The sequence below is a fragment of the Ursus americanus genome, chromosome 19 (genome assembly GCF_024610735.1).
Source record: "Ursus americanus isolate L20-20 chromosome 19, mUrsAme1.1.p, whole genome shotgun sequence".
In the NCBI taxonomy this organism is placed as follows: Eukaryota; Metazoa; Chordata; class Mammalia; order Carnivora; family Ursidae; genus Ursus; species Ursus americanus.
The window spans coordinates 20,019,503-21,009,910 of NC_142145.1; the positions used below are offsets into that span (position 1 = coordinate 20,019,503).

General features: G+C 38.1%; 7 protein-coding genes, 2 long non-coding RNA genes and 2 other non-coding genes across 22 annotated transcripts; 6 read left to right on the forward strand and 5 right to left on the reverse strand.

Moving 5' to 3' along the window:
• Positions 1-1,127: 1,127 nt before the first annotated feature.
• On the reverse strand, positions 1,128-26,339 carry C19H18orf54 (chromosome 19 C18orf54 homolog). Of its 5 annotated transcripts, XR_015727624.1 has the most exons (10): positions 26,143-26,279; positions 25,389-25,484; positions 23,412-23,737; positions 21,565-22,353; positions 21,102-21,252; positions 18,106-18,208; positions 12,522-12,653; positions 11,731-11,832; positions 10,968-11,038; positions 4,906-4,948 (listed from the first exon to the last, which is right to left on the reverse strand). XR_015727624.1 is itself a non-coding variant. In XM_045790133.2 (9 exons), exons 3-9 carry the CDS (start codon positions 23,719-23,721, stop codon positions 4,876-4,878), a joined length of 1,629 nt encoding a protein of 542 aa, XP_045646089.2. In that variant the 5' UTR covers positions 23,722-23,737; positions 25,389-25,484; positions 26,213-26,339; the 3' UTR covers positions 1,128-4,875. The 5 variants fall into 5 exon arrangements, 4 of the variants coding, with proteins under 4 accessions (XP_045646089.2, XP_045646091.2, XP_045646088.2 ...); XM_045790133.2 differs by lacking the exon at positions 11,731-11,832 and having other exon boundaries at positions 1,128-4,948; positions 26,213-26,339; XM_045790135.2 differs by lacking the exon at positions 11,731-11,832 and having other exon boundaries at positions 1,128-4,948; positions 22,048-22,353.
• Positions 26,340-26,386: 47 nt separating this feature from the next.
• Positions 26,387-46,773, forward strand: STARD6 (StAR related lipid transfer domain containing 6). The gene is made up of 8 exons (XM_045790137.2): positions 26,387-27,206; positions 27,812-27,895; positions 29,326-29,419; positions 29,607-29,656; positions 35,819-35,945; positions 39,347-39,464; positions 42,404-42,497; positions 46,194-46,773. Exons 3-8 carry the CDS (start codon positions 29,330-29,332, stop codon positions 46,393-46,395), a joined length of 681 nt encoding a protein of 226 aa, XP_045646093.1. The 5' UTR covers positions 26,387-27,206; positions 27,812-27,895; positions 29,326-29,329; the 3' UTR covers positions 46,396-46,773.
• Positions 46,774-59,033: 12,260 nt separating this feature from the next.
• POLI (DNA polymerase iota) lies at positions 59,034-86,675 on the reverse strand. Of its 2 annotated transcripts, none has more exons than XM_045790130.2 (10): positions 86,443-86,675; positions 84,951-85,061; positions 82,367-82,531; positions 78,756-78,908; positions 76,657-76,893; positions 74,697-74,875; positions 73,663-73,754; positions 71,095-71,225; positions 67,732-67,937; positions 59,034-65,904 (listed from the first exon to the last, which is right to left on the reverse strand). In XM_045790130.2, exons 1-10 carry the CDS (start codon positions 86,588-86,590, stop codon positions 65,086-65,088), a joined length of 2,241 nt encoding a protein of 746 aa, XP_045646086.1. In that variant the 5' UTR covers positions 86,591-86,675; the 3' UTR covers positions 59,034-65,085. The 2 variants fall into 2 exon arrangements, with proteins under 2 accessions (XP_045646086.1, XP_045646087.1); XM_045790131.2 differs by having other exon boundaries at positions 84,951-85,160; positions 86,443-86,556.
• A 34,390-nt stretch (positions 86,676-121,065) lies between these two features.
• Positions 121,066-184,460, forward strand: MBD2 (methyl-CpG binding domain protein 2). The gene is made up of 7 exons (XM_045790129.2): positions 121,066-121,691; positions 136,823-136,982; positions 152,388-152,525; positions 174,194-174,284; positions 175,750-175,930; positions 180,418-180,556; positions 183,988-184,460. Exons 1-6 carry the CDS (start codon positions 121,153-121,155, stop codon positions 180,542-180,544), a joined length of 1,236 nt encoding a protein of 411 aa, XP_045646085.1. The 5' UTR covers positions 121,066-121,152; the 3' UTR covers positions 180,545-180,556; positions 183,988-184,460.
• On the forward strand, positions 180,563-607,136 carry LOC123787403 (uncharacterized). Of its 7 annotated transcripts, XR_015727625.1 has the most exons (14): positions 180,563-182,066; positions 198,633-198,818; positions 266,958-267,130; positions 270,211-270,399; positions 328,675-328,852; positions 575,037-575,201; positions 580,660-583,288; positions 583,907-584,035; positions 584,900-585,028; positions 585,272-585,428; positions 589,040-589,110; positions 591,311-591,443; positions 601,281-601,341; positions 602,769-607,136. XR_015727625.1 is itself a non-coding variant. In XM_087869793.1 (13 exons), the coding sequence occupies exons 10-13, from the start codon at positions 585,288-585,290 to the stop codon at positions 601,281-601,283; spliced, it is 348 nt and encodes a 115-aa protein (XP_087725919.1). In that variant the 5' UTR covers positions 180,563-182,066; positions 198,633-198,818; positions 266,958-267,130; positions 270,211-270,399; positions 328,675-328,852; positions 575,037-575,201; positions 580,660-583,288; positions 583,907-584,035; positions 584,900-585,028; positions 585,272-585,287; the 3' UTR covers positions 601,284-607,136. The 7 variants fall into 7 exon arrangements, 5 of the variants coding, with proteins under 5 accessions (XP_087725919.1, XP_087725916.1, XP_087725915.1 ...); XM_087869793.1 differs by having other exon boundaries at positions 601,281-607,136; XM_087869790.1 differs by lacking the exons at positions 601,281-601,341; positions 602,769-607,136 and having other exon boundaries at positions 580,660-580,759; positions 582,492-583,288; positions 591,311-594,738.
• Positions 434,289-434,416, reverse strand: LOC123787589 (small nucleolar RNA SNORA44). The gene has a single exon (XR_006778289.1). It is a non-coding gene; the product is annotated as a small nucleolar RNA SNORA44 (small nucleolar RNA).
• Positions 607,137-607,191: 55 nt separating the features above from the next.
• Positions 607,192-659,132, forward strand: LOC123787404 (uncharacterized). Its single transcript, XR_015727627.1, has 8 exons — positions 607,192-619,102; positions 620,720-620,806; positions 630,227-630,337; positions 631,068-631,185; positions 653,003-653,317; positions 654,230-654,349; positions 654,990-655,115; positions 657,484-659,132. It is a non-coding gene; the product is annotated as an uncharacterized LOC123787404 (long non-coding RNA).
• An 8,786-nt stretch (positions 659,133-667,918) lies between these two features.
• Positions 667,919-680,884, forward strand: LOC148108469 (uncharacterized). The gene is made up of 3 exons (XR_015727628.1): positions 667,919-668,674; positions 679,890-679,948; positions 680,778-680,884. It is a non-coding gene; the product is annotated as an uncharacterized LOC148108469 (long non-coding RNA).
• Positions 680,885-729,824: 48,940 nt separating this feature from the next.
• LOC148108470 (netrin receptor DCC-like) lies at positions 729,825-750,755 on the reverse strand. The gene is made up of 4 exons (XM_087869704.1): positions 750,610-750,755; positions 742,555-742,781; positions 738,455-738,571; positions 729,825-730,216 (listed from the first exon to the last, which is right to left on the reverse strand). The coding sequence occupies exons 1-4, from the start codon at positions 750,753-750,755 to the stop codon at positions 729,825-729,827; spliced, it is 882 nt and encodes a 293-aa protein (XP_087725830.1).
• Positions 750,756-782,355: 31,600 nt separating this feature from the next.
• LOC123787556 (netrin receptor DCC) lies at positions 782,356-966,442 on the reverse strand. The gene is made up of 12 exons (XM_087869705.1): positions 966,415-966,442; positions 964,021-964,169; positions 962,220-962,358; positions 955,878-955,927; positions 873,762-873,903; positions 862,605-862,715; positions 839,968-840,162; positions 804,739-804,834; positions 799,159-799,331; positions 794,290-794,428; positions 789,365-789,472; positions 782,356-782,573 (listed from the first exon to the last, which is right to left on the reverse strand). The coding sequence occupies exons 1-12, from the start codon at positions 966,440-966,442 to the stop codon at positions 782,356-782,358; spliced, it is 1,548 nt and encodes a 515-aa protein (XP_087725831.1).
• On the forward strand, positions 871,646-871,752 carry LOC123787581 (U6 spliceosomal RNA). Its single transcript, XR_006778281.1, has one exon. It is a non-coding gene; the product is annotated as a U6 spliceosomal RNA (small nuclear RNA).
• Positions 966,443-990,408: the final 23,966 nt, after the last annotated feature.

Sequence of the window (990,408 nt, forward strand, 5' to 3'; positions counted from 1 at the left end):
CAAAGGCAGACACTTAACCACCTGAACCACCAGGCATCCCAATAAATCTTTTAAAAAAGAGACAGATGTTTAAAACCTTGGTCCAAGTTTTCTCATTTTGCCTGTTTTCTAAATGACCTGACATTTTTGCTACCTTACCTTTATGCCCAGTTCTTGGTTTGAATAGGCTATTAAGACATTGCAAAACAGGGAAAGCAGAGATGGACAGGTGAGGCATTTTATATTTTCCGTACAATGTTCTCTCCCACCAAAACTTTTCTAGAATCTATCAATTTACAGTATTCTCAGCTCCAAATTCACCCTGAAGGGGCCCTCCCACTGCTTTCTGCCAGCCGCACCATCAGTTAACAAGGTGGGTATGAAGACATCTGGTGGTGCTCTTCCCCAGTCACAATCTCAGAATATATGGTTCTCCTTGGCATTCACAGACCTGGGCCAGGCTGGTGATCACCTTCCTTCAACCCTTCCAACACAAACTTCTCATGTTCCAGGTGTCCTGCCAATACTGAGACCCCTCCCTATCTCTGTGCTCACACACTCAATTAGTAGCTACAGCTTCCCTGAATCTTGGAGGGTGGCTTCCTACTTGCCTAATGACTGAAGACCTACTCTGGTCTAGGCAAACCAGGAAACTCTGCCATCCAGTGGGCTGCAGCTACCCCTTCTTCAGGGAGGTCTGAACCCAAATCTTAGGCCCCCTACTTCCAAGAGGTACCCAAGTGCCTCTTCCTTCAGTACTCTCTCTCAGTTCTGGGTTACCATATAGAATTCACATATCTCTTTTCTTTGGCCACAGTTTAAAACTTTTTTATGTTAAACTTCCCTTGTTATAATCACTACATGTTTTCTGTTTCTAGATTGGATCCAGACTAGTTTCCCATCAAGCCAGGCTCAAAGAAGTGATACAATGAAAGCCAGTCACTGAAAGTTTTCCTAGACGTAGTCCTAAATCTGTAAAATAATTTGTATATCTGATGAAATGCAAAATATATGAAAACTAAAAAATCTTAGCTTCAAGGGCTCAAAAGGTTAGAAGGTTTATAGGTGTCATCCAAAATACGTACACATGTTGATCCTATCTGATAAATAGTGGCAGCAATGTCAAAAAACAAATAGGTTTAATTTACTTCATTTTAAGGATTTGCAGAACATCACATAAATAAAAATATGGTTTCTCCTTTCTTGAGCCTACAATCTTAGAGAGAACTAGGCTTACAATCATCAGTCATTTTAAGTTTACATGTTGTTCCTGGTTATACAATGTAATGTAAGAGGTGTTATACAATGTAAGAGATGCTACCATAAAGGAGATAAAAATCAATCCTGTAACTTTTGAAACATTTTCTCCCCTGGAGATACAATGTGGTAAAGAGACACTATTCAATATAAGAACAAGAAATATAATAGCTAAATGAGTGATGGGTAGGGAAAAAGGAAAGCCAACCAATCAAGTCTGGAAAAATGTTAGAATATGTGGAAAAGAAAGTACAACATTCGGTCAGAACTTTAAAAAAATGGTAGAGTAAGCTTTACATAACCAGTATGAAAGAAAACTGTTTCAAGTATAGGAAATAATATGCACAAAGGTGAGAATATACATAGAAAGTCTGGGAGAATGAGTAAAGCAATTTAAACACAGTAAATTTCTGAAATAAATTAGTAATGCTATAATGGTGGTGTTACAACAGGGTCTTACAAAGACCAGTCAGCCTGTCTTCAATGCAAGGGCTGAAAGTCAGGGGAAGGAATTTTTAAGGTTGAAATAGGTATTAGAAGGCCAGGCTCCTCTTAGTTAAGGTAAGGTAAAAGTTGTTATATTTGTTACATTCTTAGAAAAGTTGCTATATTGTGAGAAAAGCTGTTATATAAGTCTGGTCTAGAGTAAGGACAATGCAGAACTGGGAGGGTAAAAAGCAGATATTTTTGTTCAAAAAAGGAAAATGATCTTAGTCACAGCTGAAAATAAAGAAGAAAGAAAACAGAGAAATAGGAAAGGAATCATTTCAAATGTTGTGGGGAAAAAATGTAACAATATAACCTGAATTGTTATAACCCGAATATACGTTCGGGTTTAGGCCTAGGTTGTCCGAACCATTATGTGATAGGCACTACAACACAACAGGACACATAACCATGTATAAAACATCCAATCAATACATGGAATAGAATGATACAGTCTTTCACATTTGAAGAAACTTCAGTTGCTCAGAAATTATCAACTTTATTAGCCTTTTGCTTCTTTTCACGATACTTGCCTTTTGGCAAGTTCAAGTCTCCGTAGCACTTCCACCAAACAGGTTTTGAAACACAGTTAACATTGGAAAAGGAAAGATGAAACAAAAATTCAAATCCATGAGTGATTCTATGTATTCAAAACATGGGGGGGGGGATCTTGTCATGATTTATCTTTAAAAAATATTTTGGTAGAACTCTATGTAATTTAATAAGATGTTATCCTAAACATTAAATGTAACACCAAAAAAAAAAAATCCACATTTATAAACTTCAAGAAATAACAAAACTAGAAAGACATATAACCCAAACAAACCCAAGACAGTGTTCCTCGATTTGGTCAGAAATCTCTATGAAGCTGAAATGTGCTAACACAGAAATACTGAAAGTAAAATTCCTACTAGTAATGAAGAACATACAGTTTTGAGTCTTCATATACTCATCACACCTTTATCCTTTGATCTCAAAAAAAAATTTGGAAGTAGGTTTGTTAAATTTTTTTCATACTCAACTAAAAATCTGAAATGCCTTTTCAAAATTCCTTTTCTACCTATACTTTTAAATATACCTAAAAGAAAGGGGTTGATAAACATGTATATTCTCACTGCAATTTTTAAAACCTATAATTGTTCCCATTGTCTTCTTTTAATTTCCAACTCAGCAATCTCAATACTGTTGTCACCCTTTTCCCCCTGGAAAACTCACAATAAAAAATCCTGAAATATTTAACATGTAATTATATCAATTCTTTAGAGAATTTCATGAACATTTATAGTTGACTCTCCTATACTTTTTTTTAAAGTTGGAATTATTTTAATAAAGCTAATTCCCTTTTTAGGTAAATGATTAAGCTTCCATATTTGACACAAGAGGAAAAATACTTCTTTAGTAAGTATAATCAAGTTTCTTAAAATATTAGTTATAATATAAAAATTTCGAAGGCTTATCTTACTTAGCATTGGAGATATTTTCTTGCAAATGACAGCACTAACCAAATCAGTGCTGTTCAGCCATTATAGTACAATCCCTTTTAGAAATGCTTTTTAGGCATACTAAATACTAAGTCTGATCAATGTATATGCAATTAGAAGTTTATTATCTGATGTATTCATCTTCTCTGCTTTCTATAGAATTTAACGGTGGATTTGGCTAAGCCTGGAACATGATCAACCCAGATCCACCTCATGTACACCCACTTAAAATCTGCATTTTTAACAGCCAGCCATAACTTTCATCATCAAAGTAATGCCTTGTTTGACTATATGCAAACTATATGTTTTGAAGAAGACAATAATCAGAAAATAGAATGTCCGTAGTAGAAATACCTCCACAGAGTAAACAAAACACACTTAATGGCAAGTCACTCTCAAACTGGGCAAAAACAACTGTATGGTGGTAACTCTGACTCACTGGCCAAGAAAAAAATGACAGGGTTCACACTATAGTTTTTGACATGTAAGATCTACAACAAAGGTCTTATGTAGTGCTTTAAACTTGAGGGGAAAAAATTCTTCGACACAATGTACTTAGAAATTTTTTTTGACAGTAAAGCTACCTAATGAAGATGCTGCAATTTGTACTGTTTGTATACATACACTCATATTCTTTCATTTCATCAGGCTTTTAAAATATGCTTTATGATTTAATTCCTAGTTTTGTTGGTAAAGATGCTTTCTTGCTTATTAGAAGTTTACTTGGTAGAAAATGCAAAATCACAGAGCTCTGCCGAGTTCCAGCTAGAGACAAACTTTACAGATTGCTTTAAAGAAAGTTCAGCTCTTACAAAATAGCTTTATAATACACAGTTGCTTCTGGATTTTCCACATTCATTTTAAGTTTACTTAACAAATTGCATAAAGCAATTGGTCACTGATCTCATAATTTTTTCTGGTTTGAGTTAACCTCAAAACTAAAATCTGGGAAATAATATCAAAATATTAAATTCTCAAATATACTCCCAAAAATGTTTTGTAAACTGTCAAGAGATATCAAGATTATCTTACACAGATTCAAAATCAAAGCATTAATTAAATGAGTTTTTTTCTCGGATTTCACAACATAAAACATTCCTTTTAGCACTGTATCATCCCATTATTAAATTAATGCTATTTGCAAATACAACATATCTTTAATATTTAAAAAATTAAAAGTAACATACTTATATATGGATAAGATATACCATAACCATTTTGATATTCCTTTAACCTATTTAAAAGTAGATGATACTTGTATCAAAAAGTCTAAAGAGATTTTGGATAGAAACCAGGAAGAGTTTCTTAATAATCCAGAACCAGATGATAAAATGATGAGGACGCTCAAGAAGATTAAGTCCATGTAATAAGCTTCAATAACAGACATCATCCATCTTTGAATATTGGACATTTGCTGGCCTGAAGACCAAAGTCAGATTGTAGGACACAATGTGGGTCCTTCCAGTTCACATTCTGGTATTTTGGCATAAAATGAGGATAGGTCACAAAACCTATGCACATTTTCAAGTTTGTTTTTTAAAAAAATATATAAAACTTGAACGAATCACAGAATAATGTATGGCTTATAATTTGTCAGTTTAAGCAATAGGAAAAAAAATACATCTTTGTTCTGTGATGACTATTTATTGGTTGGACTGTTTTATTTTCCTCTTCACATTTTCGGTGACTGTTTCCCACTGGTATCATCAACCAGGTCTCTCAGGCGAGATAAATGGTGCAAAGCCCTTCATTAAAAAGTATAAAACACATTATAAACCAATATTAAGGACTGAACAGACAATGCAGAAAAAAATGGTGATTACATTGTTTATTAACTTCAAAATTAGTATGAGAAATGAATTTATAGAATAAGTATCAAACATTAAGAATTTTTCTTTATAAAACCTTGAGATCTGAATAACTGAGGGCTAAAATCATTCATTTAAATTTTACAAACATTTACTTTAAAAAATATATTTTTGACATTCAAGGTTTTTTTTTTCAAGTTTGCCAAGTTTAATAATAATAGGTTTTATTTGTATCACACTTAACAAACATTTTGTTCATGTCATTTTCACAATAGTTCTGTGAAATTATACCTTTCCTTTCGGAATACTGTTTATATCATTTAAGAAAGAAAGTACATTCATTAAGATGTATATTCAGGATAACTAAAACTTTAAAAATTGCACTGAAGGATCTGTTACAGTTGAGGAAAACTCATTTTTATTAAGCTAAGGGGAAATAAATGACAATTATGTGGTATTACACCAACAAACCTGGTTTTTTTTTTTCTCTAAAATAAAGCTAAGATTATAGGTCAGGTCTCAGTGAAGAAAACTTAAATCATCCCTCAAACAAACCAAGAAAACAGAGGCCCTTAACTTCCCAGTCTTCCTCTAAAAATATTCTTCCTTTTTCCTTTTCTCTATTATTCATTCAGATCCTTAAAGACCACCCACAAATTGTCAGTTAATCAACCATTTTTCAGATCTCTGATAAATAAGAGACCAACAAAAACAAATGTAACAATTATGATGTGCTGTAATTTCTAAGTTGAGTTGAAAGGTGGTGACTATAAAACCCTATTTTTACAGTCTCTAACACAGGCTTGGTAAATGTATATTAAATGAAATACATCTTCCACTTGATCCAGGATATGGAAATGGAAGAAACTAGCACTGTTAATTACTGCATTATATCTATTTCCCTATACTCTACTTCTTGGACACTTTTACTCAAACGTAATAAGAATCTGGATTTTGCCATCCTTTTGGCAACTTCAGTTAATTTTTGAGATTCTCATCTTTATTAACTGACAATAAATCACCTAAAGTTATTATGCAATCAGAGGTAAAATTAATTAGACACTATCATTTCTACATCCCATAGTAATATCTCTTTACCTAAAAAAATTATTTTCTTCCTAGAGACACACATTTATGAGATAGAAGATAATCTGTGAATATACTTCAGACTTAGATCTACCTTTTTCTTTTCAGGCTTATTATTTAGCAACCTACGATTCAAAAGAAAGAGGGGCACTTGGCTGGCTCAGTCAGTGGAGCCTGAGACTCTTGATCTTGGGGTTGTGAGTTCAAGCCCCACTCTGGGTGTAGAGATTGCTTAAAAATAAAATCTTAAGGGGCGCCTGGGTGGCTCAGTTGTTAAGCATCTGCCTTTGGCTCAGGGCGTGATCCCAGGGTCCTGAGATCAAGCCCCACATCGGGCTCCCCGCTCCACTGGGAGCCTGCTTCTTCCTCTCCCACTCCCCCTGCTTATGTTCCCTCTCTTGCTGGCTCTCTCTCTGTCAGATAAATAAATAAAATCTTTAAAAATAAATAAATAAAATCTTAAAAAAAGGAAGGGCAGGGGGGAGGAGGGGAGGGAAGGAGGGGGTTGGGGCGGAGGAAGGGGGGAGGGAGGAAGGAGGAGAGGGACGGAGGAAAGGGGAAGAAGGGAGGAAGGAAGGGGTAAGCAGCTAGAGTCTTCTCTCACTGTTTACAACTCTGAGGGCCACAGATCCCCTGGATTTAGAGAGTGTATGAAACTGGATGGGGGAAAAAATCCTCATCTTTATTTTTTCACTAAATGCTCTCTGTAAATTAGCATTTCCTTCCATTATGAATTTAAGCAACAGACCAAAATCTGTGACCTCATATGCCACAGAAATCAGAGATATTTTCTATCACATTGTAGTCATTGCAGGTATCTCAAAATAGCTTTTATATTTACCACTACTTAAAAATTACAATTTATATATAATAGTTACAAAATTACATTAATTATTAACCCCATTGCTAAAACATATATATTCTAAATCTTTCCGCCTACAGTCCAAAAGTTATGACATAACTGGCCAACTGTTAGACAACTCTGAGCCTTGTTATTCATCCACCGAACAGTGAAGTCTCACTGGTGCCCCAGGCATTGATGCTTTCAATATTCCCTTTCTCTGTTTGCTGATCAACATGTGAAAGGTAAATAAAAGACCACAGCATGGTTTAACACTTTTATTCAAGTTATGTAAAACGCCTTCATACTAATATGGTTTTACAAAATGAATTTTAACTTACCTGTATTTTAAATGTCTTATTTAAATGCATTAACAAAAAAGCACATATTACTAATTAGAAATTCATTCTAGTATTTTCATAATTATAACTCAATATAACTGGCTTCCTTTCTAGTCATATTTTATGTCTTTAAAAAACAATGTTAGGGAGAAAGGAGAACGATGGGAAGGAAAGGGAGGGGTGTAGTATGACGGGAATGAAAAAAAAAGCTATGCAGAAATGTGAAATCAGCTACACAATCAGCTAGCAGTTCCTTTCATTCAACCTGTATCTGCCCTGCTAAGAATAAGACAATCTACTTAGAGAAGAGGCTATCAAAAGTGATTTGCTATTATGTGTAGGGACAAGCACTGAATAAAATTATAGAAGGAAATTATTCTTGAGTTTCTTCTCTAAAAAAGTGAAAAAGCAAGCTAATAGGGAATATATCAATTTAAGAGTTACGTTACATACAACACTGAATAGTCACTCACCTTAAAAATTAAAATAAAAAAAAACTCATGTCTTATTGTGAGAAAGTATCTATCAATGAGCATTGAATAGAAATCAACCCAAAGAAACTCATTAACGGACTGTATATAAAGGCAATTTAATTATACTTTAACTTACTGTTATCTTGTATCTGGTTTCCTATTAGTACTGCTATACTGGTTGCTCGTAAATACTGTTTGCTGGCCTATATTCAGCCTAGTGTCCAGCAACAACTGAACAAACTGCCAACCACTCCATAGGTCTTAGTAGAGTACATTAGAATAAAAGAAAATCTTTGCTCTAGGATCATGTTTTGCAAATCTGAGAGATAATTCTATTTCTAGTATAGAATGAAGACCAGAAAATTGAGCAAGAAAAGAGAACTGAGAAACAGGATTTTCTAGCTATCATTAAGTGTTCACGGCATGGCCTTTAGTACTGAGAACTATAAAATCTTACACATTCATTTCCAAATTATATATAAAACAACATATTCCAGAGCCAATACAAATAATTTTTGGATGACTGATGATTTTGCAATCATCTCCTACTGCTCACCTTTATAGCATATGTGCAATATACTATTGCTCATTCTTCACAGCCAACCTGGGCAGAGGAGCTGGTGGCTTACATCACATGTAAGATTCTAGAAAAGGCCCCTGCTCAAAAACTACAATTTTTTCATTTGCTAAGATGACAAATTTCTCTTAAGACAAGCCTAAAAATAGGTTTTTATTGAGTTCTTAATATGTACATGCATAAGACAAAGCTAAGAATTGCAGGGATACAAAACAATTACAATTTAGATTCCTCCTAAAAGTAAAATCCCTCTGAAAAAAATAACATTTTAAGCTACTCAATCATTTATACTTCAGGTCCAATGGGTCTTCCTAGAGAGCAGTTATTTCTAATGGAAGAACATAATAAAACTGAGTGTCCAACAGAGTAAACAGAACCCATACTAAGAGCTTGACATTTCCTAAGGCTAATGAAAAATATTTTAAAACTGGTTGTCAATCAAACTGTTAAAAGCAAGAACTGTTATTTGAGGGGTGGGGAGAGACATAATAGGACTTTTCATCCTAGGAAAGGTCATTAAAGCACCAAAGGTACAATCTGCAACTTTTGTAGAAGCTGAGTCTGTTCATTTTGAATTATGAAAAGATGACTATAAACCTAACCTGAACAATTTGAATTTCAAATTGTCCTTAAAATAATCTACAGATTAAAAATAACGAAAACATGTACTAACATACTTCTAAAAGTTTAAACTTGCTTCATAACAGTACAAATGCCTTACTGATAATACCTTTGAAATGTTAAGTAAAAGCCAAATTAAGACTGCCCCAGTTAATCTACCAGAATCAACAGCTAAAAGCTATTTAACAAAACATGAATCTTACTCTCTGAAAATGGCATTCTATATGTAGGCAAGATTATTGATTGTCTAAGCTAGAAAAAAGTTACTAGTATTAAAATTCTTTTAGCTAATAGTAAAAGTACCTACAATTAATATCAATTTTTGTGGTCATTTAATTACTTATGGCCCACTGTTCATCTTCACCAAGAAAAACATCTTCCAGGCTATGTACTTTAACTCAGAAAACACATATAAGTCTGTGACACAAGCTCAATATAAATATTTTTGAGAAGGGCGCCTGGGTGACTCAGTCGGTTAAACGTCTGCCTTTGGCTTAGATCATGATTCCAGGGTCCTGGGATCGAGGCCCAAGTTGGGCTTCCTGTTCAGCAGGGCGTCTGCTTCTCCCTCTCCCTCTGACCCTCCCCCCCGCTTGTGCTCGCTCGTGTTTTCTCCTGCTCTCTTTCTCAAATAAATAAATAAAATCTTTTTTAAAAAACTGTTTAAATAAAAAAATTAATGTTTTTAAGAGACACAGAGAGCTTGAGGTCATCTACTAAATATAAATTTTAAAGCAGAATGAGGGCTTTATCCTAGATAATCAATTGAGGCCCTGCACTAGCATAAATGGATAATGTACCACTATCATTAATAAGGGGAGTGTTAGGAACACGTGCTATAGAATCAGACTATCTGGTTTGAATCCCATGCTACCTCTTACTAGCTATGTGACCTTGGACAAGTTACTTTATTACTTGACCTTTATTACCTGATCTGAATTGTGAAAATAATGATAGTACTTAACCTCATAGGGTTGTAAAGATCACATGAATTACATTCAAAAGCACTAAGAACACTGACACTTGCTAAGTGTTATTCACTGACTCCTACTAGATAGGAACACTATACCCAAGTTCTATGGCAAGCTATAAAGAAAGAGGCATTATTTCTACCCAGAAATAATGGGTAAAAAACCATATATACATGTATTTTTAAACTATGGAAACAAAAAAATATGTGTGTGTGTATACACACACATACACATACATATCATGGCATTAGAGTCCTAAGTTTACATGTCTAGTGTTTCACTTTTCCACCACTTCCTTAGAAAACCAAATCCTCAGCAAATTCTGAAAGGACAAAAGGTAGACAATATTTGTTTAGCCCCACTTATAGCCAAGTGAGATGATATTACTAAAGTAAAAAATTTCAATCTTAGCACGTCCTAAAGTTCAGTATTCCATCTTCTGAGGGTACTTCATATTCACACAATCAAACCCATAAATAAAGACCATTCCCTTTGCCAACAGCATGACCATGGGAAACATTTGTATTCATCTCCACATTTTACTTAAAATAATGTAACTAAGGAAAAAGTAGATTAACATCTTTATGTCATTTAGAGCTACTTTTATATCTAGGACATTACGTCCACTTTAGGTTTCTGTGGAGATATGTCAAATAATGATACATTTATGATTATTATATTTATTCTAGAAGGAATCATAAAAACACATTTCATGAACAAGTTGTTCTTTCATGATATCCGTACCAATACTATCTCAAATTGTTGCTATTAGTTGGAAATGAAAAGAGAATCTCTTTAAGGCACTCAAATCCATTATACTTAGGTGTCTAAGGTTATCTCATTAGGTCCTAAGAACATTTTAATAGAAAATAGTACAAGTTTAAGAGAAAACTTCAGCATTAAACAATGTTCCATAAAGCTTAAATATACCAAGTATATCTATTCTTAGAACTACTTAATTCCTCCTACAATCTTCTGATTTCCAAGGAATGGCTAAAACGGATTTGTATCCATAATATATTCAGAAATTAGTAGAGAATACTTACTTTTGAAGTGACCTAGTAATAGGAACCATACTCTCTTTCAACTGTAATTTAGAGAAACTGTCTTCTGAAACCTATTAAAACACCAAATATAACAAGATATTGAAAATATTATGTAACTATAAACATAAATACTATATAATACGTGAATAATACGAACAAAAAACATTGTCTGCATTTCCAAGGAAATAATTCTAGCAAATAATTTTCAGTGAAACATTACATACTTTCTCTTTATTCTAGGGGTGCCTGGGTGGCTCAGTCGGTTAAGTATCCACCTTCGGCTCAGGTCATGATCCGAGGGTCCTGAGATCAAGCCCCATGTCTGGCTCCCTGTCAGTGGGGAGCCTGCTTCTCCCTCTCCCACTGCCCCCCTCCCTGCTTGTGCTCTCTCTGTCAAATAAATAAATAAAATCTTTTTTAAAAATAAATATTTTCTCTTTATTCTAAAAATATAACTACTATTTAGATTCATCTTTCAAGTATGCTTCTAAATGTATGTCCAATGAAAATAAAACCTTGACTTGAAATTATAACCATAAGAACAAGGTTATGTCTCAATGATGTTTAAAAAAGAATGGAATATACTCTATATGTTAATGTAATAATCATTAAAATGTACAGACAAAAATTAAGTAATACAATTCAGGGTGTGACAGTTCCCAAGAGCTGATCCATTCATTTGTAATTAAAACTGAATTTCATAAAGTTCTACTGAATAAGAATAACAAAACAATGACAACAAAAATATTTATTAAGTATTTACCAGCTATTTTTTATCAGGTGCCAAGTACTATATAATAAGTACTTCACATAGTTTGTCTCAATTTATCTTCTCAACCTCATTTTACAGAACAGGAAGCTGAAACTAAAGAGGTTAAGTGATTTGTACAAATATTGCACTTGCTAGTTAAGTGGCAGAATTAGAATTCACAATCAGATTTGGGAGAATATAAATCTCTGTAAACATTATACTACTGTGAAGAAAAGTCAATCCCTACAGAACAGCAGCCCAAAGCACAAAGAGATTTCCAAGTTCCTAGGAAATAACACAAAAACACAATGGTTTTAAAATAAAATTTTACATCAACTGTAAGAAGAGCCAAACTCATGGTAACAAAACAAAATTCCAGAAGACAAAGGTTATGTGGAGAAGTCTAAGGTTGAAAAGGGTTTCCAAGCCTCCCCAAATATAAATACAAAAAGTTGGATTATACAGATAATTTTGTAGGGCGTTAAAAAACAACTCTTAAAATCCTTCCATACTACAATTGTAATGTTGTTAAATCTAAATAAGATGTTGTATTTACAGCCAACCATGAACTAAAAAGAACAATCCATTCAGGGGTACACACAACTACAGAAATTTAATAGTATTAAATTTGAGTAAGTTAATCTCTGAAAAAAAATAGCACAACTTTACAGCATGTGCTATGTGGCATGCTTATTAACATAAAATTATAGTGGTTAAGCTAAAAAAGATCTAGGAAGAAATCAAATCTTCACAGATCTCAATTCACATTCGCAGATCTCAATTGATAGATTAAGTCTGCTTACTTGCTTAATGTCCTCTTTCAGTTCTTCTGTTTTATTCTGATTAAAACTTTCTTGTACTGCTTGAAGATTAAATAACATTTGTTTCAGGGCTTCAACAGGACCATGATGTTTCCCTCCAGAAAGGGTACAGCTCTGAGATTAAAACAGATGAATGATTAACCAAGCAATTCAGGAAGGAAAAAGTTATATTTTGCATTATTTTCCCCCAATATAAAATTAGTGCAAAAATTCAAACAAGACAATAATATGTTTTGAAAAAATCAAAATTATAACTCAACACCTCCCCTTCCCCAGTCCCTAGATGAAGTTACTTACAGACAACCATTTTTAAAGTTTGGCAATATTCTTTCTAGTCTCTGCTCTTTTCAAATGAACAGTACACCTTCACATTTGCAATGCATTCATTTATACATTTAAAATCATAGGTTTTTAGAACTGAAAGATCTTCAGAGATCAGGTAGGCCAACATGCTCTTTTTGGGTATGTAAATGAAGCTGTTTATCAGCGGAACAAGGACTAGAATTTCAAATATAGAATTCTCCAAACACTTTTAAGTATTTTTTCTCACAGAGAATGCTAGCTTTTCACCTATTCATTGGCCACACATTCCTTGCTACCTAAAGAACACTCTTACCTCAATTATCACTGATCTTACCTGTGTCCAAGGAGGGCAACAATACTATATAATGTGGTCAGGATTCTTTTAAGAGACTCTAGAAGGGATATTTTTAAACTTCTTTTTAAAAGTCTTCTTACCAAACTATTATTTTTACATCTTCCATATTACATACATCTTCAATATTATGTTATACATATTTCACCAAAATTTTAAAAATAAAGAAAAATAAACAGGGCTTAAGGATCCAATTATCCTTGGGGAATCTGGGTGGCCCAGTTGGTTGATCGTCCAACTCTTGGTTTTGGCTCAGGTCATGATCTCTGGGTCATGGGATCGAGCCCTGTGTTGGGGAGTCTGCTTGGGATTCTCTTCCTTCCCTCTCTCTCTGCCCCTCCATCCCTCCCTCTCTCTCTCAAATAAAAATAAATAAATATTTTTTTTTAAAAAAAAAGGATCCAATTAGCTTTATACTCCTCATTCTGACTTGTGGACAGCACCTGAAGCATTATCTCTAAATTACCTCCATCCAGCACTGACTTAGAAGAATTTCTGGCTGCCTGATGCCAACCATAAAGGCTACAAAAGCCTGCCTCTAGAGTGAATTTTTCATGCAAACTAGTGATCAGAGTTCAAAAAAAAAAAAAAACAACAACGAAACAGGTTATATGAACTGTTTGTGCCATTCGCTAATAAATATTTAATAAATTTTGGTATGTTTGATAGAATTTGTCCTGAGACTCACCATTAACACCTGGTAGTGAATGTCTTGGAGTATATCTTTTTGTATAGCTTTCTCAGAACTATAGTAATGTTTCACATATTCAATAAACAAATAATTTAAACCAAATGGAATGTGCTTTAAACTCAATATGTACAATAAAAGTGAACCACCTAACAGTATTACAATTGAACAACATGACCACAATGAAAGTGGTTGGGAAGAAAATAATTAACCAAGGTAACTTTGGAAAGCAGTGCTTTGACTGGATATTGTGAGGCTAAGATAAAAAGAACTATACATAAATAATGTGATCTAGTTAGTAAATTTGTTTCTTACAAGTATGTGGATTAACAATTGTCAAAGTATGTGTATGCTAAGAATACATGAATAGTTAAGGGATTATGGATAATAGATGGGATTCTCACCAGTGGAAAGAAGTTACAAATAAGGAACACGAAAGGCCAAAACAAATCCTATAGAACTGCAGTCAGAGATATCAGTACAAACTCATGATTTTATACATACATATAAAATATACAGATAAAGAAATAAAGACGTGCATGTGTGGATTTGTAAACATACATGTTTCCTAGATCTGCCTGCTGAGGAAGTCAAGAATGAATAACATTCTAGTAGCAACAAGCACGACTAGTGCCCAGATCTTAGTTTCTAAATGCCATTTTTCCAAAAAAACAAAACAAAACAAAACAAAACAACAAAACGAAACAAAACCATGGCCCCACAGAGAAGTGCTCAAAAAAAGGATGAGGGGGCGCCTGGGTGGCACAGCGGTTAATTTGGCTCAGGGCGTGATCCCAGAGTTACAGGATCAGCCCCACATCAGGCTCTTCGTCTATGAGCGTGCTTCTTCCTCTCCCACTCCCCCGGCTTGTGTTCCCTCTCTCGCTGGCTGTCTCTATCTCTGTCAAATAAATAAATAAAATCTTTAAAAAAAAAAAAAAAAAGGATGAGAACATGTCAAAAGGACACAGGGGCCAACCTGAAGGAACTCATTATGGCCAAAACTGGAACAATTTGAGCAACAAAATAACAATATTGTGTTAAAAACATAGAATAAATATCTATTTATGAGTACCTATCGCTATAAATAATTTAATTAATATATGGGGAGGAGAAGGAACAGTTTTTCATTCTACAAGAATTTAAAAGAAAATCCACCAATGGATGCTAAAATTAGTGAGTGACATTTTGAGACTATTTGCACAGTGTCAAAGTATATCCCCATATTTATTAATTACAAGGGGAAACTGTAATTTTACTAAAGAGAGAGCCAGTAAACTCCAAGTGTTCAAGGTTAACATCACAAGTATTAACATATTATAATTTCACATATTATTAACATATTGCTTAACATATTGCTATGGACTGAATGTTTGTGTCCCCCTAAAATTCTTATGTTGAAGCCTAATCCCAATGTAATGGTATCTGGAGAAAGGACTTTTGTGAGGTAATTAAGTCACAAGGGTAGAGCCCTCATGAATGGGATTAGTGCCCTTATAAGAGACACAAGAGAGCTTTCTTCCTCCCTGTTATCTGCCATGAGAGATCACAGGTAGAAGATGGCCACCTGCAAACTAGGAAGCAGGACCTCACCAGACATCTTGATCTTGGACTTCTCAGCCTCCAGAACTGTGAGAAATAAATGTTTGTTGCTTAAGCCACCAGGTCTATGGCATACTTATTACAGGAGCCCAACTAAGACACATATCAGTAAATCAATGTTATTAATATATCGTGAACCCTCTGGTATGATGCACTAAGAAGGGCATAGTATGATTTCTGCTGCATTCTTGCCAAAAGCATAACCTCATTCTAATCGTGAGAAAACTTTAGACAAACCCAAATTGAGGAACTATCTACAAACTAATCAACCAACCAGTACTCTTTAAAAGTATCAAGGTCATGACAGACAAGGACAGACGAGGAATTTCGCAGACTGAAGTAGATTAAAGAGACATGAAACTAACTACAACGTTGGACCCTGGAACAGGACATTGGTAGAAAACTAGTGAAATCAGAGTAAGGTCTGTAGTTCAGGTAAAGGAATTGTACCTATCTTAATTCCTTGTTTGTGATCATTATAGTATGATATGTGAGATGATAACATTAGGGAAGCTGAAAGAAGGGTGATAAGAACTTTCTGTACATCTAAAATTATTAAAAACAAAACAAAAACAACCTGGTAGTGAGATTATGTGTGTATTGGCAGGGGAAAAGGGACCAGCTGGTTAGTATTTAACATTCACCCATCTCAAACTTAAAAAGAACTTCTGCAAATTTTTTCCTCTACCAGTGCTCTTTACCTAAGTAAATGCCACCACCCAATCTTTTAGCTGCTTGACTTCAACATCTTGGATTCATTATTCGAATTCTGTCTCCATCCTACTAGGTCTACCTTCAAAATACATGCCAAGTCTACCCAATTCTGACTACCTCCTAATGTACCCACCCCAAGCCAATCTTACCCAGAAAGACTACAAAAGTTTCCTAACTGGGTTCCCTGCTCCTTCACCAGCCCCTTCTAAGTCTGTGCTCCATACAGCTGCCATTTTATATTTTAAAATGTAGATCTGATCATTTCATTCCTCCACTCAAAACCCTCCAGTGATTTCTCATCTCATCTAAATAAACCATAAAATCTTCACTCCATCACTTATAAGACCCTACATGATCTGGTTCATGGTTACCACTCCCATCTTACCTCTTACCATCCCTTCCCTTGTTCATTCTGATCTTGCTATCTTACTGGACTCTAATATTCCTTGAACATGCCAAATACAATTCTGCCTTGGGGTTTCTGCACTTACTATTACCTCTACATGTAAAATTATTTCCCCATGTGTATTTGGCTTATTCACTCATTTTAGATTTTTGCTCAAATATCACCTCATTAGAGAGATCATTCCTGACTACCCTAGCTAAAATTATACCGTTTTTCTATCCCAAATAATTTTTCTTCATAACACTTACAGCGCTCCCTTATATAAAATCACACATTATATTTTTCTTTAGTTTGTCTAATTGGAATAAAAAATCCAGGGGCGCCTGGGTGGCACAGCGGTTAAGCATCTGCCTTCGGCTCAGGGCGTGATCCCGGCGTGATGGGATCGAGCCCCACATCAGGCTCCTCCACTATGAGCCTGCTTCTTCCTCTCCCACTCCCCCTGCTTGTGTTCCCTCTCTTGCTGGCTGTCTCTATCTCTGTCCAATAAATAAACAAAATCTTTAAAAAAAAAAAAAATCCAAGACACAAGGATTTCCTCCTTCTTATTCACTACTAGGGATACAGTTTCTAAAAAAAGTGCTTAGTACTCAAATATTTGCCAAATAAATATTTGATAATAATGCTTCACTTATACAGTATCTGCAATAGTATCTTACACAAAGTTCTAAGGTCAAACATATTCTGACAGCCTCTGGTAAATTTCACAGAAGGAGTTCATTTTATTACATTTTTCAGCTAATTTTTGAGTGTTTAACCTCTCAAATCTTTCATATTTTTAGACCCCAAAAGTATGATTTCAATATTTAACAGCCATGGCTACATTTCTACTATGTCAAATGATACATAATTTCTTATGTGCACATATACACATTTATACTTTATTTTAGGGTTACTTGCAAGATGCACATATGTTGATTTTGCAAAATTGGATAATTTTCCTATTTTAAATTATAGAGATTTATCATATTCTCTTAGAAACACAACTCCCAATAATCAAAAATATAACCTACTCTATAATGATACGGTTTATATATTGCCCCAAAAAAACAAAACAAAAAACCATGATAATTTAAGTTCTCTGTAGAGTTCAATCCCAGGTCCCTCTACTTTAGAATACTAAAACAAAATTATTAATAATTCTAGGAGCGATGGTTTTATGCACTTGTGTTGAAAAAGAGGCAATTTGGGCGCCTGGGTGGCTCAGATGGTTAAGTGTCTGCCTTCAGCTCAGGTCATCATCTCCAAGTCCTGGGATCAACCCCCACATGGGGCTCCCAGCTCAGCAGGGAGTCTGCTTCTCCCTCTCCCTCTGCCTCTCCCCCTGCCTGTACTCTCTCTGTCTCTCAAATAAATAAATCTTCAAAAAAAAAAAAAAGAAGTAAAAAAAAGAAAAAGAAGGAATTTGAATCATTTCGTTTTTTAACATCTTAGAAATTAAAATCTGTATATTAGTCATAAATCCTCCTTTAATAAGATAAAAAGATTTAACTTCACCCACCTGATTATCATTATTTAAAAAATCTTCAAGGAACCCTTTAGCACACCTTGCTTTTGAAGTTTGTTGAGGACTATCATCAGAGTTAACAGGAACAGGAGATTTGCTAAATAGGATTTAAGGATAGAAGATAGTAAGTAAGTTCCCAATTTAAAAAATTAGACAGTGTATAACTGAGTAGTTATCATTTAAACAGAAATAGTCACCAAGAAACAACCATTACAGATATGATTCATATTGATTTTGCTTGGTAATTCCCTCATCTTCTCTCTAAACTGACACCAGAATCTAACCCTCCCTATCTCCTTATTTCTCCTTTAAAGCTTTAAGGAAAAACTATGAAGAAGGTAAAAACACTAGTCTTTAACTAAATAAATAAGCCTTCAACTATAGGCTATACTCCAAAATCTTGTTTGTTTGAAATAAGCAGTACATTTTTCCAAATAAACACAGTTACCCAATGATAGTAAAAAATATATGAGTTTCTACTGGAATGGCAGTAACATGCTCTTCCATGTCAAAGCAATAGGACTTGCCCTCCAGAACTAACATTAACAAAGAAGACAGATTACAGTGGGAAAAAGATCAATTTTGAAATTAAAATTCCAGAGTTCAAATCCCAATCCCACTCACTATGTGATTCTATGTAAATTATTTATCTAAACTTTAGTTTTACACTTGTAGTCCTACTTATCTCACAAAAGTATTGCATAAATTAACTATATGTACCTGGAACATGTAATAGATGCTCAATAAATATTAGTTTATTTCTTGATGTTTCAAGGGATAGTAGACCAAAGGGCAACCCCAGCAAAAGTCAGAATTTTCCCAACACAAATTCTATCAGCCACAGAGAATAAATAAACTCATTCTCTCTCGTATTCATATATCAATATAAAATACGTTTCTGGGGAGACTGGGTGGCTCAGGCAGTTAAACGTCTGCCTTTGGCTCAGGTCATGATCCCAGGGTCCTGAGATGGAGTGGGCTCCTTGCTCAGCAGGGAGCCTGCTTCTCTCTCTGCTTCCCGCTCCCTCTGCTTGTGTATGTGTGTTCTCTCTCTCTCTCTCTGACAAATAAATAAATAAATAACCTTTAATAAAAAATAAAAAAATAAAATGTGTTTCCAACTCAAGTGCTAAGATACCTAAGAATCTTTCTCTAACATTTAAACGTCACAATTCTAATTTTTTCTTAATAATTAACAGTACTTCATTATTGACTCATTTGATTTGTAGCTTACTATGAGCCTTTCTTGCTCCCAAGTAGTCTTTTTGCCTATTCTTTATGAAAGGAGTTTGCACATCCTTTCACTACCATCAAAAAGCATTTACCAGATCACTGAAGATGAGTGTGGGGTACATAGGGATTCATTATACTCTTCTTCTACTTTTGTATTTCTTTGAAATTTTCCATTATAAAAATGTTAAATAAACAAACAAAAAAGTAATTATCTGATTGTGGTTCTGTTCTACCTTCTAGTATACTACCCTTGGCACTTCTTAATTTTTGTTTTGATGATATATTGACAGTAAGTTGTCAACATCACACTAAGGTCAGGTCTATTCCTTCTCCTCACAATCCATCATTCATTTTATATACAAACATACCCATCACAATATGAATTCAATCTTCCAGAAGTCAAATTCTATACACAAGGTACTGGACCAAACCAATGATCGTAATAATAATCACACAAGCGTAAATTATATTATCTAATTACATAATACACCCATTCTGGTTCAAAGTGAAAGCAAAGTTATGGTACTTTACAAAGACCAACTGACAAGAAAATAATAAATTAGAAAATAAGTTTAAGAATTAAGTGAGCTAGTTATTAACCCAAGTTTTAAAAAAATAAAGATACTATTGAACCAACAATTGAGAAATGAAGCTAAAATAGAAAAACAAAATATCCTGGATAATCATCACCACTATTAACAATTACAAGAGAGCTCATCCTAAGTCAGAAATTGTCCTAAGTACCTTTTATATATTTTCTAATCAAACGAATTCTCACAGCAACACCAAGTAGAAAAACAACTTATATAAGGTCTTATACAAGGTAGAAGTAACTTGTACAATGTAGAATTTATACAAAGCTGTAGTAACTTGTAAAAAGCAGAAGTATAACTCATACAAGGTGTCAGCAAAGAAGTCAGAGAGCTGGGATTCCAAACCAGAATTATACTCAAGCGTCCACATTCAAAAAAATAAGATGTTCAACTGAGAAGTGATAAAAAATGGATACAGGAATTAACCGACTCGGTCTATAACAGACCACAACAGAATGAAAGTTTAGACAACAGAATATAAATTATCAGAGCCTACGGCAGGATACAGGGTTACCAAGAATGCATTTCTGATGAGTTCAGATGTAATAATATCACTAAGGAAAAAAGCTTTCCTACCTAAGCTCAATTCTTACTTCACACTCACATTCGTAGGAATTAGGTAAGCAGTTTAAATCATTCTGAGAAGCTATGTCACAGGAAGATTAAGCACACAAATGAAAATAATCTTAGAAACCACAAAAATTTATACCACAGACCATACCAAAAAATGCACCACTGTTTAAGGAAAATAACTAAGAAAAAGTAAGATATAAATGAAAAGAAATGGATAATTGCATAGCTCCATATATAGAGAGAATATAGGAGAAAAAACTTAAAAAGAAAATAACAAGAATTTCATATCCTCAAACTGCAAAATAGTTGCTTTTGGCTTGAATCTTCATATTAAACATAAATCAGTATTTTATAGTGCAACACAAGAGACATGTAGCAAAGACAAAAGTTATATAATGTGCTTAAGGTTATGAAACATTACACCATCTTGTGGTAACAACTGAAAAATGCAATTTAAAGAAACAACACAAAGCAATGTTCTATACAATTAACATATTAATTATCACTGAGTTACTTAAAAAATAAATCAGCTGTTCGCATGACATTTTTCATTTGGAAAACTAAGAAGTTTTTCCATTGTAACTTACGTACAAAGTAACAGGAATATTTTCCCATGATCTTTCTGCTTCAAGTTTATCTAATGAACAAGGACTATCATCCTTTTTTGTAGACTTCGGTAACTCTTTAGAACAATGCTCTAGATTTCTCTTGGCCTTCAGAATAAGCAATTCGATTTTGTCACCTAATTTAAAAGATTAAATTAATTCAAGAGAAAAAAACAAAGCACAGCAAAATCTCAAAGGCAACAAATAAGAATTCAGATAATTTGGAATATACACGTAACTGTAACAATAAACTTTTTTAATATGACATTTCAAAGAAAAGGGTAGAAAAGACATTTCCTAGGCACAAAATGCTACATAAATGAAGACCATAAGTGTTCAAAAATCTATCATCTGATCATTACATCAAGAATATAGCATAAAAGCTCCTAGACATTAGGTCAAATTTACAGCACTTCCTTTGGTTCTTAAAAACAAAACAAAACAATTACCACTGAATGGCTTTTTGGTTTGTCCTGGGAGAACTGGATTCTCACATTGACACTGGCTATGTTCAGAATCACATTTATATTCATTAACTAATCCTTTATCATCACTCAAGGAGTCTGAAATGTTTGAGGGTTCAAAACAATATTCAAAACTATCTAATTTATTCATAAGTCGAGAAGTTCTTTGTGCCTGGTAACTATGTCTAGGGGAACACTGATCTTCTTTAAATATTTTAGAAATCCTTTGACTATTTGTATCAGGTAGCAAGTCTTGATGGTGGAGCCAGACTGGGTATGTGAAATCAGGTAGACTAGTTATTCCTGAAACATTAAGGTCAGATTTCTGGCTAGTGAGCCATCTTGGGTAATTCTTTTCAAGACTGTGTTCTGAACTGTCTTTGAAAGACAACTTCTTGGAAAATGATAGAGATGGTTCAGAAACGCACTTATTAGTCTTATTCACAAGTTTTGGGTTTTTTAGCCTACCACGTTGCTTTCCATTTATATTTGTGTATACAACAGGAGTGACTAAGTTATCTTTGCACATGGGAGTGGAAGGTTGTTGAAAATTTTTATTCTTTTCAGTATCAGATGAACTCAGTCTTCGAATGCATTTCTTGTTTTTCTTGCTAATTCGGTGACTTGATCCAATGCAAGTTAAAGAAAATGATCCATCTGCTGGAAGTTTTAACAGATCATCAGTTGTTAGACTAATGGAGTCTATGTCATTAACAGTCTTTCTTCTACAGGATAAGGAGGAAGAGCTTTTTTTGGGATCAAGATTTTCAAAAGCTGAAAAACAAAGCACAGTTCTGTTTATTTTCCTATATTACATATAACAATACTTCACCATACTCAACAGTAAATAGAATTAAGAATTTAAGAACCATTTTTGCTGCTTCTCTTTATCTTCACTAAAGCTTTGATTAAAGTATAAAAGGTATAGGTTGATGAAATACAGTGTGCTTTTTCCTCACATCTCTCCAATTTACTTTAACTAAGTTCTACACTTTTCTCTCCAACTCCTAAATTTTCCCTTGTTCTTTAATCTGTTTCTTCAACTTTTTTCATCTAGACATACCTGATGCACTAATACACTCACATTAATATTGGTCACTCAACACTGGCTGCAACACAGAAGAAATTATGCTATTAAATTAGGTGGAAAAATAGTTTGCTTTCTGCCTACTAAACCTGCAATATCATTAACACAAAGAGAACAGCTGTTCTAATACTCTTCTGGAATATAGTGCCCACATACTTCTAAGAGTTGAATGTAAAGTTTTTCCATACTAGGGCCATTCCATAAGTACTTAGTGAAGTGTTACCTGGGTTATCAACAGATGCATTTTCCAAACTTGTCTTTGTGGAAGCCTTATCAAGGAAAAACTCTTTAACATTTTATATTATTGCCCCACAGCATACAGATCAGGAAGACTAATAGAACCTTATTCTCTCAATTGGGATTAATCAAGTATAAATTCAGAAAGACAGGTTTGTTTAAAGTCATTAAGCTAGTTAATGAAACCTAGAACCACCAAGTCAATGCTGTTTCCATTATGCTATAATAAAATGGCTTAAGGGTTTAGGATCAACCACCTGCTCTTATAAGTTACATTCATCACCTTCCCTCCATGGTCACAAGAAAATTTTAGCTGAAAATTCCTGAGAAGCAGAGAATTAGAAAATCATTTAAGAAAAATATCCAGACCTCAATATTATAAAAGTCACTTTTACCCCAAAGAAATAAAAAAAAAAAAGTGTCTAGTTTTTCAAGGCTACATCTCTCAAATGTTTTAAATCAGTGGACAAAAAAATAAAAAATAAAAAATAAAAAAATAAAAGCATACCATTGTTTGGTTTATAAATATAGTTGGAGAATTCTGGCATATTAGCAGAACATCTATCAATGTTAATCTTTCCAGTGCTTGCACCAGGATACATTTGGCTTAAATCAAAATCATCAATATAGGCCTGTAGAGCCTGAGATGCAGAACTATACAGTTTATCCTTATACTGAAAAGAGCCATCAGAGTTAGAGGAATTACTACCACTCAGGTTGCAGCTTGCTAACAGAGAAGATACTGAAGATTGCCGAGAACAAACTCTGTGTTTTGTAACTGATTTTGCCATTGCTTCCTCAAAATGGGTTATTTCCATTCATTTCTCTTAAAAACTGTAATACAAAAACAATAGGTTAAGCTTTCATTAAAACGAATAACAGCCATACAAAGAGAAATTACTAAATATGTAAACTTTTTATAATCTTCTTTAAACAATAAAATCCATTTCTATCATCCTTTTAAGGCATTGCACATTATAGATTTTCTATTATTGTAATTATTGTGAATTCCTTCATTAATTTAGAAACATTTATTGAGTACCTACTATGTTCCTAGAATTTTGTATACATGATTATCTATGAATAGTACCAAGGAAAGAGTACTCACTATTTTTAAGCCCTAAAAACTTCTGAGGTACAGTCTTTTCTTAAAGGGAAAGATTCTATGACATCACAATACCTAACATTCCTCTATACAAAATATTTTTCAATTCATAAGCCTACTATCACGCATTACAGACAGTAGGTGCTCAATAAATCTTTAAAGGCATCAAAAGAGGTATTAGAAACAAGTAGAAACAACAGAGATGAATATACACTTTCAATGTTGTAAATGCCAATATGTAACTTTAGCCAACACTTTCCCCCAGGAAAACTCAAGAACAAAATAATTTACAATATTTATTATAAAGAAACTACCAAGTTCATTGAGCTAGCAAAATGCTCTTTTCCTAAAACAACATTGCTAATCATTTTCTCACCATTTATGGCGTTACCGTTACCATTTCCACTTACGTTAAACAGATTTACCCACTCTTTTAAAAGAGACTTAGATAATTTGGAAATGGACAACATATTCATCTTACTGTTTTTCATTACTAAAATTGAGAGAATTCCTGTATACCTTAAGATAGTAATAGGATCTACATTTGAAAAACTAAAAAGTAACACTTCAGTATATGATGCGACATTCTTTTAAAAAATTAAATCAGTGGAAATGGATCTTCTGTATTAAAAATGAAAAATTAATGTCCAGGACTTAACAAACCCTATAATGTTATAAAGTTAATACATTTAGCTTTGCGGTATAATTTTGGGAATGTTTAAGTTATAACAACTTTTAATGTAACTTTTAATGTAATCTTAATATCTGTCAAATTTGACTTTAAAATACTGAAAATTTTCCATTTAAAGACAGAGTAAAACATCATCCTGCCTCAGCTCTAAAGTATGCATCTACCTTTGCAAGAGAGCTGACAGCGATCAGTGGAAGCAGCAGCAGAACATAAGATTACGGTTATTTAGCCTCTTTGATTTCCCTGAATGCTGTGATGTTGGTATCTCTCTAAAGAATGGCTAGACTAAATCAGCTTTACTCTTTCTTTACCCCTTTCACTAATGATGTTTAAATTTTCTCAAGTAAATATTGCTTGGCCAAACATTTTCTCCCTTATTCCAACACAGTACAGGTCACCAATTTTATTTTAAAAACAAACCTCTGAAAGATAAGGCTGTTGGATTACAGTTCTCAGTAAGTGGGTAATAACATTTATTTTAATTCACAGGAGGCAGAAAAAAAATCCACAATGAATCTTTATTGTGGAAAGCTTCCAAAAGTATACAAAAGTAGAACGAAGAGTTTAATAAAACCCTATGCACCCATCATTCTTCTTCAAACAATTACCAACATACCCCAACTTTTATCCACCCACTTCTCCCCACTTCCGCCGCAGGATTGTTTGGAAGCAAATTCAATGTATCTTACCATTTCTTCCGTAAACACTTCCGTTCCTATCACCAAAAGGAAATCCATCATTTCGAAGAATAAAATGTTAAACGAATGGCAAAAAATTTCAACCACCTTTGATTCAAAAACAGAATGTTCAGTGTTAAATAAACAATGGGTACAGCTCACAGGAAATGAACAACTTCCTAGAAACAACAGCTCTGTGATTTATGTTTTGAAACCTAACATTTGTTTATTCTACAGCAAAAAAACAAGAATTCGTGAACCCGGAAAGCGAAAATCGCTGGCGCCCCCGCACGAGAGCATCTCTTTCCCACCCGATGCGTTGGGGTTCAACCCTTCCGCCCTTACCTAGGAAACACCCACCCTTCGGGATTCCAGCACCCCCGGCAGTCACAGACACAGGCTTCACGTAAGTACTTCCATCCAGAAACCACTTATTAGGCAGCAAGCGTGAGCTCCCCCGTGGGCGGACGAGTTTTTCCGAGGGGACAGCCCCTAAACCCAATCCCCTTTCCGCCCCGCCCTCTTCAATTGACGCCTCGAACCTCAAGAGGCCCATATCAAGTCCCCTTGGTCTCGTTCAGGGGCCTTCCCCACTCGGGAGCCTCCCGATAAAGGTGTTCTATTCCTAGGGGAATGTCCACTCGCGCCTTCCCTCAGGAGACATCTTCCTCTTCCCTCCGCGCCACTCTTTTTCTAGCCTTTCCCAAGGGCTGTCAAAAGATGGGACGCCTCCTGAAAATACACCCGCTTTTCGAGCCGAACTCACCGACCAAGTCGCCAAAAGGGATAGAAACGCACACGTCCCACAACTCTCCACCAAAGTCCACGCCTGTTACCTGACGGAAGACGCGACAAAGCATCCCCGACCCAGACACCGCCCCGCCTCAGGCTCGCTTGCTCTATGCCTGCTCCGCCGTCACAGCGGAGCGCAACGCCCGCGCTCGCTTTCAAACTGATCCAACATGGCGCTGTCTTGCGGTGCGCATGCGTGGCGCTCGGCGCCTAGGGCGGCTGGGCGAAAGGCGGGGGCCGCCGGGGAAAGGGGGTGCTGCGGAGCGTTTGGTAGCACTCGGTGCTGGGAAATGTAGTTTCTCCCTCCTCATCTTTCGGGGCGGGGGGTGTCTTAGAACTGCATCCCCCTCGCTGCCCTGCACGCTCTCCCCACCTCCGTCACCGCTCTTGAGGGCCCCTCAGCGTTGACGACAGGCTGAGCTTCTCTCCGCGGGCTCCCCGGGATTGTGTGAGGGGATGAGGTGGGGAAGGAGACTCGGGGGGCGCTGGCGGCTGCCGTTTGACTTCGGGCTCCCAGCTTTCACAGCACAGCCTTCTAGGATAAGACACCACCTCCACGGGGGTTGGAGGGGCAGCTCCCCAAACCACTTCTTCCCTGTCTCCTCAGTGCCTTCCACATCCCATCTCTGAGTCCGGCCTCCTGGGCTTGCAGCCAGCCCCTCACACTCAGAGCAGATGCGGGATTGGAGGAGGGAGTTTGGCCAGGGACGGGATTTAACAAATTCCTTGGGGACCTTGATTCCCAGGGAAGAATGGCAGTGACCCAGCACGGATTTGGGGACCCTGTCAGGCAGCCCAGAGAAAGGGAGATTATACAAACAGATGTAAAGACCCACTAACAACAGGTGTGAATCTGTCTACGAGGCTGGGACAGGATATGAGGTGCGAAGAATCCAGTTTCAACCAAGTGGAGTATCAAAAAAAGATGCCATCTCAATATTGGTTTATGTTTATTTTCCACTGACCCTATGGGTGAAGATATCCTTGACCATTACTCCACCTGAATATGTGCCAGTTCATCCGATGTTGCATCACCAGGTAATGCAGCTATAGTCTTGCTGTTTGTTCTCTTTTCACCCTCTCTAGCCCACTAAACTTAATATTTCCTTTTCTCTTAGCAAATGGAAAAGTCCACAAGCTATAAAATTCAGTTAAGTGGTTCGATTAAACACATTTATTGTGGCAGTAAGTGTTAGTGATTTGAAAATGAGTAGAAGTCCCTGCAAGAGTTTATTCTCTACTGCTATCTTCCAATAAATGGAAGATTCTAGATCACTCAATATCAAATATGTTGCTGATTGGAAATAAAAAACTGTTATATATGCTGGGACAAGCACAGGTCAGTGACTAGCCAAGGACTGTTAATGGCATGAGCTTAAAAAGTTAGACATCTTTATTTACATTCCACCCAAATATCTTTTTAACCTGTCCTTCTTTAAGATAATTTCTTAAAGGTTCTTTTCATAAACATGATCATTAACATTTCTCTTACTGCCTTTTTCTTTCATCATGGGCATGTATAGCAAATGTTTCCTAATGAGGACATAAGTAAAAATAAAGGACACTGAGAAAATGTAAAGGAAGATATCAAATATATTGACCTAATTCATGGATCAAAATAATTCTACTTTGTTCCTTCACAGGTTAAGAGATATGGAGATCTCCACAAGGTTTTGGAGAAGAGTCCCAATAATTATTAAAATTCTGGACTAGATCTATTAGGAAAGGTAATGAAACCAAAAGTCTACTAGGAAAAAGGAGTTGTAATGGTTTACTAAAGCTTCTCAAATATAGATGTCAACTAGGTGTTATGCCTTGCTGGAGAACTAAACAAGAGAAAGTGGATTTATGATCCAACCTAGAGCTTTAAGTGAAAGCTAATTAAGACATGGCTCTGATAACTAAACTTTAAGAAGGTTTATTGAGGCAGCTCTTTGGAGAGTTTTTTAAAAGGTAGATTTAAATATGTCATTTCAAGAAAAGAAACTAATGTTTCTGATCATCAAGAAGGGGTCCCACACTGTTTCGATCACTTTCGCATATATTAACTCACTTAATCCTTCTAATGACCCCATGAGATAGGTATTACTGTCCCCAATCTATACATGTAAACATTGAAGTTCAAAGGTTAAGCAATTTATTCAAAATAATATAGTTGGTGGTAAGTGGCAAAGTTAGGATTTGAATCCAGCTGTGTGTCGTCACATTCTTTCCACCATACAAGCCAGCTTCCCCTAACTGAAAACTAGATAATGAACCAAAGGACCAATGAGACTCCAGTTTCCTGAACTCATTCAGAACAGAAATAGCATCTTACTCAACTGTTTTTGCCACACCTACCACAGTACTTAATCACTAGTATAGGGTTCTGTAAATATGTTCATATTGAATTGATTTGAACTTGATCCTGTCTGAAGAGGAGGCATTTACACAAAGACACCAATGAAGAGGAATCTGTCATTCATATTTGGGAAGAATGTTATAAGCAGAGGGAAGAGCAAGTACAAAGATTCTGAGGTAGGAAGATGGTTGGTTGTATTTGAGGAACAGCCAGGTCAATATGATTGGAGCTGTGGTGGAAGAGAAGACAGGTAGGAGTTGCCTTTGGAGAGGAAGCCAAATGTCAGATCATTTAGTGCCATTGCCCTTACTTTAAAAAGACTAATTCCCAAGAACACATGATCAACAGATTATGCTTTACAAGAGAAAGGAAGCATGATTAAGCTGTTGGAAATATTAATGATTTATTGAATAACTATTATGTGCCAGGCACTGGGCTAGGGCATTTAAATGCATTATCTCATTTAATCCTCACATTAATTCTACAGTTTGTTATTATCCCAGAAAATTGAAACATTAAATAATGTGGTTCACAACCAGTGGCAGAGACAGAATTTGACCCAGGTCTCTCTGAGTCAAAAGCCTGCTCTTTGTACTATACCACATTTTCTCATTTGAAAGATTATGAATAAGGAAAAAGGAATTCATGCATTCACGCACTTAGCAATTATTAAGTAAAAACTTAATAAAAAAAATAAGTATTGTTCATTACTATGTAACAGACACTGTAGAAATAGTATTAAAATGTAATACAGCATTTTAAAATTGTTTCATATGGTTATATTCTTACCAGTTGTCTGTTTTTACAACTTTGCAGGTAGATGGACTATAAGGCACTTGCCCAAGAAACTGCTCAAGAAGTTTTAGAATACAATCAAGACACATCAGGCTGGAAAGTGGTTAAGACTTCAGTAAGATAAGTTAAATATGTTTCAAGAGTTATTTTTTTTTTATGAGAAGCGATTCAAAAAGACTTCTAAAAATATTTTCTTTTAGGAACCAAAAAATACATATTTTTACTTTTTGTTTGTTTGTTTGTTTGTTTGTTTTTCTGTATTTGACAGCTAATTTATTTCTGGATTTTTATTCCCCTTTGAGAAAAAGGTAACTGTTTCCAGCAAGGCTTCTAAAAAATTCCATGGAAACCTGTGAGTACAATTTCCTTTTTATAGTTGTTTTGAATTCAGTGGCATTGATGTATCTGGAACTCAGTGCTGCTTCATTAGCTATAACATTGCTGGATAGTGATCAGGAAATAGAGATTAATTATAAAGTCACTGGGTTGAAATGTGATATTAATAGGGGCGCCTGGGTGGCACAGCGGTTGGGCGTCTGCCTTCGGCTCAGGGCGTGATCCCGGTGTTCTGGGATCGAGTCCCACATCGGGCTGCTCCGCTATGAGCCTGCTTCTTCCTCTCCCGCTCCCCCTGCTTGTGTTCCCTCTCTCGCTGGCTGTCTCTATCTCTGTCGAATAAATAAATAAAATCTTAAAAAAAAAATGTGATATTAATAAATTAGAGCAATTATGTGCCACCTAATCATTTTCAGACTTGAAGACAATCAGGAAAAAAAGTCTTTCAAGTGAATAATTCATTAAGATAGGAAATTTCTACCTCAAGAAATAATTACTATAAAAGCAGATTGGTATTTTCTTGATCACAGTAGTATTTTGCGGCCTTTCAAACATTTCACCTTTCCATTAAATGAACCACTAAAAAATAAAGTTTATTTCCCCAATTTACTTTTCTTGCTGATATATGTAATGTTTTCTGGAAGCTGCTTTTAAGGATATTTTTGAGGATCCTGTTATTTCAAATATAACTACACTGGGAGAAATTGTGCTGACATTTTTAATCTTGTTCTTAAGAGTTGTTCATTCACTGCTCATGATATCACATTAATGCAAATAGATCATCATATGTTATCGAAATCACTTTTTGTTTTTATCTTTTAGCCTATAGAAGGGGTCAGCATAAGCTCTTTATTGATCACAAGTTGTGCTTAAGACCCCCAAACTAGTCAAATTTTTACCCTTTACAGTTGGCTCTTTGTGTGGCTTACAGACTGTTTTCACAATTCAGCAGTTTTATGATTTTGTCCTGCACTTAGCCAGGGAAAGCTAGCTTGGAAGTTCTGTAACCAGTCACTCCTCAGAGGGAACAGTTGTGGGCATACAGACATCCTTCCAGAACAGCAGCAAAAAGTATGATTTTATTTTAAAGTGGTCAGAATGTATTATGTGTCAGAAATTACATTTAACGGGGCGCCTGGGTAGTGCAGTCGTTAAGCGTCTGCCTTCGGCTCAGGGCGTGATCCCGGCGTTCCGGGATCGAGTCCCACATTGGGCTCTTCCGCTGGGAGCCCGCTTCTTCCTCTCCCACTCCCCTGCTGTGTTCCCTCTCTCACTGGCTATCTCTCTGTCAAATAAATAAATAAAATCTTTAAAAAAAAAAAAGAATAAAAAAAAAGAAATTACATTTCAGTCTCTTAAGCCAGTAAGACTTCAGCTCTTTGTTGATTAATCTATATTCAGCTTAGAAAATGCTTGTAAGTCACCAACCCAATTCTTTCATTGAATGCTTCTGTGATAGACAGCCTAGTACCTCCACTCTGATTGTTTCTGAGCAGAGGCAGCCTAGCACATCATCCAGTATGATTGTTCTGAGCAGGGGCAGCCTAGTACATCTAGTATGATTATTCCTGAATAGGAGCAGTCTGGTACATCCAGTATAATTATTCTGAGTGGGCAGTCTTTCACACCCACTCTGATTACTCCATAGTAGTGGCAGCCTGGTATACTCAATCAGAATGCTCTGAGTAGGGACATCCTAGTGCATACACTCTGATTGTTCTGCACAGAGGCAGCCTAGGACATCTAATCTGATTGCTCAGAGTAGGGGCAACCTAGTATAACACCCTTCTGACTGATTTAATTAGAGGCAGCCCAGTACATCCTCCTGATTGCTCTGTATGGGGCAGCCTAGGACATACAATCTGATAACTCCTAAGAGGGGCATCCTCGTACCTCCATTCTGATTGCTCTGAGTAGGTGGCAGCCCCACACATCCCTTCTTACTGCTCCTGAGAAGGGGCAGCCTTGTACATAAACTCTTATTGCTCTGAGTCTTATTGCTCTGAGCAGCCTAGGACATACAATCTGATTACTTCTGATGGGAGCAGCCTAGTACATGCACTCTGATTTCTTTGGGTAGGGGCAGCCTAGTATACCCCCTCTGTTTTCTCTGAGTAGGGGCAGCCAAATACACCCCCTCTTCTCTAGGTAGGAGCAGCCTAGTACATGCACTCTGTTTGCTCTGAATAGGGGCAGCCTCTACGTCCACTCTGATTGCTCTGAATAGGGGTACCCTAGTACATCTATTCAAATTACTCTAATAGGGGCAGCCTAATGTGTCTTCTCTAATGGCTCTGAGTAGAAGTATCCTCATACCTCCATTCTCATATCTTGAATAGGTGCAACATAAGATATCCACTCCACTTGTTCTGAGTCGGGGCAGTCTACTGTGTATACACAGCCTTCCACACCCCACCCCCTGCCAGAGATGAGTGTGATCCTATGTTTTTCATCTAACTGTTTCTCTCCCTACTTCTGGCTGGTCTTCTTGTGCTTTTGCATTCGTTCCACGTAATTCTTCTAATCATTCACTAACAAAAAATTTTTTTTTCAAAAATTTCTCCACATTTTGTTCCAAATGAAATCCATTTTCTCCGGCACAGCTGAGATGCTGCCTGCTCATTTTGTCTTGCCTTTGCCCCTGAGCAGAACCTATGCACTACTACAGGAGTGACACCTCCATCCATGAGCAGGAAGGGGATGTGAGGGTGGCACTGGGGAGAAACGGCACCGTGACTTCAGCTTGCCCCTCTTGGAGGGGGGGAAATAAACCCCAGTATTTACTGCCTCGGATAGAGCCTCACCCTATCAGTAAACTCTGGGTGGGGATAAGGAAGCCCCAGTCTTCTCAGCAGTGTCTGCTTAGCATAGAGTATAACAGCATGAGCTGAGGGGTGCCAAGAATGAGACATGTCAGTATCCTGCCCCTCCTAGGATGAAACCATAGCCCTTGGGGTGCCTGGGTGGCTCAGTCATTAAGTGTCTGCCTTCAGCTCAGGTCATGATCCCAGGGTCCTGGGATCGAGCCCCGCATCAGGCTCCCCGCTTAGCAGGAAGCCTGCTTCTCCCTCTCCCACTCCCCCTGCTTGTGTTCCCCCTCTCGCTGTCTCTCTCTCTGTCTAATAAATAAACAAAAAATCTTAAAAGAAAGAAAGAAAGAGAGAAAGAAAGAAAGAAACCATAGCCTTAGACTGGGAGTTAGTGGGGAGAGGGAGGTCCTCCTTGGCTTCCAAAGGCGAGGAAGTGTTGGCTAGAAGCCGACTATGGCTCAAATGCTATAGATTCTTACTTTTCCTACCTAGATTTAATAGATTTTCTTGAAAAAAATGTTTTTCCATTTCCTGAATGCCCTTAGGTCATTTTCTAGAGAATTTAAATCGTTATTTCTTAAAGTAATTTTCATCAGCTGTTTCACTATGGAGGAGGGTTTACTAAAAGTCTCACCCAGCTACTCTGGAAGTCCCATCCCCAACTCTAATATCACATAGGATAGCCAAAAATATGATCACTAACAGCCCGTGACTATTTTATCATCTTACAGATGCTTCCCCAAGTTTACAATTCTAGTGTGCCAAAATAGACACTTTACATTATTTTTCTCCTCCCTCATCCTCCTAGTTACTCTTTTGGCATTCATTCACAAAAATCATAAAAGGCTATAAAGTGATTTGGAGACATTAAAATTAGTATGCTGATACAAATCCACACATACTCAAAGGTTTCCATCTCAGCCTGAAAGTGTCATGAAATGTATGGTCTGTAAAAAGTGTACCTTAATGTATACCCATCTATCAGTCCATATACCAGCTAAAGTTTGTCAGAAACTGTAAAAGACAGGAGAAAATAGTTAAAATATTTTTAATTTGACCTGAGGTCACTTCACATATAATGAAAAAAAGCTTTATTATAGATCATAGTAAAATATCTAATGAACTGTTTGTCTTAACGATCAATAGATACAAGAATATAGTTCTTAGATTTAAGTATGACAAAATTGGTATCTCTGAAGACCCTTGAATGTAGTAGATACTGAATTGCTCATGGAGTGATAGACTCAAGTACTCAAGACACATAAACGTTTTGTGTTTTCAAAGAGGCTTGATATTTACATATTTTTAAAACCCACTAGCTCTAATATACCTCCAGTTAGTGAATTAAGATAATTTTTGACTAGTAGCCTACCCTCTGCCCAAGACACAACTTTAACTATGTTTTATAAGTTTCCAAAGAGCAAAATAAATAATTTCTGCCTTGTAGTCATATAATACCTGTAACTTATACTTTTCTCACCTTTACAAATGTTTGGAAAATAAACAATCAGCCATTGAGTAGACAGCCTAAACTGGGGGTAGAGAGTAAGTAAATATTTTAGGCTTTGCAGCTGCTGTGGTCTCCATTGCAACTACTTAGCTCTGCCATTATAACATAAAAGCACGACACATAAATAGACAATACATTTTTGTGCCATCATAGCACAAGGGCACTAACATTAGTAGACAGACAATACATTAATGTATTGGCTGTGTTTCAGTTAAACTAACTACAAAAACAGGAAGTAGGCTAGACTTGACCTATAGACCATAGGTTGCCAAGCCCTGTCCTAAACAGTAGATATGAAAAATCACAAATCCTCAAATGTTGATAAACTAACATGTATGTTAGGAACCCTTCCCTAAATCACATGAGATAGTCAACACTTTCTTATAGGCTTTGTGTTAGATTACCACAGGTGAGGCTAAGCTATGATGTTGGTCACAGGTGTATTAAATGCATTTTCAACTTGAGATACTCTCAACTTACGAGGGTTTATCTCAGTATAACCTCATCGTAAATTAAGAAAGATCTTAGTTTTCTAGTTAGAAATACAAAGAAGTTCAAAATTCTTTATCTTCAAAGTTTACAGTATAATTAAAGAGAGAGAGCAGATTAATAAAAAAAAAAAAATCCATGGTAGTATATACAAATCCCTTCAGAGTTTTGTACTTAAATTTTAACTGTATCTTATCTGACTTATTTTTCACAGGACCTGATAATTTTTCAGGTTGTTTTCTCACTATCTTATTCAGAGTTTAATATTAAACTTTTAAAAACTTTGTAGATCTGAAGGAAGGAAACATTACATAGTAAGGAAATTTGAGGATATCTCATAAAGAAAATTAAGGACTAACTGAGCTTTTAAAGAGAAATTAACATACAAAGAAATAGTCTAATGAACTCCTTATTTGCTTGCCAAATCATTAAAACGAAGTTTCAGAGGAAGAACCATTCATAAATATGACAATTATTAGACTAATAATAGTATTTGGTTTTATCTCACTTCCCCCAGGACTTTTAACTTTTTAAAGGTTTAAAAATTTTGATTTTACTTAAACCTATCCCCTCAGTTTGGAAAGAATCATTAACAGGGAGAAGAGTACAGCCAATATTATTCAGACTTCATTTTTATTCAACAGCCTTCTGCTAAATAGTGAGTTTTAACCCAGTTTTCTCATATTGCCTTAATTCCATTGATGGGTAACTACATCTAATTTCAGTGACAGACAAACACAAAGGTTAGTTATTTGCCCAAATCCTGACATGTTAAAAATAAATGAAATTTAAAAGTCACTGTCTATGAATAAGGTTCAGTTGTAACACAGACATGGCCATTCATTATATATAGTCTATGGCTACTTTACTGCTACCCTAGCAAAGTTGAATAGTTGCAACATAGATCATGTGGCCTGCAAAGCCTGAATTACTTACCATCTGGCCTGAAAATTTTGCTGACACATTACATCCTTAAATTAAGAATTGGGGCTACAAGATAATGAATGTATAACCACACAAACTTCTCAATTACATTTGGCTTATGATAAATACGGCAGGTAAATATGAAAAAGATTTAAGAAAAATCCTAAAAGAAAGTAGCCCCCTCTAAAAAGACAGCTATAAAACAGTATCAACAAGATTTGCCGAAAAATACATTTTGAAATAATTTATATTAATTATTGCAATGCTTATTTAAATAACCTGGCTACTTCCAATTGAATATTAGTGTTTTAAATGGCTAATATTACTTTCAAGTGTTCTTTTCTGTTATTTGCTAAATTAGCCTACTTTATACTATGATAGCATTATATTTTGAGCTTAGATGAAACTTGTTAAATTTTGATTTTCTCTGTTTTGTTAACTGCAGATATCGTGTTGAAGGAATAATTCCAGAATCAACAACTAAACTGTCTGATTTCCTCTACAAACCTGAAAACAGAGTTACATGGGATAAATCATTGAAAGTGTACAATATGGTACACAAGATTGATTCGGTAATTTGTTGTCTGATATTAGACTTTTACTGTACCAATATATTTTTAGTTTTATTAGTGATTTGAGTATATTAAACCTGTATGATGTAGACAGGATGATATAGATACTTCATATTTTATAGACTTGAATTGAAATCTTCATAAAAGTTTTAAAACTGCCCTCTTTATTAGTCAAAAGTTTAATTCTGATTAGCTTGATTCTGTTGTAAAGGCTTTGCGCATTCAGAATCTAGCTAGCTCATGCAGATGTATGTCTTCGGTGTTGAGGGGTTTGAACTTCATGTATTCTCTTCCATTAGGTGGGAAAAAAAGATTAAGCATGCCTTGTTGGTAGGAAGTCAGTAGATTTATCTTAGTTATAATACATTAGATAACAGGAACAATGCAGACACATACTGTAGGGGCTTAAGAGCAAATAGCATGTAACTTTTTTTAAGAGTAAGGATACAGCATGGAATAACGTTATATAGATGGTTGTGGTTTTTGAAATGCTTTCAAATACATTATCTCAAATAGATGAAGAGGGAGACTAAAAACAAAGAGAAAAGAAAAATACATGTAATTAGAGTAGAAAGTTTAAGAAGTCAAAGAGGTGAGAGAAAAGAAGACCGAATTTAAAAGAGAATTAGGACAGCACACTATAGACCTCTTATTTATTAAGACTGCTATACTGGGCGCCTGGGTGGCACAGCGGTTAAGCGTCTGCCTTCGGCTCAGGGCGTGATCCTGGCGTTATGGGATTGAGCCCCACATCAGGCTCCTCCGCTATGAGCCTGCTTCTTCCTCTCCCACTCCCCCTGCTTGTGTTCCCTCTCTCACTGGCTGTCTCTATCTCTGTCAAATAAACAAATAAAATCTTAAAAAAAAAAAAAAGACTGCTATACTTTGTGGTATGTATATTATACCTCAATAAGCTGGGTTTTTTTTTTTAAGATTTTACTTTTTTATTTGAGACAGAGAGAGAGGGAGAGAGCCCGAGCGGTGGGAAGGGGTAGAGGGAGAGGGAGAAGCAGAGTCCCTGCCGAGCAAGGAGCCCAACATGGGGCTTGATCCCAGGAACCTGAGATCATGACCCAAGACAAAGGCAGATGCTTAACCAACTGAGCCACCCAGGCACCCCTCAATAAGCTGTTTTGAAAAATTTAGTCATAAAGCAAACTTTTATGATTTTCACAAACAATTGCATTTGTAAAATTCCAGATAAGTGGGTCTTTTGTCCTTTGTATCTCCAAGCCACATTCCACACATCAAAACAAATGTCTCACATACCTACCATCACCTTATCATTTACCTGGAATTCCATAGGTTACCTTTGCCTCCTTTTATTAAATTGATTTTAAAGCTTGGGAGTGGGGAGAGGTTGTAGAAAAGCCCCGGAAAGTAAATGTTCCATTTTGTAGAAAGGTCCTGAAGTTCCTTATCCACAAAAAAACCTTTCGATTACCCTCTTGGGATTTAAACATTCAGACTGGGAAACATAGTCCGTCAGAAATGAAAACTGAAACATTGGACTGTTACTTTCATGATTGATTACACAGTTCCATTCATACTTCATATATTTCTGCTATTGCTACAAGTCAGCTGTAATAATGGAAAGAATACTAGATTTGGCATCAAAAAAAACCTGGCAACAGATTCAGAGAAATTATGTGATTTGCCCATGGTCATCGCAGCCAATATGTGGTAGAACCATGACTTAACACTTGATCTCCTGCTTCCAAATTCTAAGCCCTTTCCAATGTACTATGTATCTCTTAGTAGCATTACACTGTAAGAATTATTTTACCTTCCTATGAATGTTTATAGTATGCATCTCCAGAGATGTGTTTTCACTGACTCATTCACCCCCATTAATGAGGGAGGGATTCCTGCTCTAGGGTTATGGGGGTGATCAAACACATGACATCTGACACTAGACAAATGAGATCAACAGCAGATCATTAAACCTTAGTCACAGCCCAGGAGAGGAGGACTGTTCCAACTTTGTTAAATTGGCATTTGTTAAATGGAGCAGAGGGTGCCAGATGGTGAGCCACGTTTCAACAAAAGACCGCAAGAGAAATTGAACTAGAGAAGTTTATTACTCACAAGTCCTGGAAGAAGTACATGGCAAGCCTCCAGGAGCCACATGGGGAGGTCAAGACAGGGCTCAGGCAGAGAGGCAGGACCTGAGGCACCCGCCTGCATTAGCTCTGTGGGTGGAGTGCTTTGGGATTCCTGGGCTAAGGCCAGATTGTTTGATTCAAACCAAAAAGAGCAGGTCACTCTATAAAATGCAAGTCGCAGAGGTCTTGTCTAAGTTGCTCACGAGGGGAAAGCCATGGGAGGTGGGGAAGACGTGATCAGAATGGTGGCTGGGGAGGTTATATCAGGAACTGACACCCACTTGTGACTCTGTGGCGACTATCTAAGGCATTTGCTTGCATGGGGAGCTCTTGTCAGTTTCAGCCCCCCCCCCACCCGCCCCCGCAGGCTGAGTGGCCAAACAAAACCGATGCTGAAGCAGCAATACCATGGAGTAGCTTAGCTAAACTCTCCAGGGCACACCACGTCATGCAGCGTGACATAGGAGTTGCACCCAGGACCAGAGTGAATAACCAGAGGTTGTGCAAGACAGGCTTTGTAGTATCAAGAGGTTGAGATGACCCCTGACTCCTACAGGAGGCTGTGATTGGTTGTTGGAATAATTCTGCAGCCCAGCAGGGAGCAAGTAGGAACTGTGCCTGATCCTACTGATAAGGAGCATTGTTTGGCTAAGGAGCAGAATGGGAGAATAACTTGCAGTTAGGCCATTTACGACTCTTCCCATTTCAGCAGATGTCAAGGCAACACACAATATAGGCTTTACACCACAAGGTGCTAAACTAATATATTTTTCAGAATGTATTACCTAGCGAGTGTGGACTGGTAGAAATAGTACTGTCCTGGGAATCAGGAACGTGGGTTCTAGTTCTGTACTTATCTCTAGTTTTGCATATGATTTAATCTCTTAGGCTTTAATTTCTTCATCTAAAAATTTAAAGAGTAGATGACAACAAGATTCCGTTATGAATTTTCTGCACTTACATTAATTCCTTACCAGGTATATGATTTGCAAATTACTTTCTCCCATTCTGTACGTTGACTTTTCATTTTATGGTTTCCTTTGCAGTGCAGAGCTTTTTAGTTTGACGTAGTCCCACTTATTTATTTTTGCTTTTGTTACCTTGCAATTATAAATATAGATCTAATGTTCCTCTGACACTGAAAATGCAAACTGATTTGATGATAAGTTCTTATAACTTCAAAGCCCTGCTTTTTCCAAATGGTAGCTAACCTTATGCAGTGAAATTCTTTGGGAAGCGAAACGAAGAATAGATACCAAATAACTGTTGCAATCTTTATGGTTTGATTTGTTCCAGGACACATTCATATGTCATACCATTACACAAAGTTTTGCCATGGGCTCAATTTCCCCCCGAGACTTTATCGACTTAGTGTACTTCAAGCGCTACGAAGGGAATATGGATATTATCAGTTGTAAGTTGAAACATTTTGCCCACATTTTGGAAATAGTATGAGACATTAATAAATGTATTTTCCTTTAACGCACAGTTTGGAAGATATTGTGTTTTCAATTAATTTTTATTTTTTTATTTACTTAGTGAGACCAATAAACATATGTATAATACAGACAAAGAAGCCTGACATTTTACCCAACACTGGAGGTACCATTTACATTAGTCAATCATGATGGCATCTCTTGCTTGGCCTTTTTGCAGCTTACGCCATGCAGCACTGAGTATAGACAGATAAGTTGTAGGCAAAAACCTCACAGCATATATTTTAAAACTACTAAGACATAAAGTTAATCTTTGGACATATAATGTTATATTTGAATTGTGTAGAATGGGCATATCCAGTAACTGATAAAATTCCTGAAGAAATTTAGATGATCATTAGATGAATCTTTACATAAATGTGCTTACATTTCTTTTAGAAATTGGAGATTTTGATATATCCTTAGCCCTCCCAAAAATGTGTCACTATGTAAAATGCAAATGTGTAATCACTTCCTAACTTGCTTTATTCGTTTAAAACCTACCAGTTCATACCACAAAGATCTTTGGACTCAGATAAATGCAGTAACTCCCGGTGAAGGGACTTCGGTAGGACAGTGGCCTAGAGCCCTGTTTTTCTCCAGATTTCAATTTAATCTCACCATTCCTATCTGAATAGCCTTCCCTATTGTAAACTTCTTGGGGAATAGGACAGTTAAGTGCTGTTAATTATTATTTTCCAACAAGGCTTCAGTTGCTCTGCTGTATCTATAGGACTCTAAGTTTCAGAGTCCAGACTGCGTCATCGTTCTGCTAACAGCACTCACTCGAACACAGTTCTGTTGTAGCATGCCACTGAGGCCTGAGAAGGCCTGAGATTCAGCACTTCTCTACAGGGGTCTCTTGTAGATTCATAGAATGTCACTGAGTTGTCTCCTTAAATGAGAGCACATAAAATTTTATTCACCGTCTACGGCACAAAATACTGTATGTCTAAATTATAGATCTGTTATTTTCTGTATTTTGAAGCAGACCATTTCAATCTCATTTTTAGTGGTCAGAGGAAAGGTAAAAAAGAATTATGGAAGTTAAAATCAACAAATAGTCGTAGTACTCAGTCACCCAGTGATCAATACTAAATCTGTTTTAAGCAATTTTCTTCAAATGAATTTTTGATGAATACTGAGTTTTCTTCTTACTGCTCCATTTGCTGTTGTTTAACTTACTATGCAGCTTGCTTTGAGCTGAATATTTTGTGTGCATTATTTCACCAATGAGGAAACTCATTGGTTCACAGAAATTAAGTTACATAGCTAGTAAGCACCTGAACCAAGAGTTAAAACTCACGTCTTCTGACTTTCCAAAATCTGTGCTGTCATACCATATGCCTCACAAAAGACCCATGCTTGTTTGTGGAATATAACAACAACAACAACAAAAAGTTTTAAAGAAAGACAAGGATAATCTCCATATTTTAAGCAGAGAAAAAATATGTTAATATCACCTCTGACAGTATCCCTATGCCAACATAATAGGCTCTGTTAAGATGATAAACAGGTCATGAATGTGGAAAATGCATTCAGCCACATTTGTCTCTTAAGCTGTTCTTAAGCTAGTGTTTAATATTGCATTTCCCTTAGAATTGATTGCTTATGTTAAAATCATGTAGGAAAATCCATCTTCTCTGACAAGAGCAGGATTCAGTTGCACAGAAAAAAACAAATATATCTTTAAAAATATTTTTAGAAAGAATATATATAATTATCATAATCATAATCAAACTACCTCCTTTTTACATTCATATACAATATTGTTATGCTGCATAATTCCTAAAACAAACTCTACTGATTTTTAATTATACTTTGAATTAGCTCCAGGGAATTGGCAGAAAAGAGCATTTTTTAAAAAAGATGTATTTGTTTACTTAAGAGAGAGAGTGCAGGGTGGAGGGGAGAGAAAATCCCAAGGAGACTCCACGCTGGACGTGGAGCCCAACCCAGGGCCCAATCCCAGGATCCTGAGATCATGACCTGAGCTGAAATCAAAAGTCGGATGCTTGACTGACTAGGCCACCAGGTGCTCTAGCAGAAAAGAGCATTTATTTTTTTATTTTTTATTTTTTTAAAGATTTTATTTATTTATTTGAGAGAGAGAGAGAGACAGCCAGCGAGAGAGGGAACACAGGCAGGGGGAATAGGAGAGGGAGAAGCAGGCTCCCAGCAGAGAGCCTGATGTGGGGCTCAATCCCAGGACTCCGGGATCACGCCCTGAGCCGAAGGCAGAAGGTTAACGACTGAGCCACCCAGGCGCCCCAGAAAAGATCATTTAAACTATTTTTATTAATAGACAAAATAACCCCATCAAATATTTTATTTAGAAAATGATTAACATGTTGTACATAAATGTTGAATCACATATATCGCACACCTGAAACTAATATTCCACTGTACGTTAACTGAAATTCAAATAAAACCTTAAAAAATAAGTAGATTAAGAAGGATCTAACTTTAAAAAAATAATAAATAATGATTAACAAAAAAAAAATCTATAAACCCACTATCCTAATGGAATAGTCTTTTCCTTTGTGATTTCTTCTGTTGCTTCAAATCTCAGAAAGTAATTAAATGATACATTTAATACTTTTTGTTGTATGTAAAATGTAACAGCATCTTTAGAAATAATAACATGAGAAAATTTGAGAGCACAGTAGTGCTCATCTGGCATTTTCTCAATTTTGGTCTGTGTACACATGCATATGTATAAATATGTATATATACATGTATAAAACTAGTATCAGTGCTGATAATAACTAAATTAAATTAAATGCTATATCATACATTTTTTAAAATATGCTACTTGAAATAGAATTTTTCATCTTTGTGGAATAGGCTTCATTTTAATTTTTTTTTTATCACTTAGCTAACAGTGTGGATTTTCCATCATATCCTCCATCTTCAAATTATATCCGTGGTTATAACCATGCTTGTGGCTATATATGTTCTCCTCTGCAAGAGTAAGTGTTACTTGCATTTATTTATTTTATTTTAACAAGTTTTTTAGTTCAATTTGTTATTTTTACTAAAGGATTCCTAACTCGTTGGTAGAAGTGTGTGCCAGCATATTCTGTTAGGAAAAAAAATTGCCCCTAAATGCAATTTAAAAAAGTAATTTTTATAAGTATTTTCATCATCAGAATGGATAATTCCCTATAAAGTATGATTTGAGGTCTCTGGGACTAGTCACAAATACACATTCCCCTCTATCCCCTCACCCCCAGTTAACCTTAACCTGATGATTTATTTATATTTCTCCATTAGAGTTACTTCCGTGAATTATTAAGGAATTTTTGTAAATTAAAAATACATTTACCTAGAATTATAATACACTCACATTTATCAGCAATTAACGCTTTATGTTAAATGAATTCTTTCCAGTGGACTACCTACGAATACCTGCAGAATGAGACAAACAATAGGTAAATTTGGAAAGAGCTAGAGAAATCAGAAGAGTCACTGCCTATAGGTAACCAGCCTAGGGATAAATGGTAACAAAAAATACACATATTTTATAAATGTATGTACATTAATTCAATGTATATCATTTCATAAACCCTTAAGTTTTAGTTTTTGCTAAATGATTTTATACAAGTAAAAGATATTGGCACATAAAAACATGTAAAATTTTATGTTGGCCAGATATAAACCTCTCAATCAGAGGAGAAAAAAAAAAAAAACATGTGAAGAAAGTTAAAATAAAATTACATTTTAGACTGTATTCCTTAATATTTTCTCTACTGAATTAAAGAACTGAAAGCAATTGACAATTACATACATTAACGGACAGGATCATAGTGCAAATGGTGACAATGGTGGTCTTTCCACCCACCTGTCAATTTTGAATCTATGGTCAAGACTTCATTTTCCACAGCAGGAAAAAACAAAACAAGGGAAGGATTACTGCTTCAGATCAGTTGGATAAAGCAATGGTTGGCAGGGACTGTAGTTGGGAAGCTACATATTCTGATGTGTGTTTCACAGGCTGTCTCCTTCTTGCATCTTGTCAACCTTCCCTTTCCACTGCAAAACACATGGGACAAAAGCTCTGATCTAGATGTCCCATCTAGGGTGGGAGCTCTGCCTAGCATCCTGATAGAGGAAAAGATACAGTCTCATTCATAGTCTCAGAGAAAGGTATTGACAAAAAAGTGATTCTTTTGTACCTTCTCTTTCCATGCAGCACAGCATTTGGGACAGCCAACATTTGTAAACAAGTCATGTAGTAAACTTATAAAACTTATTACCAGTAGTAAAGGTACTGTCTAGTAAATACTGGAAAAGGTTTTCTGAAGCATGTAAAGTCCTAGCAAAGTCAAATAGAGATTTAAGACCTTTTCAACAGCTAGTGAATATTCTCAATCTAACCACCTGAGGCACTGTGAAAATAGTCTAAACTCTCCATACACAAGAGTAGAAGAAAATGGACACACGCTTTGTTGGAGGAGTGGTCTTCATACCCCCCAAAAAGAATTTTGTAAAACTACTCTGCCTTGTACATTTTTAAGTTGATATTAAAATTTTTCATAGGATTAAATTAAGAAGGTGCAATTTTCAGCACTCTAAATATTGACAATCTAAAAAAAGTGTTATGTCACTCTTGTAAGCATATCCAATAAACTCTAAATACCATAATAACTGGAAACCTACCATAACTATCAATTTCAAAATACACACAACCTCTATCAGAAATTTACATCATTAGTTTTCTCCTTGTTCCCACATTCTTACTTTTTTCCCCTCATACAATTTAATCCTAATAGAATATATTTTACAGTTTGAATTCTTTTATTCTTGTATTAATCACCCTGTCACTCTTCTTTGCAAAAATAAGTGTTTAACTTTAAAAATCCATTTTATTTCCTGTGACCTTCAGTATCTAAATGTTACAAAATATATGTGTGTACTAGATTAAATTATTACATGATCAAAACAAAATATGTTACTAAATGTTTTATAACTATTAAGTATAAAAGCAAACATTGAAAACACGCCTTTTATTATTAGCAAAACTTAGATAGCACTTACTTTGTGCCAGGCACTTTATAAACAATTTACATATATTGATTCATTTGGTCCTCCCAATAACCTCATGAGGTAGGTAGTACTACTATTTCAATTTTGCAGAAATAAAATGGAAGTCCAGAGAGATTAAGTAATTTTCTCAAGGTTAATCACAGGTAATAGCAAAGCTCAGCTTCAAACCAATGCAAACTGGTTCCAGAGTCCATGCTTCTAACAATTACAACTCATTTAACTGTGTATTTATAATACTAATAAAATGAGACAGCACTTACTATTGTCTGCCCCTACTTCACATTTTTATGAATGTAAGCACTGAGAAAATTTTTTTGCATAAATAAGTGGTTTAAAATGAAAAGAGTATAATTCCAGGACTTTCATTAAATGCCTTGAATTCTTTTGTGTTATGTACCATAAATTAAATAGTGACCTATAAACAAAAACTATCTTTAATGACCTATCAGCTCACAACGAAGTTAGATCCTTAAATTTTATTGAAAGCAAAGAATTGACGACATGACTTGGTAAGGATTTATTACCCAATCATTAGTCGTTCACTTTCTGTCATTCACTTTTTTATATGCCAGAGTAAAGCACCATAGTATCATTCGGTACTATTCAGGGAAGATGACAGCACCTTTGTTCTGTAAAGCAACAGAAGGATGATGTGAACAGGCTAATGGGAAAGGAGAAGCCTACATCTCCATCAGAGATGGTCTCAGATAAGTTTAGGGAAAAGGTACATATGGAAGTTAAGAGATTTGAAAATTTATTCCTTTAAATGTTATTCATCCTCTCATACCCTTTGGAAAGTCTTCACGTACTCCAGTTTGAAGATTGCTGGGTTAGAATATAAAATACTACAGTCTTCCTACTGTCATTTGGAAAGAATATTTCAAAATGTTAAACGCACAAACCTTTGACCTAGAAATTCCAAGTATTTGTAGAAGTGCAAATGGATACATTACAAAGATGTTTTATTGCAGCATAGTAGCAAAAAGTGAGGAAAAAACCCAAATGATAATTAATAAAGGATTGATTACGTAGAGAATGAAATACTATATGCAGTCATGAAAAACAATTAAGCAGATATGTATGTATCAACAGAAAGAAGTGCATGATATCCTACCAAGAGGGAAAATAAAACTAGTTGCAGAAAGTATTATCTCATTTTTGTAAAAACAAAAATGTGTGGGGTAAGTATACATATATGTATGCTATCTTTGTATATACATAGACAATAGTCTGAAAAGATACAGTCAGAAGTATAAATAGTGATTAGCTCTGGGAAACAGAATAATTTTGAAAATTCTGTATTGTTTACATTTTTATAAGCATACATTAATCTTATAATTTAAAAAAGTTAGCAAAATGACAAAAAGGAAAAGCTGACTGAAGACCGTAATGTATAGTCTGACTACTGAATATTTTTATGTAAAATGTTTATGAGCGCAAATCACTCGCCCTTTTTTTGTACCCTTCCTTCCTCCCTTCCTTCAGTAACTCTCCTATCATAAGCACTTTGGAGGGAATCCATGGTGATTGAGACAAGAATCCTGCTTTCTATAAACTTATAAATTCAATACATAAATCTAAAAATCTTTATATTTTTTTAATTCTTCCTTTGTTTACAGGAACCCAGCACATTCCAAACTAGTGATGTTTATCCAGACAGAAATGCGAGGAAAATTGTCCCCATCAATAATTGAAGCAACCATGCCTTCCAACTTAGTAAGCTTCATCCTCAATGCAAAGGATGGAATAAAGGCACTCAGAACTCCAGGAGGACGTGGATACCATCATAGCGGTCACCCATCATTCCTAAAGAAGAAGTGAGGCCATAGAAAAGCATGTGTGGCAGTTACTACAGTTTACTTCCAAATCAGTATGCATAAATACTGTTAAACTATTCTAGACAGTATCCTTGTAAAAATTATTGAAGGCACTCTGTGGAAATAAGAACTCCTAGTTGTACAAGAGAACAGCATTAAATATAGTTTTTAATCTAAGAATGATGTTAATAACAAGTGTTCTTAATGCACTTTTATCTGTTGCTTTTTTCCCCCCTGGCAAATGCTCTGCAAAGGGATCAGTAAGAAAACATACAGTCGGAGGTCAGCACTAATTAAAAATTAAAATATATTTTAAATTGTTTTTTCTTTGATTACTGCTTAAATTGATCATTGTAGGAGACATGAACATAAAAACTGAAAAGAATTCCAATAGAATGTATGAAGAATGATATCTAAAATTTAAAATTAAATGAATCATCAATCAATTTCTGGTTCTGGCCAAGGTGTACAACCCATCCCTCCCAAATCCTTCCTCTTAAAACTAAAAGACTCTGCATATAAGCACACGAATATTCAAGCATATGTAAAAAGAAGACAAACTGCCTAGGAACCTTAGGCCTTGAGGAATGACATAGCCATCATTGTCAGGGTCTCCTTATTGCCTTCCGTGTATTCCAGGCAGGCACCTGGAACCACCACCAGGCAGGAACAACAAAAGCTTCAAGAAGAAGCCTGTCCCTCATAGCTGTAGGAGTAGCTATGAGCAAAAGGGTGGCCTAATGGAACAAAATCTACAGCAGCCAAACATCAACCTAAAAACTGCACCCACTCCCTCTTTGGTTTCAGTGGGGCAAAGCAGACAGATGATCTTATATCCACCTTGTTTCCACAGCACAGAAGCAGGTGGTGGTGCTCTGACAGAGTTGAGCATAAGTAGCACTATGACAACCCTGCCAGTTGGTATAGGCTGACCAAGCAGGGAGCTGATTTTCCATCTTCCACCCAGCAAAAGCAGGTAGTGGTCCTTTGATATCCCGCCTGGGGTAGCGTCAGTTGGGGTCCTGAGTCCCCCACTTGGCGGCAACAAGACTTAGCTAGCTAGTGCAAAGAAGTGTGGGTCACGATTCACTTCACTGCCCGTCCTTGATCCCCAGTGTCACCAAGGCCTGGAAGGATGCTGCACCGCCATGCCCACCCAATGTATTCCAGTGGTTTCCCCTCTGTAGTGTGCTGAATGATGGCCTCCAAAATATATGTCCTTGTCAAATCCCTGGAACCTTGAATGTGACCTTACTTGGAAAAAGGATCTTTGCAGGTATAATTAAGGACCTCAGAATGAGGTCATCCTGGATTATCTGAGTGAACCCTAAATCAAATCTAATCATTAAGTGTCTTTATAAAAGATGTACAGAAGAGAGACACAGTGGAGGAGGCAGAAGAGAGTCAGAGATTAGAGCTTTGCAGCCACAAGCCAATGAACACTTAGAGCTACCAGAAGCTGGACGAGGTAAGGAAGATTCTCCCCTAGAGCCTTTGGAGTAGGGTGCTGACACTTTGATTTTAGACTTCTGGTCTCCAGACTATGAGAGAATAAATTTCTGGGTTTTTTAAGCCACTAAATTTGTGGTAATTTGTTACAGTAGCCCATGACTTTAGTCAAAATTAAAAATATATGCTCTAGGAAGGAGTATAGGACCCTGTGAGGAAAATGAAAAGACAGGCCACGGTCTGGAACAAAATATTTGCAAGACGTTTCTGTCAAGGACTTGTATATAGAATATGTAAAGAACTTTCAAAACTCAAACTCAACAGTATTAAAAAATCCTATTAGAGGGGCGCCTGGGTGGGTCAGTTGGTTAAGTGTCTGCCTTTGGCTCAGGTCGTGATCCCACGGTCCTGGGATGGAGCCCTGCATTGGGCTCCCTGCTCCTCGGGGAGCCTGCTTCTCCCTCTGCCTGCCACTCCCCCTGCTTGCGCTCTGTCAAATAAATAAAATCTTAAAAAAAAAATCCTATTAGAGGGGCACCTGGGTGGCTTAGTCAGTTAAGTGCTTGACTCTTGATTTCAGCTTAGGTTATGATCTCAGGGTCATGAGATCAAGCCCCCCATTGGGCTCCATGCTTAGCAGGGAGTCTGCTTGAGATTCTCTCTTTCTCCCTTTGTGGCCCCTCCCCCATCTCTAACATAAATACATCTTTAGGGGCGCCTGTGTGGCTCAGTCATTAAGCATCTGCCTTCGGCTCAGGGCGTGATCCCGGAATCCTGGGATCAAGCCCCACATCAGGCTCCTCTGCTGGAAGCCTGCTTCTTCCTCTCCCACTCCCCCTGCTTGTGTTCCCTCTCCCGCTGCTTGTGTTCCCTCTCCCGCTGGCTGTCTGTCAAATAAATAAACAAAATCTTAAAAAATGAATAAATAAAATAAAATAAATACATCTTTAAAAAAATCCTATTAGAAAATAGACAAAAGACATTTCAGAGAAGAGTATATGTAGACAGCAAATAAGTTCACAAAAACATTCAACATCATTGGCCATTAGGTAAATGAAATAACCACACTGAGTTATCAGTACACACTTGTCAGAATGGCTAAAATTTAAAAAATGCAGGGATTATATCAAGTGTTATTAGTGAGGATGTAGAGAAACTGGATCACTAATACATTGCAGGTGGAAATGTAAAATGGTACAGCTACACTGAAAGAGACTATGGCGGTGTCTTACAAAATTAAACACTGCATTTACAATGCAACCCAACAACTGCACGCTTTATCCCAAGAAATGCAAATATTCACATAAAAACCTATACACAGGGGCACCTGGTGGCTCAGTTGGTTAAGTGTCTGACTCTTACCTTTGGCTCAGGTCATGGTCTCAGGGCTGTGAGATTGAGCCCCGTGTTGGGCTCTGTGCTGGGTGTGGCCATGCTTGAGATTCTCTCTCCCTCTCCCGCCGCCCCTCCCCACTTCTCGGTTCTCGCTCTCTCTCTAAAAACAAAACAAAACAAACCTGTACACAAATATTCATAGCAGTTTTATTATAAACAGCCCCAAACAGGCAACAACTCACATATCCTTTAACGGGTGAACTGTAGTAATCCATACATGGAATACTCCTGAGCAATACAAAGGAACAACCTATTGATACAATTTAGATGGTCTCAAGGGAATACTGCTGAGTGAAAAAAGGCCAACCTAAAAAGGTTAAATAGTATATTATTCCACTTGTGACATTCTTAAACTGACAAAATGATGGATATGGACAACAAAACTAGAGGTTTGCTGAGATCAAGGAGGTGGGGGCAACAGGGAGGTCTGTGGCTTTGAAAGGGTAGCAGGAGGGATCCTTGTGATAAACTTGTTCTGTGTGTTGACTGTGACGATGGTGGTATGAATCTACATGATAAAACTGCACAGAACTGAACACACGCATGCACGCACATGCATGCACATACACATAAATGAGTGCACGTAAAACTGGAGGTATCTGATTAAAATCAGTGGATTGTACCAATGTGGATTCCCTGATTGCGGTATTATACTATAGTTATACAAGATATTACCATTGGGGGAAACTGGGTGAAGGAAATACAGCCTCTCTGCGTTATTTTTTTTACAACTACATGCAAATATACAATTATCTCAAAATTTAACAATAGGAAAAAAATTAAAAACCTATCCAACCTCCCCAAATTGAATGAGTCATATAACTATAAGGCTATCTCACAATGAATATCATTTGTTTTTAAAAATTTAATTTTTAAGCTATCATGAATCTGATTTTTTACCAATATATAGTTGATATGTTTACATTAGAAGTATTTGTTTAACACTCTTTACAAGCAATTCCTCTAGTCAAGAGTTTCTAATCTCGTTGTATGGAATGATTGTTAGGGAGATAGCCCCATGAAAAAGTCTGCTTTTGTTTATAAATATTATATACCAAATCTCAAATATATAGAGAGGTACACACCTTTTTGGGAGTTGTGGCTTGAATAGGTTCTGATGTTTCACAGAAAATTATGTCAAAATTCAAGTGTAAGAGGATGCAGAAATACCATTCTCATGAAGAACGATTAATTTTTTCATAGCAAAGTAACTAACTCCTCTAATAATCACCTTCTAGCTTCAGAAATTCCTCTTCTAGTCCCCTTTGTGTGAGAAAGGATGCACAGAAACCTGGCAGGGAGGGGGACAGGAGGGCATAGTGGGAAAGATGCCGGGAAGAATGGAGAAAACCACTGTGATTCTGAAGAGCAGCTTAGCTAAGGAAATCTCTGACTTCTGTCCCCAACTCCTTTAATGCTGGTCTCCCTAAAACTCTGCAGATTCTGAGTATTTTTCCTTCTCTAATAAAATTTTCAAAAGACATAATGAAAGATGCAATTTATACCATGATTTAGGATGTGCCTTATTTTGTAAATATGCCACTTTTACTATTTTCCAATTCAGACTGTACTTTCAGAAGAATGTGAGTCTTTTAGCCATAAACATACAAATCCCAAAATTACACATTTTAATACAGTACATTTTCCCAAGAAAGACAAATGATTTTTGAAACTGTTTTCCTCATTACACAAACAGGAAAATAATATATTTAATGAACTTGTATCCTATTTAAGGAAAATGTAAATAATACCAAAGAAATAATACTAAGTACTGTATCTTTGATTCCTTCTCCTTGTCCTGTCATTATCCCTATATCCCTATATATCACTATATATATCCCTATATATCCCTATATATATCCCTATATATCCCTATATATATCCCTATATATCCCTATATATATCCCTATATATCAAGAGGTAACCATCTTGATTACCTCTAAATAGCTAGGAATTTTAGAAGGTACCATCTATAGTAACAAAAATTCCATATAAAAGTTTGATGATAACACTGTCATCCAAATAATATGAAAAATAAAAATAGTTCAGCAATTATGCCCTAGTAAGTGTTGGTGAGGATGTGGAGAAAAGGGAAACCTCATGCACTGTTGGTGGGAATGCCCACTGCTACAGCCACTATGGAAAACAGTATGGAGCATCCTCAAAAAATTAAAAATAAAACTATCATACAATCCATCAACTCCACTTCTAGGTATTTTTCCCAAAGAAAATGAAAACACTAATTTGAAAAGACATATGCACCCCTATGTCTGATTGCAGCATTATTTACAATAGCCAAGATATGGAAGCAACCTAAATGTCCTTTGAGAGACAAATGGATAAAGAACATGTGGTACAGACATACACAATGGAATATTACTCAGCCAAAAACAGGCATGAAATCCTGCCTTTTGTAACAACATGTATGGACCTAGAGGGTATTATGCTAAGTGAAATAAGTCAGACAGAGACAAATGCCATATGATTTCACTTACATGTGGAATCCAAAAAACAAAACAAATGAATGAACAAACAAAAGAGAAACAGACGCATGGATACAGGGAACAAACTGATGGTTGCCAGAGCAGAGGGGGTGGAGGAATGGACAAAATAGGTGATGGGAATTAAGTTACCTGCCCCTCTGCCCCCCCCCCCACACACATACTCCTCCAGTACATAATAATTAAAAGAGAATTGAATAACCACAATAAATAGTTCCACTGGAAAGGGGGAAGAAAGGGAAGCATATAGTCACTGGTTCCTAACAATTCTGATACCCTGTTGGGCCTACCTCTCTGGCAACGGGAAAATGTTTCCTGATTGCAGCCCAAACTCTAGTTGCACTCTGGGAGTTGCTCCCTGACTCACTGCTCCCCACAGCTTTTGGTTATACTATCTGAGATGTCCTTCTTTTTCCATCACCCTCCTCTATTCTTTGAAGAAATGATCCTTATTAGTAGCTGAGTAACTTTCTCAAGCTGCCTCCTGCCAAAGAAAGTCAAGGGCCAAGAGACATTTTTATAGCGTGATCATCTTTTAGTTTTGCCCAAGCAGTTTTTGTTTTTGCTAGTAACACTTTCTTTAAAATTTTTGAGCTTTCTTGTTTGGTTATGGTCCATTACACACCCAAAAGCCATACCTATAAATTGGGATCAACATATGCGTCTTTGGATTTTCTTATTGCTACTTTTGCATCAGGCTTCTGTGGGACCACACCGTTGGGCTTTTGTCCACCTGAGAAGATCCACTCAGTACCACCTTAACTCAGAAATCCTACCAAAATATCTGATAGTCACAATCTTGATTTGATGTTTGTGCCCGTGTCTTAATTTGAGACTTTGCTAGCTGAGCTGGCTGGACATAAGACAACAGTTTCATTTTCCAATTTAGTAACTCTGGCTCTCTATGTAATATAACCTTTAACTTCTCCTTGCAACCTAACCAGCCCCTTCCTCCCTTCCTCCCTTTCTTCTTCCTTCTTAGCTCAACTCCTTTCTCATAGTAGTACTTTAGCCTATGCGGCTAAAAACCACCAGGTGGCACTTTCTTCATTTTGCCTGGAGACATCGTGGCCAAAGCCAAAGAAGTTCATTAGGTTTCTGTTTTCTAAGATAGCACAAACAGCTGTTTTATCAACTGCGTCATAACAGCTTCTTAATAAAGCAGTTTCCTCACCATTATTCCAGGCTCAATGACCAGTTTTCTCACCTTGCTACCGTCCAAAAGCCAATAGCATCTACTTCAGGCTTTTGTTGTACAGCTCCCCACCTTCAGTACCAACTTGGGTAGCTGTAGTCTATTACCCAAATAATGCCACAACACAAATAACTACACATTTTTTTGTTGACTCAAAAAGAATATATGTTCATCATAAAGTTATTGAGTAATTGCACCCTCTCAATATCCATATTAACTCAATCTTTTAAAATATTTATTATTGAAGTACAGTTGACATATGAGGTCATACAAGTTTCAGGTGTGCAATATAGTGATTTGGCAATTCTATATATTACTCAAGGCACACCATAAGTGTAGTCACCATCTGTCACCATACATTATTACAATATTATTGACTATATTCCTCATGCTGTACTTTTCTTCTCTGCGACTTATTTCATAACTGGAAGTTTGTACCTCTTAATCTCCTTCACTCATTCCCCAACTCCCTTCCCTCTGGCAACCACCAGATTGTTCTCTATAAGTCTGTTTTCTTCATTCATTTTGTTTTATAGGTTCCACTCTACAAATGAAAGCTTATGGTACTAGTCTGTCTCTGCGTGACTTATTTCACTTAGCATACCCTCTAGGTCTGTCTATGTTTTCACTAATGGCAAGATTTAGTGCTTTTTTATGGCTGAGTAATAATCCAGTGTGTATACTGTATACACACACACACATCTTCTATTATCAATCTCTTTCCCTATTCAATAATTTGAAAATTGTTTTCTAAGTAAAATTAATAGTTTTCATACTCATCATTTACTGCAACATTTTACTTTGCAATAACAATTACACATTTATACTCTGACGGAATTACAAGAGGAAGCTCTTGTAAAATGAGATTTTATTTGGTTATACCTGGAAAGCTTACTTATATTTGAAATTGAATACTCAGATGCTAAATATAAATCTAAATATGATGACTTATTTTTATGACTAGAATCATTAACAATGATTAGATATGATGGCAACCTATACAATCATATGGTAATTTCATGCACAATTTCAGTAAAGCCACAATTGATGCTAAAGTATTGATTATTCAACTGCCCAAAAACCGAATAACTGAATTTGGCCGAATACCAAGACTAAAGCTAAACTTCGGTATCCCTAGCTAAATAATACAGATACTGGGAATGTATGGCTCCCCATTCTTTTTACTGCTAGGGTGTTATATCAAAAAAGTTGATGACAGTTAACTAGAATACTATAATCCGGCTAAGTCTAAAGATTAAATATTCTACCAACTCCTCAGGTTTTTCTACTTTAATATTTCTGTACCCACATAAGTTTGGTTTAGATAAATCAACTGCAGGCTGAATTTTATCACAGTACAGGTTTGTAATATGATATTTAAAAATTGCCACTATGACACAAACTTATCGTAGTAGCCACATTTTAAAAATTCAATAGTAATTTATATAATATGTATAATTATTATATTATATACATATATTAATTATACATACATATATACATACAATATGTATGTATATGTATTTTATATAATTATATAATTTATTATATATATTTAATAGTAATTATATAATATATATAATTTATATATAACTATTATGTATACATATATTTTACATATATATGTATGCGTGTATATATATATATATATATATATATATATATATATATATATATATGCACATGAACACACACACACATAACTGACAGATTCTGTGTATTGGCTTGCTCACCTTCATTCTACCTTGCTTCTAATTAAAGAGGATGGAAAGCTAAAAAAAACCATGCATCCCAGGAGTTGACTGTACCTAGTCTTTGGTTGCATATTAGGTTACACCCATTGGATGACGTCTTGAGAGAGCTGAGTGAAGCAGAGGCCATTTTTCCTATTTTGTTGTTGTTGTTTCTGCTGGCCAGCAAGGACAAGGACAAGTGAGGCTTTTCTCCTGTGTTCCAGTGTCCACCTGCCAGATTCTTCTGTGCCAAAAGGTGGGTGTGTCAATGACAGAGGCAGCAGCATCTGCTTGATTTCTTGTTCCTGATCACTGGGACACAATTGTAGGTAACAATTCTCCAGCCTTCCAGATGTCAAGCAGTGGCAATGGTGACAGCCTATTAATTTCGGCTCCTTCAATTCATAGTTTCACCCATAGCTTCAAATGAGACAGCTTACCTGGTGGACTAGTTCTGTCTAGTTCTCAGATGTGTTTCTGGAGGCCAAACCCAGAACCCACTCCCTTCAGCAATGCAATGATTTTGTAAGCGTCTAATTTACTATATTAAATCTTCCTGCCTAAAATATCTACAGAAGTTCCATCTTCCTGACCAAAACAACATTTGAAAGAAGTTTTACAGTTTTCTCAAAATATTTTAGCATATTTTAAAAATATTTGTTCAATATCTTAAATTTTAATATGCCTAATATATAATAAATACAATTTAGGAAAGAAAGGATACCCAAATATCACCAAATTATGAGAGCTTTACCTTTACATATTAAAAGCAGAACTCTTTGTAAAACATTGCTGTTAATGTCAATCAACTTTACAGGAGAACAAGGTTACATATGGAGATTTTAATCTCTTTTTCCAAAAAAAAAAAAAAAAAGACAGTACAGGTAATACTGTGAGATAACAAATGAGAGTGAATTCCACACAACTCAATCATTTATTTACAAGTGGAAATAGTATGCAAAAGAGAGAAATGTGGTAAATAAGAACAGAATAAATCAATCTAAGTTTATAGGCAAAGGACAAAACCTTGGACCCATCCAAGGCAGGTAACTGGGATGAAATGGCCCAGGAACCTCACAGGACTATCCTCTCAGTAAAATGGTGAATTAGAAAAAAATAATCTAACCATAAAATAAAAGACAAATGAATGGGTTCAGGGGAAAAGGTAGAAGTATCCCCTGCAAAACCATGTCCACAGTCTGCCCAGACCTAGGGTTTCATTGTACAGATGAGAAATTAAAATGGTCCAAGGTTATGGTTTCCCAAAGGGCTGGCAGAAGCAATTGTAAATATTTTTTTGGAGGGATACATCAGTATCCAGACCTTATAGGAGTCCCACAAATAAATCCCAACAAGTGTGAGCCCATAATACAAAAATCATAGAATACCTGAGAAGAAAGACCAGCATGAATAGGTTGTCCCAAGAAATAATAAATAAGACAAAGAATTAGAGTCCTCCACCAAAGAATTCAAACATTGTACTACCTAATACACAATTAACATGGCTATGTTTAAAATAAGTAAAATAAAGACAGGACTAATAAACTGGTTTAATACAGAGTGTAAGAAAAGGTTCAAGCAGTTTTTAAGAAAATGAAATAGAACTTTGTATCATCCTAGGAACAATACAGAAAAGAAACAATCTAGGTATTTTAAGTAGAAAGGGGTGGATTTAAAACAGCTCAACTGGTCCGTGGAACATTGTTGGAAAAGTTGGAGGGGCAGGTTCTCGGCCAAGGGATGTCTCCCAGAATACCAGGGATGTCTCCCAGAATACCTGCCAGAAGAGCCACTACCTCTAAGTCTACATTGGAAACATTACATGCAAGAACATATATTACAGCTACAATTCAAACATCAGGGGATCATTACTTTTACTTCCCCAAATATTTCTTGACATCTATGAATTGGTGAGTGGGCACTTGAACAAAGAGTCCAGTCAGCACCTCCATGACAATTCTATCTCCAGAAAACTGGAGAACAGACTGAGCAATATCATTATAAAAATGACTCATGTTTGCAGTCTTGTCTGCAGAAAATAGTCAAAATGGGCAGGACTCCATCTCATCTTTACCGTGTAAATTTTGTTGCATTTTTCACCTTTCAAAAATCGTGGGATTACATCTAACTGATAAAATTTAATTCTTCCCCTAAGGATTCATGCTACATTAACAACATGATGCTAGCACCACTTGGTTAAGAGGAGTGGGTAAAAACTATGAAAAACATATCCCTATATTGTCTTCCTTCCAACAGAAGATTGGAGGTTTATTCTGTAAAACAGATGTTCTCTTGAACTGGGCAATGCCAACTACAGTTGAGAACCTAGGAAGCATACTAAGAACAGGATTAAATAATCTTATGTATACTGAATGCTGAAATTTTCAGTTCCCCCTCCTCAACTTTGTTCCTATAACACAGGCAGCCAGGAATCCATAAACTAAGCAGGATACCTTAAGAATCATCTTTGAAAAACATAACCAGCCCTAAAGGAAAGATCTAGTGATACTGACATCAGGAGTTCCTCCCAAAATGGCCCAGACAGATCATCCTGCATAGAACTCAAAGCTGATTAAGTCCTACCAAAACTACCAGAGCTTCTAATGAGGTTTTTCATCCTGCACACTTAATCAAACAAATAAAATCAACTTCAAGAAAGATTATGTAGTATGACAAAATCCTGGAAAGTTCTATCAGTAACAACTTTAGAGAGATGAGAAGATGCTGTATCCAAGAAACAAGAACAGGGTACCATAGACAGGAACATTTAGAGAACAAGAAATTACTCTCTAAAAATATATATATAAACAGCAGAAATGAAAAGTCTGCAAATGAGGCCTCACAACTGCCCTAACTTACTTTCTTGAAGGAGTTTCCAAGGTGGAGTCCTGGAAGGGGGATGCCCTAGAGAACCTAGCACCCTTCTGTGAACTGGGGAGACAAAGTCAGGAGTGTAGAGGCACCAGGGTGACTAGAGTTCATAGAGCACAGAACTGGCAAGAGCTGCACAGAATACCTCTTTAGTCTTTGACTGAGTACTGATTAGTACATGCATATGAACAAATTACCCAATGTTGGGGAAGGAACCACGTGAAAAAAGCAGAGGGAGCTATGTTCTGGACCCACACAGGACCAGAGATATTTTATGTTATAACTAGTCAGAGCAGAAAACCTCCTCACAAAAATCAGGGCATATAAAATAGTCCTCAGAAGGATTTTGCCTCAGTAGTGGGGTAACATTGTCCCAAATACTGCTCTGGTTGCACCTAATAAAATAACCCATTAAAGTGATCAAGAACCAAACTCATGAATATTTACAGAAAAGGAAAAACATCCACTATGCACATGGCAAAATTCACAACTACTGCAAAACAATTTATGGGGTGCCTGGGTGGCTCAGGTCATGATCTCAGGGTTCTGGGATCAAGCCCCAAGTCAGGATCCCTGCTCAGCAGAGAGTCTGCTTCTCCTTCTCCCTCTGCCCCTGCCCTCCCTGCCTCCAGCTTGTGCTCTCTCTCAAATAAATAAAAACTTTAAAAAAAATTACTTCATTTAAAAAAATTACCAAGCATGCATACAGCAGAAAAATATGAGCCATAATGAGGAGAAAAGCAAATGAACAGAAATAGTTGTAAATATGACACAGATATCAGTTAGTAGGAAAAGACCTTAAAACAATTATAGTTAATATTCCACATATTCAAGAGGGTAAAGGAAAAATTGAGTATATTAAAAGTAGAGACATGGAAGATACAAAAACAACTGAAATCAGATATCCAAAGAAATAAAATGTCTGACACGAAAACCATACTGAATAGAAGCAACAGCAAATTATGTAAGAAATAATTAGTGAACTTGAAGACAGAGCAATGAAAACTATTCAAAAGTTAACAGAGGGAGAAAAAAAAATGTCTGAAAAAAATAATTAACTGAGTATCAGTGAGCTATGGAACAACTTGAAGCACCCTGCAAATCAAGTGCCCAAAGAAGAGGGTGGGGGTAATAAAAATATTTGAACAAACGATAGCTGAAATTTTTCCAAATTTGATGAAAACTATAAACTAACAGATTCCAGAAGCTTGACAAATACTTAGCACAGCAAACATGAATAAAACTATAACAAAGAATATCATAATCAAATGTCTTAAAACCAATAATAAAGTGAAAACCTTAAAGGCAACCAGACCCCTGCCCTCCCCCATAAAAAGAAATACTTAGAATTCTATACCCAGCAAAACTATCTTCAAAAAATAAAGGTAAAATAAAAACGTAAGAAAGATATAAGCCATAAGGATGCTGAAAGAATTCATGACCAGCAAACTTGCAGTACAAAAATATTAAAGAAAGTCTAACAGGCAGGAAAAGAAAGATATGAGGTGGAAATATGGATCTACACAAAGAAATGAGGAGCACTAGAAATGTGGGTATATGTAACAGCATTTCCCCCTCATTTTTAAAGCTCTTTTTAAAATTTGATTGTATAGGGGGGCCTGGGTGGTTCAGTCGGTTAAGCGTCCGACTCTTGGTTTCAGCTCAGGTCATGAGCTTAGAGTTGTGAGATTGAGCCCCATTTTGGGCTCCGTGCTCAGTGTGGAGTCTGCTTGAGATTCTCTCCCTTTCCTTCTCCCTCCCCCACTGTCCCTCTTCCCTCTTTCTGCCCACACACACGCTCTCTCTCTCTCTAAGACAAATAAATGAAATATTTCACATGTGATTGTATAAAGCAAAAATAAAAATAATTTAAAAATATATTATGGGGTTACAAAGTATAGAGGAGTAAAATGTATGGTAACCATACCACAGAGGCCACAAAGGCCAGCTGGGGAGAAATGGAAGTATATTGATGTAAGGCCCCTAAGCATGAAGTGGTAGTTAGAGATGTATAATACCAACTGTAAAGCAACACTAAGATGGCAAAGCGAAGAGTTACAGGTAACAAAGCCAATAAGGAGATAAAAGAATGATAAAAAAACAAAAACAAAACAAAACCTCAAATCCTATTAAAAGCCTGAAGAGAAAAAAAAAAGGGAACAAAGTACACATGGGGAAAAATAGAAAATAAATAGCAGACTGGTAGATTTAAACAAAATTTTATCAGTCACCATGTTAATATAAAGGTCAAAAACCTCAATTAAAAGGCAAAGATATTAGACTGAATGAAAAAGCAAGACCCAACTATCTGTTGTATGACCCCCCAAAATATCATTTTTTACATAAACACACAAATAGGTTAAAAGGATGGGAAAAGACACTAGTCTAACATTACTTTTTTAAAAAGCTATAGTGGCTCTAATGAAGAAACTGGTTTTCAGAGCAAAGAATTTACCAGGGTTAAAGAGGGTCATTTCAGAATGATGAAGGGGCCATTTCCTATAAACATAATAGCCCTGAATGTGTCTTCAAATAACATGAAGCAAAAACTGATAAAAAACTGCAAGGAGAAAAAGATACATTTATAATTATAGTTGGAGATTTGAATACTCTTCTCTCAATAATTATACACAAAAATACCAGTAAGGATACAGAAGACTTGAACTCCAATTAAATAAAGCTAATTGACATTTATATAATATTCCACCCAACAGCAAAACACATTCAAGTGCACACAGAACATTTACTAAAGTAGGGCGCATTTGGGGTCATAAAACATTTCAAGACATATTTCAAAATATTCTGCAGAATTTATCTGGTCTTTGTCCAGGGTTCCTGGCATGGAGCTCCTAAAACCCTTAGAATTTCCCAAACAATGTGTCTTTTTTAGTCATCATGGTACATGCTAGTGAGGTGACTCATGGGGGGGGGGCCCTAGATAGTTTATGCCAACAGGAAGTCTTAGGATGGCAATAGCCCACACCAGAAAGACCACCACCTAATTAGAATGTTGAGACAGCCATCCTGACATCCTGGGAGGGTAGGAGCCTGGGGAATTAGAGACTGAGTTTAATCACAAGGTCAATGCTTTACTAAAATCCTCCCAACATGATGAAACCCTAAGAAAAACTCTGGACTTCCTTAGATCTTAAAAGTTCTCATCACAAGGAAAAAGTTTTGTAGCTATGAATGGTGACAGATGCTAGACTTACTGTGATCATTTTGCAATATATACAGATATCAAATAATTATACTGTACCCCTGAAATAAAATGTCAGTTATATCTAAATTAAAAAAAAAAAAACTGTTAGCTAGGAAGCAACAGAAAGTTACTCAAAGGGAGCTGAAAGCTCTCAGCAGAAGGAAGGGGAAGGGACAAAAGCAGGGAAGGAATGTGTTTTGTTTTGCCAACCCAACAGTTCCAGCCAAGTAGAAGCTCAACTAGGTGTTTCTCCTGACAGCCGGTTGCTAGGTGTGTCTCATCTGAGAGCCCCATATCTGAGCTAGTTTGAGCTGGACTGGAGCTGAGGAGGACCAGCGCAGAAGCCCCCGAGTTGTCCTAAAGTTACCTTTAGCTCATTTTAATACTAAGATCTCCTTCTATGGGTGGAGTTTTCTGCCATTTTTTGAACGTATGATGTATGCACTACCCCATGACATGCTAGGCATGGGCCATTGAACCAAAAGGGCCTGTGCAAGCTCCCTGCTCCCACCCTCACACTGATAAAAGTTTCCTGCACTAACAGCATGGTGAGACAATTCTTTATGAAGCCCTATCTTCTTACTTGTAACAAGCAATAAAAAGTTCTTAGCTTTCAACATTTCCTTTGGTTGTGTTCAGTGTGATGTACCCCAACACTGAACCCCTTAAGTTCAGTTACATAACCAAAAACAAACAAATGAACTAAACCTCTGGACTTCCTGATCACTTGATATGTTTTATTTCTTGACCTAGTTACACAGTTGTTGATTATAATTACCCATTAACTTATGCGCTTTTCTGCATATAAATTTCACAATAAAATATTTTTAAATATTGAAATTAATTCAGATTTGATGAAGGCATACACCTGCAGATTTGAAAGCACTTAAATCCCAACCATGATAAAAAGTAATCTGTAGCTAGACATGTAATAAAAACTGCAGATCTCCAAAGATAAAAGGAACAGGCCAAAGAAGTCAGCTCAAAATCCACAATTTTAAAGAAATAATTTCAGAAAGTGAATTCCACTTTGAAGGAATGAATGTATGAGATGCTAGTAAAAAAAGGTAAGCCAAAAAAAAAAAAAAAAGATAATCAGATAATCATGCATGCAAACCTAAACATTAACTCCATAAAATATTGATAATATCCAATTTGGAGGTCAATAAAGAACTAGAGGAACCAAAATTAACAAGTTTTAACATCTTTATGTTGTTTGGAAGAAGGTACATATATTTACCATTTTTGGATGTTAGGCATGTTAAATTATTAAGGGTAATCAAAAGTATTTAGAATGTTTACATTTCAAATCAGTCAAGGAAAAATATATTTAAAAAATTCAAGTAATTAAAAAACAAGATGAGAAAAAGGATGGGAAAGAAGCATAGCACAGAAAAAGAGAAAAACAAAGCACAAATAATATGGAAAAAATAAGTCCAAATAGATTTGCACTTCTGCACTATGGTGGGACAAATACTCTTAAGAGTTCCTTCAATACAAAATACTAGATTGCAAAGAAAACGGACTTTTTAATTCACTCTTGGTTAAACTATATAAGGGAAATCTCCAGGTCCAATCCCCTACAATCACAGGGGGAAAAAACTGAGCTGAAACAAAAGCAGGAAAGGATCAGGAAGCATCAGGCAAAACGCAAACGTGAAAGGTGGGATTCACCCGAACACAAATGCCTGCAATCGACCTTTGGAGACAAAACTTTGGGACTGTAGCAAGGTCAGGGAGCTGAAAATAAGACAAACTAAGACAACTGCATTCAGGAAGGAATCCTTCAGGGGGCTACAGTGATACCAAATGGGTTCGTACTGACTCACTGGAAGCAAATGCAAATCGTATCTGAGGGGAAGCATGCACAATTTCGGTCCTTTGTCTTCCCACAGACTAAGCTCAGCCACACACTCAAGGAAACAGGCTAATCGACAGGTGCACGACAATATCCAAAAACTTAGACTTACAGACTTAAAATATTGAAATAATCAAAAACAGAATACGAAATATTTATGAGTTTTCAAAAATTAGAAACGGACTTATAAAAGGCTATAATGAATAAATGGGAAGATTAGAAAAAGAATCAAATGAAAAATATAATTATTAAAATTAAAACCATCATTAGTGTTTTAAACAGATCAATGCTGAAAAACAAATTAAGGAGCAAGAGACAGAGCTGCTGAAATTAACCAAAATGCAGCAGATAAACAAGATGACAAAAACTATGAGATTAAGGGACATAAAGGATGGAATAAGAATATCCATCATTTGTGCAATGAGAGTCCTACAAGAATAGAAAAGCAGTATTTGAAGAACCAGTGGCCAAATGTTTTACGGAACTAACATGAATTGAGAAAAACAGGAAGCCAGCATATACTAAGGATGAAAAGGAAATTCACATCTCCAAACATCACAGTAAATCTGTAGAACACCAAAGGAAAAAAAACAAGGATTAAAAGGAGATGGAAATAAAAGATGAACTAAAAAGTCAGAATGCAGAGGCACGAAGATAGTGAAAGGCTAACTTAAAGCCATAGAATAAGTAACAAGGCTGCGATAATACCCACTGCATTCTCACTTTAAACTATTTTATTTTAACTACTATTTTATTCTCTTTTTAAACTGGCCCAAACTGTTTTACCCTTAACTTTTTTTTTTAAACCTGTTTAATAATTTCTAGCTGAAATAATACAAGGATTATTATAAAAAATTTTAATGTATTATCTAAAACAGTAATATTATCCTTTTTATCAGTTTAACAACTTTACCAGTATACTACATGTAGAAAATTCCGTAGTCCTTGACCCAGAGTACCAAATATTTGCATGTGAATGACTTTTGATGTTCTTGCTCTAAGTTATTGTTTTTGATAACCCCAAACTCCCTGTTAAAAATCCTTGGTTAGGGGGGCGCCTGGGTGGCGCAGTCGTTAAGCGTCTGCCTTCGGCTCAGGGCGTGATCCCAGCGTTCTGGGATTGAGCCCCACATCAGGCTTCTCCGCTAGGAGCCTGCTTCTTCCTCTCCCATTCCCCCTGCTTGTGTTCCCTCTCTCGCTGGCTGTCTCTCTCCCTGTCAAATAAATACATAAAATCTTTTTAAAAATTTTAAAAATAAAATAAAATAAAAAAATAAAAATCCTGGGTTAGGAAATTTTCAAATTTCAAGAAATCTAAAACTAAATTAAAACTTCTTACCTAAAAGAAAGTATCTTCCATTACTCTTTATTCACATTTGTATACTTTATTTTTATCATCTTTTCTTTAGATTATATTTGCAAAGGTTATAAATTCGAGGACAGGACTCTTCTGAATCAGTGCTGAGATACACTTTGGTGTGTTCTAGAAGCTTACATCTTGCAAATTGTAACATGTCCACAACCTTATACCTAATTTTTAACCTTGCAGGCAAATGGTGAAGGCAATTAACAATGGGAAAAAGAGAACACCTATTGATTTAGTAATTGTATTTGTTGTGGATATGACATACTTAATCTCATCTCCAAAAATAAGAAGATTCAAAAACATCTAATCATTACTTTAAAACCCTACACAGACTAGCCAGAAGGAAATGGACTTCTTCCATTACCTAGCATTCTTAAAAACCTATCACACTGCCTTTCTGGTGTCCATCCTTCCTTCCCTTAATCTACCTGGATGGAGAGTTCCTTCTAGTTCTCTACAACATGTACACTCCCCTGCCCAACTTCCCACCCGGCCCCTGACACACGATTCTTTTGATATTTACTGAGTGCCTTTTATGTACTAGGCATCATAGTAGGTTCTGGTGTACTCAGAAGCATTAACTGGATATATGTTGTTTTGGTATTTTTTTAAAAATCAACTTATTAAATGGTACATAGTACTTCAGTCAAAGATACCTGTATTTTTAGTGGTTGGCAGAATAATTTCTTATTTGGAAATTTCCTAATGGGCTGAATTTCTTGAGCCATTCCACATTTCACAGAAAAAAACCTGTTCTTTGCTATGTCATAGAAATGATTTGGCTAGTCTATTTTTTACACATAGATGTATATATCTTCCCCTCACCCCCCCCCATTTTGGGGAAATGTAAAATACTAACCATGATATTCTTTTTGTTGAAAAGCAATATAAAATAACTTTAGAAATAAGATAATTTTACATTATTTCTTCTGTTATGAATATTTTTATGCTTTGTGCCAGAATTTACTTCCCATAACTATACTTGCTTTTCTCTAGAACATTTTATATTGAATTTCCACATTATTGAATATCTATTAGTGTTTAATTTAGAGGAGCTTAATAAATAGCTAAATCTGAGAACAATGGCCTTTCCTTTGCTTTCTAGACCTTTTTTCTGAACATGCTTATTTATGTACAATGGGGAAATCTGACCCTGCTCTCTTCCAGTCTGCCAACAGTTCTTTTTGCACCTCTTCTGGTAGTTTGTAGAAAACTTCAGGATCAATGTCAGAAGGAAAGGTAATTTTCTCATCACTAGAATCTTGCTCTTTATTTTCTCTAAGTCTTTCATGATGAGAGACTGTCACTATTGGTTCCTTATGGCTATCTGTAGTGCGGTTTTTGGAGAACAGTTGCTCACTCTGCAAATTTGGAAATGAATGGAAAATAGATACAGCAGGGTTTGTATTTGAAAAATGAAATCCTTGAGATTCTTTAGGTCCTTGACTCATTCGTTCATCTTTTAATCTACTGTCTACATAATGTGAATAATCCTTTTGGCTAGATGGAGAAGAGGAACTCCTGGTATTTAAACCTGATGTTCCTGGTTCACAGGCAGATACAGACGATACCTGTTTACTATTGGATAAATGATCTGTAGGACTTAAGGGACTATCTTGCATTTGTTTTGTAGAAAAGAAAGATAATACTCCTCTAGAGGCATGTAATGGACAACTCAAACTTCCTTTGCCTTGAACTTTTTCTCCAGATTCTCCAGAAAGGATTTCTTCTTGAATATCTACTGGAAGCTGCTTAAAGACTTCTTGGTCAATACCCTCAGGAAGTGAGCAGAGTGGGAATTCATCACTGTCTTTGTCTTTAGAAATATTAGTATCTAGTGGAGCCTCCCCAGTTCTTGTACTTTCAATTCTTCCAGATGGTAGAAAATCCCAATTTGTTTCTTTGTCTTTGGAAAAATCCTCCGTATGACTGTCTTTCATCTTCTAGAACACAAGAATAACAGAGCAATTTCAGATATCTGATATCTTTTCAATACTCATGCTGCTGAAGAGTACTATAGCCATTATCTGACCAACATCTTTCTAACCTACTCAATAATTTCATTCCTTGTGGCCAGTTCCAAACAACTAGAGATGATAAATCCACCACAATTAGTCACACTATTGTGTGCGTTTTTATCCACTATCCTAGGGAGAGGTTTCCTTCCTAGATAGCATTGAGCCAGAAGATAGGTACGTGTTTGGAAACTTGGAAAGTACCTTAACAATCGTGTTTTCAAATTTACAATTCTGTGAATAAAGGAATGGTACCCTAGAAAAGTAAATGATTCACCTACAGGTATCTAAAAAATATGTATATATGCATAGAGCATCATGGGCTGGTTTTCTCAATATCCTTATTCTGAAGTGTAACATTTAACAGAAAGAAAAAAATATATTTCTACGGTAAAAATCCTGCATCAATATGAAGTTATAATGCTGTTTATATTTACATAAAATAAAAATTTAAGAACACTTTCAGTTCTAATTTGCATAATTTTTCTATGTAAAGTTTTTCACTTAAATTTTCCCTCTAGTTTTAAGCACCATGAAAATGTATACACAATCAAATATAACTCAGGAAACATCAACATAACAGTAACTGCAAAAAAAGTAAAAGGAGAAGAGATCTGGGACACAGTATTTACCATATGCCCACATGCACAAGGTACTTTTGCTTATGTTTACCTCTCTAATACCACTATAAATTAAAGACTTATAATTCTGATTCTACCAAATTAGAGGTAAAAAGTAAACTCCTTTTTAAATTTCAGTTAATAAAGGGAATAAAAAGGGCTACAGGAAAAAAGTAATTTGAAGAGGCACTGATAGGGGCACCTGGGTGGTGCAGTCGTTAAGCGTCTGCCTTCGGTTCAGGGCGTGATCCCAGCATTCTGGGATCAAGCCCCACATCAGGCTTCTCCGCTGGGAGCCTGCTTCTTCCTCTCCCACTCCCCCTGCTTGTGTTCCCTCTCTTGCTAGCTGTCCCTCTCTGTCCAATAAATAAATAAAATCTTTAAAAAAAAAAAAAAAAGAGGGCACTGATTCGTTATTTCTATAACAGTATTCTGTTCTCATTTTAAACTGAAATGTAAATGAAAATATTACTGAAATTATTCTGATTAAACATTAAAACAAATAATAAAAACATTTTGAATTAAGAGCTGATCGTAGGCAAGCACAATTTAGTAAAATATGATTATTTTTTAAAGCATCCCATATTTAGTAACTACAGGTTTGCTAAATGGCCATATATATAAGGTTTTGTTTTAGTCACTTGAAAATATGACTGGCCTTTGCTTCTCTACTGCCACAGTCTTAATTTCTACAATTGTAGAATGAGTAGTCAGATTATATCAATCTTGCTATCAAAATTCAGTGTAATTTCAAAACCAAGAAAATTTAAATAGTTTAACAAAAACATTGGGGGGATACTGGTAGTTTATGTATAAATTAATAGACAAAAAATTTTATTTCCAGTATCTAGAAATGTTTTCATATTTATTAGCTAATCATCATATTCCTGTTGCTATAAAATGTTTTAACACTTCCAAAACAAGGAACCTCCATAACAGTTTTCTCTTTATCTAGTGATGCTTATGTTTTCTTCTTAGATCACAGTACAGTACACTTATGGCTGACAACTATAATATGAGAGGTAACATACACAAATCAGTCAAACACTCACCCAAAAGATCTCTAAATTGTACCAATGGAACACAAACTTAGGTTTGTAATTTAACTACACAAATCCAAGAAGAGTGTACTTACAAAACTGCGCTTGCCAGACCGTGAAGTTGTTGATAATGATGGTGTTAAATAATAATCAATAGTCCCTTTCTTAGGAGTATTTAATGTTTTAAGGTTGCAGAGGCACACGCTTAAAAGGGTAAGATGAAACGGCATCTTCACATTCACCATGTTTCGAAAAAGTTTCATAAGTATATCAACCATTGGGGTCATCACATCGCAATTTCCTAAACAAAATGTTTGAGAAGACTATATCTAAGCACATTATAACATAATTAATATTAAAAGCTCAATATAATTTATATTGCTTAGATTAAGAAGTTAAAATCCCAAAGAGATATCACTGGAATATCCTGCCATTATATACTATACCGGGACAATCTCAACACTCATACTAAATGCCAAATGAGTTAAAGTTTTCAGATGATTTGAAATATGGGACTTCTGGTTATGGGAGTGTGATCAGGTCAGAAAATCTTCTCCCCAAAAAACTATAATAAAACTGGACAAAATTGTCAAAAACAACCATTTTGAGGATCTGAAAATGGACCAAAGGCAAATAAATTGAGAAGCACTGATTTATAAAAGCTAGTAGAACTTATAGACGAGAAAGGAGGAGACCGCAGCCTTACTGGCTGGGGTTGTTCGTATCTTCTTCTATGCAGCAGTCCTGCCAGGGTGAGGCTGTCTGTGAGAGCCAGTAGCTTTGCTGCCAGAAAGGACAGACTTGATTTGAGGCAGAGGGCAAAAGCCCATACCCAGCAGAGTTTCTGGTAAAGTGAATAAACTTGGTAGGTAACAAGTGGGGAAATCACACAGCTCTCTAGCCTGAGGTTACAGTTGTGGCTGGATTGAGTGAAACATCAGTAGACGAGCCATAAATTTAACCAGGAGATCTGGAAATGAGAGAACCACAAAGGGATCAGATAAGCTCTCCTCATAACCCCAGCTGACTGGGAGACTGTGTGCACATGGAGGGGAGGGGAGAGAGGGCCCAAGCTCTCTACACATTACTGACTGGAACAGCAACAAGCATACATGGAAGATGCAAGAGGGCTACAGAAAATAAAAGCCAAGGCAGAGTTGAAAATGGCCTAAATTTTGAAAGCACTCTCCAACCCACGCACTTATCTGAAGGCACAAGCTTTTCAGGCTCTAGCATTTGAGCAAAAGCTTTGACCAGTCATTGGCTAACCACTAAACTAGGCAGACACAGGGGTAACCTCAGAAGCTAAAATAAAAAATTTAAATTTAAATTAAAAAAAGAAAAAGCTAAGCAAAGAAATCAGAGGCTACACATCACAGGGGAGGTAGATTCTGCAGCTTAAGTTCAGACAAGTTAGAAAAGGAAAAGGAAAAAAAAAAAAAAAAAGCCCACAAGAAGAAAATCCAAATCCAGAGTTGCTAGAATACATTATCTAAAATGTCCACTTTTCAACAAAATATAATACACGAAGAAATAGGAGTGTGATTAGAGTCAGGAGCAAAAAGCAGTCAATTGAAATTGATTTGGATTTAGCAGACTTCAAAGCTGCTTCTATAGATATGTTCAAAAAACTAAAGGGACACGTCGGTGGCTCAGTGGGTTAAGCCTCCAACTCTTGATTTCTGCTTAGGAAATTACTCAAAATATGTTCTCTGATCAACACGAAATTAAAGCAGAAATCAACAACAGAATGAAATTTGAGAAAACATCAAATATCTAGAAACTAAACAACAAATTTCTGAATAAGCTTAGAGGTCAAAGAAGAAATCACAAGGGATATTAGAAATGATTTTGACCTCAATGAAAAGGAAATACAACAAAGTGTTACGGAATGCAGCTAAAGCACCACTAAAAGGAAATGTATAACTTTAAACTCGAATTATTAGAAAATAAGGTAAGTATAAAACAAATAATGGAAGCTTCCATCTTAAGAAACCAGAGGGAAAAAGGCAAATTAAACTAAAGCAAGCGGAAAGAAGGCAACACAAAGAGCAGAAATAAATGAAATAGAAAGTAGAAAAACAACAGAGAAATCAATGACACCAAAAGTTGGATCTTAGAACAAGATCAATAAAACCTTTGAGTGAGGCCTCACTCATATAAACCTTTATTAGAATGATACAGAAAAAAGGAAAAAACATGCATTACCAAAATCAGGAATGAAAGAGGAGATATCATCATAGATCCTACAAAAATTAGAAGGATAATAAGGGAATATTGACAACTTCATGCCAACAAACTAGACAACTTGAATGAAATGGATACATTCCTAGAAGATAAGTTACCAAAACTGACTCAAAATAAATAGAAAATCTGAATAAACTTATAATAAATAAAAAATTAAATTCCTATTTTAAAATCTTCCCACAAACAAAAGCCCAGGACCATGAATAGCCAAAACAATTTCAAAATACAACAAAGCTGGAGAACTTACACTACTTAATTTCAAAACTTGTAACAAAGTATCAGATAGGGCAGAACTGGTATAAGGATAACCACATAAATCAATGAAATAAGAAAATCAAGAAATAAACTTCTTTAGAGTCAATCAGTTTTTGACAAAGATGCCATGAGAATTCAAGATATAACCTGTTTAAGAAATTCTGTTGGAACAACTGGATATCCACATACAAAAGAATGACTAAGCCTCTTATCTTACACCATACACAAAAATTTATTCAAAATAGATCTAAGTGTAAAGCTTAAAACTATAAATTTCTAAAAGAAAACACAGGAGGAAATATCTGTGATGTTTGGGTTAAGCAAAGAATTTTTATATAGGACGCCAAAAGTATTATCCATAAAAGAGAAAAAAAACCAAACAAACACAAAACAAATGTAATACCACTACAAGGCCACAAGAATGACTACAATAAAGGAAGCTGACAATACTAAGTGTGAGAGAGAATATGAAAGCCTGGAACCCTCATACATTCTTGGTAAGAATATAAATTGTTATACTCACTTTGGGGAAAAGTTCGGCAGTTTCTTAAAGTTCAACCTACCATATAACCCAGCAATTCCACTCTTTGTAATCTACCCAAGGTAAACAAAAACATACATCTGCCCAATGACTTGCATGAAAATATTCATAGCACCATTTTTCTTAATAGCCAAAAACTGGAAATAATCTAAATGCCCATAAAGAAGTTATCTTGTGCCATATAATACATCATCATAGTTTTGTTTTCTCTGAACTTGGGAAACCCTGCTAACTGCATCTTTATTTTTATTATCTATTAAAAAACATTTTCCTGTAAAAATTCCTGACAGAATGAAGGTATTTAATAGCTCACTAACTCCCTGTGAAGACCCTCCATCTTTGGATCATATTTCTAATTCAAAGTTTTTTTAAGAGTTCAACCTGCCAATTAAATTTTTAGAAAATTAGCCCATACCTGTCCCTAACTTCTGAATCAAATGCGATGGAATAGGGCACTGACGACTCTCACGGCTACAGTGATTCTCAGATGAATACCGACGGATTACTAATCTGATTGTATGTGGCTTCCTTCCATCTTGGCATACTCTAAAAGGAAAGAGAAAGTGGAAACAAGGAATTAGAGAAGTATTACCTAAAGACTTTTTTATCTATAGAGGTATCAGTTTAGTAACCCTAACAATTATAAATATGGTTGATAATAGGCAGTAATAAAAGACTCTGAATAACCCAAACAAATTTCACCACATCTATGCACCAAAGCTCTAAAATCTTAAATGTAAGGCTCTCAGGCCTCATTCAGAATTGAGTGCAATCAGGAAAAAAACAGAAATAAGAGAAATAAGATATAATTATAACAAGCCATTTTATAATCCAAGTACAAACATAACTAAAAGCAACATATAAAATCAGCAGGAAATTTAAGAAACTAAGGGACTCATTCACTGGTAGAGGCAAATGCATGAAAAATGACAGATTTTTTTACACAGGAAAAAAAAAATAAGATTACAAAAAGAGGGGTGCCTGGGTGACTCAGTCAGTTAAGTGTCTGCCTTCAGCTCAGGTCATGATCCCAGGGTCCTGCTCAGCAGAGAGCCTGCTTCTCTTTCTCCCTCTGCCTGCCTCTCTGCCTACTTGTGCTCTCTCTCTCTCTCTCTGTCAAATACATAAATAAAATCTTAAAAAAAAAAAAAAAGATTACAAAAAGAAAAAAAAATTTAAATGACATAACTTTTGTCAACAAGCACTCCTGAATAGACCCAAGGAACAGTAATATCACCATTATATGGCAAATAAGAGCAATAGCTTGAAAGATCAATTACATACTATATTTAAGTAGTACATGTACATGCATCTTAAAAAGTGTTACACTCAAATGGTCTTGGTTTTAGTGTTGAAAAGTTTCAATGAGACAGAAAATTCACCTAAAAAGCAGAAAATCTAATTACTAGAATGTCATTAAAAAATAATATTTTCCTTTTTATATGTATGGCAAAACATTAAAAAATCAAAAACACAAGATAAAAATATTGTACACTGTTAAACATAATCAAATTGAAGATTTTGAACTGGGAAATTTGGATTTTTATAATAAGTAATTTTTTCTTTATTGTTTTATCACAAAATGTCTTGATTGCTGCCTTACTAAGATAATATCTTACACGGTTCCTGTAAACATGTTACTAGTTTAAATATCTTCCAGTTAAACTTTTTCTATTAAGTCATTATACTAAAATTTAAAGAGTGTTACTTGGTTCCTATAATTAATTAGGTAAAGGTTATATTCTAAGCAAGCTTAAACTAGAGGGAAAACACATTCACACGAACACAATTATTTTTTTGCCACTTAGATGGTATTATATCTTAGTCACTGAAATAAGGGGCCATGGTGTAGAAAGGGAATGGAAAGCAGAGATACGGATAAACAGTTCATAGTTGGTAATTTACGGGTTTAGAGCACCTAGCCGCATTTCTGGGTTGATCGTTCAAATATGAAAGTCTATAAAATTGTTGTGGTTTCTCTACATGCAGAGCTCTTTCCACTGGCCAGACATTTCATAGCAGTCTCACATTCAGCTGAAGCAGAGCAGATGACCCAGTTTCAGAAGCACACTCAGAGGCCCAGCCTGAGTTATATCACTGCAGCTGGATCATTCAGCCAGCCCCAGTTGCATGCAGCAAACGATGAGCTGCACGGCTCTGCTCGAGACATGAGAAGCACACAGCATGTGAGAGCAAAGCTGTAGGAAATTTTACCTCATCAGTTTACTGAGACTTAGAATCATCTAAAAATCTTTTTCTCTAGTCATAATTAGCGATCCGACCTCATTTACAGAAGCACAGCTACTCAAAACTATTAGACCCCTGACAGCTTATTTTGAGAAATCAAAGAAATGGGAGGAAAAGAGACAATACTCTTCTATGGAACATTGAGAAACAGATACATGATAGTAAAGGAGCATCAGAAAATTAAACATCTTGTTCAGTTTACGCTATGCTATTCATATATTCATAATCCCAGCTGACATGTTCATGTCCTTACAGACCAGTGCCCTGCACACACCACACTCTGACTGCCTACACATAGCCCCACTGAGCTATTCCTTTGTCTGAGTCCATTTTCTTTTACATAGTCTGAGGCAAAGGAGATAATGAGGGTTCTTCTACTTTCTCCATCACTGGTGCTCTTCATAATTTCCTATCCTCAATCATCACAAATTTATAGGTGTAGAGATTCTAGATGGCCATAAAACCTTCTTAGTAACTATGAGCATCTTAAGAGCCGCAGTATAACCATAATGTTACTAAAACTAAGATTAATGGCAACAAATGAATTAAATTTAGTTAGAAGCACCTGTTACTATCTTTGTAATAGTTTATAATGGAGAGAAATTCAATGATAAATGATCTCTCTTTACACTGTTCAGTCTCCAGTTAGTCTATAAGTTCCAAGAAGAACATCAACTATACTTTCCATATACTTTATACAGAATATATAGAATGATATGGCAAAATGGAAACTCACCTGTTCAAAAGACTGGCAAGTAATTCTTCAATCTTATTTTTAGCTTCAACTTCTGATGAACATTTTTTAAATGAATCCTCTTCACTAAAAGACTACCAAAGAAGCACAAATAGGGATTTATCATAAACCCGAAAAAGCATATCCCGTTATGAGTGTGCATGCCAAATAGTCAGTACATTCTTTACCACCTTCCCTCTCGTTTAATTTGAGCCATTCAGTTCACTTATATATTAACTCGTTTATCTGCAAGTTATTGTACTCCACTAGAAAACCAAGAAAATTATAAAGCTCTAGTACCAACTCCAAGCTTTATTCTATGATTACCGTGAGGCTCTTAATCTCCTAGCACTTGAAATTGAGTTTAACCTTGGACATGTTATTTAACCTTTCTGAAGTACAGTATCCTCATCTTTAAAAAAAGAACAGGAGAGAGGGAAAAAGATATGAACAAATAATAGTACTACCCACTTTGAAGCTTTGTTGTGAAGATTAAATGGACTAAGGTATATAAAGCACTTAGTAAAGTGCCTGTCACATAGGGGGGAAAAAAATCAACGTTAACTAGCTAATTATACCTGTCTCCATTTCCTAAATCGTTAGACTAATCAGAAAACAAGATTTCTTAAAAATTAAAATATTTTGCAAAATGTATGCAATATAGGCTGTTAAAATTAAGTGATATTTAATCCAGGTAGCTAATTTGAAACAGAAGTACTAATTCTTATATCCAATTTAAAAATATTTACTAATCTAGGGGCGGCTGGGTGGCTCAGTCAGTTAGGCATCCAACTCTTGATTTCAGCTCAGGTCTTGGTCCCAGGTCATGAGTTCAAGCTCCAGCATGGAGAGTACTTAAAAAAAAATTGCTAACTTAATAAATTAAGCTTCTCATAGGAAAGAGATCGTATACTAATCTAATAAGCAAATTAGAAGCCCCGCTGAGCTATTAAGAACACAGTACTAAAACCAGAAATCTTCATCTCAAATAATGCGACAAACAGTACTCAATTGAAATAAATATCATTATCATGTACCTGAGGTGGTCCTGAGGGCGTCACAGGAGAGTTATCCTCTCCAAAACTGAGCTTCTGGATACGCTGAGCAACTGAAATTCCTAACTCCTTTTCTAATATTTTGGGTGAAAAGGTTTGAAGATCATGCACACTACTGATACCCAGCGCTTCAAGACGTTTGGCAGTTTTATAGCCAATACCTAGACAAAAAGAAATACAGTGTTACAGTAGTTTTTCTCCTTAAAATAAAGCTAATTAAAATATTACAGATATATACCAAACACATCTTTAAATTCCATAATGAATATTTTTCTAGGATTAAATTTTATTGAAAATTAGGCTGCCCTTCTTCTGCTTAGGACCTCTTAAATGAACCACTTTGAAAATCTCACAACCCTAGTACAACATAATGGATATGGAGACAACCAGTAAATGCTGTCTTGATAAAATGAAATGTTTACCACCTGTTATGTAACACTTTGGAAGTATTCAAGAATAATGGTTATAATTCATGCAAAGAAAGACTGTTACTACAGCAACAAAATTAATTAGCATGTGCTAATCAGCTAACCTGATTCCTACACATAATAATCCACTTTTATCCATAAGTCATATCTGGCAATATTTACTATCCCAAATATAAGAGCCAGAAAGCAAACAAACAAAAAACTCTACTCATTAGCAAAACTATCAAAAGTTCTTGCACTAAAACTCAGTCATACCTCATCACCTTACCTGAGATGCACAGGTAATTTAGTGCCCCTTTATTTCTCTCATTTAAAAAAAATAATTCGACAGTATTTTGATTTCCCTGCACAGTAAAAGAAGTAAATCAAAGGCAATGGATGTGGAAGAGAAATTATTTTTTTTTAAGCTTTATTTATTTATTTGAGAGAGAGAAAAAGAGCACAAGCGGGAAGGGCAGAAGGAGAGAGAAAGAGACTCTCAAAGCAGACTCCGTGCTGAGCATGGAGCCCCATGCAGGGCTCAGTCTCATGACCCTGAGATCACAACCCAAGCCAAAATCAAGAGTCGGAGGCCTAACTGACTGAGCCACCCAGGCACCCCTTGAAGGGAAATTATTAAAGGAGTGTGTCAGTTATTTTCACAGCTGAAATAAAAGACAGCTGCCAATTTAGCAATAAGAAAAGAGAAAACCTGTAAAAAAAAAAAATTAATACAAGAACTCAAAAAGTAAAGCCAAGTAATAATGTTATATGATCAGTATACATACAGTCTTCAGCTTATTACAACCTGACATAGTAACTGTCTTCAGAACACAGACTCAGAGTCAACCAGAAAACTTCAAGTTACACATATACTATATTAAGACAAGGCAGCGTACAAAATATTTTGTAATCATACAAACATGGGTTAAAAATATAAAGTTATGACACCTAAAGTTTCAGTTGCCTTAGAAATTCATTTCCACAGAATTCCAACATCTTATTTCCCAGCAATGCCATAGAAATGAAGTTTAACATATCCCTTATTAGAGGTCTATAAAACCATATTTGATCTTCAAAGACAGAAATTTGCCCCATGACCTGAATAGGTCACTAACACCCTCAAGGAAAGTAGTTTCCTCATCTTTAAAATAAGAACTTGGCCTAACTGGTTTGGAAGGTCCCTTGTAGCCCTAATATTTTCTATATAATCCCAAAGCAAAGCTAGTAAAAGGCCAATGCCCCTCTCTAGATGCAGTGTACGGTGTAAGAATATGGAGCAGGGAATGGAAACAAAGGACCGTGATTCCAGGTTATAACTTTCAGGATCATATTCAAACTATACAAAAAGTAGGTGAAACTAGAAAAGTACTTTCATAGGTTCCCTAATCCAGATTCCCTCTAGAGAATATCAGGGTTTTGGGTTTTATCCTAGAGCCAAGTATAGAGACTGTAAGAATTAATAACATGTATCTATGATTTTTAAAGAAATACAATAAAACTAATGTATATTTTTCCAACTATAAATGTCTTACCAGGCATTTCCCTTACATGGCTCAAGTTCTGAATGAGAACCTGAGAAGTTTCAGGTAGTAACACTGTTTGTTGATTTGGTTTAAAAACACCAGACACTAATTTTGCTAGTAATTTATTAGAAGCCACTCCAGCACAGCCAGTGAGACCCAGTTGATTATACATGGCTTCCCGCATCTCTGCTGCAATCTGAGATCCAACAAGTAGTCTGATGTGCACGATGTCATGCAGGTTTATATCTATAAAAACAGCCAATATCGTTAAAAGTCACCACAAAAACAATTTTCTTTTTTACAAATGAGTTTAAAAAGGGCACAGGGCTTAACCTATATCCAAACCCCCCCCCCCACCACTACCACCATACTGTCAGCCACTTAACTCATCTCGTTCATTCTTCATAGGAATTCTGTAAAGTAAATAACTCCCAGAAGTGAATTCCCAGTGCCTGTGATAGTGAATGCATCCTGGAAGTGCTTAATGATTAACAGATTATGAAAACTGATCTCTCATAAAAAAAAATTCCTACTGACATTAGTAAAACTTCTACTGGTGTTTAACTGTAGGCAAGCATAAAAGTAGAAGTATTACACTAATAAGAGAGCTAACATTACAATTTTAAAGATCTGAATCTAAACTTCACACACACGAGCTCTATGTGTTACTGAAAACGATTCTGTATCTGTACATAGTTTAAGAGATCTTTATGAAAAGTGTAGGGAAATCATACAGAAACAAATTTTCTTAGCGCTTAAATGGTATTAGAATTTTATGAGACTGTCCTTACCCTCAGGAGTATTTACAGATGAAGTGTCATGATGTCTGCAATTTACTTTTAAATGGTTCATCAATCAACCAACCAATCAATAAAGAGGGAGCAAGATAAAGTAAATGTAGGAAAATAACAATGGGTGTACCTACAAGGAAGGGCATAATAAGTGTTCTCACTGTATTACTCTGTCAACTTTTCTGTAAGTTTGAAAAAATTTTTTAACAGAATCTTGAGGAATGATTCATGAAGAATTAGACATTTTCTTTTTAGGATATAAAACCTAGCTCTCTGTAATATGTTCTAACAAATACTGAATTTGCTTTAAAAATTATAAAGAAACATACTTAGAACCTTCTTCTATTTAGTCCTTATATGTGACAAAAGAACAGGTACAAAACACACATGAAAAGCTTCATGTCCTCTTCTAGAAGAGAACTGTAGCTCTACCCCTTTTCTTCTTTAGTATCGGATGGCAGAGAACTAGACTGGAGATGACCACCAGCTCTCAAAAAAGGGGGATAAAGGACACATATGTTGAGACCTAGGAGCAAGAAAGTCAGGGCCAGTCTTATACAAAAGCAGGGTACCATGTCTTCCATGTGGTATGATACGGAAGTCACCAGCAGAGTTACAAGATGTTTTCAAGTCTAATAGATATTCGCTGGGGCTTGCTGAAGCTTATTTTCAAAAGCAAGTATCTCTGGAAATACCATCAGTCATTTATACTTTAATATGTAAAGGAGATGGACTATTGTGTTTTCTTGCTAAAAGCTGGTGAAGATTATCAAACTGACTGAATATGAGCTTGCAAAAGATGGCAGATAGGCCTGGACAAGCTTCCACAGAGAGTAACTCAGGAACTCAGAGAGCAACATGAGTGTTTGATGCCTGGGGGAACAGAAGGGAACAAGCAAAAGAGGCAACAAAACACAAATTAATAGTTTACCTCAAAATTTTGCTTAAAGACAGTTTTCGGAGAAGCAAAAATTACTCTGAAAAGTATATTATTAAGGCAACTCTTATAACTTAAGGATGACCTAAGGCGCTATGGGTCTTAAAAATGGTAACACACTAACTGTGTCAGAGAAATGAAAAGCACACAGAGCACTGAGCTACACACGTCATCAAAATCTCACTTTCTGCCTACTTAATATGGAATAGCAATACCTAATTTTAGTCATTTGAGACAGATCACTGAAATATGGTTATACCTCCAAAAAAAGCCATAAAATTTTCAGAAAGATAAAGTCAACTCGTTGAACTCACTGAATTCAGTGACCATCAGGAAATATAGGTACTTTTAGTTACTAAATAGAGTAAGAATCCACTTACACTGATTATTATATACATGACCTGACACAGTCAGTGCTGAAAGTTCATCACTTTGAAGCTGCTGTAGTCTCCTCTCAACCATTTCTGTGAGATCCACAAAATTTTCATCAAATCCGAGTCTCTCAACAACTGGACTGAATTCTTCCAACAGCTCTAGATTGAAATAATATTGGCACGCAGAAGTTAACTAAAGTCATAACTAAAATGGATTTAACTATTTAATGCTTAAAAATATGTCAAATATGTTAAAGGTTTTACATATATTCACACTTCCACAATATCTTTAATTAAGTCCTCCATTAACTGGATTTTTTTTTCTATACCACATTTTGAGTAAAGGCAGTATTTTCCAACAAAATAAGTCCAAAATGATATTCCCTAGACAGATGCTTATAGCAATATATTTAGCTCAATCTCCTACACCTATAATTTCTATACCTGTAGTACATTAAATATCAATGCTTGTAGTTCATTATGATCTTGAAACAGTGGTTCCAAAGAGTAAATTATAGTCAGCCTAGAAAAGTAGAGACAAGTAATAATATATTCTAGCTGTATTTTCCACAAGTCTTAAAAAGACAAAACAAATAAAATGTAAAACTTCCAGGGTTCCAGGGGCACCTGAGTGGCTCAGTGGGTTAATAAGCATCTGACTCTGGCTCAGATCATGATCTCAGGGCCCTGGGATCCAGCGTCAGGCTCCACATTAACAGGGAGTCTAGTCTGCCTCTCCCTCTGCCCTCCCCACCAATAGTGTGCGTGCACTCTCCTTCTCTCTCAAATAAATAAGTAAAACTTCGAATTATCACTGAGTCAAAAAGAAAAGTCACCTAAGTTTCAAAATATATTACAATGCAAGATTCCGATTAGTTATCTTCCAGTTTATTCCTTAAGGGTAGACACGGATCATGACTTACATGTATTTGAATGTCCAGCACCTAGCACAATACCTTGTCCTTAAGGTAAATGCTTCCTAAATTGAACTGAATCAAGATTTGAAATAAATTCAAAAGGACAATCAATTCTTATTTTTAGGATTAAAACTAGTAACTCTGAAATCATTGAGAAGAATTTTCATTTCTCTCTGAATCACCTGATACCAGCAGAATGACAGAAAACAAATTATTAGCCCCTTCTTACATAAAAATGTATAGGTTCTTGGGGCGCCTGGGTGGCACAGCGGTTAAGCGCCTGCCTTCGGCTCAGGGCGTGATCCCGGCGTTATGGGATCGAGCCCCACGTCAGGCTCCTCCGCTACGAGCCTGCTTCTTCCTCTCCCACTCCCCCTGCTTGTGTTCCCTCTCTCGCTGGCTGTCTCTATCTCTGTCAAATAAATAAATAAAATCTTTAAAAAAAAAAAATGTATAGGTTCTCAAAGTGCTATAATAAGAAAGCGCAGAAATAAAAGTATATACAGATCACTTTTTTACACAAACACTAAAAATACCTCTATTTTATTTATGTCAACTTGACCATATCAGGGGAAAACAATTAATAAAGATAACAATGTAATCTGGTGACCACCAAAAATCACTTCCAGTCTACACAGAGAAAACCATTTACCTATTCTAAGACTTACAATGTGTTTGACCACATACAAGGATTCTTTTGCATTTCCCTCACCAATTTCTGCAATTTTTTTTCAAAAGTATATATTATATAAGAAAAACAAAGGACAAGATTTTTAAAGTACTAAGCAGAAGAGCAAATTAAACACAGAATCATGCACAAAGCTCTGAATACTAAATACTGATTGATTTATTCCTCATTAAAAAGAATGAGGAAGAGCTGTATGAACAGTATGAAAGATCACCAAGAGGCACATCTGTATATATAACCTCTTCTGCGTAAAGATTAACTTCTTAATATTCAGACACATACAATTTTGCATGGATGCACAAGTGATATTGTCAGAGTATACTCTTATCTTTGCTTGGCTAGCCCTTCTTCCCCCTTCTCTCATTTCACTACTGCCATGTTCTCTCCAGAAGTTAATTAATGTTAAAAACCTAGTATACACCCTTTCATGTTTCCCTTACTGTTTATATACAGACATATATGTATGTGTAAAGGGAGGGGTTTGAGCCATCGTTTTACACATATGACACGTTTTTGCATCTTGCCATTTGCTCAACAAGGCATATCTCTCTGAGTCAAACAGTATAGCACCAATGCATTCTTTTTAATGGCTATATAATATTCCACCACAGAGATGTCCTAATTTAGCCATTCTCATCCTGATGAGCATTTGTTTTTATTCCATATTTTTACCAATTATGAACCATGCTACAAGAAATATTTTTGTACATATGTTCTCATGATTTTATTTCTATCTGATAAATTCCCACCAGTAGTATCACAGGGGCGCCTGGGTGGCACAGCGGTTAAGAGCCTGCCTTCGGCTCAGGGCGTGATCCTGGCGTTATGGGATCAAGCCCCATGTCAGGCTCCTCCGCTATGAGCCTGCTTCTTCCTCTCCCACTCCCCCTGCTTGTGTTCCCTCTCTCGCTGGCTGTCTCTATCTCTGTCAATTAAATAAATAAAATCTTTAAAAAAAAAAAAAAGTAGTATCACAGGGTTAAAAAATAGAGTATGTATCTTTAATTTCAAAAAATGTTTCCATATTACTTTTTGTAAATGTATAATATTTTGTTTCTACTTTCTCTCACATTCTTTATTTTTTTCAAGTATGATGGACATAAAATAATATCTCACTAATTCAAATCTCCCTAGTTACTAATGAATTTGAGTATTCTTTTTCCACATAATTGTGGACATTGCGTTTGTTCTTTTTGTCAACTGCCTATTCATATTTTTCATCCATTTTTCTTAAGTATCTTTTTCTTGTAAACTTGTAAGGACTTTGGATATTATATTTAACGCTTTCATCTGAAAACTGCTACAGTTTACAAAAGAACAAGCATAAACAACAGCAGAAAAGATAAACAGTTGATTCTTATACATTTTTAAATTATATATATTTGCAATACGCCAGTACAAATATGTTTTCATTTGTCCTGTAATTTACTAAAACTCTAAGATTCAAATCCAAATCTTAATAGGGAAGAGTTTATCTATAATATGTAGTGTATATATACGTGTGTGTGTATATATACACACACACAATCCCAGAAAAATTTAATATAGCCATTATTTCTGCTGATAGTGCTTAAGAAATCTAGTTTTTAATTGTGTTAATTGAACATTACAGAAGCCTCTCCCAACTGCTAGTGCATCAGAGTACAGATATTTCCTCATAATTCATTTAAACTTGGTATTTAAATTGAAAAGAAAATTTAAAAAATATTTTACTTTCTTTCGTATCTTTCCATTTTCTCGCTTCCAAATTTTGTTTTACATTTTTTCTCACATTTATATAAACACCAGTCACTAGAGACTTCAAATTTCTTCCAACTGTATTTTTTTCTCAACATTACTCACATAAAGCCACCCTCTTATATAAAATGTTTTTAAAAGCAGGCAAAATCCAAAATAAAAGTTATTAGCAAAAAGAAGTGATTTATGGCATTTTACTAATTAAAAGATTCATGTAGTGAATGAGCATCCTATATACAAATTAATGGTGAAAGTATATTGCCCATGATCTGTACCTGTAACCTTATATGACATCTCTCTGTAACGAGTTAAGTCTTCTCCATTAACTAATACCAGCTGTGGACATTTTTCTTTCGCATCTCTGACATTCATAAGCTTCTTAACTCCAAGTTTCCTAGCTTCATAGTTGCAGGTAACCACCAAATATTTCTGCTGAACTCCTATAAAAAGCAATTATTTTATGAGAAAACTGAGCAGGATTAAAGAAACATTTTAAAATAAAATTTTCTTTTTTTTTTTTTTTAAAGATTTTTATTTATTTATTCGACAGAGATAGAGACAGCCAGTGAGAGAGGAAACACAAGCAGGGGGAGTGGGAGAGGAAGAAGCAGGCTCACAGCGGAAGAGCCTAATGTGGGGCTCGATCCCATAACGCCGGGATCACGCCCTGAGCCGAAGGCAGACGCTTAACCGCTGTGCCACCCAGGCGCCCCTAAAATAAAATTTTCTAATTCCACATTATAATTGTAAATTGTAATGCAATCTATTTTGATTAAGAATATAAAGCTCTATTCATTTAAAATAGTATAGCCTCCATTCATCAAGGTTCTATGAAGTAAAATTTAACAAAAATTATCATAAATCAGTATATTCTCTGGAGTCTTCAGCAAAAAGATACAAATAAAATCCTATTAGGATTTTTTTTCAGACAATACAAACAAGATTAATTTATACTGAATTAACTCTCTCTATATAAAGTCTAGGCCATGTTTCACCAGAAAAATAAAGCAGGTGAAAATAACTGAGTACAATTAATTACTGGTTTCTGAGAGAAAAACTTCCAATGAATATAAAGCAATGCTCTGTTACAAGTGCTAACCTATAGTAATCATTAAAGATCTCCCCCCAATGAATGCTGTAATTATTGAACTGTTCTTCATAGTAATTTGCAGAAAATATTAGACAGTGAGTCATCATTAATGGGCCCCTTTCTTATCATAAATGATTTAATTATGATCATCTACAGACAATGAAAACTCTACTTTACTAGTGGTAGCTTAAGATTGCTGAAATTAATTAATTTTCTCTTTACACAGGTTGACCACTCGTTTGTCACTGTAAAAGTAATGTTCATCTGGGGCGCCTGGGTAGCGCAGTAGTTAAGCGTCTACCTTCAGCTCAGGGCGTGATTCTGGCGTTATGGGATCAAGCCCCATATCAGGCTCCTCCGCTGGAAGCCTGATTCTTCCTCTCCCATTCCCCCTGCTTGTGTTCCCTATCTGGCTGGCTGTCTCTGTCAAATAAATAAATAAAATCTTAAAAAAAAAAAAAAAAGTAATGTTCATCTAACATATGCAAAATATAAACATGTACAGGAAAAAAAAAGTTACACCCATTCCACCAATGTAAGACATCTGCTTCTAAAATTTTGATATTATAAACTGGGCAAAGAAATGTTATTTCACATAAAGATTTTTGATATATCAGATTATGCCCCAAAATAGAATCTCTGGGTCAAAAGTTGTAATTTAAGATTCATCAGTGAACTACATAAAAAATAGGATATCTTCCTCAACTAAAAAAGCAGTTTTAATACAGAATTAAATCATATGAACTCACCACTATATGTCACCAGCCCAAGTTAAATAGTCACACACTTGTTGAGCATAACTGAAAGACTACTTTTGCTTTCTCTCAGAAACTTTCAGCATCACATTTCTCATTTCCAGATAATCATTCATTCCTGTGTCTTAATTATACAATACTTTTTTATTGAGCATTATCTACATAGATCTTGTGTTATACTGCTACTAATTACAAATGCCTTTAGGAGAAAACTTACATCCTGTAATCCTAACTCCTTAACACTTTGGGAAAGTTTGAAGATCTAGACTGATACTGGCATACCAAAAACGTCATCCCTTTGTTCTTGTTTAGTAAATCAACTAGGCTGGGTTGAACTGGGATTTATCAAAACCAAACGAGGCACAAGAGGTTAGCAGCAGGTGAACCAGAATTGCTTTTTATGCTTATACTAAAAGATAAATTCTTACTACATGCATAAAAGAAATTTTTCGAAATTTAAATGACTTTTCCAATTTAAGATACACATATAATAGAAATGTTAAAATAAGCCAACATATTAATAAGTAAATCTTCAATGTAAAATTCTTGCCTTTTATTTTAAAAGATACTTGTATTTTTATGGAAAACTTACAGTCTATATGCCTTAAGTATTTAGAGGTCTGTTCAAAATCCAACTTTTTTGTCATGTTACACAATCCAACAGTTAATTTCGAAAGTAGAGAGGATAGCTGAAAACATCCATTAGAATGTAATGACTTTTTTTGAGATAAGAGGATTATAAAATTTCAACCATTGAGAACAAGATTAAAAGTTTATTATGGTCTTTCTGTTCAGGTGTTCATTGGCTATATTCCTTGTATAAAATTCACCATTTATTAAATAAGGCTTGTAAGTTTTACACCTGGTAGTGAAGCAAAATTTACTGTCTATAAAGTACCTTAAGAATTGCTTCCAAAATCTTTAATATGGTTAATAAATCACAATATAACCAACATAAATGAATAGCTAATACTCTTATACAAAATGACAAGTATTATTAATGTCCAAAATTACCTAAAGGTTTGCCCTTCAGTTCCGGATTTGAAATCATTTCTACTTGTGCGTAAAAGCAATCCAGATCCACGTGTACTATGACTCTGGATGAAGAACTTCCTTCTGGCACCACTTGATCATGAACCAATGCACAATATGCAAAGAAATAGAAAAATATATTCAGGCTGCTTATCATCTCTGAGCAATTGGCAGTTCCTTAAAACATGGAAACTGAGAAAGAAGAATGCAGAATGATTTTAAGTTTTTTCTTGGATTCATGTGTCAAAGCCTCTAAAAATTATAGACATGAGAGAAACTCCATCTACAGTAGGGTCTTTAGTCCTGTTTACTTAGTATTTCTTTGTGCACCCTATTTTCTCAGGCTAGTAATAACTTCGAGGCAAAAAATCTTAATCAATGATGGAAGATGCAAGAGGTAATCCTATCACTTGGAAGTTTCTAACATTTAGATTAAATCATAAGAGGTGGGAAAGTTTAAACACTGATTTCAACAAGTAAAAATTATTCTAAGTGGCATGTTCTTAAAAAAAAAGAATCGTAAATACAAAAGGGCAGAAGCCAGACCTATGGGTTCCAGTGGACTATATTTAGTGCCCATATGAGAGCAGGATTGTCTAGTTCAGTGCTGAATCCCAAATACCTAGAAGAGTGCCTGGTATATATCAGACTACCAATAAATACTCGCTAAATTAAAAGAATGAGTAAATGTTTCTTGAATTTTAAAAAGTAGCTCATGTCATGGGGTGGGGAGGGAAGGGGGATAAGAGAAGAGATTCCAGCTCTTAACCGGTTAAAAACAAGGCAGGCTAAGTGCAATGTGGTATTCTGGTCTGGATACTGGAACAAAAACTTTAATGGAAAAAACTGGTAAAATCTGAATAACGTTTGTACTTTAGTTAATAGCATTTGTGCCAGCGTTCACTTCTCAGGTTTGACATACGTAATACAGTCATACAAGACATTAACATTAGGGAAAGGAGCTTCTGCAACTTCTGTTAAGTCTAAAATTATTCGTAAATTTAAAAGTTGAAAGGGGGAGGGGAGGCCGGGAATTAGAGCCTTGGCTCCAGACTCGGGTTGGGCAGTACAAGGTAGGGCCCAGAGGGTAGAAGTGGGTCAGGGAGAGGCGGCCACTGCAGATGTGCCTCGTCTTCGCTTCCGAGCCCAGCCTGAGCCCCAACTTCTGCCAAGTGAGCGACAAGGTTCTCTGCTTCCGCAACCTTACTACCGCCCGGGCGCCTCTTCGGCCCTGACCGGGCTGTTTGGGGGATCACAAGTGCACCCTCGACTATCATAATCGACACGTCCACCCTAGTACTATTAGGCGAAGCCATCCATTTCGGGATCTTGGCCAGAAAACACCAGGTAGCGGAGAACAGCTCTCTCTACCAAGCCGGGAAAACGAAAGGAAAAGAACGAGGCGGGGACGGTCGCACCCCAACGGCCGCCGCCACCGCCCCGCGCCTCCGCCCGCCCCGCCCTTCTCATTTACACCAAGCGAGGCCGCCGGGCTCCTCAGGCCCGGGCGCACCGGGCGAGCCGCCTGCCTCCCCCGCCTCCGCCCGCTCCATGGCCTGAGCCGTGTCCTCTTCCTCGTCGCCGCCGGCTTCCTCCTCGGGCTCCACCCCCAGCGGCTCCATCCCGCCGCGGCCAACCGCAGCGCAGCTTCCGGCCGCTTCCGCCTGGTCTCCAGGGAAACCTTGAGCCGACCGCCCCCAGCCGCTTCGGCCTTCACGGCTGCGTAGTCCGGGCCGACCAGGCAGTTGCCCGGAGGCCCGCGCGCGCTAGGTATCTTCTTGTCCCACGTGCTGAGGTTCCTTTTCGCCCAGTCGAGGCCGGAAGTGAGGGATTGAAATCCCAAACAGGCCTTTTTTTTTTTTTTTTTTTTAGATCTTTGGAGAGAGTCCCACACCACAAATTTTAACTTTCTAGCTTTACCAAGAGGCCAGCCTGTTCTCCCGATAACTGTTAGCAAAATTGGTAACCCTTAGACACGGAACGATTTATGGTGATGGACGGTGAGAGAAAGGGTGGGAATTACGGTAAGAGCAAGGCGGCCATGTAAAGTAATATGATTAGCAAGTATGTTAAAGTTTGTTGCGTTTTGTTTGTTGTTTGATTCAAAGACACTGTGACAGATTAGACCCCTGAACTCTTAATCATCTAAGGTCCATAGGGTTGTGATATATGCGTTTTTGGAATCATAAAATTTCCAATCCAGACCCTCCAACTTGCTAACTGTGTGACTTTGGCAGGTTGCATAGTTGCTCTGAGCTTCAATTTCAACACTGTAAAAAAAAAAAAAAAGTTTTCACTGTCTTGCGATTGAATGAATGAAAACTAACATATACTTTAGTGTTCCCATGACACCTGGCACATAGAAGGTGCTCAATAAATGTTAATTCTCTTTGCCTTCTGTTAAGATGTTTGTGTGCCTCTCTGTGTACGTGTGTGTGTTCTAATAGAGGAAATTTGGTCATTTCTCTGTGTGTGTTTCTATGTATTTGTACACATTCACACAGACATATTTTGCTTTTTTACAGGATTCTGTTCTTACGAGTAGGATGTGAAAACCTTGACAAACCCTTTAAAGGATACGCTGATGCATGCCTAAAGAAAAAGAAATAACAGGCAGAACTGGGGCTCAGTTTGGAGACCAAGTCTTCCTCTTTGGGTATTTTACTCTTAGGCATCTGGACCAGGTCTCTAAAAGTCTCCAGTCTGGGATCTAAAATGTTTAGAGCTATGCTCCTTTCTTTGTGAATGCTATTTGATAACTCTGGATAAAGAGCTTTTCAATTAAGCGCCTCTTTGGCCACTAAGTGCCGCTTGGGTTATCATCAAGGTCCAATTTCTTATGGACAACTAAGGTGTTTGTTTTTGTTTTTTTTTTTTTTTTTGTTTTGTTTTGTTTTGTTTTGTTTTAGTTCCTCCACGTTGAGAATGATACAAACCCCTGAAATGCCATGGCAGATTAAAATAGCTCCTTTATAACAGCTCGAGGCCCACTAACACTCAACAGCTTGAGTAAAAGTGAGCCAGCATTGAAAAACAACACACACAGTCAAGCCCTATTTGGTTAGTTACGTTTATTTCCCTGTCAATTGTCAAATTGAAGAGGGGCTTTTAATTTGATAGAATAGACAAATGGAACCTTGAAAACCCTAGTGCAAGCAAGCAGGGCTGGCTTTATGAGTATACAGCTGATGCAGTAACACAGAGAGCCTCGTGCTTAGAAGGGCCCCTCACTTGGTTTAATGTTTTGCTGTTGTCATCTTGGAATTTTTAATTTTTGAGCAAGGGTGCACTCATTTTCATTTTGCACTGAATCTCACAAACTATTTAGCCGGTGCTAGGAACAAAGGAGAGAAGTAGCACAGAAATGAAATTAATAAAACACCTGTATGTTAGGCACAGGGCTAAAAGTTTAAAACAGATGATCTCATGCCCTAGATGGTAGATGTCATCATTCTCATTTTACCAAAAATGAATCAGGCCAGCAGAGACTAAGGTGCTTATTCATGATTATGAATCTAGTAATGGTAAATCCACTTATCAGAGTTTTCCATAGAAAAGAATTTATTAATGTTTCTTCCATAGAGGAAATCACTCCCTTTGCCTATTTTCCTTGGTGCTTCAAACATCAGATAACTTGTAGTAGGGAGAATAAATGTCCCTTGAATATGTTAAGAGGCATAAAAAATACCGTTTATATGAGCTAATATGTGTTGCTTTGTTGTGGAATGAATTAGGAAGTGTTTTTTTAAGTCTATAAATCCCTTCCTCGGTTTTAATTAACTGGTTCTAACCTAGGATAATTTCAGGAAATAAATATATTGAGCCTAGGTCATAATTCCATACTTAAAGACCAAATCAGAGAATTATAAAGCAAAATAAACATTTAATTAAATAAAATTATGGTTGAAACAATATTCCTGGGGGAGCACGGGGTTGCAGCATGACTAGCAGATAAAAAAAAAGAAAAAGAAAAACCTGCAGACACTTACAAGCTTCAATAGTCAAGACACCATGAACGTTAAAAGACACAAACACCCATGTCACTTAAAACACCATGAACGTTAAAAGCATGAGCAGCCATGTCAGTGAAGGGTGGGAAAGTTACCAGTGCCTGCTTCTCTCCTTCTAGCCAAATTGGCCACATATGGCTCAGAAGAAAAACTAGACAATGTTCAAGGGCTTTGACATGAAAAGTGTGAAGGTGTTTGTGAGTGTCTGTATTGTATGTTGGTAGGTAGCTAGGTAAGTAGAGGTTGACTCTGAGGTGAAAGGAACAATTTGAATTGGCAAAGGCACAAAGCGTTTGGTTTTGTAGGGGTTTCGGCCCAGTGCAGTGGTTCTCAATTGGGATTGATTTTGTCTGCTAGGAGATATTTGGCAATATCTTGGTGATACTTTTGGTTACATCTGGGGAGTTGGAGCTCTGCCCTATTGGCATCAGTGTGTAGAGGCCAGGGATATTGTTGAACATCCTACAATGCATAGGACAGCCTTTCATAATAAAGAATTATCCAGCCCAAAGTGTCAGTTGGGCTGACCAGAGATTGGGCACTCTGACCTCGTAGTAGCATTTAAACCATCCTGCTCCCAACTCTCTCCTCAGCTTCAGGTCCCCAATTATAATGAAGAACTGATCTTTGGATGTACTTTTAATTATAAATGGACATTTTTAGAGAAAGGAGGATATAGGAGAGGGAGAGAAGTATTATTTAGTTGCTTTTCATTATGGGAATTTACATTCTGAGGCTAAAAAGGAATGCATTTGCTGAAAAGAGATTTAAGAAAAATATCCACATTTTTATGGAGCTTGTGAGTTGCCGCTAGGGTGAAAGGCTGATGAGTCAGAAATAATTTACAAGGCTTAGAAGCTAAAACCAGAAAACACAGAAAGGCTTCAGATGGTTGAAAGCAAACTATAATTATGACACGCTGTCATACAATGTGCATGTCATGCAGTATTTACTTAACTTTCATCCAAGGATCTCAAATCCTTTGCACGAAAACCTTAATCATCATGAAAAAACCCTCTTCTCTCTGTGTCTCTCTTTGCACATCCCATTGCACACCAAAGTTGCAGTTTCAAATTTTCTCCGTGTAACCTAAAAATATTTGCGTCATACCATGTGACTGTGGCTGTGAGAAGATGTAAGAGGCTGGAGTTTTTCTAACAGTCAGCTTCTCTTTGCTTTGACCTTTCTCTGTGGTTCTGTAGAAGTCTGATGAAAAGCATGCATACTTGTTTTAGTAATGACATTTAAAATGTTGCTTGTCAGGTTGTGCTCAATGGACCTTGCTTTGTCATTTTGGAGAGAGATGGGGACCAGTGTGATCACAATACAAGTCACTGGGTCCCAGCTTGTAAATAAAGTCCACAAACTTCAGCAACTGAGGGAAAGAGAACTACTGGATGTCATATAGAAAGTGCAACCAGATTGAAATAGATCAAGTTTACTATGTTACATTTATAGATATCTAACTTTGATGTAACAATTTCTTTTAAAAAAAGAAACCCTTTTACTGATTGTAAAGGTAATTCATGATTATTATGGAGAATTGGGAAAATATAGAAAGGAGGTAAGAAGAAAACGGAAATAATCCATAATAATCCATAATTTGGGTGCTCAGAGATAACCATGCTTTAATAGTCTTTTCATAAAGCACAACTTAGGGTTTTTTTAAATTTCACAAATATATACATGCATCTATTTCTTTACCAAACCACAAAAACCATTGTGAGATGGATTGTCAGAACAAATGACATAGAAAAACTTTTATACATTTACTTGCTTTTGATGATAATATGAAGGAAATGAATAAATATGGTCTCAGCATCATCTTGGAGATATTAATAATTTCAGTTTAATCAGTAATCTCCATCTACCTGGTTTGAGTTTATTATAAACTCTCAAAGGAAAATTATATTTATATGTATAGGAGTTATTTCTTAAAATTGATTCCAAGACTTCATTAAAGTTCCTATTAATCTTAAAAGTACTGCTTGTGCCCCTCATTTTTTAAAAAACAATTATTTTTCTTCTCATCCATTCTTTAAGATTTTCTAGTAAAACAAAAAATATAGGGTATAACGTGAAAATCCTCCATAATCCCCACTGCACCTTAATATAACCACTGTTAATGGAGTTAACCACTATTATCAATATATAGATATAGTGCATCAGACCTTTTCTTATAATGCTCAGTAGAGGGTAGACATAGTGATAATCATTTCTAGTTTAGGTGAGTGGGCTCATACCATACAGACTTTCTGCACTATGTTTTTTCAATTAGTATCTCTTAAACATCATTTCTTTTCCATGCACAAAAATATACTGCATTCTTTTTAGTGGCTGCGTTATTTTACAATTCCATATTGATAGACACTTATCCCTGATTTTCTGCTGCAGTAAACATCCTTGTACATTTATCTTTGCCCTTCTTCAGGAGTTTGAACCCACCCTTCCCTAGGACAAATCTAACCTAAAAGTCTAGTAAGAATGTTATCTTTATCTTTTTTAAATTAAGAAAACACCATGTGAAAGCACACCATGATTCATGAGGCCTGTCAGTTCTACTGCCGGACATGCTCTCAGATCTCTCCACTCCTCTGAATTTACACTGACACACTCCATGTCCAGGCCACATACAGTCATCTCTGGCTTAGACTACGGCAGTGGCCTCCTAACATCTGCCTTTTACCACCTGTGGGCCCTAAAAATGATCTTTTAATGATCTATAATTTCGTTTTCCTGCTAAGAACCTTTCAAAAGCTTCCCACAACCTTTAGAGTAAAAATCAAACCCCTTTCTTGCCATGGTCTTCACAGCACCACTGACCTTTCTTCCTTACTTCTTTTCATAACAGTTTATCATTTTTTCCTTGCTTGGGCCACACCAGCCCCCTTTCTATTCTGGGGGCATATAGTAGTCTGCAGTCAGCAAGCTGGAGACCTAGGAGAGCTGGTGATACAGTTCCCGTCTGAACCAGGAGAGCCAATGGTGTAAATTCCAGTGCTAGTCCAACTCCGAAAGCAGAAGACCAATGTCTCGACTCTATGACAGGTAGAGAAAGCAGATTCTTCCTTAGTTTTTTGGCCCTGGATGAGGCTATCCGCATTGGGGAAAGTGCTCTACTTCACTCATTCTACTACTGTGAGTGTTAATCTCATCCAGAAACATTCTCATAGACATACCCAAAATAGTGTTTAACCAGTAGATGGGCACCCTGTGGCCCAGGCAAAGTGATGCATGAAATTAACCACAGGACAACTTCCAGCCTCCAGACCACTCTATCATTTGAAAGTTTTTTCACATTAACTGGCTTGTTCTCTTTTTCCAGTTCTCAGTTCAAATGTCAACACCTCCAACTGACTTTTCCAAACCACACTCTCTCAGATGGCCTCCCCCAGAATCATGTTCTCTCATGACATACTGAGTATCATTTATAACACCCAAATATGTAACTGTTTATATGCTGTTTACTAGTTTTTAATCTCTGTCTCCTACTAGAATGTGAATTGTATTAGGGCAGGCACCTAGTATGCCTTGTACTTTACTGATATCTACCAGAACACATGTGCAGTAAAGGAATGGCGCTATTTCAACATCAGTTGGCTAACTTAATAATGTTAGATTTATATATATATATATATTTTTTTTTTTTTAATTTATTTATTCGACAGAGATAGAGACAACCAGCGAGAGAGGGAACACAAGCAGGGGGAGTGGGAGAGGAAGAAGCAGGCTCATAGCGGAGGAGCCTGATGTGGGGCTCGATCCCATAACGCCGGGATCACACCCTGAGCCAAAGGCAGACGCTCAACCGCTGTGTCACCCAGGCGCCCCAGATTTTTAAAAGTCCTGTATAGACAAATCTTCCTTATAGAAGAATTCTAAATACTATATGTAGATAAGCCCCCTCCAGGAGGTGGATTTTAATCTCTTCCTCTTACAGGTGGACTAGATGGGGATTTCCTTCCAAAGAATAGAGGATGGAAAGCGAGGAATAATAAATTTACAGTGGAGAAGCCTGGCAGTCACAGACTCAACCAAATGATCACGTAGCTATCATACACCACTGGTGAGATGCATTCTGAAGGGCACAACATCACACCTGTGGAATTCTTGCCCAGGATGTATAACCTCAATGTAATCATAAGAAAACCTCAGACAACTGAGGAACTTTACAAAACAATTGATTAGTATTCGTCAAAAGCAGCAAGGTCATGAAAAGATAAAAGGAACTGTTCCTGGTTAAAGAGACTAAGACCTGACATCTAAATGCAATGTGGATTGAATTCCAGAACACAAAGTGGACACCAACGGGAAAACTGGTGAAACCCAAATAAAATGTCAAGTTTGTAGAAATACATCAGTGTTGGTTTTTAGGTGGGTTTTTTTTTTTAAGATTTTATTTATTTATTTATTTATTTATTTATTTGAGAGAGAGAGAGAGAGAGACAGAAAACACAAGTGGGGGGGGGGGGCAAAGGGAGAGGGAGAAGCAGACTGCCCACTGAGCAGAGCCCTACGCGTGTCTCAAACCCAGGACCTTGAGATCATGACCTGAGCTGAAGGCAGATGCTTAACCAACTGGCGCCCCTGGTTTCTTAGTTTTGACTGAAGTACCATGGTAATGTGAGATGTAAACACCTGAGGAAACTGGTGAGGGCTGAGAGAGACCTCTATTATCTTCGCAACTTTTCTGTAAGTGTAAATGTCCAAAATAAAAAGCTTATTTTAAAAAATAATCACAAACTAGAACCTAAATAAACCTTAATATTTTTTCAAATCTTTACAAATAAAAGACAAAAATGAAAAAGAGAGTTCTCTAAACCCAGCATACTCACACACAAAAAGGGAACTAACTCTGTGAGGTGATGGTTGTGTTAATTAACTTGATTGTGGTAATCATTTCACAATGAGTACGTATATTAAATCATCATTTTGCATACCCTAAATATATATAATTTTTATTTGTAATTATACCTCAATAAAGCTGGGGGGGAAACTTACATAGTTGCTGCTGATATTCAAAAGTGCAAAGAACAGTTTGTCTTTTTATTTGTTAGCATGTGTATAAATTGATAACTACTGTCTTCTGATTCATGTTTCCAAATTTTTAAACCTCCTTGGTCTCAACTATTGTTTTCCCATTTCTATTACCATACTGTAAAATTCCTTAAAAGATGCTATCTATGCGGTTAATGGCCATTTAATTTTCATAATTGAAGGATATTTTTGAACATACTGGCACCCGACAGGTAATTACTGCTGTTAAAATCATCACTCCATAAAAAGAGTTTCCACATGAGATGATTCTTACTTGTCTATAAGTTTTAACTTATTTTTCTTTTAAGTAAAAGCCAGAAAGATTATTAAGAAATCCGTGGTAATGAGAACCTGAAGTCAGAATTGCTGGATATGTAATCCATCTGAGGTGATGGACATGGAGTACTAGTAACAGATTCCCCTGCCAGGGTCTGAAATGACTCCTACTACAAGGCAGTAACTACGCAAGAGCAAAAGCACTTTGTTACTTTTATTGTCACCCAGGCTGTTATATTCATTCAAATAATGGCATCTGCTACATTCACTTGTATAATGACAAATTAATAAATCATCCACTGCAGGAAATATCCTGGTTTTGGATTTATACAGCATTACTTAAGAAATCAATTCTTGGGGCGCCTGGGTGGCACAGTCATTAAGATCTGCCTGGGGCTCAGGGCGTGATCCCAGCGTTCTGGGATCGAGCCCCACATCAGGCTCCTCTGCTAGGAGCCTGCTTCTTCCTCTCCCACTCCCCCTGCTTGTGTTCCCTCTCTCGCTGGCTGTCTCTCTCTCTGTCGAATAAATAAATAAAATCTTAAAAAAAAAATCAATTCTTAAGACATTTATAAAAAATGTTGACTTTGCTTTGCTTTCCTTTCCCTTCACAGGGGCACAAATCAAATCAGGAAAGACTAAGAAAGATGAGGAAATATCACAGATTGGAGGAGACTTAGAAAATGTAACAAATACATGAGAGCTAGGATCCTGGATCAGATCCTGGGACAGAAAAAGGACGTTGGGAGAAAAACAGGCAAATTTGAGTCAGTTATGCGGTCACTAGTTTTGTTGCAGTGTTTGTCGCCTGCGTTTGATAATTTTATTATCGTTATGTACGCTGTTAACATTAGAGAAACTGAATAGAGGGGAGACAACAACTTTCTGAATTATTTTTGCAACTTCTTTCCAACTTTTGTAAGTCTAAAATTATTTCAAAATAAAAAGGTTTTTTTTGTAATTGCGTTGGAAAATTCCTCAGGAAGTTGTTACTTCAGAGGGAAACATACTATTTCTCAACAGTTCCAATAGAGCTGGTTTCCCCTCCAGCTTTGAACCAGAGCATTGTTTCTTTAGCTAAACAGCAGATAAAGTACAGTTATTGGCCTGTGCTTTAGGAATATTTTGTACAGAAATATACATTTCAAGGTGCCAGAATTATACTTTGCACTGCAAAATGTCTGTACTTCGAGAAGCCCATTGGAGGCAAGACCAACTGAGAGAACGATCCACATTTCTCATCTTGTATTTATGCCAGAGTATTGGCTCATTGAGTGGGCTATTGGGCTGAATTGCCTAAATAATTTAAAATTGGGGAAAATTTTTCCTCTTTCCATTTTTTTTCTTTCTTGTCAAGTGCATATAGTTGAATTTGAATAAGTAAAATGTAGATAACATTTGACTTCATTGTGGTCCAGTGGAGGAAGTAAATACCCACAAATTTTGCTAATCGAGTGCTGGGGGGAGTTCACTCTTTGAGATCATCTTGTAAATGATAAAATCATTAAAAGTAAGTCCTTTCGGCAGTTCAGCAATCATACCACTTTATAATTACTCTTCAGTAATCACCTAGCACATGCTTGCCCATTTCTCTCTCTCTAGTCTAATACATAACTCAAGAAGGAAATGTCTCTGTTTTACAGAGGAGGGGAAATGGAGGCTCAGAAAAGTTAAACAACTGGCCCGATCTAGGCTTTGACCTCAGAATGCGCTCTCTCTAAATGTTTCATTATTTGTATGGGTTGACCTAGCCTGAAACAAATTCTACCTTTAGTGAAGTTGTGTCATAGTGAAATTTCAGTAATACAAGTCCTCTGACATATTTGAAATATTCTGCTAATTTTAAGAGGAAATGTGATACTGGAAAATGATCTTACATAATTCTATTTTCTTCAATATGTAGAAAGAGATGAGAAAATCCAAGGTCTTCTAGTTATCAAGTTATTAGGTTCTTTTAGTAATGGAATGTATTAAGCTATTAAATTATGTATTTCATAAGTACATTAACTTAACTATATCAGGATCCTAGAGTGCTTTTTAATAATGTATGGTATTGCAGTATAATAAATGTGCTTTTTAAAAGCCAGAAAAGAGGTTAGTTATCTAAAACAAGTAACTCAACATTTACTTTAAAAAGTCTACTTCATTGGCCCTTTATTTACCATTCAGAACTATAGTGAAAAATTTATGGGTAATCTCCTAGGCACAAAGTTACCATTTCAAAGCAAAGATAAATAACCAATCTTACTCTGATCTCATTGAGAGTTCCAGCTAAAGAATTTAATTATGGACTTTGGACATGGGAAATATTATTCAGTTGAGCTTTTATTCTAGAATACAGATGCTCTATAATTGGATTGGTAGACAAAGATCATTTGCTTGATAAAGAGGGAAGAAAAACGTTGTGCCTGTTGCTGCTTTCACCTTACAATTAAAGAGACATAATTAGGTAGTATACTTTCTCACCCTGTTATAGGATACAGGTTTAAACTTATCCCTTACATCACAAAACCAACAAGTTTCATTCCCTGTGCATCAGCAGCCGTTCTCAGTGAAGTCGAAATGGAGTAAAGGGGTTCTGAGATCCCCACTGTCTGATCAGACAATGCTCTCTCCGAGGGATGTAATAAACAAAGAACTCCTTACCTGAGTTTTCAGAACTGTAGTGTGACCTGCATGATCACTGTTTCCTAAACTTTCCTGAGCACAAGAATAATCTAGATGCCAACTTAAAATACCTTTTCCTAGGCACGTCGTCTAGAAAATCTAATTTAATAGATGGTAGTGAGGCCTAAGGTTCTGAATTTTAGGCAAATGTCACAGATGACGAGGCATATTTGAGACACAAATTTTAAAAAACAAAATAAAGCATCTGGTGCTCCTATGGGGTGTTATTGGAATCTGGAAACAGAACTCTGCTGTTTGTCAAATTTCAGTTTTCCTCATTTATGAATTTTTTAACCTCTCCTTCAATGTCCATTTTAAAAGGTAATAATAATATCTATGTCTTAAATTTATAGTAAGTATTAAATAGGAAGGATCCAGGCTCTTGCTCGGGCTCCAGACTGTCTGGTCTGGGGATCAGCAGCTAGCAGTCCCTGAGCACTTGTTACAAATGCAGAATGTCAGGCCCTGCCCCAGACCCACTGAATCTGAACATGCTTGTTAGGAGGATGTCTTGGGTGATTCATATGCACAGTAACGTTGGTGAAGCCCCAACCTAGCCACTTCGTGAGTGTTCAGGAAATGCTAGATTATTTCCTTCTCATTACAGTCGTTGTACCAATACTTCCGTATTGGAGCTCAGTGACTGTCACCACCATTTCTTATTGCTGGTTTCAGCCCAGCAGGCACACTTGCCTCTCTTGCAGGGTGGAAGGGCATCCATAAATAAACAAATGCATGGACTGGGAATCAGGCTACCGCAAAAGGTAACTGAGGATTTCTGCCTCTGCTCCTTCACATTGTACCAGGCATGAAGCCGACAACAGTCATTTTACAGTCTCTTCTAAGGATTATTTCAGAGCCTCTCTACGTGCCTCTCACTGAGATTTTCCTGCACAGTTTTGCTACCATGTAGCAACTGTTGGTAGCAGGGGAGGCCTATCGTTAATGATTAAACTGGTCGCTACTTGAATACAAATTTGGGGAAGGTTTCATAAAAGGGTTTTGGGGTTCCCTTTTTTTTTTTTCCTTCCAGATTTATCGTTGAACCCTGCAGCGTCAGAAGAGGAGAATTGGGTAGAACCTGTCTTACTGCATCAAAGACATTTTCAGTAAGTGCCTACGTTACGATGTGCAGCAGCACATGTCAGTACACGACAAATGAAAATGAAGACTGTATTTCAAGCGTCGGGGGTGCACTCAGGGAGCAATGCAAAAGGCCGACTGCTACAATGAACATTTTAGCTGGACTGTTTCTATTAAAACTGCAAATAAACTTAGTTTAGTGTTTAAAAGTAAGCTACTTTTCAGTTTTATAGGTATTCTAGCCACAAAAATAGAGTCCTCTTCCATGCGATGTGTATCTTAACAAGTTTGCTCCCCAGCAGAACTTACTGAAGTCTGGTCTTTGTTAGTGTCCTATCACTCCTATGTTCCTTATAAAAATAGTCTTTTTGATTTTCTCCTTGACACAGGTGAACACCCATCCTCGGAGGCTTCTGCTTACACTACACTCTGTAGCTAAGCCAGCAGACTGACTTCAACCACAACCACACCTCTCATGTTTCCTATGCTCTGCAGAGGGTGGTAGATTCAGTCTTACCTATTGTTCCTAAGCTCTTGGGGAAAGATCTGTATATGGAAAGATTGAATGCCAAGTTGAGTATGCCTGCAGTCCACATGTAGCTCTTTGAACCCACCACCCGTCCTTTGCAGTGGTGTGGAGGGCGGACTTACCTGCTCTTTTCCATTTCAGTTGAATAGATTCAACAGTGAAAATGAGACATGCCTCGAAATCGAGAAAGTAAGGGAGAACATCTGTCACTAAGATCAATGGGTCACCAAAGAATTAGGTCTTCAACAAAAAGGGTTTTGTACCTAAATTCACCAAATAAACCATCCTTCACGGTATAGGTTGAATTGTGTGGTCCCCAAATTCATATGTTGACATCCTAACCCTCAGTACCTCAGAATGTGACCTTACTTAGAGATGGGGTTTTTACAGAGGGAATCGTGTTAAAATGAGGTCACTAGGGTGAATCCTAATCCAATATGACCAGTGTCCTTATAAGAAGAGGGAGTTTAGACACAGCCACTCACAGGGGAAGTCTGAAGACACATGGGGAGAAGATGGCCATCCATCACATCAAGGAGAAAGGCCCGGAACACATTCTTACCTCAAAAGAAACAAACCCTGCTAATACTTTGATTTGGGGCTTCGAGCCTCAAGAACTGTGAGACAATAAACTTCTATGGTTTAAGCCGCCCAGTTTGTGACACTTTGTTGCAATAGCCTTAGCAAGTTAATGCACCTCATGGGTCACTGGGAAGAGCAGACAGCAAGGGATGTTGTATCTATCAGGATAGGGCAGCTAAACTGTCTATAATGTGCTTATAGTATAAAACGACAAAACTACTGATACAATGATTTTTTTTTTCAATTTAACCTTGGCTTGCTTTTAGCTGAATAACAACTATATCTATTGTAACTATAGTAACTATTGTAGTCATACAGCCTGCCACAGTTCAGGAATGCTTTCACTTGTATTATTTCACTATCATTACAAAATACTTTCTTATGTGTTAATTCTTTGATCTTCACAGAAAACTGGAGCCACACAGGAGCTTAGCACGTTACCTTCAAGAATGGGGCCAAGTACCAGGGACATTGCTAATATTTGTCTATATTGCTAAAAATGTCTATAGGCCCTGCTGACCTCCCATATCCTTATGGAACTGGATAGGATTTTTTTCCCCAGTCAGGAATAATTGTGTCAGAGAGCGACAGAAAGCAGAACATATCTATTCTGGTTTGTGCAGAAATTGGCTCTCTGGCAAATCAAGGGAAAGGTGGACCTAAGACCTTGATATGGAAATGGTGAGATCTGAAGGGCACTACCTAAGGATATCACACCCTCTCACATCTCCGCAGTACTATCAAGGTGCCTGAAATTCCCACCCTTGAAAAGGGTTCTGGTAGAGCCCTTTGTACAGTGCAAATATCCCTTGGGGGAGTTATAGAGTTGACAGTAGAAGTTCCCTTGGGTGCTTGTATGGGAAAAGGCAAAGACTTGTGGGAAGCGGCAAAGATTAACTGTCCAATTACAACCAACTTAAAAATGACACCTATAATGCAGGGATGAGTAAATGCAACTTATTGTCATCTCCCAATTGAATTAAAGGGCTTGCCCCAGCTAATCTAGCTGTCCTAAAAGGCCACTTTCCTTTTGAATTGAGTATCTGCACAGAAGTCACTGAGTTTCCCGAAATTTATAATCTATACTAGTTTTTATATAACATAGGAGTTGGTGAACTTTTCCTGTAAGGGCCAGCTAGGATATACCTAAGTGTTTTAGACATAAGGTCTCTGGTGTCTATCACAGCTGTTCAGCTCTGCCTTTGTCAGTGAAAGCAGCCATAGACAAATGGGCATACCTATATTCCAAACTTTATCTATGGACACTGAAATATTTGAATTTCATAATTTTTAAAAAGATTTTATTTATTTATTTATTTATTTATTTGAGAGAGAGAGAACGCAGAGCAAGAGAGACAGCATGAGTCAGGGGCGAGGGAGAGGCAGAGGGAGAGAGAAAAGCAGACTCCCCACTGAGTAGGGAGCCCAACTCAGGGGAACACGACCTGAGCTAAAGGCAGATGCTTAACCGACTGAGCCACCCAGGCACCCCAGAATTTCATAATTTTTATGAGTCATAAAATATTCTTTTTTAAAAAACCATTTTAAAATGTAAATGCCATCCTTAGTTCTGGGTCCTACAAAAGCCGTCTGTAGGCTGGATTTGGCTCATGGGTCCTCTTTGTAAACCTCTGATACAATACAGCTTCCCCCAAACAGTTGAACTCCATTAGTTCATAACTGAAATCATTCTTAAAGATCTTAAAGTTTGGTAACTTTGGGAGAAAAATTTTGTATGAAGAAGGGGGGAACCATATATCACATCCTTCACCCCGTAATATTCCAGTGTCTATTTCCTAAATCCTTTAACTCATTTTGGCATATAATTTTATATTCACAAATCGTTTTTTACTGCAGTCTAACTATTGGGTTTATATCCTTTCCTAATTTTAATTCTTTCCAACATGGTACATATTTTATGTTTTTCATGTGCTTTTGCTGTTCAAATACTTTTAGTCTATGACTTTTCCTATTTTACCTAGCTGACTAGTGAGGGTCTCCCAATTCCTTGTCTTTCTTTGCTCATGCCTTTGTTTGCCTACCTCCTCCTGTGGCTTATCTCTGCATTTCTGGTAAGGAGTGGCCATAACTGAATCATAACTTTGCTCCACACTGCCGCCTCAAACGGACCCACCCAGAGCACAGCTGTTATCTCTCAATCTCTTGTAATTACCCCCATATTCATGTCATAAGAGAGCACTGATGATTTTATTACTTTTATTTCTGTTATTTACGTTTACTTTGAGCTTAGCATGGTCTTAGTAACTAAAGACAGTATCAGTAGTAGAAGTAATGCATGCGTATAAGTAGGGATTTTAAACAGTTATGCTTTCTCTTATGTCTTTTTGTGGCCTACACAGAAATTTGTGGGAGCTGGAAGACCTGAGCTCGTGTTCCAGTCCTGCTATTTATCACATAGGTAATCTCTGCTGATCACCAAACTTCCCACAATCTTAGTTACCTCATCTAAAATGGTACCCACTCCTGGGAAGCCTGGGTGGCTCAGTTGGTTAAGCATCTGCCTTCAGCTCAGATCAAGATCCTAGGGTCCTTGGGCTCCTTGCTTAGCTCAGAGTCTGCTTTTCCCTCTGCCCCTCCTCCACTTGTGCGCTCTCTTTCTCTCTCTCTCTCTCTGACAAGTAAATAAAACCTTTAAAAAATAAATAAATAAAATTATATCCACTCCTCTATCTATCCTCTAAAGACCGGCTTTGTTTACTTTAGGGATTCTTTTGAGGATAAGTGATAAAGTATATGTGAAAGGGCTTTACAAGAAATGCCAGAATATTTTACTTTATTATTCTTTTTTATTCTTTTTTATTTTAGATATAAGGAGCAACACTTACTGGTTTTATTTCTAACTTTTTTTCCTCGTTTCATCTTTGCTTCTTTTCTTGTTTATTTTTAAAATTTTTAAAAATTTAAACTCAATTAACATATAATGTATTATTAGTTTCAGAGGTAGAGTTCAATGATTCATCAGTCTTATATAATACCCAGTGTTCATTATATTACGTGCCCTCCTTAAAGTCCATCACCCAATTATCCCATCCCCCATCCTCCTTCCCTCCAGCAACCCTCAGGTTGTTTCCTATGATTGAGAGCCTCTTATGGGTTGTCTCCCTCTCTGATTTCATCTTGTTTTATTTTTCCCTCCCTTCCCTTACAATCCTCTGTTTTGTTTCTTAAATTCCACATATGAGTGAGATCATATGATAATTGCCTTTCTCTGATTGACTTACTTTGCTTAGCATAATATCCTCTAGTTCCATCCACATCGTTGCAAATGAATGCCAGAATATTTTAAAACTGTATTTGCTCACACCTTCAGAGTAAGGAGAGATCATAGAAATTATCCAATCCAACTGGGTCATTTTACAGAGGAGGAGAGTAAAAACCAGGAAGATTAAATAACTTGCTCGTGGTCATTGAGCCTTTTAGCAGAGCCAGGTTTCCTGGTTCCTAAACCAGTGCTTTTTTCATCTCAGCGAACTCTTCCTAGACAGAGTGTACCTCTCAGGTTGTATACTTTAATAGTGTGAAAAGCACAATCCCAAGAGCCAAATACTTTTTTTTTTTTAAGATTTTATTTATTTGTTTGACAGAGAGAGAAAGCACAAGCGGGGGAGCAGAACAGGGAGAAGCAGACTCCCCGCTGAGCAGGACCCTGGGATCGTGACCTGAGCAGAAGGCTGTCGCTTAACCAACTGAGCTACCCAGGCACCCCAGCCAAATACTTTTAAAACACCAATTCTGTAGAGTATAAGTAAATATACAAGTTTACAAAGAGCAAGACAATTTAAAGATAAATGCACAAGGATTATAGATGACTTAGAATTTTATTTCACATTATTTGAAATATCTGTCTGGAAATGATTCTTGCTCACTGAGGTGCAGGTTTTATAAAAGCATCAGTAACAAGGATTTATGTTAAGCTTAAACAGATTAGCCCTTACTTCAGGGTCAATAAAATGGACAACATAAGCTGTCAATAATCATCATTTTCAAATGATTTCATTACAAAGACACTAACAGGGAATAACAGGTTAATAGTGAAATGGTCTTGCCTAAAGTTAACTCAAATTGATGTAAAAATTTAGACTTGGAATTATTGAAGACGATACTGACATAGGTTTTAGATGAAATAGGCAACAGATTAATCTGTTTACAGTGTTGAATTTTGGAAGAATACTTTCTTGGACATTGGGTGGAATCCACTCTTTGTCTCTTCGAACAGAATTTCACTCATAGAATTTAGGAAAGATACCGCTGGCAAGCCTCCCAGGTCATATATCTCTGATCTTTGAAATGTTCTGATCACAAAGGTCTTCTCTCTATACCCTATTGAATTCAAACTTTTTATTCAAGTGAATAAGGAGTATTACTAGGTGTCAAATTAGAGAAAAGACTGCAGTGGACAAAGTTCAGGACAATTGTCCTAGGGTATTAGAACTGAGAAGACCTCCCAAATTTTTGTCAGAGTTGGGCTTCTGTAATCTCATGCACCAGCATTATTCCACTGTCCTCAGTGAAGTCTTAATGGCCAGATCCAGGATTTTATACATATTTTTACAGATATTAAATTCATAATAAGAATGAAAATTATTGATTTCTCAGGTGGCCTCATTGGTGTCTGTGCCTCTAGCTGGCTCACTAGTCATGGAAGTTTAAACATGAGAAGGATAAAGTCAGTTTTAGGTTGCTATTGATCTGTTTTGCTATATCTGAGGCAAATTTCAAGACATAATAGAATTTGAAAGCCCATGATTTTTGACCAGGCTATTTAATAAAGTATTGCTACAATCCTGATACAAAACACACGCAGCGTGAGGAGAAAATGCACGCCATAAAAATATTCTGTATGTGTTTAACTCAATAAAGTAGAATGCATCTGCTTTAGCAACAAACCAGACTTGTTGGCATTAAATACCTTCGCCAGCAGGGTCACCCTTACCCTGCATCACCTTCATCCACTGGGAAAAATTGCTAGGGTAGATTCTCACATTAACATCACGTCATCAGACTGTAACTCTATTTAATGCTTTCGAATCAGCCCTTTCTGCCTTGAAAATTCTTTTACTTATGTTTCTTTTACTTATGCTTCCCTTCGGGTTTTTTGTTTTGTTTTGGTTTGGTTTTTTTGCAAGTCTCAGCAAATGCTTGTGTAACACACAGCTTTTTACAAAGTATCTCAATACTTCAGTATTAGAGGGAGAAGAGAGCCTAGTTTTGAAGGTACATACAGAGAGGGTGGGGCAAAAAACAGAGCTCACCATGAACCGCATCATGTATGTTTCCTTTGAACTGGGCAATGCTTCCATGATGGAACAGAATCGAGTCGCACATTTATAGAAGTCAATTCAAGCTTTTTTTTTCTTTCTTTTTTTTTTTTTTAATCTCACAGTCCAGAGGTCAAATCCCCTCCAAATCTACTAACTCAGAAATAGACCCAAGGAGACAGAAGATGTTTTCATTCTCAACTTTACTAGTAGCAAACTAGGTTGTTGTTGTTGTTGTTGTTTTTAAAGATTTTATTTATTTATTTGAGAGACAGCACCGCCAGGAGGAGAGGGAGAAGCAAGGTCCCCTGCTGAGCAGGGAGCCCAACATGGGGCTTGATCCCAGAACCCCAGAATCATGATCTGAGCCGAAGGCAGACGCTTAACTGACTGAGCCACCCAGGCGCTCCACAAAACTAGGTTTGAAGGACAAAGTTTTGTTTTTATTTCTCTCTACCTCCTGCATCGCCCTCCCCACCATGAATTGAAGATAAATAGGCCCATGTGAACAGCCAACCTGACTTTCCCACCCAGTAACAGAGTAAGAAGCCGGTTTTGAGACAGCAGAGGCCTGTCTGGGCACGCAGGAGGCCCAACTCACCTGCCAGTTGACTGATTAGAACCTGGAAGCACAGCAAGCCAGCAATGCCTCCAGGGAGGCGATCCAGGAGGGATTCTGAAGGCTGAGCCACAGCACGCTAACCCCACCTGGCCTTATGATTGTCAGGCCCTCCTCCTCACTAATTAAATAAATACCTGTTCTGGCCTGGGGGAAGAGCAAAGAGGATGAAGAAAGAGAAAGAGAGAGAGAAAGTAAATACATTGCCTCTGGGGGAGTAGAGCAGAGGTCCTTTTCATTACTAAAATATTAAGAGCAAATGTTTAACAACCCCCACCCCCCCTCAATCTATAATAGTTGGAAAAAGAGATAACCACGATTATTTTGGGTGTGACTCCATTCTTTTACTTGTATTTTGTTTTATCAGGCAATATTGATTTCAGAGTCCGGTTACACACACAACTTCACTTGGAGACAGCTATTCGAGATTTAGAGTAAAGTGGTATCAGTCACTGTCTATAGAGTCCAAAATATCTACCCTGAGGATGGTAGTGAGCAAAGAGAGCTCAACTATTTCTTCAATCAACCTCTCCTGTTTTAAATAGGTCATGCTAAGTCTAAGGGTAAATGTAAGGCTTCCCTTTGATTTCTACTGGCAATATCTCATCTATTTATTGAGATAGCTAGAGAAAAGTTTTCCATTTAAGTTTGCATGCTCTCCCTGGAAGGATAATCATACATCAAGACACAAAAACCCTTCTCCCATTCTACATTGATTGTAAGGAGATTGTCAATAGCTTCTGTACCAATTCTAGTGCTCATATCTCTAAAAATAATATCTGCCATAGGGTATGAAAGATATAAATATAGAGGTAGAGGACATCTAATATACTAGGTGTCAAGCAGCATAGACCAAATTCTTGCAGCACCAAACAGAACTTACTGTAAGAGAGAAAAGTAGCAGTTGCTTCGAAATCCGTGGAAATCAAAATGGTTGACTTATCGTTTCCAAAGCCAAAATGTTCATCATACGGAAATGGCTTATTTAAAACCCAAGTCGTTTCCAGAGATATGCATTAAAAATACATTGGACAACCTAGCAAGCACATGGGCATAAGATTTGAACACTTAACAGATACTTAACATCATTAATCATTGGAGAATAGGAACTTAAAACCACTGCAGACCCATTAGAAAAACTCAGGTGCTAAAAACTGACTATCCCAAGTGTAGATGAGGCTGTGGAGCGCCTGAAACTCTTCATACGTGGTTCATGGGAATGCAAAATGATGTGATGACTTTGGAAAGCAGTGCGGCAGTTTCTTAAAAACATAGCATTGCCACATGTCATTTAGGTCCTAGCTATTTGCCTTAGAGAAGTGAAAACGGATGCCCACACAAAGACTTGTACGTGGAAGTTCTTACCAGGGTCATTGAAATAGTAGAAACTGGAACACCACCCAAATGTCCATCTGTAATGAATAGATAAACAAAACTGATACATCCATACAGTGGAACACCACTCAGCAGTAAAGAGGGATGGACAATTATGTTCATCATGACATGGATGAATCTTAAAATGAATAGCTAAGTGAAAGAAACCAGGCAAAAAAAGAGCGATTGGTTGATAACCTATGTATAAAATTCTGGAAAATGTTAATTAATTTATATTGACAGAAAGCAGATCAGTGCTTTCCTGTGGAAGGGAGAGACGGTAAGGAGGGATTACCAAGAGGCAAAGGAAGCCTTTAAGGCTGATGGAAATGTTCGGTTACCTCGGTTGTGGTATATGCGTATGTTAAGATGGATTGAATTGTACTCTCTAAATATGTGTAGTTTGATACACTTCAATAAGATTAGGGGGGAAAAACACCCTGAGAAACCTAACACTTTAGATTTAGGTCTTTCCTGGCCCCATTCCAGGAGAGAAAATCTTACTCACTTAGGAGGCATACACCAAGGACTCTACTGGGTCTGCAATATTGTGTCATAGACAGTATGCAGCCTACAGTTAAGTAAAATTATAAGTGACCATTAAAAGAACTGGCCTTGTCTGATAAAATGCATATAGTCAGATGTTGGTGGTAGGAGACTTATTTATTCATTTATAAAGCTTATCCAGGGACATAAGCCAGACAATTGTACATCTCTATAGGAGAGCATGAACGGGGTCTTGCTCGGATACAAAAGCCCTTCGCTGGAGGGTGTGACATCAGTAGTCCTCTTACACTGGGTGGATATAAAAATGGTCCAATTATATAGCAGCTCCATAAGTCCTATTAAAGAAATAATTGAATTAAATTATTACTTGATTAAGCTCTGAATTTCCTGGATTCATTCACTAGCTGCAGATCCAGCTTTCCCATTACTATTTTGTTCAAACTTCTTGTGACTTTCAAACTTTCTTTTAAAGCAATAGACTCTTTAATCAAGTAAAATGTCATCCAAAACACCCACCCCAATCATTGTCTCTGTTGTAAAGTAGAAACTTATGACTTTATGTTTTTTTAAATTCTTATCAATAAGAGCAATGTAACTAGAGAATAGTAACCATATTTGCCGTATAGGTTTGTGGGGGATTGTTGTTCATATATCAACTTCAACATCTATTTCTTTATCTTGTTTGGATTACAGAGATTTCAGAAATTCCAGAATCATATAGATAAGCAATTTCAAATGGTATGTGTGTGTGTATATATATATATATGTATGTATGTATATATATATATATATATGATTTTTTTTTTAATCAGTGCCCATTGTAAACTGAGTATGCCCTCCAGTTGAACTGATCCAGAAACTGGAGAGAATGTTAATAAATGTTTGCCTCTAAGTGGAATCACCAATAATATCTAACAACCGATTCCATTCCTTACCAAAAACCACAGGCAAGAAGCACTAACAATTTACAGTAAGTGTTAAAATTATGTACTATGAAAGTATCACAACTCGGTGTGCTGCACATTTACTTACTATTGTACAACTTTTATTCTGTGGTGAGCACACACAGAGCAGACGCAGTCAAGCCTCGCCTGGTGTTTCACAATGGCAGACACATGTTGCAACAGTGTTTTTCCTTGTACAGTTTTATGTGTTCAGACATGTGAAACTCCGAATTAAAACGAAAAAAGAAAAAGCTGAGTCAGAACTGAGTAACAAAGTCAACAGCCAGTGAAGTAACACAAGAAGTTCAAGTGTCTAATCCAGATGGCAAAGGTGAAGGGGTTTTGCAGGTGTAATAAATGTCTCTGATTAGTTTATTTTGAGTTAATCAAAAGGGAGGTTATAATTGATAGGCCCGACTTAACCAAGTGAACCCTCTGAAAGAGGGTCTCGAGATCAGAAGCAGAAGTCAGAGACTCTTCTGTTGGTCTTGAAGAAATAGGCGCCCTGAGTTCTGTAGCTTCAAGGAATGACTGCCGCTGGCAATCAAGTGAGCTTGGAAAAGAACCTAAGTCTCACATTGAGACGCTGGCCCCAGTCAATGCCTTTAATACTCCCTGGAGCAGAGGTCCCGGCTCAATTGTGCCCACGTTCCTGATCCATGGAAACCATGTGATAATAAATGTGTGCTGTTTTAAGATGCAAAACTTGTGGTAATTTGTTATCCCGCAATAGAAAACAAATGCAGATGCTTTATTCCCAGGCAAAGAAATACTATGAATGTTTCAGGGCTACCGTTCAGTGTTAAAAATTCTTTAAGCTCAGCGGTAGAGTTGAGAGTAATCTCACGTCAGATCAACTAAAGAAAAAAACAATATGGAGAGGCATTCAAAATTATTTGGTAGGAACCTGAGGGAGATAGTAAGCAACATCCTAAGCTCTATGCAAAAATGAGTTAAGTCACCAACTTGAAATGGCCTCCAATGAATTAACAGTTGATTTATAACATATTCAAGTGTGTTATCATTTAAACATTTTTAGTTTATGTGCTTAAATATGTATAAATTACAAAGTTTAAAAAATGTAACTTTTTTTAAAGCTTTAAGGCTGAATTTTCTTTTTCTTTTCTTTTTTTTTTTTTTTAAGATTTTATTTATTTATTTGACAGAGAGACAGCCAGCGAGAGAGGGAACACAGTCTGGGGGAGTGGGAGAGGAAGAAGCAGGCTCCCAGCGGAGGAGCGTGATGTGGGGCTCGATCCCAGGACTCTGGGATCACACCCTGAGCCGAAGGCAGATGCTTAACGACTGAGCCACCCAGGCGCCCCTAAGAAATGTAACTTTACAGTGAAAGAGCTTTCCAGATGCCACCTTAGTCAAGTGATCAAAGTGAACATCACCGTAATGGGACAAAAAGAAATCCTGTGTCAGCTGATAGGCTGTAAGGAGAAGAAAACAGTGTCGCTTCTGTGGGGTTCCTACCAAAGATGCACATTACCTAAATGTAATCATGAAGAAACATCAGACGAACCCAAATTGAAGGATATTCTACAAAAGAACCAACCTGAAATCTTCAAAACCTTCAAGATCATGAAAGTCGACAGAAGAGTAGACAATTGTTACACAATCAAAGGAAACCAGAAAAGACATTACAACCAAATGTGCGGTATGATTCTGGACTACATCCTTCTGCCACAAAGGACATTGTTGGAACAACTGGTAGAAATTGAACGACATCTCAGGATCGTGGTTGTCTATCAATATTAATTTCTTGTGTTTGTTATAAAGGAGAATGTCCTTGTTTGTTAGAATTACACATTAAAGTATGTGGGGTTATAGAACATTATGTTAGCAATCTACTTCCAAATAGTGAGGAAACAAATATTCTTACAATTTTTCTGGAGGTTTGAGATTGTTCTAAAATAAAAGGTACACAGAAACTATATACTTCGACTTTTAAGAAAGTATGCATTTGGGGAATCCCCAAAGTGCTTCTCATGGAGTTCTGATTTTGAAAGTCTGTTTTGTTTTTTCTCCAAAATGAATGCAATATTAAATAAAACTATCACTAATCTATATGGCAACCATCAAATTTTTTTTCTATTTATTTTGAAAACCGTAAGATTTATCATTTTTCTGTTCTGCGGTTTTGCTAATTGCTTAATTTTTTCCCTTTTTAATAGATTATGATTTGCATAATCATGAGCTTTGAAAATTTTGCAGGAGATATTTGCTAGAATGAAAACAAATTTCTGTTGGGGCACCTGGGTGGCTCAGTCAGTTAAGTGCCTGACTCTTGATTTCGGTTCAGGTCATGATCTCAGCGTGGTGAGATTGAGCCCTGCGCTGGGCTCCATGCTTAGCATGTAGTCTGCCTAAGATTCTCTCTCTTCCTCTCCCTACACTCTCTCTCTCTAAAATCAATCAATCATTCAATCTTAAAAAAATTTCTCTTATCATATTTTCATGCATTAGTTCTCCACTTCTCTATAAAATGTAATGTAGCTTGGGATTTTTTCCCTTATGCATCCTCCAGTGCTACTTACTATTCAGGACCAGTTATTTATAGGATTCTGCAAGTTGTGGTGGCTAATAGCAAATCTATGGTAGATATTCAAATGTTATATTAGTGTAAACCACAAGAAATATACAGTTGGAAAACCATTTCTTTCTGACATAAGTTTAGATGCTAAAAAAAATCAATACATTATTCTTTTTATTCTTAACTAGATTCCAAGAAATACCTTCTTCTTATATAATTACTAGAGACAAATCACATGTGTAGAAAAGTTTGTAAACATTTTTGTGGTTATACGTCTTTTAAAGAAAAATATTTCCCATTAATTTTTTAACATTTCTTTAATACTTTCATACATTTTTCCCATCATGATACCCCTATGTTGGAATAATTATTCCCTGATCAAGAGATAGAAATGAGTAAGGGAAAGAAATGAGATCAAGAGAGCAAGCTTTACTCTTTTTCCTGAGGCTGCCACTATAATATTTTATCCCTCAGACAGGCAGCCTACAGAAACTCTGATTTTCTAGACGCACGTCACCTTCAACTAATGCTGTTCTTCTCCCTACACCAAGCAGTCATACTTGCGAACCAACACTGAACAATTTAGGACTATCATTTCTGTGCTAAAAATGTCTTTAAGCTCAGAGTTAGAGCTGAGAGTAATCTCTGAAACTCAGAACAGCTAACAAAGAAACAATATGAAGACTTATTCAAAATTATACACTAGGAACCTGAGGAAGGTATGTAAGCTACATACTGAACATGTCAACTTAAGGAGTGACAGCATAATGGACAACACTGACCCACACATACATAAAGCCTTCACCAGAAATCATTAATCACCACGTGCAAAACTTAAAATTATATGTTCACAGAGGTGAAGCTGTAGTTTACCACAATGTGTAACTGAAAGAGCCCAGGTTTTAAAGCTGCTTTATTATTTACCGGTTAGGTGAACTCTGATAGGTAATTTATCCTTTCAATGGCTTAGTTTCTTCATCTATAAATTGGAGGGGAAAATGGTAAATTATCCAGGAAAAACTGGTAATTATCCTTAATATCAATGAAGTTGTGAGTGAGGTAACAAAAAATAGCCACATTATAATTTTAAAAAATGGTTATATTCTTACCAAAATCATACAAGTACGTGGTTCAAAAAATTAATACTAAGAAGTATAAAAAGAAAATATGCAGTACTACTCTCATCTCTCTCTGTTCCTCAGTCCCACTGCTCAGAGGCAACAATCTTCTGTTTTATTATTAGCTGCTTCCTCTAACATAGGTTCACCTCCCCAATTGGTGGTTAAATCAACAAAAAAGTTACTACATGTTACATAGTATCACAATATTATGACCATGATTCTATTTCTTTCTTTTTTTTTTTTCTGAAGTTAATGACGATCTCTTTCAAAACTTATGTGTTCTGTGTAATTTGCACTGATTTTTCCCCCACAGTCTCCAAAGGGGTTTTTAATATAATTTTCTGCATAGGCATCAGCATAGATAATCAATCCTTTCTGTGCCTGCCCCAGAGATGTACCTCCTATAGCCTCTGCCCTCTCCCCCCAACCTGGAATATTGCTCTCTGGGCACTTGCACAGTTCTTAGGAGCTCCTTTCCCATCATCCTGGACATTCTTTGGCCTCTCTCCTGTATCGTTGAAATCCTTCCCTGGATCATCTTTCTCAATCTTGTTTTTCTTTCTTGTTCTGGTAGAGCACATCCTTCAGTGGCTTCTTGGGAAAGACCCCTTAGGAAATTCATGTTTTGATACCTATCTTGCAGTTCTGAAAAATGCTTTTTGACTGGATATAGAATTCTAGTTTGAAAACATTTTTTTAATTTAAATTCAATTAGGCAACATATAGTACACCATTAGTTTCAGATGTAGAGTTCAGTAATTCATCAGTTGCATATAACACCGAGTGCTCATCACAGCACATGCCCTCCTTAATGCCCATCAGCCAATTACCCTATCCCCCCCCACCTCCCCTCCAGCAACCCTTAGTTTGTTTCCTATAGCTGAGTCTCTCATGGTTTGTCTCCCTCTCTGATTGCTTCACATTCATTCCCTCCCTTCCCCTATGATCCTCTGTGCTGTTTCTTATATTCTACATACAAATGAAACCATATAATTGTCTTTCTCTGATTGACTTATTTCATTAGGCATAATAACCTCCAGTTCTATCTACAACGATGTAAATGGTAAGTATCCATCCTTTCTGATGGCTGAGTAATATTCCATTGTGTATATATACCACATTATCCATTCATCTGTTGATGGACATCTCGGCTCTTTCCACAGTTTGAAAATAATTTAAAAAAAATTTAAGGCATTTTTTTCCCCTTGTAGCTTTCAGTGTTGTTGAGAAGTTCAGTGGTATTCTTATTGTCAATGCTTAGTATGTGGATTTTCTTCTCTCTGGGAGTTTTTAGGATCTCTCTTTTACCAGTGGTGTTCTGAAATCTCATGATGCTCTATCTAGAGGTGAGTTTGTGCTTTTCTTTATTGTACTGGGGCCTATCAGTCTGGAGACTCATGACCTAGGAAAGTTCTTAAGTGTATACACACACACACACACACACATATATACACACACACACATATGTATACACACACACACACACATATATATATATATATATATATATATATATAAATAATTTACTTTTTCTATCTTTATTTCTGAAATTCTTATTGATCAGATGTTGGACCTCCTAGTTTGTTTTTTTTTCAATATTTTTCCGGAAGAGTTTCTTAACTTAATTTTTCAGTACTTCTATTGAGTTTTTAAAGCATTCTGCAATCATAGTCACATTTCTAAGAGATCATTCTTATTCTCTGATTTTTTCTCTTTAATATCATCTTGTTTATCCTGAAACATCTGAGTATCTTAATCTCTGAGTATATTGATTAGATTTTTAAAAAGGTTTATTCAATTCATTTCATTGCTCTGTTTCTTCCAAAGTTACTTTTTTCCACTTTCTTTTTCTCTGTTTTTCTGTGTTAAGGGCTTTCTTCAAGTTTCTAGAGATTCTAGGCTGTCCATATTAAAGAGTAAAACATGAAAAAGCTATTTGGAGGCTCTGTACTCACAGACAGGAAAGATTTTAAGACTGTCCTGATAGAATAAAGAAATAGTATAATACACAGAAAGCAGGGCATTTACATACCTGGAAGAAGAGTTGGGGATAAGTGCTGAAGAGGTAAATAATACTTTTTTTTTTTTATAGATTTTATTTATTTATTTGACAGAGAGAGAGACAGCCAGCGAGAGAGGGAACACAAGCAGGGGGAGTGGGAGAGGAAGAAGCAGGCTCCTAGCAGAAGAGCCTGATGTGGGGCTCGATCCCATAACGCCGGGATCACGCCCTGAACCGAAGGCAGAAGCTTAACCGCTGTGCCACCCAGGCGCCCCAGTAAATAATACCTTTTGAGAAGAAATAGGATGGGCAGAAAATAGGTTGAAATGTAATCCGTGGAAGGATCTACCTGATTAAGATGCAGTGAGAAAGAACCCTAAGAACCTAAGAATGGGGTGGTCTGGTCCAAATGATAGTGAGAGAAAACATTTGGAAGTGAGTTAAGGATAGGCTGTTACACTGAAGAATCCACTGATAATATAACCTTAGTGCAAGAAAGAGAAGTCAGTAGTCTGGGCATTGTACTGCCTCTATGGGGGTGACAATGACATATAGCATGGTCTGCCTCTGCTTAGGAAGACAAGACCAACACCAAAATATGAATAGAGTAAAAGGAATATTAATATCTGGTATTCTGATTATTTCTATATTCTACAATCCAATTATCTCAGCAAGGGACATGCAAAAAGTTCTACCTGCAATGCCCCCCTATTCCCCACCCCCATTCATGTGTATCTTTGAATGATTAAATAGCATATACTCTAAAATGATATTTCTCTGGCAAAGAAAATTCACATCCTCATACTGGTCACAAGAGGCTTGCATTTCAAAGTATGTTCAGAGATTATTCCCTTATCTCATCTGTTCCATGATAAAGCAAGATGAGGCAAAAACTAGACCTGAATAAAATCACACTTCTCTCTTCGCATTCCCCTTAGCCCTGCAATACACACCCCAGGGAAATATCAAAACTTGCTCCCCTCTACAGAAATATTATGACAGTATCTTGTCCTTCTATGTTATTAGACCATTCAGATTTCGTAATCTAGTTATTATTCTAAGTTTAGGGTTAACTCATTTGAATATTTTCCAAACTTCTCAGAAAAAGAAAAAACCCATATAATTCTGAAACGTAACATTGAAAGGGACAATTTTCAGCACTTATAAATGATACCACTGTTAAAAGGAAATGCCTCTTTAGCTTTTAAACAGAGAGATGTTTTTGTTTTGTTTTGTTTTTCCTAAACACTCTGGTCTCTTGCTTCAATTCTCTGAAGAGATAGAATAAACAGAGAATTTAGGAAGGAATAGAATCTTTGCAGCTCAGCCCCTTCTTCTCTCTTCCTCTTTGGCATTTTGCTGCCTGCCCAGCCCATTTGTTCTTGATCATTCTTGGCCATGTTATAAAGATGAGCTGTAAAGACTGGATCCCTAGAGAGTGGATGGAGAGACTATATAGTCTGGTCCTAAGCTCACAGGTTAGTCGATTAGATTTTGGGTTTGGTAACAAGCCCATTCAGCTCTCACACTATGATGTGTCCTCTGACCTAGACTTTCTCAGTGAGAAAGGAGTTTTTTTGGACATCACCTTTCTTATTCCTTTTCTTATTTCTTTTTTTTTAATGATTTTTTATTATATTATGTTAGTCACCATACAGTACATCCCCAGTTTCCGATGTAAGGCTCGATGATTCATTAGTTGTGTATAACACCCAGTGCACCATGCAATACGTGCCCTCCTTACTACCCATCACCGGTCTATCCCATTCCCCCACCTCCCTCCCCTCTGAGGCCCTCAGTTTGTTTCTCATAGTCCATAGTCTCTCATGTTTCATTCCCCCTTCTGATTACCCCCCCATTTCTTTATCCCTTTCTTCCCCTACCGATCTTCCTAGTTCTTATGTTCCATAGATGAGAGAAATCATATGATAGTTGTCTTTCTCTGCTTGACTTATTTCACTTAGCATTATCTCCTCCAGTGCCGTCCATGTTGTAGCAAATGTTGAGAACTCGTTCTTTCTGATAGCTGAGTAATATTCCATTGTATATATGGACCACCTGCTACCGCTAGGGGCACAGTTGACCAACTATTCTCCTTTGCTCTTTTGCTCTCTCCCCTTCTCTTTGACTCTCTCCTTCAGTATTTGCAATCTCTTACCCAGGGGTTTTAAGCTTGGGAGCTGCCTGATTTTCGGTAAGATATACACGACCCGTTGAGGGAAGAAATTGTATCTCAGTAAAGAATGCTTTCTGCTGCGGTTGTCTAAGAACCCAACAGGGGCTTAATCCAAAAATGGTCTTGTTTCTCCTATACTACAACGGCCTGGAGATAAATAATTGCAAGACTTGGTTCAGCTGCTTAGGAAGTTCATTCCAGTTCTCCATCCTCTGGCTCTCCTATTCCTATGGTGCTTGCCTCTTTTCTTTTTGTTCCTTGCTTCATAGATGTAGGATGGCTGTCACAGCTCAAGAAATCACATCCATATTTAAGGCAGGAACAAAGGGAAGAGGATAGGGTCAACCCTGTTTTTATTTTGTTTTGTTTTAATAGAGAAATAAAAACTTTTTTCAGAATCACTCCCAGTTCTCCCCTGTTCTCACCTCAACTAGCCTGGGAGTGTGAGGATTTAGATTTCCTAGTCTCTATAGTGAAGGTCGGCAAGGGAGAATCAGGTTGGTAATGGGTGTTGGATTAGATTAAGCAATGTGTCTCTCACAGATGGCGACAGAGAAAGTTGCCTGATCACTGCTCTTCCCACCTTCCACCTCAGCAGACAGACTTCCCAGCTATGCAGAAGAATATGTGACATGAATAATAAATGCCTGGAAATCAGCAATATGAGGACTATGAGATTAACTGTACAATTGTGATGAATTTGTTGGCAAGTCTTGAGGTAGATGAAGGGTTGGGATATAGTCTGAAAGTCGTTCAGAAAGGGATTGTTAAGCCAAATTATGGGCTCTCTATTAAGTTTTTTTTTTTTAAGATTCATTTATTTATTTGATAGAGAGAGTGACTTGGGGGAGGGGCCGAGGGAGAGAATCTTCAAGCAGACTCCATGTGAGTGCAGAGCCTAGTGCAGAGCTGGATCTCACAGCCATGAGATCATGACCTGAGCTGAAACCAAGACTTAGACGCTTGACTGACGGAGCCACTCAGGCGTCCCTCTCTATTAGTTTCTTTCTTTCTTTCTTTCTTTCTTTCTTTCTTTCTTTCTTTCTTTCTTTCTTTCTTTCAGCTACACTAAAACCACAGACTAGGGGTAAATTGGAAATTAGCAAAGCCAGAAAGAAATACTCTGAGGAAAACTTTGTAAAAACTTCACAATAAACAAAAGACGTTGAAATATATGTGTGTGCACATTATTTTAGAGAATATTAGGCATCACCATATTTGTAGTCAAAGAGCAGAAACGTAAATGTAGATAAATGCACAAATTCAGAAATGGTTGTTTAGAAGCACAGTCAGTCTCATTTAGTGATTAAGTCTTTCACGGTGCACACTCCACAACCTTTTTGAGGAACTAATGAATAAAATTACTTTCAATTCGTGTAGAAGAGACTACTGTAAAGAAAATGTTCAAACTATCTTACAATCAAACATGTTTGTAAAGTGAATTTAAGCCTCACCTTTAATTAAGTCAAACTTATTGTTCAATGTCTCTTGGGACATGGAAACCTCATCACATTTTCCAACTAGACCAGTTGTTATGACTCTGCATGGGGATGCCATGATGAATCCGAAGAACAGCTTTCTGGGTTGGTAGGGGGAAAGACAATGAAACAACTAATTACAATAAATGGACGGGGGAAATACCTAATGGTAGCACACAGCCCAGGGGGTGCAGGAGTGGAGGTATTGGGGAGATCAAGAAAGGCTCTTTGGATGAAGTGATGTCTAAGGTGAGACCTCAGGGATAAGTAGGAGTCAGCAAAAGAAAGGCACTGAGGTGGGGGTGGAGGTGGAAACAAAGGAGCAAATTCCAGGTTGAAGAAGCCAGAGATAATATGGCAGTTTGAAAGCAGCTAAGCACACAAGACTCTGAACTTGGGGTCAGGAGACTTGGGTTCTAGTACTAGCTCTGCTACTTCCAGAGACACGTGAAAGCCACTTATAGCACGAGATCTCCTGGCAAGATCCATTTATCTATTTGCTTGGTTGCTACCCCTCCCCCTCTCGTGAACACCAGCCACATTCAGCCCTTATTTCTCATGGATCGTGTGTCCTAGCATTCTGGTGTTTTGCAGCCAGAATGAAGGTTAATAACCACTGTTTAGTGTGTTAAGTGGTACCATGGAGCTCTGAAACCTAAAGAGCATTTTCTTCTTACTGGTAGTACTGTGTTTTCTATTTTTAGGAATTTAAATCAAATAAGCATTTCTCCATCCCTTAATCCTGAACACTTAATACCAGCCACTTACCTATAGCTAATGTAACAAGGAGCAGAACAATTTTAAAGTACCGGACGCTGTCTTCTGAAATAAATTTCCTTGGTTCAAAATTTACCTCTCCTTGTCTTCTCTTGCCTTTCAAGTAATTAACTCCTCTTTTTAGTTTGAACTCTGCAGTGCAAGATTCCTCTGTAGTCCTTCCAAGTGGAAAGCAATTAAAAAAATCTTTATTTATACTGCATGTACTTGAAAGTGTCAATCGGCTTCCTGACATGCCAGGCCGGCAGCATTTCATTTTGCTTGGGAATTAAGTGAACAGTAGTTGGGCCAACTCAGTGAATCATAAAACCTGCTAATTGAAGCTGGAAAATGTTTTTTTGGCTATACCCTCACTCGTATTTAGTATCTTGATAAATTCTGACCATGCTTCTTGAACTCTGTAAAAGAGGAAAGTGATGCCCCTGTCGTCACTTGATCCAAATATGCTCATGGGAAAAAGTAAGGTTTTTTTGATGTTTAAATCCTTCTTTTATTGAGCATCTTATTACACTCATAAATTCAAACGTAGGTTATATATTTGTCAATAAATTACGCAGATCTCAAAACAGGCATTACCTCCCAACAGGTCTTTTTAGTTTCATTTGATGAATTTGTTCTATTTTTTCTTAATAAAAACAAAAACTAACATGTGCGGTGTTTTTTTGGAAACTGCTTTTTCTTTAGGGGTTTAACCTCAGTTTTCCCAGGTACACAATAAAGGAGAAAACACTTTAAAGAATGGATAGTTTTCCAGGGGTGACAGTTGGTGTTTCAGCACCTGCTTTTACACCTGGGAAGCAGAGATCAGAGGTGGTTAAATCTCTATTGTTTGTTTAATGGACCAGATTTCATACTTAATTCTCTCTCATTGTTGTTTTTCACTTTTGCCATAAAGTAAGGCTAGCAAGACCTTTTCCACTGTAAAAGAGATAAAACTGAAAAATTTGGTCACAACTCTACTGCTTGAGAAAAACAATGTTGCTGTTTGACAAGGAGTGATATAAAATGCATTTTCCTGTAATTATAAGTAGAATATTATTTGTCTAATATTTTAAGGGAAACAAAGTGATCTATCTTCTAAGTACTTAGCACCTTTTCTCAATACGTTTAGGGTCTCAATCCAGACCCTGTAAGAATTTAATGTTTCCTTAATTCAATTTCTTTCTTTTAGTGGGAGAATAAAAAAATAAAAAAATAAATTATACTTTATTTTATGGTATCACAGCAGAAAAATTCAATTGTGACCCAGAAAATCTTTTGAAATACCTACATGAGATTCTGAATGGAGGGAACATTAAACTATGATTTGGTAAATGAAATCTGGTAGTAGAAGTCGAAGTAATTACCTTGAATTCGTAATAATTTATTCCTTTAAACATGCTTTTTATATCCATTACACCACTTGATCTATATAGCCTTTCTGTGACAAAGTGTGGAAAAATAAAAACTTCCAAAAGTATATCTTTTCCCATGTATTATCTCAACTATCATTTTTACTGAGATTTTTGCTCTCGTTTATCCTTTAGGTTTAATTAGGTGTGAAAATCAAAACACTTTCTCTTACAGAGTGTTTGTCATCCAAACTTTGATCTCATTTTTCTCTGACTTTAACTCCTTCACCTGAGCCAAATTGTAGGTATTCCTTAAGATTTAATTCTTGGTCCACTTTTTTTGTTATTTTAAAATTACTATTAATAGTTTTTAACCATGTATGTTCTTCCTTGGAGATCTTATTTGCTTGCAGCGTTTCCTTAAATTACCACTTTCACAAGATGACTTCTAAAAACACAACTCCAGAACTGACCACTCTCCTGAGAACTTGACTTGAATTTCCAACTCTTTCCTGGACACATTTCTAGATTGTTTTATTGGAGGAAGCTATAACTTAGTGTATCTCAAATCAAAGACATCAAAAGAGATCTAAGGTTAAGCTCAGAGTCAAATGTGTGTGTATGAGCTAGTGTTTGCATATACTGCAAAGGCAAGTCAAATAAATTTTGATTTTCCATTAATCAGTTTTTTCTATACATTAAACTTGGTCCTCAACTTTTAAGTCCTATGTGTACAAAAACTGAAGTTTATCATCAATCTGATAAAAGGTGCATAACATTTCTCAGTCTTCCAAACAGTTCTTCACATATCATCTCAAATTTCCATAGTACATTTCTGTAGGTATTAAGCGTCATATAGAAAATGCGCTTCTCTGGAATTTAAATCAGTTTTCTTAATCAATTTGGCGCTATTCTTTAAACTCAATCCTGAATGATGAGTTGGCAGATCCAAATGAATTCCACACAGATTCCTAAAAGGTTGTCAGAGTGGGTTAGGTTAGTCTTTCAACATAAGCGAGTATTTACCAAGACAAAGGCCACTGATAATTGTCAAAGGCCATTACACAGAAAGTCTAAATTAAGAAAAAAATCCTCAGAAATATGGTAAATTTTAGGTGGATTCAGGAGTTCTGGTCATTTTAAGGAGAATTTAGGGGTAAACCCCGTAGAAGTGGAGGGAATGTTCCAAGTTGCCATTTTTCTTCTTACTGCTTTACAAAGTTTCTGAAGGATAATCACTCCAGGGACCTAAACCCAGAAGCCATACTTTGGGGCATGCTGATATTCATCTAATGGGACACTTTGACTCACTTCTTCAATCTGAGCTTCCTGGCAAGTTTTGGTAGAGAGAGGCGGGAAAGTGGGTATTGGGTATCTATTACCTCCTTAAATGAATTGTCGAGTTAGTGAATATAAAATGAGATATTTTGTTATTCATTAATTGGGAAGCAAACGTAGGTAAAGTCATATAGAGAGGGAAGTTAACCCTACAGGAAATAAGGTAACCGCAGTCCTTCTGACATTCCTCCACAAATGACTCCGGGCCCGACCCGCCTTCCGGGCTCTGAGCACGCCGTGGGGGTGGGGGCCGGAAGGGCGCGGCCGGGGCGGAGCGGGTGGGGTCGGGGGCGTGTCCTCGAAGAGGCGGAGACAATATGGCCGCCCAGAGCGCTTGGAGGACCTAAGAGGCGGTGGCCGGGGCCACGCCCCGAGCGGGAGGGCCGCTCTGTGCGCGTCCGCTCTATGATGCTTGCGCGCGTCCCCCGCGCGCCGCGCTGCGGGCGGGGCGGGTCTCCGGGATTCCAAGGGCTCGGTTACGGAAGAAGCGCAGCGCCGGCTGGGGAGGGGGCTGGATGCGCGCGCACCCGGGGGGAGGCCGCTGCTGCCCGGAGCAGGAGGAGGGGGAGAGCGCGGCGGGCGGCAGCGGCGCTGGCGGCGACTCCGCCATAGAGCAGGGGGGCCAGGGCAGCGCGCTCGCTCCGTCCCCGGTGAGCGGCGTGCGCAGGGAAGGCGCTCGGGGCGGCGGCCGTGGCCGGGGGCGGTGGAAGCAGGCGGGCCGGGGCGGCGGCGTCTGTGGCCGTGGCCGGGGCCGGGGCCGTGGCCGGGGACGGGGCCGGGGCCGGGGCCGGGGCCGCGGCCGTCCCCCGAGTGGCGGCAGCGGCCTTGGCGGCGACGGCGGCGGCTGCGGCGGCAGCAGCGGTGGCGGCGGCGCCCCCCGGCGGGAGCCGGTCCCTTTCCCGTCGGGGAGCGCGGGGCCGGGGCCCAGGGGACCCCGGGCCACGGAGAGCGGGAAGAGGATGGACTGCCCGGCCCTCCCCCCCGGATGGAAGAAGGAGGAAGTGATCCGAAAATCTGGGCTCAGTGCCGGCAAGAGCGATGTCTACTACTTCAGGTACCGCCCTGGGGGCGGGGAGGGGTCAGCGGGGTCAGGTCGGGGTCAAGGGTTAGCAGCTGACCTGGGCAGGGGATGTCATGATGAGAGCAGGGCCCGAGGGAAGTGGCAAAGACAGGCTGGCCTGGTAGTGGAAGGTCCCTGAGCCCTTGGGTGAGAGTTGACCCCAGTACAGTGACAGGGCAGGCACAGTGTCTGAATGGAGAACCGGAGGAGAGCGTCTTAATGTTGACCGTGCTAGGGAAAATGGTTTGTGGAAAAAAAGGGTACTGTGGCAAGGATGGTTAGTCCATAGAAGGGTTAAAAGAAGGTGTAATTCGTCGAAACTGTAAAACCCAGTCACTGTTGGCTCCTGTCCCAGCCTTTCCCAGATTCATCATCGCAGGAGTGTTTAATCATGCACATGTGGAAGAATTCGCTATCTGCAGTAATAAGGTTTGAGTTACTTTGTGAGATCCAGGAAAGTTTAGTATAAAGTAGCCACTTGGAATGCCTGAAGTTTCTTGGAACTCTCTTGGTGTTGCAGAACTTACTCGCTTTTGAAAACTGAAACACTGTAATATGTTGTTAGACTCCTAGACCAAAATTTGTCCCCCAGGGGATGTTTGGCAGTGTCTGGGGACTTTTTTGGTTCTCATACCTTGGGAGGGTGTGCTCCTGGTATCTAGCGGGTAGAGGCCAGGGATGCTGTGAGATATTCTACAATACACAGGATGGTCCCCACAACAAAGAATTATCTGGCGCAAACGTCACCAGTTTGAGAAATCTTGGTCTAAATGATTCAGGTTTTCACCCTGATGTGATCTTGCAATCCTGTGGTCATGCTGTCCATGTCATTGGATAAACCAGTAAGCTCAGGAAAGTGCCTGTGGCTATTGATATCAGTGGAATTTTCTTATCAACAAATTTACTAACTTTTAAAAATAAACCATCCTGTTTATAGAAGAGAATATAAATATGTTATATTCAGTGGTGTGGAGGGCCATTTTTGTGGGCTGATTGAGTTCGTTTTTCAGGGAATACATTTGGGTGTTGGAGCCAGTTATTGCCAGCCATTTAGTCATTGGAATAATGTTAGGAAGGATTTACTTTCTTCATCAAGGAGGTTAATGCATTGCCTCTGAGGGGGTAGAGGAGAATACACACACATACACTCTACAATGTTTATGAATTGAGAGTACTTTTAAATAGACTTGAAAGGTTAAAAAAATATACAAACATTTGTGTGTATGTGTTTATACACACAGGAATGTGATCACCACTGGTATAATATGTAAATACGGACATATTCCTGATGGTTGCTCAGATATATGGAAGAATAGTTCCTGTAAATTTATTTCACCTCTTCAAGAAAAAAAAATGAAAGTGGTGTTGCATTAGAACTTATTTTGTTGCTTGATCTGAGACCACTTGATTTGAAATCTTAAATGATGAAATGGCAGGCTTATTTTAAACATTCAAGGTGATAATCATATTTCCCCATTATTAAATATTAAATTTACTTCAGTAATACTAAAAAGGTTATTGTGGAACAAATTGTTACCTCTCTCAAGTTCACTTATTTCAGTTAGTGCTATTCACAATTGTACACTTTTGCACATTCTTTCATTAACAACTTATGTTTTCTTTCTAAGCAGGTAGCATGCTACCTTCTTTCTGTGAACTATGTATTGTCTTGTAGCCAATTATATTTTACAAGACTATTCTGTGTCTGGGATTGAACTCCTTGAGGAATAGGTGACTAGTCTATTCTCAGTAGAGCATCTTAGACTTTGAATTTCACTCTCTATGGCATTTCTCCTGGGATATAGTTTGTTTGGTTTTGGGATGACGTATTTGTTCAGACTAACTTTGGGTTATTGCAAAGTGTTTTTTGTTGTTTTCCTTGCAGTAGCTGGAAAAGTTATTTCAAAAGGCACCTTACTGTAGTGCTCATTTTGATTTGTGGTCACTTAATATTTTTTCAAAATGTGTTGTAAATTTTTCAATGTTAACTTTTTTAATACAAACTCAATAAATATTTTATGGTAGAAAAGCTGATAAAATCAACTTAAAATGAACTTTCCAAACAAATTCATCTTACAATAAATGAGAAACCAGTATAGTGATACTTTCCAGAATTAAAGTCTTTTTATTAGACAGTGCAGCATGATTTGCTTTTTACTTGTTTATACAAAATGAAAAGACATTTTGAACAGATTTGTGCCACATGTGTTTAGTTCAGGGTTGGAAGGAATGTTGTCTAATTGTTTATTGACTACCTACAAAATGTTACTTTCCAGTATTGTAACGCTCACTCTTGATTCCCTTCTGAGAGGTTACATTCAGAGGTAGTAGGACACAGGGTAGCCTGATGTGGTATTAATACAGCAGTTACTAAGACTTTGACTTCCGTTTGCAGCAATGAATGTTGGAGGGCATCTACTCATAGTGAAGGTGAACACATTCTTTTTCAACCAAACTGTCTCAGCTTTGCATATCAGCATCCCCATATATGCCTCACCCGTTAAAAAACCAGTAGCTCACAAACACCGGCCATCTCTGTTAATAGGTGGGTTGAGAGTTAACTCTCCCATTGGTAATGTGAACACCTGCACCCATTTGTTCACTCACATTCTAATAATGCTAACTCCTGAATTAGCCTGCCCCTGGGGAGATTAATTTAAACAAATCTGTGCCTGTTAACGTACACTTATTTATTGGGCTGAAATTAAGCTCATCGGGAAGGCCTCAAATTTTGGTAAAATGGTGTTGGCCGTTTCCCGAGACTGCCAAGTTCAAATAGGAAGGCGTGCCTCGAGTTGCCAGTTAGGCAATATAATTATGCCTTCTGTCAGGATTACTGATAGTGTTGTGGCAGTTCATATATTATCATACAAAGTGTGTTTTTAAAAAAGGTGTGGTTAGATAAAGTGCTGGATCCATTGGTAATAATTTCTGAAAAGTTTGTTGCCATCATATGAACCCATTATGTGAACAGTAATTTTCTAACTGGTCTACTTGACTCCTGTGATTTCTAGTTTTCGGTTCCCTGGAATTGCTGACTGATATTTTTGAAATATTATTTTCCTCTGCATAGGACCCTATAGGAGCCAACTCATGCCATTTTTATCAAGTCTAAACTTGTTGGTTTCTAGACTTACAGTTATAATTAGGGTTAAAGATCTGGGAGTCATGGTAAACTTAAGCTGCTGCCATAAAATATGTGGTGGGATATTGGAAACGTAATAGTAAACATTTTTGTTTCTTGTATCAAAATTATGATGCGTTTGGACCTGATCACTTCCCTGAAAAAAAGATACAGGGGAACCAGAGAACAATTAAAATAATCATAGGGAGCAGGTGCATGAAGAGAGACTGAAGTTATTTCACTTTGACCTGGAAAGAAGAGGACTCAGAGGCAATGTAACTGAGGTCTGTAAAATCATGAGTGATATGATAAAAGTAGAAGTCTCTAGGGAAGGCAGCAGTGCACAGGGATGAAGAGGTTTGGATCTGGTCTTCTAACTCTGCACTTAACCATTTGGTGCAACTTTGAGCTTGTCACTTACACTTCCTGGTCCTGTGGTTTGTCGGTTTGTGAAGTGCATATGATTTTACCTGTACCTCATAGTGTTACAAGGATTCAATTTCAGATCACTGAAATAAATACATAGATCTCTTGAAACTTCAGATATGTTTAAGGACTAATTAAGGAAAACAATTCATTAACTTAAGTTGTATGGGCTGAACATATAAATAGGTTTTAAAAAAATGTATAGATACATCTGACTTGTTACCAAGGGCTGGTATGCTGCTTTGAAGGCGTGAATTCTGAATCATTGAGCATGTCAGAGTTCAAGCAGGCCTTTCCCCCTCTCTCTCTCTTTTTTTTTTTGTCTTTTTTCTTAAAAAAAAAAAAAAAAAAAAAAACCAAAAAATCCCTAAAACAACTCTGCCATGTAGTCTTTGTTGGAAAAAACAAGCTGAATGGACCAGGGGAGAGATTCATTGTCACAGTTCTTAAATACTGAAGTCTCTTTGGCTTTCAGTAAATTGTCTTTTCCCCTAATATCTGCTTTCTGACCATCCCTGTGTAGTTCAGCCTGGTGTCTTCTGTGTTACTCTCATGTTCATTTACAATAAAACCTGTGGCTCTTGCACATAGCTGTCGTCTTTCCCCCAGGGTCAATGCTGAACGCACAGATGCTAAATGAGTGTTTACCAATTGATGTGACTCTTAAAAATTTGTGAAACAAGTCTTTAAATGACCTCTTAGCCTTTGCTTTATATTATCTGGTGGTGTGCTGGGATGAAATTGGTTGAGATATTAAGTCCAAACATTTTCCAGTTCCTTATTTTCATCATTAATGTTGAGGATATTATAGAAGGCCAGAAAGCATTTTAGAGATATAGTGAAAATGGTAAGTAAAATGCTCATAGTGCAAAGATACAAGTGAGAACTCAGCATTTGAATTTCATTGAGTCTATAATACAGGGGTTTTTGTTTGTTTTTATGTAGGGTCTTATGTGTCTTTAATTCTGTGTGTGTTTTGTCTCACAGCTCTCATAGTTTTGGCAGCTATTAGTATTATTTTGCTAAATGCTTTCCATGTATTATCTTATTGGGCCCTTATAACCCTGTTAGCTATAGTTACAATTATCTCCATTTTACAGATGGGGACTTGGAACAGGGAAGTTAAGTAATATGCTTGAAGTTGTACTGTTCGTAAGGGCAGAGTCAGAATCCTGACGCAGGGGATTTAACCACAGAACTTTTAACCACCCTGCTCTGCTGCCTCCCATAGAGATCCCTACTTGTAATTCTCAAATATTGCAACATTTCGTGCCTAATCTACTTTATTGAGCTTGGCGGGCTACTAAAACCATGTAATTAGTTACTATTATATTTGCACCCTTAAGTTGACAAAGGGTAAATTTTAAATCCTCTTTGGTAGCGAAGCTGTTGTACCAGAAGATGATCTTCCAGCTCTGTGTAATATTGGGGAGAAAAAAAAAATGGAAATATTGTGGTAAATTAACATAATTAAAGCAGTTTTATTCTGGGTAATAGAAGTGATCATTTTGTTCAGAAATGTTTCCTGCCTTCTCTCTTACTTGCTCTCTCCATATATATGTAATTTAGGATTGACCCTATTATTTCTCAGATACTCATATAGGCAACATTTTCTCTAAGGAGCAAGCTATAGATCATCTTCACTTTAAAAGCTTTCACTTAAATTAGAGGAAATCAAATTGTAACTTGAGGGTTAAATGTAGCTTATGAGATAGTTTTATGTATTTCCTGCAAACAGCTCATGTGCTTCTTTCAGAGTTGAGGTGCAATTGAAATGTGCCCTACAGACCAATTAAAAAATCTCTTTAGTTGGAGGGAGGAACAAAATGTAATGTTTATTACTAAGTGCCTATTGCATAATTGCAAGTTTGACTTGCTTTTAGTTTTTTTTCTTTCTTTCTTTTTTTTTAAGATTTTATTTATTAGGGAGAGAGAAAGAGCAGGGGTAGGGGCAGAGGGAGAAGCAGACTCCCCGCTAAGCAGGAAGCAGGGAGGGGGGTGGGGGGGGGCTCAATCCTAGGACCCTGGTATCACGACCTGAGCTGAAGGCCCGTACTTAACCAACTGAGCCACCCAGGCGCCCTTTTCGTCTTTTTTCTTGATACTGCTTTTCTTGATACTGCCTGATCGAAGCCTGGATCTGGAAGTAAAAGATACATAGGTATGGTGAAAATTGTGCTCTGGTAATTCTCTCAGAGCTGAACCATCACAGTTTTTTGTGTTGTGCTAGAGGAAATTTTGTTAGGGTGCAACATTGCCATCTGTCCGACATCTGATTTTTAAAATCTGACATGCAAAGTCTCACCTGCCAGAACCCCTACAATACCTGTAATAGAGGAAATACATAGCTCAGAAGGAACCGATACACATACATTCTAAAAATAATCTCTAGCAGAAATTGGTGATTTTTTTCAAATTGCTTTTAAAATTTCATTTGTGAGATATAAAGTCATAATTTAATTTTTCATTATTTTAATTAATGGAACAGAAGTTGGTGATTTGCAAAGGAGGTGATACTTTGGTGGAGGTTTTTTTTGTTTTCTTTTGGTCTTTTTTTAGATTTCATAGTGGTACTAATAGAAATTCATAACTTTGGGGCGCCTGGGTGGCACAGCGGTTAAGCGTCTGCCTTCGACTCAGGGCGTGATCCCAGCGTTATGGAATCGAGCCCTACATCAGGCTCTTCTGCTATGAGCCTGCTTCTTCCTCTCCCACTCCCCCTGCTTGTGTTCCCTCTCTCGCTGGCTGTCTCTATCTCTGTCGAATAAATAAATAAAATCTTAAAAAAAAAAAGAAATTCATAACTTTTTAGCCTGTGTTTGAGATCATTTTAGATGTGCATGGTGAGTTAGAAATAAATCACCAGGGGCGCCTGGGTGGCTCGGTCCTTAAACATCTGCCTTCGGCCTAGGGCGTGATCCCAGAGTCCTGGGATTGAGTCCCACATCAGGCTTCTCCACTGGGAGCCTGCTTCTTCCTCTCCCACTCCCCCTGCTTGTGTTCCCTCTCTCACTGGCTGCCTCTTTCTCTGTCAAATAAATAAATAAAATCTTAAAAAAAAAAAAAGAAAGAAATCACCAGCTCTTATTTTATGGACTTACTGTTTGGCTTGGAATATTAATACCCTTTGCAGCCCTTTTTAGTGGTCTTTTACTACTGTTTGCCATTTCCACTAAGAAATGACCAGGCAAATTGTAAAATGAAGTTTTGCTTAACTTTATCAGAACTTTTTTTTTTAAGACTTTATTTGTCAGAGACAGAGAGAGCACTCGAGCACACAAGTAGGGGGAGCGGGAGCGACAGGCAAAGGGAGAAGGTGACTCCCTGCTGAGCAAGGAACCCAATGGGGGACTTGCTCTCAGGACCCTGGGACCATGACCTGAGCCGAAGGCAGATGCTTAACTGACGGAGCCACCCAGACATCCTTTTAGCAGAATTTCTAAAAACTAAAACTCCCAAAGAGGAATAAAAGTATGGAATAGAGTGAAATTTAAGTAATATCTGTGGATCTTATGATTTTGCTTTGTCTTATAATACAAATACAAATTCAGACTCATTTGTTTGGGAACTTGATTGCATAAGCTGTATGTGAATATAAATAATAGTAAATACACCTTAAAATTAGGTTTTAAAATTGAGCATTTCATGTTTGTCAGGAACAATTATGAGTTATTTACAAATGAGAGGAAGAGGAACATATCTTCTTTTATTAAAGATTTTTGAAATATATTTTGGTGTTCAACTGGAAGAATCCATGGGTTAAAGCAAGAATGAATGTCTTCAGTTATTTTTCACATGTATACAGTGATGTCTGCATCTCTTTAAAAGAATTTCCTGGAGGCCTCTAGCAGAAATGGGCAAGTGCTATGGCCTTTTGAGCATAATTCTGTTAACCTTTACCACATTTGCTGTAATAGTTGGCAGTCTTGTTGACCACCAGATTCTTAACCTCCTCAAGGTCAGTGGCTGAGTCTGATTCATTTTTAAATCTCTGGTATCCACCACAGTCCCTGCTATGTGGAAAGCTCTGAAGAATTGCCTGCTGAATGAAGCAAGTAGTTAATACAGTTTTCTATTGAATAATCCAAGAAACTTCTGGTTAGTGCTAGCTATAAGTGGGCCTGCACTGTAGAGGTCATCTTGTGTCTCCTGCTGTACCCAGCATCCTGTCTTGTACTATACTAGGTATGCAAATTTTAAGTAGCTGAAGTAAGTATTCAGATTTTTCTTTAGAATTGTGTTTAGTGTTTGTGTATATATTGTATATAGATTTTTAGACCTATAGGAGGGCTATAGTAGATCTGTAGTAGGGCTTTTGATTTCTCCTTTTTTTTTTAAAGATTTTATTTATTTATTTGACAGAGAGAGACAGCCAGTGAGAGAGGGAACACGAGCAGGGGGAGTGGGAGGGGAAGAAGCAGGCTTCCAGCAGAGGAGCCTGATGTGGGCCTCGATCCCACAACGCTGGGATCACGCCCTGAGCCGAAGGCAGATGCTTAACGACTGAGCCACCCAGGCGCCCCGATTTCCCTTTTCATATTAGAAAAATCCTTTTATCCTTTGCTTTAAACATCTACCATCAAAAGTTGCTTTTGTATCATCATGAGAGGATAATATATTTCTACCTACTTTTAACTTATTTTTTTATTTCTTTGTGCTATAACTGTGAAGTTGCTTTAGTATCTGGTAGGAAGTAGTTTATAATAATAAAAATAATGTAAAAGTGGACGTACAAAATACATGTTGCAACTTTTTACCATTAGATCCTACAGTTATAAACTCACTTATCAGATTGCCATGGCAGTTTCTAAATGCTTTCTCTCCACTCCTTTACTTAACTTTGTCGGTAGACCACACTTATATTGCACTGGTTTAGAATAAGAATGGAGACTTTTGAGTCAGAAAATTGGATCTTGAGTCTTGAATCTTCCTTTACTCTTTTAACTTGGACAGTTTTTTTTTTTTTTTAAAGATTTTATTTATTTATTTGACAGAGAGAGACAGCCAGTGAGAGAGGGAACACAAGCAGGGGGGTGGGAGAGGAAGAAGCAGGCTCCTAGCGGAGAAGCCTGATGTGGGGCTCGATCCCAGAATGCTGGCATCACGCCCTAAGCCGAAGGCAGACGCATAACGACTGCACCACCCAGGCGCCCCACGACTGCGCCACCCAGGTGCCCCATTAACTTGGACAGTTTTATAAGCTTCCATAACATAAGCTCGATTCCTCATACGTAAATCGAAAGTAAGAAGTCTAGCTCATGGAATTTTCTGAGATTAAATGAAAGTATGTGTAAGGCATTTGACATGTAGTAGATGGTCAATAGATCAATACAATAGTAGTTTCTTTCCCTTAATTAACCAACCTAAGCAGAAGCATGTGCTTGTTAATTATGTGGAGATTCACAAATATTTTGTTTTATTTTGAAATGTGATTATGGCAGATCCTAGGTTATATATGTTCATGAGAGTTATTAGAAATATTTTTTCCCCTGATTATACAAGTAACCCATGCTCAGTTTTTTTTTTCCCCCTAAGCTTTTATTTATTTGACAGAGAGAGAGCACAAGCAGGGGGAGCAGCAGACAGACGGAGAGGGAAAAGCAGTCTCCCCGCTGAGCAGGGAGCCCCATGTGGGGCTTGATCCCAGGACCCTGGGATCATGACCTGAGCTGAAGGCAGACATTTAACTGAGCCACCTAGGCGCCCCGCAACCCATGTTCAGTATGGAAAATTGGGAAATATGGAAGAGTGTAGAGAAGCAGTGACGATCAGCATCATAGTCCTAAAGAGAATCAGTGTTGAGATTTTGGTATATTGCCTTCAATTCTGTGTGTTTATGTTCTTTTGCTGTTCTTTTTATACTGAAAGAATCCATAGATGAGATCAAAGATGAATATCCTCAAAATTATTTTTAACATGTATGCAGTGATATATGCATCTCTTTAAAAAGGTCTTTCCCAGAGGCCCCTCGCTTTTTTCAAAATATAGTCTGTTTTTTGGGTATACTTACCTGCACATTTTTTGTTATGGAAAAATTCAAACACATACAAGAGGAAAAGTAGTTAGAAAAGTATGATGAATCTCCCATGTGCTCATTAATCAGTTTTAACGATTATCAACTCGTGGCCAAGCTTGTTTCATCAATATTCAGCCCCCTTACCCCATTACATTTTGAGATAATTCCCCGATGTAATTTCTGATACTTCCATAACAGTGTCCAGTCCCCAATTCAACCAAAATAACGAGTGTTTTTCCTTTTTCCTTTCTCAAAAAGCGAGTGCCTTAAGGCAGTGGGATGAGATTAAGTATAATTCTACATTCATTCGTTTTTTATTTTTTAGTGGATCACCCTGGCTTTCATTTTTAATTAACTATAATGTAGCGATAAGAGAATTTGCTACCAGTAATATACTGTTTGCATGTTATTTTTGTTACAAAAATGCTAGTTATGTAATGAGATGATTGGTACAGAATTTGAGTTATATTTAAGGTCTTTTATACCGTTTAAAATTGTGTTGGTGATTCTGTAAATATATATGTCAAGGGAAAAGGTGGAATGCTGTCACATTTTACCAGCAGCCAAATTGTAAATAATTATTTTCCTTAATGATACTTTAAAAATAATTCTCTACTTCGCCCCCAGCTGCTAAGGAAATTATTTAATGCTCAAATTTGCCCAAACTCCATATTTTAAAAAAAAAACTACTTTCCAGTTTTCAGGGGATATAGTCAGTTTGTATACTTTAATGTACTAAACATTTCAGTATAGAAATTTTCAGGGGCGCCTGGGTGGCACAGCGGTTAAGCGTCTGCCTTCGGCTCAGGGCATGATCCCGGCGTTATGGGATCGAGCCCCACATCAGGCTCCTCCACTATGAGCCTGCTTCTTCCTCTCCCACTCCCCCTGCTTGTGTTCCCTCTCTCGCTGGCTGTCTCTGTCTCTGTCAAATAAAAAAATAAAATCTTAAAAAAAAAAAAAAAAGAAATTTTCAAACAGATATATAAAAGTAGAGAAAATCATACAAGAAATTACCAAGTACTCAATAATTGTTAATCTTATTTCTTCGGTGCCCCAATCCACTATCCCTGACTCAACCTTCATTATTTTGAAGCAAATCTGACATTAGATAATTTCATTCATAAATAACTACTTTGGTATGCTGTTTGTGAGGATAGGACTTAAACTTGTAGAAGTTTTATAACCATGCAGAATTCAGTATTTCAAAAACCAGAATACAAGAGTTGCCAACAGGCAGTTCATGATTATTTACCTGATATCAGCAGCAATTGCTATATGGTTCAGAGAAAGAAAACATTCCACTGCTTCATTCTGGGAAGGCTTTATGGAAGAAGTATAATGTAAATTGGTATTTCTGGGCTCTTGGGGATCAGGGTGGGAGTCATGCATTATAGATCAGGTAAAAGATATGGTTTGCAGAGGGCTGAAGAGGGAAACCGTTCAGCCTGTTCAGAACAGAGGGAATAAACCAATATAGTTGGAGCAAAGGTCACTGGGTTAAGGGGAATGGAAAAGTGGGGTTTAAAGGTTCCAAGGAGGCTAGATGAAAAAGGGTCTTAAATGCAGGGCTAAGATGTTTGGCCCCCATTTCCTAATGGGTTAAAGTCATTGAAGGCTTTTAAATTGGAACTATGGTCAGAGTGGTGTTTTAGGAAGAGTAATTTGGTTAGTTGAGAAGGCAGACGAGCAAATGGAGTCACTTAGCCTGTCCTGGTGATTTAGACCCCAGGTGACGAAGACTTGATTTAGGCAACAACAATGGAAAGGAAGTATGGATTCAAAGGTATGAAGGAACTGGATTTAGTAACTGACAGAAGATGGGAGAATATAAGTAAGACAAGAGATAAAATCTGCAGAGGAGGCCTGAGGATGGGTCACTTTAGGAAAGGCCTGCATGTAAGGAGTGGGAGGAAAGGACTTAGAGAAGGGGGATGACTTGTAGGTAGATTTCTCTGTGTGTATATGGCATTCAGCTTTGAAGCAATGGCATATATTTGAATTAATTGATTTGACAGCTTTCCGATTGCATGTTTTTGTACTGAAGTACAAAAAGTTAATTTTAATTTCAGATCTTAGTCTCAGCCAAAACTTGACTTGTGGAGACAATTGGTATTGAAAGTTGGAGAAATCTTTTTCTTTTCAATATGTACTCTGTAACTAACAAGTAAGCTTTAACACTTAAAGGGGAGAAAACAATAGAAAGTTGATGTTTCTTTATTCTCAAAACTTTTCCAGTGCTGTAGTTTAGAGAATTTTTAGTGTGGAGGTTTTTATTATTCCTCACAAAGTACTGTTGGCAAGTGATGCCCTTCTGAACATGGTCTTCAGCCGTATAGCTACCATCTGCTGTCCGCAGTGCATCTTGTCACTCATAGGCCAGTTTCACCTTATTGCAGTCTGATTATTGCCACCCCCACAGTTCATCCTGTTAGAAACTGGTTTGAAGATACACTTGTGTTTGCTCAGACTCTGGTCTCCTCATAATGTTTGACTAAACGTCACGATGATCCGTGTTACCCAAGTAACATGAAAAAAAGAGGTTCTGCTGTGTTAGAGGAGTGTTTTCAGAGTGCAGTTGCACAGGCAAGTGACAGGTTTTCAGAAGAATTAATTTTTATATGGAGACTAGCAGGGCATGTTACAGTTGTCTAGCTCAGGGAATGATGATTACAGGTGAGTTTATAGAGTGATAAAATGTGAATACCACTAAATTAAGATGACCACAATTTAAGTAGTTTCTGGTATCTCATCGAAGTTTTTTTAGAGTTGAAAGTCAGATGCCAAATAAAATTTCTTTCTTTTTGACAATCTATAGTTAGAAACCTCTAAGACAGAGTTTGGCTTAAGAAGTGCTTTAAACAGTTTAATCAAAATGAAAGCAAAGACACAGTTCAAATGATGAAATGTTTTTATATGAAAAAAATTTCATGTTTCTGATTTTCATTTAATCATTACTTTAGGGTATTTGGAGGGTAGGAGAAGTTAAAGGTGAAATCACAAGTTGGTTCAGGGCTGGCATATCTAGGAGGCAGTTGGTTGGGAATTTTTTTTTGTGGTTGAAAGTGAAATATTAGTATTTCATTACTGGGATTAGAAGTAATCACTTTGGTTAGAAACTGAAAATGACTAATATCCTTCACTAGTCTACTAGAATTTTTTTAAAAAGTAATTTTCCTTAGTTATAGTTTGCTACTTTTAGAATAAAAGCTTAGTCACGTTAAGTTCTGGTGTGTGTAAGACTGCAACCTACCGCAGCCATCTTAGATGGCAGACTGATAGCTTAGTCTGAGTTAAGACCAGAGCTTAATTGACATGAAGTCTTTTTGTTCATCTAGCATTATTTCGTCTGCCACTTCCAGGGTTGTTTTGGTGCTATGCAAATATTTTATATCTGATGGGCAGAATTCTTATTTAATGATCGATTCCCTTGGGCCTTGCCTTTCTATGTGCTTGCCTTCATCCTGTGAGGAAGAAGGTCCCTTGTTTAAAATCTCCTGGGGCAGCCAGGTTGACTTTCCTTAAAGCACCAAGCGCAAGCTATAGCAGTTACAGAGAAGAAAATGGCTTGTACCACTGTTCTGAAGGCACAGTGTATATGAAGAGTACTTGTAGCTCTCCAATACAGATGCTTCATAGAATTCCATCTTACGACAGGCGACAGTGAATTTGGTATGAGTAACTGACTGGTTACCAGTTGATATTCCATCTTTTTCGGGATATGTTAATAGTTAAAACTTGATTTCCACTTTCTTACTTCATTGCTAATTTAGTTTATCAGTAGGGTGTCTCAGGCTTTCAGTTTCCATTTGGTTTTTAAAATCAATAAACAGAGGAACAGTTTAAGCCATATTAAATTGCTAATCTAGATCATAAACGAGGCAATCACATTTTATGAGTATGGCCTTTTAACGGAGTTCTTAAGTATTTAGATTTCCTTAATTTGGGGAGAAGTGTCTAAAACTGATCTCTAATGAGTTTTGTTCTATGGAGGAATGTTGTAGTGAGGCTCTAGTATGCTTTCAGCCGGAGTAGGTAACTGGCATGTCAACTGTTCCAGAAGGAATGACTTATTGCAGGGCTCATTTGAGAAAATTGTCAATTGATTTCTCAAAAAATGACTTTCTAGTTGTCTTTAAGCTATATCCTTAAAAATAAGAGTGCTTATCTTTTTGATAGAAGTTGCTACCTTAGTAATTTCATCTTCTGAAACACTAGTCTGTCGAAACTAAGTCCACTCTTAAGCTCGGCTTTTATTGCACTAATGAGATGTCTCATTAGAGTGATATCTGACTGAGAATGTCAGTTGTTATTACCTCTATCTGTAGGTTGAATTTTAGAACTTGAATTGTGTTTCTGGAATACTTAAATTATGTGATTGTGGGGAAAAAATGCTGATATGATCGATCATTTTTTGTCTTGAAACCAGTGGTGGCAGAATACCATAGAGTTTGCGACAGAGTGCAGTGTGTTGGTTTGGATTTGACCCAGAGAGAAGTTTTGCTCTTCCAGGGCAGTATTTTATTACTTGGTTTCCCAGCCAGAATTCTCTTTTGTCTTCCTCTTCAATTATTTTTCTTTTATTGTGGTCAGTTCATACAAGGTTAAGTTCTAAATAGGACGTGTTAGTTTTTTGGAGAAATATTTTAGAATTCTTACAGTTTTCTTCTAGTAGCATATCTATGTTGACTTTAACAGTTGATTTTAGCGTACTTGGCTCAGAAAATTTATTAGATAAGATGGGGGTATTCTTCCTGTAAAAATTTTCTTATAGATCAGTGCCATATAGCAAAAAAAGTTTTGAGAAAAACTAGTTTAGCTTTCTGTGTAATTCTGACACTTTTATAATTTTCTAGCTTTGACAATATTTCTTATGAAAAGTAAGTTATTGATAAGCTTCTCCAGGGTAGGAGTTTGGCTAATAAAACTCATGTCAGCGTACAAACACATTTGCAAATGTTTGTCTTAGTTTCCTCCTTTGAGTAGTTACATTAGGGAGCTTTTAAATATTGTTAGAATTCAGTATTTTTTTTTCTGTTGTATATGTCGTGAGTTCAGATTGGTAGCCCAAAGAATATATGGATTCCAGGTGTTTTTGTGTGTGTTTTTAATAAGGATTGTTGACTTCAGAAGGACTTTTTCTGAAGTTCTGATCACTGCTGACATTGTGTATATGTAATACTTACAAAAAATAAAAAGCACTTCAAAAGTCAGTTTGGAAATAAGTTTGTAATATTGAAGACAGTGGCAGTGTGCATGTTGTGCTGTGCATGCAGTTTGTACGGGGATGCTGAGTGCCAGGTGGGGTAATCTGCAGTAACATCTGTTGTGTACTCCAGTGGTGTACCTGGTGGAGTGTAATATTCAGCGATACATTATCTCTTCTTACAGGGAAGTTATGAAATTCCTTTAAACTTTACCATTTCTTTGAAAAAAAAAACATGTAAAATTGTGGTGTGGTAACAATTGGGATAGAAAGAAAGATGTGAAGAAAGGTTTATGTAGAGATTCAGGGGAAACACTGTTATCTTTTCTACAATGAATGCTTCTTTCTTCTAGTCCAAGTGGTAAGAAGTTCAGAAGCAAACCTCAGTTGGCAAGGTACCTGGGAAATACTGTTGACCTCAGCAGTTTTGACTTCAGAACTGGAAAGATGATGCCTAGTAAATTACAGAAGAACAAACAGAGACTGCGGAATGATCCTCTCAATCAAAATAAGGTTGGTGAATTTACTTAGAGCGTATGGATGCTATTTCAGAAGCTCTCCACAAAGTATCTTACATTGTAATTATGTCACTAGAATTTTGGCTGCCTGAACGTCCCAGTCTCTCCCCCTCCCCCCCAAAACATTTGGACTTACAAATCTGATTAATTTTCTGGTAATTGGCAGTACTTTGCATAAGTAAATTGTGCGCAGTTGAAAATAGTATTCCAGAATCTGTCTAGGTCAACATCACATTTTTTGGCCCACTGGGACTGTTTACAAAAGATTTCTGTGTTGATGTTAATTGTCTCTTTTTTTTTTCTTAAAATAGTTCCTGTTGCCCAGAGAGACAAAATTTTAATGTGGCAAGTATCCTTACCACATAGTTCGTGCTTACCTATCAATTTTCAGAATTAGGATTTGAGAAAGGGCAGTTTTTATTTTGACTTTTGATGATGTTGAGGATAGTGACTTTTAGCAATAATATTCTCATTCTAATACTGTGATTGGGGATTTTTCCATTAGCTCTTACTTCTATTGAGCTGCTTAGGTCTTTCACCGCATGGGAATTTAAACAAGTAGCATTTGAATTATTACGCTAATTTAATTGTATCAGAACACCCAATATCTTTATCAAGAAATCCGCCCCCCACCCCCACAAGGGCAACTAATCTTATATAACCATTTTGTCTGAATTTTCTTCCTCTAAATTTTAGAGATCTATGTGTATTGCCACCATGGTCATTTTACACTGACTGTGTGAAAATAGTGGAGGGAAAAGTAAGGGCTTTTCTTTCCAGGGTACATATAACCTTACTATAACCTCGCTTGCTGCTTGGGAGTACTGCATTCATTTTAGGAACCCTGAGGCAGTGTGTAGGATGGGATGGGCTTTGAAACCAGGCAGGCGTGGTTTGATGTACTGGCTCTGCCACCTATTAGCTCAGGCAGTCATGTGTAACTCTTTTTAACCTCTGATGGCCTCAGATCTCTCATTTGTAAAACTAAGGTAATGAACTCTTTCCTTTCGCATTATTGCGAGGAGTAAATAGGAATTTATATGAAAACATCTAATAAAGTATTTGACCCATGTGAGTTCCTTTCCTTTCTCCATTGCACCTTCCCAAGCACCAAGCTTCCTTAGTGAACACTGTTGCTTGGTGGCCAGTGTACATGGAAATTTTTTGACCCAAGATCTCTTCCTCTGTATCTTTTTATTTTTCCTGAAGGATATGGGTCTCTTCTTCATATCTAAACTTTATTCAGAATTCAGCTTAATGGTTTGTTAATAATAGTTTAATTTCCAGAAATTGGTATGAGGGTCAGAGTACCTTGTTTCATCTGTTGCGTTGGTTACTGTGCATCAGTTTACCATAGGGGCATTGTCAAGTACCTTGTTTATAGGCGGAATGGAAAGGGACTGCTGAAATTGCTTTCTCTATTGCTTAACAATGGGATTACTTTGGGTTGATAGCTATGGAGGTGTTAAGTGTGAAGAAAGATGGTGGTAGAGGGAGCTCAAATTACTGAAAGTGAGGACCTTAGTGTGTATAGCTCTGCGATTCAGCTTAAGAAACCCCTTATTTTGGGTTCATTTTGCTTCTTAAATATACAGAGGAAAATTAAGATTTAGTTTTCTAAAACTGCCTTTAAAAAAACCTCTAACCACAATGCTGGGTACCTGTCAGAAGGGCTCAAATATTTATGAAATGAATGGAATGCTTTCAAGCTGCCTTATTGTTCTCAGAATCACAGTTAAACTACACTAAGTATAATATGAAGATATGTTCCTGATAGTTATGATTCACTAAAAACCAAAAACTAATTCGTCTCTTTAGTTTGTGTGCACCTTTATGCTCTAGCTGCGCTGGACCGCTCATCATCCTGCACCATGGCATGTGCTTTCAAGATTCTGCTTGCTCATGTGCTGTTTCCTCTGCTTGGAATGCGCTTCCCCCCTTCCCCTCCATCTGGTGAACTCCTACTCATCCAAGGCCCAGCTCCATTGTCTCCACCTCTGTGAAGCCTGCCCCTGCATTCTCCAGGCAGAACCAGTCCCTTCTTCCATAATGCCTCCCTGGTGCTTTGCCATTGTATTTGTGATTGTTTGTCTGCTTCAGCTAGACTGTGAGCTCCATGAGGGCGAGGACTATGTCTTTTTTTTTGTTTGTTTTTTGTTTTTTGTATAGGGAGTCCAAAGCCTAGCACACGGTAGGTACTTAGTAAATGTTTGCTTCATGTTTATTTGACTTAATATCCACCTCATTCCAGAAGTTCATAGTGGTCATAAATATTGAATAAATTAATATACCATACATTATTTTGAAAGTGCCTTTCATTGTCATTGTTTTCTGAAGTTTCTATCTGAATTTTGGGGGGGCATAGTCTTAGTTTTGCACCTGATATTATTTTAATTAAGCAGTCACAAAAATGGAGTTCTGCAGTTTTAAAAATAAGCTTTCTTTTGGAGTAATGCCAACATTGAATATCTCTATAAAAGCAGAAAGTGTATTCGTGGCTAGTTCTGTATTATATCTTTTTAAAAAATAATACAGTATGGAGAAGGCTGGGAGATACAAATTGATGAATAGGAATGTTACCTAGTTTTGCTATATAGTTACAAACTTGGCTGAAGTGCATTATTGTGTTGTTTTTGAGGTTTTTAAAAACCCTCGAAAGAATTTGAAATGTAATTAACAAAATAAACTTTGAAACAGGTTAAGTTGTAGTTTATAATGACTGATTATAAACTGAGATCGTAATATATGTTCCATTTCAAAAGTGAGTTTAGTGGGTGCATAATACTTCAGGTATGGTTGAGAAAATATCTTTTGAAGATCTTTGCAAAGTGGCAGTTATTTTAGGATGAGAGGCTACAGTGGAGCAGGCATTGTCTTTTGATTAATATTTGGTGTTTTTGCAGTACTATTCCTGCTTGCCTCAGTCTCAGTCTTCACCTTACTCTGAAAATCTGTTCCATTCTTGATCATATTGTGTCTTACTGATTTGCCACTACCATAAATATTTCCAGTTGCTACCTCCATCTTTCTAGCCGATAAGGTATGTGTCAAGTAGGTTGCTGAAGATATTCCATTCGGTTAATGGAAAAAGACTAGACAAAGATTTGGAAGTCATCAGTATAGAGTTTGAAGTGATGAGCAGCTTTTGCAAACTTCAGAGGGAGAAGTTATAGTTATGTGGTGATGGAAATGCTGTAGCCACCAGCCATGTGTGGCTGGCTAGTGAGTAGTTGGAATGTGGCTAGTGAGACTGAATAACTGATTTTTAGTTTTGTTTAATCACATTTAAATAGCCACATATTTCTAGTGGCTATTTATTGGACAGCATTGAGAGTTATGCCTCTCAATATGTAAATAAGACGCCAAAACCTTTGCTTGGAAAGCTAAATAACATAGGCATTCATCCAGGCTCTGATCTTTTAAAGAGGGGAGATGTTTTAAGGTTTCAGAGATACAACCTTCAACATTTTAAAAAGGAAGCTAATTTCTTAAAAAGGTAAGTTTCTTTAAAAATTCAATTGGGAAGACTAGGATTGGAAAAAAAGAGTACAGTGATTCTGGGTGCAAAATATGTTTTGGGAACTCCAGTAGTTTGGTTTTGTTATTAGCAATTCCTTTTGTTTCAGTGTTTCAGTTGTGTAAATATTAAATTGAATTTCTTATGTTTCTAGTTCTTAACCACACTGAAATGTGTATAAATTAAAGCTACAAAACTAATAATAACCAAGTTCCCTAACATTAATGTGACATATGTATTTTATAAAATGCTCACAATATGAATTGGTATGGAACAAGTTACTTTTTAGGTTGGCTTGTCCATGCTACTAATACCTTGGAAAGACTCGGTTCTTTCATCACATTTCTCTATTCACACAGATTTGATACATGTGGAAATAAAGAGCATCATATTGTCTTGAATGGAATCAGTTGTACAAGTCTGCCATTATTTATTTCTCATGAATTGCTTTGGTTTATGGTAGTATGAGATTGTGATTTTATAAACATAGCCTTGGATTCTATATGGCCGTGTCCTAGGTATGTAACGAAATGATGTAGAATGTGCTTGTTTTAATTATCCTCAACAAAATAATAAAATTCTTGTGGAGAGCTAATATATCTTGGGGGCAGTATCTGCAGTTTGAGAAAGTTAACAGATGGTGATAGTGGGAATCGGATTGAATATTGGATATAGAATGGGTGCAGTGTGGAGAATGGATTTGGGAAAAGGTGAAACTAGAAGTAGGGATAGTTGGTTGGGCTGTTGTAGTCTAGAAAAGCAATGATGGCAACTAACACTATAGCAGGAGGTATGGAAAGGTGTGAAATTCAATCAAGAGAAATTAGTAGGTATTAAGTACTGATGATCGTAGAGAGAACTATTAATGCCTGCTGCAGTTTTGGCCTGAGTCACTTGGGGTGAAGGTCGATAAAGAATAGGGGAGGAAGAGCAACTTTGGGGATGGGGTGAAGAAGACCGAATTAAAAGTTTTGTTTCTTGGGGTTCTGAAAGGATCTGGTGTGTGCCCAGGAACTCTGAGGTCACGTTTTGAGAACTCCTGTCCTTGTAGTTCCTCATAAGTTGTTAGGATCGCCTCACAAAGGGGCAAATAGGAGAAAAGGATCTTATCACACTGTTGATAGTGAATAAATGAATAAATTAGTCTTCTGGGGAGTTACAAGGAGCTTCCAGAAAGGTAGGAGGAGAATCAAGAAAATGTGGTGTTCTAAAAGCCTAGGAAAGAAATTTTTTTGTTAAATGACATGGCAAGATCAAGGAGGATAAAGACTTCATAGTATCCATTGGATTTTCAAATTAGAAGGCATCTGATGACCTTTTATAACCAATTTTGAGGGACCAGAAGTCTTTCTTAAAAAGCTAGAAAATTTCTGGGAAATGAGAAATTAGAAGCAAAATGTAGCCTGCTCATTTAAAAGTTTTAAAATTTTGATTTATTATTGATTGGGTAATCTGTACACAGGATGAAAGGATAGTCAATAAAAAAAATCTCCCTCCCTCTCCAGCCTTTCATGTGCGGTCTTCTTCCCAAGAGGAAACTATTATTATTCTTTTTTTTTTTTTTTTTGTATGTCCTTCCATAGCTTCTGTGCATTTACAAACGTGCATATATGTGCATTTTTACCCCTCTCCCCATAAAAATGGTTTGACTACTCTTAAACAGAGCTTGAATGAGAGGTGGAGGAGAGAGGACAATATTTAGAAGAGAATGTATGACCAAGGAACATTTTCATTATTGTTATTTTTTCCTTTAGTGGATGAAAGAGGCCAGTAGAGAAGTCAGGCAGGTGTCCAACCTGAGAGTACATTCTTCAGGAGGCCCTCCAGGAACCTTTGAACTGAGTGAAGTATTTTCTGTTATGCATTTTTCTGAGGAGAGAGTCTGTTTTCTTTATCAAACTCTCAAAGGGAAATGTAACTAAGAAAGCTAATAACCATTGTTTTAAAAGAGGAGAGGAAGCTAGGCCTTGGCAAAAGATATGCAGGACCAAAAGATATGCGGGACCAACTCACTTGCTGTAGCTCAAATTAGGCCTTTGTTGAACAGATAAGGGATTTTTTCAGTTATTGAAGCAGTACCTTAGTGGGCTGACTTATTTCTGTCTTTGGGACCCCATGGTCAATTAACCAGTACTAACCAGCTCTGTGGTAGGATCAGTTCTGATTACAAGCTCCTGATAGAACACACTGTGTGGTAAGAACTGCCCCTTGGCTTCTTCCTAGAATCTTTCCATCCACACTGAAAACAGTGACCTCATTTCTTCTACCAACATTCCTGACCTATAGAGAAAGAAAGTAAAATACTTTCCAAAGTTGCTGGTGTTCTCTTCATCACTGTATTAAGTATTTCTTGAATGGAGTGTCTTCTGGTATCTCTCTAGTGGGTATAGTTGGGGGTGGAGAGGGGGAGTAAGCAGATCACAGGTGATAAATTAGCGTTTCTAGGCCTTGAAGTCCTTATAAGGGTTTATTGGCATCTCCCTTAATGTGGGCCACTGTTCAGTTTCTGTTAATTTGAAATGAAATAGACAAAAGTGGAAGTGAGCAGCAGGTAGCTATTATAGTAGTCTGCTGATAAATGATGGCCTGGACAGGTGGTGGTGGAGAGAAGTGGGCAGTTTCTAGATCTGTTTTAAATGTAGAATTTACAGGATTCACTAATGATTGGGCGGGGAAGATGACAGAAGACTCAAGTGTGAGACCTTAGTTTTTAGATGAGTGGGTGGATTGGGTTACTAATCACTGAGGTCACCTTAGGAGAGTTTATATGGATGTATAAAATGAATTTTGAACATTCAGAGTTTGAGTTGTTTATTAAACATCCAAATGGAAATGTCATGTGTGCAGTGGGTATGCTAATTGAGAGGTCTCAGCTGGAAAGTCATCAGCACATAGGTAGTATTCTAAGTAATGGGACTAAAGGAGATTACCCAGACATAAGGATCCAGAACCAATCTCTGAGAAAATCTAGTAATTAGAACTTGGTTAGAGGAGAAGAATCAGCAAAGTGGGTTGAGAAAGACTGGCTAGTAAGATAGGAGAGACATGGGAGAGGAGAATGCTTCAAAAAGAAGAGTAGTCAGTTATATTGATGCCATTGAAGGGTTGAATGGAGGAAGACTGAGAAACTTCCATTGAATTTGGCAACATGAAGCTAATTAATAATCTTGATTTTCAGTGGCAACAGAATCCAGATTGGACGGGGTTGAAAATGAGTGAGAGAAAAAATTAGCATGGACAAATCTTTCAGTAAATTTTGTTTGGATAGAGAAGAGAATCACTAGGTGTAGATAGATGAAAGAGATGGTCATTTGGTTAATCTCCCAACTTAAAAAACTTTGAAAAGTTTAAGAAGAATGGGGTCTGTAGCACAGGTGGAGAGACCACAGAGGTCAAGAAAGTTAAGCACATTTGCAGTGTAATGATGATGGACCATAGAACCTGTACTGGGTAGGGTGGAATGTGAAAGCGGTTAAGGCAGAGTGAGAAAAAAAGGACAGTCAATGGATAGGAGATATTGCGGGGGTGAAAGAAATGCAGAGGACTGTTCTGAGAAGTGAGCTGCCAGGATAGGAAGTAGGAATTGAAGAGCTGGCTGCTTGATTCAGATACTGGAGATGGCGTAGTCACTAGTGTTGACAAACCTGTGGCTATAATGTTAGGTGAGTGAGGGTGGGCAAGGGAATGGGTCAAAGGACTCAGGATGTTGGGTGAGTTATCCACATGGATATTGAGGTCTCCCAGAATGAGGACAAGAGTTGGGATGGAGAGAAAGACTGAAATGGAAACTAAAGTCTAGCGAAGGAAGGAGAAAAGGAGGAGAGGAAGAGGTGGTATAGCCAGATACGAGCTTCAAAGAACTGGTGTTTTTAAAGGATCAAAAATGGAGAAATTATTTGAGAAAAATGGGGGAAAGGATAAAACCTATACCACCTCTTGGCTTTTGGATATGCAGTTGAGAATGAGAAGGTAAAGGGAGGAAGGAGTGGGCGGAGGAGGGAAAGAGGAAAGTTTCATTGGAGAGAACGCGAGGGGAGATAGTATCTTCAGGGGATGGCCAAGTCAGTAAGTGTAGGATCTGGAAAGAATGTTTAGAGAAAGTATTGAGAACATAGGAAAGCCTAGTCAGTCATTCAGGAATGTATAGTATGAGGATTGGAGGTAGGATGGGTCAAAAAAGTTTGAAAGCCATTGAACAATGGGGTAGATGAGTGGATGTACAGAATATTACGAGGTTGAGTGATGGGTAATAATGTGTGATCAGAGGGACTTGACTATTTGGTTACTACTGAGAGATAGGAATGTGATGTGCAGTGGTATTAATTTTGATAAATGTTAGAGCAGAGTACGCAGTTGAAATATGGTCCTGACTGTGGGCTGTGTGTATGACTTAGAGGAAGACACTGGCCAGATACCTATAAGTATATGTTAAATAGTAATAGATGGAGTAAGTCTTGGGACTATTTCTCTTACATTGATAATCTCAAGGCAGATAATACAGATGACTCTGTTCTTTACATAATAAAATTGAGATGGCTATTATACAGTGCATTGAATTATATTTTCTACCTATTTAGCATCTGTAAGTTTAAAGCAGAAAATGAAACTGTCGAAGGGTAAGGTCTGCATAACAGAAGATTTTACATATAATGGACATTTTATGCATCCATTTATCCCACAGAAATTTTTTAGCACATTCTATACTTAGGCATTATTGCAGACTCTCAGAATATAGCAAAGGAAGTTCCCTGACACTGTAGACTGTAGGTCAGAAAGAGAATTAAGCCCTACAGACAGTAATTTGTGTGACTATTTCCACAATTCTCCCAAGGATGTGTACACAGCTAGTGCCAGCCCAGATGCAAAGGAGACAATTTCACACAGTAGCTGCCTTAGTTTGAGTAGAGCTGCTTGCTAAGTATTGGGTTGAAACTCATTCCCATCTTTTGCGGTAAGTCCTTTAATGACTTCCTACTCACTAAAGCTGCAAGAAGTTATTTTTCAAGTAGAACTCTTCAAAACTTGTTTTCAGTGATGAATTTCAATACTCCACCTCTTCAGTTAATTAGAAGTCTTTTTTAATGAGCTCAAAGTGTGGTCCACCTATTTTGTTTTTAATATGATCTCATTGATCTCCTTAAAAAAAAATCTTGTTCCTCACTTGGGATTTTACACTAAGTGGATTTTCAGTACAAAATCATAGATCCCGGATATTCTTTACTTTTTGCAAAGGTTATGGAGTTTCCACAACTTTGAATATGCTAAAAAAACACTAAATTGTACGCTTAGAAATGGTGAATTTTATAGCATGTGAATTATATCTCAATTTTTAAAAAATCAGAAAGACTGTAAAGTGCTTTGCATTGTTGGTTTTTGATTTTGTGTAAAGGCATTTACTATAGGCTACTGTACATATTCCGGAACAAATCTGAAATTATTTTTTTGGCAATAATACTGGTTTGGTCTAAAGATACCACTCAGGCTCCCCTCTTTGTGAACCAGGGGATGGCTTTCCTCCTGGAAAAGCTTAATAGGTTTAAGTTCCTAAATTTCAGTTGCATAGTCAAAACCATGTTAATGCTGCTAATGGAAATAGCAGCTATTTATTCAGAATTTACATGCCAACATGACTATAAAAGACATGCTTATTTTGTTAATTGTTGTCTTCCACCTACCCCCAGAATGTAAGGTGTGAGGCAGGGACTTCTGTGTTTTGATGACAACTTTTTAGCCACCAGCCTGTGCCTGGCACATAGTAGGCAGACTTGTTTGGGATTTGTCCAGTGACTGAATGAAGGCTGCACTATTATCTTGTTTGCTCTTTGTAAGAACCTTATGAGTGGTTATTGTTATTCTCATTTACAGACGAGAAAGTGACCTTAGAAAAATAAAGTCTTTGCTTTTCAGATTGGGCCATGAATATCTCTTGGGGGGTATGTACTATATGGAAAGCCATAGTATTAAAATGATACTTGAATGATACTTGGAAGTATCAGCTTTATTTGAGCATTTTGGGTCGACAGAGCAGCATTTTTACATTAAAACAAACATGGCTGGGGCGCCTGGGTGGCTCAGTTGGTTAAGCGTCTGCCTTCAGCTCAGGTCATGATTCCAGGGTCCTGGGATCGAGCCCGGGTCTTGCTCCCTGATAAGTGGGGCATCTGCTTCTCTGCCCCTCCCCCTGCTCCCTGCTCATCATGCTCTCTCAAATAAATAAAATCTTAAAAAAAATGAAAACAAACATGGCTAATTTTAAACATAAGGTGCAAAATTTGCAGGATTAAAGATAAAAATGAGTCCTTTGGCTCTTGTCATAGAATATGTACAATTCCCAACTGTCGTTCAGCTTTAATTCAAAGCCAGGCTGGGAAAAGTGGTCTTTAGAATAAAAAATTAAATTCCTGCTGTTCAAACTATGCTATGTGCAGGCTTACATGGTATACACAGCAGGGATGATGTTGAGAGTGTTTCTGTATCCTTAACTTCTGGGTATACTCTTTCCTGCTGTTGATCTGAGCACACACCTGAGCTGGAGACAGGGGCTCTTTTTTCCCCTGTGCGTTTCGCATAGTCCACCTTCTCTCATTTTATAGAAGAGCACACTTTTTTACTTGTCTGCTGTATTACCATGGTGCACAATGTTTGATCTCTAGTAAAGGAATCATTTGAAATACTGGTGTTGATGCCAAGACAATGAATTACTTGGTAACGGTCAAGTCTTTCTGCCAGTATAATTCTTTGTCTGAAATTTACAGAGAACTTAATGTAGACGTTGATTATTAAAAAATTTTTTGATGGTTCACTATGCAATATTTTGACATATAACTCAAAAGAAGTTCAAAGATTGATAATAAAACTCACTGTATTTACTCATTTATGCGAACAAGGTTTCTTGGTGTTCCATCTTTAAAAAATGAAGACTTGGAACAAAATTGGTACCAAATCTTGGCTCAATCTAGCAGCTAGCAATACTCGTCGAAGCCCATGAAGTTAATTTTAAATAAAAAAATCTCTTCTTTAATACATCTAATTTTTATTTCATCTATTAACATGTGATTTACTGTTTTGGGGCAGTTATATGCTACTGATGTAGTAAACCAGAAATTTATTAATTTTTTTTTAATCACTAAGTACTTTAGGATAACAAAAAGCTTAGAAAAGTAATCTCATGATGTATAAATGATCAGTGAAAAGTTTTCAGGTTTAAAATAAGAAATAACTTTGGGAATGGAATTACTCAAAGAGAAAAAAGAGTGAAATAAAATGTAACTATTGAAGAGTTTGTTCATGTGTAAGTGGTTGGTGGGTATATTTAGATTGTGTTAGATACATCTTAAAGTGATATATTTATTATCAAAGTGTCAATATTTAAAATACTGTAGTAAGTGCATTCTTTGTACTTACATTAAGGTTTGAAATAGTCTTGATGTCAGCTTTGAAACGTAGGTAAGGTATTTTCAAAAATTTTTTAGCGCGTAAGAATGTGAAAATGTTTGAAAATCACTGGTGTATGACACATGCTCTTCATCCACCTCTTTAATTATCCCCTTTTCTAGCCTTAGTCAGGTTAGGTCAGCTGAAAGTCTACATGATAATTAGACCACACTGGTGTTTAGTCCCTTTTAGAATCACCTTCTCCTAGTTTCCTTTAAATTTTATGCTCATGGCTTTTAAGAAAAGTCACTGAAAAAGAAAAAGCATTTGAGATTTGCTTAATATTTGTTGTGATGTTAGTCCCTTTAATTTTTTTCTAGATTTAATACCAGGACAGCTCTGTTTTCCTTATTAATTGGTATGCTTCCTTCTCTCTGACCTGATATCTATATGATTTAATATTTCTCTTTTCACCCAGACTCCTAATAATTTCAGATCCACCTTTGATGCTCAGTGCTAGTATTGATCACTATTAATCTTTTCAAAAGGAAATTTGTTTTCCCTGTCACTGATTCTGTTTTTTAAAATTAATTTTTATTGCATATTCTTCCTGAGTGTACAAAGACCCATCTCAGATATTTATCGGAACAAAATGAAGTAAACTTTTTAAAAAAATTTAAAGATTTATTTTTGTATTCCTCCCAGCACGTAAGGGGATAGAATAGAGTCTCAAAAATTATTTGAGTTGAGTACTTCCAGCGAATATACACATTATTATAAAATACATTAAATTTTGATTTGAGGGCTGGTGTATATACTGAGATTTATCAAAGCTGGATACTTTTCTTTCTAATATTAGAATGTGTGTGTTTGCTATTTTAATTTTCTGATGTAAGAAACTTCTGCTTTACTTTTTCTTATATTGCAACTGTAAGAGTAGCTTTAATCTTGTCCCATTAAAAAAGTGTTTGCTTTATAGCTCCTAAGTTTATGGTGGATTGGTAGTTATTTTGAAGGATTCAGACACACAACTGACATGAACTGTTTGACACTCCTCAGGTGAGAGTGGTAATAAAATTTAGTGTTTTTGTGACAGTTTCTGGGAAAACCAGTTAGTCCAGTTTTTCAGATTACAAGCCACTGTTTTGGAATACAAAATTAATTAGTAAAAAATTCTGTCTTCAGAGTTTTCAAGCCAGTTAAAAGGAGAAAATGTAATAAAAATCAAAATAAGATCAAGAGAAAAGTAACACAGCACGCTCTTGAATAATCTCTTACTCCATTCCACTGAGGAATGCACTCTTTATCAGACAGTGGAATTGTGTTTTTTGAACACACAATTTGAGAGGATGGTGATGGAGACATATTTAGTAGTGGGTCCAAGTAATACCACAATTGTGCTAATTGTCAGTTTAATTTATTCTGATGCTTACCTTTCAGCCAGCTTTTTCTTCTAATTTTTACTTACTGCACCAAAAACATAGTTAATGAAAAAAAAAAACCCAATCTTTTATCATTATAGCACCAATAATTTTATATGTTTCGTGCTTCCTTCCAGTCTTTGTGGGTTCAGGATTCATTTAGAATAATCCCTGCCGTCTCTAGTCATCCTTTGTAACAATGAGAATCTTGGAGGCTCCACTGTTTGCTCATACAAACAGTTGCAATGTAATTGTGTCCACTGATAGTGTCTTGTTCTAATACCAGCAGAATATATTGTTTAATAAGGAATGAAAACATTGAAAACCAAACAAGGTATTATTTAGTGATATATACTAAGTATAACTAGTGACAGGAAAAGTTTTCCGTAAGTTTTAGGGTTGAATATTAACTATTTTATAGTTTGGGTAGCCTCACTTAGGGCCTCAGAATGCTCTAGATGTCATAAATCAGAGATATCCAAACCTTTTGTGCATCACAGAATTCCCAGGAGAGCTTTTTTTTTTTTTTTTTAATATTCATTTGTTCCTTTGAGAGAGTGCCTGTGTGTGCGCATTTGAGTGGGGAGAAGGGCAAAGGGAGAGAGAAGCAAAGAAGGAGACTCCCTGCTGAGCACAGAGTCCCATGTGGGGCTCAGTCTCAGGATGTTGAGATCATGACCTGAGCTGAAATCAAGGGTGAGCCAACCAGGGGCCCCATCCAGGAGAGCTTTTAAAAATACACATTCCTGGGCTTCACACTTTTAAAGATGGCATTCTAAGTGGTCATTTGCAGCCTGTCAGTCAAATTTGCTCACTTCTAACTAATTTTTTGAAAATCTATAAAGATAAGGAAGCTAAATACCTAAGAGATATTGTTAGTCTTATTTAAGATGACCCTATTTCGGGGCGCCTGGCTGACTCAGTCGGAAGAGCAGGCAATTCTTTATCTTGGGGTTGTGGGTTTGAGCCCCAAGTTGGGTGTAGAGATTACTAAAAAAAATAAATAAACTTAAAAAACAATGAATATATCTCCTAAAGGTAAGCACATACATTGGAAGAAAATCGAGTGAGATAGAGGAACGACAAGCATGCCCAGTACATGTAGAGAAGAAGGGATGGGAGAAGACGGGGTGTGGAGAGGATGGTGATGGAGACATATTTAGTAGTGGGTCCAAGTAATACCACAATTGTGCTAATTGTCAGTTTAATTTATTTTGATGCTTACCTTTCTAGACATTGGTAACATTCTTTAAGCAGAGGTCACAAACTCAACACGTAGGGCCCACACAGGTAATGCAAACATGAGTTGTTGAGGAATTTTGCTAGAAGAGGACCCTTGACACCTCTTGTGAGCAGCCATTATCAGTTAATTTTATGGCCTGTTGTCGCCAAATCAAGTCCAGTATTTCTAGATCTTTGAGTTTTATTTAAGAGAAGCTAGGGTCTGGATTTTATGTGAAATCTCCAGATTTGTAGATACTCGTTCATTTTATTAGACACTAAAAAGTGAACAAAATAACATCTATGGGTTAAATTTGGCTCTCCTGCCACCAATTTACAATCTTTGTTTTAGAGCAGTGGTTCTGCAAGTGGTCCTTGGATCAGCAGCATCAGCATCACCTGAGACCTTAATAGAAATGCAAGTTCCCAGGCCCCACCTCAGCTCTCTACTGAATTAGAATCTCTAGGAGTGAGGCCCAAGAATCTGTTTTAATAAACTCTCTGGGTGGTTCCGATGTGTGAAGTTTGAGAACCATTGTTTTGGAGTCTGGAAGTTGATAGCACAATTTTTGTCTGGGGATAGATGCAAAGACAAGTTCATTGAATATCCTGTAGATTTATCAAGTATATTTCTATATCAAAAATATCAGAGGTATATTGTTTTCAGATATAGATGAGCTTTTATATTTTTTTTGCCAGCAACAGAATATACAATTATTAAATCACATTTTATTCTTTTTTTTTTCTCCCGCCTTCCTCCCCTGCAGGTCCACCCCCCCCAATGGTTGTTAGAGCATTGCAAATGAACTTAATAGCAACCCTGTCACATTTTGACTTCACTAGAACACATTGTAGATTTTTATTTATTGGTTGATTAAAATTAGATAAGTTTGTTGCTAATTTGAGTTCTGTTTGCTAGAATTATAACTTCCATTTCTAATTATCTTTTTATATGGGAATGAAATTTAACTTACATGGTTTTATGTAAGCCTGGCCTCCTAATCGCTGACCACTTCATTCACATTTTAATGGCCAAGTATGCCATTATTTCCTCCATTCTTTAATGTCTAGACCATTGCTATCCTGATTGTTGTTCTGAAAACATTCCTTTTTGTGTTACCCATAAATACATTTGTTCATTTAAAAGTCCCAAGTACCTTGTTAATCAAATTAATTATGAATTTCATATAGATAATTTTACATTTTAAAGTACACAGAAAGCTTTTAAATGAGAAAACTTCATGTATGTCTTGCATAATGAAGTGCTAAAAATGTGCTTTAGAGTACTTAAAGTGCTGAGATTGAGAAGTTTGGAATAATCTGATTTAAAGTAATGGATAATGATATTTGTCTTTCTCTGACTGACTTATTTTGCTTAGCATAATAATCTCTAGCTCCATGCATATGATTTCATTCATGTGGAATTTAAGAAACAAAACAGGAGCGCCTGGCCGGCTCAGTTAGAGGAGCACGTGACTCTTGATCTCAGAGTTGTGAGTTTGAGCCCCACAGTGGGTATAGAGATTACTTAAATAAGTAAATAAACTTAAAAAAAAAAACCACAAAGGGGTAAAAAAAGAGAGACAAGCCAAGAAACAGACTCTTAATTATAGAGAACTGATGGTTACCAGAGGGGAAGTGGGTGGAGAGATGAGGGAAATAGGTTATGGGGATCAAGGAGGGCACTTGTGATGAGCGCTGGGTATGGAAGTGTTGAATCACTATATTGTACACCCGAAACTAATATTACACTGTATGTTAACTAACTGGAATTTAAATTAAAAAAGTAATGGATAATGAATTAAAAAATTCATCAAATTATATTTCTATGTAATATTTACTAATGAAAACATGCTTATATCCACAGGGTAAACCAGACTTGAATACAACATTGCCAATTAGACAAACCGCATCAATTTTCAAACAACCAGTAACCAAAGTCACAAATCATCCTAGTAATAAAGTGAAATCAGACCCACAACGAATGAATGAGCAGCCACGTCAGGTAAGGATCTAATTTTTTCTCCAATCTTATTTGTCAGAAAATTCTGGTATTTTTACCAGACATAGTTCAAGTAAACTGGTTAAAATGGAAAATATTTGGAAAGAAAACTGTTTTATGTGCTAGGCTATTGCATGAATGCTAGAGAATAATAATATAATATTTAGGTAAAATGTTTTAGGAAAAAAATTAATTAAAAATGAATCTAAATTAATATGGACTACATTTTTATGGTTTTGTGTGGTAATGTACATGAGATTTGCTTCTGCTAATCTTAGTTTTTTTTAAAGATTATCTTTCCAGGGAGTAATATTTCCCAAGGGGACGAAGCATGCAGTTTGTGTTGCTTAGTTTAAAAATACTTTCTATTATATAGAAACTACTTTTTGTTCTGATTTCGTATTATATGAAAGCTGTCCCTCCCCTTTTGAAAAACAGAATTAAATAAACTTTGTTAATATGGTATATTGTCCTGTGACTTCCATTTTTGCAGAAATTGAGTTTATATTTCTCTTTCTTTATTGCTTCGAGCTGTATTGCACCAGAATCTGTTCTTAGAAAAAAGTATTGCCTGAGAGGCCTCCCTGCTGCTTAATAATGTCACATAGCCAGGGGAGGGAGACTTGACAAAATGCTTACCTTTCCAAATAACCTTGCTCATTCACTCCCTAATTGTGGTCAAAAAGTTTAGGTACTTCAGGAATTTTTAGTAGCAATTGGGGTGAGGGAGTGGAGGGAGAAACATCTGTGCATATTTTTTCTCTCCTTTCTCTGCCTCCTCCCACTTACAGATTAGAAATGCTGATTTATCTACGACGGTTATCTTTTGCTCTCATATTCCCCGTTTAGATGCCTCACTCCACCTTTTCATTTGAATTTTGTTTTTCGCTAGTCCCTCAAGTGTCTCATCTCCAGACTTCATAAAGGATTGGGCCAAAACTTTCAGGCAGTTGCTCTAGAAGAAACTACATAAAGAAATTCAGTTCCCACATCCTCTGTAGTGTTTTTTCCTCTTCAGGTGAGCCAGGAAAACAGAAGATATTTGGAGCCACATTGGATCAGCATCTTGCTATAGATGTCTCAAGATTTGAAGTTCTAAACTTGCTTTACTGTTGGTCCCCAAGAGATTCAACAGGGGCCATGTAAGTGTATCACATCCAATGTAAAAGATGCGTACCTGCATGTGCCTTTAGGCTCTTGTCAGCACTTAGGTTTCCCTTGGGCCATTCAGCGTTCTGTACCAGGCTTTTCCCTTCCGTTTCACTACTGCACCCAGTGATAGTCACCAGACCTCCCGTAGTTTTAGTATAGTCATGACAACAGGGAAGGAGTTCTGCCATTCTGAACTTTGCCCACCTTGAAAAAGCCATTTCCTGATTGTATTCTTTCTTAGATACTGTCTAAAGTCTTGAACATCTTGTCCTTTGGCTTTTTGGTGATTTTTAAATCGTTTCCTTGTAAAGATTTTTATCGATTGAAATTTCCAAAGTCTGTAATTGGATAAGACCGTTTGCTTCAAAAAGCCCAAAAGATAAAGAAAGTGGAATAACTAATAATAATAGTTCCATATTGGAAATTTGAGTTGTCTTATTGAGACTAGGTAGTAGATGGATTTTATCCTCATCTTTTCTTTGTCAAATCATTCTCAAAATAGTCTATAAACCCTAATATTTTCAGGCCAATTGAGTAGCAAATTATGGTGCTTTAAACAGTAATTTAATCGTTTTCTATACCTAGTTCAGTCGCAGATTTGAACAACTGTAGTAATTGTATTTATTGGGTGTTTCCCTGGCTGTAGAGACACTGGTAATGAAGATTTTTAAAGCTGAAGTAGTCAGATCAGTTGCTCCTTATTCACTGATACATTGGGTAGTTTTACATTTTCCTTCTTTTACTAAAGTTTATGACATTGTTTTCAAATGAGAAGTATATGTCAAAAAAGTTAAATCCCATCTCCCCCCCCCCCATCTTATGTCATTTTAACCCAGCTCTTTTGAGGGTTTTATCTTCCTTTTAGCTTGCACAGACAGGAAGTGTTAAAATTATTTAGGAGGTTACTTCTCTGAAAGTTTGAACTGTTTTTCCCTTTATCCTCGTGTCACCTGACAGTTTTTGCTGTTTTTGATTATACGAAGACATTAGTTGTCTTTCCCCTGTCTTTATCTTCAACATAAGAATTGAGGTAATATTTGACTACTGTCTCGCTAATAGGATTTCAGAATAAAGGACTGGGCATTGAGCAACTCTAGGAAAATAGCAGAGACAACTTTAAATTAATGTTTTGCAAATCATAATGTCATTCTGACAATTCCAGTATAGATCCAGGTTTTTAAGTAAAGGAAAGATGTTGATTTAAATTATATTTTGACATACATATGTCAGATATGTGTTAATCAACTCTTATTGTTGAGGAGATAGTTGAAAAAAAATTGGCAAAAGTAATTCTTCCAACTGTGCTTTTCCACAGCCTTGCTGAACCAGATTGGCAGTATAAATTGCCAGATAGTCCATTTGGAGAAGTTATTTTGATCATCCAGTAAAAAAACTAGACAAAGAGGTTTCTATTTTTGAGGTTCCTGTGGATATAAATGTTTTTATTCCTTAACTGTGTCACAGTCTTTTAATAAGGTATTCAAGCTACTGGTATTGCCATTCTTTTTAGAGGGTTGAATTTTGAGACCTAGAACTAGGATTAGATTTTTGGATCTTAACTAGGTTCCACCTTGAATAGGTTGAAGTGATTAATTTAGATGTGAAGCAATCATAGAAATTAATAATTCTTTTTTTTTTTTTTTTAAGATTTTGTTTATTTATTTGACAGAGACAGCTAGCGAGAGACGGAACACAAGCAGGGGGAGTGGGAGAGGAAGAAGCAGGCTTCCCAGTGGAGCAGGGAGCCCGATGCGGGGCTCGATCCCAGGATCCTGGGATCATGCCCTGGGCCAAAGGCAGACGCTTAACGACTGAGCCACCCAGGCGCCCAAATAATTCTGTCTTATATAACAAACATCCTATGCCTGCGTCATTATATGGCAGTCTGATTTGAATTCTGTAAAATATATGAATTATAAATTTCTAATGTATTGATTCCTTGAAACTGCCTTAGCTTTAAAATGGCAAATTAGGGCATGGAAACAAAAATGCATTAAACAGAATTCAGCAGTGATTTCTGCCTACAATTAAAACTATATGGTAGAGATGGAATTTGTAAAACCTGGTTATGATGGGTGAATAGTGAGATATTTATAGGTATATTATCAGCATATTTGATAAGTGCTTGTCTTTTCATTAGATTAAAAAAGAATCTGGAGTGAGGTGAAGGGTACTCTACCAACTATAAGACTATTATCCCAAACAGTAAGATCATTGAAATGTCCTTTTTGGGTCAGATATGTAAAACATATCCAGAATTTTTAACCTAATTGAATTATGATTTTGCTGTTAAGGATGTCTTTCCCGGCTTTCTTCCTTCAATATATGAAGAACTCATGTTTCTGTTTCTGCTGTCATCTTTGACACTTTCTGGTCTCTTACTTTTTCTTTTATCCTCAACTCAAACTTCATCGTTGAGCCATTACTTCTTTTAATTAGTATATTATAGGATGCTCATAGGCTATGGGTGTTTTTGATAGTCTTTGAATATCAATTACATATCTTACAGAATATTCGCTTTTTTTACCAAAAAATAAATATTTAAAAATCAGCGAAGAAGTGGACTTAAATGTTCTATTTGATCCTGGATTTTTTCCTTGTATTTGCTAATTCTTCTCTCAAAAGATAAGAAACTTTACTTTCTTCTAGAAGTCAGCCTTTTTTTTTGGAATGATTTTTTCCCAGCTTTATTGAGATATAATTGACATATAACATTCTGTACGTTGGAGGTCTATGATGTGATGATGATTTTATACACATAAACATTGCAAAATGATAATCACAATAAGGTTCAGTAACACGACCATCACTTCATACAATTGCCATTTTGTTGTTGCGGTGGTGGTGGTGGTGGTGAGAATAGTTAAGATCTCTCTCAGCAGCTTTCAAGTATACAGTACGGTATTGTTATCTACATTTGCCATGCTGTACATAGGTACCCAGAACTTATTCATCTTATAACTAGAAGTTTATACCCTTTGACTGTCACCTGTCCAACCACCCCCACTCCTGGTCACCACGAGTCTTCTCTTTGTTTCTATGAGTTCAGCTGTTTTAGATTCCATGTGTAAGAAAGATCATATAGTATTTGTCTTTCTCTCTCTGACTTATTTCACTTAACATAATGCCCTCAAGGTTCATCCATGTCGTTATAAATGGCAGGATTTCCTTCCTTTTTATGGCTGATAATATTTCTTTAACCATTCACCTGTTGATGGACAATAGCCAAGTTTTCCAAGAATATTGGAATTAATATTGGGAATTCCAATATTAGGAATAATATTGGGAATATTGGGTATTGGGAATAATATTGCAATGACATGGGGCTGTAGATACCTCTTCAAGACAGTAATTTCATTTCCTTTGGATGTGTACTCAGAAGTGGGATTGCTGGATCAAATGGGAGTTCTATTTTTAATTTCTTGAAAACCCCCACACTGTTTTCCATAGCAGCTGTACCAATTTACATTCCTACCAACCGTGCACAAGGGTTCCCTTTTCTCCACATCCTTGCTTACACTTACTGTCTCTTGTCTTTTTGATAGTAACCAAGAGGGAATATTTTTAAATATGTTAGAAGAAACTTTTAAGACGAAGTTAAATTTTAAAAATGTGTGCACTCTAAAGACATTGTGTATGAAAAGTTTGCAAAATATTTCAGTATTTAGTTATTATAACCCATAAAATTACTCTTCGCTCTAGACATCCTAACAACATTTACTTCTTCCTAACCTCAGAGGGTTATTTCTAGTATAGCTGCATATTAATGTTTTTATGATTGAGAAATAGACAAGCTAAAGCACAGAGTTCCATGGAGGATATTATATTCCTCTTCTCTAGATAGAACAATTGGCTGCCTGCGCAGAGGAAATAGATGGCATGTTGTCCTGTACTACTTAAAAGCATTATTCTGGGTGACGTAGGAAAGATGCTGTGTACAAAGGTTAAATAACTGGTACAGACACGTGCTGTAGGTGTTCCAGAAGGGTGATTTTTCTGTAGCTAGGAGGGTTGGGGAAATATTTAGAAAAGATATGGGACATATGCTGGACTTTGCAGATTGAGTGGAATTTAGAAAAGCAGATGGGAGGATGAGGACGTTCCAATTAGGGAGAATAGTGTTAGCAAAGCTCTTATAATGGCAATGGGCAAGGAATGAGAAGATAAGTTGTTTGAATATCAGGGTTTTCATGGGAAGTAGTGGGAATTGAGAATATTGTAACGGGTTTCCTTAAATGTCAGTCTTTACAATTTTAAACATCATTTGGTATGTTTATAAGAGAGAAATTTGGGATAGACAAAAGAAAAAATTTCTCATCATTTTTTAAATGCAATTAGAATAGTATTTTAGCACTTTTTATATTCTTTCAATTTATTTTTTAAAGATTTTATTTATTTATTAGAGAGAGTGAGCGAGGACGAGTAGGGGGAGGGAGAGGGAGAAGCAGATTCCCCGCTGAGCAGGGAGCCCCATGCAGGGCTCGATCCTAGGACCCTGGGATCATGACCCGAGCCAAAGGCAGATACCCAACCAACCGAGTCACCCAGGCACCCCTATTCTTTCAGTATTTAAATGCATCTTTTGATAGTGTCTTTGATCATCTTTTGATGATCATAGTATATATACATATATATACATACTTTAATATGCATACATACTATTATACACGTTATCCATGTCTTATATAATTTATGTGCTGTGATTTTATAATTAATTTATATTGCTCCAACAGCTGTGTATTATGCTAGCGTATGATTTACTTGACCATTTCCATAGTGTTATTTCCAGTTTATCACTATTATAGGTAGTGCTCCAATGACTATCTTTATATATATAAGTTCCTTTCTATATTTTACATTGTTTCATCAGACTAGATTTCAGAAATACAATTAGTGTGAATATTTGTGATTTTTGATACATAGTGGGAAACTGATTGCCAAAGGGTTGCATCAATTTAAAAGTCTGTGGATAAGTTATGTGCATTCCAGTTTTAGCTTACCTGCATTGCCATTGAGTATTATTAGTACTTTTTCTTGTCGGTAACTCAATATGTAAAAATGGTATTTCATTGTATATTTGCATTTATTTGAATACTCATGTATTTGAACAAACTAAAGCATTTGTGTTTAACTTTGCAAATGAGAAATGTTTAAAGAATTTTGAATAAGGAGGTAGCTTTTTTATTACCCCTCTGAACTGAATGTAAACGTATCTCCTTGTGGCCTAAAGCTAATTCCAACATCTGTGCTCCCCAAATGCATTCCCTCCTACCTTCTCAGAGATCTCGCTCAATGGATTATGTCAACTACATTTCACCATCGACTTCTCTAACTGGCTTCTTCTTCAAAGCTTTTAAATATACACAAATCTTCCCTCTCTTAAAAAAATATTCATTTTACTCTTTGTCCCTTTTAAGATTTGTTTTCTTTCTTTTCCTTTTACAGTCAAACTTCCTGGAATTGTGTGTATTTAATATTTCCCTTATCTCTTAGTTTTTATATCTCTGAAATACCACTTTTGTTCCCACTCTGCCATTTGAATGGCTCTCATCAAGATTGCTGATGATCCCTGTTAAATTGGATGGACAAATTTCAGTCCTTAAGTTGCACGACTTAGGTACTGTGACTACCCCTGGCTTCTTAAATACTCTTTTATTCTGTGACACTGTACTCTTGGTTTTCCTCCTTCCTTCTTTTTTCTCATTCCCCTTCTTAGGTTCCTTTTTCTGTATCCATCATTTAAAATCATGGGGTTTCCCAGGGAATACTGTGCATTCTCTGTATGTAAAGCCTGCGTGGATGATTTCATTCATTCTCATGGCTTCTGTTATCATCTATATGTTAATGATTTCCAAGTTTACGTCTTTCTCCTGAGCTTCAGTTGTTTGTATCAATCCACCTACTAACATTGTTTGCTTGGAAGTCTTACCAGCACTTCTAATTCATTTTATAATCTCCATCATCCTGTCAAACCGGCCCTTTTTTCTATGTGCTTTATCTCAGTGAAAGTACCACTGTCTACCTGGCTGCGTAAGCCAGAACCCTGAGCATCATCCTAGACTCTTGCCATTGTTTACCTCAAACATCTAATTAGCCAACTAGTCCTATTGACTTTGTCTCCATAAATACTCACTTGCTCCATCTCTGTACCAGGTAAATGTCATTTCATCTCATCTCTCTGCTTATTCTCTTCAATTCATTCTTCATATTGCATTCAGAAGCTCCATCTGACATGAAGATCTGATAATGCTGTTCTTCTGGAAAGCTTTTAATGATTCCTGTTAAATTTTAGGGGGAAAAAACCTGCTAAATATAATGTACAAAGTCAGAACACCTGACATGACTTACAGAGTACTTCATAATTTGGCTTTTGCTTATCTCCTTGGCCTCACTTTCTTTTCTTGTTCTACACTCGAATCACATGAAACTTTTTGCAGAGTTTTGAATGTGCTATTCATTCCCCACCCCCCTCCATGCCCACATCACGCCCTTGCATTCTCTGGTCATATTTCATGCTGTTTTCTTTTCTACATTTAATTACCTATTTTCTACTCCTCCCTCAAGTCTGAACTTAGATATCACTTTACCTGTTCAGAAAACCACTGATTTATCAAGTCTGGCTTTAGAGATCCTCCTTAGCATCTCTCCCTTCTCCTTTTCTGCTCTAACTGTATTAGTCATTCATTGCTTTATCCACAGTATCTCCACTATGTTAGTGCTTGATATGCGTTTGTTGAATTATGAATTAATGAACTTTTTAAATTAAAAAGTCTTTAACTGAGCCTTCAACCTGTGCCAAGCACTTACCTAAGTAGTAGGGTTACTGCAGTGAACAAAACAACAGCTCCTGATCTCAGTGGATCTTATCTCCTACTGTAATAGGGAGAGAGACAAATACATATGTAATTATCATGGTATGAAAAGTGCAATGAAAAAAAAAGCAAAGGAGAAAATATATGGTCTTCAACAGCAGAGAAGTATGGGGAGAACATCTTAGAGGTCTTAATCTGGTTATTGTATGTAATATGAGGGATGACTTAAGGCCAGGAGAACACTGAAGAAACTGTAGGAAATTAGGGCATAGATGATAAGATCTGTTTCCTGCTGGTCATAAAGTCATTGACAAAATTTGTTGACTTACCAGCCATGCCTGCGAGAAGGAGTCTCAGAATTTAGGTAACTGGGAGAATGATGCCATTGACAGGAATATGGAAATATTGAGGGGTAGATCAGTTTTTTTAAATAATAAAATATGAATATGAGTATTAGAAAATTTGTACCCTTAAAGCAATCATGGGCTCTCCAGGTAGTAAAAGATGATGGTTTAGAGCCCAGGAGAGAAAACTGGTTTGAAGACTTGTCAGTCTTTATGGAGGTAAGAGTTGTAGCCGAGAGGTTAGATGTAAATATTTTTTTAAATTAATGAATTCATGGGTTATTCATTCATAGTAACCTCTAATCATCTTGTATTTTTGTAGTCCATCTAAAAATATTATAGCTATCATGTGGGGAGACCCATGACATTTTTCAAAATTTTAGTATTTATCTAGGTAACATAGGAATATAGATGAAAAAAAATACTAAAAATTTTGTTTCAAAAGAGTAGTTTCCTATCTTTTATGTCTTCTAGTCTCATTTCCAGAGGCTTTATTCTTAATTCTGGCTGTTTTCCTTTATAATTACCTCTCTGTTTCTGAATAATATACTTATTCTGCTATTTTTTTATTTGTTAATTTTCAACATTATTTCTTGACTTCTCACAATGGTAGATGAGTACATAGTTCTCTCTCTGCTCTCATGTTCCCAACATAGTTGTATCATGTTTTTGGTTAAATAGTCAGGGTTTACATTATTATGACTGAAAATATTCATGCACAGGGCAAATAATGCCCTATCATCATCATCAGAATGGGTTTCATAATTTGTTGTTGTTGTTAATCTTAAGAATTGTATGCTAGGTTTCTCTATGATTATAGTTAATCTTTCGTAATGCTTTGCTATTTCTGCCACAGGCCTATCAATAATATTTTTCTTATGCTGAAATCCATGGGATTCTGTCTTGTGTTTTTCCTGGAGTCACCTCGACTCCCCTTAGGCTGGATTTGTTCTCTAGTCCTGCTGGGTAGCTGTGGCTCTAGGGATTTCCTGTGCTGTACTTCTGCACTGGACTTTTCTGGATTTCTGTCTTCTTCTCTCTCAGTATATACCCTTAATTGTAGCTAATCCTCCAGTACCTTTCTCATAAAATATAGTGGGAAGTAAAGTTTTTGAGAACCTGTACATTAGAAATAACTTTATTCCTCCTGCACACAATCAGGTTTGGCCCAGCATCATTTACCAAAAAGAGCATTCTTTTTCATTGCTCTGCATGGTCACGAATGTCATAAATGAAATGTGAAAGGGTGGAAGTCTTATGAAAGTCAGTTTTTGGGCTCCCAGTTCTATTTTTGGTCTATTTGTACATGTGAATCAGTTTCTACACTCAGGTCTATTTCATTGGTCTGTTTGTCTTTTCTTTCCTAATACCTCACTGTCTTCAATACTATAGTTTTATAAAAAGTCTTGATATCTGGTAGTATACATTTCCAGCTTTGTTATTCTTGGTTCAAGATTATCTTGGTTAGTTTTGGCTCTTTGCAGTTCCACATAAATTTTAGATTGACCGTGTCCACTATTCTCCAAACCCTGCTAGGACTGTAATCTATAGGACAATATGGGGGAGAATTATCATTTTTACAATGTTAAGTCTTAAAATTCACAAATCTTATATATCCCTCCATTAAAACATAAAATTATATTAAAATTATAGTTTTCAGTGTAATCTTATATATCTTTGATTTCTAGATATTTGATGTATTTTGATGCTACTGTAAGTAATTACATTTTTTTTGTTTTCTAGTTGTTGCTAATATGTAGAAATAAATTGATTTTGTAGATTGTACTCATTTATCTTTCTAAATTCACTTATTAAACGTAGTCAGTGAGCCTCTTCAACTTTATACATGAACAAACAAACCTGTCACCTGCAAATGAGAGTTTTATTTCTTCCCTGCTGACGCTTAAACCTTTTTTTTCTTGTCTTATTTCACTAGCTAGGACTTCCAATACAGTCTTGAATACGAGTGGTAACAGGTATCCCTCTCTCATTCATGTTACTAGGGAATGATTTTAATGTTTCTCCATTAAATATGATACTTGCTGTAGGTTTTTTTGGTAAATACCTTTTTTAGATTAAGGAAATGAAATTCACTGCTGTTCCTTGTTTACGAAGAATATTTTTCATGAGTGGGTATTGAATTTTATCAAAATCTTTTTCTCTACCTAGCTAAATGCTGAAATGTTTTTTATTCTTTATTCTGTTAATATAGTGAATTTACAGTGATTAGTCTATGTGGTGGATTGTGCTCCTTCGTTCTTTTGAATATTACACAAGCCTTGAATTCCTGGATTAAGCCTAGTGTGGTTATGATGTATTATCATTGTTATTGCTGTTTAGATTTGCTCTTATGTGGTTTAGGATTTTTTTGCATTTGTATTCCCTAAGAGATTGACTTGCATTTTTCTTTTCTTGTAATTTTCTTCTCAATCTTTAGTATGGAGGTTTTACTGGCTTTGTACAGTAAGCTGGGAGGTTATCCTTCTTTTATGTTCCCTAGAAGAGTTTGTGTAAAATTGGTACTTATCTCTATGTGTTTGGAAGAGTTAATTGTGAGGCATCTCCTCCCCCCTTTTTTTAAATGGCAAAGCTTGAAATTAGGTTCAATTTATTTGATAGGTATGTGCATGAATATTCATATTTTCTATTTCTTCTTACGTCAAATTTGAGAATATGTTTTTCTAGGAATTTGTAGATTTCATAATTTTCAAATTTAGTAGTTTTAGATTGTTGCTAACATTTTGACAAGTATTGCATGCCCACTTGGTGTAGGTTAGATGTGCTCCTGACAAACTCGACAAGCAGCTGCAGCAGATGGTCCTGCACTTCCATCCCCCTCAACCCTGAGTTTTGCTGTTTGCGTCATTCTTCCAGCCTCTCTAGCCCAAATTGTTATCTTTTGCCTTAACAAGAGATCTCACTATAGTTTGCACAGCCACATGAGTCAAGCTTTTCCTTGATTTACATAGTAATTTTCTTGTCATGATCTTGCCGTTTCTTCCTGGGCCCCTCTCACAAGATAAGGAGGTGGCTAGGGTTTGACTTTGATGTTTGCAGGCCATGGTATTTAAGTTAAGTTGTTTTTGCTGACCAGAACTAGACAACTCAGATACCATAAGGGGTTGATTTGAAATAGTTTATAAACTGGACGGTGAATTCCTTCTGGTCAGGAAGCATCATTCTTCTGTATAGCCCTAACCCAGTGTCTTGCATATTTAGCTTTTCATGAGTCAGTGAATATAAAGTGCACATTTTCTGGGTTTTGCTTTCGTCTACAAATACATGACAAGGCCCTTTGTTCTTTGATTGGATTTAGCAAAAGCCTTAGAAAAGTGAATCAAATATTCATTGAATTTATGAAATTCTAACATTAGAAAATGAGAAATTCAATAAAAATTGCATATTTCCAAAGAATTTTCTCATTTTTTAATCGGTGTTTTGATGACCTTTTCTGAGATGGATGAGACAGTGATTGGTATTTCTATTTAATAGTGAAAACACATCCAAAGAGATGAAATGACTTGCGTAAATAAGGCAGCACATCTCTTTAATAGTTGAGTCAGGACGAAAACATTCAGCTCCCAAACCAGTGTCTTTCCGTCACCCTGTACTCCTGCTTAGCCACAAAGTCATCTCTAAACATTTGAGTGCCTGCACTGTGTCTAACATCATGCTCTTTTTTTTTTTTTTTTAACATCATGCTCTTGACAGAGATGAAGACTGTGCAGATTAAAACTCTTAAAATGGCAAGATTTTAAAGGTGACTTTTGGTTCTTCTATTTTACAAATTATTAACAGACACTTTAAAAGATACATCACATTTCTGCATTTTAAATATTTGTTTTTGTTAGAAAAAAATGCTCATAGTCTTATTTCTTTGACTCTTACCATTAGTTTTAATTTGTTGCTTAACAGTAATAGAAAATACAGAAACATACAGAGAACCATCATAAAAGGCAGACTTTCATAAGTCTTCTGATAGCAGGGGATTTCAACAGTGAGGGCTTGAATCAGGAACTGGATTTGGTAATTACAAGGTTACTGTGACCTTCGGCAGGTCAGTGTTAACATAATAATAGGAGTAGAGTAGAGTTTAGAAGAAGAGAATGCATGGAAGGAGAGGAAATAAGAGGGAAAGTTTCTCTTCTAGTAGAAAGAAGATAGAGCTGGTTTGAGGGAGAAGTAGTGTGCATAGGGACATTTTTTAGGGTATCAGTGTTGGAGTGTATCAGTCTCTTCAGGGGAAGAAGCCCAAGAAGAGGAAGAGGGAAAATGGAAAATGTAGGAGGAGAAGTTGGGCAAATTGTTAGGGCAAGATCAGGAGGAGGCAGAAGATACCACCCAGAGCCAAGTGTAGAGATAAGCTTAGAAATGCAGCAGGATACTTACTCCTCAGGCACAAGAGATAAGAAAAGAAAGAGTAAAGAGTAAATGGCCGGGAGGGGGTCTATTGTGGAAGGGATATTCGAGGAGGCTCAAGGCCCTTAGGCTTGAACTCTTGGCTTTCTGGTCAACTATGTCTGTTATTAACAGCTACTTAGCATAGGAGCTGACGTTCAGCTTGTGGTACATATTTAAAATAAACAATGAGAAATAGTTCAGATATATAGGAGTTTTAGATGAACTTTAACTTAGTTTCATTATTGAATTTTCAGTGTGTTTCTGTATAATCAGTTCATTTTTTTTAGTGGAGATTATAATTTCAAAAGGTAAGGGAGGATGTATTTTCAAACAATATATGAGGGCTAAAATCGGTTTTAAGTTTTTGTGTGGCTCAGTTTGGGGCTTTTAGTTTAGAATTGCCCAGGCCCTACCTGTAGCTACACATTAAGATCTTACGGAAATTAACATGTTCAAGATCCACCTTTTGTTCTGTTTTGTTGCTCTGCCTGTACTTGAATACCTAAAATCGTTCTGAACAGAGGTGTGCATTTCTCAGTAGTCAGTGGCAGATTTGCACATGGGTGTGGTCTCCGATCCTTTGGGAGTGTCAGAGCTCCTTCTGAAATCTGTACATACCGATGCTTTTCTAACACGGGTTGGAATATCAAAGGTCGTGTTTTAGGTGTTTGGAACTCTACGGCTTCCGGTGGAAATGATATTATAAATGGTTCTAGCATCCCAGACCAGCCTATAAAAGACCATTTAATCTTAGGTGTGTCTGAATTATTAAAAATAATTACTGTTTATAACCATGTTTCTATCTGGAGGTGCCTTAAATTTCAACTCTGAAGGTCAGAAATACTTCTCCCACTTCTGCTTTGTCTTACACCCTTGCCTGGCAGTGACAGAAGACACGCCCAGCTCCAAGCTACTTGGGGCCCAGGAGTGAGGAGCTAGGATAGAGACTCTTGGAGCTGGCTACAGTCATGGCATCTACCAATGGAGGGCTCTTCTTTCTGTTTCAGCAATGAGATTTGGGCCTCTAGCGTTGTAAACCTCCTACCTGTCCTCTTTGTCTTTCTCTGAACCAGCGGTTTTTAACAGACCTGATTTTGTCCGTCTTCCCCCTGGGTACATGGCTAGAGCCATTTTTGGTTGTCACAACTGGGGTAGTGCTAATGATATATAGTGGGCATAGGCCAGGGCTGCTCCTAAACCTCCAAAATGAAGAATTATCCAACCCAAAACGTTAATGATGCCAAGATTGGGAAACTTCTTGAAGCCATCTTTCCTGGTTCGAGTTTGGTTTTTTTGTTTTTCTTTCTCTTCTTGCTTCACTGCAGACCAGAAATGTAGTTCGTGTTCCCTGATTCTCTCCTACCTTCTGTTCTTGAAATAAGCTCGGAGCCCTTTTGAGGTTTTTCTAAGGGCTTTACTATCATCACAACATGGAAATAGATGGAGTAAAAATAACAAGAAAATTACAGTTTCAGGAAATCTTAATTAAAAGCTACCCATGTTATCCGCTGGACTTTAAATAGAACAAAATTCTGGTCCTTCTCTGGGCTTCCCACCGTTCTTCCCCATTGTGGTTTCCTCATTCCCTGGGTTCCCTCCTTCCTCACTCATTCTACTCAACTGTGGAGAGCCTCGGCAGTGATCCTTTCACAGTCCTCCAAATGAGCAGTGGCAGGAGGGATGAAAAATTCTTGCATCGTTTTAACAGGGAGTTAGGGGAAGATTCCTTTGATAGGTCCAGCCAGAACTATTTTCTGTCGTCCTCCTCCTTTTATGAAATTCACAGAATGAGAGTATATCACAGCATTTTCCTAAGTCCTGCTGCGTGGCACAGGGATCTCCTTTCCCTACTGGTTTCTCCTTTCCTCTTGCAGTGTGTTTCCTGCCTCCACGGATGTCATGGGGGTGCATGTGCCCGTGCTTAGAATGGCCCATGCCTGGTTGAATGCTCACTGTTGCTATCGTGAAATTCTTAATACTTTTTGAACAACGGACCTCGCATTTTCTTTTTCATTTCACTGGGTCCTGCAAATTATGTGGTCGGTCCTGCTCACCAGAGTTCTCCCAACCAACTTTGGTTTAGGTGAGAGGCAGTCTGGCTTGGATGAGAAGAGGAAAAGGAGGAGTTTTAAGATATTTGTAGAAAGAAAACCCCAGCTGAAAATCTGGGAGGGAAGGGCAGATTCAAATGCATGTGCTCAGTCTTCATGTATGAATACTCACCTTTCAGAGTTGATTATTTTTTAATTTGTTCATATTTATTAATTTTAGTAAGATGACCAGTTACTTATTGAATGCTATTGTATGGTCAGTGTGCTGAAAAATTTAGTAAAATGATATTTGCTCTGTATTGGGCATGTTCAAATGTTTGTAAAACCTCCTCATTTAGTTTCTATAACTCTTTGAGGTTGTTTTTATTGTCCCTTTCCATAGAGTTGGAAACTGACATTGAGACAGGTTAAGTTGTTTAACTTTATAAAACTGGTAAGTGACAAAGCAAGAATTTGAACTCAAGCCCGCTGCCAGTCACTCTGCTACTCAGACGTTAAATCTTCCTACCCTTCCTACCCTTGACAGTTGACTGTCAAGTTGATGTTATGAGTATAAACAGAAGGTCAAGTTCTTTTCATCAGTGAGGTTTTTTTTTGGACACTACACGAACGTATCAGTGCTTTTCAAATTACATCTAATGGTGGATGAAAATAATGCTGGTATATCTGAGCTACATACTTTTCAATGTTTCATGAGAAATAGATATGAATATAATTAACCTAAAACAGTGTTCTTACAGAAAGAATTCAAAAGTCTTCCGTTTTTATGCTCGGGAAACCACTCCCCCTCTCCTGTTTCATGACATACCTGCTACCACTCTGTTGTTAGTGGGACTCATCTGAAAGCATTTTCTTGGATTAGGGGAGTCTCAGACTTTAATTTCCATCCACCAAATAAAAATGTGATGTTCAATGGGGTCGATATACTTGCAATTAATTCTAAGAAAGCTAATTTGCAGAGAATATATATTACATCAATTCTTTGGTTTTTATCATGTAAGCTACCCCCAGATTATGGTTTGCTACCGTAAAACTCCATGCCAGCTGTAGTCTAAACATTACAAGCCTGGGCTTCTTAATGCTGCCTGACGAGGAGGTGGGCATCAGCACAAATTGCCTGCAATTAACGACTTACACAGTATTAGGCAAATTAAGAGTAACTTGACAGTGTTGTTGGCATTTATTGAACTTTCATCAGCCTTTGATTTCGTGAGTGAAAGGGTCTGAGGCCTGTTACCTTCTGATCTAACATAGAGCCAAATACGTAAATGCTCTTGCAGGGCTGTTATTGGTAAGATCAGGACCGTTTAATCACACTGACCTGAGTTTTAATTCCAGCTGCACCACTGACTAGTTACGCAACCTTTGGTAAGTGACTGTACATGGGACTAATAGTGCCTTCTTCAAAATGCTGTCGGAAAGATTAACTGGATTTCTGTACATAAAGCACTGAGCACAGTGCCAGGCCTCTGGAAAGGGCTTGGTGGGTAAGTGGTAGGTTGTCCTCTTCCTCCTCCTCTTTTCTGCCAAGAGAATGTGACTGGGCATCAGCAGAACTTTGGGTCAGCCCTTTCTCTATTCACGCCTGAACAATTTAGTATGCTCTTAAATATACCTTGACACATGTCTTCCTGCAGTGAAAAAGAGAAAGGCAAGTATCTTCTTCCAGTCCTCTGCAAGGGACAGAATAGAATAATATATTTTTTACTTTTCTGGTGTAATGAGGAATAAAGCTCAGAGATCTTGGTGATCAGTGTACACCAGCCTTATGTGTGCACTACCATTCTTTCAATACAAACCAAACCAGTCTTTCTCGAACTGAGATCCCTGGCCCTGCATCAGAATCACCTAAGACACGTACAAAATAAATAAATAAATCTAGCCCCATACCCCAGACCTACTGAACAGAATCCCTAGGGCTGAGACTTTGGGATATACATTTAAAGTAAGCCACTGTGGTTATTCCTCTGCATGAGAACACTTAGAAATACTGAGCAGTACTCTCTGTCTCCCCTCCTTGCCTCTTTAAGATAGTCCCTTGGCTTGCAGTAGTCTTTGCTGCTTCGTAGAATTCTTACACTTCTTTTTCAAGAGCTGCCTCTTCCTGAAAGCCTTCCCAGATTCTCCCAAATTGAAGTTAATTTTGTATCTTCACTGTTGCAGCTCTCATGGCCTGCCTTGTAGCGTTTTGCTAGTTTCCCACCAAATGGTAAGCTCTGAGAGGGCAGCGATTGCCAGTTATCCTCGTAACTATCCCCAGTGCCTAACAAAATACTTCACATATAATGGGCACTAAAAGAGTATTTGTTGAATTTGGATTGATCCTCTAATTACGTTTTTCCAGTAAACCGTCTTGTCCTGACTTCCGCAGCAGAGCGCACATTCCTTCATCGTACATATGATCAAGCTCAGGGTGTTGGAGGACGCTGCTGGCAGACATAACTAGCCCGAGTTCCCAGTGCATCCAAATAGCGATGTGTGTTTGTGTGTGGTTGTGAGCAGTTGCTTTGCAGTCCCTGCTTCTTCCTCATCCTCTTCTTCGGATACCCTCTGGAAGACAAGTTGAACAAATCGCCCAAAGTCCCAGTTAAATCCACACCAACTAAGAAAAGAAAATGCTACTACAATTGTATCTGGGTTGGTTTTATTTTCAGAAGACAGATTGATCATCCCGCTAAAGAAGCAGCTTTCATAACACACTGTCCTGTGTGTCCCCTGGGACTCTGAGATAAGTACATGCGTCTGTACTTCCACTGATGTCGTAGACATGCCTCCTATATCCATGTGAGGAGCAAAGGTGTGGCGATGAACTCAGGTGTCCAGGAAGATGGTTCCTCCAAAGCTCTGCTGCCCCTGTCCCTGATATTTTTTTTTTTTTAAGATTTTATTTATTTATTTGACAGAGATAGAGACAGCCAGTGAGAGAGGGAACACAAGCAGGGGGAGTGGGAGAGGAAGAAGCAGGCTCATAGCGGAGGAGCCTGATGTGGGGCTCGATCCCATAACGCCAGGATCACGCCCTGAGCCGAAGGCAGACGCTCAACGACTGCGCCACCCAGGCACCCCCCTGTCCCTGATATTTTAGACACTGCTGTGGTTCGGAATGACTTTAATCCCAGCTTCTGCTTCTCCATCAGCTAGTCAACTGGATAGGGCATTGCCCAGATTTTTGGCAATAGAATGTGATGCTCCAAAATTGGAGCTATCCAATTTTCTTATGTACTGGAGGGTGACAAAAAAAACCAAGGTATTAGAGGCACCTGGAGGGTCTTATTATTGGGGATTAGAAAGGGATATAATAACTGAGGGTGATAGCACGTTTTGGGATTTTCTCCAAATATTCAATCACTGCTTCTTAAAAGTGTTACCTTGATTATTTGGCCTCGCATCAGCAGCAGGGTTATGCTGTGATTATCATTGGATTTGGCAGGTGAAATCAGATATTCAGTGGGTAGGTTAGGATTTATGAAAGCCATAGTGCTTATGAAGGTGTAATGGAAGAGATTGGATAGCTTTGGTAAGAGGGAGACTCCTTACAAATTTAGGGAGACTCTTCTTTTCTTTCTTTCTTTTTTTTGTCTTTAGACTTTTTTTTTTTTTTTAAGATTTTATTCATTTATTTGACAGAGACACAGTGAGAGAGGGAACACAAGCAGGGGGAGTGGGAGAGGGAGAAGCAGGCTTCCTGCCTGAGCAGGGAGCTGGATGCAGGGCTTGATCCCAGGACGCTGGGATCACGACCCGAGCCAAAGACAGACACTCAACCACTGAGCCACCCAGGCACCCTGTGTCTTTAGACTTTTAATGGCTGGAGAAGTAATGTAATAAGAACTCCAGATGGCCACAATTTGTCACCTAGTAAAAACATGGAATTCATAAATGAGCAGCTCAGGAAATTTTAAATTTAGGCAGAGGAAGACTTCTCCCCTCCCTGTACCTCTCCACAGCATGCAGGGTTATAAAATGATCAGAGATAAAGAGGAAAGGTCATTGAATTTGGTGGGAGGAGCTAACTGCCTCCTAGAGTAAATTTGGTGAAAATTTATGAGGAAAGGGACTGGGGGATGGAGTCAGTGCATATTGTCCATTCCTTGAGGAACTGGCTTGGAAAATAAAGAAAATGGTAATTCTACCATGGCTAAAGTTTGTCTTTATTAAAAAACAGAGAACAGTTGTAGTACCCCCAAAGAATTCTCTTGTTCTGACCCTTTGTAGTCAGACCCTCCCTCCACCCCTAATCCCTGGCAACGATCCCTATAGTTTTTTCTTCCTCAGAATATCGTAAAAATGGAATCATATAGTATGTAAAAGACTAGCATAAACGGAATAATACAGTATGTAAAAGATCAGCTTCTTTCACTTGGCATAATGCCTATGTCAATTTAAAAAATATTTTAAAATGCAAAGAAGCCCCCAGCCCCAAAACAAACAAACAAAACCGGTGGAGGCCTGAGAAGATGAATGTAGGAAAGGTGAGTTAGGAACATACGGATTTGTAAACAGACATTTATCTCACGAAGACTGTTTCAGTTCTTACGAAAATTAGGTAAGCTGATCAGTGTTGAATGAGTGGTGGAAAGGATGGAGAACAAGGCACTGGTGACCTGTGCCCACCATGCATCATCTTTGATCAAACTAGCCTCTTTCCTTCCTTCTCTGACCTTTCCCACATCCCCCATCTCCGCTGGGGAGCGTGAGTAGGGGTAGAAATATACACTCAACATACATACACATACGTAAATCCACGTATCTCCATTTTCATGGCATAAGCATTTCATCTATAGAGAGGTCATCGGTGCATATCTGATTCAACTTCAGACTCAGTTGAGGGCTGTCAGATGGTGTGTGATGATACCAGGACTTGTAATCTAGACCCATACACTCGTTTCTCAGTCCAGGGTTTATTTTACAAAATTTTTCTTTCTGAATTTTGTATCATTTTCCTTTGAATTAATAGGAATTAAAAAATTGAGAATGAAAAATTATAGAATGTAAAAAATTGAACTTTGATATCTAGAATTGGATTTTTATGTAAAATAGTAGTATTAAAATATTAGTAATCATACCTGTATATAACTTCTATACTTTGTCTTTTGGTAGTGTTGATTTATTTTGTAAGTTAAGTTATAATTTTATTATAAAAGCACTTTCTAATCCCATACTCACTGATTCTTCCGGATACTTTTTCCTTTTTCTTTAGGCATTAACTGGCATTCGTTTTCCTTGTTTTTTTCCATAGTCGTGATAATCAATGCATAGATGATATTATTTCCCACAGAAAGGAAATAGCAGGTGGGGTTTCTTGGGACATTTATCACATTTATCAACTATTATCTTCACCTATTTTTCACCCATGATGATTAATGTGTTCATGTCCTCATATGTGTTGAGCACATGTTCTGCTGATGACATAATTTATAGGGAGATATAAGGAGTTGTTACCATGTACCAAAGGTCTTCAGAAGAGACTGAACCATTCTATTGCAGGTTACTCTTGGTGCTAGCATGGGGGTTATTAGAGATCCAGCATATTACTCTTCTGCCAAAAAGAGATTTTGTTGTATCTTGCATTTGTCTGGAGGCAATTACCTGATATGTTTTATGTATCTAGAAGTCAGAATATAAGTCCTCAGAGTGGTCAAAATTTGCTAAAAGTAAATATGATAAACCTTTACTCCATGACAGGCGCTTTATATATATCGCCTTATTAGACTCCACATTAATCTTACGTAGTCCTCACTGCTGTCACATTTTACAGAAGAGGCAGTGGAAGGTTTAGACATCTAGAGCCAAAGTTTCAGCTTGGGTTTGTGAGTCCCTCAAGATCCTCATTCTGAGTCCTGTTCCTCCCATATTCAGGCAGTCAATATTTTTTTCAGTACCAATATTTTTTCAGTACCTACTTGTGACAGGCCCCAGGTATTCGGGATTATGAACAGTTATACAGAGTCCTAAGGAATTCCTGTATTTGTTTTGGGGCTGCAGTAAATAAGAGAGAGCCTAGAAACGAGATAAGGTTTGAGGACAAAGACACAGTGTGTCTCCTCCAGGGCTGCATCCACAGGGCAGCTCCTGGTGGGAGCTCAGTGAATAAATGTGGAACGGATGAATGACGTGATTGAGAAGTAATAGCTAACTCGGAGAGAAAATGAAGTATAGACAGGATATAAAAGTCAAACAGCAGAACTGTCTTGGACCGTTCAGTGTTTGACTAAGCAATAGCATTCCTCAGTGGCCCCATGGAATATGAGGAGCCTTCAGTGTGCTGACTCATGCCCAGAATGAGGATGCAGGGCCTCCGAGTGACTAAGGTGACCTGGGCTCTGCACAACAGGGGGAAAGTTGCCCATGAACGGGACACCCTTTTTAAAGAGCAAGGAAGTATGCAAAACGTTTTAGAAACGTTTCCATTAAAACTGGCTCTTTACCCCTTAAAAGTATGCCAAAGGGCTAACCTTCAGTATTGTGGAAAAATCACACAGGTGGAGGAGCTCTTTCCCTAATGGTATTGGATAAAGGGGTATTGCGTAATATAATTTGTTTTCTTTTCCCTGATAAATTATAACATTAAATTTTCATACCAAATGAATCTTTAAGCATTCAAGTTACATTCTTTGGAAGATACCTTAGGAAGTACTATATGTAGTAGTATATAGCATGTAAAAATCTGACCTGCTGTAACAACTGAGTAGATTGCATAAAATAAGAAAACATTTTTTGATTAATATCATTTGAAGGAATTACGGTGTGCTGAAATAATTCATATTTGGAGTGTCATTTAGTATCTGTAAGGAAAAAAATGGGGAAATTAGGAAACTTTCGAAATGATTTCAATTTCATCATTCAGCAGCATCGATGCGCTACTTTCTTGTTCCAAGAATGTATATTAACAGTGATGTTTTGCCTTACAGCTTTTCTGGGAGAAGAGGCTACAAGGACTTAGTGCATCAGATGTAACAGAACAAATTATAAAAACCATGGAACTACCTAAAGGTCTTCAAGGTATTATCAAAATCCAGTTGAGCAGTACCCGCTGTATGCCAGGCTATGTTAGACGCTGCGGAGTCAGAAATGAAGAAGACAGTGTCTTTACATTGGGGGATTGTATGCCTGGCTGGATGACCTCCCTTTTGTGTTTTATTAAACCGAGGGAAAATGTATCTGAAAAGCTTGTGTGTTGCAGGGATGTTTCGGATTTTTTTCTGTTTAAAAATTTTGGCTTTAGGTTAGGTTCATCATAATAATCAACCCATGTGCTGCCTTTAGAACCAAATGCAGCTGAGTGGTGGCATTTCTCGAGCTTCCTGCTCAAAGCGGCATCTGGCTCCAGCACTTGCTCTTTCACTCTTCCTCTTACCAAAAGAACAGCTAACAACTCTTCTGCCTGTCCCTGCACAGACTACTGCTGCCTGTAGCCGTGGGAACAGGTGCACCTTGGTCCAGTAACAGCAGCAAGTGGGGTGTGGGGTGTAGAACTCAGTTACCTAGTGTGCCTGTCATAGCACATGTTAATTCCAATTCTAGAGAAGCATTATTTTTCAAGCATTAGTACTTCGGCTTCTAAATGTTGATAGTGTGGATTGCTCAAAAATTCTCCTCACTGATGGTTAGAACATTGTGTCATCCCCCTGTGTTCTTGAAAATTATTGCTTTAACTGGTTTAATAAGTTTAGGACTTTAAGCAGTGCGTTTAAATGTGGTCATGTTGCCAGTCTCCTGTAAGTAGGCAAGGTGTGCAATTATTAATTCTATTAACTTGGATATTTTGTTTGGTGTTTGAAAAAGATGTGAAAGCTGCAGGTAGCGCATGCTTGCATTGGCTTTTCCTTTGAAGTCCCAAAACAAAAGTGTTGAGATAGTGCTAGAAATTAATGTTAAAACCTACAAAAGAAACTATTCTAGGACTCCAAGGATACATTAATAGGGAAACTTGGGTATAAGGCGACTTTAGAACACATTTAGATCATTAAAATAAGTGACCTTGCTTGAGGAAATATAGCCAACTTTAAAAAGCTTCGTACCTTGGAGAATGTTGAAGTTGTGTTAAAGTTTTATTAAAGTGCTCGGCCATTTTGTTGCAATTTTTTTCCTTAAGATTTATTTATTTATTTTGGCGGGGAGGGGCAGAGGGAGAGAGAGTGAAGCATACTCTGCGCTGGGCTCAGAGCCCACATGGGGCTCCATCCCACGACACTGAGATCGTCACCTGAGCTGAAACCAAGAGTCAGATGCTTAACTGACTGCGCCACGCAGGCGCGCCTTGTTACTATTTCTTTTAATATTAATTCTTTGGTATACAGTAACTATGAAGTGGATACGATATTATCTTTTACTTCTTCGGCTTGTGTCAGTTTTAAATATATGATCCCAAACGAACAAAAATATCAGTTGTTTTAGGTTACGTAAGATTTGTTTAGCACATCTAGAAATTTCCTAAAATTTAGCTGGTATATATTTCTAATTGCAGGAGTTGGTCCAGGTAGTAATGATGAGACCCTCTTATCTGCTGTTGCCAGTGCTCTGCACACCAGCTCTGCACCAATCACAGGGCAGGTCTCCTCCGCTGCTGTGGAAAAGAACCCTGCTGTTTGGCTGAACACATCTCAACCCCTCTGCAAGGCTTTCATTGTCACAGATGAAGACATTAGGTAAGGCAATTTAACATAACTTCAAAAACTTGTCCTTTACATTGGATACATTTTATACTGCCTCGTCCTTTCTGTGGCACATCTAGTAAGTGAGGCATCAGTCAGAAAGTTACATTTTTTTTTAACTAGATCTTTTGTGAAATTAACAGAAGGTGATATAGAACGCTTAAAACAAATACGTGCTTGGAAAAAGGTGGAAGCATCATGGTTGTATCCGAAGGACCCATCAGTTGTACTCTCTCCACACTGTTATTGAGTGTCTTTTGCACTTTGGAGTTCTGCCTTTCTGCTCTAAAGAATCCCTCTCATTCAGTGATGCCTTTTGTGATTGCTTCCTGCATTGGTTTGTCTGCAAACCAATCTCTCTTTAAAGCAGATCACAGCCATGCTGCTTTAAGCTGAGTTGTGTTTTTAGAGTTCAGTATGCTTATCTTGATTATGTTTACTCTCCTAAACTCAGTTTAGAGATTTGTTTAGCTCTGCTTCATCTTGTTTCAAGTAAAAATTTAAGGTGGCTACACACACACACACACACACACACACACACACACACACACACACGGTAAAGCCAGATGAGAAGCAAATGGCAAAGATCAAGCAAAGGGAAAAGCATAAAGCAATAAAACAGAGTCAGGAGTAAGGAGAGGGCATAAGCTGCATCTCTTAACATCTTCTGCTTTCTAAGACTGGGCTACAAATTAGGTTTTTAGCTCCAAATAGTGAAAAGAAAACGTACAACTCAGATTGATAATGCCTAGAAAAATATAAGCAAACCATTGCTCAGAAGAAGCAAACTATTTTGGATATTAAGACCAGAAAGAAATTCTTATATGGGATTTATGAACTTGAGTATCATTACCTTATAACGAGACTGTACTGTATTGTATTTTCTTTAAAAATAGGACAGTGTGTATACTTCACTATTTCTACCCTCTGAATGTTAAATCAGGTTTTTGTGGAGTATTATTCCTAGACAAAACCAGCAGGTGGCACTTTTGAATCATATAATTTAAAAATATGTTTTATGTTTATGTTTTTTTTCTAAATCCATAAAAGTTGGCATGAAAATGTTTTTAAATGAATGAGTCTAGCTAGGTTTGTAATTGGAAGGCCCTTCCTGGATTTTAAAGTAGTTCCTTTTGCAAAGATGTAACATGGCTCAAAGTTCCATTCATGTGTATTGATTGTATGGAATTCATGATCAGCTTTATTTTTAAAGAAAAACAAAATGTAAAATCAAGGGGAGGAATCAGCTTGCTCTTTGGATTATTTTTACCCTCGAGGAAGGAAATTCCTCTGGAGACAAGTTCTTACCTGTCTTGGAATGAATACCCAGTTAATCAGCAGGCGTTCTGCCAGGGCATCATGGTGTTGACTGAGGGCCTCTGAGTGATGTCATGGGAATGCTGATGGCTTCAATAGCAGATCTTTTGATAGTACAGGAAACTATCTCAAAGCCAGATCTGCATGATTTCCTTTTAAGGTAAACTTGTTTAACAAATTGTCCATTTGATTTCATTGTCATAACAGAAATTATTAAGCAAACATTTCTTGTTGAATTAGTGCAGGTTCAAAATAAATCGCTGCAAATGGAATTGTTACCCTTTCTGTAATTGTGCAGCCAATATTATCTTTATATTAAACCTTTAACTAAAGATCTCAATATTAAGTACATATTTTTTTCATCATATTTGATAATATTTTCACCTGTGGATGTATTTGGGGGTTTTTTTGTTTTGTTTTTTTTAATAGTCTCCATGCCCAGTATGGAGCCCAAGGTGGGGCTTGGACTCATGACCCTGAGATCAAGATCTGAGCTGAGATTGAGTCACACTCTTAACCGACTGAGCCACATAGGCACCCCCTGTATTTGTTTTCTTTTTTCTTTCTTTCTTTTTTTTTTTAGAAATTTTTTATTTTAGAGAGAGAGAGAGCACACACTCAAGAGAACAGGGGAGGGGTAGAGGGAGGGAATCCCAAGCAGACTCCCTGCTGAGCTCAGAGCCGGAGGTGGGGCTTGATCTCACAGCCTAAGATCAAGACCTGAGCTCAAATCAAGAGTTCGTCACTTAAGTGACTGAGCCATCCACGTGCCCCTATATTTGTTTTTTAATACAAGTAACAAGTTCTCACAAACTTAACAGCCTAAAGCAACACCCAACCACTCACAGTTCCATAGGCCAGAAGCCTGGGCCAGATGTGACTGGATTCTTTGCCCAGGTTCTTACGAGGCTGAAACCAAAGTGTCGATTGGACTGCATTCCCTTCTGGAGCACAGGGTCCTCTTTCAAGCTCCTATGACTGTTGCAGAATTTGTTTCCTTTTAGTTGTAGGACTGGGGCCTCTGGGTATCTTGCTGGATGTGGGATAGGGCTGTTCCTAGCCTTTAGAGGTGGATAGCAGTTCCTTGCCCTGAGGTCCCCTCCACATTCCCTCTCCAACTTCTTTCAGGAAGGGCATATCTAAACCCTTTTAAGAGTTTTTCTTATTAGGTCAGGCCCTGTGGGATAATCTCTTTTGATTAACTCAAGGTCCATTGATTAGTAACCTAGTCATGGAGGGATATCCCAGCCCATTCACAAGTTCTGCCTGCCCTTAAGGAGAGGGGGGGCGGTGTGTGGAATTATACAAGGAGTCTATCCAGGGCCAAGGACTATATTAGAATTCTGCCTGCCACAAAGGGCAAATGCTTTAATCTCAGCTTACATAAATATGGGAAGTAATGCTCAAGACAAAAGAGAATCAAGGCAAACATTAGAGTTTAAGATATACCTCTCCAGCCAGAAGCACCATTTGCTCTATTTTCTTCCTAACGGCATTACTCTAGGGCACTTGTGCAGATTCTCATACTCTCTTACTAGGAGTGAGAGATTGCTAATGAGACTGATATGGCATTTGTCATAAACCTTGAGTCACGAGGCCAGAGGCAAGACTGACTAACTATGTAAGAAATAAACACTGTGTTCTTCTTGACCCTGCTCCAACTACATGAAAATCTGTTCAACTCCTGTTTCTTGTAATATGACAGAGAGCTCAGGCTATCTCAGTGACAGCCTCCGTCTTTGTGAAAATTCAATTAAAAAGTGGAAGCCTGTACCTTTTAACTCCTTGTGTTGTTTTAGACTTTGGTAAAGAGGACATCTAAAGCGTTTGCAGCTGGACAGTTTATGTTAGCTTCTCACTTTGAATATAGTCTCATGAGATAGACGTATCAGCTGGAATCTAGTAAATGTAACTTTACAAGTGGTTGAGGACACAAGAAGTACAGAGTCAGTGGATCTTAGCATCAACTTCCAGAACATTGCCCTTCTACCCTTCCGTGTTCCCAGGTTCGAGGCAGTGCTGCACTTTGTTTTCCTCAATATTGAGAGAGAAAATCACTTTTGTTTCCCCCACTGTGGAGCCCTCAGTAGTCCTTGTTGTGTCTCTTACTTGTTACTGGGCTGTTCCATTTCCCACTCTGCATCCATCCTAACCTCTGGTCTCGGGGGATGATTTGTCCCGCTTTCTAGTCAGGGCCAACCTTTCCACCTGTACTTTTGCTTCTTTCCTTTTCTTGTTTTTTCCTAAGTTTCTTACTTTCCAGTGTTCTCCCGTGTCTTCTGTTTCTTGGCCTTCCCCCTTGGCTCTGGATATGAATTGCTATTTACCATCTTGTCTCATTAGAACTATTTTAGGAATCCCTCTCTTGTACTGTCAGGGAGTGACTCTGAATTTTTTTCTGATTTTTAAACAAAGTTTACCAATAGGCTTTCTTCCTGTGCTTTGTTTCCCATCAAATGGTTCAGAACCTCTTTTTTTTTTTTTTTTTAATGACTTGGCATTATTAACTTTCACTTTTGAGCTTCCACTGCAATCCCCAAGACACAGAGAAACTTGTGGCGTGTTCTTAACTACTCAGCTCATCTCAAAGAGATGCTGTTCAGTTTCTCTCCTTGGTACATAGGATCATGTGCTCTTGGCTTCTTCATGGTGGCCTGCTGCCAGTAGGACTGGGAACCCGGGAGAGAGCTCCGTCTGTCTTTCCCCTAACATAGCCACAGAATGCCAAACTCAGTCATGCTCCCCACTTCCTCCACTCTCTGCTTTGTTGAAAAAAATCTCTTCTTAATTTTCCATATAATTTCTTTCTTTTGTCCCTGCTTTCAAGTTATTTCTAATATCCATTATAGCAATAACCCCAAATCTTCACATACTTGAAATTTTTGCAGTTGAACAAAAAGTCACTGAAATAAATCTACTTCTACCAGAATTCTCTGTGAAGTGTGGGATACCTGCCTGTCTGAATATTCCTCTTTTTGGCAAGGCTCGCCTCCTGTGCAGTTTGGTTTTGTGGGCGTAGAAGAAAGTCTTGCAAAGTCTAAGGAGAAGGAAATGTGTTCTTCTCAGGAGTTTTCATGATTTTGAACTAAAGATAAACTGTAGTACCAGCTGCATGTTTCCATTACTTGCCAGATTATCAGTGCATTTACTCTGTTTTATAAAAGGAAACAGGAAGAGCGAGTACAGCAAGTACGCAAAAAATTGGAAGAAGCCCTGATGGCAGACATCTTGTCTCGAGCTGCTGATACAGAAGAGATGGATATTGAAGTGGACAGTGGAGATGAAGCCTAAGAATATGATCAGGTAAACTGAGAGCAGAGAGAGAGACTTGCAGTGGAAGGTGTTTTATTTTCTTGCGTTTGCCCTTTGTAGCCTGACTCAGCAGAATATAAAAGAGCCTCTCCTCTGTGGAGGGGGCACGTACTGCTGTGTGACCTCCTCTCTGTTTGAGAATCCGATCCTTTTGTCCTCTTGATGTGAAGACGTCCACACCCTGCAGCCACTTGCAAGGGATCTAACCTCCTTCTTTAATGCCTGGTGGAAAACCTGCAAGGTGGCGTTAGAAACAATCAGGGGAAGAGATAAAGGCTCTGCCAGGTAGGGCAGTGGCTGCAGGAGAGGAAGGTGGCTGTCGTCCCCACCACGCGATCTTTCTGGGGTCTGTTGTCCCCTCTTTAAAATTACGGCTGTAAAGTAGGCAAAGTTCCCCTCTTTTTCTAGGTTCTCTCTAGCACAGGCTTAATGCAGAAAGAATGGCAAGGGCATTTTCAAAGACATTAAATAACTTACCTTATAACATACAAACGTGGACTCTATTGTGAGCTCACGTGAGTGCCATAGGTCCTGGTGGCTGTATTCTGTCTTCAGGTGGTTGAGGTCAAGTCCCCAAGGGCTCGTGGGGCACCTTGCTTTCCAGCTGCCATCCTGCTTTGTTTTGGCAGGTCTGTCTTACTTTGTGCCCCCCATATGCCGATTCTTTATTTGTGCCCTTTGAAGCCAAAACTGAGGGGTGTCGGGGAGAGAAAGAGAGACAGAGGGAGAATGAACAGAGTGAATTAGAGTCCTAACTCCTAGTGTTTTGGAACCTGGCCTCCCTGTCCCTTTCAGTCTGGGGACCTGCCCACTAGTCGTTCTTGCATTCGGTGCTAGTCCTGGGGACACAGTGGTGGCCACAATCACACAGTCCCTATGCTCGTAGAACTTGCCCTATAGTTGTATTAACCAGATGCTCACATAACTCCATAATTACCAACTGGGATAAGTGCTACAAAGGAAAAGAAAAAGTGCCCGCCGATGGCAGGGGAGCCGATATGATGTGAAGGGTCACCAAAGCCTCTCTGAGGAGGTTACGTTTACGTTGAGCCTCAAGGGCAAGCCGCAGTAGGCCAAAGTTTGGGTAAAAAGTGTTCCCATCAAAAGAAACACCAAGGAGAAGTTGATGCCTTTAGGGAACAAGGAAGAGATCTTCCCAGTTGGAATGTAACCTGGGGAGGGTTGAAGAATGTGAAGAGTCAGTCTCATCATGCTTCGCCTCCTGGCTTGCTGGTTAATATCAAAGCCGTGGGAATCCACCGCTGGCTGAGGAAGGTGATCAGATGTGCTTATGCATATAAGATCCTTGCGGCTGCCCGCCCCCCCGCCACAGAGGATGGGAGCAGGGAGAGCCTGGAAGCGGGGTGACCAGTGAGGAGACTGCTGTAGTCTGGCAGCGAGAGGCAGTGGCTTCACGAGGGTGTTGTCAGTGGGTACAGAGAAAAAGAGGTAAAGCAAAGGTCCATTTGAAATGTGCTGGAGAAAGAATGAAATCGATCAGGTGAGTGATTGGAAGTGACGGAGAGAGAGTGGCGGGGTGACTCCAGGTTTTTCACTGGAGCCCCAGGGGATGGCCGGGGGCCTGTTTGGTACGGGCACAGACAGGGTGCTGTGTGCGGAGAGGCCGCGTCCACACAACGCTCCCTTCCCGTCAGCGCCTCTGTGCGAATTCGGGGAGCAGCTCGTGCCACAGGGACAAGAAATCGGGTAGTAATTTTAATGCCTTGCGTTGCCCATTCAGTGAAGCGTCACCATCTTGTGACCGTTTCCTGAACACACGGGACTGTTGGGATCTAGTTCAGGCGATTTTAAGGTTTTTTTCCCCCTTACTGAGCACAGGAAGAGGCCGTGTTGATCTTGAATCTTGTTTTCTGCTCTGGCAAGGATGCGTTTTATGGGCTCTGACTAGTGTGCTTGGTATGTGTCAAGTCGGAGGGAAGCCTGAAGTGTGTTTCTTTTGTCTGAGGCCTTCAGCCACGCTGTCTCTGGAGCGCGGGGTGGCCCTTGGGATGGCTGTGTGTGTGCTGCCCCGGAACCCACGCTGGGAAAGCCCTCCTCTTCTTCAGAGCTGTTTAGCTTTTTGTTGTTTCTCAGGCTTTTCTCCTGAAGACAGTTTAAGATAATCAGGGGTCATCTAACCGAGGCTTTACCAGACCCTTGCTTACTCCGCAGATGGCTTTGCGGGGGGATGTCAAGGCAGCACCCTGACTGATGTGAGCAAGCGTGGGTGTTAGGGACTAGGCACTTCGCTCCCGTAGAAGCCGGCTTCGCTCACTGCCTGGCACGGAGGTGGCTAATGGTGGGAACAAAATAATGAATGTTGAGTGATTGGAGTTTTAATATATACTTTAAAGAGCCATTATTTTGGTGTGTTGGGTAGAGAGAGATTCATAGTATGTGTATCACATTCTAAACTGGAGAATGGTATTATTAGACCAGGCTAGTAGGCTTGAAGGTTGTGGAAGAATCAGAAGCACTTCTTCGTTATCAAAATTAAATTCGCCTGCTTGACTCTTTTAGCCCCGTCTACACCTAAAGTCTTTTATAAGCCAGAGCACTGCCGCTTGACTTAATTAGGTGTTCATAATAACCTGTAGAACGGATAGGACATGGCTCCACCGAAGGGTGTAGGTCATGGCCAGCTTCCCATGGCTGGTAGGAGATGGAGCCAGTACCGCGTAGTTCCGTTTGGGTCTGCCAGCCTCTTCATGCCACGGCTTTCTCTCACGTTCCTTATTAGCAACGTGGGCCTTTATTGATTTGTTTTACGTAGGTCCTCAATAACAGGTTGAGATTTACTGTGTTAGTTAAAATTTTACAATCATAGAGGGGTACCCGGGTTATCAGAATTTTAGGAGTGCTTGCAAGAAAAAGGAAACTGTAAAAACAAAGGTGTCAAAATATTTAGCTACAAATGAGATACGGGATCAGATATATAAATGGTTGTGTCTGTGGTCGCACCGTACCACGTCAGCCGAGCTAAATAATGATAAAGCCTCAGTGCATATCTGTCCCCCATAAATGCTCCGAAGTAAAATACATCGTGGTTAGTAGATGTTTTCCTAAATTTTCTCAAAAATGTTTGGATTTGGCTATTACAGTTTTCTTTTTTTATTTGTATGCCCTATGATTTCTCTTTTTGTACAGGTTTAATTAATTATAGGTAGAAAATATTTGTGTTAGCATACAAAGTTGTGCATATGATTTCTCTGAAAATGAAATGAATATAAATTTATTATTAAAGCACTTGAAATAATGAGGGGATATATTGAATATTTTTTTTATGTACAAAGTGCTGTAACTGTTAAGGCTTTAAAAATATGGTTCTAAGTGAAATTAAGCTTCTAACTACTTATTAAGCTTCTGCTGACCTCACCTGAGAAATCATTGCAGTACTTAAGTTTGTTTGTTTTTCCTTACAGGTAACTTTCGACCAACTTTCCCCAAGAGCAAATTTCTAGAATTGAACAAAAGCGTTTCCACTGGGTTTTGCCTGTAAGAAAAAACGTACCCGAGCACATAGAGCTTTTTAATAGCGCTAACCAATGCCTTTTTAGATGTATTTTTGATGTATATATCTATTATTCAAAAAATGATGTTTATTTTGAGTCCTAGGACTTAAAATTAGACTTTTGTAATATCAAGCAGGACCCTTAAGATGAAGCTGAGCTTTTGATGCCAGGTGCAATCTACTGGAAATGTAGCACTTAACGTGAAATATTTGTTTTCCCCCCTGTTTTAATATGAACCGATCAGGAGTACCGAATAAATCTCCCAATTAAAGATTATTGTGACTTCACTGTATATAAACAGATTTTTATACTTTATTGAAAGAGGACACCTGTACATTCTTCCATCATCACTGTAAAGACAAATAAATGATTATATTCACAGACTGATTGGAATTCTTTCTGTTAAAGAGCACACATAATAAATAGTAATAAATAGCCTCCCCTCCCCGCCCCCCTTAGGATTCCTGATTTACAGTCAGCTGTCCTCCCTGGGCCTTAGGTTTCAAATGGAGGTGGTGGAGAATAGCTCATCCATTTGCAATTCGCCTCCGGAAAGTGTGGAAACACGCCCGCTTTCCCCTGAATTCTTAAGTTGCCATCTAGCATGTGTGATGTTTTTTCTTCCTTGCCCATGATGAGTACTTTTGTTAGTTCTATAAAAATAAAGCATTTTCTTCCCTTGGGCATGAGTGAGGTACACAAGTGCCCTTCAGATGGTACTGGAAGGTCCATGTCTGTCGTTTTTTTCCAGGACACTTTGCATTTTCTAATGTCCACTGGCCCTACAAGTTAACAGGTACGGGTTAGACCCTTTGCCACAGAGAGAGGCAGCTTTCCAGACAGAGTTGCTTCATGAACCAGACTGTAATACTTTACTAATCAGTACCCGGCCTCCACAGTATTAACGTTTTGTTGTTATTGAAACTCTTAAGTGTAACTTCATTCCCACTCAAATTCCTTGATACCTAATTACTAAAACTGGCACCACATTATTAAATGAGTTTTAAAATCAAAACATACTTAAGTTAATCTGAGGAAAGGAGGGAGTGTTCATAAACAAATTTAAATACATTTTGAGAAATAATATCATTCTATGGGAAGGGTTTATGTACTTCTTCACTCTGAGTTGTTCTAAAATTAGACCCAGAAATTGACGTGGTCACCAGTGTGACCAATTCCATGTAAATGTCACCTGTACATTTTATTACGGCTACCTCCAGCACCCTTGCTGTTCCTGAGGAAGGGAAAGAAAATAGAGCAATACAACTGGCTAGGTTGGGGCTGTTGTCTCTCTGGACCTTATGCCAAACTACATAAATAACACCTTTTTGGAATTCCTGATCTATATTCAACTTGGATCTCTGGGCCTTAGGCCACTAGTATCCTCAGAGTGGTCTCGCTGGCAAGTGAGCAGGGATGCTTGCAGACTCTGGGCAGACCATTGGCCAAGGAGGCCTGCTCTGGACCCATCAAACTGCCCCAGCGGGGCTGGCAGTGGGAAGTTAATACTGATTTCTTTTTAAGTAGTGTGACTGTAAGTAGTGTGACTACTTAGAATGGATGTCCAAAGGCTTTTCTTAGACTTCCCCCAAGTCCATGAGTTCTCTTTTGTAATCAAGCTTGGGGTAACTTCACCTTGGTGATCATATGTTCTTTTTACAAAGCTATCCAACCAAGATTTACATGCTTTTATAAACAGCTTTTGTAAAAGCAAAAACACAATGTACACACATATACAACTTTGATTTTTGTTCTTATATACTTTGCTCAGGTAGAGAACAAGGTATGAAAGCCATTACATGGTGTCCAACTGGGACCATCCCATAAATCCAGGTGTTCCCAAGATACCCACAGGACGACGCGTCCAGAATTAAATTCATTATCTTATCTCCCAAATCTACCACCATCTTGTATCCCCTAACTAGGGTAAAAGCAAATAATCTGATCAAATTGCTCATGGCAGACGCCCATGAGTGATTCCAGATGCTACTCTCCCTTGCCTCCACTGTCCCATCAGTCCTGTTAGAACTACTAAATGCACTTCTCACACCCATACCTCTTCTCCATTCCTGCAACCACTGCCTTCCTACAACCTCCTTTCCTCTCCTCTGGACTTTCAGGGCCTCCCTCCCTCCCTCCCTCCCTCCCTCCCTTCCATCCTTCCTTCCTTCCTTCCTTCCTTCCTTCCTTCCTTCCTTCCTTCCTTCCTTCCTTCCTTCCTTCCTTCCTTCCTTCCTTCCTTCCTTCCTTCCCTCTTTCCCTTTGCCTTCTCTCTCTCTCCCTTTTCTCTTCCATATAGTCATCAGAATGGTCCTCAAAGCAAATGTGACCATGTCATTTCCATACTCAAAATTTCTCACTTTTCTGTGTAATCTTTAAGAATTGTTTCAAGAGTAATTTTTTAAGAGCGAGCACTTTGCAATGAAGAGAACCTGTGTTTGAACCTTGATTTTGCCATTTGTGTGACTTGTCAGGTTACTTAATCTCTTTGAGCCTGTTCCTCCTCAGTGAAATAGGAATAATAATACCTACCTCATAGAGTTGTCGTGAGGACTAAGTGAGATACTGTTTATAAAGTGTTTAGCCCAGTGCCTGGTGCACTGTGAGTGCTCCCGTTGGGACTTGCTATTGTTATGACCCCTGCAGGTGTCTGTTTTGTCACTTCCAAGAGGCATTTTTCTAATAACTGTAACTACTCTCCACCCCCCATAATACTCATTTTCTGCCTCAGCACTCTGTTTATTTCCTTTGTAGAAGTCTTCTAAATCTGTATTTATTTGTTAACTTTTTGTCTATCTCTCTACTAGAATGTAAGCTCCACGAGAGCGAGGATATGTCTGTCTTGTTCCCTGTTACAACCCCAGCACTTAGCCTAGTGCCTGGCACGTAGTGAGCACTTAATAAATGTTTGTTGAATAAACGGATGAATGATCCAAAGGCTCTTCGTGATCTGATACCCGCCTGTTTGTCTGGCTCATCCTGCCACTGTCCCCGTTGCACCTACAGCTCAAGAAAAATCGCATCACTCTGTCCTTCGAAGTGCCCCTTGGGCCTCTGTGTCTTTGCACCTGTCATTCCCTTTGCCCGCCTGTCTACACAGCAAATTCCCGGTTACTGGTCAAGTCTCAGCTCAGTGACTACCTCCTCTGTGAAGCTGTCCCTGATTTCTCCAGGCAGATGTTCTTCCCTCTTCCAAGTCCCCGCTGCACTTTGTAAATACCTCCATGGAAGCACTTTATTGTATTGTAAATTTGTTTGCATGTCTGTTTCTACTTTTAGACTGTAAGCACCGTGAAAGCAGAAATTGCATCTTTTCATCTTAATGTCCCCAGAGCCTAGCACAGTGCCCAGCACATAAACAGTTTTGTCAATAAATATTTGTTGAATGAATTTGTAAATGAACAGAGTCTTGCAGTTGGACAGGTGTTGCGAGACGTATGTATTATCAAGGAGTGGAGTGCCACTGGCGGCTTTGTTCTAGAAAAGAGATCTAGAAAGCATTATGTAATCTCTCTGAGTATAAGATGACTTGTTTGAATTTTAAAGATAAGTTGAATAATATAGATCTTCGTAAATGATTGCAAAAGATATCAAAAAGCTTTGTGATCTCTCAAATGCTACGAAGTCCAAAATAAATATTTGCACTATTAGTATTTCCATAGTAAATGCTATGCGAAAATGTACAGCAATAAATTTTGAAGCTTTAAAAATGTTTGTGTAAGTCATTTTCAATGACTTAATCCACGAAGGACTATGGCCCATGCTTCCTGGACACAAGGGGCTTTCGATGGGGGTTTAGGTTCCCAAAGCGTTTGGAGCTTATTCAGTGACATTACTTTCATTTGCCGAGACAGTTGCTTCATCATAGGCGGGTCTGTCTACTGAGCAGAAAGGACTGAAAGCTTCTCCACAGAAGCAGAGGGAGGCCACACTAGACCTTGTGAGGCCGTAGCCTCGAAGCCCCCACCAGAGCTGTCACAGCTCCCCCATCCTGCCTGCCTTCACCCTGGGATGCAGATGTGACCTCTGCACAAAATACACTCCAGTGGCCTCTACTGAAGTTCCAGCTGCATGATGGCGGTCCCATCAGTCACTTCCAACAGGATTCGCTGGGAATAGCTGTGGGATTGGGAACGGGAACAGTGAGCTATAAATCTGCATGTCTCAAAGGGTCTGGGGTGGACTTCAAAAGTCTAACTTACACACTGAGTTCTCTACAAGAGCATATATTTGGAAGTTATTTTGTCAATTACTCAGCTTTTGTTTTTATAGCAGGAAGACAAGTTTTTATTTCATTTATATAGCATCTCATAATTTATAGAACACTTTCACCCCATTAATGTCATGTTTGAATTTTAGCTTACATTTAAACTATGTTATATGTGCATGTTATCCCCCTTTAAGAGTTGAGGAGTCTAAGAAGCAGATAAGGTAAATGACTTACTCAGACCAGAAAGGTGTGGAGAAGGGAGCTCATACGCAGAGGTCTTCTGTTTCTAGAATGCCCTGCAACCTTCCAATGCTCTTCCTCACGGGTTTCAAGCTGCATTTCTTTCTGTGACGGAGAACAACAGAGTTTGGTTTATTAAGTACAGTGTGACTGTGGCCTGAAAGCTTATATAGGGCAGAGGGCTTTTTTATAGGACACCTGCTTCTTTTATGTGGGAATAGTCCAAGCTTTCCCATTGATCTCTTCTGCTGAGCAATCTTTACTAGGATTGCTTCTCTTTTATAAGAGCTGGAACAGGTGCAGTTTCTTACTTCGTCACAGAATGTTGGGAGTTATTTTTCTCCGGGGGGTTAGCATTTTCTTTCTGCTGTAGTACATTCAACTTTTTGCATCATAAGCTCAGTGCTGTGCGAAGTCCAGCAGTAAGATGAGACCGGACCGTGGACCCTGGGGCAAGGGGTTTGAAGTGGGATGTGTCTACACATGCCTCTAGGGCATGAATGAAAGCGTTCAGCAGGGGTGGGAAAAATATCTGACTTTTGATACTTGTTTGCATTTCATCCTTTTGATGTCTAAGTTTTTGCGTGTTTTATTATACGCATATTCTATTAGAGTAGTACACGTATGAAATTTATAAGTAAATATCTGGTAATAATTGGGATATGTGCTTTTGTTTTTGAAAGGGATTATTATTTTTTTAAAGGTTTATTTATTTTGGAGAGAGAGTGTGTGCAGGGGGGGAGGGACAGAGGGAGAGAATCTCAAGCAGACTCCCCACAGCGTGGGGGCGGGGCACGGGGCCCTATGCGGGGCTCGATTCCATAACCCATGAGATCATGACCCATGAGATTATGATCTGAGCTGAAACCAACAGTCAGATGCTTAATGGACTGAGCCACCCAGGTGCCCCAGAAAGGGTTTAGTATTTAAATTTTTAAGAAATATTTGTCAGAGAGAGAGCACAAGTGGAGGGGGGGCAGAGGGAGAGGGAGAAGTAGGCTCCCTGCTGAGCAAGGAACCCGATGCTCGGCTCGATCCCAGGACCCTGAGATCATGACCAGCGTCGAAGGCAGACGCTTATCCCAGTGGGACACCTAGGCACCCCAGAGAGGGTTTATTATTAAAGGAATTTTGAGACCACTACTTCAGTGCAGGACTCCTCATCTGGGGTTCATGTTTCCTGGAGTCGAAGAACCTCTTCTTGCCATTGGATGGCAAGGTTTGCAATAACATGCCCATAGCTTCCATAAAATTCTCCATAGAGAATATATATCATAGTGCCTGGTATATGGTACACATTTCACAAATGGTAGCAGCCCTCTCCCTCAAAACAAGCCCAGTGACTTTGGGGGATTAGAATCTGCTTTTTGAGGAGCTTCCCTGAATTTTGGTGACTGGGCAAATACTCCTTGGACCAAGAGAGAACCAAAGCAGGGAGTTTTGTGTGTCGGGGGCGGGGGGAAGGTGGATGGTGAGCTGTCCGAGTGCCTTGTTGATCGCAGCGTGATTGATCCTGGAAGTCCTGGGACCCAACAATAGCTAGTTGTGTGTAAATGGAAACATTTGGAAATTGAGGAAGATACAAATGGCAACATGGTAGAAAATGCTGTTTATGGTCAGCATGAATGCCTTCTTTGAAAATCTTTCTCTTTCCCTCCCCTGCGTCTCCCAAAACAGAGTCACTCAGTATAATGTTATAAATGAGAAAAACCACACTGTATAGCTAGAACAGTTATTTTTTAAAAACTGTGGTGCTGCCTTGAAGCAAACCAGATTTGAGTTTTCCCGAAGCTGCTGTGAGAAGGGACGGATTAGTCACCTAACACGCGGCACTGGGGAAACACAGTGACTCAGTGAGCAAAACACGTTCCGCTTTCCCGGAACTTTAAATTCGTTCAGGGAATAGTCACAATCTTTGTTCGTCTATTTTTTTTTTTTTTTAATGAAATCCTATAGGCCCCACTGCCATATCCTTAAAGACCAGTAGAGAGGCAAGAGGAAATAATGGGGGATCCCTACCTGATAGGGAGGAATTTGGGGAAGAGGGAAATGTGACAAGGAAGAAATATATAATTTCACAAACATGTCCACTTAGTGCGCTCTCTTGTTAATTCCGATGTCTACACCTAAACTTAGATCATATCCTCAAATAGAAAAGGAAACCTCTTATCTTTTCCATTTCCTTATTGAACCATCTGTGGCGGACACAGAGGTTGGTTAAGCCGCCAGCCATTCACAGATGTGCTGTGCCTCCCTTGCGCTCCTAATTAAATCTGATGCTTAGATCAGCAGCAGCTGTCATGTGACCTTGAAGAGACAAATTTGAAGATGAAAAACCAACACTGCAAGGAAGGTGGACCGGAAAAACCAGCAAGAGCCCAGATTCGCCATGATAATGTTAAATTCTTAGACCAGTTCTGATAATCCCTCTCCTGAGCTTTTTGTTAAATCAATAATACCAACATGCAATGAATGAATGTCTCTCTCTCTTTAAGCTATTGCTAACTGGTACATGCCCAAATTTAGACTTTGCTTTGCGCACTAATGTTCAATTAGTCACCGGGAGTTCTGTCAAGTTTTCTTTCTCATTATTGTTTTTCTTAAGTTATTCATGCCAGACTTTTGTTAACCCTGTCTGGGTTACTAAAGTGACTTCCCGGGGGCGCCTGGGTGGTGCAGTTGTTAAGCGTCTGCCTTCGGCTCAGGGCGTGATTCTGGCGTTATGGGATCGAGCCCCACATCAGGCTCCTCCGCTATGAGCCTGCTTCTTCCTCTCCTACTCCCCCTGCTTGTGTTCCCTCTCTCGCTGGCTGTCTATCTCTCTGTCAAATAAATAAATAAAATCTTTAAAAAAAAAATAAAGTGACTTCTCTCTGCTCTCCCGGCCTCTAACTTTTCCAGCCCCATGCCGTTTTAAATATTGCTGCCAGGTCTTTCTCAAATGCCTTTAGATTATTTGATGTTCTGAGTCACATTTATAGTGGGTATCTATCCTTTTGGACCAGGTCTGAATTCCTCAGATGACACTCTTGTCCTTGGTCTACACAGCTTACCTGTGGACACCCCCAGCTAAAACCCTTACTTAAGACAGAGACACCCTTATGAAGTATGGATACGTTACTTCCCACAAGCTGAAGTCCACGGTTAGTCCTTTTTTTTTTTTAATAGGAACTCTTTTAAAGATTTTTAAAATTTATTTACTTGAGAGATAAAGAGAGAGAGAAAGAGAGAGAGAGAGTGGGGTGAGGGGCAGAGGGGAACAGAGAGAGAGAGAATTCCAAGCAGATTCTGCATTGAGCACAGAGCCTGACAGAGGTGGGGTGGTGGGGGAGGGGTGGGAGCTTGATCTCACAACGCTGAGATCATGACCTGAGCCAAAACCAAGAGTCAGACACTTAATTAACTGAGCCACCTCGGTGCCCCTAGTCCTTTTTAATCAAGGCCAAATTCTTTACCATATGCTTTGTGTTAAGTATTTTGGTAGCAGATACTAACTTGGTTATTACCAGGATCTTGAGCAAAGTTCTGTTGATAATCAAATTAATATTTAGGTATTCTAGAATGATCATACTTAGAGAGCAATTAGCATTTAGTGCCATTCTGCTAAAACCTTATTTTTCAACTTTTATTACTACACAGGACTACTTCCTTGCACTCATCACATAAAATAAGCAAGAGAATCTCTCTGCTGCTCTTTCTTCACAAATTATATAAGATAATTAAGACATAATTGCTTTCTTTTTTCTCAATCTGGAGCAAATAAATGGTGGAAGAATAAATAACAAGGCCACAGACCGAGTAATCTTGCAAACACTTTGCCTCCTGCAAAGAAAAAGCAATAATCTCCATTAAACGTCAGCAATAATAATTATTGCAGCAATTGCAAAGTCATAGGTCTTCCCTACCTTTAATTTAATACTTTTTAGACCTTTTAAAAAATCCATCCTTTTATCTCTATCATATTAGAGTTTTTTGGTTCTAAACTTATGACTCTAGTAAAAGTGGTAAACCAACTCAGAATGGAGTCATATCTGGGGGTCCTGAGGTTACAAAGTCATCAAAAAAAGTGAAAACATATATAGTCGAAATTACCCTCAAAAGCTCTAAATCTCCTATACAGTATGCTATACATGGTTTGACATACACAACTCTATAAGGTGATTCTAAACATTAGTCTAAAGCAGTGATTCTCAGTCTGGAGTAACGTTGCCCACCTCCCCCGCTCCCTCCACCAGGACACGTGGCAATGTTGAAACATCTGTGATTCCCACAAAGAAGGGAGAGGTGCAGAGGCTACTGACATCAAATGAGCGAGCACAGGGACGCTGCTAAAAATCCTGTAAGACACAGAACAGCGCCCACAACTGTCCATGGTGCCGAAACCTTGGTGTGAAGAAAGAGACTTAAAAAAAGAAGGCTTTATGGGGATATCTGAGCATTTTATTTTGCCTCTCAGGTAAATGTTACTCACCAGAAGTGAATGGGGGTGGATGGGTAGAGAATTCTAAAGTGCTCCCGCATGCCCGAAGGATTACATATCACTCTGGGTTTTTTTTTTTTAATATTTATTTTTAAATCATATGGACTAAAATTCAGCCTTTTTGATGTACAGGCCTATGAGTGTTGTCTGATGAATAGTTCTATGTCCGCCTCCGTAATTGATAGGGGAAAGTTCTATCACCACCATCCTCCCACATTCCCTTGTGCTACCCCTTAGCTGTCAACCCCTTCGCTACCATAAACCCTTGTGGGCCACTGATCTGTTCTCCATTCCCCAGAGTCTTTGTCTTTTCTAGAATGTCATATGAATGGAATCACACAGTGTGTACTTTATGGGACTAGCTTCCTTCACTTAACATAACGCATTTGAGAATAAGTCATGGTTCATTCTTTTATTGCTATGAATGCTTGTTTTATCCATTGTTATCCATTCATCGGTTGAAGGGCATTACTCCACTGTTTCAATAACAAAACTTGATGATCTTAGCGTATCTTTTGTTTTTCAGATTTTATTTCCTTATTTGACAGAGAGAGAGAGTGTGCACGAGGGAGCACAAGCAGAGGGAGCACAGAGGGAGAGGGAGAAGCAGACTCCCCACTAAGCAGGGAGCCCTGCGCGAGGCTCCATCCCAGGATCCCGGGATCATGATCTGAGCCAAAGGCAGACGCTTAACCGACTAAACCGCACAGGCAACACAACATAGCTTTTTAAAAAATCTTAACACATCTTAAAGGATTTTTTTTATTATTGAGAGGCTCAAACAAAAGAGTAGCCTTGTATTCTGTACATGGGCAAGTTCTAAATTCAATGTAAGTCAGGTACACATATGAATCAATTGCTCCGTTTTTAATCATTCTGTATTTCGCTTTAGCGGGTTGCATCCGGTCACTTTAATATATATGCTCAGGATTGTGCTGGATACAATAATGAAAATACAGACTACTCTCCAAACACTACAGGTGAGTTAGACATCATCTTTGTCCTCTGGGCTAATCCACTCTAATGTGGAAATGCTGTTTGCGTGGTCATCACAATCTTTGTGGAAGAGGAAGACGTTATCTTAGAATCTTAATGATATTCTTATGGATTCATAACTTAACCCCGATATTCATTTTAACATCTCTTTATTAAGTATTTTGAATGATCTCTTTCTTGTCTTTTGAGAAAGACACTAAGCTATTTCACCCTTAGTGATGAGAATTTCTTTGGCTATCTTTGCATTAAACAAATATGGAGAGGAGGGCTTTCTGGTTGCAACATCTACCATATGGCTGACGCACAGAATAGATCCAGCTGATGTGTCTGGAAAAGGGCAATGTTGCCTTTCTCATTTATCAGCGAAGAGGCAGACTTTCTGGGTCGACCTTGGTCGGTGTTGGTCAAATGAGGAACTTCTGTTACTGTAGCATCTTCCTTATTGTAAATTTCACTTTTCAGTTTCTTTCCTTCCTTGGTGGCTGACTCATTTCTTTGTTTTCTTGGATGGTATTGGTGACAGATTTTGGTTAATTCCTGAAGGAAACAGTGCTGACATCTGACTTGGTCTTCTCTGGTGATGTTAAAGAATAGAAAATTGGCTGTCTGGATTAGTGAACTTAGTAAATAGTTAACAGTTTGACCCAGTGATGTGCTTTCAAACAATCCAACTACTTTAGAACTATGTGTAAAGATACAAATGACAAGGGGAAACATGGGGCATAAGCCCAGGGTCACTCTTGCAGTCACATTAATTAAGGTGCCGCACAAGAAAAAGGTTTGATCTCTGCAATGATGACCTCCCTGCCTTAAACTTTCTATTAGTGCAGAGAGAAGTGACATGGATCAAACACTTCCAGCATAGGGCCTTTGCTTCCTGTTACAGTCTGTTTTTATTTCCACGAAAAAAGCACAGCAGTTCTTACTGCTATATTCATAGCAGAACTTCCAGAGGATAGCTTATGGTATAATAAACGACAATGCGAGACACATAGCTAGCTCATCACATTCCAGACCCACCGTACCCCCTCAAGAGAAGTGTTACTATCCCCACTTTGCAGATGAGAAAACAGAGTCCTAGAGGACCTTCAGCGAGACTTCTCAGCTGGTGGACACCAGATCCAGGGCAGAACCCAGGTGCCAGAGGGTGCATGCAGGACAACGTCCGCACCTGTCCATTCTGGCTGTGGGGACAAAAAGAACATTCACAGAAAGAACAGCATGAGGGACCACCACGATTCTAGAAAGGAATGGATTGTGTGAAAATGAGAGAACAACCTTTCTGGCACCATTCTTGTGAAAACCCCAGAACTGAGAGAAGTAACATGACTTTTAGTAAGTGGAAAGTGGGGAATCTGAGGGGAGCAGAGGATCTGGGAATGAGAGCAGAAGGAGAAAGTGAGAAAATATGTCTTGTAATAGAAATATATATCTTTTAAAACAGGGAATGATAAAAATGTGAAGAAAGGGCGTGTGTCAAAGTCCAAAGGGAAATAGGTGCACTCGTCCCGTGTTGAAAGAAGCCACACTGAGATATTTTAGAAAATATTGCTGCTTCAGCATTTCGCATCTTCACTGAAATGGCATGCTTTATTTCTTTAATGCTTCACTTTCCCTAGCCTTTGGTGGGACAGGCAGCCTCATTACCTTCATATTTTACTGGCTGTCAGGATAGCTCAGGTTCAGATGGGCCACGCTGAGGTAATGACCCAGGCAGGGTAAATGGGAAACTTTCTGTACTCTTGGGAGCCAGTCATCAATTTCACATATTTCCTGAATGCTACATTCTTTCTAAAAATAGCCTAAAAAATGTACGCAAGCTAGTTTCTGAATTGTTTTTATTCAAGAAAATTTAAAACGAGCATTGCCAGCTCATTCATCAATGTCCATGAAATACTTAAAATGAAGCCGGTGCCGAAAGTCAGGGCTGAGTTTCTAAAATAGCGCTCCGGAGGTTCTCTTCACCACGCGTTCGCAGAATCTTGTCCTGAGTCTTTCCCAGAGCTGGTCTGTAATCCTAGCCGGGACCAGATCAAAGGGACCTGTTTGCATCATGAGGCTGCTCTTCCTTCGCCCTGCCTCTCCTTCTCATCAGTCATTACCACAGCCCGCAGAGCGGCCCTTCAGGACCTGCTCTAAGAGAGGGAAAAACAGGCAGGGCTGCCTCACAGAATGGGGCTCTTATTTTCCTAGAACCGGCATTTGGTGTTAACATTCATGTCCTATCCGCCTGCAGACACAGCCCTGCCATTACCCTCAATTATGAATGGCGACAGCGTAAGTATTGTACAGGGAGATACAATCTCTGCTCCCTGGCCAAAGCGGACTAGTGTGCTTGACACGGGACAGCCACAGTCCCCCGCCCCCCCAGCCCCACCCCACCCCAACACCGACATCCACATCATCCGTGCTTGTAGGCACTTGCCTCTCAAGTCTTTCTCTCTCACCACATAATTAAATCCATCTGGATCTGAAAGCTTTGCGTGTCTTGCTGGCTCGTTTGGACACTCTCCTACGGTCTCACATTGTGACAGTTGAAGAATTTCAAAAGAGGTAGGATTTTGAAACGAGGTCTCTGTAGAATTCATAATAGCAACTGTTTTTCTTCACTTCTTTTCAACAGCCCCACATCAAAGCATCAAGAAATAAGTGTCCTTCCTCTTTTTTTGCAACCCTTTCAGCTCTTCGGTGTGGCCAGGGCCATTGTTCTCACTGCTTCTATGACCCTGTGTATTGGTTTGCCAGGGCTGCTGAAAGAAAGTGCCCCAGACCCCGGGGGGCTTACGCAACAGTTTATTTTCCCATAGTTCTGGAGGCTAGAAGTCCAAGATCAGAGGTTGGCAGGTTTGATTTCTCCTGAGGCCTCTTTCTCCTTGACCTGTGCATGGTCACCTTCCTCTCTACATGTCTGAGTCCAAATTTCTTCTTACAAGGACACCAGTCAGATCGGACTAGGGCCTACCCTGATGACCTCATTTTAACTCAATTACCTCTTTAAAGACCCACTCTTTAAGTCACATTCTGAGGTTCTGGGGTTTAGAACTCAATGTAGGGATTACGGGGCAGGGGTGTGTTAATTTGGTTCTTTACACCCTAAATACCGGATACCACATCTTACATGTTGACATTTGTTGGAATTTATATTAATGTTCGTTGTGCCACTACTCTCACTGTAAACCTGATTTTGGTTTAATGCAAGTCTCTTGATCTAGGGCCCACGGACTACTTTGGGTCCAGAAATGTGCTGAAATTATATGCCAAAGCTTACTGTCATGCATTATGAGTATGCTTCTATCAGACTCTTAAAGGGTTCGTAGTGCAAAAAAAACATTAGGATCTAATGGTTGATGGAAAAGGCGTTGTTGTTCATCTCAGATTATTTTTCCAATAAATAACAAGCACACTTCACCATTGTGTTTATAGTCCACACACACACACAGAGCACTGTACAGCCCTTACAACCTCCCAGACACTGTCGTAAGTGCTCCACAAATATGAACTCAGTTATATATGAACTCTGAGACAGAGACGCTACGAGGAAGGCAGTATTTATAGATGTATTATATAGTATTATAGATGAGGAAACGGACGCACCCAAAGATTGAGTAGCTTAGATCATAAAGGTAGCTACTGGCAGAGCCAGGATTCAAACCCAAGTAGCCTGCTTTAAGAGTGCTAACTACCACTTCCCACTAACTCTCTTTTCCCATCCTGCGATGCGTCAGGACGCCAAGCCATGGTATTTGCATCTAGAGGATCAATTATCTTCACAACCCTTGACAGAACTTCCCTTTTTACCCCAAATCTATATTGGAAGGGTTTCAAAGTGATCAACAGCCTTTGCAGGACTTGCCTGTCGCTTTTGGCAACTTTCAGTTTTAACACCCTTTGCCTCCATTTAGCCGATAGTCAATGTGTTTCTACAACACGCATGGATGCAACTACCATCCCTCATTTAAGTGAAACTGTTCGACTCAGATGTATGGGCAGTGGGAATTGCTCCTAAATTGAATAACAATCAGCACTTTCATAATACAAGTAATAATCTTTAAAACTCTAGCAGGCTCTTTACCGTATCACAATCATTCCATATGGACCCGACATTTGGAGGGAAAAGGAAGGCATTCTCCATAGAAGTTTTCGTTTTCTGTAGACTTCGGAAGAACAATAGTGTTGTCATTGAGCTTCTTTAAATGAAACTGTTGGAGAAGGTCATTGAGAGGACGTAACCCCCGGTTGACCCTCCAGCTGCCCCCGGGGCCATGGGAGGCGCCCCGCCCTCTCCCCGGGCCTTGGGACGTGCGTTCGAGAGCAGTCATTTCCTGGATGCAGCCTCGAGAGAGTGAGGTGTGGCTGAGACCGTCTGAACCCTGTACGTGGAGACAGAACGCAGGTGAGGCCTCTGTGCCAAGTTCGAAGATTCTGAGGGGCGGTGCAGAGATCTGCTGGTGTTGGGGAGCCCAAGACGCACCTCCTATAGTTAAGTTCCCTTGTTTGTCAAAACTGCCGCCTCCCGATGTCAGGTGACTTGCCTGTGGTCTCCCCTCGCCCTCTGCAAAGGGGGCCGATTTTGAATTTCACCCGGGAAACTCCTGAGGTCGAGAACCAACAACATTCTATCATTTCCAGGCCCAAAGATTCAATGGAAGGAGCGGAGCAGTCGCCATTTTGGGCTGAGCTGGGAGCAGGAGTTAGCCAGCGGCCTTTGCTCCCACGCCCGGACTTGGCTGCCTCATTTCCGCAGCCTTCACCTGCCAACCCCACGGGACAAGAAGAAACGCCTCCTTCCCTCGGGTGAAAGGTGCTTAAAGGAAAGTAAGTACAAATCGCCTCTTTTTGTCATCTGGAAAGGTTTGTGTTCTCCCAGTTTCTCAGAGATTGTAGATGTCACCATGAAGCCTTACGACTTGGTAGCAGTGTTTGCTACGATAGTTCTTTGAAACTCAGATGTGTGTGGGGAAAAAAGATATATTTGAAAGGTACGAGTGGGCCTCTGCGTGTTAGTGTCAGGATTCCCTGGGAAGGAAAGTGGGAGCCTCGCACGAATGGTTACCAACGGTAAGGTGGACACATGTGGTCAATAGTTGCAAATTTATGTATTTCTTTTGCTTAGCTTCTTGGCATACTTTCCGAGTGACAACTACAGTGGGGAGTTGGAAAATTTTGTGAGTAATTAGGATGCCCTTGAATCTATTGAAAGAAATGCATGAGATTCTAATGGGTGAAAGATGGTGTGTAACCTCCTCATCTGTGGAAATTGTCAATCCAATTATTTCAGCCAAGTCACCCGTCAAATCAGATCACTGCCCAATCAATTACTGAGTTATCAGTAGTAAAGGCAGCCTGAAATGCCGATGTATAGCGTCTGGGACAGGGTCGAAGGCACAACTGTAATTTTCATGAGACTGGCAACTGGTTTAGCCACTGGGTATGGGTTGTTTCATGACATTCCACATTTTTATTTTTGGTATCAAATCAGGTGTTTAGAAATCATGCCTCCCCCACTTCATTCCCCTAAGCCCCGTAGGTATTCATTTTTAAAAAGAAAAAAATTCACCCATGTATATACAGGCTTAAAATCCTTCTTCCAGAGTTCATGGGGATAAAGAGATTTATCTGAGATTATATTTCTCAGGCTCACCACCTTTCAATAAATTCAGCCTCTTCCAGGTGCGTGCTCCGGAGAGGCTGGTTTTGTTTGAGGTGTTAATGATTATCTCTGCTGAGGAAAGGAGCTTTGGGTAGCGTCTTGTAGGTGAGACCGTTACTGCCCAGAGGAATATTGATTGGGAGCCTCATCTGAACCCTTGCCTGCTCAGACCAGGACAATCAGGGAACGAGGAGCCCGACACAGTGCTGCTTCTCCCGTTACCCCCAGTGAGCTCTCTAGGGCAGCCGGCATTCCCTCTCAGGTGCACGGGTCATCAGGGAGCCCCGAGTCCAGATGTATGGCCAGGTGCAAGCAAAGCCACTTTCAAACCAGAGATGTTCTGGAAGGACAGGACCCCTTAGGTAGGTCTGAGCTGCCTCAAGGATAAAAAGGTCCTACATGGTGTTTTATTTTATTTATTTTATTTTTTAAAGAGTTTCTTTCTTTCTTTCTTTCTTTCTTTCTTTCTTTCTTTCTTTCTTTCTTTCTTTCTTTTTTTTTTTTAAAGATTTTATTTATTTATGTGACAGAGAGACACCAGCGAGAGAGGGAACACAACAGGGGGACTGGGAGAGGAAGAAGCAGGCTCATAGCGGAGGAGCCTGACGTGGGACTCGATCCCAGTACGCCGGGATCACGCCCTGAGCCGAAGGCAGACGCTTAACGACTGAGCTACCCAGGCGCCCCTCTTTCTTTCTTTCTTTTCTTTTTTTTTAACTTCCAGTATTCTCAACTCAGAATAACTTACACTTCTGTGGTTAGCACGTGTAGGGGAGTCAAATCTTTTAGTTTCTTTTTTTTTATTTTAATGTTTTTTTATTATATTATGTTAGTCACCATACAGTACATCCTGGTTTCTGATGCAAAGCTCGATGATTCATTAGTTGCATATAACACCCAGTGCACCATGCAATACGTGCCCTCCTCACTACCCACCACCAGTCTATCCCATTCCCCCACTCACTCCCCCTCTGAAGCCCTCAGTTTGTTTCTCAGAGTCCATAGTCTCTCATGCTTCATTCCCCCTTCTGATTACCCCCCCTTTCTTTATCCCTTTCTTCATCTATGGAACATAAGAACTAGGCAGATTGGTAGGGGAAGAAAGGGATAAGATTTTATTTATTTATGTGACAGAGAGACACCAGCGAGAGAGGGAACACAACAGGGGGACTGGGAGAGGAAGAAGCAGGCTCATAGCGGAGGAGCCTGACGTGGGACTCGATCCCAGTACGCCGGGATCACACCCTGAGCCGAAGGCAGACGCTTAAGGAGGGAGGCACCCAGGCGCCCCCTACATGGTGTTTTAGAGAGGGATTGAGCCATGGTTTTAGAACTATTGTTTACAAAGACCCTTACATTCCTCCTTCGTCCCAATTTGTGACACTTTGTAGATTTCCTGATGGAAACTGTGGACCGTTTGAATTTTAGAGCACATATCCCAGCCCCTTGTGGATCAATCAGCTTGGACAGTCTGCCCTTGGTGGGGCTGACCCCTTACTGCAACCCTGGCGTGCACCCTCAGAATCAACCGTCCCCCAAAGTCAGACTTGCAGACTTGGAATCTCAGCTCCCCCGTTGTTCCATTGCTTGATTTCCTTTTTTCTTCCTCCGTTTGGGGGCCTGCGTGTTACAAGTCAAAATTTCAGGTGCCGGAAGTATGCCGTTAAGATTCTTGGGAGAGCTTGACACGCCATAGTTTCCCCCCACCCTGGGGCGTTGAGGCAGCAGGCATGCCCATGACAGCTCTGGTTACTTAGCGGGACTCTACCTCGTCTTTCAGAGGGAAAGGAGGCAAAGTGAGAAGCAAGATCCGGGCGCCTGGTCCTCAGAGCAGAACACAACTTCCCACCGCCCCCCTGTGTTGGGAGGGGACCGGAGTGGCTGGCAGCTGGCCTAGGGTCTCAGCTGCCACATGGGGCAGGAAATCAAAGATGCACGTTTAAAATGCAAGCGCTTGTTTCCAATCTGTCTGACTAATATTGTAGCAAGCTTAACTGCCGGCGCTTGGGGCATGAGAAATGCACTGACAAAGCGTGCTTCTATTAAGGCGGTTTTAATTGATGGCGCTTGGCAGTGAGATCCCGTTTTCCTCTTTCCCCCTGCTCTCCATACCCCTTTTGATTTTAAGAAAGCAGAGCTGCATTTCCCTTACTTACTTATTTATTTTCCCCTGGGCCAAATGCCTAGCACATTCTGAATGAAAGGGAGAACCTCTAGGGGTCAGTGCAGCGTAAAAAATGGCCGAAGCTCGGGCCGGGGCGCTGAATCCGTGAGGTTTTAATCACAGCTCTGTCCCTTTTTCATTCTAATGAGGGAACAGTCCCATTACTTCACGCTGCGCCTGGCTCCAGAAGCAATCCCCTTGATGGCCGTTTTCCTTTAATGTAAGTTTAAACATTTGCAATCAAAAGCAGCTCTAATTTGAAATTTAGGGCTGTCTTAAATATTTGTTGCATTTCACCTGTTTTGCTGGAACCCAGAAGGCTGCCCCCTCCCACTGTCCTTTCGAAGCTCCATCCCAGGGTGGGCAGAGGCCTGCTGCTTTTTCACCTTATGTTCCTTCCCTTCTATTTATTTATTTTCTTAGTGAAAGAGCCCGCGTGCTCGCATGCCTGTGTCCTTTTGTATACGGATGTCCTTTTGGCCTTCGTCTTTCAAATTTGAAAAGTCCTAATTTATTTCATAATGTTATCAAAGGATAGGTAAGCTTTCGGGCACGGTGTGGGGGTGTGTGTGGGAGAGAGCGGGAAAAGGCCGCACCATTAAAACGGTGGGTGGGGATGGAGCTTGGCTGTTGGTGATCCCTGGACAGACATTGCAGGAGTGGGAAGAAAGACTCTGGGGATTTCTTGAGGTACAGTTTCCTCTCGTTGAGGTAATTTCAGATCCTCCCGTTTACTCCTCAACCCACTCCATCACTGAGAGAGTCCAGCTTCCACCTCCCTCCTCCAGCCCTTGATTCTGCGTGTTCTCCTGAGGCACTTGGCCCTGTTGAACATTTCTTTCTGATGTGTTTTTGCCTTTGTTTGCACTGTTGTGTTTCACAGACTCCTAAATCTGGGATGGTATTGGCGCCACTATGTCTAGATCTCTTTCTCTACTAAAACCTTGTGAGTCCATCCTGCCCCCCCCCCCCCCCCGAATGTGGCCCTAGAATCTTTCTTGGTGGCTCCAAGGAGACTCTGCCAACAGATCAAAGTTGACACGATGGCTGTCTTGCCGTCCAGCTTGCCTTAATTATATCTCTCCTACAATGAAAAGAATTTCATTTTGATATCCATCCTTTCCCTGGATGACATCCTCCTCCCACAGTTTCGATGGGTTCCATATGCTAAAAACACCCCAGGCCCTAGCTCCAAAACAAGTCTTTCCCTGATTTCTAACACTGATCCTTCTATAACCTATTAGATTCTTTCATCTGGAACTCCTACCAGCACTTCTAATGTCACATGTCTAAAACCAAGCTCATCATTATACTGCCCTAAAATCTGGGTCTCCTGTATTCTCCACCTTTGTTAGTGGCATCACTATCCATCCAGTAGCTCAAGCTAGAAGCTTCTCTTCCTTTCTTGCAATCTCCTCCTACCCCTACCTCCTACATCACCAGCTTGCCCCTCAGACTTCAGCCAGTAACAGAGGGTGGATATGAGGAGCACCAAATGAGTGGAATGAGTTCTTATTTGGTGGAGAAGACTTTAGCACCTTCATAGTCTCCACTGAACTACCGCTCATACCCAGCCATCCCATGTAAACATAACACTAAGTATAAATGGCATATTTACTCTGCAAACACAGCTTTCCCATCCAACCTCTCCTTATAGGAAAGCAGCCTGTAACCTCCTGCATGTGGATTTTGGTGCTCTTTGCAAAAGCAAGCTTTCTAAAGCATAAATCTAGTCACAGTATTCTCTAACAAACCTTTGCCAGTTTTTCTTTGCCTGTGAGATAAAGCCCCAAACTCCAAGCATGTTACCTGATGCTCTGTCTGGCTCCAGTCTATGTTTCCAGCCATATTTACCATCCTTTCCCTCCACTTCCAGCTCCCTTGCCCAGCATGTTTTTTGCACCCTTAATTTAGATCCTGTTTCCAGGGCATGTTTCTTGCAATTATCTTCCAGGTGTACCTTTTTTTCCTAATTCTTTATTTGGTCACTCAGCTCAAATGTCACTACTGTGAAACCTTCCCCAACTCATGCAAGTAGACCAATTAGAATTAGATACTCTCTGCTGTGTGCTCCCCTAGCACATGATGCATTTAATAGTGTGTGTTATGCAGTGTCCTCATTGAGTGCCTTCCTTTGCCACCAAATTCTAAGTTCTTACCGGGAAGGACGGTCTGCTTGGTTTTTGTGTCCCTAGTGCCTTTCATGGTAGCTAGAACATAGCAAGTGCTCATGAATTGTTTTGTGAATAAAGGAGGTTGTGAATGTGCCAGAAGAAGACGTGAGCATCATTGATGACAAGCTGTTTGTTACAATTTTGCTGCAGAACAGTCCTTAGTAAGAGCATTTAAAATTCAGAAGTGCGGTTCTGGGCTCTAGAAGGCACAAGGGAGCCCTGCTCCTGGCCCCACCCACCTGGAATGAGGAGCACAATAAAAATGGGGCTTGTGGAAGAGTTTGCATGAGTACTCTGGCCAGTCTGTGTGTGTGTGTGTGTGTGTGTGTGTGTGTGTGTGTGTGTAGGGGAGGGTGGTGGGGAGTAGGATAGGTAATTGCCCATAGAATTATCTGTTGGGTAGACTGTTTATAAGCAAGATAAGCATATCCCAAGCTTGCCCATTGTCAAAGATAATAAGACCAGTTGATTTTCAAATGCTGTTTGAACTGCTACTGTGGGCAAATGTGCAGCAGGTGCAGATGGGGACAGAGGAGTGTGATAAAGTTCCCATCACTAAGTCATTTACTGTCAGGTAAGGAGGTGAGATTTTTGCAAAGGTGGATTTAATAAGTAGAGTGATCTCAATTTATCATCCAGACTGGGGTGTTTTTGAGTGGGAAAGGGGGTGCTATGAAGTATTTCACCAGGAATATAGGTACAAACCAGGACGGTGACACACAAACCCAGACAGATAGTCACACTAATGGAGACTGTCAGGTATGTCCTGTGGACTACAGGTGTCCTAGTTTCAGGGGAGAAAGTCATCACTATGAAATTGGGAGTTCACAGAAAGAGTCCCTGAAGAGGGGCGCCTTGACGTAGGCCTCAAAGGAAGAGGAGGATTTGGTGTGGTGACAGGAGGTGGGAGAAAGTGTTCAGTGAGGGAAAGGGAGTGAGCATGACTATGACATGGCACATCCAACAGTTGGGTAGAGGACTGGGAACAGACCCATTTGTTTGGTGATGGGTTATAACCCAGATGACATCTGGAGATGGTTTGCATTTGAGAGGGAAGAAACGGGGACAGGGAGAATCCAGGAAAATTTGAGGCTTTGACACTGGGTGGCTGGGAGGGTGGTGGCCCTAAAAGAGTAGATGGCAATGGCTTGGGGAAGGATAATTAAGTGGGGAAAATTTGAAACATTTTTGCCCTTTGATTTTGATGTCAAAAGTGGCACATGCTTATTTTAGAAAACTTGGATAATGCAGGAATTACGGGTGAGAATTTAGGCATCTTGTGTTTTTGATATCCCATTCCTAGAATATTCCCAATGTCATATTCATTCTGAAGGAAGACATGGAAGCAGCAGGAGGAGTGAAGTTGACGTCTGGTTTCTGTGTGAGTTTTTCAAATGGTTTACGTTCTGTGCTTTAGACAATATGTCACTCATAAAAATATGTTTAAGACTTATTGGCCCCTTAGTACCAGGCACTGTGGAGGAAATGGCATTTTGTTTTGTTTTGTTTTTGAGAGAGAGATTGTGCACGTGCATGGGGGGGGGGGGCTGGCCAAGGGGGAGGGAGGGAGAGGGAGAGAGAGAGAGAGAGAACCTCAAGCAGATTCCTCACTGAGTGTGGAGACTGATGTGGGGCTCCATCTCGTGACCCTGAGATCATGACCTGAGCTGAAATCAAGAGTCCAACGCTTAACCGACTGAGCCTCCCAGGCACCCCAGAAATGGCATTTAAAAGCGACATGGAAAGATTTGCAGGTGAAAACTTCCGAACAAGTGTCCCATGAATGGTGATGAAGAGTTTGGAAAAGGGAGCGATCAGACGCCTGAAAGAAAAGCCCTATTGAAATATCCTCCCCAAACATGAATTCCGGTGGTGGGAGTAATCAAGTACAAGAGATGCCCACAGGCTCCTTGTGTGTGTGAGGTTTCGACAATTGAAGATCCTCTAGGGTTTCATCTCTGTGGAGTCTGGGTGGTTCCATTGTTAACCAAACTAGTTTCCTCAGCGCTCTTCTGTTTCCTTAGTTCTTCACCTCTCGTCATTCATCAGAGCCGTTGCTGTTTTAGCAGCAACAATATTTACGTGGCATATTGCTGAGTTGTGACAAGACTTAATTCCATGACATCATCTAAAGGTTCCCGACTGTGCGCAGGACTGATGTCACTTTCCTAATGGGGTCACATCAGCTTGATCTGAAAAAGATGCTTATAATAACAAATACTCTTTCCTCTGGCTCCTTCCTGTCCTCCGGTTTCAGGATCTCCAACAGCCAGTTATTTCTAGGGTCTTCCGAGAATATCTCAGGTTGCTCATGAAAATAACCCTGTCAGCCCCTGCCAGGAAGGCATTCTCCTATCCCTTTCCTCTGACAGCAGCTCCTGACATTTCCCGCCAAGGCTGTTGGTGATGCTGTGGGTTCGGGTGTGGCTGCCGGCGGAGCTGCTCTGTACAGCAACGTCGGCCCATGCTGGAAGCTGTGCTGTGCCCACCCCGCACGGCCCTGTGGCCTTGTGTGAATGTGCGGATGCTGCCGGAGCCATTTGAGGGCCGGCTCCCTTCCTGTGACAGTGCTACCTCTGTTGACATGGAAAGTGAGGTGACATCTTTTGCCCAGCTTTGTGTCACACCCTCTTGGTTCCAAGGCACTGCTACCTTCTGCCTCTAAAATAACAATGAAGATAGATGTTTCAGTTTTCATAAGTGGCCCTCGGCTTCCTAAAACCCTAACATGAGACCGGAGCTCCTTGGGCCAGAGGACGTTCTGAGGGAGGGATCCCTGCAGTGCTGGAAATGCTTCCTCCCCTCGGATTCCGGGACATTGTTGTGGGACCAGGAGCAGGAGCCTGTCAGCTTCCTGCCGGATGACCTCTCATGCAGGGCTTCCCCATGTCTCATGTAACTATGTCTGCGCGGAAGTGACTCAACTACTCTGAAGACGTCCCCGGATGTCTCTTTTGAACACCATCAGGATGGAATCATACTCTTCTGCCCCTCAGGTAAAGATACTGCTCTAGTTGCGGGCCAATTTCTGTTGCGGGAAGCCGAACAGTAAGGCCTGAAATGCTCCCATCTTTCCACCAGAGGGCAGATCTGTCCTATGTCTTGAAACACGCTCAGGTTATGCTTTACAATAAAGACCGTATTAATAAAAAAGGTGACATAAAAATTATGTTCCTGTGTCCTTCTCTGTATATCTTTAATATTTACAAGGATCTACAGGGTGTATTAGTATATGGAATATTAATATCTATCCTACGTGAGTATGGGTATTGTTAGAATGGTTTAACTTATACTTTCACTGATAGTGGTTTTATGGACGTGGAAAGGGTAGTTAGCTATAGAAATTGTTTCCTGTTATGCCAGACTTCCTTTGAAGCAGAAGACATACATCACAAAGGAGATTTTAAGAAGAAATGAATGTAGAATTAATTGGCATGGCATGCCATTTTGCAAGAATCTTTGCTGTTATATCCTACTTTTGTCTTATGTGTCTTTGAAACAACAGTTCTGATATACTGATTTATTTCTATGTCAAGATTTTTGTCCCCCCAGCGTGGAGAAGAGCTGTCTGCAATTTCTAGGTGGGACTATTTTGATTTTGAGTATCCTTTTTGCTAATTTACTCCAACTGAATGGGAAGTTAAGTCCTGGTGAATATTACAGCTGATTTGTGGTTTTAGGGAGTTCTCTAAACCACATAGAAAATGGAGCATTATAATGGCAATGGGAGATACATACTACTATGGATTTCTCTGTCTGAGAAAACCGATGAGTAGACATTATCCCTAGGCCCTGATAAAGAGAAGTTCTTTATATACCTTTATTTGGGCCATGGCTTTTAAAAAATCGGTGCAATGGCATATCTATTATTTTTTAGTAAATATGTGTTTCTAAAAATATCAAACTATTGTCTCACAGTTAGTTTCAAAGTTGATACAGCACTCAGAGCCCAAAGGTGTTCTGGGGCTTACATACTCTCTTTGCCTGCGTAGTTCAAAGGAAAAACTTTACATATCCAGCACGGTTCCAGGGACATCTCAAGAGAGGAAGAGAGCCAGAGTAAAGGCATTGCATTAATTTTGTTGAAAGAGTGAGCATAGGGTGGCTCAGTGGAATGATAGTGCCTGAGATCAAAGCTAAAACCTTTGACCATCTCCAGTATGTCCTGCCTTTTCATTGCTGTTAGGAAATACAAAGGCTGCTGAAAATGTTATGGTAGCTGACTCCCTATGCCAGACAGCACCCTCATTCCCCCACCTCCAACCCCACGCAAAAGTGGGGTTGGATGGGACTGTTGCAGTGGAGGGAAACATGAGGAACAGAAAATACAGTCTCAGGGAGTTTCCTTTTTCTCTGTCTTTTCCCCTCACTGATATTGTTTGGGGACCTCAAAGATGTTATGCCTGGACATTCAAGTTGTTGACAAACCGCATAGTACAAGACATGCATCTAAGCATCTATTTCAGGATCTTAGTTTAGATTCTTGCCACGTAAATATGATCCATGGACCAGCAGCATTGGTATCACCCAGCAACTTGTTAGAAATGCAGAACTTCTGTGCCTCACCCCACACCTCCTGGGTCAGAATCTGCATTTAAAAAAATCCAGTTGACTCATGTGTGCATTAAACTTTGAGAAGTGTTGGCTTAGAGCTCTTTCTCTCTCTCTTTCTAAACCAGGGCGTTCTAGAGTAGAGTTTCCCCCTTCTTACTCTGCGTATTTGCTGGGATGCTGGTCTACCCAGTGGAAGTTATCCAAAAGTAGAACACCAGATGTCATGAACCTAATGACTAGAACGCATATGGACATAAAGTTTGCCAGTCTACAGGCATTTCCTTTATACTTCTTTTTTTCTTTGAGCATCAAGTATAAGGTGCAGTTTGCCTTGCATTAAGCGAACTTTGATGAAACTCCAACTTATAAGACATAAAAAAAGGGAGTGATTATTCACATTGTAAAATAGTCTCTGCTTTACAAGGAAATTTACTAAATTATTTCTTTAAATTGCCCCGGGATACATTTGAAATAGAATTTGACTCAAATGTTGATTCACAGTCCCATTTTTGGGATGGCGTATAATACATAAATGGAGACATGATTGCACAGATAGCGGTTTGGGGCATATTATTAATAAATTTCTGAAAGAGCTCTTGACCACCCTCCTCATTTCTTTTTCCCATTTCATTCTAATTTCTCTAAGTCTACAACGTGGAATTACTTCTTTTTATTCATCTACCAACTCATATATAACTCAATTGCTTCACATCCCTATGAAGCCAAAGAATCCACTGAGCTTGAATTAGCAGAGAAGACACCTAGAGATGAATCCAAGAAAAATGACCCATTAACCTGATGAATAGTAATAGTGGTATTATGCTTGATCTGAGCCTGTAAAATCCTCTCTGGAGGATTTGTCAGGATTCCCTGACAAGGGAAAGTGGATCCATTCCTGCAGAACACTGAGCAACAACACAGGAATATTCTTCAGGTCCCAAAGTACTACCGACAACTGGTATACCACATTGGAAAAAACAACCCAAATCACCAAGTCCTTCGTGTTCTCGTGGCCTTTGTTCATATCTCTACAATGGTACCTAGGTTTCTATAGTGCGATCTGTTTTTGATTTTTCCTCTAGGAGTTTTTGGGGGTCAGGAGCTTTGCTTTTTTCATCTTTAGTCATCCAGTGCCTAGCATATAATACTATTTCACGAAAGCGTGTTGGGTGAAAGATTTAGTAATCTACTGCATAATTACTGATACCTTCAGAAAGAGCAAGAGTTTGACATCTGAACAAAGCATCTACAAAAAGCGGGGGAAGCACTTATGTATTGTGGTTCATCTGAAATAGTGGATAATAAACACTAGTGTTTGGCTTAGAAATTGTGGCTATATTTGAATCATAATAACTATGAAGCATTGGAAACACTAAAAGACAACAAGAAGCAGAAGCAACAGGAGGAGGAGGAAGAAGAGGAGAAGGAGAAGTAAAGGGAGAAGGGGGAGAGGGGGAAAATGATGCCTATTTCATTGAAAAGTTTTGACTATCCTGTTACACCTCAGGCTAATCGGGCTTGTGAACTGAGGCATTTCTTAGGTCAATACAAAGAAATCAACTCTGCTGGAAACCTTGCTTGTTAATATAAGCAGATAAAGTTTTAAAAAATAGGGCTCCTTTTTTCTTAGAAGAATCAGAATCACATCTTTGTCATCTAAGTACCAAAGTAAATGCAAAGAGTACTCCCAGACACATTAGAAATCTGATAAGGTAACGTATTAGATGGTAGGTGACATTCCAGGGTACCATTCTTTACGTAGTCAGTACCTTCCTAGCCAGGTGCTTGAATCCTGCCTGCTGTGGTCATTTGGGTCCACCATATTCAGATATCTCCTTCCCATGCTATCTGGAGGTGGTCCTCAATTCAGAAATTTGTGAAGATATATTAGTTTAAAATGATGGAACTCATGCTTTGGGATGGAAGTTACACGAGTTTCTGTACATTTAAAAATAACTATATACAACAAATTAAAAGTGACATAATTGGGTTCTGGGATAATTCTTCCTCTTAAGGAAATGATGAGTGAATGTAAACAGAAGGAGCCCTGTTCCTGCCCAGTTGGACATCTCTTCTTCTATTACGTAAATTGTGACTACCCTCTGAAGTATATTTCACAGTGCTAGTTTTCCATATTGGTGTATTCAGAGATTTCACTTGGCTTCTGTCATGGCCTCAGTTGGCTGAAAATACTGTTTTTGTTTTTAAGAAGAGGCAAAAAATTATTTTACTTATAGTATTTTCTACTGTATTCATCATGAAGCCTCTTACCTCCAGCAAAACTGTCATTTTATTATTGTTCTTATTATCCCAAGAATGGGATAAGAGTTGTTTGTTCCCACAGTTTTCTCATCCTCTACTCCAATTGTTCTCAAGCCTTTTGCCATCAACCCTTGTGTTTGCCGTGATCTACCCTTTAGTGCTTGGAGGAAGATGATTTCCCATTGTTGACAGGAAAAATAACTCTCTGATCAGAGTGAGAGCTGAAAATGGATCCTCTGTTGGACAGAAATGTAGGACAGGTGCTTCCCATGTGACATTAAATACATCCCTCTCCTAATTTCAACAGCTAAGTAGTGATTCTCTTTATAAATGCCATACCCAATATCCCACAGAGTTTCAAAAATGGAGTTGGTGGCAAGAATGTGGAAGAACAGAATACAGAAAAAGATAAAATATAATGGGGGTAAATCATTGAAGATGATTGAGCTGCCATTAGCATTAGTCTAGAAGCACCAGTTTTCTCTTGAATGGGACAGAGTGGAAAGTTAAGGTTTCTTCTTGAGTGATTCTTGAAATTAATGACAAGTAGCCCCTCTTCCTCCTCCTTGGGGAATACTAACACTTGGAGATGTGACACTTGCTGGAATCATTCACTTTACTCAAGCCTACTTTGTTGTTGTTGTTTCTAATTTTAAGGACTTACAGCCACATTTAATTGAGCATTTCAGAAGTGAAGCTGAATATACACTTGATTGATTTCCTGGAATGTCAATCTCCTGTTGGTGTGGGTGATGCATGGATAGTTTGTGAGAGTGTGTGCTGTCGCCTGAGACCTGGGAGGGAAGGGGAGTTTTTGAGGCATGACCGGGTCCTCAGCATTTTCTCACTCTGGGGCTTTACAGGCTGCTTGATCCCATGGACTTATGCATAATATAATGTGTCTAGGGAACTTTTTTTTTTTTTGTGGCTATCAGAGGTGTGACTGCAATTGTTATGAAATGTGGCTCAAACAGTTGACAAGTGATAAAACAGTTGATCTCTCATCTTTCATGGACTGTTTTAATGCTGTAAACACTCTCTTGAAGGAGATGGGAAGCAAAGCTATTGACTTTTGCTCCATTTTGGGTGGGTTAGGTTTAAGTTGTGTTGACAGATGCTTGTCCCCAGAGAATTTGTTGGGAGGAATAAATACATCTGTGGGTCAGATAGGTCCTTTTCCCAGAGTTTCCTAACTAAGTGTGAATATAGAAGGATTCCTTAGACTCATGTTTTATACTACAGAGGATTACCACTAATTAGTTGGGAATGTCGGCTGTTATTGTTTCTTTTGCATAAGAGGATTTAGAATTTTTGGGATTATCCAGGAACTCAGGGTTATCAATCCCAATTATCCAAAGATCAGAACCTCTTGCCATTGGCTAGTGTAATTGGAAGAAGCTGTATAATGATGCTTCCAGCCTTCTCAACATCTGTCAGCCCATTTAGAATTGTTACATTAGCTATAATTGTCATTTCCAACGTCCAAATTGTTTCTGGACAGGAAGCTGTTTGGAGTGCATGATGTACTTCTTGGAAATATTTATAAGAGAAAAAAATCAAACGTTAGCATAGGGGAAAGAAGTATACAGCCGGATCTGACCTACGAAAAAACAGAGAGGAACACAAAATTTAACTTTAGCACTTCGGGTATTCCCTTTGAGTGTTGATTTCTCTTTTCTGTATTCCCCATCTGGCCTAGGGATTCCTGCTTCTTTTTTGCCTTAATAATAAATATCCCTGTCTTTCCTTGTCATTAAAATATATGTATCCATCAACAATTTTAATGGTGCTTATTTTTTCATTGTGTATGTTTTTACCAAACCCTAACTGATGGACATTTATACATTTATATAAATTTACGTATTTCTTTATTTATACTTCCAATTTTCTGCTCTTCTCTGCAATACTTTCTAAGCATTTCCACACATACAACTGTGTATCCTTATCAGATTTCTTAAAAGGATAATTTCCTTTGAGTGGAATTACTGAGACAAACTGTATGTACATTCTAACATTGATTCATGTTACCAAACTGCTTTCCAGAAGGTGCCAATATACATAATCATCAGAATACATCCGGGTACATTTTCCTCCCAACCTAGCCTGTACTGGTCTTCAGAATATCTTTCATCAATTAGGGAGATGAAAAATAGTTTCTAATTATTTTGATTTTAATTTTTTGATTATTAGTGATTTAAGTATCTTTCCATGATTTCTAAGAGTTCTGAAGTTTTAGTTCTTACATTTAAGACCAATCTAATTTGAGTAAATTCTAATATGTGGTATGAGGGAGGGGTATGACTTCATTCTTTGGGGTGTGAATATCCAGTTGTCCCAGCAGCATTTGTTGGGAGGACTATTCTTTTCTCACTGAGTTTTCTTAGCACCCTCATTGAAAGTCAGTTGACTAGAAGTGTATGGGCTTATTTCAGGACACTCAATCCCATTCCATTTTATGCCAGTACCATACTGTCTTTTTTTTTTTTTTAAAGTAATCTCTGTACCCAAAGTGGGGCTTGAACTCCTGACCCTGAGATCAAGAGTCATGTGTTCTACCAACTGAGCCTTCCAGGTGCCCCTACTGTGTTTTGAAGACTGTAGTCAGTTTTGAATTTGGAAAATACGAGTGCTTCAATTTTGTTCTTTTTCAAGATTGTTTTAGCTATTCTTTCCATGATTTCATGGACTATTTCTATTTCTTTTTTGAATTGCCTATTAATATCTGCTGCTAATTACTTATTTGATATGTGAAAGGAGAAGTTTCTTTATCTCTTCTGGCTTTGGGGAGTGGCATGAAATGAGATTGTGATGTGAGACCCAGCATAGCATTTTGGGTATTATCTGTCTTTTATTGACTACCATGTGAAAAAAATCTAGATCAAGTAAAATTGTGAACAGGAAAAAAAATTAAACTTCAGTTGCTATCATGAGCAAGGCTCCCTTAAGACAAAGATGACTTGAATCAAACAGAAGAAGACACATTGGGAGGCCTGGGTGGCTCAGTGGGTTAAGTGTCCGACTCTTGATTTCGCTCGGGTCATGATCTCACCGTGCTGGAATTGAGCCCTGTGTCAGGCTCCACACTCACCGGAGAATCTGCTTGAGAATTCTCTCTCTTCCTCTCCCTCTGCCTCTCCTCCTGCTCATGTGCCCTCTCTCTCTCTCAAATAAATAAATCAATCTAAAAAAAAGGACGATGACACAATAACCAGAAACACAGGCTGCCTTAGTCAGCTTACCAAACAGGAGTGGGAATGTAGTCCAGGATGTAAGATGACCCACTGGTGGGTGGAACAGGAATATTAACATTTATTTTAAAATTAATTTTATTTCATTAAAAATATCTGTTTTTGGCATATGGTTTATGATATATGAATGCCGTGATACCTGTGCATATGCTGTAGGAAAAGTACCGCTATTAGAAGTAGATGTTTAGGGGCGCCTGGGTGGCGCAGTCGTTAAGCATCTGCCTTCGGCTCAGGGCGTGATCCCGGCGTTATGAGATCGAGCCCCACATCAGGCTCCTCTGCTAGGAGCCTGCTTCTTCCTCTCCCACTCCCCCTGCTTGTGTTCCCTCTCTCGTTGGCTGTCTCTATCTCTGTCAAATAAATAAATAAAATCTTAAAAAAAAAAAAAGAAGTGGATGTTTAGATTGCTTTCCTGGTAATGGTGAAAAATAAAGAAAAATAGAGGCCACTGGTCTAATTCTGTTGCAGTCCCTCTGGTGTTTAGCATTCTCATGCATTTCCTTTACTTCAGTGCATATTTCTGTACTGATTTAACTTCCCTGTAACTTGAACCCAGTTACTTGGCCATCCAATTTTAGTTCCTCTTGGTTAGGCGGGTCATGGACGGTTGAACATTTTGGGTGGGTGCTAATCTTCTGCCTTTGAAAGTGGCCCTTAGCTTCTTACTCATTGGCTGTGTACACTCAGGACTCTGATTAGGGCGGTCAGCACTTAGAAGCAGAGCAACATGCTTCTCCCACTCCTTCCTGCTCTCCTCATCACTCTAGCCTTTCCCAGGTCTTTGTCGTGTTTTGGGTCACTCTGTAATCTCAAAGCAATGGACCTTATTTTTGACTTCAGTGCCCATGAGAGTGCCCTCATTCTCAAGATCCCTGACCTGTTTACTAGTGAATCCTATACTAAAATAAAGCAACATGGTGGGAAGAATATTGGGTCTGGAGTCAGAAGGATGTACTCTAGTGTGAGCTGATAATATCTGATCTTCCCAGTCCTTTTAGGCAAGAGACTGGAAAAGCATTTTCACATTATTTAAATTTGTTAATAAAGTACTCCCATTAAAAATAATCTTAAAAAATGGCTTCTACACACGAATGGTTGTTGGGAGAGTGAGTTTTGACTACAGGGGAGGATACTTTTACTTGTATAAGACAGAACACATTATAACATTGTAACATTATGTTGTTATATAGCTATAATATCTTGTTATAATATTGTATCTAATATGCATTTAGCAAATTATTGGCAACTACACACCTTCTCTATCATCACTGGGCAGGGCTATTCCTGCCTTTTTTATGTGGGTAGAATGCTCTGTTATATCAGTTCCAAGCTCAGACTGCATATTTTTGAGATCATATCCCTTAATCTAGTAATTACATTCAGAGAAATTTATCACAGATTTAAAAACACTCCAAAATGTTAACAGTGATTATCTGTCAGTTAGTGGGATGCAATTTTTTATTTTCCGTTTTATCTTCAGAACTTAAAAAATTTTCTGTGAGAAGAACTTTCAAATTAGAAAAACCCAAATGTTATTAAAAATGATGTTCTGAAAAAACACAGCGTGTAGAAGTAACTGACAGCAAGTCACCACGAAATAACACTATGAGCCATTACGTCTGTATCGTAGACTCATTTGACAACATCCAGGCTTTGCCACCTCCTCCCTGTTTGACCTTGGATAAGAAACCTTCCTATGTCTCGTTTTTCTCAACTGTATAATGGAGATTTCCAACCACAATAACTGAGCATCTACTATATGCCAGAACTATTTAGAATGATAGAGATAAAGCAGTGAACCCCAAATCGACAAAAATCTTTGCCTTCTTAGAACTTAACATGCATCTACTTTATCCGTTAGAACAATGACTGACACAAAGAAAATAGTAAATATTAATTATAAATACAATGATTATTATGAGCATTGTACTGCTTTTTTTTTTTTTTTTTAATGTGAGAATGAGATCCTAGTAGCAAGGAACTGTGTTAAAAAGCAAATATATGGGGGCGCCTGGGTGGCACAGCGGTTAAAGCGTCTGCCTTCGGCTCAGGGCGTGATCCTGGTGTTCCGGGATCGAGCCCCACATCAGGCTCCTCCGCTATGAGCCTGCTTCTTCCTCTCCCACTCCCCCTGCTTGTGTTCCCTCTCTCGCTGGCTGTCTCTATCTCTGTCAAATAAATAAATAAAATCTTTAAAAAAAAAAAAAAAAAAAAAAAAAAAAAAGCAAATATATGAAAGATGAATGTAGGTAAGTCAGGACCTGCCTTTCATGGAGCTGTGTCAGGGCCTAATGAATGCTTTATATAAAATCATTCTGTCATATTAAGTGCCCCAATTGCTCAGTGGGCCCACACACCGGTACAGGATAGGCACTTAGGTGGACAGTTCTGTTTCCTCTGGACAGAACATGAACTCAGGGGACTAGGGCATTTCAGTGGAAAGTCTCCCATCACTCAAGCCAGCGCCATGGGATTCTATAAAATCTATTCTGCCCACATTCTCTCTTACATACATTTTGAATTGCATCTGTTTCATTTTATTATTATAGTATATATGTGGAACACCTTGGGGAGAGAAGCCTTTCAAGAGAAATAATGGCTCACAAAGTCGCCCTGCGGGAAAAAACAAAACAAAAATAAAAGTTGTCTTTGAAACACCTGTCAGCATGTATTTTCCTATGTGCTAGTTAGTGTTTTAGAGAATTCTCTTCAGAAACATGAGCATAAATATTTTTTTTTGCAGGCTCAGAGTTCAATTTAAGTAGTTTGAAGTTCCTTGCATAAATATTTGTAAAGATTAAAAGAAGAAGATAGAAAAACAATGAAAACTCATGTCCATTTTCTTCCTCTTTACCAACTTTTCCAGTATGTAGCTTAATTGAAAATGCTATGTTTTCAGGTTTTTTTTTTCCCTGACCCAAATCCCTTGAGAGTATGCTGTGCAATTTAAAGGCTATTATAAACCTCGAGGATCACATTGTTATTATTTATAACAAGCTCTCATTGGTTGGGGGGTAAGGTCACTACTGCAGCTGAAGTTATCTTTTTCTTCTTCAGGAAAAGAATGCCTAAGCTCTGCTGACAAGAAAATTAGATCATAAAGGAGAAAATGGGACAGTGTGGTTTATTTTGTAAGCCGTACCCACTTAAGAGATACATTGCTTAATAGGAATTTTACAGTGCTTCTGGCTGTATTCCCTTCTGTCATATTTAGTGAGGAAATTTACAAGGTAAAAAATTAAACACCTTCAGGTTTTGCCTCAGGCTCCATTTCTGTCTGGCATAGATCTCAGCAAAGGGCAACATTACTATTTTGTTGAGAGTTTTGTTTAAGACAATAAACAGAGAGTTATTGAAAATCCATCTTTGAACAAGTCTTGTCATCGGGAATGTGCATTTCAAAAGGTGGAAATGAGATGTAATTTTGTTTGTGGACAAAATTAGTTGGCTTAGTGCCAAGAGCACTGATCAGGGATTCAGAGTTGCTGGAGTCTGAGTGTAGCTTTGGCACTCACTAGCTGTGTGTCTTTGGGCAAGTTGGCTTACTTCTCTGGGCTTCAATATACTCATACATACATTGGAGGCACGAGGCTGCCTCACTAGCTTTCAAATATGTCCAGTTACATTTAACATTATTATTCCGTGTACATATATACATATATCTATTCATATATACATACATATAAACATACAAATATAGTGAAAGAATAATTCTTGCTCTATAGCTGATGCCCTGGTATTTTCTAATCTATTCCATTCCAATCTCTTTCATTTAGAGAAAAATGTTGGTTGAAACTTACTGAATTAATTTAACTCATAGGTGGTTGCAATCAAAGTTCCATAAACACGGGGCTAGGTAGCGTTTCAGGTCTTTGTCAGGTAGAAAGACTCTTAAGTAGAATAATGAGGGATTATGGAATTGCTTTTAAGTAAGAAAATACCTCTTCCCAGTGAATGAATAGCTCTTTCATTTTATGGGACTCATCAGCATATTTGAATAATCAACTAGATTTTTTTCCAGATGAGAAGGTTATGTTCCACATCTTAGGTATGGTGGGGTGTTTGTTAGCTTCAGGAATCCTGTGTATTAGTGGCTGCCTCCCTGGCCACCAGGCCAGGTTCAGGGGAAGTCATGAAGTAGGGGACATTTGTTTGCAGACTCGCGCTCCTCCTTGGCAAGCCTCCTCCAGATTCCTGCTTCACTCTAGGTCCAAGAGACAGACATGGTCACTCTGATGCAGGTGAGCTTGGGTTAAGCACATCCTTGAGGAGCCAGCTAACCAAGCTTGTTGGTATTGGAGTATTTAGCAAACCAGAGACCAAACCTCATCTCTCTCTCTCTCTCTCTCTCTCTCTCACTTTTTAAAAATATTTTATTTATTTATTTGAGAGATAGAGTGAGAGAGAGAGAGGGAAAGAGAGAGAAAGAGAGAGGGAGAGAGATCATGAACAGGGGGAGAGGCAGAAGCAGGCTCCCCGTTGAGCTGGAAGCTAGATGCAGGGCTCGATCCCAGGACCCTGGGATCATGACCTGAGCCAAAGGCAGACACTTAACTGACTGAGCCACCTAGGTACATCCTTCCCCCTCTCTCTTTTTTTTAAGTAGGCTCCCTGCCCAGTGTGGAGCCCAATGTGGGGCTTGAACTCACAACCCTGAGATCATGACCTGAGCTGAGATCAAGAGTCAGATGCTTAACTGGCTGAGCCACCCAGGTGCCCCCCAAATTCATCTTTAATGCTTGAGGGCAAACTAGTCTGAAAATAAGAACCAACTTCTCCAGGCAAGTTTCATTTCCTCTAAGCCTTTCTAACTGTTCTGTCTTTACTGTTCTCTCATTTTCCTGAGTTCTTGTCGCTATTTTAACCTGTATCACTATTTCTCAGGGTTCTAGAAGAATTAATGGGTTTGTCATGATAAAAGTACCCAGTGAGATTGAGACATGGTGGTAAAAGAGAGTGAATGGGTTTATTTATTCCTGTTGAACATTGTGAAGCTCTGATGATGGCATGTAGTATGCAGTTTACTCTTCTTACCCGACCGTGAACCCTTCACAGTCTCCTGTAGACGGGACGCCTGGTGAATGTAGGGAGCTTACTGGTTTTCTTCAACTGTGCCCTCAGCAACTGACACATATTCGTAAGCATTTGTGGGATGAGTGTTGCTGAATATAAACTATTTGACTATATTAGCATATCATTAAAAAGCATGAATCTGAAGGCAGTTGTCTGTGAAAATACAAGAAAAGTCGAGTCTGACCAGCCTACCGGCAGTGTCCAGCTGACGGACTTTCAGCCCTTTGAGCATTTCTAGTCCCAACGGTAAGGCTACCTTCCTATTGGTGTTTAAAGCAGGGGAGTCTGGATTTTGAGTATTGATGCTTGCCCTGTGTGAGATGGACGTGTTAAGCCTGCCTGGTGTGTTAAATACTGAATTCATCTAATGCCTTTTCCACCCCTCCCACCCCCACGCCCCTGACTTGGTATTTAGCCTCACTTGATTCTGGTGTATCTACATAAAGCACGGAGTTGGATAATCATACAGTACAAGTGTTGCTGTCCATGTGATGGTAATTTCTTCTTGCAGTCGAATTCTTTGCCATTTTAGTGTCCACCTCAGGCCTCTGTCTGTTTTTAGCTATCTTGAGTCTTTCTCCCAAGGCCTGGGGAATGCCGTAGGGCACTGATGGAAACTATTTACTGTTTTCCAAGATGGAGGCTCAGAATCTAGTCATGTCTCCAAGACTCATCCCCACCACACAAATTCAAGTCTTCCAGCATCATTCATGCCAGACACATTTATATACCTTTAAAGGTCCCAGTGTTTCACAAAGTGCTGGCCCCACACTGACAGCTCTGGCCTCACCTGGGACCTTCTTGGAGACACCTTGGAAGAGAACTGACTTATGTTACATTAAATATGTGATTTTTTTAATGATGGGAAATAATAGCCTAGGAGTTCACAGGGTTCTCCATCAGGACTGGATATGAGTCCCTGCGGACTGGTGAGCTAATGAAAAGGACACGGTATTTGTCCCTACACATCTAGTATACAGTGGTGGAGCATCTGATCTTCTAGAGACAGAAAACTGCCTTTCCAGCTTCCCTTCACCCAACATCCTGCCTCCCTGGTAAGTGGCTGGAAAAATTAGTAATTTAAGAGAAGGCATTAATAGCTGCGTATAGTCTACTGGATTCTCTATTCCAAATAACTACATTATGAACAGTATTCTCTATTGTCAACTAAAGGCATAGCTTACATTTGAATGTTAGTTCAGGGCTTGAGGAAAAGGTCTGAATGGGTCCTATGCAAGAGGATGCTAACTCATCCAGGAAGAAGGCTGGCCCTGCCTGGGAATTTGATGGACAATGGGATTTCAGGACTTACAGACAATAGCAAAATTGTGGCATCTAGTTTAACACTCTTACTATTAAGTGGATGACCCAAATGGGAATGTTCGTGTCTTCTGCGCATTTCTTGACTGGATTATTTGTTTTTGGGTATTGAGTTTGGTAAGTTCTTCATAGATCTTGGATAATAGCCCTTTATCTGATTAGTCATTTGCAAATATCTTCTTCCATTCCGTAGGTTGCCTTTTAGTTTTGTTGACTGTTTCCTTTGCTGTGCAGAAGCTTTTTATCTTGATGAAGTTAATGAAATAGTTCATTTTTGCTTTTGTTTCCCTTGCCTTTAGAGATGTGTCTTGCAAGAAGTGGCTGTAGCTAAGGTCAAAGAGGTTACTGCCTGTGTTCTCCTCTGTGGATTTTGATGGATTCCTGTCTCACATTTAGGTCTTTCATCCATTTTGAGTATTTTTGTGTAAGGTGTAAGAGAATGGTCCATTTTCATTCTTCTGCATGTGGGTGTCCCATTTTCCCAGCAGCATTTATTAAAGAGACTGTCTTTTTTCCATTGGATAATCTTTCCTGCTTTGTCGAAGATTAGTTGACCATAGAGTTGAGGGTCCACATCTAGGCTCTCTATTCTGTTCCATTGATCTATGTGTCTGTTTTTGTGCCAGTACCATACTGTTTTGATGATCACAGCTTTGTAATATATCTTGAAGTCAGGCATTGTGATGCCCCCAGCTTTGGTTTTCTTTTTCAACATTCCCTTGGCTATTCAGGGTCTTTCTGGTTCCATACAAATTTAGGATTGTTTGTTCTGTGAAGAATGGCAATGGTATTTTGATAGGGATTGGATTGAATGTGGAGATTGCTCTGGGCAGCATAGACATTTTAACAATGTTTATTCTTCCAATTCATGAGCATGGGATGTTTTCCCGTCTCTTTGTGTCTTCCTCAATTTCTTTCATAAGTGTTCTATGGTTTCTAGAGTACGGATTCTTTACCGCTTTGGTTAGGTTTATTCCTAGGTATCTTATGGTTTTGGGTGCAATTATAAATGGAATCGATTCCTTAATTTCAGTTTCTTTTTTTTTTTTTTTTAAAGATTTTATTTATTTATTTGACAGAGATAGAGACAGCCAGCGAGAGAGGGAACACAAGCAGGGGGAATGGGAGAGGAAGAAGCAGGCTCCTAGCAGAGGAGCCTGATGTGGGGCTCGATCCCACAACGCCGGGACCACGCCCTGAGCCGAAGGCAGACGCTTAACCGCTGTGCCACCCAGGCGCCCCCCTTAATTTCAGTTTCTAAGTCAAGTTGTTACTATATAGAAATGCAACTGATTTCTGTGCTTTGATTTTGTATCCTGCCATATTGCTGAATCGCTGTATGAGTTCTAGCAATTTTGGGGTGGAGTCTTGGATTTTTCACATAAAGTATCATGTCATCTGTGAACACTGAGAGTTTGACTTCTTTGCCAATTTGAATGCCTTTTTATTTCTTTTGTTTGTTTGCTGAGGCTAGGACTTCTAGTACTATGTTGAACAATAATGGTGAGAGTGGGCATTCCTGTCATGTTCCTGACCTTAAGGGGAAAGCTCTCAGTTTTTCCCCATTGAGAATGATATTTGCTGTGGGCTTTTTGTAGATGGCTTTTATGATATTGGGATATGTTCCCTCTATCCCTACACTGTGAAGAGTTTTAATCAAGAAAGGATGCTGTATTTTGTCAAATGCTTTTTCTTTTCTTTTTTTTTTTTTTAAAGATTTTATTTATTTATTTGCAGAGATAGAGACAGCCAGCGAGAGAGGGAGCACAAGCAGGGGGAGTGGGAGAGGAAGAAGCAGGCTCATAGAGGAGGAGCCTGATGTGGGGCTCGATCCCATAACGCCAGGATCACGCCCTGAGCCGAAGGCAGATGCTTAACTGCTGTGCCACCCAGGCGCCCTGTCAAATGCTTTTTCTGCATCAATAGAGAGGATAATATGGTTCTTGTCTTTTCTTTTATTAATATGATCTATCACTTTGATTGATTTGTGAATATTGAACCACCCTTGCATCCCAGGAATAAATCCAAATAGGAATTAAAAATGAAATCAGCATGTCGACTTCTCTGCTTAGGCTTTGTCAGGAAGAGTGACGTGCATCATTGTTGGAAGTGAGGATTGTGTAATAATAATAATAATAATAGTAACAATGCTTAAATTGCATAGTAAGTTACAAACTGACAGATTGTGTATATAGACATTATTTATATATGTAAATATATGCATATATATATTATTTAACCCATCTATGAAATAGGTATTATTCTTACTTTAGTAGTGAGCAAATCAAGACTCATTTAATGTGACTTGCCCATCAAATGGATCTAGGAGGTGGAAGAGTTGGGTGGTTAGCATCAGTTTTAGTTAAATCTTTGGCTGATGTTGCTGCCCAAGTATGAATTACTCCTTTATTTTCCTTAGTTTTTGGCAAAGCTTTTAGAGAACTATAACATGTAGAAATGAAGTACTCATATGATGGGTTCTCACCAAGTGACCACAGACATGAAAGCAGCACCCAGAACATGTCCAGTTCCTCAGAGGTCCCTCTCATGCTCCGTCCCAGGTATTGGGTCTTCCCACCCTGGCCACTAAAGAAAACCATTGTCCTGTCTTTTGATACCAAATATTACCTTCTTGTCTTTTCAAACATAATGTAATTGAAATCGTAAACTATGTATTTCCTTGTATGTATTTTTTAAGTTTTATTTATTTATTTGGGGGGGGGTTGCAGAGGGAAAGGAAGCGAGAGCATCCTCAGGCAGACTCCCCACTGAGCATAGAGCCCGGTGCAGGGCTCCATCCCAGGACTCTGAGATCATGACCTGAACCGAAATCAAGAGTCAGACGCTTAACTGACTGAGCCGCCCTTGTGCTCCCACCTTGTATGTATTTTTTTAAAAAAGAAAATATTAGGAACTTATAAATATTTCTTTAGTGGAATGTACGTATTATTTCAGATGATTTTAATTGATTCCCTTTGATGAGCTGTTTTGTTCTCCCCTGATGAGTCGAGAAGGCTGGCTTTGAGATGAAGATAAATAGACTTCTGTCAAAGGGAACTTATGCTTGATTTGGAGCTCCGTTTGAACAGGTCAATTAATCAGATCGTAGTGTTAAAATATTGCCACTTTCAGGAATCATTGCAGGTGGTATTAAATTATAGAGTCTAGTCTTGATGTTTATGAATAACTCATAATAAATAAATAGATTTAGCATTTTTACAGGCTGACTAATAGAGTTTGACTTATTTCTGTGGGCTGATTTAATGTGTTCAATCAACTGCCAGAAATGAGTGCCAGGGAGGCATTGCCAGCGAACAAAGTCAAGGGGAGACATTTCTGTTGAGGGAGGGTAGGGCCTTGCTCATGAGCTGTAGACCTTTTACATAAACCACGTGGGTCTTACCAACTTGGAGAATTTCTTCATCTGCTGGTCAGTTGGCTCTAGCAACTAGACAGTTTGGTTTTGTAATGTACCTAGAGGGCTACCATTAATGTTTAAGAGGAAGCTACAATAGACTGGCTCTCTGTGCCTTGGGTTTTACATCTGTGAAATGGGGATGATGATGAGGCCTGCTTCACAGTATTGTTGCGAGGATTAAATGAGATAATACAAGTAAAGCATTCGGCATGATATCTGGTGAATGGTAAGTGTTCAGGCAGTGTTAGCCAGCAGAGATACGCTAAGGTCTAAGTGGGGTATATGGCAACCCACGTGGTGTTTTTTGAGGGGCTCTAAGAGATTTCCATCTACAAAGGGAGTTTGTGGTTTTGTGAAATGTCAGGGCAACACGTCAGAGGGCAACAATGTCAGAGCAACCCACTGCCACTCACTCAGTCTCTTCCATCATGTCTACTGCTTCCTCCTAGGCCCCTCATTACCCTGTTCCTTATAGAGGCTGCTAGTGCAGACCTTCTATTTGCAGTCTAGATACACGACATCGAGCTCCGCAACCCACGTCCAATTGCCAATGAGGCAATTTCCACTGAATATCCTACAGGCACCCGAATCTGGACATGTTCAGATGTGACTTCATCATCTTCTCCCCTTCATCGGGATTAATTAATTGACTAAATGACTCACTCATACACTCATTGTGATTATACGAAACGCTGGTACTATGCCAGCACCAGGAATACCGTGGCAGACACCATGGAGTTGGTCCCTGTCCTTATGGAGCGTTCAGACAGGGAAAGGGCCACTATGGTGCCACATGGTCAGCGCTTGACGGGCAGTGCCTGTGCTGTGGGAGTACACAGAGGGGGATTAATTAACCCAGACCTGAGTAGTCAGGAGGACTTCTGAGAGGAAGTCACATTTAAGGAAAGACCTGAATGAAGTGAGCTTCAAAGTGAAGTAGGGCAGGTAAGCACCAGTCTCTGGGCTGGAACTTAGAACTGTGTTCGTGTTATTGCTTCGCCCTCATTTTCCACGCATATCACAAAAGCCTGTTGACTTGTATACATATGGGGGTGTGTGTGTGTGTGTGTGAGAATAAGAACAGTAACATTTATAGACAGATGTGTAATACATGCCGCACAATTTCTTAGCTTTTTTTTTTTTTTTTTGGATTTTGTTTATTTATTTGAGAGAGAGAGTGAGCAGGGGCAGGAGCAGAGGTAGAGGGACAAGCAGACTCCCTGCTGGCACAGAGCCTGACATGGGACTCGATCCCACGACCTCAAGATCATGACCTGAGCAGAAATCAAGAGCCTGATGCTCAACCAACTGAGCCCCCCGGGGGCCCCAAGTTTCTTAGCATCTGACGTATTTAGAATTCATCACAACCCAAGGAGGTAAATCTTACATTGTTCTTCTTTTATAGGTTTAAAAACCGAGGCACAGAGATGTTGAATAACTGCTCCATGGAGCACTGCAAGTAAATGGCAGGACTAGGATTCATTCCTGGGATGTGCTCTAATACTCAGCCTCCCACACCACTCGTAGGGTCATCTTTCTAAACGAGGACTCTGATGCTATACCCCTTCCCTGCTAACCCTCTGTACTCTTCCCTCCTAGCGTGCAGAGTTGATTTCGAAGCTCTTATCTTGCCATGTCTGACCCTCTGGGGGCCACGGGCCCCCGGCTCCCACTCCTGCAGCATGGTTCACCAATGCCCAGTTGAACCCCAGGGTTACTCCAAGGTGACTGAGGGTTTCTCATGCTTCTGAATCAGCACAGCGTTGCTTCTTCCTTTGTTGGCCAAGTCTCTCTCCTCTTTTTCTTGGACTGGTTCTTCCATGAGCTTCCAAATGAGGCTCCTTCCCTCGTCCCCACCCCCTAATTCCAAGTCCGGGTGAGGGGGCTGTCCTCTGTGTTCTCACACCACACATCTCCCGTCACCCCTGCAAGCCTCTCCGCATTGTGGCACCACCTCCACTCCAACGAACTTTCCATTTCCTGTCTTTTTGCTCTAGACTCTGAACTGTGTGGGCAAGGGCTGTTCTTATTTATTTTTGCACCTCCTGTCCTTTGCCGGGCCCAGTGTAATGTTCAATAAATGATTGATGAATGAATAAGTAAAAGGATGCCATACACAGAGGAGGGCCCTGGGGCGAGGGATCTGAGAATGGATAGGGCTTACTTGATGGAGGAACAGGGCATGGAAATAGCAAATCAGGGGGCACTTTGCGAGCAGTTGGAGGAATTAAGTAGAGGCTAAGACACAATTATGTACCAGGGGAGGGAGTGACCGAGGGACCCAAAGAGAGGGACTGTGTTGCTGACACCTCAGTGTTCCTGTGGACAGTCATCACTTTCTTATTCTTGTATCCAATATGCCCCCGGCATCATCCAAGGTGGTTAACAATTAAAGAAATCAGTCCCACCATTGTCTCCTTTCTTTCTTTCTTTCTTTCTTTCTTTCTTTCTTTCTTTCTTTCTTTCTTTCTTTCTTTCTTTCTTTCTCCTTCCTTCCTTCCTTCCTTCCTTCCTTCCTTCCTTCCTTCCTTCTTTCTTTTATTAAAATGGCCTTTTCAAATTACAAAATTAATATATACGCTTTGTTGAAAATAAAAACTTAAAAAGTTCAGCAAAAGTTTGACCAGTGTTGTTATATTTGTTTCCTAGGGCGGCCGGAGCAAAGGACCACACCCCGGGTGGCTTAAAACACTAGAAATTTATTTTCTTATATTTCTGGAGGCTACAGGTCCAAAATCCAGGTGGGGACAAGATGTTCCTCTGAAACCAGTAAAGGAGAATCTTTCCTTGCTTCTTCTGGTTTCTGGTGGCTGTTGCTGCTCCGTGGCGTTCATGGGCCTGCAGTTACCCCCTCTGATCTCTGCTGCCACCCTTGTATGACACTTTTCCTGTGTGTGTGTGTCTTCACGTGGCCACCTCTCCTCTGTGCTCCTCTCTTCTTATAAAGACAGCAGCATACTGGATTAAGGACCCACCTGCTCCAGTATGACTTCTTAACTAATTACATCCTCGCCGCCCCTATTTCCAAACATGATCACGTTCTGAAGTACTGGGGGGTTAGGACTTGAACATATCTTTCTGGGGGAAAACTATGATTCAGCTTCTAACAACTATATCCCTACAGCTCAGAGGTAACCACCGATAACACTTGATATTTTCTGCATCTTTAAAAAAATGCATCTGTATATATAGGCAGTTTTTAACCACAATGAGATGATACTATATATATGCTGTTTTGTACCTGCTTTTTTTTTTTTTAAGTTCATGCACTAAAGTGATGAACTGATCAACTTTCATTATCTGATTTCTTTTGTTTCACTTTGCATCTCTTTTTTTCGGGCTTATTTACTGTGATTTTTAGCCATTATCTCTGAAATGTGATCCTATAATGCTTTTTCGAATTCTCAGCATATTTTCTGATTATTAGGGAAACTTGCTGTGTTCCCTGTGGGGATAAAAAAGAAAAAAGAAACAGATTTAAAGGCCCCATTTCATTATGCATAATCCAGGTAAGCATGTCTTCTGGATGTTTCTGCTCTAATTGACATTCAGAAATTGAAGGCCAAATTGAGCCCCCTCCCTTCACCCCAGTGGAGGAGGGCTGAGGTCAAGTGTGACCTCGTTTGAATCTCTCCGATTAGATTCAATGAGCTGTGTGCCTAATGAAAAGTTTCATCTAAAGGCTCATTTGTTCAGAGGAACTTTTTCTTAACCTTTCTTTCCTCTACGTAATGCAAAAGTCTGCAAGGAAAATGCAGAAGAAAGCTTTTGCTGTTTAAGCATAATCTAGATAACCGTGCCAGTGGACTAAAATACAATGAGACATATTAGGGAAGAGGTTATTATCTAATCTTTATTTTCCATCTCTCTCTCTCTTCCCTTTTCCCTTTTGCAGCTGACCCTGGTACTTTCCAGAAATCAGAACTTGTTTTCTGCCTATATAAAAAGTAAGAACACATAAAGTTTGTGACGGCACTAATGACCAAAAGGGAGCTGTCCAGCAGGGCTCATAGAAGATTGGTCCTCCAGTGATCAGGTGTGGAATCCCTCTGAGACAAGTTCAGCTCTGAATATTTTACAGAGAAAGGGTGGCCATCACTAATGTGGGAGTTTTTATGGGATATTAGGAATACACTTCCTGCCCACAAATATTTTTTCCTACTGATCCACCAAGATGCCTGACATTATGACATTATGCACTTCTTGTGACAATGTCATCGAAGGACAAGCTTAAAGCACCAAGGTTACCTGAGTTTGGTGTATACATAAAGCCATTGTCTTCAGTCATATACGGCTGCGAATCTGGGACCGTCAGAGACAGCTGCAGAACAGAATGCAGGAGTGGTGAGCTTTGTTGGAGGATGCAAACCAAGAGCATGTGGGTGCTTGCACCTGCCAGTGGTACAGAGGTGGGGGTGTCATAAGGGAGGCAGGAGTAGAGGGGCTTAGGATGGAAGTAAGAGGGAGGATGTGGCTACCGGAAGTATAGCTCCTGATGACAAAGGGCAGCCCACCTTTTGGAGTCAGACTACTTGGGTTCAAATCCGAGTTCTGCCACTTATAAAATGGAGATTTGGGTCAATTTATGGTCTCAGTTTCTTTATCTGTAAAATGGGGCTAAGGGCAGAATTATCTGAGAGGGTTGATGTGAGGATTAAATAAAAGAATGAATGTAATGTTCTAAACACGGAGCTTGGGACATAGTAAATGTCCAATAAATATTAGCTTCTGTTATTAGTTATGTTAACATATTAGAGGAAATGTGTTCAAAACTAGCCAAGGGACTTTTGAAGGGGTGACTTCAGCAACACTATAACTTTTCATTCTCACAACAATTCTATGCTACTATACCCTTCTAGAGATGAAGAAATTGAAGCTTACAAAGATTGCATAATTTGTCCAGTTTTAGGTAGCTAGGAAATCCCAGAATGGATTTAAATCTAAAATCCTCCCAGGCTCACTCCATGAGGTGTGGACCCTGTAGGCCGCTATCTTGCAAGGCCAGGAATCTTCAGTGGAGATCCATAGATGCAGGGTCCAAGATGGGATTTGGATACAAGTGATTGAATGAGGGAGAATCCTTCAGGAAAGAACCTGTGGGGGAGGGAGGAGAGCAGGATAGGAAGGAGAAGGGCCCCCAGTGAAGATACGGTCTAAGGCAAAGTCTTGGCTTAGCATGGTCATGGCGGGGGAGAGGGCCCAGAAAATAAATCAAGTCACACACCACAACAGTTCCTTCTTGAGGTCCATAGGTTGGCCTTATTCATTCACTGAATCAGTAGTCACTGGCTTTGGACTGCCTCCGTCTTCTTTCCCTTTCACCTCTTAGGTGAATGGGGCTCTTACTCCTGGGTAGTTATCCAGAGGAAGGAACAGCTGGGAGCTGTTAGTTTCTAAAACTGTCAGCAGCTAGGATGGGTCTTTCAGCCCAGCACAGGTATATCACGTGATATCAAGTATACCTGGGTATCCTGGGTTTACCCAGGAGACCTGGGTGGGGTACCAACAAAAAATACACCAGGAAAATCAAGTAAATAAGCCCAGAACAGGGTTAGTCTGGGAGAAATATTGACTTGAGATGACTTGGAGAGATCTACTGTCGTGTGGAATGACAGCCTAATCAGGAAAAATATTCATATTCATGGAACCCAAGAGTCAAGATGAAGTATAATGAAAGAAAAATTTGGGAAGGTGTTGCTAAATCATAAAGCTGTGAAAAATCTGGTGAGGCCAGACCAGGAATGAGGGCTGAAATCAAATACACTCCTTCATCTCTCAGCATATAGACACTGATCTACTGTCTTAAGGAAATGTGACTATGGGCATGGAAGGAGGGGGTGACCCTATAATGTAACTTTCAGGATATGATGCAGGGCAGGGGGGCATTGCTGAAAAGACAGACATCTCAACCAACCAGTGGTTGATCTAACCTGAGAACAGGTGGAGCCAGCCTGAAATGGTGGGATTTAGGGGTGAGTGGTACATGAACCTGATTTCCAGTTCTACTTGGGCAGCTGCTCCTCTTTACCCCAGTGGAAATGGGCTTCTCACCCATAAAAATGAGGACGTCCTCTCCAGCTCTAAAACCTGATTCCATTTTGTTGGGACTCAAGCCAGATCCCACTGAAGTGTGGCTTTCACCCAAATTAGATGTGACACTCTCGATATGTATCACCAGTGTGGAATGATGGGTTTAATGCTTATTTTTTTGTGTTTCACTTTGAAAAATTAATGAAAAGCTTTGGAGAATTGGTTTTAGTATTATTTTTTTAAGTTAGCTTTTTAATTTAATTTAATTTAATTTAATTTAATTTAATTTAATTTAATTTTATTTTATTTTAAGCAGGCTTCATGACCAGCATGGAACCCAGTGCAGGGCTTGAACTCACAAGCCTGAGATCGAGACCCGGACATTCAACCAGTGGAGCCACACAGGCACCCTTGAGTTATTTTACATTTTTTTTAAAAAGAAAACTCTATACCCAATGTGGGGCTCAAACTCATCACCCGAGATAAGAGTTGCATGTTCTACCAATGAGCCAGTCAGGCGCCCCTGCAAGATTGGTTTTAAATCACACTTAGAGAGCACATGTTTTGGTAGAGATGGATGGTTATGGCATGGAAGCATTCTAAGTCAGGAAGTGAGAAGCCTATGAGGCCGACTTGTCGATTGTATTTGGGGGCAGGCCGGGTTATCTATCACCACTCCAGACTAGCAAGAACCACATCCCCCGAAAGTGTAGGTAGAGAGGGCCACTTGATGGTGTTCTTGCAGATTTGGAGCAAAAGGGTGACCCCAAGTGGTGACTTTTGGTCTAGCAACACAGTTCTGGAAGCCGTAGTCTGGTACCTTAGTGGATATCCAGTAGCTGTGCTGATGTGTAGGGTCGCTAGTGTTGCGTCGCTCATTTAAAATTTTACTTTTCTCTTTAAAGATTTTATTTTTTAATTTTATTTTTTTGAAAAAGAGAGAGAGAAAGAGCACAAGCAGTGGGAACTGCAGGCAGAGGGAGAGGGAGAAGCAGGCTCCCTGCTGGAGCAAGGAGCCCGATGCAGGGCTTGATCCCAGGACCCTAGGATCATGACCTGAGCTGAAGGCAGATGCTTAACTGACTGAGCCACCCAGGCGCCCCTAAAATTTTACTTTTAAGAGGATGATGTCTCCTTTGTTTTCTTTGTGTTCATAGTATCCTTCCACCCCCCCCCCCCCGCCCCCTGCTTTTCTATCCACCTGACTCCAATTGGCTTAGCGTCACCTATGGTAATTGAAAAGTAGCACCTGGATATCATGGTCTAAATGATGTGCTAATACTTTCTGAGTAGCTATTCAGAGTGATCCAGGGAGGCTCAGAAAGAGACATTCAGAGGACAGCCTTGAGCTGACGCCTTCTGGTATTCCTGGATGAAAATGTTTTCTTTGAGCTTATAGCAGTAAAGGGTAAGTCGCATATAGATTAGAGTATTTTCTTAATCCCCTACTGTACCTGAACTCTTCTTCAGTCATAGGCTTAGTACCATGCATATGTCATTTTAAAAAAATTTTATCTATCATAGCTATACATTTGGAAAATGTTTGCAACTCACTGAGCCGTATGGAGTTCTTGATTGAGTTGAACTTTGAGGGTTAAAAGAATTCTTCCCTGAGAGTGCTGGGGGTAAACATACGTGAGTCCGGCTTTCACTCACTCCAGTAGGTGAGAAACAGAGCTTTTCTTTTCCAGTTCCTACTGCAAAAGTTTCTGGGCCTGGGTCCTAGGGCTGGGTGAGCTGTTCATTCCATAAAAATGTACTGAGAGTCTATTATCACTTGCTTAAATGGGAGGAAGTCAGTCAAGGTCTGCTTATATTACAAGTATGAGTTAGATTAGAATTTTAAGGAAGAAAAACTTAGATCAGGAGCGCCTGGGTGGTGCAGTTGTTAAGCGTCTGCCTTCAGTTCAGGGTGTGATCCCGGTGTTATGGGATCGAGCCCCACATTAGGCTCCTCCACTATGAGCCTGCTTCTTCCTCTCCCACTCCCCCTGCTTGTGTTCCCTCTCTTGCTGGCTGTCTCTATCTTTGTCAAATAAATAAATAAATAAATAAATAAATAAATAAATAAATAAATAGAAAAACTTAGATCACTGTACAAATTGGGTGTTTTACACTGCACAGTATATAGCCTGCTTATATCTGAGTGAAAATGATGGCCTGTTTATCCCCATGCTCTATGAGTTCTTCCACGCTCTGACACTTAACTCTAATGAGAGGCTAATCTATTCAATCACTTTCTCTATCTCATTAAGGCCACGGCTTTCAGTTTTTTTTTTGCTCCAAGACTGACCTTCTATAAAAGACCTCTGTCTTCCAAACTACCATGACTTTCTCCTCAGCTCTTAGGCTTTAGGTTTGGGAGAGCAAACACGATTCCTGCTTGGCCTTCCAGTGTGCTTTGTGTCATACACCCCAGAGCCTGGGGGGGGGGGCACCCCCGCTTTCAGAACAACTTCCTCCACAGTGAAGGTACTGGTCCTTCTTAGCTCAATCAATCACCTGAGCTTAATTTTTTTTTTTTGTCATCCTAATGAATGGGACATAGAATTTATAGAAAAGAAGATAAACTAGGGATGGTTTTCTTTATAAAATAATTTAATATGGGATTCCTTTTAATCACAACCATGAATGTTTGTGCTTGATTGCTACGTTAGCTAGACTTTAAAAAAAAAAAAGTTGTACACGCCCACCAGTAAAAGGATCCCATTAGGACTCAGAACAGAATTTCTGTTGTCACTGTTTAATAAAGGCAGAAACAGTCACAAATGAAATCATCAAGTGATTTGTTAATTACTAGTGGGAGACCAATGGCTTATTATTGCCTCCCATGGAAAGCTAAGAACACCCCCAGAAGAAAAAACACAGGAAGTATTTTTAGCTATTTAAACAGACTACTGTAAAATGTCAGTGTACCTGTTGAGTAACTGTCAGAAGCCTGACTACATTTATCGACTTGAATTGAGAGAAAAAGAAACGAAGAAACTTAATTTTATTCTAAGGCAGGACCAAAGTTAATCATGTTTTGACACCTGGATTAGTGCCTCATACTCCAAAAGGGTATGGTCTGTGATGGTGATGTGAGCATTGCTGACTGTTCATTACTCATTTCTGATGGTTTTGAACATGAATTCTGGTGGTTTTGTGGACTGTAGCAGAACCTGAATTGGAAGATGGGACGGGCTATTTTATCCATGGCTTAGAGCATTAGAATTTCCCGTTTCACATGAAAACGCGCTCTTGGAATATATTAGAACTGGAAATTTTCCAGTACTCAGGAGAAAATGGAGACCCAGAGAGTAACCGGTTTATTGAAAAGTCTGTTCTATTTTTCTCTAGTTATTGCTTTTAGCCCTACTCAGCGCAATCTCCTTTTCCCATCCCTCTGTGATGGTTCCGACTTATTCCATGGCTTTCCAGCCACTTTCAGTTATTAGCAGCTTTAGTCCAGTCTAGGTCAATTTAAAATGACCTTAACACAGTTTAACTGCTGGTCTTGTCCCCTCCGGGCATGGGCCAGGCTCGGTTCTGAAGGACTTGAGAAGGAGAGAGAGCGCACGGTCAGCTGTTGCACGCTTTCTCCCTGCGCCCTCTGCTGTGGGTCTAGCTCCTGTGCGGTTAGAAATGGCAGGACGGAATAGGAAACAAATTGTTTTGCTTACTTAACCAGTTCGGGGAGTGCAGTCTTGTGTTGGGGGTTGGCTCAATTCGATCCGTGTCGCCAGTGTCCAAATGCTGGCTCCCTCCGGGCAAATGTGTGAGTTCTTTGGAGGATTTAGTGAGATGTTGTGAATTTGGCTGGGAATCGCCCAGCACCCAAGGCAGGTAGTCTACTCTATACGTGTTTTTGTGGAGTTCTGCCTGATGCCCAGCCCTCTTGGGTGGAACACTGAAAGATTGCTTAAGCTGACGCCCCTGAGGCACCCCTTTGCCCACAGTACCCAAGGACGCTCATCATCCTTGTCCTTCTAGACCTCAGGAGTATGAGTTGCTCTGTAGCAAATTTGTCCCTGTTCTGCTATCGAAAATGCTGGGCTTATCAAGCAGTCTGTTGCCTAAGCAGATGTCCAAGCAGGGGACCCGTGCCAGAACCCCTTTCTGGGAAGTCCTGCCTGCCCTCCCGGCCCGCTCTAGCACTCCTTACAAGGCCAGTAATGCATGACTCTTTGGATTTTCGTCTTCCTACCTCCCACTGTGTTGGTAGGTAGACTGGAGGTAGAGGACTAACACAAACCCCCAGGAGACAGTCACAGTTAGGAGCTGTAGGGAACGAAAGGGTGGAAGGGGAATCAATGTGTACTGTTGCCAAAGTGAGTTACAGTTTCTTAGCTGTGGAGATGGTCTTGATCGAAGCTTGTGCTGGATCTTTCTGCTGCATCTGTTTCAGAGGCCAGATTTTCCCGTTCTTCTCAGTGATTTATTACTCTTGGTAATGAATGCACTGCAGTAATGAACAAAATGTAATGAACTGTGTTGGCAAATGGCATGGCTTGTGACTGTCCCACTTACAGTTCTCTCCATTCAGTACGATGCTCTTCTAATCACTTGTGAAGCTTGGCTCTTGCTTAGAAGGAAAAATTGTAATATCTCATTGAATTCGTACATGTAAAACCACACCAGTTAGCACATTTTCTCAAGCACTTTTTATTCATTTGCCAAGAACATAAAATTTAAAGTAGTCTTGAGCTTCCAGGCCAAAAAAAAGAGCTGATATATGGGTTAGATTTACCATTGTTTTCATGAATCCTCAGTAAGAGTTTTGCAAGGCAGATGATGTATTTATAGCCAACAGAAATGTTCAATGGCTTGATCTATTGATCAAATATTGTTAAAGAATAGCTTGAAACATCTTCTTGAAATGTAGAGCTTCTGATTGGAATTTATACAAAATTTCATGGTCTTTCAAACTCATTTTTAATTTTAAAGCAGCCTTTTCTTTTTCTTTTAAATAGTTTTCACTAAAGCCCAAACTGGGGGGAAAAAGTATTGGTGTCAGATGTGTCATTGTTAAAATTAGGCTCTGCCATTTACTGCTCCATCATCAACCTGGCTGCATAACTTAACCTCTCCAGGCCTGTTTCCTCATCTGTAAAATGGGGTAGTAATCACTAACTCATAGAATGGCCTTGACTATTATTTGAGAATATGTGACATGCTTAGACTAGAGCCCTGCACACTGCAAATGTTCAGACATTCCATTGTCGTCATCATTGACTCTTGTGGTGGATCGATCCCACCGAGCCTCAGTTCCTCCCCTCCTTGTATCTTTGCCCTTTGCTACATGACTTTGCAGACCCTTCAGCATAGGGGTGGAGTTCATTTCCCCACCTTCCATCTGAGCTCAGTTGTGTGACTGGCTTTGGCAAAGGGAATGCTCAGAAAAGCTCCCAAAAGCACATACTGTGTTTTTGTGGTCTCTCTTGATTCTCTGTCCCCCAGTCCCTGCACCGTCCATGATAATTGCCGGAGGACAGTACATGAAGGGAGTTCACGTGGCTCCAGTCATCCCAGAGGAGCCATCCTGGAATAGCTCAGTGCAGCTGGCGATCAGACATAGGAGTTAGTCCAGCTGGGACCAGGAGGCATCACTGACCAGCACACTTGTCAGCTGTACAAATGCTGAGGGTTTCAGGTCACTGTATTTGGGGTGGTTCGTGTAGCATCATTCTTGTGGCAACAGGTAATGGATACAGTCGTTAGTAATTGTTGGTTTGAATTTGTGGAGCAGTCTCCTTATGGGTGTCTGGCTTATTTCCCCAACTAGATTTATACTTCTCTGTTTTCTCCACAAGGTGAAGCTGCTTCATGCAACACTTTGTGATAGTAAGTACTCAGCCTGTTCCCCAGCACGGTATAATCCCAGGCAAAATTACGGAGACCATGTGCTTGTCCGTTAGTGGAATGAATGATGGATTTATCATACACATTTGGGTTTAATTCTCAGCTCTATTATTTTCTCACTGGTAATATTAGACTTACCTAACCTGCCTGATCTTGTTTCCTCACCTAAAAGTGGAAATAATAATATTTCTTCTTTTATTAAGTGAAGTAAGTTACGCAAAGCACAGATTAGGCATTCATGAAAGCAAACTGTTAATGGCTTCTATAGAGTTACATAGATGGGCTCAAAGTCTTATTTGAAAGTCTTAGCAATGGATTACCCTTCTCATACCTTTGGTCAAAGAATGATATTCCTATGTTGTAAAATTAGTTTATACAGCCTTGATAAGGACATGCATGAAGGTGAGTGAAGAAAGGACTTTAGGCAGGTCAACTGAATCAACCTTGGGAGTCAGTAGAGTGATTGATAGAGAGCTCAGCCCATTCACCCCTTGTCTTCTAGCCACTTTCCCTCATCCTCCCTTTCATTCTTTCCCCTTTCTCATGCCCAGCACACCCAGTGCCCTCCTGTGACATGCTGGCTGCCCAGAACCCTACGTGGAGCTTTCCCTCTGGGTAGAAAGTGGCCCATGCTTCCACTCCTCTGCCTCTTTCTCCTACTTCATCCCTTTCATTTCAAATGCAGGCTTCCTACTCTGCTTTCTCTGGAACATGCCAAAGGATGCTGTGCATTTACCTTAAAGAAATGCTTCTAACGATGAGCAGGAATTAATTCATAATGACAGGATCCTGGGCTTGTCTGGTTGGTTGAGAGGGCCTTGCCTCACCTCCTTGCAGCTTTACTTTACAGATGGCTACTGATTCGGACTTTATAGTCATTAGGCTCTGTTTAGAAAAGTTGGAAAATTCGTAAATTATACTTTCCTCTACCACCTGAAGAATAACCCATGCCTTTGACTTTGCTTTGGATGAGAAGTTTCCGAGGCTGAAGTTGCTCATATTGAAGCCTTTGCCTTTCTATTCTTCTCATATGTTGTCCTCCATGTTTTTTCTCTCTTGCAGATGTGGGTATTTTCTTTTCACCTTTGTAGTTGCTCAAACATTACTTTCTCACCCAGACTCTAAGTGCCAGTTCTCTGCTCTCCTTGGCATCAGTAAAAATAAGAATAGCTAACATTTATCAAGTATTTATGTATGCCAAGTACTGTGCTGGGCATGCATTTAGTGCACGTAATTATCAATAGGTCAACGAAGCTGGTATAACTATTATTCTATTTTTTAAGATAAGGAAATGAAGCACAGAGAAATGCATTATATAATTTTTGTAAAGTTTGCTTCCAAATTTTGATTCAATACTTTGGGAAATGATTTATCTAAAACTTAGAAAGTGATCGCTGTCCACAGACGCTCTTCACCAAAGACCGGAGGAACCCCAGTCCTGTGAGATGCTCGGTGAAGGGTCGGATCATCAACAGAGTGTGCTAAGCATATAGGAAGTATGCACAAATGTGCATATAAAAGACCAGGAAATTAACTCCAGGAAGAAGACTTTCTTTAACTCGTTATTTCCTAAACTAATAAGCCACAGCAACGCTTTGCCCAACATCAGTGGACCTTCTTATGTTCTCAGTGTACATGCTGGAGAGAGGTACTAACGCACGGTAGTGTGATTTTTAAGCAAACACAATGAAATGTGAATCCAAATATATTCTTTCCCATTTGGAAGAAGTCACCTTGGGAGACTGTTCATTTATTCCTGTGATGTTGTTCTAAATCTTAAAATGCTTCAATGATTTTTGGAAACTTTTCTTTCGGTATTCCCTTTAGAGCCAAAGCCACAGAGGAAAATCAATCTCATTACTTTGTAATCACACCTTGTTTCTCACCCAAAAGAGTGTCTGTGAACTTGGTCACCCAGCTCATTCACTGGACTTGGTACTGGAGAAAATTGTTCTAAAAAGTAATAAATAAAACTTCAGCGGATGAAGAGTTTCCAAGGGTGAAGATGCTTATATTGAAGGTAACCTAGCCTCCCGCCTGCTCAGGTGAAGGGTTTGTGAGCTAAGATGTTGGGTGGGCTGGACTGATCTGAGGCACCACCTTAAAAGAAGTCTGTCCTTAGGTTCTCTGTCCCCCCCGTCAGCTTCTCTGGACAACTCCTTCCATCACTTCCTGGTTCTTGGCCTAAACAGTTCATAGCTTTGTCCCGTGCTTGCTGTTGGTCTAGGCTACCCTCCCAGGTTGGTGCAATCCCTTAGCTTCTGTCCTCTGCATGCATCTTACTTGCTTTCTTGTTTGGTCTTCTGCCTGGTAGAGTCCTTGACTATGATTTCTGCATTTCTGTTCTGAGTTGAAACTTCTCAGTGGTTGTCCCTGGGTGTCCTGACTCCATTGATTTCTATGATGTTGTTCTAAGTCTTAATCTTGTTTTTACCATGGTCAAACATCTCTAGTGCCTCCAACACGGCCACTCGCTATGTTCCCGACTGGCGCTAGGGTCAGACTTATAGAAAGGATGCCCCTCACTAAGATTCTCCAGTGTTGCCATTTTTGCCACTTTGCTTTATCGTTCTTGCTGACACCAGTGTGGAGGGTGGGCAGACAGCTGTTCGGGAGATGAGACATGTGGCTATTGCAGAGCTGAGATGATGAGTGTCTGGACCAAATCAGGGCAATGGGGAATAAGGAGGAGGGTCTAGACGAGAAAGCTGTTCTGAAAACAGATCAACAGGAATTATCCTTTCATGGCCATAGGCAAGGAGGAAGAAAATGTATGACTTCCAAGTTTCTTTATGGACAACTGGTTAAAAAATTTTGCTGAGACTGGGGACACTGGAGAGAAGAATGTGTGAAGGACAGAGAGGCTTCAGTGTGTGTGTGTGTGTGTGTGTGTGTAATTTTTAAAAAAGATTTGATTTATTTACTTGAGAGAGAACACTTGAGTAGTGGGGAGGGTCATAGGAAGAGGGATAAGCAGACTCCCTGCTGAGCAGGGGGCTCCATCCCAGGACCCCAGGATGACCTGAGCCAAAGGCAGACACTTAGCTCCCTGAGCCACCGAGGCACTCCAAGCTTCAGTGTATATTAATTGTTACCAGCTTAAGAATAATAATAAAAACAATACCAATGACAAAAAGAAATACTCCCTGCTGAGATGCTGTTCCAGTGAATGACAATTATACACATGCATATTTTATTCCTTAGTATATGCTAGGATTTGAAATTTATAGAAATGTGATCTACAGATATAAGGACATAAGAAAGAGGGCAGGATCTACAAGGCAGATAAAAAAAAAAAGTCAGTTGCATCTGTGGCCCAGTGTGCTAACATCTTTATGTAGTGACTCCCAAGACAGTGATTTGTGTTTTGCTTGGTACATAAAGATGTATAGTTGGGCAAGGCTGTAAAAATTTTTTTGAGGAAAGTTACTACATTACAAGTCATAATAAATCTTTATTTTGGCAAGCAGAATGAACAAATTTGTCTACATGATTAGGAGAAAACTCTAGCAAATCATCAAGATATACAGGAGTTGGCAGCATGTGTATTTTTTGGGTTGTTTTTCAGAAACATATTTATTTCCCCTCAAAGGGGAAGAAAAACCTTAATGATAACATTGTTAAAAATGAGAGGAATTTAGGTGCTTTCTCTGCCCACAGTGAAAATGACTTTTCCGTCCGTATGTAGCATGTTTCATATTCTGCTACAGAATTAAAGTGTTAATAAGTGGAAAATGTGTGAAAGAAATTTTTTTTTCAAATTATGATTCACAGTCAGAAAGGATAAGCTTTTAAATGTTAATGACAATAATACCATTACTGCTCTGCCTGAAAATAAATCTAGGTAGGAAGAGATCCATCCATGATTAAAAAGAAATCAAGTTTATGTAACATTGTGTGTCAACTATACTCAAATAAAAAAATTTAAATAAGGAAAAAAGTTAAAAGAAAAATGCATAAAACAATAGCAACAAAAAGAAATTAGGTTTGCATTAGGATCCTGCTTAAAAGTCACACTTCTATGAAATGTCAAGGTCACACACCAACTCTCTCCTGTCATTTAAGTGGCTTTCAGCACAGTCCGGTCAAGAATAGGACCATCTAACTTGGAGTGAACTGGAGGTTGACATTTTGAGTTATATCAATTTTATGGGCTGTTTTAATTTTTTAAAAAATAGTTCAAACTTACAGAAAGGACACCCCTCCCTAAGATTCTCCACTGCTGCCATTTTTGCCACTTTCCCGTTCTTGCTCTCTCTCTGTAAGTACGTGTACATATCATTACTATCCTTTTCCTTGAACCACGTGAGAGTATGCTTCCTGTCATTTCTAAGTACTTTAGGGTATATTTCCTACAAAGACTGTCCGCAGCACAGACATCAAGATTACAAGTTGCACTGATATGTTGCTGTTATCTTATTCACTAAACCCATTCAAATTTTTCCACTTGTCTTAATGATGTCCGGGATCCAACCTCGGGTTACACGTTCCATGTAGCTATAGAGCCTCTTTACTCTTCAGTTTGGAGCAGCAACTCAGTCTTTTCTTAGCTATCATGGTTCTGACTTTTTTGAAGAGCATTGGTCAATGACATCATAGAATGTTCCTCATTTGCATTTATCTGATATTTGCTCATGAGTGAGATGACGCATTTTTGTCAGGAACACTGTAGATAGGATGTTGTATTCTGTGCCATTTCAGGAGATGGTGTCTTTCAGGTTTCTCCACTGCAGAGTTCATTCATATGTTGTACTTGTTAATTAATAAGTATTATTAGTTTGGATTCTACCGTGAGGAAGAACTATATCAGTATATATTCATGGATTCCTGTTTTATTCAATGAATTATAATCAGTCACTCTCATTATTTATTTTGATGATCAAATGATCTCAGATCCTGCTGGTGGTAGCTCCTTCCAGCTGGGTATCTATCCTTCTGAAAGGCCCCTGACGTTGTTAGAGCCCTTCCTTACTTTCTTCTACAAAAAGATGTTCCAGGAGTACCTTGTACCTCCCCTGCCTCAGTGCCAGAACCAGCTCTTTCTTCAAGGAGTCCTGGTTCATTGGTGGAGAAGGGTCTTTAAAACCAGGCAAGACTTGGGTGTCACTCCTTGTTGCCCTCTTAGTGGATAAAGCTTGGAAATATATGTATGGATATGCATACACATACGTGTGTGTGTGTATGCGCGTGTGTGTGTGTGTGTGTATGTGTGTATTCACTTGGTGGTTTTCAAACTGTAGTTCCCAGACCAGCAGCAGCATCACTGAGGAACTTGTTAAAAGTGCAAATTACCAGGCTCCACCCCAGATCTACTGAATCAAAAACTCTGATGGCAGGGCCCAGAAATGTGTGTTTTAGCAGGCCTCCTAGGTGATTCTGATGATGTTTCTGTTGATGAAGTTTAAAATTGCAGATCCGCTGATAAATTATGTGTCAGTGTGTGTGTGTATCGTGTGGATCAGGGGGTCAGTAGTTTTTAACAGGAATGCATGAGATATGTGTATATATTTGCATCTATATTATTTTTTTTATCTGTGTGTATATATATATGTATATATCTTGAAAACCATGAGTTTGCTTTGATACTTCCAATTCCGATCCAACAATGGAAGGTATATTCTAGACTATTTTCTATATCTATAGCTCCCCTCTTTGACAGGGAGAAACTTTACCCCCAATCTTCTCAATATAGTCACTGTTTGAGTCCATTCCTCTGCATGGAAACAAACTCTGGACCCTGGCAGGGATATCACCTTCCTTCCCTGGCTGCCTTCTTCCTTTGGCCCCAAACCCTGATGGCCACCTCCAAAAATATTAGAGAAAGGAAAGGAGGAAGCTGTATTGATTTTTCAAGGATGAAACACTATGAAAAGAATTTTAAATTAATGAATGAGATGCCAGTATCAGCCGATTAATATTAATTGGAAGTTTACTCTTGATTATCAGCTGATAAATATCAAAGTTTTTCCATCTTTAGCTGGACACTGTTGTTTTCTCTACATCCAGTCTCTTTTTCGGTCCTTCATTTCCCCTTTCCCTCACCTCCATCATTTGTATTGTCAGTTTATTGTTCTCATTAAATTGAGATGTGTATACATCACTCGATTTAGTCTACAACCTCTCTCTGTACACAGAGATCTACTGCTTTAACAGTTGATTCTTGAAACTTGCTGTTTATCTTCTTTTTTTGTAATTTTAATTTTTTATTATTTTTTATTTTTTGAGAGAGAGAGAGAGAGCCTGAGAGTGGGTGGGAAGGGCAAAGGGAGAGGGAGAGAGAGAATCCTAAGTAGGCTCCACGCCCAGCTCGATCTTACGACCCTGAAATCATGACCCGATTTGAAATCAAGAGTCAGTCCCTTAACCAACCCAGCCACCCAGGCACCCCTTGCTCTTTCTCTTCCAGGTTCAGTTCTACATGGATAGAATTTTGCGCCGGTATTGCCATTTTTTGAGCATTCATTCAACAAACATTATTAAGAATGTACCATGGCCTTCATTTTGAAAAAGTTCAGTCTGAGGTGTTTTTGAGACACTCAAGTGTAGGTGTCTGGTTAGCAACTGGACATACGGGATGGGATTCAGAGTAGAGTTTTTGGAGGTGGAAAGAAATAAAATCGTGACTCATCTGCATGCATACAGTGGTACTTTAGGCCATGCACACAAATGAGATCACCTAGAAAGAAAAAAGGTAGAGTGAGAGGGGAGGGCCTGAGACCTATTCCTCAGGAACTCTGATAGGTTTTTTTTGGTCAGGGAGAGGAGTGTGCATTGAAAAAGAAGATGGAAAAGGCTGGTGAGAGAGTTAGGAGGAAAGCTACGAAAGACTGTGGTATATTGGTCAAAGGAGAAGTGTTTCAGTAAAGAGGAAGTTCAATAACGCTTGGAAGCCTGGGAAATAAGAACATGTGTTTATATGGCCTTTGTGTGGTCTTATTAAAGGACCAAGTGAAAAGTCACGCAGAGCTGTTTCTGTGGCGTAATGGGGACTAGAAGCCGGATGGGGTAGGTGGAGGAGTGGGTGGGAGATGACAAAAGAGAGACTGTGAATACTTAACAATTATTTTGAGAGTTTGGCTTTGAAGAGGAATATAAAGATAAAAGCTGGGGTTGGGGAGGAAGAGTAATAGGCCAAGTGAGTTTTCTTTAATGGGAGAGAACAGACAGTATGGAGTAGGTCACTGGGGAGCAAGAGGGTGAATAACAATGAAGTCATGGGGCCTTGCATATGGACAATGAAATCACTCGGAATGATGGCTGGGCATGAGTTAAATACTTTAGCAAGGGATGGAAGTCTTTAATAAATGAGGAAGAATGGCCATAGTTCCCCATTTTAGGATGAACACACTTTAGCTCACATTTTAATGTTTGTAGGTATAAATGCTGCTTTTAGTTGTTGATGAGTTTATTTATTGTGGTCATTTTGTTGCCCTTCCCCTCTTCCATTCAAGCTTTACTTAAAGGAGTTGTGAAACTTACAACTATTTTCTTCCCTAAATTGAGAAAGCATGATTTTATCTCTCTCTCTCTCTCTCCTATTTCTTTATCTCTATCTATCTATCATCTATCTATCTATCTATCTATCTATCTATCTATCTATCTATCTATCTATCTATCTATTTGTGTGCCTGACCAGATTTACTTAAATTTTCAGAGGCTCAGTATCCTTCGATGGAAAAAGAAGATAATGGTACTTTCTTTCTTCTAGGGATATTGCAAAGATTAAGTTAGTTAGATCCTATCAAGCTCTTAGCACTTACTTGGCAAATAGTAAGTGCTTAATAACTAGTAGCTATTTTAATTCTTGCATTAGAAACTTCAATGCTGCCCATAACAAATGACATGCTAATTGATAACGTTGCTGTGGTTTGATAACTAATGGAGCAGACCCTTTGTGTGTTTAGTTTCTGGACGCACCTGTTTCAGGACACATTCATCTCTGATAGAAGAAAATCATACAGGAATTCCTGAATTGGCTCTTTGAGATTCTTCTTGTCCTTTGATTTTGTATTTTTGGTTAAGTAAGTTGCTAGACTACAGAGTTACTGTGTTATTGTAATACTTTAAAGTATTTAATTAATAAAGAAACTTTAAAAATAACCCCCTTCCTTTATAAAATTATCTATGAAATACAATGGCTGAGAATTCAACCTTCGTTGTCAGGAAGTTCGGATTTACAGTCCTTGCTTTCTACCGGCCTAGGCTTCGCCTGAATTTATGCTTTACTTTGGCAATCATTCACAATTACCTGCAGAAGATATACGGTATCTCTCTGTGTACAAAGCACAGACATTTCTAAAACCACCCAGAGAAGGGACGAAATATTTGAATTCCAGGTGTTGTTGAGGCTCTTGTCTAATCCTGAATTTCTTAACTCATTTACTCTTTGCTCTTCACCGATAACTTTACATTAATATAGGGTTTTGTGCCGGATGCTTTTTTGGTCATTTTTATTAGTTGCAAAACGTAAGTAGTGCTATAAATATTGTCGCATTTGGAGGACAGTAGCTTAGGCGGATTTGGCCTCTTCCATAAACAAATCGTACTTGCAAACTGTCTTGGCCACCAACTTTGGTCCGTATGTTTATCTATATTTTTCTCCATAAGTAAGAAGGCTTCTTAGGATTCTAGAATGTATTTAGTGCTAAACTCTAATTTAAGGAGCCAAACTATTATAAATTTTGGAGTTTTATTTGCAGAGCTTTATATTTGGGTGCCAGATTGTTTGACATTTAAGGTGTCCTGGTTTTTAAATTTGGCATGAAGGGTGTGGCGGGAGAGAACAGTATCGGAGACTTAAGGGTCAGCCTCTTGGAATTTTGACTTGGTCTCTGTGGGTGTAGTCAGCACTAGGCAAGCTTATGAAGCCGGTGAAATTTGTCTTATTTATTCTTCCAGACTCTGAATTCTGAATTGTTTTCCAGTCTTAATGACTCCATTCTTCCCTCTCTGTAGGAACGCAGAGGCTCTGTACTCAATCTGCTTTTTCCCCCCATCAAAACTATCAAAAATGGATCCATATCTCAATTACACTGACTTGTTTCTCAAAATGCAGTCCATAGCAATCTACATTAGAGTGATCTGAGAGGCTTGTTGAGAACATAGATTTTTTATCCTTACTCCATCAGGATATCTTAGAAATCTGCAGGTTATCAAATTTCCAGGTATATATAAGGCATGATAAATTTTGAAAGCACTAATTCAAAAAATTGTCTCTCCAAAGACATTTGCCTTTTAGAAATTTCTTAAGGTGAAGAATACAACTGGAGTCATGCAGTTGTAGATATTTTTGTATCACTTTTTTTTTTCTTAGTACCCTAGAGATCAGACCATGGTACATTGTATGGACATTTCTGCATAAAGAATTCTGGGAAAAAAATTTGATATTTTTAGGATCTGATGACGTCAGCCTAAATTGAATATTTTACCTGTTATAAGTGATAGGAAAATGAATCAATTGGCTACTTCCTTAGAAATCTGATAGTGTGTAAAAAGTGATCCTTCCAGTAAAAGATGTTGGAAATAACATTTACTTATTTTCCTACAGAGAGGATAAAACAGACAGATCACAACAGGATGAATTCAAACTAGATGTTAGGATACACTTCTATATTTTTTTGAAAACCAAAATGCATTTTTGAAGTAATTATCAGGATAATCTAAGCTTAAAAATCATTTGCTTGAAATATCCAGAGAGTCATGTCAATAATTTCTAGGAAACTCACCTTATTTTGACAAACCACTTTGTGACTTTATGGGGATTGAGGTACACTTAGTGACACAAGGACCTGGAATATAATTTTTTAAGGAATTTATAGGATTTCTCTTTCCTTCCTTGAAGTTCCCAGGTAAGTTTACCAAGAGTGCTTCTTCATACAAAATTGGCGTGTCCAATTCATTAGTTAGAAGGGAGTTGAATTCGGTTGAGGGACTGTTTATTTTGGGTGGCAGGTGTGTCCTTTAGTATGCCAAAAAAATCAGTTTGATTAATTTTGTTTCTTAGTTTTTAGTGAGTTATTTTGGCATCATGGTGTGCAGTCTAGGCTTACGCTTTCATTTGAGAAGAATAATTTTTCTGGACATCACTCAGAATACTTCTTCCTAATGCTAAATGGCTAAACGTGCTGATGCATCTGCTTCCTGATGAAACTTGGACTTTGCCAAGGTGAGAAATGTCACCTTGGGTCAGCCCCAAGTTCTGTCTAACTCAGATTCTGCCTCAGGCAATGGAAATAAGGAATTGATTTAGAGAGAGCATGGGAAATTTTTTCTCAGACTGTTGTGTTTTAACCAGATAATTAGCCTTAACTTTTCTAAGGAACATATCAGGCCCTGGTGAAGATGTTAAATGTCCACATCAACAACAATACAAGGAAACCAGCAAGAAATTACGCTTTCCGTTGCATTTCAAAAATTGACTTTATTTTTCAGAGCAGTTACAGGTTCACAGCAAAACTCAGCAAAAGGTACAGACACTTCCCATATACTGTTGCCCCACACATGCGTGGCCTTCCCCATTATCAAAATCACCCACCAGAGTGGTACACTTATTACAATTAATAAACCTACACTGACATGTCATTATCACCCAGGTCTATAGTTTATGTAAGAATCCATTCTTGGTGTTGTACATGCAATGGGTTTGAATGAATATATCGTGTCATGTATCCTCATTACAGTATCATACAAAATAGCCTCACTGCCCTAAGAATTCTCTGTTCACCTATTTATCTCTCCCTCCTTCCAAACCATGGCGACCACTGATCTTTGTACTGTCTCCATAGTTTTATCTTTCTCAGATGGCATGTAATTGGAATTGTACAGTACATAGCCTTTCCAGATTGGCTTCTTTCACTCAATAGTGTAGATTTGAGTTTCTTTCATGTGTTTCCTGGGTTCCTAGCTCATTTCTTTTAGCATGTTGCATTTTTGAAAAAAGAAATTTGAACCAAGGAGGAAACTTATGTACTCTTTCTTCTTTTTGCCTCAGTTTTTATCCTTAAATTTTCACATTCTAGTTACCATTACCTTAAAGCCAATTCATGTTCTAGATTAATGTCTTTGTTTTTTCTCTTTATTCATCTATTTTTTCCCTAGAATTTATTTCATGCCAGTGGTGGTCTTGGTATTTTCAAGGTTCTGGAGGGCTACTTAAAGAAGCCTAAGACTGCAGTATCTGGGTCACTCAGTTGCTTAAGTGTCCAACTCTTGATTTTGGCTCAGGTCATGATAACCAGGGTTGTGAGATTGAGCCCTGCATTGGGCTCCTGCTGGGTGTAGAGCCTGTTTGCGATTCTGTCTCTCCCTCTCCATCTGCCCTCCCCACATGAAACAGAATAAATGAAAATACTATTGGAAGACATTTTTTATTAAGAATTACTATAGGCCAGACCCTTAGCTAGACAGTTTATACACATTAACTTATGTCATCCTTGGAACAACTGTGGAAGTTTGGGATTATTTTTCTTGTTTTACATTATTACAGTTTGGGTTAGTAAGAATTGAAATTTGGGGCGCCTGGGTGGCTCAGCCAGTTAAGCGTCTGCCTTTGGCTCAGGTCATGATCCCAGGGTCCTGGAATCGAGCCCTGTGTCGGGCTCCCTGCTCAGCGGGGAGTCTGCTTCTCCCTCTCCCACTCCCCCTGCTTGTGCTCTCTCTTGCTTGCTTGCTCTCTCTCAGATTAAAAAATAAATAAATAATAAATTTAAAAAAAAAGAATCGAAATTCAAACTCAGTCTGGCTGACTCTGCAGTTCATACTCCTTTTATTACACCAAAACTGAACAAAGAGAAGGTACAGAAAAATATCTTCTTGGTTGTTGAAGGGTAGATAACTATACGACTATCACCTTTAGCTTCTCAAGTAATAGGATTTTATAATTTCCTTTGCTGTGTGATACAGTTTTTACATTGCATGATGTTTCCTCTTGATTAAGCATTTAACTCCTACTGGCTTTAATTAAACATTGGTGAATTAGATCAGATATTACCATTTTACAGATGATGGGCTAAATAACTTGTCACAGTCATATAGCTGGCACATGGCTGGGGAATTGGAATTCATTTCTCTATGGACGTGTTCAGAATGAGCTCGACACAAAATCTTTAAAAAGGTGAAGTTTTGAGCAGTAAGTATAACCATTCCCTAAATCCCCTACCCTGAATGGAAAGAGGATGCTCTCTGTGTCCCTGGAGCTCATCCTACAGAACATTGCTTTCCTTTTCTGCGGCTGTGTGCAGTAACAGCAGACAAAATGTTTGTGGAAGAATTTGGACCTCTGAGGGGAAGGAAAAGTACAAAGGAGTGCCAAAAATGGGGAAAGAGGTTAGAAAGATGAGTTTAAAGAGTTCTGCCTTGGGCTGGCCTTGTTGCCGTCTGTCACAATGCTGTTTGCATAATGGTCCTTTTAGCTTTAGAGAGACTAAGAAATATTTAATGATACTAAGAAGTAGATCATATGAATTAGTCACAGGACTCCAGTCTTTACTTATTTTTAATCATCTTCATTCACACGTCTGAAAGTAATTATACAAGAAAAAAATTGTTAAATTTACACAATAACCTGGGGGGGCTCGGTACATTAATTTTATGGTTACGCTATTTGTCTCTCATAATTAGTTTGATGATACTGATATTTTTTAACAAATCATATAAAACAAATGAAGTTGAATGGTACATTATTCCAAATTAAAAATAAGATATAATCTGTTAGTATAAAGCAGTGGTGATTGTGTGTTAGATTCTGGAAAGAAGGTAAGAAAGGGTGATTTAAAAGATGTTTTATGTTGAGACTCTTATTCAAATAGTGATGATATTTAGGAAATGCTGAAAAATTACAGGTTTTGTGAAAAGCCAGGAGTAGTTTAAACCCATTTTTTTTTTCATAATAAAGTTGTTAGAAGCTATATCTGTATGAGTCCAAAAGAGGCTTTTTACAGACAAGGTCACCACCTCTGCCTAAGCAATGAGTAGACTACATCTTTTAGTTTTATTTATATGTTTTCCTCCTGTAAATGTCTAGTCTTTTACTCCTATAATAATCTATGGAAACTTTGGTATCAAAACCTCCTAGAAGCTGGGAGACCTTATCAGTAAGTGTAAACATAGTTAAGCTTTCAGTAGGCTAATCAAATAATCACCTATGTAAAATGGTTTTGTAGATTTCTTGCTTTAGTTTTGTTAAATTTATCTCTGTTATTTGATGCATGTGTATTTAGGAGTGATGTCTTGATGAAGTAATTCTCTTATGATTATGAAATGTTCCTCTGTCTCTGTTAGTACTCCTTGCCTGGAAGTCTGCTTTGTTTGATCTTAATGGAGCCACAGCAGATTTCTTGTTCAGTGTTTACATGATGTGTTTTTCTATTATTTTGCTTTCAATCTGTGTCTTTACATTTAAAGTGCTTATCTGTGAACAGTTGAGTGTTACTTAAAAAAAATTCAATCTCATATTATCTGCCTTTTAATTGGAGCATTTAGTGCATTTATATTTAACATAATTAGTGACATATTTGAATTTGTCCTGTTTTCTATTTGGTCCATGTACTCTTTGTTTCCTGTTTTGGGTTATTTGAATATTTTTTAGTGTTTCATTCTATCATTCAGTTTGCTCTTTTGCTAAACCCATTGGGGTTATGTTTTGGTGATTAAGAATTACAGCAAGTGTCCTTAACTTACCATAGTTTACCTTGAATAGATATATTATATGACTTGCATAAGAAATTTTGATAGTATAATTCAACTTATCCCCTCTAGAACTGACATATTTTATGTGTTTATGCATTATAAACCTCATCTTATAATGTCATTATTTTCACTTTAAAAAGTCCTTTGTTGGGGCACCTGGGTGGCTCAGTTGTTAAGCGTCTGCCTTTGGCTCAGGGCGTGATCCCGGAGTCCTGGGATCGAGCCCCACAACAGGCTCCTCCGCTATGAGCCTGCTTCTTCCTTTCCCACTCCCCCTGCCTGTGTTCCCTCTCTTACTGGCTGTCTCTCTCTGTCAAATAAATAAATAAATAAAATTAAAAAATAATAATAAAAAAGTCCTTTGTCTTTCAAAAAGTTAAGAAAATGGATTTAGCAAAGATTATTACAATATTCAGTTCTGAATTACTCTATCCTGGAATTGCCATATCATATTATTTCACTTTGGCATCAAGTACTTTGTTTTGCATTTCTTAAGTATATCTGCTAGTAATGAATTCTTTTTGCTTTCAACTGATCTGAAAATATTGTTTAACCTTCAGTTTTGAAAGATTTTTTTGTTGTTGTATACAGAGTTCTTGGTTGACAGTGTTTTTTTTCTTTCAACACTTTAAAAATATCATACTGTTGCCTTCTAGCTTCTATTATTTCTAACGAGAAGTTGTAATGTATATTGTAATTTCTCTCTATGTATGCAGTGTGTCTTTTTTCTCTGACTTCTTTTAGGATTTTTTCCTTTATCTTTGTTTTCAATAGTTTGACTACAATATGCCTAGTGTGACTTTTTCTGTGTGTGTTTACCATACTTTGGGTTTACTGAGTTTACTGTATATATGACTTGGTATTTTTATTAAAATTTGTAAAAAATTAAATCCACATTACTTAAAAAAATTTTTTTTTTTAAAGATTTTATCTATTTATTTGACGGAGAGAGAGACAGCCAGGGAGAGAGGGAACACAAGCAGGGGGAGTGGGAGAGGAAGAAGCAGGCTCATAGCGGAGGAGCCTGATGTGGGGCTCGATCCCATAATGCCGGGATCATGCCCTGAGCCGAAGGCAGACGCCCAACCGCTGTGCCACCCAGGTGCCCCCCATTACTTAAAATATTTTTTTGTTACATTCTCTCTCTCTCTCTCGAACTTCAGTTACACACGTTAGTCTTTTATTTTGTTCCACAGACTATTGATGCTCTGTTCATTATTTTTAAATCTTTTTTCCTCTGTTTTTCAGTTTTGATAATTTCTGTTGTCCATTTATCAGCTTCATTGACACTTTCTCTTGTAGTGTGCAATCTTCTCTTAATTCCATGCAGTGAAAATTTTTTATTTCAGATTTTTTTCAGTTTTAGGATTTCATTTGGCTCATATTTACTGCTTCTTTATCCTGAAATTATCCGTCTTTTTGTTTATCTATCTTTTTATGTAAATTTAAAAGCATTTTAATAATTACATTAAAAGTCTTGTCTGCTAATTCAAATATCTTGAATGTCTATGAGTCTGTTTCTATCGACTCTTTTGTATTTTGATTATGAGTCAGTTTTCTGCTTTTCTGCATGTCTCATAATTTCTGGTTGTATACTAGACATTGTAAATGATATGCTATAGAGAGTCTGGATTCTGTTTCCCTGAAGAGTGTTGATTCTAGTCTTAGTATGTAGCTAAATTGTTGGCTGGATCCTGTTGATCTGTCTAGTCTTCATTTTAGGCTTTCTTGATAGGAGTCTATTTTGGTCTTGCCTTTACTCTTAGGACATAGCCTTTAGCCTGGTACATGGTTCTTTCTTTTAATGAAGTCTCTCTGGAGCTTTAGTGAAAAGCTTGAGTGAAAGATGATGCAACACAGTATAATGAAGGCCTCAGTGAGGTTGTGGAAAGGAGGGAGGAATTAATATTTGACAAGTTTTGCAGGATACTGCTTATGAGGAGTAAAAACCAGGGAAGGCTATAATATAAAATAGAAAAAAAAATGACAGGTTTTTTTTGGAGAAAAGAGGAAGTCAGTTTTGCTTTCATTTTTTAAAAAATTTGAAAATAGAGTTAAAGCTGTCTTTTATTAACATTTTACATTGTAAAGGCAAAGCATTATAAGATTTCTTACTAGAGTCATTGAATTTTAGAGCCAGTGGGAACCATAGAGACCATTCAGTTTTTACCTTTAACAATCTTGGTAATTTAGTTCACCTGTAACTTGTAATTACTGTTCCTTTTATTCAAATAGAGCTGAGTATTGCTAGAAAGTATCTTCTGTTTTCAGTAATGGATATTTTGCAGATTTTTATAGGAGTTTGGTGGGAAGGGAAAGTTGAACTAGGGCCCAAATAAGGTTTTTGGCTTCACTGATACTCTTTTTAGTTATATAACATCAAAGCAAAATAGTCTTGAGAAGTTATTGAGAACCAACTGCAAAAGATTCTCCCCAAACCCTTCTCTCCTTGGTAACCCATACCAGAAACTTCAAAAATAAGAATCCTAAGATACCTAAGATATTCTACCATAGAACATGGTAAAACCTTTAATACTTTGGTATCTTGATGTGTATATGTTATGGTCCTGATTATGAGAGGAGGATCTTGATCTGGTTCCATTCAGCTTCTTTAACATCCAAGTGGAAGCAAGACTTTCCCTTTAACACCCATCAGGTTTCCAGGGTTCTTCTGACTTCTGGAAATTACAAGTGTATTTGATTGGTGCAAGAGGTTGTTCACACAGGGCGAGTCAAATAGGCACCAAACAAAATCTTAGAGTGCAGACAGGTGTTTCTGTTGGCTGCAGCTGTAGGGAATCTCTGGTTGAATGCCCACTGGAAGGATAATGTGCAGAGCATTGGTGGGGCTGGGGGGCTGGTGAAGAATGATGCTTGTTGACTTGGAGCCCTGAAGATTCTGATTCTGCTCTGCTTTTCCAGTATCATCTTTGTGGGCTCCACCCACCTCTCCAACCTGCCTCCAGTCTAGCATCTGTATCAGGATTGGTGGTGGGAGGGAGTTAGGAGCGGTTGGGGAGCTTTATTTGTGTTTTCTACTAAATGTTTTACGCTTACCATGATTTTTTTTTCCTCCTAAGCCATAGACATTCAAAACTCAAAAATCAATAAGAAACTCCTTTCCCCCTATGTTTTCTGCCTTTAAATTCCTTCCCAGAGGCAACAAACACAGAATAGCCTTGTGGTTTAAATGGGGAACTAGGCAAAGAGAAAAAGAAACACTGGGCAAAATCACATTGGCTAACACTGATTAGAAAATAAGAAAAATCAAGTGAAAATATTCTAAAAGCATTAAAAATAAGCTGAAAAATAATGCAGCTTAAAAAAAAATCCTTCAAGTTCTCTGCCTCTTTAGAAATACTGTTCAGTAGATATATTGGCGTTTTGTTGATCTTAAATTGTATCTAAAATTTAAGCTATGTAAAAAACAAACAAATAAGTGCATAGGTGGTTGAATGGTGAAAAACATTGAAAACAACCATCAAAGTAATTGTTTGATATAATTCACTTTTCCTCTTTTTCCCTCAAACTGCTTTTGAGAGACATTTGTAGGTAAATTTTATAACCATTGCTGTGCATTTATTGCTTAGTAGTTCCCATTTATAAATTTCCTAACTCACATTTGAGTAAATTTAATGAACTAAAAGGTTTTTAATGGTTTCCAGTGGTGTATGTGTGCATGTGTGTGTGAGTGTGTGTGTAGACTCTCGGTGTCTGTATAATGATCCTTCACTTGTGAAATCCATAAAAAATGAGAATGTGAAGACATTTATTAGGGTATTATCAGAGGAGGAAACACTACACCTGACTGCATATTTGTTTAGATTCTCTTATTTACTATGCTTGTAAGATTTAAGATGATGCTTGGTTCTCAAAACAGTGGACATAGGCTGCTGTAGGAGGTCCATTCCATGGTGTTTAGGAGGTCTTACGAGAAAAAACCCCATGTGACTATTATATGTGCTAAACTCTGCTCAGGTGTAAGGACTCTCCTTGGAGTCAAGGTGTCTTAGCATCATTTCAGAGTCATATACTCATTTCAGCTTGGGGTAGTTGGTGCTGGAAATGGGGAAACTAGTAAGGGTCAGAAAACCTGGTAACCTGTGTCTTTGGGCAAGTCAGTTCACCTGCGTGGGTCTCTGTCTCCTTAGCATAAAATGAGAGAGTTGGAATGATAATCTCTCATGTCCTCTGCAGATCTAAAAGGAATAATTCTATTTCACTTTATATACATATAATAGAATTGGAGAGAAGGATGGTGTCCTGAAACACCATGCATTTCGCCTGTGTTTCTAGGCAGGACTCCACCTAAATCACTCTGGACAGATGCTTTATCTAAGCTGCTCTAAAAGATCTTCGGGGACCATTCTTGATAATTCCATCGGCCAGTTGACTCTGTCAAGAGTTGTATTGTGTCTATGGCTATGCTGTGTCTTGAGTGGTGTAATTGCTCAGTAGCTACAGGCTGATGATGATACTGATACCCCACCTCTACCTGTTACGCTGTAGTCAAACTCCACTTTGTCAAGTTTTTTTTTCTCAGCAGATTCAGAAAGTAAAGATGAGTTAGGGGCACGTAAGTAGCTGTTAAGTGTCTGACTCTTGATTTTGGCTCAGGTCATGATCTCAGGGTCCTGGGATGGAGCCCTGCCTCGGGCTCCCTGCTCAGTGGGGAGTCTGCTTCTCCCTCTCCCATTGCCACAGCTCTCCCCCACTCGTGCTTGCTCTCTCTCAAATAAATAAATAAAATGTTAAAAAAAAACACAAAGAAAGTAAAGATGGGTTACTTATGACTTCGGACTTTACTGTTTGTGGGAACAGGAAGGAAGTAGTTTGTTTCCCCCACTTTGTTGATGGTTCTTGGAGAGGTTGTGGTTGTGTCTGTGTATCTCAAAAATACCCAGGTGAACAGGGCAATACAAATAATGTGTTGAGGAATGCCCTGTGACAATATTAGGAAGAACATAGAAAATCCTAGTTTTCTTATTCTAAAAATGGCTTTTAATACCTTGGTTATTTAATGAGCTAATGCATGCAAGAGATTTCAGAATCTGTTAAGTGCTCTACAGATAGGAATAATTATTATTTTATTTCTAGTATTGTTGATTAATTTGAACTGATTTCTTCTGTATTCTCACCCATCTACCCTTGACCAATAAGCTGAGTGGTTAGGGTTACAGTTTTACCCCTTAGGTGCAAGAAGATAGAATCAATTAGTTCCATTACTTCAAATATTAACTTAGTATTTAGTATAGGACCACAAAAGGAATGTACATAATGTCCTGTCTTCAGGGATTTTGCTGTCTTTCGGGGTTTGAAGAACCATGGCACTTTTATGAAAACAACGACAAGCAAGCAGTACCCAGAAAGACTGCTTTGTGCCTATTTCCTTGAGTTGCCCAGGTCAAGTTGGTAATGCCTCTCATGCTCCCATGACCCATAATACACAGTGCTTCCATGATCACATTTCTAACTTCAAAGTATAATTATTTGTTTATTATCTCTTTTCCTCATTGGGTTGTAAATTTTGAAAGAGTAAGGGCCGTGTTTGCTCATCAGTGTCTAGAACAATGGCTATTGCATGTAAGTGTTCTCTTGTATATTTGCTGAATTAATGAGTGAAGATGTGGAAAGGTAGGGTAGGAGACTCTGAAATGGGAAGTTTGCTAAATATATTCCCTTAGGAGATATGCAAGATGATCCAAAGACCATGGGAAGAAAATATTAGCCTATTTATTTTTGTATTTGTTTCTTACCTAAAGATTTTCCATTTTGTGTGTGCTTTTGCAGTGTTTATGCTGTATTAGTTCAGTAGTACATGTCTATATTTATAAAATGGTACAGTAGGTTGAAGTTGGCTTCAAATGTTTTGACACTCCTCGCATTGGAAGGTAGGGATCTATATCCCCTTCTCTTGAATCTGTGCTGGCTCTTTGACTGTTTTGGTAAATAGAATATGATGAAAATGACACCATGTCAGCTTCTATGCCCAATCCTTAAGAGACTGGCAGCTTCTAGGGGCGCCTGGGTAGCACAGTCATTAAGCGTCTGCCTTTGGCTCAGGGCGTGATCCTGGCGTTCCGGGATCGAGTCCCACATCGGGCTCCTCTGCTGGGAGCCTGCTTCTTCCTCTCCCGCTCCCCTGCTGTGTTCTCTCTCACTGGCTGTCCCTCTGTCACATAAATAAATAAAATCTTAAAAAAAAAAAAAAGAAACTGGCAGCTTCTAGTTCATCTTCCGGAGAGTACTCACTCATGAAGTCCTGAGTCACCATGTAAGAAGTGGGATTACCCTGCTGGGGAGACCATGACCATGTAGAAAGGCTCTGAGAGCTTATGGAGAGAGAGACGGGCCCAGCTAAATCTAACTGTCCCTTCCCAGGCACCAGACTTATGAGCAAATGGTCTTGTATCCTTAAAACAGCCTGGCTGAGCCATTAGTAGGCTCGCTGAGAGACCCTAGTCAAAAAAACAGACGAATTACCACTGAGACCTATCCTAATTCAGGACCAACAAACTCATGAGCTATAATAATATGGTGGTTGTTTTAAGGCACTAAGTTTGGGAGTAGTTTGCTATATAACAATAGATAACCAGCACTATATAGGGAGACAATTTTTTTTTTTTTAAACCAAAGGGGATGCATGATCAATTGTAACCACTGAGTTAAAGTAACAGGGGATTAATGTGGTCAACACACCCAAGGATGATTTCTTGGTTCTCAGTTTTCTATTTACTACTAAGTTTAACTAAGATAGACCTACATGAAGAGAGTAAGCTATTTAGTCATTGTAAGAGTGCTATGCCTGCAATTTCCCAGCTATTAATTGTTTAAAATGTTGTTTTCAATGTTTTTTTAAAGATTTTATTTATTTATTTGAGAGAGAGAGTGAGAGAGCACAAGCAGGGGGAGCGGCAGAGGGAAAGGGAGAAGCAGGCTCCCCGCCAAGCAGGGAGCCCGACATGGGGCCGATCCCAGGATGCTGGGATCATGACCTGAGCCGAAGGCAAACGCTTAACCATCTGAGCCACCCATGCACCCCTTGTTTTCAATTTCTAAATGGTGAGGTGTTTTATAGATATAACCAAAGAATATTAAAAATTATTTCATCCTTGCAGGCCCTAATCCACTATGCATGATTCTGAGGGTTTGGATTTCTATTTTAGCAGGGCTTAGAAATGCAAGGAGGATAGGCTTTGAAGTTAGTCAGATCTAGTTTCATTCAGTTTGGGATCTGTTGCCTCTAGGCTTGTAAGACTTGATCAAGTTACTCGATTCCTCTGAACTTCAGTTTCCTCCTGTAAAATAGGATAGATCCCTAACATACTTACATTGATGAGTTGTTGTGAGGCTTAGTAAGTGGTCAAGAAATTATATCTTCTACTATTATTATCTTTTTTTTTGGTTATTTTATTGACATTGAAGTTTTTAAAGCAAAGGATTTAAATTTAGCAAACAGTGGCATAGAAACATGGATTATTACTATACTCTGATCTCAAAAATATTTTTGGTTAAGCACTTGAACATACTTGAAACATAGCCATGAATATTTTTCAACCGAGACATCTGTTTCAAGTGGGAATGATGTGGTTGAGAGAGTTAATTAGTTGAGAGTGGCTTCTCATTTCGGGCCAACTTAATCCACTTGCCCAGGAAGAGTTATGATTTTAGCCAGATGAATGGTAAAATATGATTTTAAAAAATATGATCTTTTAAGTATTTATTGGGCAGAACTGTTGTCTATCAAACATTACATATCCGATATCACTAAATATGTGGTCACATATTTATGTACTCAGTGTATTTGTGGATGATGAGGGTGAATTTATTTTTCTAAGTGTTTACCCCTGTCAGCCCATAATGATATAAAATTGTCTTTTTTTTTTCAGAGTATATTATGCAGTTAAAAAAAGTCTATTGAATACTGAATTGTGGTACATGAGGAAAGGCAATATCTTGTCCCTAAGTCAATCTATACAAACTTATTTTTTTTATTGTGGTGAGACATAAAATTTACCATCTTAACCACCTTTCAGTGTACAGTACAGTAATGTTAGCTGTATGTACGTTGTTGTGCAACAGATCTTTAGAACCTTTTCATCTTGCAAATATGAAACTCAATACCCATTGGGCAACAACTCCTCTTTTCCCTCTCCCCCTAGCCCCTGGCAGCTATCATTCTACTTTCTGTTTCTAAATAAGCTTATTATTTTTATACCTAAGCCTTCACCTTCTGCTCACTTCCTTGGGTCTATAGATGATACCACTATTCAGCTAGTTGCCTCAACTCACATCTCTGCAATGTATCTTCAGCTCCCACACTGACATTATCATGCTTGTCAAGTAACTCTGTTCAGTTATATGTTTTGAATAGTCTCATCATTTTGCTTCCCAGAACAGTATTTTTCACTCTGTCTACAGCCTCAACCTCAGTGGCACCCTGGACCAGATTTTCACAATATTTTTCCAGGTCACCTTTGAAAACTTTTGATTAGGAACTCTGGGATACCAGACTCCTTCAGGTGTAGTCTGAGGCCGTTTCCTACAGCCACACATTGACAGAAATTGGTCTTCTTAGCAGTTGGAAGTAGTTAAGCCTAGTGGAAAGTTAAACATATGGAATCCTGCCTTGTCTATATGCTTGATGGAGAATAATATGGTCTCAGCCCTGTTTCAGGGTCTTCAATCATTTAAAGTAGATGCTAGGTTTGATACAGTAGTCAGTCTCCATCAAGCATATTCAGAAAACCTTGAATCATTCAATTCAGCAAACCTCTGCTTATGATCATTTAATTCAACAAACCACTGCTCATGTGGCACTCATGATAGCAATTTGAGTGATAAGTGAGGCTTTGCATGGCTCTGCTCCTATTGAGAACATTTCCCTCAAATGTTTGAAGGTTGATGAACTTGGCCAAAATAATTCAGGGGCATGTCAGGTGTCCATAGTCATGCTGCTGATAATTTATGTTGCGTTTTTATTTTATAGGGTTTATACTTCTTCCATGATTCCTCATAAACTCTTCATGAAGTAGAGAGTATGTACAGGAAGCTCTTCTTGTAAAAGGATTTTTTAAGAAAAAGGGCTTATAAAGAGTTAATATTTCTAGACTGTAGAGGTAGACTTTTCATCTTTACTAAGCCTCCTGAACCACTTGACCTTGTAAGTCAGCATTAGATATAATCTAAATGTAGATTAAATTTCCCATTAATCAATTACACAAGAAAACCGTTGGTATTTATTGGCTGTCTAATGTGCTGGTTTTCCAAACCAGGTTGCATAAGAAATACCTGGGGAAGAACTATGAAAATGCAACTTCTGGCAATCATTCCCTCAGGTTCTTAGTCATTGATCCACTAGGCTTAATAGTCTGCTTTTTAAAAATATAGGTTTTATTGTGGTGATATGCATAATGTAAAATTTACCATTTTAACCACTTCTAAGTGTACAGCTCAAAAAAGTACATTCACATTGTTCTGCAGCCACCCCCACTATCCATCTCTAGAATTTAGGACTCTGCTTTTTAAACAACACCCTTGGTGATTTTGAGGCAGGGAATTCCCACCATATTTTGTGCAACATTGGTATAATGTGAGCTTAGAGCTGTGCTAAGCATGGCGGGAAAAACAAGATATGTGAAACGTGATCCCTGGATTCAAATAGTTTACACTTGGACAGAGGACCAAAGAATAATACATATGGAATAATCAGAGAATAACTGTACACAGAATAAAAATAAGTGATACATTCGTTATACATGCGTACATACTTGTACAGATGGGTGGGTGCTAGAAGGAATGAGACAAACAGATATTTATGGTTGAAAAGGATGAAAAGCAATAAATACCATGAAGGGATGGGTCTTGAGCTTGATTCAAACAATGTTGACTGTATAATATTGCTAGGCATAAAGGCAGCAATGTGAGGATTTCAGGCAAAGGAATCATGTGACCAGGAAAGAACCATAAGTCTGTTTCTCCAAAGATTGTGTATGAGTTGATGCAAGTCAGAGTTTATGCTTGCATCAAAGGTAATTCCCACCTAGAAATAAGGAATAATCTAAGTTCCATGAATTTTGCAGCAAAGAGCCAAGGATATTAATAACCACAGTAGTACCATCTGTGCTTGTGGTCACATGGCTATAAGCGAAAAATCATAGATCTTTTCATTTGAAGAACAACTAAATGAGAATTATTCATTTGCTAAGTGTTCTTCCTTGCAGCTGAAACACTAAACAGAATTTCCTCTTTAATGGTTAAGAGTATCTGCACCTGATGTTCTCCAGACCATAGACCATAATTTAGAGTTTAAACCTCCAGCTCTTATCCAGGAAGGGTGAGTACAATTTCCCCAGCAGCACGAAGGGGGGGAAGGATCTAGGGACCTGAGTGTTTCTCAAAAAGTTTTCCCCCTGCTAGTTCTCAGTTCTGCCCTCTCCCATTTCCTCCAGGAACAGGGAGTGAGTATTAGGTGATTTGGGATTATGGTTGATTTTGTTGGTTGTGATAAAGGCGTGGTGGTTATATGAAAGAAACACCCTTATCACTTTGAGATACTCCAGAAGGATGGGTAGCAAGACAAATGACTGGGATTTGCTTTAAAATATTTCTGAAAAAGTATATATGAGTATTGGCAAGATATTGATAGTTACTGAGCCAAATAATGGGTTCATGAACATTCATTAAAACATTCTCTCTATTTTTTGGTGTATATTTATAAATTTTAATGAAAGTTGAAAAAGAATCTTATTTAATATGACATGTTAGCTATAAAGGATTGGAAAAATATTAAATATAGACAACACTGTCGTCAGAATGCTTACCAATCCCTTTAAATTATGATGTCTCTTTAAAGAAACTGAAATTGAAAATTAGAGATGACTAATTATCATCTGGGTTGAGTTTATATAAGAAAAGTGAAGTGCAGTTGGTAGATCCATATTTGAAGAAATTACCTTAACTTTATTTCTAAAAATAGGTAATGAATACATATTTATGTATTTTAGAGGAAATAGCATATTTAAGAATATATGCATTATCTTTGAAGATTTTTCACTTTAACTTTTTAAATGAGATTTTATCTATGTATGTATGTATTTATTTAAGAGAGAGTGTGTGCATGTGGCTGCATATGTGGGGGCGGGGGCGGGAAGAGGGAGAGACAATCCCAAGCAGACTCCGTGCTGAACACGGAGCCCAATGGCCAGGGCTCTATCTCCTGACCTGAAGATCATGACCTGAGCCGAAATGGAGAGTCGGCTGCTTAACCAACTGAGCCACCCAGATGCCCCTCATTTTGACTAACTTTTAAAAATAACATTTTTAATTTTAAAATAATTTTAGATAAGCGAAGTTTCAAAAATAGTACAACATTCTTGTATACCCCTTGCTCAGTTTCCCTTACTGTTGCCGACTTACATTGCCATGGCATATTTGCCAAAACTAAGAAACCAACATTGGTGTACATGACTGTTAGCTAAGCTCTAGACTTTTTTCATATTTCACCAGTTTTTCCGCAAATGGCCCTATTCTGTTCCATTATCAGTTTTCCCAAGAAGGTGGTTACACTTGAGCCTTCCTGCTTGAATCCCCCCACCTGACAGTCAGATGCCTGAGGGAGGGCAGAAGTGGTGGTGTCTGCGGGGGGTCTTCTGAGCCAGGCACTGGGCAGTGGGAGGCGCAAGGACTCCTTGAAGATACGGGTATCCCTTGACAAGACTAGGCATTGAACACCTGCCCCAGAAGGCCTTCCCCAGAGAAGCAAGCAGGGCCATTAGAGGGGGGAACCTGCCTCCTCTCTCGCATCCCCTCTCATCCTAACCCACCTATGGGGCAAGCACTGGAAGAGCGGGGAGCAAGTCAGTGAGAGCGGACCCTGGCCCCTCACCCTCAGCTGCTGGGACCTCAAATCCAGCCTGCAGAGCAGAGAGCTTGGTTTTAAGTGACTCTACAATTTTAATGTGAGAAGGACAGGGTCTGTGTTTGAGAACCAGCCTGAGATAGATTGCTGTTAAGGAAGTAAAGGGGTAAATCTGAGATCTTGGTAAGATTTTCTACCACTATGGGGATGGGGGAGTCCAGTAGAGCATAATGGGACAGTTGTGGCAGAAAAACCAAATAAGCGCCACCCCTCCCCCCAAACAAAACAAAATGAGACCAAACTAAACAAAAACAACAAGTAGAGACTCTTCAAATTCTCATTACTCGTATAGAGCATCTAGCATGAAGCCTGGTGCATGCTGAGTATGCAGCAGATGTTGTCTTTCATTTATAGGGTTAGCAAATGGTATAGGATTAGCAAATCCAGAATTTTCCTTCCAGCTTGCTTTTCAGCTGTATACTGTATGTACACGAAGGAAAACGATGGAAAAAGACTTTGTTTTCCCTCAATACAGGGACTTGCCTGGGATGGTGTGTTTGTGGGGAGGGGTGTGTTCTGGGAGCCCTCACGGTGGGACCCCTCCCCACGATGTAGGGTTTTGGGCAATTTGCCTGGAGAAAGATGAGCTCTAACTGCAGCGGCAAACTCACAGCCTCGTATTACACCAAATCTGGAAGGTGGTGAAGCTTGAAACCAAGCTTCCCATTTTAAGTAGAATGCTCTAATGCAAGCCAAAAGAAAGTATGGGGGGAAACAAACTACAAAAGGTCAATACATGCATTTGGTTAATATGTTGTAAGAAGCTGGTGTTCACCTGAATGGGCTGTTAGTCCTCTGTGATGGAGGGAATGAGTAATATCGCCCCCCAGCTCAACAGAATAGAAACAAAGAAACTGTTAGAATCTGTTTATCCTTGTCCAAGAGGGGACTGTGATAAGGCTATATCCTCCTAGGACGGTATTTTGTCTTGTATTTTCCAAGCTTCTTAAAATGTTAATAGTCTCTGGGAATACTGGCAAGAAACAAAACACAAAACAAAACAAAAATAATTGAGACAAAGTGATTCTCAGAAAGAGTATTCTAGAACGTAAATCTAGGTTGTCTGAGACTGTGCTGAGTTTCATTTCAGGGACTGAAAATATGAGAATTGGTGCTGCATCCAGTATTGTAAGTCTAAATATTGGACCCTCAGAAAACATTTCAGAGTACTCCTACTCCTTCCCTCTCTCATCTGTTTCTATCAGCACATGCATAGCAGTCCATATGCTGTGGGAGATACCTAAGAAAAGCACAACCTACGGTCCCTACCCTCAAAGGCTGCTTGGGAAGGAAAGTAGCTAAAGAATAAGTCAGAGTAGGATTTTTGGATATTAGTTGTAAGAACCTGTAGTAATTCAGAGATTGAAAACGTCAGCATAACAGGGAAATCAAAGCAACGTGGAAATAAATGTACATATTGAATGAGCAGCTAACAGTTTTGTCTGGATACAAGGGAAAGAGCTGTGCTGGTTAATTGGATATGTTCATACAATGGAGGTATCAGGAAAATGCGGGCTGAAGATGATAAGAAGAGGGTGCTATGCAGATGCCCGAGCAATTGGTGTAGCTGTTGGGCATGGACAGGAATTCACTCATCCCTCCCAGAGCGCGTTTCTCTCTTCTGGGGCCTCTTCTGTAAGCATGATCCTTATGGCATTTTCAGTCATTAACATTTTAGTTGAAATTATTCTCAACCATCTAACAGGTTCCTCTGGGGCTCACTTAGAGCTCTCCTCTAATTCTGCATCAGGAGGACCTGCTTTCATGCCTAACCTTTCAGGCACGTGTTCAGCTTAGTGTTTTTGCCTTATTTCTTACGACAGTGGTGTCATCTGAACTGCAGTCAGGACTTCCCATGGCTCTTCCATGCTCTGGATCCCTGCTATTTCCAACAAAGCTTGAAGAATTTCCCTGGGAACCACTTCAAGGAGGTGGCATAGACACAGGCTAGCGTAGAGTAGACGCTTAACAAATCTGACCTTATTAACTTCCTTTTGTTTCCTACAACTTTTGCTGTCCCCCCCCCCTTTCCTTTGGCTGTTAGAAGCCAGGGGTTTCCTTAGTGGCTGCTGGTGGTGGGGACTGCATTCATGCTAGGGAAACCAGCCCCCATTTTGATAAGGGAGAGCCCCGTGATGGGGAGCACATAAGAAATGTAGGCATCGGGGTGCCTGGGTGGCTCAGTCGTTAAGCGTCTGCCTTCAGCTCAGGGCGTGATCCCAGCATTCTGGGATCGAGCCCCACATCAGGCTCCTCTGCTGGAAGGCTGCTTCTTCCTCTCCCACTCCCCCTGATCGTGTTCCCTCTCTCGCTGTCTGTCTCTATCTCTGTCAAATGAATAAATAAAATCTTAAAAAAAAAAAAAAGAAATGTAGGCAGCCATGTGGACTGATGAACTGAGAGGATACAGTCATGCACCTGGCTAGACCTTGTGCATTGCTTATATTCTGTGTATATAAATAGTTTAATTTTTTCTCTGGGAGCAACACTTTCTTTTGGAAGCTGGTGTAATGATTACATTTGGAAGAGTGTCTTCTTGGATCATTAATGTTCTAGACACAAAAGTGTGGTAAAAGGGAAGTCACATGAATGTCATGGGTCAAAGACACGAGGCATTGAATCTGTCTTCATTCTTTGTTAGCTGCTAGAACTTGGCCAAGTTACTTAGCTTCCCCGCTCCTCGCTTTCCCAGCCATAAAATGGGGGATACTAATAGCTACTTCAGAAGGTTATTATAAGGGCTAATCAGTTAATGTTAACAAAATGACTGATTCATGTTTAGTATCAGGAATTACATGGTGGAGTTTTCATGGTATCATGATAGAATTATAGCAAGGATTTGAGGAATCTCCTTGTCTTATTCTGCAGATAATTCTCCCTCTCAGTGAGTTCCTAAGGGAGGTAATTACATAAAGCACAGAGTTCTGTGGGGATGGGGATTATCTGGTTATCATTTCTTTCATAGATACTTGGTATATATGAGTGAATGGATGGGTCATTTTATCACCAGTAGGTTCCCAAGTCTCCAATAGGTGGTTTACTCCTTAATCTCAGTTACAGCTTGTGATTTGGATTCAGGGCCCACGTTGGCTTCTCTTTCCCCATCCATTCCCTTCCCTAGTAGTTGTCAATCTCATTACCATATGCCCCAGGCTAAGGAGTCAGGAAGAAATGAGAGAGCACAGAAGGGTTGACCTGTAAGGAGGTCCTGGCTCAGTGTTAACAGCCCCCAAGCACGGGGGAAACATGGAACAGGACAGTGTGTGGCATATGTGGGCATGACCTTTCCTGCACAGTGGGTCCCTCTATTTAAAATATGGACTAAGAGTTTTGTGTCATTGGCTTTTTGAGGAGCAGTGTGATGGGGAAGAAGGATATAATGACCTTCAACCACATTGCCTCCCCAGCCAATATAGTAAGTGCTTAATAAATGGTACTTCCCTTGACCTCTTTTATGGTGTTTCAAAATGAAGCATTTTATATGAATGGACACCAGTTTGTTCTTTTCACTCTATTCCATCTCCTCTATTCGTTTCCTCCAAAAACTGAGAAAATATCTCCCTGTTGGTGCTCTTCCTCTAAAATGGACAGTGGAGCTGGGTCCAGCTGGGGGTTGGGGAGGAACATTCATGGCTTTTTGTTCCCTGACCGTTTATGACTGGCTTGCCCCCTCCCCAGACTGGAAGTGCACTGGGACTGAGAGCCTGCAGGCCTGCCCCTTCAGGGTTGGCCCAGCGAGGCCAGCCACTTCAGCCATCCTGTTCTCAGCTCCCTCACATTAATATATGGGGGTGGAGTGACAGTGGAATGATTTTCACTTTGTTCCTTGGACTGGAGGGATTTCACGGGGAGGCTTTCATACCACTTGTGGGAGTCAGGACGGATGGGAAGTCTGCAGGGCCCAAGTGGGGTGTGTTCCCAGCCTCTCACTGCAGCTACAGTCATCTCGCTTCTATCCTGCACGTGTTGGGGTCCTGCATAGAACTTTGTAAGACCTATTCTTTAAAAGTCTGAAAATCTCTGACCTGCATGAGCTCTAAAGCTGTGTTCCCCAATACTTTGGCCACTGGTTACACATGGCTACTGAGCACTTGACAGGTGAGTAAGCTGTAGGAAACACCTTTGTTTTCTCTGGGACCCTGGAGAGTCAGACTGTCTTTGTGGGCAAGGTAGCCTGTTGGCCTCTGAATGGGGTGGGGCCTCAGTCTTATTTATGAATCCTCAGACTTCCATGGATGACAGATAGCTTTGACATGCTTAGTGATAAAGGCTGTTAAAATGAGAGGTCGTGAGCAAATCACAGCTGAATAAAGCTTCTCATTTTTCCTCATAACCTATAAAGTACTCTTCCTTTTCTACATCCTAATGTCTTGTGTGGAAAACTCTCCTTCAAGGTTCATTAAAAAAAAATTTTTTTTTGAGGATAGGGTAATGTGAGAAGAATAGGATAATATTCTGTTTTTACAGGAAGTTTAATTTTATGCTGTAGTACCTGAACAAGCTTCGACCAAAGGTGAGCAGACCTGGATGAGAGTGGGTTCTGCTGATTAATACCTGCATGACTTTGGGGGGAGTCTCTGTTCTCTTTGGACATTGGTCTACTCATCTGTAAAATGAATGAGACCTGGCTCTGCCTGCTGTTTATATGAAAAAGTAATTTTTATGGACTGAATGTTTGTGTTCCCTACCCCCCTGCCACCAATTCATGTATCAAAACCCTAACCCCCAATGTGATGATATTTGGAGATAGACCCCTTTGGGAGGTAATTAGGTCTATATGAGGTCATGAGGGTGGGACCCTACAATGGGGTTAGTGTTCTTCTAAGAAAAGAAGACATCAGAACTCTCTGCCATGTGAGGATACAGCAAGAAGACACCTAGATGTCTCCAAGTCAGAGGAGGGCCCTTACCAGAACCCAGTCATGGTGGCACCCTGATCTCAGGTTTCCCAGCCTCCAGAACTATGCGAAATAAATATTGGTTGTTGAAGCTTCCTGTCTATGGCATTTTGTTACAGCAGCTGAACTGTCTTAGACAGTATTTGTTAAATGAACAGTGAGGTGGCACAGTGGTTATGAGTTACTTTAGAAGAACTTAGGAAGTTTAATGCAGTCTTCCTCCACTGGTCTAAACCTGGTTCTGACACTTTCCAGCACTGTGATTCTGAGCAAGGTACCAATTCTCTCTGGGTCTCTTAAGATTCCTTCTCTCACAGTGTTCTATGAATTTACAAATATGACTTAAGCCCCCTGCGTTATATTTTCTGGGTCTCAAAAAGCACACATGTGTATATTTATTTTAAAGAATCTCACCTTTTAAGTTGCAGAAGTAATATATCTGCTCCTGATATAAAGTTCAAAAATTACAAAAGTGTAGAAAATTAAAAAAAAATTTCCATTTTCCCAAATCTAATAGCTTGGTGAATTTCGCAGGTGTTCCTATGCTTATATAATTTGTCTGTGTGTGTCTGTGTGTGTCCACATGTGCGCGTGTGTAGTTTTTGCTTTAGTTGAATCAGGCTCTATAGTTGTTTGCAATTATTTTGAAAAATTTAATGGCATTTCAAGGTTGTCTTTTTATATCACTACGTATTGTGCTATTTTTTCCTTTCTAGTATCTGCATGATGTTCCATGGCATTGTTGGAGAAGGTCATCAAGAGGGCACGTGACTGCCAGTTGACTCAGGAGCTAGACCTGGGCATTCAGAGGCTCCTCACCCCTCCCATGTCCTTGGAATGTGCATTCTGCCCACTGTTACTCATCTTTTGGCCACCCAAGATAAGCCTTGTAGGTAAATTCCTTGCTTATTAAAACTGCCACCTAGCAATCTCTTTCTTTGTTCTCTCCTTGCCCTCTGAGTATGGGGACCAACTTTAGATTTCACCCAGAAAGTTCCCATGGTTGTAAACCAATATGTGTGCATATGCCTAATTTATTTCGCTAATCCCTTATTAATGAGGATGTTATTTACTCATTTTATATTTGTTTCTTCCCATTATAGAAATAATGTATGCATACAACAAGAAACATGGGCAGTACAGAAAGGTATAAAATATAAAGCAAAATCTTTCTTCTGACCCATTTCCACTTTTCATTTCTCAAACAAGTTCCCTAGTCTTGATGACCTTGAATAGATTTAAATTTTGTTCTTCTGATGATTATTATTGTAGTTTTAAATAGTATGCTTATCTGTTTATTGATTATCAACTTTAGATAGTATCTACCAACTGGCTGCTAGGAAAAATGAACAGGAGTCTGAAATTCAGCGGCATGGGAGAAAGTACAACTTCTTAGAATATGTGTCTGAGTGTGTGTGTATCCTGATTTAATATTTGTATTATAAAAATTATTGACATAATCTCTTATAAATAATAATTTTTCTGTATTTCAAAGACTTTCTGTGCTGGTGGGGTAGAAGTGTTCGATAATTTTCAGTCTTTTGCTATTTCATGAAACCAATGACCTGAAGGTAGTATGTAGCATCAATTTTATTTTTATTTATTTGTTTGTTTATTTATATTTTATTTATTTATTTTAAAAAGATTTTATTTATTTATTTATTTTTGAGAGAGAGCGTGCACGAGTGGGGGAGGGAGGGGCAGAGGGAGAAGCAGACTCCCCACTGAGCAGGGAGCCTGATGTGGGACCCAATTCCAGGACCCTGGGATCATGACCTGAACCAAAGGCAGACGCTTAACCGATTGAGCCACCCAGGCGCCCTGTAGCATCAGTTTTATATGCATGTTTTTAATGACCCAGCCTTATTTTGGGATTATTGGAGTGCTTACTGAAGAGAGGGGTCCAAATTTTGGTCTGTGGACTGCTGGGGGAACACTGATGAGAGCCTTGGAAGCATACACTAGATGTGGAATGCAGTGGTGGATGGAAAATCCTAGACGCTTTCTGACAGATTTCAATGTCAAACTCCTCAAGGTTCAGTCTGAGCAAAAGATGTGAGTTTTGGGCTCAACTGGGCTCCGTGTGAGGTGGCTAGTCAGATAGTCCTCAGTCAGACACTGTAGAGACCCCTAAGCTCAGGTCCGTTCTAGGGTGGGGATGTCATCTAACACTGATGACGGGAAGGTTTTATAATGCAGACACTGGTAGAAACTAATTGGAAGTTTCCAGTAGAGTTTTCTACAGAAGAAATGCTTGTAGTAGACATTTGTTTCCTGCACTTAAAAACATTTGTTGGGGCATCTGGGTGCCTCAGTTGGTTAAACATCTGACTCTTGATTATGCCTAGTGTCATGATCTCAGGGTCGTGAGATGGAGCCCTCATTGGGCTCCATGCTGTGTGTGGAGCCTGCCTAAGATTCTCTCTCGCCCTCTCCATCTGCCCCTCCCTCCCCTCCCCACCACCCCTCTCCTGGTCTCTCTCTCAAAAAAAAAAAAAAGAAAGAGAAAGATTCTCTCCCTCTGCCCCTTCCCCCTTCTTACATGTGCGTGTGCATGCACTTTCTCTAAAATTTTTTGTTGTTGTGCTCATGCTGAGTTGGAATTGGTAAAATGTTAAAGTGATCTGCTACTCTGGTTTTGCTATTATTAAGGAATTTAAAGATTTTATTTTATTTTAGAGAGAGAAAGCAAGCATGGGGGTGGGAGGGAGAGGAAGAAGGAAAGAATCCCAAGCAGACCCCATGCTGAGCCTGGAGCCCGTCCTGGGGCTCGATCTTTTGACCCTGAGATCATGACCTGAGCTGAAACCAAGAGTCCGATGCTCAACCAACTGAGCCACTTAGGCGCCCCTAAGGAATTTATTTAAAGGCAGTGGTAGATAGAAATTAATCAGGTATGTATTTTTGGGTAAGAGATTTTCTGGCTGGTGCATGTGTCTCTCTAGATTATAAAGGAGTGATAGCAGTCCTGTCACGGGGAGGGGAATTAGTTAACATTGCTCTTAAGGTCATATCTCTAAGCACGTATCACTTCAAAAACAGTGTTATTCATTACATCTAAGTGTATGTGTGTGCATATGCCACTGTGACATGTGACCTTCTCATAAATGGAAACCCCTAGGAGCATTTGATTAGGAATGCTAGAAAATCAGGTTCTGCTGCCTTGATTCCCAGGCACGTGAGGGCTCTCTGGATCTCTGAGGAAAGCTGCACGACAGGCATAGGATTTAGTGGGAGCATTCCCAATGGGCCATGGGGCCTGGCTGCCCTGGGCTCGGGATCCAGATATGGTGGAGTCTGAAGGTGGCTGCTCTCTTTTGGGTAGTTCTGTATGGGTGAGGTACCATTTTATCAACCAGCCATCAGAAGAGAGCGGTAGCCAGTCTTTAGAATGAAGCACTCAGGTTTAGTCCTTGGGGTCAGAAAGAATGTCAGGAGTAAAGCTCTGAAAAGGAAGATGGTGGTAGTCATGGAGGTAGGGTAGTGTAGACCAGTGGCTCTCCCAGAGTGGTTCTCAGGTTAGCAGGATCAGGATCACCTGGCAACACGTTAGAAATGCAAATCCTCAGGCACACTCCAGACCTGACTGAATCAGAAACTCTGGGAATAGGGCTGAACAGTCTGTGTTTTGAGCAAACCTTCTAGGTAATTCTGATGAACTCTCCATTTGGGAGCCTCAGCTGTGGATTAACTAGCTACCTGTTCATTAATTTGAGATTACTTTGGTGGCATTTATGTAGGCAAGAACAAGTGAAATCTGAGTCAAAAAACCTAGATAAATAAGTGATAGATTTCTTCCACACTTCTGCTATTGAGGAAAAGTTCATATATTTTTTATTATAGAGAAATAACATTAATTGAGAAGTTCCTAAATGCTTGGCAGTGTGCTTAGTATCTTAGCTGCATTATTTCCTTGAATTTTCCCTTCCTCTCTATTAATTAGGTGCTATTTTTATTTCCATTTTACAGATGAAGAGACAGAAGGATTAAGGATCTCATTAAAGTTTCTGGAGCTAATAAGTGGCCGAGCTGAAATTTGAACCCAGGGATTTCACAAAATGAGCCTGGCTTCCTTAACTGCTAAGCTGTACTATACGATTCTTAATTTCCCATTACACTCTCTCCCTGTGTGAAGGACTGTGGACCATGAACAATTTGGTAATGTATATTGATTAGTGTTTTCCTGCTATAGGTATGATGTCAAACTGGTATTTTGCCTGTCATTGCTAACCCATTACTCTTCAATCTCTATAGAGTTAACAATTTCAACATACTTGTTTGCAGTTAAGCTCAGAGTTTAATGCTAAGGGAACTTCAGATATACTATGTTTTAATCTTGCACCTGCTAAATTTATGCTTTTCCATTACACCTGTAAATCTTTCCCTGCCATAATATGAATGATTTACCATTTTCCTCTCAAGGATTTCCTCGTGTTGTGTTGGCATGTCCTATTATATTTTAGGACAAGGGTAAAAATAATGAGACTGGGTGAGTTTAAATCAGCCCCAAATATTGTTTCAGGATAAGCATCCAATTACTATTATTTTTTCTTGTGGGAAGTTTTCTGTAATTGGAAATGTTGAGGTAATGCTGTTTTAAATTCCAAGTGTGAAAATACTTCTGTAGCATTAGAGTCCTCTCCTTTGTGTGTATGAGTGATTGGGTGTGGGTCAAAGAGACTTGGAACATTAATTTTAATTCAGAAGTGGTTCCGGAGAGACAAGTTAATTTTCGAAATCAGCCTGGTGAGAGTTGGGGCTTGGAAAATGCATTCAAGGAAAAATGTCTTTTACTCTGCTAGAACAATTATGAGGTAATAGGCTCAGGAGTAAACTGGCCACCAAGGTTTAGTAACATTTCTAGAGTTGTGGCTGATTTGCTTGAAAATCTCAAATACCACATCCTGCTGATTCTAAGACAAGTCACTTTTCACTTCTTAATATTTATGAAGTCAGACTACACCGTGTAGTTGAATATGTGGGAGGATATTAACATGGAAGTTTTGGCTAAGGCTAAAATAGAAAGTATATTTTCAAAGTAGATGGTAGCAGAAGGAATCATGACTTTATATTTTTTAATTTTGCTTTTATTATTTTTTTTAAAGATTTATTTATTTGAGAGAGAGGGAGAGAGCAAGTTGTGGCAGAGCAGGGGGAGAGGGAGAGATGTAATCTCCAGCAGACTCCCCACTGAGTGTGAAGCCCAATGTGGGGCTCGATCTCACAACCCTGAGATCATGACCTGAGCCGAAACCAAGAGTCAGTTGGATGCTTAACCAACTGAGCCACCTAGGCGCCCCTTTACTTTTACTTTTAATTGTGGAAAAAATACATATAGCATGAAATTTACCAGCTTAACCATTTTTGAGTGTACAGTCCAGTGGCATTAAGGACATTTACACTGTTCCACAACCATCCATCTACAGAACTTTTCATCTTCTCAAACTGAAACTCTACACCCATCAAACAGGAACTCTCCATTCTCGCCTCCCTCTAGCCTCTGTCAATCATCATTCTACTTTCTGTCTCTATGAATTTGTCTATTTTAGGTACCTCATATAAGTGGAATCATACAGTATTTGTCGTTTTGTGACTTGATTATTCATTTCACATACTATCCTCAATATTAATCTATGTTGTAGCATGTGTCAGAACTTCCTTCCTTTTTCAGGCTGAATAATTATTCCATTGGATGGATACACCACTTTGTTTTTCTATTCATCCATGAATGGACACTTGGGTTGCTTCCACTTTTTGGCAATTGTGAATAATGCTGTTATGAACATGGGTGTATAAATATGTGTTTGGGAACTTCCTTTTGATTCTTTGGGTGTATACCCAGAAGGTGAATTGCCAGATCATAGGGTAATTCTATTTTTAATTTTTTGAGGGACCGCCATACTTTTTTCCATAGGGAGTCACCATCTTTCATTCCCACCACCAGTGCACAGGTGTTCCAATTTCTTCACACCCTTGTCAACGCTTGTTATTTTCTGGTTTCTTGGGGGTAGCTATCCTAGTGGGTGTGAGGTGGAGGAATCATGACTCTTAATGGCCTTACTCACATAGAAGGTATAATAAAGGGGCAGAGATTGGGTATTTGGGGATGACCTTGGGAGGAGGATGTTGATGGAGAGCTGCTGATTTGACCCCATAGGGAGAGCAATTCAAAGTAAAACCCATGGAGACATATAAGTTGTACTTCCTCTGTTTTCTCAAGTCAAAGGAGACTTTTCCCCCCTCAAGTCTAAGGAGACCACTTGGAGATCTAATACGTGCACCTGCTATCTAGCCTTGGATAGTGTTGATACCAGCTCATGACAGTATTAGTCAGGTTGGAACTTTCCGGCTCCTTTCCCTCTTCTCCCTCTCCTCACTGTAACTCTGGAGGGGTTGGGAATTGCCATAAGCAAATTGTAGGTGGGAATGGAAGCCTAGACTGGAAAAAGAAGAAGCAGTTGACCACATTGCATTATCTGCTCACTTTTCATCTGCAGCAAATACAGATAAAGGAGGTAAGAAGTTTCAACTTTGTACTGAACCAAGTTTTGATTATGATATAGGGCTGCGTATTCTAATTACCAAGCTGATACTGCCTTTTGTCAATTAAAGTGACAGTTGAACTTTTTAATGACCTAAGAGAAACCAGAGAATTCATGGAGTTAACTTTCGTTTTCATCCAGGGTAATAAATAGTCTCATGGAGCACATTTTAAGGGACGGAGAAAGATAGAGGTAATTGCTTTATGATTCTATCCTGTGGATTGGACTCACCCAGTGAAATGGTTAAGGGTACATGAAATGTGCTAGTGTCTTTCCCACCTGAACCTCTGCCCTGTTGTAATTAAAATGATGGCGAATTGTCCTTGGACAATTGAGAGGATGGGGGAAACATTTATCTGTGTCTTGTTAGGACATGTAGAAAGAGAGAACATTCCAAAGTGTGATGTTCAGCTGTAGTGTGTTTAGCCTTGGGAAGAGTGAGCTAGTTTATTGGACCCCAAGATCATGACCTGAGCCGAAGGCAGACGCTTAACCGACGGAGCCACCCAGGTACTCCAAGACAGGATATTCTTTTCTTCCTTAATCCGAAGAAAACTTTTCCTCAAAGTGCCTCTTTCCTTTCTCCACTCTGGCAGACTTCTTTATATTTCTCATTGGCTGGAATTTGTGATACATCCTAAATCAGTAACTGGCAAGGGGCAAGGTGCTACCATGATGGGCTTATAAAGTCCCTGGAGTGTGATGGGTTCATTTCTCTTGAGGCACAGAGGCCATGGAAGGAAGAGCCAACACCAGCCAGGATTCTTTTAGGAAGGACAGTGAGTGGGATGCATGCTTCATAAGCGGCCGATAATGTCTCATTACAAGAAAGAAGGCTTTTCAAAGACGCCCTATGACCATCAGAGGTTAAAAGGCATTTTATTCAAATGAAAAGAATACTCTTCGTTGGATCATAGAAAGTTCATTGTATTGGGGCGCCTGGGTGGCACAGCGGTTAAGTGTCTGCCTTCGGCTCAGGGCGTGATCCCAGCGTTATGGGATCGAGCCCCACATCAGGCTCCTCTGCTATGAGCCTGCTTCTTCCTCTCCCACTTCCCCTGCTTGTGTTCCCTCTCTCGCTGGCTGTCTCTATCTCTGTCAAATAAATAAATAAAAAATCTTAAAAAAAAAAAAAAAAAAAGAAAGTTCATTGTATTAAAGCTAGAGGGAGCCGTAGATACTGTCTAGCCCATACTCTTTATTTGGGAACTGAGGCTCAGAGAATGCAGGTGACTTCCCCAAATCCCAGTTGCTAAACAGCGAGCCCATGGACAGCAAGTCTATGGGCAGTCCGAGGGCAATTACAGAACAGTGGCTACGACTTCATTACTCTGTAGTGATACTTCCTCTTGATCATGGCAGAGGGTCAGACTGAATTGAAGGGGAAGAACGGAGCAAGAGAGTTTCAGGAAGTAACTGTGGTATCGTCTGCGGAAGAAAGGGGCTGAGCGGCTGCCAGGGAAGCCAACTTGTTCTGTGAAGGATCGGATAGTAAATATTTCAGGTTTTTCTCATCAGATGGCTTCGGTTGCCGCTACTCACCTCTCCTATGGCGCGATGAAGGCAGCTGTGAACAACATGTAGTAAATGGACTGTGCTCCCAGAGGAATGGATTTACAAAACAGGAAAGGGGCAGAATTTGACCTGTGGTCTGCAGTTTGCTGACCCTTGGTTACCTGTTTCCAAACGATTGATCTTATGATTGCGGTTCCAGTACCAAAATGGTTTTGAGATGGACCAAAGGGGCTTTTAGAGCAGGCACGAGGATTTGCATTTTCCCCAAACCAAAACTCAAAGGCATGGCCTTCCACGTTGTGTACCTGTTATGGAAACTACTCTTTCTCCAGTCAATTTATCATGACAACTGCTACATTCCATCCATTAAAGCAGACTCACAGTTTATTTCATTGAACTGGTCGGTCAGGCAGTCAAAACAGCGTGCTCTTGCCAAAACATCACTTTGACGTAAGGTTTAGACAGCCAATCCTCCAGGAACCAATGTACCTGAAAGTTAGTTTGCCTGTTATCTACACATCATACTGAGCCTCATCTGAGAATATCTAATTAAATCACACTCTGAATGAGGGCACAGCTTGCCTTAGAATTAATTTAACCAAATAATTAGGAAACTTCTAAAGTTGTTGCAAAAATTGGTAACAGGAAGTCATTTGCAAATTGCTTAAGCATTCCTATCCTGGGAGACACAGGTCAACTATTTTTGGCTGGGAAGTCACATGATGGATGCATGGCCTGAAGTCTTAAGGAGAGGAGCAGTGATTTGTATTCAGGGAAACTGCTTTTTAAAATTCTCAGAAGCAAGGGCAAGATCTCTGTTCCATTTTCTGGAGCGATCACTGAGGTTGTGTGTAATCATTTTGACGGAGCAGTTTCGACTTGTCAGATATAAACATATAATGACTTTATCTTTTTATTATTGGAATGTGTCAGTGGAACTTCTCTTTTCTGCTGAGAAGCTGACATCCTTAACGACAGTTGGGGAAGATTCCTAATTTTTTTTATTCACCTTTGGAATTAAAATAGTCTCATTCCAGTTCTTAAAACGTTTCCTGTTTTGTAATTCTTTTTAATTTTTAAAAACTTTTCCTGTTCTTTTGAAAACCTCACCCACATACCTATTTCTGGGCTTCTCCACTTTCCCCCACCTCGCTCAGTTTCTGTCTGGATACTAGGAGTGTTTTTGGGATGTGTGGTCTGCTTTCTCACCATGCTTTTCCCCTGGTGGCCGGGTGCTGAGGTGATGGAAGGCAAAGTGCCATCTTTTTGTATAAGGGCTGGGACAGAATTGGCTGCCTCAATATGGTATTTGTAATTACTATTCCGTGACATGAACAATTTCATCCTGGAGGCAGTTGGTTTCATTTTCCTGTCTGGGGTCATGGCCCCATCTCAGCTATCTGCCTATCAGCTGTGTCAGAGGGTAAACATCCACATGCTGGTTCTCTCAGGGGCTTATTCTTTGATTCTTGAGGGTCCTCAAGGCAACCTTTCCTTTTTTTTTTTTTTTTTTTGAGGATTTTTATTTATTTATTTGACAGAGAGCACAAGCAGGGGGAGCGGCAGGCAGAGGGAAAAGGAGAAGCTGGCTTCCCACTGAGCAAGGAACTTGATGTGGGGCTCAATCCCAGGACCCTGGGATCATGACCTGAGCTGAAGGCAGACGCTTAACCAACTGAGCCACCCAGGCGCCCCAACGGAACCTCTCCTGTCTCTTGTGTGGAGAGATCTGACTGATGCTTAACCTCTTCCTTCCTAACTGCCAGTCCACAGTGGGCACCATCTTGCAGCTTGTTACTGCTGAGTTCCTCCGGCCCAGCAGGGGGCGCCTGCTGCACAGACGTGCCCCCAGTGCAGCTGTCCAGAGCCTGCGCTCAGAACAGCCCTACACTTGGAGTCTCATGCTCTCAGGACGCCATGTTGAAATCCTTAATAATTTTATTTTTGAATTTGTGTTTTGGAAGTGAGATGGGAAAGTGGGGCATGTGCTAGGGGCTTAGAGCCTTGGCCCCTACATGGATCTACATTTTGCTGCTTTCCTCAGCAACCTGGGTTGCCCTTTCTCCACCACTTCATGCCCTGGGCCCTGCCTAGCCTCCCTAGTGCCATCCTTGTTTTGCAGCTGCTGTTGCCCTCTGCCTCTGACTGTTTGTGTGTGCAGCAAGGGCCTGCATGAGGATCTGTGCCTGGCAGGCCTGGGTTGGGGCATGCTGCATTGTTTCTTGGAGCAGAACAAGGAGGCTTCTGTCCCTGCCCTAGGCTGGTCTCTCATTTCTCAATGACGCAAAGGCTGGGAAACAACTTCGGCCTTTTTGGATCCTGAGGGAACCCAGGACCCGCCTTGTACGGGGGCCTTCTTTTAGCTCCACCTGGGAGAATGTTGACATTTTGTTCTTAGGGGTGCATTGACTCTGCTTCGGTCCCTGTTCTTTTCGGTCACCTCCTGGGGCAGGGTATCCCTTATCACGGTCTCTCCCTGATCTGATCACAAGTGTTCACTTGGGCCCTCAGCATTAAAGGCATTGATGGTGGGCTCTAGTTGAGAGGCTCACCCCAAAACTACATTTCAACGGTAGGCACATTCTTGTGTTCAGTTTCACCCTTCTCGAAGAGCTGGCAGACTTCCTTGCCCTCTGTAGTGTTTGGCTTAAATTTTCTGCACGTTTTCTCTTTATATTTGGTGTGTTGGAAACAGCCATAACAATTTTCCTAGGAGTTTCTAAGACTTTCACTAACGCTGATAGTAAGCCTTAGTTTTCTTGTGGGTAAAATGGGAAAATAGGGGCTCCTGGGTGGCACAGCGGTTAAATGTCTGCCTTCGGCTCAGGGCGTGATCCCGGCGTTGTGGGATCGAGCCCCACATCAGGCTTCTCTGCTGGGAGCCTGCTTCTTCCTCTCCCACTCCCCCTGCTTGTGTTCCCTCTCTCGCTGGCTGTCTCTATGTCTGTCAAATAAATAAATAAAATCTTTAAAAAAAAATGGGAAAATAAAAACCAGTCCCATTTACTTCATATGGTATTTGTAAGAAGTCAGTAGGACGATCATTGTAAAACCTCTAACGTTTTCAGAGTTCTGTGCTTGAGATCTCCGTACTCTGAATCTAAGTAAAGACCGGCCCTAGGCATCCACGGCATTCATCTGGGCGACAGCTACTTGATGATGGGGGCAACTGAAACAAAACACAACCCACGTAGGCTCAAGATTATAAAGTGAGGTTTAATTAAAAAGAGGATTTCTTGGTGGAAATGTAGTCATCTGGATGGGAGGAATTGGGATGTGGCTCTGTTTGCAGTGTAGCCGCATATGGGGTAGGGGTACTTTAGTTTGAGTGGAGGCTGATTCAGGTATCTGGGGGAAATGTATTTGAGAAGATAGAATCCGGTACTTTTATGTCCTAAGAATCTTGGTTGATGTGAATTTGGCCCTTCTGAAGTCCACCTGTGTTTCTGTTGGCACATTTTTTCCTTCTTTGATCCTCTCTCTCTAGCGGCCTCTCGAAGGAGTTCACTCATCTTTCCCCCCTCTAATTATTCCTCTGTGTAATCGCAATTACTTACCCACACCAAACCAAACCTCACCAGACCTCCCCGACTGCAAACCAATCCCGCTCCCCGCCTGCAACACAGGCTTATATTTTTGGATTCAGGGTGTCCTGTGGATTGGATGGCTGCCCAGCCTTCAGATGTTTGGTGTCTGAGATGGCATCTGATGACAACATCGGGCTGACTTCTAGGGACCTTGCTCCTCTGCTGTTGTTTACCAGCTTCAAATTCCATCTGGTCTTGCTGACAGGAACCTTGACACCATCTGCAAAAATTGGAATAAAACAATTTTGGTCTGAAGGAAAGGAAAATTGCAAGTTGAAGCTTATTTGGGAAATGTCATGTTTGCTTCTTCGAAAGGAAAAATGGAAGGGGGTGTTTGTTAATATATGTTCATGTATTTGCTGGACTTCCTGAGTGGACACGTCTATAGATATGACCCTTGAGTGTACTGGCTCTTTTTCTCTTCAGTCTGATGAATACAGACTGAAGGAAATCTGCAGGCTGTGGCCGTATTCCGGGATGGGTTTTGAGGATGAGTTGACATCGGGTTGTGTTTATACCTAATAAGGCCACCTCTTACACTACAGTTGGGGCCAGTGTGCTTTGCTTGTGATTATGGCATGTAAAAATTATAGTCATGTGCTTTTCTTATTACCCAAAGGGTTTACCTCTGTGTGACATAAACTTGCCCAGATTCCTATAATCCCACCCAGGACAAGGGGTAAAATAACATCACAGTAATAGTTAAAATTTACACAGACCTGAGTGCCCTGCATTGCTCTTAAGACTTTACAAATATTAACTCGATTCCCACAACAGCCCTAGAGGGGAAGTATTGCTATTGTGCCAATTTTACAGATGAAATGGTAGCACAGAGAAGGTGAGTAACGTCAGGGGAACCCAGCCAGTAAGTAGTAGAGCCCAGATTTGGAAGGAGGTTGTTTTGCTTCGGTCAGTAGGGTTAGGACTAGCCATTACGCTGCAGGGGATCATTATATACTTTGCTAAGTATATTTTATGTTTAGTCCTCACTTAGGACTATGTGCTGGCCACTCTCCATTTGCTGCTCAGATCTCTTCTCTTTCCTTCTGTTTCCTGTGCTGGCTTGGAGAGGCTTACCCTCTCTGGACTGCATCCTGGGCTTCCTTGCCTCCAATTTCCATTTGAGTTTGATAAATGAGAGGCACAAATAGAAGTGAGAGGCTGGGCATTTATTGGCCGTGGACCTCCCTCTCTCCCTAATGACTGTGCTCTTGGTGGGTGGCCCAGTTCTTGTCAGGTCTGGTAACACTCCTGTCTCTACCTTTATTCAGGCTGAGTGGGACAGAGCCTTCCAGCCTGTAAGTCCTGCTGCTTTTCCATCACTGGGGGCTCCTTGAGCCCCACCCACACCTTTGCAAAAAGCCCTGCATAAAAATCTAACACTTTGGGTATGTCGTCTGTTTCTGTAGGAATTCTGACAGATACGGGCTTCTTCTGAGAATTCATCAATTGTCCCATACTTGAGTCTCTAGTGTTCAAGTGTTTTTGCACTTAATCAAGTGTTTTTTCAAAAGAGATTTGATTAATTTTTTGGCAGAGAGAGATAGGGCTCACACAAGCAGGGAGAGGGGCAGAGGGAGAGGGAGAAGCAGGCTCCCCACTGAGCAGAGAGCCCAAAGCAGGACTCCATCCGAAGACCCTGGGATCATGACCTGAGCCAAAGGCAGATGCTTAACCCACTGAGCCACCCGGGTGCCCCCATCAAGTGTTTTTACCTGTGATATTTTAAGAATAATTAGGTAAAAGATAAATGAAAAAAAAAAAAAAGTTAAAATAAATGGTAGGACCAGGTAGGACTTACTCTCTTGGCTTAGAAGAGACAACAGTAATCATCCCATACTTGTAAAGATTCTGATTCTTTTCCAGGTGCTTTTTGCTGCATTCGTTAATAACAACTAATGCTAACATTTACAAGTACTGTGTTCCATGCACCCTACTGAGCACTTTACATGTTATCCTATTTAATCCTCAGAACATTCTTAGGAGGTAGGACCTTTATTATTCTCATGTTGTGTAGGAGCCAAGGAAGTTCAGAGATGAAACAGTTCAAGGCTGTGTGGGGTTTACACCCAGGCAGCTAATGCTGGAATCCATGCTCTCGAGCAACATACTTATGCCTCCTGCTTCTGATTTTGCTCTTTTTTTTTTTTTTTAAGATTTTATTTATTCCTTTGACAGAGAGAGACAGCCAGCGAGAGAGGGAACACAAGCAGGGGGAGTGGGAGAGGAAGAAGCAGGCTCATAGCAGAGGAGCCTGACGTGGGGCTCGGTCCCATAACGACGGGATCACGCCCTGAGCCGAAGGCAGACGCTTAACTGCTGTGCCACCTAGGCGCCCCTGATTTTGCTCTTAAAGCAACTTGGGAAGTAGGCCAGACAGGTATTTTCTTCCCTTTATTACACTCGAGTCAGCTGAAGCCCAGTGAGTGGAAATGACTTTTCTGAGACCACAGAACTAATTAGCGTATACTTACAAATGGCAGAACTGGTGATTATTGGGAAACCTTGCTGCGGAAATCAAGCGACTTTTGAGGTAGGTTTGGTTTGTGCAAAGAGCAGTGGGCTTGGAGTTAAGAGATGTGGGATTAAATCCTGAGATTTAGCTACTTGACCTTGAGTAATTCACCTTCCGAGGCTTTGTGCCTTCCCTCGTGAAACAGGAGAAGTAATTCCTCCTTCACAGAGTACGTGAGGATGATAGAAAGTAATTACATAAAAGTGTGCCTCAGAGTAGTTGTTTAATAAATGTTTTAAAAAATGCCCACATAAATCATCAAAGGGTAGAGCCATGGACTGAGGGATAGACATGGAAACAAAGGGCGTTTGGCTCCTCACAGCCTGGCGGGCATGAGGAAGTGAGTCCCGCGTGTGTGTAGGAATTTCCAGAGAAGTCTGCAGTGGGTGGGCAAGACTTCATCTACCCCTGAACACGACTGAACGCCTGCTCTAGGTTACTGAAGAATTTGGACTTTATATAGGTGTGACAGCTTTACTTTTGTGGTGTGCTTTATAGTAAAAACTAAGTACAATTCTCATATGTAGCAAGGAACACCTTGAGGCAAAGCTTGTACGTTTCTGTAAGAACAATGATTTTAGAAATAGAATCACTGTCTCTGTTACAGTGATGCCTTGATCGGAGTGATTTTAGGGTCTCTTCTCAAGTGAATTTGAAATGTCAGGCTTTTCTTAATCATCCCAGCAGGAAGTAATTTCTCACCCCTCTGAACAATTCCTGAACTTATCATCCATGCCATTTCTCTGAACATAGTATTTCTGGTTTGAAAATGATTATTTGTGTATTTTTTCTCTTCAGATTGAAAGCCCGTATTTTTTAAAAAGCACAACATCCTTTACTACTGTACATGAATGTGTTATGAATGAATTAAAAACAGGGCATGTCTTCTGTGTGCCGGGGAGCTGGCAAGGCATAGGGGTGCAGAGACCCCAGGCTCTGGTCCCTGACACAGGTGCAGATCATTCCAGTATGATTTTTTTAAAAAAAGATTTTATGTATTTATTTGACAGAGAGAGAGACAGCCAGTGAGAGAGGGAACACAAGCAGGGGGAGTGGGAGAGGAAGAAGCAGGCTCCCAGCAGAGGAGCCTGATGTGGGGCTCGATCCCAGAACCCCATGATCACACCCTCAGCCAAAGGCAAACGCTTAACGGCTGAGCCACCCAGGCGCCCCTATGTATATAGACAGTACATACATATAGTATGACTTTCTAAGTCCTATAAGAGGCTGTGTACAAGGTACAACGAGTTCAGTTCTTGGGTGGTAACATTGAAAACAAACATGTTCACACAACATTAGTAAATGATCCTTATAGGTTATTTTCCTCCCTACGAATCAGAATAAATGAGTACAACAAAGCCTCCCACACCCAGACTGCTTGGGGAACGGAGTGTTTTGGTTTCTGGAGTTAACCCACATGACATTTATGGTTGTGAAAATGCAACACGAACCTTCTCATCCCTGAAGATATCCAGAAGTGCCACAAGATGGCGCTATGTCTCTAGGAAAGCAGAGTTTTCAAGTCAAACCCGGTGAATTTGAATTCAGGGCATTCTTGAGATGATGACATTTCCCTCATTTTTTAGGGAGGTGTATGTCTGGAAAATATTAATGACTCAGTTCACATTCATTGAATGTATGTTGAATGAAAGTTTAGTTTTTAATTTTAGTTTTAAAGGCTCAGTTGAAAAAGAGGTCACCAAAAGTTCACTTGTAATACATAAACTGAAATTTCCAAGGGAGGATTTAGCATATTTTTACAATGTTTAATTTGTTTTCATAAAAATAAAAAAAGAAAAACAAAGGAAATGACAGGAGGCTCAGAACTAAGCAAATCGTTCTGCAAATAGATTTGCGGACATCAGAGGAGGCAGTGTGACTTGCCATTGGCTTTACTTGATGATACTCTCTGATTTAATTTTCTAAATTAAAAGTAATACAAACATTGTAAAATGTAGACAGTACATACATATATTATCTAAAATAAAAGTGAGTCTCTCTTCATCTTCTACCCGCAGATACAGCCCATTCATTCAGTTCCATCACTATGCATTTAAAGCCTATTTCTCTTTAAAATGAGATACCAAATACACAGTGGACAATGGCCAGACCATATGTAAAAATAAAACTTTGATCTACCATTCACAGCAACCACCCCAGGAAACCAGCCCATTATCTACATTAGTCAGCCCAGGAAGCCAACCTGCTAGATGTCTGTCACACCTGTAGGAGATGAGACCAATATCTTTAGCAACAGGTTCAGGAAGTGAATAATAACGTCTGCACAATTGTCCTCAGATAGCCAGGACTTGATTCATCCCTGACTGCTTCCGTAGTTTCTGTTCCAAATTCGACCCTGGGACTAATCGGAGAAAGCCAATACGCACCCCGAAACAATCACCTAGGATTCCCCGTTTCTTACTCGGCCTGCCCACAGCTGCCTCCTGTTAACAGTCTTTAATCAGGGCACACCTGCAGCCTTCCCTTTCTCCTAGAAAGCTTTCCCGCCCCTCTGCCTGCCTTTGAGTCTGCGAACACCTGTGAGGGTACCTGGCCCTGTTGCTCTGGGGAGCTCTCTGTAAATAGCCTTTGCTCACTCTCATTTGGTTGGTGTTCATTTATTTTCACGGTAGAATTAGATTCACTCATTGAACAACACGTATTTGAGTGCCCGCTGTTCCAGAGGCTGGGGATACAGACACAGTTCCTGCGCACAGGATGCTTACATTCTAGCAGAGGAGGAAGAGTAAGTAAATATTGTTTGTAAAACGAAGTTAGGGAATGCCCTGTGCTCTCAAGGAAAACAGAGCAGTGTTGAAGGACTGAGAGTGACAGAAGGTGCTGTCTGAACAAGGCAGGCGGGGTGCGGGGGCGCTGGGGTGCGCCTGGCTGGCTCAGTCCATAGAGGGTACTACTCTCGATCTTGAGGTTGCAAATTCAAGCCCCGCGTGGCACGTAGAGATTACTTAAGAATGAAATCTTAAAATAAGGCAGACAGGAAAGTGTTCTCTGGGGAGCTGACTGGTCAAGGAGAGACCTGGGTATGTGAGGGAAGTGGGCACACGGCTGCGCGGAGAGAGCTCTGGGGGATAGAGGAGCAGCCAGTGCAAAGACTCTGCGCGGGGATCACGCTTGGCTCGTTGTGGGGAGAGCGCGAGGGCCAGAGTTGCTGAGGTAGCGTGAGCCACGGCCGAGCTTCCAGACGGCTTTGATTGTGACACACAGCCCGATGTACGTTTTACCTTATGACCCCACATACCGCGCACACACTGCTGTGGGTTGACAGACACATGCTGACCTCCTAACCCCCGGTGCGTCGGAATGTGAACTTTTTTGGGAATAGCGTTGTGGCATATGTCACTGGAGTAGGGCAGGCCCTTAATCAAAGTGCCGGGTGTTCTTAGAAGGAGAGAAGAGACCCAGAGACGCGACAGACGAGAGGAGCGCGGCATGTGATGATGGAGGCAGCGACTGCGGTGTGACAGCCACAAGCCTGGGCATGCCAGTAGCTTCCAGCAACTGCCAGAAGCTGGGAGAGGCAAGGAAGGAGTCCCCTACCGGCTTCAGAAGTACTAAGGCCCTAAAGACACCTTGATTTTTTTTTTTTTTTACTTCTGGCCTCCGGAACTGTGAGACAATACCTTTCTATTGCTTGAAGCCACACGAAGTGTGCTGTTTTGTGATGCTAGCCCTAGGCAACTGCAGGCACGCCTCATTGTATCGTCCTTCCTGTTCTTGGGCCCTGCAGATATTACAGGTTTCACACACTGCAGCTCTGTGGTGAGCCTGCACGGAGCAAGGCCACCGGCGTCACTTGCTGATCATGTTTGCTCACTGTACGTCTGTCACACTGTGGTAATTCATGCACTATTTCAAACATTTTCATGATAATGGTATTTGTTTTGGTGATCTGTGATCAGTTAAGACTTGCTGAAAGCTCAGATGATGGTTAGCATTTTTTAGTGATAAGGTATTTTTAATTAAGGTATGTACATTGTTGTTTTTTTTTTTAAATAATGCTATTGCACACTTAGTAGGCTACAGTAGAGAGCAAACATAACTCTTCTATGCACTGGGAAACCAAAATATTCATTTGACTTGTTTTACTGTGATGCTTGCTTTATTGTGGTGGTCTGGAACCGAGCTTGCGACACCTTCCAGGTATGCCTATAATGTGCCCACGTACACACACACACACACACACACACACACAGAAACACAAGTGCTGTTTGTCCATACTTACCCTTATTACCCTATAGTTTACTGACCATTCCATTCTACGCCATGACATTGCATGTTGGTCAGGACCCTAGAATGATTTCCGGATCCCAGTCCCCAACAACCTATACTCTGCAATTGCGAAGCACTGATCACACGGAAGAGTAATGAGATTAGAGGCCAGGGAAAGAACCAGAGCCAGATCTCATAGGCCAGGGTGGGTTGGGGGACTGCCACCCTTTCCTATAGATGGCGAGAAAGACATTGGTTAGGATGTTTTTTTTCTTTTTCAAGGATGTGCATGTAAGACATGGTCTGATTGATCTGTTAAGAGGATCTTGCTGCCATCTGGAGAATAACCCTTCGGAGACAAGGGTGGAAGCAGGGAGAGCAGTTGGGGCACATTGTAGTAACCTAGCCATGAGAAGGTGGCGACCTAAACTAGGGTTAATAGACACATAAGGCACATGGGAATGCATTGATCTCTATAAAACCTGCGTGTTGCTTTTTTCTCATAAAAGTTGGTTTTCTTTACCCCTGGAGGCAATTAAGAAGTTTGATTTTATTGATTTTGCTTTCTAATCCATTGCCCACCAATGAGAGGCTCTAGGAATTCCCCCTGAGGAGTTAATATTGTCTTGCTATCTGTTTCTCCAACGTTCCTGAATCCCAGAAGAAAATGGAGTAGAACAGACCCCCGTCTTTCTTGACCATCTTGTCCTGTTTTGGGCATCACTACACCAGTGCTCTGGTGTGTAGTCTGGACTGTAAGGTACATAAACACATTTCTTCATCCAAGGATCAAGCACTCTTGTAAGAATGTTATGGCATGAGAGGCTGAACCAGTACTAGGCTAGGTTTCCCTTTGAGCCACACAGGGAAGGTATTGTGGTACTTTGATCTTCACTAGAAAATGCCATTCGTATACGGTTTTTCCAGTTCTGATCTCCTCTCCCTCCTTACGTTCCATCCAATCCTCATTTGCAAAATGCTCTTTATGCTCTTGTCTCCAGCAATGGACTCTCTTCTCAGGGATATATACTCTTTCACATGGGAGTCCATTCTGAGGTTCCATTACTTTCCTCTTCCAAGAAATTTTGGTAAGTTTCATCAGTGAGCGCTGTCCTGGGCTCTGCCCCTGTGGATGGGGCTGACTCCAGTCCTGTAAGTAAGGGGGAATCCATTAATCCTCTAATTATATATGTTGGTCTTCCCACCAGTGAGAACTGTGAATCTGTTGTTTTTTTACTAGTGAGAAAGAGAAAAACAGACCCTGACATGTGAGAACTGGCCTTGATGTTCTCTTGTTAACATAATTCATGGAACATTAAGATCAGACAAGGTCAGTCTGTGAGTGGGATGAATCAAGACAAAAATGAAACCACATGAGAATATAGACAAAACATATCACTGTCCAAGCCACAAAGATGACCAGACTTGCCCCATCCTGGATAATAGGAGTGATGGCTGCTTCTTTATTAATTACAGCTTTAGCCTCTCTCTAGTCTTCCTTTTTTTCTAGTTAGCATTTATTAAACCACTCAAACATAGTATTACTGCTGCTGTCTGACAGCATGCAGTTTGGAGCTAAGCCAGCTTCTTGGAATTCTCCATAAAATCACCTAACGTGAACCCAAATCCTACATGAAGTCATTTCTTTTTTTTTTTTTTTTTTAAAGATTTTATTTATTTATTCGACAGAGAGAGACAGCCAGCGAGAGAGGGAACACAAGCAGGGGGAGTTGGAGAGGAAGAAGCAGGCTCATAGCGGAAGAGCCTGATGTGGGACTCGATCCCGTAACGCCAGGATCACGCCCTGAGCCGAAGGCAGACGATTAACCACTGTGCCACCCAGGCGCCCCATACATGAAGTCATTTCTGATAGCCTCTAATGAAGACGCCCCGTGGCTCCCCATGGGGTGCTGTCTTCCATGTTTCAACAAGAAATCACCCAACTTATTCAACTATAGATGTGTTCTAGTGGTCTTTCCCTGTAGAACATTGACACAAAGCTATGTTTGAAATAAGCCAGTGTGGCAAAGACAACATATGTATTCTCTTACCACAAATCACCTAACAAATTCCCAAATGAAAGTATGCAGGTTGCCTCCAGTGTTTTGCTATTACAGATATTGTTGTGGTCCTGCTCTGGGTCAAGATGGAACAATGGGGAGCATTATGTGGCAGCTTATGGCCTAAGGAAAGTTTCTAGGACTCAGTGTAGGAATGGGGAAGCGGAGTAAAACCTGACCATCTCCTGGAGTTGTCTCTCTGAGTCTAGGGAAACCGATGTGCCTAAAGCTTGCAGGGCAGAATAAAGGAAAAGAGAGACCTGCACAAAGGGGAAAGTCCTGAGGTGTCCGGATGGTCCCCTCTGAGTATTCAGTTGACTCTGACTCAGCACATGCTTGTGAAAAAATATACAGAGGCAGGGGTAGGAGCCTCCGTAAAGTCTAAGAGGGAAGAGCGCCAGAGTTCACATTAGATCAGGAACCGTGCTTGTTCCCAACAGCCGGCATGGCAAATGTGGTATTTCATGGAGCATTGGATAGAATTCTAAGGGTCTTGCCTCAGCATTGGGAAAAAATTAATCCAGACTAAATGCAGATCTGGTTCTCATAAAGAGAGCTTAAGTAAGACTCAGCAGCATCAAACTCTTCCCAAGTAACTTAATCATGTTTGAGAGGAAATTTCTAGAATATACAAAGGACTAGAAAAATATCCAGCATCAACTAAGGCAACATTTACTATGTCTGGCGTCCAATCAAAAAGTCACAGGTGTGCAATGGAGCAGGAAGATACAACCCATAATGAGAAAAATCAGTCTCATGAAACTAACTCAGAAATGACATGTGATAGAATTAGTAGTCATTAAAGCTTATTATGATAGTGTTCCAAATGTCAAGAAGCCAGAAGAAAGATCGACTATCTTAAGTAGAGGTATGGAAGGTACAAAAATCAAAATAAAACTTCTAGAGGTGGAAACTACAATGTTTGAGATTAAAAAATTCATGCACAGCTCTGAAAAACCTATAGCTACTGTCGTATTTAATGGTGAAAAACTGAATGATCTCTCCCTTCCCCTTGAAACAACATCAGAAACAAGGTGAGGATGGCCACTCTCATCACTTTTATTTATCATTTTCTGGAGGTTCTGTCCAGTGCAATAATACAAGAAAAAGAAATGAAGGAGATTCATTTTGGAAAGAAAGAACTCCGTATTTGTGGATGACATGATTATCTAAGTAGAAAGTTTTATGTAGCCATCAAAAACGCTTCCAGAATAAGTGAGTTCTAAGCTCTTTACATGGATATATTTGATCTCTCTGAAAATTCGTGGTACATACTATTATTATTCTATTTCCAATTGGTTAAACTGAGGCACCTAGAATTTAACAAACTTACCCAAAATTATGCAGCTAGGAAAAGTCTGAGCAGGAGTGCAAACCTAGGGAATCTGGCTCTAAAATCTGTGGTCTTTAATTGCTGTGTTTTATTTCCTCACTACTTATTCTCACTGAATATAACCAAAGATACAAGACTTTTGAATTTCCTCTTGATGCTTTGCCACTTTGTATATGTAGTGTATTTTCCCCAAACAGTTTTTTGCAAAGTTTTACACACAACAAACAAGATTAAGGAAAGTGTTACTTTTCTGTTGCTCTGTGATGATCCCTGCTGGTGAAATGACATAGTACTCACTTTGGATCCAGAATGCTTAGACAGTGGGGTTTATCAGGCAGTGCCTTTTTATGAAATAGGAAAAGATGAATTAGGGAAAGGCACCATCTCAGGGAGGGGGGCAACAGCCCAATGGGCGCAGTGGCTTGCAATCTTTGTGGGGTGTCTGTTCTGGGGAGGGTGGCAGAGAAGGGACCTTTTGCTGGGACACATTGGCCAGCAAATCTCTGGCTGAATTTCATTCTCCCCTTTTCCTTTTTGCTGGGGGCTATCGCGTAATGGAGAAATTAGGCGCCCATTACAGTCCTCTCAGGAATTTGCCACAAATTTGTAGCTAAACAACAACTTTAATTAATTCCAATATTGTTTAGTACATTTTTTTTTTTTGCAAAACAGGAATATAAATTTTTTAAAAAAATTTATTCGTTTGAGAGACAGAGAGAGTGCATGCGCACCCATGAGTTGGGGGAGGAGCGGAGGGAGAGAGAGAATATCTCTGAGCAGATTCTGCACAGAACACAGAGCCCAATGAGGGGCTTGATCTCCTGACACTGAGATCATGACCTGAGCTGAAGCCAAGAGTCCAACACTTAACCAAATGAGCCACCTAGGCACCCCAGGACTATCAATTTTAAATATGTATACTTAAAACATATGTATATCAGATATCGATTCCATAAGGAAGAGACATACTCAGTTGTAGCTCTAACCTAGTCAACATCTGTTCCCTGTGGTTATTCTAAAGCATTCGTCTGCAGTAGAACCTGGGTGGCAGGGGGTGTATAAACTTGGAATAAGAAATTTCCAAACTCTCTCTATTGGGAAATAACCCCACTGATGTAGGTTCTCATTTTTCTTTCTTTCTTTTTAAAAAAGATTTTATTTATTTATTTGAGAGAGAACAAATGTGGGGTGGGGGGAGCAGGGGCAGAGGGAGAAACAGACTCCCTGCTAAGAGCCCAAAGAGGGGCTTGATCCCAGGATCATGACCTGAGCTGAAGGCAGGTGCTTAACTTACTGAGCCACCCAGGCACCCCGGTTTGGTTCTCATCTTTCTTTTTTAATTTTTTTAAATTTTTAAAAAAATTTTTAAAAAGATTTTATTTATTAATTTGACGGAGAGAGACATCCAGCGAGAGACGGAACACAAGCAGGGGGAGTGGGAGAGGAAGAAGCAGGCTCCTAGCGGAGGAGCCTGATGTGGGGCTCGATCCCAAAATGCTGGGATCACACCCTGAGCCAAAGGCAGATGCTTAATGACTGCACCACCCAGGCGCCCCTGGTTCTCATCTTTCTTAATCCACATTCTTGCTGGGTTTTTCTTTCTGGCCACAGCTTGGGAAGTGCAGGAAGGTTTTTTGTCTATACTCAGCTGGGAAGCCAGTCGCCCAGCATGCTCCCTCCCTCTGTCACTGTAGGCTAAAGAATTTTTAGAGGTAAATACCTCTGTTTACGGTTAATTGTACTTTGGAAGTTTGAGGGGAATGTCATACTTCCTGTTTCTGAATACAAAAAGAGCAAACTTTCTCAAATAAAACCTGAAACACAAAACTGTATTTTAGCATAAAATCCCTTTTATTTATTTTTTTATTATTTATTTGACAGAGAGACAGCCAGCGAGAGAGGGAACACAAGCAGGAGGAGTGGGAGAGGAAGAAGCAGGCTCTCAGCAGAGGAGCCTGATGAGGGGCTCGATCCCATAATGCCGGGATCATGCTTAACGACTGAGCTATCCAGGTGCCCCTAAAATCCCTTTTAAATAACATTTTATAATCCATCATTTTGGAGTTGTACTCAATGCTCTTGAAATGCACTGAACCGATATAGGACGACTGAGTTAAAAGAAAAACAAATCCATCTAGAATCCATTATTCTGGAAAGTTTCCAGTGAGTTAGCATAGGGTTAGGATTGTTGGTCAGGCAGTTGAAAATAGCAGTTTTGATTTCCAATTGACTCAATGTATAAATTTATAATTTACCTTTTAGTCATTTTCTCTTTTACCTGAATTTTCAAGTCGGAAAATTCAGACATTAGGTAGTGCGGTATTTCTTCTACTTCTCTCTCTCTCTCTCTCTCTCTCTCTCTCTCTCTCTCTCTCTCTCTGTTTTCTCATGGGAATTCCTCCATCCTTCAAAGAGCTAGTTCACAAATGACCTTTTAGAATTGGTGTCCTCCTTGTTCGGTGGGATCTGTCTGGGTGCCTAATTCCCCCTGCCACGTTGTAAAATCCTTGAAGGCATATTTTATGTGAGAAACCTCTTTGTACATCCTCACGACACCCAGTACAGTGCCTTACAAGTAACATTCAGGTAGGCATCAGGTTATATTAAACTTACAAGTAACATTCAGGTAGGCATCAGGTTATATTAAACTCTTCTCTTTCTTAGAATTTGAAAAGTCCTTGTTAAGCAGCAGAGTGATTTTTTTTGCCCTTCTCTAGAAAAATGATTTACTCAGTTAAAAGTTCTAATTGGTTGCCTTTTTTTGCCCTATTTCACTGTTTCTTCCCTCTCAAGTGTTTATTTATAGCTGTTGAGCTATCTTCATGTTTCCCATATGGCCTCTTCCTTTTCTATATATATATAATTTATTCCCCAGTTTCTATTTACAAATTTCCCCGTTTAAAACTCTAATGTTAATACTGGAACTGGTCACTCACTGATCCTGCCATTTTATCAGATTATCATCTGCCCAGGGGAAGCCCATGGGCCAGATGACAGCTCCCTCCAGCCATTTCACTTTCTTGGATTTATTTGGTGTAATATGTGGTGACTTAGATAATACAGGGTGACTTAGGAAAAATCACCAAAGTGAATAAAGTTATTTCTTATTCTTACTTTTAGGAAACAGTTTTCTCATTTTGCTGTTACTTTTTTTTTCACTGCAAGGTGTAGTTTAAACACTTAGCAAGGTGACAGCACACTGCCCAAATCTGAGGTTTCCCCAACATCAAGTTGATGAGGATTTCCTGTTACATGTAAGCCATTTTTCGCTGCAGTGCCCCCTCCGCCACCACTTCCCCCTCCTGCCAGTGGCCATCCTTCCTCTCTGGATAGTGCTTCTGTTTGTCAATGCAGCTGCCTACTCGCTAGGATCACTCTTAGAGTCAGAATTTCCTCCTCCTTTTCTCCCTCACCCAAATGCTTGAATCTGTTGATTTGCATGCACACAATTATACACGAATACCCCCCCCATGATTTTATGCTTTTGAGGAAATGTCTTTTTATGTTTTTCTGTTGAAAATTGAACCGAACTCCATGTGGCAGGCAGTTAACTGGAGACTGTATAAAAGAATGTATACAGATGAAAGGAAATAGGTTTGCAAAGATTCATTATTACACGTGGAGGGAAAGGACAGACAGAGTGCTGCCCATGAAGCAGTGACTGCCACCCTCACACCTACGTAATTTCTGTGCAATTCCCCTGGAACTCCACGCCTCTCATACATGTGTAAAAAATACCTAATTTTCCTTTGAGAATTAGTCTGTGAAGTTTAGGGCTAGCGTTTAAACAGACCTAATGTGGGTGTGATCAGCTTAACTCCTTAAATTGGTGCACACTTAAAACATTTTATCTTGGCTCACTAAGTAAGGTTAAAGGGTCCCTGAGAGCTTTTGCTGCTGAGCTTGTTTACTGTTTTTATTCTAGAAAGGTTTGTTGCTTTCCGAATTTGCTACCTGGGCTTTTCACCCAACTTAAAGGTATCCCTTGTGAATAATTTTATCCCTGTGCCTGAAATTATAAATTAATGTCAGCTAATAGACTGTGATTTACTGGATAGAGCTCAGTAACGTCACTCCTTTCATTTTATTGAAGTCAGTTTCGTTAAGCCCTGCTAAGGCTTTTGGAGGCCCTCTGCGGCATAGCATTAGCCTAATTGTAAATTCAGAAGTAAACCCATTGAGCCAGAGTGCATTGGTTTACCATTCCAGTATAGAAACAATGATGAAAATGAGCATTTCTTCAACTATCTGATATTCAACAGATTTTTTTTTTGAAGAATTATTTATTTATTTGAGAGAGAGAGAGTGTGTGTGTGAGTGGGTGGAGAGGCTCAGAGGGAGAGGGAGAGAGGGAATCTTAAGCAGACTCTGGTGAAGCCTGGAGACTGTCTCGGGGCTTAATCTCAGGACCCTGAGATCACGACCCAAGCCCTGAGAATCCAGGAGTCGGATGCTTAACCGACTGTGCCACCCAGGCATCCCTAACAGAGATTTTTGCTGGGCTAAAGAGCAAAATGCCATGTCCAAGCCCTGGGGAAGCTCTGTGTTCCCCTGAGGTTTCTATATAGTTATACTACATGATTTTCTCATATCAGGTTAGGTCAATGGGTATTTATTCATCACCCAATGTGTGTCTATCAGAGTTAAACACTGGGGGCATGTTCTTACCCCAAGCAACTTGATGTCTACTAAGACGATAGTAAGCTCTACTAAGATGGGGATTGCTGTCTTTTTTCCCTTTGTGTCCAGAACATGCTTGATAGATAGTAAGCTCTCAATAATAAATGTCATTAAAAACATGAATAAAGAATATTATTTTGGTACCGCAAAGTTATGGAGTCCCTCCAAGCCTAAAAGTGTGAAGGTATTTTAGCACTATTCTGAGGATCTGAGAGTAGAGCCTATGGTCGGGTAGGAGTGAGGAAGCTGGGTGGACGTTGTTTCTGTTAATCACCCGCACATTGATTGATAGACATGGGTGCTTGTATGTCCTGGGGGTTAGCAGTAGATTGAGAGTGAGGTCAAGAGTTTGGGTGATGTGTAGGGGGTGAGATTCATCCATGTAGGTCAGAGTGTACCCAGAAGGCAGACGCATAGGGTCTGAGAGCTGGAGAGGACTGCCTTAGGTACAGAGCACCCTCCACAGACATTCCGACAGGACTGTCTGCCTCGCCTGGTGCCTTGTGCAGTGGGGAAGTTATTACTTCATAGGCAGCTACTTCCACTTTGGGACTTCTCCAGTTACAGAAAATCCTTTCTTATATTAAGGTGAAATTTCTACTTATTAGTCCTGATTGTATTCCCTAAAAAGTACATAGGACTATTTCTCTGTTATGGAATGATATCTTTTTTTTTTTTTTTTAAGATGTATTTATTTTAGAGAGAGAGTGTGCAAGCGGGGGAAGGGGCGGAGGCAGAGGCAGAGGGAGAGAGAATCCTCAAGCAGACTCCATGCTCAGCGCAGAGCCTGACTTGGGGCTCAATCCCAGCACCCAGAGATCATGAGTGGGACATTCAGCCGACTGAGCCACCCAGGCCCACCAGGAATGGTATCATTTTTAACATGAATATCATGTCTCATTCTGTCTCCCCTTTCCTGGATTTCTTGCTAATAAAATAAACATTTGCAGGTAATACGTCCTGGATCATTTGTTTCACATGGGCCATGATTTCCTGATCCTTCACTGTTTTCTTCTCCTCACTTGCCAGTCTGTATACATTATTTTTTCTTTGAATTGAGGTATACTTTCTATGCTATCAAATGTACAGATCTTCAGGGAACATTTTCATGAGTTTTTGACAATAGTGTGATCACCTCTGTAACCACGCTTCCAATCAAGATATAAAACGTTTTCATCATCCCAGAAAATTCCCTGAGGCTCCTTTTCAGACAGCCCTCCCAGAGCAACTGCTTTTCTGATTTCTATCACCAGAGACCTTCTCTTGAACTTCACATTAGTGGAATCAAACAGCATGCATTTTTTTTCATTAGGCTTCTTTTACTCAACATGATGTTATTTGAGATTCATCTATGTTGTTGCGTGTGTCAATAGCTTGTTCCCTATCAAATGCTGAGTAGTATTTCATTGTGTGAATAGACCCCGTTTGTTTTTCCCTCCTCCTTCTGATGAATATTGGGTGTGTGCATTACTCTGCCTTAGCTTTCCATCAATGATCTGGCCAGGGCTTACTGGAAATGGATTACTACCTCCTTTGTTCTGGCATTGTACTTTTGTTAGCTAATATAAGATTGTATTAGTTATTGAGGTATGATTGCACTGTATACATGATGATGGATTAAAAAAAGCAAGGCTTTTTACAGCAAGTTTGCTATAGGTTCAAATCCCAGATCTACTTCTTGTAATCGGTAAGACATAGGGGAAATTACTTTATGTCTCTGTACCTCTTAAATGGGAATAATAATAATGCCCCTGTCTCTTTGAGGCTCATGGTTAGGACCTTAAGGCACTCAGTAAATGTTAGTTCCTACCCACAGCTGCCTACCTGACTTCATATTGGAATTGCCATCTGTGAGAGAGCACACTACGGTTTTGTCACACCATCTCTCTTCTATCCTCATGAATTTTCATAAACCCACGTGCCAGACTTTCACATTTATCCTATTTATTTTCATGTAAATCCAATCCATCATTCTACTCCATCGAGACCAACTGACTCTGCCTGATCCACCAGAAGAGTTGCTCTCTGCCTCAGTTCTATTTCTTCCATGAATTTGATAAGCACATCATCCATGTCTCCATTCAAGTCACTCTTAATATTTGGACAGAAGAGAAACAAGGACAGATTCTCTTAGCATAAAATTAACAACAACCCTTTACTTTGCAATTAATTTACTAATCCATACCCTTTGGGTCCTGTTGTGCAGGTGGTTTTAAATCTACTGAACTCTACTATTTTTCAGTTGTCTTTTCATAAGATGTCAAGAGATATGATTCTGGGAGTCTGTAGGATTCAAAAGTCTTGGAAACTCTACAAATATAGAGGGTAAATTATAACCACTCTTTAAAAATATGTCTTTAATTCATTAAGATATCCTGTAATAATTTAATAGTTAACCTTATAAGCCAAGTATGTTACATGTCTTGTTCACAATGATTCTTTAGGAAAAAACTCCCAAAATAATATTCTGTAATTTAACCATATTTGTCATTTCTGTATGCTTTTTTTAGTCTTTAACTTGCAAAATTCATAGCTTTTCTGAGAGTCTTCTAATGAATAAAATTACATCATTCTTTCTTTGCATTATCACCTCTAGAATAATTTCAGAATTACTCTTCAGATTCAACCAAGGGTAAAGATTAAACCAAATCATGTTCTTTCCTAAATGTATTATTATCCTATCTTGATTTTTATAAGTATCAATTTGGTTGATCTAGACAACTCCACACACAGATGTACAGTTACTAAGAATATGTGGTTTGTTTTGAGTGGTCATCATTTTCTCATTCTTGAACATGAGAACTGATCATGTGATTAACCAGGGCCTTGACATACAAAATATTGTTCAAAGTTTCCTTCTACTTTGAAAAATAAAGACCACTTAGTTGACATAAAAGGAAAAATGTAAGTTGATTGGGAAGATCCTTGAGGACCGGGAACGTGCCAGATATTTCTACCTCTTTATTACCTGGCATTGTGCTTTGCACATCACACAATAAAGCATTTCTAAATTGTGTTGAAGGGGAATTAAGTTAATTCTGATTGCTTTTTCACAAATCTAATGTGAACGTCACATCTAGGAATATGTTTTCAGTAGTTTCTAATCATTTTTACTAAACATCATCTGCCTAAGTATTTTAGTATTTTGAAAATGTCAAAGAAGGAAAGTGTTTCTTGCCTTCTGTAATTTTGTAGTTGGCAATACCATGGTATATATAAGATCATTAAAAGGATAGCAGCTGGGAGGATGACATCTTAAAAAACTGTGGAATGACACATAATCAGATTCTCTCAAAAGACACCCGGGTGATTAAATTTTTTCTATCCACATTCCCACCAGAACAATTTTATGTAGCAGTTAGAAAAAAATTGTAACATAAACTCATATGGAGGTTTCTTTATATTTGTACTTCTTGGAAAGGTGAGATCTGATAAGAAGGAATGTCCTTGGGCTGAGTCTTTGATTTGTATTCATTAGACGATCATTATTTATTGCCTTGTTTATTGGACTTCATAGTCACTTCGTGTTGATTGATTCAGTCCTTCATTTAAAGATTACTGTCTTCATATAGATGGCTTACACTTGTCTTTGAAAGACTTTCAAAATCCCACTTTTCTGGTCTCTATCTTTGTTTTATTTTTTAGGCAAAGGGAAGTCAACCAAATGAGTTAATTTTAGAATTAACTAAAAGCATTTTCCTTCTTTCTTTCTTTCTTTCTTTCTTTCTTTCTTTCTTTCTTTCTTTCTTTCTTTCTTTCTTTCTTTCTTCCTTCCTTCCTCCCTTCCTCCCTTCCTCCCTTCCTCCCTTCCTCCCTTCCTCCCTTCCTCCCTTCCTCCCTTCCTCCCTTCCTCCCTTCCTCCCTTCCTCCCTTCCTCCCTTCCTCCCTTCCTCCCTTCCTCCCTTCCTCCCTTCCTCCCTTCCTCCCTTCCTCCCTTCCTCCCTTCCTCCCTTCCTCCCTTCCTCCCTTCCTCCCTTCCTCCCTTCCTCCCTTCCTCCCTTCCTCCCTTCCTCCCTTCCTCCCTTCCTCCCTTCCTCCCTTCCTCCCTTCCTCCCTTCCTCCCTTCCTCCCTTCCTCCCTTCCTCCCTTCCTCCCTTCCTCCCTTCCTCCCTTCCTCCCTTCCTCCCTTCCTCCCTTCCTCCCTTCCTCCCTTCCTCCCTTCCTCCCTTTCTCCCTTTCTCCCTTTCTCCCTTTCTCTCTCTCTTTCTTTCTTTCTTTCTTTCTTTCTTTCTTTCTTTCTTTCTTTCTTTCTTTCTTTCTTTCTTTCTTTCTTTCTTTCTTTCTTTCTTTCTTTCTTTCTTTCTAGATTTTATATATTTGACAGAGAGAGAAACAGCCAGCAAGAGAGGGAACACAAGCAGGGGGAGTGGGAGAGGAAGAGGCAGGCTCCCAGTGGAGCAAGGAGCCCAATGCGGGGCTCGATCCCAGGACCCTGGGATCATGACCTGAGCCGATGGCAGACGCTTAAGGACCGAGCCACCAAGGCGCCCCAACTAAAAGCATTTTCTTTATCACCATCATCATCATCCTTACCATTGTCAATAATGTAATTGCAATGAGCTTCAAGGCTAGAGGTTTAGCATGAATCACTTTTTAGCTCTTGAATTTGAAGTAGCTAGTTTTAAGAGAGATGTCTGTTTACTTGTGAGTTAGCTTGGCAGATAAATCAGAGATCCTAATACCAAATTTAATATCCAGGAGTGTAATAAGGATTTGTGATACTTCCTAGAGGACCAGAGGTCTATAAACCAATGAATAGTTTACAATGAGACATAAATATAGCATATAAAACATGCAGCCTTTTCATAGTGGGAAATCTTGATGTGTTTGAGGTTTGGCAGCGATGAAAGGAAAGTACTCATTCTTGCAGATTTTATATGAATATGCTTTTACTTTTCAACTGTTAGAAAGAGAAAACTTTACAGCCTTAATTGGGCTGATGGTATTACTGGCCTAGAAAAAGGGGACAGCAGCTGAAGACCAGAGAGACTCTCGTTAAGGGGAAACCCCATGGAACCCTGCTTAAAAATCTGGCTCCTTCACTGAATATTGTCTGCTTTTGGAAATGATGGGACCAGGGAGAAATTCACTTAAGAAATGACCAGGAGAAATACTCTGAAATAAAATGAAAAAAGTCCCCAAATGAATAATTTATGACTGAGCCTTGTCCTGAATTCTCATTTTCTTAAGGAACACATGAGCCATCTGTCAGCGAAGAGCCACTCTTCTTGAGGTGCCAGTCTCAGCTTCTGTTGACATGACAGAAGCATTTGCAAGCTGAGTGCTTTTTTCCCCCCAAATTCAGCTTTCTTCCTTCGTTTTCCTGCAGATCTGCATAGCAAGTCACAGCCGATTTGCTCACCAGTAGAAATGCTTTAGACTTGCCCTTTCCTCTCAGGAGCCCTCACTTCAGCAGAGTTGCCTCAATAATAGCCTCTAAACATGGCCTTGGAATCTTGGTTTGTGCCTGTGGTTTCCACAGGCTGCAGTCCACTTCCGCCAGCTTCCTCTCCCTCCCCGACCCCCCAGGTTGCCCCTGGAGTTTAGATTAGTTGAAATGCCTGGCCATACCCATCCCTTCATGAGGTTCTAAAGTTTCATCCAGTTAATTGAGAGTGGGTCTAGGGGAACAGAGACCTGGCCATACTTTTTGCTAGAATCAGGAAATTCCTCTCTAGCTGAAAGAATCACCACCTAGCTATGACCAGTCTGCTTGGCCTTTCGCGCTGGTATTTCCGGGATTGCCTTACAGAATGTATAAAGAAATGATGGGACAATCCTGGGGACACCAATGGATTCTATGGCACACAGCCTTTCAGAAGAAAGAAAAAGGGGTGTGTGAAGGTTGAGAATGAAGCGATACTGATTTCAGTTTTTCCTCATCTACCAGAATACACCAAAGGCCTCCATCTGAGGGTCTAGTCAGACTCGTTGTGACTATCGTTGCTCTCCAGATAGCTTTTTGTTCCCAACATTGAGATAGCTGTGCAGTGGTTAGCTGAGAATTTCGTGGTAAGTTGGACAAAAAACATGAAAGAATAGGCAATGTGCCATACTCTTTGAGAAATTCTAACTTAAGAAATCTATGCTTTAAAATTGAAAACACATAAGGATATTTGCCCAAGGATATTTACTGCAGCATTGTTTATAACCGTATATAACCCAAAATAACCTAATTGTTAACCAGCAGGAGAGTGAAACAAAAATAAGATGGAATATTATGCAATGATTAAAATGAATGGGTGAGAGCTATGCGTACTGATGTGGAGGGACACTCATGATTCATATGTTGCCACTTAAAATAAAAAGGTATGTTGCCGAGTGCTATCTCCTATAATTCCATCATAAAGAAATAAATAAAAATTGTGTGTGTGTGAATGCATGAGCATGAGAAGATATACCCCAAGATGCTGATGTTAGTTATCTGAAAGACAGGAGATGCAGATACGAAAGGGAGAGTGTTGACTTTTATACAAACATCCGCATGGTTTGCCGGTGGATTCCTTTACTAGGGCTGCCGTAACAAAGTACCACACCTGGGTGGCTTAAACAGTGGAAATTTATTCTGTCGTGGTGAAGGAGGCCAGAAGTCAGAAACCAAGATGGCAGGTGGCAGGGTTGGTTCCCTTTGAGGGCTGTGGGAGAGCAATCTGCTCCAGGCTTCTCTCCTGAGCTTGATAGCTATCTAGCTCCCCATATCTCTGCATTATCTTCTCTCTATGCATGTCTGTCTCCATGTCCAAATTTCCCTTTTTTTTAGAAGGACACCAGTCCTATTGGGTAAGGGGCCCACCTGACTCCCGTATGACTCATCTTAACTAATTACATCTGCCACAACCCTGTTTCCAAACGAGGTCACCTTCTGAGGTCCTGGGGGTTAGGACTTCAACATATGAATTTGGGAGAGGGGATACAATGCAACCCATAATAGCAGGTATGATTTTTGCAATTTTTTTGAAACGGAAAAATGAAGCAACTATAAAGTAAAAGGTGTGGGGTTGGCATTAGGGACGCACGGATATGCTAGACTTGGTTCTGCCTCTCTCCAGCTACTCTTGGGTAAGTCATCTGTCACTGCAGGGAGCATTTTCAACTGTACGATGGACGTTTGACTTCGCTGATCTTGGAAGCCTACCATACTTCTAGGCAATCCACATCTCTATACAGCCTGACTTTTCTGGGCCTGGGAAATCCTCATTCTCTGCTGTTGGCAAATCACATGAGTTCTAAGGCAATGCATCTTCTCTCCATCATTGTGTCCTGTGGTTAGGAAAGCTCAGGGGTTACATTTTTTTTTTTTCCCCACAAGGAGTCAAAACCACTTGCCCCCGTCGGTGAAATGGCCCTGATGTTCCTGAGGTGGTTTAGTTGCCACCAGCGTAGGATAGCAGTTTGCTGTGAATAATTCCATGTGTCTGTCAGCCCTCTAAGTTCCCCCATCCCATATAACACCCTGCTTTTGATGTCCTTAGATCTTGGGGTGCCTGTTTAGCACCAGGGATTCTGTAGCACAGGTCCTGCTCCCAGCCTAGGACCTCATGTGGTCCCTCAAATTCCACTGTTGTGATCCTACTCCTTTGTGTAACTGGCCCAATTTATAATGTAGTTTTTCTAGAAAAGCTATGGCCCCTATCCAAGTGACTTTGGAGGATAGTGACTACCTTTTCCAAAGAATAGCTGCTGGGCCAGATTATTCTTAGGAGAAGAGGAAAATCAACCATGGCCTTCCTCTGGCTCATCTGGCTTCCCTGCTCTGTTCTTGTGAAATGTCGCATGTCACACTTCACTGTACTCTCTTGGTTGTGGTCTAATAAAGTGGCTCAGAGGTCATTGAAACTGATGGGACCAATATCTTCCTTTTAGGCCATGAAAGTCACTTCTGCTGATGCCTGGTGACAGCAGTGTCCGAGTGGTGACAGGGATGTTTTCTTTACCCAACAAACAACTCGAGCCCTGCAGGTCTTTGGATGAAGAGGGTTATTTCAAACAAGACAAAGGAACAGAGTCTTCAAATGAACCATAGGCTTTTCCTACCTCTAAATTCTAATGGTGCTTATCACAGCAGTTCTGACATGCAGGTGATCCAAGATCTACTTCACGGCAGAGGCATAGGGTTACAAATAGTTTAACAGACTGTTGCTGCGTTCATATCAGTACATTCTAGTGACTTCACTTTTTATATTATACTTCAATCCTGGAACAATGAACTGGATGCTATAGCTTGAAAGGTGTCTTAAAATGCCTTGGTGGTTATATTTTCAAAATGAGTGTAACTCTATTTTGCACATGGAATGATATTCAATATTTATGATGTTTTTCCAGTTACAACTTTTATTTGGTCCCATTATTTTTACTTCGGGCAGTTCTAAACTATCTAAACTACTTTGAGTGGGAATTCAAAATACCCAGTTAAATTTTCTCTTAATTCCTGAAGTGTTGAGCATTTTTCATTCCCATTGATCAGTCTGCAGCTTTGTTTTGTGGGCGATTAACTTCAAATGGGTGAAGTATCAGAGCCAAGATAGACACCTAGGGTAGATTTGGGCAACTGTTAAGGATCCTCACTGTAGGAAAGTAAACATAAAGACCACTTACTTTGTATTATGTTCGATTTATCTAGTGGAATAGCTAAGCGGAAGTTAAGATCACTGTCTCGCTTGTTAGCTCGTTTCCATATTACTGTGATGAGTCAGGCCTCTACCACTAGGTTAGAATATTTGGCTAGCGCTCGTGTCTCACATGAAAGGGGTCAGCAGGATAAACAATTTCTTTATGACTGCACTGTGGAAATAGAAAAAGTTTAAGTGTTTCTTCTGTTTATGGCCTCTCTCTACAAAGTGATAATATCTGTAAAGTCTCCAGTTGGTATTTGAATGGTAATGGGGCATGCACTCATATTGTTCTTATCTAGGGCATGCATAAAATGGCAAACTACATGTAAATATATGCCATAAAGAGGCTGCTGTTTTAGAGCTATGTGGAAAGTTCACTGTGGCTCAGTAACTATGTTTTCTTTGACGTCCATATTTGTTGATCTTTCATATTTTCCTCTGACTTTCTGTCATGGGGGTATACTGATACCATGACTGGCACCATTCAGAAGAGGAAATCAGACTTTGTATGGGAGGACAAGTCCATTCGGTTCCATATGAGTCATCTTTTTATGTTCTCTATACACGGATACTCTGTTCCAAATTACTTAACTTCATTAAGACTATTTGCTTTTTGAGGAAAGGGTCAAAGACTATTTGCTTTTTGAGGAAAGATGAATTTGTTGTTTTAGAAATAAGTGTTTCCTTCAGAAGGCCTTTGTGTTTTGATGGCAGACTTTATCCTGATGACACACAAAATGGTCCTTCAGATGGGTCACTACAAGGTCTGAAATCATGAATCTCAGTAAGTGGAAACCCCGACTTACTTTTGGTTTCTCACCATTGAATTACGTCCCATCAGCATAGAAATGAGCAAACAAACAAAAACAGTCTGAGAACTGATCCTACTGTAAATGTTCTCAGCTTAGGGACATTTTCCAGTCAAATCCCAGTTGCTTCTCAGGTGTTACATTCTTTTAGTTTCCTACTTAGGCTTTTTCCAGGAAGCTTTCTAGTTCTATTAAAGATTAATCATACAGAGAAAGTCCTTCAATCCAACAAAGTTGTATGCAGGGAACACAAGAATTTTTTTTTTTTTTTGAAGTATTTTACACCAGAATCTTTCAGCATGATTGATTTGTAAGTGACAAAGGCCGGAGAGAAACAGTTACTCTGATTGCATAGTGGAAGAGGACTTTGTTGACGAGTATGAAAGAAAGTTCTTTTCTTGCAAAAAATAGTCTTCAGAGAGCAGACATTCAGTCTTCTTTATTCATTACGTTATTCCTGTAACTTAGAATAGGGACATAGTAGGCTCTCAACAAATGTTTGCTGAATGAGTGAATGAATAATGATATGATAGAATTTTAATATCCAAGTTCTATATCAAATGAAAAAGTTATTTTGGCCTAATTGCCCAAAAATTGCTGTAACTGCCCCTACTGTCCTAACTTGGAAGTAAACCTACAATTTTATATTAGAATGCAAAAGACATCTATACTATTTAATCTCTTGATCTTAGGACACATCTCTTTAAAAAGATGGGTCTCAAGTCTTTTGAATAAGTCTTTTTAAATTGAACATTTTACTCTGAGATAATTGTAGATTCAGGTGCATTTGTAAGAAATAATCTAGAGAGATTTCAAAGACCTTTTACGCAGTTTCCTCCAATGGTAACGTCTTGCAGAACGTAGTAGAGTATCCCAACCAAGACATTGACATTGATAAAGTCAAGGCATAGGCTCTTTGATAGCCACAGCTACCTCTTATTCTCTCAGCCCTCTTCCCAATCCCTGGCCTCTGGCTGATCTCTTCTCCATTTCTGAAATTTTGTCATTTTGCTAATATTGCATAAATGGAATCACACAGCGGGTGACGTTTTGGGATGGGCTTTTTTTTTTTTTTCACCCAGCATGATTTCCTGAAGATTCATTGAAGTTGTGCTGCCAGGTGGAGGTTCAGCCATGATGGGAGGGTATCAGAAAATCACTGTTGTCTCAGGCAGGTAGGGATGGAAGATCAGCTTTCTACTCAGCCGCATCGGCAGTACCGAGGCAGGGGAATCAAAATACCATCTGATTTCGCTAGATGGAGGCTGGAAGGCAGCTTTTTCTTGGCTACGCCAAGACCATCCAGCGGGGGAATTGGGTCCCTTCTACGTGCTTCCATGGGGGTGGGGGAGCCTGAAGTGGGGTGTGTGTGCATATTAAAGATTAACTTCCTGCTTGGCCCTGTTGAAACCACAGCCTCTAAGTCCAGACATACAGGATCCAATAAGGAAACCCAGGGAACTCGCTGCTCCAAGTCTGTAGACTGTCTTCTTTCTACTTTTCAGAGACCTCTTACGCTATTTGGGTTATATCCAGGGTTGTTTAGTTGCAAAAGGGAGGAGCTGAAGGAATGGGGCTACTCTACCTCGGTAGAATCAGAAGTCTCTGAATACTTTTTTTCCCCCCCAAGAGAATATGATACAATTTTTTTTCAGGGCACTTTATGAATTGTTAACTTTCATAGGGGATATTAATTTTCATACTCTGTTTTAGAGTGTATAATTTCTATTGCAATTCAATATATACTGTATTTGAGACAAGTCTCTGCATTAAATTCTTTAAAATAAGACTTCCATCAGGCTAAGTATTTAAGGATGATTTGATAGGTCAGCTTAGGGAAAAAAAGATAAGTACGTAGTTCTTTCTGAAATTCTCATAATTTACAAGTGTTACTTTATGTATTTATTTTTCAAAACGTCATTCTCAGACAGTTTGGCTGATAGAAACTATACATCATTTTGGCATTCTGGAAGACTTGATTGTAGAGCAATTTTGTGATACTTCTAAGTGGAAGAGGCTAGGAAATTTTATGTCGTTCTACAATAATTTGTCTAAACATGTTTTGATATTCTCAGATGCATATTATTGATCAGACAAGATTTTACCCCTTGTTTTTATTATGTTCTTGTTCACTGACTCTCGTTTCTCCTTGTAGCTTTTTCTTTCCACCAATGCACAGTAATTCTCTTATTTCTTTGTGGAATTAGAGTCGTTTCCAGTGTATTTGCCTATTAGAGACAGAGATTAGGGAAGAGACCAATAAAATTATACTAAGGAAATTAATTAGCTTTAGCTATAAAACTTTTCAGCTGAAGCTATAGACCAAATGACCTCTCCCAAGACAAATCTTTCTAAAGACAACCTCTAAAGGTCCAAATCCCTCGAGGTAACTAAACTATGTCCTTATTAATTCAAAGCAAAGAATTCTAAGCGAGCATCTATTCCGGTAAAAGGACTGCTGAAGAAATGAAATTGTGCAGTGGTTTTGATCTGTTTTGGGCAGTCAATCCGAATCCAATTTACAGTTGTAGTTTCTGAAATGAGTGTGAGTAATTATTTGCCCACATGAACATTCATACTTATTACAAATATTAAACCCAGAAAATTAAGGAATGTATTTTATATATATAAAAAAACCTTATATAACCTTGGATATGGTAGTTACTCGATAAATATTTGTGAATGGAGGAGTGAGTTAGGTTATTCAACTCTGCTCTCATTAACTTCTTAGGCATTTACAGCTTATAGTGAACCAGCCCTATTTTGTCATTTCCACCTGCCTTTGCAGTGGGGATTTGCCCTCAAAATGTTCCCCCCTTTAATTCTAGTTATGCTGGCTTCCCCAGTGTCTTGCATTCATGCCACAGGCACTCCTGCCTCTGTGTTTAGGTGAGATCTTCCGTGTGCCCAGCATTGGACCACAGCCTGCAGTCTCTTGTGTTCTTTTGCTTTCTCGTTTGCATGCATAGCTAAAATTCCAGCTAATTTCTCATTTCTTCCTTGATGCCTTCTACAATTATTCAGTATATGCTGTTATATTCTTATATAACTATTATGACACCATCATACCTCAAATTTATCCTGTTATATATGATCTCACACACTTATCTAATTTTATTTTTATTTCCCTCCAACCAGTGGCTTTTGTTACACTGTCACTTGCCCTAATGAGATCAGATCTTCACATTATAGGCTCTCATGACATGAAGTAACACTTTCCTAGCACTGGCCAGAGTTGTGATGGCTCAGAGCCTTGCTTAAAAGTCATTTCAGCAGGGGCTCCTAGTGGCTCAGTCAGTTAAGCATCTGCCTTCAGCTCAGGTTGTGATCTCAGGGTCCTGGGATTGAGCCCCATGTGACGTTGGACTCCCTGCAGGGAGTCTGCTTCTCCCTCTTCTTCTGACCCTCTCCGCTATTGTGCTCCCCCCCCCAATAAATAAATAAAATCCTAAAAAAAAGTCATTTCATCAGAAGATACTTTTCTAACTCACTGCTGAGGTCATTCTGCTAATGTTCCTTGGTAATCCTTTTCATAACACTTGTATTTTATATAATTACATGTTAGTTCATTCTGTTCATTCAATGAATATCTGTTGACCACATCTTATGTGTTAGATAATGTTTCAGGGGCTAGAGATATAATAATGATACAACAGATACAACATTCTGTCATTATGCCCTCACATTCTTGTGGGAGGGGATGGGGAATAAAAACCAAAACCAAACCAAACTAAACCAATCAACAACAAAACCCCCCAAAGTGATCACAACAACAAAGAAACTGAGATGAATGATGAAAATAAGTAATTAATATTAGAAGATTTATTAGTTAGCTTAGACTAAGTTATGCAGTGGTAGCAAGACCATAATTGCAGTGCCTTAACATAGCAACACGTCTTACTCATTAAAAGATATGCTGTGGGTCTAGACTACTCTCTAGGGAAGGTCTCTTCTCTGCAGTGGATCTACAATCTGGGATGCTTTGATCTTCAGCACCTCAATCTCAGAATGCACTCACCTTCATGATGACCGCAACTGTGGAAGAGATCACCGAAAGGTTTTGTACTGGCAGTTAAATTCCTTGGCACAGAAATGGCATGTGTCAATTCTGCTGACAATCCATTAGCCAGAATTAATCATATGGCTCCATTTATATGGGGCAGGCAAGGAAGATTAATTCTTCTACATGCTTGAAAGGAGAGGAGAAACAGGTGTGGGTTGGCATCCAAAGCCTTTCCTGCAAAAGGTAATGTGCTAGGGGAAAAAGCAGAGCAGGATGAGAGGAATTTGTTGTGTTGGGGTGGATTGCACTTTAAATGGGATGTTGATTTAGGTCTCACAAGTTGGCACTTGAGCAAAGATTTGAAGGAAGAGAAAGAGTGAGCCTGTCAATATTGTTGGAGAAAAGCATTCTAGAGATGGAGAACAGACAGTCCAAAGGTCCCGAGGACAAAACATACCTGATATATCCAAGGAAGACCAAGAAGATCTATGTGGCTACTGCTTAGTGAAGAGGAGAACGAAAATACAAGATAAATTAGGGAATAGAGTGGTGGCAATCAGATGACATAGGGCCTCAGAAGCCATTTTAAGGACTTTGTGTATACACGCACACACACACACACACACACACACACACACACACACAGAATTATTTCACTACTTTATTGAAGCATAGTTTACCTACCATAGAACCAACCCTTTTTAAGTATAATTCAATGGTTTTTTAGTATATTTACCAGGTTGAGCAGTCATTACCACGATCAATTTTAGAACATTGTCATCATCTCAAAAAGAAACCCCATACCCATTAGTAATGCTTCCCATTCCCCACAACCTTCCCAGCCCTGTTTCTATAGATTTGCCTATTCTGGACATTTCATATAAATAGAAACATATAATACATTGGCTTTTGTGACTAGCTTCTTTTACTTAACATAATGTTTTAAGGTTTATCCATGTTGTAGCACGGATCAGTGCTTTGTTTTCTTTTATGAGCAAATAATATTCCATTGTATGTATATATCACAATTTATTTAACTATTTATCAGTTAATAGGCCTTTGGGTTGTTCTCACATTTGGGCTCTTATGAAAGATGCTGCTGCAAATATTCATGTTCAGGTTTTTATGTGGATATGTTTTCATTTCTCTTGTGTATATATGTAGGAGTGGAATTGCTGAATCATATGGTGACTCGACCCTTGAGGAGATGCTAGACTGTTTTTCACAGTAGCTATACCATTTTACATTCCCACCAGCAGTGCATGAGGTCTCCGATTCTCCACATTCTCATCAACATTTCTTGTTATCTGTCTTTTGATTCCAACCACCCAGTAGGTGTGAAGTGATATTTTGTGTGGTTTTGATTTGCATTTCCCTGATAACTAACGATGTTGAGCATCTTTTCATGTGCTTATTAGCCAATTGCATATCTTCTTTGGAGAAATGACTACTCAGATGCTTTGTCCATATGTTCATTGAGTTGAGGACTTGAGAGAAATTGGAAACCACCAGTATTGAGCAGATGAATGGAATAATCTGACTCATGGTTTTAATGGGATTACTTCGCTGGGTTAAGTACTGCCGGGACTGCAGGGAGGGAAGGATAGAACTAGTGAGGAGCTTATGGCAGTAATCCAGCTGAGAGATATTGTGACTTGGACTGGGGTCGTAGCAGTGGACTCAGCAAGAAGTATTTGGATTCTTGATACATTTTGAAGGTAGAGCTAGCAGGACTTATTGATAAATTGGATGTAGGGCAAAGAAGAAATGAGTCAAAGGTGAATCCACAACTGTGGCAAGAGCATCTGGAAACATAGAGTAGCCAACAATTGAGATGAGAAAGACTGTATGTGGAGCAGGTCTGGAGAGAAATTTAGTTCAGTTTGGGTTTTTGGTGGTGTTGTCAGCATTCCTCACCACAGTTCAAGCTCCCCAAGGTTGTGAGGGACCATCCCTGTCATATTCATCACACCATCCCCAGCGTGGAGCATGTTTCTGGCATAAAAAACAAATTAATGAATGACTGTTATAAAATCAAGCACCATGTATTTTTTAAAAACTGAATTGAACAGATTTTTTTTGCAATCAACTCTATTAATTTCATATTTATTCAATTTTCTTTTAGCTTCTGATTCAAATTATTCCATTCTTTATTATGTCGTGCTCAAGAGCGTGGACTTTCTAGCCAGAGAGTTCTGAGCATTTGCCTACATACTACCAATATGAGATGGAGCACATTACCTCACTGCTTTGAGCCTCAGTTTTCTTTGTTCACTACTGATACTCATAAGAATTCTCTTATTAAATGAGAATATTTGAAAAGCCCTCAGCCCAAAGCTTGACACATAGAAAGAACTCCCCACATGATTTCTCTCTTTCTCTCTTCCCTGGGTGTATATATGTCCACATATATACATCCACATGGAGAGACAAAATGCATACTGAGTGGAGTGTATATTTAACATTTTGAGTTAATGTCTTGAAGCTATATATTTCATATAATACTCAACTATTTGTTGTTCCAAACATGATTTTATTTTATTTTTACATCAAATGCAGAGGGAAAATGTTGGGATTTGGAGCCAGAAGCCTGGGGTTTGAAACCCTAATCTACCGTTTATGACATATGAGGCTCGTTCTTCTGAGATTCCATTTTCTTATCTGTAAGATAATAACAAGAATAACTATACTCACCTTATATATCTAATAGGGTTAAGGGGAGGATAAAAATGGTATGTATATAATAGTGCTGTTAATATTATATAAGTCTATTTACTCGGTGTTATATGTTAAAATATTTAAATGATTCTTACCACTCTTCACAACCTATATTTTTTGGGTAGATATCATTAAAGAAGATACTTTGTGAGTGAATCCTGAGAAAATAGGAAAAGCACAAGGAAACACAATGTCCAATAATCTGTTAAAATGTCTATAGCAACAAAATAATAAAAATCTAGGACATGACTTTAATAGAGGCAATGGTGTGGAACCCACAGCATTTTTCCTGGGTTTTATTCAATGACATGTCAGACTCATTATGTTTGATTCATTGGGTTTCAGTGTCTGAAGCTGAGGACTGCACTTTCTACAACCAATTGTGAAAGAACAAAAGATGGTACAAAAGGATAGCTCAGCATCTTCCCTGCTCTAAAGTACAGGTCACTGAAAGCACTTTTAGTGTTGGGAAGTGCTGGGGACCATGCTGTTCTGGGCTTGAAGTTCATTTATTTATATTCGAGGTGTATAGGATGGATTATGTATTCAGTAACAGATATTTGTTGATAAACTTCACTCATTACTTCCTTGATGTTTGATCTGGGAACATTGTTTATCATGTGGAAGTGTGGCGATGGGGAAAGTAATAAAGCAGATATAATATACTGATACCTACAACTTACTTTGAAATGCATCAAAAAGTAAGAGATAAATTAGTGGAAGAAGAGAGGGATGGATAGGTGAAGAGATATGTGATAAAGCAAATGTTGCAAAATGGTAATCGTGGAATCTAGGTGGTGGGTGCATGGGTGTTAACTGTACAATTTTGTAAACTTTCCTTCTTGTTTGACTATCTTTATAATAAAAATATTTATAAAAGTAAAATGAAACTACAACTAGACTCTAGAGGGACAAATGTACTAGCTGGTTCTGTGGTGCTTTAAGAATTGTGGCACAACAAACTAGTGCCTGCAAAATAACTCTTACTGTTTTTTTCTTCGTGTAGTGGCTAGATAAGACTGGATATAGACTGTAACATATTAGTCCCTAAGTCTTAGTCACTTGATACCTCCCACATATTTCTCCCTGTCATGTCCAATGCAAGTTGGCTTGGGGCTCTGACCTAGGACCCAGACTAATAGAGGTTCCACCATTTGCAATGTTACCAATCCTAGCAGAGAGGGAAGAAAGCATGGAGGGTCACAATGTAGCTTTCAAATGCAGGGAAATCTAGCCTTCCATGTACTTAAGGACTAGAGGAGAATTTGGTATTGGTTAACACCAGTGATGTCTTTTATAATGAGACTGAACATGAAGTGGAGAAGTTGGTGCCTATTACTTCTTTATTCTTCTTACTTCCCAGTGACAGGTACAAATTGTCGTGTCTATAAATCCAAAATCTTTATAGAATTGGGAAACATAAGACTTGAAGGAACGAATGATGCATACTTACACATTATAGGGATTCCAATATGCCCCTTATTTGAATGCCTAGGTTAAGTGCTGTCCCTTCCAGTGTTCCCAGAATTTATCATTAGGTTGAAAAGATTCAGCAGTTACTTTGAGCCTGAAATTCTGTACCACCATAAGGCAAATAATAGACATGGATCCTGTCCTCAGGCCATAATAATCCAGAAGCTAATGGGCATAAAATAAAGAATAATTTTTACAGATGCAATTAAAGGCTTAATTGTAGACACTATGAATAAAATAGGGAGAATATTATAGCAATAGTTGGAGTAATAGTAATAGCAGCTAATGCTAACATGTGTCAGGTAATGTCTTGAGTCCTTTCTAAATATTACCTTATTGAGTGTCCCCATCAACCTGATGAGGTCAGTGCCATCACTGCCAGAATTTCATGGAGAAGCAGTGACTTGAGTTGTGTGACTGAAGTAGGTTGGTATTGACCAGAAAGAGGAGATGGAAGGAGGCCCTCAGGAAAAAGGAATTATGTGCATAAAGTTACAGAAGCCTGAACAAGCAAAGGACGTGGAAGGGCAGGAAGGAGACTGGTCTAAATACAGCCCAAGGTCTGGGAGGGAAAGGAGTTGTATCAGTTATGTATGTCGAGACAGTGGCGACCTTGAGAACCATGGAAAGTTTCAGTTTTCTGTTGTTTTTTTCCCCCCTTAGGGGAAGTTTCCTTATTTGTCTGTGAAAATCATAGGGATCCAGATTGAAATAAAACATACAATTTGATGATAATGTTGTAAATCATGTGTGGAGCAAGAGAAAAGATGGAAGGATAAACGAATAGCCATGAAACCGTGGTATGAGACAATTTTTCCCGACTTCCACTAAGACTAGGGAGTAGAACATAGCAAACTCAGTCAAAACATACCCTTGTCCGAGGAGTTTAGGCCAACTACAATGTTAGAGGGCACAGTTCCTAAGACCGCCCTCAATTTCTGACACCAAGTGCAAGTTTGTGGGTTTCCCAAACCACCCTTCAGTTCAATAATTTGCAAGAAAAACTCACAGATCTCACTGAAAGCTGCTATACTCATGGTTCTGTTTTATTACCATAAAGATATTAGAATTAGCCAGAAGAAGAGATGCACAGGGCAGAGAACAGGGGAGTTCTAGATTTGGAGATTCTGTTGTCTTCTACCCATGAAGTTTGGATGCAGTACTTTCCAAGAGTTGATGTGCGGCATCATATATAGAGTATTACCAATCCAGGAAGCTTACCCAAGCCTCAGTGTCAGACTTTATTGGGTTGTCAGCACATATTACTATCAGCTTACTGGCTTGCTTTCGGTGTGTGCCTGCATGGGAAGTCTTTCTCCATCCTTTCAAATGGTCTGTTTTCTTATATTTAATATATGCCTTTTATCCTTTTATGTTCTTAATCCAGCCTGAAAATCTTTGTCTTTTAATTGAAATATTTAGCTCATTATTGTTTAAGTTAGGTGCAAGCCTGTCATTTTACCATTTGTTTTATTTTAAATTTGATCTTTCCTTCTGTATTCTTTCTTCCCTGCCTCTTTGATGGTAATCTAATATTTTTGCTCCATTTCGTCTTCCCTATTAGCTTTTGAGTTGTGCAGCCAACACATCTGAAATCTGTTGATTTGATATTTTATCAGTTTTGGAAATTTTCAGCCACCATCTCTATAACTACTACTTCAGTTCCTTTACTTTCTCCTTTCCTTCTGGGACTCCAGTTACATATGTGTCAGACCATTTGTGTTCTGCATGTTGCTTCCTCTCTGTTCTATTTTTCCTTTTTTAAAATCTGCGTTTTAATTTGAATATTTTTTATTGTCTTTGAATTTACTAACCTGTTTTCTGCTTTGTCAAATCTGTTGTTAACATGTCTAATGAATTTTTAATTTTTTATATTGTATTTCTCAGTCCTAGAATGTGTATTTGAATCTTTTTTTTTTTTTTTTTTTTTTTACAGATTCCAGTTTTCTATTGAAATTGTCTTTTCATTCATTTTGGTCATTGTTTCTCTTTTTTCTTTAACATGTTTGTTTAAAATCTTTTCTTTATAACTCTGATTTGTGTATTAACTGTGGGTTTGCTTGTAATGTTTATGTTTTCTCTTAACTGTCCGTCACATTCCTTACCTAGTCACATGTCTCATGAATTTTTTTTTAAATTAAATACAGGACATTGTATATAAAAGAAGAATAAATCTAGAATTGATTTTATTTTCCATGTTAAGAGTAATGGGTGAACAATTTCAATTTAGCAAGGTCTGTGTTAAGGCTGTCTGGATGCTTTGGTTATAATCTGTTTTCTTTTGCTTCTTAATATCTGAAGGACAAGACTTGTTGAATGTTTGTTGTAGGTTTCTCCTTCTAGAAGAACTTTGTTTCTAAAGCACAAGATCCTGTGGGTGCTTTTACTTTGCCTTTTTATCTGAGTCCTTCTACCTCCCAAGATACCCCAAGACTCAGCAACTTTCTCACTGAGAAAACTGAGACATGGTCTTGGGGATCCTCTAGATTCTAATACAACATGCCAGCCCATGGAGTGTCATGAAAAACTCTGCTTGTTTTTTTTTCTTTCCTAAAGACTCTTTCTCCTACAGCAAGCGCAATTCATAATCAATACTTAATCTCAGCAAATGACTTCAAAGTAGAAACAGACATCAATATTAGCTCATATAAGAAAGACTCTATTCTTTGTCATATTAAATTCATTTAGTCCTCTTTGTTTCAATAGGTATGCAATGTCTTTAATAATATGATTTGGCAGTGGTAGTGATGGCCTGCTTTTCCTCTCCTCCTCCTCCCCCTCCTTCTCCTCCTTTCTTCTTCCTCCTCCACCTTCTTCTTCTTCTTCTTTTTTTGGCTTGGTTGTTGCAGTGGGCCTGCTTCCACCCCTACATTCTACTTGGATCCAGAAGTTGGGAAAAATATAAAGATAAAATAAGAGACCTGAAGGGTAATTTTTACCTTGCTAGACTTCCTTGGGTTATATTTCCAGACTCTGAGGGTTAATCTTCCTCTGACTTTAGGGATGTTTTAGTCATAAAATTTTGAGAACTGCCTCCATTGAGTCACTCATCCTCATTTTTAAATATGTATTTTGGGAATAATCAGGCCTATTTTGGTGTATTGTTTGTGTGCTAAACTGGGAAATAAAAACATAATGAAAGAAATTATGGTAGTAATAAATTATAAATTATAAATCATCATAAAGACATTAAGTGTCACAATTGTATTTGAACATATAAATCAGGTACAATTTCTTTATAGGCATATTCTTTTTTTTAACTACTGCTACAAGTATGGCTTATTGGGTGAGGACAGGGATTAGACCTAGTTTATGTGAGACTTGTAGAAGTTGAGGAAGATCATCAGAGTTCTTCGAAATATGTGTCAAATCCATCTTACAGCCTCCCTCAAGCCTGTCATGTTTTACAAATGATCAAAGTGGAACTAGCTTTAACCTCGGCTCTTGGGCAACAACTTAACTTTACATTACTGAGAGTGATAAAACTCTCCTAACTTTGCTAGAACATTGATTGCCTGGGGAGAGCAAATTGACTCTGAGAAAGTTTTGATTGCAATACAAATACACGAATATTTCTTGAGGACCAGTTATGATTCTACCACTCTGCTAAGCCTGTTAGGTGCTCAGACACTCTGAGTAAACCCTGAGCCCTTGTTTTAGCCTTGTTCTGCTTCTGCAGCTGCTCCCCTTCCAATTATTCCTTTTCAGTGTCTTGTAGACTGTGTCTCTACCTTGACCAAATTTGGCTGCTCCATTTAGTCAAATAATTTTGGTATTTTTGTTTTTGAGATCGAATAGAATGAGTTGAGTAATTTTAGTAACTTGTCTACAATGTCCACTTCTAGGACTTCTTGATGTCATCCCCTTAATCTTAATTGTACTCAGTCATTTCTGGACATTTTCTTTGTGTGGCTCCCTTTCCACAAAGCATTTGTGTGTGTGCCTGTGTGTTGAAGTGAAGGGTTGATAAAATAGACCCTCAAAAACTCAGATGAAAAAACAATAACAATCCCTTGCATATCGAGTAGAGTACCAAGGGATCCATAGTTCTGTCTCTTATCATCTCATTCTGTTCTTACAATAGTTCCCTTCATATAATTGGTTAGGAATACAGATACACTTTTAGAGAGTAGTTATTTGTTTATTAAAGATTAAAATGAAGAAAAATATCAAGAAAGAACTTTTCATTTTTTTAAAAAAATATTTTATTTATTTGACAGAGATAGATACAGTGAGAGAGGGAACACAAGCATGGGGAGTGGGAGAGGGAGAAGCAGGCTTCCCGCTGTGCAGGGAGCCCTATGCGGGCTTGATCCCAGGACCCTAGGATCATGACCTGAGCCGAAGGCAGACACCCAACAACTGAGCCACCCAGGCGCCCCAGAAAGAACTTTTCATTTTTATTGTCCAAGCTAACTGGGTTTAGACTCTAACAATATTGTCTTTAATAGATTTTAAAATGCAAGAACCTGTGTTATGAAGGCTATTTGACTTTTTTGTGTTCATTTCAGCAAATGGTAGTAGCTAAGTAGATGTGAACTGGTGAAAATGAAAAAGATAATTAATCCGAAGTACTATCTGATTGTTTCTTGAATGCAAATGGAGGTAAGAAAAGCAGCAATTGTAAAATGGCCCATTATTTCCATCAATAGCTCCATTCCCAACCACTCCCAAGAAATTAGCATGCTAAGTTAAATAGTATGGTGCTATGCAGATACCACCACTGAAGCAAATTCCTTGGTATACTCTTTCAACCAGTTGCAGTCTAAGCTCTTCCTATTTAGACATTCTTGATCCTTTATTGCATTGTTAACTCTTATGAATATGGTACTTTTCATTTTTACATTATGTTTTAGTTTATATTTCTCAGTTAATCTCCCCAGCAATTCTGTATAACAAATTGTTCTTTCCATTTCACATTAAAGAAAACTGAAGTTTATGGAAGCAAAGTGTCTTATCTTTGATTACGTGTTAGGATGGGATCTAGAATTCAAGCTTGGGTAAATGTTCTGTAGGAACACAAAAGAAACATGTATTCTGCTGTTGTTGAATTGTAGTCTTCCATAACTCTCAGTTAGGTCTGGTTGTTTTATAGGTTATTCAGAATTTTAATATCCTTAGTAATTTGTTGTCTGCTTATTCTCTCACTGAGCAAAAATTGCTAAATTCTTCAACTATGATTGAATATTTGTTTATTCTTTTAGTTTTGAGAACTTTTTGCTTTACATATTTTGGGGTTATGCTGTTAGATGTACATTTAGGATTGTTGTGTCTTCCTCTTGAAATGACTATCTCTAGTAATATTCTTGTCTTGAAGTCTGTTATGTCTGCTACTGTATCTGATGTTGTATCTATGCAATTCACATTACACCATTGTTCTCCAGAGACTATTGGAATGATACAGACCTTCTCCAAATGGCAGAACAAATCAACTTTTAATAATATATGGATGAGTCATTTGCTGAAAATTATAAGTTCCAGGTCAAATTTCTTTTGGCTTCTAGCATACCACTAGCTGGCTTGCAACACAAGCCAGTTGAGAATACAAACTCATTCTGAAAAGCCAACTCATAATTAGAAAGTTAATTTGCTCACCCTCAAAGTCACATAATGAATATCAAAGCCAAATATAAATTGCTTTTGTATTGTCCTTTATTTTGGACTATTTATCTCCTTGATTCTTTTATTAATGTAGATAATTAAGAGTTGGGTATATAAGAATGGTAATTTTAGTCTTCTCCTTATCTAAATAGAGCCACTTATTAGCACCCATCTTTGACACAGCATCCATCGTATATTTGGAGTTAGGCATCCTTGTGGTGGATGAATGAAGGAATGTTTCAGACATTTGCAGCAGGCGGGGTTGGACCAACTTTGAGAATGAAGTCATTTGTAAAGATGGGGAAAGTGCTGGTAGAGGGTACTATCTGGGTGCTAAGAGTTGGCAGTGAATTTACACTGCTATCAGCTCTCATCACAAAGGCTGGATGAGTATTCCCAATCTGCCCAAAGGTCAAGTTATTGCCCAAATAGATAACAAAGAAACTTAGCTCAGGAAATCTCCAACTAGTTGGTCAGTGGACATCAAAATTTTATTTGGTACAATTTTCAGCCAACAACTTTAGTAAAGCCATCAGTGGTCAAGGATGATGGCAGAAAAATTGTCAGTGCCCTTTCTTTCCCTTATTTGTTCAAAGTAATGCCTTACATTCATCTTTATTCAGAAATTTCAATTTCTGTGTTTTTCTCCAGCCACATAGTTACCAAGTAATACTCCATAAATCATAAGACTGTGGGAGAAATTAAAAACAGGACCTATTCACAGAGATGTTAAGAAACCCAAGCCTGGATGGTTGGATGGTGATGGGGGAAAAGCTGGTTGCACTGTATTTCTCAGCCTAATATAAGAGATACCACCTCTCCGTGAAAATGTTCAGTGAATGTGGAAGCCCCCACTCCACTTCTGAAACATTCAGAGGCTTTTTAGTACCTCTAGCTTTATTGATGAGACTGTCTTTAAACCTGTAATCTTCACTAAACAGCAGCTTTGGATAGAAAGCTCTGTTGAAACGATGAAGGCTGCACATAATCCATCCCTTTCTAAATATTTGAAAGGTGGGTTTCAAAATACACAGCGAATGTGGCCATTAATTTAACTTTTCGTCTAAGAGCAAGAGTCAAAGGTAATAAAGATCCAAATTGTTCAATGCACACAGAATCTAGAAGTGGGAACGCATCTCCCTTATGTGAATGCATTCATTTGCATTCTTATTAACTGAACAGAATCTTATGGGAATTTTTCTATACAGTCTGGTTGGGAAACAGAAGCGGAGAGCTTGTCCTGGTTCATCATGCACATGCTGTTTCCATGCAGTGGAATCAAGGTGAATGATTTGGGTTTATAAAGAGCCAATATCCACCGTGATTTATTAAGGATCTCCCAGGTAGGACTCCAGTGGCCACAGCTGTGTCAGAGTCATGAAACTCAAGAGTCTTATTCCCACATCGATTGCTAGTTTTCTAAAATATCTTACGCGTGGGCATTTCCACACAACAGTCTGCTTTTCTGGTGTTTGAAATAAAAGAACTTACCAAATTGAGTGATTTGGGGGTTGTTGGGAGGTGCACAGGACTGGCTATTAAAGCTGTGCTTATGTTCTAGCAATCTTCCTCCCAAATCATTATTGATTTGCCACATCCTGAGGCAGTTACACATTCACAGAAGGTTGATATCAAGCAAAAGTGAATCTCTCTCATTGTTTTTCATTTGACTTCTGCTCTCCCTAATTTACTCATTCATTTTCACTTTATAGAACCTGTATAAGTCAAACCAGACCCTTCCACACCACCCTCCCCTCATTCAGGGTCAAATTAACTAGAATTCTTCTTTTACACATTATGTTTTTACTTACATGTCTCCACCTTAGCAACTTCTGTGCCCCACATTCTTTCAATGATTACAACTACATAAAAATCTATTTATATTTTTAGGTTTATTTATGTTCACTTCATTCATTCATTTATTCATCCATCAGATATTTGTTGAGCACCAGCATAGCATGTGGCTGACACTGTTCGACGTATGGACACATGATGAAAAAGCCAGTGTTTTGTGGCATCCTGTTAATTATCCCAACTAATGTCTCTTGAATCCAACCACGCTCAATCCTGCTATCATTATCCTTACCTAGTGTTCTCTCTAGACTTCTGCAGTGGCCTCTCCACTGATCTTTCAGCATCCATTGTGGTCCTCTGCCAAACTAATCTCCACATTGCATGCAAAATGAAACTTCTAGAATTCAAAACCAATTCTATTGCCTACCTCCCAGTTTAAAACTGTCTAATGACTTCCTATCGCTCTAAAATAAAGGAAAAAAAGTCTTCAAACACGACAGTAAAGACCTTCATGATTTTTCCTTGCCTATCTCTTCAGCCCTGCCTTTGGCCTCATCTCCCTGTCTCTTGGTGATTGGCTACTCTTACACACCATGTTCCCTCTTACTACAAGGCCTTTGAACTTACTGTTCCTACTCCTTCAAATGGCTTTTCCACCCCCCTGCCTGTTAATTCAGACCTGAGCACCATTGCCCCAACCTTAGGGAAGTCCTTTAAAAGCTTCCTGATCTGGCCCATTCCCCATCTGTTGGCTCTGATAGCACTCAGTCCTTCTCCTTTTGTACATCTCACAAAATTCCTACTCAACACTTGTTGGTGTGGCCATTCAGTTACTGTTTCCCCCATAAGATTATGAGCCTCATGAAGGCAGGGACCAGGTCAAGCTGTGTCCTCCTCTGTACCCCCAGTGTTTACAACAGTGTCAGGTACCTAGTACGTATTCCACACATTCTTATTGATTAATGAATATTTGATCTCACCAGAGTTAGAATCTGATTCAAGGATGGCAGATAGATGTGGCCATCAGGAGCTGCATAAGTTCTCTGAATTTGTATGCAAACATTTTTATGATTATAGATTTTTTTTTTTCTGTGACGATGGGAAAGAGTTCTTAGCTTCCATCAGGTTCTAAGAGGAGAAAGTGATTTTAAAAAGTTAATAAGTACTTGAGGGAGACTCTGAGATTTTATTTTTGTTTGTTTTATCACCCTTTAAGACTGAGCTACTCACACAACTTTTTGTTTCATCAGTAACATGGCATAATATTTATGAAGGCCCAGAAGAACGGTGCTCAGTAAAAACATTAAGCAAATTCAGAAACACCAGGAGTTGCTATGAATTTGAATGAGAATTCAGCTTGAATTTGTTGCCTTGAGTTTTTTCCTTAAAGAGCAGAGACCTGGCTACAAACAAGAGAGGATTAGAATGTAGAGAGAGGATGATGGGTATAGACTTATTGCTAAGATTCAGTGGTCCAGTGGGAATCCGGGGCTGTTGGAAGTTAATGCAGAGTGACAGATTGATGCTTCGAGTAGATTTTTTTCCTCACACAAACAAGTCTCTAATTAAAGCATTTTATGTTTATATAGTTGTCACATCCAATAATTTAAAATTATCCTAATTTAAAACAGCATTTAAGAAACTCTAATTAGACTGTTAATAATTATGAATTTTGAAGTACTCATGTTCTCTTTCCTTGATTAAAATAAAGGAAAAAAAATTCCCCCGTGTCAGCCAGCTACCTGATTCTCGAGGTGGTAGTTAACTTAAGGTGAGCATATGGCGTAGACATTCTGCAAATGGGTGGAAAAATCCTACATTCCTTACTCACTCATTCAAGTCAGGGAGCAAATTATTAATTTCCTCAAGTAGTTGTGCTCATGTCATAAAATATGAGAAGAGTTTAGCTTTAAGAGATTCACAAATGTCAGTAGCTCCCCAAGAGTTACTGATTTAAAAATCTGTTCCTCTAAAAAGAAAAAAGCAGGGGGAAACAGTAAACACAACAGAAAAAAAGATCAAGATGAATTTGTTTCAATATTGTGTTTTAAAATGAAAGTTGGAATAGATTTGATGTCTCTCTATATGGAGAGGGAGGTCATATTTTTTTTCTTGATTACAGCACCCAAAAGAAATGTGGATAGTTAGCAGTCAGTTTAATTTCCATCATTTTAACTGAAAAAGTTGTGCCAATTAAGGATGCCTGAAGCTCTCCAAGCTCAGAACATTTTTGCTAGTACTTTTTCTTCAATTATTCTGAAGCACTAAATGTAAAAACAAATCTCTTAGATTACCACGGGGTTGGAAAATCAAGAGGTGGAAAAGAGAGCCAGTGACAAACCACACCAAAGCATAGGGGGGCCACCTTCCCGATTCAAGCACGAGGCAGTGTTCCCGCAGGAAAGAGTCTTCACATGGAAAGTGAGGGGGACGCATCCCCATCCCTTATCACTCAGCAGTTTCATTCTTTGGAATATCCCCAGGAGAAACTCTCAAGCTTGTACAACTGGAGATATGTGCAAGATGGTGCATAACATCTTTGATCACGGTGCAACTTTAGAAAACAACCCAGATGCCCAGCAGTGAGACACTGGATGAATCAGTGGAGAGTATTCATACAAGGGCATATTAAGCAATAGTCAAAACAGACAACTACAGGGTGACCCTAAAATATGGGTAGATCTTGGTGATGTACTACTAAGTGAAAAAGGTAGTTCCCAACATATTATGGCATGTTATCCTTTTTTTTTTTAAAGATTTATTATTTATTTGAGAGAGAGAGAGAGAGAGCACATGAGCAGGGGGAGGGGCAGAGGGAGAAGGAGAGAGTGAATCCCAAATCCCAAGCAGACTCCCCCCCCCCCCAGCTGAGTGCAGAGCCTGACAAGGGGCTTGATCCCAGGACCCTGAGGTCATGACCTGATCCGAAATCAGGTCAGTCGCTCAACTGGTTGACCCACCCATGTGCCTGGGCATGATATCCTTTTTATTAACTTGAAAACAACTAAAATGGATGCGAGTAAACTGTATACAAAGACAAGCAATGGAATGATGGGTGTGGAACTTAAGACCATGGTTACTTTGGACAGGTGTGGGAGAAGGCAGGAATTTGAGAAAAGACATGACTAGTTGTAGCATACCTTTAAGGTCCTCGTTTTGTTTTGAGTGACAGGTTTGTAGGTCCTTATTATATTGTTAAAAATAACTAAAGCAAGTGGCCATGCATGAACCAATGGTGAATGTGTGTCTTGAACTATACGAACCAGTTTAGAGAAGAAAACACCCAAAAAGGATACTTTCTGAACTTCTGAAGTTGAGACTGTGTCTGAGTTGAGAAAGGAATTTGGAAGATTCTGTCAAGTTACTTACTATTGGTTTCCTTTCATGAGAAAACAAATTGATTCACTAAAATACAGAAAGTGAAACTTCACAAAAATCAGAGACTTGGGGAAAGAACCATGAGACAAGTTAAAAACAAAAGATTATTTTTCCTGGAAGAATAATAGAGAATGAAAACTGGGGACCGGACGTCCTATTCTTTAGGGTCATCTCAAACTCACTTCTTTTATGTAAGCTTAGTATTTTCGAACTCTTACAAAGAATTTTAACCATGTGCACAAGTGGAACAGTATAATAAACCCCCATCTGTATACATCTCCCAGATTCAACAGTTATTATTTTATGAACACACTATACTTTTACTTGCTACTCCATATCCCTTCCCTGGTTTTTTGGAAGTGAATTCTAGATATCATATTATTTTTACAGGTAAATATTACAGGATATATCTCTAAAAGACAAGAACTCTTCCTAAACATAACCAAAATACTGTCATCATGCAATTCCTAAAAACAACAATGATTTCTTTAATAGCACTGAAGAACCAGCCAGTATTTATTATTTGCAGTTTGTTTGAAACAGAACCCAAACAAGATCTCTTGAGTCTTTTTTAATCTGCATTTCTGGTCCATTTTCTTTCCTTGCATTTTTATTTATATTTGTTGAGGAAGCTCAGTCCTTTGTCATATAGTTTCCCAATAATGAACTGTATCGTGTCTGTGTTGTGTATTGTAACTTGTTCCTTTGTCCTCCGTATTTCCTGAAAATTAGTAGTTCAGTCTGAAGGGTTAAACATATTCAGGGTCCATTTTGGCAAAACTACTTTACAGATAGTGATGTGTACTTCCACTAGGAGGAAAGTAATGTCTAATCGTCTCTCCTTTTGTAATGCTGGCAACCACTGGTGATCATGAGTTAATTCATTAAGTGATATAGAATAATGATCTTTTAATTTAATCATCACTTCTTCATTTATTATTCTGAAATCATAAACTGAAATCATTCTATAAAGAGAAAATTTCCCTCGTTGATAATGGTTTTTTGAGGTAATTCCTAAGCATTCTCGAAGTGGAATGAATAAATTTTTAGTATCATTACAAATTCATGGATTTAAACAAATTGTCATTCAAATTGTTCAATCTTCGGCCAGTAGGAGCATATTCAAGTGGTTCCTGAGTCCTTTTGCTGTCATGCTAGCCATCTTTAACAGTTCGTTTTCAGTCATAATGTTTATTCGAGGCATGTGAACATTTCCTGCTCCAGATTTAGAATCAGCCTCTTCTTCAAAGAGCTTTGGTTTCTTTTAGTGAGAAATGATATTTAGAGAAGATAGTGTAGGAACTTAACTATGCTGTTGGATTGGTCATTTTTGCATGCCTGTTCAGTGGAGAATGATGTGATATAATTTTTAAAAGAAAATTCATTATGAGTTTGTACTGAAACTTCAAATCTAATTCAGGACTACAGGGTTTTTACTAACCTCATCAAGCTACATCTAAATCTTCTTCCAGTCTTGCCTAAATTCCCATTTTTCAGCACTCTGCCGGTATTATTCATTTGCTTTGTCTCACGTTGCCATTCATAACAGTTTCAGAATAACGATATCAATCCCATTTCCAATGATAAATGAAAACCGTCAAAGATGTCTAATAGTCCTTTTTGTCCTTAGGGTACATGCCACTGGGGGGTATAGTCAAATTACTTGTTTGCTGATTTTGAAACAAGGTTTTGCCACCAAATAGATTTATAGTTGGGGTCATTTATTTCATTTTAAGTTAAAACCGTGTGGCTCTTGTAACTGGTACTGTTTTTTTTTCACCTGCTTTTATTTCGGAGTTCATAGGGATAGCTCATCACTGAGTTTCATAGTAGATGGAATTTTTTTTTCTAACTAATAGTTGCTCTGTTGGCGGTATCTACTAAAGCTGAATATATGCACGCACCATGATCTAGCAGTTCTACTCTTAAACAGTCAACAGCAAGACATATGTATATTCAGCAAAAGACTCATACTAAAATGTTCATGGGCCAAAACTTGAAACTACTGCAATGGCCATCAGTAGTAACATGAATAAATAAGTTGTGATATAGTCACACTCTGGATTTCTGTACAGCAATAAGAATAAGTGATCTACAGCTACACACAATAAATCAGGTGAATCTCACAAACGTGATTTTGAGAAAAGAAGACAGACACAAAAGAATATATGTTGTACGATTCCATTTATATAAAGCGTAAAAAAAACCCCCCAAAAAACCCTTAGTCTGTGTTAGAGGTCAGGATACCTCTTGGTGAGTAGTGTCTGGAAGGAGACGTAAGGGAGCTTCTGTGGCTGTCGGTAATATCTGGTTCTTGATCTCAGTGCTCGTTACATGAGTATCATCAATTTGTGAATATTTATCAATCTGGACACGTGTGAATTTCATAGATGTGTATTATACTGCAATTAAAAATGAAATTAACTGCTTCATAGCCATCTTCATAGCTTTATCATATAAACATACTTTTCTTCTAATTTAAGCACAAAGAAGAATGATGATAAGAAATAAAGGACTATGAAACATTAAATAATAAATACATGTGTCCATAGTGATAGTTCAATTAAGGAGTATGAGGCAGAACTCCTCTTTATAGATTAATTCCAGTTAATAAATGAGAAAAGAGTGATAGATTTAGAAAGCACTATTTTACAGCCACCAGTATAGTAATCAATATACACAAGGATGGGATCATCAGTTTTTGCTAAAACCAATGGATAAAGTACCCACCAGCCTCCTTCCTGCTCTCAGAGATTACTTACCAATTTCCAAGGGGGAGGAGACACCTTTATAATGGTGCGATTTGTTAGCTACTACCTTATGGAAGGGATCAAACATACATAGTGCTTGATATTGATATTTGACATTGAAATGATATTTGTCCCAGTAATGAGATGAGTTGATATGTGGCATCAGATGGAAAGCACTGGGATGTAGCTGTATACAACTGTACTGATGTAACATTTTTGCCAATATGTTTAATCTGCATCAAATCATGAAGAAACAGATAAATCCAGACTTTTGTACACGCCACAAGACAACTAGCCTCATCTCTTCAAATGTCAATGTCAGTGTCATAGAAGGAAAACAAAAGGTGGAGGAAATGTTAAGATGATGGGCTACCAGATTTAATACATGATCTGTTATTTGAAGAAAATCACTGTAAGAGCATTTGGAGGACAATTATAGGAACCTGAACATGGATAGCATGTTATTTAGTATTATTCTTTCAATGTTAAATGTCTTAGGTATGATACTGGTATTGTAGTTATATAGGAGAATGCTCTTTTTCTTGGAGATAAATGCTTAAGTACTTAAGAGTGAAGTGCTGGGATGCCTGCAACTCACTTTCAGTGGTTCAGCAAACATTAGCACATGCACACACCCAGGCACAGATATTGCAAATAGCGTGAACTTGGTGAGGTAGTAAATTAGTAATTGGTGATGGATAAATAAAGGTGAAGGTTCTACAAGGATGGATTGTGCTGTTTTAAAAATTATATATTAGGTTTCACATTTTACCAAATAAAATGTTGGAGAAAAATTGTGCATGTGGATAGTTAAAGTGACTTTTCTTAATTTAATTCAACTTAGTAATAAGTACCTAATGTGCTCTGGGAAGCATTATTCTTTGGGTGTTTTATAGTAAACAAAACCAATATGTGCTATGCAGTAATGGGTTAATTCAGCAGATTTGGGGTGCTTAAATCTTACACATTGCAAAGAAAGAACTAGACCTTGAGTAACTTCTGGGAGATAACCTCTGAGCCCTTGGAACATCCTGCCTGACAGTATCTTTGTATATTTGAGACCTTGAACCAGATCAGATAGTCTATGCTAAAAATGTGATTTATGGTAAATGCCTGTTTTTGTTTGCCTGGGGTCCTGAGCCATGCTACATCATTTTGCCCTTGGCTGGAGACTGAGTAGTCAAGGTCATGTGGGTTCTCCATACTTACATTTTCATAGACACCAAGGCTTGTGTAATCTCCCCTAGTTAGCAAAACTTTGTACCTGTTGTCACACATGCTAGGAGAATTAAACACCATACATGAAACTTCACTGAGAGAAGTTATATGAAGCTCCCATCTGGTTTCTGCTGGACTTTGCCTATGTGCTTTTGCATTTAATCTCTACCCTTTCCTTGTAATAAACCTCAGCCACAAGTATAACAGCCTCTCTGAATTCTGTGAGTCCTTGTAGCAAACCATGGAACCTGTAGGCAGATCTGAGGACTCTTGGTGCACCTGCCCTCTAGGAAATTTTAGTCAAGTTGGGGAGTCCAGTAAAGTAGCATGGACAATGCCAACTCAATTGCTGTCCAAGAACAAGAAGGCAGTTCTTTGGGAAACTTGGAGCATTACCATAACTTGTTCTGAAAGTCAAGGGAGGCTCCTAGAAAAAAAGTAATGTAGCTGTCCAATTTTTCCAGCACCATTTATTAAAGTAACTGTCTTTTCCCCATTGTATGTTCTTGGCTCCTTTGTCATAGATTGATTGACCATGTAAGTGTGGATATATTTCTGAGCTCTCTGTTCTGTTCCGTAGGTCTATGTGTCCATTTCTGTGCCAATGCCATACTGTTTTTACTGTAGCTTTGTAGTGTATCTTGAAATCTGGAATTGTGATACCTTTAGTTTTGTCCTTCTTTTTTCAAGATTGCTTTGGCTATTCAGGGTCTTTTGTGGTTTCATACAAATTTCAGTATTATTTGTTTCAGTTCTGTGAAAAATATTTTGATAGAGATTGAACTGAATCTATAGATTGCTTTGGGTAATATAGGCATTTAAACACTATTAAGTCTTCCAATACATGAGCATGGAATATCTTCCATTTGTTTGTGTCATCTTCAATTTCTTTTCAACAACATTTTATAGTTTTTAGAGTACCAGTCTTTGTCTCCATGGTTAAGTTTATTCCTAGGTATTTTATTATTTTTGGTGCAATTGTAAATGCACTTTTTCTCTTTCTGCTACTTTGTTATTGTGTATAGAAATGCTACCAATTTCTGGAAATGAATTTTCTATCCTGCAACTTTACTGAATTCATTTATTAAGAAGTTTAAAATTTTAAGTGGTTGACTTGTTAATCTTTTCCTTTATGGATTTTATACTTCCTGAATGGCTTACATTATAAAATTATAAATGAATTAGTTTGTGATTTTATTATCAATCCCAAGATTATAATTTTATAATTGTACTTTTAAAATTTAGGTATTTAAATATATATAACTCATTTTAATGTCGGGTGGAAGAAAGAGGCCCAATACAGATTTTCTAAATAGAAAATCATATCATGTGCTAATTAAGTTTTATCTCTTTTTAAATGTTCATATCTCTTATTTTCTTTCCATGTCTTATAGCATTGGCTGGGTCTTTCAGGACAATGCTGAATAATTCTGGTGGTTCTGATCATTCTTGTTTTGTTCTGACTTTAATGGCAATACTTCTAAAATTTCAGTATATGAAATTCACTGTAGGTTAATACCTTTCCTTAAGTTTCCTTTTCTTTTTACTTTATTAAAAGTTCCTTTAAAAATAAATAAATATGGAATTTTATCAAATGTTTTTCTGTCATTTGTTGAGAGGATGATAAGGTTTTCTTCTTTACTCCATGCTGGAAATAACATTAATGAATTCCTGAATGTTGAACTGTTCTTGCCCTCCTAGAATAAAATCTACTTGCTTGGGCTTTATTTTTCTTTTCATACAATCAATTTATTGTCTTATTTAGGATTCGTCATCTATATTATTACATAAGATGGTTCTGCATTATTCTTTTGTTCTGCTATTATTTTATTTTGGTTTCAGGAAAATTTAGCCTTGAGAATTCCTTGGAAATAGTTCTCTCTTTTTTTTTTCATGCTTTGGAAAAATTAAATAGCATATGACTCATCTTTAAAATTGTCTGGGTACCATTTTGGAGGTCAAGGTATATCCCAGAAATGTGAGGGAACTTACTGTTTAAACATGCTACTCTTTTTTTACTTGCAATCTCCCCCCACCCAATGTTAAATATTTCTCCAAGTTTTTCCAAAGATAACTACACTGAGAATGAAGTTTGCATTTAGTAAATCCTCCAGGTATCAAGACCTACCGTCCTTAGAAGGCAGTGGGGAGTTATAAGTAGCAAGAACTCTTTGTTCCCTCACCTGCTGAAATTTTAAACCAAGGCCTTTATTTATGTATTGAACATGAGTGAGCATGTGTTTGAGTGCAATTTACCTTTAGCATATAAAGTCACATCTGGAATCGAGTTAATAGCACCACATTTGCAGTCCATTATAGGGAGGTGTGAGCCTCCTCTTATAGATGAATGCTCTAGCCAGTTCCCCAGCGAACACGCTCAGTAATTTGTCTCTGTTGAGAGTAGCTCTTTGTCTCTATTTACTTACCTAGTTTCTTTACTCTTCTGAGAGAGAAAAGAGGTCACTTTATCTTTCTTTTTTTTTCTTTTTCAGTTTGGTGAATGTTGCTATATAATCTTTTTTTTCATTTTGGACTAATGTATAACTACTTTTATTATTATTTCATGGGTATTTAGTGGGGGGGGGAGAGACAATTTATACTAGCCAGCTGCATATGTATGACCTACCATCCTGGTTTCAGCAACTTTAAGGGTAGAGTCTGGTGACCAAAGCAGCAAAGTTTTATTCCAAAATGGCATTTGCTTAGGGAGCCACATCCCTCAGATTAGGACTGTCCTACTCTTTCCCACAGAGCCTGTTACCCAGCTGCCCACTGGACCTTGCTTCCCTTGATTACTGCCCCCCTCCCAGCCTGTCCTCAGCACTATATTAATCTGTATTCTTCAGAGTTATTGTCACTCATTGAATTGTCAAATTCATTTGTTTGTACCTTTTCATTATCTGTCTCTCCCTTAAAATGTAGGCACTATGAGACCAGTGACTTTGTTGATCTTACCCCCATTGCAATCCCAGGGGCCCAGATCAATGGAACACTCAATAAATGAATATAGGTGATGGCCAGATCAGCACCAGCTGTCCCCCAGAGAGGCCCTCATATGGCAGCAGGGTCCCTGAGGTCTCCCACTGAGTAGGGCAGGTCATTGACACCCCTCAGGCTTTTGTCATGTGAGGGTGTCTTTGGACTTCCCAGGCAGGGAATGTTACCTATCAGTGTTCTTGAGAGCAAGTGGAAGCTTTCCCAAAGAGTTTACCTTAAAGAGGAAGAGAGACATCTGCAGTCTGCTCATGAGTCCTTGAAAAGTGGCCTGCCTGTCATGTTTACCTATCTCTTCATTCACCGTTCTAAGCTTTTCATGTACTAAAGTGTAGCTGAGTGCAGTAATAGTTGTTAGTGTCATATAATCAGAGGCATGGTTTTGACAGGGAACATTCCATACCTGTCTTTGATTACTTGGGTTAGCTTAACCTCAATTAAGGAAATGGAGCATTCACCTGATGAATTCAAGGTGGGCAGATGGAGCTGACACAGCTGTCTGGGATGCCAGGTGGAGGGAGGGAATTTAGACCCAAGTGAGAACAACATCTTCTCAGTTAGCAAATGTACCATCTGCTCCTCTATGATTGTTTTTAAAAGGAGGCACTTTAACTCTTTCAGGGAACAGCTTTCCAGGACAGCCGCTGGTATTCAAGTCACCTGAAGGAATGTGAGCGGGTTTCAAGGGAGCAGTGTATTCCCTTTTCACTGACGTGAGCAGGAAAAGAACATGGAGCAGCGTGTGTGCACCTGGAATAGGATCAAGACTCACTTGACACCTGTGAAGAGGCCAGTAAAAGTAAGAGTTGTCTCATTTTTGATGGGAAGCTAAGATAGCCAAGCCAAAGACCTGGTCTGTGTGATGTAAAACCGAATGCTGGCGAGGGAGGGACACACAACCAGGTGGTTTCAGTTAATTCTGGAGAATCTTCACAAACAAATGGTAGTACAGTTTTCATTCGCTCTGTTGCTGTGTGTTGCTGCTCAGCCATTTGGAGTGGAATTTTCCACCTGAACCAATAGATTAACGCATGTTTATTCAGCTAATCCGTTGTGCTTTTTTGTGTCACCTGCTATTCCTTTCAGCAAACTGTTTGTGTATTTAAATAAACCTTTGTGTTAGGTACTATTAAAGACACAAGGGCAAATAAGATAAAGCTCCTCTGTGTCACGTGTTTTGCCTGGTGGAGGAATCAGACACATGCATAAATAATTCTCACATAAAATGAGATTTTGGCAATTTCTGAGAGCTCCTTCTCTGTGTGCTTTGGTGTTGTCTGAATCCGGGCTAAAGAGTGAGATGGGAACTCCATCCTTTTCTGATTGAATTTATTCCTGCCACTCCATCTCAAATTCTTTAACAGACTTCAACTTATCTAAGTCCCAAGTTCCCTGCTTTAACAGCTAGAATAGAAAAAAGGTAAGTTCTGGAGGTGGGGGAGGGAGGGACAAATTGGGAAGAGGGATAAGGAAAGCTGCATGTATAGAAAGACTAGCTGATATAAGAAAAGGGGTCTTAAAGTCATTTAGTCCTCAGGTTGATTCTGAGGAAACAAAGATGGTTGTGCTGTGGGGGAGACACACAGGGTGAGTTGGAGGGCATGTGACCCAGAGAGGTGGTGCATTATGGGAACGAGGAGCGGGACTCTGATTAGTTCTCTGTCTTGGGACGGGGCGGGGGAGCTGGCTGCTATTAATCCCTCTTTCCACTTACTGGTTTACAGAGGAGTGTGGAACTGACCAATATATGCACTTGAGTCTGATGAGTGCTCTTTTGAAATTTTGGAATCTCGCGGCAAGTCGGTGAAGGGGTGGGCATGGCGGTCCTGTTCCTTAAGGACCGCTGCTGGTGGGAAGCACAGGAACACTGTGCCATAAAGAATTCTCCTGCCAGTCTTTCTTCCCTGTGAATGATTTCCTGTTCTGTTCATACAATACTCACATTTGCGCCTTGTTTGCTTTGTTTGTTTTCTGCTGCCGTGGGTGGTATTTCCTGTGCTTTGGTCATGGAGGTGGTTTTTAAAAACTTGTTCCTGTGGTCAGACTGAAGTCTGAGCTGAAAATGAATCTTCCTTTTGGCAGAAATACCTTCTATGTAGCACTTTTCCATCATCCTCTTGTTGACAACCAATCCAGAGTTTGCTGTTTATCCTGTTCTCTTCCTATTTTTATCTGAGCCACATTTGAAAAAGTGAAAATGTTTATATATACAGGAGAAAGACAATAATAGCAGTAGCCCACACTCACTTTCCTCAGCTGTTATTCCCATGCTTTGTACACAATTTTTAAAAAAGATTTACTTATTTATTTTGGGGGGGAGGGGGGAGACGGTGTGCATGGGGTGGGAGGGGCAGAAGGTGAGGGAGAATCCCAGGCAGACTCCTTGCTGAGCTCAGAGCCCAATGTGGGGCTCAATCCCACAACGCTGAGATCACGACCTTGGCTGAAATCAAGTCAGATGCTCAACTGACTGAACTGCCTGGGTGTAGAATTCTTTGATATGGAAAGCTCTGGAGGACAATGGCAACATAGACATGACCCATGTGACTGGTTAAGCTGTGGTATACTAGGGTGCATTAGTGTCTCAGGATTGTGTCTCTGGAAACATGGGGCTAGGTCTCTGCCAGCCCTTGCCTTGCCCACCAGAATGTGACTGATTGATTGTTCTGAGCTGGACACCTGGCCAACAGTGAGGAAATACAAATCTTTCTTTTATAAACTAAAGTTCATAATCTAAGAGAGGATTATTGGTTAACAAATGAGTAATCTTTACAGCTCCTAGGAGGGTCCTGGAACTTGTTCTGCTGAGGTCCTGGAGGGGAAAGCTGAGTGAGGAAATGTCTGATGTGGAAAGGAGAAAAAGAAGAGGGGAAAAGAGAGAAAAGGAAAAGAAAAAGGAAAAAGAGACCTGAGTTTCTGTTCTGTTTTCTTCTTTTCTTCCTCTTTCCCCTTAGGCCTGTGCCCTCTCTTTTATAGTCTCCCTCCCCCTCCAACCTCTTCTAGACTAGTTCCTCATCTTTTATCTTGTGTATATATCTAGCCTCTCTTGGCTTTTCCAGTTTGTCACTTCTGCCCATTATCACCATTATCACCAGCCAGCCCCACTGAAGCAGACTCTTTTCTCAGAATGGTTTCCTGTCTTCTTTGTTCCTTCGGTGGAGGGGCATCTTCTGCATTCTCTGTAGTGTTAGGGAGACTGTCAGTCATTGGAACCCACCTTTTGCAGGATGGTCGATGAGAGTAACTCATCCCTCTGGCCAAAGAGTTTGGTTCAGGGATGGATGCGTGACCATTTGACCCAAAGAGAGTGATCAAAGTCTTCCTTGGGAGTGGTCATAGAGAAAGAAGTTCTTTTTCCATTGAGGTTGCTAAACTGGGCTAGGGAAAAGCCTGTCATGGCCATTTTCTCTGCCACTTAGGGGGCTGCTCTGGAACGTAAAGCCAAGAATTAAAAACAGAGCTATGGATGGAAAAGGAGAAATAGCTTAGACTGGATTCCTGGATCTCTACTCATAACTAAAATCTGTTCAACACCTGAATTTCCCAGATACAGGATCTAAGAAATATCCTTTATGTTTAAGCTAGCGTCCGTTGGGTTTCTGTTATGAACTGATGAGTACCACAAAGATCAAATGACCAGCCAAGTAGTAGAGCTTTTTAGAAGTTTCCTCAGTTTAACTAGAATTGGTTCTCATTAGTTGCTACCAATGGAATCTCAACCAATACTCTAGGAAAGTGATGTATTTGGAGACAACCGCCTAAACTACCATGGCCAGTGGTCTACATTGGCGTTGTCCAAGTCTCAAATACAATCCCATGGGTTGTTTATAAGGATTGTTTAACTGGCCTCTTGTCCACTCTCATCTTCTTCATTTATATAACTCATTATTTGTGTTAGATATTGCCTGTTAATACCACTATCCCTGCTCTTCTTTTCCTTTTCTTTGCATTCTGGGGTTAAAAGCCTGGAAATTAAATTTCTCAAAGTCCTAATCAGCAGGGTTCCAGTTCGATTCGGCCAATGAGGGTCACTTTGGTGAGGTCCAGAAGGCTTCTGGAAGGTTCAAGCCAGTCCTCTGTAACATCAGCCAAGGAAAGGCGTGTGGGTGTCAGCAGGTGGCAGATGTGAGTTTTTGCGAGTGGTTTTTGGGGTCCTCCTGAAAGGAGGACATCATTGGGTGGCAGCTTCCTGCTGTTTCTAAGCATCTGCCCAAAGACTGACTACTGGAGCTATAGGTAGCTGAAATCATGGGCTACCCTCGATTCCTGACTTTTCTGATTTCCTGAAAGCCGGCAGCCCTCCTGACCATTGTCCTTGTAGCCCTCCCAATGTTTTAGAAGCCTTCAATTTCCTGTGTTTAATCTTTTCTTAATTGAGATACCTTGAGTGTCTTCTGTATTTCTGACCAAGCCCTGACTACATCATTTTATTATCTTGTATTATGATACAAAGACTTGATTACTTGTAGAAAGATCAAGAAAGATCATGTGGTGATGGTCAAAATTATCATCCTTCAACTCTAAAAATCATGAAACCACTACTGTCTCTTTTACTGCTGGAGTGGAAGTATTTATCAAATCTAATCCACTCTGAAGGGCCTGAGAGGAAATAATCTGCTCCATTATCCACTCAGAAGGCTAAGTCTCTTTAGGAGGTAGTATTCTAAGTGTTACTTGTCTGGATGGGAAGAACTCATCATGCATGTCTTCTGAATGCTAGTTGTAAATGAAGGGGAAAGAGGGCCATTAGCCAAAATTGCAAATTAAAAAGGCAGTGCTCTGGCTTTGGGGATTTGATCGGTCCAAGTGCTTAGAAAAGTGGAATCTTCTGGTTTCTCTTTAAGGGCTTTGCTGAATCTTGCCTTTGAATGTCATGAACATGCCATTGCCATCTTTTGGTTATTTCTAGAGTGTTTTAATCAGAGTAAGTTAGGCTATGTTGTGGTTATAAATAACCCCAAAATTTCAGGAGTTTAACTCAATACAGGTTTATTTTTCACTCCTGCTACTGCCGGTCTACCATTGCCGAGGTAGTTCTCCTGGGCAGCATTTCTTCCAGCAGTGGTGCGGGGATCTAGGCTCTTTCAGTGGTGTGATAATGCCACTCTCAAACCTTTACTGTCTCCACAGAAGGGGTGAGAGAGGGCTGGGATCACACAGAGGGTTCGTTTTCAGGCCTAGATGTGGCAAATATCACTGCAACTTATTTTCCGTTGGCTGGATCCCAGATTTAAGGTCCCAGTCTAACCACAGGGAGGCCTGGCAGTGTGGTCTTCCTGTGTTATTAATAAGCATGCAGGGGCGCCTGGGTGGCTCAGTTGTTAAGCGTCTGCCTTCGGCTCAGGTCATGATCCCAGGGTCCTGGGATGAAGCCCTGCATCGGGCTCCCTGCTCCGCGCGCGGGAAGCCTGCTTCTCCCTCTGCCTCTGCCCCTCCCCCTACTTTTGCTCTCTCTCTTTCTCTCTGTCTCTTCTCTCTTGCTGTCTCTCTCTCTGTCAAATAAATAAATAAAATCTTGAAAAAAAAAAAAAAGCATCCAGCTACTGGCGGCTGGATTCTGCCAGAGAGCCGTCCCTTCCATGTTGCATTTTGCTCTCACCTCACAAACCTCAGCATACTTCAACGTTATTTTCGCTCCTCACAGGGTTCTTTCACTCATACTATTTCCTTTCTCTAGATCAGCTGCATGCACCCTCATTTTTCTTATTTGAATGATGTCAGAATAAACACAGACCCTGTGTTGGTATGTTGAATCCTATCGATGAGAGCAATCAGTGATTTAGGCTCTCTGGTTATCTTCACTGTATTGCGAGAACAGGAAGGCTCACTCTGCTGCCTCACGATGAAGCATTTCCTGGTCTCTCCATCCTCAGTATTCTTTTTGACTCTCTAGAACAAGTAGCAGCTGTAGTTCATACTGGTGGTTCCCAAACTTTATGTGCATCAGTATTACCTCAAAAGCGTATTAAAACAGATATTGCCAGGCCCTTACCCTAGAGTTTCAGATTTGGTTTGGTATGAGGTGGGGTCTGAGAATTTGCATTTCTATAAATTCCCAAGTGATGCTGATGTTTTGAGAACCACTGGTGGATACCAAATATTTTAGTGTGAAATTTTGTGTCATCTCGAATTATTTGCTATTTTTCTCACATTCAGAGCAATGCATTTGAGTACCTACTGTGTGCAAGACCTTATGCCACCTGGTGTTAGAGGTCATCAGTTATATCTCAAGGACATTGTTCTTATTTTTCGTATCCTGTATCATGTTAGTAGGTATTCAGTATAGTAGATATACTTATTAATTGATTGGTGTGAACCAGTACAGTAGACTTCTACTGTCTCATCTTTTCTTAAGACGATGAATGATTTTCAGAATGAACATAGACTGTGTGCAAACATGGCATTTGGGACTGCTTACGAAAACTTGTGATGTCGTCTTTTGACCTCTGGGATTGTCTTAATGGGAATAAGGCAGCCTTACTATTATGTTAATATTCTAAAGCAATACAATAAACATGGCATGTGACTTGTTCAATTTCATGTCCTTGGAAATCATTAGTCAAAGGTATTGCAGAAACATTATAATTAGACCTGGCTCTTACTTAAAAGACATTTGACTTTACATAGCTATTAATGGAAGTAAGTTACAAATCCTCCAGAATATGTTTAAGTAACTAGATAAAGAGGCTCTGAGATTTTAATTTTGCCCTAATACTTAGTGCCCAAGGTGAATTTTACTCCCGAGTATTGATCCTGTTTTATTTTAATGTTCAGTATGTTTGCCATGGGATATTTTAGCTCCACAAAGGACCCATGAGTTGAAAGTCATGTAATGTTCCATAACAATAGCAGCTACCCAGAAACGATGATTGTTCTGGTGATATTTAAAGTTGGATTCAGTTTCCTGAAGAATTTTACAACTAATTTTCTTATATAATATAAAATTTGGGCCTAACTTCACTTTAGTAGTAAAAATCAAATCTTATTTGCACTATTGATAGAAGTTGTAAATAATGTGAATTTCATGGTCTACAAATTGTTTTAAGTTTCTTTGAAACATTTTTGTAGATGAGGCAGAAAACTTCATATTTACACAATATAATCATTTTACTCTTATGCCAGAGTAAGTAGCACTGTCCTCTTTCTCTTTTTTTCTCCCACTAATTTTTTTTTTTCCTGTTTAACATGTTCTAACCCATGTTCAAGTTGCAAAAGAATGTTCAAAGTTGTTGGGAACATGCCATGGGAAGAAACTTTCTATTTAATTTTATTTCACTTTTATTTCCAGCTCTATGGAAGAACAGCCTCTGGCTTTTTCTTTAGCACTGCAATTTTTTTCCTTCTCAAATTGGTACTGCTTTTGATCTTCTAGAGTTCTACAAGGGAATAAATATGCATGTAGATAAAAAGGAGCATACGAATGAAATATATTTAGACCTTCTGAGACCTTTGACAATATTTGCATAAAGAACTTATTAAAAGTTGAATCACTAGCATTGCCTATACTATTTCGTCAATGGCGGCAACCAGCTTAAAGTATAGAAAATAGAACAATAAGGGAAAATAACAATTTTTCCTCTCTGAGAGGAAAAAATGAATTCATAGGCATCAATTCTATAGTAAATTAGGGGTAATGATGTCTAAAGTAAGTGGGTAAGCTTTGAAGAGAATACCTTGCTCTTCCAGATTCTAAGTTAGTTTGCATATTTTGAGGCTACATGAATGCTAAGAAAATTGACAGAAGAGTATGTGTGGATACTTATAGGGGAATATGTTTTAGGATAAATTCTCACTTCTCATTCTGAGGAAATTCTTGGTTAAATAAAATTAAACTGAGGTTTATATTGTAGAGCATTGTCAATATCTGAGTACAGATAGAATATCTAGTGTTTCTCAAATTTACTTGATCATGGAACACTTTTACCTCCAAGTACTCAATAATTCATGAGATGCTGGCATCTTTAGGTCACAATTCTGGAAATGCTGATCTAAGTTACTGTTACTAGGTGAACACGATTCTTAAGAGCCATTATAGTATGTTAATGAAACAATCATCCTGAGTATTAAATGATCGAGTAGTGTTGAGAAATATCAAAAAGGATATTTAAGACAAAGTAGAAACTGGTGTACCTTATTTATAACTAAAAATCATGGTTCTTTGGCGCCTAATGTATCAGGCAAAAGGGTTCTGGCTAATAGTAATTGCTTTTCTAGATTTACCCTCCCCCCCCACCCCAAGAACTTTGGTTCTTTAATTTTCTCCTTTCTTTCCATCATCATCAATCTTGTGCTCACTAGAGGTTTACTCCCGTCATTATATACATGAAACCTACTGACAATGCCCTTCCTTGTCACCAGAGCATCCTCCGGCTGCCTCTCCTTTCTATTCCTTTCATAATCAAACTTGTCAAAACACTTGTTTACACAAGCGGACTCAGTTTTCTCACCTCCTGTTCACACTCCAATCTAGTTTCCACCTCTACCGCTCTACCAAAACAGCTCTTTTCAAAGTCATCAATGACCAAGGGGGCATGTAGCTTATTGCCAATGAGCTGCTGAGAATGAAGGGAGGCACTATTAACAATCCTGAGTGGGTAAGAGGCGTTACCTGCACTACTGTCCTAATGCCTGGGAGTCACTGATGAGAGCCACTCCCAGGCATGTTAGTCCTTGGAGTTTCTGGGCTGCCTTGCTCAATTCAAGGAAGACTTTGGTTGCTGGCGTTTGTTCTTGGAAGCCTGCGTTAGGTATGCAGTAGTCCCCCATCGTCTGCCGTTTCTTGTTTTTCTGATTCGGTGACCCACGGTCAGCTGTGGACTAGAAATGGATGATCCCCTTCTGACATACTGTCAGAAGGTCAGCAGTAGCCTAACACTGCGTCACAATGTCTGCGTCATTCACCTCACTTCATCTCATCACGTAGGCATTTTATTATCATCATCATCAGAAGGGAGAGAGAGCACATTCACATAACTTTTATTACAGTGTATTGTTGTAATTGTTCTATTTTTATTATTAGTTCTTATTTTTAATCTCTTACTGTGCTTAATTTATAAGTTAAACTTTATTATAGATAAGTATGTATAGGAAAAACAGTATGTATAGGGTTCAGTCCTGTCTGGGGCTTCAGGTATCCACTGGGAGTCTTGGAATGTACCCCTTCCCACACGAGGCAGGGAATGACTACAGCGTGGTGAGTGCAGAAGGCACGTGGGCGGGTATCAACAACATCTGTGACGGCCAAGCAGCAGGATAAGGCTGGATCATCTTCTGGTATGAATGACTTTAAACTTCTTGCTTTTAGTAAACTCTCATCTGCTCAGCAATCAAGCCACACGGTCTAACTATAATCTGGCCAAGGAGGCTCAGTGAATGAATCTGAAGGATTTGGAAGTCCTAAAATTCTTTTTTTTTTTTTTTTTAAAGATTTTATTTATTTATTCGACAGAGAGAGAGACAGCCAGCGAGAGAGGGAACACAGCAGGGGGAGTGGGAGAGGAAGAAGCAGGCTCATAGCGGAGGAGCCTGATGTGGGGCTTGATCCCATAACGCTGGGATCACGCCCTGAGCCGAAGGCAGACGCTTAACGACTGCGCCACCCAGGCGCCCCTGGAAGTCCTAAAATTCTTAAACTTGCTTCCATGCCCTTGAATTTAGATAGACGATAGAATGGTAAACCCTGACAGGGAGAGAAGTTTATTGTGAGGGTTGAGACAGTGCCAGCATCTGGCTGATGATAATGAAGAATTTAATGCACCAGTTGGCAGCAGTGCCAAGAAACTGGAAAACTCCACAGCTGGGGTCTGTTCCTCAGCCAGCTCCTTAAGCTCAGGATCACCAACACTGTCCTTTTGCAAATAACTCCTTAAAGGGTTCCCCAGCTTGGGAGATCACAGTCATCCACCGTGACTTCCTAGCTCAGCGTGTCCTACCTTACTGGTTCTTCTGAGAGTGCAGTCCGACCTAATCTTGTGTTCAGACTGGTAACATTGCCTTGCTGTGGCAAGAAACACTTCAGATGGTTAGGCTTGCCCCTCTTTCCTGGGAGAGAGTGAGGGAGCAGGAAGGAGAGGGTGAGAGGCATCCTGGGTACACCAGATTCCGCCTGGAGTCGTCTTGTTGACACGTCGCTTTCCGAGGCTGCTGTCTAATGTACCGTAGTCAGGAGCAAGCAGGTGGCCAAGTGCAGTGGAAAGAGCCTGGACTTTGTGGTTAGAGAGAGTAGGTTTCAATTCTTGCTCTTCACCTTATCCACTCTCCAGTCCTGGAGAGGTTAGCTCTCTGTACCTCAGATTCTTATCTCTAGTGTGGACATGCTAAGACTTACCTAATAGGTGTGCCAATAATAACAATAATAAAAGTAATAAAAGTGATGCCTTTTGTCAAAATAAGTGCTCTGTGTCTTCCAATCTATCTTGAGAAGTAATCAAACCAGAAATAGAAGAATTAGGGTGCCAATGGCTCAGTCATTAGGTGTCCTCTTTCGGCTCAGGTCATGATCCCAGCATCCTGGGATCGAGCCCCACATTGGGTTCCCTGCTCAGTGGGAAGCCTGCTTCTCCCTCTCCCACTCCTCCTGCTTGTGTTCCCTGTCTTGCTGTCTCTCTTTCTGTCAAAAAATAAATAAAATCTTAAAAAAAAAAGAAATAGAAGAAAGACTCCTATCGTTTGAAATACAAACTCAAGAATAGTGTTTCTGAGCCAGGAGAGATAAGGGTGACCAATCCAGAACTATCTCCACCACATCTTTCCTGGAAGAGTTGCATTCATCTGTCCAGTTATGGCCTAATATAGTTGCAAGGCAGGATTATACTGGGCTATATTTTTTTCCTGTTTAACTATAATTCCCTTCCAAAGGTTGCTATCAATAAAACCCCCCAAATAAATGGAGTTTCCTTCTCACTATGGATTTTTTGTGTTAGAAAATGTGCAGTCCTACAGTTGTTCAATGTGATCACTGGATAGATCAGGCTTGTTTGCCAGGGAGGCCAATATGGTAGCTGGTGATTGAATTTCATGCATGGGATATCAAACAGACAAACAAACAAACAAAAATTTAATTAAGAAATAGCCCATCAAAAGAATTGAGGACTAAATTAAGTCAAGGCTGCTTCTGCCCTGGGAGCATCTCATAGATGCTTCTTGTGCTGTGTGGACTTAACTTTTAACTTGCCTCTCTAAGCCTTGGTTTCCCAGGTGTAAAATTCAGAAATTAGGTAACCTTTAATTAGATAATCTTTAATGTCTTTTCCTGACATTTTAAGTGTATGAAACTTGGAGTAAGGTGGGGCAGAGCTCACAATTATTTAGGTACTAAGTGGGACTGTTACCAGGCCAATTTCCTCAGAAACATTAATACATTTTTGTGTGCACAAAGCACCGATCTCTCAAGAGCATTTTTTCAGGGTTCTGGTCACAAGTTATAAAAATCCGCATGGCTGATTTAAGCAGCAAAGAAATTATTAAAAGAAATTTAGTGAGCCGGTAAAATTGCTGGGATAGTTAAAGAACAAGACTTGGGGCTACATAGTTGAGGCAATACTTCAAATGACTGGTGTAGTAACATTCTAATGTTACTGCTGAGCGCTGTTTCCACAGCTTCCCCTGCTGATGGCATGCTCTTGGACACTGGATGTAGCCACTGCAGTCTCTGGTACCTGCGTGTGCTTGCCAACATTGCCTCCACCTATTGTCAGAAAAGATTCTACGTGGTCGTTGATTTCTAAGTAATGGTCAGAAGCAAGTGCTCTGATTGGTGGAGCTTAGGTTATAAGGTCATGCCCTAGCTGCAAAGGAGTCTGGGAAAGTGGTATCATGCTGCTTCAGCTTCTGAAGAGGGAAGAAGGCTGTGCCTTCCACCAAGACTCAGTAGATGGAAGATTTTCCAGACATAGGGAGTGGTTCAGAGGCTGGAAGAATGACAGACTCTTCAAGAAAATGTTCAGAAAAGATGGCAAGTATCCTCCTCAGTCCATTTGGAGAGTGCCTCCCATTTCATATCACAACAGGAGCCTTTTACAAAGAAGCAACAGATTTTTCATCTGTCACCAAATTTTATTCTCTTTGCATGAAACCATCAGAATGTCATAAACATTAGTTTTGAGAAGGAAAAAAATTTCCATATTTGTCTATTTCATTATATCTATTTTTCAGTTGTTTTAAAAACATTAAGCCCATCAAAATTAGCACCAACCTTTTCTTGTAAAACTGGAATCCAGTATGAAACAAGATACACTCTCTGCACTTATGACCTTAAAGATTATTTTCCTTAAGGGGACTGTATTCATTGTGAGTGATTACGCAGTGAAATAACTTAAAGCCTGACAAGGAATATCGTTTTTGTGCTTCTGGGATCTGGGCCCCCTGAAAAAATATTATCACCGAGACCATCCTTTGGCAATTGCAGAGTAGGGAAGGCTTTAGGGCCCTTGTTTTCTATTTCCTTCACTTCGATGATAATTATTCTCAGGAAACGATTTCATAAAACTTAATTTATACCATGCAGTCATTTATGTAAATGACTGTTGAAGTCTAATGGGCACTTCTTGGTCTTTTAGCTCTGATTCTGTCCTTAAAAGAGCACTCAGGTTATGAGGACCCACCATCAGATCTGGCCAGCATGGCTGTGGGAGATAAATTGTGTGGAGTTGAGGAGGAGAGGTGATGTGATCTGTAGGTGCTGAAGGAAGTGAGCTCACTGTGTCAGACAAATAGTTAAATATCTATGATTTTTAAAAATGCGTATGTCTGCTATCTTTCATAGTAATGTATTATAGTCCACATCTCATAGATGAAGAAATAAGTCTCAGTGAGATTAGAAAAACTCATTCTAGGCAACAGAATAATGGTCTCTCTTAGACGTCTCTGTGCTAATCCCTACAATCTTGAATATGTTAGAGTATGTGGTAAAGGAGAATTAAGCTTGCAGATGGAATTAAGGAATTAATCAGCTGAGTTTCAGGTAAGGAGATTATCTTGGGTGGAGTCACAAGGGTTCCTTAAGGTGGAAAAGGGAGGACCAGAGCAACAGAGAGGTCTGAAGATGTTCTGCTGTCGGTGTTGAAGGGGGGGGGGGGGCACAAACCAAAGAATGCAGGTGGCTTCCGGAAGCTGGAAAAGGCAAAGACACGGATTCTCCTCTAGAGTCTCCAGAAGGAATTGGCCCTACTGACTCCTTGATTTTAGCCCAGTGAGACCCATGTTGGACTTCTGACCTCCAGTCTTGAAAGTTAGTGGATTTTCGTTGTTTGAAGACACTCAATGTGTGCTGATTTGTTCCAGCAGCAAGAAATTATTTGTGATATTTGTGATAGCAGAAATGAATTGGTACAGCCACACAACAGTTAAATGTAAAGGCAGGATTCAGAGTCCAAATCCTGAATTCTTTCAGTGCAGTTCAAAGGTGAAAATCAAAAGACATGGTTAAAAAGGGGCTCCTGTTTAGGTAAGAAGTCATAAGAGGCCAAGAACAAGATAGAAGGGGTCTCAAGAGATGGAAGCTGAAAATTATGGTATTTTGGGGGTGTTATTAGAAGATGGTATTAAAAATATCATTTGGCCCAGAAGTCCTGAGCCAACTGAATCCTGCTTTTGGCCTCTCTTCCTTGGAGTGAAGCAAGGCAAAGCAAGCAGATGTGCACTGCTTCCAGCAAGAATGTAAGCTCCAAGGGGGCAAGACTTCTGCATTATTCCACTCCTGACAATGGGGCCAGGAACATACCATGTGTACAGTACATATTGACTGTACTAATGAATAAGTGAATAAGTGAATGATGCTTTGGCTTCAAGCCCTCATATCCAGTGAGTTAATCTGGATGAGCTGGGTGATCCCTCCTCTCCTCCAGCGCTAGGAAAGCCTTCAGCAGCTTTGAATTCAATTCAGCCAGAAGGTCTGCTCTATTTTCATCCCAGTGACCAAGCCTGAATTTCACATCTCTTAATAATACCGATAGCTAACACTTAAATAGCATTTGACACAGTTTTAAGTGATTTACCTTTATTATTCCATATGTTATATATTCATGTTTTAATTCACAGCATTTGATTTTGTTCTCCAGGTGAGGAAACTTTAAGTACCCAAAGTTCATGAGAGTCGTTCACATTTAACAGCTCGTTCGTGGTGAAACTGGTTTGAGTCCAGGCAGTCAGGCCCCAGATTTCATGTTCTTTACTACTTTGTAGCGAAATAGAAGAGAGCCTGCTGGCCCCTGGTCTCAGGTAGGTAGGGCTGAGCTTGCACAGGTGTCCCGCCATATTTGACCTGACTGTGTGGAGGACAGAAAGCAAATGTGGGGAGGAGTAGCACTCCTCAGGTCTGTGTGAAGGTTGTCCCGCTTTTAGCATTTGACCACTGCTTGTACAGAGCAGAAGGACGGTACTAGAGTAGAGGCAGGGTTCAGGTCACATCTAGCCTGGCACATGCGTGTGCGTGTGTTTACATGTATGTGTGACGTGGGAGAGCAGTAAGAGAGCATAAGCAAGGAGGCTGAAGAAAAGGAGAGTGCTGTCTGTGCAGTAATGGGCTGGAGAGAGAGCTTCCTACGACTGGAGAAGCAGCTGCCTGCCTTTTAGACACTCTTGCCCTCAGGGAAGCAGGAGAGAAGCAAAAGACCAAAACCTTAGGATCTTAACCTTTCAATCTGTAGTGAAAGCTCCACTCATCCAATAAAAATGTCTTCAAACTTGGCACTCACTGGGGAATTAGATAAAATGTGTGAGGAAGAAGAGCCACAAACCCCTCTCCTGGTGGGCAAACCAGAGAAACAAAGTGGGCGTTCCTTTTCAGCCCTCGGGGAAGAGTACCAATGGAAGCCTCTTCACTTCTTGTACCGCCTTCAGCCGCGTCCTGCACTGTGCGGGACTCCTGCCTATGCACGTGGACAGCGCTGCTCCCGTCTTTGTTCCACTCTTACCTGCGCAAAGAGTTGCCCCTTGGTCATCCTTCCAGTGACCTTGTCAACCTCAGAAGAATGGCTGGGAGGAAGGGCAGGCCCTGGAAGTAGACCCCTTTGGGCATGGATTTCCTGTGTCCCATGAGTGGGAGTGGGTCCTCGGAGCTTGACCTGGAAGGGGGATACAGGCTTTAAGGGGGCACTCCCCCCTGCTCTATGCACTTGGCATTCTGTTGTAAGGGGCGTGATCACAGTAGGGCCAGAGCAGTCGCCCCCGAAAGCAATGCTTTCCAAATATGAATGTGCGTACATATCACCTGAATCTTATTAAAATAAGATTCTTGGGCTTAACTGTAGATGTAGACCTTCTGATTCAGTGCACGTTTATAACAAGCATCCGGGTGATGCTCGTGCTGTAGGTGGAGCAACAGTATAAGGAGGAGAGTCCCGGGCAGGAGCCGTGGATGCTTAGGACTGAGGACTAGACTACACAGAAACCCTGTGAAACCTGGTCTCAGAGTGGTCCTTCATCTGATGTCAGGATTGTAGCCATAATTTTAGTGAAGGATCTGGAGTGAGGATGGACTGTTGAAAAAGAAACTTGGGGCAGACGCCAACTATCAGTACTGGTCAAAAGGTCACATGGGGCTAGCAGCACTAGTGACTGATGCTGAATTTTAAAGGGAAGTGACCAAGGTGAACAAACAGAACCTGCCTCGTGGGGGTTACTGCTGGTATTGGGAATGGAAAGGGAGCAAGGTGGAGACACGTTGGCCCCAGTTTTGTGTAGGAGAAATGATGGGGAAATCAAGAAAAAGACCAGACCTAATATTTAGAGCTCCATCTAGACTATAATGAAAAGTTCCATGTTGAACTAAAGACAATGGAATGAAGCATTAAATGTTAACTTTGCAGATTCATCAAGATGGGAAGAAAGAGAAACATTTGGGAAAAATTGAGGGAGGTGTAGTCCTAGATGGCTGTCTTCTGCTGCCATATGGTTGGATCTAGTTGTTCTAAACACTTTAAGCTGCTAAAAAGATTAGTTTGTCTGCCTAACAGGTGACATGTAACTAAAGCTGTCACATCGAAGGGCTTATATCTGTAGTTATGTGTTTTATTCTCCTTAGAAAAAATATTGAGAACAAGCAACCCTTTCTTCCCAAAGGAATCTCCACTTGAACTCTGGGTGAAATGGGTTTCCTAGGAAACAGATCTCATGGATGATGCTAGAGCTCAGTCATTTATGTCCTGAAAATGAGTCAGTGGAGCTTTTCATAATGTCAACTCTACCATCCGTTCCATTCTCAATTGAGCATGTGCTAAGAATTCGAAAGAGACATTTACCAGTTGATCACAACTTAAAAGCCTTTACTTATTAGCGATATGACCATGGTTGTGGGGCTAGCAGAATTTTAAAAATAATTTTATTTTATTTTCTATTGTTGTAATAATTTTTTGTAATCCAAAATTCATTTGATTTATTTACCCATATATTTACCATGTTCATTGCTTTCTAATCTGCCTGAATCCCAGAGGCACCATCTGTTTTTTTTGTTTGTTTGTTTTAGTCTAAAGAAATTAAGCCATTAAGAACTACCATTAAGAGTTGATTTTAGATGAGTCTGCAAGTGACAAGTTTTCTCAGATTTTATGTGCCTGAACATGTCTTTGTCTCTCATTCTCTACGTTGAAATTTTTTCTCCATAGCAAATTCTAGATTGACAATTGGTTTTCTTTTAGACATTTCTCATTGTTTTCTAGCTCCCATTGTTGCTGTTAAGAATTCAACAAGTTCTCAGATTCCTGCTCCAATGAAGGTAATCTGTCTTTTATTCTATGGCTGCCTTAATATTTTATTTTTGTCTTTGTTTTTGTTTTGTTTTGTTTTGGTAGTTTCATATAGGCAAGAGGCTTCTTGAATCACTGGATTATGTATTTTATTAGTGCGGGAAATTTTCAATCATCATTTCTTCAAATATTGCCCCCTTCTTGACTCTCTAGGACTCCAGTTAAACACTGATACATTATCTCATTACATCAACTAAATCTCTTCCTTCTATTATGACTTTACTTTTTTGTTGTTATTTTTCTGGTTTTCTTTATGAATAGTCTCCTTTGACCTGTCTGAAAATTCATTAGTTTTCTCTTTTCTTGTAGCTTGTGTCTGAAGCCCATCCAGTAAGTTGTTAGTTTTGGCTTTTTTCCATTTTGTAAATTCAAACTGATGATTTTGTAGCTCAGTGATGCTACTTATATAGCTTCCAATTCCTTGTTGACATTTTAGTGTTTTGCCTTTTTATTTATGAGCATAACAAACGCAGTTAGAATCTGATGATTCCAGTGTCTGGGTTCCAATAAACAATTTCTTTTGTCTTTTCTTTCTGTTGATTATGACTCATGTTTTGTCCAAAGGGGAACAGTTCTTTGTTTCCTGGACATACATTTAAGAAGTCACAAATATAAGTAATTTGATACCTAGAGTGATATTGGCTTTCTCCGGAGAGGACTTGTTATTGCCTCTTTCAGGGACCTGAAGGTGCTAACAGTCTATGAACAAGGCTTGGGTTTCTGTTGGTCACCTAGATGACCCCCTGAGCCTTCTAAATCCATCACTCCATTTCAGAGTAGAGTCTTTGAAGATCCCAGTCTTTGCAGGGGACTTTATGTTAGCATTTCTACCTTGGCGGGAGTTGAAGTTGAATTCTGACCTCTTCATTTATCTCCAGGGTCAGCCAACCTGCTTAAATTTATCATCTCAATCACTTTTGAGTGCACAGTTCAGTAAAGTAAGTAATCCACCTTGTTGTGCAACCAATCTCCAGATTTTCATCTTGGGAAACTGAGACTCTCTAGCCGGTGAACTAGAAGTCCTCATTTCCCCCTCCCCAAGCCTCTGGTAACCACCATTCTACTTTCTGTATCTGTCCAAGGTAACTCATATAAGTGGAATTGTGCTGTATCTGTCTTTTTGTGACTAATTTCTCTCACTTAGAAATATCCTCAAGGTTCATTTAGGTTGTGGCTTGAGTCAGAATTGCCTTCCTTTTCGTGGCTGAATAATATTCCATCGTATGTATATACTACATTTTGTCAGCCATTCATCTACTGATGCACATTTGGATTGCTTCCACCTTTTGGCAGTTGTAAGGTGCTGCTATGAACATGAGTGCTGTGAACATGGATGTTGGGATTTTGTCCCTGATCCCAAGTCCATGGTGTCTTTTCCAACACCATTCTCCAGCTCTCTGATTCTCTGACTCCGAGTGGTGGGTGTCCACCACTGGGTGTCCAACAATTTAATTCAGTTCTGACACTAATTACCCAGAATTAGTGCAGATCCCACAAATTAAGTGGTTCAGTTTCACAAGAATGTTCCCACTTCAGATGCCAGCCACAGGTAGGGTGCCCAGGCTACATTTTGCCTATCTAAAGACAAACTCAGGGTTTTCCAAAGCCCCCTCCTCATCTTCAATATTTTGCTAGAATGACTCGCAGACATCAGAAAAATATTTACTCAACATTTACCAGTGTATTATAGAGGATATAGCTCAGGCACAGCCAAATGAAGGAGGTGCATAGGGCCAGGTGTGAGAGGGAGTGGTTCAGAGCCTCCGTGCCCTCTCTGGTCACACACCCTCCCAGTACCTTGATGTGTTTGGAAACTCCCCAAACCTCTTTGTTTAAGGGTTTTTATGGAGGTTTCATTATATAGGCATGAATGAATAAATCACTGGCCATTGGTGATTAAACTCAGTCTCTAGCCTGGAGGTGGGGCAAGGGTAGGGCCGATATTTCCAACTGTCATCTAATTTAACCTCTCCATTTTAAAGACAAGAAAACAAACTTCATGAAGGAAAATATGAGAGAACAAATGTTATAGAGGAGTTTTGGTTTTATGTAGTTACCAATACTCTTTATTAAAAAATGGTGCAGGTGAAGTTGACTTACAGTTTTCATTTGCTGGCTCTGTTTGTTGACCTGAGACACTAACCAAACACTGTACAAGCTGTGAGCCAGAGGGAACATAATCTACAATCAAAACACTTTGATTCTGCTAACATGATTAAAAAATATTGAAGTTTGTGGAGTAGGCCAAGCCGAAGATAAAATATTTCCACGTCCAATACAAGCTCTAGAATAAAGATTGTATCCTGTAAAAAGTTTTGATGTATTTTTGTGTCATTATGTAGACAAAGTCTTAAAAAGAGACCGAAAGTATTTCCTTGATGGTTTTCCTTCCTGATGAATATGTTAGCCAACCTAATGTGTTAAGATTTACAGAATCTTAAAATCAGGAAGACCTTATTCTTTTCTATTCTAGATGGGGCCCAAGTTCCATTTAATGCACACTCTTATATTACATTGAGATGCTGAAAAAGGGCATTGAGATCTGGAAAGGCCACAAAATGGGGACCAAAGCAGGTCTAAAAGCATTTTCAGTGGAGTTAGGCTGAGCTGGCTTCGAATTATCTACCTTATATAATACTTTCTTTTAAAAAAAATCTGGAATTTATTTCATGTTTATTGAGTAACTCTGGAAATTTTAAGTATATTCTTCCTATGGATAAGTAACAACAGCAGTAACAAAATTTAGAAGGCACTTATTCCACTCCTCTATTCCCCTTAATGGATGTCTCCTTTCCCTCACTTTTTCAAAATGACAATAACCATAATTAAACAGCATGATGGTATCGATCATGTTCTCAGACTATTTACAAGTAGGAACAGTTCCATTATTATCTGGTGTAATTGCTCATAAACTAGAAAAACATCTGCGTAAAAATAATTTAATAGAACTGCAAAGTCCCAGTGATACTGTGTATGTGCACACATGTGTGTGGTGTTTACATGTAATTAAAACAACCCGAAGTTGAAGAAAGCTTAGAATTTGTTTCCTTCTAGGAGACATGAGGGATAAATTACTCAAATAATTTCAAACTGATAAAGCTCTCCTATGTATTTATAAGTCTCTGATATTAAGGGAAATTGCAAAGCAACATGAGAATATCATGGTACATTTATGCTGTCACGTAATGTGGTGCCACAGTTATTCTGAGTGGAGAGTATGAGCAATTCCCACCAGATCAGAGCACTTAGCCAGAGCTCTCGAACTTCACCTAGGACCCAGGAAGTCAACTTTCAGCTCAAGACATCCAAAGTGTGTGGTTCTTAAAGGGGTCAGTGCAGATAATCCCTAACTGACTCACAGCAGCACTTACCAGATACATGCTGTCTTAGCAGGAGGCAGAAGAATTTTCTGGAATAAATGTGAATTCTCCAGAGTTTGGCCAAAAAGACCCATGATTAATTTCAGTGCCATTCCCACATAAAAATCCAAACCCTAAGGAAGCAACAAGTTCAGTGTAAAATTATTCAGCTTTTTAAAGCTATGGTTGGGTAATCAGCACAGACTCTCTGTTAATAGTATGTTAGGATGAAAAAGTCAGGGGCTATTTCCCAGGTTATTTTCTTTATAGTAAAAAGAAATAAAATAGAGAAGATATTATGGGCCTATAATATTGTACACTACCCTTGTGGGAAACAGAAAAAGGTAGTGCTTCCCAACTCGCTTTCACATCTTATACACAGAGAAATTTAAAGTTATTTGAATGGCATACCTGATTGCTTTTGGCCAGAGATGATTGGCCTGGGTCCCTGCTGGCCACCCTTAGGGTTAACGGATCAACATCATGGGCATTACTTCAACTCCTTCCCAATCCACGAGAGTTTCATGCTTGTGGCATGATTTATTGAAAAGGTCTCATCAGAGTTAACACTATGTAATACTTACTATGTGCCAGGCACTGTTCTAGGAGCTTTCTATACCTTAACTTATTTAATTTTAACAAAACCTATGACATATGTAATATCATTTCCAAGTAGCTGAGGTAAAAAGAGACTGAAGCACTTGCCCAAATTGCTGGTAATGGTAGAGCAGGGACTGGAACTCCAGCAGTCCGGCTCCAGAGTTTGTGTTCTTTACCACCGTTCTAGATCTAGTACTAGAAGACATTAGGAGAGACCTCATTGAATCTATAAGGGTAGAGGGTCTCACCAGTCATAAAGGGGCCTACACTTTAAGATCCCCAAAGTACTTGGATATTCTTCTGCTCTGTAGGAAACTGCACATCAGCTCTGACAGCACAGTTCAGTGTGGGTGTCAGGGCTATGAGCAAAGGGGTGCCTCAGGGAAAAGTATCCAACAAAGTGGTAGTGACCGATTTTAAAAAAAGAGAAGCAGCAGCAAAGGTTGGGCAGAGAAAGAGGATGCACAAACTCAGGAGAAGTTTACTGTAAAATTTGTTGCCACTGAAGTAGGTCTAGAATTTTAAGACAATTTCCAGAAATTGGTTACTTTCTGCCAGCTGTAATGATAGTATTCATGGTAGCTGCCCATTTGAATGTGCTCAGAGCCACATCGGCTCTTTAAGTCTACCATCTCTGGCTGAGATCACTAAGAATTGAGATTAAGCATAATGACAGACTTCCGGTTTCAGGTCTGGCATGCAAAGTGCTTAGCAGTTGCCATGCTGAAGTCACAATAAGGAAAAAGCTGAACAAACAGGAAAATCAACAACTCTTCTTAGTTCTGTCAAGGAGTGAGATCACGGGGTAAACCAATGCTCCCCAAAGTGGAGAGACTGACAGATGAATACAGATAATCACAATTTACCGGATAGAAAGAAACCTCCATAGGAATTGATGCCGGGGCAGGAAAATCTCAAATGTATTTGGCAAATTGTTGGGGGCTCAGAGAGGACAATGCTGAGAATTAAAAACTGCAGGGGAACCCAGCTGTGGAGGGCCTACACTTTAGTGAGTTTCAGTTCCCAGAGCTTTACTGGGTCCTTACAGTGTCAGAGGATGGACACTACCCACCTCGAGACTTACTATAAAGCTACAGTGATCCAGACAGTGTGGGCTTGGTGAAAGGACAGATCAGTGGAACAGAATAGAGAGCTCAAGAATAAATCCACATAAATACAGCGAGCTGATCTTTGACAAAGAAGCAAAGGCAATACAATGGAGCAAAGGTAGTCTTTTTCAACAATGATGCAGGAATATTTGGATATCCCTATGCAAAAAAAAAAAAAAAAAAATCTAAACAGCCTTTACGGTCTTCACTAAAATTAACTCAAAATGGATCATAGATCTACATGTAAAATACAGAAGCATGCATCTCCTAGAAAATACAGCTGGCCTTAAGTATGGTGATGACTTTTGAAGTACAACACCAAAGGTATGATTCATGAAAGGAATAGTTCGTAAGCTGAACTTCATTAAAATTAAAAACTCCTGTGCTGTGAAAGACTGTGGTAAGAGAATGAGAATATAAGCCACAGGTTGAGAATATAAGCCACAGGTTGGGAGAAAATATTTACGAAATCCATGTTTTTATAATGGGCTATTACCCAAAATATACAACTGCCCCCCAAAAACCCTTCAAATGCAAAAATAAGAAAACAAACAACCTAATTAAAAAGTGGGAAAATCACCTGAACAGACTCCTCACTAAAAAAGATATATGGATGGCAAATAAGCATATGAGATGTTCCATACCATATGTCATTAAGGAACTACAAATTAAAATAGCAAAATAAGGTACCACTATGCACTTATTGGAATTACCAATATCCAGAACACTTGAAAACACTAAATGCTGGTGAGGATTTGAGATGAGAACTGCCACTCGTTGCTCTGGGGATGTAAAATGGTACAGCCAGTTTGGAAGGTAGTTTGGTAGTTTCTTACAAAACTAAACATACTCTTATCATAGGATACAACAGTTGTGCTCTTTGTTTTGTTTGTTTGTTTGTTTTGTGCTCTTTGGTATTTACTCAGATGAATTGAAAACTTATGTTCACCCAAGAATCTGCACATGGGTGCTTATTAGCAGCTTTCTTCACAATTGTCACAACCTGGAGGCAACTAAGATGTCCTTCAGTAGGCAAATGGATAAACTGTGCGACATCCAGACAATGGAATATTATCCAGCACTAAAAATAATTGAGGTCTCTCCTTGCTTGTCATTTGTATGAAGAGTATTTAGAACATAGTAAAAGTATTCACTAATTTATTTGCCGCTAAATTTTTAGTAGGTTTTCTCAAACCTGGATTCATGAATAGACTTAGACCCTTTCCTCTTTCTGAACCAGTTGTGTGTGTGTGTGTGTGTGTGTGTGTGTGTGTGTATTCTTATATTCTCAGTTATTGTTTTTTTCTTTTTTTCTTTTCTTTTATTTATGTTTTTTAAAGATTTTATTTATTTGTTTGACAGAGAAAGAGAGAGAATGTGAGCACAAGCAGGCAGAGTATCAGGCAGAGGGAGAGGGAGAAGCAGGTTCCCCACTGGGCAAGGACCCCCATCACGGGACTCGATCCCAGGTCCCTGGGATCGAGACCTGAGCTGAAGGCAGTGGTTAACTAGTTGAGCCACCCAGGCGTCCCCCACACAGACTTTAGAATCTGTGCCTATGTCCTTGAAACAAAGTGTTGGTTGATGGATGCTTTCCAGGACGGTATGTTTCACTTCTTTAGGTATGTGGCACTTTCCTTCTGCTTTTCCGCATAGGTTGCAAGGCGCCTGTATCTGCTTCAAAGATAGTTGTGTTTGAATGTTGTCTTCTAGGCAGTGTGACTTTTCTAGTGAAGTATATGGCTATTGATAATTCTGCATATCCAAACATGCTTTAATCTTCCTGTGGGAAGATACTACTTGAACGATGTGTTCTCTGCAGTTTTGCTTCTGAATATGGAGATGGCATTTTCCTTGGGGTTCAACACATACGTTTGAATATGCCGCCCCCCCCCCCCCACCATGGATCAGGAGTTTGGTGGATGTGTAGTTTCTACACAAGTGTGCTTCACTAAGCTCAGCATTTGGCCCTTTCAGGATGCTTCCACACATACTTTTCAAACACCTTAAACTTTGGTGAATCAAGAAGCTAGATTGAGGTCTTTTGTGTAGAGACTGGTCTCCCTGAATGAAATCAATGGATGACACTTTCCTTATGAATCCACATACATATTTGAAAATGCTTCTGTTTGCATGAAAAGAGAGGTAGGTGAAAGGTGCTTTCCACACGCACTTGTTTCTCTAAGTGTATGACTCTTTCGTAAGGATTCCTCTCAATCTTTTGAAAACACTTCTTTCTCCGGGAGAGAAGAGGTTGATTGCAGGACGCTTTCTTCCCAGCCTCATCTCTGTCAGATAAGCTATTGGTTTTGCCTTAAAAGCTCATTTTTGAAAAAATAGAATTATTATTACTGTTTCATGTTCAGCCACAGATGGTTTGAACAAGAGTTTGGGATGAAGCAGGAGAATTCCAAGTTATGATCAATCTCTACAGCCCTTCATTATGGAAGATCTACTAGGAGAATATCAGCTCTGACTTTGCAGGGCATCTGTGAAAGTTATAAGTGCGTGGAAATGTTCTCCAAGGGTATTTGCGTAGTCTTAGTAGGGCTACATATTTTCTACCTTTATATTGTCTTCACCTTTCATTAAATATCCTTGAAAAAGTGATCCTGAAATCACTCTTAGTCTAATTAACAGCTTGCCTACTGGTGTGTGCACAGTTGCTCTCAGAAGTGTTTTCTTTGGAAAGTAACAATTTTCAATGTTCTGTGGGATTAAAGAAATACTTCAAGGTATGAAACATTTTCGTTATATTATTTAGATACTAAATACATATATATATATTCTATATATTTCACATTTCTATATATTTCTCTATAAATGCATGTGTGGACGGTATGTGTAATCGTGTTTGTATGTGAATGTATAAAATCTATTTTAGGTATCTCACACTGGTGTTCTTGTATGTCAAATAGATTTGTAGAATGTATTATGTAATTCAGAGGTGATCTGTTCCAACTCATTTCTTTCAGTTTAGATCAGGACCTGGTGGTAATACTAAATTCTGATTAATAGATTTTTGGTTAACAAGTGCCAGTGATAGAGTTTATTCCATTCTTTTTTATCCAAGGTTCTGTTCTGGCAGTCTATGTCAAAGTCAGTATCACTGTCTCTGTCTCCTTTTCTTTTCCACATCATTGACAGGCATGAGGTCTTCTCCTCTCTACCACCTCCCGCTCCACTTGCTCTTTGTCAGGCTAATTGATGCATGTTAATTCATGTTTCAGCTTTGAGACCACTTCTCAGCTGTCTTGCCAGATGACCCACTTCGGGTTCGGATTAGTGGTCTTTCTATAGGTTCCCGTGGCATCTTCTGCTCTTCTTTATCTTGGCATTTAATACAGGGCACAGGAATTCTCTCTCACTCTCATCTATCGATCGATTGATCGATCGATAGAACTATGTCTCTGTCTTTTTACTTGTATATATATATATATATATTTCCCTTCATTAGATCATTAGCTCCTTCAGAACAAGGACAATAAACTGTTTATTGTTTTATTTCACAAATCCATCAGCATTTGGCATGCATTCAGTGCTCAGTATATATTTGTTGAATGAATGAATGAAGAATCTGGTTTCTATTAGGCCCGACTTAATTTCTCTTGCCCCCTCACCAAATTAGCAATACAGACGGCATAGCTTACTTTAGGAATGGAAGCCAACTGGTTTATAATTTTGATTTTAGTCAAGAAGGTTTTGAGATGATTGAAAATGCTATCTGTTATTTTTGTCTGTTGACATTCATGTGTGTCACTTTCACGAAAACCGGAAGGGAACTGTACTAATATCTGGAATGACGACTCCTATCTGTTCTAAGACCCATATGTTTTGGTATCACAGTTACCGTTTCCCCCATCTGTTCAGCACACAAGGCTGTTTCTGATGAAGGGAGAAGAAAATCATTTCTGAGGGCAGAGTCTGCATGGGACCCAAATCAGACAGACCAGAGTGTCCCATTCAGGGACAAAAGCCTGACGATATTGATAGTGGAATTGTAGCAGCCATGAGAATCACCCCACACCTCCAGCCCATGCAGTCCCTACGCTGATAATCCAGTGTATTTTTTCAAAGACTAGGTTCATGTTTATTTTATTTTTTAATATTTATTTTAGAGATAGAGAGAGAGAAAGAGTGCATGTGCGAGTTGGGGGATGGGTGGAGAGAGAGGAGAGGGAGAGAGACTCTCTGAGAGCGCAGAGCCTGACATGGGGCTCCATCTCACGACCCTGAGATCATGACCTGAGCTGAAACCAAGAGCTGGATGCTCAACCGACTGAGCCACCCAGGCGCCCCATCATGTTTACTTTAAAAGAAAAAGTGCTTGATACATTTAACTGCAATGAATTGTTTACTAAAAGAAAAAAAATGTGATGAAACTGTTAATATAATCAAACAAGAGGCCATTAGACTGGGGTGGCTCCAGTGCCTTGAAAGCCTTCTGAGCAAACTAAAACCTGAGCCAGGGTCAGTGCGCTCATATCCCAGGAAATGAAACTTAACAAACAGTCCCAAACAGCCAACTAGGCTTTCCCAAATAAGGCAGCTGCTTAAGTCCAAACTCCACAAATAATTTCCTTGCTTTGCTTGTGTGTCTTCTCTGTAAAACCCTCTCCCCTCGCTCCTATGGTAGAGCGCTCCTAATCACTTTTGATTTGGCACTGCTCAGAGAAACTCTTGAAAAGTTGAACGTGCCACAGTTTATATTTTCACAACGCTAATGTGGGGAGGTCACCGTCCCGTGGGTGTGGGCACCCCTGTGTACTCGAGAGACCATCGGCCACTAGTGTGAACAGGGGTAATGATCAGGAATGCTGAGTGACTTAAGGGGTAATGGTGAATCCCTCTGCTCCAAAGTTTCAAAATATCAAAGAAGTTACGAAAATAAAAAAGGTATCTTGGGACAAAAAGTGAGAGTAAAGCAAGATGTGATTGTCATTTACCTTCACTGAGCTTAGGCATTCTTGCAGTGGTGCCTGCCTGCAATGAAACGTTGAAAGTGTAGGTTTTAATTAGGTCAGGGAGGCACAATGAGGCAGGCTAATAGTTCTTGGGTTATGAGCCCTGGGCACTTAGAAGAGGTGGAGTCTCGGGGGGATTGCCATTAGAAGGGCATATGTGGGCCCCAGGAAGGCAAATAGACTAAGGATGAAGAGGGGCTTCTATTTGTGCCATTATGCCTTGGGTTTGGATAGGCCAAGCTCTGTTCTTAAGATGTTATTTTGCAGCCCGGTAGGTTGAAGTTCTAGTCTCTTGGCAACAAGCACAAAGACCTCCATAAGCATTCCTGTTATTTTCCAGCAACTCTGGGCATCATTATTAAAATGGAAAAGAACATAAAAGAAACACTGACCTTCTGCATTGCACCCTATATAGGCTTGAAGCAGAAAGAATGTCTTGAATTTTCTCTCTCTGATTAGATTTCGGTTTTGTGAGTATGCTTTCCAGTTCTTTGTATAAAGTTGCCTTTTATGAAGCATGTAGGCTGGAATTAAAGATAGTGATATCTCACAGCCTCACTTTGCTGCAGTTACAAAAGTGTGACCACATAGAGTAGATGTGCAGACATTTGAAGTACGCAAATTCTATCTTGTCAACAGCCCAACCTCTCCCAAGGCTCCTGCCAAGAAAATGCATCGAAGCAGGCAGGGTGGACCCACATGCCAGCTAAATGCTGTCACTGATCCAGTTTAATCAGACATCTCACTACTAATTTACATTCAGAGATCTTTTTTTTTTTTAAGCTCATTAAATAAATTGGAATAAAAACCTAGCTTGTCGATTCTTCTGTTCTGTGCTTCTATAACCGGTTGAAGTAAAATGTAGCTTTGCAAACAAGGATTATTTAGGTTTTGATTATTCACAAGTGTGCATTATGTATTGTTAATGGATGACTTTAGCTATCATTTATATTTTCCTGAGCCCAGGCTGAAGAGTGTGTGTGTGTGTGTGTGTGTGTGTGTGTGTGTGTGTCTTCAAGTGTCTTAGAATTTAAGGTGGAGGTTGCATGTTCCTCACCTCAAGGCCAGGAAAATGGGCTTCCCAGGGGACCACTTGGAGAACTTTATATGTGTCCCATTGGCTTTAGGCCAAAAGGAGTGACTGCCATGTTAGCAGATCAAGGAGCGCTTACTCTCCTCGGAGTGGACCTCCTGCTCATGCGTTTTGCTGGGCCTGATGAGGTCCCAAGTGTAGAGAGCCAGCATAGATCCTACCCAGGAGGGCCTCCTGTTGGGGTGAGTGGAACACGGGACAGAGGAAGGTCTTTGGGAAGAGGAAGAGACCAGCTGGAATACAGAGGCAACCACTCTTAGCAAGGGAATGCTGGGTAAGAGAAACCTAGTGACTGAGGCATAGGAATGCCTTAGAGAAACCCCCGTAAGGACTGTATCCACTGAAGCATCAGTAGATTTAGCGAATAAAGAGACAAAAATAAATACAGGCTACCGGGTTAAACTTGAATTTCAGATAAACAATGAATGTTTTCCTGAAGCTGAAATCCAACTGGGTGTCCTGTAATTTACCTGGTAACTCTGCCTATCAGAAAAAGTCAGATTTCAACATGTATGAGGCTAAGAGGGCACAATGCTACCTCTAGACAACTTTTTCCAAGTAAAAAATTTACTGCCATGTTTCTGTTCTTTATGATCTGGAGGGGTCAGAAGAAAGAAAAGTGAGGTAAAAACACAGGAAAAAGAGTCAGCCAAGTGCCACCTCCCCTTCCCCCAATGCTGCACAGTTAAGTTGGGAAAAGGAAGCAATACTTTTGGTTGTCTGTGACAGATCCATTAATTACAGATTTGAGGGTCTTCCATTTCTAAAGAAAAAAAAGTCATGAGATGGCTTGAATTTTTATCCAGGGCCAAGGGAAGACCAGGACCCCATGGAATACTTTTCAAGGGAACATAGGAGAGAAAAAAAACTTTTGTTATAATTAACAATACTATATTATACATTAGGAAGTTGCTGAGAGTAGATTTTAAAAGTTATCACAAAAAAAATTATAACTATGTGAGGTGATGGCTGTTAACTTATGTGGTAATCATTTTAATATATATATTAAATATATATATACTTTAATATATATATATATATATCCACATACACATATTATACATATACATGTATATATGCTGTATATATACCATATATAATTGTTATGTAGTACACCTTAAATTAATGCCCTGTTATATGTTAATTCTATCTGAATAAAACCTGGGGAAGAAAATTGCTTTGTGATTATTTCTCTACAAGTCCTTTATGCCTATCATGATGGTTACATTTTTGTTGTTGTAATTGTTGATACTCATGGAACAAGAGGTTTAAGGAACTATTTCTACAGCTTGAGAGCTATGAAGGCTGGGACCCCAAACTAGGTGCCATAGGAAATAAGTTTCCCACATTCTGAAAAGAAGGGCTGTGTATGAGAGGTGGCAGCAAACCTTCCCTGACTCCAGGGCATACAGGAGAATACCAACGGTTCATTGAGAGGCAAGATAAAGATTTCTTTGGAACAAATTTTGAGAATGCTGCATTTCCCTTTCCCCTGCCTCAGACCCAAAGAGAAGCCTTCAGGACAACCACTCATGAAGTGGGAGGAGAGGGTGCTGGCCTGTGGGCACACACACTGGGGAAGATGCTAACATCTCTACTCACCCCATCACCCTCTGGGCTGAATGTGGCTGAGCTGCTGATACTCAGGGGTCTAGCACCACTCTGGGCTCAGAGCAAGGTGTGCTGAGTGTGTTCTTGGGAGAATGTTAGAACCATCTCCTGGAGTTTAGAGAGAGGTGGGGGAAAAGATCAGCATTTACCTTTCACTTTAAAAAACATGTAAAGGTGAAGGTCTGATGCTCAGAGAGAGTGGTCTGTGTTTCCAGAGTTTGGTAGGTAACAGTATGGGGCCAGAGTAGACCATGGAAGGATTTTCTGGACTTTCAGAAATGACCTGCCCAAGAAGTTTGCTTTCCTATGGGAGTTTGGCAAGCCCAGCAGAAAGAGGCCTTGTGTGCTGTAACATTGGATAGATGGACTGAAGGGATGTCATAGGGGATCAGCTGGAGAGGATATCATTTGGTCCAGGCAGAGGGACAGGGGGGGATTCCTAATGGGAAGGAGCTCTGAGAACCCATCAGACAGAGAATTAGCATCAGGTCATCTGTCACAAAGAAGCCACTGAGAATAAATTATATTTTGCCCCTTACTTTTCCTGCCTTGACTCTGGAGGAGTGTGGCACAGTGTGCCAGTTTTAAAACGTGACCCAACATTCTCTGATACACTTCCTCTCAGAAGCTGGGATCTCTGTTCCCTTTCTTGAATCCGGACACTGAAGCTGTTTGATATTAATATGGTAGAAGTGACGCTGCTCCAGTTTCTGGGCTAAGCCTTTAGAAACTGACAGCTTCCGCTTCCGTTCCTGAAGATACTTGCTCTTGGAACCCAGCCACCATGCTGTGAGAAAGCCAAGCAGACACATGCTATAGGCCAGCTTTGGCCCCAGCCAACAGCCAATATCAACCTCCAGATGTCTGAGTGAAGAAGCCTCCAGATCATTCTAGCTTTCAGTCTTCAAGTCATTGCCCAGCCTCTGAGTTGTCTTAGGTGGTGCCACGGTGGGGGTGGGAGAGGGGCAGGGGAGAGGTGGCATATTTGTAAGCAAAACAAACATTAAGCCTCTAAATTTGGGATAATTTGTTACACAGCAATAGATAACTAGAAGAAGCAGCCAGCATGAGCAGCTGGTGAGTTTGAACAGGGAGGGAGAAGAGTTGACCCCTTCTTTCCTGCACGTTTCTGTGGGCGACCCTTAGGATGTCAGATGAGTACATTCGACTTATATCTGACTGAACTTTTTAGAACGTGAAAAGGAGACTTCCCCAAATCCTGATAGTGACAGAAAAAGCTAAGAAATTGGCTCAAGAGAATTTTCTTCAGTGGCTGGGAAAGGAGATCTGGTCTAGCTTGCCTGAAGGGCAATTGTGAAAAAAAAAAAAAGTGTTTTTTTCTTTTTTGTTCTATCATATCCATCCTGCTCAATAAATGGGTCACCTGTGCATTTCATAAAGCCAAGCTGGTTGTCTCAAGCAAAAGCAAAAAGAAAAGAATTGGAAATTTTTTCTTTTGGATTTTTTTCTGTTCAATTACTTAACTAAGAATTATATATTTTTTAGTTTTAAAAAAGAAACAACTCATAAAATAAAGATGAATTGTATTTTGGGAGCAATATACTATTGTGGAATAAATATGAAAAGTGTCATTCTGACTGCTTTCTCTTTCAAAGTAGTTAAAAAGGCCAAGGTCGTATTAAAAACAACTGCAAAATCTTTGTTGAAATTGAGATTTAGCATGGGCAGGGTGACTTTCTGCTCACTACTCCATAATAAGATATTTTTAATAAGTAGCTATAATAAAATGAGAATAAATGATGTTATGTTCTATTTTTAAGCATATTTAGGAATAATAGACATAGTATCAATAATAATGTTACACTTTAATTGAGCCTTAGTCCTGCATTATATTTTGTTTGTTTTTGTTTTTGTTTGTTTGTTTTTTTATTTAAATTTTAGGTAGTTAACATACAGTGCAATATTGGTTTCTGGAGTAGAATTCAGTGATTCATCACTTACATGCAACACCCAGTGCTCATGATAACAAGTGCCCTCCTTGATGCCCTTCACTCGTCTAGCCCATCCCTTGCCCACCTCCCTCATCAACCCTCATTTTGTTCTCTGTTGTTTAGAGTCTCGTATGGCTTATTTCCCTCTTTTTTTTTTTTTTTGCCCTTCTGATATGTTTATCTGTTTTCTTTCTTAGATTCCACATATGAGTGAGATCATATCGTATTTGTCTTTCTCTGACTTATTTCACTTAGCTTAATACACTCTTGCTCCATCCATGTTGTTGCAAATGGCAAGATTTCATTCTTTTTGATGGCTGAGTAATATTCCTGTGTGTGTGTGTGTGTGTGTGTGTGTGTGTGTGTGTGTGTGTGTACCACATTGTCTTTATCCATTCATCAGTCAATGGACATTTGGGCTCTCTCCATAGTTTGAATATTGTTGATAATGCTGCTGTAAACATTGGGGTAATTCGGCATTATATTTGAAGAACACTTTACAGTCTTAGTGAAAGTTCTTTCACTGTATTCTCTCAACTGCCCCTCACAACAAGCCCATAGGGCAGAAAGGATACTGATTTGAAGATACAGAAGTTGAGGATCAGTAGGAGTTAAATGAGTTATCCAATGTCATATAAGTGGGAAATAGTGGAATTTGGACCTGAACCCATGTCTTTTGATCAGGTTAACATTCTCTCTCTCTCTCTCTCGTCATGTGGTTAAGGAATATCTTTAAATAGATTATGTGAAAAGCTGAAGAAGTTATCTGAGTATCAAGTTTTGGCTGGCTATTTCTGATTCTAAAACCTAAATTATCTCTACGATGTCTCTATGATATTGTGATTTGGAATTTGAGAACAGTAAGGGACTTTAAAAGTTACAAAAGACAACTCCTTTACTTAATAAATGAATTAACAAATGACATTTAAGGAGGTACTATATTATACTAGGTTCTGAGATATGGAGACTAATGAGCCAAGATCACTGACCCTTGAATGCCAGTGGAGCACAGAAGAGGAGCTCCTGGTATGGTTGGAGGAATTACATTTCTGGAGGAAAGGACTCCTGCGTGGAGTGTTCAGTGATGAGGCTGGGTGAGTTAGGAGAAAAGTGGTAGATGGGCATCCCTAGGGGAGAGGTGGAGAGAACAATGGAAGCTAATATCAAGAGTGACTTTCCAACGATCATACAGTTGGTGACATATTAAGACCTGAATCCATTTGCCTTTCCAAGTACACTGCTTCTGTCCCTGTCTCTCTTCTCCAGTTCACTTTGCAAGTGTACAGATAATTTCACTCACATCAAAACTGCCTCTGCAGACAGTAGAAGGATGTCCACTAGACGCCTTATTCTTTGATATTATTCTGCAAATTTCAGCAAGTGCAATAAGACTAGATGAAAGAATAACCAATATGGAAGAGAGTCTTATCAAATTAGTTTTAAAATCATGTGAATTCAGCTCTATATGTAAAGCAAAAAGAGAGAGAGTAACAATTGGAATATTGCTATTTATTTTATCCAGTGCCAGGAGTTTGAGTTGAGAGACATAGCCTGTTGTTTCTTTGCTGTTTCACTCATTGAATTCCTGTTAACTTATGAACATCTTTTCCAATGATTGTGATTCTAGAGTTTAAAAATATATACTTTTGAATAGTGGAACCACAGCTCATGTGGGCTTTGATGCTTGGGGAGAAAATGATATATATTTAAAATTACCCTTGACAATATCTTAGGAAGGGATTAAGTTTGAAACCAACATACAGGATGAGTTTCAGCATGTTCAACAGGATCTGATTTTTCTTAAGAATTGGAGTAATTGTTACTTCCAATGAAACAAATATGTGCTTATAGTGACCATGTTGTGAAATTCATCTGGAAAAAAATGGTTGAAGATAGTTAAGAAGATATTGACAGAGTAATAAGGTGGGAACACTTGCACAGCTAGCTGTAGAAGAGTCACATCCATGAATAGAATAGAACAAAGATGCAAATATCTAAAAATATTCACACATGAAAAACTGTCATTTCAAGTCAGTGGGGAACAGATGCATTTTTCAAAAATGTAATGGTATAACTAGCTAAATGTGTGAAAATAATGAATTTTGATTGGCTAAAGAGAAGATTGATAGGCATGACCACAACGAAACTTTCACTCTCTATTGTCAAAAACACTAGAATGTAAAGTAAATTAAAGTGGACTAAGAAACATATTTGCAGCATATGTGAGAAACAGATGGTATATAGGATGTTTATCAGTTGATTGGTGTGGCTGCCCACATCGTCTTCTCTGAAAAGAAAACAAATAGGCAGAGACCATATGAAGTTCTTCCCCTGACCCCTCAAATTCCCTAGTCATGTCTGATCTGACAGGGGATGTGCATCTAGCTCAAAGCAAAACGGTTTAGGAGCCGAGTTCTCAGCCTCACGTATTTGAATGTGGAAATGCAGATAAGGAAGCTGATTATACTACATGCCAGAGAACATTCATGCTCTACTTTCTTGTAGGATAGGGCTCAGAGTTGGCACTACTGCAACCAACCAGTCTCCTGAATGCATAACTCCATGAATATATAAAGGAAGGCTTGTCAAGCAAACTAATCTATGAAAAGAAGAAAGGGACAGATATGAAGAGAGAGGTAGTACAGTCTAGAAAGCAAGAACCACCTGACAACTTTCCAGTTAGTCCTTGGGACGTCTTGTTCTACTTTCTGGTTTTGCATTCTATGACATTATCCCTTTTCCTAGCTACAAATTCCCTATTTCCTAAAATAGATCGAAGAGATTTGTTTCAACAAACACATGATACTCGTGACATAGGGCTAATATATGAACTATGCCTTCATATCAATAACATTTTCATAGTAAAATGGGCAAAAGTACAAACAGGGATTTTTCTAAAGAAATATCTTAATAACCAATAAACATGGAAAAAATGAAGCTTCACTAAGACCAAAAGCATAGAGATATTAAAACAACATAATATTACATTTTCAGCCTTTCATGTTAACCAAGACTGTTTTAAAGTATTGAGAAAGTATGGAGACGGTTTTCAGTATTGAGAAAGATTAGGAAAGTAGTTATTCATGTATTATTGCTTCTAAGAGTGTAAATTGGCTGAACTTTGCTGGAAGTAAGTTTCACATACTCTTTGATAGAGTGAGTCTACTTTTAGACACTAAGACACTCATTAAGTTACACTGATATATTACAATGATGTAAAATTCTATAGAATTTTTATGATGAAAATATGTGTATATGTATTACTAAATATGTAATTTTTAAAAAAATTTTATTTATTTATTTGTCAGAGAGAGAGAGACAGGGCACAAGCAGGGGGAGTGGCAGGCAGAGGGAGAAGCAGGCTCCCCTCCGAGCAAGGAGCCTGATGTGGGGCTCGATCCCAAGACCCTGGGATCATGACCTGAGCCAAAGGCAGACGCTAAACCGACTGAGCCACCCAGGCATCCCTAAATATGTGATTTTTTAAGTGGTGATTATCTGTCAGTGATATTATTATGGGTTATTTTTCAAAGGTCGAAAAAAGTGCATGAAAATAAAATTAGAAGATAAAAATACCCATGATTCTATCACTCAGAGGTTTCTACTCTTGATATGCAGGGTCATAAATAGGTCAGGTTATAGACGTGGCGATCTAGTATATAGGTCCAAAGACCACTTCCTTGGATTCCTCTCCTGATCTTGATTGTCCAGCTGTGTGTGACACAGTGACCAACTCCTTGACTGTTGTGCCCCATCCCTTTTCTGGATTCCTTCTAAATTTCAGAGTTTTCCTTCTCATTCTCATTGACAACTAACTCTTCTGCCATTAAAAAATACTCATTTTAATCAGGCTACCTTGTATTTCATTCTGCTTGTCTAATTTTTGAAATAACTTCCTTTATCATTTTTTCCCTGATTTCCCTCTTTTCATCAGTTTTAGGCTCAATCTCCATTGAACTGAATGTTCCTTGGACATGCGTTTTCTCTCACATTGGGGATCTTTGATAGCTGGTTTCTTCTCTGGAGCTCTTTCCTACCGTCTTTCATTTTTCATTCACATCACTGTGGAAGATTATTACAGTAATGGTGAATCAAGCCTCTGTCCATAATCTTTGGAATGTAATACTGCTCTCCCTCCCATCAAGAGGTAGTGTCTATATCTCCAATCCCTTGACTCTTGGCTGATTTTGTGGCTTACTTTGAACAATAGCATGTGGCAGAAGTGATGTTATGTGAGCTACAGAGAATAGGAGTTGCAGGCTTTTTAACTTCTGCTTTCAACCTCTTGGAATACTAAAACTACCATTCTGTGAAGCCTGGTCTAACCTACAGGAGGATGAGGGGCCATGTGAAGACCTGAGGCACCCCAGTCAATAGCCAGCATCCTTTGTCAGATATATCAGTGTGGCCATCTTGGATCTTTCAGTAGGGAACTTGGATTACCATTGTCAAGTGAATGATTTCAGGGTAGATGAGCAGAAGGACTGCTGGGATTGTCAACCCATGGAAAATTAAATCACAGTTATTTTAAGCCACAGAATTTTGGAGTGGTTTCTTACGCAGCAATAGTTAACAGATACAATCACTTTCTTCAAAGGAAGCATCTCTGAGTATCATTCCCTATCCATCAGGCTCTAACTCGCTGTGTCCTCTGTCTGTTATGATTTGGGCTTAGTTAGCTTTGTTTTGCTTCTCTACGGCCCCTATCAACAAGTCTTATACTATATAGTCACTAGTCATTATAGGTTTACTTCTTTGTGTCCTTGACCAAAATGGGAGGGGCAAACCTCTATCTTATTGATTGTGTCCCTAACAACTAGTAGAATGCCTGATGGAGTCTGAATTAATTTTGTGAAATTTATAAACAAATATTCTTGAATCGTGTTGTATTTTGTAGCCTGATTTTATATTAAATAGTAGAGCACCAACATATTTCCAGAGCAATCAGTAGTCTTCTGCAACATTGTTTTAAATAACACCAGGCTATACCTTTGTTAGGATGTATCATAATTCAGTAAAATTTACACCCTACTTCTGACACGTAGGTTGTTATCAATTTTTCACTATTATAAAAAATACTGCCATGAACATCTTATAAACAAATCGTTGCACACATCCTGGATTATTTTCTTATAATAAATTACTGAAAGTGAAATTGCCTTGTCAAAAGTTGTAACGTAGAAAATATCCTTAGCCTGTTCATGATCATTATAAAAGAAGGAAAAAATTTAGGGTAGCAAAAAGAGAAAGTTGCCAGGATTATTGGTAATTTCATGAATTTATCCATATTTTCTTCCTTATCTAAAACAAACATGTGCTACTTATGCATTTTTGGTAAAAAATATTAAAAAGTACAAAAAGGTATAAGGTAAAAAGTAATTTGTCTTCCCATGCCTATCCCCCAGACTCCTGATTGTTTTCTCTAAGGCATTCACTGCTACAAGCCTCTTGAGTGCCATTAAGGTACTCTATGCATACCTACATTCATATGCATAGTCAGTCTGCCCCCTTCCTCTCTCTCCCTCTCACCCTCATTTCCTTCCTTCCTTCTTCACAAATAGAAACACTTTCTACACATTTTCTACACTTTTTTCCACTTAGTATATTTTGGGAGATTGTTTTATATCAATATCGATAGAGCAGTTTCATTCTTTTTCCTTAATCAACCAAGCTTGGTTTAGTGTATCACCCCACAGAAGCTTGTATATATTCTTCTTTTTAATGTTTTTAAAGAAGATAATGCAATCCCATGGTTTAACAATTTAAAGACCACCAAAAGATGTTTAGTGAATAATCTTGCTCCTACTTTTGTTCCCCAGTCACCCCCTAAAGGTCAACGCTTACATTGGGTTCTTGTGTCTCCCTCCAAAATTTCTTTATGCAAATGCAAGCCAACACTAATCAATTTATTTCTCTTTCATTCTTATGTAAAAGATAGTCTGCTACATAAATCAGAGTCCCAGCAGGAAACAGAATTCCACTATGATAATTCAACTGAACCGACTGAATGAGAAAAATTTTTACAGAGGTTGAATGGTAGTGTTAAGGGGGCAGAAACCTTTACTGGCCTTAAACCGGAAGGGGGAAAGGGATTAGAGAGGTTTACCCCAACCATGTGAGAGCGAGAGCCATGGAGGAGGCCTCCCTTGCTGGCTGGAGTCACAGTGAAGGCTCGGTGCAGCTCCTGCCAGAAGTTGGGTAGCAAGGTAGAGAGGAAATGGGGAAGAAACACCTGGCTTCTCTTCCCTCACCCACCCATCTGTGGCTCCCACTGGCCAAACCCACCGAAAACAAGACAGCAAGGGGGCCCTGTTGATGCAATTCCCACAGATCAAGCTTCTAAGGCACAGAGCAAGGCAGAGAAGCATGGCCTGTGAATTATACATCTGGTTAGGGATAAAAGGAGAATAACCAGATGCACACGGTATCCATTGTTTTGAAACTTGCCTCTTTCCATTTCTTGTATCGTAAAGGTCTTTCCATATCAAAACATGGGGACCTTTCTCAATTCTTTAACAGCCAGTATTCAGTTTTTAATCAATTTATCGTAATTTATTTAGGCTGCCCTCATAATTAACTTAAACTTACGTTTTTGTCAACCTTCGGAATGGTGCCCACTATTGTATACACACCACTTTGCATATGCCCAGCAATTTCTGAAGGATACATTTTCAGACCATGATTGCGGTATAATTTGGGGAGGTGTTGCCAGATTCCCTTCTGTAATAATTGTACCACTTTGCACTGCGAGTAACAAAGCAGAAGCATGCTGTTCCCCCACAGCCTCACAGACAGTATTGCTGAATTTTGTAATTTTTGTCAAAATGATAGAGGAATAATGTAATCTCCAGATAATATATATATATATATATTTTTGCATTTCTCTTATTCCAAAGGAAATTCAGCTTCTTTTTGTATGTTTAAGTGATGTTTTATTCCTCTCCCTATGAACTATTTGTTCATGTGATTTGCCCATTTTTCTAATGGATGAAACTTTTCTTTTTGCTTTGAAAAGCTCTTCATCCATTAGGGACATTAGCCTGGGTGATATTAGCTGACGATGTTACCCCAGAGGGTTGTTTTTTTTTCCTTTCTCTTTGCTTCTTTTAAAAAAAAATGCAGATTTGTTTTATGTCTATTTTTAGCATCGCATTTATCAATTCTTTAGGGCTTTTAGATTTGTAAATCACAGTTAAAGACCTCCTCTCCTCCAAGGTTATGAGTAAAATTGCCCCCAACTTTTTGCCAAGTGGTTTTCTAGTGATTTAATTGGTAACATTTCAATGTTTGATCTACCAGTTTATCCTTTATTCCTCCTCTTCTGGCCCCTGATTCTATTCCCAAGGCAATTTCGTTGTCCCAGCACCCTATGTTAAATAACCTATGTTAACTCCACTGATTTGAGATGCCACCTCAATGTTTACTAATTCCTCTGTGTTTTTGTATCTATTGCTGGACCTTCTTATCTGTAATACTGGTTTGTCCAGTCATATACCAGAGCCACACTGTTTTAATTATGGACGCTTTACCACATGCTTTAGCATCACCTGTTTGAGTACGTGGTACGGCGGGTCTTACATTATTGCTTTGCTTTTTCCAAAATTTCCGTGGCTATCCTTGTTTGTTTTTCCATGAGAATTTGATAATCAATTTATAAAATGTCCACCTTTGGGCTTTCTCATCTGAATCTCATTTTGCCTGAAATTAATACCCTAACTCCTGCTTCTTTCCATTTGCATTTTCTTAAAATACCTTTTCCCATCCTTCCTTTTTTCATTCCTGACTCATACTGTTTTGAGGGTGTCTGTTGTGTATAGCACAGAGTTGGGTTTTCCAATGTGATCTAATCTGAAAATCCATTTTGTTTAAAAGATGAGTCACGCTCATTTCATTTATTGATACGGCAGATACAGTCAATATGAATTCTGTGTGCTTATTTTTATATAATACAAAGGTCTTACGCTATATAGTTTGTTTTAGTTGCTTTCGAGACTTGTAACTTTTCTGATATTTAGGATTTTTTTGTTCTAAATATAAATAAATATTTGTTTATAAATATATCTTAAAATAATGGCCTTAGTTCCTTCTGTTTTTTATGGGATTTCTGTTTGTTTGTTTTTGTTTTGAGAGATAGAGAGAGAGTGAGCAAGAGCACAAGCATGGGGAGAGACAGAGGGAGAGAGAATTTTAAGTAGGTTCTACTCCCAACATGGAGCTCAGTGCGGGGCTGAATCTCATGACCTTGAGATCATGACCTGAGCAGAAATCAAGACTCAGATGCTCAGCTGACTGAGCCACCCAGGTGCCTCTTCTTCTGTTCTTTTTTATTTTAAATTTTTTAAAAAAATGGATTCACTTATTTCCATACTATGAGTGGTAATTTCACTGGTTTACATAATTTTGCTTTGGCCACGCTCCCTCTCCTATATCGCCCACTTTTAGTCAAGAAGAGCAGCATTTAGCTTCATATTTTCTTTCTTTCTTTATTTTTTTAAAAAGATTTTTTATTTATTTATTCGACAGAAATAGAGACAGCCAGCGAGAGAGGGAACACAAGCAGGGGGAGTGGGAGAGGAAGAAGCAGGCTCATAGCGGAGGAGCCTGATGTGGGGCTCGATCCCATAACGCCGGGATCATGCCCTGAGCCGAAGGCAGACGCTTAACCGCTGAGCCACCCAGGCGCCCCAGCTTCATATTTTGAAGTATGCATCTTCTTCCATTATTGATGTCTTACCTTTGAATGACACACTTGGACTCTCATTACGTGGAGATGAGACAAGCAGTATGCTTATGTTACCTCTCCTTTACCCCGTTTCTTTTATTTTTTATATCATACCTACATTGTTAGGTCATTTTATGACCTCTTATCCCACCTTTGTTTTTGTCTTAGTTTTATATTTTAATATATTCAGTTTCACTACACACCTTTTGCCAAAGATTTGCCCACCATTTTGGTTGGCTGGCGTTTTCTCTCTAGTGGAAGGGCTCGTGTAAACAGTAGTCCCTGATTTATTACATGTTCAAAACTGTCAGCAGCCTTTATGCTTCATGAACTAGAAGCTGAAGATAAAATCTGTGTCTCATACTTTCAAGGATATAAGATCCTTGGCTGTATATCAATTCCTTCACTCATGCTTTCCTCAAGTACTTTGTAGGCTTTCTTCCCTTGTCTTGTGGTGTTGAATTTGCTGGGTAGAAGCCTGATGCCAACTTAAGTTTCCTTTTCTTACATATGTAGCTTGAAAGTTTTGCCTGGCTTCCCAAAGAGTTCTTTTTTTTTTTTTAGTTAAGTCCTTTATTATGATAATATCTTTACTGGCATATTTTTTTGTATTGACTGACCTGAATAAATTTTCACTGATGCATAGGACATACTTTCAATTTATAGATTAAGTCTTCTTTTATTCCAGGAAAATTTTCTTGTCCCTTAAAACGTGTGTTCTGTTGCATACAGTTATTTTTGTCTTTCAGGTACTCCAAATATGCCTGTGTTAGAATACTATTTCTTGTCTACTATATGTTATTTTCTATGTAATCATTTGCATTTAAAAATTTTGTTTCATTTTGTTTATTTTTCAATTTCCATCTTGTACGTCTCTTAATGAGCTCCCCACAGCATTCCTTTTTTTTTTTTTTCAAGATTTTATTTATTTATTCGACAGAGAGACAGCCAGCAAGAGAGGGAACACAAGCAGGGGGAGTGGGAGAGGAAGAAGCAGGCTCCCAGCGGAGGAGCCTGATGTGGGGCTCGATCCCAGAGCACCGGGATCACGCCCTGAGCCGAAGGCAGACGCTTAACGACTGCGCCACCCAGGCACCCCCCCACAGCATTCCTTTTCCCTGTTCACGTTCTGGTTTTGTCTTTACATCTGGATGATTTTCCTTTTCTTCTTCTTCTTTTTTTTCCCCCCTGATGTCTGTTTATTCCTATATCATTTCCTCCTGATATCTGTCTATCACCTCTTCGTGTGCTCTTTCTTCATAGCTCTAATTGCTTTATAATGTATTTTAAAAATTTATGGTAGAATGTTTTGTCACCATTTTGTTCTATTTCATGACAGCATTTCCCTACCTTGGTGAGCTCCCATCACCAAGAGGGCGATTTTTGGTGCTCATTTACACTCTTTGTCTTTCTGCATGGATTCTATGTGAAAATATATATGTATTTCATTTTACCCATATCTAAATGAGTTGAAATTTCTTAGACAAGTATGGTGGTAGTAGAGGGAGGAGCCAGGGAGGGTTGGCTTTCTGGTTTTTAAATGATAGGATCTCTCTTCTGTTGCTATCATGAGAGATGATTTTTTTTTTTTTTTATATGATGCCTCTATTAGGTATGTCTTCTTTGTCACTCCAAACCTAACTTTGTTCAGGAAGATTTTTACCACCAGTCCATTGCACTGCTATCTTTTACTGGTCCCTCCTGCCAAGGGACACAGATTTAGCATTCCAAGGTGATTCCTTCACTTTGGAATGTATGATAGCGTGGATATTGTCTGGGAAGCTCCCGTCCTTTTTCTTCTGCTGCCTGTGTATTCGCTAGTGATTTCTGCAGCTGACCACTGCTGGATCCCCTGCTCTCCCCATTTGCTGTGCCTTTTCTGTCGTTTCCTCTGAGGCTCTCTGCAGGGCAAAATCTCAGCTGCTTTTGGCAGCACTTACTTTAATTTGGAGTCTGGGGTTTTCTCTGCTTACTTGTTCCACTGAAAATGATGATTATTTCCATTTCCCCTCTTCCTCTGAATGATTTTTGGGAGTCGAATGGGAAAATTTAGAACCAAATAGTCCCTACTGGTGGATTGAACTCTTTTAAAAAACATCTCTGTAAATTCGGCATTTGCAAAGCTGCTATCAATAATGCAGAGACACAAGCAGATGAATAGAAAAGACCATTATAATGTAAGTAACACTGTTAACATATATAATCATGGTGGCAATTCCAGAAACATAATTAAGCAAGCAGTTATATATGTAAAATCATATAATTCTGCTTCGAATGGGTAGGAGGAATGAATAGAAGCTGGTTCTCCTTGATTCCAAAGACTTCTTGCTGATTTCATGAGGAAAGTTAATTTGTGTATATCCAGAAGAATAGAGATTCTATGAGAGAAAGCTCTGGTTTATTGTTTAATTTTTTAAAAAAGATTATTTATTTGAGAGAGAGAGAGAGAGGGCACATGAGTTGGGGTAGGGGCAGAGGGAGAGGATCTCAAGCAGGGATCAGTCTCACAACCCATGAGATCATGACCTGAGGTGAAACCAAAAGTGGATACTTAACCAACTGGGCCACCAGGTGCCCCTATTGTTTAATTTCAGTGTCAAAGGGAAGCAGTCCAAAAGGTATGTCATGTTGAAGTCAGGTTTCTGTTGAAAGGAGCAGGATCTCTATTCAACCACTCCAGATTTCTGCCTACCTTCTCATAGAAATTCAACTAGACAAGTTGGAGAGGTCCATGAGTTGCTCTTTTACCCTTTCCTTTTCAAATTATAAATACAGCAGCAAAAAAGAATGATCATAAATGTTAGCAATGTATCCCTCTCCATTCATTTAACCCATACAATCTGCTATCAGTTTATGAATCTAGAAACTCAAATGTTTGGCATCACTGTCGTAGAAAGTTGCTTGTCTCTGTAGCAGAGGTGGTTTTACACAAAGCCAGTGAAGCTTAAGCTTTAGAAACCCTCACTGTTGTGGACTAGTCCAAGGCCCTTGGAAGAGACCTAGTAATGTGTATACATGATTGTATGGCTTTGTAAAATTTGTAAAAGTAAGATATTTTAGCTTCAGTGTGTTAAGACCAATTTTCTTTCTAATCCAGCTTCCCTTTTATTATACCTAGCCTCATATCAGGTGGCTCTGCTTGGTCACAGGCTTTTTGAGATCAGACTACGAGGAAGTTGTGCTGGTAATACACTCAGCTTGTACTTACTGGGATATATGTATGTAGTTTGCCAAGAATTCCATGTATCCAGTTAAATTATTGTTGTCCCAGTGAAAGAAGGTCTTTTAGTAATATTCTTACCAACTCTCTCCCTCTGTGCTAATTCAACCAGTGTCATGGCAAAAAAGTGAAAGACCAGGGGTCATATCATGATATGAATGGAAAATGCATGGATAGTAGGAGACAAAGAAAGCTTGAAATATGTGAAGCCAGAAGTCATCTGATGTGTAAAATTATTCTGAGTGGAGTATTAGATTCTCATCAACACCTTGTCCATTCACAAGTTCTTTCTGCCAGAAATACTTGATAATACAGTGTATACAGTTACACACCCCCAGGTCCCAGGGTGGTTACTCATATTGGAGAAATTTTCTTAAAATTTGTCACGTCTTTTTCTAGTGCATAGGATGGGGTTCATCCAGCGCTGCAATTTAGACAGGGAGATCCAATCCCAGACCTGGTGGTGTGTGGGTCCTGGTCACTAGAAACATTTACTTCCACATTTTGTGAATCTCCCTCTTGTGTCTGGGACTGACCAAGGCCAGCAGTACCATCAAAGTAGGTACCTGGACCTGGACCTGAACCCATGTGGTCCTTGGTCTTCATCTTTCCTTTCTAGGATGCGCTCTCATCCTCTAGCCTGTGGCCCAATGGTATTGTCTCATGTCTCTGTGATGAGTCCCAGTTCCAGGAGGGCAGTTTGGCAGCAAGATGATTGTTCTTTCTGGCGAGTGCAGAATTTCTTTCACGTAATCTTGTGGGACTGGACTACCAGGATGGTGATGATATGCTGATTTTGGATGATTCTCACCCTGGCCACAGAGGAGTTCAGAGTTCTGGTGTACCAATGGTCCACTGATGACCCCTGGGTTTAAGCCATGTATGCATATATGTGAATGCATAGTAGGCACACCTGAGGATGGTGGGAGTGGAGGCAGCTATCTTTTATCTTGTGAGGTCCCCAGTGCTGGCACTCAGGACTTACCCACCCCCTCTGCCAGTTACTTGCCAATGTCATGTAGTCCTCTGGGCCTGGATGCCCCTGTCTTCTTCACAGGCTTTCCATACCATTGTTGCTCAAAACCAACAGGCCCTTCGGACAAGTGTCTTCTCAGAGTGACCTAGGTCAGTGTGGTGATGTTGAGCTTTCCTGGCTTGATCTTACACCGTGCTGCACAAGGAATAGACATGCCTCTGTGAATAGGACTGTTCTTCTCCTTCCATTCATGGGTCCAGTGGTAATATCTGGAAGGCGGGGATGCAGTTAACTCAAAAGAGATAACACTGTAAGGATGAAGGGATTATGACTGGTTGATATGATATGGTTGGAAGTTGTGTTGTCCTACATTCGCACTATGAAATTTTGAACTATAAGTTCATTGTAACTAGACAATGAATTATTCACATCTCCTACATATTTTGGATAAACTCGAATTTATGTCCATCATCAGCTAGCACAGTAATAACCTGAGAGAATTATGCAAAGCCAGTATTCAATAGATAATGCAGCACCATGAGAAATGATGTAAGGAGCATTAAATAAAAGTTATTATGGGACAGCTTGGGCAAGATCAATATTGTTTCCATACAAATAGGTTACAAAGAGCCATGGAATTTTGAGTAATAACAACACTTTTTACCTCTTTAATTGAAGCGAGAGATAGAAATTAAGCCAAGAATAGCGCACCAGACAAAGCCCACAAAGGAATATTTCCTGGATCTGAAGAAGGGAAGGTGCCTAGACATTATAAAGGATCTTTGCATTAACCAAACGGGTACTAAACAAATATGCATGTAACTCTTCTCTACCCATGATTCTAAATCTTCATCAAGCTATCACTGTATATTGAGAAGGCTCACAACTTTTCAATATCTTCTAAATCAAATGGTTTATTTACACAGGCACATCACAAAAATATAATTGTCTTTGGGGTCAAATACCCTAAGGGGGGCTCTGGTGGCCAGTACACAAGACTTAGAAAACCTGGCTTCTCTTTATAGGTAGCTCTGTATCAGGCTACACATATATAATCCAGACATCTCCCTCAGGGAAGCCTTCTCTTTTTTGATGAAACATGAGCTTACTTGATCCTTAGCTTCTTAATTTCATTCTAGGATACAATTAGAAACTTATAAAATGGTATGAATTCGAATCCTGTTCTCTAATTGCCTCTAACTGCACTTTTAGTATTTATGAGTTAATACTATTTCATATCCTGTTGTACTTGCTTATTTATAAATGATTTCATACATATTTACTTGCTCTCTCTAAGTAAGTGATAAAATCCTTAAGATTATGTTTTAAGTCTTTGTTTCTCAGTATGAACACAAGCAGATGCTTAACAAATAGTCTAAGAAGTTTATAATTGTCAGATTAAGAAATATAAGTAATAAATTGATGTAAAGAACGATAACGCATGTGGATATGTTTTTAGCCATTAGAATAATTCTTTTTTTTTTTTTTAATTTTAATTAAGCTCTATGCCCCATGTGAGGCTCGAAGTCACAACTACTGAGATCAAGCATTGCATGCTTTACCAACTGAGCCAGCCAGGCACCCCAGCTGTTTGAATATTCTAATTGAACAGGAAGTGTAAGTTCAGTTCCAGTTGGTGCAGTTAGAATGTGCTTTTGGAAAATGTTGGTATAAAGTGGTTCCTTATATATTGATACTAGTGGAAAAGAAGGTGATAAGTCTCCTTCCATTAAAAGATACTAATTTTCTCCTCTGCTGCTACTGACTTTGAAAGTCTTGATAGGAGGTAGAAAGATCCCCACCCCCTCCAGTTCAGAGAAACCGTCATCACTTATCATGCAGCTGCTTTCTATTCTGGTGCAATCAATCTAGTTAATGTCAAGTACCACTGACAAGAGCATTCATGACTCAGTCACCTGGAGGCATTCAAATGGTTGGTGCAATGACTTGGATTGGAAAATAAACAGAAATAAAAGTCCTCTCATCCTAACTTTCTTAGGACTTGAGTGGCCTCTCGGGGCTGTGACTCAGAGACTCAGATAGTGAGGCTCTTTTCCTCTGAAGGTGGTGTCATGGACTCACTGATCCATGCCAGTTTTAGCACCAGCATGGTAGACTTGGCCCTGTGGGGCTATTTGTTTGTTCATTGTCTACCTTCCCACCCCCTTGTCCCTGACCCACTGGGCTGAATTTCGCAAGAGGATGGCATGGCATCTGTCTCCTTCAGTGACCTTTCAACTGCACCTCGCACATGGATGTCTACCTAGCAGAGGACCTCACTCCATACCTAATGATGGTTTGCTACCTGTGGCTACGTTCTTTAAGGGGCTTACTTGAAAGCTTATTATCAGACTCCATGATATTAAAAGGCTTTTAATGATATTGTGGTCCCTGGGATGAAAAGTGCTGTACCACTTTTATGTGCATGAGTCACTGGAAGTAAAGAAGATCCGTTTCTGAAGGTTTCCTGGCTTCAGATAGTAACAGAAGATTGTGCAAAAGAACACTGGGGATGAAAGTGCATAATGTCCCTTTTCCTTTATTGTCTGTTCTGGTTTTACAATTCCTTGAGTATTGCCCCCCACCCCCTTCTATCTGCTCCATCTTATCTCTGTGCTGGCTCTGAAGTTCTTTTAGCACGATCCTGCTGCCTTCCAAATCACGCCTTGTCTAGGTTTGTTATCATTCTTTAGACACACAAACCATCACCCAGAGTGAGAGGGGAAAATCAGGGTGGCAAACGTAGGAGCTCAGGATTTAGTCTGGCACTCTCGCTGTCCCCGTTCCTTAGGTTCTCTTTCTCTCTCTCTGTACATTTGTGCCTGTGACAGAGGTACTAAAACCTTACCTTGGCATCTGTAACCTCATTGGAAATCCCGTAAACGCTCCCTCATAGAATGAAGAGATACATGCATTGAGCAGAGTGTGTTATTTCCTTTGATACCCCTTTTGGCTTCACATTTCCTTGGTATTCTATCAAGAATCATTGTTGTGTGAAATGGCATTTGCAGAGACTTCTGTACTTGAAAGACTGTGTATCTGACACATTTTGAACAATTACTGATGTTTCTCTTCACTGGGCTGTGCTGAAGAAGCTACTGGACAGAGCACATTCTGTAATTAGGTAAATTTGAGTGGATTTGTCTGAAAGTAGCCTAATAAATGACATTCTACTTGTCATGGTGAAATCTCCTTCAAGCAAGGGGAGGTAGAGGCTTATATTTACTTGTCCCATTAATCAGAAATGGTATGGATATGCTTAATTTGACCTTTAAACAGACATAACTAAGACTCAGCTGTCTTTCTTTGTGTAACTATTTGGCAAACTTTCCCCCTCTCTTAGCTAGTGCTAAGGAATCCTGATTTCCTAACAGCTTCAATCTTTAAACAATGGCGAAATTTTAGGGTGTCAAAGATGTGTAACATTTAATGAGCACCAGTCATGTGGAAGAAACAAGGTCAATCAGAACTGTAATTTTCATCGAGCGTTGTTCCTGTAACTCCAGGCTGGTCGTTTCCCAAGTGGATTTGGCCACTGTGTCATGCTGTGATTTCAATCTTCTCAGGAGGGCCCCGATTCAGCTCTCCTGCTGCAAGACCCTCCTTCTTGCTGGCTGCCAGATGAAATTTCATTTCAGCTCTTGACACAGTATCCCTGGAAAGGATCGTGCAAAGATATTCTCAAATTTTGCTCTCTGAGCAAAGGGTCAGAGAGCAGATTTTAGGAGGTGTAGGAGAAGAGTATGGGGGTCACGTGAGAAACAAAAGCCGGGCTTCCAAAGAAGTTAAAATGAGGCAGAAATGAAATATGTGGAATTTAAGGAACAAAACAGATGAACATGGGGAAAGGAAGGAAAGATGAAATAAGATGAAATCAGAGAGGGAGACAAACCATGAGAGACTCTTAACTCTAGGAAACAAAGTGAGAGTTGCTGGAAGGGAGGTGTGTGGGGCGATGGGGTAACTGGGTGATGAGCATTCAGGAGGGCATTTGATGAAATGAGCACTAGGTGTTATATGTAACTGATGAATCACTAAACTCTACCCCTGAAACTAATAATATACTATATGTTCATTAGTTGATTTAAAAAAATAAAAAAATAAATTAAAAAAAATAAAATGAGGCAGAAATGGAATTATGGTGATAATTTCTGCTTGAGCCAGCCCTAGAAAACACAAAGTAGAATCTAGAATTTCTGTGTGCCTTCATGGGACAGTGATGACTGAGCCGTCAGTCACAGAATGTCACACCAGGTCAAGAGTATCTTCTGGACCCTCACCATTGTTTCACACTGTGTAGGTAGAATGAACAGGCATGAGACCCAGACAGAGGCAATCTTGGTGAACATGATGTTCTGAGTGCACTGATACCATGCTTTTGTTTCTTTTGGTTTATAGAATATTGAATGCACTGCAATATTTAGGTCAAGCAAATCCTGTCTAGATATCTACTCCTTAATGATATCTAGAGGGTTGACTTATGCTATTGTGTGGGGTGCATTCTTCTCCTTTATGTATAACATTCTTGGCAATGCTCGTATTAGAGCAATGTTTTATCCTTTTCACCATTTGGAGAGGAGAGTGCCTTTTTAATTGGGATCCTAGGAAAAATTACTACTACACTGAGCAGAGTGAATGAGGCAGCGACACTTCTTGTGATATTAAACATCTCCCTGTTAGAGTTGTTCAGAGTGTTATTCATTAATCATTTACTATCCAGGGTCAGGCAGAGGTTTTTAAGCACAGACTATCTCTGTGATTTGGGCAATAAAGTAGAATAAGAAAGTTATCATATGAATTTCTAGCTAATGTTGATGGACTGTCTACAGATGTCAAAAGTAGGGCTCTCATCAACCCAAAAGGATCACGACAATTTACAACATGGTCTTTTCTGCTTTATGATACCTGGAACCATGGGTTAAAATCTGCTTGCATTTGATATAGTTTTTTGAATCTTAAGTAAATAACCAAATTGTCCCCATGATTTTCAGTCCTATTATTAATCACAAAAAGTGCTTAAAAGGCACAATCGGCTGTATTTGTTGGAACCTAGCAATAACCTGTGGTATATGTCTTGGATATATATGGAGGGACTTTCCGCTAATTCTTTATTGGATTAGTCCTCCAAGAAGTCGCTATAATTGATCAGTTTTTCTAAGATCATCATTTAACTGCCTCACTGACATCAAGGGGGCTGGAAATAACTCCTGGCATAATGTGAAGGAGGTGGAAGGAGAATGTAGAATATTCCTTTTTCTGAGCTACTCCAGGGAAGAACCACACTGTTTCTTTATTAAGACAGTTTTGTAGAGATAATTGAGGTTGGTCAGCAAAAAGAGATTCCCACAATCTTAAGAAGGGGATTTCGAAGTCATTGCTATGAATTCTTTAGGGAAGTTGATAATGAAGGACTGACAGCTTTATGAAGAATTATCTAAGTCTCTTGCCACTGGACAGGTCTAGATATTATTTTTATTCTATTGATGTCATTATCGCTTTCCTAATTTAACATTTGTGTCCTGGGGAGACAAAGCAGTATGCAAATCAGTACTTCTTTAACTACACTTTGAACTTCTTGAAGACAAGTTATTTATTTTTTTTCTTATTCACTTTTATAACTTTATCATATAGCTCAGTGTCTGGAACACTGTTATTGCTTAGTAAATGGTTGTCAAATGAATTAATGTTAGAAAGAAGTTATGATTTAGTTATGGAGCAAGTCAATGTACATAAGACCGTAAATTAACAATACAAAGAACACGGGCAAAGGCCCAATGAGATTCATAGAATGAGAAGTTTCAGAGGAGAGAAAGTTTTGGGAGGCTTAAAAAGGAATTCATGGAGGAAGCATAACTTGAGCTGAGGCTTGAATATTGTTAGAATTTAAAGTAGCTCTGGGTGGCACAGACTTTCTGTGACCCCGTTCCTATTTCTGCAGTACTCTTTTCTCGGGGGCAGTATTGATCAGAATGAGGATCCTAGAGGGAAATTTATGGTTTTGGAAGAGGCAGTGGTAGCAAGGAGTAGAAATATTGAGGTCAGTAAATTCAGAGAATCATATGCAAGTCACTAATACATTTTTGGAGAGGCAGACAAGAGAGAGAAATTAGCATTCTTTTGACTTTTTAGTGATGGCAGCCAAGAACATAGTTGAATTTGAGCTAAGTTAGGATTTTAATAAAGGTTGAAGTGTGTATATTCCCACCCAGGTTGCCCTGGCAGGAGGGTTCCTAACCTTATGATAATGACAGTTTAATGGGGGGAAAATCGTACATGCTAATTAAATATATTGTAATTAGAGACAGAGCAATATGTGGTCTAATTAGCGCCATCCTTGGAAATGGTCTAGGGAGGAGTTTGGAGGTGGTTCATGAGCAAAATAATTTTTATATGTTCAGAAGGGTTAAATCAAGCTTGCTCACCTGAGATCACCTTCGAGTTAGTGCAGACCTGATTTCTCTCGCTGGTTTAATCACAAACAATTAAATCATAAATCATATTGTTGTATGCCCACCAGTACTAACATCTGGAAGGAACTTTAGATAGGTGAAAGGTAGTTTTCTAATGACCAGAATAAATTGGTTTGGAATCAGTGTACAGGGACGAGAATAAAGGGGTCTGAAGATTTTGGCTATAAGGAAATACACAGAATGCTAGTGAACCCGAATGAATCACCACTAAATGTTCTCTCACACCTATTCTGATAGAAGGAGCAAAACAGTGGCAGCTCTCTCCTTAGAAATGGGAGCTGGATATTTCCATAAGGAAGATAGAAAAAGAAAAGGACTTCTGCCTCTTCTAAAAATGATCGTGAGGGCATGGGGCCTAAAAACCAGGGGCTTGATCTTCCTGTCAATAAGTCTTGACCACCCTGTACCTGCTTAGTCATTTACTTCATTCTATATGATGGGTGCTGCAGAAAAGGCGATAACCACCTGTTCTGGAGGTATTTTCCAACCTGAAGATCAGAATCTCTCACAACGAACTTTGGTCAGTGAGGTTTCTGTACCACCAGCCATCCTTGATTAGAATGGTGAGGGAAGTAGGAGAACTTAAATAGGATAGAGTGATAGGAAAATGGTTTGGCATTTTTGCAAGGTCCTCTGCCCTCAGAAGAAAATGGGAATGATCTCTGAAATGTCAACGATATGGAGGTAATAATAATACAGTACATAGTTGTCAAAGATTTAGACAAATAGCCATAATAATTGAGGTGGCTTCGAAGTCAGCTATCATATCCTACAAGAAAATGCATTGAAGATGATACATCCAGCTGGTCACAAGTCAAGGATTTTGACAATGAATATATTGGTTTTAAAGTAAATATATCAAATCTCTTCTCTTGTAGGGCAGGAAACCAATGTGAAGTTTCTAAAGCAAACCACTGCTGTGAATCAGTTTGGACCCCCACCTTCTGATTCCTAGGGCAAGCATCTTGCCTGCACTAAGCTTGCTGTTCAGGTTGTCCCCCCTTCCCTTTCTAGGTGCCTAGAGGGTTGGGCATGCCAAAATAGAGGCAGTGAGAGTAGAATGGGAAATCAAGAACCGTCTTCCCTCGTCTACACAAATACCTTCCCAGGAAAGGAACTGACGTCACACTTTAGACCGTTATGTGATTTGAAGTCATTGTGTTACAGTGGGCCCCATTAATTTCCAAACTACTAAAAAATTACTTCATTTAATCTTTTTCAAAGTCCTTGAGAGAATAGTCTACACTTAGGCTTTTCACTTACTTCCCACCCGTTCACTATAGCCTAGTGTTGGCCTCCAGCACTGCACTGCAATTGTTGCCTCTCTATCACCCATGGCCTTCTTTTTCCAAATGTTGTGGATACATTTTATTCTTTCTCTCACTTGACAACCATTGCCTCCTTATCAATCTTTATTCTCCCTTGACTTTGTACGAAGGGGTTCTTCTTGTTCACTCTTTACTATTATGTTTTTGTCTACCAACACTGGTTTTTATTCCACTGCTCATTTTCGAAATGTTGGTATTCTTCAGGGTTCTATCATCAGCCAACAATATATGCTCATCTACTTATTCTCCTTAGGTAATTTCAACATTCTTGTGGTTTTACTTTATACTTACACCTTGAAATCATTATCTCCAGCACAGAGATCTCCTACCAACGTGAGAAGAGTACGCCCCGTAGCTCACTACCTTGATATACGAGCATCCCAGCTGAGTAGACCCAAATGAACTCACCGTCTTTCCTCCAAAATCTCACTTACAAATTTTGTTTTGTTGGTAGCACTACCATCCATTTAGTTATTGCAGCTATAAACCCATGAGTCATTTAAAACAATGCTCCACATGTCTCCTGCTATTGAGCAGACGGATGTCAAATGTACAGTAATGCTCCCAATACAGACCATCGCCTACTTGATTTAAGCAAGAAACTCATTCATCCTAGTTGTCTGACTCTGCAGTTATTCTCTCGAGGAGACTGGGTGGCCGTTGTGATCAGTCCTTACTCTACAGTTGGGCAGACCCCATGGTCTATTATCTATCACATTAGCTCTGTGTTGGTCTGTGGATTGCTCTTGCTCTGCTGTTCATCCCAATAACCTTCTCTGTTTCTCTGCTGTCCCCACGGGTATCCTTCACACCCCTAGTCTCCATGGGCCACTCCCTGAATTGCCACGATCACGAAGCCTCCATCCCACACTGACAACTCATGTCCTGTGTTCTTCTCCCTCTGGCTGGGATAACCACCTCACTGAGAGAGTTTTTGTGTTTTGGTTTTGTTTTGTTTTGTTTTGAATTGTTGTGGGAGGTGTCTGGGGGTGGGAAGAGAGAGTGTCTAGCTCAGGAGATAGCCCTTAGTGTAGGTCTTCCTGCTTGTGTTCTATTATACATGGTATATGCACCAGATTATTTTTATCAAATCTGAAACTTCCCACAACCTTAAGCACGTCTGGCCACATGGGTTGTGACGATGCACTCTAATAACCTTTTTTAATTTTTGACTTTTGGCACCTTCCACATGAACCGGCTGTCAAGTCCTGACAATTTTTATCTTTATTTCTAGAATCTATCTCCTTTGCTCTATTCCTGCTCTCACTAATCTAGCCAGAGGACTTCTCGTGGATATAGGATCAGTCTCCCGTCTATTGTTCAGAGTCATCTAGCCCTGCCCCAGACTTTGTGTCTGGCCTAGCAAGATAAAAGATCTGCACTTGACTGAACCTACACTCTTTATATAAAATATGACCACATGGGAGTTGGGCAGTCCTCCCTTCCACTTCAGTTGTCTTGTCAAAGAATTCCTTCTCAGTGTGTGCGCTTCTCCTCCAAAAAGGAGGCTGGGAAACAAGGTGTGCTGCCCTGTTACGGGTCTGCTGGTGTTTCAGTGCGTGCAGTTGGCTGTGTCTGAGTGACTCACCCTTTCTTTGCATTCATCCTAACTCAGCTTTTCACTGACTCATTCCAGAACTATTGAAAGTTTTTAAACTGGCCTCTCTCTTATATTTATCCTCCATACATCCATCCCCTCCTAGCCACTAGACATCACAAATTTAACCACAGCACAGCTGGACTTCAAACTCTTCCATGTCTCTCCTCTTCCATTAGGTTGATGTTTCTCTAAATTTTTTAACAAGATGTAGTAGGCTTTTGCTGATCTGGCCTCTGCCTTTTTCTCTTTTTCCATTTCCTTCCTTGCGGTTTATTCTCCAGCAATTTAAGACTGCTTTTATTATGCTCTACACTATAAGGTGTTTTTACTTTTCTCTTGTACTTGCTTTCATTTCCAGCTGAAATGATGAATTCTCTCCCCGGCCCCAGTCTTCTGCTACCCATTGCCTGGCTAACTCTACTCATAGTTGAAGACTCAAGTAGTCATCCTATCCTTTAGAAATTCTTTCCATTCCTCCTAATTGGAAGGAATAGAATTGACATCAATCTGTTATTGTAATTATCTATTCAAGTATATGTGAAATCATATGAAAGCCAAGACTGTACTTTAAGAAAAATACTTATGCCCATGGTTCCTGGATCAATACTCAGTATATAGTAGCCCAACATATAGTAAGCACTTTTAAAGGTGAATACAGCATAAGACCATTGTTTTTATATTAGGAGAAAGCTGTGGCTCAGAGTACCTAACTTGTCGTAATGGACATTTTGTGTTGCTTCCCTCTGCATGCTAGAAACTTGAAGCCTAGAAACTACATTTCCTAGACACACTTGCCAGCACGGCTTTGGTTTATGTTCTTCCAACAGGAGGCTCTCACATGGAATGGGAAGGCAGAAGGAAGGGAGGAGCTATTCTTTTGACTTTGGTAATACCGTGGCAGAACACTAGTGCCGATGTGGCTGTGCAGAGGGTGCGATTAGGCAACGGTGTCAGGCTTCCTACTGTTCCTGAGGGTTGGAGAGCACCAGCTTCCCTCCTCCCCTCTTTTCTACTACTCTAGCCCTTCTAATAATTTTTAAACCTAATTCCTTTCTGCTTAAAATGCTTAGAATGGTTTTGCTTTTCCTGATTAAACTCTGATGATAGAGTTTTGCTTGAAGTTTTGCAGTAATTAAGCGGCAAAGCAGTGATGGACTTTTGCTGGCCTGAGTGCGAGGTTTGTGTCCATAGCCTTTGAGTGCAGTGCCTTCCTCTACTTGCAGATGGAAATGGTCCTTTGGGAAGAGCTCTCCTTCATGCTCTTTGTAAAGAGACTTAGGTTTCAGTAAAGAGGTGGAAACATTATATTGTAGAACGAAGGACCCTTCTTGCGGATGGTAGCTTAATCTGCATACATGTAAAGTGGGTCCTGTGTAGTTTCCTCCTATTTTGGGGGGAGAAAAAGTTTACATGTTCTTTTGGGGAATCAACACAGAGCTGGTCTCTGTCAAATGACCAGGTTCGGGCCTTCTCTGCCCAGCAAGGAAATGGTGTGAAAACAAATCAAGGTAAGTGAGTGACTTGGACATCTGGTACAGGAACGAACCTCGAAAACCTCAAAGTGGAGTGTTTGTTACATATCAGCTTACACATGAGTGTGGCACTGCATTCATAGAGGCAAAGCCAAAGTCAAAGTCAAAGGGAAACCAGGCTGTGCAACTTAAGACCTCCCGAGCAGAACTTCACCCACTCACCTCCAGATAGAGCAAAAAGGGAACTTACGAGGGAATATTTAACATAGTTAACAGAAGGCACGGTGAGTGCTTCTGAGCTGTTTCCTATGGTGGCAGAGTGTGTCAGTGGGAGGGGAAGGTGGTGCCCTGAACTTGTATGTAACTTCTCTTAGTTTTAGTTTTCTTATCACAAAACGCGTACCTTGCCAGATTATGTGGACGAATAAAATGCTTTGTCGGTGTTGGCGTATAGTAGATGCTTGATTAATATTTGTCCACCTGGAGTCAGTTATAGTATTTATTGAGTATTGTATTACTGCCGAAGATTGTTCTAAGTGCTGTGAACAAGACAGTACCTGCCCTTTAAGAACGGACATCTAGAGTACACTGCTTTCATTTTTTGGAAAATACCCGTCCCTCTTTTCCACAACCCTTTCTAGATTGATCCTGGGCTGTCTTACATCCTTCAGCAAAGTAAATGTCAATGAAATGGAGGAGAATCAAATTATGGGTGGTGATATCTAATATAGAGGGCCTTTAAAACACCTCAGAAGAAGAAAGGAACAGGGGCCCTTTGTGGCCTCTTTTCTAGAATTCGTACAAAGCAAGCTGAGGGAATTGTGAAATCTGAGGATATGAGAAGAAAAAGTTACCTTAAAAAATTCTCAATTATTTTGTTTTGTATCTGTCTTTACCTTGGAGTCTGTACCTGGGAGTATCTCCTGACATCAAAGATTGGAGTGCTCCGTGGTTTTCAAGCTGTATTTTGGAGCTCTGTGATGTTGCCAGACGGGTGTGGTGAGAATCGTCTAACTTTCCGGTGCGCTGAGGCAGGAATTACAGTTGAGAGGTCTGAATTGAACACGGTTCTTGTTTTGGAGGGAAGTGGAGAAATCTTCAATTTTTCTAAGCAGGATTTTTTTGGTTTTCATACTTTGGCAGAGTGAACAGGTGTTTGCTAATGAACTGCCAAGCTGGATTACACTTAACTCCCAAGTCCTTTCTTCTCATTATTGTCAAAGAGCATTTACTGTGTCTTCCTTCCCACGTCCAGGCCACGCTATATCACGCATCCAGTTTAACCCGATTCAGGGCAGTGAGAGGCCAGGTGGGCATCCGCTATAGTGGAGACTGCCACTAGCTTCTCGTCTAAACGTGGACTTCCCTAAATTATGTCATTGAGAAGCTGGCTAGATACCAATTTTTCCAATTTCTATATTTTATAGAAAATGAAACATGCCTATATAGTTAAGGGGCTAGTCCATTATTTTGTTTTATATTTAAACTCATTTTGCATTTAAAGAAATTTAGATACAGCTACACTTTAGCTAGGTATAAGAAAATGGAATACTGTTATTCTCCATTAAACACTGGCTTTCAGGAAGTGTGTATGAAACCCACAAATCTCTGCTTCTGTGGATACCAAAATGGAACATAGCATCACCAGAATTACACATCTCAGTGTTTCTCAAACTGTGAAGACTGTATTTTCAATAGCTCAGGTTAATAATTTTATAATGTTATTTACAAAGAGAAATTAATAAAAATGAAGTAAGAGACTGCAAAGACATACAAAACACAAGCCCGTATAAAAAATGATCTTAAATTCAACGATGTGAAATTGATCTGTCAAACCGTATGAAAGTTTCTAAAGGCGCACTCTCCGTTTCTGTACCTGCCATGGACCAGTGATGGTTTGCAGGTTGGTATCATCCTGGGGATCACACTGGGAAGAGCACTAAGCAGCCAGTTCTATCCCTCACCTTTTATCTGGTTGTGCAGATGAGATCAACAGTTGCATTTCTGCGATTCTGTTCCTGCTTGCTTTACACTAACCTCATAGCTCTCCCCACCCTAAGAATCCCATAGAGCAGTGCTGCCCAATAGAAATATATAATGCTGGCCATATATATACCTTTACATTTACTGGTAGCCGCATTACAAAACAGAGACAGATTACTAACATTGATTTTAAAAATATATTTTATTTGACCTGATATGTCCAAAATATTAACATTTCATCATGTAATCAATATAAAATATTATTGAGATGTTTTACATTCTTTCTCTCATAGTAAGTCTTTGAAATTTGGTGTGCAGTTTTTGCTTACTGCACATTTCAGTTTGGACTAGCCACATTTTAAGAGCTCAATAGCCACCTGTGACTAGTGGCTGCCATAGTGAACAGGGAAGCCATAAAACTTCCTCTGAGCCATCCTAGAACAAGTAAGACACATCTAAAACATTGTCTTAGAAGGAAATGACCTCCAAGAAAAGGAACTTCAAACTCTTTTTGGGGAGAGGAAGGTGTGCTGAATACATTTAGGGAGATATCCATGGCAAAGGACCCATATTCTTTTTCTCATCTGTGGCAAACTCATCTTGAAGTAGCTTCAGCTCAACATTTCTGAAATCTCAGTTTTTAATATTTTAAATAGGATTTTTCAGCTCTCTTATATTCAGACTCTCTGGGCTATATTCCAGGTAAGGATGAGAGTTTGTATCTTACATATCTCATGGTTATTTGAAGACCACAAAAGAAATTTGGAAAGATATCAGTGTGTGTGTGTGTGTGTGTGTGTGTGTGTGTGTGTGTGTGTGTATACTGAGGGAGGGGCAGAGGGAGAGAATCCCAAGCAGGCTCCACGCTCAGCTTGGAGCCTGATGTGGGGCTCCATCTCACAACCCTGAGATCATGACCTGAGCCTAAATCAAGAGTCAGACATTTAACTGACTGAGCCACCCAGTGCCCCAAGTTTATTTTTAAAGTATTCTTGTGGGCTGGTCCTACCTTTGGTCTCCTTCCTTCAGCTTTGCTCTACAGGGATGATATCCTTAAAATCTGCCACTTCCATATTGATTATTGTTGTTGTTTTGGGAAAATAATGGCCAAGCCATCTGATCTGGCTGTGAATTATGTGGGAGAAAGTCTGTGCTGCCCAGCAGAACTACATTCACGTACACTTCATCTCCTTAATGACATTCACAGTGACAGTTTCAGCTCGGTCCCCTCATCATCAATCCTCTCGACTCTGTTTCAAGTTAAATCCATGGCGGGAAGGTGGTGGGGAAATACCTCTAATGACTCATTCATAACATTTTGAGCAGCCAAATATTTATAATTAACATGTTAGCTTTTCCTTTACAGTAAGACATAAACAACCACTGAGTCCTACATTATTCCTATTTAGTTACATTCTGGAGAAAAAAGGATCCAAATTATACTTGGTCAGAGAGAGAGATGATAGGTTAAATGATCCACCTTTATTTATGAGCTCTGAGCAGAAAGCAAGGGCTGAGCACTCTAGCTAGATTTTCTATATCCTTTCTCCCAACCTCAGTCTGTCTTGAATATATCTCTGGGTCATGTTGTCGTAAGGGGATCTTCAGAAGAAGATAAATTTTGCCAATATTAAATCTAAGATATGTAATATTAGGATTTAAATTTTATAGGAATGAAGTCAGAGTGAGAGGTTCGCCAGGACAGGGCTACTGACTTGAGGAGACAAGAACCTGAGGTAGGGCTAGTGTTACTCCTCCAGGGACCTTCAGTCTAGGCAAAGTGGAGTCAAAGTCCCTTGGGACACTGGTGGTAGGTTCTGACATTAGTGGAGTGTTGCCAAGGTTAGAGAGAAGATCCTGGGATTAGTCCTCCGTCCGGCGCCGTCCAGTGCATCCGAGATTGATATTGACAGGGTGCGCTTTGAAATAGGATACTCAGAACTCTGCATTTCAGGGGAAATATGTAGCAGGGGGAGATGCAGCAGGGAGTGTGAGAAGGTTTTGTAATCTACATGGTCTAGGATACTCAGAGAAGGAATTTTGTAGGGGTCTTTCAAGGGTTTCATTTTATTAGACAGGAAAAAAAGGGAATTATTACTGCAAGCAAACTATCAGTTGCTGTTCTTAGTATTGTTGCCAGGCATATTGCTAGGGCTATGAGAAGTAATAGAATGTAAGCAATATAGACACAGCTTTTAGAAACTTACGGAGAAGAAGGGGGACAAGTACATCTGCAGATAGATACATGTCTGCATATCTATCTGGAGTAGGTATTATTATAAAAATACCCACAAGACAGTGAGGACATAAAGGATGATGGTCATCATTTTACTTGTGGTAGGCGGTGACACTGGAGAAGCATGGTCATGGTGACATGTGTGAACCAGCATGCTTGTTGGGAAATACTGAGTAGCGTGTTGTGGCTAGAGTGTAGAAAGCAAGGTATGGAGAATGGTGAGATGCTGCCTCCAGCTTATCTCAAATCTACCTTCTCTTTATCTCCGTGCCACCACTGTAAACAAATACATTCTTTCCTGTCACATGTGCCATTCTAATAGCTTCCTACCCAGTGTTCAGGTATCAGGCAGACAGGCATCCCTTGAGATACTGTGTGTTTGTTTCCAGACCATTGCAATAGAAGCAAATGTCACACTATAGTGAGTTAAATGAGTGTTTTGGTTTCCCAGTGCATAGAAAAGTTGTGTTTACACTGCACTGTAGTTCTGTTAAATGCACAATAACATTATGCCTAAAAACGTTACGTACCATCGTTCAAAAAATATTCCTAAAAAGTGCTAACTAACCATCATCTGAGCTTTCCATGAGTCTTAATCACTGATTGCCCATCACCATAACAAATACAATAATAATGAAAAAAATTACTGAAGTAACCGTGAGAGTTACCAAATTCTCTTTGACACAGAGATATGACGAGAACAATGGTGTTGGAAAAATGAGGCTGGTAGTTTTGCTTTGACACGGGGTTGCCACGAACCTTTAATTTGTAGAAAACCACAGTACCTGCAAGTGTTTTCTTATGTTTCACGCTAGTACGCTTTGCTAGTGTCTGGATGATTTGCACCAGGTACCTGTAGCTTTTTAAACGGTCCCTCCCATATTAGCTTGGAATCTTCAGTAGGGTTTGCAAGCGTGGCGCTAAGGTTGGCCTGAGAGAGAACTGCTGCTTCTCACGTGCACCTGACCTGTTTTTACACTTCCACTTATCCTTGTCTGAAGTGACCAGAAGAGAAATGAGGAAGACCAAGGAATGAGGAAAGGCAATCAAAGAGAAAATCAGTACGCATACAATTTTGGGCACTTTGAGAAGGTTAATAACCCAAGGGATATGTTTACAATCACACACACACAAAAGTAAATAAATAAAGATTGAGCAGACTTCCATATTCCATCCTCTATACCCCTAAAATCTGCATGTCAGTTTGCTCTGAGTGCATGTTTATTTGAGAAAGGACCAAGAAAGTGTAGAAAGTGTGAAAAACCATCATCTCCCCAGGGCCCTCCCGGCCCACAAAATAGATGTTTCTGAGGTTTGAAAAATGCCACGCATCTGCCATTTAAAAGTCACATCTAAATATACTTGCCACCTTCTAAGTAATCTTTTATTTTTAATTGTAATATTATTTATGAGTTTTCACTCACTAGGAATTCTGTGTCGCTTTAAAAGCGATGGTATGAAACACAATACATCAGGGGAAAGACATGTGCTGATGAAATATGATGCTGAATGTCATCATTCGGGTGATGTATATTAGAGCAGGGATGGAAGAGCGAAGTTGAGGGATGAGTCTGTGTGCTGTGCATTCCTGAATAATCCCCATGAAAACTGTAATAGAATTATTATCCGTGTTTAGCATCATATAATCAGAAAGTATTTGCCTGCAGAGGGAACCAGTTGGCAAGGTAACTAGATAGATACGCTGCTGACACACTGGGGCACATCCATTTTAAAGGCCAAAACTCAAACAAAGCTTGAGAAAAAAAAATCAAATAGATTGCATTTGAATAAAAGTAATCCAAATCCCATCTTCAAAACTCAAGTAATGTCTAACTACCTAGATTTGATGGGCTGGGAGGGATGGGCTGTATACAGAACCGGTCGTTTCGAGAATTCTGTAGGTGAAGTTGAATTCTTAGCTCAGAGAATGCTGGCTGTACATTTCTGTAATTATGCTGTGGATTTCTCGCACATCTTCATATTCATAATTACCTGGTATTTAACTTTCAGTAATGACATTATTAAATCTGAGGTGACAGCCCTTCACTTGTGACATTTAATTTACTTTTCAATTTCCTTCTCTTCTTGGTCCTTTAAATGTTCTTCAAGGCAAACATGTGAGGAGGCACCGTCAATACCACGGAACATCAGCCACGGTGATTTGTCTTGATACATATCTTCAAAAGAAATGTCCCAATCCAGGTTTCAGTGACTGCCTTCTCAGGGAGCATTACAGTTATTTCGAGGTAGTGTCCTCCACACACAAAATAGCCGTGATCTTTCTCTGAGTTGTGGGAGCCGCTGGTCATGCCAAAGGCCATTATTTACACAGCAAATGTCCTTGCTGTCTGCACTTTTCTGACGGTAAAGCCACCAAAGGTTACCGTTTTTACATGAAGGTGAGCTGAAGAACAAATCTCATTTACTTATTTACTTTACCACAGATAAATCTTTTCTTCTGGGTCTTTTGCACACCTTTAAGAATTAGAAAGAATACCCACAATTGTTTTTCAAATAATGGAACTATTTTTTCAAAGAACCATATAAAATGAGGAGGGGAACATAGTTTATAAGATTTGGGGGACTTCCAGAGTGGGGAATTTTATTTGGGAAGTCGTTACATTCCAGAGAAGTAGAAGCTGGATATAGAAACCAGTAAGTATATTTTCCTGATTTTATAAAATGTGTAATATACTCACTCAGGGGTAAACATTATTGATGATCTCCCTGCTAATATTTTTTGCATAAACAATAGCCCTCTGCGATGCCCTCTAAAAATTTTCTTTTTGCCACGAAAGTTACAAATGTTCATGCAGTTGGCACCACTCCTCTAATTAGCATATTGTTCAATGTGTCTTTATAAGCCACTTATCTCCCGTTGTACAGAACTCATTCTAAAGGTGGAAGAAGGAGAATGTTACTTTGGGGACTCAATGCCAACGACTTTTTATTTTTCTACTGGTTAATACAATAGAATATTGTTGTTGCAAGGGCAATCAGAGGGCACGCTCCTACTATCCAACATAAGGCAGGGATCCGTTTTGCATTATTAGCTCGTGGCTCACTTGGCTTCCAGGAAACCACCCTCACTCCATTTTCTCACCTCTTTCTGACAATTCCATCCTGTGAAGGAGGCTGCTGCCCTGCCCCTCCCTCCTGCTCATACCCCATCAGTTCAGTGTGCTCCAGCAAACTTGAATTGTCAACATTTGAGTTTTTCCTGGGTCCTGGACCCCACTCAGACCACAAGCATGGGAGGCTCCAAGTACCAGAGAATTAATGCTTCCTGGGAGCTCCCAACTTAAGATGGACGGCAGTTGGTATCTACATATCCTAGTTTGCTTTCTTTTTGGCGGGATAACTTCGAGCCAGGCATTCTCCATGGGTTTACAGAGTTCTCCAAGGGAATTATGTTCCCGTTGTGCACAATGACAAACTTGCTTGATAATGCACTCTTTATTGGCTGCTTTCCTCTCTCTGTCTCGTGTTCTGTCTGATTCCATGATCAGTATTTCCTGGGGTCACTTTCCAAATAAACTGTTATATGCAAATACCTGTTTCAGGGTCTACTTCTGGGGAAATTCAAACTAAGTGTTAGTTTGTCCTTATCTTCTGGACACCAAAGAAATGTTAAAATAGTCCAAGGCTTAGTCCTTTGACCACTTCTCTTAACTAAACTTATCTCCTAGGTAAATTCATCCACACCTAAGATTTCAGATAGCTTCCAAAATGATGCCTCAAGCTTTGCCTTCTTTTTGGAATCTCAACTATTTAATTATCTGTCCGTTTGGATGTCTACTGAGCATCCCAAATTTACATTTCCCAAACCAAACTCTTGAATTTCTCCTTCAGATGATTGGGAACTGAATATCCTACATGACATTTAGGTTTTTATGTTTGGTACATGGGTCCTAGATTTGTCAAGAGGAATGCAAAACATGCCTCCTTCATACTCATAGGGGAGATCTCTAAATATTTGAAGAAAATAGACATGCCTCTTTTCCTCTCATATTCTCTAGGCTCCAGGTTCAATAAACCTACTCCACTCAAATGTCCTCACATAATAACTGTCTTAGGTTTGCCGCATTCTTCATCTGTAAATATTCCAGTTTTTATTGTTCCTCTCAAAATATGACAGTGAGAATTAAGTCTGACATTTCTGATGTGGTCTAGCTGATGTGGGATATTTCTCTTTGTTTCTCCCCCCCCCACACACACTTTATCAGGATATATGCATTGCTTGCAAGTTCTTGTATTGAACTTCTTTGTACATGTCAGCAGTGTTATTTTTAATAAAACTGGACAATCATAACTAGAAAAAAACAACACATCTTGACAGATTTTCACAGAACAGTCTTATTTTTAAAATGTAATTTTAAGATACTTTCTAAATTCAGGAGAGGGCATTGTGAGAAGATCACAAGAGCAATATCAATCTGGATGAAGACAAAGAATGCTTTGGTGTGTGTTTTGAGTAGTGTTTTTTTTTTTTTTTAAAGATTTATTCATTTATTTAAGAGAGGGGGAGAGAGAGAGAGAGAGTAGAGAGGGACAGAGGAAGAGGGAGAGGGAGAATCTCAAGCAGACTTTCCGCTGAGTACGGAGCCGGAGGTAGGGCTCAATCTCCTGACCCTGAGATCACTACCTGAGTGAAATCATAAGTTGGACGTCTAACTGACCATGCCACCCAAGCGCCCTTGAGTACTTTTTCCTTTCTGACATTTGTCTCCGTGGCCCATTGGCCTATTCATCCTTTCTTTGGGGGAACCTGCTAATCTGAGTGAGGTGTGAAATTTGAAAAAAAACAGAGACTAATTTTTTGTTGTTAGAATGGAAAAGCTCTTTGTTCCCCTGTCAACGAGACCTGGGTAAGCAGCAATTGTTCTTTTTGTTCACGAAGATGGAGTTATTTAGGTTTGGGAATTGTCAGGCCTTCACAGGGGAAAGTTATGCGAGAGAACAAGAGGTATAAGGAGGATTCGCTGTAGGTATAGCTAATCATGTCGTAAGATCAGCCCCTTTCCTGGGTGCTAATGAAAACAGTAATAATATTGAGTTCTTATATATGTGTGGCATTTACAGTTTTCAAAGCACTTTTGCATACTATCTTTTCCTTCCTTCCTCTTTTCCCTCCTTCCTCTCTCCCTCCCTTCTTTCATTTCTTTCTTCCTTCTTATCAAGTGCTTAACACGTGCCAGGAGCTATGGTGGATGCCAAATAAAATAAAACATTTTCCTAACTGTTGGGTGCGGGGGAGAAAATAAAAATGACAAAGAATGCCTTTATTACAGCCCTGATGACGTGGTAGCATGAGCATGAGTTCACGTGTAAGGTGAATGCTGTAAAGTCCATGAGAACTCACCCACGTGCACAACAAGCAGATTTTCTTGACCCCTCCTTGCAGGTCAATAGGTATATAGACAATCCAGTGCGTATTTCAGATATAAACCAATTATTCCTCAACTGTCTAATAGAAGATGACTTAAAGCAATGATCCTTATCAAAATTAAAATTGGAAAGTCAATATAAAACCTAAACTAAACTCAAAACACACAACACAGAAGCTCACCTCAGTGTTCCAGAGATCAAAACTGGTGTTTTAAGCAAAATTCAATTTCTCAGTGAGAATTCAGCTAGAAGGGATTCTTTATCTCAATGATTGCCATGAAAATATTGCCCAATGTGGACTATGACTAGCAATGTGAAATTGGTTTGTAAAATTAGCTTTGTAAGGCAAAGAGTTTTAATATGATGGCATTGACAGAATATGAACGTCGGTTATAATGCCATGAAAATATTGCCCAACGTGGACTATGACTAGCAATGTGAAATTGGTTTGTAAAATTAGCTTTGTAAGGCAAAGAGTTTTAATATGATGGCATTGACAGAATATGAACGTCGGTTATAAGTTCAAGGGTGCTAAAATTACTAATGATGTCTGAACTTCTTGAAGTCTGTGCAGTTCCCTGACTCCAATTCTATGATGTGGCCAGTTGAAAATTGGGCTTTCACCATTATTAATTTTTAAAAACTGCAGAAGAATAAGATAATAACTTTTTCATGTATATTTGAGGACTTTAACATTGAGATGGCAAGAGCTGATATAACTTCATTTCAAAATTAATGAATGAGGCTACATTTAAATGAGGCTTTTTAGATTGAATTGTGAACCCCGCTGTTTCAGGGGACTGTTGACAAGAAAAGGTAGAGGGATAATATTGATAACCCACGGCAAGAATAGAAGTCCTCTCCACGAGTATATCCTGGGCTTTTGCATTTATTTGGGGGCTTTATGGGTCACTTAGTGAGAAAAGGGGCCATTATTTTCAAATTCTAAGACCAATGGAATTTTTGAGTTTCTAAGGCTCGCTTTGTGGTGTGAACATTTGTAACCTTTAACTGCAGAAATATGGGCCTTAGTGGGATCAGCATCATTTTAAGGAACTCATAGCCAAGCATTAAGGGCCAGATTTATTTTCTCCATCTAATGATGTGAGAATCTAAATGGGTTTTAATATCCTCGTTGCAGTGCTAACATGCGGCATTACCTGTTTCTGTGGGGGGTGTAGGAGAACATGGCATGTCTGTGTGATATATGATCACTGTCTCTGGGAGCCGGGCTTATTAATTACTAGAGAGTGAAGATGTCAAGATAATTGAAATGTGATGGGCTGTGATGTTCTTTCAGGGGGCGATCCTTACTGAATCAGGCTTCTGAACATCTTAAACCTTAAAAGAAATGGGAAGGGTTTTGGTTAATCAAATTGTGCTTTTTTATTGTCTTTAAAGGTTGTTTTTCATAACTGTCAACCGATTTGGATTTGTGGAGAGAAACGTGGTCAAAAGCATTCAGTGTAATTCAACAAATATTTTCTATGCCTTCTTCTGTGCTATTTCTAGGACTAACTAACTAGGATTGCGAAAGCCAAAACCTTGAGTCCCTGCTTTCTACATTCCATTGACTTGAATTGGCAATGTGCAAGTAGTTAAAAAAAATTTTTTTAAAGCTTACTACCAAAGTCAGGATGTAGGAAATGCTTTATTTATTTTTTTAAAAGATTTATTTATTTATTTGAGACACACACACACGTGAGTGGGGGGAGTGGCAGAGGGAGAGTGAGAGGAGAAGCAGACTCCCTACTGAGTATGGAACCTTATGTGAAGTCAATCCCAGGACCCTGAGATCATGGCCTGAGCTGAAACAGAGAGTGAGATCATGATCTGAGCCGGAATTGACTGAGCCACCCAGGCGCCCCACGTAGGAAATCCTTTATTGAAGCAGACATGTGTAATCAGAGAAGAATTTGTATAATATGGCCACGGTCTAGGTATGGGCAGTCTCGCATGGTTTTTAGAACCCAGGCACTGGATTCTGACTGCTCAGGCTTAAATCCCTGATCTGCATTCACCAGCTCCGGGGCCTTTGCCAAGTGCCTGGTGGTTGGACTGCAACACCAGCTAGTTATGTGACTAACAGGTGAATTCTTTTAAAGCACTCAGAGCAGTGTTCAGTGTAGTGATTACCTTTATTGTATCCCTTTCGGTGATGTTGCCATTACAACTGGCTTGTTGTTTATTTACTCTACTTTTGCAAAATCTATCAAAGCGCTGTGTCTGGCAGACAACACAGGAAATCAAGTTTTGCTTTTTTGAAGGCTTGGGGGGTGGAGACCATACCGTATCTGATCTTAGAGTTTTCAAAGATAATATTTATATTTGTCTTTATATATTTTTCTGAATGTAAAAGTAATATTTGTTATTGAAAAAACAGTCAAACAATATAGAAATGTCCTAAGGCAGATCTTTCTTTGTGGAAATGTTATCAGACCCGTCCGTATATTGTTTTTTTTTTAAAAGCAGCTTTACTGAGGTATAATTTATATACTGTAAAATTCATGAAGTGAATTCAATGATTTTTAGTAAGTTGACAGAATTAACTGTACTACCATCACCAAAGGTGAGTTGTAGAATTCTTCCATCACCTCAGAGAGATATCCTCTTGCCCATTTGCAGACAACCTCTGTTGCCACCCCAGCCCCAGGCTCCGTTGATCTGTGTCTGTATCTAGAGATTGGCTTTTTCTGAACATTTCATACAAATGGAATCATACAGTGGTTTTTTCTTTTTTTTACAGCTGTCTTAAATGTAGTAAAATATTTTTGAAATATTTCAAACATGTCATCGCATGTATTAAAATTTTACTTCAGTTGCTTAATATGTCATTAACATCTTTCTATGTTGATATATATGATTTATCTCATTCTTTTTAGTAGCTACAGATGATTTTATCACTAGATAGTTTTAAGTCACTCTCTTAAAATGTTTTTAAGTTGTTCAGACTATTTCCAGTTCTTCATTGTAAATAAGTCTACACAAACATTTGTGGGTAAATATCTTGGTGAACTTGTATTAGTGCTTCTGTAGGATAAATTTCTTAAAGTAGAATTTCTGAGTCAAAGGACACAATAAATTTTAGATTTTGATACACATTTCTAAATTACTTTCCAAAAGGCGCTACCAGTTTATATGCCGACCGATAACATGTACCTGTCTCCCAATGTTTTCACATATATGTGTTGTTATTTTAAAATCTTTGTTTAATGATATGTAAAAAGTGACATCTTTCTTTTAATTTAATGAATATTCATTTGATTTGTAGTAAAGCTAAGGATATTTTCATATTTTGAATGGGCCAGATGTTTTTATGATTCAGTGAATTACCCACTCATGGTTTTTTGTTTGTTTGTTACCATTTTCTTTTTCTTTTTTAGGTTTTTTATTGAAATATATTTTGTTGATGTAGATGTGATATATTTAAAACCATTTTTTTTTCTCCTATCACTGTATTGTTCCACCTTGCCTGTTGTGTTTGTCAAGTTATGGAAGTTTTGTTTTGTTTTTTAGTGCTGTTAACCCGTTAATCATTTCTTTAGTTTCTGGTGTTGGTGACTTTGGGCTTTTCCCCAACCTAATATTTATAATACATTTTATTTACATTTTCTTTTATTAATTTTTTACATTAAGTCATGTGAATTTAATTTGGCAATTTAAAAATATATTTTAAAAATTTCTCTTCATTTTTGTGTTTTCTAGGTGGAATAATCTTGTTTTCTTTTTTCTTTTATCTCTCTAGTTGTTTGAAAGTTTTACCTCTTTTCCTATCCTTCTACATTTATTTTAAAAACCTCACATTTTAGTACTTGGAGATAATTTTATAGTTTTTACACAGCTCTTCCCAAATATATTTTTAGCTTTATTTTATTTCTCCTCGCTTTATTTATGCAACCTAACCCTATGAAATCTTAAATTTTGTTCAAACAATTTGGAATTTTAGTGTTTACTGTTTTACTTATCACTATTATCTGATTGTTATCTCTTCTTGAGGTTCGTTATTGTTGGTCTGGTTTCCTTTTATTTGGGCTAGAGGTCTTCCCTGAGTATTGTTTCCATGGGAAATTGATTTTTTTTTATAATCATATTTTTTTTATTACATTATATTAGTCACCATACAGTACATCCCTGGTTTTTGATGTAAAGTTCGATGATTCATTAGTTGTGTATAACACCCAGTGCACCATGCAATACGTGCCCTCCTTACTACCCATTACCAGCCTGTCCCATTCCCCCACCCCCCTCCCCTCTGAAGCCCTCAGTTTGTTTCTCATAGTCCATAGTCTCTCATGCTTCATTCCCCCTTCTGATTACCCCCCTTTCTTTATCCCTTTCTTCTCCTACCGATCTTCTTAATTCTTATGTTCCACAGATGAGAGAAACCATATGATAATTGTCTTTCTCCACTTGACTTATTTCATTTAGCATTATCTCCTCTAGTGCCGTCCATGTTGCAGCAAATGTTGAGAAATCGTCATATTGTTTCTCAGTGGCGTGTGCTTCCAAATGTCACACTCCGCTCTCTCACCCAGTGAACGGCAAGCCCAAAGTCCCAAAGTCAAAGCTTGTTGCTCTGGAAGATTAGAACGGTTCATAGGACCAGTGTGTAGTGACTGAGCTGGGGAGAGAGCAGGTGTGGACAATCATGCAGATGAGCTGGCCCTTATGAGAGAGTTAGGGTTGTATTCTCTTTGCTCCTGGGGAGCCATTTTCAGCAGATGGTGCCAGGCTTCCCTATTCCCTTGGCTCTCTTGACCATTTTTGGCTTTTTCACTCCCAGTAGCCAGCACCTGTGTCTGTTGTCAAGGATTATCCTACCTTCCAGAGTCTGCCTTGACTGCTCATTCTTAGAGGGGAAGGACCTGGGCATCTTTGTCCCCCTAGAGCAGCTCTTACCTAGTGACTGACAGGCACAGGAGTATAAGTACCCCAGCTCTCCTGTTTTAATGGGGATGACTCTGAGGAGGCACCAACTTTCTCCAGCTTCCCTGTGGGGTTGCAATAAAGTTACCCTCTGTTGGGTTGATATTGTACTCTTGTTTGGCTTTCTTTTCTTCTTAGTCCCATTTTCTTACTCATTTCATGTTTTCCTGGGGACACTTTCAAATATATCTGTTTTACATGAATTCTCATCTCAGAGTCTGAGGAACATAACCCCAAACCCACTGAAGGATGTAAGTGAAGGACTGACATATTTGTTGGTATTAGTTGAACTGAATCCCATTCATTCCCCCAACCTTTTTGTGTGTATTCCAATGCTTCCAACAGGATTTTTCTGTTTTGCTTTTTTTTTTTTTTTTAAGCTGGAATTTGAAACTAAGCTAGACAGTTGGGCTCTAAAACATGTGTGCTCATGCACCAGATTATAAACTGGGGTATATAATCTGGGAAACTGGTCTTGGGAAAAGATAATTTTGATGTTGATTAGTGGAGTTGGTGGGAAGTGGTCAGGTTCAGAATAAATTTTGGATTTGCTGCTGGATCTGCTATTTTGTGAGAGGGAACAAAAAGAATTAGAAATAACTTCTAGATTTTTTTGTTGTGCAGTTAAGTGGATAGTGTTGCTGACTTCTGACAGAATGGATATGGAGCAGGTACTAAGAGTGAAAAGAGATATCAAGACTTTTAGTTAGGCTTTGTTAAATTTGAGGTGTCTATTAGACATCCAAGCAAGTGGGTCATATAGGCAATTGGATCCATAGGTCTACAGGATCCATAGGTAAGGAGGGAAATCAGGCTGGAGATATAAATTTAGGAGTCATCAGGATATGGGTAAATGTTAGGCCACAGGAGATGAGGAAATTATCGAGGGAGACATTGCGTATAGAAAAGAATGAGGGACAGAACTGAGTCCTTAATTTAGAAGAGAGACAGAGATTAGGATCCAGCACATTTGTGTAACAGAAGAAATCGGAAGAACACTTCCCAGAATTGAAAAAGAACACACACATGTTCAGATTGAAGTCTCAGGTAGCGCCAAGCACAAGGAACAAGAGACACCTACAGACATAATTGTGAAATTTTAGAACACCAAAGGTAAGGAGGTCATCCCAAAAAGTGGGCCATGGAGAACTTAAAACAGAAGTTACCTGCGGAAGAGGGAGATTAGATTTCTTATCAATGCTCAAAGATAATAGCCAGTAAGTCAAAGGTGATAGTAGAGTAAAAAAATTTTAAACCCACCCAGGCGCTCAGGTACCCTTTCATAGGAAGTTTCTTGAGGATATGCTCCAGAAAAAGAAGACAGCAAATAATAATAATAATAATAATAATAATAATAATAATAATAATAGATACAGAATGCAGGAAAACATAGGATCCAAAGCAGAGTGAAGTGAAGGGAAGCCTGTTTGCCAGGCCTAGAAAGCAACTTATCCATATTCTGGAAAGAGAAGGAAGACCCCAGGAGAGAGGCCTTGGGAAGGAAAAATGAAAAGATAGATAATATTATGAATCTAGAAATGTTTGAGAATATGCTAAATGTTTGAGAATATACTAAAGGAAGTTGGTAAACTGTATAAAGTCGAATCCAATTGAACAGATTCTAAGTACATTCTACTTTAAGTGGACAGCCTGACACTGGAAAAGGAAATGGGATCCTAGCCGGTCATATAGCTCACTGTTGACATGGCCACAGGAAATGAAGTATCACTTACTGGTTTTCATCTTTCAGAATTAGTGTATAGACAAATCACGGAAAACTGTACTAAGATTATAGAACAGATTGCAAACAGTATCAACCCTGCTGTTCTTAAAAGTATAGATCCAGTTGACAGAAATGGAAGATGCAAGGAGGGAGGAGAGAAGGGGAGAAAGGTGAGAACTTCAGTGTCTTGTCCTTTTACAAAGTGGGGAACCAAGGTGAGTTGTTTATAATTTATAGGCCAAGAAATGGAGTTTTAACTAATTATGTTGTTGTTATTTCAGAGACCTGCAGAGGAGAAACTACGGTAATAAAACTGTATAGTTTTATATATAGTTGAGGAGGTGGGGAGTTGTGTTAGTGAGGAAAAGCCTCATCTATCACAGCAGGAGGCCAATAGCCAAGAAGCAGTGGTATAAATGTGCTAATTAAGTATTTGGAGGTGAGCCCCAGAAAAACAAAAAGTAAGCAGTTAAAAGTGTTAGCCTGTAGGGATCCAGACTCTGTGGGTGGGGAAGCATGGAGAAGAGAATTCTTAGTTTTCTTTATAAATCCTTCTTTTTGCTTATTAAACCATTTGCATTTATGACTTTGAATAAAAAGTGAAGAAAGTTAAACGAAAATTTAAATTATAAATAGGACATCGTTATAAAATAAAGACATTAATTAGGAAGATATTGAAAAGAAAATTTAACATGAAAAATGCACAGGGAGCCCAGTCTGTGTTTAAAACTATCATGAAGCTTAGATTTAGACAATTTCTTTAAACTGAAATCCTATAGGACTCATTTGCAAGAAGACAATTGGAAGCAAAAAAAAAAAAAAAAAGGTTTTGGAAAATGAAAGGAGGAAGATGGAAATATGGCAACGTTGCAGACCGGAAGTTAGCATACTGGCCGACTTCTCCCCACCCGTGTCCAGGGCCAAAGCTTTAGAAGGCTAATGACTTCAGAGCCAATATAGGTATCTCCCGCTTTTCAAATTTGCATTAGGCCACCTTGCTTTTACGAAAGACCTACAATAGTACCTGTTTGTGTTAAGTGAAAGAAATCTGAAGAGGAGTTTTGCTTTTGCCCAAAAAAAGGCAAAAGGTGAAAATAGCATACAGTCTTTGATTGCAGCAAGCTCTTATAGAGCCGGTGCACTCAGAGCAGCGAGTGGCGCCACCCGCCTGCTCCTTCCCTAGGAACCACAGTGGGCATCTCAGCAGCAAACCACCAGCGCTTTGAAATGTGTCTGTGAGCATCTGTGCTTTATCTTGATTTATATTGTGCATCTGTTAGCAAGATGTGTCCTAAGCCTAAGAGAGGTTATTTTTTGGGTCTAACAATGCTCAACATTTTTTTTTATATTAATAGCAATTGCATCTTAGCTTTATGCCATTTTGGTTTTTATAGGAAGGCTCTACCTTGGGATAGCAGGGGAAATCTGTATTAAAAAAGAATTAAAACATGAAAGGCAAAAAAAAAAAAAAAAAAGAAACACACACACACACACACACACAAAACCCCAAAACCCCACCAAAGAATTAGTGGAACTAACTGTAGGTCATGGATAAAAAGGAGATAATATACTAGATGAAGTGTTTCTTGGGTCTTTATTGAAGAGGTGATTAAAGAGATTCCCACTCTTTAATTGTCTTTTGAAGCAGTGAGATGAAAAGGAATGGATCAAATAGTAGCAAATAAGGAGGGGGAATTTAGATCAAGGATGGAAATATTTGGCACGAGTTCTACCTAATCTCCCCTCCTGTGCCCATACGGCTATAGCCTCAGAAACTTTCCCTACAGATACTTCTCCAGAATATCCACTACAATTCCTGTGTGAGATGAAAGCTATGATCTGGGTAATCCTAGCTGGAAACAGGGTATAACTAAATCACCTAGCAGCTGCTGAATTTATTTAAAAATCAGACTAAAACTTGACAGGTTTAAGAGAAAGAACATTTCCTTGTGTTTGAGTGGCTCAAACAAGGAAGATCTTCTGAAAGAGGCAAGAACTGCTTGAGGCATTAGTGGAACTGCTGACTCTTGAATGGGGGGCTTATCCAATGACCTTTGTCACCTCAGGTTACTAGACCATGGTCAGTGGCTGAGTTCAAGTGAAACTTGAGATAGACAGAAAAAGCATTAATAATTCATTATACAGAATAAATAAATTAAGTTTCGAAGATGTTAAGTGGTATATCCAAGATCAGAACTCAAGTTAATAGAAAATCTGACCCTAGATCTTAGGTGCCTGGGGTCCTCGTGTAGAGCCCTCACACTACATTATGCAGCATGCACATCACAACATATGAAATCCATTTAAGATCTAACAATAGAGGTACTTGTTTTAAGGAGCCAATTGTGGTAAGTAGAAAATGTCTACATTGGACTCTGTTGTCTTTATATGCATCTCAATCCCTAAAGAACTGGTGGCCTATGTATTATTCCATCAGAAGGCACCTACTACAAAATGAGAATATGTAGCAGAGATTTTTAAGGATCTGTTGATATTAAGATGAATATATGTCCTGATTTCCCTGGAAAAGTCCTCGTTCGTGCTTGCCCCAATATGATTCATAATAGTATCCTGTGCCTTTCTTAATAGTGTCCTATTATTGTGAGACAATTTGCTATGGGTGTCTTGTATTTCTGTACATCCTATGAGTGAGGCGGTAGCTTTTTTGTTCTGGACTATCTTTTTAAGGATGTTTATATAGTGAATAGCCTTTGAGGACAGAAAATGTGCTTCTCTCCGGAGCAAAACGTGGACATGTTACTAGTCTTAATAAGATCGGGTGTGAACTTCCTCTCCTGTAACGCAGTTGACTCTGGGTGTAGGCATCCATCTGGGCCCATCAGCATTGCCCCCGTGGGACTTGGGAGAGCAAGGTAAACTGATGCAAATATGGTGATGCATACAGTATTCGCAGGGCCCTGTGTAATAAACCTTTGTCCCTGACCCATGAGCCCCATGTCTTTCACCACTATCCATGAGACTGTGCCAGGTAAACTTGTTATCTTGCAAGTGGCATAAAATCTCTGACTCTTCAGAGTTCTTAACATTCTAGTTAGTACTATAAATTATGTGATCTGCTGAATTAAACATTCTTTCTTTCTTTAATGAAAGTGCACCTGAGTTTTGGCTGGGCACCCCGGTACAAGACTACATTTTCCATCTTCCTTTTCATGGCCATGTGATCAATTTCTGGCCAATGGGATGTGAGCCAAAGAGCTACTTCCAGATCATGATCAAAAAAGGAATGGATATGGACTGCCTTTGACCTTTCCTCCTTTCATCTGGCTGGCAAATAGTCCTAATGGTGGCAGCTTGAAAAGACTCCTTAGACTCAAGATGGAAGCCATCTGTTAGGTATGCCAGGACCATCCTATTGGCTTAGACTGGCTACCTCTGGACCATAAGGGAGATAAAAACTTTTATTTAAATCAACATATTTTTGGCTCTGTTTAATGGAAGCTTGAATGAAGAAGTGAACTTAGAGATCCCTTTGTTATTATTATTTCAATAAATGGAAAAATTGAGACCTAAAATCAATAAATGACTTGCTCATAATTACAGAGTTAATAAAACTAAGCTAAAATATCCAGTTGATTCTTTTCTCCCCTGTTCCTCAACACTGCCCACATCCAGTATTACCAGATAGTATTGAATATATAAGCACAAGGTGTCCAGAGAAGTAGGGCCATGGAGAAATCTTTACAGTGAGTAAAAGTAAATGTATGATAACTGATATCAGTTATCTGGTCCAGATGAAGAAATGCATATAGAGATGTAATTTGAGCTTCATGAGGTGACAATCAAGGTAAGACTGACAAATTGCAAGGGTAAAAAGTACCCGGTGGAGGATAAATGATTTATACTAAAGTGATGTGGTCAGCAGCTTCTTTCAATTTCATTGTTATGTCCCTGAAGTCCAATTCACTGCCTTTTTGGAATGGCTTCATTAAGCAAGTGCAATTTGGAGAGGGATCTGTGAGAGTTGAAATAGTTCTCATGGCAAATGGGTGAGGGAAAACGTTAGGAACTGACTTCATAAATCAAGTAGTATCTATATGTAGGACACTTCATGAAATGCTTGAGGGTGTGGTGGAGATACAATGATTTTTAAGGCAATGTCTGTAACCTAAAGGAATATACCATTTTGTAGGACTTAACAATACCAGCATTAAATATAGTGACACAAGTTGTGGGGAGGAAGGAAATAAGCAGTGTCATAGAGAATATGGGGCTTGAGGTGTGCCACAAAAAATAGAATGTTGGGAAATTGAAGTTTTGTTAATAGTTGAATGATTGCCAAGTGGTTCCCCATTTAATTGGAATGTCTTAATAACAAGTGTTTTATTACGATTGTTTTAAAATTTTTTTGTGGTGAGATTAGTAAAACCCCTTCCGCAATCTTGTCTCCTTGGAATGTGATAGTTTTATAGATTGGTGGTGGGGTGTTCTTAGGGCATGAAGATGACATGGAAAAACTTTGATACAGAAGGTTGGATTTGGGATGGACATCATTCAAAATTCTTAGGTGCCGTATATAATACTGAAATGGGAAAGATTATTGTGGGCTGGGATTCATTAGATATGTCTGTCCTCTTGGAGCAAATGGGGAGTTAGGTAAGTCTTTAAAGGAACTGAGGATTCGTGTGGCACACAAAAACCCTTGGGCTAGGTTCTTAAAGTTTTCTACATCTCTGCTACTATGCATTTTTGAAACAAAACTTAATTGTGATAAAATACCCCTAAGATTTACCATCTTAACCATTTTTAAGTGTACAGTTCAGTAGTGTTATTAAGTAAATTCACAGTTGTATGGTCTCCGTAATTTTTTTTATCTGGCAAAACTGAAATTCTATAACATTAAAAAACAACTCCTCACTTCCGCCCTCCCTCCCCTCCCGTGGCAACCACCATTCCAGTTTGTTTCTATAAATTTGACTACTCTAGATGCTTCATGTACATGGAATCCTGTAGTATTTGTCTTTTGGGGACTGATTTATTTCACTTAGCATGATGGCCTCGAAGTTCATCCATGTTGCAGCATATATTATATTTTCCTTCCTTGATAAAGCCAGAATAATATTCCACTGTATGTAACACATTTGTTTATCCCTTCATCCATTGATGGACACTTGGGTGTGTCTACCTGTTGGGTGTTATAAATAATGCTGCTCTGAACACAGGTGGACGAATAGCTCCTTGGGAAACCTGCTTTCCTTTCTTTTGGAGATATATATATCTAGAAGTGGATTTCTGTAGCTTCATAATAAGTTTGAAGTCAGGAAATATGAGTCATCCAACTTCATACTGCTTTGGCTGTTTGGGGTCTCTTAAAATTCTATATTAATTTTAGGATGAATTTTTCTATTTCTGCAAAAAAAATGCCATTGGGATTTTTGTAGCGATTAAGTGCCTAAAATATATAGATCATTTAGATTAGTATTGACATCTTAATATTAAATCTTCCAATTGAACGTAGGCTGTCTTTTCACTTATTCATGTCTTTGATTTCTTTCAAAAGTGTTTTGCAGTTTTCAGTTTTCAATTCTCCCACCTTTTTTATTAAGTTTATTCATAAGTATTTATTTTTTAGAAATATTATTATAAATAGAATTTAAAAAATGTTTATTATTTATTAGAAAGAGCATGTGCATGAGAGAGAGAGAGAGAGAGAGAGAGAGAGAGCAGGCACAGGGGTAGAGGGAGAAGTAGACTTCCCACTGAGCAGGGAGTCCAACATGAAGCTCAATCCCAGGACCCTGGGATTATGACCTGAGCCGAAGGCAGACACTTAACGGACTGAGCTACTCAGGTGCCCTGTAAATGAAATTTTTTGTTTCCTGTTCAGATTGTTTATTATTAGTATATATTAATGCAACTGATTTTTTTTCATTTTGATTTTGTGTTCTGCAACTTTGCCAAATTTGTTTATTTCTAACAGTTTTCTAAATGCAATCTTTAGGGCTTTCTAGGGATAAGATCATGTTGTCAGCACTGAGACTTATGTCAAAATAGAGTCTGCTCTGGTAAAAAACAGTCTTTATCTCTTGACGAAGTTAAGAGTAATGTTGTGACTTGCCAAGTAAAATTTTATATTTTATTTTCTTCAATTTAATCTACTCATTTAACAGTTAAGGAAAGGCCCAGAAGGTAGGCATGCTACATCATAGTTAATGACATTGATGACAATGAAGTGGCCAGTCTCTTAAGTCTTGGGATAGTACTATTTCAATGACTCTTCTGCAATTCTGCAGTTCTAAGCATTTATTATAGTTGTCAATTGAATTTTGTTGTAAGCAACTCTTTTTTTTTTTTTTTAAAGATTTTATTTATTTATCCAACAGAGATAGAGACAGCCAGCGAGAGAGGGAACACAAGCAGGGGGAGTGGGAGAGGAAGAAGCAGGCTCATAGCGGAGGAGCCTGACATGGGGCTCGATCCCGGAATGCCGGGATCACGCCCTGAGCCGAAGGCAGACGCTTAACCGCTGCGCCACCCAGGCGCCCCTGTTGTAAGCAACTCTTATACTAGATGGATTAGACTCAGCTCTCTCCCTCATCTCCTGCAATGAATGCTTTTTCTCTCTCAATCCAACACATTGATGCCTATTTTATGTTACTATCTCCTCTTTAAAGACTTTCTTGACTCAAAACAAGGATGACCACTCTTACCACTTTTATTCAACATAGTACTGGAAGTCTTAGCATAGCATCAGACAAGAAAAATAAATAAAAGGCATCCAAGTTAGTAAAGGAAAAAGAAAAAATCTTTACTATTTGCAGATGACAAGATATATATATATATATATATATATATATATATATATATATACACATATATGTGTATAGATATGTATGTGTGTGTATATATATATATATATATATACACACACCAAAGACTCCACCAAAAAACAACTAGAACTGATAAATGAATTCAGTAAAGTCACAGGATACAAAATTAATATACAGAAATCTGGCATTTCTATACACTAATAATGAAGTAACAAAGGGAAATTAAGGAGACAATTTCATTTACAATTGTACCAAAAATAATTAACTACTTAGGAATAAACTTAACCAAGGAGGTAAAAAGACCTTTATTCTGAAAACTATAGAAGATTGATGAAAGAAATTGAAGATAACACAAACAAATAGAAAGATATTCCGTGCTCATGGTTTGGAAGAACCAATATTGTTAAAATGTCCATTCTAGCCAAAGCAATCTACAGATTTAATGTAATTCTTACTAAATAGGAACAACATTTTTCACAGAACTAAAACAAATAATCCTAAATTTTGTATGGAACCATGAAAGACCCCAAAGAGCTAAAACGATCTTGAGAAAGAAGAACAAAGCTGGAGGTATCGCAATCCCAGACTTCAAGATATACAATAAAGCTGCAGTAATCAAAACAGTATGGTACTGGCACAGAAATGGACACATAGATCAATAGATCAGAATTCCAATGGGCATATTTTCTAGAGCTGAATTTTTGTTGCATCAGAAAGATTCTAACCTGTTCAAGGAACGTTGTCTTTAGTCTCAAGAAATACATTTCTCACATGACTGTGCCCCAACATATCTTAATTAGAGCTTTACATTGGTGGATTAAGAATCTGAAGTAAACATACAAAAAATCAAGAGAACAAAATATCAAATTAATCAAAACTCATTTCCACATTCCATTTTATTCTTTGTTTCATTTTTAAATTTAAATTCTGTTAGTTAACATATAGTGAAATATTAGTTTTAGGAGTAGAATTTAGTGATTCATCACTTACATATAACACCTAGTGACATCACAACAAGTCCCCTCCTTAATAGCCATCACCCATCTAGCCCAACCCCTGTCCAACTCCCCTCTAGCAACCTTCAGTTTGTTCTCTATAGTGAAGAGTCTCTTATGGTTTGCCTCCTTCCCTCTTTTTTTCCTTCCCTATATTCATCTGTTTTGTTTCTTAAATTCTACATATGAGCAAAATCATATGGTATTTGTCTTTCTCTGACTGACTTACTTTGCTTATTATAATACAATCTAGCTCCATCTATGTTATTGCAAGTGGCAAGATTTCATTCTCTTTGATGGCTGAGTGATATTCCAGTGTGTGTGTGTGTGTGTGTGTGTACCACATCTTCTTTATTCGCCAGTTGAGTTTGGCTATTGTTGATAATACTGATATAAACATCAGGGTGCATGTGTCCCTTCAAGCCAGTATTTTTATATCCTTTGGGTAAATACCTAGTAGTGCAACTGCTGAGTCATAGGATAGTTTTATTTTTAACTTTTTGAGGAACCTCCATACTATTTTCCAGAGTGGCTGCACCAATTTGCATTATCACCAACAGTGTAAGAGGGTTCCCCTTTCTCCACATCTTCACCAACATCTGTTGTTCCTGTGTTGTTAATTTTAGCCATTCTGACAGGTGTGAGGTGGTGTCTCATATGGTTTTGATTTGTATTTCCCTGATGATGAGTGATGTTGAGCATCTTTTCATGTGTCTTTTAGCCATCTCTATGTCTTCTTTGGAAAAAAAATATGTCTATTCATGTCTTCTGCCCAGTTCTTAACTGAATTATTTGTGTATGGGTGTTGAGTTTGATATGTTCTTTATAGATTGTTGATACTAACCCTTTATCAGGTATGTCATTTGCAAATATCTTCTCCCATTTTGAAGGTGGCCTTTTAGTTTTGTTGATTCTTTCCTTTGCTGTGCAGAAGCTTTTTATCTTGATGAAGTCCCAATAATTATTTTTTGCTTTTGTTTTCCTTGTCTCCAGAGACACATCTACTAAGAATTTGCTATGACTGAGGTCAAAGAGGTTGCTGTCTGTGTTGTCCTCTAGGATTTTGATGGATACCTGTCTCACATTTAGGTCTTTCGTCCATTTTGAAGTTATTTTTGTGTATGATGTACGAAAGTAGTCCAGTTTCGTTCTTCTACATGTGGATGTCCAGTTTTCCCAATACCATTTGTTGAAGACACTGTCTTTTTTCCATTGGCTATTCTTTCCTACTTTGTCAAAGATTAGTTGACCATATGGTTGTGGGTCCATTTCTGGGTTTTCTATTCTGTTCCATTGATCTGTGTGTCTGTTTTTATGCCAGTACCATACTGTCTAGATGACTACAGCTTTGTAATACAGCTTGAAATCTGGCATTGTGATGCCTCCGGCTTTGGTTTTCTTTTTCAGGATTGCTTTGGCTATTCAGGGTCTTTTCTGGTTCCATATAAATTTTAGGATTGTTTGTTCTAGCTCTGTGAGAAATGCTGGTGGTATTTTGATAAGGATTGCATTAAATGTGTAGATTGCTTTGGGTAGTATAGACATTTTATCAATATTTGTTCTTCCAATCCATAAATATGGACATCCCTGTCTTGTTCCTGACCTTGAGGGAAAAGCTCTCAGCTTCCCATTGAGGATGATATTAGCTGTGGGTCTTTCATATATGGCCTGTATGATGTTGAGGTATGTTCCCTTTATCCCTACTTTGTTGAGGGTTTTTATCAATAATGGATGCTATATTATATCAAATGCTTTTTCTGAAGCATTTAATGAGAAGATCATATAGTTCTTATCCTTTCTTTTATTAATATGGTGTATCACGTTGATTGATTTGCAAATAGTAAACCACCCATGCAGCCCAGGAATAAATCCCACTTGATTGTGGTGAATGATTTTTTTTAATGTACTGTTGGATTCAATTTGATAGTATTTTGTTAAGAATTTTTATATCCATGTTTATCAGGGATATTGGCTTGTAATTATTCTTTTTACTTGGGTCCTCGTCTAGTTTTGGAATCAAGGTAATGCTGGCCTTGTAGAATAAGTTTGGAAGTTTTCCTTCTGTTTCTTTTTTTTGGAATAGTTTGAGAAGAATAGGTATTAACTCTTCTTTAAATGTTTGGTAGAATTCCCCTGAGAAGCCATCTGCCTGGACTTTTTATATGTTAGGACATTTTTGATTGTTGGTTCAATTTCTTTGCTGGTTATTGATCTGTTCAAATGTTCTATTTCTTCCTGTTTCAGTTTCAGTAGTTTATATGTTTCTAGGAATTTATCCATTTCTTCAAGATTGCCCAATTTGTTGGCATATAATTTTTCATAATATTCTCTTGTAATTGTTAGTACTTTTGTAGTGTTGGTTATGATCTCTCTCATTCATAATTTTATTTATTTGGGTCCTTTCTCTCTTTTTTTTTTGATAAGTCTGGATAGGAGTTTATCAATTTTATTAATTCTTTCAAAGAATGAGCTCCTAGTTTCATTGATCTGTTCTACTTTTTTTTTGTTTGTTTCTATATTATTTATTTTTGCTCTAATCTTTATTATTTCCCTACTTCTGCTGGCTTTAGGCTTCATTTGCTGTTCTTATTCTAGCTCGTTTAGGTATAAGGTTAGCTATAATGTTGTGTATCTGAGATTTTTCTTGCTTCTTGAGGTAGGCCTGTATTGCTATATTCTTCCCTCTTATGCCCGCTTTTGCTGCATCCCAAAAGTTTTTGACCGCTGTGTTTTCATTTTCATTTGATTCCATGTTTTTTTAAAATTTCCTTTTTAATTTCCTGGTTAACCTTTTTATTATTTTAGTCAGCTGTTCTTTAACCTCAAGTATTTGTGGTCTTTCCAAATTTTTTCTTCTGGTTAACTTCAAGTTTCCTAGCGTTATAGTCTGAAAATATGCATGTTATGATCTGAATCCTTTTGTATTTGTTGAGGTCCTTTTTGTGACCCAGTGTGTGATCTATTCTGGAGAATATCCACGTGCACTTGAAAAGAATGTGTGTTCTGCTGCACTAGGATGAAATGTTCTGAATGTATTGCTGCTGCTGGGGGGGCTGTAACACTGTAATCCTCCCCCCCGCCAACTCCTAAGCCACCTTCCCTGCAGCCCTCCCCATTTGATTCTTTAGTAATGGTTTGACAACATGTGAACAAGAGTATTTTCTTAATTGTATATATGATTTTTTGAATTTCTTAATCATATATATTCATATGTATTTAGAAGTTTTTGTCAAATATTTGGCTATAGTGAAAGTTATCAGCTATTTCAGCAAACATGCTGCCAAAGTGAACACTGTTTTTTTTTGCTCAAACTTAAGTATACACCAGGTTTAAGGTCTACAAGATGAAAAGAGTTATGGAGATGGATAGTGGTGATGGTTGCATGATGATGTGAATTATGTAATACCACTGAGCTGTACACTTAAAAATGGTTAAGATGGTACATTTTATGTGTATTTCGCCACAGTCAAAAAAAGAGTGGGACGAAAACTGCGTGCTAATTCTGACCCTCAGCTTGACTTTTCTTTTGGTCAGCAGTGGTAGTAAAGGCCTATGGTGCTGGGCAGGTCACCTGGTTTTCAAAAGGAGAAGGAGAGGAAAAAATAAGGAGAAGGAGAGGAAGAGGAAGAAGAAGAGGAAGAAGTTAGTAGTAGTCAGGGGAAGAGGAAGAGGAGGAAGAACAAGAAGAAGAAGGAGAAGAGGAGGAGGAGAAGGAAGAAATAATGTCATTTTGTCTTTTTAGGGCAGGATGTTTCCATCCACACACACGTGCAGTTTGCCTTACGTTGGGCAAGTCAGGATGTTACAAGAAGTACATGAGCAAAATACTCTTCAGTAAAGAGTATTTGAAAGAAAAATACGCCATTTTCATGCCCTAGGCTGCTTTTGGTAGGGAAACAAATAACTATAACAAATTGCACAGCGCCCACTGCTTGTCACCACCAGGGATCTCTACTGTGGGCTGCTTTGTGTTACAGAAGGGTTGTTCCACTGAATGTGCTCTTATGGAAATGTCAGAAGAATGTCCTAAACAGCTACTTCTAAAACTGGGATCATCTCTAGGCCAGTCTCTGAGAATTTTCTTCTGCTGGGAGGGGAAAAGTGGTAGTGGGGAGATTTCTCTTTGATGGATTTCAAATTTATTATGAATTGAGGACCTTAAAACAAGGAGCTCTTTCATGGTCCTTATTGGAAGAACAAAGCCAGAAAGTGATTTATTAGCTAACAGTTATACTGAGAGGGGCTAGAAAGGTTTTGGATTTCCAGCAGACCCAAATCTCTTTGCCCCAAACACACCCTCTGTGCTTTATATTTGGTAGTAATATATGTGAGCAGTGTGCTGTGAAGACACACAATTTCCTGTCCATCTGTGCTGTGCTACCAATCATCGCCCACAAGCTCGTGTGTGTCACCCTCAAAGATAAATAGCGCTTCATCTGAGAAAGGCTGCCACAAGCCCTGTAGCATGTGGGTATTTGAATAAGAACAGAGTGGTAAAATTTTAATTTAGAAAAGGGGCTAGGGAATCAGTTTTATAGGCTCCATAGGTAGAAAACAGAAGAGAACTCACTGGGATTCCCAAATAATTTTTAACCAGCAGCCCCATTTTATGTATTGAGCCCTCAGAATTGCTCATGAATCACCCAGTCTTCCTTATTTCCTGCCATTAATGAGGCTATGTGTGTTCTGATATTACGTGTCATGAGTTTCTGCAACTTCCAAAAGGGAAAGAGGGGGTTATACCTTTCGAATATGTTGGAGAGGGATGGCCCCAAGGAGCTATAAGTGTACTGATATCATTGAGGTTTATGAATTTATAATAAAATAAAGCATCAGTAGAGATGTCATATTGGGATTATAAAGGTATGGGTCTGAATAAGGGCAGTTTTTAGGGTTTGGGGGCTATAGAAGTTGCCTTTGCTAATCTGCAGAGTGATCACAGTTGTCCTTGCACTTTCTCACACCCATCCGGGCCCTCTCACGCCCCTAAGGTCATGGGTCTTTCTTGGATGCAGTTAGAATTAAGACACTCTCACAAGGGACTTATAAAAATGTTATAACTAGGGGTGCCTGGGTGGCTGAGTTGGTTAAGTGTCTGCCTTCAGCTTGGGTCATGATCTCGGGGTCCTGGGATTGAGCTCCACATTGGGTTCCTTGCTGAGTGGGGAGTCTGCTTCTCCCTCTCCCTCTGCTTCTCCCCCTTGCTAGGTGCTCTCTCTCTCTCATGCTCTCTCTCTTTTTCTCTCTCTCTCAAATAAATAAATCTTTAAAAAATGTTATAACTTGTTACAGTGCAACAATCTATAACTCAACACATTTGGTGGTTGAAATATCAGCTAATCTAGATTTTTATTGTTTGATAAAAGTGAAGCCTCTTCAAGACTGGACTTTCCTAAGAGGGTCCTTTGTGGATATATCCTTTACTAGTTCATGAGTCCTTCCCCAGAATCTTTAGTGACTTCTTCAAGTCATACCCTGGTAAAGTCCAGCTGGACATGGAGTTTCGAGACTCTTCTCTGAATCTCCATGGTAAGTGCAGCCCTGGACTGTGGTCAGATAAGCCCCAAGGTCCACCCTAAGCACTTCCAGAGGCTCTGGATAAAGAATGGGATCCAGTCAAGGAAGGATGGTACAAGTCGGCCCTCAAGTTCTTTTCACATCTTCCTACCAGTTGTTGGGGTGGAGCTACTGTTTATTTTTCTAGGGAACCTGACAAATAACCATGTCACTAGAAACTTTAATTTTTCTCATAAGCTACAAAGCCTAATTTTATATGATTGGAAGTACATTTCTTCTATTAGCAGGGCTATGACACAGTTTATAGGACAGTGTATTTTCCTTGTTGCAATAAGGACATCTGGTTTGTATCTGCTCAAGCTGAAGTCTGGTGGCACCAGGAAAAAAACCACTGTCTTTTACAAGGTTTTCTTTTTGCTTCTTAAGGCTTGACTCCAAGTCCTATTAGCCTATTTGGATTTAGAGTCTCCCTTCTGGAGGGGGTTTCCTCAATAGCATCTGTGACATGGGATCTTCCTTCCTACGACTTAACAACCGTCTGCCAAGTACTCATTGTGTTATTTCTCGGTTGGAGGCAATCTTTTAAAGATCTCTTTTAAAGATTTAATGTCATTGTGAAATTTTAGAGAATCTTGGAGGTGGTATCTTGTCCCTCCAGTTAGAGGGGATTCTGGTTTTCTTACCTTTAAGTGGAAAAACCTAGAAGCAATGCTTAAGTGACCTCTCCTCAAATGGGGTGGGAGCCTACCTATCAGGGAACAACCTGATAACCATGACTTAGTGGTGTTTTTACTGCTTATGCTTCAGTAGTTTAAAAATAAGTTATGATTCCCTCAATGACTTTCTGTTGGCAGCCATGCTAAGATATGGATGACAAGGGACTCATTCCTCCAAGAATGGTCCTAGAACAGGGGTCAGATAGATCTCTCTGCCCTCGCCTATTCTGAATGCCTCAGCGTCTCTGTGGACAGTGGGACAGCACTGAGAAGTCCACTGGGGGCCTTAAACCCACCTACCTGTCTCCAACAACTTTAAATCTACCTGTAGTCTTAGGGAAGATGTAGATGTGGGAACATTTCCGCTCAGTTTTGGCTGAGTTCCAGGCCTGATTGCTCCACACAGTCCAAGATGAGACTCCAGAGTATCCTTATATGGGACTTGACCCTTGTCCCCTCATCTACTAATGACTCTAAATTGATTAACATCGTAGAGTCTGGGAGTGCTGAAGATTAGAGAATTTCAGTTATTTGTGCTTTTCCCTAACCTCAGGCTAATTAGAGGGGCTTCAGGAACACCATTTGAAGGGCTCCAAGGAGACTCTTGGGGAGTTTTGTGTGTCCTTTGCACTGGAGGGATGGTAGGTTACAGTCTAAACCTGGAGCTAAACCTGGAGTCAGGCTTGGAGTTTTGATAGGGCATTGCGCAAAGACTCTTCTTTGTCAACGATGACTCTTCAGGGACCAAAGTAAAGGACAACAGTTAATTATCAGAACGTATGCGCATAGGCTGTGGAGCTTGCCTGGGTTTTCGAGCAGGGGTAAGGGAAGAAGAAGCCCTGCAGATCGAGTTTGAGAAGGTCAGAAGGAAAGAGAATACAGGAGTCTCTGTCGTAAGACAAGTCTCACTTGTTCAGTGTGTTGATTACCTAAGGGTGGGAGCTGAGTAAAAATCATGAGCTCTTTATTCAGTCATGGCCTCTGTCCTCCCCACACCAGCAGATGCTGCTTTAGCCTCAACAACTCCTAAATGCAAAGCCCGAATTGCTACAGGTGCCCTGCCATGTTGTTCCTCATTGCAGGCTACACACCTAAAAGGAAGAACTCTTTGAGGTCAGACTTATGAAGAGACAGGAAATAATGTTCCTGCTATTTTGGAGGTGGCCAAAATGTTCCTCTTTATTAGCTTTGGCTTCTTCTTCCATCTCCAACTTCAAGCTCTTTTTCTGGTCACTGCCTGTTCTTCCTTCCTTCCTTCCTTTCTTTTTTTTTTTTTTTTAAGATATTATTTATTTATTTGACAGAGAGAGAGACAGCCAGTGAGAGAGGGAACACAAGCAGGGGGAATGGGAGAGGAAGAAGCAGGCTTCCAGTGGAGCAGGGAGCCCGATGCGGGGGGCTCGATCCCAGGGCCCTGGGATCACACCCTGAGCCAAAGGCAGATGCTTAATGACTGAGCCACCCAGGCGACCCCTGCCCGTTCTTTCAAGACCTGACCTTGCTGGTTCCAGTGAACTGATCCCTATATCATGCCCAGGCCTTAGGCTCTATTGCCAGTGGGTAGCAGATGTCCTGAGAGCTAACCCAGACTCTGAGGAATCACGTACATGAAGGAACTGCAAAGAACCTTCTTCCTTTTCATGTCCAGTCACTGTGACCCTTTGCTCTTCCTCAGACTACTGCTTGCCAGCACTTTCCTGATGATGACTGGCCTTGCTCTCCCACTTGGAAGCGATGCATCAGGGGCCTGCTTGAAACTATTGTCAGTAAATCTACCAGCCCTACGACATGTCTTACCGCAAGGGCAGTTGCTAGCTTTCTCTTGGGGTAAAATAAATGTATGCAGAAATTAAGTTCAGAGAATATCCTGGGATTAGTATAAATTCAACCCAACATTCTACACCATCATCATTTCTCAATGATGATGCACCACAAAACAGACCCCAAGGATGACCTTGAGGTTGAAAGTGAGATTTAACTGTTTGATGGATTTCATTTGCTAATAATAAAACATCTCTCCTCCTTTTAATAGCTAATATGCTCCAGACGCCTTGCTACTACTTTGCATATAGTACCTTTCAGATATCTGCAAAAGCAGGGTTTGGTATTGGCTTTTTCACAAATGAGGAAATTGTAAACCCTCAGCAGGCTGATTCCAAACCCATGCATTCACCTTACCTGTCACCCCACGATGTCACACTTGCTTCTTGGGAGTTGTGCAGTTCTAGAGACCTTTTTCTGTTTTTTTGTTTTGTTTGTTTTGTTTTGTTTTCACCATTAAAAAATGAGCTGGTTTTGTTTAAAGCAGTGGTTTTTGAACAGGAGTGATTTTTGTCTGCCCGGGGAATTTGGCAATGTGTAGAAACAGTTTGGGTTGTCCTGACTTTGGGGAGGGTGCTGGCGGCATCTAGTGGGTGGGGACCAGTGATGCTGTGAACAGCCTGCGATGCACAGGAGAGCCCCTATGACAAAACATTATCCAGGCCCACATGTTGGTAGTGCTGAGGTAGAAAAACTCGGGTTTGAAGCAGTTTTAAAAAGCAGTTTATATGGGGCACCTGGGTGGCTCAGTTGGTTAAACGTCTGCGTTTGGCTCAGGTCATGATCCCAGGGTCCTGGGGTCAAGTCCCATATTGGGCTCCCTGCTTGGCGGGGAGCCTGCTTCTCCCTCTGCCTCTGCCCCTCCCCCTGCTTGTGCTCTCTCTCTCTCTCTCTCTCTGACAAATAAATAAATGAAATCTTAAAAAAAAAGCAGTTTGTATGACTGAATAGAACAGTTGAATGTGTAGTCATAGCTAACTATATTTCCGGATCAATGAGTGCCTGGCATAGGATTTTATAACAAAATATAAAATTAATATTATTTTGTGAGACTCCAAGTCCCCAGATGTGTTCCGGATTTTCAAATGTTGGTAAATATGGGCCTGCCTGTGCAAGAAAGATTCTCCAGAAGGCCCTCCTGCCTGGAAACGATTTAGGAAAGAATGGTTGGTTAGGTGGGCTCTGATTCTTTCTGGCTCGCACCGAATGTTGGTGTGTCAAAGAATCTGCCTCGAGGAGCCCAGCAGATGACAAAGCAGAATAATCAAACCCTTTACCCCCTGAGATGTCATCAGGGACTCTTGCATTATTTTCCAGAGTTTTTACCTCTTTACCTTTCTTAATATCTTTTAAAATCTCAAACAAACCTCATAGTAGAGTCCTGAAAAGCCAGGTGAGTATCTTAGTCCATTTTTTTTTTTATAATAGGAAAGTCATCCAAGTTTGCTCACTGGAACAAATTACCCACTTATTGAATCAGGAAAGTACAATATTACTTACAAACTGTTCTCTGCTGGTCCTCACAGCAGAGGATGGATTGTTCTAGCATAATGTAATGGCATCCAAAATATTATAGCATTAATTCAAGTAACCAGACAGTAAGGAAAAAAACAGCAGGCCCCGAACAGCAGTAATGTCCTGCTCCCGGAGCTGATGAGCTATTTAAAATACAAAACAGCAGAGAAACCTAGAGACCAGAATGTAAAAGCACATACAATAACAATTTAGAGAAAGGGCTTGGAAAGGGAGAGGTGGTCACTTATTGGCCAACTTAGATCTCGACTCTTAAAATAAATTGGAAGTAGGAAGAAACATATTTCCTTTTCATGTAACAAAGTGAGTTCAAGTGCGATTCTTAATGATATTGTCCAGACTGCAATCACATTGTTGCTGCTGTGCGGAGAAGTATAAATGAAGGCAAACATCTGTGCGTACCCCATGCATTTGTGCACAATGTGCTCGTGCTGTAAAGACCCCCATAAAACAAAGCAGCCTGCATATTACTCAGCCTGACTTTATAATGCTGCCTGGGTTTGAAAATGGAGAGAGAGGGTTATTATGTACTCGTAAATTCAGGCCAATTAGGCGGAGAAACATTCCAAGCATCATGCCACATGTTCCTGCATTCTATCACCTCCTTTAGGTGCTATTCTGTGGGAAGAGGAAGCCTCAGAAGAACTTTACACATAACTAGTTTTCCTGGCAAGTAGAGAACACACGTATGGAGGATTTGGGCTGGGATAAATACACTCTTTCATAGCGGATGATGTCCATTTGCTTCTAGGCTAGCTCTGTTTCCAGCAGACGGAAAATAATGCAATCATAGCTTGGGGGCATAGTTACAGGGACTGAATTAAAGGATGAATAATTGGTGAGGGACAGACTATTCAAATGTGGAAAATAATACATGTCAGAGGTAGAGTAAATGTGAGTATCCCATCATTCTGGAATTTGAAGCTCTTTCAGTCTTCAAAAAGTTTAAAACTCACTGTAGGAAGTATCAACTCACAGAGAGTTAGTAAACCTTAGCTCATCAACTAGTTATTAAGAGTGGAACTCAGCATACTGAGCAACCATTATGTGCCAAGTATTATGTAAGGTGCTCAGGATATAAACTTAAGAGACGTGCACCTAGATTTCATGGGTACTTCAATTTAACAAGGGCAAAAATACACACACACACACACACAGATGGAACTTAAAAGCAAATGTCTTGATTCAAGATGATAAATGCAACTAATTAAATCTATGAAAGAGATGAAGATTAAAGATTTATTTAGACAGTGGTTGACTGTTATTGACTGATTCAGAGACGGTGTTGAAGGAGAGGTACCCCTCAAGCACTAGCCCCCCAGTGCATGGAATTAGATGGATAAGGGTTCCATGAACCAAGATGCTGGTTGGTGGTGCAGGGCAAGAAACTAGTTTTGAAGTGATGTTGTTAAGAGTTAAATTTTTGGGAGATTGAATTTAAGATTTCTGAGTATTCAGGTGGAAATTTACCGTAGCCAGGAAGAAATATGTGGTTTGGCTATTAAGAGAGAGCTCTGGGTATGAATATGAATATGAATATATTTTCATTGTTAACTTAAAAAAATACCTATGGTTGAAAATCGGTTGATGAATGAGTTAATTGTGTAAGAATATATTTCAATAAAGCTGTTATAAAAATGACAGGTGATGTACTTTTTCTCCAAAGTATTTCCCATAGGAAGGAAGAAAGGAAAGAAAGAAGGGAGGAAGGAAGGAAGGAATGGAGGGAGGGAGGGAGTCAGTCAGACAACCTCACAAATTGAATTCATAGAATGAATGAGCTGAAAGCATCTGAAAGATCATTTAATTCAATCTCCTACTTTTGCTGATGAGGAAACATAGACCAAAAGAGTGAAAATGAGTTAGAGCCACGCGCTTAGCTACTCTAACACTCACGCTTTCTTCAGTTCTCTTGTTTTTCATTTGTTTTGCTGTTGCCATTTTTAAAATACATTGTCAGTAAAAGCAAATAGAATAAAGGAGTGACCCTTCCCTTCAGGAAGAAAAGACTCAGGGTGAGACATAAGGAATGAGGAGGCTTGGCCTAGATCATGGAGAATATAGATTGAAGGAGGCTGATTTTCTGTTTCTATTTTTAATAAAACTCTTTTTTTTTTTTTTTTTAAGAGAGAGACAGCCAGCGAGAGAGGGAACACAAGCAGGGGGAGTGGGAGAGGAAGAAGCAGGCTCATAGCGGAGGAGCCTGATGTGGGGCTCGATCCCATAACGCCAGGATCACGCCCTGAGCCGAAGGCAGACACTTAACCGCTGTGCCACCCAGGCGCCCCTTATTTTTAATAAAACTCTTGAGTTCTGGCAGCAAGTGTTCAACAAGTCCACTCAGTATTTGTCAAAAACTTAAGGTACTTAACTAATTAAACATTCCTATCTTTTTGCATTTGACATTTTCATCAACCAGAAACTTTTCTAGGCTAAATTATTGAGTTTGAAATAAAATTTTATGTGATTAAACATTTAAAAATGAATACTAATGCCTTTCAAGTAGAGAGCCAGCCTTAAGGAACAGAGCATCACTTCATTTTAAAGTGAACTAATTAACAATTGAGAGCTTCAAGGGCAACTTGTTTATGATGCCTAAAATGAAATAAAAACTTGTAAGTGGCTGAGTTGTCAAACGGAGGAGCCTATGAAATTTACATATGCCACAAGGATTTCCATTTTTCGTTACCATGTCTTCAAACTCAATTTTCCTATGTTGGCATCTTACTAGCGTCATCTTGCTTATAACTGTGAGAGTTTGTCCTTGGTCACGTGGAAAATGTTAGCTCTAAAAAGTAGAGTGGTAGACCAGTGGTGGCTTCAAGAGCAGGATGGCCCCCTCTCTTTCTTCTTTTCCCTTTCTTTCACTGAAGTGTACTTTCTATAATTGATTCTGTCTATATGTCATTTACTCTCTCTCTCTTTTTTAAAAGATTTATTTATCAATTTCAGAGAGAGAGATCTCATGAGTGAGTGCAAGTGGGGGAGGGGCAGAGGGAGAGAATCCCCAAGAAGACTCCCTGCCATAGCAGAGCCCAACAACCCTGAGACAAGGACCCAAGAGTCAGAGGCTCAACAGACTGAGCCACCCAGGTGCCCCTGATTTACTCTTTTTAAGTGACCATTTCTTTTTCTTAGTGTATGTTCAGGGAGATAAGTGATCTCAGGGGAATAATTCCAAATCTGCTCCTTTCTTAGCTTAGGATGATAATGTCTAGTAGAGGGATTTTTAGCCACAGTGCTCTGCACAGAATAGTTGCTCGATGAGTATCCAAGAAATAAAGGAATGGATGAAGGAGATTCTTGGATGCTGCTTTGGTAAATAAACATGTGTAGGCAAATGGACTTTTTCTTTTTCAGTTAAAATGTCTAGACCTGTTGACATTCTCTTTTAGAATTTGTATAGTGCCTGAAAAAGACATTATGGGCCATTTGTTAGCCCATATGGCAATTTGATGGGTAAATCAGTCCGTTGCTAAGGAGACAGCTGTGATCAGCTGCATATTTGACTCCAAAGTGCTCCATGCATTTTACAAATCTGTGCCTTTGAAAGACAAGGCAAAACAGTTTATTGTGTTACACTAGATACAAAATGGTTAGAGCAGTAAAAACCTTGTTTTTTAATAACCAGAAGAAAATATTTAATAATATTAACATATGAAGTAAAAATTTTGATGTTTCTCTCTACCAGAGGATGGCTTCTTAAGTTTGGATTTTAATCTAGAAGTTACCCTTTTGGCCAAAATGAGAGAGGGTTGAAAAGTGGATCAATGTAAATCAAGTAATGAATGCAGAGATGTGTAGAGCTGGTGATGTCTGACTGCAGAAGAGAATACCAGAATATAATGGAAACATCCTTAGGAAGCCAAGATGGTATCAGTACGAAGGCTCATGAAAACCCTAACTGCAGCTGTTCAGGCAGAATTGGGAAGCAGGTTGATTAGCAGACAGAGTTTGACAATCAGAAAACTGAATTTGCAGCAGCATGAAAAGTCCAACAGAAGCCCTTCCCTACCAAGAGACTTTGCAGTAGATGTTGAGGGCAAGTTCTGTTTTCTTAACAATAAAATTAATAAAGACTCTATCTAAAGACAATTTTGTGCACATGCAATGACTCCTGTAGCATATGGAATGATAACAGATGGGGGGAGCTTAAAAAAGAAACATAGATAAAGAGAAATATGAACTGAGCAAAATTCCTGCCCTTGGGTATCCATTTCACCCTTTTTGGTGAAGAATTGCACATTATTTATTTTTTTTTTAAGATTTTATTTATTTATTTGACAGAGAAACAGCCAGCGAGAGAAGAAACACAGCAGGGGAGTGGGAGAGGAAGAAGCAGGCTCCCAGTGGAGGAGCCCGATGCAGGGCTCGATCCCAGAATACTAGGATCACGCCCTGAGCCAAAGGCAGACGCTTAACGACTGTACTACCCAGGCGCCCCAAGAATTGCACATTATTATACATTATGTTCAGTTTGGTTTATATAAATGTGTTTAATAACTGCATCATAATTTCCAGTTCTCCTATGTGGATTTAGTCATTCCCCACCTGTTGGAGACATGCTGTCTCCATAAATTCCCAAGTTAAAGAACCATTGCCAGTACTGCAATAGATAATGGATTTGAAGTGGGCCAAGAGTCACTGATTTGCACCCAAGATACCAGAAGTGGGCATCCCTGGGTAAGAGTGTTACCATGAGAAGATTTGCTTTTACCTGGGTGCACTACAAAGACATCTCTTTACTTAAAAATAACCCAAAGCATGTATTCTATTAATGATGTTCCAGCAATATTACCTTTATGCAAAAAGCGTACATGTGGTTGACCTGAAAGCTACTCTCAGGCCTTGAGAATATGGTGATTTCACCCAGTTTGTACCATGACACTCTGACTAGACCAAGAGTACAATTCAGAGCTTTGAAAAATCTTCTGTGAGACTTAGTATCTTTTATCAATGATTTTATCATGGTATTTCCTCAATAACCTATAGCTATTTCCTACTTGTTATACCAGGACTAAATCAACTGTGAGGTTTTCGCGACCCTCCATAATCTGCTACCATCTTTGCTTTCTGAGGACGTTTCTATTCTCTTCAGATGTTCTCTCCTCCAGGAGACCTTACCTGCTGTGCACATCTCGGCATGCATTACTTGACGTACTCTGTTTTTGTTTTTTTTGTTTTTTTTTAACCAGGGAGTCCCTCTTGCTTACCTCTGCCTTACAAATGATGGTCTCCCACATCTTAAGGTACTGCTGTACCCACGATCTCCCCCGTTCTAAGCATCCACAGTATGAATTTTGAATATCACATAGTTCAATCATATAACTATGTACTACCTCTCCTAGTTTTCTAACTTAATGTTGTAATTCTCATATTTCCGATTGGAATTGTATTTCTTGAAGGCAGAGGCTTTTCTGGGAGCTCCGAGGCACCCAGTTCAGTGATGAACAAATGATAGACCTTAAACTTATTTATTTATTTATTTATTTATTTATTTATTTATTTATTTAGGTTTCAGGCTTTTAAATCCCAGTTAGTTAACATATGGTGTAATAGTGGTTTCAGGAGTAGAATTTAGTGATTCAGTGCTTCCATACAACAACACCTGGTGCCCCTCATGAGGAAGCACCCTCCTTAATCCCCATCACCCATTTAGTCCATCTCCTGCTCACCTCTCTTCCATCAACCCTCCACGAACTATTTCTGTTTAAAAGAATCTCCTTGATTGGAACGCTCTTCCACAGAACTGTGATGCACTGTTGCTCGGTGATCCTGTCGCCCTTCCATTTGTTTACGTTACCGCCACCCCTGTTTATCCTTTACAGTACAACGGCAGGCCGGAAAGTAGCATATGGATTCATTTTGAAAATTAAGATTAACTTTGCTTTGAGAACTTGCAGCACCTCTTAGAATATAGTTAGCATTTTTTTGTGTGTCATTGCACAGCTTGATTTGAGAAACATCTTGAAATTACCAGCAGAACTTGTGGGATACGTTGGCATCGACCAATGCTAGTGAAACTCATTGGTAGCTATGGTCACAAAGTGTCATCAGTAAGGAGCATAGGTCAGAGTTTAGAAGAACAAGGAGGCTGTGGGCAATTAATTGTTTGAGGTATCTGGGTAAAGCCAAAATGAAAGAGATTTGATAATGGTGAGGCACCACGCACATGGGAGGTAGTGCTCTATCATTAATATTATTTTTGTTGTCTGATGATCATGGTATTGGGCACTCGGTAATATTCAAAAAACGCCAGTTGTCAACTTCTGGAAGTAATATCTCATATGTTCTGTTTTTCATGAACATGATTTGAGACTGGGAAAAATTTTGCTGGATTTAATTAGTTAATTAACGTTTAAAAATTACCTGTTTTGTTTCCCCACACTGCCATAATGAGTGTAATTTTTTTTAATTGCAGGAACACTTAACATGAGATTTACCCTCTCGACAAACTTTTAAGTGCACAATACAGTATTGTTAACTATAGGCATGATGTTATACAGCAGATCTCTAGAATTTATTCATCTTGCACAACAGAAACTTTATATCCTTTCAACAGCAACTCCCATATACCCCTCACTGCCAAAGTGTAATTTTTATTAATGCTCCAAAAGGGTTATATTATACTAGAATATCAATTTTATTTGTCTTTTTCTACTCATTTAAGAAGTCTTATGTTGCTAAATTATTCACTAGCTTAACATTTCATTAATCTAAAATTTAAGTCTATAATCTCATCACTTTATTTAAGAAAATCCCTCTCCAAATTCTGACTCATTCGTATCCTCATCCCTTCTTTTTTTAATGATGGCAATCTGTACTTTCTAGAAGAGTTATATTGGTTTCCTATTCACTGTTCCCACAGGCAGAAACTCAAAACCCTTATTAAACTTTCTTGCTCCAGAGGTTTGCAGTTCAAATACTTAAAAAATTCTTTTTGCTCTCTCTATCCTGAATGCTTTCACTCTTAAGAATCCTTTTAATTTCTTTTTTGGACATTGTTTTGGAAACAGTGTGTATAATGCCCCCCAAATTATTTGTGGTGAGAGCCTGTAGTATTTCTATTTGTACTACTTATCAAAGGCATTTGACTTTTAAGGATGGGAGAAAGGCAACATTCCAGATTGACCTACACTCATTGCAGTCTTAATGAATCATTACTTCTGTGGCTATGACTTAGCTTAAATGTTCCATATGATTGTTCATTATGTATCTTTGCTGTATCCCATATTCTTTCTTATCTGACCTTCAGTGTATTGATTTCAGACATTTTCTCCAATTTACCAACATGGTATTATATCATAAACCAGTACTTTTGTAGCTTTTTGAAATCTTTCCCAGCCATGAAATGCCTGCATACTTTAATGGTTGTTTTAAAGGAGCTTTTAGATAAAACTGACCCCCTTCCCCCAAGCAGGTTCTAGGTAGTGACTTCTCTTCCAGTGTAACACCATATGAGTCACAATTGTACTTTAATTTCTGATATGTTAATTAGGAGTTCAGTTTAGCAATGCTTAAGTGGGCTACATGCAACTTTTGTTCTTATATGTCATTTAAAAACAGGACTTGAAATAATGAACTGTCCGGAGGGGGACAAGACTTCTCCTAGCGTTTAGTTAGCATGTCTGGTGGAGAAACAATCACCTATTGGTATAATTTTAGAATTCTGAGAAGTCTCTTTAATCTAAAATATGTCTATTCAGGGGCTAACCGATGCTGTAAATTCTATTACTGCAGATTTGGGCTTTATTTATCGCTCAAGTGTTTGGTTACTATTAAAATGCTAATCACTTTGGAAGTATTAGTGCTCAAGCCTTTTCAGCCACTTGCCCTTAAAGGTCAACTAAGGTAGCAGGATCTTGCTCTAAAGAAGTTTTTGATAGAAGGCAAGATCACAAAGGTACATGGTACTTGGCAAAGGAGATGAGGAGCCAGTAGGACAAACAAGAAAGGTGTGGCGGGTGGGGGGGCCCTGAAGATAAACATCATATGTGTTTTATTTGTGCAGAACGATGTTTTGATATTAGACTCCTTGCTTTTCCTACTCTTTGTGCTGTCTGTGCTTTGATCAAGTAGCAGAGAGTACCACCATCCTTAGCCGAGTGCCTTTACAGAAAATGGAATGTATGAGAAGCAAGAAAATGCTCAACTGTAGTATTTTAAGGCTGAGGAAATGGTCTTGCATGCCAAGGTGTCTGCTTTGTACAGGTTGGGTATTTTAAGAGAACTCTGGAATTTTTTTAAGATTTATTTATTTTAGAGAGAGAGAGCACAGTGGGGAGCGGCAGAGGGAGAGGGAGAATCTTAAGTAGACTCTGTGCTGAGTGCAGAGCCTGACACAGGGCTTGATCTCAAGACCCTGAGATCATGACGTGGGCTGAAACCAAGAGTTGGATGCTTAGCTGACTGCGCCACACCCAGACACCCTGAGCTTTATAATTTTTAAAAGCTTGGTTTGGAGGATCAAAATCAAAGCCCCAGAGGAATCAGTTCAGAAAATTTGTGATAATGTGTGTAATACCAGTATTGAGAAGAAATCATACTAGTGAAAGTAATACTATTCCTCACCCTTGACTTGATAAAGACTCTGGACCATGAGGAGAGGAAGAGTCATGGTGGTGAGAGCAGTAGGCTGAATAGGGTGAGTATCCTTGGTGTAGGGAGCCTGAGTCTACCAGTCAGCCAAGTCTTTGGGGAGGAGCATAAGAAGACGCTCTAGATACATTGTGGAAATCTAAGAATAATGGAGAATCCCTTTTATAGAACCTGGAGATATTAGTAGAAGTTCCCAGTGTCATTATAGGGTAAAAACAGAGAGGCGATGCCTAAAGACAATGGGGAATCCCAACGGAAGGGAGGACTGAGGCAGTTCATCATGTCTCCCTGAACACCAAGTAAGGGAAGCAGCAAGAGATTTCTGTTCCTCACTAGGGAATTTCACAGAGAGAACGTCTCTCAAGGTGGAGTTTTGCAGTAGAGAGAAGGAGGCTTTAATGCACATGAAAGTATGCTTGGAACTGAGTTTTGTATTTTGATCTCAAGTCCATTCAGGACAGTAGGTGGGGCACTGCAGCTACTCTGTTGAACTGAGGTCACTGTTAGGTTGTGGTACACCTTCCAGCAGCTTCGGGATTCATCTACAATTCGTTTTGTAGTGCAACTACATAATCACAAGTTATTTCCTCCTGTCCTTGTGTAATTGTTTTGAAGACCTTATTAACCTGAAGCATGGCTCAGGGAATACTCGTCACTTACTTCATTATTCTCCCAACATTATGGGCAAAATGTGGACACCTCGACCTGGATGGTAAGGCTCCTGTGTCATGGCTCACATTTCCAGCCCTGGCTCCACCTGCATGGGTGATGGAGTTGCATTTTACTGGGAGCTGAGATTTCAAAGTCTAAGGTGTAAGGCAAAAATTGCATGTGGTCAGTACGCAGTGAGTTAAGATGGCGGAAGAGTAGGGGACCCCTTTTTCAGCTGGTCCCCTGAGTTGAGTTGGATAGGTACCAGACCATCCTGAACATCCACGGAATAAGCATGAGATGCAGGAAGATACATCTGGATCTCTACAAATGAACATCTCCAGCGCTGAGTATTGAGGTACGAAGCAGGGAGCCGTGAAACCGCGCACAGATATCAGAAGATAAACGGAAGGGGGAGGGAGCTGCCGCGTTTGGGTGCCAGGAAGCGGTAGTCACCTACATGGGGGAGCGGGCGGACTCAAGGACCAGCACCCGCGAGACAGCAGACTGAGACCGTGAGCCGGGGATCGCGTGCCACCAGACTGAAACGGAGCTCCGGTGTGCTCATTGGAACCAGACTGAGACCGGGAGCTCCGGGAGCATGTGGGGGCGGCTGGCAGCTGGCGGTGTTAGAAACACAAAGGATAGAGATGCTCCGGCCCTGGAAGTGAGGGCTGGGACGCCGGGTGTGGGGCGCACATCCTGGGACGCTGCAGGGTTGAGCAGCACCAACAGAAACAGAGTTAAAGTGGCCAGAACATCAGTGGAGAATGGTCTGCGATCCCTCTGTTCTGAGACAGAGGCTGAGATTCGGCCACTGCTGCTCTGACTCTCAGAAGAGGCATAGCAAACCACCAGGGAAACCCGCCAGAGAACAAAAGCTTGGAAATAACGGCTCACAGTGTGCCCATCCCCATCCCCCCTCGCAGGAGACACGGAGACTCTACCCAAACAGGGTTGCCTGAGTATTGGTGCAGCAGGCCCCTCCCCCAGAAGGCAGGCTGAAAAATCAAGAAGCCCACATCCGTAAGATCCCTATAAAACAAGGGCGCACGGCCTGGGTCCCCGGCAATAATTTGGGCTCTGGACAACCCCACAAGCTCTCCTCATCAGAATGACGAGAAGGAGAAATCCCCCACAAAAAAAAGACAATGACTCTGTGGCCTCTGCCACAGAACTAATGGATATGGATATAACCAAATTATCAGAAATGGAATTCAGAGTAACAATGGTCAAGATGATGTGTAGACTTGAAAAAAGTATTAACGAAAATGTTAATGAGAATATAGAATCTCTAAGGGCGGAAACAAGAGCGAATCTGGCAGAAATTAAAAATTCTCTGAGCCAAATGCAGTCAAACTAGAGGCTCTGACGGACAAGGTGAATGAGGCAGAAGAATGTATCAGTGAATTGGAGGATGGGTTAGTAGAAGAGAAAGCTAAAATAGAATCTGGATTTAAAAAAATCCATGCTCAAGAATGTAAGTTACGGGAGATTACTGACCCAATGAAACGTTCCAATGTCAGAATCATCGGCATCCCCGAGGGGGTGGAGAAAAACAGAGGTCTAGAAGAGATATTTGAACAAATTGTAGCTGAAAACTTCCCTAATCTAGCAAAGGAAACAAGCATTCGTGTCCAAGAGGCAGAGAGGATCCCTCCCAAGCTCAACCACGACAAACCTACGCCATGTCATGTCATAGTGCAATTCGCAAATATTAGATCCAAGGATACAGTATTGAAAGCAGCCAGGGCAAAGAAATTTCTCACGTACCAAGGCAAAGGTATCAGAATTACATCAGACCTGTCTACACAGACCTGGAATGAGAGAAAGGGTTGGGGGGGGCATTTTTAAAGTTCTTTCAGAGAAAAACATGCAGCCAAGGATCCTTTATCCAGCAAGGCTGTCATTCAGAATTGATGGAGAAATAAAGACCTTCCAGAATCGCCAGTCATTGACCAATTTCATAACCACAAAACCAGCCCTACAGGAGATATTAAGGGGGGTTCTATAAAAGTAAAAGGGCCCCAAGAGTGATACAGAACAGAAAGTCACAATCTGTAGACGCAAAGACTTTACTGGCAACATGGCATCATTAAAATCATATCTCTCAATAATCAGTCTCAATGTAAATGACCTAAATGCTCCCATAAAACGCTACAGGGTTGCCGATTGGATAAAAAGAAATGACCCATCCATTTGCTGTCTACAAGAGACTCATTTTGAACCTAAAGATACATTCAGACTGAAAGTAAAGGGATGGAATACCATCTTTCATGCCAATGGACCTCAAAAGAAAGCTGGGGTAGCAATTCTCATATCAGACAGATTGGATTTTAAACTAAAGACTATAGTTAGAGACACAGAATGGCACTGTATTATTCTTAAAGGATGTATCCAACAAGTGGATATGACAATTATAAATATATATGCCCCCACCAGGGGAGCAGCAAGATACACAAGCCAACTCTTAACCAGAATAAAGAGACATATAGATAAAAATACGTTAATAGTAGGGGACCTCAACACTACACTATCAGAAATAGACAGAGCACCGGAGCAGAAAACCAACATAGAAACAAGAGCTTCGAATGCCATACTCGATGAGTTGGACGTCATAGATATATATAGAACACTACACCCAGAACCAAAGAATACTCATTCTATTCTAATGCCCATGGAACATTCTCAAGAATAAACCATGTTCTGGGACACAAAACAGGTCTCAACTGATACCAAAAGACTGAAAATATCCCCTTCATATTCTCAGACCACAACGCTCTGAAATTGGAATTAAATCACAAGGAAAAATTTGGAAGAAACTCAAACACTTGGAGACTAAGAACCATCCTGCTCAGGAATGATTTGATAAACCAGGAAATCAAAAATCAATTTAAACAATTTATGGAGACCAACGAGAATGAAAACACAACGGTCCAAAACCTATGGGATACTGCAAAGGCAGTCCTAAGGGGGAAATACATAGCCATCCAAGCCTCACTCAAAAGTATAGAAAAATCTAAAATGCAGTTTTTATATTCTCACCTCAAGAAGCTGGAACAGCAACAGAGGGACAGGCCTAATCCACGCACGAGAAAGCAGTTGATCAAGATTAGAGCTGAAATCAATGAATTAGAAACCAGAAGTACAGTAGAGCAGATCAACAGGACTAGAAGCTGGTTCTTTGAAAGAATAAATAAAATTGACAGACCACTGGCAAGACTTATCCAAAGGAATAGAGAAAGGACCAAAATTAATAAAATTATGAATGAAAAGGGAGTGGTCAAAACCAACACCAATGAAATTGGAAGGATTATTAGAAACTTTTATCAACAGCTTTATGCCAATAAATTAAGCAATCTGGAAGAGATGGAGGACTTCCTGGAAACCTATAAACTACCAAGAATGAAACAGGAAGAAATTGACTTTTTAAACAGGCCAATTAATTATGAAGAGATTGAATCAGGGATAAACAACCTTCCAAAAAACAAAACTCCAGGCCCAGACGGTTTTCCTGGGGAATTCTACCAAACATTCACAGAAGAAATAATACCTATTCTCCTAAAGCTATTTCAAAAAATAGAAACAGAAGAAAGCTACCAAACTCATTCTATGAGGCCAATATTACCTTGATCCCCAAACCAGGCAAAGACCCCCTCAAAAAGGAGAATTACAGACCGATTTCCCTAATGAATATCGACACCAAAATCTTCAACAAGATCCTGGCTAATAGAATCCAACAGTACATTAAAAGGATTATCCATCATGACCAAGTGGGATTCATCCCTGGGATGCCAGGGTGGTTCAACATTCTCAAATCTCTCAGTGTCTTAGATTTTATCCAGAAAGAAAAATTCAGAAATTATATGATTCTCTCAATAGATGCAGAAAAGCATTTGACGAAATACAGCATCTTTCCTGATTAAAACCCTTCAGAGTGTAGGGATAGAGGGTACATTCCTCAGTCTCATAAAAACCATCTATGAAAAGCCTACAGCAAATATCATTCTCAATGGGGAAAAGCTGGAAGCCTTTCCCTTAAGATCAGGAACACGACAAGGATGCCCACTCTCACCACTATTATTCAGCATAGTACTAGAAGTCCTTGCAACAGCAATCAGACAACAAAAAGGGATAAAATGTATCCAAATCGGCAAAGAAGAAGTCAAACTGTCTGTCTTCGCAGATGACATGATACTCTATATGGAAAACTCAAAAGAATCCACTCCCAAACTATTAGAAGTTATAGAGCAATTCAGTAATGTGGCGGGATACAAAATCAATGCTCAGAAATCAGTTGCATTTCTATACACGAATAACGAGACTGAAGAAAGAGAAATTAGGGAATCCATCCCATTTACAATAGCACCAAAAACCATACTACGTTACCTTGGAATTAACTTAACCAGAGAGGTAAAGGGTCTATATTCTAGAAACTATAAATCACTCTTGAAAGACATTGAAGAAGACACAAAAAGATGGAAAAATATTCCATGCTCATGGATTGGAAGAATTAACATAGTTAAAATGTCCATGCTACCCAGAGCAATCTACACTTTCAATGCTATCCCGATCAAAATACCGAGGACATTTTTCAAAGAACTGGAACAAATAGTCCTTAAATTTGTATGGAACCAGAAAAGGCCCCGAATTGCCAAAGAACTGCTGAAAAGGAAAAACAAAGCTGGGGGGCATCACAATTCCGGATTTCGAGCTGTACTACAAAGCTGTGATCACAAAGATAGCATGGTACTGGCACAAAAACAGACACATAGACCAGTGGAACGGAATAGAGAACCCAGAAATGGACCCTCGGCTCTTTGGGCAACTAATCTTTGATAAAGCAGGAAAAAACATCTGGTGGAAAAAAGACAGTCTCTTCACTAAATGGTGCTGGAAAAATTGGATAGCTACATGCAAAAGAATGAAACTTGACCACTCTCTCATACACAAAGATAAACTCCAAATGGATGGAAGACCTCGATGTGAGACAGGAATCCATCAAAATCCTAGAAGAGAACATAGGCAGCAACCTCTACGACATTGGCCAAAGCAACCTTTTTCATGACACATCTCCAAAGGCAAGAGAAACAAAAGATAAAATGAACTTGTGGGACTTCATCAAGATAAAAACTTCTGCACAGCCAAGGAAACAGTCAAAAAAATTAAGAGGCAGCCCACAGAATGGGAGAATATATTTGCTAATGATACTACAGATAAAAGACTGGTATCCAAGATCTACAAAGAACTTCTCAAACTCAATATGCGAGAAACAAATAAACAAATCATAAAATGGGCAGAAGATATGAACAGACACTTTTCCAATGATGACATACAAGTGGCTAACAGACAACATGAAAAAATGTTCAAAATCATTAGCCATCAAGGAAATTCAAATCAAAACCACACTAAGATACCACCTTACGCCAGTTAGAATGGCAAAAATTGACAAGGCAAGAAACAACAATTGCTGGAGAGGATGTGGAGAAAGGGGATCCCTCCTACACTGTTGGTGGGAATGCCAGTTGGTACAGCTACTCTGGAAAACAGTGTGGAGGTCCCTTAAAAAGTTAAAAATTGAGCTACCCTATGATCCAGCAATTGCACTACTGGGTATTTACCCCAAAGATACAGACGTAGTGAAGAGAAGGGCCATGTGCACCCCAATGTTCATAGCAGCATTGTCCACAACAGCTAAATCATGGAAAGAGCCGAGATGCCCTTTAACAGATGACTGGATTAAGAAGTTGTGGTCCACATATACAATGGAATATTACTCAACTATCAAAAAGAATGATTTCTCAACATTTGCTGCAACATGGATGGCACTGGAGGAGATAATTCCAAGTGAAATAAGTCAAGCAGAGAAAGACAATTATATGGTTTCTCTCATCTATGGAACATAAGAACTAGGACGGTCGGTAGGGGAAGAAAGGGATAAAGAAAAGGGGGGTAATCAGAAGGGGGAATGAAGCATGAGAGACTATGGACTCTGAGAAACAAACTGAGGGCTTCGAGGGGGTGGGGGAATGGGACAGGCTGGTGATGGGTAGTAAGGAGGGCACGTATTGCATGGTGCACTGGCTATTATTCGCAACTAATCAATTATCGAACTTTACATCAAAAACCATGGATGTACTGTATGGTGACTAACATAATATAATAAAAAAAATTTTAAAAATTGCATGTGGCCAAAATTGCCCTTGAAAATCTTAAATTTTTCTATAAAGTATGGTATACATAGTTTTATATTTATAATACATTTTTAAAGTTTGTAAGAAATAAATCTTATGTGTACTAACATTTGACACACCCTGACCTAGACTAAAAGGTTGAAGAAAAGAAGAGTCCATAACAGAAGTTTGGGTGTGCCAGCAAATGTGCTTTAAGATCATTGTTAAGTCCCTGGTAGTGAATTGGGTGTCAGTGGAGAATTTTGAAGTATTCCTACTTGCTTCATGGGTGTATTCAATTGTTAGATTGTTCAATCTCTCTAACGTTAATACATGTTGAAAGATTTGTTTATTATTGTGAATATTAAATGTAATAGTGTGTGTGTGTGTCTTTTTGTGTATTGGGGGGAGTCAGGGTTGGGGGGAGAGAGAAAGTCTTTCTAAAGTCATCTGTAAGTGAAATGTACCTAGGACATGACCCCATTCTGCTGCCTTATTTTAGCTGTATTTGTGTACAGATGGTATATATCCTGTCTCCGTTACTCAAGGGTACAGGGCTGTAACACATAGTGCAACCTCACAAGCCTCCTGATTCCTGTGAATCTCTCTGCCCATAAGAAAGTATTCTGATCGTGGCATGGACTAGATATCTCAAAGGAGACATTAATAGTGGAATTTCTACTTCAGTAGACAAGTGATGTCCCGGGACTTTCCAGAATCTCAGCATCTGTAATATCAAACTCTTTCCTCCTCCTCCACTGACAAATATGAGCACACCTCATCATTTCCTTATTGGTGATAAGGAAATCTAAGTCTAAATAAATCTAAATAGTTTGACAAAATAATATTTTTTGAGAATTATGTTAATAAGGTAGGAGGAAATCCTTGGATGATATTAACATTACTGAAGGAAGATAGAGCAGATTTTTAGTTTCAATTAAAAGCTAGTTAGCCAAGGTACTTTGCTACAAAAGAGCTGGGAACTAGAAACATTCCGCTTCTTGCTCTGCCACTGACTACCTGGGGAGACCTCGGGAAAGTCATTCACTCCCATTTACCTTTTATTTTCCAGCTTTCATGGAGGAATTAGGTGTTCTCCAAGGTTCCTTCCCATTGTTATATTCCCTGATGGCAACACATTCATTAACAAGTGCAGCAGATGGTAGGGTGTATCCTTTGCATATCTCACATTCAGAGAATAATCAGCATGGTTGTTCTTACGGAAAGCAGTGGAAGAGGGTGCCCTGTCCTCCTATGCTTTGTTAGAGCATTGGAATGTCTGTATCACAGGGTTGGCAGGATTGATAATGTAGTACAAGTCTAAATGGAATTATATATGTGAATAATCATATGAATAAAGGCACAAAGTGTTGTGTGTGTGTGTCTAAGATGAATTTCTGGATTTTGACTCATTTCTCCAGTCACCTCCAGGTGGGGAAGATTAGTTTACATTTTGCTGCTTTAATTCATCCCAAACACACTGAACACAATAAAACCAGAGTTAGAGCCTCTGCTTCTGTCCCTGGCTCTGGGCTGAAAGTGGCCCCACGAGAATTATCTATCCTGAGTTTATCTTCAGAATATCTGAATGATAATTTCTTGTTCGATATAAGCAGGCCTTTTGCTCAAATCATATGTCTTTTTTTTTAAGTTCTTCTATCTTTGGCTTCAAGAAATAAAGGGGAAAAAAGAGAATAAGGATATGAAAGGGCCCGAGATGATATCCTGACACAAGTTACAAAAAAATTCATCCAGGAAATGAAAAAAAAAAATGTATCAGACAGACACAAGGCAATTCATGACTAAGTCAACTATCCATTTGAAGGAGGATAATGTAAGATAGAATTCTATTTTATTCTATTTTATTTTTTTGCTCTAAACCAAAAAGTTGCTGTAATACACTCATCTACATGGAAGTTTATGGAAACACCTGGACTCAGGTAGGCGGCTTCCAGCCCACACCCTGAGCTGTTCTAGGCAATGTGAGTGGCAGTCACAAGTACGCTGACTTGTGCTGTCAAAGTCTCTCCAGGCTGCTCCCACATGACGTCGGAGATCCCATGGCCACGATTGGCCACAGCCCTTGGAAACATGCTGAACAGGATTTTATTTTTAAGATTAAAGAGTGTTCATGTTCAGGGAGAGGCTTAGAATTTTAAGGAACTTTAGATTTAATTTACATACTATTTTTAAAGTGACAAATAAGGAAGGGGCTGTTTTATGAAAGTAACCTAATACATTAGAATGCCTTATAAGTCGTTCAGCTGAAGTTTAGCTATCTTACATTGTAATCTGAAAATACAAGGGAAAGTTAAAGTCTAAGTGTGGAGAAAAATGATTTTTTAAAATGAAGTTTGGATAGTAATTTACCTGTGCTAATCCTTTCTTTCTCTTTAAGGCCATGAATCTGCTCATTATACTTTTCAGTTGGAAATGAAAATCATTTCTCTTCTTACTCTCGTATTTATTGTACTTTTCAATGTTAAAGCATTACAACCTTTAAAATGCCAAGCTGTGCAAAGAAATATTGCACCAAAATAGTTAGAAAGTGTGTATGAGGTACTAAAACATCTGGATTTAAAAAGAAAAGAAACATTAAATCAACTGTCAGACACTGTTTTATGTCTCCGGTGTTAAATACCTGGGTTTTTTTGGAAACATCTGGATGTTTCTTGGCATGTTGAAAAAAACTTGCCGGTGGTGGAAGGATCTTTTATGTTGTATCTGAATGCATCAGGATGGCTTCTGTGTAGGATCAGGGTTGAAAGACAATGATTGCTCTGATAATGAGGTTCATCTCTGAGCACAGAGGTTGGGAGAGAAGGGCTTTCTAGTTGTTTTAAGATCATTAGAAACACCTTGATAGTCATGCATGTATAGCCCTTCATTAACTTCTTACTTTTCCTAGTCAACTCATTCTACTTATCCTACAACCCCAACCCCAACCCCAACACACACTTAACTTTGCTGTCACTGGTGGTTTTTAACTGAGAAAGCTGATTGAGAAGGCTATCAAGTTTTCCCTATTGGTGTATGGGATCCATTTTAATCCTAAAGAAGAAACTGTCTGCTGGGGTGTCAATGATATTCGCCAGGAAGCTTCCCAGGGGAGGAGGGTGGTATCGAATTTACTGGGAAGCCATCACTAGGATTCTGTCACCAGGAAGAGATTATGAAAACATCTGGGCACCCCATAGAATTCACTTTCAGGGAGCCAGCTGGGGACCTGTAAAATGTTCTTCTGAAGGTAGCTGCCTGCAGGAGACTAGTTAGGAGTGAATTTCACTGGACATCCTACCAGCCCAGTGCAACAGGAGCAGGAAAAATTAACACACCAGAACCAGGAGGAGAAAACCTTCCTCTTTCAGGGTCCCTCATATGTCCTCTATTGACAAAATCAACATTGTGCCAACTGGCAAGGGAGAAATATTTCAGTATCACAAGCAGGCAGTGAGGGGTGGATTCGGAGCTGAGACGCAGTTAGCTGATAACTAGCACGTTCCTTCTTGTTATAGGTGCTGAAATCAGGTTTGAATGTAGTGGAATCAAAGAAAAAGGAATCACAAACCAGGACCATGTAGCCTTACAGTGTTATTCAAAAGATCAGTTCAATATTCACTGCTTCTGTGATTTAGGTTGTAAGATTTTTATACATTCTCTGTATCTTTGGATATAAGATATTTTCAACCAAAGGACAAACCACTGAGGACCATGATGGTACCATCATGATAGAAAATCAATGCCAGTTAGACTATGACATGTCATTGATTGGAATTTGCATCCTTGTTTCTGAGACATTGAAATGTAAAATAAGATCTTAGGAATTTAAGGTCTTTATTGTCTTAGAATCCATAAAATACAACTTAAAAAGATTAGAGCTTTGGGTAGCAACCTCAGTAAATGGTTTCTCATCTCCCTTTTTCCTTGCCCTTCTACTTATTCAAATCTTAATAATCTTTCTATATGTAGCATTTCTCCCACCTCCATGAAGATGTTGATACTTTGTCTTCCACTCTTCTTATTCCCTATAAAGTTGTCTTCTGAGTATATTTAATTATATTGACTCATATTATTCCCTAATTGTTTCATGTGTGATAGACTCATCTCCCTACCTCCATTGTAAATTCCTTGAGGAATCTTATTTGCAACTTTTATACAGTCGTATAAAAAGTCTGATTGATTTAATCAATAGCTCTGGTCAGCAAGGTAGGAACATTCTCAATCTAGGGATTAAATACAAGTAGCCCAATCATGTCAGTATTTGTGTAGATTCCTAATTCTACTTTACTTCATACTTCAAAATGTGGTTGGTTGAGAAATCTTGGTAATCATAAATGTTTACAATTAATTTGCACAGGAATTGAATTTCGGTTCATATTTTCAAAGGAAAAGCCAAAGCATGATAATATAAGATGAACATATGTTTGAACTTGGGCTGAATTGAGTGGCTCCTTTAGATCTTCTACAAACACACTTGCCCAAGTCTCTGGAATGTATTTCGTTACCTTGGAAATTAATTCAAGCTCAGTGCATCTTTCTTTTTCTGAGATCCAGGTCAAAGGTAATTTTCATCGGCCAGCAGGTGCAACTTGACACCAAGGTCATTTCAAGCACCTCTGTTAGCAAAGACATTTCCAAAGGCAGAGAAAGGAACTGTTATATGGCTTTTCTCACTAGAGAAATTCCTTGCAACAAGTCACATTGGAGGAAAACATATTTAAAAGGATATCATTTTGTAAGAACAAATTTCAAGCATTTGCAGTGGTGACGGGGGGAAGGTTGTTTTGCAGTTTAATTTCCTACTATAAGAGTACAGCTTAAAATCTGACAACTATACATAAACCTTCTGAAAGGTCTCTTGGACAGCAAAGGAGAGTATGGGAGCAAAAGAGGGAGAACAAAAATCATCAAGTGTTTCACCTCAGTAGTGAATTAATCTCTTAAATTACTTTCTTGCAGAGGCAGACCATAACTCTGGGGTAAAGTTGGTATTCCTCTGTTGCTCTCCTATTTTCCCCCATTAAATGTGTTGTTAATAAGAGTGGTGAATTTGAAGATTTGGGGGTGGGTCTTGTATTGCACCCATAATTTCATTGGACCTTCCTTCTTGCTGATTGTGCTGCTGGCTGCCCTATCTCTGTCCTGAGAAAAGAGGGTCAAGAAGTTATTTCTTATGTTATTTTGATTCCTTTAGCCTGGGGATTTAAAAAAAATGAGTATTTTGAACAAGCTTTATTAGAGTTTAATTTTGGGAATAGAAGATTAAGGATGGTGAGAAGCTACCCAAGCAAAAGCGATGCCTTCATTTCGTTCTGACTTGAATTATGTGAAAACCTTAACTTATTTAAGGTAAAGTTGTTGGAAGAAGACTCTGGATTGTGAGATAAAGCTCATTTAAAATTTTTTCCAGGCTATTTGTTCTAGTTCATCAAAATTTTATTTATTTTTTACTTGTGGTTATATTCTGGGTCACTATATACTACGAAGACAGACGGTGAAGCTGATCTCTTAGTTTGCGATACTAGCTAAAATGTCAGCAATGGCCCAAAGCTCTGTCACATTTCACCCTCTGTCTGTGCCTGAGATGGCCAGTATCTGACACCGACGTGATCATTCTCCACTCATCATGTCTTCATGTAAGAGATATTAGATGTTACTGGATTTTCCCTCAATGCCTAGGTGCAGACTCAGAGTCTTAGCACAGAGCCCCAGGAAGCCACTCCTGATCCGACTAGAGCTGACTGGCAGGAGGACACTTGTTAACTATCTTTGTAGTATCTAGTGAGGCATTTGGGGCGGGGTGGTAATGGTGGTGGTGGTAGCGGCCATGGTAAACGCTTCAAAGTTTATAATGTACTCTCACAGATACTATTACATTTGATGAAACCATTCTCCAGAAGAGGTGCAAATGAAGAAAGGAAATATGTATACTTTGCTTAAATCTACTCAAACTCAGGACTTTAATTTTTTTTCATTTTTGCACATTTCTTTGGTACTTTTGGAAACTGAGAGACAAAGCAGTCTTTCCAAGAGCTGCATTTTCAGGCCCCTCCATAATAGGCTGGAGAAAGAAGGGGGAATTTCTGAAAAAATACAACCACTGTGTCTTCTCCCCACTGCCCTTCAACACGTATTTGACGCACACCAAGTGATCATTGCTTGAGGACACAACACAGCCTATCAAAAAGGTCACTGAACAAATTGGTAGGATGTGAAAATGCCAGGACACATGGACCATTGAGTTGGGGGTGCATTTCTGGGTTCTCTATTCTGTTCCATTGATCTGTGTGAAATGACAGGCTTTTAAAGTTTTTACAGATTAAGTTTTCATACCCCGAATATTTCAGTTTCGAATAGAATACTCCTAATTTTAGTCTCCTATCTTTCTTGTGCTTTCATATCATCCACTTTACTAAGTTAGAAACATTGACCTTAATTTACACACTTTTTATAAGCTCCAATGTAAGGAGCATGGGGCTTAGAATAAAAAGACAGAGATTTAAATCTCAGCTTTATCATCTAAGACGATAGGGTATGACAAAGCCCTCTACATTTTAAAACTGCTTGTCATTCTTAGCTATTATTATTTGTGATAGGTAGGTGGGAAGGTTACTTTAAGAGAAAAATTAGAGAAGTCTTTCAAAGCACTTATATAGAAAAGCTATATATATTTTCCCCTACCCATTATAGGAGGTACAATTCTGAGCTTGTAAGGGCAGCTATCAAGGTGAGCAATTTTGCATTTGACCTTTAAAAATATAGCACATTCTCACAGAGGAGTTGGGGCATAAAATACCCAACCCTGAAACAGGAAAACTGTGTGGGTGATGATGCCCAGGGACAATCTATGTAAGGTGCAAGAAGATACAACATATACATTATGCATAGGAAGCCATTTTCATGCTGTCTGAAGCTCATTGCAGCATTTGGGCTTGTTGACTATTTGTAAGGCTGTCTCCTTCAGGGATAAATAGGGAAGTACTATGAGGCCATGTTAAATAATCCTTTTTGTTTTTGCTAGTCACAATCATCAGGCAGCAGTGGAATCTGCTACTCAAAATGTAAGTAAGATCAGTCCACTGAGTGTGCTGCCAAACTGCTTTCTAGAACCATAGGACACAGAGACAATGTCATGCAGAATTGTAAACAGCCATTAAATTAATTTCCCCCGTGATGAAATCAAATGAGGCACCAGAAGCAGAGTGACAAATCATTTTAGGATTGGAAAGGAAAACAACGTTAGCTTCACAGTGAATTACCATTGGAAAGCCATCTTTAGAAAGGTTATTTCGAGACAGGTCCATCTGAAAGCATATCCAAGTTTATATACTTGTTTGCGCATGTGTGTGTACAGGAAGAAAAAGAAGGAGAGAGACAGAAAGAGAGAGAGAAGTTGGGGGTGACGGGAGAAAGAAAATGATTTCTCCCAATCTGTAACCACACAAACACACACACACACACAGACACGCAGACATACACAACTTTTGTCAGCAGTCCTCCTAAATTGCTGCCTTAAAACTATGTTCTTTCAATTACTCATATATTCTACTTAAATTATGATTTCAGAAGTAGAGATTTTTGGGGGATAATGAGATGTACTAATAATTTATGGCAACATTACCCAGTTCTGTCTCAACTCATTTCCTTCTTGTTTCAGAAGGTAACATCCCATAATAGAAGGGATTATCAGAAAGCTTTGTATTAACATGTCTAGAGAGTATCCAGATTGCCCAATGAATATTTTTCAAGGGTTAATTTCTTTTTCTCCATGACAATATACCTACTAGGAGCAAGCAGCTGGAAGGATAAAACCCCATGATGATCAACTCTGTTCAAGGCCCCAGGGTAGCAGGATTCCAAACTGGTAGTCTTGCAGAGGCCATGGGAAGTTTGAAGGGTCAGAATGACATGATCTGATACACATTTAAGAGATCATTGTGCCCTTTGACCAATATCTCCTCATTTTCCTCACTCCCCAGCCCCTGATAACCATCATTCTATTCTTTATTTCTATGAGATTGGCTTTTTTAGATTCTGCTTACAAGTGATATCATACAGTGTGTTTCTCTGACTTGTTTCACTTAGCATAATGCCATAAAGGTCCAGCCCTGATATGGCAAATGGCCAAGCAATATTCATATATAGTGAAATGTATATATACATATAATGATAGTGATAAATATATGATATATATTTATGATATCACTATATCTATTTATCTATATATCACTATATGATAGTGATATCATATATCAATCACACATCACATCTTTATCCACTCATCCATTGATAGACATAGGTATTTCCATTTTTGGCTAAACATGAGAATGCAGATATCTCTTTGATATCCTGTTTTCATTTTCTTTGGCTCTATACCCAGAAATGGGATGGCTGGATCATATGGTTGCCCTATTTTAAATTTTAAGCAGCTTTTCCCATAGCGTGCGCCCCAATTTACATTCCTACCAACAGTACAAAAAAGTTTTCATTTCTCGATAGCCTTGCCAACACTTGTTGTTTCTTGTCATTTTTATTGTAGTCTTTCTAACATTTTACTGATGATTAGTGATGTTGAGCACCTTTTCATGTAACTGTTGGCCATTTGTATATCTTTTTTGGAAAAATGTCTATTCAGTTCCTCTGCCCATTTTTAATCAGATTGTTTTTTTGCTATTGAGTCATTTGTATTTTTTATATATTTTGAATATTAACCCCTTATCAGATATATGATTTGTAAGTATTTTCACTCATTCCATTCGTTACCATTTCATTCTGTTGAAGGTTTCCTTTGCTGTGTAGAAGTCTTAAAATTTGATGTAGTCTCACCTGTTTTTGCTTTTGGTGTCATATCCAAAAAAATCATTGCTGACACTAATGTCAAGGAGCGTACCCCTATGTTTTCTTCTAGCAATTTATGGTGGTCTTACATTCAAATCTTTAATCCATTTTGAGTTAATTTTTGTGTATGGTGTAAGATAGGCATCCGGTTTTATTATTTTGAATGTGGCTGTCCAGTTTTCCCACTATCATTTATTGAAGAGACTATTTTTTTCCCCATGGTTTATTCTTGGCCCCCTTGTCAAAATTTAGTTGATTGTTATGTGGGGATGTTTTGGGTATCTTGATTCTTTTCTATTGGTCTGTGTATCTGCTTTTATGTCAGTACCATAGGGTTTTGATTAGTGTAGACTTGTAGTGTAGCTTGAAGTCAGGAACTGTGATACCTCCAGCTTTGCTTTGCTTTCTCAGGATTGCTTTGACTGTTCAGGATCTTTTGTGGTTCCATACAAATTTTAGGATTGTTTTCTCTATTTCTGTGAAAAACACAATTAGAATTTTGATAAGGATTGTATTGAATCTATAGATGGCTTTGGGTAGTATGGATAGATATTTTAACAATCTTAATTCTTCCAATTCATGAGTATGGGATATCTTTCCAGTTGTGTGTTTGTGTGTGTGTGTGTGTGTGTGTGTGTGTGTGTCTTCTTCAACGTCTTTCATCAAAGAATTATAGTTTTCAGTGTACAGCTCTTTCACCTCCTTGGTTAAGTTTATTCCTAAGTATTTTATTGTTTTTGATACTATTGTGAATGGGATTGTTTTCTTTATTTCTTTTTCAGATACTTCATTGTAGTTAAAAGATAAATAAGTACTGTATTTAATGGACAGCATTGTGATTATAGTTAACAATAATGTATTATATATTTGAAAGCTGTTAAGAGAGTAGATCCTAAATGTTCACATCATAAAAAAGAGATGGTAATTATGTGATGTGATGGAGATCTTAGCTAACACAGTCGCGGTAATCACTTTGCAATGTAGAAATGAATCAGTTCAACACATTGTACAACTTAAACCTAAACAATATTATATGTCAGTTATATCTCCTTAAATCTAAAAAACTAGAGATCACTGTGGCTGCTTTGTGGAGAAAAACCATTAGAGGGAAAAAGGTGCAGCAAAGAGAGCAGTTAGTAGGGTGTTTTCATATTCCAGTTGGGAGACTCAGACTTGGATTGGGTGATGCACATGAAACTGATTTGAAATGGTTAGATCCTGAATAATTGTTGGAGGCTGTGCTGCCAGGACTTGCTAATGGTTTGGAAGTGAAAATAAAGGAAAGGGAGCAATCAAGGTTGCCTCTTAGGTTTTGGAATTGAACAACTGGATGGGTGGTGGTCCCATTTGTTGAGATGGGAAGAGCTTCTGGAGAGGGATGGATTGGGTGGGCTAAGCAGTTCTGTTTGGTGACATTGAATTTCAGATGCTTATTAAACATCCAAATGGAAAAGGCAGTAGACAGTTTTATATCTGATTTTAGTGTGTCTTAGAATTCTGAACTTTCACTGCTTTATAAAAGTAACATTAATTAAGTTGGGATCTGGCAAATAGAAAGTAGTTCACAGCTCAGTAAAATTTGAGTTCTTAGATTAGCATTCAAGACTTCTCTTTGCCTACTTTCTTAAACTCATCAATCTCTATTTCTCTTTCATGGTAGATACAATAGGAATACCAAGTAATTTATAGTCCCCCAGACACACTATGATGACATACATTTCCATGACTTTGCTTGTGTTCCAAATTGCAGTTCCCTTTTTCCCTCTTTCCATCTTGGCTAATTCCTAACACATCCTTTAAGACTCTATTTTGGTGCCATGTCATCCTTGAAAACTTCCTTAACCATCCTAGAGGATGATAGAATCTTTTGCTGCATGTTGGCATTCAAGACCTCCATCAACTGTAACATTTGTCATGTAGGATGATAGCCATCCAAATGTCTGTCTTCTAGACTAAACTGAGAACTCTTCCTAGTCAGAAGTTGTCTTATTTTTGCACCAGCACCAATCAGAATGACTGGAATTAATAGATGCTGAAACTGCTTGTTGAATGAATAAATATTTCCTTAAGAATCTTAAACCTGTATGAGGAAACTGTAGTGTAGAAAAATCTACACAGTTTAGATCCTTGGAAATTCTTTGAGTAGACAGGAACAGGGGAGGACAGGTAAGAAGACTACCTCTTACAGAGAATTATTTAAAAGTGTCCAGAATGTGTCCTTGTACAACCTTTACTGATTTATTTCTTGAGGGTTTAGATTTCCCTCTTACTTAGGTTCTTTTGAAAAATGTGCATTTCAGGGGGAGAGAGTAACCTGTTAAAGTATTACGTAAAAGGTAAGGTCTTACAGTAGAAGGAACAGAGCCAGGAGTCTAGACTTCTGGGCTACATAGGGTCCCAGTTCTTTCCCTAACATGATGTGGAAACTCAGCCTAAGTGAGTGGCAGTTATGGGGAATACTGTCCCTCTCCAATGTCAGCAAGGAAAGTAATTGCTCAGAGAGACAAAGCATATGATTAAGTGGCAGTATTATAAAATACTCTTGAAAGACTTGAGGTGATAGTAAAAAATGCATGCAAAATAGGATATGAAGAAACAATTATTACTGAGAGGGGGTAAGATGGTACAAGTGATTTTACTGGAGAATGATCTTTAAAGAAAAATAGTTCTTACTGCTGTCAGCCGACCATAGTCTAGAGGACATTATCCTTTGAAAAAAGCAGTCCTGATGCCGAGAATTTCCTGTGTTCTATGTTCCTTGGTTTTCAAAGGGAACCTAGCCAAATGCGAGGTACAGTTTCCAATCCCCATGCTTAATTGATAGCTTTGACATGGATTGTGTTCTGAATTTCCTAATAGTCTCAGGGAGGATTTGTTCAATCATTCAAGTTTCCATGCCCAAACTGATTTCCAGATGCTGAAAGCTTATAGCCAGCTCATTCCTTGTGCAATTTTGAGACAAAGTTGAGTATTATCATTAGTAATACCATATAATGGGACCATTAAGAGTCTTGGCACCAACCTCTCATTCATTTTTAATGTCACAGGAGGGAGATTCATTCAAACTCCTGCAGAGCTGCTTAAGCCCTGTATCTTTCAGAGGGAAGCAGAAAGATTGCTCTAATGCTGTACTCTGTAGTGGGTCTGTGGGGATCTCATGAGCAGGACCTAAGCAGAGCCTTTTAGCCTTGACACCTGAACCTGTGTTATAAGACTATTCGTATTTCTTAGTTCTAGGAGCCCTGGGTAGCTTTTATGTGTCAAAATATAACGACTGGAGCCTTATCCCCAAGGGAATGAAGAGGGAGCAAAGATAAGCCCTTTCTGTGATGCAGAGGCTGAAAGAAGGAAAGAGAAATGCTTGTCTTTCTGGTATCCAAGACCTTATATTCCCAATTCCGGTCTCCTTTCACAGCTTTCTCCCCTTATTGCCTTCCGACGTGAATTCTCTGCTTCAGCCAGCTTGGTCTCCGCATTGTCCCTCAAATATAAATTTCCTGTTCTCCCCTTATTAGCTTTCCAAATGCTATTCCACTCACTGGAAATGCACATCTCTTTCCTCTCCATTTATTTAAAATCACCAAATCATTTGACGGCTGGCTGTCATTCTATCTTCTCTGTAAAGCCCTCCCTGTTGCCTGAAATCAGTAATCCACAAAGCCCCTCCTCTCTCCATCAGGAATCTTTTTTAGGTAGTACTTACGGAGGCCTTCCTCTGTGCGGGGTTAGTGATAAAACTGTGAGCAAGTCAGACAGGCCTTTCTCTGTCATTAAGGGACTCTCAATCTTGTGGGGTGGAAAGATGTTAATTAGTTATCAAGTGATAGCCAATATTAATAGTGTTTACTATGTTCCAGGAACAACTTCTGATATAACTTTGGTTAATCCTTAAGATAGCTTTATGGGATCTTGTGTTATAGCTTAAGAGAGAGCCTCTTTAATTTTTTTCCATTTAATGGATGGGAAAATTGAGGCTTAAAATGGGATTAAATCACTTGCCCAGGGCCATCCAAATATTGGAGCAGTTTCTGAACTCAGGCAGCCTTACCCACTGAATACATCCCTCCAGGCCTCCAACTCTTTTACCTCTACCTTTACCTTTATTGACTGCCTTGTGTTGTAACTGATTCCTATGTATACGTACCTTACCTCCTCGACTCCATTACAATGCAATGTCTGTGAGGAAACCGACCACGTCTTGGGGACCAGTTAGAACACAGGCTTTAGAAACAGACCTGCATTTAAAACCCTATGTGTGACCAAGTAAGATTAATCTCTCTGATCTTCTGTTGCCTTATTTGCAAAATGGACAAAATAATAACTGCAGGGGTGATGAGGGATTAGCTAAGATAATAAATGCGGAGCCTTTGCACAGTGCCTTGAACGTGTCTAGCCTCGGTAAACGGTAGCTAATATTATTCTTTGGAGACTCCACCCTTTGACTATCAGCACAATGCTTGACATGGCACTGCAAACATTTTTCTTAAATAATTGAATATAGTGAAAACCTAAAAATTCAAAATAACCCTCAAGAAAGCCCCTTTGACAGCTAATTTTTATTGAAGGATATCTTTGTAAGATGCAGTTTTATTATTTTAAGGTACATAAAATGCCACAAACCAATCACAAAGTACAGAACATTTGAAAAGTGCAAGTATTGGGTGCTTGGGTGGCTCAGACAGTGAAGCATCTTCCTTCGGCTCAGGGCGTGATCCTAGGGTCCTGGGATCGAGTCCCGAGTCAGCTGTGTCCTCAGAATCTACTTGAGATTCTGTCTCTCCCTCTGCCCCTCCCCCCATTGTGCTCTCTCTCTCTCTCTCCCCTTCTCTCTCAATAAATAAACAAATAAAATCTTTTAAAAATAGTGTATTTGATAAGGACTTGGTTAATTGTAAGTGAAAATTTGAAAACATACTTTGATATAAATTTAATGATATTAACCATTTTTTCTTAGTACATAATACTTTTGATTATGTATTATTTACCCAAAAATTCTATAAAGTTGTTTTTCAATTTGTATTCTATATTACAAAATTATTTAATGAGCACATAGTATGTGCAATGTATTCAAGAAAATGACAAACGTGTGTGTGTGTGTATATATATATATATATGTATATATATATATATATACACATTTTTTTTTAAATTCTGGTAGATTTAAAGTTTCCCAGATTACTGAATTGTGAGCTGCATTTGCATTTTGTTGTGACCCTGCCTTCAGCACACCACCTGCTTCAAATTTCTCTATCGTTACTTTGTGCTTCTTTATCATTATCCTGTGCTTAGGCTGAGCACTCATTTGCTGGGGAATTTTTTTCTGGGTCTGTTTCATCCTCATCGTTAGGCCATGTCTTGATACCTGCATCTTGGAGAGTTGTTTTCTACGTGGTGGTCTCAGGGCAGCAACACTGAACAACGGAAGCTACAAAAGTTGTAAGACCACATGCGACCGAGGCTCAGGAATCACAGAAAGCCACTTTTCTCCCATGCTATTGGCTAAAACACACCACCACCAGACTCAATTCAAGAAGAGGAGAAAATAGCACTGCTTTTGATGGGAAGAGTGGCAAAGTCACACTGCAAAGGGATGTGCTCACAGATATGGAAAAATTGCTTGTGACTCAGTGCTTGAGGACCTGGTAGGGAAAGGGGGGTACGGTTTCCATTGTCCCAGTCTAGCCTCCGCGTTAGACAGGCTCTGTGTCCCTGGTATCTGGCGTGGGACTTTTTCAGTGACCCTGTCCTTCTCCCATCTTTCTCCAGGGTGGAGAGTTTTTCCATTTTCCCTTCCCACAGCCACCTTGAGTCTTCGCTTTTGTGTTGGCAGGAACAGGCTGGAAAGTCATTCCTCCAGCAACTTAAGGCTTTTGTTTCATCATGGAAAAGGAGCAAGATGGTACTTGGGGTATATTCTAGGGCCAGCCACTTCCCAAACCCAGGCCTGAACAACAGTGAAGGCTTTCTGTTGCTCCCGATCTTTCTTGAGATCACTGATGGAGGTCCCGCCAGTGGGTGTGCAGCTCTCAGAGACTCTATGTAGAATCTCACACGAGCTCACCTTCAGTCTTTAGCCGTTAGTTAAAGCTCCTTCTTACTCTCCTATAGGGAAACCCCATTTTCCTGGTTTTCCTCCTGTGCTGTGAGTCAGCGCTTGTCTCCCATCTTTCTGTCCATGGAGGTGCCTGTCTTTCCTTAGATTTCAGGTGTGACTTTAACTGCCCGGTAGGTTCAATAAAAGCTCAAATTTTGTGGATTATCCATAGTTTTCTTGTTGTTAAGAGTGGGAGTGATAATCTTTTAAGATTTCCACATCCCCAGTGGAATGTCACATCACTTAATTGAGAGAAAAATAAAATCATGCAGCCTTGAGTAAAGGATGCCTGTTTAACGAGTTCTAGGGGATAAAGAAGCATCTTAGAATTGTAGTACAGGGTGAATTTGGTTGCAAAATCTGTAAGGGGAATGGCAAAAAACAAAGCTACATGCTCTGAACATGAGCCAAATATTAAAAAACCAGCATCAGAAAACCTGAAGGGGGAGGCACAGGTTATGGTAAGATGTCCTGTTGTCCAGGTGAGTCAGCAGTGATGAATGGGGGGAGGAAAGGTCAGGAGTCATTTCAAATGGCACATCCATGTGTTTAGGTGCATTGATGTCTGTGAGGGAAAAACACTATGTTTCAATTGTGAGGAGACTAAGAATCAGGGATTTAAGAGATTCTCAGGAAGGGAATTGCTTAGTACTTAGAATGTATGGACATGAAAGCAGAAAACAAAATCAAACAAGGCAAACCACCTAGTAGTTCAGAAAAGAACCAAATATGGTATCTGGCTGGTGATAGCATGCCTGAATGTTAAAACTGCCTCTTATGATAATAATTTATAGTTAACACTATTATAGCAAATACATATAATATATGTAAAATGACTTTGTCAAACATAGAGTAGCATAAAAATGTGAAGTATTAGGATTATAAATATTACCTTGTTTAGAAATAAACATCACTCGGTATGTGTCTCAGAATGAACTCAAACAGGTATGGGTAATAGGGGCTTTACGAAAATCCTGATAATGCTGATTTTATTTCTGGTAATTTAAACTGTTCCTGATTGGCTGCCTGATGTCCTGCCTCCTCCATGAAGCTTTTCCTGACTCCTTTGACCAGTAGTGATGATGCCCAATTTCTCCGAATTCTTCTTGAGCCTGTATCCCTCCACACAGCACGAAGCCATATACCGTGTGGTAGGACGAGATTTTGAAAGCTCTATTTTCTCTGTTCTTCATTGCATTTCTTCTCTCTGTCCAGACAGACATTAATCATCCACTGCCTTAGGGAAAGTCTGTCACAGCAGAAACAGAAGTGTCAAATTCTTTGAGCTTTAAAGTTGATTTCAGAAAATATTTGGAGGAATACCTGATCTAGTTGTACATCCCTGTATGAGAGTTTAATCAAACCCTGGAGTTCGTCTTGTCTGCACTTGGGTGAACCAGTCTTTACTTGAGTGAACACTGTTACTTACCTCAGCTGTGTCGGTGGACTATGTCGTTGTTCTCATTGCTGATCAGTAAAAACTACAGCCAGCAGGTCCAGTAATGCCCCAGCAGGAAGCACACACATGTGGGCCTCAGGTTTGCTCAGCCTATTTTCTAAATCTCTCCAACTGGACAGCTATCCTTACAAGTGGCCAGAGTCCTTGGAAGACCCAGGATGCGCTTTGAACACCTAAAGTGGTAATGGTATTATGAAAACTTAGATGGTGGGGGCACTCAAGTACTTAATAAATATTTGGCAGTTTGATACTGAAGGCAATGTGGTAGGTACCCTGGAAATAACCCAATTTTCTGTTGAGGATTAAATGAGGAAATGGATATGTTTCAGTTATCTGTTACTGTGTACAGACCACCCCAAAATTTAGTGTCCTGAAACAAAAATCATTTCTCTGCTTATGATTTTGTGGGTCTGCAGTTTGGGCTGGGACAGAGTGTTTTGTCTGGTCGGCTGGCTTATGGTGTCTCATGAGGCTGCTATCTGCTGACATCTAGTGGCTCGACTGGAGGCTAGATGGTCCAAGATGGCCTCATTCTTATGTCAGGTGGTTGTTCCCCAGATTTCTCTCTTCCTCTCCCTGTCGTTCTCACTGTCTCTGTCTCTCGCCTTCCATCTGGTCCTTTCTTCTGCCAAGCCCTTCTACAAGGTGGTCTCAGGGCAGCAACACTGAACAATGGAAGTTACAAAAGCTTTAAGACCTCATGTGGCCAAGGCTCAGGAATCACAGAAAGTCACTCTTTTTACACTCGATTGGCTAAAACAGTACAATACCAGACTAGATTCAAGAAGAGGAGAAAATAACACTGCTCTTGTTGGAAAGAGTGGCAGAGTCAAACTGCAAAGGGATGTGCTCATAGATACGGAAAAATTATTATGAACATCTTTGCAAACAAACCATAGTATGCATATGAAATCACTTAGAATAGTGCTTACATTTATCTTAGTAGGCAACGAATAAATAGCAATGATGATGATGGTGATATGGATAATGATGATAGTGATGATTTTAATAACGAATTAATACTGTTTGCTTTAGCATTTGAAGAGTCTATCCTTGTCTTCAATATCAAAGTCACTCTCCGTAAGACCTGGGAAAACTCATTCACTCTTTCATTATGCTACATTGTTGCCCTGTTATCAAAATCTAATGCTCTGAGCGCATCCGGGCTCCACACTCCGTGGGGAGTCTACTTTGAGGGTTCTCTCTTGCCCTCTCCCTTTGCCCCTCCCCCACCTGCATGCACACACCCACTCTCTCTCAAATAAGTAAATAAATCTTTAAAAATAAATAAATAAAATCTAAGGCCCTGAAGTTTTCCTGAGCAGACAGGCAGCAGTGTGACTTAAGATCTTGAATTCATTGCTAGAGGGTCAAAAGGGTAAGAAACAAAAATAATGTCCTCATTCTTTCTGAGGTTGTGGTACAGTCCTAACAACTTTAATTTCAAGGCTTACATGTATTCATGTACCAAGGATTAGGTTAAGGAGTTCAAGAATATTTTATTGGAATATCCCTTTAAAAATTTTGAGGATAAGCCAGTGCTCTAATCAGTTTTCTTCCAAAAGGCAGCCCATTAGCAAATCCTCAGAGAATATCTCTGGTTTTGGTGTTTGAGGCAATAGAATCCTACACTTTCAGTGTTAATGGTACACTCGCAGGCCAGCTTTTATGAAGGCAATTATCTGTAAAATGTGCCATTTTAAAATAGACTAGAATATTCATTTGTTTTGATGGTGAGAAATGGAAATGTAGGAGGTGACACAAACATGTGAGTTGCTTTGTTGCTGTAACCATAACTGAGAATTCTCTTAGTGAAAAATAAAACAAAACAAAGATAAACTTAGCTTTGCTGGAGTGATGAGAAGATAAAAACTGCCAAGGGCCAATGAGCGGCACAATGCACTGAATTAAACAGCATCCCAAATTGCTCACCTGGAGTGCCTGAAGCTCCAGGTAGATGGGGAAAGGTATGCATTTCTGACCCACCCCCTATTTGTCAATATGACACATCAGGCACCAAATGAGACCTATTGATTTTGGTGTGTCACAAGAAATGGTTATTAATGGGGGGAAAAAGCTGCTTTCAGGAAAGACGTTTTCTTGGCACAGATATTTACAAGAAAGGTAATGGCTCAGTAATCGTTTTTGAGGAGGAGAATAGGCTTGTCTTGCTTAAAATTAGTTGAGTTTTTGGTCTACGGTGATGGCATTATATATCCAACAATACCAGTTTGCAAAAATTGAATATAGTTCAGGGAGGAGAGAGCTTCATTTGCCATCTGAATTCCTTAGGGAAGCATTTCTTTTTCTGTATTTGAACAGGTAAATCTTTAATAAAATAGGTCCTGAAATTCCAAATTGGAAGCTGTTTGCTTCTAAATATTCACATGTTGTTATAGGTAAGCTTTATTCAGATTCTCCATTTGGGCCAGCTTGTGCTGAGTACAGAATTAATCTTGAGGCAGTGATATTAATTGACATTTAACTGATGGACCTGTTATCTGAACATCAGACTGAATTGTTCTAAACCCAATTAAGTAGAGACAGTTTTACATGGTCTATATCTACTTGGGCAATGAGCAGTGAAGAGTTAAGCAGAGAACCTAAATTACTACCCCTCCATGAAATACCACATCACCCACTCTCTTACTGCTATTACCAATAGCAGTAAACTTAATAAGTCTATCTCAATTGAAATGATTGGTTATACGTGTTGTTTTAAAATTAGAAGTCATTAATTCCCCATCAACCACTTCCTTAACTACAGAGGATTGCATTCAATATTATCCCTATTAGCTAAGGTTATTTTCCAGTGTTTTCAGAGAAAGATATTAAGAAACCATAGGGATTGTCTAAACTAACATTCTCATTTGACAGGCAAAGTTTTGCTGAAAACTATTGAGATTAAATATTTTGTTCAAAGTTGTACAGCCATTTAGCGGTAGAGCTGAGACAAATTCTATCTGGAATTCTTCCCTCTACTCCATGATGTTATTTTAAAGATTTTTTTTTTAATTAATTTATTTGACAGAGATAGAGACAGCCAGCGAGAGAGGGAACACAGCAGGGGAGTGGGAGAGGAAGAAGCAGGCTCACAGCGGAGGAGCCCGATGTGGGACTTGATCCCGGTAAGCCGGGATCACGCCCTGAGCCAAAGGCAGACGCTTTAACAACTGCGCTACCCAGGCGCCCCCATGATGTTATTTTAAAGTGCATTCCACCATTTTACTTTGATTGTACTATGATTAGGCCCAAACCTAAAGCCAAACACCAGGAAATCATGACCCTAAAACTGAATTATCTAAACTTCGTGCCGTAGTTTGGTTTTTCAGTTTCCTTAGGGACATATTCAATTTCTCAATGATTTCTTACCAAGGACCCATGTAATGAGTCACATCTCCTGCTGTTTAAAAAGTGCTTTTTTGTACACTGTTATTCTAAAGCCTACTTCTACATTCTACTAAGTGAAATAGTAAAGACAGACAAAGTCAATCTACACTTATAATTGAGTTATTATCTTGTTGATTTAATAAATATTTATCAATCACTATATGCCAGATAGTCTTATAGGATATGGGTTATAGTACTGAAAAAAAATACAAACCAGAAAACATTCCTGCTCTCATCAAAGGATGTTCTAACATGGAAGACAGAAAATAAACTAGTATTTAAATGTATAATACATCACATGGTGACAAGAGCTATGAAAACAAAGAAAGCAGGATAAAAGAACTGATGATAGCAGGAACGTATGAATTCGATAGGGCAGTCAGGGAGAGTGTCCTTAAGGGTATCTGAGCAGAGGTACGAATGCAGTGAGGCAGTGAGGTATGCCAATATCTGGGGAAAAGGTGGGGATAAAATGGTACAGCTACTTTGGAAAGTAGTCTGAAGTTCTTCAAATGGTTAGATGTAGAGTTGCTGTGTGACTCAGCAAATCCACTCTGAGGTATATACCTAAGAGACATGAAGACATGTTCACACAAAAACTTCTACTCAAATGTGTTTAGTGATGTTATCCATCATAGACATTTGGTGAAGACAACCCAGTGTCACTTAATGGATGAATGGATAAACGCAAGGTGGTATATCCATACAATGGAATATTACCTGCCTATAAAAAGAAATGAAGTACTGATGCATGCTAAAACATAGATGGAACTTGGAAACATCACTCTAAATGGAAGAAACCATTTACAGAAGACCACATATTATATGGTTCCATTTACATGAAATGCCCAGAAAGGCAATTCTATAGAGACAGAAAGTAGATTAGTGGTTGCTTAAGCCTGGGGTGGATGGCACTATGTAGGGAGGGCAATCCCTAAAGGTTATGGGGTTTCTTTTAAAGGTGACAAAAGTATTTTAAAATTGACTGTGGAGATGAATGCATATATCTGTGAATATACTAAAAACCTTTGCATTTGTGGTACAGTAAGACATAGATTTGATCTTTGTCCTCAGTTCCTGGCACAGAGCTTCTAAATCTCTTGGAATTTCCTGAGTAATAGGAGTGTTATTCAAAAGGAACCCCCTCCTTTTTTTTTTTTTTTTTTTTTTTTTATCACACCTGAGTTTATGCTGATGAGGTGACTTAGGGTGTGGCCTCTGGATAGCCTCAAGAGAAGGCTGGTCACCAGAAAAATCCAAGTGATTGGAATTTATTTTGGAACTTTCAACCCCACCCACTGACTTCCCAGAAGTGGAATGAGGACTGGAGATTAAAGCTCTGTAAGAACTCTTGAGCAATTAGATTTGATGAGCTTCCAGGTGAGTGAATGCATCCACCTGCTGGGAGGGTGGCATGCTGGTAACTCCATGGGGGGCAGCAGCTCCTGCACTTGGGACATTTCTGGACTTCACCTTATGTACCTCTTCATCTGGTTGTTCGTCTATATCCTTTTTGCTATCCTTTGTTACAGACAGGTAACATAAATAAATGTTTCCCTGAGTTTTGTGAGCCACTCTAACAAATTATCAAACCCAAGGAGGGAGCTGTGGAAACCTCTGATTTGTAGCTGATGGGTCAGAAGTACAGGTGGGGGGGCGCCTGGGTGGCATAGTGGTTAAGCATCTGCCTTTGGCTCAGGGCATGATCCCGGCGTTATGGGATCGAGCCCCACATCAGGCTCCTCCACTATGAGCCTGCTTCTTCCTCTCCCACTTCCCCTGCTTGTGTTCTCTCTCTCGCTGGCTGTCTCTATCTCTGTCAAATAAATAAATAAAATCTTTAATAAAAAAAATAAAAAAAGAAGTACAGGTGGTAGTCTGGACTTGCACTGGCATCAAAGTTGGGGAGCAGTCTTGTGGTACACCACCCTGGACTTATGGGATCTGATGTTATCTCCAGGAAGACAGTGTAAGAATTGAATTGAAATGTTGGACACCCAGTTGGTATTTGAGAGAGAATTGTGGGTGGCGATACAAATCATCTTAGAGACTGTATTCTTTACATGAGTGAATTGTATTGTATGTGAATTATATCTCAATATAACTGTTATTTGAAAAAAAAGAACAGATAAGTTTGCTGCCACTGTCTCGATTCATGCTCAGGCATCCACATTTTACCCACAATTATTTTTGCACCACCCACACAAATGTAAACACAGTGAAAATAAATAATAATTTGATATTATTATGAAAATGGTTTTGAAAACACATGGGACATCTGGAAAGGTCTTGGGGTCCCCTATGCATCTAGAGACCACATGGTTTAAGAAATTAAGGTGTGATCTAGAACAATACTCACATCATGCCATGTCACACTTCCCCTGGAGAGAGCTTTACAAGCAAGTTTTCACTTGGATCTCATTCAAGGATTCGAATCTCTCAAGGAGCCAAATGCCATTTTTATAAATTGTTTTCACCTATAGTACAGTTGAGTGTCATGGGTCCCAAGAGAGGAGGACAAACAGATCTCTGGTGTATTTCATTTTCAGTGTGGAATTGCACCGGTAACAATAAATATTTGTTGGGAATGAATCCATAACCCCTTACAGATTACTCTTGGGTTGCATTTCTGATTACTTTGTTGCAGACACTAAACACTACCGTACAGAAAGACCCCTAATGCTTTTTAATCAAATAACAGAATCCTAAAAAGGTCAGAACTGTAACTTATAAAAGCACTTTTCACTGGCTGTCCCCAAAGGAATTAAAGATCAAAATGTGAGTGATTCCGTGAGCAGAAATGCCATCCAAACATGAGCATCGAAAATGCATTGCTTCAGAGTGGGACAGCATCGACAATAAGCTGGAAAAAGACAAATTTCTCCTGGGCCCTGGACCACCTTCTTCCATTTCTCTCTTTTATCTGGGTTTGAGAAATTAAATGATTTTCATGGATTTGAGAAATCCAATCCTCATATCAGCAAATGGAAGGAACCATTGTGTTACCAATCAGTTTAATAAAACAATTTGGCTCATGCTATATGAAATTTATTTACTTTTGTCAGTAATTTCCCCCAGGGTAGTTATAACTCTCTGACCATTCATTGCATGCGATTTTATCTGGGAGGTGGAATCAAAGACAGGGCAGTACATTGCTTGATCTTGAGGTCTGGAGCAGTTGCCACGGTATATAGTTTGACTGGTACACTTGTTGGCTTTATCAGCCAGCTTCCCTATTTACAGACAATCTGTCACTTCACATTCGTTTATTTTTTGACACCTTATACATCATTTGAGCACTGATTGTCCAGGAATGAATATATATAGAGAGAAGAGGAGTTGGCAAACTAAGTGTAAATGTTCAAGAATGTAATGGCCGCAAAAAAATGAATTGAGGTTTTTTAAAGCCGTATTTGCCACATTCGCAGCAGTATCTGCTACTAGAAATAAAATAAAGGTGGAATATATGTGCGGTAGAAATTTCCAAAGGTAACTAATTTTGTCTGTTTTTTTTCTCAAAGTTATACATTTAAATAGTCAGACAGTTCTCTAAGGTTTGATATAAAAATAATTTCCCTGCCCCCCACCATTTCCCACTTCCCAAATCAATTGCTTTGAATTCTGTCTGTTGATGTGTTTGATATGTACATCTGTATTTACGAATAACATGCGTGCATTACTACCTTTTGATTGATCAGTTTTTTTTTTTTAAAGATTTTATTTATTTATGTGACAGAGATAGAGACAGCCAGCGAGAGAGGGAACACAAGCAGGGGGAGTGGGAGAGGAAGAAGCAGGCTCCTAGCAGAGGAGCCCAGTGTGGGGCTCGATCCCATAACGCCGGGATCACGCCCTGAGCCGAAGGCAGACGCTTAACCGCTGTGCCACCCAGGCGCCCCTGACTGATCAGTTTTAAGCATCACCTGTTTACTCCCTACTGTGGAAGATGAGAATTTAACTTTCTTTTATCCTTTCACTCCCTAGGCTACACGTGTATATTTCCTGTCCCCAGCCACATACTCCCAGTATAAGTATATCATGATTTTAGTAAATAGTGAGAATATTATTCAGTGTTTATATAGGTAACACTGTAACTGGCTGAGCAGGTAGTATACTATGGTTATTCTTTTTACATAATTCTTTCTCTCCACATAATGAACTCTAATTTCCTATCAGTATATTAAAACACTTTAGATATTTTATCAATTTCATTTTACTGGAAAAAAAATCTCTTAAAGGGCCTTTAGATCTGCTCCTGTTTAAATTAATTGATTTCCAGAAATGTTATATATCTGCCATCTTGAGAGCTGCTTTTTTACTATCAGACTAGAGATTGCCTTTGCCTATTGTTGGTGATAGAATCTTTGTTTCCTGATCCACGTTTTCCCTATTTGGTTTACTTCCTCATTTTGGTAGAGCATGTCTTACAATATCTTCCTACAAATTTATGCATGCAAAGTACATTTTTAAAGATCTTACAGGGGCAAAAACTATCTTTATTCTGTCCTCCACTGTGATTAAGAGTTTGGGCAAAACATTGTCGATTGGAAGTTATTTTTCTCAGAACTTTGAAGACATTTCTCAATTTTCACAACTTTTAGGGGAAGGTTGTAGAGAAGTCTGATGATATTTTGAAACTTGATCTTTGTGTGATATCTGTTTTTTTCTCTCTTCCAAAGCTTGTGTGATCTTTTATCCCCAGTATTCTGAAATTTCACAGTGATGTACCTGTGTATATTCTAATTTTATCCATTGTTCTGAGGCCTTTATAGGCCTATTTGATATGGAAATTTGGGGATTTTTATTGTTATTGTTGTTCATATTTCTTTGATGCTTTTTTCTTTCAATATTTCTTTAACATTTATTTCTGGGATCCTAATATTTGGGTTTTGAACCTCTTGGGTTGGTCCTCTGATTTTCTTATTTATGTTTTTCTTTACCTTATGATCTTTTTCTGGGATATTTCTTAACTTTACCTGCTAACCCTTCTGTAGAGTTTATTATTTCTTAAGACAGTATTTCTTAGAATATTTATCTTTTAAGATGGAACTCTGTTCTTTTAACTCTGAGGATAGTGATGATTATTTATTTATTTATTTATTTATTTATTTATTTATTTATTTATTTTCCTCTTTATATCATCTATGACTCCTCCAAGTTGATTTTTTTCTGTTGTTTTGTTTTGGTTCCTGACTTTAACATTAATGGTTTTCTTGACTGCCTTGGATAATCTGATCATATTTAAGAGCAAGATGCTAAAAAGACAATTAAGGGGTGCCTGGTGGGCTCAGTGGGAAGAGCATGTGACTCTTGATCTTGGGGTTGTGAGTTTGAGCCCCACATTGGGTGTAGAGATGACATAAACAAAAATAAAACTGAAGAGAAAAATTAAAATAAAAAGACAATTAAAATCTGTACATGTGAGTGCCAGTATCTAAAGGAAGGCCTAGGTCTTTTTTTTTTTTTTTTTTAAGATTTATTTATTTATTTTAGAGACTGAGAGAGCATGAGCAGGGAGCAGACTCTCCGCTGAGCAGGGAGCCTGACGCAGGGCTCAATCCCAGGATCCTGAGATGACCTGAGCCAAAAGCAAATGCCTGACTGACTGAGCCACCCAGGTGCCCCAGGAAAGCCTAGGTCTTAAGAAGCTGTCAGCCTCTCCTTTCTTCCTCTTGGAGTCCCAAACTATCTTGTAAAGAGTTTGGGCTACCATGGTGGAGACAGAAGGGTGCTGTGGGGACATGCCTCGCTAGACTTCCGCTGTTGCAGCCTTCCTTCCAGTTGAGGTCAGACACATGGGTGAAGCCGTCACAGAGGTCCAGCTCTGGGCAGCCCTCTAGGTAACTGTAACTGTGTGAGTGACTCCAGGTAATGCATGCAAAGAATCACCCAGTTGAGCCCAGCCCAGACTGCAAAACCATGAGCTAATACATAGTTATTTTAAGGAAGTTTTGGAGTAGTTTGTCCAATAGAGAGGAAAAAATGTATGACATAGAATGAAAATCACTGAAACAGTAAAAAGTGGGGAAGGAAGTATTAGAAGGGACAAATGAAGACAGTACTGGGAATGCCACAGGTGGGAGGCCATTTCATAACATTGCTTGTTGATCATACCACCATGGACCTTCTTTGCCCGTCAGCAGGACCAGTGTCTTCATAGTCATGGTGACAGTGATGTTGAAGGTGGGGACTCCACGGTGCTCTTGGTATGAAAATTCTTGGTAAATTCCCTGTCCTACAGCAGTGAGTCCAAGATAATAGAACACTTTGGCCCCCAAGTGTCAACCATTCACACAAACAGAGGAAAAGTATGAATAGTCATCCAGCAGAGATGCCACTAAAATGCTTCATGGAGAAAATATAAAGGACCAAACCGAGGTAATGATGCTGGAATAGAGAGTTATGGGAAATTGTTGTGAGCTGCCATCTAGAGGAATCTGACTGATTAGATTCATAGGTAAAGAGGGAGAAATAAAGAACGATGCACAAATTTCTGACTTGCGCAAACAAGTGGGAGGTATCATTTTCTGGGATGGAGCAGGGGAGTCCATTAATCCAGTTTGGAAAATTTTGAATTCCAGGTGCATTCTTTTCTAATTAGTACAATCATATATGGTACCTAGTGTACCCAATATTACCTAAAATTGCCTGATTTTGAATGTGAAAAATGTATAAGAGCCTACGCAATAATCTAGCTGTAATCGCCTATGAGAGGTCCTTTCACAGAGTGACTAGTGCTCCTTTTTGAGGGAAACAGAAAGGGCAGGGAATTTAAGTGGAGAGAGAGCCCTACCTTTGAGGTCCAGCAGGTGGCTTACAAGGAAAGCCCTCCGAATTGGTCTTTCATCATTTCTGTTGGCACAAATGATGGAGTGACCACATCAACCTGAGTCTAGTTTTCTTTGACTGGAGAAGAAAGTTATGAAATGAAGACAAATCAAAGTTTCAAGGAGCCAAACTCTGTTTATTAGAATAAAAAAATAAGAATTTAATACTTTACTTAATACACTTTAGACATAAATTTTTATTTGAGTCACCTCTTCATCATAAATAACATTTGGATGGAAATCTCCATTCTGCTATTTATATCACTCCTTTGTAACTTTTTTTCCTTTTTATTCCAGCCAGAGAGCTGGTAGCACAGCTGTCCCTCTGCGGGTGCCAGGAGCTCTCTTCTGCAGTTTGATGGTGTACGTTGGACAGGGGATGCATCTTCTCACTCCCTGGGCAGAGCAGTTCAGTCCGTCGCTGTCCTGTGCCTAGCATGGCGGCTCCAGTGTGCCTCCGTAGAGTTGCTAGACGCCTTTTTTCTAAGTCTTGCTGTTACTGAGGAGAGAAGGGCAGCTTGTCTTGCCTTTCTGTGTATTTTAGAACCTTGGATCACCACATAGAGAGAGAGCTATAGGATTAGTAGAAACAAAAACAAAAACCGCCTCATAATTCTAGGACTTAAAAAAAATGTTAACACTGAATTTGGGTGTATTGGGGAAATGTTTAGATAATGATGGCTAGTGAGTTTCCCTGTGGGCTTGCTGACAGCTCTATCAGTAACAGATGGATTGTTCTACAACTTTGATTCTCCGTTGACAACACAGTCCACCCAGGAACAGCAGGGCATCCTGTTAGAAGTGGAAATATAAGGCTTAGAGAATATTTACACGTGGCTGGTAACTCTTTCTTGCTCTATTTTGTCAGCATGTGCTAATGACCTCATGCTTTGCCAAGATTGTTGAAGGAAAATGGAATCCATCTTGATGGTCAGATAAAAGACAATAGAGGAATAAAAATGAAGTTTCAAAAAAAAATTAGAAACAGGTTAAAAAATTTGGCCATCGTAAAGATGCACACAGATCCATCTTTTTATTGGCAAGATCACCTGTTTGCATTTTCTATCTCGTGGGATATTTCCCTCCTCTCAGTCTGACAATGTTACCATGTGGTGCTGATACTGAGATAATTATGTTTGTAACATCTTTTGGTCCTTCAGGATGCCAAGTTATTTTCTCTGTCAACATATAATTTGATATTCTTGTCCTGGGCCAAATTCATCAAGAAAAATAAAGGGCAGAGAGGTTTCTCCTTCGTCTAGCTTTATCCAACAAATGTAATTTCTATTTACTGCCAGATGAAAGTAGCTAAAATAAAGGATAGTTCTGGTGATGAATTGTTGGATTTCAATATTTATTATAGCTGGCCCACTATTCATGGAGAGAATAGCACTGTTTATTATTTGTGAAGTGTCTCGGTTTTCTGCAAATATTGACATTTTGTTATTTAAAATGACTATCAATCCTTGTTTTGAAGCCATAGCTTCTCTTCGCCCTAATTACTTTCTTTTGCAGCTTTAAATGGAGGATAACTTCAGAATTCTGGTAGCTTTTTTTATGACCTGCATGGTTAAAGTTCAGTTATGAGTGGAGGAGGCTATTTATCTGAATTTGAATTTTAATGAATAAGAATGCCATTTATTTGTGAACACTTGAATAATAAGAAATATCTTAGCATTATCTCTTTGATTAATACTGTTCATCACTTATAACTATACTGCCTATACAATATGCATATAAATATATTGCATTTTAGCTTAATTGGAATTTGCTCAAAGAAGCATTGCTTCTAGATGACTTTAAAGGTGCTATTAGAACCTTTTGCTACTAGCTTCTAGATTTTCAGATCGTACACTGGAGTCTGAGGAATAGTCCTTTCATATTCCCAGAAGCCAATGGAAGAAGTTGATGGGAATTATAAATCATTTGGGGAAAGAAAGGAAAAGCTATAGAAAGAAAGAGAATCAAGGGGAATTGAATTATGTTTTTTCACCAAGGTTAGAAAGGGTATCAGTGACAAGGGAGCCATAGGTCAAAAGTATGTAACATGAGTTAAGCAGGCTGTGGGGGTTTTGTGATCATAACTTACTGGAGACAGAAAGTGAAAAGATGCAGGAACATCCAGGAGTTGTGGGCAGCGGTGGCTGAGAAGAAAAATGCTGCTCACCTAGTTCTGAGATTTCCTGGCTATGTTTGTGTTGTGTGTTAGCGCTCATCCTAGGTAAGAGAGCTCTGTCTTAGTAGCTTGGTCACATATTCCATGTGGGTTTTGTTGAGTGTAAGCGTTAATGTAAACAGCAATCCCAGAAAAGTATTCTCTGAAGAGGGAAAATTATGCCTGTAAAATACTTCTATTCCAGCTATAAAAAAAAGGACAAAATGTCAAAGATGGCAAGTGAGAGATGTGGATTTTTAGACTGGGATTCACCCAGCTATTTTTAGGGTTTCTTTGTACTTTATTCACTTAAAGTTTGATATAATAATTTTACACTAGTTCAATTCTTTATGAAATTGAGTTAAGAATGCTTGTCTGGCATAAGTAATAGGTAAGAAGGGTGGGGACGAGGACTCTGGTCATCTGGGGAAAATCGTTTAATGTTGTTGAAGATGGCGATGGGAACTGTTGCCCTCTAGGGGAAGGGACTTTCTGGATTCTCTTTACCTCTCATCATTTGCCCCACTCCTCTCTGGCCTTTTCTGAGACTGGCCCAGGGGCACATTCTGCCTTCTTCTTTTTTTTTTTTATAATAATATTTTTTTATTATGTTAGTCACCATACAGTACATCCCTGGTTTTTGATGTAAAGTTCGATGATTCATTAGTGGCATGTAACACCCAGTGCACCATGCAATACGTGCCCTCCTTACTACCCATCACCAGCCTATCCCATTCCCCCACCCCCTCCCCTCTGAAGCCCTCAGTTTGTTTCTCAGAGTCCATAGTCTCTCATGCTTCATTCCCCCTTCTGATTACCCCCCTTTCCTTTATCCCTTTCTTCTCCTACCAATCTTCCTAGTTCTTATGTTCCATAAATGAGAGAAACCATATGATAATTGTCTTTCTCTGCTTGACTTATTTCACTTGGAATTATCTCCTTCAGTGCCGTCCATGTTGCTGCAAATGTTGAGAAATCGTTCTTTTTGATAGTTGAGTAATATTCCATTGTATATATGGACCACATCTTCTTAATCCAGTCATCTGTTGAAGGGCATCTCAGCTCTTTCCACAATTTAGCTATTGTGGACAATGCTGCTATGAACATTGGGGTGCATATGGCCCTTCTCTTCAGTACGTCTGTATCTTTGGGGTAAATACCCAGTAGTGCAATTGCTGGATCATAGGGTAGCTCAATTTTTAACTTTTTAAGGGACCTCCACACTGTTTTCCAGAGTGGCTGTACCAACTGGCATTTCCACCAACAGTGTAAGAGGGATCCCCTTTCTCCACATCCTCTCCAGCAATTGTTGTTTCTTGCCTTGTCAATTTTTGCCATTCTAACTGGTGTAAGGTGGTATTTCAGTATGGGTTTGATTTGAATTTCCCTGCTGGGTAATGATTTTGAATATTTTTTCATGTGTCTGTTAGCCATTTGTATGTCTTCATTGGAAAAGTGTCTATTCATATCTTCTGCCCATTTTATGATTTGTTTATTTGTTTCTTGTGTATTAAGTTCGGGAAGTTCTTTGTAGATCTTGGATACCAGCACCAAAAATCATATGTTATCTTGGAATTAACTTAACCAGAGATGTAAAGGATCTATATTCTAGAAACTACAAATCACTCTTGAAAGACATTGAAGAAGACACAAAAAGATGGAAAAATATTCCATGCTCATGGATCAGAAGAATTAACATAGTTAAAATGTCCATGCTACCCAGAGCAATCTACACTTTCAATGCTATCCCGATCAAAATACCAATGACATTTTTCAAAGAACTGGAGCAAACAGCCCTTAAATTTGTGTGGAACCAGAAAAGGCCACGAATCGCCAAGGAAGTGTTGAAAAGGAAAAACAAAGCTGGGGGCATCACAATGCCAGATTTCAAGTTGTACTACAAAGCTGTGATCACAAAGACATCCTGGTACTGGCACAAAAACATACACATAGACCAATGGAACAGAACAGAGAACCCAGAAATGGACCCTCGGCTCTTTGGGCAACTAATCTTTGATAAAGCAGGAAAAAACATCCCGTGGAAAAAAGACAGTCTCTTCAATAAATGGTGCTGGGAAAATTGGACAGCTGCATGCAAAAGAATGAAACCTGACCACTCTCTCACACCATACACAAAGATAAACTCCAAATGGATGAAAGACCTCGATGTGAGACAGGAATCCGTCAAAATCCTAGAGGAGAACATAGGCAGCAACCTCTACGACATCGGCCACAGCAACCTTTTTCATGACACATCTCTAAAGGCAAGAGAAATAAAAGATAAAATGAACTTGTGGGGCTTCATCAAGATAAAAAGCTTCTGCACAGCCAAGGAAACAGTCAAAAAAAACTAAGAGGCAGCCCACGGAATGGGAGAATATATTTGCAAATGACACTACAGATAAAAGACATTCTGCCTTCTGAGTTCTCTTGGCGTTCTCTTTAGCTGCTCACTCTCAGTCCCAACAACCTGGGGAGCTGAAGCCAGCTGCAGTGTGCCCTTTCCTCCTTCCTGTTTCTGTTCTTTGCGTGTACTACCTACTGCATTATTGCTAATGTGCTCATGGAGTTTGTTTTCTGTTTCTGAGGCTTATTTTCAAGTAACATCTTTGTAATTCTTTGAAACGAAAGTGTGAAAGTTGGTGTATGCTGGGAATTGGAGTTGCCTCACCCTGATCATTTGATATTGTATTTTGTTCTGTAAAGAACTCCTGGATGAGTAATACATACTGAATAATGCTTATGACTGCACCTTGACTTTGGGGTTGACTGTTCATCATTATTTCCTACCGAGTAAATCTAAGTTCTAAGCGAAACCTCCCTTCCTAACATATATCCTATATGTATATGTATGGTCTACACAGAACTCTTTTTTACACACACACACATGCATGCACATGTATTTCTAACTGAATACAAATATATGACAAGTGTAATTCTGCTTTTAATCTAGATTTCAATGAGTCATAAAATCAGTAATCATGCACATTGTGAAACTCTTTAAATTACTGATATACTTATATCATCTTAATTTCATTTAATTTGGATATCCTTGAAAGGACCCACTTACAGTCCTCTTTTGCCTTTATCTTCACTATTTAGATGTTTCAGTAATTTTTTACTTGTTTTTATTTCGCTGTTGACCTTTATCTCAATACTCCTTTCCTATGAGGGTTACTATGAGAAGTATTGAGTGAAAAGTTTATACTCTGATTCTCCTTTCCTACTATGTTTCTGTGGCTCTGATGAAATTAAATGAACGAATACACACACATCGCACTTTTCATTTTTAAGATGTTTTCTTGGACATGACTTTTCTCATGAGCTTATTCCTCAAACTATGACCTATCTTAAGAAAAAAGACTTACATAAGGAGCTTAGTGAGGAGTAGGATAGGCCAGACCATGGAAGGACAGGCAAGGTTGGACATTCCATAAAGCCAGTAGAGTCAGATAGAGTCTGGAAAAAGAGAACTGTCTAAAGATATGTTCGCATTCAGGCTATTTTTGGGTTGAAAGCTAATTCATGGATCTAGAAAGCTGATATAAGATCAGCAGGTTAGTTCAAAAGAAAAGGACACGTGGGAGGGAGCTCAGACAGCTAAATGTGTACCAAAATTTGTGCCTTCCTTTATGTAATAGAGAATTGTTGCTATGGAACAGGTTCCCAGCTAGGAACTGTGCTTCCCTCTTCTCTCTTGCGTCTAGGTAGGGTCATATGACAGTTCTCACCAGAAGCAAGGCATGACCGGAAGTGAGGAATGTCACCTGTAGGCCAAGAAACTTTAGAAGCAAGTGGCCTTTTCCCACCCTCTCCTTTCTGTAGAATTGATGCAGATGAGCACAGCACCCTTGGAAGGGTCCACAAGATGGGAGAAGATTGGCCTCCAAATCTCTCTTAGGAGGCACTGTGCTCTCTTAGGAGGCAGCTATGTGTTAGGAACAGCTGTTTTAGAATTTACATAAATGAGAAATAAATATATGAAGTGAGAAATAAATATATAAAAATAATATATAATAAGTATAGTAATAAATATATATTTATAGTAGCTAATATTACTAAATAATATAGTAAATGTGGGAAAGTGAATGGTAGAAGTCTAAATAACAGCCATTTCGACCAGTTCCAAGTGGTCAGGAGGAGGAATTAGGAATGTCTGGGAAGGAGCTGCCAGGAACTAGAGGTCAAGGGCTAGTCCTCAGGAGTCTGAGAAAGTAAGATAGGGTCTTGACCAAAAGGAAAGTTGAGTTCAGCTTTTTCCTTATGCTAAAACAGAGAATTTCAAGTCTTTAAAAAAATTTCTATACTGACTGGAAGGCTGGTTTCAGAGTTTGGTGTGAGATGAGTATACTAATGGGTTTTAGGTTTAATTACCACATTTAGACAGGAGGGGAAACCAGACAGATCATCTCAATACATGGTTAAAAATCTACTGAGAAAGCAATGTGTAAAACATTCTATTAGCTATAAATATCAGAGTCCATTTAGTTGCTGAAATGTTCTGTAAAGAGCTCAGATGTGATCATGGCAAAGGGGAAAAACAATTTTCATTTTGGCCTTTGGATAAAGTACAATTTAGAACATCTTGTGAGAGATGGTACACTTGGTGAGCATGTCTCCATGGATTATATGCCTTAGTTGTCCCAAGAAATTGAATCATATTGTTAGTGATAAAAAGTCGATTTTTCCCTTAGTTAATTAGATTTTATTCTAATTTTATTCTAATTCTCTGATGTCTTAATGATTAAATTAAGTTTAACATCACAGGAGACCCTGGATCTCATATTAGGCTTTCACTCTTCTCTGTCCTCCAGAGAGTCCCAAAGAACCTTAGTCCCACCACTGACCTTGCTAGAGAGAGATTATAATTGTTACTGGGAGCATAACTTCAACTTTTGGAACATTCTATTACAGTCTATATTAGAAATAAGTGTTATATTATTTGAAATTTACATTTCTATTAGACATGACTTTGTTCTTTGGTTATAAAAGTCTATTACATAAGTAGAAAGTGATATTGAAGAGACGTTTAAAAAGACATGACAGAAGTTGAACAAAGCCATACATTCTGAGTTGAGGGTACTTATTATCTCTTCAATTACAGAGATATTATCTGCTACTATACATCCTGTGTATAGAAATTAACATCTAATACTCCAATGAGAAATTACAAATAAGGAGATAATTATCCAGAGATGAATGGAGAGTGACTCTGTCTATATTATGTTGCATAAATGGACCGGCCTGGGTAATACTTGCCTGATGACTAATGTAAGTTGACTTGCCAACTAAAGCTTAGATGATGTATCTATGTCAGTTGCCTCAGTGGTGACTTGAAGTTATTATTCATATTATTTGAACCAAAAGATCTATTCACCTAAAATTCCCAGATCCTTGACACTAAGGATTTTTTGGTTTTTCATTTTAATGTGGAAGGTTACAGAGCAACACGGATAGCACTACAAGAGGCATGTTTTATAGTCCAAAAAGGTAGTAAATACTCTCTGCTCGAAGAGGGAAGGCTGCTGTGGTCTGGGGATATTTCGTAAATGAGGGAGGTCTTATATTAGAAGTTACAGTTCAAGGAGAAGGGGCTTTGGGTAGGCAGACAAAAAGAGGGACCGGGGTTCTACAGAAGAAAATAGAATATGAGGACAAAGGTAGGGTTATTAAGGCATATTTGGGTGGCAGTGAGCAGAGAGGTGGTCAAGTTCCAGCGGGAGATGAGGTTGGGCATGTAAATAGGAGACTGTGGAGGCTCTTCGTGATCAGCACAGGAGGTTTCTATTTCCTTCTGAGGGCAATTAGAGATTTTGCAGATTTTGAGGCAGAAAATCTTTGGAAAAGGCATATATTGCCTGTGGAAAAGGCTAGAAGCAGGGAGACCTTGAATAGAAAAATGGAAGACAGTACAACAGCATGAATGAGGAAATCACTAGATGAGATTAGAAAAATAGATAAATGGGATAGACGTCTCTCTTATCTAGGACAACCTCAAGAGGCTTGGATCAGAATATGGAAAACCTTAAATGAAATTGAACTTTTTTTTTTAAAGATTTTATTTATTTATTTGACAGAGATAGAGACAGCCAGCGAGAGAGGGAACACAAGCAGGGGGAGTGGGAGAGGGAGAAGCAGGCTCATAGTGGAAGAGCCCGATGTGGGGCTCGATCCCATAACGCCGGGATCACGCCCTGAGCCGAAGGCAGACGCCTAACTGCTGTGCCACCCAGGCGCCCCGAAATTGAACTTTTAAGCTGCTGAAAGATTTTATAGCCAGGAGTAGGAAAAGATCAGAGCTCCTCGGTGAGCACATGGATCTGGTGATTACCAACAGTAGGAGGGGTGTAATTAGCTGGTAGGACAAAGGATGTGACTCCCTTAACATTAAAGGTAAAGAGGGTATTTCAGTAGTCAGAGGTTAAGGTCATAGGGAAGAACTTGAATACCACAAAATACACCTGAGAGAAAACTTGGTAAGTTGTGGGAATAGGGAGATAAAGGGGAGGAGTTAAAGGAATTCGTTGCGTTTATCAATGGTTGGTCACCAGATAATCTGCATCAGAATTGGTTGGATATTAAACAAACAAATAAAGGAAAGCCTCCTGAATCAGAATCTGGTGGGTGTGTTTGTGTTGGGGGTGGGGGTCGGTGGGCAAGGAGTGTCCTGGGAATGTGAAGGACAAAGAAGCTTCCAAGAGGATCCATAAGCACACACTTAGGCTTGAAAACTGACTTAAAAGAAAGAACATGCGTTATGGCTTTATTTATTTATTGCTTTTAATTATTTATTGCTCAGTAGTTCTTTCTGATTGTATGCTGATTAATCTAAATTTTCTGAGTCTCAGTTTTCTCATCTACAAAACAAGGATAAATAAAATCCAATTCATGGAGTGTAATTATAATATTCAATTAACAACATACGGAGAGTACTCAATCCGTACTAGCGATATAGTCCATTTTTATAAATTGTAGCCATTATAATATGAAAATAAAACCATTTAGGGTATAGAGAACGTGGTTTATAAAATTCCATTGTGCAAAGATCTTAAACAAAGAAAACCATCTGTCAAACAATGAGGTAAAAATATATATGGTATTTTGAGGGATTTATAAACTTATAATGTTTGATTTTAGAGGCTGAGTTTTCCATACCTGAACACATTGACTTCCTAAAAGGAAGGTGTGCAGTGGTGGCGTGGGAGGCTGCCCAAAAGCAGAGGAGAAAGCATTTAAAATGTACCGGATTGGGGGAGCCTGGGTGACCCAGTGGGTTGAGTGTCTGACTCTTGATTTTGGCTCTGGTCATGATCTCAGGGTTGTGACATCAAGCCCTCAGTCTGGCTCCACACTGGGCTTGGAGCAAACTTAAGATTCCCTCCCACCCCCGGCTTGCACACACTTTCTCTCATTCTGAAAAAAATAAAATGAACCATATCATGTGGAGAATCAGTCATATTTTGATATTCACACACAGGGAGCTTTCAGATACTTTATTGTCTTGGTGGCCGCTCTCCTTGACTTGAGTGCATCAGACCACACCACATGTCAGCATCACTGGATTCCATGCAAAAGCACAGCCGAGATGCCCTAAGACTCCTCGCAGTCCTCTGAGAAGTCCATAGACAAAGTAGCCCAACTCACACAGCATACTCTGGTGACAGCAGCAAGAAAGCGCTGGCCAAGTTTCCTCAGTCAGGATTAGGGCTAAGGAAGCAGACCAAGACAATGCAGGAAGCGCCATTAAACATCCAAAGGGGCTGGATGGTGTATGAGCCCGGCTGCCGTTAACAAGGTACGACAGGCTGGCTGGTGGCTTAAACAAAGGATATTTATTTTCTCACAGTTAGGAAGGCTGAAAAGTCCTGGATCAAGGTCAGGCTGAATCGAATTCTGGTGAGAGAGTGAGAGAGCTCTTCCTGACTTGCAAATGGCCACCACTTACTGTGTCGTCCTCATGTGGCTTTCCCTCTGTGTGCATGTGTATGTGAGCAGAGAGGCCTTTCTTCCTCTTCTTGGAAGGCCCCAATCTCATCTTGAGAGCCCTACCTTCAGGACCTAAGCTAACCTGATTACCTCCCAAAGACCCTATCTCTACCACTTGGGGGTTTAGGGCTTCAATCTATGAGTTTGAGGGGGACACACACATTCAGTCCATAACAGACAGGGATCAGACATTCTAGCGGGGGCATGTCTCTTGTATTTGGTGTATTTGAGTCATACAATAAGAAGACTATTTCAAGGAGATTTACAGAACACATATACAAGCTGTCTTCCTAAACAAATAAAAACCTGAGGTTCTCAGCTTCTGGTCCTAGGCTGGGTTGCACTCTCTCAGGAATTTGGACCAGAGTAGGTCAGGGCGCCCAAAATTTCACTGCAGCAGAGGGGGTGACAACTTATGTGACGATATCCTGGGTGGAAAGTGAAGATGAAAACCTAAAATGCTATCGAACTAAGCATTTGTTAGAAAGGACTTAGTAGTAGTGAGGACGGTTCTCTAAATGAGACAAAAGACCAGAAACCTGGGAAATATTCGAGAATGGAATTTCAAATTGTAGTGGAAGGAGGCATGTGGAGAAATTCCTTTTTAACAGGTGGAGAATTTATACCTAAGCCCAGAGCCATGAGGGAACTATTTGGGGGGGGTGGGAGGCGGTGCACAGCCAGCCCAGATATTATAGGAATAGGAAAGATACCCTGACTTTGGGAACAGAAATCAGCAAAAATATGGTGAAAGGCCACTAAGTAGGCTGCACCCCACGACTGGTTTTCAGCCCATGGAGTCATTAAAATAAGAACTAGGTACTAGCAAATGTGCCTGGGACATGTGGTAGAGATTTGCTAAGGTAGATACAGGAACTGCGTTCACGGTGCTTGGAACTCAGCTTCCTCTTGGCAGAGTCAGCTTCAGAAATGGGAGCAGCAAGCAGCATTCCCATTCCACGTTGGGACCGGGTTTGATGAGCCCGCAGGGACAGAACATGAGGCGCATGGGACAAAAACAATGTTGGCCATTTCCCTTGGGGTGGTCTTTGCAGCGCCTACAAAAATCTACCATAACAGAAATAGAGGCCCAATTTTGTCTAAATTCATGAGCATTCATTTTAGAAATGCAATTATTTGCCTTTGAATTTATTTGCATTTATCTGACTTCCCTTTGCTATTTTTCTGGGCGTGTAGTCCTGTTTGATTAAACCTCTATTTGTTACCGCACACAGCAATCTACATCCTTCCATCCCCTTCTCTTCTCCTCACCCCTCCTTGCTTCTTTTAGCATTGGCCTCTTTGTTTGGGATTATTATTAAATGAAACAGAGTGAGCAGGTAATTAGTATGTGGCTATGACACTGGAGAAGGAGGCGTGAATGCGGACTGGAGAGGCAGCAAGCTGTGATAATTCCATTATAGGCTTTGCTTCAGTGGGGCCTTTGGATTCCAAGGATATAATGCGACAGTAGGGGGTCTGCCATTTCACTGATGGAGGGTCTCTCTCTGATGTGCCAGGCTCAGGGAATTAGGTTCGAGCTCCATCATTTTATTAGTAACATTTTATCAGAGTAAATTAGTGCCCGGGCACATAGTTGTGCAGGTTAAATCGATGAGCTCACCCGGAATGACTTTACCATCCCTAATCAGCAGTACTTTTCCACAGAGTTCTAATTTAGTTGAATAATATTGTGTTCCTGTTAACTTCTCCTCGCCTTCACCTCCTTTTCTCCCAGTTGCATTAGAAACAGGCATGATTTAAATATAGAGGCAAATTTAAAGTAAACTAAGCCAACTAAATGTGAAATGCAGGGATTGCTGTTTCTCCTAACAGGAGAACAGGCATAATTACTGTACTTTTCCCCCTGTGGTCAAGTCCCCAGTTCATATTCCAGCTCCAGCAAACTGGTGCTGAGAAGCGGAAAGTTCCCTAGGATTAAAGATACAGGATACAAAAAAAAAAAAAAAAAACAACATTTTCAGAGAATTTTATTAAGTCGACAAATGCACTGGCTTAGCCAATAAGTATTTGTAAATTGTCCGCGATGCGCTCAGTGCTGTGTAAGTGTGTTCTTCCGGCCGAAGTAGTATTCGGATTGGTTAGGGAGCACTTTGAAGTGAACTTTTCCCTTGGAGACTATGACTGTTACTCTGTCAGGAGGATTGGGAGAAACCTTGCACTTTCTCGTTTCATCTGAAGATCTGCACTTGCTCTGCAGTTCCCTGCTTAGCTCGAGCTCGTGCTGATAACGAACCTGAGAGAGGCAGACTCAGGAATCTGCCATGGGAGCAGATGGAAAGACTGGAAGACAATTAATTATTGAAAGGCAAAGGTACATTGTAAGGAGGTTCCATAAAGCAGGGGACAGTAGGCGGAGAGCAGGCACAGAGGCAGTTCACTAAGAATTGCCTGGTTTCTTTCGTCAGGGAACTCAAGAGGCAACAGAGCCGGTGAGAAAGCGGGTGCTGCGATGGAAGTTTCTGTTTGGTAAAAATTACTGTTGAATATAACATACACAAGAGAAAATGTGGTGATTTTATTTTAACTTAAATTTTTTTAATTTAAAGATTGTATTTAGTTATTTGAGAGAGAGAGACAAAGATAGCCACAGAGATTGCAAGTGAGCTGAGCAGGGAGACTGATGTGGGGCTCGATCCCAGGACCGTGGGATCATGACCTGAGCCGAAGGTAGACTCTTACCCAACTGAGCCACCCAGGTGCCTCCAAAATGTAGTGATTTTAAAGGCACTGCCTGATGAAGCTTTGCAAGGTGATTACATCTGTGAATCCACTATGCAGATCAAGATACAGAATATTACCAGCACCCCAGCAGCCTCCCTTCTGCTGCCCGCCCCCCAACATGCCTCAAAAGTGACCACTCTCCCAACGTTCATTTCCGTAGGATCGTTCAGCCTGGGTCTGAGTGTAGTCTAAATGGAATCATATTTGATGTAGTCTTCTGTCTGTGGCTTCCTTCACTGTTGCTGAGCTTCGTCTGTCTTGTATTTCATTTCTGCGCTGCTGCCTTGTCTGATTCCACTGCATTTCTTTTATTTTCTGTTGGTGGGTATCTGAGTTGTTTCCAGTTTGACTTACAACTAATGCTGCTGGGGGCATTGCTGGTGCACAAATGTATTCATGTCGGAGGAGTATACACCTAGGAGAGGACTTGCTGCCTCATAGGGTTTGTATGTTTTTAACTTGAGCAGATATTGACTACCCAACTGCTTAAGTGTATGGACATTCCAACAGGTTCATAATTGAGTCGATATTTGATATTATCAATTTTTCTTTTACTTTTTCATTATTAGCTATTCTAGTGGGTGCAGAATGGTATCTTATTATGGTTTTAATTAGCATTCCCCTGATGACTAATGATGCTGAGACTATTTTAGTATTCTGATTGACCATTGGAACATTCTTTTTTGTGAAGTGTCTGTTCAATTCTTTGACACAGTTTTAATGGGATCATCTGATTTTATCTTATTGACCTGTTAGATCTCCTAACATGTATTGAAGATAGGAATTATTTGTAAGATTTAGGCATTCCAAATATCCTTTTCCACTCTATGGTCCGCTCTTTTACTCTTCCTCTGAGTCTTTTGATGAATAGAAGCTCTTAAGTTTAGGGAAGTCTGATTTTCTACTTTTGTCCATTATGGTCAGTGACTTTTTTTTTTTTATGCCTTAGATATATAGTTTTTCCTTATCTAAATGTCACACAGGTATTTTCTTATGTTTTCTTCTAGTTACTTTATTGTTTTACCTTATCCATCTGGAATTTTTTAATGTGCATAGGATGACATAGAGGTTAAAATTCCTTCCCCCCTCCTTCCCAGATATATATTGATCTGATCCATTATCACTTAATGAAAAGATCATTTTCCTCTTTCTGTTATAGTGGGATCTTTGTCATGAGTTAGGTGACATTATATGAGCTCATCTGTTCTGGTCTCTCTATTTTGTTCTGTGGGTCTATTTATCTATGCTTGTGACAAAATACACTAAATAATGTTTTTAGTTTTATAATCATTGATATATAGTAGTGTTATTATGCAATTTTGTTCTTGACAATTGTTTTTGATCTTTTTGGCCATTGTTATTTTCATATATTTTTAGAGTCAATGACCATACTTACTGACACACACATGCAACAGAGATCTTGCTACTCTGTTGATTTGGATTTTGATTTATCTATAAGTCAGTTGGGAAAAAATTGATGTCTTTATAATATTGAGTATTATAATCCATGAATATGGTATATCCTCCATTTATTTGGGTCTTTTTAGTTTATTTCAGTACTTTTTATAATTTTTTTCAATAGTTGTCTTACACATCTTTCATTAGATATTTCTAGATATGTAAGAGGTTTTTATTCCTGTAAATACAGTTATTTTTAAATGAAACATTTAAAGTGTTTGTTGCCAGTATAGAGAAATGTAATTTATTTTCATAAATTGATTTTTTATCCAGAGATCCTGATAAAGACATGTATTAATTCTAGCAGTTGATCTGTAAAATCTTTTGGATTTTCTCGCACACAATCATTTCATCTGCAAATAATGAGAGCTTTATTTCTTTCCTTCTAAATCTTCATATTTTACTTGTTCTTTTTTCCTCCCTCTTACTCGCCCTTCTTCCCTCCCTGCCTTCCTGTTCTTTTGTTGTTTTCATTTTCTTACTACAGTGGCTAAATCTTCCAATATAATGCTGGGTGGATTTGATGATAGTTGGCATCCTTGTCTTTTTTCTGGCCTCAGTAGTTCAAGGCCAGCCTCTCCATTTCCAGTAACTGTTTAAATATTTCTGATTCTCTATTCTTTGTCTGCTCTTTTTGCATCTCCAGTTTCATTTTTGTTAAAGCTTTCCACTATGTCTCAGATTTCTCTTGCCCTCTATTTTGTATATTTCATCCTTTTTATCTCTGTGCTTCAATTTGATCTATTTTCTAGCTAATTCTCCTTTCTTCTCTGTCTACTCTGCTGTTAAATCCAACTATCAGATTCTTAATTTGCTATTTTATTTTTTCCATTTTTAGGATTTCCATTGGTTTTTAACATGCATTCCAATTCTTGAGTGATATTTCCATCCTTTCATTTAATTTCTTTAGCGTACAGACCACAGTTATTTCAATGCCTATGTATAACTCCGAATCACTGTGAGTTTTTCCCTTTTCCGTTTTTTTCCCCCCATTTTGCTCATTTGGTGTTTCCTGGCATGCCAGCTGATATTTTGACCAAATGCCTGAAGTGATCATGAAAATTTATAGAGGATCTGGATGACATTATTTATTCCAGAAAGGATTTAATTTTTTTTTTTCCTGGCAGGTAGTTAGATTTAGGTAGGTCACCTTAACCCAATCAGGATGTGTCTATTACAGGCTTTCCCTTATTCCTTGAGCTTGGCCCTTCAGTGGCTCAACTGAAAAGCTGGGGCTATTTTTAGTGTTTGCTTCTTTTTGGCAAATTCTGTATTCCAATTTTGTTTCCCAAGAACTGTGATACTGGGAAATATCTACTTAGTTCTTTAGCCTCTTAGCAGCTATGTTTTGTTTGGCTTTTCATATGTTACGCCAGATGCATTCTTGGCCATGAGTTGGCAGATGCCTCGAGGGGAAATTGTGCCCAGTATGTCAAGCTTGCTTCCCCTGGAGTTCTCTATTCTCCAGGGGTTGGCGCCTTAAGCCCTGGCTGCCGCAATAATTCTGATTTTCAGTTTTTGCTTTCCCAGACCAGAAAGACTACCAGTAACTCTTAGCTTCTATGCCCTGCTGTGATAGTGGCATAAGTACTGAGGGGTAAAAATAACAGCACTTTTTTTTTTCTTAACCTTTGTGTGTGTGTGTGTGTGTGTGTGCACGTGCATGTATGTGTTTGTGATAAGAATACTTAAGATTTACTCTTTTGGTAAATTTTAAGTATGCAATACAATATTATTAACTATAGTCACCTACAACCTGTTCGTCTTCAAAACTGAAGGTACTTTTTGACACCCCAACCCCTGAAAACCAACATTTTACTCTCTAAAATAACATATTTTGGCCTTGTCTCAACATCTCAATATCTTGGTTGCTCTCCAATGCCTTCATTTAGCTGGTTTGAATTTCACTAAGCTTTTACAATTGTTATGACAAGAGATTTTGTATGATACCAAGTATTCCATCATAGCCAAAGTAGAAGGCTGGGATAGAGATTTGTCTCTTCCACTGATTGGCTTTGATACAGGGCAACTTTCTAAGCTTAATGAATCTGAGTTTGCTCATTTCAAAATGGATTCAGTACAAACTACCTTAAATTTTTTTTTTAAAGATTTTATTTATTTATTTGACAGAGAGAGAGACAGCCAGTGAGAGAGGGAACACAAGCAGGGGGAGTGGGAGAGGAAGAAGCAGGCTCATAGCGGAGGAGCCTGATGCGGGGCTCGATCCCAGAACACCGGGATCACGCCCTGAGACAAAGGCAGACGCTTAATGACTGAGCCACCCAGGCACCCCAAACTACCTTAATGTTAGATGAAATAAATAAAATATGCATAGAGTTAGCACAGTTCTTGGCATTTAATAAACCAATATTTTCATATTCTTTTTACTAATGATAACACTAATACATATAATCACCTGTCTTAGATACTTGTTCCAGACAGGGTTGAAGGAAAGTTCAAGGTGTTGGGTACAGTACAATGAACGCCCAAGGGGTTTTATATTCACATTGCTCAGGCAAGTAGTAGATGATGGAGATTCAAGATAGACTAAAAGATAGTACCATTGTAGGAAAAGCACAGTTATGAGGAGGCAGTGGTTGGGAGTCTTAGCAGATAGGTAGGTGGGCTGTCTACATGAAAAAGTCATTTATCCAAGCTTGTCTGCTGGCCACAGGGTGTATGGTAAAAGCAGAACACAGGGCTCTTAATTCTAGATGTGGACTGGCATGGCCAAACTAGGCCACACACATATAATGTGTAACTAGAGAGGATATAGAATTTTTTTTAAAAAGGCTCAAGCCCATTATTTACAATAGCCAAATTATGGAAACAGCCCAAGTGTGCTCAACTGATGAATGGATAAAGACAATGTGGTATATATAAATACAATGGAATATTATTCAGCCATCAAAATAATGAAATCTTGCCATTTGCAATGACATGGATGGAGCTAGAGAGTATTATACTAAGTGAAATGAGGCATTCAGAGAAAGGCAAATACCATATGATTTCACTCATATGTGGAATTTAAGAAGCAAAACAAACAAGCAAAGGGAAAAATAAAAGAGAGAGAGTGAGCAAATTAAGAAATAGACTCTTAACTATAGAGAACAAACTGATGGTTACCAGAGGAAGGTGTATGGGGAGGACGGGTTAAATAGGTGATGGGGATTAAGGAGTACACTTGTTGTGATGAGCACTGGGTGTTTTATGGAAATGTTGAATCACTATATTGTACACCTGAAATTAACAATATACTGTATGTTAACTAACTAGAATTAAAAAAAAAACTTAAAAAAATAAGGTTCATACCTTTATTAAAAGTAACCAGATGGAGAAATTTGGGATTTGGGCAGAGACCAATTACAGGGTTCCCTTTTTTTTTTTTTTTTAAGATTTTATTTATTTATTTGACACAGAGAGAGAGACAGCCAGTGAGAGAAGGAACACAAGCAGGGGGAGTGAGAGAGGAAGAAGCAGGCTCATAGCGGAAGAGCCTGATGTGGGGCTGGATCCCATAACGCCGGGATCACGCCCTGAGCCGAAGGCAGATGCTTAACCGCTGTGCCACCCAGGCGCCCCCAATTACAGGGTTCTAGCTCATGTTTAATTGGGCTTTGACAACTAACCATGATGATAAGCCCAAGCACTTGGGGTCAGAACTTCCTCAAAGCACCTTGGCTTAAAGTCAAGATTGGGAACTTGTAAGGGACTGAATTTGTAAGAGACTGTGTGTCCCAAACAATGGAAATATAAAGGATGAAGAAAATGGAAGAACAAGGCAGGACCAGAAGAGGGTCAAGGAGTCATGGAAGTAATGCTGCCTTCATCCCCCTAGTCTTCCACCATGGTTCCATGTCTATAGTCAGGTGTAGTGAACGACAGGGACTGCTGGGTCTCTGGCCAGCTTTATATCCCTTCTTGGGTATGGAGGATCATGACTCCCACACTGCATTAAAAGAGGCATGCTAAGTAAGTCTTCGTGGGATAATCTACTTCCCTTTGGTCTGTTTCCATTGACTATAAATAACAGAACTTGTTGTCTGTTCTAACATATTATTTGGACATGATCATGATGAGTCAATCAGTCAACATAGATTCAATGGTACATACTACATGCTAGACCCTGGATTTGGACATTCTTTGATAAACCCCCAAGTATTCCATTTACAAGCCAGATGGGCCTTGCCTGGCTATTCTACTTCTTTGTATTCCAGTTTCCTAATATGGAAAAGGATGATAATCATAATACCTATTTTATGGGGTTGTTGTGAAAAGCAAATGAGAGGCAGAGGGCTTAGCACCCCCTCTGATGCATAAAAAATGTTCCTTATGATATGTTGCAGTTATCTATTGCTATGTAACAATAAGTCACAATAACAAAAAAGTTATTCCAAAACTTAAAGGCTGAAAACAGTGACATTTATTATGGTACAGTTTCTGTGGGTCAAGGTTTCAGAAGCCGCTGAGCCACTGGTTCCTGTTGGAGTCCTTTATGAGGCTTCAGTCAAGGTGTTGGCCAGAGCTGCTGTCATCTCTAGGGTCAGCTTGAGGGATCTCCTTCTGAGCTCACTCACATGGCAATTGGCAGTGTTCTCCTCAGTGTGGCCTTACAACATGGCAGCTGGCTTTCCATGCAGCAACACAATCTAAGAGAGTGAGAGAGTGCACTTAAGACAGAGGACAGAGTCTTTATAACTTCATCTCAGAAGTGACATCCTGTCACTTCTACTATATTCTGTTCATTAGAAGTGAGTCACAAAATCCAGCCCACACTCAAAGGAAGAAAGCATACCCACTTATAGATATCACGTCAATCTCGTCAGAAAAGGCTGACATGAAACGTACAGAGGAGAAGCCTATGTCACTGTCGGATAGCTTCTCTCAGTCCCAAATTCCTGACTGAGCATGGGGGACCCCAGTAGTATGGAGGCATGAGGAGATGGCCCACAGCTGCTGGTGACACTGTGCATGTCATTAGTCTTGTCAGACCTGGGAAGCTCAGTCTCTCCCTACATGACTGCCATTCTGTACCAGGGACTTACATTGGGACCCATGAGTAGTGGTTAGTTGCAAGGGCTCTAGACCCATGCGGACAATATTTAAATTCTCTACCACTTACCTGTCAGGAAACCTTAGAGGAGTTACGTAACCTTGCTGCATCTCAGTTTCCTTAAATGAAAATGGGTACAAAAATAGTAAGTATTTCTATGGTAGTTGTGGGAATTAAATGAGACAATCATGTAAAGTACTTTAGAATAGTGCCTGCCCCACAGAAAGTACTCAGTAAATGCTAGCTATTAGTATTTCTATAAACATAAAGGAAGAAATGGCATTATCAGTTTATCCACTTTCCTTTGTGGGCATGTTAACAAAACTTGCAATTTCCAGGTACTTGGACTAACCTCAGAGTCACACAGGACCCATCTTTCTACAGGGAGAAATCAGAGTTACTGCCCAGGCATCTTAAAGCAGCGTGTTACTGCCTCAAACTTTCTGGGGTTAGACAGCCCTAAGGAAATCCATTTCCCACATATTAAAAGTGCCTGCAACATACTAGCCACTCAAAAAATACCAATTACCTTCCCATTTCTCCCTTTACTCCTGTTTACAATGAACTAGAAGTGAAAAGATATCTCGATATAAAATGTAACTGGCAATAGAAAGCCGTATCTGCTGAGTGAGTGGTTCAGGTGGTACGTGTTCTAAGATCCCAGAGGAGAAAGTGATTTCAGGCTGAGGTACTCAGGAAATGGATGGGTAATTATCAAGGGATTTTAGACTGTGGAACCAACCAGAAAAGATAGTTTAGGGTGAGTGCCCATTTTCTCTCAGTTACTTAACAACCTAAGGTGAAATCGGGCTGTTTGAAATGTTCTGATATTGGAAACTCTGTCCTCCTATTTCCTCATACGTCCTCAACCATTTGCGTTTTCTGTTGGTGAAAATGGTGTTAACTAAACCTGTTTTCTCCTCAGGCTGATGATCAGTATCGTTTACATCCTTACAGAGTTTTCAGCTCCTCAGAGTCAAGTTCTTGACAAAAGGAAGTTTGCCCTTTTAATGATGATGTGAATTAACCAGGAAATTATTCATTGAGGTGGTAACTGCTAGTCAACTTGAGGCCATCTCTATTAGATTTTCATTAGCAATAATTCTGTTAAAATAGGTTACCTGCTATATTCGATGTGAGAATAGTTGAATGTGGAAGTATATATATATACATATATATATATAAAATATATATAAAATATATATATTTTACAATTATATATATAAAATATATATGAAATATATATAAAATATATATATATTTTACAATTATGCCTCTTAATGAGATTGGTATCATTAGAACATTAATGTTTCCTCTTAATTTGTTAAGCATTGAATGAGAGAAAATTAGAAACTGGGATAGAATTTTCCCTTTGGGGGAAAGACCTTGGCAGAGTGGAAAGGATAGATTTTCAATTCCCAACTAAAAAATTTGAAGTGGAGCAAACGAATGGAAGGTTTCCAGCTCAACTATGAAGACTATTAACTAGGTAAAATATTTATAAATTAGATACTGGGGATGTAATGTACAACATGATGAATATAGTTAACATTGCTGTGTGGTGTATTTGAAAGTTGCTAAGACAGTAGATACTAAAACGTTTTCACAAGGACAAACATTGAGGGAGGGTATAATTATATAAGGTAATACATGTTAACTAAACTTATTGTGGTAATCCTCTTGCAATGTATGTATGTCGTGTCATTATGGTGAACACCTTAAATTTACAGTGCTTCTTGTTAATTATACCTCAATAAAACTGAAAAAAGTATTTAACTTTTTTTTTTAACTTAATTATAATTTGTAACGCCCTGCAGGATTCAGAATATCTGTTGTAAGCTGTTCTTGGTGTAGACTTTTAACTGGATTGTTGTGTCTTCAAGGAGGTACAAAAACTAATTATCTAGTATTTCTAACTTGTTTTGTAAAACTATATTAAGTAGAAATATACTTATATAAGTAGAAATATACTTATATAAGTAGAAAATACTTATTAACCACAAAACATACTATGAAGGGATATGATTTCCTTTTCTTATAGCAATTGTGATTGCAATCCTAGTTGTTTTCAAAAATAATTTTTTATGGCTAAAACGTGAGTCTGTTTGCAATTTGGGACAATGCTCTAATGCAGTTGACTCTTGCATTTTCCTGTTAGATAATGGGCAAATTTTGGTAGCAATCAAATAATCTAAGCTTCAAACAAATTACTTAAACACATATTCAAAAAAAGGTTTTATTCTTTTCCAAGGTCCATTTCATAGCTACAACCTATCACAGTAAATAGATTTGCAAGAGCATTCTTTTCTTCTCCTCTCCAAACTGTCTTGATTTTATCTGATGAGGGAAAAATGCTCAAATTAAGAATGATAGGTTACATTGATCTCTGAGTAGCTTTCTTCTAGACTCTGCCAATAAGTGATTATGATTTAGTATAAATTTCTCATCAAATTTTATTTTAAATTGAAAGGAAGATTATTATTTTACAAGAAACTAAGGAAATTCATCTCTTCTTTGGCTTTTGTATTTTGATTTAAAGCACCACTTCTCTCCCAGGCTTACAAAACGTTGACTCACTGTACAAGTTTACTATTGCTGCCATAACCAATCACCCCGATCTTAGTGGTGGCTTAGAGTTTATTATCTCACCGTTTTCATGGAGCAGAAGTCTGGCCACAGTGTGGCTCGACTGGTCTTTCTGTGTATGGTCTCAGGAGGCCAACATCAAGATTTTGACAGAGCTGTGTTCATGATTAGAGGCTCTGAGGTAGAATCTTGCTTCAAAGCTTGTTCGGGACATTGTCAGAATTTAGTTCTTTCTCATGTTTCCACGGGTCCACTCCAGCTTAAAGCCAGCAACAGCAAGTTGAGTCCTGCTCATGCTTCAGATATCTCTGACTTCTCTGCCATGTCTCTCTGCCTTTAAGGAATAATATGATTATACTGGCCCCAAATGGATAATCCAGGATAATGTCTCTATTTTGTGGCCAACTGTTACCAAGCATGGGGTTCTAAAAACTAATCCTAAGGATATAATTATGAGTGAATATACTTATTCCTGAACCAGTGACTACCTAGGTGGATGGAATATGCTGCAACCTTACACCAGTCAAGACTCGCTCCTGGAGCTGGGGTAAATCAGTTCAGCCTAAACCACCTGATGGAAAATCCAGGGTCCTGTAGGAATGGGAAATAGAAGCTGGCATAGCAATTAACAAGTATCTTCTAAGAATTTGTAAATAACTTTATAAAAAGGAAAAAGGAAAAAAGTATACTCCCCTACTATCCTAGCACCACTACTATTAATATGTGGGTTTGTTTACTCTTTGGTTTATGTCTTTTCCTTTTAGACAAGTGCTTTAACATAGTTGTAAAAATAGTGTATTTATAATTTTATGTCATACCTTTTCATTTGATATTATTTCATAGCCTTGATAAATTCTAATAACTACACAGTATTCCATTGAGTAGAAAATACCGTGTTTACTTAATCAATCTTCTACTATTGAACACTATTGAACATTTAGTTTACTCCTTCTCTGTTATTGTTTGCTTCTTTTCTTTGTTTTGGTTTATTTATTTCTTTGCTACTATGTATGCTGGAAAGGAAATCTTTATGTATACTATTTCAAAGTTTCATCTAAACATGCCTAAAAATTATTAAGTCTCAGTGCCTATGTTTATCCCAATATATCAACAGGATAAGAGATAGAACTTATATACATTAAGTATCTGACTCTCCTATTGATTTCAATACTTTTTTCTATCTGCTAATTTATTTAGCCAATCAGATTAAATGGTTCATGTTGTCCATGCATGAGAACATGCTATAGCTTCCCCTAAAAACTTAAAGATATGGGAAATTAGGTTAGTTTCTTTGGATTAAGCTAGTGAAATCTCTAGGCATATTTTCTCCAGATATTTGTTGATGCCCAATGTATGCCAAGCACAGTTGTAAGCACTAAGTGTTAAAACAGACATAGTCCCTGCTCTCATGGATAGATATGATTAATCATCCATGGAATTAATTAAAGAGTTTACTTACTGATGATTGAGTCTAGCATTTGGGACAACCCTGAGCTTCAATCAAGACAACCTGGTTATCATTTTAGGGAGTAAGGATATGAATGAATAAGTTGGAAGTTGGAAATCTAATTGATTAGAGTACATCCGGTTTGAAGATTGAATATGGGAGGCATAGAACTGGGATGCTCAAAGAGATAAAAGTGCTTATTGTCCACCCCCAGCAGTGCAAGGAAGAACCTCCCAACTCTGTGGGTTCATGAACTCTGGTCCCTGTGAAAGGGACATCTGTGCTTGGTCATGGGACCATTTCATTTTGTTCTGATTTTAGTTTACTGACTGATGTTTCTACAATAGATTGATCTCCTCTGGTTTGACCACAGTCTAGTTGGGGGTATATCTTTCAAGCACACCAAATTCCCTGAGGAGACTTAAAAGTTAACCCTGCCAGGGCATCACCTGAATCCTGCTAGAGCAGAATCTTGTAGTAGGCTGGGTCAGGCCATGTATGTTTGAGACACTTCCATAGATCATTGTGCCTCCAACTGGGGGGCAGGATATTAAGCAGGGAATGAAATTAATGAAGTGGCTTGTGAATGACACATTTGTAAAAATATTAAAGATTTATTTATTTATTTATTTATTTGAGAGAGAGAGAGAGAGAGAGGGACAGCCAGCGAGAGAGGGAACACAAGCAGGGGAGTGGGAGAGGAAGAAGCAGGCTCCTGGCAGAGGAGCCTGATGCGGGGCTCGATCCCAGAACGCTGGGATCACGCCCTGAGCTGAAGGCAGACGCTTAATGACTGTGCCACCCAGGCGCCCCTGTTTCTCATCTTTTATCAACAACAACTTGGGGATTTATCAAGATATGTGAATCCCTAAGGATGAATATCTAGGTTGGGAATAACTGAAATGCTAAGCTAAAGAACTGATACAGAATAGGCAGTCCCATTTATTGAAGAATTTTGTTCTACTTATGTGATCAAATTGCCTTGGGAACCTAAAGGCTCATTTACCATATGTGAATGCACAATGCTATCAGTTTTTTTAAATGAACACAAAAATCTTGCTAAAGATCCATTCAGTTTACTCTACCTTCAGAATGACAGCACTTTATAAAAACTAACAAATTATTTAATTGTAGACAGTTGTTTAAATGTGGAATTCTGGTAAAACTCCAAACTGGTAAATGACTTTTAGTTTTTGTAAAATTAAAATGATCTTTGTTCATTTGAACGCTTTCCTCTAGTAATCTAGATGCTGCTGTATATAATCGTTCAGAGAGCTTTGACATTTAAAATATGTAATGACGTAATTAATCTGAATGGACACTGGTGGTAGCTTCACAGGGTCTAAGGCATTAACCCAGTTTTGACTGGATTATGGGGAAGTTCTGCAAATGTCAGAAGAGCTAGTATGGCTTGAATGGGCAAGGGAGACAGAGAATTCAAACAGCAAACATTTCCCAACTAGTATAAAAAAATTCAGTGTTTTAACACATACACACTCAGTAGGTGCTGTCTGTCTGATTTCCAGTCTCCTGCTTCAAAGGGACTTCTGAGCTTTTGATTTCAGGTTGAAGCTTGGGCTAGTGAGGTAGCAATTAGATGTTGCTAGGAAGACCATAGGTACAATTTAGAATGAGAAAATATAAAACTACTTAAGATAATCAAGGTGATTTTCCAATGGACTAAAAAATGGGGTTGCATGGAGCAAAATGACGATGTGCTTACACTAATACATACATAGAAATACACACACACACACACACACACACACAGACTTTTGTGTATTTACACATACACAAATAGGAAATTATACTCATGCTTAGGCAAAAAGTTGGAGGGGTCTCAAAGAGAATGAATAAGAAAGATTTCTTTTCTTATGTTTTCAAATAAATATGTCTAACTTTGTTTTGTCAAAACTCCTCCATCACCAGATGGACCTTAGCGATATTTCAGGCTAATTTTGGTAACTACCAACTCATTTCTCACCATTACTTCCATTAGCACAGGTTTGTTATGCTTGTTCCCAGGAGCTGTCTGTAGAGGTGCAGGGCCAGGCAGGTGTTGTCTTTGTCTTTCTTTTTTTTTTTTTTTTTAAAAGATTTTATTTATTTATTCGACAGAGAGAGAGACAGCCAGCGAGAGAGGGAACACAAGCAGGGGGAGTGGGAGAGGAAGAAGCAGGCTCACAGCGGAGGAGCCTGATGTGGGGCTCGATCCCAGAACGCCGGGATCACGCCCTGAGCCGAAGGCAAACGCCCAACCGCTGTGCCACCCAGGCGCCCCCTGTCTTTGTCTTTCTTACTGAAGGCGCTAGGCCTTGGTCCAGCAAACATCCAGATACGGAGAAGGTCACAATCATCCCTTCTGGCTCTAACACCAACAACAAAATAATAAGTGGGCCCTACTTTCCCGCTCTCCCTCAGCTGTAAGGAAAGGAATAGTTGTCACAAACTTTGTGCACCCCCAAAAGGGAATCCCTCTCCCCCTCTTTAGGACTTTTTATTTTAAGTGGGAAGGAGATGTTCTACTGAATTTGAACAGGTAGCTGATAAAAACCAGTGGGTTTTCCCCAAAATACCATAAATAAAATCTAAGTCATAACAAGGAAAAATTATTTTGTATCTCTTATATTGGCAAAAATTATACCAATCATACATGACCTAGTGTGAGTTATCACATTCATTTGTGCACTCCCGTGGCAGTGAAAATTGGAATAATCTCTTCGGAGAAACTTACGGCAATCTTTTAAAATTAATTTTCATATACACAAAAAATGTTTAATTACATTAATTTAAGAAGGCACATATCTTTTAACCCTAGATTTTAATTGCCAGGAATTTACCATTCATACACATTGTACAACTCCAGGGGTGATTGTTGAATCATTAATAAGAGAAAGGATCAAAGTCCATCTAAACTCCTCAGCCGAGCGCTACTCTATTATGTTATATTATGCATACAACAAAATGCTACAGAATTTAAACTAATTGAGGTAAATGTATACATGCTGATGTAGAAAGATCTGGGAGAATATGTTCTAAGAAATTCCAAGGCACAGAAGTGAGTAATACATAATAAGATGGCATTTTTGTAAAACTACATATATAATTGTTTCTCTCTCCATCCTTTTTATTAAAACTTTATTTTTTGTGTATGCATACAAATTCTGAAAGTGTGTATAAGAACATATAAACAGTGGTTATCTCTGTGAGTGTCACAATTGCTGGGTGTGGAGATGCTTTTACTCCTCAGTTGGTATACTCTCTATTGTTTCCATGTTTTTAAACTGTTTGCCTGCATGACTGTTACATTGACAATAAAATAGTAGAAAACTAAAATAATTCCAGTGCGAAGAATGGAGCCTGTAACTCAAGAATTCGTTTTCCTTGCGCCTGTAAAGGTCATCAAACTTAGCACATTGAGAAAAGAGGCTACGGATGGGGGTGGGGAACCAGTTCTGTGACCCCCTCCCCTGTTGTTCATTTGGCCGTTGTTGTTTGTTGTTAAAGGTCTGTGCTGTTGTCCCAGGTGCTCATAGCCCCCACCCCCAAGACCTCCTGCCTCTTGCTCATATTACCACCAGTCACCATGGTAGCTCCTGTTCAACACAGTCCCCTTGAAATAAGGCTGCGTCCACTGCACAGGTGCTGTGTTGGGGGGAGGATGGATGCAGAGTTTGTGAAGTAGCATGTGTGTCTCTCACCCTGCCTCCAGCCAGCGATGGCTGTGGATTTTCCTTTGTTCTTAAATACCGCTGCAGAAAATACATGATGGAAGGGAATTATGATTGTAGGGTAGGGAAAATATCTAGAGCAGGAAGCCATACATGGCTTTTCTTCTGGTCCAAGGGAGAAACAGCCAAGAATTTAAACCCTTCTCTGGGTATCCCTTGTGTGCAGCTGCTTTTCCAAAATTAGCTCTGCTGCCCGCTCTGTGGGACTACCTCTTTCCTGTCATGCGTGGTGCCAATTGCTACAAGCCCTTGGGAAAATTCCTTCTCTGTTCACTGTGCTTGAGAATACTAATTGTTAAGCAATAATCATCCTCTCTTTCTTCCTTAGCAATACAACCCGGAATTTATTTGATATAATATGTCCAGCTGAAAATGTACCCTTCCTGCACTTCCTCGTATCTAGAGTGGTGAAGAGAGCCATGTAGTAGTGTTTGATGGGACTTTTGAGAAACATTTTTAAGGATGACTTACTCAGATAAGTGACATGTGATTTTTGGCTTTCTTCCCTCCTGCTACTTCTTGCCTAGTGCTCAGCTGTATGGCTGGAACTTGAGCAGTCATCTTGGACCATTGTGGGGACATGAGGAGAAAAGCTAACATTGAGAATGGTAAGATAGAAAGGTTGAAAGCACCAGATACCGTGAGGCTACCCTATAAGATATGGCAGTTTGCTTTGAGGGGAAATATAAACTCTCATGTATTTAAATTGTGATACTTCTCTCTATTGCGAGGAGAACCCAGTTCTAATTATCTGAATCCAACTAACTAGCTCCAGTACATTTTCCAAGTGCGCGTTATTTAGCAGTGAAAAGCATGGTTACCTTGGGCAGATCGACAGCTGGTAAAGAAATAGGGCCATGGGCTTGCTTTGGTTTTCCAGTTTCTACAGATACAGTACAGGGTGGACATAGTTTGATTCCCTTTGAATTCTCTTTTCTGGAATGTGTTGGAGATACACTTCTTTATTTTTTCCATTATACAGCAGTAACTTAAAAATATTTTTTATGGATATTGTCTTAATGGAATGCCTCTGGGTCACATGCATTTTGCTCACATTAGCTCAGTTAATCCCGGCACCAGCCCTGGGGGTAACTCTCACAATGGAGATCCCCTTTCACCTTGCTACGCAGAGCAGGACTGATTTCTTTCATTTGCAATTCTTCCTTCGTGCTTTTAAAATTGCATAATTCATGAATCACCGGCATTAAAAAATATGGGCAGTCCTGACCCAAGAGCACATAACTCTCACTCCCCAGACCTAGTGATAAAATTACTCTTACAAGAACTTGTTTCAGTTCTTAGGCAAGGTCTGTGCTTGCCATCATCTCTGATGGTGGTGGGGTAGGGTGAAGGAATGAATTGCATGCTTTGGATTGCAGATGCCAGGAGTATTTCAGGAATGGGTGAATTGTTTGCCTTTACCTTTACCAAGCACATACGGATATAAAATATGTGTGACAAATGTTCAAAGCCCCCTTCCTTCATCCAAAAAAGACCCAGCTCCCTACAACTACAGGACCAGCCCTGTCTTTGAGTGTCTCACTGGGGGCCATTCCTTGTTATCTGAGATTCTCACAGGCCATATTAATTTGAGTTAATTAAGGCTTTTGGACATCTATAAATACTTACATATTATAGGAAAGATACTAAATTGTAAAATAATTTTGACCTATAGACTGGACATTAAAAATCAAGCTGTCCATTTCTTTAAAGCAAACAGGTATCCATATAGATGGACAGGTCAACTTTTATTTTGATGGTAGGAAATAGAAATGTGCTCATGCCTGGCATACTCAGCATCCTGGGCATATGGAAGCAAGAGGAAGCAGGGTGAGAACACTCAGTATACTTGCAATACTTCTAAAGGGCAATGGAATATAAAATTCATGAGTTAGTTATAAGTTGGCCCTACATATTCTTGTATGGACTGTAAGTTCAGTTGGTTTGAGCCCTGTGTTTCTTTAGCCCCCAAGCAGGGTCACATGAATTGACATAGGAAGTATTTTATTAATAATTTCAGAATGCATGCCCATGGATACCTATTCTTTAATAGTCTTTTATTTCCTTTAATATAAGATATTATTTTTAAAAAGTCCAAAGATACAACTTTAGGAATAAAGATTTTTAAAAATATATGTATGCTATTATCTTCCCTTACTCTGCAGGACAAATAAATCTTCCCCAATTCACTTTACATGTTTAATATTTTTGAATGCATACAATTCAATCTCGAGTTACCTGTTAGGGCATTATTTCTGGAGAAAAGACTTAAAATTGGATGTTACAGGTCACAGATCTGTACTTAGATATCAATTTCATGCTTCAGAAACATAGCTTCTTATAATACTTGATTACCAAATTATGTTGTATATAAAAACACATAAATGTGAGTGCTGGTGTTGTTTCGATGTGCAGAGAAAAGAAATTGGATAGTCCAGAACTGAGACACAAAAAGCAAAATCAGTATCAATTGTTTAAAGAGTCATTTGCCTATTTTAAACCACATTGATAGCTTTGCTAAAAAAATGGAACTTTTAAAATCATGAGTCATATAATAGTCATGGGGAGAGTTGGTTTCTCTAATGCAAACCCTTTTAAAATAAGTGATTTGTAAAATAATTGCTACAAGCAAGAGACTACAGTGGCGCCATTGTTGGTATCTGTGTGGGCGGGAGGCTGCGGAACATCTTTTGTGGACATAAGTTACAGGGTTTAAGTACACCCACAGAAGAACAAAGGGACCACAGATAAGAAACTGACTTGGAATGGGAGAAACAACAGAAAACAAAAATAAAATTGCTTCCTGATTTCAGTTTGTGTTGAAAAATGGTTGTCTATGGCTAGTTGCACCAAATGTATAATAAAATAACTTGTTTTTCCTGATGAAGAGTGCTTTATGCTTCTGGGAACTGTGTTGGACAATTCACAGGCATGTTAAAATAGAGTCCGATGCACCCTCGATCTTAAATTTTTTTGGTCGTATTTTTGCTGGTGTGATCCTTTGAAGCTTTTGCTGCCAGAATGTATTAGAAGAATAAAATAAGTTTAGTGAGTGCCGAAAGAGAAAAATAAACAAATAGACACATATGCATATCAGAATCAATATCATAAAATGGCAAGCACCCCCATTTGCCCTGAAGTTCCTCTAGGTTTTATCACAAGCTATAGCAGATAGCTGTAAAGTGGTTTTCTCTGCTCTTATTTTGGGAGATGGGGTGAGAAAGCTATGGATGAGAAACTCACAGAACAGAGGGAAAAACGGTTCAAAAATGAGGAAAGAATAAAGAGCTGAAATAATTGGAAGAGGGTGTTTCGGGTGTATGTGTTTGAAAATAAAGCCAAAGTCATGCTCTGAAAATCCTTTGGAGTACGGCAGCATCTCAGTGCGTGCTATGTCTGAAAGAGTCCTGGCCTCAGCTCGGGGGAATGGTGTTCATCCTGGATCCCCCCCCTAACGGCGAGCTTAGTGCTCTCTTTATTTCTCTGCTTCCTCCTTTCTGAAAGTGAGATTGATTTTACCCAGTGAACTGGGTTGAATAGCGTTACCCCCAACTTGAGGTCCACTTGGAACCTCAGCATATGACCTTACTCAGAACTAGAGTCTTTGCCAATATAATCAAGCTGAAATAAGGTCAGACTGGGTTAGAGTGGACTTTCCCCCCTCATTTCTTGTAAGATTCTTTTATTTACAAAAATGACAAGAGCACAGAGTTTCCTGCAATTATTTTAAATTGCATTTTTCTATCTTTTAATTTTGTTTTTTTTTCCCAACCACTTTATTGAGGTATAATTGACATACAAAAAGCTGTACCTATTTAAGGTACACGAACTTGATGGGCCTAAAGAGAAATACATACTTTGAAACCATTACCACAATATAAGCCATAAACATATCCATCATCTCCGGTTTGCTCTGCCTTCCTTCTTGGCCTTATTAATTTTGTAACAAGAACACTTAACATGAGTTCTGCTATCTGAATAATACTGTATTGTGAACTTAAAAATTTGCCAGCCATGGGCACTGTGGGGAACAGTAGATTGCTAGGACTTACTTATCTTGTATAACTAAAATTTTATGCCTTTTGGCTAATACTCCCCCTTTCCCCTCCCCTCAGCCCCTGGCAACCACTACTCTACTCTCTGCCTCCATGATTTTGACTCTTTTAGAGTCCTCATGCAAGTGGTATCATGTACTATCTGTCCTGTACCTGGCCTACTTTAGTTAGGTTCCGGGTTCATCTGTGTTGTGCCAAATGACAAGATTTCTTTTTTTTTTCTTTTTAAGGCTGAATAATGTTCCATTGTATGTATATACCATATTTTCTCCATCTCTTCATCCATCATGGACATGTTGGTTGCTTCCATGTCTTGGCTCTGTGAATCATGCTGCAGTGAACATGGGAATACAGAGAGTTCTTCAGTCCTGATTTCAGTTCCTTTGGATATATACTTAGAAGTGGAAATGCTGGATTCTTTGGTAGTTCAGTTTTTAATATTTTGAGGAATCTCCATATAGTTTTCCATAGTGGCTGCCCTGAATTTCATTTCTACCAACAGTGTATGAAGGTTCCCTTTTCTCTACATCCTCGACAATACTTACTATCCTTTCCATTTTTTGTAATAACCCATCCTAACAGGTGTGAGGTAATCTATCATTATGGTTTTGATTTACATTTCCCTGGTGATTAATGGTGTTAATCACCTTTTTATACACCTGTTGGTCATTTGTATGTCTTCTTTGGAGAAATGTCTATTCAGTTTCTTTGCTCATTTTTTAATTGGATTTTTTTTTCTCCTGAATTATTTGAGTTACTTATATATTTTGGACAATAACCGTTTATCAGATATATGATTTACAAAATATTTTCTCTGACTCCATAAGTTGCCTTTTTATTTTGTTGATTGTTTCCTTGGCTGTGCAGAAGCTTTTTAGTTTGACATAATCCCTCTTGTCTATGTTTGTTTTTGTTGCCTGTGCTTTTGGCATTACATCCAAAAGATTATTGCCGAGGCAAATGTCAAGAGCTTTACCCTGTGCTTCTTATAGGAATTTTACAGTTTCAAGTCTCAGTTTAAGGCAGAGATTCTTTGTAAGCCAAGGAATCCAAGGATTACCAGCAACCACTAGAAGCTAGGAGAGAGGCATGAAACCTATTCTCCCTTAGAGCCCTCAGAATGAACTAACCTTGCCAACGCTTTGATTTCAGACTTCTAGCCTCCAGAATTATGAGATAATAAATGTCTGTTGTTTTAAGACACCTAGTTTATGCCACTTTCATTATGGCAGCCCTAGGAAATTAATATACCTACTTTACACAGAGAGTAGAAAATTAAAGTGAGATTTAAAAGTTCAGCATAAGAACTGTAGCTAATGTATGTAGAGTATTATCTAATGAGATACAATAAGAAACAAGAGTGGGAAGGAATACATTTTTAATTTGTATAATCATTACATTAAGATTCGGGATGCCTGGGTGGCTCAGTTGGTTAAGTGTCTGCCTTCAGCTCAGGTCATGAACCCAGGGTCTCGGATCAAGCCCCACATCAGGCTCCCTGCTCAGCAGGGGAGTCTGCTTCTCCCTCACCCTCCCTCCCTGCTTGTGCTATCTCTCTCTCTATCTCTTTCTGTCTCAAATAAATAAACAAAATCTTAAAAAAAAGATTAAGATTCCCCAATGTTTTGCATCTGTAATTTCAGAAGGAGGCTCTGATGCATTTTCCACTCATCACAAGCCTTTATGGGAATCCTAAAAACTGGAAGAGATTACTATGGTTGCAGTAACCAGGTCAAAGACCCAGTAGGTGAGCCTGTGACATTTACCAGAATAAACCCAATGCTCATGTATCTCTTTTACATAAGGATTAACGTCTTTTTCCAAGAATATTTTAATTATCTGATTCAAATGTTAATAAGGATGGCAAAGAGAAAAAAAGACCTAAGTAGAATTTTGATCTGAGCAATGAAGTAGTGATGATAAAGGTATTTAGAAGATTTCCTTTGCACTTCTTAGCATTGTGATGGAAACACTGAACATCTTACCATAGTATAATTCTTCTTAGCTTCATTTCCGTTCAGAAGAGAAAATAACAACACACTGCTAATTAATATATGTGATATAATAGAAGCAACTGAGCCATCAAATTAATGTCCTGACACTCTTCTGGCATACCTTAAAATTTGGATGCATGGAAAACATCAGCATTTTTTGTTTTCTTCTTTGCAATTAAGAAGTTAATATTTGGTCTTAACAATCATATTTAAGGATCCTGTGTCAGAAACACTAGTGCAGAATGCTGCCAAGCCGCAGAATACTTGCAAATGGTTTAATCTCTGAGGGAAGAGTGAAATCTCTGGGTACCAGGGAAAAAACAAACTGAAGAGAATAGATGATTTTCAGGCAAAGACTAGACCTAGTCAACCATGTTAAATTTGGAAGCAGAAATCAAGTATTTAATTAGGTTGGTTTTCTGGGCATCCGCTTCATAGGAGTGATAAATAGGCTTCTGTCTCTGGCCATGCTTTCTGATGAGCCAAGTCAAAGAGATTTACTCAGCTCCTTTCATGGAGCCTTTGGGTGCTCATTTCTCTGTTGCCCAGCCTCTAAACCTAACCTCAGACTGCAATTTACAACCATTCTTTAAATGTCGTTGCCATTTGCAGGGTAAGTGACCTGGCCCTTCGAGATAATTCAGTTCTGTGCCAGTGGACCGTTCAGACAGTTACAGCCCTGCCCACTAACTGTGGTGTTCACCTCAGGAATCCTAGGGCCAAGTAATTCGCTTTTCTTCTCATTCTGTTGTTACATCACTAGGTTGCAAAATAGAGAAAGGAAATTCACCAGCAAAGGTCAAAATTTTGGTCCCAGATACCTAAATGTCGGGCTGTTCTGCTTTCTTCCTGTCTGGTTGACTAAGGAGGATGCATATACCTAGAATTTGATGGTGTTTACAAAGACTTGCAGAGGCGAAAGAGTCTGCCTCTTGTGAACTTTGATCCTTTCAGGAAGATCCAGAAAAGTCTTGAATGCCTGAGATCATTGATATGGGTTTGGAAAAGACATGCCTCGGGCTAGGATAGGTTTGTTTCTGGTACCTGAAAATAGAGCAGAAAAGAGCAATCTAAAGGGACTCCCTCTTTCAACAGAGGAATCTAGCCTTTTAATCAAGGATGGCACAGAAGGGTTATTTATAAAAACTTCTACTTACGAATGATTTCTGTTGTTTTCTAATTTGACTTTGAGTTGGGCCTTGTCTTAATATAATTTGAATGTGTCCTCTGGACCAAGTTAACTTGACTAGCTGGTCACCACTGATGCTTTTGCTAGCATTGGCTGTAGTTACAAAAATTAAATGGAATTTTTTTCAGACTTTAAATTTCTGTCTTTTTGTGTGAGATGTGTGTGTGTGTGTGTGTGTGTGTGCAAAATATTAACTGGAACACACTGAATTAATTCATCTTAATAGCCAAAAGAATACCTGTCTCATATAATTTAGTGGTTCCACAAACATTGATTTCTGCCTTTAAATTCCCCAGCCAACAGTAATTGAGTGAATGAATGAATGAATCAATCAATCAATCAATGAATCAGTGGATGAAGAAGTTAGGAAGATCTTAAGGATATGCCTATTCCAAAAGCATTTTAGGACACATTAGAAGAAATATTGTAAATGACATAAAAATAGACCTTTGGAGGTTTTATGCCCTTAAAATTGAGATCAGGTCAGAATATTTTATGAGTATTCACCACATAAAATCATTAAGAGGAAGATAAGTATAGTCTTAAAAGATTTAGACTAATTAATTGGTCAAGGAATAAAAAGGAGATTGAAGTAATTTATAAAACATATATTGAGAAAATATCTAAGAAGAGTAAGTGATACAAAGTCATAAAGTTAACCAGATTTTATAGGGAATAATGGAATGTCTAGCTATATAAGGTCTATAGAATACTTAAGAAAAAAATTCTCCTTTGCTTGTCAAAATCAGTTAAATTTTCCACTTGCTTAATTTGATAAAATAGAAAAATCCAAACGAAAATATAGTATGGTCAAATACAGAATTTAAGAGAATTAAAAAATTATTTAAGGGATTCATTTTCAATAATATTGTAGATTACATAGCTGAGCAGACCTCCATCTAAGAAAGAATAATCCTGGATAAATATTAAATGAACTGATGAGTTGCAGGAAAGCAAGGACTTCTCAGGTTAAAAAAACACTAATCAAAGGCAGGAACCCAAAGATGTAAAGAAAACAGTGAAACTAACTTTCGCATGTAGGCACTTGCTGGGCCTGGGAACTTGGGCTGTATTTTGAAGAACTCTCAAAATTTGGGGGAAAAAACCTGAAATCCAGGACTTGTCTAAGGTGGGGGATCTAATGTGAAACCCTTATGTCTTAAAGCTGGTACTCTAATGTTTGTATAATAGTAATCCAGAAATCATCTTCTCTGCCACTGTCAAGTGGGACCACAAGAGAAATTCGTTACCTAAATATGGCACTGAGATGGGGTGGAGGATATCATTAGTAAACATTCAGAAACACCAGACTGACCTCATGCAGCTTTGAAACCTAAATTTATGTTGCCATTGAAATATAAACATATAAAGTAAAAGGATTGCTGACTGATAATTTCCCCACGCACTTGGCAGAGGCAAATGTCGAACTTAAAGGAGCTCATTTTCATCTTAGTCATCTCCTGTGTTTCCCACACTAATAACTAAGGACAGAAAGTCACAAAGTACCATGAGCAAGAACCATCAGAAAAAAAACCCCAAGCCTCAGATATTGTAATTTTCAGATGCAGAATATAAAATATCTATGCTTACTGTACTTAAAAGATAAGCTTAAAATTATGTGCATGGGACAAAAATAATAAAGAATAATCAAGCATATATGATAAAGAATCAAGCAGAACTCTTAGAAATAAAAACAATAATATCAAAAATAAAAACCCTGTGGAAGAAGAGAACATTATAGTAGAACTGAAACAAACAAAAAAAAAAGGAAACTGAAAAGAAATTATCAACTAAAAAAAAAAAACCATGTATAACCTAGCAAAGAGATAAAGCTCTGGAAAATATAAAAAATAAGTTCGGGGATATGGAGGATAGAGTGTGGATATCTACAAAATGTCTAAATGCAGTTCCAGGGGGAAAAAGATAAAGAATGGGCTGAGGCCGTATTTGAAAAGACAGTGGCAGAAAATTCTTTAAGAACTGGGAAGGCGCCAATCTTTAATTTCTAGGAGTCCACCAAATCTTAGGCAGATTGAAAAAAAAATTGGGAACTAGACAAAGCAACAAATATAAGATGATTTTAAAAGCAGGCATTGAGGAAAGACTTAGAAATACATATAACTTTTTCTTAGCAACAAGGGAAGGCAAAAGACCGTGAAATGATGTGCTAAGAGAAAGTACCTACCGATACAAAATTGCATAACCAGCAATTTTATCCTACCTTTAAGGTAGGATAGTGCAATAAACACTTTTGTCACTAAAAAGGAACTGGAGATAGTTTTTTTTACCATCAGACTTCCAGTAAAAGAAACGCTGAAGGATATACTTGAGACAGAAGGAAAATGATATAAGATAGAAGGTCAGAGATTCAAGAATAAAAAGTGCAGAAAATAGCAAACGTGTGTGCAAATCTATATAAACATCTATCATATAAAACATAAGTAGTAATGTCCACTCCAAGTGAATTATAGACCTTTTGTAAAATCCAAAGCTATTAAAGTTTTCAGAAGTTGATATCTAAGAATATCTTCATGATCGTAAGACAGGGGAATTTCTTTTTAAAGGCACAAACCCCACTAACCAATAAAAAAATAAATTGCTAAAGTATGATTACATTAAAATGATTTTCAAAACTTCTGTTAATCTAAAGGCACTATGGGGGAAAACCAACAACCAAAAGAGAAAAAAAAGGCAGAAACTGGGAAAAGATATATAACCAAGGAATACACATATCCAGGATGTATAAGGAACTTCAACAAATCAGTAGGGAATGGAAAAACTCAAGAGAACAAACTCAACAGAAGCCTTAAATAGGTACTACATAAAAGGATAAATCCAAGTGGTCATTAAACTTATGAAACGATGTTCAAGTGAGCATGCACAGAAATGCTGATAGCCATTTTTTTATTAACCAAAAAAAGGAAATAATCTGAATGTCCATTATCAGTAGATTAGACACATACACTGTGATACATTTTCACAACACTATATTATGTATCTATGAGAAAGAAACTCTAGCTATGGGCATCATCATGGATCTCACGAATGTACTTTCGAGTAAAAGAAGTAAGTCATATGGTTCTATTTATATAGATTCAAAGACTTGTAAAACTAAAAAGTGTATTATTTGGGAAATCTAAATGTGAAAACTATAAGCAAAAACCCTGATGTTTATTCTAGTTTTTTATAATAATTTTTTATGTTATGTTAGTCACCATACAGTATATCCTTAGTTCTTGATGTAATGTTCCATGATTCATTATTTGCATGTAACACCCAGCGCACCATGCAATATGTGCCCTCCTTAATACCCATCACCAGCCTATCCCAATCCCCCACCCCCCTCCCCTCTGAAGCCCTCAGTTTGTTTCCCAGAGTCCACAGTCTCTCGCGGTTCATTCCCCCTTCTGTTTACTCCCCCTTCATTCTTCCCTTCCTTCTCCTACCGATCTTCCTATTTCTTATGTTCCATAAATGAGTGAAACCATATGATAATTGTCTTTCTCTGCATGACTTATTTCACTTAGCATAATCTCCTCCAGTCCTGTCCATGTTGCTACAAATGTTGAGAAATCGTTCTTTCTGATGGCTGAGTAATATTCCATTGTATATATGGACCACATCTTCTTAATCTAGTCATCTGTTGAAGGGCATCTCGGCTCCTTCCACAATTTAGCTATTGTGGACAATGTTGCTATGAACATTGGGGTGCATACGGCCCTTCTCTTCACTACGTCTGTATCTTTGGGGTAAATACCCAGTAGTGCAATTGCTGGATCATAGGGTACCTCAATTTTTAACTTTTTAAGGGACCTCCACACGGTTTTCCAAAGTGGCTGTACCAACTTGCATTCCCACCAACAGTGTAAGAGGGAAAAAACCCTGATCTTTAATATGCAAGTCAGGATGTCAATTACTTCTGGCGCAGAGGCAGAGAGATTAGTTTGAGGAGGGCACACAAGTTTTTAAGCTAATGACAATTTTCAATTTCTTATTCTGAAAATGGTGTTAAATGGGTGCCCATTTCTCCAGTGTTGAGCACAATGCCTGGACCCAGAGCAGGAGCCCAGCGAATGCTGTGCAGTGAATGACCGATGAGTCTCTCTTCCTTTGAAATCCATCCTTTATTTTTGAAAAGTTTGTAAAAAAGTCTTCCTTTATATACTTTTCCCAGTCAGCTTGGCCTGCTATCACAGGATACCATAGAGCAGGTGGCTGAAACCACAGTTTATTTCTCTTGGTTCTGGAAGCAGGAAAGTCCAAGATCAGGGCGCCAGCAGATTTTGGTTCCTTATTCTCTTCCTGGTTTGCAGAGGGCTGCCCTCTTGCTGTTACCCTCACCTGGTGGAGAGAGGGAGAGCAAGGTCTGCCTTATCTTCTTACAAAGGCACGAATTCCATCCTGGGAGGTCCACCCACATGACCTCTCTAACCCTCATTCCTTCCCAGTAGCCCCACTTCCTAATATCATCACATGGGAGGGGGGGGTAGTAGGGTTTCAACATATGAATTTTGTGGAAACACAAACATTCAGTAAAATTAAACATTTCGAATTAAGATTTCCCTTTGAAAAAAGACACTTAATGCTGATTTTAAGGAATGTTTTTGAAATGTTAACTTCAGGTAAGGACTACATCGTATTTGCTCCTTTATCGCAGCACGTAACAAGGGTCTGGTATCTGGTAAGTCTCAAAAACTATCAACTAGCCAAAAAATATGAAATAATTATTTTGGTTGAGATACTGCCTTCTTAATATAATGAAGAGGAAATTCAACAGCTGTTTCTTTTGGAAACCAGGTCTCTAATTACAAACCTCTATTATCTTGACTGGAGTGTCTGTCTGTATTTGCTAAGTAATAAGAACCCCTAGGATTAGCAGTTCATCTGGGGTAACAAGCTTGTTCCAACCCCCAAACAGCTCATCTCTAGAGAGGTTGTAATGGTGATGTTCAACAATTGTTTGCATAATACCTTAGCATTACTGTAACCAGATAATTAATCAGCTGAAGATAGGGACTAGAGAGAAAGGAAAGGGACAATGAGCTTCCAGAAATGATTGAGTTACCCCATCACCTTTAATTTTGCTGCTTGTCTGGCTGGCTATTCCAGGGATATGGTTCTCTTCAATAAGTGATTAGAAGCCCAGGGCCACCACAGAGCAGACCCAGGTAAGCACAGAGGCTCACACTGTATGGGGATACACATCTCTCAACCATCACAATTCTTTTCCTTTTTTTTATTTATAGTTTTTTTTAAAGTTTTTATTTATTTATTTGTCAGAGAGAGAGAGAGAGAGAATGAGCACACAAGCAGGGAAGTGGCAGGCAGAGGGAGAAATAGACTCCCCACTGAGCAAGGAGCCCAACTCAGGACTCGGTCCCAGGACCCTGGGATCATGGCCCAAGCTGAAGGCAGACACTTAACCAGCTGAGCCACCTAGGCGTCCCCATCACATCACAATTCTTTTCTAAGGGCTCTGAACATAATGTGTTTATCATATTCTCACACCCTCCTTTCCCACCTCTTGAATTTCAAGGGTTGGTTTGTCCTTTGAGTGTGCCTGACAAGGTTTACTGTCTTACTCCCCCACCAAAAGTAACCATCTGAAGAAATCCCTGTAGTTGGTGCGCCTGGGTGGCACAGCGGTTAAGCGTCTGCCTTCGGCTCAGGGTGTGATCCCGGCGTTATGGGATCGAGCCCCAACATCAGGCTCCTCCGCTATGAGCCTGCTTCTTCCTCTGCCACTCCCCCTGCTTGTGTTCCCTCTCTCGCTGGCTGTCTCTATCTCTGTCAAATAAAGAAATAAAATCTTTAAAAAAAAAAAAGAAATCCCTGTAATTGTCAGATAAATAGGAAGTGAACTTGTGCCAGTAGCAAGGCTGGAACTGAATTAACTCGATGTGGTCCTAGAACTTGAGGTTAAGAAGTTTTTCCTTTGAACCTGTTGTGGGCATGAGAAAATGTTAGGCTACTAGAAATGCCATAAAGAGGCTTAGTCACTGCTCAAAACTACTGGTACACTCAATAGTCTCAGAATATCTGTTAGGAATTTTTTTACCATGTACAGTATTGATGAGCTTATCTATAAATAGTTGCTTAACAAGATATAACTTTTATTACTATGCTCATTCATTAATCCCGGGAATTATGATAAAAGTGTAACACATAAAAGTTACATAATATGGCATAGTACAGGTATCATATAAGTGTAATACTTACATGTTATATGTATTTGTAATACATGTGTTATATATATGTATACATATATGTGTGAGTGTCTGAACGTGTGACTCCCTGTAAGATAGATATAGACGTACAGATGTGGATGTGGATGTGGATATATCTTCCTGGGCAGGAATAAGAGGGACAGATACTCTGTGCCAGGTGTGTTTAGGGTTCTGTTAGGCATGGTTTTGTGGTGCAAAGGAGAAATGTTCAATGACTGTGTGTAACCTCAAACAAGATTTTGTCAACTTTCCTAGGGTCCCACAACTACTAGCTCTGTTTTGAATGCTTAGTGGCATCTTAGGAGGACCAGGATCCACTTTTTACTAGTAGGCTTTTGTGGGCTTCTAAGGTGACAGTAAGGAATTCAAAGTCTGGCTTGAATCAGAATCTTCAGAGAATACATTTGTTGCATCTTGCTTGTGGGGATGATACAGAAATGAAAGTATGAACATTGACAGCTTAGTAAAAGAGTAACTTCAAAATAGGCCTTGGCATCTATTGGCAAGTCTTGTGGCAAGACTCTTTGAAACGTATGGGTGACTGACCGTCGTTGTACTTCCGCTGTATGGTGCTGAGAGACATACTTGCAGTCAACTGTGTTGGTCTAATAAAGCTGAGGATGATAAATGTGAACTGTGATTATGCTGAGTGACCTGTACTGTGTCTTGTAATCCATTCACGTATTGATCACATAACTCCAAGATCGATGAGGTACACCAGCTCACGTGGGCTGATTGTGGCTCAAATCCAGACCAGCTTATGTGCAATTTTGATCTGGACTTAATGGAAAATGGCCGGGCATCAAAAAACCTGAAATGGACCTTAATCACACAGACAGTAACCTTTATGGATATGCATGCCGGGAAGATTTCGGGATCTGTATACCTCCTGGTCCTAGAAGCTAACATGCTTACATGTCTCTTCCATGTGTCCTGACTGTGTTAACCTTCCTCCATACATCTGCATATATAAATTTTATTTAATTTGCCCTGTTTAACTTATTTAGAGTCTGTGTCTGGTCATTCCATCAGTCTAAGTCCAATATTGTTATTATTTATATGGTGGTCATGTGATAATATTATAAACAAAATTTACATGAAAAAATATTTCTTTATTGTTTACAATCCCATTTTAATTTTGGCTCTTTCCTAAATAAAAATCCATCTTATATGATAGATATTATGGGGCACAATGTCAGGGAAAATGAGAAAAAAAATCAGCTTATCACTGGGGTCTCTTTTTTCTGGAGATGTTTGATCAGCATCTCCCTTCTTGTTCCTCTTTGAGAACTCTCAGCATCTGGTTATACTTAGCTATATATCTGGTCTTGCAGCTCTTGCTCTATGTTCTTCATCAATAGATGAGAGAGACAGAATGACATGCACCCTACCTATCTAATGGGGAAAAGTGGCAACTTTAAGAAAGTGGAGGTTTAAAAGGGATTATTTAAAAGATAAAAGAATGTAGGAAAGATAGTTCAATTAATGCTTAACCTCAACATGACATCACCCTCAAAGCTCTGGCAAATAAGGGGAAGGTAAAATTATTACCCCCAAATTAATCTTTAATAGAAAAACACATTAGTTATATAAAACAGAGGCAAAACTCTAAGAAAAAATGGAGAAAGGAAAAGGAAAATAAATCACCACCAATCTTACTTAATCAGATGAATTTCCCTTAGATTTTCTTAAATTCTCTTAAAATCCCCCAAAGAACCAGTTTCTTTTTTCTTCTTAGCCTCCAAGGGTGCCCACGAAACTAGTGCCATTCCCTAAGACCACAGAATTTTCCATCAGCCCTCTCTTCTCCAGTGCCACCTAGATTAGGTCTAGAAGGGATTTTCTCACCTTTCTGATAACTCTGGAATTAAAGGGATCATAAGTATCGTAGTCTTTAAACATCCACATAATAGAACTATAAAGTTTGGGCAGTTTGTCAAAATAAATGTAGAGCCCTTAGAAATGCTTTATGTTTCTTGACTCTAAAGCATTGACATGGTTCTGAAAGATTCAGAAAAGGGTAGCCAGCCTGAAAGATTAGGAAACTGAGCTTATGGACCCAACATAGCTTCTAGTTCCTGGGTATCTTGGAATCATTGTGATGCCAATCCATTCTTGAATCAAGGCTGCATGCTTTTGGCACACCTAACATTTTTATTGTTGGGTGCTATAAATTCATTGAGATTGGTTAGTTCTGATTGATCCCTTTTCTTATCACATAAAACACCTCAAAAATACAGCATCCAGTATGTGAGAACCTGTAGGGTTTCTGGAAGGAAAACCCACTAAACTGGAGGCCCCCATGAGTTTCTTGCTCTCAAGCCAGTCTTCATTCTGCCTCTAAAAATTCTTGAAAGCTGTCACGTAACTGTTTCTGTCAGTTTATGGCTCCAGGTAAGCCCATCTCAGCTGCGATTCTCTGTATTCATCTATTTCTCCAGATTTCAGGATGGTGGTTTGCCCAGGTATTTTGCCTCAATTCTCCGAGGGGAGACAAGTCACTGATTTTCTATGTGTTCAGCTATTTTCTTATTATAAACATGGGCGTGATAACTTCCAAGCTCTTTACTTGTCAGAGCTGAAATTGGAAAGATTCTAGGATTTTTCATATGTAAAATGAAAAAAAAAAAAAAGCTTCCTGCATGGTTTATGGAAAAGAAAACATCTATTACCGCGTCTTGCGTGTAAGTTGTTGCTAGATGATTGTTAATTTCTGAACTCCATCATATTGCTTGTAAATGAAATGAAGTCCTTGTGGCTTTTCAATCATATACTTTTATTAAGCCCAGTTTTCTCTGTTATGTACTTCTACAGTTAGATTTTTAAACCGTGGAGCAGGATTTTGCATAGATACCTTAAATTTTATAGATATTCCATGGGGCGCCTGGGTGGCACAGAGGTTAAGCATCTGCCTTCGGCTCAGGGCGTGATCCCGGCGTTACGGGATCCAGCCCCATATCAGGCTCTTCCGCTATGAGCCTGCTTCTTCCTCTCCCACTCCCCCTGCTGTGTTCCCTCTCTCGCTGGCTGTCTCTATCTCTGTCAAATAAATAAATAAAATCTTTAAAAAAATTTTTTATAGATATTCCAGGTATATATGAAGCAACAGCCATTATTACAGAGATAATGAAATATAGATCTCCGCGGAGCTTCATGTTACAACTCAGGTGTGCATATCAGGGAGTTAGGAAGCTGAAATCCAAAGGGAATATAGGGCCAGAGTATAGAGAACCAACATGAAAATGAATCAGTGGAAATTAGAAGCTTCCAGAAGAGATCAGTTAATGATAAAATTCCTTGAAACCAAGGAACAATTGAAGGACTAGGAGAGGTCTCAGCCTGGAGAAAGGAGATTATGACAACCATCTTAAAATATCATAAGAATGCTAAATAAAGAAGAGACCGAATTTGTTTTTGTGTCTAAAGAGATTAATCCTAGAACTCATGGAAATTTAGAAGCAGACATGTTTTGGCCTAATATGAGACAGAATTTTCTAATGGTCAATATTCTCTGAATATGAGTATAATAGCATCCAGAGGACTTCTAAGTTATTTATAAAAAGAATACAGCCACAAGCTGGAAATTGGTCTGGATGACTTTAAGCCATAAGCTTTTGTTATTCGAGGCTACTTACATATGGTCTCATGTTGTTTGATGGAGGTTTTCACAATCAATCATGAGTCCAGACTCCTGTAGCTCTCATGTTATATCATAAACACATTTTCATATCACAACTTTTCAGTTTATCCAATTTTGATTTTTTTTGTGCTTGTGTTTGATATAAATCCCATGTTAAGAAAGTTTCAGCAGATGAGAATGGTTCAGAAAAAGAAGGAAAAAAACCAAAAGGACGAAGGCTCTGCACTGCCACATAGCACCTCTATTTGCCACTGGAACCAAAGATAAATGGTTTAGAGTAACTCTTCAAATATTTTTGCTCAAGTACCTTTTTAAATGAAACACCCTAGATGCACTAATGACACCTACAGTTTTTCACCAGAAGTTTAAATAGTTGTAAAAGATATAGGTGAATTCAGGTGAATAGAAAATAGCAACATTTTAAAACTATTTGGAGCCAGAGTTTTCAGAATAGTAGAATAAGATATACAGACAATCCTCCTGCCACAAGTTATGGTAACATTCAATAAAATTGTTAAAAAAAACCTTTTTAGGACACTGGAAATTGATCATAGGCCTTATATAAGAGCCAAAACCATTAAATCTAGAAGAAACCATAAGAAAACATCTTTGTGACATTGGGTTAGGCAAAAATTCCTTCAATAAGATGTGAAAAGCATAAACTATAAAAGAATAATTGGCAAAATGGACTTCAGTGAAATTAAAATTTTGCTCTTCAAAATTCATGGTTAAGAACGTAAAAAGACAAGCCATCACTTGGAAAAAGTATTTGCAAAAAGTATTTGATAATGGGTTTGTATTTATGGTACATAAAAAACTCTAACAACTCAATAATACAAAGACAACCCAATGTGAGAACGGCAGAAAGATCTGAACGGACTCTTCACAAGATACAATACATGCATCATCAATAAGCACAAGAAAGGTGATCAGCATCACTAGTCATGAAGGAAATGCAAATCACAACCAAAATGAGATACTACTGCATGCCTACTAGAATAGCTGAAGTTAAAAACGCTGTCGATACCAAATATTGGTGAGACTGTGAAGCAACAGGAACTCTCATACATTACTCTTGGGAATGCAAAATGGCAAAGCCATTTTGGAAAATAATATGGCAATATCTAACAAAGTTAAACATACACTTAATATATGATCCAGCAATCCTGCTCCTACAATCTATCTAAGAGAAATGAAAGCATATATTCACACAAAGATTTGAAATTGAATATTGTCACATATTCTGAATTGGAAACAATTCAGTTGTTCTTTAGCTGGGGAATGGACAAACACACTGGTATTCTGCTTAGGCTTAAAAAGGTACGATACGACATCCATGGATCCAAAAACATCGTGATAAGTTAAAAAGTCAACAAGATCTACGTTCCATTTAAGATTCATTTATATGAAATCCAAGAGAGTATGAAACCAGAGTGAGCTAAAGCAGATGAGAGGTTGTAGGGCTTGGGGGTTAGAGGAGCTGTGTTGGAAAGGAAAGGAGGACACCTTTTAGTGTGATGGAACTGGTCTATATCTTAATTAGATTGGAGGATACATGGCTGTACACAGTTACCTGTATACATTAGATAAGTCATTTTATTATATGTAAATTAAAACAATGAAACTAAAACTAAAAAAAAAACCCCGAAACTATTCTTTAACAATATAAAATATGCATTCTTTCCATTTCTTTTGAATTTGTAAATTCATCCTACCACACCTGCATAATTTTATGGTAATTTAAAATATATTTATGCTTGGAGGTCTTTTGGTAATCACACTAATATTTCCCGACAAGTGAAATATGAAAATACTTTGAAATATAGATTTCTTATCTATTAATATCACTGCTACATAAGTCTGTAAGTGTTCCTTTTTTCTTCTTGATTGAATTATCTCTATAATTATAATTAGTACACAATTGATCAAATTGGTTGAAATACATTTCAAATTTTGAGAAGTAATTATCCAAACTTAATAAGTCAACACGTCTGTTAATGAGCTGGATGGAGGTAATTAATCATTTTTGGGTTAAAGGAGGCTTAACCTAGGTCATGTATTTCCAATATTCTGTTTGCTTCACCAGAAGTTATACTCCTCAGGGCAACACATCATACCTGGAAGATTCTCAATGGGTACGAGGGGAGCCTCTTTGAAGGGTGGTTGTGAAAGAAAATAGGAAAGAAACTCATCCTGATGCCTTAACCCCAGTCACATCCTCAGGCATTCAGTTTTAAAAGAGTACATTTGGACCTTGTGCACCTGGGAAATGGAAGACAGTTCTTTTAAAGCTCCCATGGCTCACCTTCCTTTCTTCCTTCCTGAGTGTGAAAACCACTGGTCTAGGGTGGTGATTATCAGTCCTGGCTGCTTAAAAAAATATATTGATACTCAGGCTCCACAGTGGACCAACCTGACTGAAATCTCTGAGGAAGTGCCCATGGCCCATATTAAAAAAAACCAAACAAACAACTGTTTACTCAGATGTGCGGCAGCCACGTTTGAGAATCTGTGGTCTAGGACCTAGTTTGGGAAATTGACTTGTTATTTTGGAGGGAAACTGGTAAGATTTAATCTCAGTTTTCTGAATTTTATAAAGGAAAAAGTGAAAACTAAGAATACCAGGAGTTCCATCTGACGGTTTGGATTTCCTGTTTTCAGAAGAAGAAAAAAAAATGATAAAACAGGAAAGACAAGAAAGAAAATATGATTGTCCCAGCTATTTCTAAAGCTTAGAAAAATACTTAAAGTAATCATAATCTACAAATATAATTAAGACAGTTTTACAAAGATCTTTTTTGCTTCTCATTTCCAGGGATCTGAAAGTTAGAAAACAGGTCCACTGTAGTGTAGTCAAAGGCAAGCAAGGTAATTAATACTCTTAAGCAACATATTCTCCTTCTGATTAATTGCTTGCCAAAATACAGGACTCATATCCAAATAATTTTTTTCTCATTTACTGTTTTGCTCCTGTCCCCATTTATCTATTCAAGAAAAATGATTTTAAAGATCATCTATTCTTATCATACAAGTTTTATTAGAAATTAACAAAATTTGCTGCTTAAAAAATGTTGCTACTACTATTTATCCCAGAACTTAAACCTATTAATACTCATAGCTTATGCCACTGTAGTTACTGTATGCTTTGCTGGGGTTTTCCTAGAACTTATATATATTGTAAAGTATTGGTAGCAGATTCTAATTATAAGACCTCAGAATTTATAGGTGGAAATGTTTCTGGGATGTCAAGGCAGATTTCTTCAAATAGATGGATTTTCTTCCATGATGTGGAGCAGTTTCCAGCAGAGTACGTGTTGAATGTTAAAGGGAAGGGATTATTCATCATGAAGCTGCAGCTGTCTTTGAACCTACAAGTAGAAATATCAGGAAGCGGGCGCCTGGGTTGCTCAGTTAGTTAAGCGTCTGTGTTCGCTCAGGTCATGATCCCCAGGGTCCTAGGACTGAGTCCCAAAGTCAGGCTCCCTGCTCGGTGGGGAGCCTGCTTCTCCCTCTGCTCCTCCTCCCACTCATTCTCTCTTTCTCCCTCTCAAATAAATTAATAAAAATCTTAAAAAAAATAAAAGAAATATCAGGAAGCTCCATCTTTTATAATGGTATCTTCTGGTATCCTAGGAAGTCTATAATTTGTGCCACTTAGCAATTGGACCCCATCAATGCAATTTTGTCTGTTAAACAGGAAATAAAAATGATTTGCTGTAGACATGGTTTCATATTACCCATCTTCTTACTTATCTATGTATTATCCACATCGTAAATTTTCTATACAATATTTCTATCAACACAAGTCTTCAATTATCAATCAATTTTTTCTCTTATGTATAATAGACATTCATTTTCACCTATCATCCATTGACTTTTCTTCTCTTTCAGTACACTGTCTAAGCTCTCTGCTTATCTGAACTCTTTATCCATGAAAACTATCTAACTGATGCCCCCCCTTTCCTTCCCTACCCTTTTATAAGTATCTTCTGTATTTGGCTTATAAGTAACTAGCAATGCTATGTGGTCAAGGTTGCTAAATTGCTTATTTCAACATGCTGTATTTTTCTCCATCTCAAGGTTAATAGTCTTCAAAATCTTATATGTTCTATCCATCTTCTTATCAATTCTGCTTTTCCATCAGACTGTCAGTGTAATTAAAACTTCCTTATTGGGCGTCATATTCTGAATAGACACCATAATACTCTGAATAGCTTACCTTGGATGGACCAGGAGAACTTGATCCTTTACTTTCTTGCTTCTCCATTTTTCACATGCCAAGGGGACTTCTAGTAAAGGCATATTTTTGAGTGTAGGGGAGATAAGGGAGGGACCTGAAAGTGTCCTGTTATCAAGATCTAATTCCCTTCTAATGATTCTGCCATTACAATCCCATCCCAGTGTGGAGACTGAGGCCCACACACCCAATCTTGCAGGGTAGACACTTTGGAGATGTGTATGATTTTTACCTTTCCTCCACTATATCTATATCTGATGTCTGATACTATGTATAAGTTTTGAAGTTTCTTTTTTTGGAACATCTATAAAATTTAATTTTCCCTTCTCAGCTCTGCTGCTACCTTCCCTAAATTCAGATACACTGTTCACTGTGCATGAAAATGCCCAACAGATGTGTGTGAGAATAATACAATGTTGTAAATATACACAATACATTATTATATAATTATGTAATTGTATAATTTGTACTTGCATGCATTTATATACTTATATATGAATTGCATGAACCAGTGTAATCAAGTAAAAATAACAGTTTATTCTGATATTTAATGATGATTAATGTGTGGTAATTAAGCACATACATTATCCCAATGAGCGTATTATTGCAAATAGTATTTTCTTAGTTTTACACGGACAAATCAAATTTTGAGTTTTCTTATCTTACTGTTATTCCTGTAATATGTGTAATTTCTGCTAATACTGACTCCCTGCCTCAACTCAATATGCCATTTATAGTCCTCTTTGCCACCCATCATCCCTAACATGTACATACACATTACAAGGTAAAGAACGTCACCCTAATTTTCTCCACCTGGAGCACTTTTGCTCAGTGCTTCCCTGGTTTTTTGCCCTTACAGCTCTCATTTCTCACTTGAGGGATTCTTGAGCAGCTGCCTCCCTCCCCAGTCCTCCTCTGTAGTTTAGGAGACCAGAGAGATGGAGAGACCAGAGAGATGGAAACAGTGACCTGTTTGCAGTGGCAAAGACTCTGGAAGTGCCTGGAGGAAGGAGGGAAAATGGACCAGCCCAGAAGAAATGCAAACAACTGCTTTTGACAAGGGAGTAGAGGGCAGAAAAGAGAACAGTATGGTGGAAGGAGAGGGAATGAAGGAGAGAAAGAGGACTGCCTGTGCCACTCCTGCTGGCAATTCTGACCCATTTCCCAGATTTAAATCTAGAGCCAGCGAGGGCTATAGCAGAAGTTCAGAGACAATCACACTCAACAGGGAGTTTCTGGGCACATTTCACTTGCCAAGCACTGCGCTGGGTACCCGCCATAAACAGTGGTGGAGATAAAGGTCTCACTGTTGAAATCAGGTCTCTTGGGGAGAGACAGAGAGGTAAATAGGCACAATGGAGATGTGATTAGTATCAAAAGGGGGGAAATTATTTCTGTGCTATGAGAAAGAATAGGAGGGCAGGAGATGTAACTCAGACGTGGGGGCTTTAGAACTGCATCCCAAAGGAAGTCATGTTTTCATGGAGACCTGCAGCGCAGGTTGAAATGAGATGGCTGGGGCGTGAGGGTCTGTACTAAGGAGGGTGTTGGAGTAGCGGGAAGAAGAGAAGAACCCCCAGGCAGGACCTGGGTATCCAATCAGAGCAGGGATGGAGGAGGAGAGAAGTCTACATTTGCACTCTCCCAATCCTCCTCTTCTCCCAGGTCTCCTTCCTGCCCCCAAAACACATCAAATCTCTGATTCCTGCTGATACTGCCTGAACTTGCTAAAACAGTAGATAGGTTACTAGGAGATCAAAGGTTTTACAATGCAAATCTCCTGGAGAGTTTGTGCTGGCTTTACTGAATTTTAGTGGAAGTATAAATTATAGTGTAAGATTTCTTCCCCTCTTAATGTAGAAAGTGCATAAGAAATAGGAAGTCACCTGATGCTGAGATTCAGACAGAAACAGAAGTGAGTATAGACAGAGCTACACAGTCAGCTTATTCGTGGACTGATGAGTCTTAGAAGCTGCTTAAAATCAAAAAGGAAATACTCTGGCCTGTTCTTTTTCTAGAATATGAGATATCAGTGGGTGTTAAATAAAAGCCTATTTGGTTTTCTAGACAAATGGTTTCCAAATGCTAGAATTAAAAGGAATTGAGAGAGAGAGAGAGAGAGAGAGGGAGAGAGAGAGGAGAGCCTGAGGAGCCTGAATGGCTCAGATGGTTAAGCGTCTGCCTTCCCCTCAGGTCATGATCCAGATCGAGCTGCATTGGGCTCCCTGCTCTGTGGAGAGCCTCCTTCTCCGTCTCCCTCTGCTTCCTGCTCCCCCTGCTTGTGCACTCATTCTTTCTCTCTCTTTCTCTCTCTGTCAAATAAATAAAATCTTTAAAAAGACAGAGGGAGAGAGAGAGAGAATTTCTTTACTGTAGAGTTTCCCAAAGTTTTAGTGTGCCAATCAGTAGTGTTTTGAATCTCTCAGTAGGGATGACTTGGCCCCCTTTCCCAAACTTGCTGGCTATGTAGCCCTTTTATCATAAAATTCCCATTTACTTCTCACTGAATCAGTGCTTTTTAACCCTGAAGAAATATCATGTGTTTGAATTTTTCCCTCAATGCTGAACTATATTGGGAATCATTTTAACTTGGCATGTGGTTGGTCAGTGTGTATATTTCTGTAAAATTTTGTAACTTTCCTTTGAGAATGAAAGATCTTTTTATTGTGCAACTGTTCTAGAAATAGAGAATGAACTACATCTAGAATCTACTCGGTCCTCTTAAGATTGTAGGTCACTCCTTGTTATTTAAGAAAAACTAGGATGAGGTAGTGTTCTGAAGTCCGTGTGTGTTTGGAGTAATATTATAAACGTGAGAAGCTTCCAAATATGACAGTCCTTTCTCTTGTGATTTTGTTATAACATTTTATTTTTTGGTTTCCCATCAACTAAGTATAATCCAAAGACCTTTGGGATAATATATTCTAAACTTGTGCCTAAAAAGCTCAGCAAAGACTACCAAACAAGGGTATTTTTTATGAAGACATTTTTTCTCTTTTTTTGCTAGTGCCAAGACATTGCAGTAACATCTGTTTGGTATAAATAAAACCTACCAGATAGTGAGAAGTTTCTCATACTGCCCCATCCTCCCATTAGTAGAGCATATTAAGCAAACTTGGAATTAATTGTGTTGGATCCGTTTACTTTAATGAGGAAGGCATTGATGATTTCCCTCCTCAAATTCTGGCACAAACTATTTCAGGCACTGAGATAATTATGTTTGTGAGGTTTTTAATGAGGAAAACTGTCCCAGCTCAAGACTTAGTTTAGAAGAAGGGATTATTCTGAAGGCCTAGACATGGTAGTTATGCAGATCTCAGCTCCTGGAATCTTAAATGAATGTGAAAGAACCAACTAATAATCAGGACAACCCAGATGTCATGTTAACACTCCTTCCCTTCTCCTGTCTTACAATAGCTAAAAGGCTCTTATTCTAAGGTAGATTTATATATGTACTTTACTATTAAAAAGGAAGCATTTGTGGATATTACATTTCCAAATGATATTTCTGAGAGTGTTTCACATTTAAATGCACTTTTCAATATTTTAAAGAAGAAAAAGTCATATTTACTAGAAGGCAGCTCTTACAGGGTGAATTTTATCTCTTCCAAAAGATGTGTTAAAATCCTGGCCCCTAGTACCTGTGAATGTAATCTTATTTGGAGATAGGATCTTTACAGAGGAAATCAAGTTAAAATGAGGTCTTTAGGTTGGGTCCTAATCCCATATAACTGGGGTATAAAAAAGGGGATACAGTGACAGACACATGTACAGACACGGGGGAAGAAGACAGTCATGTGATTGGAGTGATGTATCATCTCAGAGCCAGGGAATGCCAAGCATTGCTGGAAGAGACACAGTAGGATTTTTTTCTGAAAGCCCTTGGAAAGAGCATGCATGGCCCCTGTTAATCATCTCCTTGAAGAAGTTAATTTTTTAAACAAATATGTTAGCAACTGTGTCACTTGATCATAGTTAATCTAGAGTTGTGTGGTGTAATCTGCCTTTCACTATATGGGGAAACCTTTGTGCCCGATGGCAGTCAAGATGTCAAAAGCAATGAAAAGTAATCTCTGAAATAGTAAGCATTCATTTACTAAAGGAAACTAATATTCTTACTGTTCATTTTTTTCAGTAACCTCCCCACTGCTTCAACCACGAAGCACCCAATTTCACTAAGAAATCCTCAATATTTAAAGACCAAGACTTTTGCTAAATATTACAGACTGTACATAAATACCATAGTTTCTAATGATTCCCTTTCCAGATAGAATCTAAGCCCATTCAAAGGAACGTAGTGGGTCCCTCAGGCTCAGTCACATAACTTGAGTTGGCATTGACGTGTTGGTCTCCAGAAAACCAAATATGATTCTTAATGTCAGGAAGTAAATTGTGTCTACATTTGTTTTCTTCAAAAATACTATTTTAAGTGACTAGAAGAGCCTAAACTACAGGTCATGTCTTGATGAATGAAGATTTGACCTCAACCTAACACTGTTACCAGTGACTAAACAGAACTAACGTGCATTGAGTATTTTCTGTGTGCCAAGCAGTTTCTAACATAGGTGTCTTACTTAATTCTCATGTAACCTTATGAAGTGGGTGTCCATGTTTTAGGGACACAGAAATTGAAATAAGAGGTTAGAAAATTGCCCACGGTTCTGGTTGTGGTAGGATACTGATAGCAACTCAATTCCTACTTCCCACTTACTACCACAGATGAGAAAATAAGAAAAATAAACCCACAGAATTCATCTCTAGAAGGTAAGAGAAGAAGGAAAACTTACCAACCCCAAGTTTTATGTAAGTATGACCAAAACACCATAAGCAACAGAATAAGCTCAACACTCAAGGCCAGAGCACAGTGGAAAAACACTAATAAGATACTCACGAAAGAGTGTGAACCAAGGATTTTAGATTCCACCAAGCTGCCTCTTAAATAAAGGGCTATAGATAAACATTTTATTTTATTTTATTTTATTTTATTTTATTTTATTTTATTTTAATGATTTATTTATTTACTTACTTGAGGGAGAGAGAGAGCATGTGAGCAGGGGTAGGGGATGAGGGAGAGGGAGAAGTAGACTCCCTACTGAGCAGGGAGCCTGATGTGGGGCTCAATCCCAGGATCTTGAGATCATGGCCTAAGCTGAAGGCAGACACTTAACTGACTGAGCCACCCAGGTGCCCCCAGAAAAACAATTTTAAACATAGAGGAACTGAGGAAGCATTCCCATGGATCATTATGAGAAATCTGCTAACAGGTAAGCATTAGTCATCAAGAGATAATCAGTGAAATTTTAACAAAAAGACTTAGGGTAAGTCTTGACTATATTTAACTGTAAACTAAAATTGAACAAAGATGGTAATGACCAAAAGAAAGCAGAGGTCAGGATCTTGATATTAGACCAGGTAGTCAAACCAAAACAGTATTAAATAAGACAAAGCATAGTACTTTATAATGGTTAAATTCACACTGACAGTATAAGATTTGTGAGCAAGTATTCTTCATACAATATACCATAACTCTCATAAAGTTTCTGTAAACAAAGAAAAAATTATTTCTACAAACTAAGAACAACTGCTTTTCAAGTATCCGTAGATGTTTATAAAAATCGACTCTCAAAATGCCAACAAATGTCAAAAAGCAGATGTCTTACAGGCCACGATTTCTGACCACCAAATATTAAACTAGCAACAGTTGCATAAAATAGATAAAAGAAAAACCCCAACCTCATGAAAACATTTTTGGAATTTTAGCATTTTGTTTGAAAACCATCTGAAACTTATGAAAAAGCTGCAAAAATAAGAGCACATAGAATATTCATTCATCCTTTTACCCAGATTCATCTATGGTGAAAATGTTTCCCCTTTGCTTTATTTTTCATCATTTGCATTTGCTCTGTGTGGGTGCATGTGTATACTGTTCCTTGTCTGAACTGTTTTGGAGTTAGTTGCATACATCAAGGCTCTTTACTTCTAAGTGACCATTAAATATCTCAGTGAATATTTCCTAAGAATAAGAGAGTTCTCAGATGTATCCACGGTATGATTATCAACTTCAGTAAGTGTCATATTAACACAATGATTTTACCTAATCTACAACCCATATTTCCATTTTGTCAGATAATTCTATACTATCCTTTACAGCATGTTTTCCCTCCAGCGAAGGATTCATTCTAGGATCTGATGTTGCTTTTGTTTGTGATGTCTTCTTTAATCTAAAACATTTCCACACTCTTTGATGACATTGCTGCTTTTGAAGGATAGTCTCTCCCCTGCCTTTGTTTTTAATATAATGACCTTTATTGGCCTGCTTGATGTTTCCTCATGGTTAGATTCGGATTAGACATTCTAGGGCAGAATAATACATTAGCGATATGGTGTCCTTCTCAGGGTGTCACATCCCAATGCACACCATGTCTGCTTACGCTTCAGTAGTGATGTTAATTTTAACCACCTGATTAAGGTCTACATTTTCTCACTATTTATCCTTTTTTCCATTGTCGACAAAAAGTAACACATGGGGAGACACTTTAAAATGGTATACATGTCCTATGCTCAGCACAGTTTCCCCGTACATTTAGTATAGATTGGTGAGTCTTCTCATAATCTTTACTATGATATCTACAAAATGAAGATGTTCCAATTCCAGCGTTCTCTTCATATTTACCAGTCAGTATTTGGCATTCCACTATAAGGAAGGTCCTCCCGTCTCTCCTACTCATTTATTTATCTACCTGTTATCAAAATGAACTTACGGATTCCTATTTTTAAAAAGATCTTTGATCAATTATTTCAGTTTTTAAAAAAAGGTTTTATTTATTTATTTGAGAGAGAGAGACAGAGATAGCAAGAGAGCACAAGAGGGGGTGAGAGGGAGAAGCAGACTCCTTGCTGAGCAAGGAGCCTGACATGGAGCTTGATCCCAGGATGCTGGGATCATGACCTGAGCTGAAGGCAGACACCTAACTGACTGAGCCAGCAGGTGCCCGTCAATTATTGTACCTTAATTGGGTGCTCAAATTGTCCTAGATTTGGCCAGTGGGAACTCCTTTAAACTGGCTCTTGCCTCCTTGGGGCATGCTTCCATCTTTTTTTTTTTTTTTTTTTTTTTTCTCATTTCCTCTCTTTCTGGCACAATATGTTCCAGGCTCATTGTGTTCCCCATTGGAATCAGCCATTTCTCCAGGAATCTCCGGTTCCCTTCATTAAGGACTCACATCTCTACATCGAGTATATTCATTCCTACAGGTGTCTTTGCTCCTCAGAACTTTCTGCACACAATACTTATGAAAATGTAGGGAAAAAATACTTCCATGTAACTCTTTGCTCAAAAATAACCCAAAAGTCCATTTACTTGAACTTCAAGATAAATTTAAAACAAAACAAAAACCCCATCTAAAGAAAACCACATGTTAAAACTTACAGAACACAAGTTATTTGAAATTTAATGTCTAGCCTTACATAATTTCATTAGTAATAATAAAAGAATGAAAATAAAGGAACTAACCATTCATGTTCACCGTGATAAACAAGCAAAAGAAAAACGAAGCAGAATTTATGACTTAGAAAACAAAATAAAACAAAAATTAGAACTGTTTGACATATACATGCAAACAATAAAATGTAGAAAATTCTGAAAAGTTCTGAAAAGTCCATAATTTAAGGAAAACATGTTTGGATAAATTTTACTTTATGGACCTGAAGATTTTTTTAATATTCATCATATGTTTTGGGGCACCAGGGTGTCTCAGTCAGTTGAGAGTCCAACTCTTGGTTTTGGCTCAGGTCATGACCTAATGGGTTGTGGGATTATGCTCCTCATAGGACTCCGCACTCAGTGGGGAGTCTGTTTGAAGATTATCTCCCTTTACCCCTCCCTCAACTTGCATGTGTGCTCTCTCTCTAAGATAAATAAAATCTTTAAAAAATATTCGTCATGTATTTTAATTATTTGTTTTCTCTACCTTTTTAGAAAAAGATGAAAATTAAAAATTGTGACTGTTTACTCCTTTTTAAAAATGAGTTCTACCATGGCCTGCATTTGTAATTCATATTATTGCAACCAAAGATACACGGAATATTTACAAATTTCCTATAGGAACCTTTGTATAAGATGCATACTAATTTACTCTTTAATGTTGGTGCTGCTGAAGAGAGACCTGCCAATTAAACCTACTTTGCTGGGGCACCTGGGTGGCTCAGTTGGTTAAGTGGCTGACTCTTGATTTTGGCTCAGGTCATGATCTCAGGGTTGTGAGATGGAGCCCCAGGACAGGCTCCACACTTGACATGGAACCTGTTTAAGATTCTCCCTCTCCCTCTACCCTCCCCCCTTCTCTCTCACTCCCTAAAATACAATACAATACAATACGATAAACCTACTTTGCCATGGAAATGCTGCTAGGATATGTAATTTCTGATCCAAGAGTGGTCACTTGCGGTCTAAATATTCTCCTGTGAAGAGGGTACTTGAATGCATGCAAACTGCTCCGCTCTCTGCTTCCTGGAAATCTGAGTGATCTATCTTGGCAAATGCTGGTTTTGTGGGGCTTCATATAAACGGGAGGAGTCACTTAAGAAAATACAAAATGATGTAAACACAATTTGGGATGAGAATAATTGTTTATTTAGAATGAGTAAAGAACTCATGACAGCTTACTGAAGGCTTAGCAATTGAGGTCTTATCTGAAATTCCTTCAGGCAATTTTCCATTCATGCTTATGTATTTCATAATTCTAACCTGGCCTCCCTCTCACCACCTAGAACACTGAACACCTTCCAACAATTCCCAATACTTGCAAGGGGTCCGTGTCAAGTGAGGGGGGTGAAGGTTAAGCTCCATTAACTTTGCAGTAAATCTTCCTCTGGCTCAGATTTATGAAAAAACATCCACCACGTGCCAGGCATTATTGTACGTGTAAGGATACAATCTTGAATAAAGGCCCTGTTTTTATAGAGTTTATAGCCTAGTCCTGGGAAGTGATGGAGAAAGTCAGTAAGTCAAATATAAATATACCAGATGATGACAAGGGCTATGGGGAAAAAGGGTAGGTAAAGGGAGAGGGTCCTGAGTAGGATTTCTAAATATGGTGCTCAGGGGTACTTTTCTGAAAGGTTATATTGACATAGGGATCTGAAGGAAGTGAAGGAGCGATTCAGTTACACATGGAGGGACACCATTTCCTGAGAGAAAACAGGACGTAAATGGCTCTGGCATGGGTAAGGGTTGGCCTTACCAGTGTGATTGGAATAGAGTCAATCAGGACGGTTGTAGAAGATGGAATCAGAAGTAAAGAGGGAAAATCATACAGGACCTTGTCAAGGTTTTAGCTTTGATGCTGAGTGAAATGGGGGATCACCGAGGCTTTTGGCCAGAGGAGTGTTGTGATCTAATTGTATGTTGAAAGAAGAATGAGAATGAAATAGAGGGAAGGCAAAGGTAGAGAAAGGGAGACCAGCTAGGAGGCTTTTGCGATAATGGTGAATTGGACTATAGGGTAGTGGTAGATGTAGTGAGAAGTGGGAAGGTTCTTAGTGCACTTTGAAGACAGAGCTAATAAGATCTGCTGACGGATCGGGTCCTGGGAGAAATAGAGGAGTCCACGATGAAAGCAGTGTCCTTGGCTTGAGTAACCAGAAGAGACAAGTTTCATTTCCTAAGAACGAAGTCCTTGGGGGGTATCCCAGGGACTGTGGGAAGCGGTGGTGATGGCTGAGATCCAGGGTTCAAGTTTGAGCTTATTGAGGACCAGGTGCCTGTTGGACATCCAAATGGAGATGCTGGTGCTATTTAATGATCGGGTGCCTGGAATTCAGAAGAAGCATTTGGACTGCAAATGCAAATTTGTGTCAGTGATAGTCTTTGGAGCCATGGATTTATTAGATTACCTAAGGAATGAATTTATAATGAGCCTGGGGCACTCAAAATTTTATAGTTTGAGAAGATGAGGAAAACCAGCAGAGCTTGAAGAAGAACTGAGTAAATGGGTATCATAAAAACCATGAGAAGTGTTTGAAGAAGGAGGAAATAACTTTGTCAAATTCTGTGAATAGGTGGAGTGATATTAAGATTATCTAAATGTTATGTAATGTATTTATAGAGAATATAAGGCCAGTAGAATAGCAATTTAACTGGTCTCTGGGTCCCTTGGTATCTTGAAATTTCTGCCACCTGCTGACATTAAGTATCCTAAAATTCAGGTCTAGTCTAGAGAAAGGGGTCAGCTGTCCACAATGTGGTAGTGAGGCAGGAGGCAGGCACAGGCAGAGTGTGGTCTGGGGGCCTCGGCAGATTTTAAGCATTGAGCCGTACCGGTAGCCGTCCCGGACTTGCTGGGGATGCAGAACACAGGGAATAATATTAAATCTAAACCTGTTTCTCCTGCAGCTCTCCTGGGGTTTGTGGGGCTCTTGTGTGCGATTGCTGGCAGGCAAAGGCAGGGAGAAAAACCTGGGTAGCTTTTCTTTCTCTCTTTGTTTTCTTTCATTTCGCTTTTAGCTGAGAAGATCACATGTATTAGGAAAGGTAATTCTTTTTAAGTGCAATTTTTTTTAATGCACTTAGACACAAAGTTGTACCAGCAAAAGTGTAAAAACCTTTTTTAAGTATAAAAATTTTACTGTTCTGAATGAATACATGTGTACAGGTGACTAAGCAAATTTTTGAAGAATTGTTACCTTTATTTTTAGAAGGATTCCAAGCAGTCCACTGAAATGGAGTCAAGAAATAAGCTGTTATTTTATTCATTTATTTAGTTGTTTGTTTATTTATTTATTTATTTATTTATTTATTTATTTATTTACTTGAGAGAGACAGAGAGAGAAAGAGAGCGCAGTGGGGAGGGGTAGAGGGAGAAGCAGACTCCCCGCTGAAAGGGAGCCTGACTGCGGCTTAGTCCCAGGACTCTGGGATCATGACCTGAGCCAAAGTCAGACGCTTAATCGACTGAGCCACCCAGGTCCCCCTTAAACTATGTTTTAAACCAATAATTTGTTTTTCATTCTAATCTTACACTCAAAATGAAATTTAATTTCTGAGTAACTATTCTGGAACTTGACAGTCACCTTGAATTGGACAGTGTACATAGTATGACAGCATGCTAAGACATAGCTGATCTCTTTTCACCCATCCCCCAGATTTGAGCCCTAAATCAGAGATGCAGCTGTCACATCACTTCTTTGGTAAATATAGTGGAAATTTATTTTGGAGGTTTCTGATTCCAAACCTATAGAAATTTACACTAAAATGAAGATTAAAAATATATGTATTTAACAAATTTGAGAAATTCATGACTTCTTGATTTAAAGATTTCCTTAACTCATGCTTCTAGAATAAAATTTCTATACTAAAACAATAACATTTCTATTGGTAATTTAATTTGGAGGGGAATCTTAATTTTTTCAGATAATCTGCATTTCCTTACTGAAGTAAAGGGGCATTTGTCACTGAATGCAAAACAGAAATACAAATATGACATATTTTAATCCATGAACTCAGACTCTTACATAAAAACTAAAATTACCAGAGCTGATACAGTTGTAACTTTAAAATTTCCCTAAACTAGCCTTTATACCAAAATTCTAAAGTTCACCACTTCCTTAATTGGTTGCAGCATTGTGTGTGTGTGTGTGTGTGTGTGTGTGTGTGTGTGTGTGAGTGTGTGAGATGGACTGATTTCACAACTGTTCTAAATCACACACACACTAGCATATGCATTCTAGTCTATATTTTGTGGCAAAGTGAAAACTTAATGGAAAATAGATATTTCAAAGAACTGACTACACCTATTCTCCTTTCTCACTTTTTCCCTCTATTAAGAGTGTGCTGATGCTGTCTAAAATGCTATGTCTTTGTATTTTCTGATGTATTCCTGAGAAAGAATTTCTTTTTCTTACCAAAGGATACAATTGTTGGATGAGAATATAGCAACTGATTTCCTAACTATGCTCATGTGAAATAATACAATGTGAGCCCCTAGCACTCAGATTTTGATTTTTAATATGATTTTCCACTAATTAAAACCAGAGCTTTTTAGGGTATAGTTCAACTCAAAAAGAATTTTTATTTTCCTGTCCAAATGCTTTTGAACATATCTGAGGATAGTATAAAAAGGACAGGGAAATGGACTTGAAGAGATTTCAAGTGACCAAGCAGTAATAATTAGATATGTAGACAGAGGGAACAGGTGAAATCTGTAAAGACTGTTTGCCCACTCTGATACTCTAAAAGGACAAGTATTATAAAAGGTTCTAAAAGAAAGGCATGTGTGAGTTTCCAGTAATGTTTACTAAAATGCTATATGTTGTTACATGTCATACACTGAGTTTCATACAATAGGCTAGCAGTCACAGAAGATGTATAAACATGTAAAGTGTATGTAGTATCTTTTAAAAATGCTATACTGATTGTTAATTTTGTCACTTTTATATTGAAAGCATTATGTCAGTGTTATGTAATAATGAATTTAAAATATGTTGACTGCCCAGAAATTAAAACATGTAAAACTGAGGTAAAATCATCAAATTTGTAGATTTGGTAAGATAGAGAAGGTACCATGATAGTTTTATCCGGTGAATACTAAGGCTATTCTTCATATATAAAGGTTAACTATTTGAGCATCTAAATTGCTCCCCATAGATAAAAAATAAACCTTTGAAAAATAATGATAGGATAACCCAGATATAATATTTGATTAAGACAACAGTTTGAGATGAAATAGCCACTTCTGACTAGAGGAGTGTGGCTGTGGGGGCCATATGCGGGCTTGCGGCTTTGACTTATGCTGCTCAGGCTGCTGAAAACCAGCCAGGCTGTCCTACATGCTGCCCGTGCCCAATATCTAAGATGATAAATTGAATAAAAATAATTAACAAAATAATTTAAAATCATCTCAGCAAATCTAGAAAACTAAGAAAATTTAAAATTATAGCATAGAGTTAAATAATCCTGTATGTTCATTTAATTGAATCAATATCTGTAACTGTTAGAACCTATGGGAGCCTCCGAACACAAGGATACGAAGATCCTAATGAGTAGTAACACTTCTTACTTAACAACACACACACACACACTCAGTCCTCCTGTGAGTCAAGAATCTCAAGGGCTAAGAATATCATTCCTGGACCCAGCAAACAGAAAAGTTTAAAATGTTGGACTTTATATTAAAATGTGAGCACAAAAAGGGAGAGACCCAAAATTATAAATTAAAAAGCTCCCTGGTGTTTGCCAGGGACTAGAGGAAGGGGAAATGGAGTGATATTGGTCAAAAGTTACAAAGTGTCAGTTATGCAAGATGAATATGTTATAGAGATCTAATATACAGCACAATGAGGGTAATGATGTAATAGTGTACTGAAAATCTTTACAGAAATATTTTGTTTATGGAGCCCCAACTGATAGATCCTACACTGAATCTTCTCAATACACATTGTGGAGGTGCCGAATATGTTATTTAGCTTGATGGTACTGGTCTTTTCACGATGTATACATACATCAAAGTATCAATTTGTATACTTTAAATATATATAATTTTTATGGGTCAAAAAGGCCACCAGTAAGGGAAATATATATTCCACTATTAATGATCACTTCTACTTCTAAAATTTTTTTTTAATTTAACTAATTTATTTGATCACTTCTACTTTTAAATGGTGCTCTACAAGCTATAAAAATAAAAGGTAGCTTCATTTGACAGCTCCAATTTCCTTTTCTTGTTAAATCATATCTTATTGTTTCAACAGTTTACTATCAAACCAAACTCTTTCCAAAAAGCAGTAACTTGTCACCATTCTTTTTTGTTTTTAGTTTGCTCATTCATTCATTCATGCATTCATTCATTCATGCAACAAATTTCTTATTGAGTGACTGCCATATGCCAAGCACAGTACTATTTTTTTTATTATGTTCATTTAGCCAACATATAGTACATCATTAGTTTTTGATGCAGTGTTCAATGATTCATTAGTTGCGTATAACAGCCAGTGCTCATCACAACATGTGCCCTCCTTAATACCCATCACCCGGTTACCCCCTCCCCTCTTCACCCCTCAGTTTGTTTCCCGGAGTCCAGAGTCTCTCATGGTTCGTCTCCCTCTCTGATTTCTTCCCATTCAGTTTTCCCTCCCTTCCCCTGTGGTCCTCTGCGCTATTCCTTATGTTCCACATATGAGTGAAATCATATAATTGTCTTTCTCTGCTTGACTTATTTCACTTAGCATAATCTCTTCCAGTTCTAACCATGTCCATGCAAATGTTGGGTATTCATCCTTTCTGATGGCTGAGTAATATTCCATTGTATATATGAACCACATATTCTTTATCCAGTCATCTGTTGAAGGACATCTTGGCTCCTTCCGCAGTTTGGCTGTTGTGGACATTGCTGCTATGAACGTTGGGGTGCATCAAACCACAGTACTATTAAGTGGGGATACATTACTGACCAATCTCATCCAATCCCTGCTTTCATAGAGCATTCATTGAAGAACATAGAGACAGACAACAGGCATCAAACTTATTAAATAATTATATTGTTGGTTATATTAAAAGATGATAAGTGTTTTGGGGAAAATACAGCAAGGCAAGGCAGATTGGAATTCTGGGGAACGATAAATCTTCATGTTGTGGTCAGGTTAGATTTTATTAAAAGGTGACATTTGAGCAAAGAACTTAAAGAGAAAGACAGGGTAGATAATATATATCTTGTGGAAAAGTGTTCCAGATAGAAAAAAATAGTCAGAACAAAGAAAATGTTGTCTTTCCGAGATATCTTATTGATTCTTAAATCAATAAGAAAAATATTGATGTGGAATTTTTCAGTAACTGTTGTTTAAATTGCCCTTACAGAATGAAGTTCCCTAATGTTTATAGCACATTTAGTAAATTTTTGTCTCTTGGGAAGATGATAGCGATGAAAAGTGCTGATAAACTCTTGTCCTCAAGCAGGGCTGACAAAGATCTGTGTGAATGCTTCGAAAAAAGATGGCTTTTATGGTATTGAAACAAATGGAATTATAAAAATGTTCGCAATGAGAAGTCTATATGCAAAATCTGTGCCAGATTAGTGTTTAATGTTGCAGCTGAAGAATGGCTGTAAAATCCTCCTCAAAGGCGGTGATGGAGTTCCTACAGGATGTCATCACCACAGTCATTGCCACCAGAGGACAGGTCATAAGAGGGGTCAGGAAGCTACACCCTCTTGAAGCAGATTGTCTGATGGGAGGCAAGAACTCCTCAAGAGTCGGCCTCACAGACTGGTGGAGAGTCTAATTTGGATTAGACATATGAAAAAAAAAGTTCAAACCACATACAGAGAATTGCAACCATATAAGGCAAATGCTGAAAGCAGAATTGATTTGCCAAACAATATGCTGTATGATGTTTGGTGCAAGCAAATATAAGGGTATCAAAAGAACCCTCTGATTAGAGGTGTCCTGACATATGTGCCTTTTGCCTGTTAAAAAAAAAAAAAACAAAAAAACGGAAAATTAAATCTAGCCTTGAGTATTTTAACTCAAGCAGCCACTCAGCAATGCTCAAAATATTTTTCTTTCCCTGATCAATCAGCTGTTTCCTTCCTATTTTTCGTGTGTGTATGTGTGTGTGTGAGAGAGAGAGAGAGAGAGAGACAGAGAGAGAGAGACTGAGACAGAGACAGAGACAGAGGGAGGGAGGGAGGAAGGAAGGGAGGGAGATTCAGATCTAGCACTTAGTCATCAGGTGCTTAGAAAGTTAAGCCTATTTTCACTAGGATTTAGCTACAGAGTTTCCATTTAAGTTTCCAGACCATTGATTTCTATGTTGGGGGTATCAACACTTAGAAATAAATGCTCTGTTATTATTTTCACTTGGAAAAAAACTCTCAAGTTTCATTTCAGTATTACAAGGCAAATATGAGTCCAGGAAAAGATACAAGAGAACTTTTTCCCTCATGACAAGGGACTATCCCTCCTTATGCTTCGGTGTATAGAGCTTAGAGGCTACTGGGGAAGAGGGTATGTTAGCTTTCATAATGAGCCAAGAAGACTTGTGGGAAGAAAAAGGCTAAGACCTTGATATAGGCTTTTTTAGGGGGTGGAGACTGAATGTTAGAATATTGTGAACATTGGGGTGCCTGGGTGGCTCAGTCGGTTAAATGTTTGCCTTCGGCTCAGGTCATGATCCCAGGGTCCTGGGATCAAGCCCTGAGTCAGGCTCACTTCTCCCTGTCCTGCTCCCCCTACTTGTGCTCTCTCTCTCTGTCAAATAAATAGATTAAATAAATAAGTAAATAAATAAATTAATTAAATCTTTAAAAAAGAAAAGAATATTGTGAACATAAGAAACCCTTAGAGATCAGCAGACAGGAAAGGACACCAAGCAAACTCACTTAGACCCAAAGAGAATCTATGAGAATAAATATGGGCTTAGGTTATCCTAGGAAAGAACTAGTCATGGGCATGGTGTAAAACAGTTGGAGAAACACCCTCTGCCCATTCAACCCTGGGACTTTTTTTTAAAAGATTTTATGTATTTGTGATAGAGAGCATGAGCACAAGCAGGGGGTAGGGGCAGAGAGAGAGGGAGAAGCAGACTCCCCATTGAGTAGGGAGCCTGTTGTGGGACTCGATCCTGGGACCCTAAGATCATGACCTGAGCCAAAGTCAGATGCTTAACCGACTGAGCCACCCAGGAGCCCCGACACTAGAACTCTGGTCTAAGCCTGTGCATATATTCCACACCATGGGTCAGAGAGCACGTGATTCGATCTGCCAGTGAGCAGACTGAGTGTTAGGACTTGTAAGGAGCCTTTGGAAGAAATTGCTCTCTTGCTGGTGGTGTTGAGATCCTTTGAGCCTAAAGATAAAAGGTACGTGACAATCCAGCCAGCCCTGTGACAACAAAACTGAGAAATACTTTCTACCATTTCCTACCCCTTTCTTGTTACTTCTCAAATACCATTTGGCCAGGGCTGCAGACTTGATGGAAAGGGAACTCACAGTAAGGACTATTTATAGGTGGTGGGTCTGGCTCCAGTAACTCACGAGCTGCATCTGTTTCAGAGAATAAAGTTTCATTCAGTGGCTCACTTTGTAGTTCCACTTTTGTCTTATTCACATCTTAAATGTTTTGTTTGATGAAAACTGTGCCCAAGCTGGTGTAGACTTGAAACTGATACTATTCAGACCTGGTTCTGCCAACTTTTCTCTCCTGATAGTGCAGTGCGTGGCTTTGGCTACCAGTGTTTAAGTTTGATAGCACTGGTGGTGGTGGGTGTATGTTTCTCATGGAGACCAGAAATGGAAGGTTAGAAATGCATTATTATTTTTTAAAGATTTTGTTTATTTGACAGAATGAGAGAGCACAAGCAGGGGGAGCAACAAAGGGAGAGGGAGAAGCAGGCTCCCCACTGAGCAGGGAGCCCAATGTGGGGCTCAATCCCAGGACCCTGAATCATGAACTTAGCCGAAGGAAAATGCTTAACTGACTGAGCCACCCAGGTACCCCTAGAAATGCATTATTGGGAGATGCTTTGTTTTTAAAATAACTGAAATACATTTTTGTTTTCAGAGTGCCTGAAACCAAAATAAATGTCCTTGCCATTAAATACAATATACATGCAAATAAATCCTGCTAATGCTTTCTGGTAAATAAGTCAAACAACAGTGAAATTTCCAGTGTGTTCTCCACTAGAATGCCTCACCTTCTCCATTAGTTTTCATTCCACCTGTGGATTCTCACATTTCTCCCATTCACTTTGAGAATTCTAGAGAGAAGTTGTGGCTTGAGGACAAGCAAATAGGCAGAGTTCAGTGTTCTGAACACTCAGCTTCACAGTGTGAAGAATAATTCAGCTCCCGATGTTCTAGGGATAGCTAATATTTGCGAGGAATAAGCTGTTTTGATCTAATTCTTCCTATCTTTTAAGTAGAGGCTCTCTAAGGTGAAAACATATTTGTAGTGGATGATAAGCAGGTAGGCAAGTTAACGTTTACCATTGTGAATGGTAGGGAAAATGAAGGATTGAACCAGAGCTGGTATGAAAGAAAACTCACAAGTGAAAATCTCTCTCCCTCTCTCTCTCTCAACTTCTTATCACTTCAGTATACACTAAACAACCAAAATTGTTGTTTTAAGATTTTACTTATCTATTTGAGAGAGAGAGAGAGCAAGAGAGCACAAGCAGGGGAGAGGGGCATAGGGAGAAGCCCAATGTGGGGCTTGATCCATGTTATACTGCCTCTTAGCTCATTAAGGTGCCATGCTGAGCAGTCTTCATATTCAAGCTGTCTTTTGCTGTGATTTTTCTGTTCTGCCTTCTTTTTAATCTTCTTTCCCACTTCACCGAATACCAGCCATTCTTGTCCTATATTCCATTCTCTCCAAGTGTTTCCAAGTGTCCAGAATTAATCTTACAAACTAAGGTGTTGGTGGATAATTGCCATAGTTTCCATATCACAAAGATATTTGCATCTTAAAGGAGTAATTCTGGAGGTGGAATGCCCTACCCCAAATTAGGATTTTTAATTCTGGCATATTCAGGTCTGGAATAAATGTTTTCGTGGTCCTTCTTGGATATCATTACCTGGGCAGGGACTTATTCTGCTTCTCTTGTCCATATATAAATAGGCATGGAATGTGTAGCTGTAGAACTCTGGGCCACTGAACCAAGTTTGACAGTGTGGCTCTATATGGAGTAATGCAGGTAATGACTTTGACACAGTGCCTAGACTTCTTGATATGGCCCTCCACCTTGAAGATTTTTCATACAAAAAGTTGAGAAATCTGTGTTATTTAAACAACAGCAACAACAATAAAACCTACATGGGGCTTCCCAACTTCTGTGCTTTGAATAGTTTAGGGATGTTCCCTGAAACATCGATCCCTCTGTCCGATTGATTCTCAAACTGAAGCATGAATCAAAAAGCCTAGAAAGCTTGTTAACATACACAGAGCTTCTGTCTCAAGTGGGGCCTGAGAATTTACATTTCTAGCAAGTTTTTAGTGCTGTTGCTGCTGCTGTTGGTTTGGGGACCACATTTGAAGAACTCCTTTGAGTCATCAAACAGGAGCTCAAGGAGCCACATCTGGCAGAGCTTGCTCTAATATTCCTGCTAAGCACTCAGGGGATGCTCTACTTTGTAGAAATCTACTTCAGCATCCAGCTAAAGCAGCCCAGGTTGCTGCTGGAAGAGATTACATTCAGAACACAGACTACAGCTCAAGGTGAATTGCAAAGAGATGAGGGTCAGAGAGGAAAAGAAGTCTGGAGGAGATTATTTTAGAAGTGGGCGCCTCAATCTGTCTGTGACATATCTTTTGTCAGTATATACAATCTAGCTTCAGTATGACCATTCTAAAAATGGATGCATTTTTTGCAAAGATGTTCTCCATTAGTTTAGAATATCTCATTTACAAAAGCTTATTTGGGGGTGGGGAACATCTGGGTGGATCAATCAGTTAAGCAGTCAACTCTTGATTTTGGGTCAGGTCATGATCTCAGGGTCCTGGGATCAAGCCTCTGTTGGGGAGGTGTAGGTGGTGGGGAGGGTCCGTGTTCAGCAGGGAGTCTGCCTGAGGATTCTCTCTCTCCGTGTCCCTCTGCTCCTCCCACGCTCATGCTCTCTCTCTCTCTGTAAAATAAATAAATCTCTAAAAAAAGTTTATTTGGGTTTGAAATACATTTGGATTACTGTAAGAAATTTCAACATGACATTAGTAAATGAGAGTAAAGGAAGTGCTTTTGGATTTTTTAAAAATGTAATTTCAATTTGCTAGTTTTTAAAGAGCTATAAAAATGGGAAAATGGTTTTAAAATTTTTTATTATCTATATGTGAACAAAGTTTTTTATTTGATGTGACTCTCAAGGATCTGAAGAAAGATCACTGTAAAAATCATGATTAGGAATTGCCTGTATCCAGCTTAATCATAAAATCAAACATAAAAATCTATTTTTATAAAAGCAAGCTCAAGTTTCTCATTAAAGAAAAAAATGAAAAGTCTTTATTTTGAAGTTTTATATAAATTCAATAGTTAATACTCTTTCTATCACTTTTATTTGACTTTTCTAACATTGTTATCTTACGTTAAGAATGTAATTTCCCCCCAGCCAAGTCCTGTATAGATATTCCCAAATCCATTCCAGGTTGTCCCTGTTCTCATACAGATACAATAATTTTTTTATGTGTACTCTAACTTGAAAATGGTTTGGAGGAACTGTCATGGTCCCCATGGAATGTGGATCAGCAAGGCAGCAAGGCAGAATTTAAAATTATGCTCTCCTAAGGTCTGTTGCATTTCTATACACTAACAATGAAGCAGCAGAAAGAGAAATCAAGGAATCGATCCCATTTACAACTGCACCAAAACCCATTGGATACCTAGGAATAAACCCAACCAAAGGGGTAAAAGATTTGTACTCTGAAAACTATACAACACTTACAGAAGAAATTGAGGAAGACACAAAGAAATGGAAAAACATTCCATGATCGTGGATTGGAAGATGTTAAACTGTCTATGTTAGCCAAAGCAATCTTCACTTTCAATGCAATCCCTATCAAAATACCATCAGCATTTTTCACAGAGCTGGAACAAACAATTCTAAAATATATATGGAACCAAAAAAGGTCCCGCATAGCCAAATTAATGTTGAAAAAGAAAACCAAAGCTGGAGGCATCACAATACCAGACTTCAAGCTATATTACAAAGCTGTAATCATCAAGACAGTATGGTACTGGCACAAAAACAGACACATGGATCAATGGAACAGAGTAGAGAACCCAGAAATGGGTTCTTCGACAAAACAGGAAAGAATATCCATTCTTGAAAAAGATAGTGTCTTCAACAAATGGTGTTGGGAAAATTGGACAGCCACATGCAGAAGAATGAAACTGGACCACTTTCTTACATCATACACAAAAATAAACTCAAAATGTATTAAAGACCTAAATGTGAGGAGGAATCCATCAAAATCCTAGAGGAGAACCCAGGCAGCAACCTCTTTGACCTTGGCCGCAGCAACTTCTTACTAGACATGTCTCCAAAGGCTAGAGAAACAAAAGCAAAAATGAACTATTGGGATTTCATCATGATAAAAGCTTTTGCACAGCAAAGGAAACAATCAACAAAACTAAAAGGCAACCTACAGAATGGGAGAAGATATTCACAAATGACACATCAGATAAAGGGCCATTATCCAAAATCTGTAAAGAACTTACCAAATTCAACACCCCAAACCCAAAAAATCTAGTCAAGAAATGGGCAGAAGACATGAACAGACACTTCTCCAAAGAAGACATACAGATGACCAACAGACACATGAAAAAATGCTCAATGTCACTCGGCATCAGGGAGCTACAAATCAAAACTACAATGAGATACTGCAGAGAGATATCACCTCACACCAGTCAGAATGGCTAAAATTAACATCTGAGGAAACAACAGATGTTGGCAAGGATATGGAGAAAGGGGAACTCTCTTACACTATTGGCGGGAATGCAAATTGCTACAGCCACTCTGGAAAACAGTATGAAGATTCCTCAAAAAGTTAAAAATAGAACTACCCTACAACCCAGCAATTGCACTACGATATATTTATCCAAAGGATACATAGTGATTCGAAGGGGCACCTGCGCCCCAATGTTTATAGCAGCAATGTCCACAATAGCCAAAATATGGAAAGAGCCCAGATGTCCATTGATAGATGAATGGATAAAGAAGAGGTGGTATATATACCATGGAATAATACTCAGCCATCAAAAAGAATGAAATCTTGTCATTTTCAATGACATGGATAAAACTAGAAGGTATTATGCTAAGCAAAATAAAACAGAGAAAGACAAATACCATATGATTTGACTCATAGGTGCAGTGTAAGAAACAAAACAGATGCACAGAGGGGAAGGGAAGTAAAAATAAAATAAGATAAAAACAGAGGGGGTGAACCATAAGAGATTTTTTTTTAAATTTAAATTCAATAGCCACCATATAGTACATCATTAGTTTCCGATATAGTGTTCAATGATTCATCAGTTGCGTATAACACTCAGTGCTACTCTATGAAACAAACAGAATTGCTAGAGGGGAGGTGGGTCGGGGGACGGCGTAATTTGGTGATGGGCATTAAGGAGGGCACGTGATGTAATGAGCACTGGGTATTATATGCAACTGTTGAATCACTAAATTCTACCCCTGAAACTAATAATACACTGTATGTTAACTAAATTGAATTTAAATAAAAACTTAAAAAAAGAAAGATGAAGGCAATATTTAAAAAAGACCTATGGATATACTTTCTAAATTTAAAAATATTTTTTAAAAATTTTATTTATTTATTTGAGAAAGAGAGAGAGCGTGCGCACAGGAGGGTGGGGGAGGGGCAGGAGGAGAGGGAGAAGCAGACTCCCCTCGAAGGCTTAATCCCAGGACTCTGAGATCATGACCTGAGCTGAAGGCAGACACTTAACTGACTGAGCCACCCATGCACTCCTGAAAATATGTTTAAATAGCAAATTAATTGTAAACATTTTGAGCTTGCTATAAAGAAAATGTAAATTGAAAATATGGTATCATGAAATATAATGCATTCACTCTTCAACTTTTCAAAAATAAAATAAAATTGTGCTCCCCACTTCTATGTCTAGAACTGCAGACAGTAAGCCACCATAGAGCAGATTTGTACAATTATGGGAAGAATCAATTGCATACAAATAATTTTAGGTAAGTTGGTACCCATTGCTTTAGGGGAAATATAAAACAGAATCATCTTGTGGTTTGACGAAGGCATCGGTTTTCCTTGGTATACAGAAATGAGCATGTAGAAGTAGATAAATTTGCACAAGTGATAAAGATCCTCTTGGGAAGAAAATGATCAAGACACCCACCAGTTTCCTCTTGAGATTCACCATTATCATAATGAACTTCTGTGGTAGATTAGGATGGCCCCAGCTAAGGCCCCAGAGAGCCCAAAAAGGAATTCATCTTATAACAAATGAAAATTCTGATTGGTGGCTTGGATTTATGACTGCCTACATCACGAAGGGAAGAATTATTTGGGCACAGCATTTTTCAAAGGTGAGAGATCTCTTTCTGATTCAGATACTCTGACGTGGAGGCCAGAATAATAAATAAATTTTGTGAATAAAAATTAAGTATGATTTCAAATTTACATAGAGTTTATACAGCTATTTTGGGGGTAAGTAGAATAGTGCATATAAAATACTTAGAACAGTCAGTGGCCCATGGTAAGTGCTTAATAAATGTTAGTCACTGCTAATGTCAACAACAACAAAAAATAAGTACGAATCCTTACTTAGGAACTGAATATTTAGAAGCCCAAGTCGAATACTTCCCTAACTTATTATACTATTAAAAGCAATGAGGTTATTTTTCCTCAAAACAAAACAAGCACACACACCAGAAAAGAACATCTTCAAATCTTTGTGAGATTAGTTTTCAGTGACAAAAATCGTAGCCTAAAATGGGGGCTGATGTTGGTGGATTGGATTCTTCACTTGTGTTAGCTTGGCATTTAGAAACAGAGATGATTTTCTTTGTTCTAAATAAGTTTCTTTGGTTCATAGGTAATTTCAGTGGCAAAAGGGAAGAAAGAAAAACAGAGAGGAGAGTGAGGGGTGTGGAGAGAGAAGAAGGAAAAAGGGAGAGAGACAGAGGGAGAGGAAGAGAGAGATTGCTGTTGGATAACTAAATTGGCCAGGTATAGGCTTGAGTAATGAATTAATATATTATAAGGAGATTCAACCACAAGGTGGTGAAAGCATCAAGTGGATGATGTAATAATAGCCATACATGAGGAGCATTTTTAGAATTAGAGGGCATTGAGGAGGACAGGGAACATCTTTCCGTTTTTTCATTACAGGAATTTCTAAGTTGAGAGGCAATTTAGGAAATCAATAACTAAAACTTTAGAAGAATATTTGAAGGACGCTGAAAATAAAATATGAACTTTAAACAGTTTCAGACAAAAAAACTGAAGATTGAAATCCCTATAATTAATCCACATACTTAAAAGCATGAAGGTGAATATTTAGATGCAGAATGGTAAGGGTTAGGGGAGTTGACATACTTAATGCAAACGTAAATGATGTATAACCAAAAAAACTAACGAGCAAACAACAAAACAAGGAAAATCCACAACAGATACTTCCTACAACCATTCCTGAAGATGGATTTGAATTAATACTCTCACTACCAGTTTAATTTTCTTCTCGTAGTTTCAGATATTTCTCTCTCTCTGTCTCTGTCTGCATATACACACGTGCACACACACAAGCACAAATATATACATAAACACGTGTCTGTACCTTCTTATACATGTACATGTATAGTATCTATGTTTACGCTTAATTTTATTGGAAAATAGAATGCGGCTTATTCTACAATAGGTTAACAGCTTCTTAATGAATTTTTTGCTAATTTGTTTGTTTGTATTAATCATATAATATCAAGGTAAGGAAACTTCCTACTGGATCCAGAGGCCCAGATAAGCAGCACCTTTCAGAGGTGCCTTAGGAAGACTTCTTGCTATCACTGGGCCATATTTTATATTTATACCAATGATAATGCTGAATGTAGCCATGCTTGACTATATTCTCCTTATCCCTGCATATTTCGGGGAAGAAGAAATGTTAGGGGTATTGTATATACCAGTTTTGCATCTGGGTTGTAAAGGGTGGGTTCTTTTCTCTGAGACCTTCTGAAAACCGCAAGTGTCAGTTGCACTTAACTATTGCACGCAAGGGGACTTGGGAAGTAAGTGAGTTCATTACAGCGTAAACTTGGACTTGAAGCCTTCATCATCAACATCTCCAGTTTTGGCCTAGGGTGGCAAACTGTATGAAAATACTCTTAACATTCTTAATCAAGGTTAACCCTGAAGCTATGACTATACAGAAAAGTGAAATCAAAACTTTAGTACCTATCCTTGTAACTTCATCAATACAAATGTCTCTGAATGATTTAGAAATAGGCCTTTTCTTTTTCCTTCGAAGGCGCATTTTAAAGGAATGGCACTTCTCAATCGTTTTAGCTTAGATTTGGAATTAATAATCAATGAAGTGTTCATCATTTTCTCAACTGTTTTTCTCCTCTAGATTTACAACTAAATGTATTCTCCCTATTTTTGTTTTGAAATGGAAACTGCCCAGCCTTAATGTTCCCAGTATGCTAGTGCAACTCACATCAAGCTGAATACATAAGAATATTTGGACTTTTAACAACAAAGCTTCCTTTATGAATAGAGATTACTTAGATTTTTGGAAGAATGCTGAGGGTTAGCAACCTATTAGGTGAGTCCGGGCAATGGGAAATAGCAATGCAATAATTCAGTCTCAAATTCCCTTCTTTCCTTGATTGTTGCCATTTCCCTCATGAAATGCATAAAACACTGCAGATACGTTTATCCAGTCTGATGAGTAGGGAATGTCACAGAGCTATGCCAAATTTTCAGTGGTTTGTAATGCACATATTTTCTGAGTCAGGGAGAGTTCTGATGTGAGATGGGAATGGGGAACGGTCTCCTGACTCATGCGTGGACTCTCAATTCTGCCACGTTTTACCATTTGCACACTACAAGATTTATTTTCAGGACTGGAGTCTTCCAATACACTTTCATCAAACACACTTGGCAAAATTCTGCTTTCTGAAATATCCCAGCTCGAATTTATCATAACTTTCTTTTTTTTCCCCCCTCACCAGAACATAATTTATAGTAGAGGAGAACAACAGGGGAGATAGATGGAATCATTGTTTTTTCCTTCAAAGTCTTAGAGTCAGGAGTAAATTGTGCCTGGAATCTGTCACTATGACCTAAAGCCCTGGTGTTTTGTTAATATAACCAATATTTGAAATAAAACTCAGAAATAAAGGAAAAATCCCCCAAATGGGCTAGTCCCTAAATATGATCATCTACAAATACAAAAAATACCAAAAAAATCTTATCTACCAACCAATCACCTATCAATCATCTATCTATCGTCTATCAATCTATCTCCATTCTAATGACCCTCATCATCTATTAAAACTTTTATTTTTATTTAATTTTTACCACTTAAACTTGATAGTTCAAATTCTTGATTATCAAATTATTTCATGTGGCAACTGTAGAAACATTAATATACCGTACAGTACTCTGCTGGTTATTATCCTTAGCAGTCATTAACTCCCACAGGAAGTGAGGAAGTTATGAGTTTCTTTTTTCCTGCACATTTCCAATAGGAAAAAAAATGAAAATAATCCTAAAAGAGGAATAAAAATAAAATTATAAAATGGTAACTCCCTGCATTATGTTCCTGTACCAAAGCTGAAGGAACATGGGGAAAACTTAAATGAAGAACAATTTTGCTTTTTTATAGCTTGAGGAAAGAAAGTTTTACCAATTTTATTAACATATGGGCAACAAGTTAGGTTAATAAAGAATTTTAAGGAGAAAATAGTCTGAATCTTAATTCATATTATAAAATACAAAAGCCAGTAGACAGACAGACACACACACACACACTCACACACGATTTTTTTTTTCTTTTTGGGTCTAATAGAAGCTATAGGACTGTAGTCTTTTCTGTAAATGGATTTTAAAGCCACAAGTACCAGGTACTTTTCTGTTGGACTCAAGGGAATATAATTACAGCTGAAGAGTTGAGAACTCTCAAAACACATATGAAACTCGATATTCCCAGAAGATTGTACTGGCTGAAAGTTTAAATGGGTTAAATAAGGGTTTAGATAAATCCCTGGATGGCTGAGCCATAACCAGCCATTTCAAGACAATTAGAGATTTAGAGGTGAAGGTCTTGGGAGGATTATGTCACAGCAAAGGCAAGAGTCCCTCAGGGCACTTTAGGAGCCAGGATTCTGTCCAATTCTTTTACTCTTCTTCTAAACAGAAGTCTTAGATACCTTCATCCTCTGGGACTTTATATATATTTGAGTTTTTGGCATGGTCCCCAGGAAACACAGTAGCTAGTCCAGGTTAAACCTAAAGTAGCATTAGATAATCTCATCCGAAGTGAAGAATTCCAAATTAAATCTTATGTACCAGGAAAGATGGAAAAGCATTCCTAGCGTTGGTAAAATTTGTAAAAAATGTAGGTTTGAGATGACCTCTCCATTCTCTTTTGCATATTTTTTGGTCCAAAATTTCCTCTGTTAATATACTTAATTATAAGAGATAATTCAGATATAATTACATGTTACAAGGAGGAGGAATCATGTAACGTAACTGAAAATAAATTATTTTGACCCCTTTCATTTCTCTTACATTGCACATCCTCAAAGATTTGAGTATGTTATTGACTGATTGCAAATCTGTTCCAAGTTCTTTATCCTTTCTTCTACCTCCACACTTTGCAATGTAATTTGCAGTTCCTCCAATCAAGAGGTGGTCTATTTCCCCAACTCTCGTCTAGTCTGTCCTTGTTACTAGCTTTGGCCAATAAATTCAATAGAAATGATGGTGTGCCAATTCCAACAATAGAATGGCACTATTTCCAACTTCTCTTTGAACGTTGGCCACTGACACAAGAGCAAGCCTGCTGGAGAATGAGAGACCACATGGAGGAAGGACCTGATCCTCTTCAAGACTGACTAGCCCACAGATGATCAGCCAGCTGACAGTAGATGTGTGAGTGAGCCAGCTAAAATCCCAATAATTGTGCAAATGATCTGCAGATCCATATTTAATAACAGATGCTTATTATTTATGATAATACATTTTTCAGTGGTTTGTTATACAGTTATAACCAAATAATAAAGGGATGAAACATGTAATTTAATTACTTGTTAGATATATATTATCATAATAAGTATGTAGCTTCATACTCTATTCCCTCAGTATTTCCTTGGTGATATTAAATGATTTTGAAACAAGTGGTTACATATTGAATCCAGGAGAACAAGGAGAAAGCCAGACACCAAACTTAAGGAAATGAATCTGATGAAAATATCATTCTTTCATTGAATGATTATTAGAAAAATACAACTGTATAGTTTTATGTACTTAATAACATGCCCTTAAAATGTACATTAGGCCAAAATGGCAGTAAATTAATCATAATAAGCTATTTTAAGCACCCTACTCTTAATAGTTAAAAAATATGAATTATTTGAAGAGCAAGATCACAAAAAAAATTACCAAAATCAACCTAATAGAATATCCTATTCGGCAAGTGCAAAAGGCTTTTTTCCCCCAAACACACAGAGAATATTTATAAAAATTGACCATAGATTGGATCATAAAGCAAATCTCAACAAACTTCCAAGAATTAGAATCATATGGAAGAGTATGTTCCCCAGTCACATGGATGAATTCATACATATATGTAGGATAAAATGGAGCATTACATAACGATGGAGTGGTCAGTTCTTTAAGAAGGTATAACATGTATGTGCCTAAAAGAAACATAAAAATACGTGAATAAAAAAGTAATAGAACTACAAGGACAAATATTATTGCTGGATATACCAACCACCTTCTTTCAGAAATGGATAGATCTAATAGGTAGAAAATCATTGAGGACATAGTTTAACACACCACCACCATCAATCAACTGAATGTAATGGCCATTTATAGACTAATTCATCCAACAAGAGCTCACATGGAGCATTCACCAAACTAGTCCACATGGTGGACCCTAAAACACACCATAAAAGATTTAAAACAACAGAAATCATATAATGTCTTCTGTCAGAAAACAGTGGAATTAACCTAGATCTCAATCACAGAAAGGTATCTAGAAAAGACAAAAATACTCGGAGATCAAACAACACATTTTAAAATAATACATGAGTCAAAGAAGAAATCTCCAATGAAAATGAAAATGTAGCATCAATGTTTGTGGGATTTGAATACATATATTTAAAAGAAGAAAGATCTAAAATCAATAATCTAAGTTCTACTTTAGGAACTAGAAAAAGAAGAGCAAATTAAATCCAAAGTAAGGAAAAAAAAGAAGAGGAAGTAGAAGAATAAGAAGAAGGAGAAGAGAGAAGAGGAGAAAGAAAAGGAAGAAGACAGAATAAAAAGTGAAGCAGAAATCAGTGAAATTAAAAATGGGAAATCAATAGAGAGAATCAATAGAATCAGTAAAACCAAAAGCTGGTTCTTTGAAAAGGTCAGTAAAGTTGGTAAGCCTTCAGACACATTAACTGAGAAAAAAGAGAGGACACAAATAACTAATTTAGAAATGAAAGAAAGAATATCAGTGCAGATCTCGTGTCCATTGAAATGATAATAAAGCAGTACTACGAACAACTCCATGCCCACAAATTTGATAACCTTCAACATAAAGACTAAAACTGTAATGGTTCTGGAAGAAAACATAGCAGAGTATCTTTGTAAACATGAAATAGGCAAATATATATTAGACCTGACTACCTAAAAAACAGATAAATTGTTTTTAGTGGAAATCAACAGTGATGCTTTTTAAAAGATATTCAAAAAATGAAAAGGCAAGTAAGGAGCTAGGAGAAATATTTATAGCACACATATCTGATAAAGCATTTATATCCTCAGAAATTATAATATGGAGTTCTTCATTTATATCCCATGCACTCTTCTGTGTGAGAATTAAACTTCCTAATTAAAGGTTAAAACAAACAAAAATGGCAAAACTCTTCCAAATTTCCAGCATCATGTTTCCATTAGCAAATACTATTTTTTAAAAATTTTTGAAGATTTTATTTATTTATTTGAGAGTGAGAGCAAGTGTGAGCAGGGGAGGAGCAGAGGGAGACTGAGAAGCAGACTCCCTGATGAGAAGCCCAACATGGGGCTTGCTCCCAGGACTTCGGGATCATGACCTGAGCTTAACGACTGCGCCACCCAGGTGCCCCTTTATGTTACTTTTTATTAAGATGTTGTAGTACCTCCTTCTCAGAACATGATAAAGTCTGTAGGATGTCTGAGATGCATGACCGGTGAGGCAGTCACTCCATCTGCATCCTGCATAGCCCTGGAGGAGAAGACCATTATTATGTCCAGTCATTTAAGACTCGGCAAAGCCCTGTTTAAACAGCATATTGTTTAAAGGTTTCTTGATTACAAGTGAATTCTACAGCTCTAATATGTTTCGTTGGCAGTTTAAATGTGGAAAATTTAATAGACATCCCTGTATGTATAAAGTTTTGGCTGGCAGCCATCTTGGGCATCCTAGATACTAAGCTCCCATAGTTTTCGGAGTCCTTTTTACTTCCAAAGATTGTGCTGACAGCTATCGGTGAAACAGAGGCCATTCCCACCATGGAACAACCTTCTGCTTTTACCTTCATTGATTTTTGGCTCGTGCTTCTCACCAGAGAGTAATTGTTAGAATCCCTTATGGACCAGGGAAACCCTGCAACCCCAGTGTTCACACAGCTTTTGTTGCCCATGTAACCTGCAGAAATTTTTTATAACCTAATTGTATCCATATTCAAGGAAAGAGGATATTTCATCTGTCCGGTGAGAAAGGAAAATTCACCTAAATAGCCTCCAAGATTGCAAGACTGGAATGTTTATATATTCTTTTAGTTTAGTGTTTCTTTAATTGGAAAGTGCTATATGGATATGGTAAACAACTCAAACAGTAATAAGATTATGCACGATGAAAATCAAGATTCTCCCCACACTCTGGGGCCTCTATTCTTCCTCAGTGGCAACCTCTCAGTTTCTTGGTAAGTGCTGGAAATGGTTTATACACATGTATGAGCATGTGTGAATTTTGTGATATATATATTACAGGTATCATTTATATAAACAAAACCCTAAGGGAACACATAACATAGATACTCCTCTGCATAATATGTTTTACATTTATTTTTAATTTCCATATGGTAAAATTCACTATTTTTGATGTGCAGTTCTATGAGTTTCAACAAATGATAGTCATGCAAACAACATAATCGAAGTACAGAACAATTCTATTACTCTTCTCCCCAAAAATGATCCCCCAAGACCTCTTTTTTAAATTTTATTTCTTAAAGATTTTATTTATGTATTTGAGAGAGAAAGAGAGAGAGAGAAAGCAGGGGGAGCAGCAGAGGGACAAGCAGACTCCACGCTAAGTGAGGAGCCCAATGCGGGGCTGGATCTTAGAACCCCAAGATCATGATCTGAACCGTAGTCAGACATTTAACCAACTGAGCCACCCAGGCACCTGCCTCTCTTTTTTTAAATTGTAATTCCAGTGTAGTTAACATACGGTATTATATTAATCACAATATAGTGATTCAACAATTCCATATATTACTCAGTGCTCATCAAGATCAGTGAACTCTTAATCCCCATAACCTATTTCACCCACCCTCTGCCCCCTTCCCTCATGCTAACCATCAGTTTGTTCTCTATAGTTAAGAGTGTTTTGTGGTTTGTTTCTTTTTTCCCTTGTTTGTCAAATCCTCCCTCAACCTTTCTTTATCTTCTAGAGTCCACGAATTTGTTTTCCTCTCTGTAGTTTTGGCTTTTCCAGAGTATCAGGTAAATGGAATCATACAGTATGTAACCTTTTTGGTTCTTTCACCCAGCAATATGTATTTGAGATTCCTCTGTGTTCTATATGTTGAAGGTTTGTTTTTATTGCTAAATAGTGTTCCATTGTATGGATGTATCACAATTTACCCATTTCCCAGCTGAGGGACATCTGGGCTATTTCCAGATTTGGTGATTAAAAACAAAACTATTATAGGGATTCCTGGGTGTCTCAGTTGTTAAACATCCAGGCTTTAATCTCAGGGTCATGAGTTCAAGCTCCATAGTGGGCCCCATGCTGGGCATGGAGCCTACTTAAAAGAAATAAATAAGTAAGTATTTAGAACAAGGCTACCATAAATATCTTGTGAATATGCTTTTGTGGGAACATAGGTTTTTATTTCACTTGGGCAAATACTTGGAAGTGGATACGTATGGCTTTTAACCTAATATATTATGAATATTATTTAATATTAGCATCAAAAACACATACAAATACCCCCCACAAATCTACTTAGATCTCTAGAGAGGATGTAACTCAGACTCTAGCCCCTCTGTCATTGCCCAAAAATATCACATAGTGTTAAGAGAGGTGTGAATTTAATTTCTATTCCTTTCTTTGCTATAATTTTCCAAAATGAACGATGCATTATCTATCTAAGAAGGAAAAAACAACAATAACAAACAGATTGGCTCCAGGTTTTGAAAGTGCTTTTTAAAAACTGATTCTGAATTTAATTAGCTCACTTAATTTTTAAAATACATTTTAGATTTTGTAACTAATTTCAAGGAGCAGTTTCTCAGGTCTGTTTTGAGTTTATAAATACAAATTGCTTAACCTATTGGAGCATTTAAGATTTTTGCTAATGCTGTTGTCCCATGTTAATATCCAAAGAACTCGCTTATTAACAAGCTTTGCCAATGTCTCTGACTTGACTGGTTACAGCAATTTGAAAGCATTTAAGTCTATGAAATAATTGTTCATATGGACCAATGAGAAGAAAACATTGTCTAGATGTTTAAGCATTGTGTAAATAGCCATCACGTGATTTTTCTAAGAAGAAAAAAAATAATAATGAGCAGAAATGGAAATTTATATTCAGAGCACTTAAGTAGAAGTTGATAAAGTGTACTAGCACCAAACCCTGTCCGATGGCTTTCCCGTAAATATACTTGTGGGAGGGCATTCTGAGGAACTTAGCCTTTTTTGATTTATAGATACTATACTGATGAGATTAATTTATGACACATGTATTCCTATCATATTTTTAGTTATTTATTAGGGGGATCCTTGCTAAAGAAAATTCCTGACATCTATTGCCTTCTTGTGTTCTTCCAAAATTCGTATGTTGAAGCCCCGATCCTTAGTTTCTCAGAACATGATGGTATTTAGAGATAGGGCCTTTAAAGTAGTATTTAAATTAAATGAGATCATAAGGCAGGCCCTTATCTACTATGACTGGTGTCTGTATAAAAAGAGGAGATCAGGACCCACACACAGATGATTAGGTGATCATGTGAGGACGCAGTGAGAAGTGGCTGTAAGCAAGCCAAGGAGAGAAGGTTCAGAAGAAACCAAACCTGCCAACATCTCGATCTTGGACTTCAGGCCTCTATCACTGTGAGACTGAATTTCACCCAGTCTGTGATGTTTTGTTATGATGGCCCTAGCAAAGTAAAGCACCTTTTCACCATGTGGCACTGTTTCCACTACCTGGTAGAGAGTCAAATATCACAGCCTGAGCTTCTGCTATAGTAACTTTGCTTAGAAAAAATTAGAAAAGAACAGTTACCTCCATAGTTATAAAATAATGCTAAGCAAATACTAATAGATTGGCAAGTTCTACTTTTTTTAAACTTATAAATAAATGATTACAGCAGAATTTGATTTAGTCAATAAACCTTTGTTCTGCCTTTCCTTTCCTCATTTCCTGTCTCCCAGAAATATTTGTTGTTCACTATATTAAATTTTTAAAATATTTATTTATTTTTAATATCTTGACCCCCTTTATCCATTTTTCCCATCCTTCAACCCTTGCCTCTGGCAACTACCAAACTGTTCCCTGTATTTATGAGCTTGTTTGTTTTTTGTTGTTGTTATTGTTTGCTTTTTAGACTCTACCCATAAGAGAGATCATCTGGTATTTGTCTTTCTCTGTCTGACTTATTTCAGTTAGCATAATGCCTTCAAGGTGCACCTCTATTATCATAAATGGCAAGATTTCATTCTTTTTTATGGTTGAATAATTTCTTTTTTTAAAATGTTTTTATTTCAGTGTAGTTGTAGGATACAACACAGTGATTCAAGTTTATACAGTATGCTGTGCTCACCACAAGTGTAGCTACCGTCTGTCACCATACAACACTGTTATAATATCATTGACTATACTCTTTATGAGGTGCCTTTTATTCTTGTGACTTACTCATTCCATAACCAGAAGATCTCTCACTCCCCTTCACCCATTTTTCCCATCCCCCCATTCTCCCTCCTCTCTGGCAACCATCAGTTTGTTCTCTGTCTTTATAGGTCTGATTCTGCTTTTTGTTTGTTTGTTTATTCATTTGGGATTTTTTAGATTCCACAGATGAGTGAAATAATACATTCATCTTTCTCTGTCTGACTTATTTCCCTTAGCATAACACCCTCTAGGTCCATCCATGTTGTTGCAAACGACATGATCTCATCCTTTTTTTATGGCTGCATAGTGTTCCACTGTATACATATATACCACATCTTCCTTATCCATTCTATTGAATAATTCCAATGTACTCAACTTCTACATGGGAAGTTTGATATTGGAATACTTGCCTTAGTTTCCATTCAGTTCACTTTAATAAACATTTATTGGGTCCCCGATTAAATAGACTCTGGAATTTTACAGACTCTAAAAGTTCACATGTACCAATCCTTATCCTTATGGGGGTAGCCAGGAAGATAGTATCACTAAATAAATAACCACAGGAAGATATTTTCAGTGCCTTGACAGAGGCATGAACGGGAACAATAGAAGCAGAGACAGAAACTCTAATCCAAAAGGAGTGTGCATATGGAGTGGGGAACTACCAAGGACCAGAGAATGATTTTTATGAGAAATCCATGTTTCAGTTGAGACTTAAAGGTAAAGAAAGTGTAAATTAGGTGGCACGGGGGGTAAAAAGGATGTTTCTGGCAATGGAGAAAGCATGAGCAAAGGTGTGATGGGGGAAGCAGCATGAAAAAGTTATGGTATTGAAAATAGTTTGGTTACACTAAAGCATTAAGGCAGGAAGGTGGCAGGAAGTGGTGAGATTAGAATGGGCAGGTAGGTATACGCAGGATATGGAGAACTTTGTGCTGTAAACTATAATAAAGACTTGAAGCTATTATTTAAATTCCAGTTAGTTAGCACACAGTGTAAATTAGTTGCAGGTATACAACACAGTGATTCAGCACTTCCATACGTTACGCAGTACTCACCACAAGTGTGCTCCTTAATCCCCAACACCCACTCAACCCATCCTCCCACCCACCTCCCTTCTGGCAACTAAAGACTTTAAATTCTACAATGGGGAAATGACGGATTTTTTCCTTTTCTTTCTTTCTTTCTTTCTTTCTTTCTTTCTTTCTTTCTTTCTTTCTTTCTTTCTTTCCTTCTGAATCTGGCACAGACGTATTTGCATTTTTAGAGGGATCCTTCTGGCAGCAATACTGAGAGTAAATCATACAGGGTTGAGACCAGAGGTAGGGAGAACAACAAAGGGGTCGTTGAAGTAGTTCAGAAAAGAAATAAGATAATCCAGAAGTGAGGAAGTCATGATACGGAGGAAGAAATAGAAACATCAAGGACTGGGAAGACAAGTTTCCTGATGGGTCTGCGAGGAGCATTGTTTTGAGGAATTACATGGGGGTGTATTCAGGATTCGCAGCAATGGGTATTGTGATTGTTTAATTATGTCTGCACAGGCTTAGCAGGGGCGTGTAGGTGGTGGAATGCTTTTCATGCACTTATCTGCCATGCTTTCGAAGGGAAAAATTAAGAAGCATAGACAGAAATTGGATTTTGGAGAGTGTGGGAAAGGGAGCCAGTGGTGGAGGTAGCAGATTCCCAGCTTGAGTGACTGGGTAGATGTCCGACCGAGAAGCCTCCTGATAAAGGAGAAGTGAAGAAGGTTTGGCAGTGTGTGCGTGTGTGGACATTTGGGCCCATAGGCATCTACTTTGGGGGACAGTCCCATTTTCATTATATTGAGGTAGGATTTCCTGCACAACATTCAGGTAGAGATGTCAATTAGAAAACCGACTGCATAAATGAATCTGAAGCTAAGGGGGAGTTGGAGAATCATATTGAAGAGTGATTAGCTCTTCAGTTTAAAAAAATCAGGAAACATAGAATGAAACAAAATGTGAAAGATTTTCTAATGTGTCAAGTTTACCTTAAATGTCTTAAAATCGCAAAGGGCAGAAGTCAAATCTGTAGTCTATTTCTGTTCTCTGGTGTCCTCCAGGGAAGATAATTAATTTTCCTTCAGCTCAACATTTCTACATCCAAAATAGAAATGATATAACTTGTCTTTTACTTTTATCTCAGCAATCTTGAGCCAGATCATTCCAGTTCCTAATCTTTTAATTAATCCCCCTTGCAACTGGGTTAATTCTTCCTAGATGCTTAGTGAATGTTGTATTAACATTTCACAGCCCTCATTGATGGTATATTTATAAAAGTTCCTGCAAACCCTAACTTTATTTAGAGAGTAAACATGTACCTCTCATGATCAACAATCCGATCAGCCAAACCAGCCATTATGATTATTACGTTAAAAAAAAAATTACAGGCTGGAGGGGCAGAGGGAGAAGGAGAGCAAGAATCCCAAGCAGGCTCCATGCCCAGTGCTGAGCCCAAGATGGGGCTTGATCTCACATCCCTGGCATCGTGACCTGAGCTGAAATCGAAAGTCAGACACTTAACTACTGAGCCACCCCTGTGCTCCTGATTATTACATTTTTATTGATGACATCAGCTTTTCAGTAAAGGGATGAGAATTAGCTCCCCCACCCGCCGTTCTACTTCTCAGTTTCCCAGGATTCACCTGAAGATAGAACACTTCTTTGTTTACTCTCATTAGATATCCTCTCATTAGGGATAATTTTCAACATTTTTTGGACCACTTATAGGATTCTCATCTGTCTTATACATCCTGCCTGTGCTGGCCTATGTTTCCAGAACTTGCATTCTTTTCAGAATATTGAGAAACTGTCCCATCATTCACCTCAATCTCATCTTCTCAGAATATATCTTTTATTAGCAAATGTGAGATGGAAAGGAAAATAATCTTTAGCTGTGACAATAATATCTTGGTTTTATATTTTGTTATTTATTTAGTATTTATAGATTTTTTTCCTCAGGCACTTCTTTCAACTATTGGAAGTTCTAATGTCTAGAAAATATTATAATTATTAAGGTACATAGAAGCAGTGTATTTGTCTAATGCTTTTAATATTGTTGTGCTTTTACAGAATATCAGTGTAAGAATTAATTATATTGCCAGATATTACAGACCTAGGCAGGAAATGGGGTCAGATAAATACTTCGATGATCAATTCTAAGGATGAATAATAAATTGATAAATGGGAATTAATGTGATTGAGGTTTAAACTTAAAGGAAAAAATGCCTCGCGCCTACCACTAGAATTAAATATAAAACATGTTAATGATGGTGTTATTAATGATCTGATTCTAGGATGTGGATGTGTGTGTCCTGTAAGCCAGGGGGATCAATCATTTCGGAATGGAGAGACACTGAAAGACTCTGACAAGTGGCAGATTTAGTCTGTAAATTTAGTTCTTGAGTGATCACTTGATAATTTATCAATGAAATATAGATCTCTTTTACAAGAAGAAGCAAAATAAACACACTGAACTTAAAATTAACAGGAAAAAGCCTTATCAGTAACGCTGACATTTCAAAATATGGATCCTCAGCTGTGATTATAGATAAAACCTGAATAATCCTTTGTTTCTGGATCGCAAGTGGCCATAGAGCTGTAATTTCAAAAACTCCAGTAAATAACAATGGATAAGAAGCTGTAGATTTTTCTCTCTCTCTTTTTTTTCTATTAAAGATTTTATTTAGTTATTTGACAGAGAGAGTGTAAGTAGGCAGAGCGGCAGGCAGAGGGAGAGGGAGAAGCAGGCTCCCCACTGAGCAGTGAGCCTGACACAGGGCTGGATCCCAGGACCCTGAGATCATGACCTGAGCGGAAGGCAGATGCTTAATCAACTGGGCCACTCGGGTGCCCCAAGAAGATGTAGATTTTTAAACTATTCCAGTGGGGGATCCAAATCTTGGTGATAGTGACATTAGAATTATGAGGCAATGGGCCATTTAACAATTAGAGTAAGGTTTTATGTTCTCAGAGAAATCACTAATATGTTTGTAATGTGTGGGTAGCATTTCTGAAACCAGTTAATTTGTCTTATCTCAAATTTACGCTGCCCTTTTAAATGTAATTTTAAGTGTAATCAAGGAGATAGTTGGAAAACAACAATCCAATGGACCTCCCACTGGCTCAGATCATGGGTTCCAGTTTTAGCCTCGTCTTCACTCATACAGACAGATATCAGCCATGACCATGGCACTCTTGGAAGGCAGCCTGTTGGGTTGCCTGTGATCAGAGACATTGCCACAGTGCTATGGGCATGCCAGGTGGGAAATGAAAAATATCGTCTAAGAGACAAGGCAGCCAATTCTCAGGACATTTGTGAGACACCCCAGGGGAATCCCAGGACTATTTGGGAAGAATGCTTGGAGAGGCTTGAGCTTAAAAAGAGCAGAAGAGGGCTGAGACAGGAATACCCTTATTGTCACTTTACTCTTTTTTTTATATTAATTTTTTATTAAACTATGTTAGTCACCATACAGTACATCCCTAGTTTTTGATGTAATATTCCATGATTCATTACTTGCATATAACACCCAGTGCACCATACAATACGTGCCCTCCTTAATACCCATCACCGGCTTATCCCAATCCCTCACCCCCCTCCCCTCTGAAGCCCTCAGTTTGTTTCCCAGAGTCCATAGTCTCTCATGGTTCATTCCCCCTTCTGTAGAACATATGACTTTAGAAAAATTTGTTATAGGTAGATAGTATATTTTAGTCAAATTATCATCACCCAGGTGTATTAGTTTCCTATGGCTGCTATAGCCAATTTCCACAAACTTGAAGGGTTAAAACAACAGGAATTTTTTTCTCTCAGGTTCTGGAGGCCAGAAGTCTGAACTCAATGTCACATGGCAGTGGAGCCTCACTTCCCCCATGGGCTCTGGTGGAGACTCTTCCTTGTGTCTTCTGGGCTTTGTGGCTCCTTGGGGTCTAATCGCTGAAGCCTCTGCTCCTACTTCACATCGCCTTCTCCTCTTCTGTCTGTGCAACTCTCCCTCTGTCTCTCTCTTTCATGGACACTTGTGGATGGATTTAGGGCCCATCTGAATAATCCAGGAGAATCGCCCCACATCAAGATCCTTAATTTAATTGAATCTGCAAAGATTTCCCTTCTCTTGTGAGAGAACATTTATAGGTTTCAGGGAAAAGGACCCGAAGACATTGGATGGTTATTAACCAGGTAAGAGAGGGTAATCACAACAAATAATTAAAAAGAAATAAAAGGGAAAATCATAGGCCACTAACTTCAATTTCCATTCGTTTTCTTAATTTCCTATTTTTAAAATTGTATTTTCATCACTATTATCTTAGGCCACCCTCTCCACTTAATTAGTTTTGTCAGTCTAACAAATATTTTCCACCCTGGCTACATATAAGAATCAGCTGGGCAGCTTGATAAACTACAGATACGCAGGTCTAACCTTAAACTAATCAAAACATCGAATCTCTGGGACTGGGACCTGGGTATCAACATTTTTAAAAGCTTCTTAGGTGATTCCGACATGAGGCCAAGGTAAGGATCTACTTCAGTACGGGGGACAAATTACACTTGGTTTATGGGCCTGTGTCGTATCAGGGAAGCTACTGGCTTTGAAACTGGAGTTTGAATCATGTCTGACATTTACTAGCTATGGCACCTCAGACAAAACACTCTAGTGCCCAGATTTATTATAAGTTAATATAGGTGTGTATATGTGTATGTGCCTATATACACAGATGTTTATAATATTTAACATTTATGCATATTCATTTATAATATGAATATGGATAATGTTTGTGAAATGAATGCATGAATGTCAGGAACTATGTGAAATGTAACACCATGATAAATGATATTGATAAAATAAAGAGGAAAGCAAACATGAATCCTGCCCATGTGCAACTTATACTATAGTGGGGAAAGAGACATTAATCAAATAAAGCCTCCCAAAATGTGATATTGAGGCAAAACAGTGCTGTAAAACTTTATGATGGTATTGGTAGTGTTTTTACGCAGTCAGAAAGGTTCTGAAAAGCTCCTCTAAAGAAGTGATAAATGTTGTGATAAAGAGCGGAGATCAGAAGGATAAGCAGGAGGTATGGAAGGAATTTGAAGAAGGAAAAACAGTCTGGGAAAAGGGACAGGTGTATGCAAAACCCAGACTGTGAGAGAGTACCGGGAGGTCATGATCTGGAGGTAAGCCAGGGACCAGTTAGGAGAGTGCAGCGACATGTAGGACAGGACCAGACTGGGCAGGAGTTTGGAGGAAGTTCATGCAGGGACCCCTAAGCCATCTTAAGGAATCCTGCCTATCAGGGATAGTCAGGAAATGAGGGTGAAGTGTTATCTTGGGACTTAGAGAGGGGTAAGAGTGGATGCAAATAAATGAGTGAGTGTGCTATTAGCATAGTCAAGTAAAAGATGGTGGTAGCTTCCATCAGAGTGATGATAACGGGGAAAGGAATGGGTAGATTAAAGAAGTAGGTGATAAAACTCACAGTGAGGAAGAGTGTGAGGGAAACAAGTGAAGACTGTTACACTTCTGGTTTGTACAGTTGGGTGAATCGTGAGCCCTTTACTGTGATGGAAAACTCTGGAAGAGAGTCAAGTTCAGAGAGGAAGATCAGGAGATTTGGTTTTGACCTTGTTTACTTCGACATTTCTATGAGTTATTTAAGAGGAATCACAAGATGGCATTTGGATAGGCAGGTCTGTAGTTAAGAAAAGAAGTTTAGGCTGAAGACAGGTATTTGGGAGTCCTGTGAAATTAAAGTGGCAGCTATAAATGAGATTTCTCAGGGACAGCACATTGGGTGAGAAGATACGAGAAATCAAGGCTGAGTCCTGAAGAACTTCTGGCCCAGGCAGGAGGAGACAAACTTGAAAATTTGACAAAGATTATCAGAGCAGTAGGAAAAAATCTGGAGAGTATTTATCAAGGAATCCCCCAAAAGATAACTATACTTAAAAGGGTGTACTCAGCAAATGTGGATGTCGACTATAAGTGAGGTAAGATGAGGAGTAGGAAAAATCCACAGGGTTTTTAGAGGTGATCCATGGAAGAACACTACTGGGAGATAAATACGCAGAAGACCAGGTTGAAAATTATTGAACAGTGCACGGAAAATAAGAAATTAAAACATAGGGTATTGATGAGTTTTGAGAAATACGGTTGTGAAAAGAGAGTATGTTACCAAATGATATTGAAAGGTTGAGGGATTTTTGCTTTACTTTCTGTTTGTGTGTTTTAATGGGACAGATTGAGATCACTTAATAACCGTGAAAAGGAACTACATGGGAAGAAGAGGTTGAATCATAGAGTAACATGTATGTCCCTGAGAAGGAACTAGATTGGTCTTGGATCGGAGCTAGTTCTCATCTGAAATAGGAGAGAATAGAATGGGTGCAGTTGAAGTAAGTTTGCATGCTTGGTCTCAAGGAAATGGACATGTTTCTATCTGAGAGTTTCTATTTTCTTTACAAATTCACCTACTTGAATGGGTGGTAGAAAGACAATGGTCAAAATTTTGAGAAGAGGGGAAGATTTGCAGTCAGCTTGTAGAGAGTTCAGAAGGAGAGACTGAATTAACCAGACAAACACAATAGGATTTCTAGGTGTAATGAAGGTCTCAAGTAAGGTTGCTGTTTTTTTAGAAGTTCTAATCTTGTGTTGTGTCATTTCCTCAAAGCTCAGCTGTTCAGGGCAGAGTTCAACTCACACAGGGTTGGAGGGGAAAAGGAAGTTGGGAATGTACAAGAATATTAGTTACACAACACAACAGACTAGATCCTCTATAAAGTCAACAATCTTAGCACCTCATTCTCTCCTCCCGCTGGTCATGCTTATTTCAGACTTTCCCCTCTCCCCAGAGTTCTAATCCTTTGCTTCCTCCCACTACCTGCTCAGAAATGAAAGCCCCTCCTACTTTCTAGAGAAAGTAGAAGTCCTCTGAGAGAAATTTCCCACTTCCCTGAGACCAAAAACTCAAGTTAGTGATTACCATAGAATGTGAACTTCGTAACAAGGAGAGTGAAGAAATGAGAGGTGCTGATGGATTGGAGTTCCCATTCTCCACTTAATTTTTACATAAATATTCATAACCTCGTCAAATTTCTATAAATTCTTTTTAATATAAATATTCTATTGCCTTAAATAATTAGAAAATTCCTCTACTATCATTTCTGCTTGTTTTATTTGATCTTTCACTGACTTCTTGTAATGAAGTTTCATGGTGAATAAAGAATGCTTTCAAATAGCCACTACGTATACGTAGTTTGGACCCCTCTCGTGTCATGTCCAGTGGTCATGACAGTGGCTGCTGCTTACCTCACAATTTAAGGGATGATGCTAATGAGGTTTGCTTAGTGTCTCTCCTCTCTGGCTTCAAACTGACCTCTCTCCTCCTCCTCTGCTCAACTTTCTCACAAAAGGAGATCATTAGTCTCACAAGGTGGATGGCGTAGAGCAGAGCAAACGTGACCACAAACACATCAATGGTATGGAAAGAAAATGCACTTCTCATGCTTTCTTGATGGGCTGTTCTTTACAAAAGCATAAACTATCTTCATAAATGGGGTTAGTGTTTTCAAAGTGCCTTCATATCTATTATCCGCCAATTTTTGGCGGTAAAGAACATTATTACCTCCATTTTTCAGATGTGAGATCTGAAATTTAGTGATGTCAAGAGGTTTACCATCAAAACAGTTGTATTAACCATGTCTTTATTTTCTGTATTGCTGATGCTCTGACATCTGGGGCCTTGCTGGCCTTAGAGGGCTCCTCCTGGGGATTGACAATTCCTAGAGATAGGAAACAACTCACTTGTGAGTGTGCTTTTCAGATACAAGCCACCCTTTCCAGAGCCCACACCCCAAATAGCCCCTCTATCAGGCTCTCACGCTCTGAAATACTATCCACTGGCGCTAATCACACCAGGGCCAGGTACTAGACAACTAGGGACAGCCCCTATGCTCCAGGGCCTGTTGAAATTCTTCAAACTCGCCAGTTGTAAGCCTGCTATCCCTGCCTCTCAGTAGTTCCTTCCTGCAAAAACCACAATACAGGATCCTGCCGTAGTTCTTTCTTCTCCCTCTACCTCCTTACCAACCTCGATGATTCCCAGTGTGGGTCCTCCTGGCATGTCATGCCTCTCCTCTCGGGAACTATGAGGAATAAGGGATCTTTTTTTTTTTTAAGATTTTATTTATTTATTTATTTGAGAGAGCGAGTGAGTGCACTTGGGTGGGGGAGAGTTGGGAAGGGCAAAGGGAGAGGAAGAAGCAGACTCCCCACTCAGCAGGGAGCCAGACCTCGATCCCAGGATCTTGACCTGAGTTGAAGGCAGCCACTTAACTGACTGAGCCACCCAGGTGCCCCAATAAAGTATCTTTTTAATGGCTGTTGTCTCTTATCTGTTGCCTTTGCAATACCTCACATTTTTTATTAATGCACTATATTTCGCACTGTATTTCAAAATAGTAGTTTCAGTTGAAAGTTGTGAAACCCAGATTTAGAATCCAGGTTTGGATTCTTTTCATTTTACCACTCTACTGCACTGTGGATAGTGGGGCAAGAAAACCTCATCTACTATTAATTGAATTCATTCATACACTAAATATGTATATTTGGAGCACCCATAACATGCTAGGCAATTGCAAGCACTGGATATATATGTATATTGATAAAATAAGCTGTAATAGGGGTGCCTGGGTGGTTCAGTCAGTTAAGGGTCTGACTCTTGATTTAGCTCAGGTCATAATCCCAGGGTCATGGGATCAAGCCCAGGTCTGGCGCTGTGTTCAGCATGGGTCTGCTTGGGATTTTCCCTCTCCTCCTCCCTCTGCCTCTCCCCCCCACTCATGTGTGTGGCGTGTGTTCTTTGTCTCTCTCAGATAAATAAATAAAATCTTTTAAAAAATAAATTATAATAGACAAAGTGGGCAGACCAAAAAAAAAAAAAAAAAACCAAGGAAATAAACACATGGATATATAATTACAAATTGGGACAAGTGATGTAGGTGACAAAGCATGCTCTAATGTATGGTTGTCTACTTCAGATTAGAGGTCAGAAGAGATTTTCTGAGAAGGTAATATCTGAACTATGACCTGAAGGAAATGAAGGATCCAGCCAAGTAGAAAGCTCAAAAGCCCTTGGACAGCAATGATCTTGGTTTCTAAGAGAATAGAAAGAAAACCACAGTAGATACAATGTAGGAGAGAATGGCACAATGTGAAATTGAAGAAGGAAAGAGAAATCAGATTATTTCAGGATTTTGTAAGCTATGGAGTTTGAATTGTTTTGCCAGAATAATGGAAAACTATTGAAGGGTTTTAAGCAAGGGAGTGACATGATTCCTTTCAGGTCTATAAAGGTCACTTTGGCAGCTATGGACAATGGACACAGGATGGATAAGAATAAAGGAAAGAGACCAGTTAGGAAGTTATTTTAATAGATCAGAAAAGATGTGTTGATGGTGGCTAGGTCTAGGGTGATGGCTGTAAAGATGGAAAGAACCAGTCAGGCTTAAGATATATTTTGGTGATGGATTGATTATATGTGTAAGGGTGAGTTCAGGAAATCAGAAGAGCGACTTGCAGGGTTTCCTTAAGTAATGAGTCAGATGCTGCTGCTGTCATGTGCTCATATGGGGAAGACTGAGGGAGGAACGTGTGTGTATGCCTGTGTGTGTGTTTATGCATGTAATAGGGGTGGATGAGGTGGAAATTTAGAATCTGGTTTAGAAACGCATGTCAACTTTGACATGCTTCTGAACTCTTTTGGTGGAATAGTATTAGATGGTTGCCTATGAATCTGCATTTCAGATATCAGAAGGCTGAGCTGAAGATACTGTTTAGGAAGAAAGTGCACAGAATTAGCATTTCACAATGCCTGAAAGAATGAGTTCATCTGGGACCACACATATAAGAGAGAAATAGAAAAGTCCACAATGGTTTCTGAGAAGCTATAACATTTATAGGTTAAGGGCAAAATACTGGAAAACAATGAGATGGCCAAGGAAAAATAAAAACAAAACATGCGGACCACTTTTTAAGGTCGGAATTATCAGTATTTAGTAGGCTCAGAAGCTAATCGGCTAGCAAATGGTAGAATTGAGATTCAAACTCAGTTTGTCTAATTTCAACATTTCTATTCTGATTCCTCTACAAGCTTTCTTTCTGAAAACAGTGATAATAATTGAGCATTACATATTTGCAATATTTTTTTTAAAGATTTTTATTATTTATTATTTATTCGACAGAGATAGAAACAGCCAGCGAGAGAGGGAACACAAGCAGGGGGAGTGGGAGAGGAAGAAGCAGGCTCATAGCGGAAGAGCCTGATGTGGGGCTCGATCCCATAACGCCGGGATCACACCCTGAGCCGAAGGCAGACGCTTAACCGCTGTGCCACCCAGGTGCCCCTGCAATATTTTTTAAACTGACCGGTTGTGAGCATCTCCTGGAATTTTTATTAAAGAGCAGATTTTCAGATCCCTCTTTTTCTGATTAAAGAAAATTCCTGTTGTTATCCTGAAGATATAAGCTAAATAAAGGTTGATGTAAAAATTAAAGAAGATAACGTAGTTTTACCAAAACTTGGTACAATCAGAGTGGTTAAATGACCTGCCCAAGGTCACACAGCTAGAAAGAGTTGGCGTTTAAACTCAGGACCATTTGTCTTCAAAGTTCTACTTTACTGCTACGCCTCCCCAGTATGAATAAAAACACTAATCATTCCCATGAATGTGTAATGGCTCCTTTGACTCTGCTGAAAACCCATCTAACCTCCTTTAGATTAGACATATTTTTTTCTATAAAGCTTTAATTTTGATTATTTTCCCTTCCTTTGGATGCCTATAGTATTTATTATCTCTAAGGTTAAATTATTGCTCAGCATATGTTCCATCGTGTTGCTGTATTCTGTCTCCCCTGGATTGTAAATTCCTCATGGTCATGACTTACATTCTGTGGCAAAGTCTCCTAGCTAACCACCAAATCCATTTTCTTTTTCTCCCTAGTTACTGAGACTAAATTCTCAACTGCCTTTGCAGTTGTGTGACTTTGAAACAAAGTTCTTGCTAATGGAATAGAAGTTTAATAGTCCTCTTTCAGGCCTAAGCTATAATAATTTCCATGAGAGCTCCACCATGATCTTTTCCCCTTTCTATGTGCCCAAATGGTCATAACCAGTGTTAAATATGGTGGAGTCCCTGCTAGCCTGGTTCCCTGAGAGACTGCATGGAGCATAACTCCCTGCCGACCGGAGATGCTCTGTAATGTATGTGAAGAGAAAATAAATGTTAATAGTATTTGGACACTTACACTGGGGGATTGATACATATTTGTCAGTTTAGCATACCCTAATACAAAGTTCCAGACTTCTTTTATGCTCTATCGCATTATACAATGTTCAAGATGTGATAAATGCTTAGTGACAATGGTGATGATAAGTACCCTGAATAGTAGATAAAAAGCTGAATAATTTAAAAACAAGCAATTCGTGTAAGTTGTATACCTCATCAAAGACGGTGCTAAGTTTCAGTTTCAAGTTCATTGTGATCATTCGCTTGAACTTCCAGATTTTGAAACAATATCGTCCTCTCATATTCTTTTTATTTTAGGTCAGTATTTTGGTTATATTCATCTGATAAAAAATGTTGCATTTCTAGGTTCACTGAGTTGGGTCATCACAGCTAAAATTATTGGTTAATTAATGCCAGGTCCACAGAATATGTCATTTCCAATAGAAATGGTGGGTTTAAATATTGTTTTATAAGAATCAGGGGAAACATTATTTTCTGCCATTTATGTAATTTATTTACAAGTCCATTTTTTAAACGATTAGAGGATCTGCAGACCAAGCACTCAGATCACTCTCATGAATTATAGACCATTCTTATTAATACTCTCCATAATATATTAATATTAATGTATTAACACATTAATAATTTAATACTGGTTAAGGCTTTGAAACAAAACAAAGTAGATCTCAAATTACAAGATATATGTTATAACAAGAATAATATTTTTATAAAGCAGTTAGGGGAAAAATAAAATTAAGCTATAGAATCAACCAACCAGAAAAAAAAAAAAAAGATTTTCAGGTTCCAATGACATTACTTGGAGAAATAATTAGAGTAAGATATAGAAAAAGCATTGGAGTAAATGCTTTTGTTGTTTTTCTTTGAATTATAAAGTGTGTTGAATTAACAGGGAAGAAGTTAGAAAAAGAATAAGCTGTTTTGTTCTGTTGACTATCAACGAAAACTTGATTTAACCAAAACAGTGATTATTTTGATTTGTATTATGTATTGTGTTATGAAAGTGCTAAGTGATCAAGCTGTTAGAGCTTAATGTGACTAGTACATACATCATCCCATGTGTAACTTGTGAGATATCAGAAAGTGGTTGAGGGAAAGAGGGATCCAAAGATTCTTCTCCCCTCTGTTCCATCCAATTCTTTTCTTTCTTTTTAAGATTTTATTTATTTATTTGACAGAGAGAGACAGCCAGCGAGAGAGGGAACGCAAGCAGGGGGAGTGGGAGAGGAAGAAGCAGGCTCTTAGCGGAGGAGCCTGATGTGGGACTCGATCCCAGAATGCTGGGATCACGCCCTGAGCCGAAGGCAGACGCTTAACGACTGCGCTACCCAGGCACCCCTGTTCCATCCAATTCTGATCTATTTCTTCTTTAGAGGCAAATATCTCCTGGGGCCTATAGGTAACTGGGTACAAGTGGGACCTTAGACTGTTGAAGGGAAGTCCCCACCAAAAGCACTGGTTCACAGCTTTCTTATCCAAAGGCTGGATGAGTATCTGCATCCTTCCGTCAGGAACTGCAGGACCAAAGGTGGGTGGATTTTAGGAAGAGTTTATCCACATACAACTGAGGGTCTCTGGGGGAAGATTAGCAATGGACTCGTACATGAACTCTCTGGACCCCAGGTGTCTGGAGAAGTAAGATGGACAAGCTACATCCTTTTTTTTTTTTTTTTTTGAAATTGAGACAATAATTAATTACCTGAAGTTGGAGAAAATTCTTCTAGGTAGTTTAGCAAGGAGGTGGCTGCCTACTTGTTTTTACACTGCCAGCCCTCTAGAAGAACATGTAAGTTTGTTTTCCCCTATTTGTAGGACTACCACCACTCAGGAAACTTTTATAATCCAACCTGGGATCTAATGACCAGCAAAGAAAGAGGAAGAAAAAGTTGATTGCATTGTGTCCACAGTAGTAATACAGCTGCTGAAAAAGACCACAATTTGAATAAGAAAATTACAAGAATACTTAGGTAGAACCTTAAAGGAAGCAATCACACACACATATAAACACTTCCCTTAACTTATTCTTAGAAATCCTTGAGTTATTCATGAGAATATTTGAATTTTGAATGTTTAGGTCAATAATCAGACTCTTGATATAAGCATATACATAATCACATGGAAAGCTATCTTAAAAGAGAGTACAGCCATATGATTTTAGTACCTGTATTTTCATTTGTATTTATGATCATGATGAAACTTTTAATGAATTAATTTAGTATCACTTGCTAGTAAGAAAAAAACTAAAGAGGTAGGTCTGATAATACTTAATGATTCACTTAATGAATTCCATATGAAAAAGGTTTTGCAATAAATTGAATGGGAAAAAGCATTTTTAAAAATGAGTCACCAAATGATGCAACATAGAGTAGACAGATCAAACCCAAATGATTCTGTACAAATTCCTATTCAATACAATATTCACATTGTAAATGGCAATGTAGGTACAGCGAAGTATTGTACATAACATTAAATTATTGTTACTTATTTGATTTTTATTGGTTTCATAACTGTTTTTAATTTATAGATTTGTTTTAAGTTTACAGTTGTGTAAGAGTGAAGAAATAAGGTTAGTTTTATGTCTGTATATGTTTAACAAATTTATACCAACAATAGAAGTCTACTATATTTTTCGCTTTGGAAGAGGTGTCTATACACCCAGACTTGAGAAATATTGCTTTATGTGTACGTGTGTATATGTATGTACACATATATATCTTTGTATCTGTATATATATCATATATATATCTTTATATCTGTATATATATCACATATATCTTTATATATGTATATATATCATATATATCTTTAATGTATTTTTATTTCTCATCTTCAGTTTAAAATATCTTGTTTTCCATTTTATATTCATATAATATCTTACTTAAGATAGTTCCTAAATTGCATTTTCATACATCTAATCTGTAGGCTGTAGAGAGAGACTTTTTAAAAAATCTGCAGAAGAAAAAAGTAATAATTTATTGAATTCTACATCCCAGGATTCAGAATTGTGATGTCAAATCAATATATCATGTGGCTGTGAGCTTTTCTTCCACATCCAGACACAGTCACATGTTCCAACAACGCATAATACAATGGGCTATTCAAAAAGCTGAAAAGCATTTTCCAGAGTCCAGCTACTGTGGGATCAAAACATCTCAGTTACCACCAAATTTGTGATTGTTTACAAAATACAGTGGAAAGGTAATTCTTTAGAGATGAGGTTTACTGTTGTCTGTTCAAATAAAAATACCAGGAGAATATTATATTTCAGTGAGAGTGACGGAAAGGAAAGCAGCGCTTAAACTGATGTCTTTCATAGAACTTGTTAGTCTCATGCCTACATTAGTAATTATAAAATGTAGTTTCTGAATTCTTTATTAGATCTTAAAAGAATGATGTTATTATGTGTTTGTTTTCCATTCTTACTTGTATTTCTGTTTTTGGCCTCTCCCCCCACCCCCAAAGGTCCTGTTTTAAATAACAGAAACAACTGAAGAAGGTTCTTCTCAAATCAATCAGGATTTAAATGTGGCTCTGAAGCAGACCTAATCCTAGTGGCAGATTCTGCAAACGTGTCCTTTTCAAGATATTTACCTTTATTGAGACCAGCTGGGAGGGGAGGGAAAGCATAATTTTGACCAATTCAGATAGCATAATTGCAGGATTATTATCCTAACATCTTGCTCATCAAACATTGGCCTACTGAATGTTAGATTGACGGGAAGCAATACACGCTCTCTTTTAAGAAAGACTTTTGAGTGGTTGCCATAACTGACTTGAAAATGGAATTCCTAAAAACAACAGCAAAGAAATCGTCTCAAAGGAGCACATCCGAGCTGTCAGTCGAGCTCTCAAAAGCTCGATTCTCTGTTGACAACATTAACTTAGGCCATCTGTAACTTGTTCCTATCTCTTCCCAGTCTCATCTGGCCACTTAATATGTCTTGGGTCTGACGCTTCAAGAGTCTTCGGTGTGTATAAAAAAATTGATACATCTTGATTCAGCTGATGGAGCATAAGATTGCTCTTACGGATATATTGCAAGTTTTCAAAGAAAAATTTATGGGACTTCAACAGAATGGAAGACACTATAAATTTTACACAATGAATGAAACATGTTTTCTCAGCTCTTTTCATTCGGTAGGAAATTATGTATCACCCATTTCAGATGGAGCCCTCACTTCACGCATCTATTTGATAGCTGGTTTCATTTAGCTAGTGGGGAAGGGAGAGGGAGAGCAGAAACTCCACTCATTTGTTCGTCTTTTGGAAGAAAATCTGAGCCACTTACAAAAAGCAATTTAGTACCTTTTTTTTTCCTTTATATGAGGTTTTGACTTATGACTTCAAGTAAGTACCCCTTCAGAACCCAGCAATTCACAGGGACTTATCCTAGGGCACTTTCTGATTGCCATCTACTTAGAGTAAATAAGTGGACACTTCTAGGAAATCTATTTCCTTTCAGTGCTGTAAGATTCACACCGTATTATGAGATAAAGAGGAATATTGTGGGAAATATAAACTACAATGACAACGAAGAATTGCTCAATTTAGTAGAGAAGAAAGAGCCTTCTTCAAAAATGTAAAAGTAGACAATATATTGTTCCAGGGTGGTTTCAGTTTCATTTATATGCAGCTTTCAAATGGAATTATTTCAAAAAGAATTAAAACATGAGGCTCTTCTCTCATATCTTGAATTAGCTGGTTCTGAATTTTTTTCCTGCAGGAATTTTTCTTATTTAATCCTGCCTGACCTGTCTCACTTTCATGCTGATGATACCGGTTGAGATACGATCATTGGCTCCTGTTGGGGCCCTGCTGAATGAATTACTTGCTTTCCAAGGATTTTGGCCTAATTTCCTCCACTAGATTGGTAGCTCTTTGAAGATCAGTGTGCTGTTTTCTGATTGTCACTAATCTGTTTGGCCCCTCTTTACATGCTGAAGAATTCAGAAAATGTTAGGGCATGATCACCTGGATTGTCTTTACGGGCAGCCTTTGGCTTGTTGTGCACATTCAGCGCTGCTTCCAAGTGGCTACTACTCAGTCCTCATTGTCTTTCACCCCGATTTCTGTTCATGGTGGTGGAGCATGTCCCCTTGGTTACAGGCAATACTGCTTGGCCAATTGACATTTTCTTCAACGAATGCCTTTGTATTATCAAATGAGGAAATTTGGTCTTTGTGAAATGTCAAGAGCATCTTAGGATCATGGTCCATGAATCGGAGAAGCAGCACTGTCTGCTTCTGGGTGGTGTTCTGGGTGGTATTGCTACCACCAGCAGGTAACAGTGCGAAGCATTGCGTCGTAAAAATGGAACAACCTTATGTACATGCTGGGTGGGTCCCCAAAGATTAAAAAGAAAACGACCTGAAAAGTAGCTTCCTTAAGGTATATTCTGCACTTGATACCAGCTTCTTTCTTATTTAGATAAGGCATTTTCGTTTGGGGGAATTTAATAGGGAAATGATCAGTTGCTACTCTTTCTTCGGGGAAATGTCTTCAGGATTGATGTGGGAATTTTGATTTGGGTGTGGGAATTTGAAATGCTCAGGAGGAAAGCAAAGCTCTTATAGAACAGTGACTACTAATTAGGTGACATGAGGATCTAGAAATGAGATGGGTTACAAGTGGCTGAAGGTATTTGCCCTATTCTCTTCCCTTTTTTGCTTATTGGATTTATTTACTGTGATCATTAATTTTATGTGTCAAACTGACTGGGACGCAGGGTGCCCAGATGGTTGGTTATTATTTCTGGGTGTCTCTTGGAGGCTGTTTCCAGGTGAAATTAGCATTTGAATCAGTAGATTGAATAAAGCAAATTGCCCTCCCCAGTGTGGGTGCACATCATCTAATCCCCTGAGAGTATGAATTGAACACAAAGGTGGAGGAAGGATTGGTTCTTTGCCTGACTAGTTGAGCTAGGGCATTGATTTTCTCTTGTTCTTGGTGCTGCGGGTTCTCAAGCCTTCAGACTCAGACTGGAATCTATATCATGGGCTCTCTGGCTCTCAGGTCTTCTTAATATACCACCCGCTTTCCTAGGTTGCTATTTTGTAGACAGTAGAGTGTGGGACTTGAAAAGCTCCATAACCACAGGAGCCAAATCAGTGTGTGTGTGTGTGTGTGTGTGGTGTATTCTATCAGTTGTGTTGTACTCCAATGGCAAATATAAGACAATGCTCATCTTCCTTCAAAATTTAGAAATCAAGAGTGTTTTTTAATTATCAGTTCTTGTGATATAAATATAAAATATGCTTAAGCCAGAAAGAATATATTGGAGCAGAATCATTTTCAAGGACATAATGAATGAAATAAGGACTCGAATGAATACTTGACTGGGAATTGGGATAAACTATGATATACTTCTGACTCTGTTTCTAACTAGAGGTGTAAATGTGGTGATGTCTCCTCCTCTTATCTGGATTTTAGATAGCTTATCTTCAGATGAGGAGGTTGGACTGTATCAGTCATTCTCAAGTTGGGGCAGTTTTGCTCTCAGGGGACTATTGGCAATGTCTGCAGACACTTTGGTTGTCACAAGTGAGAGTGATGCTGATGTTACCAGATGATCTATCATAGTTGCTAAATCAGGAAACAAACAGGTGAGCCCTGGTGCTTTCGTGGCCAACTGCTCCATCCTGGAGAATCCCAAGGGCACTGAACAAATCCAGAGCACGCTCCAGGCTGGGTTGGCTAGCTCTGTTGCCAAACAAACTTGGATAAACTTGTTGCAAGAGAAGCCAGTAACTCAAGAGATGAGGGTTTGGAAAAGAGAAAGGGAGAAATTTATTTTGGGTGTTGGCAGCTGGGGGAGGTGGAAGGCTCAAGCCATCACAACCACCTTTTCTGGCTGTGAGATGGACAACTAGAGTTGTATAGAGAGAGGTTGGGGAAGAGAGGAGGCAGGGAATATGTGATCATGGGTACGGTATGTGTTCAGCCCAAGATCATGGGCAGGGAAGGGGATGCGTGTGGTGTAGTCTTCTGGGTATTCCATTGCTATTAGTGTTTTTCTGGTCTGGCAGTTGGAATGTTCCAGTCATTGTCAATGTCTCAAGAAGGTGCAATAAGAAATAACTATTCGGGTCTATCGTTGAGCAAGAGGGCTTGCTGGCATCTCATGGGTAAAGCCTAGAGATGCTGAGAAATATTGTACAGTGCACAAGGCAGCTTCCCACAACACGGAATTATACAGCTCCAAATGGCAATAGCGTTAAGGTTGAAAACCCCCAGTTTAGATTCTTTCTCTTGCAGTCCTAATCTTTATGAATCTATCACTCTGCTCTGAGTGTATTAAAGTATTTGAACTTTGAAGGTTTTTTTTTTAAAGTAAAATTTTAGAGCAAATTATGATGCATAATTAATATGAAAGAAAGTTTTACTAGTAAGAAATATAGTCTCAATTATGAAATATTCCCCTGGATTTATTAATTTTTTTTTAAAGATTTTATTTATTTATTTGACAGAGAGAGACAGCCAGCGAGAGAGGGAACACAAGCAGGGGGAGTGGGAGAGGAAGAAGCAGGCTCTTAGTGGAGGAGCCTGATGTGGGGCTCGAACCCAGAATGCTGGGATCACGCCCTGAGCCGAAGGCAGATGCTTAACCACTGCGCTACCCAGGCGCCCCTGGATTTGTTAATTTAAAGGACAGTTTCAATACCAGCCACCTTCTCCCAAGAAATATCTTCTTTCATGGATCTCTATACACACAACTTTTTAGTAAAACTATGTTGAGGAGGGGACTGAATTCTCCCTGTCTTAAAGCTATTTTTGTATTTGTTATTGGTGGCAAAGCCTGTCAGAGAAAAGTTGAAGAGGAGTAGAGAGAGGCTCAAAATGACTAACGGTCTGAAAAATCCCCTTGCTTGAAAATCTTTTCCACACTGCCTCTAATTAAGATATCCAGTTTGATTAGCAAGCTCTTCCTTGGAAATACAGATGATGCTTGAGAATGAACAAACATCACTCTCTGTTAGTATGAATCTCCTTGATCAGAACGATGCCTAAGGACTCAGAGTTTTGTTTGGAAATAAGGAAATGAAGATGTGGTGCCTGCACGGGTGAGGCTGTTTGGAGAATGTGACTCTCTGGTGGACAGGAAAGAGAAGGGATTGGGATAGAGGGTGATGGGAGGAGGGAGAATGGAAGAACACTTGGTCTTTGCATTTCTGCTTTTGGGAATCACCCACTAGGGAGTGAGTGCCTTAGGAAAGACAAAGAGGACGAAACCCCCAAATTCTCTGTTTGGACATCCCTTCTTCACAGAAATTTCTCTAGTTGTTTCCACCAAATGTTCCAGACAAGAAAACGGGAAAGAAAGGTACTGTGAATTCTTCATTTATTTCCTTTACTTTTTTTGTTTTTAGTAGTAGTAGATTTTCATTCTCAGAGGGCCTTTGAAAAGGTTATCCAGGAATGCAGGAGGTTTATATTTGAATTTATGTAACAATCAAATGTGGCTCACCTGTCCTTCGGTCTGCTTAGTGAGTCTCCCGACCTCCTTGAGCTTATGGGTCATTAGCCTCAGCCCATGGGAGTATGGGAGTACTGTTTCCACCTCCAGGATTCACCTATGAATATGTATTTTTTTAAGCTATAATATTAATATTAATGATTTTATATATTATGCGTAATTTATAATTATTGATAGTGTTGTAGTTATTATAATTATATATATATAATTATATACACATATATACTTTAACAGGTAAAATTCTGATCAGAATGAGGTCAAGTGGGTAATGCTTTGATTTCCTGGAACAGATCTACTGGTCCCCAGCTAGTAGAATGAGCTAGCCTCCCATTTCAACAGTTTATAGTTTCTGTCCTCCACAAAGGCACATCCTCTATTCTGTCAGGCAGTAGATATACTTCTGAACTCCTGTCCTTTTTGAAACTTACACTAAGGTCAATGACCTATGGGCTTTCAGTTTCCTTTCTATGACATCTAGAGTCTATTCAATAGGCAAAATTAAAAGAAATTAGGGCATGAGTTAAAATTGTTGAATTTCAGATATTAAGAATGGATAGTTGACATATAACAGGCTTTTCAAGGCTCCTATTGATGACTTTTTGTTCCTAAATTTAGCTAACCCGAAAGTCTTTCTTTTCCCTTTCTGTTCCTGAGACTTCTAGCTCTGTAGCCCGTAGAAAATACAGATCTGTTATACCTAATCTGAAACCTCAGAGCCTGATGTTTTTCAGAATTCATTTTTTTGAAAGAAAATACAATGAATAGAAGGAACCCAGAGGATTTTTAGGGCAGTGAAACTACTCTGCATGATACGTTCATGGTGGACACCTGTCATTATATGTTTGTCCAAAGAAACAGAATGTACACCACCAGGAGGGAACCCTAATGCAACTATGGACTTTGGGCAATAATGATGTGTCAGTGCAAGTTCATTGATTGTAGCAGATGTACCACTTGTGCTGGTTGTTGATAACAGGGGAGGCTACCTGTGTGAAGGGACAGGGAATATGTGGAAAATCTCTACCTTCTTCTCAATCTTGCCATGAACCTAAAACTACTCTAAAAAATAAAGTCTATTGTTTAAAAAAGTAACACAATATATAAGCCGTATATATTATAAAATCACTAGTAGAGTCTGAAGCAATACCCAGTAACCAAAATAATATCTTCACAGTGAAAATTATGCTCATTTACCCTAAGTGGGATAAACATAGTATCTGAATATATATATAGCCTCAACTCAATTCAGGTCAGATTTTGCCTCCAAATGAGTTTGCATCAAACTTGCAAAAAAAATAATTGTTTTTCTGAGATCTTTGATTTTGAAGTTATGGGTAAGACCATTCTCCATGCACTCCTCCATTCATATTGGCCTCAGATAATCAGCCCATTCTTACTAGCAGCTGCCCAGGCTCCCTTATTTGGTGACAAGACTCACAACTGCCATCTTGGGAGAGTCATCCCACATAACAGCTCGCCTATGCCAGTGTTCCCCATGGCCCTGTCCCCTGGGGTATACAGAGCTGCAGATGGTGCCAGGCAGGTGTAACAGGAGAGGTTGATTTTCCCCTATCTAGGCCCTCTCTATTATAAGTCATCATAAAGCTGCCACTGGATTTTGGAGACAGGAGTTCACTGCTACTCTTCCTCTGTCTCTGCTCTCAGATAAGGGCAGCTTTTCCCACACGTTTCTGGGTAAGTAAATGTGCTTTCCTCTTCGGCAGTCCTGAACTTGCCAAAAAGATAAAAGTCACAGTTGAGTTTTGGCGGATCATCAAATAACCCAGAAAGTAAAATGCCAGCTTCCCGTGTTTTTAAAGTCTTACTTCCCCGCTCTGATCTATTTCTTGTAAAAGTGAATGCCTACAAGTGGCCCTTCTTTTATGAACTAGTTAGCTTGTTCCACTAAAAATCAGTTTTTAAAATGTAAACATACCTGAGAAGTGTGCTACTCACATTAATCCCTCAGTGATTTTTAAAAAAATGAGTCTCAATTTAACATTTATGATCATTGTAGAGGAAAAATTTTAGACTGGAAATCCAAAGGCAGGTCTGATTTCTAGTCCAATTTCTGGTAGTAATTATCCATTTCACCTGGGACAGCTGTCTCTGATTCCTCATGCATAAAATGAGGCTGTTGAATGCAAGGCCATTTCTAGAGTTTGTGTCCATAACCTGGGTTCTTCTTCAGAAGGTCTGTGAAACCATTGTTAAGTAAAAGTGTGTGTGTGTGTGTGTGTGTGTGTACGCACGTGCTTGTGCTTGCTCATGCATATGAGCCTTGGGCGAAGACAGCATAGCTTTCATGAAATTCTAAAACGGATGCATTCATTTTGCCTTAAAACTTTTATGATTTGATAAGTATAAATTTTCATATATCAGATTTGCTTAAAACAAGTTATACTTGCAAATATATGGCAGCCTTAGGTGGACATTTATTAAGTCAGTAGGGCCCCAGAAAGAAATAGGTGGCGTACTCAGAGAAGTTTGAGGAATATTTAACAAGGAAGTATTTACAAATGTACAGATAGAGTCGAGGAAAGCAAAACGAATAATACAACACCCAGGGAGGAGTAATGGGGGAGGAGTCATTACCACTTCTAGGCCTGAATGAGCAAGGGGAGAAATCCATTACTACAATCCCAAGGAGAAAGTCATGACCTTGAAAGGAGCAGTGACTTTTGGTCCAGGGTTGCAGCTGTTCTTATGCACCCCTAGAAAGAGAACTGGGAAAATAAATGCTTCAACCATCATTTTCTCCATCCCTGTGATTTTTTCCCCATTTTTCTGCAATAGCCAAATTCAAATGTAAAACAGAGGTAAAGGAATCCATTGACATAGGTGAGCATCCCCAGACAGAGGAGAATGGATCTAGACAGGCAAGTAGAGGCTACCCAGCCAAGCAATGCAGGGTAGATTAGGTGGAAGCAGCTAAAGCCTGGAAACAGAATGAGTCTTGTCCCTGCTCTGTGACCCAGACCTTGCACGTGGTTCTGTTTCTTCATCTGTCATCTAAGGTGATGACACGAATGTACTTTGGAGAGTTATTTTCAGAAATGACCAATAAAAATGAATATAACACATTGTACAGATATAAAGTGCCATATGGATGCTCAGAATTTGTGGTTAGAGGCTTTAAATCCCATAGGAGGCATGCCAAAAGGAGGGGTAGCATGTGCCCCGGTCGCTCCATCTGGGACTGAGCCAGCTGTGGAGAAGGACACATTGGCAGCTTCATGGACATCTCTGCAGGGTGAGATATGTCCTTTATATAGCTCAGTCAATACATAATACATACTAGAACAATTATTGGATTCAACGACAATATCAAAGGTGGGTCAAATCAGCTATTTACTTCTCCCAGCTTAAAAACTTCCATTTTTAACTAATTGATGGTATGTGGTACTGGTTAGTGATTGCCAAGCCAAAATACAGATTTCTGGGCCCCCAGCCCTGGAGATTCTGACTCTGCTTGTGAGGCATAGACCCTGGTAGCTCTACAACAACATGGTTGCCCGGGTGATTTTTATGAGACGGTTGGTTCAGGGACACATGATGCAGACAAACATGGGAGGCCTGACTGTGTCCATTCCTTTGTCACAAAAAGGAATGATTGGGAAAGAAGAAGGAAGAAGCAGGGAGTTAATTTATTCCATATTAAGATAGCTTGACTTCCTAATCCAGACTATTGGCAGGGTCAGGAGATGCTGTGTGTAATTTGAAGGCACTAAAAGACTGCTCGGAAATGCGTGTCTCACTGCTCACCCAAAAAATCTCACATGACTCATTTGTTCTGCATTAGGCCATGAAAGCCTCATGTTCAAATGCAGTCATTATCTACGAGCCAACATGGCAGATTGGAAAGGTCATTGGACTGGGAGTCAGAAAACCTGGTTCTGTGATTTATTGTATTTCTCACCTCTTGTTATCCATCTCTGAGACTCCTGGAGCCTCAGGTTGCTTCTTTATAAAAAGGAAACAGATGAGATTAGTGGCTTTCTGGGGTATTTACTTATTAGTGGAACTCTTTTTGTCAAATTAAAGTTTGTGAAAGGCCACAATATGTCAAATAAGGAAAAGTTGAGTCATTTTAATGAGAAAGAGGGCAGAAGACTTAGGAGGAAGGCTGTTCTGCTTTTTCTCTTGCCCTCCCCCCATTGTTTCCATTGTGATGCTTCCCCAGAACTTTAGGATTCTACCACCTGCATTTAGAAAATCACTGCAAAAAAATGATACCTAGACTCTCTTCATGTCTAAAAAATTTTACTCCATTTGGATACATATTAAACTATTAATAACAATTATATTTTGAATCATCAATTCAAAGCAGTTTCTCAGAAGACTTAATTATCAAAAAATATCCAGAGAAACTAGAACATTTAATAAGTGTATTTTTTTTTAATGATAAATGTTCTTCTTCTTTTTTTTTTTTTAATGATTTTTTATTATATTATGTTAGCCACCATACAGTACATCCCCGGTTTCCGATGTAAGGCTCGATGATTCATTAGTTGTGTATAACACCCAGTGCGCCATGCAATACGTGCCCTCCTTACTACCCATCACCAGTCTATCCCATTCCCCCACCCCCCTCCCCTCTGAAGTCCTCAGTTTGTTTCTCATAGTCCATAGTCTCTCATGCTTCATTCCCCCTTCTGATTACCCCCCCCTTTCTTTATCCCTTTCTTCCCCTACTGATCATCCTAGTTCTTATGTTCCATAGATGAGAGAAATCATATGATAGTTGTCTTTCTCTGCTTGACTTATTTCACTTAGCATTATCTCCTCCAGTGCTGTCCATGTTGTAGCAAATGTTGAGAACTCGTTCTTTCTGATAGCTGAGTAATATTCCATTGTATATATGGACCACAACTTCTTAATCCAGTCATCTGTTGAAGGGCATCTCGGCTCCTTCCACGATTTAGCTATTGTGGACATTGCTGCTATGAACATTGGGGTGCATATGGCCCTTCTCTTCACTACGTCTGTATCTTTGGGGTAAATACCCAGTAGTGCAATGGCTGGATCATAGGGTAGCTCAATTTTTAACTTTTTAAGGGACCTCCACACTGTTTTCCAGAGTGGCTGTACCAACTTGCATTCCCACCAACAATGTAGGAGGGATCCCCTTTCTCCACATCCTCTCCAACAATTGTTGTTTCTTGCCTTGTCTATTTTTGCCATTCTAACTGGCGTAAGGTGGTATCTCAGTGTGGTTTTGATTTGAATTTCCTTGATGGCTAATGATTTTGAACATTTTTTCATGTGTCTGTTAGCCATTTGTATGTCTTCATTGGAAAAGTGTCTGTTCATATCTTCTGCCCATTTTTTGATTTGTTTATTTGTTTCTCGTGTATTGAGTTTGAGAAGTTCTTTGTAGATCTTGAATACCAGTCCTTTATCTGTAGTGTCATTTGCAAATATATTCTCCCATTCCGTGGGCTGCCTCTTAGTTTTTCTGACTGTTTCCTTGGCTGTGCAGAAACTTTTAATCTTGATGAAGTCCCATAAATTCATTTTATCTTTTGTTTCTCTTGCCTTTGGGGATGTGTCATGAAAAAGGTTGCTTTGGCCGATGTCGTAGAGGTTGTTGCCTATGTTCTCCTCTAGAATTTTGATAGATTCCTGTCTCACATTGAGGTCTTTCATCCATTTGGAGTTTATTTTTGTGTATGGTGTGAGATAGTGGTCAAGTTTCATTCTTTTGCATGTAGCTGTCCAATTTTCCCAGCACCATTTATTGAAGAGACTGTCTTTTTCCCACCGGATGTTTTTTCCTGCTTTATCAAATATTAGTTGCCCAAAGAGCCGAGGGTCCATTTCTGGGCTCTCTATTCTGTTCCATTGGTCTATGTGTCTGTTTTTGTGCCAGTACCATGCTGTCTTTTAATAAGTGTATTTTTTAATGAAGCACGGAAATTTGGAAAGGAGAGCCAGGCTCTAAAGAGAAGGACCTGAACAGGGAGCTGGATGGAAGGGGCTGACACATCCTGGAAAGGGTGAACTATGAGGGCAGTGGGCTCTTTGTCAGGAGGAAGGAATTCTAAGGGGAAACGGGAACAAAATACTATGATAATAACACCATCAATTATATAATTTTATGGATTCCTAAAATATTCATATCCTTTTCTCTTTTATCTTCTAGTAAATCCTCAGTACAAGCAGGGTTGGTTGAACCTGTCTATCCTCCCTATCAGGGTTTCTCTGTCTTAGGACAGTAGAGATGTTGGGCGAGATACTTCTTGCTTGTAGGGACTGTCCTGTTCATTGTAGGATGTATAGGCGCATCCCTAGTCTCCATCCTCTAGATGCCAGTAGTAACTTCTCTCCAAAGTTGGGACAACCAAGAATGTCTCTAAACATTGCTAGTGTCCCCTGTGGGGGCAAACCACTCCCAAATGAAAACCAGTGCTCTACATAAAATAATTGAGATGCAGAGAAACCATGAGACAGGACTGCAGTGGCATAGCTGTTGAGTTAGGACATTAGTTCCCAACCTGGGTTCTTTACCTGTGCAATGTTGTTTGAAAAGGATCATTTCTTTCTTTCTTTTTTTTTTTTAAGATTTTATTTATTTATGTGACAGAGAGACAGCCAGCGAGAGAGGGAACACAGCAGGGGAGTGGAGAGGAAGAAGCAGGCTCCCAGTGGAGGAGCCCGATGTGGGACTCGATCCTGAAACGCCGGGATCACGCCCTGAGCTGGAGGCAGATGCTTAACGACTGCGCTACCCAGGCGCCCCAGATCATTTCTTTTCTTTATATTTTGCTTAATAAAAATACCTGATCCTGGCAACAATTATATCTCCCAACCTTCCATACCTCTTCCAGAAAATACACTTCTAAGACCTGTTTTTTTGTCCTAAAAAGGCAAAATTTGAGGGCAAATTTAGCGCAAGGATAAATCAGGCATGTACAAACCTAGTACTCCTAGCTTGAAAGAATATTTGCTTTAGAATTGAGCCCAGGGCTTTTGGGGGAATGCTGGTTTTGACAGTTGATATGTTTATAAAAGACATCCTTTGGACCATTATTAATTCAGCTGTCTGTAAGACTTGGTGCCTCCTGTGTGTTCCCTCTTTAATATTTTCTGTTGAATCTTTAATAGCCATTTAGAGAAATTAGCCATTAGTTTCAAAAAGCTCATCATGGTAATGAATTTCTATACCCAGAAACTGATATCATGGTCTATCATTTTGAATCTTGATTCGACTGGTATTAGAAAAGGAATTTATTGCTTTGAAGAGTTATACGATCAATACACTTGGAATAATGTGTTGGGTAACCATGCCAACACAGCTTACATACAAGGCTGGAGGGCAAAGTGGTTTTAAAATAATTGACGGAAAGATAATTAAGTCTAGTTGTGACAAGACATAAGATAAATGATGGAATTTGAAGCCCTCTGGTATTCCTTTTAGCCGAAGAAAAAATAAGGTCAGATAGCAAACATTAAATCTAATAAACGATTCTCTAAATAAGGTTTCCAGAGTATGTCCCTAAGAGGTGAATTTTCCCTTATTTTATGTTTCCCCTTTCATATTTGGGCTTATTTCATTTAATCTCTTCTCAAGGACTGCAAGGAACTCATTTGTTTCCTGCTTAAGAGTACAAAATGGAGGGTGCCTGGGTGGCTCAGTTGGTTAAGCATCTGCCTTCAGCTCAGGTTCTGATCCCAGGGTCCTGGGATCGAGTCCCACGTTGGGCTCCCTGCTCAGCAAGGGAGTCTGCTTCTCACTCTCCCTCCCTCTCCGCTTGTGCGTGCGCTTTCTTTCATAAATAAATAAAAACTTAAAAAAAAAGAGTACAAAATAGATAAACATGCAGGGAAGTCAAGGCAAGTAGGGTAAAAAGTGGTAAAATTGTGATATTGTTGAGTTCTTCATTGGTGGACCTTCCTCCTGTTCAGCACCACTCTCCTTTCTCAATCTATCTGTATTTAAGATACTCTTAAGTTGATACCAACCACTCCCAGCAAAAAAAGTCTCCAGAATGCTTTCCTAGATTGTACCCTATGCCAACACTTCAAACTGAGGTATTAAGGTATTCCTGTCTCTCAGAGTGCATGAAAATTCTCTTAGAGGTACCCTGGTATGAATAATATTAAGTGAATCAGTTTCCAGAATTTTAGTTTTCATATGATTTGCCCAGAGTATCTACAACTGGAATGTGAATTCTTCTCCACATTCCATATTACTTTCCCCCTTTCATTTCACGCATCCAGAGTCTTACTATGGTCCATTGCCAAAAAAACAAAACAAAACAAAACAAACACCAGGGGCACCTGGGTGGCTCAGTTGGTTAAGCATCTGCTCTCAGCTCCAGTCATGATCCCAGGACCCTGGGATGGAGCTCTGCGTTATGCTTCCTGCTCAGCAGGGACTCTGCTTCTCCCTCTCCCTCTGCCCTTCCCCAGCCCATGCTCTCTCTCTCAAAAAATAAATAAAATTTTAAAAAGACCACTTAAAAGGATAATTTAAAATCCCCTCTAATCAAGAGATCATAATCTCCACTTCCACCCATATCATTAAGAAATGCATTTTCCATTCTGTTTTTAGGTTAAAAAGTGTTTTGCATTTATTTGTTTTGAATAATTGTATAATAACAATAATTATAATAAACCTCAATCCAAATGAATTTTTTATGACATCCTAGAACCTTAGTTTCACAGGAAAAAAAAAGATATATATATATTTGGTTGTTCTTGCAAAGAAATATATTATAGATGCCCAATAACACTTTCAAATATAAACATTATATTAGAATGGCATTTTGTGGAGGAAGTAAAATGAAAATATGATTTTGAAGTGTACAAATAAAATATAAAATTGTTCATGCATTGACTTAAAATGGTTGATGGTGAGTGTCCAATTGCTATGCTATTTACATCCTATTGAATACATTTAAGGAAGTGATACAATTACTTCAAAGCATTAATACTTACAATATGGTGGAAGTTACATCCTCAAGATGATGTATAGGAACAAAATGTTTCAAGATTATTACTGAATGCCATGGACCACTTCTCCTTGCAAAGCCTGCTTATCTTGTGATCTCATGCTGCATGAGATAGACAACTGTTTTTTTTTTTTTAAAAGATTTTATTTATTTATTCGACAGAGACAGAGACAGCCAGCGAGAGAGGGAACTCAAGCAGGGGGAGTGGGAGAGGAAGAAGCAGGCTTATAGCGGAGGAGCCCGATGTGGGGCTCGATCCCATAACACCGGGATCACGCCCTGAGCCGAAGGCAAACGCTTAACCTAGACAACTGTTTTCTTAATTAATGTCAACTAAAATACTAATTATAGGCGAAATGTAACATACGTTTGCCTTGTAATAGTGCTTTAACCTGAACCTTTGATATCTTATGACACTTTTTCTCTGGTAGGAAGGGTGGGGATTTTGTTACTCTTCACACCGTGTATAATCAGTTTGCTACACTGCCAAACCTTGAAATTTTCTGTGAAGAATCAAATAACTCTTCAGCAAATGTGTTTACCCTAATTTTTACTTTTAATTTTAGGTGCTAATTTTTTAACTTTAAAGTATTACATTTGTTTTAATTTTTAGAATTTCCAATATCTGTAGACTGCATTACTTGATCGAAGTAAGGTAAAAAGACATCCTCCAATACTGTGTTTTCCGTTTCTTCAATTCTTGAAGGAACTGTACGATTAACAGGACTTCTACAGCAGAGTAAAGACAGTGGGAGATTATGAATTAAAATGTTTTTGGGAAATGTACAGTGAATTTCAGTTGTCCGACATCTGTATCGGCAACATGGAAGACATTGATCCTATTCAAACATAACTGGTGGTCTTAAGTTATTTCTCAACTGTAGCCAGGGCTTTATTTATTTAATAACATATTCAAGTAACTCATATAATGAAGACGGCAATAAACGTTTTTTCTGGGGTGCCTGGTGGCTCAGCTGGTTAAGCATCTGCATTAGCTCAGGTCATGGTCCCAGGGTCCTGGGACCGAGTCCTGCGTCGGTTTCCTGCTCAGCGAGGAGCCTGCTTCTCCCTCTGCCTGCCGCTCCTTTGTTTGTGCTCTCTCTCTGACAAATAAATAAAATCTTAAAGAATACATTTTTCTCTTTTCAAGATGTTTTATCTCTGTGTAGAAAGGAATAGAAGAAAGGAATGTCTTTAATTTTATGTACAGCTGTACGTTTTCCCTCTTCTCTTTAATCCATGTCCCTAAACAATTAAGATGGCTACTATCTTTAAATCACATGCTTCTATGACTTCTCTAAAGATTTACTCTTGGGTATACCAGTGGTCCCCGACTTACAATGGTTCAATTTATGATTTTGCAACTTCACAATGGTGCAAAAGTGTTGTACATTCGGTAGAAACCATCCTTTGAATTTTGGATGTGCATCTTTTCCTGGGCTAGTGATACGCAGTGGGATCCTCTCCTGTGATGCTGGGCAGGGGCAGTGGCTGCAGCTCTGTCAGCCATGGGCAATAGGGTAAACAGTTGGTACACTGACAACCATCTGTACCCATACACCATCCTGTTCTTCACTTTCAGTGCAGTAGTCAATACATTGCATGAGACAGTCAATGCTTTACTATAAAACAGCCTTGGCGTTAGGTGATTTTGCCCTATGACAAGTTAATGTAAGCGCTCTGAGCTTGTTTAAGGTAGGGTAGGCTAAGCCGTGGTGTTTGGTAGGTTAAATGCATTAAATGCACTTTTAACTTACAATATTTTCAACTTATGATGGGTTTATCAGGGCATAACCCATGGTAAGTCACAGAAGATCTGCATATGAAATGTGGAATGAAGGACTTACACAAATAACCCAATAGACGCTGAGCCACTTAGAGAAAGGTGGCATCTTATAAATGTTTGTTCTCCTTGTGCTTCACTCAGTAGCGATATCATAGCAGGCAATAAACAAAATTGTGTTCAATTTCCTAAAGCAACATTTTCACTCCAGAACTAGTTTTAATATACTGAATACATGTCTACCAATATATGAACTACCCAAATAATTGATGAAAACTATCAGAATCATTCTTATAATTGCTCTAGGATCTCTTTCCTGTTTTATTATATGGCCTCACGCCTAAGTTCAAGATTATTGCAAATACAATTTACAGCTTCTTTAAAAAAATACTTAGTGACATGTACAGCTCAGCTGCCTAAATATATCCTGTTTATCCAAACTGAAAAACAATTCACAGTCAAGGACAATGGGAAATAATCAAGCTTTTAATCCTTATCATTTTCCCGGCACCATTTAAAATGAGGCTGTGGTTCCCAGAAACACAGAAGAAATATATATATTGCAATTATAATTATAAGCAATAATTTATATAAAGATACATATAAAGACATATACATATAAAGACATACATATATAAAGACCTATCTATCTATCTATCCATCTATCAAGATATGTATACCTTATATATGTCTAAGTCCTGCTTGTTCCTACTAGAGAAAACCATTCTCTACTCTGACCAAATCTAAACTGAGCTGGTTGGGAGAGGGGAGAAAGCACTGTAGAATGTTTGCACTCTACTGAGAAGAAAGATCTCCTTTGCACCTGCTTATTTTTTTAATAAGACCTTTGTTTGTCAAAACATATTTTCTTGAGTTGTCATAAATTATACTGTGTAACGGTTTTGGTCCCAAGTTCAATCTGTAAACAGTATGCTCACAGCTGGCAAATCTGTTACATTTTGCTTCTGGCTTGTACTGTTTCATTTTATTTAAGAATAACATCAGCTCAGAGCTGGCACTGGGGCACGGACTTAAGAAACTTGCTACATTTGAGTCCATAAACCCACCACCTGAACTTGCTAACTAGACGTGCTGAGTTCTGAGTTTTGCTCTATGCCTTGGGCATGTGTACACGCTCACACACACACACACACACACACACACACACACACACACTCTTTCTCTTTCTCTCAAATGGCCATATGGGTAGAGTTGGCTATTACAACTGAATGGTAGTCAATAACACTATAAAATCTGAGCTTGATTTATGTTCTCCTTATTTAAGGAAAGCACACTGCATTCTGTACAAAACTTACATTGTAAATCATAACTGCAGCCGCAACAACAAAAAAAATCTAAGGAAGTTTTCTTTTATTGAATGGGAGCCAAAGTTAAGAGGTGTGCAGGATGAGAGTTTCAGTCCTCAAAAACTGGCATCTGGAAACTCAAAACCATTTTCAGGATCCAGGATGAACCAATGTCCCGAAAAGAATGGGGTTGTGAGTTCTCAAATGACACCAAAAGTCAGACCCAGAAGTGAAGCAACTCTCCTCAGTGGCATCAAAAAGAAAACGTGCTGCTAAACCCCGTCACTCTGTTGATTTGGCAGAAAATCTCGGACTGGCTCTTCAGAGAGCAGCCACATCTCGGCCTCACACGTCACACATCCTGAACTGTGAAACTGCAAAGGGGATGAGCTCAGTCTAATCTGAAGGCATTGGGGGGCTAGCTGAGTACCAGATTTCCAAGCTTTTTCGGATTCTATTCAAACTAGGAAAAAAAAAAGAACAAATAAATGTCATTTATTAAACACCTACAAGTACGTGGCATTTCACCCCTGCTGTAGGGACTGTAAACAGGTTTGAAATGACCTCACTGAGTTTATTTTCCAAATGCAGAGAATAGATGTACATACATGAAATGGTAGCAGAAATACACACATAAAATGAAAAAGATGAGACAAGACAGTAGAATGCGTTATTAACTTCTAGACCAAATACAACAAATTCTGAGAGTCAGCATTGAGGGCACTGGGATGCTGGCAAATGTCATGGGTCTTGAGCCAAGTCTGCAAACATACACAGCGTAGAACTAGGCAAAAGAAAGAGAGGAGGACTTTCTGGTTGGGAAAAAATGCCGGGGGGTGATATGTTTAAGTTCAGTAATGAGACAGTGCTGACCTTAGCGGCGTGTACTTGTAACGTTCTTTATTTTTCTGTTTAGTTCCACAACTTTCCCTTAGCAGGGCACAGCAGGATTTGAGGGGATGTGGATGCCTGGACCGTGAAACCAAAGATGAAAGTGAGTTCACCGTTGAGTCGGCATCCTGATAAACTGCGTGGACTCCGAAAACGGTTGTAACCACCACGGCTTGTTTATTAGGACCGGGTATGCGTCTGAGTGCTCTGCACGCACCAGCCCTCAGCTCCTCAGTCTCAGGTCAATCCTGTTATTTCACTGGTTGACAGATTAGGGAACTCAGGCACAGAGAAATTAAGTAATTTGCCCGGTCAAAGTAGGTGACACTGTTACAGAAACGCAGGGTTCTTGTTTCATGAAGTCAAAGAATGAATCTTGTGGACAAAGGAGAGTGAGCAAAGTGATAGAGTTTTATTAAACCTGGAGACAGAAAAAACTCTAGAGTGAGAGGGGTCCTGATGGGTGACCACGGAGGGCTTTTAGTGGCAGTCTTTCATTAAGAATTGACTGGGAAACTTGTGGCAGTGAGTTTCTTGTGCCGTCTTGGTTTGAGCACGGACTATTGATAACACCGTTCATGACTTAATTCTTTCAGGTTTAGCCATTTCCTATGATACACTGTAGTCGCCAAAGAAAAACACTCCCAACCATCGACCATCGGAGGGCAGGTGGTCTGTTTCTTTATCTCTTGTTCACTCTGGCTTAGCACTTCTGCCTGCCAGGAATAGTTTCAGAGCCCAGCCAGGGGCCCCCTACCTCTCCCTGTCTATACCTTAACCCTTTCCTTATTCAAAACTAGAACTCTAGACAGAGTCTCTCTCAGCCCTAACCTTGTCACTGTAATATTGCTCCCAACAAGACATTGGAAAATGTCCCAGGGTCCTCACAAAATTATTTGCAATCTCACAGACTACCTGGGTCCACAGGCTTCTCCCATTGCTAAATATCTTTATATTTTTTCTTATTTAGTTCTTTAAAGTTTTATTCTGTCTGTTCTTTTTCTCTGGATTAGACTTTTATTATCATCATTTTAAACTAAAATTTAATTTTTTAATTTAATCTCTGCTTAAAGAATATTAGCCATATCATTTTATAATACCTTTGTTCCCAAATCATTAAAGATAATTTTTTAAAGATTTTATTTATTCATTTGAGAGAGAGAGAGAGACAGAGAGAGCACAAACTGGGGGAGAGGCAAAGGGAGAGGGAGAAGCAGACTCCCCACTGAGCTGGGAGCCTGACATGGGGCTCAGTCTCAGGACCCTGAGATCATGACTTGAGCTGAAGGCAGATGCTTAACCATCTGAGCCACCCAGGTGCCCCTACAGATAAGTTTTTAAAAACTTATACTAATATACATGTGATCTTGACAGTTTGCTTTCTTCAATCAGATTGACATATATATGTCTGTTATATCCTTCCCTTCTCAGTACACATTCATATCCTAAAAAGTGATTTGTAATCCTTGTGTAACAATGAGAATGTTATGAAGAGGGAGTACATGCCAGTGGCTGAGTTGGGAAGAGCTAGAAAGCCACAGTGCCTAAAATTAAATTTTGCCGCATTCCTCCCACTTAACTTCTACATAACCTTGCACAAAGTACTTAAATTTTCTGTGCTTCCGGTTTTTTTTTATTTATTAAATGATGTAATATAACCTATTCGACAGAGGTGTTAGGAATGTATAAAGCAGTTGCATAGACTTGGCACTAACAATAGTTACTACTGCCACCATCACCACCAAGAACAATAACAAAACATAACAATACATGTTACCTATTATTATTATTAAGAAGCTGCTACCAAAATGATCTCATGAATAGAATTGACTCTTTTCAGGATTTGAAATATATTTATAATAAACCCTTTTATGCAAAAGTTGAGATCCCAGGACATAGCTGTAAATGAGACCACAACCAAAAAACAGTGAAGCTGCTCTGTATAAAGAACTGAAGGAATTGTTTTTTGCTACTAGTAGAGTATAAGAGAGAAGGTGTGAGCCTATTAATACAGTGATATGAAGGCCCTAAGAAATTTTCTTATTGTGCTCCAGAAAGAAGCCAAACAAAACAATAAAAACAATCAGATCATTCCATAAGGTATTTTCTTTCTTCATGACAGCTGCTCTGGCTTCTTCAATAGGTGAACGCCGTTTCCAAAAAAAAAAAAAAAAAAGGAAAGAAAGAAAGAGTTTGAGCTACATTAAAAGAGACTTGAGAGTATGGAATCATTAGAATGATGGCAGAAGACTATAATCTCTCCATATAAACTCAATAAAGCCATACTCCATAACTACACTGTAACTAAGGGAAGAGAATTCTGGGAAATTAGATTCACATGTAAGAAGAAACTGAATGGCCTAAACCAGCAGAGTGATCTCTGGAGCCTGTTTGGCAAAAAGGCAGCAACTGTGTTGAAGACAGGAGAGTTTGGTGAGGTTCTGCTAATAGAACACAGCACGAGCCAGAGTTCATTCCTAGAAAGAAAGGGTCGTACCCGGAGTCTGAAAAACTTCAAGAACAATTCTGCAAGCTGGTAGAGCAGTGTACTGGTTCCTAGGGAGTGCAATGGGAAAAGGTTTGGAATTATTAAATAGGCTGAGTGGTCCTAAAAAATAACAGTTCTGTAGAAAAGGGAGCCATCTTGGAAAGAGGAGTACCTCTTGAAGGATGGAGGTAAAGGGAAAGAAGGAGGCAATGGTAGCTAAATTCCATAGTAAAACATACTAAGAAGAATGCAGAAGTAAATCAACAAAAATGATGCTATTTTTAATTAAAGAAATTGTACTTTACTACAGCTACAGAAGAAGATGCTCTTAAACTAAGAAACCAAATAAGTCATACCAACTTCTCCCTTTGGAATGCCTACTATTCCAATAAAAACTAACTATAAATTAAAATAAAGAAAATTTAATATCCATGTGGAATTTATATAGGAAGAAAACACAACATGAGACAAAAATATTAGAAATAGCAACAATCAAAAGAAGGCATAAAAAAAGCTATAATGCAACACTGTAAATTAAATGTAATTAGACAAATCAAAATAGAAATTAAAAAACAGGAAGATATAAACAGATGATCAAACTCAAGAAAAACATGAAAAGATAAGAATATATTAGAATATACACCAGACTATATTAAATTAATTATTAATGTATTGATTAAATGACCAGGGGAGAATAGCATATGATTAAAATACAATAAGTAGCACAGAAAATAGCAATGCAGTCAAGGAGATAAGAGTCCAATAAAAAGGGCTTAAGTGTAACATAAGAGAAAAGATAACAGGGATCACATAAAAAGTTACTAATTGAGAAAATAGGCAAAGAAGATCCAATGTGTATATAATTGGAGTGGCCAAAGACTAGAATAATGATGACAGAACAAATATTTAAAAGGATATTTAAAGAAACTCTGTCAATACAATGAAAGAAATGAAATAAGATCTGAATAGATGTATTCAGATAGATAAGACCTATGGGTCAATTCTGAGACATATTCTAGTAAAATCAAAACATAAATAAAGTAAATTTAAATACATTTCCTCTGTGCATGCAAACCAAAACCAAACATTAAAAATCCAAATAATCAACAAAGGAAATAATCCATTTGGCATGAGACTTTTCAATGAGAACATAAAAAGTAAACATAAAAGAGCAATATTTTAAATCCAAGAAAGAAAATAAAAAGCCAGAGATTTTATGTCCAGGCAAATTCGTCTTATAGTATCAAGGCTATAGAAAAATCGGTTTAAAATTGGCAGGAATATTCTAATCATAAGCTTTCCCCAAGGAATTAACTGGAGGATGAGCTTGGGTCAACCAAATGATCATTGGGGAAATTCGCAAGAGAACTGTGGGGTATTGAATATGTTCTACCATAAATATAAACCTAAAACAAAAGTGGTTCTGAGGGTGGAATAAATCCATAAGCTCTTGAAGAAAGGAACAAACACAACTTAAAACTTGGAGAAGAAAGGAAAGAGGCAAAGGGAAAGTATGAGGAACTCAGTGAATGCTGCACGGGCAGTGCAAGAGAATAAAGATGCCATTTAATGCTAACAAATGGAGTAATATTGGACTGAGTAATAAAAAAGGTTGAATGAGGGCATTATATTAAGTTATTAGTAAAAGTCATTTAAACAAATATATATATGTTTTAAAATACCAAGCAAAGCAAATTTTAAAAAACAAAGACAAAGAACCAATAGTGAAAAACACAATAAATATAATACACTGAAAATATTCAAAATAAAATAATAGAATAGAAATGAGGCTAAATGCATGAATCCTATGAATAAATGCAAGTGGGCTTAATTCACTTAAAAAAAAAGGCTTTTAGAGGGCTCCCCAAACAAAGCTCAATTTTATGCTGCTTACATGAGGGATACCTAACAAACATTGGTTCAGAATGATTAAAAATTTTCCAAATTCCCCTTTAAATGGGTTGTATACCTTTGCATTCTTACTATCAAGGCATGAGAGTTTTTTTTTCACAGGTGCTCCAGAGTATATTGTCAGACTTATGCATTTTAATCTTCATTTCTTTTATCATAAGGGAAACAGAACATTTTTAAATATGTTTAAGCTCATTTGTCTTTCTTTCCTTATGAATTACTTATTCATATTTTTGTCCACTTCTTTTCATCAATTTTGGGGAGTGGTTACTTTTAATTTTCGGCTTTTACGAGCTCTGTTTTATATATCAGAGGCTAAAATTGTATGTGTAATGTACAGGGCAGTTGTTATCCCCAAGTATTCAGTTGTCTCTTGACTCTGCTTAATATTATTGTTGCTTTCCCTGAAAATACACCACCACAAATATGCATTATATATATCACACACATTCTTTTTTAGGAACAAAAGACTAGAAGTAAATCCAGTGTTAATCACTGTTGAATAAACTATGGATTATTCACAGAATGGCGTTCTCAAAGTCATAAAAATAAGAATAAAATATTCCTATGAACTAGTTTTGAGTGATCTCTAGAACACATGTTTTTAAGATTTATTTATTTATTTGAGAGAGAGAGAGAAGGGGAAGGGGCAGAAGGAGAGGGAGAGAGAGAATCTCAAGCAGACTCTGCGCTGAGCTTGGCGCCCAATGTGGGGCTCCATCTTATCACCCTGTGATCATGAACTGAGATGAAACCAAGAGTCAGATGCTTGACCAACTGAGCCACCCAGGCACCCCTCTAGAATGCATTTTAAACGGAAAAGAACCAAGGTTCAGTACAATGTATATGGATAAATAAGGAAGGAGAGAAATAAGAAATGTTTTGTATATTCAAAACTTGAATAAATTCAAAGAGGAAGACAAACCCATAACTGAAAATAAACTAAAATAAAACTATATGTAAATCATAACATAATCACAGAGGAAAAAATAATTCCAAGATACCTTTCACTCTGATAGTACTTTCTTACTGGAGTATATTCTAAGGGGAAAAACTGACCTCACTAGTTTCATTGCTACTAGTTTTGTTTGTTTAGCTAATTTGAAACTGTTTTATAAATATTTTAGGATAAAAAAAACCCATGATAATGTTATTAGGATCCACATTTTCTGAACAATATACTTGGAAGAAGATAAAAGAGATTAGAAATTTCGATACAAAATTGTGATTTTTAACGTGTATTTCCTAGGTCTGCTCACTGAAATGGCTCATGAAGGAATGACACTCCAGTACTGAGGACCATACCTAGTTTCCCCACCAGAAGGAACCAGGGCTTCTTGGAGAAAGAGGTGATTGTCAGTCTGGAGCAGGGGAACCTAGGGTATCTCATTCCAGAAAACAAGAAAACACTCAAAGACTGAACTTGCTGGGATTCCCACTAGCCAAATTTGTGATAATTTGAATATCAAAAAGAATAATGACTCTGATTGTAAAGCATTGAACAAATTAAAATCTATGAACCCAATAGTTGCTAATCAAAAGAATAAAACTCATTTGCCACCCTTGGAGGTAAATCTTCCACTAAATCTTTACTCTGAAAATTGCTTATTAAAGGGAAGGAATTAATCATTTACTTTGTCTCTTGGGGAGGAAAGATATCTCAGTTCAAATTGAAAATAGAAAGCTTCCCCCCCCCAAAAAAAGACAGCTAATAAATATAGAAGAAAGAATAGAATTAGAAATCAACATTATGCAAGACTCCATGAAATAACTGGCTGAGGCAAGGGATTATTGGAGTATGCCTAAAGTAGTATGGAAAAGTTGTTACAAGGTAGAATATTTACATCACACAAAGGAGAAAATACACCTTTACAGTACAGTTATCAGGAGGTTACCACCTTAACCAAGGGATCAACCTTAAATTACTTGGAGTGGAATAACCTACCCTAATGTGCACCAAAATTACCTGAATCTAAATAAATCTTTTACCTCTAGTTTATAAGAACCTCTGGCCTGAACTCTTCAAGATGTCAATGTCATTAAAAAAAAGTAAGGGGGACGGCCATTCTAAAGTAAAAGAAAATAAAAAAGCAAAGCAGCCGATTGCAATATGTAAACCCTGGTTGGACCCTTGGATTTTTTTGAGTATAAAAGGTTTAATTCTGTGCAAAATTAGGAATGCAAAAAAAAAATATAAAAGGTATAAAAGGCATTTTGTGTTTGAGGAAATTTGATATAGACTATTAGGAAATATGAGGAAAAATGTTAGTTTTCTTACATGCTAATGAAATTGCAGCTTAGTAAGAAAAATAACTTTTTCAGGAGATGCATGGTTGAAGTATTTAGGGATAAAATATCATGGTATCTAAACTTTACTCTCAAATAGTTTATTAGAAAACATGGTACATAATATACACATGATAAACATGGCAAAATATAAGCAAAGTTTGAATCTAAGTGGTATGTACATTGGTGACCATTGTACTATCCTTCCAACTTTTCTGTATATCTGAACTCCACAATGAAAAGCTGGGGCGGGGGATGACTTAAGAGACGTAACAACTCTATGATATATGAGTTTGTGCAAGCGTATCTTGAATGCCCCTGTTAATCACTATCTTGAAAATGTAAAGACCCTGTCTTCCCTCTCTCTTCCCATCAAGCATAATGTGCAGAAGAACATGTCATTTAGTGTTCAAGGTCAGGGGCTCCCCCGGTGGCCAACCCAGAGCATCTCCCTTCTAACGAAGAGTGTCCAGGTGGCAGGCTTTATTCTCCTTGGAAATGCTGGTCATGCAGGGAGGGGGATGGGCCACTGAGAGTTACTATGATACATAATCTTGCTGCACGTAGATCCTGGCAGGGGATGCCTTGTCTAGTCAGTCACTCCTGGAGTCCCTGTTCCCCCAGTCAACCTATGTCTCGATTGCCGTCTGGGGGTATTTTCTTTGGTCTCACCAGGCCATCACCCACACGAGGCTTAAAGTCTGTTTATTCATTTATCATTTGGGGAAGATTAATGATGATAAAAATTAGTTTAAAAATTACTTAATCAATAATGAAGTTTAAATTCTCTTACAGTTCCAAAGAAAGGATCATGATCGTTCAAGACCTGCAGTTTTGGTCAGTGTAGCTAGAGCGGACATCTGGTTAGAGAAAACACATCCAGAGTGGTCTCCTCATGTCTGCTGGCTGAATTTGACGAGTGTCTGTGAAAGGTTTCACCGAAGTTGGATGGCTGAAGGATATTAGGGGTGGACATCCTGTGAGCACTAAAAGAGAACAGTAAAGGCAAAGATATCCTTTAGGTATTATTAAGGGAGCAAAGTAGGTGAGTGAGTGTGTACTTTAGTGATATGCTAGAATGATAACTTGATCATTAGGTAATAACTCAAGAAACAGTTGTTTACCTAGCCTTGTGATAGCGATCTGAACAAAAATATGAAACTCGATATATTTAGTTATATTTGGTATAATGTATTTCTCCTGTAAATCCAAATAATCTGATTTTATTTTCATAAACTGTAGATAAGAAAGCTGTCAATTCTATAGAACCAACCAGTTTACAACATACTTTTATATACAGTGAAGAAGGCAGTGAACTAGTTTTTAATCTCATTTATATGTGAAGTAACAGGCATGGAGACTAAATTACTCACTTAAAGCCACATGGCTAATAAAGCTAAAACTTGGGTAAGACCTACAAGCCCCCCTCTTCCTTCTCTTCCAGGTTGCTTTTTTTTTTTTTTTAAACTACTGAATCCCATCAAACTCACTTGTGCTTGTCGATTCAGGCTAGGGCTCAGCCTGACTGATGATGAAGTAGAGCACTGGCCCTTCACAATAATGAATGCTCTTTGCCTGATGTGCTTTACAAGGTAAGATATGGCCAAGTGTATGTTTCAGGTTGCAAGTGGCTGTTCGGTCATGGAGACTTATTTTTAGCTTCTTTTTATTTTAATGATGCTTGATCACTCACATTCTTTCCATTTCACATGAGAAGAGTGGTGGTATTTTCTTGTTGACTTCACTTGAAGTCAAAACCCCTTAATGAACTGTGGCACTGGTGGGCAAGTCTGCCGTAAGTTGCTTCTGAACCTCTGTAGAATCCTTGGCCCCAGTCGAGATTTCTCAGTTCATTGCTCTTTTTAAGGAAGTGTTTAAGGAAGGAGCTTGAGGGCTCTTGAACTTTTGATGCCAATGGGTAGTGAGACACTCGCTGGGCTTAATGGGTTCTTTCTGGAATTGCTAGACTGTATTTGTTTTTCAATACCAGCAGGCGGGGGTATCCAGAGGGGATCTTTGCATGTAATGCAGAAGTCAGTTTTTTCCTGCTTGTTTTAGTTGTGTTGTTTTGTGGGTTTTTCTTTGTTTTGTTTCTGTTTTTTTTTTTATCTCAATTTATAGCTATTTGTACATAAAACACTTGGTGTGTTAGCTAATGTCTTAGAATGGAAGCCGAATAAGTGTTTTCAATTTTTTTCTTTCCTTAACAGACCGTGATTTTCCAGACCGAGAATTCTACAACAGAGGAAGTCAGGAGTTCATCTTTGTATCTGCTTCATTTAAAGGGATTGAACACATTCCCTCCATTGTAACATCCACCGATGACTCACCTCTACTGTGTGTGTGCATGTGTGTGTGTGGGTGTGGGTGTGTGGGTGTGCGCACACGCATGCACGCATACACGCTCGTGTGCGTCTAGTTAACTTCACAGATTAAGATCTTTGATTCATTTATGGTTTTCAGTTTTAAAACAGTAGCTGCTCAAATATAATTTCTTTTTAAAAATTAAACAAATCAAGTTTAAACATCTATCAGTATATGTCATATTTTTACTTGTTTTTGGCAAAAGAGATGATTTCTTCTCTATCATTCTAACGAACAGTATGAAGAATAGAGTACTCTTTAAGGGAAGTAGTTGACGAGAATTACGTGTTGTGTGTGAAGAGCCATATTTTTTTATAACAGGATTTTTTTTTTTAAATCAATCTATACTAACAAAAGTGAAATAGAGAGGACAGGAAGTAGGAGGGGGACAGAAAATGGGACAGAGAAAGTGTTTTAAAATATAATATGTTAGTAGAAAACCTGAGATATAGCAGGACAAATAGATTAGAAAATTACTGCCATAGTTGTTCTCCGTTCCTGAGAGGCAAGAACACACCATGCCATGGAGGCGCCCACACGGGGAAGTACCACCTTCTGGTAGGAGATGGAAGGAGAGGGAAAACTGTGGGCGAGAACCTCTATTGTGGTTTCTTCAGAAGGATGGGCACAGCAGGATAGGCAGGTTTAGGAGTGGCTAGTTTGAATAATTTCAGTGTAGAGGGGCTGTCCTTCGTCGTCTGGCACTGAGCCTAGGGTGATTAGGGTAGGTAGGTAGTGGCCCAGAGTGTGACAGCCTGATGGAGGGGTGGTTGGGCTCTGGATGGGTTGATTTGTATTTGCAAAGTACAGTCTTGAGTGAGTTGTTTTTTTATCTCTAGGAATTGGCTACCTTTGGAAGGGGCAGTCCCTCCAGGGTCAGCGAGTCTCCAGACGTCAAAACATCAGAATGTGGACAATAAAAGACACGGTTAATACAGAGAGAAAGAGAAAGAGAAAGAAGACTGGAGGTGAATTAAGAAGAAAGACACAAAAATACTCTTGAACCTAAAATGATGTTTTAGAAATTTAATATCATAGTATAGATGATAAAACCAAAAAATAAAAACCAAGGTTTTCTCTGATGTATCTAGATTTTGTGTAAGCATTCCTTCTGCTTGGCCTCCACAGAGCATTTTAAAGTTTTTACTATAACAATACTTATAATAGTGCCTCAATTCTAATTATTTTTTGGATATCTGTTTTCTCCACAGGACTAAGAAGCCCTGAATGTCAGTACTCTATCCTCTCTTCTACGTACCAGTTCTAGCACATTCCACATATTTACAAATCTTTGAAGAAGGAAGGGAACAGAAGACAAGAAAAATGGACAGAAAGGAGGAAAGTGCTAGGGTTTCAAGGACTGCTGATGTAAGTAGGGGATTTAAATACATTACAAAATTTTTTTGAAGATTTATTTATTTGAGAGAGAGAGAGAGAGAGAATGAGCATGGGGTCGAGGGTGGGCAAGAGGCAGGGGAAGGAACAGACTCCCCACTGAGCAGGAAGCCCGTCGCAGGGCTCGATCCCAGGACCCTGAGATCATGACCCGAGCTGAAGGCAAAGGCTTAACTGACTGAGCCACCCAGGTACCCCTCATGTTACAAAATTGAAAAGAAAAAAAGAAAGGGCCTTGAGGCTAATCTCCAGGGAAACACCAAGGACAGAATTATTTTATAGGGAGGAGGCTAGCAGCATATGTCTTATGAAATAGAATACATAATTTAAGTCACTGGCACCATCCAGCTTGGATGTTCCCTGTGTCACTACCCTCAGTTTATGATTGGCCCACAGATTAACACCTCACTGTAATTGTTGGGGAATGGCAGAGTGAAAAATGAACATGAAAATGAACATGAACAGAAAAGAAAACCATCATGAGCCAAAATGTACATGTATAAAATTTAAGAATTATATTTAGAAATGAAAAATGAGGATGAAAAGCATAACTATGTGTTGAGTTGCTATGCAATACTATGAAAAAAGAGGGGGGTGCCTGGGTGGCTCAGTTGGTTAAGCATCTGCCTTCCGCTCAGGTCATGATCCAGGGGTCCTGGGATCAAGCTCCGCATTGGGCTCCCTGCTCACTGGGGAGTCTGCTTCTCCCTCTCCCTCTGCCCCTCCCCCCTGCTTATGCACAGGCGCACTCTCTCTCTCTCTCTCAAACAAGTAAATACGTCTTAAAAAAAAAAAAAAGAAAGAGGGATTCAAAAGGGGGTGCCAGTAAATCAACGTAGATACCCATGTTTCTCACAGTATGAGAGAGAAGCCGGTGTGTTGTGACGCCCGGTGATTCAGGGAGAATTTAGCAACAGGGTGGTAATACGAGCCTGACTTCACGTGGCGATATCTGACAACATCAGACAGGCTCTGACTGCAGTTTGAAAGAAAAATACCTATGAAGAGAAACTACTAAATTTCAAATTGAGTGGTTTTAGAGGAGGTGGTCTCCCATTGTGAGAAGCTAAATATAGATGTTGACCAATTAAGCATTGTCAGATTTACCTACTTACCATCACTTGAGTTCTTGCTATTTCAAGTTTCCTAGGGTGCTCCTCCAAGACCCCTGCAGGAGCCTCTGTGGGATTCAGTAATAATTGTTAGAACACCAAATGGACCTTCAACCAAGGCAATGTGAAACCAATAAAAAGCTGTTTGTGAAAACATAGAAGATAGAACTCGTATTCTTTCCCGGTCAGGTGTTGGATTTACTGGTTCTTCTAGCTCTGATCTCTGTGGTATAAAATCAGTTATTGATCATCTAAGTCAGTGGTTGCAAATAGGTTTAAACTTGCCTGCCAACTCCGATGGCTTAGTAGCAGAAGCTGACCGGAGCCTTGTATTAAATAAATGATTCTGAGAACACATCCCAGCTGAATGCTAAAGAATGCTGGGCTCAGTTAGCAATGCCTGCCATGGACATAGCCATTTGTGATAAGTATTTATCATCCCATTCCAGATATCCTCCCTATTTATTGGGTAGTTTAAAACTGTATTTGCAGGCTGAGAAATGGATGTAATGGTTTCTCATACGATTCCTATGAGAGGTATAACTCCATTTGGTAATAGTAAAATAAAATATGTTAAATCCCCCCCCCCAACACACATCTTGTAAATAACAGATTTAAAGGATCTACAAGTTACATGAAAAATACTGAAAGGTCACTGTAGCCCCCCTTAAGACCTGAAAATCCACCTGGGCAACCACATAATCTCTAATGATGATTTTGTTGGCCCTCATCCTTCTGCCTTATTCCGGTGACACAAAGTGTTCAAATCAATTCTATACTAATCTAAATCAGCCATTTAAAAAGGCTGATCATTTGTCATTTGTCAACATAATCTATGTATGTTTGTCTGTATAAAATGAGATTTCAAAATATATTTTGGTCTTTTTCTAAATCACTTAAGCTCCCATTCATTTTCATTCCTTTAGCTTTTATCCTTGAAGGTATTGGGTAAAGTAGGAGTCTCTGGAGTCCATAAAAGTGCAACAGAACAAACATCTAATCAACCAACCAAATAAACCAATACATAGCCCAAACCAGTCTAGTGTTACTTAATATTGGGTTCCTTTATAGCTCATGATGGTCAATTTGCAATGGATCACTGACCCCCAAAAACACTTTACTTGATTTAATTTCTGCCATTTTCTTTTTGTAGTTAGGAAAGGCTATTTTAGTTAAGCTTATTTCCCCAAAGTAGAGTATTTTGAGTTCAGAACATATTCATAACTGTATGTGTTTTTATTCTTTTCTTATTGCTATGTATTTACTCTTTTTGATTTTACACCAAATTGCTTGTTGGTCCCTTAGTCTTCCTTTGCATATATTATAGAGAAAGAAGTAATTAAAACTGAAATTGGGAACATGGGGGAAGTGATAAAAGTAAAGCCAGGAGTAGATCAATAAAACATTACTTTTTTGGGGGGGTGTTCTTCGCAAATATTAAAAAAAAGTGACATTGAGTACAACGTAACCCCCTTTAGTACCCAGCTACCTTTTGTACCTTTTCGCTGCATTTACAGTGATAGGCGATCACTGTAGAATTTTGTGTGTGTGTTTCAATAGAAAACTGCACTATCTACAGCATATTCTTCCAGGTTATTAATTCTTGCTCTGTTCATTGTCTTTGAACTAGTTTTCAATTATTTATCAGTTACAGGTAACTAATAGATAGGTAAATAATGTCCTGTTTGGTAGTGATTTTAATTATTTCCTCCCTTCTGGAAAATCCAGTTTTGTCCCCATTTGCAGTTCATCTTGACGTTCCTTTACATCATACAATTTTGTGCTCTTTTTTGGCTTTTCTTCTCAACCAGTAATAACATCTGTTTGGTTCTCTCATATCACATGATTATTTTTGTATCTGCATGAATCATGATTTACCATTTTCTTCAACTAAAGGTAATAAAGATAAGACGAGTCATTTTTGAAGCAGTTTAGAAGTTTAAAAATTTTCAAACAGACTGTTACTCCTTTTCGTCTTTCTCCTGCTCTTCTTTCTCTTATTAACAGACTCGGTTAGATGGGACAGATGCTTTCTTAATATAGTGACGACGTTAGAATCGAAGAGAATATTTTGTTTAAAGTGATACCACTATAAATATTCAAAAAATGTTAAGTCTCTGCTGATTTACTTCAGTAAACAAGGGATTTTTTTACATCTTAAAGTTAAGCATAATCTCTGTGATAGAGCAAAGTGCTAATTACCCTGACAGGCAAATGGTCTGCTAGCTTTGCATATCGGGTCCCTTTCCAGACTTCAGGGCCTGCTCACCTCTCTTGGGAGAAACGAAACAGATTTCTCTAAGAGGACAGAGAAAAAAATTCTGGGTTTAATTTTAAAATATTACTAGGGGAAAAAAGAAAACGGAATGCCTCTACGGAAGCCGAGAGAGAACAGAAAGACATTATTTAACTTAACAAAAATACCCAGACGAGAAAAAGGCCTTACTATCTTCTTCTCACATTTCTTCACAGGAGAAATACGGGATCATTCTTTCCGTTCGAATTTCACAGTTCTGCTTCAATGGTGAGAAAACACCAGCAAGGTTTGTTCTGTTTTTGTTTTTGTTTTTTTAAATAAGCTTTGCCACTCCTCCCCAATCTCTCCCTTTAAATGTTGGGGAATTAGGTAGTTCTGACTTTTCTCAACGTTTGGTTTTTATTTTAAGTTAATGTTGCTTTATATAGCTACTTTTCATTGAACTCACTGTATTTGTTTTTCCTTGTCCCTCTCCCATATCATTTTGGTATGATAAAAATTAGGCTTGAACATTTTGATTTAACTAACCAACTCTTTTTTTTTTTAAGTTATGTGTAGTAGAAAACTACTTTTAAAGTTTATATTCATAATTAAACTTACCAAACATTATTGAACACATGTTATGAATTGTTTAAGGCCCTTAGAATACGTAAATCAGTAGCAACAATTTCCACAAAAGATTGGAGCCACAAGGGTAATGGATTTTTTTTCAGTTCTAATTATGTTCAAGATTTCTTGATTTGTGACCCATGTCCTCACAAAGTAGTATCTTCTTTAAGATAAAGAACCTTCTGATAAATAAGAATGCTGGGGTTACCGTAAGTCTGACCAAGCAAAAAGAGAGCTCAGAAAAGTGATCTTGGTGACAGAGGATAATTTTCAGGAAAAGACAAAATCACGAGTCATACAGATATAAAATATTGAACTCCTATGACATGATATTTTACTCAGGGCACTAGAAAATGTTTAACGTAGTCAGTGGAAAAGACAAAGGAGCACACATTTACGTGGAATAAAGGAATGTTGCAATAAATTGCAAATGGAGACAAAACTGGATTTTCCACAGGATGGAGGAAGTCAATTAAAAGTACTATCCATTGCCTACAATATACAAAGATTTGACAAATGAACAATGAATGAAGACAATCAACAGAGCTAGAACATGATAACTGAGAAGGGTGTGCTGTAGATGAGGCATAGTTTTCAATGAAAACACATTTTTTTTTGTTTATTTACATAGGGAAAAGAAATAACACCAAATAAGCCCATTAAACCTAGTTAATTTCATCAAATCAGTTCTCCTACAAGCTCAAAGTGCCATCCATGCAGGACTGAATACAAAGGACATGGTCAAAGGCAACACAAAATACAGGAAGCATCTTGGTGTATCTTGTCCACGCCCCTCCTCCCATAAGGTACCAACCACCATTAACCATGACCCTGGCACCTTGGGCACAGATGGTAGGCCAGAGGTCAAATGCTGACCCAAACTAAGATCCTCTCCCAAGAAGAACAAACTCTGAACTTGATTTCAGTTCCTGTCTGGTTATCCACCTGATTGTGGGAAATGCCAACTTGCAGGCTCAGTTGTGATAATGCTTAACCACATGCATAGCGAAGCAAGCAGAACTAGTCGCAGAGAAAAAGAAGGAGTGAAATGCATAGAGAGGCAGAGCCAAGATGCAGGTCTGGGTACCTGGAGAGCTCCCAGTTCTTGGTTCCAATTCCTCATGCAGTCTGGTATTGATAAGTGCCGAATAATAGAAGGCCCCTCTTTGAAGAGGGAAAATACGTATTCAGAAATGTGAGTCATCTTGAAGAAGAGAGTTAGACTAGTATCAATTTTCTGAGACCTCAGAGTAATTTGTGTATTCAAATACTGTGCTGTACCCGTTTCTTTTCTGATAAAAAAGCAAATTTATGACCAAGTAAACTGTAAGTAGTAGGGCAATCAGGTTAAAATAAAGGTTTTAAGTAAGGTTGAATTTGGCTATGCTGTGTTATTATAATTACGAATTGCTGTAGTAGTTTCCTTCTTTTTTTGTAAGGAAACAGAAGATGTTCTTGCTGACAAATGATTTACTCAGATTGTTTTGACCCATGTAGGTAGTAAATCTGCAAGAAGTCAGAGTTTGTGAGACATTCTTAGGTAATTGTGAAACATCACAAAATGTGGGTAGCGTGAGGGGTAGTGATAGTTCATAAGGTATTTTTAATGTCAGTCACGTCAAACTGAACTGAACTTAAATTCCGCTCCACTGCATTTTGAGGATCTTTTAAATTTTTCCACTTCATTTGTCACGACTCTTAGCTATGTCCCCGAAGAGTGGACGCTGGCTGATAAAGCAGACAAGAGATGCATTAAAGACATACTGACATCTCTGGCTTCCACCTAAGGTATAGAAGCTGGATAGAGCCTGACCGCCAACGAATCACAAGAAAAGCCAGATAATGTACAAAATCATAACTTTTCTTGAACCCACTAGAGAGCTGCGGTTGCAGTGCAACCAACTAGCCCGAATTCCTTGGGCGTGCACCGCCAAGGACGAGCAGGGTGTGAGCACCGTTTCTCCTGTGACAGTGGGAGGAAGACAAGGCCTCCACACATGTTTTAAGAAGGTAAAAAGGCTTTCAAATAGGTAAGAGCAGAGTGTGGGCTAGCATGAGGGTATAGAATCATTGGAACGGTTACTCCTGAGGGAAATTCACACCTGCCTTCGGGGGCTTTTCTGGAAGTCACTGGCACTCAGAAGCAAGACTGAAGACAAAGCCTCTGAGCAGAAGTCCACTTGGCTCCTTTGCCCTGGAGGGAAAAAAACCTTAAGCTGCTAGGGGAAGGGCAGTACACCTGTACTACCGCCCCACCCATGGAAGCACAGGTAAAATTTCATTGCACCTGGGGCTAGAGTATAAGGAAAGCATCCTATTCTCCTGGGGAAGGGTTGGAAATGGCTTTGGACCCCGACTAAGGTCTCAAAACACTAGAGAAGGGACCAGATCTCTGAGAAAGCCCCACCCTCTAAGATACAGGATTTAGTACCAACAAAAACGGGAGTGGAGGTCGTGGCGGTTTCAGTTGCATTATGGTCTGTGAAAGAATCCAGACTCAAAAGGCTAAATAAACCATTAGGGCAGGAAACAGCTCAGTGGTTGCAAAGGGTTGGAGTTCTGGGAAGAGGAGATGAAAAAGGGATACTTATGAAGGGATTGTTGGAGGTGAAGGATCTGTTCTGTTTTCACTGTGGTAGTGGCTACATAACTCTATATATTTGTCGAAAATTATAGACTGGTATATTGTATAAATTGCATGTGAATTATACCTCAATAAACTTACTTAAAAAGATTCATATAGGGTTCTTGGATTATAACAAGATAATAACAGCAGTATCGATTTTGAATCTCCTAGAATTCCTCTCCTTATAAAAACACACAAACTTGATTAGCAAATCAAAAATCCACAGAGATCCTCATCAATTTCCAAATTTGACTAGATGGAGACAAATCAATGACAGCTACAAGGCAAGCATGTTGTCAGTATCTGTGTAAGAAGCAGCGCTGGGGCAGCTAAAGCCCCCAAAATCCTCGAATAGCCATCAGATCCTCCCTGAAGTGCTAAGAGGGCCCGTTTGGGATCAGTAGCCAAAACTGAGAACTTCTGCACACTCAATAGGGAATGAATGCAAGGAGTCGCTGGACATGTCGGGAGGGGCCCGCATCGCTCCTACCCTCTGAGGTCTCGGAAGAAACCGTCGAAAGCCCCCTTCCAGGACAAAGCCCCATGCTAAGATGAACTCGTGGGAATCGAATTTAAATTGAGTCCCACAGGGAAAATGGAGACGAAGTGGGAGAGAATGTCCAGGTCAAAGTTGGGGAGGTGAACGAAGCCAAAACAGAGGCTGTTGTATTTTGTGACACTTTGGGAAAACATCACCACAGGGAATTTTATGCAGCTGTGAGTTTTGAAATGCTATCGGACCAAGCTTTTCACTGTAGTTCAAGAAAACTAAGTTCACGTGAAAAGAGCAACAGAAAGGATAGAGGTCAGATTCCTTGCAGTGTTATTAGAAGAAGAGGATGTAGCCAGGGCACAGGAGTATAAGAGCCCCTGGCTCCGGGGGTCCCAAACAAACCAGGTTTGGCCACTCACCACTGACAAAATCCAAAGGCAGGGAAATCCAAAGAGGGTGGTGAAACAGGAGAGGATTTATTTCAGTGAGACCACCACCGGGGCAATAGTGGACTAACATCTCAAAGACTGTCTTCCAAGTGCCAAAAAACTTCTAGATTTATATAAGGAAAATGTGAGACAAAGGTCGGTGGGTACGTGCAAGTGGGCAGTAAAGGTCAGATCGAACATTGTCTTGGGGTCCGTCATGCAGGGTCTGGCTGGCATCAGGGCAGTCCCTATTTCTTGAGAGGTTAGTTTTGGTTTCTATCTGGAGTTGCTTTGCCCTCAGGGTCTTTTGCCTGAGTTAAGAGATAAGCTAGAAAGAAGAACTTAATTGGAAAGTACAGACTGAGTGGCATCTGGGTGGCTCAGTCAGTTATGCATCTGCCTTCAGCTCAGGTCATGGTCTCAGGGTCCTGGATCCAGCCCCACGTCAAGCTCCCTGCTCAGCAGGGAGTCTGCTTCTCCTTCTGCCTCTGCTCCACCCCCTTGCTTGTGTACATTCTGTCTCTCAAATAAATAAAATCTTAAAAAAAAGAAAAGAAGGTATAGACTGAGGTCAAAGGTAGTTGACATCTTCTTTCAAGGAGAAGACTAGCATCCCCAGCCAATATAAAGTGTGCCGTAAAGACATGTCCACAGAAAGATGTCTGACTTTGGCTCAGATCATGATCTCTGCGTCCTGGGATTGAGTGGTGCATAGGGTTCCACATTCAGTGGGGAGTCTGCTTGTCCCTCTCCCTCTGCCCCCTGCCCCTGCTCATGCTCTCATGCAGGTGAGCTCCCTCTCTCTCAAATAAAGAAATAAAATCTTTTTTAAAAGGTAGAAAGTAAAAATAAAGTTTTCAAAAAACAATGTAATAAAAATATTTGAGTGAAAAAAAGATAAACCAAAAATATCCTGAAGTATGTATTATAGTGGTCCTCCAACTATCACTGTCCCCAGAATGGAAGAAGACAGAATAGTTACATTTAGTAACTGTTACAGTAGGTATAATTAAAATTCCTAAAATTAAAAAAGAAAAAATTTTAAATTACAGTTTGAAAGGATACTTTACTACTTGAGAAAACTGACCCAGAACATCCAATATCTAGATACATTCTAGTAAAATTATAACATATTAAAGAAAAAGGAAAAATAATTATTAAACATCCAGAAAGAATGCCCAGTTACTTACAAGGGAAAGAAACTCATATTGTCATCAGCTTGTAAATAGCAAAACTTTATACCAAGATAATTGAAGTATCACATTTAAGATATTCATGTAAAGAAAATGTGAGTCAATGATTAAATCAAGGCAAACTGACTTTCCACTATAAAGGCTACAGGCAGACTCTTACCTGTATGCAAGAGTTCAGGAAATATAGTTGTTCTAAGCTCCTCCTATGGAATTTACTAGAATGTGAGCTGTAAACAAAATGGCCAGAGGCATTGATGTGAAGACTGGGGGTAAACGTTAGTTGTGTATTTGTTCATACAAGTAATACTAAATCAGGACTATAAAGGAAAGAATATAGTATGTAATGTCTATATGCTCTGACAATGTAAATAAGCAGAAATTGAGAGAGAATGGGGAAAATGTAAACAAAAATACTCAACTGCTTTCAAGAATCACTTTGATTATGTTAATATTGGTATTATTATTTTGAGGTTGCTGTGAATAGAATGTGGGATTGAGCAAATACAGTTGTCCCTTGAACAACACAGGTTTGAACCACTCTGGTTCACTTATATGCACATTTTCTTATAGCACTGTAAATGTATTTTTTTTATGGTGTTCTTTTTTTTTATGATTTTTTATTATATTATGTTAGTCACCATACAGTACATCCCCGGTTTCCGATGTAAAGCTCGATGATTCATTAGTTGTGTATAACACCCAGTGCACCATGCAATATGTGCCCTCCTTACTACCCATCACCGGTCTATCCCATTCTCCCACCCCCCTCCCCTCTGAGGCCCTCAGTTTGTTTCTCAGAGTCCATAGTCTCTCATGTTTCATTCCCCCTCTGATTACCCCCCCTTTCTTTATTCCTTTCTTCCCCTACCGATCATCCTAGTTCTTATGTTCCATAGATGAGAGAAATCATATGATATTTGTCTTTCTCTGCTTGACTTATTTCACTTAGAATTATCTCCTCCAGTGCCGTCCATGTTGCAGCAAATGTTGAGAATTCGTTCTTTCTGATTGCTGAGTAATATTCCATTGTATATATGGACCACAACTTCTTAATCCAGTCATCTGTTGAAGGGCATCTCGGTTCCTTCCACGATTTAGCTATTGTGGACATTGCTGCTATGAACATTGGGGTGCATATGGCCCTTCTCTTCACTACGTCTGTATCTTTGGGGTAAACACCCAGAGGTGCAATGGCTAGATCATAGGGTAGCTCAATTTTTAACTTTTTAAGGGACCTCCACACTGTTTTCCAGAGTGGCTGTACCAACTTGCATTCCCACCAACAATGGAGCAGGGATCCCCTTTCTCCACATCCTCTCCAACAATTGTTGTTTCTTGCCTTGTCTATTTTTGCCATTCTAACTGGCGTAAGGTGGTATCTCAGTGTGGTTTTGATTTGAATTTCCCTGATGGCTAATGATTTTGAACATTTTTTCATGTGTCTGTTAGCCATTTGTATGTCTTCTTTGGAAAAGTGTCTGTTCATATGTTCTGCCCATTTTATGATTTGTTTATTTGTTTCTCATGTATTGAGTTTGAGAAGTTCTTTGTAGATCTTGGATACCAGTCCTTTATCTGTACTGTCATTTGCAAATATATTCTCCCATTCTGTGGGCTGCCTCTTAGTTTTTTTGACTGTTTCCTTGGCTGTGCAGAAGCTTTTAATCTTGATGAAGTCCCATAAATTCATTTTATCTTTTGTTTCTCTTGCCTTTGGGGATGTGTCATGAAAAAGGTTGCTTTGGCCGATGTCGTAGAGGTTGCTGCCTATGTTCTCCTCTAGAATTTTGATGGATTCCTATGTCACATCAAGGTCTTTCATCCATTTGGAGTTTATTTTTGTGTATGGTGTGAGAGAGTGGTCAAGTTTCATTCTTTTGCATGTAGCTGTCCAATTTTCCCAGCACCATTTATTGAAGAGACTGTCTTTTTTCCACCGGATGTTTTTTCCTGCTTTATCAAATATTAGTTGCCCAAAGAGCCGAGGGTCCATTTCTGGGTTCTCTATTCTGTTCCATTGGTCTATGTGTCTGTTTTTGTGCCAGTACCATGCTGTCTTTGTGATCACAGCTTTGTAGTACAGCTCAAAATCTGGCATTGTGATGCCCCCCAGCTTTGTTTTTCCTTTTCAACAGTTCGTTGGCATTTGGGGCCTTTTCTGTTTCCATACAAATTTAAGGACTATTTGTTCCAGTTCTTTGAAAAATGTCATTGGTATTTTGATCGGGATAGCATTGAAAGTGTAGATTGCTCTGGGTAGCATGGACATTTTAACTATGTTAATTCTTCCGATCCATGAGCATGGAATATTTTTCCATCTTTTTATGTCTTCCTCAGTGTCTTTCAGGAGTGATTTATAGTTTCTAGAATATAGGTCCTTTATGTCTCTGGTTAAGTTAATTCCAAGGTAACGTATGGTTTTTGGTGCTATTGTAAATGGGATGGATTCCCTAATTTCTCTTTCTTCAGTCTTGTTATTCGTGTATAGAAATGCAACTGATTTCTGAGTATTGATTTTGTATCCTGCCACATTACTGAATTGCTCTATAACTTCTAATAGTTTGGGAGTGGATTCTTTTGGGTTTTCCATATAGAGTATCATGTCATCTGCGAAGAGAGACATTTTGACTTCTTCTCTGCCGATTTGGATACCGTTTATCCCTTTTTATGTCTGATTGCTGTTGCAAGGACTTCTAGTACTATATTGAATAATAGTGGCGAGAGTGGGCATCCTTGTCGTGTTCCTGATCTTAAGGGAAAGGCTTCCAGCTTTTCCCCATTGAGAATAATATTTGCTGTAGGCTTTTCATAGATGGCTTTTATGAGATTGAGAAATGTACCCTCTATTCCTACACTCTGAAGGGTTTTAATCAGGAAAGGATGCTGTATTTTGTCAAATGCTTTTTCTGCATCAATTGAGAGGATCATATGGTTCCTGAGTCTTTTCTTGTTGATATGATGTATCACACTGATCGATTTGCGAATGTTGAACCACCCTTGCATCCCAGGTTTGAATCCCACTTGGTCATGATGGATAATCCTTTTAATGTACTGTTGGATTCTATTAGCAAGTATCTTCTTGAGGATTTTGGCGTCCATATTCATTAGGGAAATCAGTCTGTAATTCTCCTTTTTGATGGGGTCTTTGCCTGGTTTGGGGATCAAGGTAATATTGGCCTCATAGAATGAGTTTGGTAGCTTTCCTCCTGTTTCTATTTTTTGAAATAGCTTTAGGAGAATAGGTATTATTTCTTATTTGAATGTTTGGTAGAATTCCCCAGGAAAACCATCCGGGCCTGGAGTTTTGTTATTTGGAAGGTTGTTTATCACTGACTCAATCTCTTCATAATTAATTGGCCTGTTTAAGAAATCAATTTCTTCTTGTTTCAGTCTTGGTAGTTTATAGGTTTCCAGTAAGTCCTCCATCTCTTCCAGATTGCTTAGTTTTTTGGCATATAGCTGGTTGATAATAGTTTCTAATAATCCTTCCAATTTCATTGGTGTTGGTCTTGACCTCTCCTTTTTCATTCATAATTTTGATAATTTGGGTCCTTTCTCTTTTCTCTTGGATAAGTCTTGCCAGTGGTCTGTCAATTTTATTGATTCTCTCAAAGAACCAGTTTCTAGTCCTGTTGATTTGCTCTACTGTACTCCTGGTTTCTAATTCATTAATTTCTGCTCTCATCTTGGTCACCTGCTTCCTCGTGAGTGGATTAGGCCTGTCCCTCTGTTGCTGTTCCAGCTTCTTGAGATGAGAATATAAAAACTGCATTTTAGATTTTTCTATTCTTTTGAGTGAGGCTTGGATGGCTATGTATTTCCCCCTTAGGACTGCCTTTGCAGTTATCCCATAGGTTTTGGACCGTTGTGTTTTCATTCTCATTGGTCTCCATAAATTGTTTAATTTGATTTTTTATTTCCTGGTTTATCGAATCATTCCTGAGCAGGATGATTCTTAGTCTCCAAGTGTTTGAGTTTCTTCCAATTTTTTCCTTGTGGTTGAGTTCCAATTTCAGAGCGTTGTGGTCTGAGAATATGCAGGGGATAATTACAATCTTTTGGTATCAGTTGAGACCTGTTTTGTGTCCCAGAACATGGTCTATTCTTGAGAATGTTCCATGGGCATTAGAATAGAATGAGTATTCTTTGGTTCTGGGGTGTAGTGTTCTATATATATCTATGAGGTCCAACTCGTCGAGTATGGCATTCAAAGCCTTTGATTCTTTGCTTAATTTTTGCCAGGGTGTAAAGTCTATTTCTGATAGTGGAGTGTTGAGGTCCCCTACTATTAATGTATTTTTATCTGTATGTCTCTTTATTCTGGTTAAGAGTTGGCTTGTGTATCTTGCTGCTCCCCTGTTGGGGGCATATATATTTATAATTGTCATATCCACTTGTTGAATACTTCCCTTAAGAATAATATAGTGCCTACTGCGTCTCTAACTATAGTCTCTAGTTTAAAATCCAATCTATCTGATAGGAGAATTGCTACCCCAGCTTTCTTTTGAGGTCCATTTGCATGAAAGATGGTGTTCCATCCCCTTACTCTCAGTCTGAATGCATCTTTGGGTTCGAAATGAGTCTCTTGTAGACAGCAAATGGATGGGTCATTTCTTTTTATCCAATCTGCAACCCTGTGGCATTTATGGGAGCATTTAAACCATTTACATTGACACTAAGAACTGAGAGATAGAATTTTAATGATGCCATGTTGCCAGTAAAGTCTTTGTTTGTATTGGCTGTGACTTTCTGTTCTGTATCACTCTTGGGGCCTTTTTACCTTTATAGAAACCCCCTTAATATCTCCTGTAGGGCTGGTTTCGTGGTTACGAAATTGGTTAATGACTGGCAATTCTGGAATGTCTTTATTTCTCCATCAATTCTGAATGACAGCCTTGCTGTATAAAGGATGCTTGGCTGCATGTTTTTCTCTGAAAGAGCTTTAAAAATGCCCCCCCAACCCTTTCTCTCATTCCAGGTCTGTGTAGACAGGTCTGACGTAATTCTGATGCCTTTGCCTTGGTATGTGAGAAATTTCTTTGCCCTGGCCGCTTTCAATACTGTATCCTTGGATCTAATATTTGCGAATTGCACTATGATGTGACGTGGCATAGGTTTGTCGTGGTTGAGCTTGGGAGGGGTTCTCTCTGCCTCTTGGACACGAATGTTTGTTTCCCTCGCTAGATTAGGGAAGTTTTCAGCTACAATTTGTTTAAATATCTCTTCTAGACCTCTGTTTTTCTCCACCCCCTCGGGGATGCCGATGATTCTGACATTGGATCGTTTCATTGAGTCAGCAATCTCCTGTAACCTACATTCGTGGGCGTGGATTTTTTTAAGACCAGCTTCTATTTTGGTTTTTTCCTCTATTAACCCATCCTCCAATTCACTAATATGTTCCTCTGCTTCGGTGACTGTGGCCATCAGAGCCTCTAGTTTTGCCTGCATTTGGCTCATAGAATTTTTAATTTCTGTCAGATTCGCTCTCATTTCTGTCCTTAGGGATTCTATATTCTCAGTAACCTTTTCGTTAATACTTTTTTCAATTCTACTCATCATTTTGACCATCGTTACTCTGAATTCCATTTCTGATACTTTGGTTACATCCATATCCATTATTTCTGTGGCAGAGGCCACAGACTCACTGTCTTTTCTTTGCTGGGGGGGGCTTCCCCTTCTTGTCATTCTGATGAGGAGAGGTTACGGGGTTGTCCAGAACCCAAATTATTGACTGGGTCCCAGGCCGTGCCCCTTGTTTTATACGGATCTTAGGGATGTGGGCTTCTTCTTTAAAGATTTTATTTATTTATTTATGTGGCAGCCAACCAGCGAGAGAGGGAACAGAAGCAGGGGAGTGGGAGAGGAAGAAGCAGGCTCCCAGCGGAGGAGCCCGATGAAGGACTCCTTTCTGGAACGCCGGGATCACGCCCTAAGCCGAAGGCAGGCGCTCAATGACTGCGCCACCCAGGCGCCCGGGTTGTGGGCTTCTTGATTTTTCAGCCTGCCTTCTGTGTTCTGGGGGAGGGGCCTGCCACGCCGATACTCAGGCAGCCCTGTTTGGGTAGAGTCTCCGCGTCCCCTGCGAGGGGGGATGGGGATGGGCACTCTCTGAGCCGGTATTTCCAGGCTTTTGTTCTCTGGCGGCTTTGGCTTTCCCTGGCGGTTTGCTGTGCCTCTTCTGAGCGTCAGAGCAGCAGCGGCCGAATTTCAGCCTCTGTCACAGAACAGAGGGATTGCGGCCCGTTCTCTACTAATGTTCTGGCCACTTTAACTCTGTTTCTGTTGGTGCTGCTCAACCCTGCAGCGTCCCGGGATGTGCGCCCCACACCCGGTGTCCCAGCCCTCACTTCCAGTGCCGGCGCGTCTCTGTCCTTTGTGTTTCTAATGCCACCAGCTGCCAGCCGCCCCGCGCGCGCTCCAGAAGCTCCCAGTCTCAGTCTGGATCCAGTGAGCGCACCGGGATTCCGGGGTTCCGCGAGATGCCTGGTGGCGCGTGCACCCGGCTCACGGTCTCAGTCTGCTGTTTTGCGGGTGCTGACCACGAGCCCGCCCGCTCTCCCGTGCAAGTGGCTGCAGCTTCCCGGTGCCCAAATGCGGCGGCTCCCTCCCCCTTCCGTTTATCTTCCGATATCTGTGCACAGTTTCATGGCTCCCCGCTTCGTACCTCGATACTCAGCGCTGGAGATGTTCATTTGTAGAGATCCAGATGCATCTTCCTGCGTCTCAGGCTGGTTCCGTGGTTGTTTAGGCTGGTCTGGTACCTATCCAGCTCGACTCGGGGGACCAGCTGAAAAAGGTGTCTCCTACTCCTCCGCCATCTTAACTCCTCCTCTCTTATGGTGTTCTTAATAACATTTTTCTTTTCTCTAGCTTACTTTATTGTAAGAATCTGGCATATAATACATATAATATACAAAATATATATTAACTGTTTATGTTATTGGTAAGGCTTCTAGTTAATAGTAGGCTATTAGTAGTTAAATTTTAGGGGATTAAAAAGTTATACTAGGATTTTCAACTGTTGGGGGGGGATCGGTACCCCTAACCCCTGCATCGTTCAAAAGTCAACTGTATATAATTATGTGACATTTTAATTTCCTTCCCTAGTGATGTCGAAAACCAGCTTCTCAGGGAGGAGACGTGAGATACAGGTGTACGATAGACAAAGGTAAGTCAAAATCCTGACATTCTGAAATTGAATTGAAAGAATTATTGTAAATTCATGAGATGTTTTCTCTTGAAAATATATGTGTGTGTATTCTAGTTCTAACCACTGAAAAGATCAAAATAATGACTAGTCCAACAGTAGTGAGAGTCCCTGGAGCTCAGATGGTCCTCAGTAAATGTGATTTCCTTCCTAAAAGAAGCAAACAAACACAAGCGTTTTTGGAGTGATGTCTGATTCTAGCGGCCTGGGTCAGAAGCGTTGCAGATAATTGTGAGACACCTTGTCACTGCAGACATGAACCATGAACAGAGCTATCCGAGACTACAAGGGTCAGAGCTGAAGGACTTAGAGCCAGCTTGAAGAGGCTCCTGGTGTCTAAAGATGCGGAAATTCATATGTCAACAAGTGTACTAACTGTAATGGTTTGAAGACATCAAATATGTTTCAATACAGGAGTTCAAAATGCAACTTTATAAAGAAAGTAATTGTTCAGTTTCAGAAGATAAGAAAACAACTCCATATTTTGAAGCCTGGTAAACAAAGGAAAAGGTCTAAGTATTACTCTTTATGAGTTGTTTTACTGGGGAGCTCCAGAGTAGATGCAGAGAAATGTCTCTCTGTAGAGGCATTCCAGCTAATAATTGCAGAAGCGATGAGTGAATTAGAGTATCGCCATTTGCAAAGCCTAACAGGCTTCGAGAATCAGTTGTTGGTAATCTCCTAAAATGAAAGACAACTCTGTGGGTCCCCTGATGGAAGAACGCAACATCAACTCTGAGGAAATTCCTTAAAAAAAATCATCAAATCAGAATATGACCAATTCTTTATATGTAACTTGAATTTATAGGAACTGTAGGAAACGGTACAGCATGTGAATCTATAACATGGAGATATAATCAGCAAAGCACATACAGTATTTTGTGAAACTCAACAGGCTTGAATAAACCAGTTATATAATACACACATTGTACGGAGGGAGGAGAGAGAGAGAGAGAGAAAGAGAAAGAGGAGGGAGATGAAGAAAGGAGGGATAGGAAGATTTAAAAGATAACATTTGTAAAAATGAGTAAACTATATTATTTTGGGAATGCACATTCCAGTAATCAAACTATAAAGAATCCAAGGAAATAATTATTTTAAAAGTCAGATCAGTGGTTTCTTTTGAGGAGGAAGGAGGGATGGCGATTGGCCTCTAGGGTATATGGTAAGTTCTACTTCTTGCCCTGAGTAGTGATTACAAAGGTTATCATTGTAATAATTCTCTAAGTTATAATTTAGTGTGCATTTTTATGAATCTGCATTACATTTTATAATAGAAAAGTTTAACAAAAAGATATTGAGTGGCTCCCAAAATTTTGAGAGAAGTAGAGCACTAACTTGAAGTGAAAAAAAAAATGTTAAAACCACACCACAGATCTCTCCGACAGGGGAAATGGCGTTGCTACTGCTTCTTATGCAACTGCGGGCTGGATGCGGTAGTTGGTTCTGCTGCCTGCAAGTCTACTTTATGGCAACTATAAATCCCGTCAGCGCCAATGCCACTTCTGCATCAGGAACCTGGCCTTGACAGACCACTTCTTGCTTCCCACACTTAAGGAAGCAGAATGGATTGCGTACAGCTTCTCCTTCATCATGTTGCTCACTTCCGCGTTGGCGTCTCAGGGGCTGAGAATGGTGGAGCCCAAGGTTGGAGAGGTGGGCATAATCCTTGGGGAAAGATGGGCAAGTTATGCGAGAAAATACTTGTTTCTCTTATTTTTAAAGGGCTCTGTTTATTTTCCTATTTATTTTTATTATAAAGCTTACAAAATATAGAAATACATGGGGAATATGTTAATAATCTTGTGTTTTCCACCCAGAGTTAATGAAGGTTAATATTTTATGATTTTATCTTCAAATATGTTACATGTAAAGAAGGTAAAATGCAATCATTGATGGTCTCCCTGGCTACTTTCTCAAGTTCCAAAGTTCTGTCTCCCAGAAGCACCACTATGACATTTTACATGTATTCCTCTACTTCGTGTGTACCGTACATGGGCAAGAGTTCGCTAAGGGACTAGAATTGGCGGTATTTTGAAATGGTACTGAAGCACAGTGCCTACTTTTATAGATACTGCCCAATTTTCCACCACTATGGGTAGACCAGAATATAATATTCCTATTTTCCCATCTCCCTGCCTGCTTGATATTTGTAGACTTCTCAATTTTTGCCGATGTGATGACTGTTAATTAGAATTTCACTTTAAATTGCATTTTTCTGATGTTCATTACAGCCCCGTTTGTAACAGTGAGTCATCGGATTTTTTTATTTTATTTTTTAAGTGCAAATCGTACCGTGATCTGAAGTGATACGTGGATGCCGAAGTAGGCCAGTAGCACAGAAGGCATGCTCATTCAGTTCACCTGCTGAAATGATCGTTCGCTCTGATCATTAGAGCGGATACACACAAAATCAGTGCTAGAGTGTTGACCTGAGCTGATTCTCTGGATTTCGATTCCCTCTATTTCTCTCTTTTAGAAACTGAGAATTTGAACACCTGGGTCTCCTGTTTGAGAACACTAGATTTGTAGGTTGGTGTTGGGACTGCAGTTGCGTATTTGAGCATCTATTTTGGGAACTGAGAAGGGTAGAGCATGGCGGGGCAGGGTTTTACGGACAGAATTAGGAAAACTGAACAGCTGTGGCCCCAGAAGCAGAGTGGGGATAGGCAACTTCCAGGTTCCCTCATGCTTTCCAATTCCAGATCCAGGTCAAAGCCAGACCCAGCTGCAACGCTTGCCTTTGTAAGCTCTGGGAAATCTCCCCTGAGCGCTTATAATAAATCACCCTTTGTTCATGGTGTGTCAAGTGAGCACTTACCTAGATACAGCAAACTCCGGATTAGGTATAGCAATCATCTTATCGGTTTATATATCGCACTCATTTTTGTCAGTGGAGACATTTTTCCGTTATGGCAAATAAATCATCAACACTAAAGATCAGACACTTTTGTACCTGTTGGGAAAACTTAAACAAAGACTAAACAGCAGGTGTTACTCTAGGTAGAGTGGAAAGTAAAGTGGATTTGTAGTTAAAAAATAAGAGGAGATTCTATGCCACTTTCTAGCTGTTTGTAGTCAGGCAAGGAACTCTTCTGAATATAAAATACTTACCTATGAGATAAAAACAATATCTATCTCAGAACTGTAGTAGAGACTTAACGAGATAATAGATGTGAATGGGTTTTATAAAACACGTCGCCATAAAATAGAGGGAGTAGAACTTGAGAAAAATCGAGTAAGACTGTCAGCAAAAGAGCCCAATTTTCCTACGTATTTGTGTTTCTTCTATCTTCTCTGGGTTAGAAACACACAGCTCAGTTGACCAGGGCCCTTTAAGCTCTGTGGGAAATGTAAACTTTTTAGTGAGGCTTCTATCTTGGGTAAGCCTAAACTCAGGAAGGAAAGAAAGAAGTCTGAAGCACCAGGCACACTCTCCGGCAGTTTATCAACTTCCTTCTCTCCCACGCTCTCTTTTTCTTTTTTTTTTTTTTTTTAAGATTTTATTTATTTATTCGATAGAGATAGAGACAGCTAGCGAGAGAGGGAACACAAGCAGGGGGAGTGGGAGAGGAAGAAGCAGGCTCACAGCGGAGGAGCCTGATGTGGGGCTCGATCCCAGATCGCCGGGATCACGCCCTGAGCCGAAGGCAGACGCTTAACCGCTGTGCCACCCAGGCGCCCCTACGCTCTCTTTTTCTTTCTCAACAATAACCCACCAACGTCACATAAAACAGTAAGAATTTCCTAAGGAAAGAGATCCTTAACTGATCTAGATAAGAGGTTGCTTCGACCCTGATTGCCGGGCAGTCTGAAAATGTCAGGACGATATAGTTCGTGTGGTAGGAGGTCGGGAGTGACGTTTAAAGATGATTTTCAGGTTCAGTGCAAGGTAAGACTAGCGATAGACTTGGAGTTGAGGGACTCACATGATGGATTGTACACATGGAGGGGAGGGGCATTATTCAGGGACTTTATCAAGCTGGTAGTTGTTAAGGAACTCATTCTGTTTTTTTAAATGTGCAATTATGGTGAAATATACACTATATAAAATTTACCATCTTAAGCATTTTTACATGTACAGTTCAGTAGCATTAAGTACCTTCACATTGTTGTGCGGCCACCAGTCTCCAGAACACTTTCCATCTTGTGAAAGTGAAACTCCATGCCCATGAAACAATTACCATTCTAATTATTTCTGAACTTCATTGTCTTGAATTGTTTGGTCATGTACACACTAGATCAGAAACAAGACACACTGTGCCTTGTGTTCATGTAAATTTGTCATTCTTAGATTACAAAGGCGTAGAGAACTGGCATAGGTCCAAAGTGTTTGTGCACAATTTAACACAACATGCTTAATAACTAAAAGCATGGCGACAACAGTGATGTACCTCCAAATATCAAAATCTGACCTCAGATTTGATCTAAGGACCAAATTTGAGCTGATTTAGTTCGTTTTGCTGGTTGATGAATCTGTTTCTTAAAAATGATAAAAAATGATAAGCATCATTAGGATTTTGATTTCATGAAACAACTGATTTGGATAGGAATCCAAATCCTTACTTGGCTAAGGCTCATGAGCACTGGCCTCCCCGACTTATTTTTGAGTGGTAAATGTGGACTCTCAGACCCATCCAGAGAGGCGCATTACTGATTTTTCTGTATAGGAGACTTTAGCTGACATTTCCTCCATGACATATGCTTATATGGCAATAGAAAATTATCCAAATTCCTTTCCATGCCTTCGTCAAGCAATTGTCCAAAAATGTCTCTTTGCCTCTCCAAACCTTAACACTCAAAACAAGTTGGGGTTAAATCAATTTCACAAAACAGCAGCCTGTTGGGAAGGAAATCGACTGGAAGTGCAAACAACAATGGCTTTTCTTTGTCTTTTTTCTTAGATCTAGAAAAATGACTGAAATTTAAGAAATTAAGTATTGATCATATAATTGATCATATAATCTTTCTTATCCATAATCAACTCATCAGATTTTAAACTTTTCCCAGAGGTAACCAAAGTCCTGTATTACTTGGAAAATGAAAATGAGCCCACGATATCTCTAGCCCATGCTAGAGCAGCAGAAGCGCTGGAGGGGTTAGCAGATGCTGCTTCTCCTATAGCATGACATGGATTATTATTCCTATTATCATTTACGCTTCCATCTGAGGAGAACAGGCAGAAGTGTCACAGTAGGAGCAAAAGAAGAAAGCAATAACAATGACTGTTCTTCCCCAGATGACAGGAATTTATCTTGCGAAGTTTGAAGTACTATTTAGGTAGAGGAGAAAAACAGAATAGGTCTGACTGTTCAACCAAGGCACTTGCTGGAGATTACCATAAATTAGTTAAGTTGTTCCATAGACACCTTTTATGGAGAACAATTGAATGCAAAATATTTGGAGGTATGATAGGAATGATTTAAACTAACGTTTTTCCCCCCCTTAATTAAATCATATTAATCTGAAGAAAATAAGATGGCATAATGTAGTGTCAGTTTCACTGAAAACTGTTCTGTTATGCATAAGAAAAGAGCTCCTGCCAAACATTTATTGAAAATGAAAAGTTATATGCAACGGCATAGATGGAGCTAGAGAATATACTGCTAAGTGAAATAAGTCAGTTAGAGAAAGACAAATACCATATGATTTCACTCATATGTGCAATGTAAGAAGCAAAAAAACTAGCAAAGAGAAAAAAAAAAGAGGCAAACCAGGAAACAGACTCTTAATTGTAGAGAACAAGCTGATGGTTACCAGAGGGGAGGTGGGTGGGGGATGGGAGAAATAGGTGATGGGGGATCAAGGAGCGCACTGCGCTGATGAGCACTGGGTGATGTATGGAAGTGTGGAATCACTATATTGTATGCCTGCAACTAATATAACACTCTATGTTAACCAACTGGGATTAAAACAACAATTTTTTAAAAAAGAGAATGAAAAATTATATGGCAGTAAATATTTGAAAAAAGAGAATCCAAGAAATTAGCTACCCGTCATATTTATTAATCCGCTCATTTTATATCCTTAAGGGCAGTGCATTAAAATAAAGGTACTTGAAAAACATATATGCAAAAGAGCAGGAACACATGCTTGACCGTTTATGGAAGGTTGTAGTGAAATCATTTTGGTATCACTCATGTTTGTGACATTATTATTCATGCAAAGAGATTTAGAAATTTACTGGTATAATTCTGTCAAGCTATGAAAACAAATGAAAACTAAACCAAGTGAGAACAAGCAAAGGCTATTTATTCAGAGAGAGTCAGCCACAGTCACTTGCCTTTTGGCAGAGACTCAAAGGCAGGAGGGGAGCAGGAAAGCTCTATAGTGGAAAAAGGAAAAGCTTCAAGTATGTTCTGATTGGAGGCTGTGGACACAAGGAAGGTGGGCCACCTAGAGGCAGGGCATCCTGTGGGATTAGTTAGGGATGCATGTTTGGGTTTCTGTTGTTGGCCCTAAACTGGAAGCACGGACAGGAAACTGACAAGAAAGCTGTTGATCAAGCGCCAGCCATTTGGAGCTGGTTGCCACAGGGAATTTTGTTTGGCTTCCGGAATGGTTGCTAGCAGTAACAGTCTGACTTCTTACAAGTCTGCCTTAGAGCAGGCTGGCTTCCTTGGGCTTGTTATTGCAGATAATGGCTTGGTTCCTGGGGCAGGTTGCTGCAGGTTGTGGGTCAGAGGTCTCTTTTTATGTAGAGTCTAATCATTGTCCTTTTGTATATTCAATCCCTCGAAACAAACCAGTGTGAAAGACAAAATGCACAGGACAAATAATGAGATTATTTTATTTAGGCTATTAAAATAGGGAGAACATTCGTTAGTGAGAAATGACTCAAAGAAGAGTGAGAAAACCCAGAGTTTTATCAAGGCAAGTAGAGTTGTGAGGACGTGTGGAGCTGGGGCTCATTGGGGTTACTGAAAAAGAATGGATATTGGACTTATCTTTGGAATATGCTAAGGCAGGGGGTCTTTTGCTATAAGTGGCCACAACAGAAGGGAGTGAGATTATTTACCAACTTTTGTTGCCCTCCCGGAGCACAGGACTGTTCAAAATCATCATAAGGCATTGCTTGAAATAAGTCAAATACTAAGAAATAATTAGTTGCTTGATCTAATGTTCCCCCTTGCCATTGTCTATCTGTATGCTGGCTCAAGCCTGAACAACTTCCACAGTGTGTGTGAGAACACTGCGTGAGGGCCATCACTTCTGATGGGAGCAATTTAGGAAGGCTTCGTGGATAGACATGCGCACGTGAACTGCACTTGAAGGACAGCTAGAGCGTGACGAGGCATTGCAGGAGGATCAAATGGAATGTCACATGTTCTAAGCACAGAAGTAGGAAAGCCTCAAAACTTTTTGGGTGGATCTGCAAGCTGTTATGGCCTCATAAGGTGTTTGCGTAGGGAATCTGGCCACGTGAACCTGGAAAAGTGAACAGGAAGACGGAACACCAAAGGCCGAAGGGATCTGGATATCATTTGGCAGACAGTGGTGGGACTAGGGAAGATCTGGGGGCAGGGGAGTAATGTGTCAAAATGATTCTTTACGAAGAGCCACCTCTTCCTGAACGCGGTCTCCTCATGAGGCAACGTAAAGGCTGTATTCTTAGAAAGAGACTAATGGGAAATTGAGGAAATGTCAAAAACGAAAGGACAGAACTAGAGGGTGACCGTGGTTTTTGAGAGGGACGTGAGGACAACAGCTTGTCCAGTCTGTACTTCACCGCCCTCTAGTCCCAGCACCTCGGACTTCCTTTCTCTTTCAATGAATCTTCCTCCCACACTCTCCTGTGCAGTTTAGACTTATTTATTCTGAGGTGCCAAGGGGATAACCAGATGAGGATGTCCAAAAGATAGTTTGATGTATATGTTGAAAAGTGAACTCACTTTTTTGGCCCCAAACTTCCTCTCCTTCTGGCATGCCCTGTCGGTGGAAGGGGCCAGCTTCCATCAACATAGCCTGAGAATTCTGGGGAGGCTTCTTGACTCCTTTCTCTTGCAAATTCAATCAGCAATGAAGTCAGCCATTTTACTTAGTAAATAAGATCCAAGTCCATCCACTTTTGCTCTCTTTCCCCACTACCACACTCTCTTAGCCTGACCTCCTCAGCACTTTTGAACAGGCTTCTAAATACCCCCCAAAATGCTCCACGCTCCTCCCTTGGTCCCTTGATCTAATCCCTCTGTTACTATGGAGATTTTTCTAAAAAATGCAAATATGGTCATATAATGCCTTGGATTGCCTCTATTTTCTATTACCTTTAAAATAAAGTTCCAAACTCTCACATGGATTACAAAGCCTCATGTGACCCAGCTCTTCTGTACCATCACCTGATTTCTCAAATCTACCCTTTCTCTATCTATGCCTTCGTGAGGGTGATCTTCACTTAATTCTTTGGATATATCACTTTTTTTTTCTGCCTCCAGTTTTTAAAATAGGCTTTTCTATCTTCTTGCAGTTTTCTTCTTCCCCGGATATCCTTCCAGCCACCTCTCTTTACTAATTATTACTTATCCTTTGGATAACATCTCATATTTCATTCCTTTCGTGGGGGCGAATGAGCCTGAAGCTTATGGAGCACGTCAGGGCTAGAGGTATGTAAGCAATTAGTGAAATCTCAAAATAGATGGAATTTCTCAGGGAGAACACAGGAGGCAAAAGAGAAAATTGCCAAAGGCGGCTCCTTGGAAAGTACCAACACTTAATGGAGAGGCAGAACAAAATGAAAAGTTGCGGGTGGACAGAACAGGCACAAAGGGATGGGGTTCAAGACAAAGATAGCAGTCAGCAGGATTAGGTGTATTTCTGAGCTCTCTTAAGGTTTGGATCTTAAAAATGTTCTTTGGATTTGCCATTTAGGAATTGGTGGGTGATTTGAAGAGTAGTGTTAGTACAGTAGTGAGGATAAAAGTTAGGTGGCAGTGAGTTAGAGTGAAAGCGTGGCAATGAAGTAGAGATAGCAAGAGTAAAACAGTCTGGAGAATTAAGGATGAAAAAGAATGGAAAGAAGTTTTAGCATTGCAGTTTTAGGGGGATAAAGATGGAATAAGAGCTTGTGTGTGTATTAGCAACTGGAGGTAACCAATAGGGACCAGGGAGGAAAGAGATAATTAATTTCTTGCTACGTGTTCATGCTTCATCTTGGAGGTGGTATCTTAAGGCCTGTAAAAAGTGGCGGTATAAGATACAATATGGCTGATCACAGGCAGAGTCTATAATAATCTGTTAATTGGTTTTGGAAAAGAAGTTCCATTACTATTGATATATGGTTGTTTATGATATGGTGAACATTTTATATATTCTGTGATTGTTGGAAGGTTTGGGTCTCTCTTTGTCAAGATAATCTGAATAGGAAACCACGTATTTCGTTCCTTAAATGCTCTCAACTCCTTCCTGCAACCCACTCTAGGCTAGGAAAGGAGAGTTTGTGAATCAGACTGGCATGAAAATGTAGCTTAAACACAACTATCATTTTCCTTCGTCCTAGACCATAGATTTGGTCCAAAGATAGAATAGGTTGCCTCAGGGAGTAGTGAATTCCACATCACTGGGATTGTTTTAAGCTTCTAGGAGTCATTCAGATTGATGATAGGCCTAGATGATTTTTAAAGGCCCTTCCATCCACAAAAGTCTATGAATTTCACATTTCTAAATGACTTTAGAGGTTGAATGCAAGCTACACGCCAAGTTAAGAATAAATAGATGTGAGCTGTTAACAAAATAAGCAGTGAAGTGGAATATTGTTTTCGCTGGCAAGATTTGCCAAGGATAATCTGCTTTAAGAGAACTGAGAGTTGATTCTATTAATGCTCATTGTTGCTCTTTTTAGAAAGACTTCCATTTGTGCTTCGCTTTCAAGTTGTATTTTCAAGAAGAATATGAAGGTAGGATGAGAGCCTGGTGACAGGATATCTGTCTAGAATCTGAGAAGTAAACAAAGTTTGCATTTATGGAGTGCTCTGAGGACACGGGCTTAGTTCACTTTCCCCCCATCTGGGGGTGGTTATCATCTTTTTACATCATTTCCTTGTCCCTTTTATCATCCAGCCCCTTTCAGATGAGGAAACTGAATGAGAGCCATTGCGCATGGTCCAAGGTCAGGGAGGGAAGTGATGGAGAGAAATCACCATGTACATCAAGAGAAAACATCAATAGCAGGACAATCAATGATGATTCATCAAGATCCTGTCTTGATGCTGACATCTGGCCTTACGCTTAGCATTTCTGCATGCCCAGCACTCTGGGCATATTTTCCATCCAGTATGAATTGAATTACTGCTGATGCCCACACGTTATTACTTGTCGAACAACTCAACAAATATTAGAAATAGTAAAAGTCAAATTTGTATCAGAAGGCTCCTTTCTCCTGCCAAAACATCTGAACATTGCTTTTACTAATAATGAATTCCTTAATATTTTTGCTACTCAGAAAAAGAAGTATGATAACAGAGATAGAAACGTGAATTTGAAAAAAATTACCTCAAATATTTTTGAAGCTTTGTGTTTCATTAGTCGAGAAAAGAAGAAACCACAGCAAAGAGACACAATCTTTCTGTGAGCTTTATATATTTGACAGAAGAAAAATTAACAAAATTATTCAGCAATTTATTTCATGAATATAAGTGGTGGAAAAAGCTACATTAATTTGATGTAGGTTTTATGCAGATAATTCTATTTTTACTTCTTTTTCTGAAGTAGGGTAGTTTAAAATTTTTATTCTAGGTAACATTTTTTTTTTTTTTCTTAATGAGATACCTGAAGGGCGCCTGCGTGCCTCAGTCAGTTAAGCATCTGACTTGTGATCTCGTGTCAGGTCATGATCTCACGGATTGTGAGATGGAGCCCTGCATCTCGGGCTCTGTGCTCAGCGTGGGGGTCTGCTTGTGATTCTCTCCCTCTACCCTTTCCCCAACTCATGCTCACTCTTGCTCTCTCTCTCAAATAAATAAATACATCTTTAAAAAATGAAATAAAATGAGATACTTGAACATAATCAAATGTTCTATTAGATTTGATATGTTTGTCTCAGGTAGACAGGCAGGATAGAATAGAAAGTCCTTTTCTCTTTCCCATCCCTCACCTGAGAAGAATTCCATGAATTTAATCTAACAAATATTTATTGAACGTCTACTCTGTGTCAAACACTAGTATAGGCATTTGACATACAGAAATGGAAGATACGGTCGCTGTCTTCAGGGACGCATGGCTCATGGAGGCATTCACAGCCGCGTGAGACGGTGTTTGTGAGAACACTGAGTCCCATAGATTCCCATTGTTGAAGCCATTTCTGTTTTCAAAATGGCATTAGTTCTTGTCATTTCGTTGAAGGATCTCACCAGTTCTGCCCTCTCAGTTTTCATAGAATGACATGAAGAATTGGATCTGAAAATGTCTTGAGGAGAAACCTTGGCAATGTCCTTAAATACACAATGTCTATGTTACTAGTAGAATCAGCACTTTCCAGGCTCCGGCCTTTCTCACTTGCTTACTATATTTACATGCATTTTGATGGGAGCCTTATTTTTTAGTTACTCTATATCTTTTCTTATAAATAACATGCAGCAGAATATCAGAAGAATCAACAGTAAAATGAGAACAAAGACTCCAAATTTAGAGATTCTGGGTACTTTCTCACTAGTCCTTATGAAAATTGGCTGTGGAGGAGGGAACAAAAAAAAAAAATAAAGAAAAAAAAGGAAGAAAACCTAATTAATTTGTAGGAAACAAAATAAAATAGTTTCTAGAAATCCAAGGTGGTGTGTTTTTCCTACTATTAGAACAGGTAATTAAAAGTAATTGAATATGCCTTTCTCATAAGACTCAGACATCATCAGTACTTGTCTGTACTGCAAATCAGTTCAGAGTTTGTACCACAGGACTGTGAAGCCAGAGACAGGTCATAGGTTAGGCAGTGCTTTTCAAATTTTGAGTTTGCAGCTCACCTGGAGGATTTTGTTAAAATGCAGATTGTGACTCAGGGTCTGGGAGAGCTGTTCTGTATCTGCTTTGTCCAATACGGTAGCCACCCGCCACACGTGGCTACGGAACGCTTGATATGCGGCTGCTATGATGAAATTTTTAAAATTTGAATTAATTTGAACAGCTGTAAGTGGCTAGTGGCCTCCGTATGGCACAGGGCGTGATTCATCTATCAGGAAAAATCAGACAATTGACACATCATGGACAGTCTTCAGGATCTTTCTGACATTTTCTTGCCATTTCTTTTTTCTTTTTCCTATTTTCTAGAGAGTGGTCTGTTCTGATTATTTTTGATTGTCTTGAATTTCTGGTGGACTCTTTGAAAACCATGGGGTACTTTTGTTGTTGTTGTTGTTAAACCTATACAGCTCTGGCTGAGGGAAGAAAAGTCAGCGAAGTATGATGTTTTGTTGGCTCTTGCATGGTGGCATACCCCGCAAAGCACACGATCTGGAGCCCATCGAGATGTTCAATGGGAGCTGATACGCTACATTCACTCATGAAAAAATCACTTCAGGTGGCAGATGTTAGAATAAGGAGATTTAGTTTTGAATATATTTTATTTCTCCATTTAAATTGCCTCTTTGTTTTTGGTTAAAATGAGAGTGCAAGATACTTTGAAAAATATGGAAATTAGCAAATACAATCAGTGGGTAAATCATCTAATTAATGTTTACTCTGAAAAAACATAAAGGCCATTCCTTCCAGTGATTTATCCTGAAAAATAAATCTTCCCTAGGGGCATAAACAAAATCTGTCAACTTAGTACATGAAATAGGCTCTGGCTGAGTTGACCGTACTCCCATAAAATTTTCAGATGATCGTTATTAATACGTATTTACATAGTATTTATTATGTGACAGACAGTATTCTAAGTGATTTTAACCAATACTTACTGAACCCTCATGACAATTCTATTAGGTATTAGTATCTTTCCCATTTTATAGATGAGGAAACTGGAGCCCAGATAAGTGGAGTCATCTGTTGAAGGTCAGATGGCTACCAGACAGGAAGCAGGTTCGAGACTTGGCCAAGCCTTTGCCCCAAACCCTGTGCCAGGCTGGGTGACTAGCTCAGTGTCGGTTTAGGATTAAAGGATAGGCTTGCTCCTGTCAGGCTCTGTATTTTCAGAATATTTCAAGAAGCACTAATTCATTAGCAGCCTTTAAAAGATAAAATCATTGTCACCATTTTTATTTCTGTTTTTCCTTCTGGCCAGACAGTTGAAATTTCTGTTTGAATATGGAAAGGCTCTGGAATTTAATTCCCAGCTCTATCTTACAGAACTTGTGTCATTTGGAACAAAATTCTTCATCTCTAAACTCTGAGTTTCTCACCCTTCAATCATAAAGCCTACTTAACAATGTTTTTGTTAGAATAAAATGAGAAATATATAATCCACACCAAACACCTTGATTAAAATGTTAATCAAGTCTCTAGGAAAGGTTGAAGTGTAGGAATTTAAATAAAACTTATGTCAGTAAGTGGTATTGATTGAACCTGGCTCCATATAATAAAATCAAATACAAAAATTGCCTGTAAATTTGATGAAATTTAAACATTTTAATCACACTTGTGCACTAAGGTGGAACACTTTACAAAACCTGTCTATCTGGAAAATAGAAAGAAATTAAATGAGGGCGCCTGGGTGACTCAGTCAGTTAAGCATCCGACTCCTGGTTTCAGCTCAGGTCACGATCTCAGGGTGTTGAGATCAAGTCTGGCTTCACTCAGTGGGGAGTCTGCTTGAAGCTCTTCTCTTCCTCTTCCTCTTTCACCCCAACTCTCAAAAAATAAAATAAAAAAAATTAAATGGATAAATTGCTTAGTTTCTCCATCCCATATATAGATGTTATATAATGTATAAGATGTAGTCCTAATTTTTATTTGTGTTTAATTGATATATTTTAATGGAGATTCACATAAAAATGGGTTCAGAATAATACAGGTTCATCATATTCATTCCTTTTTAAAAACATTTAGCACCTTTGACATCAAAATGTTACAATGAGTAGTAATTGCACCTACAAAATAAATCATGTGCTTGAGGAATACTTGGGACAAATATTTCAATTGATTATACATAGTTAACTTTCAAGGTAAGCTTTTTTCTTTTCTTTTAAAAGCTTAAGGTAAAGGTTGAGGTATGGTTATAAGGTAATAGGATTTATTCTCTTTTTAAAAATATAATTTCAAATGTGAATTACCTTGAGCTTTTAAAAGAGGTCACTTGGATATTTTATATTTATTGCAACAGTGTTGTTGGGACCCAAAATATTTTTGAACTCCTTTTTTGAAATTTTCTTCATATTCTTTGAAACACTCATAAAAGTTTAGCCACTGTGTTCATTCTTCACCTATTTGAAAATGGATTTGAGTATTAGAGAGCACTCAAAGTCATTCAGAACCAAATCTATGGAATAAGGTGGAGGGTTAAAAATTCTTATTCTGATGACAAGAAGCAGAGTTGACATACAATTTTAACACACAATTACAAAGAAATGAGAAGTTGCCAACACACCTAGACTAATAATACTAGTATCGACAAGAACTTGCTAAGGTTCTAGGATTTTCCAGCCACTGTATTATGTACTTAATTCATACCCTTTTATTTAATCTTCACAGCAACTCACTATTATGTTTTGCATAATTCAGATGAAAATAATGAGACTCAAAGGCTTTCATAACATTCTCAAGGTCACATAGCAAAAAGCAATGTAAGATTTCAAATTTAGAATTATATACTGGTGATGGGTAGTAAGGAGGGCACGTATTGCATGGTGCACTGGGTGTTATACACAACTAATGAATCATCGAACTTTGCATCAGAAACCAGGGATGTACTGTATGGTGACTAACATAATATAATAAAAAAACATAAAAACAGGAATTATATAAATCTAAAACTCATGCTCTTTCCACTCTACGTATTTCCGAAATAATACTTTGCAAATGATTTAATCGTCACGGGTAAGGGTGACATGAAGGCACAAGTGCATGATCTATCTAGGTGATGAAATTAAGGGCAATATTTATTTGGATGATGTATTTGTAAAAATAAATTCTGTTACTTTTGGGACACACTTCAATATTATGGTAATTTTACAAATTCAAGTGCAAATCATAAAGTACTGGTTTTATCTAATATTATGTTGAGTCAAATATTTGTTCATCTAAGTGGAACTGGACTATAAGCTATTGAATTGGATAAAATGTAATATATTTAAATATATGTAGTTTGTGTAATGATTAAGTTAATGAAAATCTTTGTAGAGACTTTAATATTGACTATTTCGCTTCTAACTGCAATGACTAAAGAAAGCAGTCTTTTAAACATGCTATATTAAGTATGTATTTATTTTTACCGTGCCCTTTTCTCTAAAATTCTTAACTACCTTTCTTAATAATACTAAAATCTACGGATTTCCCTTCTGCTTTTCTTAATGCTTATTCTCTAATCTTTTTTTTTTTTCTCAGTTTGGCTCTTTAAAATGGAAAAAAGCTTAGTTCTGGTATCGAACCGTTTTCCTTTCTTATTCTTCTTGTTGTCAGATTCACCCCAGTGCTGACATGAGTATTCTGCAGGTACCTCAAAGTACCTCGCTTGCACTAAGCTGAAGCTCCTTCCTTCCCCAGACCTGCTCTGGTACCAACACTTGCTTTCTGGGTGAATGGTATTATCATCCAGCAAATCATTCAGAATAAAAACAAACAAACAGAACAACCACGAAAAGCCAAAACTCAGAGTTGTCTTTGATTTCTGATTTGGAAATCCCTGTGCAGCTCTCACCAGACCCAGCTCCATGTCCATCACTTACCAGGGCAACATTCCTTTTTGGCATTGCATCCGTGGGGCAACTTTCTCTAGGTATTGTATTTCAGCTGTCTGCTGCACAAACAGTAAGGGGAAAATTCTATCCACAGTATGGATAAAATAGAAAAGTTTCTCCCTTCAGTGCTTTGTTCTCGCCTACCTAAATGTCCCTGTCTGGTGTTTTCTCTTCTCTGTGCTCACTGTCATCTTGGCAAGCAACCTGATAAACTGATCCTTGCTAAGCTATAATAATAATAATAATAATAATAATAACGTACAGCTAGCATGTTTGGAGTGGCTAACATACACTATTCATTTGCCGAGTACGCTGTGTGTATAATCTTTAGCTTTATCAACTTCTCTGCAAAGCCAGTATCAATTCTTCATTGATTGAGATCAGGAGACAGAGCCTTAGAGAGGCACAGTGACATGTCCAATGCCACACAGATAATGAGAGGAAAGGCAGATTTTAGTCCATATCAAGAATATTCCAAAGAATTTTCCCTATCCCATGTTAGCTATGGCAAAATGCTTTATCTCTTCCAGAATTATTTCCATTGAAACAGAGAACTTATGGACGCAGTGTCTTCAAGCCAATGAGAATATCTCTAAGGTCAGACTTTCAGACTACAGATTTAATTCACACTGTCCATTCTCCCAACAAGATGTCACTCTTTTGCTTTCCTCTTTTCCAAGAAATCTCAGATTTGTCCTGGCAGACAAGAGACCTAATGACTGGACTCCTTACAAACTTGCGGATCTCCACTATAATAACCATAGTCATACTCCATGTGATCTTCTTGCCACTACATTGACTTGCTATGAAGTTTTTTTAAAAGATGCAATTGTCAGAAATAGTTTTTTGCAAATAGTTTAAAATAAATATGAGTTTATTTTCAGAAAATGTTTAGGAGTAGGCAGTGGTATGATTGGTTCACAGGCTCACTGCTTTCATGAAGGGTCCAGGCTGTTTTCTGGTTCTCAATTCCCTTGATCCTTAGGGACCTGGATTTTCACCTCATGGTTGAAATAAACTGTTGCTGCTTCAGACATCAAACCTTCACTCAACTTAGTAAGAAAGGGGAATGTAGGGCTCTAGCCACATCTATTTTCTTTTACCAAAAATACAAAAGCTTTTCTAGAAACCCCTGGTAGACTTCCATGCCCATTTCTTTGGTTGGAACTGAGGCACATGTCCATCTGCTGCTGCTAAGAGATGCCAGCCAAGCAGACTTGTTCTCCAGGGCTGCACACCTGGCCCTTGGACTTGACTCACCAGGTAGAAGGGATAGGAGACCTGAGATGGGCAGCTCGCAGCACCCGCCACACCTTGCCAGGTACTCACATTATCCTGTTATAACCCTAGCCATGAGCGATTACCCTCCACTCCCTCTCGTGCTGGCGGAATCTTCACCTTTGTCATCTTTCTATTTTTATTAACTCTCACAAAACCTGGCCTTTTATAAGTGCTTGATAATTTCTTGCTTCTTGAATACAAATGTGAACCTAAAAATGCTTTCATGTATTCTTCCCAAATCAGCCTTTAAAAATAGCTCTAAATAGGAATTAAAAGAGAGAAAGAATGAAAAGAAGCAGAAGGAGAGTGAGAGAAAATGGGGAGAAGAAATGAAGTACTTTAAGTTGCTAGCCATCCTGGAAAGAAAGAAATTGAAACTCCAGGCTAACAAAATCTAGTTCGAAGAGAAAAAGGTCAGCCTGACTTCGCAGCCCTCGGGTCTCTGCTGTGACTGTGGGAACAGGGGTCGTGCACACCGTCCTCGCTGGAGCACCTGCTGCACACTCAGCACTGGGATCACCACCATGGGTCCTGTCAGGGCTCTTCTCCAAGCTTCATTCTGGAAGCATGCAAGAGACGGGGAGCTCTGTGGTCAATCGTAACTTCTCCAGTGAGGAAGTATGCCGGTAAACTGTGTTTTGTGTTTTCTTCTCCCCACAAAACAAAAAGCTTGCCTGTTTCCCTCTGCATTTAATTTGTGCCATGCCTTTTAGGAAAGAACCATCTAATGTTGTGCTCCTAAGGAAATGGATGGAACCAGCATAAATAGCCAAAGTGAACATTATTTTGGCTTTGCAGCTCGAATTCCCTCCCCCTTTGTTTTCTTGCTTTGTTCACAGTCGGTAATCAAGGCACTCTGTGTAATGCAGCGGAGTGTTTGAAAGAGTGAGGTGCCCGATGACAGGTGGTGAGGACAGCATTTGTATTCGTGTTTCATCAGAGCCAGGCTGCTGCCAGCACTTCAGGAGAGGATGGTCGCCTGGCCTGGCTAGTCCCTTGACCACTCTGCCACAATTTCAACAACCACTAAGCCTGTTAAAGTGTAAATAGCAATAGGACAAGTCTCCGTTCAATTTAGAGGGTTTCTATTGCAGGCGGTGGCAGCAATAGAATTGCAGGTGGAATTCCCTAATGACCACCACGAGCCCCACTATACAGGCCGATTTGAAGCAGTGCTTACAAATGGCAAAATATTTGGAAACAAAATCAAGAAAGATTGATTCTTTGGTTATAAATTTAGTTAGTTCCTAGACACTAAATATATGGGTTTTTTTAAATAGCCATATGGCTTAAACAAAATCAAGCAAGAAAATCCTCTCCCAGTAAATCACATGGTAGAGAAATGTCTTGGCTTGAATTATCTTCCTTAGGGCTTGATCAAATAGTAAGTTTCCAAGTCTATTGTTTTTCAATAACAGACTTTTCCTGCAAACTTCTATTTGAAATATTTATGCCAATGCTCTAGTGGTTTCTTTAATGGGGTTTCAACATTGAAAAGTGGGGAGTGAGTACTGCAGATGGTGCCTGTTTTTTGAGCTATGGTCTCTGAACAGAACCAGCTAATTCACTCTCTACTCATCCTGCCTTGAGAATTTCCTGCTTCTCTCATTACCAGCTATGGCAAAGCACACCTGTGGCCAGGCAATACTTGTTCCACACTCAGGGGCCACTGGGGAAAGAGTTCCCATTAAGCCATGGCCCAGAAAAATGAAAGTTAGTTATTATTGAATCACGGTTAAGCTTCTCATGTGGCTACATACCTGCCCTAGAGTTAGGGGATCTCAGAATTTCAGGGCTGGGAAAAAAACCACGAAACACACAATCACAAAATTGCCTCTTGAAAGAGACTCCTTTTGAGAGCTTGGGAGCAATTTGCATTGTGGAAAAAAAATATATCCATGGGTCTGGGATACCTAAATTCAAGGGCAAAAGAACTTTTCAACTTGACTAGGCAGAATTATCCTGCAATTGGATTCTAGCTTGTGCCTTTCATAGGTCAGCTGCTACATGGAGGCCACATGGGAAATTTATATTTTAAAGTTAAGACATACTGAATGGGTAGAAACATCAGAATATTACTCTCTAGAAATGTCTGTTGTCTCATTGGGAACAAGGGCGTTCTTTAGATTTCACTTACATTAAACTTCTCGCAGGCACGGAACAAACCTGACTTGGGTTTTAGCTCTAGAATCTCACAAGTTCATTCCTTAACAAATATTATTCAATGTCTCTTATATGTTAAGCCTGTCTAGTCACTGGGAACACTACAGTTAACAAAAGAGACAACTATCCCTGTCCCATGGAACTTCTAGTCCAGAGAGAGAAGACAGGTAAGAAACAAAATAAAAAGTAAATCTTGTAATGTATTAGAAGGTCATGTGTACCGGGTTAAAAAAAAACCAGGAATGGTAGAAGGTAATTGTGGCTTTAAAAAAGGTGGTTCAGAAAGGCCTCCCTGAAAAGGTGACATCTGAGCAGACTTGAAGGAAGTGGGGGACTGTGACAGCTGAGAGAAGGCCATTCCTGGTACAGGGTGTACAGATGGCAGAAGGCCTGAAGTGGGAGCATGCCCAACCCATTGAAGGCACAGCAAGGACGCTCATGTCCCTGAAGTGTGGTTGGGAGAGAGAGTAGGAGAGAGGTCAGGGAGGCTAGGGAGTCCAGATCACAGAAAGCTTTGTGGGCTGCTCTAAGTTCTTGAATTGGTGTTCTCACTGAGAAGCCATTGAAAGGTTCTGAGCATAAGTATGTTTTAAGAGTCACTCTGATTCTGTGAAGGTAGACTGCAGGTGGACAAGAGTGAAAGTAAGAGACCAGGTAGGAGGTCATTGCGATAATACAGGTAAGAAGAGGTGATAGCTTGGAAAGTGATGAGGAATTGTCAAATTTGGATATATTTTAAGGTGGACATAAGGAACTTTGTGGAGGCATCGAATGTTGGGGACAGTTGAGGAGAAGAGTCAAAGACGAGTCCAAGATTTTGGCCTTGACCATTGTACAGACTGTGTGTGTGTGTATGTGTGAGTGTGTGTGTGTGTGTGTGTGTGTGTGTGTGTGTGTATGTGTGTGTGTGAGCGCGCACATGTGTGCCTATGTAATTGCCAGTACAGAGATGGGAACAACTACGGGTAGATCAGGTTTGTGGGAGAATGGTAAAGAATTCTCTTGCATGTGTTCAGTTTGAAATTAGACAGCCAATTGAAAATAGTTAAGAGGACCTCAGATGTATAAGTTCAAGACAAAAATGAATGCTAGAGATGCATTTTATGTCTCAAATGTTAATTTTAAAAAGTGAATTTTTGGTTTCAACTGAGTAGTTTAAGTATTTTAAGAGATTTTTCTCTTTTGGAAAGCAAATCTGTTCCTACCTTCGTATCTATTTTAATGAGCTTTTTCTCATTAAATAATACTTAATCCTTGTTTATGTACCTGGCAGTGTCCTTGTACGTGTATTGATTGATGTTATAGGCTGGTCTGTGCTCTCACAGGCTTCATGGGCAAGAAAGGAGTGAGATAAGAGTGAGGTCATCACAATACTTGGTGTCAGGTGCAGGTTATGGGCCGTGGAATGTTGTATGGGAGTAGAGAATAGTGGCACCTCACATAGTTAATGACTCAGGGAAAGCTTCTTGGAAGAAATGATATATTAAGTGAGATCTTAAGGAAATAAAAATGTAAAGACATGGGAAAGCTATTCTAGGCAGATCAAAACAATCTATGGAAAGGCTTAGAATTGCACATTGTTGTTTGTAAAATGTAAGGCGTTCAGTTTGCTCGGACATAGGGTACGAGGTTGGAGAGGGGTGAGGTAGGAAGGACTGAAAATGTAGAGGGCCTTTTAAAGAAATGTGGGCTTTACCCTAAGAGCACAAATAAGAATAAAAGCAATAAAAACTTCAAAGCAACAAATGTTTGTTTTACCCATTCGGTGTTCAACAATCAAAGATTTCTTTTCTCATTGAAATTGGGTCCACTGTGTTTCTCATTTTGAAAGAATTTTTCTGTCAGATCAATACCAATTTATTATTTTATTATTCTTGATGCACATATTCATTTTTGTTAAAGTACCTTGTTGTTTCATTCAATTGCTAATTTTTAGTTCAGGTTTTGATGCACATGCCGAGATAATTCTAAATATCTGAGAATGTCAAACTCATGTTTGTTCATATTGCTGAGAAATCAGTCCTCTGTGTTTCAGATAGTTGCAAATCTTGAAAAAAAACAAATAGAGCCAAGAACTGAATGGTAGAGATATAGGTATTGCTTTATGGAGTTTGAAAATGGTGTAGGGTTTAAAGATTCAAGGCAGTGCAGTTTCTTATCATTTGTTGGTGGCTATTATTAGAATACATAGCCAAAATTGAGTGTCCAGTAACTTAGTGACCATCCATGGAGTCTCAGGAAGTCTTTTCCAGAAATAGGTTGAATGAAGTCATTTGAGAGACCAATAAGTGGGATGAATGAGAAGACATGACAGAGAATAAAGACATGAGTGGAGGCAAATGTAGATATCAATGCCACATATCTGTTGTAGAAAGGGAGGCTAGAAGAGAGGTCAAGAGACAGCCTTTAATCTAAGGTCAAGATAGTGAAGTTTGCTCTCAGAAGAAATGTGGTCCCAGAAGTGAGGTTGCCAAGGTGAAATTAAATGGTTTGGACTACCTTTCAAAGTAAATTTATCAGGACCCCTTCACACTCAGCCATGTACATAGGCAAATGCCACATGCAGTGACAAGCTACTAATGACCTTCTAGATAACCCAAAGGTTTCAGGTAATTTGTAGGTAGCAAAATTTAGTGACTAAAATTCTATTCTTCCTGAATTCACTAAGTATCATTGCAAGGTCAAAACTGGCCATGAGTGAAAAATGGCATAATCTCATTCAACTTAAGAGTGAGCTTTCTTTCCAAAATGAAAGATAGATGATATCAACATATAACTTTTATGTTATAGCATTAAAGTGGATAAATGGTGTTACAGAGCAATTAAGCAATTCACTTATTTGATGAAGACTACTTGTTCTGTCTTCTAAGTTTCGACACCCTATCTTTATATGAGTTTCTATTGCACAGTTCAACAAGGGAATTTCAGGGTAATATAAGGAAGTAATAGGATAAAGTGATAGATTCTTTCTGTGGGTCAATGTGGTCAGAAGTTTGTAATTTCCCATGAGAACTGTGAAGTTTCTTATCAAGGCCAAAGAGGCCCCAAATACCCATCTACTTAAGAAGGTCAAAATACCTATCTAATCAGGAAATAGCACATAAAATTTGCGCAGCCTTACATTTTAAGCAAAATATTGTATCTCTCTGCATTTTTATTCTTTGGATTCCCAAACTAGCAAAGAGGATTGAATTGTAGTCAACTCAGCCATAGGAAGGAGAAATGTCAGACCAATCTAATTTTCTTTTATGATGGAGTGACCAGCTTTGTAGATGGAAAAAGCAATAGGTATAATATATCTTTCCTTCAGGAAGGCTTTGACTTCGCTCCCCAAGATATGCTCATAAACAAGCCAGAAAAAATATTGTTGTTTATTTATGTCAGATGTCAGATGTTTGGAGGTCCAAGAGACTACTTATCAATGATTCAGAGTCAACATACCAGAGCCCATTGGGAAGCTTTCTAGGTGTAGCTGAAGTTCACAATGCAGAACAATGTCACATCATATTCCCTTAGAATTTAGGATAATTTGCTGATGACTTAACAAAATGATCGACCTGAAACTCAACTGATGAAGTTGAATAGGGTGGAGTCAATTATTTTTGGAATAACAGTCTTGCAAAGCTAAAGGGGAACAGTTGTTTTAGGGAGGAAAATGGAGAGAAATCTAGATTACCCTTATGAGTTGAATTGTGTTGCCCAAAAAGATGAGCTTATGTCCTAAACGTCAGTACCTGTGAATGTGACCGTATTTAGATATAGTCTTTGCAGATGTAATCAAGTTAAGATCAGATCATGAGAGTGGGCCCTAATCCAATAGTATTGTCTTTACAAGAAGAGAAAAATGTCCTGTGAAGACAGAGACACACAAGGAAAACGCCATGTGTGGACAGAGGGAGAGATTGGAGTGAAGCCAAGGAATGTCAAGGATTGATGGCCACCACCAGAAGCTAAGAGAAGCAAGGAAGGATTCTACCAAAAGTCTTAGAGGGAGTATGGCCTTTCTAACACCTTGATTTCAGACATCTGGGCTCCAGAACTGTGGAAAAATAATTCTCATGTTTTGACTGACCAAGCTTGTGGTACTTTATTATAGCAATCCTAAGAAACTAATAAAATGACCTACAGCAGATGTTCCACCAAAGGAAGTTGTGAATATGAGGATATAGAGCACGGATTAGACCACAGGACTCTAGGAATTATCTAGGAACAGTTACTCACTAGCTATGACAACAGGCATACAAGTTCTGTCATTGGGGTCTTAGCTTCCTAAACTTTATAAAGGAGAGATGCTGTATAGAATGGAATTAGATCAGACTTCCCTGAATAGTATACACATCTTTCCCTGGGGGTGAGGGAGAGAGGTTATTTTTATAAATCTCTGTACAACAATTTAGGGATTTCATAGACCTCTTGCACCCATTGCATGGTCCTCAGTTTAGATCCCCTGCCTTAACAATGCTGCCTCTCTAAAAGCAAGCCACTTTAAGATGGTACTCTTCATTGGTTGATCATGGCAATAGGGCAATTTCAATCAGCTAACTCTCTAAAGGGAAGAAACAAGGTCCTTAATGTATTTGATCTTCTGCCATCTGCCATCCATCTTCCTACTCCTTTTCCAAGTACCTGCACAATATCCTCCACAAAGTTTCTTGTCTACATTCCTTTGACCTCTCCCCAACAGCCATCACCCGAGCTTCATGACATAATACTTGATCACTTGTATATGCAGTGATCGATTAATGTTTTCCATGCCTTTTTCAAATAGATTATAGAATAGTTCTGGTTTGGAAAGGATTAAAACACACACACACACACAATAACAAAGGGCAAGTAGTCCTCACTACCCATAGCCACTCACCATGGGAACCACAGTGAATATTTTAATTCCAGCCTCAGTGTTCCTAAAAGCCACCCCTGGCAGGGGGTGTTGAATCAAGCCAAGTGTAGTGAGAGAGATGGAGAAAAGAAAGGAGGAGAAGAAAGAGAAGATAGGCTTGTTTATTGTGATCAGTTGTTATCTATAACCTCCAAAAAACAATAAGGGGACATGTAGTAAAATTGTATTGGGGAAGTAGAAAGGTTATAAATATCAGCCTCTCCATTGTTGGCTCAACATTTTTAAGTAGATTTCTGGATGGACATCACACATGAGGTTTAACAACAGGCCTGATAACTATCAGTGTGGATGATGAGGGCACAGGACTTCACCCCTGAAGTCCTTCCAAACCAGCACTGCATGAGAAAAATCATTACACCCTCAAAAGTCACAAAGCCAAAACAAAAGTCTCAAAGATTGAGCAGATAATTCCAAGGAGGCCTATTTAGAGCACCTTCCTCAGTTAGAGTCAATTTCCTTCCACATGATGTTTATTCCGTTGTCAGATATTTATAGTCCTAATACCAAAAGTCCATTGAACATCAACCATTGATACAGTAACATAAAGCAGATTTATATATTCAGCTTGTCTAATACTCCATTGGGAAGAGAAAGCATTGCTCAACCTAATAGCCTCCTTTCTTAAGAGATATTCATTTTAAAATGTTGTCTTATAAATACAAGATGGGTTGAGACTTGTGTGCTCTAAATATTTTAAGGGATTTATGTTTGCATTAACTGTCCTTTTAATCAAACTTCAATGCATTGCTGGCACCGCAGAGGTTTCAGGGAGAAAAATACTACTTGCTGTTTCAAAGTTAAAAGTTTCCTAGTAAAAAGGAAATCCAAAAAGTTCTTAAAAGAAGATATTATGAACATATTGTCAGACTCATTATTATTTATAGAAAGTATTCCTACGTAAATCATAGTAGTGGATTTTAAAAAACCCCAAACTTTTCTACTCTTTTTTTTTCTTGAATAATAACCTTATGAAAATGCTCCAGACTTGTACATCTCCATTTTTGTGGTGTTAAAAAATATGGAATGTCTCTATTCAGTCTCTAGATGCATAAATTTCCTTTTTAATTCAGCATATTTCAGTTTCTAAAATATCAGCAGGGTCTTTAACGCTGTGTCTTCAATGACTAGAATACGTGAAATTCATTGACGTTGGACATCACTCCATTGACTATTTCCTTCCTCTGGAACCATGCCTTCTTCTATTCAGTGTACTTTCCCTCATCTTAGAAACTCATTCTTCTATGTTCCTCTGAAAAACATAATCCTCAACCCTGAACCATATCCTCTTTTTCTTCACCTCCAAGCTTTTTGAAGGAATGGCTTAAACATTTTGTCTCTACTTTCTCAGCATCCTTGCTCTCTTCAACTTCCACAATACAACCCCACCCATCCCCAGCCACTGCCTGAAACAACTCTCCCTCAGGTCCTTAGTGACAAAATGTATTAATAGCTTTTCACAAATTTTCTTAGTTGTCTTTGTCAAATCATTGAGTCATGGAGAAGCAAGTCTAGAAGAATGATTGCCATATTTGGTATTCCTTTATGTTGTGCTTTCCAAAGTTTCCAAGTGGTGAAACTTTCTTAGACAAAATGTTACTCAGAAGCCCAATATAGGTGGGTGTGGTACTCATTTGGTTGAATCAAGATGGAGGTCCAGCTACATAGTATTAATTAGAAATAAAATTTAGATGTCAGTTTAAAAAAACTGACTTACAAGGGCTTGTAAAATAGGGAAAAGGGTTTTTTTCAGCTGTATTGGGATATAATTGACAAAATAATATTAAATTGTACAATGTGATGATTTGATAAATGTTTGTATACATTGTGAAGGATTCTCCAATCTAGTTAATACATCTATCACTTTACCTATTTTTCTTCCTTCTCCTCCTTCACTTCCTCCTCCATCTCCCCTCCTCATCCTTCTTGTTGTCATCATTCTCCTCTTCCTCCTCCTCTTCCTTTGGTGAGGACATTTCAGTTCTACTCTCTTAGAAAGTTTAATTATACAATAGAGTGTTATTAAATATAGTCATCGGATTATACCTTAGATCCTCAGAACTTATTTATCTTATAATGAAACTTTGTACCCTTTTACCAACCTCTCCCTATTTCCCCCACCCTCCAACCTCTAGCAACTGCTTTTCTACTCTCTGTTTCTTTGAGTTCTATTTTTTTTTCAGATTCCACATATAAATGATAAATACAGTATTTGACTTTCTTTGTGTGCTTATTTCACTTAGTATGATTCCATTCAGGTTTATCCATGTTGTAGCAAATTACAGAATTTCTTTCTTTTTAAGGCTGAATAAGATTCCATTAGATAGATAGATGAAAGATAGATAGATAGATAGATAGATAGATAGATAGATAGATAGATAGATAGATATAGATAGATAATCACATTTTCTTGACCCATTCATCCATTGACGGACACATAGATTATTTCTAAACCTTGGCTATTGTAAATAATGCTGCAATGAACGTAGGAGTGCAGATATCTCTAGGAGATACACTTTTTTTTAAAGATTTTATTTATTGATTTGTCAGAGCGAGGGAGCACAAGCAGTGGGAGCAGCAGACAGAGGGAGAGGGAGAAGCAGACTCCCCTCTGAGCAAGGAGCCTGATGTGGGACTCTATCCCAGGACCTGGGATCATGACCTGAGCCGAAGGCAGATGCTTAACTGACTGAGCCAGCCAGGCATCCCAGAGATACACTTTCTTTACATATGTAACCCAAAGAATTGGGTTACATATGTAATTGGAATTGCTGGGTCGTATGGTACTTCTATTTTTAATTCATTGAGGAAACTCCATATAGTTTTCCATAGTGACTACACCAGTTTACCTTCCCACCAAGTGCACAAGGATTTCCTTTCCTCCACATTCTCCAAACATTTGTTATCTCTTGTCTTTAGATAATAGCCATCCTAACAGGTGTAAAGTGATATCTCATTGTGGCTTTGATTTGTATTTTCCTGATGATTAGTGATGTTGAGCACCTTCTCATGTGTATGTTGGCCATTTATATATCTTCTTTGGAAAAATGTTTGTTCAGGTCCTTTGTCCATTATTTAATTGGATTATTTGTGGTTTTGCTATTGAGTTGTATGAATTCTTTGTGTATTTTAGATATGAACCTCTTATTGGATATATGTTTGCAAATATTTGCCCTCATTCCATAGGTTACCTTTTTGCTTGTTCATAGTTTCCTTTGCTGAGCAGAAGATGTTTAGTTTAATGTTGTCTTACCTTTTAAAACTTCTGCTTTGTTGCCTTTGCTTTTGGTGTCAAAACCAAAAACTCACTGCCAAGATTGATGTCAAGGAACTTACTGCCTATGTTCTATTCTAGGAGCTTTACAGTTCCATGTTTTAAATTTAAGTCCTCAATCCATTTTGAGTTGATTTTTGTGTATGATGTAAGAGAGGAATCTAGTTTCATTCTTTTGCATATGGCAGTCCAGTTTTCCCAAAACCATTTATTAAAGAGAACAATTTAATAGTATCTACAATATCTACTCTCCACTCACCCTCCTCTTTCTCTTTTGTGATTTCAGATACTGCATGGAAGAATGTTAAGAACATTTAAAATATTCAATTGCTTTCTACAAAAACTGGTGACACTCAGCTGTTAAGCTACTGAAAGTTTCTGAGTGGAGTTGAAAGGTTGAAAATGGTGTTGTGTTTGTTTGATTATTGAAGGGGTAAACTCCAGGCTACTTATCTGAAAATAAATATTTTCTGAAGTTTGCAGAGTAAAGAAGTATAACTTGACATTTTTTTTTTGCTGCAATAGAAAGACAGAAAATAATGATTTTCAAGCCTTCAGTCAATGACTAAAGCCTTGTGACCACAATAAAGTACAGTGTCTGAATTGAAGATTATACTTCATAGCATCTTCATAATTTAGAACTGATTTTTCATGTATGTATGAAGAAGGGAGACTAGACAAATTACAACATGAAAGCAGTAAAAGTCAAATTAAATGAAAGAACACAAAATAAAACATTTCTAAAAAAAAAAACCCATTATACTTGCTTATGCTTGTTTGTAAAATTATATATCCCTAACTGTATACAAGTATAACAGTTCATAAACACAATAAGGTACACAATTAAAATTGACTTAATTCAGCATTCTCTTCAGGAATAATAAATATTATATACTGAGTAGTTCATGAAATTTTAAATGCAACTTCAGAAAGGTTTTGTTCCATTAAAAAAACCCCTGCAAAACCAACAAACACAAACACTTCCTATTCTTAGTATTTACCATGTGGCTCAGAGAATACCTGAGTGGCTAAGCCAGTGATGTCAAGACAAATATCAGGGTTGGTTTTAAGAAAGAAGTTTAAGAACCAGGAGAACTACGTAGAAGCCAGAAAATCATTGTGTCTACATGCAAAAGCCAATATTGTGGAATAAGTATAAGGAAGAGATCAACAAAACGAATGAGGAAGCTGATTTCATGGGCCCAGTAGGGCAGTCAGAAGTTGTGCTGTCAGTTCATTTCTTACTACCTGTGTACGTGTTTTTCTTACATTCCTCATGCAAACCCTTTAGCCCCCTGAAGTTTCACCCAGATCATGCAGCCCAGATGGCCTACATTATGATTTCGTGGACATTTTCTTACACAAAAAAAATGCCAAAAATTTTATTTAATGAATGCGTGTTCTGTGTTTTCGCAGATTCTGTATTTGCCTGTTGTCATCCATTCATCACAGAACCAATATAAGCATACCTCAGAGGTAGTGGGGGTCAGTTCCAGATCACCGCAATAAAGCAAATAGCTCAATAAAGTGAGTCAAATGAATGTTTTGGTTTTCCAGTGCATATAAACATTATATGTTCACTATACTATGGTTTATTAAGTGTGTGATAGCATTATGTCTAAAATAAAGTGTACAAACCTTAATTTAGAAATATTTTATTGCTAAAAAGTGCTAGCCATCGTCTGGGCTTTCAGTGAGACACAAGACATAATCACTGATTGCAGATCAGCAGGACAAGCATAATAGTAATGAAAAGTTTGAAATACTGTGAGGATTACCAAAATGTGACACAGAGACACAAAGTGAGCAAATGATGTTGGGAAAATACCAACACTTGCTAGATCCAGGGTTGCCACAGACCCTCAATCTGTAAAAAATGTAATACCTGAAAAGCACAATAAGGCAAAGTGCAATAAAATGAGATGTGTCTTCTTATAGTAACTATACTTTCTTATTTTCTGTACTCTTGCTGTGGCATTTAGGAGACTTACAGACCCAAAGACAGGCTGCTCCTCGCAGAGCCAGCTGCTTCCTAAAAATGATAACAACAAACCAGCCAATCCTCAGTCTGTATACCCAACTACCTCCTTATCTAACTCTCATACACGAAGCCAATATTTCTCTTGTCCTAAACCATCCAAGGGCCAGGTATCAGGCAACTAGAGACCACCCCTATAGCCCAAAGCCTTCCTGTATTTCAAACAAGCCAATTGTAAACTGTTCATTCTGCCTTGTCTTGCCTTTTCTTTCCTTTCAGAAACCCCAGCAAAGGCTCTGGCGGAGACTTTCTCCTTGCTCCTTTCTGTTTCCTGACCAACACTGCTGCTTTCCCCTGTGACCCTGCATGGTATGAAGGGACCCCCTCTCTGGGACCTGTGAGTATAAACAACTTCTTTACCGTATCCAGCATTTACATTCTTAGAACACTGAGTTAGCATAACGACAAATGTATTGACGCTTTACATTAAAAAAGTTAACCAAAATGCTCATTTTTTTCCTTCTGATTTCAAAAGAAATAGAAATATTTTTGTAGGCTCCTAAAACTATCATGGGCCCTTGACATAAGAACTACTATGCCTGGTAGATAAGTTAGCCCTACAGCCAGGGACTGCCTGCTCTGATAGACACCCCTGTATGCTCCTGAGAAATTGAGTTACAAATAGACAATGGCCAGTTCATATATAATCAGTAGAACCACATCCCACAACCTCACGAGGTGCCAGTCACAACCTCTTCAGCAATGGGCTCCAAATCGTTATGAGTTGGTCAATAACTGTGAGCTTCCTATCTTTTGTCCTTGCTTCCAATTCAGAAGGAACCAGAGAAAGTTAAATATGCTCGCCAAATCAATCACATGGGATATTCCACTTCTAGTTAGCCTATTTTTGGTGACTCCGTCAATGCCATGCCAGTGACCTCGATCAGAGCATTCCAACAAATATTCTTTTCTGTCCACTATAAAGCCTTCCCACTGCGTTGCCTGCCTTTCAGTTTCCATCAAACACGAGTGATGGTAACTGACTCTCTTGCTAGAGCAGGCTCTGAATAAAAAACCTCTGTTTGTTCTCTCATTGGGGTGGTCTTTGCTTATTTTTACATATCCCGTCTCCCTTTCAGTTTTTAGTTAGGATGCTTTCTTCTCACTAAAAGCCACCTGTCCTGTAGATCTTCTAAAGAAAAGGTTAATTGTGCTTTCCAAGATGACAAGCAGATAATTTGATGGGTTAATCTATGCACACATGAAGACAGATAATATAAATGTCTTTGGTACTTTCTCAGGTAGAAGGCTTATATGGAAACCAGAAACTCTTGAATCTCGTTTTCTAAAGATTTTCTATATCCCAAGGAAATATTACTAAAATGCTAAATAGAGTTAAATATAAGCCAGCAGGAGCACCGGCATCACCTGGAATCACATTAGAAATACAAGTTTCTGGGCCTCACCCCAGATCTATTTCAAGTGATCTTGCTGCACTTTGGAGTTTGAGAACCATTGGTCTAAACCATGCTACCTTGGACAAGTCCTTGAAATTCTCTGAACATTACTTTCTTCATATATAAAATGTAGGTACAGTTTCCTCGCTTCCAATTTTAAAGGATTGTTGTGAGGATCAAGTGATATATTTGAGAACTTAATGTTTTCAAGATGCTTTCTCTGAAGAAAGAAAAAGATGAATTCTGCTGTGTAATACTTGAGAAGTCTTTAAGAGAAGAGTTGCTTCTTACTTTAGACAAGCAATTGTGGATAGGTAGGAATTATGTAAGTTAAGAAAAAGGGAAATGAAATTTTAGGGCAAGAGAATGGAGATTGTCATTTCCTTCACAGCTTTACTTAATACTGGTTCTGGGCTACATGTGACAATGATCCTGAGTTTAGTCCCGGGAGCTATAAGTGAATGAGTCTTTTATAGATAATACTTACTAGGTCAACTACTTTATAGCTATGTTTCAATGAACATGTTCCTTATCCTGTTTGAGACTTAGTTTTCTAATCTGTCAAATGACAGTGGGAATGAAAAATATTTACCTTACAGTATAATGGTAAGCAGTAATTAAGATAATATACAGAACATATTCTTTCCCAAGAAATATTAACTGGAAATATAAGAATAAGATATAAAGTCCATATTTTCCTGCTTCACTACCATGCTTTGAGAAATGTAATTTGCCTTAAGGTCCTTCCAGAGAGTATTCTGAGAACATTCTGTAATATTTGAGTTGTGCACCAATAATTAGTCCCCAGGTTTAACTCTGGGTCATCTGTCATTTTCCTCTTCTCTTTTAGGTTGTTTTCTCTTTGATAAATGTCCCTGCTAAAAAGTAGCAAGTGAAATATGAGCCCACCAAAGTCAGGCTGTTATCCTGGTTGATGCTGATGTCTACATGGGGGCTGATGACACCCAAGACCAAGGGCAAAAATGTCTGTCTGAGGGCACTCGTTCCTAATGTGGGGGTGCCGCTGGTGGCTGTTGGTATAGTCACCAGCCTAATGCTGTGGTTCTAATGGCACTTTCATCAGCACTGCTATTATTGTCATTGCTGATGCCGCACATTCTAAATGTCCCATAGAGATTAAAGGAAAAAAGTAGCTTTAATTTTTTTCTTCACTTTTCTATTGAGATTTCCTAAAACTTTGATTAGGTCCTGAAGCTATGGCATAGTTTGGGTAACACTGCTATGGCATATTTTAAAACCATGCCATCTCATCAGTGCTATCCAGTTGTCCTTGAACCAAACTGAGTATCTCTTATTCACCAGGAGGCTCCCTCATCCTTCATATAAATGGCTCCCTGAAGATTCTGTCCCACTGATTCCCTGAGCGTACTCAGAACTGCCTGAGTCCTAGACTAAACACAGCTTAAGCTTGTGTTGGCTCCTCTAATACATGTATTTATAGAAGCAAACATGTATTTGTGAAGACATTTTAGAAGTATAAAGCATTGTAAGAAAAATATAATGATAATCTGTCATTAATTTCATTACTATAACCTTGATGCGGTAGGCAGACTTTAGGTGGGCCCCATGATCATCACTTCTTGAGATTCATGCCCTTGTATAATCCCCTCCTTTACAACTTCCTTTTAAACAATAAAATATCAAGTGGTCCACTTGATGGTGGATGTCACTTCCATGATTGTTACATTACATAAAACTCCATCTTGTTAGAAGACCCATGACAGCAATCTCCTTTTGCTGACATTTGCTGACATTTGCTGTCATGAAGTAAGTGGTCACGTTGGAGGAGCCTCTATAGCAAAGAACTGCAGAATCCTCTAGAAGCTGAAGGAGACATCTAGCAAGTAATTAAAGCCCCTAGTTCTATAGCCTCAAGGAAATGAATTCTGCCAAAAACCTGTGAGAGTTTGGAGGTATAGCCTTCCCCAGTTGAATCTCTGATGAGACTGCAGCCCCAGCGGACATGTGGATTGCAGCATAGTGAGATCTTCAGGTAGAGGACTCAACTAAACATGCCCCGATGCCTGACACACAGAAACTGTGAATCAATAAATGTGTGTTGTTTTATTAAGTTTATGGTAATTTATTGTGCAGCAATAGAAACAATACACTAGGTTAAAGGAACAAATCCAAAGGGAGTCATGTTATTACGAGCTCCCATAATACATTTTTAGGTAATATATTTACTTAATATATTTTAGGTAAAAATGTCTTTACATATTTTTATATGCATCAGTTATTATGGCTATGAAGTAGTACAGTTTGCTTTATTACTATTTCTATTACAGAAACAATTAACAGTTTATGCGTAATGAAATTATGAAGATACATTCCAAGGCATGCAGCTTTCATAGTAAAGATTTAAGAACTTCCATTTAAATATGTAAGTGAACATATGTTTTTATGTTTGCTTATTCGAGAAACTCACTAAAATAATAATTTTAAAAATAAGCATAAATTCAAAAGGAGCTGGAGAATGGAAAAAGTGACAGTGCTATATCAAATATTCCCCTAAAAAATTTGGTATTGGCTGGGGTGCCTGGATGCCTCAGTCAGTTATATGTCCAACTGTTGATTTTGGCTCAGGTCATGATCTCAGTGTTGTGGGATTGAGTCCCTCATTGATCTCCATGCTGGGCATGGAGCCTGCTTGAGATTCTCTCTCTCCCTCTCCCTCTGCCCTTCCCCCTTCAAAAAATGTGATATTGGGAATGTAAATGGACAAGTAGGAAGGTAACTGACATGAGAGAATAAAGAAAATTCACATCCAACTGCCTATGGAAACTCAGAAAAGCTTAGGAATTCAACATAGCAGTAATTTATAAAGTTGGCAGTATAGGATGGGATTAAAAGTATTAGGTTCTAAGTCTCAGTAGGAGCCCTTAAGTCCTTGGATATACTCATTTCACCCAGACAGCTAAGCCATCTGTGTGTGAACAGAAATAGAAGTTTGCTTTATACACAGAGTGTACCTTAAGTGTTCTGGGCTTGGAGTACACACGAAGCATAGTAGAACAACAGCTGGACATTGATATATGGGATTTTAGAACTTCTCACTATCCCCCATCTTCCTTTAACTCACCTCCCAGAAGAGAGTATAGATTATGACTGTCTGGGAAAACTAATAAACCCAAAAGAGAAGCTCTCTGAATACTGACAGTTTGGAGTTTTAATAATAAAATATCCTAGCCTATCTCAGATATTTTTTCTGAGAACTAGCCACCTCTCCACATTTGCATATATAGAGTTTCCACTCAGATTTTTTAAAAGATTTATTTATTTATTTCAGATTTTTTAAAAGATTTGTTTATTTATTTATTTATTTAGAGAGAGCATGTGAGCAAGGGGAAGGGCAGATGGAGAGGGAGAGAGAGAATCTCAAGTAGACTCCACCCTGAGTGTGGAACCTGACTTGGGGCTTGACCTCATGACCCTGAGATCATGACCTGAGCCAAAATCAAGAGATGGACTTAACCAACTGAGCCACCCAGGTGCCCCTCCACTGATTTTTAATGCAATGGAACTTAAATACAGATTCACAGTTTTCCTATTTCTAGTAATGATGGACTACTTATTTTGGAACAAGTCTTTCACTGAGGACAACTGCAAAAGCCAGGCAAAATGTTTCCAAAATTCTATTTGAATGCATGAAAGGCCCCTAAGATAATAACAGAGTATGGGTCCAAAGCCTAATCTGAGGAAGTTTTCAGCATTTTGGGGGGCCTGTTTCTTCTAAAACGGAGGTTGGCAACCTTCTGTAAATGGCCATATAGTAAATATTTTTGGTTTTGTGGTTTATATGGTCATTGCCTCAACTAATCAACTCTGCCCTTGTAGCCTAAAAACAGCCATGGACAATATGTAAACAAATGGGCATGATTATGTTTCAGTAAAATTTCATTTACAAAAGATTTGACTTCTGGGCAATAGTTGGCTGACGCCTGCTCTAAAAGTATTTGTGAATTATGGAAGAAGTGGCTGACAAGAGCTTCCAAATACTCAGTGCTAGAACAAAATATAGAGTTAAAGGCACAAAGAAGGATTGGTAAATTTTTGAGACTTGGGTTTGCACCCCAAAGGGCTGTATCTTAGAAATAAGGGTAAAGTAGAAGTAGGCTAGTTCTCAAATGGACAAAGCCTAGCTTCAAACCATCTTTACCCTGATTGGATTAACTTGATCTGTCATGGTTCCTGCCACTAGCCTAGCCTTCTTAAAGCAAACATAAATTCTACCAAGAGGATAATATGATTATTCATAGCCTCGAATTAATACTTTTAAATATAAATAAATAAATATTTTATCAAATATTTATATTTATATAAATAAATATATATTATTAAATATATATATTTATATAAAGTTTTCTAACTACAGAAAGAGACAAGGGATAGGGAGTTAAGATGGCGGGAGAGCAGGGGACCTCTTTTTCAGCCAGTCCCCTGAGTCGAGCTGGATAGGTACCAGACCAGCCTGAACATCCACGGAATCAGCCTGGGACGCAGGAAGATACATCTGGATCTCTACAAATGAACATCTCCAGCGCTGAGTATTGAGGTACGAAGCGGGGAGCCATGAAACCGCGCACAGATATCGGAAGATAAACGGAAGGGGGAGGGAGCCGCCACGTTCGGGCGCCGGGAAGTGGTAGCCACCTGCACGGGGGAGCGGGCAGACTCACGGACGGCACCGGCAAGAGAGCGGACTGAGACCGTGAGCCGGGGCGCCCGCGCCACCAGACTGAAACGGAGCTCCGGTGCGCTCACTGGAACCAGACTGAGACCAGGAGCTCCAGGAGTGCGCGGGGGCTGCTGGCAGCTGGCGGTGTTAGAAACACAAAGGACAGAGACGAGCCGGCCCTGGAAGTGAGGGCTGGGACGCCGGGTGTGGGGTGCACATCCTGGGACGCTGCAGGGTTGAGCAGCACCAACAGAAACAGAGTTAAAGTGGCCAGAACATCAGTGGAGAAGGGGCCGCGATCCCTCTGTTGAGACAGAGGCTGAGATTCGGCCACTGCTGCTCTGACTCTCAGAAGAGGCACAGCAAACTGCCAGGGAAACCTGCCAGAGAACAAAAGCCTGGAAATACCGACTCACAGTGTGCCCACCCCATCCCCCATCCCTCCTCGCAGGGGACACAGAGACTCTACCCAAACAGGGTTGCCTGAGTATCGGCATGGCAGGCCCCTCCCCCAGAAGGCAGGCTGAAAAATCAAGAAGCCCACATCCCTAAGATCCCTATAAAACAAGGGCGCACAGCCTGGGTCCCGGGCAATAATTTGGGCTCTGGACAACCCCGCAACCTCTCCTCATCAGAATGACGGGAAGGAGAAATCCCCCACAGCAAAGAAAAGACAATGACTCTGTGGCCTCTGCCACAGAACTAATGGATATAGATATAACCAAATTATCAGAAATGGAATTCAGAGTAACAATGGTCAAGATGATGTGTAGACTTGAAAAAAGTATTAATGAAAATGTTAATGAGAATATAGAATCTCTAAGGGTGGAAACGAGAGTGAATCTGGCAGAAATTAAAAATTCTATGAGCCAAATGCAGTCAAAACTAGAGGCTCTGACGGCCAGGGTGAATGAGGCAGAAGAACATATCAGCGAATTGGAGGATGGGTTAGTAGAAGAGAAAGCTAAAATAGAATCTGGACTCAAAAAAATCCACGCTCAAGAATGTAGGTAACGGGAGATTACTGACTCAATGAAACATTCCAATGTCAGAATCATTGGCATCCCCGAGGGGGTGGAGAAAAACAGAGGTCTAGAAGAGATATTTGAACAAATTGTAGCTGAACACTTCCCTAATCTAGCAAGGGAAAAAAACATTTGTGTCCATGAGACAAAGAGGACCCCTCCCAAGCTCAACCGCGACAAACCTACACCACATCACATCATAGTGCAATTCGCAAATATTAGATCCAAGGATACAGTACTGAAAGCGGCCATGGCAAAGAAATTTCTCACGTACCAAGGCAAAGGTATTAGAATTACGTCAGACCTGTCTACACAGACCTGGAATGAGAGAAAGGGTCGGGGGGGGGGGGCATTTTTAAAGTTCTTTCAGAGAAAAACATGCAGCCAAGGATCCTTTATCCAGCAAGGCTGTCATTCAGAATTGATGGAAAATAAAGACCTTCCAGAATCTCCAATCATTGACCAATTTCGTAACCACGAAACCAGCCCTACAGGAGATATTACGGGGGGTTCTATAAAAGTAAAAAGGCCCCAAGAGTGATACAGAACAGAAAGTCACAATCTATAGACACAAAGACTTTATTGGCAACATGGCATCATTAAAATCATCTCTCTCAATAATCAGTCTCAATGCTCCCATAAAACGCCACAGGGTTGCAGATTGGATAAAAAGACATGACCCATCCATTTGCTGTCTACAAGAGACTCATTTCGAACCTAAAGATACATTCAGACTGAAAGTAAAGGGATGGAATACCATCTTTCACGCCAATGGACCTCAAAAGAAAGCTGGGGTAGCAATTCTCATATCAGACAGATTGGATTTTAAACTAAAGACTATACCTAGAGACACAGAAGGGCACTATATTATTCTTAAAGGATGTATCCAACAAGTGGATATGACAATTATAAATATATATGCCCCCACCAGGGGAGCAGCAAGATACAAAAGCCAACTCTTAACCAGAATAAAGAGACATAAAAATACGTTAATAGTAGGGGACCTCAACACTCCACTATCAGCGATAGAGCACCGGAGCAGAAAACCAACATAGAAACAAGAGCTTTGAATGCCATACTCGACGAGTTGGACCTCATAGATATATAGAGAACACTACACCCCAGAACCAAAGAATACTCATTCTATTCTAATGCTCATGGAACATTCTCAAGAATAGACCATGTTCTGGGACACAAAACAGGTCTCAACTGATACCAAAAGACTGAAATTATTCCCTGCATATTCCCAGAGCACAACACTTTGAAATTGGAACTCAACCATAGGAAAAATTGGGAAGAAACTCAAACACTTGGAGACTAAGAACCATCCTGCTCAGGAATGATTCGATAAACCAGGAAATAAAAAATCAATTTAAACAATTTATGGAGACCAACGAGATGAAAACACAACGGTCCAAAACCTATGGGATAACTGCAAAGGCAGTCCTAAGGGGGAAATACATAGCCATCCAAGCCTCACTCAAAAGAATAGAAAAATCTAAAATGCAGTTTTTATATTCTCACCTCAAGAAGCTGGAACAGCAACAGAGGGACAGGCCTAATCCACACACGAGAAAGCAGTTGATCAAGATTAGAGCAGAAATCAATGAATTAGAAACCAGGAGTACAGTAGAGCAGATGAACAGAACTAGAAGCTGGTTCTTTGAAAGAATAAATAAAATTGACAGACCACTGGCAAGACTTATCCAAAAGAATAGAGAAAGGACCCAAATTAATAAAATTATGAATGAAAAGTGAGAGGTCACAACCAACACTGATGAAATTGGAAGGATTATTAGAAACTTTTATCAACAGCTTTATGCCAATAAATTAAGCAATCTGGAAGAGATAGAGGACTTCCTGGAAACCTATAAACTACCAAGACTGAAACAGGAAGAAATTGATTTTTTAAACAGGCCAATTAATTATGAAGAGATTGAATCAGGGATAAACAACCTTCCAAAAATCAAAACTCCAGGCCCAGACGGTTTTCCTGGGGTATTCTACCAAACATTCAAAGAAGAAATAATACCTATTCTCCTAAAGCTATTTCAAAAAATAGAAACGGAAGGAAAGCTACCAAACTCATTCTATGAGGCCAATATTACCTTGATCCCCAAACCAGGCAAAGACCCCATCAAAAAGGAGAATTACAGACCAATTTCCCTAATGAATATGGATGTCAAATCTTCAACAAGATCCTGGCTAATAGAATCCAACAGTACATTAAAAGGATTATCCATCATGACCAAGTGGGATTCATCCCTGGGATGCAAGGGTGGTTCAACATTCGCAAATCGATCAGTGTCTTAGATTTTGTCCAGAAGGAAAAATTCAAAAATCATATGATTCTCTCAATAGATGCAGAAAAAGCATTTGACAAAATACAGCATCCTTTCCTGATTAAAACCCTTCAGAGTGTAGGGATAGAGGGTGCATTCCTCAATCTCATAAAAACCATCTATGAAAAGCCTACAGGAAATATCATTCTCAATGGGGAAAAGCTGGAAGCCTTTCCCTTAAGATCAGGAACACGACAAGGATGCCCACCCTCGCCACTATTAGTCAACACAGTACTAGAAGTCCTTGCAACAGCAATCAGACATAAAAAGGGTTAAAAGGTATCCAAACTGGCAAAGAAGAAGTCAAACTGTCTCTCTTCGCAGATGACATGATACTCTATATGGAAAACCCAAAAGAATCCACTCCCAAACTATTAGAAGTTATAGAGCAATTCAGTAATGTGGCGGGATATGAAATCAATTCTCAGAAATCAGTTGCATTTCTATACATGAATAGTGAGACTGAAGAAAGAGAAATTAGGGAATCCACCCCATTTACAATAGCACCAAAAACCATACGTTACCTTGGAATTAACTTAACCAGAGACGTACAGGATCTATATTCTAGAAACTATAAATCACTCCTGGAAGACAATGAAGAAGACACAAAAAGATGGAAAAATATTCCATGCTCATGGATCAGAAGAATTAACACAGTTAAAATGTCCATGCTACCCAGAGCAATCTACACTTTCAATGCTATCCCCATCAAAACACCAATGACATTTTTCAAAGAACTGGAACAAACAGTCCTTAAATTTGTATGGAAACAGAAAAGGCCCCAAATCGCCAAGTAACTGTTGAAAAGGTAAAACAAAGCTGGGGGCATCACAATGCTGGATTTCAAGCTGTACTACAAAGCTGTGATCACAAAGACAGCATGGTACTGGCACAAAAACAGACACACAGACCAATGGAACAGAATAGAGAGCCCAGAAATGGACCCTCGGCTCTTTGGGCAACTAATCTTTGATAAAGCAGGAAAAAACATCCGGTGGAAAAAAGACAGTCTCTTCAATAAATGGTGTTGGGAAAATTGGACAGCTACATGCAAAAGAATGAAACTTGACCACTCTCTCACACACAAAGATAAACTCCAAATGGATGAAAGACCTCGATGTGAGACAGGAATCCATCAAAATCCTAGAGGAGAACATAGGCAGCAACCTCTACGACATCGGCCAAAGCAACCTTTTTCATGACACATCTCCAAAGGCAAGAGAAACAAAAGATAAAATGAACTTGTGGGACTACATCAAGATAAAAAGCTTCTGCACAGCCAAGGAAACAGTCAAAAAAACTAAGAGGCAGCCCACAGAATGGGAGAATATATTTGCTAATGATACTACAGATAAAAGTCTCGTATCCAAGATCTACAAAGAACTTCTCAAACTCAATATGCGAGAAACAAATAAACAAATCATAAAATGGGCAGAAAATATGAACAGACACTTTTCCAATGATGACATACAAATGGCTAACAGACACATGAAAAAATGTTCAAAATCATTAGCCATCAGGGAAATTCATATCAAAACCACACTAAAATAGCACCTTATGCCAGTTAGAATGGCAAAAATTGACAAGGCAAGAAACAACAATTGCTGGAGAGGATGTGGAGAAAGGGGATTCCTCCTCATTGTTGGTGGGAATGCAGGTTGGTACAGCCACTCTGGAAAATGTGTGGAGGTCCCTTAAAAAGTTAAAAATTGAGCTACCCTATGACCCAGCCATTGCACTACTGGGTATTTACCCCAAAGATACAGATGTAGTGAAGAGAAGGGCCATATGCACCCCAATGTTCATAGCAGCATTGTCCACAATAGCTAAATCGTGGAAGGAACCGAGATGCCCTTCAACAGATGACTGGATTAAGAAGTTGTGGTCCATATATACAATGGAATATTACTCAGCGATCAGAAAGAACGAGTTCTCAACATTTGCTGCAACATGGACGGCACTGGAGGAGATAATGCTAAGTGAAATAAGTCAAGCAGAGAAAGACAACTATCATATGATTTCTCTCATCTATGGAACATAAGAACTAGGAAGATCGGTAGGGGAAGAAAGAGATAAAGAAAGGGGGGTAAACAGAAGGGGGAATGAAGCATGAGAAACTACGGACTCTGAGAAACAAACTGAGGGCTTCAGAGGTGAGGTGGGAGGGGGGAATTGGATAGGCTGGTGATGGGTAGTAAGGAGGGCACGTATTGCATGGTGCACTGGGTGTTACACGCAACTAATGAATCATCGAACTTTACATCAGAAACCAGGGATGTACTGTATGGTGACTAACATAATATAATAAAAAAACATAAAAATTAAAAAAAAGAGAAAGAGACAAGGTTAAATGGTGCAAAAACAAGAGAAACTAGTGACAATATAAATGGACCTGCAGGGAATATGATAATGGAATAATAAGAAACCAATTTGAAAATATGTCCAAGGAAATAAATATGTTGCAGAAAATAGGATACAGATTGAGAATTTTAGGCTGAGAATGGAAGTTATATAAAAAAATTCTAGAACTGAAAAATGAAATAATTGAAATTAAGAACTCATAGAATGGGTTCAACAATAGAATATACAGAGCTGAAGAATGAAACTCAGAAAATTGATGGAGTGGGGATACTGTGCATATAAGATACATGACCTATTAGAAAGGTCTAATGTATGGATAAGAGGAGTCCCAGAAGAAAAGAAGAGAAAAATAAAGAGCAAAATTGTTATTTGAAGAGCTAATGGCTAAAAATGTTCCAAAGTGACAAAATAACATCAATCCACAAATTTCAGAATAGCTACATATTCCAAATAGTTTAAAAGGAAAAAGAAAACAAAACAAGACGAAAAAGTAGGAAAATGTTAGTAAAATTGCAGAAATTAATGTGGTGGAGGTCTAACAGCAGCTAGAAAGAAGGGGAAAAAAGTTTACCTTAAAGGAAATAGCAGTGAGACTAAGAGTTATTTCTCAAAAGAAATGGTGTAAGCTTGAAGAAAATAGAATAATACTTTCAGAGTACTCTGAAAAAAAATCACCTCAACCCCCCTTACCTAAAATGTCATATTGAGTAAATTTATTATTCTAATAAGGTGGTGAGCAAACTATGACTTACAGGGAAAATCCAGCTTTTTGTTCATTTTTGTAAACAAAGTTTAGTTTTTTTTTTTTTTTAAGAAACAGCTATGCTCCTTCATTAATCTATTATCTATGAATGTTTTCACACTATAGAAAGAGAGTTGAATATATGGGATATTATGACTCAAAGCCAAAAAAAAAAATACTATTTGCCTCTTCACTGAAAAATGCTGCTCTTTCTTCTAGAATAAAGATGAAATGAGGCATTATTTGTTAAAACAGAAAATAAGAGATTTTTCACCAATAAACTAGTTAAAAAAGAAGTTTGAAGCTTAAAAATAAAAGAAAAATGAGCAGTAGAAGAAGCTAATAAGTTAGTTACATAAATGAATATTGATGCTATAAAATCATCATCATATTTTATGGGTTTAAAATATGTTTAGAATAAAAATATACTACAGTAAAAACATGTGATTCAGGATAGTATTACTTAGAATTAAATGTTCTAATGTCTCTGCATTGTTTGGGAAGTGGCAAAAATACTAATGTATAGCACACTTGATACATTGAAATTGCATTTAGAAAAATCTAGAGTAAACACTAAAAGAACAGATTTTAAAAAAATACTACCAAAGCAGGCAAGTGGGAAAAAATGGGGAAAAAAAGGAAACCAAACAGAAAGGGAGCAAAAAAAGGACCAGAGTGTTATCGAGAAAATGAGAAGCAAATAGTAAGATGGAAGTCTTAATCACAAACATACCTTTAATGACATTACATTACATGTGAATAGAATAAATACCGATTAGAAGTTAGAGTGTTAGACAAGATAACAAAATAAAAAGACCCAATTTTATTCTGACTCTAAGAGCCACACTTTAAATATAAGCATCCAGAAAAATTGAAATTAAGTACATGAAAAAAATTGTACCATACAAACATTATCCAAAATAAAGCTGCAACTATATTAATATCAGACAAAGAGGATTTGAAGGAGAAAACTCTTCAAGTTTAGAGAGAGATTTCATAATGATAAAAGGTTTAGTCCATGAGAAAAGTATAACACAGCATTACCAAACAAAGAACTAAGAGGAGAAATAGTGGGAAATTTTAGCCCATGTTACTCAGCACATGAAAGAACAAATGGACAAAATAATTCTTAAGGATAAAGATTTGAATGATGTCATTAACAAACTTGGCCCAACTGACACAAAAAGAACACTACACACAGTAAAAGCAGAATACATATTTGCCCTAAGTACACAAGGAGCATTTACCAAAATTAACCATATGCTGGGTTCTGTCTGCAAGTTTCAAAGGGTTAAAACAATTCAGAGTAGTATATGCTTTGAATATAGTAGAATTAAAATGGAAATTAATAACAAAAAGATAACTGTAAAATCTTGACAAGTTTGAAATTTAAGAAGTTTACTTCCAAATAATACATGGGTGAATAAGAAAATAAAAATGGAAATAGAAAATATTTGGCACTTGGTATAAGAAAAATACTATATATTAAAACTTGGGGGATTTAACAAAAGGCAAGCATAGAGGGAATTTATAACATAAATGCAGATATTGAAAAAGAAAAAAGCTGGAGAGCAATGATCTAATTTTTTATCTCAATAAGTTAGAAAAATAACAACAAAAGCAATAGAAAAGAAAGGACAAAATTATATAGAGTAGATGTTAGTGATGTAGAACACAAACCTACAATAGGGTAAACAAAACTGAAATGATTTCTTAGGAACAAAAACCAAACTAATAACATCCATGAAAACTTAGGAGAAAAAGAGAAATACACAAAAAAATCAATAACACTAATAAAACAGTGATATAATACCAATTCTACAGATATTGAAAAAATGAAATATTATAAATAAATTTGAAAATTTAGAAGTGGACAAATTAAACACACACACACACAACGTACAAAAACTGAAACTAGCAGAAATCAAAATTTATGTAATCTTGTAGTTATTCAAGAAATTATATCTGCAGCTTAAAATGGCTTCATCATTAGTATTAAATTAATACAAGCTCTTCCAGGGAATAGACAAAAGGAGGCATAACTCCTAACTCTTTTTAACCTAGTAGAAATAGGGACAATGGACTTGGAAAGTATTTCACAAAAGAAGATATCAAAATGGCCAATAAATATATTAAAAAGTTCACAAATCATTAATAATGAAGAAAATATAAATCAAAGTTACATGATACAAAGACTGTTTTGCCAAATTTGTGGACAGTGTAGAAAATTTAGAACGCTTACAAACAGCTTGTAAAAGCACAACTTCGAAAAACTCTTAGGCACTCTTTACTGAAGTTGAACATTTGCATATCCAGTGATCAATTATTTTTACTCTGGATATATAGCCACAGAAATGTGTGCACATACACACCAACACTGAGTATAAAAATGTTCACATTTGCACCTTTCATAAAACCTCCACACTAGAAGCCAAATACATAGCAGTAGTAGAATGATACACTAGTGAGCAATTAAATGAAGAACTATAGTCATATGACACAGTGTGGATAAATACCACAAATGGAGTGAGAAAAGCTTGACATAAAATAATACCTACTGCATGATTCCATTATACACATTTTTTTAATTAATTAATTTATTTATTTTAAAGATTTTATTTATTTATTCGACAGAGACAGAGACAGCCAGCGAGAGAGGGAACACAAGCAGGGGGAGTGGGAGAGGAAGAAGCAGGCTCATAGCAGAGGAGCCTGATGTGGGGCTCGATCCCATAACGCCGGGATCACGCCCTGAGCCAAAGGCAGACGCTTAACCGCTGTGCCACCCAGGCGCCCCTATACACATTTTTTTAAAGCAAAAGTAATCAACAATGTTAAAAGCTAACTAGTGATCACCTCTGAATAAAGAGGAAGAGTATAGTGATTGGCAACAGGCAAAGTAGGGCTTCCGAAGTGCTGATAATGATCTCTTTGTTGACATTCATAATGGTTATACATTGGTATTCTATTGTAATAATTTATTATTACATGTTTATGTACTTACTTTCTGGTGATATGCTTCAATAAACTATTTAAAAGTTAAAAATGCTAAAAATAGGAACAGAGAGCAATGATTATCAGACATTAGAGCAAAACTTCTAATATAGAAGACTTAAACCAAAACAAATTGATAGGAGAAAAAAAAGTTGGAGCAAGTAGATGATGTGGTGAACAGAAGAAAATTTCAACAAAATTCATTTATATCTTAGGAGAGAAAATAGTTTATTGTACTCACAAAATCAAAAGACTATAAAAAGTGAGCTTAAAGAAATCAAGAAGATATTTTGCAACTCAAAAAGTTGTAACAGAAAATTAAAAAAAAAGAAAATGTGGAAGATGAGTTTGAGAAAATATCTTCAAAATGAGAAGAAAAAAAGAAAAAGCTGAAGAGAATGAGAAAAAAATAAGCCATTTCCCCCCTTACGATATCCAACATACAAGTTAGACTCTTACTGTTTTGGGTCTCTTATTTTGAGGGTCAATAGTTTTTTCATTCCTATAAAATGGAGAGCCAGATTAGTTTTACCCAGCCCACTAAACTTTGGGATTGGGGAAAGTTCTTGCCAATCAACATCTCTTCACTGAGCCCTATGTCTTCACTGTCTATGGCAGTTTTCTAAACTTTATCAAATTAAGTATTGATTTAAAAATGCTACTCTTATGTATTTTATGTAATGAAATTTGTGACTACTCTGTATTTACTCAATGAAAAAATGAAAAATCTATCTAAATTTATATAAAATTGTCAGAGAGCTTCCAATGAGTCATTATTCCAAAAATACTTACAGTACTAAGGCTTAAATATTAGGAGCAAGAGTATTAAAATCATATGCAAATAATAAAGGGCACCCAAACTTCATTTATTACATTTATAAAATGGGAATGTCCTGCCTCATAGCATCACTGCAAATAGTTCACACTGAATTGAGCTGATATAATTCTATGCCAAAACAGAAAAATTTAAGTTTATCTGACAGAGACTTATTCTGGTTAACTGCTCAATTTCTGTTCTACTTCCTCAAATAATGAAAATAGATTCGCTAACTCATGTTATTTTATAAATCACTATTAGTCTGAATAATCCGGTTTGGAAATTATTTATTTGCTGAATTAAGAAAATCTTAAACCTACTTTTACATTTATGATTAATAGAGTTAGGATAGTTCCTCTGCTTTTGTTACTACATTTAAACCAAATACAATGTACTTTTAAAGCTAAAATTAAACATATTCAAAATGAATCTTGAATAACAGCAAAATTATTTAGATTATGATTTAAATTATAAGTGATTCACATAGATCTCTAGAATGATCTTTCTGGACCCTAACAGATATATAAAATTATATACATAAAATATGAGTAAGTTAATGCATCTGATATGTGAAGTGGTATGCTAGGGATTCTACCAGGAGCCTCGTGAATAATTTTTAAAGAGAATCTGTGTCAAAGTCCCTAAGGAAATGGGGGAATGGAGGAAAGATAAAGGCTTAAACTGAAATTAGAGAGATTTGAATTAGTTATGAAGACAAATGCTCAAATGAGAGAATGATTTAACACAGAAATGGGATTTTTGAGGAGCCATCTTTTCTAGAGATTTTAAATAATGCTTTCCCAGAGGCTAGAGATTTCTATATCCTCTTTCTCACTCTCTAACCCACTGTTTTGAGCCCTCCAAGTACTAACCCAAGTCATTTTCTAATATTCTAGATGCCATCATTTTGCATGAAGGAATGGTTCAAAACTCTGGTTTATGATCTTGAGATGACCTCACCTGAGAACCTTTAGAACACATTCCTGGAATGGCTCAAGGCCAAAGTCTGACCATTACAAGGACCAGCCAATGTCTTAGGGTCCCACCCACCCAGGCAGTCCTAGGCCAAGTTGCTTTTGTTGTTGTTTATTTTTGTAATGAAAAAAAAGGAAGCTCTCAAAGGAAGAGCCATTTGCTGTCTACAGTCACATAATTTTGCCATTTTGCCATCTGGTGGATTTCCACCGTAATTGCAACCATTAGACAAATACATTACTGCACAAAAATGCAATTTCACCTTAGACTTTCAAAGAACTCTTGTGATTTTGATGAAAAGGAGGCAGACCTACATAGATGTCTCTCTCCTGTATATACCTTTTCTGTGTGAGAGACTTAAGAATACCTAAGGAGAGTCCTAATATTGACAGCATATATTTATGATCCCAAGGGTCCTACAGGAGATCTAAAAAAAAGAAAAACAAAACTGAAGCTGACAGAGGTTACTATATCACCAGATGTCATGAAGACATTGCTGTCTGATGTGTGTGTGTGTGTGTGTGTGTGTGTGTGTGTGTGTGTGTATGCAATGGATATTTTTGCATCAAGAAAACATAACCTGTGAAGGTATTCTCACCTACTCTAGGAGCAAAGTAAATAATGAGCATAATCAGGAGTATCTCTTTATGGATCAAAAAATGAATATTTATATTAAAATGCCTACTATCTGAGCTATGATTCTAAGATACTTAGTAAGACAAAGACATTATCTATTTCTCAGCAGGGGCTCCTGAAACATCTACGTTATGGGTAAAAAGGAGGCTTAGGGAACCTGAGACCATGTCTTTGAAATTCATGGATTAAGTGATCTTTTGTTTCACCTTATTAACTGCAGTATAATATCATAGAAATAGCCTAGGCCATTTGAATTCAGTAAATTAGAAATCCCCATTATCTCCTGTTGTCTTATAATTTTAAGTTCCTGTTCATGGGGCCTAATGATTATATAGAGTGAAAAATGCAGCTTTGACACCTGGAATTCCTCTGGGCTTCTTCAAAATGATTCTTTCTTTTAACCTGTGAAGAATCCCTCATTAACAGGGCCATCCTTCAATATTTGAAAGGACTGATAATATACCACCTACCGTGCCTAAAATTCCACCATTTGCAATTCAAAACCTTCAGTTTGTCTGTAAGGAGAGAGAGAAAAAAAAAAAAAGAGAGAGAGAGCATGTGTCTTCAGTTTGTAAGGTGAGAGAGAGTGTGTGTGTTTTGGAGGCAGGAAGGGGAGAGATGCACATTAAGATAAACTTTGTTCTAGAACCTGCAAATGACTGGTTATGACTGTAGATTGCTCTGGAGAGCATGAGATCATGGATGGTACCTCCCATTTATATGTCCAAGTGTTGGTACCTCCATAGACTAGAATAAATTTTTATGTCTGAAAAATACTTTATGCCTAAAATATATTTTTCCTTGTGTTGATATTTTGTTCAAAGAAACATCTATTTTCATTTGGTCACAAGAATGATTTTAATAGGAACAATCAAGGAATGTATGTGCTGGGTGGTGTCCAAAGTATCTGTCTTTGACATTGTCTGTTGCCTGGAGAATCTTGAAAACCTCTGAGCTAATGTGTTATTCCATCTTATTGACTCCAGAGATGCCTTTCTCCAGTGTTCCAGGCTAGTGTTTGTGGCCCAGAGGGATGAATGCCCTAGTGATTGAACACATCAGGCTCTATCACACCTTTCACTAGGGAATCAATGGTATTCTCTCCTTTATTTTCCAACTTTGACTTGTATTTCAAGATTATTTTAAATTTTTCTGTGCTATAGGGTCTTGCATAATTTTATTTGCTCAGTGCCCCTGCCACCTTCTGAGACCAGCAGGGTATTTTTTTGAGAAAATACTCCCAGTGTCTTATCTTCTATCTCTAGTCCAATCATGGTGGACAAAATGGTGGCTGCTGTGTTCTTGCAGCCTTCATATTAGACTGTAGTTGATGGTACAAAGGTAAGCATCTGACACAATAGGACAAATCACAGCTGCCTCTTGGAGTTTTTGAGCTTGGGAAGATGGAGGGAATATAAATCAGCTCCTCTCTGGTGGGGAGCACTGTGGGAAGTCGTGTTTAGGAACTGCCAGCCACCATGTTCTCTAGCACATGAAGACAACCAGTTTGCAACAGGAGAATATGAGGCTGATCTGTGGAGATAAGAGAGATGAGAATCATTCAGCATTTAAGTCCTGGATTTCAGTAGGTGTTGAGGTAACTAACCTTCCTGCTGTTACAAAAAATACCTCCAGTATATTTTATATATACCCTTCAAGCATATTTTTTCTTCTGTGGAACAACTTGAGTTGATGTTACTTGGAGCCAAGAGTTCCGACTGACACATAGGGCTTTCCAAGTGTGGTATGTTTCTACTCTAGCAGTTTTCTCATCCATATACATTGTAGAAAAGTCTTCTCAAGTCTATTGCTCCTGACTATGAACGTGTAGCTCCCTTGTTTTCTCTCAAGGAGGCCAAATGAGACAGAAGATAGTTGGAGAAAGAGTAGAGGGAAAGGAGAAAGAACAGAGCAACATAAATCAGGTTTGAGGACAATGGTCAGAACTAGTTCCCTTTGACTTGCCAAAGACTAATTATGCATGATAATCAGTGCTAAGGTCCCCCCAGGGTCTCTTGTCTAAACTGACTTAAGGATGCAGTGTGTGTCTCAGAGTGATTGTGTGTATTCATCACCTTTAATTATTGAAAGTTTATTTCTGTTTGCTAAGGAGGCTTAAGCATAAGCCTTACTAGGATTTGGCTTCTCATCTGACAGAAATGCCACCCAGCTCAGGGGATCCAGAATAATTCTTCTTATTTGACATCTATGCTGGAATCAAAATGTGCATTTGTAGTGAGCCTGTACACATGTTTTTATTTGTTTGCATTAAAAGCAAATTGAGCCCAAATTATTCACTTTGACATTTACTACTAAATACTGTGATTTCATTGTTACAGGTGATGACTCAATACCTTCCCAAGGGAAGATTGCATTCAATAAGAAGGGTAGTTGACCTTCCCAGTGTGAGCAATTCTATAATTAGGAAAAATGCAAGAAAGAACTCCTGAGAGTCCTATATACTATACTTTGGGGAAACTGACCATCTCTGAATTTATAAGAAAGTCTCATTATAAAAGCCATTGTAGAAACAAATGGATCAGGTGAAATAAGTGCATTTGAAACATTTTTCTCCACTCGGTGAAGGTTGCCCCATGCTCATGTTTCTCACCAGCTGCTTGACCACTTCTCCCAAGAGTCTCTGCAGAGAGCCCAGGCTCAGAAAGGACAGCAGACAGTGATGTCAGAAGATTCCTCCCAGTGAGATTTCTTTCCCAACTATTCTGATAGTTGGAGTCCATTTGCTCTCTGAAACCCGTATTTCTGTAGCTATCACATATGTCTCAGTGTCAGGTATGGCAGGTCTACTGACTTTCAAGTCACTCAGATCACTTTATGTATTTAATGATTTCTTTAAATATATTTACAGTGGGAAGGAGTCATGTCACATATCAACCTACTTAACTAACATCAATAGTTTATCAACATCACCTTGTAATAAAGAGAAATTTGTTTGATTCAGTAAATATCTGAATCAAACCTATGTTTGTCACCCAAATTGAGATAGTTTTGAGTGAAAGAGAATACTATTTATCATTATACTGGAGCAACAGGTATAAAGTGGAAATTTCTCAGGAAATCAGGACATACGGTTTCCCAAATTCAGTGATTATGATTCTATTCATACTTCGTTGGATAGACATCTTTTGGGATTAGCCACCCAGCTCCCATTTTTTTTCTCTGAAAACTACTCTTTCCACATTCTTTTCTGTGGTTTATTCTTGGAAAATTCTGAGTCATGACCCCTGCCCTTTCTAGCCAAGACTACAAATTGAGGTGCACTGAACTGAACTAGAGATGGATTTGGGCCCAAGGTGGGCCAGATGATTTATTTACAAAGTTATTTATTTATTTATTTATTTATTTATTTATTTATTTATTTATTTATTTAAAACAATTTAAAATTGGGATTCAGAGATCCTGGCTAAAGTCTGTTAGCATTTTAAGCTGAAAGATCATGTAAAGCAAGACAAAGATGATTGTGTCGATGTCAACACAAGGAATGTTGCTCTGCTGTAGGAAGAAAGAACGAAGAAGACATGTAGAGCCAGGCAGAATAGTAATTCCATCTGCTCCAGAGAAAGTGGAGGCAGAGGTTGGCTAGCCTTCTGACTTTTTCTGATTCTGAGTTTTATGATGTACCTGGGATCCGCGATGTATTTGATAAAACTTATAATGAAGACTCCTTTTTGCTTATGATGGTTCAAGTGTGTTTCTTTTGCTTATAACCCAATATTCCCTGACATAGGCATATATTTGCTTAAGAAGCTCTCTTTCTATAAATCGACAAATTCCAACAGAGTTAGCTAAGACTTGTTCTCTGCCATGAATTGCAATGTAAGGAAATTAAAATTTCTTATTAAAAGTAAATATGCTTTAGTTTCCTTATAGTCTCTGAAGACCAATTAAAATATGTCTTAGTTTTGAATTGACATATAATTAGCGTTGATGGAAGAAACAGTAGCAGAAATCGAATTGTCTGCTTGTTCTACCTTTCTTCAGAGTTTAGCTGGTATTTGCCTTCAACAGACAAGAAAAACTAATGAGGTAGGAAGGCAGTTGGCATATTCTCTCCACTTCTTTGGCCTCTTTTTGTGTTTTTAGGCCTGAATTGCCTCTTCCAGTTTCATCAATCGCCTTTAACATGTGAAACATTTGCTTTCAAGGAGCTGCAGGTGCAACATTTGAACAGGCCAAGTTCTCAAGATCTAAGTAACAAAATGAAAGAGAGTAAAAAAGCCCACTTGCCAAATTCCAGAGGAGGGGTGAAAACTGTACGCATGAAGGAAAATACACTTGTTTACAGAGACACCGACCATCAGTATTAATGGGAGTGTTTGGATCCAAAGAGCTGCTTACCTCGTGGAGTGACAGGGGCTGGATAAGTTTTGTCAGATAGGAGCAGTGCAACCCACTTTCATTCTTAGGGAAATGTCTTGCTGTCATCAGAAAGAAAACAGAAGGAAAATTGGCCATGCCAGGTTAGTGTTGACTTTTTAAAAAAATTATAAACTGTTTTACTGTTAAATGATTACTATTGCCTTCTGGCCTCAAGCTAATAATTAAAGAAATTAGAATGATTTGTAAATATTAGAACTGATCCTGCCTAAAGTAAGACTAGTATGTCAGTGGTCATGAGTTTGCTGAATTTCCTTTCTTAGTTTATAATTATAAATATACCCCCACATTTATTAACTGATCTATTCATGCTATCAAAGGGCGTCAGATGATGGAATCTGAGATTAAACTTGAAAAGTTTGGTCAGATCAAAGGGCTATAAAACCCTATAGTTAGACAGTTTATGTGTCAAGTTAACACCTCCTGTGGCATTAGCACACATAACTTTGGTTAAAAAAGGTTTCATCAATCTTCATGAGGTCATATTTCCCCATATTTAGAAGACTATATGGTAGGCTGGATTCAGAAATACTGAATTTAATAGACTTAAATATTCAATAGACTGCAGCTAATCAATCATTTCTAACTTTTTTCTCAATATATGCTAAATAAGTAGTTTTATAAACTTCAGGCCTCATATTAGTGGAATGAACTGGACCAACCTCAAGTTGGATTTTTAAATCGGCATTTTCAAAAAGGATATGGGGTCAGTCAGGGTTCAGTCAAAGAAACCGCATCAGTAGGAAATGCATATTAAGAGATTTATTGCAAGGAATTGATTATGGGGCTGGCTGGGTAAGTTGGAAATTGGTAGGTCAGGCCATCAAGAACAATAGCCTGGAATTCTCAGGCACAGGCTGAAGGTACTGTCCACAGGCCCAATTTCTTCCTTTTCAGAGAGGCCTCAGTTCTACTTTTAAGACTTTTCAGTTGATTGAATCAGGCTCACCCTTAACTTAAGGTCAACTGCTAACAGAGTGTAATCATGTCTACAGAATACCTTCACAGCAACACCTGGATTCGTGCTTGGCTAAATGACTGGGAAGTGTAGGCTAGCCAGGATGACACGTCAAAAAAGACCATCACAGGTGTCTAAACAGTGGACCAAGCATAAGGTAAGTCTCAGGTATAATTATGTTCCTCAGGGCTGTACCAAATTTGATTTACTCCTTCATGAATCAAACACATGGCGATTCCAAGAGACAGGGTTGAAAGAGAAAACTTTTTTGTTGGAATTTATGAAAAAGAAATGATGTGTGAGTGGTAAAGAGAACATTCTTAGAGAAACAAGATCTCCACTTTGAAAATAAATGTCCCTGCTTTGCCTTTTTTGATTTGAAAAAATTCTTTATTTCAGCAGTACTCTAACAGCAGGTGACCATTATCCTGCATGAATGTTCTCTTTCCCTGCCATTATCTCGAAACAATGACCGAGGATAGACCTGAGAATGCTGTTCTGAACTACCACTTCCCTTTCTGTGTTTCAGAGACCTTGGAAATTTTACTGGAGTATGTCAGAGGGGATTAATAAAAGCATTTTCTATTAGATCACATTTAAACACAGAGAGATATGATGGGAGAATAAACTAACTCATGATAAATAGCACGTGCTAAAGCTTTAGCCTGAATTTAAAATGGTGGTTTTCTAATAAATTTATCATGGGTTGGTGTTTTATTGGTCAAGAGAGGATATTATATTTTATATACAAAAAGATGGCATTTCTCCCTGGTGCTAATAAATTTTATTCATTTCAGACATTCATGTAGCCAAATGAAGTGAATTTTATTTGCGTAAATCAGCTCAGCAGATAAAGACAACAAGATAGTGCCTGTTACTACCTCTGAAATCTGACTGACTGCCATGTTGGAGAGTTTGTTCAGGTCTGGTCACTCTGCACTTTCTCAGCCGTTCATGTATTGTTTTTCTAATAACTTGAAAGCATAAAATTTTCATTTTTATTCATGTGCATGGCTTGACACATTTGTACATTCTACATAATTTCTCTCCTAGTTTAGAGCAAATGTTAAAATTGCACATTAGAAATGTTCAGTGCCTCTGCATGTCTGGGAAGGGGCATCAGAGTTATTTTGTTTGTTCATTTTCATTTTCTTCTCATTCTTCGTATTCTATAAAATAACCACAAAACCAACAATTTGAGAAGAGCATTAGCTACCGTTTGCTGACTATCTAATGTCTGCCACTCATCATGGTAGGAGCTTTATAATCAACGCTTTTCATCCTTATAAACATTTCTGCATGGTGATTCCCATTTTGTAAATGAGGAAATTAAGGCTTATGGAAGTTAAATACCTGGCTTAAGATCACAGTTTCCTGACATCGGAGCTGGTATTGCACTGTGTCTGCCTGTTTTCAAGCCTGAATTCTACTCTACCATTCCGATCTCTCAATTTAATTTGTCATTTGACAATATGTAAAAATGTGTATTCCAGAGAAATGGCGATTCCCAAAGCATGAAACTTTAAGTAGTTTTTTCCTGATAGACAACTACCTATAGAAACTGTCTTCATGTAACTTTTGTGGAAACATCAAGGACAGTCAGAATCATCATGAACCTATTTAATTTTGACTGCCTGTTATGAAATCTGGAACTATTGGGTATTGGTATGAAGAATTTATTTACATTACATAAAATTCACTTTTATGCTATGCATTTAAAATTTAAAATCAAATGATATCTAAGCAAATTAATCGTACAATTAAGATTGTAGGGCAAATGTTTAGCCTATTTTGTAGGACTGCCTGATTTAAAGCACTTTAGAAGTACCATTAACATACAAATAATTGCTGTGTTCCTTTGAAAGCAGTCTACTTATTATCCATTCATTAGGCTGATCATCAAAGAATTCTGCTTGACAACGATTTGTTAACCTTCTTCAAGTTACTATATTTACTTAAAAGTCATTAACCTGCACTTTTTGAAAATATTACATAACTGCTCTGGTATACTAATGACTGTCTTCCCAGTGGTTCCAATCAGTGAAGTTTTTTTCTATATATAGAATATGTTTGGGTCATATGCAGTGGGTTATTTTTTTCCTCTCAAAAAAATCTTATTCAGATATGTAGGCAGAAATAAAATGTTGGACTACATTCAGAAATAACTCTTGGGTGACTATTTTGATTAATTTCACTTAGTGACACAAGGATTTATGGTTGTAATGGCCCCTGGAACATGGTACTACTTAAAGACACCACAAGCCAATCAATGGTTGTTATTTTGGGGTGTTGTCCTTATTACCCTCATGTAGGGAGGTTCACAGTGTGACAGCTCATGCCCATGTCAAAAGTCTTCATTAACACTGAAAAAAACTTAATTGGTACATCAGGACCCACTTACTAAATTGGCCCAAATTTTGATCATCTGTTTCTAAATCCCCATCTTGTCACTTCAAAACATGTATACATCTCATCACACTCAGAAGGTGCAGAGGCAGAAAAAGGAATGTTATTAGGAGAAAGAAGAGTAGTGAACACCCCCAGTAGAAAACACCCCCAGAAATTATGTAATATTTATTCTTAGAAGACACATTTTATTTTCTTTATAATCTCTGAGAATTCCTCCATAGACAAGGAAGGACATCTCAGATACAAAGGTATGGTTTGGGACCTTCCTCATGACAGATACATTCCAAAATTACATAGATTTTATACATTAACTTGTGGAAAGATGAAGATCATTTTGAGGCAGTAGAACAGGGATGGAGCCTAGTTTAATAGGTACAAAAACTCGAGATTTATGATACTGCTTAATATAATTTTCTGAGACCTGAGATAATGTCTTGTCAGAAGAACATGGAAAGGGGGATTTTAACCAGAGGATATTTAACACCATATAGGCACAGAGGTCAGAATAGCTATGTAAGTCAGCATTATTTTTCTCTAATAGAATAAACTTTCTATTCTCTCCCATACTAGTATTTTTATGTAGCTATTTCCAGGAGGACATAGGTATTCGTTATACTCATGTGTGTCTTGTGGCACATTTAGTCCACAACAATGCCGTGCTTTGAACTGCACTTCAATGAGATGGAAGAGACATTGCTGTTTTGCACTGTAGCTTCTCTGCTTTTTGCTAATTGCTGTTGTCACTGAGTATCTCAACTTCATTTCTTAAGTAAATAACATTGAACTTGTTACTGCTAATTTTCTCTCGACATCAATTAAGTATCCATATTGTGGATTTGTTTTTGACATGAGAGTTTAGGTTGGTTTCCTTTTATGTTTCAGAAATATGTCAAAGGAAGATTAGCTCAGAGAAAATACCTGTCATAAGCCAGAGAAGACTGGTAAGTGTGTACATTGACTAGAAATGTCTTAGCTAAAGAATTATCTAAAAGAAATGAAATCATATTAGCTGTCTATAGATGCAAACCATTTTGTTTAAAGTCCATAAGAGAGCAAAAAAAATTTTATTCAGTGCACTGATTTTTTTAAGAAAAAAATCACATCAATTAACTGGCTTTCTGCCATTCCTAATTCTGCTATTCCTAATTCTGCCATTATGCATCTTGAGAGAGGTGACAGCAACATTTTTTTTTATCCTTTGCAGTAGATATATCTGCAAGATAGGTTGTTCTTTGGGGTACAGTTTCTCCTACTCCTTTGAGAATCTAACAAAAGGTACAAAGGCACACATATACCAGATTTTGAATAAAATTTCGGTGCATCATAAACCCATCACCCAACAACCCCTCCCCAACCCCACACAGATATAATCATCTCAATACATGGATTCTGGACCCTGTTGTAAAAGTATAGCATTCTTGAGAACTGTGATCTCCTCTTAATCAATTTTACATACTTCACAGTGTCTGCTATAATGTCTTGAACATAAGTTGGTTCTTAAATATTTGTAGAATTGAGCAGCATACAAATAAAGGAGGGTCATTTTAACATGTTCACTGTCAAGACAAATTATGTTTAAAAAAAAAGGAAAAATATCCCGATCACTGAAACAGAATTTAGAGTCCAAAAATAGGCTCATACATATGTAGTTGATTGATTTTTTTTAACAAAGTTGACCAAGTTATTCAATGAAGAAAGTCTATTTTTAAAATAAGTGTTGCTTTAAGTATTGACTATCCATATGGAAAAAAGAAAGTGAATTTTGACCGTAACTCACACCAAACATAAAAATTAAATTTAAGTGGATCATAGAACTAAATACAAAGCTAAAACTATAAAACTTTAATAAGAAAATGAGGCTTAATAGTTGTAGCCTTGGGGTAGAAACAATTTCTTAGGACATGTATTAGAAACACCATCCAGTTTTTCTCATGTTCTCATGAGGTTTTTCTCAAAACCTCAGTTCCTTCCTCCTGTGTGTCTCTCCTTTTACACATAATACTTCACTTCTGACACTTCTGGTCATCAAATGGATGTGAATTTATTCCACACCAAGCAATTCCACATGTAGGACATGCAGCTGCGTGTCCTACAACTTACTTCTGACACCATCTTCTTAGAGATAAAGTCAGATCCCACAGGTTAAGGGCTCAGTCCCACAAGACCACCCTCACCCCCATCAGATGCAAGTCACAAGTCGGGATTGTCACCTGTGTTTCTGACTGGCTAGAAGAAGCCAGACGTTCCAACAACCCTCTCCTGGGTTCAATTAATTTGCTACAGCAGCACACAGAACTCAGGAAAACAGTTTATTGACGTGTACTGGTTTATTATAAAAGGATATAAAGGATACAGGTGAACATTCAGAAGAGATGCGTAGGGCAAGGGTTGTGGGAAGGGTCACCTAGATTCTCACTCCAGCTACACCCCTCTCCAGCATCTCCCATGGGTACCCAGAAGCTCTCCAAACTCCATACATTTGTGATTTTGTGAAGGCTTCATCACTAGGTAGGATCAATCATTAACTCCATTTCAGCCCTTCTCCCTTCTCAAGACAAAGAGGGATGGGGCTGAAAATTCCAAGCTGCTGCTGCTGCTTTTTTTTTTTTTTTAAAGATTTTATTTTATTTATTTATTTGACAGAGAGAGAGGCAGCAAGAGAGGGAACACAGGGGGAGTGGGAGAGGGAGAAGCAGGCTTCCCGCTGAGCAGGGATCATGACCTGAGCTGAAGGTAGACGCTTAACGACTGAGCCACCCAGGCGCCCCTGAAAATTCCAAGCTTTTAATCACGGCTTGGTCTTCTGGTGACCAACCCTCATCCAGGAGCTGTCAAGGAGCCCACTCTGAATTACCTACCACATAAGAACAAAAGACACTCCTATCACCCAGGAAATTACAAGGGCTTCGGGAGTCCTGTATAAAGAACTGGAAACAAAGACCAAATATTAGAACAAAAGATGCTCCTGGTGCTCTTATCACTTAGGGAATTTCAAGTGTTTCAGGAGCTCTGTGAGAGGAACTGGGGGCAGATATATATAGATATAGATATAGATATAGATATAGATATAGATATAGATATAGATATAGATAGATATAGAGATAGATATAGAGATATAGATATATATTTCCCCCATGCTCTCAGAGAACATAAAATGCATACACAATAAATGAAAAACATTGATAAATTAGCTTTATCAAAATTTAAAGCTTTTGCTTTTTGAAATACACAATGAAGAAAAGAAAGGGGAAGCCAGATTTGGAGAGAGTATCCCACTACAGATCTTCCTTGATTTATGATGGGGTTATGTTCCCATAAACCCATCATTAATTGAAAATGTCTTTTTTTTTTTTTAAAGATTTTATTTGTTTATTTGACAGAGAGAGACACAGCCAGCGAGAAAGGGAACACAGGCAGGGGGAGTGGGAGAGGAAGAAGCAGGCTCCCAGAGGATCAGGGAGCCCGACACGGGGCTAGATCCCAGGACCCTGGGATCACGCCTTGGGCCGAAGGCAGACACTTAACGACTGAGCCACCCAGGTGCCCCTAATTGAAAATATCTTAAGTCAAATATTCATTTAATATACCTAGCCTACCAAACATCATAGCTTAGCCTAGCCTTCCTTAAACAAGCTCAGAACCCTTACATTCACCTACAATTGGGAAAAATCATCTTACATAAAACCTGGTTTATAATAAAGCATTGGCTATCTCATGTAATGTATCGAAGACGACACTAAAAGTGAAGAAAGGAATGTTGTATGAATCCAGAATGGCTGTCAGTGTGCCAGTTGTTGTCATGTTATACTATGGTGAAGTTGAAAAATACACAGAGGGGGCCATTTGTACATATGTATCAGACAAAGCACTGATCCAGAATTTATAAAGAACACTTACAACTCAACAAAAAGAAGATAAGCAGCCCAATTAAATAAATGAGTAAAATATTAGACAGGGACTTCAAAACAGAAGATATGCAAATGGCACATAAAAGATATTCAACCACCAAAAAATGAAAATTAAAACCACAGTGATAGACCCTTACACACACAATGGAATGGCTCAAATTAAGGAGACTGACAATATCAGCTACTGGTAAGGAGGTGAACAACCAGAACTCTCAAAACTTGCTGGTGGGAATATCAAATAGTAGAGCCATTTTGGAAAACAGTTCATCAGTTTCTTATAAAATTAGACATATAAGTACTGTGTGACCCATATGATCTTATTTTCCTAGAAATTTCCTAAGAGAAATGAAAACATGTCCACACAAAAAAACTTGTGTTTAAATATTTATAGCAGTTTTATTCATAATAGTTCAGACAGGAAGAACAAAAATGTCTATCGACGGGTGAATAAATAAGCAAATTGGAGTGTTCCCATGCCCTGGAAAGCTACTCAGCAATAAAAAGGAACAAACTGCTACACACAACAGGGATGGATCTTAAAACTAGTGTGCTGAATGCTAGACACAGAAAAGTACACACTATGTGATTCCATTTCTAGGATATTCTAGAATAGACCTAATGACAGAATGCAGCCAGAAGTTTTCTGAGGCTGGATATATGTCAGGAGACCATTGGGGGGACAGACTGGGAAGAGGCAAAGGGAAACTCTTTAGGCTCATAAAAATATTCTCTATCTTGATTTTGGTAGGGGTTACATGGTGTATATATTTGTCAAAAGTCATCGGACTGCCCACTTAAAACTGGCGCATATTATTTTATGTAATGATATTAGTTTCCTAGGGCTGCCATAACAAGTACCACAAACTGGGTGGCTTAAAGCAATGGAAATTTATTCAGAGTTCTGGAAGCTAGACGTCCCAAGTCAAGGTGTTGCAGGCACCTGCTGCTTCTGAAGGATCTAGGGAAGAATCTTTCCTTGGCTCTTCCATCTCTGGTGTCTGCAGGCAATCTTAGGGGTTCCTCAGCTGGTAGCCACATAACCCCATTCTGCTCTATTTATACATGGCCTTTTCCTCTTGGTGTCTCTGTGTCCAAACTTCCCTTTTGTTAAAAGGACACCAACCATTGATTAGAGCTCCATTCACTTTAACTTGATTATCCCTACAAAGACCCTCTTTCCAAGTAAGGTCATATTCTGAGGTTGTAGGTAGACATAAATTTGGGGAGGACAGTGTATTGGGACAGTATTCAACCCACTGTAGCAATATACCTCATCAAAGTTGATTAAGAATAAGTGGAAGAGGAAAAGATCTCTTCATGAAAGCTATTGGTACTCTGGAGAAGTCACACATGTTTTCAAAATCAGTCACCCCAGAATTGCAGGCACCGCTGCAGGCACATACCAACTTCCGTAATGGAGGTATTTCTTTTTTTTAAGGCCTAACTGCCAGTTCCCACAGGAAAGTCATATTTGGATTCTTGAATTGCTGATTGCACTGCCCAATTAAGAGCAATAACTTGAATTTGGTTACTAACAAAAATTGTATTTAAAAATAGCCACAGGGTTGCTGAAAGCACAATAGCTCTTTGGGTTCAAATGTGCCTTATTAGTGCTTGTGGATGGCTGCTCTGACTAGTACCCAGCAGGCCTCCTGACCGCCTGCTGACCCGTAGTACACATGTGGTCAGAGTCATTGGGAGACCTAGCAGCCTTTTCCTCGGCTGAGGGGGCAGCAGGGAGACACAGCCAAGGAAAGGTCAAGTAGGGCCATATCAACAAAGTTAACGGGAAATGTAACAGAGCCCTATGTCTTCTTGCTTTGCTTCCTGGCACTGGCTGAGCCCTGTCCCTCTTCGCACTGTATATGTGACCCCACAGGCAAGTTCTGCTTGAGTAATTTGGCACACTTTCCACTTAACAGACGGCAAGAGGCCAGAGCAGTTATTCAAATCCCACGATGCAGGTTACTTGTGTGATGGGCTAAGAGGGGCTGATAAACAGAATGAGTCAGCTACTGGGCAGAGAATGGAGGACCTTTAATGCCTTCCTTTTGCTTAACTGAGGGACAGAAGATCTTCTATGAACAAGCACCATGCAGAAGAATGGGAAGAAAAACCAAATACTTCAGAAGTATAAAATGCTATATTGATAATAACAATAACATACCAATGATGCGTATAGCATTTTATAGCTTAGAAATTGTTTTGTGTTTTTTTCTTTTCTTAAGCGATCCTTGCAATAAACCCATGAGGCGGCAGGGGTTATTGGCTGCATTTTATGGAGAAGGGAGGTGGGTTAAGTGACTTGCCCAAACTATTGAATGAGACACCTGGGACTCAAATGTAATGCTTCTGACATGCCTGTTGCTACTCTTACTACGACGCTAAGATTATGTTAGTGTTCCCGGTGCTTCCTATGGTGCCTCACATGGAGAAGCTGCTCAAGAAACATTAAGTGAATAAATGAATTGTCAGCAGTGTTCACAATATTATACTTCCATCTGTAACCAAACAACATTTGATATAGGAAACTCTGATCAGATAAACCCAATATATGAGACTCCTGCTGGACGTTTAACAATGCTTGTTAAATGAATGATTAGGTATTTTTCAAGTACCCATCTCTTAGAAAAACACATTTAAAGGATGAAGAGTATATAAACAATGTCCCATATGTGCTGTCATGCTTTCCTCTTAAGCCAACTGTAAACCCAGTGCTGAAAATTTGCCAAATTGACACACACCAGCATGTTTCAGTGTTTCTTTCCTCTCGTATGTGAGATAAAGCTATGTTGCACGCAGAACTCCTCTTATAAGTCTCAGCTTACACATTACGTTCTCTGCCACACCCTCCATGACTCTGTAAATCTGGGCCCAAACCCAGGAAATAGAAGCTCTGTGCATTCAGGACAGTGTCTGTCTCAGGCGATCAAGCATTCCCAGAGCATACAGTGGATAATCAGGAATAAATTCCCCAAGGGATTCTAATATGTGGAAAGATTCATGGGGTTAGAATAATGAATACAGCACTTTTGGCAGTAGCCTACATGCAATGACTGAAGATTCTGAAATCAGACTGTTACTTACTGGCATTTACTATTCAAATATTGAAGAAAAATTCATGAACACAAAGCATCAATAAATTTTTATTTTTTCCTGATAGATGATGCTCATTTTGAATGAGATTTGGAGGTTCTTAGCACTCTGGGGAATGCCAATGCCTAAGAGGGAAATTTACTAGAAAAACAAGAGGACTTCGTCAGGACAAATTTCCTTGGCTGTTTGAGACCCTTTGGTCATTTTGATGATACAGGAAAAGAAAAATTATGAATAGAAATATTTTCATCTCTCCTTTATATTAAATGTGTTGTTCAACACACAAATCTTTTTTTTTTTTAAGAGAGGGATAACGAGTTGGAGGAGGGGCAGAGGGAGAGGGAGACTCTTAAGCAGGGTCTACGCCCAGCACGGAGCCTAACACAGGGTCAATCTCACAACCCTGAGGTCATGACCTGAGCTGAAATCAAGAGTCGGACACTTAAGCGGCTGAGCCACATAGGTGCCCCCAAAGTCCATTTTTTTTACGATTTTTTTCTCATTTATTTTCACAATCTATTTTGGTATTCTGTGGTATAAATTTAGACTTTAATACATAAATGCTGAAGTGGACAGTGTTGAATTTTTCTACTCTGGAGTACTTTCTTCTAGAAAGAGGACTGTCTTGTAGAAAGAGCATGTTGTAGAAAGGGTACCTCTCTCTCCCTTTATCCAACCTGCTTTTCCTTCCTCCATTCCTCATCACCGGCCCCTCCCCAGCTATGTCGTTTTGGGTGCAGTTGCTAAGCACAGGACTTTCTCCCTAGGCACAGGTGTGGCCACTTGGCCCAGACTAGGCCACCTGCCCACAATGCTTGGTCCACGTAAGGGCATGATCCCCAAGGTAGATCAAAGGGCTCTTCCTCCTGCATTAATTACAGCTGGTGCAAGGCTCCGAGGATACAATCCAATAGCAGCTGCAGACATAGTCCAGTCTTGTTGGAATGGCTAATCTGCTGGAGCACCTTTGGTGCCTGGTTTGCTTACGTGCTTTCTAATGTTACTGAGGTTTAATTATATGCACCAACAAACTTCCCACTTTTATTCGAGTTCAGTTTTGATCCCTACAAACTGAAAGAGACACCATTAGACTGTTAGAAGCGTCAGCTTTCACATCTTGGACATTCGTTATTTTTTTTCAATTCAATTCAATTCAATTTTAGTTTTTAAACTGCAGATTCATTTATTTTTTTATTAAAGTATAATTACTATACAGTGTTATATTAGCTTCAGGTGTACAATACAATGATCCAACAATTCTATACATTTTTCAGGGCTCATCACTATGTGTACTCTTAATCTCCTTTTATCTATTTCACCCAAGTCTTGAACATTCTTGAAGATTGGTCTAGGAGATTCAAAGTCACTTCCAATTTATTGCATTTTATTGTCCTTTAATTCTTATGTTTTGAGGAGAAAAGTTTTACTTTTCTATTTTCTTTTTTCATACTTGGATGCTAAAATTATTTTGTGTAATTCTGCACTAAGATGCGATATTTGTCAGTAGCAGAAGGAGCAAAACTGAAAGATGTTTAGAAAGTGTGGAATGAGTATTCTGTGCCGTGAGCACGTTTGTAGATCCGAAGTTCAAAAGTAACTGGCATTAGCTGTCACTTCCTAACTTTTACACATACGAAACTGATGTTCAGGGGCTCTATTTTTAGTGGCTTAAACTCTGAGGTTCATCTGTGTTGAAAGTAATTACCTGAAATATTATCTCTAATTCACTCCATCTAGTATTAACATTAAAATGTAAGCTAGAAGGGGAGGGAAATTATGTAACTCGGGTGCTTTGCATATCCATAGATATTAATAGTGACTTACAGCTCATATTTGTAGCATAGTCTTAGCTACTGTTCTTCAAATAACATTTATCTACATTGAATTGTTTATCTAAAAAGACAGTTGTAGAGAGAATTAATAAGAGCTGTTCTCCTGTATAAGAAATCTTGAGATAACTTTAGAAAGCTCTGTATTTATTCTAGATCTGATTTCATTATGACTTGAAGAAAACATTAATTGATAGCTTTATTCAACATGTGAAAATTAATATTTCTTCAGTGTTTTCTGTACCTCCATGGATGCAAAGTAGAGTTGAAGAGCAAAAAGCAGGTGGGACAACAGCCATCTCGAAAAAGAAGAATAGGTCAATAAAGGAGAACAATAATATATATCATATATATATATATATATATATATATATATAAATAACAAAGAACAATAATATATATCATATATATATAAACAATAATATATATCATATATATATATAAAATAACAAAGAACAATAATATTGGCTATGGGTTTTTTGGGGGATTCAGAACTTCTGAGAAAAAAATACTCTGGGATCCTTAAAATTTTGAAATGCAATTATAGGTAAAGAAGCTGCAGAAATCAAATTGGTTCTTTTTGGGTTATCGAAACACATAATTTTGGAGTCTAATACATCCTTTGGGATCGTAAGAGTCATTAAGAAACCATTTATCTATAAGAAATATCAGCAAGAAAACACTGAATCCAGATGGTTATAAAGTTTTATTTTAGGAAATATTCAGTGATAAAGTATATTCGATTTTAAATGAGAGTTGCAAATAGGCAGTAAAGCTATTTCATCTTAATTTAGTAAACATTTTCCTTCTTCAAACTGAAGCAAAAACTCCAAGATGTGAATTTCTAAAAAGCTCAGTTTATAATTTAACATATATCCAGTAAACTTTACCAAAAAAGTATTGGATTTTTTTAAATATGTAAGCAAAAGAGAATTGAGATAGACTCATTCTGCAAAATGAGAAGACTCATTTTGGTCCATTGCTCCATTTCCCTTCTCTCTGCATTGGATAAGAGTGTATGTCCAAGAATATAATAAAATGTTATCTCCTCCAGACATAAAGATAATATGAATAATACTGATGGTTTTTGGAGTAATCTGAACGTACAGGATTGGAGGACAGTACCTTAGCAATCAAGTTATTTTTTCTATGATAAGGAAAACTTTCCAGTCATATGATTTTGATAGTTTCTCAAAGCAGCTGACAGTGTATTCTTATGAACTTATAATTTTACTAGGGAAGTCTAGTGTATATCTGTTATTTTTGCCACCCAGCATCCACTTCCCCTTCCTTCTGATAATGACCCATTATATCTTCCCTCCCACCTCTTTTCACTCCGTGGGCTTCAAGACAGTTGACACCAAGCCTGGGCTTCAAGGAAGGAGTGAATGAGCAAAATCAAGAAAATGGCAAATTCCATTCACTTGATTATAGCGCTTGGTTCAGGGATGGACCTATGATCTACACCTGGCCAGCCAGGGCAAGGAGGGTCAATTCTGGAACTGTTGGTACAATCTGACAATAAAGATGTGTCTGAAGTTAGTCTACCCGAAGTTGTTCAGGTATCTAAGCCAATATATTTTCTTTTTAAAAATTTGAGTTAGGAGTTCATATTGGATTTTCTATTGAGAGCAGTGGACAGAGTTCTTACTGATACATGATATGAGAATAGAAATCATCCAGGGAGCTTGTTAAAGTTACAGATTCTCAGACCTATCCCAGACCAATTGAATCAGTATCTCTACAACAGGGCCCTAGGATTTATTATTTTAACAAGAGTTCCAGGTGGATTTTATAATCACTAAAGTTTGTGAAACACTCTCTTAAGGAATTGCTTAGAACTAGCCATTGAATATTATTCAATTTGGTGATAAAAAGAACAGAACAGAAGTGGGTTTAGGACTCAGTTTTCACTAAATAGGTGACTTATGGCAAGATAAAGTAGCAGTTGAGTATGTCTCACCAATAAAGTAGCAATAATAGTGTTGCACACATCAAAGAGTTGTTTTGCGTAGTAAATGAGATAAGGTATATAAGGTTCTTAACACAGCATGTTGTATGGACCTGGTATTTAATTTCATTAGTGTTTATTATATTGTTGAATTTGTTTTTAAGCATAAGTCAAATTCTTGTGAAACATTGGCAAATAGCTCAAAGTGAGACTTGAGTCATACCTTCACTATTGAACATAAATCAGATAGAACTGAACAATGAGTTATACCCGACATCGATAAATCTATGAATTAGGTTATTTTAAAAAATACTTGGGTCTTGACTTTACATGGTACTTTATTTTTCACAGTTGATAAAACAACAAATTTAATTAAATTCATTCATTCATTCATTCTATAAATTCATTCATTCATTCTATAAATTCATTCATTCATTCATTCAGTTCATCAGTCAGTTTGATCTCCATATGCAATATGAACAGACTTTTGGTCTGCAAAATACATTTAAGAAGGGCAAAAAGTTAGTCTGAAAGGAATCACCTTTCATAACTTCAGCTTCAAGGAAGGAACACAAGATGATCCAGAGGAAGAAGAAATAATGATTTCTTTGCTGTGAAGTCTTCCCTCACACTTAGATAAATGTGAGAAAGCTGGGGAAAGTTTTCATTTTATTTTACCAGATAGCAGGGTAAGCACTATATTATCATAACAGCTGGCTACAGAATTCCTTCCATAGAGGAAATGGTCTTTAGGGAGAAAGAACCTTAAATAACCGCTCGGGTTAGGAGGTAAGAGTCTAAAGCTCTGTCAGCAATAGGCTGAACAAAAAAAGTCAATGATAATCCCTGGGAAAGAATGGGAGGAATTTGTATTTCTGCTCCAGGAAGAAAGGACTAGAACAGAACAGAACAGAACAGAGAGACAAAGAAGGGAAGGGGAAGAGAAGAGCCTGGGAGATGTGTAAGGACAGGGACTGCACGGTTTCTGGGTCGGTGGAACTTTCCTTCTGAGAAAATGGCTGAAGAACATTTTTACATTGGAATGTTTGCATTGCTACAGCTAATGTGAAATGCACTTCCACCCTTTCTGTTCTGTCTTCAACCCAATCTCAAGTAAAGTCTGCTACTTACATGTCTATGTTTTTGTTTTGTTTTTAATGAGGAAATAGTTGAGTTAATGAGATGGCCAACAGAACCTGGTTGTACACCAACAAGAACCTGAGTCATGTCCCACTCCACCCCTCTGGAAGTTCACAGAAACATTCAGGAAGGACTTGGATCCTAATCAGGTATGGGATTTCTGGTAAAATCCCCTGCAGATGCCTCCACTCACTTATATTTTAGATCTTGACGGGTGAGTAGGTCACCATTTTCTGGGTGCAAGATTTGATAATGAATACCACTGGAGCTTTGTAAGCTATAAAATAGCACTTTATAAAAATAAAGTGTTTTTACATATGGTATCTGCTGTGATGCACATAAGAAATCTGTGAGATAGGCAAGACAGTTATCATTATCTTTGTGTTATAGATAAAAATATAGGGAAAACAGACAAACTCAAACTCAGAGAAATTAGGCATCTGTTCAATGCCCAGTGGCCGACAACCCTAAGGTTACTGCTTTTGACTGGGATCTGTATCATTCCAGATTCATCCTCCCAGTGGCTGAACCTTAGCTGATCCTCTGGACAATAACCGAGGACCCTCATTTATGCCATACCTTTAAACACTTGAACCCAACCTATCTGTGCAGTAACATTGAAACTCTACACTCCATCTCCCTGTCTCCACCAAGATATCTCCTTTAATCTCTTTGGATTTGGCATTTGTCTTTTTAAAAAATTTATTTGTTGTATTTTAGACTTCATGGTCTTGTGGGAACTGAGCTTTACTCAGTCCTGCCATATTGGTTTCCTGTAGCTGTTATAACGAGTTCCACAAATTTAATGGCTTAAAACAACAGAAGTGTATTCACCCATAGTTCTGTAAGCCAGAGTCTGAAATTGGAATTGAAATCAAGATGTCGGTGAGGATGAACTCCTTCCAAAGCCTCTAGGGGAGAATCTGTTCTCTGCCTCTTCAAGCTTCTAGTGGCTGCCACCATTCCCTGGTTTGTGGCTACGTCATGGCAATTTCTGTCTCTGTGGTCACATTGTTTCCTCCTCTTCTATGTCTGTGACAAAATTCCCTCTGTGTTTCCTTTAAGAACACTTGTGATTGCATTTAAAGCCCATCCAAATTATCCAAGATCATCTCCCCATCTCAGAACCTTTATTACGTTGAGAAAGACTCCTTTTCCATTCCATACAAGGTACAATTTTCAGGTTGTAGGTGTTAGGATCTGGTGCATTAGGATTTGTCACCATGATGTCAGCTTATTACACTCTGCATGTCCTTTGCCTTTGGTTGAAAAGAGTTGCATTTCCGGCTCTAAACCATGGCAACCCTCACTGTCATGCAACACTCTCTGGAGTGTTTAATTATTGTACATAGCCTGAAGGTATTTTCTTAAATCATACTGCTATTCACCCTGAAGATTTATGGCACAGATGAATTTGATTTGGAAGTTGCTCAATTTTCTAGAAGGATCTTTGTAAGTGATTTTTGCAGTTCATTTTTGAAAGCATGTAAGATCCAGTTATCCTTCCAATTACTTCCCATTTTTCTGCTGTTCTTCATAATATAACTTCTTCACAGTTATTGTACATGCATTATATTTACTTCATGAGTTCCCATTCCATTTATGATCCATTATTATCTGGCTTCCATCACCGCCTTTTCACTGAAATTGCTCTTGCTTTAGTCACCAATAGCTAGCATGACTATATAAACTATCATCCAAATGAGGAAATTTTGAAAGTGAAAGTAGACACTATATTATGTTGACTACTATTCTAGAAATTAACTGAGGGAACGGTACATAAACTGAGGGAATGGTACATAAACTTGGGTCATCCCAGGAAAACTAGGGGTCCTGGTTACCCTTTGTATGATCTTCACATTGAGAAATTCAATACACACTATTTCATTTTTGTCTTACCTAGTATTCCCCCAACTTATTAACACAGCTGAACCCTTCTTCTGTTTCCAATGCTTTTTCTCTCTTCTTCTGGCATACCAATGTTTTTTTCTATTATTTTCCTCTAGCAGAAAACTCCTGAACGTTTTCCCCAGTTTTGCTTGTCTTTGGCCATGCTTCGTAAGCCTGCTTACCTGATTTCTCCTTCTCTACCCATTATCTATATTCTTGATTCTCTCAGGGCTCAGTTTAGGTCCAACTTTCTGTCTCTGCCATGTATATTCCTATGGCTTTAGATGCCATACATATGTTGGAAATTTCTGCATTTATGTCTCTAGACCTGATCTTTCGTATATGTTCCCAGATTCAAATATTTGTCTACATTTTGATATCTTCTCTTGGATATCACACAGGCTCTTTAAAAATTATACTTTTATCTCCCTATATATACCATATCAAAACTGTTTCTCTCCCAGCCTGCTGTGTGGAGAAAAAGTTACTACCAACTTAAAAGTGTAAACCAGAAACCCACCCCATCCTGTCCGTTAGCATATGTGCTTATTCCTACCTCTAAAGCACAGTTCAAATGTACCCCACTAAATTTCTATCTCTTCACCACAATTGAATCAACCATCAAACTTTCCCTGCAGTTTTTTTTTTTCATTTTTGCCACTTGGAATTCATTCCCTACACAATAGCCTGATTGATTTTTAATGCACACACACACACACACACACACACACACACATCTGATATATTATTTTTGTAAATATTAAATTAATAAAATTTCTATTCACTTTAAATCTTGATGCTTTGTGGCTTCATAACCATTGACCAAGTGGTTTCAGTGCTTCAGAGGAAATGAAGATACTAATATAATACACAAATAATGAAGATTTCTAAGATATGACAAAGGAGAATTTTGACCAGACCTGAAAAGAAGACAGAAAGTTTCTATTAGACAAGACATGGCCTATCAGCAGGCATGGGTGTGCAAAGAGAAATGAAAATATTAAGAAGTTAATATTAAGAAGGGTTCTGGCACACCTCTATGAGGTAAAACCCTGGGGCAAGGAGGCAAAGGCTCATAGAAAATCTAGGCAGGTAAGGAGTGAGGCCAAAACCAGAGGACTCTTATTTGTTGTGGCCTACAGCGTTCTTGGAAAGGAACATCCCAGAAGGCTGGCCACTACTACAGAAAAAAGTGGTGTCTTGCTGTGCTAGGCAGAAAGAGCACTGGTGGTACCACTTATATATGACAAGTAAGGAACCCAGTTATTCCAGTATGCTCTCTGCAGGGCATTTGTGAGATACTGAAGTTGAAAGTTGCGTCTACCTTAGGATTATAGAGGGCAAAGGAGAAGTGACTTTAAATAGAGGTTATGTAGTAGACAGCCTAGCTGGGGGCCAGGTGGAAGATAAGGCTGAGATTTAATAGTGCCAAAAAAGAGCTTAGATTGAGCCAAATCAGTGAGGAGAGTCATGGGATTCTACTGTGCTGAGAGAAAAGATTCTCAGTGTCTCCAGATGCAAACCTTGGTGCTAAAGGCCAACAGAGTTCCAAGAGATGAGATGGAATAAAGGGTCACTCACTGGAAGCAGAGAGGACCCATATTTGGTCAAGCACAACATGAGAACATACCTGCTTCCCCAGAAGCCATCTTGAGAGGGATTGGCAATGGTAGGGAACTTTGGGAAGAGAAACAAAGCTGTGGCGTGGAGTTAGAACTTTGAATTTAGTGATTATATCCAAAAGGACTTAAATAGAAAGAAGCTGCTTTAAATGAAAAACAACAGACTCTTTTCACTGGCAAGATTGAGCTTTATCTCATCACCCAATAAGAATCGGGAACATGAGCAAGACAGAAGCAATTATAGACGATAAAGAATGCTACATAATCTTGCACATCTGAGGTAGTGTGCACCTTTTTTTTTTTTTTTAATCTTGACACACGTAAATTAGATAACTCTCTTCTTTGTGCCTTCAGTTGCTACTATTTCCTTTGGAATCTAAACTCAGTAGCAAGCACTGCAGTGTGCAGAGTGATCTGGCCTAGTTTTTTTTGTTTTTTTTTTTTTAAGATTTCCTTTATTTATTTGACAGAGAGAGAGACAGCCAGTGAGAGAGGGAACACAAGCAGGGGAAGTGAGAGAGGAAGAAGCAGGCTCCCAGCAGAGGAGCCTGATGCGGGGCTCGATCCCACAACACCGGGATCACGCCCTGAGCCGAAGGCAGACGCTTGACCACTGAGCCACCCAGGCGCCCCTGGCCTAGTTCTAAATCCTTAATCTCTTCATTCTATTTTTCTTCCTGCTCAATGAAATGCAACTGCACTAACCATCTGTCCAGCCCTTGGATAAGCCAAACTCTATTCCCAACCTGGGCCTTTGCTCAGTTTTTCCCCTCCTTCTGGAATGTTCTGTGTTCCCAATATTGACATGGATGGCTCTTTGGTATTCTGTAGTTTCAGTTTAAATGTTACCTCTATGAGGAAGTCTTTCCATATCTAAAATAAATGTTTCCATTCCCCATCAATAATTGTGGATAATTCCTAAAGATATAATATTTCATATTATAATCTTATTTTATAGCACTCATTACAATTATTGCACCTATCTGTTCTTTGTCCCCACAAGTAAATTATAAACTCTGTAAGGGCAGCAATCATATTCATACTGGTCACTGCTGCTTTTCCAGTACCAGCTCAGTCATTTGTACATAGTAAATATTTCACAGACATTTGTGAATGAAAAAACTAAAACATCCATTTTCAATGTTTCCTTATTAGTTACAGAATTAAGTTAAATATCTTAGATCACCATTACATAACTTCCATTGACTTTGTAAATATACTTCCTACTTTTTTCCACAATCCACATACTTAACAAAAAACCCTGAGATACTTATTAGTTACATTTTTTTGTCCTGTAAATTCTTACCTTTGTATCTTTTTGCTCATGAACTTTTTTGATCTGAATAGCCCTTTTCAATCTCTGAAGATTATAGTTTTATTTATTATTTAAAGCTCTTCCCACAGACTGCCTTCCCTATCAGCCTTAGTCTGATGCTCTGTAGTCTGTTGGAATTTTGTCTTTACCTATCTAAAACTATCTGTGCCATCTGAACTATCGTCACGTATGTATGTATATATGCACATAAACACACACTTTTTTCTTGTCTGTTAGTGTATAAATACATAAGATGCATGGATTTATCCTTCAGTTCCCTTAGTACCATGTCTTTCATGTGAATAAAAGTACTAAATAAATACTGGATGTATATGTTAAAAAGGGGAAACTATTTTGTAATAGTACCATCCTTTTGCAAACTGCTTTTGACATCTGCGTGCATGCTATAAATAATACTTAAAAAGTTAGAACCACTCCCAAACCACGAATTTGCTAAATTCCCATCTATATTTTTTTAAAACACATGAAAATGTTCATAAATGTTAAAGGGAAAGATTGAGTGCAGAGACAGAAGGAACAGAAGTAGCATGTGTTAGGCTTTTGCCAAATACTAGAAATTATACTAAGAACTTTATTTACATTGTCTAATTTAAGTTTAAGCCTACAACATCTCTATAAAGTAAATGTGATAATTTTTTGAAACATCCGATTTAGGGAAAAAATAGAAATAATCCATGACAAATAAGGAGTCATATTTACAAAATTAAAATGTCACCATTGCTAAGAGAGTTCCACACCAAAGAACAATTTTCAGTTGAATAAAAAGAAAAGTAGCTAAGGGAATCCACCACGGACTCAAAGAATATTATAAGAATTAAATCCTAAAGAAATATTGAGAAGGTGAAAAATTGTTCTACTAAAGGGTATTTTGTCAAACTTACATAAAGAGTCAGAATAGATATTAGCAAAGACAGGGAAATTAAAGGACTGTCATTAATTTATAAAGAAGAATGTTAATTAAAACCCAAAAGGAATCTGGGAAAAATTACTTCTGTTATTTATTTCAAGAAATCTTCTGAACTGCTAATGAGAGCATTTGGATTATCTCAGGAATAATTGCTTAGTATTTATTGTATCAAATTATGAGTTTCTAAAGTTAAGGTGAAAGAGAGAGATTAGTCACAGATGAAAGAAAAAACGTAGCAACATAGAAATAAGAAATCGGTAAATAAAATATAGGTTAAGCTTAGACTGGGGTAAATAGAAAGTAGGATAAAGCGTAGGCACTTAAAAAATACCTAGGGTTCATCAATTACAATGGCATCTGGACACTTGCCCCTCACAGTTCATCCCACTTTCCCAATAATACATCTGGGGACTTAGATATTTGAAGGAAGAGGAGGAGGGAGAAGAGGAAGAAGAAGGCAGTATTACTGAAAAGCTGGACTTCTCTGCAGCATCAAGGAAGGTTTTTTGTTTTCCCTGACTGTAAGGCCAAGAAAATGTTAAGAAAGCACAAAAGATGGACAATCCTCACCATATTGCCAGTGATTTCCTGCAAAAGGATCTTCAGTTCACAAGTGAAAAGTTTATACCAACCAGAAATCCAGGCCAGTAGCGCTCTCCTGGCCTCAAAAGGCATGAGGCCCACAGCAATTACTTATTGCTCCTTCTGATCTCTCTCTCCAGTACATTCGTTACCACAAACTGCCAGAACAAGACTGGGCAGAAAGGGTAAGGGAGGAACTAATGAGCTTGGGTAATTTCTCATGTCTACAGCCTTCCGCGTAGGGGTTGAGGTAGAGAGGAGATGGGGCATCTGTTTCTTCTTGAGTTGTGCTCTGGTTGGCAGGGTAAGAGCCAGGTAGACAAAAGGGAGGACACTAGATGAAATCCAGTGAGACGGTGGCAGCTTTGCTGGGACTTGCCACTGGCTCTGTGTGCCTCAGTAAGGAGTCACACAGAATACAAGGGGTCATAAAATGGGGCCACGAGCCATTCACACACACAGAGGGTTGACACACATTGATCTGAATAGATTTTCCTTCATCTCAGAGTAAATAGATTAAAAATACTTAAATCTAAAATAAAGATAAAAATAGCCTGAAGTAATGAGACATGACGGGCTTAGAGGATAATTCTTTTACAAAACCAGAAGGAGTTTCTTTTAAAGAAAACTGGCATTTTTCAAGTGTATAAAGAAATATTGGCTCTATGAAACAGAATTGGAATATAATCAGGAGCGAATGGGATGGGATAAAAAGACCACATGATGAAATAAAGAAGGAGATAGGTAAGAAAAGGAAAAGTCACAAGGAAATTAAAAATGCCCTTGCAGAATTAAAACCATTATTGGAGGAAGAAAAGACAGCTTTAGCTTTACAAACAAAGAATCGGTATGTGAATGCAACGGAGAGGCTGCAAATAATGTTTAGGAAAAGAGTAATGCATGAAAGAAATGAGGACGTGGAATGATCGGATGGAGATCAGGAAGAATTTTTAAGAATTGTTGGGACACCTGAGTGGCTCAGTCAGTTAAGCATCTGCCTTTGGCTTGGGTCACCATCCCAGGGTCCTGGAAACGAGTTCCATCCAAATCGGGCTCCTTGCTCAGCGGGAAACCTGCTTCTCTCTCTGCCTGCTGCTCCCCTTGCTTGTGCCCTCTCTCTCTCTCTCTGACAAATAATTAAAAAATCTTAAAAAAAAAAATAATTGTAGGTACACCATTAAAACACATCAGAATAAATGGAATAGACAAGTGATCAATAAATTGAAGAAAATTTCCATGAAAGAGAGGCAATGTTAACCTTTCTGGATTTCAGCTCTGGGTGGACCTCTCTGACATTCTACCTTCCTTCAGACCTGTTAAACTCAGCTGCATGCATATTAATGCAATTTAATATCTAATGAAGCATCATAGGGCATTTAAGATAGAGAGCATTTCATTCTTAGACCACTCCAAAAATCTCTTCCATAAAAGTATTTGCATTGCAGAGAGTAATTAATCTCTTAGCCTTCTCCTCTCTACATCAGACACCAGTAATCCATTTTATTTTTCTTCAAATAACCAGTTTTCCATGGAAATCCTCATCTGTGATAGTTGCTATGGTAGCACAACATTCTTTGGTGAGATATGGTTACACCGGTTGAAGATGGTAGTGTAAAACGTGTGTGAGAAAATAGACTGTGGTAAATATGTTGCTTCTATTTCTTGCATATCGATCTCCTTTAACATTTTAGTGTTAACATATTTATATTTCAGGAGTCAAAGAATAAATATCAACATTTATAGCAGATGGCTCTGGAATGTCCTTATTTGGAGATTTTTTAAAAATTGTGCTAAAATAGACATAACATAAAATTTATCTGTTTAACCATTTTTAAGTGTACAGTTCAGTAACATTAAGTACATTCATGTTGTGCAACCATCATCACTACCAGAACTTTTTTCATCCTCCAAACCTGAAACTTGATGCCAGTTAAGCAATTATTCCCCATCCCATTTTCCTAGCCAATGGCAACCATCATTCTACTCTGTCTCTATGAATTTGACTACTCTATGTACCTCATATAAATGGAATTATACACCAATCGTACTCTCTTGACAGGCTTATTTCACAAAGCATAAGTCTTCAAGTTTCACCCACGTGGTAGCATGTGTCAGAATGTCCCTCCTTTTTAAAGCTGTGTAATATTCCACTGTATGCATAAACCACATTTTGTTTATTCATTCATCTGTTGATGCATCCTTGGGTTGCTTTCATCTTTTGGCTATTGTGAATAATGCTGCTATGAACATAGGTATCCAAATATCTGTTCAAGTCCCTGCTTTCAATTTGTTTGGAGAGTGGATTTGCCGATCATTTGGTCATCTATGTTTAATTTTTGGAGGAACCACCATCTTGTTTTCCACAGTGGCTGCATTAGTTTGCATTCTCACTAGTCATGCACAAGGGTTCCAATCTCTCCAGGGTCTTGGCGATCTTCAACATATTTTTTTTTCTTCTCCAGATGGAATGATTATGATTGAGAAAGACAGGAAGATCTAGGTGACCTTTAAAACCCTACCTTTCTTGTCACCTGTGATGCATTGCCTGCAAGAAAGAGCTTACTGAGTAGTTCTCTACTTGCCCCAAAGAGTTAATAAAACTTCTATTAATACATGGCTTTCTCGTAGAGAACAGATTACATGCCCAACTTAATCTTTCAGTACTCCTAGCCATATATCGTTCAATGCATATGCATCCCCCGTTCTGCTATCAATACTGTAAGAATGCAGTATCTGGAGGAGGGAGAGAGCATTACATTTATTTGGTATTGGTGTGTTCAAATGGAAATTAAAATAGAAGGGTCTTGTCTTGGGTTAATTCCCCCCAAACAGACCCCGACATGAAGAGCTGAAGAAAGTGATTATGTAGTGCTCCCAGGAGAGACCATTAGGGAATGGGGGAAGAGGGGAAGAGAAAGGAGGCAAGCCAAGCAAGGGTAGCATGTCTAGGGTGCAATATTGTGGAGCACTGTCTCTCCTCAGAGTTACTTTGGCTCAGTCCTGCACAGGAACTCTAGAGGTAAGTCGGGTTACACCACAGAGTTGTCCCAGTCAGGGGCAAAAGGGCCAGAGGATTCCACAGCTATTGCTGAGGTGTGATCAGGGATTTCTGGCTCTCCTGTGCCTGCAGGCAAAGTGGGTTCTGGCAGCCTGAGGCAGCCCCCCCAACAAAAAGTTGTAGCTTTTGGCTGTTGGGATTGCAGCCATACTGCGCGTGTGCATGAAAATGGTAGAAGGGTCCTAGGGGATATAGCAGAGCACTGCAGCCTCGGCCACAGATGTCAGAAAGAACAGTATGTATCCTGAGGATAAGAATAGGCAGGGATGGCGGCCGGGCGCCTCTAGTGCCAGCCATTTAATATAAATAACTTGAAGAAAGAACTTTGTATCAAAACTTTATTTATTAAACAAAAAATGCACCATTGGAATAACATTTCTATAAAAAATGAATATGAGACTGTTCTACAGTGATTACAAAACCCCTTTTTCCTCGCGTGGTAGTATACAAGATCGTGTGTAGAAACAGTCATTGTTTTAAACTGTAAGCAAGTATCCTTTCTCATAGAACAAGATTTACACTTAAATATTGCAATCACTAGTCTAATTTGGTTAACAATGCTAGAGTCTTGACAATTTAAAGAAACTCTTTGTAGACTCAAAATACCCTTTTTTAAAAAGGTGTTTTGTAGCAACAAAAAATTTCTTTTTCCACTAAGGCTAGTTAAAGCTGTAGTATACCCATTTCTACCAAATAAACCTACCACTAGCACACTAACAATTTGAATTGCAAAGCCCTTTGAGAGAATGAGTAGCATTGATCTGCAAAATGCTAGCAGAATATTTCAGATTTGGTGTTATCTTGTTTGAATGACCCTGGAAAGGGAGAAGGTGGTAATGATGAAGCTTCAGCGGAGGCTTTGCCTGGACGTATCCTCATACTCAGCAATGGACAATTCATTTCCAAAGTGGTCCCTCTGAGATATGGAACACTGCAGCTTTAATAGCCATATCTAGATTCCCAACCAGATCTCCCTTTTTATCATAAATTATCCAAAAAGAAGCCACTCTAAATAATAAATTAAATATTACTTATAAAAAGTACACCCCAGACCCACCCACCCATCCCCCAAACAAGCTGACAATTCACCAAGGTCAGAATTGTCAGGTTTACCCTACAATAATAAAAAACAGCCTTTCTCCTCCTCTCCAACATTCCTTTCTTGCATCTGAAAATAACACTTTCAGCACACAGTGAGATCCCTTGGCCCATGCATCTGTGACATCTTGCAGAGTTTTGCTGTTGCTCTCCAGCCAACAAAAAATTATAGGATGACACTGTACAAAGGCTCTCTACTGAGAGCAGGAGAAGAAATCCTTCAGGGAGTGCAGCCGGAAGTTGCCAAGTGAACGTTACCCAGCGGCGGCAATGCAGAGCCCAGAAGTAATATTTATTTGCTGATATGGGCATGGTATTGGTTTCTTATGTAACCTCACTGACCAGGAAATAGGCATTTCTTTTCATCATTACCTTTTGGAAGCAGGTATTTGGATAGCAAATTACACTGAGGTAGGGGAATGCGAATTCTTCATTGGTATGGCAGAGCACACAAAATATTTGTGATTTTCTAAGTATCTAATGTAATTTAAAACAGTGGAATCATGTGAAAAGCTCTTCTGTGCAATATTTAAGTGATTTCTGAAAGTCACGAGAGAAATAGACATCATGAGTAAAATGTTGCTTTGAAAGTAATTTTAAAGAGGGAGAGATGGCAGGTGTGAGTGGATGTGCCTGCTTCCGTGGCTCCACTAGGTTATGGGCTCTGTATTGTATATATGATTAGGAACAGGTGAGGGGTGCTAGCCTCTGGCCTTCAGGACAGTCTGTGATTGTATGACGTAAACTGGTTGATTGAGGGAGGGAAAGCAACCTTGTTCCACATCTATTTGAAAATTTAGATGATTGTGTTTTCTCTAAACACACCTAACACTAGGGAATTTTTTCTATTTGTCTCTGTCTTGTGGACTAGAGATGGAAATTCCAGAACTACAAGACGTCTGAGTCTGGGATACAATTTCATCTGAAATGGTAAGGTGATTTCTTTAGAGGTGATATTTTTTTGTTGGGGTTACCGTCCAGCTGCCATATGAAACCCTCTACTAAATTTAGAGAAGACTTTAGATGTTTCTCTAAACAAAGTCAACAGACCGATGTCTCAAAAGGGTGGATAAGAATGAGCAACCATCTTCAAACACAGACTATGAAAGGCTTCCAGAAAAACCTATACTTAGAGATTCTTTATTGGAAAAGCCATGAGTGCCAAACTTTAAAGTTTCCAAATATTGATGGAATGACACACTAATGCTGGGCCACTCTCCTTTTGCAGCTCCCACTGAGGCAGGGGACCAAACACATATTTCAAGCACCCCTTATTTTGAAGAGAACAATGTTATGTATCCCTATGGGAAACTTCAGTAAATTCACCTCTTATATCCCTGGCTTGATCTGTTTCTCTCCTTCCCCCCACCCCCCACGGATTGTTCAATTGAGTGTGCATTTGATAATATCCAAATGTGAAGTTCCATTGTTTAAATATTCTAGAAACTTATAGCACTATTCAACAAAGAGGTAGCTATGACTCTTTTTTTTTTTTAACTGAATATGAGTCACTAAGAAATATTTAACTTCTGGCTAGAGCATCCTCCAAATATGCCTTATGCATTTTGAACTATCTGCATTTTTGGGAGTTTAACGAATGCAGAGATTTCTAGAGGAAAGAAAAATAGCTTTCTCATCGGTATGGAATACAAAAGAAAAATACCAAACTTTTTCAAGAGGAGGCTCTTGCCTGACAGTTCAGCCCGGTGCAGGGGAGGCCTGAGCATGCCCTGCCAAGTTTTATTTTCTTCTTTTTCAGGGAGAAATGAGTCCTGGTGGCAGAGCTGCTGGTCGGCTGTCAAGCATCGCCCTGTGGGAGTCAGGGAGATTTATGAGCTTAAAGAGCCCTGTATGTTATGAACTAGGCTCGGAGTAGGAACAAAATAGAGGCTATCTTGCAGTCTTCACAGATTGCTTCTTGTCAAGAGATCAGAAGACTGGGAAATTAAAAAGTTTACCTGAAAACTTGAGCAGGCAGTTATTTACATACGTGAACTCTTTGAGAGAGTGGGGAGCAGAGCTTTACGAAAGTTGTGGCAAAGCCACTGCATATTAACATCGTTGCGTAAAGCACACGAGAGAGTCTCTTGAGAGAATTTAAATGGATTCTACTATATCTTCAAGGCATGAAGCGAAGAATTATTAGCATTACTGATTACTAAAATAAACCATTGTATTTCTTTAATGAAGATAGCTTTAAGAGCATGCACCAGAAATGTACCTCTCGCTGAAAACAAATAATGCATATTTTCATGTAGTTTTAAAAATTTTTATTTGTTAAGGTCAGTGACTTTGACTAGAGTCATCGAAAATTCTGTGAAGAATGCTACTTCTCTTGATTGTCCAGATACAGTCTATAGCTTGAAGTTGTGACTCAATCTGAAATTTGAGATTTGTAGCCCATGCCGAACATAGCACTCAGGATGACATTCCTTGGATAACAAATATCATCTGAGAATGTTCCTTGTTTATTAGTATTAGAAATGGGGGGGGGGATTCTAGGACCTCGAGAGGGTAAAGCCAGCCTAATGAACATTTTCTGAAGTAATGAATTATTTCTGCAAGATTCAACATTATGTTAGGAAATGCCTTGTTCCTGGTCAGTGGAGGGTTGTCTACCTAAGTGCCCAGATTTTGAAGAAGAGTAATCTTCCCCATAGAATAACGTCACATAGCTCTTCAGAAAAACTTCAAGAAAATCTTAGTAAATTGAATAAGCACTCTTGTTGAAGGAACAATTTCACAAATGGACCGGACTTTCTAATGAACCATTTGAACAAGCCCTCTCTTTGACATCAGATTTCCTTCCCGACATAAAACTGTAAAAAAATAATCTGAATTATTACTTCTGTTACAGTGCCATTTTGCTCAAAATATTTTATTCAGGGATTCATATATAATTACCCACCTAATAAAAGGAGCTATTAGGTTGTAAAGATCCTATCCCTTCCATGCTCTTTTAAAATTATGACCTACTCAAGCTTGAAATCAAAGACAGAGCTGAAAGGAATAATTCAGCTGAAACTCTCTTATTGGGTTTTCAAGTCGCCTAACTGATAAATATGCAAACTAGCTCCCTTTTGGCAAATTCAGCTGCATAAACAGGGATTAACTCCAAATGCTGCTGAAAATTCAGAAACTAAAAGGGCGCACACAAAATGTTCTTAATTTCACCTAGTTCCAAGCTGTAGATAAACATGGCGTTAGAAGTTTAAAATTCTAGTTCACAATGAAGATGCAGCTCTGAAAAGCATCCACTGGATTTATAATGTGTCAGAAGTATCAAGTGGCACCTTCCCCTCTGCTCCTCTCTGATTCTGGGCATAGTGTAGAAGGTTCCCTTGACAATAGGGCCTGCTGGTCGCCACTGACCAATACTGCCCCCTCTAAGTCAGTGAGGAGCCTACCGGCGGAAGTGCCATCACTCAAGAGCAGGTACTGTTTGAAACTGCCTTCCATGTTCCTTCCCTTCCTCAGGGCCTGTTCTCAGGGAGTCGGCCATTTCCCCAGAGGGTGACAGGGACGTTGGTCAGGAGGCCAAGTGATGTGTGGAGCTGGCCACCTCGCCCAGGACTGGCTGCCAAGGAGAACTCAGGGAGGGACAGGACGAAGGGGGGAGCTCTTCTGGCCAGACTTCTGAGGAAGGTGGCTGTGGTGAAGCTTTGAAATGTCATCACAGTGTGATATGGCACAAAAGCCACCCAAATTGAAAAGTGTCCTATTACAAGCTTAAGCGCGTAATTACCGTGTGTCTGAGAAGATTGCATATTGTACCCTCTTTCAGGAAACGGACTGCTGCTGGCGGGATGCCACTAGTTGCAGCTTTTTATGTTCCTGTTCTCCAGACATAAATATTAACCAAGGGTGGATTTACAAGTACTTGCTAAAATGGGTGAATTTTACAGCCACTGGCTAATATCCACCACTTGTGCAAGATGAATGTCTGAGTTACACAACAAGCATTCGCTGCCTTTTGTTTGTTTACTTATTTACTTTTTGTGCTGTCAAGAAAACATCCAATCCTTTGGTGCTATGCAGTGAGAGAATTTCCATGGGTGCTTTGTACTTTGAAGTTGAAAACAAAATACCGAGCTGGCACTGATTTGCCATGGCATGGTACAGGCTCCGAGAATGCACTTGCATTTTGTAAGACTAGACCTACACAGAAAGGAAATGACAGGCCTCGATGAAGGAAAACCGAAGCCTTAGTTATGACAGTGTGGTCACTGCAGTGGCAAAGACCCCAGACTAGGCTAGCAGCTTCAGCTTTGACATTGCAGTGAGAATATATCTTTGCTTTTGTTTAGGGACCCCGTAGTAATCATTGTGAAATTCTTGATGCCTATGAAAGAAGGGACGCTTATTCCTTCTGAACCGCGTGGTCCATAACTGAGTGGTCCTGATGGTTGACCTGTACACTGGTTAAGAGTTCTTGGACACAGGTGTGCTGTTTATGGGTAATTGGTATGCTGCAAAGTTTCCGGAAAATACACCTCATCGATAGGGTAAGATGTGTTAAAAGGCCGAGCCTGTGATGGCATTAAGTTGCTTCATTAGCCCTTCCAAGCTTGCCATTTGTTCACTCAAATCATCCTGTTCATACACCTGCAGAAAGAACGAGAACAAAGAATTAGGACAGGTGAATATCGATACCTCCTTTTACGAAGGCAGTGGCCACATCTAGTTGGTCTACTTTGTATTACCAAGCATGACACAGTGGCCCACAGCCATAGCAAGAGGCGGGCTCAGAATATAATCATCGAATGAAGATGCTGGTAATAAAAGAGGTGGTGACGAGAGGAATGATGCATCGTGTTTCATTAACTTCATCCCTGTGTGGAGGAAAAAGCTTTAGAGTTTACTAAATAAATAAATTAATTAATAAATTAATTAATTAATAAAGTAAAAAAAATCTCATTTCCCATCAAGTTCTACCAGCGTAGAGCTGTGTGGTCTCGGATAAGTTAACGAGCCTCTCTGATGCACAGCTCTCCTCAGCTATCAAATGACGGTGATCGTCTATTTCATAGGCTATTCTGAGCATCGTGTGGCCTGCTTAGTGACTGTCACAGTGGCCAGCACATGGTGCATATTCAATATGTTACTCCTTTTCCCTTTCCTGGGGGTCACCCAGCAGGATCTGAACAGAATGCACATCACCATGCTCCTTTTTTCCATAACACTACATAGGTACATTTTGGTGTGGGAGTTTCATGGGCTTTGCCTTGACCAATGAAAGGTCTGAGGATTATGACTTGACTTTGTGTGTGGAAACAAAATTCTCACCCCAAACCAGAACTGCCTGTCTGCACAGTTGTAAAGGCAATCTTCTAGCACATTTGACTGGTGGGTACAATGAAGAGGTTGAACTGAGGAAGTCTTGGAAGTCACGAGGATCGGGTCATTAGTAATGCTGGATCATTAGTTATCACAGAGACCCTCATTGCTGGCTCAGGAATTCTGATGCAGTTAAGCATAAGATGGTTAGAATCTCTCTCTCTCTCTCTCTTTTTAAAGCTCTCCAAGTAATTTTGATGGCTAGCTAGTGGGGGAAATAAGGCTGTGGTCTTGATTTGAATCCCAGTTCTTTCATATACTTGCTCTTTTTGAGTCTGTCTCCTTACGTGTCAGATGGGAATAACAAGCTTGCCTCACTGGGTAGCTGGGAGGATTCAGTAAGTCAGTGTTGATGGGTATTACCTACCCAATAAATGTTCTTCTTTTCTTTTCTCAACATACCCTTTATTTTGACTAATATAGACCTGTTCTACTTGATTATTCTTGGCCGTTAATTTGATTAAGTTATTGATACAATGAGGCCTGAGTCATGATTTCTAGCTCTGTGTAGGATGGAAAGCATTACTCACTACCTGGTCAGAATGTGTATCTAATCCTGCCAAATAAATACCGTTGATCCCAAGAGCACACACTGGAGATTATATGGGGGATGGGCACTAACTCACTCTAGCCACTAAGGAAACAGTTCAGAATGCATAGTATTAAATATGTTGAAAATGGTAACTTCTTATAGAAATCTCAGCATACCAGGGAATGGTCATATAGCACATAAAATCCAGATCTTAATGGGGATTGACAAGTAGCCCATTTGGCTCAAAAGACTGGTCTACATATGAAGGCAGAGCTCCAAGAGAAGTGATCAGTTGGTAACTCATTTCCTAAACATTGTTTGGGGTGTTTTTCTTGGATTATCTACATACCATTGTCCAACACAGCAACCTCTAGCAACATGCGGCCACGGATTTCTGAAATGTGACTAGTCTGAACTGAAATGTGCTATATATATAAAATACACACCAGATTCTGAACACTTAGTACGAAAATGTAAAATATCTTTTTGACAATTTTTTATATTTATTGCATGTTGAAATGATAACGTTTTGGAAATATTGGGTTAGAGGAAAGATGGTATTAAAATAATCTCATTTATTTTTACATCTCTTAATGTGGCTTCTAGGAAATTTAAGATTACACATGTAGTTCACAAAAGATTTCTATAGACGGTGCTGATGTAGTTAATTTGCCTTAATTCTGTATATCCTTTAGTGTATAATCTTACTGCTTTTAACATTTTTTTTTTAAAGATTTTATTTATTTATGTGACAGAGAGACAGCCAGCGAGAGAGGGAACACAGCAGGGGAGAGGGAGAGGAAGAAGCAGGCTCCCAGCCCAGGAGCCTGATGTGGGACTCGATCCCGGAACGCCAGGATCACGCCCTGAGCCGAAGGCAGACGCTTAACGACTGCACTACCCAGGCGCCCCCTACTGCTTTTAACATTATAGCTTTGGCTGTCACTCTTTAGAATCAACCTTAAATGCAAATATGGGCCACCTGACATAATTCCTTATGAGATGGGACATATTACATAAATTTAGGAATTTGACCTGATTTGAGACATGGCCAACAACCCTGAGACTAAACAAATATTGCTCTAACTAGCCAAATCCTGACAAAGTAGTGCAATAGATTCCTATAAATTTGAATCTTTTTGAAGTATACAAAAAGTATATTAATCATATTACATACTCCTGCCAAAGTTCATACACAAACACATATCCAGATTCCTTGGTTTCCATGTCACTAAAATATCTTATTGCTTGCAGTACCAAAAATGATAAAGTCAAGAAAAAATTTATTGTTCATTCAAATGAGATGATTCTAACTTTTTTTTCCTCATCTTTTCCCCCCCTTCCACTGTGATTTTTTCAAGGTAAATGTTATGCTAGTTCCTTGTTCTCCTTTTAAATGCTTTCTCTTGAATTATATTCAGAAACACTCCAGAGTTTTCTAAATCTCTGTCTTTAGGCAATATCTTTTCACATCTCCTTTATAATGCATTTTTGGGAGAACTCTTTTGCTCTCAAAATTTAGATTTTTTTTTTGGTCTCCATTGATTTTTCTGAGTTTTCTAATTTGATCACATTTTAGCTTCTTCCTCGGGGTTAGCGAATATTTTCTCTCAAACAACCAAATTTTCTCCTCTTATTTTCTCAATATGTCAGTTTCTTCTCTTTTTTCTTCTTAAACTCCTTCCTTCATTTCTTCATTGTGTATTTTCTTCTTCTCAATTCTATATTTCTAGGCTACTGTATGATTTTAGAAGTGACACATCTGATAACTTCAGAAAAGTTTTCAGAGGATAGCTTTTTGTTACTACTTTTTTGTTTTAAAGAATCATCATATATGTGGTCAAATGCCAGGGTATTTCTACCCACTGGAAGGAAATACATATATACATCTATAGACATATCTGTGTCTATATATATATGTGCAGATTTGTTAAGTTACACATTCTTCAGTCGTCCGCTTGATTTTTCAGATTGCTTTTTAAGTATAGCGATAGTCACTGCTTCCCCTGACTCAGCATAAATTTCAAAGATGGCCTTACGTTGGCTGGATCCTCTGTGGCTTTGTGGCTCTCCTCGGATACTTCAGGGGCTGTCGGCACAGATACAGGAAGCAAAGGAGATCTTGCCTTTCCAGCCAACCCAAGAGAGGCTGTTTTAACATGAGTCTTGGGAAGAGTAGGCCCTGAAATAGAAAACACAGAGCGATGAAAGGAATGTATAAAACATTCTGGGGAACAATCTCTCAAGCGTGCAAGCCAGCTCCAGTGGGTTGGCATTGATTTTAGGTTATTGTTCATTCTGTAGTATAGAGATGAATTACGACCCAATGAATGGTCTCGTTTTATTTCTATTGAATGGAAGACAGATTCTGATTAGGCCTCTCTAGACGAAGCCCCACCAGTCATATGTAATTTCAAGTGGATTCCAAATCACACTGTGAAAGGTTGCCCGGGAGCTCCGGACCGTTCATCGCACCCTACAAAGTGTCAGTGGAACTCATCTGGTGCCTGTCCCAGCTTGCCTAAATAAAGCCTGGATTGTTTAACAGTACCAAGGAACATCTGTGCAATTAAAAGTGATTGATGGTCGCTCTTGATCTATAAATGACTATTAGATGTTACAGTAAAAGAAAGTCCTACTGACTAAACTCATAGAATCTCATTACTAATTCTCTTTTGGGAAAAAAAAAAGATATTATTCTGTCCTGATCAGTATAGCTTCTCTCAATAAAATAAAATCATTTGTGGGAATCGCTGAGTTTCTACTAGATGACATTTCTGTCTCTTATAAACAATGGCTACCTTTTCTTTTTGGGTCTGAAATTTGCCTTATAAATCCTGCTTAGTTTATAGCAGTAATAGAATTTGTCCTTATAGCCTAAAATAAAGGTTTTATGAAGGCTTATTGAATCAGCTAGCATACCTCGCATACCTCAGGACTTTGTTGCATTCTTAGCTCTGGATTAACCATGGGTATTGAGTCAAACCACGAAAGGAAGTTTGTCTGAGCTCTTTTGTATCATTAACCATGACATTTGTGTTCTAATGATCCTCATGGCCTATTAATATGCATTTCGGGAAAACTTCCGTTTTGATCATACATTGGTAAATATAATTCTAGCTAATAAAAGTCAAAGGTTATTTTCCAAAGAAATTGTGGGCATCTGCTTATTGGGAAAAAATAACGCGAACAGTCTAAGAGGCCAGCAATTGGGTATATGCTGGACAAAATGATGATAAATCGTAACATAGCACCTTTTCTCCTACTTTCATATATATATGGCCTAGCATGAATTCCTTCATGCTTATATTCTTTCACTCTTAAACTTCAGGGATCAAAAGTTTGCAGTTGGAGTGATTTATCACTAGAGGGTGATCTTAAGTTTTTGGTAGCTCAGATGAAAAGAAATATAGAAACAGGAGGAATGTGAATCATTTTTTTTAAGAGAGGAAATAATATTTACTGAGTATCTACTAAGCTCCAGACCTCTGGTAAGTACTTTAAGTCATTTTAGGCCAAAAAACATAGTGGGGAAGAATTTGGGATTTAGCAGTCCAGTCTACATTCAGATCCTGGAAAGCTCAGCTATGTACTAGCCATGTAATCCCTTGGTCAACTGACTTAACTTCTCTTGCCTGTCTCTTCTTCTCTAACACGGGAATGATAATTTGTGAGGTTTAAATAAGATTATATAATTAAAGTGGCTGATCCCTATAACTTGTTCAAAGAGGGCAAACTATTTAATAATATTAAATTGTCAAAATAATATGTGAATTTTCAGTTCACACATGAGGATGTTAAAGTGGAGAGAAGAAACAAAGTAACTTACCCGAGTTCACACATTTAGGAAAGGGCAGGCAGTTTTGTACCAAGATCTGTTCAAGGCCACTGAGCAAATTGTTTATCATTAATATGTTGATCTAGCCCGTCCAGTTTAAATTAGCTTTTTGAAGAAGCAATGTAAAAAACGTGAATCTAGTTCAAAGACTATACGTAACCTCAGGGTAGAGACTATTTATTATATTGTTCTGTATTTTCTCATGGTTGAATTGGGTTTTAACATAAAGGGGAAAACAACATTCTAATAAACTCTAGCATTGATTTAAACTACTTTTATTACAATGTTATTTAAATATATACAAGCATAATACATGGCATAGCTTTTATAAACTTGTAATTCTTATACTATGCTATAAAACCAAAACACATTTAAAATTAAATAGCAAAGTCCTATAAAAAATAGCACAATGTGAATTAACATCATTAATTTAATATGATGAATGAGTTGGTTTGGCTAAAACAAAACAGCCATATAAATGTGGTACTGACTGCTATGGCACAAGTCATTTTGTGTGGTTTGTCTTATACGCTCAGTTTAGGACTACCAATTTCCTCTGGTTGAATAAGAGGATAACCTTCTTTCTTCTGGAGAAAGTAATGCCAGCTGGTCTCCATTGGATGTGAACAAACTCTTTGTATATTAAGTCTACTTCTATCATTTTCTCTTTAGCTTCTGACTGTAAATGCAATGTTCCTGGAGCTAACTTAGTTCTAAATTAAAATACAAAGGCAGGAACGAAAACCCCCGGCAAAGTGATGCTATCAAATGGCTCTCCAGGTGCTCCAATATGTATAATTCACATTAATATTGTAGATAATTATTTAAGTGAAAGCACAAAGTTTAATGAGGAATTTTCATAGAGGACTGGTGAACCTTGAGAATCTATCTATTGAACCCCTAGTTTGAATTACATTTCCTGAATTATGCTTATCTTCCCTTCTAGAATGTTCACCATGTTCTGCTTAAACCTGAGTTTAACTTTATTGCCATAGAAAGCTGCTTCTCTTAGAACATTCCATGAGCCACCTCTTCCTTCCCTATATTTAATAGAGTAGGTGCATTTTAAAAAACTAACACAGATTTCTGTACATATCTTTTTGCTACAATTTTGACTTAGGTATTCTTGTTTATGAAATTTGTTTTATTTATTTTAAATTTTTTTAGCTTTAAAATTTTTATTTTATATATATATATTTAAGGATTTATTTATTTATTTGAGAGAGAGAGAGTATGAGAGGGAGGGGCAGAGGAAGAGGGAGAGAGAATCTCAAGCAGACTCTGCACTGAACCCAACAGGGGCTCGATCTCATGACCCTGACCCGAGATGGAACTAAGAGCTGGACACTCAACCGACTGTGCCACCCAGGCTTCCCCAGCTGTAAAATTTTTAATAAACTAAACTATGTGTGATAAATTTATAATTTGACTCTTAAGCACATGCAGTATATATCTAATGCATATTGCCAATCAATTCACTTTAACATAGACTCTACAGAGAATGGCACAAGAAGTCAAGGACAAAGGCAGAGCTTATTATGTAGGAAATTCAAACAAGCGGGGCCTGTTTTATACCAGGAAACATACAAAAATAAAGATTATTTTACAATTTATTAGACCGTTTTGCAAAATTCCCCAATATTTATTTGACTACCTTTTTTGTAGTTTTGCATGTGGAAAAGTTATAGTTCTCACTATAAAAGTATATTTTAATGGTGTATTTTCTGTCCTGGATCCTAACCACTTGGGCAGATCCACAGTGTATTATACTGCATCTAAAATACTTACAGCATTACAATATGATGCGAGTACGCTTAGAGAGTACCATAACTCAGCCCTATTAGAAAGAAGATCATTATAATTGATTTTCTCCGGTGTCCAGGCAGCAGTTGTACATTCAGAACCTCCTGAGTGCTGAACAATATACAAGACACTGCATTTTACAAAAGGAACTAAAGACATTGTCTCGGCTTCAAAGACCACACAGAGTGTTTAAACCTCAAGTGACTGCCTTTTCTCAAGTAATATTCACAGATGCAAAGAAATTCAGAATGCTGTCCCCTCGAGGGCTCTTGGGTTCATCTAGTGACCATCCCTTTATTTTGCTGAAGAGAACACCAAGGTCCCTGGAGACCAAAGGATCGAGGTCAAATTAATTTCAATAAAATTCCAGTATAGGCGAAGAATTTGAACAGTTTTTAGAGTTCATTATTAGCAGGATTTGTCTGATGTACTTTATGGCCTTAAATATTTTTCTTTCCTTTCCCTGGATGGGGAATTAAGAAAAGACTATGAAGGACATTTCGCAGCAGAGATTTACCAATAGCCAAAAAGATAAATTTGGTCTCAAAACTGCCCTTTAGTAAAGGGGAGCAGATGTAAAACAAAGACTTCTATGAAAACATGCTGTATTCATAGGCTGATGGCCATGCTTTTGGGTGGACATTAACTCTGCTCCTATGCTGTTTGTGTTTGGGTAGATTCAGCATTTTCTACTCTGAACCACCCATGTTTCAAGCCTGGACCCTCGTGAACCTTGGGTCCCTACAAGCTCCCCAAGCTGAGCTTCCCTCCTTATGTACTTGTAGTTCACCATGTGTTAGTGGCTCCCGTCTGGATTTTCTAGTCTGCATCCCTATCCTTCCACAGGCCCATGAGACGTGCCTTTAATCCTTCACCTTGTGCTGGAGACCTTGCCAGTGGCTTGCCCCAATGGTTAAATTCTGAATCCATTTTCTACGCCATTCAAACCAAGCAAACATCTTTATATAAAGTCACCAGTCTCATGGCATGAGCTGTGCTCAGGTGAGAAAGCAGTGTAATCGTTTAGCATTCATATTAGCAAGTGACAGCTAGGAGCTCAGTCTAATCTGAAGAGGACACTGGGAACCGTCTTGCTGCCTCTCACCTACTGAGGAATTGTGATTGTTGGGGCACCATTTATTTTGAGTCCTTTCCTTCATATTGAACCTTCCTAGATTTCAGTAATGGGGTGGGGGGGGTGTCACTGACACATTTCCTCTGCTGCTATTTGGCCTTTTCTATACTGTTCTCAAAAACCAGTTTAAAAGCCAACTTTGTTCTTACAGCCCTGGTCCCCCCATTCTCTGTGTACTCATTCCTCTTCATGGCCGCCTTGAGGCACGGTAGCCTTTGTTGTGCCCAGTGGTGTTTTGACACACTGAAAGAGAACCACAATCTTACCTTCCCAAAGAACTAATGGAAACAGTAAGAACTAGATAAAAACATTTACATCAGGGTATTAAACTTCTGTTCTTCAATGTTGAGCAACGATAGAGTTTTTGAGAGTTTTCCCTATTTTTTGTAGACCTAAGGAGTAACCAACAGAGAAGTCTTTGTATTTATTTCTTTGCTTTGGAGAACTGAACTTCTGTTGATAATTGGTCTAAACACAAAAAAAATTTCAATGAAACTTCTACAGGTTTTATCAGAGCAATATATCAAAGCAAAAGCAAACGAAAGACAAAAGTTAAAAGAATTCTTTTCATGGCTCTCAGCCATTAATTTACTATAATTTTAACCTGGCAGTCAAGATCCTCTGTGATCACCCCCAAATATGAAGAACGACTTTCAGATGTGAACACGAACACCCGTGTCACTTTCAGAGAGGATGTGAGCAAAGCTGAGAGTGGCAGCAAGTGATAAGAGTGTTGGCACTGGGGGGGGGGGTCTGAAAAACTGTCTCTCTGCAGACAGGCCTTTGAGAGATGAGGGGTTTCCCAATCCTGAAGACCAGGCTGGTCTTCATGACAAACGGTTTCTGATTTCCTGTATTATTTACTTTTTTCCCCCATGAGTAAAATATGTAAGGTCTACATAATAAATTCCAAGCACAGAGTGTGCATTCAAATAAATATCTAAATATTGAGGAAGAGTCCTAACCTGGGACTTAGGAGACCCAGTCATATAGTTTTGTAACCTTGGCTCAACAGCCTACCTTCTTTGGGTTTCGATTTCTTTATAGCTGGAAAGGTCAAACAATTTAATCTTTAAGCTATTAACTGTAACATTATACAAGGAAGGAGAATACAGCTACTCTACCCATACTGAACTTTACATTTGGATTTCTTTGCTCTCCCTAAGACACAGGAAGCACTAGTTAATCCATGGTAAAAAAAAAAAAAAATGAATCCAAAGAAATCTCTAGCAAGTAAATCCTTAAAATCCAATTACAGTAACTTATGAGTTACACTGGTATTTTCTAGAAAAAAAAATGCCCTATCATTTTGTCTTAAAGTTATTAATGAAAAGCATAACAATTGTGGTTGTTTCGCTTTCTTATTTCAAACTAACAATAGACAGTTCAACTAAAAATAGGCAGTGTTGCATTACAGCAAGTTTACATTATCCATGATTAATTGAAGAATTTAAATTTACAAATGCGCCATCTGAAACCACCATAGATTTTCCCCTGCCCAGGGTGCGCGTTGAAGAAGTGTTTCAGGAGACCCCTAGGTAGAACACATGATGCTGATATGCTAAATAAATGGGTCTACGCCGATACACAACTAATTAAGTGAGCACTGCTTTGGTTTTAACGTTACTCTCCTCAGCAGGACCCACCGAGGGGATAAACTACGAATGAAGCCGAAGATCTGCGATGGCCCCGCCGTGCGCGTCAGGTGTAGCTACGCGGCCTCGGCAGGAATTTACTGCTTTAAGCTTTATTTTCACAGTACAGTTATTAAACATTTCATTTGCTCATTAGATACATAATGTATGACTGCCAGGTGCAAACTCCTGCTCGCATCTCTCTGCAGACGGTTCTCCCAATAAAGTGATTCTTGGTGAAAATGCTGGAATATGGCTGCAGCAAGCCTGGAGTGAACGGAGTCCCGCGGGTCAAATCAGAGGCCAGTGGGCAGCATGATTTTGATTTCAATATTAATTTTCCCATCCTTGCCCACTCTTTCCTATTTCCTACCTCATTTTCCACTTCGTCACCCTTAAGAATACAGATAAAATCGGTAGTTTTGAAGAGGCTTGGGTTCACATCTCCACTTGGTCTCTGACCCGTTCTGACAAATGAAATGGCCTCTCTCGGTCTAGTTTCTGTGTGAACCATACTATCACTCTAACACGTATTTACTATTAAATAACAACTCTGTACAGGCTCAGGATGTCTGGGGGGAAATGGAAGTATAGAGTTATACACACTTCTTACACACAAGCAGCTTTTGAGCTCTGGCAGAAATAAGAAACATGTACATGGGAAATGTGAAATACTCTCTACCTTTTCATGTTGACAATATATTGGACAAAAAGCAAGTAGCTGTATGTACCTAGATACAACAGCCTCAGGCATCCTCCTGAGTGATCGCATTTGAAGTACTTAAGCTTTAGTATGAATCTTAAAGCATTTAGTCTACTATGTGTATTCTATTTTAAAGGTGAGGAACATACCTCAATGTCACTTCTGGGGATGGAAGCTTTGTGTTCTTTTCCTAAACTTCCCATCTCTCTTCAAAAATAAGGGAAACACTGAGGATGTGTTGATGAGGTGACCAACTGGGTTGAAGACATGAAGTCAATATTGTCCCAGATGGCTTTGAATCCATAAAAATCCTGTATACAGAGGAGGCGTTTATTTTCCATTTATAATGGGTAAGGGAGAGCCTTACGGAAGGAATTATAGGGAGCTAAGTTTGATAAAGAGTCATTCTACAATGTTTGTGTTGGGAAATAATGACTAAGAAGAGGATGGACAAGAAGCCCTCAAGGACAAAAACATTGTCTAATGTGTCTTTTTGTCCTTAGGACCTACGTCAGTGCCTAATTGATACAGAGTAGAGCTGACATCATCCTTTGTAGCATTTGTTCCTGGAAACAAGACAACAATATGCAGAGGAGGCTGCCGAGACTCTGCACTCATAATTCTGCTTCTTTCTGCTGCTGCTCGATTTAGAGACCTTCTGGAATAAGAAAGGTTTCAGGAAAATCATCAATGATCTTGAGAAAGGAATTCACCAAAAGACTTCTAGGTCTCCCCTTTCTTTGGATGCTTTTTGGAGGTTCCCACATCACGTATTAACAAAACAAAAACTACAAAATCAAAAGTAAACACCCGTGTTGTTTATTGGCCGGCACCCACAGCACAAGTTAATAGGTCAGCGACTTCCTATGTTTTTTGCATATAATGTCAAAGTCAAGAGGCCTCTCAGTTAATTTCATGGATATTCCAGATCACTTTTAGATAGTTTGTTATTAAAGGGACATTTGTGTCCTCCTCCCAAACGATTCTTTATTTTTTTTCTAACTCTTACTACTCTATTTGCAACAAGAAGCAACAGCTTTGAGCTCTTTATTTACATCAATTCATCCATTGAGCTGTTTTGTGCTCATAGGAGGAAAATTGTCAATTCTATTTTTTACCGAAACTAGGCTTAAAAACCCTTCTTGTATTACCTCAGTTTTGCTGATATTCTAGTGATCAAACTTCAAAGGAACTATATTCTGAATTCATAAAGACAAGTGACACTGCATAGCGTTTCCATATCGTTTCATGAAAACCTCAGAAAATGCAGAAACAATGCAGAAATCCAACACTAGTCTCATCCAACTTTTATACTTACGTACCCCACGTAGAATATCACCATCCCCAAATTCCTCCACGCTAGCGTGCGACAGATCGCGTTCAGGGCTATTTCACAGGATGTATAAATATAATGATTTTTACTTTCCGAAAATGAATTTATTTTGTCCATATTGGAAATATTTCCTTTTATAAAGACAATTAGCCACAGAGGATTCTGTCTTTATAGTATAATCTTGATTATTCAGACCCAGATTTCTTAATATCCTGAGATACCTGGTTTTTAAAATCTGGTTTTGTTTTTTAATAGAAGTCATCAAATCTCTTTGTCTCTCTCTGTCTTTGTCTCTCTCCCTCTGTCTCTTTCTCACACACACACACACGGATATTAAGACACTGTGGCCAGAAATATAACTTCCAGATTACATTCTGGGGTTAGTGCACTAGATATTAACCCAATCTCTTCTAACTTCTACAAGTTTACCTTTCAGACTGACCAAAGCACAACATGAATAGTATTCATGGCACAAGAACATTTTAAAAACTCAGAGTAACTTACTTAGTCAATGAGGTGATCACATTAAGTCAATGATCATACAATCTGAAAATATTTTCAACTGTAAGTTAAACACCATCACCACTTCCACCCCAAAGAACATGTGTGCCATTGAGGAAAGTAATTTAAATAAGCATTTCCATTTTCTCCATTGAGAAGCCAACTTCTTTTCTGTATTTTGCTGCCATACTTTTAAGGGCTGTCTACACTTGCACATTACCTATTTATTTATTTATTCACCATGGCTCTCTCAGACACCTGGCTTTTGACCTCACCAATCTATAGAAATGCCACATATAAAGGTCATAAATACTATCATAATTTTTCAGCCTAATTGGTGTCTGCCTTATAAATCTCTCTACAGGATTTGTTAGTATTAAGTTTTCTCAGTTCTAAGATTCACAGCAATATTCCTGAAACCAGAATGCTTCTTACAATTGATTCTGTACAATTATTATAGTTTTTATTTTTTTCCCTTAAAATTATACAACTAAATCAATGAAATACTCCAAAGGCAAAAGCATCTTTATATACCTGCTGAGGTATTTAGGGGTAAAGTGAACTGATGTCTGCAATTTCCTTTGAAATGCATCAAAAATTAAGGTGGATGGATAAATGAATAAATATGAGGCAAAACTATAATTATAAACATGTTAATTATAGAATGTAGGTGATGGGTATAGGGAAGTTCACTGTACAATTTTTCTGAGCATTTAATATTCTTATTATAAAATATTGGAAGGAAAAAATGATGGCAACTTTGAATCAAGGAACTATTGTGTTTAAAACTGCCTTTTCCATGGATCGGTAGAATTAACATAGTTAAAATGTCCATGCTACCCAGAGCAATCTACACTTTCAATGCTATCCTGATCAAAATACCGAGGACATTTTCCAAAGAACTGGAACAGAGAGTCCTTAAATTTGTATGGAACCAGAAAAGGCCCCGAATTTCCAAGGAACTGTTGAAAAGGAAAAACAACGCTGGGGGCATCACAATACCGGATTTCAGGCTGTACTACAAAGCTGTGATCACAAAGACATCCTGGTACTGGCACAAAAACAGACACATAGACCAATGGAACAGAATAGAGAACCCAGAAATGGACCCTCGGCTCTTTGGGCAACTAATATTTGATAAAGCAGGAAAAAACATCCGGTGGGAAAAAGACAGTCTCTTCAATAAATGGTGCTGGGAAAATTGGACAGCTACATGCAAAAGAATGAAACTTGACCACTCTCTCACACCATCCACAAAAATAAACTCCAAATGGATGAAAGACCTCAATGTGAGACAGGAATCCATCAAAATTCTAGAGGAGAACATAGGCAGCAACCTCTACGACATCGGCCACAGCAACCTTTTTCATGACACATCTCCAAAGGCAAGAGAAACAAAAGATAAAATGAACTTATGGGACTTCATCAAGGTAAAAAGCTTCTGCACAGCCAAGGAAACAATCAAAAAAAAACTAAGAGGCAGCCCATGGAATGGGAGAATATATTTGCAAAGGACACTACAGATAAAGGACTGGTATCCAAGATCTACAAAGAACTTCTCAAACTCAATACACAAGAAACAAATAAACAAATCAAAAAATGGGCAGAAGCTATGAACAGACACTTTTCCAATGAAGACATACAAATGGCTAACAGACACATGAAAAAATGTTCAAAATCATCAGCCATCAGGGAAATTCAAATCAAAACCACACTGAGATACCACCTTATGCCAGTTAGAATGGCAAAAATTCACAAGGCAAGAAACAACAATTGTTGGAGAGAATGTTAAGAAAGGGGATCCCTCCTACATTGTTGGTGGGAATGCAAGTTAGTACAGCCACTCTGGAAAACAGTGTGGAGGTCCCTTAAAAAGTTAAAAATTGAGCTACCATATGATCCAGCCATTGCACTACTGGGTGTTTACCCCAAAGATACAGATGTAGTGAAGAGAAGGGCTATATGCACCCCAATGTTCATAGCAGCATTTTCCACAATAGCTAAAGCGTGGAAGGAGCCGAGATGCCCTTCTACAGATGACTGGATTAAGAAGTTGTGGTCCATATATACAATGGAATATTACTCAGCTATCAGAAAGAACGAATTCTCAACATTTGCTGCAACATGGACGGCACTGGAGGAGATAATGCTAAGTGAAATAAGTCAAGCAGAGAAAGACAAATATCATATGATTTCTCTCATCTATGGAACATAAGAACTAGGAGTAGAACTAGGGGAAGAAAGGGATAAAGAAGGGGGGTAATCAGAAGGGGGAATGAAACATGAGAGACTATGGACTCTGAGAAACAAACTGAGGGCCTCAGAGGGGAGGGGGGTGGGGGATTGGGATAGACCGGTGATGGGTAGTAAGGAGGGCACATATTGCATGGTGCACTGGGTGTTATACACAACTAATGAAGCATCGAACTTTACATCGGAATCCGGGGAGGTACTGTATGGTGACTAACACAATATAATAAAGAATCATTAAAAACAAAACAAAACAAAACAAAAAAAAAACCAACTGCCTTTTCCTTGAAATGCTCTCCCTTCTTGGCTTCTGAAAAATTATGCTATCATTGTTCTCCTATCTCTAGTACCTCTTTCTTTACTCCCTCATAAAAGGTAGATTACCTTAAATTTAATTTTTCAAATTTACTTCTTTTCCTTCAAATTCGTTCTCTGGGAGTTGTCATCTATCTACCATGTGCTAAAGCTTTCACCTCTTTGAAAATGATTCTCTAATCCACTCATTTGTGACTCTCTGTTGAATTCGTTCCATTTCCCCACATCCTCTGTCTAGTTCCACTGAGATGTCCCCTCCCTCTTCGGGTTCAACAAACTCTACTCTCTCCGACTGTCCTTTCCTCTCACGGAATACCTTCTCAGCTCACTTCCCTCTTTCTGTTTGTTTATAACTATGTTCCTCAAGACGCAGGATTCAAACAACTGAGTCACCTTGGACCTCACTTTCTCTCCCATTCTTCATAGCCAATTATTCACTCAATTGCCTGTTTCTTCTTTCGGAAGGTAAGTCCTGCAGCTGTCTCTGCCATCAGTTCTCACTTCCATCAATCTACATTACACACTTTCCGTCTTCATCTCAGTTTGAGATTTGATTCTCCTAAATCACTAACCTGCCTTTCCCCAGCTTATTATCTTGTGATTACTCTGGGAATCATTCTCTCTAGCAAAAGAGCATTACCTGCAGACTCTGAAAACATGTACTTTCCCATCCCTGGCATTTTCCTCACTCTGGTCCTTCCTGGTACACTTTTGTGATTCTCCAGCAATCAAGGAAAGATGTTTGCCATCATGAAGAACTGGCCGTACATCCTGTCCCTGCACTTTCGTAACTGTGACCTTGCAGATGTTATTCAATTCTCCTATACTCTGGGTCCATTGCATATAAAATGACATGGTCTACTTTGCAGAGATGGTGTGGGATTACAGATGAGACTTGTGCCGAATGGCATTCTTCATAGTCCTTAGTTTATAGCTATCAAGGATTGCCAACTGAAAACTTTTTTTATTATAAAATGATTTGTATTTTACCCCGAGCTATCCAGAAATACAATTCCCTGAGAACAGTCTATTCCCCAAAGACACTAGTTAATTGAGATTTTATTCTTTATTTGCAGTGGAACAAAATGTCAATGAAAAATTCTGACTAATCCTTGTCATGCTGGGCCAGAAATATCTCTTTGAGTCCATATATGGGAAATTATTTATAAGGAAAATATGTTGTTATGCAATGTTCCATAACTTTTCAATATTTGACATGTTCTGCAGCATGAAGTTTCTGAATATTTCATATCTATAAGATGATTGGAAGCTAGTTCTGAAAAATAGGCTATTGGATATCTTTTAATGGGTTAAGAAATAAGCCCATAGTATCTCTGGGTTTTTGACATTTCTATAGATATTTATTTTAGTCTTCTAACGAGAAATAAAACTTTCTCTGGTTAGATGTGTTGGGCCAATTCAAGTATGAAAAATATGTAATCAATACATATTTGGAAAGGAAAATGAAAAAAATGACAAAATAAAAGCTAATGCAAATGTAAATAATACATGGAGAAAACAGAAATAAACAAAGTCCATTTTTTTCCCATTTCCTCCTGTGAATGTATCTGGAGTTTTATGTCATGGAGTAGTGTTAGACTATCTCTGGAAAAAATAATCTCTCTCTCTCTCTCTCTCTATATATATATATAATATAAATATAAATATATATATATCATATATATTTACATGTTAAGGGAGATGCTAAAATGTAAGTGGAGTGTTTATTACTTGTGACATTACTAATTACATAAACATTGGCCCTTTATGTATATGTATTATTACATAGGTCTTCAGAAAAGCAGGCTTTGGTTTCAGAAAGTCCTAGGTTCAAATCTTGGCCCTGACAATTTGATAAAATGTAACACTGAATTAATTATTTTATCTTCTCTGATCCCAAGGTTCCTCATGAATCACTGCTTTCCTCTTTGTATTTCTGTGAACATTATATAAGATAGCAAATTCACAGTTAAGCGCTTGCTAATGACAATTGTCAATAATGAAGTTTGCAAACAGACCACCATAGTTAGAATCAGTTCATTTTTTTCTTGAGTATCTACTGGGACCCAGCACATATTAGGCCTGATTGTCATATTAAAGAATATTGAAAATTGGTGTCTATTACAATATTAAATCTTGGTTTGGGATGATAAGTCATGTAAGTGTAAAATATTTCATTAGAATCATAATACATGTAGAACAAATAAAGAGATAAAATCTAAGAATACATGCAGGAACTAACTAAGAAGGGACTGACTGTGCGGCAGCTAGAAGACAGTGAGTGCATTGGAGCTGGAGGAGGACAGGGGGACGGAGCCGGAGCGGCAGACGTGGACCCCGACTGTCACAGGTTTCAGGAACAGGACCCTGCACCATCCATCCAACCCAAGAGTTCAAGGAGAAAGGTAAATATGTGCAGAATTTCTCAAACATTAAAAACATCAAGAAATCTAGGAAAAAAGTCCTTAAGCATTTTTCTCATGGTACTTTCCAATATTTTATCATTGTTCCTCTCTCTGATCTGTAATTTCTCAAATTCAAATACTCAGGTACCGGCAGGTGTTTGTTTAGGACCTGTTACCATTTACACTAAGAAGCTGTGATATGGGGGGCGGTGTAGAACAACTAAACAAACTTTTAATGCAAAAGAGAGAAAAAGAAAGAGGTCAGTGGGGAGATGGAGCGAAGGGGAAAGAGCGGGCACAGAGGGAGGGAGGAAGACTTTCATTGCTCAAACATTTGTTAGACAAGCAGGTTCTTTTTCTTTAAAAACTCCCCTCTCTTCCACCAGCTCTTTACTATAACAAAGCCTCCTCAAACATATATTTACTCCTTAGAATGATTTATTGCCCAATAAATGATTTATGATGGTATTTTTCAGGATATCATATAGTACAACCTACCGTCTTCACTACTCAAATAAGCATTTCTTTTATTACCAGCCATTCTCTGTGATTTATATTACAACTGTGTGTAGGTTCACTTATGGACCATCAGCAAATATTTTTTAAAATATTTTTTATATATTTCATATGCTCGTCATCCTGGTATGGCGCTGGCTGAATCTGACATTTTCACTGTACAATGAGTCACGGTTGAGGAAATGTGTGTGTAATCATTCAGTGTCTGCTGAAGCACTTTCCATCGCACACCAGAACATGGGATGCCACGGACAGGTTATGATGACCTCCTTAAATGACAACAAATCTCAGTTTCCCACAGAACCTCCTTTTTCTGGAGAAAATTTATCACAGATGGTTATGAATCTTATCTATTAGTCTTCATTTAAAAAACAACCAAAAGAGACAGTTTCAGAAGTGGGATCTCTTTTAAGGCATTAAAATATTAACTTAATTCCTTCATCAGCCATTGACAAATATACCCGAAGGCCCCAGGTGTTTGCACAAGAAAATGAATGACTTAATTTTGCAGAATTTCATTTGAGCAGGGCCAATGTGTTCAGCTCTTGGCCTTAGAGTCTAGGAAGTTACTTCACTAAAGGCTTTTGGATTGGTCTAAAAAAACAAAAACAAATGAAGCAAAAAAAAACCCAAAACACTTTGTTGTTTACATTGCACAACTGAGACTAAATGCAGGATGATGACAAAGTGGCAGGTTAAGTGGTCCTTAACTTGTTATAGATTATGAACAGTTTGAGACTCTAACAAAAGCTGTAAATGCACTCACTGGGAAAAATGTGCATGTGCTCGCTCACACACACACACACACACACACACACACACACGTGAATGCAATTTCAAGTGAGTTACAAAACCCTTGAGTTCTTCCATGAACTGCAGGTGAAGGGCACGTGGTATGTTCTAGAACCTCGCTACTCAAACTGTGACCTACAAAGTGGCAGCGTTAGCATCTTCTGGAAGCCTCTTAGAAATGCGGACTCTCAGGCTTTCCTTCAGAGCCCCTGAATCAGAACCTGCATTTTAATAAGATCTGCAGGTGATTCCCAGTCGTATAAAATTTAAGAAGTACATCTTTGGATAGTCATGTTCATGGAGAGTTTAGAATTAAAGACTTACATGTCAAATCACATTTGGAAATGAATCATACTATATGTAATATTCCTAATAAAATAAAATATATTATTCATAAATGAGAAGACAAAAGTGACAGTAACGTTTTACATATAGTCAATGAGAAATAACTTTTTTCCCACTTTTGATAGTTCAATTCTTGCTCCTCACTTCGTATTCTTCCTTGCCCTGCTATTCCCTTTGCAGAGAGTTAATGCAGGGAATAGCTAAGTCAGATATTAGAGCTGGGGTCTGGGAAATTCCATAGGCTTTAGTCACGTTAAGCCGGTTGGTCCTGAGAAGCAAATCAGGAAATGTAGGGTTTCTGAGAGAGAAAGTCGGGCAAGTGACCACCAGATCTATACAGCTTTTGGACATAAATCCTTCCTGGGTTTGAGGAATGGGCTTTCATACCAATTGGTGGAAATGGATTAAGAAACTGGAGGGGGGATGCTATTTAATGCAGTTTGGTCATTTAAAGGGGCTGATGGGAGCTTCTTGGCCGTGGGACATATTTACAATTTGAAAACAAGACCTGTCCCACTGGAGGAGGCCATGGTTCTCTCTAGACTCAGGAAACAACATTCAGACAGCCCTGAGCAGACACTCTGCTCTCGTCTGTTCGCCATTCCGTCCCTGTGCGAGGGCTGGCCTCTCCCTGGTGCATACACTGGTGGTGAAATACAACATTCTCGAGTTAGATCTTGTTTCACCAGCCCCTAAACCATTAAAATTTACTTTTAAGCCCCCTTCCACATGATCCTACAGCTCCTGAATATAAGTGCTGCAGACTTCATCAGGCCCAATTTATAAGGCAATGTGCTTTCCAGCTTATATCAAGTCAGAAGCTCTTGGATGCAGTCCTAATATTTTTAACTAGCATAATTCATGTTTACATGAACAAACCCTTTCCAGACTAGATTTTATTTTCACCATTTATAGTTGTGAGACATGGAAGCATAAAGAGGTGAAATGACTTATTTGACACTAGCCCACCCAATAAGCAAGGAAGCTGGGTCCTGGAGTTTTCTTATTTTCTTCCTGTAAATGCTCTTTTAGTCCTACTTGACTCCTGCCAGAGAAGAGCCCGGGAAGATTGGCGCATACTCCTTATCACACGGCACCACCGTCCTGCCTTAGTCCTGCACTGGGGTAGGCATGACTGCAGAGCATGGGCACAAAGCAGCCTATGTCTATGAACTAACTGAGAGTAGCTGAAAAGAGAACAAACAAATATCTATAATTTTACATGCAACACTGACTGAAACTCATATTTAAATTAGCAAACTCAACCTTGAAAGGCAGACTAGGCCAACCCTAGTTGGAAATACACTGTTTCTATTAAAAATTATGGCTCAGCTGACCACAGAAGTACAAAGATAATAAACAACCGGGTAAAAGGATGGGATATGTGAAAGAAAGATGTTTAAGGAGGGCTCTTTGGAGTAGATGTGAAAAGAGTGTTGTTATGAATATCATTATTCCCAATTCCTATAAGCCTCTACCTGCAACTATGTCATAATATGTCTCTCAGTTTGAAACCAATAGGGCTTACTTATCATTGTTTTTCACCAAAAAAAGAAGAAGGAGAATGAGAGAGAGAAGAAAGAGTAGGAGGAGTAACGGAAGAAGCAGGAGGAGGAAAAGAAGGAGGAGGAGGGGGAGGAGGAGGAGAAGAAGAACAAGGAGGAAAGGAGGAAAAGGAAGAGAAGAAGGTGAGAGAAGAGAAGGTGAGGAAGGAGAAGAAACAGCAGCAGCTTGCTAGAATCCCTTTACCACAAAAGATAAAGGCATTCTTTCCTGAGAGTTGTGACATTCTGGTAAATAAAAAGACTCTGGCAATAAGAAAATCAACCCTAGCTATGAAATACGTAGGATGCTTAACAGGGCACTTGGATTCTCCATTAAGTCCCTGCCAGTAGGATAACATAAACATTCAGAAGGAGTCTCAGAGCTCTAAATGGTTTTAACAATGGTTTTCTTACTTTATTTTAATATCACAGAGATATTTTGTTTTCATTGTGTTAGATTTTTCACAACACATTTTCAATAGTCCATTAACACAGAGGTTTATGTGAACACTTTTTATTTGTTTCAAAATTTCCCCTTGCTCCCAAAGCAACTGAAACCTGGTACTAATTGATGAACTATAAGGAACTCTATCATCTACTTAGAATACTGACAACGCACACTATGCAGTTCAGAATCCACTTGAGTGAGACCTCTTCTCTTACTCGTAACTTTTTCACAAAGCAAAGAAAAAAATACAGAGAGAATATCCACCCTCGTTTCTTCAGTAATTAAGATTTAAATTAAGACTCCTAGAATTTTGTATGTTTCATTCCTCTTTAAAGATGAAAGACTACCAAATTTCACAGATGAAAATAAGTAGGATTTGGGGGAGCAAATTTAATTCCAAAATTGGCTTAATGGAAAGACTCAGGACTCTATTTCCACTAAGCTGCGCTCCCTCTTCTTATGAACAAAGCGGATGCCATTCTCCATTGTAGTATGGATGTTAAATTAGTGAATAGACTTTCCAGGGGTGATGGCTTCATTATCATTTTTTCCATTCAATGCAATTTAATTCAGCTTTGGAATAAGATGTTATTCATAGTTCAGAACATAATATATTAGGATCAAATGGTTGTGACTTTGAAAATTTTTTTCGGCTTATCAAATCCTTTTGCCAACTCTCAAGTTGCTTTGCTCCACCTGTCGTCATCATTCGACTTGAAATTGAAGCCCTGAATTCAATTTCTGGCTCTTACCTTTATTATTCTATTCTGATCAGCTCCACAAATATTTATTGAGTGCCCACTGTGGCTTATATAAAGGTCCCAAGGATAATGACACGTGATCCTAGAGAAGTTGCAAGTTATTCAACCTCTCTGAATGTCTCCCTCTGCATCAATAATGGTGATTATGGTTACTTCTCTGCTAGGCATGAATTCACTTGGAAATGTCCTTTATAAACTGTAAAAGGTGGCAAAATCTAAAGCCTTAACCTTATTAATTTTACACAAGCTTATTTAAAAAAAAAAGACACTTCGATCCTCAAGATATTTCATAAAAAACAAAATTTATATAGCAGAAGCTAAGCATGTGACCTATGACATTCTTAGGAAATGTGAAAGGAATGTTTGCTGCTTTGAAAACAACCTATTGCTCACCCTTTTCCTTGTCATTCTCTGGCACTCATGCGGCCACCCACTCCCCAGTAAAATCCAAGGACGTTCTTAAATCGTGTTTCAAATTATGTAGTCTACTTAGTAACAAAGTTCTGAAAACAGATATTTTTCATTTTCTCTTATGATTATGTAGGTGGCAACTCAGTACTTTAACCCCAGAGTTTAACTGTATTAAGTTGATAATTAACCTCAATTTCATATATTGACATAACCGTTTCTGGTGCAATATTTTCTATTTTTTTTAATCGAGCGGAAGTTTGGTTGAAAGGACTCAGATTTTGACTCATCTGTCCTCCCTCTTCCCAACAGATTTTTGCAATTCTAAAGAAATACCAGCTGTTTGTTTTTCATGCTCATTGTCCCTGACATTCTCTAACCCACAATCTGAATAATATTCTCATGCGCCTTAACTTTTATTTTCATTTTACACTTCCTTCTATTCTTCTTTATTTTTATTATTGGGCTCCAAAGCCCTGGCTACCTGTGGTGTGTGGTACTGAAAGCAACAGATGTCAGCTTCCTGGCTCCCTACCGTCCTGCAGAGGGACATTGACAGATTGGACAAGTGAGTTTAAGGAGATAGAAGCTAGTCCTCAGTCCCTCGCTACTCACTACTCTTGCTAGAACTTCTTTCCTCCATCTAGCCTACAGGAAGGAATAAAACATTTACTCGAATGCTAAGCTAGATAACTCAAACTACCTTCTATGAAACAATTCTTTCTAAAGGATATTTAATAACTAGGAACATCCTAGAAGCCCTCTTACAGCGGGGAAAAAGGTTAATCTGAGAATACCTAGTCACACCACAAAAAAGTTAAATAAAATCCTTTGTTTCTCTTCAATGTTCTATTTCTCTGAATTCTTACACTTGGCCATTAGCTCAAGTGTTGACCTTGGGCAAGCTGTTTAGTCTTTTAGGCTTTGGTTTTGTTATTTATAAATGACACATCAGTCACGTGACTTACTCGTAATGTTTCCTCTAGCAATCATTTCCCTCCCTTTGAGGCAATTAGAAGAGCTCTTTCCTATTTAAATACTGGAATCCCCATAGGAGAGGAAATAGTACTTTATTAAAACACCACGTAGGCTCCAGAGTCAAAAACACTGGTGATATATAAGGTAATTTTGACTTACTTTTCCTCAGGGATAATTAAGGATGACTAGACCAAATGAAATTAGATTTCATCTATCAAAAAAATCTGTTAGGGATGAGGACAGGACAACTTCAAGGAACTACCCGCAGAAACAAACAAACGAAAACACAGATGATCTTATATATGAGATGAAATGTAACAGAAGATAGTCTTATTTTCCCCATCGGAATTCATTAGGGGTATTGGCCCCAATAACGTCAAATCAACGCATTTCTCCCTCTTGGCTGTGCCAATGATTTGTTTGACCTGACTGGCCAGAAAAGTGACCCTCTTGTTTCACCTGTGTAAGGATGTCTGATCTCCCATGACCTCTGCCTGTGACTGATTTCAGCAGAACGGAACACTCCAGTGGTATCATTGATGAACACCCCCAACGGTGGCCTACAAGTGGCTCAGGGAAGCAATTGTATTAACGTGTTATAGTAATTTATTGGCAGTTTTGTGTGATAGCATATTTACTGAAATGAGGCCTGTCAAAAAGATCAGGTTATAGCAGGAACACATGATTTCCCAACCAGCCATAAAATATAAATCAGATGCCTTTCCTGTCCACTGTCAGCCACCTCCACCCACTCCTTGTCCTCAGTCCCCAGACAAATTAAAGTACATGCCACAATTTGCAGAGGGAAAATCAAACTCAATTTCGTAGTACAATGAAGTGAGTTTTGGTCTCGTCATGTCCACTGACATATTGATCCCTCAAAGATTGGAAAGATCAGAATGTTCTAGGTTTTTGCTTTTATAAATGAAAACCTGTGGAAATGCAATGTGTAAATGGACAATACAGCACGTGGGCCCCTTTACAAAGATACAAGAACTCCAGGGGACTCACATTGTGAAACAGTCACTATTTAGTATAAAAGTCACTAGTTAAGAGGTCACATTTTCTTTCTCTTTAGAATTACAGCCTCAGAAGACAAATGGTTTCCTAATCCAGGTTCATTTAAAGTGCAGCTGATCATTTCACAGCTAAAACGAATTTTCACTAGTGAAGAAAAAAAACACACCCTACCTTGGCCCTTTGTAGAATTTATGTCAGATCTATAATGCCATAAACGCAACACTCCATCAAACATTTTCTATTTAACCTGAAAGGGGACGAAGCCAAATCACTTACATGTCCACATCTGTGATTTGCAAAGTGCAGTGATTGTAGCCTCCCTGAAATGCGTAAAGACCGCACAGTTATTCACAGAGAAGCATTAAGAAACGGACCACTTTATCATGAGGGGATGATGAAATTGTAAGAAACGCCATAAAGCATTCTAGTCTAGCAAGCTAAATTTTAACTGGGCAGGTGGAAAGAAAGAAAAAAAATGAAAGAATGAATCTGTGTTTTCAGGTAGGCAGAATTTCAGTCGTTATGACAACGGCTGACTTTCTAATTACCACTTACTATAAAAGTACCGCCAAAGTCTCCCCAGTTCCGTGGAGACAGTTACTGCGTAGTATGCACTGCCCTATACCTCATACCCTGCAAACACAGCTCCGCACGCCTTACTGGAAATCCAACTGAGGCACAGATCAACGATGCCGCCCTTAAAAAAACCACACGCAGGAATATGAGGAGGGAAAGAGCTTCTTCACTGATCCTTATTTAAACGGTTTCAAAGCAGAAGGAGCTTCTCATTTGGTGTGATCTTTAAAAATTACAGCAATGCCTCGCATTACCATATTCTAAAGTAATTTCTTGCAGTAAGTAAAGATAAATTCATTAGAAATTACTCAGTCCTTTATTGTGAAATCTGAAGTAAAATTATTTGAGGTATTTTTTTTAAGCCGACAAGAGAATGACTTGGCTTCATCAATCAGTTTGACTAAAGTAATGATTTTCTTAGAATTAAAATTTGTTGAAAGCTCTAAGTATTTCGTCTTTTAGGCTAAGAAGCATGTAGTTAATGTCACAGCTAATACATTTGTCAGTCTGCTAATTTTCTTTTTCTATTAGAATAAGTAAACATCAGCCCTTTCTTAAAAGCATACTATTTACCATGTGTCAGAAGCAATGCAGGGAGAACTTATTTGAAAATCATGAGGTAAGACATTATGAAATGAACAGGAATCACAGGGAGACAATGAAGGAGAAACATGAAAAGGAAAGGCATTTAATAATTCCAAAGTGATGGCAGGATATGCCTCAAGGTGAGTGGGGGAGGATGGCATTTAAAGGAGAACCATGAAAAATAATAATCACCCAAAACCCAAAGATGTTGGAAAATATAAAAGAAGAGATGGTTTTTAAGAAATAGTTTAAATAAAAACAAGAATGATAGTTAAAACGAGATAGAGAGTTAATCAAAAGTATAGGGCTCTTAAGTGTACAATGGAAATAAAAGAAAGTGAGATTTTGCTTACATGGCGTCAGATCAGAGAATGGTTCTTTAGATATGCTTATTTTTTGAGAGAACAGGTGTAGAGACAGCAGAAAGGACTCCATTTCCCATCTTTTAAAGACATAATACGCTTATTTATGTTACATTGTGTCAGACTTTGTTTAAGGTTGCTTTCCTATTATTGTAACTGGAAGAAAACAATAAGTAGTAAATAACAATGCCAGTGCTTTGTTCTGTCTATTGTCAGATGTTCTTTCTAAAATTAGGGTTCTTTGTTACCATAGTTCTCTGGAGCACGGGTTGATTTCCAAACGTCGTGTTCCAAGGCAAATATTTCTGCCACAGTAAAATTTTGTTTAAAAGCAACTTCAGAATTTTATTTTCACCTTTTTTTTTTTTTTCACTGTGATAACATAATCTTTACTTCCAACTAGAGAGAGTAGTTAACAGTATAAAGGGTTTTGGCACACTAGTTTTTTGATATTATATAATTGGGCTTTTTCTGCATTAAATAGTTAAACCTCTTACCTTTCCTCATTAAAATGTGAGTGAGGAAGGCTTGTGAGGAAATAGTATCCCTCAACTCAAAATTATTTCAGATGTTTCTCATTTTTCTTTTTATCAGTTTTGGAATGATTTGATGTAATGTTTTAAAAATGTTTTTTGTTTTTGTCATTGAATAAGTTAGACACAAACTAACAGGTGCAAATGAGTCCCTAACATTTCAGAACGTGTGCTTTCTGTGGTCAGAAAGAGTGGGAACAGATTCATCTCAGTAGCAGTGCAGACTTAACTATGTGACTTCAATTACCTGCGTCACAGTTTCCGTAGCCATGAACGGGGGTTAAGACAGTAGCTACCTCACAAAGTTGCTCTGAGCATCAAATGTGATGTTACAAGCCTTCAGAAGCATGCCAGGCATAGAACACATGCTCAATAAAGGGTTGAATACGAGTCACTCCCAAGGTCTATTCTCTTGGTTGCTACTGCAGTGGGAAACAGTGCAACCAGAAATCAGCAGGCAGGGAGCTCCTGACACAGGAATTTCATTAAGTGAATTCTCTTGCTTCCACTACCCTTGTCTCAATGAGCAAAGACTTCATAGTTTCAGGGCACTGCAGAGTAGCAGACTCTGTCCATAATGTGTGTGGAGTATATGGATGTGAGGGATGGGGAGAGGGGTTTGGGCAGTATGGATCTGCTTTAAATCTCAGTGTGGGCTTCTTTCGGGTTAGAAGAGCTATTTCCTGTGAAACAAAGTCATGGCATCCATTGAGCCGATGTGTCAGAGAAGACCTCCTTCGTACACCCCAAGGAATGGAATCCCATATCAGTCCTGTGCTCCAGCCCACCTCCCAGTGTCAGCTGATAGCTGAGTATCCAGACCACACACCAGAGGAAAGGCAGAATACCAGAGGGCACAAACACAAATCACTCAATATGGTACCAGGAACAAGAAACGTTCTTAATGTTAAGATAATGTTCATAACTGCAATTGTATCTTTTCTAGTTTTTGCAGTCATCGTAAACCTTATAAACTAATGCAGTGGCTACAGTTGCTGTGGGTATGGATCTGAGTAACAGAAACTTACACTTACTTGCCGAATGGCAGATTGGCCAATCCAGCTGTGTCTATCCACCCCTATTTACTTGGGACCACTGAACTTTGCTATCCTATGTTTGATGTATTGGGGCTGTTAAGAATTATTCTAATAGTTCAAATAATTTTAAGCACTACATAGGTCTTTATGTCTCTACTTATCTATCTATTGGCCTATCTTTTAACCTATCTGTTGCTCTTCCTCTTTCTTCTTCTCTTTCTCCTCCTTCTCCTTCCTCTTCTTCTCTCCCTCTCTGCCCTCCCTTCTCCCCCCTAATCCCTAACAGAAACAAAGACGAACTCTGGATTAACACCACTGGATACCAACTGAGGTGATAAAATGAACACTGCATTGGGAATAGGGGACCCTGCTTCTCATCACTGCCAACTGATCTTCTTAGAAAGGCATTCTTTAAGGTTAGTGTTCCGAATTCCAATGTTGGAGGTAGGGGGTTCCCCCACCAACACCAACCAATTCTCAGACACCAGCAGGGTGTCTAAGAATTCAACTCAATTCTGACATTCTACCTGGAAATAGTATCAGATTCCACAGGGTAAGGATTCAGCCATACAAACCTGCCTCCCACCCCCGACTACAGGTGCTACTCGCAAGCTCCAGGCTGCTAGCTGTGCTTTTGACCTACTGGCTACAGACTGGCAGTTCCAAGGACCTTCCCCTCAGGTTCAATTAATTTGCTAGAGTGGCTCACAGAACTCAGGGAAACATGTTTGCCAGTATTAAAGGCTATGATAAAGGATATGAATCAACAGCCAGATGAAGAGATACATAGAGCGAGGTCTGGAGAAAGGGCATGGAGTTTCCATCCCCTCTCTAGTCACATCATTCTTCCCGAATCTCTGCATGTAAACCAACCTGGAAGCCCTCCAAACCCTCTCCTCTTAGATTTTTATAGAACTTCATTGCATAGTCATGCTTGACTAAGTCACTGGGCATGGGTAGATTCCACCTCCGGCCCCTCTCCCCTCCCAGGAGGTTGAGAGTGGGACTGAAAGTTCCAACTTTTTTTTTTTTTTAAAGATTTTATTTATTCATTTGACAGAGAGAGAGAGACAGCCTGCGAGAGAGGGAACAAAAGCAGGGGGAGTGGGAGAGGAAGAAGCAGGCTCCCAGTGGGGGAGCCTGATGCGGGGCTCGATCCCAGAACGCTGGGATCACGCCCTGAGCTGAAGGCAGATGCTTAACGACTGCGCCACCCAGGCGCCCCGAAAGTTCCAACTTTCTAATCATGTGGTTGGTCTTTCTGGCAACCAACCCCCATCGTTGAGGGTGTCTTCCAAAAGTCATATTCATAAGCAAACAAACAAACAAAACCCACCAAAAGTCACATTCATTAACATAACTAAAGATACCTTTATTCCCTTATCACTAAGGAAATCCTAAGGGTTTGGCAGCTGTGAGCTCCAGAGTACCCAGAAACTGTGGAGGAAGACCTAACATAAATGAGAACTATATTTTGGTCATCCGAATGATCAAATATATATTTCTCATAAATCACAATATCACAGTTACCATATGATGTTACTTCCTAAGTTTTTGTCATTTCTAAAATTAGGAAGTTGGTCTCTACCTCAGTCTTGACACTCCTTCCTTGCCCTGGAACTCCTAAGTAAGAATTACCTCTGGAAGATGACCATTGAAAGGCTCAACGCAGAATTACAGGATTACGCGCATATCTCTAAAAAGTGTTTTTTTCAGGCTTTTGTACCTTTACCTCTAGGCTTAGTGCCTAACCTTAAATTCTAGGATCCATGTGGCAGACTAACGAACCAGGAACTTTTCCAGCAGTGTTCAGGATCAATGAATGACTTTCCAAAGGCATGAAAGGCACGTATAAGCAGCCAGTTGCTTGCCAAGGCAGATACTTACAAACATCAGTACCAGACAGGAGCACGCTGGGCATGCCACCAATGAACAGATAGATTGCATCCCTCTTCCTCAGGAACCCTCACGCACTTAAGGAGAGGCACGGAGGATAACAACTATTTTAAATGTGAACAAATGGGCATTTACCTGGCTGAGACAAGAGTGGTGTGTAAGGGACTTTCGGTTCTATTGCACTCATTGGTGGAGGTAGCAAGGGGTTAGCAAAGCTGCGGAGTGGGTGAGTTGGTCGAACACAGGCCGTGGGGATGGTTCTGCTTGGTGCCTCCTCATTGCTGGGATGCTCAGGCTGTGCTGGGGGCAACATGGGCAGCTGTTGGGGGGCTGGTCCTTCACTCACCACCGCTGCAATGGAGACAAGAAAAGCCATTCATTATTCCAGGACAAAGCTTGCTTTCCCTAAATCAGCGGCAGGGCCTCTGGATGCGTTTAGAGAAATATGTCAGAATCAGGCCAATCTCCTCTTCAAGTTATGAACATTCTCCTTCTCTTCCTTCATATATTTCTGGGAAATAATAGCACGTCCCCTTTAAACAGTGGAAACAGATCCAGCAAGACAGGGATCTCTCTTGCAGGAAGAATAGTAAAATATATACAGCATTGACTCTATTGCTTGAACTGGCAGGGCCCTGTAATCATAAGTGATGAAGCAAGAAAAAAAGAGTTATTTCTCCTTTCATAAGTAGCAATGCCAGTGAAATTCAATATCCTAAACCCAGCTACAGCTGCATTATTATCTACTAGCCAATATGCCATTTTTTTCTGCGATTTAAACATGCCATGTCAACTGTCAAACAAATCAGAGTTACCAGGTGTTCAAGGCATTGCTAATAAAATGATACAAATAATAGCCACTATCATTGTCTTCCATAACTAAAAAGAAGCACATCCAGCTCAAAAGTTAGATGAGAGATGACTTTGCTGGAACAAGTTGCCTGAATACAGAATTGTCATTTTTCCTCTTTGGTTGCAAACCTTGTGATTTTCAGGCAGATTACTGTAGTTGAAGAGGTTTCCCATAGTGGTTTGTGACTGCCTTTGGGCATTTGGACAGCTCTGTCTACAGAAACACACTTCTTTTCCAGAGAACACAGTTGAGTGGGACTAAAATATTGGCAAGCCAGTTTCTTATGATAAGAACACTGTGACTTGACTTTATCATTCGTATTCAAAATCAACAGGTCCAGGTGAAACTGCAAATGCAAAGAGCTGCATTGGAGGTATAAGTGTTGATGAAATAAGGTATTTCTGATGATTTATTTTTGTTCTATTGGGTAAGTGGAAAAAATGCAGTGGAAGAAGATACTATCTCACTTTTGAAAGAGAATTTTTAACCAGGAAATATTTTGAGATAATTAGTTTGTGAGATAATTTTGAGACAACTCTCTGGGAGGCTCAGTGAGGTCAGCAAAGGGCAGAGGAGCTAGAAAGAAAATTTGATAATGCCGAGGGGAGTAGAGATTAAAGATACCAGAGATCAAAACATTATATTAAAGATATGCAGAAGTGAAATGTGCCTTCAGAGGGTATTTGATATTAAGTCTCATTTTTCTATATTCAGAAAGGGTTAGAGATCCTCTGGGTCACTAAGAAGCCTCTGGGCTTACCCCATTCAAAGATAGAGGCAGGGGAGACATAGGGTTGGCTGAGGACAGGATATAGCCACCTAGCCACCAGAGCTAGTCAACAGGCAAACACTTGATAAAAGATTTCTTCAAACAAAGAAAATATAATCAAGACAGCAAACTGGATAGAACCCTGGCAAGAGGAGTTTCCAGAAGTGCCTTGTCTCTAAGCTAGGAAGTCCTATCATGGAGGGAAGGGGCACATGCATGAAAATATCAGCATTAAAAGGTGGGGCTGCAAGGAAAACGTTAAGGCACATCCTTGGTGATCTAGGTTCTCAGATAAGGGAAAAGGGATGGGGGCTTCAGGTAGGTGTTTATAAGGAGCCAAATTGCTTGTAAGAATATAAAGGAGAGGGTGGGGCCTGGCTGGGTCAGTCGAGGAACATGCAACTCTTGATCTCAGGATCATTGAGTCTGAGCCCCATGTTGGGCGCAGAGATTACAAACAAACACATAAACAAACAAAAACTTTAAAGACTGCATAATGAGATGGTTGACAGTACAGTTTTATAAGAAAAGAAAATTATCCTGGTTTTACTCTGGACTCATATTTAATCTAAAACAGAAAATGACCAATTGTCAATATCCAAATAAAAACCCAGTATCTCTTAGCTCTAGATCAGAGAGAAGAGGCTGTAGGAACCTATATCTTGGTCCCTCTTCATTACCAATGGGCCAGTTTTTATTACAGATCCATACCACCGTATTAAAAATATCTTCCAAGGTAAAGAAATTTCACAGTTTTCCATAGGAATCTGCCTTCAGTAATTCTATTGAAGGTGGATTGTAATAAATCCATATTGTATTTTATTTTTTATTTTTTTTAAAGATTTTATTTATTTATTCGACAGAGATAGAGACAACCAGTGAGAGAGGGCACAAGCAGGAGGAGTGGGAGAGGAAGAAGCAGGCTCATAGCAGAGGAGCCTGATGTGGGGCTCGATCCCATAACGCCGGGATCACGCCCTGAGCCGAAGGCAGACGCTTAACCGCTGTGCCACCCAGGCGCCCCACCATATCATATTTTAAAAACTGCTTTAGCCATTAAAGAAATAATGATATATTGTGTGATGTGCTTCTTTATTCCTTCCTTCATATTTTCCTTCTCTATTTCTTCCATATTTTTGAAATGAAAAAGATTTATGTTAAGATATTACTGTGACATTAGGCTTAATAAAATTGACATGCACTCTTTTAGTTTTCTAAAATTTAGTTTCTCAAGAACCTCAGGCTTCACAGGAATTTTGATGACATCACACAATGTTTGGGGGTCACTCCCATTCCTATTCTCTTTAATGGCACTGCTCACTGGCATCTCTATAAACACAAATTCTCCTCATGTCCAGTCCTCCATCCCCGGGTCTTCAGGTGGTCACAATGGTTCCCACTGGGAACATACCTGAGCGAAGTAATGGTAGCTCCACACAGATGGACCAGCTCTTTGGCAAAATCAATCCTTAGTACCACACATGATGGAAGAGACGTGCCTAATCTAACATGCTAGGTGTGAATGCGGAGACTGAACGTCGCTAATCCATAAAGGACTAGTTCTGTTTTGTTCAAAAATGGCAAGTTTGCTTAATATCTAATACAATGGACAAGCTACATATTTTCCATAGTCAATTCATAATTCTTATATTTTCTGTGGAGCACAAGAAATGCTTTTCAGAACTGGTTGACATTTGAGGCAGTCAAAAGCTTTTAGATGCAATAGCCATGGCTCCACCAGAGCAAAGCCCTCATGTCAGATGAGGACACCTATGTGAAGTGAACTGGCTCAGTGACATGGTATTTCAGAGCTTGGAAAGCAAAGAAAACCTCCCTTTGCCCATGAAGCACAGCCTTCCTGCAATTCAGAAAGTAAAGGGAGAATCAAGCAAGTGCTGGCAAGGCACTCGTTTTCAAATGATGAAATAGTGGGAATCCATTGTACAAATAGCGTACAATTACACAGCAGAGTCCAATTTCAAGGCACTTTATAATAATTAATGTCAACACATACATAATTGGTACAGAATAACTGGCAAAAATATTGTAAAAACGGAAATGAGGTTTTTCTTCTATCTCAAATTGTAGTATTTGAAAGAAATATAACATGCCAGTAACTCTGTGCAAAGACTTTGAGACATGAACACTTAAGGAACCCAATTCACTCCTTAATCTCAGAACAAACAAGTGTGCAATATTCCCAAGTAGCCCCCGCTCCTGACAGCGTGAACTTCTGCACAGACCCTAGAGAGAAATTCAGTAACTCCACTGTGCCCGTGATTCTATCTAGGTCAAGTCATTATCTGTTTTATGTATTTATTTGATTTATTATTTGAGTTCCAAGTTGGGGGAGAGCTGGCACAGAAAAATAACATGGGTGAGGTTGACCAGCCTTCTCACTAACTAAGACAATACCCAAACCGAAAGGAATGGTAAAAATCATCGAACCTCTGGTATCTACCTGTTTCAAGGATAAGAAAATGGGGGTACCAAGTTTTTAGTGACTTGTAGAAATGGGGCCTCAAGACTATCCATTGGTTGAAGTTTTCAAAAGATGGCACTGTTTCTTGTTCCCCAGGGACAGTTTGCCTATTGAGGCTAAGACCCAAACTACAGTTTATTATTAGGAAGGGGAGGTATTTGTCCATCAGAACTATATAAATCTTTATCAGTGGATCACCGAATGTGCGTAATGCAAATGTACAATATCCTAGATCTTTCTTTTTCTTATGGTAGGAGAGAAATCCAGCTTTATTTGTGACTTTCAGGAAGGAGCAGCTCTTCGGGAGCAGAGTTTTAGTGATTCATTTCTTGCACAACTCAAAGGTCTTTCAGATAACTTTGGAGGAAGGAGAGTCTCCACACTTGGCACAGATTTTTCTTTTCCTATGTGTGACTTTCGTTGTTTCTCAAGGTGACTAATAAGACATCTCCAGCCAGAGTCATGAAATGTTTTCTGCTTGGGAAAGAACAGGGATGTTTAGTGGTCTCCAAGGCATTTAGAAACCGATACTGAATGGCTGGAAGTTAACTGTTTCTGACAGTGATTTAGAGAATATTTGGTTTTCTAGAAAAGAGGGTGCTTATTTCTTTTCCTTTTCTAAGCCATCACGTGGAAACACATATTTGTGCCTATTTCTTTTGCACTGCACATTCCTTTTGCTCAAAAATGGCCTGATGTATGACTGAATATATATTTTAAAAAAGCTGTGACGTTTTGGCCAGGAGTAGTATGTCCATGCCTTTTGATTTTAGATCAAATTCAAAAATTAAGCTAAGCACTCTGTAGGAATCCCTTATATATATAACTTTATATAACAGTTGCATTATATATTTTATGTTTACATTATCTATTATAGTTATATAACTACCCTTATTTAATAATCCTTACCTTTAAATAAGTCAACAAAATTTTTAGCATTACTAAAGAGGCTACATTTTTCTTTCATTCATTTATTTCTTTACTTATTCATTCATTCATTTATTTATTTCTAATAGAGCAGTTTTAGGTTCACTGAAAAACTGAGTGGAAGGTACAGAGATTTCCGGTGTACCCTCTGTCCCCACATATACACGGCTTGCTCTTCTATCAAAGTCCTGTACCAGAGTGGTACATGAGACTCTGACCACAGATATAAACAAATTATTTAACCACAAATAAAAACACATTTTATCCTAGTTCATTTATGGTTCTTTGGCTTGTGCATGCATCACTCCAATCTCTGCCTCTGTTGTCACATGGCCATCTTCTCCCTGTGTGTCTGAGTCTCCTCTCTTCTAGGGATACAAGACAGATTGGATTAGGACCCACTCAGCATGAACTCACCTTAACTTGGTAACAGAGGAAAAGATGCTATTTCTAAATAAGCTGCATTCACAGGTATTAGAGGTTAGAACCTCAACATATCTTTTTGGGAGACACAATTCTCTTCATAAAAGTTTGCTCTCTGGCCCCCAAATATGTCCTTAGAGGTCTGGGTCTATAAGACCTCTTCAGGCAGAGGGAGGACGGCCATGGGAAGGAGGCAGATATTGGGAGTTATGCTGCCACAGCCAAGGGAGGAGGTAAAAATGGATCCACTCCAGAGACTTTGGGGGGAACATAACCCTGACAACACCTTGATTTTGGAGTTCTTGTCTCCAGAACTATGAGAGAATAAATCCCTGTCATTTTAAACCACCATCATTTTATGGTACCTTATGATGGCAGCCTAAGAAATAAATACATCCACGGTAGAAGAATCTGAGATGAGAACCGTGACTCACACAAAGTCCTGATGGTGAATGGTAATCTGTGATAAACTGTATTATTTGTTCACAACTCACCCTTCCTGCCCTTCCCCATGTGAATTCTCTAGTTCATATTCTTCTCCATCCCATGGTACCGAGCTTCTCCAATAACTGATTTCAGCCAACGGGGAAAGGAAAAGAAAATTATGCTAGCTCATTTATTATTTTCTTTTTCATTGAAACTTAACTTTTGGAATGATTATGCCTATGATTCAATGAGACAGGTTTGAATGTTGCCCCAAATCAAGAGGAAAAGAGAAGAGTAAATGGGATGCTGAGTTCTCAGAAGGAGACCATGCCTTTAAAAGAGAAAAAGAAATGACAGGAATACATCATGAATAAAATAAAATAGTTAATTTCCTTAAAAAAACATAGTGAACTTTGGCTGGACTTGGTCTTGTGTAGTGAAGAGAGAAAGGTCATTGTACACATTCTCTCACACTTTTAAAGTCAGAGAATATAAATGAAATCAGAAAATAGTAGACAGTGATCCGATGAGGCAAACACTAAGCAAAAACTATAATCCTTTCTTTTCTGTTGGGGAAAGTTCATTTCAGAAGCTGAAGAAGGGACCGTAGGTTCTGAATTCTTTGACTGGAATCACCTTCCTAGTTGTCCTGAGATTTGAAAATTTCTGGTTTTTGGACTTCCCATATCTTTCTCATTTAATTCTCTCCAATATGGTTTGGGGAACTATTTTTCCTTGAGTTTCTGCACACAACTCTATTCTGTAGACATGATGTGTAGTGAGAATAGGGAAAATAAATCTAATTCTCTCTTGGCAGATTTTTGGTGCCTTTTAATTCTAACCTTGCTACATCCAGACGATTTATGATTTCTTAGAGCTGTCCCTGTTGGGTTGGAAAAAATATAGCTTATCTCACAAATATATTTTATTGCTGTTATCATCTTATCTATTACAAAACATCCTATCTTACATGAGCTGCTGAGTCACCTGTTCCTAACTAAGAGAAGAAAGCCATAAAATCGATTTTAAAATGCTGTGCTTGAAGAAAAAAAAAGTCAAATGGCATAGGAGAAACCACCAGGGTGTATATAACAGATTGAGAGTCTCTCTCTATACCTACTCTCCTTAAAACAAATGAGATATTACTTTCAGGATATACAATTGATACACAAAAATCAGTTACACTTATATATGCTACCAATGAACTATCAGAAAGAGAAATTAAGAAAACAATCTCATTTACGATTGTGTCAAAAAGAATAAAACGCTTGGGAATAAATTTAACCAAGGAGGTAAAAGATCTTTACACTAAAAACTATAAGACGTCAATGAAAGAAATGGAATAAGACATAAATAAAAGGAAAGATGGTCCATGCTCATGGTTTGAAAGAATTAATACTGTTAAAATGTCCATACTACCCAAAGTGATAAACAGAGTCAATGCAATTCCTATCAAAATTCCAATGGCATTTTTCACGGAAATAGAACAAACAATCCCAAAATTGGTATGAACCCAGAAAAGACCCTAAATAGCCAAACCAATATTGAGAAAGAAAAGCAAGCTGGAGGCATCACATTTCCAGATTTCAAACTATATTACAAAGCTGTAATGGTCAAACAGTATGGTATGGCATAAAAACAGGCACACAGACCAATAGAACAGAATGGAGAGCCTGGAAATAAACCCATGTATACATGGTCAATTAGTTTATGCCAAAGAGCCAAAAATATACAGGAGGTGGGGGTAACGGTCTCTTTAATAAATGGCATTGAGAAGATTGAATTACCTCTTGCAAAAGAATGAAACTGGATTCCTTATGTTGCAAACAAAAATGAACTCAAATGGATTAAAGACTTGAACTTAAGACCTGAAACTGTAAAACTCCTAGAAGAAAACATAGGGGGCTTGACATTGGTTTTAGCAATGACTTTCTGGATTTGACACCAAAAAACAAAGGCAACAAAAGCAAAAATAAACAAATGGGATTATATCAAATTAAAAAGCTTCTGTACAGCTAAAAGAAAACTATTAACAAAATGAAAAGCAGTTTACAGAATGCGAGGAAATATTTGCCAACCACATATCTGATAAGGGGTTAATATCCAAAATATGTAACACATTCATACATTAGCAAAAAAAAAATTCGATTAAAAATGTGCAGAAGAACTGAATATACATTTTTCCAAAGAATACATACAGACAGTCAGCAAATATGTGGAAAAGGTATTTGACCTTACTAATTACCAGGGAAATGCAAATCAAAATTACAATGGGATATCTCTTCATATCTGTTGGAATGGCTATCATCAAAAAGACAAGAGAGAAATGTTTGCAAGAATGTGGACAAAAGAGAACCCTTGTGCACTGTTGCCAAAAATGGCAATTGGTGCAGCTACTATGGAAAACAGTATGAAGATTCCTAAAAAAATTAAAAATAGAACTACTATATAATCCAGCAATCTCACTTCTGGGTGTATAACCAAAGGAAGTGAAAACGGGATCTTAAAGACATATACACAGTCTCGTGCTCACTGTAGCATTATTCACAATAGCCAAGATATGGAAACAAGCTAAGCATCCATCAATGGATAGACGGTTAAAGAAGATGTGATATATATACAATGGAGTATTATTCAGCTATGAGAAAGAAGGACACCTTGCTGTTGGCAGCAATATGGATGGACCTTGAGGGCATTATGCTAAGTGAAATAAGTCAGGAACACAAAGACAGATACTATAGGATATCCCTTATATGTAGAATCTAAAAAAGACAAACTCATAAAAATAGAGACCAGGATTGTGGTTACCAGGGTCTGAGGTAGAGGGAAAAAAGAGATGTTGGTTTAAGAGTACAAACTTCCAGTATGAGATGATTAAGTTCTGGGCATCTAATGTACAGCATAGTGATTATAGCTAATAATACAGTATTATCTACTTGAAAGTTGCTAAGAAAGTAGATTTAAAACATTCTCACCACAAAAAAAAAAGAAATGGCAATTATGTGACATGAGGGGGGTATTGACTAATTTTATGGTGGTAATCATTTTGTAATACGTAGTGTATCAAATCAACACACTGTAAATCTTAAATTTACACAATGTTGTATGTCAACTATATCTCATTAAAATTGGAAAAATAAATAAATGAACAAAAACAAATGAAATCCTCCTTTGGAAATCTTTTTCTCCAACAATTATTACTTAAAAATCAAAAGATATTGCTTAATTGGTTTAACTAAAGAAAGCTAAAGCATTCATTTAACTACTGGCTCACCAGGAATCAATGAGACACCTTTAAATATAACCAATAGACACTTACACAAGAATATGTTGGAGAACAGTCACTTGATTATTCATTTCCTAGTTGACATAACATATTAATTTCAAGCACCCATCACATCATTGCTTTACTGAACCAGTTAACCTTTGTTTCCCCACAGCTTCCCATATTGTCTGCAGAATGTGCTTTGGAAAGACTCAGAGAATCAGTCCTCTGATTGTGAGCCAGGGCAGACATAAACCAGTTTTTCCAAGGAATGAGAGCATCTAAATGCTATACATTTAACACAACCTCCTTGGTTATTATTCATTTGTTCTTAGTAAAAAGAAAGGGAAATGCATTACACTGACTTTTTCCTGCTCCGAAACCTCGGTCCACAGACAGTGTGGGGAATGGCACAGGCCGGAGGGTAAACTGCGGGTGGGGGTATCCACACGTGGGAGATGGAAGGATTCCTGGGTACTGGGCACTTTCCAGGGTTGGCACAGGGATGGCACTCACGACAGCTGCAAAAACAAAGATGTTGCTATTATTATTATTTATCTTAGGTAGCCACCTAACAAACAAAAAAGGAAAGGGCTAAATTTTCACATCTTCAAACCCATGCATACTCTTCATAGTATCCTGTAGGTTCCTTTACTTGCCTCTTTCCACAAAGTCTCTTTCTTACTCTAAAAGAGATAGCTCCCTCCTCCAGCACCTTACTACAGAGCATTACCCTGAGATTTCAAACTTCCCACAGTTTCAAAGAAAGAAACAATGAATCAAGCCAGCATAAAGCCATGCTAAGGCTCTCCGGTTTTTGTTTTGTTGTGTTTTGTTTTGTTTTGTTTTTGCCTTTTTCTTTCTCCCAAGCAAGAACTGTGGCGTTAGAAATTTTGGGGTTGTTTAGAAACTGAATACGTTGTGTAAAGTGAGCTACAGAAATAGAAATTTTCTGTTCATTCTGTGCAGGAATGTAATGCTCTTGAGAGATAGCTTGGAGACAGAAAAGCAAGGTATGGTCTCAAAAATCATACTTAGGATTTTTATTTAAATGGAAAGAAAATGCCTTCGCACAGCAAAACAGTACAGTTTAGTGACACATTAATTTAAATATAACTAAATGTCAGGGAATACCAATCATTTTTTAGTAGTACTGGCGTAAACCCACAGATCAATGTCTTACATAATATTTCCTAGGTGTATTGAGCATTATTCAATTCCATTATTCAATATCTATTAAATCATGTCACATTATAAAATATTTATTCTAATTGTAGTCGATCTTCAACTTACAAAATGTTTAGTATTCCCTCTTATTAACAAAAATACAATTTAAACTAGCTACTAGAATGATCTTCAGCAGTTTATTTCTGTCTATTACATCAATACAGTTAGTTCTATTATATGCATTATTTTTATTTAATTACACTCTAATGCCAATCACTGGAGTTTAACATGCATGAGCATGCACATTTACCAAAGGAAAACCTTTCTTTTTATCATATTCCTCTTACGTAAGTAACTTCATGATCATGGATACAGATTATATTACATTATTTTATTTTATTTTATTTTACTTTTTAATAAAATTTTTTATTATGTTATGTTAATCACCATACAGTACATTCCAAGTTTTCGATGTGAAGTTCCATGATTCATTACTTGTGTATAACACCCAGTGCACCATGCAATACGTGCCCTCCTTACTACCCATCGCCAGCCTATCCCGATCCCCCACCCACCTTCCCTCTAAAGCCCTCAGTTTGTTTCCCAGAGTCCATAGTCTCTCATGGTTCATTCCCCCTTCTAACATTATTTTAAATTAGTTAGAAACACATGTGGATTTGAAATTTTTTTTTCTAACTTAAAATGCAGATCCATTACATTGAATATCCAACACTTTAAATCAAAAGGGCTGCTTCTAGTAAAATAGCTTTTGAAATTGCAATCTGGAATTTATTTTTCAGTGTATTTATAATATTCCTTGAAATGTATATTAACATGTTTATTTGAATTGAAAAATTTAAAAAAACTATTGGTTTCACAATAAGGACTAACTCATTTAAGTAAGTTAAACGATGGTGTTTTCCGTGTAATGAATACAAACTACATAGATTTTAATAGAACAAAAACATTTTTCAAAAAATTACATTGACAACAGTATATCGTAAATGATATTTCAATGCTTCCAATCCTGTCATAACACACCGTATTATATGAAATACTCCTTAGTGGAAAAAATTTGCAGATGTATTTTATAATTACCCTGTAAATCTTGGTAAAGTTTTTCATGGGTATATCTCTTAAAAATGAGAAAGCAAATAACTTGAATGAGTAACAAATACTTTTGAAAGGCAGTTTCTAAAATTTTTACTTCCAGCATAATTGGAAGACAATATCTAGTTAGTTGAAATACTATAAAAAATAACTTCAGGTGAGAGTTCACAGTGTGATCTGGGCACGTAATTTGGAAGTTCAAATCATGAGTGACTGCTATAAAAATCTCATTGTTGTAACATTCACCCACACATATATATGCAAACAAAGTTTCTCAGTGTTTAGATAAATAAAACACTGGAATAGAATTTATGCAAAAAGTAACATTTACCCACAGATGTATGCAATAACTGTACAGAAAAGCCTCATTTATGTCATTAAGTGATAGAATTCTAATAAAATCTTACTTTATACACAATTGCACAGAAATACTAATTGTAATGTTAACTCAACCCCGAAGAAAAAACCCCAGCGGTTAAACCTAAACTTATGCTCAAAATAAGTTTATAACAATAAACAAATAATTTCAGTTTACGAAAATATTATATTGCAAAGAAATAAGATAGATGATCAAGAAAAGGCATAAAGACAGGTGACATTTGTATATTATTCTGTTGGGAGAGTGAATTGTAGGTACTAGTTCAAGGAGAAACATGTGTTAAGTTTTTCTCTGTTAAAGAGAAGGTTCCTCATGTATTTTGTAAATAGATGATGGTGGATATCAAATTGCTATGGTGTATCTATGCATTTCGATTTATTTAAGAGAGTGGTATACCAAAGAAATGATATCCTTCACAGATATTTATAACACTGTTTTAAATGTTAAATTCAAAATGTTTCAGGTGCCACAAAGTTTTCTAAATTATTTTTGGGAAGAATTGAATGAAAATTTGAGAATAAGTGGTATATAGCACAATGTCTTATAAAGATATTTTATAAAGAGTAAATTGTAGATAAACACATGAACAGACTTCAGAAAAAGGAAAAGAAAAAAGGTGACAGGGAAAATTAAAAAAAGAATCAGAGATTCAAGCCAGATAGCAGCTAAAATGATTATAAGTTCCTTAAAGAAAGAGGTTATAATTTTGTAGTCTTTGCATCTCTCACAGTGCAGTCCTAGAGATACTTCATATTTTTCAAGTGAGTTAATAAGAAGGATTTTCTAGAAGTAATATTTAGAAATCTGTCATTTAACCCACTGGAGACTATTTAAGTGGTTTGATGTGTTTTTTAGTTTCCTGGGGTGTACAGTTACTATAGTAATAATAGTAATAATAATGGACTTAAATACATTTGTAAATAAGAGCCACACAATAATATAATGTCTATATTTGGGAAATTTAAACCCAGTCTCCAGGCAGTCAGTTTAATGATTTCACCCATCTTACTGATCATATGGGATCACTGCATAGTCATTAATGTTGATTGCCAGATTGTAAAGCTGTCTCTGTGTTGACAATTTTTACCCATGAATAAATGTGACAATGATAGTTTCCCTTAGCTATAGAAGGCACCCACTCCACAAATTGCACACATTTCCTTATCAATATTATTATGCGAACTTAACCAATATTTTATAATACATTTAGAAAAAGAATTTCATAAATATCTCCTGGTTGGAGCTGAATAAACGTGAATGGAGAAACATAAAATAATTTGGTAAGCCACGGAATATAAAATCAGAGAACTAAGAGAACCCAAGAGACTAAATTTATATTCCAGCTCCAAGTCTTTCATTACTGAAGAAAGGAATTTTCCTTTCTAAGTTTTGCATTTTCACTACTGACCTGGGTACAAATGGCTCGCAAATAATAAAAGTTCTTTAAAAAATAATAAATCTATTGTATGTTTCTGCATCTCAACAATTCCCATTGTTCTATTCCGTGGCATGAAATAGAATAGTCTGTCTTCCAAAGCTTTGGTTTTGAAGTATTTTGATTCATGATTCATTTCTAAAAGGGCACGGAAGTCTACACCTACTTAGAAGATAGCTGTTGCAGAAATAATCATTCTAAAGTAAGTTGGATACAACTCTGTGTATTGAAATGCCGTTTGGTATTTTTCTCCTACATGTCAGGGTTGAGAGCCAGAAATACACACACACACACACACACAAACACACACACACACGCACATTCTCTCTATCTCTCTCCCTCACACTACAGTTCAAAGCATTCACTGCACTGCTATGTTTATGTAAAACAACTCAGAAACCGATTTGATCAAGAATTTTCAATAAATCTCTGCTCTGTGGCCCAATATGACAAGAAATCTGCTCTGACACAGCTTGCTGACAATTGAATTTATATCTCACACTGATGCACAAAGATTTTTCAAGTAGAAATTCCCTCACCAAATTACTTAGCTCTTTGAACAGAGCATATTGTTATTTGAAAGCTTTTACAACATTCTTAAAAATGTTGGCATGAAATGCAACCGATAGGAAATCTAAAGTAGAGATTTTTTTTAAGCTACAATTTCAAGAAATAAATCCCTCTGTAGGTATTTCTCAATATGGCACTTGACAGAGTCGAGAGATGTGTTGAAGAAGAGAGGTAGAAAAATAGAAGTAAAGATAATATTTTGAAGTGAGAGAATTTAAGTGAAACATTTTCTCATTCTGCTTCTCCTTACCACGTCATTTCTGCAATGACCTATATATCATCTGGACTCTTTGGAAATTTAGTGTCTATTGGCCTTGATAAATATTTTCCTCTCCTTCACATTTTCAGGTGTTCTTTGACAAGTGCTTGCCATGGAATATCCATGAACTCCACCAATATTCTCATACTCCCCTTAGGAAATATATGAATGTTCACAAATGTGTGTTCTGTAGTTATTCTCAACATTGTGGTAAAGAGCCCAAGCACTGGGGTCAGACTGCCTGGGTTCATGATCTAGTTCTGGCTCTTGGTAGTGAGTACATGTTACAGCCAGTATCTGAGATGCCTCCGATTGAGTCCCACTGCATGGTGTTCACATCCTTGTGGAGTTCCCTGCCACATTTCACCAGGGTTGGTCTGGTGACCATTGGAATGCAGCACAAATACAGAAGAAATTCCACTTCCAAAATCAGGTTAACAAAGACCAACAAATGGCCAACAGACACATGAAAAAATGCTCAATATCACTTGGCATCAGGGAAATACATGTCAAAACCACAATGAGATAACACAATGAGATATCACCTCACAGCAGTCAGAATGGTTAAAATTAACAACTCAAGAAACAAATGTTGGCGAGGATATGGAGAAAGGGGAACCATCTTGCACTGTTGGTGGGAATGCAAACTGGTACAGCCACTCTGGAAAACAGTATGGAGGTTCCTCAAAAAGTTAAAAATAGAACTACCCTACAAGCCAGCAATTTCACTACTAGGTATTTACCTAAAGGATACAAACATAGTAATCTGAAGGGGCACCTGTACCCCAATGGTTATAACAGCAATGTCCACAATAGCCAAACTATGGAAAGAGCCCAGATGTCCATCGACACATGAATGGATAGAGAAGATGTGGTGTATATATATAATGGAATATTACTCTGCCAACAAAAAGAATGAAATCTTGCCGTTTGCAATGACATGGATAGAACTGGAGGGTATTATGCTAAGTGAAATAAGTCAGTCAGAGAAAGACAGATACCATATGGTTTTACTCCTATGTAGAATTTAAGAAACAAAACAGATAAACATAGGGGAAAGGAAGGAAAAATAAAAGAAGATGAAAACAGAGAGGGAGGCAAACCACAAGAGACTCTTAACTATAGGAAACAAACTGAGGGTTGCTGGAGGGGAGGTGGGTGGAGAGATGAAGTAACTGGGTGATGGACATTAAGGAGGGCACTTCAAGTAATGAGTACTGGGTATTATAAGCAACTGATGACACTAAATTCTACCTCTGAAACTAGTAATACAGTCTATGTTAATTAAATTTAATTTAAATTAAAAAGTTAAAAAAAAAACAAAAAAAAACCTTTGTTCTCTGAACAATGGCATTTTTATATGAAAGCATTCATTAAAATTGGTTTTCTGATGTGAAATAAAGACATTCAAAGAAAAAGATTGTCCTCTCTTTGTCCCTCTTTATTTTTATTAAAAGATCTTATTTATTTATTTGTTGGAGAGAGAGAGAGCACAAGCAGGGGGAGGAGCAGAGGGAGAAGCAGGTTCCCCACTGAGCAGGGAGCCTGATGCGGGGCTCCATCCCAGGACCGTGGGATCATGACCTGAGCCAAAGGCAGACGCTTAACCGACTGAGCCGCCCAGGCGTCCCTCTCTCTCACTCTTTTAGATCACTCATTCTGGAGGGAGCCAGGAGTCATGTCTTGAGGACATGCTGGCAAATGTGTGGACACAACAGAAGCCTTTGAGAAAATGAGTGATTGTTTTATGTTGCTACGTTTCGGAGGTAATGTGTTATGCCGTAATAGAGAACTATGCATTAACCCGAGCAAATTATTTAAGGTCACTGTTTCTTAGTTTTCTCATTGTAAAGTGGAGATAATAGTACCAATGTTATGGTGTGGATTGAAGAGATTATCCACAGATTAAGTACAAAAGCCTGGAGGGTCAGGAGTCAGCCCTTCAAAAATGCTGGTTATTGTTATCAATCTCAGGGATCCAACAGATCCTAAGATTGAACCAAATGTCACGTAATAGGAAATGCTGTTTAAAATACTCCTCTTACAGGTGTATTACCTTAATCATGGTGATGGTTTCATGTGTCTATGCATATGTCCAAACTTATCAAATTGTATACATTAAATATGTACAGTTTTGTGTATATTAATTATACCTCAATAAATCTGTAAAAATAACCCCCAAATTAGGGGCACCTGGGTGGCACTGTCGATTAAGCTCTTGGTTTTGGTTCAGGTCATGATCTCAGGGTTGGGAGATTGAGCCCAGTGTCGGGGCTCATCATGGAGTCTGCTTGGTATTCTTTTCTTCTCTATCTGCCCCCCCACCACCAAATAAATAAATTTTTTAAAAAATCCACAATTTAAAATATGACCACTTAAAAGATGAACTGAATATTTTACCAAGATGCTGAAAATTGTTGTCATTGCCAAAAACATAAATAGTTCTATAAAAAACCAAAAATGTCCTGTCTTACATTCAAGAAAAAAGTTCAATACATTAAGATAGAGGTAACTGGGTAATTAAATGGTAGGTTTCTTTTTTTTTTTTTTTAAAGATTTTATTTATTCATTCGACAGAGATAGAGACAGCCAGTGAGAGAGGGAACACAAGCAGGGGGAGTGGGAGAGGAAGAAGCAGGCTCATAGCGGAAGAGCCTGATGTGGGGCTCGATCCCATAACGCCAGGATCACGCCCTGAGCCGAAGGCAGACGCTTAACCGCTGTGCCACCCAGGCGCCCCTCTTTTTTTTAAGACTTCATTTATTTATTTGAGAGAGAGAACAAGCACGAGCAGGGGAGGAGCAGAGGGAGAGGGAGAAGGAGACTCCCCCCTGGGCAGGGAGCCCGACTCGGGGCTCAATCCCAGGACCCTGCTGGGATCATGACCTGAGCAGAAGGCAGACACTTAACCAACTGAGCCACCCAGGTGCCCCTAAATGGTAGGTTTTAACTCAAATTTGAACCCAAGGGAAATATGATGCTAAGATTTTTGAGATTCCCCTGGCAGGGGAAAATAACTGGAATTACGATTATAAAACAAAATGTAGGCTCAGAATATGTTCTGTCCTTTATGAGCTAAAGGAAGGCTTCCTTTATTTAGACCTTGCCAGCCCAAAGATGAGGTTTGATGTGGGGGTGACCAGACCACTGCCCACTACAGTGTGACTGACGATGTACTGACATCAGATGGAGGACACTGTGAGTGGTGGACTTGAAAACGCTTACAGCTTCTGACAGCCTTGCTCACTCCTGTCTGACCCTTCTCAACTGAGATTTTCTCAAACGAGATACAGCTATGAAGTCTGGAAATCTGAGTCGATATCCGAGTGTACATGTTGACACCATGAGTATCTGACAGAACAGGAGACCGCAGGAAAGGGAGCCTCTGATCTGGGTCCAGAGGAATCCTTTGAGATGAGCTTGAGGCACCACCCTGGTCCCTTTTCTGCAGACCAGTGACTTTCTCAAGACACGGTGAGAATATCTGCCTTCGTCTTTTACAAGTTACCCCGGACTGCCCAAAAGACATACTCAGATGAGAAAGGTCTTGGAATAAAAGATGGTGTACTTTGTTGTAGAAATCTCTAATACATTAGGAATGAGAAAAGAATTAGGTGACACACTTGCTTAAAAAGCAAGTGACTCTTATTTTTCATATTGCTCTAGGAAACCTTTCCAAAAGCTATGTTTGTGTTCCTTTTGTACTCCATCATCCAAAATTCTTTACCTTTACAATTCTTCATCAGAACCATTTTTGATTATTTCTATATCTCTGATAAGCCCTTTTCTTTTGCCTTGTAAAGTCCTCCCTAAAAACACAATTGCGTACTCACCGGCGGTAACTTTTTGGGCTTAAAAGCCATATCTTAACCTTGTCTGCATAATCCTACTGACCTGCTGATTTTGATCGTCCAGTAGAATTACCAATCAATTAATTTTATTTAACAAGTCATTTGTTCATGGAACTACCGAGACACAACCTCTGGGTTTTCAACTCTCATTATACAAAGCCATTTACACAGCACTGTAGGAGCTAGAGAGGTTCATAAAAAATACTGCCTTCTGCAGAAACTCACAGTAAGAGGAGGAATGAAGTATGCCACTCAAGACTCAAAGAACAAAAACTGATCTTAATAATGTAATGATCAAATTATTATTTGGAGTCACAAACATATTAGACAATGACATCATTTCTAATGCAAACTTAAATGAGCTCTTAACCTTCTCTTTCTTGCCACTGCACCCACAGTTCTGAATAGCTGAACATTTGTATGCGTTGGTGTTTACGGTGGTACCAGAACAGTTGTTTGCACTCATTACTCCTAAGAAAAGCACTCTTGGTCAGATGTGGGCATTCGCAGAGGCTGCAAGGCAATGGAGTGAGTGCCCAGTTCTAGAACCTGCTAAGCTGGGGACCAGTCTTAGGGTACTGGCTTCCTATACCATGAATGCAAGCTTCACACAAGGATTCTGACTTAGAATCAAACGTCTCAGAGGTTAGAATTATCCTCATATCTGTGTACAAGATGGCCTTCTGGTAGTACACTGCCCCGAGCCAACAGAACTCTAGTTTTTAAAATCTGCTTTTTCTCATGCAGCTTTCACTTCTCAATAGCTTCTCCAAACCATTATTTGAGTTCCGCAATCAAGTGCCTAAAGCAGATGGTGGGAATGGGGGAAAAAAGAGTTGGCTTTCACAGTAAATGTTCTAGAAAGCCCCAAACCAGGAGTCATAAGCAGTTCCTAAGCTATCACAAAAACAAAACTGTATCCCTTCCTTTGCCTCAGGCTTTTTACTAGAGGCTTCAGGCCACTTTTTGAGACTATTTTTTTTCCTTTAAAAGCAGATATTATATTTTTTCCCCTAAAAGATGTACAGGGAAACAAAAAAAAAATGAAATTCAAGAGAATTCTGCTTAACGAACTCTCATACATTAAATTATCAGAATTTTATAACTCATGTGATCTTAAATGTCATCTGCTTCAATCTATGCCTCTCCTAGTTCTGATTCCCTTCCTCTCCTCCAGCATTTTCTAGAAGAAAACACAGGTTGAAATGGAAAGGGAATCTAAGGTCAAACAAATACTTATGTTCCATCAAGTAATAAAATACTAGAAATCTAAGTAAATCTACATCTTTCCAGGAATGGTTCTTAGTCAAAGAAGTTGCTCTCCCAAGATTACACCCCACTTCTTGTGGGGGGGGGCGGGTAGCCTGCACCAAAGGCCAAAGTTTCGAGACAAAGTCTAGAAGCCTCCTTTGGGACAACTCTGAAGGACAGTTCATCACCAGAACAAATTGTGGGGTCAGCTGAAGCCCCCATTAAACTGCACCACCAGTTTCATTTCTCCCTCCTCCCAATCCTGCATCCCTTACCCTCACAGGTGTTCTTCCAGAAAGCACTTGCTAATAAATTGCCTGTATTTGAAATTCTGTCTCAGAGTCTGATTCCTGGAAACCCAGCATCTGACCCTTATATACCCTTTACAAATTCAGAAAAGTTATACTTGATGCTTCTGCTTTCTTATAAGTAATTTCATTTGTAGTATAATTCTTTGGCCACTGTAAAAATAGTCAGCCTTTGCCACCATTTTACAACAAAGCAGATCAGAAAATCAAAATCCCTGGGTTCTCTTGCCTGTGCTCTGACTGGTATGTTCCTCACAAGCATTAGCTTACTTAGCTGTGAAATGTGTTCAGGGGTAAGGAGCCGCATATGCCACATAATGTTTTCAACCAATAAGTTGACAAATCTTAGACAAATACACAGATTTTGCACTCCAATGAAATTAAATACATTTCCCCATGGATTTGAAAAACGAAAAAGCACTTCAGAGAGTCTATATTTGATCTGCTAATTTACATTTTATAGAGCATGATGAGAAATGTCAAGGAAGAGAGGAAAAACAGTCTTACAACTAATGATTCTTAAGTGGAATGGTGAACATCTTCCTACACGTGACTAGAAATCAGCATGCCGCTATGATGTGGTTTATAGAAGACTCGATAGATGAGACTTGATGAATCTAAGTAACTGCAAGTGGGGCCATCAGAAAATGTATCTACTATCCTGCAGGAAATCATTGCTCTGCCAAGATAGAGATCTACAATTTGTTCAGCAGAGCTATGTAAGGCCTATCAGTCATGTCAGCTGCAAAGAACTTATTTTATTTATCAGAAAGCTGAAGAATTTATTTTAAAAGCAACTTTGATTATATGTTGAAGTCATTTCCTTTCGTTAGATAGTTTTACCAACACAGAACTTGGAGATGACAAAGAATGTAATGTGACAAAGTTATTTCAAAAGATACATTTTCTATCAACTCTTCCTTTCTTACTGAAGTTTTATTTAAGTACAATATACATACTGGAAACATGTATTATCCAAAGTAGTGCTCAGTGATTTTCCAAAGTGAAATGCCTTGTAACCATCATCCAGGTCATGAAACAGAACATTATCAGAAGTTTCCCATGTTCTCTTCTGGTCACTAATCACCTCCCAGCAAGAGTAACTCCTCTTCAGAATTCTAACCCCATAGATTATTTTGCCCGTTTTTAAATTTAACATAAATTGAATCACACAGCTGTGTTAGGTTTCTGTGTTACCAACTATTGTTTGTGGCATTTTAATTTGTTCATGTTCATTGCTGCATGGCATTCCACTGTGTGAATATGTTACAATGTAATAAAGATGTGATAGGAGGAGAAGGACTGCCATGCACATTCTTGTATGTGTCTTTTGGTGAACATATCATGTATTTCAAGAGCGAAATAGGTGTAAGAATAGGATCGCTGGGTCACAAAATCCTTATACATTTTGTAAAACTATTTAACTGGTTAAAATAATGTACCCATCATATATGATAATTTTTAAAATAACAGCAAAATTAATTGCTGGTCATTGTGGGGCCCATTCATGTAGAGTAAGACACTAGGGATAAGGAAGGGTTTCTGTTTTAGGCAACAAAATAGAGCAACCTTGAGCTCCAGGTAACAACATAAGGCAGCACAACGTGGTGGCCAGATCAGGCACACGTTTTGGGTTCATACTCTCAGAATCTTCGCTTGCATGTTTGTAAATTGGAGATGCTACTGTCAAAAAAACTTAAAAAAAAAAGGATATAAATAATCCGAGGCATGCAAGGCATCTTTATCCTTGAAAGAGCAGTATACCATAGAAGTTCAGAGGTTGCCCAGGTGTCTCCTGGAGTGAGTCAGTAAGCTGTTTGAGTCTTTGTTGGCTGTCTGTAAAATCAGGATAATCTCACCACATGATAATATTATGAAGATTTAAAGAAGTAGTAATTAGCAAGGTATTTAGCAAGTGAAAAATATTCAGAAATTCTCAATATTTATTAGATTTCATTTCATTTTTCCTTCTTTCTAAGCTCATTAGTTCCTTTCCTATTTAATGAAAATAATTTTAACTGCCCTTAATATATCATAAAATCTTAGAAGATATTCTAACTATAATTGATTTTAAAAAGAGGTTCCTAAACTGGTGTTTCGCAAATACAAGGCATTCTTATAATGCACCTACTTATTCATTCAGTTGTTTGACAGATATTTAGCAAGCACCAATTCTGTGTTAGTACTGAGCTATACAATGTATGAATGTGAAGATGAATTAGATACATTCCCTCCCTATCATGAAGTAATTCACAACCTGTTAGAAGAAGAAATATTTGGCCTTGAATATCTAAGCATATGAGGCAGCAGTATGTGTAATTAATGCCACAAATGCAGTAGAAAGAAATGTTATTCAAACATGAGAAAGGAAGCCATCATTTCTGGGTACAACATTCAGAAGAGAAAGAATGTATGAGAGCATCACTTTCAAAGTGATGCATACAACTTTGTTAGGTAGAGATAGCCACTGAGTCATTCCAAAAGGAGAGCAATGTTCAGATGGAAAAAACAAAGAAGGGGCAATTATATTTATGGACTGGAATTAGTCTAGCCTGGCAGGAGTCTCAGATATATATTTCTATATCTATCTATCTATCTATCTATCTATCTATCTATCTATCTATCTATCCATCCATTCATCCATCCATCCATCCTTCTATACATCCACCTAGGCATAGCAACAGGAAACTAGAAATGTAGTCTCAGATGTGAGATGCTCAGTGGTTTGTAGTTGTTTTTTCTTGGCAGACAATGGGGAGCCTTTGGAGAAATTTATAGAATGAATGTCATATTTAAGTTGTTTTAATAAGACATCTGACAAGCAGGATACATGGGAATCTAGAAGATGCTAGAAGGGGCTAAGACTCATTATGAAGCTGTTTTGACAGTTCAGGTGTGAGGTTATAAAAAAGAGAATTAACATTGACTCTGGGGAATAGGAAGGTAGCCAGGAATTGAAAAGATATTGTGGAAGAAAAATCAAATCAACAAGATATAGGAACTTATTGGATAAGGAAGTTATACATGGAACATAAAGGCCCACAGAGGATTTTTTTTTTTTAATTTGAGTATAGTTGACACATGAAGCACAATTATTTTTAAGAAGAAAGCTATAGAAGATTGGCACAGATAAAACTTCATTACAAGAGGAAAGTAGTTGGAGGGGCAAAGAGAGGCAGCTCAGGGTACAGTGCCTCTCTATGTAGTAAAAGGAATGAAGGAAGGACAATGGCTTCACAGAGTAGTGCAGCAGGGAGCTTAGTGATTAGTAGGAGCTCAGAACTCTGAAGCCAGACTTTCTGAGTCCAAATTCTGGTTCTGCCACTTAGTTGCTGTATGACTAAAAGCTAGGTACTTAAACTCTCCAAGCCTCAGTTCCCTTATTAGTGAAATAGGCATAATAGTTATATCTAACCCATGAGTTGAACAGTTGGAATTCATTATAAATTCCATAAAAATTTTTGTACTTATTAGAGTAAGACTGAGAGCTATTAGAGCATGGAGGAAACATGACATATAGTAAAGTAGAAAGAAGCAGCCGTTAATTCATTCACCTAAGCGGTCTCCACTGGAGCCTGCCAATTGCACCAGGCTCTGTTCTGAGCATTGAGGATATGAGGTGATCAAAGAAGCAAAGTCTCTACCCTCCTAGAGATGACAATATGGGGAACACAAAAGAAATAAACAAACACAAAAATGCAAGCAGGATGGTCATCCACATTAATAAAGAAAAATAAAGCAGAATAAATAGAGCAGAGAGTGACCCCAAATGCTGTGTTAGACAATGGTCAGGGAAGACCTGTGGTGGTGGCCATTGAAAACAGACTTGAATGGAATTAAGAAAAAGCCATGTAAATACCTATGAAAAGAAATTCCAGGAAAAGAGAACAGCAAGTGAAGAGTCCTTGAGTTTGGATGTGTGTTATTATCCAAAGAACAGAGACGAAGGCTATGAGGCTGAAATAGATTATAGTTGCAGCAGATGAAGTGAGGGATGTGTCCAGAGGCTTTATCACATGGGGTCTCGTAGGACATGGTGAAATCATGAATTTCATTCTACATATGATGGGAAGTCAAGAGGAGTGACATGATTTAATTCAAACATTGAAAGGCTGCTCTGTAGATAACTTAGTATAGGAGAAAGAGCTAAAGCAAAGTGACGAGTTATGAGTGTAGAGCTATAGCCTATAATCTGAAATAGTTGGTGGTGGCATAGTTTAGGACGAGCAGTAGAGATGGGAAGGAGAGATCAGCTTGGGGACAGGTATTATGAGCAAGAACTACAGGATTGATGAAAGACTGAATTTGGGATGTGATGAAATTTGGATAAAAGAACATGAAACTAGAGCTCTGAACAAGAGTAAATGGATGAACTGTGATACCATTTATTGAAATAGGGAAAACAGTAGGAGGGTCAAGTTTGGAGGCAGAAAGGGAAATATATAAAGCAGGATTTCCATCCTGAACATAGCAGTCTTGCCTATTACACAGCTATATGGAGAAACTGAGTCAGTTGTTGATATGAAAGTTGATATGGATTCGGGTAAGAGAGTAAATTAGAGATAAAATTTGGGATTTATCAACATTTAAATGGCATTAGGCCATCAGAACCAGATGACATCATCAAAAGAGCTAGGTAGGCAGAAGAGAAAAGGCTGAAGACAGCCCCAGGGCATGCTTTGACTCTGACATTGGAGTAAGAGGAGGAATAAGTAAAAAAGAAAGAAAAAAAGAAGTTATGTCAAATTTTGCTGAGCATCTGAAAATTGATGATTTATTTTGACAGTGTGGAGATTATTGATCACCTTGCAACTGTGTTTTCAGTGGAGAGAAACTGTGAAAATCTCATTAAAACTAATAAGGGAGATTACGAAGAGGAAAAAGTGGGTATAGACACATTTTAAAGGCATTTTTCAGGAAGGGAGAGGGATGAGCTTCAGTTGGAGGGGAAAGTGGTATCCAATAAGGGTGTTTTGAAAGAAGAGTTGTGACAGAATGCTTGTATGCCTATTGGAGTTATCCATGAAGAGAGAAAATGAATGATACAGGAAAGGGAAGGGATAACTACAAGGGGCCCCAAGTGGATGGGAAAGGATGACAACAGAGGAAAGAGCTGGCTTCAGAAAGGAGCATAAACACATCAACCAGATTTGATGGAAGGATAAGGATACCATTTCTCAGTGATTCTCTCTTCTTGGTAATATCATAAGCCAGATTATTAGCTGAGCATAGGGAAAGAAGAGAGGTGTGGGGAGTCTGAGAAGTAAGAATAGATATAAGACACGAAACAATGAATGACTAGAGAAATGAATGGCATTTCCAAAAACATAACTGCTGGCCTTGGATTTGTGGTCATTAATGCCTGGCAAGCAAGTCATGTGTTTTTCTCCAGATAAAATCAGCTGTTAGGATACATGGTGAGAGCTGGTAGTAGAGCTGATTTAATCAGGGATGAGTTTTTTTTTTTTTTTTTCGGGTGAGTATGATGGGGAAAGAAGACCAGGGGAGATGAGGGTGTTTGCAAGGGACTGAGGATAATAAATGACTATGAATTCTCAGTTGAGTTTGGAGGTAAATGAGGACATGAGGCAGTTGAGGGATGGTGGGAAGGTGGCAGAGTTAACTGATTGGAGGTGGGATTGAAGAATTGCTGGCAAAGAGGGAATAAAATAAGTGAGCAGAAAAGTAAGAGAGTATAGAAAAAGGGCTGATAGAAACTGAGGCTTGTAGGGGTTACAATGATTGCTTTAGGGGTGACACGGAATTGATGAATTGAGGTGGGAAGGAGCCAATATCATTGCAGGTACCATAAAGGAACTAACAGTCTAGGGCATTGGATGAATTACCTGCATGGATATTATAATTACCAAGATTAATCATAGAGGTAATTGGAAAGGAAGTGATCCCCAGGTGTACTAATATCTTCAGTTAATATGGGAATATGACAGAAAACTTCCAACAAGAAGAGGGTAGTAAGTGGATATCTGTTAACACTTGCTTCAAGGGTGCTAGAGTATTTAAATCTAGAAATTGGACCTATTAAAAAGGCACACACAAACAACTATGAAGATGTGATCATTAGAATAAAACCAATAATAGTGACGGAAGTTTCAGCTTTTCGATTATATTTTTAACAATTTCTTAACTATGTAGCCATCTGTTTTGCAACAGAGAGACCACTGGATTGCACACAACAATACAATAAGTAAAAATTTGACTTCAAATTATAAACGATATGGTTTTAGTCATTCTTCATTTTGTCCAATTGCCCAGAAAATTCAGAGAAAATTCTAAATATTTTTGATACTTTGAGACAGAAAAGATGAAAACAGAAAACACTACATTTCTTCCTTGTGGTACCAATATTTACCCACCAGGATTGTTGGACTGGGCATCCATAGGAATCATAAGCTTGGCCCGAGTGGCTCGACGTGCAGCCAGTGACCTTTCCAGAGTGGACATGGAGCTCCCTGCTTCTTCAGTGTCTTGACCTACAAGAAAAACAATATTCTGAGAGACACACCTTCTTCAATGAAACAATCTTTACATAATTTCTAGCGAGCCACGTTGATGCCTTTTTCATTTTATTGAGGTTTTAAATAATTATATCTACTTTTTTGGCTACCCAATCCATAGAGTCTCATTGCACAAACATTAAAAAAATTTACCATAACCCTGTTATTCAGAAAGATCCATTATTTATATTGTTCTTTATAAGGTTTGCCTATGTGTTTATATGTGAAAATGAGAAGGTATATATTAATATACATATTTTGTACTTAAGTGACATTTTCCCATCCATACTATTTTTTTTTTTAAAGATTTTATTTATTTATTTGACAGAGACAGAGACAGCCAGCGAGAGAGGGAACACAAGCAGGGGGAGCAGGAGAGGAAGAAGCAGGCTCATAGCGGAGGAGCCTGATGTGGGGCTCGATCCCATAACGCCAGGATCACGCCCTGAGCCGAAGGCAGACGCTTAACCGCTGTGCCATCCAGGCGCCCCCCATCCATACTATTTTGTTACCTTCTTAAGAAAATACTATGAACATCTTTTCTGTCAAGTCAGTTTTATAATATTTATTTATTTAAAACCCCTCATACTTCTATATTCACGAGCACCACCCATTTTATTTTATTTATTTTATTTTATTTTTTTAAGTATACTGGATGCCCAATGTGGGGCTTGAACCCCAAGATCAAGACTCCAAGATCAAGAGTCACATGCTCTATTGACTGGGCCAGCCAGCCAGGTGCCCCAGTTTTATCATTTTTAACAGTTCCATAAATATCCTATTGTATGAATTTACCACAATTTATGCAACTAGTACTTAAGGCCCAAAGGCATTATATCTTATTATAAAAACACAGGAAATGAACTCTATTTTTCAAAAGTAAGGCTACCTATATTTATATAAATTTATTATGATTCCATAAAATACCACACTAAAGAGTCATCAAAAATAATTAGAAAGAATGATATGTGTATATTTAAAATGTGAACAAAAATATATGTTGAGAACAATAAAACTGAAGTTCTGAACAGTATCATATATGCCCATTTGTGTAATATACACATAAAAGCATACTGTGTATATACACATTTCTCTGTGTGTGTGTGTATTCATATATATCTGTATATAATATATGTATATATGTGTTATATATCTGTATATAATATACATGTATATATGGTGTGTTTATATATCTGCATTAATGTGTATGCATGTATATTTGTATAGAAAGGTTACACCACAAAATTCTTAATATTGTCTTTCTTTCACGAAAGGGATAAGGAATCTGGGATGGTAAAAAGGCAAACATACTGTTTCTTCCTTTCGGTATTATTCTTCACAATTTTTTGTATTATTTTCCTTCTTTTAAAATTACATACGTGAGTTCTTTTCTTGGTTAAAATAGTAGTTAATAAAATTCAAAATTTAAAATAATGCTGGGGGAAATTTCTACACAGCCAAGATAATGATAACTGCCTAGATCTGAATCTGTCCACACATCCTCCAAAAAACTACACAGACCACGTAAGACAATAAAACTATGCAAATTATACCCCTACAGCACAACTAAAGAGAGAGAACACAACAAACTTTGAATCTCCTGAAAGTACAGAAATAAATAATATTTTCCAGCCAAGCTATGACTCAAGTTGCTGCCACAAAGTCTTTGTGGGAAGTTGAATATTTGAGAAAACTAAACAAAAGAGAAAAGAGGGGAATAAGCCTCCTAAGACTGACCTAAAATCATCAACAAAAGGAGAAAGTCTGCCTCAAATGTAAAAATATTTTTAAAGTTTCCTAGTAGACCAGAGCACTTACAAGTATCCTAGTCATTGACATGGAGTTTTGTTCTTTTAACCAGGAGAGTGTAGAGAACGCTTGATGTAATGTAAAATATAACCAGCAGGATTTTGAGTGCTACTTTCCTTTTGCTATAGAGTTGGCAAGTAGGTCCTCAAATAAAAACAGATAGGCACAAGTATCCTCTTATTCTAAAGAAATCAGCCATTGTTTGGAGTTAAGCTTCTCCCAGGACTTATTAAATGATCAAAAGTAGTCTAGCTGCCCCAAAATGTCACTTCAGTGTATAAAAGATAAAGGGAAATGTAAAGAAGGAAAAATCCTGGAAATAATTGGTAAAACCTTCTGAGGGCTGAGAGGCAATTCTATCCCCTCCAGTGGGAGGCAGAACTATGCTGTCCTCCTGATGCCCTCTAGGAATCAAAAAGGTCAGAATAAGCAACTGTAAAGTGTGGAGTTTCCTGCAAAAAGATCTGCCTTTCATTTTTTCTTCAGGTATTAGTCTGCTCAGGCAGCAGGCTTGCTGATCTACCCTGTGTCTATTTAAACAGGGGAAGAGGTTATTAAGGAGAGCAGGACTGAAAGACTGGAGTACAAGCTCTCTCATCATTTGGCCTGGCAAAGATGTAGGTACTTCTTCTGGGTCAAGTGTGCACTAGGAAAGTTGTTCAAGCTTGAGTCATCTCCCTGGAATTCACTCAAGTGCAGCTGACCCACCAGAGGACAGTGAGGTTGACAGAGCTGTTCCTGGTAGGAGTGGGTTAAGCCCTGACTTGATATCTCACATCATGTAATTGGCCAGTGGAAGAATCCCACAGGGTCTCAAAAGAACTCATGCTTATGTTTCACAAAAGACCAAGAATTTGAATGTCACATGAAGAAAGCCCATGTGCATAAAAAGCATCGCCAAACTTCAAACTATCCTTTCTCTCCTCCCTCCCTGCCTCTCTGCTCTTCATTTCCCCTCCCTGTCCTCCTATATAGACAGGTAGGAGGAATAAGTAAAGGGGTTTCCGAAACAGACTGTGCCCCCTCCTTTCCCACCCCCACCGCTCCATTTCCTTCCAAGGTACTGGAGGCTTTAAACAACAAATTATAACCCCAGTCCTCAGAGCCAAAAGTCTAGCTGGCCATAAGGGAGGGAGAAACTTAAATTTAAATTTCCGATTGCAGTTTTTAATGAACTAGAATGTAGTTTAACAACTGAAAATGATGGAAAATGTAGGGAAACTCCTTGAGATATTATTTAAGAGCTAGAAAAAGAACACTCAACAACTCATGATTGAAAACTGGTAAGTGAATTTCTTGTTAAAGCTGAAAAAATCTAGTAAACCAGTTACACAACCAAATAACTAACATATTTTAATTCAGTTTAAAAATAACAGCTACTCATTCTACAAACACATCATAAGTAGACCAAGAGGTTTTGTGTGTGTGTGTGTGCGTGTTTGGTTGGTTATTCTGCTTCCCATAAGCATTTTTACAATATGAGGATCAACAGAAAATGAAGTATCTTACAACCACTTTCTAGATTTCTTAGTTATTCCTGCACATGGATTGTTCTGCACCAAAGAGTAGGCTTTCTTCTTCCGATCACTTTGTAGATAACACAGCCTGCACACAGACTCCACCAAACCAGGCTAGTGACCATATAATGTGATTGCACGGGGATAAAAGTTGATCTTCACAGTAATCGAGGCTGAAGTAACAGAAGAGTCTATGTGTTCATATGTCATATGTCCCTAATGTGATTTTTTTAATGCAAGAAATTGAGAGAAAATTTAAAATCAACTTAGAATTGTCCATAGACATAAGGAATTAAAAAAAAATAGAACAGCTTCAAATTTTCTTTGACAAAGCTTTCGTTCAAGATTTAACAAAAAGCAATAAATTCATTTGGCTTTTACATTTCACTATTTCCCAAGTGTACCACCTGTTACCTCTTAGAAGTTTTAAGAAGCGTTGCAATTATAAAAAGCAGGTAATAGGATGATGGGAAAGAAACTACTTAATCAACCAAATTTACATCAGATTATTTAAACTATTGGTAAAGGACCTGCAGATTGAAGGGAAGGGTGCCTCCATCAAAGAGGGAGTGGAAAACTCCCGTGTGGTTCAGAATGGGGGGCTTGTCTTGATGCCCAAGAGGACAGAGTTACCTGAATGAGACGTGCTTTTGCTCCCCAGTTGGGTTTCTGACTGGCTGTGGCTGACTGGTGTGAGGTCTTGGCAACTTTGGATGGGAGAGTCCCTTCCTGTAGGGTCAGTACCCGATGGCTTCTCGATATTTTTCATCTCCATTTCTTCGTGATGTATCCAAAGATCAGGGGGCCTGAGGTCCTTCTGGCTGCCCTTCCTCTTGCTAACACTGTGGGTGGCCCGTTTCCTATGGAACGAAAAAATTAGAAGGCGAATGTGAGTGCCTCTATTCAATGGTCTTTCCTCTCTTTTCTCAGTAAATTCAAGTGAGAAGCAGGAAAGGATACAAGAGTGCTCCCAGGAGGAAACCTATGAAATCCAAGAATTGGTGGGCATGTCTTGGCTGCCTTTCCTCCTCTCTCCCGGAGCTTCACCACATTATAGGAGCAGCGGTGCTGAATCCCCAAGGCCTCGGCTGCCTGCCAGAGAGTGCCTGACTCTAACTTCACCAGCTACAAATTCTCACACAAGGTGACAATGGGTTAGAGGGAGCCATATGCCAATCTTTGGAGCAAGTCATAAGGCACTTGACTGAAACATCTGTTTAGGAGATAAATGAAGGAGTTGCTTTGAAAGGGCAAATAGAAATAAAAAGGCCAGAATTTGTGCCAGCCAAGATTGGGGTTTAAAAGAAAGTCTATAGCTCAGCTGTATAATATGCTATTTGCAGATGAAAGGCAGTATGGGGACATTCTAAGGAGAATAAACACCTATGCCTTGGAGTCACTAAGTATCTGGATGCGAACACAGTCTAAGACCCATCCTTTGAAGAGAGAAGAATACAGATTAGAATGAGGCTTCGAATATCTCTTATTTTCCTCAGTAAGAATTTTGCAACCACAAATTCATTTTTCAGTGGTAGACTCTTCGGGGGCTAGTGAGTTTCAAATGTTCCCTGCCTGCTAAGTAAAGTAGCATGATATTCCTGCCCACTGTTCTCTACAGTAGGGGTCAGTAAGCTATGGCCTATAGACCAAATCCACCCACGGCCTGATTTTGTAAATAAAATTTTATTGGAATCCTACTGAGCTCATTTATTTTCACACTGCAGTGTATTGAGTAGCTGTAACAAAGACCATGTGTCCCACATGTCTCACGAAGCCTCAAATATTTACTATTTGTCCCTTTTCAAAAAGTTTTCAACCTCTGCTTTATAGTTCTCCGTTTTTAAAAATCTCCATTTGTAGCTTCTATTTTTTTTTAAGGTAATAATGTCTTTTCTAAGACAGAATTCAGATAGTTAAAATCTAACCTCTGATAGAACCCCAGAGAAGTAACTCCCTCTTACTTCCTCACTTGCAATGAATGGATTATGAGGATCAACTGTTTTCATGGTTGCTAAATGGTTCCAACGAACCACTTGGGCGAAAACTCTGTAACCTGTACAAGGCCACTGCGAGGGGCTTTATTTTCCTATGCCGAAAAGGACCTTTATGCCTATGAGGCAATTAATGAACGTTTAGTGGTGTGACTCGCTTTTTTTGTTGTTGTTTTGTTTTACATTTTTTGGTCTTTTTTGAAGCATGCTGATAAGGACTGGAGACAAAGAATGCCAGACTTAATATTTATCGAGTAGTTTAGCAGAGAAATAGCACAGTATTTTCCGTTCTAATGTTTTCCCTACAACTACCTACATTTTGCTGATTTCCTGGCAGCGGTCCCACACTGACTCTAGACAATGGTCTCTAATAACCCTTAGATCATTTTCTTGTGTCTAAGATAATAACTCTCTGCTAACCATCCGTTCCCTGAATTCATTTCCTTCTACTTCACCTGCCCACAGGAAACAATCTGCAAGTCACACACAGCTCTCTGTGTAATCTTCCCCTGGTAACTTCTTAGAACAATTTAATGTCATTTTCAAACTTGGAGATTTCACCCTGTTATCTTTCTAACAAATCAAAATGCTAAATAACTTTTTAATCCCAGTGCCTACAAGACTGTATACAGAGAAGTGCCAGTTCCCACATCCAGGATAAGACAGTCAACCTTTTCATAATAACTCAATATTTAAATAGCCTGTGGGGGAAAATGTGTCAAATAATCTCTGAAACTAAAAATAAGTTATGAATTCTGTTTTCCTCTCGTTGACACACATGATTCATTCATTCATTCATTCATTCATTCATTCATTCATTCATTCATTCACCAGCCCCCATAACCTCAGTACCAAGCTTCCCCAGATGTATTTTATTAAAAAAAAATTCCAAACCTGACTGAGGTAGAACCTTTTTGTATGTTGTGATTTATCACCTCACCTGGGGGAAAAAAATTATCATTCCCGATAAAATGAGTACACGTTTTTCTGATGGATTTTAATCAGATCAAGACCTTTTCTGAGAAGCTACTCATCCACTCAGCTATCAGTCAAGAATCTAAAGACTCTAAACAGACTTTATTTCCTTTTTGTATATATTCTGTGAAACACCATCTACTAACTACTTTTGTTTTCTCTATAATGTGTCTTCTCAAGAGAGAAGTCTTTGACCTTGGAGAGGCCTCCTTTCCCTGCTAGTGGTAGCCCAGCCGCCCATGCAGCAGGTTTGTAATAAAACGGACATCTGCTCATAACTAAATTGCCTGAAATTTGTCTTAAAACCTGCAGGAACATTGTCATCCCAGCCTTCTGTCCATCTGCTGGTTCTCTGACATAATGACTGCTGCCCATAGTGGCCCCCTAGCTTGTCTGTCTCACCAAGAGAATCTTCAACATTTGTGTGCAGATGAACCTAACGCAACAGATCCCGAAGTAGGGTCCCAGTATCAGCAGCACCGGGAACCTGTTGGAAGTGCACGGTCTCAGTCCACCCCAGATCAGAAACTTGCAGGTGTTGGGCGTTTGTGAGAGGGCAAGGCCCAGCAATCTGTGCTTTAACAGCCCTCAAGGGAAATCAGATGCACCTAAAGTTTGAGAAACACTGTCTTAGTGAATGTGGTTTTGTTTTTATTTTAAACGTAGTTTTTGTATAAGATATAGACTATGTCACATGTTTATCCCTCCCTACATGCATCTTTTTTCACAGGTACTGGTAATCTTTCAGCTTCCAAAAAATGGCTGTAGGATGGGAGGGTCTCTTCCCACCCCATGAATTCTTGAATAAAGGCTCTCTGTTCACAGCATAATCAAGTGCTGGTGGTTTTTGTTCTCTCTCTCCCTCTCTCTCTTTCCCCTTCTCTCTTGCCCTCTCTCTCTCATCTATCTCATCATACTTTTGCCCAGAATGCCTTCACAATCCTATTTACTTACAAACTACTTACTTAAAGATTTTCTTCAAGCCTCTCTTCTTTAGAAAGCCTTCTTGACCATGTTAAGTCTGTGTAATCTTAGCATATCTAAGTCACTTTCCTTGTCTTTTTCTTTACCACTCATCTTGCATTGATTACTGTCTGTCTTACTGAGCTGGCCAGATGCTCTGAGATGTAAACTGGTTTCCTCATGATACTGGAGTAAATTCTGTTTCTTTCACTTGTCCAACAACATCCATTGTTTTACAACATTTATTCATGTATTTACTCAGTGAACATTTACAGAATACTGAGCATGTGTCAAGAAATTTGCTAAGCACTAGAAATGCAAAGATAGGTGAGACATTGGAAGCTTAATAAATGAATGGACAATGGCATGACTACTGTGGATTTCTGCACTGTTGGAGTAAGGAGCAACCACTGCAACTGGCAGTTGGTAAAGCTGAAAAAGTAGAGGGACCAAGACATAGGAGGACTTGCTTCCAACAGAAACATTTTTAATAATATCAGGAAGTCAGTGGGGAATTGCAGAAAGATCTTTAGCTCAAGAGTTAACGTTACTCAGATTTGTTACTTTGTATCATGCAGATCACATACTAATTTGCACATAGTAATTTCCTGACTTAAATAGTAAGAATTTTTCATTATCAACTTGGAAGGATTTTTTTTTTTTTGCAAGGTTCTGATTCTTTATTGGCCTGTTTCTTACTTTGCACATGACTTATTACTATAAGAGAAGTCTGTTTCCTTTTCACTTTTAATTGGGACGTGAAGGGGTAAAAACCAACAGTGGGTTAGGATCCATTTTATTCAAGACTGTGCCCTTTGAAATTCTAAAATACTACTATCATCTCACAGATTCTTTTGCCACATTGTAAGAAATTATTAAATTCCCCTCTGTGCTTAGGTACCCTCTGCTCAAGTTGTTCACAGGAGGCAAATAGCTCTGTACTACTTCTCCTGGTCAGATACACATGTGCCAAGATCTACTAGGAGGTTGAGGCAAGGACACTCTGCCCCACTGGGGATTTACAGAAGATTTCAGAAAGGAAGAAGGCCTGAACTGAGTGTGAAGAATGATTCAGGTTCACGGGGAAAAGTATATTGGGATTCAGAAGTACCCACCCTACTTCTTCCATCCAAATCTTTCCCAAAGGTTTTCAGCTTCCTAATTCTCGATATTGATTATTTTTATTCTACTAACTGCTATTAAAAGCAAAAACATACAAACAACAACAACAATAACAACAACCACACACACCCAAAAAACACACCAAAAAAACTTGTATTGCGATCTCAGGAACAAGTGTCCTAGATACTCAAATAAACCTGAATTTTCTGTGGCAGAATTAAGTTATATCGAAGACCTAAGGGGTAGGCTCCGTGGAACACTGAAAAACAATGAAAATGTTAAAAATTTGAAAAATCAGTGTAAGTAACCTAAACTACAGATTTCATTTAGGAGTTTAAACATTTGATTGTCAATACTGGAGATAATGATTTTTTGTCAAGATTTGAATGTGGACTAATATTTAAAACCTGCTATATACTTTTAAAATCAAATAGGAGGCTTAGTCAACCAGCGACTCTATCAGGTGAACCTTGAATTTTATTTATGTATTTAAATTTAATGTATTCAGACAAGTTGTTGATTATCTACCCAGGTAACTGCCTTAGAAATGTGATAACTGTATATCCTGGATTTTCAGGATATTCTCAATGTCAAATATTTTGTTTTTAGTATCTAGAGATACATTCTAACTTATTGTGACACATGTTTTATATTTTGGCTAGGAAAATGTTATTAATTTATTAAGAGGCACAGAACCCCTTTAGCTTAAGCTTTCATAAACATATTTTTTCTATATTATGATATTCTACTATAATTCCACTAATTCAAAATGTGTAAGGGGATTATCTTCAAAGTAGTAAAAAAATTTAATAATTAAAAAGAAAGGCAAAATTATTTTTATTCCATATTAATTTGAAGCTAAGAGCTACCATACAGTTCTGTAATTTGATAGTATTCCATGGGGAATTTCAATGTTTTAAGAGAGAATGATACAAAGTATTTAGCCTTGTTTCTCATTTGACGAAACTGACATTCAGGAATTACGTCTTCCTTTAGGCTTAAACACCACTAATTTAATTCAGGAAGTGGGGAATTAGAACTAGAACTTGGGTTCTAACTTCTGTTAGTTATTTTATATTATAAAAACAAAATCGTACCAACTGGAATGTGAATCAATCAGATAACTATATCATTATTAAATGGATATATAAATGTGTGGACACTAAGTTGAATAAAGTGTTACCAATAGTACACAAAAATATGTTTCAAATCCGTTGGACGTAATTCAAGAGCCCCAAGCAAACACAGAAAGTTACATTCTCCAGCTCCAACAGATAAAGAGTTATTGAGGAAGCCCATGAAAGTGTTTCTTATTTCACTTTATTAATTACATTAAACTCTCATTTTTTCTGAGAGTTCTGTAAGGGACATTATTTCTGTCTCAGATTGGAATTGATTTTGCTTTCCTCTACATCACTTAATTTGCTCTAAAAGACTCCGTGGTGGTGGTATCAGGAGGAAGGATCCTCAGTGAAATCAAGAAAAGCTCAATTAAATCTCAGGATTATCTTGAAGGAGAAAAATTTTTCTTTTTTTTCCTCTGTGAACATTACAAAGAGACCGCGATGAATGCCAATGGGTCTGTTACAGGAGAATGATATATGAAGCAAATTGTGAAAATATGCCAAGTAAATATTAAGAGACTTTGGGTGAAGGCTGAGGAAAACTGAAGTAGCAGGAGCACAGGAGCTATAAATCCACTGTCTTTGTTTCCAGTCAAACATCGAGTGATTTATTCCTTCATCCATTTCCTAATTTTAAAAACAAGTCATACCCTGGGCTCGGCCTCTACTCTCTCTAAATAAAACCTTCAAGCTCTTAACATAGGACTTAGAGTGGGATTTAAGACAATTTAAGAGTTTCTCAACATAGCATCAAATCCCACTTTTGCACTTTGAGAAGACTGGCATTTTCTCTGTGAGGAAGCAACGTGCCCAGGAATCCGGCTCACCAGGTCAATATAACCCTCCTACATTCTTCTCACAGGGATGAAAACGGAACAAACAAAACACCCTGCCACATACAGATGGTTTAGTGAATTAAACCTAGTTTAGCGAATGCATCCACGTTTTTAAAGCCCTCATGAAAGAGGCCCGGTTTGGCTTTGATGCCTTCCCCACTTCCGTGTCTGTGAATCTTTGTCGCTCTGCTTTAGAGAGCACTGGTGTTCGACTGCTCTGTCTGCCCAGCCCCTTTCCTGGGATAGCTCCACCGAGAGACTGTTCGAGGCCTTACTCAGTTACAGTTCTGTTTGTTCCAGAGCCTCACTGAGGGTCGAGCATGTGGAAGTTCTGTGGGTAATTATGATTTCCCAGAATGTGAACACATGAGAATCAGTTAAGCTCGGTGGGCCTGGTTTCTTGCGTAAGCACAAAGCATTAGCACGCTAGCCGGCACCAGCTGGAAGACAGACACCCCCATCTCATAAACACAGCCAGATATCAAATGTGCCCTGCCATCTAATCAATTTAATACAAAGACTGCTTCGACACCCCTAAGTCACTTTCTTCAGTTTGTACATCTTCCTGGACCCTATTTCTAAACACCTCACTTCAAAAGGCTGGAAAATACAATACAGATCAGCAAAAAGGTCATAGGATTTTTTTTTTTTTAAAGAGACAGAAACTAAGATATTAGCAAGGGAAGAGGAACAATTATTTGTTAGAGAATCTTTCTCTGACACTGTGTGTAGCATATAGTTGTCAAACCAGCCACCGATGGGCCCATGCCTCAGGCTTTCAGAGCCGGCACCATGCCTGAGGCCAAAGGGAGACAAAAATTCAAGGGAAGAGCTTATTATAGCCAATTCAGTGAGAAAGTATAGCTGAAAGGGACACATCAGGCAAGATTTGAAAAGTGCTAGAGAGGCAGAGAGGCAGAGAATAACCAGGAGATTATTGCTGATTCCCACAACTGGTTATGGATGTTGCTGGAAGGGGATAAGCTGAATTAAAACCATCTTTCCATTCTAAACTTTGACTTTGAAGTATCATCCTCTGTATGTGCTATAACCTAGAACTGCATAATATTAGAATATTTTTAAACCCCTCAAAAAGTTTAATTTCTGAGAATCAACCATAACCAGGAAATCGGAACTGTTCTAAATTTCTAGAATCTCTCTTCTATCCCAACTACTATCTCCGAACTAAACACTCCACAGTATTGTAACTAGATGGAGTTTGGCAGGCATTCATGCCACAAGCATTGATCCAATGCCTACAATCCTCCTTGCCAGAAAGGGGAAATACTTTTAGTGGAACACACATCTCCAACATTTTATACATAATTGTTCAGAGGGCCATGAATTGGAACCTGATGAAGTCCATTCTCTAAATGTTGCTAAAGGAACACCTGCCCTCACCTGAAAGGAAGAATCTGGCCCAGAGGAGTAAAATCAAGCAGAAATTCCAAGTGGGTGTCCAGGTGGATTCTATTATTAAGTCTGCAAGTCTGGCCCTCACTCACTCAAGTTACGGGCCTGGAATCAACAAAAAGCAAGGTTTTGCTCACGTCGGAGGATAAAGGAAATGCGGTGAATTATGAAAGAACACAGGAAGAGACTTGTCAAAAATATAACTCGAGAAGGTGATAGGTCAAACAGCGACCTCTCTCCTCTTAGGAACCAGCTGTTACCTACTTTCTCTGCTGGGCTGAAGAGCGCCGGGTGCAGATCACAGCCACAATCACTGCCACCAGCACTGTGATGACGCCAACGGTGGTCACAAGGACCACAAGCAGGTTGCTGTTCTTCTGAGGAGTGACGCTGCCATGTGGGGGGTGCATCTGGCCAATGGGTGGCTCTGGGAAAAGACAGGCAAATGCAGATCAGATTGAGGGAGATATGACAGCTTGGTCTTTATCAAGCTGTTAAGGATGTGGAAGTTCCTGTTGTTCTGGGCATTCCTGAAGCTGGGGAAAAAAGCAATGAAAAATGAGAGGAAAGATCGAAGTTTATCTACCTAAGATAAATGAAATCTATGTCCACACAAAATCTTGTACAGAAACATTCACAGCAGCATGGTTCAGAACAGCCCAAAGTGGAAACAGCCCAAATATCCATTGACTGAAGAACGGATGAACAAAAATGTGGTAGTTCCATACGAGGGAATATTACCCAGCCATAACAAGCAACTGATACGTGAGACACGCTGCAGTATGCATGTACCTTAAAGACGGTATTCTAAGGGAAAGAAGCCAGACACAAAAGGGCTATATTGTATGATGCCACTTATGTGAAATATCCAGAATAGGAAAATCTATAGAGACAGGAAGTAGATTAGTGTTTGCCAGTGGATGGGAGGAGTGAATGGGGAAGGACTGCGAATGGGTATAGGTTTTCCCTTGCGGATGGTGAAAATGTTCTGGAACTAGATAGTGGTGCTGGTGGCACAGCCTGTGGATATACTAAAGACCACTGACTTGGTGCACTTTCAGAGGGTGAACTTATGGTATCTGAATTATAGCTAAGTCTGTTTTTAGAAAAGAATTAACCTACCATATTGAGTAGAAAGTGGGGAAAAGAGGAAGAAGGCTACTTTGTACTGTGAATGTTCCAGGGTGATGAGAATCACAGGAGGGTGTGCTTTATGAGAATATGTTTTTTTATTAGATGGTGTGAAAGACAAACTATTTGATGCCAATCACTCACAATTTATTTCCTTTTTTTTAAAAAAGAAGATACCTACAAAACACATTTAATTTTAACCTATTTACAGTGTATGAATCCCACTTAAAAGGCAATCACTGGGTTTGAAAGTGTCATAAAGTCCCGATATACATGCTCTCCTGTGTTGTAACAGTACCTCAGGGTAGACATATTTAGGTGAAAATAACAGACTAATAAGACATTTTTTATAGTTTGCTTATGTAAGGGAGAATGGCTAATGACCCTTTAAATAGCTTTCTTTAAACTCTCAGTGATCAATTAGAAATACTATGTTCTATACATTATGTGATTCATTAAAAGTCATAGTGTTTTAAAAAAGTAAACATTATCTTATTTTATTTATCAGTTAATTTAAAAAGTAGCAGAAAGCAATGAGTTCGGATGTTTTCCTAGACCTAAGTTTGAATGTGTTTCTTTAACAAGCTATATTAACTTTCTATACCTCCTGAGTGAAATATTTAGGTTGGACCCTCAGTGGGTCCTATAAAATGGAAATAATAATACTTATTATATACAGCTATGGTCAGAAAATGGAAATAATAATACTTATTATATACAGCTATGGTCAGAAATAGAGAAAATACATACAAAATAATCATCTTAGCACCTGACAGGGAGTAAGTGCTTATATCGTTATACTACTGAAACATCAAATAAAATATTGCCTAAATTAATAATCCATTTGGGATACTTCCGGTGTAGACTTCCAAACTACAAAATTGTTAGAAATAATACCCAATGTGAAAAATAAATTAACTTCTCACAAATGACTAGAGAACTCAGTTCTTGCTTCAAAACCAAAACACTATCTTTTGACAGTAATAAGAATCATTGCTTTTTTGAAACAATGGTCACCTAAATTTAAGTTATTGCTGAGTCATTATTATTGGAAAAATATTAAGCACTTCTGATATAACTTGAATCTCAGGGGAGGAACCCATCCAAAGTGTTTAAATAGCACTTTCTGTTAAAAGATTCGGCTTCTAAGTGAAAGAAATAAGATTTCCTTGAAGTGATTTTTACATTTACTACAAAGGAATGAGGCAAGTAATGAAAGGTCAGAACTTTCTGTAGCATGGTTTTACTTACGGTTTAAAAAGTCATTTTACAGTAGTATCTCAATATGCCCTTTCTGTGCTTAATAAATTAATTAATTGGAATAAATTAACCTTTTATGTGAGAACTTACAATGAAGACAGTTGTAGATAGCATAGATTTTTATTAGCATGACTTAAATTTAACAATTCACCATTTCTGACCAACTTAGATTCCTACAGAGCAATACACCTTATGAATATTTTTAAAACCTTGTAAACTAGAATTTTTAAAATTTCTACTCATTTTTTTTTTCCTTTCCACCCAGAAGAACATCACATTTCAAGTCAGAAAGTAATGACTCTGGACTCCATTGAGCATTAGTGAGATTATATTGGTGCCATTTGCCTTGGAGAGTTAGGGATCATGAGGACTCCCATTATAAATCTTTGATTCCAGGCCTTTATGACTTCCTCATAAAAGTTCCCATCAGTTTAAAACTTGGTATTCAAGGTCTTTCATTAATTTCCCAATCTCAATTCAAAGGCTGAATAATCAGAATATTTGCCATCAAATGGGCAGTTCAGAAAGTCAAGTGGAATGGAATCTTTTGATGTAGTTGACCCTCATTATTTGTACTAATTTGTTCTATAAAGTTGCTGTAAACACTGAATTAAGGAATCCTAAGTATTGCTTCTAGAGGCAATTCAGTGTTAGGTTCCTGGGAGCCTCTGGTTACCACATTTTTATCAGTCAATACATAGCCTTGTTTTATGTGTGGTTCTGTTTAAAGACACTTTATTGAATATATAATGTGCATTCATTAACATTGAACTCACAGTCAACAACATTACAACTCATGCTTGAGTGAAGCTTAATTAACACACATTCTCTCCACAAGGTGCGGCACACAGCCGTTCGCACGCAGGGATGCTAAGCAGCACTTCTGCATACATTTAAGGGCCACTTTAAACACCGAATCTGCCACCAGAAAACCCACAAAAATGTGAAAAATTGGCACTAAATACACTGTCGAAAGGACACTTGTTTACACTGCAAGAGCCGAAACAATAAGGCAAAGGGTCCCCTTGTCCCATTTTGGCCGAGTTTGTGAGCATTGAGCTATTTAAAGTTTTGCCTGCTCTGCACATGTCCACAAAGGACCAAAAAAGCTCCACGGGTACTGATTTTGGTGGTTAAAAATAAATTTTAGCGGTAGGTAAATTTACAAATGCAGAATCTGCAAGTAATGGCCATCAACCATGTATCTGGACCCATCAAAAGACTCCTCCAAATTAGGAAAAAAAAAAAATTAGAGCTCACAAACCTAGACCTCTACAGTTAAGAGTTCTGAATGACAGACAGCCTGACTCCAGAAGAGGCCAGATGACGCTTACCACCTTGTAGGCTTCAGAGGGGAAGCTGCATGATGTAGTTCAGAGATTTGCAAATATCCTCCAGAACACTGTGATTATTTCATGAGATAATGGATGTAACACACTGGCCACAGGCCCTGGCACAGAGCTGGCACTCAATAGACATTATGATGTCATTTAATGTAATTCATTCTATGTGATTTTTCCAAATGAAAGAAAAATACACTGTCTTACGCATCTTTTCTTGGTGTTACCGTAATAGCATGGGTATCCATTATCTGAATAATCAAAGACCTACATGTGTTTCGTTAAAATTGGTAAAGAGAGAATCAAATTTTTCAAAGTCACATGGGCATTCCATCCACTTTTTATTTTCATGATGTTCGATTACCATAAAAGGTTTCATCCTTTCTCTACTAAATTCAATAAAAACAAATATATATTTCATAATCTGATGGGCCTAAAGTCTTAGGAATGATTGGAAAATTGGTTTTGTGAAATAATAATGTCTTTAATTTTTATAGTACTTGGGAGAGAACAAATCCAATGATTGCTCAGGGACTGGACTTCTTTCCTACAATTGCAGTCTTCCCTGATAACAGTTTTGTTATTAGAACACTTTGAGCTCAACATATGTCTCAATAATTTTACAGGTCTTTGAATTTGAACAGAAATTCCTATGGCATTGAATATTTCAAAGCATTTCCTGCTGAAATAAGGTGCTATATAGTCAATCAGCTGGAAGAAATTTCACAGATAATCTAGCCCAATGCTCCCTTAAATGAAATATTAATCAGCATTATGGGGTGGGGAGGAAGTTCCTTGGTCAATTAAGTTGGAAAACATATTTCTTTTCTCAAATCTCAGAATTTTGAACATGCTAATGTGAGCCGTGAATTGCCAGGAGAGATAGGGCAGGGATGGTAAAGAATATATTGAATTATTCCAGAAAAATGTATTGAAGATCCAGGTAGGTGCTGGGGATGTGATGCTGTGATCAAAACATGGATGGACTTTGAGGGCCCTATGCTAATGAAATGAATCAGACAGAGAAAGACAAATACTCTATAATATCACTTGTATCTGGAATCTGAAAAAGGTGAACTCATAGAAACAGACAGAAAAATGGTGGCTATCAAGAGTGGGTGTTGGGGGAAATGAGGAGATACTGGCCAAAGGGTATAAATTTCCAGTTACCAGAAGAATAAATTCTGGGGTTACAATATACATCATGGTGATTATAGTTAATACTGTACTATATACTTGAAAGTTGCTCAGAGTGTAGATATTGAATTTTCTTATTACAAAAAATAAATAGTAATTATGTGATGTGAGGGGGGTGTCAGCTAATTCTATGGTGGTGATTGTTTTGAGATATATAGTGTATCAAATTAACCCATTGCATACCTTAAACTCACGCAATGTTATACGTCTATTATACCTCAGTTAAGCTGGGGGGAGGGTAGGGGGAGAGAATTCATGAAAGGATTCAAGCAGGCAGAAAGTAAACTATAAGAGGCACATACAGTTGTGATGTAGCCATAAGTCTGCCCAACTGGTTAAACCAGAGAAGGGAAAAAATCAATATATATTAAATGGCCTATCTCTTCCAAACCTAAAACATGTACCTTGTCTGGATCATTGTGACCTGAGTAGAATGTCAGTTTACTTCTCACCTGGGATCAACCCATAACTGTTAGAAGGGAGTTGTGAAAGCTCCACTTCTGAGCTGTTTTTCTGGAAGAGCAGAGAGGGAGCAATAGCCAGGCTATGGAACCATTAGAAAGTATTTATAGGGCCACACTTACATTGTTTCATAATAATTTGCACATCATTGTCTTCTTGTATATTCTGTGGTTTGATAACAGTTTCCAAATTAGAATATTATGGGATGGCAGCAGAGTAGGAGGATCCTAGGTTTGTCTCATCCAAGGAATACAACTAGGTAAGTATCAAATTAGAATATTGTGATTGCTCCCACCCCCCACACGCCTCTCAAAAAAGAGGCATGATTGTTGACATCATGGAGATTACAATTTACTGGAAAAGACATATTAAACAAATCATGAAGTAAATACATATGAAATTACAACTACAATTGTTATTTTAAAAAACAGTAGGGTTCAAAGGAAAGATGTAATATGAAAACATAACATCACATTGGAGGAGGAGGAAGGTCATAATGAAAGACCTCAGAAGTAACATTTAGGCAGAATCATGGAGTATCCTTGGAGTTAGCTCCTGTTTCTTTACAGGGGAACTGAGAGCAGGTTATGTGTCTGGAACACTGGGAGCAAAAGGGAACTGGCACAAAATGAGGCTGGAAAGAGAAACAAGACCCAGTTCCTTCAAGAGCCTTGTAGATCACATTCAGTTATCCTCAGAACAATCACGGAGTATTTAAGGGCTTTCTGGAAGAAGGGAGTTGATGGTGGAAGTGGAGAGACCGGCCAAGAGGATGTTAACGTTCTCCAGGTGAGAGACAGTGATACCTTCAACTGAGTTGGTGGCGATGGCAGTCAAGCAAAGTAGACAGACACACAGTCTGAAAGTAAATGAGCAAAGCAGACTGCACGTGGGGGAGGAAAAAAAAGGAAGTGTCAGGTTCAGACTTAAGCCATAGCTCTATGTCTGAGGTGAGGGAGAAGATGAAAGATGAGCGAGGGAAGAACAGGAGTTCAGTCTTGACTACGTTAGGGTTGAGATCTTATGATAAATTATAAAGAGGCAGCCAGAAGGTCTGTGTTAGAAATATAAATTTGGGAGTTGGCACATAGATGGGAGTGAGTGAGGTCACCGAGTCAAGAGGAGAGAGTCAGCAGAGATGCTTTTTCAAGACTAATACTTCTAGTATTCAAGTAGAAGGGGAGGATCTGACAAAAGAGACACGAGTGGCCCAACAAGGTTCCCAATACTTATTTGACAAAAGGACACTTCCTTTTTTCCCTCAGAGCTTCTCATGGGCCCATTTACCTTGGAACAACCTTTGGGGGATGGTGATCTAGATCAGTGGTTTTTAACTGGGGAGATTTTGCTCCCCAAGGGGAAATCTGGCAAAGTATAGAGATATTTTTGGTTGTTACAACAGTGTAGAAGGGAAATACTCCTGGCATCTAGTGTGTAAAGGCCAGGGATTCTACATTGCATAGGACAGGACCCACAACAAAGAATTATCCAGCCTCAAACGGCAGTAGTTCTGAGGTTGAGAAACCCTGATATAGCTTAATACTTTCTATGTTCAGATGAAAAACTGAGATCCCAAGGCTTTAAGTGACTTGATTCATACAGTACTAATTCCTGGCAAAGTCTTCTAGAACCCGGGGTTTGTGATTAATCCGGAATCTCTAAAATAATTTGCCATAGATAATGGTTGGATGGTAGGTAGGCAGAGCCTCTTGTAGACTAGAACTTGAGACCCTGGACCACTCCAATTACTTTCTATCAGGGAAACAACATAAAGTTTTATTTCTGGACTTTTCTCCTGACATTAAGGTGTCTGTTCAATATTTTATAATGGCTCACCAACCTTAGAATGATCATTTCATGCAAATATGGAAGAGTTTTAATGCAGACTTTATTTGGATTAAAGTGTTATTGAATAAAATGTTATTGAATTCTGAAAATAATAAAACAAAATTTTTCAAAAGTAGGGGGCAAATCATGGTCTTTTCTCCTAAACACAAAGTGTAAGTCATGTTTTACAGAACACTCAATATGACTTTGAATATTTAAAAAATTAATGATATTCACTTTTCAATAATATTTCACCAAAGCATCAATACCTTTCAAACTTAATTGGTTTTTAAAGGTTGAGATCAATATGGCAACGTCTTTGGAGGGATCGTAGATCTCTTAGCCAAAATTACTAATTTCACAAATGGTAGGAAGAACCACCGACAAAAAGAAATTGGTGATTTATCTTCCACAATGAGAAAAGCAGGATGGAAGTAATTGTCACTGTTGTTCTTATTCATACAAACATAAGCTCTAAAATCACATTTTCAAAAGTTGAAGATTTTCCTGCTTTAAGAATGTGGACCATAAAATTGAATGCACCATGAAAGTAAAATACTAGCATATCAGTACATATTAGCTTTGATTCTACCTGCCATCAGAAAATAATTTAGTATGCCTCTTCAGTTTCCTCAATTTAATTAAGGGCTTCCAACTACAAGAGTAAACATGAACTATAGCTTTGTTTTTCTTTATTTGAATTCCAAGAGTGTATTTTTAAAAGAGTGGCATCCTGTAAGAGAGAGTAAGTGATTAGTGAGTTCTAAATTTATTTGCAACCAGCTTGAGCATACTGCCAATAAGCCATTATTCTATTGTAATTCTTTGAAGGATGAATTCAGGAAGTGTAGGAGGTAGAGATAGGAAGACTTTATAATTCTGTCACTCTAAGAGATGTATGAAATTTTCCATGGTTATAAGGTTCAAAAACCCAGATTTTAAAATGCTTTTGTTGATGCAGCGTAGATCAGGAGTGGTTGGAGTTGTATCAGTCAAGGCTTTATTTATACATCGATTTGGAAATTATACCCCCTTCTTAAGGCTTAAGACATTAGCAGAACTTTAGTTAGGAAGGTAGGGTTTTTCAAGATGCCTTAGCTGATTGGCTTGTAATAAACCAAGCTAAAGTTAAATTACATATTTACCATCATTTATTGGTTAGCAAAATAGAATGGGAAACAGATTGAGTTTGCTCTCCACTGTCCATGTCTCTCGGAAGTTACCAATTCACCTTAATTAGTCAAGTAGCCTGTAATAATTCGTTATTCCAGTAAGGATTCTAGAAATGATTCAAGTGCTTTGTTCATCTCATTCATTTAACATTATTCCTAAAACGTCATTAAGTGATGCAGAAAAGTGAAAAGGAGTGATGACAATAATCTATCTAAACCAGTTCAAAGTCACTGGCTGCCATTCCTCTACTTTACTCAATCAAACTACAATTATCTTTCTCATGAGGAATCTTCAACGGTAAAAAAAAATACAATGACCTACATTTCCCTCAGTTACTGTCACTGTCATTCTCCCCATCTGAGGTCTGAGTCCTGTGTAAAGTTCTGGTTGACTTACCTGTTAGTGTCCAATTTGGTATGGGGTTTCTTTTCTTTGTTTTGAAGGACAAGTTCAGATACTTAATACCCAACTTTTAAACTTGATCCAAATTAGGACTGCTAGATTTAGTAATTAAAAAAACAGGAGGCTCAGTTAAATTTCAAGTATTTCCAGTTGCCTATACATATGTAGCCTGAGATGCATATGTACATTGAAATAGAAATTCTTTGCAATATTTTCCTTTATCTCATCTTTAGAGGCAATTCAAAATGATTCACATTCTACTGGGCCTCCTCTATTTTGAGTTGCTGAATTTGGTAATTCTATCCAAAATGAGAGCTCTGTAGGATGTGCAGTTTAAGAGAATACTTTGTTCTATGTCTGTGGCTTATGCCTGCTCCACCTTTAACATGCATAACCACCGCTTAGTAGAGGGTAGGAATGGTGAAGGGACAATTGTTCCTTCTCAATTATCCATTCTGACTCTCTCTTAATTTCCTGGCACTCTGTCTCTTCAAAAAACACCATCTTGTGCCAATATAGATAGTCATGCCCTTAGCTGTGGATGAATTCCAATTTGAAACTCTCTGTAGAACAGCATCTGAAAATCAGCCCTGCAGGATGATTCTAAAGGAGATGACGTTCATTCCTGGCATGGACTCTAAACCTAGAAGCTCTCTAACTCAGGGCAAAAGACGCTGTAATGTTGTTTCCCCACCCAGCTTCAACAATGACCTTCTTTTACCCTCCCCCTCACATCCCCGGGATTTGTCCCACTCTGTTTCATCTTCCTGGAGTGTATTTCTCTGCCTTGCCCACCTGGGTAATTCTCCCTCTTCGTTTGTTGCTCCCGTGGGGGTCTAGTTTTCCATCTGTGGGCACAGCTTATAGCAAGCTCCCTGCACGCAGTGAGGGCTTAGTAGCATTTCTTAACTGGCTGCTTGAATGCATGAAATGTGTTTGGCATATTGTTGAGAGTTAAGATAAAATTTGAAGCAAAAGAATGAGTTGATAAAACCTGCACAGTTTTGGGAAGGGAACCACATCTAAACCTATTTAAAGAGCACACCCTTGGTCTGTTTTCAGTCCCAACACATCCCTCCTCTCATCTGGATGCTGTGAGCTCCCTAAAGTGTCCCTTGAGTGTATGAGAGCCTAGAAACTACCAGAGCCAGGTACTAGCTATAGCAGGTGTCTAAACCTCAAATACCTATAGGAGATAATGTTACTTAATGAGGGAAGAGGATCTGTGCACATGACAATAGGAAGTGGTGAGGATTGTAGCAATCTGAAAAGAGCATTCTGGATATAACCTTAGACAGGTCTGATTGGAATATATTGAGGAAGTTTAAATGTAAGAAATTATACTTGTCTGGTTAAGTAAATACATTATTAGCAGAGGAGGGTATGCCTGGCAATTACAAAAGAAGAGTGGAGAGGTAAAAATATGTTCCTGAGTCCACCACTGGCCAGAGAGGGGACACTGAGTCTTTAACTGGAGCATCTGGTCTACTCCACAGACGCATATGTCCTCTTTGAGAAAATAGATGCATTAGGTTATCATAGCCTATAATAGGAAATAATCATGTAATTCACCCCCTTATTCCAATTTCTCACTCAGCAAGGAATTTTTAGATTGCAACTTTGTCTTCCCATATGGATTTTTTTTTTTAAGATTTTATTTATTTATTTGACAGAGATAGAGACAGCCAGCGAGAGAGGGAACACAAGCAGGGGGAGTGGGAGAGGAAGAAGCAGGCTCATAGCGGAAGAGCCTGATGTGGGGCTCGATCCCGCAACGCCGGGATCACGCCCTGAGCCGAAGGCAGACGCTTAACCGCTGTGCCACCCAGGCGCCCCTCCCATATGGATTTTTTAATAGGAGGTCACCTAAATGAATATTTATCTAATTAGTAACCAAATTTCTCATGGAAACCTGCCAAAACAGTTATATACACATATTGTGTTATTTTCATAAAATAAAATACTATACAGCAGTAAAGATAAATGAAGGAGAGGTATTTGTAAATACATGGATAAATCTTAAAAACAAAATTAAAGATGAATGCAAGTTGCAACAAGATACAGTATGATGCCATTTCTATAAAGTGATAAACATGTATAATAATACAACTTTTAAGGATATTTATCTATACAGTAAACACCACATTTGGGAGAATGGTTACATCAATGAGGAATGGAGGAAATGGTGGTGAGCGTGTGGTAAGTCAGAGACATATAAGAGATTTCCATTGTGTATTGAATATTTTATATCTTAACCTTGCTGATGGGTACACAAGCATTCATATTTGTATTTTGAATCTATTAAATGTATTTATAGTAAACCAAACCAAACAACTGCAACTGGAACAATTTTTAAAAAAACTATAAAAGGAACTTAGCATATATACATCAGTCTCTTGGGAGTTTGGCTAGTGTTATTCCATTCTCCCGCAGTTTCCACTTCAGCAAAACTGAGGACAAGATCCTAAAAGCCAGTTCCAACACCAATCTGCTGCTTCTGTGCAGTTCAGATATTACCTCTGTCTGGTTAACCCCGAAGCATGTGAATGAGCCATTAGAATGAGCAGAAATAAATGTTTAACCTTGAGAGTGGGAAGAAAAATTAGCAATAAGGTGCTAGAGGATTTTGAAGAGTAAACTCTCCATGCAAAAGGTCCCAGGGACTTTAATTTTAGGAAACTGAGGGGGTTTAGTTCAAACTACCTTAGATATCGCCTCTCTCTAATAATAATAAATTTTTGGAAACATTTTAAATACATATAACACTTAAAAATCTAGATATTATATTGTTAAAACCCTGCATCGTTTATTAGAAGTGATTTTTCTAAATTTTTCTGACTCTTTTTGTGCTCTTGTTGACTGTCATTGGCATTGTCTGCTGGTAGAATATGCTACAGGTTTGCTAATAACTTCATATTTCTATTATCCCCACTAAAACCCTAGGTCTGGGGTTCTTAACACTTTCAGTAAATAAAAAAAAAAATTGCCTCAGACACTCTGGAATTAACCATTTAATTAACATAACGAATCCAGTAGACCCTAATTGATAGACTTACCATTGAGAGTGCTTCTATCAATCAAATTAGTATCAACTGGCCAATAACCTCCATCTCCATGACGACCTGTTCGTGGGAAAAACATAAGAATGTTAGTGGATAGAGAGCATGAAAGCACAATGAAAGAGAACAGACAGAAATAATAAATATTTTAAAACACACAAACAATTGAACAAGGTGTTTTGGCCACCTCAGAGAAAGGCTGAGAATATTAATTCCAGTATACTTTCTGAGAAAATGTTATTTTCTATGTGTAAGAAAATCTGTCACGAATAGAGACTCTTTTAAAGTTAAAATTTAAGCTAAATTCAATTCCTCTCTGAAAAGTCATCCCCGCTCCTCTTTTTTTTTTCTTCCAATCTTCTTGCAAAAAGTGTCCCCAGAAGTAGGGGTAGGAGTCTCAATGTTGCTTTCCTGAACATCTCAGAACAGAAAGGGTGCTGGTCATGGCTCCTAGAGAGGCAGAGCCCCCGACTTCCGTGCTGCAAGAGGTCCATCCATCTGACATGACTTTGTGGCAAATTAGCAGTATTACTCTACAAGGGGACAGCAGCACATTTTGTCTTATAAATGGGTTTTGAGCAGTCCTTGTGATCTGTGCCAAATAGGTGCCTGGGAATGAGGTATTAGATAGGGAACCTCACATACACCTGTTCTGAATATTTCTTACAAACACAGCAGGGAAGGAAGAAGGCTTCTTTCATATCACATTATTGCAAACACTGCTTTCCAGTAGGTGTGCAACAGTTGTGAAAGCAGTATTTAAGAGGATTGAGCCAGGAAATAACCAGAATTGTACCATCATCCAAATTTAATTAATGGTATTTCACCACAGGTAATACCTTTTTCTATTGGCACACTTGTAGACCTGTAATTATTTTATTAGATTTTGAATTCTAGAATATCTATTAGGTTGACAATTTATAGGAACACATTTGGGAGTTGAATTTATATGCAAACACATACAAGAATACAGCTAATAATCCGTTTATTCACTTCAGAGAGTTATTTCTGAGAGCAGTTACAATCAGCGGACAATGTAGAGGAAGGCGACTGACCAGTCAGCCACAATAACATAGGTCGTCTGCTCACAGGCATAGTTTTATTTTTCTTCTTCTTCTTCTTCCTTTTTTTTTTTTTTAAGATTTTCATTTATTTGAGACAGAGTATAAGTGGGAGGAGCAGAGGGAGAGAGCAAATCTCAAGCAGACTCCGCAATGAGCATGGAGTCTGAGGCGGGGCTTGATCTGAGGACCCTGAAATCATGACCTGAGCCGAAACCAAGAGTCAGACCCAGGACCCTGAGATCAAGACCTGAGCCAAAACCAAGAGTCAGATGCTTAATCAACTGCACCGCCCAGGCGCCCCTAGTTTTCTTCTTCTTTAAGACTTTCAAGTCCTGCTCTTGTGATACTCTTTGGCCTCCCGGAACACTCCTCTTGCTAATGCTATCCCAAGATCTCATCGTTTTATTTGCAAAACAGTTATGAGGGAACAACTTCAATCTTGTTAACAGACCATACATTCGGAATTTTAGAAATTCTTTTCCTATCAAGCCAGAGCTGAAGTTAGGATGTCAAGCTTCCAACAAGCAATGCATACATTAATCCAATCACATCATCTTCTGTTTTCAGCATAAATGGGTAAATGTAAAATCTGCTGGCCAGTGACTGTGAGTCTATATAAGGCAGGAATTAGGATGAAGGCTCCCCTGGGGAAAGGCAGGAGAGAAGCAAATGAAATAAGCAGCAAATGTGAATATTTTGGTGGGCTGACTAAAATGTGGACAAGCCTTTTCCCAAATACCTTGTTTGTGTGACTCTGACACATTTGGGGTTTCAACGAACAGAGGATATGATTTGCCCACGGGACAGTGTAAGATCAATGTTAGAAGAAATGAAGTGAGACGGAAGTTCTGTATGAATATTAAGATAGCTTTTCTCCCATCTGAAAGCGACTCGATTGCAAGGCAGTCAGCCAAAAGAGATGCTAACAGTCCCATCACTTAGGCCAGTAAAGCAATAAATGATTCCTGGTGGGAGTAATCCTGTATTGGCTGGAAATTAGGTAAATAGTCTATGGAGGATTTTCCTTTTCCTCTAGCATCCTGACAAATGTCTTTTTAATGAAGTTTCTCCGTCTCCCAGCTAGTTTGTGGGAAGACGCAAAAACAAGCCCACAAACACATCCATATATTACTCAGACATAAAGCTCTATGGGTAGAGCACCCCCTGGATTTAGCGAGGCTATTGATTACACTGTGAATTTCAATAGGTAGGAGAAAATCAAGTATCATATGGTTAGAGCTCTATGTCAGATAAAGGTATTCTAGAAATGCTTTCTACATAACAGAGGGCAGCCTAAAACGTGAGCATTCTACCCACGCAATCTAGTGTATTGACACTGCTTAACTTTTTGTTGGTTATAATTAGATTGATACCACAAAAGAAAATTAAGTAACTCTTAACACAACCCAACAAAAGTACTTTAAAGAAACTTGATATCATCAGCAAGCAAGATTGGATTTATGGTAATTTAGAGTCCTTGAACCACTTCAGTAAGGAAACACAAAACTCATTTCTGGGGTATTGGTGAGACCGGGAATCTCTTCATCTAAAGACGTGAGAATAAAATTTTAACTGTGTGCTAGTATGTTTCTATTCTCTAAAATATGTGTTTTAACTTCCAGAAAGGCTTCCTTTGTGGGGAAAATAATAAGCTAAAACAAACCAAAAAAAGACCCTCCCATTGCTCCAAGTCAAGAACCACAAAGTTGTCAAATGAGGGGACACTGAAGACCAAAGAGGACACTGAGTGTCAGTGTACTTCAAAGCATTTTTAAGGGCTTTTTGATGTGGATCAAATACTGAGTGTGTTTAGTTAACTTGGTTAATTTCATAAGCATTGCTCTAGGGAAACAGAAGATGAACGCGATTCTGCAAGATGGAAAGTCAGTTGACGCAAAAGTATAAAGTACTGTCTGATCCCAGAGGTCTTTGTTTTATTAGTGGAGCATAAAACTGGCAATAATTCATTCAGAATTTATTAAGGGCCTGCTAAATGCAAGGCACAGTCTTAGATCCTCAGGGAAGTGATAATATAAAAACATGTATTAAGGGAGGATCCTGCCATGACAGATCGAGTTGGTTCACTGTATCCCAATCCTATATAGGATCTAAACACCAGCTGCAGATGGTTTTTAATTTGTGCTGACTTCAAAGATTTAAGAACAACTTAACCCTTCTTTTACTATAAAAATCACTATTAGGTTTAATTACAATTTTTTTTTATTTGTCTAGTCTTGTTGAAAGAACTACATGCAAATGAAAATAATGTATTATTTTCAGTCTTATGTGTTCTACAGCTATATTAGGTTAAAACTCCTGATTTTTTTTGCATACTGCATTAAATCTCTAACATTTTTCAAAATTAAAAATTCCCAATAGGTATATGAAATTTATATATAACATTTCTAGAAATAATGTAATATTTTAATGTATACTGACTTTTTTGTATTCAAATAAAGCTCAATATGGTTCAAAAAATTGGAAACGGGCAGATTTTCTTTTTTTTTCTTTTTTATAGAATTAGTATCATGACTTTATGTGACAGTAATCAGAATGTACTTTAAGAATAAAATATTATATTCTGAAGAATCTGAAGAATTCTTGTGTTATTCTGTACCCATATTTTCTTAGTAATGGAAAGGAGGGTGAGGAAAGGAATCAAGATGCTAAAGAGTAATGAATTCATATATCATATAACCAACTAGGTATTTTATCCAGATAATTTCTACCAAAAATCACTTCTTCAAGAAATTTTTGATAATTAAAACAGATGTTTTCTACTTTTCCTTAGGTTTTGAAACCAGGAAATGGTACGTTCTGAAAGAACAATAAAACAAATGGTTAACTTTGAAAAGAGGAAGTGTATAACTATTAAAATTATTAAGAGTTATTAAAATTATTTATATATTTCTAAATTTATTTTATATAGGTACGTATTAGGTGAGTCCACACCAGAAATTTCATGTCCCTCCTCTTGATCTGCATTTTTATAGTATTATAAAGTATAAAGTCATTTAAAGAGTAAACTTTTATATTTTCTTTAAGGATAAAGGATAGATCTCAGTAGAAGACTTCTTTTCATCTTTTTTTGTTTGTTTGTTTTTTATTTTGGCAAGAGACATACGCTTCCTTGGGCACAAGTTAAAAAATCTCCATGATTTCCCTGCCATTTGCTCTCTGGATTCAGGGGAAAAGTGGGCAGAGGTAATACGACTTCCTGTAGGAAATGTGCTTATTGTGATACTCCTTGGTGTTTACCAAAGTGACATGTATACAGTGTTCTCAGGGCTTGATGACTAATGTGAGTTACAATGCTCAATGATATATTATTAATGTGAACAAGAGTTTAAGTCATAACTCTTATATAAGTTATTTTCTATGTTCTTGTTCCTACATATCCCTTAAAATATTGATTTATATTTTTATTGTGTTGTGTGTCTGTGTGTGTGTTTGTGTAAAATGAAACATTATTGTTTACATTAAGTCCCTACTTTTAACAATCATGGGCAGATGGAGAATATTTCCCATGATAAAAAAAATTTATCAGCACCTAGCAAAGATGAATTCAATTGGGATTTCTACAGTCTGGTTTTTCTGAGTAGATGTTTACAAATTCAGGGAGGACTTAATGGAAAATCAATGTGCGGAGGACATGGAGAAAACTGGAGGTGGTAGTTCTGAAATATTCCTTAATCTACCTTCCCTGAGTGGGGCTAGGAGAGGATCCTCCAGAAGGGTACCGACACAATCAATCCTGAGAAAAACATATGGTCCATAATCTAAATCGAATGAACAGATTGGTCATCTAACAAATGTTCGCTAGACATTCTCCCAAGGATGCAGAGCACTGAGGTATCTTCTTGATCTTAGAATTAGTTCTCTGAAAATAATTCTGGTGATAATGATGGAAATTGAATTGATTTTGTGTCCTGTGTACTACTGGATAAAGGATATCTATTAATAACACCTGAATACAGTTTTACAGTCTAATACACAGATCATATGGAGATCTATTTTGAAGCAGATGATTTTTCAGAGGCTGGAAAAGTGTCTAAGAGATCAATTCATCATGCAGTTGATAAAACTGCTGACTTTGAACAAAGGCATCAGGATATCTAAAAGCCCGGGAGGAAAATCATAACTCATGCCTAGGATATTTCAAACATATATTAATGGAAAAGAATTAATGAGCTTTCCTCAACACATTGTTTTCAAGTAAACATGAAAGAAAGCTCATTGATTGAAAGAAACTAGAATGCTACTACTTCATATGTAAGAGAAGCTAACGTGTCTGCCACATATTGAGACTCAGTGCTCAACAAATCCTTTTTGCCTTCCTTTTTCAAAACATCTTATATTTGGCACCTGTGGCAAGAGAATGGGAATGTATTTGGTGACCTACTCTGAATTAGACACAATGTAAGATATGTGATTGTCCATCTTTTCCTTGACCATGAGAAGCACTTTTTTTTTTGGAGTTCCAACTTCTGACTTTACACAATAAAATATGGACAGAAGAGACTACAATGAAAAGCAAATTCATTTTTAAAATCCTGAGAAATCAATCTAAAATCTAAGATTATTTTTCTACCTACAAACGTCATGAGTTGGGTGACCATATAGTTACGATATATCAGGCCACTTTAAGAATGAAAGAGGGTCCTATTGTCAATTTTGCCTAGATCTAGGTATTAATCAGGACACTGCTGGGCAAAATGGAAATTATAATCATCGTAGACATAAACGATTTCAATAAATGAACCTCCTGATTCCTGGCTCTTGGTTGACATCTCAGTTTGATTTTGGGTCCTGACTTCCTGAAGTTTTTTGCAGTGTGGCAATTGACAGGTGAAGAAGAGCTACCTGAGAAATGTACTAAGGTCGGAAAAAAGCTTGCAAACATTGCCTTCTTCTTCCTTTGCAAGCATCAGAGTAAAGCAGCACTATGCCAGACTAACTGGTATCTGGATTCCTGAACATGATGATAGATGTCAGCCAATGAGATGAAAAGAAAAAAAAATACATATACAATAACAATGATATGGTGATTGTGGAGTTTTGTCCTCTCTCCTTGTATGCATTCTTGCCTATACTATATCTGGAATAATGGCCAGTATATGGGTCTAACACATCACTTTTAGATGCAGCCTTGTCTTTATCAAAATCTAAAAACCCTCCTATTTCTCTAAACTTGGGCACTCTCTTGGATGACTTGATCTTCCCAAGAGCTAGATCATTCACCAGACTAAAACATGGAGGATGAGAAAGAATCTTTCATGGATTATAAAAGAACAACTGTTCTCAAAAGCCACTGAATGATCATGAAAATCTCCCCTACCTGGATGGTCCACAAGCTTATCCCAAAGGCAGTGTGAAATATGCTTGTGTCTGAGTGAAGTTACCAAACAGTGCAAGGAGAAGTAACAAAACAGCATGAAAGCTCTTTCTTCTCCAAGTGACTGTGTGTCAGGAAGTTGCAACTACAGTAGGAAAACACTAGAATGTCAGGGTCACCTGGTTGTGCTGCTAGTATATATAAATAATGACACTGTTGGAGCACAATTTTTCATTCATGTATCAGCTCATGCTCCATCCATCTAGCCAACAAATGTATTGAATGGACCCATTGTTCTAAGTATTGGGGATATAAAATGACTATTGCAAAGGCTCATTAATTAGTGAGGGAAAAGTGTTGAGTAATAATAACTATATTGTATGGCCAAAAGTTTTAAAAATATTGTAAGTAGGGTGCCACAATGGAAAAACGGGATGATTGACCATTTATGCCTAGTAAAATGATGAAAGACTTTTCAGGGGTGACATCTGAATTGAGAATTAAAAGATGAGTAGATCAGGTAGAAAAGAGTGAGGTGGGCAAGCTTAGAAAGACAGGCAGATATGAAATAATTAAACTCCCTATATGCTCCACCAAAGAATCTAGAACTTATCCTCAGAAGACAGAGGTCCATTACAGATATTTTATGCAGAAAAGCGACTCAATTAAGTATGTGTTTTAGAAAAAGTACTATGGCTGAATGTGAAGAACAAATTATAAGAGACTGTTGTAATAAGTAGCATGAGAATAATATTAATTATGAATCCACGAGGCAGACATTTTTCGTTCCATTTTATGGGTGAGTAAACTGTGGCTCAGAAAGACTAAAAAGTATACTCATTTTAAGCAGCTGAATAGGACTGACTCTGATGATGATGATTTTACTATTAGTGGGTGAATTAATAAATAAAAGAAGGACAGGGACATGAGTTGGACAAAAATTAGAGCATCTCTCAAAGTTGATTGTGGTTTGTGACTTGAAATGGTAGCTTCATTTTCAATAGGACACACAGGACACCACAGGTTTTGGAAGAAAAAGGAACTAGTTCAGTTTGTAAGCATGCTGAGCACTGGGACAAGTAAAGGTGACAGTTCAGAAGGGCACAGCAGAAGTGGGCAAATAAGGCTAGGAAAACTCTTCAAAGATCAGGGATACTTAGGCCCTCTTCCTATTCCTATTCCACATCTTCCTTTCCTCTTCTGCCCCACACTCTCACACCCCCCTCCACCAGGAAGCAAGGTGTGAGCAGCCAAGAGTGGATGCAGTTTGCAGGGTTCTGGATCCAGGTAAGCATGCTGATCTTCAGTGGCTAGTGTGGATCGTTGATACCTGATGTGTTGACAAGTAGGAAAGCCAGAGAACCGCTGTGTTCGAGCAGAGGGAAAAAGCAAAAGCCTCACCAATTTCTCTCTCTCTCTTTCTCTCCCCCTCTCTACCACTGTGCCTTATTCTGCACAGTGGTACCCTAACTGTCCCCTGAATGCATCTTGCATCCTCACTCTTTGAGCAGCTTCTTGGCATTTTGATTTTTCCAATTCTAGGATTTCTCTAAATAAAGGCTCTAATAATCTTTCCCTCCACAGTCATTTGTGTTGAATCCAGTTCTATTCATATATTGAAAGTCCAGTCTTGGGTTTAAAGAGTCTTTTCTGCTATTATCGATAGTGATTGCCTATCTCAAACGCTATAATAACGATATATATGAGATGGTACCACTTAATTACACATTTTGTATTTTTAATGTTGGGCTGAGAGTATTTTCATACTCCTCCCAACTACATTGCATGCTTCTTGAAAACAGACCCAAAGAACTGTACTTCTTTCTCATGCTTCGTCCCATCCAGCACAATGCTAGGTACATAGTTACCAGCACACTGTCAAAGTGAGTCCAATTCTTTTCATACTTCATGTTTGAAATTTTAAAACCTTATCAACACCCATTAGTTTTGATTTTTCTCCTTTCTGTACTCAGAATTACAAGCAGCCAGAGAAATGCAAGAAAAATAAATTTTCTGCTAATAAGAAATGACAGGAAGGGTAGAGATCAAGAAAAATGCACAGGAGGTCAGAATCATCTACAAATGTTACCACCATTTTCTGAATTAAAGAGAACTTGTTTTCCTGTTTAGCTTTAACTTAATAGATGAATATTCAAGATATTTTTGCCTTATTGGAAACATATTTTCACATTGTTTTTCATCTTCCCCAAGATCAGTAACATACACAGTATCCATAGCCCTGAGCATTATTGCTTTTAGGTCCAAACTATACTTTTGGTCAGATAGTAATCTTTCTTTCCAGATTACTCTGTGACTGTTTCCTCAAAGACGTGTGTTCTAATTCAGTTCAACAAACGCTTACCAAGGAACTACAATATGACAGATTCTCAATTAGAGACTGGGAGGTGGGATGACAGTGTGACTCAGACCAGTCCTCTGCCATCAAGGAATTTACAACCTGGCCCAGAGGTTGGGAATATAAATAGCAAACTATAAGAAACGAAGAACAGAGCAAGGAATAAGTTGGGTGTTATGGACATACAGAAGAACAAAAGACTGGAAGGGCAAGAAAGGTTTCTTGGAAAAAAGCAGAATGGTAAAAGGAGCCTTAGAAGATGAGGACCTGACTCAGAGAAAGACAGAAAGTATGGTTAAAGCTGAGAGGATGGTACCAGTTAGAGCATGGAGTTGGGAAAACGCACCTTTCCCAAGTGATTTATACATTTTTGCTAATAGACTGTGATGTATGTGGAGGGATGAACTAGTCTTGAGCCTAAAAAGGGCAGTTGGGGTCTTAGTGTCAAAGAACTGACTTTATTCCATAAGGACTGGTGAGCCATCTATTTGGAGAGAAATTGAGGAGGCAGAGTCCAGGTCTAATAGTAGTGAGAAGAAAAATCAAGCCGGGAACCTGGTATTTGGCTAATGTCTACAGCAAAGAAGGACATTCAGCAACAGAGAGGTTCTTACAAAAGAACTTGTTTAAGAAATCTTTTTGAGGGCTTGTTAACAAAACTGTCTATCTTTCGGGTCTAAGAAAGTTAAAATTATGCCATGAATCACATCAATTCTTACGAGTACTGAGTATGTGTTTTCTTTCAAAGTTACGTATTGAAACATAAAAGCTCCTGAGAGGTTGATTTATGCAGCTACTTGACTGCTTGCTGGGAACACGAGAAGCACCTCAACACTTTATCGAAAGCACACTACTCGTTTTTCACCCCTACTTTTACACCGTAGTCATAATTTCTAGAATTGCAAAATTTTGGACCTGAGAAAAGCAGAGGTGAGAATAGCTCTCTTTCAAGGGGGTGTAGCAGCAATTGAATAATAAAGTAGTTGAAACTATGAGCAATAATAGGGTAAAAAGAGGTTTTAATTTTCAATTAAACAGCTCCCATCAAAAGGTGCTAAAGGCTTCAATTTTTCAAATAGCACCCTGGCTGGTGTAATCCAAACCCTGCGAAGTCTGGATTACATTAACTAAATTCCAAGCTTGACTAGACTGCCTTGAAAACCCTATTTCCTTGAAATTGGAAACAATTAACGTTCTGTTTATTCATGAGATAAAACCCGTTGAGGTGTAAAATGGCAGGTGTAGTGTTAAGTACTTTGCCTGAATACCCTACTGAGGAAAGACAAAGAACTTTAAACTAGGTGAATGTATGGTGATGCCATTTAGGTTTTAGTTTCTTGATAACAAAGTAGGAACCAATTAACTCACTGCATTTCCAGAAATTATACAGCGGTTAAGGGCAGAGGCTCTCAAATTATTTAACCGGGGTCTGTATCTCGGGCTAATCTTTTACGTACTGTGAGTGTTTGGGCAAGTTTGAGCATCTCTGTGTCTCATTTTCTATATCTGGAAGTATGTTATGAAGATGTGATAGCACACGAGCAGTGCATAGAAGAATGATTGATGCATCCTGGGAATGCTAAAAATGTGAAGCACTACGCTATGTGAAGATGCTATGCCTGGCTTTTTTATCTTAACCCCCAACCCTCAAGTTTGATCATCTGAAATCTTGAAAGAAAACAAAAGATATTTTGGGTTAAAGTCATCATTTGACTGGTGAGGATGCTGAGAGAGGTCAGTCACATGCCCAAAGTCACACAAGAGGTCCCAGTGGCAAGATGGCACTAGAATTTGAGGTCTCCAAGCCCATTCCACCACTCTTGGAGTACCCACTGAGTGCTGATGGGAAAGCCAGGCCATTATCTGCCGTCACCATGATTCAGAAGTGAGTAATTCTTCCTCCTGGTGGGAGGGCAGTGCTCAGTAGGCCACACGCATCTACAGCTATAAACTGGCCTATGAATTTCCACCTCCTTTGTAGCCCTGGGGTTTTAGATCACCCCTCTGCAGGCTATGGAGACAGAGAGACACTTGAGAGTGCCTGAAGCAAGCATTTTCTTCCTGATTCATCTCAGCGATGACACAGATCATTTAATAAAGTTTCCTGCCCTCTTTCAGGTCCTGTGACGTGGCCCTAGCACTTACTGTGCGTGCCTCAGTGGGCAGATACGGAAATACACATGACCTTGTAGACGTCTTTGCTCATGCTAAGATGGCCACGTTTTACACACGGACACCTCATAGTGGAGAACAACATTTGGGGGTTAAACAGAATATAAGGATGTAAAAACAATCCTTTAAGATTAAAAGTTTGATCTGATAATCACTTCTGAGGACTGGTCATATTTTATTGTTAGAGCTATCCTCCATTGCAACCCCAAACAGAGGCTTTAATAAATGCTTCTGTGAGAAACTCTAAAAGGTTTAATCTCATTACAGAAAATCAAAGAGCCACATTGTTTCACACAGAGAGCAGTCTACAGTGGACAGACCACACTCCGGGAGTCAGAGAAAGACATGGTGGCACCCACTCTGCCCACAGCTCTATTTGTGTGACCTTAGGCAAAGCACTGCCTTCTGCCTCCTCATCTGAAACACCGGGGAGACAATCAGTGAGAGCGGTAGAACAGCTTTCTTTTTGAAGGTGGATGCTGTGAACTGCGTTGTGCTCCCCCTCAGCCCCCCAGAATCATATGCTGAATTCCTAACACCCAGTGCGAGGCCCTCTGAAAGTAATTAAGGCTAAATGAGGTCACAAGGGTAGGGCCCTGATCTGAGGGAAAGAGATATGAGAGAGCCGGCTCTCCCTGTGCCATATGAGGACACAGCAAGAAGACACCTGTCTGCAAGCCAGGAAGCACGCTCTCATCAGCAACCAGCTCGGCTGGACCTTGATCTGGGACTTCCGGCCTCTAGAACTGTGAGAAGTAGATTTCTGTTGTTTAATCCACCCAGTCTGTGGCATTTTGTATAAGCAGCCTGAGCTGACTAAGGCAGTGGAATTAGCACCATCCTTGTGTTTCCCAAGATACCTGACTGTCAGGATCACATACTTAGTGCTGTGACTTCCCACTAACAAGATGACCCCAGAGTGAAAGCTGTTTGATTCTTTGTTCTTTGGATTATTCACAGAGATGGGGAAAGGAGAGCGGATACTGGGAAGATAACCACACACAAACTCAGATATAGCAACCTTACAAATACATGTTAAACATGAGTGTGTGGTTGTGTATGCACCCATACACATATACGGGATGAACATACTCTGTGGTTAAGAACAGGGTTTGAATCATGGCCTTGCTACTTACTAGCTGTGTGTCTACAGACAAGTGACTGAAACTCTCTGAGCTTCGGCTTCTTCATTGCTAAGATGAGAACAATAACTCTATCTCACAGTGAGGATTAAATGAGAATTCTGTGAACAGAGACAGTGGCAGGGCTTCACAAGAGTTCATTTTACCATTACACCCGTACACACACACACACACACACACACACACACACACACAAATTGACAGGGTTTTTACCAAAATATGAAAAATAAAAAAGAGGGGGAAAAGCACAGCATTTCTATGTCCTCTGTACTCACTTCACATAGCCCATACAATTTCTCTATCCTACCTGACCTTCCTAAAAATTAAACTCTGTGGTTTATCTCTAAAATCTCATGATTACCTTCAAACTTATTAGTCACTTGTGCCTGGAAGAGACTAGAGAAAAAAATCAGGATGTGTAACAAGAGATAAGGGGCTGCAAAAAAACGGAATTCCAGAGGAGGCTGAGATTAGAGAGAGAAGAAAATGCTATCTATGATCAATTTATAACTACACAAGGGGAAAAAAAAAGAGTTCAATGCAAATTGTCTATCATTTTCAAACTACTACTGCTATTACTCGGGAGAAAATATTTTCCTCAAATCACAGCTGATTCAAATATAACTGACTTCTTGTTTTTCCATTTATGTACTTCAGGACGTGTATCAGATTCGAAGAAAAAGTAATTGTGACAAAAGTCTACAAAGATACTTCATGAAAATGATCAAAACTTTCCCTCCTCTCTTGCATGTAAATTAAATTCGACCCCCTGTTTTTCTATTTAGGATTCATCTTTGCAAGGTTCACTCTGACCCAAGGTGTTGAATTTTCTCTCAACAGAAATTCAGCTCCTGTCATAGATGTAACAGTGGGATCACTTCATCATGGGGAGGGGTAAAGAGGTCTAACAGTGGGCACCGTAAAACATATTCAAATGATTTGCTCTGTGCTAAGAGTGGGAACATTCAGAATGGCTTTTTTCCTCTTATTTTCATCAGTCTTAGAAGGATCTTTAATCTGGGTTATTTTTCTTCTACACGGTCATCAACGCAGAAGACTGATTTTGTTTACAAAGAGCTTTTGATGGCCAGTAAATTTTATATGCTTTCTTTGTAAGAATTTAAAGATCTTATTTATAACCATGAGATTATCTGTTGTCAGTTCCTCTCAATTGTACAAGTGATTTGAGTTTGATGTAAAATTTAGAACCTATCAGTTTGAACAACTGTATACCAGCTGTGACTGAATAAGGCACCAAGTGGTATAATATGCAACAGAATCTTTTAAGTGGTTTTAAGAAAAAGAACAACTGCCCCAATAATATTAATAGACTTAGCCACTGGCAATAATTCTTGAGAATTACTTTTTTCCCTGATAACAGATCTGATTTCACTATTGATATGAGAATCTGAGAAAAATCCATGGAGAGTGTGTGATCAGAGAGACTGGGGAATAATTCACTCTTTTTTTTCCTTTTATAAAAGGGCCAATTTACAAAACATACTTTTGGTAGCTTAAAATAATATTAAACAAAAACAGTTAACTAAAAAATAGCAGAAAAATCCATTTATTCAGAACCTTGGGCATGAACCTCGTTGCCCAAGTAGCTAATAATGTAACATTTCATCTGGCTCACTGACTTAAAATTTTTTTTGGGTATGTTTTCTCTATCTTTCTCTATATATTTCTCTAAATATAATTTCAAAAATTAGGAATTATCTGCCTGCGGAAGTTCTAAACTCATTTAAGTTAAGAAGGCTATGCAAAGTTGTTTCAATTATTTTATAAATGAAATAATAAAACTACTTCTGCTAGTTAATTTTTCCAGCTTTGGATCTGGCCAGCACTAATATTTAATTTACCTAAGTAAATACAGGCTAACTGATCAGTATTCATCATTAATAGTTTACAAATATTACCATTTAGTAGATATTGATCTTACAAAAATATTTCAAGGAGAAGTAAGCAGGAAGTACGTTCAGGTGATTCATGCAAATGTGAACTCTGGGGGTATTTCTGTGTATTGTTCACTTTTATTACTTCCCTGTGTGAAGTCCCAGCCACGTTCTCTAAAGCGGAGGTGTGATGTAAGGACCCAGGGACAAATCTGAACACAGAATCATTAAATAAAATACCACTCATGTAGACAATCTTTGTTAGTGAGCCATAATATCCAGATGCTTAATATTTAGAAGTTAAAAAGTATTCTTATTGAAAAGAACGTGTTCCTCCATCTTACAAGATGGTGGCTTCTAAGACATGATGCCTGCAAGCAGGTTCTGCTGACAAGAGATTGTCCAATGCAGGAGACAACGATACAAATTGTAGACTCTGAGCCAACAAATATGGACAAAATCCGGACATCAACCGACTACAACAAGTTGCAAAATACTTTCCAACTCTCCCTTCTTTAAAGACTATAACAGGCTGAAAAAATACAGCTCATAAGCTATTCTTTTTCTCCTCTAGAACGCTACCAATTACCTTTAGTGTAAAAATAATTTATCAGTCTGCAAATCATGGTAATAGCAAATTCTTATCTACCTGTGAATTGATGGATAACTCTTATTTATCTCCATTTTCCTTTGTGTAAAGCCATGCCTATTTCTCTACACGAATCAGCTTTTAGCAAAAGAATGGAAGGAGAATAAAATACTCTCAGTCGAACCAGCATCGGATCCACGGAGTGAAAGCTTTCTGACTTCAACAGGAACAACAGCAATGCCCTAAAAAAGTTGTCCTAACTTTGTTTTTATTTATTAAAAGAAGCTCACTGTAGAGAAAAAGCACACTTGATTTATGGTTTTTCTCTGTAGAGCTACAGAACTTTAATCCACAGCTCATGAAAGGGTGTAAGAGCAGCTTGAAAATTATGCTGAGCTTAATTATACTTAATGTGAATTATTCAGAAGTGCAGACAGAGACTAAAAATTTATTTCATACAAAGAAGCTTGACATTTTAATTGGTCCTTCAGAATAGAGACAAAACAATTTCCTCTCAAGAAAATTTACATCTTCCCCAACAGACCTGCAGCTTCAGCCAAACAGAACTTCATTAACAAGATTAATTATCACACCAGTGTCTGCTTCATCAGGTGTATGGCCCAGGTGAAAAAAGGAATACAAAATAATGACTGACATTTCTAACAGATAGAATTGATTCAAGGAGAGAAAGGATGACAGATTGAGCCACCATACCTTGGTCATTAGCCATTTTGTCAGGGTGTTCTACTGTGGGGGAGAAAGAAATATTATTAGACATTGACACTTCCTAGCAAGAAAACTGACACTTCGAATCGACAGTTTTGTTAGCAAGTTTCCATATCAAGGCCAAAGCCCTGTTGAAATAAAATGGATAAGGAACCAAGGTTGATGTGATTATTTCTATTAAACAGTAGTCAGAGGAGAAAAACTGAAAATGGTTTTTGCGATACATGTTCTTAAAAATACGTTATTTGTTTCATTCCTCTACACATCAACTCAAAATGATCATCATGTAAGTTTAATTAAAAATATAATACATAAAAACTCATGCGATCACCAAGTAATTATCACCCATATATTTTAAATAAGGTAAAGAGGCTATTTTCCTGTCCTCGATTTTTTTTTTCCAACCAGAGAACGAAATCAATTCTCACATAGGGTAAAATAACAGAATACCATAAATGTGTTTTAATCTAAATAGTTTAATAAATTTTTAGACCTTATGAAGAGAATTCTTACCTGTTCACAACTTCAGGTGCATTGTGAATAATGTTCTTGAAAATGACATTTTTTAATTTAAAAAATATCTTTAAATTTTTTAAGTGGCTTCTTTTCTGTTAACCAAATATAACTGTATAGAAGGTAAATCCACAATATCCTTGCTTTTACAGAAATTGTGATAGGATATTTTGACCAATGTAGATCTTTGTCAATCTCCATCAATTAGAATTATTTCCCCTACACTTGAGTTTCTTCTAGCTTCAAGTCTTCTGGGTTTATTGAACTCATCTGCACTAAAACTTGACATTTAGGCTACTACACTTGCTGTTGGCTTCTTTACATGTCTCAGTTAAACTCACACAGAGAAAAATATGATAGTATTCCCATGGGCAGCAACCTAGAACCTAAGCACCCTGGTCCTCTCGTTCTGGGTTGCAGTCTCACAGCAAATCCATTATTACTGTTTGAAAGATAAAGCGAAGGTCTTAGACGTGGTAGTCCTTCCTTTACTAATTGATGGGACATAGCATTGCCCAAAAGAATATGCAGAACGGGAATACTCAACAAATGATACTGTTCATAAAAACCCCTTTCAGATGAACAGGGTTTATGAATGTCACCTCATAGAAGGACAAATTCTAAACTTAGTTACAAATTTCTATCACTTACAATTTCTTTCCTTTTAAAATAATATGTAAACATATTCTATGAAAAAGGATAGACCAAGAAAGGTTATCTTAATGAGTAGTAGACTTTGAACTCTGAATGACTCTTTGGAAAACAGTATACATACAAGAGTGCTTATTATATTAAGATTCTACCAGTTTTAAATAACTTTTATAAATGTCATTGTAGCTCCTCAAGATTTTTTTAATACTATTTTTTTTTAATTCACTAAGCTGTCCAACCTAATCTTTCCTAGTGTAAGTCACAGTGCAATTTTAAACTTGATTTCCTCTCCTGTTTCCCATTAAAGACTAATGGCTTCTCAAGGTACATTTTATTACAATATTGGGGGATTATTGATGACAGGTGCTTTTGATAGGCAATTGCATTATCTGTAGTTTATAGATAGGGATAGGGTTTTCACTGAGATCCTAATGTAGATTTTGAGAAAAGATACTATGTCAGTAAGTGCCAAACCAGGTGTCTGGTAAGAATGAGGAGGATGTGTAGGGATCACATGCGACCATGAAATCCAGGACGGGTAAATGTTTGGCAGCCAGAACAGGAAACACTTGAGAAACTATTCTACTTAGCATCTCATATTTAGGGGAGATATGTTTGGAATGACATCAAAAAAGAAAGAGAGAGAGAAGAAAATCAATCTCATCCCATTTTCATTCTTCATTTCTCCCTTCATCTTTAATTATACACACACATTATCTATAGACTAAGAAAATTTTTATTAAGTGACAAATGAATATACATTATGGGCAACAATGTCATCCTCATTCTTACCTTCTGGATTTGTTTTACTGTTAGTAATCTGGACTGGATATGACTTGAGAAATTCTGAATGTCTCAAGAAAAGTTATCAACTAAAGAGTATTTTCCAACGGGGATAACATATATCCTAAAGGTTACTTTTTATTAAAGACAAATACTTGCTTAAAAGTATCATAATTTGTGTCTTGACTTTTTATTTGCTCCTGCCATTTGTCAAGAAAATCATGTATTTTGTCAAAAATAATGTGAAGACTAAAACTTTCCTGTGTTCTGGTATGGAACTTTCAGGTCTATATCCTTGGATGGGAAAGATGCACATTTCAGAATGATGATTAAAGATGCCCAGAGAGCAGACTATACTCTAGTACTCTTTCATTGCTGAAGACTCTGCTTTTTTGTGTGTAGGAGGTGACTCTGTCCCACTATAGAATTCCACTTTGGTCTGTTTCAGCAGAAGCATCCTTTCTTCCTATTATTTGACAGGCCAACATGGAGAAGCTCAGTTTACCCGAGAGAACGACCCATGTGAGAGGCAGAGATTGACATGCCTCTTGTACATCTTCCAAGGATTTCACTGTATGTGGGTATCCAAAGGGGAATATTTGGGGGAAGAGAGGTGTGTATTTGCAGAGTCCTGTGTGGTCAGAGAATCAAATTCAAGATTCTTTTAATTAACATTCTAAAGAAACAATCAGATGTACCACATACATGCATGTACACAAGGGTATTGTAATTTAATCCCTTTTTAATTATAAATGTCCTTTTCATTAACCAGTGATTACGGATTGAGTTTCCTATACCTCTCTTGCTGGTGGCTAAAACCAAAGACAAAACTCTAGTCTCTAGTAGTAAGCGCTCCTGTCTTTGCAAAGACTGCATATGAAAGAATGAAGCTTGTAGACACCTGCCTGGGGCATGATTTGCAATAAAACACTTGCCTGTTACCCAGTAGACTACTGAGAGTTTTCTCAGCTTCAGGATAACATGTGAGCCTTTCTTGCTGTCAAACAAAGTTACATTCTGATGAACAGAGGCCTTATGTTTTGAACAGCTTTGGAAACTGGAAATCTTAAATCAGAGACCAGTAGCATGACGTGTAGATTTGGTTCACTGCGGCTTCGAGTCCCTTAAGAGTAATTTATTTGCCTTAGAGTATTTGTCATTGTAACACGCAGGATGCATGCATGTACAATGTCAATTATTGATAAACATGGGCAAGATCAGTATCTGTAAATAATTTAGAATGCAACCAAGACATCTGAAACTTGGTTTGCCATATGAGCAAGATTTGTTTTAAAATCTAATTGACTATTAATTGAGCATGACATACTGAGGATAGACAATATTAAACATTCAAATCAGGATATTAGAAATAATTCTTGTGAACTATTACAACATAACAAATTCCTTAATTTGTTCTCAGTTCTGAACATCATTTCATAGATGAGTTCAGGGCACTTATGGTAAACAGTACCAAATGAGATATGGAGTTCATTAAATAATCTCTAGGATGGTTATCACTGTGGGCCTGTAAAGCCTGTGATAACTCATCACTCTGCTGCTTAATACATTTGGATGCCTTAAGTCATCCTAAACCCTCCCTGAGATCTCTAGTTGGCACACCATGCGAGCATGAAATTAATTTGGCACTTGTCTATAGATAAAGATGGAGCATTTGTGAAACAGTATCTAGTTACATTTCATGCTCCCACAAAATGAATAACCAGTTTCCTTTCGATTGCTCATTTAGAGTGAAACCTGATTTAGACATGAAGTCCTAAAAACCCAGAGAGAAGATTAGCTCATTTCCTCCTTTCTCCCTCCCCATCTTCTACTCTGTCGCTAAGAACCGTCACGAAAGCTTAGGCTGAATGCTTGTTTGTGTGTTCTTGGCGAACTTTCAGATTAGCTGTTACCAAGTCCAGCTTTGAATGGCTAGCTACCTCATCAGAATTCAGAAGTCCACTATTTATTAGGGTACCTTTCCTAGGGAAATAGAATGACTATACAATTATTCTAAGACTCTTCTCTTAATATGTCAAGCACCTGGGTGAAAATGTCAATCATCCTCAGTTGTTTGCCATCATGTATGATCAACTTCTCAGCCAGATATATAGATCGACACAATGTGGTCACAGATATAAGAGCCAAGTATCCTTCAGAACAACACGCGTCATGCCTAAATATACATCTTTAAATACCAGCAATGAAGCATTCAATTTTTTTCAATTGCTAAATAACAGAGGCCATTTGTCCTCCAGAAAAATAACACTGTTCTAAAATAGTAAGGACTAACATGAAGATTATTTTGAGGTAGTCGCTGTTCTAGGGTCTTAGCATTTTTTCTGTATGAACAATAACTATGTTTGAATTGAGCAGCTATTTTTACTCTTGCAAGCATGGGGCGTTTTCTTCTAGTAATAGTACTGTAGGACTCTTTATTTCCCTTGTTGCTATCCTAGGTCCTTAAAATAAACACATTCATTTTGTTTGAGATTTTCTGTCTTGCCATATCAAATTTTCTTTTTATATATAAGGACAATAGTTCCTCAAAGAAAACATTTAAAGTTGGCAGCAGTAGGACGTTCATATAATTCAATGCTTTTTAATTTTTATTTCCTTACATAAAATGACTAAAAAGTTTCATTATATTTTGAATAGAACCAATATACGTGAAATCAATACAAAATTCCAAAAGGATTGTAAATGGGGGGAAAAAAAGTTAAGTTAAATATACCTGCCTTGTGTTGAAGGCAGAAAATGTGATAACACAATAGATCTTTCTCTAACATGCTGGCTTTCAGCATGAAAAGGTACATTTTAATTTATTTTGAATGTCCATTGTAGTCACGTTGCCAACAGAGAAGGCAAAGACAGTTCCTAATGCAGACTCCATAAGTATTTTACAACAATCCCACAGGAAAGGAAAGGCACTGCTATACTAGGAAATGATTCAAACCTTTCAGAGTCCTGAAGAGGATCGGATCAGAGAGAGGCCCCACTCCTTTTGCATTTCTTGCTTGGATTCGAAAGTAGTACATTGTGTCAAGGTTGAGATCCATGATTTGGTGAGTAAGCCGATCACCACTGATTGTTTCCATCACCCAGTCGTCAATTGGTATGTTCTTGTCCAAGGTATAAAACAAGATGTAAGCTGCAGAAACACACAAATGCGACTGTGTTTAGTGTCCTGACCGTATGCTATACTTCTACTTTTAAACACTCATATTTCTCAAATATAATTGGCAATGATAATTATACATTCACAATCTATAAACTACAGTATTCCGTTAAGCAAGTAATGATTTCTTTTGATACTGCAAAGATTAGACAAATCATTGCCTCAATGTGCAGAATCTGAGAATGGAATAGACCCTTCAAAATAAAAATATCCACCATCTTTAAAAATACGAGGATTCTGATGCCTGTAAATCCTGTGCAAGGATTCCTGACTGATAGAAACACTGAGATAACAAATGTGTGGTGTTTTAAGCTGCTAAATTCATGGTGATACTGTTACACAGCAGTAGATACCATAATAGGCTAATGGTGACCTTGGCAATCTGCACCTCAGGTGATTTCTGTGTTCAAGCAAGGTCAGGAATCACTGCTTTAGTCGAGACGTGGAATCTGTATATTTTGGGCATTTGCTGAGATGCTGCTGCAGCTATGAATGTCTTAGGATGCAGAGAGCTCAGTAAAGGATAAAAGACCAAGGTAAAGAATTCTGTAAAACTTAACAAAGGTTGTAGGACTCTCTGGTTAATATTAAAATTTAAATACTATAATTCAAACGGGATTGTGAAATATCACTGGGCAAAGGAGTTGTTTCTGACTCATTTATAACAGCCCCCATGATCAATATCAATAAAAATCTTCTAATATGTTTTGAGTCAGAGTAGACTCCATTCTTGTCCCCAAAGAATCACATCTACTGAATAGAAGACCCTGGTACCGGTAATACTTTTTTCTTTTTAAACTTTTATTATGTGCGTGTTTTATCTCTTCAAAAGGATAAAAACATTCCTTCAGTTCAAGAGCCATATCTTATATTACCTTTTATTCTTCAGAGAAACCAATAAAATTGTCTTCACATAATAGGTATTGAAACTCACTTATTGAATGAAATCCTCTAGCCAGTAAGCACAGATGCTTTGCATTCATGACATTTAATGCAATTGTAGAGTTATCATGGGCTGTTGTAAGTGCCCAATGACATTGAAAGTTGGGAGAATTGTTCTCATCCCAGGTCAGCTACATTTATTCCTGATTTTCTTGATTTGTCAAATTGGAATAAAATATTTGCCCTCCTTGGGTTTTGGGGTTTTTTTCTTTGTAAGAAGTATTCAATTAAGCATTTAAAAATGACAGTTCTGGCATCAAGTAAGTACAATTGAAGATGCAAGCATCAGGTACTGACAATTCCAAACTGTATTTGAAGTGATTTCCTGGTATTTATGGGGAAGCCAATCTTATGTGTGTGTGTGTGTGTGTAAATTTGAGAACTGAGATGCAGAATCAAAATATACTAGCACATATTCAAAACTTTAAAAATCGGCCTTAGAGAAAGCATACAATTTCATCTGGATATATGAGTTTGGTGTGTTTAGAGAATATTAAATCCATTATTGAAGTCTTACTGTAGAGATTTCCATAACCACATAGGTTGGAACAAATTCATTGGTTTCTCGGGACCTTTCTGTATCTATATGTCCATTTCCCCATGTCCAAGTTTCTTTCTTCATGCTTTCCTCTTACTTTTTTCTACTTCATTTATGTCTCTTACTCACCATAACTAGCCAAATAATGAGAACTATCTCCTGTCATAGGTGGTAAGACCACTCAAGTGGGCACTCCCACATTAGAATTACATTTGTCTAAATACATATAAAATGTAACATCGTACGTATGTCATTTTGACTACTTCTACAAAGAGGTAGTTGTAATTATAAAAGGAAAGTGTCAGAAAGTGTTCAATTCCACCTCTGTCCTCTGTTTTTTTCCATACTTCTTCCCACAGATCACTGATTCTCTTCCATGGTTCAGGGGCTAAGTACCAGGAAGACTGAGATGATGCCTACCAACAAGGAGCTCAGCCCAGGGAGAGCTCCTCATCTTTCAAAAATTGATTCTGATAATCATGTCTATCAATAAATACATAATGAAGGACCCATTTCTTCCTTCTTCGTGGTAAAAAAAAAATATTAAAAAATAACAGGCTATGCATTTGGGAAGACCTGACCTCAACTCATAGGTCTGTCATTTCTTGGCTTTGCAACCTTGAGCAACTTGCTTAATCTAAGTATGCCTCCATTTTCTCATCTGAAAATAAGTTGCTGTGAGATAATGTATTTTAAGAAATTAATATATGTGGGTATACCTATTATATTATCTTCTATATACTGACTACTTAGTAAATTCTACATTTTTTCTTTCTTTCCTTTCTTCCTTTTTCCCTTCTTTCTTTCTTAATATTAGTAAAGTTTAAGGAAGTATATTTGGAAGACCTGAAACTTTGATTTCAAGTCAAACAATAGATTTAATAACAATTCAATGATTATTCTACTTAACCAATATTTATTAATTACCTACTAAGTGTCAAGAATATTGACACTAAAGAGAAAGCATTGACAAAATCTGAAACCTGTTTTCATAGAATTTTCAGCCCTGTGTTATGACCATTTAGATTTTTCTCTCCTGATTATATGAGAAGAGGACATAGAGAAATAAGTCTAGATGGCTAAATTTCTGACTTCTGCAACTGGGTAAACATGAAAAATTTTTATATGATGGGAGTAAGAATATTTAGACCATATGATTGCAGTGAGTGCCCAGCTGGGTCCACAATCCCAGATGGTCTTACAACCTATTATAGAATATAATAGTACATTATTTGGCTGGTTATAGTGGGGGATAGGCAAAAAAAAACCCAAAACCAAAACCAAAAAAACAACAAAAAAGCCCCATAAACAAACAAAAAAATAAAAAGAAAAGAAAAGAAGAGGAAGAAGGGAGAGAAAGAAGGATTGGGGAATAGAAAGAGGTACCAATAAGACAGGCGAATGGAAATGTACAATATGAGGCAGAATATATGCATTTAGAATTCCTTGGATGGAGACACAGATTTCAGAGACATAAGTTCGTGTTCACTGAAGCCCTGGCTATACTATACACACTTTGTCAGAGAAAGTAACAAAGGGACTAAAAAGATCCACTTAAGAAACAGGTGGAAGAAATGTCCGCTAACAAGACCGAGAAGTTGTAGGCTGAAATTGGGAAGAAAAGTGGGTAGGTGATCTTTAAAAAGTCAAGAAAGAAGAGAATTTCAGGAAAGGGGAATTGGATTAGAGTATCACATGACACACACAAAAAAGATAACATAATCTTATCCATTGGATAGTACTGATAAGGAAACAATCTCTGAAGACCTAACTCTTCGAACTATGTTGGTCTCTGATCATAAATAATGTTGGATGTTGCATTTATCTAGATCAATGTTTCAAAACCCTAGCTGCACATTAAAATCACTTGGGGAGCTTTTAAAATATAGCATGCTCAATCCTTCCTCAGATAAATTAAATCATAAATCAGTTAAGAATCACTGATTCGGACTAGTTGAATACTAATAAGCTGGAGCAAAACATAGTGTAATAGTGAAGAGTCTGAACGTGGGTTTTAAATCCCAGCTCTGTTACTTCTTGGTTATTTGACTTCGGGGAAGTTATTAACCCTAGAAACCCCTCATCTTTTTGTTTCAACATGGAATAACAGGAAGATAGGATCACTTCATAATACTAAAGTGCTTAGCAGGATGCCAAGCATATAAGGAATGCTTAATTCATTCCGAGCCATTCTCTCCTGAAAATGTCAGTCCAAATTCCTAAACTGCCAGTTTATAATCAAGGAATGTAAGCCCTGGCATTATCTAGATCTCCTTCTTTGTCCTCTTTTTTTTGTTTCATCTTTTTGAAGTATATATATTTACAAGTTGATGATCCGGTTTCTATGCAGAGTACATTAATAAGCCTCACCTTAGAATGGATTTCAAATGGGAATAATAATAGTTCATTTGTTTTAGTTCTCACTGGACATCAGAGACTTTTCTCAGCACTTCATTATTACCTTCTACAAAAGAGGTTCTATGACTATCCTTATTTTATAGATGAGAAAGTGAACTTAGGAAAGTTAACTTACCCATCTCCCTCAGAAGCTTGGGTTCTTAACCACCCTGCTTTGTAGCTATGTACATGCAGGGACGTGGTTAAACAAAGAAATATAAATATATAAATATATTTAATAAAAATATAAATATATGTAAATATAAATATGTTTCTTCCACATAGGCACACACATGCTCTGACACACTGGAAAGGAGTTCCCGTTTCCTTTGCACTTTAATGAGAAACTGAGTGTTGTAAATCTGGGCCCTCTGCTATATGGTATTTTGAATATTTTATCATCGTGTTTTCTGGAAGTAATTTGACTGGAAGAATCAAAATATATATGCAAGAGAAGTTGTCTTAAGAGTTCTTAGCATTAAAGTTAAAAATTGAGCTACTCTATGATCCAGCAATTGCACTACTGGGTATTTACCCCAAAGATACAGACGTAGTGAAGAGAAGGGCCATATGCACCCCAATGTTCATAGCAGCATTGTCCACAATAGTTAAATCGTGGAAGGAACCGAGATGCCCTTCAACAGATGACTGGATTAAGAAGATGTGGTCCATATATACAATGGAATATTACTCAGCCATCAAAAAGAACGATTTCTCAACATTTGCTGCAACATGGACGGGACTGGAGGAGATAATGCTAGGTGAAATAAGTCACGCAGAGAAAAACAATTATCATATGGTTTCACTCATTTATGGAACATAAGAAGTAGGAAGATCGGTAGGAGAAGAAAGGGAAAAAGAAAGGGGGGGGAAGAGAAGGGGGAATGAACCATGAGAGACTATGGACTTTGGGAAACAAACTGAGGGCTTCAGAGGGGAGGGGGGTGGGGGAATGGGAGAGGCCGGTGATGGGTATTAAGCAGGGCATGTATTGCATGGTGCACTGGGTGTTAAAAACAAGTAATGAATCATGGAACTTTACATCAAAAACTATGGATGTACTGTATGGTGATTAACATAATATAATAAAAAATATTATTTAAAAAAAAAGAGTTCTTAGCATTTGCTCTTGTTTACTTGAGTCAAAATATCTCAACTTGACAGTAACAATTTGGTTTTAATAAATGAGCCAGGCTCTTAAAGGTAAAAAGTATTGCCTCCCATACTTCTACTTTATCATTGTGAGAGAAGGGATACTGAACATACAACTCTAAATAAAATACGTGGAGGAGGTTTCTTATACATGCACTGAGATTTGGGCACATGGCATTTTATTGCTCAGATTCATTTGCATTTCTTAATATGGGGCAGACTTCCTTTTTTTTTTTTCTTCAAAAAGCAAAACTAAGCTTCTTCCAGAGGTGAAAACACATTCTATTGTTTACATTGACTATTAGATGAGATTTATTTAAATAAGAGAGGAGAATTTGGGTACTATATGGCTTATTTGATCCTTTACCAAAAAATATATTTTTTTCCATCAGAACTCGCATTTATTTAGACAACTTCTATTCTATTTTTTTCTTCTTAAACTTATTATCTATTGATTTACCATATGCTTACAAATTACTGTTTATAACATAATAAAAAAGTCATCATGTAAACAAATCAAAGTCTACAAAAGTACTGAAATAGAACCAATGAAAATAAATCATAACATTGGGGGGAAAAAGAAAAAGAAAATTGGAATGAGCCAGCCTCAGTTTTAAAAAGCCTGGCAGAGTGACAACTAAGCATATACAATTTTGGGGAGACTTAATATCCCTCTTCTTTTTCCATATTTGTCAGCTCAAATGAAATTTCTGTTTGCTATTGCACTTAGAACAATTTCCTAGAGAAAACAAGTCTTCAGCTTAAATTTAAATCACATTTGGAATTTTCACATTATCTTTTCATTTTGGAAAATTCAGAAAGTAACTCACACAAAGTAAGTGTGCCATCCGAACTATAATTTCTGTGCTTATCTCTGTTATCACAGAAGGACTGAATTACTTTGTTAATTTATAATAGTGCTATCTACTTCTTGTATGCAAAAAAAAGAAGAAAAAGGAGTGACTCTTACATGTGCGTAACCCAATGGTTCAAGTTAATTAGACTATAATGTGCACATTTTTAGTTATACAATATTTTTCATAATAATTACATGCTATGGAGACATCTATTAAAAGCCTACAGTGATCATTTAATGCAAAATCCCTGATAGAACTCCATTATATTTTTCATACTAAATTAACATTACAGGCTTCTAATGGATGCTTTAATTAGGCATTGATGTTATCAGCAATATTTGGCAAAATAAAATCTGTCACTGTGAAATATTCATTAAGTTCAATTTCTGTCAGTCAGTATTAAGTATTTTACGAACCTTATGATTTAAGTAAGAAGCTAAAAGCTAAGTGAGAAACTAAAAACCCCCAGACAAACCTTCTTTGTATGTGCCATTCAAAAATACATGGTCATTAGGTGTCTTTTGTATTTTATAATTGCCAAACAACCGGCTTCTTTTTAATCATTTATGCTCAGAGACATTCCATTAGAAGGTTGTCCTAATGCTCGGCAAGATAAAAAACAAAAGGTCTAAACTAATTGAAATGTACATCCTTCGGGAAGCAACTCAAATGAAATGTGTATGTGCATGTATTTGTAGGCACCATTAGTAGGAATTTCATAGTTAGTGGGGGGCAAGAAGAGACAATCAGAGAGGGTTGGGAAGTCCACTGAGATGCTGGGACAGAAAACTAATACACAGAAGGCATGAGCCATGCACGTGGGGTAAACAATCGCGGGCCAAGCAGAGCAATGCTGTAAGTAAAACAGAGATGCTTACCAGTAATTTTCCCATTGGCTTCCAAGGGAGGCTGCCAACTCACGGTGACAGCGCGAGGCTTCCCTTCTCGAGTAATGACTGTCAAATCCTTGGGAGCAGAGGTCGGGGCTGTGAGATGAAACAGAGACAAGGCCTTGTCATTGGATGTGAAAGAAGGCAGACATTTATGGGACTTCTAATCACGATGTTGACACTCAGAATCCATCATGCAGTGTATCACGCTGATCTTACCATTTACGATTTATTTCAAGTATTTTAATTAAACAAGCAACCAAACAAATATATAGAAATGAATGTTCTTCCATGGAAGTTAAATGACTTCCAAAGGTGTAAATATAGAGAGGAGAACAGAATATGCATGAATACAGAGGAGAAAAGTATAATGGATATTTCCAAGGGAGCGCCACACTAAACATGTAAGAATCATTATAAGAACAAAGAAATGTACACATACTTAGTGAGATTGATGGCTACATGTCTCCAAGAGACACAGTCCTGTTACAATTGTAGGATTTTAAAACAAAAATGTCACCTAATTCTATATTTTTTTAAAAGCAGGAAGAAGAAGAAAAAAGAATGAATTTAAATGCAGGTTAAAATATCTTGCTTAGGTAAACATACTAGATATTTTTTAGCAAGAAGGCAAAGGAGTATTTGAAAATAGAGGAGGTAAGGAACCTGTGAAGGTCTTAGTATCAGCCTGACATGGAATGAGAAAGCATGAGACCATGAGGGTCTTAGAGCTACTTTTTCCAAATGTTGTTGAAAGAGACCAGAGTTTGTCACCCCAGAATATGCCTCTTTGGCATAACAATTATTTTAGGCTGATTATTTTTAAGAAACAGTAGACACAGGAAAAGCTCTGAAAACTTAGATGTTGCCCTTTTATAAGAGAAATTTGTACTTAAAAGAGTGTCTCCCTCTTTGTACCAGGAAGAGGAGAATGATAAAATCTCTAGAAACTCTAATTAAGGAGAAGGCAAGAACTTAAATCTGCATAATAACAACACAGTTGTTTATTGTGATTTGCCTGAAAACCTCCTATAACTGGCTCCCAAACCCCAATGAATTCTTTGTTTTCAGCTGGAGTTACATTTCAGGGAGTTACTCAGTGTTCCTGGGTATCCTCCATGTATCCAGGAGGTATACATGTTATTAAACTCCTGTTTGTTTTTCTGCTGTTAATCTATCTTTTATTACAGCGGGGTCTCAGCCAAGGACCTAGAAAAGGAAAGAGAAAATTATTTTTCCTCCCACGTTGTGCTCAACAAAATTTTAAATATATTTTGAAGGAGGCAGTAAACTGGCCAAGCCAGTCCAGTACCTTCTAGGCTTCTTTAGGTCTGCTTTCTCACTATGCTTTGAAATGCAGTGAGTTTTCCTTCTAGGCAAGGCATAATACGCCAAGTTATTTATTAACAGTCTCTTTTCGTTACCTTTAATTTGACATGGGACATTTCAGAACCTGTCTAACTAAGTTCTATGGTTGGGTTCTGGAGGAATTTCCAGATCTCTGCATAAGAATGCTTCTATATTACGAGATAGATACAACTTGGTCCTAATTCTGAACTCTTCTCTCTTCCCATTCTCTTTGGCTTTTCTGTTGGCCCTATCATACAGAATCTCAGCAACCCTATTTCCATTTCTCTTCCTGAATATAGTTTTAAATGGAGGAGACACCAAATATTTCCATGGATCATAACATTTTATTTCCAATGCCCTGATTCTCAAAGCCACTAGCATTCCAGGTTAACCAAAGCTGTAGCTAATCATAATATCTTAACAAGGTACTGAATATGTTTAAAGTAAGGGGAAAAAAAAAGAAAGGAAGCAGAAGGAGGAGTGTACGTAAGTATAGTGTAGTTGAATCCTGAGTAAAGAAACTGCATATGTGTATGGTTTTAACGAGAGAACAAGGACATTCTTGCAGGAAAAGAAGATTTGTTGTAGCAAAATACCAAAGAGGCAACTACCTTGGGAAGGGTTATTCTCATAAAGAGTTCATTCAAGAAATTTCCTAAGCCATAGATAGGAAGCTAATATATGGTCACAAATTGACTTAGAATATTATACCAAGCGTAATAAGGAATTGTTCGATTATGGAAGTAATTAAAAGATCTGTCTTTCTAACTAGTCAGAACAATCTGTTTTTTCTTAACTAGGTTAAAGTTCAAATTGATGCTTATTTAGAAAATAGTTAAATGGTGATGATTAGATTGCTTCACTGAATCTGTTACGGTATTCAAAAAAGATGAAATGACTTCAACTTCACCTAGCAAAACAATACACCGAAGAGGTGGTTATTTTTCAAAAAAACCAGTCTAACCACTAATCTATTTTAGGCGATGTGCAAGTTCTTCTTTTTCCTCAAGCCCTGTGAGTGTTGGTGAATAGGGGTTCTGGTATTGGAATCAGTAGTTCAAATATCATATAAGCGGAACACTATTTGCACAGGAATGTGGCCCCCACGACCCCAGGGATTCCTACTGAGTCAAGCAGAATGGTTCTGGTCTGTTCCTCTCCAATCTCACGGGTTCTGCCTGGAGGTGACCTTTCAGAAATTCTTTATTGACTACCGATTTTCTATGGAGTAAATGTAAATAAACAAGTAATAAGAGGGGCACCTGAGTGGTGCAGTCAATTAAGCATCTGACTCTTGGTTTTAGCTCAGGTCATGATCTCAGGGTTCTGGGGTCCAGCCCTGAGTCAGGCTCCCTGCTCAGCAGAAAGTCTGCTTCTCCCTCTCCCTCTGCCCCTCCCCCACTGCTCCTGCTCTCTCTTGCTCGCTCTCTCGCCTGTTCTCTCTCTCTCTCTCTCAAATAAATAAATAAAGTCTTATAAATGTAAATAAATAACAAATAATAAATGAAAGGCCCTGGAATTTACTGCATTTTCTTTTACAGGTTCATCTCCTCTTGTTGTCCAATGAATTCTGTGCTCCACTCACTCTGAACCATTCATAAATGTCTATGGAAGACATCGTCCTAATACTTGCTTGTGTACTTTTGTACATGCTGCTCCTTTCCTCTGAAGTCCCCAGAATGGGTACCTGATGATCCACCCAGGCCATTGCTCAATTATTATTTCTTTTGTGAAACTTCCCTTTATTTTTCCAGACAAAATTTATCCCAGGATCTGTTTGTTCAGATTCCAACTTGGCCAAAACTCTGTGGTTGTATTTCCTATGTTACTTCAGGACTTTTGGCTTTTTTTCTGTATTACTTCATGTGTCTTTCCAATTTTTTCTATTTTACTTAACTGGAATAAAATGAAGGATTTATCACCTGGACAGAATGAAATGTTTTATTTCAAGGATTTGCTAACCACTCTTACCTTTATCACAAGCAATTTCAGCACAAGCGCATAACTGTGCAATCCCACACAGTCTTTATGTTACTGCAGAATTAGAAGCAGACCTAGAATTATTTCATTCACTTCATTTCCTTCTCACAGCTATAAAGTCTGCAGACACTTGTGAATTACTTCTTGCTTCTCATCATCACCCAGGGATCTCACCCACATGCTATTTACACTTTTGTCCAGATCATTATCTGTTTTGACAATCACCTTCCTACTAACCCCTCTCTAGCAGTTAATATCTTTTTGCCAGCAATGGATCTCACTGTTGGTGTCCCTACAAGGCTAGGCAGTTGATGAGAAATGAATAGGATATATTTATCAAGCCAGATGTTAGGGTGCACTTTATGTTTATGAAAGGGAAAAATGAATGAATTTGCTTGCTTTAAGAGGAAATTACTGTTCCTTCTCTTTCACTCAGGCAAGACCTAAACGTCTTACTGGTTTGTGTTTAACTCCTTTCATCTTCTTTTAAGTAAAAAGGAAGAGCAGGGCCCTTAATCTCCCCATAGGATATAACCCATTCCGCATTATTCTTCCTAAGAAGCTGCGAATATTGGCATCTAGGGCAGAATTCTAGGAGAAAGAGTTAATATATGTAAACATGTAAAATAGAAGAAGATAAAAAAAGAAGAATGCTGAAATTCAATCAGACAAACTAGAAAACTTGTTACAGAAAGAAGTATCTACAAAAATGTAAAAAATATTAACAGTGAACTCCCCGAGTTAAGGTAGTAGCTTGGAATAAATGAACCGCAATGCCATGGGACAAATTCTAATGGAAAAAGAAATTCAACTTACCAGAGAGTTTTATTGGTATGTATTTTTTTTAAATTTGGAAGTGTGTGGTGTAGTTTACCCCTAAGTAGACTACCATGAAACCAATCAAACAGCAGGTTAGACCCCGTATTCTTCAGATGTTGAATTTCTGTGAACTGTAAAAGCCAAGTGCACTGCATGTCTGTTAAGGTTATGAATTCAGCATTTATGATCCATAGTAAATGTGACTGGTAAAATTTACAGTGAATTACATTTTCCTGTGATTTGAACTATTTCAAATTGCATGAAGGTTTTTCCATTGCGTTGTCTTATTTCTAAGCAGTGATCATAACCACCCAGAAACTTCTTTCCATACCCAGCTGGGGTTATTTATGGTAAACATCAATGTGATTATGGTTCTAATGCATTGTACCTAATTTCTTTCCAAAAAAGTAAATGCCCACTATGACTGCTTGCTGATCAAAGACTCAAATGTTTTAGACAGAGTTCAGTGCATGGACTTCTGCCTTTACTTGAAGGTATTGAAAAAAAGATTTATATTCAGATCTCCGGAGTTAATGCCCAGATTAAAACCAGATTATTCAAACCACTGCGGACTCATTTTCTTCTTTTCTGGAGTGGGGAGGATAATACTAGGTATAAAAGTGCTTTGAACTACAGAGTATAAAAGATTTTCTGCAGGATAAGGCGTAACTTAGCCATCATGGTGCACATATGTTCCAACTCCCACAAAATCTGGGAAACACCATCAAAAGTAGAAATTTGGAAGCAAGGGTCTCTTCACATACCTGCTTCATATGTCGTGGCATGGGCAGTCATGCTCCATGTGCTTGACCTTCTGTTTTTTGTTACCATGACCGAGAACTCATACATTGTGTTGGGTTTGAGGCCTGTTGCTGTGTAACTCAGAGATGTTGTGTCTTCTGACTGTACCAGTGGGGAATAAGCAAAGAGAAAAAGATGAACTCTATCAACCGGGTAAGTCAAAGCATGTAAAGAGACGACCAAATAACAAACAAGGAGTCTTTTTCCAAATAGCATAAACCTAGGACACAGAACGGGCTCTACTTTCTTTCTGTCAACCAGTTTACACTGGCTGGTTGTACATCCAAAACATGATGGATCAAATCAGATGCAGTGTTGTTCAGAGTGGTAGCTGATCAATTTTCCCAAGTAGGGCAATAACCACTGTGTCAGCACCAATTCTGCTTGCTTCTGTCAATTCCATTTTTAAGCTAATCTGCACTGACTTTAACTTTGTTTGTAATAATCAAAATCTTTTTTTTCCAGAAATTTTAATTTATATATTTTAAATAGATCATCATGATTATTTTCCACCAGTAATAAAATTAATTTTTTTGAGATCTACTGTTTATTTATTTATTTATTTATTTATTTATTTATTTATTGTTATTTATAGCACAAATTTTAGTGATTCCAGAATCTGTTTGGCTACTATAAAGAAAATAAACAAAAGCAATGTTGCATTGTGTGGTCTTCTTTTTATGCAAAGTTCACATTAAACACACACATTTAAGTGTGGTCACTGGAGCAATTGATTAGGAAGGGAACAACAAGTTGGATAAGTATTGAAAGATTATAATTGTGTTAGTATTATTTGTCTTTTGAATTCATTCTTTGTCTTTTGAATAGCAGGTTAAAGACATTTTAGTAGAAAATAAAGTACCTATTTTCATTGCTTACTCAAGAGATCAAAATGGTAATGAAGAAAAAAACAGGTTAATCTTCCAGGTTAATGAATATTTTCCATATGATCAGACAAATTTTGCCTATTTATACCTCTTCTAAGTATCAATTTATGCTTGGTATCTAGATATTGATCCTTTTCCAAAATTTAATATTTATCTTCACTTTTATATTTATTACATTTGTTATATATCTCTGTTTAGAAAATCAAGGAAAGCTCTTTTTCCCCACCTATCTCTTCCTATACTACTGTAGTGTAGTATATCTTTTTTATTCTACTATGAATCCTTAGATTATAGGTATGAAAATCCTATATTTTATTACAAAACCAAATAAATATTTAAGTGTACTAATAACATTTTGATGATGTGCCCATCCATCCTATTAAAGTGATGACCTCATAAACATCTATCAGAAGCTCTTCTTTAAAATTGCTGTAAAAACATGGGCCCTAAGTAAATGTAAAAGTACTGTGTAGACTCAGGAAGATAGAATTTCATCAAATAAAACACAACATGGGCACGTAGGCTCTGACAGGCTGAAATATAACTTCCAACCCTGTCTTCCCTCACTATCATGAACACCTCTAAGTCTTAGAAATGGAAATAAGGGGAGAAATGGGACAACGGGAAATATTTCAGCTAGGAGGAAAAGATCATACTTTTATAAAACTAGTTTCTTTGAGCATAAACATCACTGGCGTTTGGGAGGCCAGTAAGCAATCCTGTCCTTGTTTGTGTTTCAGAATAACACACATGAATTCTGTAAATACCATGAATTCACTGGGTTTTCTCAGGAACTTCATGGAAGGTTATCGCTCAGAATAAATCACTAGCCTGGAAGCACTTTGGAAAATCATGGCCAGTTATTTTTGTGAGTACAGAATACAACAGGTACTGCCTCTCTGAGCCTCAACTTCCTCAACCATAAAATGGTGATAACCATAGCACTGACCTCCTAGCATTATTTAAAGTGTCTGTAAAGTAAAACATAGTATCTGGTCCAGGGAACTTATTAAATAAATGTAAGCTACAGTATTTCATTCATTGTCTAATGTGATACATAAATTTAGGCATATGTTAAGTTCCCTATTGAATTCTAAGTATCTTGAGGGCATGACTGAGTCTTGCACAACTTTGTATCTTCTGTAATAGCCATGATGTATCTGGTAAGCATTAGCCAACACTCAGTGAATGTATTTAACATAGAAATTTATATAAAACATCATGTGATTAACCATTTCAATAGAAAGTAAATTACAGAAAATTCCTCCTTCTGATAAGGAAAATCAAAACAGAGTTTTAGACAATCAAAATATAAATGTCTGGAATATGGCTTGATTTGGGATTAAATGAAGTAGAAGGGTACTCCTGGTGGTGATAGCCTTGTATAATGCCATTAGGTCACCTGCGCTCCAGCTGTAGTTTCATGGGAAACTTGTATATCAAGTTATACAACCTACTGATGTCTTCATAAAGGGATCTACACACATGCTCAACTATGGAAAATCTTACTCTTTTTACAGTAGATGTGAGTATTTCAATCATACAGATGAGAAAAATGAGATCGAGCAAGTTCAATGGCATGGCAGGACACAGCAAAGCCAAGTCTTGCACTGAGGTCATTAGACTCCATGTATTTATTTCCCCCCCCCCATCTTGTATATGTTCTGCCTACCTTATAAAGCGGTATTGGGGAGTGAGATGAAGTAATAGCTATGAAGGTAGTTTGAGAAGTTCACAATGTAAAACCAAAGCATTCTATTACCATTATTTGTAAAAGGTAAGCTTATTGTATTACTGTCTAGTGGGCTTGATGTGGTCTGCATTTATCCTTGCTATCCAACTTACCCCACCCTTCCTCTAACACTCTTCTTCTCAGGGTGAGGATGTGGAGTGTGGGTGTGTACAATGGGGGACAGAATGTTACTAACTGAAAGCCTTAGGTCGGGGAAGATGATGGGAAGAGAAACATTCAAAATCTCTTTTCTATTCCCAAACTTCAATCCGTGAGAGAAGTCAGCCACCGCTTATAAGGACTAGTTTTGGGGCTGAGTCTTACTTTACAGACATTCTTCGTGAGACTCAATAATTCCATGTTTGCTGTATTAACTATTCAACTGAAATAATTTGCCTCAAGAAATTCTGGAACTTAAGCCATTCTGCAGAGAACAATCATTGTCCTTCAGAACATTTCACATACTGGCAAAGTACCCATGGCCATTCTGTGAAATGAATGTATCACCAAAGTACAGCAATTATGAGCATAAAATTTTTAAAGTAGTCTTTTAAAAGTAAACTTAGAATTGGGCAATCTGTATATAAAGAGAGACTTATGTTTCATTGGTTGTCTTATCTGATAATGTTATCTTTATTTATCGTTCTGCTGAGTCTTAAATCTAATACTGCAAGGAGATGGATAGGGTACTTAAAACATATGTTATATCAATGATACTATTTGACTTGCCTGGAGAGTTTTTCCAAATACCTGATCTAGCAGGGTGACAGTACCAAAGAAAGCTTTTTAAAATGGTTTCAACTAAAAACAGATTTATGATGAGATGTGAATTTTATACCACTTAAAAGTTGAAAGAGACTAGAAGCAGATCCAGCATGCCTACAGGAAGAAAGAGGCAGATTTACAATATTATTGGTGGGATTTGGCTTTATCTCCAGGGTCTTTAGAGTCAGACACCCCAAAGGAAATTGTCATCCTGAAATCACCACTGGCTACATGCTAGATTAAGCAAGATGGCAGTTTAGTGGAAAAAACACTGGATAAAATATCAGGAGATTCAAATTCTCTCTGAGAGCTACCCCAGGGGAGTGGTAAAGAGAAGGGACCTTCTCTTCTCAGATAAGGGTCATCTGAAGCTGGAGGGCCAGGATTGAACTATTGGTTCCTTGGTTACTGGGTAACAAGTATGATTTTATTTTTAAAACTATCTTCTTCACCCCGAATCATCATCTTGTGAAGCTTTGTTTTCAATGTGTTTTCATATATTATCTCACTTGAATAACTTATGGATTCTTTGAAGTGTATCAATGGAACTGAGTGTCTTACTCATTCCAAAGTTATAAATAATATGTTAATTAGCAACAATGAAACTGTGTGTAAGTGCTCTATAATCTAGTACAGTTCTAGGTACCTAGTAGGTACCTGATAGTCACTTGCTGATTTTCTCATGTTAGACCACATTTTGTGGGTTGTTTGCATATACTAACATTGTGGCAGGCTTAGCAGGTAACAAGATTGTCCCCGTATATGACTATTTGCTGGCGTTGCTAAGGCTGGCTGACAGGGATTTAAAAGTAGTAAAGACAAGGCCTCCAATACCTGTCTCTACTGAGCTCTTAGTAAGGTTGTAGGATGACTCAGTGAAAGGGGTTGGTCTAATTCATATTAGTTAAAGGGAAGTGTGCACTACGGTTTTCTTTACCACATGAGTGTGTTTCAAGGCTAACTGCGGAAGTAGATGCTAATGGCTCAGAGTGCTTTCTAAGGACTTTGTAACAAAATCTTCCAGCTGTGGTCCTGGGCACATGCACTATAAAATGGGTCTCTGTAACATTAACAGGGTTGCCTTTGGTGTCCATCTAGATTCCAAATGAAAAGAAAAATCTATCCCGAAAATGAATGTGGAGCCCTGCTATTTTCCAAGGAAATGGCATTCCCTTGTACAGAATCAAATCATTCATATAAACACAGCATCTGGTGGAACTCGAAGAACATTTTACATTTCTTGAGGTTGTTCTACCTTGCCTTAGAACTGCTTCCTAAGACACAATCATTCCCATTCTAATTCTAGATATTGAGTTATTAAAATGCTTTGTTTTCCATTTAGTGCCACTGCAGCGAAATGACTCACGACAGTCCAGGAAGCATTTAAAACAATGTATTAAGCAAATGACAATTCATTTTAAATTTTACACTATCAATTAGAACTTCACCTTGTATTTCGCATTCGCAGAAAAGCTGGTCCTCCACCGGACAGTGTAAAGTCGCACTTCAGATGTTTTTTGGTTCTTAGGGACAGAGTTGTCTGCCCAGCTGACCCTCACGGCATCGTGGGTAAGAGCCACAGCCTGTACACCTACTGGTGGGAGCATGGGGGTGGAGACATCTGGGACCGAGGTGGGGAAATCATCAAGCAAAGGATAATAATCAACTGGGTCAGTGGGATCTGGGTTTAAAAACCCACCAAATGAAACAAACAAATAAAGACATAAATAAAAGAGTTAAAAAAATAAATATCAGTGGTAACACATCACAATGAGTTAAATGCATGGCAATAATGATGAAAGGGAACATGAGAAGAACAGAAAAAAATACAATTAATTCAATCGGAAAACTCATTAGAAACAGTATTGCTATATCACAAAAAGAACTATTTTCTGTAATTCACTCATTTCCCTGTAGTGGTTTTATCAACTCCACTTTTGGTGGTCACTTCTAGCTATATATTTTAAAAGTCCATTTCTTCTTGGAGTGTTGCACATTGCTTCTTAAAAGGTCTAGTCTAGAGCTTCTCAGTTTTATAACTATACAGATAACTTAAACTAACAAGATCAAAAGGAGTGTCTGGTTTATTTCCTCCTGTTAAGGAAATAAATAGCTATCCAATATCTGTTTTTTATGTTTTTTCATTTTTCTCCTTTTCTAACTTGACTTGGTTTCTCTAATGCTTACGTTATTGCTTAGCTTATATCTGCATAAATATTGTTTAGGCAAGAAACAAATAATAAAGCCCAAAGGGCTCTGTGGTCTACAGCAATCCGTCTATGGCTATGATTGTGTAAAGCCAGACTGACCAAGTCCATGGTCCGTGTGGTCCAGTGATATGGTTGATAAGTAGGTTTCTCCTAGCACTTGGCGTGGCAGGTTGTCTTGGACTGAAATACTTAAAGAAAGTATGGAAGTATCTGTTTTACCCACTTTCCCACAGAGTTATTAACTAAGGCTCTTAAAGCATACCTCTATTCTATATTACTTGTTCCAAAATGTCAAGTTCCATGGGAAGACTACGTTATGGACTGGGGAGACGGAATGAACTGCGTGGGGCACACACAGGCTTTGATCCTGATTAACATAATCAGAACCTGCCTGATGACATGTGTGGTTTTCGAAAATTCTCTAGAAAAATTTTATATGTATATCATTTTTATGCTGTGGATATCAGAATCAGAAGAGTTTATCTTGTGGCCATAGTAAGAGTCCAATTTTGAGGCTTTTATTTTATACCTAAGACTTTTCGGTTTTTGAAATTTTACCTTTAAATCATGTCATATGTATTCTCACTAACCAAAAAAAAAAAAAAAAAAGCCTTCAGGCTGGGCATATGATGACATTTGGGGAGCTGACCTGCTAAGATGTAGAGTGTCTGAGGCAGGGTACGTACAGAGTTTATATTTTTAAATAGCCTAGTTCCAAGCACAGCAGCTGCTGGCTGGTTTTGATGATTACTTCACTTTGTCCACTGTATCTCAAATACCTATCCCCTACTCATCGCTCTGTTTTCCAATGAATTATTTAGTAGTTTACTGGGCTGTGGTCTTTGGAGCAAAATATAAAACCTGAAAACAAAAACAGAACAAAAGGAAAGAAAAAAAAAGAGAAAGAGAGAGAAAGAAAAATGTGTGTTTAAAATTTAATGACAGAGCCCAGGCTTTCCACATTTCCTTTGACATGTCTTTTTATTAAGGGCTCCTTTAAACCCAAATGGATTTATGAAATGATGAAGGGGGAGCTGAAGAGCCTCCAGGAGGATCCCGATCAGTCATCAGGTTGGTGCATCGGTGACAGGTGTTTTGGGCAAACTGAAGCAGGTGCTGCCTCCCTTGTTTCTATTCTTAGCGGACTTTCCAAGAAGAATGTTATACACACAGGAAGACTATTCTGATTCACAAACCTCTTTTTTGCCCAGTCTACAGAATGTGTTGTACCACATTTGTTGTTTCTTTGCTTAACCTGGTTTTTAAACCGATATGAATTTAATAATAGTCACAGGTGCCATATATAAGGTTTTGAAAAGCCGTGATTCTACTTCAAGGAATGCTAACCCTCCATCTGGATGTTTCTGGGTTTTACAATAGTCTGTTTTTCATGACTTGTGCAGTTTCTTGGAGTCTCAGTTCCAGAATGCGTCCCTCAAATTTCAAGTAATGTTTGTTGGTATTTATCTATGGACTTAACATAATTAAAGAATTTCTGTCAAGTGTTTCTTGACTTTTTTAGGGAATCTGTTTTCAGGAATGGCTTGTCATTCTACTTGCCACCTCCTTTTGATCTGTACTGCCTAGTACAAGAGCCACTAATTACACGGACAATTTAAATTTAAATTATTAAAATTAAATACAATTTAAAAATCACTTCCTCTGTGGCACCGGCCAATTTTAAGTATCCCATGGCCATATAAGCCAATCCATCATCTTGGAGAGTACAGACCTAGAGCTTTTCCAACAAAGCAGACTGTTCCAGCAGGTAGCGAGCCCTGCTCTAAATACATATATACTACATACACTGCTAATTATCTTTCTCTCAGCACAGAAACTGAGTAGTTAAATTAAAAGCATTTTTTTGTTAAAAATTTTTTTTTTCTTGCTAAATAACTTTTTTCCAGTTTTCAGGTGCCTTCTATGCTGTTGATTTGCAGTGGTTATATTCAAGAGTAAAAACTAAATGAATTAAAAATTAAAAAGACAAAACATAGCCTCAAACCTTTTGCTAAGAAGAGAAGCCTATTCAATTCCTAATAAATATTTTGGTAAGAGTTCATGAATTTTCAGTTCACACACTAAAGTTCAAAACAATGACATAATTTTACATGGCTGGATTATACTTCATTCAGACATTGATAAAACGGTTGAGAAGAAACAAATTCAAACAACACACCTTATTCCCCTGCCTTCTTCCCTTCTCCAGGTTCGAAATGTCTTGTTCTTGCAACAATAAGAACTAAAAAGCTCTACTGCAAAAATAAAACTCTTAACATGCCCATTTGACCTGGGGAAACTTTCCTCAGCTCTAATACTAATATGTTCAGGATGAGATGAGGCCCCAGGGATGAGGCTCCACGTAAGAGCAGGTGTTTGTGGAAATCATCACGGCCTGGTACTTACTCCAGCCTGATGCATTTATTGCCTCTGATTTTTTATTTACTTTATGCTGGCCTCTTCCAAGTCTTCTCATGGGAATACTTGCAGAACTCAGAGACAGAGAATGTCTTCTCTGTGGCACTATGACACATTTATTGATAGAATTTCTCCCAGAACCTTAACCTTTGATTCCGTTTATTTGCCCTTTGTTCTCCATGATGTGGTGGAAACACAATAAAATAAGTCTGCCACATTCAGGAAAAGTATATGCTTTCCCTTTAGAAAGGACTGGTTTTATTCATTCCTCTTCAATCCCCTACTGACTTTACTTCAATAAGAAAATGCCTCACACAATTTCCAACTTTTGGTATCCATTCGTTCCCCCAGATCCATTAGGATTAGAGTCCTATCAGAGAAAAAATAGTCTTATGGATCACTGGTGTTTTAGAAACTACTCTGGGAATGTCATATGCCAAGGATTAAAGAATGACAATAAATTGAAGGCAGAAGTTAATGTCCCAAATGGTGCTTTGTGAACAGCTTATCTTTGGTTTATGTAAACTCTACTTCTACTACAGCTTTCTGCTCAAAATTGATTTTTTTTTTTTTTTTTGGTAACCTGAGTGTCCCCTTTTTGTGGGCTTAGTTTTGGTACGAAAGTAGTGTTTGGAAAGACTAGCCATAGTATAATTTGTGTGGCCTGATCACAAGCCCAAGGACACATTGGTGAGCAGGTGCTCAACATCTTTTATCATAGACAGGAAAGAGATGGCTTACTAAATACAAATTGTGGAAAGGATAAGTACAGCTAAAGTGGCCTGCTATCTCTCAAAGAACCCTGCTGCTGGCGGAACAAGAAAATAAGGGGAAGTGAAAATTCTAGACACCCTCCCTCATGTTATCTTATGGTTTCCTATTCTGGACCTCCATATGCCTCATCTTATTTAGATGTTTGATAGTAGACATTCTCTTGGGTGATACTTCTTATTTGCCCGTTTGGGGAGACATGAGCACTTCTGATAACACAATGAGAGAGCCATAGTGTCTCCACAGATAAATGAATACATTGACACATACCCAACATTTTGCGTACCATTTTAGGCAGATCATAGACTTGAAAACAGCAGCCAAAGATTCGAGCAAACTCTGGAACAACAACTTTGCCTTACAAGAAAATCTGGTTGAAATCAATTAAGTGATGGTATATTCGGAAACCATCATGTTAACAACTGTGAATTCACTTTACAACTGTGTATTCTCAACATAGTCCATGAATGGAGTTCGTGGGTTTGGAAAAAAACTGTACAAAGTTTACATAAATTTAGGATGTAGCAGAAGTCACAGATCCCACTATTTATTCTATGTTGATTTATTCCTCCTTGTCAGGACTTCCTACTCAGGCACCCAGTAGTTTTCCATATTCTTTAGAGTTCGCTGTGAAATCTTGCTCTCAGATCCTTTATTCTCATTAAGGTGAAACTAACTGATGAGTTAAATGAGGTCTGAGGCTTGTGGGTTTAGAAAGGAGCCAGGATCAAAGAATTCATTAAGAAGATGGATCTCTTGGGTTTTACTTTCAGATTTCAGCCATAAGGCTATTGGGGATGGTTGTGTGACTTTCCAGTGACTTTGAAAACCCCCCAGGGGTGGTAGCTATTCTTTTTTTGAGTAAGCCCAGCCTTGCTCACAAATTGTCTCTGTAAATGTCCTGAATCTCACTCTCTTACCCATTCCTTTCTGAGTTCCTTGGGCTCTTTTTCTCTTGTGTGCTGCCTTTATGGTCCAACTCACATAAGAATTCCTAGAGGTGTGAAACCCTGGAAGCAGCCAGTCCTTTCAATGTCATAAGGCTCTGGGCACTGTTGGGATGACCTATAGGCCTGGCTCAGGAAAAGGCGACCTGTCTGACGCAGCCTAGTCCCAATCAGTCCCAGGAGGTCAGCCCTTCCTTGTCATACTAGTTTGAAGGATCCTCTGTAGAGAAGCAAGTGGCCATTTGGGTATTTGGTGGCTTTTGTGCAGAAACTTTCCTGCCTCAATTGCACTGATTTGCAAGATGAGACAAGATGCTCAGGAGAATGAAGAGTGGTATCGGGCCACCGAAATATGAGCTACTGAGAGAAGACAGAGAAGGAGACATCTATATTCTCTAAGTCCACATACTAATTAATAGACTCACTTCCTCTCACTTAATTTTGTACACCAAGAAAATAATGAACTATGTGTGTGTATGTGTATACACACGTATACACAGATATGCATGCCCACATACACACTCAAGGCTCAGAACATGACGACATATGTTTTGTTTATTTGTTTTTTTCCTCTGTATTTTGTTTTATTTTGTTTAGGTTTTTTGTTTTTGTTTTTGTTTTTTCCCACCACAACTCAGACACTGGCTACCTTATCATAAGAGGATGAACTATTTCAGCTTACCTGTTATAGATCTGGTGGTGGCACTTTCATAAAGTGGAACTCCTTCTCCTGCATTGTTAAAAGCTTTTAGGGAGATTACGTAATGGGAACTTGACTCTGGAGAAAAACAGAAAGAAAATAAACACGTTGATTTATTTAGTGTACTGAAATATCCAGGGTAAACATTTTCCTGCAATAAAATTCAATATGATCTATTAAGTAAGTTGTTGTTTAAAAATGAGTGAGTTTGATTCTGGGAAGAAAGTGGCAGTGCTGACAATACAATTTTTAATCTTCCTAAATATCCACATAAAAAGAGACTGAATGACTAGATACACAACCACAAGCGTTTGGACAATTACAACAAAAGTAGGTGATGAGCTATACTCTCAAACCCCGAAATACAATAGCATGTGGACAAACCGCCAACTACCTTAGGACTTGTGTGTTATCAGCATCTGCATAGGAGAAATCAGAGAGAAGCTTCAAAACAGGTTAATTCTAAAATAATCATCAGCTAATCCTAGAAAATGCAGCAGGCCAATCTGAGGATGGTAAACATAAAACTCAAAACTAGCTTGCAAAATCTCCTCTCCGGGACAGGACATACACAGGGGACAAACTGCTGGGAACAGAGTTAAAATTTGAACAGACAAAAGCAACAGAAATGAAGGGAAGAGAAAGTCCAGAGAAAAGTAGAAGAGAAGAAAGTCATGAAAACTTGGGAAGCGTGTTATCATATAGCTTTTAGTGCATATCAGAGTTGGCCAACTTTTCTTGTAAAACACCCAGATAGTAAATATGAAGCTCTGCAGCCCATATTATCTCTGTCATGTATTCACCTGCATTTGTTTGTTTGCATCTCTTCAAAAATGTAAAAATTGTTCTTAGTTCAGTGGGGTTCAAACAAAAATAGGACCTGGGCCAGATGTGACCCGCAGGCTATAGTTTGCTGAGCCCTCAGCTCTGGTCTAATGAAAACAGGAGAGGGAGCTCTGTGTATTTAGAAAAGCTATTTGAGCATCTGGGAACATAGGGAAACAGGTCATGTGAAAGAAAGCAAGCAACAAAAATCAGTTGAGGCTAAATACTTTACAAAATAAACTGAGGAGAATACCATTCCCATAGACAAGCACATCCCCCAAAAGAGATCGAAAATACACAAGAAAAGTAGATCAAACTTTTGAAATTTATTATTTCAAAATGAGCTAAACAACATTAAGAAAATTAAACGCCAGATATACAAGAGTAACATAAATCAGAATTAGAAAAAAAAAAAAAACCCTCAGAAAGGAGGTGGTATCACTCAAGAAAGACTAAATAAAAAAATAATTTTAAAAATAAAGAGTAACTAGACGAACAAACAAGCACAAGGAAAAACAAAAAGAAATTCAGAGAGAGTAAAAGAGAATTCGGGAGAGAGTGATGAATAGAAGAGAAGAAAGGTCTAACCAACGAGCAATAGTTCTCCTTGAGGAGGAAAACCAAAGAAAGGGAACAGGACAAATAATAAAAAGTGCAATGCAAGAAATTTTTGCTGAGTTAAAAATCATATTTTTGGACAGCCACACTTTATGCCGGAAGGAACTGAAGTAATGTATTTGAGATATCCAAGGTAAGAAAATGTGATTCAAGGATTTTATAGTTAACAAAAGTTAAATATAAATGGCACACCCAAGCTGTGGTCGACATATAAGCAATGACAGAGTATTGCTCCTGTGATCCTGAGAACTACTGAACTACTGAGAAATGAGCTCCTAAATGACCAGGGAAGATACCCCAATAGTAAACTGGTGAACAACGAATGGTAGGAACTAAGAGTAAGTGAGAGTTAAAAGGGGAAATTTTATTTTGTAATGTCTACATGTTCTGATATTGTAGCTGTCCTATAATCATAAGTCAAAAATAAGGGAAAACAGAGGTAGTGTATGCACAAATCAATGTTTCAATAATTATGATTGATGGTGATGCTACTATTATTGTTATTCTGAGACTAATGTAATATGGGATAAAGCAAATGAATAATCATGAGATATTATAATTCTATCATCTCCTGTGTCCTTGAGAACCAGAAGATTAGTGTGGATGAAAGGACATAGTGATGTAAAACAAAAGAGATATGTAAAGTCTTAGTTCCTAAAATTTCATCGGAAAATCAGTTTAAACTCAAAAGGCATTTTATGTCTGCCCTAGTTCTATCCACTGAAGAAGTCTAGAGACATTGTCAATAACAAGTACCCCTAATGCCCAGATTGGGATTTTGAAAAAAAAAAAATTTTTTTTTTTTTGCACTGCAAAAAACAAGGGGTTCTTGTAAAACTGGGTGATTCTTGGCCTGAGGTAGGACACATATCAGTTGAGCCTGAAACATCTTGATGTAACCAGATAGAAAGGAAACAACCAAAGACTAAAAGGCTCATGTCAAATGGATTCAGGAATCAAATCAAAGAGGCTCCACTGACCAAAGATGAAGACAATCTGAGCTTCAGTAAAGGTAAGAGTTGCAATGAATTGAAACCCAACAAATAGACATGGATGTATGAGTTCATAAAGATATTTTTAAAAAATAAAAAAAGTTAGTCACTTCTGAGGTTGACAGAGAATGAAATTATTATCTTGAAAACCAGGTAAAGAATTAAATATTTCTTTTCTTTCTTTCTTTCTTTCTTTCTTTCTTTCTTTCTTTCTTTCTTTCTTTCTTTCTTTCTTTCTTTCCTTCTTTCCTTCTTTCCTTCTTTCCTTCTTTCTTTCTTTCTTTTTCTTTCTTTCTTTTTTAAAGATTTTATTTTATTTATTTGACAGAGATAGAGACAGCCAGTGAGAGAGGGAACACAAGCAGGGGGAGTGGGAGAGGAAGAAGCAGGCTCATAGTGGAGGAGCCTGATGTGGGGCTCGATCCCATAACGCCAGGATCACGCCCTGAGCCGAAGGCAGACGCTCAATGACTGCGCCACCCAGGCGCCCCATGAATCAAATATTTATTATGTTTTTCTTAAATAAACTCTACAACTGCGTAACCACACAGCATGTGAGGGGAAGCATACACTTATAATATTATTCCAACTAATAAGTAAAAACTCAATGATGGAATTCAAATATTACTATTTTGCACCCCAATGAACAAATGGATCTGGGCATTAAGCATTCATGATTGCTAAGACAAATAGAGAAACCTAGGCTTTAGGTATCTTCTAAAGAAAGAACACACTCCTTCTAGAGTCTTCCCAAGGGACTGAACCTACTTAGTCTGATTAAACCTCTAGATCCAAATGCCATTTTGCAGGAAATAGAGCAAAGAAACAGTTCAAGTCCAACTTAAAATAATTCATTAAGCTATATATTTGTTGCTTGTAGTTTTCTGTATCTGTCTTTTATTTTACAATTAAAAAAAGTTTTTAAAATGAGTGGATTTATTTCTGACAGGGAGTATTCTTTGAAAATTGATTAGATGGCTTTTTCTTCATGAGATTTTATGTGACCCAAATATTAGCATTCGAGATATTGACATGCCAAACCACAACGACATGAGAGCCACAATATAGCAAGAGGAATAAAATAAAATTATGTTTAATGTAGTCAAAGGGCTTCTATTAAGTGAATTGCTTCCCCTACAAGAGGGGATATTTATTTATTAATTTTTGCTGTTAACCTAGTTTACTAATAAGAAAGTAATTAGTCAGCAAGTGCTAAATGCACTTGGAGCATATGTAAAAGATGGACCTCTATTGTCAGCTTACAATCGTACATAATTCTGGGCAGAGAAAACAATGAACAATGAAAGACCACATAAAATTAAGCAGTACAGTGTGTGATACAACTTGTGAATGTTATGTGAGTTTAGAAGCCTGGAAAATAAGTGAGGGGTAGGGTCATCTAAGACTTCTTGGCAGATATGGACTTGGTACTAGGGTTTGAAGGTATGGGTAGTCTTTAGAAATAGAAGGATGATAGGAAGTAGAAAAGAATCTCAGGAAAAAGGTGTATGTCAAAAATACAGTTAGATGGGTCAGCAAAAATCCTTCTCTACTAGGAAACATCCTTTATACTTACTGGAGTGGAGACAAAGCCTGATTTCAAACATGATTTATCTATACAAGTACAATGTAAACATTTGCATTATGGTCAAGCTCCATAAAATTGCCTTTCTGTGGGTCAAATTGCATTTGGTTTCACATACACATATAGCACATATTTGCATTTATCTATGTATTTGTTTATCAAGGGAGTGAGAGAGAGGTCAGCAATTCCAGAAGTCGTACGCTTGGGGGTTGGGTTTTGATTTTGGTTTGGTTTGGTTTGGTTTTACTTTTTAAATCCGAAGGAGAGAGAAGAGGAGAAAGGAAGAGAGGTAGAAAGAGAGAGGGGGGGAGAGATTTAGTCACAGGGTATGAGAGGGTGCTAGACAGTAATTCCTCTAAGTAATTCACCTAAGGAAAGGAGCCACCACTCCAAGATGTTATTAGCATATGGAAGGCAGTCTTCTAGTCTATCAGCATATGGAAGGTAAGCCACAAATCTGTAACCTCAGATTCCTACATACACGGATGCATGCAAATCTACACATATTCATGGAAAAATAAATGACAAAGTCTGGGCTTCCTTAGTCAACATGTCAACCATAAGGTCAACAGCAACAAATTAGGAACTGTACTAAGGAAGTAAGGAGGGTGCAATAAAATAATAAAGCAGGTCTCATTTATACAAGGTATTTAAATATGATTGTTTCATGCTGACTTCTCCACTTGGAATTCAGAGTGAAGACTGTCTGATTTGATCAGAGGCTCTTCACTTCCTGCTCGGAGTTAAGAGCTGAAGCTCACTATAGTATGGTCTATGAGACATTGAATTCATGCCTTCACCACTCTTTCCCCTCCTCCCAGCTGCCCAGCTTACACCTGCTTAGAAAACATGCTCTGAAAGCCTCTGCAACATTTGTGCACTATTGGCTTTCTGTCTTTTGGAGTGCATATTATTTCTCATTTAAGAGGGAAAAAATGGGGGTGGGGGCTGGGTGGCTCAGTCTGTTAAGCGTCTGCCTTCAGCTCAGGTCATGATCTCAGGGCCCTGGGATGAGCCCCAAATTGGGCTCTCTGCTCAGCGGGGAGCCTGCTTCTCCCTCTCCCTCAGCTGCTCCCCTGCTGGTCTGCGTGCACGCACTCTCTAATAAATAAATAAACAAATAAAATTTCAAAAAAAATGTATCTTAACTGGTTCGTTTTCACTTTACTAGTTTGAATTTTTATTTCAATCTGAATTGTAACAACATGTGCACCTCATCTAGCTGCTCTCTGGCTCCTGAGCAGTATTCATCATTTCTTAATCTCTCCCCCATAGGAAATGTGAGCTAAATGTCATTTCAGTGCCGACGCTTGCTTATAAGTCTCTGATGGTCTGAGTAATGATAGCTTCTTCCACTTGATCTCTAGCCATGGTATGGGATACGTTGGCTAAGAATCTGGAGTTTTATAATTCCTTAGCTGTTGGATTAATGAATTACACAAATTGCTAAATTCCACAGATCCCACCTGTGCTGTGCACACCTGAGGGGAGACCTAGCTTTAATTTAAATAAAACCTGGTAATGGCTTAGCCTTGGGAAAGGGAAATAGATTTGCTATGGAATTGTAACTGGTATAAGAATACCATCAGAGCGAGCGGTCTTGCAGATGATTCGGTCTGGTCTTCTCCTGTTTTCAGTTAGTCATTTAAGGCTCAGGTAAGTTCATTGACTTTTCTAAAGTAACATAGAATTACCAAGGAAATGAAAGACCTAGGTCAACCCTACAATCTTTTTTGTCTACCCTTTCCTCCTTCTTCTTATGAAAAAAAAAAACATCTTTCCTTTATGTTCTTCATAGTCTACCTGCTCATTAACATCTTTTGAGCTTCCTCTGGCCTCTGTAAAGATCCAAATGCTCCTGGATCTCCTAAGAAGTGACAGGAATATTTCATGCCCCCACAAAGCTTGATTCAGAACTGAATCAGCCTAAACAACAATAACAAAAATATTACTCAGTTATTGGATAACAGTGGACAGTGGGCTATAATGCTTTGATCCCCTTTCATGTTGTGATATTGGCATCTTTATTGTGTGTTGAGGGGGAAAGATGCTGGGAGCAACTGAGAATGAGGGGTTTCTCCCCCTACAAAAGGAGAGTGTCATTTATTGGCACACCACTAGAGGGCAATGTGGAGCTATTTTCCTGCACATGCTCAGAGCTTTTAAACTTTAAAACCAGTAAACCACAAAAAGACTTGCCTGGAATTGCTCCCTCTATAGAAGAATCAAATGAGTTAAACACATTTAATATCATAATGAATTCCAAATGAATTAATCATTAATTATGGTCAGACCCTATTGTTCAGGAATACACTTAATGACAATTATGACAGTAAATTTAGTTTTTGGATTTACTGAAATGATGCAGATACATGGCTTGAAAATGTATCAGTTGCCTCTGGAAAATAAAGTACGGCAGTATTTTTTCATTTGAATTTACTGTGATCGAATCGCACTGAAATAACTTGGATTTTGGTGGATGTCCATGGGAATTATTTTTAATTATGGATATTGTGAGTGATTCCACAGATTTCAAATTATTGATCAGCTTTTCATCACTATTTGGCCAACTTTTCTTACAGAATACATTGGATTGGGATAAAGGAGCCTGAAAAAAATACTTAATAACTCTTTGAGCCTCTAAAACACATGGCTCCTGGCCAGTATCTTCTTTGTGACCAGGAAAAAAGAGGAATGAATGCATATTTACCGATTATAGGGGTTGTAAAGACAAGTGATGGGTAATAGAATTCTAGATTCTCTTTCCCCAGAGAGTTGGTAGGTGAGAGACCCATTATTCTAAGAGCTTTTGTTGAGGCTTTCTTGAAGGTAGTGAGATGAATGGCTCTCTAGGGCAGAGGGAGTGAATCAAAAGACCTGTGGAAAGCTCCTCCGGGACTAGACCAAGATGCTGTACTTGGTAACAAAAGCCAACGAGAAGAACATCATTATTTTTAATTAATATTTGGTGTGAATTAAATGCTACTGGCATGTGCCACATTGACAGCCTATAGTCCTTTACTCATTACAGATTATGTACTTCACTCAGTGGCCCCCCTTCATGCCAAGGGCTTGTCAGGGCCCATTCTCCATGTCCCTGCATCTTTTGCCCTCCCCATTAGCACTGCCAACAAGTCAATTAGAGAACATTAGAGTGGTAGCTGTTTTTCCTAATGCAGAAGCCTGCTCGTTGCAGGAAACCAGGGCTACCGTGTGCACAGAGTCCAGGCCACTGGATGGTTGTCGGATGGTAAACGTTATTGGACACCTCTGACCCCACTGGACCTGAACCATTTAATTAAGTGTAATGGGTATATAGCAAATAGATCTGATTGCATTGATCTCCTAAAAGGATGAGTAATTCATATTCGAGAAAGATGCAATGTATATAATACATTCAATAGTCAATTCTATTTCATTACATATACTTCTTTGCAAATTTAATTAATAGCTAATCTAACCAGCACTCTTATGAAGGTTTTGTTTTGTTTCTTTTTGTTTTTCCTTTGCTAGGAACACTGTCCAAAGAATAGTCAGATTATAACACGACTTGTTCATTAACCAGTCTTTACAGGTACCAGATACTCAGCTAGTCTGTGTGAGTATCTGAATTATGATTGTATTTCTTTTTTAACCTACCAAAGTCTTCACTCACCAGGAGAGAAGTCAGGTAAAAATAAACTTTTAAAGAAATGTTTTAGTGCTTGGCAGATAGAAGATGCTTAACAAGTATTTGTCGAATTGATGAATGTATGAGACACAGCAAGGCTATATTACTTAATGAAGTTTAAACAGCAAACCCCTTATCAATCTGAATGCAGAATTGAGATTTCTTGATCCTGAACGGTACCTTCTGAAACCTGTAGGTTCATGAAAAACTAGTCCAATGAGATTGTACAACGTTTCCCCTTCTCACTTGCAAATTCACATTCAACTATTTCTCATCCATTCATTTGTTTATTCATTTATCAATCATTATTGAGCATCTTCTGTGTCTGAGACATGGTTTTAAGTTTTCTAGAGTATCTAAAGATTAAGGGGGGAAAAAACCCCTTACCTGCCTTGATGAATCTTTTTTCTTTTTTCCCCCAGTGTTATTGAGAAATAATTGACACAGATTATCGTATAAGTTGAAGGCATACGGCATGATTAATTGATTTATATATATTGTGAAATGATTACCAAAATAGGTTGAGGTAACACCCATCTTCTCATATAAATACAATAAAAAAAGAAAAGAAAAAAGAAAAGAAAATCTCCTTGTGATGAGAACTCTTAGGATTTATTCTCTTAACAACTTTCCTGTATACCCTATAGCAGCATTAGCTCTAGTCATCACGTGGTATGTAAGAGCCCCAGTACGTATTTATCCTGCAACTGGACATTTATACCTTTTGACCAGCTTCCTCCAATTCCTCCTCCACTCTTCATCTGGTGACCACAAGTCTGAACTCTATTTTATGAGTTTTTTTTTTTTAAGGTTCCACATATAAACGAGATCATATAGTTTGTCTTTGTCAGACTTATTTCACTTAGCATAATGCCTCAAGGTCCATCCATGTTGTTGCAGATGGTAAAATTTCCTCATTTTTTAGGGCTGAATAATATGCTTGTATACACACACACGCACACAAAATATGTAACAGCTTCTTTATCCATTCATCCATCGATGGGTACTTAGATTATTTCCATGTCTTGGCTATGATACTATGGTAAATAATGCCATTATGAACATGGGAGTGCAGATCTTTTTGAGTTAGTGTTTGCATTGCTTTTGGATATATTCCAGAAGTGGGATTGTTAGATCATATGGTAATTCTATTTTTAATGTTTTGAGGATCCACCATAGTGTTTTCTATTGTGGCTGCACCAACTTACAGTCCCATCGACTGTCCAGAAGGGTTCCCTTTTCTCCACATCCATGCTGGCATCTGTTATCCCTTGTCTTTTTGATACTGGCCATTTGTTGAATCTCTTAATGAAGAAGCTGTGTTGGAAGTTTAAAATAAATCAGAGTAAAGTGTTCTACAATCAGAGGGAGGCTTTGAAGGGAAGATGGAAATTTTGCTGAATCCTTTGGTGAAGAAAGGTTAAGAATAAAGAGTGGACTGAGAAACAAACTGAGGGCTTCAGAGGGGAGGGGGGTGGGGGGAATGGGATAGGCTGGTGATGGGTAGTGAGGAGGGCACATATTGCATGGTGCACTGGGTGTTATACACCACTAATGAATCATCGAACTTTACATCAGAAACCAGGGATGTACTGTATGGTGACTAACATAATATAATAAAAATATTATTATGAAAAAAAAAAGAATAGAGAGTGGAATGAACAAGTACAAACTCACAGTGGTTGTAGCATTGCACAAGCTAGGACCAAAACTTGAAGACAGTTAACAGTTTCTCCTCCTCCTAACACTAACCTTTATTGGATGTCTAACTAGGCCCTTTCTTAACTAACTCACACCCTTTACTTTATGTAATCCATACCTTAATCCAGTGTCTGACATACGGAAAGTACTCAATAAATATTTGTTGAATCGATGAATGATTATCCTCCTTTTATAAGTACATAGAGAATTTTTAATTTCAAAGTTCTTATCCTCCGTACTACCTCCTTTTTACTGAATAAGAGGTGGTGAGTCGAAGAACATTTTTTACATATTTTGAATTGGGCCTTTAGGGATATTAAATCCACAGAACTATGCAGTTGAGGAAAGATGAAAACGAGACTGCAAGTGGGTATATCTCAGAAGCTATTGTAATTGTCCGGGTGAAAATCTCAAGGTCCTGGACTGGAGTATTCTAGTACAAACGAAGAGCAAAAGATGGGTCTGAATAATAAAATTTGTAGATGTGTTTGGAAGGAAGGTGGGGAAAGGGAAAACTCAAGAATGACTCCTAGATTTTGAGTCTGGTAGTGAGATGAGCTTGTTGCTGGGACTAGAAAGTCAAGAAGGATGAGAAAAAATTCAGTTTCCGTCTTATTTGGTATAAAGAGGAGGTGGCTTCACAGATAAAACAGACTGGCTACTCTGGGCTTCGGTCCTGGTGTAAGAATTGCATATACATAACCTGTGCTGGGAAGGACTCTTACTTTAAGCCTTGGGAAGGCAATGCATCTACTCTTCCAAATAATCTCCCAAATAATTGCTTTTCTACTTTTCCCCCCACTGAACTAACTAGTTGTCTTGGTGTTTCTAGGCTCAGACTAGAGATTATCTCCTTAGAATTATTGGCTCTACCTGGCGAGTGCTACCAAATTCACGCAGTATCTTCCATCACATTGAGGAGAAGCAAGCTCTTTCATGTGTAGGGAGCTTTGATTTTAAAAACAATTTTCGAATCAAGTAAGTCAAAAATATCACACAGTAGATAGGGCAGGGGTAATCATTTCCATTTTAGAAACGGAGACACTGAGGTCTCGTTGTAATCATTTAAGCCAGAGAAGACACAGGAAGAGCTGAGTGCCTTCTATGTGCTCAGGTTTGTTCCTCCATAGTGCCCGGACAAGAAGGTCTAGGGTTTTCTCTGACCATTCTGCAGGGCAGCCTTTGGTCACCAACTAGAGAGGATAAACTCTTCGCCGGCTTCAGTTAATGCAGTTAGTGAGGTGTGCTTTGGCAGAGAGCACTCAGAGTCGGGAAAAATGACAGAGTAAATGCTTAGATTATGAAGCACTATCAACAGCTCACAAATGGAGGACTTAATGAAATAATTTCTCAATGAAGCTTTACATTAGGAAATTTCCAGAGACAATATAACCAAACAGATACAAGTTTTCCTCTTGTGTTCATATGTTTTGAAGAAAAACAAAATAGATTAGATAAAAGACAAGATGTTACTGTTAATAGGACCACCTAAGGACTTAATAAAAAAACACCAACACTGTTCATTTAGTTAATTCCAGGAAACAAATCATTAATTTGATTTAAAAAGTCAAACTGACTCTCTAACATAAAGAGAAAAAGAAAATACATTAAAGTCTTTTGGTTAGGAACTGAAAGAGGAAGAATACCTTTCCCTTTTACAGATGCTTGCCATTCCTTCCCCTCTTCCTACCTCCTTTCTCCTTTTTCTTTACTTCCTGGGCTTACTCTCCTGACTCATTCCTTTGAATTCTAGGGGGGGGGCAAAGGGAACAAGAAAGTAGAAAAGAATAGAAAAGAGAAGATATGCAGAGAAAGAATGATAAGCATATGAATACATAGGTCCTGGGGAAAGACAGTAGATGCTACCATAATGCTCCGAGTACTAGTTTATGGGCACTTGGTGCCCTGGATACCAACCCTGCCAGGCTTTTCTTCACATGCTTATCTTCACAGGAACCCTAAGAGGTGGGTACAGTGATTTGTCCCCACTCAAGAGATGAGAAAGTTCAGACTTAGTGATGGTCACAGGACTCATTAAGAAGCAGTGCTTGAATTCAAAGCCAGGACTGTCCTACTATCCTTGGGTCATTGCGGGATAAAGACTGAATAAGACATCATGGTCAAGAGGCCCCAAATAGTTTGCACTCTCTTTGAAATGGAAAAGTAGAAATAAAGACACGAACAGAAGTAATTTGGGGACTTCACCATGCATGTGTCTAAAACTGTGTGTGTGTATGTACATGTATGTGTATCAAAGTAGCCTGTTCAATCCGTCAGGTTCTATATTCACTCAAGTTCCTGCCTTCATCTGGACAATACCTTTTGTTATCTGAACGCTGACCTTTAGTTACCCAGTATGCCAAATAGATGATACTCAAACACTCCAGTGATGTGCAGCTTACATGCATTTATGGGTGCATTTAGTTACAACCATTGTTATCATTTCTCCATGTACTCTTGCTGCTGCTTTCCTCATTGCCTTCAGACTAAGCCCCATTTAAGACAACACATGAAGTACTATAAAACAGCACTGTTCCATGGCACTTTCTTTGATGATGCAGATGTTCCCTACCTATGCTATCCAGTATGGTAGTTACTAGTCAGTTTTGGCCTTTGAGCACTTAAAATGTGACTGAGGAACTGATTTTTTAAATTTATTTAATTTTGATTAATTTAAGTTTAAAGAGCCATGCGTGCCTATTGCCTTCCATGTTGGACAATATACCTATATAGAAGCTCTGTTTACCTTTCTCTCCCTTGGCGTTGCCATGGTTACTAGAGGCTTGTGGACAATGTAAAGAGCAGATGGAGCAGATTCACTGTGAGGGTCTCTGCTGCTATTTTTCTCTTAGAATATGAAATGACACTACCTATACATGCTATGATTTTATAGCCTGGTCGGAACCTTAATTTATAATAGGCTGCATGCATATATCACACTTGAAGGTAAACAGAAAGCATTTGCCTTGTATACGATTCAATATCTTAAATACATCTTAATTAATTTCTATGCCCATGGTACTAAGATTGACACAACTGATGAAAACTTTCAAGTACTTGTAGTTGTCAGTTCTGTGCTCTAAAACTGGGACTTGTTGCTCGTTTAATTATATACTCAACTCAAGAAAATATGACCAGATGGAAAATAACGATGTTAATAATGGAAAGGAACATTAAATTAATGATAATTCTAAGGTAACTGTAAAATTGAACTCATTTTTAACCTCATGCTTTAATAAAACATGAAGGAATAAAGTCAGAATAATTAGGTAAGAATAAAGACCTGGTAAAAATAATAGCTACCAATGATAAATGGCACAAGAAAAAGCTTTAGACCATTTGATCAAAAACAAATATAGCTTCTGACCTACGTTCCCAAGAAAATCAACTAGCATTTTAATTACCCACTTGGATTGTCTTGGGATGAGTGGGTAGGAGAGGGAGAGAAAAAAAAAATTAGACAAAATCAAATAGACTAAAAATGAGCTGAGCCATGAGTCAACTAAATGTCAGCATTAATGGTAATATTCAGGACATGTATGGGAAAAGTAAAAAATGCTGTCTATATCAGGAAACTACTGAAACAGGCTCTTTGGTTCCAGCAAAATATATTGATTTATAATATTACTGATATAGATTTGGATCATAATTGACAGGTTTGTATATCGTTGCTTTAAATGGACCTTGACTGTAATACAGCTGAATGAATGGAAAATTCTGCTGAAAGACTGTAGGCAAAGGGAAATAGTGAATAGCAACCTATCCAGTTGCAGGGAGACAAGCATGTGGGTAAGCTTGGCCTGTCTTTGGCATCTTGCTTAATGAGAGAGACCCAAGAAGAGGGTAACTAGCTAGGGGAGAACATTTAGACATGTAAACTCTAAAGGGGCTACCGACCTAGAACTCTGCTAAGTATGACCTTACTGAATTCACAGGGCCCCTGACTTTCACAGAGAACCACTGAGCTCTTAGAGTGAAGGGTCAAAAGGACAGAGTTCTTCCTCTCAGGACAGATTTTACCCTAAAAATGTGAAAACTCAGTGAGAATTCAGAGTGGTAAGGCATGGCCCCAGGATTAAGCACACCTGAGTTTATTTTTATTTTTTTATTTTTTTTTAAAGATTTTATTTATTTATTTGAAAGAGACAGCCAGTGAGAGAGGGAACACAAGCAGGGGGAGTGGGAGAGGAAGAAGCAGGCTCCTAGCAGAGGAGCCTGATGTGGGGCTCGATCCCAGAATGCTGGGATCACACCCTGAGCCGAAGGCAGACGCTTAACGACCGTGCCACCCAGGTGCCCCCAAGCACACCTGAGTTTAAAATGAGTTTGACTATCTAGAAGATACATGCATACTCTTGACCAATTTTCTAAGCTCCGTCTTTGTTGTTGTTATTTTTTTAATCTGTTAGTGTGAACTGTAGTCTCTTCATTTAAGATACATATTATTGATACTGTATTTTAAAATTACTAGTCAATGGGTCAACATTCAATCAATGGTATTTGTTTTATTATTATGACCTATATCAAATGCCACCTCTTATAACTGTTAATTATATATTTAATTAAAACTTTGTTCACTTTTTTTTAGGGTCCTAACTTTCTCTTTGATGCCTATTCCCTCTCTTAAAGGCCTGCAAGAACCATCACTCTGGTGTAGCTGCGAGCAAAAGCATTACTTCACCACTTCCATGCCTATGCAAAAACAATGAGGATAGATGCTCATCTGAATCTGTAGGTTACAAAAAGAAACACAATCATGCTTCCAGGACTGGTCACTTTTTCTCCTTCTGACACTCATCAGCCCCATCTCCTTTGAAAATCCTGGGCTGGGATTATATTTCAGACCAGATGACCTAACCCTGATTTATAAAGGAAGAGATGTTGCTGGTGTTGGCTACTGGCTATTTGAATATATCATTTACAGGTGAAACAAAACTTAAAACAAGCTGCAAGTCCAAGGATAATCTCACCATCTTTAGACTTTTTTTTATTCATCTGAAATATTGGTTTATAATTTGTGTTCATCTTATTTATAAGATTTCGCCTTGAATCATTGTTAGTTGGTATGTTAAATCAAATCTACTAATAACAAATTTCTGTCAAGGAAGAAATTCAAAAGGATGTGCTCTACATTCTGAAAGCCTTTTCCAACAGAGATTTCTAAAAGACACTGTCAATAGCAATATCAATGAGAAAATGTTTAAAATCTTAAGGAATCAACTCAGATAGGGAAGCACTCACTTGTTTCTATAAATTTTATTCTGTTGGCTAAACATCATAATACGTTCACTGTGTGAACCTATCCACGTTACACTGCTGAAAGGAATATTCTCATTTTTATGTTATATTTATTTCAGCCCATTACATTTAGAAGCTTTAATGCATTGCGGAAAAGGCAAAGATCAAATTTTAAAATATTATAAAAATGTAATAAAGTGTTCAGATTTCAAGAGAATGCTCTAATTATTTTGTTGTTCATGAATTTTACTTTATTGGGCATTACTTGAAATAGGAGAGCTATCAACAAAGACTAAGATTTTTTTCCTTTGTGAGTGTAAGCAATTTTTCCTGCACTGTAATTATTACAAGATAATTTGGCTCAAAGATAAAATAATAAAGTAGGGAAGTATAATTAGAGAGCGATATTCAATAGCACAGTAGTAGTTTCAAAGACGAATCAAGAAATATTTTTCAAAAAAAGTTTTTTCAGTGATGAATGTTAACATTCATCATTGATGTCCTTTCTAGGATTCAAGATGATGAATACAGTATAAACTGTTATTTGTCACAAATATATTGTGTTAGGGTACAGATCAAGCTGTTATGATTAAGAAAGACCAAAATACAGCATCTTAAGTAAAGCAGAAATAACGGTCTAGAAGTGAGCAGAGCAGTGCTGGTCCTGTGGCTTTGCCACTCTCTGTGACTTCCATCGCTAATTCCCAGTCATCCCCCAGCTAGCAAGAAAAAGAAAGGTGTCTGAGTGCTCACGTGTGCTCATGCATCTCTGTGATGGGACAAAGCCTGAGCATGGAACTTTCAAATTTACCTTTCTGCATTGGCCAGAACTTACCCATGCAGCCATCCACAACTGTAAAGAAGGTCACACATGAAACTCGTCTTTGGCTAGGTGACAAAGTATCTTGCTAAAATCAGGTAGATGGGTCTACTACTAAAGTCGTTGCCTTTGGATGAAATGAGAAGAGACAATCCATGGAAAGTTCTTTCCAAAAGGGAATGAGATAATTACCAGGATGATTCAGAACAGTGGTAATTATTTATACACGTTCCCTCCTTTAATGCACACATCTGTAAGAGATGAGCATCCTTATTCACTTAAGCCAGGGGCCATTTTTCTCTATTCTTATACCCAGAAACCAAAGTTTCTGGTATGTAGTAAGCACTTGAAAACTATTTGTTGAATGAAAAATTAATGGCTAAATGAAGAAGTTTAAAGGTAAAAAACTGATCCTCAAAAAGATTAAATATCTTTGCCAAGGTCAAACAGCTTATATCTGGTAGAGTCAGAATTCAACCCAAATCTATTTGAAGTTTCTCTTCTAAGCAATTCTCCTGTAAAAAAAAAAGTTCCTGTGATAAAACAAGCCATCTGCTTGAGAGAAGCTCTTCCTCTGTAAACTGAAATATAAAATCTATAATGACTACAGCTTTATCAGCAAAGGATTTGTTGTATTTCTTTTGTGGAATGTGAAAGATACTCATGTTGGTCTCATAAATTTCCTAAGCAATCACCAGTGTTCTCTCAGCCTTTTTGATGTCAGGGAAGTCTGTGGTTGACTGATTTTCGAATGAATAATTCTAACAAGTAGGCTCATTTCTAATGTGCTGCATTTTTGCTTATGATTATAAATAGTAAGGTTAACACCTGATTAATGGCTGTTTTAACAAATGCTCAATACTAGAACACTCACGTATTCCTGGTCTCATCCTTTACCCACCAACTATAATGATTTCTGAACTGATCCCTTCAAAAACCATTAAATCTGGTAATGGACTAACTGGCTTCCCATCCATGGTTTTAAGTATTAATGCTCACTCAGGAAATGAAAAGTTTGCTGCTTTTCCTTTATCCTTGAAGGTAGAATTCAGAGAGAGTGTGCTGAATATTTAGCATAGGACAACATTTCCAATGGTGTGAGAAACATCATGGTGAGGATGTGTGTGCGTGTGTGTGTGTGTGTGTGTGTGTGTGTGTGTGTACTCATAAGGAGAGCTGCATAAGAATTCAACGACTATGTCTAACATTTACAAATTTGAGAGTTGTGAAACAATGTGCGTGGGAAAAGAAGTTAGTAAATGCGATATTTGGAAAAATAGAGATGTCATGACATTATTTGCACATATGTGAAAAGAGAAAGTTAAAGACAATTTGAACAAATATAAAAATATTTCCCCCAAATGATTTTTACTTTATTTATGTGTTTCATTAAAGTTGGGATTTTTGAATTCTCCAAGTTACTTTGCATTTTATAATATGGTAGATATAGTCGGGAAAACCCTTAGTGTTTGAGATGGTTAATATTCTGTGTCAACTTGACTGGCCACAAAGTGCTCAGATTAAACATCATTTCTGGATTGTGTGTGTGTGTGTGTGTGTGTGTGTGTGTGTGTTTTCCAACGATACTAACACGTGAGTTGTTGGACTGAGTAAAGCATATTACTCTCTGCAATGTGTGTGGGCATCACCCATTCCACTGAGGGCTTGAATAGAACAATGTAGAGGAAAGAGGAATTCATTCTCCTTCTTTTTCCTGCCTCACTAGTTGAGCTTCGACATTTCAGCTCATCTTTTTCTACCATCGGACTAGATTTACAGCATTGGCTGCCCTAATTCTCAGGCCTTTGAACTTGGACTGGATTCTATCACTAGCCTGCCAACCTTCCTGGGTCTCTAGCTCGTGTGTGTGTATGCCCCTGTGTAGGTGCATGTATGTGCATGCCTTATATACAATATATATCTCCTGTTGATTCCCTTTCTCTAAAAAGCCCTAATAGAGTGTTCTCCTTCTGTCCATTCTCCACTTGTTCCTCCCATCAGAAAATCCATGAACATGTGCTGGGTTTTGGCAGAATAAAGGTAACGTTTCCCAAATTTGTAGCTATGGTCTCACAAGAAAATGGGGATGATTTTTCTTTAAATATGAAAGAAGAGAAAGAAAAAGAGAGAGACTTTATAAAAATATATGTTAAGTGGTTTTATATACTTTACTTCTTTAACCTGAAAATAACCTCAAGAAACCAGCATTTGTTTTAGTTGGCATGTGGAGACTGAGGCTTAGAAAAACTCTATTATTTGTCAATGTTCTTCCAGTTAATAAAAAGAAAAAGTCCAGATTCTAAATTAAGTCTTTGATTCCAAGTTTAGTGTTCCTTCTATTCAGCCATGACGGGCAATATTGCTTCTCTCTTTGGCATTTGATAGATGTTGATAGAATTGCTGATTTACAGCATTAAACTCTAAACACACTAATGCTCCAATAACGCTATCTAATTAGCTGAATTGTCTTAGCCAAATAATTTTATTTTGCTGTTATAATGTTAATGATATTGAACAATTTATTTATTATGATTTTTGTACCTTTGAATGTATCTCTCTGATAATAACCAATTCTTATCTGTTCATTGACTCTTAGGGAACCAGGCAAAGCACTGGAGGCCCATACTTCCCTAAGAGGCAACGTGTTTTTAGAGAAAACAAATTGTTCTACTTATAATTTACTGTACAAGCCGTCATTATTCAATTCAATATATTCTAGAACTTCAGTTGGATTGTCTCCATTTGCTAGGTGTTTTTCAAAGCTGTGCTTGACTTTCACAAGATAGCTTGTGGAAGATACTTCACCTGAGGTAATATGGTCAAGTGGTTATGAAACGCTGTGAGTCGAGTGGTTGCAGTCCTAGTTCTGTCACTTACGTACTAAGAGACACGGTGTAAGTCATTTAAGCCTTCTTTGCCTCAGTTTAACTTTATCTAATTCGTGTTAAGCCATCTGTAAGGTGGCGTCAGTCAGTGCACCCTTCTCCTGGGATTATTGTGAAGATCCAGTGAAGCAGGGCAATAGAATATAGAGATCATGGCAGATACTAAGTGTTCAATAAATGCTATTCTTTGCCATTATTATGGGCTGTGCAAGCCTTCTAGTATTTCTAAGGCACATATTAAGGGAGTTTCTTAAGGGTTTAATATATAGCAGCATAAACAATATGTTTGTTTTATTGAACATTATTAGTATCTGTTTCCCCTTATTTTCTCCTCAAGGTCTATTAATCAAATATAGTTCACAGAAAATAAAAGTACAGTCTTCACATTAAAAGGTTTCAAAGGTTTACAGGCATAGCCTATTCAGAAAAGAGAAAAAAAAAATCTTAAACCAAATTTGGTTCCTGAAGACACACGAGACTGGTTTCAAAAATAACCTCATCCTCTATCACACTGGCGGGACCTCTCTTCTCCTCCCACACTTGTTCCTGTGAAGGCCTGGAGTGTTTGTTATGCTCATTTGACAGATGGAGGAAACCAGGACACATAGCTAAGTAATTTGACCAACAACAGAAAAATCACTGTGACGTATGCACTGGCATTTTGGAACTTAAAAACACTTCACACTGCCATTCAGACAAGGAAAGCACCAAGTGGGAAAATGGGCATTTTCACCCTGGCATTGTCAAGAGATGGAATCTCATACTATTTGTTATAAAAAATTCTTTAAATATATTCCATTTGACAATACATGTGTCCATGCTTTTGGACATCAAAACACATATCCCACAGTTGTGGTCCAAATAATAGTCTCTAAAATTTCACAGCAAGCTCAAAGAATAAAAGATGGCGTGGCACTAATAGAAGAGATGTGAGAAAAATAGAAAGTAACAATTAAGAATGGAATTATTACTCACAATTGTGAGATAACATCGTAGTAAAGGACAGTGATAGGATTAAGGTCAAGCATAAGCAGAAAATCATCATCTTTCTGCCCCATTCCTACAACCTCTCCATAAATAAATACGGTTTTGTCCAGTAATTTTATACTGTTCTCTGATTTCTGTGCAGAAGTGACTAATTGATGGGTAAGACTTGTGAATTAGATTACCACAAAGATAAATCATTTACTTTTATTCTGGTGGGTATATTTCCTGGCTCTGCTTTTATTTATTTATTTAGAACTAATTTGATTTCTTTGCTCTGCTCTTAGCTAGCATAAATAAATAAATAAATAAATAAATAAATAAATAAATAACAAACCAAAACCAAAAACCAACCAAACAAAACCCTCTGTGCAGTCATCATTGTATTCCATCCGAGTGTCTTTTCTGTCTCTTTCTGAAAAACAAAGGCCTTGCCAGATCACAGAAAAGGTAGACAGGGACAAATGCAAGGTCCGTATTCAGTTTACAATTTGCTTCCAAACATTAGCATTAGAGGCACAGCTGACTAGCCAGAAGAACACAATTCCTTTGGATAACTGAGGTAATATTCCCTTGACTACAAAGTGAGAACCATCCATCTTAGGCATCTAATGCCACCACGAAGAATGTTCACACGTCATTTCCTGCTACTCTAATTTTGCCAATAACATTGCCTTTTGTTTTGAATTCTTTCTTAACTTTTCATTATTATTATTATTTGTTTTAATATTGGTCATGCTGCTTTAGAAAGTAGATAGGATCTGATTCAGAAATTAAAAAAAAAATAGAAGGAGGTTAAGTAAAAGCAATGAAAATAGAGTTACCTTTTTAATAGCTTTCTTAGGGCCGCTGTAACAATTTACACAAACTTGGTGGCTTAAGTTTAGAAATCTATTGTCTCACAGTTCTGAGGACTAGATGTCCAGAACACATTTGTAGGAGGCGTCCTTCTGTAGGGCCACATGCTCTCGAGGCTCAAGGGAAAATCATTCCTTGCCTTTTCTAGCTTCTAGTGCCGGCCAGCATTACTGCTGGCGCCCTTGTCCCGATCTCTGCTTCTGTCTTCACATGACCTTCTCTTTTCCTTGTGCCTCTACTCTGTGTGTCTCTTATAAGGACATGTCCTTGAACTCAGGGCCCTCCTAATAATCCAGGAGACTCTTACCCAGAAATCCCTAACTTAATTACATCTGCAAAACTCCTTTTCTGAAGAAGGTTGAAAATGCTCTTTTTCTTATTTATAGGTTCTGGGGGTTAGGAGGTGGACATATTTTTGGTGTGGTTCCTATTCAAACCATTATACCTTATATAGAAGCATAGCTAAGAAATCAATAACTTCTAAAATGTCACTTCTCTGCTAATTGTTAAGAAAGCTATGGTGACATTCACTTAAATGCTTCTAGAAAAAAAAATGATCCCTTGGTTCATAACATTATGACTTCTCAGAAATACTCTAGGCTAGCAGCACAAATATTTAATTCTTACTAATGAAAGAAGTGGTTTACACAAGATGTTTAAGGGGGTGAAAGCCTTGTCATAGTTCTGCTTTACTTACTGTTTACATAAATTAGCATACAATAGAGCAGGAGAAATACAACTCAACTTGCTATGTTTTCTTTAAAGATTTGTTATTTCTGAACTATAGGGACATTTTTTTTCTTATTCTAAGGAAATAGTAAAATGCTTAGTTCAGGGAACAAGCTATTCTAACTGAGTGAGTAGAATTTAAGATAACATATATTTCCAAGTACGATTAAAGTGTTGTTCTAAAATTTAGGCTATGTATAACCAATGGCCCCTCCCAAATGACAGTGTTAATAATTTACATATTGGATATCTATCTGATTACTTGATTAACTGATTAATATGTTTCAGGGTAGATATTACTAGAATTAACAGATTCTATTCTATTACTATCCTTAATTTGTTAATTTATCTGTACTAGTCTCATGACTACTATATGTCTTCTCCTCCATGTTTGTCCGGTGGAATACTGATCATTAAAACACATGCACCCACACCCACACATGTAGAATACCAGAAAAACAAACATTTGTAGATGCATTATCTAATGACAGGATTTGCCTCTTTTAAAATATGGATTTCTTTATATAAATCTTAATTATCTAAATCTCAACTATCTGTCCCACATCCTGGTCTCCCCCTACCCCTACCTCAAAACAATTAAGCACCCAGACACAGTCCTGAGAAAGATAACAAGATTTATATCATCACTAGCCACTTGCATACAGGGAAGAAGCCAGGATATAATGTGAAGATGACACGAAGTCAGGTGTTACTCAACTGCGTATTGAGTCAGAATGCTCCAAAGTAAGTAAGGGTGGCAGAAGTTAGACTCCAAATGTCTTCACAAGCATGTCAAGTGCTCCACCTTGAGAATTCTGGATATTGAACAGAGCATTTAAAGAGAATGACCAATGTATAGAGCATAACTGCCCAGCTAGCTAAGATTAATTCACTAGATCCACACCTCATTTGCTTTCTTTTGACTTTGTAGCCTTGTACATACCACATTGTATCTTTTCCCATGAGAATGAATCCTATCCATCCTTTAAATCAAAATTCTCAAGCCAGTATTTCTACAAAAACTCTTCTAACAACCTCATATCTAAGTAAGGTTCCAACATACCAATGCAATTACCATTCTTGTAGAAACCTTTGACCTCACTTGTTCTTTTTAAGAAATTCTGTTCTGCTTATCATATGAGACTTTGGGAGCCTAGCATATTTCTTACACTTCTTAGTAGCCTTCACTATCCTCAACACGGTGTCTTAATGCTTAACAGTCACTCAATTAATAATTATATGCAATAACTTTGGTGACAAATGATACAACTATTTGGTCTTTTAACACACTATCTACCACAAGAGAGATGTATTTTTTCCTAATTAAATAACTGCCTGCACTATGGAAAATTCATCCATTTAGTGTTTTGATTAATGTGAACTAAATGGTCAACATTTGAAAATGAAATTATAATTTAGATAATATGCATTATGTTATATTGAATTCATCTACATAAAATAAAAGCATTGAAACCGACCAAGATGAATTTCGACGAGATTATGAAGTGCCAAGAAAATAAGAAGCTATATTGTTCTTTAGATTCATTAGTCATGTTCCATTCACAAATTTAGAATATAGCTATCAGCAATACACAGCAAAAATAAGAGGCATATATAATCAAATCTGAGATAAATGACAGGCATTCACATGTTCCTATAGAAATTCCATCTTAGAACTCATTAATTAAAACTGTCAGAATAACATTGTATTATAAAATTACTAATATTAATTTGAAAATAAGGAGAAATTCCCTGTGTAAATAACAAGATTACAAAATAATAACAACCACCAGGTAAGTTAACTTCCTTCTGATGTAGTTTATACAGAATACAATATTTCAATGATCTATTCTGATCCTCCAGTCTGAAACACAGCTGGAGTTATGTTCACTATTGCTTCACTGTACATAAATGCTCTGAATAAGATAATTGGGGATAAAGAAGGGGGTAAATCTACCCCCTTTTTATTTTCTTTACCATTAAATGACTTATTTCAATGGGTTTTTTGTGATCAGGCATTTCAGACTTTGGGTCAAAAATCATTTTCCATAATTCTTCCTACACTCTGCTTCAAAAAATACAAAACTGAATTTTGTTAACTAACACCTATAATGCACTTCAATTCAATATAATAAAATGTTCTCTACAGGATGCTTACTCATTTTTTATTCATGTATGTCAACTATTCCTAAAGCTGCTACAGTGCATTGATTTTTCTGATTTAAAATGTTGGCATGTCATAAACCTAAAACTTCTATATTCTATGCATGAATGGATTTTTTTGATGGGGGGGTGATGCTGAGGTTAACATTATAATTTACATTGTATTCACTGAACTCAGAATGCACTCTGGGAGTTATAAAGGTTCATTTCTCCCCAGGCTTTGAGTCCCATTTCTAAGAGCACTCAAGTTAAATTTATTCTCCAAAAATACAGTATGACAGTTAGGATTCATTCTTGATTAGATTTGTGACAGAAATCAGGAAATAGATATGATGCAGTCTGGCATTTTTGGCATTTATGTAAAGCTGAAAGTTTTGGCATACTGAAATTATAAAATGATAATGTTTAATTATTTATTAAAGGACTTCCACTTCTGATCAAAATAGGTTAATAAAGACTAAATTTACCTTCCTACCCGGACCAACACAAAACAAAACAAAAACAAAAGAAACAAAGAGACAAAATATATGAAACAACAGTTTTCAGATATTTGACATCAAGCAGAGCAGGTCAGCGATCTCTGAGAAAAGAGAAACAAAATGAGTCCATTGATTTCCCCATCTTATTGCCTTAAGGAAGTTTCCAAGCTGCAGAAGAGAAAGGGAAAACCTAAAGGAGTCCAGTGGTCTCCCTGAATTAAGGACATGAGGTTAGAAGTATGAGATGACCAAAGCAATTGGAGTTTGTAAGGAAGAGAAGAGAAAAATGCATGGAAGAGGCATTTTGGAGGTCTACTGAGTGTCTCTCTTGAGTCTTCATTGGAGTACTTATCAGTGCATGCTTATGAGAAAATTTCCCAGGGGTGGAGAAAACCATCCAACAGAAGCAAAGAAAAAAAATCTTTGGTGCTCACTGAGGGCCAGGAAAAAGTGGGTCTCCAGAAGTCAGATGGACAAACATGTAGTTCATGGGATTTTAGGTATAGTACTCAGAAGGTATTACCTCAGAATCAGGGCAAATTAGACTGATGCTATTAGATGGCACCAGGGCTTTGGTATCATGAAATAACTTAAAAGCCAGCTTCAAAAGGGGTTAAGTTTTTCCAAGTCACTGCATCCTAGAACAAAACTCAAGAATATTTTTAAAAACACAAAAATCTCCAGTATCCCATAAGATACATACAATTTGTAAGAAGCATGCAAAAATAGCAAAACGTGCAAAAAGGAGGTAAATAAAATCCATAATGAGGCAAAATATCAATAGAAACAGACCCAGAAATGACACAGATAACAGAATCTTTAGATGAGAATACTTAAAGAGTTATTCTAACTATATTCCATATGTTTAAGAAGGTAGAGGAGAGACTGAGAAGGTTAATGTGGAATATATAGAAAAGACCCCATCTAGAGATGAACACTACCATGTGTAACATGAAAAAAATACACTGCATTGTATTAAGATCAGATCAGCCACATCAGGGGGGAAAATAGTGGCTTTAAGGATATAGTCATAGGAACTATCCAAAATGAAACAGACAAACAAGAAAGACTGTAAAAGAATAAACAAAAAAATCAGTGAGCTGTGGTATAACCTAAAGCACCATTACATACATGTAAAGTCTCTGATTGAGAGGAGTGAGAGTAGGAAAAAGAAAACTATTTGAAGAAATAATAGCCAAAATTTTTCCAAATTTGATGAACCCAATCATTTCACAGATCCAAGAATATCAGCAAGCACCAAGCAGAAGAAATATAAAGAAAACTAGACAGAGACATAATAATATAATTGTGTAAAATTAGTGGCAAGGAAAAAAACCCTTCAAAGTAGCCAGAGAAAAAAAGACACATTGTGTACACAGATATAAAGATAAGAATGATTGCTGTAGTCTTGTTAAAAACAAGGTAACATAGGAGATGGTGAAGGAGTTATCATTAAATATAGGGAAAAAATTGTTGACTTAGAATTCCATCTCCAGTGCAAATGTATTTAAAAAACAAAGACAAATGAAATCTTTCCAGATGTACAAAGTTTAAAAAAAAAATATCACCAGCATAATTCCATTATAAGAAACCCTAAGGAAGTCATTCAGGAAGAAAGAAAAATAATACCAGTTGAACATATGGATTAACAGAAATGAATAAACAACACTAAAATGGCAACTGTGTAGTTAAGAGATAAAATACAACTTTTTTCTTATTTTTAAACTTTAAAGTATATTTTATTGTTTAAAGAAAAAAATGTTTTGTGAACTGATATATTATTTTTGTAAGGTAAATAGTAATAAAGATACACACCATAAATTCTAAAGCAATCACTAAGGAGGCAAAAGAGTTATAGCTAATGAGCCCAGAAAGGATGTAAGATAAATTATTAAAAATAATTAATTTCAAAAAAAAGGCAGAAGGAAAAAAAGACACAAAGATCAGATGGGTCAGTCAAGCAACAAATGAAATACAAGCAGCAGGATGATAGTATAAACCCAAACATATCGGTAGTCTCATTAAATATAAATGGCCCAAACACCTCAATTAAAAGTCAGAGACGGTCATATTAGATAAAAAAGTAAGACCCAACTATATGCAGCCTACAAAAAAAAAAAAAACAAAACACTTTAAATATAAAGACCCAAATAGTTTGATAATGGAAAATATATATCATGCTAACACACAAACAAAAATTAGACTGGAGTTGTTATATGAATATCAGACACAAAGTAGATTTCAGACCAAAAAATATTACTGCTGATAAAGAGAAATAGTTCATAAACAATGAAGATGTTAATTCATCAAGAGGACAAAATAATCATCAAGAATTTTGCAACTAGTAACAGAGCTTCAAACTACATGGGGGCAGAAACTGATAGAAGAGGATAAATAATAATCCACAAGTATAACTGCTTAATAAAGCAAAATGTCCAGATATCTGGTTTTTTCTCTTTTCTCTCCATATCAGCTCTCACCCTAGCTCACAGGATAACAATTCACAGACATTCATGGGTAAGCTCTTGGATTCATACCTGAAGTATGACTTGTTTTTTGATCAGAAATTTTAGGAATGTGTCCCTAGATTGTATTATTTTGTTGTTGGATTAAAGGGATTTAATTTTACCAGAACACCTTGTTTTTTCCCTATAGGAAGTAAAACTTCCCTGCAGTAATGTGTTCTAGTGCAAGCCTTGATTAGGCTGGGATTGGGTCCTACCCTCCTCTCTCCATACTAAAGAGTCAGGTCTTTGCTGTTTAGGATAATATTTATCTGAGTGTGTTAATGTAACATTTAACATTTTTCATTAAAAAATTAGCTTTGATTTTTCTTATTTTAGTTTTCTTGCTGTTTTCCCTCATTTGTAAAATTGGGATGATAGCTGACACTAACATAATGGAGGGGGTGAAGAAATAATTTGGTATTTGTAAATTACTTGGAAGAAATGTACTAAGCAGCTGTCTTTAAAGACTAAATGACATAGAAAATTAAGGGGAAATCTGGGTTGTTCTGACCCAAATAAAACATTTTCTAGAAAAATACAGAAGATGGAGAAAAAAATTTTTTAAAAAGATTTATTTATTTATTTGAGAGAGACAGAGAACAGGGAGGGGAGGGGCAGAGAGAGAGGGAGACAGAGTCCCAGACAGACTCCACTTTGAGTTCAGAGCCCAACACTGGGCTTGATCTCAAGACCCTGAGATCACCACCTGAGCCAAAACCAAGAGTCAGACAACCAACCACCTGCACAACCCAGGTGCCTCTGATGAAGAAAAAGTTCTTGATTGAATGTTTGAATTTAATATTGGTAGAATAAATGACCCACACAGTCCTTAATTTTACCAATTTGATTTTACAAATAACAACTCAGGTTGTAAAACACAAGGTAAAACGTGGAAGAGTTATAGAAAAAGGAGAACAAAGAGGGGAGATTGGAGATTTTTAATGAAAAAAATATATATATACTCACACACATACATATTTACTCCATGAATACACACTCCATGAGAATATATATATTTATTCTAATGAGATCTTTTCTGTTTGAGTTCAATAATAGTATTCATCTTTTGTAATAGATCCTTCTAAATAGCCTTAGAAAATTTACCAGGTATAAAACAAAGCATCTGCTTTGGACCTTGGGGAGTAGAAGTGAGAAAAGAGTTACAAATAGAATGATATGTATTATTAATGAATCACCCTAAGTCTGCCCTTAAAGATTGCTAGAAAATGCCTATAGGTTTAGAAGACACTAACCTCAGGAAACAAAAAAAAATCATAAAAGATAAAATCTATTCTTCCTGATATAGTCTAAGTAATGATCTCATGGAATGACCTTTTCTCTTCCCCTCTCACTCCTCTCCAAGCAACCAGTGTTCATGTGGAATGAATCTAACTCTCCCACTCAGGATTTTTTTTTTTTTTAAAGATTTTATTTATTTATTTGACAGAGAGAGAGACAGCCAGCGAGAGGGAACACAAGCAGGGGGAGTGGGAGAGGAAGAAGCAGGCTCATAGCAGAGGAGCCTGATGTGGGGCTTGATCCCACAACGCCGGGATCACGCCCTGAGCCGAAGGCAGACGCTTAACCGCTCTGCCACCCAGGCGCCCCCCACTCAGGATTTTTAATCAGCATTCTATTATAGCTGAAAACAGGAGTTTACATTTTTGTCTTTCACACTGAATTGAATGTCACTGTGTTGTTTAGATTTGTGATTCCTATTAATTTCAGTAAAAAAAATCCATTTTATATAATGTTACACAGTTGGTGAATTATTGGAGTTTAAAACGCTGGAATCCTTAACTATTTTGTAAGTCGTATTTGATATAGTCTACTTTTAGGTATAGAGGATAAACCAGAACAATATAAACTTCAAAGTTTATAAAAACACATAATTCAAATCTTATGGAACTGAATTTTTTATATTTGCTAAACCACTGATATACCAAATGATAATAGAACAATGACTTATTCACATGTGCATAATGTTTCCAACTTTTTAAAGAATTACCAATGGCGTTACTTTTATTATCTAAATGGAATCTCATAGAAAGTTTGTAAGGTAGCATACAGTCCTGCTTCACAGATGAGAAAACTGAGGCTTTAAGAGTCCCACAGTGTGGGATGTAAAGGCTACTGTGCAGATGACCGATAATCCATTGTTAAAGATGGAACTTAAACCCACGTTTGATACCATTGGATTCTGAACAAATTAATCACAAAGGGAACACCCATTTTCTTCCTTCCTTCCTTCCTTCCTTCCTTCCTTCCTTCCTTCCTTCCTTCCTCCCTCCCTCCCTCCCTCCCTCCCTTTCCTTCCTGCTTTCCCCCCCTCCCTCCCTCTTCCACCCCCTCTCACCCTCCTTCCCTCTCCTTCCTTCCTTCCTTCCTTCCTTCCTTCCTTCCTTCCTTCCTTCCTTCCTTCCTCTCCCGCTCTCTTCCTCTCTTCTTTCTTTTTCTTTCTTTCTTTCTTTCTTTCTTTCTTTCTTTCTTTCTTTCTTTCTTTCTTTCTTTCTTTCTTTCTTCTTTTCCTTTCTTTCTTTTTCTCTTTCCTTCCTTCCTTCCTTCCTTCCTTCCTTCCTTCCTTCCTTCCTTCCTTCCTTCCTCACCCTCTCTCTCTTTCTCTTTTCCTCTTTCCCCCTTTCTTTCTCTTTCTTTTCTTTTTCTTTCTTTTCTTTCTTTCTTTCCAGACCAAAGTAAAATATTTCCAAACACTGTTAATAAAAAGGATTTTTGATAGTACTTAGAAACATGTAATAGATTTACCTTAAAAAGATGAGTATTTTTAATTAAGGCAAAACTGATATTTTTTCAGCAATCACAACCAAAGTTATCTGTATCTCTGGAAACACCAACTTCTCCACTTCTATTAACTTTTTTCAGTATCTGTTAATTCTCTGACAGCATAAAATTGGGAATAAAAGATACTCTTATTCTCCATTTTCACTGAAATACTACAATTCAGAGTTCAAATATTTTCCCCAAGATTAAACACTGTGGCAGAGAGAAAGATATGGAACTGAACCTATAACCAGAATGACAATAAATTCCATTGTTATTTGCTTTTTAGTATGCTTAAACTATGTTTTTGAAAATAGGAGTCTATTAAAACCATATTCTCTAAAGTACATCAGTGAAAGGATAAGAATGAAAGCAAATGATAATTGCAAAAATAACTCTACAAATATCTTTTCCTACTAGGGTTAAAACACTTGAAAAGAAGTAACAGATGATCATTAAAACTCTTTTAATCGTACATTCTTCCTTTTATAGGGTAAAGCCAAAGTTTATGAACATTAGTCCCCTGTAAATCTTTGCTAATCCAAGTGGGTGGTGGTGAAAGATTTTAACCAGTTCTCCTTAAGATATGAGATAGTTTTAAGTGGGTTGATTAGATGAGGAGGAACAAAAATCCTTGTAGGACTATCAGTTGGAAAAGCAATGACTGCATCTAGACATTTATACATAATCACTTTTGTTCTCTGAGCTTAGGAGTTTGTAAGAGTAAATGAAAAAGAGATGGGAGAAACAGAAAACAAAAATAAAATGATAGACCTAAATTCAACCATTTATATATTATAAATTTAATCTATAATATAATATAAATTATATTATATATTATACATTAACATTACATTTTACACTAAATTCTAACAGTCTAAAAACTCCAATTAAAAGGCAGAATTCTTCAGAGAGCATAAAATAGCAAGACTCAACTATAAACTCCCTACAAGACACAGAAAAACTTTAAATATAAAAACATAGTCTGGGGTGCCTGGGCGGCACAGTTGGTTAAGCATCCTGCTCTTGGTTTTGGCTCAGATCGTGATCTCAGGGTCCTGAGATCTAGGCCTAGTAGAGCCCCAGTAGGTTTTTGTGCTCAGCAGGGAGTCTGCTTGAGATTCTCTCTCTCCCTCTCCCCTCCACATTTCTCTCTCTCTAATAAACAATCTTTAAAAAAAAAAAGACACAGGATGAAACTAACATGGAAAAAGATATGTCATGTAAACTGTAAGTATAAGAAAGATAGAAGTATATATTTATGAGCTATATAAATAACAGATATAATCATCTTGAAGACCATGAGTACTACCAGAAATAGAGAGAGGCTTCTGTAGTGCTAAATGAAGTGATTTACTAAGACAATAATTATACATGTTTATCAGCTTAATAATAGACTCCCAAAATAAACAGAAGCAAACAAACTGACAGAATTAAAGGGAGACATAGGTGATGTTTATAAGAGGTGATTTGGACACTTAATCTGAGTGATTCACAAACTAATGATTAAAAAATTTAATAAAAACATATATGACCTAAGAAATACTATCAAAGACCTTGATCTAATCAATATTTACAGAACTCTGTATCTAATAACTGCAGACTACACATGATTTTTAAGTTCATGTAGTAATTCAACAAAATGAAAACAGGTCATGATAAGTTTAAAGATGTTGAAAGTCAGGGGTGCCTGGGTGGTTTAGTCCTTAAGCATCTGCCTTTGGCTCAGGTCATGATCTCAGGGTCCTGGGATCAAGCCCTGCACTGGACTCCCTGCTCAGTGAGAAGCCTGCTTCTCCCTCTCCCACTCCCCCTGCTTGTGTTCCCTCTCTCACTGTCTGTCTGTCTGTCTCTGTCAAATAAGTAATAAAATCTTAAAAAAAGATAAAGATGTTGAAGTCAGTATATTTTCCATTCATGATAAAATAAAATTAAAAATCAACAATAACAAGATGTCTAGGAGAAAAAAAAATTTGAAAAGTAAGCAACACAACTAATACCTCACAGGAAAAAAGAAATTAAGGACAATTATAAAATATTTTGAATTAAATGATAATGAATAGATGGCATATCAAAATCTGTGAGATACAAGGGAAGGAGTGCTTAGAGAACTGAAATAGTTTTAAAAACCTACAGAATGAGGTTCCTCCTTAAGAAATTAGAAATAGAGAGCAAGTATGGCTACAGTAAGTACAAGAAGGAAAACAGTCAAGATAAAAGCAGATATGAAAGAAATAAAATAGAGACAGAGAGTAGAGATAAATAGTACTGTTAAAGCTTCAAAGATCAACAAAATTGGTAAACTCCTATCTAGGCTGATCAGAAAAAAGAGAGAGGACATAGATAATATCAGAAATGAAATAGCAGTTATCACCACAGATAATAAGAGACCATCATGAATGAACAATGCTATGCCAACAAACGTGACAAAATGAAGTAGAAAAAGGTCATGACAATTTTAACTTAGTAAAATCAATATAAGAAAAAAATATAAAATATAAATAGAAGTACATATGCTAAAGAAGTTAAATTCATTATGAAAAGCCTTCCTAAAAAGGAAATCTCAGATCCAGATGGTTTTGTTAGTGAATTCTATCAATTATTCTAGGAATAAATAATATAAATTTTACACACACTTTTCCAGTGACAGAAGAACAAACTGTCCAACTAATTTTATGAGACCAGTATAACTTAAATAAAAAAAATAATAAACTGGATAAAGTCATTACATGAAAAGGAAACTGTAGATAAGTAAACTTCATGAATAGAGTAGGCAAATATACCTCACGAATATAGGTACAAAAAAACCTTAATAAATATTAACAAATCAAATCCAACAATACAAGAAAAGGGTAATACATCGTGACCATGTAGTTTCTAAATGAGAAAGTCAAGATCAGCTACCCTTCAGAAATCAATCAATGTAATTCACCAAATTAAAAAATACTCATAGAGGACGAAAAGGAGAAAAACTATTTCAGAAAAATTCAACAAATACTCGTGGTAAAAAGTTCCCAGAAAGCTAGAAAAAGTAGAAAACTTCCTCAATCTGATGAGACACATATGAAGAACCTGAATCTAACCCCCTATTTCATGCCTCCCCTACGATCAGGAACAAGGCAAAAATGCGTGCTTCCACCACGTGTAGTGAACATTTTACTAGAGATCTTAAGAAGGCAAAGGAAAGAAATAAAAGGCGGGAGGTCAGAAGTTAACTGTAAAACTCTTCCTATTTACCTATGATACGCTTGTTTACATGCAAACTCTTAGAGCATTCTCTAGTAACACAAATAGGTGGATTTAACAGGGCAAGGGTACAAGATGAATGCTTAAAACCAACTGTATTCTTCTACTCTAGCACCAACGCGGGAGAATACACGTGAACAATCCCATTCATACACACACACATAGAAAAAGGGACTAAATTTAATAAATACACACACACACACATATATATTTTTATATATTCATATTCATTTAGGGCTCTGAAACTAAAAGGAGTATGGAGTCGAAAGATTAAGGATAAACATCTCACAGTACAAGCATTGGTTAATGACTATGTGTGCACTAGGTAAGCTTTGTTTTGTAGTCCTGAAGCAGGTCACAGTGCCTGGTATCTAAATACTCAATTATTATGCCTGATAAACAAAATGCTATTTGAACGTTCTGGTCTGTCATCAAAGAGAGGGGGAAGTTTATTGGTCAATTATAAAACAGATAGCTTTTTTATAGTCAAAAATACAACCATGACACTTGAAGTTATAGCTGATGCTACGCTTTAACAGATGATAACTTTCCTTAATTCATTTTTAATTGTGTAACTGTTATACAGTCCTTAAAATATATATTCCCCGATTTAGCTGAAGTTTATGTTAGACATATCTTAAGTTCTAACTTTTAAAAAGATAAAGGATTCATTCAAACCCACATTCAAACTTAGCAAAGAAACCACCAATTGTTGTTTTTTTTTTTTTTTAAGATTTTATTTATTTATTTGACAGAGAGAGACAGCCATTGAGAGAAGGAACACAAGCAGGGGGAGTGGGAGAGGAGATCCCAGGACCTTGGGATCATGCCCTGGGCTGAAGGCAGATGCTTAACGACTGAGCCACCCAGGCGCCCCCCAACCAACTGTTTTATTTATCCTATTAAACATTAAGCATACCAGTTTCATAATATCTTTTTGAAAGGTATTTAAAGTATAATTTTTAAAGCTTTAGAAATACTAAGTTGTCTAGGCATTTTATATATTTTTATATGTATATCTAAAACTGTTCCTATTTCATCTATATTAAGATATGTTTAACATACACTTTGGGTAAATAGCAAAACACATGTTGAAAAAATACCAGTTTCTTTGTGTAACTATGCAGATACTTGAACAATAACAATAAAACACTATTTTATTTCATATTTTATGTTAAGACATGGAAGTATGTTAGAAGAGTATCAGCTGGTAGAACTTAAATACATGTGCATATACACATACGTGTGTGCACATGTGTGTATGCAAATATATGTGTGTAAATCTCTTTCCGGATACATTTTAAAGTGTAATAAACACATGATTACCTATCATGGAGCTAGGTTCATATCCATTTAACTGTACCAGTTTTCCTAGCTTATTAAGGGAAACTTCTTGTTTTCATAAGCTTTTGAAGAGAATTTGCCAGTGTTAATCTCCCAAAAGCCTCAACTTTGTGAGCCTTGGAGACTCCTGGAAAGTCTGCTTGTAGTAAGGAACATCATTACCTAAAGGACTTTGTGAAGCAATGCGGTTTTGCTTCATGACTTCATTCTGCGTTTGCACCACGTTCTCACTGCTGGGGAGCCTGGGCGTGGCCACAGGGAACCCCCTCTGCTGGATGGCTTCAAGATCGACTGTCAGAGATGACACCCACTGAATAATGGATAAATGACAGTTCCCTGACACAGGTTTGATGGCCATAAAACATGTTCTGGGATTGCCTTAACATTCAAACTCGGGGACTGACTGAGAGAATATTATTTCTAAATGCCAAGCTAATGAGAATTGTGGAGATTTTCAGTAGGCACTTCTCTTACTAGTGTTTGAGGCAATTATAGAGAGAATGGGTCAGAGCAATTTTCCTCCTGCACTGGGATAATCTTTTCTTGCTACTGCAAGCAAAGGTATTCAAATTCAAATCAAGCTTCTCATCACAAATGTTCTGTTTGTGAAAGACATTACAAATAAGTAGCACCCCCACCCCCACCAATCAGGTTGCATTCCCCGTGAGGTCAGTGTACTTCATTGCAAATAATATGGTGTTAAATCAACAGGTAGAATCAACCTGCTCTGTGCTTTATGAGAATAATTTAATTTCTTGACACCCTATATATGACATACATTTCTTTGATTTCTGTTACTGATATAATCCCTTATGATACTATGGAAAATCAGATATAAAATGGATATGAACACTTTTACACTATGTTAGCCCTCTCTGAATAAACAAGTTTTCAATGAATTCAGAAATGTCATAATTCAAATATTGTATTTATTAAAATGAGGTTGAGTATGATAAGAGACCTTGCAATGTATGCAGACAGCGGTTTGATAACTAAGTTTACAGGCTTGATTGAAAATTCCTTGATTCACCTTTTGTTTTATAGTCATAATGGCATAGCCACAAAGTTTTACTTATAAATGTTAAGGGAAAAGAAGGCAAGGTAACTAGATAATTTAGTGTTAAAGAAAAATTGACAGGGATGCCTGCGTGGCTCAGTTGGTTAAGCATCTGCCTTCAGCTCAGGTCGTGATGCCAAGGTCCTGGGATGGAGTCCCGCATTGCGCTCCTTGCTCAGTGGGGAGCCTGCTTCTCCCTCTGCCTGCTGCTTCCCCTGCTTGTGCTCTTTTGCTCTCTCTCTCTTTCGGTCAAATAAATAAATAAAATATAAAAAAAAAGAAAAAGAAAGAAAAATTGACAGAATATCTTCCTAGTGAGACAAAAATGAAAAAAAATGTGTTGACTTTCTTTTTATAAGAATTATTAAGATTAGAAGTTTCCATTAACCAGTGGGAAAAAAAATAATACAATTCTCTTTTTGTATTCTATGACTTATAAGCAAAAGTATACAGCAGAGCACCCACCGCTGTGAATATCTCTAGATAAAATTCCCCAACTGAAAATCCAGAGAGGAAAAACATGGGGTGTGTGTGCGTGTGTGCATGTGTGCGTGTGTGTGTGTGTGTGTATGTATAGATTGATAGAAGATAGAAAAAGAGAGAGACTTGTTTTATGAATTAATATGTGTCACAAATTAAAATAAAATTCCAAAGAACAAGTTTCTAAGAAAGAAAATAATTTCAAATAAATTATTTATTTCCCTTAATAGAATAAAAATCACAGCTACTCACCTAACCTCTCAATGGAATAATACCGTTGTTTACTATCCACACGCACTGTCTCGGCATAAGGGCTCCCAACACCATAACCAATAATGTAACCTCGCACCACGATGTTTGGGTTCAAGGGCGGAGTCCAACTCATGATGATGCAGTTGGTCTGGGGCCTCACGTGAAGAGAGCTCGGTTGGTCAGGGACTTGAGACTCTAGAATTCAAGAAGAGGCATCAGTCGTCTGTCTCATACTAGAACATAGAGCACGCTAATACTTCCCATTTAGGCAAGACTTAATATCATATTCCATAGACCCTCAAATGGTTCATCACTTACTGCCCAATTCCTCCTTATGTCAGCACGTGATACATTTTCCATGTTTGACTTGACTTTCACATAGTTTCTTAAACACAGAGGGCACTGAGTTCCTTCCATAGACATGTAGCATCATGCATCTTTATTCTAATAGTTTTTTCCTTGGGCTGCCCCTCCCCCCCATAAATCTTCTTAGGTATCATCAATACTGAGTGAAATCAGAGAGGATGTAAGAATAATAGAAAGGGAAATGAAATGTCAAAGTGGTCTTGCTCAAGGATTATTTACTCTGATTTAACTAAAAAACAAAAGTAGAGCAGTCTTTTCTTAAGAAATTGTCAGGAGAGACAGTTTAGGGCCATGATTTGCTCAGCATGAATAGGATTGCCCTTGACCCATAATTTAGTGCATCTCTGAAAAGCACATTCATTGTTAAAGGAAAGGAGACAGTGGCTGGGATTGCAGCCACACAACCTTTGGAGTGTGCAAACTTGGTTTCAAACCAGGCTCTGTCATTTACTAGCTGTGCACTCTCATGAAGTTATTTATCTTCTCTGAGATTACCTTCTACTTAAATTGGCATGCCAAATACTGATTGCCTCAAAGCTTGAGCTCTGGAAGTAAGAGTTTCAATTTGTACTGTATACTCACCATCTCAGAGAAACCTTAAGACCTTATTCGTCCTCTCCTTTTCCTCATGTGTAGAATGAGGCCAAAGATAGCAATGGTCTCATAGGATGCTGAGAAGATTTAATGAGATAATGCATGAAAGTGCTCTCATTATGAATAGTACCGACTGATGTTAGCTGTTAGGGAGTAAATGTACGTGCTACCCGGACATAAATTTTCTTTGAAGGAGATTATGTGTTGAAAATTAATAAATTGGAATTCTGGCTTTAAATCATCCTTCTTCCCTCTGATACCATCCCTAAAGAAATGATGCATTTTCTCGATGATTATCATCATTCACTTAATAAATATTTATAGAGCACCTACTATGTTTGGGGAGTGGGGCAGGGTACCCACGATGATTAGGATGCAGGACAGAGTGAATATGGCCAGCATAAAACATGCACCTTTGGAGTTTACACTTTCATGGGAAAGACAAGTAAAAAGGTAGTTATAATATACTATGATACATATTTTGATAGGACTAATACAAGCATATATACCCTATTTTTTTGAAAATCACAGAAGTATTCTGGAAAGAAATTTAAGAAAGAATGTGCCCATCTAAACTTCAGTAGTCCATTAAGTGTTTGGCACCGTACCTGGCGATTGATGGGTACTCAAAAATATAAGTGATGTGAACCTTATTCAAACTACTTGTGTTCATTATTTCTTTCTTAACTGATAATCTCTAAAGGTAACATATGTCAGATTATGCAAGAGTTTGATGACTAAAGGTAATATTAAAATATATTTTTTCCTTGATGTAATAGCAAAAGGTGATAAAATCTTTTACCAACTTTAGCCACCTCCAACACACATGCTTCTAGCTTAAGTGATATATGGAAGCATGTCTTTTATTAAAGTTTTTAAATTAGGTCCCATGCTAACAGTTTTTCAAAAGACACTACATTCTAAAGATGCTGTATCAGCAGCATTTTCTAAAGTAGCTTTTTTTTTCTGAAGATGCCCATTTGTGAACAAAATGGGACAAGCTTTTATTTGTCTGCCCTAAAGAAGCCTGTGACATAATATGCAAAGGTGTCATAAAAAATTATCTCAAAATGTGGATATAAACCTTAACAACAGAAACACAATGTTTGTGAAGGATTTTCTACTATAAACCTTAAGGAGAAGTAATAAAAGAGATAAAAGGAATGGATTAATACTTTTCAACTCTATTGCCACAGAGGCTCTCCAGTGTCCTTGAAATGTAATGGGCTCTACAGTGAATTCTGTTGAACACTTTTGAAGCTTTTGCAATAATTACCGAAAACAAGAAAATCTGTCTGATCTTATATTTAGAAAATGAACTAAATGCAATGACTTCTTAAAAACAATATGAAAACCTAATGATTTTAATGACAATTTTCAATATCTTTTAGAATAAAAGAAAAAAATATTTAAAATGTTTTCTGAACAATAACTTCTCCATCTTTCTGCAAACCATACAGTAGCTCCCCTACAAGTTAGTTAGGTCAGTATAATACAGAATTGGATCCCTTAGAGCTTTATAAAGCAAATAGGGTAATGAGTGCACAAACACTCTTGAAGAAGAGGGATTCTTGGTACATAATACTTATCTTTTTTTTTTTTTCACTGCATAAAAGTAGTTTCAATCCTAGATCCAAACCTTAAAACAATTTTAACATGATAAAAATAAGGGTGTCAATACATAAGAATATATGCTGTCTCCCCAGCAAAATTCTTAATGGGCTTTTACCACCCCTGTAGGATCATAGGGCCATAAGAAAGGGTGCCCATCAATGCAGCAGTAGACTTAAGCCATTTATAATATATGGCCTCGTCATAAAGATAACTGTGTTAGGAGATGGTTCATAATCCGGAATAGCCAGTTTGTACCCAGCTACTCACTTCTTAATGTAAAGACAGAAATGACATTTTCCTTTTATGCGACCTGAGTCAGTTTTCTCTAACTCAGATGACCTTATGGATTAGGAAAATGGTTACTACTGGAATGAACTATAAAACATCAATTTAGAAAATTTGCCATGAAAGTATGTGACATGTTTGAAGGCTGAAACTGAAATTCACTACTCAGAAGTACATGAAAGATTTTACAAGTATCTCTAGGACAATAATTCAGTATATAAAGCATACGAAAGTATTAAGGTAATTATGGAAATAATTGGAAACCAAAGAACTTTTTGCCTGAGTATATAAAGCATACGGAAGTATTAAGGTAACTATTGAAATAATATGAAACCAAAGAACACATTTTGCCTGAAATATCCAAATTAATGAGCCCCAAATTTCTACTGAAATCTGAATTATTACAGTAACTAGGTCAACTGCCATTCTTGATTACACTATGGAATTATGGATTCTGTCTTGGTTTAATTTGTTCCTAAAGAATAGTTATTATTTTTTGAGTGACGATTGCAATTTTCACTAATGAGTAGTGTTCACAGATAGCACATTAGGAAATTTATCATATTAATCCCCATGACGTTTCAAAAATTATTGTGCATCTCCTATGTGCCAGTCATAGTTCTAGGTACTGGGGATATAGTTGTTTGGGAAGTAAGACTAATAAAATAAGAATAAACACACAAGGAAATTGGGAGATCTTGTTAAGTGCTATGCTGATGGAATAGTAAGGTATTCCTGGTAGAGTCTAAGGTGAATGACCAGGAGGAGCCAGTCAAGCAAACAGCAGGCTGGAAGAGGGAATAAATACTACAAAGGCTGCATAGCAAGAATGAGCTCGGCATTTGGAGAAATCGAAAAAGGTCGTTGTGCCTGGACTAAGAAGAGAAATGAAGAAGAGAGAAAGTTACCCAGTGGGAATGTAAAATGGTACAAATGCTATGAAAAACAGAATGGCAGTTTAAAAAATAGAATTACCATAAGATCCAACAATTCCACTTCTGGGATATTCACCAAAGAACTGAAAGCAAGGACTCAAACAGGTATTTGTACACCTGTATTCACAGCATAGTCATTCACAATAGCCAAAAAGTAGGTGAGACTCAGGTATCCATCAACAGATGAATGGATAAACAAATTGGGCTATATATATATACAATGGCATATTTTTCAGCTTTCAAAAGAAGGAAATTCTGACACATGCTATAACATGGGTGAGCCTTTAGGACATTATGGTAAGTGAAATAAGCTGGTCACAAAAGGACTAAAATTGTATGATTCCGCTTCTATGAGATACCCAGAGTAGTCAAGTTCTGAGATAGAAAGTAGAATGGTGATTGCTAGGGGTTGAGAGGAGGGTGGAGTAGGGAGTTATTGTTTAATGGGTAGAGTTCCAGTTTTGCAAGACAAAAAGAGTTTTGGAAGAGAGTGGTTTTGATAATGGTCACACAACAGTGTGAATGTACTTAAAGACACTGAACTGTACACTTGAAAATAGTTAAGATGGTTACTTTTATGTTATGTGCATTTTAAAACAATTTTAAAAATTAGGAAATCCTAAATATGTATTTTTACTTGTCTGGGTGGCCATTGTGGAAATGTAGTATGCATATTTGGGACATTTGGGAGGTGAAATCCACAGAGGTATAAACTGGATGTGAATGGTGTGGGAAAGAGACTCAATGACAACTCACAGATCTTTGGCTTGGGTGGTTTTGGGTGGATGAGCTACTGAGATGAAGACAAACAAGGAAGTTCTTGGGTCATGTTAGATTTGAGATGCCTATTAGTCATATCTGTGGCTATCTCAGGGATGTACATGGGTATGTAAGTTTGGGGTTGTAGTGAAAGGCCATGGTCAGATACACAGATGTGAAAGTCATCAACATATAGATGGTATTGAAAATAAATGTGCATGAATAGAGATATAGTGTGAGCACGTATGCAAACAAAATGCAAATAAGATCATGTCAAATAAATAACACCACTCCAAACTCCTTCAAGTCTTCCCATAGTACATTGGAAGGTCCAATTCCTTACCATGGCCTAAAAGCTCGTGTATGATCTACTCCCTTCCGCCTTAGCTCTCTATCTTCATCTCCAACCACTTTCCCCTTTGCTCACCTTACCCCAGCCATCTTCTACACACTGGACACTTTGTTGTTCCTCAAACATGCCAAGCATGCTCTGGCCTCAGGGCATCTGTGTTTGCTCTACCATCTTTCTGGGAAGCTCTCTCTCAGATATGTCTTCTTCCCTTATCACCTTCAGGTCTCTGTTATTTAATTTCCAACTTCAGCCTTCCCTGGGTACCGTATTTAAAATTGCAATCTTTCCCTAATCTCTAATCTAATAATCACCTGTCTTATTTTTTTTTCCCCTTAGGATTTATTGCCATTAATTGGGCTTCCTATTTAATGTGATTATTTCATTATTCTTTCTCTCATCTCCTTCCATAAATTCTCTAACTCCTGTACCTAGAACAGTTCCTGGCACAACGTGCTCAAAAATACGTGAGTAACATCTACACTTTCTATAAGGTTCAATATAACTGTTATTACATGACTGTCATTAACTATAAAATTACCAAAATTTTATATAGCTCTCTCAAGTTAAGAATTTTAAGAAAAAAAGGAAATAAGAGAGAAATGAAACAAGATGAAAATACAGTTATTAAAGTTGTTTTCTCTTAGTGGCCAGAAAGATTTGTGTCTGCTGGCTCCTGCTAATGAAAGTGATTGCTGTTGTGTACCGTCTGCTATGGACGGCTCTACCATGCGGCGTCAGGCAGCTGGTGCTTTTGACAAATACTCACATATCTGTTCTCGATTTAGTGTGCTGCATTTTATGGGTCATTTTGTTAGAGTTTTTTTCTAGTCCTTAATAGCCTATATTTCTTTACAGGGAATTACATACGGCAATTGATAGAGCCATATTCTATCTTTCCAGACCATTCGGATACATACTTATGTGTTATTTCTGTTGGTGGGGTCTGTTCTCACCAACAGACATCAGCTTCCTCAAGCCACTAATGTCTATAAACTTTGAATGTTATTTGTTTATTTATTGTAGTGAATAATCACTTCTATTTACCAATAAACTACACCTTCTTTTTATTTTGTTTGTTCATTTACTTATTTATTTTTGCTTTACTCCTACCATCTTTTCAGTATTAACTATTTACTTTTTATTTTAAAAATTTATATGCAGCAAATTCACTCAGTGGTATGCAAGTGGAGTCATGTATCTACCACTCCCATCATGGGACAAAACAGTTCCATCATCCTCAAACTGTCCTTTTTCCTTCCAGTGTTGAGGAAAATGGCCTCCATCTGTTGAGTTCTTGATTTGACAAATACCAACAGAAAGTTAAGATACCTGTCTAGGGAGGAGGTTGGCATGTCAAATAGAACACAGGAAAAAACACAATGAAGTCAATTTTATTTACAACTCCTGAGTTCTTGAGTGGGAAAACCAAAGCTTGATAGTGAGAGGCGACACGCTTGACGTGGCGTTCTAAGAGCACTGTGGGATCAGAGCCTTTCAATATCTGGGAGATTTATTTTCTCAATTTAGAGTTCAGGGACACCAACTTCAAAAAACATAGAATCTCACTAGAATCTTATGTCTTCCTACCATGATGACTTTTATCAGCTACCTCATACTGAATAATCTCCAGATTTGGAGATAATTATTATTATTCAGATAATAAATCTTATTCTTTAACAGGGCATGGGGAGTAGGGTCTCAGTCCTTGCCAAAGGATGTACTTCCATGAATTTTTCAGGCTCATTTTCCTCCAACTGGATTAAAACCCTACTCTCGGGGCGCCTGGGTGGCGCAGTCGTTAAGCATCTGCCTTCGGCTCAGGGTGTGATCCCAGCATTCTGGGATCGCGCCCCACATCAGGCTCCTCTGCTAGGAGCCTGCTTCTTCCTCTCCCACTCCCCCTGCTTGTGTTCCCTCTCTCGCTGGCTATCTCTGTCAAATAAATAAATAAATAAATAATCTTAAAAAAAAAAAACCCTACTTTCTCAAAACTATAGACTAATTTACTCCAAAAAACCCGAAAAACAAGAAGCTCAGTATCTCTAAAATCTTATGCCAAGCAGCTCACTAGAAAACTTGAGTTTTCATTTTAACATCTTACTTGAAGAAAAGGTAATGCATTTCTACATGTAAATAAAAATATACCAAATAAAGCAAAGCATGTTTCTAGCTCTCATTCATCTGAAATTGTTTTTGACTGTAAGAATGGACATTAATAGAGAATCAAACTATATAAATTGTATGAGTTAAACATAACTAATACCTGGCTATGAATGCTTACATATTGACCCATCTATTCAATATTAATTGAACATCTACGATGTAGCCTAAGGCACCATGCCAAGCAGCGAGAAGTTCAAATCAAATAAAGCATAGTCTTGCTTCTAGTCTGCTGAGAAGAGTGGGATAGATGCTCGTGGCATGCCCAAGAGCAGACTTAGAGGAAAGACATCTGAATGAAACTCAGATAGGAAAAGCTTCCTAGAAGTTAAACATCCAGCGAGTTTTGAAGGACAAGTAGATGTAAAGTCCTGTGAAGGGCACTCTGGCAAAAGAAACACTAAGTGTGAAAGTATGAGATATGATGGAGTGCATCTGGAGAGATGCATACATATGCAAAGATGTCATGGAATGTCAGACTAGAGGATATGGGCAGGACCACAACAGGAATGATCTGAATAGAGAAATGACATCATCAGATCTGGTTATGAAAAATCACTCTGGCAGCATGATGGAATCTAGAGAGGAGCAAACTGGTGTCAGAAGACCAGGTGGGAGGCTATTTTCAGTTGACAAAGGATGACAGCCTGACATAAAATAGAATGGTGGGACTGGAGAGGAGAGGATGGATTCCAAGTCTGTTAGGGAAGTAGAAATGACAGGTTTGGGGTATATGGGTAGTGAGCAATAATGGAGGAATTGAGGACAGGGAATCTGCTGACTTGGATGACTGGTGGATATGGGTACCACTCCCAATGTGAAGAACACAGGAGGGAGGACACAATCTTCTATAGTAGGAATGATACCTTAAGAGATCATCTCATCTCACAACCTCTAATTGCACAAAAGGATGGGTGTTTGAGCCCTCCATCTTTATTACACTTGAAACTACCAAAAGAAAAAACAACAAAATCTTTAAAACCATCCTTGACCCTTCTATTTTTGATTTATATAAGAAGTGATAACTTTGCTCTCTTTTGCCTTCAATCCCATCACTAGAATCAACCACTGCCAACTAGTTTGATATAAGGGAAGGAAAACTTTATGTTCTACCAGAAGTACTGGGAATAGTCTCAACATTTATTGAATAATCTGCTGGTTGAAATGCCAACTTCATTTTAAAGTTTATTTCTCAAATATAGCAAGAAATATTTCTGTCCTCTATATTCTGTTACACTGATCTAACTTGTCTATTTCTATGCCAGACAGTACTATATTGATTTTAAATCAGGCTTTATTGTAAATGTTAAGGTTTATTCTACTTTTCAAATTTTCTCAGAATTCTTTTACATTTATTCTTCCATATGAAGTTAATTCTGATTGGAAGTGTATTAATCATTCATTTGGGAAGAACTAGCATTTATATAATGGTAACATTTTGTATCAAAAATATATTCCTATTTATTCATGTCTTATATTGTATCTTTTAATAAAATGTCATTTTCTTCATCTACATTTATTTAGTTTGTTTAATTTAGTCTTAGATATTATAATTTAGGTTGCCATATGAATGCATTTCTTTTCTTTTTAAGGTTTGAACTAATTATCGTCAGTATAAGATAAAGCTATTGTGTGTGCATTTATGTATATATTGCCCTATTAAATTTCCTTATAAATTCTAATAGGTTTTTAGTATAGTTTCTTGGAATTTCCAAATACGCAATCACACTGTTTATAAAAATAACATTTCTTTCCTTCTGTAATAAAATGTTATAGCTTTTTAAATTTTTTTTATGTGTTTGTTTATTTCTCACCAAAACCTCTACACTTTGTTAAATAACAGAAATAGTAGGAAACATCTGTGGTTTGTTTGAGTCTTAAAGACAATGTATTTAGTATTTTGTTATTAGCAGAATGCTTGCTTTTAGTTTTTACAAAACAATAACATTTCAAAGGTTTCCTTATATTCACATATTAACATGAGTTTTAAAAAATTGATAATGACTGCCTAATTTTACAAAATGTGTTCTTGCATATATTGATATAATTATATGGCAATGACCCTTTAAATTATTATGATATATTATGATATAATTATATGACAATGCCCTTTTAATTAGATGATGGGCTTTTAAGACATATTGAATATATTCCCTGCTTTTGTATCAGAAGAGAATACATCTATTCCCCTATTCCTCTAATGCAGGCAATAAAGTTTTATCATCATGAACAAGAAGAAGCTTCATAGAGCAAGTGGTTATTAGTATTTCATATCCCTGAGATCTAATTTATGAAAACCAGCAACAACAATAAGCATTTGTTGAGTGCTTCATATGTATCAGACACATTGCTTAGTACTTTCTTGCCGTTATCATAGCTAATTCTCACACAGATCTGTTGAGATGGATACTATTGTTACACCCTATTTACAGAAGAGAAAACTCAGGTCTTAGGGAAGTTAAGTTACTTGTGCATGATAATACAGTGAGTGGAGCAGAATTCAATTCTAGTTATTAGGACTTCAGAGCCGAGAACCTTATCCACTACGTTACACTTAGAAAAAGTCAAGGAAGTCATAAAGGGATCAAACATTTCATGACTATATTAAAAAGTCTGCTATGGTGAAGGAAAGGATTTGAAACTTCTTTGAACATTTATCCAAGTCTAAATAATTTGTGCCACCCTTTGTATAGTGGAGCTCTAAGATTTTGAACAACCACTTGCCCAAGAACTAAAGCAGATTTTAAATTGGTTTCAACACACAGTTTGGCTTTGCCTACAACACTCCTTATAGGTAAGATGAATTCGACTTGAATGAGAATAAGGGCCTAGATTCTTCAATTTCATGACGGATTGCCTGCTATATCAATAGCTCATCTCATTCGCAAGTCTTTTTGTCAACCAGTAACCCAGAATATCATGGATGGCTCCTGTCAAAAGCCCATGTGAAAGAAATCCTTTTTCATGACATGCCACTTAGACCTACATTCCTCTGTGCATAAAATCACATTCTAACATCGTTATATCTCCAGAGGGCTACATTTGTGAGCTCACTGGAGTAAACCCTACTTCTTACCCTCAAATTGATATCTTTAACTTGAATGTATTTTAACAGCATGTCATTGGCTTTCACCAAGAATTTTATCAAATAATAGGCAAGCAAAAATAATTTCTGCATTTGTTGAAAGTAAAAGAAAAAAAATCCATTTTTTAAAACTTTCCCTAGTATTTTTTAATCTAGTAGATATATAAGTAAACAAGATTGCTTAGGGATTAGGTGCTAAAAGTGATATTCTAGATATAATATGATTTCTTTTGGACCAATGAATTATTTGAAAATATGTTTTTATATTTCCAAGTGTATTGGATATCATATTATTGATTATTAGTTTAATTACATTGTGATCAATGAAGGTGTTTAGTATTATCCAAGAACTTTAATATCCGTTTTCTTACAGCCAAGCACTAAATATTCTTTGGATGCTTAGGGAAAAAAAAACGTGACCCTCTAACTGTGTGAATATTTCAGTTGTGATAGGTAAATCTGCAGAATTCCTTCCGTTTACATTTTTTTTTCCAATTCTGAGAGAGATGTGTAAAAATCCGTGAATGTAACATTGGTCTTTATATACAACTTCCAGTTTACAAACCTACAGAAACTAGAGAAACAAGTTTAATAAAATCACAAGAAATAATTAGACAAAAACAAATATTAGGGCTGTTGAAACTAGAGGACAAAAAGCTACACTTTTTAATAAATCCAAGTAGGAAAAAAGGAATTGGGTTAGATCAAGAGCCTGAGGGGATACAAATACAATAGTCAAATTATGGAAAGAGCCCAGATGTCCATTGACTGATGAATGGATAAAGAACATGAGGTATATATGTACAATAGAATATTACTCAGCCATCAAAAAGAATAATATCTTGCCATTTGCAATGACGTGGATGGAACTAGAATGTATTATGCGAAGCGAAATAAGGCAGTCAGAGAAAGGCAAATACCATATGATTTCACTCATATGTGGAATTTAAGAAACAAAATAGATGAACATATGGGAGGGGGAGAAAAAGAGAGAGAAACAAACCATAAGAGACTCTTTTTTTTTTTTTTTTAAGATTTTATTTATTTATTTGACAGAGATAGAGACAGCCAGCGAGAGAGGGAACACAAGCAAGGGGAGTGGGAGAGGAAGAAGCAGGCTCATAGCGGAAGAGCCTGATGTGGGGCTCAATCCCATAACGCCGGGATCACGCCCTGAGCCAAAGGCAGGCGCTTAACCGCTGTGCCACCCAGGCGCCCCAGGAGAGACTCTTAATTATAAGAGAACAAACTGAGGTTTGAGGCAGGTGGGTGGGGGATGGGCTAGATGGGTGATGAATATTAAGGAGGACACTTGTTATAATGAGCACTGGGTGTTGTACGTAAGTGATGAACCACTGAATTTGACTCCTGAAACCAACATTGCACTGTATGTTATCTAATTAGAATTTAAATAAGAAGTTGAAAAGAAAAAATAAATTAAAAACTGTATACAGTGTGTGATCCTAGATTCAAATCTTGTTTATACAAATGATCTGTAAAGAAAGTTTCTTGGGGTCCACTGAAGAAATTGGAATATGATCAGGATTTTAGGTAAAATCATAATCTGCAAAAATAAAAATGAAAAGAACTGAAAACAAAAGTTTGAAGAACAGTTAAGCATCATATGTTCTCATTTGAGTTATATCTATATTTTTTCATTATAATATATACCTATTTTACATATGCATGCATATATTTACGTGTGTATAAAGAGAGAAATTAGAGGATATGCATTAGAGTGTTAAGTGTGATAATCTGATCATCTTTGGATGGTGAGACTTGTGTTGCTTTGTTGTCTGTATTTTCCACTTACAACTGTATACCTACTGCTTCTATAATGATGAATGTGTACTCAAATGTTAGTGTGGGTTTGCAAATTTTTCTATAAAGATCTGTCAAGATTTGCTTAAGTAGTACGAATTTATGTTATAAAAGCCATATATTTATAAGTAATACATATTTCTTTGACATTTTATATATTTTTAATAAATCAATCCTTTTATCATTATGTAGCGACTGCCTACCCCTAAAGAAGTTGTTGGCCTTAAGAAAGTTACCAAAAAAACCCCTACACTTGTTTTTTATTAGGATGACTGCTATTTTTCCCCATCTATTTTCAAATCTTAACATTTGTAAATATTGTCAGTTGTAAATACTATAGATCTGGATGTTTTCAAAATTTCACTTAGTAATCTATCCTTGAACTGGTGAGTTTAGTATACTTATATTTATTGTTATTATATATTAAAATTAATTTATATGATTTTATCATGCACTTTTAATTTTCTTTTTGTTCATAACAAGTTATTTTTATTTTTTTATGATTTCATTTGTATTGGCTGAAAAGCCCCTCCCCCTGTTTTTTTTTTTTTTCTTCTCTACCAGGTAAGAAATAATATAATCTATATCCTTCTGGCTGTAATATTTTCAATTTTGAGATCACATATATATTGTAGTCTAAAGTTAATTATATCTTTACTTTTCACAAGAACATTATAAAAACAATTTCAAAGCTGTTTAACTTCCACAATCTCCTTTTCATTACCACCTCATATTCACCAACTTTTTAAATTCTCCAAAATACGATTTTCATTTTAGGCAATCACAATTTGTTCAGTTGTACCCATATGTTATATTATTTTGTTTATTCACTTTCTCTAATAGTCACTCTGGTTATTTTCTTTCTCTCTTTCTCCTCTTTTTTTTTTTTTTTAAGTACATTCTTTACAAAACGGATAGTGGTGGTAAAGTCTATTTTTCTTTTTGTAAAGGGTGTTTTGTGTTTCCTTTCCTTGAATAATTATTTAGTTGGATATACAATTCTTTAATAATAGTAATTTTTTAAATCAGCACTTTGAGGATATTCATTGTTTTCTGCTTTAATTGTCGCTATTGGGGAGTCTTCATCAATATAATTGTAGTCCCTAAAGAAGTAATCTCTCCTAGAGGCAGGTTAAGCTCTTCTTTTGTCTTTATCTTTGGTATACAATGTATCAAAGGTAAAGCATTGGTCCTGAATCTGATAATCCATGTATTTCACCAATTTTGGAAAACTCTCTTATCTCTTCTAAAATTATTTCTCCTCCATTCTTTATTTTCTTTTCGAATTGTGTTGAAGCATGTTAAACTTTCTCAGTCCATGTTTTGTCTTTTACGTTCTCTTATTTTTTTCTGTGTGTATTTTTACGCTGTTCCAAGCATTTAAAAGGATTCTTTCTCAGATCTGGTTTGATCTTCTGAATTTTTTGGAAGACATATTGTTTACATATTTTAAGTGTTACATGTTTGAGATTTAATGTTTCATGACTTGTGTCTTTATTTGTAGTTATCAATATGAAATTATTCATCCATTTCATTCATGTTTATATGTGTATATGTATGTGTGTCTGTACTGAACATGTATATGTGTATATATGTATGTATATTTGCCTGTGTGTATGTCTGTCTGTGTACGCACACGTGTATGTATATGTGGGATATATGTGTATGCCTCTGTGTGTATGTACGCATGTGTACGTGTATGCATGTGTGTATATATTGTATATCTGTATGCATGTGTATATATGCATGTGTGTATGCATACATGTGCACGTGTGTCTGTGTATGTATGTATGCATGTATGTACATATGTATGCATGCATGTATGTATTGTTATTATCACCCTGGAATCCTATTAATTTGTACCCTGTTAATCCTTTGACTAATTTTCATTTCTCCAATATTTTTTCCTTTGTTTTAAAAACACATAGTTTCATCTTGTTTTTAACAGGATCTGAAAGTCTCTCCCTTCTACAAAAAGAGGTTAATTCAGTTTTGTTCAATTTTAGAATTTCTCTCACTAAAAGTATTTTCCATTTTTCCTTTCTAGTAACTTTATTTTCTTTTCTATTTCTGTACTTTGCTTATAACATACTTATTTTTATTTTTCCAATAATTTAGAAAGTACATATTTAAAATTTTTTTTTTGAAAAGCAATTCTTGGGTAGATATGCAATTTGCCATGGTGTTTGTCTCCCATCAAATCAACAATTTGGGGCCTTCACTTATTTCTTTAGGTATCTATTAGGTAAGACTCTCATCATGGAACATATCTCGGATTGATAAAATGAAGCTTTCCTTAAATGTTCAGACTCTGAAATTCCAGATTTTTGAGCCTCTCATTTCTATAGAATATTATTTTTCCCTTTCCTTGACCTACTTTTCTATTTCAACCTTAGTACTTACTGTTTTCATACCTTTTGGCCTCAAAACCTTTGGCTAATATGAAACTAAAATAAAACACAAACTGACTGGTTTATATTATTTTATGCAAACTTTATATTGATACAAGCATACTGTTGGCCCTTGAACAATGTGGGTTTGTACTGCACAGTTCCACTTACACACAGATTTTTTTTCCCATAAATACAGTACTGTCAATGTATTTTCCTTATAATTTTCTTAAAAACATTTTCTTTCCTCTAGCTTACTTTATTGTAAGAATACAGTATATAATAAAAAAACATACAAAATATGTGTTCACCATTTATGTTATCGGTAAGACTTACAGTCAACAGGGGGCTGTTAGTAGTTAAGTTTTGGAGAAACAAAAGTTATATGTGAATTTTCACCTGTGTGGGGAACAGTGTCCCTAACCCTGCCATTGTTCAAGGGTCCACTGTACTTTGTCAATTACTCAAATGACACGAAAATGTTTTTCTCTGGCAACTGTACTAGTTTCCTATTTCTGCTATACTTAGTGGTTTAAATTATCACAAGTTTAGGGACTCACAACAACACAAATTCTTTATGTCACATTTCTGGATGTTAGAACTCCAATATCATTCTTGGGGAGCAAATATACCGATGTCAGCAGGCGCATGTTCCTTCTTGAGGCTCTAGGAATGATGTGGTTTCTTGCCTTCTCCAACTTCTAGAGATTGCCCACCTTCCTTGGCTCCTGGCCTCACAACACTCCAACTTCTGCTTCTGTTGTCACACATAGCCCTGTCACTCTTCCTGCCTCCCTGTTAGAAGAGCCCTTGCGAATACCTTGGGCCCACCTGGATAATCCCCTATCTCACAATCCTTAATTTAATAACATCTGCAAAATCTCCTTTGCCATGTAAAGTAACATAGATTCCAGGGATTAGGATATGGACATTTTGGGGACGGAAGCCATACTTCAGCCTATGGTAACTCAGATGTATGTTTCACTGGCCTTCCTTCCATCTTTCCTTCCATCCTCCTCTCCTTCCTTTTTCTATTCTTCAATTTCTTCCAATTAGCCAAAAACTTGTTTTTCTCATTTTTCATTCTTCTGCCCATTCTTAGATTTTGCACTTTTCATACTCTAGTTTTTGAAGGAGGACAATTTTATAGGTAGTATTTTTTCTTTCAGGGTGGTCTCATTGATGTGGGAAACAAAGGCAAAAGAAAAATTAAATTGCCTTACTACATACAGCCACTGGCAAGTCCTTGAAACAGGCAGAGTGACCTTCCTCTAGGAACTCAGCTGCCTCAACATTACTATGCTAAGGGCAAAAGGCATCTCAGTCCCACCCCAGGATCCTATAAATCTATGTCAACAAATAAAAATTCCTTTGGAAACTTCCTTTATCTTTACTCCCCCCCCCCCCCCCCCGCCCCAAGATATATGTTGGCAATCACCCCCAAGCATATGACCCAGCGATATACATCTGAAGGATCTCGTGACTGAGTTTTTACTAAACTGTAATCAATGACCTTTTCCTAACAATAGCTGGCTCCCTCAAGGTCTTGGTAACCTTGTTTCCAAAACACCTTGGAGGCTTGTGCTATCCCTGACCCCCTCCCGACTTCAAAGTATATAGTGGGCCACTCCTCAGGACCCCAGTGCAGTTCTTTCTGCCCACGGCTCCTGTCTCCATGCTGTAATAAAACCACCTTTTTGCATGGAAGACGTCTAAAGAATTCTTTCTTGGCTGTGGACTCCGAACCCCAAGATCTTACCTACATCATCATCATTTTTTATTATTCTGATTTTATTATTATTCTGAAAGTAAGCTTTCACATATTCCTTCTCAGAGCCATGTTCTTGGCGAATATCAAATATCAAGCAGGTTCCAAAACACAGGAATTACTTCGTGGTTGACTTCTCATGTGAAGTGAATTTGCAGTAATCCCATTATACTCTTACTCAATCAGGCTAATAGGACTAATTATCTCTTTCCTGAGGGCAGGAAATTAGAGTCTCCTCCTAGGGTCACAGTTTTTGCTATATCACCTAGCTGCATTTTCACCAGTCCCTTTGTGTTGCTAATTTTGGCCAAGCTCCTCCATTTTAAGGTAGAAGTTTCATTTTAAATTACTTCACTATTGATGGCACTTCACAATTTCTACCTGTTCACTTCAATATTAGGGGGGAAAAGGCAGCACAAACTGATATCCCCAAGCTCAACTTCCTGGAGGATACCTTGGTGATCTTCATCACAAATTCTCTCATATCCTTATGCAAGAGATTCACATAAGAAACTTTGGGGAATTCTAATGATCTTGTTTTTTTAAGTTGAAATTCTGAGGCACAAAATAAATATCTTAAAACTTTCCAGCTGTTGGTAACAACAGCAAACATGCTTTCAGAGAGCCCTGAACAAACAGTGAGGTTTGGGTCTGTAATTATTTTAACAAAACATCCTAATTAAAAGGGCAATCCATAAGGAATTGGAGTATTTCTCCAAGTTACTGTTGATCTTCACACCCTTAAGCCAAACAGAGAAGGCAAGAGGAACCACAAAAGTCACAGAAGGAGAGGGGATTGCTTTTAACTATTTGCACTTCCCACTGCTTCTCCTTAGTGACTTGCAGGGCTCATTACCACACTAATGAGTAGATCACTCCCTTGGAGTTCAGCAGGAGACTCAAAAGCAAGAGAGAGAAGTTATGCAACATAATGCACCTAGGGAGGGCAAACATTGCAGTTCCCTCCCAAGAGAGGTTTCTTCCACTACTGCAAAGAATGCTTCCTATTCCAGTTGGTTTTCAAAATGGCTGCTTCCCCCTTAGCTATAATTTAAGGCAAATCAGAGCAATTCTATATGGAAATTTCTGACTTTAGGACTCAAAACTTAGTACATTAACTATGAAAGCTTTAGGAGAAGTCACTTATATCTTATGATTTAAACATCTACATGAATAAGTTAAATGACATGAATATTCAAAGAAACTCCCCTTAACTTAAATATAAATATTTATATTTATTATATATATATTATATGTATATATATTATATTATATGTATATATAATATATATTATATGTATATATATTATACATATATATTATATGTATATATTATATGTATATATATATTCTGATGGAAATAGAACAAGCCATCAGGCTGTGTATTCTTTGGAGCTACTCACAATCACTTCGGAGATTGTCCGTTGTCCAAACATTGATTCCTATCAAGGGTGACACTTTTTAATATTTGTGTTTTTTTGTTTATTTTCATTTTTTAAGATTTTATTTATTTATCAGAGAGAGAGAGAGCACAATCAGGGGGAGCGGCAGGCAGAGGGAGAGGCAGGCTCCCTGCTGAGCAAGGAGCCTGATGCTGGGCTCCATCCCAGGACCTGGGGATCATGACCTGAGCCGAAGTCAGACGCTTAACTGACTGAGCCACCCAGGCATCCCAAGGGTAACGCTTTTTAATATTTCAATGATGCATTCAAAGTAAGAGAAATAGGAGGAAGGAAGCGAAATTGAAATCAGTTTAGAGGAGTAACTCAGTGAAAAGAGGTTATGGGTCAATAAATTAAAAAGGCTTAGGACCAAATATGTATGATCTTATTAATTTCTTACAGCTGATAAAATGCTTTGTTTTACAAAGTTAGTAAAACGTATCTGTCCCACACGCATATACTTATATACCCTAAAATGGCTGTTTCCATCATCTTTTAAGAGTGAACAATTTCAGGTCGCATGGGTGGTGCAGTCAGTTAAGTATCCAACTCTTGGTTTTGGCTCAGGTCGTGATCTCAGGCCCCTGAGATCAAGTCCCGGGATGGGCTCTGTGTTCAGTGAAGAGTTTGCTTGAGACTCTCCCTCCCTCTCCTTCTTCCCCTCCCATTTGTGCTCTCTCTCACTCTCTTTCTCTCTCGAATAAATTAGTCTTAAAAAAAAAAAGAGTGAACAATTTCAAGTCATAATCTATAACAGTATTATGTACAAGAAGCATCAACTCCACTAGTTTTTGTCTATTAATTTTTTATCTTTTTAGATTGCTAATGTGTACATTATGAACAAGGACAAGAGCTGCCTCAACAATTACAATCCAAATAAGGAACTGAAAGAATGAGAAAAGAGGCATTATTTGAAATGTGTTGAAATGTGTTAAGATAATCGACTGGCAAATGAGGAACACTTGGATGAGTGAGGACACATTTTAAACTAACCGTGGCAGAAATAATTTTCCTAAAGGCATTCTTTTTGAAGAATATCTACTATGCTGTCCCATGCACACTTCCTTGTAACCTTAGTCAACCTCCTTTTCCTGAAGTTTTTCGTTGAAGTACTATTTGTTTTCATGAAGTCTTTTCAATCAGTGCAGCCATTATCTATCTCTCAAGAGAACTGTTCCTATCTCATGTTTGTACTCCCCATGACTGGGCACGCGATGGGTTCTTAATTATATTTCATAATAACTACGTCAATAAGAAAGGAAAAAGTAAACAAGAATGGTGCACGTAGAAGAGGGACATTGTAAAGCCAAGAGTATAGAAGCCTTCAAACAAATCCAATTAAGCGGCATTTATTAAGACTTTGTTTATGAACACAGCATAGAGATTCTTGATTAAAATAGATGTACGGTTGGGATTATATTAAGATTGCATGGATATGAAAAGCATACAGTTAAATAGAAAGTTTGTGCCATCCCAGGGGCTGTGATTTTACATTTTGGTTTCACTAGACTGTGAGTCATTTGGAGTGAGGAGAAAGAGCTCATAAGTCAAGTGGAGAGCCCCATTCATCCTGGATATTTTATAGGACCTTCGGCACCTCTGCTCCATTTATTTTCACTCCTTCCAGTAAGAGATATAGTCCCTTAGGTTTGGGTAAGTGATATGACCTCATTTCTTAGAATCTTCTGCCTTGAATCACTGTCTTTTATTGTCACTGGGTCAGTTCTAGAGGATTTGAGGAGGTCTTCCTCCAATATTCTGTATTAGCCAGTGGACTGACAAAACCTGGTCCTGAGTTTCAGATCTGCGATTACCAGCTTAGTGACTTGATTAAGTTAGTTAAATTTTCTTAGCTTAACTTACTTTCCTTTAAAAGTAAGTCTAATAATATATACCTCATAAAGGTAAGTGAAAGGATAAAGGACAAGTATATAAACTTTAAAAGTTATTTCTTAAATATATAGAAAAACAAGGTATTTGTGTAGCTTATCCTAACTGTCTTTATTCTTTAAATAAGACAGAGCACATCCTTGTGACTTTAGACCCTGGCCACCCTGACCCCGCTGGTACTTCCACCACCAATTGGGCTACAGCTTCAGGACGTCTGTTCTTGTTATTCTTCCTGGAGGGCTCTTGCCGGACCTATTCATGTGGCTGTCTCCCTCAATGTGTTAAGGTCTGTGTTGATATTTTACCTAATCAGAGAGATCTTCTCAACACCCTACATTAAACAGAACACCCTAATCTTTCTATTCCATGATGCTTTATTTTTCTTCACAGCATTTATCACTATCCATCTCTATCTCAATAAAATTTATATCCCTAGAGTAGGGACCTTATTTATTGCTTTACCCCTGGTACCTAAAATAATGCCTGATACATGTAGTATATGGATCTTCATAAAAGAAATATATGTTGAGTAAATAAATACATGAATGTTTCCTAATGTATTAGTGAAGGATATAAGCTTTATGAAGTGTGACTTTGTGTAGCTCTATCTACAACTTTTCGATTTATAATGCCTAAGACAAGTCAAACAACATCTTCTAAGCCCCCAGTTACTTTTCCATAAAATCTGACATTATCTCTACAGTTGTCCTGAGATGGCCCATGGTTGTCTAATCTGAGACAATTTATGCTTCAACCGGGGTAATCTCTACAAAATGCAAATATAATTAAGTCACTATTTTAAAACAATCCTTTAATGACTTGCTTAGTATAAAGCACATTATTGCTTTAATGACATTCTTAGGACAAAGTTCAAAACCCTTAATTTGGTCTTGCCAGATTTAGAACCCACTATCTCTCAAACCTCAACACACGTCATCTTTGTGCTTCAGTCCTGATGGTCTTTTTTTTTTCTTCAGGTCTTGAATAATGTCATGGTCTGTCTTGACTGCAGACCTGCATTCACCTTGCCCTCCACATTTCCTTCCTCAGTCTGGAATGTATGCTTTTCCACAGCAAACTCCTGTTCATCCTCCCAGTCTCGATTTAAAGGTAAACCTTCTATATGTCTGTTTGCCTATCAATCTATTCATTCTATGTTGATAGATTGGATACTACCAATATTCAACCAGTTTTGACCTAGGAAATGGCAATTTCCTATGACTTCACCTGGAATGTCTGTTTTTCTTTGCATGTTCTAAGCTCCACAAGGAGAGGAACATGTCTTTTATCTACTATTATACTCTCAGAGCTAAGCACAGTGCCCAAGACTTAGTAAGTTTCCTATGAATATTCTTTAATGTGCCGGTAGGAATTACCATTATTGTGGAAATGGCATTTGTTGCTTGTTTCCCTGCCACATTATTTTGTGAAACAGAATCTATGACTATATGAAAATCACAAGTGATGGTGAATTACTTAGAGAAGGGAAAGATCAAGAAGGAGAAAAATGAGAAGGAAGAGTTCAAAGAAGAAGGGAGGACAAACCAGAGAAGGGACACTGCAAGAACTGAGACAAGAATAAAAATGAGGGAAGGAGGACACCTGGGTGGCTCAGTTGGTTAAGTGCCTGCCTTCAGCTCGGGTCATGATCCCAGAGTCTCAGGTTCGAGTCCCACATCAGGCTCCCCACTCAGCAGGGAGTCTGTTTCTCCCTCTGCCTTTCTTTCTTTCTTTCTTTCTTTCTTTCTTTCTTTCTTTCTTTCTTTCTTTCTTTCTTTCTTTCTTTCTTTCTTTCTTTCTTTCTTTCTTTCTTTCTTTCTTTCTTTCTTTCTTTCTTTCTTTCCTTCCTTCCTTCCTTCCTTCCTTCCTTCCTTCCTTCCTTCCTTCTTTCTTTCTTTCTTTCTTTTTTTCTTTTTTCTTTCTTTCTCTTTTCTTTCACAGAGATAGAGACAGCCAGCGAGAGAGGGAACACAAGCAGGGGGAGTGGGAGAGGAAGAAGCAGGCTCATAGCGGAGGAGCCTGATGTGGGGCTCGATCCCACAATGCCAGGATCATGCCCTGAGCCGAAGGCAGACGCTTAACCGCTGTGCCACCCAGGCGCCCCAGTGACCCCCTCTGCCCTTCTTGTACTCTCTCTCATTCTCTCTCTCAAATAAATGGATAAAATCTTTTAAAAAATAAATAAAAATGAGGGAAGGGGAGAGAGTAAAAGGGAGAGGAAAAGGTAGGGACATAGCATTTTTACTTTGCAGTAACTTGGATGCTTTCAGGTCTATCAGGGAAGGAATAAGAGGATTTCATTGTCAGTGATTTTGACAGTCATCTGGTGCCTCACATCTTCAATACATGCGTGTTTATCCTTTTAGTCACTTTTCCTAGGTCCCAGTTTTAATCGCTTAGCTTGAAGTTTACTGATCATAATGAACTTTTTCAAGTACCTCTTGTTTTCATGAATTTCTACTTATTTCATTTATAACTCTAATTCTATATGGTATATTTCTGCTTTATTACTTTTTTCCTGTCGCTTCTATTACCCATTTCTCTTGAATTTTATTTTCTTATTAGTCATATTTTTATTTCAAAAACCTTCTCATCAGCTAATTTTGAAGGTTTTGCTTATATTTAAATTAGTGATAGTGACTTTTATGCAAATCTCAATATCTCATACACACATGTCTCAAGACAACTATCAATTAAGTAAATAAGGCAGATTGTTCCTTATGTAAAAAAAAGATGAAGTGTCAAATATTAATGACCATATCACAAGCAAGCAAAAAATATATATTGCTGTTTTGCTGAAGCATCATAAAAGAGCAAGAGAAGCTAGTGAAGTAATTATATTTCATGATTATTATCAGAAATTGTAGCAGTTCCTGTGAAGAAAATTTAAAGGTTGGTTATTCAATAAAATAAATTTTAAAAAGATTATTTTAAATTACCTTGAAAAAAATAACTTATGAAGCCTATAATTAATGCATAATTTTATGTGGTATTGTTGAAGAACCTACTGAGGATTTTGTATTTTGTTTTGCTTTGTTTTGTTTTGGATGGAAGGATATAGGACGAATAAATACCCCCAGTGCTGGAATTCATCAGCTTCTATTAAGGGACTCTTTGAAGCTGAAGTAACAAAGAAGATAGAAATCAGAACGATAGAGATTGGAGATAGGTCTTACCATCTAGATCATTCTCGGGAGTCTCTGCTGTGTACCAGTTGGAAGGCGGTCCAGTGCCATTAACTGTCATGGCCGACACTTGAAAACTGTACTGACTTCCTTTCTCCAGTCCTATGAGAGAATTTTCCATAAAGGGGAAAAAAAGTTACTAACAAGTATTTCTAGCTGGGTTTCAGAAGTTTTGGTAAAATTTTAACAGCAGTAGACACACTTTACATGGCTTGTGATTGTTGTGGTAATTATAATTATTTTGGCTAAAAGGGCAGGAGTACTATGGCAAGAAATCAAATTATTTTTCATATATTCTCATTTATTTTTTTCTAGTTTATAAGATTGTATCCCTGAAAATAGCTTCTGGGCAGATGCAGAATATAAAATATGAATGATGAAGAAATAATCAAAAATAGCAAGGATCATTTTTTCTCACAGCCTGCCTGTGAATCAAGAGGCCTGCCTATAAATCAAGAGCAGTCATTCTAAAAATTTATGTCTCCATCATTTATTCAAGGTCAGTGATTATGTTTTCTTTGGGCCAAGAAAGAAGACTCCAAAGCCACTGCACTTAAGCAGAAAATACTAGATCTTTTGTGTTTCAAAACCATCACAAAATATACTTTGTTTTGCATCACTTTCCATAATAGAAGAACGAAGAAAGTCTATCTCCACAATAACTTGGACGTAAAATACTGTACACAGTGATGACATCAGGGCTTAGTTTAGAGAGCACAGAGAACACAGGTTGATGAGAAATGCCCTATGTATCACTAGTGTGATATATGTAAATTTTTATCTAATTAATATTCTTTTTAACTAAATCGCAAAGTGGCTCATTACCATGACAAATTATTGTAAAGCAAATGACACTTGTTAAAAAAACCATGTGACTTTTTTTTTGAGACATTGAGGACTGGGCTTAAACCAACTAGTCCTTAAACCTCAAGGAATTAAAAAACCCTAATAAAGTTCAAAATGTAATCTCTCTTTATTTTTTCTGTTAATCTAAAGTGGCATAAATATTCGGTAACAAAAAAATTCGTAAAGAAAATGAAGTATTGGAGGGGCGCCTGGGTGGCTCAGTCGGTAAGCGTCTGCCTTCGGCTCAGGGTGTGATCCCGGCGTTCTGGGATCGAGCCCCACATCAGGCTCCTCCTCTGGGAGCCTGCTTCTTCCTCTCCCACTCCCCCTGCTTGTGTTCCCTCTCTCGCTGGCTATTTCTGTCAAATAAATAAATAAAATCTGAAAAAAAAAAAAAAGAAAATGAAGTATTGGAGAAATGATGCTTATCATGTACAAAGTTACATATTTATAGATTTTTTTTGCAGAGGGAGAGGAGTAAATCTTGGTTCTAAGGGGAATTTTAACTTACTATTACTTGGAGATGTTAAGTAATGGTTAGAATGGACTTGTTAATGTCCAGGGCAGTTACTGTTAATAAATTATATTATTAGAGAAGAAAATTTGATAAACTCACCCACACAAAAGTATCTATGACATAAAATGCTATCTTCTTAAGAGGCTTCTAATTTTTTAAGATTGCCTCGAAGCTCCATGAAGAAATGGACTGAGAAAGGTTAGTACTGGTATTGTTTTTGTTATTGCTGGTGTTTAATTTGTATAACCACAGATCCTACTACACTGCCTGACACCTGGAAGGCACACACAAAGCAGCTGTTGAAAGATCCACTACGGTGTTGCTTAAGACGCATGAAAACATGAGGTTAAAATACAATAGCCAACGTTATCAGGTAGGCTGGTGCTCACTTTGGTTTGTCTCTGAGTTCACATGACACTGATCTTAATTTGCTAACATTCTGCACCCTTTCATAGGCACCATGGTTGATGACTGAGGCAGAGAGATTAAAGAGCTCTTCCAGAAAATTAAAAATAGTAGGGAGAGAATTCTGGGAAGAAATGCTTACCTAATCATTATAACTCATGACTTTCATAGTGGTCTTATCTGACATGGTTTAGACCATCAAGAATATTCTTTTGTATTAATTAGAAATTTAACTTTATTTTTCTTTGAAATGGATTGACAGTTGTGTTAATACCATCTCCAACAATGATTAGGAATATCATCTGTGTTGGTCAGTTTTATGTGTCAACTTGGCCAGACTAAAGTTCCCACTTTTCCATCAAATACTAATCTAGGTGTTGCTGTGAAGGTTATTTTATAGATGTGTCTGAAGTCCATATTCAGTTGACTCTAAGTAAGGGATATGATCCTAGATTATATGGAGGGGGGCAGATTCAACCTGCTGAAAGGTCTTAAGAGCAGAAGTAAGGCTTCTCTGAAGAAGAAATTTCACATGTAGACAGCAACTTCAGCTCCAGAGTTTCCACCTACCTTTCCTAATGGCCTGCCCTATAGATTTGGAATCACCTAGCCAGCCATCACAATTAATTAAGCCAATTTCTTGTAATAAATGTCTTAGTACACATCACCACAGGTTCTGTTTCTCTTGTTGAACCCTGACTGACATATCAACTTATCACATGCAATATTTGACATATAATTGGAAATCTTTTTGAATGCCCAATATTCTGTTCCATTCATTTGACTTTAAGTCAAGTAACTTTTTGTGTGCAGAATCTATTAATTTTTAGTAGGAATGTATTAAAACATCCCACTAGAAAGCAGAAATGAGTACTAAAAACATCTCACTGGAAAGGAGAAAGATTTCTCCTAATTTTGCCAAATTTTTATTTGTATATATTGTGTTGAGTATTTGCCAGTATCACTAATTCGGTTTTGAATAAAACAAAAACCTACTAACAGTTTGGAGTGAAATTATGAGGCCATTTAGAGACCACCCATCAAGTATTTCTCCAATGGAGTCTTGCCTGACCAGCCTAACCTACTGATCAGAGCATCACTTCCAACCAGGAAAGAGAAGCTATTGATACCATCCTCTCTGACATCTATAATGAAGGTTTAACATTCTGTATACAATAGTGCTTAGGTCACTCTGAAAATCCTGACAAATTTCCTTGAACTATTATGTTTTAGCTTAAAATTTTTTATTTGCATTTTATTCTAGAATATACCTGTGTAATCTCTCTCACAAGAAACACCTAGGAATTCTAGATTAAGAATTTAAAAAAATTAAATATATACATATAATCCCAATATCAAAAGAGATCTTAGTCAATGTTTATTCAGATGACCTATCTAGTGTTATTTAGATGTATATCTAACAAAGTGATCTTGTAAATAAAGCATGAATACCTTTGGAAAGAGAAATTCACCAAGGGAGGGCACTTCCTCAACGGTTTTCCTTGTTAGAGAAGTTCTTCCTTAGATTGCACTGAATCTGCTTTACTATAGTATTGTCTACAGATAAACCCTAGTTTTATATAGTAGGGATAAAAGAAAACTAAATTCCTCTCTTAAAATACCTTTACCCAAGTCTTCTGAATCTACATTCTGTCTTCTGAAACCTGTACCAACAGAGTGAAACCTATGACACCCTTCTATGCTTAGAGAAGTGTGCAGTGTTAAGTAGAACCAGACATTTCGGCTTTTCGGAGAGGCATTCCAGATATTACCTCCAGAATTCTAGACCACAATGTTCCTGCTTTCTTGTTGTGAGGGGTACTTGCCTGGGCAAGTTTTAGATGTACTGAAAGCTCTTTTAATCTCAACTTCCCATATAAAGTAATTAAGTAATAATTGTTTTTCCATCTTATAATGTTCTTTTGAGAATCAAATGACAAACTGCTTTTAAAATAGTTTATATAATTAAACATTTAATAGATATAAAGATAACATATGCCAATTATTTTCTGACTTAATTTTCACATACTCTGTGATTCTGCCACAGAATACACATTATTACTCCCAGTCTAGGGACAAGGATAATAAGGTTCAGAGATATTAAGCAAGGTTACTATGTGGAGCTTTAATCACAACCTGGACTGCTCTTGGGTGAAGACTCTTGGTTCTGTCCTATCTCCTGTTGGGACCCCAGAAACATTGTCTTCACAGACCTACCTGGCCAAGCCTGGGACCTTAGAGGGACATCAGTAGCAAACATAAAGCCCTGTGCAAATATGCAAGGAACTGTTGTCTAAAATACTACATCCGGAACTGAAAAATGAACCGGGAGGCAGGAAAGAATACATGATTCTGTAATTTTGGCAATGGATCAACCTAAGAGTTCAATAAAACTTCAAATTCAGTGTAGAATTAAGTTTTTTTCTCACTTAGAAAAAATGTTGCCATTCGAAAGAGGGGGTATCTTCAAAAGTTATAGCAACAATCACCATGAACAAGCAATTTTTTGAGCCCCAAACCTTATAGCTGATATCTAAAGATCTTTCAAAACAGTATCTATCTATCATCTATCTATCTATCTATCTATCTATCTATCTATCTATCTATCTATCATCATTATCTATCTATCTATCTATCTATCCATCCATCCATCCACCCATTCACTGAAGGTGGGGTAAAGGGAAGCCTGTTTGGAATCAAACTCTTTTTTGTGCATGTATTTCTAAAAGTTGTTTTCTGGGATGTGTTCCCTGTGTTGGGTCAGTAGAAAATTTAAATAGCATTTTTTAAAGAAATAGGAAAGCTTTGATTTAATTTCTTCTAGAGTTATGCAGCTCCTTCATCTGCAAAACTAATATTCAATTTTTATTATCCAACAGATACCTTTTTCAATTGCGCATTTTCCCACTTTATTTATTCCACTTCATGTATCCCTTTATACACAGAAAATCACACATTCATTGTCTGTGGTCAGAAACACATTACCTACAGTTTAAGAGCTAGGAGTATAGGTTTTTCAATTCAGGCAAAATTAGTTTTACTCCACTGCTCATGAGATATATGACCTTGAAAAGCTTGCTTACCCTCCTTCTTTGCCTAAGTGTTCTCATTAATAAAATGGGAATATATACATAAAAAATTGTTACGAAGACTAAATTTGAAAAAAAAAAAACATAAAGTGCTTTTTTCCTATAGAGGTTTTTCAGCTTTGTTAAGGTATACTTAATACACCAAAATTGGACATATTTAATGTATTCGTTTTGATGAGTTTGGACACATGCATACATTCAGGAGACCATCACCACAATCAAGGTAATAAACATATCCACCATTTCCAAAATATTTCTCGTGTCCTTTTTTTTTTTTTTTTTTTTTGGTAATGGTAGAAACACTTAGCATGAGATCTACTTTCTTAACAATTTTTAATTGTTTTAATTAATACAATATTGTTGTATAGCAGATCTCTAGAATTTATTCCTGTTGTATAACTGTCACTTTATACCCATTGAACAACTTCCCATTTCACCCACCCCTTCTCCCCTGGCAACCACCATTCTATTCTCTGCTTTCATGAGTTTGACTATTCTAGATAGCTCATGTCATATAAAAGAAATCATGCGGTATTTGTCCATCTGTGACTGCCTTATTTCACTTAGCATAACATCTTCCAGGTCCATCTATGTTGTTGCAAATGGCAGGCTTTCCTTATTTTTTTAAGATTGAATAATATTCCATTGTGTATCTATATATACCACATTTTCTTTATCTATTTGTCTGTCAGTGGACATTTGAATTGTTTGTCTTATCTTGGCTGCTGTGAATAGTGCTACAATGAACATGTGAGTGCAGATACCTGTTCTAGTTCCTGATTTTAATTCTTTTGGATATGTTCCCAGGTGCGGGATAGCTGGATCATATGGCAGTTCTATTTTTAATTTTTTGAAGAATCTCCATACTGTTTTCAACATAGTGGTTGTTGTCAAAGTTCATGTTGGTGTTATTGTTGTAAATGTTAAAATTGTTTTAATACCAATGATCTTTTACAGATTCATATGATAGCCAGAGTCATTCACAATACAGCGAGCTAAAGATGACAATATTGTGTAGTCCAATGAGGGCATAACTAGGAGTTGAAATGCTTACAGTCTAGTTGGTAGATCTTAGCAATGTCACTCTTCAGATCTCAGTTACCTCTTCTGCAAAACAAGGGCTGTGCATGAGATGAATGGTGTATTTCCCACTGTTTGTCAGGGACTATAGTTCAATCTCAACATGTATGTGGGATGGGCATGTGTGTGTATGCTTGTGCCTGTATGTATGGATGCTTGTGGATGTGTGTTTCGTAGCTGCTTCTAAGTATAATTTTATTCAAAAAAAGTATGGTGTAAGTAGCAATGCTTTTCTTAGCTGTTAAAAAATATATTGTTGAAGGCAGATTGTCTTCTGCCTGTTTCTATCCCCAATACTAAGTGCCTTCAATCTCTGTAATTCTGTTCTATTTCTAATTTTATAGGACTTATGGTAAGAGATGGTGCATTATTCAAAGAATATAATTTCCCTTTATTCCCCTAATGTTAACCTTATTGTAAAATTCTATGCTATTGTTTCATTTTTCAGTCCATAAAATACCGATACATGCTTATCATTATGTTTATTCTATATTGCCATGAAACATAAGAAAACTCTTTAATTCATTTCAAACCAACCTTCTCTGAAGAGCACTCAAAAATTAAAAACAACACTTTGAAATTTAGTTGACATGGGATCCCACAATGAAACTGATAGCAGTGATTTAAAATCCTTGTTATAACTCTGAATTACGTTGTTATTGCAGATGCCTCATTATCCTAGTAAAAAACGCATACAACAAAAACACCTAGCAGAAAGAAGATTATAAAAAAAAATGCTTGAGTCTCTACACCTGAATATTTATATCATCCAAATAAAGCATTCTGGCATTTCCAATTTTCTAATAGACAAATCAATATATTCACATATCTTAAAGGTATTGGAAACATGGGGTCAAATCCTTACATTGTAAAGTACTGTAGATTCATACAGAAAATCAATTACTTCTGCGAACTAGAAATTGCATAAATTACTAAATATATCCTGGGGACAAGTTAAAACCACAGTCAGTCTACCAGTGTGTAGTACTTTCTGGCCCCTTGATACCTTGTAGCACTGAAGACATTCCCACAACATCTAGAAATGCAACAGGCATTACCGAAGTTGGGTCACACATCAGGGGAGAGTAAGGCAGAGGCTCTGCAAAACTTGCTTTTAATGTTTTAAGGATATGAGACTATTCCCTGAAGACTTTTATTTCTTCATTTCAAATTAAAAATGGAGTCTGTGTGACTTTGTTTTATAATAAATATCATGTAAACTTACAAACATAACTGCCCAGATTGTTTGTCTTCCCAAATTCACTTTATAATTATTGAAATGAAGAAGGATCAGTATGAATGAGGGATTCAAATTTGGAGTTCAGATTCGTACAAATCTATAAAAATGGGAATGGGCATTTGTGAGCTATTCTAATAACAAGCTAATTAATTCACCCTATTTCTTTGCTTTTGGCCAGAATGGTATTAAACCAGAGTGGTAATGGGTTACATCTCATGCTAATTAAAAGCTCAAATTGTCCGATATATTTTAGATGAATTAAAATATAGGACTGAATTACTTATTTTTGAATAAAGTTTATTAAAGAATATAATTAAAAATGATTGTCCTTGAGAGGAAAAATAAAGGGAGTCTGTAGCGAGCTGAATAGCGTCCACCTCAAAACTCTTGTATACCTGGAACTTCAGAATGTGACCTTACTTAGAAATAGAATCTTTATGAATACAAGCAGTTAAGGATCTTGAGATGAAACCATCCTGGATTTAAAGCGGGGTCTATCCAATGAGTGATGTCCTTATGCAGAGATAGGAGAGGCATATCTACAAGCCAAGGAATGACAAGGATTGCCAGCGACCACCAGAGGTTAGGAAAGAAACATGGATGAGTTCTCTCTTAGAACCTCCAGCAGGAACCAACTTGCTCACACCTTTATTTCAGACTTTTTTTTTTTTTTAAATGATTTCACTTTCTGTAGAGTGAAGATCCTAAAAGTTTGTATGTTTAGGGCATCAAAACATCTGTTTGATAATACTGAGCTGAATGTATTAAATTCCATTTGCCACAAATATTGTAAATACTAAGCAGTTCATACCAGCAGTTTCTTCTGGCCATGTGGCTACTATTTTTCATTTATTTTCTGGATCACTCGCCATTTAGCTGTTCAGTGGGCATAGAATTGGCTTTACTGGTAGGAATTTTCAATTTTGGCAACCAAAAGTCATAATATAACATTAGAGTCTTGACTTTTTGTTTTTCACTTTATATATACAATTTTAAAATACATATTTTATTGTTGTTACAAATAAGTAACAATCACTATCAATATTTTGGTATACATATATTACTCTAAATATTTTCCTACAAATTCATATTTTTTTATTTATAAATATGAATTCACACATTAATGTTGGTTTAAAGTCTAGTTATTCACATAACAGTATGTTTTAAATATTTAACATGCGATTCAGTATTTTTACATTATATCATTTTCAATAGATATACAGTATTCCATGATATGATTTTGATGAATTTTTTTAGGTAACTGCCTATATTTGGATACTTGAGGTCTCTTCTTCTTATAATTTGCTATTAAAGTAACAATGCACTGACTATGCTTATAGTTAAAAACTTTGCAGAAAATATGGCTGCAGAATGGAATAAATTCCTAGTAGGAAACTTAGATCATGCATCTATGAAGATCTCTCTCTCACACACACACAGATTTACACCTGTCTATAACACATATCTCCACATTGCTTTCCAGAGAGAGTCTAGAATCTTCTGGCCCACAGCAGTACATGAGTATTTATTATTTCTCTCATATGCTTTCCAGAACAGGGTATCATCATTCATTTATATCTTTATTACTTCAATCAAAAGAAAATGCTAACTCATTTTTGTTTCAATTTGTATTTCTCTACTAATGAGTTTGAACATTTTGTCATGCATATTGTCTATTTATAGTTCTATAAATTGAGTATTCAATCCTTAGTTTTTCAATCAGAACACTCATCCTTTAATTATTGTATAAAAATTTTATTTTATATTTTTAACCTTTTCCATTTGAGAAGGAAAATAAATTTAGAAAATGGTTTCAGGGCTTCCAATGCCAATATCCACTAAAAAATAAGGCATGGTGCTTGCTCCAGCAGCACACATACTAAAACTGGAATGATCTTAGAGAAGATTAGCATGGCCCTGTATGAGGATGACTTGCAAATTCGTGAAGCATTACACATTTTGTATGATATACATCAAAATTTTAAGAAAGTAGATCCTAAGAGTTCTAATCACATGGAATTTTTTTTTTCTTTTTCTTGTATCTATCTGAGATAATGGCTGCTAACTAAACTGATGGTGGCAATAATTTCACAATAAACACAAGTCAAACCATTACGTTGTATACCTTAAACTTACACAGCAACATATGACAATCATACCTCAATAAAACTGGGGGGAAAAGGCTTGGATATAATTATCCTTAGAGGCTGTTCTTCTAGTCTAATATTATATCTTGGGAATTGTACTAAAAAGTTTTCAGCAAGGTTTTTTCAATCTTGCTATTTCTTTTAAAATAAACTACACGTCATACTAAGTATCCCATTGAGCACATACGCTTCACCTCAACTTAAGTTATTGTTACCTTCTTCCCGTAATCACATCAGGAAAAAAGACACAGGATCTTGGCTTTTCTAAGCTGTTTAAATGATGTGGTAGAATGCCATAACTTTCTCTTACAGGCAATAATACCTGCCTAAGCGATTTTGTACAGGTATAGAACAAGTAATGTGATTGACAACCTACCTTGGAAGCATTCTCACCATTATGCTAAAATTTTATAGGCATAAAAGAAAAAAAACAAACCTGAAGGGGGGGGGGAACAGGTTTTGATCAGGTCTCGGAGTGTGGGCTGAACAAGTAGCTTACGATGGATGTGTTGTGTGTGTGTACACACTATGATTTCAAATGGAAATTTACTGAGTATTTGGTATAGAGAAAGGAGTAAAAAAGGGGTTACTTTCTTCTTTTCTCATCTGCAGTGATACTTTATCTATTAGCTGTAAGTTATGAGTTTCAGTTTGTATATTTTCCTGGACCCAGTTTATGTGCCATTCCAGATTTGCTCAGCTTCACCCACCAGTTCTGATCATGAGCCACTGCCATGTGCTTTGCTTCCCAAGTCCCTGGCAATAGTTATGCTCTTCTTAGAGCTAAAGAGCCCCCTTGAGTCCTGTTGCTACCCTAGACCAAGGAACCACCACATAAAGTACTTACTGACAAGGGGAGAATTCCATGTTTGCATACTCACCAGATGCTCTGACTTCTTAGGTGCTGTTTGGGGATACAGAATAGATAACAGCCTATTGGTGGACTTTGACCAGTGACAGGCTTCCAATCCAGCCACTGACTCTGATACATAGTACTTCATGTGGCCTCTCAGGAGACACCCCGGGAGGCCAAGCAAACTCTGTGTTTGCTCTGAACTTGTGGCCAGCTCAATGACATGCCACCATCATTGATTTTTCTTCTCTCCTGCTCACTTTCTTTGTTCCCTCACTGGTGCTTTCCTGGGCTTGCACCCCCCAGAGGCACTGCCTTGAAAGCATACTTCAGACTCTCTTTTCTAGGAACCTGGCTTGACATGAATTAAGGCTTTCAAGAGTTAAAATAAACCCATGATTATTCATTTTATGAAATAAATCACATATTCTCTAAATACTGCACAGAAACTGCGTCCAATTTTCATAAAGAAGCTTGACTTACTATGAGCTCCACCAGTATTTGCTACCAAAGTGAATTTACTTTTATGTTTATGGAAAGTAGAATAATCTGTTTATTTCCCAAACTACCGTTCTCCAAATTTTCCAACCCCATCCTCACTGCTGGGGATTAGGGGAAGAGAGATCAAAGCAACCTAAACTTGGAACCATTTGATTTGATGGTTTTTTAAAGTTATTAGTTAAAAAGTTAAAAGTTATTTGACAAGTGGAGCTGTTGTTGAATCAGCAATGCTGAGAAGCTAATATGGATTAAAAAAAATCTGATACATTTATTAAGATGATGATCCAGAAGCAACATCTGCTCTGAAAGCATTATAGAGAATATAAAGGTTATTCTTGTTCAGACCAATAAATGTCACCTGTCAGGAAACAAAACAAAAAAAAATTGTTCCCTGGAAGTGAGAGTATATTTTATTCTTAAAGCATTTAATTCATCAAAACCTTGCAACACGACACCATGTGAACACTGACCTGTGAATAGGTACCAGAGGTTGTTGGGCTCCAATGTTTCCATCTCACCCCTGCGGGTTGTCTTTCTGTGTCGAATTTTATAGCCGGTAATAAATCCATTTTGTGTGCCTGATGGAGGAGGCAGCCAGCTTACTTTGATACTCTGCAGAATAATAGATGTAAATTAAAACACTGGAGAAAGTAAGGATGACAGGATGGGGTCAAAGAAATGACCCAAACCTAAGTGTGAGTAAAGCAGAGAGGTAAGAAGTGCTAGGGATTACCCTGCAGAACCAAATGAAACCCATTCTTACTATCCGACAGTATTCCTCTTTGTATGATTTTGGACAAAAATACACAATTTATTTGATTGATTACATGCATTATCACCTCTCCTTTGTAAATGCCACTAAAATGACAGTAAAATATTCTAAAAGGTATAAACCTATGAGGAAATAGAGAATAGGAATCTAATGGATGAAAGATGTTAACAAATATTTAAGAGATGCAAACTGAGGGAAGTGTGGTGGCTGAGCCAAAGGGGAAAGATGAAACCTAAATTACCCCTTAAGAGATATTAATGAAAAACAAGGTGATTTACATGGCAAAGTTCAAAGAGGACTAGAAATTGTTGCTTCCTAAATACCTTGAAAGACAAAACTGAAGCATGGTGCTGAAATAAAAGATGGACTGAGGTCCTATCCACATCCAGTAAAATCAATCTACTAACCCTCAGTGACCTGGGAGTAGCTGGGAGTTTTATCCTCTAGGGATATTGGAACAGAATCCACAGATTCAGAGATATCAGGCACAGAAGAGAGTAGAGATGAGGTCAAGGGACTTATTTTTGACTTATTAAGTCAAAGACACCCAAGTCTTCTTTCTTCATCTGCATTCAGAGCAATGACAAGCAGGTGTATATTCCCCAGGCAGAATATCAGGTAATAATTCTCTAGAGAAAATTGTAAGTTTGGCCCTAGAGAAAACAACAGCCAGGTTTCTGATTAATCCCCCAATAATGAGGCTCCCACTTAATAACCCCACTCATGCACTAGAACTTACACTTTGAAATCGGCTTTTTAGGACATATTTCATTTTAATGTAAACCAACAATTTAAGACTATCCGACATTTTAAAAAAAGCCTTTACTCTAAAAGACAGAGGAAAAATACATAGCAAAATGGCCCTTGAAGGAAACAGAATGCTGTTTCTGCTTAGAACAGAGAAAGGATTCAAAAAGCTGTCTTTAATACCTAGATAATCTAAGAGAAGACATTACATCTGTGAAAAGAATAAAAATACAGAAAAAAATAAAAGATTTTAAAAAAATATTATAACATTTATAATTTGGTTGCACCAGTTAAATATTCAATAAATAAGTTGGAAGATAAATTAAAAGAAATCTCCTAAAATTCAGTGGGGGGGGGGGGGGAAGATGATCATAGAAATTTGGAGAGAAAAGATAAGAAATTAGAAGTTTAATGCATAATTTCCAACATCCAACTAATAAGATGAAATAATGAAAAAAATAGGAAAAATAGAAGGCAGAAAATTACCAAAGAACAAAAACAAAAACAAAACACCTTTCCCCCAATAAAAACCTTGCAGAACTGGAAGATTTGAGACTTTAGTCTAAAAGGGATTATGGAATGTCTGACATCATGTGTGGGAAAAAAAAAACACAAAAAACTACATTAAGGCACATTACTGTGAAACACTAGAGCCTCAGGGGGAGAGAGGATCCAAAAGTTTCCAGAATGGAGGAAAAAAAAAAAAAAAAGCAGGTCACATAAAAAATGATCAGGAGTAAAAATAGTAATAAGTAAGATTTCTCAACAACACTTCAAATTAGAAACAATAGAACAGTACTTATAAAATTCTAATCCTAAAAGATTCTAAACCTGAACTTCCAAGGCTATGCAAACAAATCATCAAGTATAAGAAAAATATAACACAAGTATAAGAATACATGCTTATACAAGTATAGGGACTTTTCAGAAATACATGGTTTCAAAGATATCCATCTGGATTCCCTTTATCGGGAGACTAATGAGGGTATGCTTTGGGAAAATGAAGAGTGCAAACACAGAGAAAAAGATATGAAATCCAAGAAATAAAGACTCCAAAAGAGAAAAAAAATGGAATTCTCAGGAATACAGTAAAGAAATTTTTAATATAAGATTGGATATAATGAGACATAAACTGAAAAGAGTACATACTGTGTAATTCTGTTCAGATGAAGTTCAAGAATAGGCAAAACTAATTTATAGTAATACAAAGCAGACCAGCAGTTGCCCATGGCAGTTGTACTGGGGGACTGACTGGCTATGGGAAGAAGGAGACTCTTCAGTGTGGTGGAAACATTCTGCATCTTTATTTTACGTTTGTTACATGGGTGGATACAATTGTCAAAATATATCATTATGGGGTGAATTGTGCCCCTGTTCTAAATTTACATGTTGAAGTTTAAATCCCCAATACCTCAGATTCTGAGTGTATTTGGAGGTAGGGACTTTGAAGAAATCATTAGGTTAAATGAGGTCAATTAGCATGGGACCTAATCTAATCTGACTGGTGTCATTATAAGAAATGGAGATTTGGAGACACACACAGAAGAAGACCATGTAAAGACAGTGGAAGAAGAGAGCCATTTATAAGTCAAGGAGAGAGGACTTGGAAAAAATAACTCTGCTGATACCTTGAACTCTAAGAAAACAACTATCTGGGTTTGTTTAGGTTTCCTCATCTGTGGTGTTTGCTATGGCAGCTGTAGTGAAATAATACAATCATAGAAATAAACATTGAAGATTTGTGCATTTCACTTTAATTTTAATTACACCTCCAAGAAGAAGTAGGACTAGAATGAAAATGAAGAGGAGGAGAAGGAAGAGGAGGAGGAGAAAACTAGGAAGAAGATTGGTGAAGGAGAATAGGGATGGACATGTACAAGACTGCTAAATCCTGACATAAAAATAAATCAGCAGGTGATATCTAAAACTGGTGAATTAAAGCTAAGGAATTAAGGAACAGCTACCTGAGCACATTATTGAAAACCATGAAGGTAAATCCCAAAAAAGAAAGAGTGATGAATGTGGGAGTCTGGAGGGAAAAATTATTTTTGAAAAAATAATGTGCATGTAATACTTAGATGAACATTTAAATTAATTATTTTTTAAGATTTTATTTATTTATTTAGTGAGTGGGTGAACGGGCAGAGGAAGAAGGAGAAAGAGAATCTCAAGCAGACTCCGTGCTGAGCATGGAGCCCGTTTGGCGGGGGGGCTCCATCTCAAGACTCTGACTTGAGCTGACATCAAGAGTTGGACACTTGACCGACTGAACCACCCAGGCCCCCTAAATTAATTTTTAAAATAAACATACACAGTTGTTCTTTTGAGGTGGTAGAAATAAATGAGTATCAGAAAGAGGCCAGACACAAAGTCAGGGAATGGATTTCTAAGTCCCTGCCACAACCACAGGAACACTGTGGTATTGTTTCAATCACGTGGAAGTGCGGAAGTGTAGCAGAGGCAGGGCAGTATTCTCCAGGGAGACTGAAGTCTTAGCCTCTTCTTTTAGATTACTACAAATTAGCTATCGCTCTACAAATGACTAAGTGCCTTTGTTAAAATATTTAAAAAATTACGTAAAGTCAGTTACCGGCTAAGCATTTTTAAAATGTCAATGACATGCCAACTACAGTCGGTTCTCACAATTTGCAGTAGCCATGTTCCATAACATTGCCACAAACACTGAATTTGTAAATATGGTAATATTGCTCCTAGGGAAAATACATGGGTGTCTGGGTGACTCAGTCATTAAGCGTCTGCCTTCTGCTCAGGTCATGATCTCAGCGTTCTGGGATGGAGCCCCACATCAGGCTCCCTGCTCAGCAAGAAGCCTACTTCTTCCTCTCCCACTCCCCCTGCTTGTGTTCCCTCTCTCACTGGCTGTCTCTCTCTCTGTCAAATAAATAAATAACATCTTTAAAAAAAAATACAGGTTTAGGTTCTTAAAGTCTTTTTTTACAACACTTTTATCAACTCATCAATACATAACCTTGTTTTATGTATGTTTCTGCTTAAAGACATCTTATCTAATATTATTGTTGATACATTAACATTGAACTCGTGGCCAATAGCACTATAACTCATGCCAGAATGAAGTTTATCTAACACATGGATTTTCTCCCTAAGGCACATCACAGTCTCTTGCAATAAGTGATACTACACAGCACTTCAGCATTATGCTTGGGGAGCATTTTAAATAGCAAAATCACCAACAGAAAGCAAAAGTAAACAAATAAATGCAAAAGTAAACAAATAAATAAAAAAAAAAGTGGCATTTATTTGACCACAAAAAGGACACTTGGTTACAATAAAAGAAGTGTTTCCTTGTTCAACCTCAGCTGGGAATGTGTGCTTCTGGAGATTACAATTGTTCCATGATTCAGTATGTGTGTAAGTCTGCAAATGACGGGGAGGGTATTGTGGGTGTTGATTTGGAGTTACCAATACATTCTGGCAAGTAGGTGAATCTGCAAATACAGACTGAAAATAATAAGGATCAAGTGTAATTATATAACAAATACATTTTAATAATTTTAGAGGAACTTAGATAAATAGAATTAATCTGATGATTTAAGTCAGAATATATCTGAAAGAGTATGACCCTACTGAGACAATTTATCTCACCCTCATTACGCTTAAAATGTGGCAAACTAAATGCCACTCTTAAGAATAATTGTTAATAATATTTTGTGTCCTTACTATAGACCCGGGAATGGTCTGAGCACCCTATATGTCCATGTCAGTTAGGTTTTTTATCCTCACAATGACCCTATGAGTTAAGGTCTGTTGTCACATTTTTTGTACAATCATATAAATTAGGATACAGATGGGTAAGTACCTTGAACCTATGTGGCCACCATGTGATAGAGGCAGTATTTGAACAGAGATCATATAATTTGAAGATGGGATTCTTTACTATTTAATATTGCCTCCCATGGGAGTTCAAGAGGCTAGAGTCTAATACATTCAATTATCACTCATTCAAAATATATTAACTGCATCTCTGCTGTGTAGCAAACACTTTCTTTGGAACTATAGAAACACCCAGATAAGTTATGGTATATCCATTCTGGCTTAGGAATAGATACATAAACTCAATGAAAACACAAAGTGTTAAATACTAAAACACAGAGTCCCAGAAAATAAAATGGAAATACAATAGAGGGAAAAATTAATTCTGTCTCACATGGTCAAGAATGACTTCCAATATGAATCAAGAAAAACTTCAAATATGAGTAGAACTTTATGGAGGGGTAGAAAAGATAAGACAAAGGGGATATCAAGAGCAAACTCAAGATGTCATGACAATGTACAGCACCTTCAAGTGAAGGTCAAGTAGTCCCTTAATGGCTAGAGCCAATGGGACATATAGGACAATGCAATGGAAAGATAGACCGGAAAAAAGTTAAAAGTCTTTTGGGACATGCCAAGGAGACATATGTTAGATCAGTGTGCTCATTTAAGGCATTTGGCTAAAGAGACAAACTAGCAAATAAAATAGTTGTATAATGTCCCTGGACCCAAAAGAATACATAGCCTTAAATAACATACACTCACCTATCCCTTCTCTCCCCCACCTCCCCTCACACACATACATGCTCCTGAGTGGCTGTGTTCTTTGTTTTCAAGTGTTTTAGAAACTAGTAAAGAAAACCAGATTTGATGAAGAGTCATAACTTGTATTTATATTCCACTACTTATCTTACTTTTATTTTTCAACGCTTCAAGGTAGCCATGACAGATATTATTACTATTTTACAATTTGACAAAAGAGGAAATTGAGGCGCAGAGTTAAATGATGGACAGAAGTCATCTTGTACTATCACAGAAAGATCATCCAATGTTTGGGCCTAACATTTGTATTACTTTATGCTAAAATAATCATAGAACTTCTACTCAGCAATTCTACTCACCTAAATTCTCCTACAAAATATTCTTGAAAGAAATAAAATCTGAATTTAAATAATTAGTTTTTAATACATCCAATTGGCCTTCCTATAAGTAGCCCTTGGCAAATCAAGAAGTGTTATTTTCTATGGACTACAAGTTTATTTTTTAAAGTTAAAAGTAAATTCAAATTGAAAAAAAAAATACAAATGAAGACATTAAACTTTGACCAAGAGATAGAACCTTATGATTTCCAGTTACTACTTTGCTATGTCTTTGTTGAGAGACCTCTTTTAAGTCTTATAAATGACTCTAATCTCAATGCACATATTGAAACAAGGAAAATAATTGTGCTTTAGTATGTCTACAAGTGGTTGTAAATCACTTACTAAGCCTGGATAACTTAATTATACTAATGATTACATGAGCAATACTTAGTTTTTGACAGGTAGTAATTTTTCTTGATCATATTTGAGGATTTTCAGTGATTGTATAAATTATTCCCACATAGCCAATACCTTAATATCAATGCCTAGCAGCATTAATTAATAGAATCAGTTATACACTCTACATGCCAGGAGGCAAAGCCCCTCAATGGTTATCATTCATTTTGGAAGTAATTTCATCATGTGTATTCATTATCATAGATGGGCAGCAGCTAAGTTTATTAGCATCTTTTATGCTTTCTCATTGGTTTCAAGCAAGAACCAGCAGAAGGCAAAGGCTCAAATGGTCAAATTCTTTCCTTGTAGGTTCTCCTTCTGCAGATATGGCTAGATGTCCCAAATTATATTTTTTTGGGAAGTTAATTAAAAGTATTCAGTAAATTTTTCATACTCAATAGCATAATGTATCTTATTTTCTGTATGGGACCTGTTCTGTCAGTGCTCAGTAGCTCAGACTTCATTGCCCATCCCCCCACAAAGCCAACTAAAGCTGTCACTGTTATGGGAACAATCTTGTACCTAGTCTTCATGGGTAAGCCTGGTAATTATTTTTATTAAAAATACTTAACACATGACCTTTGACATTTGAAAAATCAATTCTAATAGCTGTGACTTGACTTTTGGTTCTTTCAGTACTTGAGAGGGTGAAATTTTCAAGCTGTTGCCAATGTTCTATTTTGAATCAAGTATTAATTTCGCTTTTTTTTTCAGATCTGAAATAAAAGAAAAACTGTAAAATTTAGCTTCCCCAAATCCTTCCCTCTCCTTTTTGATTATCATAAAAATGAATTCGTTTCCAAGTTAGCTTGGTGGGAGCAGTTAGGTTTACTGATTGAAAAGAAAAGATCTCCTTGGCCATTATTTTCTAACTTTTTGAGACAACCCAATTCCATTTGGTGATGTGGTATTATCCTTTTCATGGGCTCCATTTATTCCTTTCTTTACTTTTCCTTTAGCGTATGAGTAATAAGTAACAAAACAAAAAAAAAATGGTAAGTCTGCCACCCCAAATTTTTCTTAGAAGCCACATTTCATAAGCTTCTGTTTTTAATTCACCATATCCCACTGCACATTGGCATTTTGCTTTACTCTCTCTAGAATGGACTGCAGAGGAAGACAAGCCCCATTCCAAACATATGCAGGGACTGTAGTAAAGACTTTTTTTTTTTTTTAAGTGATTTCATCTGGATAGCATTCCCATAGAAGGGAATTGAAGGGCACCACTTGAAAGAAGGTTCTTACGGCAAATAAGAATGCCATGGCCAACACAGCAGGAATCTAAGGATCTTGAAACTTAATTGAAAATAAGTTTTGAACTCTGCCCCTTATTTCTGCTTGTGTATTTCTGGTGACTTGTTGAATCTCATGTTGCTTGAAGAATGAAATATGCTTTCCGTACCCATGACACCCTATAGCTTTTTATTAAAGAGTGCCATTGGCACTTTTAAAGAATCTCTTTTTATTGTATCCCTGATCTGTCTCCTTATTTACATTCCCTCTGCCACTGCCCCAACTCAGACCTTAATTACCATTGCCCAGAATATTGCCACAGCTCACTAACTGATCCCCCTGCCTCTGGGTGTCACCCTCTTTACACCCATATCCGTTATCTTCCTGATCAGGTGATGGGTCACTTAAGTTCTCTGAGTTGGTTTTCTCATCTGCAATACGAGAAATACCTACACCAGAGGATTGTGGTGTGGATTAAAAGCAGATGATGGGAACATGCTTGGAACTTCAAGGGAGGGAAGGAGGAAAGAGAAAAAGTGAGGCAAGAGGTCAAGAGTTTAAGAGATGGAGAGGGGGAAAATAAAGACAAAAGTAAACGAGGGTCCGAAGGAATAGAGCAAACAATGATGCTCTCACAGCGCGGACCTACTTACTTATATGCTGACTCAACAATTTTTCTTCCACGCATTAGGAACATTGAGAGAGATAAGTCACCTAATAACACTTTTTAAACTCCTTTTCTTCCATGAATATTTACTGAGCAATTTACTCTGTAGAGGGCAATTCACATTTCTTGGGGTATCCCACAGAACTTTCTGGCATGGGTGGTAAAGAAGAGACCTTGGAATACAATGGAGACTAGAGGAATGTGAAAAAGTGAAGAAATGCTATGTATATTTTTGGAGGTAGACTTGACAGGACACCGTGATTCATTAAATGTCAGGTGTAAAGAAGGACAAGTCATCAATATTGACCCAGGTTTCTGGCATAAGCAACTCAGTAGATGATAATGCATTTACGGGGATAAGGCTGTCTGAAAAACAATACATTTCCAGAAAAAAAAAAAAAAGTTAACTGGACCTTCCAGTAGTATCAATAAATGACACTTCACAGAAGATGCAGAAACAAAGGCTACCCATATTAATAATATTCCAGTTAAGTCTGGGAAGGGCATTTTTTAATTTTATCATTTAGAATAAATGATATCTTAATAATACCAAAATTATACAATAACAACATCTAATACTTAACCTTTGATATTTATCTAAATAGTTGGTAAATATTTCATTGGTGCTGAAATAAACTGAATTGAACTTCAAACTGGAATAGAACTTAACTCACTAATTAAACAGTATTTTAAATTTTATTATGTGTATAATTATGTGAACAATTTTCCAAATGTGTTTGGCTTTTTTATAAATCTATATACTTTATGGGACTAACCAACTATGGAACTGATAAGATGTCAATAAAATATTATGAAGGCCTTATATATTTTCCCTCCAGTTATATACTATTCTTGCAGATCTGCCATGTTTTTACTTCACTATCATAAATATGCAATCTCTTGTGATAAGTGAAGTTAGAAAACTGGGTAGCATACTAAAATTGGCATTCTTGAGTTCATGTAGGCAACTGTTATCCAAAAAGACATAAAGCCATGTTAGCAAATACTTTGTGTGACACATTTCCAGAGTGAAGTCTGTTAGTATCACTCAAGTCTAAGTAAATATTTGTGCAATAATAAAAGTATGTTTATATACAAATTGAAAAATACTTGACTTTAAATAAAATTTTATGTCCCAAATTCAGGCAAGTCACATTGCTTTGTTTTATTTAAAAAATGAGGAAATCTAGCCTGTTGTGATCTTGTTTAATGGCTTTGAAATGATAGGAACATTTCATCATCAATAGGTTAGCTTAGTTGTAGAATTGTCTTCCTTTTATCTCTGCCCTCCCTGGTAGCCCCTGGATCTCTATAGATGGTGCCAGTGGGACTCCTCCCTGAGGATTAAACCCTACCTGATCTACTCTGGAAAAATCCTGTTCCTGGTTATGTTGTGCTAAGCCACATTGGGATTTTTTCTCAGGTTGCTCAACTTCAAATCGTAGCCTGCAAATCCACTTTGAGTTGGGTCTTAGTTTTAGTGACTGGGTATATCTCGGAGGGATGTTGCCATGTATCTTCGTCAATGTTCTTTTACTTTGGTAATCTGCCTGGTTCTTCCAAAACACCCAAGTTGACTGAGTCCTCCAGCAGCTAGTGTCTCCTTTGTGAATCTCTGAGTCTGGGAGACTTCCCTGACAATTGTTACTCACTTCTCTGAATCTAGGCATTACCTGCTTTCACACTCTGGACTGCCCAAACCTCTGGTCTTCTGCTATAATGCCCAAAAGTCCTCGTCAGCTCTTTCTGACTCCACCCACCAGGTACAGCTGCTATTTACTACTCTGTTTGTTTGGATACTGTGACTGGTCTTCCTGAAGGAGCATCCCTAATCATGTTCCTTACTCCTGATTTAGGGGCACAGCCCTCCTGATACTGGATCTGAATTCCACACCCATTCACCCCCACAGAACTGTCTTTTTCAGGTGTAGACAGTGGGCACATATAAGATTAAAAAAAAAATGCACACAGTGAGAAATGGCATCTGGAATATGCTCTAGTTCTTACATGTTCCATTTTTATATTTCTTAGTTAAAGTAAACTGGGCTAAATTTAATTTGATGCTGAGAAATTGACATGCCACCACTCTTCTCTGCTCTTTTAATCAAATTCTGAGAGCTCAACCTTCACGATTCCAAGGAAAAAAGGGGAAACTAATCACTTATCTAACCTACTTCATTTTAGTAGCATAGGGGAATTGAACCAGTAAATTAAGGTCAAATAGGTTTCCAAACCTACACTGTGAGAGCATCAATCCATCACCATCCAAGGAGACACAAGGCATCCCATGTTATACTGGTAATTTGGCAGTCGGCTAAGTTAGTATTTTGGATACTTTCAGAGCAATATTTAAAGAAAAATTCCTATGTAATATAAAGATGAGGCACAAAAGTCTATCAGAAGAAAAGGGGACAACAGCCCTGTGTGGTCCACAGACTCTTTCCCAGTGGTGTCGCTAATTCAGCTCTGGTCCCAAATTCGCATACCTATTCTACACAATAACTACCAGTCATCTATTTAAGAATTAACTCCAAATGTTAACTAAAGCTTAAATCCTAGGCACAGGTAGATGGAAATATACTTCAAACTTCCTTGATTCTTATAACTTGTGCTTAAAAAAATCTTACTGGATTTTTGTCTAGCATGCAGTCCTGAATTGTCATTTAGAGAAAAGAGAGACTAGTATTTTGTAATTAAAAGATATTCAATAAGTATAATAAGATGGACGACAGAAAGCATACTCTCAGCTTTTCCTTAATTTGCTAAGTGTTGTTAGGACTCATTGACCCAAGTGCATGGATTTTACATCACACGGCCACTCTTTCTCTCACCTAATTGTCGAGGGGTGATCAGTGAGAAAGAGTTCAGAAATGTAAAAACACTGCAAAATACAAAGTTCTACTCTTATTTAAATTATTTTTTTCATTTTACAATTCTTGAGTTATCAGGTCACTTTGGCTTCTATGATTGTGTATCGAAGACATAATACATAAACGAATGAATGATTCTTAACGAGGCAGAATTATCTTCATAAACACTTCATCTGATCACAACAACTAGATTACATTTCCCTGGAAAACAACTTTCTTTGCCACCCAAAAACCATTCAGTGCAATGTGTAAAAAGGTGGTTTTCTTATGATAGATTTTACCATATTCTTGTTGAGTGGCTCATAAACAGTGCTTTCTCCATTGATTACAAAAACACTGTTGGAGTTGATTCTCGGGTATGTAACTATGTATGGTCTCTATTACTGGAAGAAAAATGAAGAAAAATCAATTATTTTTTCCTGCTAGCCAGGCTTTCTTGGCCAACTAAATAAAATTAACTGAATATTCCAAAGCCAACCAGGAAAATCACCCCCAAATATAGACTATAGTCTACACTAAAGGGAACAAAAAAAGAAAGGTAGAATTGGATGTATCTAGCATCTCTTTTTGGTAAACTCTAGGATTTAAAAGAGGTTTTTTTTTTTCCCCCACACGATAATTTGCTATGCATAGCCTGGTAGCCAGGCCTGTTCTATTCTAGGTGCTAGAAACTGGGGATGTAATTTCTAGGAGGTATTCACATTTTGACAAAATTCCATTACGATAAAGCAATTTGGTTGTTCCCTGGAGTTCATGATAAAGCGATCTTACGAGTAATACATTTCAGAATTTGTCAGTATCAATAGACTTTATTCTCCAGTACCCAAGTCATTCCCTGGAAGTAAGCTGGATGTTTAGGGAGGCTCATTAACTCCTTCAGATCACTAGGTCCTTTCTCAGACTATTCATTTCTACTAAATAAAACTACTAAAAGCAATGTAATAGCCTTGATGCAGGAACTAGAGTTAGGAAAGCCAGAACACAAATACATCAGCAGAGTTATATGTAAAATTATACCCTTCAAAGGCACAAGAAAATAGACCAATATACAATTTAAGGCAGAAAATACAGTGTCCACTTATTTCTCACTTCTTTTGTTGGTTTGTTTTAGAACATGGAAACCAAGATTTTATTCGAGCAGTAAGGTGAATGGCATAACTTCAGATTAATTTATTTCACCAAATATTTAAGCAACTGAGGCAAGAGATAAGAGTTTAAATACTGATTTATACCAAATGAAATTTTTTTCACATATGGGATAAAATGCATTTATCAAAAACAACCAGTAGGAACTAACAGTATTGCAATAATGCACTCATGTTAAAATAATCATGATATACCAATTGGTCCCTTAAAAAATGAAATATTAGTTTAAAGCTTGTACAGTACTCAGTAAGAGAATAAAAACCAAGTTTTTATAATGCTATATACTAAAAATTGTTTTAGTGACAAAACCAGAGCCTTTATCACAAAAACAATTTGTATCTAATGTTTGATAGAATAAATATGACTGCAAATGAGTCTCATCCTATACAGAACAATGCCTTCTGTGCTTAAATGTACATTAACATTTAGGGGCGCCTGGGTGGCTCAGTCCTTAAACGTCTGCCTTTGGCTCAGGGCCTGATCCCAGGGTCCTGGGATCGAGCCCCACATTGGGCTCCCTGATCCACTAGGAGCCTGCTTCTTCCTCTCCCACTCCCCCTGGTTGTATTCCCTCTCTTGCTGGCTGTCTCTCTCTCTGTCAAATAAATAAATAAATAAAATCTTTTAAAAAAAATAAAATAAAATTTAGGCATGGCCAATATTGTGGGATAAACACATACAGCTGGGTCTATATTAAATAAGGGAAAATATTACTATGAAACAATTTTCTTAAAAAAATGCAGAAGTGGCTATTTAACAGAGGCATATCTTCAAGCAAACTGTCAAATTAGGCCCTAAGTAATTAATCTCTGAAACCAGCAGGCTTTCAATCTCAGAGCAACCATCTCAAAGACATGACTTACCATGTAATTACATGGGACATTACAATGTATTTATGAGGTCATTTGTTACAATGTACAGTAATTACAGAGTACTTACATAGCTATTTATGTCTCATAAAATGAAGTGAGACTAAATATTTTAATTGTGTTGGAGAAATAAGGGAAAATATTTGAGTTCCAAATGTCAGGTGAGATTACAGGTCAGATTGACATAACTCATATTAACAGCTGGCTGCTTCCAGAATCACAAGTGTTTTGTGGCGCTCTCTTATTAGAAATGAAGGTTTGAGAAATATTCCTTCTAAGAATGAGTGAGTGGAATTGTTCTCAATTTCAATGTTCAGGTAATGCCAGAAGACAAACCAATAATATAATTTACTATGTACACTTTACATACAAAGCATGAATGTCCAGGTGTCAACAGAGTTGCTAGATTACAAACAAGGTCATGTATAATGTATTAATAAATGATACACCATACAACTAGACAGAATAATAAAGTAGCAGGCCTTCTGTTTTCCATTTCTATTATTTTGATAAAAAATGGTATTTGTTCAGATTTTCACATTCTTAAATATGTAGTAAAATTTCAAAGTTGTGTGTTTTCCAAGTTTCTTCCCTTCATCCCATAATTATACTTGGAAATTCTTAGTTAGCCTAACAAGTGAATTATGGCAGCCAACAGAAGAGGATTCTGTGCTAGTTACATCTGAAACATCATGATATTATGAATAATGAAGAGCTCAGTGCTCTCATTACTACATCGCTGATTTTAAAAATTAAAATTAAAAAACTTTTTGGTTTCCTAATCATCTGTTCTCTTTGGATTAAGGCCCAAAGCAAATCTCATCATTATTTATATGCATTGCTTTATTAGTTTATTCAACAAACATCCCTAATGCCTGCTATGTTCCAGGCATGGTGTTACCACAGAGTCATATTCACCTAAAACACTTTTCTTGAAGAGCATGATCCTTTCCAGTGATAGATTCTATGATACTGTTGGTAGATTGGCCTTATTAATCTATTAAGTTTAATAGACATACCATACTATGCTCTCCTTTTGGTTAAATAAATTCTGGCTTTACATTCAGAGTTTATGCCTTTAAATTGGATTGGTCATTATTTGATGAAACATGAAATGCAAACAGTATTGCTCAGCCTTTGCTTATTCTTGCTAAGATGCCTCTGTTCATGTGATTCAATGATTAGAAAGTATAAAATAATGTTCAATTGTGATGGCATAGACAAAATATTCTTTTCTAAACTTTAGCCTGTCTTGTGAACTTCAACAATTATTTTTCAAAAAGAATAAATGTCAAATCTTTTTTTTTGTCATGCAGATATTATAACTATCAAATTGCTACAAATATGTGAGCTAATTAATTCCTGTAAAGACTGATCAGCAGGCTGACAGTGATACCAACTGCAGCCTCCTGGCAAAACAGGGATTCCATCAGTGTTTAATGACTGTTACATTCCTATATAATAGTCCCTGGATTTGCCAAATCCAGATACTCAGGGTCCACAGAACCATCTGCAGAATGTTGCCTGTTAATATGCTAATAAACCAATTAAGATTCACAGAATTATTCAACAGCCACTCAGGTCAATTCTGATCAACTGTACCAATTTTATCTATACACGCAGAAAGAACTGGTCCATTTCTCACTAAAGTTCCAAGAAGCTACTCAGAGTAGTTAGGAACACCATCTCAGTAACTCATTCTAATTTAAGAACAGTAAGAGATAGTTTACTTTTGAAAAAAAAAATATGGGTAACTATCAATACTTCAATCAGTATTTCAATTAGATATGCATTCATTATGTGTCTAATTGATTAACAATTAGCAGCACCTGTAGTTGGCTATAATTTTAATTACTGATTACACTATGGCTGATTACTTAAAATGATATCTGCATGAACACCATTGGATTATAAAGAAAAGAATAAAACAATTCCAGAATAATTAGTTCTATTAAAAATGAGATTAAAACCAATTCAATAAAACATTTTTAATGTTTTTATTTTAAGCAATGGTAATAGATTTTTCTTAAATTATACAATATGGAGAGAAGCTAACCAATGATTTTTTTTAATGTAACTAATCTGCCATTTTCCTGGAAGATGTGGAAGTACTTCAGAATAAGCCATTGTCCATCAGAACAATAAGCATGAAAAAGAAGATCCTAAATAACAATAGATAACAATAGAGCCCCATTTCTAACTTGCTTTTTAAATATTCATGTTTTAGAAATGGAAAGATACGTTGATCCTTTGTCATGAATATGACAGACCCATCAACAATCATCTTCAAAAGAGATCTTGGACTGTATTCTTTAGGCACAAAAAGAACGTACATAATTGTTTCAAACATAGGTTTTTAAAAAGAGAAAGTCAATTTTGAACTAAAATATCTTAAAACTAGGTAATAGTTGCAAACACTCCGGTGTGCAAAATACCATGTGTTTTCACTTTGGTATTCCAAGAGAGGATTGGTAGCAATTCTTAGAACCAACAACTCTTCCAAACTTAAAAAAATATTCTTCACAATTTCATACTATTACATCATATTTCTTTTAGAATTTAGGACTTCAAAAAAGGGATTGATGCATGAGCTTTGTAAGTTTTTTTACAACCTTTTTTTAGTATAAATGAAATATTTGTGCAAGTGGCTGTTTTAAACAGAGTTTGATATTTATTTCCTTTTTGTAGCTCTATTATAAAACGTTTCATGCAAAGACAAAATTAGAATAGTATATCATTTCACAATCACCAGGATGGCTACGATCAAAAAGACAGATAATAACAATATTGGTGAGGATGTGGAGAAATTAGAATCTTCATATACTGCTGGTAGGGATGTAAACTGGTGCAGCTGCTTTGAAAAATAATCTGGCAGTTCTTCAAAAGGCTAAATGTAGAGTTAACTATGACTCAGCAATTTCTTTCTAGGTATTCTCCAAAAAAATGAAAACGTACATTCACACAAAAATTTATACACAAATGTTCATAGCAGCATTATTCACAATAGCAAAAAAAAAAAAAAAGTAGAAACAACCCAAATGCCCACCGTCTGATGAATAGATAAACAAAATATAGCATATCCATACCATGGACTATTATATGACCATAGGAAGCAATAAAGTATTGATGGATGCTACAACATGGATGAACCATGAAAACATTATGCTAGTTGAAAGAAGTCACTCACAAGAGACCACATGGTGTATTCCATTTATATGAAATGCGCATCTTAGAGACAAAAATTAGATTAGAGATCGCCTACGACCGATGGAGGAAAGGGATAGGAAGGAAATGAGGGGTAACTGCTAAAGGGTAGAGGACTTTTTTAGGGAAGGTCAAATGTTATACAATGAACTGTGATGATGCATGCATAACTTTAAATGGGTGAATTCTGTGGTATGTGGATTATATAAAGATGTTACAAAAGTAACTGCATCACAAAAATTAGATTAGTATAATGAACACCAATATGCCCATCACTTTGACTTCAAAAGATCAATTTCTTTCCACTCTTATTATATGTATTTACTAAGCCCTCTAAACTGAGATTTATTTAAAGAAATCCTGTAAAGTGGAGAAATGCACCTATGTGTATGGGTCTCCCCATAAATGAGAGGTACATTCCGGAGGGACCTGAATACAATCTATTTTTAATACTCATCCCTGATATGATGCTCTGTACGTATGGTACTCACAAATGTTTATAGATGGCAGTGGTGACAGACTGAACAAGTATGGCCTCCAGGAGGAGGCAGTGTAGAGAGCGGTAGAGTCACACTCCATTGCTTTTTAAAAGTGCTTCTTTTGAGGACATTTAGGAAGTAACGTATGGTTAGGGGCTAAAGCATCTGCAAAGAGCTCAATTCATTAAGAGCTCTAATAAAGCCCATGGGGAATTTGTGGAGGCTCCAGTCCAACTCCTTTTAAAAATGATTCTTATGTAACAAAACTAGACGGCGAAACATGGTTCCAGCCTACATAGGATATCTTTAGGGGGATGTGGGTTGAGAAACTATTGCATACAAGTGAATGGCTGAATAGGTTGAAGTTGATCAAAGGTCTCATAAAAAATCTTTTATATGCTTATTTATTTACTTAAGCCCAAGAAAATTCAATGAGAATATATGTAATGTTTTCATGGGCTAAGTGCTTTTTCTGACAGTGCTCATCACAGTTCTGTATTTGTTTGATTATCTGATTAATGTCTCTTTAGTTCCTTAGAACTTAAGCTCATAAACTTTTCTATTTCTTACTGTGGGATCCCTAGTGCCAACAGTAATGTCTAAAACTTAGAATATATTCAATAAATAGTTGTTGAATTAATTAATAAAGAAGGATTTTGATGGAATTAGTTCTTCATTTAATCAAATTTCACTTCAAATCATAATACATTCCTTTTCCTTGTTACCAGAATATCCACAGTATTTCCATTACACCTAAAAGACATTGTGTGGGCCTGATTTGGGCTCACAGGTGCGATGAAGGAAGAAATAAAGGAATGCCAGATAGAAGGGGTGATAGCTCATGAGACCCCTGACAAAAGTTTGAAGAAAAAAAAAAGAAGGGGGCTGAGAAGTGAGAGGGCTCTTGTGAGAGAGAAAATGATTACCTAGACTCAGTGAAATAAATTGTGATAAAAAAACAAAAAACAATTTGAATTAGTTTCTCCATAACTTCCACCAAGTAATCTCCTCAGACATCTGGGGTAAGAAGGGGGGTATGTTCGGAGGGAGAGTGTTGAAAGGGAGAGAAAAGCATGGAGTCCATAGGACCTGGGAGGAGGGCAAGTCATGATGGGGGGGTCATGTGGCTATAAAGTTATCAAGCTGGGTGCTGATGAAGCAGGGTGTGCACATAATTACCATTAATGAAAATTAATTTAAGTAAATGTCAAACAAGTAAAACCATGGTACACACACACACACATTGATTATACACAATTGTAATACTGGCCCATGGTTTAATTTTCCTTCTCAATTTCTGTGCTGCGGTATGAAGGAAGAAGTCTAGAAGAACAGAAGAAGCATAACTAAAAGGTTATCTTTTGACTCTCTACTTTTAATTTTTTATCTTCACTTATTACCTATTGTTTTTGCTTTCAAAATTACATTGAAATATTATGAAAACATCTTTAAAATAATATGGATCAAATCAGTAATCCCTTCCTAAATCAATGTCTTAAATGAAGACACTGAGTCTGAAATGAAATGAAATGAAATGAAATGAAATGAAATGAAATGAAAGAAAGAAAGAAAGAAAAGAAAGTTCTTTTTTCTTCTCTGGAATACATCAGAATACGCTTGTCAGTGACAAAGCAGATGGCAATGTCGTCTTTCTATCCCAGTTTATCATGATAAAGCCAACGTACAGGTAAACATTTCTACCCTTTAAACTCAAGTTTTACCTTACTCATGAATTCTGGCTGAACTCTTTTCTTTTTGCTCTAAGCTTTATGATTCATATGAAATATTGAAATGCTTAACCAAAAATATTTCCCCACTCCTGATTTGCCTGCTGGTCAGTTGTAAAGACATTCACTTTGCAATAATTAGGTCAGTGCTGACTTGCTGATTCCTTCTTTTATGTCTTCTCTTATTCTTTTGTTCATTAGCAAATTATGTAAAGATTGTGGGAGATAGCCACTGAATATTCTGGGAAAGGTAAACGACCAGAAGTCACCAGACGACATTCTTTACACATTGATTTTCTTTTTTTAGGATTAATGACTACGGTCATTCAGTGCAGGCCTTTCAATTTCATACTCAGTAGCATTTGCTTAATTAGATGTCTTTTTTGCTCCTTGCACAAATTCAATAACATGAGGCTAATTAAGCACCATCATCTGCATATATCTTAACTTAGAGATGAAAATAGAGTCCCTATTTCATTCTGTTGTTTCTCCCTTTAAAAACATAAATATTTTTAAAAAATGACCTGAAAGTGGGGAATAGCAGGAAGGGTGTAGAGAAATGTTAACAGGCAGAGATGATCAACTTCCAATACTCCACATTTAAGAAACACTTTAGTACTATAATAAAGTCCAAAGATATTAAATAACTTTTCCTGCTCAGTTTCCTTTATCATAGGTATTTTGCAAATGAGGCTACAGCGGCAAAGTTATTCTTGGTTCTTTGGGTATGGATTACAAAATTCATTGATTTTCTAAATCCCTACTTAAGAAACTTTCTACAAGAACTGTTCTTGTGTCATTGATGTGTGCTCTCTTATCTGGGAGTATATGTTGTAAGAGGGAAGAGAGGAGATGGCGCTCTGGTCATGGTTCTACTAATCAGGTGCTCTTAACTAGGCAACAGTGAGGTAGAGAGAGGACAGCCTTGAAATCAGTGGGGCCTCGGTTTAAATCCCATTTACTGCCACTTTGCCACCATACGACACACCTGTGCTTTAAACTTTGTTTTGTAAGTGGGATATGTAAACACACAACACACACACATAAGAACAAACAATTGGAAGTAATAACCTAACAGGATGCCTGTGAGAATTAATACATGATAATACTTATCAAAGTGAGCCATGTAGTAGGTGGTAAATTGAGTCATCTCTTCCCCTGACGTTATCAGTGTCCCTGAAAAGACTGGCAAAAAGAAACTGAACCCACTCTCTAAACTGGGAACAGTTGTTTTCATTTTGAAAGTGTTTTGTCTAAATTACAGCTCTCCAACTCTCTTTATTCTACTCCAACTCCTTGTGCACAACGTTTCAGAGTTCTGCTGTGGGCTTTCAATTAACTGTCCATGTATAATAATCAGATGTAAAGCTTTCTGAGAATTCTACTGTACCTGCCAGCCATGTGAATTCCTGCAGTGGACTGGGAAATCAGCTTTCTGATTAGAAAAGCCCTCATCGGTAGTATTTGCCAGTTTCTGCAGGTTAATACTTCTACCATGGCTGATTTCAAGCTACCAATGGTTTCATAATCACTTGCAAAATTCTTGAATATTTAAGAATTGGCTCTTATGAGCCAGTCCCAACTGGCTCCAACACATACCAAAAAGGAATATGAAGCCAGTGTGTCAACAAATAGACACAGGTCCATATGTCAAATTGGGACGAGTGTGCACGGACTCAACCTTAACACTGACTGCAAAGTCCTTGTGGACAAGGCCTTTGTTTGATTCAAAGTTTTTAACCTCCGCTACTACTTAGCAATCAAGAGATACTCATAGATGGACAAACTGAAACTCAGATCACCACACAATATTTTAATCTTAATTTCTATTAAAATCAGTACAGATGTTATGACTATTAAATTTAGAGTGAAATCATCAAATACCACCTTAATCTTATAGTTTGCTGGTCCTTGAAAACAACTAAGGTCTTTATAAATACATACAAATATTTAACATCAAATTATGAAATAGTTGTCTTACATTAAGCCATATGAAATGGTAAACAATCAATTTTTTTTACCTAAAAATGGGATTTCATATAGTTCACATGAGTAAAATCGTTTTTATTCTTTATCTAGTCCTACCTTTCCAGGTTTTGATTAAGGAAATAGAGGCTTCATGGACATTTTAGACGTTTCAGCTGAGATGTTTCAGAAATTTTTCATAAGGGCAATATTATGGACCAAAATAATCAGATTCGTTCAGTCTTTTCAACGTGTTAATTCATATTGATTTTGAGAGAGAAAAAAAAAATCCCATACCATAGGACATCTGTAAAAGAGGAAGTCACTCATGCCAGAAGCTCCAGACTAACATAAATAAAATGGGGGAAGGTCATAAAAAAGAACAAAATTCCTGGGAAGTCCAGAGCATGTTCGTTTATCCTACCCAAGGTTCTTCAGAAAGAAATTCAAATCAGATGGGCATCCGAAGGTTTGAGGTGAGGAACAAGATCTGGCATTACAATATGAAATGACCCTCTCCTCAACTTCATGAACATCTTACTATCTCAATATATTGTTCTAAAACAAACAACAAAACCCGTAAAAATCTCTGAAATGTAGACGGTAATGAGACTAGGCTATTACCAAATAAATCCAATACTGGGAAAGGAAATAAGTACTGAATCTCAATGCTTGTAGAATATAAAAATGGCACTTTGCATATAACGAGATTGTATCTCCTGTGATCGAACTTCTAGGTTTCATATTCATTCAATCAACAATCAAGAGCAGTGTCATAAAGAGATTAATCTGCAAGCTTATAAAAGAGCCTAGATTTGAATCTCTGTTTTAACACTTAACAACTGGGAGTTCTTGGGTGCAAGTTATTTACCCTCTCTGTGGCTCACTTTCCTATCTACACAATGGGAATCACAACACCAACTTCACTGTATTATGAGCCTCGAAGGAGAAGCAATGTAAAGTGTTTATGAGTATACTATTCCAACCACTGTGTGAGGCTAAACGTCAGTCAAAAAATGAGTTCTCAACAGAAGACACTGAAATTAATTATGTGAAGAAATGACAGAGTCATGTCACTGGGCAATATCTTCTTTTCATCAAGAAGGACTTTTGAAAATTAACAACAGAAAAGGAGAGGGAGCAGAAGGAGCAGAGAAAGTGTAAGAAAGAGAAATTGCTCTACCACATACATGCAGAAACAGTAAATATTAATCCTGTCCACTAAAGGAGTTAACACAGACCTTTATAATGAAGCCTATTCCTGCACAGAATAAAGATGGTATGCTGTGGGGCTCCTGGGTGGCTCAGTCAGTTAAGTACCCGACTCTTGATTTCAGCTCAGGTCATGATCCCAGTTCCTGGGATTGAGCCCCATGTGGGACTCCACGCTCAGCACAGAGTCTGCCTTCCCTTCTTCCTCTGCTTCTCCCCAGTGTTTGCACTCTGTCTTTCTCTTTCTCTCTTTTTCCCTTTCTCTCTAACAAGTATATAAACAAAATCTTTAAAAAAAAAGATGGTATGGTGCATTAAATTAATATTTTGCTCATCTAAGAATCATGTAAAAACCTTCTGGGGCCCCTGGATGGCTCAGTAGGTTAAGCACCTGATTTCAGCTCAGGTCATGATCTCAGCGTCCTGGTATTGAGCCCCTTGATGGGCTCTCCGCTCAGCAGGGAGTCTGCTTATCCCTCCGCCCCTCCTCCTGCTTGTGTTCTCCCTTTCCGTCAAATAGATAAATAAAATCTTAAAAAAAGCCCACAAAAAAAGAAAAACAAAAACCCTCTGTGGCAGTGTTACTGCACAAAGTGAATATTAGCTCCATCTGAATGAACATTTTTCTCTCTATGTAAAGGAAAAGTCTGGTCTTTTCATGCAAATGAGATCAGTACCTGTTCCCACATCCTGGGCCCATACAATTCCCAAGTATGTCAATGAAAGAGCCATGAGATTAATTATTCAGATGGCTTATATCCATAATGCCAAATATCTGCATGTTTGTACTTTTTGCTCAGATCTTAAGAATCACATGCACCCTATTTGTGCAGTCATGTGTCTGTGCATATTTTTTGATTTTGGTTATTTATTAAGATCAAATCTACTTAAAAGAAAGCCAGATTATTCTCTGTTCTTCTTTTAAAGAAAAAGAAAAGCAAAATATTTGTTGCGTTTCCAATTATTTATGCAAGTGCAGAATATCCAACTGGAAAAAACAAAACCAAAAACATATTCACCCTTATTTCTTTAAAAAAGCAAAAGTATTACAGCCAAGATCCTGGAATATAACATTCTCTTCCTTTCTGAATGCCTGTGTGGGAATTTTTCAGCAGTGGCAAATTGCTGTCACATGGACTATCATCATAGCTGGTGGCTTTACAAATGTGTGGAGCAACCCAGATTCCCACTGGCTATAAATACGCTAGCATGGCTGTTGATGTGCTCTGTGAGCTGAGGCCCTGTGGAGCTGAGGTTTTCTGGAGAGTGAGGGCTTTACTTCTCTAGATGATCAAAGGATCACCTGGGCACAGACCATTGAAAAAGGAAAGACTTCACTGGGAGACCAGCTCCCTGATTTTCTGTTCCACGGTATCATCCAGATTGCAAAGGGGAGGAGAGTCGGGGGCAGGGCAACAATTCTTTAACAACTCTGTCAGAAATCGAATGAGACAGACCCATTCCATAAGATTTTCTAATTCTGTCAAAATTATATCTGCTGTCAAGTCAACTACTGGAATGTGGAAGCAGTAGTAAAATTGACAGTTGCTGGATGAATTCTCAGGTCGTGCTCACATTTGGCAAGCAAATGTGGGGAGTGAACAGAATAACAAGCAACCCAGGATCATCCCCATTCAACCCAAAGACAAAGTAAATGGAACGCCATGAGATTACTGAATGAGGTGACTAGCTGGGAGTCCCAGTCTGTAGGAGCTGTAGGCCAACACGTATCCCACAGTTCCTTGGCAACATAGTCTTACGAGTCTATTCTTGCCTATATCAACTGCCGACATTTAAGGTGGACAGTAAGTGTCTTGGGCTATTATCTCTAATTAAATATAACTGATAAAATAATTATCTACCTAGAGTTTCCTGTGCTCTCGACAGTCAATTCAAATAGCATACATAGCGTAGCCAAATCCAATCTAAGTACATCAAATACAGGGCCCAAATTCCCCAAACACTGCCTGGTGGTTGACTCTATGGCCACCTGTATCCCTTGAATTTCATGTTTACCTTCTTTTCCCAGCCCTCTCAAGTAAGTCTCAATCAGCTTTTGTTTTAAAGGAAAATCACAGGTCTGTTCACCTCATTTCCACTCTAACAATCTATGGACTTACTAGAGATGCTAAAATACCTTACAAAATTGTTTGTAGTGATTTAGAAAGAAGCAGGAAATATAATATTTGAAAATTAATTTCTGTATCTGTGTTGAAAGTACTATATTGGGGTGCCTGGGTGGCTCAGTTGGTTAAGTATTGGCCTTCAGCTCAGGTCATGATCCAGCCTTGCATCAGCGGGGAGCCTGCTTCTCCCTCTCCTCCCCACTTGTGCCCTCTGTTGCTACCTCTCTCTCCCTCCCTCCCTCTCCCTCTCAAATAAATAAATAAATAAAATCTTTAAAAAAAGTACTATATTTCTTTATTCATACATTCAAAGCGGGCTGTGTGCATTTAGATTGCCATGTCGTAATTATCTTAATACCTGACTGCCCTTTCTTCACTGCCTCTTCTTTTTCTGGCACTGATGAAGTTGGGTTTGCTCTTAGGTCCTGTATTCCTATCAGTCACCTCTATGGGTGACTATTCTTAAATCAGTTCACATGGATCAACTATCACCATCAATGGGTGCCTAGCAAAGCGTATGCCTAGCTCCAATATTGACCCAAGTCCCAGAGTAAAATTTTTAACTTCTATGTCTCATTAGTACCATAAATCCAAAATGTCAAAGATCATTTTTATTCCTAGTATAATCCCATGATCAATTTTGGCTCTCCTCTCACAGACTTCTTTGTGCTCAAGCGGCATGAGTCCTATTGATTTTATTTTCTAGGTAGATCTCATCCCTTCTTTTCTATCTGCACAATCATAAGCCTGGTTCTGCTCCAATCATCACTCACTTGAGCCACATCCATAAACTGCAGTGGGTCCAAAATTGTATGGGGTCATATGGGACAGGAAGTGTCCTAACGTGGAAAGATCACTGATAGGAGGAAGATGTTTAGAGTAATTTGGTATTGCTCTTATCTTCCAAGGAATCTGAAGAACCAAATTACCCTTCATTGACTCTGATCAAAATAAAGCAAAGAGAATAAACAGTGACCTAGAATTCACTTGTGATCTGTATAAAAACCAATAGGGATATTTAAAAAAATATATTTAAAACTTGAAAATAAGAAAAAAAAAGATAGGTTTTATTTTCCATGGGGATATAACAGGCCTATACGAGGATCATTCCATTTTCTAGGGAAATGTACTTTATTAAACTTACTATTTACTATTAATTAAAGGACTCTAGCCCAGTGAAGTTATAGGTTAACTTGTAGATATCCTGTTCAGTAGAAATGCAAGTAATTTCTGTGCAGCAGGGGAAAAAATGTCAGTTTATAGTTTATTACCTCAATGAACATTAACCAATTTCATAACTATCCTAGCGATTTTATTCTAACATTCCTTTATTAAAGTGTCCATAAATACTGGCCTTGCCATCTTCCTAGTTCTGTCATTAATTAATGAGATGAATAAAATGTTTGATATGTTCATTTTATATTTATATGGAGTCATATTTTTAATTTTTTGAAAATTATGCTTTACCAATGGCTTAAAAGTAACTGATTATTAGGAAAACCTGCTTTAACTCATGAAGAGTGTCTTCGTTTGCATTGGTGGCATAATATAGAAGGGAGAAAAGCTATTACTGAAGCTAGATTTAGGGGCATTGTAGCATTCAGTTAAGCATCTGATTCTTGGTTTCAGTTCAGATCGTGATCTCAGGGTCGTGAGATTGAGCCCCGAGTCGGGCTCTGCGCTGGGCGTGAAGTATGCTTTAGGATTCTTTCTCTCCCTCTTCCTCTGCCCGGCTTGCTCTCTGCTCACTCTCTCTCTCTCTCTCTCTCTTTTTAAAAGGAAGCTGGATTTAAAAAAATAAAGTCAATAAAATTTGGTCATTCACATTACCAGTGATAACTGTCTTGTATCTACTATCACATTAGCTCTGGAAATAGACCTACCTGAAAAGTGAAACGGACAGGAAATTAATCAGAAGAGATATTTAGCACTGCCGCTTCATTTTTTGGTGGGTTGTTGCTCACTGTAGCATCACGACCAATTTCTCAAAATAGCCATCTTTTTAACTTGACTACAATCACAGTCTTTGGAAAACCTTTTTGCTCCCATTTTTCTGTGCTACATATAATACAATGAAATAAAGGTATCAAGGAGGGCACGTATTGCATGGTGCACTGGGTGTTATACGCAACTAATGAATCATCGAACTTAACATCAGAAACCAGGGATGTACCGTATGGTGACTAACATAATATAATAAAAAAAACATTAAAATAAAAAAATTAAAAAAATTAAAAAGAAACCCAATGAAATAAAGGAAGGCAACAGAAGAGCTGAATGAAAGGACTACCAATTTAAAAACAATTAAAAAGAATTCTCTCTCTGTGACATAGTCAGATTGTAGAATTTAGGGCCAAGGGAGGTCAAAGGGTTCACTGGGTATTACAAAGGTCAGTATGATTTTGTAGCAATTGCAGTGATGACTGAGAGAGAAAAAAAAAAGAAGTCAAACTTTCTCCAGCTCCACTGTATAATGATCTCTACCTTCTCAAAACCTGTGTAACAGTGATATCCTTAAGCTCAGAATCTAGCACTTGACTAAATATGGGCTTACACTGTTCTCTAATCATTTTTAGAATGCATGTTTTATCGTCTATAATGGGAAGGCAACTGCAGTTAAGTAATTCCACTGTTCTGCAGAGCTGAGATCTTTCCTTTACTTTCTGGGCATTCCTCACTATCCTGAGCATGCACTGGAGGTATCAAATACTAATTATCTTTATTTGCATTGGTTGGTAATTTGAAATTTTCATTGTAGTTAGGTTTTCCAGCTAGAGGACAAGATTTCAGAGTTGCTTCCTTATAGCAGAAATGGTTCTCTTCTGCCCTTTAGAATACACCCTACCCAAGATGCAATTTTCTAGGCCTCAATGCTTTGCACAGGAATGCAGTGCTTTGCTCAATCGATGCACAAGAATCATATGGAGAATCTTGTTAACTGCAGATTCGGATTCAGTTGGATGAATCTGAAACCTGAGACTGTGTTTCTAAGGAGATCCTAGGTCATGCTTATGCTGATGCTGTGGCCCAAGAGAAAATGCTTTTGACCAACTACACTTAGGTAGTTTGTTTTAAAAGCAAGTGGCGATCCATCTTGGGCTTCTGGTTTCTGAATAAGAACAGGAAGCACAGCCATCTGTAATATGGTTAGGAGTTCAATTGGGCTTTTCCAACTAATCCCTCCTTATTTCATTAAGAATATGCTTCCGAAAATCCAAACTAATTCTAGGAGTGGCTCTATCTAGTCTTCTGTACAACTTGCAGTGACATCTGTGCCCACAGAGAGACATTTCATCTTCTCACCTTGCCATCCATGGCTTTTGTAAACTGTACGTAAACTACCACTCAATCACATTTTTTCCTTCTCACCAGATGCCATTACTCACCCGGCACACATATTTACTTGGTTGAAGTTAATAATTTCCCCCATACCTGGAATACATTTCTTCTACTTCTCCACTGTTCTGTTTCCTTCTTTAGTATCAGTTCAAATGTTACATTCTCCTTGAAGCTTCCGTAATCTACCTCTCCCCCGACATTCATGCTTTAGGTAACTGTTTCTCCTCCCTTGGCTCCTGCAGGAATTGGGGCTATGTACCCAATTATATTGAAGCAAATAGTATTGAAACAGGGAAACCGAAGAGACCCCATGAGAGAAAAAGCTGTTTTGCTTTGTTTTGTTTTTTCCTTTGCTTCTTGTCTTCTATCCTTGCTAGGACCGGCATCCCCAGCCCACTCTACACATTCCTCAGAATGCAAATAGCATACGTCCTCCCTGTAAGGGGCAAGGAGTTAAAGATTTCCCCAGAACATGTAACATCTAGGGAAGGACCAGGTGAGAATGACCAGCCAAAGCTGTCATACGCATATTCTACACCACTGTCACTAGACATCTCGACGCCAGGACCCCTGGCTTCAGGGAATAAGTGACTTATGATGGACACCTGGACCTTGTCCTCGTTCTGACCAGTCCCTGGATGCCCAAGAGGACATGTGCATCAGACCATAGTCGTCAGTAAAAATCCCCAGGCCTGGAACAAAGAAGAGACTCCCTCTTTCCCTTTCCAAGCCTCCAGATGCTTAGTCTGTTTCTCTCTGTATCTTCAATCAACTCTGCTTTCGCCTTCTGTTGGTGCACATTTGATTTCCATCCTCCATGAAGCCAAGGACCCTCTTGGTGGGTCCTGTGGGGACTCCCCCGCCCTCCCCCCCACTGGGTCCTCAGACCCTGACTGCCTGCATCAGTATTGTTGTTAAAACTACAGTCTATGGAGACAGCTATGCATTAATTCATTCCTTTGGCTTGATTCTGACTTCTATGGATTATTAAGGTTATCAATACAGAGTCCTTGTTTCCAGGAACTTACATTTTGGTATGGAGAGACACACACATAGACACAAAAGACTATTTCAACTACTGATATGCTCTGTGAAGATGATAGATCAGGGTAACGTGGTTGAGAGTCATGGTGGAGACAGCAATGCTGGTAGCTAGGAGGTTGGGTAAGATCTTCCTGAGAAGTGATACTCATGTGATCTGAAACCCGAATAAGAGGGAGGTGCACGTCTGAAGATTTGGAGGAAGGCTTTCCAAGCTGAGGAACAGCGAGTGTGAAGATCCTTAGTACTGAAAAAGGCAGTGTTAATTACTGACATGTCAGATGCTTGAAGAAAATGTGGGAGGCACAGGAGGAGCAAAAAGAGGAGAAATCGAGTACAAAAACACCAAAAAGAAGTGATGCTATCGATGCCACCAACATGATGCAAGACCATCAGAAGTGTTAGGAAACAAAAGAAGATCCATAACTGTTCCACAAAAAGCTTTGAGATTCCTCCCACCTGCCCCTCTCCACCACTGAAGAGAATATGTTACCAAGAAGGGCAAGTACTTAAGTTTCCCCCATAAGTTCTATAATGGGGCTGGTCTAGAATGCCAAAAAAAAAAAAAAAAAAAAAAAATCTTATCTACACCGACAATTCATATGTAGTTTCTTTAAAAACTCAGCACTCAGTGCCTGCTGGTATCCCAAATACTCTCCAGTCCCACTGGAATCACGAAGCACATGGTAAAGAACAGAGATGCAAATTGTGTGATTGCCTCCATGTCCCGCACACTTCCTTCATACATAGAAATCACATGTAATGACGGCATACTGGAAAATATTCCACTGAACATCTTTATAAACATCACACTGCCTACCACAGCAAGTTTGTTCCAGATAGGATGATTTAGCCCCTGTTCACCATCCATGATGGATATCACATGCTATGATTCTTCTGTAGGATCAGTAATGGCCCTCACACCCATTGTCCTCACAGAATTATCAGGGAACTTAAAAATTATTAACATACATTTACATATCTATAATTTATTGAACAATTAAATATATGCCTGTGTCTTCAGAACGTTAGAGCATGGTTTTCTCCCACGGTGCCCCATCCTCCACCCCCCCTTTTCTCATTTTAAATACATTTGGAAACATTCCTTTCAAACTTATCTTGCAGCTTGTCAATGATGTTTCTCTTTTCCACATCCCTTAATTAACTCTTTTCCTCAGGCTTGCCTGGGGCCCTATTGATTTCTTCCTCCTGCACAATGTTATCAGTGGAAAGGAGCTGCTTTGTGATGACTGTGGAGCACATGTGCTGGCATCTCACAGATGTGCCAGGACCACACGTGTCATGTGTGGACTCAACTGAAATGACTCACTTGGACAAGAGGAGTGAGCCCCTCAAGTGCTGCTGAGTTGAAAAGAAGATTCACACTGAAGTGACTTGGTTGGAAAAAAAAAAAAGAAAAAGAGAGAGAGTAGCAGAAATAGATGTGTCCTAAGGAGATGAATTATGGGGAAAAAGGATGGAAAGTGTAGAACAATAATAATTTCAATGGCATAGGAGCCCAGTGAAACAAACCCAGAATTTATTTGCAAATAGCCAGCTCTCAGGCAACATTCTTGGAATTTAATATTTAATTTTTTAACTGGAATTCAGCACCGAATGATTGTCTTGACATAAAAGACTATTAATTGAATCACTTGAGGTTATTTTTTTTAACTATTTAAATGATATTTGCTTTTAAAATCCTAAAGTTCAGGGGCGCCTGGGTGGCTCAGTCGGTTAAGTGTCTGCCTTCAGCTCAGGTCATGATCCCAGGGGCCTGGGATTGAGCCCTGCATCATCAGGCTTCCTGCTCAGCGGGGAGCCTGCTTCTCCCTCTCTCTCTGCCTGCCGCTCCCCCTGCTATGCTCTGGCTCTCTCTATCTCTGTCATAAAAATAAATAAAATCATTAAAAAAAAATCCTAACAAGTTCACAATTTGCTAATTCTGCCCATCAGACTTCAATTAACTACCATTCAATATAGCCATTTAGCCATTACTATCTATCTATCTATCTATCTATCTATCTATCTATCTATCTATCTATCATCTATCTATCTATCTATCATCTATCTACCCACCCATGATCTATCTATAATGGTGAATTAGGTCAGACATTGCCTGTACATGCACAGGGAACTACATCAACCACCAATAGCAAAGGGACAATTCTCACCAACCGTAAGAGAATTCAGGGGCTCACGTATAATTTCTTATTAGGAAAAAAAATCATAAGGTGATTATTATTCATAAGAGCTCATACTTTCAGCTCTGTGGGACTAAATGAGATTAAGATATCTTAAATATAATCGCAACATCACTACATTTAATTTACAACTCTGTACCACTTGTCTGCATGTGGCTGATCTTGCTGCACTTGAAAATGCAGAAATAATCAAGCTAAATTATTTCCATTTAGTAATGGATCATTATCCCTCTTTTACTATTTGCTACTGACTCATAATCAAGGTTCGGATCCAATCAATAATTGTGTTCTTTTCTCACTAGGGTAATTTATATTTCTATATCTGTGTTGAGCTTTTTTTTTTTTAATATCCTTACGAAGCATCATTCTTAGAGAATCATATATTAATTTTTGGTGACATTTAAAATACTCTTTAAGAGAACAGCTTTTCTGAAACAATAAAAAGATCACATAATTATTTGAAGCTCATTTCCTAATGAAAATTTGAAGAAGTAAGTATTGCTACCTCAAACCTTTGCAAGATACTAAATATTCTCATACTTGAAAAGATTTTTTGAAAAAGATGCAATGGCTAGAATTGAGCTGAAGTGTTTAGAATTATGTTTGGCCCAGAGTAGGCATTCTATAAGCAATTGCTGAATTAATAAATGACTGGCAAATTAATGAATTCTACAAAAAATAAAAAGTATCTGAGATATGAACAAATGTGACATTAGTAGATCCATTACCAATTCCCCCTACAAATCAGGATCATTTTGTAATGATAACTAGAAGAAAAATGCATATATCACTGAAAAAATATTTTGGCAAAGAGTAACAATGGATAGTTCCTTGAGAAAAGATGTGTTTCAAAACTCAAACCTGATATAATCTGATGGGGAAAAACAGTTACCAAAAATATTCTTACATAGAAAAGTACAATTTGTAATCTGCTGCCTTCCTGAAATATTTATTAGTTAATCCTATATTTCCCCCTTATTTTGGATCTGAAAAATAGGTTAGGGAAAACACACTCTACTTCTCAGACCTTTTCGACTTAAAGCTAAATGAGCATGCCATCTGATTAACTCAGCCAAACAGGCATTACTAAATGGACTCAGATCAGTCAAGTTGGTTTCTTGCTTGAATTAGCTACTTGTTTAAACAAATTAACCAGTCAATTCTGCCAAAATACTAAGTTCTCCTATCCCTGCAAAGAAGACCAGTCACCCTGAAGCAGAGAATGTATAATTAAAACATCTTTTCATAGCAAAGCAAACTGAGCAAAATTGGTGTGAAATTAATGGAGGGTACACAAACAGCCTTTTTCTAAAAAAAAGAAGCTTTAAATAGAAAATTGCTGCGTCCATGAACTATATAAACAGGAAAGGAGACTACAGATTCACTGGTCTTTCATTATTCCATAGCAATTCTAAATTAACTTAAGCTGACAAGAGGAGGCACATTGGTTGACCAGCAACCTCAAAAATAGAGCCCAGTGAGTCCTGCTGCTTGATATTTATGTGCTGTGTAATCCCCTCCCCTAGAGTCTAGACTGGATTTGCTGACTGGCTTTCAATACATGGGATACAGCAAGAGTGATGGTCACAGAAAAACTGTGGCTTCTGTCTTGAGTTGCCCTCTCTTGCTGGCTTTCACTGAGGCAGCTGCCATGCTGTAAACTGCCCCATGGAGAGGTCATGGGGCACTGGGAACTGCCCACTGCCACCCAAGTGAGCTTCGAAGCAGATCCTCCCCAGTCAAGCTTGGAGATGAGACCACAACTCCAGTCCACATGTTCATGACAAGTCCTGTGAGAGACCCTGAGCCGAAGACACGGAGCTAAATTGTCCCTGGATTCCTGACTCACAGAGACTGGAAGATAATACATGTTCGTGGCTTTAAGTCACTAAGTTTTGGGACATTTTGTTATGCAACACTAGATAACTATCTCACATTGCTTCCTTCAATTCACAGGCAGTGACAGAATTAAGTCACCTTCAGATACCTCATCTGCATCTCTGATGGTAGAATGTTTGGGAAAGTTGCATTCAGTAGTGCTTCTCTAGATTGTAGGCAAATAAGTGCTCATAAATACCGAGCAGAATACTCCAGCATTATATATGCTTGACATACGGTTTGACGCTTAGCCTGAAAGGGTAGTAGAGTAGGGAGCAACAAAGTCTCTAGGTCAAATTGCCTGGATTCAACACTAAGCTCTGATATATAAGAGCTATGTTCCCCTGTGCTAGTTATTAAAAAATCTGTGTTTCATTTCTCTCACCAGTAAAATGGGGAATAGTACCTACCTCACAGGGTACTGTGAGAATTAAATGAATTAACCAAATTTAATGTACTTACAATAGTCCCTGAGATATAGTAAGCACTATGTAGGTATTACTTGCTTATATTGGAAAAGAAATCCTGAAGAGTTTTCTCTTAATAGTCAATGGAAATTATAAGACCCAAATCTTAGAAGCATGTTCATAATAAGAGGAAGAACTTCAGATAAATCTGCAGAGTTCAAATCTGTAGAAGTTAGGGGGATAAAACATAATTCTCAAAGGCTAACAATTGGTACCAGTGTGCCATATGGTATTTTGGAGGGAATTACATTTTCTGCGTCATGAGACATATGATAAAATTGTAAGAAGTAGTGAGCCTTTTATTTCAAAATTGCTTCTAATTGTTTTAGGGCAAAGTCTCCCAGTAGATGGATCCCAGGAAGCAGGCTGACATTCATCTCTTTAAACAAGCCTTCAAATCAACCATTTCAATGATAAGGTCTGTCTAAATTCCAGGATTGAGACCACATAACTGATCACATATAATTAGGTTTTTAAGGTGATTTTGAATATCCCACTCTTTTTATACAATAATCTTCAGCACTCTGCCCCCTCCCCAAATAAAAAAGCAAAGAATCACAAAAATCTATTTATTACAGTTAAAGTATTTGGACCAACATTTTCAAAGCAACTTGCAATATCTTAAATAGATTTCTCAAATCCTCTATGTTTGAACAAAAGCACCATGGAGCCAGGAACTTATGGGTAGTACTCTGAGGCAAGTGGGTGAACTATGGATATTTTGTGTTTGTGTTAAGAAATGAAAGGACAAAGAATTAGAGATGGACTCTAAAGTCAGGTTATCCATATATGATTTCTGGATTTGCAGCCAGCAGTGCATTTGGGCATTGTTTCTAAAAAGGTCTTTGCCTCTGCTTCCTCAACTGTAAAATGGGGTTAATAATAGTCATGGCCATGTGGAGCTGCTAAGAGAAACAATAATATAATTTGCACAGACCATTTAGCATTGTGCCTGGCAAAACACAGGTTCTCAGAAGACATTAATGGTTGAAGTTATTGCCTTTAGTGTTATCACTGCTGTTGTAAACATTCTATGGCTTTCTCTTCTCCTATTTCTTGCATGCAAGACAAAAACGTTCTCCTTTGCTTTTTCTCCTACAACTTGCATTGATATGCTGCGGAGGGGAGGGTATAGTTGAAACAATCACCTTGGATGGAACTTTGTGCCCAAGAATGACGACTAGGTTTTAGTGTAAAATAGAACATTACTACTAAACTCAGCACATCAGAATGAAACCTCTTTCAATTTGGCAAATGCAAGAATAATTAATATATGTGTGTTGTTAAAGAATAATAGAGAAGACAAAAATTTATGTTTTTGTTAAAATCATATGTTATCATTTTGTAACAAATAAATGGAAGACACACTATTTCATCAAACTGGTCAAGCAAAATAAAACGTTAATGCATGTACACATTTGCGAGCACACAATACACACACACATACACACCTCTACCAGAATAATAAACTAGGTATTTTTGTTCTGAACTCTAAACTTGAGTAAAACTTGTCTCTGAGATGCTTTTCTTACTGAAACCATCAGCTCACTAATAGACAATATTATCTCCTCTGAAAACACATTTCTAGTATAAATGACCTGGAGACTACAGTCTATAAAGAGCAATTGCCCTCTATCCCAAAGGTGGTTTTTGCAATCCTACTTCCCCCTCCACTCATCCATCCTCATTCTGTACAACTCCTCTCCACAGGCCGCGTCCGGTCCTCTGCTCTTTGGCTGACACACATTGCCGGCATTTGTGGCCGCTTACCCTGTTCCAGTTGTCGTCTTAAAGACAGGGAAAACAGAATGGAACGAGGCTCCCTGAAATCAATGTGACAGCACCACGATTCCCCTATAAAAATATTGCCATCTTGAACTTATGACAGTTCAGCAGTTGGACAGAGATATGAATCTTGTCATTTTTAAGGCCGAATAACAAAGGGAAGGAAGAAGGAAGATTAGAATGGCATTGCAGATGAGAAAATTGAAGGCCGAGAAATCCTGATTAGACACATTCTTGAGAAGAGCTTATTGAATATGTAAGAAGGTATTTTATATCTTAACATTTTCCTGGGTGAAAGAAAGAAAGATATTTCTTAATTTTAATCCAATATGCCTAGTAAAGCCATGATGCTTTTGATTTTAAACTGTATTAACATAGAAGTACATGTTTTCCTTCCTCCTAAAATCTATGTGAGGCTACTTAATAAATTCAATCTATTTACTACATGTTCTATTTACTTAAGTATGTGTGAATCATATTAATTCTAATTTGAATTGTTAAAATCTTTTTTTTTTTTTTATAAATCTATAAAATCATGATGCTTCAGGGTACAAAAGAAATGACCCCCTCCCTAGTGGAAAACGAATCCTTTGAAAGAAAGCCAACAACAACACTTAATATTAATCTTGTTTCAGACTAAACTTACTTCAGAGACCTACAAACTCATTTTTGCTGCCTGTGTTCAAGTGGAAATCAAGTATTATAGATACGACGGAAGCTATCAGCTACCCTCAAAGTAATAAGTTTGCAATACAGTTTTCTCACAGGGGAATCTCAGAATGCTTTGAAGTGCTTACCTTTTTATGCCTACAAAATAATTATATCTGTGGTTATAATATAAATGAATCTTCTTTGGATGTAGCCAATCTGTGCCAGGTTTGGATTTTATTAAGTATTACACTTTGGAAATCTGTTATTCACAGAGCTAAATGTGTTTGAAATATGTCCACTCAACTTGACAAATCTGAAACATAAAGTATTGCCCATTCCTCATTAACAATATTGCAGATGTGCTTGGAAGCAAACATTTGAAACTACAAGATCCTAACTTTCATAGCTCTGAATAAAGTAAGTGATACATTTTCGGCAAGTGTCAGATGTAGAATGAGAAAAAAATGACCAGGAATCTTATCCAGCCCAAACCTAGCATATGAGGAAACCATGCAGTCATGTTCAGCAGTAACAATAGCTGGATTTAGGTGCTTTGCACTTTGAATGGTGAGATTTGAACATGAGATTTTAAAAATTCTGGTCAAAGGTTTTAATCTAGCCAAGGTTCTCTCATTGAGGAATATAGGCAATAATAGTAAATAAAGGAAAATATTTCATTACTTCTTTCCAAAGGGGTCCAAGATAGACATGTGGCTCTCTTGGAGATATACTCATTTTCGAGTATTAAAATAAAAATACACAGTCAGTCAAGTAAGAGAAAAGTTAGTGTTTTAAAAAAAAAAGCATAGATATCACCCCATACCTGTCAAAATGGGTGGAATAAAAAACTCAAGAAACAACAAGTATTGGCAAGGATATGGAGAAAAAGGAACCTTCCTGCATGGTTGGTGGGAATGCAAACTGGTATAGTCACTGTGGAAGACAGTACGGAGGTTCCTCAAAAAATTAAAAACAGAACTACTCTATAATTCAGTAATTGCACTACTGGGTATTTACCCCCAAAATATGAAAAACTGATTTGAAAGATTATACGTACCCTTATGTTTATTGCAGCATTATTTACAATATAACCAAACTATGGAAACAGTCCAAGTGTCCATCAACGGATGAATGGATAAAGAAGAGGTATATATACATACCACGGACTATTATTCAGCCATAAAAAGGAATGAAATCTTGCCATTTGCAATGACATGAAGAGGGTTAGAGTATAATGCTAAGTAAAATAAGCCAGTTAGAGAAAGACAAAGACCGTTTGATTTCACTCATATGTGGAATTTAAGAAACCAAATAAACAAGGGGAAAAAAGAGAGACAAATCAAAAAACATTCTTAACTATAGAGAACAAACAAAGCTATTTAAAAAAAAACAAAGAACACAGGAAAGGGATCAGGAACTTTGGGGTGGTCTGGGTCTCAGGTTTGCACATTCTTTTTTTAAAAAGATTTATTTATTTGAGAGAGAAAGAGAGATAGATAGACGAGGGGCAGGGGGAGAGGGAGAGAATCTCAAGCAGAGGCTGTGCTGAGAACAGAGCCTGAGACCTGAGGCCCAATCATGACCTGAGCAAAAACCTAGAGTTGGATGTTCAACCAACTGAGCCAACCAGATGTCCCAGGTTTGCATATTCTTTTTTTTTTTTTAAAGATTTTATTTATTTATTTGACAGAGAGAGAGACAGCCAGCGAGAGAGGGAACACAAGCAGGGGGAGCGGGAGAGGAAGAAGCAGGCTCATAGCGGAGGATCCTGATGTGGGGCTCAATCCCATAACGCCAGGATCATGTCCTGAGCCGAAGGCAGACGCTTAACTGCTGTGCCACCCAGGCGCCCCCCAGGTTTGCATATTCTTGAACAACTTTCAGCCTCTCAGTCACATTTTATCCTTAGCATTGAAAAAACTAAAACCAAAACATACAAGTAATGAAAAAGAAAATACCAGGTGAGATAATCTCCTCTATTTGTTTCAAGCTTTGTCTTTCCAAATATTCACAGAGCACCTACTTTATGGCCTGTGCAATTTGTGAGGAATGCAATAAAAACATCTCGAAGAAAGGACAGCAAGAATATAAAGATGAGTTGTAGAGGAACACAAGAGACAGAGGATAATGTGAGATCAGGTACTAAAATATATGACAATTATAAAAGAAGTAGAACTTCTAATGCAATCCTTATCAAAATACCAATAGCATTTTTCAGAGAACTAGAACAATCAATCTTAAAATTTATATGGAACCACAAAAGACCCTGAATAACCAAAGCAATCTTGAAATAGAAAGGCAAAGCTGGAGACATCACAATTGCAGACTTCAAGTTATATTACAAAGCTGTAATGATCAAGACAGTATGGTACTGGCACAAAAATAAACACATAGATCAACAGAACAGAATGGAAAACGCAGAAATAAGCCCACAATTATATGGTCAAGCAATTTTCAACAAAGCAAGAAAGTATATCCAATGGGGGAAAGACAGTCTCTTCATAAAATGGAGTTGGGAAAACTGGTCAGCTACATGCAAAAGAATGAAACTGGGCTACTTTCTTACACCAAGCACAAAAATAAACACAAAATGGATTTAAGACCTAAATGTGAGACCTTAAACCATAAAAATCCTAGAAGAGAACACAGGCAGTAATTTCTTTGACATCAGCCATGGCAACTTTTTTTCTAGAGAGGTCCCCTGAGGTAACAAAAACAAAAGCAAAAATAAACTACTGGGACTCCATCAGAATAAAATCTTCTTCACAGTGAAGGAAACAGTCAACAAAACTAAAAGGCAACCTATGGAATTGAAGAAGATATTTGCAAATGACAAAACTGATAACGGGTTAGTATCCAAAATACATAAAGAACTTATACAACTAAACACCCCAAAACCAAATAACCCAATTAAAAAATGGGCAGAAAACATTAAAGGATATTTCTCCAAAGAAGACATACAGATGGCCAACAAACACATGAAAAGATGTTCACCATCACTTACCATCAGGGAAATGCAAATAAAAACTACAATGAGATATCACTTCACACCTGTCAAAATGGCTAAAATCAACAACACAAGAAACAGCAGGTATTTGCCAGAATGTGGAAAAAAAGGAACCCTTGTGCACTGTTGATGGGAATGCAAACTGGTGCAGTCCCTATAGAAAAGAGTATGGAGTGTCTTTAAAAGGTTAAAAACAGAACTATCTTACAATCCAATAATTGTGCTACTGGATATTTACCTGAAGAATATGAAAGCAGCAATTCAAAAGGATATATGCACCCTTACGTTTATTACAGCATTATTTATAATAGCCAAACAGTGGAAACAGCCCAACAGTCTATCCAAAGATGAATGGATAAAGAAGAGGTGGTATATATATACAATGTAATATTATTCAGCCATAAAAGATGAAATCTTGCCATGTGCAATGACATGGATGGAGCTAGAGAGTATTATGCTAAGTGAAATAAGCCAGTCATAAAAGACAAATACCGTATGATTTCACTCATATGTGTAATGTAAGAAACAAAACAAATGAGCAAGGGGGGAAAAAGAGAGAGAGAGACAAGCCAAGAAACAGATTCTTAACTATAGAGAACAAACAGATGGTTACCGGAAGGGAGGTGGGTGAAATAGGTGATGGGGATTAAGGAGTGCACTTGTCACGATGAGCACGGGGTGATGTACGGAAGTGCTGCATTGCTCTACTGTACACCTGAAACTAATATAACACTGCATGCTAGCTATGCTGGAATTAAAAAAAATTACTTAAAAAACAAAGAAAAAAGAAAATAAGAAGTAGAACTTCATAGAAATCCTAGATTGCTGTGGATTTGAGATCCCTGACTCAATGGTTGGTTTAGACTTCGACAGATGGGAAGAAGTAGGGAAGATGTGGTAGAGCAAGAAAGGGCATAAACAAGGCCCAGAGGCAGAAAACTGCATGGCACACCCATGGAACACCCATGGAAGTAAGAAGCCTAAAGCAGAACTCCAGTGAGAGAATGGCGAGCGATGAGAGGATTGGAAAGGTGGCATGAACCACTGAGAGTCTTGAATGATGAGTCCAGTGTATTTAACAGAGGAATCTGGAAGAGCAGAGGTATCACCATCAGAAAATGGATTCTTGGGAATAGAGCCAATTTTGTGGGGAAGATCATTGCTTCTGGGTTTGATATGATGGGGAGGAGACCTGTAAGCCTCTGAAAGGCCCAGGTAAGAGGTCAGAGCTGAGGATTACTATTAGGAGTCATTAGCGTGTGTAGCCTTGACATTTTTAGTGATTAAATTTACTTCTGGAACTATGTAACAAGTGAGCAACTTTACTTTCTCATTTCCCATTATTATTGGAAGGTCAAGGAAGTAGAATGATTAAACTTGAATAGACTAAGATTCAGAAAAATAAGAGGCTGTGGTCAGTTAGGGAGAAGGAAAATAAAAATGGTCTCCAAATTCTCGAAACATTCTCTCTAGCAGAAGAAACTGCTTTTGCTGTCAATCATCACATCTATTTTGAATCTGATAATGATCAGTCAACCACTTTCTAGGTCCCCTTTATACCTAGCATATTTCTTCAAAGCACAGTACACTCTTAGGACTGAAATTCATCACCCAGAAATTATTTATGACATGCAAAAATTCACCTTTCCCCTCTAATTTCTCATAGGCTGTCACTTCTATTAGGAATATTGAGCCGGGTTATAGCTCAGAAAACTTAGTGCTAATGAGGCCAAGGACCTAGGTTCTCATTAGTTAGCATTAGCGAAGGAAAGAAAAGCACACTATTTTCCATAGACTGTATCCCTAATACCATCTGGTTGTTTGTGACAGGGAGTATGCTTAGTTTAGGACAGAAGCACTTTCCTACGAACAAAAGCATAAGCTGGCTTTCCGGGCACCTACTGGGCATCGTGTGAATAGAACATCCTTAACAATTACTTGATGAATGATGATATAATACTCTTTAAATAAGAAATCCTGAAACAAAAGTTGTAAGATTCCTCTTTCTCTAAATATTACATAATAGTTCTCAAGCATGCTCTCTGAAAGTAGCTACAATTTCTTTTTCAGGATATGAAAGATGTTCCTATCGTATTACTTGACTTTATGGCATATTGCTTTGTCCATGCTGATTTTTTCACCCTTATTCTATTCAGTGAAAAATGATGAGAATTATTGAGCTAAAGGGAGAGCCATCTGACAACTACTTTATAATGAGTTAAGTGTTGAGCAGCAGGTCTTACTGCTACTGAACTTGAAGGACTGATGCCAGCTTTTCCAAATTTAGAAGAGAATCAGAGGTGCTCTGACTCCATCTATGGGATGATGGAAGAAGACGATTAATGACAGTTAAACTCTGAGCCAAGAGTGTTCGTTGGGGATCGCTCACTAGGTATGACGAAGCGGTGTTCTTCTTAATAACACTTCCCAACATTCTGTGTAAAAGAGTTTCGCGGTAAAAGGAATTTATAGACTATTGCGACAAATTTGAAGAGGTTTTACTACCATAAGACTCCTCAGAATGTTTCCTATGCTGATGGGATTTGTGAATATTAGAAGCAAAATATAGGAAATAGGATTTGTGAATTTTAAGAACAAAGGAGAGGAAATTTTCCAAATATATTTATCCCTTATTCAAAGAATACACTTTATGAATCAATATACTCCACTTAAAATCAGAGAATATACCTTATAGAAAGTTTAAGTCATTTCAACTCTGTGTACCTCTCTCTTAAAACAAATAATGATTTAAAAGTTCCTAAAAAGAACAGTTGAAAATTAAGAAAAATATCTGTAGGGACAGAGTTTATTATGAAATTATTTAAATTTTATACAGTATAATTACAAGAAGTATGAAAGTAACATTTAAAGCTACTAAACATGGTGTCTAATCCAGTAAATATTTGATTGGCCTTTATTTAAAAAATATAAAACCAAATAAAAACTATATTGTGCACCTAGTACAAAACTCCTTTGTTTTTTATGTTGAAGATGTTTGGTACACACATTGGCTGCTCCATCATTATCATTTTATTTTATTTTGTTTTTTATTTATTTTTTTCATCATTATTATTTTAAATGCAGTATTAAGAGTGGTCACAATCCTTTGCATCCTGAGATATACTTCTGCTCCTAACTCAAACTTAATGAAAGCTTTTATTAAACATGTCTTCAAATTTCTATTTTCCAAAAATAATGTGCAAAAGTTAAACAAGATATAGATATATGTTTTAAAAGTACGCATTCTATATAATATTGAACTCATTCAGAGTAACAGAGATTAATTTTGGTTAATGTTCCGATATATATTCATATTAATTTTGTTAGAATGGCCATAAGCTGATTCCCCCATATACCTACCCTGTTCTCAATGGAGATTTTCATTTTTAATGCTTATCAGTGAAAGACCAAGAAATACGCAGATACACGTATTGCATTCTTAAAAACTTCAAAAAAAATCACCATCTAATACTTGCAATCTTTTGTTACAAATAAACAACTCTCCTCATCTTATGGAAATAACATGAGATTTGTTCTAGGCATAAACGGAGTTCTTTATTTCAGAGAAATGAATTTATTGACCTCTTGAAGATACTTAGGATTATTTGCCACTTTGCACCCTTCTTTAAAATTCAAAACACCCAGTAAACCTCTAATCAAGGACTAAGGAAGAATGTCTATGCAGCAAAGTGTTTTTATTTATCTTTTAGAATTTATCAGTGTTCTTCATTATATAAAGAGGAGGAGAATATCTATTAAATTATGGAACCCTTTGAGTTGTGTGCAATATCTCCCTGGAGAACGATTCTCAGTACACATTTGAATGTGTGCATGAAAATTATCATCTCTTCTGAAAGTATTATAAGGTGTTTAGAATCAGACAGGATGTTAGCTTTAAATATCTGGCCAAGAAGAACCAGGGACAATGAATTACATAAAACACATAGTATCTACACATCGTATTGAAGATAGAAATGATGTCAGGGTGTTTTTTATATACCACCATAGAATGGATTCTTGAATAACACAATTTGCAAAAGAGAGTGTTTGGTCTATAGGCCTGTACCTACACTTGTCTTATTTGATTCAATTTTAGGTTCTTACAAAGAACAAAAAAATGAGTATAAGGTTCCTGCATCGGGACAGAGGTGAGCGTAGTGGGCTGGGCATGTGTATTTTAGAAGAGCATTACACTGCTGATTAAGAACCTCTTGGGGACAAGGGGAAGCACAAAGATAGCCAGAAATGGAAATCCCATCTGATTCTGATTACTTGGACTGGAGTGGGCACTGAATTTACATTTTAATGGTGATGTGGTTGCTGGTAGCTCTTGAATCTCTCTCATTAGGGATGCTAGCTAAGAAGTCCAGTACAACTTGGGGAGAATGCCATCCCAGAGGCAGACTTTACTATCTTCGTTTGGGCTGCTATAACAAAGGATGGTAGACAGTGTGGCTGAAACAATTAACATTTATTTCTCACAGTTTTGGAGGCTGGGAGAGTAAGATCAGTGTGCCAGTATGGTTGGGCTCTGGTGAGAGCCCTCTTCTGGGCTGTAGACTTCCACTTTCTCTTTGGATGCCCACATGGTAGAGAGCAGAAAGGAAGCAAGCTCTCTCATGACTTTTATAAGGGCACTAATCCCATTCATGAGGGCTTCACCCTCATCTAATCCTAATTACATCCTCTCCTAATTCTCTACCTCCTAGTACTATCACATCAGAAGGATAGGGTTTCAACATATAAATTTTGGGGGGACATAATTGGCCTGTAACATCCACTCAGGCATTCATGACCACTTTAGTGATGGGTAAATCTGAGCCCATTCTCTTCTCTCATGTTTGCTGACTGGGTTCTGTACTTCCAGAAGGAAATATTATCATTTCAGAGCAAGGAGCCACAGTAGCTTTAAGTAAACCCTTTTGCTTATCTCGCAGATGATTGTTTTTTATGCTCAGGGTGAAGATATTTGCTTGATAAAAGAAATACATCTAGCTGTTCTCCTACACTAAGTAATAATTCACTTTTATAATGAGGGAACCCTGGAAATATCCCTTCACTCATTAGCTTTGAAAACTGCCTGGATGTTTTTGACTTCTGAGGCTATTTGACACTTTATGCTAATACATATTTGAAGGAAAACACATTTCCTCTAATCAGGCATTGTTTAGACACCTGCCACCTAACTCTGATTCCTATATATCCTTCATTGCCCTGTCTCAGACGAAGCATCAGTTCTTAAATTAACTCATTAGTCATGTAGAATGGCATTGGGTGGGGGAGGGAGAAGGGATGATTTCTCATACCAAGGTAAATAAAAATGTCATGGATTTATAATTAGCTTCAATCATACTCCTTAAATCTGTGCGAGAGAATTCTTAGTTTGAGAAATTTGATCCGTATTTTCTTTATGACACTCCCACTAAGCTGGCTTTGAGAAAGCTCACGATGCTTTCCATTAAAAGAACGATAATACAATACAGTTGACATGATGGTTAATTAGCTAATTTCTTCAGAGTACTTGTCAACTCCTCAGAGAATAGTTGTAATGAGACCAAACTGCTCTGTACCTTATTGAAGCAACATGGCACTGGGTCTGGAGTTAGATAGTCCCCAACTGAAGGTGACATTAAAAAATCACCTCTAATTTAAATCCTCATTCTGATATCTATTATTGGAGCAGCCTTAGACAATTTCTTTAATCTTGCTCTATTTCCTCATCTGCAACATGGAGAGAATAACAAATGCTACCTCATGGGGTTTTTTGAGATCGAAGTGAAACAATAAGGTGCTTACAATCCTGCCTGAAATAAAATAAGATTTCAATACATATTGGCCATTAATTTAGGAAGATAGATAAATGGGAACCTTCACAGCTTCAAAAAGTACAGTAATCCCCCTTATCCTTGGTTTCACTTTCTATGGCTTCAGTTACCTGTGGTCAACTGCAGTCTGGAAGCAGATAATTACCCCTCTGATGAATCCAGAAGGTCAAGAGTAGCCTAATAGCACGTCACCATGTCTACCTCATTTACCCCATTTTATCTCATCAAGTAAGCGTTTTATCACCTCGCATCATCACAAGAAGAAAGAAAAGTACAGTACCATAAGATATTTAGGGAGAGACCATATTCACATAGCTTTTATTACAGTATATTGTTATAACTGTTGTATTTTACTATGTTATTACTATTAATCTGTTACTGTGCCTAAGTTATAAGTTAATCTGTATATAGGTGGGCATGTATAGGTAAAAAGCATACTATATATAGAGTTCGGTACTATGTGTGGTTTCAGACATCCATCTGGGGTCTTGGAATGTATTCTCCGTGGATAAGGGAGGACTACTGTGTAGGTAAGAATCAGCAGTGGTAGGTTATCAAAACATTTCAGACTCATCTGGCTGTCTGAGTTCTGGTCATTTATATCTGTGATTGAAGTAAGCTAATTTTTTTCATATCTATTTACCTATCTATATTATTTTCTGGTATATGGTGGTGTTTTCAATGAACTACTAGAGAAAGAAATGTGAATAAAATGAGTATAAATAAATGAGTGAGGGGCACCTGGGTGGCTCAGTCAGTTGAGCGTCTGTCTTTGGCTCAGGTCATGATCCTGGGGGTCCTGGGACTGAGCCCGGAGTCAGGCTGTCCGCTCAGTGGGGAGTCTGCTTCTCCCTGCTTCTCTCTCCATCCCTCTCCCTCCCCCCGCCAAACAAATAAAATAAAATAAAATCTTTAAAAAATAAGTAAAATAAATGAGTGAATGAGAGAATGGATTAGGAGTCAGAAAATTTAAGCACTAATCCTATTATCATCATTAGCGACATGACTCCATCTCTTAGTTTCCTCACCTCATTTTATGAAAGCAATATGAGAGGATTGGATGGAGTGAAAAATACTATACAAATGAAAGCTATAGCCATAAATTGAGATTTTAAAAATATAAGATTTCTTTCCAAACTGCTTAATTAACTCAATTTAGTCTGCTCTGTCTTCATCAATAATCGAGTCTTCTGAGTGCCTTTCTCCCCAATGCATGGATCAGTCAACTTCCTGAACTCAGTGACTAGGGCTTCCACTTCTCCTTCAATGTTGAACGGCCCTTCTCCTAGTTCTGGGCATAGAGAAGGACCTAGCAAGACACTTGGTGATGGATTGTACTCACTGTTCCTATTGCTGGGTCTAGCAATGGCTCATTCTTTCTCAGAGAATTTTTGAACCCTTTACGATTATGCTGACTTGCTGACCTAGAGACCTTTACAATGCCTCTTGGGGTCTGCAAAGTAAGTGTTGTCTGAACAATAAATTTCACATTTCACGTATTTTTGTGAAACCTGATTTTACAATTATTTTTCTGTCTGTGAATACTCTACACACCAACCACCTGAAACCCGGAGAGTGATTAAGTCTAGTCTTTCCTTGTCATTTTTCTCATGTAAGAAGTCTATTTTTATCATGTCCTAATACTTTATTTTTATTTTGTTTTTTTCTCTTTACTGTAGACCATCTCATCCTATGCAGCATATAAATAAGCACCTGCAAATATACATAGAGACACAGGCAACATAGCATCTGAAGAGGTTTCTTGCAAAAACCATAGGTCAAATATAGCGAAGAAGGGTCTGAGGCAGCATGGTTGAGGTTTTTTACTAGACAAAATCATTTGGTTTAAATCAAACAACTTTTTCTTGGCTCCTATTTTGATTGCTTTTTTTGGAAAATATATTCACCAATAGGATATTAGAAATCTATAAGGGTAATTGCAGATATTTATACATAATTCTGCAACTATAACAACCAACTTTTAGTATGGAGCTCATTTTCTTATAGGATTCTGCCTTCTTTCTATGCTTAATTTTTAAAAAAAAAATGAAAGATTTTTCAAAGAGATTTTATAATTTTCTTTGTTTTATCTGTAGTTTCAGAATGGAGGGTTGCACTCCCTATTTGGCAGGCCAAATATACATGTTTCTTGTGGAGGAGGTGGGCCATCTCAGATAACATCTTCCTGGGGTTATTCCAGACCCACCCTAGTGGGTTGAGACGAAGAAACCTCAACAGAAAGAGGCATTTGGTGACTCCCCTGAAACAGATAGTGTTGTGGGAATCTAAGGTGGGAGGGAGAATATCAAAGTAATAGGGGAGAAGATGCATTTATTACCCACTTCAGTGTACTGAAGATGACAAATCATAGATGACGGTGGGGTAAGTGCTTCATCAATGAGCTCACTACCCTAATGATTAATGATATTGAACATCCCTTCTTATTGTTATTGGTCATTCCTATATCTCTTTGTTGAAGTACCTGTACACAACATGGATAGTGCTCTATGTAGCTGTAAATACTCTTAATAAATGTATGTGATTTCAGAGAAAATTCAAATTTATTCTCAACAGGGATTAGGATTATGTAAAGGGTAGGAAGATACCTTGCGAACTGGGATTTGAGTTTATAGGTACGATCTGGATGAGTTATTGATTATTTAATGCCTTAATTCAGGAACCATATTCATGTTATTGTTAATTATATCAATAGAACACATAGCACAATGCTCATGTCCATGTAAATGAATTAATCCTAACTAAAAGACGTGGAAATGCAAAATGGGGAGGGGGTTAATGTGAAATAGGAAAGAAGGCATGCTAAAAATAGAAGACAGAGGTTTTGTGTGGTGGGATAAAAGCTGATCGTGGTAAAGCTGACTCTGTCAGGCTCAAATCAGGCTGTTTGCAGGCAATGGGGAAAATTTATGGGGACTTTCGAGCAGGAAAGATATAATCATAGAGGTGCTTTAGTCACATCAGTCAGAAATCAGGAGGAAAAGGGATGGAGTCCAATAAAAAGATCACGGGATGGGACTGGAAACAACTATATAAGAGACCAAGTAGTCCCCATTCAAGGGGTAGATAAAGGGAAGGGAGGCCACGAAGGAGATGCAGAAGGATGAACAGAAGGACAAGATGCATTCCAGGAAAAGGGAGTGATAAACCAGGCTCAACAATTAAGAAAGAACAACACAGAAGTCATAGATGACCTTCATGAGAATAGATTCAGGAAATAATGCAGCAACAGTCTGATAGCGTGGTTTGCAGAGTTAGGAGGGGCACAGGAATTGGAGACACTGAGTGTGGATGCCTTTAAAAATCACTGCTGTGAAGTGAAGGACAGAGGACAAGAAGTTAAAACACACCTTTTGTTACTGTGTTAGAAAGTTGATTATGTCAAATGTAAATGAAGAGGCTACTGATGGAGAAGTTGAAGATCTAAGAGAGTGAGAGGATAATCAGAGTGAGACATGAGATCTTTGAGGACTCTGGAAGCTATGGAACACAGGGAGAGGGATGGACGCTAGAAAGGATGGGTCTTCCAGAAACCTGGGGAAGGAAGGAGAAGAGAATGGGGACGATGCTGCCTAACCTGTAGGTCAGGGAGCTGGGTAGGCACCAGGCCAGGTTGGAGGGAAACAATGCAGAAGGATCTGAAGTATAGGAAGGATGGCTGGATCAGCTAGAAACAGCTGATGGCCAAGTTGCTTGTCCCAAGACATAACCTCTGTTAGCAGTGGAGCTGCAACTCCAACGTCGGCTCTTCAGGATGGAGTAATTTATTTCATTGCATTCTGCATTCATTATTTACTCTGAATTTTTTTCTTTTTTTGTTTTTAATAAAAAAATGGATGTTTTTACAGCAAAACCCTATTATTTCTTTCGTTGAATCCAGAATGCAAATATTCTATACAGTGAATTTTTAACCATTGATATAGTAATAGAAACCACTTAATCTGATCATCAACATATATCAAAAACCACTTCCTGAGGGAAGTTCAACTTCATCCTTTTTTTTTTTTCTTCGAATACTTGGAAAACTTCTTTCTTAGAGACAGAATTCCATCACGAGTCTGATTTTTATGATGTTATTGATTTTTCAGCACCCTAGAAGATCTGTACTTCAGATCCATGTGAGGGGCTTTATTTTCAAATTTTCTTTCTCTAGCTCTCATCAAAAACCCAGTCACACTTTCAGGAGATTATTCCATGATGGAAAATATAATTTGATTTAATGCCTATAAGATTCTGATCATAAGAGAATAATATACCTGGAAGTTATTATTTTAGCTCCCTTATCAATGTCATCAGAGGTTTACAATTAATTATGATGCCATTAGTGTTTATTGAATATTGATATGAATGCTAACCCTATAACCACATGGCTATGTTTTTGGTAAAATCTACCCAGAAAGAAACTATCCGTGTAATAAGTTCCCTTTGAAATTTAGCACTTGGGAAAAACGTATCTTTCAACTGCCATGCTTCTATTACAGCGAACATATGTTTGCTATGTTTCTTTTGTTTACTTTATGCCTTGGACAGTAAGAAGCTCAGAGTCAAATGTGGCACAATAAGCAAGTAGCTAACTCTACTGCACATTTCCAGGGCAAAGATTTCTGCTTTATCTTCATTAATTTGCACATACATTTTCATCCTTCTTTCCTTCATAAAATAGACTCCAAATACCCCAAACTTACATAAGCAGCCCTTGATATGTCATAAAAAGCTAATTACGAAAAATGTCAAAAACAAGTGACTTAATAGAACCTTCTGCCAACATTTAGTATTGAGACGTCTCTGGGAGAGGTATCGAGCCAGGTTACTTTAGAATACACTGTTCGCATTGACAATTTATTTTTGTTTCTGTTAAAAGCTAATTATAACATCATAAAAACTGTCCGTTCAAATAAAAGAAAACAGGTTTTTTTTTAACTAAATGATAGAATAGAAAATGTAAGGAACATCTCTGCAAATTATATAAGTTCTTAAATCTCATAACTATGGCGACTCAAAGCACACATTCTCACCGGGCCTGATCCAGCTGTCCTAATGCAAGAAAACTCGGCAGGAAACCAGAGAAATCTCTGTGCTGAAATTTTTTATGTTAAAGAAATACAAACTAACTCCTGAAAGTGCCAAAAAGAAGCAAGAGCAGTCATCCTGATTTTCTATCCACAGAGGGTAAATTGGGAACTTTCAAGCAAAGACATTTGCTCTGAACTGCCAAAAAGTACCTTTCCCAGAAACACATACTTAGTTGTCAATTTTCTTTGAATTATTCAAATATTTGTATTTTTTATTTAGTGGTCATACACAGACAAAAAAAGCATATTTCTCAATCCCTGCAGGGCAGTAAAGGAGGGAAGCTTTATTGTCTTCTTTTAAAGCAACCTCTTTGACCTCAGCTGTACCAACTTCTTACTAGACAGGTCTCCTGACACAGGGAAACAATAACAAAAAATGAACTACTGGGACTTCATCAAGATAAAAAGCTTCTGCCCAGCAAAGGAAACAATCCACAAAATGAAAAGGCAACCTATATAAGGGGAGAAGATATTTGCAAATGACATATCTAATAATGGATTAGTATCCAAAATCTATAAAGAATTTATCAAACTTCACACCCCAAAAATAAATAATCCAGCTAAGAAATGGGCAGAAGACATGAACACACATTTTCCCCAAGACACCCAGATGGCCAACAGACACATGAAATATGCTCAATGTCACTTGGCATCAGGGAAATACAAATCAAAACCACGATGAGATACCACCTCATGCCAGTCAGAACGGCTAAAATGAACAAGTCAGGAAACAACAGGTGTTGGCGAGGATGAGGAGAAAGGGGGATCCTTACACTGTTGGTTGGAATGCAAACGGTGCAGACACTCTGGATGTAGACACTCTGGAACACAGTATGGAGGTTCCTCAAAAATTTAAAAATACAACTACCTTATGACCCAGCGATTGCAGACTGGCTATTTACACAAAGGACACAAAAATACTGATTCGAAGGGGCACATGTGCTCTGATGTTTATAGCAGCATTATCAACAATAGCCAAATCATACAAAGAGTTCAAATGTCCATCGACTGATGAATGAATAAAGAAGAATGTATAAATATATACATATATTTATATATATAACAGAATAATAGTATTAAGGAGGGCACTTGGGATGTGTACTGGGTGTTATATGTAAGTGATGAATCACTAAATTCTACACCTGAAACCAATTTTACCACATATGTTAACTATAATTTAAATAAAAAAATTGAAATAAAAACTGAAAAAATAAACTCACCATCTAATTTTCCTAACTGGCTAGGAATTTTTATAACATGATGGTACTTTTGATATTAAGTAACCAGCAACCTTATTCAAACTGGCATAAACCATAAGGAGTTTAACTGGCTTATGTAACTGGAAGTGCGGAGGTAGGATGGGGGTGGGAACTTCCCACCTGGTAGGACCCCAGCTCTGGCTTTGTTTCTTGGATATATTCCAGGCTCAATTATCTTCCATGGAGAGACTTCGTCCTCAATGTGGCTTCCTTCAGGGTCATAAGTTAGGTGCCACCAGCAAGCAACTAGGACCACATGTGTTCTTAATCGCTTCCAGTGGAAGAAAGTAAAAGTGGTTTTTCATTCTAAGAACAAGGAAAGATTTTCTTAAAATCCCTTCATAATCCTTTCCTCAACTCTCATTGGCCAGAATTTGTTCACAGAACCATTCTGTAAGCAATCGTTGACAAGGGTGTAGGATTACCAAAATTGTCATAGACTGATCTGGACCCATCTCTGAATCTTACATTGGGGTCAGCACCTCCTAAACTATATGGAAAGTGCCGGAGAGGTTTGGATATGCAATTAAAATCAAGGTGCTGTTTAAAGACAAAGAGTGGGATGGATACTGGTCGACAAACAACAGTTCATTTGCATCTATTCTGTATTTATGGAGCATCCAACATCAATCCATTTATTCATCCAGTGAATGTTTACTGAGCATCTACTATGTTCCTTGCAGTCTACAAAGCCAAGGGATAAAAGAGCAGCTGCAGACCAGTTAATGGGTTGAAAGGCCACTAGATCTGAGAAAGTAAAAAATTTGTTAAACTAGAATATTAAGTAGGGTGTCCACATGGGTAGTAAAGCTCTCTGGTTCAGGGCTAAAAGGTAGGAAAAGAATTCTATGACTGTGTTAAGAAGAAAAGCAGATTTTTTGTAGTTCAATAGACTTTAAAGGAAACCCTGTTGAGGGTAACCAAACCAAACATGACTAAGTCCCAAGCAAGAGCAATCTCAAGTCAGTCTCCATTAAGTAATTGGGCAAATAGTCAGCTTCAGACAATAAGATTTTTTAAAACAATGACAGCTTATAAAATGATTTAATTTAATGGCTATAACAAATCAACTTTGGTCATGATCTTTTATATGACCTGCCATTCAAAACAGAATAAAACCAAACCAAAAGTGCTAGTGTCCATGTTATTATTTTTCCCTCTTTAATTATATGTCTGTGTTGTGATGTTTGTGAGATTGAAATATGTAAGTAGGTGAATTTAATGTCAGCTTGCCAAAATAATCTTACTACTTGTAGGATATGATTTTCCTGGAAATGGACACATTTGCACCAAAAAATACAACTTTACTTTGAGATGCCTTTCCTTGTCCTCTTCTCACAGAACATTATTTTAGATATAAAAACTCAGGAAGTTCATATGATATTACTTGCCATACTGTTTCTTCCTCCTGGGCACCCAGAAAGACCATTTCTCAGTTTCCCTGATAGTTAGACTGAGGGCCATTTGATTATATTTCAGTCTACAGAATGGGGAAGAGATAGCCACTTCCGGGTTGGTTCCTAAAAGTAACCTGTGCCACTGTCCAGGCCCAATCTATACAGCTTCATAATCCATAATACTCTACCATGTAGTCTTTACTGCAGTAAAAATGAGTGCTCTCTATTCTCTGAGCCTCCCCAAACTCTATCACTTCTGTGCCTCTATCCCTGATGTTTCCTTTACTTAGAACATAAGAACTCCCTGACTTGATCACCTTAGGAAAGTCACCCACCTTTTATAGGATACATCGAATTTTATCTTCTTTTCTAACCTCCTTTAGAGTCCCAGCTTTGACTGCTCTCCATAAATTTGGAACTACAGGCAGATGTTCACTCTGTTACCATCCAAACACACTTTATAATCCAGGCTTTATGGGATTACTCTTCCTATTCCTCCACTTAGAAATGTGCCCTGAGAGATCCTCCATTCTCCTTCAACTCCTACTCATTGTTCATGACCCAGATAAAAATCCCACTTCCTCCATAAGGCCCTCCTTAACCAATTCAGTCCTGAAGTAAATCCTGAATTTTTGTAGTAACTGTCCGCAACTCTTTAAGTTTGCAGTTTAAATAGGTTGAGGTATCTTCTATATTGTTGTCCTGATGTATTTAACGCTTTTGTTGCTTTAATTCACCTATTTATTTTCCTTTGCACTATAAGTGACCGCATTAGTTGGTCCAGATAAAATTAGGAAATACTAGTTGAGATATTTATTATTTCATTTCCTTATTGTGTGACCCTGCCCATATCCAAGTAACCATGTTCTGACAACTCCCAGCTCCATACAGACAAAGAAAGCTGAGTATTTTCATATGCTAAAGACAAAGCCATAAAGGAAACCAGTTTATAGTTAGGGCTGTAAATATAAGACTGGAAGTAAATTAAGTGAATAGGCAAGCAACCCCTGCTCGACAATAATGATCAACTGGGTAAAGGAGAAAGAGGCTAGATTTGGATCATTCCAGAGAAGGGTCTTGGAGCCTGGCCCCTGGGCCAAGTCTGGAAATAGTGGTGGCAAATGACAGAGACTCTAGAGGTTCAGGGGAAATCTGAAAGATGAAGGGACCTAGTCTTTCATACCTGGGTGAAGGCCACGATGTTAACAAGCCCCATGGAGAACTACTCAACACCACCGGCATGCTATATGGTGTACCAGAAATGGTGGCAGACAAGGACCCGAGAGAGTGCAGCAGAACCCACACCCAGACAGACCTGGGAGGGCTGCAGGATGCCACACACCTCCAGGAGCTACAGTGACAGGCTTAGACCCCTGAGGCAGCCAGGAAGTTGGAATGAAGTAGACGTAAGTGACTTATGGAGGCCTAGAAACAGGAAGTCAAGGCATGACTGACTTTGTGGGTTATGCTCAGAGACAGCAGATAAGATATCCCTTATTTTTGAGGCTACTGAATAGGGTTTTCAGTGACTTACAGTCTATGGCATCCTAAGTGAAATTTAAGGCTAACCATGAAATATTTATTATTAGTGGGAGCAGGTGATAATTTCTTAGAGAGTTTTGCTTAAGGAGACCGTTTTCGTGTCTAAAAACACAACATCATCAGAGGGAACAGGTCACTACTAGGACCTGAATTTGAAGAATAAGCTGACACATCTGATGTTTCTTTTCATTTTCCTTTATCTCTGGTGCAAAGCATTTAGTTCACTAACGTTTACATAATGCTGTTCATGGGCCAGGAGTAGTTCCAAGCACTTTATCAATATAAACTCATGCAATCCTCATAAAAACTCCACGAGGCAGGTCCTGTTACTTTCCTTTATAAAATGAATGAGGAAACTGAGACACAGGATTTCAGTCACAGCCCAAGGCAGTCTGGCTCTGGAGCCTGCACTTAGCCACTCTCTATGTTGCCTCTTTTCCAAATTTTATTTTATTTTGGACTTGGACTCCAAATAAAATCATACCTGAGCCACAATCCATGAAGCAAACAATGGAGAAACAGTGCTGAGAGAAGCGGGGAAGAGGGATATGAGCAAATATAACCTCACAGGTCTCAGCTTTCCTTCTGTAACAACACAGGAGGTGACTTAGGTGGATTCTAAGATTCCCTGTAGCATGGGCTATGGTAATATGACATATTTGACATCCCAAAGGCATAGCTCTAATTATATTTTCTCAGGATACTGAGGTTCAGGCACAAGTGAGAAAACTATTTAAAATCCTAAGTAAGCAAACCACCCCTGATGTTAATTCACATTTTAGAATGAAATTATGAAAAAGTTCAACTAATCATTTAAAATAATAGGATATCTTGCTTAGACCCCCAAAGTGGGGTGAATTAGTGAATATAACGTGGGCAATCTCAATTTTGGTATCTTGTGGACAGTCCCACATACCATGATTGTGGGATATATACATATTGGGTATAGATAAGCCAGATCCAACTGGTGTTTTCTGGTCTCTAAAAATGGGCCCCAATGAACCAGACCCTTGTGTAGTCCCATCCCACCGGGTGCACTCCGTTTTAAAATCCAGTGGCCATACTGTGAGAAGTTCAAGCTTCATGGACAGGTCACATTAGGAGAACAGAGGCACAGAAATCAACAGTCCCCATCAAGTTCCCAGCAAGCTCAAGCCAACAGCCAGCAGTGCAAGTAAGCCACCTTGGGTGATTCTGTCAGATGCCAACCCTCCCACATCACACAGAACAGAAAAACTACACAGCTGACTACAGTCAACCCACAGAATCACAAGAGATAACCACATAGTTATTGTTTTAAGCTACTAAGGTTTTGGATGGTTTGTTACACAATATATAACAAAAACGTATCTGTACTAGAACGTTTGGTTCAAGTCCTGTGAAGTTATTCTGAAGATCACATGGCATTAATTGGTCATAGGCACCTCACCCCTGATTAGAAGTCTAAGTCTGTAGAGTCGTAGATACTAGAATTGGAACATCAACTTTTCTGTGGGTGGTTCATATTTTGAAGGGAAGTATTTCTCAAGTGCACAAAGTGAAATTGAAGTACTAAAATATCAAACTTCCCATGAAGAACCTTCAGCTTCCCATGGTGGATAGAATAACGCTCAGTGTGCCAGGAGAAAGTGGATTAAATCTGGTTACATCTGCGGCAGCAAAATAACTTGACTGTTCATTGATACAAAACCGTGTCTAAGATGCAAAAGCCAGCTCATACTTTTCATAATTGTAAGGGAGACTATTTTGTGTCTTGTAATGTCTTGCTGAGAATGTTAGGGCACTGCACTTGACAAATTAACCTGAGAACAACTCACATCTTGTTCTCTTTCTCCTAACAAGCTTGCTTGAGTGCTGAATCCACTGCAGATTTAATTAAAAAAAAATTAAGAACAATAAAGAGAACATTTTTTTAGGACTAGATTTCTTCTAAAAAAAAGCAGTTGAATTTGTAGAGACAGAATAGCTTTTCACACCCTTTCACCACAGCTGAATAACCATGTTGTACATGTGAATATTATATGGCTAACACTCCATGAAACTCTCACTTAAAGGTGGAGCCTGAATCCTGCTTCTCCACAGTTAACAAACTTCCCAGAGTCTAACGTTTCCTTGCAGCCTCTTACGCCACATGGGCTGCCAGTAAATTATTCTAACTCCTTCCTGAGAGCACCCTGAAGTATCATTCCATGAGTCTACCAAGTTTACATCTTTTGATTACATTGATATGAAAACTCCCGTGAATAGTTCAGAAACAAAGTGACAACTGGTCCCTGCCTCCTCTCATTTGTTAGCCTCTGGTTGCTTAGAGCGTAGTCTCCTTGGTAGACATTTGAAATGATTTTCAGCGTCTGGCACAAGAAGATCCTTAACACATGATCGCTAAAGATAGCAGCCAAGTACCAATGTCATCTTGAACTCTCAGGCTTTGGATTGATTTGTTTCCCTATGGTCACTGTTGAAGTGTCTTCCCCCAGCTGTACTGCATGATAATTCTTTAACAGAGAGATTTTTTTTTTCCCAAAAACCTACACTACAGCCAGAAGTTGTCTTCACATTCCTAATGAGGACCCAACTTCTTGACAGCTCAAGTGACATTTCCTTCAGTGCCAGCCCCTGTGCCACAGTCACCAAAGTAAGATGGCTTTTCTCATCATTCTGCTTCTCTTTTGAATCCAGAAATACCTACAGCTTAGAATCACATCAGTTCAACATGTTGAGATTGTTCCTTCTTAAATCACAGTCGGGCGGCTTTTATAACTTTAGGGTCCTCTTCCTTACCACTCACCGTGGTGTCATATCTCAAAATGAGGGATGCAAAGTGAGTGTCTCAACCTTACAGGTTCACCGGCCAGGTGTCAGGGACCACACACGCACCCTCATCATTCTCCTCTACACCAAAGGATAGGTCTGGACATCTTTGGGGAATAAAGGGGATTTTATTTCCCAAGAATGATGTGTGTTTCATTGACAGCCTGGAGAATGGGATAGGGGCCAATTTCCAAAACAAAAACAAAAACAAAAACAAAAACAAAAAAACCCCCCAAAAAACAAAAACAAAAACACCAAGAACAAAAACAAAAACAAACAAAAAATAACAAACCTGACCAGTAGTCTGTATAGGGGCTATCTGACATATGTTGCAAAGTCATTTAAATTCTTAACCCCAACAATGAGTTGTCATTGACAGTGGTATCACGTTACTTCTCAAAATCATTTAGTTCCTAAAAACTACCGTGATAGAGTTAAATTTCATTTTCCATCTCCCCGATAAGAGTAAATATTCTCTACAGGCAAGAACCTTGTTTTATAGTATTTGTTTGGTTGTTTTGATCAAGAATAAATCTTGCAGGACTAGGTCTCTAATACATATTTGTTGATTAGATCATTTTTCCATCCACTCCTCTCCCACTTTCCTGGGAAAATGGAACAGATATTGATTGAGCAAATACTATGTTTCAGATAATGTACAAGGTGCTCTTTATATGTCATTTCATTTAATCCTAAATGCAATTTAGAACAACAAACTGTAGCTTCCTGCCTTCCCCATTGGAAACATATTGTTAAACTGAAGGTCCTTTTGAAGGCTCCAAGGTAGCTGATTCAGTCTCTTTTGCTAAGTCAGACTTAACATAACTCCTCTTGCTCTGAAATTTGCAGCTACTGTAGATTCTTCCTTATTCCTCACCATGTACTGGATCTCAGTCTTCCTAGTATTCTTCTGTAATTTCTTCTTTAATATAAATCCACAGCTCCTTTTCTGCTTTACAAATTTTACTGCAAGTCAAGAGAAGAGGGAAAGCCAAAGGGCTGGGCCAGTTGTAAGAAGTTCCTGTTTTCACTATTCCTGGATACCTACGGGACTGCTTCTCATTAAGGAGTCTGGCTTCTGGTTAAAACCCTACATGATTTTTTTCAGGCCTGACCATAGAGGATTACAAAGGCTTTCCCTGGAAGACCGCTGGAGGGAAGCTGCCCTCCTGCATGGTACTTGGCCCAGCCAATGTACTCTAGCCTCTGAAGGCAGTCGCAGTCAAGGCCTCGGGACCCCTAGCTGGCAATGGCAGGGCTCCGACGCATCTCTGCATTTCCAGCCCAGACAACCTTCACTCAGAGGCTTTTTTCTTCGGGGCCTCAAACAAATATCTTTTCCTCAGGCACCTGTGTGCAGGCCACCTTCTGCAGAAAGGAGACAAACCATGCAGACACTTTTCTCCACTCTGACTCAGTACTCAGCACCTTTCCTCTTTTAGCCCTCTCTCCCAACCTCCAGCTCCAAGGTCCACAAAACTGCAGGAACCGCTCCCTTGGCAGTGAGACAACCCTCCAACGGCAGCAAGACAGCACAGTGTCTGTGCTGATCCAACCGACGTTCACGGGTGCCATTCCGGGGGTAAAACGGAGCAGGTGCCATTCCAGGGGGAAAACGGAGCAGGTGCCATTCCGGGGGGAAAACGGAGCAGGTGCCATTCCGGGGGGAAAATGGAGCAGGTGCCATTCCGGGGGGAAAACGGAGCAGGTGCCATTCCGGGGGGAAAATGGAGCAGGTGCCATTCCGGGGGGAAAATGGAGCAGGGGGAGTCAAGTGCTACCTCTGGTTTGCCTCTTTCTTATATTAGTGCAGCAAAGCGACTAAAGACTTGAAGGTTACTTCCATTTTGGCCTTTTGTCTTGATGGGACACTCTGACACCTAGCAGCTCCGTTCTCTCCAGCTCAGCCAAGCCTTTGACACTCATACATTTAAGATACCAGGTGACCTTTCTGAGTTCCAGATTTTGACTGCACCACACCTTGCTGTCTTTCTGCACTGGATCATTCAGACGCATCCTACTGGAATGCCCTCACTTCACAGCCCAATAATGTGTACGAACTAAGGTCCTTTCAGAAGCTCAAAAATCTCTATTGTCAAAGAGGCAACATTTCTGAGGTCTTCCCAACCCCATACAACTTTTCGATGGTTCTTTTGCATTAAGAGCACAGGGTAAGGCTCTTAGGATATTTCTTCGAGGCATTTAAGCAACATATACACACAATGGAACAAAACTCTGTGGAAATGAAAATATCTGTCATTATTACAAATATCTTAAAAATGAGTTAACAGAATGCAAGCTTGTAAAAAGTGACTTTGAGAAATGGGTTTTGGAGAGAAGAAATAGCCTGAGAGACAAATGAAAATATTAATAATGAAGATGATAAGAACCTTTGCAAGGTACTGTGCATTTAGAGACAATATTTTAATTTGAGCAACAGTCTCATGAGAGTGAGGACCCAGTATTAGTCTCATGTACTGATAGATGGATAAATGACGAATTAACTATATAGAGGTGTCACTGAAAAGAGAGACTTAATATCAGGTCTGTTTGACACCAAAGTCTATTATGCCTTGAAGATCATTGTCTAACACATATTCTACAAATATTCCTACCTAGATACAATTGATAGCTCTATTTCTTTTTTTTTTTTTTTAAATATTTTATTTATTTATTTGACAGAGATAGAGACAGCCAGTGAGAGAGGGAACACAAGCAGGGGGAGTGGGAGAGGAAGAAGCAGGCTCACAGTGGAGGAGCCTGACGTGGGGCTCGATCCCATAACGCCGGGATCACGCCCTGAGCCGAAGGCAGATGCTTAACCGCTGTGCCACCCAGGCGCCCCGATAGCTCTATTTCTGATCCTTTGGACAATGGAACCAGGATTGGTAAGTTATATTATTTCTTTGCTTTTCATATATAAAATTGACTGTAACTACGGCAATCACAGAGACAATTGTTGATCCCACAGCAGTTAGAGCAGATTTTCGGTAGGGCTCAGGGTGGGCTGAGGCCACCTCAGAAACGCAAAAGTATTCCACGTAAGGAATAATCGAAGATGGAAAGCTTTCTGTGCACTTGTGCTTGTTGTTTCTTAATTTACTTTTTAAATACCAGCATTTGTCTATAATTCATCTGACATCACTTCCCTTTAAAAAAGAAATCCCCAGAGAAAAAATTGTCTAATATAAAAATAATTAAAACTGTTATTTATCCTTCTGGAAAGCAGTGGAAGCATGACTGTTTCTCATCGTATATTGTACATTGATGAGAAAATAGTGTTTTTCTGACTCTAGAACTAAAATTTTGGGTGTCTAAATATTTTTACTTCTTTTGTTACCATTCTTCGCTAACAGAAGTAAAATTATAAGCATAATCTTTGTTGCTCTTAGTTCTGATTAAAATGTGTATGATGTTACCATTTTGCTTATGTGGCACTTTCACATGCTAAGATAAGAACCCTAAATTATAGTATTATATCAGCCCTTGGGTATTCAAAATAAAGGGATTCTTCTAATAGACCATCTGAAATTCTGTAAATCATTTTATCATTTCCATCCCCCCTGAAGCAAAACCAAAAAACCAAAAAACCAAAAAACAAAAACAGAGGTCTTTCCCCTTAACTCTCTAATTCCTGGGGTGTAATATTGTGTTCACAACATTTGAATTCTTTTACTCAAGGCAGGAAATCTATGAGGTATTGTTTGACATTTGGGGGCATTTTTCTCGGTAATCATGTCGAAAACTCCAATCAAAGGGCCTGATGACACAGTAATCGACCGAGGGCCTTCCTGTAGGTATATTTCCCCCTCACTACAAGCTCTGCTTGTGAATTCCCTCATTTATCAGAATACCAGTCAGCTCTGGTTCACGGCCTCTTTCAACATGAGCCACCACTAAAGAGCTTATAGCAGAGCACATTAATAACTGGAAACAAGGAAGAAAACTGCCATGATTCATGGCTATTGGAAGTTTGAAGAACCACAGAATGATACACCTGGGAGAAGCTTTGAAGGGTCATTTCATATTTTCTCTTCTTTGGGCTTTACTTTCCTCCAGTCTCTGCAACTATAAAATGGAAAATAGTAATGGGCTTTGCTGGATTTTTGTGAAGGTTAAAGAAGTTCAGGTATATTGAATGCACATGGCACATAACAGACATTTGAAGGTCCTTTCAATAAATATTAGCTGTCTAAGTTCTCAGAGTTCACCTTCTGTGGGTTAATGTCCCCCATACTGCGGGTCGGGTTCTCTCCTCTTAGCGTGCCACTTTCATAGCATTTTCCAAATTCAATTTTACATGTTTGGCTGCTTGTCTCATCCCCCCTAGGCGGTGAGTTCCTTAGCTGTAATGTTACATCTTATATATCATTTTTAGAGGCTGCTACTATTGTAAGGCTCATAAGGAAAATAGGACCCCCTGCAATGTGTGTGAGCTTGGACAAATAAATCATCAATATCTCTGACTCTCTATTTCCTCATCTTTAATGGAAATAGTAATATTTTAATTCTGTCACAGAATTTTTGCAAGGATTAAGGTGCATACTTACAAGATGACTGTTTTATTATTTATCATACTTACGAGGCTTTTCTAAAATATTTAAATTTTATGTAATTTAACCACAGTGTATCAGTTTAACATTTAACATCAAAAGGCATTCACATTGCATAATGCTAGAAGCCGTATTTCACCTAGATTCACCCAGAACATCTAGAACTCAGCACACTATATCCTCTAATTATAAATTGGAAGATCGGTTAAGAGTAAAAAGCAAACAAAAATTTTCCTATATATGGCGCATTTCTCCATAAGTAAAAATAGCCGATATGAAAAAATGTGTCAGCTCTAGAAACTAGATAAATTCAAAGAATATGAGAAACACAGAGTTTCCCATGTGAAAATCAAGCACAGTGTTTCAATAGGCTCTTTCAGGAAGTAATTGATTTAAACGTTTTAGGCAACTTGTTTTCTTAGGACTTCTCAGTAAGTAATAGATTTAAAGGTTAAGCCCAATTGTGTGTTAAGGTCTTTATCAGTGGTGGCAAGCAGATAATCATCTAGTTGTTTATTTAAATCGATTATGTGAATAAGATGGTAATTTTGCAACTATCAATGCTTAAAGCTGTCAGCTCAATTTGTCAGATATTTTTGGCAGAAAAAAGGGCTATTTTTATATGACTTTTTACAGTCAATAGTGATTTTGAAAAACAATGGGAATCAGAATATGACTTCTATTGCAACCCCACTCTTATTTATTTATTTATTTATTTACGTATGTATGTATGTATTGTCATTTTTAGTCTCAATATCTGGAGGATGAATCTGTTACGTAATTCAGTTATTTACTATTTTTTTTAATCTTGGCTTTTAAAACATTTTAATTCCAGTGTAGTTAACATACAGTATTATATTAGTTTTAGGTGTACAATCTAGTGATTCAATACTTCCACACATCACCTGGTACTCATCACGACAACTGTACTCCTTAATCCCCATCATCTAATTTCACCCATCTCTTTACTCACCCCTCCATGGGAACCATCACTTTGTTCTCTATAGATAAGAGTATGTTTCTTGAATTGTCTCTCTCTCTTTTCCTTTGCCTATTTGCTTTGTTTCTTAAATTCCACATATGAGTGAAATCATATGGTATTTGTCTTTCTCTGATTTATTTCGCTTAGCTTTATATTCTCTAGGATCCATCCCTGTCATTGCAAATGGCAAGATGTCATTCTTTTTTTATGGCTGAATAATATTACATTGTAGATACATATACCACTTACTTTTAAATAAAGTACTCTTGGATATATATATTTTTAAATTTTTTATTTAAATTCAATTTAGTTGACATATAGTGTATTATTACTATCAGGGGTAGAATTTAGTACTTCATCAGTTTGGATATGATTTTTTGGAGGAGCCACTAAGTTGTTATGGAATTATTAAAACTACTCTTTGAATTATACATATATTCAATGTGACAACTGTCTAGGAAGTATAGACACACCTGCCTCTAGCTGAAAATCCAATTGTCCACCATAGTACAGGCACCCTATGTGATCATTCAGGATGATTACTGTTGGCCATGATCATCAAGAATGGAAGGAAATCCAGTTGAACCTTTGGGTTCAACTTCTCTAACCCTCAGTTTATTCATCTACTAATGGAAATAATAAATCAGACAGTTTGTTGTGAGAGTTAAATTTAAATATGACAAGATCTGGAAAGAACTTTTTCAGAATGCCTGGTTATAAAAGGCACTTCAGGGGTGTCTTGGAGGCTCAGCTGGTTAAGTGTCAGACTCTTGATCTCAGCTTAGGTCTTGATTTCAGGATCACAAATTCAAGCTTCACATTGGGCCCACACTGGGTGTGGAGTCTACTTAAAAAAAAAAAAATCGCTCCAAAAAACATTAACCCTCTTCTAGCTTTATCTCAGTCACCCATGTATACACGTACGTAGCAGAAAGTTCTTACTCAATTATGAAGGAGAATCTAATGGTCTAGGTCCTACTGGGAATTTAGAACATTTTCCTACTAAGATTATATGCTTTTTATGCAGAATAACGGTCTAAAAAGGAAATAGTAATATTCTATCTTGAAGAAGAATAGCAACATTGGCAAACTTACACGACCTGATTTCAAGACTAGTTATAAATGTACAGTAATTAAGACAACATGGTATTAGCATAGTAATAAACAAATGGATCAATGGAACAGAACAGGGTCCATAAATAGATACAAACATTTATGTCATTTGTTTTCAGCAAAGACACTAAATAATTCAAAGAGGAAAGGGGAGTCTTTTAACAAATGGTGCTAATAAAACTGAGTATTTATATAGAAAAAAAAATCTTGGCCTCTTCCTCGAGTCACATACAAAAATTAATTCAAGATGGGTCATAGAGCTAAATAGAAAAGTTAATAAACACAGATTAGCTCCATACCTTGGGTAAACAAAGGTTTCTTGGCTCATAAATGGCATTAATACCAAAAGAAAAAAATATCTTGGACTTCAACAAAATTGGAAAATTCTGCTCATCAGAAGACACCATTAAGAAATTGAAAAGGTTAAGTCTCAGATTGGAGAAAACATTTACAATACAAAAATCTATTTGGCTTGTTTACTGAATGCTAAAGAATTCTGACAAATCAATAATTTAAAAGATTAACAACCTAACTTTCTAAAAAATGGGAAAAATAAAATGTTCAAATGTCCAAGAAACATATGAAATGATGTTCAACATCTTTAGTTGTAAGAGAAAGACAAATTATAGACACAGCAACATATGGCTACATACCCCTTAGATTTGCTAAGATTAACAAGTCAAACAATACAAACAGTACATGTGCTGGTTAAGATTAGACAACCAGGACTTTCATACACTGCTGCTGGGAACTCAAATTAGCAAAAACTTTTGGAAAACTGTTTCAAATCCAGTAAGACATTTATCTAAGTTCTGACCCAAGAGTTCTCCCTCCAGATACTTATCCCAGAGGAAGTTTATGTCAATAAAAGACTTGTTTAAAATGTTGTAGCAGTTTTCTTTATAACAGCCCCAAATTAAACACCATCTAATATTCATAAACAGGGGAATAGAAAAGCGTAAGATGTGTATCTATGCAATGAAATTATACTTAGCAATAAAAAAAGAACAAATTATTTTAATACACCACAAATAGATGGATCTCAGAAACGTGATGATAAGAGAAATAAGACAGTTACAAAAGGGCAAATATTCTATGATTCCATTTAGATGAGGTAACTTACAGTAGGCAAAATCATGGTGACAAAAAGAACAGTGGTTACCACGGCCTAAGAAAGGAAGGGAATGGGGAGTTACTGATTAATGGGGATAGAGTTTTTGTTTGGGGTGATGAAAAGGTTCTGGAGATAGACAGTGGTAGTAACTGTACAACCATGAGTATACTTAATGCCAGTGAGTCATACACCAAAGAATGATTAAAATGGTGCACCTTACGCTATGCATATTTTACCATGATTAAAAAAAAAAGCCAAATAAATCTGGGTTGAAAGTGGGAGGAAGTCCAATTGTTCTGTTTCTGCACTACTAAGTTATAATCTTAAGGCACTGTATAGATACTGTGTTCATCAATCTCAAAAACAGAAAATGGATGATTGGAAGACAAGAGTCTATGGAAAGGAACAGGGACTTATATGTCTAGGGGTTCTTTCCCTTTGTAACTCTGTTCAGACAAAGGAAAAATCATCCTAGGTACCACATGCCATTCTAAGAGGTTTAAATTTTCATTAAAGTGAGACAGCAGACAGGCTTTCACGGAAATAATGTGACTCTGTGCCCACATCCAGCAGAGATAATGATTCTTTTAATTATAAGTTAGTGGGCCAAATTCAAAAAGACATGATGGGCAGGCATTAGGTAACTAAATAATAAATAGTAATTGCATTTCTTCCTTTGCATTTTAAAGAGAAAAAACACCTGAGAACTTCTACTTGATATTCCTTACACAGTGTACCCTCTGTGTCATGAAGTCACTTGAAATAATGTCATTTGATGCTGTGCATCCAATAAGTTTAAATAACATCATTAACATTAGAAAGAAAAGAACGGAAATCGGCTATCTAGAGGCCGTCCTTCCTCATACTCGCGAGGTCTGTCAAACAGAAATTATGTGACTCTCTCTTTGTTACACGTATTTGTCTTCTGTAAGTAATAAAATGAATATATTTATAAGGAAGAAGAGAAGAAGAAAGGAACAAATCATCTGATTATCAAAGCTTCCATTTTAAAGCAATCATTATTAAACAAATTGTTATTTTTTTGAGAGATCTAGGTATTAAAAGGCACTATCATCTCATTGAGAATCAGTGAGCGTGCATCTGTTTCTCCTTTCGGTACAAAACAGAGTAAGCACTAGTTTCACCAGACGGCTGGAGTCTGGTACTAAATTGCTGAGGGATTTGGACTGTCTATATCTTATACAGTTTTTTTTTTTTTAAATGAGGGGCTTGGATTATTTTATTTTTTTTTAAATGAGGGGCTTGGATTATTTTATTTATCTCTAAAGTTCTTCCAAATATGTCATTAAGTCATGTTAAGAGAATAATGTTTTTTTGTAGGGTATACCTAGATACGTGTGGTACATCGGTCATAAAGGAAAAAAAAAAGGCTGGTTGGCCAATACTACATTTTGAGACTAGAAAGAATGGGAAAAAGATTTACTTCTTTTCTGTTTCTTCTTGCTTTTGTGTGGATACCTGAACTATTCCATATAAAATAATATTTATACCAATCATGAAGTTGTAAGCACTGCTCTATATGTTTGGTGTCAAAAGTAATTTTAGAATAGTTTTAAGTAGGGGCACCTGGGTGGCTCATTCGGCTAAGCATCTGCCTTCGGCTCAGGTCATGATCCCAGGGTCCTGGGATCGAGCCTCATGTCGGGCTCCCTGCTCTGTGGGGAGCCTGCTTCTCCCTCTCCCTCTGCCTGCCACTCTGCCTACTTATGCTCTCTATCTCTTTGTCAAGTAAATAAATAAAATCTTAAAAGAAAAGAATAGTTGTAAGTAAAATCAGATACAATTAGTTGAAAAACCAGCAAGTGAAGCATGAGAACCATTTTCTTTTTTATCAACTCCTTTTGCTGTGGCTTTGAATGAGAATATGATATGATGAATACATTAACCCTGAAGGTACAGGAGATGAGATAAAATGAGAACCTAAATAATTGTGTGAATACATCAGTTCAAATACTTTCAAAAATGTATAGAAAAACCATTTCTTGGCATAATTTTAGTTTGGATGAGAAAGGGCTACATCAATGGAACCCAACCCCTGCATATTAATTGACCTTTTGCATATGGGTAAAAATGTGGACTTTGGTTGAAGCAGAATAAATATCTGAATTTGTGCATGACATGGAGAAACATAGGGAAAACTAAAGGAATATTAGATTAAAAACTGATGTGATAACTAAATAGAACTGGAGAATGTTACCATAAGGGAAAAATAAAATTAGTGGCTTGTTTTGGATCCTGAAACAATGGCATGTCAGCCATTCTAGGATTTTCTCCCATAGCTCTCATTAGCTTGACTTTGGGAACACGCAAGGGAGTTGACAGAAGGGATAAGATATAAATGAGAACAGTATTAATGCAAAACAAAACAGAATATGGATAATCTCGAGGGTGCTGAATATGGCCAGTCCCATGATCAACCACAAGGTCCAGTTTGAGAACGAGAGTGAGATAATGCAGAAAATGATAAATGGTTGTGAAAATGAAGGGATCAAGGTGGAAGTGTTTATGAGGTTCATCAGTTTATTGAGAGTGAAGACGACAGCGATCTGAAAGGAAGAGTAACAATTACCTAGGATGGTATTAAAGTTGAACGTTTTTAATGTACGTCCTGTCAAGGGGAAGAAAACAAGGTTACAGCATGATGTAGGGGCGGTGGATGAATTAAAGTGGGAGGGAAAATCGCCCCTGGAGTGAAGAGGCCAATTGGAGTTGGGTGGTATATCAAATAAATGGACCACAGAATTAACATCTTGCACACTGCCTGACACGTACCAGGTGTGCAACCAATCTTTGTTTATTGGTGGTGAATAAGGGCATGAAGATTCCAAGGGACCTTGAGAGGTTGTTGTAATGGATTTAACCTGAGACAGAATGTAATAAAAATAAATAAAGAGGTCTTGCATGTCAATAAGACAAAGGCTGGCACGAACAGAGTTAGGTGGATGCAGTTCTGAGCATCATTCATGAAATACTTTAACGTTTTAGTGGAGACTCAACTCGATAAGCAGTCCACAAGACACTGTGAGCACCCACAACACCAGTGTGATCGTAGATGATATGAATAATAATGGAGTATGAAGGCGAGGAAGGTACCCTAAAGGGATGTTTAATAATCACATGCCATCTGTAAACTGTGCAGAGGAGGGTGACATATCACGTGGGGAGCTGACAAGCAAACGAGAAATATTTGTAGAAACTAAGGACATTTGGCTCCGAGAAGAACTGGTGGAGGGAAGGGAAGCTTGACAGACATCTTCAAATATTTAGAGTCGTGCCATAAGAGAAGTCACTAGACTCACTTGATTTGTTCTTTATAGTCCCAGGGGAAATAATTATGACAAATGATTGGAAGTTATAGGGAGATAGAGCAATTCCTTTTGAATATAAATTTCTGAAATTTAGACCTACATATGACAAAAATGGCTGCTTGCAGAGGGGGGGAATAAGTTCCCTGTCAGCAGAACAGTTCCGGCATGAGCTAGAAGAATGTTTTATCAAGGGGATTTGTATAACAGATGGAAGATGGGAGAACCTGGCTTTTAAGAGCCTTTCCGCACTTATTTTCTGAAGCACCAAAAATAAAAATACAGGTTCGAGATAAATTCTTGGTGATTCTGGGGTTTTTGTTGTTGTTGTTGTGTATGTGGTAGAGGAGACCATAGATTAGTGAACGCGGAATGAATTAAAAATGTTAATACTGTGAGATCCTTCTAACATCCTGAGGATTAAATAGAATTTGTATAAAACATACATTTAAAAGTTTCAATCCAATTAATACTCACATAAATGTTATTAGTTGGGCTTTGAAAAATCAGTCCATCAACTATAAAATTCAGAATTGAAATAAATCTCAAGTTCATTTAAAAAAAAAAAGAGCCTGCTCAAACCAGTTACATCATTAGTCACAGTTCTCTGCAAAGTCAGGCAAAGGAGCCCTGATTGCTGGCATTAGGTAAAGACAGGGTGTGCTGCATTGTTGAGATACTTACTTCATAGTCTATTTTATGGGTACAGCAATTGATAGTTATAATAAGTATAAATTTCTTTTATCGTGTGCTTACTATGACAGGTACTCTTTTATGCACTTTAAAGTTATTTATGACTTCTCATCCAAAGAGCCAAGAGCATATTCAGAAGTATATTTCCCAAGAATAGCAACATAACACAATGTTTACTTTAGTTTGAAGTAAATCTGATGTGACAGCATGATAGATATATTTCCCTTTGGCTAAAGAGCATCGCTTCCCATCAATGTCAGTTCCTCACAAGACCCACATGTCAGAGAATAAGTGTATTTTCTCACTGATAACATTTGACTCCTGTGTGTGTCACTCTGTCAAGTTGTATCCCATAGTAAAGTTCTTGACACACGTGTCCTCCTTGGGATGGAGGAAAAAATCAATTCGGAAAATCAAAATAGGATTCTAACAAAGGCTCTGGAAAAGGGATACTCATTAACTCAAGCCAAGTCTACATGCTTACATACACATCAAGGAAAATTAGGTTTCAAACTACATGTCACACATGCAGATATTTCTAAAAATCATGGTATCTACTGTCAGTTATAGAGAGAAATCATACAAATGATTGCTTGAAACAAACTTTTCCTCTGGTATTCTACACTGAATATACAGAATTTCTAAATATTTTGTAATCTTTAAGTGAAGATTTTTAAGGCAAGCATTTGCTCCCTTTATATATAATTTTAAAAAAGAAAAAAAAAAGTACACACTGGTGTATTTAGCTCATCATACTGCAATTCAGATGGTTTACCTCAATGATCTAAATTTCAGAGTATTTATTGATAAGGCCTCTTAAGGGATGCCAGTATCTGGCAGTTAATAGGTGTACGATAACTCTTTGTTGAGTAAATGAATCAAGAAAAATTAATGAGTAAATGGCTGAGTAACAGACACAAAACTACACATTATTAGTAAAATTAGATAATGGAATCCCTTAAGAAAAAAGCAACTCTGTTTTGTGAATATCACTAAAAAATTCTGATCATTTCAGTTTTAAAAGCCTCAAATAATCCATTACTAAGGAAATGACTTATATTTATTATAAAGATATACTTAAAGAAACTGTGTACTACTTCTACTTTGGGGACATCTCAAGTTATAAATTAGTGTTAAAGACAAAAGTGTCCGTAATAGAGAGTAGGGAAAAGTCTCTAATTTGCTAAAGTAAATGCTAAACATGAGCTTTATTATGTAAGATGGTCACTTACATTTCAAAGAAGGTACAGAGGTGTTTATCGTTCATCATGATCACTGAAGATGGACGGACTGCCTTCTGGATTAAACACTGAAACTGTCATCTGCTATCTGAACACACAAGTTTCCTGGACAGGAAACCTACTGTATCAAAAGTGCATGTGCTAGGAGGTGGGGAAGGGTTTCTTCATTTTAAAGAAGTACTGCCTTATAGGATTTTCATGCTCTTTAAAGTTTGAGAACTTTAACTTGGAGCCGCCTTCTTTTTTCTCCAAGCTGCAACTGTGAGCCTTCACTGGCTGATTCTGTCACACTCGGCTTCCACTCCAGGACAGCAAGGCAATGAGCAGATTCCGTCCCACCTGGAGCTCAGGTGCAGCTTCATAAGCCTGGTCTCTCGTCCATCAAGCCACAACATCTCTGATTATATCAAAGCTAAGTATAATCAAAAAACATCCCAACCGCCCCTCAACAACAGGCAAGGGGCAAGCAACTGCTCCATGATCACAGATAGAGAACTTAATTTCTTCTACACGAGCTGAAACTCTATTCGATGTCAGGGGCTGTCACTTGTCAGTTTCTCATTCATTGCTTCTACTCATAGAGGTGTTGAGGCTTCCTGACTGACAAGCAACCAGGGAGGCCTCTTATTAAACTGGCAGAACGGAAGTGTCTAGCTAGTGTCTGTCACATGGTATATACTCAATGAATATTTATTATTAAGCAAACCTATGAATAAATGAATGCACAAATGAATAAACACATGAAAAATTAACCCAAGTTTATAACAGAAAAAACTTTTAAAATTTTTGTTCCCTTTTTGCTAATAAAACCTCCAAATGAAGAAATCACTTGGATTTTTTTGAACGGACAATGTTTCCTTTAAATGTCATTATATTTTATTTCATCAAGAGAATTATGTACAGTAGCATCTAAATGAGACAGAAATATGCTCTTTCTTTGAAGTACAAAAAAATCCCTTAACTTGGAAATGTTAGAAATATAGACATCTCTAGAAAGTACGTGTTGATATCACAGCTATGGATTTAGACATATATATTCTTTGCGCCATTTAGATTCATCTATGCATAAAAATAAAAATCTACAGTCAGCTTCATATTTTAAAAATTATGAATTTTATTTAAAGTCAGTATGGGGCATTTCTTCACATATAAATCCCTTGTGTGTGTGTGTCTCTTCAACTTTATCCGTGTAAAAATAAAATAGACAACTATCGAGTTAATAGCTACTGCCTCTCAGCTAAAACACAAAATGGTTTGTCAAATAGATTTCTCTGAAGTACGAGAAATGTTTAGGTAGGTAGGAGGAACTTGAGTTATTACAATAAAAAAAAAAACGGAATTTCTCATTTGCCTTGGAACAAAGGAATTTGTAGAAGACACAAGTAATTTCTCCTAGTTCCGTGAAGATTAGATACGTAATATGATCATAAGTTAATTTCCTGAAAATATTAAATTGTTCATCCATACTTTTAAAGATTTATTTTGTTTATTTATTTGAGAGAGAGAGACAGAGCGCATGTGTGTGTGAGGGCACGCGAGCTGGGGGAGGGGCAGAGGGAGAGGATCTCAAGCGCAGAGTTTAACCTCTTGACCCTGAGATCATGGCCTGAGCCGCAATCAAGATTTGGACACTTACCCGACTGAGCCACCCAGGAGCCCCTGTTCTTCCATACTTTTGACCCTACTATTACATACTTTTCAATGTATTTGGAAAATCCATCTGTATTCAATACAGTATGTAGAGTATTTTCTAAAAATGTTTAGGAAACATGAAGATGATGCTTTTAGATTGTCAATTTCATGTAGAGAGTTTTCCAGTGGACTGAGTGATGTTTTGGACAGCTTTGGAAAACTAATGGAAGCTATTTTCTATGTGAAAGAGCACCATAATAAATGAAATAAGTAGGTTTCAGTGTTCAGTGTTATTTAGAGTATATATTGAAATTGCAAAATGTTAGTGGGCTTTTTAATGAGATTAAACTAAAATGACTTCAGGGCAATGATACATTAGACTTAGTTTGGTTGCTAAAGCAGCTATATCTTAAAATAACACTCTTATTAGATAGTTGCACTATTACCTGGCAACACTTGCTCTAGGCTTCTTATCTAATTTATGCCCATCTGGTTTAGTTTTGTTTATTATTTAAATTAACCATGTTTGCTAATAAAATGTATGGCAAGTGTTCTGATTTGCATTTTCACGAACCTTACATACATTTCCTAATGGTTTCAGACCATTGCTGCTGCTGCTAAACAAAATAAAATAAAAAAAAAATTGCAGGTTTTGTTTTATTGCCAACAAATCTTGAGAGTTGAGGTAAAGCTCTTCTCTATGATATCATTTTTTCCCTTTCAAAGTTGCTTTAATAAATATATTCTACAACTTGGAATTGAGAAAAAGTTAGAATTACTTTTGGAAATGCCAGAAGTCTTTAAAATTGTTTAATAAAGTTTCAGAGGTATCAGCTTTACTCAATGAGCAATCTACAGCTACTCTAGGTGTTTTTTAGGCTCATCAGGGAGAAATACACAGTTTTGAGGAATAGAATCTTACAGGTAGCTTCAATCAGGGAGACAATGAGGAGCCAGACACGTGTTTTTCAACTTCCTTCTCAGGAGATCTCCTTTCTTAACATTTATGACCTCCTTTCTTGACATTTATACCCATGTCTTTTGACACTTTCCACACCTAGTTCTGTTGGCCACTTGAGGGATTAAGCCATCTTCCAGCTTCTGATCTAGACCTTACCTTCTGCCTGGAAACTATTCCTACTGAGAACTTAAACCACTTGAAGGCCAATCTTATCTTGAACCCCTTCTCTCATAAGGCCCTATATATACGATGCAGTGTGGCCAAATGACCAGCAACCTTAGCCTGGGTTCGAATCCTCATGTTGCCAATTCCTCCCTGTGTGGCAATGGGGTTCATTACCTAGCCTCTCTAAATCTCAGTGATCTCTCTGGAAAAATGGGGTATGTTAATAATAATCATTCAATTACTATACAATTATACAATAATAATTATATAATCCACTGCCTTTAACCACTTTTTCATTATCTGTCACCCCTGCCCCTGTACCCTCCTTTCCTTCCTTAGCTTCGAAGAAGTGGGTCTTCTTTTTAATCATTCCCTTACAAAACCTCTTTGCCACTCCACCCCTACTCCCCTGGAAAACTCCAAACAAAATAAAACCCAACTATCTGCCTAACCCAGGCCAGCAACCAAGCAACCACACCCCGGAGAGGGAAACAAACACAATTGTGTTGGCTAGTTTCACTTTAAATTCATGACAACAACTCTCAAATGGCCAATCCACATTGCTCAGCAAGCATAAGTCCACATACTTTATGATTCTCTTTCCTACAATCTGAAATAACTATTTCTCATCTTGTTCCCCATCTTCAAACTCTCAAAACTTGATCTTCCAAGACTTCACAGACTGGTAAAGGCCTTTCATCGTACTTCTCATCTCAGCTACTGACATAACTGCATCCATGCCCACTCCCTCTGCCTTGGCTCACCTTCCCAAGACTGAAGCATTTGTTCCCCTGCACCTGCATGCTGGATTCTCTGCCTTCATTGCCTACACAAAGATTTGCACTCTTGCAATTTTCCACTCTCTCTTCAGCATCACTAATCTCTAGGCTGCACTATTTACAAAAGTTGCAGTGTCTCCTATGTTCGAAAAGGAAACAACAGTAAATAAATAAAACAGGCAATAAAACCTCCCTTAAGCCTACCACCTCTTAAAGTTACCGTCCATTTCTTTGTTGCATTTCAGAATAAAACTTCTCAAAAACATCTGCGGTCATGCTCTGCAGTTCTCTTGTCTTCCTCTCCATTTTCATGCTCCCTCCCAAGCGGCCACATTGTTGTCATTATTTTACTCTATTTTTCATCAGCATCGATATGGTTTAGCAGCACCCTTAACCCCAGCCCCCCTCCCCCCAGCTTCTGTGATTCCATCCCTCTTTGTTTTCTCCTACCATTCCTGCTTCTTCTCATCTGTCCAATCTCTGAATGTGCAGTATCTCAAGATGCAGCCATTTGGTTTTCTAACTGTAATCTCTCCCTAGGTGTCATTGATATGACAATGACTCCTAAATTTATATCTCCTGTCATGACCTGTCATCAGACCTCTGGTCTCATACGCCAGATTGTCTACATGATTGACATCCCTAATTGTATGTCCAGTAGTTATCTCAAATTCAAAATGTCCAAAATCTAATTGATTGTTCCCTCTAAACCAATCTTTTTCTGCACTCATCCTTATCTCATTAAACAGCCCCACGGGGCACTCATTTGCTGTAGCAAAAATCTAGTCTCTATCCTTGATCCTTCTCTTTCCCCTGCCCTTTATGTCCAATCCATTAGCCAATCTTATTGGCTGTAAATGCAACACACATCATGATTTTTCCCATTTCTCTCTTCATCTGCTGTAATGACTCCCAAGTCCCAGCTACAATCATTTCATACAGATCACTCAATTGTCTCCTAAACGGTCTCCCTGCTTCCACGCTGCCCCCTCCCTAATAATTTTCCTCACAGCAGCCAATGTGATCTTTTAAAAAGAGATCACTCCCCTTTCAAGCCTCTTTTCATCATCCACAGAATGAAATTCTAATTTTTACCATGCCCTATAAAGCCCCACATGATCTGGCCCTGACCCAGAGATCTGTGATCCATGCATATGGCTGTTATTTCAATCACGCACAGACAGTTCACTTGTCAAGGCTTTTGTACTAGCTGGGAGCTTTCCTTGGAATGCTTTCTCCTAAATGTGCAAAGAAACTGGCCCTTTTTCATATTCTTGACTCAGCTCAAGTGTCACCTCCTTAAAAGGCTTTTCTCTGACAATCTGATTTAAGTTAGGTCCTTCTCTATTGTATTATTGTGTTTAATTTTCTTCACATAACTCATCATTCTCGTTTGTTAATTGCTCAGGTCTTTGTTTGCTTATCAATCTACCTCTCTGTATTTGGATTTAAGTAAGCTCCAGGAAAGGAGATTTGACTGCCTTCATTATAGCTTTTCTAGCAATAAGCTCAGCTCAAAGTTAGTATTCCAGTAATCAGTTTAACAACTAATACTTATCTTATAGGGCTATTATAAGAAGTAAATAAAGTAGTGTTTTAATTGCTTAGCACATTGCCAGGTACAAAATACCTGCTGAAAAATTTAGTTACTACCATTATCATTATTATTATTATTAGGTGTTTCTTTAATATGTATCAGGAATGTTAATTAAAATAACTCATGCTAATATCTTAAGTATTTCAGATGAAGGATTTGTATACTAACAGCTGTTTGCTATGATAAGCAATATTTTAAGCTAGACAAGAAAATTAAGTTTTTTGCATGTAGGTGAATGTTTCAACATCTCTAAATTCAAATCACATAGTTAGCGACTGCTTTTACCAACTGGTAAGACTGAACCTATTCATGTCCCCTATCTAATCAACCATTCCAAATATAAGGTCGACTTTCTTGAAGTAAATTAAAATCAGAGACCTTATCACTAGACCTAGGTTCATTTAATTTAAGCCCATTATTAAACCTCCCACTTTTCAAAAATGTATGACTTGAGGGAAATCTCATTAAACTTCATGGAGAGGTGAAAGTGAGCTTTGCCTTCAGAGCCAACCACAAATGGAGCCATTAGAAATGTGTGTGATGAAGTACAAATTACAAGGTGATGTTAAAGTGGGGCTAGAACACACAGAGTGTGGTACTCCACCACCTACTTTAGTCTCTTTGTCCAAATCCTTCGTGCAGTATCCTAGATGGCGGTAACAAGAATGAATTTGGAAAGAACAAAGTATAATAACCCCAAAACACACAACAAAAAATGATACATGTAAGTATTTGAAACATTCTAGGAAATGCTTTTCTAATCCTCTTTACATTATAAAAAGTTCACATAGACATGGAGATTTAAACATGCCTCTTATTTATTCAAATCCTGTAAGAGAGGTCATAGGTCATTCTCGACTCCCTATTCCATAGTTGCGCACGTAGGTCCTTTGTAAAGACTGTTCTTAGATTCACTTCTAGTTTTTCAGAGATTTATTTTTTTCTTCTCTCTTTTTTCCACTTAATTTATATTTTTATTTGAAATTAATTCATGTAAGAATGTACTTTTTTTTGTGGAGATGAGTTAGCTCAACTTATAGACTACATTGTTCTTTTTTTTTTTTTTAAGATTTTATTTATTTATTTGACAGAGATAGAGACAGCCAGAGAGAGAGGGAACACAAGCAGGGGGAGTGGGAGAGGAAGAAGCAGGCTCATAGCAGAGGAGCCTGATGTGGGGCTCGATCCCATAACGCCGGGATCACGCTCTGAGCCGAAGGCAGACACTTAACCGCTGTGCCACCCAGGCGCCCCTAGATTACATTGTTCTTATTTGGAATGTATATGATGTTACCAAGATAAGTAACACAGAACAAGTTTTAAGGATAGAATTTAGTATAAAAGGCATCTATTGAAAGAAATCATTTGACCAAAACAGAGTTAAACAAATACTTTCACAGCCCTTAGTATCTCTAATAGTGGACTTACATTTCTCACATTTAAAACCACGCAACATCATTGCTTGGGAAAGTTCCATGAGTCAGTATTCTCTAAGAACAGCTCTAAGAGAATGAATGATAGTGTGATATGAAGATATCCTTTGAATTCACAGTGTATTCTCTTTTTTTTTTTTTAAGATTTTTTTAATTTATTTATTCGACAGAGACAGAGACAGCCAGCGAGAGAGGGAACACAAGCAGGGGGAGTGGGAGAGGAAGAAGCAGGCTCATAGCGGAGGAGCCTGATGTGGGGCTTGATCCCATAATGCCGGGATCACGCCCTGAGCCGAAGGCAGATGCTTAACTGCTGTGCCACCCAGGGGCCCCTCACAGTGTATTCTCTTATTGAACTTACTTACACAATGCATTTAAATTGGCATGGTGCATTTGTTATTTAAAAATTGGTTATCTATTTTTTTTTTACACTATCCTAATATCCTCCCCATCTTAGTTTATCCATTCACTGTGTTTTCACTGGGGGGGGGGGGGAGATGGAAACTGTTGACTCAATTGGAACTTAAAAAAAAAATTAGCTACTGGTTCGGAGCTCTGGTCTAAACTGTAATGGCATATGAAACTGATGTTGGTGACCAAAGTTATGTTTTCAGAGTTACTCCAGAACAATCCCAAGCATATACTTCTGGTTTGTTATTATTAACTATAGCAGTTGGTTTTGTCAGTAGATTTTTTAAAAAATAATTAAAAAATATGGGACCTTGGAACAATTATTCTGAAAGCAATATTGATAATGGGAAGTGAGGTGTTTCTTCCAGCCAATTAAAGCATCTGCCTATATTCATTAGATCCTTCATTTCCCTGTGAAGATGTAAAACTTTAAAAATGTTCTCATATCTCAATCACATTTTTTCCTATGAATCACTCTCCTTACTTTTTATAAAATAAGTCAAGAAGCAGAAAGGAGAATGTTGGTTGCCAGAGCCTGGAGAAAGGGAAGAAATGGAGTATTATTATTTAATGGGGACAGAGTTTCAGTTTAAGGAGATAAAAAGTGCTCTGAGAGTGGGTGCTGGTGATGATTGCACAACAATGTGAAAGTACTTATGCCACTAACCATACACTTAAAAAATGTTAGAATGGTAAATTTTATGTTATACGTATTTTACTACGATAAAAAAGTATTGATTTTTAAAAAAATGTAAGCAGGGCAGCAGATGTCTGAAGACAGGTTCTTTCTAAATTACAGACTAAATATTTTTATTCTTGAGGGAGTTCTCATGAATTACATGTTGTCCAATTTTAACATAACATAAAAATTTATAGCCAGTCTATTCTACAAATTCTAGGCAAAAACAGAAAGACTAGACTGGAAGAACTATTAGGATACATTGTCTTCCTTATAATTATGCTTTTACCCTCACACCCTTCCCAAGACTGTTTCAATCATAGCTCTCTGGACATCGTCTATACTCAAAGAACACTCAGATAATGCATCAATGAAGAGATCAATAACCAAAATAAATACAAGAGATCTATATCCACTTGAACTGAATTGACAAATAACTGGACCAGACACTATAATCAAGTAGAAATGCTCTGTGTATTATGATTGCATAAAAACACCAGTGTGAATTCTGAAGTGTAAATATTATTGTAAATGCCAGTTTCGTATTTATCTTTGCATGATATCAATCACCTAAGGATTCCTGCATGTCCTCTCTCTCTACATTGAATGAATTTCAGACACCAACTCTATCTGTTGTGGGGAGGACTCAGAGCTCTGGGTCCAAATAATTCAGTGGCCAAAGTGTATTTTATGAAGGATTTAGGATGACTGGGAGAGAAACAAAAAAAATGTTATGTTCAACATATAAGGGGAAGATCAACATTCAGAGGAAGCATGGTCAGACTGAAGAAGAGGGTCTAGAACACCTGTGTGAGCAGTGTGTTTTCAGGGGGTGCAATGCAGCAGGAAGTGGTGTGAATTCCAGTGCCCTCTGGACAACCAAGAGAAGAAACCCCCAGTGAGGGGGGACAGAAGATCTGCAAATTAATATTGTAACTCACACTGCGTCTTTGTTTCACAATCCTCACTCTCTCCCCTCTCCTCACTTTTATACTTTTGTTCACAGTCCCTAACAAGTGTGTATCCCAGTTGGGAGTTAAATGTAAATGACTCACCCAGCTGTCTACTTGACAATCATGTTATGTTGATACAAGAACCAGCCCAATGACAGAGGACAGAGACCTGAGTCAAACCCATTCTGCCACACCACATCTTCAAGAAGCATGCCCCTCTGAGGTTACCCAATGATATGGTCCTTAGATTACCTCTGCATTGTTTTTGTTTGTTTCTTGCTTTGCTTTGTTTTTAAAGAAAAAGGAGAAAAGAAAGAAAAGAAAGATGTTAAAATATCTGGGACAAAAATGATCAGTATGTTTTCTGGAGGTGGAAACTGCTGTTTTTTAATTATCCCTTTGGGTAGTTTCTAGGTAAAGGGAATGGTATGATCACTAAACTAATTTTCAGGTTATTTAAGCATGCCAAAAATATGCTCACCCACGAGGGAGTGAGGCACTAAGATACAGGAAGACACTAGTCACTTTTTCTACTGTTTTAATTAACACATCACATACACTATCAAACTGTGAGTGACTAACTGGGTATTAGCTTTCAGGAATGCAACAAAATTACATCCGCACCTGGTGTGCAAGAATAAGAATTTTAACACTAGAAAGGTGCAATGATAGAACAAGAGTGATCCACTCTTCTGCATTAAAAAAAATCTAAACCTGCACAAGGATCCATGCCTGGTGATTCACTGGATTTTATTTATTTTTTAAAATTTCATTCTTGGTAATCAATCAATAAATAACTGAACATGTGAATTGAATCCAGTATTCTTTAATCAATATACATGTGCCATTTTCTCTAACTCAGTAAAGATAAAATGATTGTGAAAAGGTCTGACAAGTGAAAATAGAGTCCTAGATGTCTGGAGTCAGAGATTTTAGAGATTGTCTCTCCAACTCTCTCGTTTTATCAATGAGAAAATGATGTCAACTTTGAGGACTTATAATCAATTAAATTTGGTTATATTAAAAGTGAATTTTCTCTCCTATGTTTTCCTATTAAAGTCTGAGTTCCATGAAGACAAAGACTGGGTCACTTAGGTATATAGAGTCATATAGTAGGTGTATTTGCAGTGTGTATGTATATATATATGCATGTGTATGTATGTATACAGTATATAGTAGATATACTATCTACTATATGTAAACGTTGAATGAATCAATGAAACTGATCTTGACTTTCCAAGATTTCAAAGAGCTAGGAAAGGAGCCCAAGCATCTTGAATCGTAGCATTCTCTAAATGTTCTTATTCTCAGAACTTTTATATTGGAAAATAGGAGAATAGTCAAGTACCAACATAAGCTCTTCCCAGTCTACAACTTATGCTTTATATCCTACCCAACTAATTAAGTTGTAATATTTATTTCTTTAAATAATAATTGAATTTTAAAATAAAATCTTAAGAAAATTATTCCTATAAAGTTTTCTCAATAAAACAGTCACATTTTAAAGTCCATTCTGTAAATCATTATTTTCTCTTTTCTTATGAAGATGTTATTTCTTGTAAAGCAATTTTACTATGAGAAATAACCATATAATCATGACTCATTATTACCTAAAATTAGTATCTATAGGTAAAGCCATTCCTCTAGAACAAAATTTGTGTTCCCAGTAAGCCTGCAGAAAGGGAACAAGTCTGTTCTATGACTATAGCTATATAAAAGTAATCTGCTCTATGGGGGTTTGAAGAACAATATAGTAACAGAGTTTCTTTTGGTTCTTTAATATAAATGTATATAAACAGAATCTTACTGTTCGCATAACTTGGGACATGATTTCTCAGTCCTGTTGGCTTATTGGTAGCCAGAACCTTAGCAAGTAGCTATAAATGGCCATTCTATACCTTATAGTGACTTCTTAATTCTATGTACAGAAATCCTAGCTATCTATGTGCAAACGTATTAGCACTACCAAATTTTCTCATTGACTGTCAATAAAATGATCAATTATGTTCAGTAATTGTAAATATTATATAGAATAAAAATTTTAAATATGGCTCTGTTCTATATTAAATAAAAATCTCAAGTAAAATGAATAACATAAATGCTATAATTCTTTTAGTTGAAAATACTACTAATTATTCAACTAAAATACCCTTTTTAAAATAAATTTTGTTTCTTAAAATGGTAATGGGGTAAACATCAATAAATTTAAGAACTTTTGTTTCAAACATAAGGAGAACATCAAAATACAGTATTGTTTTCGTCTTTCTCTTCAACACTGGGACTAAACAACAACAACAACAACAACAACAACGTGTTTTGACCACCCGGTTTCTTTCTCCTTGACAACAAACCAAGAAGAATCCAAGAAGAAACCAAACTCATATTTTATAATTCCTTCAAAGCTAGGAAAAAGGATAACAGAAAGGAGAGGCAAATAAGTGGTTTTCAGGGCCTGGGCCTGCTGTATTCATTCTGAAAAGCTAATGAACAAGTTAAATTTTCTAGCAGTGCAATGTTCCAGATATAACCACAGGAGGATAGAGACAGGAGTGCTTATATTTGGTTGTAGCAAGCATTGCATATTACAGAAGAGTACAGGCTGGGATATTCGTGTACATATATAGAAATCAGTTGAAAATCCAATTTTGCAAAACAGGAATTCCCTTTTCAGGGAGGTAAAAATCCATATTTAAATACAGCCAGCCTCCAAGGTCATTCAATAATGCCTTATTCACATTTCAGAAGAAAACACTCATCCTTTACTAGAGTAGACTTTTGAAGAATATGATCACACACGCATACGCACAAAACTGTTTCTATCAATTTCTATGTTCTGTTCTGGAGGAAAGATGCTCGTGAAAACCCTAATAAAAATAAGCCATTAAAACAAGAGAAATCATAACACATTTTCCAAATTTCATCCATTAACAACCTACAATAATTGTAAAGATCTACTTGACTATGATTTGGCAATCTCTTAATTTGAGTGTCACATCTGTAAAACATTTAATGTTGTTGCAAATAATAATACAGTTTTTAGGGGATATTTATTTCGGGTTACTTTCCTTTAGCTCATTTTTTTCTCCCTAAGTTCACTTATTTTACCCCTTCTAATTTTAAGTTTATTTTACTAGTTCTTATCCAATATGGGGACTAAAAACACAAGAGGCCAATGATTTTAGAGACATTTCACTTGTTCCAAAAGACAAATTCATTTGACAGAGGCAAATCTGATCACAGTCACAAAATAGGGCTTCATCGGAGATTTTTGCAAAATATGGCAAGGAATCATACATTGAGTGAATAGCTACCGACACAAAGTTAGATCCTTTGTATATGTTCTATTACTACTTCTTCATGGTAAATCCATAAGGAAAGCATTAACATTCATACTCCATGAATACAGAAACTGAGGCTTGCTGAGGTCAGAAACTTTCCTAAGATCACATACAGTAATTAAAAGAGAAAGCTAGAATAAAAACCAGAGTATGACTTTCTCTAAGACTCGTAAGATTTTCTTGCCGTCTCCCAGAGCTTAGACACCAGTTAGGCTGATCCCCTGCCTCACTGAGGCCCAGGGACAGTGAAGCAACTTCCATGATAGCACACAACCAAGTGATGAAAGAGTCAAGCCAACCCAATCCTTGTTTGCTTCACTGGACTATATGGCTTTAGCTTATTTTTAACCCCAAGGTACACTTGAAATAAGGAGATGTTTCTAGAGAATTGACTTCTGGCATTAGGCTCCTTATCTTCAGCCACACCTAGCCTAATTTAAGTCCTTTTGAAAGTTATATCAGCTTTGCATGCCAGGAAAACATTCATCACTGGACTGCTTCATAAATATAACCTTATTGGACCTCAAGAAGGGCCTTTGGTGTCTATATTTATAAGTGGAAAATAGGGATGATGATGAAATATCCCATTCTAATTAATCAGTCAGGAAGCAAAGTCTCTCTACTCCATCTCTTTCAAGGTGAAGGTTTTGTTCATTCCTTCAATCAGTTGTGGCGTCTAGCACATGATGTCCTATACTGGTAAAGATAAGTAAACAGACATCTTAGCTTCCTGATGGGATAGCCTTTAATCGTTGTCACATTTATAAAGCTGTCTGCTATTAGTAAACCAATCCTTTCTTTAATTAACTCAAGTGTGGTTGAAGAAGATACTGAATCCATGCTGCTCACTCACTGTGCTGTTCTGGAACATTCCTTCACGTGGAAACCACCATGCACCCAAGGAGGTGAATGAATGGGGCAAGTGAAAATTACACGTACAGGGAATGAAACAGTGAACCTTTCCATGACTTACCCTTGAATTAACTACTTCCAGGGAGACGTTCTGAGGCGGGGCACTTGGCACTAAAAGGAACAAAACAAGGTGAGACTGTTACTGCCAAAGTCAGAAAAGAGAAACTACAACCCTCTCTGAAAAGAGAAAGCGTGACTTTCACTGTTCATGATGGTAATTAGGTAGCTGATCCAGGTGGCACTTCAAAATTTTCCTGGAGAGATGAGAAATAACTGCCTCTGTTTATTTTTTCTCACTTGGTAAAGCCAGGCATCCATATAGGGAGCTCCCTTCTCCAAACTGTTAGGCAAGAGAGCACCTGCCGTGATACCAAACACTGCTATTTAATTACGGCTTTCTTGTTATAACCTTCCCAGAGAAGCCAATAAAAACACACAGGAGATTTCCTAGAGTGGTTTTAAAGGCTTAAGATATTGTGTATTTCAGGATCTGCATGGTTTTATTATAAAATATGTCATTCTAATGGTCACTCATGTTGCTTAATCCCCTTACCGCAATCTTTATTATCTCTTAAAAAGTGAAAAGAAGAAATACACCTGTCTTTTTATCTGTGTGTAATTAAACCTGTGTGTGATAGATGCCAGCAGGTTATCAAATAGCTTTCACTGAATCAATTCCATTAACAACAACAACAACAACAAAAAAAAACAGTCTATTTTTCTTTGTGGATTTTCTTGGTATTTTTTTCTCTTACCTGAATTTTGATTGCTCCATTCCTTCATGGAAGAAGGAAGAACAGGTGCAACTTTCTTTATTACACTTGTAGTGAGTATTTACTATATCAAAAAGTGAGTATTCTATCATGTGAGTGATTCAAAGACACCATTCACTAAATGGCTGTGATGTGCCAGATACTTCCTAGATGTCTTAGATGAATCATGAACAAAATAAAACTTTCTGCCCCCACAAAAGAAATAGAAGTACCATTCAATAAATGCTTAACACGTCTTAATCTGTAAAATGAGTAGTCCCTATTTGGTTCATGACAATTTGATTAATTTAACAGAGAAGAAATGCTCTCAGCATTTTCAAGAATTTAAGGGCCCTTTCTGTCATGTTGCCTCTTCTTTAACTTGAACTTGGACAATATCTACATATCTTGAGGGTACTTATATTTTACCCTGAATTCATTTATGCCCTACTCTGAGTTTACCTTCTGAAAAGTAATCACCATGAGGGCATGGTACATGTCTGATTAATCTTTACAGCCCCCAAACTGACACTTAATTAATAGCTACTGACTCAATGACTACATGAGCAAATAAATACTTACTTAAATATTAGCTCCTAGGCCTTTCTGGACACCATAGGAATTATAATCACTTACTCTGTTTCAATTTTGAACTTCTTATCTTAGTACTTGGTGAAGGTTGTGGGCAATGTAGCTTGTGATAAAAACAAAACAAAACAAAACAAAAACAAAACACTCACCAGAGGCTTGTTTTCATGAATTAGGTCTACAAGCTCTCAGAAAATATTTCAACTTTTTTTAGTTCATATTATATTTCTTTTCAAATACAGAATATAATCCCCACAGGGTCCAGGATTTGTGTCCCTTTTGATGCTGAATCCTCAGTATCAATAAGAATATTAAGTATGTGGGTCACATGCAGCAAATATGTGTTGAATTAATTAATTAATTAACAGAGAGATTATAAGACATAAAAAGTTTTTCATACTCGGGGTTTTAGTCATAACAAGCTTTCTTTTTGCAGTTTTATTTTTTTAAATTAATGTATGATATACATACGGTATAATGCACAAATCGTGTACGCATGATTGGATAAAGTTATATGTCTGTGGGTGTGTTCACATTAAAACCCCACCTAGATCAAGATATAGAATATTTTCAGTATCCTGGAAAGTTCACTTGGGTCCCTTCCCAATCAATACCCTTCTAAGGGTATCCACTATTCTGACTTCTAATACAATTGATTAGCTTACTACAAATGAAATCTGTGATTTTGTTCAGGCTGGTTTCTCTTGCTCATTATTATTTCTCGGGATTATTCTTTCTGGTGCATCTTGTAGTAGTTTCAGTTCTTTGGGGTTTTTAATTGGTCCTATGTATCCTAAGACAGGACCATTCTGTTTAATATTCACTCATTCTATTCTTGAATGGCATTGGATTACTTTCCGTTTGCGGCTATGAGACTAAATCTGCTATGAAAACTTTTGTACATGGTTTCTGATGAACAACGGTACTCATTTTCTTCATTATATACCTAGGACTGGAAATCCCAGTAGCAGTAGAAATCCCTATCGGTGTTATGTATATGTTAAATATAGCAAATTTCCAGAATTTCCATTATTCTTACCAAGCTTTTTTTTTTTCTGGATCTTTTTCATTTTAGTCATTTGGTAGGTATGTAGTGCTTTTATTTGCTTTTCCCTGAGGACCAGCCATGTGAAGCATCTTTTCACTTGTTTGGTGACGTTTGGATGTCCTTTTTTGTGGAGTTCTTAAAGTATGTGTGTGTGTGTGTGTTTTTTTTTTAAAACAGACCAGTTTCCTTCAAAACTCATTTCTCAAATTTTCATTCTTTTATATCTTATATTCCATGTTCATGTTACTATGATTAAAACATTAAGATTTTTTTCTCTGAAGCTAAAATAGTCAGAAGGGCTCTTCTGCATTTGGCAACCTTCCTATCTTCTCGATTCTTCCCAAATGTTACATTAATGAGACAGACTTCCCCAAACTACCTTCGTAGACTGGCGGACATCCCAGTCCAGTTTTCAGGGAAGGGAAGAATGCAGAGGCTTTAACAAGACCATCTCCATATTCTCTTTTTTAAAAGAGGAAATATTAGAGTAGGTTGGAAATAATAACAATGTGTGTGATCAGAAAAACTACCCAGAATGAGATCCTCACAATGAAGAAGAATTTAATATAATCCATATTCAAATTATTCTGTAAAGAATTGAAACTTAAAACAGGCACCGACTGAGAACAATGCTAAGTGCTCCATCACGTAACTTCACAAACTTGGAACACACTGGCTGTTCTTGCCTCCTATGATCAGGAAAGAAAGTAGAGCATTTCTCCTAGAGCGTTTTTAGTTCTCAATCTCCACTCCGCCCCTCTCACTATCAATTCCCCTATTATTGAGAAATAGTGGATAGGATTAGATGCGTGGTGGAAGCAAATGGAATCCACATTTATTTGGGCTTTTCTTTATTTGATCTCCCAAGATGTTACATTGTCTCATTAGGGGAAGAGGAAGGCCATAGTTCATTATTTTCTCTTCAAAATGTCAAGAAATTTATCATTTACAATTGGTTCATTAAAGCCAATCAGAGACTTTTGGTCCAGAAACTCCCCTCAATATGGTGAAACATGTTGGTTTGATACCTATGATGATGATGCATTCTGTAGAGTAGATGAAATTACAACATTTGTAAATGAATCTCCATATAGACAGGCACTTGAATTCCTCCCCTTACCAAATGGGTGCTGTCCTGTACCCATAATTTATGGATTGAAATAACTGATATATAATCATGAGCTTTGCACTTTAAGCAATTATTATGAGAAATTCATTACAGAATAAGAGAAACTCAAGATTTTTTCACAGTAAATCTTGCTTCTTTTCTTACTAGCTTATGTGACCTGGCTCTGCAGCTTACTAGCTTTGACCTCTTTCTAGTATTAGCTTTGTTATCTGTAAAGTAGGAAAAAAATTAGAGTATCATGAGGATTAAAGGTTAATAATGCTAAGTGATTAGAGCAGGGCCTTGCACTAATAAGTACTCAGTAAATACCAGTGACAACAGCAAGAAGTACATTCTTATAGTTAAGCTTGCCTATGAAATTGGGTCCTTCCACTTTTGGGCACTGAGCAAACTGGCAAGGAAATTCATAAATATTAATTGATTCATAAAATATTTTAATGACCTACAGTTGTCAACTACTTCAAGAGACAGTGTTTGAGAACAAACAGGCAAAATTAGTTACATTCCACACTAAATATTAGGCTCCCTAGATCTGATGTTCTAAAATCCCAAATGGTTTAAAGAAGTAGATTGTTGTAAAAAAGATACCATAAGTGGAGGAATCTGAATGAAAAACAATCTTTCCTCCCAGAAAAACAATTAAAGATGGCTAAGTTAGAGATGACAGCTTATCAGGATAAACATCTTCACAAGCATTTTAGCGTGAACAGGAATACCATTTGGATAATTAATTCAGAAAAAAAATTATTTGCATTTTATTTTGTTTTTGTTCCATTTTTTTACGGTCCCAATACAAATTTTTATGGTAAGGGTTCCTCTGACCTGATAAGAAACAGGGTATTCTCTATAACACAGATGCATTTAGACACAGCCATCTATCAAATTAGTCACATAAATGGGAAGTCCTAAAGATAAGTCTATACATACTAACAATTGTATTGTTTGGTTGAACTGTCTGATTAATTCAGTAAATACTGAGATGATGAATACAGAGACGAATATAACAGCATCTCTCACATTAAGGAACATGTAGTATAGGAGAAAAAATGACATGTACCTTGTCATAGATAACATTTATTGAACACTTAAATCTATGCCATGCTTATATTTTATGTGCTCACATGGATTAGCCCATTTAATTTCCACAACATCTCCCTTTTATAACATCCAGAAAGTCAAGGAGAAGACAGCTTCATGACTGAAGACTGGGAAGTAGGAGGCTAGGAAATGTATGAAATACATCTCTGTATGATGTGTGACCTCCTCATGGTCAGCTCCCATAGAGTGAAGATATCAGATTGAGCAGAAAGAAGGGGACTGGATAACAAGAAAGGAAAGCCAAGAGTGTAAGGGGTTTTGTTGGAAATCAAAAGAGATGAATTCATTGTGAAGAGGAATGCAGACCAGGTCCAGGAGCCCAGTCCGAGGGGGCCATTCAGTTCCTGCTTTCTCCTATCAAATGCATCGATAAAGACAAGTTGGCATCCTTTGCACAGTGACGTTTGTTGGGTTAGGGTCATGAAATCCTTTTATTTAGTGACAGGCATTTTCTAAGTCCTAACTGTTTCAACACTTAGAGATAATAATTCTTAGACTAATGAGTAATAATCTCTCTCTCTCTCTCTCACTTATGGCATTTAAAACCAAAGTGGAGAATAAGGCCACAGTATTACAGTTCAGAGTGTGAATGAAATCTACATAAATTATGTAAAATATTCATTTTCATTTGTTTTCCTTTTATTTTTATAATTATAAGTTGTGAAGTAATTTATTCTGCCAATAAATATTCTATTCTGTCTTCAATAACAGAATCAGACGGATGGGCATTAAAAATGATACTGAAGCAGTGTCACATATAAAATATTTTTTTTAAGTTGAAATTGCAAATGAGCATCACTCCTGTGTCTTTGCTGTGCTATCCTTAATAACATGCATGACCTTCCTCGATCCACTGATATTTGTGAAAGACCCACCCAGATACTTTTCCAGATTAAACAATGATGGATTGGTTAAAGAAGCACAAGTTAAAGTCTTTTTTTTTTCCTTGAAATTCAGAAGATCAATAATTTATAGAATTATATACAACAACATGGAAACCGTTGCTGAAAAGAGATAGCTTGTTGCCTTTTTAATATTCATGGAGGCCATCTCTGCATTTCTACACCTGCCTGAATTTCCACTGGCTCCACATCATATACTCTGCTGCCCTTTATTTTCACTTGTCATTAAATTTCCCAACATTTCCTTATCCTTTTCTTAAAGCTCTAGTTTCCTCTGCTACTGCTTTGCCAAATCCATCTTTTTCTTAAGAGTTCTTCCTCTCTTTTATGATATTACAGAAAATATGTCTAATATTTCACTTGTTAGGCAAGGTACAACTAAAATTATGCATTGTCCCATTTAGTTTTAATACCTTCAATGCTGGATTATTTGGCCTACATCCTTACAATGTATTTTCAAATTAAGTGGTATATGTAGGAGGACTGTCCACTGTTTACAGTTTTAATCACCCACCCCTCCTTCAGAACAGAAATAAAAAGTAACAAACCGATGTAGATTAGTCCACACACACCCACAAATGTGTTTGTGTTTATAGACATATAGAGACTCCTACCCCCCACCAATGATTTGAACTCTTAGGCAGTAGTCACACTTTTGAAGATCACCTATTAGGACATCCTGACACAGACTATATAACATACCTTTTGAAAGTTTAAATTGAACTGCAATAGATAGCTTGAGTGAACAAGTCAAATTTTTAATTTATGCTAATATATGTCATAAAATTTTAATCAGAGAGCCTTAAAGATGCAATCTATCACATACGAGCAATATTATGACATCATTATCAAATATGTGAGTCAAGTTTCACGGTCTGTAACTTACCATCAGAAAGTGTAACCACTGTTATGTCGTCAGTAGATACTCCTGGCCCATAGCGATTATAAGCTAGGAATCGAAGAGTATATTCCGTGAATTTTTTCAGGCCTTCCAGCTTATAAGATAGTCCATCAACTTCTATATTCTGGAGACATAAAATGCCAAACTGTTATTCAGGAGTAACATTAAAGCAGAAATGGCAGCCATTCTGTGCAATCAGTGAATTGGGTATTAGACTCTTACTCACAAAACTACGCTCTAGCCTTATAATGAGTTGTTGTAAAACCTAGCTTGTGACACACACTCCCCCACTAAATCCCAAACCATTCTGCAGACTCCTAGTTAAAATACCATCGTGCTATTTTTACAGTCATTAAGTTCCAATATGTTTAACACCGCCCAATACATTGAATGGTGTGCCGTATTCCACCCACACCGAAACGCTGACAGGCAGAAGGCAGCCTGTGAATCCACGGGAATAGAGAGTTGCTGCTCTACTGAAATGGAATAATTCACTAAGAAACAGTAGATTTCTTCCTCCCCTTGCTGAAACATAACCACAGTTCTTGAAACTGACAGATACTTTGCCACAATCTTTGTGTCTCACAAGGCTGTGAGGTGGTTTGGAACAGTTTTCAGTACTTCACAGCTACAGAAATGAGGTACTAGAGGGGAAGGTCATTGAGAAATCAGAGCCGGTGTGTTCTGGAAGACCCATTATTTCACTCTCCACAGTGATGCTCACACTCATGTTTGTCTCGGGTAACATTTCTAAATTTATTTAAGTGGGTTGGTGAAATCCATTATGGAAAAGCCAAAAACACGTTGAAAATGGAGAGAACAGAAAGATGGAAGCAAGAGCTAAATTGCATGAGGACAGCAAACAAATAAAAGATGGGATGGATAATTATATAGAAGGAGATCTTAGTGATTCCTATTGTGCAATATAACTTAGGGCTTGAACTATGTCTGAATAGGACTGTTGCAAAACATTTTTTTTTTTAAAAAGCAAAATCTCTATCATGCAGTTTATGTGGGAGCATGAAGACCACTGTACGCTTGGCAAGCTTCATAACACATTCGAAGAACTCTGTTATCCCAAGGTGGGATCTTCGTTTTTCTTATTTAACTGTGCACTTGTCTATATATCTTTTTACACTTGAAGTCGAGAATCTGGAAGTAAAGATATCTCAGTAGTCATATATGTGTCACAAAACAGAATTGCTGAGTTTCATGTGTGTCCCCCTAAATACTTACTTATCTGAAAATTTAATTTTCCTACTTTCTGGGGTCTGTGCAAACCACAGATTAGAAGCAGAATGTAAGAGGGAGGCAAGGAGCCTCTGGAGTGAGGTTTCCTGAAAACAATGAAAAGTGATAGAGGACTACAACCTGATGGTGAGAAGACAGAAATAACTCAAATACAAAAGAATGAAAAATGCAAGTTGACTGAGGTCATTGAACAAAAGACAGATCACCCTTAAGATAAGGACTAATGATGCAAATGCTTTCTAGGACCAGACGAGTTAATACAAATGTGGCTATGCTGGCCCAGACCCCTACCTACTCAGACCAAAAAAAAAAAAAAGAACACATCCTTTATAGTGACTTTATATCATTGCCCAATTGCCTCTCTTACAATCAGAATTCAATTAAATCGCTTCAAGTTTCTGATAACAAGTACTTTAAAACTGACCAGCTATCCAGTTAACATGCTGGACTGGACTGAGTTTGCAGATGTCCTCCTTTGGCTCTGGTCCTAGGACCATCCAATAAATGGCAGCATTGGGCCCATTCCCTTGCCTACCTGTTCCTTTCCCGTGGACACCTCAGTGCAGAACAATCTGTAACCTTGGACTGGACCGTTTGCATAGGCAGGGGGTTCCCAGGTAATAAGAATTGAGGTAGGTGAGGTAGATACAGCTTGCAGGTTTTCTATTGGCCCTGGAACTTGCACTGTGTACAAAAGAAATTGATTAGTCTAAGAGGGTTCTCTTTTTCAAAACCAGCAAAACACTTCTTTCACAGCTTAAGGATATTATATAGCCCTATGTACTATTTTTAGAAACAAATGGGATAAGAAAATAAAATGTAAATATAAAATAATGAAGTTTAGAATCATTTCATTTTGAAATTCAGGCAGGGACTTATATTAATCTAAATTACTTATTCAATTTTTACAGTGGAGGAAAGAGGTCGAGGAGTCTAAATGACTAGGAAAATGACAGAAAAAGAGGTGGATTCTTAATCTAAATTCTGAGTATGGAAAATTTTCCACTATGACAGTATGCCTTTGCTTGTGTAGGACTAATGACCACAGAAGGAAAAAGACAAAATACAATTAGAATACTTGTACATCATGATTTTACTTATAATTCAAATAAGCATAGCTATGGATAACTCACCACATCTTTATTTATGTCAGCATTTTAAAATCTTGACCAATTCTGAGTCCTTTAAATTAATTTTGGCATCAATTTTCAATTCCATTTTCTAGTATTCCATTTTCTCATAACTGCTACTTTACTTAATTGAGAATAAGTACCTTATTCATTAAAGACATTATATAGCACAGGTCCACAATCCCTTCACCAAAACACTTATGTCCAGATATGTTTTGAGATCTAGAAATTTTCAGATTTTAGGAAGGTAATATGGACATATTTAACACCCCAATATAACAATATAACAATATTTAACACCCCAGGTGGGGTCTATGGTAGCACCCTGTTATCGAATCATGTATTTGCAGCAAAATATGTGATATTCACATCCGACAGACTTATTAAAGACTATACATAGCAAAGCATAAGGTCAGATCAGGTTTGAGTATGACATGAGTTAAGAAACTCTTTCAAATTCCAGATGTGCACATTTTGAATTTGTGCATAATTTTTTATTTATGTACCTGGATATAAACGTATGGTTTGTAAACCAAAAATCCAATACCCATGTTAGTTATCATAATCTAAATTAAATGGTTTCATCATAGCAAGTATAATAACAATTTTATCTAAAACACACTGTACATTTTCCTCAGCCTTAAATACCACCTAGCTTTGAACAGATGCACATTTTAAGGCTTTAACGGAATTTTGTGAATGTCCAGAGTAAAACAGTCTGTTGAAAACTTGGCTGACAGAGATCTGAAAACACAACTCCTTAGACCAGTGCTGCACCTGTGTCCCTGAATCAGTCATTTTTCAGAATTTACTCCATGGTATCCAGCCTCCTTAAGGCACCGCTGCTCACGCAATCGTTTGGAGAAAAAAAAAAATATATATATATATATATATAATAAAATATATATAATAATATATATATTAATTACATATTTTACATATATTTTATTTATCACCTTCACATATTTCCCACCAGTCCCCAGATCTTGAGTATCCCTGTTATTGACATTTGCATGATTTCACCTTAACAAATGATTGCTAACAATCAATTTCTTTTTTTTTTTAAAGATTTATTTATTTATTTATTTGTCAGAGAGAGAGAGAGAGAGAGCACAAGCAGGAGGAATGGAAGGCAGATGGAGAGCAGGCTCCCTGCTGAGCAAGGAGCCCAACATGGGGCTTGATCCCAGGACCCTAAGATCATGACCTGAGCTGAAGGCAGATGTTTAACCCACTGAGCCACCCAGGTGTCTTAATTGCTAACAATTTCTTAAAAACTTACTTGAAAATCATTTTAGAACTACAGAAAATTTTAAGAATGAAAGTAGTACATAGAACACCCATGTTCCTTTATTCAAGTATACATATATTCTCTCTCTCTCTCTATATATATATATACATATATATTGCATTTATCATATTTATTGTATAGAGAGAGACAGAGGGATACAGAGACAGAGACAGGGAATCTGAATCTATCTATTCAGATTAAGTTACACATACATGACTCTCTATGCATCCATTTCACTGTCATTATCTCTTTAGTTGGCTTTATGCTGGAACAGTTCCAAAGCCCATCTCTATCTTTTTGGTCATTTACACTTTTGAAGACTATAGTCCTTTTTTAAAATTAATAGAATATTACTTATTTGGGTTTTGTTTTTGTTTCTTTGTGTTGGATTTTGGTTATGCATTCTAGACTAAAATGAAACATGTGTGATATCTGTCTCCTTAGGGCATCATGTCCAGAGGCATAAGACCTCTTTCTCTCCTTGGTTTGTTATATTAGTTCTGAATACTGGTCAAGGTGCTGCCAGATTTCTCCATCGTAGAGCTAACTGTTTCCCCTGTATTCCTCCCAACCTCAAGCCCCTGCTCCACTCCTTAAAACCAATAAGCAATTTTGGGGGAGATACTAGGTCAGAAATATCATATTATTTATCAAAATCCCTTAGAATTAGCACCTATTAATAGTTTTTGATAAACCAATTTTTAGCATGGTGGTTACAAATTGTTGTGTGTTTTTTTTTTTATTCAAGCGCTTCCTCCACATAACCACTTGTCACTCAACATTCTATTGTAAGCAAGAACCTGCATTTTTTAAAAAAGATTTTATCTATTTATTTGCTTCAGAGAGAAAGAGAGCAAGTGGGGGTAGGAGCAGAGAGAGAGGGACAAACAAGCTCCCCAGGTGGCTCCTGATCTCCCAACAGTGAGATTATGACCTGACCTGAAATCAAGAGTCTGATGCTTAACCGACTGAGCCACCCAGATGCCCCAAGAACCCACATTTCTATTTATGTATCTCTTATTGGTATGGGCAATGGATTTCTACTTTTTTATGGTCTATAATTCATAATTGTCCTTAATAATTTGGTGGTCCAATTGTCCAGTTTGAATTTAGCCAGTGAGGTCCTCTTTAAGTTGGTTCCTCTGTCCTCGTAACATGCCCTATCATTTACTGGAACACTTCCTGTCTTCTTAGCATAATATATTCCAAGCTCATCTTGATCCTACCCCAGTTCTGGAATTAAACATTTCTCCAGAGATGTCTCCTTCCTTTTAGTGGGGAATGGTATTCAAGACAAAGCTCTAGGTGTTAGCTGTGTTCATTGCTATTTGGGTGTCTTGCTTCTAGATCCTTTTGGTGAATGAGAAACAGGAATGTATATACACTTATACATACAGAAATGCATTCATGCATACATATACTCGAGTATACAGGTACACATGTACATTTTTTTAAATTTTTTTATTTTATTTTTTTAAATTTATTTATGTGACAGAGAGACAGCCAGCGAGAGAGGGAACACAAGCAGGGGGAGTGGGAGAGGAAGAAGCAGGCTCCCAGCGGAGGAGCCCGATGTGGGACTCGATCCCGGAACGCCAGGATCACGCCCTGAGCCGAAGGCAGCCGCCCAACGACTGCGCCACCCAGGCATCCCCACATGTACATTTTTTATAACTCTACAGAGATACCTCCCATTCTAATTCATCTCTACAGGGTTTGTTCTTGCGTTCCCCATTCCTTTTATGTCCTTTCTTCCATAAGGAGAACTCTGGTTCCCAAAAAGTTGTATTCTCACAGATGCTTTATAAGAGTGTCCTCACCTTGGTACTTTTCCAGGAAGGGGTAATTTTCCTATGGAGAATTCCTTATTTCACAAAGGGGACTTCAGTAGACAATACTATACAACAATGGGGAGTCTTGACTGTGTCAAAGTTCATAGTGATACAATTAGAACTGTATTATAATGAAGCAGACATTTTTCTCCATGGGAGGGGGGAAAGGCAAAAGAAAAACTTGCCCACTAACATTGTTCAACTGGATTTTCAAAGTACAATGTTTTAAAGAACATTAATAAAAAAACTATAATTTTCATGCTTCTATGATTACTGATATATTCACAATGACAGTGCAACATTTTAAGAGGGGAGGTTTTCCGATTTGCAATCTATTATTTTTCTAAGGAAGAGAGACAAAGAAAGGAGCAAGAGAATTGAGACTGAATGACCTGCTTAAGTTATATGTTGAATGTGACATAACCAGGATTTTGAAATCTCACAGAGCATATCCTTGTGGCCCAGTGATATATAAAGTATCAACTGAATGTGCTCCTTTTAGCTCTCCTGTGGCTAAAATGAAAGGATACTGCTTACTAAAAACATGGCTCATTCTGGAATCCAAGACTAAGATTTAAAAACGGCCAATATCCAAGGCCATCCTCCCACATTCAAGGAAGGTTTCCTAAGGCAGAATAACTCCAAGAGGCCTAGGAGATGAGTGAGTCTCCCTTTGTTGGAGAAAGGAAGGGAAGACAACGTTTGGGAAGTTTCTGCTCATCTGCTTCTGGAACACCAGGGGGTAATGGGAAGAAGAGCAAGCCACCCGAAGACCTAGAAGGCCAAGCTAAGGGAGTCGCCTAGCACAGTGGGGGTGGGAGTGCACAGTCCAACAGACTTGGACTCTGAGCACATGGCAATCAGATATGCCAACCTCATAGCCACTTCCATCAGGCATCATGGGGAAAATAGACAGGCTACCCAGATGTCCACAGCTCAAGGCAGCGTCCCCACAAAGACTACCAATAGGCCATATTCCTCTCCTGACAAGCCCAGTGAAGGCTGCTTAGTGTCCAGTCTCCTTGTCCAGAGAACGGTCAAAATACTCCACTTAGTTTCTTCTCCACAGGGGATATGCACAATGCTAGGCATATGCAACATATTCAATAAGCATGCATCAAATGTATACAGTTTATATACAATTATCAAATGTTACCCTAAATATCAAGCATAGGGATGCCTAGGTGGCTCAGTTGGTTAAGTGTCTGCCTTCGGCTCAGGTCACGATTGATCCCAGGGTCCTGGGATTGAGCCCTGTGATGGGCTCCTTGCTCAACGGGGATCCTGCTTCTCCCTCCACCTGCTGCTAGCCCTGCTTGTGCTCTCTCTCTCTCTCTCTCACTTTCTGACAAATAAATAAAATCTTTAAATACCAAGTCTAAAATAAAAATAGCTACTCTGCATAGCCTAACTCATTTGATTTTGTTAATTCAGGATTGTTACTGCAAATGATCAGAAAACAGTGTCTTCCTAACATACCTGATGAGAACTAAAGTTGGTATATATGTCCTTGTTTGTTGTACGTCCGTGAACCTGGGTACACTTTGCCCACTGTGTAATTTGTTTATATGCATATATAGCTTTGTTGCCTATAAGACAACATCAGGTGGTAAGTAATTGAGATTCAATTCACACTGGTAATGCTTACTCTGATTGTCTGTTCACAATTGAATTATTCTCCCTTCCTAATGGTCATTAGACAGTATCAGGGAAAAAACATGTGCTTGGGATTCCAGAAGAATTTTAAGCAGAGATAACAGACACCGCAAGTAAAAAAAAAAAAGAGCATTCAGAGCACTTAGTGTAAGTGTGCACTAACAGCAGTATGTGTTTTCACCAATTCCAGCCAAATGATAACATTCTATTTGTTGTTGTAAGGTTTCCACTTGGCTTTTTCTGAGAAAGGATTGCATCGTAGTACTAAACTATTTCCTACTTCAACTTTTTGTTTTAAATATAATTTGTTTTATGATCTGATTGCACTGGTTGATTTTCTTTAACACTGTCATGTATTAAAATTGAAATACCATGACGTTGTTGTTATTGCTCCAAGTAAATATAAACATTAAAACATCAAAGAATTAACATCGAATGATATAGTCATCATATATTAAGACCAAAATACTGCCTGCATATGGGATATTTTTCTTTACAACATTCCCAGCTAGTGTCAAGAGTATTTCACTTAAGCTAGTACATGCTTATTTTTCTTCACAACAGTGCTATGCATTCAAACTCGTGAATTCTCTAATATTTTCCTTTTGAATTGTAACCCAAATATAGGTCTGTGGATAATATAGTGTGTTTTATGTTAATTGTGGAGGTATGCATGTATATATTTGTATATTTATTCAGATCTATACTTATATATTTAAGCAAGCTTTATAGTTTTATATATGTGATTTATTATATGCATATTAGAAGGAGAGAAAGAAAAAAGGGAAACAAAAAATGTTCAACAATGGGAATTATATGTGAAATCGATACAGTTAACAGCTTCAGCCTTCCATTTCATTACATTTTAGTATGTCAGTCAAGAAACTTAATGGCCTTAACTGCTCATCATTTCCAAGATGTCTTCAATAATCCCCACTGATCCCCTCAGTTGGACAATAATTTTGTGGCAAACTGCATCTAATTTCTCTTCATCTCTATTCAAGTTACCTATTTCTTCAAAGAATGGCAAGATTTCAGAATAGATGCATAATCTATGCAAGTAACTCATCAATCAATGTCAGCTTAACCAACCACCTTTTTAAATTTCAGTATTGCATTTCAGTAGAAATTCATTATAACACCTGTACCTAAGAACAAATTAAATACTTATGTTGGACTAAATGAGATGTATTACATGTCACTATTTGCACTGGGGACAGTAATTTCTCACTATATATATAAATTTATGGTATAACAAAGCACTTTATAATGAGATCTTATTGGATATTAACCCCCAACGTGGCATATAAAAGTTAGCTGAATCTTTAATACAGCATCATTTATCATATATAATCATACTGAAGACAGAATGTATGTTTTTATTGTATATGTAAGAGTGTATGTGTGTGCAGAAGTGCAAGAGATAGAGAGAAAGTGGAAGAGGAGAGAGTATCAGTTTAATGAACTATAATTGATCAAGAGGAGGGTCAGAAGGTATAGTTTCTTGCCCCTACTCTACTTATAATAAAGACCAGTCATTGGCAACAAGGAGTCCATGGAGCCCCAGAAATTGTAAGTACACTTTCAAGAATGTACTGTGTACATTTTTTAGGTGTAGCGTCCATAGTTTCCATCATTAGCATGTATGATTCCCTAAGTGGTAGCTCTCAATGGATTAGACCACATATCTGGCTTCTTTTGGCTTTGAAAACCAATGATTTTTTTTTTAAGATTTATTTATTTATTTGAGAGAGGGAGGGAGAGAGAGAGAGAGCGCCTGCATGAGTGAAGGGAGGGGCAGAAGTAGAGACACTTCAAGCTGACTTCCCACTGAGCACAGAGCCCCACGCAGGCCTGGATCTCCTGACTCATGAGATCATGATCTGAGCTGAAACCAAGAGTCACGCTTAACCAACTGAGCCACCCAGCACCCAAACCAATGATTCCTTAATATCAATTCATTTGCAATGATTGTTAATTACTTTATGATGGGAAATATGGCAACAATTTCAGTTTAAAGAGACATCTTCAACTTTCAATAAAATTCGAAACCTGAAACATGTTTAACATGTTTTCTATTTCATTTTCCAAATCATGGGCAACTCAAGGCATATGAATTAATCTGGTTTAATTCATCAAATATTTTAGGTTTTCAAAATGTTAGAGCTTTTGCTGATCAAGAAGTCACACAGCATATACGAATATCCTTTTTCTCTTTTTCTTCCTTTCTCTTGCTGTTTCTATTCTCTCTCTCTACATGTCTACCTTCCTGACATCTCTTTACTGTAAGTAATTTGATATTTGTATTAATCAGTCTAAAATCTAAATTATGACTGATCAAACAAAGTTCTAAAAATATTTTGGGAGTTTAAATAATCCCTTCTAAATAAGAATGTAAATATAAGATTTTCATAGAAAAAGCTTTAGAAGGATCAAGATGCTGCTGCCTTCGTAATACTGAATGAGGCTGATGTCTTTTCACCATTATACTGATGTTTCTCAGCTGGAAGTCCGAAATGAAGACAAATGTTAGTGTCAGAGAATATGTAGCTGAACATTTGAATATTTAAAGTCTTTTCAAAATGACTGTGTAGTACAATGTGTCCTACTGTTCCTAAATCATCAATTTAACAGCTACCAAATCTTTTTTTTTTTTTTTTTAATGGAACTAAAGTACTAGTGCATTTGGGAAAAAAAATCACATGTGTTGTCATTCAAATAATGAGCTATAATTCATCTGTCCTCAAATCAGGCCAAAATTCTGAGCATGATTTTACCTTCTTATTCATTTGTTAATTTAAAAATTATTCTTGAGTTCATTGTTTAAAATGGATAGCAACGGATCTAAGTAATTGTCTGTAGTGATCTAAATGGATTTAGGCCACAAAGCTCTTATTTAAACAGCGGCTTCCGTTGCAGATGATCTCCTAACTGAATGTGTTTCAAATGCAAGCCATTTCTGAAATGATTTGCATTTATTGATAATAAAGTGCATGCTTTGATTGCCTCTTTGATTTTTTTTCCTCCTGTAGTTAACAGCTTTAATGATATTTCTATGAAATCTGTTTCTATTCTGTATGGGGAATGCAACATCAAAAAGCCTGCGGGCAATGTAATTATTAACATAATGAAACCCCTTCTTGACTGAACTATACGTAGTTAGGAGATATGACAGCAATTTGGCAAGAAGGAAGCACAAACTATGGGGTGGGTTTCTATTACAAAACCACAGAGGTCTGACTAGACTCGGTTGGAGGAAATGGTTATTACCTGATCATTTTATTTAGAGTTTTAATAGGTGGTATCTGCTAACTCACAATATACTCAACTATGTCATTGTGTGTGTAGAGAAATAGAGAGACATCTATATACACACATACATATATATGACGTGTGACATATATGACTTACACATTACATATATATACATTTATATATATACACACACATACATACACACACATATATGCTAATATGTCAAGTGATGGATATTTTTGACAGTGTACTAGAAAAGAACTTTAATGAGTCTCTCTGAAAAATAATAGTACTGAAAGTAATCTTCCTAGGACTCGAAGTAGAAGCAGTTTGATAATGAAAGTGGTTTCAGAAATTGACTTCAAGATAAGGTCTTTTCAGTGGGGTAGCTCCGGTTTTTCCTGACATAGTCAAGTAGTAAATAGCCTTGGTAAAGTATGCAGAGTATTTTAAACTTCACTTTAGAAAACAGGCAAGGCCTAGAAATGTAAAATGTAATGGAGAATGTAGATTCCTGACTGCATGATTGAGGTCTCAAACCATTTAAACCGGAGATTTCTAAGTCGTGTCAAAAGCAATTGTTTTTATGATCTAGGAAAATTGCTTACAAGATACCAAACACTGAAGCTAAAAACTTAAATTTTTATCCAAATGTGCTTAAGTTTCCATGTTCCTGAAGGCTAGATGTATTATAAACTTAATCACACTGACTTCCCCCCCCCCACCTTATAATTTTTTTCCCAGAATAGCTTGGGTTCAGTTACTTTTCATTGTGTTACATTCCACTTTAGATAAAAGTGCCAGCTGATTTTAAAGTCTAATCATATTTTTTGTGTGTTTAGGATATAGTGCTACCTCCACTATTGTGAAATGTTTTGCTATGGTAGAAATTTTCAAGGAATTTAGTAGAGAAAACACACACACAGGAAACACCTAGATATGAAAAAAGATCATATATGCCCAAGATTAAAACCTTTCTGGGCAGACAATGTAGTACATAAGAATTCTAGACATATATCTATTGATGGAGTAGATAGTAATTAGGGATGGTTATAGGAATTTGGTCAAGAATGTTTCTTGAAGAACAGTTAAGAATTGCACTGATGGGGGTGCCTGTGTGGCTCAGTCAGTTGGGTGTTAGACTCTTGATTTCCACTCAGGTCATGATCTCAGGGTTACAGGATCAAGCCTAGCTAGGGCTCTATGCTCAGAAGGCAGTCTCCTCTCCCTCTGCACCCTGCCTCACAGGCATGCAATCTCTCTCTCAAATAAATAATCTAATTAAGAAAAAAAGAATTGCACTGCTGGAAAAGGAAGGACAAGGAAGTTCAGGTACGAAGAAAGAATCTGATGAGTGTGATACATGGATGTGAATGAATTTGATGGGTAATGGCCTTGAAATTAGCTTTTTCAGAATAGAATTTACAAGCTGATAAATAGAAAAACTGCTATATAGCTTGGAGAAGCCTCCCAACAATGAAGAATTCCAAAGTGAACTAAATTAAAGATGACACAATTGATCTCATATCGGGGAAACGACCAGAACAATAGAATTATCAATAATTAAATTGTTTTTCTATTTTGTTAGTATCATCAGCAAATCAAATAATATTCTACCAGTTTTAAGAAAATATGGTATGTCACAAGATACTTGAAGAAAGTTTAAAAATTCATCCATTTTATTTAAAAATATATGTCTCTAAAACTTCAGTTTGGGAACAAGTGTTCAGAAAAAAAAAATCAACTTGAATTTTCCAAGAAGTTGTCAGGAACTTTTAAGAAATTCTAAATAGAAATAACGGAAAGGTAAAAACCATCTAGGATTAAACTAGGATTATATGAGGCTATATAGAGAAGCAAGTGTTCCAGGTAACATTGTAGTTAATATTACTGTTACCCGGACTCAAGTCCCTTAAACTTTTCTATAGTTTGGTTCCCTCATCAGACAATTGGAGGAAAGAATATTTGCTCTTCTTAATACTCAAGATTGTTGGAAGACCATGAGGAAATGATGAATGTGACAGGGAAATAGGAAACATAGCATTCCACAGTTGTGTAAAGTATGGCAAGAGTCCTGAATCAGGATTATGTTTACAAATCAAATGTGGCTGAGAGAGTGTCTTATAAGAGAGTGGAGATTTGCCTGCTGTGTCATAACAACATATTAAAGTTAAGCCTTTCAACCTCCTCATAAATATTCCACATAGAGTTACTTCTACTGTTATTATACAGACCATAATTCTATGTTTAATTCTTACAGAAGATTCGCAAGCAGAAATTCCTAGGAAGGGCACGCACAGACCTCTTGCTTGCCTCACACTTGAGACTCATATATACCTCAGGATTGTATTTCTACACACAAAAATATCAGTTCTCTATAAATAGATATGCATCAGAGAAGCAGGTAACTTCAGCTTACGTGCAACCCGGAGTGTTTCCCATGGTGATAATGTAACTAAATCCCAGCACCCTTTCTCAAAGTTGGCTTGTATTATGGTCAGTATGGGAAGAATCAATATTTGATGTTTGTAGTTTTAATAGAGCAATAAATGACTTGTATAGATTGCTTTTATAAAAGAGCCCTGCTGCCATTTATTAGAGAAGAAGGAAGTGGCAATCTTTTTCAGATAGTCAAGTGAGCAGGTTTTTCCACATTATGACGAAAAGATCCTATCTTAAAAAGATACTATCTCTTTGGGGAAGAAATTTATTGTTTATCTATTTCTAGGCTTTAAAAGATAAGGAACTGCCTTGGGTAAACTGGCTCTTTTGGGAGGGACCATAAGTTAAGGAAGAAATTTAGAACTCTATTTTCCTAACACATAGGTTTCACAGAAGTTGGAGATCCAGGCTTGTCTGATGCAGGAGATGCCAACAGATCCCATCTATTAAGCTTTGTGGAGAGGGATTAACAGTAAAGAGTATGGTCTCCAGAATGAAAGACCTGGGTTCAAATCCAGTACCCTTGCTCAGGGCTAGGTGGCTGGGGTCAAGCTACTTAATATCTTTGAGTTTAATTTTTCTTATCTTAAAATTGGGGTTATTACAAACACCCCATGACTTTGTTGTGGAGAGCACTGGAAGAACTGACGGGGTAAACAGTGAAAAATTCCATAGAATTTACAGTCTAAGGTTGAAGGACACGAGGAGCCAGAAGAGGGATTCAGATGAGGTGAGAGACATTGTTGGGGTGAGACCATACTGGATCTTAAAAGTCTTGGGAAGATTTTTTTTTTTTTAATTTTTTTTCCTTGGGAAGATTTTGATCATTTATCCTAAGAATCACAACAGAATTGATGAGTTTAAGCATTTTGTACTCTGTCAGTTACATAAAGAGTAAATTGAAGGGGGTGAATGTGAGTATTGGGCACCCAGTTGGGAGAATATTCTATAGTACAGAAGACGATGGTTAATAGCTCGAATTAGAACAATGGTAGCGGGGAGGGATTCGAGAGCTGTGTGGAAGGTAAAATCAGCAGCAGTGGATGTACTGGAGAGAGGGTAGTGAGGAGGGTGGAGGCACCAGGAGTGACTCCTGTATTTCTAACTTGCATAGCTGGATGTTTCTGGTGTTGTTCACTGAAGATCATTAACACTAGACTAAAATTAGACCCATCAGGTGTGTTGATGTGTTGGCAGATGCATATCGCAGTGCTAGTTCCCACTGTGGTCTGCGGTCATTCACTCTATACAGACATGTCCAGTGGCTTATGGATCCCCGGATAGTCATAATCTAATCTTTTTCTTCATTTTCATTTCTCTTTTAATTTCTTGAGCTCCTAGCTAGCTAATGTCATAACCGACATTGATGAATGGCCTCATCACACCCTTCCCTCTTCTTTCTTTATTTCTCCTGAATTTTTTTCTTTCTTTTTCCACATACGTTGTCAGTCACTTTTCAGGAGCATCAGCTAGTCTCAAGGTTTTGTGATCATCTGTTTGATCTGTTCCCACCTTACTTAGCTACGGTGAACCCACACTTTGATCTTTCTTACGGCACTCAAAATAATCACCCCAATTAACAGACCAGGCTGTGCCAAGGCACCTTTCTCTGAGTAACATATATGCATGTTAAGAAATTTTGTTCCCTTTTTCTCCTGACTCTTGCAAAAACAGCCCAAGATAAAATATCTTTCCTAACAGCAGCAACAATAAAAATTCCAATAACAATGAACCTGGGTACACATCTGACCTTGACAATACTGAAATTAATATTCACTTTGCGATTCCACTGACATTTATCACTGAGAAGCACCTTTAACGCCCTTACACATACACACATGCAAGGGGAAGATTGATAATCACACAGGGCAGAAAACCTAGTTGTCCTCTATCTCTAAGAAGCATCTAAAAGGCTCCCGGTCTGCTGACTGAACCACCCTGAGGATTAAGTTTATTTTATTTTCAGTATTCAAAAGATAAGAAGTTTATTAACCACATGGAAGATTTAGGCTTGCTCAGAGATAGCAGCAGGAAGACAAATAAGACTTCAGCAGTAAATCGTCTCACAGAAGTTGGACAACGACTTTAAATAAAACTCAACACAGGGACACTGGTGCACTGCTGTGGATCAAAGGCTTCCTTTCTCTCCCCAAGCCCACGCCCTTTGCTTTTATTTTCACTGGTCCTGTACAGTGTCAGACCAATAGGAAAAAAATGCCTTTGACTCAAACATTCAAAGGCTATTGATTATGATGTCCATTAATGTGGACTCAAATAAGGAAAATAATGGTTAACTATGAATGCTATTTAGGTAAGACTTTGAGAAATATTTCTTTGAGGAGGGTTAAATTTAACCACTGTGTTTCAGTAACTCTCAAGCTCAATTTAATATCAGATTGGCCATCTTCTGACGTCCTCCTAGTTGGACGTAAGACAGAAGAGTATATACATCGAAGTCATCGCTGTTCAGTATAAATATAATGTGAGCCATGAATGCTCATAGTAGTTTAAACTTTCTAGTAGCCACATTCAAAAAGTAAAAAATAAGTAAAATTAATTTTAATAATATACGGTTAACCCAATATATCTAAAATGTTATCATTTCAAACTATGATCAATATAAGATTTGTTAATGTGATATTTTACACTTTTCCCATGCTAAGTCTTTAACATCTGTGTTTATTTTTATATTTACACCTCAGTTTGGGCAAGCCATAGTTCAAATGCTCAACAGCCACTTATGGCTAGTAACTACCATACTGAACATGGCAGATATAGGCAGTGCTACTAGGCTAATTCAAGAACTCATGGATTTACCGTAAGAACATTAAATTATAAAGGATATAGAACAAAACACATTCAAAGTGATAAAAACAATCAAGCTATTGGCATAATCTAAAATAAGTCAGTGATATGTTAAATCAATTATTATATTTTTATTTGTGGTTAAATATATTAAATGATGAAACATAACTTCAGAAGTAGCAGCAAGTTACTTCTGGAAGTCTTAAGTATTTTTGTGAAGAGCTTGCATGAACTACAAGCCAACGAGCCCCACTGAAAAATGGAAGTAATAATAATTATTTTTTATTTCCTTGCAAGGCTGTGGGTAAGATTTTGAATCAAGGCAGCAGACCTTAGCAGAAGGTTAAGATCAAGTAAGTGATTTGTAACAGGAAGTAGAAATTATATACCTAGCATGTTCCTCAGCAGTAGAGTTAGCATAACTCATTCAGATTGGCTTAAGCACAATAATGTTGGGATTTTTAAAAAAAACATTATCCCGTCATGGCTATGTTTTTTTAAGTAATAAGAATTTTAACTCATTAAAGAACTGTTAAAATGCAGTTAACTTTCAATTAATTATTTTTTTATTGCATTGAAATGATCATCACTAAACTTAGTTTGTACACGCACTCACGCGTACACGCGCACACACGCACTCGCACATTGGCATTGTGGCAGGAATGTTACTAGGTTCAAATCCAAGCTCTGACAGTGTTAATTTTGACACATTTAATTTTATGATTTCTATCAAGAGAGTTGTGTTGGGCCAGAAATCTCGCTCACAGGACATTTCACAGGTACAGGGGATTGCTATGGGTCGAACTCATAAGATGTTAATGTGATGACGCACAATTACTTCTTTAGGTTGTAGCTGTTAAAATCACAGTCAACATGTTGCCATCACTGTTCAGGAGGAAATGCTTGTGGGATTTTTAGCAACTGAAGAGCAAACTGTGGGAATCTGAGCACATAGTTGGTAACCGTTCTCACTGGCAGCTTCTGCAAACTTCATTATCCAGATGATTCTTTTCACATGTTAGTCCCTCTAGGGCCACCTGAATGGTTTGCAGTCCTTAATATTCAGAAAACACTATGTCCCACAGCCTACAAAGCAGGATTAGAATTCTGGAGAAAGGAAGAAGGTAGGAGTACAATCAAGTATGATTTTAAGGAAACTAAGGAGGTTTCTTAGTACTTCTCTGCTTGAGAGATTATTTTTTTAATGGAAAGATAACTTCTTCTATAATTAAAAGTATATATATATATATATATATATATATATATACACACACACACACACACACACACACATATATATACTTCACGGTTTGCTCAGTCCTCACTCAGATTACTAGGAAACTTATTAACAATCTGTGTGGTTTGTAGGGCAGTGCATATGTACTGGATTGGATAGTATCCCCCCAAAATTCATGTCTACCCAGAAAGGCCTTTGCAGATACAATTAGCTAAATTAAATGAAGTCATACTATGTTGGGGTGGTTTCTAAATCTAATATCACGGATGTTCTTATGAAAAGAGGCAAAGAGACACAAAGACATGGACACAGGAGAAGGGCTGCCAAAACCCGCCAGCAACTGGGAATGATTTTTCTCTAACACTTACAGAGGGAGCATGGTTCTGCTAACACCCTTATTTCAGATTTCTAGTCTCCAGAACTGTCAGAGAATACATTTCTGTTTTAAACAACCTAATTTGTGGCACTTTGTCACAGCATGCCTAAGAAAGTAATACAGCCAATATGATCCCCATTTTATAAGAAGAAATTGAGAATCAGAAAAAGGAAGTGATGGGGCGCCTGGGTAGCTCAGGTGGTTAAACAGCTGACCCTGATCTCAGTTCAGGTCTTTATCTCCAGGTCATGAGTTCAAGCCTCACACTGGGCTCCATGCTGAGCATGAAGTCTGCTTAAAAAAACAAAACAAAACAAAACAAAACAAAAAAAACCAAAAAACAAAAAACAAAAAAGCAATAAAGTAAGGGATTTTCTCAAAAATATACAGCAGGATATAGAGAACACATCAGTCCTAAACCCATGTCTTTTGCTTATTGGTTTAGCAGTGTATCCATTTTCAGAAAATAAAAACATGAACAAAAGCAAACACATGATTTTTGCCAGCAGAGTTGTTTAACATAAAAACCCTGGGTCAGGAATCTAGACATAGGCCTATGGATGTCACCAGTGCACTGACCCACCCTGGGACTGGTCTCAATTCTCTGAGTTCCAAAGTTTACTCTTTGCATAATTCCGACATTGGGATCAACTATGTCAAAGCTACTGTGGTTTCAACATTATGTTTCAGATCATCAGGTAAATGTTTTAGACTCTGGGTGCTCTGAGGTAATGAGGGATATAAACAGAAAGAGAAAAGGATAAAGAAGATGGATGTTGGAAGACAAAAGGCAAATTCCTCCTTAATTCTGTGGTCTCCACTTGGGCCTAAACCCAGCTTCTGCTGGTAAAATCCCAATGCAGTCTCAGAGCGATAAGGTGACTCAACCTCAGGATCTTCTGTGAACAGACATCCCATTAGAATCCCCTCTCCTGTTTAGTGAACACAGGCAAAGTACATGTCAGAAAACAAGCTGGTTCTGGGACAACATTTATTTTGGCACTAACTTGTCCCTTTTGGATCAGTTCCTCTTAAAGTCTTGGCAGTTGGGAGATTGGGCTACAGATCAGAGGTTCCGAGATCAGAGGCTCCTTTTAGGCACTTCTTGCTGGTAGCAGCCACATCAAATTATACTTCACTGGTCTTTAGGGAGGCTTTCTAAGAAGGAAGCTTCTCTATGATGGACAAATTCTGCTGTGCATGGCAGTGTGCATATCCCTGTAGTGCATTCATTAGGGACATTTGGGCACAGATGTTTTACAGTTTACAGCATGGGAAATTCTTCCATGTTTTTCCAACAATTGTTCAGCTTTGCCACTATTAGAAGCTAAATACCACATTGCATTTGGCCATTGTCCTAGCAGTATGTGGCATTTTTCTCTTATTTTTATATTCAAAATACTAGGCACTTTCTTCAAACGCAGTCTAATTAGAAAATAAAACCTGCATGCATTTAATATTCAAACCTAATGTATCACAAAATAATTCTTGATTTGTCCCATATACCCTCCAAGCCAGCTCCTTCCCTAGTCTTCTGATTCCACAAACGGCCCCATGATTGACCTAGTTTCTGAGGCCAAAAACCTAGGAGTAAATTTGACTCCTGTCTTTTCTCCCATCCCATGCCCTGCACCAAGTCTAGTCCCTACTTTTCAAAAGAATCCTGAATCTAAAGCCAAAACTTGAGCTACCAACATCTCTTGACTAAACTACTATATTAGCCTCCCCTCTGGTCTCACTACCACTTTAAAAATGAAAATTAGATTATGTTACTCTCTCCTCCACAGATGCCTCTGCACTGAGGATTAAATCTACCTTCCTTATTGTGTCTTCCAAGGCTTTTCCCAGCTGGGCCCTGCTACCTGTCAACCCATTCTCCCTCTCCCTTGCTCTTCTGAAGCATGGTGGCCTTCTTGTGCTTCCTCTCCAGGGCCATGGCACTTGCTATGGTCTCTGCCTGAAATGTCTCCACCCAAGATCTTTGCTGGCACCCCTCCAAATTCATTCAGATGTCCTCTTAAATGCCCTTTCTCCAGAAAAGCTTTCCTGACTTTCCTTTCTAGAATCATCTCCATCCTCCTCATTCTATACCCCTATAAGCTGTTTTATTCTTTTGCATGTTTTATTTTTGTTTGTTTATTGTATCTCCCTATCACTGAAATAAATACATCATGAGGATAAGTATTCCATCTTTCTTTTTTACTGCTGAATTCCCAGTACTGGGAAATACAGGGTAGCTCACTGTGGGCACACAATGAATATTTGTTGAATGAATGAATGAATGAATGAATGAATGAATGAATAGCATGACAGAATTCAAACAAATTTGGAGAGTGAAAAATGAGGTTATGCAAGCTAAGAGACTGATCCATGTGGTGGCTTAATTAGAGTAGGCTTTCTCCTCTTAGAAATCTTAAGTAAAGTCCTAAAAAAGAAATAGAAGAGACTTACGAAAGAGCCTAAAGAGAAAAGGAGATCATTTCAAACACACATGAAAAGCACAGAGATAGAAATGAACACATTATGTGCAGTGTTAAGGAACATGATTACACGAGGAATGATTAGAATCCAGCAATGGAGGAATGCACGATTATAAGAGCTACCATTAATGAGGACTGGCAAAGTACCAGAGATCAGGCTAAGTATTTTACACTAATCATCTCACTTAATCTTCTGAATAATCTTTTGACGATGTATTGTGATCCATTTTACAGATTTTCTTTTAAATTTTATAACATTCCTGGAAGATGTCTCTCTTTTACGTCTGAGGAAACGGTGAAAAAGCCAGAATTCAACACCAGCCTAACTTCTGAATATTGTTCTTAACCACTTTCACTCTCCTTCCATTTGGAAGACCTGGGACACCAATTATAGATTTAAATAAGGTGGTAATTAACAAGTTTTTTGCATTAGCCATGGGCTCAGAGTTCCACTGTTTGACTTTCAGTTGATACAAACTCCATGATGATTTCCTCCTGAACACTGATGGGCAACATCTTGACTCCGATTTTAACAGCTACAATCTAACACAGTAATTGTGTGTCATCACTTAAAATCTATAATTTCAACCCATGGCAATCCCCTGTACCTGTCAAATATTCTGTAACCAGAAATTCTGGCCCAACTCAACTCCTATATTGAATATGATTTGGGGCTTCCCAAGGTGGGAAGATTGGGCTGAGACAGAAAAGAGTTTTCATATAATAGGGGCCTGTTATGGGTTTCCTTTCCCTAGGTTTCTTCCTACAAAGTAGAAATAATATATTTATTAAAACAATATAATACCGCAGGAATATTGGAGTTAGAGAACAATAGTCACATTATTGCCTTTTTGTGTAGCACATAAGATTTACCATATATTACAGCAGGCAGAATACAAGCCACAGCAAAAAATAATCCATAAAATAGTGAAGTGATTTAATTTTGGTTGGGTATCATATCAGGTTGGTTAACTACAAGTTTCTTGATGTGATCCTTTCTAAAATACATTAATATTGCACACTAGAACACAACATATATATGTGTGTATAACATATATGTGTATTAAATAGCATATGTGCTATATATAACATATGTTATATGTTGTAATAACATAACTTATATATGCATTAAATTATATAGTACTTATACACTAATACCTTGTAACTGTAACTTTAGGTAAAAAAGAAAGAGGAAATAATTTGATCTCACAGTATGATTTAGAACAATGTATCTTACAGATATATTTTCATCAAAAATTTCATCCCTAATTCTTTTAGTATTCTACCCATCTTATTTTACTTTCGATCCCTAGCACCTTATAGAGGCTTGGGCATGTAGTATGTGTTCAATAAATGCTTTTATAGACTTCATAGACTAAAAAAGCTTCTCAAGATGAGAAAAGGTACAAATACAGACGTGTAAAAATAGTGTACTCTCCTTCTGTCTTTATTTTTCACTAGCCACATTCACTAGCTCTTTACAGAATAAGATATAACTGAAGGAATTCCATAAAAATGCTCAGCTTAGCTGTTTTATCTTTGGAGTAGTTTTATTTGGCTGCCCCAGCATGAGGACAATAACCCTAAAGATGCCCAAGCTCCAGTTTGCTCTAATTCAGTTTAGCAAGCAACCTACTTTGATTTTTAGTAGGGTGTATAACCAAACTAGGCAATTAAACCCACAATCAATCTCTCTTTAGGGGAATGCTCTTTACCCCAGGCTGGATACCCATTCTTCTCAAAAACTTCTCATTATTATTATATTTCCATGTCCTCTTTCTTCATACTAATATCTCTCTATATTATTATATATCTATATATAGATATATATGTATATAACATAGATAATATTGATAGATATTATATAGATAGGTAATATCTATATAATATAGATATTATAACTTATATAATTTCTACCAAGCAGATAGCTTCTCTAGATGTTTGATTATACCAGTGGAAGAGTCTTGAATTATGCTTTGTGCTCAGAGTAAAAGAAAATAACAGTGAGTCAACAGAAGCTTTTGGGTGAATGGAACATACACTGTCCCAATGTTGAGCTCAAGCAATAGGTAATCTTTGTCCTTCATCTTTAATTGTGCTTTGAGAGACACTTACCTGTTTTTAACCTGAGAAAATATTTAGATACCTTTAAGTAAGTAACCAGAGAATATGTTCAGATCTAGATTCTGTGGGCTTTTAAAAATAAATCTTTTATATTTAATTTTTCAACATTCAAAGAGGATTAATCTGTTAAACATTCTTAATGTTCTGTTTAGAGCAGTTGCCACTAGACTACCAGTCCTTGAAAGCCAGAATAATATCCGACTTGCTTTTGTAACCTCATGTACTAGGCTAGTGTCTAGATTAATGGTGTCCAATTGAACTGTGTGCAATAATGGAAATGTCCTCTGTGCCATCCCACGTGGTAGCCAATAGCATATATCGACCATTGAAATGTGGCTAATGAGGCCAAGGAATTGAATTTTTAGTTTCCAACTTTATTTAAATTTTAAGCGCGACTTAACAGTTGAAATACGGCTAACGTGCCTGAATTCTGAATTTTGTTTTACTTCAATGCACTTAAACTTAAATAAACACAAGCGACTAATAGTTACTGTACTGGATAGTGAAGGTCTAGAACTTAGCACAAAAGAATCATTTTTGATTGAACGAATAAACGCATGAATGAACTATAGAGTGACTTGCATTTGCTTTGAGCTCTTCTAGTGTGATTAAACAACCCATCCTCCCAAGCCTACCTCTAATTCTTCCACTACTATATTTCATTATAAAAGATATAATACCTCACCTAATTGACCATTAAATCCAAATGGATTACTTAAGTCTTCTGTTGCTGAGGATGCCAAACTATAAGCCTTTAATGTCTCTCACCTTGTATTTGTATACCTAAAAGCATGTTTTGCAATGAGAGACCTTTTAAATTGAATTAGCATTTGTGTGCTACCAAGAAAAGATGGAATGTCAGTACCTGTCATTAATTCTTTCTATGATTAACCTACAGTCATGCACGTGACCATGCAACTGGACCATTTTTCACTGGTTCATGGTCAACTTTCCTACCACAGTCATCCCAAATATTCACTCAAATCACCACACAGTGCACTTAATGGTCAAAAACCAACTCACATGATAAAATAAATGAGTTAGACAGAACTATGATTTACTTGATTTGTTTAATTTATAGAAGCATGATGAAATAAATATAACTGATATTTACTATCTCGGCCATACATTAAGTATGGATCAGATTCTACCAGCAAATTTTAAGCAGCCAGCTATTTATAAAATGGCAATGTTGTGACACATTTTATGGGACAATAAGAGTATTTTCTGATCTAAAGACCCCCAAATTTAGTTAGGGATGCAAAGATGCATATTGGGCAAAATTAGAGGAAAAACTGGTCTATAATAGCCTGGTAAATTACAGGCAGAGGATAATTAGGGGAAAAGTAATAAAATATATAAATGCCTGATTGTATAGTAATTGAATAAGTTCCAAAATATCAATAAGGTATTATATTAGCTTTATTATCTACTGAGTGTCCCACTTTGTTTGTAAGTGCAAGGCAATTGGGATTATGTTTCCATCTGATCCTGTTAAGGTCAGGGAGCTTCTCTCTACTGACTGCCTACTAGATGCCAGGTAAGACTCAGGAGCTTCCCATATGTTATCACATTTATTCTTCACAACCTAGGAAGAGGAGGAATAAACCATACTTCCTGTTTACTGTTGGGGGAAACTGAGGTCTCAAGGATTAAGAAACTTGACCTAGGATGCAGGTAGTAATGTTTGGACAGATAATGTTCAGAGACTTATCAGTTCCCTCCATAACAACCATATATGTAGGGAGATATATATATATATATTCCAGGAAGATATAATATATACCTTGGAGATCTCTCTCTCTCTCTCTCTCTCTCTCCAGGGAAGGAGGATAAAAGCAAATATGCCTATTCCTCTAGATACTGTATTCTAAAGTGACTCAACTTGGGGGGTAGCTCTCACTCATCTTTTCAGTATAAATATAATAGACTAAGAATATTACTCATAACTCAAATATAAGAGTTTTGTGGATAATTGGGTTGTGGTCTAGCAAATAGGCTTCCCATTCTAACTGAAGCCTCCAGGCAGTATGTGGTCCATTTTAGCATCCTTCATGATTAAACTGCCTTAACAGCATCTTAAAGGACCCCAATAATAATTCAAAAACTCTTCACATGTGGTATGAAAAGATTAGACAAGTCTTAAGCAGGCAGGGGCTTAAATCTAGCTGATAATACAGTGGAGAAATTATACACCATAAAGGCAGGGGAAAGAAGCAAGGGTTTAGCAAAAGGAAGATATAATCAGGGGACATAAACCTTCCTATAAATCAAGCTTTTCTATTCTGGGTGATTATTTCATAAACTGGATCTTGGGCTGTTGATCTCTTTAAATGATTACTACAAAATGTATGCACTTTTAGAAACAGTTGCTGGCTGATTTATATTTCAGACATATTTTCCATTAGTGTTTATTCCTTGAGAATATGGTTTTCATAATAGAGTTGATATTTTCAAATATTATGGAAAACTTGAAATTCAATTTGTATGAAAGCTATGTAATTTTAGTGTACAATTACTACATCATATTTGGAAAAACAGTGATAAAAGGAGCAACCGAACACATACCCAGATGAGACACATTTTCAAAAGATAAGAACATTTTGTCAGGGAAAGAAATAAAGATAGAAATGTCCCCTCCCCCTACCCCTTGCCTCTAAATTCTGAAATTCCAGCCAAATAATAAAATCAGCCTTTGAACTTCCTCTAAAAACAGAGAACAGTAGGCTCAGTGAGGAGGAGGGGGAGGCAAGTGGAAAGAAGGGAGAAAGCTAAGGGAAGGGGAAGAGAGGAGAGAAGAGGAGAAGAAATGAAGCACGGGATATCTAGAATGTTCTATCTTCCTCAGCAGTTGGTATACTATTGAGCAGGCTTGAAGAAGATGAAGTGTTCCTCATCCTAGACATATTTTTAAATTGCCAAAATGGCATTTTGTGTTAACAACAGAAGATAAAATACACATGCAGTACCTATTAGTCATGACAACATAATTTATTTATCCTAATGTCTGTAATAAAGACAGCAAGTGAGCTACACAGTATTCTTAATCTAAATGAATTGAAGGAGTTGGCTAACTGTTTTGCACATCTAAAGGATATTCTGAATGTACTGTATATCTAGGCTGATTAGTTTCTATCTACCTATCTAGGGAATAAGAGGTGAATTATCCAAGGTAATTCTCAACAAAACAGAATCAGGTCACCGCCCAAGTAAACAATGGCTTGCAAAGGAAAGAATTCTTACTCCATATAGTCATAAGAACAGAAGTGATTTAATAAATAGTGCTGTTACTAAAGGCCACAGTATGGTTAGAATTCTAAGGCCATTATCACTGCCCTTAATGAAAAGAATTCAAAGCTCCTTCATGTTACTAAAGCAGAAAGATTTTACATTTCATTTTCTGGGGAAAAGATAAATTATATGAGACAGCAGTACTAACAAGTAGCATGCTTTATGCAGTCAGGCATTTAGTTTTATCATCATTTATGCTAATTTCTAAGCAAAGTAAATGCTTAAAGAGACAAGCACCCAGTGAGGTCCTCCACACAAATTCTTAGACAACTTTCTGAATGAGGAGGAATGGAAGACATACAAAGGTCTGAGCAGCTGTCTTTGAAATACACTTGTTTGAGGAGGCTGACACAATGTGATTTAGGCATACAAAAATAACTAGACACTATGCCTCAGCCATCACAGGTAATGGGCCCACATGTATATCCATGATTGAGATGGTAATATTTTACTTAACAACTTCTTACAAGTTTCCTTACTCATTTATTATTGTTACACATTTAGAATATTTGCTTCTTCAAGAAGCTTCTGAGATCTGTAAGCGCTGTTATTTCATTACACACATATGCTTTTCTAACATGCCTCAGATGGCAGGGAACAGCATTGGGAACATTGCAGATGTTCATTAAACATACTTATAAATTGAATTATGGCATTGTTTTTTTTTTTTATAAGTTAAGGCCATATGCATGATACCAATAATCACTGTCTGATTTTCTTTTTATTAATGATACTAGATATGGCAGAAAATGTTATATGATGAGTAATATTTTCATGAAATGAGGCATTATTTTTAGTTGGTGTCAAATTAAAATTACTTTCTTGTCCTTTGGCTTCGAAAAGTTGGCATAAAAGAAAGGGAATTTAAAAAAGAAAAACCCTCTGGAAATTGATTTTTTAAGCTAGAGACTTAGAAACAATGGGATTGATAGAAGAAAAACTAATGTTGCTCAATCTTAGAAAACAAGGCTGACTACTTAGGGTTTTTACCAGACTGTAATGTAATCATGGCCAGTCAGCCTTGAAATGTACACTGAAACAATTCTAGGGATAACATTAAAATTAGGAAGTGAAGAATTCAGATAATTCATAGAAATTGGATCTTTTGAAAATGAGCATACTTTAAAGTTTAAGTTCTACCACTAGAAAATTGAATGAGATTTTCCTTTAGAGAACTTTTTTCATTTTTTAAAAATTTAAATTCAATTAGCCAACATATAGTACATCATTAGTTTTGATATAATGTTCGATGATTCATCAGTTGCACATAACACTCAATGCTCATCACATCACATGCTCTCCTTCATGCCCATCACCCAGTTACCCCATCCCCCCACCCACCTCCCTTTCCACAACCCTCAGTATGTTTCACAGAGTTAAGAGTCTCCTGTGGTTTGTCTCCCGCTCGGATTTCTTCCCATTCAGTTTTTCCCTCCCTTCCCCTATTGTCCTCTGCACTATTCCTTATATTCCACATATGAGTGAAACTGTATGGTAATTGTCTTTCTCTGATTGAACTTATTTTACTTAGCATAATACCCTCCAGTTCCAACCCCTTTAGAGAATTTTTGATGAGTTTTTTAATTGTCAGTCTACAAACAACATGGCATATACCATTTTTTAAAAAATATGTACTTTGATTTAATTTTGATTTAACTTTCTTGATTACAAATACCAAATAGTCATAAAAGTTATTGATTCTCTCTATATATGATCTATTAAGAGTAAGTCAGTGAAGAAACTGATGACTAAAACATAGACATTGTGAAGTGGAAATTGGCATTATTTAGTGATTTAAATCCAAACATTTAAAAACATTCTCAAGAACAGAAACTTGGAAGTAGAACCAGTCTCGTTCATGGGCATAACAGCCAGCGATGTTGCACAAGGTCCTGCACGGAATGGGGCTTAACGCCCTACCTGTAGCTTCTGGGTCCTGCCTGGGAGTCCATATGTCCTAAACATTATCTGAAACCTATACATTACTATGCCTTTAAAGATGCTATCTGAGGTTTCATTTCTGTGAAGCAAATATTTCTAAGATTTGTACAGTTTAGGCATATTTTATTCCAATTTTCTTATCTTCTTTTCTTTGTAGCCTTGGCTAAGTGGAAAAAAAAATGTAGATTTTGCCAAATGTAGAACATGATACCAGCACCCAGCTACCTACCTATCAGAGGGTTACCGCTCTCTGTTCTTCGACATGGTGATTTAAAGTACCCAAGAAGTAGGGGTGCCTGGGTGGCTCAGCTGGTTAAGTGTCTGACTTCAGCTCAGGTCATGATCTCAGGGTCCTGGGATGGAGCCCAGCATACACTCAGTGGGGAGTCTGCTTCTCCTTTGCCCTCTGCCCCTCCCCCCACTCATGCACACACTCTCTCTCTCAAATAAATAAATAAGATCTTTTAAAAAATTACAATAAAATACTCAAGAAGTGACATAATGCAAAGATTATTTCCTCATATTTACCAATTAAAATATTTCTAATATTTCTACTTCACCATCTTCCAAAAGCATATGAGATGATTCTAAAATGAAACCTTGTTTTAAATAAAATGAATAGGAATCCAAGCAGAACGGTATCATTAATAAAAAGAAAAAGGAGTAGATTCGCCGAGGTGTCTAACTCATGTCGTTTGTTATAGGTAGTCCCTTCCTTTAGGCTTTAGATTATAATTTTTAAAATTTTTAACAAAATAACACTGGCAAACTGCTCATCAGTAATCAATCTTTTCAAATAACATTAGAGGTTTGTAGAAAAAAACCCAAAATTTTATAAGATTGATATCCTTCAAACGTACAGCCTTGGAGCTATTCTTTTATAAAGTAGAAATCACTGAATTATAACGTGGTCAAAGAACATTCAACTGCTTTACTTGGTGATGATGTAGCTTAACATAGTGATTTAAGTTAGAGGATAGTGAGATTGCCCAATAGAGATTATCTCTTTACATTTCTTGAGTGGAGTTTGGCTTTGGGAATCTCCTAAGGGCATCTAGTGCAT

Excerpts from the sequence above, each read along its gene's own strand:
- LOC148108470 (XM_087869704.1), bottom strand. The coding sequence starts at position 750,755 with ATGCACCCCCCACATGGCAGCGTCACTCCTCAGAAGAACAGCAACCTG. Across the intron at positions 738,572-742,554 it reads CAAAAGCACGTCTCATTCAG|GTCAAGACACTGAAGAAGCA; the intron begins GTAACTCTGTCC and ends TTTTTCTTGTAG. Across the intron at positions 730,217-738,454 it reads TGCCCAGTCCAACAATCCTG|ACCTTTCTCATCTGAGTATG; the intron begins GTGGGTAAATAT and ends TTTTATTCCAAG.
- LOC123787556 (XM_087869705.1), bottom strand. The coding sequence starts at position 966,442 with ATGGAGAAATCTGGCAGCACCTTGACCA. Across the intron at positions 794,429-799,158 it reads CTGCGAATGCGAAATACAAG|TCAGAAGACACAACATCTCT; the intron begins GTGAAGTTCTAA and ends CCACTGGTACAG. Across the intron at positions 782,574-789,364 it reads AGCCAATGGGAAAATTACTG|CTTACATCTTGTTTTATACC; the intron begins GTAAGCATCTCT and ends GTGTTTCTGCAG.
- POLI (XM_045790130.2), bottom strand. The coding sequence starts at position 86,590 with ATGGAGCCGCTGGGGGTGGAGCCCGAGGAGGAAGCCGGCGGCGACGAG. Across the intron at positions 85,062-86,442 it reads GCCCGGCGGCCTCGCTTGGT|TGGTGCCAGAAGGAAGTTCT; the intron begins GTAAATGAGAAG and ends TTCATGATCAAG. Across the intron at positions 76,894-78,755 it reads TCATGTATATAATAATCAGT|ATATAAACCTGCATGACATC; the intron begins GTAAGTGGATTC and ends CTGTTTTTATAG.
- STARD6 (XM_045790137.2), top strand. The coding sequence starts at position 29,330 with ATGGACTATAAGGCACTTGCCCAAGAAACTGCTCAAGAAGTTTTAGAA. Across the intron at positions 29,420-29,606 it reads GGAAAGTGGTTAAGACTTCA|AAAAAGGTAACTGTTTCCAG; the intron begins GTAAGATAAGTT and ends TTCCCCTTTGAG. Across the intron at positions 29,657-35,818 it reads AAAAAATTCCATGGAAACCT|ATATCGTGTTGAAGGAATAA; the intron begins GTGAGTACAATT and ends TGTTAACTGCAG.
- C19H18orf54 (XM_045790133.2), bottom strand. The coding sequence starts at position 23,721 with ATGGAAATAACCCATTTTGAGGAAGCAATGGCAAAATCAGTTACAAAA. Across the intron at positions 22,354-23,411 it reads TATTTATAAACCAAACAATG|CTTTTGAAAATCTTGATCCC; the intron begins GTATGCTTTTAT and ends TTTGTTTTTCAG. Across the intron at positions 21,253-21,564 it reads AACCAAAAAGCCATTCAGTG|GTGACAAAATCGAATTGCTT; the intron begins GTAATTGTTTTG and ends CTTTTAAATTAG.
- LOC123787403 (XM_087869789.1), top strand. The coding sequence starts at position 585,288 with ATGTCAGTACTCTATCCTCTCTTCTACGTACCAGTTCTAGCACATTCC. Across the intron at positions 585,429-589,039 it reads GGGTTTCAAGGACTGCTGAT|GAGAAATACGGGATCATTCT; the intron begins GTAAGTAGGGGA and ends ATTTCTTCACAG. Across the intron at positions 589,111-591,310 it reads GGTGAGAAAACACCAGCAAG|AGAGCTGCGGTTGCAGTGCA; the intron begins GTTTGTTCTGTT and ends TGAACCCACTAG.
- MBD2 (XM_045790129.2), top strand. The coding sequence starts at position 121,153 with ATGCGCGCGCACCCGGGGGGAGGCCGCTGCTGCCCGGAGCAGGAGGAG. Across the intron at positions 121,692-136,822 it reads AGCGATGTCTACTACTTCAG|TCCAAGTGGTAAGAAGTTCA; the intron begins GTACCGCCCTGG and ends TCTTTCTTCTAG. Across the intron at positions 136,983-152,387 it reads ATCCTCTCAATCAAAATAAG|GGTAAACCAGACTTGAATAC; the intron begins GTTGGTGAATTT and ends TTATATCCACAG.